Here is a 1,030,111-nt window from a genome sequence, read left to right as displayed (position 1 = left end):
TTAAATATTATTAAAACATTTAATATCACGGCTCCAACTCCATCATTTTATAATTGAAATAAAATTAAAATTAATAATATTGTATTTAATTGAGATTAAATGTTTTGTTTCGACATTTTTTTAAGTCGCATTTATTCCATAAAAATATAAACATGTTTTGTTCATTATTATTTCCTGAACATCACAGAATATTGTTTTACTTATTTCTAATTAGATGTGCATAATTATTTTATTTTTAACTAGCTGTACTCGCAACTTCGTCCGATAGCGTGTTGAATACGATCGTTTTCTAGACGGAGATCTCGAGATTCCAAAGATTCTTGAGCCCTTAACAATGAATGACGCGTTCTATCTAATTGTAATCGTTCAGTCCTATCAGAACTACTCTCATTCAACCTAGACATGGACATCCGTAATCTACGATTTGTAAGACGACTTTCTGGCCTTTCTCATGTTTTTAGAGAGATTTGACATTCTTTTAGGTATAACTAAATATTAGAAAAAAACAACTATCTACGTTACTAAGTAAATAAAATAACGTATAAATAATTTATCAATTTCAATGTAAATCTGAATATTGAACACAAATGTACTTAATTTATAATTATTTATAATTATTACTTAAAGGTGAAAAAGGAATGCAGTAAAAATATAACAAATTTTTTTGAATTAAGATTAAGAAGAATTAATCAAATCAAACTATCAATCAATCGTTGGTGGGAGAAGTGGTGGGAGGCGCCCGACGTGACTGCCCAGTGGTTGCAATGTCCAAGTACTGGACAGATTCCAGTACTCCATAGCCACAAAGAAAAAAAAAATGATACTCAACAGAACCAAAATTTTCTCCAATTTTCATACCATCAATTTTCATACGATCATTTTCCATACGATCAATTTCCATACGATCAATATCCATACGATCAATATCCATACGATTAAAATCCATACGATTATTTTCCATACTGATCAAAATCCATACTGATCAAAATCCATACGATCATTTTCCATACGATTAAAATCCATACTGATCAAAATCCATACGATCATTTTCCATACGATCAATTTCCATACGATCAATATCCATACGATTATTTTCCATACTGATCAAAATCCATACGATCATTTTCCATACGATCAATATCCATACGATTAAAATCCATACGATTATTTTCCATACTGATCAAAATCCATACGATCATTTTCCATACGATCAATATCCATACGATTAAAATCCATACGATTATTTTCCATACTGATCAAAATCCATACGATCATTTTCCATACGATCAAAATCCATACTGATCAAAATCCATACGATCATTTTCCATACGATTAAAATCCATACTGATCAAAATCCATACGATCATTTTCCATACGATCAATTTCCATACGATCAATATCCATACGATTATTTTCCATACTGATCAAAATCCATACGATCATTTTCCATACGATCAATTTCCATACGATCAATATCCATAGATCAAAATTTATACGATCATTTCCCATACGGATTTTTTTTTTACTAATTCCTGAAAAATCAAATTTACTTTTTTCAAAGTAAAAAATAAAAAATTTCTCATTCTTCCTGGATTCCCAAAAAAACTAAAAATCACTAAAAGTTTTTATTGTCTCAAAAATTCTAATTCTATTTATGTATATATATATTATATACATAAATAGAATTTTATATATATATATTATTACATAATAATATTAATATTATATATATATATATATATGTATGTATATATATATATATAAATAATAATAATAAATAATAATAAATAATAATATTAATATTATTATGTAATAATAATAATAATAATATTAATATTATTATATTATAATATTAATATTATTATATATATACATAAATAGAATTAGAATTTTTGAGACAATAAAAACTTTTAGTGATTTTTAGTTTTTTTGGGAATCCAGGAAGAATGAGAAATTTTTTATTTTTTACTTTGAAAAAAGTAAATTTGATTTTTCAGGAATTAGTAAAAAAAAAAATCCGTATGGGAAATGATCGTATAAATTTTGATCCTATGGATATTGATCGTATGAATTTTAATATACATATATATATATATATATATATATATATATATATATATATAATAATAATATTTATTAATAATAAAGTTAATATTGAACAATGAAAATGAAATGAGCTAATTGAATTAAATCAAATTAATTAAGTATTAATATAATTACATTAATATTCGTTAAATTTGTACAAAATTGTGAAGTGAAGAATGAACTAGCACAGTTTTCAGGCACAGATTCAAATAAACTTACATATGTTTAAGGTATATAAAAACATTTTAACTAACAGTTTTGCTAACACTCAAAAGGAAGATGATGGTATGATTTTTAGTGATTTTTATTCATTCACAATCTTAATTTTTTATGTCTTTATAATAAATATTAATTTTAGGAGAAATTATATTATATCTTATCTCTGAAATTACAATTTACAATTACAAAATGAACGGAGCTTACGCAAAATTTTCTAATATTTTGTTAATCCTGGAGATATTAATGAATATAATTTATCAAGTAGATTTCTTATCGACAACAATATTTTTATGTGTAAGAGTGCATTTACTTTTATGTACCACTTCATAATACAATTACTTTTAGCTAACAGTATCTTATAACATACTTGCTCATCACAAGGACGACTTTCTAACAATAGTATCAAATATTGTAAGGAGAGAAAAATATCCTTTAAAGCCAAAAATAGGCACGATGCTCTTAAAATTGACTTTGATCAATATGTTATTGACAATATTCGCTGTGGTTTTGTTTCACACCTTAGTGGGTCCATGGTTTAATCACACATCCGAAATTTATTATTTTCAAAGATGGACGAAGAATTAAAAATTCTTAACGTCCATAATTTATTTATTCATTTTTGCTTTTTTGGTATTAATAATTGTATTACCCATTCAATGGTTTACCTTATACCTCGTTTATTTCATTATCCAATTGGAAAAGGTTAAAGAAGCATTTGACGAATTATCCAATGTTGAAGAAGATGACGATTTTGATGTCCAAATTAATGAGTCTTTAAAGAAGTACTTCAAACATTTCATTTGGATTAAAAAGTAAGAGCTTATTCCTTTTGTGGATTTATTTTAATTTAACAAATTTCTAGATCTGTTAAAATACTGTCAGTGGTTGACATCATTGTTTTAGTATTATTCTCTTTTGGAGTAGCTGTGATTGCTATTAGTGTAATTCGTATCATAAATGTATGATTTATTTCTCTTTGGCGGCAGTAAATATAATTCCTGGCCTTTTAGGGAAAAGAAGTGACAATTTATCGTTATTGTTATAGTTGTCATCTTACTTGTATTACCTTATGCAGGGAGTTTTGTATTTATTGGCGAATATTTTTCAAAAAAGGTAAACTTAAGATATAACTTATATTGAAAATTTGATATTTTCTTATTTTTAGTTTGAGGAATTGTATATAACCATGATAAAGTGTCCTTGGTTTAAGTGGAATGCGGGAAATAAGAAATTTTTTTTTTACCTTTCTATTGGCGGCACAACAATCAACTGTAATTAGTTTCTTTGGATTGATTAACGTTAACAATACTCTGTTATTAGAAGTAAGTTTAATTGACACATTTTTTTATATCATTTATAATATAAAATTAATTTTTAGTTTTTTAAAAAAATTACTCATTTACTAACTTTTATTATAACACAAACAAAAAATAAAATATTATTTCATAACAGCATTACACGTAAATAGTTAGAATTAAAATAGCCTGATAAAATGTAAAATATTTATGCGAGATTGTTTTATTGTTAATCAAATTCATAAAAATATGAATAATGATATATATAATAAATGGTTTTCCATGATAGTAACTGTTTATTAGACATACCTAAATCAAGTATTAAGGAAAAAATGTGGATGATTATATTGAAACTAGAACTAATATGTAAATTACGTTCCCAAAATAAAAGGTACACAAAATACATACAAACTTTTTTTTAAATTAAAACTAAAATATAAGATTATTTTTTCAGATTTAAATTAATTTATATTTAACTCTTTCAAATATTTTATTTCTATTAAAAACATCAAAAATTTAATTTTTGAGGAATTGATTATTTTAATTATCAAAAGACAAATTCTGAATTATTGACAAAAACTTGTTCAATTAATTTAAGGCACATTTTTAGTCACAAAACAAGTAGTTAAATAAAAATATGATAAATTTGTTCCCATAATACTAATTTTAATATTAATGTATATAGACTTAGCTGTATTTGTTTTTATATAATTTAAATAAATTAGTAGAATTAGAATACTAATTAATGAATTATTAATAATTATTTTAATAATATTTGCGTTTATATAGTATATATTAATAAATAATGGTAATACTTCAATAAAATTGTTCTTTAATAAATAAAATTCTAATATTATGTAAAATTATAATAAGGTTAACAATGAGCTAGCACTCTTTTGTTCAATTGTAGTTACATTTGTTTAAAGTATATAAAAAAATTATTAGAAATTGTTTTGATAACACTCAAAATGAGGATAATGGTATAAATTTAATTAATACTTTTTATGCACAAATAAATTAATCCATATAATCATGTACAATAGAGACAGTAATAAGTCTCCCACTATAAGATACATTTCTACTGTCTCTGTTATGTATAGATTTTCGTATCTAGATCTATATAATAAGACAGTCACAATTATCAATATATTACATAATTAATGAAGGTAAAAAGAACAAGTTTGTTGGCATTTTTTTAAATTTGAATTATATCATAATTAATGAATTATTAATAATAATTACAATAATGTTGGTTAAATTTGTACATAATTATTTATGTAATAATTACTGATATTAAAGTTAACAATGAACTGGCACAGTTTGGTTCAAATAAATTTACATATGTTTAATGTATATAAAAACATTTTAACTAACAGTTTTGCTAACACTCAAAAGGAAGATGATGGTATGATTTTAGTAATTTTTATTCATTCAGAATCTCAATATTTTTTATGTCTTTATAATAAATATATTCTTTAGGAGAAATTATATTATATCTTATCACTGAAATTACAATTTACAATTACAAAATGAACGGAGCTTACACTAAATTTTCTAATATTCTGTTAATCCTGGAGATATTAATGAATATAATTTATCAAGTAGATTTATTATCAACAACAATATTTTTATGTGTAAGGGTACATTTACTTTTACGTACCACTTCATAATACCATTACTTTTAGATGACAGCATCTTATAACATACTTGCCTATCACAAAGACGACTTTCTAACAATAGTATCAAATATCGTAATAACAGAAAAATATCCTTTTAAGTTAAAAAAAGGCATGCTGCTCTTAAAATTGACTTTGATTAATATGTTATTGACAATATTCGCAGTACTTTTGTTCCATGCCCTAGTGGGTCCATGGTTTAATCACACAACCGAAATTTACTATTTTCAAAGATGGACGAAGAATTACAAATTGTTAACTTCCATAGTTTATTTATTTTTGTTCTTCTTTTTGGTTGGATCAATCGTATTACCCATTCAATGGTTTTTCTTGTACCTCGTCTATTTCATTATCCAATTGGAAAAGGTTAAAGATGCGTTTGATGAATTATCCATTGTTACAGAAGATGGTGGTTTTGATGCCCAAATTAATAACTGTTTAAAGCAGTACTTTAAACATTTCACTTGGATTAAAAAGTAACAGCTTATTCCTATTGTGGTTTTATTTTAATTTAGCAAATTTTCAGATCTGTTAAAGTACTGTCGGAAGTAGTTGACATCATTGTTTTCGTACTATTCACTTTGGGAGTAGCTATGGTTGCTATTAGTTTAATTCGTATCATAAGTGTACTGATTTATTTCTCTTTGGCGCCACTAAAAGTAATTACTGGCCTTTTTAGGGAAAAGAAGTGACAATTTATCGTGATTTCGCTGTCATCTTTCTTATAATACCTTATGCTGGGAGTTTTGTATTTATTGGCCAATTTTTTTCAAATAAAGTAAACGTAAGATATAAATAACTTATATTGAAAATTTAACATTTTCTTAATTTTAGTTTGAGGAATTGTATACGACCATGACAAATTGTCCTTGGTTTAAGTGGAGTGCGGAAAATAAGAAGATGTTTCTTATCTTTCTATTGACGGCACAACAGCCAACTATCATTAGTTTCTTTGGATTGATTAATGTTAACAATACTCTGTTATTAGAAGTAAGTTTAATTACACATTTTTTATATTATTTATAATACAAAATTAATTTTTAGTTTTTTAAAAAAATCTACTCATTTACTAACTTTTATTATAACACAAATCAAAAATAATTAGATTATTTCCTAACAGCACTGAACGTAAGTAGTCAGCCTGATAAAATGTAAATTATTCATGCAATATCGTTTAATGATTATTTAATTTCATAAACTGTTTGTTAGACATAAGAATTAAGTGAAAAATATGAATAATTATATTAAAACGAGAACTATTACATATATTATTAACTTTTCTTCCCAAAATAAAAGCATCATAAAATAAATAATTTTTTTTTAAATTAAAACTAAAATATAATATTAATTTCTCACAAAAAAAAATTAAATTAATTTATATTTAACCCCTTCAATTTTTTTTATTTATATTAAGAACATCAAAAATTTAATTTTTGAGGAATTGATTATTTTATTATCAAAAGACACATTCTGAACTATTAATATAAACTTGACCAATTAATTTAAGTCATAATTTTAGTCAATAAAACCAGTAGTTAAATAAAAATATGACAAATTCCTGTCAATCATAATGATAAATTTGTTTCCATAATACTAATTTAAATATTAATATATATAAATTAGTAGAATTAGAACACCAATTAATGAATTATTAATAATTATTACAAAAATATTTGTTTTTATATAGTATATATTAATAAATTGTTGTAATACCTTAATGATACTGTTCATTAATAAATACGGTTTTTATATAGTGACGTTAACAATGAGCTGGCACTCTTTTGTTCAATTGCAGTTACATTTATTTAAAGTATATAAAAAAATTATTACCAATTGTTTTGGTAACACTCAAAAGGAGGATGATGGTATGAGTTCAATTAATACTTTTTATGCATTAGCAAATTAACCCATATAATTTAGGGGAAGTGGTATTATACCTTTTTTCCGAAATTTCAATTTATAATTACAAAATGGATGGGGTTTACACAAAACTTTCTAATGTGTTATTAATTTTGGAGATAATAATGAATGTGATTTATCAAGTAGATCTTTTAACAACAACAATATTGTTATGTGTAATAGTGCGTTAGATTTTATGTACTTTTTCATAACACCATTAATTTTAGATGGCTGCATCTTATAACATACTCGCGTACTACAAAGATGATTTTCTAAAAATAGTCTTAAACATTGTACAAATAGAAAAATGTCCCTTCAGATTGAAAAGTGGCACGCCGCTCCTAAAATTTACTTTGATTTATTTGGTGTTGATAATATTTGTGGCCGTTTTGTTTCACGCTTTAGTGGGTCCTTGGTTTAATACCACGATTGAGATTTATTATTTTCAAAGGTGGACGAAGCACTACAAATTCTTAACGTCCTTAGTTTATTTGTTCCTTTTCCTCTTTTTGGTCGGAGTAATCGTTTTACCCATTCAATGGTATACTTTATATACGATTTATTTTATTACTCAATTAGAAAAGTTAACAGATGCAGTTGGTGAATTAAGCAGCGTTACAGAAAATGATGGTTCTGATGTACAAGTCAAAGAATATTTAAAGCAGTACTTTAAGCATTTCATTTGGATTAAAAAGTAAGAGGTTACTTTTATTGTAGGTTTGTTTTAATTTAATTAATTTTTAGATCTATTAAGACTCTGGCACAATTAGCTGACATCATTATTTTGATATTATTCACTCTGGGTGTCGCTATGATAGTCATTAGTTTAATTCGTGTCATAAGTGTACTGATTTACTTCTATTTCGTGGTATTAAATTTAATTACTGGCCTTTTTAGGGGAAGGAAGTGACAATACACCGTTATTTGGTGGTTATCTCATTGGTATTACCTTATGCGGGGAGTTTTGTGTTTATTGGCGAATTTTTTTCAAATAAAGTAAATGCAAGATACAATTAACATCGAAAATGTCATATTTTCTGATTTTTAGTTTGAGGAATTATATTTGACTATGATTAATTGTCCTTGGTTTAAGTGGAATTCGGAAAATAAGAAAATGTTTCTTATCTTTCTATTGGCGGCACAACAGCCAACTGTAATCAGCTTCTTTGGTTTGATAGATGTTAACAACACAATGTTATTGGAAGTAAGATCAATCTTATTTCTTATTTTTAATAGTACAGTAATATAAATTTAATTTTTAGTTTTTTAAAAAAACCTACACATTTACTAACTTCTATTACAATACCAACAAAAATTTTAAATAATATTCTGTATTATAAAATCACTGCAATGTTATTCTTAAATTTTAAGTCATCCACTTCATAAAATGGTATCTAAATCAATACACATTAATGAAAAAAATAGGTCAAATCAATTATAATTATTCAAAATATAACGTATATATATAAACGCCATTATTATACCAATTTTTTAAATGTTAAATATTTTATCTATATTTAGCAATATAATTTTAACTTACGACACTGAAAAATTGATTTTTAGACAGCTTTAAAAAATCCTCTTTAAAGATGAGCCCTTAATTTTAATAGGAAGGTCTATTAACGTTTCTTGTACAAAATTGAACGCTCTATAAGAAAGGTATATTACAATTTTCTCATAACTCTTACCGTCTAGAAGATATTGGAGGTCAAAGTTTCAAGAATTTAACGAAAAATACTGTTTACTTCTAAATTGTATAACTCATTAATAAAAAATATTATAAAATTCACAATATATATTTTTTTAGGAAATTGAACGCTCTACAAAAAAGATATCTTACAATTTTTTCATAACTCTTACCGTTTAGAAGATATCAGAGGTCAAAGTGTCAAGAATTTAACAAAAAATCTGTTTACTTCTAAATTTTATAACTCGTAGATAAATAAATATTATAAAATTCACAATATACATATTTTTAGGAAATTCAACGTTTTACAAAAAAGGTATCTTATAATTTTTTCATAACTGTTACCGTTTAGAAAATATTGGAGGTCAAAGTTTGAAGAATTTAATAAAATTTCCTTTTTACTTCTAAATTGTATAACTCGTAGACAAATAAATATTATAAAATTCGCAATATACATGTATTTAGGAAATTCAACGTTTTACAAAAAAGGTATCTTATAATTTTTTTCATAACTGTTACCGTTTAGAAGATATCGGAGGTCAAAGTTTGAAGAATTTAATAAATTTTCCTTTTTTCTTCTAAATTTTATAACTCGTAGACAAATAAATATTATAAAATTCGCAATATACATGTTTATAGGAAATTCAACGTTTTACAAAAAATGTATCTTATAATTTTTTCATAACTGTTACCGTTTAAAAGATATCGGAGGTCAAAGTTTGAAGAATTTAATAAAATTTCCTTTTTACTTCTAAATTTTATATCTCGTAGACAAATAAATATTATAAAATTCGCAATATACATGTTTTTAGGAAATTCAACGTTTTACAAAAAAGGTATCTTATAATTTTTTCATAACTGTTACCGTTTAGAAGATATTGGAGGTCAAAGTTTGAAGAATTTAATAAAATTTCCTTTTTACTTCTAAATTTTATAACTTGTAGACAAATAAATATTATAAAATTCGCAATATACATGTTTTTAGGAAATTCAACGTTTTACAAAAAAGGTATCTTATAATTTTTTCATAACTGTTACCGTTTAGAAGATATCGGAGGTCAAAGTTTGAAGAATTTAATAAAATTTCCTTTTTACTTCTAAATTTTATAACTCGTAGACAAATAAATATTATAAAATTCGCAATATACATGTTTTTAGGAAATTCAACGTTTTACAAAAAAGGTATCTTATAATTTTTTCATAACTGTTACCGTTTAGAAGATATCGGAGGTCAAAGTTTGAAGAATTTAACAAAATTTCTTTTTTACTTGTAAATTTTATAACTCATAAATATTATAAAATTCGCAACATATATCTTTGTAGGAAATTGAACGCTCTACAAAAAAGGTCTGTTATGGTTAATCGATTAGTCTAACCATTTAGAAGATATTCGAACATTTAAAAAGTTAATTTGTCCATAGAAAAAAAGTATGCAATTTTTGAAAAAATAAAATAAGATTGACCAGTTTTATGGTGGATACAAGAAAAATAGAAAAAACGAAAAAACATTAAAGGGCCTGGTATCCAATTCAAGTAATACAGCTCATATTTTTAGCACATATTAATAATTTGCTATAATTATGACTACTATTGCATACATATTTTTGACATTATGTATTATTTAACAAAAGAACCTTGACAACTTATCACTACTAGTTTACTCGAAAAAAAGTATCACATAAACAATTTTTATAGTAAAAAATATTTAGAAAGTTGAATCATGTGGTAACAGATATGGTATGTAAATATGGCACTTTTATGGCAATTTATTCTGAACTATTTAAATTTTAAAGCAAAGAAGAATTTTTTAAACCAGATTAACTGTATTTAAATGTAAAAAACGTTACTACTGTTACGTTATTTATTTTATTACTTACTTTTAAGGTAACATTTTGAAGCTATGAAGAATAATGATTTTTTTATAATTCTTATTGATTGAATAATTTTGTACCTAAAAATCAGCCACAATCTGTTTTATTGAAGCCAGAATGTGCACCATATAATTTAATTTATATAAATCCATATTTCGAAAACGAAGACCAAGTTTATAAGATCATTATCATTTTCGAATTTTACTATAGAAAATATGATCGTAGATTGGGTCTACAATTTGTTACACACTGTAAACTAAAGTATCAATTAACACCATCGAACTGGAGTTTGATCAGAACAATTTTGTGTTAATGATAAGTTGTACACAAACAAAACGTTTGAAAACTTTCACCTCAAAAACCACCTAATTAATCAAATCCTCAATAATTTCTTCAATGTGTTATTAATTTATACAACCAATAAAACAAATCTTTATGTGCGTGTGTGTGTTGATGGTAACATAATGTGATACATGTCTGCTACACTATCAACTTAATCAATGAACAACCTTGATATAAGCACTGGGTTTATCATTCATTCGAAAATAAGAGTAAATTCATTAAGTCATGGCGTTGAAACTGAACAGATTATTCAGGCACTTGCCCAAAATTAATGCGCTCAAGTGCAGGGAAAAGTCACATTATTATCCAATCGACGAGCACATATTCGGTCTAACCAGTGAGCAAATACAGGTATGTTAATTTAATTAATCAGCACGTATACAAACTGTTTTGGTGGTTTTCTAGCTTAGGGAGACGATTTTTCAATTCGCCCAAAAGGAACTGGCCCCAAAGGCTAACGAAATCGACAAGAAAAACGACTTTTCCGACCTGAGGAGTTTTTGGAAGAAATTAGGGGAGCTTGGCACCTTAGGTACGAAATACATTAATTTAATTTTAAGACGTCAAAGTATGAAAATATTTTTTATGCATTATTTATTGCTTTAACTATTTGTTATTGTTTATATGCGGGAATAAAGTTCAAGGTAAGTCATTGTAATTGACGCACAATGAATTTAAATATATCTAACACTGGTCAATAAACATTTTTATCTCCACACCATTAAAATATTAAGTAAAATATATTTTTTATATTAAATATGCATAAAAATCAATTTGGATCTACAGTGTGTGCCTTATATTGAAGAAGAAATCATCTTAGTGTCCATCTAAACACACTTCAATAAAATTAATTGTCTTACAAAGTAAAATTTTCAATAATAATAATCTACTAATTAATTTTAACGCAGGAATAACAGTAAATCCTGAATATGGAGGAACTGGGGGTGGCTACTTGGACCACATCATCATCATGGAGGAGCTCTCCAGAGCTTGCTCCTCCATCGCCCTAAGCTACGGGGCCCATTCGAATCTCTGCGTCAACCAAATCCACAGAAACGGAACGCCTGACCAAAAGTCCAAATACTTGCCGAAGGTACTTACCAAAGAAAAAACCCAACGAATCCTTATTAACATGTTGATTTCAGTTGTGTTCCGGAGAGCACATCGGAGCTCTGGCTATGTCTGAACCAGGTTCCGGTTCCGATGTGGTTTCCATGAAGCTGAGGGCCGAGAAAAAGGGCGATTACTACGTCTTGAACGGGAACAAATTCTGGATAACGAACGGACCAGACGCGGATGTGCTAGTGGTAAATTGAGTGTGGCTTCTGCACTTAAAGGCACGTTATTAAGTGGCTGGCTTTAGGTGTATGCGAAGACCAACCCGGCAGCTAAGAAGCCCCAGCACGGCATCTCCACGTTCATAATCGAAAGGGGAATGGAGGGGTTCCAGACCGGCATCAAGCTGGACAAGTTGGGTATGAGGGGGTCGAACACCGCCGAACTGATATTCGAAGACTGCAAAGTGCCAAAGGAGAACCTCCTCGGAAATGAGAACAAAGGTAGACGTCCGAAACTAATCCCTTTGTAAGTCTTTAAATTGAATTTATTGTTTTAGGGGTGTACGTATTGATGAGTGGCTTGGACTTGGAAAGACTGGTTCTGGCAGCTGGTCCGGTTGGAATAATGCAGGCTTGCTGCGACGTAACTTTCAAATATGCCCACGTTCGTAAACAGTTCAACACCAGAATAGGGGAGTTCCAGCTCATACAGGCAACATAACAAACACTCATGTGGAAATAAAATTTAAATCAAATTTTACAGGGTAAAATGGCCGACATGTACACGACTTTAAACGCATGCAGGAGTTATCTTTATAGTGTTGCTAGAGCTTGTGATAACAAAAAAATTAACAGCAAAGATTGTGCAGGAGTGATATTGTATTGTGCGGAAAAGGCAACACAAATGGCATTGGACGCTGTTCAAATTTTAGGTAAATATTCAAGTTCAAAAGACTCGAATTTGTAATCATTATTAGGCAACATTTAAGTAATGTTATCACAGATAAATATGTCATTTATGACCTAACCCAATTGATTATCTTCATATATATTTGAAATATTTTGCTGTTTTAACATTTAGTTAGTCATATTAATATATTTCTCATTTGGATATTAAATTACATTATACACAATAGCCTTATCTCATTCTGATAACACCAAATTACTTCATAAGACTTAAACGATGTACAAATAAAAGTTATCTTATTGAGTTTGCTTGTTGTTACATTATTGTAATACTTGTTTAATAATTTTGTGAATGTAATTTTAGGGGGTAATGGATATATCAATGATTATCCCACTGGAAGGTTACTGAGAGATGCCAAATTATATGAAATTGGAGCTGGTACATCAGAAGTTAGAAGAATGTTGATTGGACGTGCCTTGAATTCTGAATATTCTTGAGATTTTAACCAAATACATTTATATTATTTTTAACTGTTGTTTTATTTAACGTTTTAAGGATGTTTATAAATTAGTTTAGAAGTTGTGTTTAAGCTGTTTTTATTCCACATGTTTATATTATTAAAATAATTCTTCTAATAGTGAAATTATAATAATATAAACTACTACATTTTCGAATAATAATCTTATTATCTGTATTATATATAGATTTGGTACATCAGAAGTTAGAAGAATGTTGATTGAATGAGTCTTGAATTTTGATTATTTTATTCAATCTAAGAATTTATCAATTCAATATAATTAAATTTATTATTTAATTTATTTATAATTTATATTTTAAAATTGAGTTAAGATATTTTAGCTCTATATTTCCATACTATATGTAAAATTAAAATATTTCTTTTAATTTTGAAATTATAAAAATTTTAGATTTAGGAAAAACTAATTTAATGTTATTTAAAAGCTTTTTCATTCTCTATCAAATAATACAATTTATAGTCTTAACCCAAGAAAGCTTCTGATGACTGTATGAAAGTCAGGTACATCAAAAAATAGAATAATGATGATTGGACGAGCCTTGCATTTTAAATATTATTAAGTATTTAACTGAATACATTTATATTATTATTATTTATATTGTTTAATCTTTAAAAAAATTCTTTGTATTCACACTAAGAAATAATTAAGTTTATAATAAATATGAATATGAGTACCAAAATTTGTGATTAAGATGTTTTTGTTCCATATTTTCATACTTCATTTAGTTTATGTAACATTAAAACAATTCTTCTAATAGTGAAATTATAAAAATTCGAAGTTCTGGAAAAAGTAATTTAACATTATTTGAGATTTTTATGCCCCTTCAAATAATGTCATTTATAGTCTTAATCCAAAAAAGCTTCTGATAAGTATATGAAAATCAGGTTTGTTACATCAAAAGTTAGAAGAATATTGACAGGACGAGCCTTAAATTTGGAATATTCTTAAATATTTATCTAAATACGTTTGTATTATTTTCATCTGAGAATTTATTTAACTCTTTAAGAAAATTATTTGTATTCACACTGAGAAATAATTAAGTTTATAATAAATTTCAATGTGAGTACCAAAATTTGAGGTTAAGATGTTTTTATTCCATATTTTCATACTTCATTTACTTTAGGTAACAATAAAACAATTCTTCTAATAGTGAAATTATAAAAATGTAAAGTTCTGGAAAAAGTAATTTAACATTATTTGAGATTTTTATGCCTCTTCAAATAATGTCATTTATAGTCTTAATCCAAAAAAGCTTCTGATAAGTATATGAAAATCAGGTTTGTTACATCAAAAGTTAGAAGAATATTGACAGGACGAGCCTTGAATTTTGAATATTCTTAAATATTTATCTAAATACGTTTGTATTATTTTCATCTGTTAATTTATTTAACTCTTTAAGAAAATTATTTGCATTCACACTGAGAAATAATTAAGTTTATAATAAATTTCAATGTGAGTACCAAATTTGAGGTTAAGATATTTTTGTTCCATATTTTCATACTTCATTTAGTTTATGTAACATTAAAACAATTCTTCTAATAGTGAAATTATAAGAATGTGGAGTTCTGGAAAAAGTAATTTAATATTTTTTGAGATTTTTATGCCCCTTTAAATGTCATTTATAGTCTTAATCCAAGAAAGCTTTTGATAAGTGTATGAAAATCAGATTTGTTACATCAAAAGTTAGAAGAATATTGACAGGACGAGCCTTGAATTTTGAATATTCTTAAATATTTATCTAAATACGTTTGTATTATTTTCATCTGTTAATTTATTTAACTCTTTAAGAAAATTATTTGCATTCACACTGAGAAATAATTATGTTTATAATAAATTTCAATGTGAGTACCAAATTTGAGGTTAAAATGTTTTTGTTACATATTTTCATCCTTCATTTAGTTTATGTAACATTAAAACAATTCTTCTAATAGTGAAATTTTAAAAATGTGAAGTTCTGGAAAAATTAATTTAATATTTTTTGAGATTTTTAAGCCCCTTTAAATAATGCCATTTATAGTCTTAACCCAAGAAAACTTCTGATAAGTGTATGAAAATCAGGTTTGTTACATCAAAAGTTAGAAGAATATTGACAGGACAAGCCTTGAATTTTGAATATTCTTAAATATTTATCTAAATACGTTTGTATTATTTTCATCTGTTAATTTATTTAACTCTTTGAGAAAATTATTTGTATTCACACTGAGAAATAATTAAGTTTATAATAAATTTCAATGTGAGTACCAAATTTGAGGTTAAGATGTTTTTGTTACATATTTTCATACTTCATTTAATTTATGTAACATTAAAACAATTCTTTTAATAGTGAAATTATAAAAATATGAAGTGGAAAAAGTAATTTAATATTACTTGAGATTTTTATGCCCCTTCAAATAAGGCCATTTATAGTCTTAATTCAAGAAAGCTTCTGATGAGTGTATGAAAATCAAATTTGGTACATCAAAGGTTAGAAGAATGTTAATTGGACGAGTCTTGAATTTTGAATAGTCTTAAATATTTATCTAAATACATTTATATTATTTTCATCTGTTGATTCTTTCATCTTTCTATTCACACTGAGAAATAATTAAGTTTATAATAAATTTGAATGTAAGAACTAAAATTTTTATATTTCATTTAGTTTATGTAAAATTAAAATAATTCTTCTATTGCTTAAATTGTAAAAATGTTAAGAAAAAGTATTTTAATATTATTTGACAGATTTTTTGATAATTTTACAAATAATGTCTTTTCTAGTCTTAATACAAGATAGCTTTTGATGACTGTTTAATAGACAGACTTCTGAAGTTAGAATAATATTAATTTGACGAACCTTGAATTGTTAATAAAGTTTTTAACTAAATTTTATATCATTTTCATCTATTGTATTATTTATTCATTTCATTCACACTAAGAAATAATTAAAATTTATAGTAAATATGAAAGTCAGTACTAAATTTGAGAATATTTTTGTTTCATATTTTCATAATTTATGTAGTTCATTATTATATTAAAAATTTATCTAATTTTTTATATAATAAACGGTTTAATTCTGAAGATGTGGTAAAAAAAATGATGAAATCTTTTCTTCATGTATTGTTTGTGGGGCATTCTAATATAATAATTCAATAAATAATACAAAGAATTTAAATAAATATAGATATATTTTTGATACATTATATAAATAGATTTACACGAGTTAACAATCCTTTCTGTGTGTCTTACATAAATTAGGCTGGACGTTTGGGTTAATGTACAGCGAACACTAGGAACACTTTAACAATAATATTCCCTTAACATACTAAATTATCAACTTACAAACTAAATAATTTGACTAGAATACACTCGTTTCATGAATAAAATAAAAATAAAACATATAATCAACATAAAAACCACGAAATCGCGAACGTTTGTCACTGAGACAAACGGACCGATTTACAAACAAATATATATTCAATAAAAATAACTGTGTACCTACATTTATAGCGACATGTAAATCGTGTTTGTTAAGCTGAAAGCTGCCCTCATGAAAAAAATATATATCATTTGCCATACCTTTCAAATTTATCGATGCAATTCAATCAATCAGTGTGTTGATCTCAGTTGGTGAAATGGTTCTACGTGTTTGCATACATGACTTGATCGCACATGATACATTTGAGAGATATTTTAACACAATAATTTCGAACATTTTTAAAATATTCGTCGTTCAATTTCTTCGATACACTTAAAATTAAAATGGTCAACCGGGCGACGCCTCCGGTGTCGGAGGCGTCGCGTTGTCGAGCATTTTGCACAGGTTTTTTCAGTGAAATTTTACAGACATTTATAACAAGGGGTTTGTTTTAGTAGTGACTTTCCGGAAGCACGCTCCACATCAGCCTCTTGAAGGAGCCGCTCTGCTGAATGTCCTCGGGGTTCTCCCTCAAGGCGCTTCTGTAATCTGGCTGCGGGGTTACATATACATTCTTCTGCAATGACAAAATAACCGGTTACTCGAGGGGACACAACATATTTTAGGCACCGGAACAAGTAATTTACGTTTTATTTTCATGATTTATATGTAAAATAATGGTTCCATTCGCTTGAAAGTGGAAGTATCAGCAATGAAGATCAATAATCCTGAGACCTATATCAATTATTCAATTTCATTTTTATAAAATTTAATTTTTTATTTTTATTATTAAAGCTTAATAATTTTACTTTTATAAATTTTAAAACAATTTTATTTCATTATTTTATAAATTTAGATTTAAATTTTAATTAAAAATATTAATTTTATACAATTTAAATATTTAATAATAAAATTTTTTAATTTTAATATTTTAAAATTTATAATTTTAAAACAATTTTAATTTTTTTAAAACTATATTTTTTTTAAATTAATTTTTTTAATTTTATTTTTTTTTTTATATGGTTTAAATTTTATTATTTAATTTAAATGACTATTTTTAATATTCAAGTTTAATGAGAAAATGTAAATTTTAAATTAACTGTTTTATTTTTTTTTTAATTTAATTATTTATTTATTGAAAATTTTTTAATATTTTAAATTATATAAATTTGAATTAACAATTTTAATTTTTTAAAAGAATATTTTAAATTTTGTAAAATTAAAATTTTTTATGTTTATTTATTCATTTTTTTAATATAACTAATAATTTTTAATTTTTAAGTTTAATATTTTAAAAATTTTAAATTGATTTTTTTTTTTAATTTTTCAAATATAATTTTTTTATTATATTTATTAGTTAATTTTATAAATAAACATTTTTTTTAATTAAATTATTTTCTTCTATTATTTTTTAAACTTAATTTTTAATTTTTTAGCTTAATATTTAAATTGATTTTTTATTAATTAAACTATTTTATTTCTTTAAATTTAATATTTTAAATTTTTTAAACAATTTTATTTAATTAGTAATTTTCTTATTTTTTGGTTTAATATTTAAAATTTTACAAATTGAGCTTTTCTTAATTAAATTATTTTTTATTCTTATTTTTAAGTTTAATATTTTAAATTTAAATTACAATTTTATTTTTTTTTAATTTAATTATTTAATTTTTATAATATATTATATAAATTGATATATATGATGATTTTTCAAATTGATATATTTAAATAAACAATTTTATTTTTTCTTTAATTTAACTATTTATTTTTATTATTTTTTTAAATTTAATTTTGATTTTTTTAGCTTAATTAAAACTATTTTATTTTTTTTTTAAATTTTTTTAATTTTTTAAGTTTATTATTTTAAATTTTAAAAATTTAAATTAACAATTTTATTATTTTTTTCTTAATATAATTATTTATTTTTATTTTTATTTTTTTTATTTAATTAGTAATTTTTCATTTTTTAATTTAATATTTGAAATTTTATAAGTTGAGATTTTTTTAGTTATTTTTTTTTATTATAATTTTTTAAGTTTAATATTTTAAATTTTATAAATTTAAATTAACAGTTTTTTTGTTTTAATTTAATTATTTAATTTTTATTTTTTTTTTTTAATTTAATTAGTATTTTTGTATGTTTATTTGATATTTAAATTTCATAAATTAAGACTTTTTTTAATTATTTTTTTTTATTTTTAGCTTAATATTATAAATTTAAATTAAATTTGTTTTATATTAAATTATTATTATTATTTAAATTTCATAAATGTATAATTTTTTTATTATTTTATTTTTTAGCTAAATATTTTAAATTTTATAATTTTAATTTAACAATTTTAATTTTTTTTATTTATAAAAAAAAAAAAATTTTAAATAATTTAATAATAATTATTAATAATATTTTAAATTTTATGATAAATTTTTACCATATATTATTTATTTTTAATTTTTATTTTTAATTTAATATTTTAAATTTTATAAAATTTACTATTATAATTTTATAAAAATTACTATTTTATTTTTTCTCTAATTTAAATGGTTATTTTTAAATATTTTAAACAGTTTATATTAAATTTTATAAATTTACTTCACTTAAAATTTATAAATTTGAATTAAAATATTATTTTTTTTAATTAAATTGTATATAACTTTTTTTTAATTTTTTCCATTAAATTGTTTATATTAAATTTTATATTTTAAATTTGATTTTTGAATTAAAAAAAAATAATTTTTCTAAATTAAATTATTATTATTTTTTAATTATACATATTTTCTTATAAATATAAATTAAGAACTTCATTTTTTTTCAATGTTTTAAATTTAGTATCTTAAATATTATAGATTTAATATAACAATTTTTATTATTATTTATGTTTTAATTTTTAATCTGAATATTTCAAATTTTAAATATTTAAATTTTTTAATTTAATTTTTTATTTTTAATTTTTCAACCTCAATTTCAAATTTTAAATTAATATTTCAATTTTTTATAATACATTGGTTTTATATATAATTTTGTAAGCTGTATTTTTTTTTAAACTGCTTATAATTATGCCTTTTAAACTTTATAAATCAAATTAAATTGATGTAAATTACTTTTTCCGACAAATACGACTAAATGATTGCTACTGATTTGTGAGCACAAAAAACTGACATAAAAGCCGACATAAAACACCACGAAACAGGATGTGGGGGACGGTCACCGGACATAAGACACGGTCCTTGACGTACTTGTGTGTTCATTTTTTTTTTCAAAGCAGCGAAGCGTGGATCTTAACAATTGTCGTTTACCTTTGCAGGAATAGTCTTGTTCGGTACGTAGACTTTGCTTTGTGCCGGGTTGACTTCGTGTACGTGTTCGCCCAAAGATTCTTCCTGCAGAGCCTTGTAAGTTTCGCTTTCGGCCGGGTTGAACGTTACGTGCCTTTTAACGCTAGAAAAACCAATTCGTTTTTTATACCGACCTATCGACTGCACAAGCATTGGATGTGGATGTTGTTTTACTACTACAGGGGGTTAGTCAGATATCGGGTAGTGTATTACACGTGTGAGGGATGTACGAGTACTTACGGTTGGAGGCCGGTCTGCTTCTGAAGGGTGTCGACGATGTTTGGCTCGTTGTACAGGCCGATTGGGGAGTTGTACAAGTTGTGGATGACCTAGGGCACAACCCTTATTACTACACATCAATTTACAACCGACGTAATTGTTATAAACACACTGGAAATTATTAAAACGTGTAAAAGAGACAGAGAAGGTCGTCTTAAGACGGTTACCACATGCACAACAAAACGTGTGAAGTGTGTGACGTTATTCTTCGTGTGTAATGTGTTCAAAACACAACCCTTGTCGCGTTAAGGGCGAAAGTCCTGCAAAAACTCCAAAAATCAAAAAAAATATTAACCTGCTTGTTAGGATCACCTGTTGATATTCTCTCTAAGACAGAATTGGCGACCTGTTTGGAAACGTGTTTGTTGTAATCAATCTTAATTAATTAAAACTCTGGTTGGTGGTACGAAAAAATGTGTAATTGAGGTCAAGAGTACCTATTTTTACCTAAGGTTTTTTACGGATATTGAGCATGACCGTTAAAAACCTCGGCTATTTTTGTGGCCAAAGGTTTTCTTGGACTAAAATTAAAACGGTCTCGAAAATATGACAAGATCGTATCTTGTCTGGACCGTTCCAGCGTCACGGTTACACGTGGGTTCAATAATTTACCTTTTGTTTGTACAAATGGTCACTGTCGATGATGTGGTGGGGACGAGCCCTGACTGAGGGATTTGGGTGGTGACGGAGGTAACTTTCAGTCGGTCCTGACTCACGTTTCACTTTAGCACCGGGAAGTACCAGGGGGGTGGTACGGTACGGCTACAACAAAGGGCAGACCACACATTTACAAACACTGGACAAGACACAAACGAAGGATTTATTTAACATTTATAATTGTTTAAGTTTACTCATCAATCTTCTAATTTGGTGCCGGATGAAACCTTGGCCAAATCCAAATAATTATTGTTTGGAACCCAATAATCGAAACCGAAACATTTTTATAGATTCCTGAGATCGTGAAATCTATTTTGGGACCGTGTTACGACGTGCAAAACACAATTCCCGCATGTATAACTCGGTTATTCATAATTACATTTCATTGCACAATTCAAGTCAATCTTTTGTGGGCAGTAAATTCTAGAAACCGTAAACCGTCTCTGGAATCCGTTTAAACAAACAACTCAGCAGGAAATAGACGTTTCAGCTGTACCATCGTCGGATTTTGAGCTACACAAACCAAAATATGATTAAAAACGTAGGTCAAGTCGTGTTAAAACTTCGCTAATCTCTCACAAAACTGACGTAGGTCAGATTTCGTAACGGTGCTATTTTCAGTGCTTACGTTGACGGTGTTACTGAAACTACTCGTTCAACACGATCGAAAATTCATTAAAACCTCCCATAATTAAGACGTCGCATTAATTTAGCTGCTTCACAAATTAGTTGGAGCTGCGACAAAACGCCACGATTAATCAAAGGGGCATCAAAGCCGGTGATATTCGATGTACCCGTCAGTCGTCCTGGACCGACCATAAATAACGGGATGTGCTAAATATTCCAGCTCGTAAATTATTACTGTGCATACAACGATAAATCCACTTGCCCGATTTTTTACGTTAATACGTGCAAATTATAAGTTATTTTGGATGTGGGTTAGTCGAACTGGGGCGTCAAAATATGTCGAATTGAAGGGCCACTAATGTGCTTTTATTAATAGAAGCTTCAGCTCTGGATATTTGATAACAAATGTTAAAATAGAGTTACGTAAAATTTGTCGGTGTTATCCTAGGTTTGGATTATTTTTACAATTGCAGGTTTGTCTACGTTCGAGTTGGTCTCGCCAAAAATTTATTTCTGACTCTGTTTATTATCAAATTAGCAGGAAATCGAGAATATTAGTATAAATGTTTACCTGAAAACACTCTTTTGTTTGTATAATTTATGTGTTAATTCATTAGAAAATTGACTTAAGAGAAAGCCCCATTTAAGACAGTTTTTTCTAGAAAAATGTGGCTGCGAAGCTCCAACTTTGTGCTAGAAAAAGCTACAAAATAACCGACAAATACTTTGTGACACTCTGTGACACACTCAACCGACTTCCCGGTTCGTTAAACCCATACAATTTTCGAGACGCAATTAGGAAATTGACGAAGCCATACGGGAAAAATTCTCCTTACCCACATCGTGGCCGCTTCGTGTTCCCTGTTTCTGAAGTGATCGGTCGACACACTTCTGGAGAGGATCATTTTTTCTTTTCTTTTTTTTTCTTTTGTTGGACGTTGTACGCACTTGTCTAATGGAAGTGTTACGGTTTTGGCTGGCCAAAGTCAACTGCTGAAAATTTTTCCCCACCCGTCAACTATCCGGTGGACCGGTTGCGGTGCTTTAAAAAATCGACAGATCCTGCTGTAAACACGTCCGCACGTAACGGGAGCAATGGAAGCTGCGTACGGCGTGTAAACACCGGCACGTACCGATGAAAGACACAGAGGAGGCCTCATTCTATTATTACAGACGATTTGAGTTGTTTAATACTGGTTTAGAAATTTTTGAAATTGAGATATGTACTTTTAACTGATTTTTAGTCACTTCCGTCATTGCAACGATAAAAAGTTTTAGATTTTTAATTCAGTTAGACGTATATAAAGCCCTAGCAGATCTATACGTGATAAAATCTCAATAAAATATATAAACAAATAAAAACGACTAATTGAACTTTCTAAAAAACAAAATGTCAGATATTGCAAATCTGTTCAATGAAATGAATATTTCAACATGTTCAAATTATTAAATTATAACCCATTATTTCCTCTTCAGTTATTTGAATTTCTTCATAGAAAATCTAACTGGCCAGTGAGAAGGTCAAGGTGACACTTGACTGAAATAGAAAAAAGATATCAAAGTTTTAGGAATGAGCATATGATGACTAATTATCGACAATTTTTTATATAAGAAAGTTGAACCTATAGAAAATGGAGCTGTTAACAAATATAACTCAGTCATTTGAATTTCTCTCCATGAAAAATAGGTGGTCAGAGATATGATCAAGGTGACATCTGACTGAAATAGAAAGAAAATATCAAAATTTCAGGAAATAGCAAATGATGACCAGCTGTGGCTGATTTTTTGTATAAGATGGTGGGAAATGGAGCTGTTAATAACAAAGATAGGATCAAGGTGACACATTACTGAAATTGAAAGAAGATATCAAAGTTTCAGGAATGAGCAAATAATGACCAACTGTCGCTGACATAATTGTTAAAAAGATCAACAACTCTGTTGAAAAGAATGACCCAATTGGTATCACTTTTTCCTCAGTCATTTGGGTTTCTGTCAAGAAAATATAGGTGATCAAGGTGATACTTGACTGAAATTGAAAAAAGATATCAAAGTTTCAGGAATGAGCAAATGGTGACCAACTATCGCTGGCTTTTTATATAAGAAAGTTGGACTTATAGAAAATGGAGCTGTTAACATATTTTTGGGACAACACAAATGTCTCAATTATGTCAAAAAGATCAACAACACTGTTAGAAAAGAATGACCCAGTTGGTATCACTTTTTCCTCAGTCATTTGGATTTCTCATCAGAAAATATAGGTGGTCAAAGATATGATCAAGGTGACACTTGACTGAAATTGAAAAAAGATATAAAAGTTTCAGGAATGAATAATGACCAACTATCGCTGATTTTTTATATAAGAAAGTTGGACTTATAGGAAATGGAGCTGTTAACATATTTTTGGGACAACACAAATGTCTCAATTATGTCAAAAAGATCAACAACACTGTTAGAAAAGAATGACCCAGTTGGTATCACTTTTTCCTCAGTCATTTGGATTTCTCATCAGAAAATATAGGTGGTCAAAGATATGACCAAGGTGACACTTGACTGAAATTGAAAAAAGATATAAAAGTTTCAGGAATGAATAATGACCAACTATCGCTGATTTTTTATATAAGAAAGTTGGACTTATAGGAAATGGAGCTGTTAACATATTTTTGGGGCAACACAAATATCCCAATTATGTCATCAAAACATCAACAACACTCTTAGAAAAGAATGACCCAATTGGTATCACTTTTTCCTCAGTCATTTGGATTTCTCATCAGAAAATATAGGTGGTCAAAGATATGATCAAGGTGACACTTGACTGAAATTGAAAAAAGATATCAAAGTTTCAGGAATGAGCAAATAATGACCAACTATCGCTGATTTTTTATATAAGAAAGTTGGACTTATAGGAAATGGAGCTGTTAACATATTTTTGAGACATCACGAATGTCCCAATTATGTCAAAAAGATCAACAACACTGTTAGAAAAGAATTACCCATTTGGTATCACTTTTTCCTCAGTCATTTGGATTTCTCATCAGAAAATATAGGTGGTCAAAGATATGATCAAGGTCACACTTGACTGAAATTGAAAAAAGATATCAAATTTTCAGGAATGAGCAAATAATGACCAACTATCGCTGATTTTTTATATAAGAAAGTTGGACTTATAGAAAATGGAGCTGTTAACATATTTTTGGGACAACACGAATGTCCCAATTATGTCAAAAAGATCAACAACACTGTTAGAAAAGAATGACTCAATTGGTATCACTTTTTCCTCAGTCATTTGGGTTTCTCATCAGAAAATATATGTGGTCAAAGATGTGATTAAGGTGACGCTTGACTGAAATTGAAAAAAGATATGAAAGTTTCAGGAATGAGCAAATAATGACCAACTATCGCTGATTTTTTATATAAGAAAGTTGGACTTATAGAAAATGGAGCTGTTAACATATTTTTGGGACAACACGAATGTCCCAATTATGTCAAAAAGATCAACAACACTGTTAGAAAAGAATGACTCGATTGGCATCACTTTTTCCTCAGTCATTTGGGTTTCTCATCACAAAAAAAATGTGATCAAAGATGTGATTAAGGTGACACTTGACTGAAATTGAAAAAAGATATCAAAGTTTCAGGAATGAGCAAATAATGACCAACTATCGCTGATTTTTTATATAAGAAAGTTGGACTTATAGAAAATGGAGCTGGAAACATATTTTTGGGACAACACGAATGTCCCAATTATGTCAAAAAGATCAACAACACTGTTAGAAAAGAATGACTCAATTGGTATCACTTTTTCCTCAGTCATTTGGGTTTCTCATCAGAAAATATAGGTGGTCAAAGATAGGATCAAGATGACACTTGACTGAAATTGAAAGAAGATATCAAGTGTTCAGGGATGAGCTGCTTTTATACGACAAGGTGGGACCTATACGACCTTTAAATTCTATTTTTCTTTCCATCATAACTTTTACATTTTTTATCTGAGTTAGTCTATCAGTACTTGAAAAGTTTACCATTGAAGAAATAAACTATTAAAAATATAAAAGTTCTGAAACTGATATTATTTATTGGTGAAAAAATTACTCAAAAGCCGCAAATTTGTATAAATGTTTAGGTAAATGCCCCAAATGAAATATAAACGATACAATGTTAGTATTCAGTACCGTACAACAAAAAATATGTGAGAGAACCTTTCAACACTTGCCATATAATGTAAGTAAACAAAATGAAATAACATCCTCAAATAAAACTGACCAGTGTAATTTGTTTGTAACAAACATAACAAGTACACGATAGTATTTTGTGGTGTGATTATAAAACGGACTTGATGCATAATTTTATTTTTATAAGACCTTGCTGACCGACACCGTGATTGGATTATTTCCAAAAGCGCAAAATGATTGATGAAACATCCGACTCTAACACATCTAATTAATTGGCTGTACTCATCTAAGCCTAAATTAGACAAAAAGTTACCAAAATCTACAACACTCAAGTTGTATATAAGACTAGTAAACAATCCGTAAATAAATTGCATCCGAAATAAAACAGATTGGAATACTTGACGTCAGTTCATTGTAATTAACTTTTAGAAAAATATGAATGCCAAAGCTAATTAACTAAAAATAAATATTAAAAGCTTCATATGCTTTCACAACGATTCATTTATAATGTTATTTCTGGTGGGCGTGTATTCGGATGTTTCGCATTTTTTTAACTAAGACTTTTGCCAGTCAAATTGTGATCTATGAAGTGGATATTACATAAAATTTTTTACTAGTGTTAATGAATTATCGTTGTTAATAATTATAACACATTAATTTTAATGGCAAATAGGGCACTGGAAAATATATTATGTCACAACAGTTCTAGTATTACTAAAAATATATTTTGAACATTTGCCAGTCAAATCATAAACTATCCTACTAAATACTTCGTGGTTCTTCGAAGTAGTTGTTTTTTTATATTCCGCCCGTCTAAAATTATAATTTAATGGAATCTCACATTTGTGTCTCATTAAGAGACGCTTCCAACATTTCCGGAAAATTAACTAACCGCCGTTAATCGCCTTTACCTGTTGAGTGACGTGCACATCTTCTCCAGAATTGTCGCCTCTCCGTCTGGCACCGCCGTGCTCCATGACTTGGAACTCGTAACCGTCCAAGGGAGTCATCGCACTGGAGTAGTACGGGGTGAGGGCCGGAGTACCCGGACTGTAACCTGGACTCATTCCCGGGCCTTTGGGTGACAAATGGGGCGAGACCGACAGTGGGCTGTAGGGCGCCGAGCTGGTCCTCGACGATGCCGTGCTTGTGTTGTGGCGGGGATTCGCTTCCCTGTAAACGTTTCAGTTTCAGTTCTCCAACTTCGAGGCTTCGAGTTGGTGGTCACTGACCTCTGTACTACCACGCGGATGTTGCTTCCGGCATTCTTGAAGAGGTTCTGGGCGTCTTGGTGACGGATGTCCCTGGAGTCGTAGTTGCCCACTTTGGTGATGATGTCACCTCTGTGCAGTGTGCCCTCGACGGGCGAGCCAAATCCCACCTGCCAAAAAAATAAACAAACAATCAACCTTGCTATAATTATCGGCTTTGCATCTATGGCTTATTAATAAACTTCTGATTATAGCAAAAGGATTTCTAATACATGATTCAACACTTCAATGAGTAATATAAACATAACAACTAATTTTGGAGGGTTCAGCATAGAACTGTTGGGTCATATTGATTTAGGTACTGAACTACATCAGCAACACTTTTATCTTCTTCTCTTATTCTACTTAGGTAGAAAGTAAACTTAAATATTTAGGTACTGTGATGGTTAATAAATTACTTAGTCCTTTGATGTTTGAACACAAAACAAATACTAAATTAAACAATAAATATATATGTTATGTCTTACGAAATGGCTGTGATAAATGGTCCTGAATTCTGAACTTTTTCTTGGCCAAGACAAATATTGGCACAATTCTGAAACGATTGTTAACGGCCATCTTAATTGAAAATTATTAGTATTACATGAATTTAAACATGGTTCCGGAAACAAGCATGTCATATATTTAGATGTCAACGAAGTTTATGGTTTCCAGCGTCGATTTTCATTGTGCCATTAAACGTTTTGCACTATAAACAACTGATTTATCGTTCACTTCAAGCCTCCAAAGCATTTTCACGGAACCATTTTGACGGCCAGTCAAAAACAAAAGTCAATCAATCACTGACATCATAATCATAATTTAGAGCAATGGCCCAGTGGATAAAGTTCTTCGGCCTGAACAGCTTCGCCAACTTCTTCAAGATCGTCAAGTTCCACGGTGGTGTGATGAAGGCGACGAAGAAGATGTGGTACATGGACTCGGTACGTCTGGGTACGTGCGTCGGCGAGGACAAGTTCGGCAACAAGTACTACGAGAACAAGGAGTTCTTCTACGGCAGGAACAGGTGGGTGGAATACGCCCCTTACTACAGGTTCGAGTACGATGCCAGCCAGATACCGGCCGAGTGGTACGGATGGATGCATTACAAGACCGATCGGTTGCCCAGCGAGGATCCGTCCAGACCGTGCTACGACTGGATGCTGGAGCACACGGAGAATTTGAGCGGTACCACCGCCCAGTACATGCCCTACTCCACCACCAGGCCCAAGATCAGCGCCTGGGTACCACCCAAAAAGTGTTCCTAATCTGTTCGACTCGTTCGTCGGTGGTTCGGCTGAATTATTTGTGTCAGCTGTTTAAATATAACTTACATTCATTGTGGCATTTTAAATATTTGTTGAAACCGAGAATAAAATTGTGAAGTTACTTTGTTGTGATTTATTTAATGTTGCATATTAGTACCTAATAATTTGGTGTGACATTTTTTGGCAGAAGCTCTGTGGATCTATTAACTAAATGGTCGAATTTTCTGGATCTATGGATAACTTGAAGAAATAGTAGTCAACTCCATCTAGAGCCAAACACCATAAAATAAATTTAGTGCTTATAAGCAAATACTATCGTCAATGTTTCAAAAGAACTGAGACAAAGCTTAAGAGGTAACATTTATCTTCTATAATAATTATAATAATATTAGATTAAGCCTTGATATGATCATCAAAGAGAGCAATAGTAAAATATGCTCCAACAATGATAATACTCAAATAATTTTAGCACAAGGAAGTTTACATTCCGTGAAGCCAGCTTTTGAGTAAACTAAAACATCTGGTGGTATAAAATCATCATAACTTCCTTAATTAAAGTAAATTTTGACTTCGTGAATAACAAATTTGTTGGGGAGGAAATATATTGGACTTATGTATGATTTGTTTCCAAAATGAAATGCTTACTTTTAAAATTTTCAAGAAAAACATTTAGAAACGTAACGTGCACATTTTTCACTTGGAAATTAGGAAGTTTCAATCAAAGAGGTTCTTGGAACTTTCCTTAGATACATCAAGAACCAGGATGTAACCGCCGCACTTGACAGTTGGCGGAACTAATTGAAGGTTAAGACAAAAGTGAGACTTCGGATTGAACTTCTTCAAGATCGTCAAAATCCACGGCGGTCTAATGAAGGCAAAGAAGAAGATGTGGTGCATGGACTTGGTACATCTTGGTACCTGCGTCGGTGAGAATAAGTTCGGCAACAAGTACTATGAGAACAAGGAGTTCTACGGTAGGAACAGGTGGGTGATGGAACACACGGAGAATATGAACGGTACCACCGCCCAGTACATGCCCTACTCCACCACCAAGCTCAAGATCAGCTCCTGGGTACCACCGACACCCAAAAAGTGTCCCTAATCTGTTCGACTCGTTCGTCGGTGGTTCAGCTGAATTATTTGTGTCAGCTGTTTAAAAATAACTTACATTTATTGTAGCATTTTAAATATTTGTTGAAACCGAGAATAAAATTGTGAAGTTACTTTGTTGCAATTTATTTAATGTTGCATATTAGTACCTAATTATTTTTTGTGACATTTTTTAGCAGAAGCTCTATGGAACAATTAACTAAATGGTCGAATTTTCTGGATCTATGGATAACTTGAAGAAATAGTTACTCAACTCCATCTAGAGCCAAAAACCATAAAATAAATTTAGTGCTTATAAGCAAATATTATCGTCAATGTTTCAAAAGAACTGAGACAAAGCTTAAGAGGTAACATTTATCTTCTATAATAATTATAATAATATTAGATTAAGCCTTGATATGATCATCAAAGAGAGCAATGGTAAAATATGCTCCAACAATGATAATACTCAAATAATTTTAGCACAAGGAAGTTTACATTCCGTGAAGCCAGCTTTTGAGTAAACTAAAACATCTGGTGGTATAAAATCATCATAACTTCCTTAATTAAAGTAAATTTGGACTTCGTGAATAACAAATTTGTTGGGGAGGAAATATATTGGACTTATGTATGATTTGTTTCCAAAATGAAATGCTTACTTTTAAAATTTTCAAGAAAAACATTTAGAAACGTAACGTGCACATTTTTCACTTGGAAATTAGGAAGTTTCAATCAAAGAGGTTCTTGGAACTTTCCTTAGATACATCAAGAACCAGGATGTAACCGCCGCACTTGACAGTTGGCGGAACTAATTGAAGGTTAAGACAAAAGTGAGACTTCGGATTGAACAGCTTCGCTAACTTCTTCAAGATCGTCAAATTCCACGGCGGTCTGATGAAGGCAAAGAAGAAGATGTGGTGCATGGACTTGGTACATCTTGGTACCTGCGTCGGTGAGAATAAGTTCGGCAACAAGTACTATGAGAACAAGGAGTTCTTCTACGGTAGGAACAGGTGGGTGATGGAACACACGGAGAATTTGAACGGTACCACCTCCCAGTACATGCCCTACTCCACCACCAAGCTCAAGATCAGCTCCTGGGTACCACCGACATCCAAAAAGTGTCCCTAATCTGTTCGACTCGTTCGTCGGTGGTTCAGCTGAATTATTTGTGTCAGCTGTTTAAAAATAACTTACATTCATTGTAGCATTTTAAATATTTGTTGAAACCGAGAATAAAATTGTGAAGTTACTTTGTTGCGATTTATTTAATGTTGCATATTAGTACCTAATAATTTGGTGTGACATTTTTTGGCAGAAGCTCTGTGGATCTATTAACTAAATGGTCGAATTTTCTGGATCTATGGATAACTTGAAGAAATAGTTACTCAACTCCATCTAGAGCCAAAAACCATAAAATAAATTTAGTGCTTATAAGCAAATATTATCGTCAATGTTTCAAAAGAACTGAGACAAAGCTTAAGAGGTAACATTTATCTTCTATAATAATTATAATAATATTAGATTAAGCCTTGATATGATCATCAAAGAGAGCAATGGTAAAATATGCTCCAACAATGATAATACTCAAATAATTTTAGCACAAGGAAGTTTACATTCCGTGAAGCCAGCTTTTGAGTAAACTAAAACATCTGGTGGTATAAAATCATCATAACTTCCTTAATTAAAGTAAATTTGGACTTTGTGAATAACAAATTTGTTGGGGAGGAAATATTTTGGACTTATGTATGATTTGTTTCCAAAATGAAATGCTTACTTTTAAAATTTCCAAGAAAAACATTTAGAAACGTAACGTGCACATTTTTCACTTGGAAATTAGGAAGTTTCAATCAAAGAGGTTCTTGGAACTTTCCTTAGATCCATCAAGAACCAGGATGTAACCGCCGCACTTGACAGTTGGCGGAACTAATTGAAAGTTAAGACAAAAGTGAGACTTCGGATTGAACAGCTTCGCCAACTTCTTCAAGATCGTCAAATTCCACGGCGGTCTGATGAAGGCAAAGAAGAAGATGTGGTGCATGGACTTGGTACATCTTGGTACCTGCGTCAGTGAGAATAAGTTCTGCAACAAGTACTATGAAAACAAGGACTTCTTCTACGGTAGGAACAGGTGGGTAATGGAACACCCGGAGAATTTGAGCGGTACCACCGCCCAGTACATGCCCTACTCCACCACCAAGCTCAAGATCAGCTCCTGGGTACCACCGACACCCAAAAGGTGTCCCTAATCTGTTCGACTCGTTCGTCGGTGGTTCAGCTGAATTATTTGTGTCAGCTGTTTAAAAATAACTTACATTCATTGTAGCATTTTAAATATTTGTTGAAACCGAGAATAAAATTGTGAAGTTACTTTGTTGCGATTTATTTAATGTTGCATATTAGTACCTAATTATTTTTTGTGACATTTTTTAGCAGAAGCTCTATGGAACAATTAACTAAATGGTCGAATTTTCTGTATCTATGGATGATTTGAAGAACTAGTTACTTAACTCCATCTAGAGCCAAAAATTATAAAATAAGTGTACTTTAAATTTAATGTTTATAAGCAAATATTATCATCAATGTTTCAAAAGAACTCAGACACAGCTTAAGAGGTACCATTGATCTTCTATGATAATTATAATAATATTAGATTAAACCTTGATATGATCATCAAACAAAACAATGGTAAAATATGCACCAACAATGATAATACTCAAATAATTTTAACACGAGGAAGTTTACATTCCTCGAAGCCATCTTTTGAGTAAACTAAAACATCTGGTGGCATAAAATCATCATAAGTTCCTCAATTAAAGTAAATTTGGATTTGTCAATAACGTATTTTTTGAAGAAGAAGCATTTTTGACATATATATGACTTGTTTCCAAAATCTATGTATCCACTATGAAGTTAGATGCTTGCTTTCAAACATTCCACTTGGAAATCAAGATGTTCTTGTAAGTTTTCTTAGATCCATCAAGAACCAGGTACTTGAGAGTGGAACAGCGGAGCTAATTGAAGGTTAAGACAAAACCGAGACTTACTCTGGTGACGATCAAGGGTGTCTTGACATCGGATCCGCCCACCAAACTGAACCCCCACTGCTCCGTGGGCGAGTTCCTCCTCAACGTGAGCGTGATCTCGTGCAACCTGCCCATCGGTAACGGGTAAACAGAACGCGGAAAAAAGGCCCCACGACCACCGCGTACGTTCGAACGATGCGACTTCGCCTGGAGTTTCGCGACGCAGAAATAGCCTCAAGACACAAGTGCCGCGATGGGGGACTAAAATTAGGCGAGACGTGACAGAACGATGCGATGGCGGAGACGCGAGGTCCGAAGAGGCAACAGGTTTCGGGTGACTGAAAGGGAGGCACAACGCGATTGTCGAAAAACGACGCGATATTGGGACAAGACCGGGACACGGGCAACGGGATGCTGGATGCCCCTCCCGTTTCCCGGCCGCATAAATAACTTGGCCGTGCATCTATTGCGATTCGGGATTCGACTGCCGGCGATTGTTGCGCTCTTTTGCCGGGCCGCAAAGCCGGTCGACGGGTTTTCCCACTTTTAATAGAACAATGTAACCCCCAATGATTGGCTGTTGGTTCAGGTTCCTTTGTTCCCGAAAATTTTAAATTTTGAAAGGTGGTATATTTATTGTTTCTTCTTTCTAAAAGTTATTAGATATTTCCTTCATTAGTTTTTCTTCTGTCCAAAATATTAGAACATCATCAGCACCTAAGCTGTAAATATGCTTTTTGAAGTAAACTTGGATTATTGCAGAAGTTTTAACTGTCTTCATAAAATACTTTTTCTTCTGTACCATATACTGAAACAATATTACTATCAAAGTTTTAAATTATTCAATTCTTGAAGCAAACATGAATTCTTATGAAAGTTTTTAGTTGTATTCCCTCACTAGTTCTTCTTCTGTCCAAAATACTAAAACATCATCAGCACTTAAGCTGTAAATCTATTTTACGAACTAAACTTGGATTATTACAGAAGTTTTAATGATCTTCACATAATAGTTTTTATTCTGTACAATATACTGAAACAATATTACTATCAAAGCTTTAAATTATTCAATTCTTGAAGCAAACATGAATTATTATGAAAGTTTTTAGTTGTATTCCCTCACTAGTTCTTCTTCTGTCCAAAATACTAAAACATCATCAGTACATAAACTGTAAATATGCTTTTGGAACTAAGCTTGGATTATTACAGAAATTTTAATTGTCTTCATATAATACTTTTTCTTCTGTACAATATACTGTAACAGTATTATTATCAAAGCTTTGAATTATTCAATTCTTGAAGCAAACATGAATTATTATGAAAGTTTTTAGTTGTATTCCCTCACTAGTTCTTCTTCTGTCCAAAATACTAAAACATCATCAGTACATAAACTGTAAATATGCTTTTGGAACTAAGCTTGGATTATTACAGAAATTTTAATTGTCTTCATATAATACTTTTTCTTCTGTACAATATACTGTAACAGTATTATTATCAAAGCTTTGAATTATTCAATTCTTGAAGCAAACATGAATTATTATGAAAGTTTTGAGTTGTTTTCCCTCACTAGTTCTTCTTCTGTCCAAAATACTGAAACAAAATCAGCACTTAAGCTGTAAATGTGCTTTTAGAACTAAACTTGGATTATTACAGAAGTTTTAATAGTCTTCAGATAATAGTTTTTCTTCTGTACCACATACTGAAAAAATATTACTATCAAAGCTTTAAATTATTAAATTCTTGAAGCAAACATGAATTATTATGAAAGTTTTTAGTTGTTTTCCCTCACTAGTTCTTCTTCTGTCAAAAATACTGAAACATCATCAGCAAATAAGTCGTAGATATGCTTTTTGAACTAAACTTGGACTATTACAGAAGTTTTAATAGTCTTCATATAATACTTTTTCTTCTGTACAATATACTGTAACAGTATTATTATCAAAGCTTTGAATTATTCAATTCTTGAAGCAAACATGAATTATTATGAAAGTTTTGAGTTGTTTTCCCTCACTAGTTCTTCTTCTGTCCAAAATACTGAAACATCATCAGCAAATAAGCTGTAGATATGCTTTTTGTACTAAACTTGGATTGTTACAAAAGTTTTAAAAGTCTTCACATAGTAGTTTTTCTTCTGTGCAATATACTGAAACAATATTACTACCAAAGCTTTGAATTATTCAATTCTTGAAGCAAACATGAATTATTATGAAAGTTTTTAGTTGTTTTCGCTCATTAGTTCTTCTTCTGTCCAAAATACTGAAACATCATCAGCAGATAAGCTGTAGATATGCTTTTTGAACTAAACTTGGATTGTTACAGAAGTTTTAATAGTCTTCACATAATAGTTTATCTTCTGTGCAATATACTGAAACAATATTACTACCAAAGCTTTGAATTATTCAATTCTTGAAGCAAACATGAATTATTATGAAAGTTTTTAGTTGTTTTCCCTCACTAGTTCTTCTTCTGTCCAAAATACTGAAACATCATCAGCAGATAAGCTGTAGATATGCTTTTTGAACTAAACTTGGATTGTTACAGAAGTTTTAATAGTCTTCACATAATAGTTTTTCTTCTGTACAGTATACTGAAACAATATTACTACCAAAGCTTTTAATTATTCAATTCTTGAAGTAAACATGAATTATTATGAAAGTTTTTAGTTGTTTTCGCTCATTAGTTCTTCTTCTGTCCAAAATACTGAAACATCATCAGCACATAAGCTGTAAATATGCTTTTGGAACTAAACTTGGATTATTACAGAAATTTTAATTGCCTTCATATAATACTTTTTCTTCTGTACAATATACTGTAACAATATTACCACCAAAGCTTTGAATTATTCAATTCTTGAAGTAAACATGAATTATTATGAAAGTTTTTAGTTATTTTCCCTCATTAGTTCTTCTTCTGTCCAAAATACTGAAACATCATCAGCAGATAAGCTGTAGATATGCTTTTTGAACTAAACTTGGATTGTTACAGAAGTTTTAATAGTCTTCACATAATACTTTTTCTTCTGTACAATATACTGAAACAATATTACTATCAAAGTTTTAAATTATTCAATTCTTGAAGTAAACATGAATTATTATGAAAGTTTTTAGTTATTTTCCCTCATTAGTTCTTCTTCTGCCCAAAATACTGAAACATCATCAGCACTTAAGCTGTAAATGTGCTTTTCGAACTAAACTTGGATTATTACAGAAGTTTTAATGATCTTCACATAATAGTTTTTCTTCGTACAATATACTGAAATAATATTACTATCAAAGCTTTAAATTATTCAATTCTTGAAGCAAACATGAATTATTATGAAAGTTTTTAATTGTATTCCCTCACTAGTTCTCCTTCTGTCCAAAATACTGAAACATCATCAGCACTTAAGCTGTAAATGGGCTTTTCGAACTAACTTGTATTATTACAGAAGTTTTAATAGTCTTCATATAATAGATTTTCTTCTGTACAATATACTAAAACAATATTACCATCAAAGCTTTAAATTATTCAATTCTTGAAGCAAACATGAATTATTATGAAAGTTTTTAGTTGTATTCCCTCACTAGTTCTTCTGTCAAAAATACTGAAGCATCATCAGCAAATAAACTGTAGATATGTTTTTTGAACTGAACTTATATTATTACAGAAGTTTTAATGGTCTTCACATAATAGTCTTTCTTCTGTACAATATACTGAAACAGCATTTACTATAAAACCTTTGAATCAATTCTTGAAGCAAACATGAATTATTATAAAAATTGTTAGTTGTTTTTCTTTGATAATTCTTCGTCTGTAAAAAATATTAAAGCTATCATCACTTAAATTGTAAAATATGATTCTTGAACTAAATTTGAATTATCACAAAAGTTTTATTTATCTTCTTTCAACATTTTTTCTGCTGTCCAAAATAATGGATCATTATGGGTGCCAAAAAATAAAGATTTCTAAATCTAACACTAAAATTAAATTAGTTATTGTTTATGTTCAAACTCCAAGGAAAATAAACATGTGCATGTAATTATCTTCAATAGTTTATTTTCTGTACAAAATTATGAAACTGTATTAAAGCTTTGAATCAATGAATTCTTGAATTAAACTTGAATTATTATAAAAGTTTTTAGTTGTTTTCTTTAATCTGTTTTTCTTCTGTCCAAAATTCTGAAACAGTATTACTAAAAAGCTTTGAATCAATTCTTGAAGCAAACATGAAATATTATAAAAGTTTTTAGTTGTTTTCCTAAGAATTTTGAACTAAAATTGAATTGTCACAAAAGTTTTATTAATTATTCAATAGTTTTTCTGCTGTCCAAAATAATGGATCATTATAAATGCCAAATCTAACACTAAGTTTAAGTTAGTTATTGTTTATATTCAAACTTCAAAGAAAATAAACATATGCAAACGATTAGTATTGTTTTATTGACAATTGATGCGAAGTTGTTCTTAGAATTCTCCTTATTTTTAAAATTTCTGTAATGATTTTACATTCCCTGCTAAAACCGGATTATTTCATAGAACAACACATGTGCATTGCTAAATATCCACATAAAATGATATTTTGGTCAGTTTACTACATACCCCAGTATGCAAACAAACATTAAATCAATCTCAACGCCTCAAAACAAAACATCCCCGATACATGTATACACGTATTGAGTAACCGAAAAAAGTTTCCAAGGCACTTTTTGTTTACAATTTCGTAACCGAGAAAAATAATAAGACGAGTGTCGCACGTGTAAAAGGACAGCTCAATGGAATTCAGCCCTGAGAATGTAGTGCAAGATCGCAGTCCGTGCCAAATATCAAATGTATTTAGGTTGATTCGGCTTAAACTCAACGCGATTATACATATTATCTGTGCCGCGCACTGTTTTCGTTTAATTAACTTTAAATAGTACGATCAAAGGATGCGGCCGGAACGATAGTGAAAGCGATTGCAAATAAACATTTGGTAAATTTGGATTGGGCTAAAAATTGAGCCCAGTAACTTCAAGTGGGTGATTTTTGAGAGATTTCGTTCAACGAGCATATGTTTGGTGGAGGAGTTTAGGTGGAGATAAAGTAGAACTGTTCTTCGCAGAAGTTGAAACCATTGAGGAGGTTTTGGAGATGGTGGTTGACTTCAATGTTAAAATCTACGTTGACAAAGTGTGTAAAAACAGTTTGTTGAGGAGTTTTTAATTAGAAAAAGAAAATATATTCAAAAATCTTCTGTACAATTTACTGAAACAGTATCAAAGCTTTAAATTATTCAATTTTTGAAGCAAACATGAATTATTATGAAAGTTTTTAGTTGCTTTTCCTCGCTAGTTCTTCTTCTGTCAAAAATACTGAAACATCATCAGCAAATAAGCTGTAGATATGCTTTTTGAACTAAACTTGGATTATTACAGAAGTTTTAATAGTCTTCACATAATAGTTTTTTTTTCTGCACAATATATTGAAACAATATTACTATCACAGCTTTAAATTAATCAATTCTTGAAGAAAACATGAATTATTATGAAAGTTTTTAGTTGCTTTCCGTCACTAGTTCTTCTTCTGTCAAAAAATACTGTAACATCATCAGCAAATAAGCTGTAGATATGCTTTTTGAACTAAACGAGAATTATTAAAGAAGTTTTAATAGTCTCCACATAATAAGTTTTCTTTTGCACAATATACTGAAACAATATTACCACGAAAGCTTTAAATTATTCAATTCTTGAAGCAAACATGAATTATTATGAAAGCTTTTAGTTGCTTTTCCTCGCTAGTTCTTCTTCTGTCAAAAATACTGAAACATCATCAGCAAATAAGCTGTAGATATGCTTTTTGAACTAAACTTGAATTATTAAAGAAGTTTTAATAGTCTCCACATAATAATTTTTCTTCTGCACAATATACTAAAAGAACGTTACCACGAAAGCTTTAAATTATTCAATTCTTGAAGCAAACATGAATTATTATGAAAGTTTTTAGTAGCTTTTCCTCGCTAGTTCTTCTTCTGTCAAAAATACTGAAACATCCTCAGCAAATAAGCTGTACATATGCTTTTTGAACTAAACTTGGATTATTACAGAAGTTTTAATAGTCTTCACATAATAGTTTTTTTTCTGCACAATATATTGAAACAATATTAGTATTAAAGCTTTAAATTAATCAATTCTTGAAGCAAACATGAATTATTATGAAAGTTTTTAGTTGCTTTTCCTCGCTAGTTCTTCTTCTGTCTAAAATACTGAAACATCATCAGCAAATAAGCTGTAGATATGTTTTTTGAACTAAACTTGGATTATTACAGAAGTTTTAATAGTCTTCATATAATAGTTGTTCTTCTGTACAATATACTGAAACAATATCACTATCAAAGCTTTAAATTATTCAATTCTTGAAGCAAACATGAATTATTATGAAAGTTTTTAGTTACTTTTCCTCGCTAGTTTTTCTTCTGTCAAAAATACTGAAACATCATCAGCAAATAAGCTGTAGATATGCTTTTTGAACTAAACTTGGATTATTACAGAAGTTTTAATAGTCTTCACATAATAGTTTTTTTTTCTGCACAATATATTGAAACAATATTACTATCACAGCTTTAAATTATCAATTCTTGAAGCAAACATGAATTATTATGAAAGCTTTTAGTTGCTTTTCCTCGCTAGTTCTTCTTCTGTCAAAAATACTGAAACATCATCAGCAAATAAGCTGTAGATATGCTTTTTGAACTAAACTTGAATTATTAAAGAAGTTTTAATAGTCTCCACATAATAATTTTTCTTCTGCACAATATACTAAAAGAACGTTACCACGAAAGCTTTAAATTATTCAATTCTTGAAGCAAACATGAATTATTATGAAAGTTTTTAGTTGCTTTTCCTCGATAGTTCTTCTTCTGTCAAAAATACTGAAACATCATCAGCAAATAAGCTGTAGATATGCTTTTTGAACTAAACTTGGATTATTACAGAAGTTTTAATAGTCTTCACATAATAGTTTTTTTTTTCTGCACAATATATTGAAACAATATTACTATCACAGCTTTAAATTATCAATTCTTGAAGCAAACATGAATTATTATGAAAGCTTTTAGTTGCTTTTCCTCGCTAGTTCTTCTTCTGTCAAAAATACTGAAACATCATCAGCAAATAAGCTGTAGATATGCTTTTTGAACTAAACTTGAATTATTAAAGAAGTTTTAATAGTCTCCACATAATAATTTTTCTTCTGCACAATATACTAAAAGAATGTTACCACGAAAGCTTTAAATTATTCAATTCTTGAAGCAAACATGAATTATTATGAAAGTTTTTAGTTGCTTTTTCTCGCTAGTTCTTCTTCTGTCAAAAATACTGAAACATCATCAGCAAATAAGCTGTAGATATGCTTTTTGAACTAAACTTGAATTATTACAGAAGTTTTAATAGTCTTCACATAATAGTTTTTTTTCTGCACAATATATTGAAACAATATTAGTATTAAAGCTTTAAATTAATCAATTCTTGAAGCAAACATGAATTATTATGAAAATTTTTAGTTGCTTTTCCTCGCTAGTTCTTCTTCTGTCGAAAATACTGAAACATCATCAGCAAATAAGCTGTAGATATGCCTTTTGAACTAAACTTGAATTATTAAAGAAGTTTTAATAGTCTCCACATAATAATTTTTCTTCTGCACAATATACTAAAAGAATGTTACCACGAAAGCTTTAAATTATTCAATTCTTGAAGCAAACATGAATTATTATGAAAGTTTTTAGTTGCTTTTCCTCGCCAGTTCTTCTTCTGTCAAAAATATATTGAAACAATATTACTATCAAAGCTTTAAATTAATCAATTCTTGAAGCAAACATGAAATATTATGAAAGTTTTTAGTTGCTTTTCCTTGCTAGTTCTTCTTCTGTCAAAAATACTGAAACATCATCAGCAAATAAGCTGTAGATATGCTTTTTGAACTAAACTTGAATTATTAAAGAAGTTTTAATAGTCTCCACATAATAATTTTTCTTCTGCACAATATACTAAAAGAATGTTACCACGAAAGCTTTAAATTATTCAATTCTCGAAGCAAACATGAATTATTATGAAAGTTTTTAGTTGCTTTTCCTCGCTAGTTTTTCTTCTGTCAAAAATACTGAAACATCATCAGCAAATAAGCTGTAGATATGCTTTTTGAACTAAACTTGGATTATTACAGAAGTTTTAATAGTCTTCACATAATAGTTTTTTTTTCTGCACAATATATTGAAACAATATTACTATCACAGCTTTAAATTATCAATTCTTGAAGCAAACATGAATTATTATGAAAGCTTTTAGTTACTTTTCCTCGCTAGTTCTTCTTCTGTCAAAAATACTGAAACATCATCAGCAAATAAGCTGTAGATATGCTTTTTGAACTAAACTTGAATTATTAAAGAAGTTTTAATAGTCTCCACATAATAATTTTTCTTCTGCACAATATACTAAAAGAATGTTACCACGAAATCTTTAAATTATTCAATTCTTGAAGCAAACATGAATTATTATGAAAGTTTTTAGTTGCTTTTCCTCGATAGTTCTTCTTCTGTCAAAAATACTGAAACATCATCAGCAAATAAGCTGTAGATATGCTTTTTGAACTAAACTTGGATTATTACAGAAGTTTTAATAGTCTTCACATAATAGTTTTTTTTCTGCACAATATATTGAAACAGTATTAGTATTAAAGCTTTAAATTAATCAATTCTTGAAGCAAACATGAATTATTATGAAAGTTTTTAGTTGTTTTCCCTCACTAGTTCTTCTTCGGTCCAAAATACTGAAACATCATCAGCATTTAAGCTGTAAATGTGCTTTTCGAACTAAACTTGGATTATTACAGAAGTTTTAATAGTCTTCACATAATAGTTTTTCTTCTGCACAATATACTGAAACAATATTATTATCAAAACTTTAAATTAGTCAATTCTTGAAGCAAACATGAATTATTATAAAAGTTTCTAGTTGCTTTCCCTCACTAGTTCTTTTTCTGTCAAAAATACTGAAACATCATCAACAAATAAGCTGTAGATATGTTTTTTGAACTAAACTTTTATTATTGCAGAAGTTTTAATAGTCTTCACTTAATAGTTTTTCTTCTGTACAATATACTGAAACAATGTTACTATCAAAGCTTTAAATTAATCAATTCTTGAAACAAACATAAAATATTATGAAAGTTTTTAGTTACTTTCCCTCACTCGTTATTCTTCTGTCAAAAATACTGAAACATCATCAACAAATAAGCTGTAGATATGCTTTTTGAACTAAACTTGGATTGTTACAGAAGTTTTAATAGTTTTCACATAATAGTTTTTCTTCTGCACAATATATTGAAACAATATTACGGAGAAGAAGTTAGAACTGTTCTTTACATAAGTTGAAACTATTGAGGAGGTTTTGAAGATGGTGGTTGACTACAATGTTAAAATCTACGTTGGCAAAGTGCGTAAAAACAGTATGTTGAGTAGTTTTAAATTAGAAAAAGAAAATATACACAAAAAATGAGCTAAAAAAAAATAGGAAATTTTAGTAAAATAATTTTAAAATAGAAGCTCTTAACTTTTGGATTAGCCACGATTTACGATTGGGGCGTTAAAGAGGCACTCGACAAAGTAATAAAATTTATTTTCGCTATAATACATTGAAAATAGAAGTGTCGATGGTAATTTTAGAAGTCGTCGTGAACCAGCAAGAAGAATCTGTTACAGACGGTCGGTCAGTGACAGAAATAGCCAGGCATTAAAATCGTATTCACTCACCATTTCGAATATATTCGTGTCACCGGCACCTGTTAACGAATCCGGACACCTGTAAATTTTACTGTTTACCCGTCCACGTCCACCCCTTTCGACTCCTCGATTCGATTTGTGGCCGGGACTTTTCACGCCATTCCACCAATCAAACCATAAAATGTGCGCCCGTTCTATTTTCGTGCCCGATGTATAAACATCTTCAATATCATGTGTCGAATTCATTCACTCGTATTTTTAAATCTGGACACCCACCCGATCCGCATCGGAAAATAATAAAGTGGCCCGTTCGATTTGTTATTTCGATGTCGACATGTTTTTCGGACACAGTGTTTTTGTGTCTCCATGTCAATATTTTATGGGTTTTGGCGGTTTGGTTGACGTTTATTTTTGTTCGTCAATCAATTTTTAGCTTCACTTATTGTGTAGTTTGGGTTCCCCTCACTTTTTCTAGACTTTTTCCTCTTTGTTCCTTTCAGAATTGTCTTCAAAGTAGCATTTCCGATGCCTTCAGTTCAATTTACATTTGAATCAGAAAGAACAAATATAGCTTCATTTGAGTGAGTTAATCTGAAGGTTGTGATGAAATGGTACAAAAATATCCTTGCTAGACAAAAGTTGTTTGAAGATATCAGATATCTTGCTTGGTCTTCTTCTTAGTACTTGGTACTTTAGGAAGGACCCAGGCTTGTTCTTTAAAATACTATGCCATCTCCCAGTGCCCCATTTTCCCCTTCAACAAATCAGCCATACCAGCGACATGCCGCGAATACCTGCCGCCTCCCGCAATTGACTGACAGTTGACTCGCATCCAAAATCGCAGCCGCCGCAAAAAACAAGCCAGCCAGCAAAAAATTTGCGACACACACTTACTTACGTTTTTTTTATTGGACGAGGCGCGCCATTGCCAAAACGACGGTCGCTGGTAGGACATTGTGTTTTATTTTTTTCGGGGTATTAATTCACTGAAAGCCCTGGCAAAATACTGATCGCGTTATTCGAAATTGTTGCTGAAATTTTTCTATGGTGGGGGAGTGACCGCCGTGCGAATCTGTCGTTTCGGGAACGGTGAAAACTGGTCGTCGGGAGAGAAATGCCGGACGGAACGGCGAAAACTGCGCAACGTCTGGGTTTCTTGGCAGAAATGCGGCGGGAATCGCCGGAAAATAATACCTTGGTGCGGCCAGAAAAACCACGATGTGGCACGTAGAACATGTGTGGCCACAAGTTTGGACATGCGATTAAAAAATTTATTATTTAGTGTGGGTAATTTGTCTTTGATCTGATTTATTTCTGTTCAGTTGACGTCTTCGTTATCCAAACTTTGATTGAATTCAGTAACAGAAAAAATATTAGAAATTTAGACATAAAATTGATAAATAATGATGAGCTGAACCTACCATTCATTGACTAGTCCAGGAACAGATCTAATGATATGATTGTTTCATGTCACCTCTACTTGATGATGAAGATCTTCCAAAGTCTGTAAAGGAAAGAGTGAATTTCGTTTCTGTCATTGATGTTCTTTATGACAATCTATGATAAATCTTGAGACCTTGCTAGCCATGGTAATATACTTACATCCAAAGTAATCCTTTTAATATGTTGGAAAACAAACATTTTGAAGGGTCTTAAGCAAATGGGGTTCCACCATTTCCTCTTTCAATTGATACACACCAAAAAAGAAATAATAATAATAATAATGTTTTTCATCTATCTCCACGAAGCCTTTTTTGGACATATCCCACTATCCAAGACCAAACAAAATCTAGATTGAAAACGATCTTCCATTCCTCATTCCAAAGCTGTAGTTCTTTATATTACAGGAATTTTTGAAGAGGATGTTGCAGCCAAAAAAAACACAATGTGGCAGGGAAAACATGTGTGGTCACAAGTTTAGACACCCATTTAAAAAATTTATTATTTATTGTGCATAATTTGTCTTTGATCTGATTTATTTTTGTTCCACTGAGGTCTTCGTTATTGGATTCAGAAACAAAAAAATATTATAAATTGATAAATATTGATCATTTTAAAATGAATGGTCAGCTGAACATACCATTCATTGACTAGTCCAGGAACAGATCTAATGAGATGATTGTTTCATGTCATCTCTACTTTATGATGAAGATCTTCCAACGTCTGTAAAAGAAGAAGTGAATTTCGTCTCTTGTCATTGATGTTCTTTATGACAATCTATGATAAATCTTGAGACCTTGCTGGCCATGGCAATATACTTACATCCAAAGTAACCCTTTTAATATGTTGGAAAACAAACATTTCGAAGGGTCTCAAGCAAATGAGGTTCCTCTATTTCCTCTTTCAAATGACACACACCAAAAAAGAAATAATAATAATAATGTTTTTCATTTATCTCCTCGATGCCTTTTAGACATATCCCTCCATTCAAGACCAAACAAAATCTAGATTGAAAACGAACTTCCATTCCTCATTCCAAAGCTGTAGTTCTTTATATCACACGAATTTTTGAAGAGGATGTTACGGCCAAAAAAAAAACAATATGGCAGAGAAAACATGTGTGGTCACAAGTTTAGACATCCATTTAAAAAATTTATTATTTATTGTGCATAATTTGTCTTTGATCTGATTTATTTTTGTTCCACTGAGGTTATTGGATTCAGAAACAAAAAAAATATTATAAATTGATAAATATTGATCATTTTAAAATAAATAGTGAGATGAACCTACCATTCATTGACTAGTCCAGGAACAGATCTAATGAGATGATTGTTTCACGTCATCTCTACTTTATGATGAAGGTCTTCCAACGTCTGTAAAGGAAGGAGTGAATTTTGTCTCCTGTCATTGATGTTCTTTATGACAATCTGTGATAAATCTTGAGACCTTGCTGGCCATGGCAATATACTTACATCCAAAGTAACCCTTTTAATATGTTGGAAAACAAATATTTCGAAGGGTCTTAAGCAAATGAGGTTCCTCTATTTCCTCTTTCAAATGACACACACCAAAAAAGAAATAATAATAATAATGTTTTTCATTTATCTCCTCGATGCCTTTTAGACATATCCCTCCATTCAAGACCAAACAAAATCTAGATTGAAAACGAACTTCCATTCCTCATTCCAAAGCTGTAGTTCTTTATATCACACGAATTTTTGAAGAGGATGTTACGGCCAAAAAAAAACAATATGGCAGAGAAAACATGTGTGGTCACAAGTTTAGGCATCCATTTAAAAAATTTATTATTTATTGTGCATAATTTGTCTTTGATCTGATTTATTTTTGTTCCACTGAGGTCTTCGTTATTGGATTCAGAAACAAAAAAAATTTATAAATTGATAAATATTGATCATTTTAAAATGTATGGTCAGCTGAACATACCATTCTTTGACTAGTCCAGGAACAGATCTAATGAGATGATTGTTTCATGTCATCTCTACTTTATGATGAAGATCTTCCAACATCTGTAAAAGAAGAAGTGAATTTCGTCTCTTGTCATTGATGTTCTTTATGACAATCTATGATAAATCTTGAGACCTTGCTGGTCATGGCAATATACTTACATCCAAAGTAACCCTTTTAATATGTTGGAAAACAAACATTTCGAAGGGTCTTAAGCAAATGAGGTTCCTCTATTTCCTCTTCCAAATAACACACACCAAAAAAGAAATAATAATAATAATAATGTTTTTCATTTATCTCCTCGATGCCTTTTAGACATATCCCACCATCCAAGACCAAACAAAATCTAGATTGAAAACGATCTTCCATTCCTCATTCCAAAGCTGTAGTTCTTTATATCACACGAATTTTTGGATAGGACGCTGCAATATGAGAGGAAGCTCACACTGAGGATGATAAGGATAAGGAGGAAGTCCAAAAGACTGAATTCAATGGTAAATACTTCGTATGGCAAGAGTTCTTCTCTATATTAATCTTTGGTGAGTCCATTTAAACCAATAATTAACCCTCTACCAATGTAGCTCAAAATTCCTCTACAAACCTGTAAAATCTAATCATTTATTGTTCTCATTTGTTAAAACTGGATCACTAGTTCTGTGTGAGTCATTTTCTCTATAGTCTACCACCTAGTTTTAGGTGTTTCTAGAAGAAAATCAATTTGTTTTGTTCTCAGTAATGGATTAAGATCTCGTGACCTTGGAAATTAATTTATAGGAATGCCATTCTCACGACTAAACCATTGATTTGCTGACTAAAATGGACAAAAGCACCATCATGCATATACCAAAGATCACTTCTACTGTCCTCTGAGGTACCATAGAGGAACTTCTACTCTCTATAAATTGAAGACATATTTCTCCAATCAAATTATCATAAGAAGAATATAGTCCAATACTTTATTTCCTAATGTTAAAGGCTCAAGCATTTATTATATTTAAATGATTGTTGGTAGTCTGTGATTTTTCTTGCAGTAGGATTTTCATCAGCCCTAACATGTTTGTTGGATACCATTTCTAATGAAAATGGCCTCACCATAGAAAAATTATTGTTATTGTTGTTCTTCTACAGTTCTCTAAACTACTAAATGAGTTAGTTCTGAAATTTAGGAGGAGCTGTATTTTCTTTAGATTTTCTTCTAAATTGGACATGTTCCACCTGCTTCAAAATTTTGACCACCTATTTTAGAAACACCTGGTATAATTCTTGTTATACGGGGAGTTGCCCACGACCCATAACTGGGTCCTAGATTTATATTTAGTCAGTTTTATTGTAAAACCTCGTCAAAACAGCTGTTTGGCAAACACCATTCAATGTTTGGACATAATGCAGTTGAAACACTGCAATAATTTTTCGGTGCGGGCGCAATCGGCGAAGGGAAAACAATAATGCAATCGGTTTTGATCTCGCGCTAGCGAGAAAGTTATCAAGGCTACGCAAACACGACTATTTTTATACGGATCATACGGAGTGGAGAAAAATTTTTGGACCGTCGCCAACTACACATTGTGATAATTAAAAAAAAATATATATTCGCAGAGGCTGAGGTGTAACCGCGAAATTTATTAGGTGATATTTTTAAACAAAAGTCGGTAACCAAGGAACGAGATCACTCAACGTTATATATTATAGTATACAATTTTATTGAGTGTGACATGAATGGGAATTGGCAAATTAAAATATTTTACGGCCCTTATCAATCGAATGGAATAATTAAACATCAATTTTATAGAATACAAGGACTCCTCAGTAAGTTGCGACAGAAGCTTTAATTTAAATTTCATGAATGTATGAATTTACAGATGAACTTATCGTCAACGGTTTGGATGTAGAAACGATACCCACAAATAATCTGAACAGAGTTACCGTTGCAATGTACGATAAGATTATTTATACGTGTGATATAAGAAATTTAAAATTCAACATGGACTGTCAAGATGATCCTGTATGTCAAAAAGCTGTTAAAACTATTTTAGGTAATATTTCTGATATTTTTTAAAGTTATTTTAATCCAATTGACTTTTTAGATGTAATTAAAACAGCAACACATAATGATGAAATGAATGTGGATAGTTCTTCTACTTTTGCAAAAACCACAAGAAGTACACTCGACACCTTTTCAGAACCAGACGAGGTTGTACAAGTAATACATACTATTGACACAAAACCATCACAGACTGGAACAATACTTACTTATGACGTAGATGACGATTAGCAATTTAATTTAATTTAATTATTTCAAATATACTAAATTAAAATGTGCACCAGTCTTTTATTAAAATAAAACAACTTGTTTTAAAGTAGCACTTTATTGCTGACACCTTATTGTATATATAACATGGTAAAAAAGTAAAATTTGTCAAAAATATATCTGATAACATCTAAGTAAACAAGCCATATATACATATAAACCAACATAAGACCCTCACATAATAAAATTATTATAGCAAACCGATTGATTGAGCATAAAAACAGTCAATAAGAAAAAAGAAATTAAAACAATCTAAGCCAACATTTGTCTAATCATGTAATTCAAAATGCCGCCGTTCCTGTAAAATAGCAAGTCCACTTCAGTGTCAAATCTGAGTGTTACATTAAAGCTTTTGCCGGTGTTCGTCGCAACCTGAATCTTTTGGCCAGGTTTCAAATCGTCGGGTAGTTGAATTTCGTAGCTCTCTTTACCGGTCAGTCCTAAAGTTTCGGCGTTTTCTCCGTCCAGGAATTCCAACGGAACGATTCCCATTCCCACCAAGTTTGAACGGTGGATTCTTTCAAATGATTCTGCGATAACAGCTTTGACACCCTGTAAATCAACCCTGGTTAGTCAAAAAATAGGGCTAAATAATTAAATACTGACCAGTAAGTAAGGTCCTTTGGTAGCCCAATCTCTGCTGGAACCAGATCCGTAGTCCTTGGCGGCAATGATCAGCAAAGGCGTGTTGTTGGCCTTGTACTATCGTTTACAGAATTGCATTACCACTTTCAATTCAGTATCGCTTGGCGCACTACTCACTTCCCCCACCACGAATACGATTTGACCGTCTCGCGTCGCGCCGAGCACACCAAGCAAAATGATCCCCTCCACAAATATCGGTCGTGAGCAACGACGAACACTGCAAGCGAAACTGAACCTTGAGGTGGTAATGCAGTTCTGGAGCCGATAGTACCTTTCGGCGCAGTCGAAGACGTCCTTTTCTTCGTTGGTCGGGTGGTAGATGGTCCTGGGGCCTGGTTTGCTCATGAATTTGTTCACGAGACGGATGTTGGCAAAGGTGCCTCTGGACATGATGGCGTCGTTTCCTCTGCGAGAACCGTACGAGTTGAACTCGCGTGGCGTCAAGACATTTTGGGCCAAGTATCTAAGGAAACATTAATTCTTATTAATCTGTATGACCGACATACAAATTCTCTCTAGATTGCTGCAGGACTAATATGATAGGTAGTGATGGAGTTGACCAAAAACAGTAACAATTTGAGGTCCTTGATTGAACCTCAGGCAGGCGAATTACTTTTCATGCCATTGAAATATGGTGGCTTTCTGATATACATATAAAGGTTGGACCAGGAATAGAGCTTGCCACAGTATCCCCAAAACTGACAGTTAGAAAAAATGGTTTCAACTAAAACTGTTTTTCCTGATATTCCAATTATTATTAAAACAAACTTTAATCCAATGAACATTTTAGATGTACTTAAGAAAGCATCGGATAATGATAAAATCAATATGGATAATTTTTCTACTTTTACAAAACCCCCGTGAATTACTCGTACAGTGGATACGTATCCAGAAACAAAATTAGATGGGATTGTAGGGGTAATAAGTACTGTTGACGTAAGAGCATCACCACAGAGTATAACAACACTAACTTATAATGTAGATGACGATTAGCAATTTAATTTCATTATTTCATATATATTGAATTAAAATATGCACCAATTTTTATTAAAAATAAAACAACTGTTTTAAAATGGCACTTTATTGCTGACACCTTATTGTATATATAACATGGTAAAAAAGTAAAATTTGTCAAAAATATATCTGATAACATCTAAGTAAACAAGCCATATATGAATACATATAAACCAACATAAGACCCTCACATAATAAAATTATTATAGCAAACCAATTGGTTGAGCATAAAAACAGTCAATAAGAAAAAAGAAATTAAAACAATCTTAAGCCAACATTTGTCTAATCATGTAATTCAAAATGCCGCCGTTCCTGTAAAATAGCAAGTCCACTTCAGTGTCAAATCTGAGTGTTACATTAAAGCTTTTGCCAGTGTTCGTCGCAACCTGGATCTTTTGGCCAGGTTTCAAATCGTCGGGTAGTTGAATTTCGTAGCTCTCTTTACCGGTCAGCCCTAAAGTTTCGGCGTTTTCTCCGTCCAGGAATTGCAACGGAACGATTCCCATTCCCACCAAGTTTGAACGGTGGATTCTTTCGAATGATTCTGCGATAACAGCTTTGACACCCTGTAAACCAATCTGATTAGTTAAAATATAGAACTAAATAATTAAATACTGACCAATAAGTAAGGTCCTTTGGCAGCCCAGTCTCTGCTAGAACCAGATCCGTAGTCCTTGCCGGCAATGATAAGCAAAGGTGTGTTGTTGGCCTTGTACCTTTCGGCACAGTCGAAGACGTCCATTTCTTCGTTGGTCGGGTGGTAGATGGTCCTGGGGCCTGGTTTGCTCATGAATTTGTTCACGAGACGGATGTTGGCAAAGGTGCCTCTGGACATGATGGCGTCGTTTCCTCTGCGAGAACCGTACGAGTTGAACTCGCGTGGCGTCAAGCCGTTTTGTGCCAAGTATCTAAGGAAACATTAATTCTTATTAATCTGTACGACCGACATACCAATTCTATGTACCTTGCTGCAGGACTAGTCCTGCCAATTGACCCTGCGGGACTGATGTGATCGGTGGTGACGGAGTCGCCCAAGTACAGCAACACCTTGGCGTCCTTGATCGAACCTCTGGTAGGCAAACTCCTTGTCATGCCGTCGAAATACGGTGGCTTCTTGATGTATGTAGAGGTGTTGGACCAGGGATAGAGTTTTCCTCCGGGAGCCGCAAGGCTTTGCCAGTTGGAGGAACCGGTTTCAATTTTGGCATATACTTCCTGAAACATAGCTGGAATGACGTATTTTTGCTCCACCGCATGGATTTCCGATCGGGTTGGCCAGATGTCTCGCAGAAACACGTCTGAGCCATCGGGACGTTTGCCAAGAGGTTCTGCAACAAATCTTAAGATAACAGGAAAAACTCAAACAAACCAATTGGTGCCATACCAGTGTCGAAGTCAATATCCACTCTTCCGGCAATGGCGTAGGCAATAACCAACAAAGGACTGGCCAGATAGTTGGCTCTGGTGTTTGGATGAATCCTGCCCTCGAAGTTCCTGTTGCCGGACAGAACACCACAACACACCAAATCGTTTTGTTCGATGGCGTTGGCGATGTTCTCATCGATACCGCCGCTGTTCCCTATACAAGTCATACACCCGTATCCCACGATGTCGAAGCCGAGTTGAGTGAGGGCGGGGATCACTCCGGATTCCCTTAGATAATACGTCACGACTCCAGAACCTGGGGACAGGCTGGTTTTAATGTAGGGAGCGACGGACAGACCCGCTTCCACCGCTTTTTTGGCCAACATTCCTGCGCCCAACATTACGCTCGGGTTGCTCGTGTTGGTGCAGGAGGTTATGGCCGCGATTATGACGCTGCCGTGGGTCAAGGTGTATTGTTTGCCGTCATACATGAATTTCGCTGTGGTTTGAAGCTTGTCTTGCGGAATGGCGAAACCTTTGAAGCCGACCTGGAAGAAGAAAGATTAATATTAAAAATGAAGGATGAATTGTAATTCAAATATAAACAATTATTCTTTATTTGATACTTAGTAAAAAATTTTTTACGTAAAAATAAACGTTATCGCATATTTTACGTTTGGAAAATTTTAATAAACATTCATATTTAGATATTAAGAAAGAGATATCTTACAAAATTCTTTTAGATAAACTATAATTAGTGTAGTTTTGATTTTAAGTATTTTCAGCTAAATGTTTTACGTAAAAATTAACATTATCATAAATTTTACATTTGGAAAATTTTAATTAACATTTATTTTTGGATATTTAAAAAGAGATATCTTGGAAAATACTTTTACATAAAATAAACATAAAAAACATAAAACTTGTTTTTAAGTATTTTCAGCTAAATGTTTTACGTTAAAATAAACGCTATCATATATTTTACGATTGAAAAATTTTAATAAACATTCATTTTTGGATATTTAGAAAGGAATATCTTAGAAAATCATTCACTTTTGGATATTTAAAAAGAAATACCTTAGAAAATATTTTTACATAAAGTATAATTAGTTTAATTTTGTTTTTAAGTATTTTCAGCTAAATGTTTTACGTAAAAATAAACGTTATGCTATATTTTACGTTGGGAAAACATTAATAAACATTAATTTTTCGATATTTAGAAAGGGATATCTTAGAAAATGCTTTTACATAAGGCTTAATTAGTTTAACTTGTTTTAAAGTATTTTCAGCTAAATATTTTACGTAAAAATTGACGTTATCGCATATTTTACGTTGGGAAAAGTTTAATAAACATACATTTTTGAATATTTAGAAAGAGATATCTTAGAAAATGCTTTTACATAAAGTATAATTAGTTTAATTTTTTTTTAAGTATTTTCAGCTAAATGTTTTACGTAAAAATAAACGTTATGCTATATTTTACGTTGGGAAAACATTAATAAACATTCATTTTTGGATATTTAGAAAGGGATATCTTAGAAAATGCTTTTACATAAGGCTTAATTAGTTTAACTTGTTTTAAAGTATTTTCAGCTAAATATTTTACGTAAAAATTGACGTTATCGCATATTTTACGTTGGGAAAAGTTTAATAAACATAAATTTTTGAATATTTAGAACGAGATATTTTAGAAAATGTTTTTACATAAAATGTAATTAGTTTAATTTTGTTTTTAAGTATTTTCAACTAAATGTTTTACACAAAAATAAACGTTATAGTATATTACATTTGGAAAATTTTAATAAACATTCGTCGTTTTTTATATTTGGTAGTTTATTCATTTTTTGATATTTATTCAAAAATGCTTCAGAAAATAATTTTACATAAACTGCAACTTCCTTTTTCAGTATTTTTAGCTGTTTAAGATAAAAATAAATATTATTTCATATTTTATTAGTTATTATTTTAATACTAATAGGTTGGTTAATTTGTGATTTATTTAAACAATTATTTATTTTTAAATTGTTTGAGAAAATACTTTCACATCAAACATAATTAAGCATATTGTGTTTTGAAGATTGTCAGGTAAAGTTAAACGATTTAAAATTAATACATATTTACAAATATATTACTAATAATTCAAACAGTCATTACATTAAAATTCGATATCGTTAATGGCAATATTTCCATTAACAATGCAATAACAAGCTTTTCAAAGAAAATAGGAAAGAACTATTTATGTGTTGCCGACAATTAAATTTAAATCTGTACATTTATCAAGAATGATTGTTAAATAAGTAGTTAAACAATTTTATGCATCAAAGATATTTAAAAACAATGAAGTATGAAATATTTTAATATGCACTTTGAATAATTAATTATTAATAATTTATCAATAAAATTGAGCTATTTAAGGTAAAAAAGAGTATTGTCAATTGTCACTAGTTTAAAAATACGTGCATGATGTCATCCATGGCACTTCGAAACGATAAAGACTTGAAACAGTTTGTGAAAATTGTAAAGAAATTTTTTACCAATTAATTACCATTGGTACCACTAAGATTATTGAAGGTGCCTCCCAAGCGAATACGTGACTTAAGTCAATTGTAACGATAATTCTGTTATTATTATTATTAGTGCAAATTCGCATAAATAACTGCCTACAAGAATTCACTGACAACAATGGCTGAATAATGCTGATAAGAGGTGAAAAATCGAACGATTACGGTGAATCACAGGATGTCATTAAGTAATGTGAGCTCCAAAACTTATCAGGTACTACCGACTTGTTGCGCATGTGCAGTAACAAGCCGGCAGGGAGGGGGTGCCGGCATAAATCACGGAAACTCCAGCCCGGAGAGCACGAGTTCTTCGTCCAGCTTCGAAGAGTGCACGGGGGTACGGTGAACGTTCCGGTGCGGTACCACAGTGAGCCGGGTCCAACAGTTTTCCCTTTGGTGATCTAACTTATGAAGTCGTTGCCGGTCATAAAGCTAGATTATACAAAGAGAAACGCGCTTGGCGAATCGACGGAACGGACGTAAGTCTTCCCAGCCACACCCTGACACAAAAGGCGCGCGGGGGGGCGGAGGCGGTTCGCACAGTTTGCTTCTGCAATTAAGGAACTATTCGTGTGATATGACATTCGAGGCATATCGCAACCGTAGTTTCCTTACTGTGCAAGCAAAAAGGACGGCGGACCGTCGACGACGACGACAGGGGGACACGGGAACACGGGACACGGGGACGTCCGCGTCCACGAGGCGAACTTAGCCAGTCTGATGGTTTTTGCTAATTCATCACTGGGTGCAAGTTCGTCCCTTGGAGGCGGACGTCGGCGGCGAGTTTGCACGGTTTCAGGTTCGCTTTGGGAAACGGGGGACGATTGCAGCCCTGGTCATAGTGGTTACGATGCTGTCACCGGGTTGGAATCATCCTTAGATTCCTGCACAAAATTACACACCTTTATTTTTTAGGGATATCAATTTTTTGTACTGTTGTTTTGTGTTGTGTTTTATGACTTGAATTCTATTAATAAACGGTTGGTCAAAATTATAATGGGCAATTTAATTTTTCTTAAATCACATTAGTTTTGTAGATATAGAATAATAAAATATATTTGTTCTTAAATACTTAATTTTATTTATATTTATCAGATTTCTTAAATTTAGATTATTGAATTCAATGGTTCTAATAAACGCATTTCTGATAAGTAAAAACAAACAATGAATCATGAAAGTCACTACGATAAAATGTTCATTCCAATTTACTGTTCACGGTCTTCGAAAGTAAAATAATTCAAATATAATATAAAATAAATAAAAATTAATTACACACAGTAAATATGTATAATTACTGAGTATAAATCTTTGGTTGAGAAAAAAGGTATATTAAATATTATTTAAATTTTGGTCCTATTTTAATATAATTTCCATGTAAAAATGATTGCTACTATCTAAATTACATTTTCTATGTTTCTATTTGTAAAAAATGGAGTTGAAAGCAATCTTTTTAAGCAAAATATATAAATATAGAGAAATACAATAAATAGTTAGTTCCTCCCCTTGAAGGGGGATTTAACTACTTCTTCATCTGAGGTTTAGAGTGTTTTTATAAATATTGAGAACCACTTCCATATATTATTTAAACTTTGATACTATCTAAAATATATTTTCTATGTAAAAATCTATTTGTGAAATATAGAATTGAAATCATTCTTTTTAAGCAAAATATATAAATATAGAGAAATACAATAAATAGTTAGTTCCTCCTCTTGAAGGGGGATTTAACTACTTCTTCATCTGAGGTTTAAGAGTGTTTTTATAAATATTGAGTACCACTTCCATATATTATTTAAACTTTGATACTATCTAAAATACATTTTCTATGTAAAAATCTATTTGTAAAATATAGATTTGAAACCATTCTTTTTAAGCAAAATATATAAATATACAGAAATACAATAAATATTAGTTAGTTCTTTCTCTTGAAGGGAGATTTAAGTACTTCTTCAACTGAGATTTAAGAGTTTTTTTATAAATATTAAGTACTACTTCCATATATGATTTAAATTTTGGTATTATCTAAAATACATTTTCTACGTAAAAATCTACTGTAAATTATAGACTTGAAACCATTCTTCTTAAGAAAAATATATAAATATAGAGAAATACAATAAATATTATTTACTTCTTTCTCTTGAAGGGAGATTTAAGTATTTCTTCAACTGAGATTTAAGAGTTTATTTATAAATATTAAGTACTACTTCTATATATGATTTAAATTTTGGTCTATCTAAAATACATTTTCTATGTAAAAATCTATTGATAAAATATAGATTTGAAACCATTCTTTTTAAGCAAAATATATAAATATAGAGAAATACAATAAATAGTTAGTTCCTCCTCTTGAAGGGGGATTTAACTACTTCTTCATCTGAGGTTTAAGAGTGTTTTTATAAATATTGAGTACCACTTCCATATATTATTTAAACTTTGATACTATCTAAAATACATTTTCTATGTAAAAATCTATTTGTAAAATATAGATTTGAAACCATTCTTTTTAAGCAAAATATATAAATATACAGAAATACAATAAATATTAGTTAGTTCTTTCTCTTGAAGGGAGATTTAAGTACTTCTTCAACTGAGATTTAAGAGTTTTTTTATAAATATTAAGTACTACTTCCATATATGATTTAAATTTTGGTATTATCTAAAATACATTTTCTACGTAAAAATCTACTGTAAATTATAGACTTGAAACCATTCTTCTTAAGAAAAATATATAAATATAGAGAAATACAATAAATATTATTTACTTCTTTCTCTTGAAGGGAGATTTAAGTATTTCTTCAACTGAGATTTAAGAGTTTATTTATAAATATTAAGTACTACTTCTATATATGATTTAAATTTTGGTCTATCTAAAATACATTTTCTATGTAAAAATCTATTGATAAAATATAGATTTGAAACCATTCTTTTTAAGCAAAATATATAAATATAGAGAAATACAATAAATAGTTAGTTCCTCCTCTTGAAGGGGGATTTAACTACTTCTTCATCTGAGGTTTAAGAGTGTTTTTATAAATATTGAGTACCACTTCCATATATTATTTAAACTTTGATACTATCTAAAATACATTTTCTATGTAAAAATCTATTTGTAAAATATAGATTTGAAACCATTCTTTTTAAGCAAAATATATAAATATACAGAAATACAATAAATATTAGTTAGTTCTTTCTCTTGAAGGGAGATTTAAGTACTTCTTCAACTGAGATTTAAGAGTTTTTTTATAAATATTAAGTACTACTTCCATATATGATTTAAATTTTGGTATTATCTAAAATACATTTTCTACGTAAAAATCTACTGTAAATTATAGACTTGAAACCATTCTTCTTAAGAAAAATATATAAATATAGAGAAATACAATAAATATTATTTACTTCTTTCTCTTGAAGGGAGATTTAAGTATTTCTTCAACTGAGATTTAAGAGTTTATTTATAAATATTAAGTACTACTTCTATATATGATTTAAATTTTGGTCTATCTAAAATACATTTTCTATGTAAAAATCTATTGATAAAATATAGATTTGAAACCATTCTTTTTAAGCAAAATATATAAATATAGAGAAATACAATAAATAGTTAGTTCCTCCTCTTGAAGGGGGATTTAACTACTTCTTCATCTGAGGTTTAAGAGTGTTTTTATAAATATTGAGTACCACTTCCATATATTATTTAAACTTTGATACTATCTAAAATACATTTTCTATGTAAAAATCTATTTGTAAAATATAGATTTGAAACCATTCTTTTTAAGCAAAATATATAAATATAGAGAAATACAATAAATATTAGTTAGTTCTTTCTATTGAAGGGAAACAAGTACTTCTTCAGCTGAGATTTAAGAGTTTTTTTATAAATATTAAGTACTACTTTCATATAATTTAAATTTTGGTACTATTTAAAATATATTTTCTATGTAAAAATCTATTTGTAAAATATAGATTTGAAACCATTCTTTTTAAGCAAAATATATAAATATAGAGAAATATAATAAATATTAGTTGGTTCTTCCTCTGGAAGGGAGGTTTAACTACTTTTTCAACTTTATTTTAAGAGTTTAAGTACCACTTCCATATATTCTTTAAATTTTGGTACTATTTAAAATACATTTTCCATATAAAAATCTATTTGTAAAATATATGTTTAAAACCACTAAAAAATACAAATATACAGAGGTGTACTGAAAATTAGTTCTTCCTTCTGTTGAGAGGTTTAACTGCATTTTCAACTGGAAATTATATATATATATATATATATATATATATATATATATATATATATATATATATATACTTAAATTATTATTTAAATTTTGATAATATTTTTACAATTATGTTTCATGAAAAAATCGATTTTGAAATCATTGTTTTTCACAGAAAATATACTAAATTTCATTGAAAATTAATTCCTCTTCCTTTTGTGAAGGTTTAACTACCTCTTCAACCAGAGTTTTTATGATTATTATGTACTATTTCAATTATTATTATAAATTTTGATATTACTTAAAATATATTTTCCAAGTAAAAATGTAATTGAGAAATATAAATTTGAATGGATGTTCAAGTACTTTTTCAACTGAAGTTTTTGAAGAGTTTTTTTACTTTAATTATTATGCAACACTTCAGTATACTACTTAAATATTGATATAATTTATTTGTAATTTTATTTATATTCATTTAATAGAAATCCTCATTTTGATTTCCCATTACAAATATTATATTTAAATAATGTGACGATAAAAGTACATATTTTATTTATTATGACTTTAAAACTCCATTCAAAATACCATAAACCAATAAAATTTGTCGATAATCGAATTGTGAATAACTCACGTCTATGGTGACTGCAAATCGCTTCCACCCGATAAACCCGATAAAACTTAAGCAAAACATTCAATTCCAGCTTCAACACGTCCTTCTATCAGGATAATCTACTCGGATAATGCGATTTCGAGCCATCATCCAGGTTGAATTATCTCGGTAGCGGAACGTCCTAACGCACCCAGCAAATTTAACATTACCCCAAAACAAAATCGGACACCTCACGGGATCCACCAGAAAGGTCTTTCTCAATTAGTTGTGCGATTCGAGCTCATAACTGGTTGTTGATTGATCTATTTGGCGTATTTCAAATCAATCAATCATCGATTTTTTGGTACACTGTTTTACACCTCTTAGTAAGTCCTCTTCGCCGGGTTTATGCTGTTGGATTAACAGGTGCAGACGGACCTACTCTGTGTTGTAAATCACGACGTTCCTTTTATTAAATTATCAATCGAATTGAATGCCAGCCACCACCATGACAAACACACCCAGTGCCGTGATTATGAATCGACACCGGGTGCATGTTTGTCTTGATGGTGGTGTGGATTTTGTTCATCGAGAATCTACGTCTTGAGTTAAGTTAAAATGTCAGGACCCTAGTCAACCAACGGATAGATATATCACAATATTGGTGTGCTCCAATTCATCAATACTTTGTGATGTATTTGTCTGGCGGATGGCACCAACAGCTTTGGCCAATTTTAATGTTTACGACGTATTAATGCGATGTTAAGCTGTAATTGATCGACAACAACCCACTTAAGTAATCACTTATTGATCACCCAATTACAATTATCACAAACAGGTACTGGTACTCAGCTGGGGTGGGGTTGAAGGGAATAAAAACCCACCGCCCCGAGGTAACAGCCATCAGTTCCTCAGCTGGTCCACTCAGTCGAGCAGTTTTTTCTTTGGTGATCTAACTTATGAAGATTGTATAGGTCATAAAGCTAGAATCAGCAAAGAAAAACGTGCTCGACCAATCAACGTTTAAATGCCAGTCAACTGACCGTGTGGTTCGCAACGTTTGCTTGTGCAGTTAAGGAACTATTGGTGTGATCTGATATTCGAGACATATCACAGCCATAGTTTCCTCATTGTGCATGCAAAATGAACACGAACCGGCTCGTCTATCAGGAATAGCGGTTTGTCCGCCTCTTTGAGGCAAACTTACTCAGCAGATGGTCAATTTAATTCATCACTGGGTAATGTTTTCTACATATAGGGGGATGATAGCAACGATCGTTAATTGTTTACAGGTTATCTCTGGGAGAAAAAGGAGGATTGCAATCTTGGTTACAGCGAATTGGGGTTGTCACCGGGTTGGAATCATCCTTGGACTTCCATACATTTTAAAACTGCCTTATTTTGTGTATATTTGCATATTTTTTATTTCTTTTTTCTAGGTATTACAGGTGTGAAATTGTTATTATTATTATTTAAATTATTAATAACGATTTATTTATTTATTTTTTTTGTTATATGCGATTTTTTGACCAATAAATGTATTACTGAACTGATTCAACATTTTTGAAATTTTAATAAAACCACCTTCATTGAAATCAAAATAACTTTACCTACTTTGACAAAAAAACCTTAATAAAAAACTCAAATTATTGTGGAACTTTGGTAGCAATTTATTTGTCTTTATTTTTAATTATTTTAGAGTATAAATAAATTTTAAAAATTATTGAACAAACTACAAAAAAGTATTTGAAAAATTTTTAAATTAAACAATTATTTTATTCTATATTATCTGATTTATTTTTGAATATATTTTATTTATTTTTTTCAAGAATTAACTATAAATTATGTGTATAACTGTTGCTTAAATTATTTATAATTATTTATTTAGTTCTTTTTGTAATATATGAATATTTGAGCTAGAAATATAATACTGAACTAATTAAACATTTTTGAAATTTTAATAAATCCACATTCTTTGATATCAAAATAAATTTACCTACTTTGATAAAAAACATTAATAGAAAACTTAATTTACCGTGGAACTATGGAAATAATTTATTTGACTTAATTTTTAAATTACTTTGAGTATAAATAAATTTTAAAAATTATTGAAAAAACTACAAATAAGTTGTTGAAAAATTTATAAATTAAACAATTATTTTATTCTATATTGCTGCTATGTTGCTTAAATTATTTATAACTATTTATTTCGTTCTTTTTGTAATATATGAATATTTGAGCTAGAAATATAATACTGAACTAATTAAACGTTTTTGAAATTTTAATAAATCCACATTCTTTGATATCAAAAATAAATTTACCTGCTTTGACAAAAAACATTAAAAGAAAACTAAAATTAATGTGGAACTATGGAAATAATTTATTAAATTTTATTTTTAAATTACTGTGAGTATAAATAAATTTGAAAAATTATTAAAAAACTACAATCAAGTTGTTGAAAAATTATTAAATTAGACAATTATTTTATTCTATATTATCTGACATATTTTTGAATATTTTTTATTTCTTTTTTTCAAGAATTAACTATGAATTATGTGTAGAACTGTTTTTGTTGTTTAAATTTGTTGTATATTTTATTTAATTATTTTAGTAATATATGAATATGTGAGCTAGAAATGTAATATTGTACTAATTCAACATATTCCACCTTTGAAATCAAAATAAATTTACCCATTTTGACAAAAAACATTAATAGAAAACTTATTTGAGTTAATTTTTAAATTATTTTAATCATAAATAAATTTTAATACTTATAAAATTTATAAAAAAACTGCAAAAAAGTTGTTGAAGAATTACTAAAATAAAAAATTGATTTACATTATATTATTTGATTTATATATATTATATATATTTGGATATTCTCGTTCTCGTCTTTATATATTTACTATTTATAGGATTCATTATATCCATTAAAACGACAATAAGACACTCCACCAAAAAAGTCATATTCATTCAGGAATAGTATGATCCTAGATTATTCCTGGAGAATCTGACGTTCTTGTGGTGTGTAAACGACGTCAGAACTAACTTTATTATTTACTGTGTCCCTCTGAACGGACAATTTAGTTCAGGTAATGTGTGTTTAGTAAAACATCACCGAAGTGAATTGTCTAATTGGAAGGGTGACCATCAAACGCAAGCATAACTATACTATACTAACTATAGTTAACAAAGAAAAAATGTGTTGGTTTTCAGGATAGTGGCTTTTCGTCGAGGTATGGACATTGAAAATTATACCCGATTAAAAAACACTGCCCCGTAGACCAATCTACACCATCTAAATAGCAATAAAATGTCACAACTAAAAAGTATCACTGTGTTGATTTTAATATTTTTTTTCTTCCACAGGTTCTGATCAAATTGGGGTGGACACGTCACCAAATGGCCTGTCTGGGTGAGCAAAATTCATTCCTGTTTCGTAAATAGTTTTACTGTAGGTTACTAACTGGAGGTTACAATCCAGATTATATATTAACTTAAGTTAATTACGAACTAGGATCTCGTCTCTAAGTTATACGTGTTTGATATCTAACTATGGGTTGAGAGACTATTCCGTGGTTAAAAATGTGCATCAAATGTTGGTGAAATGTATCAAATAGGTCTCTTAAGAGTAGCTTTGTAGTAAGGAAAAAAAGCTAATCTAAGACGGTCCTTATTGATGTGTTTCAAAGTCACCCTATTGTGTCCTTTATTTTAGATATTAAACCAGATGTTTTGCAACATCTAGTGGGTCCTCTCCACCCCGTTTTCATTTATAAATAACTGGGTGCGATAGGATTCACTTTATGTGGTAAATCACTACTGATTCGTAATTAATACTGATTGTCTTAAGCTCTTGCATCAACCACTCTTTAGTGCCAATGTCAATTTTCCACTTAAGTTCAGTATTTAAACAGCCATTCAATCGTTTACCTTGTTGGTGAGACATTGATGGAAGTCGGCCTTCATATCTGATACAGAAACCCTGTCGTTGGGTCGCTTGGGGCCGCTGACTGAAGACACGACGGTCGCCAGGTCCAGACCGACGTTCTGGCTGAACACCGGCTCCTTTTCGCTGTTGTAGTTCCTGAGCTGTTTAGTGGCGTTCAAGTACGCCTCGATCAGTTTCACCTGCTCATCAGTCCTATCTAAAAACCAAGACCAAGTTAATTATTATGTCTTATTGGGCTCCACTGATACTGACTCGTTTGTTTCAGGTAAACCAAGGAGTTCTGGTCGACCGGGAAGAACCCGACGGTGGCTCCGTACTCGGGACACATGTTGGCGACGGTGGCACGGTCGGCGATCGAAAGGGCCGCCACTCCGGGTCCGTAGAACTCGACGAACTTGCCGACAACTCCGAGTTGGCGGAGGTGCTGAAAGTACCAAGCAATTAACGTGGTAACCGAACTCAACAATGGAGTTTTGTACCTTGGTGATGGTGAGGACCAAGTCGGTGGATGTAACGTAGGGGTTCAGCTCGCCGTACAGCTTGTAGCCGACGACTTGGGGCAGGAGCATGCTGATGGATTGGCCCAGCATCACCGCCTCGGCCTCGATGCCGCCGACGCCCCAGCCCAGGACGCCCAGGCCGTTGATCATCGTGGTGTGCGAGTCGGTGCCCACCTAAACGAGTTGAAGTGAGTTATTACAAAGCGGTGCAAAGATTAAAATAATAATTTTATTTGTTATTTAATATAAACTTTTAAGAAAAATAATTATATAAATTTTGTTTTAAGTTAAATCACCACCCATATTCAAAAATTGTATAAATAAATAATAAATGCAAATCACCGTTTACAAAATATCAACTATTTAATTTAGTTTAATAAATAATAATAACTAAACAAGATTATATCTAAACAACACTACTGAATAATCTATTTACAATCATTTATAATCATTGTGTACAAAAAATCATCATTGAATATATTCCACAATTGTGTAAACAAACAAATTAATACGTAACATTGTGTATAAAACATCATCTGTTTAGTTTAATCTTGACTTCAATAGAAAACCTAAATAAATTCTCAAACCAGACTATTTTTAGACAACACTACAATGATCTGTTTAACTAATTTATAATTGTACAAAAATATGTACAGTATGTTATTAAATTTTAATTTAAAAGTTTCTATGTACAAAACATTATCATTAGATATGTTCCAAAATTGAAAGGCAAATTATAAATGGACTGAATAGAAATACATTCTCTCATTTAATATTAATTTAAAAAAAAATATTCATAAAGTTATTGTGTACAAAAAAAATCATCATTGAATGTATTCCATATTTCTTTAAACAAATTATTTATGCATTTCATTGTGTACAAAACATCAACTGTTTAGTTTAATCTTGACTTCAATTGAAAACCTAAATAAATTCTTAAACCAGACAACACTACAATGATATGTTTAACTAATTTAAAATTGTGCAGATATATATACAGAACGTTATTGAATTTAAATTTAAAAGTTCCTGTATATAAAAAAAATATCATTGGATATATTCTAAAATTGAAAAGCAAATTATTAAGGGACTGAATAGAAATACAGTCTCTTATTAGGTATATATTTTTAAGAAAAGTGTTTGTAAGTCATTGTTTACAGAAAATCATCATTGAATATATTCTACAATAGTATAAACAAATTATTAATGAATATAATTGGGTACAAAACATCAACTGTTTAATTTAATCTTGACTTCAATAGAAAAACTTAATAAATTCTCAAATCCAGACCATTTTTAGGCAACACTAAATTATTTGTTTAACTAATTTAAAATTGAACAGAAATATGTACAGAACGTTGTTGAATTTAAATTTAAAAGTTCCTGTGTACAAAAAAATATCACTGGATATATTCCAAAATTGAAAAGCAAATTATTAATGGACTAATACATTTACTTATTTGGTATATATTTTTAAGAAAAGTATTCATAAGTCATTGTTTACAAAAAAACATCATTGAATATATTCTATAAAAGTATAAACAAATTATTAATTAATATCATTGTGTACACATCAACTGTTTAATTTAATCTTGGCTTCAATAAAAAACCTAAATAAATTCTCAAATCCAGACTATTTTTAGACACACAGTTTAAGTAATTTAAAATTGTACAGAAATATGTAGATTGAATATATTCCAGAATTGAATGGCAAATTATTAATGCACTGAATAGAAATACATTCTCTTAATGAAATTTTAAGAAAATATTTCTAAATAGTCATTGTGTGTAAAAATTGATCATTGAATATATTCCATAACTAAGTAAGTATGAATGCAAATCATTGTTTACAAAACACCAACTATTTAATTTAATCTTGACTTCAATAGAAAAGCAAACAAATCCTAAGAACCAGTCTATTTTTAAATGACACCACAGAATAATCAGAATTTTACGTAACGGAGGAGTAACATCTGAACCCGAATGTCACCAAGATAAATTTCGTAAGATAAGCAACGACCTTCAGATAATCAGATAGTTTTTTAGTAACACCCATCGATAAAACGATCTGTACAAGTCCAAAACAAACAGTACACCTCAATCGCACATTTTCAATTGCTGCGGTAGATTAGATGCGATAAAAATAAAGTGTGCCCCGTCAATAAACAAACACTCACCACAGTGTCGGGATAAAGCACCGAATCCTGTTTACCAGTGAACACCACCCTGGCCAGATACTCCAGATTGACCTGATGGATGATACCGCTGCCGGGCGGTACGATCAACATGTTATTGAAAGCTTTGGCACCCCACTAAAAAATAACAAAATCAGTCACGATTAACAGCCAAAATTAAAACTGGTGCACCTTCAAGAACAAAAATCGTTCTTTGTTTCTTTCGAATTCCAAGTCCTGATTTTTTTGCAAGGCGTCCGCCCTAAAAGAAAATCGTTCAACTAGGTGTCAGGGATGTTTTATAAGTGGCTTACGATCTGGTGAAATCGACCTGGATCGAGTGATCGATGACGAGGTCGGCGGGGCAAATTGGATTGATTTTCTCTGGATCACCTCCCAATTCTTTGACGGCATCTCTCATGGCAGCAAAATCCACAACTGCTGGGACTCCTGTGAAGTCCTAATAAATAAATTCTCGTTAATAATTTCCCTGGCATAGTTACAAATTGAATTTAATTCTTTATGTAAACATTTAACATTTATATGTAATGAATGAATTAATTATAATGTGTGGTTTAATTAAAATTTTCTAAATTATATTGGTGACAGGTAGCACTGATCTTTGCCCCTAATCTAAAAGGAATTCCATGTTTGAACTCTGTAAACTAATGTAGGATTAACTCTTATCACTGTGATATAAGTAATTAAAAAACATTACTGTTACGACATGACAAATATTTGCAATATTAGTTAAATATTTATTAATTATATAACCAGTTTTATAAAAAAAAACAACTCTCTTAAAGCATGAATAATACTGCATAATATAGGCAGAAAAGGCAACATTTATCACATACCAAAAAATTAATTCTAACATTTAATTACACATAATGAGGCAAGTGAATGTTGACTAATGCATTTAGCCTATTTAATATGCGAATGACTTGCTATAAATAAGATGCATAACTTACTTGTAGTATGACTCGAGCCGGTTTAAATGGTATTTCAATTCCACCTTCAACAGCCTGATTCTCCTCCCAATTGAGGATATTCTGTACATCTTTCTGGGTAATCTGGAAGTTGTCACAGTTACGAACAGCTGACTCCAACAGGATACGTATGGAATAAGGCAAACGGTCTGAAAATTAATTAAATTAGACGGTTGTTAAGTTATAAAAGTGCGCAAAATGTTTACCATATTTTTCTCCGAACGACGACAGATCGTAGTATTTAAATTCCCTGCCGCCTACGTTGACGGTTTTCAGTAAATTGTTGTATGGATTGTCACCTGAAAACAGTTGATATTAATAAACACGACGTTCACCTGCAATTGTTTACAAATTGTAAAACGAACTGATCAATTACCAGCCATTGTTTTTGTGTATATTGTCACGTAGCAATTGGGACGCAACAATGAGTTGTGTAGTTATATATGTATATATATACTGTCGGTGGTCGGCCTCAATAATCAGGAGTTGCGAGAGAAAAGGTCAACGAAAATTGGAGATATCACAGATCACACCACCAACATTATTTCGGGACGCGACCCGTTAAATAATATACAAAATGTGGAGTGCGTTAAGCTAAATAAATAAATAAAAAACGTACATACTTCGCGTCACATCGAATTTCCATTGTATCAAAAAAATATATATTTAGTAAAAAAGTAATAATAAATTTATTTTAATGCTAACTTTAAGAAACCATTTTAATGGAATTGTATAATATTGGAAAAACATTAAAAAATCACTATAAAATATTTAAATTTTATAGAATTGCAAATCACTGTAATTATTTGAAAAGGCACGACCTATAGTTGCATTACTGAATCATAGATGGCATGCATATCTACTACGTGAATGTGTATTTACCTCACAAGCAGTACAACTTATTTAACAAAATATAATGTTTGGGATCAAACTAATTTAAAATTAATTAAAACAACATTAAAGAATAATACAAAAAATTATCGAAATTGCAGCATTACATTCCAAATAATTTATATTAAATCAATTTTTTTATTTAAGTTAAATCTTAAAAAAATAGCTTACATTTTAAAAATATATTTTTTAAACATTACTTTTAAATAAAATATGTTAATTTTTTGGGTACTTTTTCTTCATAACCACTTACGAACGGTGAAACATAGATTCAACGAGAGATTTGTTGGTTTTTTGTGTCTTAATCCATAATTATGGTCGTTCCATAAGTTTTTAATTGGATTTAGATCCGGACTTGGTGCTGACCATAGATAGAAAACTTCAACAAGATTTTCTTTTATTTTAAAACTTCCAATTTGTATTCTTTTACATTTTCTTATCATATTTTTGATTGAGGATGTTGTTTTATATTTGTAAATAAGACTGTCACTATAAAAACAGAATAATATATATTTTTATAGTGACTGGACAAAATTTGAAGTAAATCTTTTTAAAAAATATGTTACAAAAAATCTAATTCTAATTTTTTTATTATTTCGTATTTATTTCACAAAACTTGTTTATGAAAATTTAATTTTGAGAAATAATCTGATTATGATAAAATTATGGTAATTAATTAATTCGAATTATATATTTAAATAAATTATAATTTGTTATTAATATTTAATCAAATTATTAGTATGTTATTAATATATTTCAATATCAAATATATTCAAATAATTTTTAATATATATAAATACTTTTCATTCTCAATGTCCCGATCATTTTAAATTTTGCCTTTATTTAATCTAGTAAACTGCACATATGCAGCTCAACGGCTAACTTCGGAGTACCGCCATAATTGTTTGTTTACAGACACATCGTGCAAATAAGACTCGTAGTTACATGGTTACATTCATTTATTTATTATAATATATATTTGTTTACGTGTGGGATTATCAAATGAGTATTAAAATTCATTACTCACTTTCTAAAAGGCCTTAAAAGTAAGTTTAAAATAGTGCTGAGCGTTGGTGGCCCTCTGGCAGATAATAGCGTAACTTTTTTTTTACGTCTGTGACAGCGGAAGTTGTAAGTCGTAATCTATTAATTTTGAATCTTTCCTTTAATATACATTTAGTTATAGATTTAAGTATGTCCAGCGTAATGCCCACCATGAATCCCGCGTACTTTGCAGTAGAACAAATTGGAGCAATACAAAGAACGTTTATGAAAAGCAATGGCATTTCAAAAGAGAGCGTAAGTATCTTGTTTTATTTACGGATGATTTATAAATTAAACCAAATATGTTCTCCAAGGTGGACAACCGGGTGTTGGTACTTAAAAAGGAACACTACCAGGACCCAGACTCCTACAACATGTAAGTATATCGTTATTCACGATTTAAAATATTAAAAATTGTCGGTTGTAGGCCCTCACTTTCCCATTTGAAGTACTTGTTGCGAGCAATTTGCAGACTGGCCGCCAACCAAGACAAGGACGATTACGTTGAATGCGCCCAGGAGACCAGACGACCTAAAGTACATTTTGACGAAAAGACCAAAAATATATTTTTAACCATGAGGACTTGCCGAAAGATCATGTGCGACTTGATGGAATGCAGCCACAATCAGGCAAACGAACACTTTCTTTTCTCCATTCAGATGATTTTCCTGGCGTGGGAATCCTCTTTCTACTATAACGTCGTTCGTTACACCATGATGCTGCAGGTCGAAAATTGGGCCATGAAAGGAGGATACAGATATTCAGAAATTATTTCCACATGTCTTGAATACGACGAGATCTTGAAAGTAATCGAGGTGTACGGCATAAATTTCATCGGACTGGACAGCCAACTGGATTTATACCTGAAGAATTTTATATGCAAATACTTTGGCATATCCCATGTGGAACTGAAGGCTCACTACGCCAAGGTGGTCGATTACATCGCCACCTCGCATCATTTCACTCCGGTGCTGAACAACACCACGTCGAACAAAAGGATGCCCTACGCCATAAAGCTGACGTCCGCGGGCAGCTCAATGCCGGACCTGGTCAGCGACGTCGTAAGACCGCCCCACAATCAGCACGTACCAAGGGCTCAGCAGATTCCCATGGGCTGGAGTCCCCTACCAACGAGGCTGAATGTGAGCCCTCATATAATGCATCGGCCTCCATTTTTCAGCGGGACTCCCCAACGATTCACTCAGATGCCACCCTTTCCAATCAATTTGCCGCTGAGGGTGGCCACGACAATTTGCGAACAGCCCACGATGCCTTCTGCGATTCCTACGCCGTACCTTCCGAGGAATCGAGAAGAAGAACCACAAGAGTTTCGGTTTTACAATTTCTGTTACGTCCTCTGACTAAATGTTTCGATTCCAGGCAAGTGCAACAAGTTCGTCCGCCTAAAGCTTTAGTTCCAAAAAGTTGTTTACAAATTTTGTAAGCTCGATTCGTTCACTAACATTGTAAATTGGTAATGACCACCTATTTCAGGCAGTTATACCAAAATCTTTGTCCCATGTACTGTCCTTGGAAATTTTAGAATAGTTACTGCACTACTGAAGATGATGCGGATTCTATCCAGTAAGACTGGTTTAATCTTTTATGCTTTATGTATGTGTTGTAGTAGTAGTTTCACATTGTTAATGTACATGTTTTGTTGCACTGAGTTTAATTGAATTGTTTGTTAATGTTATGATCTCTTTGTAGTTAGTAGTGTAAATTTCTTTAGCTTGGTAGTAATAGTTATAAAATTTGATCATAAAGAAGTTGTGATTTAGGAAATTGATCAGTCAGTTAAATGATGTGATTTATGTCTTGTTTTGTTGAAGCTGTGATATAAACAATTTGGGTTGGTTACTTAGAACCTAAACACAATTTTCTTTATAATTCACTTAATTTCTCTTACTTGATTCTTCAACACAAATTGGTCAAATTATTAACAAGTTCTGTGATTTTATAATTTATTTTCACTTTTTTCTCACTTCACCATTGTTAGCAAAGAATCTGTGATATAAATAAACTATTTGGTCAGTTAGTCGAATTATTTCATTTATAGTTTGGATTAACTTATTTTCAATCACATCATTTATTAATTTTTGGTGGTCAGGAAGACCTATAAAGCTGTGATATAAACAATTTGGATAGTTAGCATTTAATTTATAGTTTGAGTTATCTTATAAACAAATAATTTACTAATTTTTAATAGCTGAATGAACAAATTGGTGACCACTTGCACATTTAATTCTTTTACTTGATTCCACAATATAAAAATTATTAACAGTTCTGTCTATTTACAATTTATGCTCACTTCTCCAACCTTACCATTGTTTACAAAGAAGCTGTGATATAAATAATTTTGTCAGTTACTTAAATGATAGTTTAGATAGATAGTTGTTACTAGACTGTTACCTTATAATCACATCATTTATTAATTTTTAATGGTAAAGAAGACCTAAACACAATATTCTGCATCGTTTTTTATCTAGCTGAATGAAAAAATTGATAAAACTTAACAATTCTGTGTATTCATAATTTATGTTCACTTCTTCAACCATTATTGACAAAGAAGCTGTGATATAAACAATTTGATCAGTTAATTAAATAATTTCATTTATAGTTTATGCTACCTTATAATCATATCTTTTAATAATTTTTAATGATCAAGAAGATCTAAACACAATTTTCTTCATGGTTTTTACCTGGGTGAATGAACACCACTTGTTCACAATTTTCTTGATCAAGTTGTTAACTGTGCTCAGTAGTTTTTATTGACTTTCCCTATTTTTAAAGAAATTGTGACACAAACAAATTTGTTCAGTTAGTTAAATGATCTGTTATAGTTTGAATCATCTTTTAATCATCATTCTTTAATGATTGGTCAATGTTTTTTCGTTTAACTGGCTGAACAAACTGGACAAATTAACAATTTCTTATATTGTTTTTAGTAGCTTAATAAAAATTTTGTTTTATAATTGTTTGCATGTTATTTTATATAAGATTCTTAAAATTGAAAAGGTACCATTCATGTATGAAATGAAAAAAAAATAATAGTTTTTTATATTGTTTGTAGTACCTTAATAAAAATTTTATTATATTATTTTTTTCTTTTTATTTTTTATAAGACCCCATAAGGTGTCTATTATTTAACATATATTAAAAAAATACAATTAACTAAATATTAATAAGACATTCAAAATATACGATAAAATATTTTTTAATAGAAAAATGACCGTTAATAATGGGTTCAAAATGGCTGCTCGTGGATCTGCATTGTTAACTGCTTTTATTGCCATCTAGTGAACATAATAGTCATATATACTTTATTGTTTTTGAATTAAAATTTAAGTTTCCCGGCTATAATTTCACCATGGCGGTCTTGGCCTCCATATATCAATTGTTGGCGTTAACTGCTGCCAAAGACGTTGGTCGTATCAGGTGTGGTGAACACCTTCCCAATCTTCCGTGAGTAAGACTAGTAAACCCCACGTTGGAAATGGAAAACAAAGAAAACAACACGTGAGTATAACATTTTTTAAACAATATTAAATAAATAAAAAATTAAAATTATTTGCTTTTATTTAAATCAAAGACGGCCATATTTTGTTAGTTCTGTTCAAGCTTTTGAACACATTATTTTTTTTATTGTTTCAGCCAAAACTCAAGCTGGAACATCCAAACGGAATTCGACGTGAGTTGGCTGAATTCTACAGCCCCTCCATGCAACGGGTGGGGACATCCTCTGCCGTTCTTACATTTCTACCATCATCAACCGCCGACTCTTGGACGACCCATCACCAAGAGGTAAGAAAGTTGTTCACGGTTGTAGGTGAAACTAACAGTTGTTTTGCTTTAGATACTCACAAGACCCGACTCCGGAGGACTTTAGGTATTGTACAGGTGTGAAATAATTTTCGTTTTGCTAATTGGGAGTTTTTTAGTGTTTCAACAACTCCCACGTTTTTGTCGCCATCTGAACTACAAAAGTACGTAGGCGTTTAATGAATACGGTACTCAATATAATGGTTTATAACACCCCTTTCAGTGATCCACGTTGGAATCCACGGACTGCCCGGAGAATTGCGGAGACTTTGAGGGAGGAACAACCTTCCAAGTATGCAATGACTCATTCACTATCATCAGTGTATAACTTATAAGTATTCCTTTTAGTCAAGACCTACAGCGAAAAATTTTATACCCCAACGGGCAACTAGGGGAAGACACTTTGGACGAATACCTGCGTCCCATTGTGTAATAATAAATACAACCCTCATTTACTCTTAGCCAATTTTTTTTAAATTGTTGCAGGTTGGTGAACAAAAATCCGATGGCGAACCATTATTACCGTCCCGGAACGACGAACAAGCTGAATAAGTTTCCACCTGGTGACTCCGGGGTCCCTTCGCAACATTCGGGACATGGATTGACTAACGGAATTTTCTATCCACAATCTTATCAGCCAAGTGTAATTCAAACCGTACCCAACGATATACCGTGCAACTTTACGTAAGTATTAGTCATTGTTTTTGTTTACTTTTAATTTAACGTTAAAAATATTTCAGATTACCTTACGGTATTCCGGCACGTGACAAAGTTGTTGAGTCATCAGTTAATACCATTAATAGTCTGATGGTGTGTGCTTGTAACAGGAAAGATCAAAATCTGTAAGATTAATTAATAAGCAAGATGATTTAGGAAAGACTGACTGTAAAGTTTCATTTTCAGTGTCAATCCGGGACGATTTAGTTGGGCGCCCTAATTGGAGCAAGTTGAGGACCATCAATTTTACTAGTTTTTAGTATTATTTTAGTCTTAAATTAACTTTTGGCTGTTAATTATATTTTATACTAGTTTCTTAATTGTAATAACTATTATACAGTGTTACATGAATTATACTAGCCCAGTTTGAGCAATGAAGGCTAATGTTGAATGTGTCCAGGACATTAGATGTTCTAACACACATTTGGACGAAAGGACAAAAAATATGTGTTTGACCATGAGGACCAAAAGATCATGTGTGATTTGATGGAATGCAGTCAAAATCCGGAAAACGAACACTTCCTTTGATCCATCCAGATGACTTTCCTGGCTTGGGAATCCTCTTTCTACTATAACGTCGTTCGTTACACCATGATGCTGTAGGTCGAAAATTGGGCCATGAAAAGAGGATACAGATATTCAGAAATCATTTCCACATGTCTTGAATACGACGAGATTTTGAAAGTAATTTAGGAGTACGGCATAAATTTCATCGGACTGGACAACGAACTGGATTTATACCTGAAGAATTTTATATGCAAATATTTTGGCATATCCCCTGTGGAACTGAAGGCTCACTACGCCAAGGTGGTCGATTACATCGTCACCTCGCATCATTTCACTCCGGTGCTGAGCAACACCACGTCGAACAAAAGGATGGCCTAAGCAATAAAGCTGTTGTCTGCTGGTGGTCCAATGCCGGACTACGTCGTACGACCATTAGACAATCAGGACGTACCAAGAGCTCAGCAGATTTCTATGGGCTGGAGTCCCCTTCCAACGAGACCCAATGTGAGCCCTCATTTAATGCATCGGCCTCCATTTTTCAGTGTGAATCCGCAACGATTCACTCAGATGCCTCCGTTTCCAATCAATTTACCACTGAAGGTTGCCACGACAAGTTGCGAACAACCTTTCTACGATTCCTACACCGTACTTTCCAAGAGATCCAAAAGAAGAACCACAAGAGTTTCGATTTTACTAAATTTTTCAATTCTGGGTATGTGCAACAAGTTGGTCTACCTAAAGCTTTAATTCTAATTACGTTTTGTAACCCAATTTGTTCAAAACACTGTAATCATCATCATCATCATCAATTTTGCTACATTTTAGTTTAGTTTAGTTTTATATTAATTTAGCATTTTGTTCTACAAGTTTCTTAATTGTAACATTATATAAATTATTATTATATATAACCATATAGTTTTACAGTATTTTTACAATGTTATCTGCAACAGCCAATTTTAGTTAACAATTATATATGAAAACATTTTATTATCTACACATCAAATATTTTTTATAATATTTTACATCTTTTACTTTTTAAATTAATTGTTCCTATTTATTGGCAAAAAATTTGGCCAGTGGCAAATAACATTTAGATAAAATAAATTTAAATTTGTATTTTACTATTTATTAATGTTCTTTGAATTTTTGTAGTTTTTAAATAAAGAAATATTAAAAAAATTATTTTATTAAATCATGAACCTTCCCCCACTAAATCGTCGCCCAAACAAGTACCGTTATTACTTGTCGTACGGTACCAACGTTCATCTTGGCCGGCTTTGATTTGTCCTTCACAGGTACCGCCTGTGAGCCAATCACGAGTTGGGTAAGCTGATGGGTTGGTGACCGACCATCTGGGTAAGACCGGCACGTCATTGGTTCGACCTCGACCATACCCGGACCAACTACCTCATTTTATTGCATATTTATTTTAAACCGGTTCGTGCCTCCACAGAGGGGACGGGAATATAAGCCACCTTTTGTTTATTAAAAATAAAAAGGTATCAAATTGTTTCTGATACGTAAATTAATCTTAACGACAACAACAACTCAAACATTCTTTTGTCACGTCAACAAATTGATAAGCAAATCAATTTTATTGGACGGTACTAGTACTGCAGGTCATAAATTCAATTAACGAATTGTAAGTACAAATAATGTTTTTCCAACCACAAGTAAACACTTCTGGCGTAATTTATTTAATTATTTTTTATGAATTTATTTAAAATTTAAACATCGCGGGCTTATTTATTGTTACCGTCGTCATTTCCGTCTTCTTCCTCAAGGGTTGGTTTTCCGGTGTTCGCTTCATTTGTTGCTAGTAGCTCGTCGGTTGCGGTCGTTCTTCAGCTCCCAACAGAATCCGTCTGCATCCTTCCCGTTTTACTGAAAGTACTGAACTAGTGGGCTCCGTTCGAGATGGACAACAATCCGAATCAAGGGTATGTGAGCATTTTTTGATTATTTATTAATTTTCTGTCATTAATTGCCGTTTAAAATTAGTTAGTTTTTATTTCCACCCCTTCACTCACAGAAAGGTGTTCGTGTTGTTTTTTAGATAAATCAAATCAATGACCTGTGAACTATTTTATTAAAATATGTATTTTCAATGTTTGGTCAGAAAAATTTTGCTTTCTGACCCTAATTTTTAATATAACTTCATTGTAATTTTTTCCATCAGTAATAATCCAAAATGGCCGCTTAATGTAGAATCATTTTTTGAAAATATATTTAATAAAATTGATCTAATTATTTTTTATTATATGCTCAATAGAAAATTATTTTTGAAGTACCCTCGAAAATTGACATTGGCAGAATTGGAAAAAATGTAATTTTGACAAATGAAGAAAGCTTCCTACGACGATACTTTTTTCCATAATGTAAGATACTTATTACTTAAAATTTTGAGTATGAGCAATTTTTAAATTTCAAAATGGAGGCCTTAACTGAATTTCTATCCAAAATGGAGGAGGAACCATTTTGAATAATCTAGAACAGCCATAATTTGGCTTAAATTTCAATTCTTTAGCAATATAATTAACTAGGGTATTTTTTTACAGTCACGGAAACCAGAAAAAAGCTCCCCCAGCAAGCGGCCAGAATGGGGTAAGGAACCACCGTAACGGTGAATTGAGGGAGATCCCAATTTGGCCTAGCTTGGAGATGGCCAGAGTTATGTTGCCGGTTGTGTGAGTATTTCTAATTCATCTTTTGTATCTTAAACACCAACTAACTATAGTTAATTTTAACGATTGACAAATTCCAGAGGCATCGAAGTGCATTTGCCTCCGCAGACCAGTCGTGGCTCCGCTCCGAGGGCCAACGCAAACACCACACCCAGATCTAGACCACGGTTTGTATTAAAAACTTGTTACAAAAATCAATTCCCCATTTTCTAAATAGTACTGCGACGCCATTTTTAAGACCCCAAGAGACTTGGTACGCTCTCAAAATTGACAGAAGTTGATCCGGTTATTTTACTGTTTCCATTTTAGTGAGGAATGTTTGTATCGTGACCTCTTGAATACGGGCTGTCAGCCTCAACAAGTTCCTAGGTACCCAAGTAGAAGAAAATATTAAAATTTACATTAAAATACTAATCTGTAACTCGTTGTTTTAGGCCTCAAGCTGCTCAGCCCCAAGATCATCCTCGTCCCGGGTTCGTACCGCCGAGGACTTCGCCGCAAACCAATTTTTCTGGCTCGTAAGTATTGTGACAAGATACGAATGATGTTTGCTGAGCTACTGCGTTTTAGGTATTCGACCTATGGTATGGGGGATCCCGGCTTCTCAATGTTCTTTTTGCCTCAAGCTCCTCGCTTTGGAGACAACGGGTACTCTATGTAAGTATAGATAAAAACCATTTGATTTATTTACAAAAAACATTTTAAGGCCCCCCTATATTAGCATGGCAAACTTACCTTTTGTATCCCAGCCTCTATTCGGAGAAGCAGTTGGGTATGGGTAAGAGTTGATGTTGATTTATTCCCTTATTGTTTAAGGAAGACACATTTACATGAATAATAAACTCAATAATTCCAGATCCAATCTTCCCACCATGAGGAATCTGGGTGATGATAGATGGGGGCAATACGCGTACGTGTATCTATACTACCTGATGTGTGTCAATCTTATCCAGTTCCATTTTAGATACTTCGACATCACCCCTCCAGATTCTCAGACCCAGAACACGCCCAACGCTCAGTTTTTGAACAGGCAAGCTTTTATTAATTAATTTATTATTCCTTTGGATTAGGATTCGTTCAATTGTCGGTTGTTTTAGGGTTCCGTTTCCGTTTCCGATGCCCTTCCCCAGATTCATGCCGGAGTTTCCAATGGGTAGGGAGGCAAGGTAATATTTATAGCAAAACAATTTCGTTATTTATATTGTATTATTAAAAATTGCCCATTAACAACAGACCACGAGCTGCTGCTGGTGCTGCAGCCGCTGCCGCCGCTGCTGCTGGGCCAATATACGGGTTTCCACAGAACCTCACCGTGCACGAACTTAATCACAGGTGGGATTGCATTGCTAATTCCTGTTCGTTTACAATTTTGTAACCTGTTTGTTTCAGAACTCAAAACAGACAGAATCCGGCACCGGTGCAAAATCAACAGCAACAAATGCCTCCTGTGGATGAGTATTTTTTTGAGGTTGATCTCTCAGAGGAAGGGTAGGATTTGTATTTTGATCTAGTTTTCACTATTAACAGGATGCTAATTTTTAGAGACGAGGAGGAGGAGGAAGATACTGAAGATGCACACGTTACCCCACGACGTGCTTGATTTGTGACCATAATCCAGGATCTATTGAGTTAATGATATCATTTAGTATAAGTTAGTGATGATAGTTCGTTCCAATTTGCATCAGTGTTAATGTCCTCATTTTCACTTTGCATCTTGTATTACAAATAATTTCATAAACTACAGGTTACCTAGATGTACGATTTTAGATATTTTTGGTTGACATTTAATTGAAGTAGAATTTTACTTCATTTATGTTGATTGTTGAAAATATTTTAGAAAGTACATTACACATATCTGTACATAGATATATATTTAATGTAGTTAGAAATATATCCTGGATTTTACAAATAAAAGTTTATTTCAGTATTTCATTTTTTACTTTTCCAAATTTTAACCCAATTTTTGATTAGGTTTCAGGGGGGTCAGTGGTTTCAGGCAACGCCTATTAATTGAACCACCGCCTTTTCAAACTAATTTAATTCTAATTGAAGGCATATTTAAGAAACTGCTATATTTCATTTTTTACTTCTCCAACTTTAACCTAACTTTTAGTTAGGTTTCAGGGAAGTCAGTGGTTTCAGACAACGCCTATTAATTGAATCGCCGCCTTTTCAAACTAATTTAATTCTAATTGAAGGCATATTTAAGAAACTGCTATATTTCCCTTTTTACTTCTCCAACTTTAACCTTACTTTTGGTTAGGTTTCAGGGAGGTCAGTGGTTTCAGGCAACGCCTATGAATTGAACCACTGCCTTTTCAAACTAATTTAATTCTAACAGGAGACATATTTAAGAAACTGCTATATTTCATTTATTTCCTCAAGTTCAACCTAATTTTTGATTAGATTTCAGGGGTGTCAGTGGTTTCAGGCAACGCCTATTAATTTAATCACTGTCTTTTCAAACTAATTTAATTCTAGCTGAAGACATATTTAAGAAACTACTATATTTCCCTTTTTATTTCTCCAACTTTAACCTAACTTTTGGTTAGGTTTCAGGGGGGTCAGTGGTTTCAGGCAACGCCTATTAATTGAACTACTCCCTTTTCAAACTAATTTAATTCTAACTGGAGACATATTTAAGAAACTACTATATTTAATTTTTTATTTCCTCAAGTTCAATCTAATTTTTGATTAGATTTCAGGGGTGTCAGTGATTTCAGGCAACGCCTATTAATTTAATCACTGTCTTTTCAAACTAATTTAATTCTAGCTGAAGACATATTTAAAAAACTACTATATTTCCCTTTTTATTTCTCCAACTTTAACCTAACTTTTGGTTAGGTTTCAGGGGGGTCAGTGGTTTCATGCAACGCCTATTAATTGAACCACTGCCATTTCAAACTAATTTAATTCTAACTGGAGACATATTTAAGAAACTACTATATTTTATTTTTTACTTCTTCAACTTTAACCTAACTTTTGGTTAGGTTTTAAGGGGTTCAGTGGTTTCAGGTAACGCCTATTAATTGAATCACTGCCTTTTCAAAATAATTTAATTCTAACTGAAGACATATTTAAGAAACTACTATATTTCATTTTTTACTTTTCCAACTTTAACCTAATTTTTTATTAGGTTTCAGGAGGGTCAGTGGTTTTAGGCAATGCCTATTGATTAATTGAATTATTGAATTGAATTGACATATTTAAGAAACTACTGCGTAAAATACAAAGAATAGTTTCGTTGTTAGGCTTTTTGTATAAGTAAAATGACCGTTTCTCATTTGTTTTAAAGTTGGCGCCATTTTTAATTTTATTGTCATGTGCAGTAGTCACAAATTGGTCATTTTACGATAAGCACAGAATAATAAGTATATCATTTACCTACCTGATTACCAGATAACATATTTTTAACAAGAAAAACCACTTCGAGTAAGTACAAATTTTGCGACCTTATCATAGTTTTAACTGAAAAGGGAAATTGACGATAATTGTCATACTTTTCATTCGTAACATTTTACGAATTAATTCGTAGCATTTCAAACGCTGACCTGAAAGAAATGTACAATTTCGTCGAAAATCTCATGGACAGCAACCCCCAAGAAGGCGTCTTTTGCCCCATTTGGACCCGTTTGGAAGCCAATTGTGATTTTTACGAGAACTACAACAGCCAACGAGATGCCTCTGCCCCGTCTTTCAGCAGGAGGTACCGGTTGATATTTTCGAATCGTTTTTATTGGTTTGTTTGTTGTGTTGTAGGAGTGAAATTCCAATTTCAGTCCCACCACCCACTAGGATTTTGTGGTTGGTATTATTATAATGATTAGGTCTGTGATTATAAGGATATTGGTTTCAGTGGAATATGCTTCAGATCAATGGAGCAAAGATTGCCTTGCGACTCCAGGGGTCCTTACGGGTAAATAACAATCACCTCAACGTTTCCATTAATTATTTGAGTTTGCTTGCAGGATAATGAAGCCGAAAAATGTGTGGTAAATATGCCTCGTGCAACTTAATAAATAAATTCATGTTTTTTCACATTAATTAATTATATGTTGTTTCAGTGACAATTGTTTGTATGGCACGAGGAGGTACATTAAAACAAGTATCAATTAATAAACAATTAATGATTGATTTTTTTAGCTATTATGAGAATAACATGAATTGGGGGGAAGAGTTTGTCAATTTTAATGGATCCACAAGACCATCCATGGGTGCTGCCAATATGGAGTTGTAAATATTTATTACCTATTTAATATAAAATATTAATTTTAATTAATTTTCAGTTATCATGACCCACAGCATAATTTACACGGTGGAACATCAAAGAAATATGATGATAAAATAAAAAATGAATTTGTTGATGGAATTCAAAAACTGAGAATTAGTGAAACAACACCAACCTTTGATTATGGGTCAGATTTGATATATATCGATGGAATTCCATTGGATTAAGGCTTTTACATAAACATATTTTATATTTTTATGATTTAATATACTTATAGGTTTTAACTATTGTTAAGAATCTAGTTTTAAATATTATATATTCACTTAAAATTTGTTTTATTTAACATTAATAATTTTCACAAACAGCTTTCTGGGGGTTGGATTTGCCACTAGAATTTTTATTAAATAAATTTAATAAGTTGTTTTTATTAAAATAATTATTATCTAAAGTTAGTTATATTGTTATATGTGGGGAGTGCCTTTAGTTGAACTGTAGGATTCTAATATGGGATTATCCCAAAATTACATCCATTCAGTTATAATAGGGCGGTAGCCAACGGGGGAGTTAAATTATTATTTATTACCTATTATTACTATGGTTAAAGGGGCATCAGAATTTCTGCGGGGAACGTGACCCTCATAATCTGCATTAAGTGCATCAGGAATAAATTCAAAATGTCTGCTAAATTAAACCATTAATTATATAAAAGAGTTTACAATAAATAAAACAATTTCTAAAAATAAAAATTTGGTCACTACTTTAACACAGGGATGAAGCTTGTCCCCCTTAAAAATTACAATAAAGAATTTTTTTTATAATTAAACAATTTATTTAAGGTCATATACAGGGTGACTCATCTAACTTATCTAGTTTATGGAAAACGGAAAAAAGTATTGGTTTGAAATTTTTAAATAAATTATTACTTTTACAATTTATTTTGAACTAAATTTCATTTCCGGTTTCGCCGGAAGTGACTTTAATTTCATTTATTTTTAATGGAACACCCCGTATATTTTTAGATTTTTAAATTCTACATGTAATTGCAAATAAAATGACTATACAATGTTCTATACCTAAACCAAATAGTTTTTGAGTTTTTTTTTCTAAAAATTTTGTCAGATTGATGGATTAACTAAATTTACAATTGTCTGTGAGGAGACCAATTTTGAGGTTAGAAAGATCATTTTTGATATAAATGTTAAGCAAGGACCATCCTTTAGGACCCATTTTTAGCATTATCAGATTTTATATAGGGTGTTCGTAATTTACATTTAATATTGTATTTTTAAAAAATCAATAACTAACTTTGTTATTTTCAATGAAGTACCGTATATATTTTAGTTATAAAAGTATAGAGAATACTTAAAATGAATATTAACGCATATATTACCAAAATGTAACGGGAATTTGTCTGAAATAACTCAGATTATTGACGTTTTAAGATGCACAAAATTAAAAGTAAATAACGAACACCTTTGAAATATAAAATAAAAATAAAATTTGAAAATTCTAAGTATGGAAGTTTTCAGCATCAAAATTGGTGACTTTATAGACATTTTAGTTAGACCATCAATATGTCAAAATTTTTGAAAAAAATTAATAACTCACGCAAAAACTATTCGATTTTTATATATGACATGGTATAGCTATTTTAATTTTAATTATATGTAAAATTTAAAAATACAAAAATATACAAGGTATTCTATTAAAAATAACAAAGTTGGCCAAACCGGAAGTGAAATTGTGTCCAAAATAAATTAGAAAAGTAGTTCAAGTCAAGTTATAATTGCTATAAAAAATTCAAATCAATACCTTTTACCTTTCTCCACAAAATTTTAATGTGTAAGTGAATCATCCTGTATATGTTAACTTTTTTATGAAAAAGAAATCTCGAATATTTTTTTTAATAATTAAATAAGGGTTCTTTCTGCTTTCTTGTTTTTGTTTAATTTTTTTATTTAATAAATTATTTGTAGTATTCAGGGGTGAATTTTTCGAATTAAAATTTCACCCTCCCTTTCAGACTAAACAGTATAAATGTATTATTTATAAATTAATCTTGAAAAACTGCAAATGTCTTCGTTGACAACATTCAACAAGTTCAGCATAGTATTGTTCATTATGTAAAAGAAGCGGAACATTTTATTACCAACTTATTCCAAAATCTGTATTTTTTTTGTAATAGGAAGTGAATTAAAATTAAAACTAGTTGGTAGACGTGTATGCAAGTTCCTTCCTGTCTTTGTGACAATCACAGTAAAGAGTTACTGATTTTCATAGTCCCATAAAGTACAAGAAACCTCTTGAAATGGATTTACAAATATACATTTCAAGCATGCAAGACTGGCTGATGGACAAATTCGGTTTGTCGCGACAACTGGTAAGATTTTTTTATTTGACTTTGACAAAATAACATAATTTAAGCAAGACAATTTCCGAGGAACGATTGAAACTTCCATAAAATGAATAACCTAAAGTAGTTTGAATAGACTGCACTAAATCAGCTGATTAAAAACAGTAACGGACAATTCGATGTTTAAACTTATTTCCAACACATCCAATGATGTGTGAAAATGTGTCAAATAACGCATTTTTCTTGACCAATTCACGTATTATTAAAACAATAATTACAAACGCGATTTCAAAATCAATTTGGGATGTTGGTACGGACCGCTTTGTACCAACTGCCGTTACGGTTCACGTGTACTCACGCGTCTGCCGGTTTTAAACGTTTGTGCATGTTTTTGATGTGTTTATTTGATGTGTTAAATTAAAAATGGATATAAGGGCGCAAATTACCAATATCCAGGAGGGACTGATGAAGGATTTCGAAATATCCAGGCAAGTGGTGAGTCACACTTGCTGTTTTTTATGGGGTCGGTTTATTTGTAGTAAGTTGTACGCGGTGCTTTAGAAAACGCCGAAACAGTATAAAATTTCAGTGGGTTGTCGCAGTTGGAATTGTTGTTGCTTTTTAAATTTTTAATGCTTAGTTATTAGGCGATTGTGTTTAGGTTAGATTTATTAAGGGTTTATGGTTATTGAACAGGTTTGTGTTTATAAAATGTTATGATAGTCGATGAATTTTATTTATCAAACCGAACTCGACATCGTACACCTTGTTGGTGGATAATATTTCATTTAAACATTTTTAAATTGGTTTTAAGAATTACTTATCAGCAGTACGTAGTATAGTCGATAATTTTAATGAAATTGTCTTTTCACAGATTTATGACCTGATTGCCAACGATTGTCTCAATAAAATAGATATGTAAGTAAGACTATGTATTATATTTTTTTTTTATAATATAAGATACCGGAAAAAAATTAGCTGTAATCAACAATTTTTTACCAATACTCGCAAGCAAATTTTTGCCACAAAAAAAGCTGATAAAAATGAAATTCAGTTTTGATTTTCCCTTCAGAATTAATTTATTTAATTCCTGAAGTACAAAATACAAGGACAAAAATTGTTTTGGGGGATGGAAAAATATGTGATCTCTCTGGTGATTGAGGTAGAACCCATATAATATTCTGAAGCCGCCTTTGTGTCTTCAATGCGTCGTGTGATTTTGCGTTCACCTGTAAAAACAGGATGTATTTTCTATTAATTAAAAGAAGTCATCTTTGAGTAAGTTTTCAAACAATATACAAGGTGTTTCTAAAATAGAGCTAGTAGAAGATATCTAATAATGAAGAAAATGTAAACATTTTTAGATTTTTCATTCTTTTTAATTTCTCCTTAGAAAATACAGCCCCCTAAATTTGAATTAAGATATCCAATAATGAAAATAATCTAAATATATTTTTTTAATTTCTTCTGAAGAAAATAAAACTCCTTAAATTTGAATTAAAACTAAATATATTTTTTCAATAGAGGATATCAAATAATGAAGAAAATCTAAATAGTTTTTTTATAAAATTTCTCCTGAAGAAAATACTACCTCTTAAATTTAAATTAAAATTAAACATTTTTTCTCATATTTCGGTAACCTTTGGTTCGAAGATATCCAATAATGAAGAAAGTCTAATTATTTTTTTATAAAATTTTTCCTGAAGAAAATACAGCCAGCCCTGAATTAAAACTAAATATATATTTTTTCCATATTTCTGTAATCTTTGGTTCGATGGAAGATATCCAATAATGAAGAAAACTAAATATTTTTTTTAAACAATTTCTCCAGAAGAAAATACATATTTCGGTAACCTTTGGTTTGATGGAAGACATCCAATAATGAAGATAATCTGAATAATTTTTTTATAAAATTTCTCCTGAACAAAATACAACCTCTTAAATTTAAATTAAAATTAAATATATTTTTTCTCATATTTCGACAATCTTTGGTTCGAAGATATACAATAATGTAGAAAATCTAAATATTTTTTTTATAAAATTTCTCCTGAAGAAAATACAACCTCTTAAATTTAAATTAAAATTAAACATATTTTTTCTCATATTTCTGTAATCTTTGGTTCGATGGAAGATATCCAACAGTGATGAAAACTAAATATTTTTTTATAAAATTTCTTCTGAAGAAAATACAGCCCCTTAAATTTGAATAGTTTTACTATTAATGTATTTTTTTCTCATATTTTGGTAACCATTGTTTCAATCGAAGATATCCAATAATGAAGAAAATCCAAATAATTTATTTTTCTAAAATTTCTCCTGAAGAAAATATAGCCTCTTAAGTTTGAATTAAAGCTAAATTTATTTTATTCTCATATTTCGGTAACTTTTGGTTCAATCGAGGATATCCAATAATGAAGAAACCTCAATATTTTTTATACAATTTCTCCAGAAGAAAATACAGACTCTTAGATTTGAATTAAAACTAAATATATTTTTTCTCATATTTCTGTAATCTTTGGTTTGATGGAAGATATCAAATAATGAAGAAAATCTAATTTTTTTTTTTATAAAATTTCTTCTAAAGAAATACAGCCCCTTAAATTTGAATAGTTTTACTATTAATGTATTTTTTTCTCATATTTTGGTAACCATTGTTTCAATCGAAGATATCCAATAATGAAGAAAATCCAAATAATTTATTTTTCTAAAATTTCTCCTGAAGAAAATATAGCCTCTTAAGTTTGAATTAAAGCTAAATATATTTTATTCTCATATTTCGGTAACTTTTGGTTCAATCGAAGTTATCTAATAATGAAGAAACCTTAATATTTTTTATACAATTTCTCCAGAAGAAAATACAGACTCTTAGATTTGAATTAAAACTAAATATATTTTTTCTCATATTTCTGTAATCTTTGGTTTGATGGAAGATATCCAATAATGAAGAAAATCTAAATTTTTTTTAGAAAATTTCTTCTAAAGAAATACAGCCCCTTAAATTTGAATTAAAACTATTAATATATTTTTTCTCATATTTTGGTAACCATTGTTTCAATCGAAGATATCCAATAATGAAGAAAATCCAAATAATTTATTTTTCTAAAATTTCTCCTGAAGAAAATACAACCTCTTAAATTTATATCAAAATTAAATATATTTTTTCTCGTATTTGTTGTCTCTTTTGTTCGAAGATATCCAATAATGAAAAAAGTCTAATTATTTTTTTATAAAATTTCTCCTGAATAAAATATAGCCCCTTAAAATTGAATTAAAGCTATTAATATATTTTTTTCTCATATTTTGGTAACCATTGTTTCAATCGAAAATATCCAATAATGAAGAAAATTCAAATAATTTAGATATCCAATAATGAAGAAAATCTCAATATTTTTTTATACAATTTCTCCAGAAGAAAATACAGTCTCTCTTAAATTTGAATTAAAACTAAATGTATTTTTTTCCTTTGGTTCGATGGAAGATATGCAATAATGAAGAAAATCTGAATATTTTTTTTTTATAAAATTTCTCCTGAAGAAAATACAACCTCTTCAATTTGAATTAAAACTAAATATATTTTTTTCTCATATTTCGGTAACCTTTGGTTTGATGGAAAATATTCAATAATGAACAAAATTTGAATGTTTTTTATAAAATTTTCTACACCATAGAGTATTTTTTACAACTATTAAGTTCTTCTTATTTTTGCACAATTGTGTGATTTTCATTCAATACAAAATCAATTAGGTATAATATAACCTCAAATTCTATTTGTTTTTGTATTTGTTGTTTGTCTTTGTATTTGTAAGAAATGGGTGCCACTAAAATTTTGAACATGGTGATATGTTAACTCTGGGTCAATGTCATGGAAAGGCAAGTGCTAGCTGTAAGATGATATGTAGAAAAATATTCTTGAAGAAATTTACCTAATTATAAAACCTCTCTAACCAGTCTATATGACTGGAGAAGTATATCTCCAATTATATATTTCTAGATATAACTTTAAGAATTTTTCCATCATGAGGGTGGTACCCCATTTTAATCAGCGATATCGTCAGTTACTTTCTAAATTTTCAAAATTAAGGATTTGATCTCCAAGCTCATCAGATCAGATCAAAAGTATCTTATATCTTTTATTTTCTTCAAAAATTTAAATTGAAAAAGGAGAAGAACCCCAAGTATGTATACATTTAATGTATTTTAGAATAATACATACCAAATTTAAACACGATTACATCAAAGATTATGGAAATATGACAGAAAAACAATTTTTTAATTTAAATTTTAGGAGGGCTGGATATTCTTCGTGTATACAATCACGAGCATTCTCTGGTACCTATAATAAATCAAATTTTAATAAAGATACAAAATTTCATTATTTATTATTTACAGTCCCTCTCACAAGCACCTTTCGTACTTGCTCCAGCACATGGGTGCTCTGAAGGACTGCTTCCAGCTGAGAGACTACGGCGAACTGGCCCGCCACCGCAGCAACTTCGTCGACATGTACTACCTGCTGCAGAAAAAGGTCCAGGAGATCGAGCACAAGATCGAACTGTGCAAGAAACGCTTCACCAGCACGCTGCACGGCCTGTTCTACCTGCAGGACTTCAGCTTCGTGTTCTCCGTCATGTTGCTGGTGAACATCTGGCGCCTCGGGTGGCTCTACATGTGCGTGCGTCTGGACGTCATCATGCGCTGCACCGAGCAGTTCAACTTCAACGCGGACAAGGAGAGCCAGCTGGAGACGTTGTTCCTGTGCCTGCAGACGGACGACCTGAAGCTGCTGGTGCAGCGGGACGGCTACTCCATCCTGCCGATGCAGGACTCGATCGTGCTCTCGATTTCGGAGCAGATGATGGAGGGGGCCAAGGAGCACTTGCAGCTGCTGCGCCAGCACATGCCCACCAATATGGTGGAATCGATGGCCACCTCCAACATCTTCGATAATTTGATGCACCTGAACAGGCAGCGCAGCCGGATGATGTACACGATGAACTTCCTCAACCACATGAGCACCATGATCGGGATGAGGCAGTGCAGGCATCGGGACACGCCGCAGGAGTATGCGGCTCCTCCCTCAGGTAATGGTCGTTAATGGGCAAAATAAGGGGGTGTTAAATTAATTTGTTTTAGTCAACCACGGTTTCATACAAGGCAACGCACCCGTGGACGGAGAGGAGGTGTTTTTGGGTGGGTATGCTAAGTTGTCATTTGCTGCTGGCATGGATGCTTCCAAACGGGGATATCCTGAAACTGTCAGATGGTACTTTATCGTAATGTGTTCTCTCATGTAATCGTCATTTTTTTATCGTTTTAGGCTGCGTAAAGTTCCAGTCCAGGCTATTTTGGAGGCTTCTTCCAATGCGACGAAGGCTGCTGAGAGAGTGACCAAAGATTTACCGAGACATTGGAAGTTTTCTGTCAAATATGAAGAAAAAGTCCATCATGTGGTATACCGAAAATAAAATGGTGTATGTTTTTTAAGTTTTTTATTATAGGATACTTGTTTCTTTTTAAGAGATCTTTATTGTTTTATTACATTGCAATCAATGTATTTTTTATCATACAATATATTTTTATATCTAATAAATATTTAATTCTACAATAATTAGTTTACTATTTACACACAATTCAATATTTAGCTAAAATTCAACAATTCACTTCCACCGCTTGTAAGAAACAAATTTTCTTCTGGAAAATATAGAAAATATGTTACTTATAATTTTATTTGGATTCTCGTTCTGCTCAAATTCATTTATACTATCTTCGGAAATGGAGAACATCTTTAACTCAATAGTCAATTGTTTCTTGTGTTCCTTTTTGACTTTCTTTTTAAGAGCTTTTGTATCCTTTTGGTTGTCAAACTTTGAAAACTGAAAAATAAAAATGATCGGCATGAAGCAGTGCAGGCATCGGGACACGCCGCAAGAATATGCGGCTCCTCCCTCAGGTAGTGGTCGTTAATGGGCAACATAAGAGGGTGTTAAATTCTTTTGTTTTAGTCAACCACGGTTTCATACAAGGCAACGCACCCGTGGACGGAGAGGAGGTGTTTTTGGGTGGGTATGCTAAGTTGTCATTTGCTGCTGGCATGGATGCTTCCAAACGGGGATATCCTGAAACTGTCAGATGGTACTTTATCGTAATTTGTTCTCTTATGTAATCGTCATTTTTTTATCATTTTAGGCTGCGTAAAGTTCCAGTCCAGGCTATTTTGGAGGCTTCTTCCAATGCGACGAAGGCTGCTGAGTGAGTGACCAAAGATTTACCGAGACATTGGAAGTTTTCTGTCAAATGTGAAGAAAAAGTCCATCATGTGGTATACCGAAAATAAAATGGTGTATGTTTTTTAAGTTTTTTATTATAGGATACTTGTTTCTTTTTAAGAGATCTTTATTGTTTTATTACATTGCAATCAATGTATTTTTTATCATACAATATATTTTTATATCTAATAAATATTTAATTCTACAATAATTAGTTTACTATTTACACACAATTCAATATTTAGTTAAAATTCAACAATTCACTTCCACCGCTTGTAAGAAGCAAATTTTCTTCTGGAAAATATAGAAAATATGTTACTTATAATTTTATTTGGATTCTCGTTCTGCTCAAATTCATTTATACTATCTTCGGAAATGGGGAACATCTTTAACTCAATATTCAATTGTTTCTTGTGTTCCTTTTTGACTTTCTTTTTAAGAGCTTTTGTATCTTTTTGGTTGTCAAACTTTAAAACTGAAAAATAAAAATGATCGGCATGAGGCAGTGCAGGCATCGGGACACGCCGCAAGAATATGCGGCTCCTCCTTCAGGTAATGGTCGTTAATGGGCAAAATAAGGGGGTGTTAAATTAATTTGTTTTAGTCAACCACGGTTTCATACAAGGCAACGCACCCGTGGACGGAGAGGAGGTGTTTTTGGGTGGGTATGCTAAGTTGTCATTTGCTGGTGGCATGGATGCTTCCAAACAGGGAAAACCTGAAACTGTCAGATGGTACTTTATCGTAATTTGTTCTCTTATGTAATCGTCATTTTTTTATCGTTTTAGGCTGCGTAAAGTTCCAGTCCAGGCTATTTTGGAGGCTTCTTCCAATGCGACGAAGGCTGCTGAGAGAGTGACCAAAGATTTACCGAGACATTGGAAGTTTTCTGTCAAATATGAAGAAAAAGTCCATCATGTGGTATACCGAAAATAAAATGGTGTATGTTTTTTAAGTTTTTTATTATAGGATACTTGTTTCTTTTTAAGAGATCTTTATTGTTTAATTACATTGCAATCAATGTATTTTTTATCATACAATATATTTTTATATCTAATAAATATTTAATTCTACAATAATTAGTTTACTATTTACACACAATTCAATATTTAGCTAAAATTCAACAATTCACTTCCACCGCTTGTAAGAAGCAAATTTTCTTCTGGAAAATATAGAAAATATGTTACTTATAATTTTATTTGGATTCTCATTCTGCTCAAATTCATTTATACTATCTTCGGAAATGGGGAACATCTTTAACTCAATATTCAATTGTTTCTTGTGTTCCTTTTTGACTTTCTTTTTAAGAGATTTTGTATCTTTTTGGTTGTCAAATTTTGAAAACTGAAAAATAAAAATGATCAGGATGAGGCAGTGCAGGCATCGGGACACGCCGCATGAATATGCGGCTCCTCCCTCAGATAGTGGTCGTTAATGGGCAACATAAGAGGGTGTTAAATTCTTTTGTTTTAGTCAACCACGGTTTCATACAAGGCAACGCACCCGTAGACGGAGAGGAGGTGTTTTTGGGTGGGTATGCTAAGTTGTCATTTGCTGCTGGCATGGATGCTTCCAAACGGGGATATCCTGAAAGTGTCAGATGGTACTTTATCGTAATTTGTTCTCTTATGTAATCGTCATTTTTTTATCATTTTAGGCTGCGTAAAGTTCCAGTCCAGGCTATTTTGGAGGCTTCTTCCAATGCGACGAAGGCTGCTGAGAGAGTGACCAAAGATTTACCGAGACATTGGAAGTTTTCTGTCAAATGTGAAGAAAAAGTCCATCATGTGGTATACCGAAAATAAAATGGTGTATGTTTTTTAAGTTTTTTATTATAGGATACTTGTTTCTTTTTAAGAGATCTTTATTGTTTTATTACATTGCAATCAATGTATTTTTTATCATACAATATATTTTTATATCTAATAAATATTTAATTCTACAATAATTAGTTTACTATTTACACACAATTCAATATTTAGCTAAAATTCAACAATTCACTTCCACCGCTTGTAAGAAGCAAATTTTCTTCTAGAAAATATAGAAAATATGTTACTTATAATTTTATTTGGATTCTCGTTTTGCTCAAATTCATTTATACTATCTTCAGAAATGGGGAACATCTTTAACTCAATATTCAATTGTTTCTTGTGTTCCTTTTTGACTTTCTTTTTAAGAGATTTTGTATCTTCTTGGTTGTCAAACCTTGAAAACTGAAAAATAAAAATGTATTATTTGTATAAACTAATATTAAAAAAAAATTAAGTACTTACTTTGAAGGAGTCCATACTTCTTTAAGTTACTCAACTCTACTAAATTATATAGAAATTTGCAAGTAAATTTATACTACTAAAATGTGTTGAATACTAAATTACATTTGCCTGTAATTAACTACAAAACATGAGTTTACGTCATAAATGACGCCAATAACTGTAAAGAGAAACAATTAATTTTAGATTATTTCCAGATTAAAGATGTAATGTATGTTAAGAACTTTCCCTGATGTATTTGGTTTCCAAATAGTGAACAATTAAAACATTTTCAAAATAAACTGCAGTTTATTCATGAATAATAAATTTATCTCGAGAATAGGCTTAGATCTAAAACGTTAGATTTAAACTTCAGTATGTAACATCTGTTGTAAAAGGCTGCAGCTGGATTACCCCAGATATATTAATCTCACACTTTCTAAATATAGTTTCTCTTAACAAAATTTGATAAATAAATAATTTGGCTTTTGTGCTGTAAATTGTGAGATGTTTGTTTTTAATGTGTATTATGTATTATTAGTTTTCCATGAATGAATTTGTTTTTGTTTATTAATACGTTTATTTTCTTAAGGAAAATGTGGAATTATCACATTGCCAGTATGAAATCTAATGTCTTGGATCATAAAATTCATTTATTTTATAGACTATTTATATCATTTTTATGGTATATAAATTGTTTTTGAGTCATTTATTTATTTTAGTTCAAATTAATTGATTGTGTAGTAATAGATACATACAGTGGTGGACAATATTAAAGGAACTTTTCAAAATATTAAATATTATAATCATGACTATTTAATTGAATGTGAAAAGTTAAAATGATACTAATTTACTATTGTTGTTTCATAATATAATGTAAAAAAATTAACATGGCAACTTTAATTTTGAAAGGGAATTTTAATAGTTAAACCTGTGTTATTTAATTTAACATTAATAGTAAGTCTAGATTCCTTCAAGTTTCTTGATTTGTTTTGAAAAGTTTATTGAAATTTGTAAAATTTTTATGTCAAATTTGGTTATAAACCTGATCATCCATGTTGGATTAGGATGGGCAGGATATAACATCAATACTTTGGTCTTTTAACCTGTAACAATTTTTATTGTTTGTTTAGGATTATTTTGATTTTGAAACACATTTATTAGGAGCATTTTATTATTTATTTTATAACCGGTGAGCCACAAAGAATTTGCGTTTTAAAAAATAAATGGTGGATGGCTCACCCTTTGAAATGTAAAATGTGAAATGTGAAATGTGAAATGTGAAATGTGAAATGTGAAATGTGAAATGTGAAATGTGAAATGTGAAATGTGAAATGTGAAATGTGAAATGTGAAATGTGAAATGTGAAATGTGAAATGTGAAATGTGAAATGTGAAATGTGAAATGTGAAATGTGAAATGTGAAATGTGAAATGTGAAATGTGAAATGTGAAATGTGAAATGTGAAATGTGAAATGTGAAATGTAAAATGTAAAATGTAAAAGTGTAAAGTGTAAAGTGTAAAGTGTAAAGTGTAAATGTAAAATGTAAAATGTAAAATGTAAAATGTAAAATGTAAAATGTAAAATGTAATATGTAAAATGTAATATGTAAAATGTAAACTGTAAAGTGTAAAGTGTAAAGTATAAAATGTAAAATGTAAAATGTGAAATGAAAAATGTAAAGTATAAAATGTAAAATGTAAAATGGACAATGGAAAATGGAAAATGGAAAATGGAAAATGGAAAATGGAAAATGGAAAATGGAAAATGGAAAATGGAAAATGGAAAATTTAAAATTTAAAATTAACTAAAATTTAAAATTTAAAATTTAAAATTTAAAATTATTTAAAATTTAAAATATGGGCCACGAAAAATTTAAATTAACTCGTCACTAAAAACATTTTGTCCTCACTGTTCTGTGATCCAGTGAATGTGATCCTAAGCAAGTCAAAACTGGAGCTTCACATTTTTAGTAGAAACCAGAATTTTCCTTGTAGGTCTGGAGTCAAACAATCCCCCATCCATTAACCATCTTCTCACAGTCCTTAAACTAGTTTCAGCAAGTCCCATTTCCTCCAAGTTGGCTTTAATTTCAGTTGACGAGATTGTGTGGTACTGTGGAAATTAGATTGACCAATTGCACAGTAGACACAACAATAACAGAAGAAACAATTAACTTTATAGTTATTGGTATTCAAATTAAGCAGTACAGTTCATTTTTTAATTAATATATTTTTATAAGTTGCTTTAATTTTGGCCACTACTGTACATGGAAGTAAAAATTTGCTCAAAAATGAGCTTTTGAATATTTTATATTTCATTTGTTTAATATAATTTAAAAACAAACTACATATTACCTTATTAAATATGACTAAGCTCCAGAAAAATACACTGTATAATTAGATATTTTTCATTTTATAAATTTATTCGTCAATGAAATATAAATTAACATTTGAAGAATACATGTTCGAATTTTTTTAAATGATGAATAATTAAGCACCTACTTATAATGTACAATAGCCTAATTTTTTCTTTAAATTATTCAATCTACTTTAAAATAACCGGATCCCTAAGTAGTCATTCAGTTTGTCAACTAGTACACTACTTACAGGTAAGCTGGTAAGATATTGTAACAAACTTACAATACACGACATGTTTTAGTGTAACACAAAGATGGGTAATAAAAATCATTTGAACTTTTTGAAAAAAGTCAGACTGGTGTGTGGCTTCGTCGATCCTTCCCAGCTAAAGTACAAAAATAAATTGGTTAAAGGCTTTTACAGGGTCTACTCATTGATAGCCACACCGTTATACCTGACAAACCTCACCCTGATGATCATAGAAATGTTCAAGGAGTCCGACAACCCCCAAATCATGGGGGAAACCTTAAGCTATTCGACGCTTTACGTGGTGATGTACGTGAGTCTCCTCTACATCGAGTCCAAAAGCGTCCAAGACCTGTACAAAGCCATCGACGAAAAAGAGGAGGCTCTTCTAAAAACGGCCAACACCAGCATCAAACAAATCTACGAGAAGCACACCGAAATAAACAACGTGGTGGGGGCGCAAATATTCGGAGTCTGCGGCGTCTTTTGTATTTGCCTGGTCCTGCACCACATCAAAATATTCGAAGGCCAAAGGGCTTACGTTTTCTATCAGTGGTTCCCCTTCAACCCCGACAATTACTATTGGCTGCTCATTTTGGATCAAGTGTGCTACTTGAGTGTGGCTCTGTTTTACATGATGTACTCCAAACTGGCCGTAATAGCATTTTGCACCTACATCTTGGCCCACATCAAGGTGCTGCAGCATTTCGTCGTCAACATTGAACACTATGCGAAGTACGTGATGGAGAACGAAGGGATCGAAGACATACATGATGCCCGATACGTTGTCATAAAGCATTGCGTCAGGACCCACAATGAAATTATAGAGTAAGTGTTGATAATTGTGTCACAATTAGTTGCAGACCCGATTGTTTGTAGATACATCGATTTGGTGAGGCAAAACACCAGCACCTTCATTTTGCTTGATTTTATGTTGACGTCGTTGCAGCTGGGTTCAATTTTGATTTCACTGATGACTGAAGGATTGGTGACAATATACCCAAACTCAAATGCTACAAAAAATAATCTAATATTTTACAGAATCCAAGACTTGTGGATAAGTTGGTGCTGTGGTACTACTTTGTCTTAAACATTCATTGGATGTGGGTTACTTATTATTATGGAAACGAAATAATGGTGGAGGTATCTTACAATAATAAGAAATTACCAAAGCTTTTTTTAATTATTTTTTGAAATCTTAGAGTGTTAATATATCAGTTTTGGCGTACACTGAGTTGGAATGGCATAAATACGATTTAAAAGCTCAGCAGGGACTTATTTTGATGATGGCCAAATCACAGTTCCCACTTTCTTTGTCCATTGGGCCTCTGGCTGATTTATCACTATCGGCATTTTTAACGGTAAGTAAGAGATTTTAAACTTATTATACTTTATTAATTTTTAATTTTAGGTTATTCGAGCGACTTTTTCTTATATGACTTTTATGAAAACGATTTACGAATAAGAAGAATAAGCTGTCTACAAATTAAATAAACAAACACACAAGCACAGCACATCGGTAGATAAATTGAATTCAAATATTTCTGATATTGGAAATATTTGTGCAAATATAATTTTTACTTTAAGGGCAAATTAAAAATTTCACAGATAATTCTACATTTTCATTATTTGATGCCCTTGTACTATTTATTCTATGGACTAAATATTATAGAAAAAATAAATTAAAATAAAATACTAATAAATTGACTAATAATAAAATATTCCAAACTCAATATTTAATGTGTGGTTTGTCCTTGAAAAGCTTTTTATCAATATTATATTTAAATAATATAATGTACAATTTATCTCAACTAATGAGTAATTTTCTTACACACTGAAATATACTAGGTCAGTTTATAAAGCAAAGTTTCAATGATTTCTGCTATTTTATACAAACACATCCAAGTTGAAATAAATTGAAAAACAAATATTATTTTCTCTGCTTCACTCATCGGATCAAAAGCAATAGTAACATAAATAATAAACCAAAAATACATTAGTTTGTCTTTCATAATTGTTATTTTTCGTCTATTAATAACTGTGATTAAGTTATAAAATATTTGCTTGCATATTGTTTACGATTTTACTCTCTTGGAACAATAACTAAGTGTTGTTTTTTTGATCAGGAATGTTAATGAAGCAAGTTGAAACGACATCGAAAGGTTTAAAGATGAAGAAGAAAATTTTAAAAAAAAATGTTGAAGTGCCTGAGTTGAAATGCATCTCAAAATGGAGAAGGAAATTAAAAAAAAAGTTGAATTGTTTGTGTTGAAATAGTTGAGATTTACTGATGAAGAACTTTTTAGCCAGAAAAGTTGATAAGAGAGTTTATAGAGTTTACAGAGTTTATAGAGTTTGTGGAGTTTATACTGTTTAGAGCGTTTTTAGAGTTTATAGAGTTTGTGGAGTTTATACTGTTTATAGCGTTTTTAGAGTTTATAGAGTTTACCGGTTTTATAGAGTTTGAGTTTATAGAGTTTGTTGAGTTTATAGCATTTTTAGAGTTTATAGAGTTTATGGAATTTATAGAGTTTATTAGTTTATTTTAGAGTTTATAAAGTTTACAGAGTTTATAGAGTTTGTGGAGTTTATAGCGTTTTTAGAGTTTGAGTTTATAGAGTTTGTGGAGTTTATAGCGTTTTTAGAGTTTATTTAGTTTATACAGATTTTAGAATTTATAGTTCATTAATTTATAGAGTTTATAGAATTTGTGGAGTTTATAGCACTTTTAGAGTTTATAGAGTTTATGGAATTTATAGTGTTTATAGAATTTATAGAGTTTATTGGTTTATTTTAGAGTTTATAAAGTTTACAGAGTTTATGGAATTTATAGAATGTATAGGATTTATAGAATTTATAGAATTTATAGAATTTATAGAATTTATAGAATTTATAGAATTTATAGAATTTATAGAATTTATAGAATTTATAGAATTTATAGAATTTATAGAATTTATAGAATTTATAGAATTTATAGAATTTATAGAATTTATAGAATTTATAGAATTTATAGAATTTATAGAATTTATAGAATTTATAGAATTTATAGAATTTATAGAATTTAGAGAATTTAGAGAATTTATAGAATTTAGAGAATTTATAGAATTTATAGAATTTATAGAATTTATAGAATTTATAGAATTTATAGAATTTATAGAATTTATAGAATTTATAGAATTTATAGAATTTATAGAATTTATAGAATTTATAGAATTTATAGAATTTATAGAATTTATAGAATTTATAGAATTTATAGAATTTATAGAATTTATAGAATTTATAAATTCTATAAAATTTATATCTATCTAATTTATAAATTCTATAAAATCTATAAATTCTATAAATTCTATAAATTCTATAAATTCTATAAATTCTATAAATTCTATAAATTCTATAAATTCTATAAATTCTATAAATTCTATAAATTCTATAAATTCTATAAATTCTATAAATTCTATAAATTCTATAAATTCTATAAATTCTATAAATTCTATAAATTCTATAAATTCTATAAATTCTATAAATTCTATAAATTCTATAAATTCTATAAATTCTATAAATTCTATAAATTCTATAAATTCTATAAATTCTATAAATTCTATAAATTCTATAAATTCTATAAATTCTATAAATTCTATAAATTCTATAAATTCTATAAATTCTATAAATTTATAGAATTTATAGAATTTATAGAATAATTTATAGAATTTATAGAATTTATAGAATTAATTAATAGAATTTGTAGAATTTATAGAGTTTATATTTAAGGAAGCAAGTATCAACGATATTTAAAGCTTTAAAGATAAAGAAAAAAATGTTGAAGTGCATAAGTTGAAATGCATCTCAAAATGGAGAAGGAAAAAGTAGAAATTTTGGAGTTGAAATAGTTCATAACAAACATTTACTGATAAAAAACTGTTTGGCCAGAAAAATTGAAGAGATATTTAATGAAGTAAATTTGAACGATATTTAAAGCTTTAAAGATGATGAAGGGAATTTAGAAAAAAAAAATGCTGAAGTGCATGAGTTGAAATACATCTCGAAATATTGTGAGGATATAAGTTTATTCCTAAACAAACATTTACTGATGAAGAATTAGTATTTTTTGGCCAGAAAAGTTGACATATTTAATGAAACAAGTTGAATTGAAATATTAAAAGATCAAACTTTAACTACATTTAGTTGTTTTTATCCATCACATTTAATTAATATATTTATTTGTTATATTCATATATTTCGATAATAAGTTTTAACAAAATAAATAACAAGATTGTGTATTATTAAACTGTATTCCATGAAATATGGATTTATCACAATACTGTAATTAATCTAATGTATTATTCAACAACACAAATTATAGATTGTTTATGTGAATCTTATGGCGTATGAATTAAATTGATTTTAGTGTGTACCAATTAATGGAATCACTTAATTTATAACAAAGGGTGATTTAAATAAGATTTGTAACTGGTACAAGTTCAAATATTTCATTATTAATTATGATTGTATAAAATCCATGCCCCAGAAAAATATTTTTACTGTATAATTAGAATTTTTCCTCTATAATTAAAATTTATTCGCAAATGAAATTAACATTTCAGGAAAGTCTGTTCGAATTTTATTAAACGATTAATAATTAAGTACATAATTACAATGTGCAATTACGAGTCGCAGTTTTTTCTTTAAATTATTCAACAACCAAGTTCCTGGTTCTTAGTTCTACTGTGTACCACAAGGGTAAAACAGGTAAGCTCCAAAAAATTATATTAAGGAAACATATAACCGGGATCACGTTTCAGTTTGACCACGAACATGGGCCACAAAAATCATTTGAACTTTTTGAAAAAAGTCAGACTGATTTGCGGTTTCGTCGACCACAAGGAGCTGAAGTACCAGAACAAGTTGTTCAAAGCCTTTTACAGGGTCTACTCTCTCATAGCCACCCCGCTGTACCTGATAAACATGTCGCTGATGATCATAGAGATGTTCAAAGAGTCGGACAACCCCCAAATCATGGGCGAGACACTTAGCTACTCGACCCTCTACATCGTGATGTACGTGAGCCTGCTCTACATCGAGTCCAAAAACGTCCAAGACCTGTACAGAGCCATCGACAAGAAGGAGGAGGCCCTGCTCAAGACGGCCAACAGCAGCATCCGGGACATCTACGAGAAGCACACCGAAATAAACAACGTGGTGGGGGCGCAAATATTCGGCGTGTGCGGCGTGTTCTGCTGCTGCCTGGTCGTGCACCACGTCAAAGTGTTCGAAGGCGAGTGGGCCTTCATTTTCTTTCAGTGGTTCCCGTTCAACGCCGACAACTATTACATCCCCATTCTGTTGAATCAGCTTTGCTTTCTGTGCGTCGCCCTGTTTTACATGATGTACACCAAGTTGGCCGTAATCGCATTTTCCACCTACATACTGGCTCACATCAAGGTGCTGCAGCATTTCATCGTTAACATCGACCACTACGCGAAGTACGTGCTGGAAAACGACGGGCTGGAAGACATGCACGACGCTCGTTATGTTGTGCTAAAACAATGCGTCCAGAGCCACAATGAAATTATCGAGTAAGTGTTGGTGGGTGATGTTGGGTTTAATTTTATATTTGCATTTTAGATACGTCGATTTGGTGAGGCAGAACACCAGCACGTTCATTTTGCTTGATTTTATGTTGACGTCGTTGCAGCTCGGCTCCATTCTGATTTCTCTGATGACTGAAGGATTGGTAACAATGTAAAAAACTTTGATTTGAGCCAAAAATAATTTAATGTGTTACAGAATGAGAGACTTGTGGATAAGGTGGTGTTGTGGTACTACTTCACCTTGAACATCCATTGGATGTGGGTTACTTACTTTTATGGCAATGAAATTATGGTTGAGGTGGCTTGTTAAAAAATAACGACAATAACTTTTTTATTTATTTGTTTTATTTGTAATTTTAGAGTGTTAATATTTCTGTGTTGGCGTACTCAGAAGTTGAGTGGAACAATTTCGATTTGAAGGCTCAACAAGGACTCATCATGATGATGGCTAAGGCTCAGGTACCTCTATCTTTGTCCATTGGGCCTTTGGCTGATTTATCACTTCAAGCCTTTCTAACTGTAAGTTAACAAAATATAAAATAATAAATTATTGTATTCATTTATGATTTCAGGTTATCAGAGCAACTTTTTCTTACATGACTTTTATGAAAACGATTTACGAATAAAGACTAAATCGTTTTAATCCTGGATAAACAAACACATCAACACACACCAATAGATATACAGAATTAAAATTGTGCAAAGAGTTGGAAAATATTTGTTAAATGTATTTTCTATTATATTAAATAAACTGCAAAATGAAAACATCACAAAAATAAAATAAATTATTAATTTTAAATAATGTTTTATGTATTTTAAATTTAATGCACTTGTTTAATCTGTTTAATAAATTCATAAACTGATTAAAATGTTTAAATCTATTTTTTTGTATATTAGACTCCATTATATTTTTATAATTTTGAGAAGATTAATCAAATTTAAGTGAATTAAAATTATGGTCTTTCTATTTGGAGACTCAACCAGTGAATTGAATTTAAATCTTCGTTAGGAATAAGGGAGTAAAATTCTTGAGATAACAAATACAATTTGATTAGGAAGAGGTACCATCGTTTGATCAGGAACTAACTAAAGCATTGAAGTTTCAAAAAGAATTGAAGGAAGTTATCTTATCTTATCACATTATTTTCATCTATTTATATGTATATCCTTCTACCGAGAGTATTTTTCCTCAATCAGAAGTACTGTCTTCAGTACTTGAGGTTAATCATTCTCGAGGTTACTTAAGGATTCTACAAAGTAAACTGACAACAGATTATGAGGTTAGGTTAGGTGGTACATTTAGTGATAGATTCCTTAGACCAGTACTACATATCTATGATAGGAGATACCAGATATTTATAAAAGCTTTCAGCCAGCTTAGAGAAAAAAATAAGTAAACAGACAATTATTACATTATTGGAAGTTTTTGAATACATACTTTTATAGACTAGAAATCCTTAAATTTGTATATTTTTAAATAGACCAATGAAACTTAACTGAATTAAACTTTTGGGTAAACTTGAAAATTTTAAAAGTCTGCTGTTCCCGGTGGTAGTAAGTTGATTTTCACATCTTCATTAAGAAAAAGGGAATTAAATTCTTGTGATTTGAAATACAATCTGATTAGGAGGAGGTACCATCGTTTGACCAGAAACCAACTAAAGATTTGAACTTTCAATAAAAATTGAATGAAGTTATTGTCGTATTCTTTTCATTTATTTATGTATATATACCTCTACTGATAGTATTCTCCCTGATTCAGGAGTTGTTTGAAGTACTTCACTCACTCTCATCAGTACTTGAGCTTAATCATCTTAGGGATGACTTAAGGTTTCTACAGAGTAAACTGGCAACTCATTATGAGGTTAAGTTAGGTGGTAAATTTAGTGGGTAGATCCCAGACCAGTACCACATATCTATGGTAGGAGGTACCAGATATTTATAAAAGCTTTCAGCCATCTTAGAGAAACAAAATAAGTAAACAGACAATTATTATATTATTGGAAGTTTTTGAATACATACTTTTTATAGACTAGAATCCATTAAATTTGTATATTTTTAAGTAGATCAATGAAACTTAACTGAATTCAACTTTTGGCTAAACTTGTAAATTTTGAAAGTCTGCTGTTCCCGGTGGTAGTAAGTTGTTTTTCACATCTTCATTAAGAATAAGGGAATTAAATTCTTGTGATTTGAAATACAATCTGATTAGGAGGAGGTACCACCGTTTGACCAGGAACCAGCTAAAGATTTGAACTTTCAATAAGAACTGAAGGAAGTTATTGTCGTATTCTTTTCATTTATTTATGTATATATACCTCTACTGATAGTATTCTCCCTGATTCAGGAGTTGTTTGAAGTACTTCACTCACTCTCATCAGTACTTGAGCTTAATCATTTTAGAGGTGACTTAAGGTTTATACAGAGTAAACTGGCAACTCATTATGAGGTTAAGTTAGGTGGTAAATTTAGTGGGTAGATCCCAGACCAGTACCACATATCTATGGTAGGAGGTACCAGATATTTATAAAAGCTTTCAGCCAGCTTAGAGAAAGAAATAAGTAAACAGACAATTATTACATTATTGGAAGTTTTTGAATACATACTTTTTATAGACTAGAAATCCTTAAATTTGTATATTTTTAAATAGATCAATGAAACTTAACTGAATTCAACTTTTGGCTAAACTTGAAAATTTTGAAAGTCTGCTGTTCCCGGTGGTAGTAAGTTGATTTTCACATCTTCATTAAGAATAAGGGAATTAAATTCTTGTGATTTGAAATACAATCTGATTAGGAGGAGGTACCATCGTTTGACCAGAAACCAACTAAAGATTTGAACTTTCAATAAAAATTGAATGAAGTTATCGTCGCATTCTTTTCATTTATATATGTACATGTACCTCCGCTGATAGTATTCTCTCTGAATCAGGAGTTGTTTGAAGTACTTCACTCACTCTCATCAGTACTTGAGCTTAATCATCTTAGAGGTGACTTAAGGTTTCTACAGAGTAAACTGGCAACTCATTATGAGGTTAAGTTAGGTGGTAAATTTAGTGGGTAGATCCCAGACCAGTACCACATATCTATGGTAGGAGGTACCAGATATTTATAAAAGCTTTCAGCCAGCTTAGAGAAAGAAATAAGTAAACAGACAATTATTATATTATTGGAAGTTTTTGAATACATACTTTTTATAGACTAGAAATCCTTAAATTTGTATATTTTTAAATAGATCAATAAAACTTAACTGAATTCAACTTTTGGCTAAACTTGAAAATTTTGAAAGTCTGCTGTTCCCGGTGGTAGTAAGTTGATTTTCACATCTTCATTAAGAAAAAGGGAATTAAATTCTTGTGATTTGAAATACAATCTGATTAGGAGGAGGTACCATCGTTTGACCAGAAACCAACTAAAGATTTGAACTTTCAATAAAAATTGAATGAAGTTATCGTCGCATTCTTTTCATTTATATATGTACGTGTACCTCCGCTGTACCTCTCTCTGAATCAGGAGTTGTTTGAAGTACTTCACTCACTCTCATCAGTACTTGAGCTTAATCATCTTAGAGGTGACTTAAGGTTTATACAGAGTAAACTGGCAACTCATTATGAGGTTAAGTTAGGTGGTAAATTTAGTGGGTAGATCCCAGACCAGTACCACATATCTATGGTAGGAGGTACCAGATATTTATAAAAGCTTTCAGCCAGCTTAGAGAAAGAAATAAGTAAACAGACAATTATTACATTATTGGAAGTTTTTGAATACATACTTTTTATAGACTAGAAATCCTTAAATTTGTATATTTTTAAATAGATCAATGAAACTTAACTGAATTAAACTTTTGGGAAAACTTGAAAATATTGAAAGTCTGCTGTTCCCGGTGGTAGTAAGTTGATTTTCACATCTTCATTAAGAATAAGGGAATTAAATTCTTGTGATTTGAAATACAATCTTATTAGGAGGAGGTACCATCGTTTGACCAGGAACCAGCTAAAGATTTGAACTTTCAATAAGAATTGAAGGAAGTTATCGTCGCATTCTTTTCATTTATTTATGTATATATAACTCTACTGATAGTATTCTCTCTGAATTAGGAGTTATTTAAAGTACTTCACTCACACTCATCAGTACTTGAGCTTAATCATCTTAGAGGTGACTTAAGGTTTATACAGAGTAAACTGGCAACTCATGAGGTTAAGTTATGTGGTAAATTTAGTCGGTAGATCCCTTAGACCAGTACCACATATCTATGGTAGGAGGAACCAGATATTTATAAAAGCTCTCAGCCACCTTAGAGAAAAGAAAAATAAGTAAACAGACAATTATTACATTATTGGAAGTTTTTGAATACATACTTTTTATAGACTAGAATCCATTAAATTTGTATATTTTTAAGTAGATCAATGAAACTTAACTGAATTCAACTTTTGGCTAAACTTGAAAATTTTGAAAGTCTGCTGTTCCCGGTGGAAGTAAGTTGATTTTCACATCTTCACTAAGAATAAGGGAATTAAATTCTTGTGATTTGAAATACAATCTTATTAGGAGGAGGTATCATCGTTTGACCAGAAACCAACTAAAGATTTGAACTTTCAATAAAAATTGAATGAAGTTATCGTCGTATTCTTTTCATTTATTTATGTACATGTACCTCTGCTGATAGTATTCTCTCTGAATTAGGAGTTGTTTGAAGTACTTCACTCACTCTCATCAGTACTTGAGCTTAATCATCTTAGAGGTGAGTTAAGGTTTAAACAGAGTAAACTGGCAACTCATTATGAGGTTAAGTTATGTGGTAAATTTAGTCGGTAGATCCCTTAGACCAGTATCACATATCTGTGGTAGGAAGTACCAGATATTTATAAAAGCTTTCAGCCAGCTTAGACAAAAAAAATAAGTAAACAGACAATTATTACATTATTGGAAGTTTTTGAATATATACTTTTTATAGACTAGAATCTGATTAGGAGGAGGTACCATCGTTTGACTAGGAACCGTCTAAAGATTTGAACTTATAAAAAGAATTGAAGAAATTTATCTTCGTATCCTTTTTATCTATTTATATGTATATATCCCTCTACTGATATTTGAGTTTAATTAGTAGAGGTAACTTAAGATTTCCACACAGACTAGTCCCACAATATTATGGTAGATGGTACCCTGTATTCACCTAGTTAGGGAGAAAAAATAAGGAAACTGACAACTAATAAATTATTGGAGCTTGTTTCATTAGTGATATTGAAAAAGTGTGTGCCACAAGCACATTAATTAATATGTACATTGTCCTTGAATTCCTCTTAACAAAATTGTTTTTAAATCATCATCCTTACAGGATGTTTTATAAATACCTAATTTACCTCCCTCCCTCATCTACAGATTCTAAACCAAAAATATATTAGTTTGTTTATTATTACATTGTGCGTGGCATTATTAGAGATTAATTCCGGCTATTTCAGCGTTTTCCTTGTATGTCATCAATTATAATTTGTTTGTTTGCCAACGTCTGTTCAGCAACGTTTGCCCAACATTTACTAATTTACCAATACTAAGATAAAATAAATCTGCCCCGGTTTACGCCAATTACACCGCATTGTTTATTGCTAAGCATCTGACCGAAAACAACAAAACTCGATTGTCTTATTTAGTCACTCCGTCCCAAAACCACCGACTCGCACACATAAACAAAAGCTCACTGTGTATATATACAAACGTACGTCACACAGTATAAACGTGTAAAAGAATTCATCGCATCCTCTCCAAACCCATTCAGTCCGCAGCGATCCACGCGTCGTGATGCAATAATTGATCCTCCGGAGATGTATCCGTTCGTCTGTCTGTTGTTCATCGCAGTGTTGTGCCCTAGTTATGGTGAGGTGTTGCCTAAATGTTGCCCACGTTTGCACGAAATGGTGCACAACAGCAGTTACACGTGCGCAAACGAATCGACGGTGATGCGATGGCAGCTGGTGATGGAGGACGACGACTTCTTGGCCGGGCACGTTGACGGGTACTGCAAGGAGGCGCTTGGACACGCTGTGTACAAGTTTGAAGTACGAGGAGGGAACGTCAAAATGGTCGGGGAAGTGCACGAGACCAACTACACCTCCAAGTGCTGCCCCTTGGGCCACGTCTACGATCCTCACAAGCACGCCTGCACTAGAGTGTCCGAACCAGAAGAAGAGGTTGGAGTATTCCGGATTGGTTTGTCGCATTGCCAAGTGGTCGTGGACCAGTTGGACGAGACGTCGAAGGCTGAAGTGACTGATGGCGGTGATCGATGCAGTGACAGGACCACAACGCAGGGTTCAGTGCTTAGATGGTGCCACAACAGTACCGACGTTTGCGACAACAAGATCAGGTGCATCAGAAAATGTTGCCCGGACGGCCAGAGCTTTGTCAACACGTCCAAATGTGTGGACACTCACACCCGAGGTGTCAACTTGAGCCTGCCACACTTGGCACCCTTGACCCAAGACAAAAGTCCGACGTTGGGGCTCCTCCACGGTTACACCGGAGGTGTTGTCCTGTGGATGCCGCCTTTTACACTAGACCCCGATGGGTGGGTGATGGAGAAAGGTAAAATTAACTCTAAATATGGGTACTGCATGGAACACGTCATCAAACGTGCCAAGAACATGGATGGCCATTATATGTTTTTGGTTACATCAAGAACTCAACAAATAGCCACGAAAATATTAATTAACAGATACGTTCTGTGCTTGTCCTGCGTTTTCCTGGTGTGTACGGTGCTCACCTACATGATTTCCAAGGAGGTCAAGAAGATGTTTGGGAAGATTTTGGTTTCCCTTTGCTCGTCGTTGTTGAGCACCTTCATCCTGCTCATTTACAACGGGTTCAACGCTAACATACAGAATTCCACGCTTTGCGTTGTTTTAGGTACCACCTTATGTGTATTTAGAGCAAATTGATGAGATAATTTTTGTAGGGTACATGTTGTGTTACTTCGGTTTTACATGTTTTGCTTGGTTGAATGTAATGTGCTACGACATATATTCAGCATTTAGGTGAGTGATGATTCATTTGATGGGAAACGTTGCTTTTCACACAGCCTTTCATAGTTATTATTATTACTATTAAAATAAACACTTTGACAAAACTCCCATACATTTTTCGGGCGTGACGTTAATGTTTTAATATTAATAAATCTGACGGCAAATGTGTGTAATTTATGAAGCACAATTTTAGTTCACCCAAGAAAGTGCGAGGAATGCAAAAACAATTGGAGGACAGAAAAAAGTTAACCTATTATTGTCTGTATGGCTGGGGAGTACCTTTGGTACTAATGGTAATAATTGCCCTATTATCGACCACGGATTTATTACCTTACGCCCTTAAAATAATTATTGGAAAAAAGAAGTGCTTAATTGAAAACAGTGAGTAATAATTATTTTAATGAATTGAATTCTAAGTGAGTGGTACTTTTAGGAATTGGTAATTTTGGTGACATACTATTTTATATAGGTCCTATGTGCATTCAAGAAATAATTAACATTGTAATGTTCATTAAAACCATTATTTATCTTGTTAAAGTAAAGAATGAGATTAACAAAATGAACGACACCAATGCCGCCACTAAAGAGAAAAAACAAACTTTCAATGCAAAAATAGAAAGGTATAATTGTAATATTTAAAAATTAAGATGTTAGTTTGTGCTTCTCTCTAGGTTTAGCCTGATACTGAAGTTGTTCATCATAATGGGAATGTCGTTTATATTTGAGGTTGTGTCGTCGTTTTACGATTTTCAAAATAACACCGTAACTAAATACATTGAAGTTGTTTGGGACGTAATAAACTCATTGCAAGGTGAGTCTACAGTTAATTTATAGTTGATTGACGGTTGCTTATTATAATAAATCACCCGGTCCAGTTATAATCTTCAATAACCCAAATATTTGTCCATTTTACTTGTTCAGCAATGAATTTTATTTTAGGTGTGTTTATATTTATAATATTCGCATGTAAAAGGAAGATCTGGGAGAAACTGAAACTTACAACTGGGATTGATAAAATGAGGAGGTCTTCGATAACTTCGGCTTTTACTCAGTCGACTCAGGTCACTAACACTAAAGTTGTTAATGGTGGAGTTAAGGCTAACTAAATTTAATATATTCTGTAACTGGAGAACTTGTTTTATTTCACGTCAACAATTTACATTTAAATTCGTACGTTATAAACGAATACCTGTGATTTATTAATTAGTACGTTAACAATTTTAATGGGAACCAGAGTAAAGTATAGAATGATCAAAGCTTTAATGACATTAATCTAATATTATATTTTCTAAATTTATAAGTTTTGTTTGTCATTATAAATACGAATCAAACTATTTTTTAGAGAATACTTTAAATTTAATTATTTAGATTCTTAAGATGTTTTGAGTATTTGTTAAAATCGTGAAAAAAATATTACAGATCTTTATTGAAAATATTTTAGAATGAAATGTTAAAATTGGGTCAAGTTTACTATCTGTCATTACTTTCATTATTCTTAATATCTTCTAAATTTAGAAGTTTATTTTAGGCCTTTTATTCATTATATACATGACTATCTAAATCTAAAATACTGAATATCAAAAATATATTATAGATTTTTATTGAAAAAACTTTTGAATTCGTAACACTAAAATTATCATTATATGTCAATTAATATGTAAATAATTTTTATTTTAAAATATTTTATTCATCTAGTTCAAATTTTTCAAATGTATCAAAATTTTCAAATTTTTCAAAATTTTCAAAATTTTCAATTTTCATTTTTCAAATATTTCAAATCTTCCAAATTTTTCAAAATTTTTTTTTCCTAAATTTTCAAATTTGTTAAATCATTCAAAATTTTTAATTTTCATATTTTTCAAATTTATCAAATTTTTCAATTTTTCAAATTTTTCAAATTTTTTCATTTATCAAATTCTTTAAATTTTATCAAATTTTTCAAATAATATTTCAAATCTTTCAGATTTTTCAAAATTTTCTTTATCCCAATTTTTCAAAATTTTCAAATTTTTAAAATAATTCAATTTTTTCAAAATTTTCAAATTTTTCAAATCTTCAAATCTTTTCAAATTTTTCAAATTTTTCAAAATTTATAACATTTTTCAAATTTTTCAAAATTTATAACATTTTTCAAATTTTTCAAATAACTTTTCAAATCTTTCAAAATTTTCTTTTTCCTAATTTTTAAAATAATTAAAATTCTTCAAAATTTTCAATTTTCATTTTTCAAATATTTCAAATTTCAAAATTTTTTTTTTCCTAATTTTTCAAATTTGTAAAATAATTCAAAATTTTCAATTTTCATATTTTTCAGTTTTCAATTTTTCAAATTTTTCCAATTTTTTCAAATTTATCAAATTCTTTATATTTTATCAAATTTTTCAAATAGTATTTCAAATCTTTCAAAATTTTCAAATTTTTAAAATAATTCAAAATTTTCAATTTTTATGTTTTTCAAATTCTTTAAATTTTTCAACTTATCTAATTTTTTCAAATTTTTCCAAATTTTTCAAAATTTTCTTTTCATAAATTTTCAAATTTGTAAAATAATTCAAAATTTCTAATTTTCATATTTTTCAAATTTATCAAATTTTTCAATTTTTCAAATTTTTCAAATTTTTCAAAATTTTGTTTATCCTAATTTTTAAAATTTTCAATTTTCATGTTTTTCAAATCCTTTAAATTTTTCAAATCATCTAATTTTGTCAAATTTTTCAAAATTTATCACATTTTTTAAATTATATCAAATTTTTCAAAATTTTCTTTTTCTTAATTTTTCAAATTTTTAAAATAATTCAAATTATTCAAATTTATCAAAATTTTCTGTTCCTAATATTTCAAAATTTTCAAATTTTTAAAATAATTCAAAATTTTCAATTTTCACATTTTTTTAATTTTTTCAAATTTTTCAAAATTTTAATTTTTCAAATTTTACAAAATTTTCAAATTCTTCAAATCTTCCAAAATTTTCACAATTTTCTTTTGCTTAATTTTTCTGAATTTTTGAATTTTGTAAATTTTCAAATATTTCTTTTTTTTTCCATTTTATTCCTTTTTTTCCTTTTTTTCTCATTTTCTCTTTTATCCTCTTTTTGTTTCTTCCCATTTCTTCAAAATTTGAAAATTTTGAAAAATTGGAAAACTGAAAAATTTTAAAATTGAAAAAAATGGAAATAAATAAATTTTCTAATTTTTCAATTATTTTAAATTCTTCAAATATTTCATATTTCAAATAAATTCAAGTTTTTCCAATAATTTTTCAAATTGCTCAAATTCAAAATTGTGAATTCGTAAAGTTTTTAAGATATATATAATATTATTTTTTTTAATACCTTACTTATTCTTTTAATGATTACAGAATACTAAATAGTAAAGTTCTTCAATAATATTTAATGCAAAATAATTTTATAACACACGTCAAAAATTGTGAGTATATTCATTCAAAAGTTAATAACATTTTGTAAATTCTTATCTCCCTCGAGTCACTAACACTAAAGTTGTAAATAGTGGAATTAAAGTTAACTAAATTTAATTAATCTTATATCCGGAGTATAGAACTAGTTTTATTTCACATCAATAATTTACAAGGTTACAACATTAAAATTTACACTTTATAAACAAAGACCTGTGTGATTAACTGTGATTTATTAATTAGTACGTTAACAATTTATAAGAAAACCAAAGTAATGTACGAAATGGCGAAAGCTTTATTGGCATTAAGATTAAAGTACCGTACGGTACAAATCTAGTGAAACAACTTCACCCCGACCTCAAATCCGATTAGATTCGGGTCAAATATGTTCCGTTTTTGTCCCGTCATGTAAATTAAAAATAAATTAAATCAAACGCCACCGATAACAGACAACAGACAACCGAACCGATGGCAATTCTCCCCTTTTCGTAGCCACTTTATTTGATTTAGTGCCGCTATCTAGCCGGAATCAAGTCGGAATGTCCGCAAAACAAGGACACCCCGCGGCCCCTCATCAACCACCCCGTCCACCCCCGGGAATTTGTCACTCGCATAATCACAACTATTAACTTTTCGAGGCACTAATGTCCGCCGGATTGTTCGCCCGAAATGAAATGCATCCCGATCCCGTGTTTATTATTCGGCGTGTCGCGAGGGGTTGGGGATCTGGGTCAGGTCCGTTTCGGCAGCGGTTTTTGCCACACGTCGCCGTGCCTAAGAGCCGAGGACAATGCCGCCCCCGTCCGCCGCCGCCCCCTTGGCCTTGCGCCACCGCTTAAAATATGTTTCGGATGTTAATTATTTCGCTGGCCGGCTGATTAATTAGTTTCGCACGATTATTAATTTACGGTGCGTCTCGGCGATTGGTGACACGGCCTGTTTAATTTCCAACCGAGGCGGAAACGCTCATAATTAACATGTCTATTACTGACGCGTGTTTCGCCGCACAAGTTTAATATTTCGGACGGTTTGGTGCGGTGTTTTCTGGGAAAGTTTATTCCTGGATCTTTTGTTTTACGTTCATGACGTATTTATTTCGTGTCAATGGTTATTAATATTTTCTAAATTTAAAAGTTTGTTTTTCGAAGTTTCTATCATTTTTAATACCAAAGAAATTTGTTATGGAATTTCACAGGAAATAATTACGAATTCACATTACTAATTGTTTTTTGATGTTTGACGTATTTTTATTTTGAAACGTTCATTTTTATGTGAAATAATTTTATTTCAAAGTTTAGATTTCTTTAGAAAAATCATTGATATTTAAATTTTTTATTTTTATTTTATATTTATCCTTTTGATACAAAATAAACTAATTACTGATTTCGACTGAAAATAGTTCAGATTACTAAATACTTAAATTTATAAAACTTCTCTCATTTAATACATAATAATTTTATTACAGATGTTAAAATTGTGACCAACTTATAAAATGTCAAAACTTAATAATTTTACCATATTCTAATTCTAATTTAATTCTAAAATTTTCGGTCATCATATATGTACAATAAATATACGTATTACAGATTTTTTAGAAAATACTTTGGAATTCTAAGTAATCTTATAACCAAATTATTGGGATCATTTTTATTTTAAAACATTTTAATCCTTTTAATGATCACACAGAAAATACTTTCTACAGCATTTGACTACTTAAATTCATTATTTTTAATTTAATTTAATTTATTAAAAATTGTGACAAGTTTATTGTTATCAAGAATTTATAATCTTAACATGATCCAAATTTTTAAAATTATTTTAAACATTTACTGTTAATATAAATTATATATAGTAAGTTAATTTGGAAAATACTTATAATCTTAAGACTTTTTCAGTATAAAATATTTTTATTTGAAATCATTTTATTAATAATATATAATATAATAAATTTATTAGCAATTTAGTTATAATTGTAACTTATTTATTATAGATTTTTATACAAAAATACTTTAAAATTCTTATTACTAAAATTCTTCAAATTCTTTATATATACATCATTTTTTTTAAACATTTTTTTGATCCTTTTAATGATCACAAGGAAAACACCTCAGCATACTGAATACTTAAATTCTTTATTTTTAATATAATTTAATAAAAATTGTAACTTATTTATAATAGATATTCATAGAAAATACTTTAAAATCCTTATTACTAGAATTCTTCAAATTCTTGACATACACATCATTCTTATTTTAAAACATTTTATTCTTCCATTTAATAATCACAAAGAAAATACTTCAGAATACTGAATATTTAACTTCTTTATTTTTAATATCTTGTTTAATGAGTAATAATTTTTTTACAAATGTGACACATTTATTATATGCCAAAGCATAATTAATAATCTTAACATTTTATAATTTTTTTAAAGTTTATTTTAAATCTTTTTTTTTTAATTATAAATATATAATATATGTTATAGGTTATAATATATGTTATAGGTTATAATATACATTATAGGTTGGAAAATATTTAGGAATTCTAAATTCTTTTAATTTTAAGATTTTTTAGTATAAAATATTTTTAGTTTAAAATATTTTATGAACAATTTTTCATGAGAAAATGAATTTATTGAAGTATTGTTAAATTGATGACAAATTTGTTATAGATTTAGAATTCGTAATACTAAAATTCTTCAAATTCTTAAGGTATGCATCATTTTTATTTTATAACATTTTATTCATTATTTTAATGATCAGAAGACAAAGTTGACTTGAAAAATACTTATAATCTTAAGACATTAAAATCCTTAGAGTATACACCAGTTTTATTTTCAATTTTAATAAATATTTTAAATATAATTTTTATTATAATTTATTATAATGTATTAAAATTGACAAAAACAATTTTATTATATGTTAAAACTTAATTTTTATATTTTCGATAATTAGTTTATGTTAAATACTTTTGTTATTATAAATATAAATTATAGGTTAATTTATAAAATACTTAGGAATTCTAAATACTTAGTTCTTGGAGATTATTTCACTTTAAAATAATTTTATTTTAACATATTTTATTAATAATTTTCCATGGAATAATAAATTTATTGGCAATTTTGTTAAAATTGTGACTTTGTATTATGTACTATGTATTATGTATTATGTATTATGTATTATGTATTATGTATTATGTATTATGTATTATGTATTATGTATTATGTATTATGTATTATGTATTATGTATTATGTATTATGTATTATGTATTATGTATTATGTATTATGTATTATGTATTATGTATTATGTATTATGTATTATGTATTATGTATTATGTATTATGTATTATGTATTATGTATTATGTATTATGTATTATGTATTATGTATTATGTATTATGTATTATGTATTATGTATTATGTATTATGTATTATGTATTATGTATTATGTATTATGTATTATGTATTATGTATTATGTATTATGTATTATGTATTATGTATTATGTATTATGTATTATGTATTATGTATTATGTATTATGTATTATGTATTATGTATTATGTATTATGTATTATGTATTATGTATTATGTATTATGTATTATGTATTATGTATTATGTATTATGTATTATGTATTATGTATTATGTATTTATTATATAAACTTGAAAAATATTTATGAATTCTAAATACTTAATAATTTTAAGACTTTTTTAGCATAAACTATTTTTATTTTAAAACATTTTATTAATAATTTTTGATAAGAAAAAAATTTGTTGGAAATTTTGATAAACTGGTGACAAATTTAGAATTCTTAATACTAAAATCCTTCAATTTTATTTTACTCATCCTTTCAATGATCACAAGGAAAATTCTTTAGAATACTGAATACTTTCTTCATTTTCATTAATCTTATTTAATGAGAAATAATTTTATAATAAATGTAAAATTTTCTAAATATATAAGTTTATTTTAAATTATGTCATAAATTATATATCATAAGTTAACTTGGAACATGAATTCTAAATACTTATAATCTTAAGACGTTTTCAGTTTAAAAAAATATATATTTTAAAACATATTATTAATTAATTTTGATGGGATAATGAGTTTATTAGAGATTTTGTCAAAATTGTAACAAATTTATTATAGATTTTCATAAAAAATACTTTAGAATACTTTTTTTTAACCTTTTAAAATATTTAATTATTAAATTAATTTAAATTATTATGTCACATTATTATGATACATAATATCTTTTGTCGCTAAATATATTTACTAGACTTTCTCATTGAAAATACTTCAGAGTACTGAATACTTAAATTTTTAAAATTTTATTAATCACATATAATTTGAAATAATTTTATTACAGATGTTAAAATTATTAAGAATTCAAGTCAAATTAAATAATCTTAATATTTTCTAAATTTATAATATTATTTATAAACCTTTGGATCTCCTTTGGATAATATTTGAGGTATACAGGAATTTTTAAATATTTTATTCAAATTTTGATAAATAAACACGTTGATAAGTTTAGATGTTTATTATTCTTTCTGGAAACTTGATTAGTTTGATTGAGTCGTTTTGTTACGTAACTCCCAAGCGATAATAACAATTTAACTCCAGTCCAATTATAATATATTAGCCAATAATTCATTAACGACACGAGATAATTAATTGTCATCTGTTAAATACCAAATGTTTAGCATGAATTAATTTACAACCCCCAGTCCATTGATCAGAAGATCTCCGCATTAAACGTCTTGTATCAACACATCGTCAACGTTTCCCCAACGTCTCCACCCTTGTTTTTACAATAACTATACGTTGTTTAATTACAGTTTTAATTAAAGGCGACGGGTGAGAGGCACGTACCTTTATTAAATTCGTATATAACATCAACAACTGCACCTTCGGCAGTATTTCTTATCGGGCGGCCGACCGTTGAAAGCTCAGTATTTTTAAAAGTCAGTATTTTATCAAAATGGGCCCTTATATTTCCAGGCGGCGTATGAAGTGTCGGACTATAATTTTTGTGTACGTGCGAGAGCCGCCGCTCCTTTTCTATTAAGGCCCCCCCGCTTTGTGTTATTCTTTCGCGGAACGGCGCCACTGAAATATTCAGATTGTAATTAGTTTCTTATTTCCCGCGACTCGCGGCTTCGGGCGCCTCCTCCCCAAACGCCGTTCACTCGAATGCGGCTGCATTTTAATGACGGCCGCACAAATGGGGAAAAAATTGGCCGGGCACGGATGTGTGCGGCTTAAACGGTCAAAAATCCGTAACAAACATCACGTGCTTAAATTTTATTCCGGTCACAATTGGCCCGGACCGTTTTTCTTCTGCCCACTCGTCGATGTGGAGTTCTCGGGCCGGTAATAAAACCGACGGCCACTTCTATTATCGCATGTAACAAAAGACAATCGCGAGAGTATCTCGCCATTTAATACTTTATAAATATCTATAAGGGCCTTTTTTATGGGCTCGTCGACTTTGATGTCCTGATGTAAGGGTTTTTGTTCTGATTTACTTGGTGTGCTTCTGTTAAATTCAACACGGTCAACACTCAGATTCTGTTCATAAAACGTATTTTTATTTGAGGGAAAATGTACGTTTATTTATGAAGTTTATTGGGTTCAACAAACTTATCCGAAAATGTAAACATAATTAACAGAAGCAAGATTTATATCGTTTTAATTATGTGGAGGTAGAAAAGGTGTACTGAACTTCTCTGGTCACATAAACAGTCAATGAATACTGAAGCTGTTATTGGACTGTCGAAAAAATGTTTATTTTAAAAACATAAATGCTATTTCTGAAATACTTAATTGTATTTCAATTGTGTGAAGTTCAAATCACTTTCAACTTCGTGACGTTTAAAAGGGAAACAGGAAAAATGAAAAAAATGTGAAAAATTTGAAAATGAAAAGTTTAAGAGATTGGAGCAATTTAAGAAATTTGAAAAATTTAAAAATTTTGAGAAATTTGAAGAATTTGAAAAATTTGAAAAAATTTAACAAATTTAAAATTTTTAAAAATTTGAAAGATTTTAAAATTAAAAAAAAAAACAGAAAAAGTGTGAAAAATAATTTGAAATTTTCAAGAAATTTAAGCATTTAAGTTTGAAAAATCAGAAAAAAGAAATTTGAGCATTTAAAAAATTTAAAAAATCAGAAAAAAGAAAATTTTGAAAAATTTGCGAAATTTGAAGAATTTGGAAAATTAAAAAATTTTGAAAAATTTGAATAATTTGAAAAACTTTAAAAATTTGGAAAATTTAAAAAATAAGGGAAACAGGAAAAAGGGAGAAAAGGTGAAAAATTTGAATAATTTGAAAAATTTAAGAAATTTGATAAATTCAAGAAATTTGAAAAAAAAAAAATTTTGAAAAAATTTAAACAATCTAAGAATTTTAAAAATATTAAAAATTATTTTGAAAATTTTAAAAACTAATAATTTTAAAAAATTTGAGAAATTTTAAGAATTTAGAAAATTTAAAAAATTTTAAAAATATGGGAAATAGGAAAAGAAAATAATTTGAAAAATTTACGAAATTTGAGCATTTAAGAAATTTGAAAAATCGGAAAAAAAAAGTTTTGAAAAATTTGAGAAATTTGAAAAATTTAAAAAAATTAAAAATCAGAAAAAAAAAATATTCAAAAATTTAAAAATTTTAAGAACTAAAAATTTTAAAAATTATTTTGAAAAATTTAAAAACTAAAAATTTTAAAAATTTTAGAAACTAAGAATTTTAATCATTTTAAAAATTTTAAAAATAAGAGAAACAGGAAAAAAGGTGAAAAATTTGCAAAATTAGAAGAAATAATTTGAAAAATTTGTGAAATTTGAGCATTTAAAAATTTTAAATAATCAGAAAAAAGAAAATTTTGAAAAAATTGCGAAATTTGAAGAATTTGGAAAATTTAAAAATTTTGAATAATTTGAAAAATTTAAGAAATTTGACAAATTCAAGAAATTTGAAAAATCAAATATTTTGAAAAAATTTATAAATTCTAAGAATTTTAAAAATATTAAAAATTATTTTGAAAATTTTAAATACTAATAATTTTAAAAAAATATTAAAAATTTGAGAAATTTTAAAAATTTAGAAAATTTTAAAAATATGGGAAACAGAAAATAGGAGAGAAAATAATTTAAAAAAGTTACGAATTTTCAGCATTTAAGAAATTTGAAAAATCAGAAAAAATTTTAAAAAATATTTTGAAAAATTTAAAAACCAAAAATTTTAGAAACTAAGAATTTTAATCATTTTAAAAATTTGAAAAATTTTAAAAATAAGAGAAACAGGAAAAAAGGTGAAAAATTTGAATAATCTGAAAAATTTGCACAATTAGAGAAACTTGAAGAATTTGAAAAATATGGAAAATTTTAAATTTCGGAAAAATAGAAAAATTTCGAAATTTTGAAAGATTTGGAAAATTTGGAAAATTTGAAAAATTTGGAAAATATGAAAAATTTAAAAGGTAAAAACTGAAAAAAACGGGAAAATAGAATGGGAAAAACGAGAAAAAAGGTGAAAAATTTGAATAATTTGAAAATTTTAAGAAATTTGAAAAATAAAATAGAAAAATTTGATTGAAAAATAAGGAAAACAGGAAAAAGGGACAAAAGGAGAAAAATTTAAAGAATTTTAAAAATCAAAAAAAGTAAAATTTTGAAAATTTTGAAAAAATATAAAATTAAAAAATTTCAAAAATGTGAAAACTTTCAAAAATTGAAAATAATTGAAAAAATTGAAGAAATTGGAAAATTTGGTAAATTTGAAGAATTTGAAAATTTTGAAAAATTGGAAAAATGTGAAAATTTTGATAAATTAGAAGAAAAAAAACTTTGGAAATATTAAAAATTTTGGAAATTTTAAAAATTTTAGATATTTAAAAAAGATTTTAAAAATTTTAAAAATAATTTTAAAAATTTAAAAAATAGTTCCACCTCCTTTTCTTGTGAAAATAAATCTTATTTGGACCTTACCATTAACGTACAGGTTTTTGTGTAGTTTGTAACTAGTTAAGATTAAAGGGATTAAGAACATCCTTTTTCTTACTTTTAAAGTTTCTCCTGAATATGTAACAAAGGACAAGTCTGAAAAATATTTTTAATAAAGGGAAATATACGGATATTTATAGATTTTATTCGGTTCAACAAACTTTTCCGAAAACGTAAACATAATTGTCATTCATTGAATGAAAAAAAGTTATGTTGAACTTCTCACATAATACATACAGTCAATGCAATGACCTTGTTTACGAGTTCTAAAACTTTAATTGGACTGACAAAAAGAAACTTTATTTTAAAATCATAAAACTTGTAAAATACTTCATTAAATTTAAAATTTGTTCAGCTTCAATTTTGGTGAACTTAAAAAATGTAGAGGAAACTGAGTATCTTGAAGTCATCTTGGACTCAAAACTTATTTGGTATCACTATGCTAGAGGGAAATCTGGGAATGACATCAAAATAGTTTTACCTCCATCCAAGTCATATTAAATATGAGTTAAGTTTGAAAGGAACAAGGACATGCATCAACTTTTAAAGCCTCATTCAAGAGTATCCCGAAACGTATTTTTACTAAGACGAAAAATGAATATTAAAAATCTAATTGGACTGATGAAAAACAGTTTATTTTGAATATATAAAAGCTACTTCTAATGCTCACTTTAAATTTACTTAATTACCTCCCCAACGTGCCGAGTTCAATTCAGCTTCGACCTCGTGGCTTTTAAAACGTGCAGCGGAGAATCCGACTTGGTTTTGTGTTCGCCACAAGGGCAATATACTCCCCTCCTTCAGATAAAATTTGTTTTGATTATTTAATTTCATTTTCCTCCATCGTCGAATTTGTGGTTGCCTACCGTTGTGGAGTGGAGTGGAGTGGTTGAAAATTGCTTTTTCCACGGACTCACATGCCTACACTTCCTTCGATGCCGACATCAAAAAATGAAAGCGGGTTTTCGCATACGCGGGATCCGAAATGGGAAATACAAACGCGGTTTAATAAAATTGGTCGGGCATGCGGGGGCCCACGATAATTGCGTTTATGGGGAGCGGGTAAGGGTAGGTGAGCGGATTTTTACAGTTTTATGGCAATTTTTTTTTTGTCGCACGTCAAAAGACTTTAATTTCCAACTTCTGCTGACTTCTGTCTGTTATTTTTTCTTTGCACTTGAGAAAAAATGAAAACTTTAATTAATAATAAAAATTGGTCGTAACCATCTTTGATGAGCATTTGGATTGATGCATCACGTGGAAGTTGAAAATTACCCAGATAAGTGCCAAGTAATAAACTTCCAGAGGCGCAGGTTGAATATTCCTGATGACGTAATTTTGATGGGGATGAAATTGAATGATCCAAACAAGCCAAATAAGTTAGTGTTATCCTTGATTCGGAGTTTGTTTGGCATCAGTAAATAGAGTCTGTAACATCCAAGGAGAAGAACGTTATAAGGAAATTATACTTCCAGCTAACTTACGACTCCTCCCTTTGGAGATAAACATGTAAGACTTGAAACTGTCGAGAATGGCATACATCAATAATACTAAAGTGCATTTCAATGAAGTAATTACAAATTCCGTTCTTTTATGATCCGGAAGAGAACAATCGGAGTGTATCATCGTCGTTCCAGCAACCTGAACACATTATTATACATCTTTAACTGTACGCATTATTTTTTCATTTATTTATACAGGGTGATCAGCCTGACTTTATGAAAAATAAAAAAGCTATTGATTTGAAATTTTTATATCAAGTACGAGTATAAGTTAAAAATTAGTTTATAAATTGCCATTATAGCGATTTTTCGTCATATTAGACAATTTGTCATTTGATCATAAGGTAATTTGATCATTTGGAAATTTTAGTAAATATATATTTTTAGTAACTTTTTTAGATTGTAGAAAATTTTTACATTTTTGGTCATTTTTAGTAATTTTTTAAATTCATAGTGATTTTTACATTTTTTTGTAATTTTAGTTATAATTTATTTACTCGAAAAAATCACTGAAGATGTGATTCCTCCAAATCCTTAAATAACTTTAATTTTTTCAATTCCATAACTTTCCAAACTTATTATAGAAAATTTATAGTTTTAAATATTAGTCATAAAGTAATTCGGTCATTAGGTAATTCGGTCATTAAGTAATTTGGTTACTAACTAATTCAGTATTTGGATCATTTCGGTCATTAGGTAGTTTGATTATTAGGTTATTCGGACATTGGATAATTCGGTCATTAAACAATTTGGTTCTTAAGTCAATAGGTAATTAGGTCATTTTGTCACTAAGCAATTAGGTAATTTGGTCATTAAGTAATTTGCTCATAAGATAGTTCGATCATTAGGTAATTTGGTCATTAAGTAATTCAGTCATTAGGTCATTGGTTCACCAGGTAATTCAGTAGTTAGGTCATTTTGTCATTAGGTAATTTGATTTTAAATTTCGGAAAAATTGAAAAATTTGGAAGATTTTAAAAATTTGGAAAATTTGAAAAATTTGGAAAATTTGAAAAATTTGGAAAATTTGAAAAATTTGGAAAATTTGAAAAATTTGGAAAATTTGAAAAATTTGGGAAATTTGAAAAATTTGGAAAATTTGAAAAATTTGGAAAATTTGAAAAATTTGGAAAATTTGAAAAATTTGGAAAATTTGAAAAATTTGGAAAATTTGAAAAATTTGGAAAATTTGAAAAATTTGGAAAATTTGAAAAATTTGGAAAATTTGAAAAATTTGGAAAATTTGGAAAATTTGAAAAATTTGGAAAATTTGGAAAATTTGGAAAATTTGAAAAATTTGGAAAATTTGGAAAATTTGGAAAATTTGGAAAATTTGGAAAATTTGAAAAATTTGAATAATTTGGAAAATTTGAAAAATTTGGAAAATTTGGAAAATTTGAAAAATTTGGAAAATTGAAAATTTTGACGAATTTGGACATTAGGTAATTAGGTCATTTTGTCACTAAGTAATTAGGTAATTCGGTTATTAGGTAATTTGATCATTATGTAAGTTGATCATTATGTAATTTGATCATTAGAGAATTGAATCATTAGGTAATCGGTCATTAAATAATTTAGGTAATTTGGTCAGTTCCTTCAAAAAAAAATAAGGTGAAAAATTTGAATATTTTGAAAAATTTGCAAAATTAGAAATTTGAAAAATTTGAAGAATTTTAAATTTCACAAAAATTGGAAAATTTGAAGAATTTGAAAAATTTGAAAAATTTTAAGAATTTGGAAAATTTTAATTATTTTAAGAATTTGAAAATTTTGAAGAATTTGGAAAATTTGAAAATTTTGAAGAATTTGGAAAATTTGAAAATTTTGAAGAATTTGGAAAATTTGAAAATTTTGAAGAATTTGGAAAATTTGAAAATTTTGAAGAATTTGGAAAATTTGAAAATTTTGAAGAATTTGGAAAATTTGAAAATTTTGAAGAATTTGGAAAATATGAAAATTTTGAAGAATTGAAAATTGAAAATATGAAAAGTTTAAAAAAAAATTGAAAATTTGAAAAGGAAAAAAAATGTAAAAAAGAGGAAAATACAAAAGGAAAAACGAGAAAAAAGGTGAAAAATTTAAGAAATTTGAAAAATTTAAGAAATCAGAAAACAGAAAAATTTTAAAAAATTTGAAAAATGTGAAATTGAAAAATTTGAAAAATGTGAAAGTTTTGTAAAATTGGAAATAATGAAAAATTTGAAGAATTTGGACATTAGGTAATTTGGCCTTTAAGTTAATAGGTAATTAGGTAATTTGATCATTATGTAATTTGATCATTAGAGAATTGAATCATTAGGTAATATGGTCATTAACTAATTTAGTCATTGGGTAATTTGGTCAGTTCAAACAAAAAATAATTTTTGCAATTATTGACAAATATTTTCTATTTAATCAGCCGATAATTGGACATGAGGTAATATGGTCATTAGATAATTCATAATCATTAAGTAATTTGGGCACTAAGTAATTCGGTAATTAGGTCATTTGGCCATTAAGTTATTCGGTCATTAGATAGTTTGATCATTAGATAATACTGTCATTAGATAATTTTTCATAAGACAATTTGGCCATTACGTAATTTGTTCATAAGGCAATTCGGTCATTAAATAATTTGCTCATTAAATAATTCGGTCATTTGGTTATTAGGTCTTTCGATCACCACATAATTCAGTAATTAGAACATTTTGTCATTAGATCATTTGGTCATTTGGTAATTTGGTCATAAGGTAATTCGGTCATTAGGTACTTTGAATGAGTATATTTCCGTCCTCAGTAAACTTCTAAAGAATAAGTTAAATAAATCATCCTATCAGACTTCTGATTATCAAAATCAATATTTCTTGACCTTTACCTTCACTCAATTAAAATTGATAATTTAAAAGAAAAAATATAATTTAAACGTATGTTAATTAAAATCTATTAAAGTCGAAAATTCAATTATTGAAAGTCCTCCAACATTAACCGAATCTGACCCAGTCTGAACAAAAACACTCGAGACAAGTGCACAATACAATCGGACGATTCGAATATTGTTCAGTGTATCAATCCGACAGATCTGAATCAAATTTTGTAAAAAGGGAGAATTGCCACTTATTGGATTCCACTCGAGTTTCACCTCAGCTGCGCTCCGCTGCCAAAGAATTTTTGCTGACAGTTTAAAAACGAATTAAGATATTGATTTAAAATAGTTCACATGGAAACCGAAATGGATATTTAAACCGTTTCATGAGATACTGATGCGGATCAATTAATTCCGCCCGGGTTGAACATTCAAAAATATGCAGATTTACTGTATTAACCCTCGGCGATCTTAAAGCCGCACATCTTGTTAGTGCATCTACATTGTGCGTAAAATCTGCGATCGGCCGTTATTAAAGCGAGACAGTGGCGGTTAATCAAAGTTTGGCTCCGGAAAGTAGCTGTTGGAAAGATTAGGTTGGTGAACTTGGCAAACATGTCATCGACATCCAATAAAGTATCCAGTCGACGAAGTATTAAACTGGGGACTAAACTGAGCAGTAATGCATCAACATCATCCATAATGTAAGGAACTTTAATGGGTTTACGCGATGTTTTATGTACAGGACCGGATGTTCGGTAGGCACGGCGAAATATTTCAAATTTTGCGCTGCCGATAGAGCGGCGCACACACGCCATTTGACCTTTTATAACACAATACGGCGGGGTGGCTGATGTACGAGGACAGATTACGGGTCGTTTCTTATCGGCCGTTTTGAGGCGGCGACGTGTAAATCAGGTGGACGGGGCGACGACTTGAAAAAATGACCGACTTCGTGAATGTGAACGATCGAGAAGTTTATTTTTTGGGCACATTTGCGTCTTGTGAGGATTAGGGTTAAATAAAGAGACGGAAAAATATGTTTGTTTATTAGTGAGAAACAGTGGCACATCGTTTAATAATTCTTTAACTTTACGCCTAGATTAAGTATCCCCTGAAATGAGTATATATCAAATTTCATTAAAAATATACATATTCAAAATTCTTGGGAAAAATTTAATCTAACAGAATATTCCAAAATTCTTGAGAAATATGATTTGTGCTATTTTTGACAGTTTATTTTATGGACTACATGATTAAAAAAATAAATTCATGAAAATAAGATTATTTTAAATATTTACACAGAATTGAATATACATATTTTTTATGAAATTGGGTATATACCAATCCATTATGTATTTATAATTGTATATAGAATTTTAAAATAAAAAAATTACAATATGCCTCTTTGAAAATAAAAAAAGTTTAGATTAAACATCCCCTGACATGAGTATATACCAAATTTCATTAAAAATATGCATATTCAAAATTCTTGGGAAAAATTTAATCTAACAGAATATTCCAAAATTCTTAAAAAATATGATTTGTGCTATTTTTGACAGTTTATTCTATGGACTACTTGATTAAAAAAATAAATTCATGAAAATAAGATTATTTTAAATATTTACACAGAATGGAATATGCATATTTTTTATGAAATTGGAATATGCATATTCAAAATTCTTTGGAAAAATTTAATCTAACAGAATATTCCAAAATTCTTGAAAAATATGATTTGTGCTATTTTTGACAGTTTATTCTATGGACTACTTGATTAAAAAAATAAATTCATGAAAATAAGATTATTTTAAATATTTACCCATAATGGAATAAGCATATTTTTTATGAAATTGGGTATATACCAATCCATTGTGTATTTATAATTATATACAGAATTTTAAAATGAAAAAATTACAATATGTCTCTTTGAAAATAAAAAAAAAGTTTAGACTAAACATCCCCTGAAATGAGTATATACCAAATTTCATTAAAAATATGCATATTCAAAATTCTTTGGAAAAATTTAATCTAACAGAATATTCCAAAATTCTTGAAAATATGATTTGTGCTATTTTTGACAGTTTATTCTATGGACTACTTGATTAAAAAAATAAATTCATGAAAATAAGATTATTTTAAATATTTACACATAATGGAATAAGCATATTTTTTATGAAATTGGGTATATACCAATCCATTGTGTATTTATAATTATATACAGAATTTTAAAATGAAAAAATTACAATATGTCTCTTTGAAAATAAAAAAAAAGTTTAGACTAAACATCCCCTGAAATGAGTATATACCAAATTCCATTAAAAATATGCATATTCAAAATTCTTGGGAAAAATTTAATCTAACAGAATATTCCAAAATTCTTGAAAAATATGATTTGTGCTATTTTTGACAGTTTATTCTACGGACTACTTGATTAAAAAAATAAATTCATGAAAATAAGATTATTTTAAATATTTACACAGAATGGAATATGCATATTTTTTATGAAATTGGAATATGCATATTCAAAATTCTTTGGAAAAATTTAATCTAACAGAATATTCCAAAATTCTTGAAAAATATGATTTGTGCTATTTTTGACAGTTTATTCTATGGACTAATTGATTAAAAAAATAAATTCATGAAAATAAGATTTTAAATATTTACACAGAATGGAATATGCATATTTTTTATGAAATTGGGTACATACCAATCCATTGTGTATTTATAATTATATATAGAACTTTAAAATGAAAAAATTACAATATGCCTCTTTGAAAATAAAAAAAAAGTTTAGACTAAACATCCCCTGAAATGAGTATGTACCAAATTTCATTAAAAATATGCATATTCAAAATTCTTTGGAAAAATTTAATCTAACAGAATATTCCAAAATTCTTGAAAAATATGATTTGTGCTATTTTTGACAGTTTATTCTATGGACTACTTGATTAAAAAAATAAATTCATGAAAATAAGATTATTTTAAATATTTTACACATAATGGAATAAGCATATTTTTTATGAAATTGGGTATATACCAATCCATTGTGTATTTATAATTATATACAAAATTTTAAAATGAAAAAATTACAATATGTCTCTTTGAAAATAAAAAAAAAGTTTAGACTAAACATCCCCTGAAATGAGTATATACCAAATTTCATTAAAAATATGCATATTCAAAATTCTTTGGAAAAATTTAATCTAACAGAATATTCCAAAATTCTTGAAAAATATGATTTGTGCTATTTTTGACAGTTTATTCTATGGACTACTTGATTAAAAAAATAAATTCATGAAAATAAGATTATTTTAAATATTTACACAGAATGGAATATGCATATTTTTTATGAAATTGGGTATATACCAATCCATTGTGTATTTATAATTAAATATAGAATTTTAAAATGAAAAAATTACAATATGCCTCTTTGAAAATAAAAAAAAAGTTTAGACTAAACATCCCCAGAAATGAGTATATATCAAATTTCATTAAAAATATGCATATTCAAAATTCTTGGGAAAAATTTAATCTAACAGAATATTCCAAAATTCTTGAAAAATATGATTTGTGATATTTTTGACAGTTTATTCTATGGACTACTTGATTAAAAAAATAAATTCATGAAAATAAGATTATTTTAAATATTTACACATAATGGAATATGCATATTTTTTATGAAATTGGGTATATACCAATCCATTGTGTATTTATAATTATATATAGAATTTTAAAATGAAAAAATTACAATATGCCTCTTTGAAAATAAAAAAAAAAGTTTAGACTAAACATCCCCTGAAATGAGTATATACCAAATTTCATTAAAAATATGCATATTCAAAATTCTTTGGAAAAATTTAATCTAACAGAATATTCCAAAATTCTTGAAAAATATGATTTGTGCTATTTTTGACAGTTTATTCTATGGACTACTTGATTAAAAAAATAAATTCATGAAAATAAGATTATTTTAAATATTTACACAGAATGGAATATGCATATTTTTTATGAAATTGGGTATATACCAATCCATTGTGTATTTATAATTAAATATAGAATTTTAAAATGAAAAAATTACAATATGCCTCTTTGAAAATAAAAAAAAAGTTTAGACTAAACATCCCCAGAAATGAGTATATATCAAATTTCATTAAAAATATGCATATTCAAAATTCTTGGGAAAAATTTAATCTAACAGAATATTCAAAAATTCTTGAAAAATATGATTTGTGCTATTTTTGACAGTTTATTCTATGGACTACTTGATTAAAAAAATAAATTCATGAAAATAAGATTATTTTAAATATTTACACATAATGGAATATGCATATTTTTTATGAAATTGGGTATATACCAATTCATTGTGTATTTATAATTATATATAGAATTTTAAAATGAAAAAATTACAATATGCCTCTTTGAAAATAAAAAAAAAGTTTAGACTAAACATCCCCTGAAATGAGTATATACCAAATTTCATTAAAAATATGCATATTCAAAATTCTTTGGAAAAATTTAATCTAACAGAATATTCCAAAATTCTTGAAAAATATGATTTGTGCTATTTTTGACAGTTTATTCTATGGACTACTTGATTAAAAAAATAAATTCATGAAAATAAGATTATTTTAAATATTTACACAGAATGGAATATGCATATTTTTTATGAAATTGGGTATATACAAATCCATTATGTATTTATAATTATATATAGAATTTTAAAATAAAAAAAATTACAATATGCCTCTTTGAAAATAAAAAAAAAGTTTAGACTAAACATCCCCTGAAATGAGTATATACCAAATTTCATTAAAAATATACATATTCAAAATTCTTTGGAAAGATTTAATCTAACAGAATATTCCAATATTTTTGAAAAATATGATTTGTGCTATTTTTGACAGTTTATTCTATGGCCTACTTGATTAAAAAAATAAATTCATGAAAATAAGATTATTTTAAATATTTACACATAATGGAATAAGCATATTTTTTATGAAATTGGGTATATACCAATCCATTGTGTATTTATAATTATATACAGAATTTTAAAATGAAAAAATTACAATATGTCTCTTTGAAAATAAAAAAAAAGTTTAGACTAAACATCCCCTGAAATGAGTATATACCAAATTTTATTAAAAATATGCATATTCAAAATTCTTGGGAAAAATTTAATCTAACAGAATATTCCAAAATTCTTGAAAAATATGATTTGTGCTATTTTTGACAGTTTATTCTATGGACTACTTGATTAAAAAAATAAATTCATGAAAATAAGATTATTTTAAATATTTACACATAATGGAATATGCATATTTTTTATGAAATTGGGTATATACCAATCCATTATGTATTTATAATTATATATAGAATTTTAAAATAAAAAAAATTACAATATGCCTCTTTGAAAATAAAAAAAAAAGTTTAGACTAAACATCCCCTGAAATGAGTATATACCAAATTTAATTAAAAATATACATATTCAAAATTCTTTGGAAAGATTTAATCTAACAGAATATTCCTATATTTTTGAAAAATATGATTTGTGCTATTTTTGACAGTTTATTCTATGAACTATTTGATTAAGAAAATAAATTCATGAAATTAAGATTATTTTAAATATTTTCACAGAATTCAATATGCATATTTTTCTTATGAAATTGAGTATATACCAATCCATTGTGTATTTATAATTATATGTAGAATTTAAAAATAAAAAAATTTACAATATGTCTCTTTGAAAATAAAAACAAGTTTAGATTAGACATTCCCTGAAATGTACGAAGACGGATTACGAGTCGTTTCTTATCTGCCGTTTTGAGGCGGCGACGTGTAAATCAGGTGGACGGGGCGACGACTTAAAGAAATGACCGGCTTCGCAAATGTAAAAGATCGAGGAGAAGTTTATTTTTTGGGCTCATTTGCGTGTTGTGACGGCGCTTAGATGTTCAGGGTTGGGGTTGAATAAAGCGACGGAAAAACATGTTTGTTTATTAGTGAGAAACAGTGGCACATTGTTTAAGAATTTTAGTTGGAATAATAGGCAAAATGTGAAGGACGTCAGTGAGATTTTCCTTGGAGTTGTTTTGCATGTAACAGTGTGTTTAATGAGAAATCAATGTTTGTTGAAAGGCTTACACAGACGGGAATATTTGAGATAATTAAGCTCAAGACAAATACGTATAAATATACATGACTACTTGAACACATTGTATTTATTTTAAAACGTTTAGTACTCTTAATCTCAAACTTTTTAAATATTTGGAAGTGTCTAAATACTAGCTCAGTATAAATTTCAATATAAAATTTTATATATAAAACATAAAATTAAATGAATTTAAAATGTTTAAATACCCTCCAAATAATTAAATCTGTACCATTTTATTCATAGTTACGTGTAATATTTCGCCGGAAGTGACAATAATCTTGTTATTTTCAATAGAACACCCTGTATATTTTCGAATTTTGAAATTCTACGTGTAATTGCACTTGAAATGGTTATACCATGTCCTATACTTAATTTCATTAGTTTTTGAATTATTTTTTATGTACATATGTATTTTTATACAGTGTGGTCCATTTAAAACCTTCATAGAACTTTGTCCAATTTTAACAAACTTTTTTTTAAAATGTAAAACATAAAAATATGTACTTATAGATAAAATACTACGATGTTTGGCCCAAACTCGAAACCTACAGGGTAAATTTTTAGGTATGAAAATTGAAGAAATCATACTACCAAATTTTTATAAAAATTCTAACTTTACGCCTATATATACCAAATTTCATTAAAAAATACACATATTCAAAATTCTTTGGAAAAATTTAATCTAACAGAATATTCCAATATTCTTGAAAAATATGATTTGTGCTATTTTTTACAGTTTATTCTATGGACTACATGATTAAAAATATAAATTTATGAAAAGAATATTATTTGAAATATTTCCACAGAATTATGAATATGCATATAATATTTTGAAACTGAGTATATGTCAATCCAATTGTTAGATTTTCTATTAAAAATTTGTAATTGTAATTTCAACAATTTTCATGGCTAAAATTACCCTGTAAGTTTTGATATTAGGCCAAAAAATCTTGTCTATAAGTATATATTTTCGTGCTTTACAATTGAAAAAAAAATTTATCACAATTGGACAAAAAATACAAATTTCAAATTGGCTACATCGTAAAAATGTAAAAAATGTACTTTCCAGTACCTTTACAGACATTTTAATTCGACATTCGATTTGACAATGAAAAAAGAAATAAATCTTTTGAATTTAGATATTCATTGACAAAGAAATTGCAACTAAACAAGAGGTGTTCAAATTTAACATTGTTTTGATAAAACATGGACGGTGTAACAAAGAATAAATGATTAAAATTTGGAAATAAAATATCAAAGATTTTATTTTTTTTTATAATTTTGTTTATAATGTGTCTATCGAGGTTATTTAAACACTCCCCACAGGTTTTGCCATTGATTCAACGAGATGGTCTATTCCCTCTTGAGGCATGGTATGGGGGTGTTAAACATGGGTTAAGCATTATAATGCTGAAATAGTTGTTTAAATTTAAAAATATTACAATGCCGAACAATCCTCAAAGAACCTGTTACGGAAACGAAAACAAAAAAAAAATATATTGCAGTTATTGCGATTAATAGAGTCAAAAAGCAGTCCCAAATTTAATTTCCCCCTTTTTCCCCGTGATTCCTTGATCCACCCCGCGGAGCGACGAACGTAAAAAATCGGGTCCGTCTTGGGAGAATGATTCGGAGAGGAAAGTGGCAAAAGCAAAGGGACATTTCATTACGCCTCCGCCGACAGTTTTATTGGCTAATCCATCGGCCGGTCCGCTTAATGTCCTGGACAGTTTCTCATCCGCTGTTTAACAAGGCTTAAAGGGTTAACGGCGAAGACACTAATGTATGTGTGACGGTGCCATTGATTTTTCAGTTTATCCACTCAGAAAAAAAAATAATACTAAACAAACAAGGTGAACAATAAAGTGAAAAATTTATAATTATATATAGAATTTTAAAATAAAAAAAATTACAATATGCCTCTTTGAAAATAAAAAAAAATTAAATTAAATATCCCTGAAATGAGTATATACCAAATTTCATTAAAAATATACATATTCAAAATTCTTTGAAAAAATTTAATCTAACAGAATATTCCAATATTCTTGAAAAATATGATTTGTGCTATTTGTGACAGTTTATTTTATGAACTACTTGATTAAAAATATAAATTCATGAAAATAAGATTATTTTAAATATTTCCACAGAAGTGAATATGCATATTTTTTTATGAAATTGAGTATATACCAATCCATTGTGTATATATAATTATATATAGAATTTTGAAATAAAAAAAATTACAATATGCCTCTTTGAAAATAAAAAAAATTTAAATTAAACATCCCCTGAAATGAGTATATACCAAATTTCATTAAAAAAATTTAATCTAACAGAATATTCCAATATTCTTGAAAAATATGATTTGTGCTATTTTTGACAGTTTATTCTATGGACGACTTGATTAAAAAAATAAATTCATGAAAATAAGATTATTTTAAATATTTCCACAGAAGTGAATATGCATATTTTTTTATGAAATTGAGTATATACCAATCCATTGTGTTCTTATAATTATATGTAGAATTTTAAAATAAAAAAAATTACAATATGTCTCTTTGAAAATAAAAAAAGTTTAGATTAAACGTCCCCTGAAATGAGTATATACCAAATTTCATTAAAAATATACATATTTAAAATTTTTTGGAAAAATTTAATTTAACAGAATATTCCAATATTCTTGAAAAATATGATTTGTGCTATTTGTGACAGTTTATTTTATGGACTACTTGATTAAAAATATAAATTCATGAAAATAAGATTATTTTAAATATTTACACAGAATTGAATATGCATATTTTTTATGAAATTGGGTATATACCAATCCATTATGTATTTATAATTGTATATAGAATTTTAAAATAAAAAAAAATACAATATGCCACTTTGAAAATAAAAAAAGTTTAGATTAAACGTCCCCTGAAATGAGTATATACCAAATTTCATTAAAAATATACATATTTAAAATTTTTTGGAAAAATTTAATTTAACAGAATATTCCAATATTCTTGAAAAATATGATTTGTGCTATTTGTGATAGTTTATTTTATGAACTACTTGATTAAAAATATAAATTCATGAAAATAAGATTATTTTAAATATTTCCACAGAAGTGAATATGCATATTTTTTTATGAAATTGAGTATATACCAATCCATTGTGTATATATAATTATATATAGAATTTTGAAATAAAAAAAATTACAATATGCCTCTTTGAAAATAAAAAAAATTTAAATTAAACATCCCCTGAAATGAGTATATACCAAATTTCATTAAAAAAATTTAATCTAACAGAATATTCCAATATTCTTGAAAAATATGATTTGTGCTATTTTTGACAGTTTATTCTATGGACGACTTGATTAAAAAAATAAATTCATGAAAATAAGATTATTTTAAATATTTCCACAGAAGTGAATATGCATATTTTTTTATGAAATTGAGTATATACCAATCCATTGTGTTCTTATAATTATATGTAGAATTTTAAAATAAAAAAAATTACAATATGTCTCTTTGAAAATAAAAAAAGTTTAGATTAAACGTCCCCTGAAATGAGTATATACCAAATTTCATTAAAAATATACATATTTAAAATTTTTTGGAAAAATTTAATTTAACAGAATATTCCAATATTCTTGAAAAATATGATTTGTGCTATTTGTGACAGTTTATTTTATGGACTACTTGATTAAAAATATAAATTCATGAAAATAAGATTATTTTATATATTTACACAGAATTGAATATGCATATTTTTTATGAAATTGGGTATATACCAATCCATTATGTATTTATAATTGTATATAGAATTTTAAAATAAAAAAAAATACAATATGCCACTTTGAAAATAAAAAAAGTTTAGATTAAACGTCCCCTGAAATGAGTATATACCAAATTTCATTAAAAATATACATATTTAAAATTTTTTGGAAAAATTTAATTTAACAGAATATTCCAATATTCTTGAAAAATATGATTTGTGCTATTTGTGACAGTTTATTTTATGAACTACTTGATTAAAAATATAAATTCATGAAAATAAGATTATTTTAAATATTTCCACAGAAGTGAATATGCATATTTTTTTATGAAATTGAGTATATACCAATCCATTGTGTATATATAATTATATATAGAATTTTGAAATAAAAAAAATTACAATATGCCTCTTTGAAAATAAAAAAAATTTAAATTAAACATCCCCTGAAATGAGTATATACCAAATTTCATTAAAAAAATTTAATCTAACAGAATATTCCAATATTCTTGAAAAATATGATTTGTGCTATTTTTGACAGTTTATTCTATGGACGACTTGATTAAAAAAATAAATTCATGAAAATAAGATTATTTTAAATATTTCCACAGAAGTGAATATGCATATTTTTTTATGAAATTGAGTATATACCAATCCATTGTGTTCTTATAATTATATGTAGAATTTTAAAATAAAAAAAATTACAATATGTCTCTTTGAAAATAAAAAAAGTTTAGATTAAACGTCCCCTGAAATGAGTATATACCAAATTTCATTAAAAATATACATATTTAAAATTTTTTGGAAAAATTTAATTTAACAGAATATTCCAATATTCTTGAAAAATATGATTTGTGCTATTTGTGACAGTTTATTTTATGGACTACTTGATTAAAAATATAAATTCATGAAAATAAGATTATTTTAAATATTTACACAGAATTGAATATGCATATTTTTTATGAAATTGGGTATATACCAATCCATTATGTATTTATAATTGTATATAGAATTTTAAAATAAAAAAAAATACAATATGCCACTTTGAAAATAAAAAAAGTTTAGATTAAACGTCCCCTGAAATGAGTATATACCAAATTTCATTAAAAATATACATATTTAAAATTTTTTGGAAAAATTTAATTTAACAGAATATTCCAATATTCTTGAAAAATATGATTTGTGCTATTTGTGACAGTTTATTTTATGAACTACTTGATTAAAAATATAAATTCATGAAAATAAGATTATTTTAAATATTTCCACAGAAGTGAATATGCATATTTTTTTATGAAATTGAGTATATACCAATCCATTGTGTATATATAATTATATATAGAATTTTGAAATAAAAAAAATTACAATATGCCTCTTTGAAAATAAAAAAAATTTAAATTAAACATCCCCTGAAATGAGTATATACCAAATTTCATTAAAAAAATTTAATCTAACAGAATATTCCAATATTCTTGAAAAATATGATTTGTGCTATTTTTGACAGTTTATTCTATGGACGACTTGATTAAAAAAATAAATTCATGAAAATAAGATTATTTTAAATATTTCCACAGAAGTGAATATGCATATTTTTTTATGAAATTGAGTATATACCAATCCATTGTGTTCTTATAATTATATGTAGAATTTTAAAATAAAAAAAATTACAATATGTCTCTTTGAAAATAAAAAAAGTTTAGATTAAACGTCCCCTGAAATGAGTATATACCAAATTTCATTAAAAATATACATATTTAAAATTTTTTGGAAAAATTTAATTTAACAGAATATTCCAATATTCTTGAAAAATATGATTTGTGCTATTTGTGACAGTTTATTTTATGGACTACTTGATTAAAAATATAAATTCATGAAAATAAGATTATTTTAAATATTTACACAGAATTGAATATGCATATTTTTTATGAAATTGGGTATATACCAATCCATTATGTATTTATAATTGTATATAGAATTTTAAAATAAAAAAAAATACAATATGCCACTTTGAAAATAAAAAAAGTTTAGATTAAACGTCCCCTGAAATGAGTATATACCAAATTTCATTAAAAATATACATATTTAAAATTTTTTGGAAAAATTTAATTTAACAGAATATTCCAATATTCTTGAAAAATATGATTTGTGCTATTTGTGACAGTTTATTTTATGAACTACTTGATTAAAAATATAAATTCATGAAAATAAGATTATTTTAAATATTTCCACAGAAGTGAATATGCATATTTTTTTATGAAATTGAGTATATACCAATCCATTGTGTATATATAATTATATATAGAATTTTGAAATAAAAAAAATTACAATATGCCTCTTTGAAAATAAAAAAAATTTAAATTAAACATCCCCTGAAATGAGTATATACCAAATTTCATTAAAAAAATTTAATCTAACAGAATATTCCAATATTCTTGAAAAATATGATTTGTGCTATTTTTGACAGTTTATTCTATGGACGACTTGATTAAAAAAATAAATTCATGAAAATAAGATTATTTTAAATATTTCCACAGAAGTGAATATGCATATTTTTTTATGAAATTGAGTATATACCAATCCATTGTGTTCTTATAATTATATGTAGAATTTTAAAATAAAAAAAATTACAATATGTCTCTTTGAAAATAAAAAAAGTTTAGATTAAACGTCCCCTGAAATGAGTATATACCAAATTTCATTAAAAATATACATATTTAAAATTTTTTGGAAAAATTTAATTTAACAGAATATTCCAATATTCTTGAAAAATATGATTTGTGCTATTTGTGACAGTTTATTTTATGGACTACTTGATTAAAAATATAAATTCATGAAAATAAGATTATTTTAAATATTTACACAGAATTGAATATGCATATTTTTTATGAAATTGGGTATATACCAATCCATTATGTATTTATAATTGTATATAGAATTTTAAAATAAAAAAAAATACAATATGCCACTTTGAAAATAAAAAAAGTTTAGATTAAACGTCCCCTGAAATGAGTATATACCAAATTTCATTAAAAATATACATATTTAAAATTTTTTGGAAAAATTTAATTTAACAGAATATTCCAATATTCTTGAAAAATATGATTTGTGCTATTTGTGACAGTTTATTTTATGGACTACTTGATTAAAAATATAAATTCATGAAAATAAGATTATTTTAAATATTTCCACAGAAGTGAATATGCATATTTTTTTATGAAATTGAGTATATACCAATCCATTGTGTATATATAATTATATATAGAATTTTGAAATAAAAAAAATTACAATATGCCTCTTTGAAAATAAAAAAAATTTAAATTAAACATCCCCTGAAATGAGTATATACCAAATTTCATTAAAAAAATTTAATCTAACAGAATATTCCAATATTCTTGAAAAATATGATTTGTGCTATTTTTGACAGTTTATTCTATGGACGACTTGATTAAAAAAATAAATTCATGAAAATAAGATTATTTTAAATATTTCCACAGAAGTGAATATGCATATTTTTTTATGAAATTGAGTATATACCAATCCATTGTGTTCTTATAATTATATGTAGAATTTTAAAATAAAAAAAATTACAATATGTCTCTTTGAAAATAAAAAAAGTTTAGATTAAACGTCCCCTGAAATGAGTATATACCAAATTTCATTAAAAATATACATATTTAAAATTTTTTGGAAAAATTTAATTTAACAGAATATTCCAATATTCTTGAAAAATATGATTTGTGCTATTTGTGACAGTTTATTTTATGGACTACTTGATTAAAAATATAAATTCATGAAAATAAGATTATTTTAAATATTTACACAGAATTGAATATGCATATTTTTTATGAAATTGGGTATATACCAATCCATTATGTATTTATAATTGTATATAGAATTTTAAAATAAAAAAAAATACAATATGCCACTTTGAAAATAAAAAAAGTTTAGATTAAACGTCCCCTGAAATGAGTATATACCAAATTTCATTAAAAATATACATATTTAAAATTTTTTGGAAAAATTTAATTTAACAGAATATTCCAATATTCTTGAAAAATATGATTTGTGCTATTTGTGACAGTTTATTTTATGGACTACTTGATTAAAAATATAAATTCATGAAAATAAGATTATTTTAAATATTTCCACAGAAGTGAATATGCATATTTTTTTATGAAATTGAGTATATACCAATCCATTGTGTATATATAATTATATATAGAATTTTGAAATAAAAAAAATTACAATATGCCTCTTTGAAAATAAAAAAAATTTAAATTAAACATCCCCTGAAATGAGTATATACCAAATTTCATTAAAAAAATTTAATCTAACAGAATATTCCAATATTCTTGAAAAATATGATTTGTGCTATTTTTGACAGTTTATTCTATGGACGACTTGATTAAAAAAATAAATTCATGAAAATAAGATTATTTTAAATATTTCCACAGAAGTGAATATGCATATTTTTTTATGAAATTGAGTATATACCAATCCATTGTGTTCTTATAATTATATGTAGAATTTTAAAATAAAAAAAATTACAATATGTCTCTTTGAAAATAAAAAAAGTTTAGATTAAACGTCCCCTGAAATGAGTATATACCAAATTTCATTAAAAATATACATATTTAAAATTTTTTGGAAAAATTTAATTTAACAGAATATTCCAATATTCTTGAAAAATATGATTTGTGCTATTTGTGACAGTTTATTTTATGGACTACTTGATTAAAAATATAAATTCATGAAAATAAGATTATTTTAAATATTTACACAGAATTGAATATGCATATTTTTTATGAAATTGGGTATATACCAATCCATTATGTATTTATAATTGTATATAGAATTTTAAAATAAAAAAAAATACAATATGCCACTTTGAAAATAAAAAAAGTTTAGATTAAACGTCCCCTGAAATGAGTATATACCAAATTTCATTAAAAATATACATATTTAAAATTTTTTGGAAAAATTTAATTTAACAGAATATTCCAATATTCTTGAAAAATATGATTTGTGCTATTTGTGACAGTTTATTTTATGGACTACTTGATTAAAAATATAAATTCATGAAAATAAGATTATTTTAAATATTTCCACAGAAGTGAATATGCATATTTTTTTATGAAATTGAGTATATACCAATCCATTGTGTATATATAATTATATATAGAATTTTGAAATAAAAAAAATTACAATATGCCTCTTTGAAAATAAAAAAAATTTAAATTAAACATCCCCTGAAATGAGTATATACCAAATTTCATTAAAAAAATTTAATCTAACAGAATATTCCAATATTCTTGAAAAATATGATTTGTGCTATTTTTGACAGTTTATTCTATGGACGACTTGATTAAAAAAATAAATTCATGAAAATAAGATTATTTTAAATATTTCCACAGAAGTGAATATGCATATTTTTTTATGAAATTGAGTATATACCAATCCATTGTGTTCTTATAATTATATGTAGAATTTTAAAATAAAAAAAATTACAATATGTCTCTTTGAAAATAAAAAAAGTTTAGATTAAACGTCCCCTGAAATGAGTATATACCAAATTTCATTAAAAATATACATATTTAAAATTTTTTGGAAAAATTTAATTTAACAGAATATTCCAATATTCTTGAAAAATATGATTTGTGCTATTTGTGACAGTTTATTTTATGGACTACTTGATTAAAAATATAAATTCATGAAAATAAGATTATTTTAAATATTTACACAGAATTGAATATGCATATTTTTTATGAAATTGGGTATATACCAATCCATTATGTATTTATAATTGTATATAGAATTTTAAAATAAAAAAAAATACAATATGCCACTTTGAAAATAAAAAGAGTTTAGATTAAACGTCCCCTGAAATGAGTATATACCAAATTTCATTAAAAATATACATATTTAAAATTTTTTGGAAAAATTTAATTTAACAGAATATTCCAATATTCTTGAAAAATATGATTTGTGCTATTTGTGACAGTTTATTTTATGGACTACTTGATTAAAAATATAAATTCATGAAAATAAGATTATTTTAAATATTTCCACAGAAGTGAATATGCATATTTTTTTATGAAATTGAGTATATACCAATCCATTGTGTATATATAATTATATATAGAATTTTGAAATAAAAAAAATTACAATATGCCTCTTTGAAAATAAAAAAAATTTAAATTAAACATCCCCTGAAATGTGTATATACCAAATTTCATTAAAAAAATTTAATCTAACAGAATATTCCAATATTCTTGAAAAATATGATTTGTGCTATTTTTGACAGTTTATTCTATGGACGACTTGATTAAAAAAATAAATTCATGAAAATAAGATTATTTTAAATATTTCCACAGAAGTGAATATGCATATTTTTTTATGAAATTGAGTATATACCAATCCATTGTGTTCTTATAATTATATGTAGAATTTTAAAATAAAAAAAATTACAATATGTCTCTTTGAAAATAAAAAAAGTTTAGATTAAACATCCCCTGAAATGAGATATATCAAATTTCATTAAAAATATACATATTCAAAATTCTTTGAAAAAATTTAATCTAACAGAATATTCCAATATTCTTGAAATATATGATAATTTGTGCTATTTTTGACAGTTTATTCTATGGACTCCTTGATTAAAAAAATAAATTCATGAAAATAAGATTATTTTAAATATTTCCACAGAATTGAATATGCATATTTTTTATGAAATTGAGTATATACCAATCCATATGTGTGACGGTGCCATTGATTTTTCAGATTATCCACTAATACTCCAAATACTAAATAAACAAGGTGAGCAATAAAGGATAATCACGGCATAACTTGGGTCGGCGATGGCGTTGTGCAAACTTTCACTTAACGGTCACGGAGCCCGACGTAAAATTACAGAAATTTTATGTAAATAGTCCTTAAACAAAAGCGACGTAATTAGGAGGCGTGACCCGAGCGCCCTTTGTTTCTGAGCTTTAAAATTGTTTTGTTATTTGGTAAAAAAAGTTGCCGGAATAGTTTACATTAGTCGTTCTTTTGGCTAAATAAAATGGTAATAATTTCGTGGCTGAAATATCGGGTTTTTACGTTCACTTTTATTGCACCAAACAAACTAGGTTGTATTTTTATGGCCTTACTTGAAACCCTGAAAAACCAAAGCTCATTTATGGAAATGGTAATTTATTTTATTGTTATGTTGGGAGTAATGAAGTCATATTGGTAATGCAAAAGTTACACACAATACTAATTTTGTTCATGTACCGATTAATTCAAATAGATAATAATGGTTCGTGTACGAGTATTAATTTTCTAGTTTATTATTTATTTAGAGTATTCATTGGTGAACATCATAATTTATCGTCACACAAATACTCTATGCATTTTATGGCCGTAATAAATTTATTATAAATATTATATAATAATTAAAGTACACACGGTATAAAGCTAATTTATGTTTTAATTATTAACAGGGTTGTTTTTGTATTTTAAATAACACCAACCACGAACAACAATACTTAATGGAATTTCCGTATTTATTTGATTTAATTAGTCGACAATACAGTGCCGGTTGTAACATTCTCTATGGATGTCGTTAAACTAAAATATAGCAATAAACCGAGATATTCCAGTTTGGATTTTAATCACTACCCTTCTGCCCAGAATTTACCCTTAATAATTTAATTAGCGCCTGAGACTATCCATTTATGTAGCTTACATTCAATACCTTCGGCTATGTCTGATGATTCGCCAAACTGCCCCAAATTGTTAAATAAACGCTTTGTATACTTTTTTATAAAGCTAACGTTTAGTAAGGGTTGTTTGGCAGTAATATACTGAATTAAACAAATTATTTGTTTGATTAATTTAACAATTAATATGCCGTGCCTTCGTATGTCCATCCAATGTAGGAATATTCATTGTCAAGTGGACCAGATAAAGTCGAAATTAATGTTGCGTGAATAAGCTTTAGAATATAATTGGTTGAATGTGTTTTAGGTATATTCTAAAACTTCTTAGAGTAATATTAATTGAAAATCTATCTTATAAACACAGTCGTCTAGGGAGCACCTAAATATTTTTAATTATTGTAATAAAACCAAAAATATCTAATGTGAAAATATAACAAATTATTTAAAACAAATGTTTTTTACTAATTAAATAAAAAATGTATTGTAAATTAGCTTCTGGTGGACCCCATAATGATTTTGGCTACTGAAAAGTCTTCTTTTCATAGCATCTCAATCTTTTTATATCGGATTAAGGTCTTGGGAGTTTGCTGGCTAAAGTAAAATACTTATATTATTCTCTTCGACATTAAAAAATTGGTTCCTAGTTACTTTTAAAAAATGCTCTCCAAAGATGAGCTTTAATTTTAATAAGATCATTCTCATCTCAGTTTTCCATCGTTTCTTCAGTTACAAAATCCATATATCGTCATTTCTTGATCGTACAGAAAATTTCTATTTACATTTCTTGTAATACATTGAAGGATTTGCTAAAAAGATATATTATAATTTTTTCATAACTCTTACTGTTAGAAGATATCGGAGATCAACCTTTGAAGAAACAAAAATTTCATTTTTATTTCTATATAAATCGTAGATAAATGAATATTATGAAATGCTAAACATATATCTTTGTAGGAAATTAAATGCTCTACAAAGAAGGTCTCTTGTGGTTAATCGATTACCTTAATCATTTAGAAGATATTCACATTCGAATCTTAACGGTTACTGATTTTAATAGTTCTTAAACTCGTAGATAAATAAATATTATCAAATGCCCAACATATATATAACGCTCCACAAAAAAAATCTGTGGTTAATCGATTACTTTAACCATTTACAAGATATTCGCATTCGAATCCCAACGGTTACTGATTTTAATAGTTCTTAAACTCGTAGATAAATGAATATTATAAAATACCCAACATATATATTTGTAGGGAATTAAATGCCCTACAAAGAAGGTCTCTTGTGGTTAATAGATTACTTTAACCGTTTAGAAGATATTCGCATTCGAATCCCAATGGTTAGTGATTTTAATAATTCGTAAACTCGTAGATAAATATATATTATAAAATGCACAACATATATATTTTTAGAGAATTAAACGCTCTACAAAAAAGTCTCTTGTGGTTAATCGATTACTTTAACCATTTAGAAGATATTCGCATTCGAATTCCAACGGTTACTGATTTTAATAGTTCTTAAACTCGTAGATAAATAAATATTATAAAATGCCCAACATTTATATTTGTAGGGAATTAAATGCCCTACAAAGAACATCTCTTATGGTTAATCGATTACTTTAACCGTTTAGAAGATATTCGCATTCGAATCCCAATGGTTAGTGATTTTAATAATTCGTAAACTCGTAGATAAATATATATTATAAAATGCCCAACATATATATTTTTAGGGAATTAAACGCTCTACAAAAAAAGTCTCTTGTGGTTAATCGATTAGTTTAACCATTTAGAAGATATTCATATTCGAATCCCAACGGTTATTGATTTTAAAAGTTCTTAAACTGGTAGATAAATAAATATTATAAAATGCCCAACATATATATTTTTAGGGAATTAAACGCCCTACAAAGAAGGTCTCTTGTTGTTAATCGATTACTTTAACCATTTAGAAGATATTCGCATTCGAATTCCAACGGTTACTGATTTTAATAGTTCTTAAACTCGGAGATAAATAAATATTATAAAATGCCCAACATTTATATTTGTAGGGAATTAAATGCCCTACAAAGAACATCTCTTATGGTTAATCGATTACTTTAACCGTTTAGAAGATATTCGCATTCGAATCCCAATGGTTAGTGATTTTAATAATTCGTAAACTCGTAGATAAATATATATTATAAAATGCCCAACATATATATTTTTAGGGAATTAAACGCTCTACAAAAAAAGTCTCTTGTGGTTAATCGATTAGTTTAACCATTTAGAAGATATTCGCATTCGAATCCCAATGGTTAGTGATTTTAATAATTCGTAAACTCGTAGATAAATATATATTATAAAATGCACAACATATATATTTTTAGAGAATTAAACGCTCTACAAAAAAGTCTCTTGTGGTTAATCGATTACTTTAACCATTTAGAAGATATTCGCATTCGAATTCCAACGGTTACTGATTTTAATAGTTCTTAAACTCGTAGATAAATAAATATTATAAAATGCCCAACATTTATATTTGTAGGGAATTAAATGCCCTACAAAGAACATCTCTTATGGTTAATCGATTACTTTAACCGTTTAGAAGATATTCGCATTCGAATCCCAATGGTTAGTGATTTTAATAATTCGTAAACTCGTAGATAAATATATATTATAAAATGCCCAACATATATATTTTTAGGGAATTAAACGCTCTACAAAAAAAGTCTCTTGTGGTTAATCGATTAGTTTAACCATTTAGAAGATATTCATATTCGAATCCCAACGGTTATTGATTTTAAAAGTTCTTAAACTGGTAGATAAATAAATATTATAAAATGCCCAACATATATATTTTTAGGGAATTAAACGCCCTACAAAGAAGGTCTCTTGTGGTTAATCGATTACTTTAACCATTTAGAAGATATTCGCATTCGAATTCCAACGGTTACTGATTTTAATAGTTCTTAAACTCGGAGATAAATAAATATTATAAAATGCCCAACATATATATTTGTAGGGAATTAAATGCCCTACAAAGAACGTCTCTTATGGTTAATCAATTACTTTAACCGTTTAGAAGATATTCGCATTCGAATTTCAATGGTTACTGATTTTAATAGTTCGTAAACTCGTAGATAAATAAATATTATAAAATGCCCAACATATATATTTGTAGGGAATTAAACGCTTTATAAAAAAGTCTCTTGTGGTTAATCGACTACTTTAACCATTTAGGAGATATTCACATTCGAGTTCCAACGGTTACTGATTTTAATAGTTCTTAAATTCGTAGATAAATAAATATTATAAAATACCCAACGTATTTATTTGTAGGGAATTAAATGCCCTACAAAGAAGGTCTCTTGTGGTTAATCGATTACTTTAACCATTTAGAAGATATTCACATTCGAATCCCAACGGTTACTAATTTTAATAGTTCTTAAACTCGTAGATAAATAAATATTATAAAATGCCCAACATATATATTTGTAGGGAATTAAACGCCCTACAAAGAAGGTCTCTTGTGGTTACTGATTTTAAGACTATAGTTCTTAATAAGTATTATAAATTTATCCATTTCTCATAAATTTTGAGATAATTCATTATTTATTATTTCATAAAAATGAAGTTTTTTAGTTAATAAATTCATTTCTTCATTTACGAAATTTTAGATTTTGATACAATATTAATATGAAAATATTACTTTGAAAAAATTTTTTTTTAGTTATAAAAATAGACTTTTATTACAGTTAGGTTATTTTTTTATAATATTTACATAATATACTAATAAAAATAAATTTTTGAAAAATTTTTGAAACTTCGATCTCGATAAATTGTTTATACCTTTTTTGTAGAGTAATCAATTTCCTATAAAAGATGTAAATAGAAATTTTCTATACGATAAAATATTGGTGAGATATGGATTTTACCATACGGGACCGAATAAAAAATGGAAAACTGAGATGTGGAGAACTCCAAATAACAAAACTTTCCTTGCCTACATCACTAGAATTTTTGTTGACGACATTCCAATGTGAGAGGAAGGAAACATGTGTACATACTAATTTTTTTGGAATTGGACTAATTGAAAAAATTGCACACAATTAAAAATAAACCTAAATAATCTTACCATTTCCATCATTTGCATCAGATTGCATAACAGCCCCAAGCATTTGTCAACCATCAAAACGTTCGAATAAGAGAGCCCCTCAGCCCGATCTACGAGACGGTTAGAGGGTGGGCGAGCAATGCGGTGGTGAGCACACGGCATCAAACAGCACGCCCTGATAAATATATTACAAAGGCAAACATGCAACGTATCTTACATGCAAGATTTATAAGCCGCATGCTGCCGGCACGCGCTTACTCAAACTGCTTCGTAATTTGGCGCGACCATCTACCTAAATTTATATCGGCAAAAAGTGTTTTCGATTTGCCTCTTCTTCTCGTTGGACCGGTGCACTGGATTAATCTGTTTCGGGAATGTTTGCACTAAATTATTACACGATGTGCACAGATACATGATGTGTACGTACTTTAGTTTGTTGTTAAACAACAAAATTATTATTTTGAAGTCTTTTTTTTCATTGTTTTATCACGAATTAAGGCACCACATCATTAATAATTGGATATTATTAATACTTTGTGAAAACGGGAAAAATAAATGTATACAATCGTGTATTTATTTATATAGATTTTTATTCATAATTGTTACAAAAAATTAAAAAAAAAATGTTTCTAAAAAAAAAAAAAATAAAAATAAACAATGTTTTTGTTTATCTATACTTATAAATAAAATTGGAGTGTCTGTGAAAACGGGAAAAATAAATGTATACAATCGTGTATTTATTTATATAGATTTTTATTCACAATTGTTACAAAAAATTAAAAAAAATGTTTCTAAAAAAATAAAAATAAACAAATTTTTTATTTATCTATACTTATAAATAAAATTGGAGTGTGTTTGTAATATTGAAATAACCGTTTTTTACTAAATGCATATGAATATAAATACGGTACATACACCAAAATAACATTTTTTACAATTTTTGTCTCTCTGTCTGTCTGTCTGTTTGTTCCGGCTAATCTCTGAAATGGCTCGACCGATTTTGACGGGACTTTTATTGGCAGCTAGCTGATGTAATAAGGAGTAACTTAGGCTACTTTTATTTTAGAAAAATTCTTTTATTTTTGAAAAATAAAGTAATGTTGCAATGTCCAAGTACTGTACAGTACCACGCGCAGCCCACGCGCATGTCATAACTGAGTCATCATGTCGGACGCCTCCCACCACTTCTCCCACCAACGATTGATTGATAGTTTGATTTGATTGATGGGTATCTTTTATAATTCCACCGATCCGTTCTTCTTATATTATCTTATCTTAATTCAAAATATTTTGTTACATTTTTACTGCTTTTTTTTACCTTTAAGTAATAATTAGAAATAATAATAAATTAAGTACATTTGTGTTCAATATTCAAATTTACATTGAAATTGATAAATTATTTATGGGTTATTTTATTTAGTTAGTAACGTAGATAGTTGTTTTTTTCTAATATTTAGTTATGCCTAAAAGAAAGTCAAATCTCTCTAAAAACATGAGAAAGGTCAAAAGCCAAAGATTACGACGTGAAAATGAATCTGAACAAGATAGGGAAAGTCGTCTTACAAATTGTAGATTACGGATGTCCATGCCTAGGTCGAATGAGAGTACTTCTGAGAGGAATGAAGGATTACAATTAGATAGAACGCGTCATTCATTGTTAAGGGCTCAAGAATCTTTGGAATCTCGAGATCACCGTCTAGAAAATGATCGTATTCAACACGCTATCGGACGAAGTCGCGAGTACAGCTTGTTAAAAATATAATCGTAATATTTGTTAGTATTACTGGAAAACTGGGCTTTTTGGCAGAATATTGGTTCTATGTCTTGGTATGGTGAGAGAAACGCTGCTTCTTGAATTAAGTCTTGGCACGTTAAATCCAATGTTGGTTAGTGTATAAAAACAATCAATTTTGCCATGTAATATGTCGACAATAAACTTTGTTAACGTTTTTTCCCTTCTTACTAGCAGCGAGTCCATAGAATGTTCTCGCAGCAATATATTGTGATCGGTGGTGTTACGTGTAGGGTATACATTGTTTTTACGAAAACTTAAGTACTTAAATTGTCGTCGTTGAATAGATTGAAGTCTAATTTGATGGCAAGTGTAAATGGGATTCCATACAATACTGCAGTACTCCAGTTAGTTTCGTACTAGTGCAGACAACAGAGTCCGTAATGCAGTTTGAGAATTTAGCGATTTGCAGTTGCGTAAGACAAATCCCAAGATCTTGGAAGCTGATGCAGAAACTTCCATTATTTGCGGCACAAAAGATAATTCGTTGTCAAATAAAACACCCAGATCTTTACAGCAATCCTTCCTCACCATCACCATCCATTTATGTTATCTGAAAATTTGATTGACAATTTACGTTTGGTGTAACTTACAATAAAGCATTTCTTTACATTTAGCTGGAGGTTGTTACTTTGATACCGTGCCACCAAAGTGTCAGCATCATTTTGTAGAGTTAGGGCTTGTACAATACTGTCGATTTGATAATATAGCTTCAGATCATCAGCATAGGCTAGACTACAGCATAGAAAGTCGTCTTACAAATTGTAGATTACAGATGTCCATGTCTTGGTCGAATGAGAGTACTTTTGAGAGGAATGAACGATTACAATTAGATAGAACGCGTCATTCATTGTTAAGGGCTCAAGAATCTTTGGAATCTCGAGATCACCGTCTAGAAAATGATCGTATTCAACACGCTATTGGACGAAGTCGCGAGTACAGCTAGTATAAATTTGACCTTAATATGGGGTATTTCCATCTCTCCTACTCACACCTGCTGTTCATACTCAAAGTCTGGGTCTAAATTCTCCTAAATTTTGAGTAGAAGGTGCTCCACATCCTTTATTGTGTGTTATTAACACATTTAGGATGGTTCCTTAAATGTCACCCAAGAATTTCCCAGATATAATGGTTAAAGCTTTCGTGACCTTTGTTTTCATATCTATATTTATTCGGGTTTACAGCCTACTTTTTTTGGAATTCCCTGTCATTTCGGAGCATCTTCAGAGGTCTAATTTCGTTAGTGTCTCTTTGACATCTGATTAACTTTTTTTTTTGAAACAAAGAAGGAAGACGCACTCCCGACTAAAAACCCCTCTCCGGGCACCGATCCGAAGATCATATCCAAATATCATACATATGTGAAAACTCACAAATGAGTGTCAAAAACATATATGCGAGGCATATATTGGTTTACTGAACCAGAGGACAAAAGGCAGGCAAAGATGCCAGCTCCCTGTCAACTGGGTTTGGATGAGCAATACCAATTTAAGGAAGATCCGAGATCTTCCTGGGGAATGATTAGAAATGTGGTTGGATCCGTTAGCTTCCCACTGCCACTGGTTTGTGGAGTGGTACTGAGCCCCAGGACCACGACAAGGTGGATCCATCCTGGAGAACTGATTAACAACTAAATGACACCTCGTTTATATGGTCTACCCAAAATACGAGGATAATGTACCACCCCGACCTTTCGTTAGTGCTCCTGGGTCACCAACATATAACTTAACTAAGTATCTTATCAGACTGTCACTCCCTTATGTTGGAAACACCCCATCCTTTATCAAAGATTCTATTTTGTTGAGATATTGAAAGGATTACATTTTGATGTTGTAGGTAGATGAAAGAAATGTGAAACAAGCTGTACTCGCGACTTCGTCCGATAGCGTGTTGAATACGATCGTTTTCTAGACGGTGATCTCAAGATTCCAAAGATTCTTGAGCCCTTAACAATGAATGACGCGTTCTATCTAATTGTAATCGTTCATTGTTCACAGAAGTACTCTCATTCGACCTAGACATGGACATCCGTAATCTACAATTTGTAAGACGACTTTCCCTATCTTGTTCAGATTCATTTTCACGTCGCAATCTTTGGCTTTTGGCCGTTCTCATGTTTTTAGAGAGATTTGACTTTCTTTTAGGCATAACTAAATATTAGAAAAAAACAACTATCTACGTTACTAACTAAATAAAATAACCTATAAATAATTTATCAATTTCAATGTAAATTTGAATATCAAACACAAATGTACTTAATTTATAATTATTTATAATTATTACTTAAAGGTAAAAAAGGAAAGCAGTAAAAATGTAACAAAATATTTTGAATTAAGATAAGATAAGATAAGAAGAACGAATCGGTGGAATTATAAAAGATACCCATCAATCAAATCAAACTATCAATTGGTGGGAGAAGTGGTGGGAGGTGCCCGACGTGACGGCCCAGTGGTGACATGCGCATGAGCTGCGCGTGGTACCGGACAGTACTTGGACATTGCAACATTATTTTATTTTTCTAAAATAAAAGAATTTTTCTAAAATAAAAGTAGCTCCTTATTACATCAGCTACCTGCCAATAAAAGTCCCGTCAAAATCGGTCCAGCCGTTTCGGAGATCAGCCGGAACAAAAAGACAGACAGACAGAGAGACAAAAATTGTAAAAAATGTTATTTTGGTGTATGTACCGTATTTATATTCATATGCATGTAGATTACCTATAGAATTGGAAAAATCTTATTAAAACATAATATCTATACTGTTTTTATACAAACAAGGAAGATTCAACTCAGTCTCAGATCTTCCAAAGACAGAAGAGACCATCAAACAGCTTCTGAGATATACTGCATACCATGCTCTTACAGGAAAGTATACATCGGTACTACAAAACGTTTAATAGGTACTAGGATTAAGGAACACAAACGAAACTGCAAACTAGGACAATCAAACAAGTCTACTGTAGCTGAGCATACACTGTTAAATGGAAATAATAAGATAAAATTCCAAGATACACAATATCAATCACAATTGCCTCGAAAACTGGATATAATAACAGAATGATTAGGGAAGGAATTGAAATCCAAAAACATGGTAATAACTCCAACATAAAAGATGAAACTTTTGTAGAAGACAACTCAACTACTGAATCGTCTTTTTAAAAACAATTTTTCAAGATAAACAGCAAGTTACTCATTCGTTAGATAAAATAAAAAGAGTACATATCTCAGATTTCAACGACAAACATTTGATATGCGCCCCTTATTTGACAAACACATTCACAAGAAGCTGTTCGAGATTCATTGCCTATTTATTATTAACCAGAAAAATGAAATAGTGGCGGTAAATAAGGTAATTTTGTGAGAAATATGAGGAAAAATAGTCCATCAAGGACAGATATTTATCACGTTTAGGTGTTAGATTGTGAACCCCAGTCGCCCCATCAATTTTTAATAAGGTCTGTTGAAAATACGTTCAAAGGCCCAACACAACCATCCAATATTTATGTCCGTATTACCAGTTTGCGAAACAGCGAATCCTTTACTTTCATGTGGTAAATACAGTCGAAAGTGGTTTTTTTTAATGAAAGCACGTCATTAAAATCTTTTGTTTGTATGTAGTGGCTTTCTGGTTGCATCTGATTCTTTTTTTTTTTTTAATGACACTACTTTCCTATTTATGGCCTACTTCAAAAGCAATTCAGGGTTTCGTTTCTGTTTTTTTTTTTTTTTTTGTTTTTCCGATGCGAAAAAAGCAATTTGCTATACAAAAAACTTTATTTTGAGTTTGCGGAGTTTACACAGGATCTGTGCAAACCCCGCTAAATAGAGGCGATGTCTTATTTATAGTTGCGGTGGCGGTGGAAGTCGGGGAGAATGGAAAATATAATGAGCTCGTTATTGTAAGATTGCGTTAAAAATAGACGACTGCTAAATTGACATGTTGTCTCGCAGATTGAAATTTACTGCAGGTCCAGACCAAATAATTAACATCCCCTAGTTGGCGAATCGATTTTGCTCGAACGAAAATAAATTTAATTGATTCAGTTGGAATGTTGAAGTGGAAATTAAGAAATATTGATATCTGATTTCCAATTTGTCAGTTTACTTTGGGCCAGCCCAGGATTAAGAAACAATCAAAGGATATTACTGACGATGTTGTGCCACCACCGCTAATACAAAATATCCTTGTCGGAATTAAACTTTTTACCTCGGGGCGTGTATCGCGTGATCAACGCCACAAAAAGCATTATTTCGCTGAGCTTCACGTTTGAACTTGACCATGTAATATTTCCAGACCATCGATGCATTTGTACTCGTAAATATTTTGCGTCCCAGCCTGACATTAATCAGAGTCTTGTTTGCATTCGACTTGCCTTCTGAAAGGGGCTCAGATTAATTTCCTAGAGTCGCTGATGGAAAAAAAGGCGATGGTAAATCAGCTTCACATTCTTATTTAAATGAAACACTTTATATTAATGAAACTTTTGTCTTCACAAATAGCCAATCTTCTTGAACACAGGCATGGTGGATTTGAACAACATCATCTGGTGGAGTTTTTCGAGATATTCCACGCCCGAGGCCTTTTCATAATTCATCTGCGTTTCGACGAGTGGGTACTTTTTAAATGCAAGTGCATCAAGCAGTGGCGTAGGTGCCCGAGTCTTTAAACCGATATCAAAGTCGAAGAAGTGGATCTGGCCCCGAGGAAGCCGGGCCAGAACTCGTCCTTACGGAGATCCCGCATCCAGCCGGCATTTCCAAGGGGTCCGGCGGGCCCGTGTCGTGCCGGCGCCGCTGCCCCCATCACGGCTGCCTATAATGCATCACTTAACATGTTCGTTCAGGTTAAAGGCCGATGCGTAAGTCCGAAGAAAACAAATGGGAGGAAGGAGGTGGAAGAAAAAAAATAGGAAAACCATCGGGGCAGAACTGTATGAATGTTAGATGGAATATCGTCCCTGAAAATAAAATTTATTCATTACATCGCTGAAGTAAAAATTAAGAAATATTCATACCTAATTCCCTATTTGTAAGTTTACTTTAGACAGCCCAGGAAAATGAAACAATCAAAGGATATTATTGATGATGTTGTGCCACCACCGCTAAAACAAAATATCCTCGTCGGAATTAAACTTTTTCCCTCTGAGCGTGTATCGAGTGAAGAACTGTATGGATGTTAGATGGAATATTGTCCCCGAAAATAAAATTTATTCATTACATTGCTGAAGTAAAAATTAAGAAATATTGACATCTGATTCCCAATTTGTGAGTATACTTTGGGCCAGCCCAGGATAATGAAACAATCAAAGGATATTACTGACGATGTTGTGCCACTACCGCTAATACAAAATATCCTCGTTGGAATTATACTTTTTCCCTCCGAGCGTGTATCCCGTGGATCAAAGCCACAAAAAGCATTATTTCATTGAGCTTCACGTTTGAACTTGACCATGTAATATTTCCAGACCATCGATGTATTTGTGGACGTAAATATTTTGCGTCGCAGCCTGACATTAATCAGAGTCTTGTTTACATTCGACTTGCCTCCTGAAAGGGGCTTTGATTATTTTCCCGGAGTCGCTGATGGAAAAAAAGGCGATGGTAAATCAGCTTCACATTCTTATTTAAATGAAACACTTTATATTAATGACACTTTTGTCTTCATAAATAGCCAATCTCCTTGGACACAGGCACGGTGGAATTGAGCAAACATCATCTGGTGGAGTTTTTCGAGATATTCCACGCCCGAGGCCTTTTCATAATTCATCTGCGTTTCGACGAGTGCGGACTTTTTAAATGCAAGTGCATCAAACAGTGGCGTAGGGTGCCCGCGTCTTTAAACCGATATCAAAGTCGAAGAAGTGGATCTGGCCCAGAGGAAGCCGGGCCAGAACTCGTCCTTACGTAGATCCCGCGTTCAGCCGGCATTTCCAAGGGGTCCGGCGGGCCCGTGCCGTAACAGCGCCGCTGCCCCCATCACGGCCGCCTATAATGCATCGATTAACATGTTGGGTCAGGTTGACGGACGTTGCGTAAGTCCGAAGAAGACAAATGGAAGGAAGGAGGTGGAGGGAAAAAAATTGGTAAACCAACGAGGCAAACCTGTATGGATGTTAGATGGAATATCATCCCTGAAAATAAAATTTATTCATTACATTGCTGAAGTAAAAATTAAGAAATATTGACATCTAATTCCCAATTTGTGAGTATACTTTGGGCCAGCCCAAGATAAAGAAACAATCAAAGGATATTATTGACGATGTTGTGCCACCACCGCTAATACAAAATATCCTCGTCGGAATTAAACTTTTTCCCCTCGAGCGTGTATCGCGTGATCAACCCCTCAAAAAGCATTGTTTCGCTGAGCTTCACGTTTAAACTTGACCAACTAATATTTCCAGACCATCGATGCATTTGTGCTCGTAAATATTTTGCGTCGCAGCCTGACATTAATCAGAGTCTTGTTTGCATTCGACTTGCCTCCTGAAAGGGGCTCTGATTATTTTCCCAGAGTCGCTGATGAAAAAAAAGGCGATGGTAAATCAGCTTCACATTCTTATTTAAATGAAACACTTTATATTAATGAAACTTTTGTCTTCATAAATAGCCAATCTTCTTGGACCCAGGCACGGTGGAATTGAGCAAACATCATCTGGTGGAGTTTTTCGAGATATTCTACTCCCAAGGCCTATTCATAATTCATCTGCGTTTCGACGAGTGGAGACTTTTTAAATGCAAGTGCATCAAGCAGTGGCGTAGTGTGCCCGAGTCTTTAAACCGGTGTTAAAGTCGAAAAAGTGGAACTGACCCAGAGGAAGCTGGGCCAGAACTCGTCCTTATGGAGATCCCATGTTCAGCCGGCATTTCCATCACGGCCGTCTATAATGCATCGCCTAACATGTTCGGTCAGGTTGACGGCTGCTGCGTAAGTCCGAAGAAGACAAATGAGAGGAAGGAGGTGGAAGGAAAAAAATAGGAAAACCATCGGGGCAGATTTGTATGGATGTTAGATGGAATATCTTCTCCGAAAATAAAATTTATTCATTACATTGCTGAAGTAAAAATTAAGAAATATTGACATCTGATTCCCAATTTGTGAGTATACTTTGGGCCAGCCCAGGATAAAGAAACAATCAAAGGATATTATTGACGATGTTGTGCCACCACCGCTAATACAAAATATCCTCGTCGGAATTAAACTTTTTCCCCTCGAGCGTGTATCGCGTGATCAACCCCACAAAAAGCATTGTTTCGCTGAGCTTCACGTTTAAACTTGACCAAGTAATATTTCCAGACCATCGATGCATTTGTGCTCGTAAATATTTTGCGTCGCAGCCTGACATTAATCAGAGTCTTGTTTGCATTCGACTTGCCTCCTGAAAGGGGCTCTGATTATTTTCCCAGAGTCGCTGATGAAAAAAAAGGCGATGGTAAATCAGCTTCACATTCTTATTTAAATGAAACACTTTATATTAATGAAACTTTTGTCTTCATAAATAGCCAATCTCCTTGGACACAGACACGATGAAATTGAGCAAACATCATCTGGTGGAGTTTTTCGAGATATTCCACGCCCGAGGCCTTTTCATAATTCATCTGCGTTTCGACGAGTGGGGACTTTTTAAATGCAAGTGCATCAAGCAGTGGCGTAGGGTGCTCGAGTCTTTAAACCGGTATCAAGATCGAAGAGGTGGAATTGTCCCAGAGGAAGCCGGGCCAGAACTCGTCCTTACGGAGATCCCGCATCCAGCCGGCATTTCCAAGGGGTCCGGCGGGCCCGTGCCGTGCCGGCGCCGCTGCCCCCATCACAGCCGCCTATAATGCACCGCTTAACATGTTCGGTCAGGTTGACGGCCGCTGCGTAAGTCCGAAGAAGACAAATGGGAGGAAGGAGGTGGATGGAAAAAAATAGGAAAACCATCGGGGCAGAACAGTATGGATGTTAGATGAAATATCGTCCCTGAAAATAAAATTTATTCATTATATTGCTGAAGTAAAAATTAAAAAATATTGACAACTGATTCTCAATTTGTGAGTATACTTTGGGCCAGCCCAGGATAAAGAAACAATCAAAGGATATTACTGACGATGTTGTGCCACCACCGCTAATACAAAATATCCTTGTCGGAATTAAACTTTTTACCTCGGGGCGTGTATCGCGTGATCAACGCCACAAAAAGCATTATTTCGCTGAGCTTCACGTTTGAACTTGACCAAGTAATATTTCCAGACCATCGATGTATTTGTGGTCGTAAATATTTTGCGTCGCAGCCTGACATTAATCAGAGTTTTGTTTGCATTCAACTTGCCTCCTGAAAGGGGCTTTGATTATTTTCCCAGAGTCGCTGATGGAAAAAAAGGCGATGGTAAATCAGCTTCACATTCTTATTTAAATGAAACTCTTTATATTAATGAAACTTTTGTCTTCACAAATAGCCAATCTTCTTGGACACAGGCACGCTGAAATTGAGCAAACATCATCTGGTGGAGTTTTTCGAGATATTCCACGCCCGAGGCCTTTTCATAATTCATCTGCGTTTCGACGAGTGGGGACTTTTTAAATGCAAGTGCATCAAGCAGTGGCGTAGGGTGCTCGAGTCTTTAAACCGGTATCAAGATCGAAGAGGTGGAATTGTCCCAGAGGAAGCCGGACCAGAACTCGTCCTTACGGAGATCCCGCGTCCAGCCGGCATTTCCAAGGGGTCCGGCGGGCCCGTGCCGTGCCGGCGCCGCTGCCCCCATCACGGCCGACTATAATGCACCGCTTAACATGTTCGGTCAGGTTGACGGCCGCTGCGTAAGTCCGAAGATGACAAATGCGAGGAAGGAGGTGGAAGGGAAAAAAACTAGGAGAACCAACGGGGCCGAACTGTATGGATGTTAGATGGAGTGGAGTATCGTGTACCATAACCTTTTGATGATATCGATTGGGGCCGTATACGCATGCTTAAGGACTAAGGGATGTTCGTATAACTCAGCATCGCGGCTGGACCGACCCGGGCGTTTTATGCGGCAGTCGCATCTGACAGGTCCTGTGGATCGGGCGATAGCGCGGATCCAGCAGCACATACGTTTTCCCGCCTCGACGGCGTTTTTCGAATCTCGCAGTGTCGAACGCACGCAGGCCGCACCGCGAGTTCCAACTTTCGCCCAGGAGTTTCTTCGCACGTCGCGCCTTCGGTCGCGGGTTTTTCGGGGACTTTGACCATTTTATTTTTTTCGGCGTGTCTTGGTGAAAATGTTGTTGGGGACTTTTTTTGGATTTGATTAGTTTTTTAAGGTAAGACGAACTTTTTTGAATAGTTTTGAACATTTACTGACACTTCTTGGGATGTTAATTTTTGAATTTTGCTTTTGAGTTATCTTCAGGTAGTGAAGATGCATTCAATTAATAAATTAAACGGCACTAGGACTTGATGACGGGAAAGTTAATTTTTCATTTTAATTGCCACACAATTTAGTTTGTAACAGAATCACATTCTGGTTTTAGTTTTAAAGTGATTACCTGTTTAATATGATTTGGAACTACTTTATCTCATAATTTCTGAAACTATTTTAATGCACCCTTTAAAGCAAAGTATAATAGTACAAAAAAGTGTTTATTAAGGTGGATAGGGTGAACATAATTTAATTATTTTTGAAAATTTCAGTCACAGGAAAACTGAATTTGGACTTTACTTCAAAGATAATGTATTCTACTTATGAAAGTTAATGACGTTAATGCACTTGACGATAAATTAAAATGTATTTAAGATTTTTTTTAAAACTTCCTGCACATTTATAAATTAAGTCTAAATAAAAAACTTATTAATTTAATAATAAAAAAATGTAATTATAAGTAGTTTAGTAATATTTTTCATATGTGATTTAAGAAAATTAATAAGAATTATTAGTAATTTTTAAATATAAATCACATTTATATTAAAAGCATAAAAAATATATATTTTTTATTAAAGTGATTTATTGGGAATTAAAGTATAAATAGAAAAATTAACAATGTAATGATAAAAATACAGTTATAAACAGTTCAAATGTTCTTCATGTGTTTTTATGACAATACAAATACCAAAATAAAAATTATATTGATAAATTTTCAAAAAATTTAAAAAAAGATACAATATTATTTATTACTGTTTTTAAATGTGATTGTGAAATTCTTAAGCTCACAATTTTTTACACCATTTTATCACATGAACATTGAATGGATAAAAGACTTTACAAATTTCTGTAGATAATATACTTCACATTAAATAAAAAATTATTTAAATTTTACCAAAAATTATACTTCCATTGTAGGCCCATTAGAATTTAAATATAAATAGAAAAATTAACAATTTAATGATAAAAACTATGAGCAGTTTAATGTTAATTTTGACAATTAATAAATATTTAAAAACCTCAAATAATATTTATAGTGATAAATATTAGTATTTAAATTACATTTATATTAAGAGCCCTATTTACAAAAAAACAATATTTTTATTAAAGACATTTTTAATGTGATTCTGAAGTCGTTAAGTTCATAATGTTTTATAACATTTTAATACATTAATATTACATATTTTAAAGCAAAATATAAATTTTAAAAACGTTATTATTGAGGTGATCAGAGTGAACATAATTTAATGTTATAAAGGACAAATTTATATTGTAGTCTCTTTAGAATTTATATTAAAATAGTAAAATTAACAATTTAATGACAGAAAAAATAACTATAAACAGTTTAAGGTTTTTCATGTTTCTTTTTTTGGTATTTTTGATAATAAAAATTTACACCTAAATAAAAATTTATTTATATTAAAAACCATATTTCAAAAAAAAAAACAATATTTTTCATTAAAGGTATTACATTTTAAAGTGTCCTTAAGCTCATATTTTTTTTACACAATTTTAAAACATTAATATAAAGCAAAATATAAATTGTAAAAACGTTTTTATTAAGATCAGAGTGAATATAATTTAATTTAAAAAAAAATTATTTAAATTTTATCAAACAAATATGCTTTCATTGTAATCCCTTTAAAAAATAAATATAAATAGAAAAATTAACATTTTAATGTTTTTCGTATGTTATTTTTGACAATTAATAAATTTTTAAATTACCTAAATAAAACTTATACTGATAATTTTTTAAATTTAAATCACATTTAAATTAATCATTTTCATCATTTCAATACAAAATATAAATTTTAAAAACGTCTTTATTAAGGTGATCACAGTGAACATAATTTAATTATTTTTGAAAAACTCAGTCGTATGAACACTGAATGTGTAATTGACTTCGAAGATAATGGACTCTACTTATGCAAACTACTGTAGTTAATGTACTCTACATTAAATTAAAAGGTATTTAAGTTTTTTTTTTTAAAAAAAAAATACGTTTTCCATTGCAGCACATCAGCAAATTTAAGTAGAGACAGGAAAATTAACAATTTAATGTTTTATATATTTAACAAATATATGTATATCTGTATATATTTCTTTTTATATTTTTATCCCAATTGAATAGTTTTTTTTATAAAATATACTATATATATTTTAATTATAACAATGTTATTTAATGTGTTCATACACTATTATCACAACTATTGTAGTATTTTCTTATTTTTTAGTATAATAAATTTTGAAAAAGACCTCTGTGGCATAGACATCAATTTCCGAATATACGATAAGTCTATATTCATACAAGTTTCTTGAATTGATGTGAAATGTAAAAATTGTTATGTCAAATTATATTATATTATAAACGTAATTCCCCATTTTCTATAGAGTTAATATTTGGAGATTGGAAATTTCTAATTATCAATGGTTCAGCTTAATGAAGTGAATGAGTGTGTCATATTAAATAATATCGACAAACAAAATTATTTTCAATTTTTCCCTGAAAACTATTACCTTCCCATCTATATGGAAAACTGCCAAAATGACCCCAGTATAATTACAGACCTATCTCTATATTAAGTAATTTCTCTAAAATTTTTGAGCAGGTGTTATATTCTGTCATTTATCAAATTTCACCTAATCAGCACCGTTTTATGTTAGACAGGTCCTCCACCACTAATTTGATATGTTTGACTCAAGATATAAGTTCGCCAATAGATCGTAAAAGTCAGACCATGCTATACTGTTAAACAAACTTGATACTTTTGGCCTTAGTGATAGTCTTATTAATTTAATTGAGAGTTATGTGCGAAACAGAACTTGTTACGTCAACTACAACGAATTTGGATCTCACACGTACACTCCATCCTCTGGCGTACCGCAGGGGTCTAACTTGAGACCCCTGTTATTCATCAATGACTTGTTGAGTTTGTTTTTATGCTGTAGTCTAGCCTATGCTGATGATCTGAAGCTATATTATCAAGTCGACAGTATTGTACAAGACCTTAGTCTACAAAGTGATACGGACACTTTGGTGGCACGGTGTCAGAGTAACAACCTCCAGCTAAATGTAAAGAAATGCTTTATTGTAAGTTACACCAAAGGTAAATTGTCAGTCAAATTTTCATACAACATAAATGGATAAGTACTGTAGAGGAAGGATTGCTGTAAAGATCTGGACGTTTTATTTGACAACGAATTACCTTTTGTGCCTCAAATAATAGAAGTTTCTACATCAGCTTCCAAGATCTTCGGATTTGTCTTACGAAACTGCAAATCATTAAATTCTCAAACTGCATTACAGACTATATATATATATATATATATATATATATATATATATATATATATATATATATATATAATATACATTTATTTGTTGTTGTGTCTATTTAAAGTTAATTATGTTGGATATAAATATATACATATAAATAAAATTGGAGTGTCTGTTTGTAATATTGAAATAACCTATTTTTACTACATGCATATGAATATAAATACGGTACATACACCAAAATAACATTTTCTACAATTTTTGTCTCTCTGTCTGTCTGTCTGTTTGTTCCGGCTAATCTTCGGAATGACTGGACCGATTTTGTCGGAACTTTTATTGGCAGGTAGCTGATGTAATAGGGAGTAACTTAGGCTACTTTTATTTTAGAAAAATTCTTTTATTTTAGAAAAATAAAGTAATGTTGCAATGCCCAAGTACTGTCCAGTACCACGTGCAGCTCACGCGTATGCCACCACTGGGCCGTAACGTTGGGCGCCTCCCACCACTTCTCCCACCAACGATTGATTGATAGTTTGATTTGATTGATGGGTATCTTTTATAATTCCACCGATCCGTTCTTCTTTTCTTATCTTATCTTAATTCAAAATATTTTGTTACATTTTACTGCTTTCCTTTTTTACCTTTAAGTAATAATTATAAATAATTATAAATTAAGTACATTTGTGTTCAATATTCAGATTTACATTTAAATTGATAAATTATTTATAGGATATTTTATTTAGTTAGTAACGTAGATAATTGTTTTTTTCTAATATTTAGTTATACCTAAAAGAAAGTCAAATCCCTCTAAAAACATGAGAAAGGCCAAAAGCCAAAGATTGCGACGTGAAAATGAATCTGAACAAGATAGGGAAAGTCGTCTTACAAATTGTAGATTACGGATGTCCATGTCTAGGTCGAATGACAGTACTTCTGAGAGGAATGAACAATTACAATTAGATAGAACGCGTCATTCATTGTTAAGGGCTCAAGAATCTTTGGAATCTCAAGATCACCGTCTAGAAAACGATCGTATTCAACACGCTAACGGACGAAGTCGCGAGTACAGCTTGTTAAAAATATAATCGTAATATTTGTTAGTGTTACTGGAAAACTGGCCTTTTTGGTAGATCATTGGTTCTATGTCTTGGTATGGTAAGAGAAACGCTGCTTCTTGAATTAAGTCTTGGCACGTTAAATCCAATGTTGATTAGTGTATAAAAACAATCAATTTTGCCATGTAATATGTCGACAATAAACTTTGCTGACGTTTTTTCCCTTCTTACTAGCAGCAAATCCATAGAATGTTCTCGCAGCAATATATTGTGATCGGTGGTGTTACGAGTAGGGTATACATTGTTCTTACGAAAATTTAAGTACTTAAAGTATCGTCGTTGAATAGATTCAAGGCTAATTTGATGGCAAGTGTAAATGGGATTCCAGACAATACTGCAATACTCCAGTTTGTTTCGTACTAGTGCAGACAACAGAGCCTGTAATGCAGTTTGGGAATTTACCGATTTGCAGTTTCGTAAGACAAATCCCAAGATCTTGGAAGCTGATGTAGAAACTTCCATTATTTGCGGCACAAAAGATAATTCGTTGTCAAATAAAACGCCCAGATCTTTACAGCAATCCTTCCTCACCAGCACGCATCCATTTATGCTGTATGAAAATTTGACTGGCAATTTACGTTTACTGTAACTTACAATAAAGTATTTCTTTACATTTAGCTGGAGGTTATTAGTCTGACATCACGCCACCAAAGTGTCAATATCATTTTGTAGAGTAAGGTCTAGTACAATACTGTCAACTTGATAATACAGCTTCAGATCATCAGCATAGGCTAGACTACAACATAAAAACAAACTCAACAAGTCATTGATGAATAAAAGGATTAATAGGGGTCCCAAGTTAGACCCCTGCGGTACGCCAGAGGATGCAGTGTAAGTGTGAGATCTAAATCCGTTGTAGTTGACATAACAAGTTCTGTTTCCCAAATAACTCTCAATTATATTAATAAGACTATCACTAAGACCAAAAGTATCAAGTTTCTTCAACGATGTATCATGGTCAATGGTATCGAATGTACTTTAAAAGTGTGTATAAATGACGTCCATCTGATTTTTACGATCTATTGACAAACTTAAAGTATCGTCTTTGAATAGATTCCAGGCTAATTTGATGGCAAGTGTAAATGTGATTCCAGACAATACTGCAATACTCCAGTTTGTTTCGTACTAGTGCAGACAACAGAGCCTGTAATGCAGTTTGAGAATTTACCGATTTGCAATTTCGTAAGACAAATCCCAAGATCTTGGAAGCTGATGCAGAAACTTCCATTATTTATGGCACAAAAGATAATTCGTTGTCAAATAAAACACCCAGATCTTTACAGCAATCCTTCCTCACCATCACGCATCCATTTATGTTGTCTGAAAATTTGACTGACAATTTACGTTTGGTGTAACTTACAATAAAGTATTTCTTTACATTTAGCTGGAGGTTATTAGTCTGACATCACGCCACCAAAGTGTCAATATCATTTTGTAGAGTAAGGTCTAGTACAATACTGTCAACTTGATAATACAGCTTCAGATCATCAGCATAGGCTAGACTACAACATAAAAACAAACTCAACAAGTCATTGATGAATAAAAGGAATAATAGGGGTCCCAAGTTAGACCCCTGCGGTACGCCAGAGGATGCAGTGTAAGTGTGAGATCTAAATCCGTTGTAGTTGACATAACAAGTTCTGTTTCCCAAATAACTCTCAATTATATTAATAAGACTATCACTAAGACCAAAAGTATCAAGTTTCTTCAACGATGTATCATGGTCAATGGTGTCGAATGTACTTTAAAAGTGTGTATAAATGACGTCCATTTGATTTTTACGATCTATTGACAAACTTAAAGTATCGTCTTTGAATAGATTCCAGGCTAATTTGATGGCAAGTGTAAATGTGATTCCAGACAATACTGCAATACTCCAGTTTGTTTCGTACTAGTGCAGACAACAGAGCCTGTAATGCAGTTTGAGAATTTACCGATTTGCAGTTTCGTAAGACAAATCCCAAGATCTTGGAAGCTGATGCAGAAACTTCCATTATTTGCGGCACAAAAGATAATTCGTTGTCAAATAAAACACCCAGATCTTTACAGCAATCCTTCCTCACCATCACGCATCCATTTATGTTGTCTGAAAATTTGACTGACAATTTACGTTTGGTGTAACTTACAATAAAGCATTTCTTTACATTTAGCTGGAGGTTGTTACTCTGACACCGTGCCACCAAAGTTTCAGTACAACTTTGTAGAGTAAGGTCTTGTACAATACTGTCGACATGATAATATAGCTTCAGATCATCAGCATAGGCTAGACTACAGCAGGGAAAGTCGTCTTACAAATTGTAGATTACAGATGTCCATGTCTTAGGTCGAATGAGAGTAGTTCTGAGAGGAATGAACGATTACAATTAGTTACAATTGTTAGGGGCTCAAGAATCTTTGGAATCTCGAGATCACCGTCTAGAAAACGATCGCATTCAATACGCTATCGGACGAAGTCTCGAGTACAGCTAATAAAATATATATTTCCTTCAAATCTTAAAGTTGTTCAATCCGGGTCTCGCAGTAACTTATAAAATAAATCCGGATGGTGTTTATTGACACAGTTCCGTTTGTTTTTTTCTGTTCTTAATGCCCAACTCCTGCCTCTACACTGAATTCTTCGGCGAAATTTTATTACACACCAGAATCCCCGACAAATAACTACCCCCTCCGCCAAAACACCTGCATTCGGGACACGCGAAGAATCCGCACAGATAAATTACACAACGAACCTGATAATTCACGGTTAATTACGTGTCAGTTTATTGTTATCCTTTGAAATTAAATATCGGAGCGACTAATTGAATTTACGGCGTCAATACTTGTGCTACATTGCCCGTAATTAAACTCGTGGGTAGTTTTATTTTTCGTTTTTTTTTTTTTGGGAGGGGGTTTGTATGTTAAAATGTGTTCCGCTTTAAAATTTTAATTGTTAATATTTGCTTAATGGGGAGTGATAAAACATTAGCCGTTTGGAATTACTTCCTTTGGAGGAACTATAACGGGGGTGAGTTTGCCCGCGGAATTAAGTATCTATAAAAAGGCAATTAACTGATGTTCTCTTGTTTACGTAATGAAAACTTAAGTCCTGGGAAAAACCTTAAAAACTGCTTCTTTGTAACCCAATTAGATTGTCTGAGAGATCGATTTGAATAATTTCCATTAAATTAATAAACATTTTTAGAAAATTCACTTATCAATTTACTTTTTAATAATATATACAAAATAAAAATAATAACAGTTAATTTAAATGGCAATTAATTTTAATAAAAAATGATAAAATACTGTTGAACTTATTAAATCATAATTTATATTATTAAAATTTTTAGCAATTAAAATAAAAACAAAAAATATACATAAAGTAGTTTTTAAAATCAATAATGAAAAAAAAATGGATAAAGCTTTTAATTATAAATTACAAAATATGATTGAATTTATCTCATTGTATCATAATTTAAGTAATTTTTAAAATGTGTCAAAAATGTTAAAAAGAATATAATGATCAAAAACTCAATTTCGGTCAAAATAATTAAGACATAAGGTACGTTTATTACGTATGTTATAATTTGAATCACTGAAATTTTGGATCGCAAACAAGTATGTATCTGTATATAATCAAAAATTTGAATTTTAATATTTATAATATACAGTTAAACTTTTATATATTCATATAATAATAATTATATCTTATGGTTTACATTAATATTTTTATAAAATTTTCTATAAAAATACACAAATGGTTTTGAATTTGATGAAAAAAATCTTAGTTTTAGTCAAAATTATTAAAATACGATTAAAATACCTCATTATATCATAACTCAAATCATATAAATTTTAGCAAAATAAATCAAAAACAAAAATTAGACATTCTTATAAGATATGAATAATAATTTGACTTAAAATCTATAAAAATTTACAAAAATGTAAATGTGTTTAAAAATTTTAATTATTAAAACACAAATAAATACCTCATTAAATCAGAACTTAAATCAATGAAATTTTAGCAATATAAAACAAAAATATGAATTATTCATTCCTATAAGATATTAACAAACATTTCAATATTAATTAAAATTTATGAAATATAATTGAACTTACCTCATTAAATCATGGTTTATATTATTATTTTTATAAAATATCTATAAAAATATACAAAAAAATATTTTTAAAAATAATAAATATTTTAAAACGAATTTGATGATAAGAAACTCAATTTTTAATCAAATTTAATAAAACATGATTAAAATATCTCATTAATTCAAAACTTAAATCAGTGAAATTTTAGGAATATAAAACAGAAGTATGAATTATACATTCCTATAAGATATTAACAAACATTTCAATATTAATTAAAATTTGTGAAACATAATTGAATTTACCTCATTAAATCATGGTTTATATTATTATTTTTATAAAATATCTATAAAAATTTACAAAAAAAATATTTTTAAAAATAATAAATATTTTAAAACGAATTTGATGATAAGAAACTCAATTTTTAATCAAATTTAATAAAACATGATTAAAATATCTCATTAATTCAAAACTTAAATCAGTGAAATTTTAGCAATATAAAACAGAAGTATGAATTATACATTCCTATAAGATATTAACAAACATTTCAATATTAATTAAAATTTGTGAAACATAATTGAATTTACCTCATTAAATCATGGTTTATATTATTATTTTTATAAAATATCTATAAAAATTTACAAAAAAAATATTTTTAAAAATAATAAATATTTTAAAACGAATTTGATGATAAGAAACTCAATTTTTAATCAAATTTAATAAAACATGATTAAAATATCTCATTAATTCAAAACTTAATTTAGTGAAATTTTAGCAATATAAAACAGAAGTATGAATTATACATTCCTATAAGATATTAACAAACATTTCAATATTAATTAAAATTTGTGAAACATAATTGAATTTACCTCATTAAATCATGGTTTATATTATTATTTTTATAAAATATCTATATAAATATACAAAAAAAATATTTTTAAAAATAATAAATATTTTAAAACGAATTTGATGATAAGAAACTCAATTTTTAATCAAATTTAATAAAATATGATTAAAATATCTCATTAATTCAAAACTTAAATCAGTGAAATTTTAGCAATATAAAACAGAAGTATGAATTATACATTCCTATAAGATATTAACAAACATTTCAATATTAATTAAAATTTGTGAAACATAATTGAATTTACCTCATTAAATCATGGTTTATATTATTATTTTTATAAAATATCTATAAAAATTTACAAAAAAAATATTTTTAAAAATAATAAATATTTTAAAACGAATTTGATGATAAGAAACTCAATTTTTAATCAAATTTAATAAAATATGATTAAAATATCTCATTAATTCAAAACTTAAATCAGTGAAATTTTAGCAATATAAAACAGAAGTATGAATTATACATTCCTATAAGATATTAACAAACATTTCAATATTAATTAAAATTTGTGAAACATAATTGAATTTACCTCATTAAATCATGGTTTATATTATTATTTTTATAAAATATCTATAAAAATTTACAAAAAAAATATTTTTAAAAATAATAAATATTTTAAAACGAATTTGATGATAAGAAACTCAATTTTTAATCAAATTTAATAAAACATGATTAAAATATCTCATTAATTCAAAACTTAAATCAGTGAAATTTTAGCAATATAAAACAGAAGTATGAATTATACATTCCTATAAGATATTAACAAACATTTCAATATTAATTAAAATTTGTGAAACATAATTGAATTTACCTCATTAAATCATGGTTTATATTATTATTTTTATAAAATATCTATAAAAATTTACAAAAAAAATATTTTTAAAAATAATAAATATTTTAAAACGAATTTGATGATAAGAAACTCAATTTTTAATCAAATTTAATAAAACATGATTAAAATATCTCATTAATTCAAAACTTAAATCAGTGAAATTTTAGCAATATAAAACAGAAGTATGAATTATACATTCCTATAAGATATTAACAAACATTTCAATATTAATTAAAATTTGTGAAACATAATTGAATTTACCTCATTAAATCATGGTTTATATTATTATTTTTATAAAATATCTATAAAAATTTACAAAAAAAATATTTTTAAAAATAATAAATATTTTAAAACGAATTTGATGATAAGAAACTCAATTTTTAATCAAATTTAATAAAATATGATTAAAATATCTCATTAATTCAAAACTTAAATCAGTGAAATTTTAGCAATATAAAACAGAAGTATGAATTATACATTCCTATAAGATATTAACAAACATTTCAATATTAATTAAAATTTGTGAAACATAATTGAATTTACCTCATTAAATCATGGTTTATATTATTATTTTTATAAAATATCTATAAAAATTTACAAAAAAAATATTTTTAAAAATAATAAATATTTTAAAACGAATTTGATGATAAGAAACTCAATTTTTAATCAAATTTAATAAAATATGATTAAAATATCTCATTAATTCAAAACTTAAATCAGTGAAATTTTAGCAATATAAAACAGAAGTATGAATTATACATTCCTATAAGATATTAACAAACATTTCAATATTAATTAAAATTTGTGAAACATAATTGAATTTACCTCATTAAATCATGGTTTATATTATTATTTTTATAAAATATCTATAAAAATTTACAAAAAAAATATTTTTAAAAATAATAAATATTTTAAAACGAATTTGATGATAAGAAACTCAATTTTTAATCAAATTTAATAAAACATGATTAAAATATCTCATTAATTCAAAACTTAAATCAGTGAAATTTTAGCAATATAAAACAGAAGTATGAATTATACATTCCTATAAGATATTAACAAACATTTCAATATTAATTAAAATTTGTGAAACATAATTGAATTTACCTCATTAAATCATGGTTTATATTATTATTTTTATAAAATATCTATAAAAATTTACAAAAAAAATATTTTTAAAAATAATAAATATTTTAAAACGAATTTGATGATAAGAAACTCAATTTTTAATCAAATTTAATAAAACATGATTAAAATATCTCATTAATTCAAAACTTAAATCAGTGAAATTTTAGCAATATAAAACAGAAGTATGAATTATACATTCCTATAAGATATTAACAAACATTTCAATATTAATTAAAATTTGTGAAACATAATTGAATTTACCTCATTAAATCATGGTTTATATTATTATTTTTATAAAATATCTATAAAAATTTACAAAAAAAATATTTTTAAAAATAATAAATATTTTAAAACGAATTTGATGATAAGAAACTCAATTTTTAATCAAATTTAATAAAATATGATTAAAATATCTCATTAATTCAAAACTTAAATCAGTGAAATTTTAGCAATATAAAACAGAAGTATGAATTATACATTCCTATAAGATATTAACAAACATTTCAATATTAATTAAAATTTGTGAAACATAATTGAATTTACCTCATTAAATCATGGTTTATATTATTATTTTTATAAAATATCTATAAAAATTTACAAAAAAAATATTTTTAAAAATAATAAATATTTTAAAACGAATTTGATGATAAGAAACTCAATTTTTAATCAAATTTAATAAAACATGATTAAAATATCTCATTAATTCAAAACTTAAATCAGTGAAATTTTAGCAATATAAAACAGAAGTATGAATTATACATTCCTATAAGATATTAACAAACATTTCAATATTAATTAAAATTTGTGAAACATAATTGAATTTACCTCATTAAATCATGGTTTATATTATTATTTTTATAAAATATCTATAAAAATTTACAAAAAAAATATTTTTAAAAATAATAAATATTTTAAAACGAATTTGATGATAAGAAACTCAATTTTTAATCAAATTTAATAAAACATGATTAAAATATCTCATTAATTCAAAACTTAAATCAGTGAAATTTTAGCAATATAAAACAGAAGTATGAATTATACATTCCTATAAGATATTAACAAACATTTCAATATTAATTAAAATTTGTGAAACATAATTGAATTTACCTCATTAAATCATGGTTTATATTATTATTTTTATAAAATATCTATAAAAATTTACAAAAAAAATATTTTTAAAAATAATAAATATTTTAAAACGAATTTGATGATAAGAAACTCAATTTTTAATCAAATTTAATAAAACATGATTAAAATATCTCATTAATTCAAAACTTAAATCAGTGAAATTTTAGCAATATAAAACAGAAGTATGAATTATACATTCCTATAAGATATTAACAAACATTTCAATATTAATTAAAATTTGTGAAACATAATTGAATTTACCTCATTAAATCATGGTTTATATTATTATTTTTATAAAATATCTATAAAAATTTACAAAAAAAATATTTTTAAAAATAATAAATATTTTAAAACGAATTTGATGATAAGAAACTCAATTTTTAATCAAATTTAATAAAATATGATTAAAATATCTCATTAATTCAAAACTTAAATCAGTGAAATTTTAGCAATATAAAACAGAAGTATGAATTATACATTCCTATAAGATATTAACAAACATTTCAATATTAATTAAAATTTGTGAAACATAATTGAATTTACCTCATTAAATCATGGTTTATATTATTATTTTTATAAAATATCTATAAAAATTTACAAAAAAAATATTTTTAAAAATAATAAATATTTTAAAACGAATTTGATGATAAGAAACTCAATTTTTAATCAAATTTAATAAAACATGATTAAAATACCTCATTAAATCAGAACTTAATTTAATGAAATTTTAGCACTATAAAACAAAAATATGAATTATACATTCTTATAAGATATTAACAAACATTTCAATGTTAATTAAAATTTATGAAATATAATTGAACTTACCTCATTATCATTTTATGAAATATCTATAAAAATAAACAAAAAAAATATTTTTAAAAATGATAAATATTTTATATCTAATAAAACACGATTAAAATACCTCATTAAATCAAAACTTAAATCAGTGAAATTTTAACAATATAAAACAAAAATATAAAATACACATTCCTATAAGATATTAGCAAACATTTCAATATTAATTAAAATTTATGAATTATAATTGAACTTTTGAATTGAAAATATTTTTAAAAATGATAAAAATTTTAAAAAGAAACTGGTTATAAAAAGCTGAACTTCTAGTCAAAAATAATAAAACACGATTAAAATACCTCATTACATCATAACTTAAATCAATCAAATGTTTGAAATTTATATTGCATTGTTTTATAACAAAAATATGAATTACACGTTCTTATAATATTTCAATTTCTGTTAAAATGTTATTGTTTTATATTATGTAAATATACAATTATTTTTTAATGAAAAAAATTTTGTAATGAATTTAAACAAAAATTCAATTTTAATCAAAATGAACAAAATAAGATTAAACGTCCCTCATTATACATTTAATTTAAATCAATGAAAGTTTGACAATGAACGCAAAAACGTGAATTAGATATTCTTATAATTCTAATACTAAGAAAAATATTAATTTTAATTATACTCTATAAAATATGAGTGAACCTACCTCATTTTATCATAGTTTACATCACTGTTTTTTACAGATGTTATATAAATATACAAAATACTGTTTTCAAAATGACATAATTTTAAAAAGAATTTAAATATCAGAAATGCAATATTATTAAAATAATTTTAAAAGTGCCTCATTATATAATAACTTAAATTAACGAAATTGGGCCAATGAAGACAAAAACATGGTTTGTGTTGTATAATTTTTTCTTATATAAAATATAATTTTTTTTTTAAATGACAAAAATTTTGTAAATAAATTGGGGAACAAAAATTCAGTTTAATCAAAATGATCAAAGATACGATTAAACGTCCCTCATTATATTTAACTCAAATTAATGAAATTTTTACAAAAAAAAAAACAAAAACGTGAATTATATACAAAAATTAATAAATTATATATAAAAATATAAATTCTATAAAAATCATTATATTATGATTCACATCACACTGTTTTCATACAAATTTCATATAAATACACAAAAAGTTGTTTATAAAAATGAAAAAAAAATTAAAAAGAATTTGTTTGGTCATCAAAAACGTAGTTTATGAAATATTAAAACTTGATTTAACCTTACCTCATTATTTCATACCTTAAGCCTATGAAATTTTGTCAATAAAAAAGGCTGTATTTAAAATAGATAAGGGCAAAATTTGATGATGGAAAACACAATTTTAATTCAAATTAATAAATTGTGATTGAACTTACCTCATTATATCATAGCCTAATCTAAATCACTGAAAAAAGTGATTTTTAAAAGATATAAATACAGTTGAATGAAAAATAGAAAAATTTTATTTTGTATTTCATCGGAGACAAGACAAGATTTAATTGCCGCGAATATATTTCAGCTTTCCATTAACAATAAAGTGGGTGCGGAGTGAATGAGTGGATCTAATTCATTAGACTTTTAGCGGCACTTCAAAACCATTGTCAAAATTACGCCCGCTACTTTACTATAAAATATTAACGGCGAATGAGCAGAATCACATTAACGGAACAATAAAGGAAAATTAATTTCGGCAATAATGCTCAGTTATTAATTAATATTAGCGAAAAGTGAACGAAACATTCCAGACAACTAAACATGCTGTGCTGCCGCAATCACGCTGCCCTCCCGTTTATTGTTCGTGCCCTTAAGACGAACTCGATGGGAAAACGTTTAAATCTCAATATGTGACGCAACAACGAAGTGTTTTACGACAAACTTTTACTGTCAACGAGTTTTGCCGCGGAATTACGTTTCTTTTATAGTAAATATTTGTAACCGTGATGGCATTAATCTGTACGTCGATGTTGGCTTTTATATTACGCCCATAATAAACCCAAATTTGGGTTTTAATTTAATGCCACCCGAGTTTTATTTTGGTTGGTTTTACGGTTCGGCGTCGTAACTTGTGGAATTCAAGTCAAATAATACAATGTTTAATAAGACTTCTCGTCAACTTTAACAGTTCGAAAAGTTCATGTTGACGATGGAATTCCGGGACCGTAAAAATGAATGGCGGATGGATTCTGCCGGTTTAACTTTTCAATTTTCGATAGATAAACGCGGTTTACGATGATGAACTGGATTGTGTAATCAAATCGGGGTGAATTAAACGGTTTTTTTTTTCAAAATTACGAGTACGATGGATGACAGTGGTGGCCTGAGAAGTAGCACACATTATTATTAGATTGTCAAGAAAGTTATTGCGTTTTTCAACCTTAAAAATAAAATGCACAAATTTCAGCTGAAATAAGACTCCATATGTGATAAATTCTCAGCTGATTTAGAAGACCCCATATATGTAATGAGTACCAAAAATTTCACGGATAATTTCAGATTTAGAGTTAAATTACATTTATTGAGGTAAGAGACTTAATAGGCACGTTAAAAATAGCTCAGGATATTTATAGACTAAATATTAATGTCATTAAATCTATTAAAAATCATATATTTGCTCCTCTTATCAAATTAATTAATCATTGCATTAGAGATAATATATTTCCAGACTGTCTAAAATTAACATTGGTAATTCCAATGCACAAAAAAGGTCACCACCATGATACTAATAATAACAAAACCATTTCTATTTAACACATATCTTCAAAGAACTTCTAAAAATTTTTGAATTTCCTTGTTAGAAATAATGGTTTTTGATCAAATCATGTTGTTAATGAGACTAAGACTGTTTCCGTCACAATCTGTTTATAATAAAATTTTATAATAGTTTACTTTCATCAGTTAAGTGGGAATTATTTGTTGAATAAGTGTTTTTACTCCAGAGAAGGATATTTCTGTAATAATTTTAATGATTAAACTGTAATCTAGTTTTTAAGATAAAAATTAAAATTATTAAAATTATTAAAAATATTACAAATTTTAAAAATATGAAAAATATTAAAAATATCAAAAATATCAAAATATCAAAATATTATAAATATCAAAAATATTAAAAATATCAAAAATATCAATAATATTAATAATATCAAAAATATCAAAATTATCAAAAATTTTAAAAGTATCAAAAATATCAAAAATGTCAAAAATAACAAAAATATCAAAAATATCAAAATTATCAAAAACATTAAAAATATAAAAAATATCAACAATATTAAAAATATCAAAAATAACAAAAATATCAAAAGTATTAGAAATATTAAAAACATCAAAAATATCAATAATATCAAAACTATCAAAAATATTAAAATTATCAAAAATATCAAAAATATCAAAAATATTCAAAATATCAAAAATATCAAAAATATCAAAAATATCAAAATTATCAAAAATATTAAAAATATCAAAATGATCAAAAATATTAAAAATATAAAAAATATCAACAATATTAAAAATATTAAAAATATTAAAAATATTAAAAATATTAAAAATATCAAAAATAACAAAAATATCAAAAACATTATAAATATTAAAAATATCAAAAATATCAATAATATCAAAACTATCAAAACTATCAAAAATAACAAAAACATCAGAAACATCAAAAATATCAAAAATATCAAAAATATCAAAAATATCAAAAATATCAAAAATATCAAAAATATCAAAAATATCAAAAATATCAAAAATATCAAAAATATCAAAAATATCAAAAATATCAAAAATATCAAAAATATCAAAATTATCAAAAATATTAAAAATATCAAAAATATCAAAAATAACAAATGTATTAGAAATATTAAAAATATCAATAATATTAATAATATCAAAAATATCAAAATTATTAAAAATATAAAAAATGTCAAAAATATCAAAAATAACAAAAAATCAAAAATATAAAAAATATCAACAATATTAAAAATGTTAAAAATATCAAAAATAATAAAAATGTCAAAAATAACAAAAATATCAAAATTTCAAAAATATAAAAAATTTCAAAAATATAAAAAATATTAAAAATATCAAAAATATCAAAATTATCAAAAATATCAAAAACATTAAAAATATCAACAATATTAAAGATATCAAAAATAACAAAAATATCAAAAGTATTAGAAATATTAAAAATATCAAAAATATCAATAATATCAAAACTATCAAAAATATCAAAATTATCAAAAATATTAAAAATATCAAAATGATTAAAAATATTAAAAATGTAAAAAATATAAACAATATTAAAAATATAAAAAATAACAAATGTATTAGAAATATTAAAAATATCAAAAATATCAATAATATCAAAAATATCAAAATTATCAAAAACATTAAAAATATAAAAAATATCAACAATATTAAAAATATTAAAAATATCAAAAGTAACAAAAATATTATAAATATTAAAAATATCAAAAATATCAAAACTATCAAAAATAACAAAAATATCAAAAATATCAAAATTATCAAAAATATTAAAAATATCAAAAATATCAAAATGATCAAAAATATTATAAATTTAAAAAGTATCAACAATATTAAAAATATCAAAAATAACAAATGTATTAGAAATATTATTAAATATCAATAATATCAAAAATATCAAAATTACTAAAAATGTCAAAAATATCAAAAATAACAAAAAATCAAAATTACCAAAAATATTAAAAATATAAAAAATATCAACAATATTAAAAATATCAAAAATAATAAAAATAATAAAAATATCAAAAATAACAAAAATATCAAAATTTCAAAAATATAAAAAATCTCAAAAATATAAAAAATATTAAAAATATCAAAAATATCAAAAATACTAAAAATATAAAAAATATCAAAAATAAAAATATCAAAAATATCAAAAAATATCAAATATATCAAATATACTAAAAATATATATCAAAAATGTCAAAAATATGAAAAATATCAAAAATATCAAAAATATTAAAAATATCAAAAATATTAAAAATATCAAGAATATCAAAGAAAATATGAAAATTATAAAAGATTTTAAGAAATATACAATAAAATTGTACGAATTTGCTTCTTATCCATTCATACTTCATTTAAAACCCTGAATAAATGGCCAAATAATTTCAAATAAAAACGAATTTACAAGTCTAAATACAAGAGAAACACGTACTTCAAAACTGTACATCCCTCACATCAACATATTAAAAATTACTAAGAAACTAAATAACACAAAATGTAATAACTTTTATTAAAACTGAATACAAATTTGAACTTTTGTGTTATTAACATATTTTGATGCTAATTAACCAGTGATATAGTAGATTGAATTGCTAAAATTAACACAGTTAATGAAAAAACAATAAAACAACTTAAATTATAACAGTATTTACAGATAAAATATCAATCAATTGGTATCATTTTTATCTGTATTTGTACACCATAAAACATACATATAATTGTAATTTTTGACGTTTTGATTGAAATCCGAATAGCTTGTTAAATGTTAAATACGTTTTAAAATAATAAACACGATGAACATGATACAATTTTCGCGTTTACAAAAGCCAAACAATGTTTTGTCATTTAATAATAACATTTTGGTGTCAGCTTACGGGATGGGTTTCATCAAAAATCATACGGATATAAGTTGATATGCTCATAAAACTGATTGTCAGTTTCTTCTAATGCAATTTTCAAGTCGTGTTAAAGCCTTTAAATCCTGCTTTATAAGACTTGAGCACAAAAGTTATAAATATATCTCAATTCGAAGGAAAACTTTCTTAGGAAATGTCATTACATTTACGCTCCAGGGAAAATTATGATCCTTTGTACTGTATAATCGTAAAATATAATTTACTGAGATGTCACGACGTATAAATTAAATTTTAGCCAATAAACACATATGACGGTATAAGAAGCGGAAGATGGCACGAAAGAGATCTATGGTTATAAAATATACAAACAGCACCATTCAAATTTTGTCCAGACAACAAAAATATACATTTCAATATTCCATGTTTTTAGTGCTATTTAATAATACTCTTAATAATATAATGTTATTCTTAGTTAGATTTATATTATTTTATTAAATAACTCACTTTCAGTGTAGAGAGGAACATTGAAAAGAAGAAAATAATTAACATTTGAGAGGCTGTAATTTAAAAATCTCAATAATATCAATAATATCAAAAATAACAAAAATATCAAAAACACCAAAAATATCAAAAATATTTAAAATATCAAAAGTATCAAAAATATCAAATATATTAAAAATATCAAAACTATCAAAAATATTAAGAATATCAAAAACATCAAAAATCTCAAAAATATCAAAACTATTTAAAATATCAAAAATATCAAAAGTATCGAAAATATCAAATATATTAAAAATATCAAAACTATCAAAAATATCAGAACTATCAAAAATATTAAAAATATCAAAACTATCAAAAATATTAGGAATATCAAAACTATCAAAAATATCAAAAATATCAAAAATATCAAAAATATCAAAAATATCAAAAATATCAAAAGTATCAAAAATATTTAAAATATTTAAAATATCAAAAATATCAAAAGTATCGAAAATATCAAAAATAACAAAAATAGCAAAAGTATAGAAATAATGGAAATATCAAAAATATTAAAAATATTTAAAATATCAAAAATATTAAATATATTAAAAATAACAAAAATTTCAAAAGTATCAAAACTATCAAAAATTATCAAAAATATTAAGAATATCAAAAATATCAAAAATAACAAAAATAGCAAAAGTATAGAAATAATGGAAATATCAAAAATATTAAAAATATTTAAAATATCAATCAATCAATTATTCTCAGTTGGATTTATATTATTTTATTATATAACTCACTTTCAGTATAGAGAGGAAACATTGGACAACATTGAAAAGAAGAAAATAATTAACATTTGAGGGGTTGTAGTTTAAAAATCTCAAAAATATCAATAATATCAAAAATATCAAAAATATTAAGAATATCAAAAATATCAAAAATCTCAAAAATATCAAAACTATCAAAAATATTTAGAATATCAAAAATATCAAAAGTATCGAAAAATCAAAAATATCAAAAATCTCAAAAATATAAAAAATATCAGAACTATCAAAAATATTAAGAATAACAAAACTATCAAAAATATTAGGAATATCAAAAATCTCAAAAATATCAAAAATATCAAAAATATTTAAAATATCAAAAATATCAAAAGTATTAAAAATATCAAAAATATCAAAAATAATAAGAATATCAAAAATATCAAAAATATCAAAAATCTCAAAAATGTCAAAAATAACAAAAATATCAAGAATATTTAAAATATCAAAAGTATCGAAAATATCAAATATATTAAAAATATCAAAAATATTAAGAATATCAAAAATATCAAAAATATCAAAAATACCAAAAATATCAAAAATATTTAAAATATCAAAAGTATCGAAAATATCAAATATATTAAAAATATCAAAAATATCAAAACTATCAAAACTATCAAAACTATCAAAACTATCAAAACTATCAAAACTATCAAAACTATCAAAACTATCAAAACTATCAAAACTATCAAAACTATCAAAACTATCAAAACTATCAAAAATATTAAAAATATCAAAAATATCAAAAATATCAAAACTATAAAAATATACTATTTGGCATAAATTGTTTGAAATGAGTTGAATGGTTTTGACCATTTTTCCTCCACTGTTCACCCGATTGTTCTATAGTGAAATTTAATACAAACGAGTCATATTTATAAAATCTGATTAAAATAAAAGAATTAATTGCATAATGGGGTATAATAATTAATATTTCTAGTTATGTGCATATTGGGATTTGAATTAAATCTATGATAAAATATACATGTATGTTTTCAATGCAACTTACGCGTTTTGTATTCATAATTATATATTTTTATTCTTTTAATATATACTTTCGTGTGTTCGTTCGACGACGATTGATTTTAATTAACATCACATTTGTAACTCAACGCGAAGACTGTCTATTCCATTCAAATTTGTATTTACAATTGTGCCAGCGAGAGTAAAAAAGAAAGAAATATATGTTCGTAAACGTTCAAGAAGGAGGGAAAGAGTCGCACCGACGAAGTAAGCTGTGCATTTTTCAATTGGCGACGGTATTCAATTGTTTTTCCTAGAATTGCGGTTTTAGCGAGGAGAAGGGGTAAACGTTGGATTTTTGTTTGAGAAATGTTTCAATGAGGCTGTGGCGACAATAATTATTTTTATTTTCATGTTCAACCAATTCAATATTTATATCATTTACTCGTGGTATATTTCATTTTTTTAACAATTGTAAATTACACAAGTTGTTTTTTAATGTTTCTTATATTAAACATAATAAATAAAATAATAAGTTTATAAGTAAATGAGATTTATTACATTCTTCAATTAGGATCAATCAATAGAATTTTAGAATAGTTATTAAAAAAGTTTAAAATAATTTCTACTAATCATACATAACACTAAACACTGAAACATTAAATGATTTTGATTAAGAGGTGATAGAGATTATATGAACTATTTAAATTTTATATGTGTCTGAGGATTAAATCTATTGATAATAATATTTTTGTACTATTTATTAACCACTTTAATAGTTAATTTATTTGTTTGGTCAAACATACACTTTTATATATATTTAAATTTATTTAATAATAAATTTTCAAGAAGGAATTTTAATTTAATTTGAACGAAGTTATGTACTTGTTTAAATATATATTCGTATTGTAAAATATATTTTATAATAATATACTTGAAATTAAATGCAAATAATTTAAAGAGGTCACACGTGCAGGATCGTTTCCAGGAATGACAAAAACTGGTATTCCGCAGTTGTATTTGCCGACGGTTATCAACTCCATTTTTAAAGGATTATTATATGAATAAGACGTGTCTCGGTCATTTTTACTCGATTCTTCGACGATTTTTACAAATTTTTATATCAAGTTGACTTTTGTAAAAGTGCAGTGTTTCGTTTTAAGTTTTCTGTGATTGATTTTGGTGATTTTAACAGGTTTTTATAAAAATATTTGAAGAAATTTCCGGAATATTTTCTTACTGGGTGAGTAACTTTACTTTGAAATACAAACAGGTATAGATCAAACAAATAAAACATCTAAATAAATATTTAAATCAATATTGAGTTATTAACGTACTTATTTATTGCAAAATATTTTTATTAATATATCGATAATTAAATGCAAATAAATTAAGTGTGTCTATTCTATTTGCCGACGGCTAACAAGCGAAATATTGACATTTTAACAAATTATGATGAGCTAGGACTCCCTCGTTGACTGTTTTTCGACAATTTTCATGATTTTTATTTGTGCTGACTTTGTAAATGCGTCGTGTTATGTGTTCTATGATTCCTTTGACTGATTTTATGGATATTTAAATTAATTTTGGGCAAAATTTATTGAGATTACTTGATAAGATAGTTTAAAAATTAATTTAGTTTTGAGATACATTCAAATTATTATTTTTCAAACCAAACAACAGTTGTCATTTATCTTTTATACCGATATATTGAGTATTAAATGCAATTAAATTTAGTATTTAGTCAGGATTTATATCAAAAATTGTGCAGCTCCATTTGCCGACGGTGGACGAACCAAAAATTAAAATTTTGACATTTTTCGGTGAGCTAAGACTTGTTAGTGAACTTTATTATGTTTTTCAACAATTTTCAACGTTTTTATTTGTGTAGATTTTGTAAATTTTGGGTAAAATTTAATTGAGATTGTTGTGAAGATTTTTATTATTATTAATAATATAATTTGTAAGTATGTCTGAGATTCCAATGATTAATTTGTGTGACTAAGATACGATTTTATGGAAATTTGAATAAATTTTAAGAACTTTTAACACATTTTTACTTTTATACTAAACAACATTTCATTATCCTTTTAAATTAATTAATCAAATATTTTAATAAATAGAATAAAATTACTAATTTTGGACTCACTACTCTCCTTATGATATATTAAATGAAAATTAATTTCATAGTGAAATATTTCAAAAGGTATTTTTAATTTAATTAGAACTAAATATTGTACATAAATGTATATTTTTATTTCATAATAATATTTAATTTAATAATAAAATGTTTATACAAAAATTTTAATTCTATTTGATACAAAATTCAAATTTAACATTTATCTGAATAGGAAGAATATCTATTAATCTGTTATATTTTTATTTCTTAATCGATTATGACTTGAAATGCTTTTAATTAAATAAAGTAACGGTTAATAATGAAAAAATAACTCATATAGTGAAATTTAAATTACTAGAAATATAAATCTAGATGTAGGTTAAGTCTTGAAATATTCTTAATTAAATAAATCAATGTCTGAAAGTGTAAAATTTGAGACTGAAAATTGTCAAAAATGAAAAAAAAAAAATTGAATTTTCTTCAATTGTAACTTAATTATTTTTGATACTATTTAAACAAATTAGGTATTATTAAATATATAATTTACTCACTTTTATTCTGGACGACGGATTAAGTAAAATGTTCAATCGAAAAACACAAATTCGCCATTTTAAAGGAGAATAACCTAAAGAAATAAAAATTAAAGTAATTTCATGATCAACACACCCAAATTGTTTCAATAAAATGTAAAATTTAAATATCTATATTTCTGCTGTAAACTAATACAATTCACAAGTACGGACAAAATCGTTTTGAAAACACCAAAAATCAACTTTTGCCCCTTCTCCTCCCTAAAACTGCAGTTCTAAGAAAAGCAACTGATTGGCCGCCGCCATTAAAAAAAGCACCAATCACGTAGCCGGCGCGTTTTTCATTCCTCTCGAACTAATATGAACATATATTTCCTTTTCTCACACTCTTGTAGAAATAAATGCAAATGGATTTTGAATCAAGTGGGGACAATCAGCACATACAGACGCTTGAGGTAAGTTAATGAAATATCAAAAATATAAACTAAATTTAATTTAATAGTTTTCAAAGATACGATTTAACTGAAATTTTAATAAATTTTAAGTAATAATATTTAATTTAACATTTAAAAAGAAATTAAAATTTAATTTGAACTGAATAATGTATTTTAAAATAATGTTTATAAATGTAGATGTAGGTTATGGCTTAAAATATTCTTAATCAAATAAATCAACGGTTAACAGTGTAAAATTTGAAATATTGGAATTATTTGTTGTTATAATTCTATTCTGGGGAAAGTAACTGAAAAATTGTCAAAAATGAATAAAATTTGAATTTTCTTCAATTGTAACTTAATTATTTTTGATACTATTTAAATAAATTAGGCATTACTAAATACATAATTTACTCACTTTTATTCTGGACGACGGATTAAGTAAAATGTTCAATCCTAAAACACAAATTCGCCATTTTAAAGGAGAATAACCTAAAGAAATAAAAATTAAAGTATTTCTTGATCAGCACATCCAAATTGTTTCAATAAAATGTAAAATTTAAATATCTATATTTTTGCTATAAAACTAATATAATTCACGAGTACGAACAAAATCGTTTTTAAAACACCAAAAATCAACTTTTGCCCCTTCTCTTATCTAAAACTGCAGTTCTAAGAAAAGCAATTGATTGGCCGCCGCTATTAAAAAATGCACCAATCACGTAGCCGGCGTGTTTTTCATTCCTCTCGAACTAACATGAACATATATTTCCTTTTCTTACACTCTTGTAGAAATAAATGCAAATGGCAAATTTTGAATCAAGTGGGGACAGACAACACGAACAGACGCTTGTTGTAAGTCATAATGAAATATCAAAAATATAAACTAAATTAAATATAAAAACATGCTCTCACAATAAATTAAATAAATTGTTTATCATCTAAATATTAAACAATAAATGATTTAATGTTTCATTTGTTATAATAATATAATCATTTATAATATTAAGGATTATGATTAAATTTAAATTTGAAAGTTGTATAATTAAATAAATTTTTGTAATTTTAAAATATTTCCTTACATATCTAAAAAGTAATTTAATATAGAATATTATATAGATAGACCTAAATAATATTTGTATTAGTATTATTTGACAGATATACTGTGGTAAATGTATCTGAAGATTAAAATCGAATGAAAATAATATTTTTGTACTTATTGTTTATTAAATTATTTAAATAATTTTTGGTAACTTAAACTAGATGGTCAATTGATTTGTATAATTAAAACAAAAATTGAAAATTTGAAACCATAAATTTGTATATATAAATTTAATTTAAAAGGAACTTCTATTTAATTTGAAATAGTTTTCAAAGATACGATTTAACTGAAATTTTAATAAATTTTAAGTAATAATATTTAATTTAATATTTAAAAAGAAATTAAAATTTAATTTGAACTGAATAATGTATTTTAAAATAATGTTTATAAATGTAGATGTAGGTTATGGCTTAAAATATTCTTAATTAAATAAATCAACGGTTAACAGTGTAAAATTTGAGATATTGGAATTATTTGTTGTTTTAATTCTATTCTGGGGAAAGTAACTGAAAAATTGTCAAAAATGAATAAAATTTGAATTTTCTTCAATTGTAACTTAATTATTTTTGATACTCTTTAAACAAATTAGGCATTACTAAATACATAATTTACTCACTTTTATTCTGGACGACGGATTAAGTAAAATGTTCAATCCTAAAACACAAATTCGCCATTTTAAAGGAGAATAACCTAAAGAAATAAAAATTAAAGTATTTCTTGATCAGCACATCCAAATTGTTTCAATAAAATGTAAAATTTAAATATCTATATTTTTGCTATAAAACCAATATAATTCACGAGTACGAACAAAATCGTTTTGAAAACACCAAAAATCAACTTTTGCCCCTTCTCTTATCTAAAACTGCAGTTCTAAGAAAAGCAATTGATTGGCCGCCGCTATTAAAAAATGCACCAATCACGTAGCCGGCGTGTTTTTCATTCCTGTCGAACTAACATGAATATATATTTCTTTTTCTTACACTCTTGTAGAAATAAATGCAAATGCCAAATTTTGAATCAAGTGGGGACAGCCAGCACGAACAGACGCTTGAGGTAAGTCATAATAAAATATCAAAAATACAAACTTTAAATATAAAGTAAAGGATTTAAGGTTTCATTTCTTATAATAATATAATCATTCAGAATATTAAGGATTATGGTTAAATTTAAATTTAAAAGGGCAAATAATTAGATAAATTATCTGCAGTTTTAAAATATTTCCTTACATATCTAAAAAGTAATTAAATATAAAATATTTATTATAAATGATAGATTTAAATAATATTTGTATAGAAATATTTGACAGAAATACTGTGGTAAATGTATCTGAAGATTAAAATCGATTGAAAATAATATTTTTGTACTTATTGTTATTTATTATTTATTATTTTAAATTTATTTAATTATTTAAATAATTTTTGGTAACTTAAACTAGATAGTTAATTGATTTGTATGATTAAAACAAAAATTAAAAATTTGAAATCATAAATTTGTATATGTAAATTTAATTTAAAAGAAACTTCAATTTAATTTGAAATAGTTTTCAAAGATACGACATTACAGAAATTTTAATAAATTTTAAGTATAATCTATTAGAACATGTACATACTAAACAATACTAATTTTAAATTAATATTTAACTTAATATTTAAAAAGAAATTAAAATTTAATTTGAACTGAATAATGTATTTTAAAATAATGTTTAATTTATTATTGAAACATTTAAACAAGAATAATAAATTTGAGATTCAATTTAAGTTTATTAGAACATATAAATAGTTGAAATTAAATAAACAAAGGGAAAAACTTGGAATTATTTCTTGAAAAATAGTACTTATGTGACGAAAATAATTGAAATTAGTAAAAAAATCAATGAAATTTGAATTTTCAACAGTCGCATCATTTTTGAATTATTTATTTATTGAATCCTTAAATCATTGTAAATTCGATAAATTTATGAAACATTCAAATTTGAAATTATAAATTTTTATGTTTTAAATTTTATACTTTAAATATAATAATAAAATATTTAAACAATCAATACTTTAGGTATAATTTGAACAACAACACAAAAATATATTTAAGTGTATGTTGTAAAATAAGTTTCATACTAATGTTTTTGAAATTAAGTGCAAATAAATAAAATAGGACGCACGTGCATGTGTCGTTTCCAAGAATCAGAAGAACCGGTATTCTGCTGTTCTATTTGCCGACGGTTATCAACCACATTTTTAAAGGATTTTGTTATGAACAAGACGTGTCCGGGGTTTTTACTCGATTTTTCGACAATTTTCACGAATTTTTGTTATGGTGTTGGATTTTGTAAATGTGATGTTGCCTTCTGAGTTTTCTATTACTGATTTTGGTCATTTTAAGAGGATTGTATGAAAATTTGGACAATATTTTCTTACTGGGTGAGTTTAACATATTATTGTTATTAATATTATAGCAATAAATAGTTATTTTTACATCCTAATCTCAAATAATCTAATGAATTTGATTTTTGTATACGACATATCTCATTAAGTTTAAAAATATGGAAGAGAAAATTTCTATACATTGTACATACACATACAAAGGTTAAAATTTGTAACTCAAACAACTAAAACATCTAAATAAATATTTAAAATTAATATTGTGTTATTAATGTACTTAATTGTAATATTACATTTTAAAATATTTTTATTAATATATTGAGAATTAAAAGCAATTAAATTAAGTGTGTGTGTTCTGTTTCCGACGGCGGAGGAGCGAAATACAGATATTTTTACAAATTATAATGAACTAACACTGACTTTATTCCATTTTTCGAAAATTTGCATGATTTTTATTTGGGCTGACTTAAATACGTAAATACGTCATGATATGTTCTTTGATTCTTTTGACTGATTTTATAGAAATTTAAATTAATTAGTTAGCTTAGTTTTGAGGCACATTGAAATTATTATTTTTCTATCAAACAGTTGTTATCTTTCATATCAATGTATTGAGTATAAAATGCAATTAAATTAAGAGTTTATATAAAGATTCCAATATTAATATTAACAGAAATTGTGTAATTCTGTTTGTAGACGATGAACAAACCGGAAATTAAAATTTTGACATAATTGTTCAACTATTTTCAAAATTTTAATTTATGTTAGTTTTGTGGTGTTCAATAATTCTTTGAGATAAGATTTTATAGAAAACTTAAGAAATTTTAGGTAAATTTTATTGAGAATGCTGTGAAGATTTTTATTGACTTTGTAGATTTGTCCATTGTTCTATGATTCCATTGATTAATTTGTGTAATTGGTTACAGTTTTAAATTTAAGATTTAAGTATAAATACCTTTTAGGTAAATTTTATTAACATTACTTTTTAGGCTATTTTAAGAATTCATTTAACTTTCAAATACGTTGTTATTTTTATACTAAAAATTGATTTTTTTATTCTTTAAACCAATTAAGTGTTTAAATACAATTCCACTGTTAAGTTAATTTTGTTACCTCGTTATTTTTATACTAAAAACACTAATTTTGCTGAACACTGAACCACTGAATATAATAAAAATTGTTAATTTTGGACCTACTAATTTTTATATGGTGTAATAATTTAATTTAATAGTAAATTATTTCAAAAGGTATTTCAATGTAATTTGAACTAAATAGTGTACTTAAATATATATTTTTATATTATACTAATATTTAATTTAATAATAAAATATTTATACAAAAATTTTTAAATTTAGTCGGCTTTACTTGATACAAATTTCAAATTTGACATTTATCTGAGCAGGGAGAGAATCCATATATCCATTATATGTATATTTCTTATTTGATTATGATCTTGGCTTGAAATGTTTGTAATTAAATAAATTAACGATTAATAATGTAAAATTTAGTATATTATTATTATTATTTGATGGTGAAAAAAATACTCATGTTAATTAATCTTAAGTAATGTAAGTTTATATTTTAAATAATTATAGATTTAGATCTATTTGAGACATTGGAATTACTTGTTTTTAAAAATTGGTATTCAAGTGGTGAAAATAATTCCAAATTTATAAAATTTTAATTTTCTGCAACTTAATTATTTTTGATGCTATCGAAACAAATTAGGCATTATTAAATACATAATTTACTCACAGGAAAAGAAAATGAATATTATTTTAATGATCAGTACACCCAAATTACATTAATAAGATGTGAAATTTAAATATTTAAGTTATTTCTGTAAACTAATTTCAAATCACAAGTACGAAAGAAAACCGTTTCAAAAACACCAAAAATCCAACTTTTGCCCCTTCTCCTCTCTAAAGCCGCAGTTCTAGGAAAAGCAATTGATTGGCCGACGGCATTAAAAAATGAACCAATCACGTAACCTACATGTTTTTCATTTTTCTCGAACTAATATGAACATATACATATATATGTATGTCCTTGTCTTACACTCTTGCAGAAATAAATGCAAATTGGTTAAAGTTTTAAGTATGAATATATTTTAGGTAAATATTAATATTACATTTTAGGCTCTTTTAAGGATTTATTTAACTTTTAAATACGTTATTATTTTTATACTAAAAAATACTAATTTTGCTATTCTTTAAAACAATTAAGTGTTGTACAGTACAATTCCACTGAATATAATAAAAAATTGATAATTTTGGATCTACTAATTGTTATATGGTGTAATAATTTTATTTAATAGTAAATTATTTCAAAAAGTATTTTAATGTAATTTGAACTAAATAGTGAACTTAATGTATATTTTTATATTATACTAATATTTAATTTGATAATAAAATATTTATACAAAAATATTTAAATTTAGTCGACTCTACTTGATACAAAATTGAAATTTAACATTTATTTGAGCAGGGAGAGAATCCATACATCCATTATATGTATATTTCTTATTTGATTATGATCTAGGCTTGAAATGTTTGTAATTAAATAAACTAACGATTAATAATGTAAAATTTAGTATATTGGAATTATTTGACGGTGAAAAAAATGCTCATGTAACGAAATTTTAAACCAATATTTAAAATTAACCTTAAGTAATGTAGTTTATATTTTAAATAATTATAGTTTTAGATCTATTAAGGCTGAAAATATTCCAAATTAAATAAACCGACGATTAAAAATGTAATATTTGAGGCATTGCAATTATTTGTTTTTAAAAATTGGTATTCAAGTGGCGAAAATAATTCCAAATTTATAAAATTTTAATTTTCTTTAGCCGCAACTTAATTATTTTTGATGCTATCGAAACAAATTAGGCATTATTAAATACATAATTTACTCACTTTTATTCTGGACGGCTGATTGAGTAAAATTTTATTCAATCGAAAAACACAAATTTTCCATTATACGAGGAAAAGAAAATGAATATTATTTTCATGATCAATACACCCAAATTGCATTAATAAAATGTAAAATTTAAATATTTTAGTTCTTTCTGTGAACTAATACAAATCACAAGTACGAACAAAATCGTTTCAAAAACACCAAAAATCCAACTTTTACCCCTTCTCCTCTCTAAAGCCGCAGTTCTAGGAAAAGCAGTGGATTGGCCGTCGTCATTAAAAAATGAACCAATCAAGTAGCCTACATGTTTTTCATTCTTCTCGACCTAATATGAACATATATGTCCTTGTCTTACACTCTTGCAGAAATAAATGCAAATTGGTTAAAGTTTTAAGTATGAATATATTTTAGGTAAATATTAATATTACATTTTAGGCTCTTTTAAGGATTTATTTAACTTTTAAATACGTTATTATTTTTATACTAAAAAATACTAATTTTGCTATTCTTTAAAACAATTAAGTGTTTAAGTACAATTCCACTGAATATAATAAAAAATTGGTAATTTTGGATCTACTAATTTTTATATGGTATAATAATTTTATTTAATAGTAAATTATTTCAAAAAGTATTTTAATGTAATTTGAACCAAATAGTGAACTTAATGTATATTTTTATATTATACTAATATTTAATTTGATAATAAAATATTTATACAAAAATTTTTAAATTTAGTCGACTCTACTTGATACAAAATTGAAATTTAACATTTATTTGAGCAGGGAGAGAATCCATACATCCATTATATGTATATTTCTTATTTGATTATGATCTAGGCTTGAAATGTTTGTAATTAAATAAACTAACGATTAATAATGTAAAATTTAGTATATTGGAATTATTTGACGGTGAAAAAAATGCTCATGTAACGAAATTTTAAACCAATATTTAAAATTAACCTTAAGTAATGTAGTTTATATTTTAAATAATTATAGTTTTAGATCTATTAAGGCTGAAAATATTCCAAATTAAATAAACCGACGATTAAAAATGTAATATTTGAGGCATTGCAATTATTTGTTTTTAAAAATTGGTATTCAAGTGGCGAAAATAATTCCAAATTTATAAAATTTTAATTTTCTTTAGCCGCAACTTAATTATTTTTGATGCTATCGAAACAAATTAGGCATTATTAAATACATAATTTACTCACTTTTATTCTGGACGGCTGATTGAGTAAAATTTTATTCAATCGAAAAACACAAATTTTCCATTATACGAGGAAAAGAAAATGAATATTATTTTCATGATCAATACACCCAAATTACATTAATAAAATGTAAAATTTAAATATTTTAGTTCTTTCTGTGAACTAATACAAATCACAAGTACGAAAAAAATCGTTTCAAAAACACCAAAAATCCAACTTTTACCCCTTCTCCTCTCTAAAGCCGCAGTTCTAGGAAAAGCAGTGGATTGGCCGTCGTCATTAAAAAATGAACCAATCAAGTAACCTACATGTTTTTCATTCTTCTCGAACTAATATGAACATATATGTCCTTGTCTTACACTCTTGCAGAAATAAATGCAAATTGGTTAAAGTTTTAAGTATGAATATATTTTAGGTAAATATTAATATTACATTTTAGGCTCTTTTAAGGATTTATTTAACTTTTAAATACGTTATTATTTTTATACTAAAAAATACTAATTTTGCTATTCTTTAAAACAATTAAGTGTTTAAGTACAATTCCACTGAATATAATAAAAAATTGATAATTTTGGATCTACTAATTGTTATATGGTGTAATAATTTTATTTAATAGTAAATTATTTCAAAAAGTATTTTAATGTAATTTGAACTAAATAGTGAACTTAATGTATATTTTTATATTATACTAATATTTAATTTGATAATAAAATATTTATACAAAAATTTTTAAATTTAGTCGACTCTACTTGATACAAAATTGAAATTTAACATTTATTTGAGCAGGGAGAGAATCCATACATCTATTATATGTATATTTCTTACTTGATTATGATCTAGGCTTGAAATGTTTGTAATTAAATAAACTAACGATTAATAATGTAAAATTTAGTATATTGAAATTATTTGACGGCGAAAAAAATTCTCATGTAACGAAATTTTTAACCAATATTTAAAATTAATCTTAAGTAATGTAGTTTATATTTTAAATAATTATAGTTTTAGATCTATTCAGGCTGAACATATTCCAAATTAAATAAACCGACGATTAAAAATGTAATATTTGAGGCATTGGAATTACTTGTTTTTAAAAATTGGTATTCAAGTGGTGAATTTTCTTTAGCTGTAACTTAATTATTTTTAATGCTATCGAAACAAATAAGGCATTATTAAATACATAATTTACTCACTTTAATTATGGACGGCCTATTGAGTAAAATTTTATTCAATCGAAAAACACAAATATTCCATAATATAAGAAAAGAAAACGAATATTATTTTCATGATCAGTACACTCAAATTACATTAATAAAATGTGAAATTTATATATTTAAGTTCTTTCCGTAATCTAATACAAATCACAAGTACGAACAAAATCGTTTCAAAAACACCAAAAATCCAACTTTTACCCCTTCTCCTCTCTAAAGCCGCAGTTCTAGGAAAAGCAGTGGATTGGCCGTCATCATTAAAAAATGAACGAATCACGTAGCCTACATGTTTTTCATTCTTCTCGAACTAATATGAACATATATGTCCTTGTCTTACACTCTTGCAGAAATAAAAATGCAAAATGCAAAATTTGAATCAGAAGGAGACAAACATGAACAGATGCATAAGGATGTGAAACTAAAATATTAAAAATTAAATATAAAAACATTTTATATATACATATATACATTTTTTTAGCTTTACACTTTTACTATAAATTAAACAATAAATGATACAACAAGAGAATATTAAGAATTTTGATAAAATTTAAAAGATGTATAATAAGATAAATTATTATTAATTTTAAAATATTTTCTTACAGATCTATAAATTAATTAAATGTTATATAAATGATATTTATTTTTCAGAAATGCTCTGATAAATGTAACTTAAGAATGAAATCTATTGACAATAATATTTTTCTACTTATTGTATATTAAATTTTTGAAATATTTGTTGATAATTTAAATCGAATAATTAATTGATTTCTAATATTGCAAATCAAAAATTTGTATATGATTATTATGTGTATGTTATATATATATATATATATATATATATATATATATATATATATATATATATATATATACATATCATAACATGAAAAGCATCGTTGTTATTAACACTGTAACAAAAAATATTTATTTTTACATCCTAATCTCAAATAATAAAATAAATATGGTTTTTGTGTTCGACGTCCCTCATTTGGCTTAAATTTCTATGTTTTATATACATATTAAAGTTAAAATTTGTAAATGACACAATTAAAATTTGTAAATAAATAATAAAATTAATATTGAGTAGTTAATATATTTAATTGTAATTTTATATTTTAAAATATTATGAATAATAGATTGAGAATTAAATGCAAATAAATTAAGGTGTGTGTTCTATTTACCGACGGTTGACAAACGAAATATTGAAATTTTGACATTGAAATTATTATTTTATATTATCCTTTTTATCCTTTATACCTATAAAAGTAATCACTGCATTTAAATGTAATTTTATATTTTTAATAACTATAGATGTAGATTTATTAAGGCTTGAAATATTTCAAATTAAAGAAATTATTTGTTGTTAAAAATCAGTATTCATGTGACGAAAATAATTGAAAATTGTAAAAAAATTAATAAAATTTGAGTTTTTTTCAGCTGTAACAACTATTTTTCATGCTATTGAAACAAATTGGGCATTATTAAATACATAATTTACTCACTTTTATTCTGGACGGCGGAGTACGAACAAACCTGTTTCGAAAACACTAAAAATGCAACTTTTGCCCCTTCTCCTCTCTAAAATCGCAGTTCTAGGAAAACCAATTAAATGTCGCCGCCATTAAAATATGCACCAATCACGTGCCGATTTTATTTCATTCTTCTCGAACTAACATGAACATATATTTCTTTTTCTTTCACTCTTGCAGGACAAATGCAAAATGAGAATTTTGAATCAAATGGGGACAGACGATTGTGGTACATAATAATGAAATATCAAAAATATAACTTTAAATTAAATATAAAAATATTTTAGATTAAATCTTTTAGCTTTACACTTTTACAATGAATTAAACATATTGGTTATAATCTAAATATTAAATTTCATTTGTAATAATAATTAATTTAGAAAATTAAGAATTTTGATTAAATTTAAATTTAAAAGGTGTATAATTAGATAAATTATCTGAAATTTTAAAATATTTTCTTTCATATCTAAATATTAATTAAACGAAGGATATTTATTATAGATGACAGAGTTAAATAATATTTTTATCATGAAATACTGTGATAAATGTATCTGAAGAACAATAATATATTTATACTTGTTTATTAAATTTTTGAAATAATGTTATTTTGGTTATTTTAAAAATAAAAAAGAAATAAAAAAGAATATTTTCTTATTGGGTGAGTTTAATAAGTAATTTTTGCTTTGAAACACATCGTTATTATTAATATTGCAGCAAAAATACATTTCATATATACTCAAATAATAAATTGAATATGTTTTTTGTGTTCGATGTATCTGATTTGGATTAAAAAGATGTAAAAGAAAATTTCAATACACATACAAAAGTTGTAAATCAAACAAATAAAACATCTAAATAAATATTTAAAATTAATGTTGAGTAATTAATACATCTAAAAGTAAATTTATATTTGAATATATTCTTATTAATAATTAAGAATTGAATGTAAATAATTGTTGTTGCTTGTTCTATTTGCCGACGGCGAACGAACTAAAAATTAAAATTTTGACATACTTCTAAGATCAGGACGTTTCTTTTTATCAACAATATTAAGATTTTTATTTGTGTTGACTTTGTAAATATGTCTTATGGTGTTTAAAAACTTCTTTGATTTGGTTTTTTAAGATAAGATTTTAAAGAAATTTTGGAAAATATCGAGACTGTTGTGAAGATTTTTATTAGTTTTAACTTTATGAAGAGTTTTATGATTCTATTGGTTAATTTGTAATTAATAAAATTTGAGTTTTCTTCAACTGTAACAATCATGTTTAATGTTATTGAAACAAATAGGGCATTACTAAATACATAATTTACTCACTTTTGTTCTGGACGGCTAATTAAGCAAAATGTTCAATCGAAAAACACAAATAGGAGAGTGATGTAAAAAAAATAAAAACGAATTTGATTTTCATGACCAGAATAATGTCCGTAATAAAATGTAACATATGAAAATCTATATTTTAGTTGTATACCAACACAATTCACAACACGAACAAAATCGTTTCGAAAACACCAAAAATCCAACTTTTGCCCCTTCTCCTCTCTAAAACCGCATTTCTAGGAAAAGCAATTAAATGTCGCCGCCATTAAACTATGCACCAATCACGTAGCCGACATGTATTTCATTCTTGTCGAACCAACATGAAAATATATTTCTTTCTCTTTCACTCTTGCAAGACAAATGCAAAATGCGAATTTTGATTCAAATGGAGACAAACATGAACAGATACTTTAAATTAAATATAAAAATATTTTACAATAAATTATATAATTAAACGATAAATGATTTAAGGGTTCATTTTTTACAATAATTTAATCATTCAGAATATTAAGGGTTTTGTTTAAATTTAATTATAAAAAGTGTATAATTACATAAATTATCCCTAATTTTATAAATATTTTCCTACATATCTAAAAATTAATTAAATGTAGGATCTTTATTATAGATGATAGAGTTAAATATTATTTTTATCATACAATTTTACAAAAATTCTGTGAAAAATCTGTTGACAATAATATTTTTCTACTTATTGTTTGTTAAAATTTTGAAATAATTTTTGGTAATTCAAACTAACTAATTAATTGATTTGTGCAATTACAAATATGAAATCATAAATTTGTATATGATATTCTTAATTTAATTTTAACCTCTTGATATATTTATTTAAACATATAATTATATTGTAAAATATATTTATTTCACACTAATAAGTCTGAGAGAGTATTTACCGACGGTTATCAACCACATTTTTAAAGGATTTTGATTTGAACAAAACGTGTCTCGGATTTTTACTTGATTTTACAACAATTTTCTTGAATTTTTATATTGTGTTATGTTATTGTTTGTATTGTATTGTGAAGTGTTTTATTTTAAGTTTTAACAGGATTGTATGAAAATTTATAGAAAAATTGAGAATATTTTCTTATTGGGTGAGTTTAATAAGCAATTTTACCCTGAAACACATCGTTATTATTACTATTGTAGTAAAAAAAATACTTATTTTTACATTCTGATTTCAAATAATAAAATGAGCATGATTTTTGTGTTCTACGTACTTCATTTGTTTAAAATGGTGTAAGAGAAAATTTCTGTACTTTCTTTATACACATACAAAAGTCAAATAAAACATCTAAATAAATATTTAATATTAAATTTTAATAATTAATGCATCTCAATGTAATTTTATATTTTAAATTATTTTTATTAATCTGTGAGAATTAAATGCAAATAAATATGTGTACAGATTCTATTATATTATCCGACGGCAAATTTAACGAATTTTAATAAGGTAGAATGTTTATTTGACAATTTTCTTCTTTTTTCTTTATATTGACTTTTATTTTGTGATTTTAAAATACGATTTTATGGACATTTGAATATATTTTAGCTATATTAATAGAGACGGTTAGTTTGAGAATTAATTGAATTATGAAACATTAAAATTATTATCATCCATCCCATTATAATTTCTTATTCGATTATGATATATCAGGGCTTGAAATGCTTTAATTATTAACGATGTAAAACCAATATACTGGAATAATTTATTGCCTGAAAAATATACTCAGGCTGTGAAAATAATCGAAAATGGTTAGAAAACTGTATGAAATTTAAATTTGCCGCTCTAACACAACCTAACAATGTTCAGTTGAAATTTTAGGTCAATTAAATTAAACATTTAACCAATATTTAAAATTAATTTTGACTATTTGAAGCACTTAATTTTAATTTTAAGTATCAATTTAATTTTATTAATGTACTGAGAATTAAATGTGTATAAAGTTTGAACTGTTATTGTGTAATTCTATTTGCCGACGGCGGACGAATGTAAATGTATATTTGAATTTTAAATTAATATTTTCATTCATTTTCGTCAATCAAATAAACTTTTTTGACAGAAAACAATATCAAAATTCCAAATTTTACACTTTCAGTTACATAGAATCATTTAAATCCGCGGTGGATTAAATATTTCAATAATAATATTTTTATTTTCTTGTCACATTTAAATTATAACTTTTTAACTAAGTAATACCCGTTGTTTTGAGTACGTTAAAAAATTTTACAAATTATTTATTAAATTCTTTAAATATAATTTTTAATGGTTAGTACTTTTTTAATATAAAATTTTATTTGTTCAACAATTTACTTAAATAGCGAAAGTGATATTAAAAATAGACAAAAATAACATGAAGTTTGAGTAGCTGTAACTTGGCTATTTTTCTTTCTATAGAAAGCAATTTGATATCGTTGGATGCACAGTTTGCTGAAATTTCTGATGAAAGGTTATACATCTCAAACGGGATTGCCTCTAATTTATAATGCAATTTTAAATAAAATGACTCATTATCTTGGTGATAATACAAATAAAATAAAAATAATAAAATTAATTTTCATTATCAGTATATTTGATAACCTTTAAAAAGACATATTGGCATAAAAAACCTAAGAAGTACCAACCCAATGTTATATAACTGCCATTTCTTATAGATTACATATATCTTTTTGTCCATCTGTCATTTTCTATTTAAAATTTATATTAAATAAGTATAGGTTAGGTTTTTCTGAGAGATATAAAAATAAAACAATTATATACTTTGTATAATTTTATTATATATTCATGATAAAAACAAACAAAAATATATATTATTTATAAGTAAAATATAAATAATATAATATAATATCACTTCGACACTAATCTAAACTTAAACTGTAATATAATAATTATAACTAATATAACTGCTGTAAAAGTAACTTTCTGTGTTTTGCAATAACTAAGCACGAAGCATGAAATAAATTAATACAAATGAATCTGTACTTCAAATTCAATGAATGATAATAAACGAACATATATTACGGTTTATAAAATAATATAAAATAACAAACACAAACAATTAAATTACATAAGTTTGTTATATAAAAAGTTTCTTACCAGAAATATATTTTCTTAAAGCAAAAACATCATCTGACCTAAAATCTATCAAGTTATAGAGTCCATGGCTCACTATTCTGAAATCTAGTAAATTATTTTCTCTAATTAAAAGCACTAGATATTCCCTGCTCATCTCGACAATTTTGGGGATTTTCTATTACCAATTTATAAAATCAAATATAAAAGTCCCCAACTCTCTGGGTTACTACAATTTCAATACATTTTGATAACCTAAGATTAGTCCATGGATTCTATTGAATTTTTCTGTAATTTTGATGTATAAGTGTGATTTCAAAATAGAATTTTAAGAAAATCTATAGAAGTTTTGACTTAATTTTATTAATGGCAAATAAATTGTATCACAAGAATAGGTAATGTCCAATTCTATTTACCGACGGCGAACAAACAAAGTGCAATTTTAGCATTTTTTGAAAAGTTATCCTGTATTTCACCAATTTCCGTGATTTTTATTTTGATGTTGACTTTGTAAATGTGTCGTATCGTGTTCTATGATTTCGTTAATTGGTTTGTGTGATTTTAAAATAGATTTTTATAAAAATGTGAAGAAATTTGAAATGAATGAAATTTTATCGGAACCATTTAGTAGGTTAATTTTGGGGATTTTCTATTACCAATTTATAAAATCAAATATTAAAATCCCCAACTCTCTGGGATACTACAATTTCAATACATTTTGGTAACCTAAGATTAGTCCATGGATTCTATTGAATTTTTCTGTAATTTTGATTTATAAGTATGATTTCAAAATAGAATTTTAAGAAAATCTACAGAAGTTTTGACTTAATTTTATTAATGGCAAATAAATTGTATCACAAGAATAGGTAATGTGCAATTCTATTTACCGACGGCGAACAAACAAATTGCAATTTTAGCATTTTTTGAAAAGTTATCCTGTATTTCACCAATTTCCATGATTTATATTTTGATGTTGACTTTGTAAATGTGTCGTATCGTGTTCTATGATTTCGTTAATTGGTTTGTGTGATTTTAAAATAGATTTTTATAAAAATGTGAAGAAATTTGAAATGAATGAAATTTTATCGGAACCATTTAGTAGGTTAGTTTAATTTTAAAACACATTGAATCTATCACGTTTGTTTTAAACAACCTTAACTTTGTTATCTGTTAAAACTAAATATACTTTTATTAAATGAGATAATATTAACAAATTGTCAAAGCATGTTTTTTATGGTATATTAAAAACAATTAAATTAAATAATGTATTTAAAAGTTTATTATCTATTTATTTAAAATAATATTTAGCTATTAATCGCTTCCATGTAAAATTAGAATTCTATATATTAATTTTATGTGTCACAGGTCCACCAGGACTTAAAATATTTTAAATTAATAAACCACCGATTAAAAATATATTAAAAAATATAAATTGGAATTGTGGAATTAATTGTTGTTGAAAAATAGTACTCATGTGACGAAAATAACTAAAATGGTTTAACATTAATGAATTTTGAATTTTTTACAGCTGTAACTCATTTGGATTTGCTCCTATCGAAAAAATTATTAAAATATTTATTACCTTTTGACAATATTTAGATGAATGGTCAAAAAATTAATGTGATGTGCATGTTCAACACACCTGAATCACTCAAATAATATATAAATTTAAAAAATATTATAAAATTTTGCTGTAAACTAATATATGTATAATTCACGAACAAAATTATAACCGAAACACAAAAATCCAACTTTTACCCCTTCTCCTCTCTAAAACTGCAATTGTGAGAAATAACAACTGAATATCGCTACCATTAAAAAATTCATAGCTCACTTGGTCGGTACGTTTCTTCCGTCCTTCTCGAACTCTCATAAATAGATATTTCTGTATCTTACACTCCTGCAGGGACAAACACAATTTTGAATCAAATAGTGTTCGTATACGAGCAGACGTATTACGTATTAATTGTATTTACCGACGGCAAACAAACAAATTGCAATTTTAACATATTTTGAAAAGCTAGAACCTGTCTGTGGGTTTTATCCTGTATTTCGACAATTTCCATGATTTTCATTTATATTGTTGACTTTGTAAATGTGTTGTATCGTATTTTATGATTTCGTTAATTGATTTGTGTGACTTTAACATAGATTTTTATAAAAATGTGAAGAAATTTGAAATGAGTAAATTTTATTTGGACCTACTAACGGTTAGTTTAATTTTAAAACCCAATGAAACTATCACTTTTGTTTTAAACAATATGAACTTTGTTATTAAACTGATTGATTCAAATAGAAGTTCATTAAATTAAATAAAATTAACAAATTTTCAAAGCATAATTTTTATACAATTAGAAATTTTTAAATTATATTTAATTTAAAATTATTTATTTATTTTTAAATATTTGGAAAGCTCCAGCTATGTGAATAAAATCAAATAAATCTTAAAATTCAAAATAAATAATTATAAATATAAAAACCATAGTTTAAATCATTTAGGTTTACAGAAAATTAACTAAATTGTATACATTGTTAGATACATACATTCAAATTAAAATGTGTGAAAAATAATGATTATTATATGAATAATTTAATAAATTCTAAAACATTAGAATTTAATGATTATTTAATAATACTTTCAATTCAATGTAAAATACCAAAGGATATAAAAAATAATAAAAAATATAATTTTAGATTAAAATATTTTTCAAATTTTTATAAATGTATATTTTGGGCAAAGCACATTTTTTTTATTTAATTATATTTTAAAATCCATTTATATTTCCTCCTTAATGAAATAAGCCAAACTTCGTAAAATTTTTAACCATTTTTAATCACTTTTACTACACGAATAATGTCTATTACTAAATTAATAATTCTATGGTAAAATGATAATAAAATGAATATGTTTTATTTGAAAATATTTTTATTAATATATTGAGAATTAAATCCAAATAAATTAAGTGTGTATGTATCAATTCCCGTATTCACAAGAACCGGTATGGTGCAGTTCAATTTGCCGACGGTAAACAAACAAAAAATATTGCAGTTTTAATTATCCAAAACGTGTCCACAGATTTTCGACAACTTTCATGTTTTTTGTTCGTGTTGACTTTTTTCGTTAAACGTGTCGTGTGCTGTTCCATGATTCCATTGATTGATTTACGTAATTTTTAATTAGAATTTTATGAAATTTAGAAGAAATTGGTTTAATTTTGAAACACACTTTTACATTAAACAACACTTACTTATTTAAGTGAAATTTAATTTAATTTACAGAAAAATATTTCATTTAATTTAATTTAAACTTAAAAATGTATTTAAATGTATAATTAACAAAATAAATTTATTTATTAAATTATATAATATTTAATTTAATAATTAAATTATTACTACAACACTAATTTCACTAACTTTGTTATTTTTTAAACTAATTATTCAAATGCAACTCCATTAAATAAACTGAAAAGTTTTCAAACCACAAATTTTTATGGGTATATTAAATAAAATTTAATTTAATAATTTAATATTTAAAAAGGGATTTTAACTGAATTTGAATTAAATATATATTAGAATTTTAAAATTATATTTAATTTATTATTAAAAGTATTATTATAGTATTAAGTTGATTCTATTTCATCCAAAGTTAAAATTCTGTATATTTATGTGCCTTATGTAAACCTGGAAATGTTTGAAATTAAATAAAATAACGATTAAAAATATATAACTTGAGACATCGAAACAATTTGTTGTTGAATAATAATAATATTCGAAAAATTAATGAAATTTTAATTTTATACAATTGTAACATAGTTTTTTTTTATATTACAAATGTAGAATACGAATTCTGGATCGAATATTGGAAAATACAGTCATTTTTCTTATACGAAATTTGTGTGTAAATATTTTAAAATTAAAACTATAAATTAAAGTATATAAAACAATCATTTTAGTTTAAATTATTTAGGTTTATGATTTTACAATATATTAAATTAACTAAATTATTTATATTGTATATGCATAATGAAATATATGAACAAAATTAATTATTGTATGATTAGTTTAACAAATTCTTTAAATATTTATCTGATTTTTGTAACGTTAGGTAATGGAATTTAATGATTTTTTAATAATAATATATTAAACGAAAAGTTACATTTTTTCAATTATATTTTTAAATAATTGGGTAGATTTCAATATTATAAATAACAAAAGAAAATTAAAAATAATAAAAAATGTAATTTTAAATTAAAATAATATTCTAATATAAAAAATGAATTTGATTTTTGTGTTCGACTCATCGACTTTTTTTAATAAGATATAAGAGAAAATTTTTATATTATATTTAAATTTGATGTTGGCAATTAATATGCTTAAATTTATTTTATATTTTTAATTATATTTATTATTATATGGTGAATTAAATACAAATAATTATTTAAAATGCCGACTATTATTTTTGTACTAAACAATATTAGACTTTTAACTTAGTGTTCAAATGCAACTCTTTTAAATAAAATAGAAATTGCATTGAAGCCATTAAAATTTATTAATAATAAAATATTTAACACGGAATTTTAATTTAATTAACAATAATGTACCAAACTAAAAGAGTGAATATGATTTTTGTGATAAGTACATTCAAAGTACACAAAATATATGTAAATAAAAAAAAAATTCTAAATTTTTTAAAGTACGAACAAAATTGTAAACGAAACATCAAAAATCCAACTTTTTACCCCTTCTCCTCTCTAAAACTGCAATTCTCAGAATTAACAATTGAATACCACGCCCATTAGAAAATGCTTGGTCGGTACGTCCTTCTTTCTCAAACTCTCCCAAACTTATATTTCTGTCTCTCACACTCTCGCAGGGGCAAATACAATATTCGAATTTTTATTTTAAACATAAAGTTACATGATTTGAAATTAAAAATAATAAAAAATGTAATTTTAAATTAAAATATTTTTGAATATTTTATAAATGTATATTTGAACAAAGCGCATTCGCCATTTTCAACATTTAACTGAATGTCTTTTTACATAAAATTTATTATTTAGTAAAACAAAAAACAGCTTTTAATTATATTGTAATCCTCCCATAATTACTCCCTTGATATTAGTAATTAGAATGTTCTGAGCACAAAAATCATATTAATTTTTTTCATAATTTGGATTAGATAATTAATTGATTTGTTTAAATTTAAGACAAGATTTAATGAAAATTTACTTTTGTACAAATACAACGTCACAAAATAAAATAAAAATTGCAAATTTCCAACAGTAAATGTTTATATTGTATTTATATATCTAATTAAATCTCATATATTTTTATAGGTGGCCATGAATTAGTTATAGCGGCAACTTAGACAGACAGTCAAAAGTAATAAATTATTCCATCGACCATTCAAAATTCGAATTTTGTATTTGTTCTTGTAAGTGAGGGAATGAGGGAGACAAAAATATAGGTATTCATCAACGTTAGAGAAGAATAAAATAACAGGAGGTGGAGTCACGCCGGTCAAGTAGGCGGTGTCGTTGTGCGTGACCACATTTAATAGTTTTTCTTAGAATTGTCGTTTTATTGTGGAGAAGGGGTAAAAATTGCATTTTTGATTCTTGAGAAATATTTCAACTAAATTGTTATAGCAAATATAAAATATTTAATTTAACATTAATATTTTTATTACAATATTATTTATACATAGCAATTTATCGGAAAAATAAAAAACATTTTTTACAAAATTCTAACATTAATAATTTGGATGTGCTGGACTCGACATATTATTGTTATTTTCATTTCAGTCACTCACCTTTTGGTAACGGCAAATTTATGTTTTGTGTTCTTCGACTTATCTTTCTAGTTTATACTTTAACAGTCTCTATCGAAATTAATAATATATTTAATTAAAAGTTGAGTAATTATGAGAAAATTAAATATTTATAATAATAATTATTTAATTTGAGATGGATATTTAGGTTACACAAAATAAAAAATGAAATATAAAACATATAAAATAGTACATAAACTACTCCAAAAACTACATTTCACAAACCAGTATAATTAAATTTAAACGCTCCCAGCCATAAATAAATACATTTGATTTAAAAGCATCCAAAATGATAACACATTTAGCAAATATCTATTTAAAATAAATACGGGAGAGCCACTACAATTCATATTAATTTAAAACCATTTGGAAAAGTTAAATTGCTGTTTAATGGATGTACTTTCAAACTAGTCCAATTTGCCTACAAAAAGCTAAGTGTGTTTGGGAACTTGCATTTTTTAACTATGAGTAATTTGGTCGCGCTCAAATTGAGTGCATTTGTCACCCTTGTTTTAAATTAGTTTTCACGTGTGCGGCCTTTTACTCATACAATTTGTGTTGCAACTTTCAATGACATATGTTTTGTTTAATTTCATAAAAATTAGCCCCATAAATAAATAACATAATTTCACTATAAATCTAACCTATCTTAACCTAAAAATTGTTATATTGATTTTTCATTTAATTTAATAACAATTTTTATTAAAATAATACTAAATATTTCTGAAAGTTTTACATAAAATTATTCAATTTTCTCAATAATTTTTGTATAAAAACAGTAAAATAATTAAAAACAAATATAAAATAGATCAATACAAAATTAGGGTGATTAGTTTAACCTAACTTAACCTTACATCAACTGACCTAACCTAACTCAAATCTACCTTAACCTACAAATAGTTGTATTGATTTATTTTAGAATTTTCTTTTAATTTAACCAATAATATTTTAATAATTTTTTTTATTAAAGTAAAATAAAAAAATCAGTGTTTTAGGAATTAGAATTTTTGTTTAATTTAAACAAAAAAATGCTAAATTTAACTTAATTTCATATAATCTAACCTATTTTATCCTAAAAATTGTTATATTGATTTATTATTCATTTATGATTATTTTTCATTTATTTTGACAAATGATATTTTAATAACATTTTTTATTAAACTAATACTAAATATTTCTAGGTTTTATATAATCAACATTTGTTCAAATCACTGAAAATTTTACATAAAATTATATATTAATCACATTTATTATTAATCTAATATTAATTATTTCAGGGTTTTACGTAATTAATCACTTTTTGTTTAAATTACTGAAAATTTCACATAAATTTAGTTATAATATATAAAATAGGCTATTACAAAAAATGGATAGCTTAAGTTTCATGTAATCTAATCTCAAATAATTTAACATAACCTAACTCATAACAGAAAATATTAATTTATTTTAAAATGATATTTTAATTTAATAAATAACGTTATAATATATGTTTTATTAAAATAAAATTAAAATATTTTATATAATAGAATTTTTTGTTTAATTTTATTCTACATTTAATTTAATTTCATATAACCTAACTCTAACGTACCTTAACCTAATAATTTGTTAATAATTTAATAGTTATTTAATTTTTCCAATAATTTTAGTAAAAAAAACTAAAATAATTGAAAACATACCTAACCTAATCTTACATAATCTAACATAAATTGCCTCAAATCTACCATAACCTAAAAATAATTGTATTATTTTATTTTAAAATTATATTTTAATTTAATAAAAAATGTTTTAATATTTATTTTGTTGAAATAAAATTAAAAATTTCAAAATTTTAAATAATAGAATTTTTATTTAATTTCGTAAAAATTATTCTAAATTTAATTTAATTTTACATAACCTAACTCTAACCTACCTTAACCTAATAATTTGACAAATAATAGTTTAATATTTATTGTTAAAAAAATATTAATTATTTCAGTGTTTTCTAGCTTAAATTTAACCTAATTTAATAAATAATGTTATAATATATATTTTATTAAAATAAAATTAAAAAATTTTTTATAATAGATATTTTTTAATTTCATAAAAATAATTCTAAATTCATTTCATATAACCTAACTGTAACCTACCTTAACCTAATAATTTGTTAATAATTTAGTTATTCAATTTTACCAATAATTTTAGTAAAAAAACTAAAATAATTGAAAACATACCTAACTTAACCTCACATATTCTAAGATAAATTATCTTAAAATTACGATAACCTAAAAATAATTGTATTATTTTATTTTAAAATTATATTTTAATTTAACAAAATATGCTTTAATATTTATTTTATTGAAATAAAATTAAAAATTTCAAAATTTAAAATAACAGAATTTTTCTTTAATTTCATAAAAATTATTCTAAATTTAATTTAATTTCACATAACCTTATAATTTGACAAATAATATTTTAATATTTATTGTTAAAATAATATTTCAGTGTTAACTTAACCTAACCTCACATAATCTAACATAACCTAAATCAAATCTACTCTAATTTAAAAATGGTTGTAATGATTTATTTTAGATTTTTAATTAAAATTAATTATTAAATAAAATTATAGGGATTTTGAATAATAAATTTTTGTTTAAATGTATGTATGTAAATTTCATATACCTTTAGTTCAGCGTAACCTAAATTTAACATAACCTAACAAAATTTGCCCTAATCATGAGGAGTTATTTTAACTTACTTTGGATATTTCTTTTAATTTAATATCTAAATATTTGTTTTGATTGATTGATTTTGTTACTCACTTTAATTTTAAAATACTTTACTATTTTGTATTAAGTTTTTTCTCTAATTTGACAAAAAGCGTTTTAATGATTTTTTTCTTAAAATGTAATTAAAACGTTCAGATTTTGTTTTAATAGTTTATCCTAGTCGAAATTTATATTAATCTAATATAACCTAAAAATTGCATTATTTATTTAAATTAAACATGTCTTAAAAATTGACAAAACTTGTTGTAATAAGATGTATATAAAAATAAATCTTAACATTTCGAGTGTTTGACTAACTTTTATTCAAATTCCTGAAAACTTTCATTTACTTTTCAGGTACACGGTAAATTAGTTAGAACCAAGCAACAGGTTTCCATGAAACACATACCACAGGCTAATCCAGTTTTATTCCGTGCGAGTTTACATTGTAAAATATTTGTATTTTTTGTAACATCACATATTTTCGTAATTAATCGTGCCTATACGATTTGAACACGCGAAACGGTCGATCGATCGATTAAAAAAACTGCATTTTAATCCGCCAGTCCGATCCGTACCGATACGCAAATCCACTTACATTCCATACATCAGTTATAAAAGTCGTATTTGAATTGTCGTTCATGTAACTGTTATCATTCCATTAACCGGCGGATCAAACATCACCGATCACATAAACCATCAGCGTGAATTACCTGAATTTCGCTCCGAATGCGACTGCAAGTAAAGCCATCGGGAATTGTAAATATCAATTTACCCCATCAAAATGAAGATAATCCATCGGAATTGTGTAAATTAATATCGCTATTGCAAACAAATTTCCATTGATGAATTGCACTGTTTTGTGAGTTTAATCGGTCGTCCTGGCAACACGGAGCCAAGAAATGATACAATTCGTCGTGAGGCATCATAATACACGAAAGCGGTTCGGGTCGTTCAATCCACAGAACACCCACATAGAAAACCTAAGAAGTACCAACCCAATGTTATAAACAAGAAACATTACTGGGCACGATCTTGGGATGTAGCGACGTTGCCATTTTGAACGCGGTGTTGCCATTTCTTATAGACTACAGATATCTTTTTGTCCATCTGTCACTTTATATTTAAAATTTATATTAAATGAGTATAATATAATATTACTTCAACACTCATTTAAACTTAAACTGAAATATAATAATTATAACTGCTGTAAAAGTAACTTTCTGTATTTTGCAATAAATAAGCAGGAAGCATGAAACGAATTAATACAAATGAATCTGTACTTTTCTTATAGACTATAATTTTAATTAGACATGACATGTTTTGATAGAAGAATTAATATTACAAATTAATAATTTAGAATCGGAAGGTGGCTTAAAAAACGATTTATTTTTAAAATTAGGGTTATGAACATCACTATAATATGTATTGAAACATAATATAATATATATTGAAACACATTTTGACACAGTAACCAGACAAAGATTGAGGCTGAGAACTCATGGCTGAATTTTATAAACTTATAAAATAAAATCACAGAAAAAATTGTATATTTTAATAAAACTACCTAATTCCCATTGATCGAACCTTCCCAATCTGGTTGGAACCTAGAATACCCACTTTTAATAATATATCTAATAATATTAACATATCTAAGTGTGCCGAGTCTATTGTGGTTAAATCAGTGGTCCGGCAGACTATTTAACCTACAAAATAACATTAATTTATTCAACAGATAAGAAAAAGTATATTAATATATAAAGCATCTTATTCAAATTTGAGGTTATGTTATTTCTAATATGATTGTAATGTAAAGTAAACACCTTAAGTACTAAATTATTGAATTACAAAGCATAGTATCCAAGTATGATTTTATTTATTAAGAAATATAAGAAATAACTTGGTCAAAAAATTAATGAACAAATTTAGTTAAATACATAGAAAACCTAAGAAGAACCAACCCAATGTTATAAACAAGAAACATTATTGGGCATGATCTCGGGATGCAGCGATGTTGCCATTTTGAACGCGGTGTTGCCATTTCTTATAGACTACAGATATCTTTTTGTCCATCTGTCACTTTCTATTTAAAATTTATATTAAATGGGTATAATATAATATCACTTCAACACTCATCTAAAGTTAAACTGAAATATAATAATTATAACTGCTTAAAAAGTAACTTTCTGTATTTTGCAATAACTAAGCAGGAAGCATGAAATGAATTAATACAAATGAACCTGTACTTCTCTTATAGACTACAATTTCAATTAGACATGACATGTTTTGATAGAAGAATTAATATTACAAATTAATAATTTAGAATCGGAAGGTGGCTTAAAAAACGATTTATTTTTAAAATTAGGGTTATGAACATCACTATAATATGTATTGAAACATAATATAATATATATTGAAACACATTTTGACACAGTAACCAGACAGAGATTGAGGCTGAGAACTCATGGCTGAATTTTATAAACTTATAAAATAAAATCACAGAAAAAAATTGTATATTTTAATAAAACTACCTAATTCCCATTGATCGAACCTTCCCAATCTGGTTGGAACCTAGAATACCCACTTTTAATAATATATCTAATAATATTAACATATCTAAGTGTGCCGAGTCTATTTTGGTTAAATCAGTGGTCCGGCAGACTATTTAACCTACAAAATAACATTAATTTATTCAACAGATAAGAAAAAGTATATTAATATATAAAGCATCTTATTCAAATTTGAGGTTATGTTATTTCTAATATGATTGTAATGTAAAGTAAACACCTTAAGTACTAAATTATTGAATTACAAAGCATAGTATCCAAGTATGATTTTATTTATTAAGAAATATAAGAAATAACTTGGTCAAAAAATTAATGAACAAATTTAGTTAAATACATAGAAAACCTAAGAAGAACCAACCCAATGTTATAAACAAGAAACATTATTGGGCATGATCTCGGGATGCAGCGATGTTGCCATTTTGAACGCGGTGTTGCCATTTCTTATAGACTACAGATATCTTTTTGTCCATCTGTCACTTTCTATTTAAAATTTATATTAAATGGGTATAATATAATATCACTTCAACACTCATCTAAAGTTAAACTGAAATATAATAATTATAACTGCTTAAAAAGTAACTTTCTGTATTTTGCAATAACTAAGCAGGAAGCATGAAATGAATTAATACAAATGAACCTGTACTTCTCTTATAGACTACAATTTCAATTAGACATGACATGTTTTGATAGAAGAATTAATATTACAAATTAATAATTTAGAATCGGAAGGTGGCTTAAAAAACGATTTATTTTTAAAATTAGGGTTATGAACATCACTATAATATGTATTGAAACATAATATAATATATATTGAAACACATTTTGACACAGTAACCAGACAGAGATTGAGGCTGAGAACTCATGGCTGAATTTTATAAACTTATAAAATAAAATCACAGAAAAAAATTGTATATTTTAATAAAACTACCTAATTCCCATTGATCGAACCTTCCCAATCTGGTTGGAACCTAGAATACCCACTTTTAATAATATATCTAATAATATTAACATATCTAAGTGTGCCGAGTCTATTTTGGTTAAATCAGTGGTCCGGCAGACTATTTAACCTACAAAATAACATTAATTTATTCAACAGATAAGAAAAAGTATATTAATATATAAAGCATCTTATTCAAATTTGAGGTTATATTATTTCTAATATGATTGTAATGTAAAGTAAACACCTTAAGTACTAAATTATTGAATTACAAAGCATAGTATCCAAGTATGATTTTATTTATTAAGAAATATAAGAAATAACTTGGTCAAAAAATTAATGAACAAATTTAATTAAATACATAGAAAACCTAAGAAGAACCAACCCAATGTTATAAACAAGAAACATTATTGGGCATGATCTCGGGATGCAGCGATGTTGCCATTTCTTATAGACTACAGATATCTTTTTGTTCATCTGTCACTTTCTATTTAAAATTTATATTAAATGAGTATAATATAATATCACTTCAACACTCATATAAACTTAAACTGAAATATAATAATTATAACTGCTGTAAAAGTAACTTTCTGTATTTTGCAATAACTAAGCAGGAAGCATGAAATGAATTAATATAAATGAACCTGTACTTTTCTTATAGACTACAATTTCAATTAGACATGACATGTTTTGATAGAAGAATTAATATTATAAATTAATAATTTAGAATCGGAAGGTGGCTTAAAAAATGATTTATTTTTAAAATTAGCGTTATGAACATCACTATAATATGTATTGAAACATAATATAATATATATTGAAACACATTTTGACACAGTAACCAGACAAAGATTGAGGCTGAGAACTCATGGCTGAATTTTATAAACTTATAAAATAAAATCACAGAAAAAAATTGTATATTTTAATAAAACTACCTAATTCCATTGATCGAACCTTCCTAATCTGGTTGGAACCTAGAATACCCACTTTTAATAATATATATAATAATATTAACATATCTAAGTGTGCCGAGTCTATTTTGGTTAAATCAGTGGTCCGGCAGACTATTTAACCTACAAAATAACATTAATTTATTCAACAGATAAGAAAAAGTATATTAATATATAAAGCATCTTATTCAAATTTGAGGTTATGTTATTTCTAATATGATTGTAATGTAAAGTAAACACCTTAAGTACTAAATTATTGAATTGTAAAGCGTAGTATCCAAGTATGATTTTATTTATTAAGAAATATAAGAAATAACTTGGTCAAAAAATTAATGAACAAATTTAGTTAAATACATTGAAAATCTAAGAAGAACCAACCCAATGTTATAAACAAGAAACATTATTGGGCATGATCTCGGGATGCAGCGATGTTGCCATTTTGAACGCGGTGTTGCCATTTCTTATAGACTACAGATATCTTTTTGTCCATCTGACACTTTCTATTTAAAATTTATATTAAATGGGTATAATATAATATCACTTCAACACTCATCTAAAGTTAAACTGAAATATAATAATTATAACTGCTTAAAAAGTAACTTTCTGTATTTTGCAATAACTAAGCAGGAAGCATGAAATGAATTAATACAAATGAATCTGTACTTCTCTTATAGACTACAATTTCAATTAGACATGACATGTTTTGATAGAAGAATTAATATTACAAATTAATAATTTAGAATCGGAAGGTGGCTTAAAAAACGATTTATTTTTAAAATTAGGGTTATGAACATCACTATAATATGTATTGAAACATAACATAATATATATTGAAACACATTTTGACACAGTAACCAGACAAAGATTGAGGCTGAGAACTCATGGCTGAATTTTATAAACTTATAAAATAAAATCACAGAAAAAAATTGTATATTTTAATAAAACTACCTAATTCCCATTGATCGAACCTTCCCAATCTGGTTGGAACCTAGAATACCCACTTTTAATAATATATCTAATAATATTAACGTATCTAAGTGTGCCGAGTCTATTGTGGTTAAATCAGTGGTCCGGCAGACTATTTAACCTACAAAATAACATTAATTTATTCAACAGATAAGAAAAAGTATGTTAATATATAAAGCATCTTATTCAAATTTGAGGTTATGTTATTTCTAATATGATTGTAATGTAAAGTAAACACCTTAAGTACTAAATTATTGAATTACAAAGCATAGTATCCAAGTATGATTTTATTTATTAAGAAATATAAGAAATAACTTGGTCAAAAAATTAATGAACAAATTTAGTTAAATACATAGAAAACCTAAGAAGAACCAACCCAATGTTATAAACAAGAAACATTATTGGGCATGATCTCGGGATGCAGCGATGTTGCCATTTTGAACGCGGTGTTGCCATTTCTTATAGACTACAGATATATTTTTGTCCATCTGTCACTTTCTATTTAAAATTTATATTAAATGAGTATAATATAATATTACTTCAACACTCATTTAAACTTAAACTGAAATATAATAATTATAACTGCTGTAAAAGTAACTTTCTGTATTTTGCAATAACTAAGCAGGAAGCATGAAACGAATTAATACAAATGAATCTGTACTTTTCTTATAGACTATAATTTTAATTAGACATGACATGTTTTGATAGAAGAATTAATATTACAAATTAATAATTTAGAATCGGAAGGTGGCTTAAAAAACGATTTATTTTTAAAATTAGGGTTATGAACATCACTATAATATGTATTGAAACATAATATAATATATATTGAAACACACTTTGACACAGTAACCAGACAAAGATTGAGGCTGAGAACTCATGGCTGAATTTTATAAACTTATAAAATAAAATCACAGAAAAAAATTGTATATTTTAATAAAACTACCTAATTCCCATTGATCGAACCTTCCCAATCTGGTTGGAACCTAGAATACCCACTTTTAATAATATATCTAATAATATTAACATATCTAAATGTGCCAAGTCTATTTTGGTTAAATCAGTGGTCCGGCAGACTATTTAACCTACAAAATAACATTAATTTATTCAACAGATAAGAAAAAATATATTAATATATAAAGCATCTTATTCAAATTTGAGGTTATGTTATTTCTAATATGAATGTAATGTAAAGTAAACACCTTAAGTACTAAATTATTGAATTGTAAAGCGTAGTATCCAAGTGTGATTTTATTTATTAAGAAATATAAGAAATAACTTGGTCAAAAAATTAATGAACAAATTTAGTTAAATACATAGAAAACCTAAGAAGAACCAACCCAATGTTATAAACAAGAAACATTATTGGGCACGATTTCGGGATGCAGCGATGTTGCCATTTTGAACGCGGTGTTGCCATTTCTTATAGACTACAGATATCTTTTTGTCCATCTGTCACTTTCTATTTAAAATTTTATTAAATGGGTATAATATAATATTACTTCAACACTCATTTAAACTTAAACTGAAATATAATAATTATAAATGCTGTAAAAGTAACTTTCTGTATTTTGCAATAACTAAGCAGGAAGCATGAAATGAATTAATATAAATGAACCTGTACTTTTCTTATAGACTACAATTTCAATTAGACATGACATGTTTTGATAGAAGAATTAATATTACAAATTAATAATTTAGAATCGGAAGGTGGCTTAAAAAACGATTTATTTTTAAAATTAGGGTTATGAACATCACTATAATATGTATTCAAACATAATATAATATATATTGAAACACACTTTGACACAGTAACCAGACAGAGATTGAAGCTGAGAACTCATGGCTGAATTTTATAAAATTATAAAATAAAATCACAGAAAAAAATTGTATATTTTAATAAAACTACCTAATTCCCATTGATCGAACCTTCCCAATCTGGTTGGAACCTAGAATACCCACTTTTAATAATATATCTAATAATATTAACATATCTAAATGTGCCAAGTCTATTTTGGTTAAATCAGTGGTCCGGCATACTATTTAACCTACAAAATAACATTAATTTATTCAACAGATAAGAAAAAATATATTAATATATAAAGCATTTTATTCAAATTTGAGGTTATGTTATTTCTAATATGATTGTAATGTAAAGTAAACACCTTAAGTACTAAATTATTGAATTACAAAGCGTAGTATCCAAGTATGATTTTATTTATTAAGAAATATAAGAAATAACTTGATCAAAAAATTAATGAACAAATTTAGTTAAATACATAGAAAACCTAAGAAGAACCAACCCAATGTTATAAACAAGAAACATTATTGGGCACGATCTCGGGATGCAGCGACGTTGCCATTTTGAACGCGGTGTTGCCATTTCTTATAGACTACAGATATCTTTTTGTCCATCTGTCACTTTATATTTAAAATTTATATTAAATGGGTATAATATAATATCACTTCAACACTCATCTAAACTTAAACTGAAATATAATAATTATAACTAATATAACTGCTGTAAAAGTAACTTTCTGTATTTTGCAATAACTAAGCAGGAAGCCCCCCCTGTTACCAATTGTCATAACAACATTATAATCAACATATCAATTTTAGAAAACGAGTGTAACTTCGGGAACATTCGGCTGTTTCCATTCGGTCCTATTATTATGTGTTTTGTTTACATTCGCAAAGTTCGCAACGAGATAAGTCCCGCAACCTTTTTGCCGGACGGTAATTTACTGTGGCGGAGAAGGGATAAAAAGACAAAGATATACGATCTCGAGATCGGCGACTCCGGACTTTCGGACGTACACAACAACGGACGCGAAGACGAGCGAAGGATAAAAAACAAAGAAACACCAACATATTCCGCATGTTTAATATATTTTATGGGTTAAAGTTTTTCGCCGGTTATTTTCACTCACGGCTCACCCGAAAATTATTTGTATTCCCTTTAGATGCAAAGTTAAACGTTCTTTTGGCAATTTTTTCTTGTTTTCGGGGCCGCATCAACGCGTTTTTCAGCTGGAAAATTCAGTTTGGGCATTTTTATCTTGGAATTCCGCGACAATAAAAATATTATTTTTGCGTCGTTGTGGAGTCGGGCAATAAGAAAAATATTTTATTAAATCGCCAGGATAAAAAAATGGGAATAGTGTACTAGAGTAAGTTTAACCTAACCTAATCTAATCTAACCTTACTCCAACTTACTCTGATTTAAAAATAGTTTTACTCATTTATTTTGTGCTATTTTTTTAAATTGTTTTTTAAATTAATAAAAATTGTTTTAATGAATCTCTTAAATTAGAATATAACTAAAACAATCGAGGTATCTTTTTACCAATTTTTGTTTAAATAATAGAATACCATAAATAACAAATTTATGAAGTTTTTCTAATAATTTAAATAAAATATAGTATAATAAATTGATTTTCTTTTAAGTTGTCAAGAACTGTGATCAAAAAATAGTTTTACTAATATAACTAAAAAATTTGTGGTATATTTTAATCATTTTTTGATTAAATTCGTGAAACCAGTTCTTCTAATAATTTAATTAAAAAGGGAATAATAAATTGAACACATATGAAATGGACTAGTTAGAATCTGGTCTACTCTAAATTTAACCTAACCTAACCTAACTTAATCTAACCTAATATAATAAAACATAACCTTACTCTAACTTACTCAGAGTTAAAAATAGTTTTACTGATTAGTATTATGTTTTTCATTTAAATTAATAAGAATTGTTTTAATGAATGTTTTAAATTAGAATATGACTAAAACAATCGAGATATATTTTTACCAACTTTTGTTTAAATAAAAAATACCATAAATAAATTTATGAAATTTTTCTAATAATTTAAATAAAAAATAGTATAATAAATTGATTTTCTTTTAAGTTGTCAAGAACTGTGATCTAAAAATAGTTTTACTAATATAACTAAAAAATTTGTGGTATATTTTAACCATTTTTTGTTTAAATTCATGAAACACAAATAAACAGTTTTTCTAATAATTTAATTAAAAAGGGCATAATAAATTGAACACATATGAAATGAACTAGTAGGAATCTGGTCTAGTCTAAATTTAACCTAACCTAACCTAACTTAACCTAACCTAACCTAACTTAACCTAACCTGATATAATAAAACATAACCTTACACCAACTCACTTTGATTTAAAAATAGTTTTACTGATTTGTATTATGTTTTTCTTTTAAATTAATAAAAATTGTTTTAATGAATGTTTTAAATTAGAATATAACTAAAACAATCGAGGTATAATTTTACCAATTTTTGTTTAAATAATAGAATACCATAAATAACAGGTTTATGAAGTTTATCTAATAATTTAAATAAAAAGTAGTATAATAAATTGATTTTCTTTTAAATTGTAAAGAACTGTGATCTAAAAATAGTTTTACTAATATAACTAAAAAAATATTTTAACCATTTTTTGTTTAAATTCGTGAAATACAAATAACCTGTTCTTCTAATAATTTAATTAAAAAGGGCATAATAAATTGAACACATATGAAATGAACTAGTAGGAATCTGGTCTAGTCTAAATTTAACCTAACCTAACCTAACTTCACCTAACCTAATATAATAAAACATAACCTTACTCCAACTTACTCTGATTTAAAAATAGCTTTACTGATTTATATTATGATTTTGAAATGTTTTAATGATTTTCTTATTAAAATATAACTAAAATTTTCGAGGTATATTTTAACGATTTTTAGTTTACATTCATGAACACCATAAATAACCAGTTTATAAACATTTTTTAATAATTTAAGTAATACATATATGAAAGTTCAAATCTAGCCTAGTCTAAATTTGACTTAACCTAACACAAATTAGTTTATGAAGTTATTCTCATAATATAAGTAAAATATAGTATAATAAAGTACATTGAACCTAACCTAATCTGATTTAAAAATAGTTTTACTGATTTTTGTCATGCTTTTCATTTAAGTTATAATAACTTAACCTATTCTAACTTAACCTAGCATAACATAACACAAACTAGTTGATAAAGGTTTTTTCATAATTTAAGTAAAAAATAGTATAATAAATTGAGTACATATATGAAAGTTCAAATCTAACCTAGTCTAAATTTGACCTAACCTAACACAAACTAGTTTACGAAGTTATTCTTATAATTTAAATAAAATATAGTATAATAAATTTGTATTCTAAATTTAACCTAATCTAACCTAATTTAACCAAACATAACATAATCTTATTCCAACTTAATCTGATTTAAAGATAGTTTTACTGATTTTTTGAATTTCTTAAATAAAAATTTAATCTAGCCTAACCTCACACAACATAACCTTACTTAAACTTACTTTGATTTAAAAATAGCTTTACTGATTGTAATTAATTTAATTTAATGATTTTTTTTAATTAAAATATAACTAAAAGTTTTCGAAGTATATTTTTACCATTTTTTGTTTAAATTCAATATAAAACCTAACCTAACACAACCTAATATAACAATAATTTTATTTTGATTTATAAATAGTTTTACTCATTTATATTATGATTTTTTTTTGTTAACAAGAACTGTTTTATTGAATTTCTTAAATAAAAAATAACCTAACCTAATCTAATCTAACCTAACCTTATATAACATAACCTTATTTAAACTTAGTTTGATTTAAAAATAGCTTTATTGATTATAATTAATTTAATTTAATGAATTTTTTAATGAAAATATAACTAAACAATTCTAGGTATATTTTTACTATTTTTTGTTTAAATTCATGAACCAGTTTATGAAGTATTTTTATAGAAAAAGAGTTTAATAAATTGAACACACATGTGTACAAATCTAGACTAGTCTCAATTTAACATAACCTAACCTAACTTAATATAACAACATAACCTTACTCTAACTTAATTTGATTTAAAGATGATTTCGTTTTAAGTTGACAAGAACTGCTTTAATGAACTGCTAAAAAATTCAAGGTAAGTTTATATAGCTTATTTTCAATCAATGTTCATCCCAATTTAATTCCACATCCTTTAAATGCAAAGTTGAACGTTATTTTGACAATTTTTTCTTGCTTTCAGGTCGCATCAACAGTCTTTCAGCTGAACAATCCAGGTTAGACAATTTTATCTTGACATTCCACGCACATAAAAATATTATTTCTCGTTCCGGAGTCGGCAATAAGAAAAAATATTTTATTAAATCACCGAAATAAAAAAATAAAATAAAAACATTCGCAAATGCGCAGTAAATTTTTAATATTTTTTTTTCGTGTCACATTTCGAAATCGCATTTATCTCGGTAAGAGTCCGCGAAATAAGACGCGACTTCCCATTAAGCTCCGGCCGGGCACCGAAAACAAAACGGGGGAATTGCCGGATTGCCGGATTCTTGTCTGACATATTACAGTTTAGAATGTATTGTTTATTTAAATGTGAAATTTCCCCGTTCTCGTCATCTCATCCGACTCGCGACGCTAATTCCATTTTGCTCCTATGTTACGTTTCTCTCTTTTTTTTCTATCTGGGGATGATGTCTTATCCGAAACGAGGAAATTTCGGCTGATGCTGAAGGGCCCATAAATTTTGATTGATACTTTTTTTTGCATGTTTTTTAAAGTTTTCTTTAATTTAATTAGTAAATTTAAGGTACAATAAATACGTTTTTTAATTTTATTATAATTTTATATTATTTTTTTTTTAATTGAAACTTTAAATTGTCAATTTTTTTTAATTATTTTAACTATTATTTATTATTTTTATAACATAAAATTGGTAAATTTTAACATTTTAAGCTTAATTTTAATAATTTTATAAATTTAATTAATTGATTTTTATTTTTTCGACTTAATTTTTAAATTTTATTTAATGTATCTTTTAAATTTTTCCAACTTTTTGTTATTTTAATTGCTAAATTACAATTTTAATTAAATATAAATTTAAATAATTAATTTCATTATTTTTTTAATTTAAATTATTTTTATTTTTTTAAGCTTCATTATTTTAACAATTTATAAATTTAATTATTTTTTTAATTATTTAAATTTTGAATTGGTACTCTTTCTTTAGTTTTTTTTTTTTTTTTTTTTTAATTTAATTGGAATTTTTCTTTCAATAAATAATGTAATAAACATCATATTTTTTTAACTTTGGTTGTTAATTTTAAAATTTTATAACGGTTAATTGTAATGTTACATTTTTTTAAATTTAATTGTTAATTTTTTATACATATTTTATTAAATTTAAATTTTTAAAATCTTCTAAATTTAAATTGTTGATTTTAATATATTTAAATTTTTCTTTTAAACTTTCCAAATTATTTTTTTTTTGTTTTAATTGTTAAATTTTAAATTTAATTAAATACTATAAATTACTATTTTTTAGTTTTTTTTTTTAAAATTTAATTAGAATTTTTTTTAATTAAATATAATAAACATTATATTTTTTTAACTTTAGTTGTTAATTTTAAAATTTTATAACAGTTAATTGTTAATGTTACATTTTTTTTAATTTAAATGTTAATTTTTTATACATATTTTATTAAACTTATATTTTTCATTTTAATTTATTTTTATATAAAAATTTTTAAGCTTAATTTTTAGAATCTTGGAAATTTAAATTGTTGATTTTAATATATTTAAATTTTTCTTTTAAACTTTCCAAATTATTTTTTTTTGTTTTAATTGTTAAATTTTAATTTTAATTAAATACTATAAATTACTATTTTTTAGTTTTTTTTTTTAAATTTAATTGGATTTTTTTTTAATTAAATGTAATAAACATATTTTTTAATTTTAGTTGTTAATTTTAAAACTTTATAAAAGTAAATTGTTAATGTTACATTTTTTCTTTTAATTTAATTGTTAATTTTTTATAAATATTTTATTAAATATTTATTTTTCACATTTAAATTTATTTTTATATAAAAATTTTTAAGCTTAATTTTTAAAATCTTCTAAATTTAAATTGTTGATTTTAATATATTTAAATTTTTCTTTTAAACTTTCCAAATTATTTTTTTTTTGTTTTAATTGTTAAATTTTAATTTTAATTAAATACTATAAATTACTATTTTTTAGTTTTTTTTTTTTTAAATTTAATTGGAATTTTTTTAATAAAATTTAATAAACATTATATTTATAAACTTATAACAGTAAATTGTTAAAGTTACATTTTTTTTAATTTAATTGTTAATATTTTATACATATTTTATTAAATTTAAATTTTCACATTTAAATTTATTTTCATATAAAAATTTTTAAGCTTAATTTTTTAAAATCTTTAAAATGTTTAAGCTTAATTTTTTAAAATCTTCTAAATTTAAATTGTTGATTTTAACGTATTTAAATTTTTCTTTTAAACTTTCCAAATTATTTTTTTTTTATTGTTAAATTTTGATTTTAATTAAGTATTATAAATTACTATTTTTCAGTTTTTTTTTTTAAATTTAATTGTTTTTTTTTTAATTAAATGTAATAAACATTATATTTTTTTAATTTTAGCTGTTACTTTAAAATTTTATAACAGTAAATTGTTAATGTTACATTTTTTTTTAATTAATTAATTAATTTTTATACATATATTATTAAATTTAAATTTTTACATTTTAATTTATTTTTACATAAAAATATTTAAGCTTAATTTTTTAAAATCTTCTAAATTTAAATTGTTGATTTTAATGTATTTAAATTTTTCTTTTAAAGTTTCCAAATTATTTTTTTTTGTTTTAATTGTTAAATTTTAATATGAATTAAATACTATAAATTACTATTTTTTTATTATTATTTTTTTTAGCTTTATGTTATTAACAATTTATAAATTTAATTAGATTTTTTAATTTTTTATTTGATTAGGCATAACTTTCAAAATTTTATAAATATATATTATATCATTTTCATTCTTTTAATTAATATTGTTAGTTTTATATATTTTTTTAAATTCAATTGCTTAATTTTTTAAATTTTATATAAATAATGATTTTATTATTTTTTCAATTTAATTTTAAAATTAATTATTTTTATTTTATAATTTTCATCCAATAATTTTAATTTCATTTAATTTATAAATTTTAACGTAGTTTTATAATTTTTTCTTTAAAGTTTATTTTTAATTTTACTAATTTTTTTATTTTTTAAAATTGATTTAACTTAATTTTTAACTCAAACAACTTAATTCAACTTTTTTAATTTAATTGGTTATTTTTGTTGAATTTTTTAAATGATATTTTTATTATTTTTCCATTTAGCAAAAAAAAAAAATGTATTGTATAATTTTAGTTTAATAAACACACATAAGAGTAAATATCTCATCGAAAAAATGAAGTGAGGGAGTGAAGGAACAAAAGCGGGGGTGTCAAGTTACTTACCAAAGTTTAATTGATCCGTAGGCACTTGGCGAGTGTGTCAGGACATATGTTGTCACAATTTTATTGTAGTCCTAAGTTGCTTTCTTAGTAGCACCCCACTCCATTCCTCAACGGAACAATTGCCTCCATTTCACTTAATAGGTCTCCATGGTAACATCTGATGCATTATTATTAAGACAAAATAGTACATATAAAAGAAGTAAACGAGCGCAGCTTTATATAATTAAAATCGTTATTATAACGGCGACAATTTCACGGCCATCAAGGGCGAAACTTTTCTTCGTTTATGTCGTCGCTGTCGAGAGAGATTCATTTGACACGCATCTCGTTTAAATTGTAAATTATTACAATATTTTTGAGTAGAATAAAAAAAAATCAATTTAATTTATATTGTCTTATACTTTTTGGTTGCTTTCTCGTTTGCTGTATTTTAGGTTAACCTAACCTAACCTTTTTTGTTATTTAAAAATTGTCAAATTTGTTTGAATTTTTCTGTTCGTGAATTCTCATATAATTCCTTATTTTTTATTAAATTTGTCAATTTTAATAATTTTTTCCTTAAAAATTTTGTTTTTCTTTTATTTTTTTAAATTAAAGATTTTTTTATTAATATTCAATTAATTATGTGCTAAATTTTATTTCTTTTTTCATTTTGCTTTGTTTAAATTTTATCAAGTTTAGAGCATTTTTGTGAGATATTTTATAAATAAAAATTGTGTTAATTTCGTCATAAAAATACTTTTTTGAGTTTTGCCCTTTATCTGTAGTTTCTCCTGAAATTATCTTATTTTTTGAGAATATTTTTGTGTAACATATAATTAAATTTATTCATTTATTTTCATATTTTGTAATTTTTTCTGAAAATTTCTAATTTTTTTGTTTTTTTTTTCTATAAAAAATAATATTCATTTTTTATAAAAATCATGAATTTTTTTTTTAATAAATATGTATTAATTTTTTTTATTATTTGAGAATAAGTATTAATTATTTTCATTCTCTTAAATTTATATTGTTAATTATTTTAATTTTTTCCATTTATTAATTTAATTGTTAGATTTTAATTTAAATCATAAATTCAATTATTTATATTTTATAAATTTCAATTAATTATGATTTCCTTTAATATAATTTTTAAATTTTAATTTTTAAAGCTTTAGTTTAATTAGGAAATTTTTTAATAAAATACAATTAATTGTGCTCAAAATCCATTTTTGAATTTTTTTTCATTTCTTTCCCCTTTTCCTGAAATTTTCATACATTTTTTGAGAATATTTGTTCTAACATTGGTAAATTCCTAAGCTTTTCTGAATAAAAGTTTTATAAAAAATAATTATCATTATATTCATTATTATTGATTTTGCCTTAAATTTTTATCCATTTTTTTTATTTTTTTCTGAAAATTTCTATATTTTTTGAGAATATTGGATAATTTTTTCGAAAAATTTTTCAATTTTTGACCATTTTCTTTTCTATAAATCATTTTCTTTTCTATATTTCATTTTTAAAAATTCAAGGAATTTTTTAAAATAAGTTTCTATTAATTATGTCTGAAAAATCTTTTTTTTTTTGTATATTTTTCCGATTCCTATATTTTTTTTCTGAAATTTTCATTCTTTAAAAATTTATATTGTTAATTTTTATTTTTTTTTTTAAATTAAATTTTTAGATTTTAATTTAAATAATAAATAAATTATTTATTTTTATAAATATCAATTATTAATTTTAAATTCTTTTAATTTAATTTTGAAATTTGAAAAACTTTTGAAGCCTGTTTTATAAAATTGTTTTTTAAAATTTAAATAACTAATTTTATTTTACTTGAATTTTTTAAATAAAATTCAATTCATATTGTGCTCAAAATCCATTTTTGAATTTTTTCATTTGTTGTAATTTTTTCTGAAAACTTCTTATTTTTTCCGAATATTTGATGAATTTTTGTTTATTTCTAGGAAAAAATTGAAGAAAAAGAAGATAAAAACATGTCAATATTGGGGCAAAAATACTCACACATAAATTCTCAGCAAAAAATTATGAATTTTTAGAAATAAATTCATGAAACGACAAAATATCTAATTATCTATTTTTGTACAAATAGAGAAACAGTTGATTTTTTTACATTTTTGTCATTCATCATTCAGAAGTTTTTCTAATTTTATATATTTTTTTATTTTTAATTCAGACATATTGAAAATTTCATGAATTTTTTATTCTGATTTGACATTTCTTAACTGAATCCAAATGATTTTATCATAAAACTTTTAGTAATATTTTTTATTTTGACAATTATTTAATTAATATGTTTAATTGTACTAAAGATTAAATATTTTACGATCAGGTGAAAAAATGGCGAATGCACATCATAATTATGTTTTATAAGTTGTCTGATATTTTTTTAGTAATTCATTATCTGAAATAATGCATTACAAATAAAAGAAGTAACGAGTTCTGCTTTCTATAATTGAAGTAATTATTCCAGTTTTAAGATGATGCTTTCCATCTTTATTCCCCCACGACCAAACGAAATTGAGATGAAACTCGCACCGTTCAGTTCCAAATTAAAATATTACATGTTCGCGTCGGTAAAATGTAGTTTACCTTAAATTTCCAATAAATCTTTCACCGCCAGATAAGCGACAGACAACGCGGATTTATTTGCCGACTCATAAATATGCATAAAAAAGAGTATTGTTTGACATAAATTACAAATTTCAAAATGAAACTTTACGAGTAAAATCGTTTGCGGAATTTATACACGCGTCCCCCCAACCCCATCCCCGACGCTTTGTGGCCATCACACTCAGGGTGCATATTAAATGTCTCGTTTACGTCAAAGCTTAATTTACGACTTAAACAACTTCGAAATGCAAACAATTTTTACGACGCATAAAATTTCTAATATAGTTAAAGCGTTCCGGTTGTTTTACCAGTGTCGTAAATTGTTTCGCATTATTCCATTGTCCGGTGAAAGTCCGACACGGAAGTGATTTTTAACTTTATTAGACGCACACGAGGGCACTTTTTGTGCCGCCTTTTAATGTTCTTACCGCGTTCTTAAACTGACGTTGCAATTAATTCGGTGTGGCGAATATTTAATATTTTTAATTTTATGACGTCGTACCATATGTATGCAACGTTGCCATTTCGTTTGACGTTATTCCATTCAGAAATTTCCATTAAGCCGTTAAATGTAATCAAATTTGTCAATTATTCGTATTCTTTTCCTAAATTTTTTTATAATTTTATGAATTTTTCATTTAAAATTCACATTTCTTAGCTCATTTGTTTAATAAATATTTTATAAAATTCAGCTAATTATATCTTCTTTCTGTGTTCTTTCATTTTTTTTCCCTCAAAAATTATAAATTTTAACTGAAGTGTCTTTTTCTTCTAAAATGTTAAATTCAAAAATATTCTTCTTTATTTGAATGTTTTATTGGAAATTGACTTTTTTTGCGTAAAACATATATTTTTTATAAAATTCAAATAATTATATCTTAATTACATTTTGTGGATATTTTACAAAATTTAGTAAAAATTTTCATTTTTATTTTTTAGTATAGTCCTTTTATTGATAAATTTTAACATTTTCTTATTATTATTTTTTACTTAACTTTTCTTTTTTGTTGACATAATTTCCTTTAAAATGTTAAATTTTTGTCTTAAATAAAAAAATATATTATCAAAATTAATTACACTATTTTATTACATTTTTCGGATTTAGAATATAATTTTTAGTTTTAATTTTACTATAAAAATATTCAATTTTCTTAAATTATTTTAATTATTATTTTATATTTTTTGAAATGTAATTGTTAGATTTATTTTTATGATATAATAAATATAATTGGCAAATTTATAAATTTAATTATTTTTTTAATCATTTAAATTTTGAGTTGGTACTTTTTTTTAGTTTTTTTTTTAATTGTTTTAATTAAATATAATAAACATTATACTTTTTAATTTTAGTTGTTAATTTTAAAATTTTATAACAGAAAATTGTTACATGTTACCTTTTTTTTAATTTAATTGATAATTTTTTTTACATAAATTTTTACATTTTAATTTATTTTTACATAAAAATTTTTAAATTTAATTTTTTAAAATTTTCTAAATTTAAATTGTTGATTTTTGTTTGTTTTAATTATCAAATTTTAATTTTAATTAAATACTATAAATAATTATTTTTTTATTACTTTTTTAAGCTTTATTATTTTAACAATTTATAAATTTAATTAGGTTTTTTAATTGTTTCAATTTTTATTTGATTAGGCATAACTTTCAAAATTTCATTCTAATAATTTATATTGTTAGTTTTATTTTTTTTTTAAATTTAATTGCCTAATTTTTAAATTTTATATAAATAATGATTTTATTTTAAAATTAATTATTTATATTTTATAAATTTCAATTAATAATTTTAATTTCATTTAATATAATTTATAAATTTTAACTCTTTTAGGTTGTTTTATAATTTTGTTTTTTAAAAATATCATATTATTATTTTTTACTTAACTTTTCTGATTTGTTGACATAATTTCTTCTAAAATGTTAAATTTTTGTCTTAAATAAAAAAATATATTTAATTTTAAAATTAATTACACTATTTTATTACATTTTTCGGTTTTAGAATATAATTTTTAATATTAATTTTAATTTAAAAATATTCAAATATAATATTTTTTTCATTAAATTATTTTTTTTTTCATAACTTGGATTCTATTTTTTCTATTTCAGACTTGTTATTTCTTCTGAAAACTTTTTAAAAGATTAAATAAAAAAAAATTCTAAATTTTAAATAAAAATAACATGTTTTATTATTTCATATAATTTTTTTCTAAAATATACAAATTGTTGCTAAAATCTAATTTTTCTAAGAATATTTTTCCATAATTTGGTAAATTTGCCAATTTTCTTTACTTCTCTTTATAAATATTAGTCACTTTTTTAATTGTGACCTTTTTAACTTCTCTTGATCTTAATTTCTGATACATTTTTATTTAAATTAATGAAAAATTTTGCAATTTTTACATATTTTATTAAATTTAAATTTTTATAATTTAATTTATTTTTACATAAACATTTTTAAATTTAATTTTTTAAAATTTTCCAAATTAAAATTGTTGATTTTAATTTATTTATTTATTTTTTTTTAAGTTTTTCAAATAATTTTTTTTTGTTTTAATTATTAAATTTTAATTTTAATTAAATACTATAAATAACTATTTTTTTATTATTTTTTTAAGCTTCATTATTTTAACAATTTATAAATTTAATTAGGTTTTTTAATTGTTTCAATTTTTATTTGATTAGGCATAACTTTCAAAATTTCATTCTAATAATTTATATTGTTAGTTTTATTTTTTTTTTTAAATTTAATTGCCTAATTTTTAAATTTTATATAAATAATGATTTTATTTTAAAATTAATTATTTATATTTTATAAATTTCAATTAATAATTTTAATTTCAATTAATATAATTTATAAATTTTAACTCTTTTAGGTTGTTTTATAATTTTGTTTTTTAAAATTATCATATTATTATTTTTTACTTAACTTTTCTGATTTGTTGACATAATTTCTTCTAAAATGTTAAATTTTTGTCTTAAATAAAAAAATATATTTAATTTTAAAATTAATTACACTATTTTATTACATTTTTCGGTTTTAGAATATAATTTTTAATATTAATTTTAATTTAAAAATATTCAAATATAATATTTTTTTCATTAAATTATTTTTTTTTTTATAACTTGGATTCTATTTTTTCTATTTCAGACTTGTTATTTTTTCTGAAAACTTTTTAAAATTTTAAATAAAAAATTATATAAATAATGATATTATTTAAAAATTAATTATTTATATTTTATAAATTTCAATTAATAATTTTAATTTCATTTAATATAATTTATAAATTTTAACTTTTTTAGGTTGTTTTATAATTTTGTTTTTTAAAATTTATTATATTATTATTGTTTACTTAACTTACTTTCCAATTTTTTGAGAATATAATTATCTCCTGTTAATTTTATCAATTTTCCAGTATAAATTGTAAATATTATCTGATATTTTCCTATAATTTATAACGTTTCCGTCATTTAATATTCCGTTTTTTTAAGAAAACTTTTATTAGCTTACACAGCCTTTTAATGTTCAAAGTTCAGCGAAGTCATTGTCGACCATTACTCGCATACGTGCACTTTTAATACAGCATTTTAACGTTCAAACCACATCCTCAACATCGGCCATTAAAATTAATTCGGTGTGCCGCACAATAAATAATATAAGTTTTACGACATAAAATTACATGCATGCATTATTTTTATCACCAATACCGACTGTTATTTAATTCGAGACGTTATTTCGGGGGCCGAATTTCGATTAGGGTGGGCCGTTAAATATAATTAAAGCGATTTCCCGTATTAGCGACGTGATCCCCACGTGGGTCGGGGTAGATTTGATATGTTAATGGGGTTTTGATAAGTGGCTGGGGGTATTCGTGTAATCCCGGCCGCGATTACACCTCTTGGAACCGGAGGCTTATGCGACACAATGCGTTAAGATCTTAATTAATTAGTGGGAAAAAGTGCGGCGGCGATATTAAAAAGCTAATTAGAGTTTCGGGGCCGATCGCCGCGTTTAGAAGACATTAAAATTAATGGAAATGCCGGGGAGGAAATAAAAGTTCAATAACTGAATATTATTCGTTCGTTTTTCCTTTTTAAGTGTGTTTCAGCCACGGTTTGGAGTCGCAATATTCAATTATGCCGGAACCGGTTTGAAGTTCATTAAAATTGTAGTGGTCCTTATTATTGTTTGAATAAAGATTTGAAATTCGAATAAACTGAAACGAGTTCGGATTAAATTGCATTGATATAATTACAATTTTTTTTCATTTGTGTTTTTCTCTTAAGGCCCCGTTTTTATTGTTCGTAACGTTCACTTGTCGATAAGTTCAATTTTTCATTAGGGCCCAACAAACGAGAATACATATAACAGGTGTACGATGTCGGAGTTTTATAAATTGAGGTCTTCACTCGGAAAGGAAATGGACGTACGTCAGAACGAAAAATGTTTATCGACGATTAAATTGGACGAGAATGCGTCCTAGTTTATTTCCGTCTGTTTTAACGACACGAATCCTTATCGGGATTCTGGATACACTTTTTATATTTAATAGTTTGTGCACATTTTTCGTTACATTCTTCAATAATTTAATTTATCAATTTCCTCAATGTTTTTTTAATAATGGTGGATGCGCCCGTTTATATGAATGTTAATTTGAAACTTTTATTTGTTTGAATAAATACGAGTCAGTTTATATTAATGTTATATTTTTTATTTTTTTAATAGAAATATGAGATTGGAAACCATTTTTTCTGAACTGCTAGTTTATAAAAAAAATTCGTGGATACTAAAAAATATTTTGTTTCTCAAAATCTATATATAATTTTTAAATTTAATTTTGGTATAAAAATGGACAAATCTAAACAGATTTTTTATATTTTTTTCATGATATTTATTTTAAATCTAGACATATCACTAATTCTTTGATTTTTTTCATTTAGTTCAACATGTAGATAATTTTAAGTTTTATTAAGCTAATTTTGTCCTAAAATTTTTATTTTCTTCTGTATTATTTCTTAAATCAAGTTTTAATAGAAATTAATTAATTTTTTGAAAATATTTGTCCTAAGATTGGCAAATGTGATCTTATTCTAATTTAATTTTGTACAAATAGACAAATATCAGCCATTTTTTTTAATTTTTGGGGATTCCTGTTCTTAAATTCATAAGTTCGAATAAATTTTGTTAATTTATAATATAGAAACTTATAATTTTATATATTTCATTCAGGTTTTCATATATATGTTAATTAAGTATTTAAAATTTCATACATTTTTTGTTCGGACTTGACTTTCTTAGCTGAATTCAGCTAATTTTAAATAAAATTTAGCTAATTTTATTCTAAATTTTATCCTATATTTTTATATTAAAATACATAAATCTTTTTGAGAATATTTGTCCTATAATCGATAATTTTACATTATTATTTCTTTCTATAAATATCCAAATATTAATTGATTTTTTTTAATTTTGCAGCTTTCCTGAATTCATAAATTTTAGCTAAATTTCTTTAACAAATTCAGAAAATTTTCTAATTTTATGTATTTCATTCAAAATTGATATTTTTTAATAAATTTTTACATAATTTATTTTTTGTAAAAACTGTTCTTTTCTTATTTTCTTTTATAAATATTAATTTCAATTCAGATAATTCATAAATTCTGTTCTAAAATTTACACTGTTTGGAATTTTTCTTATTTTCTATCAATTTTTTTAAATTAAATTTTCATGTCTTAAAATTGACAAAAATTGGCTGATTTTTTTAATTTTCAAAATTTTTGAGCTTTTTTTAAACTTAAATTCGTAAATGTTTTGGACAAATTATATTTTTGTATTTTTTGTAGTTCTTAAATGAATTTTTTATTTTTTCAATTTTTTGGAAAAATTGGAATTTTTTTATATTTATTTCATTTTTTTTTAGACATTTTACAAATTTCATGAGTATTTCATTCGAACTTAAGAATTATTTATATATAATTATGCTAATTTTGTCCTTAAATTTACGAGAATACATATAACAGGTGTACGATGTCGGAGTTTTGTAAATTGAGGTCTTCACTCGGAAAGGAAATGGACGTACGTCAGAACGAAAAATGTTTATCGACGATTAAATTGGACGAGAATGCGTCCTAGTTTATTTCCGTCTGTTTTAACGACACGAATCCTTATCGGGATTCTGGATACACTTTTTATATTTAATAGTTTGTGCACATTTTTCGTTACATTCTTCAATAATTTAATTTATCAATTTCCTCAATGTTATTTTAATAATGGTGGATGCGCCCGTTTATATGAATGTTAATTTGAAACGTTTATTTGTCGGAATAAAGAGAGAATTTTTTCTATTATTGGCAAATTTTTATGTTTTTCTTCATATTTCTTTAAAATAGATAATTCGTTGTTTTTTTTTTCCTAAAATTTATTTGTTTTTGCAACTATTTACTGAAACATTGACATAATAATGAGAAGATACGTATGTCCATATTTAACAGGAAAATAATTGTTTTTAAATAATATGTTGTGTTGTATATATTAGTTAGCAAATAAATATGAGTCAATTTATATTAATGTTATATTTTTTATTTTTTGCGTGGATACTAAAAATATTTTCTTTCTCAAAATATCTTATATTATTTTATTTAAATATACTCGTTTTTATGATATAATTTTTAAATTTAATTTTGGTTTAAAAATGGACAAATCTATATTTTTTTAATGATATTATTTTAAATTTAGACATATCACTAATTTTTTGATTTTTAAAATTTTTATTTTCTTCTGTATTATTAAATCAAGTTTTAATAGAAATTTTTGTACAAATAGACAAATATCATCCATTTTTTTTTTTAATTTTTGGGGATTCCTGTTCTCAAAGTTCGAATAAATTTTGTTAATTTATAATATAGAAACTTATAATTTTATATATTTCATTCAGGTTTTCATATATATGTTAATTAAGTATTTAAAATTTCATACATTTTTTATTCGGACTTGACTTTCTTAGCTGAATTCAGCTAATTTTAAATAAAATTTAGCTAATTTTATTCTAAATTTTATCCTATATTTTTATATTAAAATACATAAATCTTTTTGAGAATATTTGTCCTATAATCGATAATTTTACATTATTATTTCTTTCTATAAATATCCAAATATTAATTGATTTTTTTTAATTTTGCAGCTTTCCTGAATTCATAAATTTTAGCTAAATTTCTTTAACAAATTCAGAAAATTTTCTAATTTTATGTATTTCATTCAAAATTGATATTTTTTAATAAATTTTTACATAATTTATTTTTTGTAAAAACTGTTCTTTTCTTATTTTTTTTTATAAATATTAATTTCAATTCAGATAATTCATAAATTCTGTTCAAAAATTTACACTGTTTGGAATTTTTCATATTTTCTATCAATTTCTTTAAATTAAATTTTCATGTCTTAAAATAGACATATTTATTTTTCTAAAAATTGACAAAAATTGGCTGATTTTTTTAATTTTCAAAATTTTTGAGCTTTTTTTAAACTTAAATTCGTAAATGTTTTGGACAAATTATATTTTTGTATTTTTTGTAGTTCTTAAATGAATTTTTTATATTTTCAATTTTTTGGAAAAATTGTAATTTTTTTATATTTATTTCATTTTTTTTAGACATTTTACAAATTTCATGAGTATTTCATTCGAACTTAAGAATTATTTATATATAATTATGCTAATTTTGTCCTTAAATTTACGAAAATACATATAACAGGTGTACGATGTCGGAGTTTTGTAAATTGAGGTCTTCACTCGGAAAGGAAATGGACGTACGTCAGAACGAAAAATGTTTATCGACGATTATATTGGAAGAGAATGCGTCCTAGTTTATTTCCGTCTGTTTTAACGACACGAATCGTTATCGGGATTCTCGATACACTTTTTATATTTAATAGTTTGTGCACATTTTTCGTTACATTCTTCAATAATTTAATTTATCAATTTCCTCAATGTTATTTTAATAATGGTGGATGCGCCCGTTTATATGAATGTTAATTTGAAACTTTTATTTGTGGAAATAAAGGAGTATTTTTCCTATTATTGGCAAATTTTTATGTTTTTCTTCATATTTCTTTAAAATAGATAATTCGTTGTTTTTCTTTTCCTAAAATTTATTTGTTTTTGCAACTATTTACTTACTGAAACATTGACATAATAATGAGAAGATACGTATGTCCATATTTAACAGGAAAATAATTGTTTTTAAATAATATGTTGTGTTGTATATATTAGTTAGCAAATAAATATGTGTCAATTTATATTAATGTTATATTTTTTATTTTTTGTGTGGATACTAAAAATATTTGCTTTCTCAAAATATCTTATATTATTTTATTTAAATATACTCGTTTTTATGATATAATTTTTAAATTTAATTTTGGTTTAAAAATGGACAAATCTATTTTTTTAATGTTATTATTTTAAATCTAGAGATATCACTAATTTTTTGATTTTTTCATTTAGCTCAATATGTAGATAATTTTAAATTTTATTAAGCTAATTTTGTCCTAAAATTTTTATTTTCTTCTGTATTATTTCTTAAATTAAGTTTTAATAGAAATTAATTAATTTTTTGAAAATATTTGTCCTAAAATTGGCAAATGTGACCTCAATATCAACAATTTTTGTTTAATTTTTGTTCTTAAATTCATAAGTTCGAATAAATTTTGTTAATTTATAATATAGAAACTTATAATTTTATATATTTCGTTCAGGTTTTCATATATATGTTAATTAAGTATTTAAAATTTCATACATTTTTTATTCGGACTTGACTTTCTTAGCTGAATTCAGCTAATTTTAAATAAAATTTAGCAAATTTTATTCTAAATTTTATCTTATATTTTTATATTAAAATACATAAACCTTTTTGAGAATATTTGTCCTATAATCGATAATTTCACATTATTATTTTTTTCTATAAATATCCAAATATTAATCGATTTTTTTAATTTAGGAGGTTTCCTGAATTCATAAATTTTAGCTAAATTTCTTTAATAAATTCAGAAAATTTTCTAATTTTATGTATTTCATTCAGAATTGATATTTTTTAATGAATTTTTACATATTTTATTTTTTGTAAAAACTGTTATTTTCTTATTTTTTTATAAATATTAATTTCAATTCAGAAAATTCAGAAATTCTGTTCTAAAATATATACTTTTTGGAATTTTTCTTTTTTTTTATCAATTTTTTTAAATGTCTAAAAATTGACAAAAATTGGCTGATTTTTTTAATTTTCAAAACTTTTTTAAACTTAAATTCGAAAATTGTTTTTGACAAATTATAATTTTGTATTTATTTATATTTCTTAAATGATTTTTTTATATTTTCAATTTTTTGGAAAAATTGTAGTTTTTTTATATATATTTCATATTTTTTTTTTAATTAGACATTTTACAAATTTCATGCATATTTCATTCGAACTTAAGAATTCTTTATATATATTTAAACTAATTTTGTCCTTAAATTTACGAAAATACATATAACAAGTATACGATGTCGAATGTTTATAAATTGAAATCTTCACTTGGAAAAGAAATAGACGTACGTCAGAACTAAAAATGTTTATCGACGACTAAATTGGATAAGATACAGGATACACTTTTTATATTTAATAGTTTGTTACATTCTTGAATAATTTAATTTATCAATTTTGCCAATGTTTTAAAAGTTATTTTAATAATAGTGAATGCGCCATTCATACCCATGTTAATTTAAAACATTTATTTGTGGAGATACTGAAAAATGAGTATAAATGTTCATATTTTATACAATTTAAAATTTATACAATCTTTTAAATAATTTTTTGAATTGTAAATACTATTTACTAAATAAATATAGCCATGAAACAGTTTATTTTATCATATATTTTATATTATTTTAACAGATATATAAATCCACAAAAAAAATTTCATGTCGCATAGAAAAATTTTCAGCTTTAAAATAAACTGTTTTCATACATATATATTAATTTATAAAAAAATCAGTCAAACTTGTTCAAAAACACACCGTTTGAAATTTTTCTCCTTTTCAGAATTTTATCCAAAAAAATTCAATAAATTTCAATCGAATTTTTTTAATTTTATTATTTTGACGTATATCTTCATATTTTTCTAAAAGTAGACAATTGGTTGTTTTTTTTTCGTAAAATTTGTTATTTGCTTTTGAGGCCATTTGATGAAATATCGACGTAAATATGAGGCGTTCATATTCAACAGGAATATAATTGTTTTTAAATAATTTGTTGTATTGTAAATGTTAGTTAGTAAATAAATATGAGACAATTTATATTTATATTATATTTTTTATTGTTTTAACAGAAATACGAGATTGCAAACAATTTTTTATGAACATCTTTTACACTACTTTATTTAAATTAATTTGTTTTTATGATATAAATTTTAAATATTAGTTTTGGTTTAAAAATGGACATATATAAACAGATGTTTTCATGATATTTGTCTTCAATTGAGATATTTCTATATATATTGAATTTTTATTTTTTTAAATTCGATTTTTTTTAGCTGAAAATTTTGTCCAGAAATTTTTATTTTTTTCTACATTGTTTCTTAAATCAAATCAAATAATAGGAATTTTAATTTTTTGAGAATATTTGTTTTAAAATTGGCAAATGTCACCTTTTTCTAATTTATTTTACTACAAATTGACAAATGTTAGGAGCTTTTTTAATTTTCGAGCTTTCTTGATCTTAAATTCATAAGCTTTTATTAAATTCAGAAAAGCTTATAATTAAATGAATCTTTATTTATTTATGGTTTTTCATAATATTTGTATTAAATGCAGACATATTTAATATTTCAAAAATAAATCATTGGGACTTGACTTTCAGCTAAAATTATTAAGCTAATTTTATCCTAAAACATATAATTTTTTAAATTTTTCTTATTTTCTGTATTTTTATCTTAAAATTCATAAATCTCCTAAAGAAATTTTCTAATTCAATTTTAGGGTAAATATTCTCAAAAAATTGAAAATTTGATACTATTATTTCTTTTTACGAATACCGAAATATTAAAAGATTTCAATTTTTGAGCTTTCCTGGTTTAAATTCAAAAATTTTAAATTCAGAAATGTTTCTAATTTTGGGTACTTTATTCAAAATTTGTTGAATAAATTTTCTAATTTTTTGAGGAAATTGTTCTTATTTTTTTTTATAATTTTTAAGTTTACAAATATTAACAATATATTTCTTTTCTTTTTGGGTATTTTGTCCTATAATCGGCATATTTGACAATTATTCTATTTTTTTTTCTACAAATAGACAATTAGTTGATTTTTTTAATTTTAAAATTTTTTAATCCTAAACTTTTTGTAAAAATTGAAATTTTGTTTTTCTTAAATTTCCATTTATAATTTTTCATTTTTAGAATTTTATGAATATTTTATTTCAACTTAACGTTTAAGCTTAATTCAACTAATATCAACTTTTTTAGAAGTTTATAAATTTTTCTTTTAAAAATGCTAAAATGTCATTGTTTTTTCAATTTCTAAAAATAGAATAAAAAATTGACATTTTTTAAATTATTGTTTTTATAGTCCCTATAAATTTTTTTGTTTGTTAAAATTTTAAAATTTTACATTTTTTTAACATTTTTGATATTCTTTTCATAATTCTTGATTAAAAATTTCATGGATATTTCATTCCAACTTAATGTTTTTTAGCCAAATTCAGCTAATTTTACATAAAATTAGGCTAATATTTCGATTCACAATTTTTTTTTAAAATTCTTAAATTCAGACATTTTTAGAATTTTGTGACTTTCATTTAGTCTTGATAATTGATCTAATTTTAAATAAAATAAGTTCTTTCTTAAATTGAGACATTTTTAAAATTTCATTAATATTTAATTCGAGCTTAACATTTTTTAGCTGAATTTAGCTAATTCCTAAATTAAGCTAATTGTGCCCTAAAATATACACTTTTCAAAAAATTATCTTACTTCAACATTTTTTTTTTTCAAATTCAGCTGAGTTATTTAGTTTATTTAGTTAAATATTAACTATTTTTTTTTTAATTCTGAAATGCATATCAGCTCTTAAATTTATGTCTACTCTCATATCTATTCAATATTCATTTCTTAAATGAAATAAAACACAACACACCAATGTAAATTGGTGCATTCACTAAATATTGGCTCCTTCGCCATAATTTGAAAAGATATTTCTTTAAGCCCGTGTAGTCTGATATTTTTTTTAGTCTTTTGTTATCAGAAATAATGAAGTATAAGAGAATCAAAATGTCTTTACAATACATTCATTTTTAAATAATTGATTGTACCGTAATTCCCTACATTGTTATACCTAAATAAATAATTCCATCAGACGACTTATTTCGTATTTTACCTATTATTCGAACACAATCACAAAATCGTATGCTAATTCAACAAAAGCAAAATTTAATAACGGCAAAATACCAGACAATTGCTTTGTGTATTCCATTTATTAAAATTAAACAAGCATTATTTAGATAATTTTAATATACCCCAACTGCTTAACATTCAAATTAAATTATAAGTTCCAGTGCAGTTGCGGAACGGTCGGGGCAAAATGGGGAAAAATGACGGTGTAGGGGGGGGGGTAGAGGACCGGAACAGAAAACGGACGACTAAAGAGAATGTAAGAATTCCCGAATGCAAATACCTAAAATGTATTCAGGTAATGCAGTCGCACTGTTCCACCTCTTTTTAGTTGGATAATTCGGAATTTGCATAGTCCCTTTTTGCCGAACGTCCGCACAATGAATGGAAATTGCGCGGGTGAAACACTTTAATCGAACGACGACGACGGAGATTTTTCATCACGCTTTTATTGTGGACGCGACACATTCGAGTTTTATGAACTCGATACTCAAATTGCTTTGAATCTGATGCCTTACTTTTACACAAGTTAAACTGTTAAGTGTCCGCCTTTTTAAGCTCGAGAATTGCGGTGGAAATTTATTCGAAAAGTGGTCGGCCATTTGTTACATTCGACATCGATCATTTCTCGACGCAATTGTTAAACCGGCAAAATTAAAAGCTGCTTCATTATAATTGGAATAATTGTTTTTTGTCGTTCGTAGGTACAATAATTTTTGATAAAACGTTGAATTTAATTATATTAAATCGTGATTTATTATAGCTTTTAATTATTCGGAATCGTTTTATTAATAAACGATAATCGTGGGAGGTTTATTCAATTTATCTATAAAATTAATATTAATATACATTTTGAAAATTACCCTGTCAGTTTTTTTTTTTAAATATTAAATTGTTTTATTATAATTAAATTGTTTCAATTGGTTTATGGCTGATGCATAATAATTTTTGGTAAAATGTATTAAATTCCGTTAAATTAAATTGTGATTCATTAAAGCTTTTATTAAAATCGAATTAGATTTTATTAACAGTACATATAGGTTGTAGGTCTTTCGAATTATAATTTACATTTTGACAATTAACTTGAAATATTTTCCACTTACAGTATTATATTTAATTGTATTTTTGATTTTCATTTAGTTTTTCTCCTTTTTACCATATTTTCTCCATAAAAAGGAAATATAATTAAGTTAAGTTTTATAATATTTTATATATATATTTATTTTTATAAATATTAATAAATTTTAACCATTTTTTTTTATTTTATGAATTTATGAAATTGTACGTATCATCACTGAGTTTTTATAAAATTATTTTTGGTTTCGTTCCTATAAATTTACATTTTTTTTTTTCATATATTTTGTCTTATATTCAACAGCTTTTGAACATTTAAAAAGCAATCAAATTTGTCTTAAAATTTAAACTGTTTGGAGTTTTTACATTTCTGATTTATTTTTATAAATAATCACAAATATTAGTTAGAAACTATTTAACTTTATGAATTTTAAATTCTAAAATATACATAAAAGTTTCAGCTTCAACTGTCCAAAAATTTACGTGTTTATCATATCTTTTATGTTTTGCTTTTTTTTTAATTATTTATATATTTTTTTTTTATAAAAATTCAAAAATTTTAGTTAAAATTTTCTAATTTTATGAATCTCATATTCAAAATTAATATTTCTTAGCTGAATTTCTTATGAGGTTTAGTAAATTTTTTTGAATTTTTCCAATTTTTTGATATATTTAAATTTATATTATAAAATTCTCTAATTTGAAAAATTTTTAATTTTTTATGAGATCTTTCTTTTAAAATTATATATTTTAGAATTTTTTTTAGATTTTCCAATTGTTTTTTATTAAAAATTCTTTAATTTTAGCTAAAATTTACTAATGTAATGATTTTTCTATTTAAAATTTTCATTTTATATGTGAATTTTTATTAAATTTGTACTTAAACTTTCCAATAATTCAATTATTTAACCGTTATAATTTTTCTTACCTATAATTTTTAATAAAAATATCCAAATTTAATCAAAAATTTACATATTCTGGATTTTTTACATTTTATGAATTCACAAATTTTGATAAAACTAAATGATTTTTTGAAAAATTCAGTTAACTTTATAATTCAAATTTTTCAGATTTTATAAAAATTCAAAAATTTTGGCAAAAAATTTTCTAATTTTATACATTTCTCATTCAAAATTAAAAATTAATTAATTAATTAATTAATTAAATAAAATTATGTTCAATTTTTTCAAATTTTTCGATTTTCTGATACCAAATTCACAAATAAATTTTTTTAATATAAAGACTTTTTAATTCACAATTTTGATTTCCTCTTAGCTGAATTTTTTATTAAAAATTGATATTTTTGGTCAGATATTTAAATGTAAATTTATTTTAAATTTTATCGAATTTTGAGATATTTACAAATTTTGGTTAAAATTTTTCAGTTTTAAGAATTTTGAATTCAACATTTTTATTTCTTAGCTGAATTTTTTATGTGAATTTGTCTTAAAAATTATTTTTTTTTTTGAATTTTCCAGTTTTTTTTTAAAAAATTCTTAAATATTGGCTAAATTTTCTAATTTTTATATATTCTTAAAATTTATATATTGTTTATAAGCAGTATCATTCTGGTTTTTAGTTCATTTAAAAGATTTAGCTTAAAAATTATATATATATTTTTTTTTAATTTTTCAGATTTTCAATTTTTTTTTATAAGAATTCTTAAATTTTGGCTAAATTTTCTAATTTGATTATTCTATATATTTTTAAAATTTATATATAATGTGATCCTGCAAATTTTCATTAAATTTTTTATGAGATTTAGCTTAATTTATCATAAAAATTAAATTTGTTTATATTTTTTTTGATTTTCAATTTTCTTTTAACAAATTCTTAAATTTTGGCTAAAATTTCTAATTTTATTACTTTATATATTCTTTAAATTCATATATTATGTGATTTTCATAGAATTTTTTATGAGATTCAGGTGAATTTATCATAAAAATTAAATTTGTTTAATATTTCAGATTTTCAATTTTTTTATATTTTTTTGATTTTCAATTTTTTTTTCTTAAAAAAATTCTTAAATTTTGGCTAAATTTCCTAATTTTGTTACTTTATATATTCTTTAAATTTATATATAATGTGATCCTGCAAATTTCCACTGAATTTTTTATGAGATTTAGCTGAATTTATCTTAAAAATTATATATTTTATAACTTTTTAGATTTTCATTTTTTTTTTTATATTTTTGAGATTTTTAATTTTTTTGTGATCCTGCAAATTTTCATTGAATTTTTTATGAGATTTAGCTGAATTTATCTTAAAAATTATATTTTTTTAATTTTTTACATTTTCAATTTTTTTATATTTTTCAGATTTTCAATTTTTTTTTTTATAAAAATTTTTAAATTTTGACTAAATTTTCCAATTTTATTATTCTATATATTTTTAAAATTTATATATAATGTGATCCTGTAAATTTTCATTGAATTTTTTATGAGATTTAGTTGAATTTATGTTAAATATTATTATTTTTTAAGATTTTCATTTTTTTTATAAAAATTCTTAAATTTTGGCCAAATTTTCTAATTTTATTTATTATTTTTTATTTATTTTTTATTTTATATATTTTTAAAATTTATATAAAACGTGATTCTGCAAATTTTCATTGAATTTTTTATGAGCTTTAGCTAATTTATCTTAAAAATTATTTTGTTTTTTTAGAATTTTTTAGATTTTCATTTTTTTTTTTAATTCTTGTATTTCGTTTAAATTTTATATATTTATTATTTTATATATTTTTAAAATTTATATATTGTTTAAAAGCAGCAGCAATTTGGTTTTTAGTTAATTTAAGTTGATCCTGTACGATTTGTATTTTATATTAAGTTTAAAATATTCCTTTAGTATTATTGAGAAAATTGCAGCTAAATAGAGTATTCCATTATTTTTTGTAACAAAAGTTGAGAGGTTATGAATCATTTTCAATCAATTAAATTATGGCAGGTGATTTTATAAATTAAATAATACATGTGTATATGTTAGTACATGTACAAGTATTATTTCAAGTAAATTATATATATATAACATAAGGTGTAAAATATGTAAATGAGCTTTGTTTGTTTGATGGATGAACGAAAACAGATCCGTGTGATCGTTGGGTTTGCACCCGGGTCAAGATCCACCGTCTCCCGTTTCCCACTTCCCACATCTTCCACTCATTCGCGTTCTCATTCTGCATTCAATCCGCATAAAACTCATAATTATTCAATGTGATCCAGCTTACGTTATCTGCTGTTTGCCCGTTGCATTAATTCGAAACTCGAATGCAAGATTTATCCATAGGGGCCGACGCCAAATCCCTGTATATTGCCCGAGTCCCAGGCTACATGTCTGCACAACCCCATTAAATACATATTAAAGTTTATCCAGACACTGGAAAATTGCCGACCTTAAAACCATGCAGGCTTAAAATTCGATTAAAGACATTGTCGGTGATTATCGTTGATTATGAAGCCTCTGGCGCGGACGAAAGGACCGACATGTATTCGTAATATGTGCCCCCGTTTATGTTCCCCGTTCTAATAACAAACATGTTACAAATATGTGTGTTGTTTTCATGTTTACTCACTCACATCGATTTCAACGATAATGCTATCACTTCTTTTCTACGATTTCAAAACAATATTTGCTGTGTTAACAATATTATGTGCACTCTGGTTATATAGAAAAATAGAATAACTGAAAACTACTATTTCAATAAGTCTGTTATTTATTTATTTATGATAAACATATTAGATTTTAGTGTCAGTGAAAATAATGAAATGATTTGGACCTTAAAATTAATTTATTTTGAATAAGTTGATTAAAAATCAAAAATTATAATTTTCTTAATTAATTTTTTTTTAAAATAGCTAATTTTTTATTACAAATAAAAGTAAGTTTTTAATTGTATGAATTTTTCATTCAAAATTAATATTACCTAAATTTTTTATAAATAAAAGTTTTTTAAAAAAATTAGCTAATTTTTTTATAAAATACAGCTGAATTTTTATAAAATTCAACAAATTTTGTATTAAAATTTGTAGCTTTTAAATATTTTCTCATTTTTCGTATTTTTTCCTATAAATTCACAAATCTTAGCTGAAATTTTAATTTTTTTTTTTTAAGATTGAAATGATTTTTTTATGAAATTCAGTTAATTTCTTATGATTCGTACATGATTGGTGCGTGACTCGTGCGTGATTGTGCGTGATAAAAGTTAACTTTCTAATTGTATGAATTTTCTATTTAAAATTGATATTACCTAAATTTTTTGTACAATTTAGCTAGTTTTTTAAAAATTTGCTGATTTTTTATAAAATACAGCTGAATTTCAATGAAATTCAACAAATTTTATACTAAAATTTGTAGCTTTTAAATATTTTCCTATTTTTTGTAATTCATTCACAAATTATAGCTAAAATTTTAACATTTTTTTAAAATATTTTTTAATATTGGACAAATTTGACTTTTTCTATTACTTCAAGACACTTAAATGATTTTTTTTATGAAATTCAGTTAATTTTTTATGATTTGTACATGATTGGTGCGTGACTAATGCGTGATTGTGCGTGATTACGCATCAGATAAAAGTTAACTTTCTAACTGTATGATTTTTTATTCAAAATTGATATTACCTAAATTTTTTGTACAATTTAGCTAATTTATTAAAAAATTTTGCTGATTTTTTATAAAATACAGCTGAATTTTAATAAAATTCAACAAATTTTGTAAGTATTTTTTAAAATTGGACAAATTTGACTTATTCTATTATTTCAGGACAATGAAATTTTTGTATGAAAGATTCTTTTTTGTGAAATTCGGTTACATTTTTATAATTCGTACATGATTGTTACGTGATTACGTATCAGATAAAAGTTGACTTTTTAATTGTATTAATTTTTTATTCAAAATTGACGTTATCTAAATTTTTATACAATTTAGGTAGTTTTTTTTTTTAAAATTAGTTAATTTTTTATGAAGTACATCTGAATTTTAATAAAATTCAACAATTTTTTTACTAAAATTTGCAGCTTTTACATATTTTCTCATTTTTTGTATTTTTTCCTATAAATTCACAAAATTGGACAAATTTGACTTTATTATTTCAGGATAATGAAGTTTTTTAAACGATTTTTTTATAAAATTCAGTTAATTTTTTATAATTCATGCATGATCAGTGCGTGATCGGTGCGTGACTATGCGTGATTATGCATCATCACGTTATTTAAAATAAAATAAATCAAATCACTGAAAATTAAAATATATAAAAGTATATAAGTAAATGGAAAATAAGTTTTATTTAATTAATTTTACTTTGAATAAGCATACTAATAATCAAAAAGAATATTTTAGTTAATTTATTTATTATTCTATTTATAATAATAATAAGTTTGTAATTTTTTTAATTATTTTTTCAAAATAGCTTATTTATTATTATAATTTATCCTCTTTTTATGTCTTAAATTAAGGAGTTTTTAATTTAAGATAAAAGTTAAGTTTTTAATTAAATGAATTTTTTTATTCAAAATTGACATTACATAAAATTTTTTATAAAATTCAGCAAATTTTGAATAAAAATTTGTAGCTTTTGGACATTTTCTAATTTTTGTATTTTTTCTTATAAATTGGTAAATCTTAGTTTAATTTTATAGTTATATTAAAATTGGACAAATTTGAATTTATTTGTTATTTTAAGATACTGAATTTATGACTTTTTTTATAAAATCCAGTTAATTTTTTATAATTCATGCGTGATTGGTGCGTGATTATGCGTGATTAAGCGTGATCACGCATTATCACGTTATATAGACAGAAAATTTAAAATAATATAAATCAAATATTTATAATATTCAAATCATTAGAATTTAAAATATACAAAACTAAATATGTAAAAGAAAAAGAAAATGTTTCATTTAATTAATTTTACGTAAGTGCTATAAAAATCAAAAAGAATATTTTAATTAATTTATTCAAATAGTATAAATAAATAGAGTTAATAATTTTTTTTATTAATTTTTAAAAATAGCTGATTTTTTTATTACAATTCATTTTTGATGTTTTAAATTAAGGAATTTAAGACAAAACTTAAGTTTCAATTTATATGTTTTTTTAAAAACAATTAGTTGAAAAATTTTTTATAAAATACAGATGTATTTTTATAAAATCAGGCAAATTTTGTACAGTTTATTATTTTCTAATAAATTCACCAATCTTTGCTGAAGTTTATAAAATTTTTGAAAATGTTATTTTAAAATTGGACAAATTTGACTTTTTCTATTATTTCAAGACATTAAAGATTATATAATTTTTTTTATAAAATTCAGTTAATTATTTATAATTTGTGCATGATTGCGCGTGATCAGGGCGTAATCAATGCGTACTCAGTGCGCGATTGTGTTTTATCAGCGTGAACAGTGCGTGATTGGTGCGTGAATATGCGTGATCAGTGCGTGATTATGCGTGAGCGGTGCGTGATTATGCGTGAGCGGTGCGTGATTATGCGTGATTGATGCATGATTGTACATATGTCACTTTCATCAGACGTTAAAAAATTTAGATAATAAGTTTAATTTTTATTCGTCATTTAAAAAAGTACAAAAAAAATTAAGTATTTTAAATATTTTTTAAGAAAATAGCTAAATTTGTACTAAAAATGATACTACCAATAAGATGTACTAAAATGTTACATATGTTTTTTCTAATAATTACTGTTTCACATTAAAACCTTATTACTAAAATTAACTTTGAAAATTCATCAATGCGAAAATTATGTACGTGAGACAAGACGACATATTAAACACGCAATCCCCATCTTGATTCCCCTGTAATTGAGTAATCCCAAGAATCCTCAGCCAATAAACCGAAATTTATTTGACATCAGTGCAGCGGAAGCCCCACCCACACATTAACATCCGACTAAAACGGTTCAGAAAATTATGTACAGATGCTGCAATTAGAGCAGCGAAATTATTGCCCAAAGTCTGCACGCTGCACACCATTCGTGTTAACTGCACATAAACCAAAACCGGCTCCTAAGAGCCCTTTTAAGATGAGACACTTAATTAATGAATAATAGAAATGCCGCAACAAATAAAGTTCCGGCAGTAAATTTAAATTTACAATCCGAATTGCGCCTGAACAACCTGAAATGTATTAGTGTTGTTCGGGAACGGATTCGAAGAAGGGGTTCGGCAAAAATCCGACGCGATACGGTCGTAACGTCGACCGAATGACCGTCTTAATCAAAAACGGGAGCCCATATCGGGGCGAATTAAAAATAAACGGGCCATAATGGCGCGTTTAAAGTTCATATCCGTTGTTGTAGTGCAGTAAATTCTCTGCGGAGCTTTTTGCAATTATTATCTGGGCATTTTGTAGCTGAAAATAAAAAGCGATTTCACTTGAAAAGTTTTGTTGCTGCGGCAAAAAGGCCGCCCGGTGCCCCCTCGCCCTATAAAACTAAAGGTTTCATCGGTTGGGGATTAATTTTACGATCGACGATTATTATTTTAGTATTCCAGGTTTCGGGGGCGTAAATATTGCTGGAGAAGTTTAATTAAAATTTTCGCGGGGACTTAGGTGAAGAATTATTAGTGCCTTGGTAAGCTCTTGGCTCTTATAAAACGAAATTAATTAGCGGCAAAAGCCGACTTAATATCGGACAATCAAAGCCCGAAATTCGGTTTCTTCCCACAATTAACCGACTTTATTGACTATTTTATTATTTCAATGGTTTCGACGTTCGACTTTTGTTCGGGCCCGGAACGGCCGATTCTTTCACGAAAATGTATTATTCTGTAACTGGGTTGGTTTGTTTTGTTGCTTCCACGTCGGGGTTGGCTTCGGCCGAATATTATTTCCTTACTTTTCCTTGCGAGGAAATGTATCAAAAATACAACACACACTCAGAAACTTATGATAAATGATAATCCTGAACAGAAACATTTTAAAACAAGATATTTTTTGAATGTGCCTTTTTTTTAAATAAATAAGATGTCAAGTTAATTATAAATATAATTTAAAACAAAAAATAGATTTGTCAGCGTTAAAATTTATATCTTCTGGTCTTTATTAGATTATTTTTATTAGCAGGAAATATAATATATATCGCTTATATGCAGAGCAACAAAATAATAAACATACGTGCGTGATTGGTGCATGATAGGTGCGTGACCGATGCTTAATGAGTACGCGATTGTGTTTTATCAGTGCGTGAACTGCGCGTGATAGTGCGTGATCGGTGCATGACTAATACGTGATTATGTGTGATCTATGCGTGATTATGTATGATCAATGCGTGATTATGTGTAATCAATGCGTGATTACGTGTAATTGGATGTGTGATGAATGCATGATCATATATTTGTAAATTTTTTAAGTAAATAAGATGTCAAGTTAGTTATAAATATAATTTAAAACAAAAAATAGGTTTGTCAGCGTTAAAATTTATTCATTCTGGTCTGTATTAGATTATTTTTATTAGCAGGAAATATAATATATATCTCTTATATGCAGAGCAACTAAATAAAAAACATACGTGCGTGATTGGTGCATGATAGGTGCGTGACCGATGCTTAATGAGTACGCGATTGTGTTTTATCAGTGCGTGAACTGCGCGTGATAGTGCGTGATCGGTGCATGATTAATGCGTGATTATGCGTGATCTATGCGTGATTATGTATGATCAATGCGTGGTTATGTGTAATCAATACGTGATTACGTGTGATTGGATGCGTGATGAATGCATTATCATATATTTGTAAATTTTTTAAGTAAATAAGATGTCAAGTTAGTTATAAATATAATTTAAAACAAAAAATAGATTTGTCAGCGTTAAAATTTATTCCTTCTGGTCTGTATTAGATTATTTTTATTAGCAGGAAATATAATATATATCGCTTATATGCAGAGCAACAAAATAAAAAACATACGTGCGTGATTGGTCCATGATAGGTGCGTGACCGATGTATAATGAGTACGCGATTGTTTTTTATCAGCGCGTGAACTGTGCGTGATCGGTGCATGATTAATGCGTGATTATGCGTGATCTATGCGTGATTATGTATGTTCAATGCGTGATTATGTGTAATCAATGCGTGATTACGTGTAATTGGATGCGTGATGGATGCATGATCATATATTTGTACATTTTTTAAGTAACTAAGATGTCAAGTTAGTTGTAAATATAATTTAAATAGAATAAATCTGTCAACATTAAAATTCATTCCTTCTGGTCTTTATTAAATTACTTTTATTAGCAGCAAACATAATATATACAACATCGTTTATATGTAGAGCAACAAATTAAAAAACATACGTCCGTGATTGGTGCATGATAGGTGTGCGTGATCAATGTGTGATTGTGGGTGAAAAGGGCGTGTCCGATGCATAATGAGTGCGCGATAGTGTTTTAACAGTGCGTGAATAGCGCGTGACAGGCGCTTCATTGTGCATGACCTACGCGTGATTGTGTGATCAATGCGTGATTATGAGTGATTAACCCGCGATTATGAAAATTAGTCTTTCCTAATAAATAATAATAGATTTAATGTATTTTTAGAAGTGATAACTTCTTTTCCCGCGTTGGGCATTTTTTGATTAGGAAATATTGTAAAAGTGAATAAACGTTTAAAAAGTATGTGAATATTTTTTGAATAAAAATTAATAATCATTTAATTTTAAATGTTACTAACAAAATTAATAGTTTAAAAAACTGATTTGCAATAGAAAAACCTCACGTAAGTATTAAAAATTTATTATAAATGTTTCTTATTTGTTTATCTGGACTTCATTAATATAGAAAACATTAAATTATAGAAATTTAAATGAGGAATATTTGAATAAATTTATATTTCAAACTACTTGTGAAAAGTGAATAAATGTTTAGAAAGATTGTGAATATTTTTTGGATGAAATATGATAATTACTTTATTTTAATTATTATAAAAAAATTGATAATTTAAAAAATTTATCTAGAATAAAAAAATCTTCTATAAGGATATTTTTTTAATAAATATGTTATAATAGGATTAAATCATATAAATTAAAATGTATAGTTTGGATTTTAAAAAGTAAATAAATGTTTAGAAAGTTTGTGATGATTATATATGTTCGATCGTTTGATTATTTTTATGATCGTTTTTTATTTCAAGAATCAGATTCCATATACTTTCTAATTAATAATTTTTAATGAATGATTTCCATGTGGCTAATTGATTTATTGATATTTTATAGCAATAATAGTGTATTAATTACATTTTTTACTGACTTTTTATTTATTTCCATCCTAGAATTTGAAAAAGATATTATTTTATAATTTAGAAAATATTTTTCTGATCTCCTTAATTAATTCAATTTTCTAGTATTTTCTAACCTATAATTTATAACTAATGATTTCCTTTTGATTGTCAAATTTGTTGATATCTTTTACCAATATAATATAATAAAGTAAATTATATCCTTCACAGAATTTTTATAATTTGTTTTACAGATTTTTTACTTTTCTAATTACATTATTGATTTTTTATAATTAATATAATTTCTATTTTTATTAAAGTAAAATCTTCTTTGTCACGTTAAGCACTTTTTGGTAGGAAATTGTTACGAGTTCGCGTCACCGACATGCTCATGACTGCCGCATGCGCAGTGTGTCGTGCGCCTTAGACACTTTTTTGATGGGTGAAATCTCGTGCGTTCGCGTCACCAACATGCTTATACTAGTATATCTGTACTATACAGTTGACGTATAGTGCTGTGTATATCTTATAAGTGAAATTGAATGGATTTAATGAAATATTCATTTAAACAAAATTGCTTTCCATTGTCCATCTGTCCCGTTCACATGTTCTTTTGCATTCTTGCTCTATTTTCTGCAAAAACGAAGATCTTCTTTGATGATATTATACCATAGAAACCAGCTTCTTTCAGTCTTTCAGTTTTATGATACTCACCGATACACTGACTTCGTTTTTTATGTCAGGAAGTAATTCCAATCAACGTCGACCTGCAAAGCCGGTCAAGTTAGTTGTAAATATAATTTAAAAATAATAGATCTGTCAACATTAAAATTCATTCCTTCTGCTCTTTATTATATTACTTTTATTAGCAGCAAATATAATATATGCACAATCGTTTATATACGTGATTGATGTATGATTGTGCGTGATCAAGGCGTGACGGATGTATAATCAGTGCGCGATTGTGTTTTACCAGTGCGTGAATAGCGCGTGACAGGCGCGTGATTATGCGTGATCTGCGCGATCTGCGCGTGATTGTGTTTGATTATGCGTGATTAATGCGTGATTAGCGTGATCAGTGCATGATTATGTATTATATACATAATATACACGAAATGTTTCACATGAAAATTAAACACCGCAAAGTCCGGCCAAATCTTTCGCGTGGAAATTCGTCATGACGCTTGTACAGAATTTAAACGAGATGCGACGCTTTTAAAAAAAATCATACGCTCGTCATTGTACCGAAAAACGGACAGCTGTGCGTTTGACAGAATGATGTAAAACCATCGGACGATACCGCGGACGAATTACAAATTTAATATTTTTTTTGTTGTTGCTGTTGAGCGTTTTGCAAAAGGAATTAATGCCCCGCGTTACGGTTAGGCCGTTGGAGTTGCGGATATGTTGAGCTGAGCGGGCGACCGTGATGAACGTGCGGCGTGTGTGATTAAACGCTGAAAGGAATCAATTAAAATCGGGTGTTGTTTATCTTTTTTTTGTTTTGTTTTGTTTTGTTTTTCATTTTCTTGTTGGTGGGACGTTCGTCACACATGGCGTTTTGGCTCTAGATTTGTCACTAACTGGAAAAGTGTATTTTCGATTTGGAGATGTATAAATGTTAATTTTTAAAAAAATAAATATGGATAAATGTCTCCAAATTAAAATTTCTTCAACTATTATCCAATTTAAATTATTTAAATATTAGCTGTCTGTACTTGCGACTTCGTCCGATGGTGTGTTGAATACAATCGTTTTCTAGACGGTGATCTCGAGATTCCAAAGATTCTTGAGCCCTTAACAATGAATGATGCGTTCTATTTAATTGTAATTGTTCATTCCTCTCTGAACTACTCTCATTCGACCTAGACATGAACATCCGTAATCTACAATTTGTAAGACGACTTTCCCTATCTTGTTCAGATTCATTTTCACGTCGCAATCTTTGGCTTTTGGCCTTTCTCATGTTTTTAGGGAGATTTGACTTTCTTTTAGGCATAACTAAATATTAGAAAAAAACAACTATCTACGTTACTTACTAAATAAAATAACCTATAAATGAATTATCAATTTCAATGTAAATCTGAATATTGAACACATATGTACTTAATTTATAATTATTTATAATTATTACTTAAAGGTAAAAAAGGAAAGCAGTAAAAATGTAACAAAATATTTTGAATTAAGATAAGATAAGATAAGAAGAACAGATCGGTGAAATTATAAAAGATACCCATCAATCAAATCAAATTATCAATCAATCGTTGGTGGGAGAAGTGGTGGGAGGCGCCCGACGTGAAGGCCCAGTGATGGCATGCGCATGAGCTGCGAGTGGTACTGCACAGTACTTGGACATTGCAACATTACTTTATTTTTCTAAAATAAAAGAATTATTCTAAAATAAAAGTAGCCTAAGTTACTCCTTATTACATCAGCTACCTGTCAACAAAAGTCCCGTCAAAATCGGTCCAGTCATTTCAGAGATTAGCCGGAACAAACAGACAGACAGATAGAGAGACAAAAATTGTAAAAAATGATATTTTGTTGTATATACTGTATTTATATTCAAATGTAAGTAGTAAAAAACGGTTATTTCAAGATTACAAACAGACACTCCAATTATATTTATATGTATAGATGACACATTAATTTAAATAGTTTAATTAAAATTATTCATTGAATTTTAGTATCATCTGTATTTTAAATTTTAAACCAACTTTATAAAATTAAACTGATCAAAAATTAAAATAAAATTGGTAGTTATAGAGACTGCCGATAAACTAGATGAATATCTATACATATAAATAAAATTAGAGTGTGTGTTTTTTACTATATGAATATGAATATAAATATGGTACATACACCAAAATAACCTTTTTTACAATTTTTGTCTCTCTGTCCGTCCGTCTGTTTGTTCCAGCTAATCTCTTGTAACGGGTTACCGATGATAATTCAATCGGTATAACCAAAGTCTTTTTGAAAGACTCGTTACAATAGGTTAAAGGGAGCGATTTAATTTTACACAAAATATTGATGAGGTTAGACTATACAATTCTTACTCTATAATTAATTTCAATATCACTAACCTTTGTTTTTGTTGAACAGATCTTTTTCAACTAAGGTGATGTATTACACTCAATACTCACACCTTTCACCAAACCGAAATATTAGATAATTTCTACTCACTGTTATATTGTTCTTTAATTTACAGTTTGGAATTAATTAAAACTCAATTTTAATCAGCCTAACTATATTAACAAAATAAATATAAGAAAAACAAAAACAAATAAATATAAATAGAAAAAATTGAATGATTTAAATTTACTTAAATTCTTGGCAAAAAGGTTGAATTTTGTCAAACAGTAAGTAAAAACAACTAAAAGAACTTCGATCTCGACACTTGAAAAATTCGGGTAAAATCTTCCGAAATAAATGAATCCCAGACTTTTATAAACTCGGATTCTAGGAAGGAGGTGAAGTAGGTGGTGACTTAAGACCCTTAAGAATCTAAATGTCTCCAACAACGATCCTACTTCAACCAATCAGAGGAACTAAACAAATGTTCCTTTTCTCAACATTGTTGCCAAACTAATTTAAGAGTTTTTCTATATGAAACCCTAATCTAAATAATAATAATGTACTTGGTCTAAAAAACCTTAATGCAATTCAAAATACAATACAATTAATTGTTTCAGTAAAATTACAATTCTGATGTTATTTGCATAAGGAAAAACCATTGTACTTACAAATATTTTCAATCATTTAAAAATCAATTCATTAACTTAAGTTTACCAATATTGTAAAAACATAAATAAAAAGAACAGAGTTACAATTCTCGAGATTTCACGTAGGGGTAATATATTAAACCTTTTAATTAATTAGTTTAATTTAAGAATATTTTAGTAAATAGTTCTACATAAAGACATGTAGAAATCCAGTCATTTAATCTTCGAAACCACGGTGCGACAACACCCTGGCACTTGATAAGGGTTCGAAAGGAAATCCGTTATGTTAAAAATCAAGTAATGTAGACATTAAGATAGGAATATTTTAAAATAAATTTTGTGTGATTTTACGACTATTTTATGGTTAACATATGCAAGATAAGTTTTATGAAAACCACTCAAAATCTGAAAAAAATACGTGAGCACCCAAACCAAGTGGTGGTCTAAAATCCTCCCACGAAGCAATTAAATAACGGTTTTCTAGCTCTGTTACACTCTGAAATGGTTGGTCCGATTTTGACGGGAATTTTATTGGTAGGTAGCTGTTGTAATAAGGAATAACTTAGGCTACTTTTATTTTAGAAAAATTCTTTTATTTTAGATAAATAAAGTAATGTTGCAATGTCCAAGTACTGTCCAGTACCACGCGCAGCTCACGCGCATGCCCCTACTGGGCCGTCACGTCGGGCGCCTCCCACCACTTCTCCCACCAACGATTGATTGATAGTTTGATTTGATTGATGGGTATCTTTTATAATTCCACCGATCCGTTCTTCTTATCTTATCTTATCTTAATTCAAAATATTTTGTTACATTTTTACTGCTTTCCTTTAAGTAATAATTATAAATAATTATAAATTAAGTACATTTGTGTTCAATATTCAGATTTACATTGAAATTGATAAATTATTTATAGGTTATTTTATTTAGTTAGTAACGTAGATAGTTGTTTTTTTCTAATATTTAGTTATGCCTAAAAGAAAGTCAAATCTCTCTAAAAACAATAGAAAGGCCAAAAGCCAAAGATTGCGACGTGAAAATGAATCTGAACAAGATAGGGAAAGTCGTCTTACAAATTGTAGATTACGGATGTCCATGTCTAGGTCGAATGAGAGTACTTCTGAGAGGAATGAACGATTACAATTATATAGAACGCGTCATTCATTGTTAAGGGCTCAAGAATCTTTGGAATTTTGAGATCACCGTCTAGAAAAGGATCGTATTTAACACGCTATCGAACGAAGTCACGAGTGCAGCTAGTTTTGTAATAATTTTAATGATTGGATTGTAAGTTAGTTTTAAGATAATTAGTTTTATACATTGTATAATTTTAAACTTATTTAACAAATAAATTGCCAAAGAACAGATTTGCCCAGATTAAATTACAACCCTCCTAATCTATATTAAATTCCTTTTATTATCAGGGGAAGGTTAATTAAAATAAACACGATGCAATTCAATTATTCGAAGCCGGGACACATTTCAATTTGCATAAACGTATTAAAAATGGCAACGAAATTCCAAATCGTTTAACGATTTTATTAAACGAAAACACAAAGTTTACGTACGCCGCGAAACCTCACCTGAATATTTATGTATTGTAAATTGCGTTATTAAAGCGTTATTGGCAGTCGGCGTAATAATAAAGACGTAAATTTGGGCGTACCATTCGTGAAATTTTAGGTCGGTTAATGCTGAATGCAATTAGGTGGTTAACAGCGGAATTAAAAGTTTATGTGGCCTTTAAAATCCTGCTTAAAGGCAAATATTAAGTTCGGCTCTTTGAGGCTTTACTATATAATTGCTTTTTTAAATAGAAAACTGGCGGGCACGTTTATTAGAGAAAATGGAGCAAAATGTGTTTTATTCAATTTTAATGTTTTAACTTTTTAAATGAAGCGCCGTGATAGTTTCAAGTCAGAAATTTAATTTCGTTGATTTTAATCCGTGTAATAATAAAAGTATTTTATCTGTTCTCTGTATCATATTAGAAAATATCAAATTTCTTTATTAAACAAACTTTATCTGGAATATTTTTTTAAATAAATATATTTTTAATGATAATTTTTATAATTTTGCTTATAAACAACATTATTTATGACCAAATCATTAAAAATTAAACATATGGTTTAGTAAATAAAATCTTCTATTTTAATAAAATAATGAAATAACATTTTCCAATTTTAATATACGTTTTATTGTTATTTTATTTATTGATTTATGTATAAAATTTATGTTATAAATAATTTTTATTGCATTAGATTAAAACGTAAAAATTTACGGTTATAAAAATATTACAAAATCAAAATTTATTCCATAAAATAATATTTCCAGTTAATATTTATTTTTTATGTGCATATGTAAATATGAATGAAACCTTTTGAAATTTAACAGTTTTATATCAAAAACAAGTCAGATTTTTTACATTACATACATTTAACAGATAAAATATTGGTAATGCACAATTTTTAAATGGTTTTAATTAAATTTACAGATTAATTACAAAATAAATCCCAAAATTGAAATGTTGTGTTTATGAATGGAAAGTCGGCGTTTGTATAATTCGGTTTAACGAACTAAAATTTAATAATTATAATATATAATTAAATTTATGAATGGCGTAATTTAATTAATTTAAATTTAACGGGGTATTTAATTGAAATATGTTTTATTAATTTTTAGGTTTATAGGATTAGTTATAATTAATGTACTCTTCTTTTTAAATATGTTTTAAAAGAGAATTTTTTTAATAAAATTATAGAATAAATTATTTATTTAAAAAAGGGCATTTTAGAATTAGAATTTACTTGACTATTTAATTATATTTATAAATTAAAGTGATAACTTCTTAAGTCTCGTTGGGTACTTTTTGGTAAGGAAATATTGTAAAAGTGAATAAATGTTTAGAAAGTTTGAGAATATTTTTTTAATAAAGATTTATAAACATTTAATTTTAAATGTTACTAACAAAATTAGTAGTTTAAAAAACTGATTCGTTATAGAAAAATTTCACGTAAGTATTAAAAATTTATTATATATGTTTCTTATTTATTTATTTGGACTTATTCATTAATATAGAATGGGTTAAATTATATGAATTTAAATGATGAATATTTTAAAAAATTTATATTACTAAAAACTTTGGCTTGTGAAAAGTGAATAAATGTTTAGAAAGTCTGTGAATATTTTTTGAATTAACATTGATAATCATTTAGTTTTAAATGTTACTAACAAAATTAGTAGTTTAAAAAACTGATTTGCAATAGAAAAATTTCACGTAAGTATTAAAAATTTATTATATATGTTTCTTATTTATTTATTTGGACTTATTCATTAATATTGAATGGGTTAAATATATGAATTTAAATGATGAATATTTTAATAAATTTATATTACTAAAAACATTGGCTTGTGAAAAGTGAATAAATGTTTAGAAAGTTTGTGAATATGTTTTGAATAAAGATTGATAATCATCTAATTTTAAATGTTACTAACAAAATTAGTAGTTTAAAAAACTGATTCGTTATAGAAAAATTTCACGTAAGTATTAAAAATTTATTATATATGTTTCTTATTTATTTATTTGGACTTATTCATTAATATAGAATGGGTTAAATTATATGAATTTAAATGATGAATATTTTAAAAAATTTATATTACTAAAAACTTTGGCTTGTGAAAAGTGAATAAATGTTTAGAAAGTTTGTGAATATTTTTTGAATGAACATTGATAATCATTTAATTTTAAATGTTACTAACAAAATTAGTAGTTTAAAAAACTGATTTGCAATAGAAAAATTTCACGTAAATGTTAAAAATTTATTATATATGTTTTTATTTATTTATTTGGACTTATTCATTAATATAGAATGGGTTAAATTATATGAATTTAAATGATGAATATTTTAATAAATTTATATTACTAAAAACATTGGCTTGTGAAAAGTGAATAAATGTTTAGAAAGTTTGTGAATATTTTTTGAATAAAGATTGATAATCATCTAATTTTAAATGTTACTAACAAAATTAGTAGTTTAAAAAACTGATTCGTAATAGAAAAATTTCACGTAAGCATTAAAAATTTATTATATATGTTTCTTATTTATTTATTTGGACTTATTCATTAATATAGAATGGGTTAAATTATATGAATTTAAATGATGAATATTTTAATAAATTTATATTACTGAAAACTTTGGCTTGTGAAAAGTGAATAAATGTTTAGAAAGTTTGTGAATATTTTTTGAATGAACATTGATAATCATTTAGTTTTAAATGTTACTAACAAAATTAGTAGTTTAAAAAACTGATTTGCAATAGAAAAATTTCACGTAAATGTTAAAAATTTATTATATATGTTTCTTATTTATTTATTTGGACTTATTCATTAATATAGAATGGGTTAAATTATATGAATTTAAATGATGAATATTTTAATAAATTTATATTACTAAAAACATTGGCTTGTGAAAAGTGAATAAATGTTTAGAAAGTTTGTGAATATTTTTTGAATAAAGATTGATAATCATCTAATTTTAAATGTTACTAACAAAATTAGTAGTTTAAAAAACTGATTCGTAATAGAAAAATTTCACGTAAGCATTAAAAATTTATTATATATGTTTCTTATTTATTTATTTGGACTTATTCATTAATATAGAATGGGTTAAATTATATGAATTTAAATGATGAATATTTTAATAAATTTATATTACTAAAAACTTTGGCTTGTGAAAAGTGAATAAATGTTTAGAAAGTTTGTGAATATTTTTTGAATGAACATTGATAATCATTTAGTTTTAAATGTTACTAACAAAATTAGTAGTTTAAAAAACTGATTTGTAATAGAAAAATTTCACGTAAGTGTTAAAAATTTATTATATACGTTTCTTATTTATTTATTTGGACTTATTCATTAATATAGAATGGGTTAAATTATTTGAATTTAAATGATGAATATTTTAATAAATTTATATTACTAAAAACATTGGCTTGTGAAAAGTGAATAAATGTTTAGAAAGTTTGTGAATATTTTTTGAATAAAGATTGATAATCATCTAATTTTAAATGTTACTAACAAAATTAGTAGTTTAAAAAACTGATTCGTAATAGAAAAATTTCACGTAAGCATTAAAAATTTATTATATATGTTTCTTATTTATTTATTTGGACTTATTCATTAATATAGAATGGGTTAAATTATATGAATTTAAATGATTAATATTTTAATAAATTTATATTACTAAAAACTTTGGCTTGTGAAAAGTGAATAAATGTTTAGAAAGTTTGTGAATATTTTTTGAATGAACATTGATAATCATTTAGTTTTAAATGTTACTAACAAAATTAGTAGTTTAAAAAACTGATTTGTAATAGAAAAATTTCACGTAAGTGTTAAAAATTTATTATATACGTTTCTTATTTATTTATTTGGACTTATTCATTAATATAGAATGGGTTAAATTATTTGAATTTACATGATGAATATTTTAATAAATTTATATTACTAAAAACATTGGTTTGTGAAAAGTAAATAAATGTTTAGAAAGTTTGTGAATATTTTTTGAATAAAGATTGATAATCATCTGATTTTAAATGTTACTAACAAAATTAGTAGTTTAAAAAACTGATTTGCCATAGAAAAATTTCACGTAAGTATTAAAAATTTATTATATATGTTTCTTATTTATTTATTTGGACTTATTCATTAATATAGAATGGGTTAAATTATTTGAATTTACATGATGAATATTTTAATAAATTTATACTACTAAAAACTTTGCCTTATGAAAAGTGAATAAATGTTTAGAAAGTTTGTGAATATATTTTGAATGAACATTGATAATCATTTAGTTTTAAATGTTACTAACAAAATTAGTAGTTTAAAAAACTGATTTGTAATAGAAAAATTTCACGTAGGTATTAAAAATTTATTATACATGTTTTTTATTTATATTTATTTATTTGGACTTATTCATTAATACAGAAGGGTTAAATTATAGGAATTTAAATGATGAATATTTTAATAAATTTATATCATTAAAAACTTTGGCTTGTGACAAGTGAATAAATGTTTAGAAAGTTTGTGAATATTTTTTGAATAAACATTGATAATCATTTAATTTTAAATGTTACTAACAAAATTAGTAGTTTAAAAACTGATTTGCAATAGTAAAACCTCACGTAAGTATTAAAAATTTATTATAAATGTTTCTTATTTGTTTATCTGGACTTCATTAATATAGAAAACATTAAATTATAGAAATTTAAATGAGGAATATTTGAATAAATTTATATTTCAAAATACTTGTGAAAAGTGAATAAATGTTTAGAAAGATTGTGAATATTTTTTGGATGAAATATGATAATTACTTTATTTTAATTATTATAAAAAAATTGATAATTTAAAAAATCTCTATCTATCTAGAATAAAAAAAATCTTCTATAAGGATATTTTTTTAATAAATATGTTATAATATGATTAAATCATATAAATTAACATGTATAGTTTGGATTTTAAAAAGTAAATAAATGTTTAGAAAGTTTGTTTCTTAACTGTAATTTATAACTAATGATTTCCTTTTGATTGTCAAATTTGTTGTTATCTTTTACCAATATACTATAATAAAGTAAATTGTACTGTTCACAGATTTTTTATTATTTGTTTATTTTTCTGATTACATTATTGATTTTTCATAATTATTATAATTTCTATTTTTATTAAAGTGAAAACTTGTTTGCCGCGTTGAGCACTTTTTGGTAGGAAATTATTATGAGTTCGTGTCACCGACATGCTCATGACTGCCGCATGCGTAGTGTTCGCGTCACCAACATGCTTATACTAGTATATCTGTACTATACAGTTGACGTATAGTGCTGTGTATATCTTATAAGTGAAATTGAATGGATTTAGTGAAATATTCATTTAAACAAAATTGCTTTCCATTGTCCATCTGTCCCGTTCACATGTTCTTTTGCATTCTTGCTCTATTTTCTGCAAAAACGAAGATCTTCTTTGATAATATTATACCATAGAAACCAGCTTCTTTCAGCCTTTCAGTTTTATGATACTCACCGACACACAGACTCCGCTTTTTATGTCAGAAAATAATTCCAATGAACGTCGACCTGCAAAGCCGGACAAACCCAGATATACACGTCCCTCTCTGTCGAAGCTTCCGGTGAATCGGAACCCGATACAAAACGGAACAAAAATCTTAATTACAATTTTTCCCCAAGCCGCCGAACTTTCTGAATACACAACAAATTAATTAACCCTTCTCCCTTTGACGGTCTAACGCCTTCAAAAGGGACTTAAAAAGATTAAAACTCCTTTACTTTAAACTTTCTCTTGTGCCCTCGCAATTTACGGATTACCGTCGTGCACGTTGGTTACCTAAAAACGGGCGGATCGAAGCCGTTTTCTAAAACAATGGTGGTCGTTAGGGGCTAGTTCAAAGCGTCCCTCAAAAATGACGTGTGTGGGGGAGTTCGTTTGCACCGAGTTTCGTGTGAATGTGTGGCTAAATGATTGAGTCTATTGTGGGGGCATAATAAAAGAATAAACAACTTTAAAACTTCCATTCGATCGGAGTTTATGATTGGAAAAATAAGAAAAAAATCGGACGGAATTAACTTTATTTTAAGCTATAAGCAAAACTCCCGACGATAAATATGTATTGATTTTCGATTTGCGAAAATATTTGTATTGGAACGAGAGATAAGGGAAATTAAACTGAAAATATTACTTGCCCGGAATACCCATATCTTTGACTTAGTGCACTATAGTTCCTTTGATTGCTAAACGGAATCCATAACTATTCCCCTTCATTGATTTTCAAAAATTTAGTTTTGTTTCAGCCACAAACTCGTAATTCAATGATAACTTCCATCAAAATCTCAGGTGCGAAATGACTTGGTTAATCAGAAGGTAAAAAAAAAGTGGGAGTTGATGAAGCCCTCTGTTATTAATTAGGGTGAATTTTATGATTTATTATTCACCTCCGTTTCGTCGAAATTAAACCGCCTACTGTAGATTACAGTAATGATTTTCAATTTATACGCCTTATACAACTTGCCGTTAACAACAACTCCGTATAATTTATATGAAAACAAATTGAAATTCAAAAGGATAAAACACTCTTGAAAGGATTTAATTATAGAACGTGAACATATTTTTGTCTGTATAAAAACTTTTCCCTTTAAGATGTTTTGGTAAAATGAAAACAAATTTCTTCATAACTTTTGACACCGAATAAATCCATCTGTTTTTTTTTTTTTTCTAATTTCTATTTCATCATAATTTTTTTAAAACAATTTTCTACACATTGATATAAAAAATATCAAATTATTGAAATTAAAGAGATGAATATTTTACTTTTTTACTAAAAAATGTTGAATTAATGAAATTAAAGTCAGCGATGAATATTTGAATAAAAGTTTTGAATGTTTTTGAATATTTTTTAGATGGATAATCGAGGATGATTTACTATAAAAAAAATCTCATGTAAATACTAAAAAATACTTTCAGTTTTTATAGTTTCTTGTCATTTATCTGGATATATTTTTTTAACATAAAAAAGTTTAATTTATAGAAATTAAAGTGATAAATCTGTGAACAATTTGATATTTCAAAATAGTTTGTAAAAGTGAATAAACGTTTATAAAGAATATGAATATTTTTTGAATAAAGATTGATACTCATTTAATTTTAAATGTTACTAACAAAATTAGTAGTTTAAAAAACTGATTTGTAATAGAAAAATCTCACGTAAGTATTAAAAATGTTTATAAATGTTTCTTATTTATTTGTTTGGACTTATTCATTAATATAGAAAGAGTTAAATTTTAGGAATTTAAATGATGAATATTTGAATAAATTTATATTACAAAATACTTATCAAAAATGAATAAATGTTTAGAAAGTTTGTGAATATTTTTTGAATATAGATTGATAATCATTTAATTTTAAATGTTACTAACAAATTTAGTAGTTTTAGTATAGTAGTATATTAAAAAATACTTTGGTTTGTGAAAAGTGAATAAATGTTTAGTTTGTGAATATTTTTTGAATGAAATATGATATATTAATAAATATATTATAATAAGATTAAATTATATGAATTAAAATAATGAATATTTGATAAATTTATATTTCAAAGTAGTTTAGGTTTTAAAAAGTAAATAAACGTTTAGAAAGTTTGTGAATATTGTTTCGATGAAATATGATATGAATATTTAAAGTTGGTACTTTAAGAAACTGATCTACAATGTATTATAAAAATTTCATACTTATTTATTTGGATTTATCATTAATATAAAGAGGAATAAAGTATAGGAATTAAAGTGATAAATGTATGAATAAGTTTCAAATGGGAATTCAAATTTGTTTGGTTTGTGGAAACTAAATAAATGTTTAGAAAGTGTGTGAATATTTTTTGAACCAAGAATCAAGTAAGTAATTTTAAATATTATAAAAATATTAATTTTTGTTTATAATATTTAGAAAAATTTAAAAATAAATATCATGTAAGTAAATGAAAATTATTAAATTGTTTTTTATTTATTTATCTGGTTTTAGTCATTAATACAACAAGGTTAAATTATAGAAATGAAAGTGATGAGTATTTGAATAAAATGATATTTCAAAATAGTTTGTAAATAGTAATTTTCCTTGTATAATTATTTTAAAATTTACTATAAAACACACAAAAAAAAATAAAATTTTTATAAATGTTTTATATTTATTTATCTCGATTTATTCATTAATTTAAAGAAGGATAAATTATAGGAATTAAAATGATGAATATTTAGAAAGTTTGTGAATATTTTTGGGTCAAATATAATTATCATTTAATTTTAAATATTGTACACAAAGTTGATAGTTTAAAAAATTGATCTACAATAAATAAATCTCATTTAAGCATATTTTTTGGTTTCCATATTTATGAAGTATGTGAATGATATGGATAAAATGTGATAATAATTTAATGTTAAATTTTTATAATATATTTGGCAGTTTATAAAATTGAATTCTTGTTGAACTGTTTAATTATAACAAAAGTGGTATAAATTATAAAAATTTTAATTATTCAAACAAAATAAATTCAAATTTAAATAAATACGAAAAATATATTTTTAGTTTTCATACATGTTACTTATATATATATCAACTGCTTTGGATGAAATACGATTTTAATTTAATTTTGAAAAATACAAACAAATTTGATGGTCTAAAAAACTGATTTACAACATAAAAATATGATTAATTATTTAATTATAATAATAGAAAAATACAATACTATATACTATAAAAATTTAAAATATTTCAGCAGTTTATATCTTTTTTTTTTAAATATATCTCTTCTTGAATTATGTCTGTTGATTATACAATAAATAAATCTCATTTAAGCATATTTTTTGGTTTCCATATTTATGAAGTATGTGAATGATTTGGATAAAATGTGATAATAATTTAATGTTAAATTTTTATAATATATTTGGCAGTTTATAAAATTGAATTCTTGTTGAACTGTTTAATTATAACAAAAGTGGTATAAATTATAAAAATTTTAATTATTCAAACAAAATAAATTCAAATTTAAATAAATAGGAAAAATATATTTTTAGTTTTCATACATGTTACTTATATATATATCAACTGCTTTGGATGAAATACGATTTTAATTTAATTTTGAAAAATACAAACAAATTTGATGGTCTAAAAAACTGATTTACAACATAAAAATATGATTAATTATTTAATTATAATAATAGAAAAATACAATACTATATACTATAAAAATTTAAAATATTTCAGCAGTTTATATCTTTTTTTTTAAATATATCTCTTCTTGAATTATGTCTGTTGATTATACAATAAATAAATCTCATTTAAGCATATTTTTTGGTTTCCATATTTATGAAGTATGTGAATGATTTGGATAAAATGTGATAATAATTTAATGTTAAATTTTTATAATATATTTGGCAGTTTATAAAATTGAATTCTTGTTGAACTGTTTAATTATAACAAAAGTGGTATAAATTATAAAAATTTTAATTATTCAAACAAAATAAATTCAAATTTAAATAAATAGGAAAAATATATTTTTAGTTTTCATACATGTTACTTATATATATATCAACTGCTTTGGATGAAATACGATTTTAATTTAATTTTGAAAAATACAAACAAATTTGATGGTCTAAAAAACTGATTTACAACATAAAAATATGATTAATTATTTAATTATAATAATAGAAAAATACAATACTATATACTATAAAAATTTAAAATATTTCAGCAGTTTATATCTTTTTTTTTTAAATATATCTCTTCTTGAATTATGTCTGTTGATTATACAATAAATAAATCTCATTTAAGCATATTTTTTGGTTTCCATATTTATGAAGTATGTGAATGATTTGGATAAAATGTGATAATAATTTAATGTTAAATTTTTATAATATATTTGGCAGTTTATAAAATTGAATTCTTGTTGAACTGTTTAATTATAACAAAAGTGGTATAAATTATAAAAATTTTAATTATTCAAACAAAATAAATTCAAATTTAAATAAATAGGAAAAATATATTTTTAGTTTTCATACATGTTACTTATATATATATCAACTGCTTTGGATGAAATACGATTTTAATTTAATTTTGAAAAATACAAACAAATTTGATGGTCTAAAAAACTGATTTACAACATAAAAATATGATTAATTATTTAATTATAATAATAGAAAAATACAATACTATATACTATAAAAATTTAAAATATTTCAGCAGTTTATATCTTTTTTTTTAAATATATCTCTTCTTGAATTATGTCTGTTGATTATACAATAAATAAATCTCATTTAAGCATATTTTTTGGTTTCCATATTTATGAAGTATGTGAATGATTTGGATAAAATGTGATAATAATTTAATGTTAAATTTTTATAATATATTTGGCAGTTTATAAAATTGAATTCTTGTTGAACTGTTTAATTATAACAAAAGTGGTATAAATTATAAAAATTTTAATTATTCAAACAAAATAAATTCAAATTTAAATAAATAGGAAAAATATATTTTTAGTTTTCATACATGTTACTTATATATATATCAACTGCTTTGGATGAAATACGATTTTAATTTAATTTTGAAAAATACAAACAAATTTGATGGTCTAAAAAACTGATTTACAACATAAAAATATATTAATTATTTAATTATAATAATAGAAAAATACAATACTATATACTATAAAAATTTAAAATATTTCAGCAGTTTATATCTTTTTTTTTAAATATATCTCTTCTTGAATTATGTCTGTTGATTATACAATAAATAAATCTCATTTAAGCATATTTTTTGGTTTCCATATTTATGAAGTACGTGAATGATTTGGATAAAATGTGATAATAATTTAATGTTAAATTTTTATAATATATTTGGCAGTTTATAAAATTGAATTCTTGTTGAACTGTTTAATTATAACAAAAGTGGTATGAATTATAAAAATTTTAATTATTCAAACAAAATAAATTCAAATTTAAATAAATAGGAAAAATATATTTTTAGTTTTCATACATGTTACTTATATATATATCAACTGCTTTGGATGAAATACGATTTTAATTTAATTTTGAAAAATACAAACAAATTTGATGGTCTAAAAAACTGATTTACAACATAAAAATATGATTAATTATTTAATTATAATAATAGAAAAATACAATACTATATACTATAAAAATTTAAAATATTTCAGCAGTTTATATCTTTTTTTTTTAAATATATCTCTTCTTGAATTATGTCTGTTGATTATACAATAAATAAATCTCATTTAAGCATATTTTTTGGTTTCCATATTTATGAAGTATGTGAATGATTTGGATAAAATGTGATAATAATTTAATGTTAAATTTTTATAATATATTTGGCAGTTTATAAAATTGAATTCTTGTTGAACTGTTTAATTATAACAAAAGTGGTATAAATTATAAAAATTTTAATTATTCAAACAAAATAAATTCAAATTTAAATAAATACGAAAAATATATTTTTAGTTTTCATACATGTTACTTATATATATATCAACTGCTTTGGATGAAATACGATTTTAATTTAATTTTGAAAAATACAAACAAATTTGATGGTCTAAAAAACTGATTTACAACATAAAAATATGATTAATTATTTAATTATAATAATAGAAAAATACAATACTATATACTATAAAAATTTAAAATATTTCAGCAGTTTATATCTTTTTTTTTTAAATATATCTCTTCTTGAATTATGTCTGTTGATTATACAATAAATAAATCTCATTTAAGCATATTTTTTGGTTTCCATATTTATGAAGTATGTGAATGATTTGGATAAAATGTGATAATAATTTAATGTTAAATTTTTATAATATATTTGGCAGTTTATAAAATTGAATTCTTGTTGAACTGTTTAATTATAACAAAAGTGGTATAAATTATAAAAATTTTAATTATTCAAACAAAATAAATTCAAATTTAAATAAATAGGAAAAATATATTTTTAGTTTTCATACATGTTACTTATATATATATCAACTGCTTTGGATGAAATACGATTTTAATTTAATTTTGAAAAATACAAACAAATTTGATGGTCTAAAAAACTGATTTACAACATAAAAATATGATTAATTATTTAATTATAATAATAGAAAAATACAATACTATATACTATAAAAATTTAAAATATTTCAGCAGTTTATATCTTTTTTTTTAAATATATCTCTTCTTGAATTATGTCTGTTGATTATACAATAAATAAATCTCATTTAAGCATATTTTTTGGTTTCCATATTTATGAAGTACGTGAATGATTTGGATAAAATGTGATAATAATTTAATGTTAAATTTTTATAATATATTTGGCAGTTTATAAAATTGAATTCTTGTTGAACTGTTTAATTATAACAAAAGTGGTATGAATTATAAAAATTTTAATTATTCAAACAAAATAAATTCAAATTTAAATAAATAGGAAAAATATATTTTTAGTTTTCATACATGTTACTTATATATATATCAACTGCTTTGGATGAAATACGATTTTAATTTAATTTTGAAAAATACAAACAAATTTGATGGTCTAAAAAACTGATTTACAACATAAAAATATGATTAATTATTTAATTATAATAATAGAAAAATACAATACTATATACTATAAAAATTTAAAATATTTCAGCAGTTTATATCTTTTTTTTTAAATATATCTCTTCTTGAATTATGTCTGTTGATTATACAATAAATAAATCTCATTTAAGCATATTTTTTGGTTTCCATATTTATGAAGTATGTGAATGATTTGGATAAAATGTGATAATAATTTAATGTTAAATTTTTATAATATATTTGGCAGTTTATAAAATTGAATTCTTGTTGAACTGTTTAATTATAACAAAAGTGGTATGAATTATAAAAATTTTAATTATTCAAACAAAATAAATTCAAATTTAAATAAATAGGAAAAATATATTTTTAGTTTTCATACATGTTACTTATATATATATCAACTGCTTTGGATGAAATACGATTTTAATTTAATTTTGAAAAATACAAACAAATTTGATGGTCTAAAAAACTGATTTACAACATAAAAATATGATTAATTATTTAATTATAATAATAGAAAAATACAATACTATATACTATAAAAATTTAAAATATTTCAGCAGTTTATATCTTTTTTTTTAAATATATCTCTTCTTGAATTATGTCTGTTGATTATACAATAAATAAATCTCATTTAAGCATATTTTTTGGTTTCCATATTTATGAAGTACGTGAATGATTTGGATAAAATGTGATAATAATTTAATGTTAAATTTTTATAATATATTTGGCAGTTTATAAAATTGAATTCTTGTTGAACTGTTTAATTATAACAAAAGTGGTATGAATTATAAAAATTTTAATTATTCAAACAAAATAAATTCAAATTTAAATAAATAGGAAAAATATATTTTTAGTTTTCATACATGTTACTTATATATATATCAACTGCTTTGGATGAAATACGATTTTAATTTAATTTTGAAAAATACAAACAAATTTGATGGTCTAAAAAACTGATTTACAACATAAAAATATGATTAATTATTTAATTATAATAATAGAAAAATACAATACTATATACTATAAAAATTTAAAATATTTCAGCAGTTTATATCTTTTTTTTTAAATATATCTCTTCTTGAATTATGTCTGTTGATTATACAATAAATAAATCTCATTTAAGCATATTTTTTGGTTTCCATATTTATGAAGTATGTGAATGATTTGGATAAAATGTGATAATAATTTAATGTTAAATTTTTATAATATATTTGGCAGTTTATAAAATTGAATTCTTGTTGAACTGTTTAATTATAACAAAAGTGGTATGAATTATAAAAATTTTAATTATTCAAACAAAATAAATTCAAATTTAAATAAATAGGAAAAATATATTTTTAGTTTTCATACATGTTACTTATATATATATCAACTGCTTTGGATGAAATACGATTTTAATTTAATTTTGAAAAATACAAACAAATTTGATGGTCTAAAAAACTGATTTACAACATAAAAATATGATTAATTATTTAATTATAATAATAGAAAAATACAATACTATATACTATAAAAATTTAAAATATTTCAGCAGTTTATATCTTTTTTTTTAAATATATCTCTTCTTGAATTATGTCTGTTGATTATACAATAAATAAATCTCATTTAAGCATATTTTTTGGTTTCCATATTTATGAAGTACGTGAATGATTTGGATAAAATGTGATAATAATTTAATGTTAAATTTTTATAATATATTTGGCAGTTTATAAAATTGAATTCTTGTTGAACTGTTTAATTATAACAAAAGTGGTATGAATTATAAAAATTTTAATTATTCAAACAAAATAAATTCAAATTTAAATAAATAGGAAAAATATATTTTTAGTTTTCATACATGTTACTTATATATATATCAACTGCTTTGGATGAAATACGATTTTAATTTAATTTTGAAAAATACAAACAAATTTGATGGTCTAAAAAACTGATTTACAACATAAAAATATGATTAATTATTTAATTATAATAATAGAAAAATACAATACTATATACTATAAAAATTTAAAATATTTCAGCAGTTTATATCTTTTTTTTTAAATATATCTCTTCTTGAATTATGTCTGTTGATTATACAATAAATAAATCTCATTTAAGCATATTTTTTGGTTTCCATATTTATGAAGTATGTGAATGATTTGGATAAAATGTGATAATAATTTAATGTTAAATTTTTATAATATATTTGGCAGTTTATAAAATTGAATTCTTGTTGAACTGTTTAATTATAACAAAAGTGGTATAAATTATAAAAATTTTAATTATTCAAACAAAATAAATTCAAATTTAAATAAATAGGAAAAATATATTTTTAGTTTTCATACATGTTACTTATATATATATCAACTGCTTTGGATGAAATACGATTTTAATTTAATTTTGAAAAATACAAACAAATTTGATGGTCTAAAAAACTGATTTACAACATAAAAATATGATTAATTATTTAATTATAATAATAGAAAAATACAATACTATATACTATAAAAATTTAAAATATTTCAGCAGTTTATATCTTTTTTTTTAAATATATCTCTTCTTGAATTATGTCTGTTGATTATACAATAAATAAATCTCATTTAAGCATATTTTTTGGTTTCCATATTTATGAAGTACGTGAATGATTTGGATAAAATGTGATAATAATTTAATGTTAAATTTTTATAATATATTTGGCAGTTTATAAAATTGAATTCTTGTTGAACTGTTTAATTATAACAAAAGTGGTATGAATTATAAAAATTTTAATTATTCAAACAAAATAAATTCAAATTTAAATAAATAGGAAAAATATATTTTTAGTTTTCATACATGTTACTTATATATATATCAACTGCTTTGGATGAAATACGATTTTAATTTAATTTTGAAATACAAACAAACTTGATGGTCTAAAAGACTGATTTACAACATAAAAATATGATTAATTATTTAATTATAATAATAGAAAAATACAATACTATATACTATAAAAATTTAAAATATTTCAGCAGTTTATATCTTTTTTTTCAAAATATATTTCTTCTTGAATTATGTCTGTTGATTATACAATTAATAAATCTCATTTAAGCATATTTTTTGGTTTCCATATTTATGAAGTACGTGAATGATATGGGTAAAATGTGATAATAATTTAATGTTAAATTTTTATAATATATTTGGCAGTTTATAAAATTGAATTCTTGTTGAACTGTTTAATTATAACAAAAGTGGTATAAATTATAAAAATTTTAATTATTCAAACAAAATATATTCAAATTTAAATAAATAGGAAAAATATATTTTTAGTTTTCATACATGTTACTTATATATATATCAACTGCTTTGGATGAAATACGATTTTAATTTAATTTTGAAAAATACAAACAAATTTGATGGTCTAAAAAACTGATTTACAACATAAAAATATGATTAATTATTTAATTATAATAATAGAAAAATACAATACTATATACTATAAAAATTTAAAATATTTCAGCAGTTTATATCTTTTTTTTTAAATATATCTCTTCTTGAATTATGTCTGTTGATTATACAATAAATAAATCTCATTTAAGCATATTTTTTGGTTTCCATATTTATGAAGTATGTGAATGATTTGGATAAAATGTGATAATAATTTAATGTTAAATTTTTATAATATATTTGGCAGTTTATAAAATTGAATTCTTGTTGAACTGTTTAATTATAACAAAAGTGGTATAAATTATAAAAATTTTAATTATTCAAACAAAATAAATTCAAATTTAAATAAATAGGAAAAATATATTTTTAGTTTTCATACATGTTACTTATATATATATCAACTGCTTTGGATGAAATACGATTTTAATTTAATTTTGAAAAATACAAACAAATTTGATGGTCTAAAAAACTGATTTACAACATAAAAATATATTAATTATTTAATTATAATAATAGAAAAATACAATACTATATACTATAAAAATTTAAAATATTTCAGCAGTTTATATCTTTTTTTTTAAATATATCTCTTCTTGAATTATGTCTGTTGATTATACAATAAATAAATCTCATTTAAGCATATTTTTTGGTTTCCATATTTATGAAGTACGTGAATGATTTGGATAAAATGTGATAATAATTTAATGTTAAATTTTTATAATATATTTGGCAGTTTATAAAATTGAATTCTTGTTGAACTGTTTAATTATAACAAAAGTGGTATGAATTATAAAAATTTTAATTATTCAAACAAAATAAATTCAAATTTAAATAAATAGGAAAAATATATTTTTAGTTTTCATACATGTTACTTATATATATATCAACTGCTTTGGATGAAATACGATTTTAATTTAATTTTGAAAAATACAAACAAATTTGATGGTCTAAAAAACTGATTTACAACATAAAAATATGATTAATTATTTAATTATAATAATAGAAAAATACAATACTATATACTATAAAAATTTAAAATATTTCAGCAGTTTATATCTTTTTTTTTAAATATATCTCTTCTTGAATTATGTCTGTTGATTATACAATAAATAAATCTCATTTAAGCATATTTTTTGGTTTCCATATTTATGAAGTACGTGAATGATTTGGATAAAATGTGATAATAATTTAATGTTAAATTTTTATAATATATTTGGCAGTTTATAAAATTGAATTCTTGTTGAACTGTTTAATTATAACAAAAGTGGTATGAATTATAAAAATTTTAATTATTCAAACAAAATAAATTCAAATTTAAATAAATAGGAAAAATATATTTTTAGTTTTCATACATGTTACTTATATATATATCAACTGCTTTGGATGAAATACGATTTTAATTTAATTTTGAAAAATACAAACAAATTTGATGGTCTAAAAAACTGATTTACAACATAAAAATATATTAATTATTTAATTATAATAATAGAAAAATACAATACTATATACTATAAAAATTTAAAATATTTCAGCAGTTTATATCTTTTTTTTTAAATATATCTCTTCTTGAATTATGTCTGTTGATTATACAATAAATAAATCTCATTTAAGCATATTTTTTGGTTTCCATATTTATGAAGTACGTGAATGATTTGGATAAAATGTGATAATAATTTAATGTTAAATTTTTATAATATATTTGGCAGTTTATAAAATTGAATTCTTGTTGAACTGTTTAATTATAACAAAAGTGGTATGAATTATAAAAATTTTAATTATTCAAACAAAATAAATTCAAATTTAAATAAATAGGAAAAATATATTTTTAGTTTTCATACATGTTACTTATATATATATCAACTGCTTTGGATGAAATACGATTTTAATTTAATTTTGAAATACAAACAAACTTGATGGTCTAAAAGACTGATTTACAACATAAAAATATGATTAATTATTTAATTATAATAATAGAAAAATACAATACTATATACTATAAAAATTTAAAATATTTCAGCAGTTTATATCTTTTTTTTCAAAATATATTTCTTCTTGAATTATGTCTGTTGATTATACAATTAATAAATCTCATTTAAGCATATTTTTTGGTTTCCATATTTATGAAGTACGTGAATGATATGGATAAAATGTGATAATAATTTAATGTTAAATTTTTATAATATATTTGGCAGTTTATAAAATTGAATTCTTGTTGAACTGTTTAATTATAACAAAAGTGGTATAAATTATAAAAATTTTAATTATTCAAACAAAATATATTCAAATTTAAATAAATAGGAAAAATATATTTTTAGTTTTCATACATGTTACTTATATATATATCAACTGCTTTGGATGAAATACGATTTTAATTTAATTTTGAAAAATACAAACAAATTTGATGGTCTAAAAAACTGATTTACAACATAAAAATATGATTAATTATTTAATTATAATAATAGAAAAATACAATACTATATACTATAAAAATTTAAAATATTTCAGCAGTTTATATCTTTTTTTTTAAATATATCTCTTCTTGAATTATGTCTGTTGATTATACAATAAATAAATCTCATTTAAGCATATTTTTTGGTTTCCATATTTATGAAGTATGTGAATGATTTGGATAAAATGTGATAATAATTTAATGTTAAATTTTTATAATATATTTGGCAGTTTATAAAATTGAATTCTTGTTGAACTGTTTAATTATAACAAAAGTGGTATAAATTATAAAAATTTTAATTATTCAAACAAAATAAATTCAAATTTAAATAAATAGGAAAAATATATTTTTAGTTTTCATACATGTTACTTATATATATATCAACTGCTTTGGATGAAATACGATTTTAATTTAATTTTGAAAAATACAAACAAATTTGATGGTCTAAAAAACTGATTTACAACATAAAAATATATTAATTATTTAATTATAATAATAGAAAAATACAATACTATATACTATAAAAATTTAAAATATTTCAGCAGTTTATATCTTTTTTTTTAAATATATCTCTTCTTGAATTATGTCTGTTGATTATACAATAAATAAATCTCATTTAAGCATATTTTTTGGTTTCCATATTTATGAAGTACGTGAATGATTTGGATAAAATGTGATAATAATTTAATGTTAAATTTTTATAATATATTTGGCAGTTTATAAAATTGAATTCTTGTTGAACTGTTTAATTATAACAAAAGTGGTATGAATTATAAAAATTTTAATTATTCAAACAAAATAAATTCAAATTTAAATAAATAGGAAAAATATATTTTTAGTTTTCATACATGTTACTTATATATATATCAACTGCTTTGGATGAAATACGATTTTAATTTAATTTTGAAAAATACAAACAAATTTGATGGTCTAAAAAACTGATTTACAACATAAAAATATGATTAATTATTTAATTATAATAATAGAAAAATACAATACTATATACTATAAAAATTTAAAATATTTCAGCAGTTTATATCTTTTTTTTTAAATATATCTCTTCTTGAATTATGTCTGTTGATTATACAATAAATAAATCTCATTTAAGCATATTTTTTGGTTTCCATATTTATGAAGTACGTGAATGATTTGGATAAAATGTGATAAAAATTTAATGTTAAATTTTTATAATATATTTGGCAGTTTATAAAATTGAATTCTTGTTGAACTGTTTAATTATAACAAAAGTGGTATGAATTATAAAAATTTTAATTATTCAAACAAAATAAATTCAAATTTAAATAAATAGGAAAAATATATTTTTAGTTTTCATACATGTTACTTATATATATATCAACTGCTTTGGATGAAATACGATTTTAATTTAATTTTGAAATACAAACAAACTTGATGGTCTAAAAGACTGATTTACAACATAAAAATATGATTAATTATTTAATTATAATAATAGAAAAATACAATACTATATACTATAAAAATTTAAAATATTTCAGCAGTTTATATCTTTTTTTTTAAATATATCTCTTCTTGAATTATGTCTGTTGATTATACAATAAATAAATCTCATTTAAGCATATTTTTTGGTTTCCATATTTATGAAGTACGTGAATGATTTGGATAAAATGTGATAATAATTTAATGTTAAATTTTTATAATATATTTGGCAGTTTATAAAATTGAATTCTTGTTGAACTGTTTAATTATAACAAAAGTGGTATGAATTATAAAAATTTTAATTATTCAAACAAAATAAATTCAAATTTAAATAAATAGGAAAAATATATTTTTAGTTTTCATACATGTTACTTATATATATATATCAACTGCTTTGGATGAAATACGATTTTAATTTAATTTTGAAAAATACAAACAAATTTGATGGTCTAAAAAACTGATTTACAACATAAAAATATGATTAATTATTTAATTATAATAATAGAAAAATACAATACTATATACTATAAAAATTTAAAATATTTCAGCAGTTTATATCTTTTTTTTAAATATATCTCTTCTTGAATTATGTCTGTTGATTATACAATAAATAAATCTCATTTAAGCATATTTTTTGGTTTCCATATTTATGAAGTATGTGAATGATTTGGATAAAATGTGATAATAATTTAATGTTAAATTTTTATAATATATTTGGCAGTTTATAAAATTGAATTCTTGTTGAACTGTTTAATTATAACAAAAGTGGTATAAATTATAAAAATTTTAATTATTCAAACAAAATAAATTCAAATTTAAATAAATAGGAAAAATATATTTTTAGTTTTCATACATGTTACTTATATATATATCAACTGCTTTGGATGAAATACGATTTTAATTTAATTTTGAAAAATACAAACAAATTTGATGGTCTAAAAAACTGATTTACAACATAAAAATATGATTAATTATTTAATTATAATAATAGAAAAATACAATACTATATACTATAAAAATTTAAAATATTTCAGCAGTTTATATCTTTTTTTCAAAATATATTTCTTGTTGATTTATTTAATTATAACAGGAAAATTTATAATCAACTTAAAAAATTAAATTATAGAATTAAAATATAAAATATTTATAGTATTTTTTTAAATAAATACTATAAAATCGGTTTTTACAGGTTTAAGTAAAAAATATTTACAATATAAAAAATGAAATTTATATTTTTTTTGTTGAATTATATAATTTATATCATAATAAATTTATTACAAATTATAGATATTTAAAATATTCATGTAATTTTTTTAATGGATATATTAAAATATATTTTCACTATTTGTATAGGTTACTTATTTAATAAATATTTTTTAATATATATTTAAATTGAAATTTAACAATAATTATAAAATTTTGTTTTTAGAATAGGTTGATATAAAAGCCTGATGTGACTTTTTGTTATCTGATATTTGTATTATATGTAAATAATATTAATTATTGTCAAAAAATAAGATAACAAAGTCATGAGTTAATCTCTGTGTATGTGTATACAACAGTGTACAATTTAATAATTGAATTCAATTAATAAAATATACGTTTAAAGCTTATTTAGGTATTATTTAATATAATTTAAAATAAAAGTCCCCATTTTGTAAATTTTAATTAACAAAAATAATTTCCAATTAAATTGAAATACATTTGAGGAGTAAAGTCTCAGGTGTAGAATGATATGTTAATTAAAAGATTCTTTTAAAAAGAAGTTTTTCTAATTAACTAAAAGGGAATTTTATCATTTATTATTCACCCCGTTCGTCCGAATTAAATAGCCTCCTCTAACTCTGATAATTATTTTTAATTTATATTCCTTAGACATTTCGACATTGACTAGATCCCGGTGTCAATTCGCGTGAAAACAAATTAGAATTCAAAAGGATAAAACGTCCTCCTGAAACAGCAACTTAATTATAGAACGTGGACTTAAAAGTTTCCATCCGCACCGAAAACTTTTCTTTTGATCAATACACTTTGGAGACAATAAAGTGCATTATCTCGACTACTTGCCCGGGCGAGAACCTCTTCCCGTTTTTATACGAATAAAACCGTATTGTCCCCGTTCGAAATTAAATAGAAAACATGTGGCCACGTTAAAACGAACGGATCGTTTTGCGGCGGACGGAACATAGTTTAATTAGATTTAGCGCCACTTTCAATTTACCTTTTAACAAACGTTCAACGCAATCCGTTGTTTGCACGAAAGTATTAGCTAGTTTTGGTTTGGGACGAACTTCGGCGGTGCAAACAGACTCGTGTTTGTCCCGTGGATTTGCCACCCCAAACAATGGGCGCATTCAAATTCAAATGATGTAATATAAACCGCCATAAATAAGCGTCGCTTAATGTTCGCAGTTCAAGATTGAATTCGGAAGGGCACACACGCGAATGTTCGCATTAAAAAGCCACAAATTAATTTCAGTTTTGCGTTACGTTATTTATCGTTCTCGTACGGCGGGTTTCGAGCAAATGAAACGCAGCTTCGTCTCCGGTGGGATCTGGAGCCGAATGAAATATAAACTTGCTTTCGGCTTGAGTTGCTTTTCATTTTTGCGTGTGACTACTCGCACTTTTTATGGGGAATTAAACGCCTATTTTGTGGCCAATTGTGATTGTAATTATCAATCTGGACATCAACTTACTAAATCCATTATTTGTGGACTATAATTGTATATCGTAATATTACAATTGTTATAAAATTGATTGAATTATGTCTGTTGATTATACAATTTTAAAATTAGTTTTAATGTATACTCAGTGACTTAGAAACACGTAAATTTGGTGTTTCAGTTTTAACTAAATTTGATGGGCACACTTGTTTATAAAAGGATAAAAAGTGACACGAACTTTTAACGATTATATTGAGATAATCCAGCAATACATCCAGAATATTGTGGAATCCTATTTGTTGTCTTACCTTAAGACTCTTCAAAATTCAATTTACCAGGATAGGATAATGTAATACCTCACATTGCAAATACTACTTTGGAGTGTTTCCAACAGTTTTTCAATGGCAATAAGCACAAACTTATTACTGATTGAACACGTGTGAGACATCATGGACAAGATACTTCAAAATTCATCCTATCTTTACAGACTTTAAGGCATTTTTAAAATATTTTATATTTTATTCAAATAATTTATATATTCTTTCTTCAATTATTATTTTGTAGCTAAATAAAAATTAAAATTAATTAAATTAAATCTAAAAAAAATTGCTGATGAGATGATTTAAAAATATATGTATTAAATGATCCGGAACTTGTTAAGCAGTTTTCATGAGTTTTTTCAGAATATAATTAAAAAAGTAACTTTTTGAATACATTTTCAATTATTTTAGTGAATTCTTCAATGAATTTGAAATCTTATTGAATAGTTTTCACGAGTTTTTAGGGAATGTTTATAAAAAAATATTTTTTAAAAACATTTTAATTTTTTCTAGTCAATATGTTGGTGAATTTGATATCCTTAAATTTGTTTAACGGTTTTCCAGAGTTTTTAGAGAACATTAAAAAAGCAATTTTTTTAAATCTGAAATCTTTAAATTTATTGAATCAGGAATTTTTGGAGAATGTTGATAAAGAGAATGTTTTCGATGCATTTTCATTTATTCTAATAAATACGTTAGTGAATCTGAACTCTGAACAATTTTCACCAGATTTTAGAGAATATTATTAAAATAGTTATTTTTTGGATACATTTTGATGTCTTTTAGTGAATACGTTGGTGAATCTTTAAATTTATTGATCAGTTTTCAGAAATTTTTAGAGAATGTTGTTAAAAAAATACATTTTTTCGTTACATTTTTATTTATTCTAGTAAATACGTTGGTGAGTGTGAAATCCTTAATCTTGTTGAACAGTTTTCAGGAGTTTTTACAGAATATTATTAAAAAAGTATTGTTTTGATACTTTTTTATTTTTTCTAGTGAATACGTTGCTGAATCTGAAATCCTTAAACTTGTTGAAAAATTGTCAGAAATTTTTAGAGAATATTATTAAAAAATTAATTTTTTGGATACATTTTCATGTCTTTTAGTTGAATACGTTGGTCAATTTGAATTTTTTAAATTTATTGAGTAGTTTTCAGGAATTTTTAGACAATGTTGATAAAAAAATACATTTTTTCCTTACATTTTATTTATTCTAGTAGATACGTTGATGAATATGAAATTCTTAAACTTGTTGAACAGTTTTCAGGAGTTTTTACAGAATATTATTAAAAAAGTATTGTTTTGATACTTTTTTATTTTTTCTAGTGAATACGTTGCTGAATCTGAAATCCTTAAACTTGTTGAAAAATTGTCAGGAATTTTTAGAGAATATTATAATATTATTAAAAAATTAATTTCTTGGATACATTTTCATGTCTTTTAGTGAATACGTTGGTGAATTTGAATTCTTTCAATTTATTGAATAGTTTTCAGGAATTTTTAGAGAATGTTGATAAAAAATACATTTTTTCGTTACATTTTTATTTATTCTAGTAAATACGTTGGTAAATGTGAAATTCTTAAACTTGTTGAACAGTTTTCAGGAGTTTTTACAGAATATTATTAAAAAAGTATTGTTTTGATACTTTTTTATTTTTTCTAGTCAATACGTTGCAGAATCTGAAATCCTTAAACTTATTGAAAAATAGTCAGGAATTTTAAAAAAATATTATTAAAAAATTAATTTTTTGGATACATTTTCATGTCTTTTAGTGAATACGTTGGTGAATTTGAATTCTTTCAATTTATTGAATAGTTTTCAGGAATTTTTAGAGAATGTTGATAAAAAAATACATTTTTTCGTTACATTTTTATTTATTCTAGTAAATACGTTGGTAAATGTGAAATTCTTAAACTTGTTGAACAGTTTTCAGGAGTTTTTACAGAATATTATTAAAAAAATATTGTTTTGATACTTTTTTATTTTTTCTAGTCAATACGTTGCAGAATCTGAAATCCTTAAACTTATTGAAAAATAGTCAGGAATTTTAAAAAAATATTATTAAAAAATTAATTTTTTGGATACATTTTCATGTCTTTTACTGAATACGTTGGTGAATTTGAATTCATTCAATTTATTGAATAGTTTTCAGGAATTTTTAGAGTATGTTGATAAAAAAATACATTTTTTCGATACATTTTTATTTATTCTAGTAAATACGTTGGTGAATGTGAAATCCTTAAACTTGTTGAACAGTTTTCAGAAGTTTTTACAGAATAATATTAAAAAAGAATTTTTTTGATACTTTTTTATTTTTTCTAGTCAATACGTTGCAGAATCTGAAATCCTTAAACTTGTTGAAAAATAGTCAGGAATTTTAAAAAAATATTATTAAAAAATTAATTTTTTGGATACATTTTCATGTCTTTTAGTGAATACGTTGGTGAATTTGAATTCTTTCAATTTATTGAATAGTTTTCAGGAATTTTTAGAGAATGTTGATAAAAAATACATTTTTTCGTCACATTTTTATTTATTCTAGTAAATACGTTGGTGAATGTGAAATCCTTAAACTTATTGAACAGTTTTCAGGAGTTTTTACAGAATATTATTAAAAAAATATTGTTTTGATATTTTTTTATTTTTTCTAGTCAATACGTTGCTGAATCTGAAATCCTTAAACTTATTGAAAAATTGTCAGGAATTTTTAGGGAATATTATTAAAAAATTAATTTTTTGGATACATTTTCATGACTTTTAGTGAATACGTTGGTGAATTTGAATTCTTTAAATTTATTGAATAGTTTTCAGGAATTTTTTAAAAAATAATTTTTTGGATACATTATCATGTCTTTTAGTGAATACGTTGGTGAATCTGAAATTTTTTAATTTATTAAACAGTTTTCACGAATTTTTAGAGAATGTTGATAAAAAATATACATTTTTTGGATACATTTATTAATTCTAGTAAATATGTTGGTGAATCTGAAATCATTAAACTCCTTGAATATTTTTCAGGAGTATTTAGAGAATGTTATTAAAAAAGTATTTTTTTATAGTTTTTAATTTTTTCTATTCAATAGGTTGATGAACCTGAACAGTTTTCAGGAGTTTTTAGAAAATGTTGATAAAAAAATAATCAATTTTATTTATTCTAGACATGTTGAATCAGAAATTGTTAAACAGTTTTCAACTATTTTTAAAGAATATTATATAAAAAAATAATTTTGTAAATACATTTTCATCTTTTCCAATCAAACTTGTTGAACAATTTTTTAGACACATTTTCATTTCTTCAAGTCAATACATTGGTGAATCTGAAATATTTAAACTTGCTGAACGATTTTCAGATAAACAACTAATATTGTGGGTACATTTTAATTTGTTCTGGTGAATATGTTGGTGAATCAGAAGTTTTTAGAGAGTGTTGATAAAAAAATAAATTTTTCAATACATTTTCATTTATTCTAAGCGACATGTTGATGAATCTGAAATCCTGAAATTTGTTGAGAAGCTATAGTATAACATAAGTTATATTATATTTTGAATACATTTCCATTTCTTTTAGTGAATGCGATTGTAATCTGAATTTGAAATCTTTAAACTTACTGAACAGTTTTCAGGTGCTTTTAGGAAATATTATTAAAAAATAATTTTAGTTTTTTAAATAATGATTAAAATTTTAGTTTATTAAAATATATATGAGAAAATAAATTATTAAAATTTTCAGGAATTTTTTGAGGATATTGTTAAATAAATATTTACAAATATTTTAATAATTATATATTTTCTCACTACCTTTGGGTAAACCAAAATTTGTATAAATAAATAAAATTTGTATGTTAAAGGTAGTTCCGAATTCCAATAGATATTCCCGATGAACTCACGATAACTCTTCTTAAAGTCAAAGTATTTTAATTACGCAAAAACACGACCGGATTAACAAAAAGGGATAATTTTTGGGGTCGGTTTTTGCACCGTAAAAGTTACACACTGTTTACAAGGGGTTCATCCCGTCTTGGCATCCATTGATCCGACATTCCATCGGCGAATATTTATCCGTCCCGAAATGGAGCATGACTGGAACTTTGTGTCTTGCACGGTTTCCGATCAGAAATATCCGATTCTATTGTTTCCTGCACGCCCGTATGTTTCGTATTATCCGACGAATTTTTCGTGTCACATGTTTCTCAAATCTTCTTCCGAGGCGTCGCGACGTTCCGTATCTATGCGGTCGCCGCGTACATCCGCTGAATTTATAAACGTAAATTTATGTGTGTTCGTCAATAATGTCGCTGCGCAAATACGTTCGAATAAATTGTGCAGTGCGCTTCAAAATTCGTAAGATATTTACGTGATCTAAAGAGTCGGTAGAAAAAAGTAAATCTGTTGATGTCAGTATAAAACAATCTCATTGTAATTTAAACGCAGGAAATTTAATCCATTAAAGGAAATCGATGTCGACTTGAAGACGTCGGAGAGGAACTTTTATTTAATTTATTCCTTCAAATAAATCATTTTAAAAGTTTTACGCTTGACATTTTTTCCGATAAATAACGGATTAAGATTAAGCAATCGAGTCGGGATTTGCAACGAAGAAAAAATAAGAAAGAGAACAAACAACTTCTCTCATTAAATCATCGAGTTTGTAAAGCGAATTTATAGTGCCATTTGAGTAATTGTGCGGAACTTTATTCATTTAATTCATATTGTATATTCGGTGACACTGAAGAAGAACATTTAGATTCAGTGGTCAGATTTCATTGGTTTTTGGACAGTTTGGAGTAGGAAAGAATAGTAAAGAGTTAAAAAGCCAAACAAAAATATTGAACATTTCGATAAGTATGGTGTGTGATTGTTCTGTTGTATGTTTCACAAAAGGTTTTAATTTAAATTTTTTTCTGTCGTTATTGACTAAAAAAAAAAATGAAAATGTATCCAAATTAGTTTATTTATTCAAAATTTTATAAATTATTTATTTTTTAATAACTTTTCAGGAATTTTTTTTCTAGTCAGTACGTTGGTGAATCTGAAATCCTTATCCTAGTTGACCTGTTTTCAGGAGTTTTCAGAGAAATTAATGAAATTTAATTTTGAAAGCATTTTCAATTTTTCTACCCAATATTTTAGTGAATTTGAAAAGCTTGTTTAGTTTTTAGAGAATTCATTAAAAAATAATTTTTTCGGTACATTTATATTTTTTAGTTAAACTTTTTGAACAATTTTCAGCAAATTTTAGACAATATTATTAAGAAAATAAATTGGTGAATTTAAAAACCACACACAACATTTTTTAAAAAATATAATTTTTTGAGCACATTAACATTTATCTGGTTAATATGTAAATCTGAAATCTTTAAACTTGTTGAATGATTTCAGGAATTTTTAGAGAATATTATTAAAAAAATATTTTTTGTATACATTTACAATTTTTTAATTAAATACGTTGGTGAATCTGAAATTCTTATTGAACAGTTTTCAGGAGTTTTCAGAGAATATTATAAAAAAAAATATTTTTTGAATACAATTTTATTTATTCTAGTCAAATTTGTTGAATAATTTTTAGTAATTTTTAGAGAATATTAATAAAAAATAATTTTTGGGACACATTTATATTTTATCTGGTTAATACATTAGTGAATCTGAAATTCTTAAACTTGTTGAATGGTTTTCACCAAGGTACAGTCGTTATTGACTGAAAAAAAAAAAAATAAAAATGTATCCAAATTAGTTTATTTATTCAAAATTTTATAAATTATTTATTTTTTAATAACTTTTCAGGAATTTTTTTTCTAGTCAGTACGTTGGTGAATCTGAAATCCTTATCCTAGTTGACCTGTTTTCAGGAGTTTTCAGAGAAATTAATGAAATTTAATTTTTTGAAAGCATTTTCAATTTTTCTACCCAATATTTTAGTGAATTTGAAAACCTTGTTGAGTTTTTAGAGAATTCATTAAAAAATAATTTTTTCCGTACATTTATATTTTTTAGTTAAACTTTTTGAACAATTTTCAGCAAATTTTAGACAATATTATTAAGAAAATAAATTGGTGAATTTAAAAACCACACACAACATTTTTTAAAAAATATAATTTTTTGAGCACATTAACATTTATCTGGTTAATATGTAAATCTGAAATCTTTAAACTTGTTGAATGATTTCAGGAATTTTTAGAGAATATTATTAAAAAAATATTTTTTGTATACATTTACAATTTTTTAATTAAATACGTTGGTGAATCTGAAATTCTTATTGAACAGTTTTCAGGAGTTTTCAGAGAATATTATAAAAAAAAAATATTTTTTGAATACAATTTTATTTATTCTAGTCAAATTTGTTGAATAATTTTTAGTAATTTTTAGAGAATATTAATAAAAAATAATTTTTGGGACACATTTATATTTTATCTGGTTAATACATTAGTGAATCTGAAATTCTTAAACTTGTTGAATGGTTTTCACCAAGGTACAGTCGTTATTGACTGAAAAAAAAAAAAAAATAAAAATGTATCCAAATTAGTTTATTTATTCAAAATTTTATAAATTATTTATTTTTTAATAACTTTTCAGGAATTTTTTTTCTAGTCAGTACGTTGGTGAATCTGAAATCCTTATCCTAGTTGACCTGTTTTCAGGAGTTTTCAGAGAAATTAATGAAATTTAATTTTTTGAAAGCATTTTCAATTTTTCTACCCAATATTTTAGTGAATTTGAAAACCTCGTTGAGTTTTTAGAGAATTCATTAAAAAATAATTTTTTCCGTACATTTATATTTTTTAGTTAAACTTTTTGAACAATTTTCAGCAAATTTTAGACAATATTATTAAGAAAATAAATTGGTGAATTTAAAAACCTTATAATTGTTGAACATTTTTTAAAAAATATAATTTTTTGAGCACATTAACATTTATCTGGTTAATATGTAAATCTGAAATCTTTAAACTTGTTGAATGATTTTCAGGAATTTTTAGAGAATATTATTAAAAAAATATTTTTTGTATACATTTACATTTTTTTAATTAAATACGTTGGTGAATCTGAAATTCTCAAACTTGTTGAACAGTTTTCAGGAGTTTTCAGAGAATATTATAAAAAAATATTTTTTGAATACAATTTCATTTTTTTTGTCAAATTTGTTGAATAATTTTTAGGAATTTTTAGAGAATATTATTAAAAAATAATTTTTCGGGCACATTTACATTTTATCTGGTTAATACATTGGTGAATCTGAAATCCTTAAACTTGTAGAATGGTTTTCAGGAGTTTTTAGAAAATATTATTAAAAACCTAATTTTGTAGATAGGTTTTTACTTTTTCCAGTCAATACGTTGGTGAATCTGGTGAATCTTTAAACTAGTCGGACAATTTTCGGGAATTTTTAGAAAATATTATTAAAAAATATTTTTTTTTTGTATAGATTTACATTTTTTCAATAAATACGTTGGTGAATCTGAAATTTTCAAACTTATTGAACTGTTTTCAGGAGTTTTCAGAGAATATTATAAAAAAATATTTTTTTAATACAATTTAATTTTTTTTGTCAAATTTGTTGAATAATTTTTAGGAATTTTTAGAGAATATTATTAAAAAATAATTTTTCGGGCACATTTACATTTTATCTGGTTAATACATTAGTGAATCTGATATCCTTAAACTTGTTGAATGGTTTTCAGAAGTTTTTAGAAAATATTATTAAAAACCTAATTTTGTAGATAGGTTTTTACTTTTTCCAGTCAATATGTTGGTGAATCTGGTGAATCTTTAAACTAGTCGGACAATTTTCGGGAATTTTTAGAAAATATTATTAAAAAATATTTTTTTTTTTGTATAGATTTTCAGGAGTTTCCAGAGAATATTATAAAAAAATATTTTTTGAATACAATTTCATTTATTTAGTCAAATTTGTTGAATAATTTTTAGCAATTTTTAGAGAATATTAATAATTTTTGGGACACATTTACATTTTATCTGGTTAATACATTAGTGAATCTGAAATTCTTAAACTTGTTTTCATGAGTTTTTAGAAAATATTATTAAAAACCTAATTTTGTGGATACGTTTTTATTTTTTCTAGTCAATACGTTGGTCAATCTGGTGAATCTTTAAACTAGTCGGACAATTTTTAGGAATTTTTAGAAAATATTATTAAAAACCTAATTTTGTAGATACGGTTTTATTTTTTCTAGTCAATACGTTGGTGAATCTGGTGAATCTTTAAACTAGTCGGACAATTTTCAGGAATTTTTAGAGAATATTATTAAAAAAATAATTTTTTTTGTATAGATTTACATTTTTTCAATAAATACGTTGGTGAATCTGAAATTCTCAAACTTATTGAACTGTTTTCAGGAGTTTTCAGAGAATATTATAAAAAAAATATTTTTTAAATACAATTTAATTTTTTTAGTCAAATTTGTTGAATAATTTTTAAGAATTTTTAGAGAATATTATTAAAAAATAATTTTTGGGACACATTTACATTTTATATAGTTAATACATTGGCGAATCTGAAATCCTTAAACTTGTTGAATGGTTTTCAGGAGTTTTTAGAAAATTTTATTAAAAACCTAGTTTTGTGGATGTTTTTATTTTTTCTAGTCAATACGTTGGTGAATCTGGTGAATCTTTAAACTAGCTGAACAATTTTCAGGAATTTTTAGTGAATATTATTAAAAAAATATATTTTTTTGTATACATTTACATTTTTTCCATTAAATACGTTGGTGAATCTGAAATTCTCAAACTTATTGAACTGTTTTCAGGAGTTTTCAGAGAATATTATACAAAAAAATAATATTTTGAATATAATTTCATTTTTTTTAGTCAAACTTGTTGGATAATTTTCAGAAATTTTTATAGTATATTATTAAAAAAATAATTTTTTGGACACCTTTTCATTTTTTCTCTTTTTTTGAGTTGTTTTCAAGAGTTGTCAGAGAATTTTATTAAAAAAACTGATTTTTTGGAAACATATTTATTTTTTCTAATCAGTATATTGATGGGTCTGAAATACTTAAACTTGTCGTTAAAGAGTTTTTAGAAAATATTATTTAAAATAATAATTTCCTTAAATAAATATCTATTAAAATTTTGTTCAATCGTTACTTTTATTAGTTAAAATTTATTTCTATTAATAAAAAAATTGAGTATTTATTAGTAAAAAAATCTTTTCTTTTGAATAAAATAAAAAAAATTTTATTTCTACCGATGCAATAACTTCACGAGACTTCACCAAGGTACTTCACAAAAGGAAATATAAATCTTCAAAGTTCATCGACGTTAAGCGATATCGGCATCGGGTTAATTCACCGAAGTATGCAGTCAATTGGACAAAAGCGAGTTCGCGAAAATCGCGTCGCAGGATAAAATGCGGAACGCCGCGGCGCCGAACAATTATTTCCGACGGCCCCCCCGGAACCTCCGGACGGAACAATTGCAGCGGCATTCGCCCGGCTTACGTGCGTCTGCCACTTCACTCAATAAATCCGGTCCGTACAATTTAATTTGACAACACTTCCAAAGGATCATCCCGATCCGGCGTCGGGCGTGACTCGGTCGCCTTTTTGACGGTGCAGAACATCGTTTCAAGCATCAATCCGGCACCGGGAAAATGGCGTCGTGCCTAACGAAATTAGGAAGAACGGCGAGGGGGCGGCGCGGGGTGAGCGGCCGACTTCCGGACGGTATAATTAACGAACGAATACGGGATGTGCGTCTTATTTAAGCCGCACGCTCTCGGGGGGCGGCGGCGCCTCTCCTCGCGACTCCGTCACGGCGTTATCTCCGCGGGCTAATCGGCTTTCACTCGGTTATCGGACTAATTAGCACGGCTGCATCGAGAACGCCGCTTAGGCGATACACTGATGCTCATTAGTTCAACAAGTGGCTCTCAATCGGCGTTTTGATGGGGCACGTCGATTAGATTCCGTCCAAAAATTGGGGTTTCTTGGGTGTTGAGGGAACTTTAACCCCCCAGACATTAGGCATTCGAAAATCGTCGCCCAACCCCCGTTGTCGGGGAACCACCGATAATTTTCAATTCGGCCAAAAAAAAAATCTTATTTCCATTTGTTTACATCCAACACGCCACGAGGAAATTGGCAGCCATTTTACGGAAATTTTATTCCCCGTACATCATACCGAATCCCGGGAATTTGAATATATCGTTCACGCGAAAACCGTCCTCGTGGTAAGTGAAATGTAAGTATGCTCACAGATTTATTTTGGATTTCCCGTCGAGAATTCGCCTCATCTCTTGTTGAATTGATAGAAACCTTTTAAGGCTTAGGGGTGACTGCGGAGCATAACAGGAAAACATGTCGCGCTACGTAGGAATCCAATATGAGTGGAAGGTAATGCACGTTAATAAATTGTCCGATGTATTGAAATCGATCGCCGCAAACTGGTGTGTGTTTGATCGAAGCTCGTAATCAATTTTTTATTAGTCCGGGAACGTAAATTGAAACCACCATACGACGGAATTATTAGCTATAAATATCTAATTAGGAAATGAATGTGAAAGCAAAAAAATTGAGATCAGAGAAATCCTTCCAAGTTTATAAAATTATAATTTTATAATATTTTTGAAACAATTGAATATAAATTGATCTAATTTTTCAAAAATCAAGAAAACCAAAAATTTATATATATATTTTTTATTCTAATTGATCTTTGATGTAAAAAATCAAAATTATAAAATTATATAAGGTGCTTGAATAAGTTCTCGCTGTTTTTTTTTGTGAAAATCAATGCTTTATTTACACAATGTGGTGCACAACACGTCACTCAAAGTACAACCCTTCACAAGACACTACTTTTTCCCATCTTTCTGGCAGCAAATGAATGCCTCGTCGAAAAAACGAAACGTCTTTTGCGGCTATCCAAGCATCTATCCACATCTTCGTATCTTCATAAGAACGGAAGCGCTGTTCAGCCAGGCCATGTGCCATTGAACGGAATAAATGAAAATCAGAAGGGGCTATGTCCGATGAACATGTCGGGTGGGGAAGAACTTCCCATTTAAGGGTTTCCAAGTTTGTTTTCACCGGCTTTGCGACATGTGGCCGAGCGTTGTCGTGCAACAAAATCACCTTGTCATGTCGCTGCTCGTATTGCGGCCGTTTTTCCTTTAGGGCTCAGCTCAAACGCATCAATTGCAGACGATAGCGATCTCCCGTGACGGTTTCCTTTGGTTTGAGAAGCTCATAATAAACAACGCACAGCTGATCCCACCAAATGCAAAGGAGAAGCTTCGAACCGTGGATATTTGGCTTACCCCACTATCTCTTACACTTGGAGTTATCATACTGGATTCACTTTTCATCGCCCGTCACGATACGGTGAAGAAAACCTTCCCTCTTCTGACGTTCAAGCAGCAGTTCACACGTGAGACGCCTCCGTTGGATGTCTCCCGGCTTCAGCTCGTACGGCACCCAATGTCCTTCCTTCTGGATCATTCCTAATGCTTTCAAACGTTTGGAAACTGTTAAGTCATCCACTCCTAATGATTTTCCAAGGCCGGCTAGCGTCTGACACGCGTCTACATCAAGTAATGCCTCCAATTCTTCGTCTTTAAACTTTTTCGGTGCGCCAGAACGTTCTTTATCTTGAAGATCAAAATCGTCATTTTTGAACCGTCGAAACCAGTCTCTGCAAGTCGTTTCCGACAGAGCATGTTCTCCATACGTCTCAACAAGAATTCGGTGTGCTTCAGCTGCTGATTTCTTCTGTATAAAATAATGCAATAGAATTCCCCGCAAATACTCTTTTCGTGGCACAAAACTCGACATCTTTAAGCACTCAGAACAAAATGTGGTTGACGCTGTGGCAAACAGAAACACACTGGCGTTCAAGAATACGAACAGTATTTCCTGGAAATGCGTTCGTTTCAGAAATATCATCCACTTATATTACTGGAAACGCCATCAGTTAGAAAACAGCGAGAACTTATTCAAGCACCTTATACTTTTTTAATAATTTTAAAGCTCTAAATGGAACTTACATATTTTTATGAAAAAATTTTAAATAATATATAATTATTATTCTAAATTATTTATTTTAGTAAAAGATAACAAATCCAATACCCTCTGTGAAAAGTATAATTTATTTTATTATTTTATAAGGTGCTTGAATAAGTTCTCGCTGTTTTTTTTGTGAAAATCAATGCTTTATTTACACAATGTGGTGCACAACACGTCACTCAAAGTACAGCCCATCACAAGACACTACTTTTTCCCATCTTTCTGGCAGCAAATGAATGCCTCGTCGAAAAAACGAAACGTCTTTTGCGGTTATCCAAGCATCTATCCACATCTTCGTATTTTCATAAGAACCGAAGCGCTGTTCAGCCAGGCCATGTGCCATTGAACGGAATAAATGAAAATCAGAAGGGTCTATGTCCGGTGAACATGGCGGGTGGGGAAGAACTTCCCATTTAAGGGTTTTCAAGTATGTTTTCACCGGCTTTGCGACATGTGGCCGAGCGTTGTCGTGCAACAAAATCACCTTGTCATGTCGCTGCTCGTATTGCGGCCGTTTTTCCTTTAGGGCTCAGCTCAAACGCATCAATTGCAGACGATAGCGATCTCCCGTGACGGTTTCCTTTGGTTTGAGAAGCTCATAACAAACAACGCACAGCTGATCCCACCAAATGCAAAGGAGAAGCTTCGAACCGTGGATATTTGGCTTACCCCACGATCTCTTACACTTGGAGTTATCATACTGGATTCACTTTTCATCGCCCGTCACGATACGGTGAAGAAAACCTTCCCTCTTCTGACGTTCAAGCAGCAGTTCACTCGTGAGACGCCTCCGTTCGATGTCTCCCGGCTTCAGCTCGTCCGGCACCCAATGTCCTTCCTTCTGGATCATTCCTAATGCTTTCAAACGTTTGGAAACTGTTAAGTCATCCACTCCTAATGATTTTCCAAGGCCGGCTAGCGTCTGACACGCGTCTACATCAAGTAATGCCTCCAATTCTTCGTCTTTAAACTTTTTCGGTGCGCCAGAACGTTCTTTATCTTGAAGATCAAAATCGTCATTTTTGAACCGTCGAAACCAGTCTCTGCAAGTCGTTTCCGACAGAGCATGTTCCCCATACGTCTCAACAAGAATTCGGTGTGCTTCAGCTGCTGATTTCTTCTGTATAAAATAATGCAATAGAATTCCCCGCAAATACTCTTTTCGTGGCACAAAACTCGACATCTTTAAGCACTCAGAACAAAATGTGGTTGACGCTGTGGCAAACAGAAACACACTGGCGTTCAAGAATACGAACAGTATTTCCTGGAAATGCGTTCGTTTCAGAAATATCATCCACTTATATTACTGGAAACGCCATCAGTTAGAAAACAGCGAGAACTTATTCAAGCACCTTATACTTTTTTAATAATTTTAAAGCTCTAAATGGAACTTACATATTTTTATGAAAAAATTTTAAATAATATATAATTATTATTCTAAATTATTTATTTTAGTAAAAGATAACAAATCCAATACCCTTGAATATGTCTTTCATAAAAAAATTATTAATTAGAAAATCTATTTCCGACTTTTAATAATTTTATAATAGAAATGGAAATTATATTAATTATAAACGAAATCAATAATGTAATTAGAAAAATAAACAAATTATAAAAAAATCTGTGACAAGTATAATTTATTTTATTATTTTATATTAGTAGAGATAACAACAAATCTGACAATCAAAAGAAAATCATTAATTATAAACTATTGGTTAGAAAATACCAAAAAATTGGTTTTTGAATTAAAAAAGTGAATAGAAAAATATTTTCTAAATTATAAAATACTAATTGTAAAAAGAAATAATTTATGAAGTCAGTAAAAAATTAATTAATACACGTATTTTTTTATTTTGGTATATTAATAAAATAATCAGTCACATGGAAATCATTCAGTAAAAATTATTAATAAGAAAATATTTGAAAACTGATCTTTGAAATAAAAAAATGAGCATAAAAATAATTCCGGAATTTATTTATATTTTTTGACATATTTAAGATACTAGAACGAAATTTGTAAAAAAATCATGATTAGAAAGTATTAGAAAATTGGTATTTAATGTAAAAAAATGATTAGAAAAATATGTTCTGAATTATAAAAAAAATCACTTAATCATTTTCAAATTCTAGAAAAATTATCTAATTATAAAAAAACAATAAAAAAATCTATGAAACCAAATATTTATAAAAAATATAATTAATATACTTATTTTTCTATTTAAAAATTGTTAATTAGACAATATTTGAAAACTGATCCTTGAACTAAAAAAATGATTATAAAAATAATTTCCGAGTTATAAAATTATATTTTACAATAAATTCAAAACACTAGAATAAAAATTAAATTAACTATAAAAAAATCATTAATAAAATTAATAAAAATTAAAAATTTATAACAAATATGGAACATAAATTACTTTATTATTATAATCTATAATGGTCCAATTTATTGATTATAAGAAACTCTAAAAATTGATCCTTGAAGTAAAAAGTATATTGGTAAAATAATTTATTTCCTAATTACAACATTTTATTTCTGAACTCTTGAATAGAAATTAGACTAAATGTATAAGTAGAAAATCATAAAAAAAGTTATAAAAAGTTGATATAAATATATAACTTAATATATTATTTTATTTTGATATAAAACAGAAAAAAATCCAATATCCTAAAACAAATAGGGTGTGATGTTCACAAAACAGAGATAAAAACGTTGAAAAAGGAAATTCGGAGCCTGGAAGTGCCTTTCGCCGTAAGAGTGCTGCATTTTGGGTCGAACTTTGCATAATTACAAAATGCAAATCGTGCAGAATTTATGCACATATATGTATAATTTCGGGGCGCTTCTTACCCCATAAACCAGTTGATATGCATGTCTCGTGTATATGTGGAAGATTGACAATTCGTAGAAAAGTTATGCGACCCAATTACCGAAAGCTTAATTTATATATAAAGGCCCTTTCAAAATGTAAATCGCTGATGATGTAGTTTTACGTTTTTTTTTTTGCGTTCAGTCTATTAACCCAGTTTGCTTAGTGCTTAACTCTTTCCATATTTTCGTTGGCTTGTACTTCATAATGGATTTGGCTACGGCAAACACATCTTAAGCCAAATACTTTTTTATTCGGCGCGTTCGACAACAAGAAAAAAGTCCTTATTTAAATTCAAAAGTAAATGTTTATCGAGCAGTAAATAAATATGGATGATAAATATTTTCGGATGGAAACACACAGCGGGGGAAAAAAATTTTTCGAAGGCCGCTTTTGTTTGTCTGAACATTTATTTCATTCTCGCATTTCCATCTAATAATAAGCTTAATCCATAAGAGGATTCTTGTCTCGCGTTACCTGTGCCAACGTCTAATAACATAATTACAGGGCGAAAATAACTTATACAAAATAAATGGAATTAAATTTCGATTATAATTGTCAAGTTTAATTTACTTCTGTTCGAGTTTTCTTTGTCTTAGGTTCTTTGTAACCCACGGAATACGAGAAACGGAGACTGGCGAAGAAAATTACTACCAATAGTCTATTCAGCGTGGTCTTTGAAGTGTTTTATTAATTCATTTCTTTGTGACATTCGTCGGAATTAATAATGACTCTCCATGTACCAAGTGTAGTCTTTGCATGCCACTCATCGTACGAATCAATAATCAATACCAAGCTCCGACTGAAAGGAACATTTTTACATCGTGACACAAATGATGAAAATGTACAAGTTTCAGCACAATGTTCCTCAGTACATTTGGAGATGGATAGATCTAGATAAAAACCATGGAAGGTCACAAATAATCTCGGCATTGTAGTAAATTAACAATTGTAGAGCAAAACTGTAGTTTTTTACCAATTTTCGTCAATTTTTAAGATGTAGATCCTGTAATTCCAGAAAATATCTTTGGAAGACCAAATTATTGTATTTTGTCATTGGCTGAAACACTACAAGAAATTGGCAGCTAAAATACATCTTTTGATGGTAATTAATCAGTCGACACAATATTGAATATAACATATTTGAAGATGGATAACTTCAGATAAAAACGATCAAAGACTCTAAACCATCCAGCCATTGAAAAAATTAGCAATTATAAAGCAATTCTCATAAGTTTTCATCAAGTTTTAAGTAGTAACTTGCGTTTCTGCAAGATATCTTTGGACGTTCTTGTTACTGGATCACCAAGGGACAGATAATAGCTCCAAAATTGTATTTTATCATTATGGTAGGAGATAACATTTCCAGAAACTGTGAGTTAAAAGACGTTTTTAATAATAGGTATTGACATTCGTCGGAATTAATAATGACTTTCCTTGTGAGTACCAAGTACAGTGAAATTTAACAGCCTTCACATGTCACGCAGTACATATCAATAATCAATGCTAAACTCCTCGTCGACTGAAAGGAACAATTTATAGTTAACTTTAACAATTGTAAGATAAAACTGTAGTTTCTTACTAATTTTCATCAATTTTTAAGTTATAAATTCTGTAATTCCAGAAAATATCTTTGGAAGACCAAATTATTGGATCAGCTTTCGAAGAATTGAAGCTGTAACATTGTATTTTGTCATTGGCTGAAACACTACAAGAAATTAGCAGCTAAAATGCATCTTTTGATGGTAATTAATCAGTCGACACAATATTGAATCTAACATATTTGAAGATGGATAACTTCAGATAAAAACGATCAAAGACTCTAAATCATCCAGCCATTGGAAAAATTAACAATTATAAGTCAATTCTCATAAGTTTTCATAAATTTTTAAGTAGTAAGTTGCGTTTCTGCAAGATATCTTTGGACGATCTTGTTATTGGATCACCAAGGGAAAGATAAAAGCTCCAACATTGTATTTTGTCATTCTGGTAGGAGCTAACACTTCCAGACACTGTGAGTTAAAAGACATTTTTAATAATAGGTATTGATATTCGTCGGAATTAATAATGACTTTCCTTGTGAGTACCAAGTACAGTGAAATCCAACAGCCTTCACATGTCACTCAGTACATATCAATAATCAATACTAAACTCCTTCTCGACGTCTGAAAGGAACAATTTATAGATAACTTTAACAATTGTAAGATAAAACTGTAGTTTCTTACCAATTTTCGTCAATTTTTAGGTGGTAGGTTCTGTAATTCCAGAAAATATCTTTGGAAGACCAAATTATTGGATCAGCTTTCGAAGAATTGAAGCAGTAACATTGTATTTTGTCATTGGCAGAAACACTACAAAAAATTGGCAGCTAAAATGCATCTTTTGATGGAAATTAATCAATCTACACAATATTGAATCTAACACATTTAAAGATGGATAACTTCAGATAAAAACGATCAAAGACTCTAAATCAGCCAGCCATTGGAAAAATTAGCAATTATAAGCCAATTCTCATAAGTTTTCATCAATTTTTAAGTAGTAACTTGCGTTTCAGCAAGATATCTTTGGACGATCTTGTTACTGGATCACCAAGGGACAGATAATAGCTCCAAAATTGTATTTTATCATTATGGTAGGAGATAACATTTCCAGAAACTGTGAGTTAAAAGACGTTTTTAATAATAGGTATTGACATTCGTCGGAATTAATAATGACTTTCCTTGTGAGTACCAAGTACAGTGAAATCTAACAGCCTTCACATGTCACGCAGTACATATCAGTAATCAATACTAAACTCCTCGTCGACTGAAAGGAACAATTTATAGTTAACTTTAACAATTGTAAGATAAAACTGTAGTTTCTTACTAATTTTCATCAATTTTTAAGTTATAAATTCTGTAATTCCAGAAAATATCTTTGGAAGACCAAATTATTGGATCAGCTTTCGAAGAATTGAAGCTGTAACATTGTATTTTGTCATTGTCTGAAACACTACAAGAAATTAGCAGCTAAAATGCATCTTTTGATGGTAATTAATCAGTCGACACAATATTGAATCTAACATATTTGAAGATGGATAACTTCAGATAAAAACGATCAAAGACTCTAAATCATCCAGCCATTGGAAAAATTAACAATTATAAGTCAATTCTCATAAGTTTTCATAAATTTTTAAGTAGTAAGTTGCGTTTCTGCAAGATATCTTTGGACGATCTTGTTATTGGATCACCAAGGGAAAGATAAAAGCTCCAACATTGTATTTTGTCATTCTGGTAGGAGCTGACACTTCCAGACACTGTGAGTTAAAAGACATTTTTAATAATAGGTATTGATATTCGTCGGAATTAATAATGACTTTCCTTGTGAGTACCAAGTACAGTGAAATCTAACAGCCTTCACATGTCACTCAGTACATATCAATAATCAGTACTAAACTCCTTCTCGACGACTGAAAGGAACAGTTTATAATTAACTTTAACAATTGAAAGATAAAACTGTAGTTTCTTACCAATTTTCATCAATTTTTAAGTGGTAGGTCCTGTAATTCCAGAAAATATCTTTGGAAGACCAAATTATTGGATCAGCTTTCGAAGAATTGAAGCTGTAACATTGTATTTTGTCATTGGCAGAAACACTACAAGAAATTGGCAGCTAAAATACATCTTTTTATGGTAATTAATCAATCGACACAATACTGAATCTAACATATTTGAAGATGGATAACTTCAGATAAAAATGATCAAAGACTCTAAACCATCCAGCCATTGGAAAAATTAGCAATTATAAAGCAATTCTCATAAATTTTCATCAATTTTTAAGTAGTAACTTGCGTTTCAGCAAGATATCTTTGGACGATCTTGTTATTGGATCACCAAGGGAAAGATAAAAGCTCCAACATTGTATTTTGTCATTCTGATAGGAGCTAACACTTCCAGACACTGTGAGTTAAAAGACATTTTTAATAATAGGTATTGACATTCGTAGAAATTAATAATGATTTTTTATGCGAGTACCAAGTACAGTGAAATCCAACAGCCCCAATAATCAATAAACTCCTTCCTGCCGACTGAAAGGAACAATTTTTAGATAACTTTACATCCCAAGCCGTTAAAATATTCATTTCCAGATTCCATACATCTTGGCACAAACGATGGAAATGCACAACTTCCAGCACAATGTCCCTGGCCCGAACCAAACTCCAAACTTATCTGATACATTTCCAAGACCCGATCATTAACAGCCGTTCCTTAACGGCCCGTCTTTCGGAACATTCACAACCGTCCGGGACGCAATTAGAATGTGCACTCTGGACACGATTGTCACTTTGCAACGGTCCCATTCTCGGCTCTTAACGCCCGAAATGCAGCGAAATAAAACCGGAAAACGATAATATGTGGACGTGATTCCCGCTTCCATTTTCGTTATCGTGTTTGACCTATTGTTATTATTACCGTTATTGTCCGGATTTTTTCCGGTTATTATAACAAACTGCCCGTTAGTTCCAATTAATCCGACTTCACGTCCCTCGTTTATTTAATCATCGGGACCGGATTTCGGTGTTTTAAAAACGAGTGCACTTTTCACGGACAATATGTTTGGGGGAGGGTGCACAAAACTGTCGACCCAAATACGCCACGTTTTGATAAAGGGGATCATTAATTAAGCTTAATCTTCTTAAAGGCAATTAAATTTTTTGATAGGTTTGACCCCACCGCAAATTTACTTCCATAATTAATCATCGAGGCTTTAATTATTTTCCTTGGTGCCTCCTGAGCAAACACCGGATTAATTTTGTCGAAAAAATTGTCTCGTTTTAGATTGGGCCTTGTTTTAATCTGAAAGACATTAGGAAATTGTCCTCCCTCACAACCCGGAAGTGTATTAAACTAATTGATTTTTAAAATGAGAGTACGTCACAAATTCGGGAGCGGCAGGTTATTTATTTTACCAGTAAATTTTTCAAGATGTTTGTTAAAGTTTGTAGGATAAGATTATTGAATCACCATTCCAGAAATAAAAGTTGTAATGTTAACTTTTAACACTTTGACATCAGCCAGAAACTGGCAGTTAAAATCCATTGCTCTATTATTAGGTAAAAATATAGTTTTTAATTGGCCTTCAGCAATTTTTAATAATAACTTTCGTGTTTTTGTCGGATATATTTGGAAGATAAGAATATCTTCATTCCAAAAATAAAAGTTGTAAGTTTGACTTTATCACATAGACATTAGTTACCACTTCCAGAAACTGACAGTTAAAATCCATTGCTCAATGATAACTAATCACTTAGCATGGTACTACATAATGCACGTTTGGTGATGAATAATTTTAGATGTAAGTAATCGAAGATCATAAATCATCTCTTCATTAAAGAAAATGAACTATTATTAGCTAAAAATATAGTTTTGAATTGGTCTTCATCAATTTTTAATATTAACTTTCGTGTTTCTGCCAGATATCTTTGGAAGATAAGAATATTGAACTCTCATTCCAAAAATAAAAGCTGTAAAATTGACTTTATCACTTAGACATCAGTTATCACTTCCAGAAAGTGGCAGTTAAAATCCATTTTTCAATGGCAATTAATCACTTAGTACGGTACTGCATCTTACACGTTTGGCGTTTTGAATTGGTCTTCATCAATTTTTAATAATAACTTCCGTGTTTCTGCCGGATATCTTTGGAAGATAAGAATATTGGACCCTTATTTCAAATATAAAAGCTGTAAATTTGACTTTATCAGTTATCACTTCCAGAAACTGGCAGTAGAAATCCATTTTTCAATGGCAATTAATCACTTAGTACGGTACTGCATCTTACACGTTTGGTGATGAATAATTTTAGATGTATGTGATTGAAAATCACAAATCATCTCTCCATTAAGGAAAATGAACTATTAATAGGTAAAAATATAATTTTTAATTGGTCTTCATCAATTTTTAATAATAACTTCCGTGTTTCTGCCGGATATCTTTGGAAGATAAGAATATTGGACCCTCATTCCAAAAATAAAAGCTGTAAAATTGACTTTATCACTTAGACATCAGTTACCACTTCCAGAAACTGGCAGTTAAAATCTATTTTTTAAAGGTAATTAATCACTTAGTACGGTACTGCATCTTACACGTTTGGTGATGAATAATTTTAGATGTAAGTGATTGAAAATCACAAATCATCTCTCCATTAAGGACAATGAACTACTAATACGTAAAAATATAGATTTTAATTGGTCTTCATCAATTTTTAATAATAACTTCCGTGTTTCTGCCGGATATCTTTGGAAGATAAGAATATTGGTTCCATATTCCAAATATAAAAGCTGTAAATTTGACTTTATCAGTTATCACTTCCAGAAACTGGCAGTTGAAATCCATTTTTCAATGGCAATTAATCACTTAGTACGGTACTGCATCTTACACGTTTGGTGATGAATAATTTTAGATGTATGTGATTGAAAATCACAAATCATCTCTCCATTAAGGAAAATGAACTATTAATAGGTAAAAATATAATTTTTAATTGGTCTTCATCAATTTTTAATAATAACTTCCGTGTTTCTGCCGGATATCTTTGGAAGATAAGAATATTGGACCCTCATTCCAAAAATAAAAGCTGTAAAATTGACTTTATCACTTAGACATCAGTTACCACTTCCAGAAACTGGCAGTTAAAATCTATTTTTTAAAGGTAATTAATCACTTAGCATGGTACTGCATCCTACACGTTTGGTGATGAATAATTTTAGATGTAAGTGATTGAAAATCACAAATCATCTCTCCATTAAAGAAAATGAACTATTATTAGGTAAAAATATATTTTTTAATTTGTCTTCATCAATTTTTAATAATAACTTCCGTGTTTCTGCCGGATATCTTTGGATCTTTGGAAGATAAGAATATTGGACCCTCCTTCCAAAAAAAGCTGTAACTTTGGTTTTATCACTTAGACATCAGTTACCATTTCCAGAAACTGTCAGTTAAAATACATTTTCAATGGTAATTAATCACTTAGCATGGTACTGCATCCTACTCATTTGGTGATGAATAATTTTAGATGTAAGTGACTGAAAATCACAAATGATCTCTTCATTAAAGAACTATTATTAGGTAAAAATATAGTTTTTAAATAAATAAAGCTTTGACAATTATCACTTCCAGAAGTCAGTTGAAATTGATATTTCGATGGTAATTAATCAATCGTCACAGTGTTTTATCCCACATTTTTGTGGATGATTAATTCCAGATAAAAACGATGGAAGGTCACAAATTATCTCGCTATCCTGAATAATCATTGGATTAATTTTGTCGAAAAAATTGTCTCGTTTTAATTTGGACCGTGTCTTAATCCCAAAGGCATTACAAAATTGGCCCCCGTGGGCCGTGTATTAAACTAATTGATTTTTAAAATGTTGGTCACAATTTCGAATGCGACCGGTCACTACTTTAACAATAAATTTGTCAAGATGAACGTTAAAGTTTGTAGCCCCATTTAAAAAGTCCATAAATCCCGGACAATTTCCCAAAAACTATAATTCTTCCAGCTAAATTTGGCACCGTCCTTTTCGAGATTGAAATATTTGGGTCCGCGTTAACGGCAAAAAACACGGCCGCAAAATGTGAAGTACATGCAGTTCGGCCCCATAAAAAAAAAAATGAATAACCGGAACAACCGGAATCCGGAAAGTAATTTTATTAATAGCCGCCGCGTATCGGCGCGTTCGGAACTTAACGTACTTAACGTACGCGTCTCCTTTTGGCAATTAATCGTCCGCGTTTGGTCGAGTCTCATTAGGACGGCGATCCGGTGCATAAACACAAAACTGTGCGCATAGTTTTGTAAATACGGTTAGTTATTCCCGACAACTGGCAAACATGCCGCAAATAATTGAGTTAAATTTTGTTTAGCAGATGTAGTCGTGCTTGCTTAACTTGCAATTTTGTGTTTGCACAAGGAGAATTTTATACGAAGCGACTTTGGGTACGGCGGCGACTTGCGCTTTTGTAAAAAGTTTGCGACAAATTTCTACTTATCCTTTATTGTTGGTGCATTGAAGAAAATTAACAAGATACTCCCTTAAGGCAAAACTGTAGTTTTCCATTAGTTTTATCACTTTTTTTTTTTTGTAACGTTTTTTATAACTTTGCACAACACATGTTAGAAATTAGAAGATAATATGCATTTTTTGGTGGTAATTAATCAATCAGTGCAGTACACAGAAAAGATCTCACACTTTTGGAGATGAATAATTTTAGATATAAAAAATCGAATATCTTTGGAAGATAAGATTATTGAATCATAATTAAAAAAATAAAAATTGTATCGTTGGTTTTATTAATTTTATATCAGTTAACACTTCTAGAAATTGGCAGATAAAATGCATTTTTCGGTGGTAATTAATAAATCAGTACACTACTGAGTCCCACACTTTTGAAGATGAATAATTTTAGATAAAAAGGATCGAAGATCACAGATCATGGGCCCATTAAAGAAAATTAACTATTATTGGGTAAAATTATAATTTTTATTAGCCTTCGTTGATTTTTAATAATAACTCCCGTGTTTCTGGCGGATATCTTCTGAAGATAAGATTATTGGATCACCATTAAAAATATAAAAGTTTTATCGTTGATTTTATTACTTTTACATCAGTTAACACTTCTAGAAACTGGAAAATAAAATGCAGTTTTCGATGGTAATTAATCAATCAGCACACTACTGAGTCCCACACTTTTGAAGATGAATAATTTTAGATAAAAAGGATCGAAGATCACAGATCATGGGACCATTAAAGAAAATTAACTATTACTGGGCAAAATTATAATTTTTATTAGTCTTTGTTGATTTTTAATAATAACTCCCGTGTTTCTGGTGGATATCTTCTGAAGATAAGATTATTGGATCACCATTAAAAAAATGAAAGTTGTATCGTTGATTTTATTACATTTAAACCAGTTAACACTTCCAGAAATTGACAGATAAAAAGCATTTTCGGATGGTAATTAATCAGTTAGTACAGTACTAAATCTCACACTTTTGGAGATGAATAATTTTAGATAAAAAAGATTGAAGATCACAGATCATGAGTTCATTAAAGAAAATTAACTATTATTGGGCAAAATTATAGTTTTTATTAGTCTTCGTTGATTTTTAATAATAACTCCCGTGTTTCTGGCAGATATCTTCTAAAGATAAGATTATTGGATCACCATTAAAAAAATGAAAGTTGTATCGTTGATTTTATTACTTTTACACCAGTTAACACTTCCAGAAATTGACAGGTAAAATGCATTTTTCGATGGTAATTAATCAGTCAGTACAGTACTGAGTCTCACACTTTTGGAGATGGATAATTTTAGATAAAAAGGATCGAAGATCACAGATCATGGGCCTATTAAAGAAAATTCACTATTATTGGGCAAGATTATAGTTTTTATTAGTCTTCATTGATTTTTAATAATAACTTCCGTGTTTCTGGCGGATATCTTCTGATGATAAGATTATTGGATCACCATTAAAAAAATGAAAGTTGTATCGTTGATTTTATTACTTTTACACCAGTTAACACTTCCAGAAATTGACAGATAAAATGCATTTTTCGATGGTAATTAATCAGTCAGTACAGTACTGAGTCTCACACTTTTGGAGATGGATAATTTTAGATAAAAAGGATCGAAGATCACAGATCATGGGCCTATTAAAGAAAATTAACTATTATTGGGCAAGATTATAGTTTTTATTAGTCTTCATTGATTTTTAATAATAACTCCCGTGTTTCTGGCGGATATCTTCTGAAGATAAGATTATTGGATCACCATTAAAAATATAAAAGTTTTATCGTTGATTGTATTACTTTTACATCAGTTAATACTTCTAGAAATTGATAGATAAAATGCATTTTTCGATGTTAATTAATCAATCAATACAGTACTGAGACCCACACTTTTGGAGATGTATAATTTTAGTTAAAAAAGATCGCAGATCACGGATCACAGGTTCATTAAAGGAATTAACTATTATTGGTTAAAATTTTAGTTTTCATTAATTTTTAATAATAACTCCCGTGTTTCTGGCGGATATCTTCTAAAGATAAGATTATTGGATCACCATTAAAAAAATGAAAGTTGTATCGTTGATTTTATTACTTTTACACCAGTTAACATTTCCAGAAATTGACAGATAAAATGCATTTTTCGATGGTAATTAATCAATCAGTACAGTACTGAGTCCCACACTTTTGTAGATGAATAATTTTAGATAAAAAGGATCGAAGATCACAGATCATGGGCCCATTAAAGAAAATTAACTATTATTGGGCAAAATTATAATTTTTATTAGGCTTCGTTGATTTTTAATAATAACTCCCGTGTTTCTGACGGATATCTTCTGAAGCTAAAATTATTGGATCACCATTAAAAAAATAAAAGTTGCATCGTTGATTTTATTACTTTTACACCAGTTAACACTTCCAGAAATTGGCAGATAAAATGCATTTTTCGATGGTAATTAATCAATCAGTACAGTACTGAGTCCCACACTTTTGTAGATGAATAATTTTAGATAAAAAGGATCGAAGATCACAGATCATGGGCCCATTAAAGAAAATTAACTATTATTGGGCAAAATTATAATTTTTATTAGGCTTCGTTGATTTTTAATAATAACTCCCGTGTTTCTGACGGATATCTTCTGAAGCTAAAATTATTGGATCACCATTAAAAAAATAAAAGTTGCATCGTTGATTTTATTACTTTTACATCAGTTAACACTTTTGGAAATTGGCAGATAAAATGCACTTTTCAATGGTAATTAATCAATCACTACAGTACTGAGTCCCACACTTTTGGAGATGGATAATTTTTGATAAAAAAGATCGAAGATCACAGATCATGGACCCATTAAAGAAAATTAACTATTGTTGGCCAAGATTATAGTTTTTATTAGTCTTTATTGATTTTTAATAATAACTTTCGTGTTTCTGGCGGTTATCTTCTGATGATAAGATTATTGGATCACCATTAAAAAAATAAAAGTTGTATCGTTGATTTTATCACTTTTACATCAGTTAACACTTTTGGAAATTGGCAGATAAAATGCATTTTTCGATGGTAATTAATCAATCAGTACAGTACTGAGTCCCACACTTTTGTAGATGAATAATTTTAGATAAAAAGATCGAAGATCACAGATCATTGGCCTATTAAAGAAAATTAACTATTATTGGGCAAAATTGTAGTTTTTATTAGTCTTTATTGATTTTTAATAATAGCTCCCGTGTTTTTGGATAAAAACGATTGCAGATCATATATTATGGGTCCATTAAAGAACATTAACATTGCTGCTAATATATATGTAATTCCTGCTACTTTAAGCTGACTTTTGAACACTAAGCAAATTTATTTAAATTGCTGCATTTGAATTTACCATTTTTAAGCCAAAAATAAAATATAAAGTAGAAAAAAATAAATATAAAGTGTTAAATAATGAATCATTTAGATAATCAATAGCCAATTTTATTAATGAACAGACCATAAAACCGAATTAATTAATTTAAATTGAACAACTAATTAGAATTGGTGTTTTGATGAGGGAAGCTAAAAATTCACGCCAATAACCTTTGGTAGTTTTTAATTATGCATCCAACCAATTAACCGGACTAATGATTCATTGAAATTACTTGCAATTCACGGATACGCAAATAAGATTAATCAGGGCCCTTTCAACTAGAAAAATACGATCCGATCATTAATTCTGTTTGTCTCCATAACAAGAAAAACGTCGGTAAGATTTCGTAGGATATTTGTATTGTGCCGAACCTATTTGGAAAACCGGCGGAAGGAATCAGGTCATATTGACATAACCGTGATTATTCCGTCGGGCTGCAAAAAAATTTGCATTCAAACGAACAAACAGCGAAAAGAAGTCTCATCACCGGGACAGGAAAATTGCCAATTCTCATTCCCAATCAGGGAGTCGATAATTAGTTTCGGGTCCCCCATCTCGGCCATTTGATATTCGCAACCGTGCGTTAGTTCCGGAATCGAATATTTTTCCACCCGGATTGCCGCCGTCCATCTCATCATCGACTTCAATCCGGTACGGTAATTGCCGATGTTTCGTTCATGAATGGAACACGATTAACGGGTGCAAAGGGAACAAAGACGGTTCCGGGCACCGGCGTCTCGAAATCCACGGTCGCACCCTTAAGTTTCGGATCTTCGTCGGACCCGACGAGACCAATTAGTCGCGTCAAACATCCGATCCGCGGCGTGCATCGTTAACGGCGTGCCCGGACCCCGTTCCGGTTGCACGTCGCACGAAACCGCGGAGGTGCGTGCTAATTAGGCAGGCCGCAATAGATTTCGGCTTTTGCCGAACTGAAAGGATATTAAAGGCCGTAAATAACGTGCCGCGCCCGAAATTAAAAGATATCGCCGCATTAAAACGATATCGCGATACTGTGCCACAATTTCGGAACTACTTCCCCCGCTCTTTTTGTGTGCGCCGATGATTTGTGACCTTCGATCGTTTTTATCGGGGATTATCCGCGTTCAAATGCGTGGGGGTTCAATACTGTGCCCATTGATTGATGGATTTTAACTGCCAGTTTTTAGTTGTGTTAATTGGTGTCAAACTTATAAATTACAAAGTCTTTTAAATGGTTATCTAGAAATACATCTTACACAACATTTACACATAAAAACATAAAAATGATTTTATTGAAAATAGAGAGAAGAAATTAATACAGGAATCTGTATTATGATGTTTATACTATTGTCCCAGAGATGGCAGTACGAATTTTATTCGTTTTTTCAATATTTGAATATATTTAGACATCTTGAATGGTACATTGTATGTACCTCATCTACTATACAGGGTGATTCACCTAACTTATTCATTAGAAGTTTATGAAGAATTGAAAGTGGTAATACCTAAAAATTTTTATATCAGTTGTAAATTAACTATCTTACTAATTTCTGAAAAAAAATCATTTCCGGTTTCACCGGTAGTGACGTCAACTTTGTTTTATTCAATGAAACACCCTGTATATTTTGGCATTTTAAAAATTGCAAATAAATTGACTATACCATATCCCATACTTAAATCCAATAGTTTTTGAGTTATTAATTTTTTCCTAAAAATTTGGACAAATTGATAGTCAAATTAAAATGTCTAGGAAAACTCCAATTTTGGTACTGGAAAGTATATTTTTAGAATATATGTTAATCATGGCCCATTCCAAAAAAAGCCATTATTTGTACTTCCAAATTTTATACAGAGTGTTTGTTATTCAGCATCAAAATTGGTGGGTTTTCAAATATTTCGGTTAGACTATTAATCAGTAAAAATTTTTTAAACAAAAAAAAACTACTATACCATATCCCATACTTAAATCCAATAGTTTTTGAGTTATTAATTTTTTCCTAAAAATTTTGACAAATTGATAGTCAAATTAAAATGTCTAGGAAAACTCCAATTTTGGTACTGGAAAGTATATTTTTAGAATATATGTTAATCATGGCCCACTCTATAAAAAGCCATTATTTGTACTTCCAAATTTTATACAGAGTGTTTGTTATTCAGCATCAAAATTGGTGGGTTTTCAAATATTTCGGTTAGACTATTAATCAGTAAAAATTTTTTAAACAAAAAAAAAACTACTATACCATATCCCATACTTAAATCCAATAGTTTTTGAGTTATTAATTTTTTCCTAAAAATTTTGACAAATTGATAGTCAAATTAAAATGTCTAGGAAAACTCCAATTTTGGTACTGGAAAGTATATTTTTAGAATATATGTTAATCATGGCCCACTCTATAAAAAGCCATTATTTGTACTTCCAAATTTTATACAGAGTGTTTGTTATTCAGCATCAAAATTGGTGGGTTTTCAAATATTTCAGTTAGACTATTAATCAGTAAAAAATTTTTAAACAAAAAAAAAACTACTATACCATATCCCATACTTAAATCCAATAGTGTTTGAGTTATTAATTTTTTCCTAAAAATTTTGACAAATTGATAGTCAAATTAAAATGTCTAGGAAAACTCCAATTTTGGTACTGGAAAGTATATTTTTAGAATATATGTTAATCATGGCCAATTCTATAAAAAGCCATTATTTGTACTTCCAAATTTTATACAGAGTGTTTGTTATTCAGCATCAAAATTGGTGGGTTTTCAAATATTTCAGTTAGACTATTAATCAGTAAAAAATTTTTAAACAAAAAAAAAAAACTACTATACCATATCCCATACTTAAATCCAATAGTTTTTGAGTTATTAATTTTTTCCTAAAAATTTTGACAAATTGATAGTCAAATTAAAATGTCTAGGAAAACTCCAATTTTGGTACTGGAAAGTATATTTTTAGAATATATGTTAATCATGGCCCATTCTATAAAAAGCCATTATTTGTACTTCCAAATTTTATACAGAGTGTTTGTTATTCAGCATCAAAATTGGTGGGTTTTCAAATATTTCAGTTAGACTATTAATCAGTAAAAAATTTTTAAACAAAAAAAAAAACTACTATACCATATCCCATACTTAAATCCAATAGTTTTTGAGTTATTAATTTTTTCCTAAAAATTTTGACAAATTGATAGTCAAATTAAAATGTCTAGGAAAACTCCAATTTTGGTACTGGAAAGTATATTTTTAGAATATATGTTAATCATGGCCCACTCTATAAAAAGCCATTATTTGTACTTCCAAATTTTATACAGAGTGTTTGTTATTCAGCATCAAAATTGGTGGGTTTTCAAATATTTCAGTTAGACTATTAATCAGTAAAAAATTTTTAAACAAAAAAAAAACTACTATACCATATCCCATACTTAAATCCAATAGTTTTTGAGTTATTAATTTTTTCCTAAAAATTTTGACAAATTGATAGTCAAATTAAAATGTCTAGGAAAACTCCAATTTTGGTACTGGAAAGTATATTTTTAGAATATATGTTAATCATGGCCCACTCTATAAAAAGCCATTATTTGTACTTCCAAATTTTATACAGAGTGTTTGTTATTCAGCATCAAAATTGGTGGGTTTTCAAATATTTCAGTTAGACTATTAATCAGTAAAAAATTTTTAAACAAAAAAAAAAACTACTATACCATATCCCATACTTAAATCCAATAGTTTTTGAGTTATTAATTTTTTCCTAAAAATTTTGACAAATTGATAGTCAAATTAAAATGTCTAGGAAAACTCCAATTTTGGTACTGGAAAGTATATTTTTAGAATATATGTTAATCATGGCCCACTCTATAAAAAGCCATTATTTGTACTTCCAAATTTTATACAGAGTGTTTGTTATTCAGCATCAAAATTGGTGGGTTTTCAAATATTTCAGTTAGACTATTAATCAGTAAAAAATTTTTAAACAAAAAAAAAAACTACTATACCATATCCCATACTTAAATCCAATAGTTTTTGAGTTATTAATTTTTTCCTAAAAATTTTGACAAATTGATAGTCAAATTAAAATGTCTAGGAAAACTCCAATTTTGGTACTGGAAAGTATATTTTTAGAATATATGTTAATCATGGCCCACTCTATAAAAAGCCATTATTTGTACTTCCAAATTTTATACAGAGTGTTTGTTATTCAGCATCAAAATTGGTGGGTTTTCAAATATTTCAGTTAGACTATTAATCAGTAAAAAATTTTTAAACAAAAAAAAAAACTACTATACCATATCCCATACTTAAATCCAATAGTTTTTGAGTTATTAATTTTTTCCTAAAAATTTTGACAAATTGATAGTCAAATTAAAATGTCTAGGAAAACTCCAATTTTGGTACTGGAAAGTATATTTTTAGAATATATGTTAATCATGGCCCATTCTATAAAAAGCCATTATTTGTACTTCCAAATTTTATACAGAGTGTTTGTTATTCAGCATCAAAATTGGTGGGTTTTCAAATATTTCAGTTAGACTATTAATCAGTAAAAAATTTTTAAACAAAAAAAAAAACTACTATACCATATCCCATACTTAAATCCAATAGTTTTTGAGTTATTAATTTTTTCCTAAAAATTTTGACAAATTGATAGTCAAATTAAAATGTCTAGGAAAACTCCAATTTTGGTACTGGAAAGTATATTTTTAGAATATATGTTAATCATGGCCCACTCTATAAAAAGCCATTATTTGTACTTCCAAATTTTATACAGAGTGTTTGTTATTCAGCATCAAAATTGGTGGGTTTTCAAATATTTCAGTTAGACTATTAATCAGTAAAAAATTTTTAAACAAAAAAAAAAACTACTATACCATATCCCATACTTAAATCCAATAGTTTTTGAGTTATTAATTTTTTCCTAAAAATTTTGACAAATTGATAGTCAAATTAAAATGTCTAGGAAAACTCCAATTTTGGTACTGGAAAGTATATTTTTAGAATATATGTTAATCATGGCCCACTCTATAAAAAGCCATTATTTGTACTTCCAAATTTTATACAGAGTGTTTGTTATTCAGCATCAAAATTGGTGGGTTTTCAAATATTTCGGTTAGACTATTAATCAGTAAAAATTTTTTAAACAAAAAAAAAACTACTATACCATATCCCATACTTAAATCCAATAGTTTTTGAGTTATTAATTTTTTCCTAAAAATTTTGACAAATTGATAGTCAAATTAAAATGTCTAGGAAAACTCCAATTTTGGTACTGGAAAGTATATTTTTAGAATATATGTTAATCATGGCCCACTCTATAAAAAGCCATTATTTGTACTTCCAAATTTTATACAGAGTGTTTGTTATTCAGCATCAAAATTGGTGGGTTTTCAAATATTTCAGTTAGACTATTAATCAGTAAAAAATTTTTAAACAAAAAAAAAACTACTATACCATATCCCATACTTAAATCCAATAGTGTTTGAGTTATTAATTTTTTCCTAAAAATTTTGACAAATTGATAGTCAAATTAAAATGTCTAGGAAAACTCCAATTTTGGTACTGGAAAGTATATTTTTAGAATATATGTTAATCATGGCCAATTCTATAAAAAGCCATTATTTGTACTTCCAAATTTTATACAGAGTGTTTGTTATTCAGCATCAAAATTGGTGGGTTTTCAAATATTTCAGTTAGACTATTAATCAGTAAAAAATTTTTAAACAAAAAAAAAAACTACTATACCATATCCCATACTTAAATCCAATAGTTTTTGAGTTATTAATTTTTTCCTAAAAATTTTGACAAATTGATAGTCAAATTAAAATGTCTAGGAAAACTCCAATTTTGGTACTGGAAAGTATATTTTTAGAATATATGTTAATCATGGCCCACTCTATAAAAAGCCATTATTTGTACTTCCAAATTTTATACAGAGTGTTTGTTATTCAGCATCAAAATTGGTGGGTTTTCAAATATTTCAGTTAGACTATTAATCAGTAAAAAATTTTTAAACAAAAAAAAAAACTACTATACCATATCCCATACTTAAATCCAATAGTTTTTGAGTTATTAATTTTTTCCTAAAAATTTTGACAAATTGATAGTCAAATTAAAATGTCTAGGAAAACTCCAATTTTGGTACTGGAAAGTATATTTTTAGAATATATGTTAATCATGGCCCACTCTATAAAAAGCCATTATTTGTACTTCCAAATTTTATACAGAGTGTTTGTTATTCAGCATCAAAATTGGTGGGTTTTCAAATATTTCAGTTAGACTATTAATCAGTAAAAAATTTTTAAACAAAAAAAAAAACTACTATACCATATCCCATACTTAAATCCAATAGTTTTTGAGTTATTAATTTTTTCCTAAAAATTTTGACAAATTGATAGTCAAATTAAAATGTCTAGGAAAACTCCAATTTTGGTACTGGAAAGTATATTTTTAGAATATATGTTAATCATGGCCCACTCTATAAAAAGCCATTATTTGTACTTCCAAATTTTATACAGAGTGTTTGTTATTCAGCATCAAAATTGGTGGGTTTTCAAATATTTCAGTTAGACTATTAATCAGTAAAAAATTTTTAAACAAAAAAAAAAACTACTATACCATATCCCATACTTAAATCCAATAGTTTTTGAGTTATTAATTTTTTCCTAAAAATTTTGACAAATTGATAGTCAAATTAAAATGTCTAGGAAAACTCCAATTTTGGTACTGGAAAGTATATTTTTAGAATATATGTTAATCATGGCCCATTCTATAAAAAGCCATTATTTGTACTTCCAAATTTTATACAGAGTGTTTGTTATTCAGCATCAAAATTGGTGGGTTTTCAAATATTTCAGTTAGACTATTAATCAGTAAAAAATTTTTAAACAAAAAAAAAAACTACTATACCATATCCCATACTTAAATCCAATAGTTTTTGAGTTATTAATTTTTTCCTAAAAATTTTGACAAATTGATAGTCAAATTAAAATGTCTAGGAAAACTCCAATTTTGGTACTGGAAAGTATATTTTTAGAATATATGTTAATCATGGCCCACTCTATAAAAAGCCATTATTTGTACTTCCAAATTTTATACAGAGTGTTTGTTATTCAGCATCAAAATTGGTGGGTTTTCAAATATTTCAGTTAGACTATTAATCAGTAAAAAATTTTTAAACAAAAAAAAAAACTACTATACCATATCCCATACTTAAATCCAATAGTTTTTGAGTTATTAATTTTTTCCTAAAAATTTTGACAAATTGATAGTCAAATTAAAATGTCTAGGAAAACTCCAATTTTGGTACTGGAAAGTATATTTTTAGAATATATGTTAATCATGGCCCACTCTATAAAAAGCCATTATTTGTACTTCCAAATTTTATACAGAGTGTTTGTTATTCAGCATCAAAATTGGTGGGTTTTCAAATATTTTAGTTAACTATTAATCAGTCAAAATTTTTGAAACAAAAAAACTACTATACCATATCCTATACCTAAATCCAATAGTTTTTGAGTTATTAATTTTTTCCTAAAAATTTTGACAAATTGATAGTGAAATTAAAATGTCTAGGAATACTCCAATTTTGGTAATGGAAAGCCTATTTTTAGAATATATGTTAATCAAAGCTCATTCTATTAAGGAGCCATTATTTGTACTTCCAAATTTTATACAGGGTGTTTTTTTTTCGGTATCAAAATTGGTGGGTTTTCAAATATTTTAGTTAGACTATTAATCAGTCAAAATTTTTTAAACAAAAAACCTACTATACCATATCCTATACCTAAATCCAATAGTTTTTGAATTATAATTTTTTTCTTAAAAATTTTGACAAATTGATAGTCAAATTAAAATGTCTCTGAAACCTCCAATTTTGGTACTGGAAAGTCTATTTTTAGAATATATGTTAATCATGGCCCATTCTATGAAGAGTCATTATTTGTATTTCCAAATTTTATATAGGGTGTTTATATGGGTTTTCAAAAATTTTAGTTAGACCATCAATCATCCAAAATTTTTGAAACAAAAATAAATAACTTAAAAACTATTGGGTCAGACTTTACAGTCATTTTAGTTAGACTATTAATTTAAATTGATTTGAATAAGCCTGATATATTGTTTTTAATGTTACTAATTTACTGTTAATTGTTTCAGGTATGGCAAATTCTGTTTTAATGGTAAATATTAAATTTAATTAATTAGAGAAATTTTCCGCATATTCATAGTAAGTTTATTCATATTGGGGGTATACTTTGAACAATGTAGATTATAAAGTGTAGGTTGGTGTACTGGCTACATAGTTTAATGAGGATGTGTTAACAACAATTTTATAGTATGTACATGATGTTTCTAATGGATAGGATTCTAGTTTTAATGATTGTTTCCAAACCAGGGACCCACCACGAAAACAAGGGATGTTTATCACCTGTGACTAAACTTTCTTTTTAAAACAATCTGGAAACTTAGACTTAATATTTTGTTTGATAACTTTTGAGGAGAATCTAAGATAACTTATTCATTAGAAGTTTATGGAGGACGGAAATGTTAATTTTTTGTTAATATGTACTTTACGTATAGAACATACTTTTACCAATCAAAAGTTGTTTTAATATTCAATTTCATTATGATAAAACATACATGAAAATAATAAAGTAGTTGATGTTTTGAGATTCACAAAATTAAACGTAAATAACGAACACCCTGTATAAAATTTGTTAGTACTAATAACGGTTCCTTATAGAATGATTATTGGTTAACCTGTATGCCAAAAATGTACTTCATAACATCGAAATTGAAGGCTTTACAGACGTTTTAGTTAGACCACCAATCTGTCAGATATTTCTTATTGAGTCATTTAATTCTGAAGAACCAAAACCGAGTTTAATCCTTTTTTTAGTACCAAAAACACAGAATTATATTATCGAGTGAAGTCACGTCATTTTGAATTTAAACCTGCGAAACATAAATTACTTTCCCCCGTACCTAACATAATATCTTATATTGAAATATTTTCTGAGTTGCACAGCCACAAAAACAATATTTGGAATCCAATAAAGGCACAAACATGCTAAGTTTAAAATATCACATACAATACATAAACTGCGGGCATTATTAATGTTTGTGCTTACATTTTTCCGTTGTAGATTGTATCTTTAATATGGTCCCGGGATCCTCATTAGCATATTTTTCACAATATCCCCCCAAAAATATGTGTGTAACAAAGTCGCAGTGTGCCACGAGATTTATTATTACATGATTTTATCATTTTATGGAAACCATATTGAATTTGGTTAACCGTTATTAATTTTATTTAAGTCTGGATTGTTGTTTCTGCGTTCATTAAAATTCCGGTTCTTTAAAAATACACAAGGCACATTTTATGTTTTTATTAAAGTCAACATTGAAATTGAAAAATAAAATATTCTTTGAATATTGACTTTTTATTTCAGTTATTCAGCAATGCACATTTCAATATGTTTACAGAAACCGATAAATGTATTATTGGCATAGCACAGACCGAATTTAATATCACAAAATATAAAGCATCATTAATATCCTTAATGTTTATGCTTGGAATTCATTTCATAAATATAATCTTGAAACCTTCATTAGCATAACAGATTCAGTTGTCCACAAGATTGATTGTAACGTTATTAAATCATTGTAGTTCATAAACCGCCACCACCAAATTAATTTTATTTAAATTAATACCATGTCAAGTCACTTACTTTTTTGTCATGGCATAAAAATAAAATTAAGTAAGGTCTGGCCTTTTTTATTTGCAGTCATTTTTTATTCGGACGCAATTCGTCAAAATGGCAGAAGTTTTTCTTTTTACGAACTTTTTATTAGTTCAATTAAGTTCCTCTCAATAAATACTCTGTTTAAGTTCTATATTAAATCCTTATATTTAAATGCAAAAAATAAAATTAAATACATGTTAATGTTGATATTTGATTGAATTAATTATTAACTAAATTAGGTAAATGGCCACAGGATTAGACAATGCTAATAAATTTATGTTATCATTTACTTGTGCGATTTATGGAATATTTTGTGTGATGTTTGATTACTATTTATTGTGTGATTGAATTTAAATAGTATTGTCACATAAACTTGTCAACTACTAGAATGTTTATTACTTGATAAAATTCATTTATAATCAATTCAGATAAATGGCCACAGTTTTTAACAATACTAATAAATTTATATAATAATTTACTTGTATGATTTTTTGGAACATTAGTGTCACATAAACTTGTCAGCTGATTTTGTGTGTTATTTGATCACTATTTATTGTGTGATTGGATTTGAAAAGTATTGTCACATAAACTTGTCAACTACTACAATGTTGATTACTTGATAAAATTCATTTATAATAAATTTAGATAAAAGGCCACAGTTTTTGACAATGCTAATAAATTTATATAATCATTTACTTATATGATTTTGTGAAACATTAGTGTCACATAAACTTGTCAGCTGATTTTGTGTGTTATTTGAGCACTATTTATTGTGTGATTGGATTTGAAAAGTATTGTCACATAAACTTGTCAACTACTAGAATGTTTATTACTTGATAAAATTCATTTATAATCAATTCAGATAAATGGCCACAGTTTTTAACAATACTAATAAATTTATATAATAATTTACTTGTATGATTTTTTGGAACATTAGTGTCACATAAACTTGTCAGCTGATTTTGTGTGTTATTTGATCACTATTTATTGTGTGATTGGATTTGAAAAGTATTGTCACATAAACTTGTCAACTGCTACAATGTTGATTACTTGATAAAATTCATTTATAATAAATTTAGATAAAAGGCCACAGTTTTTGACAATGCTAATAAATTTATATAATCATTTACTTATATGATTTTGTGAAACATTAGTGTCACATAAACTTGTCAGCTGATTTTATGTGTTATTTGATCACTATTTATTGTGTGATTGGATTTGAAAAGTATTGTCACATAAACTTGTCAACTACTAGAATGTTGATTACTTGATAAAATTCATTTATAATCAATTCAGATAAATGGCCACAGTTTTTAACAATACTAATAAATTTATATAATCATTTACTTGTATGATTTTTTGGAACATTAGTGTCACATAAACTTGTCAGCTGATTTTGTGTGTTGTTTGATTAATATTTATTGTGTGATTGGATTTGAAAAGTATTGTCACATAAACTTGTCAACTACTAGAAGGTGGATTACTTGATAAAATACATTTATAATCAATTTAGATAAAAGGCCACAGTTTTTGACAATGCTAATAAATTTATATAATCATTTACTTATATGATTTTGTGAAACATTAGTGTCACATAAACTTGTCAGCTGATTTTGTGTGTTATTGGATTACTATTTATTGTGTGATTTGATTCGAATAGCATTGTCACATAAACTTATCAACTACTAGAATGTTGATTACTTGATAAAATACATTTATAATCAATTTAGATAAAAGGCCACAGTTCTTGACAATGCTAATAAATTTATATAATCATTTACTTGTATGATTCTTTGGAACATTAGTGTCACATAAACTTGTCAGCTGATTTTGTGTGTTATTTGATTACTATTTATTGTGTGATTTGATTTGAATAGCATTATCACATAAACTTGTCAACTGATTTTGTGTGTTGTTTGATTACTATTTGTTGTGTGATTGGATTTAAATAGTATTGTCACATAAACTTGTCAACTACTAGAATGTTGATTACTTGATAAAATTCATTTATAATCAATTTAGATAAAAGGCCACAGTTTTTAACAATACTAATAAATTTATATAATCATTTACTCGTATGATTTTTTAGAACATTAGTGTCACATAAACTTGTCAGCTGATTTTGTGTGTTATTTGATAACTATTTATTGTGTGATTTGATTTGAATAGCATTGTCACATAAACTTATCAACTATTAGAATGTTGATTATTTGATAAAATTCATTTTTAATCAATTTAGATAAAAGGCCACAGTTTTTGACAATGTTAATAAATATATATATATATATATATATATATATATAATCATTTACTTGTATGATTCTTTGGAACATTAGTGTCACATAAACTTGTCAGCTGATTTTGTGTGTTATTTGATTATTATTTATTGTGTGATTTGATTTGAATAGCATTGTCACATGAACTTGTCAATTACTAGAATGTTGATTACTTGGTAAAATTCATGTATAGTCAATTTAGATAAATGACCACAGTTTTAAACAATGTTAATAAATTTATATTATCTTATTATAAACTTTTCAATTACCGGAATGCTGATTATTTGATTGAATTCATCTTTAACTAATTTAGATAAAGTTATATTAATATAATATTTTGGAACATTAATGTCACATAAACTTGAACGAAATTTGTCATAATGGCGAAGTAAGTTTTTCTTTTAATGAACTTTTTATTAGTACAATTAAGTGCTTATAAATAAATTGAAGTACACTAGTTTGTGTTCAAAATTAAATTCTCACATTTAAGTGCATAAAATAAAATAAATTACCTCTAAACATTATGCTTTATTACGGTTACGGTGACTTGGTTATGTTTATTAGGATTTATTATGATCGTCGGATGAATAATTTCATTTAAAATTTGTTTGACTAAACAAACCATAAAACAAATAAGGTAAAGAGATAAAGAATATAAAATTTAAAGTTTATTAACTCAAAGCTTTATTAGTGTTTACTCTACTTGTACAATTTCTTTTAAATAATCCTGGTCTGGAGTCAAGGAGCGAACTTAACGTTAATAAATTTAATTGCGAATCCAATAAAGTAATGTAAAGTAAAAAACAAAGTGAATTTATTAAATATTAACTTTGGCCTTTATTAATTTTTATGCTTGTATTTTTATGTTTAGTTCTGAAAGCTTCATTAGCATACCACTCCAAAAAATTTCATCAAACGTGTAACAGACTCGGCCATTACGAAATTTATTAAATCAACGTACATAAACTTCGAATTTAATACGGCGTTATTAATTTTATTTAAATCAGTACATTGTCTGTGCGGCGAAACGAAAACAAAAAAGCACCCCCTCGTCCCGTGCTCGTCATAATTTCAAAGCTTGTTTTCATTCGATTTTGCGGGTTTTAAATTATAAACTTTTAAATTGAATCGTCAGGTTGAGGAGTCGAAGCAGGAAGGGAAGACACTAATTCATCAGGAGTTATTAAAACCGCCGACCTCTGAAATATTATAAAGTCGAATTATGGGTGGGAGAAAATAAAAAAAAACACTGTTTCTATCAGTAGCTTAAAGCCAAATCTGATTACGTTCAATTTTATAATCGGCGGCCTCCTAAAAATTAATATATAAAATTAAAAATTCACAACCTCGCAAATCCGGCGCAATCTGCTCAAAGGAGTTGAATTCATTTTTGTCGGGGGTGGTTTTACGTCCGGAATTGCGGTGCAGCGGTTTTTTTCTATGCCCATCTAGATACGAGAGATAAAATGAATTATTTACTTCGAGAAACATAAACAAAGAGTTCTTTGTTCACTACGACGTCGGTAAATCAAAGTTGGTCCTGGTATTGATTTACGATAAATAGATAAATAAACTTATAGTCAATTTTAATAAATTTATATTACTATTTCTTTGTGTGTTTACATTGAAATATAATTGACACATAAACTTGTCAACTGATATAAATTTAGATAAATCAGCACAATTTTAAACAATATAATAAATATATATTACTCTTTACTTATGTGACTATAATGTAGATTATTTGATTGAATGAATTTAGATAAATCATCACAGTTATATAAAATTTAATAAATTTAAATTGTCTTTCACCTGTGGTATGAATTGGAACATTACTGCCATATAAATTTATTTAATATTGACCATTTGATTAAATATTTTTTTAAATTAATTTAGATAAATAAACTTAGTTTTAGTAACTTTTAATAAATTTATATTATTCTTTAATTGTATGATTATATTGAACCATTATTGTCACATAAACTTGTCAGTCCATATAATGTAGATCATTTGACTGAATAACTTAATAAATTTATATCATCATTTATTTGTGTGTATTAATTTCACTAAATAAATTTTTAATTAATTTAAATAAATAAACGTAGTTTTAGTCAGTTTTAATAAATTTATGTTATTGTTTGTTTGTGTGATTTTCACTAAAATGAATTGTCACATAAACTTGTCAATCTATATAATATTGATTGAATAAATTTAGATAGATCAGCACATTTATAGACAATTTAGTAAATTTATATTGTCATTTACTTGTGAATATAAGTTAGAGCATTACTGTCATATAAATTTATTTAATATTAACAATTTGATTAAATATTTTTTAAGTAATTTTGTCAAATAAAGATAATTTTAGTAAGTTTTATTAAATTTATATTTTTCTTTACTTGTGTGATTATATTGAACCATTATTGTCACATAAACTTGTTAATTCATATAATGTAGATCATTTGACTGAATAACTTAATAAATTTATATCATCATTTATTTGTGTGTATTAATTTCACTAAATAAATTTTTAATTAATTTAAATAAATAATCGTAGTTTTAGTCAGTTTTAATAAATTTATGTTATTGTTTGTTTGTGTGATTTTCAGTAAAATGAATTGTCACATAAACTTGTCAATTTATATAATATAGATTATTTGATTGAATAAATTTAGATAGATCAGCACATTTATAGACAATTTATATTGTCATTTACTTGTGAATATCAGTTGGAGCATAATTGTCATACAAATTTATTTAATATTAACAATTTGATTAAATATTTTTTAAGTAATTTAGACAAATAAAGATAATTTTAGAAAGATTTATTAAATTTATATTTTTCTTTACTTGTGTGATTATATTGAATCATTATTGTCACATAAACTTGTTAGTTCATATAATGTAGATCATTTGACTGAATAACTTAATTAATTTATATTTTCATTTACTTGTGTGTATTAATTTAACTAAATAAATTTTTAATTAATTTAAATAAATAAACCTATTTTTAGTTCTAATAAATTTATATTCTTGTTTGTTTGTGATTTTTAATAAAATGAATATCATTGTCACATAAACTTGTCAGTTTATGTAATATAATGTATTATATAGTATAAATCAACACAATAATAGATAATTTAATAAATTTAAATTGTCATTTACATGTGGATATCAGTTAGACCATTACCCCCATATAAACTTATATAAAATTGATTAAATAAATTTATAATTAAGTTAGATAAATAAACATAGTTTTAATCAATTTTAATAAATTTCTAATATTTACTTATGAGAGTTTTAATAAATTTATATTACTCTTTAATTGTTTGATTAAATTGAACCTTTATTGTCACATAAATTTGTCAGTTCGTATAATGTAGGTCATTAGATTGAATAAGTTAATAAATTTATATTATTACAATTTGTCACAATAAATAAACATAGTTTTACTCAGTTTTAATAAATTTATTGTTTGCTCATTTTAAATAAAATGAACATCATTGTCACATAAACTTGTCAATTTATATAATATAGATTATTTGATTGAATGAATTTGATTAAATCAGCACAGTTATAGACAATTTAATAAATTTATGTCTTTCACCTGTGGTATGAATTACTGCCATATAAATTTATTTAATATTGACAATTTGATTAAATATTTTTTTAATTAATTTAGATAAATAAATCTAGTTATAATGAGTTTTAATAAATTTATATTACTCTTTACTTCTGTGATTATATTAAACCATTATTGTCATATAAACTTGTCAGTACATATAATGTAGATCATTTGATTGAATAATTCAATAAATTTATATTATCATTTACTTATTTTATAATTTAATTTAGAATTTAGATAAATCAGCACAGTTATAGGCAATTTAATAAATTTACATTGTCATTTACTTGTGTGTATCAGTTGGATCATTACTGTCATATAAATTTATTTAATATTAATAATTTGACTAAATATTTTTTTAATTAACTTTATTTGCGTTATTATATTGAACCATTATTGTCATATAAACTTGTCTGTTCATATAATGTAGATCATTTAATTGAATAACTTAATAAATTTATATTATCATTTACTTGTGTGTATCAATTTAACAAAATAATTTTTTAACTAATTTAAATAATTTAATTTAATTATCCACAATTAACTCATAAATTCATGTGATTATAATCTTCCAATAAGTAAATAGTAATATAAACTTATTAAAATCGACTCAAAATTATTTATTTACCTAAATTGATTGAGTTTATGAGATTAGTTACAGAACATTCACACAAATAAATAGAAATACAAATTTATTAAAATAACAAACGACTAATATAACGGTAATTTTTTCAAATTAATTGTATTAAAAAATAGAGTATATGTTGATGTAACAAATTGATATGTAAAATTAAAAGATAGCAATATCTACGTGAAATTATCTATGTAATTATAAATCCATTTGATCATATTAATCATAATTACAACAGGCGACAAGTTTATGTGACAATAATATTCTATTCCATAGGCACAAGTAATTAGCGACGTAAATTTAGCCCACCGGCCTCCAGATTAATGGTTTCTGAGGAATCATTTGGTCAGTGTAACAAAGCAATTAGTACGGACTTAACAGTGACATATTAATATAATGCACCGATATTCCATTCACTCGTGTCACCAAACGTTCTACAATTTATGTACAAAGATTATTTCTCCTTTATATTACAGATATACTTCAATCATTTGTATTTTCATCGTATAAATATTTATCGTAGTTATCATGGATAATCTGGAAACATTAAATTAAAACGCTTATTTATGTTTTAATTCCAGATATCATAGATCGGTTTTATGATATTCACAGGATATTTACGAGTTCCATCACGTGTATATTTTATGCTGTATCTTATCGGTTCACCTTTGTTTTCTCTTCTTTTGGTCCCCCTTTAATTGTTTGCGCTTTATGCCGCCCTAATCGACCCTAAAGCTAAAAACCAACATTCCAGCTAATTTCCTTTCTTTCGTTTCATGAATATTCATGAATTTTAATTTATTTTAAATTATATTTTATTACTTTCTGTGTGTACAAAGTTAACACGACCAACAATATGTGTTTACGGAGTCTGTTGAGCCGAAAAAACATTTCGCCTTTTATCATCCAACGGAAAATTAATTTGGCTCGTAAACTAACATCGTGCAATTCGCCCTTTTATTTCGGAAAATTACGGACGCACCTCCGACGTTTGAACAATAATATGCAGTGATAAAAAAAGCGGATAAAACTCATTACAACCCCGCCCCGCCCCGCACCTAATCATCCACGTAGCCTCGGTAATCACATTTTATAGCGAACAAACGCAACTCCTAATTTACATTTCGGGCCGCCCTTTTTCCCTCAGTTGGATGTAAAATCGGTAAATTACTCACATGGAAGTAGCTGCTCATTATTCAACTGTCAATGCGATGCCCTACCGGGAGGATAAAACGAGAAAACGAATCTTGATTCATCAACGTCGGATTCGAACGGTGAAAAAAAACCTCTTGTACGGCCGGAGCCGAAAGTTGAATGGAATACAAATAAAACTGTGCAACCTACGAATGGTAATTAAAACGCACTTTTAATCGAAGTGCATAAAATCCAAGCCGGAGTCGCGAATCGATGCCGGGACCGTTTTTGATTTAGTGACGTTGGAGTGGGCAAAGAAAGCTTTGTTTATGTTTCTCGAAGTAAATAATTCATTTTATCTGACGTGGATGGGTTGAAAGAACCGCAATTCCAGACGTAAAACTGTCCGGCACAAAATGAATTCAATTACATTAGTCAACGGTGTATTGGATGACAAGTTTACAATGCCATTAATGATTCAATTGATTCTCACAAGTAAATGGTAAATAAATCTACGTTATATTATATATGATAATATAAGTTTATTAATTTATTCAATCAAATGATCTACATTATACGAACTGACAAGTTTATGTAACAATAATGATTCAATATATTCACACAAGTAAAGATTAATATAAATTTATTAAGACACTTATAAAAAATATTAGAAATTTATTAAAATTGAATAAAACTACGTTTATTTATCCAAATTAATTAAAAATATATTTAATCAAATTGTGATTATTAAATAAATTTATTTGGCTGTTAATGCTCCAACTGATATACACAAGTAAATGATAATATAAATTTATTTTTTTATTTTTTAAGTTATTCAGTCAAATGATCTACATTATATGAACTGACAAGTTTATGTGACAATAATGGTTAGGTTAGGTTAGGTTTATATTTTAAAACCCACTAAAACTAGGTTTATTTATCTAAATTAATTAAAAAAATATTTAATCAAATTGTCAATATTAAATAAATTTATATGGCAGTAATGTCCAACTAATATAGACAAGTAAATAACAATATAAATTTATTAAATTGTGTATAACTGTGTTGATTTATCTAAATTCATTCAATCAAATAATATATATTATATAAATTGACAAGTTTATGTGACAATGATGTTCATTTTATTGAAAATCATACAAACAAAGAATAACAAAAACCAAAACCAAAACTACCTTTATTTATTGTCGTAAATTGTCACAATATGAATTTATTCAATCAAATGATCTACATTATATGAACTGACAAGTTTATGTGACAATAATGGTTAGGTTAGGTTAGGTTAAGTTTATTTTTTAAAACCCACTAAAACTAGGTTTATTTATCTAAATTAATTAAAAAAATATTTAATCAAATTGTTAATTAATATTAAATAAATTTATGTGGCAGTAATGCTTCAACTGATATACACAAATAAATGACAATATACATTTTTTAAATTGACTATAAATATGCTGATTTATCTAAAGTTATTCAGTCAAATAATCTTTATTATATAATTTGCCAAGTTTTGTGACAATAATGTTCATTTTATTGAAATTCACACAAACAAAGAATAATAAAAACCAAAACCAAAACTACCTTTATTTATTGTGATAAATTGTGACAATATGAATTTATTCAGTCAATTGATCTACATTATATGAACTGACAAGTTTATGTGACAATAATGGTTCAATAGAGTGACACAAGTAAAAAGTATCATAAATTTATTAAAACTCACTAAAACTAGGTTTATTTGTCTAAATTAATTAAAAAAATATTAAATCTAATTGTTAATATTAAATAAATTTATATGGCAGTAATGCTTCAACTGATATACACAAATAAATGACAATATAAATTATTAAATTGACTATAAATATGCTGATTTATCTAAATTTATTCAGTCAAATAATCTTTATTATATAAATTGCCAAGTTTTGTGATAATAATGTTCATTTTATTGAAAATCACACAAACAAAGAATAACAAAAACCAAAACCAAAACTACCTTTATTTATTGTGCTAAATTGTGACAATATGAATTTATTCACTCAATTGATCTGCATTATATGAACTGACAAGTTTATGTGACAATAATGGTTCAATATAGTGACACAAGTCAAAAGTATTATAAATTTATAAAAAAGTCACTAACACCAGATTTATTTATCTAAATTAATTAAAAAAATATTTAATCTAATTATTAATATTAAATAAATTTATATAGCAGTAATGCTTCAACTAATATACACAAATAAATGACAATATAAATTTTTTAAATTGACTATAAATATGCTGATTTATCTATATTTATTCAGTCAAATAATCTTTATTATATAAATTGCCAAGTTTTTTGACAATAATGTTCATTTTATTGAAAATCACACAAACAAAGAATAACAAAAACCAAACCCAAAACTACCTTTATTTATTGTGATAAATTGTGACAATATGAATTTATTCACACAATTGATCTACATTATATGAACTGACAAGTTTATGTGACAATAATGGTTCAATATAGTGACACAAGTAAAAAGTATTATAAATTTATTAAAACTCACTAAAACTAGGTTTATTTGTCTAAATTAATTAAAAAAATATTTAATCAAATTGTTAATTAATATTAAATAAATCTATATGTCAGTAATGCTTCAACTGATATACACAAATAAATGACAATATAAATTTTTTAAATTGACTATAAATATGCTGATTTATCTAAAGTTATTCAGTCAAATAATCTTTATTATATAAATTACCAAGTTTTGTGACAATAATGTTCATTTTATTGAAAATCACACAAACAAAGAATAATAAAAACCAAAACCAAAACTACCGTTATTTATTGTGATAAATTGTGACAATATGAATTTATTCAGTCAATTGATCTACATTATATGAACTGACAAATTTATGTGACAATAATGGTTCAATAGAGTGACACAAGTAAAAAGTATCATAAATTTATTAAAACTCACTAAAACTAGGTTTATTTGTCTAAATTAATTAAAAAAATATTGAATCTAATTGTTAATATTAAATAAATTTATATGGCAGTAATGCTTCAACTGATATACACAAATAAATGACAATATAAATTATTAAATTGACTATAAATATGCTGATTTATCTAAATTTATTCAGTCAAATAATCTTTATTATATAAATTGCCAAGTTTTGTGATAATAATGTTCATTTTATTGAAAATCACACAAACAAAGAATAACAAAAACCAAACCCAAAACTACCTTTATTTATTGTGCTAAATTGTGACAATATGAATTTATTCACTCAATTGATCTGCATTATATGAACTGACAAGTTTATGTGACAATAATGGTTCAATATAATAACACAAGTAAAGAGTAATATAAATTTATTAAGACTCTCATAAGTAAATATTATAAATTTATAAAAATTGACTAAAATTAAGCTTATTTATCTAAATTAATTATAAATTTATTTAATCAATTTGTCAATATAAGATAAGGTAATGGTCCAACTGATATACACAATATAAATTTATTAAATTATCTATTATTGTGCTAATTTATGTAAATTCATTCAAACAAATAATCTGTATTATATTAAATGGTCACAGTTTTAGACAATTAAATAAATTTAAATTATCTCTTTCTTGAGTGTATCAATTGCACTATTATTAACATATAACTTGTTTTTTGTTTTTAATTTTATTGAATACATTTTTAATTAATTTAGATAAATAAACATAGTTTTAGACAATTATAATAAATTTCTAATATTTACTTGTGTGGTTGTAGTGGAACATTATTTTCATATAAACTTGTCAGTTTATATAACCAGTCAACTTAGATAATTGTTCACAATTTAATAAATTTACCACTTATTTGTGTGTATCCTTTGGAGCATTATTAAAGGAAATAGAAATTTAAATAAATTTATATATAAACTTGTCATTTACAAACTTACTTAAATTATTTTATAATTAACATAAATGAACGTAGCTTTTAAAATTTACTTATGTGTAAACTAACACTTGTGATCCGTTAAAATTTTGGTTAATCTAATCTGATGCATTTATGCAGGATTTTACGAATTAAACGAACTACCCTTGCGCAAATATTTGACCGTCAGAAGAGACTGCAACGGGTGTAATTTTTGAATGCCCCGTTGGTTATTTAGGTTAGAGACCAATTTAAAATACCGCTTATGGAAGATCAAACGTTCGGCAGCATTTGTTAAGTTAAAGTTATGGGAATTACGAGGTCGTAAGCCAAACATTGTCCGCAGCGATGTCCTGTGTAACTTTATATTAGATCAAGGAATTAGATTTCGACAATAACAGTGTCCGGACCGTTAGATCACAATGCCCCCTTTATCGTATTACCGTACTAGGTACAGTACATAATGCAAGATGCCTTGTAACTTTAAAATCAATATTGACCCGGAAGATTAGCAGTATAGTGTACCAGCGTTATTATACGTGACAACAGTAAACTCGGCACTTCCACAATCGGCGGCCCATCAGCTCAAGACAACGGTCAAGCTGCGAAAACTCCCGAAACTCGATTAAGAACAGTTGCAGATTGGTCGACGATAGGGCTGCGGCTGGCGTAAGTTGAATGTGCATCACGACTTAAGCCGTTAGTTCCATCCCCGGACGGGTGAGATGGCTGAATCTTCGGCGGGGCGTGGAATTGACAGTCCGGTTATTATCCGGCGGACGCTCCGCTTGACCTTGTCAATATTATATCGAAATTTTCGTGCCGTGCATGCTTAAACCGGACTGGTCCAAAGGATTATCCCGGATCATAATCGTGACTTACAACGATTATTATTATTTCGCCATCTGCGGCACAATTATTCGGGGCGATACTTCATTAGAAGTTCATGGAGAAAGAAAAAGGTATTAGTCTGAAATTTTTATAGAAATTATAATTAGTTTAGTTACTTTATTTGTTTATTTTGAACAAAATTTTATTTCCGGTTTCTCCGAAAGTGACATCAACTTTGATACTTTTTATGAAACACCCTATATATTTTTGACATTTTTATACTACGTATAATTTCAAATAAAACTTAAGTGCCATATCTTATATTCAACAGTTTTTGAGTAATTATTTTTTTTTAAAAAACATAATATACGGTGTGTCCCAATCAAGATGGAAATCAAAGTAACTTGTCTACTCACGAATCTAACTTATCATAATAAAACCATTAGACGTTAAAAATACAAATAATTTTTATATGTATATGAATGTATATATACAGAGTGATCCACTTAATTTATTCATTAGATGTTTATGGAGAAAGAAAAAGGTATTAGTATGAAATTTTTATAGAAATTATAATTAGTTTAGTTACTTTATTAGTTTATTTTGAACAAAATTTCATTTCCGGTTTCTCCGAAAGTGACATCAACTTTGATATTTTTATGAAACACCCTATATATTTTTAACATTTTTATACTACGTAAAATTTCAAATAAAACTTATGTGCCATATCTTATGTTCAACAGTTTTTGAGTAATTATTTTTTTTTCAAAAAACATAATATACGGTGTGTCTCAATCAAGATGGAAATCAAAGTAACTTGTCTACTCACGAATCTAACTTATCATAATAAAACCATTAAACGTTAAAAATACAAATAATTTTTATATGTATATGAATGTATATATACAGCGTGATCCACTTAATTTATTCATTAGATGTTTATGGAGAAAGAAAAAGGTATTAGTATGAAATCTTTATAGAAATTATAATTAGTTTAGTTACTTTATTAGTTTATTTTGAACAAAATTTCATTTCCGGTTTCTCCGAAAGTGACATCAACTTTGATACTTTTTATGAAACACCCTATATATTTTTAACATTTTTATACTACGTAAAATTTCAAATAAAACTTATGTACCATATCCTATATTCAACAGTTTTTGAGTTATTATTATTTTTTAAAAACATAATATACTTTGTGTCCCAATCAAGATGGAAATCAAAGTAACTTGTCTACTCACGAATCTAACTTATCATAATAAAACCATTAAACGTTAAAAATACAAATAATTTTTATATGTATATGAATGTATATATACAGAGTGATCCACTTAATTTATTCATTAGATGTTTATGGAGAAAGAAAAAGGTATTAGTATGAAATCTTTATAGAAATTATAATTAGTTTAGTTACTTTATTAGTTTATTTTGAACAAAATTTCATTTCCGGTTTCTCCGAAAGTGACATCAACTTTGATACTTTTTATGAAACACCCTATATATTTTTGACATTTTTATACTACGTATAATTTCAAATAAAACTTAAGTGCCATATCTTATATTCAACAGTTTTTGAGTAATTATTTTTTTTTAAAAAACATAATATACGGTGTGTCCCAATCAAGATGGAAATCAAAGTAACTTGTCTACTCACGAATCTAACTTATCATAATAAAACCATTAGACGTTAAAAATACAAATAATTTTTATATGTATATGAATGTATATATACAGAGTGATCCACTTAATTTATTCATTAGATGTTTATGGAGAAAGAAAAAGGTATTAGTATGAAATTTTTATAGAAATTATAATTAGTTTAGTTACTTTATTAGTTTATTTTGAACAAAATTTCATTTCCGGTTTCTCCGAAAGTGACATCAACTTTGATATTTTTATGAAACACCCTATATATTTTTAACATTTTTATACTACGTAAAATTTCAAATAAAACTTATGTGCCATATCTTATGTTCAACAGTTTTTGAGTAATTATTTTTTTTTCAAAAAACATAATATACGGTGTGTCTCAATCAAGATGGAAATCAAAGTAACTTGTCTACTCACGAATCTAACTTATCATAATAAAACCATTAAACGTTAAAAATACAAATAATTTTTATATGTATATGAATGTATATATACAGCGTGATCCACTTAATTTATTCATTAGATGTTTATGGAGAAAGAAAAAGGTATTAGTATGAAATCTTTATAGAAATTATAATTAGTTTAGTTACTTTATTAGTTTATTTTGAACAAAATTTCATTTCCGGTTTCTCCGAAAGTGACATCAACTTTGATACTTTTTATGAAACACCCTATATATTTTTAACATTTTTATACTACGTAAAATTTCAAATAAAACTTATGTACCATATCCTATATTCAACAGTTTTTGAGTTATTATTATTTTTTAAAAACATAATATACTTTGTGTCCCAATCAAGATGGAAATCAAAGTAACTTGTCTACTCACGAATCTAACTTATCATAATAAAACCATTAAACGTTAAAAATACAAATAATTTTTATATGTATATGAATGTATATATACAGAGTGATCCACTTAATTTATTCATTAGATGTTTATGGAGAAAGAAAAAGGTATTAGTATGAAATCTTTATAGAAATTATAATTAGTTTAGTTACTTTATTAGTTTATTTTGAACAAAATTTCATTTCCGGTTTCTCCGAAAGTGACATCAACTTTGATACTTTTTATGAAACACCCTATATATTTTTGACATTTTTATACTACGTATAATTTCAAATAAAACTTAAGTGCCATATCTTATATTCAACAGTTTTTGAGTAATTATTTTTTTTTAAAAAACATAATATACGGTGTGTCCCAATCAAGATGGAAATCAAAGTAACTTGTCTACTCACGAATCTAACTTATCATAATAAAACCATTAGACGTTAAAAATACAAATAATTTTTATATGTATGATAGATTAGCGACTGTTAATCTGTCTTTTTAGTTGGATTAAAACACTAAATTCACAATAATACGCTTTATTACAACAAACGTACTTTAACCCTCGACATCTAAAGCTTGACTGCCTGGTTCTTTCTTAAGAACTGCCCCGAATATTAAATGTAAACAAATACTTCAGATTTGCTTATAAAACAAAACTAGTCTAAATAGATGTGAGCACGTCGCATCGGTCCATCGGTGAAGGTGATGACGTAAGCTAACACGGCCTTCCTGACATGTGGGGCGTCCTCGACCCTTCCACAGTTTTGCAAAGATTCACCTGACACCGGTAATCTGTAAACATTATAACAGCAGTACAAGCTCAAAATATATTCGAAGAACTAAGTCTAAACCTTATTTCATTTAACAAAATAGACTGTTATGTGGCACAGTTAACAACCACTAGAAGCTCAGAGGCGGCTCAACCATCAACAGGTCTGTTACACCCATGACTCTCAAGTGCTATCAAAAGATACCATATTCTAGCCAGGAGCTCAGAGGCGGTTCAACCACTACCAGGTCTATTACCCGCTTGTCTCACAGACCCAGAACACAACAATCTAAGCCTGCAGAGCAGGGACCTTAAAAATAGCCTGCCGAGCAGGGACCTTTAAACATAGCCTGCAAAGTAGGGACCTTAAACATAGCCTGCAAAGTAGGGACCTCAAACATAGCCTGCGACGCAGGGACCTTAAAAATAGCCTGCCGAGCAGGGACCTTAATCATAGCCTACTAAGCAGGGACCTTCACATATAGCCTGATACACAGGGACCTTAAACAGCCTACTAAGCAGGGACCTTTACACACATTCACACATCAATCTTATTAAATAAATCTATATCCATCATACCTTATAGAATTTCTGTATCTGGCCAGGTTCGTAACTGTTCATGCGCTGCTATTGTAGTTCTACCTCGGCTGCCAATCCTTCGGAGTGCGTACCTCTCATTAGGTTAACAATGCGTTATCTCAAAGGGTCCGTGATACTTTTGTTTCAACTTTCTTCTATTCGACAGCTAACAGCGACATCTAATCCTAACGAACTTGCTTCTGTATGTAGTTCGGTTGACAATTCCAGATCAAAAATGTTGAAAATCGGATAAGAAGTCAATCGTACATTTTCACATTTACATGTCCATTCAAAAGATTTTCCCTCACGTAACAGTGCAGATATCGGTGCTGTTAAAGTTGCAAAGTTTTTCACAAGATGTCTAAAATATACAGCCAGTCCTTTTTCGATCACACCTAAATATTTCACAGATGTTTAGAAAAAGTTACATTTTTGTATATTTAAGGGCGTCAATGTCCTTTCTTAAATTCTTAAGACATTCTTGAATGGGTCGAGCAGGGCACAACACATCATCAACATAAACAAACGTAATATCGTCTTTAAGTGGTCCAAGGGCTTTAACGATGGCGCTCTGATAATCTGATGGAGAGTTTATGAGATCAAACGGCATTCGGTTGTTCTTTTATTTATTTCGTAACCCACTCGTCCATTCCTGACAAATTCAAGTCATATTCCTCAAATGCAATTTCTAAATCTTACAAGTCGAAACTGCGCTGCAGCCACACTTAAACCTTCTGCGCAGTCATCTTCAATGTTGCTTGAGTAGTTTGGGCGTTGGCCATTGTCGATAAAATTTCCATGTTTTGTTTTTGGAATCTGTTGTTACTTTCTTGCTGCTAGTCTCTCTCCGATGCACTTTCGGTAATGTTCACAACGTTCGGACTCACTGCGCGTTTGTGTTTTTCACTATTGTCTGTTCGTTCACAAAGAAACACAAAAAAAAAAAAAAAATATTTTTTTTAGGTCCTTTCTTCCGGAAATAATTCACGAGAAGATATCCTTTATCCCACTTCTGATGATAGATTAGCGACTGTTAATCTGTCTTTTTAGTTGGATTAAAACACTAAATTCACAATAATACGCTTTATTACAACAAACGTACTTTAACCCTCGACATCTAAAGCTTGACTGCCTGGTTCTTTCTTAAGAACTGCCCCGAATATTAAATGTAAACAAATACTTCAGATTTGCTTATAAAACAAAACTAGTCTAAATAGATGTGAGCACGTCGCATCGGTCCATCGGTGAAGGTGATGACGTAAGCTAACATGTATATGAATGTATATATACAGAGTGATCCACTTAATTTATTCATTAGATGTTTATGGAGAAAGAAAAAGGTATTAGTATGAAATTTTTATAGAAATTATAATTAGTTTAGTTACTTTATTAGTTTATTTTGAACAAAATTTCATTTCCGGTTTCTCCGAAAGTGACATCAACTTTGATATTTTTATGAAACACCCTATATATTTTTAACATTTTTATACTACGTAAAATTTCAAATAAAACTTATGTGCCATATCTTATGTTCAACAGTTTTTGAGTAATTATTTTTTTTTCAAAAAACATAATATACGGTGTGTCTCAATCAAGATGGAAATCAAAGTAACTTGTCTACTCACGAATCTAACTTATCATAATAAAACCATTAAACGTTAAAAATACAAATAATTTTTATATGTATATGAATGTATATATACAGCGTGATCCACTTAATTTATTCATTAGATGTTTATGGAGAAAGAAAAAGGTATTAGTATGAAATCTTTATAGAAATTATAATTAGTTTAGTTACTTTATTAGTTTATTTTGAACAAAATTTCATTTCCGGTTTCTCCGAAAGTGACATCAACTTTGATACTTTTTATGAAACACCCTATATATTTTTAACATTTTTATACTACGTAAAATTTCAAATAAAACTTATGTACCATATCCTATATTCAACAGTTTTTGAGTTATTATTATTTTTTAAAAACATAATATACTTTGTGTCCCAATCAAGATGGAAATCAAAGTAACTTGTCTACTCACGAATCTAACTTATCATAATAAAACCATTAAACGTTAAAAATACAAATAATTTTTATATGTATATGAATGTATATATACAGAGTGATCCACTTAATTTATTCATTAGATGTTTATGGAGAAAGAAAAAGGTATTAGTATGAAATCTTTATAGAAATTATAATTAGTTTAGTTACTTTATTAGTTTATTTTGAACAAAATTTCATTTCCGGTTTCTCCGAAAGTGACATCAACTTTGATACTTTTTATGAAACACCCTATATATTTTTAACATTTTTATACTACGTAAAATTTCAAATAAAACTTATGTGCCATATCTTATATTCAACAGTTTTTGAGTAATTATTTTTTTTTTCAAAAAACATAATATACGGTGTGTCCCAATCAAGATGGAAATCAAAGTAACTTGTCTACTCACGAATCTAACTTATCATAATAAAACCATTAAACGTTAAAATTACAAATAATTTTTATATGTATATAAATGTATATATACAGAGTGATCCACTTAGTTTATTCATTAGATGTTTATGGAGAAAGAAAAAGGTATTAGTATGAAATTTTTATAGAAATTATAATTAGTTTAGTTACTTTATTAGTTTATTTTGAACAAAATTTCATTTCCGGTTTCTCCGAAAGTGACATCAACTTTGATATTTTTATGAAACACCCTATATATTTTTAACATTTTTATACTACGTAAAATTTCAAATAAAACTTATATACCATATCCTATATTCAACAGTTTTTGAGTTATTATTTTTTTTTAAAAACATAATATACTTTGTGTCCCAATCAAGATGGAAATCAAAGTAACTTGTCTACTCACGAATCTAACTTATCATAATAAAACCATTAAACGTTAAAAATACAAAAAATTTTTATATGTATATGAATGTATATATACAGAGTGATCCACTTAATTTATTCATTAGATGTTTATGGAGAAAGAAAAAGGTATTAGTATGAAATTTTTATAGAAATTATAATTAGTTTAGTTACTTTATTAGTTTATTTTGAACAAAATTTCATTTCCGGTTTCTCCGAAAGTGACATCAACTTTGATACTTTTTATGAAACACCCTATATATTTTTAACATTTTTATACTACGTAAAATTTCAAATAAAACTTACGTCCCATATCCTATATTCAACAGTTTTTGAGTTATTATTTTCTTTTTAAAAAACATAATATACGATGTGTCCCAATCAAGGTGGAAATCAAAGTAACTTGTCTACTCACGAATCTAACTTATCGTAATAAAACCAATAAACGTTAAAAATACAAATTATTTTCATATGTGTATGAATGTATATATACAGAGTGATCCACTTAATTTATTCATTAGATGTTTATGGAGAAAGAAAAAGGTATTAGTATGAAATCTTTATAGAAATTATAATTAGTTTAGTTACTTTATTAGTTTATTTTGAACAAAATTTCATTTCCGGTTTCTCCGAAAGTGACATCAACTTTGATACTTTTTATGAAACACCCTATATATTTTTAACATTTTTATACTACGTAAAATTTCAAATAAAACTTATGTGCTATATCTTATATTCAACAGTTTTTGAGTAATTATTTTTTTTTTCAAAAAACATAATATACTTTGTGTCCCAATCAAGATGGAAATCAAAGTAACTTGTGCACTCACGAATCTAACTTATCATAATAAAACCATTAAACGTTAAAAATACAAATAATTTTTATCTGTATATGAATGTATATATACAGAGTGATCCACTTAATTTATTCATTAGATGTTTATGGAAAAACAAAAAGGTATTAGTATGAAATTTTTATAGAAATTATAATTAGTTTAGTTACTTTATTAGTTTATTTTGAACAAAATTTCATTTCCGGTTTCTCCGAAAGTGACATCAACTTTGATATTTTTACCAACCCTATATATTTTTAACATTTTTATACTACGTAAAATTTCAAATAAAACTTATGTGCCATATCTTATGTTCAACAGTTTTTGAGTCATTATTTTTTTTTCAAAAAACATAATATACGGTGTGTCTCAATCAAGATGGAAATCAAAGTAACTTGTCTACTCACGAATCTAACTTATCATAATAAAACCATTAAACGTTAAAAATACAAATAATTTTTATATGTATATGAATGTATATATACAGAGTGATCCACTTAATTTATTCATTAGATGTTTATGGAGAAAGAAAAAGGTATTAGTATGAAATTTTTATAGGAATTATAATTAGTTTAGTTACTTTATTAGTTTATTTTGAACAAAATTTCATTTCCGGTTTCTCCGAAAGTGACATCAACTTTGATACTTTTTATGAAACACCCTATATATTTTTAACATTTTTATACTACGTAAAATTTCAAATAAAACTTATGTGCCATATCTTATGTTCAACAGTTTTTGAGTAATTATTTTTTTTTCAAAAAACATAATATACGGTGTGTCTCAATCAAGATGGAAATCACAGTAACTTGTCTACTCACGAATCTAACTTATCCTAATAAAACCACTAAACGTTAAAAATACAAATAATTTTTGTATGTATATGAATGTATATATATAGAGTGAGAGAAGAAAAAGGTATTAGTATGAAATTTTTATAAAAATTATAATTAGTTTAGTTAATTTATTAGTTTATTTTGAACAAAATTTCATTTCCGGTTTCTCCGAAAGTGACATCAACTTTGATACTTTTTATGGAACATCCTATAATATAAATTCCAAATAAAATTGCTATATTACGACCTTTACCTATACTTAAGAGTTTTTAAGTTACTAATTTAAAAAAAAAAAAACACATAATATACGGTGTGACACATTTAAGATGAAAATACCTGTAACTTGTCTATTCTGAGGCTGGCGTAAGTTGCATGTGCATCACGACTTAAGCCGTTAGTTCCATCCCCGGACGGGTGGGATGGCTGAATGTTCGGCGGGGCGTGGAATTGACAGTCCGGTTATTATCCGGCGGACGCTCCGCTTGACATTGTCAATATCATGCGGAAATTTTCGTGCCGTGCATGCTTAAACCGGACCGGTCCAAAGGATTATCCCGGATCATAATCGTGACTTACAACGATTATTATTATTTCGCCCTCCGCGGCACAATTATTCGGGGCGATACCGGTGGAACAATTGTCGAAAAAAGTATTGGCAATATTGCGGCGAGGGTCCCTTTGATAAACGATCTCGGCAGCTTTGTCGGGCGACACCACAAAAGGAGTTGAGGTACGGTTATTACCCGAAGTGGATGTTTCTGCGTCAGTTTCGGGGACGTTAGTTGAAAAATTGCTTGTCAACACTTCCACGTTTGCGACAATTTCAAATTTAACCCTCCCGCACGTACCGCGTGTTGTTATGGTAAATTCGGTCCGGATGTATTTTTCATCTTATGCAAGCCAAACGGAAAGTGGCCAGTTTAAATTTATACGCTTAATATCAAGGATGCGGTTCGGGAATTTCATTCGGTTTTTTTTTTTGTTTGGCGACGCTTAATAAACGTACGGAGTACCTCCGTAACGTATGGAATTTTCAGTGCACGAGGATATTTTTTAATGAATAAAATTTGCACTTGTATGTCGCATTAATATTTCATTTCGTACGGTTCCGTCATTATGGCCGTATTTTATCATAATATGTTCCACGTTTTTCAAGCTTCTTTGTGGTTAAATGCTTTTTTTATCTTTGTAATAAACACAAAAGTTATTATTTTCTTTTATGAAACGTAATAAACTTTATGAAATGTTTTACTTTAATTTACATGTCAGGTACCAGAAAAAGTAATTTGGCTCGAGATTTATTTGAATAAATTTTTATATACACAATTTAACATTTTTGATTAAATTATTTGAAAGTTTTTTTTTTATATTTATACTTGTTTCAACATTCATTATATTTTTGTGTTAAAAATAGTAATATAATTAGTACGAATTAGTTTTGTGTGTTCAAAAATGTAAAACAAAATAAATATCGCATTTACGAAGAATTTGGAGATGAAGCAATTAATGCATTGAAGATGGTTGGTTGTCCTGAAACCTGCACCCACGAAGAAAATTCGAACGAACAATTCGTTCAAAATCTTCATACATCATGTTTGGAAATAGGCCAACAAGTTTTATCAATACAAAATTTTGTATATATATAAAAAAATAAGTGTATATACTCATATTTTATTTTTGATCAACCACTTTAAATAAAATGATAAAATATGGAGTTTTAATAACAATAAGATACAGGAAACAATAAAACTATTGATAATACATGATGTGTAAATTTAAAATTTACATCACTGTAACTTCTCAATTTATAAAAATCATTTATCATAATAAAATCATTAGATGTCAAAAATAAAACCAATTTTCATATATATAGAATGTATAAAACTTTAAATTTTAAAATTTAAATTAATTATGGAATTTTAAATTATATTTATATTTATCAAATTTTAAAATTTAAATTTATTAAATCTTAAATTTTTATATTTATTAATTTTAAATTTTGACATTTTAAATTTTAAAATTTAAATTAATGAAATTTTATATTATAAAATTTATATTTAATAAATTTTAAAATTTAAATTATATTTATTAATTTTAAATTTTGAAATTTTAAATTATAAAATTTATATTTACTAAATTTTAAAATTTAAATTATATTCATTAATTTTAAATTTTGACATTTTAAATTTTAAAATTTAAATTAATGAAATTTTATATTATAAAATTTATATTTATTAAATTCATGAGAAGTTTATGGAGAAAGGAAAAATGTATTGTTTTGACATTTTATAGCAATTATAACTTACTTACTTTTCTAGTTTATTTTGAACAAAATTTCATTTCCGGTTTCGGTTTCCGGTTAACTTTGATACTTTCTATGAAACACCCTATATATTTTTGACATTTTTATACTACGTTTAATTTCAAATAAAACTGATGTGCCATATCCTATATTCAACAGTTTTTGAGTTAATAATTTTTTTAAAAAGACATAGTATACTGTGTCTCAATCAAAATGGAAATCAAAGTAATTTGTCTACTCACGAATCTAACTTATCATATTAAAACCATTAAACGTTAAAAATACAAATAATTTTTATATGTATATATACAGGGTGATCCACTTAAATTATTTATAAAAAATTTATGGAGAAAGAAAAAGGTATTAGTCTGAAATTTTTATAGATATTATAATTAGTTTAGTTACTTTATTAGTTTATTTTGAACAGAATTTCATTTCCGGTTTCTCCGAAAGTGACATCAACTTTGATACTTATTATGAAACACCCTATATATTTTTGGCATTTTTATACTACGTATAATTCAAATAAAACTTATGTGCCATATCCTATATTCAACAGTTTTTGAATTATTCTTTTTTTTTTTCAAAAAAGATAATATACGGTGTGTCCCAATCAAGATGAAAATCAAAGGAACTTGTCTACTCACGAATCTAACTTATGTACATATACAGGGTGATCCACTTAAATTATTCATTAGAAGTTTATGGAGTAAGAAAAAGGTATTAGACTGAAATTTTTATAGAAATTATAATTAATTTAGTTACTTCATTAGTTTATTTTAAACAAAATTTCATTTCCGGTTTCTCCGAAGGTGGCAGGTGATACTTTTTATGGAACATCCTATATTATAAATTTCAAATAAAATTGCTATATTATGTCCTTTACCTATACTTAAGAATTTTTGAGTTATTAATTTAAAAAAAAAAACACATAATATACTGTGTGACCTAGACAGAGTTCCTGTAACTTGTCTATTCACAAAGTCCAGTTATATATGATATTTATAATATCGCTAATGGTCAAAATGAAAATAATTTTCTTAAGTAATTAGAATTATATACAGGGTGATTCATTTAACTTATTCATTAGAAGTTTATTGAGAACGAAAAAATTCGTTGAAATTGTTATAGCAATTATAATTTGATTTGAGCTAATTTTCTAATTATTTTGAATAACATTTCATTTCCGGTTTTGCCGGAAGTGTCATCAACTTTATTATTTCAATGGATTACCCTGTATTTTTTTAGATTTTTATATTCTACATGTAATTACAAATTACAGGTTGATAGTATAACTAAAATGCCTATAAAGCCACCAATTTTGATGCTGGAAGGACCTATTGTTTGTACTAGCGAAACGTCAAGAAATAATTCAAACAAACGTCGACCTATAAACCGGAACAAATATAGATGTGGTCAATTGTGACCATTGGGTCACGAAAGCTTTAATCTTTACAATTTTTTTTTTTTGTACCCAATTTTATACAAATCGACTGGCTGACAAATTAAGTACAATATATCACAAACACTTTATTCAAATCCCTTAATTTAATGTCCTATTACGTAATAGAATTTTTAATTTTATAGCGCCATTTAAGTGCATTGCAAAAGTTTAATTAAATTAATGTAGTCACTAACTTAGCACAAAGTCGTAAGTAACAAAGTTTTACTCACAAATATTTGGCGTAACTTCAGGTCAATAGTTTTGAGTTGGAACGTTCCCTTTTGTCAACACATTAAACCGTTCAAAGAGCCCACAATTTCATCTTTGTAACAATGTAATTAATCATAATTGATTGTGGTGTTTAGTTTTTTCTAGACGCCGGTCCATAACAAATTCAAATTGGCTGGCAATTAACTAGCATCGAAAAGAGCGTAACGAGTCGGCTAAAAGCCCGGCCGTTAAATATTTATAAGTCGGATGAAACAAATGAAATCCACTCAATAATGTAGTGCATTTACGGTCCCGTGTATTTCTTTATGGAATATTAATTAACGTGGAATTTTAAGCGACACGGAATTAATTCGAACGCTCGATGATAATACATTTCGGTGCGGATGTGTGGGGACCTGAAATGTTTTCGATTTAGCTTTTAAAAATGCCATTTTGTAATCGCACAGAATCTATTTATGACTGTCAATAATTTATTTGAAGTATCAGCAAGGTTCCTTTTGATGTCCTTTGTATCTATTTTCCTTTTGAATGTTTCAAAGAATGTTTAACTTGGAGCAATATGTTAGGAAGTATTTGAGTTCTGAAACATTTTTGAAACAAATTTTACAACTGTTTGTCGGTGGAGTCCCGTGATATTTGTTAAGTTTCCTATTTTTGAGCTTGTTGATTTAATCGATCGAACGTCTAATGTATCCTGGGGAAATAACGCCAGATTACAAACTGATATTGAAAAAATCTGCCTTTTATGTCTCACTCTTATATTTTGATAAATTTTGGTGCACTAAACCTAAAAATCATACGTATTTTTTATGGAAGTATCCTCAAATAATAATTTTTTTATGATTTTTCATTTTCCGGAGTTGCCCTGATATTTTTAAGTATAACTCGAGAAATAATTAATTGATTTGGCTGAACAAGCATTTAAATTAAAGATAAATAAATGAACATTCTACAATTATAATTTACAGTAGTGGTCATTACTTGAGCAACTTGTTAAATATTAATACTATTAAGTTTAGGTATAATACCTAGCAGAGCCATTTTATTTGAAACTAGCTGTACTCGCGACTTCGTCCGATAGCGTGTTGAATACGATCGTTTTCTAGACGGTGATCTTGAGATTCCAAAGATTCTTGAGCCCCTAACAATGAATGACGCGTTCTATCTAATTGTAATCGTTTATTCCTCTCAGAACTACTCTCATTCGACCTAGACATGGACATCCGTAATCTGCAATTTGTAAGACGACTTTCCCTATCTTGTTCAGATTATCAAATCAAACTATCAATCAATCGTTGGTGGGAGAAATGGTGGGAGGCGTCCGACATGATGACCCAGTTATGACATGCGCGTGGGCTGCGCGTGGTACTGGACAGTACTTAGACATTGCAACATTACTTTATTTTTCTAAAATAAAAGAATTTTTCTAAAATAAAAGTAGCCTAAGTTACTCCTTATTACATCAGCTACCTGTCAACAAAAGTCCCGTCAAAATCGGTCCAGTCATTTCAGAGATTAGCCGGAACAAACAGACAGACAGACAGAGAGACAAAAATTGTAAAAAAAATGTTATTTTGGTGTATGTACCGTATTTATATTCATATGCATGTAGTAAAAAACGGTTATTTCAATATTACAAACAGACACTCCAATTTTATTTGTATGTATAGATTAAGGTACGAAATGTTATAATTATAAAATTAATTGAAAATAAAAGGAAGCGTTATTTTAATAAAATGTTTTATACCTTATTGCTCCACATATGACAGATAGTGTATGTTAAGTGCGGCCGATGCTCAATGATCCCGTCACGACCCGCCGAAATTCATATCCGCACCCTCTCCGATACTTCCGCCCCGTGCCCGTTTATTTGACTTCTTCGTCCTCCCCCTCCCCGCGTTTATGATGATTCGTCCTGCGGACTTTGAATAATTGACCCGGGACACCCGAACACGAATTGATCATTGTTCAATGGAGCCAAAAAATCCCCGTCATATATCCGACGAAACAATACGTGTGACACGTACATTTTATCATCATTACTTAACTGTTGAGCTGACGTACGGGCGTATTTTCCGGTAAATCTTGCTTATGGATGAAGCTGGACGTATTTTGCAGTCGCACACAAAAAATTATAATGGGGTGCAACAATTGTTATTCTATTCATGGAGGAGGCCGGATAAACGATCGGGTGGATTTTGTTGGCTATAAATTACGACTCCGTCTACATTTGAAATAAATGAACGCGGCAGAAAAATATAAATTTACATTGAGTTCGTTATAAAATAAAAGATATTCATCATTCATTCATTACAGTAATTCTATGCAAATAATAAAATAAATAAAAATGAGCTCAAATTGAATTTAATGCGGGAGTATCCAGTAATGAAGCCAGTTACAGTTTAATTAATTTTTAAAATAATACAAAGGGATCAATTACAATAATTGTGGTACTGAAAAATTAAAATTGGCAGTTATAGAAACTGACGATAGAAGTAAAAATTTGTCTATTAAAGTGTCTATTTGTAATATTGAAATAACCATTTTTTTCTACATGCATATGAATATAAATACGGTACATACACCAAAATAACATTTTTTACAATTTTTGTCTCTCTGTCTGTCTGTCTGTTTGTTCCGGCTAATCTCTGAAATGGATGGACCGATTTTGACGGGACTTTTATTGGTAGGTAGCTGATGTAATAAGGAGTAACTTAGGCTACTTTTATTTTAGAAAAATAAAGTAATGTTTCTATGTCCAAGTACTGTCCAGTACCACGCGCAGCTCACGCGCATGCCCTTACTGGTGCCGTCACGTCGGGCGCCTCCCACCACTTCTCCCACCAACGATTGATTGATAGTTTGATTTGATTGATAGGCATCTTTTATAATTCCACCGATCCGTTCTTCTTATCTTATCTTATCTTAATTCAAAATATTTTGTTACATTTTTACTGCTTTCTTTTTTACCTTTAAGTAATCATTATAAATAATTATAAATTAAGTACATTTGTGTTCAATATTCAGATTTACATTGAAATTGATAAATTATTTATAGGTTATTTTATTTGGTTAGTAACGTAGATAGTTGTTTTTTCTAACATTTAGTTATGCCTAAAAGAAAGTCAAATCTCTCTAAAAACATGAGAAAGGCCAAAAGCCAAAGATTGCGACGTGAAAATGAATCTGAACAAGATAGGGAAAGTCGTCTTACAAATTGTAGATTACGGATGTCCATGTCTAGGTCGAATGAGAGTACTTCTGAGAGGAATGAACGATTACAATTAGATAGAATGCGTCGTTCATTGTTATGGGCTCAAGAATCTTTGGAATCTCGAGATAACCGTCTAGAAAATGGTCGTATTGAACACGCTATCGGACAAAGTCGTGAGTACAGTTAGTTAAAAATATAATCGCAATATTTGTTAGTATTACTGGAAAACTGGGCTTTTTGGTAGAACATTGGTTCTATGTATTGTTATGGTGAGAGAAACGCTGCTTCTTGAATTAAATCTTGGAATGTTAAATCCAAAGTTGGCTAGTATATAAAGATAATCAATTTTGCCATGTAATATATTGACAAGAAACTTTGCTGACGTTTTTTCCCTTCTTACTAGCAGTGAGTCCAGAGAATGTTCTTGCAGCAATAGTTTGTGATCGGTGTTACGAGAAGGGTATACATTTTTCTTACGAAAGCTCAAGTACTTAAATTGTCGTCGTTGAATAGATTGAAGTCTAATTTGATGGCAAGTGTAAATGAGATTCCAGACAATACTGCAATACTCCACTTTGTTTCGTACTAGTGCAGAAAACAGAGTCTGTAATGCAGTTTGAGAATTTAGCGATTTGCAGTTTCGTAAGACAAATCCCAAGATCTTGGAAGCTGATGTAGAAACTTCCATTATTTGCGGCACAAAAGATAATTCGTTGTCAAATAAAACGCCCAGATCTTTACAGCAATCCTTCCTCACCAGCACGCATCCATTTATGCTGTATGAAAATTTGACTGGCAATTTACGTTTGCTGTAATTTACAATAAAGTATTTCTTTACATTTAGCTGGAGGTTATTAGTCTGACATCACGCCACCAAAGTGTCAATATCATTTTGTAGAGTAAGGTCTTGTACAATACTGTCAACTTGATAATACAGCTTCAGATCATCAGCATAGGCTAGACTACAACATAAAAACAAACTCAACAAGTCATTGATGAATAAAAGGAATAATAGGGGTCCCAAGTTAGACCCCTGCGGTACGCCAGAGGATGCAGTGTAAGTGTGAGATCTAAGTCAGTTGTAGTTGACGTAACAAGTTCTGTTTCCCAAATAACTCTCAATTATATTAATAAGACTATCACTAAGACCAAAAGTATCAAGTTTCTTCAACGATGTATCATGGTCAATGGTATCGAATGAACTTTAAAAGTGTGTATAAATGACGTCCATCTGATTTTTACGATCTATTGACAAACTTATATCATGACTCATACATATCAAATTAGTGGTGGAGGACCTGTCTAACATAAAACCGTGCTGATTAGGAGAAATTTTATAACGAACACTTTGATAAGTGACAGAATATAATACCTGCTCAAATATTTTAGAGAAATTACTTAAATTAGAGATAGGTCTGTAATTATTAAGATTAGGCTTATCACCTTTTTTGAATACTGAGGTAATTTTGGCAGTTTTCCATATAGATGGGAAGGTATTAGTTTTCAGGGACAAATAGAAAATAATTTTTAATGGTCTCAAAAATGTAAATTTGCAATCCTTGATCAAATATGTTGGTTAATGATCATTTCCTGCAGTATTTTTTGTTGGCCAACTTGTCTATACTATTTAGTACTACCCGTACTCGCGACTTCGTCCGATATCGTGTTGAATACGATCGTTTTCCAAACGGTGATCTCGAGTTTCTAAAGATTCTTGAGCCCTTAACAATGAATGACACGTTCTATCTAATTGTAATCGTTCATTCCTATCAAAAGTACTCTCATTCGACCTAGACATGGACATCCGTAATCTACAATTTGTAAGACGACTTTCCCTATCTTGTTCAGATTCATTTTCACGTCGCAATCTTTGGCTTTTGGCCTTTCTCATGTTTTTAGAGAGATTTGACTTTCTTTTAGGCATAAATAAAAATATTAGAAAAAAACAACTATCTACGTTACGAACTAAATAAAATAACCTATAAATAATTTGTCAATTTCAATGTAAATCTGAATATTGAACACAAATGTACTTAATTTATAATTATTTATAATTACTTAAAGGTAAAAAAGGAAAGCAGTAAAAATGTAACAAAATATTTTGAATTGAGATAAGATAAGATAAGAAGAACGGATCGGTGAAATTATAAAAGATACCCATCAATCAAATCAAACTATCAATCAATCGTTGGTGGGAGAAGTGGTGGGAGGCGCCCGACATGACGGCCCAGTGGTGGCATGCGCGTGAGCTGCGCGTGGTACTGGACAGTACTTGGACATTGTAACATTACTTTATTTTTCTAAAATAAAAGAATTTTTCTAAAATAAAAGTAGCCTAAGTTACTCCTTATTACATCAGCTATCTGCCGATAAAAGTTCCGTCAAAATCGGTCCAGCCATTTCAGAGATTAGCCGGAACAAACAGATAAACAGAGAGATAAAAATTCTAAAAAATGCTATTTTGGTGTATGTACCGTATTTATATTCATATGCATGTATTAAAAAACGGTTATTTCAATATTACAAACAGACTCCAATTTTATTTATATGTATAGATGTATAGATGTCAGGCTCATTCACTTCATTGAGTTGAACACATTGATAATTAGAAAGCGCACAACGATCAGACGAGGCAATGAATACCCTACCAAATTCATGAGCAAATTGATCCATGATATCTTGAGGACTAGTATAAGTAACGCTATCATCCCTCATTACTGGAACCATTCTAGTTCTGTCTTGTATTTGGTGAACGAAATTCCAGAAAGACTTGGGATGAGTGGCAACCACAGCCTCAGAGAGACGAAGATAATGCTGGTGGGATTCTTCAATCATAAACTTTACAGTCTTACGTATTCTGCTAAATTTTTCATAAAACCATCATCAGTGCGTACGTTTCCACTTTTTGTGATAATATTTTTTATCAAGACAAACGAATATTTCTATTCTATGAGCGATAGTGCATCTTGACAATCGACTCGAAGGTTGCACTCGGCGTTATGGTTTTGCCTGCTAACCGAATTAGCGGCGCCATCGAAAATTGAGGAGGACGCGCCCCTTGAGCGGCCCAATCTAACAATTTCGAATTGCTTAATCAGCCGCTTAAATGTGTGCGGTAATTGGACCGCAGGTCGGGGCCAAACAAAATTAGCCGCCGGCCCGTCGGCATCATTGACGACGGCAGTTTTTGCGGGTAATTAGCGGGTTTAACCGGAGAGCACTGTTTAAAGTCGAGATAAAATCGGAACGGTGATGGATCAACTCCACGTGATTACCATAAAACAGCTCCGCATGTCCGTTCCGGAGGTCGTTTAATGGCCGTGCAGGTCGATTTATTGGAGCCGGGAACAATGTTGCGGGGTCGGCCTTATAATGGATATTTCTCTTAAAACTAATCTTATCGCAGATCGCAGATCGCACAGTCCTGACCGTGGCTTGATTTCCCTCACTTTACGACCTATACCTGACCATTGTATATTGGCTTCGGATTGGAGCGAGGAGTGAGCTCCTGTGTCAGGCATTAGTGCTGAAGGCGGCCGAATAAAACGTAATAAATAACGAATCGGCAGCCCCAACATTGTTGCAGCTACCCAGCGAATTTATACGTAGCTATGAATTGTATGCGGCACGTAATTCTGTTAGATTCACAAACGGAAACCATTCCAATCTCGCGGCAACGAACGAACAATGCCGCCTCTAATTAAGGCATAAAATACCGTATTAACCGAATTTGGAATGTTTGCCCAACTATTTTTAATAAATTTTGGAATTTGGCCATGGACAGGACAGGCAGATTAATTTGAATATCATTTTTTTGTTGCTGCTGCTCCTCTTTTTTACCCTTTTATTAAAACTACTAATTTTAGATTTTCAAACTAGTATTTTGTTGTTTTTTTTTTACTAAAATAGTGTAAGAATTTGTTAATGTCACATTATACTTTATACATTTTTTTATTTTTCTTAAAAATACCTCAGTTTTTGTTTTCTTAACAATTTACAAAGCTGTTTTTTTGTCTTTTTTGAAGCTAAATCCTTCACTAAAATAATGTAAAAAATAGCTAATTTGTCACTTTGAATTTTTGTTTTCTTATTACTAATAATTTTTATAAACAAAAATATATCTGTTACATTTTGAAACATTCTTATTTTGTCTTTCAATTTTTTTAAAGCTAATCCTTCACTGAAGTGGTGTGAGAATTTGTACTAATATTCTCTTTCATTTTTTTCTTTCTCTTTATTAATTTTTTATTTTTCTTAAGAAATACAATTGTCATTATTTTTTTAACTTTTTGCAAAATTGCTACTTTGTCTCATAATTTTCGTGAAGCTAATCCCTCACTTATGTAGTACAAGAATTTGTTAATTTGCCAATTTATATTAATATTCTCTTTAATTTTTCTGTCGGAACTAATAAACTTTTATTTTTTTTAATACATCTTTAACTATTTCATTAATTTTTTCAAAATTGATATTTTATTTTTTAATTTTATTGAAGCTAAATCCTTTTCTTAGGTAGTGAAACAATTTATTAATTTGTCACTTGATGCTAACATTTTCTTTTATATATTTTTTTTAATTATTATTTTTTTATTTTTCTTAAGAGCTACATTTATTATTACAACCTTAACTTTTTTCAAATTTTTTATTTTATCTTTTAATTTTATTGAAGCTAATTACTTCTCTTAAGTAGCGCAATAATTAGTTAATTTTTTACTCTGTGCTAATTATTCTCTTTCATTTTTTTAGAACTATTAATTTTTTATTTTTCATAAGAAATACATTGGTTATTATCTTCTTAACTTTTTGCAAAATTATTATTTTATATTTTACTTTTATTGAACATAAATCCTTCTCTTAAGTAGTGTAATAATTTGTTAATTTATCACATTGTTCTAATTATTCTCATTCATTTTTTTCTCAGAACTATTATTTTTTTATTTCTCTTAAAAAACACATTTATTATTATTTTGTCTCATAATTTTCTTGAAACTAACACCCTTAAGTAGTGTAAAAATTTATTAAATTGATACTTTGTATTAATATTCTTCTTTCTTCATTTTTCTCTTAGAACTATTAAAATGTTTATTTTTCTTGAAAAACACATCTGTTGTTATTTCCTTAACTTTTTTCAAAATTGTTATTATATCTTTTAATTTTATTGAAGCTAAATCCTTCTCTTAAATAGTGAAAGAATTTATTAGTTTGTTTACTTGTGCTAATATTCTCTTTTATTTTTGTCATAGAAATATTATTTTTTTTTATTTTTCTAAAAACATATATTTATTATTATTTTTTGAAATTTTTGCAATATTGTTCCTTTTCTTTTTAATTTTATTGAAGCTAAATCCTTCTCATAACTAATGTAAGAATTTGTTAATTTGCCACTTTGTTCTAATATTCTCTTTCATCTTTCTCTTAGAACTATTAATTATTTTATTTTTCTTAAAAAATACATCTGTTATTATTTTTCAAAATTGTTATTTTGTCTTTTAATTTTCTTGAAGCTAAATCCTTCACTGAAGTAGTGAAAAATTTGCCACTTTGTATTAATATTCTCATTCATTTTTTTCTAAAAACTATTAAATTTTTCATTTTTGTTAAAAAAAATATTTGTGATTATTTCGTTAATTTTTTTCAAAATTTTTTGTTAAGTAGTGTAAGAATTTATTAATTTGTCATTTGATGCTAATATTCTCTTTTATTTTTTTAGAACTATATTTATTTTTTATTTTTATAATACATTTGTTATTATTTTCTTATTTTTTTTGCAAAATTATTACTTTATCTTTTAATTTTATTGAAGCTAAATTCTAAATTTGTTAATTTGTCACTTTATGCTAATTATTCTCTTTCATTTCTTTCTTGGAACTATTAATTTTTAATTTTTTTTTTAAATACATCTGTTATTATTTTCTTAACTTTTTCAAAATTGTTATTATTGATTTAATTTAATTGAAGCTAAATCTTCCTCTAATTACTCTTTTATTTTTGTCATAGAAATATTAATTTATTTATTTTTTTAAAAATATATATATAAATTATTATTTTCTTAACTTTTTGCAAAATTGCTATTTTATCTTTCAATTTTATTGAAGCTAAATCCTTCTCCTAAATAGTGTAAAAATTTGTTAATTTGCCACTTTGTACTCTTTCATTTTTTTCTTAGAACTATTAAATTTTTTATTTTTTTTACAAAATAAGTCTGTTGTTATTTCCTCAACTTTTTTCAAAAATGTTATTTTATCTTTTAATTTTATTGAAGCTAAATCCTCCTCTTAAGTAGTGTAGGAATTTATTAATTTGTCACTTGAAACTAATATTCTCTTTATTTTTTTTTTCTTAGAATTATTAATTATTTTTAATTATTTTGTTATGTTTTATTGCAAATTCAAAAGATCGTAACAAATTATATTGCTCCATGAAAAACTAAATTACGTCATTTGTATAAACTGTACGCTTTTAATAAACAATATCACAATCAAGTTTTGATTTATCGGATCATGAATTTGACACCCATAAAACTCGAATGGTTTCAATCAATTTATTTGTTAATGTCCAGATATGGAATTCGGATGATGTCATGTGGCACAAATGTACGTTTTAATATTGCACTTGCCGTCCTCGGTTATTTGCTTCGCAACCCCACCTAAATAATTAATACCAAAATCACAATCCGATAAACGAAACAACGTCCACAGAAAAAATTTAAAAGTTCCAGACACAAAAGTGATGGCGGACGTCGCAATTACTAATTCAGGCGGTAGCCGTGCATCTACCGGAAAGGCGAAACTAACGCGGACACAAAACATCTCCATTTATAAACTTAAACTGACCATTTTGTAGCAGATGACGTGAGGGGGTGACGGCGGCGGCGGCTGCGGTGCGGCAATAATTTATTTACCGTACGGGGGGGATCCGTTTGCGGAGCCAGTAAGAATGAATGAGAGATTGAAAAGCTTTTGAAATCCAACATGGCTTTCGCAACAAACACACTGATGCCACATTCTAACGGCGGTCCATCCTGGGGCCCATGAATTATGCAACGCGCCCGGATAGAGTTAATGTATAGAGAGCCCGCCCGGCATTACGTCGGACCGTGATTTGTCACTCCGGCCCGACATTGTCTCCCGGTGATGAATTTTGACAGATATCTAAGTAAATCTCCTCGCCGATGGGCATGTTTTAAATAATTCCGACGGATGTGACGCGATCCGTTCGACGGGTATCGCAGGCATCGGCGGCGAAGCTGAGCGCAGCCGAAACTTGTCGCGACGAACGCGAATTAAAACGTGTTTACGCCGACCTGGGGAACAGACGTTGCCGGAACATCTGTATGCTCAAAGCGGGGTTCGGCTCAAGGAAGTTCTCAAAGTGCCAATTCAATTATCTCGGAAATACATCAGCCCGACTAACATTGCTTTGGAGTTTATTAATGCTGAAATGAAATCTCGACATCGGTTTTTGAAGTTCATGTTTATTATTTACTTATATGTTTTATACGTTTTGTTTTTTTATTTTTTTGTTAAAGTCTCATTTAAATATCGCGATAACACATGGTGAAACTCGTTGTGTGTTTTTTACGTTTTTCAATTTCAAATTCTCATTTAATAATGCCTTTGTTATAAATATAAATGTAACAAATTGTCATGTATGATAAAGGAACACTGGAAAAACATCATTTTTTTACTCTCATTAGTTACCTCAAACAAAATATGACGTATGGAAAAGTAATTTAAATTTTAAATAAAAAAAATCTTTGTTTCAACAAAATAATTATTATAATCAACACTACTTAAGTGAAAGATTATGTTTTTTAATAAAAATAAACAATAAAGTTCTAAAAGAAAAATGAAAGAGAATATTAGTACAAATTAACATATTCTTACACTACTTAAGTGAAAGATTAGCTTCAAGAAAATTATGAGACAAAGTAACAATTTTGCAAAAGTTAAGAAAATAATAACAAATGTATTTCTTAAGAAAAATAAAACAGTTCTAAGAAAAGAATTAAAGAGAATAATTAATAGAAAGTGACTAACTGACAAATTATTACACTATGTAAAAGAATGATTTAGCTTCAATGAAATTAAGAGACAAAGTAACAATTTTACGAAAAGTTAAGAAAATAATAACAAACGTATTTCTTACGAAAAATAAAAAATTAACAATTGTAAGAAAAAAATTAAAGAGAATAAATAGAACAATGTGACAAATTAACAAATTATTACACTACTTAAGAGAAGTATTTAGCTTTAATAAAATTAAAATTCAGAATTTAAGAAAAATAAAAAATTAACAGCGCTAAGAAAAAAATAAAAAGAATAATTAGTAGAAAGTGACAAACTGACAAATTATTACACTATTTAAGAGAATGATTTAGCTTCAATGAAATTAAAAGACAAAGTAACAATTTTACGAAAAGTTAAGAAAATAATAACAAACGTATTTCTTAAGAAAAATAAAAAATTAACAATTGTAAGAAAAAAATTAAAGAGAATAAATAGAACAAAGTGACAAATTAACAAATTATTACACTATTTAAGAGAAGTATTTAGCTTCAATAAAATTAAAATTCAGAATTTAAGAAAAATAAAAAATTAACAGCGCTAAGAAAAAAATAAAAAGAATAATTAGTAGAAAGTGTCAAACTGACAAATTATTACACTATTTAAGAGAATGATTTAGCTTCAATGAAATTAAAAGACAAAGTAACAATTTTACGAAAAGTTAAGAAAATAATAACAAACGTATTTCTTAAGAAAAATAAAAAATTAACAATAGTAAGAAAAAAATTAAAGAGAATAAATAGAACAAAGTGACAAATTAACAAATTATTACACTACTTAAGAGAAGTATTTAGCTTCAATAAAATTAAAATTCAGAATTTAAGAAAAATAAAAAATTAACAGCGCTAAGAAAAAAATAAAAAGAATAATTAGTAGAAAGTGTCAAACTGACAAATTATTACACTATTTAAGAGAATGATTTAGCTTCAATGAAATTAAAAGACAAAGTAACAATTTTACGAAAAGTTAAGAAAATAATAACAAACGTATTTCTTAAGAAAAATAAAAAATTAACAATTGTAAGAAAAAAATTAAAGAGAATAAATAGAACAAAGTGACAAATTAACAAATTATTACACTACTTAAGAGAAGTATTTAGCTTCAATAAAATTAAAATTCAGAATTTAAGAAAAATAAAAAATTAACAGCGCTAAGAAAAAAATAAAAAGAATAATTAGTAGAAAGTGTCAAACTGACAAATTATTACACTATTTAAGAGAATGATTTAGCTTCAATGAAATTAAAAGACAAAGTAACAATTTTACGAAAAGTTAAGAAAATAATAACAAACGTATTTCTTAAGAAAAATAAAAAATTAACAATTGTAAGAAAAAAATTAAAGAGAATAAATAGAACAATGTAACAAATTAACAAATTATTACACTACTTAAGAGAAGTATTTAGCTTCAATAAAATTAAAATTCAGAATTTAAGAAAAATAAAAAATTAACAGCGCTAAGAAAAAAATAAAAAGAATAATTAGTAGAAAGTGACAAACTGACAAATTATTACACTATTTAAGAGAATGATTTAGCTTCAATGAAATTAAAAGACAAAGTAACAATTTTACGAAAAGTTAAGAAAATAATAACAAACGTATTTCTTAAGAAAAATAAAAAATTAACAATTGTAAGAAAAAAATTAAAGAGAATAAATAGAACAAAGTGACAAATTAACAAACTATTACACTACTTAAGAGAAGTATTTAGCTTCAATAAAATTAAAATTCAGAATTTAAGAAAAATAAAAAATTAACAGCGCTAAGAAAAAAATAAAAAGAATAATTCGTAGAAAGTGACAAACTGACAAATTATTACACTATTTAAGAGAATGATTTAGCTTCAATGAAATTAAAAGACAAAGTAACAATTTTACGAAAAGTTAAGAAAATAATAACAACCGTATTTCTTAAGAAAAATAAAAAATTAACAATTGTAAGAAAAAAATTAAAGAGAATAAATAGAACAAAGTGACAAATTAACAAATTATTACACTACTTAAGAGAAGTATTTAGCTTCAATAAAATTAAAATTCAAAGTAACAATTTTGCGAAAAATTAAGAAAATAAATCAAATGTATTTTTTAAGAAAAATAAAAAATTAACAGCGCTAAGAAAGAAAAAAATAAAAAGAATAATTAGTAGAAAGTGACAAATTGACAAATTATTACACTACTTAAGGGAATGATTTAGCTTCAATGAAATTAAAAGACAAAGTAACAATTTTACGAAAAGTTAAGAAAATAATAACAAAATTTAAGAAAAATAAAAAATTAACAATTGTAAGAAGAAAATTAAAGAGAATAAATAGAACAAAGTGACAAATTAACAAATTATTACACTACTTAAGAGAAGGATTTAGCTTCAATAAAATTAAAAGACAAAGTAACAATTTTGCAAAACGTTAAGAAATTAATAAGAAATATATTTCTTAAGAAAAATAAAAAATTAACAGTTCTAAGAAAAAAATTAAAGGGAATTGTTAACACAAATGACAAATTAACAAATTTTTACACTACTTAAGAGAAGGATTTAGTTTCAATAAAATTAAAAACTAAAGTAACTTTTGTGAAAAGTTAAAAAAATAATAACAAATGTATTTTTAAGAAAAATAAAAAATTAAAGAAAATAATTAGCACAAAGTGACAAATTAACAAATTATTACATTACTTTAGAGAAGGATTTAGCTTTAATAAAATTAAAAGACAAAGTAACAATTTTGCAAAAAGTTAAGAAAATAATAACAAATGTATTTCTTAAAAAAAATAGAGAAAAGAAAATATGATTGTTAATTAATAACTAATTTTAAATTCGAAACTAAATATATTAAAATATAAAATTACAAAAGCAAATTTTCTAAAACTTAATTAACAAAAATTATTTAAAAATATTATAATTTTAATTATTATAAATTAGATATTATTAATTCCTCTCAAAATATTTTGCCTCAGCTTTAAACATAATTGAAACATATAAATTAAACACACCGTTGTATCTGTATGTTATAATTCAAAGTAATATGTTCATAAGCATAACATATTGTGCAATTTCTTTACACTTAATGAATCTTAAGCCGTAATATATGGTTACTGTTTACAATAATTAAACGAAAATTCGGTAACTTTAGACATAATTCAAAAGTCTGACAAGTTATACATGATAAACATGAAAAGGTATTTATTTAACTTGAAAATACAAAATTTGATACCTTTATCTGGCTCAGATAAAAAAAATATATTCAAAGAACATATTATTTCCAAATTAAGCTTCATACGTCACGTTTTTCTGACGTCCACGTTCCAGCCTGAAGTAAATTGAGAACAAAAGAAACATTAAAGCTCCACTTTTTGTTTTTGGTTACAAACGTTCAATTGATGTAAGTTTCAGACTCGTTTTCAATATGATATTATTAATTTCTGACAATCACTGATGAAAATGTAAGTTTTCTTATTTTATTTCAATAAAATTATTTGAGTTACGTCAAAGCTAAATGCAGATTAAATTAGTAACTGACACAGAAGATTTATTGGATTAAATCGTCTCGAATTTAAAAGTCGATATTACTTGACATTGTCAAATTAACTCGGAGAAAAAATACGTTTTCTAATTAAAAAGCTTTATCCACCACACTTTTCTGACACCCATTCGCAACGTCTGAATTCAACAACTTAAATGAGTACAAAAGAATGAAATTAAAATAAAATTGGATAAAAATTTAGTTCTTTTTTCAAGCGTTAAATGGGAACAAAGTTAAATTACAGAAAATAATCTTAATAAAACGGTTAAAGACACAATAACAATGTGTTTTACAATAACTACGTTAAATTCAATTTAATCTTTGCACTTTATTTTTATATTTTTTCATAATAACAGTGCGAGAAAAGCGATTAAAAGAAATAAGAGAGAATTTATTCGCAGAACTTGTCTTTAATTTAAAAACTCGAGGGCTGAAACGAGCTTGTATTCAGCTAATTAAGTGGAAATGTAATAAAAAGATTTCAATTTCCTCGCCACTTTTACATATCATCCGCAATTCAAATTAAATAAAAAAAAAGTGCCCAAATCCCGCCGAATGTGAGTTTCGGGCCGGACTAATTGGCATCCAAAAACCCCCGAAATTAACATCACAACCCAATGTAGACGTTTATAAGAGTTCGCTTTGCACTTAAACGGAAGTTAAAGTCACGGCCGTTAACCGTCTCCCGATTTCCATCGGGTCCGCCGTACGTTTTCATATTAAGGCCGTCCCCGCAACTTTAATAATTGCCCTTGTAACGCATACAAAATATTCGGGAATTTCTGCGGGAAAATTAACGATAATTGTTGGCGAGATTTATGCGGTTTTAAGGAAAACCTGATTGTCTGGATTTAGTTGGTTCGGGTCGTCATAGAAACTGTACAAGCCAAATCCTGGTCTCTCGGAGGAACCATTATTTTACTTAAACGAGGCTTGCAGCGTTCGAGAACTGAATTCGTAATATTGTTGTAAATAGAGAGGAAATAATGCAGCGAGTCGAACATTTAATTATTAACGGGCCCATTTCCTTGTTTTACGTCGCTTTTTCTTGACGCCATTTATTCGCCATCGAGTTGATCCCTCTTTTTACTAAAAGGCAAGATGCATAAGCTTGGAATATTTGAATATTTAAATTTTTTACAATGACTTTTGAGTTTTATTAGTGGCAAATTTTGAATTTCAATAATTTTACATATTATTGTATTATATATTTTGTACCTATTTGTCTATAATAAAAATTCAACATGTGAGGGTGTAATTTGATATTAGTTTAGATAAAATGCTTATTTATTTTTTAAATGAAATATTTTAATTTCCTTTTTAATATAAAATTAAAAATTTTACTTTTTCAAACATTTGTTTTTTTATTTTTAATTACTATGGCCTAATATTTCAAATGTTAATATTGATATTAATATCTATGGAATATTTGAATTTCTTAAATAAAATTTTTAATTTTTTTAAATAATACTTAATTTATTAAGCTTAATATTCCAAATATTACAAATTTAAATTAAATATTTTATTCTATTTATATTAATTTCAAATTTTTTTTAGCTTGACATTCCAAATATTATTAGTTCAAATTAAATATTTCAATTAAGATTAAATTATTTTTTTTTTTAATTTTAGTTTTTATTTTTTTAGTCTAATATTTCAAATATTGTAAATTTAAATTAAATTCTTTAATATATTTTTTTTAATTATTTTTTAATGTTTGAGTTTTGTATTTCAATAATTTTTCAGCTTGATATTTCAAATATAATAAATTTAATATTTTATTTTATTTATATTAATATATTTAATTTAAAATTAAAAATTTCAATAAAATATATCAATTTTTTAAATTTTAAATTAAATATATATTAATTTTTTAATTTCAAATTAAATATACACTTTTATTTTTTTTTTATATGAAGATTAATTATTTTATAAAATATTCCATTTTTTTAATTTTTAAATGAAATGTTTTAATTTAAATATAATAAATTTAAATTAAATATTCGATTTTTTTAGTTTGAAATGATATTTATTTATTTTTAATATTAAATAAAATATTTTTTATATATTATATTTAATTTTTTAAGCTTCATATTCTAAATATATGATGATAATATTTTATTTTAAATTTTTAATAAAATATATTAATTTTTTAAATTTTAAATTAAATATATATTTTAATTTTTTAGTTTGACATTTCAAATATTATAAACTAAATTAAATATATTAATTAAAATTAAATTATATTTTCTTTTTAAATTTTAAACAAAATATTTTAAATTATTTTTTTAGTTTAATATTCGAAATATTGTAAATTTAAATTAAAATTATTTTTTTAATAATTTTTAAATTTTTAAGCTTTGCATTTCAATAATTTTTCAGCTTGATATTTCATATATAATAAATTTAAATTAAATATTCGATTTCTTTAGTTTGAAATGAAATATATTTATTTTTAATATTAAATAAAATATTTTTTATATATTATATTTATTTTTTTAAGCTTAATATTCTAAATATTACAAATTTAAATTAAATATTTTATTTTAGCTTAAATTTTTAGTCTAGTATTTTAAATATTTAATAATTTATTTTAAATTTTAAATTAAATATATTAATTTTTTAAATTTCAAATAAAATATATATTTTTATTTTTTTTATATTAAAGTTAAAATTTTAATTTTTTTAATAGTGAAATATTCTATTTTTTTAATATTAAATGAAATATTTTAATTTTCTATATTGATATTTCAAACATAAAAAATAAATAAATTATATTTAATATTATGCTTAATATTTTATTCTATATATTTTAATTTTAATTTTTTAGTCTAATATTTTAAATGTTATAAATTTAAATTTAAAACTTTATTTTATTTATATTAATATAATTAATTTAAAATTAAAAATTTAAATTAAATATATTAATTTTATAAATTTTAAATTAAATATATATTTTAATTTTTTAGCTTGATATTTCAAATATTTTAATTAACATTAAATTTCAAAATATAATAAATTTGAATAAAAATATTTAATATTTTTATATTTTAAATTTAAATTAAATATTTTATTTTAATTTTAGTTTTTAGTCTAATATTTATATTTTATATTTAAATTAAATATATTAATTTTTAAATTTCAAAATAAAAATATATTTTAATTTTTTTAATTTAAATCAAATATAATATTTTAATTAAGATTAAATTCTATTTTCTTTTTAAAATTAAATATTTTAATTTTTTTACCCTAATATTAGAAATATTCTGAAATTTTAATCCAGAAGATGAATTTCCATTGTCATTTGTTTCTTCTTTTGATTTTTTATGTCCATCATTTAATTTTAGTACAATATTTTTTTTCGTATATTATGAGAATATATCAATATTAATTTTACAAGAAAAAAAATATATAATAAAGAATAAATAAATAAAATAAAATTTTTTAAAATATATATAATAAAGAATAAATAAATAAAATAAAATTTTTATTATTTAATGTAGTAGTTTTGTTTTTACAGTTTTTATAAAAAAATGTACAATGATAATAAATGTAAGAGAAATTATTAAATAAAAAATAACTAACACACGTCAATTTTTTTAATATTTATTTAATATATGTACAATCCAATATGTTACATAATAAAAAAATGATCGGTTCCCATGTCGAACATGACTCAATTTAATAAAACAATAACCGAGACCATTTTTGTTTGGTAATTTATAAACGCAATAAAATTCCCTCGTTACAATGTGACACGGTGGCGCCGTACAAATATCAAAAAATTGTCGGTCGGGCATTTAGCGACAATAAAAAAATACCATTCGAACGTTGCCGGCAGCCCATAAAAGAACATTTAATTTACATTTAACCAATGTATGGAGTTTTAAACAGCGAACCTGCTAACATTTATGCAAACCTCAAAGGCAATTAATTCAGTTGTGTACAAACGAATTCTATATTATAGTGGACACATACGGCATTGTTCGCGAATAAAGGACTATGATTAGTGAATCATAAAATATTCGCGACACGTTTTTCCCACAATTTGTAACGTGCAATTATATCGGCCGCCCCATTTTTGTTTGACTCCGCTGGACGAGTTGACGACGCCTTTTTTTTTTGGATTCCGAAAAGAGTTGTTCACCATTTTGGTTCATTGTTTAGTTGAATGAATTTCAGTTTTTTTGGTTTTGTCGGTTCCCTGAAGATGAACTATTCAACAATGTCGTGATGAAACCTGAAACAACCGAAGAAATATTTCGTGCCATCATTAAACTGTGACAAATCAAATTTTAAAGTGGGGCTTTATGCAATGAATTTCACCAAAATGAATTTATATGGTTTGAAAATAAACAAATATGGTGTATGATTGGTGCGTGAGTGGTGCACGACTTGTGCGTGATGGTGCATGATTGGTGCGTGACGGGTGTATTTCTACATTTTTAAACTTTTTCTGTTGTTAAAACGGATAAATATTAGGAATTGCTTTGAATAAATCAATAGAACTTTTTTTTTTTTTAAATTTTATAAAGAAGATGAAAGCTTAATAATTCATAGTAAAATATTTTGTGGTGTACAAAAGAAAGATCTTCATAAATACATTGAACATTGACATTGACTGAGATCTTCATAAATACATTGAACTATATTTGGGATAAAACACACCAAGGTTAAATATAAAAAAAACAAATTTTGAATTTTTTTAGTGCGTGATCAGTGTGTGATTTATATATTTATTTCTACATTTGTACATTTGTTACTCACACTAATTTTTGTCTATATCTTAATTTCTAATTAAGCTATCCTTTATGATTTATTAGTGGTAAATTTTGAATTTCAATAATTTTACATATTATTGCACTATGTAGGATTTGTTTATTTTTTGTTCTTATTTGTCTATAATAAAAGCGAGGGTGTTATTTGACATTATTTTAGATAAAATGTTTAATTTTTTTTTTAATTTTAAATAAAATATTTGCATTTCTGTGTCAATTTTAAATGAAATATTTTAATTTTCTTTTCAATATTAAATTAAATATTTTAGTTTCTCAAATATTTTTTAAATTTTTAATTATTATAGTCTAATATTTTCTAATATTTCTTAATTTTTTTATAACGAAATATTAATAATAATAATAATAATAATAATAATAATAATAATAATAATAATAAATAATATAATAAATTTGAATTAAATATTCCATTTTTTAGTTTTAAGTAAAATACATTTATTTTTAATTTTAAATTTTTAATTAAGATTAAATTATATTATCTTTTTAAATTATATATGAAATATTTTTTTATTTTTAATTTTAAATAAAATATTTTAATATTTATTTTTTAGTAATATTTGAAATATTGTAAATTTAAATTAAACATTTTTATATAATTTTTCAATTATTTTTAAATTTTTAAACTTTGGATTTCAATAAATTTTCACCTTAATATTTCAAATATAATAAATTTAAATAAAATATTCGATTTTTTAATTTCAAATGAAATATTTTTTTATATTATATTATAAATAAATTATATTATATGTAAATTTTAAAATAACTATTTTAAATTTTAAAAATTTAATTGTTTATTTTTAATTTTTTAAGCTTAATATTCTAAATTTTATAAATTTAAATAACCATTTTAATTTTTTAAAATTTAATTGTTTATTTTTAATATTTAAATTATTTGAATTTATTTAAATTTTATACATTTATAAAATTCAATTCAAAATTGAAAATTTTACTTTTTTTAATTCATTTAATTATTTTTATTTAGTAAAACTTAATATTTAAATAATAAATATTATTTAATTAATTGTTTATTTTGAATTTTTTAGTTACATATTTTAATTTTATAAATACTAAAATAAATAATAAAATAACTATAATAGTTATAATTATTATAATTATAAAAATTACTATAATTAAATTTTTAAAAAAATTGATCATGAATTATTCCATGAAAGCAAAAATTAAAAAAATATAAATACGAAATATAATAATTTTTAAAAATTATTTAATTGAAAAAATGGTTTGATGTATTATATTTAAATTAAAATTTTTTAATGAAATATTTTTTATATTATATTTCATTTTTTAAGTTTAATATTCCAAATATTATAAATTTAAATTAAATATTTTATTTAAATTTTAATTTTTAGCTTAATATTTCAAATATTTAATATTTTATATTATTTAAATTTTAAATTAAATATATTAATTTTTTAAATTTCAAATTAAATATATATTTTTATTTTTTATATTAAACTTAAAATTATCAACGAAATCAATGAAATATTTGAATTTCTTAAATAAATTTTTTATTTTTTTTTAATTAAAAATTTAAATTAAATATATTAATTTTTTAAATTTCAAATTAAATATATATTTTTATTTTTTATATTAAACTTAAAATTATCAACGAAATCAATGAAATATTTGAATTTCTTAAACAAATTTTTTATTTTTTTTTTTTTAATTAAAAATTTAAGTTAAATATATTAATTTTTTAAAATTTTAAATTAAATATATATTTTAATTTTGGCATTTTCTTCATATGTTAAAACTAACAAATTGTAGAAACGGTAAATCAATAAACATTTTTCTTTATATTATATTAAGATGAAAACTAAATGGTTCATAGTAAAATATTTTGTGGTGTAGAAAATAGAGGGAGAATGGGATAACACACTAAATTTTAACACGTAACTCACACTAATTTTTATCGTTAATTTTTAATTAAGTTATCCTGCATACATTATTTTACTGAAAACTGGATTATTTAAAAAAAAAAAAAACATTATATTCAACATTTCAACGAAAAAAGCAGATATTATTTTAATGAGAGTACAAAAAATCCTTTATTAAGTTTCCCAATTTCAATTAATATTATTTTTGTGCATATACGCCTTTTTATTGGAAATTGGATTTTTTAATGAGAGTATTATATTCAATATTTCAAACGAAACTACAGAAATTATTTTTAATTAGGTTACAAAACAACGTTTAGTTACAATTCCTTAATTAAGTTCCCTTATTCCGGTTAGCATTAACAACAAAACGCCCGTTTTAAAAAATAAACCGAAACACGAACCCGTTCCGTCCAATTTAAAATTTAATCGCGTTTTCAAGTTTTATTTACGTTGTAGGTGTTGCAAAATAATTAGCGAAATTCGCAAATTTCGCCGGGTCCCTTTAAATTCTTTGATAATTCGGTTAATTATAAGGGCCGACGTCCCCATTTGTTCTACGCCAATTAGTAACCGATTATGTGCGTAAATATTAAATTTCCTTTGTACGGATTAGGTAAATTCCGGCCCGTTTTATTCCGGGACAGTCGTCCCGATGATTCCGCGCATATTCGCCCATTTTTTTCGGGTCCGCTTTAATCGTCGTTCGAGTGCGATTTAAAACAATTTATTGCACTCATCAGCTGGAAAGTATAAAGCGACGGGATTACTTTTAATTAAATCGGACGGCGTGATAAGCAAACAAAGATGGCATTATGGCGTATTCAAAAAAATATATAAAAAGGAAAAAACGGAATTTTGATGGCTCCGACGACAGATGGTTGGCCATAAATCGAACCGGGAGTTTTGATTGGCGTCGGTTTTTATGCGACTGACCGAAGGTTTGATTAATGAGCGAGGTTTTAAAGAAAATCCCACTTTTTCAGCGGGATCTGAAAAGAATCGAATTGTGTCTCGCCCCCTCGTCAAACGGGGAATTTGGTGGTTGATGGCCACTAAATTTCAACCCAAAGTTGCCGTCGAAAAAACTAATTTACGTTTTTAATGTTTATTCTTATAAGACATTAATTTTAATCAATGAAATAAATTATTTATATTTATATTTTAAATTTTTGAAATGTACATTATAAATTTATTTTTCTGTATTTTTATTTTTAAGATTAATAGTTTAAATTTTATTAATTTTGACATAACAGTATCATATTTCTGTAATTCAACTGTTTATTTTTATTTTTAATTTGTTCTGTTTATTTTTTTAAATTTTTATATTTTAAATGTTATTAATTTAAAACTACATTTTTTTAATTTTGAATTTATTTAAATTTTATAGATTTATGAAATTTAATTTTTTCCATTTAAAGTTTTTTAATTAATGGTTTATTTTTATTTAATAAATCTTAATATTCTAAATTTTATAAATTTAAAATTGCTATTTTAATTTTTTAAAATTGAAATATTTATTAATAATTTTTTAAGCTTAATATTCTAAATTTCATTAATTTAAAATAACCATTTCAATTTTTATCAAATTTAATTGTTTATTCTTAATATTTTAATTATTTGAATTTATTTAAATTTTATGAATTATAAAAAATTTTTTAGTTTTCCTTTTTTAATTCATTTGTTTATTTTTATTATAATTATAATTTAAAATAACTATTTTATTTTTTTTTAAATTTAATTAATCTAATTTAATATTTTTTAAATGTAATATTCTAAATTTTATAAATTTAAAATAAAAATTTTATTATTTTTTTAATTTAATTGTTTATTTTCAATATTTTAATTATTTGAATTTCATAAAATATTTAAATTTTATAAAATTTTCTCAATATTACATTTTTTGATTCATTTGTTTATTTTCGTTTAATAAAGCTTAATATTCTAAATATTATAAATTTAAAATATAAAATATATATTTTTTAATTTAATTGTTTATTTTTTACATTTTAATCATTTGAATTTATTTAAATTGTATAATTTTATAAAATTTAATTTTTTCAATTTCACCTTTTTTAATTCATTTGTTTATTTTTATTTAATATAGCTTAATATTATAAATTTTATAAATTTAATTCTTTATTTTTTAAGCTTAATATTCTATATTTTATAAATTTATCATAACGATTTTAATTTTTTAAAATTTAATTCTTCATTTTTAATTTTTTAAGCTTAATACTCCAAATTTTATAAATTTAATTGTTTAATTTTAATATTTTAATTATTTGAATTTATTTAAATTTTATAAAATTCAATTTTGTTAATTTTTCCCTTTTTAATTCATTTGTTTATTTTTATTTAATAAGGCTTAATAAATTTTTTAAATTTAAAATAACTATTTTAATTATTTTGAATTCAATTGTTTATTTTTAATTTTTAAAGCTTAATATTCTAAATTTTATAAATTTAAAATTTTGTCAATTTAAATAAAAAATAATATTTTCTAATTAATTGTTAATTAATTAACTTTTTAAGCTTACTTCATTTTAAATTTTATGAATTTAAATTAAAATTAAAAAATTGAAAATAAACATTAAATTAAAAAAAATAAATAGATTTTTAATTTAAATGCATATTAAATTTTTCAGTAAAATTTAATAATTTATTTCAAATGTTTAAAATTATAAATTGGGAGATTTCATTTATTCCACAAAAGCAATAATTTAAAATATTATAAATAGGAAATTTCAGAAAAATGGTTTATTTTTAAATATGTGATTCTGAATTATTTTACGAAAATAAAATTTAAAAAATAGGAATTATATAAATATTTTAATAATTTTATGTCTATGTCTAAAAAATATTTTACATTTTAACTTTGTGTTAATTTCAACTTAAGTATTAAATTTCATTATTTTTATTATCAAAAATTTTTTTAAATTTTAAAATTTTCATTATAAAAATAGACAGGTAATAAATTTTTGAAGCATTTGATGATACAAAAAATAAAATTTTCAGTAAGGTTTAATATTCAATTAAAAAAAATGTTAAATTTGACAGTTTCAAAATTTATTTAATATAAATATATAAAATTATTTCATAAGAACAAAAATTTTATTTAAAATAATATTTTTTATTTTATATAAATATTTAAATTATTCAGTAAAATTTAACATTGGGTTTGTAAAATTAGATTTTTTACACAATTTTTTAAAAATTGAGGAAATTTAATTATTCGATAAAAGGCAATCTAAAAACAATTGCATTAAAAATGAAAAGAAAAATAAAATAAAATTTTTCAATAAAATTTAATATTCATTTTTAAAAAAAGATGTGCGAATTTTATTGAATTCAAATTTGTAAATATTATAATAATTAAAAATCTGAATTATTTCAAGTAAAAATTTAATTAAAAAAAATATAAATAGGAAATATCGAATCATTTTTAAAAATTGGTTAATTAAAAAGCTACTTGTTAATAATAAATTTTTAATGCTTTTGATGTCATAAAAAATAAATTTTTCAGTAAAATTTAATATTCAATTATAATAAAACGTGTATATTTGATTGTTTCAAAATTTATTAAATGTAAATGTTAAATATTCAATTATTCCGTAGGAGTAAAAATTTAATTTTTATTCTTAAAATTTTATACTGACAAAAAATTTTGAATAATTCTGTAAATATTTAAATTGTTTAGTAAAAATTAAAATTGAATTTTAAAGAGTATCCTGTGTATGTAAATTTAATAGATACAATTTTGTAAACATTAAAAACAGGCAAATTTAATTACTCGATAAGAGTAAACGTCAAATTAAAAAATACAGAGTAAATTTTGTATTTTTATTATTTTCCAACACATTATTTTGTTAAATATTGAACATAAATCAAAAAGTAATAAATATAGTTGTATATCAAACCGTAATACCCATCCAATAAATGAATTTTATATCTCTTGTGTCTTTTTTATAACATTCTTGAAAATTCGAACACTGTTTCCACCACCATTCCGCATGACAAAGCAACAATCCGGAGGCATTGATCAATCGCGGTTACGGGCACGGTAATTTCACCGTCGCCGCCGTTTTTCCATCCTAAACGGCGTAATTTCGCACGAACGTAACAATATGGCGGCATCAATGTCGTGACATTTCAATGGCTGCGGTAATTCACTGTTCGATTTTATTTATTGATAAAAACAACCCGTGTCCCGCGTCGTATTCCATTCATCCGAAACCGCAGTACAACTTTCATCCCTTGTATTCCGGCATCCGCTTCGAAATTAATCAAAGCGTTTACAATGTGCGAATCCCCCGATGGAAATGTACTCGTCCGAACAGATTCCAATTAGGTTTTATTATTTTTTCAAAAATGTGCCAACGTTTTGGGCCTGTTTATTTGTCAAAACCGGATTTATTGGTTGCGCCAACGTTCTTAAATTGACTGCGCTGGTGTAATCGGCGTGATTTCGATTCGTATTTGAATGATTGGCCTTTCGTGTCGTTCGCGTGTCAGATGTGTATTTTAATTAAATGGTACTGCAATAAACTGATTTACTTTGGCGGTGTCAGATAACAACGGTATGTTTGCGTTTCGGTGAATATTTACGTCTGATTTACAATATTATTTGTTAATTATCCTAATACCAATGTTGGGAATTGATTTGAATAAGCCCGTGATGTGTTGTTTTTAATTTTATTAATTTGCTGTTAACTGTTTCAGGTATGGCGAATTCTGTTTTAATGGTAAATATCAAATTTAATTAATAGCAGGAAAACTTCACGTGTATTTATGGTACGTTTATTCATATGTATATTCGGGTGTCCTTTGAACCGTGTGGATAGTGTAGATTCTATGGTGTTGGTAGGCATACTCGGCACATAGTTTAATGAGTATGTGTTAACCACACGGTTTCAATTTTATGTTATGTACGCACATGATGTTTCTAATGGATTGGATTTTGGCTGTTTCGAGTATTTCCCAAATTAGGGGTTCACCATGAAAACGGGAAAGATTTATCTCCTGTGACAAAACACTCTTTTTAAAACATTGTGGCAGTTTAAAGTAGATATTTCGTAACATTTTAGGATAAACTAACTTAACTTATTCATAAGAAATGTTAATTTTCTGTTGATACAAATTTTATGTGTATTTATTATGGTAAATTTTACATGAAAATATTGAAGATATTGATGATGATAAAATTTTAAATTTTGTAGTTTTAAATTTTAAATATATTAAATTTTGAATTTTTAGATTTTAAGATTTAAATTTTAAAATTTAAAATTTCAAAATTTTAAAATTTCAAAATTTCAAAATTTCAAAATTTCAAAATTTCAAAATTTCAAAATTTCAAAATTTCAAAATTTCAAAATTTCAAAATTTCAAAATTTCAAAATTTCAAAATTTCAAAATTTCAAAATTTCAAAATTTCAAAATTTCAAAATTTCAAAATTTCAAAATTTCAAAATTTCAAAATTTCAAAATTTCAAAATTTCAAAATTTCAAAATTTCAAAATTTCAAAATTTAAAAATTTAAAAATTTCAAAATTTCAAAATTTCAAAATTTAATAAATTTATATAATTTAAAAATTCCAAATTTAAAATTTTATTAATTTAAATTTCAAAATTTAATAAATTTAAATATTAAAATTTAAAATTTCATTAATATTAAATTTAATATATTTAAATTTTAAAATTTAAAATTTCAAAATTTAAAATTTTGTTAATTTAAATTTTAAAATTCGAAATTTAATAAATTTAATATATTTAAATTTCAAAATTTAAAATTTAATTATATTTAAATTTCAAAATGAAAAATTTCATTAATATAAATTTTAAAATCTAATAAATTTAAATTCTAAAATTTAAAATTTCAGAATTTAATAAATTTAATATTAAAATTTAAAATTTCATTAAAATTAAATTTAATATATTTAAATTTTTTAATTTAAAATTTCAAAATTTAAAATTTTGTTAATTTAAATTTTAAAATTCGAAATTTAATAATATTTTAATTTTGAAATTTTTAAATTTTATTAATTTAAATTTTAAGATTCAAAATTTAATAAATTTAAATTTTGAAATTTAAATTTCAAAATTTAAAATTTCATTAATATAAATTTTAAAATCTAATAAATTTAAATTCTAAAATTTAAAATTTCAGAATTTAAAATTTAATACATTTATATTTTATAATTTAAAATTTCAAAATTTAAAATTTTGTTAATTTATATTTTAAAATTCGAAATTTAATAAATTTAAATTGTAAAATTTAATATATTTAAATTTTAAAATTTAAAATTTTAAAATTTAAAATTTTAAAATTTAAAATTTCTAAATTTAAAATTTTATTAATTTAAATTTTAAGATTCAAAATTTAATAAATTTAAATTTTGAAATTTAAATTTCAAAATTTATAATTTAATATATTTAAATTAAAAAATTAAAAATTTCATTAATATAAATTTTAAAATCTAATAAATTTAAATTCTAAAGTTTAAAATTTCAGAATTTAAAACTTAAAATTTCAAAATTTTAAATTTTTTAATTTAAATTTTAAAATTCAAAATTTAATAAATTTAAAATTTCAAAATTTATATAAAAAATTAACCAATTTTTAAAAATTTTTATATTTTTAATATTTTTTCTGCCTTAACATTTAAAATATTTGAACCATTCGAAGTTATATATTTTTTTAATTGGAAAAAAATTATTTAAATATTATATTTACAATTGTTTTTTAACAGATTTTTGTTAATAAAAATTACGTAATTTAGTAATATTTTTAAAAATAATCCTATATTTCCAATTTATAGTTATTTAATTAATTTTTTGACCCGAAAAATAATTAAAATCTTTACATTTATAATGTTTTAAAAAAGATTTAAATTTACACATTTTTTTTTAATTTAATAAATAAATTTTACTAAAAAATTAATTATTTTAAATTTCAAATGCTACAAATATTTTACTCTTCAAATAATTTATTAATTACAATTTATTTTAGTTATTTGAATTGTGTAATTGTATTAAATATTATGCTTTTTTTTTTAATAGTTTCTTGTTAACAAAAATTACGAATTTAGTAATAACTCCTTTTAAATATGACTTTGAATTAATAAATAATTTTTAAAATATAAATATATATTTTTAATTAACCAATTTTTTAAAAATAATTATGTGTTTCCTATTTATAGTTATTTAATTTAAAAATAATACAAATTTTTACATTTCTAATGTTTAAATTTCTTAACATAAAAATAATTTTTTAAATTTCAGATGTTTTAAATAATTTATTATTTACAATTTATTATAGTTACATGAATTTTAAAATAAAAATTTTATATTCGTAAATAAATATTATATTTGCAATTGTTTTTTGACACTTTTTTGTTAATAAAAATTAGGATATTTAGTAATAAATATTTTTAAATTTTAACAACACAATTTTTAAAAATTACGTAATTTAAATTTACATATATATTTATAATATTTACAAAATCTAAATAAGTCAAATTTTTATAAAAAATTTTATTATCAACAATTTATTTTAGTACTTTGAATTTTAAAACAGAAATTTTATAGTTATAAATATATATTTTAAGTTCAATTAATTTTATGCTAATAATACTGATAATTCTTTTTAAATATATTCAATTTCAAATTGACATACATTTGGTAAAAATCGCAATTGCATCCTATTTATTAACAAGTAAAGTATTAAATTAAATTTAACATGAGGAGTATTAGCTGATACATAATAGTGCAAAAAATATCTTCCGATACTCTAAATCACTTAATAATCCGCCGCACATTTTATTCCATTTCATTCACGACGTCATTTAAATTTAGTAAAAAATCTTAAAGACTTTCGTAGTATGCCTCCTGAATACTCCAGATATTTCACCATGTGACCCAGAACCAATAACAAGGAGTTTCATAAATTTTTACAATTTCTTTGGTTAACAAAACGTGGTTTTTGGTAAGGTCATGCTTGTCCTTAAGTTACTAACTTCCTCAAGGTGTAAAACTGCGACGTCACATATGTAAGTCGTCCATTTATAAGCTAATGTATTTCCCCAAAAGCAGGGCCGTTCCATAACTTAAATACGTGCCTTAGAACTTAACCCCCTCAAACAGTTCACAATTCCTGAGAAAGCCCCCCGTCTTAACGACGTCCGTCCCTTCGGCGAAACTGTCAGGCCCTTCGGCCACCATCGAGTGGACTTATTTGAATTTATAGCCGTGATACTGGCGCATAAATCAGACAATATGCCGCGGATCATGTTTTCAATTAACCCCCAAACTCGTAGACGGAGCCGGATGTTAATGAAACGAAGATAAATAATGAATTTCCCGGTCGGTCCGCAGTTTTTTTTTTCACGCTCCGGTCCATTATAAATGGCGGGTCGAAGATTAAGCCCGGTCCGGTGCCAAGTAACAAATAACTAAACGTACGATGGGTCGGAATTTATTGGGCCGACTTTCCGGGCGGGAGCGAGTCAAAATCGAAACGACCTGCAACGATTTTTAAATACGCTTTTAAAAACGCATCCGGGGGCCCCCATTCTGTGGGGATTAAAGTTTAAAACGGGCATTTGTAAAATTTCAATTTAAGTTCAAAGCACTTACTAGTTTCACAATCATCTCCCGGAATGGTGCAGCGTCTGATACATTTTCCCCATTACAACTTAACCAATCCGGCCGAGACCCATTTCCTCCGCGGAACTCCTTAATCGAACCCAAGATCGAACCGAACAACAAAAACACGACGGAACGGATATTCAAACTGCGCTGCGAACATTTTTGGCGTGAAATTTATTAAACATTTCTCGCCGCAATATAATAGTTTGTGTGCAAGTCCGGAAAGTTCGGGGACTCCGACAGACAAAGAAGGTCTTTACAGTCATTAAATGCAAATGTGATGGGAGTTCGGCAAAGGCACGGTTCCGTTTCCTTCGCCAATACCAAAGCTAATTGTAAATGACAGTTCAATTTATATTAATTTATTACCGGGATAGTTCATTTAATTCCCGCGACGGCATTCCGTATTCCTTTTGGGAACTTCATGGTCTCCTCTTTGGGAATTCAATTCTAACGTTGCCCGATAACAACACAACCACTGCAGTTTTGTTCCTTTTAAGACGCCACTGAATTTTAATCAGGTAACTTTGGTAAATACGTCGCCCAATGCTGATATAAATTGTGCACCACATCCATTATGTTCAAAAAGGACAACGAAAAATTATTGATTAATAGTCATATCAAATATACGTATTTATCATTATGAATTGAATTATTGACAGAATAATGATTATTATTAATTAAATAACCAATTAAATTACACTATTTTTAGGAATCTTATTATTTTTAATTTATTTTAACTAAATTAGTTTATTCCAACATATATTCAACTAGTAAAACTATTGTTATTAAAGGTATGATGTCAATTTCGAATATGCGCACAACTCGAAAATAAAGCTAGTGCGCATCAATAAAGCATGACTTCTCTCCTCCCCTTTTTTGTCCTGTAAGGTTACTACTTCAGAAATTTAACAGAGACACCAGCCAACTCCTTTTTTTCACTGAATTTAATAAAATAACTAATAAATATATTGACCAGTGAAAAAAAATATGGAACTACAATCCGTACGTCTAAAAAGAACAAAATTATATTAAAAATAAGTAACAATTATGATAAATATATATTTCTGATAAATATAAAATTTATATGAACTTATTTATTAAACTTGCTGAAGATATTCCGTAAAAATCACTGACAAAATAAATATTAGATTTGATTTGAATTATCTAAATAAAATTTTAGTGGAATTTATAACGAAGTTTTAGATATATTTCTGTTTTTGGGATTCACCAGATCAATCTAAAATGGGCGCCCAACGTGAATGTTGTTTGAAATTTATTCCAATTCCTTAAGAATTTTGTTTTTCCATCATTTTAGATGGTTTGTTGCTGAATTATTAAACATAAGGATATTATAATGGTTTACAAAAGTTTAATTATTAATTCAAAATATTTAGACATTTTTCTGTTTCTGTTATTTATAAGATCAATCAAAAATGGGCGCCCAACGTGAATGTTGTTTGAAATTTATTCCAGTTTCTTAAGAATTTAGTTTATCCAACATTTTAGGTGATTTGTTGCTGAATTAATAAATTTAAAGATAGTACAATGGTTTACAATAGTTTCATTATTAATTGAAAAGATTTAGACATTTTTACGTTTCTATGATTCACCAAATCAATCTAGAATGGGCGCCCAACGTGAATGTTGTTTGAAATTTATTTCAGTTTCTTATAAATTTCATTTATCCAAAATTTTAGGTGATTTGTTGCTGAATTAATAAACGTAAACACATTATAATGGTTTACAAAAGTTTAATTATTATATTGAAAATATTTAGACATTCTTCTGTTTCTGTGATTCACCAGATCAATCTAAAATGGGCGCCCAACGAGAATGTTGTTTGAAATTTATTCCAGTTTCTTAAGAATTTAGTTTATCCAACATTTTAGGTGATTTGTTGCTGAATTAATAAACTTAAAGATAGCACAATGGTTTACAATAGTTTCATTATTAATTGAAAATATTTAGACAATTTTACGTTTCTGTGATTCACCAAATCAATCTAGAATGGGCGCCCAACGTGAATGTTGTTTGAAATTTATTTCAGTTTCTTATAAATTTAATTTATCCAAAATTTTAGGTGATTTGTTGCTGAACTAATAAACGTAAACATTATAATGGTTTACAAAAGTTTAATTATTAATTGAAAATATTTAGACATTTTTCTGTTTCTGTGATTCACCAGATCAATCTAAAATGGGCGTCCAACGTGAATGTTGTTTAAAATTTATTTCAGTTTCGTATCAATTTAGTTTATCTATCATTTTAGGTGATTTGTTGTTGAATTCAGTTTCTTAAGAATTTAGTTTGTCCAACATTTTAGGTTAATAGATTGATTATTAATTGAAAAGATTTAGAAATATACTCAACTGGTGAAGGTTTTCGATATTGGTCTTGTGACGTCAATTTCATATATGTACAAAACACCAAAACAAAGTCAGTGCGCATCAATAAGGCATGACTTCTCCCCTTCCCATTTTTGTCCTCTAACTACAAGGTTTCCATTTCAAAAATTCAATTGTAACGTTGTCTGATAACAATCACTCTATTTCTTTCCATTCCTTTTAAGGCTGAATTTTTATAAGATAACTGTTAAATTTATTGATCAGTGCCAAAATAAATTATGAAACTACAGGCAGTACGTCCAAGAAAGCTGCTGAGTTTAATGGTTTAATTAAATTAATTCACCAAAGTTAGTTTATTTTGACACGTAAGTTAATTGACATTAAAGGTGCAACGTCAATTTCGTTCATGCGCAAAACTCAAAAATAAACCTACTGCGCATTAACAAGGCTGGTCTCTACCCCACCTTAGTTCGTGCCCTAACCTAAAAAATTAACTGGCATTTTTTAATTCAATTGTCACTCTTAACAAAGTCAGTCAGGTTGAACTAGTGAATTACGTTAGAAAATCCTCATTTCCGAATTTGGTTGTGTAATCCTGCGCCAACATGAAGAAGGTATAGGATAAATTAAAGTAATTATTAGCATTAAGATAATCGTTATTTCATAGAAAGGACGTGTGTACTCCTCACGACTTCTGAAGTTCGACACGAAGGGTCAGCACAAATGGTTTGAATATTGCCAGCGTCGCTCTGAGGAGCACAGCCCTAATACGGAGTGTCTAGTGAAATCTTTCCAGGTGGATAGACACTTGTATGAAAGTATCACTTTGGAAGATATTAATTTTATACTTAACGCTTTGAAAAAATAGTTGTCAGTGACATACATTGTTTACTCTACAAAACCAAACATTGTCAGACAATATACATAAGATTTAGGAAATAAATGTTCCAAACGTAGCTCAGAGTGTTGAATTTTTGAACATGAACGAGTTTAGAAGAAGGAAATGGAAAGAGGTTTAAACTACTTCAATTCTTATTCAGAATTTGATAGCTTTTATTGGTTCACATTATATAACCTATACTCCATTCAAACTAAGTACATCACTACTCTGAAAATAAAATGTAAGACCTGCAAAATAATTTATTTATTAGTGAACTTCCCGATAGCCAATCAAATTTATCGTACCAAGATATAGTAAAATTTTTGTTTCACTTTTGTTAAAATATTCAAACTAGGAATTCAACGAGTTTAGAAGAAGAAATGTGGTATATAATATGGAGAGAGGTTTAAACATTTTAATTCTTATGCAAAATTTGATAGTTTTTATTGGTTCACATTATATAACCTATACTCCATTCAAACTAAGTACATCACTACTCTTTGAAAATAAAAGGCAAGACCCCCAAAATAATATATTTATTAGAGAACTTCCCGTTAGACAATCAAATTTATCGTACCAAGATATAGAAAAATTGTTGTCTCACTTTTGTTAAAATATTCAAACTAGGAATTCAAGGAGTTTAGAAGAAGAAATGTGGTATATAATATGGAAAGAGGTTTAAACCATTTTAATTCTTAAACAAAATTTGATAGTTTTTATTGGTTCACATTATATAACCTATACTCCATTCAAACTAAGTACATCACTACTCTTTGAAAATAAAAGGCAAGACCTGCAAAATAATTTATTTATTAGTGAACTTCCCGTTAAACAAACAAATTTATCGTACCAAGATATAGTAAAATTTTTGTCTCACTTTTGTTAAAATATTCAAACTAGGAATTCAACGAGTTTAGAAGAAGAAATGTGATATATAATATGGAAAGAGGTTTAAACCATTTTAATTCTTATGCAAAATTTGATAGTTTTTATTGGTTCACATTATATAACCTATACTGCAGTCAAACTAAGTACATCACTACTCTGAAAATAAAAGGTAAGACCTGCAAAATAATTTATTTATTAGTGAACTTCCCGTTAGCCAATCAAATTTATCGTACCAAGATATAGTAAAATTTTTGTTTCACTTTTGTTAAAATATTCAAACTAGGAATTCAACGAGTTTAGAAGAAGAAATGTGATATATAATATGGAAAGAGGTTTAAACCATTTTAATTCTTATGCAAAATTTGATAGTTTTTATTTAAACTATTTTCATTCTTATGCAAAATTTGATAGTTTTTATTTTATTGGTTTGCATTATATAACCTATACTCCATTCAAACTTTAACACTTTTTAACCGCTACATCAGGGTCTTTTTTAAATTGTTTAATTGTGGGTTTTACAACATATGATCCTTCTATCTTTGTTTAAATATAAAGTAAAATTCTGTTTTAAAGAATAGAAACAAACGTATAAAAAGGTTCGTGGTTATTGTTTGCTTTACTTCATACCTTATGTGAATAGACTATAGCACATGCCCACTGACTTTTCATTAGGACCACTGTGAACAAGCAGTATTCACCTACAATTTGGGCAAGCATTTTACCAGTAAATTTTGTTTATTCCCAAAGGACGAACTACTTTCGAAAACACTCAACCGATAAACGAGATTAAGTAAGAAAGAAAGTTGTAATTACGCGGATGGGTTGCCACTAAGTGTATATTAGGCCGTACGGAACCTTTTAAAAAATAAACGTCAGTGTTTCGGTGTGGCAGCATTGAATCATGCGGCGCACAACAACCGGCCATAATCTCATATCAAATTGTTAATGAGTTTAGTTGTTCGTTAGTTTAGGTCAGTTAACTATTTGTCAAATAAAATGCAAATTTGCACTGGCGAAATGGTAATTAATCTCCTCGGGAAACAGTTCATGTACTTTGACCAACAAATATCATCAGTTATTATAAGGATAATGCATAATGCAAATGCCGGCGGGGACGGCACTAATAACGGCCGTAATGTCCGTGCTTCGCAATGTAACCGGAAGAGAGAAAAAACAAACAGATAACCGGTCTCAATGGCAAAAATCCGCCATAAACATTTTACGGCACTTCCCAAGCCGTTTAAGTTATTTACTGCATGCATACGAAACGTTATTCGGCAACAACTGGAAACTTCCCGGACTTGGATCCGATCAACTTTTACATGCACAATAAAAACGAACGCTTTAAGGTACGTGTAATTCGGTTACCGGATCATATCCGGAACGGCTCAATTTGAATTTATGGTGCATTCGCGGAATAACGAATTTTTCGAACGGAGCCGAAAAAGGATTTCCGCCGTTGCTGGTCATTGTTTTATGGACGACTGGAGGCTTTAAGGGTCCGGAATAATAAGCGGCACGGCCGTCCCGGAGGTGGACCGGGCTGTAATTACTGTTCATCCGGGAAAAAGGGTTCACGCTCGAGACTGGGTCATAAACACAAATTTTATTTTAATCATTCCGCCACTTCGATGTGCCCGTAATACGAAACAAATGCTGCGAACAACTTGGATGAATATTAGGTTAGGGGAGGTTACTGGGTTTATGGATCTTATAAATAATATGCACGAGTCTCATCTTAAACGATACTTTATTAACGGAAATAAGTCCACAAGAAGCTTATTTATACCGGGGTCCTGGAAGCTACGAGGTCGCTGAAGGAGTTTTGGAGGAGGAAATATTTGAAAAAGTCGTGATCAGTTTGCTAAAGGTTTGGTGACTAAGACGAATGAGGCAGATTTTCGTACCCCAGTAAAGTTTATGATTGAAGATCCTACCAGGATTATCTTCGTCTCTGAGGCTACCACTCATCCCAAGTCTTTCTGGAATTTCGTTCACCAAAAACAAGGCATTACTAGAATACCTCCAGTAATGGGAGATATCGTGGATCAATTTGCTCATGATTTTGATAGGGTATTTATTACCTCGTCTGATAGTCTCGTTGAAACTGCGTTTTCTAATTATCAATGTGTTCAGCTCAATAAAGGGAATGAATCTGACATACTTAATAGTATCCACAAGTTGTCCAACAAAAAAACTGCAAGGAATGATTAGAAACCAGCATTTTTGATCAAGGATTGCAAATTTACATTTTTGAAACCATTAAAAATTATTTTCAATTTATCCCTGAAAACTAATTAATACCTTCCCATCTATATGGAAAACTGCCAAAATTCTCCACTATTCAAAAAAGGTGATAAGTCTAATACCTATCTCTATATTAAGTAATTTCTCTAAAATATTTGAGCAGGTGTTATATTCTGTCATTTATCAAAGTGTCCGTTATAAAATTTCTCCTAATCTAATTTGATATGTATGACTCATGATGTAAGTTCGTCAATCTATACATATAAATAAAATTGGAGTGTCTGTTTGTGATATTGAAATAACCGTTTATTACTACATGCATATGAATATAAATACGGTACATACACCAAAATAACATTTTTCACAATTTTTGTCTTTCTGTCTGTCTGTTTGTTTCGGTTAATCTCTGAAATGGCTGGACCGATTTTAACGGGACTTTTATTGGCAGGTAGCTGATGTAATAAGGAGTAACTTAGGCTACTTTTATTTTAGAAAAATTCTTTTATTTTAGAAAAATAAAGTAATGTTGCAATATCCAAGTACTGTCCAGTACCACGCGCAGCTCACGCGCATGCCCCTACTGGGCCGTCACGTCGGGCGCCTCCCACCACTTCTCCCACCAACGATTGATTGATAGTTTGATTTGATTGATGGGTATCTTTTATAATTCCACCGATCCATTCTTCTTATCTTATCTTGTCTTAATTTAAAATATTTTGTTACATTCTTACTGCTTTCTTTTTTTCCTTTCAGTAATAATTATAAATTAAGTACATTTGTGTTAAATATTCAGATTTACATTGAAATTGATAAATTATTTATAGGTTATTTTATTTTAGTTAGTAATGTAGATAGTTGTTTTTTTTTAATATTTAGTTATGCCTAAAAGAAAGTCAAATCTCTCTAAAAACATGAGAAAGGCCAAAAGCCAAAAATTGCGATGTGAAAATGAATCTGAACAAGATAGGGAAAGTCGTCTTACAAATTGCAGATTACGGATGTCCATGTCTAGGTCGAATGAGAGTACTTCCGAGAGGAATGAACGATTACAATTAGATAGAACGCGTCATTCATTGTTAAGGGCTCAAGAATCTTTGGAATCTCGAGATCACCGTCTAGAAGACGATCGTATTCAACACGCTATCGGACGAAGTCACGAGTACAGCTAGTACTAAATAGTATCGACAAGTTGGTCAACAAAAAAACTGCAGGAGATGATCAGATACCAGCATTTTTGATCAAGGATTGCAAATTTACATTTTTGAAACCATTAAATATTATTTTCAATTTGTCCCTGAAAACTAATACCTTCTCATCTATATGGAAAACTGCCAAAATTACCCCAGTATTCAAAAAATGTGATGAGTCTAATTTTAATAATTACAGACCTATCTCTATATTAAGTAATTCCTCTAAAATATTTGAGCAGGTATTATATTCAGTCATTTATCAAAGTGTTCGTTATAAAATTTCTCCTAATCAGCACGATTTTATCTTAGACAGGACCACCACCTCTAATTTGAGATGTATGACTCATGATATAAGTTCTTCAATAGATCATAAAAGTCAGATGGACGTCATTTATACAGACTTTTAATATGCATTAGATACCCATTGACCGTGCTATACTGTTGGACAAACTTGATACTTTTGGTCTTAGTGATAGTCTTATTAATTTAATTGAGAGTTATGGGCGAAAGAGAACTTGTTACGTCAACTACAACAGATTTAGATCTCGCACATACACTGCTTACTCTGGAGTACCGCAGGGTTCTAACTTGGGACCCCTATTATTCCTTTTATTCATCAATGACTTGTTGAGTTTGTTTTTATGCTGTAGTCTAGCCTATGCTGATGATCTGAAACTATATTATCAAGTCAACATTATGGCATTGTACAAGCCCTTACTTTACAAAGTGATATTGACACTTTGGTAGCATGGTGTCAGAGTTACAACCTCCAACTAAATGTAAAGAAATGCTTTATTGTAAGTTACATCAAACGTAAATTGCCAGTCAAATTTTCATACAACATAAATGGATGCGTGATGGTGAGGAAGGATTGCTGTAAAGATCTGGGCGTTTTATTTGACAACGAATTATCTTTTGTGCCTCAAATAATAGAAGTTTCTACATCAACTTCCAAGATCTTGGGATTTGTCTTACGAAACTGCATATAGCTAAATTCTCAGACTGCATTACAGACTCTGTTTTCTGCACTAGTACGAAGCAAATTGGAGTTTTGCAGTATTGTCTGGAATCCCATTTACACTTGTCATTAAATTAGCCTGGAATCTATTCAACGACGATACCTTAAGTACTTGAGCTTTCGTAAGAACAATGTATACCCTTCTCGTAACACCGATCACAAACTATTGCTGCAAGAACATTCTCTGGACTCACTGCTAGTAAGAAGGGAAAAAACGTCAGCAAAGTTTCTTGCCAATATATTACATGGCAAAATTGATTGTTCTTATATACTGGCCAACATTGTATTTAACATGCCAAGACTAATGTTCTACTAAAAAAAAAAACAGTTTTTAAAATGTGCAGAAATGCCAACAAATATTTAAAGTTAATTCTGTTAGACATAAATAAACAGCAAATAGTAAAATTCCAATGTTATATGAAATCTGTTTAAAATTGCTCCACCGAATAAAAGTATATCGTTTTAAAGCAATCTCATACAATTTGGATGGGTTAAATTGCACTGGTAGAAAATTCGAAAATTCCACCGAAGCTAAAATACACCTTTTTCTATCTGGGCAATATCCAGATTGGCGTGTAGCTTAGGGCTTATTACAAATTGGCTAGTTCGTGGTCTGGTCACGGCTTGCGACCGGCTGCCATTAAAGCGGCCAACATCCATTTCGCTTATTTAAAATTCCTTGCACATAGAGAGATTACGTAATTAAATTTGACCAGGTTATAGAAAATTTATGCATAAGCCGGGGCAAATATTCTGTTTATATAACGCTGACCTGAAAGCGGCCAATCCTTTCCAGAATATCATGTTCGGTTTGCTCGAGTGTTTTACGTAACAATCGATGCCGGCCCAAGGGGACGGCGCAACGGAAAAAATTATATACGTGTATTAGCCGAGGCCCTTTAAAGGAAATTACTCTTTATTCGGCTTAATCATTTACAATGGGGGTCTGGCGGTGGTCGCAAACACTTCAATTCACTCTTGTGTTCTCATTGTACTTTGGAAACATTAATATAAGTACAAAGCAGTACAAAACATTAATTTAAAACGTTCCCCAATGTGTTTTTACTTTTTATGAATTAAGTTTTTTTAACCTTTTTAAGGATTTGAAATCAAATTATTTTATTTTTGCTTAAATTTTTTGTCTGCCTCTTCAGTTATTATGGAAAAAATTTAGAAATATTCGGCAAATATATTCGAAAATTATTTTTATTTATACTTTTGAAATTATTAATATAAATAATATAAATTAATCGTTAAACTTTCTATGTTTAATAGACAACAGTATTATAATCTCAAAATTTACCAGAAATGTATCTTAACTGAAAATATTTTAATGTAACACAAATTATATATATTGGAAAATATTCAAAATAATATAGTTAAACACATTTCGAAATTCGAAAGATTTTTAACCATCTTATACTAAGTAAAAAGTGTCTGTAGAGATTTTTTATCGTTTTTTAAAAGCATGAATAAATATTATAAAAAATATACTATATTGATTGATTATATTAATTAAAAATAATTTAATATATCACAAATTGTGAATTTTTGGAAAAATATTTGAAATAAAATCAGTTGTACATATTATCTCGAAATTTTAAATAAATATTCTTTAAAGTAACTATCTTATACTAAGTAAAAAGTACATGTGAAAATATTTTCCTGTTTTTATTATATAATTTTTTGAAGTATCTGTAATAATACATTTGTCTACATAATAACGAAAATTTAAAGAGATATATTTATAAGTAGTTGTTTTAAAAGTGTCTGTGTGTAAAAATTTTTTAACGTTTTTAAAAGCATGAATTAATAAAAAATATATTACATTAATTAAAGATAATTTAATATATCACAAACTGTGAATTTTTGGAAAAATATTTGAAATAAAATCAGTTGTACATATTATCTCGAAATTTTAAATAGATATTCTTTGAAGTAACTATCTTATACTAAGTAAAAAGTACATGTGAAAATATTTTCCTGTTTTTATTATATAATTTTTTGAAGTATCTGTAATAATACATTTGTCTACATAATCTCGAAAATTTAAAGAGATATATTTATAAGTAGTTGTTTTAAAAGTGTCTGTCTGTAAAAATTTTTTAACGTTTTTAAAAGCATGAATTAATAAAAAATATATTACATTAATTAAAGATAATTTAATATATCACAAACTGTGAATTTTTGGAAAAATATTTGAAATAAAATCAGTTGTACATATTATCTCGAAATTTTAAATAAATATTCTTTGAAGTAACTATCTTATACTAAGTAAGAAGTGCATGGAAATATTTTCCTGTTTTTATTATATAATTTTTGGAAGTATCTGAAATAATACAGTTGTCCATATTATCTCAAAATTTTAAATAGTTGGTTTAAAAGTGGTATAAAAATTTTTTTAAATTTTTTAATAGCATGAATAAATAAATATTATAAAAAATATATTACATTAATTAAAGATCTAATTTTGTCAGTAATGTTTATGTTAAATGAAAGAATTTCATTTAATTATTTACTCTTCGGAATTTAATTTATAGATTATGAGAAAAGTATTGATTTCATTACAAATTAAAGAAATACATAATTTAAAAAAATCGAAAAATGTATATCTGGTTAAATATCTGTTATGTCTGTGATATTTATTTTATTTTGTAAGACTTCGATTCATTTATTCCTGAAATATAATTTATAGATATGAGAAAAGTATTACTTAATAGCAAATTAAAAATATAAAATAATTTTAAATATATAAATAATATTGATTAAGCTGCGCATCCGCCATTTTTTTAAAATATATTTTTACTCAAATGGTGAATGTGTTAATATAAATAATAATAATAACGAAAACTAAGATTGTTTCACTTTTTTTAATCAAAAAGTTATTAGTACTCAGCACTAATCAATTTAATAATTTATTAAAAATGGGCGCATCCGCCATTTTTTAAACAGAACGTTAATTAAGGCGCATCCGACAATTTTTTAAAAATACTGAATACTAATAAATGGTGAATGTAATTTTTTTTTAGAAATTTAATTTAAAAAATATATTAAATGCATTGTTTAAATTATAAACTAAAAAGGTAAATAATTTTGAAAATATTTAAATTTAATTAAATAAATAAAATATATTTTCCAAATAAATTTTTTTATTTCTTAATTCTATGCTGGTGAAATATTTTGAAAATTAAATTTTTAATTGGGAATATGTAAATCAAAGTATTACAAAGTTATATAAACATCACACAAACAACTTGATATTTAATCAAATTTTCATTGTTTATAATATTTTCAAAAATTGTTATTTTTTTAATTGTATCCACATAAATTAAATGATGAAAAAAGAAAACTTGAACCAAATTCTTACAAAATTATAAACGGATACTTAATCAAATTTTACACACATAAAACATTTTTTATAATATTTTCTAAATTATTTATTTTTTTATAAATTAGTACATATCTCATATATATAAGAATTGTGTAATTTGTAATTGAACCTAAATAGGTGACATTATTTAGTAAATCGAAAACTTTATCGACCAGTTAAAAGCCAATCACATTCCCATATAAAACGATGCATAGATCGTTTCGGGTTTAATAATCGGCAACTCATTATGGGTTTGTCGCTTACGCCATAAACCAAATAATAAATCGACGGCATTGATTCTCTTTCAAAATGCACTTGCATTCAATATTTCAATCATAAATCGTCCGTTAATGGATAAATTGTTTCGCACCGCGTTGTCTGCCATTTCAATGAATATTTGTTAAATACAACGCGAAATGAATGTAATTTTACTACAGCAGCTATTTTGTAAATAATACATCGGTTGCAGTTCTGCATTAGTATAAATTTTCCTGCGGTGAATTATTAAACCTGGACGCATATTATTAATCACCGTTTGTGAGTGTGCGGCGAATTCCGTTCGCACAAATCGGTACGTTTCTATTTGCTGCACACGAAATATCCGATTAAAACGATTGTCGGAACGTGTAAAAATGTATTTCCATATCCCTGTTCGGGATTTGCCCGTTTCGACTGAGTTTCGTTGGCGTTTACTGTGTTCGTGTGCGGTATTTTTTCGTAAACAATCAAGTGGACTCAATCGGATTTTCAATTGGACAAAGTAAAATTTCGGATTAAATTATGGTTTAGCAGCCGCGGCGTAATTTGATAATTAATGTAAATGACCGATACGGCCGAGCCGGGGTAAATTTGTTTAAAATTTAAATTCGCCCCCCGGCGCCAACTATAAAAGAGCTGCAATTTAAAAATTGCCCTTTGTGCAAACAAAATTAAATATTCGCCGAAAACACGTTCTTTTTTTCTTTTTTTTTTGTTAATTTGAAACCGCCGAATAAATTTCTAATGGCCGATGGAATGATTTCGTTAAAATTAAAGGCAACATGTGGTACGAAAAATAATTGTTGGGGTTGATTGTTTTGGCAGCTTTACGTCCCGCCCCAAAAGTCAATTGTTAATCAGGTTTTATTGTTTGCGTTGGTGCTTCGGATGATCCATTTTCATATTGGGGGATAAACAATGGGGTCTTCTATAATTACAAATAATTTAATAAGTGACCCTTTCCTGTTGTTAAAAATTAAAATTTTAATCACATTAAGATTATTTACTCAAAAAGTATGTGGGAGTATAAATTTTGGAATAAATATATCGAATATGTTTCTAATATATTTAAGTAGTATAATAATAATTAAAAAAATGTAAATTTGATTAAATATCCGTTTGTGAGTTTGTAAGATTTTGGTTCAAAAATAAATGAATTTAAGCCTTACAAAAATTTACATTTTTTTAAAATATATTTAAAATTATTTTATATTTTTAATTTAAATAATACTTTTCTTATATCTATAAATTATATTTCAGGAAGAAATGAATCAAAGTCTTACAAAATAAATTAAATATCACAGACAAAACAGATATTTAACCAGATATACATTTTTTGAATATTTTTAAAATTTTTTAATTTGTAATGAATAAAAATAAATAAATAAATCTAATTCTTTCATTTGACAAAAACATAACAGGCACAAACAAATATTTAATCAAGTGAAAGAGTCATACCTTTCCTTTATATTAAAAATGTTAAAACTTTGATTTAAGTCCTACTTTTTAAAATTTAATTTATAAAATTAAACTTAAAACTCAAAGACATAATTTTGAGGATATTAGATAGAAAAAACGTAAATTTGGTTGAATATATGTTTGTTGCTGTGATATTTGGCTATGTAAGACTTAATTTATAATTTCCTTTTTCGAAATTTAATTTATAATATATGTAAAATCTGTCATAAATTAAATTATAAATCAGGCATATAAATAAACTTGATAATGTTATAAAAAATGTAAATTAGAAGAAATATCAATTTGTCAGTGTGATATTTATTTGTCTTTGTAAAACATATATGAAATTTATGGAAATTTAATCTATAAAATATAAAAATAATACTGAATTACAAATTGAAATAGAAAATAATTTTGAAAATGTTATTAAGGAGGTATATTTGATTATGTATTAGATTTTTTGTGATATTTATTTAAATTTGTAAGGCTTTGATTTAAGTACTTCTTCATCAAAATTTAATTTTGAAATTTAATTAAATATCTGTTTGTGACTGTGATATTTTTTGACTATGTAAGACTGTCTTATATATTCCTTTTTCGAAATTTAATTTATAATATTTGTAAAGTATATTATAAATCAAATTATTAATTAGTCATATAAAATAAATATGATAATTTTATAAAAAATGTAAATTAGAAGAAATATCCATTTTTCTGTGTGATATTTATTTGTCTTTGTTAGACATACATTTAAGGACTTTAATAGGAATAAAATATACAAATAATACTCAATTACAAATTAAAATATACAATAGAACATTTTAAAAATATTAAAAAAGTTAAATTTGCTTAAGTATCAGATTTTTCTGTGATATTAATTTGGTTTTGTAAGTCTTTCTTTATCAAAATTTAATTTATAAAATATGTCTGTAGTATTGATTTATGAATTAAAAAATAAAATAATTTTGAAAATATTGTAAAAAACATAAATTTGATTATTAATCTGTGAGTCTGATACTTTCATGACTTAGAAGGACTTATATTAAGTATTCCTCTTTCGAAATTTGAATACTAAAATATGTGTTGATTTAATTAAAAAATAAAAAAAATTTGGAAATATTATGAGAATTTCCTAATTAGAAATTTAATTTACAAAAATATTTCATTAGGATTATAAATTTAAAATTAAGTCACTTGAAAAATATAAAATATTTGGAATTAAATTTATATATTTTTTAATATATTCAAAATTAATTTTCTAAATTAAATTTCTAAAATAAACTACAAATATGTTTCTAATATATTTAAGTAGTATAATAATAATTAAAAAAATGTAAATTTGATTAAATATCCGTTTGTTCAAAAATAAATGAATGAAAGTCTTACAAAAGTTTATATTTTTTAAAATATATTCACAATTATTTTATATTTTTAAACTGCAATTAAATAATATTTTTCTCATATCTATAAATTATATTTCAGGAAATGAAAAATAAAATAAATATTACAGACACAAACAGATATTTAACCAGATATACATTTTTCCAATATTTTTAAATTTTTCTATCTCTTTAATTTGTAATGAAATCAATACATTTCTCATATTTTATTAATTAAATCTAATTCTTTGACTTTTTTCAAATGAAAGAATTAGATTTAACGTTCTTATGTTACAGTCACAAACAAATATTTAATTAAGTGAAAGCGTCATACATTTCCTTAACATTACAACAGGGAACATGTTAAAACTTCTAAGTGAACAAATTAGTATTATTTTCTGTCGCAGCGGGACATTTTTTAACACGTTTTGAAGGTACCGAACCATTTGATAATAATTTTAAGATCTTAATCGCGATATTTTCAATCGTGAAAGATTTACGGCGCATAGTTTATGTATTTTGAAGTCGATTTTATTTCTTTCAAAGAATCCGCCCAAGTTCCACGCCATATTTTCTATAAACTTATGTTTTATTGTCCGGTCCCGTCCCGACGAGAAATAGTTTATAAAAGTAAACATGAATCAAAACTGCTTAAAAACTTTATTCCGTTCTTAGTTTTATCGCGTAAAATGGTCGTTTTGTAGTTTTCTGGTTTAGTATTTCCACTCAATAAAATAATTCCGGTGTCTTACAATAAGCTCTTTTGGAGGAAGTAAGTTATAAAATGGATATGGGCGGCATAAATCTGATATAAGTAAATTTATGTGATACACGGAAACAAATAAAAAACGGTTATCGACGTATGACTCTTCGCAGACTGTATTTTACACCAATTTTCGACGGGATTATTTTGTAATACCGGTTTTGTTGGATTAAAAACTTAATCTAAAAACTCATGACAATTTTTGTTCAAACGTTTCAATTCGAGTAAATCAATTTATTGGGTCGCAGTTTTATTAAAAGCACTACACAAACGTCATATTTGCATATTTGAAACGGGGAATACACGAAGGAAACAAAATTATCGTTGAAATCTTTGACACCACCCTCGTTAAAGCCGGGACAGATTTATTAAATTTCCAACTGTGATATTTTTTAACGTGAAGTCAGATTATGAAAAGCATCGCTGTGTCTGGAAAATAGAGGAAAACTTGATCGAGGGAATTATTGCAGATCAAATTTTATGTAAACAGATACTGTTATGGCTGGGAAGGGGTGGAAAAACCCTTTATAATATCAGATTATAACAATATCCTTGAAGCTTCAGCTTTACGATTGTAATACAAAAATTGACCGTGCACATAAAAGCGTGCATTGTAAAATTGCACAAGATTTTCGATCAAAAAAGTAAAAATGTGATAAGGCAATAAAAGTGCAAGAGGGCTGTGTAAACTTAACTGGATTTCCATTACAAAGGAATTACATATTTTGCATGCATGTATTATGCATGGCATAAACAATATTTATGTTAAAACGTGCTTAATATATAAACGAATTAATGGACATAGTTGTAGCCTGAAGTCGGAAAAATGGCTGATAAATATTTATAATTTTCGATACAACTTCAAACAATTTTAATTGGCTGTTCAACAAGTCGAGTTCACTTAGTAGTTTAATAAATTCAAATTCACGTAACGGGGTCGTATCTTCGAGAGTATCTGGCTTTTCATTTGAATCTCGGAAAAGTTTCACCCCCTTCGAGTTCCCGTATTTATTGGACGCCGTCTTATCGGTAAAAATTAATTTCGTCCGGGCCGCATATTCCGATGAAAATTCCATATTTTTTGTATATTATATCGGGTCCCCGAAAATCCAGACAAAATCGTTATCAGTGTTACATTCATAAAACTTTATTGCAAGTTGTTGAGAAGTAATTTAATTCGGAGCATTGAAATGAAATGAGAACGATTTGTAAAGTGTACTATGTTCGATTTTATTATAGTTCGATGAATCGTATACGAAGGAATTTAATACGAAGAAATATTTGTTTTTGAAGCGTGTCCTGCGAACGGCATAAACGTTTTTATTTATCGAAATTTAATTTCGAAAAGGGAATGCTCAAATCAAAGTCTTACAAAGTCAAATAAATGTCACAGATGTAAACGGATGTTTAATAAAATCTTCGTTCTTTATAATATTTTCCAAATGAGTTAATTCTTTTTAATCTATAATCCTATATTTTGTAAATTAAACTTATAATTGGGAATACGTAAATCAAAGTATTACAGAGTCATATAAACATCACACAAATAAGTTGATATTTAATCCAATTTTCATTCTTTACAATATTTTCAGAAGTGTTTTATTTTTTATTTGTAACTCAATACTATAGACATATTTTACAAATTAAATTTGGAAAAAAAAATGCTTTAATCAAGATCTTACAAAGTCATAAACACAGATATGTAATTTTATAATTCTCATAATATTTTCAAAATTATTTTTTAATTCATAAATCAATACTACAGACATATTTTATAAATTAAATTTTGAAAAAGAAAAACTTAAATCAAAGTCTTACAAAACCAAATAAATATGACACACAGAAATGGCTACTTAATCAAATGTACCTTTTGTATAATATTTTCTTGATTACTTTCTATTTTAATTTCATCATTAAATGTAAGTTTTACAAAAATAAATAAATATAATATAGACAAATGGATATTTAATTTAATTTACATCAAATTTATTTTATATATCTAATTTATAATTTAATTTCAGATATTATAAGTTAAATTTCCAAAAAGGTAAATATAAATTAAGTCTTACATAGTCAAATATCACCTCAACATACATATATTTAATCAAATTTACGTTTTCTCTTTCTAATATCTACAAAATTATTTCTTTAATTTTTAAATCAATATTACAGACATATTTTATAAATTAAATCTTGAAAAAGAAATTCTTAAATTAGAGACTTATAAAGTAAATATCACAAAATATCACTGAAGAAACTGTTTCTTATTCAAATTTTACCTCTTTAATAACATTTTGAAAATTATTTTCTATTTGAATTTGTAATTCAGTATAATTTTTATATTTTATGGATTTAATTTCCAAAAATTGATATTTCTTTTAGTTTACATAATTTTATAAAATAATCAAGTTTATTTTATGTCTAATTAATAATTTAATTTATAATAAACTTTACAAATATTATAAATTAAATTTCGAAGGAAGGAAAGTATAAATTAAGTCTTACATAGTCAAATATCATCACAACATACATATATTTAATAAAATTTACGTTTTCCCTTTCTAATATCTTCAAAATATTACAGACAAACTTTACAAATATTAAATTTTGAAAAAGAAATACTTAAATCAAAGACTTACAAAATCAAATAAATCTCACAGAAGAAACTGCTTTTTAATCAAATTTACCTCTTTAATAAAATTTTCAAAATTATTTTCCATTTGAATTTGTAATTCAATATTATTTTTATATTTCATGGGTTAAATTTCCTCAAATAATACCTTAAATATATGTCTTACAAAGACAAATAAATATCACGCTGACAAATTGATATTTCTTCTAATTTGAAATAATAAATTAAGTCTTACATAGTCAAATATCATCACAACACACATATATTTAATAAAGTTTACGTTTTCTTTTTCTAATTTCTTCAAAATTATTTCTTTAATTTTTTAGTCAATATTACAGACAACTATACAAATTAAATTTTGAAAAAAAAAAAAAAATACTTAAATCAAGGATTTACGAAATCAAATAAATATGACAAAAGAAACTAGTTTTTAATCAAATTTACCTCTTTAATAAAATTTTCAAAATTATTTTCTATTTGAATTTGTAATTCAGTTAAATTTCCAGAAATAATACCTTAAATATATGTCTTACAAAGACAAATAAATATCACACTGACTAATTGATATTTCTTCTAATTTACCTATTTTATAACTTTATCAAGTTTATTTTATAAGCCTAATTTATAATTTAATTTATAATAGACTTTACAAATATTATAAATTAAATTTCGAAGTAGGAAATTATAAGTTAAGCCTTACATAGTCAAATATTATCACAACATACATATATTTAAAAAAAATACCTTTTCTCTTTCTAATATGTTCAAAATTGTTTCTTTAATTTTTTATTCAATATTACCGACATACTTTACAAATTAAATTTTGAAAAAGAAATACTTAAATCAAAGACTTACAAAATCAAATAAATATCACTGAAGAATTTACTTAATCAAATTTACCTCTTTAATAACATTTTCAAAATGATTTTCTATTTCAATTTGTAATTCAGTATTATTTTTATATTTCATAGATTAATTTCCGAAGAATAAATCTTTAAATATATGTATTACAAAGACGAATAAATATCACACTGACAAATTGATATTAGTTCTAAGTTATATATTTTACAACATTATCAAATTTATTTTTTATGTATAATTTATAATTTAATTTATGATAGAATTTACAAATATAATATTTTTCTTTCCAATATTCTCAATTTAATTATATCTTTGAATTTTAAGTCAATACTATAGACATATTTTATAAATTAATTTTTGAAAAAGAACTACTTAAATTAAAATCTTAAGTCAAATAAATATAACAGATCGAAACGTCTACTTAATCAAATTTACCTTTTTATAATATTTTCAAAATTCTTTTCTATTTTAATTTGTAATTCAAAATTATTTGTATATTTAATAAAAATATATATTTTAACATAAATTTGTAAAAATATTTAATAAAATCTTTGTTCTTTGATTGAATTGGGAATATAAATAATTTTGAAAACATTATAAAAATGTAAATTTGATTAAACTTGCGGTTAAATCTTATTTTTTAACTTTTATTTTTATGTAAGAATTTCTTTTTGGGAAATTCTATTTATGGATGTCAGTAGCATTCAATTCAAAATTAAAAAAGAAAGTAATCTCGACAATATTATAAAAAAGGTAGATTTGACCCTTAAGCCCTTAAAATTATTATCAAAGGCATGAATCCCTTGGAAACATGTTAAAAAATGCTTTGATATGTTTGATGTGACAAAAAATACAACAAATTTAGTAACTCGATAACTTTTGTTCATTTGGAAGTTTTACCATCTTGTCTATTGTGATGTAAAGCAAAGTTGCCCAGATATGAAAACGTTTATTTGTTCGATATAAAATTACAAGGACGAAGTTTCGATGGTACATAAAAGGTTTCGCAATACAACTAAAAGGAGGCTTTTAATCCGTGTTGAGTTTGTGCTGGCGGAGAAAAAAAAAAAGACGGCGAATTTGCGTGCTGTAAGAAATGATCTCCGACTAAGGTCCGGATATAAATTGCCGCCTGTCTACATGTAAAAGCAAAAATAAACAAAAACCTAGTCTAAAAGTTTAACTTAACGAACAAGTTTTCCTCTCGGCATTAAATCCCGACTTAGCGGTTCGAGGAGGAAACAGAAAATCCACCGAGCGTTAAACCATTTTCCGAGCGTCGCCGTATACGCGGAGGGCCGAAAAACCGGCGGCAAGTTTTCATTTTGAAGCGGCACGTTTTTACGTCCCGACTCGTCATTCGGGGTTGTGTATCATATAAAGCGTTTTAGTGCGGCGTAAAAACGGGATCGTTAATTCGATGCCGATAAATCTTTGTTTCTTATTCGCACAAAGGCCGACTTCCGACCGATCTTCCGAAGCACACGCCCCCCGTAAAACCGGCGGAATTTTACGCAAATTGACGCTGGGGGTGTGCAGGCGGTGGATGTGTTTTATTTTGTGATTTTCAATTTGGGGCAGGCGGAGAAACAAACAAAAACGGTAAGGGTTGCGTTAAACACTTACGGATCGGGAATCTCTGTTTGATTTTAAACCGGAAGCTTTTTGTGTTTTTAAGTTTAACGTTTGTTGGTTTCCTGTTTTTAATTAGAAGTGTTTTAGGTAGCCGATGGTTGATAACTTTGAAACTGGCGTGGACTCGTTGGTGGCAATAATTTCTTGTACAAACACTGTACTTTTTATTGGGTGCAGTAAAAAGTAATTTACGGTTTCAAAGTTTAACTTTAAAGTAACGTAACTTATTTTAAAATAACTTTCATCCAGCAAAGCAATTACCAATGTAGTTAACAATTTTGTGTCAACATTTTACAAGAAACGAGTAAAGAATTATGGTTTCGAAGAATTGAGAAAAAGATCAAACTCAATTTTGACCTCCTCTTCAGAAATAAACCGTATTTAAAAAATTACAGTAAAGCAACGTAAATAATAGTCATATGGATAAATATGTGAATTAAACATTTTGAAGATTCTCTGTTAATATTTAATTTATGTTATACCAATAGTAAATTTTGCATAAAATTAAACGTAAATATCTCTGTATAAAATATAATAAAGACTTCTTATAAGATGGTTCTTTGTCAATGTGTATACCAAAACTTAACTTTTTAGCATCAAATTTGGTGACTACAGAAATTTTAGTTAGACCAAAACAATTTTAAGTTTAAAAATTTAAAAATATATAGGATCTTTTATAGAAAAGATCATAGCAAAACTAAAATCACTTCCGGTGAACCCGGAAATGAAATTTTGTATAAAATTAACTAGAAAATTAATTCAACGAATTATAATTTCAAATCAATATCTTCCTTTATTTTCCATAAATAATTTAGGTGAATCACCGTGTATATAATTATAATTACATATGAAACTTATTTTTATTTTGACGTCTAATGATTTTATTATGATAAACGAGCTTTGTGAATACGGAAATTACAGAGACTTTATCTTAAATGGGACACGCCGTATATAATGTTTTATTTATATTAATAACTACAAAACTATTGGATTTAGGTATAGTATGGCAATTTTATTGAGAATTATATGTAGAGTTTAGAAATCTAAAGGGTGTTCCACAGAAAGTATCAAAACTGTTGGCACTTCCAGCGAAACCGGAAATGACATTTTGTTTAAAATAAACTAAAAAATTAATACAAAAAATTGTAATTTCTACAAAAATTTCAAATTAAATACTTTTTTTACATTCTGTATAAATTCCTAACGAATAATTTAGGTGAATCACCCTGTATATAATTATAATTACATATGAAAGTTATTTTTATTTTGTGTTTTAAAAACAAAAAAAAAAATAAAAAAATAATTCAAAAAATATTGGGTATAGGTATAGGATATGGTACAGCAATTTTATTTGGAATTACACGTAGAGTTTAAAAATTCAAAAATATATAGGATGTTCCACAGGAAGTACCAAAGTTGATGTCACTTCGGGCGAAACCCGAAATGAAATTTTGTTTAAAATAATCTAAAAAATTAATTCAAAAAATTGTAATTTCTACAAAAATTACAAATTAAATACTTTTTTCATTCTTCATAAATTCCTAACGAATAATTTAGGTGAATCACCCTGTATATAATTATAATTACATATGAAAGTTATTTTTATTTTGACGTCTAATGATTTTATTATGAAAAATGTGTTTTCTGAATAGACAAGATACAGAGATTTGCATCTTAAAAGGGATACACTGTATATTGTGTTTTTTGAAAAAAAAAAAATCTAAAAATATTAGGCACTTTCGGCGAAACCGGAAATAAAATTTTGTTTAAAATAAATTAGAAAAATAATTCAAGCCTAATTATAGTTTCTACAAAAATTTCAAATCAATACATTTTTTCGTTTTCCACAAATTTCTAACGAATTATTTAGGTGAATCACACTGTATATAATTATAGTTACAAATTATTTTGGTTTTAACGTCTAATAATTTTTTCATGATAAAAACTGTTGGGTATAGCAATTTTATTTGGAATTTCATGAAGAGTTTAAAAATTCAAAATATTATTTCATATTTCTTATTAATAATTTTCTAAATTAAATTTTTACTTTTATGGAATAATTTAAATTTACATCTATATTTATAACATTTAGAAGTAAATCAAATTTTTACTGAAAATTTTAATTTAATTTATACTTTAAAGATTTTTAAAATTTTATTATCAACAATTTATTTTAGTACTTTGAATTTTAAACAAGAAATTTTATAGTTATAAATATATATTTTAATTTCAATTAATTTTTTGTTAATAAAAATACGATATTTAATGATAATTCTTTTTAAATATGTTTAATTTCAAATTGGTAAAAATCTCAATTTTGTTCTCATAATTTTTCAATGTAAATTTTAACTTTTATAGAGTAATTCAAATTTTTACATTCATAAGAGTCACAAATTTTTAATCAATTTTTATTTGTACTTATATATTATATTATTTAAATTTAAATTATTATTTTTTTGTTTAATTAAATTAAATATTTTAGATTTAAATTAAATAGAGATGCCTCTCAGTACGAAGAAAACCATCGTGCAGAATATCTCTGTATCTTTCAAGGTTTAAAAGCTTTTCGATCTGTATATATTTCGTTGACATGTAATTTTAGGATATTGAATAACATTATAATAAAAAACTTAAAATCGTATCCTAAAATTGTAAAAAAAATCCAACGACTTTTTCGTTTCCAGAAACCCGGAGTTCTATTCTTCCGGTATGAATAATATTGTTTCTCGCTGACAAAAATTGATTGGATTTAACGTGCCAAGACTTAACTCAAGAAGCAGCGTTCTTTTTCACCATACCAAGACATAGAACTAATATCCAATTAAAAAGCCCAGTTTTTTAATATTTTTAATTAACATGTATTATTTTATAAATGTAGATATATTTATTTGTGTATTATCGACAACCTAGTATTAATTTCCGGACGTTTGGCACGTCAGGTTATGCCACGTATAATTTGCATTTCGATGTTCCACAGGAAGTACCAAAGTTGATGTCACTTCGGGCGAAACCCGAAATGAAATTTTGTTTAAAATAATCTAAAAAATTAATTCAAAAAATTGTAATTTCTACAAAAATTACAAATTAAATACTTTTTTCATTCTTCATAAATTCCTAACGAATAATTTAGGTGAATCACCCTGTATATAATTATAATTACATATGAAAGTTATTTTTATTTTGACGTCTAATGATTTTATTATGAAAAATGTGTTTTCTGAATAGACAAGATACAGAGATTTGCATCTTAAAAGGGATACACTGTACATTGTGTTTTTTGAAAAAAAAAAAATCTAAAAATATTGGGCACTTTCGGCGAAACCGGAAATAAAATTTTGTTTAAAATAAATTAGAAAAATAATTCAAGCCTAATTATAGTTTCTACAAAAATTTCAAATCAATACATTTTTTCGTTTTCCACAAATTTCTAACGAATTATTTAGGTGAATCACACTGTATATAATTATAGTTACAAATTATTTTGGTTTTAACGTCTAATAATTTTTTCATGATAAAAACTGTTGGGTATAGCAATTTTATTTGGAATTTCATGAAGAGTTTAAAAATTCAAAATATTATTTCATATTTCTTATTAATAATTTCCTAAATTAAATTTTTGCTTTTATGGAATAATTTAAATTTACATCTATATTTATAATATTTAGAAATAAATTAAATTTTTACTGAAAATTTTAATTTAATTTATACTTTAAAGATTTTTAAAATTTTATTATCAACAATTTATTTTAGTACTTTGAATTTTAAACAAGAAATTTTATAGTTATAAATATATATTTTAATTTCAATTAATTTTTTGTTAATAAAAATACGATATTTAATGATAATTCTTTTTAAATATGTTTAATTTCAAAATGGTAAAAATCTCAATTTTGTTCTCATAATTTTTCAATGTAAATTTTAACTTTTATAGAGTAATTCAAATTTTTACATTCATAAGAGTCACAAATTTTTAATCAATTTTTATTTGTACTTATATATTATATTATTTAAATTTAAATTATTATTTTTTTGTTTAATTAAATTAAATATTTTAGATTTAAATTAAATAGAGATGCCTCTCAGTACGAAGAAAACCATCGTGCAGAATATCTCTGTATCTTTCAAGGTTTAAAAGCTTTTCGATCTGTATATATTTCGTTGACATGTAATTTTAGGATATTGAATAACATTATAATAAAAAACTTAAAATCGTATCCTAAAATTGTAAAAAAAAATCCAACGACTTTGTCGTTTCCAGAAACCCGGAGTTCTATTCTTCCGGTATGAATAATATTGTTTCTCGCTGACAAAAATTGATTGGATTTAACGTGCCAAGACTTAACTCAAGAAGCAGCGTTCTTTTTCACCATACCAAGACATAGAACCAATATCCAATTAAAAAGCCCAGTTTTTTAATATTTTTAATTACCATGTATTATTTTATAAATGTAGATATATTTATTTGTGTATTATTGACAACCTAGTATTAATTTCCGGACGTTTGGCACGTCAGGTTATGCCACGTATAATTTGCATTTCGACTGCAGTGTGAACAGCCACGACCGCCAAAGTTTGCAGACTGCAATCTAATACTTGATAACACCGCAGTTTACTGCCGGAACGTGACACAGGAATAATACACCTTCCGACGAACTAATTACTAATACAATCATTCAGTTTTACAATTAATCACGACGACAAGAAATTTATTGCAATACTATCCCGGGAGCGGGGCATAAACGTGACAATACGTCAACGCCGATGCCACACGTTGCGGCGCAATATTCGCCCCAACATTCCGGCACAAATGAACGAATTTCATCGCAGCGCCGATAAAACCGAAGGCGTACGCGCCAAACGGCCGGCCCGGCGATTTCCATGTACCGTAAGCGAAATTAAAAAGCTAGATGCAGTCCGTCATTGTGTCCGGCTTCGATGGTATTTATTCACTTCAATCGCCCTAAAACGCGGTCCGGGTTTGTGCGAATGCGGAGGGATGATTTAGCCGAGAGTGGACGCGGATCGATTTCCTACGGAATATGTACCGAATTCATTCCATTTCAAAATTGTGGTTTTAGCGAAAAAAAAAAAAAGAACAATTTGGTAATACAAAACATTGAACTAAACTTAAATATAAATAAATAATCTAAAACTTAGTAATCTTGTATAAACCTTAAAATGAAGTAAAACTATAAAGGTAAGATTAAAGTTTAAATGTGAATAAGACAGTAAAATTAAATTATCTTAGAAGATTATTTATCTTAACCAAGTTTCCAGTGTTTCATTGTTATGGATTATTAATTACTGTAACTAACTTTAACTAAGGGTTAAATTTTAATCTTATTTATTATATTAATAATTTAATTTATTTATTCTACAATGAACAGACACTTAATATGTATATTAAATATTATAAAACATTGGAGTCTATAAAGTTTAAATTAAAAAGTAAAAGTTGAAATGCCTTAAATTAAAAACTTATTTTTTTTCTGTGTACTCCTTTTATAAAATTTGGTAAATAAACATATATATTATATACATTATAACATATTTTTTTGATAAAAAAAACCAAATGATAAATTTGGACTTTTAATAACAATAATATACAGGAAACTATAAAACTATTGATAATATACAGTATGTCCCATTAAGAGATGGAAATCCTTGTAACTTGTCTATTAATAAAGCTCACTTATCATAATCAAACCATTGGGTGTTAAAAATAAAAATAATTTTCTTATATAATTATAATTATATAGAGAGTGATTCATCTAAACTATTATTATTAGAAGTTTATGGAGAACGAAAAAAGCTATTGATTTGAATTTTTTTAGCAATTGTAGCTTGTCTTGAGTTACCATTGGGTGTCAAAAATAAAAATAATTTTCATATATAATTATAATTATATACGGAGTGATTCATCTAAACTATTATTATTAGAAGTTTATGAAGAACGAAAAAAGGTATTGAGTTACTTTTCTAGTTTATTTTGAGTGACATCAATTTTGGTACTCTCTACGTAAATATTAGATAATATTTAAAAATTGTTTAATTAAAAAACTATTTATTTTTTAATAATTTTGTATCAGTTTAAAATTAAAAAAAATATTACTAAATATTACATTTTATTTAAATTTAAAAAAATATTTTTTTCAGTAAAATCTAATATTAAATTAAAAAAAATAATGTATAAATATAAATTAAATTAAACAAAAAAAAATAAAATAAAATAAAATATGTAAATTAAATTCAAATAATATATATAAGTTCAAATAAAAGTTAAATTTTTTGTAAAATTTAATATTATTTTTTTATGTGTAAATTTGACTGAATCAAAATTTGTGACTCTGTGAAGTTAAATTTTAAATTGAAAAATTATAAAAACAAAATTGATATTTTTATCAATTTTGTGTCAATTTGAAATTAAATATATTTAAAAAGAATTATTATTAAATATTTTATTAATAAAAAATAATTTAAATTAAAATATATATTTAAAACTATAAAATTTCTGGTTTAAAATTTGAAGTACTAAAATAAATTGTTGATAATAAATAAATATAAAAGTATAAATTAAATTAAAATTTTTAGTAAAAATTTTACTTAAATATTATTTAGGGTATTATTAGGAAATATAAGATATATTTAAAAATTGTTTAATTAAAAAACTATTTATATTTTAATAATTTTGTATCAGTTTAAAATTAAAAAAAAAAAATATTGCTAATTATTATAATTATTAATAATATTACTAAATATTATATTTTATTTAAATTTAAAAAAATAAATTTTTAGTAAAATTTAATATTAAATTAAAAAAAATAATGTGTACATATAAATTTAATTAAACAAAAAAATAAAATAAAATAAAGTATAGTAAATAATATATTCAAATAATATAATATATAAGTTCAAATAAAAATTATTTTTTTTGTAAAATTTCATATTATTTTTTTTTTATTGTGTAAATTTAGAAAACAAAATTGATATTTTTACCAATTTTGTGTCAATTTGAAATTTAATATATTTAAAAAGAATTATTACTAAATATTTTATTAATAAAAAAGTAATTGAAATTAATATATAATTTCTGTTTTAAAATTCGGAGTACTTAAATAAATTGTTGATATTAAATTTTTTAAAGTATAAATTAAATTCAAATTTTTAGTAAAAATTTGACTTAAATATTATTTAGGGAATTATTATGAAATATAAGATAATATTTAAAAACTGTTTAATTAAAAAAAACTATTTATAAAAAATAATTTTGTATTAGTTTAAAGTCAAGTACATTTAAACTTTAAATATCGTAATTTTAAATAACAAAAAACTGTTAAAAACAATTGGATATACAAAATTTATTTACAATAGAAACATTTTTATTTTAAAATTCCTGTAACTAAAATGAAAGTATTTGAAAAAAAAAATAAAATAAATTTTTCATTAAAATCTAATATTAAATTAAAAAAAAAATGTGTAAATTTTAGTTATTCAAATTTATTAAACATTATAAATATAAAAATGTATATTATTTTTCAGGGCAAAAATTTAATTAAATAACTATTTGTTAAATAGGAAATACAGAATTATTTTTAAAAAGTTGGGTAACTAAACAAATATATTTATATTTTAATTATTGATTAATTAACTGTTAAATAAATAATGGCAAATATGATATTTAAATACAATTACAGAATTCGTATTTTAAAACTTTATTCTCGTATAGGAAGTTGTCGTAACGTTTGAAAAGATGATAATCAGTTGACAAAATGTTTAGTGAGTATGACGGACGAGACAGACTTTCAGTAGCATCAACTTCTGCAGAGTCAGTTGTGCGACGTGTGGGTGAGCATGAAGAAGAATTTTCTCTTTCTGTTGACGGTACTTCACCGCCGCAATTGTTTCATTAGAATTTAGGAAGCTGTAATGTAATCACATTGGCAGAAGATCATCAAACAGTAACCATGACCTTGCATTGGTGAAATTTCGTTTTTGGAGCTTACATTACCCATTCTAGTAGAGCATCCACTTTTCATGACCAGTCACAATCCAATCGAGAAACAGCTCGTTCACGATGAGTAAAAGAAGACTTCATAATGGCAGTTATGCAGTGAGATTTTCGTTCAATTCCTATGGCACTCATTTGTCGACCTTTTTTTTCTTTCCAGTCCGATTTAAGTGGTTGGAAATGGTAGAATACGTTACGTCTAATTCAGCATTGAGCTCTCGAACAGAGGAGTGCTAATTGCTTTAAACTAAGGCCTTCAACTGGTCATTGTCAACGTCTGATAACCGGTCGTTGTGCTCATTATATTCAAGACTCTCGTCTCAGCCTCTGAATATTTGGAATAAATATTTGAATAGTGGTTCCTGGATATGGCAGCCAGATTCGGTTGCTTTTTGGTCTTGCTTCAAGTGGAACAACAATTGTACAAATTTGCTTCTTATTCACACTTTATTCAAAGCCCTGAATAACTTGAAATAAAAACGAGTTTACACGTTTACATAGAGCCAAATACGTGCTTTAAAACTGTTCATCATGTCACATTAACACATTAAAAAATTGACAGAATATTCATCACAAATAACTTTATTGAGACCGGACCATCGAGGATAAATCGTCCTCGTGAAGGAAGCGATGACAATGTTTTTATGGCCTCCATAATCCGATTCTTGACACACATCCAGATAAGTCGTACTCGTTCTCGCCCCTCTTCGAGTTATTGGTCCTTGGACGGCTCTCCATACCTACGCCGAATAAATTTATGCAGCATTCGACCCGGAGGGTTTGCGTTCAAGAACAAGAGCCGGGCGATGCAGCAGCGCCGTTGCGTCCGCAAGTTTGTAACGTTTTCAATTCGACTAGCACCAGACCGGCATTATAATTCGCACGGCACATAAACTTGTTCCTACACCTTATTAGATGTGCATGCGGCGAATCTCAACCCCACTTAATATGTATTCGGTATTTTGATTCCGTAAGATACTGTCCGGGAAGTTTTAATTGGAGGACAAAAAGTTGATCAACGTGCGGGTAATGCCTCAATAAGGTGGGCAATAAAGTAAACTGGTCGTTTCAAGTACCACTGACCCAATTCACATGCAAATTTCAGTTATTGACTTCGTACGAACGCGACCAAAAACGAACGAGTTGCATTTATAACTGCAGTTTTTTGTTTGTGTCCAACGCCAGGCCGGACAATGGCGAACGTGGATATGAGTGTGGACTGTTGTTTCAAAAGATTTTAATGGTATACGTATTTTGTTTTTGCAAAAAGCGACGCTAAATGGAAATATTTTAACTGTCGCATAAACGGGCACAATGGAAACTTTGTCCGGGTGGCAAAAAATTAAACAAACAGCGGAAACGGCAAAGGAAAAACGCGTGGGTAATAAAATGTGGAAAATTATTCGGACGTAAACCGGTTTTGTCACAGTAAATTTTCAGCTTTTTCGTGCTAATTAATTAAAAATCATCAATAAATCGCACAAACAACACGGTAATTGATGAATTAATGACTGATAAATGTGTAATGGTAATTAATTCGCCGATTTATAACGATAATGTTTCGTGGGTAAATATTTTCGTTCACTTACACATTTTAATTGTTGTACAATGGGGATTAGCACCGTTTAATGCATTTATATGCTTTGTTCGGTATCGAGTCGATTTCAGTTAGTCTCGAGCATGTCTTGATGGTTCTTAATTAAGGAAAGAGTTAAGAGACCGGGCTTTAAATTAGACTCTTTCTTTCAGGACATTTAAGTAATTAAAAGCTTTTTCAGCGGCGGCTGCTTTATGGATCAGGCTGCTTATTATTTTATGAAAAAAAATCTAATAACAAGGCCCAATTTAATTTGTTTTAGATTAGTTTATAATTAAAAAGTAACCAATTCTTTACTCAAATTATATAAATGTTTTTAGATTTTTTTATACAAAATTATATAAAAAATCAAAGAAATTTTTAACTCACTTAATTTACCCAGAAAATCTAAAATATTAAGTTTTCGTTATTTTTTATTTAGATTTTTTCAAAAATACTGAAATTTGTTTTAACTTTAAAACAATAGTTGAAAATCAATTGTTTTAAAACAAACAAAAGTAAAAATAAAAATTACACAAAATACTTTCAGAATAAGGCAGTTTAAAAATATTAAAAAAAAAATTTCAATTTTTAAAAAAATGTATCTCAAAATAAGTAAAAATTAGGAAAATTAACATATTTTAACATTGTCACCTTCTTCTATAAATATTTTTTATTAAAACGAGTATAAATCAAGAAAAGATAACAATTTTTTTTAATTTTGTTTTATGTAATTAAAAAATGAAATTTTTAACGTTTTTATTTAAATTCATCTATAATTTAAATTTTTAATAAATTAATAATAACTTTTTGTATTTGTCTGAAAGTCTGAAAACTGAATACCGAGTTATACATATATACAAAATTATACTAAAAATAAATAAAATTTTAGTATATCTATTTATATTTAACCAGAAATTTTTGAAAAAATTAAATAAAAAGACTCAATTGAATTTGTTTTAAATTACTTACTCTATTACTATATAAAAATTAAAGAAATTTTTAACGTTTTCATTTAGATTTACCCAGAAAGTCTTATTATTATTATTAAAATAAAAATACACACAAAACTAAACAGGCAGTTAATTATTTTGCTAAAAAATTTGAGAAAACCTTCACTGAATTAAACAAATATATATATATATATATATATATAAAGATAATTATTTTAATTTTTAATCAAGAAAAGATAATATATATTTTTTAATTTTCTTGTATGTAGTTTGTTTTTAATAATTTAACTTTTAGAAGATTCGTAACGAAACTTTTTTATTACAAAAAATATCAAAAAAATAATAATGAAATTTTTAACGCTTTTATTTAAATTTAAGATTAGATAATTTTAATTTTTAATAACAACTTTTTTATATTTGTATCAATTTCATAATACAAAACAAAACGAGACAAAAATAACAAATAACAGCCAGTTTATTATTTTATTAAAAAATCTAAAAGAGACCTCAATGAATTTGTTTTGGTGTAATTTACACCTGAAAATTTCTCAATTCGTTGCTGAATTATTTAATTATTTTTTTATGTAGTTTAATTTGATTTTTAAAAATATTATTGCATTTTAAAATAAGTAAATATTAGGAAAATTATTTTAACATTGTGCAATTTTATTTTTAATAAAAGAATAATCTACAAAAATCTAGAACAGATAATATATTTTTCTATTTTTTTTTATATTTTTATACTTTTAGAAGCTTCGTAACAAAAACTTTTTATTGTATATTGATATAGGTATATGTACAAAATTATATAAAAAATTAATAAAATTTTAACGTTTCTAATCATATTTAACCAGAAAATTTTAGTTTTGTATATTACATTTTTGGAATTTAGTTTTTTTAATGCCTTAATACTGAAACTAGTTTTTTAGAATCAGGCAGTTTATTACTTTATTACATTGCACCTTCTTATATAAATAATTTTAATAAAAGAAATATAAATCAGGAAAAAATAATATATAATTTGTTTAATTTTCTTGTATGAAGTTTTTTTAATGTTTTTAATATAAAGATTGAATTAAATTTTTAACGTTTTTATTTAAATTTATCCAGAAATTTTTAATAGTATATTTTTTAAATTTTACTTTTTTAAGTATGATAACTGGTAATACAAAAATAAAAAATCCAAAAAAAGGCTTTCAGAATCAGGCAGTTTAATATTTTATTAAAAAATCTAATAAAATAATCCATTGAATTCGTTTTAGAGTAATTTACAGCTGAAAAGTTTTCAATTCGTTGCTATTTAATTATTTTTGTATTAGGTGGTATGGTAGAGTAGTTTGTAATAAATTCTATTTTGTATGTGAACATTTTAAAGCTTGGAAACTAAAATTAACTTCAATAACATTAATTAAAAATCAATTCAATTAAAACAATATAGTACGGGACGAGGCTAAAAATAAAAAACCCACAAAAAGGGACATGTTGAACTGAAATTATCACATAGTTTCCGAACTCGGCGTCGAAACGTATTTAATTGCACACAAGCAGCGCTAAATAGTTCTTAATTAAGAAAACTGGCAAGAAACTAAGTTTAATTCCGGTTCTTTAATTGGAACGGGGGCCCGTTCCTGTAATTACTGTTTTCTCCATTCGGCAGCCGACGACTCCTGCGGATACTCCACGATCCACGGGACGACCTCTGGTGGGCGTCGTCCTCGCAATTTAAATAATTAGCGAAAAAGCTAAGAACGCGGCTTGTTTGGGGGCGCAATCGGCCGCCCCGGTGGGGATAAGCGGCGGCGCTCGATTCACCCCCCGTGTTCTTTGTCCAAATGCACGTTCGAGGGGAATTTATGTCGGGACGAAACCCGAAAACAAATTTAATATTGTAAAAACCGATGGCAATAACTAAAATATATTATTTTGTGTCTCTGGAGTGGTCGATGTTTTATTATTGCTTTAGGCTCTTGCCTATAAATGTTCCCTTATTATATTGATATTGTGAAAACAGCACTCGAACATTGTTTAATGCCTTTTGCAGGACGGCAGTAATAATAAATTACTGTGGATGTCCCGATATTAGGCCGGCAATCCTCTTGAGCTTCGGTTTTTACGGAAAATGTTTTCTGGATACCATACTTATTATTTTATAAAAAATCTAATAGGAATGAAACCTCAATTTAGGTCGTTATGGATTAGTTTACACATGAAAAAGCCAATTCAAAGTTTAAATTATTTAAGTTTAATTTATTAACTTCCCACATCTTGCAATGGGTAAAACCTTCTCAAACGATGATCATCATCACCATCATCATCATCATTGTACAGCCCAGTTATACATTAATCTGTGAAAAGTACAGATTTTCATTCTTCTGTCCAGAGAACATGAGAAATTGCCCATTCCAGTCGTTGTTATGGTCGTAACTTAAATGTAAGCATCACAATAGTCTTCGTGAACGAAAATCTACATTTGCCTATTGTCTCCGTACCTTAATTGGAGCGACACGAACTTTTGTAACTCTTCCAGATGACCTGTCAGTTGAGAACAGGATCCCAGTCACAAATATCGGTCTTCATTTGGGATAGTTTTCCTTAGTCCATCACTCTTTGGTATTTCTGAAGTAGAGTCAGTTTGATAAAATCGAGTACACAAGCTAGAAATAGCATTTCGTGTAGTTGCTATGGTCGTGAGTCAAATGTAAGCTTCGCAATGGCTTTCGTGAACGAAAATCTACATTTGCCTATTGTCTCCGTACCTTAATAGGAGCGACACTAACTTTTGTAACTCTTCCAGATGACCTGTCAGTTGAGAAGAGGATCCCAGTCATAAATATCGGTCTTCATTTGGGATAGTTTTCCTTAGTCCATCACTCTTTGGTATTTCTGAAGTAGAGTCAGTTCGATAAAATCGAATACACAAGCTAGAAATAGCATTTCGTGTAGTTGCTATGGTCGTGAGTCAAATGTAAGCTTCGCAATGGTCTTTGTGAACGAAAATCTACATTTGCCTATTGTCTCCGTACCTTAATAGGAGCGACACTAACTTTTGTAACTCTTCCAGATGACCTGTCAGTTGAGAAGAGGATCCCAGTCACAAATATCGGTCTTCATTTGGGATAGTTTTCCTTAGTCCATCACTCTTTGGTCTTTCTGAAGTAGAGTCAGTTTGATAAAATCGAGTACACAAGCTAGAAATAGCATTTCGTGTAGTTGCTATGGTCGTGAGTCAAATGTAAGCTTCGCAATGGCTTTCGTGAACGAAAATCTACATTTGCCTATTGTCTCCGTACCTTAATAGGAGCGACACGAACTTTTGTAACTCTTCTAGATGACCTGTCAGTTGAGAAGAGGATCCCAGTCACAAATATCGGTCTTCATTTGGGATAGTTTTCCTTAGTCCATCACTCTTTGGTCTTTCTGAAGTAGAGTCAGTTTGATAAAATCGAGTACACAAGCTAGAAATAGCATTTCGTGTAGTTGCTATGGTCGTGAGTCAAATGTAAGCTTCGCATTGGTCTTCGTGAACGAAAATCTGCATTTGCCTAGTGTCTCCGTACCTTAATAGGAGCGACACGAACTTTTGTAACTCTTCCAGATGATCTGTCAGTTGAGAAGAGGATCCCAGTCACAAATATCGGTCTTCATTTGGGATAGTTTTCCTTAGTCCATCACTCTTTGGTATTTCTGAAGTAGAGTCAGTTCGATAAAATCGAATACACAAGCTAGAAATAGCATTTCGTGTAGTTGCTATGGTCGTGAGTTAAATGTAAGCTTCGCAATGGTCTTTGTGAACGAAAATCTACATTTGCCTATTGTTTCCGTACCTTAATAGGCGCGACATGAACTTTTGTAACTCTTCCAGATGACCTGTCAGTTGAGAAGAGGATTCCAGTCACAAATACTGGTCTTCATTTGGGATAGTTTTCCTTAGTCCATCACTCTTTGGTCTTTCTGAAGTAGAGTCAGTTTGATAAAATCGAGTATACAAGCTAGAAATAGCATTTCGTGTAGTTGCTATGGTTGTGAGTCAAATGTAAGCTTCGCAATGGTCTTCGTGAACGAAAATCTGCATTTGCCTAGTGTCTCCGTAGCTTAATAGGAGCGACATGAGCTTTTGTAGCGTTTCCAGATGACTTGCCAATTGAGAAGAGGATTCTGTACGGTCCCTACTGGTTCCCAGTCACAAATATTGGTCTTCATTTGGTATAGTCTTCCTTAGTCCATCACTCTTTGGTCGTTCCAAAGTAGTCAGTTTGATAAAATCGAGTACAAAAGCGGGAAGTAACATTTTGTGAAACAATGAATCTTTTGATATTTGACTGGCCATTTCACCCCAAATTGCAAAATATTATATTTAATTATTGAAGTAAACAAGTCATAAAAATGACTTTGGCACTCCTTCGAGATACATAATGAGCTGATAAATGAGCCATTTTAATTCAGTACACTTTTGTAGTGCCATAGAAATATCTAAAATATATTATTTTATCTTTGGAGTTGATTTTATATCACTGCTTTATGTCTTTGTCTATAAATGCTCCCTTATTATATTGATATTGTGAAAACAACACTCGAACATTGTTTAATGTCTTTTGCAGGCCAGCAGTTATGATAAATTATTATGGATGTCCCGATATTCGGTCCTCAATCCTCTTGGGTTTCAGCTTTTTTTTTGCTTGCCCGAAAAAAACTTTTAACATTACGCCGAACATGTCCACGTCGTTTTTCATTTTTTTTTCTGACAGTTAAATCCGTAACGATATTTGTAATTCGACGTAGGGAGACGTTTGAATAATTAATTGAAACCGGAGTTTGTTTATTTGAATTAGTTGTTATTAATTCGTACGTGTACGCCGCCAAATTGCGGGACTAATGCGCAACGGAAAACTTTTTCAGGAAACAACAATCCTCGGAAATTAACCGGTGAAACTAACAACATGGCAAATGTAATATTTAATGCAAATTTTCTATTATTTATAATTCATAAATGGAATATACAGAACGCGCTCGGAGCATACGACTTGTTTGTATAATTTTGTGTATGCACTTAATGAAAATTTTAACGGATTTGTAAAACATGTGCAGTGCCAACTGATGCATGCTTATTTTCTACGGTTTTATCTGTAATTACTATTTAAAATTTTGTATTATTATGTTACAATGCTGAAATAACAACTGTGTAACGTGAATTAATTCTGTTTAAGTACATTTGAGGACGGATATCGCTTTCATATTTAAATTTTTATAATCTTAGGAAGTTCAGTAACGTAAAAAGTGAGTTAATAAAGTTTCGCCATAAAATGTGTTTTCTTTTAGATGTAGAACTGACACTAAAATTTTTATTTGAATTACGAAAATTACGGCACCGTTTCCTAAAATTGGGAATCAATCAAAATTTCTTATAATTTGTAAGTTATAAAATTTTGAGAAGTGAATTTTTACGTATAAAAATATATTTTTATTTTATTTAATATTTTAACAAGTAATTGTTATTCAGAATAAAGTGAAGTGGTAGTTCTGTTCTATTCTGTTCTATCCTGTTCTATTCTATTCTATTCTGTTCTATTCTGTTCTGTTCTGTTCTATTCTGTTCTATTCTGTTTTATTCTGTTCTATTCTGTTATATTCTATTCTAGTCTATTCTATTATTTTCTATTCTGATCTATTCTGTTGTATTTTGTTCGGTGAAACTAACAACATAGCAAATGTAATATTTAATGCACATTTTTTATTATTTATAATTTATAAATGGAATATACAGAACGCACTCGAAACATACGACTTGTCTGTATAATTTTGTGTATGCACTTAATGAAAATTTTAACGGATTTGTAAAACATGTGCAGTGCCAACTGATGCATGCTTATTTTCTACGGTTTTATCTGTAATTACTATTTAAAATTTTGTGTTATTATGTTACAATGCTGAAATAACAACTGTGTAACGTCAATTAATTCTGTTTAAGTACATTTGAGGACGGATATCGCTTTGATATTTAAATTTTTATAATCTTAAGAAGTTCAGTAACGTAAAAAGTGAGTTAATAAAGTTTCATCGTAAAATGTGTTTTCTTTTAAAATGTAGAATTTTTATTTGAATTACGAAAATTATGGCACCGTTTCCTAAAATTGGGAATCAATCAAAATTTTTTATAATTTGGAAGTTATAAAATTTTGAGAAGTGTATTTTTACGTATAAAAATATATTTTTATTTTGTTATTCAGAATAAAGTAAAGTGGTAGTTCTGTTCTATTCTGTTCTGTTCTATTCTGTTCTGTTCTATTCTGTTCTATTCTGTTCTATTCTGTTCTATTCTATTCCGTTCTATTCTGTTCTATTCTGTTCTATTCTTTTTAATTCTGTTCTATTCTGTTCTATTCCCCATAATTTTATTATATAGATAATGGGAATTTTGTGTAGTTAATACTAATTATTGTTATTAGAGAAATTTTTATAATTCGTATCATGTAAACTGTGATTGACTGTGTGTGTGATGGATACCATTTAATAAACATAATTATCTGTATTATTATATTTATATCTTATATATTTATATATTTATATAAATTAAAAGTAAAAGAAAAATAAAATGATTATTAAAGTTTATTTTATAAATTATTGGAATGTTAAGGATTAATTTCCGCCAATTAAGATTTTATCGATTCTATTATTATTTGAAATCAATTAATTTCATTTATTTTTCTAGATAAGGGATTTCAAAAATAATTGTATCATTGCAATTAAATGTTGAAAGAACTTCTTCAATTATTACCACTTAATAAGTTGGAGTTTCCACGTTTGTTTCGATGCTTATGTGGCCGTATTGTGCCAACCCCCGAGAGTTGTGCTTAAATAGTTAGTGGCCAAATCGAGTCCATAACTTTTATGCCGTTTACGTCGTCCATTGTGTTTATGATTTACGTATTTGCATTTCGCTCCGGCCGTGTTTTCGCATCTAACATAATGGATGGTCCGAAGTTGGATAACTTGGCCCCCGAAAAAAACGTACTATTGATCCGATCATTTTTTCCACTCTTTTTCCGTGTAAATAAAAATAAGACGAGAGCAAACGAGAGACGCGGGAACGAGCCGAAAACTGAGACAATGGGCGGTTTTAATTAAACAAAAACTTCGCCTTTGTTGCGCCTTAATTATAATAATAAATATGAATTCCGAAAGAAAGTCGGAACGGTTGTAACAATAAAAACTAATTGCCGCCATTATGTGTTTAGATCTGGGCGGATGTGGGAGTTTGGTGGATTCATTTAGCCGGATGCATTTGCATCGGGCGGCGAAGTTGCCGGAATACCGCATTATACAAACGTTCACCCCCCACGGTCCAGACGATTTCTTGCTCAAGAACGGTCGGATCGTTTGCACATCGCGCGATGGAAATTAAATGCACCAAACTGGATTCCAGAAGCCGAATGCGGAGTCAATTTCTCCCGGGCGGGCGTTCTAATTTAATTTTTGCCCGAGTTGTTCTTTGCCACGGTTCATTCTAATCACACCCGCTCACCTGATGGAGACACCGTCCGTAATAAATACGGTTTTTATTTATTGTCACGGTTAATTAAACCGACGTCCGAATTTATTATCGACGCACCAAATTAACAATAGGTGAAATTTGATGCAAATTACGGACAAAAACGTGCGCATTTATAAATTTGATTAGCCGGAATACACGGCCGGTCACAACTGGGGAATCACAATTAAATTCAATTACAATTTATTCCATGAGCACACGCATTTGGCTGTTATAGATTAATCGAAATATATCGATGAAAGGTATTGCTTCAAACGTATTGAATTATTGTGACGGCGAAATCGGCGGTGTGAATAATATAAATTCGCGTGGATAATTGTTTTGTTCATAAATTTGGGCTTTAAATCCTTTCAAATTTATTTAGTGGCTGATTAATTTATCGGATATTATGTAATAAGTTTATTAAAGGGCATTTTAGACACGAGAGTTTAATTAAAACAACACATCCAGTCAGGATACAATTGACTAAAACATCCTTAATAAAAATATTTAGTGTTAATCATCTAATTTCCATTATTGATGACAGACAGAATATAGAGTAGAATAGAATAGAAAATTAAAATTATCACTTTACCTTATTCTGAATGACAATTACTTGTTAAAATATTAAATAAAATATAAATATACGTAAAAAGAAACTTCTCAAAATTTTATAACTTACAAATTATAAGAAATTTTGATTGATTCCCAATTTTAGGAAACGGTGCCATAATTTTCGTGATTCAAATAAAAATTTTAGTGTCAGTTTTACATTTTAAAAGAAAACACATTTTACGACAAAACTTTATTAACTCACTTTTTACATTACTGAACTTCCTAAGATTATAAAAATTTAAATATCAAAGCGATATCCGTCCTCAAATGTACTTAAACAGAATTAATTCATGTTACACAGTGTTATTTCAGCATGGTAACATAATAACACAAAATATTAAAGAGAAATTACAGATAAAACTATAGAAAATAACCATGCATCAGTTGGCACTGCACATGTTTTATAATTCCGTTCAAGTTTTCATTAAATGCATACATAAAATTATACAAACAAGTCGTATGTTTCGAGTGCGTTCTGTATATTCCATTTATAAATTGTAAATAATAGAAAATTGGCATTAAATATTACATTTACTATGTTGTTAGTTTCACCGAACAAAATAGAGCAGAATAGACCAGAATAGAACATAATAGAACAGAATAGAACCGAACAGAACAGAATATCATTTTACCTTATTTTGAATAACAATAACTTGTTAAAATATTAAAGAAAATAAAAATATATTTTTATTCATAAAAATATATTTTTCAAAATTTGATAAGTTACAATACAAAATTCCTTAAATTAAAATATAAAATAAAATAAAAATATATTTTTATACATCAAAATTTGATACCTTACAAATTATAAGAAATTTTGATTGATTCCCAATTTTAGGAAACGGTGCCATAATTTTCGTAATTCAAATAAAAATTTTAGTGTCAGTTCTACATTTTAAAAGAAAACACATTTTACGACGAAACTTTATTAACTCACTTTTTACATTACTGAACTTCCTAAGATTATAAAAATTTAAATATCAAAGCGATATCCGTCCTCAAATGTACTTAAACAGAATTAATTCATGTTACACAGTGTTATTTCAGCATGGTAACATAATAACACAAAATATTAAATAGAAACAACAGATAAAACCATATAAAATAAGCATGCATCAGTTGGCACTGCACATGTTTTATAAATCCGTTCAAGTTTTCATTAAATGCATACATAAAATTATACAAACAAATCGTATGTTTCGAGTGCGTTCTGTATATTCCATTTATAAATTGTAAATAATAGAAAATTTGCATTAAATATTACATTTGCTATGTTGTAAGTTTCACAGAACAAAATACAGCAGAATAGACCAGAATAGAACATAATAGAACAGAATAGAACCGAATAGAACAGAATATCATTTTACCTTATTCTGAATAACAATAATTTGTTAAAATATTTAAGAAAATAAAAATATATTTTTATTCGTAAACATACACTTTTCACAATTTGATAAGTTACAATACAAAATTCCTTAAATTAAAATATAAAATAAAATAAAAATATATAAATAAATATACAAAGAGACATGTCAAAATTTGATACCTTACAAATGATAAGAAGTTTTGATTGGTATACTGTATGATCTAAACGTTCACCCACTCTTTTTATTAGGACATCCAAAAAAGGTATTTGGTTCTCCTCCTCCAATTTCATTGTGAATTTGATATTGTTATGTTGAGAGTTTAGGTGTTTTAGAAACTCATCACGTTTTACTTTCCAACTAAATCACTGCGATAGCAAAATTTCACCAGTTTTCAACTTAAATTTATTGTATTTTAAATTCCAGCATCACTATGATATACATAAAAATATTCTTAGTGATTTTTTTAAAGTATTTGATACATTTTTGTTTATAAGGTTATTTGAACTACTTTATAATCTTTTTCGAAACAAGTCCCTCTTACTTCTAAGGTATTGTCATTAACAGGTGTCGAAGAATGGTTGATTCAAGGGTCCCTAATTGTTTTTTTGTATATAGTTTATGAAGTTTCAATGTTTCTTCTTTTCTGTTAAAATTGTTTCCATGTTTATGGCTTTGACTAGAATGATGGTTAGATAGTTTATGTAGATATCGATGGGTGTGTGTAGGTTTTCGGTATACTGTATGATCTAAACGTTCACCCACTCTTTTTATTAGGACATCCAAAAAAGGTATTTGGTTCTCCTCCCCCAATTTCATTGTGAATTTGATATTGTTATGTTGAGAGTTTAGGTGTTTTAGAAACTCATCACGTTTTACTTTCCAACTAAACCACTGCGATAGCAAAATTTCACCAGTTTTCAACTTAAATTTATTGTATTTTAAATTCCAGCATCACTATGATATATATAAAAATATTCTTAGTGATTTTTTTAAAAGTATTTGATAAATTTTTGTTTATAAGTTTAGTTGAACTACTTTATAAATTTTTTCGAAAAAAGTCCCTCTTACTTCTAAGGTATTGTCATTAACAGGTGTAGAAGAATGGTTGATTCAAGGGTCCCTAATTGTTTTTTTGTATATATTTTATCACTTTACCTTATTCTGAATGACAATTACTTGTTAAAATATTAAATAAAATATAAATATACGTAAAAAGAAACTTCTCAAAATTTTATAACTTACAAATTATAAGAAATTTTGATTGATTCCCAATTTTAGAAAACGGTGCCATAATTTTCGTAATTCAAATAAAAATTTTAGAAAACGGTGCCATAATTTTCGTAATTCAAATAAAAATTTTAGTGTCAGTTTTACATTTTAAAAGAAAACACATTTTACGACAAAACTTTATTAACTCACTTTTTACATTACTGAACTTCCTAAGATTATAAAAATTTAAATATCAAAACGATATCCGTCCTCAAATGTACTTAAACAGAATTAATTCATGTTACACAGTGTTATTTCAGCATGGTAACATAATAACACAAAATTTTAAATAGAAATTACAGATAAAACCATATAAAATAAGCATACATCAGTTGGCACTACACATGTTTTACAAATCCGTTAAAATTTTCATTAAGTGCATACACAAAATTATACAAACAAGTCGTATGCTCCGAGCGGGTTCTGTATATTCCATTTATGAATTATAAATAATAGAAAATTTGCATTAAATATTACATTTGCTATGTTGTAAGTTTCACCGAACAAAATACAGCAGAATAGACCAGAATAGAACAGAATAGAACAGAATAGAACCGAATAGAACCGAATAGAACCGAATAGAACAGCATAGAACAGAATAGAACAGAATAGAACAGAATAGAACAGAATAGAGTAGAATAGAACAGAATAGAACAGAATAGAACAGAATAGAGTAGAATAGAACAGAATAGAACAGAATAGAACAGAATAGAACAGAATAGAACAGAATAGAACAAAGTAGAACAGAATGGAACAGTATAGAAAGAATAGAACAGAATTGAACAAAATTGAATTGAATAGAATAGAATTGAACATAATAAAACAGAATCGAATACTTAACACAACAGCTTAAAACTGAAGATTATACTTTATCTTCAGTTTTAAGCTGTTGAATGATGATGAATTAATATTATTTGTTAATAATGTTGAAGGTAAATATTTCAGTCAGTGTTTTAAGCAAATCACGAAATTGTGGAGCAAAATTTAAATTAGGTCCAGTTAGTAATAAATTTTAAATAAGTGGCGAAGTATAATAAAGTCGAATGAAGGAATTAGGAAAGTTATTAAACCAGCAGATTAAAATATACGGAGCCACTTAATTATGTTAAATTGTATTATCCAACAGTAGGTAATCCAAAATGAGTAAAGTGCAGTTTCGAGATTGCAGCGTTCCCGAAACAAAACAGGCCGGGGCAACTGCATTAAGCCAAATTGAGATGTATGCCGCGGCACGTGGCCCGTATAACAATGAGAAAGTGTTAAAATATACGTGGGGGATTTTAACTGCATTCATTACCTTCAACAAATTATCGCGGCCGCCATTCCAGCGGCGCACGCGTGATTACCATAAGCGGGGCCCCCGATATTAAATAAAGTTCGGCCCCCCCGGAATCGAATCGGGACGGGAATGCACTGCTAAACGGCAGGCCAATCCGGAGATTCGACGCTTTGTTACTGGGAAAACCTGGCCGGAACATAATTTAACTTGCATAATTGCGCAAATTGATCTTTCGACCCCTCCAGGCACGGGGGCCGGGGGTGCACCGGTAGATTTGCGTGGCGCCGGCCGAAATCGCATTACTTGATCGTATGATCGATCGGTTCGATGGTTCCGCGCCAAAAATACACCTGCAAATCTGATTACCGGCGGATACGTGCGGCGAAACTGAGTTATCCGGATATGGCGGGAAATGGCTAAACAAAATCGAAAAATTGAAATCTCGACGTGCACACATCTTTCTGTTGGTTAGGAATGATTTTTAAAATTGAGTTTTGGCGTTTAATTGGATGATAAAAGAAGAAACAAGGTCGAAGAATTATTTTATCTATGTCTAATGGTTGATTCAAGGGTCCCTAATTGTTTTTTTGTATATATTTTATCAACCTTCATTGTTTCTTCTTTTCTGTTAAAATTGTTTCCATGTTTATGGCTTTGACTAGAATGATGGTTAGATAGTTTATGTAGATACCTATCGGTGTGTGTAGGTTTTCGGTATACTGTATGATCTAAACGTTCACCCACTCTTTTTATTAGGACATCCAAAAAAGGTATTTGGTTCTCCTCCTCCAATTTCATTGTGAATTTGATATTGTTATGTTGAGAGTTTAGGTGTTTTAGAAACTCATCACGTTTTACTTTCCAACTAAATCACTGCGATAGCAAAATTTCACCAGTTTTCAACTTAAATTTATTGTATTTTAAATTCCAGCATCACTATGATATACATAAAAATATTCTTAGTGATTTTTTTAAAGTATTTGATACATTTTTGTTTATAAGGTTATTTGAACTACTTTATAATCTTTTTCGAAACAAGTCCCTCTTACTTCTAAGGTATTGTCATTAACAGGTGTCGAAGAATGGTTGATTCAAGGGTCCCTAATTGTTTTTTTGTATATAGTTTATGAAGTTTCAATGTTTCTTCTTTTCTGTTAAAATTGTTTCCATGTTTATGGCTTTGACTAGAATGATGGTTAGATAGTTTATGTAGATATCGATGGGTGTGTGTAGGTTTTCGGTATACTGTATGATCTAAACGTTCACCCACTCTTTTTATTAGGACATCCAAAAAAGGTATTTGGTTCTCCTCCCCCAATTTCATTGTGAATTTGATATTGTTATGTTGAGAGTTTAGGTGTTTTAGAAACTCATCACGTTTTACTTTCCAACTAAACCACTGCGATAGCAAAATTTCACCAGTTTTCAACTTAAATTTATTGTATTTTAAATTCCAGCATCACTATGATATATATAAAAATATTCTTAGTGATTTTTTTAAAAGTATTTGATAAATTTTTGTTTATAAGTTTAGTTGAACTACTTTATAAATTTTTTCGAAAAAAGTCCCTCTTACTTCTAAGGTATTGTCATTAACAGGTGTAGAAGAATGGTTGATTCAAGGGTCCCTAATTGTTTTTTTGTATATATTTTATCAAGCTTCATTGTTTCTTCTTTTCTGTTAAAATTGTTTCCATGTTTATGGCTTTGACTAGAATGATGGTTAGATAGTTTATGTAGATATCGATGGGTGTGTGTAGGTTTTCGGTATACTGTATGATCTAAACGTTCACCCACTCTTTTTGTTAGGACATCCAAAAAAGGTATTTGGTTCTCCTTCTCCAATTTCATTGTGAATTTGATATTGTTATGTTGAGAGTTTAGGTGTTTTAGAAACTCATCACGTTTTACTTTCCAACTAAACCACTGCGATAGCAAAATTTCACCAGTTTTCAACTTAAATTTATTTTATTTTAAATTCCAGCATCACTATGATATATATAAAAATATTCTTAGTGATTTTTTTTAAAGTATTTGATAAATTTTTGTTTATAAGTTTAGTTGAACTACTTTATAAACTTTTTCGAAAAAAGTCCCTCTTACTTCTAAGGTATTATCATTAACAGGTGTCGAAGAATGGTTGATTCAAGGGTCCCTAATTGTTTTTTTGTATATATTTTATCAAGCTTCATTGTTTCTTCTTTTCTGTTAAAATTGTTTCCATGTTTATGGATTTGACTAGAATGATAGTTTATGTAGATACCGATGGGTGTGTGTAGGTTTTCGGTATACTGTATGATCTAAACGTTCACCCACTCTTTTTATTAGGACATCCAAAAAAGGTATTTGGTTCTCCTCCTCCAATTTCATTGTGAATTTGATATTGTTATGTTGAGAGTTTAGGTGTTTTAGAAACTCATCACGTTTTACTTTCCAACTAAACCACTGCGATAGCAAAATTTCACCAGTTTTCAACTTAAATTTATTGTATTTTAAATTCCAGCATCACTATGATATATATAAAAATATTCTTAGTGATTTTTTTAAAGTATTTGATACATTTTTGTTTATAAGGTTATTTGAACTACTTTATAATCTTTTTCGAAACAAGTCCCTCTTACTTCTAAGGTATTGTCATTAACAGGTGTCGAAGAAAGGTTGATTCAAGGGTCCCTAATTGTTTTTTTGTATATAGTTTATCAAGTTTCAATGTTTCTTCTTTTCTGTTAAAATTGTTTCCATGTTTATGGCTTTGACTAGAATGATGGTTAGATAGTTTATGTAGATATCGATCGTTGTGTGTAGGTTTTCGGTATAGTGTATGATCTAAACGTTCACCCACTCTTTTTGTTAGGACATCCAAAAAAGGTATTTGGTTCTCCTTCTCCAATTTCATTGTGAATTTGATATTGTTATGTTGAGAGTTTAGGTGTTTTAGAAACTCATCACGTTTTACTTTCCAACTAAACCACTGCGATAGCAAAATTTCACCAGTTTTCAACTTAAATTTATTGTATTTTAAATTCCAGCATCACTATGATATATATAAAAATATTCTTAGTGATTTTTTTTAAAGCATTTGATAAATTTTTGTTTATAAGTTTAGTTGAACTACTTTATAAATTTTTTCGAAAAAAGTCCCTCTTACTTCTAAGGTATTGTCATTAACAGGTGTAGAAGAATGGTTGATTCAAGGGTCCCTAATTGTTTTTTTGTATATAGTTTATCAAGTTTCAATGTTTCTTCTTTTCTGTTAAAATTGTTTCCATGTTTATGGATTTTACTAGAATGATGGTTAGATAGTTTATGTAGATACCGATCGGTGTGTGTAGGTTTTCGGTATACTGTATGATCTAAACGTTCACCCACTCTTTTTATTAGGACATCCAAAAAAGGTATTTGGTTCTCCTTCTCCAATTTTATTGTGAATTTGATATTGTTATGTTGAGAGTTTAGGTGTTTTAGAAACTCATCACGTTTTACTTTCCAACTAAACCACTGCGATAGCAAAATTTCACCAGTTTTCAACTTAAATTTATTGTATTTTAAATTCCAGCATCACTATGATATATATAAAAATATTCTTAGTGATTTTTTTAAAGTATTTGATAAATTTTTGTTTATAAGTTTAGTTGAACTACTTTATAATCTTTTTCGAAACAAGTCACTCTTACTTCTAAGGTATTGTCGTTAACAGGTGTAGAAGAATGGTTGATTCAAGGATCCCTAATTGTTTTTTTTGTATATATTATATCAAGTTTCAATGTTTCTTCTTTTCTGTTAAAATTGTTTCCATGTTTATGGATTTGACTAGAATGATGGTTAGATAGTTTATGTAGATACCTATGGGTGTGTGTAGGTTTTCGATATACTGTATGATCTAAACGTTCACCCACTCTTTTTATTAGGACATCCAAAAAAGGTATTTGGTTCTCCTTCTCCAATTCCGTTGTGAATTTGATACTGTTATGTTGAGAGTTTAGGTGTTTTAGAAACTGATCGCGTTTTTCTTGTTCATATTTCCATATCACGAAAATATCATCCACTTAACGATACCAAACAGAAGATTTGTATTTGAAAGTTTCAATTGCTTTTTGTTCAAACGTTTCCATAAAGAAATTGGCGATCACTGAACTAAGAGGACTGCCCATTGCTGATCTTTCCGTCTGTTTGTAGAATTTGTTGTTCCAAACGAAATAGCTTTCAGTAAGGCACGTACGAAAAAGATCCACTATATCTGGAGAGAATATTTCTGATATCATGTTTTAATGAAAAGTGACACTACGTTGAAACTGACATCAAGATGTAATCCTTTCAATATCTCAACATGATTAATAACAGAATATAACATCATCATCATCATCATCTTATTATTATTAAAAGTTTGACCGAGTATTCACCACTAAGGAAGCAAATAACAAACAAGAAAGGCAATAACATTCTTGACAATCTAATGTAATAAATTAGAATAAAACTTATTTTTATTGGGATGAAACTCACGCATTTCCGTGTATATCCCCTTTGATGTCCGGAAACCAATTCATCAATTACACAACCGCCCCTAACCCTTTCCGACCCACGAGCCAATAAATCAAACTCCCATAAAAACGCTTGTGTAAAATGAAATATCTAATAAATTGTAACGTTCGACGGCGCAACAACAAAATGAATCGTCGAACAGTTCGGAAATATATTTTGTTTAATGATCTTTATCAATGTGTACGATATCAGCCCCGCAACATAATTCTTACACTCTGGAGGGTGATATTTTTAAAAATCGCCGTGCCGAAAGCCCAAAAATAAAAAGTTATGATTTATCCCGTTTTGTTGGCCACGTGTAACGCCGATGCAACGTGATTTACTCGTTCCCTGCACCGATGGCCGTTCGTGGTGGGTATATATAATTTTTTCATGCGTGCACAACAATTTCTTTTCTCCTCTCATTCATTTCGAAACGAAAATGGCCAATTTGTCGAGTCCGCGGAACAATTTTTCAAACCAGTGGTCTTCGTAACCTTCCCCCTTTCCCATCGTACGAGGCCATTTCCTTTTAAAAAACAGACCCAGAACTCGTCCGAGGCCGGGACGGCGTTCCTTTAATTAGTTTTTGCGGAACGCTGCGACGAGAAGAAAACTGGTAGTTGATGTTGAGCCGCTCAATTGCAGGCCCGGTTCCACTTCATTTACCGGACCCTTCACAATCTATTGATAAGATCAACAAGCCCGGTCCGGCTCTCCCTCTATCAGTTTATTATCTGGTCTAGCATGCCCTTGCCCGCAATGACGCTAACGGGAATGCCGGACAAGTGTCCACTTTAGTCTATCGAATTACGAAATGCACATTGTTTTCGTAAAATTGAAACACATTCTGAACCGGAATTTTTGCCTTTTGTTTTCCATTCGCCGGTGCTCGAGGGGACAGTGTGCCTTAACACTTCCAGTTGCACTGGGCATTTACTTTATTAATTAAAAATATTGAATTTATTTCGATTACGTCTCCTTCAATTGAATTTTCATTTAATATAATGGGCAGATTCAGGACGAAATTATATACACTAAAATTTATCACTAAGTGTAGTAAGTTTAGTCACTTATATTACTATATTATTACATGTGAAACTGGGAAGACTTTTTGTGTATAATTTTTAACTGACCGTCTTTCTGTGAATTCAAATCGATTATTTACTATTATTTTATATAACTTAGATTGCATTCAACCGGCATTTTTCCTTGTGAACCCTCTATTTTCAAGACAAAAATATTAGTGTTAAACTCATTTCTGGCTTAACTGGAAGCTTCCAACTAAACCACTGCATTAGTAAAATTTCACCAGTTTTCAACTTAATATATATACTTTTCAAAATTCAAAAATTCTCCAGATTTGTTCAAATCCGGCTCAAATTTTCAGGATCATCTTCAAAGTATTAATGGATTCCTCTTGTTGGAAGATTAGGACGTAACTTTCTTCAGGTACTGGAGAATTTAAGACAGAAAAATCTATAAAATAAATAGTTGAGGTGGTTCTAATAACATAATACAACTTAAGTCTTCATGAAGACCAAAACGTAAGAATTTATTTAAATAATTCTGAAATAGTAATTAGTATGAACCTAAGGAATGATATTTTTGATAAAAAGTATACACCATAAGAAAAATTCAAAGTATTAATGAATTCCTCTTGTAAAAAAAATCAGGACGTAACTTTCTTCGGTTACGGGAGAATTTAAGTAAAAAAAAACTAAAAAATAAATAGTCGAGGTTATTCTAATGATACAGTGTATAACTTAAGACTTCATGAAGACCAAAACGTAAGAATTTATTTAAATAATTCTGAAATAGTAATTAGTATGAACCTAAGGAATGATATTTTTGATAAAAAGTATACACCATAAGAAAAATTCAAAGTATTAATGAATTCCTCTTGTAAAAAAAATCAGGACGTAACTTTCTTCGGTTACTGGAGAATTTAAGTAAAAAAAAATTAAAAAATAAATAGTCGAGGTTATTCTAATGATACAGTGTATAACTTAAGTCTTCATGAAGACCAAAACGTAAGAATTTATTTAAATAATACTGAAATAGTAATTAGTATGAACCTAAGGAATGATATTTTTGATAAAAAGTATACACCATAAGAAAAATTCAAAGTATTAATGAATTCCTCTTGTAAAAAAAATCAGGACGTAACTTTCTTCGGTTACTGGAGAATTTAAGTAAAAAAAAATTAAAAAATAAATAGTCGAGGTTATTCTAATGATACAGTATATAACTTAAGTCTTCATGAAGACCAAAACGTAAGAATTTATTTAAATAATCCTGAAATAGTAATTAGTATGAACCTAAGGAATGATATTTTTGATAAAAAGTATACACCATAAGAAAAATTCAAAGTATTAATGAATTCCTCTTGTAAAAAAAATCAGGACGTAACTTTCTTCGGTTACGGGAGAATTTAAGTAAAAAAAAAACTAAAAAATAAATAGTCGAGGTTATTCTAATGATACAGTGTATAACTTAAGACTTCATGAAGACCAAAACGTAAGAATTTATTTAAATAATTCTGAAATAGTAATTAGTATGAACCTAAGGAATGATATTTTTGATAAAAAGTATACACCATAAGAAAAATTCAAAGTATTAATGAATTCCTCTTGTAAAAAAAATCAGGACGTAACTTTCTTCGGTTACGGGAGAATTTAAGTAAAAAAAAACTAAAAAATAAATAGTCGAGGTTATTCTAATGATACAGTGTATAACTTAAGACTTCATGAAGACCAAAACGTAAGAATTTATTTAAATAATTCTGAAATAGTAATTAGTATGAACCTAAGGAATGATATTTTTGATAAAAAGTATACACCATAAGAAAAATTCAAAGTATTAATGAATTCCTCTTGTAAAAAAATCAGGACGTAACTTTCTTTCGTTACTGGAGAATTTAAGTAAAAAAAACTAAAAAATAAATAGTCGAGGTTATTCTAATGATACAGTGTATAACTTAAGTCTTCATGAAGACCAAAACGTAAGAATTTATTTAAATAATTCTGAAATAGTAATTAGTATGAACCTAAGGAATGATATTTTTGATAAAAAGTATACACCATAAGAAAAATTCAAAGTATTAATGAATTCCTCTTGTAAAAAAAATCAGGACGTAACTTTCTTCGGTTACTGGAGAATTTAAGTAAAAAAAAATTAAAAAATAAATAGTCGAGGTTATTCTAATGATACAGTGTATAACTTAAGTCTTCATGAAGACCAAAACGTAAGAATTTATTTAAATAATACTGAAATAGTAATTAGTATGAACCTAAGGAATGATATTTTTGATAAAAAGTATACACCATAAGAAAAATTCAAAGTATTAATGAATTCCTCTTGTAAAAAAAATCAGGACGTAACTTTCTTCGGTTACTGGAGAATTTAAGTAAAAAAAAATTAAAAAATAAATAGTCGAGGTTATTCTAATGATACAGTATATAACTTAAGTCTTCATGAAGACCAAAACGTAAGAATTTATTTAAATAATCCTGAAATAGTAATTAGTATGAACCTAAGGAATGATATTTTTGATAAAAAGTATACACCATAAGAAAAATTCAAAGTATTAATGAATTCCTCTTGTAAAAAAAATCAGGACGTAACTTTCTTCGGTTACGGGAGAATTTAAGTAAAAAAAAAACTAAAAAATAAATAGTCGAGGTTATTCTAATGATACAGTGTATAACTTAAGACTTCATGAAGACCAAAACGTAAGAATTTATTTAAATAATTCTGAAATAGTAATTAGTATGAACCTAAGGAATGATATTTTTGATAAAAAGTATACACCATAAGAAAAATTCAAAGTATTAATGAATTCCTCTTGTAAAAAAAATCAGGACGTAACTTTCTTCGGTTACGGGAGAATTTAAGTAAAAAAAAACTAAAAAATAAATAGTCGAGGTTATTCTAATGATACAGTGTATAACTTAAGACTTCATGAAGACCAAAACGTAAGAATTTATTTAAATAATTCTGAAATAGTAATTAGTATGAACCTAAGGAATGATATTTTTGATAAAAAGTATACACCATAAGAAAAATTCAAAGTATTAATGAATTCCTCTTGTAAAAAAATCAGGACGTAACTTTCTTTCGTTACTGGAGAATTTAAGTAAAAAAAACTAAAAAATAAATAGTCGAGGTTATTCTAATGATACAGTGTATAACTTAAGTCTTCATGAAGACCAAAACGTAAGAATTTATTTAAATAATTCTGAAATAGTAATTAGTATGAACCTAAGGAATGATATTTTTGATAAAAAGTATACACCATAAGAAAAATTCAAAGTATTAATGAATTCCTCTTGTAAAAAAAATCAGGACGTAACTTTCTTCGGTTACTGGAGAATTTAAGTAAAAAAAAATTAAAAAATAAATAGTCGAGGTTATTCTAATGATACAGTGTATAACTTAAGTCTTCATGAAGACCAAAACGTAAGAATTTATTTAAATAATACTGAAATAGTAATTAGTATGAACCTAAGGAATGATATTTTTGATAAAAAGTATACACCATAAGAAAAATTCAAAGTATTAATGAATTCCTCTTGTAAAAAAAATCAGGACGTAACTTTCTTCGGTTACTGGAGAATTTAAGTAAAAAAAAATTAAAAAATAAATAGTCGAGGTTATTCTAATGATACAGTATATAACTTAAGTCTTCATGAAGACCAAAACGTAAGAATTTATTTAAATAATCCTGAAATAGTAATTAGTATGAACCTAAGGAATGATATTTTTGATAAAAAGTATACACCATAAGAAAAATTCAAAGTATTAATGAATTCCTCTTGTAAAAAAAATCAGGACGTAACTTTCTTTCGTTACTGGAGAATTTAAGTAAAAAAAAAAAACTAAAAAATAAATAGTCGAGGTTATTCTAATGATACAGTGTATAACTTAAGTCTTCATGAAGACCAAAACGTAAGAATTTATTTAAATAATCCTGAAATAGTAATTAGTATGAACCTAAGGAATCATCTTTTTTATAAAAAGTTTACACCATAAGGAAAATTCAAAGTATTAATGAATTCCTTTTGTTAAAAAAATTAGGACGTAACTATCGTCAGCTACTGAAGAATTTCAGACAGAAAAAAACTAAAAAATAAATAGTTGAGGTTATTTTAATGATACAGTGAACAACTTAAGTCTTCATGAAGACAAAAACATAAGAATTTATTTAAATAACCCTGAAATAGTAATTAGTATGAACCTAAGGAATGATCTTTTTTATAAAAAAGTAAACACCATAAGTTTGAACGGAATTTTTAAGTTACAAAGAAGCAGAGATATAAATTTTTGAAAATGAAAAACTGACTTCAAATTTCAAAAAATTTCAGAATTGTTCAAACCTCAAATTTTCAGGATCATCTTTATTTCTGATGTACCTTCATGAAAAAAATAAATTGTTACCATAATAATGACCACTACTATATATATATATATATATATATATATATATATATATATATATATATATATATATATATATATATATATATATAAGGTGTTCCCAAACAAGGTTCATAAAATTTGAGAGCAGATAGTTCATTCTTCTGGAGAAAAAAATTATTTAATTGTTCTTCGTTATTAGATGTGTTGTACATGTTTCCAAATTTTTACCACCTATTTTAGAAACATGTTGAATTATATCCAAAATGAGAGAGGAAGCAAGGAACGAGGAAACAATGTATGTTACTTACTCATTTTCTTTAAAGGAATAGTCACAGACTATAATTTACGGGTTCCAGACATACGGTATTACTTGTCCCAAAATAGTTGTGTCCATTAAAATTTATCACTAAGTGACATCAAGTCTGGGAGTTCACTTTCGCCCGCCGCCAATACGTTGCGTCGACGACTCCGAACTCCATCAAGACTTCATTCGGTACACGTCATAAAGTTTACGAACTTTAGGAAAACATGATGTCTCGCCGGGAACTAATCATCGGTTCAATACCCCGACGAAAATATGCAAATGTGCTGGAAAACAGAAATGGGTAGGGTTCCGGGAAACGGGGGAACGAAACATATTCGTCAGACGTACAAATTATTCCCCAGGTCGTAGACGGCAATTTTTGTCGTCGGCTTTTATTTAGAAAAACCGCATTTTCTATTAGTCGTAAACATTTTCGCCTGCGGTTATTTTAAATTGTTAAAGCACCCTCTTAAATTTCACGGCCGAACTTAATTAAAGCGATAAAAAAATCACGTTTTTTTTTTTCAACATCGTTGGCTGAAGATCTCGGAATAATGTACCGTCTCGGTGACAAGGAGTAAAAAGTACGGACGTGACTTATTTCTAAATATCGCGTTATTTTATTTCGCTCCTCGGGACGAAATACACATTATCAAACTTTAGCTTTCTGCCTCGTACAACTTTTACAAGCGAACTTCCTAAGTACGGCTTGATTTCCATCTGAATCTCACGGCATCGGCCGACGGATGATATATTTTCGGAAACTTTTAAAATTTCGACGTTTATGTTACTATCAAAATATTTATAGAGAATATAGTATTAAAAGTATCCAGACAGCCAGTTTTGAATTAGAGCATCGCACAGTTAGTTATGGAAATTCCCTTTCAAAGCAGCCCCAACAACCAGAGGTAGCTGTCTAATAAATAAAACCTCCGATAAATATTGATACTGGCACGTGAAGGAGAGATTAATATTGGGAAGGTATATTTTCCGAAACGTGTCTATAAAAACGTCCCATATAAATTTATGTACTCATAATCTTGAAATATAGCTTCTGTTTCGTGCCTTGATAGATCATTACATGACAGTCGAGTTAATTCCCTCGTCACAAAACCTAAAATTATCGATCAAGATGACGCTGATGAAAGAAATCAAACTGGCGGAAGTAATTCCATAAATAAATAGTGCGACTCCTTGTTTCTACAGCAGAAGTTTCCTGCTTTAATCAACTAGTTCCTTTTATTAAAACGTTTCCCATGTTGAAAAAAGAGAGCACATTGTTAACTGAAACTAACTCTCGGAACCTCTTCCAAGTCCGTATTGTTTCTTTGTGTAAATTTAACAAATCACGAATGACTTTCTAAATTTACTTTTGCCTCTGGCAGTCGCTACTTTCCTTTCAAATGACTACGTAAGTTAGTTGCCGTATCGGGGTGGCACCATTTCCTGTGGGATAGTGCAGTTGCACTGTATCGAACATCTGAAGGTGGAGGAAACTCGATAAACTGTAACAAATCTACTGTTTCGATTACGCGCAAAACTTTAATAAGATTTTCCCCAGCGGTCCAGATTTGTATCCCTGCTCCCCATTGAATTCGAAGCGGGGATAAACTGTTCAGTTATTAAAGCGTTAATTCAATTTGTTTTTCCTTGAGCATAAAAAGTAAGGGACGGCAAAAACTTTTAATTTGTGTTTTGGGACGATAATCGTTTTCTTTTGATGATTACAGCACAACTTAAGCTTTCATGAAGACCAAAACGTAAGAATTTTTTTAAATAATTCTGTATTAATAATTAGTATGAACCTAAGGTATGATCTGTCTTATAAACTGTAAACACCATAAGAAAAAATCAAAGTATTAATTGATTGCTCTTGTTAAAAAAATTAGGATATATATTTCTTCGTCTACTGGAGTATTTAAGACAGAAAAAACTAAAAAAGAGTTGAAGTTATTCTAATGATACAATTCAACTTAAGTCTTCATGAAGACCAAAACGTAAGAATTTATTTAAATAATACTGAAATGGTAATTAGTATGAACTTAAGGAATGATCTTTCTTATAAAAACTGAATACCATAAGAAAAATTCAAAGTATTAATGAATTCCTTTTGTTAAAAAAATTAGGACGTAACTTTCTTCAGCTACTGGAGAATTTAAGACAGAAAAAACTAAAAAATAAATAGTCGAGGTTTTTCTAATGATACAGTTTACAACTTAAGTCTTCATGGAGACCAAAACGTAAGAATTTATTTAAATAATCCTAAAATAGTAATTAGTATGAACCTAAGGAATGATATTTTTTATAAAAAATAAACACCATAAGAAAAATTCAAAGAATTAATGAATTCCTTTTGTTAAAAAAAATTAGGACGTAACTTTCTTCAGCTACTGGAGAATTTAAGACAGAAAAAACTAAAAAATAAATAGTCGAGGTTATTCTAATGTTACAGTGTACAACTTAAGTCTTCATGAAGACCAAAACGTAAGAGTTTATTTAAATAATCCTCAAATAGTAATTGGTATAAACCTAAGAATTGATCTTTTTTATAAAAAGTAAACACCATAAGAAAAATTCAAAGTATTAATGAATTCCTTTTGTTAAAAAAATTAGGACGTAACTTTCTTCAGCTACTGGAGAATTTAAGACAGAAAAATAAATAGTCGAGGATATTCTAATGATACAGTGTACAACTTAAGTCGTCATGAAGACCAAAACGTAAGAATTTATTTAAATAATCTTAAAATAGTAATTAGTATGAACCTAAAGAATGATCTTTTTAATAAAAAATAAACACCATAAGAAAAATTCAAAGTATTAATGAATTCCTCTTGTAAAAAAATTAGGACGTAACTGTCTTCAGCTACTGGAGAATTTAAGACAGAAAAAACTAAAAAATAAATAGTCGAGGATATTCTAATGATACAGTGTACAACTTAAGTCTTCATGAAGACCAAAACGTAAGAATTTATTTAAATAATCCTAAAATAGTAATTAGTATGAACCTAAGAAAGGATCTTTAATGTAAAACGTACGAGTCTTCATTTATTAGAGGATTTAGGAGAGTAAAAAAGGGTTATTTTAATGATCTTTGTTAGTACTATCATTAAAACGGAGTGTCGGATGCGGCTAGAAATTCGGTGCGTCCCCGTGATTATTCGCGACAATGCAGTGTGAGGAGGAAGAGAATCAACATATCAAGTGACTCGACCTACATAGCATAAAGAATCCTTTTGGCTCGGCCACAAAGTGCATGGCGTAAGATGAGATGTTTTGATGTCGCCTGGCATCGTTTAACATACACCGCAGATTAAAAATGCCGGCGGGAGTTGGTGCGGTTTTCGGTGCGGGTTGCCAGGACCCAGAAAAATATCGGATTGATATTTTACTCGGAATTCGTCCGACCGGGGCGGCAATATTTTACTGGCGGACATATTTTTCGCATTACGTATATGCCGCGGGACGTAACTATATTTCAGGGACGTATAAATATCGAACATATAAGTCGCTTGTACCAACTCGCATAAATAACCTACTTTAAATAACTTTACTATCAAAGTGGTGGATGGAAAGTTATGGTGGCACTGTTTCCACTAGATTATAGATAGATCGAAATAATTTATTTCTTGCCACGCTCGACTATCGCATAACTAGATTTACAAGCTTACTTTGCTAACACGGCCGACTGACATATTGCATACATCAATATTTTTATCGTTTACCATATAAGCCTTCGGCATAAAGGAAACAAGTTATTAAGTTATTAAGCCAGTTTGAGGTCGTACTGGATTTGAAATGACTTGATTTCCTTCATATGAAGGTAGAAGTTCAATGTTACCAACTTATTCCAGATGCAGTAGATTAAAATCCAGATCCAGAGGAGAAGATCGTCATCCTCCCTGACCAACTTATTCAGGACGCAGTAGATTATGAGCCAGAAGAGGAAATAAGAGTTAAGAAGTAGGTCAAGAAACTAATTGACGTAAGTCTTTTTAGGAGGTGTTTAAAACTGACAAATCTCTAGTATATTTGGAGGTTTAATTGACGACCTACTCAGGTTCTGTAATTTGTCAGAAATATGAAAATTCGTTTGGATTTACAACGGATTCTCTTAAAGAAGGTCATAGGAAGGTAGAAGCTCTCTATAACAAACTTATTTAGGACTCAATAGATTATTGGCCAGAAGAGGAAACAAGAGTCACAAAGTAGACCAAGAGACTAGTTGATATAAGTCGTTTTAGAAAGTGTTTTGAACTAAGAAATCTCTAGTATATTTAGAGGTTTAATGGATGAACTACTCAGTCTCTGTAATTTATCAGTAATGAGAAAATTCATTTGAATTTAGAGCGGATTCTCTTAAAGAAAGTCATAGGAAGGTGGAAATCCTCTATAACCAACTAATTCAGGACTCAATAGATTATGAGCCAGAAGAGGAAATAAGAGTCAAGAACTAAGTCAAGAAACTAATTGACGTAAGTCTTTTTAGGAGGTGTTTAAAACTGACAAATCTCTAGTATATTTGGAGGTTTAATTGACGACCTACTCAGGTTCTGTAATTTGTCAGAAATATGAAAATTCGTTTGGATTTACAACGGATTCTCTTAAAGAAGGTCATAGGAAGGTAGAAGCTCTCTATAACAAACTTATTTAGGACTCAATAGATTATTGGCCAGAAGAGGAAACAAGAGTCACAAAGTAGACCAAGAGACTAGTTGATATAAGTCGTTTTAGAAAGTGTTTTGAACTGAGAAATCTCTAGTATATTTAGAGGTTTAATGGATGAACTACTCAGTCTCTGTAATTTATCAGTAATGAGAAAATTCATTTGAATTTAGAGCGGATTCTCTTAAAGAAAGTCATAGGAAGGTGGAAATTCTCTATAACCAACTAATTCAGGACTCAATAGATTATGAGCCAGAAGAGGAAATAAGAGTCAAGAACTAAGTCAAGAAAGTAATTGACGTAAGTCTTTTTAGGAGGTGTTTAAAACTGACAAATCTCTAGTATATTTGGAGGTTTAATTGACGACCAACTCAGGCTCTGTAATTTGTCAGAAATTTGAAGATTCATTTGAATTTAGAACGAATTCTCTTAAAGAAGGTCATTGGAAGGTGGAAGTCCTCTATAACCAACTTATTTAGGACTCAATAGATTATTGGCCAGAAGAGGAAATAAGAGTCACATAGTAGACCAAGAGACTAGTTGATATAAGTCGTTTTAGAAAGTGTTTTGAACTGAGAAATCTCTAGTATATTTAGAGGTTTAATGGATGAATTACTCAGTCTCTGTAATTTATCAGTAATGAGAAAATTCATTTGAATTTAGAGCGGATTCTCTTAAAGGAAGTCATAGGAAGGTGGAAATCCTCTATAGCCAACTTATTCAGGACTCATTAAATTATGAGCCATAAGGGGAAATAAGAGTCAAGAACTAAGTCAAGAAACTAATTGACGTAAGTCTTTTTAGGAGGTGTTTAAATCTGACAAATCTCTAGTATATTTGGAGGTTTAATTGACGACCTACTCAGGTTCTGTAATTTGTCAGAAATATGAAGATTCGTTTGGATTTAGAACGGATTCTCTTAAAGAAGGTCATAGGAAGGTAGAAGCCATCTATAACAAACTTATTTAGGACTCAATAGATTATGAGCCATAAGGGGAAATAAGAGTCAAGAACTAAGTCAAGAAACTAATTGACGTAAGTCTTTTTAGGAGGTGTTTAAATCTGACAAATCTCTAGTATATCTAGAGGTTTAATTGACGACCTACTCAGGTTCTGTAATTTGTCAGAAATATGAAAATTCGTTTGGATTTACAACGGATTCTCTTAAAGAAGGTCATAGGAAGGTAGAAGCTCTTTATAACAAACTTATTTAGGACTCAATAGATTATTGGCCAGAAGAGGAAACAAGAGTCACAAAGTAGACCAAGAGACTAGTTGATATAAGTCGTTTTAGAAAGTGTTTTGAACTGAGAAATCTCTAGTATATTTAGAGGTTTAATGAATGAACTACTCAGTCTCTGTAATTTATCAGTAATGAGAAAATTCATTTGAATTTAGAGTGGATTCTCTTAAAGAAAGTCATAGGAAGGTGGAAATCCTCTATAACCAACTAATTCAGGACTCAATAGATTATGAGCCAGAAGAGGAGATAAGAGTCAAGAACTAAGTCAAGAAACTAATTGACGTAAGTCTTTTTAGGAGGTGTTTAAAACTGACAAATCTCTAGTATATTTGGAGGTTTAATTGACGACCAACTCAGGCTCTGTAATTTGTCAGAAATTTGAAGATTCATTTGAATTTAGAACGAATTCTCTTAAAGAAGGTCATTGAAAGGTGGAAGTCCTCTATAACCAACTTATTTAGGACTCAATAGATTATTGGCCAGAAGAGGAAATAAGAGTCACATAGTAGACCAAGAGACTAGTTGATATAAGTCGTTTTAGAAAGTGTTTTGAACTGAGAAATCTCTAGTATATTTAGAGGTTTAATGGATGAACTACTCAGTCTCTGTAATTTATCAGTAATGAGAAAATTCATTTGAATTTAGAGCGGATTCTCTTAAAGAAAGTCATAGGAAGGTGGAAATCCTCTATAGCCAACTTATTCAGGACTCAATAGATTATGAGCCAGAAGAGGAAATAAGAGTCAAGAACTAAGTCAAGAAACTAATTGACGTAAGTCTTTTTAGGAGGTGTTTGAATCTGCCAAATCTCTAGTATATCTAGAGGTTTAATTGACGACCAATTCAGGCTCTGTAATTTGTCAGAAATATGAAGATTCGTTTGGATTTAGAACGGTTCTCTTAAAGAAGGTCATAGGAAGGTAGAAGCCCTCTATAACAAACTTATTTAGGACTCAATAGATTATTAGCCAGAAGAGGAAATGAGAGTCAAGAAGTAGACCAAGAGACTAGTTGATATAAGTCGTTTTAGAAAGTGTTTTGAACTAAGAAATCTCTAATATATTTAGAGGTTTAATGGATGAACTACTCAGTCTCTGTAATTTATCAGTAATGAGAGAGGAAATAAGAAGAGGAAATAAGAGTCAAAAGACCTGTTGATGTAGGTCGTTTTAGGAGGTGTTTTGAAATGACAAATCTCCAGTATATTTAGAGGTCTAATGGATTCTCTTAAAGAAGATCAAAGGAAGGTGGTGGTCCTCTATAACCAACCAGCCAAAGGTTTAAGAGTTTTGATCTCAGAACATTGTAGGTTTAATGGACAGTCCTTTCGGGGTAATCCCACACTGCACCAGGTGTAACAGATACCAAAAAAAATTGTCAATAAAATATTTGTCCGGCGTTATATTCAATATTGATGGCAATTTTATTAGCTTATTTAATGGACATTTTCTGTCATAAATATAAGCTGCATAATTTCGAAATTGGCCGCTGTAATATTTAGCGGAGCACAAAAAATAATGGAGTGTTCATCCTCCGCGGTCCACGCAGTCCTTGTTTGAATTGAAAAAAGTAATTACTTTTGGTTTATTTTTTTGTCGGTGCCCTCATAAATCAGTTTTATTATCCGGATGCATATTTAATGCCGAATTTATATAATTTTCTTTTTCACTTGGGCCGACGTGGGTGTGTTTCGTGTTGCGGAGATTTTTAAATACGGAATTATATAAAATTGTAATCAAAAATCCGACGACTGAAAGGACGAAAGTTAATTGCCCGAGAATTCCGTATGCACCGCATTAATATTTTGCTTTGCGACCGTGAATTTAAATATTTTATTTATTACTGGTAAATTTAATATTTTTGTCGTGATTTATTTAAATGTTGTTATTCAACAGAGCTTATTGGTATCGAGTTGAGTTATGAATTGAATGGCTGAGTGGGTTAATTAAAGTCAGTGGTCCTGGTAAATGTGATGAGATTTGGTCAGTTGAACATGAACGTTTGCGGTGCTGTTGTTACTTAAGAGACTATTACAAAATACTTGGGCAACTTAATATCGAATCGATTAGAAGTTATTGACTAATGTAGAGATTGAAAATACAATACCCAACAAGTCCAACATTCCCCCCCAATAATCGTCCGGAATTAACTACGGTTAATTCCAAGTTGTTGAGCCGTGGATTAGGAGAATTATCCTTCTTTGTCTTGGGGTCCATAAATAACGCTCAATAATATCGTCCAGACAACCCACTTTTGATCCCGTTATTAACAAATAACGTAACATGCAAACCGCAACGAACCGTTTTTATTGTATTTCACATTCCGCAGTGTAAAAGTGTAAAGCACATAAAACAGCGGGAAGAAAATGAACGCAGAAACTTACGTCGAGGCGAGAACAAATTCGATAACAGCCAATTGCACTCGCAGTCGGAGATGTAGGCCAGCCAATATTTTTGCGGTTTGAAACACATGACAAGAGAACCAGATCATTGATCCCTTTTCTACTTTAAATCGAATAAATCTTTTTCCATTCCGTTTCACGACAATATATAATCTTATTTGTTTGTTTTATGGGCAACGTATACAAGTCAACAAATCTTTTCGATCCCCATTCGCTTTTTGTCGTCCGTTCCTTCGGTGACTTTGTGTTTGGCTTGATGAAAAATAATTAATTCCGATGACATCTTGTTCAACGTCACAATGATCCCTTTCTGGTGATTGGACCCATCGATCAGGCGGGGCATTTAATCAAACGTTTTATGGCATTGTCAAAAATATCAAATGGAAATGAAAGATATTGTGAAGGGCATTCAAAAGAATTGAGGTATATGTCGTTTTATCTTTCGGCGATAGGAAACGAAATACTAAGCGACTATCGCATGATGGGGCGTTCTTTTCAAATATTTTTCCTCTTATCTGATTTGTCAGGGAGGCTTTAACATCAGTTTTATGCTGTTGAATGATGAATTTCTATTGTAAGTTGTCAATAACGTTGAAAGAAAATATTTTAGTTACTGTTTTATGCTAATTACGAAATTGTAGACCAAAATTTGAACTAGGTCAAGTTAGAAATAAATTTTAAATAGGTTTTTGTTGTTATTTAATTTGTCAGAAATATTTTAACTTCAGTTTTATGCTGTTGAATGATGAATTTCTATTGTAAGTTGTCAATAACGTTGAAAGAAAATATTTTAGTTACTGTTTTATGCTAATTACGAAATTGTAGACCAAAATTAGAATTAGGTCAAGTAAGAAATATATTTTAAATAGGTTTTTGTTGTTATTTAATTTGTCAGAAATGTTTTAACTTCAGTTTTATGCTGTTGAGTGATGAATTTCTATTGTAAGTTGTCAATAATGTTGAAAGAAAATATTTTAGTTACTGTTTTATGCTAATTACGAAATTGTAGACCAAAATTAGAATTAGGTCAAGTTACAAATATATTTTAAATAGGTTTTTGTTGTTATTTAATTTGTCAGAAATATTTTAACTTCAGTTTTATGCTCTTAAATGATGAATTTCTATTTAAAGTTGTTAATAATGTTGAAAGAAAATATTTTAGTTACTGTTTTAAGCTAATTACGAAATTGTGGACCAAAATTAGAATTAGGTCAAGTTAGAAATATATTTTAAATAGGTTGTTGTTGTTATTTAATTTGTCAGAAATGTTTTAACTTCAGTTTTATGCTGTTGAATAATGAATTTCTATTGTAAGTTGTTAATAATGTTGAAAGAATATATTTTAAATAGGTTTTTGTTGTTATTTAATTTGTCACAAATATTTTAACTTCAGTTTTATGCTCTTAAATGATGAATTTCTATTTAAAGTTGTTAATAATGTTGAAAGAAAATATTTTAGTTACTGTTTTAAGCTAATTACAAAATTGTGGACCAAAATTAGAATTAGGTCAAGTTAGAAATATATTTTAAATAGGTTGTTGTTGTTATTTAATTTGTCAGAAATGTTTTAACTTCAGTTTTATGCTGTTGAATAATGAATTTCTATTGTAAGTTGTTAATAATATTGAAAGAAAATATTTTAGTTACTGTTTTATGCTAATTACGAAATTGTAGACCAAAATTTGAACTAGGTCAAGTTAGAAATAAATTTTAAATAGGTTTTTGTTGTTATTTAATTTGTCAGAAATATTTTAACTTCAGTTTTATGCTGTTGAATAATGAATTTCTATTGTAAGTTGTTAATAATGTTGAAAGAAAATATTTTAGTTACTGTTTTAAGCTAATTACGAAATTATGGAACAAAATTTGAATTCGGTCGGTCAAGTTAGAAATAAATTTTAAATAGGTTTTTGTTGTTATTTAATTTGTCAGAAATGTTTTAACTTCAGTTTTATGCTGTTGAGTGATGAATTTCTATTGTAAGTTGTCAATAACGTTGAAAGAAAATATTTTAGTTACTGTTTTATGCTAATTACGAAATTGTAGGCCAAAATTTGAATTAGGCTAAGTTAGAAATAAATTTTAAATAGGTTTTTGTTGTTATTTAATTTGTCAGAAATATTTTAACTTCAGTTTTACGTTGTTGAATGATGAATTTCTATTGTAAGTTATCAATAATGTTGAAACAAAATGTTTTAGTTACTTTTTTAAGCTAATTACGAAATTGTAGACCAAAATTTGAATTAGGTCAAGTTGGAAATAAATTTTAAATAGGTTATTGTTGTTATTTAATTTGTTAGAAATATTTTAACTTCAATTTTATGCTGTTGAATAATGAATTTCTATTGTAAGTTGTCAATAATGTTGAAAGAAAATATTTTAGTTATTTTTGTAAGCTAATTACGAAATTGTGGACCAAAATTTGAATTCGATCAAGTTGAAAATAAATTTTAAATAGGTTATTGTAGTTATTTAATTTGACAGAAATATTTTAACTTCAGTTTTATACTATTGAATGATACAATACTGTTGTCAATAATGTTGAACGAAAATATACTAAATGACAAAAAAAGGGCTATTCAAATTTAATATCCTTTTCGTAAAACATAGATATTATAGGAAGGAGTAATCGATTAAAATTTGTTAATGTCGATTTCTCATGTAAACTTATTTTTTACCACATTTCAAATAAATATTGTTATTCATTTTTTTTTTGTTATTTTAAAAAATTAAACTGTTTGGTTTAATTAGTGGTTGACTAATTAATATTTTTTCTATACATATTAAAAATTTGCTATGATATCATTTAGTTAACAACTATGTGAATAATCCTGTCAAATTTATTTATTGGCTGACCAATTAAAATCTGTTAATTTTATTAAACCCCAACACGACATAAGTATAGTATAGGACGTTGTTAATTTACACGGGTAACAAAGCAATTTACTTTAGGGCATTCCATCGAACCATCCGGACGAGTTTCGGGCATAACTCGAATGTTTCGTCCCGAATTAAATTTAAGGGACCGAACGTGGGACTCTTACCTTGACTGAACGGAAAATCAATGGTCCAATGGCACGGAACGATCTCGTGGTGCGAAGTCGAAAAATTTGCAAGGACATAAATTGTAATTTACATGCGTGATTTGATGCGATTCCGGCGGAAGCGTCCCGTGAGCTTCGACTGTGCGGCGAAGATAAGCGGCCGATGCGACTTGCAAAACTGCATCGCCCTCATTCCGGTTTAACATAATTTGCACGAGACAATGGCGAATAAGTTTCGATCGTTCGTATTGCTTAAAAGCCCGAGTTGTTCCTTGAAACTTTGTACACTTAATGGTTTTATGTTTAATTTATTTTACGGTCGTGTACATCTAAACAATTATTGTGCAAATTAATTTTTAATTTATTACCCGCCCTAAGTCCGCTCTTTTATACGTCCACTCCGATTTTAATTTCGGTATTCGCACAAAAAAACTACAAACAAAAATTAAATCTCAAAGTATTTGAATTTAAGTTACAGAATTATGTAGGAGATAAAAGCAAAGATATTACGAGACTTTTATTAAAAATTTAAGGACCTATATTAGATAACTTTGGACGGTGTAACTTTATGGTAATAACAAAGTTTTTTTTACAATAGACTGAGAGCAATTAATTTGTTGATTGTAATTAAATCGTTGCACAGTAAAAATAATAATTTATTTTATTGAATTAAAATTTATTGTTGAATAATTGCACTATCATGCAAAAACATTTTACAGCAGTATCAAATTATTTTGTTATACATTTTATTTTAATTGTAAAATTTGAGTTTTGTTTGTTGAAACAATATTTTCAATTTTTAAACAGGATTTGTACGCAAATATCGATATAAACATATAGTAACATGAAACCTAATTTTTTTGGGACAGTTATTTAATGTTTAACTTTTAGAATCCAACGTTTTGACAATTAAAATACAGTCGAACTTCGATAACTCGTATTTTTGATATTTCGAAGTAAACTGGTTGGCAATGGCGTCCAGTCAAAGTGTCTAGGGAATGCCCAGAAAAAATGGAATTAAATTATATTAAAAAACTAGCTGTACTCGCGACTTCGTCCGATGGTGTGTTGAATACGATCGTTTTCTAGACGGTGATCTCGAGATTCCAAAAATTCTTGAGCCCTTAACAATGAATGACGCGTACTATCTAATTATAATCGTTCATTCCTCTCAGAACTACTTTCATTTGACCTAGACATGGACATCCGTAATCTACAATTTGTAAGACGACTTTCCATATCTTGTTCAGATTCATCTTCACGTCGCAATCTTTGCCTTTTGGCCTTTCTTATGTTTTTAGAGAGACTTGACTTTCTTTTAGACATAACTAAATATTAGAAAAAAACAACTATCTACGTTACTAACTAAATAAAATAGCCTATAAATAATTTATCCATTTAAATGTAAATTTGAATATTGAACACAAATGTAATTAATTTATAATTATTTATAATTATTACTTAAAGGTAAAAAAGGAAAGCAGTAAAAATGTGACAAAATATTTTGAATTAAGATAAGATAAGATAAGAAGAACGGATCGGTGGAATTATAAAAGATACCCATCAATCAAATCAAACTATCAATCAATCGTTGGGGGGAGAAGTGGTGGGAGGCGCCCGACGTGACGGCCCAGTAGGGGCATGCGCGTGAGCTGCGCGTGGTACCAGACAGTACTTGGACATTGCAACATTACTTTATTTTTCTAAAATAAAAGAATTTTTCTAAAATAAAAGTAGCCTAAGTTACTCCTTATTACATCAGCTACCTACCAATAAAAGTCCCGTCAAAATCGGTCCATCCATTTCAGAGATTAGTCGGAACAAACAGACAAACAGACAGAGAGACAAAAATTGTAAAAAATGTTATTTTGGTGTATGTAACATATTTATATTTATATGCATATAGTAAAAAACGGTTTTTTCAATATTACAATTTTTGTCTGTCTGTCTGTTTGTTCCAGCTAATCTCTGAAATGGCTGGACCGATTTTGACGGGACTTCTATTGTCAGGCAGCTGCACTAATAAGGAGTAACTTAGGCTACTTTTATTTTAGAAAAATTCTTTTATTTTAGAAAAATAATGTTTCAATGTCCAAGTACTGTCTAGTACCACGCGCAGCACACGCGCATGTCACCACTGGGCCGTCACGTCGGGCGCCTCCCACCACTTCTCCCACCAACGATTGATTGATAGTTTGATTTGATTGATAGGTATCTTTTATAATTCCACCGATCCGTTCTTCTTATCTTATCTTATCTTAATTCAAAATATTTTGTTACATTTTTACTGCTTTCCTTTTTTACCTTTAAGTAATAATTATAAATAATTATAAATTAAGTACATTTGTGTTCAATATTCAGATTTACATTGAAATTAATAAATTATTTATAGGTTATTTTATTTAGTTAGTAACGTAGATAGTCGTTTTTTTTTCTAATATTTAGTTATGCCTAAAAGAAAGTCAAATCTCTCTAAAAACATGAGAAAGGCCAAAATCCAAAGATTGCGACGTGAAAATGAATCTAAACAAGATAGGGAAAGTCATTTTACAAATTTTAGATTACGGATGTCCATGTCTAGGTCGAATGAGAGTACTTCTGAGAGGAATGAACGATTATAATTAGATAGAACGTGTCATTCATTGTTAAGGGCTCAAGAATCTTTGAAATTTCGAGATCACCGTCTAGAAAACGATCGTATTCAACACGCTATCGGACGAAGTCGCGAGTACAGCTAGTTATTTTATAAATATATATGTTTATATGTTGTTGTGTCTATTTAAAGTTAATTCAATTAATTAAAATTGTGTATTTCCTCATCTTCTGTTCATACTCAAAATCTGGGCCAAGTCACAGCATTAATCTCAACGTCAGCAAAACAATTTCTAACAACAAAGGCTGTTGTCGACTCAAATAGCTCTTATTTCGATTAATTTAAGTTTTGTTTAAGCTGCGCTCGAAACATTTTATTTTTAAGGTTGAATATCTTCCCTGACAACCTAATAAGTCCGGCTTGTGTGGTTGCCAAACGATGTGATGAATGGGGCGGTTTTATTAGAGGAAATGCAGTGCACGTGATAAAAACAAGAAAAACAAACGGAACACATTGCTACAAGATAGATAAATATGGAGGAGGCGCATATTTTGGCAGTGAATCCGCGTAGTACTCGGCATCGCGTATTGCACCCAATAAACAGTCGTGTAAAGGAAAATAAACTCGGTGGAAACAAATGCAAGGCATTATAAATAGTATGTACGTTTACGGAAGTGATCCATTTGAAAGGATGAATGATGCAACACTTAAGCTGAATTATTTATTTGCCCACGTCCAGTTCGACGATGTTTTATGAAAATCCTTATTGTTCAATTTTATTTATGTACACCACGAAACAGACATATCGCAAACGAGGGTGATTTGTCTGTGGAAGCCCCGCAGTATATTCTGGTTAAATGATCTGTTGCCCCGGCCGGGCGCAATTAATTCGCGAGTTTTATCACGTTTTCTGCAACTTCACCAAGCTTACATATTTTAAAGGCCATTATGTGAACGACCCACTGCTGGAACATCCCGCAAGACGGTCCGGAAACGGGGCTAATCCCCGTCCGAAATTATTTTTCCGTTTTATCGAGTTTTATTGCCCCGGTCCACACACAATGGATCTATTATCCTATTTTGAAGGAGGCTGCGGGGCCGGAGTGTGTGCCTGACAAGAGCATATGGGTCGGAACGTTTTCCGCAGAGTTACGGTATAATAAGTTTTTGCATGTTTTAAGCTCCTAATTCAGTGCTCAAGCTCGCTGCGCACGACAGGTTGGCACCTCGGATACAAAAACGAACGAAAAATCCAACATGGAAAAGGCAATATTCCTAGCTCGACGCCCTGACGAATTTATCCTCACACATTTTGAACATGATGTAATTATATTAAGCCGTTTATCATCAACGCTTATTCACTTTATAGTGACTTAATATTTATATTATTCTGTTGAAAACTTTCTGGAATTATATCAATTTAAGTAGAAACGTGCACGAGAAAAGATTATAGCCAAATGAGTGAATTGAATCAAATAATTTTCGCAGCTTGACAACTAATAATAAAGCATTTATATGTCTGTCACATCTTCATATAACGAAATATGCATGACTAAACTTAATATACTTCATTAAATATGTAGATTCTATTCAATAAATACCACTTTACTTGTGGGGAACTTTATTATGATATATAAATTTACGTTCATTATCTTCGTTATGTACGTTTGACGATGCTGATGGTTTCCTTTAAAATTGGACATATGTAATAACTAAATATGAATCAGTGAATCAGAAAATTATTGATTGTTAGTAACTATTCTTTGATTGTCTCAGATAAAACTTTACTATTTTGGATTTTCATTGGTTAATGAATATGTGATAATTCCCTATGACTGATAATTCCAATTTTGTTACAACTACTACTGATGAATCTCTATAATTCTCTATTCTTCAATGATTAAACTTTATAATAATTAGTAAATTTTTTTTAAGAAATGTTAAAACAGAACAAAAAATTTATTAAACGATATTATCATGAAAAATAATTTTTGAATACATAATATTTTGAAACAACGGACGTTGTCCTAGTTACTGCTATGAAAGTGTCATCAGCAGGAAACCCTTTAAAATTTTCAATTTTCTCCACTGCTGTCAAAACTTATCATATTATATACACTATCAATAAATACAATGAATTGTCCTTTGTTCAGTACAATTTTTCCTAATAAGACATTAAAATTCCGGTGATAGATCAATTGATTAATTAGTAGATCTGTTCTAATTTATTTACTGCATTATAATACTTAAGGGGCACCAGAACACTAAATAAAACATTGATTTAAATAATTAATAAAATTCTTCTGAGGAATCAGTACAATTTCAGTGATAAATCTTTATACTAATTAGTGGAATTACTTTTAAGAAATGTTAAAACACATAACAAAAAAATCATTGAAATATCCTGTATTTTCATGAAAAATAATTTTAAATTCATATAATAATCATTAAAGAATTGATCAACAGAAACTGTTGTTGCCTTAGTTACTGCTATGAAAGTGTCCTTAGCAGGACCCTTTAAAGAACATTAAATACTGTACTATCAATAAATACAATTGATTGTCCTTTGATTGTTCTGTACAACTTTTCCTAATAGACAGTAAAATTTCGGTGATATATCAATTTATTAATTAGTAGATCTAATTCCGGTGATAGATCAATTGATTAATTAGTAGATCTGATCTAGTTTATTGACAGCATTATAACACTTAAGGGGCACCAGAACACTAAATAAAACAATGATTTAAATAATAAGTAAAACTCTTCTGAGTAATCAGTACAATTCCAGTGATAAATCTTTATAATAATTAGTGGAATTACATTTAAGAAATGTTGAAACACAAAATAGAAAAAAATATTGAAATATCCCATATTTTCATGAAAAATAATTTTATATTCATATAATAATCATTAAAGAATTGATTAACAGAAACTGTTGTTGCCTTAGTTACTGCTATGAAAGTGTCCTTGGCAGGAAACCCTTTAAAGAACATTACATACTGCTACATTCTTACTTTTAAGTTGTGTCAGTTTTCTTCCACTGCTCTTAAAAGTTATTATATGTACTGTCAATAAATACAATTGATTGTCCTTTGATTGTTCTGTACAACTTTTCCTAATAGACAGTAAAATTTCGGTGATATATCAATTTATTAATTAGTAGATCTAATTCCGGTGATAGATCAATTGATTAATTAGTAGATCTGATCTAGTTTATTGACAGCATTATAACACTTAAGGGGCACCAGAACACTAAATAAAACAATGATTTAAATAATAAGTAAAACTCTTCTGAGTAATCAGTACAATTCCAGTGATAAATCTTTATAATAATTAGTGGAATTACATTTAAGAAATGTTGAAACACAAAATAAAAAAAAATATTGAAATATCCCATATTTTCATGAAAAATAATTTTATATTCATATAATAATCATTAAAGAATTGATCAACAGAAACTGTTGTTGCCTTAGTTACTGCTATGAAAGTGTCCTTGGCAGGAAACCCTTTAAAGAACATTACATACTGCTACATTCTTACTTTTAAGTTGTGTCAGTTTTCTTCCACTGCTCTTAAAAGTTATTATATGTACTGTCAATAAATACAATTGATTGTCCTTTGATTGTTCTGTACAACTTTTCCTAATAGACAGTAAAATTTCGGTGATAGATCAATTTATTAATTAGTAGATCTGTTCTAGTATATTAATTGCATTGTAACACTTAAGGGGCACCAGAACACAAAATAAAACATTGATTTAAATAATAAGTAGAATTCTTCTAAGTAATCAGTACAATTCCAGCGATAAATCTTTATAATAATTACTGGAATAACATTTAAGAAATGTTGAAACACAAAATAAAAAAATCATTGAAATATCCCATATTTTCATGAAAAATAATTTTAAATTCATGTAATAATCATTAAAGAATTGATCAACAGAAACTGTTGTTGCCGTAGTTACTGCTATGAAAGTGTCCTTGGCAGGAAACCCTTTAAAGAACATTACATACTGCTACATTCTTACTTTTAAGTTGTGTCAGTTTTCTTCCACTGCTCTTAAAAGTTATTATATGTACTGTCAATAAATACAATTGATTGTCCTTTGATTGTTCTGTACAACTTTTCCTAATAGACAGTAAAATTTCGGTGATAGATCAATTTATTAATTAGTAGATCTGTTCTAGTATATTAATTGCATTGTAACACTTAAGGGGCACCAGAACACAAAATAAAACATTGGTTTAAATAATAAGTAGAATTCTTCTAAGTAATCAGTACAATTCCAGCGATAAATCTTTATAATAATTACTGGAATAACATTTAAGAAATGTTGAAACACAAAATAAAAAAATCATTGAAATATCCCATATTTTCATGAAAAATAATTTTATATTCATATAATAATCATTAAAGAATTGATCAACAGAAACTGTTGTTGGCTGCTGCTTTCTGAGATTTCAGTGATAAATTTATACCAATCGAAAACAGTGATCCGACTGAATTTTGAGAGACATCAAGCACAGTAAAAGTCTGCAAATTTCATAGTTATTGTCTCTCTCATGCATGATACCTCTCTAAAATCCCTAATTATATTTAAAAAATGTTAAAACACAAAACAAAGATTTATTTAAAATACTCTATATTTTTAGAAAAAATAATTTTAGATGAAACACTTAATAAATAATTAAAAATTGTTCAAAATGAAACGTTGTTAATCTAATTGTTGTGAAGCTGTCATTTCGTAGGATATAAAATGAAGGCCTTTAATAAACAATAAATACTGCAGCACAAAATTTACATGAAAGGCTAATCAAAAGCTGTTAGAAGTGTTGAATAATCAATAGAACTTCACTAATTAATAAGTAGTTCAATTCTACTTAATGAAATAATACAATTCTGCTAATTAATTAGCAGTTTTGTGAAGTTCTGAATGAAACAGTAGAATTATACTAATTAATTAATCGTTCTGTGCTGCCGTATAAAATTGTAGATCCTCAACTGATTCAGATTTATAGGGTTTCACAACAACTTTCGTGCCATTTCCATAAAAAAAAAAACTCTTCCTGACAGCTCTCAATCTGGGATTCCGTGCCCAAAGTCTAAATTAATTGAGTGACCGCATAAGTTGAGCCGACGTGCCGGGCAAAAACACCGAGGCGACGGTGATAATGCCCCGCCAAACATGTTTCGTACATCAACCGGTCCCACGACGCATCAACACTTTCGCACCACCTCCGCCCTCTCCGGACCAACTCCAAGGCGACGTGTCCGTGTACGTCGAATCCGTCACGCGGATAATGGACCGGGACGTCGCGTACGTCCTAATTGATCGATTATCGCTTCGGCACTGGAAAAATAACGAGACGCCTGTTTACACCTCATAAATATGCGCGTCGAATTTGCTTGGCGCTTCGGATGCAATGCATTTTGAACACCCCGACGTGCCGTATTGTTGACGGTGGTTGTTTTTGTTTCAGGTGCAGTCGCATCGTCCAGAAAAGCGTGGGTTATCTTTTTTGATCGTCGGTGAAGGGGAAAAAAGGCGACGTAACAGATGTAGTTATGGACTTTGGAATTGAGTAGCTTCGGAGTTTAATGCGCGTGGATTTAGCAGTCGCAACATCTGGCGACTGAGCAATTTTAAATAAAGCCTGCGATACAAGATTTATTGGTTATCGGTACGGGCGATTTTCAACGGAACTTACTGGAGGCTATGTGAATTCGGAAAACTTTCTAGTGCGGGGTTATCCATGGACACCTACTGGGGGCATGCTATCGGAAGGCGACGGCTGGTTAAGGTTTGTATATTTTATTTAGTTAAGATCACTTTCAAATATAATATTCGCCTAAAAATTTGTCTACAAAATTTTATACAAATAATTTATCTAAATTTTTAAGAAATGTTAGCACAAAAAAGTCATTGAAATATCATATATTTTATAAACATTAATTTTAAATACATATAATAATCATTAAAGAATTGATCAAGAGAAACTGATGTTGTTCTGGTTACTGCTATGAAAGTGTCATCAGCAGAACACCCTTTAAAGAACAATAAATAAATTAAAAGTTATCAAATTATACAGTAGAAAACGGGTTTGACCCGTCTGAATTTAGAGGGAGACATCATGCATGACAGAGACAGTAGAAGTCTGTCCCATAGTAAGATACTTACTGTCTCTATTGTACATGATGTCTCTTTCAGGATTTAGGTCTTTTTCGTACTAATAAATACAATAGATTGTCCTTTAATTGTTCAGTACTTTTTTTCCGAATAGCCATTAAAATTCAGATAATAGATCAGTTAATGAATTAGGAGATCTGTTCTAGTTAATTAACTTATTTATAACACGTAAGGAGTACCAAAATACAAAATAAAACATTGATTTAAATAATAAGTAGAATTCCAATAATTGATCACTACAATTCTTATGAGTAATTAGTACAATTCCAGTGATAAATCTTTATAATAATTAGTGAAATTGCATTTGAGAAATGTTAAAACACAAAACAAAAAAATCATTGAAATATCCTATATTTTCATGAAAAATAATTTTAAATATATAATATTTAATAATTAATGATATAATAAATATAAATATCATTAAAGAATTGATCAACAGAAATTGATGTTGCCCTAGTTACTGCTATGAATGTGTCATCAACAGGAAACCCTTTGAAGAACAATAAATACTACTGCATTCTTATTTTTAAGTTGTTTAAATTTTTACCACTGCTCTCAAAAGTTATCATATGTACCATCAATAAAACAATTGATTGTCAATTGTTTGTTCAATTTTATATTTTCTATTCGTCTTAAAAAAATGTCTACAGAATATTTTATTTGATTTTTTATTTTTAAATTTTAATAATTTGGACATTTAAAATAAATTACATCATTTTTTTTTCCACCCAAAGGTACACAAAAAAGATTTTGGAACAAATATTTTGTCTATTTTTTTATTATTCTTATTAGACAATTAAAATAAAATAATAATTGATTTTCTTGATCAAATAATTTTTTGTCCTATATTTATATATTTTTTTCACTAAAATATAAAACATAATTAAAACTTGTCATCATTATATTGCTTGACAATAATTAGATTAAACATAGTTTTACATACAACATATTACAGTTTTAATTAACTTGAATTTTAATTCATCAATTTTTTTACACTATTAAAATAAATTTAATAACATAATAATTATAATTTAAAAAAAGTCGATACAAGTAAAAAATTAGAAATTGTTACTAATGTAATAGTTTAATTATTATTTTTATTATTAATTAAATTATTTATTAAAAAATTAAAGTGTTTGTGTTGTAACCTATAAATAGAAATAATCTAAATTAATTAGATTATTTTTAATCAAGTAAAGTTAAAAGTATACCTATTTTTAGAATTTTAATTATAAATTTTTTTACATCATTAAAATAAATTTTAAGACAATAAAAATATAATTTAAAAATAAGGTTACAACTGAAAAAATAAAAATATTCCCCATTTTTTAAATTTTAATTAAATTGTGTTAAAATTTGAATAATGTAACTAAAATTTATTTTGAAATAAATATTATTACTATTATACTAGTTGAAATTAATTATATTGTTTTTTCAAAACAGACACAAATTAAAAAAATTTTAATAATTTGATTAATAAACCTTTTTACATCAAATAAAATAAAATTTAAATAAAAAAATATAATTATATAAAAACAGAGATTGCAGCCATTAAACATTAAACAATTGTTATTTTAGACTATTTATTTATTTATTTATTACTTTATTATTCAGAGCAAGAAAAAAGTGTGCCTTACATATTTTTGAAATTTTAATTCTTTTCAACATTAAAATAAAATTTGAATAACATTTTTTTTACACTATTAGAATAAAACAGAAACTACAACTAAAAAAAGAAATCAAATTTTTAACCATTTTTAAAATTTTAATTAATGAACAGTTTTAAATATAATATTCGTCTTAAAAAAATGATTACAGAATTTTTTACAAATACTTATCTAATTTTATTTTTTTTTAATTTTAATGATTTTTAATGAACATTTAAAATAAATTATAAAATATTATTGTTAATAATTACTAACTAATATTTAACATCCCTTTTTCCAACAAGATACATAAAAAAAATAAAAAATTTTGGTATTTTACTTCATTTCTTTCATTTTTATTTTTTTTATTTTATTTTGTCTATTTGTTTTATTATTCTTATTGGACATACAATATTAAAATAATATTTACAGTGTACTAAAAATATAGTAAGAGGTTCCAACTAAAAATATTACTATTCTATTAATTGATGTATTTAATTAAATTATTTTTATATATTTGAATTTTAATTAATCAATTTTTTACACTATTAAAATAAATTTAATAACATAATAAAATTATAATTTAAAAAAGAGGATTTGTATCCTTTTGTGTAAAAAATTAAGAAAAAGTTTTATTATTTTTATTATTAATTAAATTATTTTTAAAAAAAAGTAAAACTAAATTAATTAGATTCTTTCTCTCTAATTCAAGTTATTTTTTACTTAAAAAAAAGTTAAAAATGTCTTTTTAGAATATTAATTATCAAATTTTTTTACACCATTACAATAAATTTTGAGATGATAAAAATATAATATAAAAACGGAGGTTACAACTGAAAAAATTTTCACCATTTTTAAAATTTTAATTAAATTGTGTTAAAATTTAACTAATGTAATAAACATTTAATTTTAAATAATAAAAATTATTACTATTATACTTGTTGAAATTAATTATATATATTTTTTAGAACAGGCAAAAAACTTGATTTATAAACCTTTTTCCATTATTAAAATAAAATTTAAATAAAAAATATAATTTAAAACAAAGATTAAGAAGCAGAAAAATTAAAAATTGTTATTCTAGTTGAAATTAACTACTTATTCAAAGCAAAACAAATACATACATTTCTTCAGGCCCTTCGGAGTTTTTTAATTTTGAAATAAAAATAAAAAATAATTTTAGACTAGTAAAATTACTAACATGTAAATATTTTAGAAAATATTTAATATTAACAACGTAATATATATAAAGTCTAAAATTGTTTTTTATTTTTACATCAAAAAAAAAACAAGGGTCGCAAAAGCTTCAGGAAATAGAAGCTTTATATTTAAAATATTAAAATTTCCAAGGTAAATATTTTAAAAAGAGGATTTAAAATTCCAGTATGCTTTCGTGTATATCTTATTTGCCCTAATTGAATTTAACACAAATTCCTTTATATTGATATTATTTTTATATATTACCGGGGCGAAGATTAAGTAAAACGTTAAGCCGGGCTTTTCGCAAAAAATAAAAACCGTGGGTGGGCTGATGAAAACGTACTTTTAAATTCAAATCACGCCTTCGTATTGACTCAAGTTTTTTGTCTATGCTGTTTTATGTAAAACTTACGAATTCCCATTTCAGACAGTTAGAAAAGAAAACTCTTAACCAACTTTGCTAACAACCTTAACCTTTTGCATGCTATTTCTATTTATTTTGTGACAAACTTTACACTTATTTTTCGATCACGTCTTATTTTTGGCCGAGCGACAAAGTGTTGATATTAATTAACAAGGAGTCGGGTGCGAAGTTTGTTGTGGGACATGAAATTTGTTAGATTTAGTTTTTGTCTTGTTGCTAATTCAAGATAAAGCTTTCGGGCGTTAGTCAAGACTCTGTTTACTTGCCAATTTCATTTTCTCTTTACCTAATTGAACCGACGAAACCAATGATTTACCTTTTTATTGCGTCTGAAACGGATTTAAGGGATATGTCTGTTCGAACTTGAAAGCAGCATATTCAACTTTAAACGCAATTTCAATGGAGGAAACTTTAGAATCTACGCCTGCACTAGACTCAGCTTTCAAGGTAAATTGATTATAATTTATAAAAGGTTCTGAATTAGTTTTTAGTGCATCGGGATGGGAGTGTGTCCTTTATTTTCGGATTTCTGTCTGTTCTGGAAGCTTAAATTAGATTATTAGTAATTCATTTGCTCAATCGAAGAATTTATGTATTAGGTTGTCAAGCTTAAACAAAACTTTATTAAACGAAATAAGGACCATTTGAGTAAATAAATTTTTGGAAACGAGGAACAAGCTTATTTATATCGGTGGACCAGAATGGGGTACTGGAAGCGACGAAGTCGCTAAAGGAAGTTATCGAAATGTTTGAAAAAGTGATAATCAGTTGGCAAAAGGTTTGGTGAGTATGGCGGATGTTGCTCTGAATAAATGGCTAAATTGTTCCAAATAAAAACAAGTTTACACGTTCATATAAAGCGAAGGTAAGCTTTAAAAGTTGATGCATATTCTTGTCCTCTTTAAACTTAACTAGTTGCAATCTGCTCTCAAAAAGTTATACCGAAAAGACATAGATTAAGTGACTCCATGAGACTGTCTATCAGATCTAATATGACTTGAAGGGAAGTGGAACTATTTTGATGTCATTCCCAGATTTTCCTCTAACATAGTGATACCAAAAAAATTTATTATTTGAACTAATGTATTGTCTTATTATCAGAATTAACTTCCTCTTGAATTTCCAATTTTCACTTCAAAAAGATTACTGCGTGGTATTTGTCTGCATTGATTTTTATCTTCCACATGATTCTGTACTTAAAGCTTGCATCAATCATAGATTCAGATTTGTAAGAAGAATTATATTATTCTTGTGGCGAAGACAAAATCAGGATTCTTCTCTACATTTTTTAAGTTCTTCAAAGAACATATTTTAAATTTAATAAAGTATTTTACAAGTTTTATGATTTTAAAATAAACTTTTTTGTCAGTCCAATTAAAGTTTTAGAACTCGTAAACAAGGTCATTATATTGATGGACATTATATTTTTTTTTGTTAACTTTTTATATTCCTCTAATTTTTCTAATTCCAATTTTTGAAATTTTTCAAATTACTCAAATTTTTCAATTTTCTTTTTTCTAATTTTCCTAATTATTCCAATTTTTGAAATTTTTCAATTTTCTTTTTTTTAATTTTCCTAATTTTTCTAATTATTCTAATTTTTAAATTTTTTGAAATTATTCAAATTTTTCAATTTTCTTTTTTCTAATTTTCCTAATTTTTGAAATCATTCAAATTTTTCAGTTCTCTTTTTTTAACTTTTCTAATTTTAGAAATTTTTCAAATTTTCCAATTTTTTTTCTAATTTTTCTAATTTCCCAATTATTCAAATTTTTCTAGTTTTTGAAGTTTTTGAGTATTTTAAATTTTTTGAAATTGTTCTCATTTTTCTATTTTTTCTTTTATATAATTTTCCTAACATTTCTAATTATACTTGAATTCAAAAATTAGGAATATATTCAAATTATTCAAATTTTTCAATTTTCTTTGTTCTAATTCTCCTAATTTTTCTAATTTTTGAAATTTTTGAATATTTTGAAATTTTTGAAATTATTCAAATTTTTCAATTTTCTTTTTTCTAATTTTTCTAATTTTCCTACTTATTCAAATTTTTGAAATTGTTCTCATTTTTCTATTTTTTTTTTTAAATTTTTCATATTTTTCTAATTCTTTAATTTCTTGAAATTTTTGAAATTCTTCAAATTATTCAAATTTTTCAATTTTATTTTTTCCTAATTATTTTAATTTTTGAAATTTTGCAATTTTCTTTTTTCTAATTTTTCTAAATTTCCTAATTATTCAAATTTTCCTAATTTTTGAAATTTTTGAGTATTTTAAATTTTTTGAAATTGATCTCATTTTTCTAATTTTTTTTTTTAAATAATTTTCCTAATTTTTCTAATATTCAAAAATTAGGAATTTTTTCAAATTATTCAATTTCAATTTTTCATATTTTTCTAAATTTCCTAATTATTTAATTTTTCTAATTTTTGAAATTTTTGAGTATTTTTAATTTTTTGAAATCATTCAAATTTTTCAATTTTCTTTTTTCCAATTTTCCAAATTATTCTAATTTTTGAAATTTTTCAAATTTTTTTTTTGTAATTATCCCACTTTTTTCTAATTTTTCTAATTTTCTTATTTCAAATTTTCCTAATTTTTGAATATTTTAAAATTTTTCAAATTTTTCAAATTTTTCTTTTTTTTTTAATTTTTTTTCTAATTTTTCCAAATTTTCTCTTTTCAAACCTCACCTCACACCAAGACACCGAATAGCAAAAAACGCCATAACTTCCTTCCTTGACTAATCTAATAGCATCGATCCACGTTTTATGAGGAAACACGGCAATAACAACGTGGCGAAGCGACCCGAAAACCGGAAACAATTAAAATTAAAGTCGTCACAAGCGACGGAAAAGAAAGCCGGCGGTGTTAATGAACGTGGCCCACCCCGTGCCGCCTCAACCATTTCAAATAAATTATGTTTTAAAACATGAAAGCAAATTAAATTCGGCCGCGAAATTACCGTTCCCCGTGCCTTATCAGATGGTCGGTAAATCTATTAAAAATAATTAAATTTCGTTCGCCGGTTGCCGGTCGGTGCGAAATCGCCGCTTTTATTGACAGTTCAAATATTTGCCACATAAAAGGAATGTAATTGCGTCTGCCGTTGTGCCACGTTCACTCGCCCCGTAAAAATAATGATGTCCATTTTACGAGCGCCATTTTTAAAAGAGACGGTTACCGACACGATCCGCCGCGTCTCGTCCCGTCGAATCTGGGTGAAAGTGGTTAAAAAACGTCGATTCTCTCCAGAACAATCGGATCCGCGTGCACGCATGACGTCACCGTCTCCAGATCATTATCCCCGGCGCAGGAAGTGGCCGGATTACGGAGGGACACGATCTGGAAAAAGGAAACGATTAAAATTAGTCGAGTGGACCCATTGTCCTCGATCCGGGGGTGGGATAATTAAAAAAACTATGGCGAACACTAAAAGGTTTCCTCGGCGCGTCATCCGTCGAGTTTTTTTCCGACGATTATAAAAAGTTTGCATCGCCGGATCGTCTAGATTTATTAGATCCACCGGATTTTCCGTTTAGAATTGTTCTGGGTTAAGTACTACACTGAAAGGGACGATCAAACTTATTGATATATTAGTCTATTTTTAAACTTATTGTTCTTGTTTTCTAATCCAACAACAACAAAGTAGTATAATCTTAAAAATTTGTAAAATCATATACACTATCGCTCATATCTAGAGGATCAAATTACAAAACATAGTCATTTTATTAAAAAAATAATTCTTTTAAATCATTCAAGACTGTCAAATTTGAATGGACTGTTAAAAATCAATTGAAAAATATATCGGACGATTATATCCAAAATCAATGAACAAAAGATGTTAAAAAAGTTATTAAAAATAATGGATATTCAATTAGATACTAAATAATGGAAAGCTAAATGTACGTAAGGTTTTATTTTATAGTTACCGTACTTTTGACTCTTGTATTTTTTTAATATTAATAAATGCCTGACGAAAACCATTAATAAACAATTATATTGCCATATTGTTATCAAACATTAACAAAGAAAAAAACAAATAACTACATAACTGACAATAAGATATGTATTTTAAACAACGTACACTTTTATCAAGACAAATGAAAATTTCTAAAGTTAAAATTAGAAATATAAATACGTCTAAAATTTTAATAAATAAAGATTTTTAATAACAATTCTTTTAGTCATATTTATTTGTTATATAGAAAATTACAAAAAAAATCAATATATCAATGAATTACTAATAAAAAACTGTGAATTAGGAGAATTAACAAATTAACAAAATATGTTTTAATTTGAAATATTCCCTCTCCAAATTGCTTAAATTTATGAGATCCACCGGATTGTTGAAACTTTGATTGATTTCTTAGTTCATATTTAAATTAATTGTTCTTTTATATATAAAAAAAATTAATTTATTTAATAATATCTTTAATTTATATAAGTACGATTAAAATGACAACAATTTATCAATTTTTTTTTCTAATTTTCCTAATTAATCAAATTTTTATAATTTTTGAAATTTTTGAAAACTTTGAATATTTTGAAAATTTTGAAATTTTTTAAATGTTTCAAATTATTCAAATTTTTCAATTTTCTTTTATCTAATTTTACCAAATTTTCTTTTTTCAAACCTCACCTCTCGTCAAGACATTAAATAGCAAAAATTTTTAGTGGTAATTCTTTTTGTTATATATAAAATTATATAAAAAATAAAAAATCAATATATCAGTGAATTAAAATTTTAAGAAATTTTTAAGTAAATTACTAATAAAAAACTATTTATTTTAATCTTATTATTCTTATTGTAATTATTTAATTAGGAGACTATTTTACTAAGAAATATTTTTCTTTTCTTCGACATTTCACATTATTTTGTTCAAGTACACAATATGTTTTATAATTTGAAATATTTCCTCTCCAAATATTAATTTACTATCAAAATTTGCTTTATAATTCAATATATATTGCCAAATTTGTTTAGAGAATTTTAATTCTGAAATTAGATAATCATTAATTGTTTTTTAGAAAAAAATATGGGTCTAATGATGGTAAAAATATATTTAAATTAACATTTTAAATCACATGATTAAATATGTAGGAAATTGCATAATTATTTTTAATTTTATTAATTTTAATTGAAATTATTTTATTTGCCATAGATTTTTAATTCTAAGATATTTATGATAAGTACTTTAGTAAGATCGTTTAAACTTGATTTCTTAGATTATTTTTAAATTAACTATTAATTAACAAATTATTTAATTTAACTATTAATTAACAAAAAAATAAGCAAATTTATTTATTTATTTTTATTTCAATTAACATCTTAATATTGTTTTAAAAAGTATATTTATTTTAAATTTTACTCATTTTAATTGTAATTATTTAATTTAACTATTAATTAACAAAAAAATATGCAAATTTAATTAGATTCTTTTAATTTAATATTTTAGTCTCTCATATCATTCATAACATATTATTAGACGATTAAGTTACTAACAAAACATTTTCTTAAATTCTAAAATTTTTGTCCCTGAATTACCAAATTTTATTCGACCTCGGGGATTTCAATTTTTACTTGTTGTGCATAAGTACTGCTCTGAAAAGATCGTATTGATTTATTAGAGCACTTTAAAATTTAATTGTTCTTCTTTTATAATTAAAAATTTAATGGCCTAATTTTATTAAATGAATTTGAATAACATTTTAAATTACAGACTTAATTATCCTTTAAAATCTAAATGGAAAATTGCATCATTAATTTAGATTTAATTTTAATAATTTTAATTATAATTATTTAATTAGACGATTACTTTACTACACAATGAACATGTTTAATTAGATCGTTTTATTTTGAAATGGTTGTCTCTCTGAATAACCATTTATTACACTACTTAATTATATTAATTTTAACTGTAATTATTTTACTAGACGATTAATTACCATCAAAATTCACAAAAGCTCCTGATTTTCTGTAGATTTGATATTCTAAAAATATTTAATTTAACGATTTATTATATAATTTTCTTCTTTATGATTAAAATATTTTATGGTCTGAATTTATCGGACGATAAATAAAAATTGCATATGCCTTGCAGCTAAAATAAAAATTTGTATCACATAAAATTTTTATAAACGTCAAAACTTTTTGATAACTATTGGTTTAATAAATCTTTTATTTTAACATAAAATTAAATTGATAATAAAAATATTATTAGAAATAAATAAAGTGATAGTTTAAATACAGTTTAAACCAAACTTTCGAAATTTTATTATTTTAACATTTATTTATTGAAAATATTTTAATTATTTAAATAAAATTATATCGTCAATATAATTTTTGTGTGTTTTATTTACAGACTGTGTCTGGACGACGGGGCTCCGAGGCGGCCCGGCTGGAGGGATGATGGCGGCACGCGGGGCGGCCAGCAGTAGACGCCTGGTGGTCCGGGGCGGCTGGTGACGAGATGCGCGTGGCGCCCGGTGTGAGGCGGTCGTGTTCGTCGGCGGCGGCGTGGGCGTGCGCGACGGTGGTTATCGTGGTGGCGTGGCTCGTGGACGGTTCGGGCGCCGGCGCCTCCCTGCTCGTGCACAAGTACAGTACGCGGGTGGTGCGCACCAAGTACGGCCCGCTCAGGGGCGTCATGATACACATTCATCCCCCCGTCGAGGCGTTCCTTGGCGTGCCCTATGCTACGCCGCCAGTTGGGAGTTTGAGGTAAATATATACAAATTTCCATGATCAATCATTTGTATTATTTGTCTTCAATAATTTAAAAATTTTTATAAAAAATGAAAATGGTTTTTAAAATAATCCTAAATTTTGTATTAACATGGATTTGACATATAGTACATATATATAAACTGATTTATGATACAGCTTATGATCTATGATATGATATACGATATGACATATGATATGATATATGATATGATATATGATATGATATATGATATGATATATGATATGATATATGATATGATATGATTGATATATGATATGATATGATATATGATATGATATATGATATGATATATGATATAATTGATATATGATATGATATGATTGATATATGATATGATATGATATATGATATCATATGATGTATGATATGATATGTGATATGATATAATATATATAGTGATATATGATATGATTAATATATGATATGATCCATAGATCATATATTATAATACCTTATACGATCTATCATTGACATATGAATTTATCTATGCAATTATCTATGAAATTTTCTCTGATATTATCTACGAAGTTATATATGAAATGATACATTAAGTTATCTATGAAACTGTCAATAAAAATATCTATGATATAATGTATAAAATTTTTGTAAAAAATGATCTATGCCATTGTCTATGAAAGTATGTATGAAAGTATACATGATATTATTTATAAATTATCTATAAAATTATATATAAGTGTTTATAAATGTATCTATAAAATTGTCTATGAAATTATCTGTAAAATTGTGTATGAAAGTATACATGAGATTATCTATAAAATTATTTATAAAAATGTCTATGAAAGTATCTATGAAATTTCTCATGAAATTATCAATTAAATTATCTACGAAATTATCAATGAAATTATCTATGAAGTTATCTATAAAATTATCTATAAAATTGTCTATGAAATTATTTATGAAAGTATCTATCGAAGTATCTATGAAAATATCTATGAAATGATCTATGAAATTATCTCTGAAAGTATGTATAAAAGTATCTATAAAATTATCTTTGAAATTATTTATAAAATTGTTTATGAAACGGTCTATGAAATTTTTTGGGAAATTGTTCATGGAAGTATCTATGAAATTGTTTAAGAAATTGTTTAGGAAATTGTCTATGAAAGTATCTATGAAATAATATATGAAATTGTCTCTGAAGGTATGTATGAAAGAATATTTAAAATTAATCTTAAAATTATCTAAATAATTATCTATAGAATTATCTATAAAATTATCTATAAAATTATGTATAAAATTATCTATAAAATTGTCTATGAAATTATTTAGAAAATATCTAGAAAAGTATTTATGATATGATATATGAAGTGATCTTTGAAATTGTCAGTGAAAGTATCTATGAAATTATTTATGAAATTGACTGAAGTTCTCTATGAAAGTATTTATGAAATTATTTATAAAATTGTGTATGAAATTGTTTATTAAATAATCTATGAAATCATCTATGAAATTATCTTGGAAACTGTCTATAAATGTATCTATAAAAAGATATAAAATTATCTGTAAAAATATGAAACTATACATGAGATTATCTATAACATTATTTATAAAATTGTCTATGAAAGTATCTATGAAATGATATATGAATTATTCTATGAAATTGTCTAAGTATTTGAAAGTATCTATGATATTACTCTTGAAATTATCTTTAGAATGATTTATGAACTTATCTATGAAATTATCTATAAAATTATCTATGAAATTATCTATGAAATTATCTTTGAAATTATTTACGAAATTATCTATAAAATTGTGTATGAAATAGTCTATAAACCTTTTTATTTAAAGTATCTATGAAATGAGATATAAATATATGATATATAGAATTATCTATAAAATTGTCTGAGAAAATATGTATGAAAGTATCTATGAAATTATCTATGAAATTGTTTAGGAAATTATCTACGAAAGTATCTATGAAATTGACTATGAAAGTATCTATGAAATTACCTATCAAATTATCTATGAAGTGATCATTGAAATTGTGTGTGAAAGTATCTATGGAATTATCTATGAAAGTATCTATAAAATTAACTATGAAATTATTTAAGATAATATCTGTGAAATTATCTATGAAATTGACTGTGAAGTTCTCTATAAAAGTACCTATGAAATTATCTTTGAAATTGTCTATGAAATTGTCTACAAAATTATTTATAAAATTTTCTATAAAATTTTTTATGAAATTAAATAATCTATGAAATCCCCTATGAAAATATCTTGGAAATTATCTATGAAATTAGCTATAAAAGTATATATAACATTGTTTATAAAATTGTCTATGAAAGTACCTATGAAATGATATATGAAATATTCTATGAAATTGTCTCTCAAAGTATATAAGTATCTATGACATTGCTCTTGAAATTATCTATAAAATTATCTATGAAATTATCTATAAATTGTCTATGAAATTGTTTAGGAAATTGTCTATAAAATTATTTACGAAAGTATATATGTATCTACAAAATTAACCTTGAAATTATCTACGAAATTGGTCACGAAAATGTCTATGATATGAATATACGATATATGAAATTATCTATAAAATTGTCTGAGAAAATATGTATGAAAGTATCTATAATTGTTTAGAAAATTATCTACGAAAGTATCTATAAAATCAACTATGAAATTGTTTAAGAAAATATCTGTGAAGTTATTTATGAAATTGACTCTGAAATTCTCTATGAAAATATCTATGAAATTATCTATGAAATTGACTACGAAAGTATCTATGAAATTGTCAATAAAAGTATCTGTGAATTATCTATGAAATTGACTATGAAATTCTCTGTGAAAGTATCTATGAAATTGTGTATGAGATGATCTATGACATCATCTATGAAAGTACCTATGAAATTAAATGTGAATTATCTATAATTTTGACTATAAAATAATCGATTTCTGAAATAATTTATGAAATTGTTTATGAAATTTTCTATGAACTTATTAATTTAATTAATGACAAAATTTAGTCAGAATTTTAGGTATTTTGTTATATATAATATGATCTAGAAAAAGATTCATGAAAAGACATATTAGATATATACATATCTAATTTATCGTACTCTATCCTAAAATTTATATTAGAAAATTTAAAAATAGAAGAAGACTTATCAAAATTAGATTTATTATCATTTTTTTCGATTCTTTTAGGTATCTCCTAATAATTTGATAACTTAAGGAAATTTCATAGCATCGAAACAAATCAATAACAGCTTTATATCTAACTTGAAAACACATTTCCTTTTCGAACATTCTACATGCAAACAAAACCAACATAGAAATACCCGTCCTTGCAAATAACAAAGCAGCTTAACTTCATTTATCGAAAGCAAATTGCACTAACAAAAAGTATAATAACAAAGGCAGCTCTCACAAAAACCGACTATATTTTGTGCATTTTTCTTACTCGACTATAGTTTTCCAAGATTCCGAATTGAAATGTAAATCCGTGCCATCCTCCTCTTGAACAAAACTTATTGCAAATTCTTTATAATTTGAAAACGCGAGAATGCAGATAACCGACATTATAATTTTTAAACGAAACTACGAATAATTTGCATACCACCGTCGTCGCATTAGTCTAATTAAACCGCATATTTTAGTGCGGCATCCTTACGGATTATGATATTTAATTTTGTCACTGTCTCTTCTGCCGCTCCAGAAAAAAGATTAAGTCGGTATCCATTAAACAGTCTTAACATAATCTCGCCATTTGTTTTATGGAAACGAATGAGGCAAATTCTGCATTTTCATTTACCTAATACGGTACACTGTCACATCTAACCCCGATTATTCCGCCACACCGAAAGAAATTTCTGCATCTTGAGTCTTAGATAAACAGAGCCGTACACAATTGGAGTAGGTCGGTTTAATCGGGGGGAAAATTCCTTCTTTTTGGCTCATTCAAATCTACCGTAATAACATTTTAAATAAAACTGTTTTGTTTTTTTTTTTTTTTTTGGTTTTCAACGTGGGCGTATTACCGCGGGTTGAGACGGCGACAAAATAAAAAAAATCGAAAAGTTCGCATCAAAAACACGATTCGGATTTTAAGGGGCGTCCATTTATAAAAAACCTAAGTGACAGTAATAAATGCAATTAACGTTTGAATGGCAAATAAAACCGTTCCGGCGTAAAATACTAATTAATCTCAACACAACAGGGGCTGGCGTTGCATTAAAAATAATATTCCCCCTATTCATTGTGCATTTGCAGACAATGGACTTAATGTGACAACTAAATAAACTATTGTCAACTTCCATTTAATGGTCGTTCATGCGGACGTAAAAAGCGCTCGTTCTGAACGGGTTTTGCCAAGTATTGTTTCAAGTTTAATCGCCATTTTCTGAAAATCCCTACAGAAATATGCTACGAGATAAAAACAATCCAATGTTTACAAATTGTGTCTTGGGACGGGTAATACATTTAGAACTTTTATTGTCGCGTCTTAAATGTATATAAATTTTGTATCATAAATTGGTGATAAAATTCAATAATAAAACAATTGTCGCATCCACCATTTTTGGAAATAATTAACATTTTAATTTGATCCAAATATTCTATAATCTGCAATTTTCACACACAATTGTTTAACTAAAAAATTAATAAAACATTTATTTTTCATAAATTAGACTTTCCAACTGAAGAATAGTCAAAAGAAAATCTTAGTTTTAATTTATTATTTAACTCAAGTAAAAAAGTTTCCTCCTAAAATTTTCAATCAATTTTTTAATTAAAGAAAAATTAAAAAAAAAAACATAATATTATATCCTAAATTATGTCCTTCGACACAGGTTTTAAAACAAAAGTATAATTTTCTGTTCTTTCTAGTTTTAATAAGTTGACTGAAATAATTATATAAATCAATTCTGAATTCAAAAATTTATATATAAATCAAATTTCAATTCAATTTATTATGTAACGTAAGTTAAAAAGTATAATTTCTTCACTACAGAAAAAACTGTAATTTAATTAAAAAAAATTAAAGAAAAATTAAAAAAAAATCATAAAATTTTGTTCAATTTTCTTCCAAAATAATGAATAGCACTTTCAAGCACACATTTTAAGAAAAGAAAAATTAAAAAAAAATATATATCATGATGAGTTATAAGACCAGAAATAAAAATCTACTTTACATATCTAATATAAACAACCATTTATAAATGTGGTTGAAAATCGACAAAGTCCTTAAAACAAAAATAAAATTTAATTATTTAATTATATTGGAATTTTGGTGTACAATTTCGTAATTAACTTAAAACAGTAATTAAAATATTTTCTTTTAACATTATTAATAACTTACAATAGAAATTCATCATTCAACAGTATAAAACTGAAGTTTAAATATTTCTGGCAAATTAAATAACAACAAAAACCTATTTAAAATTTATTTCCAACTTGACTTAATTCAAATTTTGGTCTATAATTTCGTACTTAGCTTAAAACAGTATCTAGAAATATTTTCTTTCAACATTATTGACAACTTGCAATAGAAATTCATCATTCAACAGCATAAAACTGAAGTTAAAATATTTCAATTTTTTAATTAAAGAAAAATTAAAAAAAAAAAACATAATATTATATCCTAAATTATGTCCTTCGACACAGTTTTTAAAACAAAAGTATAATTTTCTGTTCTTTCTAGTTTTAATAAGTTGACTGAAATAATTATATAAATCAATTCTGAATTCAAAAATTTATGTATAAATCAATTTTCAATTCAATTTATTATGTAACGTAAGTTAAAAAGTATAATTTCTTCAATACAGAAAAAACTGTAATTTAATTAAAAAAAATTAAAGAACAATTAAAAAAAAGCATAAAATTTTGTTCAATTTTCTTCCAAAAAAATGAATAGAACTTTTAAGCACACATTTTAAGAAAAGAAAAATTAAAAAAAAATATATATCATGATGAGTTATAAGACCAGAAATAAAAATCTACTTTACATATCTAATATAAACAACCATTTATAAATGTGGTTGAAAATCGACAAAGTCCTTAAAACAAAAATAAAATTTATTATTGGGAGATTTCTGTTCTTTCTAGTTTTCAAAAGTTGACATTTGTACAGAATATTTTTATAAAACAATTTTGAATTTAATTTATTATGTTAATATAATACATTTTTATATCATTACTCAATAAATATTGATTAAGTTGGATGTATAAATTAACGAAATAATCTGTACAATTTATTTTCTTTTGCGCATTCACCATTTCTTCAATTATCTATAACTACTAAAATTAATGATATATTCTGTTAAAAAGTCAACAAATTGGCCATTTTCTCTTTTTAACTCTATTTTGATATTCCATCATCCTAAAAAATGTGAACAATTTTATATGTAATTGAGTGAACTTTGACATTAAAATTAAACAAAATTACTATACAATCTTTGAGAAGTTTATGTTTAGTATACTCAGAGGGGGTGTTCAAATTTAATATTGTTTTGTTAGCAAAAGTTGGGGCCGAGAATGCTGCAGTCTAAATAGCCTTATAAGGCGATAAACCATTCAAACACTTACAACATGACCTTGTTCTCCTAACCACTCATCAACCAAAGATCTAGTTGTCGGAAATCGGTCTCTGAAGGCCATAAGTCTTAGTCAAGTCGATCTTGAACCACATTCGTGTCCCTTCGATGTCCCATGCGTTCTCTTCTTTGATTTTGGGTACTTTCAAACTACGCTTGACAACATCCTGAAAAATGTGAACAATTTTATATCAAATTGAATGAACTTTGACATTAAAGTTAACCGTAAATAAAATTACTATACAATACTTGTGAAGTTTATGTTTAGTCTGTTTTACGGTTCTTTTAATGACTCATCAGCCAAAGATGAACACTTTTTTCTTTGTCATTTAATATATTTTCCTTTAATATTGTAAACAACAATTTAATATTTTATTTTAACATTATTAATAACTTACAATAGAAATTCATCATTCAACAGCATAAAACTGAAGTTAAAATATTTCTGACAAATTAAATGACAACAAAAACCAATTTAAAATTTATTTCTAACTTGACCAAATTCAAATTTTGGTGTACAATTTTGTAATTAACTTAAAATAGTAATTAAAATATTTTCTTTTAACATTATTAATAACTTACAATAGAAATTCATCATTCAACAGTATAAAACTGAAGTTTTAATATTTCTGGCAAATTAAATGACAACAAAAACCTATTTAAAATTTATTTCCAACTTGACCTAATTCAGATTTTGGTCTATAATTTCGTATTTAGCTTAAAACAGTATCTAAAAATATTTTCTTTCAACATTATTGACAACTTACAATAGAAATTCATCATTCAACAGCATAAAACTGAAGTTAAAACATTTCTGACAAATTAAATGACAACAAAAACCTATTTATAGTTTATTTCTAACTTAACCTAATTCAAATTTTGGTCTACAATTTCGTAATTAACTTTAAACAGTAATTAAAATATATTTTTTTCAACATTATTGACAATTTACAATAGAAATTCATCATTCAAGAGCATAAAATTAAAGTTAAAATATTTTCGACAAATTAAATAACAACAAAAACCTATTTAAAATGTATTTCCAACTTGACCGAATTCAAATTTTGGTCTACAATTTCCTAATTAACTTAAAACTGCAATTAACATTAGTGACAACCTACAACAGAAATTCATCATTCAACAGCATAAAACTGAAGTTAAAATATTAACTAAACAGTTTAATGTTTTAAAATAACAAAAAAAGAAATGAATAACAAAATTTATTTGAAGTGTGATAAAAAATAAGTTTACATGAGAAAACTTATACCAAAATTACCGAATTTTAATCATTTACTCTTTGCTATAGTATTTATATTTTATCAAAAGAATATTATTAAATTTTATTGTTGCAATTTCTTTGTCATTTAATATATTTTAAGTGCCTTCTATATAAGTTAATATTTGGGAGATTTCAGTTGAGTTGAAATTTCATAAAGTTGACTTTTAATGGAACAAAATCAATACTGCACTTTAAATATAAATTGACATATGATGAGTGAAAAATTCCTCTTAATATGGATCTGTAGTTTCCGTAACTTTTGCAGTTCCCAACGTTTTTTTCCAATTAGTGTAATTAATTCGCATTCGTAACTAATGAGTTCGTAATCCGCGTTCGCTTTTGAACTGAACATTCGTTATTAACGCAGCGTGGAAATTTCGATAAACTCGCATTATATCATACGGTAATTCCTTTTGCCGTAACCGAAATTTAGCAAATGTAAATCTGGCCTTTGAACAGTTACCTGCACATACATTTATTATAAATGCATTTCGCCAAATCTAAGGATAACTCAAACGTACGCATTCCAAACAATTATTATCGCGTTAATCCATATATATATATATATATACAATTAGTGCCGTGTAATAAAGTAAACATGCAACGATGCAATTACGTGATTCCACCCTGACACTATCAAAAAAGCCATGAATGCGAAATTGAATCGTTATGTTGCAATTCTCTTTGATAAACCGACCGGTTTTCCGCGGCGCACGTTGTAATGGTTTTCCTATCGATTTCAACTAATTCCGCTACACTGGTCTCTTCACTTTCAGATAAGTTTTTCACTAATGACTGGCAAAATTCGGGCTTAGCGAATGCCGCCCTCGCGACGGGATAATAAATCTTGTACATCGAGTGCTCTCGCCCGATTTGAATGAGCGCCGGTTAAACTACGGCGGAATTCGGCGAAACGGCGAACGAAAATTTGCAACTTAGATCTGTGCTTTAGATTATTTATTTGTTTTTGTCCTCTTCGAACTGGTTGCGGATTTTTTTTTTTTCTTTCCCGGTTCGCGTCTGAGCGGGAGACGTTCGTAGATAAACGTTTTCCACTGTTGTTGATGATGTTTTCTTTTAATAGACTGCGGCATAAGCATCTATCACATACGCAAGAAAACGGGCAATTTCGAAAGTAAACAGTTTAAAAGTTCAAGGAGTTTAGAGGTTCCAAGATACTTTTGAACGTTTTCAAAAAATTATTTTATTAGACTGGCTTAAACTTATCATTTGGAGAAAAAAAATACTATGAAAGTTATAGCTCTTAATGTTAATAGTTGAATTTTTCCAACAAGATTTTTGATATAAAAAAAATTTGTCGATTTTTTTGAAACATTATATATATATATATATATATATATATATATATATATATATATATATATTAAAATATATATTAAAATATATATAGTGTGTTGTTTCATAATTGAAAAAAAATGTATAATATAATTAAATCTCTCCAAAATTAGTAAAATTTGTTGTATATTTATTATTCACAAGTATTTGTAGATTTGAATAATTTTTATAATTAAAACTTATTTGTGAAAATGATTAGGTTAAAAAGAATGGTAAATGTAAGTTTTTAATATACTTAACATATTTTGTTGTATACTATTTATGACATTACAGTAATTCGATAAAATTATTGTTATATTTTGTTAAATTTATATTATTTTTTTTATATGTTGATAATCTAAACATGTTAATAAAAGGAATAAATATTGTAAAATATTATTTTACTATTAAAAATACAAATATTTAAACAAATAATGGATCATTTTAAATAATCTGATAGATTAATACATTTTGTGAATTATTTAAATATTTGTCAGTATGTTTGAGTTTTATAATTACGCATTCGCCAAAAATGAAACGGATGAAGAAGTAATAAATTTAAGTTTTTAATATCTTCAATCTTCTATGTTTTATAATATTTCTAACATTACAATAATATAAGAATTCAACAATAACCATTGTTACATTTTATTAAATTTATATTAGTATTTTTTAATAAACTTCAGTTCTTAATTAAAAAAAACATGTAAAATTTTATTTTATTGTTAAAATAATTTATTTATAATTTTAAATAATCTAGTTAATAAAACTTTTAATATATTATTATCAATATTTACCGACATTACAATTGTCTAGGAATTTAACAAAACCATAGTTTTTTTTGTAGAATTTGTTCATTTTTAATATTCTTAAACTGTAAATTGAAAGGAATTTTTTATTGTAAAATTTTATTTTATTATTAAAAATATTATTAAATATTACAAAATTAAGAAATTATTGTTAAATTTAAATAATCAGATTAATAAATATTGTAAATGATTTAAATAATTAAATATAACATGATTCTAAAAATAAATAATACAACCGCAGCAAATTATTTAAATATTTGAATATAAGATAATTTTAAAAACAAATAATATTAATTGTCAGTGAAAACGTATTGAAATATTTCGTAATCAAAAATTTCAATTTTACCCCTTCTCCTCACTAAAGTTGTGATTGAAAGAATAACAAAACAACAGTTTATTTGACGGATACAATACCCCACCTCTTCTTTTATCCTTCTCTAACTCTCATGATTATATATTTCTTTCTCTCTCACTCTCGCAAGAACAAATACAAAATTTGAAATTTTAGTTAAACAGAAACTAATCATTAAATATTTCATTAATTTATTAATATATTTTTTATATTTTTCAGTGATTAATTTGATTATTTCATAATTATCACAGTTTCAAATGTGTAGTTTTTAATTTATTGTTTTTAGTTATACTTAGATAATCGGTTGAAAGGATTACAATATAAATGTGGTTTAATACAATATTATGAATAATGGTATGTCTTAAAATGAAATTGTAATTGAAACTAACTCAAAAGAGACTCAATGACTTCTTTTTTAGTTTCCTGAAAATCCTGAAATATAAATAACACATATTAGTCAAGGGAAACATAAAACACCAAAAGACACATTTACAATGTTACCACAATGACAAAATTCGTGAACATTGTCGAAAAACCAAAAAGTCTTATTTTGTTTTATACAATTTTGTCTGTTAAAAGTAAAAATATTGATTCTTGGTAAAGGATAAGTTTAATTTGAACAAATACGAATATTAATTATTTGTTTTGATGTAGAACGTTAAAAAATTATATACCCAGAAATTGAAATAAATATAACAATATTAATTTTTACATACGTAATTAGTTTAAGAAATTCTTACAATTCATTAAAATATTGAAAATTATGATAAAATATCAATAAATTTTTAGGTATGAAAAGTTTATTATTAATATTTGACGCATTCACCAAAATTATAACAGTGATGAAGTAATGAATTTAAGCTTTAGTCTGATTTGTTATAAAAAAATTTATAACAATACAGTAATCTATGAATTAAACAAAATCATTATTATATTTCGTTGCATTTATATTATTATTTTTAATTTTAATAATCCAAAACTGTTAATTGTCAAATTATATTTTATTATTAAAAATAAAATTATTAGAAGGAATTAATTGATAATTTTTAATAATGTGAATATTATATATCATAAATTACCTAAATTCTTAAATATAAGATAATTCTAAAATCAAAATATATTAATTGTCAGTGAAACCGTATTGAAATATTTCGTAACATCAAAAATCTCATTTTTACCCCTTCTCCTCACTAAAACAGCGAATCCAAGAATAACAATTGAATGCAGACCGCCACGCAAAATTGCACAGCTCACTTGACGGACACAATACGCCACCTCTTCTTTATCCTTCTCTAACTCTCATGATTATGTATTTATTTCTCTCTCACTATTGCAGGGACAAATATAAAATTCGAATTTAGGATTGTTCACAATCGAAATAATTTAAGATTTGAATGTATATACTTAATTATTAAATTAAACAATTTCTGGATTTTAAATTTGCAACTTTTATTTTATTCATTAGTTATAAACATATAATTAATGTTAACGAGGTAAGAATTGTTTGTTTATAAAAAGTATTATATGATTAAATCTCTCCAAAATTAATAAAATAAGTTGTACATTTAATATTCACCATTATTAGTAAATTTGAACAATTTTTATAATTACAAGGTATTCGTTAAAATGATCAGGTTGTAAATAATAATAAATGTAAGCTTTTAATATATTTAATATATTTTGTTAATTTTATATTATTAAGATTTAAAATTTTAATAATCTAAACCTGTTAATAAAAATAATAAATATTGTAAAATTTTATTTTACTATTAAATATAAAAATATTATAAACAAATAATTGATCATTTTAAATAATCAGATTAATAAATTTTGTGAATTATCGTGAATTTCGTGAATTATTTTATTTTTTTATCAAAAATTAAAATATTTCAAACAAATAATATATATATATATATATATATATATATATATATATATATATATAATAAATATTTGGAATTATTTAAATACTTGAATATAACATAGTTCTAAAAACACATAATATAAATTGTCAGTGAAACCGTATTGAAATATTTCGTAAACATCAAAAATCTCACTTTTACCCCTTCTCCTCACTAAAACCGCGATTTTAAGAATAACAATTGAATGCACTCCGCCACATAAAATTGCACAGCTTACTTGACGGACTCAATACGCCACATCTTCTTTTATCCTTCTTTAGCTCTCATGATTATATATTTCTTTCTCTCTCACTCTTGCAGGAACAAATATAATTTTCGAATTTTGTATTGTTCACAAACGAAATAAATTAAGATTTGTATTTATATACTTAATTATTAAATTAAACAATTTCTGGATTTTAAATTTACAACTTTTATTTTATTCATAAGTTATAATCAGATAATCAATGTTAACGAGGTAAGAAGAATTGTTTGGTATATTATTTATAAAAAGTATTATATGATTAAATCTCTCCAAAATTAGTAAAATAAGTTGTACATTTAATATTCACAATTATTAGTAAATTTGAACAATTTTTATAATTACAACGTATTCGTTAAAACGATCAGGTTGTAGAGAAAAATAATTGTTCTAAAAACAAATAATATAAATTGTCAGTTCAACCGTATTGAAATATTTTGTAAACATCAAAAATCTCATTTTTACCCCTTCTCCTCACTAAAACCGCGATTTTAAGAATAACAATTGAATGCACTCCGCCACAAAAAATTGCACAGCTTACTTGACGGACACAATACGCCACCTCTTCTTTTATCCTTCTCTAACTCTTATGATTACATACTTCTTTCTCTCTCACTCTTGCAGGGCCAAATATAAAATTCTAATTTAGGATTGTTCACAATCGAAATAAATTAAGATTTGTATTTATATACTTAATTATTAAATTAAACAATTTCTGGATTTTAAATTTACAACTTTTATTTTATTCATAAGTTATAATCAGATAATTAATGTTAACGAGGTAAGAAGAATTGTTTAGTATATTATTTATAAAAAGTATTATATGATTAAATCTCTCCAAAATTAGTAAAATAAGTTGTACATTTAATATTCACAATTATTAGTAAATTTGAACAATTTTTATAATTACAACGTATTCAGGTTGTAGAGAAAAATAATTGTAAGCTTTTAATATATTTAATATATTTTGTTAATTTTATATTATTAATTTTAAAATATTAATAATCTAAACCTGTTTATAAAAATAATAAATATTGTAAAATTTTATTTTATTATTAAACATAATAATATTATTAAAACAAATAATTAATCATTTTAAATAATCAGATTAATAAATATTGATAACTATTTAAATACCTGAATATAACATAGTTCTAAAAACAAATAATATAAATTGTCAGTTCAACCGTATTGAAATATTTCGTAAACATCAAAAATCTCATTTTTACCCCTTCTCCTCACTAAAACCGCGATTTTAAGAATAACAACTGAATGCAGACCGCCACCCAAAATTGCACAGCTCACTTGACGGACACAGTACGCCACCTCTTCTATTATTCTTCTTTAACTCTCATGATTATATATTTCTTTCTCTCTCACTCTTGCAGGGACAAATATAAAATTCTAATTTAGGATTGTTCACAATCGAAATAAATTAAGATTTGCATTTATATACTTAATTATTAAATTAAACAATTTCCGGATTTTAAATTTGCAACTTTTATTTTATTCATTAGTTATAAACATATAATCAATGTTAACGAGGTAAGAATTGTTTAGTATATTATTTATAAAAAGTATTATATGATTAAATCTCTCCAAAAATAGTAAAATAATTTGTACATTTAATATTCACAATTATTAGTAAATTTGAATAATTTTTATAATTACAACATATTCCTTAAAACGATCAGGTTGTAGAGAATAATAATTGTAAGCTTTTAATATATTTAATATATTTTGTTAATTTTATATTATTAATTTTTAAAATTTTAATAATCTAAACCTGTTTATAAAAATAAAAAATATTGTAAAATTTTATTTTATTATTTAAAATAAAAATATTATAAACAAATAATTAATCATTTTAAATAATCAGATTAATAAATTTTGTGAATTATTGTAAAATTTTATTTTTTTATCAAAAATTAAAAAAATTCAAACAAATAATTGGTCATTTTAAATAATCTTATTAATAAATATTAGGAACTATTTTAATACTTGAATATAACATAGTTCTAAAAATAAATAATATAAATTGTCAGTGAAACCGTATTGAAATATTTCGTAAACATCAAAAATCTCATTTTTACCCCTTCTCCTCACTAAAACCGCGATTTTAAGAATAACAACTGAATGCAGACCGCCACGCAAAATTTCACAGCCCACTTGACGGACACAGTACGCCACCTCTTCTTTTATTCTTCTTTAACTCTTATGATTATATATTTCTTTCTTTCTCACTCTTGCAGGGACAAATATAAAATTCGAATTTTGGATTGTTCATAATCGAAATAATTTAAGAATTGTATTTATATACTTGATTATTAAATTAAACAATTTCTGGTTTTTAAATTTTTATTTTATTTTATTCATTAGTTATAATCAGATAATCAATGTTAACGAGATAAGAATTGTTTAGTATATTATTAATAAAATCGGTGCTTCGAAATAAAATTAATTCCTTAATTGGCTTTTTTCATTAACAAAAAAAATATATGGATTCAAATATGCAATATTTTATTTATATTATTGTAGTTAGTTATATTTACTTATTTGGTTTAAAGGATAAAAAAATACACGTTGTTTAGTACAATATTAGTAATAAAAAAGTCTTAATAAACACTTACCCAAGTTTTCTTCAAATTTATATAAAATCCTGCATTAAAATTATATAAATTACTTATGAAGATCATAAAAAACTAAAGAACACATTTACAAAGTTACTACATTGATTAAATTGGTAAAAAGTGTCGAAAACCCGTGTAACAACAGAGGACACGTCTTATACTTACTAAAATCAAATGCTGTTTAAACTGCAAAAAATTGTTTGTCCACCGTCGACCAATAGAAAAGCGGATTAAACCGGTTCTCGTGATTCCTGGAAAGGATATATATGCACGTGTTCTATTTCATTTATTCATACAAACAAAAAGGTTTATTATGCTTCATACAATTTTTGTCTGTTAAAAATTAAAATAATGATTTTTGGTAAAGAATAAATTTCATTTGACCAACAATAAATATTAAATATTAGTTTTGTTGTAGAACCTAATTATATGTTATACCCAAAAATTGAAATAAAAATTAATAATATTAATGTATACATTCCTAAATAGTTTAAACAATTTTTAAAATAATATAATTTTTATAAACAAGAATTTTGATGAAAAATTGGTGAATTTATTAAAAAATTGAAAGTTATAATAAAATACTAATAAAGTTTAATAAATTAATAAAGACAATATTATTTTGTTTGAACAATTCATTAAAATTTAGAATAGTTAAAACACATTGCCATTTAATTTCATAAAAACGTAGGTAATATTTTTAAAAAATTATAAATTTATAATTAATATGTATAAATTTACTGTGAATAAAATGTATAATATATTTACGTATTGATTTTATTTATTTTAATTAATTTTCAACAAAATTATTCAAATCACTTGTATATTTATTGTTCAGATTTGTTAGTTAGTCACTAACACTCACTAAAACCTCGATTTTAAGAATAACAATTGAATGCACTCCGCCACATAAAATTGCACAGCTTACTTGACGGACACAATACGCCACCTCTTCTTTTATCCTTCTCTAACTCTTATGATTATATATTTCTTTCTCTCTCACTCTTGCAGGGCCAAATATAAAATTCTAATTTAGGATTGTTCACAATCGAAATAAATTAAGATTTGTATTTATATACTAAATTATTAAATTAAACAATTTCTGGATTTTAAATTTACAACTTTTATTTTATTCATAAGTTATAATCAGATAATCAATGTTAACGAGGTAAGAAGAATTGTTTAGTATATTATTTATAAAAAGTATTATATGATTAAATCTCTCCAAAAATAGTAAAATAATTTGTACATTTAATATTCACAATTATTAGTAAATTTGAATAATTTTTATAATTACAACATATTCCTTAAAACGATCAGGTTGTAGAGAATAATAATTGTAAGCTTTTAATATATTTAATATATTTTGTTAATTTTATATTATTAATTTTTAAAATTTTAATAATCTAAACCTGTTTATAAAAATAAAAAATATTGTAAAATTTTATTTTATTATTTAAAATAAAAATATTATAAACAAATAATTAATCATTTTAAATAATCAGATTAATAAATTTTGTGAATTATCGTAAAATTTTATTTTTTTATCAAAAATTAAAAAATTTCAAACAAATAATTGGTCATTTTAAATAATCTTATTAATAAATATTAGGAACTATTTTAATACTTGAATATAACATAGTTCTAAAAATAAATGATATAAATTGTCAGTGAAACCGTATTGAAATATTTCGTAAACATCAAAAATCTCATTTTTACCCCTTCTCCTCACTAAAACCGCGATTTTAAGAATAACAACTGAATGCAGACCGCCACGCAAAATTTCACAGCCCACTTGACGGACACAGTACGCCACCTCTTCTTTTATTCTTCTTTAACTCTTATGATTATATATTTCGTTCTCTCTCACTCTTGCAGGAACAAATATAAAATTCGAATACAATACGCCACCTCTTCTTTTATCCTTCTTCAATTCTCATGATTATATATTTCTTTCTTTCTCACTTTGCAGGGACAAATATAAAATTCGAATTTTGGATTGTTCATAATCGAAATAATTTAAGAATTGTATTTATATACTTGATTATTAAATTAAACAATTTCTGGTTTTTAAATTTTTATTTTATTTTATTCATTAGTTATAATCAGATAATCAATGTTAACGAGATAAGAATTGTTTAGTATATTATTAATAAAATCGGTGCTTCGAAATAAAATTAATTCCTTAATTGGCTTTTTTCATTAACAAAAAAAAATATATGGATTCAAATATGCAATATTTTATTTATATTATTGTAGTTAGTTATATTTTCTTATTTGGTTTAAAGGATAAAAAAATACACGTTGTTTAGTACAATATTAGTAATAAAAGAGTCTTAATAAACACTTACCTAAGTTTTCTTCAAATTTACATAAAATTCTGCATTAAAATTACACAAACTACTTATGAAGATCATAAAAAACCAAAGATTACATTTACAAAGTCACCACAATGATAAAATTAGTAAATATTGTCGAAAACCGGTGTAACAACGGAGGACACGTCTTATACTTATTAAAATCAAATGCCGTTTAAACTGCAAAAAATTGTTTGTCCACCGTCGACCAATAGAAATGCGGATTAAACCGGTTCTCGTGATTCTTACAAAGGATACATGTGCACGTGTTCTATTTAATTTATTCATATAAACAAAAAGGTTTATTATGTTTCACACAATTTTTGTCTGATAAAAGTCTAAATAATGATTTTTGGTCAAGAATAAGTTTTATTTATCTATTAAATATTAGTTTAGTTGTAGAATTGAATAAATTGTATACTCAAAAATTGAAATAAAAATTAAAACAACAATATTAATGTTTATATTCCTAGCTAGTTTAAGAAATTTTTAAAATTAAGATAATTTTTATAATCAAGAATTTTGATGAAAAATTGGTGAATTTATTAAAATATTGAAAGTTATAATAAAATATTAATAATGTTTAATAAATTAATGAAGACAATATTATTTTGTTTGGACAATTCATTAAAATTTAGAATAGTTAAAACACATTGCCATTTAATTTCATAAAAACGTAGGTAATATTTTTAAAAAACTATAAATTTTATAATTAATATGTATAAATTTACTGTGAATAAAATGTATAATATATTTACGTATTGATTTTATTTATTTTAATTAAATTTTAACAAAATTATTAAAATCACTTGTATATTTAATGTTCAGATTTGTTAGTTGATATGAAAAGTTTATTAACTAATGGCGCATTCGCCAAAATTATAACAATGAAGAAGTAATGAATTTAAGCTTTTCATATCTTTAGTCTCATTTGTTATATAAAATTTATAACGATACAGTAATCTATGAATTAAACAAAATCATTGTTATATTTCGTTGCATTTATATTATTATTATTTTTAATTTTAATAATTCAAAAATATTAATTGTCAAATTATATTTTATTATTAAAAATAAAATTATTAGAAGGAATTAATTGATAATTTTCAATAATGTGATTATTATATATCATAAATTACCTAAATTCTTAAGTATAAGATAATTCTAAAATCAAAATATATTAATTGTCAGTGCGACCGTATTGAAATATTTCGTAAACATCAAAAATCTCATTTTTACCCCTTCTCCTCACTAAAACTACGATTTCAAGAATAACAACTGAATGCACTGAATGCAGACCGCCACGCAAAATTGCACAGCTCACTTGACGGACACAATACGCCACCTCTTCTTTATCCTTCTTTAACTCTCATGATTATGTATTTCTTTCTCTCTCACTCTTGCAGGGACAAATATAAAATTCTAATTTAGGATTGTTCCCAATCGAAATAATTTAAGATTTGTATTTATATACTTAATTATTAAATTAAACAATTTCCGGATTTTAAATTTACAACTTTTATTTTATTCGTTAGTTATAATCAGATAATCAATGTTAACGAGGTAAGAATTGTTTAGTATATTATTAATAAAATCGGTGTCTCGAAATAAAATTAATTCCTTAATTGACTTTTTCCAATAACATTAAAAATATATGGATTCAAGTATGCAATATTTTATTTATATTATTGTAGTTAGTTATATTTTCTTATTTGGTTTAAAGGATAAAAAAATACACGTTGTTTAGTACAATATTAGTAATAAAAGAGTTTTAATAAACACTTACCCAAGTTTTCTTCAAATTTATATAAAATCCTGCATTAAAATTATATAAATTACTTATGAAGATCATAAAAAACTAAAGAACACATTTACAAAGTTACTACAATGATTAAATTGGTAAAAAGTGTCGAAAACCCGTGTAACAACAGAGGACACGTCTTATACTTACTAAAATCAAATGCTGTTTAAACTGCAAAAAATTGTTTGTCCACCGTCGACCAATAGAAAAGCGGATTAAACCGGTTCTCGTGATTTCTGGAAAGGATACATATGCACGTGTATTATTTAATTTATTCATACAAACAAAAAGGTTTATTATGTTTCACATAATTATTGTCTGTTAAAAGTAAAAATAATGATTTTTGGTAAAGAATAAATATTATTTAAATATTAAATATTAGTTTAGTTGTAGAATTTAGTAAATTGTATACCCAAAATTTGAAATAAAAATTAAAACAACAATATTAATTCCTAACTAGTTTTAAGAAATTTTTTAAAATTAAATTACTTTTATAGATTAATTAAGACAATATTATTATTTTGTTTGGACAATTCATTAGAATTTAGAATAGTTAAAATACATTGCCATTTAATTTCATAAACATAGGTAATATTTTTAAAAAATATAAATTTAACATTAATATGTATTAATTTACTGAATTTAAAGAAATTAATTAAAGTAAATTTTCCTATATATAATATATAAATATGCATTGTATTATTCAAAATGAATAATATAAATTCGTATTGATTTTAATTATTTTATTTAACAAAATTATTAAAGTTACTTGTACATTTAATGTTCAAATTTGTTAGTAGGAATGAAAAAGGTTTATTTTTAACTTATGACGCATTCGCCAAAATTATAACCATGAAGTAACCAATTTAAGCTTTTAATATCTTTAATCGAATTTGTTATATAATATTTATAACATTACAGTAATCCATGAATTAAACAACCATTGTTATATTTTGTTGTATTTATATTATTATTTTTATTTTTAATAATTCAAAACTTAATTAAAACATATATTGTCAAATAATATATTATTATTAAAAATAAAATTATTACAAAGAATTAATTGATAATTTTAAATAATGATTATTAAATATCATAAATTACCTAAATACTTAAATATAAGATAATTCTAAAATATTAATTGTCTGTGAAACCGTATTGAAATATTTCTTAAACAGCAAAAATCGCAAATTTTCCCCTTCTCCTCTCTAAAACCGCGATTCCAAGAATAACAATTGAATGCGGCGGTCACACAAAAATGCACAGCTTACTCGATGGGCACAGTACACCACCACTTCTTTTATCCTTCTCTAACTCTCATGATTATATATTTCTTTCCCTCTCTCTCTTGCAGGGACAAAGGCAAATTTGAATTTTGAGGAAGGAACAACATTAATTTAAAATTTTAATAATGAATTATTATAATTTTTTATACATTAATTATCCACCACTATTTATATTTTATTTCAATTTCTAAGTTTTAGTTTAATAAAGGTAATGTTGTGTTTGCGGTTGATAAGTATGAACCTATGCAGAACGTACGTCGCTATCTGCCCGCTTTACTTCTAATTTGCGGGCGGTGTTGCCAATTTGTGTTATAAGTCGTATTTGGAGAAATTATAATTTATTTTTATTTGACATTATATCATGCCTTTGTTGTGGCAAATAATACGAAAGAAATGAAACGAAACAATAAATACGGAATTAAAGTTTATTGTAAGAGAGGATATTGTTGTCTAATGCACTTAAGTATGGCATTGAAATGGTCCCCGTTATATATATGAGAGAAATAAATCTTCTGTAGTTCCAAATTGGTGACGAAGTTTCCTTTTGCATCGCATCCACATGTTCTCAACATTTTGAGTATGAACCATATTATTTTCAAGATGAACGAAATTTTGCTGGTGGATATTTTCAAAAAAAAAAAAAAGAAATGGAAACCTAATGTAACCTAACCTGACCTATTTTTTTCAGAAAGTTCATCAAAAATAGAATATAAAAAAATTGTCAATAATGTAATTTGTCAATTTTTGTTGAATTTTTGAAAACTTTGTAATTTTTATTAAATTTAATATTGACAATTTTTTTTGATGAACTTTCTGAAAAAAATATAGGTCAGGTTAGGTTATATTAGGTTTTTATTTATTTTTTTTTTATATATTCTATTTTTGTTGAACTTATTGAGAAAAATAGGCACATAATATAAAAAAAAATTGTTCATAAAAATTTCAATGAAAAATCTCATTAGTCAATATTTTTCAACTTAAAATTGAAATTTCTATAAGAAAATCTTAATTTTTTACTTGTTGAAAACATACTCTTCGGCGCGAGTACAATATTTTGAAAAAAATAATAGGAAGAATGTCTTTCTTTCTATTTTTTTCAGCCGAAATTAGGAGCTGCGAGTCTAAACAATTAACAAAAGTTTTATATGAAACATAAATGTAAAGCTAAACATTACATATAATCTCCAATTTGAATGAAAAGTATACTAACCTAAATAACAAAATACCTAAATAATTAAATACTTATATTTATTGTATTATTATTTATATACCCAAATAATTAAATATACGTAGTATATAGTATAGTATTTAATTATTTAGGTATTATTAAAAAATGCTGTGATTAAAGAAAAACTAGTTAGTTAGGAATTTTATATAAAATTTGGTACTTCATTTGAGACTCCAATTACCTCAAAAAATAACTTGTTTAAAATTTAAGAACGAAATAACAATGCTGAAAATAAACAAATAATAATAAGTACATTTTAAAAGAATAGACATATGAAAATACCATTAACAAATAAAACTATGTAAAAATACAAATACACAAAACGAGGCACAAGACACAAAAGCGCAAAGACTAATAAGAAAATAATGAAATGAAATGTTAATGGCAACACAGCGTATGAAGCTCACGCCGGTTGTCGGTGACGTACGTTGGGGATATACCCATACTTATCAACCGCAAACACAACATTACCTTAATAAAATATTTAATAATATGAAATTTAGAATTAAATAAATTAAATATGTAAACAAACAAATCATTTAAGAAATTTAAATATAATGGTAATGTTGTGTTTGCGGTTGATAAGTATGAACCTATGCAGAACGTACGTCGCTATCTGCCCGCTTTACTTCTAATTTGCGGGCGGTGTTGCCAATTTGTGTTATAAGTCGTATTTGGAGAAATTATAATTTATTTTTATTTGACATTATATCATGCCTTTGTTGTGGCAAATAATACGAAAGAAATGAAACGAAACAATAAATACGGAATTAAAATTTATTGTAAGAGAGGATATTGTTGTCTAATGCACTTAAGTATGGCATTGAAATGGTCCCCGTTTCGGAATTTATTTCTCCAAATAAATTCATGCATATATGAGAGAAATAAATCTTCTGTAGTTCCAAATTGGTGACGAAGTTTCCTTTTGCATCGCATCCACATGTTCTCAACATTTTGAGTGTGAACCATATTATTTTCAAGATGAACGAAATTTTGCTGGTGGATATTTTCAAAAAAAAAAAAGAAATGGAAACCTAATGTAACCTAACCTGACCTATTTTTTTCAGAAAGTTCATCAAAAATAGAATATAAAAAAATTGTCAATAATGTAATTTGTCAATTTTTGTTGAATTTTTAAAAATTTTGTAATTTTTATTAAATTTAATATTGACAATTTTTTTTGATGAACTTTCTGAAAAAAATATAGGTCAGGTTAGGTTATATTAGGTTTTTATTTATTTTTTTTTTTTTTTTTTTTGAATATATTCTATTTTTGTTGAACTTATTGAGAAAAATAAGCACATAATATAAAAAAAAATTGTTCAATATTTTTCAACTTAAAATTGAATTTTCTATAAGAAAATCTTAATTTTTTACTTGTTGAAAACATACTCTTCGGCGCGAGTACAATATTTTGAAAAAAATAATAGGAAGAATGTCTTTCTTTCTATTTTTGTCAGCCGAAATTAGGAGCTGCGAGTCTAAACAATTAACAAAAGTTTTATATGAAACATAAATGTAAAGCTAAACATTACATATAATCTCCAATTTGAAATAAAAGTATACTAACCTAAATAATTAAATATACGATAAGTATTTAATTATTTAGGTATTATTAAAAAATGCTGTGATTAAAGAAAAACTAGTTAGGAATTTTATATAAAATTTGGTACTTCATTTGAGACTCCAATTACCTCAAAAAATAACTTGTTTAAAATTTAAGAACGAAATAACAATGCTGAAAATAAACAAATAATAATAAGTACATTTTAATAGAATAGACATATGAAAATACCATTAACAAATAAAACTATGTAAAAATACAAATACACAAAACGAGGCACAAGACACAAAAGCGCAAAGACTAATAAGAAAATAATGAAATGAAATGTGAATGGCAACACAGCGTATGAAGCTCACGTCGGTTGTCGGTGACGTACGTTGGGGATATACCCATACTTATCAACCGCAAACATAACATTACCAATATAATAATTTCAAAGCTTATAATTAAATAGACATATTATTATTTTTGTCTTTTTCCACAAATAATACACAAATATGAATTAGAACATGCAATTCTATTTATTATATTATATTTAGTTATACCTAGATAGTTATTAGTTAAAAGGATTAAAAAATAAACGTTGGCAATATCACTTACTTAAATTGTCTTTAAATTTGTATAACATTCTACCTTAAAATCACACAAATCACTTTCGAGAAATATTAAAAACCAAAGGACGCGTTCACAAAGTTACTACAAAGATAAAATAAGTATAAATTGTCGAAAAACCGTATAACAGCAGAAAACACGTCTTATACTTACTAAAACCAAATACCGTTTAAACTGCAAAAAATTGTTTGTCCACCGTCGACCAATAGAAATGCAGATTAAACCGGTACTCGTGATTTCTACAAAGGATACATATGCACGTGTGTGTGCTATTTAATTTATTCATACAAAAAAAGGCTTTTTTTGTCTGTTGAATGTTAAAATAATAATTTTTAGTAAAGAGAAAATTTCATTTGACCAACAACAAATATTAAATATTAGTTTTAAAATAAACATTAATAATATTAATGTATACATTCCTAACTAGTTTAAATAATTTATAAAATTAAGATAATTTGTATAAACAAGAATTTTGATGAAAAATTGGTGAATTGATTAAAATATTGAAAATTATAATAAAACATTAATAAAGTTTAATAAATTAATATATAGACAACTTGTAAATTTAATGTTCAGATTTGTTAGTACGTATGAAAAAAGCTTATAATTAAAATATGGCGCTTTCGCCAAAATTATAACCATCAAGAAGTAATAAATTTATGCTTTTAATATCTTTTTTTTTTATATAATATTTACAACAATACAGTAACCTATAAATTAAAGAAATCCATTGTTATATTTTGTTGCGTTTATACTATTATTATTTTTAATTTTAATAATTTAAAATTGTTAATTAAAAACATATGTTTTTAAATTATATTTTATTATTAAAGATAAAATTATATGATTATTAAATATCATTACCTAAATACTTAAATGTAAGATTATTCTAAAATCAAAAAAGGTAAAGTTGCAGAATCGGTCACTCTAAGGAATATTTGTAGCGCATGCGTCAACTGGATTTGAAATCGTCTGTTTCGGAGATTTTAGACAGCATAGTTGACAGATTTCATTTTTAACGAAATATGTAGAGAAATGATTTTTAGAAAAATATATATGTAATTTATTATGTTTTTCATGTATGACTTATATTATTTATGTGGTTGAATTCGAAAAGATATAAAATTCAAATCACTTTATTAATTAGTATATTCATTTTTTATTTACTCTATATTGTTTTGGTAGTTTAACTATCTAATTAAAAGTTCTTTATTAAATAATTAGGTAAATTTACAACATTAATATAAAATTAACAAAAAAGATATATTTATATATTTTATAATAAAAAACAAAATCAATTAAAACAAAAAAATCTATTCCACTGGATATACTCCCTAATACAATTTAAAATGCTCATAAACATATTATGATTTTTAAATTTATTTCTCCATATGAATTCGTGAAGGTACGATGGAAACAGATCTTCCGAGGAACAGTCATGGTCTATGTAACTCGAAAAAAAATTGTTCAATGCAAATATAGTATAAATTGATTAATAAATTGGAATAAATTAAAAAATAATAAAAATTAAAAACATTTTTAATTAAATACAATACAATTATCTATATAATAAAATATATTAATTAATTAACGACCCGTATCAATAAATTAAGATTGTACAAAAAAAATAATAAATGCAGCACACAAATAATCTATAAAGTAAGATAACTTAAAATATGACTGCTAACAAATTAAAAATAATCTTACTAAAGGAATAAAAGTAAAATATTTTAAAAATGAGAAAGATCTATAAAGTAAAATATATTAAATGAGCATACAAATAAATTAAGAAGGTAATTAGCAGAAGAATAGGAATAATATATTGTTTTTAAAAACGCCATGAGAATATAATCTGTAAAGTATAATATTTTAATAATGAGCAATAATCATCAAATTAGAAGAAATAATATACTTACCAAAAAAATAAAAAGTATAATAATACATAAAAAATGATTCGAATATTTTGACCTTTGCAAACCGACAACACTGCACTTCAAAATGTTCAAGAAGCGCGAAATCAGCGCCTCACGACGCATGCGCTAGATAATGTTCCTTAGAGTGACCGATTCTGCAACTTTACCTCAAAAAATATTATTTGTCAGTGAAACCGTATTGAAATATTTCGTAAACAGCAAAAATCGCAAATTTTCCCCTTCTCCTCTCTAAAACCGCGATTCCAAGAATAACAATTGAATGCGGCGGTCACACAAAAATGCACAGCTTACTCGATGAACACAGTACACCACTTCTTCTTTTATCCTTCTCTAACTCTCATGACTATATATTTCTTTCCCTCTCACTCTTGCACGAACAAAGGCGAATATGAATTTTGAGTCGAAAAAAAAAAAAAATAGCATTAATTTAAAATTTTAATAATGAATTATTAATTTAAAAATCGAATTTGAAGTTTTTATACATTGATTATCCACCGCTATTTATATTTTATTTCAATTTCTAAATTTTAGTTTAATAAAATATTTAATAATATGAAATTAAATAAATTAAATATGTAAACAAACAAATCATTTAAGAAATTTAAATATAATAATTGCAAAGTTTATAATTAATTAGACATATTACCTTAAAATCACACAAATCACTTCCGAGAAACATTAAGAACCAAAGGACACATTTACAAAGTTACCATAATGACAAAATTAGTGAAAATTGTCGAAAACACGTCTAACAAATGCCGTTTAAACTGCAAAAAATTATTTGTCCACCGTCGACCAATAGAAATGCGGATTAAACTGGTTCTCGTGATTCCTAGAAAGAAAGGATACATGCACGTGTGTTACTTAATTTATTCATACAAACAAAATGGTTTACATACAATTTTTGTCTGTTAAAAGTTAAAATAATGATTTTTGGTAAAGAATAAGTTTTATTTAAATATTAAATATTAGTTTAGTTGTAGAATTTAAAAAATTGTATATCCATGAATTGAAATAAAAATTAAAACAACAATATTAATGTTTACATTCCTAACTAGTTTAAGAAATTTTTGAAATTAAATAATTTTTATAAACAAGAACTTTGATGAAAAATTGGTGAATTGATTAAAATATTGAAAGTTATAATAAAATGTTAATAAGGTTTAATGAATTAATAAAGACAATATTATTTTGTTTGGACAATTCATTAAAATTTAGAATAGTTAAAACACATTGTTATTTAATTTCATAAACGTACGTAATATTTTTAAAAAAATTACGAAGTTAACATTAATATGTATAAATTTATTGTGACAGACCATTTTACATATATATATTATGTATGAAAAAAGTCTATAATTAACATATTGCGCATTCGCCAAAATTATAACAACACAGTAACCTATGAATTAAACAAATCCATTATTATATTTTGTTGCATTTATACTATTATTATTTTTAATTTTAATAATTTAAAACTATTAATTAAAAACATATATTATCAAATTATATTTTATTATTAAAAATAAAATTATAACAAAGAATTAATTGATAATTTTAAATAATGTGATAGCTTAATATCTTTACTTAAACACTTAAATATAAGATAAATATAAAAACAAAAAATATTAAATTGTCAGTGAAACCGTATTGAAAAATTTTGTAAACAGCAAAAATCGCAAATTTTCCCCTTCTCCTTTCTAAAACCGCGATTCTAAGAATATCAATTGAATGAAGTCGGCCACACAAAAATGCACAGCTTACTCGGATGGGTCCAGTACACCACCTCTTCTTTTATCCTTCTCTAACTCTCACGATTAATATATTTCTTTCCCTCTCACTCTTGCACGAACAAAAGGGAATTTGAATTTTGAATCGGAACAGTATTAATTTAAAAATCGATATTTTATTTCAATTTCTATATTTTAGACAGTTAAATAAAATATTTAATAATGTAAAATTTACAATTAAATATGTAAACAAATAAATCATTTAAGAAATTTAAATATAATAATTGTAAGTTTATAATTAATTAGTCATTATTTTGGAGCCTATAATTTTAAACTTAAATTATATAAATTCTAATTATTTTTAAATATTAATTTTAATTTTTTTATTTAAATTCTAATTTTTAAACATTTAATAAATTAACAAAAAGAATATTGTGTTTGAACATTCATTTAAAGTTTTATATAGTTACAATATATTAACATTTAATTTCACACATTATTTTTAAGAAAAATCTATTTTTGTATCATATTTTTACCATTACAATAATTTAAGAATTGGTCAAAACCATTGTTGTATTTAGTCGTATTTATATTGTTATATTTTCTCAATTTTAATAAATTAAAACTTATATATTTTAATATTTTACTTTATTATTAAAAATAAAATTTGCACAAAAGAATAATTGATAATTTCAAATAATCTGATTATTAAATATCGTAAATTATTTAAATATTTGAATGTAACATAATTATAAAAATAAATAATATTAATTGTCAATGTAGACGCATTGAAATATTTCGTAAACAGCAAAAATCGGAAATTTCCCCTTCTCCTCTCTAAAACCGCGATTCCAGGAATAACAAACGAATGCGGAGGCCACACAAAAATGCACAGCCTACTCGATAGGCCCAGTACACCACCTCTTCTATTATCCTTCTCTAACTTCCATGATTATATATTTCCTTCCGTCCCACTCTTGCATGAATTTGAATTTTGAGTTGAAAGGAACAGCATTAATTTAATATTTTGTTTAAATAATTTATTAATAATTTAAAAATTTATATTTTATTTCAATTCCTAAATTTCAAATAAAACATTTAATAATTTAAAATTTACAATTAAATAAATTAAACATGTAAACAAAATTAATTTATAATTAATTAGTCATTATTTTGAAGTCTATAATATAAATTTAAATATTGATAATAATGAATAATATTAATTGTCAGTGCAAATTTTATTGAAATATTTCGTAAACAGCAAAAATCGGAAATTTCCCCTTCTTCTTGCTAAAACCGCGATTCCAAGAATAACAATTGAATGCAGATTGCCACACAAAATGGCGCAGCTCACTTGACAAGCACAATAAGCCATCTCAATTTTTATTTTATTCATTAGTTATAATCAGATAATCAGTGTTAACGAGGTAAGAATTGTTTAGTATATTATTATAATAATAAAATCGGTGTGTTTCGAAATAAAATTAATTCCTTAATTAACCTAAATTCGAATCTCAATAAAACTTACCTGAATATTCTTTAAATTTTCATCAAATCAGGGGTTAAAATCACACAAATCACTGAATAGTAAACATAGAACACCACAGGAGATATTTATAAAATTATAACTATAATAAAATTAATGAAAATTATCAAAAAACTGGGTAAAACAGGATGATAGGTCTTACTCTTATAAAAATCAAAAATCGTCTAAGCTGTAAAAAATTGTTTGTTCGTCGTACACCAACAGAAGGGCGGAGCAAAGCGGTGCCAATTCCTGGAAACGATACATGCACGTGTGCAATTTAATATATTTGTAAAAATAAGGAGATTGGTTGTGTTGACAATTTTTGTGTGTTAAAATTTAAGACACGGATTTTTGGTAAGAAATAAGATTGATTTGAACAATACGAATGTTTGAATGAAAAATTTTTCACATTTGTTAATACATATGAAAGTTTTATAATTACGAAGCATTTACCAAAAATGAGAAGAATGAAGAGGTAATAAATTTAAGCATTTAATTTATTTAATCTGTTCTTTTTCTAACATAATATTTTTGACATCAATATAATCTAAGAATTCAATAAAACCAATGTTATATTTTGTTGAATTTGTGTAATTAATATTTTCACTTTTAATAATCTTAATTTTGACAATGCATAAGTTTGATTTAAGTATTTAAATGAAAATTTTAATTTTTCCATTTATTGAAAATATTGAAAATTATGACAATATTATTATATTTGTTATATAGTTTATAATAATCTTATTAATAAATATAACAAATTATTTAAGTATTTGAGTATAAGATAATTTTAAAAACAAATAATATTAACTGTCAGTGAAACCGTATTGAAATATTTCGTAAACAGTAAAAATCTCATTTTTGCCCCTTCTCCTCACCAAAACCGCGATTCCAAGAATAACAAAAATGCACAGCTTACTTGATGGGCACAGTACACCACCTCTTCTCTTATCCCTCTCTAACTTCCATGATTATATATTTCCTTCCCTCTCACTCTTGCACGAACAAAGGCGAATTTGAATTTTGAGTCAAAAGAAACAGCATTAATTTAATATTTGGTTTAAATAATTTATTATTAATTTAAAAATTTATATTTTATTTCAATTTCTAAATTTCAGACAGTTAAATAAAACATTTAATAATATAAAATTTACAATTAAATAAATTAAACATGTAAACAAAATTAATTTATAATTAATTAGTCGTTATTTTGAAGTCTACAATTTAAATTTAAATATTGATAATAATGAATAATATTAAATGTCAGTTCAAATTTTATTAAAATGTTTCGTAAACAGCAAAAAACGGAAATTTCCCCTTCTCCTCTCTAAAACCGCGATTCCGAGAATAACAATTGAATGCAAACCGCCACACAAAATGGCGCAGCTCACTTGTCGAGCACAATACGCCATCTCAAATTTTATTTTATTCATTAGTTATTATCAGATAATCAGTGTTAACGTGGTAAGAATTGTTTGTTAATAAAATCGGTGTGTCTCGAAAGAAAATTAATTCCTAAATTAACCTAAATTCGAGTATAAATAAAACTCACCTGAAGTTTCTTTAAATTTCTATGAAATCCGGCGTTAAAATCACACAAATCGCACAATAGTAAACATACAGGACACTACAGGACACATTTATAAAGTTACCACAATAATAAAATTAGCGAAAATTGTCGAAAAATCGGGTAAAATCAGTACAATCAGAGGACAGGTCTTATTCTTATCAAAGTCAAAAATCGTCTAAACTGTAAAAAATTGTTTGTTCATCTTCCACCAACAGAAGGGCGGAGCAAAGCGGTGCCGATTCCTGGAAACGATACATGCACGTGTGCAATTTAATATATTTGTAAAAATAAGGAGGTTTGTTGTGTTGACAATTTTTGCGTGTTAAAATTTAAGACACGGATTTTTGGTAAGAAATAAGATTGATTTGAACAATATGAATGTTTGAATGAAAAATTTTTCACATTTGTTAATATATATGAAAGTTTTATAATTACGAAGCATTTACCAAAAATGAGAAGAATGAAGAGGTAATAAATTAAAGCATTTAATTTGTTTAATCTGTTCTTTTTCTAACATAATATTTTTGACATCAATATAATCTAAGAATTCAATAAAATCAATGTTATATTTTGTTGAATTTGTGTAATTAATATTTTCACTTTTAATAATCTTAATTTTGACAATGCATAAGTTTGATTTAAGTATTTAAATGAAAATTTTAATTTTTCCATTTATTGAAAATATTGAACATTATGATATTATTATTATATTTGTTATATAACTTATAATAATCTGATTAATAAATATAGCAAATTATTTAAGTATTTGAATATAAGATAATTTTAAAAACAAATAATATTATCTGTCAGTGAAACCGTATTGAAGTATTTCGTAAACAGCAAAAATCTCATTTTTATCCCTTCTCCTCACCAAAACCGCAATTTCAAGAATAACAAAAATGCACAGCTTACTTGATGGGCACAGTACACCACCTCTTCTTTTATCCCTCTCTAACTTCCATGATTATATATTTCCTTCCCTCTCACTCTTGCACGAACAAAGGCGAATTTGAATTTTGAGTCAAAAGAAACAGCATTAATTTAATATTTTGTTTAAATAATTTATTATTAATTTAAAAATTTATATTTTATTTCAATTTCTAAATTTCAGACAGTTAAATAAAACATTTAATAATATAAAATTTACAATTAAATAAATTAAACATGTAAACAAAATTAATTTATAATTAATTAGTCATTATTTTGAAGTCTATAATTTAAATTTAAATATTGATAATAATGAATAATATTAATTGTCAGTGCAAATTTTATTGAAATATTTCGTAAACAGCAAAAATCAAAAATTTCCCCTTCTCCTTGCTAAAACCGCGATTCTTAGAATAACAATCGAATGCAGACCGCCACACAAAATGGCGCAGCTCACTTGACAAGCACAGTACGCCATCTCAATTTTCATTTTATTTAGTAGTTATAATCAGATAATCGATGTCAGCGAGGTAAGAATTGTTTAGTATTTTATTTGTAAAATAGGTGTGTCTCGAAATAAAATTAATTCCTAAATTAACCTAAATTAGGGACTCAATAAAACTCACCTGAATTTTCCTTAAATTCCAATCATATTATGGGTTAGAATCACACAAATCTCTCAATAGTAAACATACAGGACACATTTATAAAGTTATCACAATAATAAAATTAGTGAAAATTTTCAAAAAATCGAGTAAAACCAGTAAAATCAGAGGACAGGTCTTATTCTTATTAAAGTCAAAAATCGTCTAAGCTGTAAAAAATTGTTTGTTCGTCGTCCACCAACAAAAGGGCGGAGCAAAGCGGTGCCGATTCCTGGAAACGATACATGCACGTGTGCAATTTAATATATTTGTAAAAATAAGGATGTTTGTTGTGTTGACAATTTTTGTGTGTTAAAATTTAAAACACGGATTTTTGGTAAGAAATAAGATTGATTTGAACAATACGAATGTTTGAATGAAAAATTTTTCACATTTGTTAATATATATGAAAGTTTTATAATTACGAAGCATTTACCAAAAATGAGAAGAATGAAGAGGTAATAAATTTAAGCATTTAATTTGTTTAATCTGTTCTTTTTCTAACATAATATTTTTGACATCAATATAATCTAAGAATTCAATAAAACCAATGTTATATTTTGTTGAATTTGTGTAATTAATATTTTCACTTTTACTCATCTTAATTTTGACAATGCATAAGTTTGATTTAAGTATTTAAATGAAAATTTTAATTTTTCCATTTATTGAAAATATTGAAAATTATGATATTATTATTATATTTGTTATATAACTTATAATAATCTGATTAATAAATATAGCAAATTATTTAAGTATTTGAATATAAGATAATTTTAAAAACAAATAATATTATCTGTCAGTGAAACCGTATTGAAGTATTTCGTAAACAGCAAAAATCTCATTTTTATCCCTTCTCCTCACCAAAACCGCAATTTCAAGAATAACAAAAATGCACAGCTTACTTGATGGGCACAGTACACCACCTCTTCTCTTATCCCTCTCTAACTTCCATGATTATATATTTCCTTCCCTCTCACTCTTGCACGAACAAAGGCGAATTTGAATTTTGAGTAGAAAGAAACAGCATTAATTTAATATTTTGTTTAAATAATTTATTATTAATTTAAAAATTTATATTTTATTTCAATTTCTAAATTTTAGACCGTTAAATAAAACATTTAATAATATAAAATTTACAATTAAATAAATTAAACATGTAAACAAAATTAATTTATAATTAATTAGTCGTTATTTTGAAGTCTACAATTTAAATTTAAATATTGATAATAATGAATAATATTAAATGTCAGTTCAAAATTTATTAAAATGTTTCGTAAACAGAAAAAAACGGAAATTTCCCCTTCTCCTCTCTAAAACCGCGATTCCGAGAATAACAATTGAATGCAAACCGCCACACAAAATGGCGCAGCTCACTTGTCGAGCACAATACGCCATCTCAAATTTTATTTTATTCATTAGTTATTATCAGATAATCAGTGTTAACGAGGTAAGAATAGTTTATAATAAAATCGGTGTGTCTCAATATAAAACTAATTCATAAATTAACCCAAATTCGAGTATAAATAAAACTCACCTGAATTTTCTTTAATTTTCCATGAAATCCGGCGTTAAAATCACACAAATCACACAATAGTAAACATACAGGACACTACAGGACACATTTATAAAGTTACCACAATAATAAAATTAGCGAAAATTGTCGAAAAATCGGGTAAAATCAGTAAAATCAGAGGACAGGTCTTATTCTTATTAAAGTCAAAAATCGTCTAAGCTGTAAAAAATTGTTTGTTCGTCGACCACCAACAAAAGGGCGGAGCAAAGCGGTGCCGATTCCTGGAAACGATACATGCACGTGTGCAATTTAATATATTTGTAAAAATAAGGAGGTTTGTTGTGTTGACAATTTTTGTGTGTTAAAATTTAAGACACGGATTTTTGGTAAGAAATAAGATTGATTTGAACAATATGAATGTTTGAATGAAAAATTTTTCACATTTGTTAATATATATGAAAGTTTTATAATTACGAAGCAGTTACCAAAAATGAGAAGAATGAAGAGGTAATAAATTTAAGCATTTAATTTGTTTAATCTGTTCTTTTTCTAACATAATACTTTTGACATCAATATAATCTAAGAATTCAATAAAACCAATGTTATATTTTGTTGAATTTGTGTAATTAATATTTTCACTTTTAATAATCTTAATTTTGACAATGCATAAGTTTGATTTAAGTATTTAAATGAAAATTTTAATTTTTTCATTTATTGAAAATATTGAAAATTATGATATTATTATTATATTTGTTATATAACTTATAATAATCTGATTAATAAATATAGCAAATTATTTAAGTATTTGAGTATAAGATAATTTTAAAAACAAATAATATTAACTGTCAGTGAAACCGTATTGAAATATTTCGTAAACAGCAAAAATCTCATTTTTACCCCTTCTCCTCACCAAAACCGCAATTTCAAGAATAACAAAAATGCACAGCTTACTTGATGGGCACAGTACACCACCTCTTCTCTTATCCCTCTCTAACTTCCATGATTATATATTTCCTTCCCTCTCACTCTTGCACGAACAAAGGCGAATTTGAATTTTGAGTAGAAAGAAACAGCATTAATTTAATATTTTGTTTAAATAATTTATTATTAATTTAAAAATTTATATTTTATTTCAATTTCTAAATTTTAGACCGTTAAATAAAACATTTAATAATATAAAATTTACAATTAAATAAATTAAACATGTAAACAAAATTAATTTATAATTAATTAGTCGTTATTTTGAAGTCTACAATTTAAATTTAAATATTGATAATAATGAATAATATTAAATGTCAGTTCAAATTTTATCAAAATGTTTCGTAAACAGCAAAAAACGGAAATTTCCCCTTCTCCTCTCTAAAACCGCGATTCCGAGAATAACAATTGAATGCAGACCGCCATACAAAATGGCGCAGCTCACTTGTCGAGCACAATACGCCATCTCAAATTTTATTTTATTCATTAGTTATTATCAGATAATCAGTGTTAACGAGGTAAGAATTGTTTGTTAATAAAATCGGTGTGTCTCGAAATAAAATTAATTCCTAAATTAACCTAAATTCGAGTATAAATAAAACTCACCTGAAGTTTCTTTAAATTTCTATGAAATCCGGCGTTAAAATCACACAAATCACACAATAGTAAACATACAGGACACTACAGGACACATTTATAAAGTTACCACAATAATAAAATTAGCGAAAATTGTCGAAAAATCGGGTAAAATCAGTAAAATCAGAGGACAAGGTCTTATTCTTATTAAAGTCAAAAATCGTCTAAGCTGTAAAAAATTGTTTGTTCATCTTCCACCAACAGAAGGGCGGAGCAAAGCGGTGCCGATTCCTGGAAACGATACATGCACGTGTGCAATTTAATATATTTGTAAAAATAAGGAGGTTTGTTGTGTTGACAATTTTTGTGTGTTAAAATTTAAGACACGGATTTTTGGTAAGAAATAAGATTGATTTGAACAATATGAATGTTTGAATGAAAAATTTTTCACATTTGTTAATATATATGAAAGTTTTATAATTACGAAGCAGTTACCAAAAATGAGAAGAATGAAGAGGTAATAAATTTAAGCATTTAATTTGTTTAATCTGTTCTTTTTCTAACATAATACTTTTGACATCAATATAATCTAAGAATTCAATAAAACCAATGTTATATTTTGTTGAATTTGTGTAATTAATATTTTCACTTTTAATAATCTTAATTTTGACAATGCATAAGTTTGATTTAAGTATTTAAATGAAAATTTTAATTTTTTCATTTATTGAAAATATTGAAAATTATGATATTATTATTATATTTGTTATATAACTTATAATAATCTGATTAATAAATATAGCAAACTATTTAAGTATTTGAGTATAAGATAATTTTAAAAACAAATAATATTAACTGTCAGTGAAACCGTATTGAAATATTTCGTAAACAGCAAAAATCTCATTTTTACCCCTTCTCCTCACCAAAACCGCAATTTCAAGAATAACAAAAATGCACAGCTTACTTGATGGGCACAGTACACCACCTCTTCTTTTATCCCTATCTAACTTCCATGATTATATATTTCTTTCCCTCTCACTCTTGCACGAACAAAGGCGAATTTGAATTTTGAGTCGAAAGAAACAGCATTAATTTATTAATTTAAAAATTTATATTTTATTTCAATTTCTAAATTTCAGACAGTTAAATAAAACATTTAATAATATAAAATTTACAATTAAATAAATTAAACATGTAAACAAAATTAATTTATAATTAATTAGTCATTATTTTGAAGTCTATAATTTAAATTTAAATATTGATAATAATGAATAATATTAATTGTCAGTGCAAATTTTATTGAAATATTTCGTAAACAGCAAAAATCAAAAATTTCCCCTTCTCCTTGCTAAAACCGCGATTCTTAGAATAACAATTGAATGCAGATCGCCACACAAAATGGCGCAGCTCACTTGACAAGCACAGTACGCCATCTCAATTTTCATTTTATTTAGTAGTTATAATCAGATAATCGATGTCAGCGAGGTAAGAATTGTTTAGTATATTATTTGTAAAATAGGTGTGTCTCGAAATAAAATTAATTCCTAAATTAACCTAAATTAGGGACTCAATAAAACTCACCTGAATTTTCCTTAAATTCCAATCATATTATGGGTTAGAATCACACAAATCTCTCAATAGTAAACATACAGGACACATTTATAAAGTTATCACAATAATAAAATTAGTGAAAATTTTCAAAAAACCGAGTAAAACCAGTAAAATCAGAGGACAGGTCTTATTCTTATTAAAGTCAAAAATCGTCTAAGCTGTAAAAAATTGTTTGTTCGTCATACATAATTAAATAATAAAAGTAATACAATTAAATTATTGACTATTTTAAATAAACTGATTAATAAATATTGTAAACTATTTAAATACTTAAACACAATACGATTTTAAAAACGAATGACATTAATGGTCAGTACAAATCTTATTGAAATATTTCGAGAACATCAAAAATTTCATTTTTACCCCTTCTCCTCACTAAAGTCGCGATTTCAAGAATAACAATTAAATGCAGACTGTCACGTAAAATTGCACAGCTTACTTGATGTTCACAATATGCCACTTATTCTTTTATCCTTCTCTAACTCTCATGATTATATATTTCTTTCTCTCTCACTCTTGCACGAACGATTAAATAATTTATAATTATTTAATTATGATTTTTTCATTAACAATAAGAATATTATGGATTCGGATATGCAATATTTTATTTATGTTATTGTAGTTAATTATACTTACTTACTTTGATTAACACGTTGTTTAGTACAATATTAGTAATAACATAAAAGAGTTTCAATTTTCTTCAAATTTTCATAAAATTCTGCATTAAAATCACACAAATCACTTATGAGAAAAATAAAAAACCAAAGGACACATTTACAAAGTTACCGTAATGATAAAATTAGTGAAAATTGTCAAAAAACCGTGTTATATTATTCTTAATAAATTCAAATGCCGTTTAAACATCAAAAAATATTTTAATATTAATATTAAGAGGTGCCGCATCGTAAATTTTAATTTCCCGTTTAAATAACACGGGAACGGTGTTCTCTTGGATTTTGAAATTTTTTAACTCTCGTTAGAGATAATATTTCAAAAAGATTTTTATAGAAAAAATGTCTCTTACAGCTTTTTAATATATTAATTTTTTCAAAAGTTATTTAACATTAAAGTTGGATTGAATTAAAATTTTGTAATTTTTCTCATTTTCTGACGCAGCCATCAACTTTATGGGAAAATTATATATGACATTTTTTGTAGACATATCAATTTCCTATAATTTATCTTCAAACAAGTTTTTGATATTTTTTACAGATCATAATTTATCTGCAGAAAACTAAAAATTTTATTTTACAATACATTTATTATTATTATTATTTTTAATTTTAATAATTTAAAATTGTTAATTAAAAATATATATTGTCAAATTATATTTTATTATAAAAAATAAAATTATTATAAAGAATTAATTGATAATTTTAAATAATATGATTATTAAACATCATTACCTAAATACTTAAATATAAGGTAATTCTAAAATCAAAATATATTAATTGTCAGTGAAACCGTATTGAAATATTTCGTAAACAGCAAAAATCGCAAAGTTTCCCCTTCTCCTCTATAATATCACGATTCCAAGAATAACAATTGAATGCAGACCGCCACACAAAATTGCACACCTCTTCTTTTATCCTTCTCTAACTCTCATGATTATATATTTCTTTCTCTCTCACTCTTGCAGGAACAAATATAAAATTCGAATACAATACGCCACCTCTTCTTTTATCCTGCTTTAACTCTCATGATTATATATTTCCTTCTCTCTCACTCTTGCAGGGACAAATTTAAAATTCGAATTTTGGATTGTTCACAGTCGAAATAATTTAGAATTTGTATTTAATACTTAATTATTAAATTAAACAATTACTGGATTTTAAATTTCTATTTTATTTTATTCATTAATTATAATTAGATAATCAATGTTAACGAAGTAAGACTTGTTTAGTATATTATTAATAAAATCGGTGTCTCAAAATAAAATTAATTCTTTAATTGACTTTTTCCATTAACAATAAAAATATATGAATTGGAATATGTAATATTTTATTTATATTATTGCAGTTAGTTATACTTACTTACTTCGTTTAAAGGATTTAAAATTAGACGTACCTAAATTTTCTTCAAATTTTCATAAAATCGAATTTGAATTTTAAGTCGAATGGAACAGCATTAATTTAAAATTTTTGTTTAAATAATTTATTATTAATATAAAAATCGATTTTGTTGTTTTTATACATTAATTATGCATCACTATTTATATATTATTTCAATTTCTAAATTTTAGACAGTTAAATAAAATATTTAATAATATGAAATTTACAATTAAATAAATTAAATATGTAAACCAATAAATCACTTAAGAAATTTAAATATAATAATTTATTAGACATAATTATGAAGTCTATAATTTTAAACTTAAAACTAAAAATTTTGATCGTTTTTATATAATGTAATTTAATAAAACTTTTTATTTTTTATCTACCAAAATGTACACATCTTTTTTATGAAAATTAAAAACATTATTGAATAAGTATGTAGTTAAAAATTTTGAAAATTTCATTTATTAAACAAATTATAATATATATATATTAATAATATAAATAAATTAGTATATAATACAATTTTGTATATTTATATATTTTTATGTTTTATTTTATTTTAACCATATTAAAAAATATTTTAAAGTAGTGTACTAAAATACTAAATTATTTTTATTTACTTTTCTTCCGATAAGACCTCAAGACCGATTATGGATTTCATTAAGTCAAACCACAAACTGACAGTTGCGTCTTAACAAAACGTCGTCAATTTCCCAGGCATGTTTTCCACACATAAACCATTTGGCCGCATGAATTATGGGGCCCCCGTAAATTCACCGACTTTCATTTCAATTCTTTTTTAACCATTAAGTCGCATTCTCATACGTTTCGAGGGGCGGAAAAACGGGAGAGCGAAAAAGACATTAGTTACTTACGTAAGAGGCCGCTCCATCTTCTTTGTCCCATTTAGAGGGGAATATTAAATATTTTAAACGAGCACTGTTTTATTTATTATTATTTTTATGCCCGCTCGAAATTGTTAGCCCTGATTTATTATTACTGGGGGGCAATAAATAAATAAATGTCTAATCAAGTTGCGACTGAATTATTGGATTTAACGTGTGCATTTTTAAAACGGCCGGATTTAATTGAATTCATGCGACAATACAAATTGTATTGCGTTTTTTGAATCGGTGAGTCAATATAAAATGGATTTCATTATTGTGATTGATTCGTCAATGTTGAAATTAGACATTGGTTAAACGAAATTTCAATTTTGCCGTTGATTATAACATTTTTGTCGCGTGCATAAATTGAATAATGGGACGCATTTTTATTTTTATTTTTTTTTTTTTGTTAATTTGTCGCGGAATGAAAGAGTCTGGATCCGGATGTGCGGGCATTTTCCGCGGAATTGCTCTCGAAAAGATTCCAATTAATCGCTTTCGAGTTTATTTAAATAAATATAAAGCGGAACGTTTCGGACGAATAAATTCCCGAACACCCGCCGATTATTTAAATTTGACAGCACGACCATGCCGGATTCGAATACACAAACATGATTAAATTGAACTTACATATCAATCTTCCTGAAGGGTACGAGCATAGTTAAGTATTGACTGAATCGGAAATGTATAAAGAACAAATAAAGCTCAGTGGTCTATAAATAATTCAATGGATCTTTATGTAAATTGAAGTATCTTGTTGACCTGGCAAGCCGGATACGCATTAATTTATTGATATTCGCCAAGATTGTTCGACTTACAGTTATGACGTGATTATTTCCTGTTTAATTGGCTCTTCGCCGCAGTTACGCTTATGAACTTGAAAATGTCGATTTACAAAGTTTGTTACTTTTGTGTAAAGTATTATTTTACAGCAAGAAATTGTCCACAATATCTGAGAAAGTTTCCTCTCACTTTTTTGGAGTTTATTATTTAAAATTAATATAATAATGTCTGGATGCTTAAATTTATATGACTAACAGTGAATCAGTATTTTTAATAAACAGCTCTTGAGTTTTTATTACTTTTGTAACTAGTTTCAAAGCTTTTGTCATTTCTGTACACAGCTGAAGTGTACAATTTAAAGTTTGTTTAAAAAAAAAATAATAATATATCATTATTTAATAAATTTTAATTCGAAAGTTGTTTTATAAAAATATTTCAAATGAAATCAATTAATATATACATTTTTTAAATAAGTTTTGAAATTCAATTGAGATGTCTGTGAATGTATACACGACGATATATTATTATAAATCTGTCAGCCAATTTTTTTCTACATTATATATAAAAAAATAATAATTTAATACTGTCTAGGTGCATAAATTTATATAACTAACTGTCAATTAGTGTTTTTAATCAATAACTCTTGGGTTTTTATCATTTTTGTAGCTAGTTTCAAAGATTTTGTCTCATTTCTGTATACAGCTAAAGTACTCTATTATACAATTAAAAATTTATTTAAAAAATTAGTAATAAATATATATTTATTTATTATTTAGTAAATTTTAATTCGAAAGTTATTTCTTAAAAATTTCAAGAATGATCTTTTAATATGTAGATTTTTTAAATAAGCTTAGAAAACCAATTGAGATGTCTGCGAATATTTTCTCAACGAAATATTATAAATTTAGTAACCAATTTTTTGTCCATTATATAAAAAACAAATTAATGATGTCAGTGCTTAAATTTATATCAGTAACAATGAATCAGTATTTTTAATAAATAGCTAGTGTTTTTATTATTTTTGTAACTAGTTTCATTGCTTTCGTCATTTCTGTACATAGCTGAAGCTGATACTAAATAATAAATATATATTTATTTATTATTTAGTAAATTTTAATTCGAAAGTTATTTCATAAAAATTTCAGGAGTGATCTTTTAATATGTAGATTTTTTAAATAAGCTTAGAAAACCAATTGAGATGTCTGCGAATATTTTCTCAACGAAATATTATAAATTTAGTAACCATTTTTGTCCATTATATAAAAAACAAATTAATGATGTCAGTGCTTAAATTCATATCAGTAACAGTGAATCAGTATTTTTAATAAATAGCTAGTGTTTTTATTATTTTTGTAACTAGTTTCATTGCTTTCGTCATTTCTGTACATAGCTGAAGCTGATACTAAATAATAAATATATATTTATTTATTATTTAGTAAATTTTAATTCGAAAGTTATTTCATAAAAATTTCAGGAATGATCTTTTAATATGTAGATTTTTTAAATAAGCTTAGAAAACTAATTGAGCTGTCTGCGAATATTTTCTCAACGAAATATTATAAATTTAGTAACCAATTTTTTGTCCATTATATAAAAAACAAATTAATGATGTCTGAGTGCCTAAATTTATATCAGTAACAGTGAATCAGGATTTTTAATAAATAGCTAGTGTTTTATTATTTTTGTAACTAGTTTCAATGCTTTCGTCATTTCTGTACATAGCTGAAGCTGATACTAAATAATAAATATATATTTATTTATTATTTAGTAAATTTTAAATCAAAAGTTATTTCACAAAAATTTCAGGAATGATCTTTTAATATGTAGATTTTTTAAATAAGCTTAGAAAACCAATTGAGATGTCTGCGAATATTTTCTCAACGAAATATTATAAATTTAGTAACCAATTTTTTGTCCATTATATAAAAACAATTTAATAATGTCTGAGTGCTTAAATTTATATCAGTAACAGTGAATCAGTATTTTTAATCAATAACTAGTGTTTTTATTATTTTTGTAACTAGTTTCAATGCTTTCGTCATTTCTGTACATAGCTGAAGCTGATACTAAATAATAAATATATATTTATTTATTATTTAGTAAATTTTAAATCAAAAGTTATTTCACAAAAATTTCAGGAATGATCTTTTAATATGTAGATTTTTTAAATAAGCTTAGAAAACCAATTGAGATGTCTGCGAATATTTTCTCAACGAAATATTATAAATTTAGTAACCAATTTTTTGTCCATTATATAAAAACAATTTAATAATGTCTGAGTGCTTAAATTTATATCAGTAACAGTAAATCAGGATTTTTAATAAATAGCTAGTGTTTTATTATTTTTGTAACTAGTTTCAATGCTTTCGTCATTTCTGTACATAGCTGAAGCTGATACTAAATAATAAATATATATTTATTTATTATTTAGTAAATTTTAAATCAAAAGTTATTTCACAAAAATTTCAGGAATGATCTTTTAATATGTAGATTTTTTAAATAAGCTTAGAAAACCAATTGAGATGTCTGCGAATATTTTCTCAACGAAATATTATAAATTTAGTAACCATTTTTGTCCATTATATAAAAAACAAATTAATGATGTCAGTGCTTAAATTTATATCAGTAACAATGAATCAGTATTTTTAATAAATAGCTAGTGTTTTTATTATTTTTGTAACTAGTTTCATTGCTTTCGTCATTTCTGTACATAGCTGAAGCTGATACTAAATAATAAATATATATTTATTTATTATTTAGTAAATTTTAATTCGAAAGTTATTTCATAAAAATTTCAGGAATGATCTTTTAATATGTAGATTTTTTAAATAAGCTTAGAAAACTAATTGAGCTGTCTGCGAATATTTTCTCAACGAAATATTATAAATTTAGTAACCAATTTTTTGTCCATTATATAAAAAACAAATTAATGATGTCTGAGTGCCTAAATTTATATCAGTAACAGTGAATCAGGATTTTTAATAAATAGCTAGTGTTTTATTATTTTTGTAACTAGTTTCAATGCTTTCGTCATTTCTGTACATAGCTGAAGCTGATACTAAATAATAAATATATATTTATTTATTATTTAGTAAATTTTAAATCAAAAGTTATTTCACAAAAATTTCAGGAATGATCTTTTAATATGTAGATTTTTTAAATAAGCTTAGAAAACCAATTGAGATGTCTGCGAATATTTTCTCAACGAAATATTATAAATTTAGTAACCAATTTTTTGTCCATTATATAAAAACAATTTAATAATGTCTGAGTGCTTAAATTTATATCAGTAACAGTAAATCAGGATTTTTAATAAATAGCTAGTGTTTTATTATTTTTGTAACTAGTTTCAATGCTTTCGTCATTTCTGTACATAGCTGAAGCTGATACTAAATAATAAATATATATTTATTTATTATTTAGTAAATTTTAAATCAAAAGTTATTTCACAAAAATTTCAGGAGTGATCTTTTAATATGTAGATTTTTTAAATAAGCTTAGAAAACCAATTGAGATGTCTGCGAATATTTTCTCAACGAAATATTATAAATTTAGTAACCATTTTTGTCCATTATATAAAAAACAAATTAATGATGTCAGTGCTTAAATTTATATCAGTAACAATGAATCAGTATTTTTAATAAATAGCTAGTGTTTTTATTATTTTTGTAACTAGTTTCATTGCTTTCGTCATTTCTGTACATAGCTGAAGCTGATACTAAATAATAAATATATATTTATTTATTATTTAGTAAATTTTAATTCGAAAGTTATTTCATAAAAATTTCAGGAATGATCTTTTAATATGTAGATTTTTTAAATAAGCTTAGAAAACTAATTGAGCTGTCTGCGAATATTTTCTCAACGAAATATTATAAATTTAGTAACCAATTTTTTGTCCATTATATAAAAAACAAATTAATGATGTCTGAGTGCCTAAATTTATATCAGTAACAGTGAATCAGGATTTTTAATAAATAGCTAGTGTTTTATTATTTTTGTAACTAGTTTCAATGCTTTCGTCATTTCTGTACATAGCTGAAGCTGATACTAAATAATAAATATATATTTATTTATTATTTAGTAAATTTTAAATCAAAAGTTATTTCACAAAAATTTCAGGAATGATCTTTTAATATGTAGATTTTTTAAATAAGCTTAGAAAACCAATTGAGATGTCTGCGAATATTTTCTCAACGAAATATTATAAATTTAGTAACCAATTTTTTGTCCATTATATAAAAACAATTTAATAATGTCTGAGTGCTTAAATTTATATCAGTAACAGTGAATCAGTATTTTTAATCAATAACTAGTGTTTTTATTATTTTTGTAACTAGTTTCAATGCTTTCGTCATTTCTGTACATAGCTGAAGCTGATACTAAATAATAAATATATATTTATTTATTATTTAGTAAATTTTAAATCAAAAGTTATTTCACAAAAATTTCAGGAATGATCTTTTAATATGTAGATTTTTTAAATAAGCTTAGAAAACCAATTGAGATGTCTGCGAATATTTTCTCAACGAAATATTATAAATTTAGTAACCAATTTTTTGTCCATTATATAAAAACAATTTAATAATGTCTGAGTGCTTAAATTTATATCAGTAACAGTAAATCAGGATTTTTAATAAATAGCTAGTGTTTTATTATTTTTGTAACTAGTTTCAATGCTTTCGTCATTTCTGTACATAGCTGAAGCTGATACTAAATAATAAATATATATTTATTTATTATTTAGTAAATTTTAAATCAAAAGTTATTTCACAAAAATTTCAGGAATGATCTTTTAATATGTAGATTTTTTAAATAAGCTTAGAAAACCAATTGAGATGTCTGCGAATATTTTCTCAACGAAATATTATAAATTTAGTAACCATTTTTGTCCATTATATAAAAAACAAATTAATGATGTCAGTGCTTAAATTTATATCAGTAACAATGAATCAGTATTTTTAATAAATAGCTAGTGTTTTTATTATTTTTGTAACTAGTTTCATTGCTTTCGTCATTTCTGTACATAGCTGAAGCTGATACTAAATAATAAATATATATTTATTTATTATTTAGTAAATTTTAATTCGAAAGTTATTTCATAAAAATTTCAGGAATGATCTTTTAATATGTAGATTTTTTAAATAAGCTTAGAAAACTAATTGAGCTGTCTGCGAATATTTTCTCAACGAAATATTATAAATTTAGTAACCAATTTTTTGTCCATTATATAAAAAACAAATTAATGATGTCTGAGTGCCTAAATTTATATCAGTAACAGTGAATCAGGATTTTTAATAAATAGCTAGTGTTTTATTATTTTTGTAACTAGTTTCAATGCTTTCGTCATTTCTGTACATAGCTGAAGCTGATACTAAATAATAAATATATATTTATTTATTATTTAGTAAATTTTAAATCAAAAGTTATTTCACAAAAATTTCAGGAATGATCTTTTAATATGTAGATTTTTTAAATAAGCTTAGAAAACCAATTGAGATGTCTGCGAATATTTTCTCAACGAAATATTATAAATTTAGTAACCAATTTTTTGTCCATTATATAAAAACAATTTAATAATGTCTGAGTGCTTAAATTTATATCAGTAACAGTAAATCAGGATTTTTAATAAATAGCTAGTGTTTTATTATTTTTGTAACTAGTTTCAATGCTTTCGTCATTTCTGTACATAGCTGAAGCTGATACTAAATAATAAATATATATTTATTTATTATTTAGTAAATTTTAAATCAAAAGTTATTTCACAAAAATTTCAGGAGTGATCTTTTAATATGTAGATTTTTTAAATAAGCTTAGAAAACCAATTGAGATGTCTGCGAATATTTTCTCAACGAAATATTATAAATTTAGTAACCATTTTTGTCCATTATATAAAAAACAAATTAATGATGTCAGTGCTTAAATTTATATCAGTAACAATGAATCAGTATTTTTAATAAATAGCTAGTGTTTTTATTATTTTTGTAACTAGTTTCATTGCTTTCGTCATTTCTGTACATAGCTGAAGCTGATACTAAATAATAAATATATATTTATTTATTATTTAGTAAATTTTAATTCGAAAGTTATTTCATAAAAATTTCAGGAATGATCTTTTAATATGTAGATTTTTTAAATAAGCTTAGAAAACTAATTGAGCTGTCTGCGAATATTTTCTCAACGAAATATTATAAATTTAGTAACCAATTTTTTGTCCATTATATAAAAAACAAATTAATGATGTCTGAGTGCCTAAATTTATATCAGTAACAGTGAATCAGGATTTTTAATAAATAGCTAGTGTTTTATTATTTTTGTAACTAGTTTCAATGCTTTCGTCATTTCTGTACATAGCTGAAGCTGATACTAAATAATAAATATATATTTATTTATTATTTAGTAAATTTTAAATCAAAAGTTATTTCACAAAAATTTCAGGAATGATCTTTTAATATGTAGATTTTTTAAATAAGCTTAGAAAACCAATTGAGATGTCTGCGAATATTTTCTCAACGAAATATTATAAATTTAGTAACCAATTTTTTGTCCATTATATAAAAACAATTTAATAATGTCTGAGTGCTTAAATTTATATCAGTAACAGTGAATCAGTATTTTTAATCAATAACTAGTGTTTTTATTATTTTTGTAACTAGTTTCAATGCTTTCGTCATTTCTGTACATAGCTGAAGCTGATACTAAATAATAAATATATATATTTATTTATTATTTACTAAATTTTAATTCGAAAGTTATTTTATAAGAATTTCAGGAATGATCTTTTAATATGTATATTTTTTAAATAAGCCTAGAAAACCAACTAAGATGTCTGCGAATATTTTCTCAATGAAATATTATAAATTTATTAACCAATTTTTTGTTCATTTGATAAAAACAATTTAATAATGTCTGAGTGCTTAAATTTATATCAGTAACAGTAAATCAGTAATAAATATCTAAAGTTTTTATTTTTTTTTGTAACTGGTTTCAATGCTTTCGCCATTTCTGTACATAGTTGCAGCTGATTAATAATAAATATATATTTATTTATTATTTAGTAAATTTTAAATCGAAAGTTGTTTTATGAAAATATTTCAGATATGATATTTTAATATGTACATCTTTTTAATAAACTTTGAAAACCAATTGAGGTGGATATTAAAATTAAAGATGTGAAAAATTTTAATTTTTATTAAAATACTCAATTTTTAATTTAATAATAATAAGACAAATTTTAGTTTTTACGAAAATAATCATTTTTCAATTAAGAAATATCTAACTATAAATTCTTATTTTTATAAATTTTAAATCAAACAAGATTGAATAAGTTACTTATTGAGACATATACGACTTTAAATAATTAATTAAAGTCTAGTCAACCTTTGCAAGCATAAATAGAATTATGCGCATCCACCATTTTTTTTTTAAACTTTCGACATTTCGTCATTTTCATCACTGTTTTAACGTTTCTGCCATTTTTTATACAACTAAGCTGGTTACTCGTTTAGATCTCGTTCTATTTATCTTATCTTATATTTTTAAGGATAATAAGTTAATCTACTTTGAAGATTCTCATGGTTTTTTATGTATATAAGACAGTGTAATTAAGTTTCATTGACAGAAATTTTAAGTAGATTTTTTTGTTTCTTTTCTCTTAGTTCATCATATTAAATTTTATATTCATTCCTTAATTAAAAGAACTGTGATTAAAATTTTTATTTATTTATAGGAAAAAAGTACATGATAAATTTAATTCATTAAGATTGTTTTTTAAAAATATTTTAAGTAATGACTTTTATTATGTGAGTGTAATTAATATTTTTATTACTTTATAAAGAAAACGGAGATATATATTCAAAGTTTTAATATATTTTAATGAAGGGGTAAACTAAAATGAAGGATATTTAAATTTAATTAAGTAAGTTTTCTACAAAAATATGTAAATAATTAAACATAATTAAGTGATTATTCATAGGAAAAATATGAAAAATCTTTAGAAAATATTGGAAAACTTTGTTTATCCTGCTATATTTACTAATAGATAAATGAAAAATATATCCCATAATTGTCAACAATTTGTTTTGACATAATATATCACTGTTATTAATCACATTACATTTTTGGAGTGAAAAATTTTGAGACATGTCGATGATTATTAATTAATAAAACTAATAAAGATTAGATTAATCCTGAGAATTCTTAGTAAAAAATCTGGAAATCCGGATATTACAAGTATTCAATATATCAAAGAATCAACGACTATATAAAAAAACGTATTAAAATTAATACGAAATTAATATACAAAAATCAGTTAGAATGTATAAATGGTTGTAATAAAATTTAAAAAATTATCAATCATGTTCATTTTAAATACTAAAATGAAAATGCCTGAAACAATAACAATTACAGAATTAAATATTTGTATATATTAAGATCAATTCGATTATATAAATAGATATATTAAAATAAATATGAAATCATTCAAGTCACACAATATAGTCAGTAATAAAATTTAAAAAACTACCAATAAATATTGAGTTTCATAACTGAAATCAAAAATGCCTGAAAAAATAACAATTTCAGAATTAAAACAAATTTTTAATAAACTTAGAAAATCAATTAAGATGGATATTAAAATTAAAAATGTGACAAATTTTAATTTTTATGAAAATTTCCAATTTTTAATTAGCGCATTCGCCATTTTTAAAACTTTTACGGCCATTCACCATTTTTGTACCTGTTTTAACGTTTCGACCATTTTTTAAACATCTAAACTGGTTGCTCGTTTAAATCTCGTTCTATTTTTCTTATCTTATATTTTTAAGTATAATAAGCTAGTCTACTTTGAAGATTCTCATGGTTTTTTATGTATATAATTAAAGGACAGTGTAATTAAGTTTTATTGACAGAAATTTTAAGTAGACTTTTTTGTTTCTTTTGTCTTAGTTCATCATATTATTAAATATTTTATTCATTCCTTCATTAAAAAAAACTGTGATTAAAAGTTTTATTTATTTATAGGAAAAAAGTACATGATATACTTAATTTATTAAGATTGTTTTATAAAAATATTTTAAGTAATGACTTTCATTACGTGAGTGTAATTAATATTTTTAATACTTTACAAAGAAAACGGAGATATATATTCAAATTTTTAATATATTTTAATAAAAGGGTAAACTAAAATGAAGAATTTTTAAAATATAATTAAGTGAGTTTTATACAAAAAATACATAAATAATTAAACCTAATTAAGTGCTTATTTATAGGAGTAATAAAAGTACGAAAAATCCTTGGAAATTATTAGAAAACTTTATATGTAACTTGCCATATTTACTAATACATGAAAAATGTAACCCAAAATTATCAATAATTTGTTTCGACATAATATAACATTGTTATTAATTACAATTACATTTTTGAAGTTAAAAATGAGACATGTCTATGATTATCAATTAATAAAAGTAATAAGGATTAATTCCAGGAATTCTTAGTATAGAATTATTTAGATTCTTTAGATTTTTTACGTTCTTTAGATTCTTTAGATTCTTTAGATTCTTTAGATTCTTTAGATTCTTTAAATTCTTTAGATTCTTTAGATTCTTTAGATTCTTTAGATTCTTTAGATTCTTTAGATTCTTTAGATTCTTTAGATTCTTTAGATTCTTTAGAATCTTTAGATTCTTTAGATTCTTTAGATTCTTTAGATTCTTTAGATTCTTTAGATTCTTTGGATTCTTTGGATTCTTTGGATTCTTTGGATTCTTTGGATTCTTTGGATTCTTTGAATTCTTTGGATTCTTTAGATTCTTTAGATTCTTTAGATTCTTTAGATTTTTAGATTCTTTAGATTCTTTAGATTCTTTGGATTCTTTGGATTCTTTGGATTCTTTGGATTCTTTGGATTCTTTGAATTCTTTGGATTCTTTAGATTCTTTAGATTCTTTAGATTCTTTAGATTCTTTAGATTCTTTAGATTCTTTGGATTCTTTGGATTCTTTGGATTCTTTGGATTCTTTGGATTCTTTGGATTCTTTGGATTCTTTGAATTCTTTGGATTCTTTAGATTCTTTAGATTCTTTAGATTCTTTAGATTCTTTAGATTCTTTAGATTCTTTAGATTCTTTAGATTCTTTAGATTCTTTAAATTCTTTAGATTCTTTAGATTCTTTAGATTCTTTAGATTCTTTAGATTCTTTAGATTCTTTAGATTCTTTAGATTCTTTAGATTCTTTAGATTCTTTAGATTCTTTAGATTCTTTAGATTCTTTAGATTCTTTAGATTCTTTAGATTCTTTGGTACAGTCATCGTGATAATTAATAAGAAATCAGTTCCGTCATTGTTTAAAGATTGATGAGTCGCGTTTAATCCGAATGCGTCGGTGCCGTCGACCTGGAGCCAAAACCAAACATCCCAACACTAATTCCGTCCCGTCCAAACAAACATGCCCGAGATAGTTAGCAGTAGTCGCCCAAAATAAACGTGGCCCCTTTTCCAGATACATGCCTCCGGTGACGCCGTCCATTTGGAAGAACACCCGACTGGCGGACCGTTTCGGGGCCGTGTGCCCCCAACGGCCGCCCGACATCGGCAACCGCTCCGAAGCGCTGCTCGACTTCCCGCGGGGACGGCTGCTCTATCTCGAGAAGCTGCTGCCGCTGCTCGCCAACCAGAGCGAGGACTGTCTCTATCTCAACCTCTACGTGCCCCGCACAGGTGAGTTGAACTGTCGCAAATTACGGCCGCGTTATGGACGCCGGTTAAATCATGAGATTGTCGGTTTGTCGGGTACACATGAAATGTTTACTTTTTCGCGGAGCGAAACCCGCGGACTCGACGGTAAGGCCCTTTTTAAAGGCCGGGGCGTGAAAGGACATTGCTCGACAAATTTCATTTGCCGCCCCATAAAACATTCGGAATTAATTATACTCGTTTGTTAAAGTTATGCAAATATTAATTTCGCCTCGAAATTACATCGTGCATTTATTGTTTATGTACAAAACATATATTTGCGTTTTATAACGTTTTGTCGGGCAATATTGAATTTACCTGCGTAATGGGGCACATTAATTAGAATTAAAATATGGTTTTAAAAATACAGGGTGGCCCACTACATTCAATATAGGCAATATCTCGAATTCAATTTAGATGAATAAAAGTGAAAATGGGACAATTTTTAAGTAATAATTAATAATAGCCATTTTTGACATAGTATATCACTGTCGTTAACAGCTTTTAAAACTATTATTATTAATAATTATTTTAAACATAATATGTCATTAATGACATCAACAATATTTTTAAATAAAAAAATAAAAAGCATAATTAATAATAATTTTAACTAATATAATAGTAAATAATAGTTTTTGAAATAATAATAAAATGGCATTCTAGAAATGAAAAATTAAAGTTAATTAATAATAATTAACTACAGAAATGACAATTTCGAAAAGAAAATTTTTGAGCCATAATTAATAAAAAATATTTTTAACATAATATATCATTGGTGATATCAACAATAATATTTTCATATGTCATAATAATGATAATTATTTTTGACAATATGTCACTATCAATGACCATAAGACCATTTTTTAAAAGAAAAATTTAAAAGTACAATTAATTATAATTATCATTGACATAATATATTACTATTAATATTAACACTGTTGATAACTACAATGCCATTATTAAGTGAAAAAGTTGGGGGTATAATTGATAATTATTATTTATATTATAATATGACACTGTTGATTACAGCAAAAACATTGTTTAAACAAAAAATATAGGTATTATAATTATTTTTAACATAATATGTCTTTGTCGATAACAATGATGCCTGTTTTTAAATGAGAAATTAAAGGTATAATTAATAATAATTATTCATGACATCATATGTCACTGTTGATATCAACAATAATATTTTTGAAATGAAAAAATTGAAGGTATAATAATGACAATTATTTTTGAAATAATATGTCACTGTTCATATCAACAATAATATTTTTAAAATGAAACAAATAAAGAGGTAATAATGATATTTATTTTTGACATAATATGTCACCATTGATGACAGTTATGCCATTTTTTTAAATGAAAAATTTAAAGGTATTATTAATTATAATATAAATATAAAAGTTTTATAGTATTAATTAATTATAATTATTTTTAACATATTATCAACAATAATATTTTTGAAATGAAAAGAAAAGGCATAATAATGATAATTATTTTTGATAATATGTCACTATCAATGACCATAATGTCATTTTTTAAAACAAAAATTTAAAGGTATTATTAATTATAATTATTCTTGACATAACATGTCACAGTTGATACTAATATCAAATTAAAAGCATAATTATACTTATTTTTGACATATGTCTATATACCATTTTTTAAATGGAAAAAATTGTGGTATAATTACTAATTATAATTTATGACATAATATTTATATAAAAGTTTTATAGTATTAATTAATTATAATTATTTTTAACATAATATCAACAATAATATTTTTGAAATGAAAAAAAGGCATAATAATGATAATTATTTTTGATAATATGTCACTATCAATGACCATAATGCCATTTTTTAAAAGAAAAATTTAAAGTTACAATTAATCATAATTATTATTGTCATAATATGTCACTATTAATATTAACAATAATGTTTTTGAAATGAAAAAAATAAAAGAATAATAATGATTATTATTTTTGACGTGTTGATATCAACAATAATATTTTTGAAATGAAAAAATTAAAGGCATAATAATGACAACTATTGTTGAAATAATGTGTAACTGTTGATATCAACAATAATATTTTTAAAATGAAAAAAAAGGGAAAATAATGATATTTATTTTTCACCATCGATGATGGTTATGCCATTTTTTTAAATGAAAAATTTAAAGGTATTATTAATTACAATTATTCTTGACATAACATAGCACAGTTGATACTAATAATATTTTTTTTAAAAGAAAAAATTAAAAGCATAATGATACTTATTTTTGACATATGTCTATATACCATTTTTTAAATGAAAAAAATTGTGGTATAATTACTAATTATAATTTATGACATAATATTTATATAAAAGTTTTATAGTATTAATAATTATAATTATTTTTAACATAATATCAACAATAATATTTTTGAAATGAAAAAAAGGCATAATAATAATAATTATTTTTGATAATATGTCATCAATGACCATAATGCCATTTTTTAAAAGAAAAATTTAAAGTTACAATTAATCATAATTATTATTGACATATGTCACTATTAATATTAACAATAATGTTTTTGAAATGAAAAAATTAAAAGAATAATAATGATTATTAATTTTGACGTCTTGATATCAATAATAATATTTTTGAAATGAAAAAATTAAAGGCATAATAATGACAACTATTTTTGAAATAATATGTCACTGTTGATATCAACAATAATACTTTTTAAATGAAAAAAATAAAGGGATATTGATAATTATTTTTGACATAATTATTTATGCCATTTTTTAAATGAAAAAAATTGATAGTATAATTAGTCATTGTTATTTATGACATAATATTTATATAAAAGTTTTATAGTATAAATTAATTATATTTATTTTTAACATAATATGTCTGTCACTGTTGATATAAACAATAATATTTATGAAATGAAAAGAATAAAGTCATAATAAACAATAATTATTTTTGACATGATATATCATTATTATGTAATATTAACAATCACATTTTTAAAATTAAAACTTCGAAAGTCTAATTAATAAACATACTTTTGTCATAATATGACACTGTTGACATAAATAATAACTTTTTTGAAATGAAATTGTGTATTTATATATAATAATTCATTATTTTGTTCTTAATATTATTATTATTTACATGTATGCAATTGTTGTAATTCTGAAATTGAATTTTTTCAGCTTTTTGATTTTTTATGAAAATGAAATTGATTTGTAATTTTTTCAATTTTATTTCTATTATTTGAATGTTGTGTGATTTGAGTGATTTTAATGTAATTTGTTATTTTGTTTGTACAATATTTATATATTTGTTCTAATACTGGAACTGTATTTTTATAAGCCATATTGATTTAATTTTTATTTACAACGATTCAGCAAAATTACAAACATCGAAAAGAGATAAATAACACCCAAATAAAATATTAAATTCACAAATATTTATTTTATTTTGCTTTGTACACAATATCGAGTTAATAACAAAGTTAAAAATGTATCAGTAAAATAATTAAAAAAGCTGTCAAAAATTAAATAGATACGGTTACTCATTAAATTATAACTGTGTTGGTTATTCGTTTCAAACATATATATAAAAACAACATAAAATTTTAACATTAAAATATATTGAATATGTGCAATAAATATTTATATTTTATTTACATATAAAAAATTAATGGTATACAAAAACACAAAAGCCTTCCTGGATAAATAAATTGAGTTTATGTATTTAAATTAAATATGGAGATTGGACGTACTAAATTAACTTTTTGTGTAAAAAATAATTAAATAACAAAATATGCTGATTTTTATATTAAACATTTGATTGTTAATTAATTTATGCCGCAGATTTGAAAGGGAATTAAACCGAAAGTCGGGTATTTATAAATCAATCATGGATTTGTACATTTTAAAAACCACACTGCGAATTTATAATATTCCATGTTTAACCAAACAAATCCGAAGTTTTCGAAATTAAAACACAAATAAAAATTAAAGCACGCGCATTTTTGCTGTTGACCCACAAAATTATTAACCGTGCATGACAGCAGAAACATTAAAATATTGCGTTTTTTTTTTTTTCAACAATAAAACTCGAATTCGATGCTGCTTAACAAATATAAAATGCAATTTATTTCGAAACACTAAAATGATTGTAAAATGTAAAAATAAACCCGGGCATTTTCAATTTTAATTTTGTTTCGTACAACAAATATTTGTTTTTAATTTAACGCGATGTCCATCGAAACCCCAAACATCCACCACCACCAACAGGAATACGCCAAATCCGCTATTAAGTTCATTATATCATTTTTACGGGATCAATATTGAAAGCTTTCGCCGTGTTCGTCGGATCGAGTGAGTTGATACGAAAACTGTGCGACGCAATGAACGGAATAAAAAAATAAAACGAAGGGGGATTTGACAGCTTCGTTTTCATAATCACGATAATCTTCGGTGACGGAAAATGAACGCGGGACTTGTCCGTTATCAACTCGGGACCCGCTGGTCGTCGGATTCGGACAATTTCATTTAGGAAAAATAAATTTGATGTGTGTCAGTGTGTATTATCGAAAAAAAAAGGGGAATAAAAATAAAAATAAATACGCCCGCGTCCATTAATTCGATAAATCGTACGACTAGCGGATTAGTTCTGGTGATAAATTCGAACCGAACAAATAAATTAAGTCCGTGAGGTTTTGATTGATGTGAACGGTGTCAATGTGATTTGTTTATACGCGAGCAATTATATACGGGAATACGTACGACGTAGTTTTCGGGTAATATGTCGAAAACTGTTGGCGGAAAAAAATATGTAGTTTGGACGACGTATGTATATGAAAATAATTCGTATAATTAACAAATAACAAAATAAATCATCAATCAAAATATCTGTCTCAAAAGATTTATAATTGATGAAATTAAATTTAATTTTTTCAATTCAAATTTGTCATTGCAATTGTCAATTGGATATTACTTCAAAAATAAATTTTATATACCACATAATTATTCAGTTTTTCAAAGAACGAAATTTTATATAAATGGAACATTAAAATTAATACGAAATTAATATATAACATTGGGTCACACAATACAGTTAGAATGTACAATGTTTTAAAATTTAAAAAATTATCAGTCATGTTCATTTTCAAAACTAAAATGAAAAATGCCTGAAATTTCAGAATTAAATAAAATGCATTTATTAAGAACAATTTTAAAAACTAAAGAGTAAATCAGATAATTATTCAATTTTTCAAAGAATGAACGATTATGTAAATAGATTTATTAAAATAAATACGAAATTAATATACGAAAATCATTCAGTCGCACAATAGAGTCAGTAATAAAATTTAAAAATTTCTCAATCATTTCAAAACTGAAATCAAAAATTCCTGAAAAAATAACAATTTCAGAATTAAAACAAATTTTTAATAAACTTAAAAAACCAATGGAGATGAATATTAAATGTGATTTTTTCAAAAATATTCAATTTTTAATTAAGTTATTAAGAAATATCTGACCATAAATTTTTATTTATATAATTTTTAAATGAAACAAGATTGAATAAATTTTATATACCACATAATTTTTCAGTTTTTCAAAGAACGAAATTTTATATAAATGCAACATTAAAATTAATACGAAATTAATATATAACATTGGGTCACACGATACAGTTAGAATGTACAATGTTTTAAAATTTAAAAAATTATCAGTCATGTTCATTTTCAAAACTAAAATGAAAAATGCCTGAAATTTCAGAATTAAATAAAATGCATTTATTAAAAACAATTTTAAAAACTAAAGAGTAAATCAGATAATTATTCAATTTTTCAAAGAATGAACGATTATGTAAATAGATTTATTAAAATAAATACGAAATTAATATACGAAAATCATTCAGTCACACAATAGAGTCAGTAATAAAATTTAAAAATTTCTCAATCATTTCAAAACTGAAATAAAAAATTCCTGAAAAAATAACAATTTCAGAATTAAAACAAATTTTTAATAAACTTAAAAAACCAATGGAGATGAATATTAAATGTGTTTTTTTTTCAAAAATATTCAATTTTTAATTAAGTTATTAAGAAATATCTGACCATAAATTTTTATTTATATAATTTTTAAATGAAACAAGATTGAATAAATTTTATATACCACATAATTATTCAGTTTTTCAAAGAACGAAATTTTATATAAATGGAAAATTAAAATTAATACGAAATTAATATATAACATTGGATCACACAATACAGTTAGAATGTACAATGTTTTAAAATTTAAAAAATTATCAGTCATGTTCATTTTCAAAACTAAAATGAAAAATGCCTGAAATTTCAGAATTAAATAAAATGCATTTATTAAAAACAATTTTAAAAACTAAAGAGTAAATCAGATAATTATTCAATTTTTCAAAGAATGAACGATTATGTAAATAGATTTATTAAAATAAATACGAAATTAATATACGAAAATCATTCAGTCACACAATAGAGTCAGTAATAAAATTTAAAAATTTCTCAATCATTTCAAAACTGAAATAAAAAATTCCTGAAAAAATAACAATTTCAGAATTAAAACAAATTTTTAATAAACTTAGAAAACCAATGGAGACGGATATTAAATTAAAACTGTGAATTTTTCAAATATATTCAATTTTTAATTAAGTTATTAAGAAATATCTAACGATAAATTCTTATTTATATAATTTTTAAATGAAACAAGATTGAATAAATTATTTATATATACATATAAGACATATAAGTCCTAAAATAATTTATTAAAGTCTGGTCAATCTTTGCAATGTAAAATTAGGCGCATCCACCATTTTTAGGACTTTTGAGGCCATTCACCATTTTTGTAACTGTTTTAATTTTTCGTTCTGTTTATCTTATCTTATATTTTTAAGGATAATAAGCTACTTTAAAGATTTCATGTTTTTATGTGTCTAATTAAAGGATAGTGTAATTAAGTTTTATTGACAGAAATTTTATGTAAAATTTTTTGTTTCGTTCATTATATTATTAAATTTTTTATTTATTCCTTAATTAAAAGAACTGTAATTAAAATTTTTATTTATTTTTAGGAATAAAATACATGATGATAATCTTAATTTATTAATTTATTAAGTAATGATTTTATGTGAGCGTAATTAATATTTTTACTACTTTATAAAGAAAACGAAGATACATATTCAATTTTTTAATATATATTAATGAAATGGCAAATTAAAATGAAGAATATTTAAAATTTAAAAAATAAAAGTAAACAATTAAATATAATTAAGTGATTATTCATAGGAGAGAACGAACGATAAATATGAAATTAATATCAAAAATCAGTCAAGTCACACAATATGATCAGAATGTACAAATAATAGTAACAAAACTCAAGAAATTATAAATAATGGAATGTAAATTTAATGAACTTGATTTATGATTTTTTAAATTTTATTACCTTTGTACATTCTGGTTATACTGTGTGACAGACTATTATAATATGCTCATTTTTAAAATCAAAATCAAAAAAGTTAGCAAAATACAGTTTCATAATTACAACTAATTAATACATATATAAATAATAATTATATTAAAAACAGAATTGCAAATTACATATTTAAACAAATTTTCCAAGAACAAACATTTACAAATGTTATATTAAAATACAATTAATATAATAGTACAAAATAAATGCAAGAGCATTTAATCAAATCAAAACAGTAATAAAATTTAAAAAATTACTAATAATAATTTAACATAAATTAATAAACGTGTACATTAAAATAATTGAAATATGTTTGTTTACAAAAGGTTGAATATAATTATAATTTCGTTTAATTTATATATAAATATTATATTGCTTTAACGGTCGGTCGGTTATTAAACTGTCACAAAAATATTTTATTAACCGAGTACAGATTGAAACGAATTTACATACGACATGGAGCACAATAAAAATTTAAACCCCATCTTGAAACACAAAAATAGCATTTCCATCAAACAATGTATCCTCGAAAGTGTCAGATCCCCCGACATGAAAAATAATAACAGATAATAACCGAATGAATAAACTGCACATATTCAATGGTCGGAGTCTCTTTGTTCCCAGAATTCATCACCAGAACGCCCGTGCATCCCGTCCCGTCGAAAACATAAATAAGACGATGAGGCGTGGCACTCATAAATATGTAGGATTCCAACGGATAATATTGTACGTGCGGTTCGGCTCCGCAACCCTTCGCAAGTCATTGCCGATGCATGCCACCACCATATCGTACCGCCGCCTTGTATTATATATTTTTTCCTACCGTTAGAAATGCGCCCGGATAACGCCACTTACGTGTGCACCGACCCCCCCGTCGATATTAACGTCCCGGAATGCATCTTCCGTCGATCTCCGGCGGGACGAAATTAAAAGCCGTTTCTTCGTTCGTTTTTGTTCACGTTACAACCCCCGTTGTGTGGCAACTTTGAAATATGAACTCGGCTCCGTTTCGTTGTCGGGACTCTGATATAGGGTAATGTGTGCGAATATTTCGGGCGATGCTTCGTCGTACACCCTCACCTGACGGTCGTAAAGGCGGCCCATCCTCAACCGCCCCCGTTTATTTACACGCGACTACGTAATAAAACAATGGTGGATTTAATCATTTTCCGCCGTGCAAGATTGACTTTACTCCAACCCCCACCGAGAAGGTACTTTGTAAAAGTTACTGGGAGTTTCATTGCGAATTTTTAATTGAATTAAGCCTTCGTCAATGATATCCGGTTTTATCAAGTCGACGGTTCGGTTGGTTGGGTCCGATAAAAAAGTTGGGATTTTTGTCTTTCGGCTCCTCGCTCCTGACACGGATCCAATTTTAATAATGCGGCCCCGAATTGAATGTATGCCGTGACATTAGTGTCAGTTAATTTGGCACATTTTATATTAAATTGCGAATTTATTAAAATTCGGTCGGTTCATGACACAGTGGTTTAGGTTTGAAAAACGGTCAGTTACCCGGAGGGTAATGAGGAATTAACGAATGGATTATTTTATATGACAGAGGAAATAATGTCAATTCTTACATATCTACATCGTAGCTTTGTTCCCTTTTGCTATTTGGAACATTTATAACCGATATTAATCAATAATGAACTGATGATTGTGAACTATCAGAGGAGATTTTAATTAAAGTAGGTCAAGAAAATCAAAAGTGAAAGAGAAATAGTTTCAAATCAAAATATTTTACTTTGAAGACTTAGTTTTAGTAGGAAATACTGATTTACTTAAACAATCAAACAGTTTCGGTGTGTCATATGTTATTATCTTATCAATTTTATTTTGAATATAACCAAAATGTTTGAACAAACCTTCAAAAGGATAAAACAACAAAAAAATGTCTTTGTATCAAGTGTTAAATTCTCATAAACTTGTCTTTTTTTAGTAAAAAAATCAGTCATACCAACTAGAAATGATGAACAGTTCCAAATTTCTTTCAATCAATTTGTGGCTTTTTCTGTAGAAGGAAGTTATGGTGTTTTCCTTTGTCATCACCATTACATCCAAGATAATGACTTCATTTTATATTATTAGTTGAATAGTTGTTTCTAAACTTGCTCCACAAGAAATGATGGCACAGTAGATTGAGTTGTTAATAGTTAAGGTATCTTCTTCAACCAAATACTTTTAATTACCCTTCAAATCAAACATTTTCAGTTACGACTAATAAATTATTAACAAATTTTGATGAATCTGTGTGGGGTTATTACTGTAATTATTGAATATTTCTTCCCTATCAAAGTAACGACCATCACCACTATATTCATTTAGTCATTTGAAAGGAACTTTTATAACCAGAATGTTTGAATTAACCTTCAAAAGGATAAAACAACCAAAAAATGTCTTTGTATCATGTGTTATCATCTCATAAACTTGCTTATTTTTGAGTAAACAATCAATCATATCGACTAGAAATGAGGAACAGTTCCAAATTTCTTTCAGTCAATTTGTGGCTTTTTCTGTAGGGGGAAGTAATGAAGTTTTCCTTTGTCATCATCATTACATCCAAGATAATGCCTTCATTTTATATTATTAGTTGTATAGTTGTTTCTAAACTTGGTCCTCAAGAAATGATGGGACAGTGGAATGAGTTGTTACTAGTTAAGGTATCTTCTCCAACAAAATACTTTTAATTACCTTTCAAATCAAACATTTTCAGTTACAACTAAGAAATTATTAACAAATTTTGATGAATCTTCGTGGGGTTATTACTGCAATTATTGAATATTTCTTCTTCTTCAAAGTAATGACCACCATCCCTATATTCATTTAGACATGTGAAAGGAATTTTTATAAACAAAATGTTTGAACTAACCTTCAAAAGGGTAAAACAACCAAAAAATGTCTTTGTATCATGTGTTATCATCTCATAAACTTGTTCCTTTGAATAAAAATCTATCTAATCTATCATACCAACAAGAAATAATGAAAACCTCAAAATTCCATCAAACTAATAAATTATAAGCAAATTTTGTACATATTTTTCTTGTCAAATAAATGTTTACCATCACTTTGTTCGATTTCGTCATGTTTTATTCAGCTGAAAATAATGAAGCCTTATAAGAATAAAGCAAACAAAGAATATATTTGCATTATATGTTATCATTTTATAAATTAGCTTTTCTTAAATAAAGGAAGTCAGTCAAACCAAGTAGAAATGATGTACAGATCCAAATCCATTTATATCACTTGCCTTAGCAGGAAATAGTGATGTTTTCCTTCACCATCATCATTACTTCCAAAACAATGCGTCCATTTTATTTTATTACTGAATTGTAGTCTCTAAAACGGCCCCACAAGAAATCGTGCCCGAATCGATTGGATTGTTACTACTTATCGTATCATCCCTAACAGAAAAGCTATCTAATTGCTCCCAACTCAAACATATATATATAATATAATTTTTTTACAAATACAAAGTTTTTTAAGTTTTTTTGTAACAATTATAAATAAAAACATATTTTTAAATAAATATACAAAGGGTATGTACGTTTATTTCTCCCGTTTTCAAAGATTTCAAAAACTTCCTGCAAAAGAAATGCTTCAAAATGATGTCCAAAATGCCTCCAAAGACTTCCAAAACTCCGAAATTCTATTCCACTGTTATAAACAAGTTTGTTTCTCATTGATAAGAACTCAAAAGGTTCTTATTTAATTAATAAAGTTTTGTGGTAAGATTTGTGCATTTATTTTGACGTTTTTAAAACACAATAACCTTCTCGACAACCAAACACATTAAATCGTGTGTTTGCGCCATCGCGATAAATAATAAAGTTCCATTCCCGGACAGAAAAACGGAGCTTCGCCTAATTAAAATTCCCTCCCGAATTAATGTTGCATACATGAAGGCGGAGGTGCGAACGATGCGGAAGGTGGCAGAAATAAAACGGGAACGGAACGAAATGTACTTAGACTGGGCCAAAAAAAAGTCCCGATAAATTAAAGTTCCCGCTGCAAGGCACAAAAGAATAATATATTCAGTCGAACAAAACGGGAATAAAAAGGAGACGATGCGGTTTTCGAACAAACATTTCCGACTCGTCGACGCAAATTTACTTTAAATTTTGATCATAATTTATTTGTGGCGTTTTAAAAATGTTTGAGTTGGGAGCAATTAGGTCGTTTTTTTCTTAAAATGGAGAGGTGGAAAATATTCGGTTAAGTTCAATAATAACCCGACGGAAATTTATCGAAATTTGTTAATAATTTATTTGTGAGTGTGGAGAATGTTTGAGTTGGGAACAATTACGTTGGCTCTTTCTTTCGGAATCAATATTCAATCAATCAATAACAACCAAACGTAAATTTACCTATAATAAATTTGTTAATAATTTATTACTGGCAGTTGAAAATGTTTGAGTTGGGAGCAATTAGATAGTCTTTTTTTAGGGATGATACGATAAGTAGTAACAACCCAATTGTGGCACGATTACTTGTGGAGCCGTTTTAGAGACTACTACTTAGTAATAAAATAAAATGAAGCATTGTTTTGGAAGTAATGATGATGGTGAAGGAAAACATCCCTATTTCCTGTTAAGGCAAGTGATATAAATGGATTTGTATCTGTGTATCATTTCTAGTTGGATTAACTGACTTCCTTTATTTAAGAAAAGCTAATTTATAAAATTATAACATATAATGTAAATATATTCTTTGTTTGCTTTATTCTTATAAGACTTCATTATTTTGAGCTGAATAAAACATGACGAAATCGAACAAAGTGATGGTAAACATTTATTTGAGAAGAAAAATATATCCAAAATTTGTTTATAATTTATTACTTGGATTGGATTTTGAGGTGTTCATTATTTCTTATTGGAATGATAGATTAGATAGATTTTTATTCAAAGGAACAAGTTTATGAGATGATAACAGATGATACAAAAATATTTTTTGGTTGTTTTAGCCTTTTGAAGGTTAGTTCAAACATTCTAGTTATAAAAGTTCCCTTCAAATGATTAAACGAATATAGTGTAGTGGTCGTTACTTTGATAGGGAAGAAATATTCAATAATTACAGTAATAACCTCACAAAGATTCATTAAAATTTGTTAATAATTTGTTAGTCGTAACTGAAAATATTTGATTTGAAGGGTGATTATAAGTATTTTGTTGGGGGAAGATATCTCAACTAGTAACAACTCAAACCACTGTGCCATCATTTCTTGTGGAGCAAGTTTAGAAACAACTATTCAACTAATAATATAAAATGAAGACATTATCTTGGATGTAATGGTGATGACAAAGGAAAACATTATTACTTCACTCTACAGGAAAAGCCACAAATTGATTGAAAGAAATTTGGAACTGTTCATCATTTCTAGTCGGTATGACTGATTGTTTACTCAAAAATAAACAAGTTTATGAGATGATAACACATGATACAAAGACATTTTTTGGTTGTTTTATCCTTTTGAAGGTTAGTTCAAATATTCTGGTTATACAAGTTCCTTTTAAATGACTAAATGAATATAGTGGTGATGATCGTTACTTTCATAGGGAAGAAATATTCAATAATTACAGTTATAACCCAACAAAGATTCATCAAAATTTGTTAATAATTTGTTAGTCGTAACTGAAAATATTTGATTTGAAGGGTGATTATAAGTATTTTGTTGGGGGAAGATATCTCAACTAGTAACAACTCAATCCACTGTGCCATCATTTCTTGTGGAGCAAGTTTAGAAACAACTATTCAACTAATAATATAAAATGAAGACATTATCTTGGATGTAATGGTGATGACAAAGGAAAACATTATTACTTCACTCTACAGGAAAAGCCACAAATTGATTGAAAGAAATTTGGAACTGTTCATCATTTCTAATCGGTAGGACTGATTGTTTACTCAAAAATAAACAAGTTTATGAGATAATAACACATGATACAGACATTTTTTGGTTGTTTTATCCTTTTGAAGGTTAGTTCAAATATTCTGGTTATAAAAGTTCCTTTTAAATGACTTAATGAATATAGTGGTGATGATCGTTACTTTCATAGGGAAGAAATATTCAATAATTACAGTTATAACCCAACAAAGATTCATCAAAATTTGTTAATAATTTGTTAGTCGTAACTGAAAATATTTGATTTGAAGGGTAATTATAAGTATTTTGTTGGGGGAAGATATCTTAGCTAGTAACAACTCAATCCAATGTGCCATCATTTCTTGTGGAGCAAGTTGAGAAACAACTATTCAACTAATAATATAAAATGAGGACAATATCTTGGATGTAATGGTGATGACAAAGGAAAACATCATTACTTCCCTCTACAGAAAAAGCCACAAATTGATTGAAAGAAATTTGGAACTGTTCATCATTTCTAGTCGATATGACTGATTGTTTACTCAAAATAAACAAATTTATGAGATGATAACACATGATACAAAGACATTTTTTGGTTGTTTTATCCTTTTGAAGGTTAGTTCAAATATTCTGGTTATAAAAGTTCCTTTTAAATGACTTAATGAATATAGTGGTGATGATCGTTACTTTGATAGGGAAGAAATATTCAATAATTACAGTTATAACCCAACAAAGATTCATCAAAATTTGTTAATAATTTGTTAGTCGTAACTGAAAATATTTGATTTGAAGGGTAATTATAAGTATTTTGTTGGGGGAAGATATCTTAGCTAGTAACAACTCATGTAACGGGTTACCGATGATAATTCAGTTGGTATAACCAAAGTCTTTTTGAAAGACTCGTTACAACAGGTTAAAGGGAGCGATTTAATTTTACACAAAATATTTATGAGGTTAGACTATACAATTCTTACTCCATAATTAATCTCAATATCACTAACCTTTGTTTTTGTTGAACAGATCTTCTTCAACTAAGGTGATGTATTACACTCAATACTCACACCTTTCACCAAACCGAAATATTAGATAATTTCTACTCACTGTTTTATTGTTCTTTAATTTCTAGTTCGGAATTAATTAAAACTCAATTTTAATTAACCTAACTATATTAACAAAATAAATATAAGAAAAACAAAAACAAATAAATATAAATAGAAAAAAATTGAATAATTTAAATTTACTTAAATTCTTGGCAAAAAGGTTGAACTTTGACAAACAGTAAGTAAAAACAACTAAAAGAACTTCGATCTCGACACTTGAAAAATTCGGGTAAAAATCTACCGAAATAAATGAATCCCAGAGTTTTATAAACTCGGATTCTAGGAAGGGGTGAAGTAGGTGGTGACTTAAGACCCTTAAGAATCTGAATGTCTCCAACAACGATCCTACTTCAACCAATCAGATGAACTAAACAAATGTTCCTTTTCTCAACATTGTTGCCAAATTAATTTAAGAGTTTTTCTATATGAAACCCTAATCTAAATAATAATAATGTACTTGGTCTAAAAAACCTTAATGCAATTCAAAATACAATACAATTCATTGTTTCAATAATATTACAATTCTGATGTTATTTGCATAAGGAAAAACCATTGTACTTACAAACATTTTCAATCTTTTTTAAAAATCAATTCATTAACTTAAATAAGACAAAATAAAAGAACAAAGTTACAATTTTCTAAAATTTCCTGTTGGGGTAAATTATTACATTTTCCTTTAATTAATTTAATTTAATTACTGAATAAGTTCTACATAGAAATATCACTATTTAAACTTCGAACCCACTGTGCGACCACACCCTGACACTAGATAAGGGTTCGAAAAGAACACATGTGTTAAAAAAAAATCAACGAACGTTTAGATTAAGATAAGTAATTTTTAAAATAAATTTTGTATTTTACGACTATTTTACGATTACCAAATGTAAGATTAATTTTAAGAAAACCCATAAAAATATGAAAAAATTCGTAAGAATCTAAACAAAGTGGTGGTCTAAAAATTCTCCCACGAAGTCATTTATTAACGGTTTTCTAGCTCTGTTACATTACTCCCCCTTTTAGAGAAAAGCAATTCTTTAAGTGACAACGTTAATGAATTGGTTTTATCAAAACAATAATCAAACTCGACATCTAAACCTAAACATCATTACATACATCTCAATACAATTCAAAACATTATAATTTCAATTACATGACCTAAGAACACATAACATTGACCAACAAAATATCATTCAAAATCTAGACAGCTAGGATTTATTTCGTTAGTTGATGGTCCTTGGTGAATCGTTCCTCTTAAGGTCCTGGTAGCTGATTCTGGTTGTTGCTCCTCATTATTGCTGATGTTTGTGCAATAATAATTATACAAAGAAATCCTTTCCTCTTCCAATGCTCTGGTTATCATTTTTCTGTAGACTCGTTCAGTCGTTGACCCGGTACTTGGCCCCTGGTGATTGGTTCCTGGACATCCGCTTCTTCGTCCTTCGTTTCTCATCCTTAATCATAGGCTCCTTGGTCCTTGATCGTTCGTCCTCAACGATACTCTTGGATAAGTAGTTGGTAACCACTTATACTGCAGGCTTCAAATTACAAAATGTGGTGTAGCAGCAACCACAAGTCGTAAACAACTTCTTGGAAATAAAGAAATCTAAATATTCCTTTTCTTCTGTCTGCCTGGGACCCTCATGAAATAACTGTCCAGAGAAATTTCTTCTTTTTCCTCTCGTGGTATCAAGATTTGTAAACTTCGTTTATCGTATTCATCGTGTTGTTGTGTCTAATTGGAAGTCCTCTTGAAAAATCCTTGAGATCCTGGATCATTGATGTTGATAGATCCGTCATCTCGACACTGATGATTTTTTCAACATTTAAGAAAAACTTGGCAAAATAACTAAAACAGATAATAGTTAATATTGTTCTACGAACACATATTTTAAAATCCTTGGAGTTTATTATCGAATTTTTACAAATTCTTCTTTCAATTCATTTCTTCTTTCAATTGCACATGTACATTTTTTACATTGTTATGATCTTGTAAGCGTTTCCGTATTCCACATTTCAATCCACTTTGATTGAAAAATACCCATGACTCACTTCCTCTTTGAAGTAGTCCGGAATACATATTTACTATACCTCGTCTCATTTCGACTCTAACTTCAGCAATTTCTCCAAAACATCATATCTTTCCACATATTTCCACATATTTCGTAAATCCGGTGCTCTGCGTAGGCTGCTATTCGACTTCCTTTAAGTCCTTTTCATTATACCTCAACCCAACTTACTAATGGGTACCTGTAAACTCTACAACTTTTCCTGCTACTTTGTCTACTTTCATTTCATCAATTCATGAGTAACCACTTTTACTCTCACACTTGCACCACATGTGTACATCTACACATACAACTACACCTACGCTAAAAAACTCAGTTGTGCCACGTGATGGATCACCGTAGTACGACGACTACACAAATACAAAGAGTTGCATATCAACCTCTCACCAAAACATCAATTCCGTATTGTGACTGCCAGGACACGTCACCCACTGCAAAACAAAGAAGTCACATTTTCTGCTCATTCAGACTATGTCTTCACGGATAATCCAACAACTGCAGGTACATCTGGAAACCCCTGGATCCACCAAGATGGGGTCACTCCGCGCGCGCGAAGCATTTACTTTTCTACAAAATTTCTAGTCTTCCACTCAAGACCTAGACCACTTAATACCTCTCCTTACCTTTAAAAGGAGGAACCAACTAACAAACGAACAAGTTACCCGAAAGTGTCAAGTTTTTATTGAAATATGTGATATATGACTGAGGTATTGTAAAATCTTGAAGAAATCTAACAACAGAGAATCTATTATTTCTATTTGTTTTCACTGAACTCGAAAACACAATAGAGCTAATAAGAGGAAGTCTTACTAGAAAAAATTGAGTGGTAATAAATCATAGTATTAAGGAATTTGCGCATAATTACGTTAATACTAAACATTAAAACCTTGAAATTTGCAAAAATAAACTACATCTTCAGATAATCTCACCACATTCGGGTGCTTGGAGCTAAAACCAAACGTACAGGAATCAAGATTGATCAGATCTTTACCAACATGAGAATATAGAAGAAAATTACTAATGCAAAACCTGTTGTTGTTAGATTCTTTTGGGCTATTGTAAATCCATTTTATTTAACTGAGCGACACTTCAGAAGACCATCTAATGTGAAAAGATTTTGACTTGTCTTATCACCGCCAAGCAATGAGGGCACGCCATTACCTGAACAGATCGTCTTCCGGTAATCCACAATGAACTGTGATTCATCGGCGTAACCGGAACGTAAACCTGCAGATTGTTTTATGTACTTTGTAAACCAAATACAACCTATAGCCCTTCGTTTCGACTCATCATTTTTCTTTCAACAACTCAAAATTCTTAAAGACACTTATTTTCACTTTTTTTACTAAAAATTTCATTTTCCTTTATGTTTAAGTTTACTTTCTCGTCTATTTTTCTTTAAGAAATAACAATTTTTCGATGTATGAGTTGTACTGTTGCACATTTTACAATTACTAAAACGACAATTAAGTCTATAATGACCTTTTTGACCACACGTATAACAAAATTGATTCTTTAACTTGCTTTTAATTTTTCGATCATTACTCGCCTTTACTTTTAAAATATGAACTTTACCATTATCTCGAACTCTATCATCTCTTTCACAATTTTCTGTCATTAGACTAGTTTTTTCAAATAAATTTTTATCAAATTCTTTTTTCTCTGGGGTCAGCTTTAATCTAAGAAAAATGTCTTCTTTTTCTGACGCTATACGGAAAGCTTCGTCTAAATTCAAAAATATGCCCTCCGCCCGAACCAAATTTGATAGCCTAGTATCTAAACCATCAACAAATTGCTGAGCGACCAACATATTCACAAATCTCGACAACTCGAATGGATCTGATTCTGTGACCATCTTTTCTGCAATTATTTTAAGTCTACACATAAAAGATCCTAATGATTCATTTGTTTTTCTTTTACATTTTGTTAGTTCATTTTTAGCCTCATAAAAATTAACTTTTTTATCAAAAACACTAGCTAACCAATTTTTCATATCTTTAAAAGTCTGAGGTCTACGAGAAGTTTCAATAGTAAAATAAAACTCTCTAGCTAAACCTTTCAATTTGAATTCAATAGCTGAGACCATTTGTTTTTCCGACCAATTATTGTCTTTACCAATTAATTCAACACTCTTGACGAAAACCCTGTAATCACTCTCACCATCAAAATCATCTATGAATGTAAGATTACTGTTCATAGCTAACCTTGACAAGGAATAACACAGTGCTTCCATCAAAGTATTACTGTTGGTATTACGTTTTGATGCTAACTGTTCTCTAGATGTTAAACTCAAACAAGTTTCATCAAAATTATTAACTGAATATTTATTAAAACTTGACTCGTCACGACTCATTTCCACAAACAATTATAAGATATTTTTTATATTACTTAATAGACTTGTATTTAGTTCACAGCGTTTTTGACCTTTTGCCCAAAAACAGTACAAATGGAAAATCAGTACTCTTTGCTCCCGGAATTGATAACTGAGTATACTACTAGAAATTGCTACGAAACCTTACAAATCAATGTACATGCAAATACTTTCTTCCTTTTACATACAAAAAAAACTACGGAAGACAAACTACTAATCAATAAAAATTAAACTATTTCTCTGAAAGAAAAATCTCAATTAATAAATCTGAAATAAATTCAGCGTTAATAATTCCAAATGGTTATGCGAACTTATAATCTTCCACTTGTATTATTGTCATAAGGAAATTTTGTTAAATTCTTACTTAATTAAATATTTTTTTTTTTTTTTTATGAAATACAATCATTATTATTCTTGAAATGTAAAACTACCTCTTTTTCTTTAACCAACCCCTCATAAATCTCAGTGACACTCACTCAAAAGCTTTACTACCTGCTTTTATTTATAGCTTACAGTCAACCACATTTGTCAAATTATAAGTTCCGTAAGACCATCACACTAAATTATTAGAAATATTGTTTCAATATTAAAGAAATAGGATTTTTACTTATATATAAACAATTATCAACAAAATTTGTACCATTTAAATGAACAATACTATCCAACCAAATATTAAAACAACTTCTAACAATTTATAACGACAAATGACGTGATTTTGTCAATGCCGGAGATTTCACCGATTTCCTGTGTCTTTTCTGTGTTGTTAAAATTTTATTTACTTATTCAATATTTTCCAATTACTATAAATTGAAACTAATCATTTTATTCTCAAATTTGACCTAAACTTCGATTTATTTTACACTCAATCCACTGTGCCATCATTTCTTGTGGAGCAAGTTGAGAAACAACTATTCAACTAATAATATAAAATGAGGACAATATCTTGGATGTAATGGTGATGACAAAGGAAAACATCATTACTTCCCTCTACAGAAAAAGCCACAAATTGATTGAAAGAAATTTGGAACTGTTCATCATTTCTAGTCGATATGACTGATTGTTTGATGGTCATCAGTAGCATGGCCAATGGTATTGAATGCACGTGAAAAGTCTGTATAAATGACGTCCATCTGACTTTGACGATCTATTGATGAACTTATATCTTGAGTCATACATATCAAATTAGTGGTGGTGAACCTGCCGAACATAAAACCTGCTGATTAGGAAAAATTTTATAAAGAACACTTTGATAAATGACAGAATATAACACCAGCTCAAATATTTTAGAGAAATTACTTAATATAGAGATAGGTCTGTAATTATTAAAATTAAATTTATCACCTTTTTTGAATACTGAGGTAATTTTGGTAGTTTTCAATACAGATGGGGAGGTATTAGTTTTCAGGGACAAACTGAAAATAATTTTTAATGGTTTCGAAAATGTAAATTTGATCAAAAATATTGGTCCCTGCAGTTTTTTTGTTGGCCAACTTGTCGATAGTATTTAGTATGTCATTCACTCATTCACTTCATTAAGGTGAACACATTGATGATTAGAAAACGCAGATGCAACGCTACAGTCAGACGAGGCAATAAATACCCTACCACAACATCATCCCTCAAATTTTCTTGACACATTAATACGTAGTTGTCGTGGTAGTTTTTTTCAAAGCGATGTTCTTTTTTTCCCTTTAATCACTGTCCGTGACAAAACGTTGAAAAGCAATCTAACTTTGAAAAATCCAATTAACTCGTTGACCTTAAGTTGTAAAGAAAAATTTAATGCCGACCCATTAAATATTAAAACCCCGACGCATATTATTATGCAGACTTGCAGACCTGACAACGAGTCTCCTCCGGGGCGTACACCAGCCCGGAGGAATTTCAAATAAAATGCAACATTAGGCGAATAATTCATTACGCCTGGCGTAATTTGGATTTAAAGAGGTTAAACCGTCTGTGCGAGGAATTCACGAAACGACTTCCTGCAATATTAAAAATTGTGGCCGTCATTCGAGATGTCGGCCGATCGCTTAGAACTTGTAGTAGTAATGATGTCAGTGCTTTTGCAATTTATCCTGCGGAACGGGCGCAATTATGGATTCGCCGCCCCAGCAGACATTTAACATGCGACAAAATAAATGGTCATTATCGACTGAATAAATGGCCGTTGCTCCCTTCAACTTGGATGAACGGATTTTAACCTCCAGTCCGTTTCCGATTGGTTTTAAACCCTTTTTATCATTCAAACTGTGGCCCGATAAAATCTCCAGGAGGAGTACCTTAATATGTGTTGTTAGATAAATTACCTCAAAAACATCTGCCACAATCCGTGCTAATGAGTGTGGAGTAAACTAAGCAACAATCCTCCACATTTCGACTGAGATGTATCGTTGCAATTCCAGGAGTGCACGTTTAATATATTAAAGATTTGTCTAGACGCGTCGGTTTATGGGGCTGAATGATTTTTTTGTGTTGCTCGTATAAATCAGTGACGCAGCCACTGATTTATTTTATCTGGTTTATTAGATTGAAACAGATGTTCGGATGGGAACGAACTGACAGCCACAATTTAAATCCTGGAAACTTTTAAAAACATTACAAATGTCTCTTTAGAAGTAATCCGGAGTTGCCACAATTTCGGTGTTTGCATAATTTTTAAGTGAGTTGAAATTTATTCTGGTATATTTTGAATCCATTTGCAACTGGACTTTCTCGGATGGTCGTAAAGATGTGGATGTTCTGCTTAATTATGATTTATGTGCAAAACTATTAAAATGCGAAAGATACTGCTGTTTAAATAAGTAAATTAATCGATTTGAGTATTTGTATAATTTATATGTGAAACATTGAAAATCATTCCAATATATTTTGAATCCTTTTTCAACCAGATTTTCTCAGATTCTCACTAATATCTGATTTCTGGATTGGAATTTCTGAAGAAAACTATTTAAATCTATTGCTTATTTATTTATTAAAAACCTGCCTCTTTAGTATTTGTATAATTTCTATGTGGAACATTGAAAATCATCATCATCAATATGTTTTAAATCCTTTTTCAACTATATTTTCTCAGATTCTCACTAATATTTGATTTCTGGGTTGGAATTTCTGAAGAAAATTATTTAAATCTATTGCTTATTTATTTATTAAAAACTTACAACTTTAGTATTTTTATAATTTCTATGTGAAACATTGAAAATCGTTCCAATATGTTTTGCATCCTTTTTCAACCAGATTTTCTCAGATTTTCATAAATATCTGGTTGCTGGAATTTCTGAAGAAAATTATTTAAATCTATTGCTTACTTATTTATTAAAAACTTACAACTTTAGTATTTGTATAATTTCTATGTGAAACATTGAAAATCGTTCCAATATGTTTTGAATCCTTTTTCAACTAGATTTTCTCAGATTTTCATAAATATCTGATTGCTGGGTTGGAATTTCTGAAGAAAACTATTTAAATCAAGTGCTTATTTATTTATTAAAAACTCACAACTTTAGTATTTGTATAATGTCTATGTGAAATATTGAAAATCTTTCCAATATATTTTGAATCCATTTTCAACCAGATTTTCAGAGATTCTCACAAATATGTGATTGCTGGGTTGGAATTTCTGAAGAAAATTAATTAAATCAATTACTTACTTATTTATTAAAAACCTACAACTTTAGTATTTGTATAATTTCTATGAGAAACATTGAAAATCATTCCAATATATTTTGAATCCTTTTTCAACCAGATTTTCTCAGATTCTCACTAATATCTGATTTCTGGGTTGGAATTTCTAAAAAAAATTATTTAAATCTATTGTTTATTTAATTATTAAAAACCTACAACTTTAGAATTTGTATAATTTATATGTGGAACATTGAAAATCATTTCAATATGTTTTGAATCCTTTTTCAACTATATTTTCTCAGATTCTCACTAATATTTGATTTCTGAGTTAGAATTTCTGAAGAAAATTATTTAAATCTACTGCTTACTTATTTGTTAAAAACTCACAACTTTAGTATTTGTATAATGTCTATGTGAAACATTGAAAATCTTTCCAATATATTTTGAATCCATTTTCAACCAGATTTTCTGTGATTCTCACAAATATGTGATTACAAAGTTGGAATTTCTGAAGAAAATTATTTAAATCCAGTGCTTATTTATTTATTAAAAACCCACAACTTTAGTATTTGTATAATTTCTATGTGAAACATTGAAAATCTTTCCAATATATTTTGAATCCATTTTCAACCAGATTTTCTCAGATTCTCACAAATATCTCATTGCTGGGTTGGAATTTCTGAAGAAAACTATTTAAATCCAGTGCTTATTTATTTATTAAAAACCCACAACTTTAGTATTTGTATAATTTCTATGTGAGACATTGAAAATCTTTCCAATATATTTTGAATCCATTTTCAACTAGATTTTCTATGATTCTCACAAATATGTGATTGCAAGGTTGGAATTTCAGAAAAAAATTATTTAGATCTATTGCTTATTTATTTAATAGGAATCTACAACTTTAGTATTTTGTATAATTTCCATGTAAAACATTGAAAATCATTCCAACATATTTTGAATCCTTTTTTAACCAGATTTTCTTAGATTCTCACAAATATCTCATTGCTGGATTGGAATTTCTAAATAAAATTATTTAAATCTATTGCTTATTTATTTATTAAAAATATACAACTTTAGTATTTACATAATTTCTATGTGAAACATTGAAAATCATTCCCATATAGTTTGAATCCTTTTTCAACCAGCTTTTCTTAGATTCTCACAAATATCTCACTGCTGGATTGGAATTTCTGAACAAAATTATTTAAATCAATTGCTTATTAATTTATTAAAAACCTACAACTTTAGTATTTGTATAATTTCTATGAGAAACTTTGAAAATCATTCCAATATATTTTGAATCCATTTTCAACCAGATTTTCTGTGATTCTCACAAATATGTGATTACAGGGTTGGAATTTCTGAAGAAAATTATTTAAATCTATTGCTTACTTATTTATTAAAAACCTACTACTTTAACATTTATATAATTTCTGTGTGAAACATTGAAAATCTTTCCAATATATTTTGAATCCATTTTCAACCAGATTTTCTCAGATTCTCACAAATATCTCATTGCTGGGTTGGAATTTCTGAAGAAAACTATTTAAATCAAGTGCTTATTTATTTATTAAAAACTCACAACTTTAGTATTTGTATAATGGCTATGTGAAATATTGAAAATCTTTCCAATATATTTTGAATCCATTTTCAAACAGATTTTCTGTGATTCTCACAAATATGTGATTGCAAGGTTGGAATTTCTGAAGAAAATTATTTAAATCTATTGCTTATTTATTTAATAGGAATCTACAACTTTAGTATTTTGTATAATTTCCATGTAAAACATTGAAAATCATTCCAACATATTTTGAATCCTTTTTTAACCAGATTTTCTTAGATTCTCACAAACATCTCATTGCTGGATTGGAATTTCTAAAGAAAATTATTTAAATCTATTGCTTATTTATTTATTAAAAATCTACAACTTTAGAATTTACATAATTTCTATGTGAAACATTGAAAATCATTCCCATATAGTTTGAATCCTTTTTCAACCAGCTTTTCTTAGATTCTCACAAATATCTCACTGCTGGATTGGAATTTCTGAACAAAATTATTTAAATCAATTGCTTATTAATTTATTAAAAACCTACAACTTTAGTATTTGTATAATTTCTATGAGAAACTTTGAAAATCATTCCAATATATTTTGAATCCATTTTCAACCAGATTTTCTGTGATTCTCACAAATATGTGATTACAGGGTTCGAATTTCTGAAGAAAATTATTTAAATCTATTGCTTACTTATTTATTAAAAACCTACAACTTTAACATTTATATAATTTCTGTGTGAAACATTGAAAATCTTTCCAATATATTTTGAATCCATTTTCAACCAGATTTTCTCAGATTCTCACAAATATCTCATTGCTGGGTTGGAATTTCTGAAGAAAACTATTTAAATCAAGTGCTTATTTATTTATTAAAAACTCACAACTTTAGTATTTGTATAATGTCTATGTGAAATATTGAAAATCTTTCCAATATATTTTGAATCCATTTTCAAACAGATTTTCTGTGATTCTCACAAATATGTGATTGCAAGGTTGGAATTTCTGAAGAAAATTATTTAAATCTATTGCTTATTTATTTAATAGGAATCTATAACTTTAGTATTTACATAATTTTTATGTGAAATATTGAAAATCATTCCCATATAGTTTGAATCCTTTTTCAACCAGCTTTTTTTAGATTCTCACAAATATCTCACTGCTGGATTGGAATTTCTGAACAAAATTATTTAAATCAATTGCTTATTTATTTATTAAAAACCTACAACTTTAGTATTTGTATAATTTCTATGAGAAACTTTGAAAATCATTCCAGTATCTTTTGAATCCATTTTCAACCAGATTTTCAGAGATTCTCACAAATATGTGATTGCTGGGTTGGAATTTCTGAAGAAAATTATTTAAATCTATTGCTTACTTATTTATTAAAAACCTACAACTTTAGTATTTGTATAATTTCTATGAGAAACATTGAAAATCATTCCAATATATTTTGAATCATTTTTCAACCAGATTTTCTCAGATTCTCATAAATATCTGATTGCTGGGTTGGAATTTCTGAAGAAAATTATTTAAATCAATTGCTTATTTATTTATTAAAAACCTACAACTTTAGTATTTATATAATTTCTATGTGAAACATTGAAAATCATTCCAATATCTTCTGAATCCTTTTTCAACCAGATTTTTTCAGATTCTCACAAATATCTGATTTCTGGATTGGAATTTATATAGAAAATTATTTAAATCTATTACTTATTTATTTATTAAAAACTGACAACTTTAGTATTTGTATAATTTCTAAGAGAAACTTTAAAAATCATTTTTGAATCTTTTCAGATCTCTGAAGAAAATTATTTAATAGTAGGTTAAATATTGTAAATTATTCCTATAGATTTTGAATCTTATCAAACATTATTTTCTACATTTATCTATAAATTTCTATAGAAAACTATTAAAACAATTATATAAAATCATTCTTATCCTGTTGAAGTTTCAATTTTAGAATTTAAATTGAATAAAATATATTTTTAGTTATCCTTTATTCACCCCTTTATTTATATTTCCAAAACATCTTTGCAAATAAATAATATTTTCTCTTTTATAAATGAAACTCGTTTCAAATAAACACAAGCAACATTTTCCGAACGTTCAACAAATTGCGTAGGATCCTTTAATTAACATTAAAACAAACCAATATTGAACGTTCGAAAGGGGCCAACAAAGAAATAACAGAGTCGAAATATATTTGCACATCCATAATTAATTCACCGATCCTCCTTTATTTTCCTGCGAGCATTTACATCCGAAGTACAAACAGTGCGACGTAATAAATCCGAATTTGCTTAGTAATATAGTTACGGCTAATAACAGGTCTGATAAAGTGGGGCCCGGTTTAATCTTGTCGACGGAAAACGGGCCCGAATTCGCCTCTTGGAGAACGTGGCGATAACTTGATGAATAATATTCCCACGGACGCCGTAAAGCAAAAATTTTCATGCTCATAACAAGTTTATTGCAGCACGGTTTACAGAAAGTGCACGCCAACCGCCACTTGCATATTGCGTCCGGGCGCCAGTATTTATTAGTTTAATTATGTTTATCACTGGTGTATAAAAATGGCCGTATTATTTAGTGGTTAATTGGGACAATACTGCCGGCTATAATTTTGGAAACACATGCTGCGTGCAACGGCCTCACATTCACAATTAAGTGGGGCAATGAATAACAACTTAACGTGTAATTTTCGGTATGGCCCGTTCTATGGCGAATCTGAAATAATAACCGGCCTGATTGATGAAACATTTCAGCTCTGCAACTAATTTACGAGAATCGATTGTCTGTATGTAATAATCAGGAAGCTAGTTAATATTTTTGCACCAGACAGATATTTTAGGTAATATTTAGAAATTTAATATTGGTCATTAAATGAGGGCTTCAAAACCGAAGTATGGTAAATCCTAAAATAGAAATCTTGCACATATGAGTTTGCCTTCACCTCATATTTTTGAGTATTGTAATAAACCAAATCTAAGACATAGTTCTTCACTTATTAGTTTGCTTTCAGCACATATTTTTGAGTATAGTAATAAACCAAACCTAAGACAAAGTCCTTCATTTTTTTAAATAAAAATAAATAAAACTGAAATATATATTTTATTAATGACCAATTATTTAATGACCATTAGTTACTATTTTTGCACCAGATAGATATTTTAGATAATATTTAGAACTTTAATATTGGTCATTAAATGAGGGCTTCAAGACAGAAGTATGGTAAATCCTAAAATAGAAATCTTGCGCATATTAGTTTGCTTTCACCTCCTATTTTTCAGTATTGTAATAAACCAAATCTAAGACATAGTTCTTCACTTATTAGTTTGCTTTCAACACATATTTTTGAGTATAGTAATGAACCAAACCTTAGACACAGTCCTTCACCTATTTAGTTAAAAATAAATAAAACTGAAATATATATTTTATTAATGACCAATTATTTAAGTGACCTTTAGTTACTATTTTTGCACCAGACAGATATTTTAAATAATATTTAGAAATTTAATGTTGGTCATTAAATGAAGGCTTCAAGACTGAAGTAGGGTAAATCCTAAAATAGAAATCTTGCACATATTAGTTTGTTTTCACCTCATATTTTTCAGTATTATAATAAACCAAATCTAAGACAAAGTTCTTCACTTATTAGTTTGTTTTTAGCACATATTTTTGAGCATAGTAATAAACCAAACCTAAGACAAACTCCTTCACCTATTTAAATAAAAATAAATAAAACTGAAATATATATTTTATTAATGACCAATTATTTAATGACCACTAGTTACTATATTTGCACCAGACAGATAGTTTAGATAATATTTTGAAACTTAATATTGGTCATTAAATGAGGGCTTCATGACTGAAGTATGGTAAATCCTAAAATAGAAATCTTGCACATATTAGTTTGCTTTCACCTCATATTTTTCAGTATTATAATAAACCAAATCTAAGACAAAGTTCTTCACTTATTAGTTTGCTTTCAACACATATTTTTGAGTATAGTAATGAACCAAACCTTAGACACAGTCCTTCACCTATTTAGTTAAAAATAAATAAAACTGAAAAATATATTTTATTAATGACCAATTATTTAAGTGACCTTTAGTTACTATTTTTGCACCAGACAGATATTTTAGATAATATTTAGAAATTTAATGTTGGTCATTAAATGAAGGCTTCAAGACTGAAGTAGGGTAAATCCTAAAATAGAAATCTTGCACATATTAGTTTGCTTTCACCTCATATTTTTCAGTATTATAATAAACCAAATCTAAGACAAAGTTCTTCACTTATTAGTTTGTTTTTAGCACATATTTTTGAGCATAGTAATAAACCAAACCTAAGACAAACTCCTTCACCTATTTAAATAAAAATAAATAAAACTGAAATATATATTTTATTAATGACCAATTATTTAATGACCACTAGTTACTATATTTGCACCAGATAGATAGTTTAGATAATATTTTGAAACTTAATATTGGTCATTAAATGAGGGCTTCATGACTGAAGTATGGTAAATCCTAAAATAGAAATCTTGCACATATTAGTTTGCTTTCACCTCATATTTTTTAGTATTATAATAAACCAAATCTAAGACATAGTTCTTCACTTATTAGTTTGCTTTCAGCACATATTTTTGAGTATAGTAATAAACCAAACCTAAGACAAAGTCCTTCACCTATTTATATAAAAATAAATGAAACTGAAATGTATATTTTATTAATGACCAATTATTAACTGAAAACTAGTTACTATTTTTGCACCAGACAGATATTTTAGATAATATTTAAAAATTTAATATTGGTCATTAAATGAGGGCTTCAAGACTGAAGTATGGTAAATCCTAAAATAGAAATCTTGCACATATTAGTTTGCTTTCACCTCATATTTTTCAGTATTATAATAAACCAAATCTAAGGCAAAGTTCTTCACTTATTAGTTTGCTTTCAACACATATTTTTGAGTATAGTAATGAACCAAACCTTAGACACAGTCCTTCACCTATTTAGTTAAAAATAAATAAAACTGAAATATATATTTTATTAATGACCAATTATTTAAGTGACCTTTAGTTACTATTTTTGCACCAGACAGATATTTTAGATAATATTTAGAAATTTAATGTTGGTCATTAAATGAAGGCTTCAAGACTGAAGTAGGGTAAATCCTAAAATAGAAATCTTGCACATATTAGTTTGCTTTCACCTCATATTTTTCAGTATTATAATAAACCAAATCTAAGACAAAGTTCTTCACTTATTAGTTTGTTTTTAGCACATATTTTTGAGCATAGTAATAAACCAAACCTAAGACAAACTCCTTCACCTATTTAAATAAAAATAAATAAAACTGAAATATATATTTTATTAATGACCAATTATTTAATGACCACTAGTTACTATATTTGCACCAGACAGATAGTTTAGATAATATTTAGAAACTTAATATTGGTCATTAAATGAGGGCTTCATGACTGAAGTATGGTAAATCCTAAAATAGAAATCTTGCACATATTAGTTTGCTTTCACCTCATATTTTTTAGTATTATAATAAACCAAATCTAAGACATAGTTCTTCACTTATTACTTTGCTTTCAGCACATATTTTTGAGTATAGTAATAAACCAAACCTAAGACAAAGTCCTTCACCTATTTATATAAAAATAAATGAAACTGAAATGTATATTTTATTAATGACCAATTATTTACTGAAAACTAGTTACTATTTTTGCACCAGACAGATATTTTAGATAATATTTAAAAATTTAATATTGGTCATTAAATGAGGGCTTCAAGACTGAAGTATGGTAAATCCTAAAATAGAAATCTTACACATATTAGTTTGCTTTCACCTCATATTTTTCAGTATTATAATAAACCAAATCTATGACAAAGTTCTTCACTTATTAGTTTGCTTTCAACACATATTTTTGAGTATAATAATGAACCAAACCTTAGATACAGTCCTTCACCTATTTAGTTTAAAATAAAAAAAACTGAAATATATATTTCATTAATGATCAATTATTTAATGACCATTAGTTACTATTTTTGCACCAGACATATATTTTAGATAATATTTAGAAATTTATTATTGATCATTAAATGAGGGCTACAAGACTGAAGTAGGGTAAATCCTAAAATAGAAATCTTGCACATATTAGTTTACAATACTGCCCGCTATAATTTTGGAAACACATACTGCGTGCAACGGCCTCACATTCACAATTAAGGGGGGCAATGAATAACAACTTAATGTGTAATTTTCGATATGGACCGTTCTACGGCGAATCTGAAATAATAACCGGTCTGATTGATGAAACATTTCAGTCCTGTAACTAATTTACGAGAATCGACTGTCCGTATGTAATAATCAGGAAGCTTGTATGTTAATTATTAAGTATTTGGTCATGTCAAAATTGATGCCTGTTGCAGCCCCCATTCATTTCCAATCGCGCCCCAGCGACCCCAAACCTAATAACCGATAGTCAGAACGCCATGTCCAAAATACACAAAATCACATTATCCTAAACAATTATCCCTCCAATTGATGATGTAAAACCCACACTCACACCCACACACACACACAATCGATAGACCCGACAAAAAACACCAATTCCGGACGGGTGAAACGTCTAACGACACACGGTTCTATGACCCAACAATCGGATCGTTCGCAAATCTTCCCCCTATTTACGAAACAGATCCGCCGAGGTTTTTTCCCCGGCTGTACACGGTAAGGGCGTGCGAACCCCCGAAGGAGTCGGGCGTTTTTTCGTCGCGCTCCCCAAATCCGGCATGTCCGGGAGTGCATTGTGCAAAATGCGAGATAACGCGGATCGATTAGCGTGCAGCCGTGCCATGTATTTTACGAATGGATCCTTCGCCCACACACACACACACACACACACACACATAAAAATAGTTGGCATTGTGTGCCGACGATTGTCGACGGTGCTGTCAACTCGCCACGCCTGGACTGCCACCGGTTGGTCCTCGGGGAGCTGTTTTTCTTTCCTTAAGTGCGAGACATCAGATGCAATGTTAGTTGTCATAATTGTGAATTATGGTAACGTCCTGATGGGGGATGCGACGATAAAAACGGATGGCTGGGGATAATGCGATACGTCAATAAAGTTGTCAACGACAAGTATTTCTGAGTTCTTAGTTAGTTAGTTATTATTGGTCATTAAGTGGAGGTTTCAAGGGAGACGTAGACGGAAAGACTAAAAATAAAAATCTTGCGTTAGTTTACTTCAACTACGTATTTCTCAGTATTTCAATAAACCTAATCAAGGACCTCTCTAAATAAAAATAAATGAAACTCAAATATATATTTTATTAATGTCCAATTATTTAATGACCAATAGTAATTAAATTTATACTTAACATAATTTTAGCTCTTATTTAGAAACTTAATATTGGTCATTAAATGTGGGCTTCAAGACAAAAGTAGAGATTTTTCAGTATTGTATAAACCAAATCCAAGACCTAGTTTTTCACCTATTAGTTTGCTTTCACCATATATTTTTCAGTATTGTAAAAAACAAACCTAAGAAAGTTCTTCACCTATTTCAATAAAAATATATAAAATTAAAATATGTATTTTATTAATGATCAATTATTTAATGACCACTAGTTACTATGTATGCACTAGACACATATTTTAGATAATATTTAAAAAGTTATATTTTATTAATGATCAATTATTTAATGACCAATTTAATGACCAATAGTAAGTAAATTTGTACTTGACATATTTTTAGTTCTAATTTAGAAAGTTAATATCGGTGATTAAATGAGGACTCTAAGACAAAAGCAGGGTAAATCCTAAAATAGGAATCTTGCACATATTAGTTTGCTTTCACCTCATATTTTTCAGTATTGTAATAAACCAAATCTAACACAAAGTTCTTCACTTATTAGTTTGCTTTCAACACATATTTTTGAGTATAGTAATGAACCAAACCTCAGACACAGTCCTTCATCTATTTAAATAAAAATAAATAAAACTGAAATGTATATTTTATTAATGACCAATTATTTAATGACCATTAGTTACTATTTGTGCACTAGAGAGATATTTTAGATATTTGGAAATTTAATATTGGTCATTAAAGGAATGCTTCAAGACTGAAGTATGGTAAATCCTAAAATAGAAATCTTGCACATATTAGTTTGCTGTCACCTCGTATTTTTTAGTATTGTAATAAACCAAATCTAAAACAAAGTTCTTCACTTATTAGTTTGCTTTCAACACATATTTTTGAGTATAGTAATAAACCAAACCTAAGACAAAGTCCTTCACCTATTTAAATAAAAATAAATAAAACTGAAATATATATTTTATTAATGACCAATTATTTAATGACCACTAGTTACTATTTTTGCACTAGAGAGATATTTTAGATATTTAGAAATTTAATATTGGTCATTAAATGAGGGCTTTTAGATTGAGGTATGGTAAATCCTAAAATAGAAATCTTGCACATATTAGTTTGCTTTCACCTCATATTTTTCAGTATTGTAATAAACCAAATCGAAGACAAAGTTCTTCACTTATTAATTTGCTTTCAGCACATATTTTTGAGTATAGTTATAAACCACACCAAAGACAAAGTCCTTCACCTATTTAAATAAAAATAAATAAAACTGAAATGTATATTTTATTAATGACCAATTATTTAATGATCATTAGTTACTATTTTTGCACTAGAGAGATATTTTAGATAATATTTAGAAATTTAATATTGGTCATTAAAGGAATGCTTCAAGACTGAAGTATGGTAAATCCTAAAATAGAAATCTTTCACATATTAGTTTGCTTTCACCTCATATTTTTCAGTATTGTAATAAACCAATTCTAAGACAAAGTTCTTCACTTATTAGTTTGCTTTCAGCACATATTTTTGAGTATAGTAATAAACCAAACCTAAGACAAAGTCCTTCACCTATTTAAATAAAAATAAATAAAATTAAAATATATATTTTATTAATGACCAATTATTTAATGACCACTAGTTACTATTTTTACACCAGATAGATATTTTAGATATTATTTTGAAATTTAATATTGGTCATTAAATGAGGGCTTCAAGACTGAAGTAGGGTAAACCCTGAAATAGAAAACTTGCACATATTAGTTTGCTTTCACCTCATATTTTTCAGTATTGTAATAAACCAAATCTAAGACAAAGTTCTTCACTTATTAGTTTGCTTTCAACACATATTTTTGAGTATAGTATAAACCAAACCTAAGACAAAGTCCTTCACCTATTTAAATAAAAATAAATAAAATTAAAATATATATTTTATTAATGACCAATTATTTAATGACCACTAGTTACTATTTTTACACCAGATAGATATTTTAGATATTATTTTGAAATTTAATATTGGTCATTAAATGAGGGCTTCAAGACTGAAGTAGGGTAAACCCTGAAATAGAAAACTTGCACATATTAGTTTGCTTTCACCTCATATTTTTCAGTATTGTAATAAACCAAATCGAAGACAAAGTTCTTCACTTATTAATTTGCTTTCAGCACATATTTTTGAGTATAGTTATAAACCACACCAAAGACAAAGTCCTTCACCTATTTAAATAAAAATAAATAAAACTGAAATGTATATTTTATTAATGACCAATTATTTAATGATCATTAGTTACTATTTTTGCACTAGAGAGATATTTTAGATAATATTTAGAAATTTAATATTGGTCATTAAAGGAATGCTTCAAGACTGAAGTATGGTAAATCCTAAAATAGAAATCTTTCACATATTAGTTTGCTTTCACCTCATATTTTTCAGTATTGTAATAAACCAATTCTAAGACAAAGTTCTTCACTTATTAGTTTGCTTTCAGCACATATTTTTGAGTATAGTAATAAACCAAACCTAAGACAAAGTCCTTCACCTATTTAAATAAAAATAAATAAAATTAAAATATATATTTTATTAATGACCAATTATTTAATGACCACTAGTTACTATTTTTACACCAGATAGATATTTTAGATATTATTTTGAAATTTAATATTGGTCATTAAATGAGGGCTTCAAGACTGAAGTAGGGTAAACCCTGAAATAGAAAACTTGCACATATTAGTTTGCTTTCACCTCATATTTTTCAGTATTGTAATAAACCAAATCTAAGACAAAGTTCTTCACTTATTAGTTTGCTTTCAGCACATATTTTTGAGTATAGTAATAAACCAAACCTAAGACAAAGTCCTTCACTTATTTAAATAAAAATAAATAAAACTGATTATATATTTTATTAATGACCAATTATTTAATGACCAGTAGTTACTAGTTTTGCACCAGACAGATATTTTAAATATTATTTAGAAATTTAATATTAGTCATTAAATGAGGGCTTCAAGACTGAAGTAGGCTAAATCCTGAAATAGAAATCTTGCACATATTAGTTTGCTTTCACCTCATATTTTTCAGTATTGAATAAACGAAATCTAAGACAAAGTTCTTCACTTATTAGTCTGCTTTCAGCATATATTTTTGAGTATAATAATTATATTTTATTAATGACCAATTACTTAATGACCACTAGTTAATATTGGTCATTAAATGAGAGGTTTAAGACAGAAGTAGAGTAAGTCTTAAAATAGAAATTTTGCACATATTAGTTTGCTTTCAACACATATTTTTCAGTATTATAATAAACCAAATCACCTATTTAAATAAAAATTAATAAAACTGAAATATATATTTTATTAATGACTAATTACTTAATGACTAATAGTTACTGTTTTTGCACCAGCCAAATCTTTTTATATCTTATTTAGATAGTTAATATTGGTCATTAAATTAGGGCTTCAAGACAAAAGTAGAGTCAGTCCTAAAACATACATTATTAATTACTAAATATTTAATGGCCAATTTTTGCATCACATATATTTTTTAGATCTTATTTAAAACGTTCATTTAATAATCAAGATTCAAGACAGATATATAAATGTTCGTGTTGTATTAAACTATGTGTAAAATAAATTTTACAATCTGTCACCCATTTAAATTAAAGTAAATAAAACCTAAAATTATTGATCAAATATAATTAGTGACCAATAATAACAATTTATATATCAGTATTTTCGTTCAAAATGTTAAACGCATTTTGGTGTCATGTCAATTTGTTAATATCGGTTTTCCTAAATGGCATATTAATCAGACTGAATAAAATCACAAATTTCTCTTATTGATCAACTTTCCAGTTTCGAAATAAATCCAACTGATGCATGCCATTTAGTAATCCAATAATCGCCACATATTTATACACAAATTACCATATTTCCAGTTAAAATCATTAGCACCCATCAACGGCCGTCATTATCCTGCACATTATTCCAAAAAGCTCCACGAACCAGGTGCGTGCATTCGTGTGCGTGACAGATCCACCGCCATTAACGCCATAATCTGATTTTTCGGGGGTGAGCGCCGTGAAAGCACCGTTTTTTATCCCGGGCCGACCTTCAATGTTGACAGACTGATGCTGGTACCTGTACGCAGTCACACGGTGACTGTGTTTCATCTGCACGTAATCCAATTACCGGTTTCGCCTAAATCAATCGGCAATTTTCATGGTTGGAGTGGCCGATTTAACAATTTACTGCCGAACATAAACAGTCGCATATCATTAGCCGGCATTAAACGTAAAACCAGTGGAAATGTTTGTGCGAACGTCCTTATTATTTTTAATTAATCCCAATAATTCATCCGGCAATTTGCCCCCGGCCAAAATGGGACGCAATATCGGACAAATTCTTGTCCTTTTTCCCTTTAATTATAAAAGTCTGCGGCGAGAATAATGAAGTTTATTTCACCGAACCGATTTCATAATAAAGAGAAGTAATTCGCGAGATCCACGATGAACCGGGACTTTCGGGGGGCATTAAGGAGGGCCCCCAACGTATTTTGAAGTCCCGAAAGGGCAGATTTAACGTCCTACGACGATGTAGCCTTTGTTCTTCGCGCCGAATTATATCGCCGCCCCTTCATTAGAACCGACGTTACGGGCAAAAAATAAATATACGGCGTTTTATATGTATAAATATTGGGTGGTTGGCAACTTTCATCTACAACCCCTCAATTCCTGCGGTCGTGTTAATAAATTTGCTAAAGTGCGGCTTAAAATCTTTTATTCATTTATTATAATTAGGCAATTTGGGTCCCAAATTTTTAGTTTTACGGTTTCTCACAGCCGATTATCAACAAACGTAAGTTTATACAAGACAAAAAACGTCATATCCTCAATCGTAAAAGCGAAGACATAACCTGACACACTCAACAACTACATTGTTGTCTTTGTTATATTACGACAATAACTTTACAATGTTGTTGATAATATATGAAATAAAACTTTTATGTGCAAACTTTATAGTTTACAGCCGCGGCATTTTACCATTCTACTTAGAATTTTCGTTGGTTTTTTCTGCCAAGCCAAAACCGGGCAATTATTTAATATAACATAATATGCGTCGGTTCCAGGACCGGGGGAAATCCTTCACCACTTTGTATTATATTATCTGGATTACGCGATATGCAATTTTCTCTCGACATTTATAAATCATTGGGCTTTTCGTGGCGGATTTTACGGCGTGCACTTTTTATCCTTCTGATGTTGCTTAGGATTCATTGCGCGCTATTCTATTAAAATAAGTGCTTCAAATTACAAAGAAAACTCTTGGGGAAATTTCAATTTTATTTTATTGCCACGATAAACTAAACAAAAAGGCATGGAATATTTTTATAATGAAAAAGTTTTTTTTGGATTGTTGTAAGGCGACATATTTTACGGTTTCCTCTTGGAAAATTTAAAATGGCTATTGGAATTTCTCTGAATTTTAAAATATTAATAGTAAAATGGTATTTTATATTTTAAATAACACACTAAGTCTAAAATGCTTCACCCATTTAATTAATATATTAAAAACTGTATATTTTATTAAGGATTAAATATTTACAGACCAATAGTGACAGAACACAATATCTTTCAGCATTGTATTCACCTATTTATATAAAAATAAATACAATTTACATATAAATTTTATTGATGACCAAATATTTAATGACCAATAGTAACTATTTTCACATCTGTCAGATATTTTTAGTCCTTAAGTAGAATGTTATTATTGGTCATTAACTAAGGACTTCAAGACAGAAGTAGAATAAGTCTAAAAATAAATATATTGCACTTATTACGTTGCTTTCACCACATATTTTTCAGTATTGTAATAAACAGAGTCTAAGACAACGTTCTTCAGAGATTTATATAAAAATAAATAAAAGTCCAATATATATTTTATTAATGACCACATATTTAATAACCAATAGTAACTATTTTTACATCTGTCAAATATTTTTAATCCTTAATTAAAAAGATAGTATTGGTCATTAATTGAGAGCTTCAAGGCAGAAGTAGAATAAGTCTAAAAATAAAAATATTGCACTTATTACGTTGCTTTCACCACATATTTTTCAGTATTGTAATAAACACAGCCTAAGACAAAGTTCTTCAGAGATTTATATAAAAATAAATAAAGGTTCAATATATATTTTATTAATGACCAAATATTTAATGACCCATAGTAACTAATTATACATCTGTCAGATATTTTTAGTTCTTAATTAAAAAGTTATTATTGGTCATTAATTGAGGGCTTCAAGGCAGAAGTAGAATAAGTCTAAAAATATAAATATTGCACTTACTACGTTGCTTTCACTACATATTTTTCAGTATTGTAATAAACAGAGCCTAAGACAAAGTTCCTCAGAGATTTATATAAAAATAAATAAATGTTCAATATATATTATATTAATGTCCAAATATTTAATGACCAATAGTAACTATTTATACATCTGTCAGATATTTTTAGTCCTTAATTAAAAAGTTATTATTGGTCATTAATTGAAGGCGTCAAGGCAGAAGTAGAATAAGTCTAAAAATAAAAATATTGCACTTATTACGTTGTTTTCACCACATATTTTTCAGTATTGTAATAAACACTGCCTAAGACAAAGTTCTTCAGAGATTTATATAAAAATAAACAAAGGTTCAATATATATTTTATTAATGACCAAATATTTAATGACCCATAGTACCTAATTATACATCTGTCAGATATTTTTAGTTCTTAATTAAAAAGTTATTATTGGTCATTAATTGAGGGCTTCAAGGCAGAAGTAGAATAAGTCTAAAAATAAAAATATTGCACTTATTACGTTGATTTTACCACATATTTTTCAATATTGTAATAAACACAGCCTAAGACAAAGTTCTTCAGAGATTTATATAAAAATAAATAAAAGTTCTATATATATTTTATTAATGACCAAATATTTAATGACCAATAGTCATTATTTTTACATCTGACAGATATTTTTACTCCTTAAGTAAAAAGTTAGTATTGGTCATTAATTGAGGGCTTCAAGGCAGAAGTAGAATAAGTCTAAAAATAAAAACATTGCACTTATTACGTTGCTTTTACCACATATTTTTCAGTATTGTAAGACAAAGTTCTTCAGAGATTTATATAAAAATAAATAAAAGTTCTATATATATTTTATTAATGACCAAATATTTAATGACCAATAGTCATTATTTTTACATCTGACAGATATTTTCACTCCTTAAGTAAAAAGTTATTATTGGTCATTAATTGAGGGCTTCAAGGCAGAAGTAGAATAAGTCTAAAAATAAAAACATTGCACTTATTACGTTGCTTTTACCACATATTTTTCAGTATTGTAATAAACAGAGCCTAAGACAAAGTTCTTCAGAGATTTATATAAAAATAAATAAAAGTTCTATATATATTTTATTAATGACCAAATATTTAATGACCAATAGTCATTATTTTTACATCTGACAGACATTTTTACTCCTTAAGTAAAAAGTTAGTATTGGTCATTAATTGAAGGCTTCAAGGCAAAAGTAGAATAAGTCTAAAAATAAAAATATTGCACTTATTACGTTACTTTCACCACATATTTTTCAGTATTGTAATAAACAGAGCCTAAGAGAAGGTTCTTCAAAGATTTATATAAAAATAAAAAAAAATTCAATATATATTTTATTGATGACCAACTATTTAATGACCAATAGTAACTAATTATACATCTGTCAGATATTTTTAGTCCTTAATTAAAAAGTTATTATTGGTCACTAATTGAGGGCTTCAAGGCAGAAATAGAATAAGTCTAAAAATAAAAATATTGCACTTATTACGTTACTTTCACCACATATTTTTCAGTATTGTAATAAACACAGCCTAAGACACAGTTCTTCAGAGATTTATATAAAAATATATAAATGTTCAATATATATTTTATTAATGTCCAAATATTTAATGACCAATAGTAACTATTTATACATCTGTCAGATATTTTTAGTCCTTAATTAAAAAATTATTATTGGTCATTAATTGAAATCGTCAAGGCAGAAGTAGAATAAGTCTAAAAATAAAAATATTGCACTTATTACGTTGCTTTCACCACATATTTTTCAGTATTGTAATAAACAGAGCCTAAGACAAAGTTCTTCAGAGAATTATATAAAAATAAATAAAAGTTTAATTTATATTTTATTGATGACCAAGTATTTAATGACCAATAGTAACTATTTTCACATCTGTCAGATATTTTTAGTCCTTAATTAAAATGTTATTTTTGGTCATTAACTGAGGGTTTGACGGCAGAAGTAGACTAAATCCTAAAATGCTCTTATTACTTTGCTTATACTATTTGTTATTGTAGTAAACCAAGTTTAAGACAAAGTTCTTTACCAAAATAAAAATGACTAAATATTTAAAGATCATTATTAACCATTTTTATACCTGATATATATTTTCAATTTTTAGTTATAAAGTTATTATTGGCCATTAACTGAAGAATTCAAGGCTGATGTAGTATGAATTTAAAAATTGAAAAAAAAAAACAACCACATTAAATGTTTTGAATACAATATAGAAGAAAATAAAAATAAGAAACCTTTCTAATTATATTTGTTGTTTAATTACTATTTAATAAGACAATGGCATACTAGTTAGAGAATAATTAAAGAAGGAGACGATGATGGAGCAATTTATTAACGTCGATTTGTGCACAAATAGTTTACATGTCAGATCACGATTCAGTCTGTTTGAGTCAATCAAGTGTATTATTAACATGCAGGTATCCTTTATCGAGGACTAAGGTCATTATCTCGCAGCGATATTGCTCATAACCGGCCATCAAAGGTTCAGCCCTCGATTGAATTGATTAATTACATTTACCACAACCCAAACCCCCAATAAACGAAGTTACCACCGGGCCTTAGGGCCAAACTGGTACATACCAATTTAATTCCGAATATATTATATAAATATTTAATAAGTTACAGGTGATAATTATAATAATTGTTCTAACTGAATGAGTTACGAATAGTAATTACCATCCCTTTTGATTAATCAGTGCGCGATTTTGTTTTTAATCAAGTAGTTAATTATGTAGCCTCTAATTACAATCGGAAATTTACGCGTGGTCTTTGTTATGGCAAATAAACCGGTAAATTGAAAACACTGAAAACACGCAAACGCCATTTATTAAATATTCATAGGAAGGCTGTAAAATCAAATATTGAAACTGGATGTAATTTAAATTGCATTTAGTTCATTTGGAGCTATTAATTATTGAAAACTGTTTGCAGTCTTGACAACGTTACACGGGGTTAGGCAGGCACATTTTTGTTTAAATAAATATTTAAATAACTCAGGTACATCACGGTATTTTAAATAAATCGGTAACAATAAATATTTATGTTTCCATTTGAAAAATTATTAAGCTCGGGTTAACTGGTGTTTTGTGCAACGAATGATGATATTTAACGTGGTTTAACAACAAAATTTCATAAAAATAATCTATTAAAACCGTTTTCATATACCTGTAATAATTTGATTATGGCCAATATATAGCCAATAAAAATTTTCACAGCAAATATTAAACTGGTTCCATCAAATCATAACTGCTACTTAATTATCCTTGTAATTAACTGTCGTTTTCAGGTTTTTACGCCTGTAAAAACCGTTGATTTTCATAATTTCTAATTATGATGTTTAAATTAAAAATCACGACAGGATTACCCCCCCAATAAATCCAACAAAGGTTTTATAATGTGTTAAAATAATATATTCACTCATTATAACTATGTTTAATTAACTAATTGTAACGCAAGCCCTGAAAGTCTAAACATGTAATGAGTTTCATTAATAATAATTTTAATTAAACAAACATGTTTCGCCGTTTTACTAAAAGCCTAATGAAACAGTTTTTTGTCTAGTTTTTAAAATTAAATTACGACCCGCACATCACCGAACCGCGGGCTTTCACGCCTAATTGGAATTTAACAAAATTAACCCGTACAAGTAAAAACAAGTCGTCGAACGGTGAACGATTCGAATACGGCGAAACGCCGGAGGGGGACGGTCCGGGGCGCACGGATAAGTCGATATCAGTACACTACAGAAACTCCGGCTTCCAATGAAACTGCCTTTTCAGCTTTCCCCCGCAGTTTTTCTGCGTTTCCTTTGACCCATAACTTGCACATCTTACTTTATTAGAGCTTTATTTTGGATTTCGGACTGTTTTCTCTTTCTTTTATCTACAGGGGAATAAAGCCTAAGTAAAAATATTTTTGTTTATGTGTGATGTTTGTAATGGAGGAAACTATATTACGGATACAAAAGGAAAGGAAACTTCTCGGAAAATTTGATATTTTTTCTGCGTGTGTGGAAAATACGTTGGTCGGACGACAAAGCGATATAGACGTGGGACGGGACGATAAAGCATGCCAAAAATTTGCCCGAGATGCGGCCTCTGCAAAATAATTATTCACAACAACTCCCACGTTTTTTACGTTTTAATAACATTCATATAGCAACGTCTGATTTTTTTATCCACAGTTTTACTGCTGAATTATGTTAGTTGTCCGAAAGTTGGGCGTTTTTTCAGGCGTCGCCGTTCGATGATGAGATTAACGTGGCAAGAAAAAAATCCGCATTCCATGTAGACAAACGTTGAATAAAACTGACTTTGAGCTTATAATGTTCATTTAAAGTTCGTTCCACAAAAGTTCGCCAACACTCATTAACGTAAAACTTATTCGTTCTTCGTAAATTTTAATTGCGGGAAGGTATCCAAAATAATCTTAAGTATTTATGGGACTTGGAGGCTCGGATGAGAGGGATTTACTTGGGGGAGGAAAAAAACTGACACAGGGGAAAGTTGCTAGATGTGTAAAATAAATTTTCAGTCCAAATCGGCAACGTCATCAATTCTTTCTAACACGAACATTCTTTTTTTTTGTTGAAAGAGTAGTTTACAAATGAAGGGGTGTTTTATTAGGTACCTAAGAGATAGACAGGATTTAGTTCAGATCCACTATAAAAATGCATTTTATGTAAAATTATACGATTGATTAACTTAATAAAAATGTGCTTTATTAAAATAACAATAAATAATAACAAATAATGTGTAATAACAAAAAAAAAAAACATTTCAGTAAATTATGTCTTTTGTATTCTTTAACAGAACTCTCTATTAAAGTTTTATTAGCTAATGAAATATGAGTGAAATTTTCAGCTTTTTCTTCCTTTAAAGCAAATCATGAAATATATTTTCTCCTCCTTTTTATTATGTCAATACATGTTTTGAAATTTCATTATTAATTTTAGGATGAAATTTATTTATAGAAAGTCTTCAAATTAACTTTTTCTTATTTTGATTTCTTTTAGAAAAATTTTTGCCCATAAAAAATCTTTTCAGCTTTTCTTTCTTTAAAATAAATCACAAAATATATTTTCTTTAAATTACCTTTTTATTATGTTAATTTCTAAATACGTTTTTCGATATTTCATTATAATCAACTTTAAAAAAAAATAGCTTATAAAAATCTTGGTGGGATTTTCAGCTTTTTATTCCTTTAAAATATATCTTTTACAAATCAACTTATTATTATGTTGATTTCTAAATACATTTTCTGAAATTTCATTATAATTTTGTTTTAGAATGAAATTTGCCTATAAAAAGTCTTGGTGGGATTTTCAGCTTTTTCTTTCTTTAAAACAAATTATGAAACATATTTTCTAATTAAGTTTTTATTATTTTAATTTCTAAATACATTTTTTGATATTTCATTATAATTAACTTAAAAAAAATAGGTTATCAAAATCTTGGTGGGATTTTCAGCTTTTTCTTCCCTTAAAATAAATCATGAAGTATATCTTTTACAAATCAACTTTTTATTATGTTGATTTCTAAATACATTTTCTGAAATTTCATTATAATTTAGTTTTAGAAAGAAATTTGCCTATAAATAAATAGCTTATAAAAATCTTGGTGGGATTTTCAGCTATTTTTTTCTTTAAAATAAATCATGAAGTATATCTTTTACAAATGATTTTTTTTTCATGTTGACTTGTAAATAAAGTTTTGACATTTTATTATATTCAACTTAAAAAAAATAGCTTATAAAAATCTCGGTGGGATTTTCAGCTTTTTCTTTCTTTAAAATAAATCATGAAATATATTTTCTTTAAATTAAATTTTTATTGTGTTAATATCTAAATACATTTTTTGTTATTTCATTATAATTAACTTTAAAATAAATAGCTTATAAAAATCCTGGTGGGATTTCCAGCTTTTTTTTTAAATAAATCATGGAGTATATCTTTTACAAATGATTTTTTTTTTTTCATGTTGACTTCTAAATAAAGTTTTAATATTTCATTATAATGAACTTTAAAAAAAAATAGCTTATAAAAATCTTGGTGAAATTTTCAGCTTTTTTTCTTTAAAATAAATTATTTACAAATGAATTATTTTTATGTTCTAAAGAAATTTTGTGAAATTTTATTATAATTTAGTTTTAGAATGAAATTTGTCTATAAACAGTCTTGGTGGGATTTTCAGCTTTTTCTTTCTTTAAAACAAATCATGAAATATATTTTCTTAAAATTAACTTTTTATTATTTTTATTTCCAAATATATTTTTGAAATTTTGTTATAATTAACTTTTAGAAAAATGTTTGCTCATAAAAAATCTTCGTGGGATTTTCAGCTTTTTCTTTCTTTAAAATAAATCATGAAATATATTTTCTTAAAATTATCTTTTTATTATTTTGATTTCTAAATATATTTGTGAAATTTTGTTATAATTAACTTTTAGAAAAATTTTTGCTCATAAAAAATCCTTGTGGGATTTTCAGCATTTTCGTTCTTTAAAATAATCATGAAATATATTTTCTTTAAATTAAATTTTTATCGTGTTAATTTCTAAATACATTTTTTGTTATTTCATTATAATTAACTTTAAAATAAATAGCTTACAAAAATCCTGGTGGGATTTTCAGCTTTTTTTAAATAAATCATGAAGTATATCTTTTACAAATGATTTTTTTTATGTTGATTTCTGAATACATTTTCTGAAATTTCATTATTATTTAGTTTTAGAAAAAAAATTGCCTATAAAAAGTCTTGGTGGGATTTTCAGCTTTTTCTTTCTTTAAAACAAATCATGAATTATATTTTCTTCAAATTAACTTTTTATTATTTTATTTTCTGAATATATTTTTGAAGTTGTGTTATTATTAACTTTTATAAAAATGTTTGCTTATAAAAAAATCTTTGTGGGATTTTCAGCTTTTTCTTTCTTTGAAATAAATCATGAAATATATTTTCTTTAAATTAAATTTTTATTATGTTAATTTTTAAATACACTTTTTGATATTTTATTATAATTAATTTTTACAAAAAAATTTTCTTGGAATATTCTTCCTTTAATAATAATGTTGATTTCTATATGTGTTTTTTGAAATTTCAGTATAGTATAGTTTTGTTTTAAAAATTAATGCTCCAATAAAATAGTCTGGAATAAACGAATAATTACATTAATGAAATTAACAACACTCAGGAAGGAGTACTAAAAGTATATTAGTATCATCAAAATAGTAATCCCCTTCCCATTTCCAAATAAGGCTCTTCCATTTCTGGGGTGCTTAGTACTTACATTTTATAGTAAATAAGTAATTACTTAAGATGCTTTACGGTAGGTATAACGCTGAAACTGTCAAAGGCGTTTAAGATGCAACATAAATTTCCTTAACTGTTTAACGAACACTTCGCCCAGTTCAATTAGCAGGAGTTTAAAGCAGACTTTTAATTCATACACATGGACCCTCTGAATCATTTCATGCGTCTGCAAAGACACACTGAATGCAAACAAAAATGAACCTAGACTAGATTATTAATGGACTTCCAGATCGGCGTGACTGTAATAGATTTACAGATGTAAACTTACTCTGAGAAACGCTGCATTAAGACATATTAAACACATGGATTAATATAAATGTTCGTGTTTGCCTGTTCCATACTAACTAATTATACATCCGGTTGTTCAGCCGTAGATATGGCGAAACTGAGCCTTAACTAAGTTATGTCAGCACAAACACGAAGTTGTTGAACTCGTGTTCGCAACGAGTTCATAACCGGGCGCAGTTTGCTGCAAAAGAAAATAGACAATAAATAACGTGAACTTGACACAGTTCCACTCGAGTCACGGGTTTTCGAAGGGGTGGCCCCAAAAAATTCGTCGTGCACCACGGACTGTTGTTATTACGGTTTTGCAATTTAAAAGCTTAATCCTCGCGGGGTTGGCGCAAACTTACCGAATGGAAATAAATTATTTTTTAGGGGCCCCGGTGACCGTTGATTTATGTCGCCATTACGTTGCAAGCATACTGTGAACTGACCAAATTGGGTAGATAACTAACACAATAAACTTGTCTCGGGCTCGTGCAACTTTAATACCCGGAAGTTTTCCGGGGCTGCGGCGGGCTGTTTTTGTTTCCCCGCTCATAATCGTGTGTTCGAGGAATTTAAATAGATTTCCCCGGTTCGGGGGGCGGGTGGGTGTCTTAAACTACTTAGAAAGTAATTTTTAAAAAATAATTTTCCTCCGCAAATCGATTACGCAAACTTCAAATCGGAAACTTTGGCCACAGTTTAGAAAGTATATGGAAAGAAACTTCTCCATCCAAATTTCCGCGGGATTTGTAATGGTCTGGTGTGTTGGGTGAGTCGACGAAAGACAGATCGATTGAATTCTATTCCGGGGATATTACCCACAATACAACTTTAATGCGAAACCATAATATTATATTGTCAAGAAAGTTGCGTCTTTTGTTATTTGGTTTCTTGATGACAAAATATTCGGACAATGATTGATGTGAGGTGATGTACAGTTTTAAAGCAGATGTTTCGCTGGATCTTCTTCTTCTTCTTCTTTAGATTCTTTGGATGATTCTTTAGACGATTTTTAAGATTCGTTAGATTCTTATACTTTAAATTTCTTCACATTCTTCATATTCTTCATATTATTCACAATCTTCATATTTTTCATATTCTTCACATTTATCACATTCTTAACATTCTTCATATTCTTAACATTCTTCACATTATTTTTATTTTTCACATATACATTTTTCCAAATACTTGAGATGTTTAAAAAAATTTAAAATCTTCCTTTTAAATTTTTCAGATTCTTCAGATTCCTCAGATTCTTCAGATTACTTTCATCTTTCTGATTTTTAATATTCTTCACATTCCTCACATTAGGATTCAGATTGCCCATATTATTCAGATTCTTTAGATTCTTTAGATGATTCTTTAGATTTTTTAGATGATTCTTAAGATTCTTATATTTTAGATTTCTTCACATATATTCTGTACATTCTTCACACTCTTTACATTCTTCACATTCTTCATATTATTCACAATCTTCATATTTTTCATATTCTTCACATTCATCACATTGTTAACATTCTTCATATTCTTCACATTATTTTTATTTTTCACATATTACAGATTTTTTATATTTCCAAATACTTCAGATGTTTAAAAAATTTTAGAATCTTCCTTTAGATTTTTCAGATTCTTCAGATTACGTATATCTTTCTGATTTTTAATATTCTTCACATTCCTCACATTAGGATTCAGATTGCCCATATTATTCAGATTCTTTAGATTCTTTAGATGATTCTTTAGATTTTTTAGATGATTCTTAAGATTCTTATATTTTAGATTTCTTCACATCCTGCATATTCTGTACATTCTTCACACTCTTTACATTCTTCACATTCTTCATATTATTCACAATCTTCATATTTTTCATATTCTTCACATTCATCACATTCTTAACATTCTTCATATTCTTCACATTATTGTTATTTTTCACATATTACAGATTTTTTATATTTCCAAATACTTCAGATGTTTAAAAAATTTTAGAATCTTCCTTTAGATTTTTCAGATTCTTCAGATTACGTATATCTTTCTGATTTTTAATATTCTTCACATTCTTCACATTAAGATTCAGATTTCCCAGATTATTCAGATTTTTTAGATTCTTTAGATGATTCCTTAGATTCTTTAGATTCTCTGGATTCTCTAGATTCTTTAGATTCTCTAGATTTTCTAGGTTCTCTAGGTTCTCTAGATTCTCTAGATTCTCTAGGTTCTCTAGGTTTTCTAGGTTCTCTAGATTATCTAGATTCTCTAGCTTCTCTAGGTTCTCTAGATTCTCTAGGTTCTCTATATTATCTAGATTCTCTAGATTCTTTAGATTCTTTAGATTCTTTAGATTCTCTAGGTTCTCTATATTCTCTTGATTCTCTAGATTCTTTAGATTCTCTAGATTCTTTACATTCCCTAACTTCTCTAGATTCTCTAGGTTCTCTAGATTATCTAAATTCTCTAGATTCTCTAGGTTTTCTAGATTATCTAAATTCTGTAGATTCTCTAGGTTCTCTAGATTATCTAGATTTTCTAGATTCTCTAGTTTCTCTAGATTCTCTAGATTCTCTAGGTTCTCTAGGTTCTCTAGATTTTCTAGATTCTCTGGGTTCTCTATATTCTCTAGGTTCTCTAGATTTTCTAGGTTCTCTACGTTCTCTAGATTCTCTAGATTCTCTAGGTTCTCTAGATTTTCTAGGTTCTCTAGATTTTCTAGGTTCTCTAGATTATCTAGATTCTCTAGCTTCTCTAGGTTCTCTAGATTCTCTAGATTCTTTAGATTCTCTAGTTTCTTTAGATTCTCCAGGTTCTCTAGATTCTATAGATTCACTAGGTTCTTTAGATTCTCTAGATTTTTTAGATTCTCTAGGTTTTCTAGATTCTCTAGGCTCTCTAGATTCTCTAGATTCTCTAGATTCTTTAGATTCTCTAGATTCTCTAGGTTCTCTAGGTTTTCTAGATTTTTTAGATTCTCTAGGTTCTCTAGAATCTCTAGGTTCTGTAGATTTTCTAGGTTCTCTATATTCTTTAGATTGTCTAGATTCTTTAGATTCTTTAGATTCTCTAGTGTGTTTAAATTCTCCAGGTTCTCTAGATTCTATAGATTCACTAGGTTCTTTAGATTCTCTAGATTCTTTACATTCTCTAGCTTCTCTAGATTCTCTAGGTTCTCTAGACTCTCTAGGTTCTCTAGATTCTCTAGATTCTCTAGATTCTCTAGATTCTCTAGATTCTCTAGATTCTCTAGATTCTCTAGATTCTCTAGGTTCTCTAGGTTGTCTAGGTTCTCTAGATTTTCTAGGTTCTCTATATTATCTAGATTCTCTAGATTCTTTAGATTCTCTAGATTCTATAACTTCTCTAGGTTCTCTAGATTCTCTAGGTTCTCTATATTCTTTAGATTCTCTAGATTCTCTAGGTTCTTTACATTCTCTAGATTCTCTATATTCTCTAGATTCTCTAGATTCTCTAGATTCTTTAGATTCTCTAGATTCTCTAGGTTCTCTAGGTTCTCTAGGTTCTCTACGTTCTCCAGATTCTTTATATTCTTTAGATTCTTTTGGATTCTTTGGATTCTTTGGATTCTTTGGATTCTTTGGATTCTTTGGATTCTTTGGATTCTTTGGATTCTTTGGATTCTTTGGATTCTTTGGATTCTCTATATTCTTTAGATTTTTTAGATTCTTTCTTTATATTCTTTCTTTAGATTCTTTAGGTTCTACAGATTCATTAGATTTAGAAATGAGTTGCCAAGTTAATACAAACAATATACTGGATTTAAATAGAAAAAAATTATTTACAAAATTATAGATGGTGCATTAATTTCTTGGAACAACGTACTTTTTATTCCTGCTGTATTCAGCAGAGACATTAACCGGCAAAACAAATATTGTGATTGTGCACATGTAATAAATTGGCTCGGAACTATCTGGAGGCGTAGATGAAAAGACAACACACACACCGCCATGTAGCTAATTCGAAAATATTTACCTAATCCTCCCGGAAAACAGTGTGCCAAGACGATGGCATCGAGTAAACACTAGATTAGTAAAACTACATCGTCATTTCCCTACATAATTCGATCATTAACAACGAAATTTAAGACAAATGGGTTCCCATTCGGGACCGGCGCATAAATAGCCGAATTTGAATTATTCATGATAATAAATAAGGTGCTCGTTAGTGTAAAAGCGCCGCCACTATTTATGAAACAAGAGAGTAGATGACGCAGGATCCGGGGCCTGATAGCATACATTCCACAGAGATAAATTCCCATGTCGGTCCCAGGAAATAATGATACATCAGGATGTTTTCAAAGGAGTAATATCGGTTTCCGCTAATGATAAGGAAAAGGCTCGGGGTTTGGGTTTCATTGTTTCGTGCCGATTTCGTTCGCCGCAGCTTCGAATAAAGTGGGACATGTTTGGATTTTTAAACTGGTTCATGTGCACCATGAATGGGTCCGCCACTATCTGTTTGTACATCAGGTAGTGGAACTAATGTAATATTTGTGCCGACATCGGCAATTAATATGTTAATTAAGCACTATCCTCAAAACAGTTTCGATTATTGGTCGGGCGATATGGACTAGATTACACCGTAGCAATTTTACGTATGTTTACCGAAACACATTAAATTGCAAAACAAACTGGCGTGGTGGCCGACGCATTTGTCATTCCTCCATTGAAACAACAAAAGCCATTGCGGCCGCCATAAATCACCTCCCCGTCAGATTATGCCGCCGCTCTATAAAATAATAATGAGACGACAATATTCCTGCAAACTTCCTGCTTCGCACATGACAGAATCAAATTTACATCGAATTTCGGCTCCATCCAACCCCGGAAGATATTTATTCCGAACCAAAAACCGTCGCGATTCAATTAAACAAAACTTATCAACGCCCCCAACGAACCAACAAAGTAATACATTAACAGACAACCCCGCGGCGTACACATGTAATCCCGTTAAGTGCACCGCTCGCAAAAACAATGGGACCGAACTCGTCTGCCACTTTGGCGTGGTGAAAAATAAAAACTGCACGCCATTAATTAAGGGGGTGAAGAGGATCGTCGCGTCGCGTATCGCGGCAACTAATTGAAGTGGGCCCGAAGTGAACGGGGCCGTGCGGGGGGGGTTGGTTTGAAGAACGCGGCGGCGACCGCACTGTGTTAAAGCGGGTGCGTGGCTTCAATTCCGTAGTGCATTGCAGTGTTTGTAGCATCAGTCTGCAAGCAGTGCGGAAGTGAGGTTTCGTCCCGCACGAGCTTCTGTCGTCCGGACTCCGGGTGCCGGTGATTCCTGCAATTGTCTCCGCTGTTTTTGGGGTGGGTCGGGGCATTTTTGACTGAGTAGGGTTAGACAAATAATTAAGAGTTGTGGTTTAAGGGTTTTTTCTGTAAAAAATAGATATATTCATACAGTTTAATGAAATATTTTAATTGATATTTATGTTAAATTGTATCCAAAGGTTTATGTCAATTTTTAATTAATTTTATTTCAAATTAACTTAAGTCAGTTCAGAGATATGCATAAAAAATTATATATTAGGCACATACATTTGAATTTTCTAGGCAATTTTAACAATTTTATATTAATTTAATATTATTAATTAATTTCATGGAAATATAATAAATTAAATTACTAACAAATAAAATAATCGATATTTTCCATATTTTTTGATAATGAGAACATTTCTTGGAGTTTAAAATCTGAAATTTTTAATGATATTAATATTAAATTAAATTTTTAATTAATTTTATTTTAAACTATTACTTAATTTATAGTTCATTCTTGAACATTTGTATAATTAATTTAATATTCAGCACATCCATTGTAAAAATGAAAAAAATTCCTTTTTTAGTTTTGAATTAACTTAATATTATAATATATATTTGAAACAATGTAAAAAAAAATAAATTATTAACTAATCAAACAATAATATACAAATTAAATATATTTCATGGAATTTTTAATAATATTAATCTTAAATTAAATTACCAATCTTATGTCATCTTTTAATTAATTTTATTTTAAATTATTACTTAATTTATAGTTAATTCTTGGACATTGTATAAATTAATTTATTATTAAGCGCATCTGTAAGTCTGAATGAAAATTCCCTTTTTGTTTAGTATTAATTTAACAATATTAAAATATTTATTGGGAACAATATAAAAAAATAAATTATTAACAAATCAATCAATAATATACGAATAATCGACATTTATAAGTTTTTATAATATTAAGGGGACATTAAATATAGTTCAAGGAGTTTAAAAGCTGAAATTTTTAATAATATTACTCTTAAATTAAATTATCAATTTTATGTCATTTTTTAATTAATTTTATTTTATACTATTACTTAATTTATAGTTAATTCTTGGACATTTATATAATTAATTTATTATTAAGCACATCTGTAAGTCTGAATGAAAATTCCCTTTTTGTTTAGTATTAATTTAACAATATTAAGATATTTATTGGGAACAATATAAAAAAATAAATTATTAACAAATCAATCAATAATATACGAATAATCGACATTTTGTAAGTTTTTATAATATTAAGGGGACATTAAATATAGTTCATGGAGTTTAAAAGCTGAAATTTTTAATAATATTAATCTTAAATTAAATTACCAATTTTATGTCATTGTTTAGTCAATTTTATTTTAAACTATTACTTAATTTATAATTAGTTCTTGGACATTTATATAATGAATTTAATATTAATCACGTCTGTAAATCTGAATGAAAATTCCCTTTTTGTTTAGTATTAATTTAACAATATTAAGAAATTTATTGGGAACAATATAAAAAAAATAAATTATTAACAAATCAATCAATAATACACGAATATTCTATATTTATAAGTTTTTATAATATTTGGGGGACATTAAATATATTTCATGGAATTTTTAATAATATTAATCTTAAATTAAATTACCAATCTTATGTCATCTTTTAATTAATTTTATTTTAAATTATTACTTAATTTATAGTTAATTCTTGGACATTTGTATAAATTAATTTATTATTAAGCACATCTGTAAGTCTCAATGAAAATTCCTTTTTTGTTTAGTATTAATTTAACAATATTAAGATATTTATTGGGAACAATATAAAAAAATAAATTATTAACAAATCAATCAATAATATAGGAATAATCGATATTTATAAGTTTTTATAATATTAAGGTGACATTAAATATAGTTCATGGAGTTTAAAAGCTGAAATTTTTAATGATATTAATCTTAAATTAAATTACCAATTTTATGTCATCTTTTAATTAATTTTATTTTAAATTATTATTTAATTTATAGTTAATTCTTGGACATTTGTATAAATTAATTTATTATTAAGCACATCTGTAAGTCTGAATGAAAATTCCTTTTTTGTTTAGTATTAATTTAACAATATTAAAATATTTATTGGGAACAATATAAAAAAATAAATTATTAACAAATCAATCAATAATATACGAATAATCGACATTTATAAGTTTTTATAATATTAAGGGGACATTAAATATAGTTCATGGAGTTTAAAAGCTGAAATTTTTAATAATATTAATCTTAAATTAAATTACCAATTTTATGCCATTGTTTAGTTAATTTTATTTTAAACTATTACTTAATTTATAATTAATTCTTGGATATTTGTTTAATTAATTTATTATTAAGCACATCTGTAAGTCTGAATGAAAATTCCCTTTTTGTTTAGTATTAATTTAACAATATTAAGTAATTTAATGGGAATAATATAAAAAAATAAATTATTAACAAATTAATCAATAATACACGAGTAATCGACATTTATAAGTTTTTATAATATTTGGGGGACATTGGTTTAAGAACTGAAATTTTTAATAATATTAATCTTAAATTAAATTATCAATTTTATGTCATTTTTTAATTAATTTTATTTCAAATTATTACTTAATTAATTTATATATTTAAGTACATCCATTGTAAATCTGAAGAAAAAAATCCTTTTTCAGATTTGTATTAACTTATTATCGACAAATCGAAGAATAATATACGAATAATCGATATCTATATTTTTTATAATATTTGGGTGTTATTAAAAATATTTCATGTAGTTTAAAAATCTCCTATTTCAATTTTGTATTAATTTAACAATATTAAATATTTTAATAAAAAAAATATTAGCAAATCAAACAATAATATATGAATAATTGATATTTTTAATTTTTATAATATTTAGGAGACAGATATGTTTTATAAAGTTCAAAATCTGTTTTATGCCACATTTTAATGATATTTTTGTTGAACTATAATGTTAATTTAATATTAGATCTTGGACAGTTAATTATATATATCCAATTATATTAAAGTATAATAAAAAATAAATAATTAACAAACTAAAATACACTATATTTTTGTTGAAAAACATTAAAAATATTACATGAGAATATAAAAGTTTAAGATAGTTTTTTAAAAATTTTGTGTGGCATTAAAACATTTTTACAGAGTTTAAATTGTGAAAAGATAAATTAAATAAAACCAACCCTTATGTGTATTAGATACTTAATTGGTATTAGACCTAAATTATACGATCAATTTTATGCCAGTTTTTAATTAATTTTACTTCAAACTATAATCCCACTCTAAAGTTAGTTCTCGGTTTTATAATTAATTTGATATTAACCACATCCATTTTAAGTTTCAAGGAAAATCGCCTCCATCAATTTTGCGTTAGGTAATTTATTGGGAACAAATTTAATCAAGGTTTTATTTTAAAAAACAATCAACGTTTACCGAGCCAATTAATTAAACGAACGCTTGAATATATACAATATGAATTTTAAGACTGAATCGCTAAAACAAACTCGTGTATGGCAAAAAACCAGTTGTGCGATGTGTGTGCGACCAATTCTCATCAACTTTTTCCGCATCTGGCATAATTTCCATGAGCCAGAGCGAAATTGGAGCTCGACTCCGAAATTACACATAACTTTCTAGCCGTGAAGTTGTGCCCGACTGAGGCCAAACTTGAATAAAAATTCCCTTTGTTTTTTCCCGTCTTTTCGGGAGGACCGCTTCGTCTTTTATGGGCCGTCCAAAAGTTGTAATCTGCGATGAGACATAAAAAATATAACCTACGAATTTCACCAGTTTATAACGGAATTAAATAGTAAGGAATTGGTATTTCCTTTACGGCACGGAAATTCCGTCGGCTCCGTTCCCGTTTTATTTTGTTACCTTAATAAAAATATTCATGACGTAGAATTTACAAACATGAATAAATATTTTATCGTTAACCGTTCGGGAGCTTTTGATCTCCTCGAAATTTAAACGTCCGGCCTAATTTCGGTCCGATGCCGGACAATAAACGTCACCAATTAAAAAAGCAATGATGGAGGAAACGTATTTAATTATTCACGAATCGGTTACGTGCAAAAATCTCGCTCCTCGAGCTAAATTTCAATAGCAGAAACGGCATGTGCGTCATACGAAACTCGGTTGTTCCAAGTTTCCCTGAAAACAATGGGGCAGCTCATTGTCGGAACGGCGACGTAAAATAACAATATAACACGGCTTCGTGATGGAATTAAATGCCGCCACTCTTTGATTCGATGTAATTAAGAATTCTGACTTTAATTAGATACCGGTTTTATGATGTTAATGTTTATTTGTGTGTGCTAATTTTGTTTGCCAGTACGAGTCAGGAAAGTTATTGCGTTATTTAGTTTTTTGGTGATGATTATTCAGTCAAATTTTAATGTGTTGATGTGTGATGGTGTACAGTTTTAAAGCACCTGTTTCACCCAATCTGTACGTGAAAAATCGTTTTTGTTTGAAATAATTTCAACATTTATTCTGTATTAGCTGTACTCGCGACTTCGTCTGATAGCGTGTTGAATACGATCGTTTTCTAGACGGTGATCAGAGAGATTCCAAAGATTCTTGAGCCCTTAACAATGAATGACGCGTTCCATTTAATTGTAATCGTTCATTCCTCTCAGAAGTACTCTCATTCGATCTAGACATGGACATCCGTAATCTACAATTTGTAAGACGACTTTCCCATCTTGTTCAGATTCATTTTCACGTCACAATCTTTGACTTTTGGCCTTTCTCATGTTTTTAGAGAGATTTGACTTTCTTTTGGGCATAATTAAATAATAGAAAAAAACAACTATACGTTATTAACTAAATAAAATAACCTATAAATAGTTTATCAATTACAATGTAAATCTGAATATTGAACACAAATGTACTAAATTTATAATTATTTATAATTATTACTTAAAGGTAAAAAAGGAAAGCAGTAAAAATGTAACAAAATATTTTGAATTAATATAAGATAAGATAAGAAGAACGGATCGGTGGAATTATAAAAGATACCCATCAATCAAATCCAACTATCAATCAATCGTTGGTGGGAGAAGTGGTGGGCGGCACCCGACGTGACGGCCCAGTGGTGGCATGCGCGTGAGCTGCGCTCGAGCTGCGCGTGGTACTGCACAGTACTTGAACATTGCAACATTACTTTATTTTTCTAAAATAAAAGAATTTTCTAAAATAAAAGTAGCCTATGTTACTCCTTATTACATCAGGTACCTGCCAATAAAAGTCCCGTCAAAATCGGTCCAGTCATTTCAGAGATTAGTCGGAACAAACAGACAGAGAGACAAAAATTGTAAAATATGTTTTTTTGGTGTATGTACCATATTTATATTCATATACATGTAGTAAAAAACGGTTATTTCAATATTACAAACACACTTCAATTTTATTTATATATGTATACCGTATCAAAAATGATGAACGTGTCTACTCGCCTATTGAGACGGAACATCAATACCCCTTTGTAAACAAAAAGGAAAGATATTCATGCAATTATGTGGGCGGGCCGAACTGACTGGAGGGGATCATTTGGTTTTGCTGCGTTTAGCATGTGGTTCGTTCCGCAGACGAGTCGGTGTATGTGAACACATTATTTATTTATTTTTAGTTTTTTTTACTTATACATTTATTTATTCAATTTAATTTTTGGGATACATTTTTATTTTGAAAAAAGTAGTTTATTTTGAGAATACTTATTTTTGTTTTTGATATACCCTCAAAAAATATTTCATTTTACAGATTGAAAATTATACAAAGTTACGGAATTTAAATGGAGCATCCGAAGAACTCGAACTACATCCCTACGCATACGGAGATTTACTAAATGCATTCGCAAAGATTAATTTACATTGTGCGCCGGCGCGCACCAGCACGGCGCATTGTCTCTGAGAGTAGGGATTCTTACTACCGGGCAAAACTTTTCTCTCTTTGTCGTGCATCCATCTCTTACAACATCCAGACACGAAGAGCATTTTTCGTACTGTATAAGTATGGATAAGAAGCAAATTCGTACAATTTTCTTGTTCCACTTCATAACAATGCACGTCAACACGTTCCACCATTGAGAATTGCTGAAGCTGAAGGAACTGGCGTACGAAAGACTGCCTCATCCACCATACTCACCAAACCTTTCGTCAACTGATTATCACTATTTCAAAAACATTTCTACAATATTCTGTACGAGAAATGCTTTAAAAATCTAAATGATGCTCAAAACGGTTTCATCGACTGCGTCGCCTCCAGAACCACGGAGTTCCTAAAATAAAAACAAGCTTGTTTCTCGTTGGCAAAAATGTATTGACCCTGATGGTTCTTATTTAGATTAATAAAGTTTTGTTTAAGCTGAGATTTGTGCAAATAATTTTTAAGGTTGAAAACTTTCTTGACTTAATTTTTATTCCGGGCTTTTAAATACAAATTTATTTGCAGCCAAATGATAAGATGGATAAATGGGTTAACGTCATATTAAAGAAGTGGGATTTTATGTGCCGATTTATGTTAAGGAACGTATGAAGAGTTCCTCGTAAATCTGTTTTACGACAATAATTCAATTGTCAATGTTCATTTTATTAAAATTACGAAAATGTGCACAGCAGATTCTTTTATGATTTCATCTGGAAAATAACGTTCCCATTTTATCCCATCCCGGAAATATTTTATTATGATAAATTTCTTGTTCCTGTCCAACAGAATTAACTTTAAATAGACATAATATATATTTATAAACTAATACATCTTATTTACAAATTAAAAAAAACATTTAAAAAACTGGGCTTTTTAGCAGAACAGTGGATTTCTGTCTTGTGATGGTGAGAGAAACGCTGCTTCTTGAATTAAGTCTTGGCACGTTAAAACCAATGTTGGCTAGCATATAAGAACAATCAATTTTGCCATGTAATATATTGACAAGAATCTTTGCTGACGTTTTGCACGAATGTTCTTGCAGCAATAGATTGTGACCGGTGTTACGAACAGAGTATACATTGTTCTTACGTAAGCTCAAATACTTAAGGTATCGTCGTTGAATAAATTCCAGGCTAATTTGATGGCAAGTGTAAATAGGATTCCAGACAATACTGAAATACTCCAATTTGCTACGTACTAGTGCAGAAAACAGAGTCTATAATGCAGTTTGGGAATTTAGCGATTTGCAGTTTCGTAAGACAAATCCCAAGATCTTGGAAGCTGATGTAGAAACTTCCATTATTTGTGGCACAAAAGATAATTCGTTGTCAAATAAAACGCCCAGATGTTTACAGCAATCCTTCCTCACCAGCACGCATCCATTTATGTTGTATGAAAATTTGACAGGCAATTTACGTTTGGTGTAACTTACAATAAAGCATTTCTTTACAATTAGCTGGAGGTTGTTACTCTGACACCATACCACCAAAGTGTCAATATCACTTTGAAGAGTAAGGGTTTGTACAATACTGTCGACTTGATAATATAGCTTCAGATCATCAGCATAGGCTAGACTACAGCATAAAAACAAACTCAACAAGTCATTGATGAATAAAAGGAATAATAGAGGTCCCAAGTTAGACCCCTGCGGTACGCCAGAGGATGCAGTGTAAGTGTGAGATCTAAATCCGTTGTATTTGACGTAACAAATTCTGTTTCGCACATAACTCTCAATTAAATTAATAAGACTATCACTAAGGCCAAAAGTATCAAGTTTGTACAACACTATAACATGGTCAATCGTATCGAATACACGTGAAAAATCTGTATAAATGTCGTCCATTTGACTTTTACGATCTATTGACGAACTTATATCTTGAGTCATACCTGTTAAATTAGTGGTGGTGAACCTGCCTAACATAAAACCTGCTGATTAGGAGAAATTTTATAACGAACACTTTGATAAATGACAGAATATAACACCTGCTCAAATATTTTAGAAAAATTACTTAATATGGAGATAGATCTGTAATTATTAAAATTATACTTATCACCCTTTTTGAATTCTGAGGCAATTTTGGCAGTTTTCCATATAGATGAGAAAGGACAAACTGAAAATAATTTCAATAGTACGGTTTAAAGGCCACCTGTCCAATTTTTGATCGACTTCTTCGGCAAACACCTGTCAAATAAACTCAAATCAGGTCGTACCCACCGATAAAACGGGGCCAAAGCACGAAAATTCACCAATTACAAATTTAATCCCCGATCCGTTCACAAGTTAAAACTTGCGTCGGGGGGAAGGCTAATTAAATTACAGACGCCAATAATTTATACAAAGCCATTTATCGTCGACGATTTATCCTCAGACTCCGTTAGACGGGCGGTAATGGCGTAATTTTTTTGGCACGGCTCATTGCGTATCATACGCATTTCGTGGTCGCGTAATGGCACCTAATGAAATGATACGATTCGGGACGCGATCGTCAATTAGGGATAACGATAATTTCCCGCCGTCGGAATATGTCGAATAAGGCTTTCGTCGGGGATAACGAGACGGCGTGGTTTTTATGTACCCGAATCGTCTGAATTTATGAATGTTAAGATGCAATATTTGGCGTGTTAACAATTTCCGTTGCGAACGCGTGGGGCTTTAAAGGGAGGCGTCGCTTTGATTACCGCCGAAGATATTCCGTTTCGCTTTGATTGAGCCGGCCATAAAAGCCGTGGAAGCGGCGATGTTTTATCAGTTGCTAGACACAATAACCGGTCGAAAGTGTGCGGGGTTATTGGATTAACAGAAATATGGTCCCGGTCCGGAGAGGGTCCGGACTCGAATCCCGGAATCAGTATATTTTATGCTAATGCCACTCGGTCCGTCCACTTCCAGTCCGGTATCTTTAAATCATGCAACTGTGAAACATGCTTACGCGTGGAAAAAAATTTGACCATCTGATCGCGTTTCAAGTGGTCCGGGCCAACTGGAAGGCGGGGGCGTTGTAAAGTCGCCCTTTTTATGCACCATTCGAGATAAAACTGAGCTTGATTTACAAGACCGTTCTCGCAGATAAGGCCTATTGAGCCGGCCTCGAATGAGCCTCCACACGATCGATCGTCTGGTTGCGGAAACTTTGACGAACTAACGCACACAATATGATATTGAATTCTCTAATTGAGCCTTGATTTACGCCATTATGCCACTTAAATTGGAATCGGCTGCGATCTAACTGAGTTTCCGTCTGGAAATTGATTCATACTGTTTTATTCAAGTGTTCAACTCGGGGGTAATTGGCAATTACTCCATTACCAGTATAAAAATTATGCGGTTGGGACTGATGAATGTCCGAAATAGTTGCCCTTAATTAATCTTGAAAAATTCATTGAAGGGAAAGATGGCAGCTGCATCCTTGGAATGGATTTAAATGGAGCACGAAAATAGTTTATCATGGTGCAGATTGTGTGAATGACAGTTGGGAAATCCGACGAGACACCCGTAAGATTTATGTCACGTTCAATTGAACCAATTAAAAGAATTGTTTCGATCAATTTTCGTTTCTGAAACCGAAAACTGTAAACTGGTTTAATTTCAGTTTTTGTTGCAATCTTAATGCCTTTGTCACCATATAATATGACCTAATTCGGTTATATTTCGAAGCAGTGATAGCTATAACAACTTTATTTACACTTTACTATAAAGACAGAGATAAACTCGAGCTTTACGATTACTCGAGTTATCCGACTTAATTTATTATGCAGTAAAGTAGATAACATGACATTGAAGATGATCGTGAGATGCATCCATTCTGATAATATATGTATTTTATTAATGTCACTTAAAATGATCGTAAAATGTTAAGGCACAATATGGATAACATGTTTATATTACCTGGAGGTGTAAAATTTTAATAAGGCCTTTTCTTAACTTTACTAGAAGTTATTGAAGCTGCACTTCTGAGGTGTAATACTTTTAATTAAAATTCAGAACACGTTCCAGGATTTTATGCAAGTAAAGTTATATTAGCACTATGTTTCTCACCTTAATAATATTCTTAGAATATTGAGTTCTGAGAACTTTTTGAGAAAAAACTTTAAAATACCGAATTCTGACCAATTTTTGGGAAGAGAAGTTTATCTTTGTTTTATCTCTATAATGATATTCTTCGAATGATTAATTCTGAGAACTTTTTGAGAAGATATATACTCTTTTTTTTTACCTTCTTAAAATGCTGACCAACTTTTGAGAAAAAAGTTTATTTTCTTTTTAATCCCCATAATAATATTCTTCGATTGATAAATTATTAGAACTTTTTAAGAATTTTATCTTCTTCACAAAGATGTCCTTCGAATGATGAATTTTGAGAACCTTTTTAGAGAAGAAGTTTATCTTTTTCTTGGCCTTCTTAATAATATTCTTCGAATGATGAACTTTTTGAGAAAAAAAATCTTTTTCTTGGCCTTCTTGATGATATTCTTCAAAATACTAAATTCTGAACAATTTCTGAGAAAAGAAGTTTATCTTATTTTTAATCCCCATAATAATATCCTTTAATTGATAAATCATGAGAATTTTTTAAGAATTTCATCTTCTTTTTAGTCTTCACAATGATTTTCTTCGAATGATGAATTCTGAGAACCTTTTAAGAAAAGGAGTATATCTTTTACTTGGCCTTCTTAATAATATTCTTCAAAATACTGAATTCTGAAAATTTTTTATTTTGTTTATCTTCTTTTTTATGAATATAATGATATTCTTCGAATGATGAATTCTGAGAACCTTTTGAGATAAAAAGTATATCTTCTTTTCTTGGCCTTCTTATTATATTCTTCAAAATGCTGATTCCTAAAAAATTTTTTGTAAAAGAAGGCTTTCTTAATAAAATTCTTCAAAATACTGAATTCTAAATAATTTTTGGGAAGACATATTTATCTTCTTTTTGGTCTCCATAGTGATAGTCTTCCAATGATGAATTCTGGAAACTTTTAGAGAAGAGAAGTTGATCTTCTTTTCGGTCCTCATAACGATATTCATTAAAATGTTGAATTCTGTGCAACATTTAGGAAAAGAAGTTAATTTTGTTGTCCTCAATAATATTCTTAAAAAAGCTGAATTCTGAACAATTTTTGGGAAGAGAAGTTCTTTTTGATCTCCATAGTGATATTTTTCGAGTCTTGGGTTCTGAAATCTTTTTAAGAAAACAAATTTATCTTCTTTTTGATGTCCATAATGATATTTTTCGAGTGATGAATTCTGAGAACTTTTTGAGACAAGAAATGTATCTTCTTCTTGACCTTCTTAGTAATATTCTAAAAATGCTGAATTTTGGGAAGAGATCTTTTTGATCTATGGAGTAATATTCTTCGAATGATTCTGAGAACTCTTTTAGAAGAGAAGATAATCTTCTCTCGGCTCTAAGATGGCCTTCATAATGATATTTATTAAAATGCTGAATTCTGAGCAACTTTTAGGAAAGGACATTTATTTTCTTGGCTTTCTTAATAATATTCTTAGAAATGCTGAATTATGAACAATTTTTTTAGAGAAAAAGAAGTTTATTTTCTTTTTAATCTTCATAATAATATTTTTTGAGTGATGAATTCTCAAAACTTTTTTAGAAAAGAAGCTTATCTTCTTCTTGGCCTTTTTCAAAATGCTTAATTCTAAAAAATTTTTGGGAATATAAGTTTATCTTCTTTTAGATCTCCAAAAGGATATTCTTCGAGTGATGAATTTTCATATCCTTTTTAAAAAAAAAGAGGTTTGGCCATGTTAAAAGTATTCTTTAAATTGTTGAATACTGAGTAACTTTTGGGAAAACATGTATATCTTCTTTTTGATCCACATAATAATATTCTTTGATGTATTATGACAACTTCATAAGAAGGTTATTTTCTCTTTAGACTTCATAATGATTTTTTTTTTGAATGACAAATTGTGAGAACTTTTTGCGATTATCTTCTTTTTGGTCTTCATAATGATTTTCTTCGAATGACGAATTCTGTGAACTTTTTGAGAAGAGTAGTTTAATTTCTTTTTCATTTTCTCAAGGATAATTTTCGAATAGTGGATTCTGAACAATTTTTGGAAGAAGTTTATGGCCCAACTAATGATTCTTAGAAAGTTACATTCTTACCAATTTTTAAAAAATTTAGAAGAGGCTGTATGTACTAATTGACATGAAATTTTAACTGAAAGTAATCGTTAGAAATTGTCGTGATTTTAACTGTCTAAACTTTGGAGTTTGGTGTCCTCATAAAACGATAAATTGTACCAGGTTATTAGAACAGCTTAATTTCTTATATCCTAACTAGAAAGGTACATTTTGTTTCATGTTACTGTCATATATGTTTTTTAAATTAATATTACATTGAGAAAACTACACTAGTATATAAAAATAATTTTAAGATAAAAGCCATACCATCTTTTTTGTATTTATGTAACTTTTAAAACCCAATGAGACATCAAAGAGTACGGAGATTTTTGAAAAAAAAAAATAGCTTTAATGCATATTCCGCGGAATTTATGTTTTTAAAGTAGCAGAAAACTTCAGCGAGGATTTGCCGTTAAATCTGCTTTATTGAACACATTAAATTATGTATTTCATTTAAATTGTGAATACGAGCAGTGCTATGCGGAACCTTTGATCATTTAATCTCGTACCGTCTGCAAAACTGCTTGCAGACATTACGTGCATCTCATTTAATAATTTTTAACCTTTCTGTTCCTTTACAAGCACCTCACCGATTTTATATTTACTTAAAACAAGTTTTTATCAGCGGAAATTAAATTAAAACAAGAACAATTCCATTTTCACTTTTGCGTACGGCACAAAAGTGCCCGGCGCAAATATTACTTCCGAGAAACAAACTTCCAGAAGTCGCACAAAGACTTGTAAAATTTAACAATACAGCCACTGAGCAGCAAAATAATATTGTTGCGCTGGAAATTATTTCCGGCCGGTTGTATTCCAATTATGGGCGACAGAAAAAGGTGAATGAAATGAATTTGCCGCACTGACGATAATGTTTTGGCCTTGTTTGTCGAATGTTTTACCTTGTTGAACCGGTAATTTACGAGGTTTTGTCCGCGGAACAAATATAATAACAGTTTTTTTTAGTTTTCCGGAGCAGAACTTCGCACCAGTTTGTGTTTTGGGTAATTACTTTTTTGGGAGACGTAAAAAAAATACAAAAACATATTTAATTAGTACCAGAGTTTAATTAGTTTAGTTAACGTTCCTCCAACTCCAACTTCAGCTGTAGAGAATCCAATAAAACAAGCCTGAAAGTTGTTGATCAAAGACCAGTAATTAAATGGTGTACAAGCATCTAAGTGATACAGACTTAATAATTAGCATATTTCCGTTAAAATAACTTCAAAATCAACACAGTTTTAATGTATTCTTCGAAAAATATAAGCCAATTAATTAAAATAAACACCGCAACTTGTTGTTGTGGTGGTTAACTCCATCCAATTTCGATGCTCCCAACTTTAAAGCTTCCATCTCCCGTCCGTACAATAAATACAAGCGCCCCGTTAAATTATTTAACAATTTTATCTCTCAGGAAACCGATCCGGCAGGAAATATACAGACCGGCTTTTATAAATTTCCTAATCTCGATGCCGCTTAAAACAGTCCTCCTATTAAAGCCGAAAGTTTATTTCGTGGTGCCGAGCGAATTTACTAGAATCGAAAATCGTTTAGCTCCGAACCGGCTCTCCAGATATTCCTCGTAAACAGAAATATGATCGCTCTCTCGAGAGAGGAAGATGCATTCCGATTATGCAGGGGATTTACGGTGATGTGTTGCAGGAAAGAAATAACGGTTTTTACTGCTAGTTTGAGGTAATTATCCCATGTAGAATCATTCAACGTCCGTCCATGGGACAATAAGCTACAAAAACGGAGACGGTTAAATCGATAAGTTTGATTTTATGGGACTAGTTTAACAAGTCGAACCAATTTTATGGCTTTTAAGAAATTGCCATAGTGTCCCAAGATGATCACTCTCCTTTTTTATATATTTCTTCTACTGTTGAATTCTGTCCGGTTTTTGGAAAGGGAAGTTTATCTTCTTTTTACCCTCCTTAATGATATTATTTTCATGAAGAATTCTGATCAATATTTAGGATAAGAAGTTTATCTTTTTATTAATCTTTGAATGTTGGATTCTGAAAAATTTTTTTCTTCTTTATGGTCATAATCTTTTTCTTCGAATATTGAATTCTGAGCAAGTTTTAGATACTTGAGAATTTTTGAAAAGGGTAGCTTATCTTCATTTTAGAGTCTTTAATAATATTCTTCGAATTTTGGATTCCAAAAATATTTTGAGAAGGTCGATTTATCTTCTTTTTGGCCTTCTTAATGATATTCTGATGTTGAACAAATTAATCTTTCAGAAAACCAATCAGGCAGGAAATATACAGGCAAGTTTTCATAAATTTCCTAATCTCGATGCCCCTTAAAACAGTCCTTCCATCAAAGCCAAAAGTTTATTCCGTGGTGCAGAGCAAATTTACTAGAATCGAAAATCATTTAAATTTGAACCGGATCTCCAGATATTCCTCGTAAACAGAAATATGACCGCTCTCTCGAGAGAGGGAGATGCATTCCGATTATGCAGGGGATTTACGGTGATGTGTTGCAGGAAAGAAATAACGGTTTTTACTGCTAGTCTGAGGTAATTATCCCATGTAGAACCATTCAACGTCCGTCCATGGGACAATAAGCTACAAAAACGGAGACGGTTAATTCGATAAGTTTGATTTTATGGGACTAGTTTAACAAGTCGAACCAACTTTATGGCTTTTAAGAAATTGCCATAGTGTCCCAAGATGATCACTCTCCTTTTTTATATATTTCTTCTAATGTTGAATTCTGTCCGGTTTTTGGAAAGGGAAGTTTATCTTCTTTTTACCCTCCTTAATGATATTATTTTCATGAAGAATTCTGATCAATATTTAGGATGAGAAGTTTATCTTTTTATTAATCTTTGAATGTTGGATTCTGAAAAAATTTTTTCTTCTTTATGGTCATAAGCTTTTTCTTCGAATATTGAATTTTGAGCAAGTTTTAGATACTTGAGAATTTTTGAAAAGGGAAGCTTATCTTCATTTTAGAATCTTTAATAATATTCTTCGAATTTTGAATTCCAAAAACATTTTGAGAAGGTCGACTTATCTTCTTTTTGGCCTTCTTAATGATATTCTGATGTTGAACAAATTAATCTTTCAGAAAACCAATCAGGCAGGAAATATACAGGCAGGTTTTCATAAATTTCCTAATCTCGATGCCCCTTAAAACAGTCCTTCTATCAAAGCCAAAAGTTTGCAGAGCAAATTTACTAGAATCGAAAATCATTTAACTTTGAACCGGATCTCCAGATATTCCTTGTAAACAGAAATATGATCGCTCTCTCGAGTGAGGAAGATGCATTCCGATTATGCAGGGGATTTACGGTGATGTGTTACAGGAAAGAAATAACGGTTTTTACTGATAGTCTGAGGTAATTATCCCATGTAGAACCATTCAACGTCCGTTCATGGGACAATAAGCTACAAAAACGGAGACGGTTAATTCGATAAGTTTGATTTTATGGGACTAGTTTAACAAGTCGAACCAATTTTATGGCTTTTAAGAAATTGCCATAGTGTCCCAAGATGATCACTCTCCTTTTTTATATATTTCTTCTAATGTTGAATTCTGTCCGGTTTTTGGAAAGGGAAGTTTATCTTCTTTTTACCCTCCTTAATGATATTATTTTCATGAAGAATTCTGATCAATATTTAGGATGAGAAGTTTATCTTTTTATTAATCTTTGAATGTTGGATTCTGAAAAATTTTTTTCTTCTTTATGGTCATAATCTTTTTCTTCGAATATTGAATTTTGAGCAAGTTTTAGATACTTGAGAATTTTTGAAAAGGGAAACTTATCTTCATTTTAGAGTCCTTAATAATATTCTTTGATTTTTGGATTCCAAAAACATTTTGAGAAGGTGGTCGATTTATCTTCTTTTTGGCCTTCTTAATGATATTCTGATGTTGAACAAATTAATCTTTCAGAAAACCAATCAGGCAGGAAATATACAGGCAGGCCTTCATAAATTTCCTAATCTCGATGCCCCTTAAAACAGTCCTCCTATCAAAGCCAAAAGTTTATTCCGTGGTGCAGTGCAAATTTACTAGAATCGAAAATCATTTAACTTTGAACCGGATCTCCAGATATTCCTCGTAAACAGAAATATGATCGCTCTCCCGAGAGAGGAAGATGCATTCCGATTATGCAGGGGATTTACGGTGATGTGTTGCAGGAAAGAAATAACGGTTTTTACTGCAAGTCTGAGGTAATTATCCCATGTAGAACCATTCAACGTCCGTTCATGGGACAATAAGCTACAAAAACGGAGACGGTTAATTCGATAAGGTTGATTTTATGCGTCGAGTTTAACAAGTCGAACCAACTTTATGGCTTTTAAGAAATTGCCATAATGTACCAAGATGATCACTCTCCTTTTTTATATATTTCTTCTAATGTTGAATTCTGTCCGGTTTTTGGAAAGGGAAGTTTATCTTCTTTTTACCCTCCTTAATGATATTATTTTAATGAAGAATTCTGATCAATATTTAGGAAGAGAAGTTTATCTTTTTATTAATCTTTGAATGTTGGATTCTGAAAGATTTTTTTCTTCTTTATGGTCATAATCTTTTTCTTCGAATATTGAATTCTGAGCAAGTTTTAGATACTTGAGAATTTTTGAAAAGGGAAGCTTATCTTCATTTTAGAGTCCTTAATAATATTCTTCGAAGTTTGGATTCCAACAACATTTTGAGAAGGTCGATTTATCTTCTTTTTGGCCTTCTTAATGATATTCTGATGTTGAACAAATTAATCTTTCAGAAAACCAATCAAGCAGGAAATATACAGGCAAGTTTTCATAAATTTCCTAATCTCGATGCCCCTTAAAACAGTCCTCCTATCAAAGCCAAAAGTTTATTCCGTGGTGCAGTGCAAATTTACTAGAATCGAAAATCATTTAACTTTGAACCGGCTCTCCAGATATTCCTCGTAAACAGAAATATGATCGCTCTCCCGAGAGAGGAAGATGCATTCCGATTATGCAGAGGGTTTACGGTGATGTGTTGCAGGAAAGAAATAACGGTTTTTACTGATAGTCTGAGGTAATTATCCCATGTAGAACCATTCAACGTCCGTTCATGGGACAATAAGCTACAAAAACGGAGACGGTTAATTCGAAAAGTTTGATTTTATGGGACTAGTTTAACAAGTCGAACCAACTTTATGGCTTTTAAGAAATTGCCATAGTGTTCCAAGATGATCACTCTCCTTTTTTATATATTTCTTCTAATGTTGAATTCTGTCCGGTTTTTGGAAAGGGAAGTTTATCTTCTTTTTACCCCCCTTAATGATATTATTTTCATGAAGAATTCTGATCAATATTTAGGAAGAGAAGTTTATCTTTTTATTAATCTTTGAATATTGGATTCTGAAAAATTTTTTTCTTCTTTATGGTCAAAATCTTTTTCTTCGAATATTGAATTCTGAGCAAGTTTTAGATACTTGAGAATTTTTGAAAAGGGTAGCTTATCTTCATTTTAGAGTCTTTAATAATATTCTTCGAATTTTGGATTCCAAAAACATTTTGAAAAGGTCGATTTATCTTCTTTTTGGCCTTCTTAATGATATTCTGATGTTGAACAAATTAATCTTTCAGAAAACCAATCAGGCAGGAAATATACAGATAGGTTTTCATAAATTTCCTAATCTCGATGCCCCTTAAAACAGTCCTCCTATCAAAGCCAAAAGTTTATTCCGTGGTGCAGAGCAAATTTACTAGAAACGAAAATCATTTAACTCTGAACCGGATCTCCTGATATTCCTCGTTAACAGAAATATGATCACTCCCTAGTGGATAAGGGAGGGAGATGCATTTTGATCATGCGAATAATTTACGAGATGCATTGTAGGAAAGAAATAACGGTTTATCCCTCTAGTCTGGGATAATTATCCCTTGTAGAACCATCCAACGTCCGTCCATGGGATAATAAGTGACAAAAACGGACGCGGTTAATTCGATAAGTTTGATTTTATGGCACGAGTTTGCACAGTAAGCGCCTTTAAAATCGTTTAATAAGTCGAGCCAACTTTATGGTTTTCAACAAATCGCCGTAGTGTCCCAAGATGAAGCTGACTGGCACTGTGTGTTCACAACACTATTAGAAAGTTTGTATCTGGCAGCGGGATAGTTCGAGGCACCAGGTTTATTATTAAATCTGCTTAAAGCATCTTATATCTGCCACACGGAGAGATACTTGAGAAGTTGTACGGGGGCAAAAACAAGGGAGCCGGGTAGCATTGGCCATGAAATTCTCCGACCGAAGTTCAAACCCGCAAATTACTGCAGAAACTTAAACGGTCCCCTTCGACCGCTTCTCCAAGTCTTAAGGGATAATGACCAAATGTTTTTTTCGCGGAGGTTACTTGTTGAAATTAATATTTGACATTATAAATGTTTGTCGTTTACACTGAAATGTTAGAATTTAATAAAACATAATGGCGTTCAATTAAATGGAATTTAACCAGCGGCATTAAGTTAGTTTAATGCCACGTTGTAATTTGCTTTAATTTATTAGATTATAGAGTTACAGCAGTGTTTGAAGATTACGATTAATTAGTAAGTTCGTGTCACGTTTGGCTAAATATTGTGACTGACATAATAAATAATTGAGGAAAATGTTTGCCAGGAAAACACACGTCACCCTTTCCTTGAACATCGAATCGTATATCAATAAACATAATTTGATTAAAACTAGTGGTGGTTTTCGTAGAGGTGCTAATTGTTTGCGGATGTATTCGAAACAAACATTAATTAATTAATGCTAGTGCCGTTCGATTAATCGAGTTTGTAATGCCGCGATATAAAATTAGTCGGGCGGTGTTCCGACCAATAATCCTCGGCATAATTCCCCAATCGATTTAAAAGATTTCCAGTGCGGGGCAAATACTACGAGATAGTTGCCGGGACTTGACATTCAAACAAATCAACGGGGCCGACTCGCGTCGCGAAAACAAGTATAAATCAATATAATCTCGGGCACAAATAGTGACTGTTGTTAATATTTGTCTTTTATTTCACTATAAAATTCGCACCCGCGATTTATTGTGCTTTTAGCTGTGTCGGAATGTATGGATATTCGTGAACGCAGTGCCTTATAGTTGTTTGTTTATTTGGCGTGGGATAATATTTGTTCATTTTCGCAATTTCAGCAACGGCTAATAAACCGTACATTAGTTACAACTTCTGCTAGGTCGATAAACCAATCGTCCTTCTGGATTCGCATTTATAACGTGGTAGTTGCGTTCCAAAGTCAACAGGTCATATGGAAGGGCAATTTCTGGATGTATCGTTTCACAGTACAGCATGTTTAATTCATCAAAAATGTCTAAATATTGCTGGAAATTTAAAATATGATCGATAAGACAAATTATCTTCTTAAAAATTGCTAAAAAATCAATATTTGAAGAATGTCGTTAATGAGACCAAAAAGGGGATAAATTTCTCTTTCCTAATATTCAACATTAGAAGAATATAAAAGAAAAAAGGAGGTTAAACAATTCCGTTATATTCATAAACTTCCATTCCCTAAAATTAGTTAGAGTTCTTCATTCTTTCGAGAAAAGTATTCATATCTTTTCCAAAAAGAAGAATTCAACATTCGAAGAATATCATTAGAAGGTCTACGAGTCTACGAATGAAAGAACTTTAAGAAATTTAACATTTAAATTATTAGTTTCACATTCACAGACAGAAGTGACAGTCGAAAAGTTTCATGGCTAATGATGTCAGCTTACTTGTATATGCTCCTATACAACTTCCCAAGTATCTCTTCGTAGGGCAGGTATAAGATACTTTAAGCAGATTCAATAATAAACCTGGTGCCTCCAACTATCCCGCTGCCAGATACAAACTTTCTAATAGTGTTGTGAACACACAGTGCCAGTCAGCTTCATCTTGGGACACTACGGCGATTTGTTGTAAACCATAAAGTTGGCTCGACTTATTAAACGATTTTAAAAGAGCTTACTGTGCTAACTTGTGCCATAAAATCAAACTTATCGAATTAACAGCCTCCGTTTTTGTCACTTATTATCCCATGGACGAACGTTGGATGGTTCTACAAGGGATAATTATCCCAGACTAGAGGGACAAACCGTTATTTCTTTCCTACAATGCATCTCGTAAATCCTTCGCATGATCAAAATGCATCTCCCTCCCTTAGCCACTCGGGAGTCGGGTGTGATCATATTTCTGTTTACGAGGAATATCTGGAGAACCGGTTTGGAGTTAAGTTGATAGGAGAATTGTTTTAAGGGGCGTCGAGATTATGAAGGTCTGCTTGTATATTTCCTGTCTGATAAATCGACCTTCTTAAAATGTTTTTAGAGCATCTAAAACTTGCTCAGAATTCAATATTCTAAGAAAAAAATTATGACTATAAAGAAGAAAAAATTGTTCAGAATCCAATATTCAAAGATCAATAAGAAGATAAACTTTTCTTCCTAAATATTGATCAGAATTCTTTATTAAAATAATATCATTATTATTATTATTAAACTAGCACCTCCCATTCCAAAAACTAGCCAGAATTCAACATTAGAAGGATGTAATTAGAGAGGCTATAAAGGAGAAAACATTTTTTTTAAGAAAACCAAAAAAGGGATAAATTTAATATTTCAAAAAAACTCTGAATTCACACCAGAGAAATATATAAAAAAGAAGGTTAAATAAACAATAAACTTCCATTCTTTAAAATTAGTCGAAGAATATCAAGAAAACCACAAAAAAGCAAAAATTCTCTTCCTGAAAATTGTTCAAATGTTAACATTCGAAGAATGTCATTAACGAAATTGTTCTCTTCTTAAAAGTTGCTCAGAATTCAAAATCCGAAGAATATTATTATTATGAGTCTCTAAAGAAGAATATCTTCTAAAAATTATCATTAAGAAGATGTAAAAGAAGGTAAACTTTCCTTGTATATGTAATGTAATGTAATTAACTAAGTTATAAATGAGATAAACTTTTATTTAAGAAAACCAAAAAAGGGATAAATTTAATATTTCAAAAATACTTTGAATTCACATCAGAGAAATATATAAAAAAGGAGGTTTAAAATAGAAAATAAACTTCCATTCTTCAAAATTAGTCGAAGAATACAAGAAGGCCATAAAAAAGCAAAAATTCATTTCCTGAAAATTGTTCAAATGTCAACATTCGAAGAATGTCATTAAGGAAATTGTTCTCTTCTTAAAAGTTGTTCAGAATTCAACATCCGAAGAATATTATTATTATGAGTCCCTAAATAAGAATATGTTCTAAAAATTATCATTAAGAAGATGAAAAGAAGATAAACTTCCCTTCCAAAAAATTTCTGAGAATTTTTCATTATAACAATATCAATAAGGAGGCTAAAATAAGAAAAAGTTTTATTTAAAAAAAAATGACCAGAATTCAACATTAGAAGATTGTAATTAAAGAGGCTATAAAGGAGAAAAACTTTTCTTTAAGAAAACCAAAAAAGGGATAAATTTAATATTTCAAAAATATTATTCACATCAGAGAAATATATAAAAAAGAAGGTTTAAAATAGAAAATAAACTTCCATTCTTCAAAATTAGTCGAAGAATACAAGAAGGCCATAAAAAAGCAAAAGTTCATTTCCTGAAAATTGTTCAAATGTCAACATTCGAAGAATGTCATTAAGGAAATTGTTTTCTTCTTAAAAGTTGTTCAGAATTCAACATCCGAAGAATATTATTATTATGAGTCCCCAAAGAAGAATATCTTCTAAAAATTGTCATTAATAAGATGAAAAAGAAAGTAAACTTCCCTTCCAAAAAATTTCTGAGAATTCTTCATTAAAACAATATCAATAAGGAGGCTAAAATAAGATAAACTTTTATTTCAAAATATTGCCCAGAATTCAATATTAGAAGAATGTTATTAAGAAGCTTATGAAGAGAGGAGAAAAACAAATATTCAAAGAATATTATTAAAAAGACGATAAAGGTAATACACAAAAATTGCTCAAAATTTTTCATTCATAGAATATGAGTAAAGAGGCTTAAAAGAACTTTCCTTCCAAAAAATTGTTCATAATTTAATTATTGAAGAATATTATTTAGGAGACCATAAAGGAGAAAAATGTCTCCAAAAAATTGCACATTCGAAGAATATCATGTTTTAGTAAGAGACAAACGATTTATTTGTTTCTTGAAGACAAAAATCTTACTTCATAATTTTGATTTTCTTCTTAGTTTTTTGTTTACTTCCAATATTGAATTCAGTATCAAAATTATTACATTCAGTGAAGTGTTAAAATTAAAAAATTAACGTCACATGTGGACGCCACAACCACCAAATAACGTATTCCAAAACTCCCGTTTACTTTGTCCCGTTGAACAGCATGGGGATTAGTTAAAATTGTGAGTAAAAGGGTGGATTTATTTCAGCAACGATTTTAATTATATTTGGTACATTTACGCGACTACAAACAAATATCATTAATTTTAAATCCGCTTCACGTAACGTCGAATGTTTATTTAAAATATATTCAATTCAATAATTTAAATTAATCACCAATATCCTGGATTTCCGCTCCGGACGCACAATAATATACATATATATATATAAAAACACTGCATGCCTTTAACGTCAAATATAATGCACACGAGGCAATTTATTATTTTTGAATGTTGAAATGGACTTCCCCAATTTGATATAGTTTGTGCATGATTAATGTCCATTGACGATCGGTTTCCGATATTGATTAGCATGACAAATTGCGTTACAGTTCCAAGACGAGTTTTTGATCCGGGCTTTTTGCTTGATACGAGGAAATCCGGGTGCTCATTCTCAATTTACCTCGTTACCGGAACTTTACAAGTGCACGAGAACTAATAACTAAACTTTCTTCAGTGCTTCGCGCCGTTAAAATAGTCGTTGAAGAGCATTAAACACGAAGTTGGGAACTGATGAGGTGTGAACTGCATGTAAGCAAAGGCACGGCTGTTAATTATCGCCAATTAAAATATCTATTGCTTCGATAATTGCGAAATGAATAGTTATTGAATTAGGTCGATCAAAGGAGCTTTTAGTGGCGCTTTAACATATTGTGAACACTCCGGGCTGGTCCGGGCATTTTTACGTTGATCACTGCGGCAAAACAAAAACTAATAAATTAGCAAAACCTCTGACTGTGATTAATGCTCAAGATTATGTACGTAATTGATCACCGTGACAAATTACATGTTTGTGTTTCAACATTAAATTATAAACTCTAATGGCGGTTTCATTATTTCGTCGTGCTTTATTTCAGGTGAACGAAATTAATGCGGCACTCTGGTAAATGATTAAACCATTTCCTGAACATATGTAGAGGTGGCCGAAAACATAGAAATCGCATTAATGGTTATTTATGGCTTTTCATTTTCCAATTGTATCTTTTACGACACCAGTCGGCTGCAATAAAATTTAAACGACCAAAATTTCGGTACGTAGTGGCGGAATGGAATCTTTATGGGGGGACGTATAATATTCGAAACGTTCCCGCTTCAAGATGGCCTTTAATCTTACACATTAACCAGCCATTAATAAACTCCCGGGCGACGACGACTATGTCGAAACTTTTCGTGAAATATCATTTTTTTCCTTCGGCATAAAATCAGCTATAATAATAATATTATTTATGTCCAACAGAATTAACTTAAAATAGGCACAACAACAAATAAATCATTGCAATATTTGTTAGTATTTCCGCACATTTGGAAAACTGGGCTTTTTAGTAGGACATTGGTTCTATGTCTTGGTATGGTGAGAGAAACACAGGTTCTTAAATTAAATTAAAATTTAAATCTGTATGTATGTATAAGTATGGATAAGAAGCAAATTCGTACAATTTTCTTGTTCCGCTTCATAACTATGCACGTCCACACGTTCCACCATTGAGAATTGCGGAAGCTGAAGGAACTGGCGTACGAAAGACTGCCTCATCCACCATACTCACTAAACCTTTCGTCAACTGATTATCACTATTTCAAACATTTCGACAACATCCTGTACGAGAAATGCTTTAAAAATCTAAATGATGCACAACACGGTTTCATCGACTGCGTCACCTCCAGAACCCCGGGGTTCCTTTCCACCGATAAAAATAAGCTTGTTTCTCGTTGGCAAAAATGTATTGACCCGGATGGTTCTTATTTAGATTAATAAAGTTTTGTTTAAGCTGAGATTTGTGCAAATAATTTTTAAGGTTGAAAACTTTCTTGACTTAATTTTCATTCCTGGCTTTTAAAGGCAAATTTATTTGCAGCCAAATGATAAGGTGGATAAATGGGTTAACGTGATATTAAAGAAGTAGGATTTTATGTACCTATTTATGTTAAGGAACATATGAAGAATTCCTCGTAAATCTGTTTTACGACAATAATTCAATTGTCAATGTTCATTTTATTAAAATTACGAAAATATGCACTACAAATTCTTTTATGATTTTATTTGGAAAATAACGTTCCCATTTTAAAGATCCCGGAAATATTTTATTGAGATAAATTTCCTGTTCCTGCCCAATAGATTTAACTTTAAATAGACACAATATATATTTATAAACTAATACATCTTAGTTAAAAATTAAGAAAACATTTAGAAAACAGGGCTTTTTAGTAGAACGGTGGTTTTTTGTCTTGTTATGGTGAGAGAAACGCTGCTTCTTGAATTAAGTCTTGGCACGTTAAATCCAATGTTGGCTAGTATATAAAAACAATCAATTTTGCCATGTAATATATTGACAAGAAGCTTTGCTGACGTTTTTTCTCTTCTTACTAGCAGTGAGTCCATAGAATGTTCTTGCAGCAATAGATTGTGATCGGTGTTACGAACAGGGTATACATTGTTCTTACGTAAGCTCAAGTACTTAGGGTATCGTCGTTGAATAGATTCCAGGCTAATTTGATGGCAAGTGTAAATGAGATTCCAGACAATACTGCAATACTCCAATTTGTTTCGTACTAGTGCAGAAAACAGAGTCTTTAATGCAGCTTGAGAATTTAGCAATTTGCAGTTTCGTAAGACAAATCCCAAGATCTTGGAAGCTGATGTAGAAACTTCCATTATTTGTGGCACAAAAGATAATTCGTTGTCAAATAAAATGCCCAGATCTTTACAGCAATCCTTTCTCACCAGCATGCATCCATTTATGTTGTATGAAAATTTGACTGACAATTTACGTTTGGTGTAACTTACAATAAAGCATTTCTTTACAATTAGCTGGAGGTTGTTACTCTGACACCATGCCACCAAAGTGTCAATATCACTTTGTAGAGTAAGGTCTTGCACAATACTCTCGACTTATTAATATAGCTTCAGACCATCAGCATAGGCTAGACTACAGCATAAAAACAAGTTCAACAAGTCATTGATGAATAAAAGGAATAATAGGGGTCCCAAGTTAGACCCCTGTGGTATGCCAGAGGATGCAGTGTAAGTGTGAGATCTAAATCTGTTCTGGTTGACGTAACAAGTTCTGTTTCGTACATAACTCTCAATTAAATTAATAAAACTGTCACTAAGACCAAAAGTATCAAGTTTGTTCAACAGTACAGCATGGTCAATGGTATCGAATGCACGTGAAAAATCTGTATAAATGACGTCCATCTGACTTTTACGATCTATTGACCAACTTATATCTTAAGTCATACCTGTCTAATTGGTGGTGGTGGACATGTCTAACATAAAACCATGCTGATTAAGAGAAATTTTATAAAATACACTTTGATAATTGACAGAACATAACACCTGCTCAAATATTTTAGAAAAATTACTTAATAGATAGGTCTGTAATTGTTAAAATTAGACTTATCACCTTTTTTGAATACTGAGGTAATTTTGGCAGTTTTCTATATAGTATGGAAAGGTATTAGTTTTCAGGGACAAATTGAAAATAATTTTAATAGTTTCAAAAAAGTAAATTTGCAATCCTTGATCTAACAATTTACATAATAAAAATAAAACGTATTAATGAGGTCCTGTGTTACGGTTTAATCTGGATGACGGTGTATTTACAGTTTCCCTCGGTTTATGTATTCGGGATTCGATTTAATACGAATACATATTTGCTAAACATATATTAATTTGTTTTATGGTTCGCCAATAAATAAATAATTGAATTTCGAGTTAAACGAAGCGAAAATAAAATGAAATATATTTCGTATTGTACTCGTTTAATCATACATAATTCTGTGAAGTTGGTTATCCACATGTGCATTATTGTTTTATTTATTTATAAAATTAAATTCTGTATCGATTTTAATTCGTTACCGCAGATTTACATTTACTTTAATAATGAATTTTGTAATTTTTATTCAAAATGTCAATGTGTCCTATATGTAGGGGGTGAAAATTTAAGCTACAATGCGGGAAATGCGGAAAATGTGCTTCTGGTTTCGGCCTGTTACGACTGAAGTGTTACATCCTAGTTTCAGCGGAACAACATAAGTAAAAGTTCCTCTCGCCTGTAAACTTCACCAAAACCGCTTGTCAGCGACTCGACACTCAAAAGTCTGCTGCTAATCGCTTTAAATTTCATTAAAACTGCTTTGAAGGAAATTACCTTGGTTCTTGTTTTAACTGTTTTAAAAATTTCACAAATTAATCCCTTGCAGCTACTTAGCGACGGAGAAAGAAAGCTCACAGTTTCAGTGAACATACTTTATTGATTTTTAAAAACTGGTACTAGAGTAAATGTACATAAAAATGTAAATTTACATAAAAATATTGATCAATATGTCTCCATAACATTCATTAACTCGTCTTGTTATTGATTTAATGAGGTGACCAACTTCATACTGGGGTTCCTCATTCCATGCAACAAATTTACTTTGGAATGATGGAAATAGTCCAAAGCAATCCTCTCAATATGAGTTTTAGCATTATCCTAATGGAATTTGTTATTTGAAAGAGTCTAAACAAATGAGGTAACAAAATTTAATTTATGTGTAACTGGGCAAATCCTGAAAATAATAAAATGTTTCCAAAATAGGTGATCAATGTTTAGTAGCAGACAGAATACGTCAAATGATGACGAAAATCTAAATAAACTTTTTTTCTAACTTCCCAAGGAAAATACCGCCCCTTAAATTTAGTTTCAGAAATTGTTTTTCTCTCATATTTCCGTAACCTGTGGTTCAATTTGGTATATATTATTCTAAAGTACATACAATTCAATGTAAACTTTTTATAAAGATACAGTAATATAGATTCTGGGGGTATTCCCCTCTTTTTCTCGCCCTATTATCTACGCCACTAATTATTTATTAAAATTATTAAGCTTTACAGATTCTTTGCACAATTTAGAAGAAAAAAGGTACTTTTGAATAATTTTGATTAATGCAGCATTTTTGAGATATTTCAGTTTTAATTTCTTCTAATGAAACGACGCTATCAGAAATAGCTTAGTTAGTATATATTATGTTAGGTTAGATTAGTTTATATTAGGTTAGGTTAGATCAAGTTAGGTTAGATTAAGTTAGATTACGTTGATGAAAATCCTAATTGAAGAAAAAATATAGATCACCAATAATCATCCTGGTAATTTGACTGGAGATATTTACGAATTCCTAAAAGATATCCGTTTGGACAATGGTCAGTAAACCATCATCTTTTAGATCATTGACATTCATACATTCTTATCAAAAATAATTTTCAGTGATGAGACAACTTTTACCAGAAATAGTTTTCCTAACGTACTTAACTAACTTACTAAATTAGGTTAGGTTAAGTTTGATTAGATTGTATCATGTTATGTTAGGTTAGGTTAGGTTAGTTCAAGTTAGGTTAGGTTAAGTCATGACAGAGAAGGTTAGATTAAGTTAGATTACGTTGATGAAAATCCTAATTGAAGAAAAAATATAGATCACCAATAATCATCCTGGTAATTTGACTGGAGATATTTACGAATTCCTAAAAGATATCCCTTTGGACAATGGTCAGAAAACCATCATCTTTTAGATCATTGACATTCATACGTTCTTATCAAAAATAATTTTCTGTGATGAGACAAGTTTTACCAAAAATAGTTTTCCTAACATACGTAACTAACTTACTAGATTAGGTTAGGTTAAGTTTGATTATATTGTGTTATATTATCTTAGGTTAGGTTAGGTTAGTTCAAGTTAGGTTAGGTTAGGTTATGTCAGAGAAAGTTAGATTAGATTAGATTACGTTGATGAAAACCCTAATTCAAGAAAAAATACAGATTACCAATGATTATCCTGATAATTTGACTGGAGATATTTACGAATTCCTAAAAGATATCTCTTTGGACAATGGTCAGTAAACCATCATCTTTTAGATCATTGACATTCATACATTCTTATCAAAATTAATTTTCTGTGATGAGACAACTTTTATCAGAAATAGTTTTCCTAACATACATAACTAACTTACTAGATTAGGTTAGGTTAAATTTGATTAGATTGTATTATGTTATGTTAAGTTAGGTTAGATTAGGTCATGTCAGAGAAGGTTAGATTAGGTTAGATTATGTTGATGAAAACCCTAATTCAAGAAAAAATACAGATTACCAATAATCATCCTGGTAATTTGACTAGAGATATTTACGAATTCCTAAAAGATACCCCTTTGGACAATGGTCAGTAACATTCATACATTCTTATCAAAAATAATTTTCTGTGATGAGAATTTTTACCAGAAATGGTTTTCTTAATATACATAACTAACATATTAGATTAGATTAGGTTAGGTTAGATTAGATTATATTATATTAGGTTAGTTTAGGTTTGGTTAGATTATATTGTGTTAGATTAGTTTATGTTAGGTTACATTAGGTTAGGTTAGTTCAGATTAGGTTAGATTAGGTTAGACTACATTGGTGAAAACCATAATTTAAGAAACATTACAGATTACCAATAATCATCTTGGTAATTTGACTGTAGAAATTGATTGATTGATCTCCCTCTCCCTTTCTCTCTCTCTCAGGATCAATGTGAGAGAAATCACAATTTGTTTCTTTTAAGTCAATAAACCATAATCTTTTAGATAACTAAGTATGTTTTGTCCTCATATGCACAATAAATTTGGTAAAATTGAACCATTAGATCTATGTGTTCATAAAATATTAAAATACCTATCATGTAGCATCGCACAAAGCAAAAGTTAAATAAATTATAAATAGTTTCATAAAATCTTTAAAGAATTAATTAATTAATTAATCTGTGCCAACAGATTAATATGCTCCTAAATATAACTAACATTAATTATCTTTCACCCATGAATTAGTTGGAGGTAATTACATTATGTATGAAAAAAGTTCTCATCCACTTTGATGAATAATTCTCCTGAATCAAATTAACATGTACATTTCCACCTGCAGCTTTCCTTTAATAAATAATTGGCACCTAATTGATTTCGAAGAAGTGTCGCTCGAATGCATTTTGCATTCTGAAACGTACCGTGTAAAACATGAATTATGCATCGGGGTGTAATGTATATTAATGTATTATATTTTACCACCCCTGGGTCGGCCGTATTTACATGCGGCGCAATAAAATTATGATTAAATGTGAAACCGTACAACATTAGATAATCAAAGAGAAAAAAAGACTTGTTGTTGCTTCGTGCACGACTGTTTAACATAGTCTAACTAAAAGTACTATTATTTTACGCCCGAGGCAAGCTCAAAGAGCACAAAGCCTGTCACAATAAGATAATTGCAACTAAAATTTGCATTCCCGACCAAAACTTACCGAAACCGACAACTAAATGATTTGAAGTTTAATCTGGAAGTTTACTTTGCCATTCTAAATTCCCCTTAATTAAATCCTCTTGCTGTAGTTTGAGAAAACAATTTTTTTCAAAACCCCACACTAGACTGCGAGCGTTCCCGCACAATGGAATATTCCCTTTTGAATGTGAAACGCTAGATCGTGAAATACTCGCATGCTAGTCTCATTATGTAGTTGTGTAATATACGCTTGGGATAAACAAGGAGGGGGCGCAAAGGAGGCCGGCATAAAAGGAACAATAAGGACAATGGTTTCAAGAGGCTCGACGCGGGCATTATGCTGAAATATTCATTGGTGCCGGCTTAGTTTTGGTTTATTTTTCGAAAAGTTTTTCCTCGCGGTCAGGTGAGCCCCGACCATAAAGGTGAATTCGATGGGACGCGTCCCGGGCCGTTGCTGCGGAAGTCGAGGGTCCTTCCAATTGGGATTTTACTTCCCCCGGGCGTTTTATCCGTTGTCGCGGGGACAATTTCGCCACAATTATAAGACGGTGATGCTCAAATACTGTTCGGGATGAACGTTAAAAATATAATATCCTTTAAGTTTGAAAGCCTTTTTGTATTCTTATACTATCTCTATATAAGAAAAAACAAAAACAAATATAAGAAATGTGGGACAATAGGAAGTGGAGAAAGCCACAATAAAATGCAGCACAGCACACAAACACACACTAAAACAGAACATCTGTAAGAATTATTGTTATATCTTATAAAAATAAGAGATGAAGGGCAAAAATAAAATTATTGGTCGAATAAAATGGCAAAAATAAAATAAGGAGAAACAAACAAAGATTTCTTTGATATAAATGTGGAACAAGCTCGAGGGTTTTGTTAAATTCTTTAAATATAAAATACTATAATAGTATCATAATAAACATACACTTTAAGATATATGAAAGTAATATAATAACAGTAAAAGTAACAGTTTATTTTCTTTGAGATTCGTTTGTTACACAAAATATTCTCAACTTTTAAAAGAGTTTTACTACATTTTTAAAAGAGAAACAAACTGTTAATTGAACAATTTTTACTTAATTCCTTTAATTTTGTACAAAATATCTTTAATGATTATAAAATATTGAAGTTTTTTCAATAAAAAGTTTTAAAATTTTTAATTTTAGAAAAAAAGAAGAACGTTTCTGAACTCTTAAGAAGTGTTTCACAACATTTTTTGAGTCAAATTAATGGTTTTTACGTAACACCTTTATTTCTGTGCAAAATATCTTTAATTATCATAAAAAATTGGAACCAACACACTAAAAAAAAAATAAAATTTTAACTTTTAAGGAATACTTCGCAACATTTTTAAATGAGAAATAATGTGTTAACTGAACAACTTTTATTTATTACTTTTATTTCTCGACAAAATATTCTTAATTGGTATAAAAAATTGAAAATTTTATAATAAAAATTTAGAATATTTAATTTTTAAATAAAGAAAAACTGTTAAGAAGTGTTTAACAACAAAGTGGAACGTTTCCGAAGTCTTAAGAAGTGTTTCACAACATTTTTAAAGTAGAAATATTCTGTTAACTGAACAATTTTTATTTTATCCTTTTATTCCTTTACAAAATTTCTATAATCGATATAAAAAAAAATATATTTTACAATAAAAAATTAGAATTTTTAACTTTGGATAAAAAAAAACGTTTCTGAGCTCTTAAAAAGTGTTTCACAACATTTTTAAAAGAGAAGCAATGTGTTAATTGAATAATTTTCATTTAATTTGCTTATTTTGGTACAAAATTTCTTTAATCTTCATGAAAAGTTTAAAATTTTATATAAAAAACTCGAATTTTTAATTTTAGAACTTTTTGAAAAAAAATCACCATACTTCAGCAGTTTTTTAGCAGATATTACATTAAAAAAATTAAAATTCTTAATTTTGGATCGTGGAAAAGCTATTTTAATTCTTAAGAAGTGTTTCACAACATTTTTAAATGAGAAAAAATGTTTTAACTGAGCAACTTTTATTTAATTCTATTTCTGTACAAAATATCTTAAATGGATACAAAAAGTTGATGATTTTACCATAAAAAAGCAATTTTTAATTTTAGAATAAAGAGAAAAGTTTCTGAACTGTGTTTCACAATATTTTTGAAGAAGAAATAATGTCTTAATTGTATAATTTTGATTTAATTTGTTTATTTCAGTACAATATATCCTAATTCCTAAAAAATTGAAAACTTTATATTAAAAAAAATGAATTTTTAATTTTGTGACGTAAAAATACTGTTCTAAACTTTTAAAAGTATTTCACAACATTTTTAAATGAGAAATAAAGTGTTAACTGAATAATTTTTATTTAATTCTTCTATTTCTCTACAAAATACCTTAAATGGGTATAAAAAGTTAAAGTTTTACAATAAAAAAATTCAATTTTTAATTTTAGAATTAATAAAACATTTCTGAACTCTTAAGAGGCCTTCACAATATTTTTGAAAAAGAAATATTGTATTAATTGTATAATATTCATTTAATTTATTTATTACAGTTAAATGTCCTTAATCATCATAAAAAATTTAAAATATAAAAAAAATGAATTTTTAATTTTGTGACGTAGCAATACTTTTCTAAACTTTTAAAAGTGTTTCACAACATTTTTAAATGAGAAATAAAGTGTTAACTGAACAATTTTTATTTAATTTTTCTATTTCTGTACAAAATATGTTAAATGGGTATAAAAAGTTGAAGATTTTATAATAAAAAAATACAATTTTTAATTTTAAAATAAGGAAAAACGTTTCTGAACTCTTAAGAGGTGTTTCACAATATTTTTGAAAAAGAAATAATGTATTAATTGTATGATTTTCATTTAATATATTTATTCCAGTACAAAATGTCCTTAATCATCAGAAAAAATTGAAAACTTTATATAAAAAAAATGAATTTTTAATTTTGTGACGTTGAAATACTGTTCTAAACTCCTTAAAAGTGTTTCACAACACTTTCAAATGAGAAATAAAGTGTGAACTCACAAATGTTCTCAATATGTTTGAAATTGAAATAATGTGTTAATTGCAGAATTTTCATTTAATATATTTATTTCAGTACTAAATGTTCTTAATGATCATAAAAAATTGGAAATATGAAAAAAAAAATGAATTTTTAATTTTATAGAAATACTGTTCTAAACATTTAAAAGTATTTCACAACATTTTTAAATGAGAAATAATGTGTTAACTGAACAATTTTTATTTAATTCTTCTATTTCTCTATAAATATCTTCAATCGGTTTAAAAATTGAATATTTTATAATAAAAAAACAGAATTTTTAATTTTAAAACAGAAAAATGTTTCTGAACTCTTAAGAATTGTTTCACAATTTTTTTAAACGAGAATAATGTTCAATAAATAATTTATGTCTGAAGAAATTACATTTAATCATAAAATATTGAAGTTTGTACTTTAAAAAACTAGAATTTCTAATTATAAAACAGGGAAATACTATTTTAAACTCTTAAAAAGTGTTTCGCAATATTTTTAAAAAAGAAACAATATGTTAACTAAACAATTTTTATTTAATTCTTTAATTTCTACATAACATAATAATATCTTTAATTAGTATAAAGAAAAATTATAATTTTCAATTTAAAACGAAGAAGTCTCAACATATTTAAATTTTAAATAACTCTTTCAAATCTATGCAAAATATGTTTAACTCTTAATTTAACATCATAGATCCAAATCATTCTTGGATTTATCACTTCATCATTATTTTTAACCAAAAAGATGTTCAAAACTATATAAAAAGTTTTCAAATAATAAAATTTATTTAAATAAATCATTATTTTCTACTGATTTTATATTACTATATAAAATAGGAAGTTTAAATTTGTATTCATGTTTCCAATATTTTATATCATGTACCTTTTATTTAGTATATTGAGGAGGAAGATTAAATTTCCGTTCAATTGAAGGTCAGCAAGTTTCGGTTGAAGTGTCAATCGAGCCGGCGGTCACTCAAAAGGCGGCCCAGTCAGCCAGAATGCGAAATCCGTGTAGCAAGGCAGCACCGCATTAAATTTGACATGGACAACTTCCATCCCGGTTCACAATGCGATACACCTGATATTATTAGCGTGATTATCCCCAACAGCTGTTATCTGTGCACGGCTGTTGACTTGGCACCGACATCAATATGGCAATTGTACTGAACACAATGCCCCTTATTAGTAAAATTAATCATGGACGATACAAGTGGACGCAAATCTGGTCAAAGCGAATTCAAGAAGGGTTAATTTTGTATTTTGCGGTCGCACCGCCCCAAATTAACTGGCATGCGGTTTGTTATTTCAAATAACGGATAAACGGATTAGTTAATTTATCAGTCGGTTTGTTTTATTTAACGTCGATTTATAATCAACCGTTCATTTCGGAGCTTTTGTGCGTCGTTTTTAACCCGAAAGCGATTAAAATTATTTTAATTGGCCCAATAATCGTTCAGCCTAATTGATATTACTGAATTACCGTGAGCCATTTTGGGGGACCTTAATAAAAATTAATCTCGCTTAAACGCCGACGTTTCAGGTTTGACGGCTTCGCACCTTTTTCCGCCGAAAAATCGTCCCTAATTTTAAAACAAATTACGCGTGTGCGTAAATCCATCATAAATTTCGGGCCGGATAATTTGATGGTGTAGATTTCCTCCAAGAAATAAACATTAGGGGCAATTTTGGGGTAGGCTGTAATGGAGCCGGGCCGAATGTGTGCGCCTTAAAAGGTATCAAAGCGAAATATGCAAAGTGTATCGCCGCTAATGAACGCAGAACCGTACTGAAAGGAACTTGGTGTTTTTGCAGTTTGCACCCCTGGGGGACGTTTGAAGTGTTCGAATTAAAATCCTGTGACTAAAGTAAAGGCAAAAGAAAGTGTTGAAGCAGTGTTTGTGTCTGAAGCTTCGTCGATATTTTTTAAAGCTGCCAACCACACAACATGGAAAGACCTAATCGTAACGTAGTAACGTGTTTTATTTGATTGGTATCAAGTTACCAATTTCAGTAGAGCCAGCTCATTTAATGCCACACTACCTGATAGTCAGCAAGTATTTTTGTGTGTCTCCTCTCGAAATTCATTTGCATCTAATTGAAAGAACTGGATTAACATGCACAAGGTAAGACATCAAACTTTTTGTATGGTTGCAGCAAATAAAATCGTTCCAATTGCTTTGATAGAAACGACGTGTGGTTCTGACCAAGGTCGTGAAGCAGGGTAAGAAGATCAGGAACCAAAACTTCGCGTACTCCCAGCGGCAATCCGAAGAGTGCTCCAAAAAGTTGCAGAACTTATGTCATGTGAAGAACAATCTCGTTCCCAAACAAAATGGTGACAAAAAGGAGGAGAATGTTCCCAAACCCAATGATTGCAAGAAGGAGGAGAAATGACTTATTAAAATGATTGTGTAATAAAATGTGAATTCATAATTTAATGGTTTAAATAAAACATTAGTTAATTCAAAATTCCTTGCTTTATTTTATTTAAATCGAATTTTTTTATCTATACATAAACCTAAATAAAATTGTTGTGTCTCTTTGTAATATTGAATAACCCTTTTTACCATACCAAAATAACATTTTTTATAATTTTTGTCTCTCTCTCTGTCTGTCTGTTTGTTCCGACTAATCTCTGAAATGGCTGGACCGATTTTGACGGGACTTTTGTTGGCAGGTAGCTGATGTAATAAGGAGTAACTTACGCTACTTTTATTTTAGAAAAATTCGTTTTTTTTTTAGAAAAATAAAGTAATGTTGCAATGTCCAAGTACTGTCCAGTACCACGTGTAGCTCATGCGCATGTCACCACAAGGCTGTCACGTCGGGCGCCTCCCACCACTTCTCCCACCAACGATTGATTGATAGTTGGATTTGATTGATGGGTATCTTTTATAATTCCACCGATCCATTCTTCTTATCTTATCTTAATTCAAAATATTTTGTTACATTTTTACTGCTTTCCTTTTTTACCTTTAAGTAATAATTATAAATAATTATAAATTATGTACATTTGTGTTTAATATTTAGATTTACATTGAAATTGATAAATTATTTATAGGTTATTTTATTTAGTTAGTAACGTAGATAGTTGTTTTTTTCTAATATTTAGTTATGCCTAAAAGAAAGTCAAATCTCTCTAAAAACATGAGAAAGGCCAAAAGCCAAAGATTGCGACGTGAAAATGAATCTAAACAAGATAGGGAAAGTCGTCTAACAAATTGTAGATTACGAATGTCCATGTCTAGATCGAATGAGAGTAGTTCTGAGAGGAATGAACGATTACAATTAGATAGAACGCGTCATTCATTGTTAAGGGCTCAAGAATCTTTGGAATCTCGAGATCACCGTCTAGAAAACGATCGTATTCAACACACCATCGGACGAAGTCCCGAGTACAGCTAGTTAATTATAAACGAAGTCAGATTTCAACTGTCAGTGAAACTTTTGACAATGACAATCTAGGAATTTGTTCTTTCTTCATAATATCCATGTGTACCAATTTTACCAGTTACGATAGTGTCATTTAATGCCGTATTACCCCATCGTCAGGAAGTATTTTTGTGAGCCTCCTCTGGAAATACATTTGCATCTAATTGAAAGAATTGGATTAAGATGCACAAGGTAAGACACCGAGTTTTTGTATGATCGCATCAATTACTACAATCGTTGAAATTGCCTTGGTAGAAACGACGTGGGGTTTTAATCAGGGTCATGAAGCGAGGGCAGAAGATCAGACACCAAAATGGCGAGTACTCCCAACGACAATCCGAAGGGAGTTCCAAAGAGGGGCAGAATTCATGTAAAGTGACGAACAATCTCGTTCCCAAACAAAATTATAGCAAAAAGGAGGAAATTTTTCCCAACACCATTGATCGTAAGAAGGGGGAGAAATGACTTATTATTAAAATGAATTTACAATAAAATATGAATTTACAATTTGTCCATCTCATTTCTTTATTATTATTAAATTTATTTAAATTTGATTTCTTATTAATTATAAAGGAAGTCAGTCCTCATCCGTCAATGTCACACAAGTGAAACTTTTGACAATGACAGTCTAGGAACTTTTTCTTCCTTCATAGTACCCATGTGTGCCAATTTTCAAAATTCCGAACAAAGAAAAAAGTTACCAGTTACCATAGTGTCAGTTCATTTAATGCCATATTGCCTCAACGTCAGCAAGTATTCTTGTGTGTCTCCTCTAGAAATCCAGTTGCAACTAATTGGATTAAGATGCATAAGGTAAGATACTAAGCTTTTGTCTAGTCGCATCAAATATAACCGTTGTAATCGCTTTGGTAGAAACGACGTGGGTTTTTAACAAGGGTCGTGAAGCGGGGCCAAAAGATGAGACATCAAAACGGCGCGTACTCCCAGCGACAATCCGAAGAGAGTTCCAAAATGTGGCTGAATTCCTGTAAAGTGACGAACAATCTCGTTCGTAAACAAAATGATTTCAAAAAGGAGGAACATGTTCCCAACACCAATGATGGTAAGAAGGAGGAGAAATGACTTGTTATTAAAATGATTGTATAATAAAATGTGAATTCATAATTTGTCATTTCATTTGGGTTCAAATAAAACATTAATTAATACAAAATTTATTTTATTTGAATTGGATTTTTTGATTAATTATAAAGGAAGTCAAATTTCAACTGTCAACGACAGGCGAGTGAAACTTTCGACAACGATAATCTAGGAATTTCTTCTTCCTTCATAATATCCACGTGTACCTATTTTAAAAATTCCGAATAAAGATAATAAAAAAAGTTATTAGTTACGATAGTGACATATTGCCTCAACGTAAGCAAGTATTTTTGTGTGCCCCCTCTAGAAATCCATTTATATCTAATTGAAAGACTTCGTTTAAGATGCACAAGGTAAAACACTAAGCTTTTGTCTAGTCGCATCAAATACAATCATTGTAATTGCTTTGGTAGAAACGACGTGGTGTTTTAATCAGGGCTGTGAAGCGGTGCCAAAAGATCAGACAACAAAACGGCGTGTACTCCCAACGACAATCCGAAGAGAGTTCCAAAATGTGGCAGAACTTATGTAAAGTGAGGAACAATCTCGTTCGTAAACAAAATCATTTCAAAAAAGAAGAAGATATTCCCAACATCAATGATTATAAGAAAGAGGAGAAGTGACTTTATAAAAAAATATGAATTCGTAATTTGTCATTTTACTTTGGTTCAAATAAAATATTAGTTAATTCAAAATACCTTGCTTTAATTCATTTAATTGGGATTTTTTGGTTAATTATTAAGTCAACTGTCAGTGTCATAGAAATGAAACTTTTGACAATGACAGTAAAAAAATATTTAATTCCTTCACAATATTCATTGAGTATCAAGTTAGAAGATTCCGAATAAAGACAATAATAAAGTTATCAGTTACGAAAGAAAAAACCGAATTAAGATGCAAAAGGTAAGACACCAAATGTTTGTGTGATTGCATCAAATATAATCGTTGTAATTCCCTTGATAGAAACGACGTGGTGTTTTAACCAAGCTCGTCAGGAGGTGCCAGAAACTCAGACAACAAAACTGTGCCTACTCTCAACGACAATCCGAAGAGAATTCCAAAAAAGAACTGAACTCATTCGAAGTAGCAAAAAATCTTGTTCCTAAACAATTTGGTGGCAAAAAGGAGGAGAATGTTCCCATCCCCAATGACCATCAGGAGAAGAAAAAACTGATTGTAAAATTATTGTATAAATAAATAAATTTGTAATTTAACGCTTTGGTTCAAATGAAACATTAGTTACTTAAAAATTCCTTGTTTTATTTCATTTAATTAATTGTAAAGGGTCTTCGACTGTCATTGTCATAAAAATGAAACTTTTGACAGGGACAACAAGGAAGCTTTCCTTCCTCCACTTCCATTGTGTACCAATTTTAAACATTCCGAATAAAGCCAGTAAAAGATTTTTGTTGCTCCGACGATAAATTAAAATGACTTATCTCCCTCCGTTGTTTTTTACGATACTCCGGAAGACGGAGGGCCCTAAATTTGACGGTTGTAATATAAGTTAAACGTGGTTTGGCTAATGCCAGCCAGTAAACTCGGATGGCTGCCTCTAAATGCATTCGGATAATGAAATAACAGCTTTTTATTGTCGGATAAATTGAATAAAAGGAGTACGTGGAGGGCTTTTTAAAGAAAGCCGCAAAATAAACGGCGTTTATTAGGACTTATGCGTATCTAGACACACGCGGCGGTGATAAAACAATACGGAACAATAAAAATGAGTTACGCCTTCGGAGGAAGGTGAGGAAGTTGGATTTTTATGGGGCAGTTTGACAATTTAATAAAACCAACACAACACCAATTAACACCACGATATATTTTATGTTTACGGGTTGAACCAAAAAATGACCTCGCAGCTTCTTGATTGTGGTGCAGCTGAAGGATACTAAGCTGTCGCTTAACCTAAACTGTCAACAGTCAATCGCAACATTGTGTGTCATATAATAACCTTAATTCCGTCGTAATTGTCGACTACGTTAAAATTTTAATGATGATGGAAATGTATAACAGTAAAATTCCAACAATTTCTACTTAGTGACGTAGTAAAGTATTATCAGATCAGGCGTGCACAGCTTCGCATTACTTTGTAAAGTAAATTGCATCGCTCTTTATATCCTGACGGAGCAATTTCTATGGCACCATTTAGCACATTACCATTAATTGCCTGTTTACTTTACCCCGGCAATTATTTCACACTCTCACAAATCCACTTTGATAACAGCGGCCGCACATTTTTATCTCGGTAATTGAATTTTAATATTCGTGCATTCGCATTAGGTCCACGCGAATAATCTCGAATTACGTTCGTTTCGTTCATAAAACAATTTCACTTGGAATTCGGGACAGACAAGAAAATTCCGCCGCACAAAAGTTACAAAAGGAGTTGTTAAAAAGTATGCAAATGCTGTGTTGCTTTTTGTCCCCGCCGACATAAACTTCCAATTCAAATTTTTCGCATGTGGGGGCTTTTCGGGGGACGCGGATTTGTTTCGCACCGCGGCCGAACGGCCCCCGAAAACTGAACTGTCGTAAAGTTTAACGGCGAAAACGTAACATATTCGGTCTTCGACTTTGGTGAATTATGCAGCTACCGTTGGACTCGACGGGATTGCAGTCCGATCCGGTGTTATGATGGTGCCAATAAAAGCGATCCGGAATTATTTACAAGTTGTGAATTTTTCATCGACGTCAGTTTTGATGTTTTCATCGATAGGGCTTGCTGGATTCTAAAAGAAACTGTTTATAACTCTTCGTGTTTGGATAAATCATGTTTCTTCCTAAGTAGTTTCCATGATGACCTTACTGACTTTGAATGTAAGGAGAACTGTATAAGTGTTGTTCCTTTCTAAATAGTTTAAACGATGACTTCCTTGTCCTTGAATCAAAAGGAAACTGTATTAATATTGTTCTTTCCTAGGTAAATCTAGAGAACAGCATAGATCTGGCTTCCTTCTAAGAAGATACCTTGATGACCTCATTGTATTTTAAGCTGTAAAGAATTGAGTTCGTAGTCTTTAAATTAAGGAATAACTATATAAATATTGTTCTTTTTTAACTAGTTTCCATGATGACTTCGTTGTCCTTGAATCTAGAGAAAACCATATAAATGTTATTCCTTCCTAAGAAGTTTCCATGATTGTCCTTGAATCTCAAGAGAACTGTATAAACGTGGTTCCTTTCTAAATAGTTTTCTTGAGGCCCTCATAGGTTTTGAATCTAGGACGAACTATAATTTCCTTTATGATCTTGTTGCTCTTGAACTTGGAAAAACAGTATATGTATTATTCCTCTCTAAGGAGTTTCCATAATCAATTGGAAGTCTTTAGATCTAGAAAAAACTATATAAATATTCTTTTTTAAGGAGTGTCCATTGTCCTTGAATCTAAAGAAAACCATATAAATGTTATTCCTTCTTAAGAAGTTTCCATGATTGTTCTTGAATCTAGAGAGAACTGTATAAACATGGTTCCTTTATAAGTAGTTTATTTGAGGCCCTCATAAGTTTTGAATCTGGTAAGAACTGTATAAGTAATTTCCTTGATGATCTTGTTGCTCATGAACTTGGAAAAACTGTGTAAGTATTGTTTCTTTCTAAGGAGTTTCTATGATGAGTTGGAAGTCTTTGGATTTAGGAAAAACTATATAAATACTCTTTTTTAAGGAGTTTCCATGATGACATCGTTGTCCTTGAATCTAGAAAAAACATATAAATATTGTTCCTTTCTAAGAAGTTTCCATGATTGTCCTTGAATCTAGAGAGAACTGTATAAACGTGGTTCCTTTCTAAGTAGTTTCTTTAAGGCCCTCATAGGTTTTGAATCAGGGAAGAACTGTATAAGTAATTTCCTTGATGATCTTGTTGTTCTTGAACTTGGAAAAACTGTATAAGTATTGTTTCTTTCTAAGGAGTTTCCATGATGAGTTGGAAGTCTTTAGATCTAAAAAAAAACTATATCAATATTCTTTTTTAAGGAGTGTTCACGATGACATCATTGTTCTTAAATCTAAAGAAAACCATATAAATGTTATTCCTTCTTAAGAAGTTTCTATGATTGTCCTTGAATCTAGAGAGAACTGTATAAACGTGGTTCCTTTCTAAGTAGTTTCCTTAAAGCCCTCATAGGTTTTGAATCAGGGAAGAACTGTATAAGTAATTTCCTTGATGATCTTGTTGCTCCTGAACTTGGAAAAAATATATAAGTATTGTTTCTTTCTAAGGAGTTTCCGTGATGAGTTGGAAGTCTTTAGATCTAAAAAAAAACTATATAAATATTCTTTTTTAAGGAGTGTTCACGATGACATCATTGTCCTTAAATCGAAAGAAAACCATATAAATGTTATCCCTTCCTAAGAAGTTTCTATGATTGTCCTTGAATCTAGAGAGAACTGTATAAACGTGGTTCCTTTCTAAGTAGTTTCCTTAAGGCCCTCATAGGTTTTGAATCAGGGAAGAACTGTATAAGTAATTTCCTTGATGATCTTGTTACTCCTGAACTTGGAAAAAATGTATAAGTATTGTTTCTTTCTAAGGAGTTTCCATGATGAGTTGGAAGTCTTTAGATCTAAAAAAAACTATATAAATATTCTTTTTAAGGAGTGTTCACGATGACATCATTGTCCTTAAATCTAAAGAAAACCATATAAATGTTATTTCTTCCTAAGAAGTTTCCATGATTGTCCTTGAATCTAGAGAGAACTGTATAAACATGGTTCCTTTCTAATTAGTTTCCTTGAGGCCCTGATAGGTTTTGAATCTGGGAAGTACTGTATAAGTATTTTCCTTGATGATTTTGTTGCTCTTGAACTTGGAAAAACTGTATAAGTATTGTTTCTTTCTAAGGAGTTTCCATGATGAGTTGGAAGTCTTTAGATCTGAAAAAAACTATATAAATATTCTTTTTTAAGGAGTGTCCACGATGACATCATTGTCCTTGAATCTAGAGAAAACCATATAAATGTTATTCCTTCCTAAGAAGTTTCCATGATTGTCCTTGAATCTAGAGAGAACTGTATAAATATGGTTCCTTTCTAAGTAGTTTCCTTGAGGCCCTCATAGGTTTTGAATCTGGGAAGAACTGTATAAGTAATTTCCTTGATGATCTTGTTGCTCTTGAACTTGGAAAAACTTTATAAGTATTGTTCCTTTCTAAGGAGTTTCTATGATGAGTTGGAAGTCTTTGGATTTAGAAAAAACTATATAAATACACTTTTTTAAGGAGTTTCCACGATGACATCCTTGTCCTTGAATCTAGAGAAAACCATATAAATGTTAGTCCTTCCTAAGAAATTTCCATGATGGTCCTTGAATCTAGAGGGAACTGTATAAATGTGGTTCCTTTCTAACTTTCCTTGAGGCTCTCATAGGTTTTGAATCTGGGAACAACTGTATAAGTATTAACCTTTCTAAGGAGTTTCCATGATGACATCTTTGTCTAAAGAGAACTATATAAATGTTTTCCTTGCTGAGCAGATTTGATGATTGACATTGAATCTAAGAGAACTTTATAAATATGGTTCCTTACAAAGTAGATTCCTCATATTTTTTGAATCTAGGAATAACTGTATTTGTAATTTTACGGATAATCTTGTTGTTTTTGGATCTTGGAAGAACTGTACCTTTCTAAGAAGTTTCCATAATGAGTTTGAAGTCTTTGAATTTAGGAAGAACTATATAATTATATATATGGAGAATACCATATAACTATTGTTCCTTCCTAAGAAGTTTCCATGATTGTCCTTGAATCTACAACCTTGTTGTCTTTGAATCTGTTAGGAACTGTACTCTCCAAAGAAATTGCCTTGATGACTTCGTTGTTTTTAAATTAAATGTTAATCACGAGAGTTTAAACGTTTCATTTAAAACAGAAATTCTTCCCGATGTAACACAAATGCACAAAGGCCGCAGAGCGACAAAGACAAAACATGTGTCCGAAATGGCACACTCATCCCAACTCCGAACAAATGTGTGATTTACCGCACATAAAGGCCTTAGGCGAGTGCCAACATTTGTTGCATTGTTTTTTTTTTTTCTGTACTAGTTAATTATCTTTTTGTTAAAATTTTAATACACTGGCACAGTTCCAAAATTACTTAACGTTCCGGCCTTTCTTTTTCCGTAAGCATTATATGTTTGACAATGTGGCAACAGAACCACGCCAAACGATCATTTGTACACGTGATATTAAGATTTTTATTGTGGCAAAACCGATGTGCAAGCCGTTTTGGTTGTTTTAACGACTTGTATCGGCGTTATTACTCGCATAATTCTATTAAAATTGCTCGTTTAACACACTCCGGCAACGCAGGAAAGGATTATAGTCCATAATTGGCTCGGGTACCTACATAATGATGTTAAACGCTCAATAAAATTCACATTCGAACGAAATTGTAAGGACCACAACAACAAAATGCAAACAATAATCCACTTCAGCCGTTCACAAGCAATTTTGTCCGGCTTAAAGCCGAATTTTATTTTTAACTATAGGGGTGGAATTTTATTTAACGTCGCCCCGACCACTCGTCACAGTGAAATAAACACCCGAACGTGGAAAAAATCGAAGCCTTGAGGTAGTTTGCACCCCATTCGATCGGCGGCGGTTTGGCAATAACAGAAATCGGGGAAATATCGGCCCCGGTTGACAAAGGCGTGTAACAACATCTGCGGCAAGTGAACTAGTGAAAACGCGACGTAATAAGGAGAAAATTGCCGGGAACTTACCACTGGTTCCCGTTGCCACTACTCGTGACAAATATATTGCGACGGTTGTTGATGTGGTTTTATTTTTGGCGCCGTTTTGTCGTAGAAAATTAAATTTTAATCCAATTTTGGCCGCACATGGCGGCCGCACCGGTTCCAGTTTCATTTCCTTACACGTACAATTATATCTTAAACAAGCACATCAAACATAATTCGGAGTTAACTAAAGGGTGTGAAACTGTAAAGGCGGTTAAAGAGACTACGTTGAAAAAATCCCCGAAATAAACTCCTTTTTTATTACATTTTTTCTAAATAATCACATAATGTACAGCCATTTAACTTCTCACTGTTCGCGACAAGAGAACTTTCACCGGCTTAAAAACTACAAGAACTTTTCCCACCTCCTCCGGGAACGTAATGAAATATTAACTTATTAGGAATATAAATTATTCAAAATGACTTCCAGAGAAAACGTCTCTTTTGTAAGTTAGTTAAGTGATGTAGAACTTTTCATCCTTTTTAAACATTTTCAAGGCACGCGGAACGGTGGACTTTTATTTTTACACCGAGCTAAGCAACTAAATTAACTAATTACCTTCAAATTTTTACACTTTTCACCGCCGACTTTTGAGCCGTCAAGTTTTACTACTGTTACACGTATTATCCATGAGCTATTTGTTTTGGCTCAGTCCTAAGTAAATGTTTGATATCGCAAAGTTGGACTGATAAAAACCAACAAACTACAGTTACACACGCATGTAACTTTAACCTGACCTAGATATTATTAATATTTAGTGTGTTAATAATAGTCAATTGCTTTTGTTAAATTATTAAATCAAAGAAAATTGCCCCTATAACTTTAATTGATAGATAAATCATCGTTCCAACTTAGAATTATACTCGAGTACATCAAATATTAACCTATTACGGAATAATAACTGATTAAAAAATTTAAGAAAAATCAATCTAATGAGACTATCGACGTTTTTTTGTGATATCTTATCCTAGACGAACTGAATCTGACGTCTTAGTTCATATGGGGTGCTGTAAATCTGTTAAGCGTCGCCCCATCATATCCCACACATGTTCGATTCAGGAAAGGTCTGAAGATCTGGATGGCCATGGCACTAAATTCACTTTGGAAGCTTCTAAGAAGTATAATGTATTCCTGGCAATATGTGGACGGGCATTATCTTGCTGAAAAATTAGTTCGAAATCTCTTCTTATGTAGGGAAGAAAATAAGGGTCCAAAACGTCATCTACATATCGCTGAGACAAATTTTAATATGTTATAACATTTTTACTTACTATCACCTCCACGTATATATTTACACATATTTTTGTATATTTGTCTTAGTACAGTCTTATTAATTTAATTAATAATGTAAAAAAATATATATTTAATTGTCTGTATTATATAAAATGTTTTAATAAAGATATTAAAATATATATGTCAAAAAATATATATAATAAACAAATTTTATTTATATGACTTTTACAATTATTTCTTTATATAATAATTTTAACTGAAAATTGTCCCCATAAATTTAATTATCCATTTAGCATAAAAATAGTATATTGATAGACAAATTTTGACTGAAAATAATAAATTTTAGAACATCGTCATTCATTTATTGTATTATAGTACTTTCTTATAAGAAATGTATTCAAATATATAATGCATATTATCTTCATTCCAACTTACAATTGGCTTTTTCGTTAAATAAATATCTATTCATTTTTAACCACTAATATTTATATAGTATAGAAATATATGTATTTATCTTCAGTAACTCATTTTTTGATATTGATGTAACAAGAAGCAAATACCCAAACTTTTTTAAACATCTAAAACAGCAATAATATAATGCTAGATATGTACAGCAATCATTTGATTGTTTGAATACCTTTAAAGAAAGTTGATAATTAACATCAACTAATCCCATGAATGTCAAACGGACAGGTTGCTGCGTCAAATGCAAGAACAGGAGATATTTGCTTTTATTACTTTGATTCCACTTCCGCCAAGGACAAATACAAAGGGCGTTATTGACTTCTGCAAACTGTATCATGTTATACAAACATGTTTAAATAGAGTTAGACATTTTAACCTTGTCAGTTAGTGTTTGTCCACCTACGAAGAATATTACCATTAAACCAAATATTGATACGCCTAATGTAAATGACAGGTAATAATCGGATGTCTAAAATTTTGTAAATTCAGTTTAATAAAAAATAATTTGTTTTAACTTACAGTAACCACGTAATAAACTGTAGACACATAAAATAGAATACTATTAGATGCACAAATGACCACCATCCATTTGCACGTTTGAACGAATTCTATTAAAAAACTAAACAAGTTTTTTTCTGTATTTTGGTAATTAATAGAAGTCACTGACAGACTCACCATTTCATTTTAATGTATTTTTTTATACAATGCTTTATTCTTATAGATATTTGGAAGTTGGACGGTTGGTCTAATTTTTCCACATCTTTCCCCAATTGAATCAATATTATTTCAACCATCATAACAAAAAATAAAAATAAATTTGACAGAATAGACGTGTAAGGCAAGAATGTAATAATAAAAAAAAGTTTAAAACTTAATTTAACAATGATTGGAACGGGAAATTTTAATAATAATAATTCTACAATTGAATGAAATATTGCCCATGTAGTGACAAAACACGTAAAATTTATCATAAAATATATCAATGTATATTTATTTCCTTTCAACTTATTTTTACAATACCTTTCCTCTGTCAAAATTAACTGTGGAATTTCGTAATTGTGAAAAAATCTAATAAAATATTTGCTTCTTTTGAATAACCAGACAATGGATACTAATAACTAAAAATATACGAAATTAAATTAATTTTATACAAAAATTATACTTACATAAATTAAAATTATGATCAGTGGATAAACCACCGCATATTCTGTTGTTTGGTCAACATTTTCCAAAAACATTGACAAACACAAAGCAATATTTATTAAAACAAGCAGGGCAGGAAATTTTTCTGGAATTCCATTTAACAGAAGTATAATATGATCATAACAATTTTTCATAGTATATTGAAATCCTAAATGTAATATTATGTTACAATTTTTATTATGTTATACCATTTTTACTTACTATCACCTCCATAAATATGTTTACACATATTTATGCATATTTGCAAGTAGTTAACATAAATTTCTAACATTTTATTTATTAAAAATAGGTGGATATGTAATTAATTAATAAAATATAAGTTTAATCAATGTCTGGTGATTATGAGTACCTCCATCATTCGACTAAAGTTTTTATAATACTTCAGTAAGTAATATAATATTAGTAAAGGAATAATATACCAATTATATTAATTTTGTAGAGCAGTCTTATTAATTTAATTTTAATACTAAGTAATTTGAAAAGAAAAAACGACCTTATTAATACTTAATTGTCTCTATAATAAAATAAATAATTTAATGAAAATCGGTCGATTAAAAACAATTCATTCATTATTAAAATATATATGCCAACAAAAAATATGTAATAAACAAATTTTATTTATATGACATCTACAATTACTTCTAAATTGTACATTTTTAATTACTACAGTATTTTTTATGTATTCAATTTAAATACTGAGGTTAAAGTAATATGTAACAAATGACCAAATTGTTCTAAACATTTGAAACTGTATCAGTTAATTAATTATAATAACATAAATTTAATTATCTATTTAGCATAAAAATAATATATTGATAGATAAAATTTGATTGAAAATAATAAATTTTAGAACAACGTCATTCTTTTATTGCATTATAGTACTTTCTTATAAGAAATATATTCAAAAATATAATACATATTATCTTCATTCTAACTTACAATTGGCCTCAGAAAAATCAAAGGCTTTTTTGTTAAACAAATATCTATTCATTTTTAACTACTAATATTTATATAGTATAAAAATATATGTATTTATCTTCAGTAACTCATCTTTTGATATTGATGTAACAAGAAGCAAATGCCCAAACAGTTTTAAACATCTGAAACAGTAATAATATAATGCAGACATGTACAGTAATCATTTAATTGTTGGAATACCTTTAAAGAAAGTTGATAATTAACATCAATTAATCCCATGAATGTCAAACGGACAGGTTGCTGCGTCAAATGCAAGAACAGGAGATATTTGCTTTTATTACTTTGATTCCACTTCCACCAATGACAAATACAAAGGGCGTTATTGACTTCTGCAAACTGTATCATGTTATACAAACATGTTTAAATAGAGTTAGACATTTTAACCTTGTCAGTTAGTGTTTGTCCACCTACGAAGAATATTACCATTAAACCAAATATTGATACGCCTAATGTAAATGACAGGTAATAATCGGATGTCTAAAATTTTGTAAATTCAGTTTAATAAAAAATAATTTGTTTTAACTTACAGTAACCACGTAATAAACTGTAGACACATAAAATAGAATACTATTAGATGCACAAATGACCACCATCCATTTGCACGTTTCAACGAATTCTATTAAAAAACTAAACAAGTTTTTTTCTGTATTTTGGTAATTAATAGAAATCACTGACAGACTCACCATTTCATTTTAATGTATTTTTTTATACAATGCTTTATTCTTATAGATATTTGGAAGTTGGACGGTTGGTCTAATTTTTCCACATCTTTCCCCAATTGAATCAATATTATTTCAACCATCATAACAAAAAATAAAAATAAATTTGACAGAATAGACGTGTAAGGTAAAAATGTAATAATAAAAGAAAGTTTAAAACTTAATTTAACAATGATTGGAACGGGAAATTTTAATAATAATAATTCTACAATTGAATGAAATATTGCCCATGTAGTGACAAAACACGTAAAATTTATCATAAAATATATCAATGTATATTTATTTCCTTTCAACTTATTTTCACAATACCTTTCCTCTGTCAAAATTAACTGTGGAATTTCGTAATTGTGAAAAAATCTAATAAAATATTTGCTTCTTTTGAACAACCAGACAATGGATACTAATAACTAAAAATATACAAAATTAAATTATTTTTATACAAAAATTATACTTACATAAATTAAAATTGTGATCAGTGGATAAACCACCGCACATTCTGTTGTTTTGTCAACATTTTCCAAAAACATTGTCATACATAAAGCAATATTTATTAAAACAAGCAGGGCAGGAAATTTTTCTGGAATTCCATTTAACAGAAGTATAATATGATCATAACAATTTTTCATAGTATATTGAAATCCTAAATGTAATATTATGTTACAATTTTTATTATGTTATACCATTTTTACTTACTATCACCTCCATAAATATGTTTACACATATTTATGCATATTTGCAAATAGTTGACGTAAATTTCTAACATTTTATTTATTATAAACAAGTGGATATGTAATTAATTAACAAAATACAAGTTTAATCAATATCTGGTGATTATGAGTACCTCCATCATTTGACTGAAGTTTAATAATAGTTCAGTAAGTAATATAATATTAGTAAATACCAATTATATTAATTTTACAGTGCAGTCTGATTAATTTAATTTTAATACCAAGTAATTTAAAATGAAAAAACGACCTTATTAATATTTAATAAATAATTTAATGAAGATCAGTCGATTGAAAACAATTCATTTATCATTTAACATATATTAAAATATATTTGCCAAAAAAAATTATATTTAATAATCATATTTTATTTAATGAATTTTACAAATATTTATAAATTGCTGTTTTTTAATTACTACTAATGCTTAATTAATATTAAAACTTTCCAATTGCAGTACGCCCAAATGGTTCTAAACATTAGACAACATAAATTATTAATAGTAATGTGAAATTAATTTTATCTTTTCTACTAATATTAAGTAAATTATATCAGTTGTAGGCTAAATTAACCGTCATTTTTTGATTTACCACAGTCCGTCTCAACAGTCGATTAATTTGTTAATAACTGCTTAAACCAGCAAAGAAAAACCTAATTATTTTATTTATGAAAATCGAAACAAATTGAAGTTGATCCGACTTGTTCCATTAAACATTGCTATAACGAAAACCGATAACACACTGACTTCTTTATGCAAATTATTTTATTCCCATCTCCTTGATGCGAAACCGGGAGGGATCAAAGCGCATCCAGATAAAATGTTTGATTTTCAATCAAGGACGCAACGTCTGGTAAATTTCATCAGGATGAACACTATTAACCGGGAATATCTGTCGGATCTTGTTTCGTCGAACGAACGATCGCAAAATGAAATATTTTGCTTTTGCGAGATTGTATTTTTAAAATGAACGAATGCTAAATTACGAACTGGGAAATGGTTGTTCCCTATTGTGTATTATGGAGTATTTTTCGTTCGGGTATTCAGTCGCCCATAAACAAGGGGGGAAGCAGTTTAATAACGATGTCTGTATTAAATAAATAAAAAAAATGGTAAAGTTGCAGAATCGGTCACTCTAAGGAATATTTGTAGCGCATGCGTCAACTGGATTTGAAATCGTCTGTTTCGGAGATTTTAGACAGCATAGTTGCCAGATTTCATTTTTAACGAAATATGTAGAGAAATGATTTTTAGAAAAATATATATGTAATTTATTATGTTTTTCATGTATGACTTATATTATTTATGTGGTTGAATTCGAAAAGAGATAAAATTCGGCAAATCACTTTATTAATTAGTATATTCATTTTTTATTTACTCTATATTTCTTTGGTAGTTTAACTATCTAATTAAAAGTTCTTTATTAAATAATTAGGTAAATTTACAACATTAATATAAAATTAACAAAAAAGATATATTTATGTATTTTATAATAAAAAACAAAATCAATTAAAACAAAAAAATCTATTCCACTGGATATTGCTTCCTGATACAATTTAAAATGCTCATAAACATATTATGATTTTTAAATTTATTTCTCCATATGAATTCGTGAAGGTACGATGGAACAGTCATGGTCTATGTAACTCGAAAAAAATTGTTCAATGCAAATATAGTATAAATTGATTAATAAATTGGAATAAATTAAAAAATAATAAACATTAAAAACATTTTTAATTAAATACAATACAATTATCTATATAGTAAAATATATTAATTAATTAACGACCCGTATCAATAAATTAAGATTGTACAAAAAAAATAATAAATGCAGCACACAAATAATCTATAAAGTAAGATAACTTAAAATATGATTGCTAACAAATTAAAAATAATCTTACTAAAGGAATAAAAGTAAAATATTTTAAAAATGAGAAAGATCTATAAAGTAAAATATATTAAATGAGCATACAAATAAATTAAGAAAGTAATTAGCAGAAGAATAGGAATAATATATTGTTTTTAAAAACGCCATGAGAATATAATCTGTAAAGTATAATATTTTAATAACGAGCAATAATCATCAAAATAGAAGAAATACTATACTTACCAAAAAAATAAAAAGTATAATACATACACAACAACACAACAATAATTCAACTATAAAAAATGATTCGAATATTTTGACCGTTGCAAACCGACAACACTGCACTTCAAAATATTCAAGAAGCGCGAAATCAGCGCCTCACGACGCATGCGCTAGATAATGTTCCTTAGAGTGACCGATTCTGCAACTTTACCAAAAAAATTTAGTAATGAACGACGATATTAAGTCAACTTCAAAATTTAAATATAAAATTTCTTGAGATATTAAAAAATTTACTGAATTAAAATTAATATTAAGTTTTGCATAATTTTAAAAGTAATAATTAAAAATACGTTACACAGTCCTGACATTATATAATTGTATTAAATTCATGGAAACTAAATATAATCGTGACCCCAACATTCACGACTAAAACCTAACCTAGCTTTTCCATAGCATATTATTTATAAAACTAAAAACTAAGGAATTAAAATAATAATTAAATATTTATTATATCAATAATGTCATATTTATCTTAAATTATTAGAGAAGAAATACAATTAGTGACTAAAGTACTTAAACAAACCTTGTATGATGTAACCTAACCTAACTTTTCTAACGTATTATAACCTGACCTAACTTAATTAAAGGTTAAATTAATAACCAATTCGAAATGTCTATAACAGTGTAATAAAAATAATTAATTGATAATTGTGGTTGATTTATTTGTCAGATGACATTGCTATATATCTACTAATAACTTTTATAATTTAGTGACAGAGTACCTAACCTAACTTTATCTGATAGAACCTAACCTAGTTTTCCTAACATATTCTAATGTGAACTATCTTAACTTACTAACCAGTTCAAAATGTCTTTAACAGTGTAATAAAAAATAATTTATTAATAATTGTGGATTTTTCATTTGAAATTCTTAGTGATAATTTACCAAAACTGAGGTGGAGAAATAAATCATATTACCTTATACAATATTTTACATTTTACAGATCAAAATGTCTATCTTAAATTAATGAAGACTGAATATAATTAGTGAAAGTTTATTAACAGTGAAATAAAAAACAATTAATTGATAATTCTGAATGTTACATTTATCAGTTGAAATTCCTATGAATCTATTAGCAACTCTTGGTATAATTTAGTGACAGGGCACCTAACCTAACTTTATCTTGTGGAACCTGACCTAGTTTTCTTAACTACTTAACGAATAGTTAAATTACTAACCAATTCAAAAGTCTTAATAAATTTGGATGTTTTATTTTCAGTTGAAATTATTAGTAATAATAAAATGATGTCGAAAAGTAAAACATATTACCTTATACAAAATTTTAAAAAACTAATATAAAATATTAATAGATCAAAAATTTTATACTTATTTTAAATTAATAGATACTGAATACAATTAGTCAAAACTTACCTAACCTATCCTAGCTTTTCTAATGTATTCCAACCTGATGTAACTTAATTAATGGTTAAATTACTAACCAATTCAAAATGTCTTTAACAGTGCAGTAAAAAGTAATTAATAATTGTGGATGTTTCATATTTTAATTGAAATTGCTATGTATTTATACACATATATTTGCTATATTTATTATAATTTGGTGATAGGTTACTTAACCTAACTTTATGTGGAGGAACTTAACATAGTTTTCCTCACATATTCTAACCTGACTTAACGAATGGTTAAATTACTAACCAATTCAAAATATTTTTAACAGTGTAATAAAAAATAATCAATTAATAATTGTGGATGTTTCATTTTTCAGTTGAAATTGGAAAACAGGCTGCAATCTGTCAAAAAGGTGATCTGGAAAAGTAAAACTAAGATTAAATTAAAATAATTATAAAAATATATTATACAGATTATATATTTTTTTAAATTAATAGAGACTAAATGCAACTAGAGACATGTTACCTAACCTAAGCTTTCCTGAATGAACCTAACCTAGCTTTTCTAACAAATTCTAAATTTACATAACTTAACTGATGGTTAAAAAATATTAATTAATAATTTAATAATAATACATTGTACAATATTAAAAAATAAAAATTAAAATAACATATACAGTTTAAAAAATCTTAAAATAGTATAGACTAAGTTCAGTTAGTATCAGGTTACCTAACCTAACTTTATCTAACTTAACTTTATCACCATAATTCAGTTAAAATCAAATTCAGATTTTCCATCTTATTGTAAACTAACCTACCTAATTTAAAATGACTTTAACAATGTAATAAAATATAATTAATAGTTGCTTATGTTTCATTTTTCATTTGAAATTGTAATATGTAAAATATTTAAAACTAAATGTTTTTTGTTTAACTGAAATTGAGTTAACATCAGGTTACTTGACCTAACTTTATCTAACTTATCACCATAATTCAGTAGTATCAGGATTTCTAACCTAACCTCATTTAACGGATTCTTACCCAGATTTCTCAACATAGAAAACTAACTAATTTAAAATGATTAGTGCAATAAAATTTTAATTAGTAAAACAGTCTGTGTTTGATATTTAAATTTGTTATTGGTTTTAAAAATATGTGTATATTAACAATTACAATTTACTAAATTAATAAAAAAATAGTTGGTATTGAGGTAATATTATTATTAATTATTATTAATATTAAAAAAATAAATAAAAAGATCACAAGTTTACCTTAAATCTGTACGAATAAAGTCTAATTAGCATCAAGTAACCCGACCTAACCTTATTTAATTGTCCCTAACCTAACTTATCCAATTAAGTAGTCTAATGTGTGATTTCAATATAAAATAAGCATGAATCAGCAACTTTTAGCAGCTATTGAACATTAAATTTTCAATAAAATAATAAGTGTTTTAACTTGTACGATATTAAATTGACATTTAAGACTATAACTAAAAGTATTTTAAATAACTCAAAAGTCAAGTAAAATTCAGTCAACATAAAATAATTTTCCCAAATTTTACTAACCTTACTAGACATAGTCAAATGATTTGAATTAGTAACAAATTGTTTAAACTGTAATATTAAGTAGCCTTCATTGGATTACCTAACCTAACATTATTTAATTGATCCTAACCTAACATTTATAAAGTAACTTAAATCACTATAATAATGCTATTAAAAAAGGTTGGAATAATTTTAATTAGCAAAATGTTGTACAAACTGAAATTATTAAGCGGTATGATGTTTTGGTTGAATTTTAATATAAAACTTGTATGCATTAGCAACTATTACTGGCAATTTAATATTACGTTACAATAAACACAAACAACAAACAAAGTTTTCCAGTTACACACAATTGTAAACTTGTTTGTGTATTGTTTTATCACGTATTCGACATTCGCCGCGTATTAATAAAACAAACGGTCGCCAAAATCGTTTATAACATTAGTCCCTTATGCAGGTCACGTTCCACATTCAACATGTATGCACTGGGGTAGTTTATGCACCGCTAAATCGCCACTATTTATATGTTCATATGTAAAGCCGGGCCCGAAAGTTGCTAAGCGCATTTTAGTTTGTTGACGCAAACTGAGCCAGATTATGGTGTTTGGCCGGCGAGGGGCGAGTTCGAAAACGAGCCCCCGCCTCGTGTAACACGGCATTTTAATCTTCGCTAATTGGTCGGTACACGTGTACTTTGGACCGCGGACCTCGGTAAACTGTGCCACCATAAACTTTTATTATTGCTGTCCTTCCGAGGGTTTTATTAGAAACAACACGAGTGCTGCACCAATTTTTTTTTCCTTAACGCTCTTTGTGTTTCTGGGGCAAAAGTCGAGGGTAATCCGGGCTGTCGCAAGACGCCACTCCAAATGAAGTTGTTCCGCGAACTAACTTCAACGTTTAAGATATACTTTACAGGTCGTAAGTTTGTACGATCCAATTAACTGACGTGTATGTTTGTCGGGTGTGCGAAACAATTTCGTAGGGGATTAAGTGAAGGGCACAAATCGATGTGCGGATTCGTTTTCGGTCGTCTTTTTCGCATTTTGTGAGTTTGCACTGTAGGACGTCCCTTGGTGGCGTTGCACAAACAACAGCTTACCGGAGGATTTTGACAAGGACGAACGCTGACGTGCAAATAAGGACGACAGCGAAATATGGAAATTGATATTGTGGAAGCTTCGAATTGCGGCTTGAATTATGCATAGAATATTGGTAATATATTAACGTAGGACTCCATCATGTGTTCAGCTGTGATGATAAGTTGAATAATTACTAATCTAAAATCTGAATAATTATATTTACCAAAGGACAAATAATATATGGTTACACTGTAGTAAAGGAAACACTAAACGTTTAAGGATGTCCCTTTTCTTCTTGGGAGTTCTACTTCATACTCATTTTTGCTTTGTTCAATTTTTCACGTAACAAATAGATTAATTCTAAAGTTTCAAGAATTTATTCCTCGTGAAATGAATTTGCTTCCAGAATTTAATAAACAAGTTTTTTTCTTTGTTCAATTTTTCATGTAACAAATGGGTTAATCCTGAATTGAAACTTAAAACAGAGGTTGATTTTTCCTTTAGTTTCAAGAATTTATTCTTCGTGTAATGAATTTGCTTCTAGAACTTTGGTAAATTGTTAATAAAATGATGTGAAAAAGTAAAACATAATAAACAAGTTTTTTTTCTTTGTTCAATTTTTCATGTAACAAATGGGTTAATTCTGAACTGGAACTTAAAACAGAGGTTGATCGTCCCTTTAGTTTCAAGAATTTATTCCTTGTGAAATGAATTTGCTTCTAGAACTTTGGTAAATTGTTAATAAAATGATGTGAAAAAGTAAAACATAATAAACAAGTTTTTTCCTTTGTTCAATTTTTCATGTAACAAATGGATTGATACTGAAGTGGAACTTAAAACAGAGGTTGATCTTTCCTTTAGTTTCAACAATTTATTCCCCGTGAACTGAATTAGCTTCTAGAACTTTAATAAATTGTTAACAGAATGATGTGAAAAAGTAAAATATAATAAACAAGTTTTTTCCTTTGTTCAATTTTTCATGTAACAAATGGGTTAATTCTGAACTGGAACTTAAAACAGAGGTTGATCTTTCCTTTAGTCTCAAGAATTTATTCCTCGTGAAATGAATTTGCTTATAGAACTTTGGTAAATTGTTAAAAGAATAATGTGAAAAACTAAAACATAATAAACAAGTTTTTTTCTTTGTTCAATTTTTCATTTAACAAATGGATTGATACTGAACTGGAACTTAAAACAGAGGTTGATCTTTCCTTTAGTTTCAAGAATTTATTCCTCGTGATATGAATTTGCTTCTAGAACTTTGGAAAATTGTTAACAGAATGATGTGAAAAAGTAAACAAGTTTTTTTCTTTGTTCAATTTTTCATGTAACGAATGGGTTAATCCTGAATTGAAACTTAAAACAGAGGTTGATTTTTCCTTTAGTTTCAAGAATTTATTCTTCGTGTAATGAATTTGCTTCTAGGACTTTGGTAAATTGTTAATAAAATGATGTGAAAAAGTAAAACATAATAAACAAGTTTTTTTTCTTTGTTCAATTTTTCATGTAACAAATGGGTTAATTCTGAACTGGAACTTAAAACAGAGGTTGATCGTCCCTTTAGTTTCAAGAATTTATTCCTCGTGATATGAATTTGCTTCTAGAACTTTGGAAAATTGTTAACAGAATGATGTGAAAAAGTAAACAAGTTTTTTTCTTTGTTCAATTTTTCATGTAACAAATGGGTTAATTCTGAACTGGAACTTAAAACAGAGGTTGATCGTCCCTTTAGTTTCAAGAATTTATTCCTTGTGAAATGAATTTGCTTCTAGAACTTTGGTAAATTGTTAATAAAATGATGTGAAAAAGTAAAACATAATAAACAAGTTTTTTCCTTTGTTCAATTTTTCATGTAACAAATGGATTGATACTGAAGTGGAACTTAAAACAGAGGTTGATCTTTCCTTTAGTTTCAAGAATTTATTCCTCGTGATATGAATTTGCTTCTAGAACTTTGGAAAATTGTTAACAGAATGATGTGAAAAAGTAAAACATAATAAACAAGTTTTTTCCTTTGTTCAATTTTTCATGTAACAAATGGGTTAACTCTGAACTGAAACTTAAAACAGAGGTTGATCTTTCCTTTAGTTTCAAGAATTTATTCCTCGTGAAATGAATTTGCTTCTAGAACTTTGATAAATTGTTAATAGAATGATGTGATAAAGTAAAACATAATAAACAAGTTTTTTTCTTTATTCAATTTTTCATGTAACAAATGGATTGATACTGAACTGGAACTTAAAACAAAGGTTGATCTTTCCTTTAGTTTCAAGAATTTATTCCTCGTGAAATGAATTTGCTTCTAGAACTATGATAAATTGTTAATAGAATGATGTGTTAAAGTAAAACATAATAATAAACAAGTTTTATATTTATTTTTAAATAATAGACTAAATATATTTAGTGACAGGTAACATAACCTTATCTGGTGGAAGCTAACTTAGCTTTTCTAACGTAATTTAAGCTTAGCAAGTTAAGTAACCATTAAATTATTAAATAATTTAAAATGATTCCTTATGGTGATAAAGAAGCTTCTTTCACACAGTAAAACCTAAAATAAATTAAATTGTATGATTGCTATCAATAAAAATCCGTTTACCTACAAAAAGTAAGAATATTGAAAGTTAAGAAAGCATTATATATTATATAACATTTTCAGTAATTGTTCTTAAAGGGGAAACAAATAAAAGGACGCTTGAAAAGACTAATACGATGGGAAATTTTTCAGAAATCCCATTTAATATAAGAGACATGTCATAACAATGTAATCCGGTAAATTGGAATCCTGAATATGATATATAAAATTTAAATTTATACATAAGTTAAAAATTGTTTTTGCTCACCGTCTGTTCCATACACAGTTTTATAAATGTTTATATAAATTTGTACATTAGTTAATTATCGGTGTAAAAATAATTTTCTCCATGAGTCGAACCCCGATTAAAAGGCACAGAATTAATATAAATACATATTTCAATAAGCAATACCATACTAATCAAAATAAAATTGATAAACAAATTATAAAATAAATTACTTCATTGTACAAATGCGAAGTAATATTATTTTAATTTGTTTTATTGGCTTTATTACTCTTAATTTTCACTAATTCATATATATATTATTAATATTTAATTCGAATATTCGTGTAAATATTTTATTAAAGTCAGTGGTGTGTAAGAATTAATTGCTGTTGTTAAATTATATTAGTATTAAATCATATAATTTATTGGAAATTGCTCCTGTAAATTTAATTATCATAAAATTAATTTAATTAGCATAAAATTAATATATTGATTTTGATTTTGAAAATATTAAATTTTAGAACAACTTCATATATTATAGATTTTTATATAGGAAATTTAATATATAGTTTTATCTTCGGTCCAACTTACAATTAGTCTCGACCAAAAGCATTTTAGATAAATAAATATATATTTATTTTTATCTATCATTATTATGCATACCAAAGAGATAAAGGAACTGAAAATATTTATTTATCTAAAAATAATACATATTATAGTTGAAAGATGTAATTAAGCTTACTAATTATTAATAATAATTCATAGAGTAACATTAAATTACATTATTTCTATAAAATTTCTCTAACAATAGTAATTTTATATGTGTATAACTTATCTCCTGATATTAATATAAAATGAAGCAAAAGTCCAAATTGTTCTAAACATCTAAAACAGTAATAATATATTGTTAGAAATGAACAGTAATCATTTAATTATTTAAATACCTTTAAAGGAAGTTGATAATTAACGTCAATTAATCTCATGAATGTCAAACAGACAGGTTGCTGTGTTAAATGTAAGAATATGAAGTATTCTTTTTTGTTACTTTGATTCCACCTTAGCCAAGAACAAAAATAAAGGGCGTTATTGACTTCTGCAAACTGTATGATGTTATACAAAGATGTTTCAATAGAGTTAGACATTTTAACCTTGTCAGTTAGTACTTGTCCACCTTCGAAGAATATTATCATTAAACCAAATATTGATATGGCTAACGTACATGACAGATAATAATCGGATGTCTAAAATTTTTTAAATTCAATTTAATAACATAAATTTTGCTTTAACTTACAGTAACCACGTAGTAAAATGTAGACAAATAAAATAGAATACTATTAGATGCACAAGTGACCACCATCCATTTGCACGTATTAACGAATTCTTTTAAAAAACTAAGGCAAATATTAATTTGGTAATTAATAGAAATCACTGACAGACTCACCACTTCATTTTAATGTATTTTTTTATACAATACTTTACTTTTATAGATATTTGGAAGTTGGACAGTTGGTCTAATTTTTCAACATCTTTCCTTAATCGAATCAACATTATTTCAACCATCATAACAAAAAATAAAAATAAGTTTGACAGAATAGACGTGTAAGGCAAAAATGTAACAATAAAAAAAAGTTTAAAAAATAATTTAACAACCATTGGAACGGGCACTTTTAGTAATAGCAATTCTACAATAGAATGAAATATTACGCACGTAGTAACAAAACACGTTAAATTTATCATTAAATATATCATTGTGTACTTATTTCCATACAAATAATTTTCACAATATTCTTCCTCCATCGAAATTAATTGAGGAATTTCGTAATTGTGAAAAAATCTAATAAAATATTTGCTTTTTATGTATAACCAGACAGTGGATATCAATAACTAGAATAAACAAAATGAAATCACTTTTATACAAAAATGATACTTACATAAATTAAAATTGAGACCAGTGCATAAACCACCGCATATTCTATTGTTTTTTCAAGTTTTTTCAAAAACATTGTCAAACATAAAGCTACAATTACTAAAGCTGGCAAGGCAGGAAATTTGTCTGAGTTTCCCTTTAATAGAAGCATAAAATGATCATAACAATTTTTGCCAGTATATTGAAATCCTAAATATAACATTGTTGTTAAATTTTTAATATGTTATAATATTTTTACCTACTGTCACTTCCACGTATGTGTCTACACATATTTATGCAGACTTGTAAGTAGTTAATGTAAATTTTCAACATTTTATTTATTTTAAATAGGTTAATTAACAAAATATAAGTTTAATCAATGTATAGTGATTATGTCTACCACCTTCATTTGACTAAAGTATAATGTATACAATAATGGTTCAATAAGTAATATAATACTAGTAAATGAATAATAATCAATTATCTTAATTTCATGATAAAGTGTTATTAATTTAATTTTTTTAATGTTCATAAGTTGCACATTTTTAATTAATATAAATATTTAATTGATAATATTAATTCTTTCCAATTACAGTAATTGTTTGTGTGTTCAATTTAATATAATGTAACAAATGACCAAATTATTCTAAACTTTTAAAACAATAAAAGTATTACTTTAGAATTAAAATTGCTGATTAAATTCAGCATTATACGAAATAAATTATTAATAGTAATGTGAAATTAATATTTTCTTTTATACTAATATTAAGTAAATTACATCAGTTGTCGGTTAAACTAATGGTAATTTTTTTTTGTTAGTCTGTCGTCAGTTAGTCGATTAAATTACTTAATTTTTGTGGTCTTATATAATTTTGTCTAAATTACATTGGTAAGAAACACAAAAAAAATCAAAAAAAATGATAAGAAGAAAGAATAAGAATAAGTTTCAAAAACGTGTACTGTTCTGAGATCTGTATTTGATTTATTATCTTGGACAAATGTAAGTTGTACATTTTTTTCTGTTATATTGTAAAATATGATACCGACCAAAAAGTGTTCGATACGTCTCAATTTTGAGAGAGACATCATGCACGAGTAAGACAGTAAATGTCTCCTGTTCGTCTCATAGTGAGAGAATCATGTTTGACAGAGACAATAAAAGATTCCCACTACGAAGCAAATTTGCAGAATTTTACTATCTCTGTCGTGCATGATGTTAATTAATTAATATTTTGTTTTGTACTAATATTAAGTAAATATCATCAGTTGTTGGTGAAATTAATAATATTTTTTTTTATTAGTCTGTCATCAGTCAATCGATTAAATTGCTTAATTTTCTTGGTCTTGGGTACAATTCTTTCTAAACTACATTTATATAAAAAATAACACAAAAAAAAAATAATAAGAAGAAAGAATAAGTTACAAAAACGTGTACTGTTCTGAGATCTTTGTTTTTTTTTCTGTTATTATTACAAAATATATAATTGACAATTGCTCACAATATTTTTAAATAAAATTATAATTCTAGTTAATTAAAAAGGGGTACTTACTTATTTTGTATTTGTTTTATATTAATAGCAATGCGTATTAAATATAATTTAAAATAATTTATTTAAACTTATAGTAAATGTTGATGAATATTGTAACCTTATGCCACCAATAACCACATATATATTTTAAAAACGTCGTATGATTTTAAGTCAACAATAAAGGGTTTCTAAAATATCTTTTATTAAAAGTGATTCCATTTATTTATTATAAATTTTGTTCACACATATAATAAACAATATAGGATGACTAGTCTCCTTTGTTAACATATATTAAACAGTAGGTTCTAATTTTTCTAATTCTTATTAACTAAAATGGTGTTTGTAATTTAATTTCTTCTTATATTGATGTAACACGAAGCAAATGACCAAATTACCCTAAACATCTGCAACAGGATCAGTATAATATTGTAAGTCAGCAATAATAATAAAATTATTTTAAAAACCTTCAAAGGTAGTTCATAATTAACATCAATTAATCCCATGAATGTTAGGGTAACAGGTTGCTGTGTTACATGCAGGAAAATAATGTGTTTCCTTTTATTATCTTCATTCCACCTCCACCAGGAACAAGTACAAAGGGCGTGATTAACTTCTGCAAACTATGTTATGTGATAAAAATTAGAAGCTTGTTTGTTAGTTGTTAAATACTAACCTTATCAGTTAATACTTGGCCACCTTCGAAAAAGGACAACATAATGCAAAATGTTGTAAAGGCAAATGTAAAAGAGACGTAGTATTCTCCTGTCTAAAAATTGTACAAATTAAACTCGTTTAATTTTAAAATAATTAGTTTAATCTTACAGAAACCATGTGGAAAACTGTGGTTAAGTAAAAGAGACTGCTGGTCGACACACATATTACCACCATCCATTTGCACAGTATAACGAATTCTTTTAAAAGACTAAAAACAACTTTAGGCACATATTTGAATATTAATCCAATTACTCACCATTTCATTTTAATATAAGTTTCTATACAATGCTGTATTCTTGTAGATATTTGTATGTTCGTTGTGTTATTTAATAATTCATCTATTTTTTCAACATCTTCTTGTAATGTAATCATCATTAATTCAACAAACATAACAAAAAATAAAAATACATTTGAAAGAAGGGACCCGTAAGGTAAAAACGCAATAATAACAAAAAATTTTAAAATAAATTTAACCATATATAAGATTGTCAATTGCAAAAAGGCCAAGTCTATGATGGAATCAAATACCGTACATGCAGTTATAAAGCAACTTATGTTTAACATCAAATAAATCAACGTATATTTATTTCCTTTCAAATAAATTTTACGAAATCGTTCATCAGTTATTATTAGTTGTTGAAGTTTATACTTTAGAGATAAATTAATGAAGTATTTGCTTTGTTCGTGTATCCAGATAATGGTTAATAAACACTAAAATACATCAAATAAAATTAATTTCATTAAAAAATGGTACTTACATAAAATAAAATTATGATTAATTCCGAAACCATTGCGTACTCCATGGGTTTATCTAGGTTTTTTAAAAATATTGTTAAACAAAAAACAAACATTAGAATATTTGATGAAACAATTAAAACGGGAAATTTGACTGGTACTCCTTTTAATAAAAGCATAATGTGGTCGTAACAATTTTCTCCGGTGTACTGAAAGCCTAAATTTATATTAGAATTTATACCTTTTTGTGTTAATACTCACTATCAATGTCACTTATGTGTTTATACATATTTGTGCAGATTTTTATGTAATTAAAGTACATTTGCAACATTTTAAATAGTAATTCTTATGAATTATTTAAACCTAAAGATTGTGTTCGTTACTAGTTTTAACATTAGACTGATTCAAAATGTTAATTATAATGTGAAATTAATATTTAAAACTAGTATCAAGTAAATTGCAATAATTAACCGTTAAGTAAACATATTGATATTAATACAAATACCTCGATAATTATGAGAAAATTAAACATTTATAAACGTGTTTTTCACTGACCTGAATTGTAATTTATAGATTTATTAAAATATCATAGAAGTTTATTATTGCTTTTGAAACTAATTTTAACTCTGAATAACACTGAGCAAATTATAAACATCTAAAATATAATTAACAAAAACTAAACAAAAGTTATTTATCCCCTTTAAGGGAATTTGGTCACATATATTATAAAACTTAATTACTTTGTTGAAAATGTAATAATTTGTTAGTAATCTACCAAATACTATAATATATTATAATTTATATATTTTTGTGTTAAAACTTTGTTCATACTTACTATCAATTTCACATATATGTGCAGATTACTCATTTAATAACATTTTAATCAATTTATGTGAAAGTTCTTATGAATAATTTAAATCGAAATTGTGTTCGTTACTAGTTTTATTATTAGAGTAAATTATTAATAATAATGCGGAATTAATATTAAATTCTAGTATTAAGTAAATTACATTACTCCATAATTTATTCGTCTTCAGTACAGGACAATTCTTTACTAAAGTTACTGATAGGATTAAAAACTCAATAATTATAAGAAAATAAGTAAGATTATTTAATTTTCTATCCTAGTAATTTGTAGATTTATTTAAATATTATGTAGGTGTGTTTAAGATTATTGTTTTAGAAAATAACTTTATATCTGAATAAAACTATACAAATTCTTTAATTATTCTAAACATGGTTAACTGAATAACCTACAAGTAAACAAAAATTATTTATAATATTAATATAAGGCCCTAGGAGAAGTTGAGAATATACACCAATTCTCATACTGATATAACAAGAAGCAAATGACCAAATTACTCTAAACATCTGAAACAGTAGCAGTATGTTACAAGGCAGTGGGAATGTCAAAAAATAGGGAAAGTTACTGGTACTCCATTTAATAAAACCATAAGATGATCATAACAATTTTTTCCAGTATATTGATATCCTAAATATTATTATTAAAGGTATAAAATTCTTGTGTTAAAAATTCGTTTATACTTACTGTCAGTTCCATATGTGTATTTATACATGTTTGAGCAAAGTTGTATATTAATTAATATATATTTTTAACAAGTTATTTAATAATTCTTGTATAACTTTAATGGAAATGGTGTGTTAACCACTAGTTTTAACTTTAGTCTGAAATAAATAATACACAATAATGTAAGATTATTAATTTCTTTAATAATTGAACGTTAATTAAATTGATTACATCGATTAATGACTCCATGCTCTAACAAAATTACTTATAATTATTTAGTTTACTCCATTTAAAGTCATCTATCAGATGACAAGACATTAAATTTTATCTACATTCCACTACAGTTTGTTGATAATAAAATTAATTGTAGGATAGGAAATTTGCATTTGCAAGCCTTATAAACTAATAAGTTTATTACTTTTAAGAATTTCATTAACGACTATTAAGATAACACGAAGCAAAAGCCCAAATTATTCTAAACATCTAAAACATATTAATTTATATTAATTGAAACAACCACTATTTGACATACCTTTAAAGGTAGTTGATAATTGACATCAAGTAATCCCATAAATGTGAGTGAAACTGGTTGTTGTGTTATCTGCAAGAAGAGTAAATACCTTTTTTTAACATCCATATTCCACCTTATCCAAGGGCAAGTCCACAGTGTGTCGTTCACTTCTGCAAACTAAATTCTCCCTTAAAAATATGTTGTTACTTATCCATGAACGTAATAATAACAACCTTGTCAGTTACATCCTGTCCACCGTCTATGAACACAGCTACTGTACAAAATATTAATATGGCAAGGGTGATACAAAAAAAATATTTGGAAGTCTAAAACGTTTGAAATTTAATGGAGTCCTGAAACATGTATATGAACTTACAGAAACCATGTTGAAAACTGTTATAAAATAAAATAAACTGGCAACGGTCACACAACTGAACACCATCCATTTACTTTCAGAAAGTACTTCTTGTGAGGTGCTATTATAAATAAAATTATTTGTAGTTTTATTGTAATTTAATTTATACAAACCACTCACCACTTTAAGACAATGTAAGTCTCTATACAATTATTTATTTTTTGCGGCAGTTTTGAGGAAAAATCTTCGTCTAATTTTTTAATATCATTGTGTAATATGTTCAGCAAAACTTCAAGGAACATAAGAACACATAAAAACATATTCGAAAGAAGTGTAGTATAAGGGTGAAAGACAAAAATTAAAAACAATTTTGAAATAAATTTAACAGGATAAATGTTGGAGATGTTTAAGAATAACATGTCCACAGATGAATTAAATATAATACATAAAGTCACAAAACATGTTAAATTTAACAATAAATATATTACTATGTGTTTTTTTCTCAACAAGTAAGTTTTATCCAACTTATCTATCTTAGAAGCTAGCTGACACAGTTTAAGAAATATCGTACGAAATTGTTTGCCTTTCTTGTGTAACCACAAAGTGGATATTAATATCTTAAATAAATAAAATAATATAGGTTTTAATAATATAATAATAGTACTTACATAAAGCTGAAACGTAAACACTTCTGAAATTATCGCATAATCCATCAAGTGATCAAAATCATTAAAAATTATTATTAAAGAAATGACAAACATAAAAATATTTATTATAATAAACATAGAAGGATATTTCTGTGAAACTGTATTTAATAAAAGCTGCACATTTGCATAAGAAGCTTTTTCAAGTTGATGAGATTCTAAAGGAATTAGAAATTAAAAATTATTTTATTAAATATTTTTAATTCATACCTACCACAAATAATACTTGCACTTATTTTTATGTAGTTTTTGTATATTAATAACATGGTTAATATATTTTTATCAAACCAGGTTTATCAAAAGATGTTTTCGGAATATCAATTAACGGAAACAATAGTTGTTACTAATTATTATAGTGGATAATTATTGATTGCTGTTATAATTTGTGCTATTAATTCAAATATATTTAATATATGCTTATTGTCAGAAATTATTAGGTAAAATGATATGCAGTATTAAATACGTCCAAGTAATGTTTTTCCATCATTTAATTTAAGCAATAACAAATTTAATTAGAATATAAAAAATAAAATTTTTATTTTCGTTAGGAAATTAATAATGTAATATAATTAATATTTTATTTATTTCATTATTATCAAGCCAACGAATATAATGATAAAACTAATATTTGCTTGGAAAAAATTCATTACATTTATCCTTAATTGATATTTTTTTATTCTCATTTGATATTTTCCAAAGCATTACAAAATTATTATTTTATTAATTCTTTGTCTTTTTCTTTTTGGTTAACTCCATAAATATAATAATAAAACACATTAAGACAAAATTTTCAGATACACCCACATAACTAGTTTGAACGGATGTTAAGATAACACGAAGCAAAAGCCCAAATTATTCTAAACATCTAAAACATATTAATTTATATTAATTGAAGCAACCACTATTTGACATACCTTTAAAGGTAGTTGATAATTGACATCAATTAATCCCATAAATGTGAGGGAAACTGGTTGTTGTGTTATGTGCAAGAACAGAAGATACTTTTTTCTAACATCTATAACCTTATCCAAGGACAAGTCCACAGAGTGTCGTTTACTTCTGCAAACTAAATTCTCCCTTAAAAATACGTTGTTACTTATCCATAAACGTAATAATAACAACCTTGTCTGTTAAATCCTGCCCACCGTCTATGAACACAGCTACTGTACAAAACATTAATATGGCAAGGGTAATACAAAAAAAATATTTGGAAGACTGAAACGTTTGAAATTTAATGATGTTCTGAAACATGTCTATGAACTTACAGAAACTATGTTGAAAACTGTTGTAAGATAAAATAAACTGGCAACGGTCACACAACTGAACACCATCCATTTACTTTCAGAAAGTATTTCCTGTGTGGTGCTATTATAAATAAAATTATTTGTAGTTCTATTATAATTTAATTTATATAAACCACTCACCACTTTAAGACAATGTAAGTCTCTATACAATTATTTACTTTTTGCGACAGTTTTGAGGAAAAATCTTCGTCTAATTTTTTAATATCATTGTGTAACATATTCAGCAAAACTTCAAGCAATATAAGGATAAATAAAAACGTATTTGGAAAAATACTAGTATAAGGGAGAAAGACAAAAATTAAAAACAATTTTAAAACAAATTTAACGGGATAAATGTTGGGGATGTCAAAGAGTAACATGTCCACAGATGAATTAAATATAATACACAAAGCCACAAAACATGTTAAATTTAACAATAAATATGTTACTGTGTATTTTTTTCTCAACAAATAAGTTTCATCTAACTTATCTATCTTACAAGTTAACTGACGACGTTCCAGTTTAAGAAATATCTTACGAAATTGTTTGCTTTTCTTGTGCAACCACAAAGTGGATATTAATACCTTAAATAAATAAAATAATATAGGTTTTGATTAAATAATCACAATACTTACATGAAGCTGAAACATAAATACTGAAATTATCGCATATTCCTTCACGTGATCAAAATTATTAAATATTATTATTAAAGAAATGACAAACATAAAAATATTTGTTGTAAAAAACATAGAATGGCATTTCTCTGAAATTGTATTTAATAGAAGCTGCACATTTGCATAAGGAGCTTTTTCAAGTTGATGAGATTCTAAAGGAATTAGAAATTAAAAAATATTTTATTAAATATTTTTAATTCATACTTACCATAAATAATACTTATACTTGTTTTTATGTAGTTTTTGTATATTAATAACATGGTTAATATAATTTTTATCAAACCAGATTTATCAAAAGATTTTTTTGGAATATCAACTACCGGAAACAATAGTTGTTACTAATTAATACAGTAATTAATTATTGATGGTTGTTATAATTAATGCTATTAATTCAAATATATTTAATATATGCTTATTGTCAGAAATTATTTGGTATAATTATAGTCAGTATAAAATAAGTGCAAGTATTGTTTTATTCATCATTTAATTTAAGCCAATAACACATTTTTATTATGTCTCTTATACTATTAGTACACTACAATATAAAAAATAAAATTGAGTAATTAACAATATAATTATATTAATTCTTTATCTTTTTGATTATATATATACATATAACTCCATAAATATAATAATAAAATACATTAAGTCTAAATTTACACATAACCAGTTGGTGCTTTGAAAGTTTGTACAATTCTGGCAGATATGCCATATTCAAAAATTAATTTTTGCATGGAAAGAAATCGTCACATTGATCTCTAATTGATAGTTTTCTATTCTCATTTGATATTTACCAAAGCTTTATAAAATTATTATTTTATTACTTCTTTGTCGTTTTCTTTATTGTTAACTCCATAAATATAATAATAAAACACATTAAGACAAAATTTTCAGAAACACCCACGTAACTAGTTTGAGCGGATGTTAAGATAACACGAAACAAAAGCCCAAATTATTCTAAACATCTAAAACAGATTAATTTATATTAACTGAAACCACCACAATTTGACATACCTTTAAAGGTAGTTGATAATTGACATCAATTAAACCCATAAATGTGAGTAAAACTGGTTGTTGTGTTAAGTGCAAGAACAGAAGATACTCTTTTTTAACATCCATATTCCACCTTATCCAAGGGCAAGTCCAAAGAGTGTCGTTTACTTCTGCAAACTAAATTCTGACATAAAAATACGTTGTTAGTTATCCATAAACATAAAAGTAACCTTGTCAGTTATATTTTGTCCACCGTCTATGAACACAGCCATTGTACAAAATATTAATATAGCAAGGGTGATACAAAAAAAATATTTGGAAGTCTAAAACGTTTGAAATTTAGTGAAGTCCTGAAACATGTATACGAACTTACAAAAAACATGTTGAAAACTGTTGTAAAATAAAATAAACTAGCAACGGTCGCACAGCTGAACACCACCCATTTACTTTCATAAAGTATTTCTTGTGTGGTGCTATTATAAATAAATTTATTTGTAGTTTTATTATAATTTAATTTCTATAAACCACTCACCACTTTAAAACAATGTAAGCCTCTATACAATTATGTAGTTTTTGCGAAAGTTTTGAAGAAATATCTTCGTCTAATTTTTTAATATCATTGTGTAACATGCTCAGCAAGTCCTCAATGAACATAAGAGCACATAAAAACATATTCGGAAGAAGAGTGGTATAAGGGTGAAAGACAAAAATTAAAAATAATTTTGAAATAAATTTAACAAGATAAATGTTGGGGTAGTCTGAGAGTAATATGTCCATAGATAAATTAAATATAATATACAAAACCACAAAGCATGTTAAATTTAACAATAAATATGTTACGGCGTAATTACTTCTCAACAAGTATGTTTTATCCAACTTAGAAGCTAGCTGACGAAGTTCTAGTTTAAAAAATATCTTACGAAATTGTTTGCTTTTCTTAAGTAACCATAAAGTGGATATTAATACCTTAAATAAATAAAATAATATAGGATTTAATTATATAATAATAGTACTTACATAAAGCTGAAACATAAATACTTCTGAAATTATCGCATATTCTTTCACGTGATCAAAATTATCAAAAATTATTATTAAAAAAATAACAAACATAAAAATATTTGTTATAAGAAACGTAGGACATTTCTCTGAAATTATATTTAATAAAAACTGCATATTTGCATAAGAAGCTTTTTCACGTTGATGAGACTCTAAAGGAATTCGAAATTAAAAATTATTTTATTAAATAGTTTTAATTCATAGTTACCACAAATAATATTTATACTTGCTTTTATGTAGTTTTTGTATATTAATAACATGGTTAATATATTTTTATCAAACCAGGTTTATCAAAAGGTGTTTTCGGAATATCAACTAAAAGAAGCAATAGTTGTTACTAATTATTATAGTAAAAAATTATTGATTGCTGTTATAATGATAGGCAATATTAAATAAGTGCAACTATGGTTCTTCCATCATTTAATTTAAACCAATTACAATTTTAACTACAATATAAAAAATAAAATTATAATTTTCATTAAGAAATTAATAATATAATATAATTAATATTTTATTTATTTCATTATTATCAACCCCACGAATATAATGATAATATTATCTTGGAAAAACTTCTTTGTATTGATCCCTAATTGACATTTCTCTTTTCTCATTTTGATATTTACCAAAGCTTTATAAAATTATTATTTTATGAATTCTTCGTCTTTTCCGTTATTGTATCCATAAATATAATAATAAAACACATTAAGTCAAAATTTTCAGATACGCCCACACTTTGAGCTTTGAAAGTTGTACAATTCCATATGCCATATCCAAAAACTATTTTTTGCTTGGAATAAATTCATTACATTGATCCCTAATTTATATTCTTCAATTCTTATTTGATATTTACCAAAGCTTTATAAAATTAATATTTTATTAATTCTTTGTCTTTTTCATTATTGTTTACTTCATAAATATTATAATAAAATATATTAAGGTAAAATTTTCATGTACACCTACATAACTAGTTTGAACGGATGTTAAGATACACGAAGCAAAAGCCCAAATTATTCTAAACATCTAAAACAGATTAATTTATATTAATTGAAACAACCACTATTTGACATACCTTTAAAGGTAGTTGATAATTGACATCAATTAATCCCATAAATGTGAGGGAAACTGGTTGTTATGTTATGTGCAACAACATAAGATACTTTTTTCTAACATCTATATTCCATTTTATCCAAGGAGAAGTCCAAAGAGTGTTGTCTACTTCTGCAAACTAAATTTTGCCTTAAAATTCGTTGTTACTTATCCATGAACGTAATAATAACAAGCTTGTCAGTTAGGTCCTGCCCACCGTCTATGAACACAGCTACTGTACAAAACATTAATATGGCAAGGGTGATACAAAAAAAATATTTGCAAGTCTGAAACGTTTGAAATTTAATGATGTTCTGAAACATGTTTATGAACTTACAGAAACCATGTTGAAAACTGTTGTAAAATAAAATAAACTGGCAACGGTCACACAACTGAACACCATTCATTTACTTTCAGAAAGTATATCTTGTGTGGTGCTATTATAAATAATTTTTTTTGTAGTTTTATTGTAATTTAATTTATATAAACCACTCACCACTTTAAGACAATGTAAGTCTCTCGACAATTATTTATTTTTTGCGACAATTTTGAGGAAAAATCTTCATCTAATTTTTTAATATCATTGTGTAACATGTTCAGCAAAACTTCAAGCAACATAAGGATACATAAAAACGTATTTGGAAAAGGACTAGTATAAGGGAGAAATACAAAAATTAAAAACAATTTTAAAACAAATTTAACAAGATAAATGTCTAAGAGTAACATGTCCACAGATGAATTAAATATAATACACAAAGCCACAAAACATGTTAAATTTGACAATAAATATGTTTCTGTGTATTTTTTTCTCAACAAGTAAGTTTCATCCAACTTGTCTATCTTACAAGTTAACAGACGAAGTTCCAGTTTAAGAAATATCTTATGAAACTGTTTGCTTTTATTGTGTAACCACAAAGTGGATATTAATACCTTAAATAAATAGAATAATATAGGTTTTGATTAAATAATAAAAGTACTTACATGAAGGTGAAACATAAATAGTTCTGAAATTATCGCATATTCCATCACGTGATCAAAATTATTAAAAATTATTATTAAAGAAATACCAAACAAAAATATTTGTTATAAAAAACATAGAAGGGCATTTCTCTCAAATTGTATTTAATAAAAGCTTTCAAGTTGATGAGATTCTAAAGGAATTAGACGTTAAAAATATTTTATTAAATATTTTTAATTCATACTTACCATAAATAATACTTATACTTGTTTTTATATAGTTTTTGTGTATTAATAACATGGTTAATATAATTTTTCAACATACCAAATTTGTCTAAATGTTTTTTTTTAAAATATCAGCTACCGGAAGCTATAGTTGTTACTAATTATTAGAGTAATTAATTATCGATTACTGTTATAATTAATGCTATTAATTCAAATATATTTAATATATGCTTATTGTCAGAAATTATTATTTTCATTAACTGAGAAATAATAATTATTATTTTATTTATTTCATTATTGTCAACCCCACAAATATAATGATAAAACTAATATTTACTCTAAAAAACTTCGTTGCATTGATCCCTAATTGACATTTCTTTTTTCTCATTTGATATTTACCAAAGTCTTATAAAATTATTATTTTATTAAACCTTTGTCTTTTTCATTATTGTTAATTCCATAAATATAATAATAAAACACATTAAGGCAAAATTTTCAGATACACCCACATAACTAGTTTAAGCTTTGAAAGCTTGTACAATTTTGGCAGATATACCATATTAAAAAACTAATTTTTGATTGATAAAAATTCATTACATTGATCCCTAATTGACATTTCTCTCATTTTCGCATTTGATATTTACCAAAGCTTTATAAAATTATTATTTTATTAATTCATTTCATTATTGTCAACTCCATGAATATGTTCATAAAACACATTAAGGCAGAATTTTCAGAAAATCTCCCACAATCAATTTGAGCTTTAAAAGTATGCACAATTTCACCAAAGCTTCCGGAAATTCCCCCCATAAATATTATCGTTCCACTCGTTTGAACGAATATTTTAAACCCACATAAATGAAACGCATTCAGAGCAAGGATCTTCGATCAAAATCAATTAAGTTTTTAAACTGGCCGCATTAAAGCAATATTTTCCTTTCATTTATATTGATTTTGTTCCTTGTTCAGCAAAATCCACTAAAACCAAAACAACCTGAACTCCAGTAGTTACACCAGGGGGGAAAAAAAACTGCAGCGTATAGTTTAGCCAGTTCTTTCAGCCGGTAATAACAATGAATAGAAAGGAACCTTAGGTCTGAAATATAGTCCACTATTCGAACTAAGGATACACTGGAACTGCTTTAAATTGCCGCAACCGATCGCTTTTCCGAACGGTTTTTTTCTTTTTTTTTTTCCTCCAGCTAGTGTAATAGAACAGCTTGAAACGCCCCACGTATTCGAATATAAGGACGCGGATAATCTCGGAATTGGTCAAGAAAAGGTAAGGAAAATATGCTGCGAACGACGCGTGACCCGATTTTTACGGGGGACGCCTAAGACTCCCCTCACAATTAGTATACCCCCGTAAACGCCAAGTCTTACGTTTCCGGGCATTTATCCGAACAATAACCGGACTGTCGAGTAAACTAAACCGACACGCACATAAAATATGCAAATGCCGGCCTAAAAGTCAAATAACGAAGCTCAAATTCGTCGGGCTGACAGTAAAATGGGATTGCCGGAGCGATGCATCTCGACGAGTCGCTGATGCACAATGGAAGTATGCATATTTCTGTAAAATTTATATATGTTTGAGTAAATCGCGTAAACTTTAAAGGCGGACGAACGGCTGAAGCGAAATGTATTGCATCTGCTTTTATTATATACGCACGAAGGAAATTGCGTTCGACTAATGAAACGTGTTTCGGAAACTGGAAAAAATGATAACTTCGCTTGGGATTTCGTAGGGGAAATCTCAATAAGGGCACAGGTTAGAAGGCATGTTGCTATAATAGGCGATTATAATAAATTTTGGGTGAAGTTTCCTTACTCATGCTTAATAACAATGTTTAGATACTATCTACGTCAACTTAGAGAGTTTCCATAAGCGAGATTTAAAGGGGAAATAACTTTTACCTAGTTCATCCCGAACTTTATGGGGGGTTGCCCTTTAATTTGATACTGAGGTTAATGTGCTAAAAGTGGCTATCTTTACTTTGGTGTATTATTGGCCATACAAAATTAATTTCTTATTACAATAGACATGATCTCAAGTAAGAATATAATTCTTAGTAAATTATTAAATTTTATTAAATCGAAGGTTAAAAGATGCTGACGAGATATATTTAAGTTGTGAAAAAATAGTTAAACATGAATTCAAAACAGTCAAAAAATAATTATAATCTGATATATTCATTAAGGAAGTTTCTCAAAAATTTTAGGAACCATATTTCACTTTTACTAAGTAACTAAATTAAATTAAATTTCAACAGGTTTAAGAAAAATTCAAGTTAACTGTTTAGACATCTGAAACAAGAATATTTTTCTTAATCGAAACTGACCAATTTGTAATTAGGAATTTTATTTTATAAAATATTATTTACGTAAAATTAGAAGAAGAAAATATTGTCATTTTATCTTAGAATTCCATAATTATTTCAATATACTTTAAGAAGATGAAGGCAAATTGAATTTAGGGTTGAACTCGAGGAAAAAATAGTTCAACGTGAATTCAAAACAGTCAAAAAATAAATATAATCTGATATATTCATTAAGGAAGTTTCTCAAGAATTCTAGGAACCATATTTCACTTTTTCTAAGTAACTAAATTAAATTAAATTTCAACAGGTTTAAGAAAAATTCAAGTTAACTATTTAGACATCTGAAACAATAATATTTTTCTTAATCAAAACTGACCAATTTGTAATTAGGAATTTTATTTTATAAAATATTATTTACGTAAAATCAGAAGAAGAAAATATTGTCATTTTATCTTAGAATTCCATAATTATTTCAATATACTTTAAGAAAATGAAGGCGAATTGAATTTAGGGTTGAACTCGAGAAAAAAATAGTTCAACGTGAATTCAAAACAGTCAAAAAATAATTATAGTCTGATATATTCATTAAGGAAGTTTCTCAAAAATTTTAGGGACCATATTTCACTTTCACTAAGTAACTAAATTAAGTTAAATTTCAACAGGTTTAAGAAAAATTCAAGTTAACTATTTAGACATCTGAAACAAGAATATTTTTCTTAATCAAAACTGACCAATTTGTAATTAGGAATTTTATTTTATAAAATATTATTTACGTAAAATCAGAAGAAGAAAATATTGTCATTTTATCTTAGAATTCCATAATTATTTCAATATACTTTAAGAAAATGAAGGCGAATTGAATTTAGGGTTGAACTCGAGAAAAAAATAGTTCAACGTGAATTCAAAACAGTCAAAAAATAATTATAGTCTGATATATTCATTAAGGAAGTTTCTCAAAAATTTTAGGAACCATATTTCACTTTTACTAAGTAACTAAATTAAATTAAATTTCAACAGGTTTAAGAAAAATTCAAGTTAACTATTTAGACATCTGAAACAAGAATATTTTTCTTAATCAAAACTGACCAATTTGTAATTAGGAATTTTATTTTATAAAATATTATTTACGTAAAATCAGAAGAAGAAAATATTGTCATTTTATCTTAGAATTCCAAAATTATTTCAATATACTTTAAGAAAATGAAGGCGAATTGAATTTAGGGTTGAACTCGAGAAAAAAATAGTTCAACGTGAATTGAAAACAGTCAAAAAATAAATATAATCTGATATATTCATTAAGGAAGTTTCTCAAAAATTTTAGGAACCATATTTCACTTTTACTAAGTAACTAAATTAAATTAAATTTCAACAGGTTTAAGAAAAATTCAAGTTAACTATTTAGACATCTGAAACAAGAATATTTTTCTTAATCAAAACTGACCAATTTGTAATTAGGAATTTTATTTTATAAAATATTATTTACGTAAAATCAGAAGAAGAAAATATTGTCATTTTATCTTAGAATTCCATAATTATTTCAATATACTTTAAGAAGATGAAGGCAAATTGAATTTAAGGTTGAACTCGAGGAAAAAATAGTTCGACGTGAATTCAAAACAGTCAAAAAATAAATATAATCTGATATATTCATTAAGGAAGTTTCTCAAGAATTCTAGGAACCATATTTCACTTTTTCTAAGTAACTAAATTAAGCTAAATTTCGACAGGTTTAGGAAAAATTCAAGTTAACTATTTAGACATCTGAAACAAGAATATTTTTCTTAATCAAAACTGACCAATTTGTAATTAGGAATTTTATTTTATAAAATATTATTTACGTAAAATCAGAAGAAGAAAATATTGTCATTTTATCTTAGAATTCCATAATTATTTCAATATACTTTAAGAAGATGAAGGCAAATTGAATTTAAGGTTGAACTCGAGGAAAAAATAGTTCGACGTGAATTCAAAACAGTCAAAAAATAATTATAATCTGATATATTTATTAAGGAAGTTTCTCAAAAATTTTAGGAACCATATTTCACTTTTACTAAGTAACTAAATTAAATTAAATTTCAACAGGTTTAAGAAAAATTCAAGTTAACTATTTAGACATCTGAAACAAGAATATTTTTCTTAATCAAAACCGACTAATTTGTGATGAGGAATTTTATTTTATAAAATATTATTTACGTAAAATCAGGAGAAGAAAATATTGTCATTTCTTCTTAGAATTCCATAATTATTTCAATATACTTGAAGAAGATGAAGGCGAATTGAATTTAGGGTTGAATTCGAGAAAAAATAGTTCAACGTGAATTCAAAACAGTCAAAAAATAATTATAATCTGATATATTCATTAAGGAAGTTTCTCAAAAATTTTAGGGACCATATTTCACTTTCACTAAGTAACTAAATTAAGTTAAATTTCAACAGGTTTAAGAAAAATTCAAGTTAACTATTTAGACATCTGAAACAAGAATATTTTTCTTAATCGAAACTGACCAATTTGTAATTAGGAATTTTATTTTATAAAATATTATTTACGTAAAATCAGAAGAAGAAAATATTGTCATTTTATCTTAGAATTCCATAATTATTTCAATATACTTTAAGAAAATGAAGGCGAATTGAAAAAAATAGTTCAACGTGAATTCAAAACAGTCAAAAAATAATTATAATCTGATATATTTATTAAGGAAGTTTCTCAAAAATTTTAGGAACCATATTTCACTTTTACTAAGTAACTAAATTAAATTAAATTTTAACAGGTTTAAGAAAAATTCAAGTTAACTATTTAGACATCTGAAACAAGAATATTTTTCTTAATCGAAACTGACCAATTTGTAATTAGGAATTTTATTTTATAAAATATTATTTACGTAAAATCAGGAGAAGAAAATATTGTCATTTTGTCTTAGAATCCCATAATTATTTCAATATAGTTGAAAAAGATGATGACGAATTGAATTTAGGATTTAAACTCGAGAAAAAAAGTAGTTAAACATAAATACAAAACAGTCAAAAAATAATTATAATCTGATATATTTATTAAGAAAGTTTCTCAAGAAATCTGGGAACCATATTTCACTTTCACTAAGTTACTAAATTAAGCTAAATTTCGACAGGTTTAAGAAAAATACAAGCTGTCTATTTAGACATCTGAAACAAGAATATTTTTCTTTATCAAAACCGACTAATTTTATTATTTATATAAAATTATGGGAAGAAAATATTACTTCAATTTAGATTTCCATAATTATTTTTAAATTATCGAAGGAGATGATGACGAATTGTATTTAAGACAGATAAAGAAGGAAAAAAATAGTTAGAACCGAATCCAAAATATTCCGAAAATAATTATAATCTGACATATTTATGAAGGAAGTTTCCCAAAGAATTCACCCGACCATATTTCACGTTCACTAAGTAGCCAAATTTAGCTAAACTTAAACAGTTTTCAATTAATTTATTGACGTCCAAAAGTTTCGTTGTTCATTTTAATCAATTAAAAAGTTTGAAAGCTAATACAGGTTTTCGGTTTTGCCAGAACGTCCCGCGATAAATCTCCCTCTAAAGTTTCCATCCCGGACCGCCGGAATCTTGTTAAGAATTTCATGCATGCCTTGCTATCATGACGTAAACTACACTTAAACTCCGTACACGGACAGTTGTATTTCAATAAAAATGTTTCGGGCCCGGAATGATTTTTACGGTCGCCCGACGAATAAAGGCTTTCAGCGGTTCAGGTGTACGTCGTAAACGATTATCGTCAGTTATAAAATTGTTTTCGAAGTTCAAAGTAACATTTCATTAAATAAAAGCTCACATCAAATAAACTCTATCCGACCTCAAATGGTTTGTGAAAACTACATATTTATTCTAATATATTTTAGAATAGTCGTGACATCTTTACTTTAATCCCCGCGTACAAAGGATGACAAAAAAGGAAGAGGCAAAAGGATGAAATTTGAAGTCGTGTGTTTTTAGGGTGGTAAAAAAGCTCTCTCGCCCTATTTACACGTCAAGGAACTTCCAAAGTATGCAAAATTCTCGCAGGCGCTCGATTTTATGTGATAATGCAAAAATTTACAATGGACATTTTCAAACTTACGATCAAATATTGCTCCACCTTAAACTTTTAAAATAAAATAACTGTATATAATAAAGCGTGCCATATTTAAATAAAGGAGTGTTTATATTAGTTTTAATTATAGAACTTGTTCAATATACAATAAACTTTAAATAATTAATTGTAATTGATTTAATACTAAAAATAAAGTAAGTATTTAATATCACATTGTTTTACCGATTAACTTAGATTACCATTATTTATTGATTATAAATGTTAAATTATTCATATTATTATTAATTATTATAATTTCATACATTATTATTTGTAAAAATCAAAATTTACTATTTAATATTAATATAAAATGAGGCAAATGTCCAAACCATTTTAAACATCTACAACGAATTAAAATATATTAAAATTAATAAATTACAATAAAATTGATTGAGGTTACCTTCAAGGAAAGTTGATAATTGACATCGATTAATCCAAAAAATGTGAAGGAAACGGGTTGCTGAGTTATTTGCAGGAACACAAGATAATTTTTTTTATTAACTTCATTCCACCTAAACCAAGAGCAAGTTCTGAGTATGTCGTTGACTTCTGCAAACTAAATTGAGGCGTAACAAAAAGCTTTTACTTGAAACGCAGTTTGTAAACCTTGTCAGTTAGTACTTGTCCACAATCGAAGAATGTTGCCAACGTACAAAATGCGAATGAGCACATTGTACTGGAATAAACATATTCAGACGACTAAAAATGTAGTTAAATTAATAAATTTTAGGATGTTCAGCTGAAACTTACAGTAACCATAGTAAAAATTATTGTCAGATAAAATGTGATGCTGACGATCACACAAGAAAGCAACATCCAAGTGCTTGCAATGATTACTTCTTGTACAGAACTAAATAAAATACTAATTTACATGTACTTGATATTATTAGTAAATTACTCACACTTTCATTGTAATATAAGTTCTGATACAATGTTTTATTGTTAATGACATTTGAGAATTGAAATCTTCATTTAATTTGTCTAGTTTTTTAATATCGTCCTGTACTATATTCAAAACTATTTCAATGCTCATAATATAAAATAAAAACATATTAGGAATAAGAGTTGTGTATGGCACAAACGCAAAAGTAAAAGACAATTTCAACACAAACTTGATAATGATCATATTAGTAATATTTAAAAAGTCTATAAATGAATAAAATACGGCAAACACAGCAGCAAAACATATTGAATTTAACAATAAATAGACGATTGTGTATTTCTTTATACGAAGATAGGTTTTTTCAAATCTATCTATTTGCCGAATAAATTCTCTGTGCTTTATGCCGATTTCAGTTAATTCGGCATCTTTCTTGTACAGCCATAAAGTCGACAAAAATATCTAAAGTAAATCAAGTTTATTCAAGGTTTGTTAATACTTAATTTTTATGTACTTACATAAAGTAAAAGTGTTGAAAGCTCAGAGACCACAGCATACTTCCGCAGTTGGTCCAGATTTTTTAAAAATATTACCAGAGAAGTAACGAATAAAACGAAATTTGATAAAATTACTATTATAGAAAACTTTTCTGAAACACCCCTTAATATGAGTGATGCATTTTCGTTACACATTTTTAAAATACCTGGATGGCCTAAATTATGCAAAAAATTAATAAAATTGTCACAAATTAGATTTATACTTACGGTCAGCTTTAAATAGATGTTTATAAATACTTGTACTTATTTTTATATAGTTCAAGTATGTTAATAACATAATTTTATTCAATTAAACTGTAGTAGACACCGACAAGTTTGAGCAGGCAGTTTTAATGGTCCCAAATCAGCCCCACCCCGTCTGGATACACGACATTACGTGTGCAATTATTTTCATACATTTTTTCACGTCATTAAAACCCAACAGCAACAACAAACAACCCTCAATTAATTCGAAATTACAAACACATTAATTATTAAGTCGTACAATAAAACAATTTCCATCCTTTTTTGTCTGTTGCACAACAAAAATGGAACTTAGTAAGACATAAAGGGTCGAATTTCCGAACCCCTGTATGTTTTTGGGGGGTCCCCGATCCGTTGAAAGGACCCGCTCAACCAATTTACATGTCAAGAAACTTTCAAAGTATGCAAAACTCGATGCGCCATGTGATAACGCAAAAACTTACAGTGGACGTTCATTTTTCATTTTGGCCGTTGAGAAAATTTGTCGCGACCCCAAAACGACACGTTTCTTTTGTGCTTTGTGGCTTCAACCCGTTTTTTATGGGGGCTTTTTGTGTTTATTCAAATAATAACCGATCGTTATTGTTTGGGGGTAATGATAAAATTGTTACGCGTCATTAAAATGGCTTAATGGTCGGTATTTTATTAACTGTTAACTGTACATAAATATAGAGTAAAATTTTAGTTAAAAACTAGTTGGAAATAAACCCTTATTCATTTTTACGTCGTACATCTCCCAAAGGTTACGCAAGGGAAAAGATCGATCAAATAAATAGTCTGAGGCGGACTCTTGAATATACGTTTTTGAACCGTGGGGTGTTTAAATTTAAGGACTGGCCTAATTCATTGCAAGGGAGCAGTAAATCCTTATTTTTCGACTATGATTCTTAAATCATTTTACCGCCATTAAACCTTATAAATTTCCTACAGGCCCACCATCAGATGCAAAACGGTCCGGTTGTTTTATGACGGCCTAAAAATCGTGTAATATTTCAAAGCTTTATTTAGCTTTATAATAAAAACGAGTCAATAAACGTCGACCGTATCGGTTATTGGAACGGACACCGTCTGGCAGATATAAAATAATTGAGGTAACTCGCAACATAATCTGTTGGTTTATGTTCGTGGTGCGGGATCGGTCGGTGATGCGGCGAACTTTCCACATGTACAATTTCCTTTTATATCGGAAAACCACCATCGCATAGAACCGACCAAAATGGGAGATGATCACCACTGTCAGATCAAATCTACCTTAATGTTACCTATCAGCGAAACAGGCCGATACTACATCCATTTGAAGAAAAAGAAAATTGCCGACTGGAATCTTTCACTGATGGGCAGCATTATAATATAAATTAGTTTTTAAAGGAAACTGAGACGGAACGGCACGGCCATTTCCCAAAGGCGTGTTTAAAGTTTTATTAATTGGACTTTTAAAACCACATTTTTGACATAAATTTAGAACTTAATTTGCAGAATTGTCATTAAATTTCATACAAATTTTGATTAATAAATCAATACTGGGTACAGAAAAAAAAGTAATTTAAGTTTATTCCGTTTAAAGTGACATTTATTCAACAATATTTTGCCAAGCGAATTTATGCCACGAGAAGAAAATCTGGATACTTGAAACTGAACTTAACCTGACCAATTTATGAGTAGTAACAACTCCACTATCAGTTCACCACAGTCATTAAAATCCTATGGAGTTGTAGGGTATTCATAAGATCTGGTTTACACACAGTTATAATAATTAATAATTTATTTATTTTATTTAGGGCATTTCCCAAAGGCATGTTTAAAGTTTTATTAATTGGATTTTTTAAACCATAATTTTGACATAAATTCTAATTAATTTTGGAAGTAAATTTGCAGAATTGTTATTAAATTTCATACATATTTTGATTAATAAACTAATACTAGATACAGGAAAAAGTAAATTATGTTTTTTCTTTTAAAGTGAGATTTATTGAACAAAATAATTACATGTAACTCAACTATATTTTTTAAAAGTTTAGTAAGCAAATTTATGCCACTAGAAAAAAATTTGGATACTTAAAATTGAACTTAAATTGACCAATTTATTAATAGTACCAACTCCACTGTCATTTCATCACAGTCTTCAAAATCATCTTGAGTTTTAAGATATTCATAAAATACGGTTTACATACAGTTATAATGAATGAAGGGTACCAACAAATCATTAACAATTTATTTATTTCATTTGAGGCATTTCTCAAAGGCGTCTTTAAAGTTTTATTAATTGGACTTTTTTAAGCCATAATTTTGACATAAATTGTAATTAATTTTAGAACTTAATTTGCAAAATTTTTATTAAATTTCATACAAAATTTGAATAATAAATTAATACTAGGTACAGGAAAAAGTAATTTATATTTTTTTGTTTCTTTTAAAGTGGAATTTATTCAACAAAATAATTACCTTTAATTCAACTATATTTTGCCAAAGTTTTGTAAGCAAAATTATACAACGAGAAAAAATTTTGATACTTAAAATTGAACTTAAATTGATCAATTTATGAATAGCACCAACTCCACTGTTATTTCATCACAGTCTTCAAAATCATCTTGAGTTGTAAGATATTGATAAAATGCGGTTTATATACAGTTATAACGAATGAAGGATACGAACAAATCATTAACAATTTATTTATTTTATTTGGGACATTTCCCAAAGGCGTCTTTAAAGTTTTATTAATTAGACTTTTTTAAGCCACAATTTTGACATAAATTGTAATTAATTTTAGAACTTAATTTGCAAAATTTTCATTAAATTTCATACAAAATTTGTTTAATAAATTAATACTGGGTACATGAAAAAGTAATTTATGTCTTTTTTTTTCTTTTAAAGTGGCCTTTATTCAACAAAATAATTACATTTATTTCAATTATATTTTGCCAAAGTTTTGTAAGCAAATTTGTACCACGAGAAAAAAATTTGGATACTTAAAAGTGAACTTAAATTGGCCAATTTATGAATGGTACCAACTCAACTGTCATTTCATCACAGTCATCAAAAACATCTTGAGTTGTAAAATATTCATAAAATACGGTTTACATACAGTTATAACGAATGAAGGGTACCAACAAATCATTAACAATTTATTTATTTCATTTGAGGCATTTCTCAAAGGCGTCTTTAAAATTTTATTAATTGGACTTTTTTAAGCCATAATTTTGACATAAATTGTAATTAATTTTAGAACTTAATTTGCAAAATTTTCATTAAATTTCATACAAAATTTGATTAATAAATTAATACTAGGTATAGGAAAAAGTAATTTATATTTTTTTGTTTCTTTTAAAGTGGCCTTTATTCAACAAAATAATTACCTTTAATTCAACTATATTTTGTCAAAGTTTTATAAGTAAATTTATACCACGAGAAAAAAATTTGGATACTTAAAATTGAACTTAAATTGACCAATTTATTAATAGTACCAACTCCACTGTCATTTCATCACAGTCTTCAAAATCATCTTGAGTTTTAAGATATTCATAAAATACGGTTTACATACAGTTATAACGAATGAAGGGTACCAACAAATCATTAACAATTTATTTATTTCATTTGAGGCATTTCTCAAAGGCGTCTTTAAAATTTTATTAATTGGACATTTTTAAGCCATAATTTTGACATAAATTGTAATTAATTTTAGAACTTAATTTGCAAAATTTTCATTAAATTTCATACAAAATTTGATTAATAAATTAATACTAGGTATAGGAAAAAGTAATTTATATTTTTTTGTTTCTTTTAAAGTGGCCTTTATTCAACAAAATAATTACCTTTAATTCAACTATATTTTGTCAAAGTTTTATAAGTAAATTTATACCACGAGAAAAAAATTTGGATACTTAAAATTGAACTTAAATTGACCAATTTATTAATAGTACCAACTCCACTGTCATTTCATCACAGTCTTCAAAATCATCTTGAGTTTTAAGATATTCATAAAATACGGTTTACATACAGTTATAACGAATGAAGGGTACCAACAAATCATTAACAATTTATTTATTTCATTTGAGGCATTTCTCAAAGGCGTCTTTAAAATTTTATTAATTGGACTTTTTTAAGCCATAATTTTGACATAAATTGTAATTAATTTTAGAACTTAATTTGCAAACTTTTCATTAAATTTCATACAAAATTTGATTAATAAATTAATACTAGGTATAGGAAAAAGTAATTTATATTTTTTTGTTTCTTTTAAAGTGGCCTTTATTCAACAAAATAATTACCTTTAATTCAACTATATTTTGTCAAAGTTTTATAAGTAAATTTATACCACGAGAAAAAAATTTGGATACTTAAAATTGAACTTAAATTGACCAATTTATTAATAGTACCAACTCCACTGTCATTTCATCACAGTCTTCAAAATCATCTTGAGTTTTAAGATATTCATAAAATACGGTTTACATACAGTTATAACGAATGAAGGGTACCAACAAATCATTAACAATTTATTTATTTCATTTGAGGCATTTCTCAAAGGCGTCTTTAAAATTTTATTAATTGGACATTTTTAAGCCATAATTTTGACATAAATTGTAATTAATTTTAGAACTTAATTTGCAAAATTTTCATTAAATTTCATACAAAATTTGATTAATAAATTAATACTAGGTATAGGAAAAAGTAATTTATATTTTTTTGTTTCTTTTAAAGTGGCCTTTATTCAACAAAATAATTACCTTTAATTCAACTATATTTTGTCAAAGTTTTATAAGTAAATTTATACCACGAGAAAAAAATTTGGATACTTAAAATTGAACTTAAATTGACCAATTTATTAATAGTACCAACTCCACTGTCATTTCATCACAGTCTTCAAAATCATCTTGAGTTTTAAGATATTCATAAAATACGGTTTACATACAGTTATAACGAATGAAGGGTACCAACAAATCATTAACAATTTATTTATTTCATTTGAGGCATTTCTCAAAGGCGTCTTTAAAATTTTATTAATTGGACATTTTTAAGCCATAATTTTGACATAAATTGTAATTAATTTTAGAACTTAATTTGCAAAATTTTCATTAAATTTCATACAAAATTTGATTAATAAATTAATACTAGGTATAGGAAAAAGTAATTTATATTTTTTTGTTTCTTTTAAAGTGGCCTTTATTCAACAAAATAATTACCTTTAATTCAACTATATTTTGTCAAAGTTTTATAAGTAAATTTATACCACGAGAAAAAAATTTGGATACTTAAAATTGAACTTAAATTGACCAATTTATTAATAGTACCAACTCCACTGTCATTTCATCACAGTCTTCAAAATCATCTTGAGTTTTAAGATATTCATAAAATACGGTTTACATACAGTTATAACGAATGAAGGGTACCAACAAATCATTAACAATTTATTTATTTCATTTGAGGCATTTCTCAAAGGCGTCTTTAAAATTTTATTAATTGGACTTTTTTAAGCCACAATTTTGACATAAATTGTAATTAATTTTAGAACTTAATTTGCAAAATTTTCATTAAATTTCATACAAAATTTCATTAATAAATTAATACTGGGTACAGGAAAAAGTAATCTATGTTTTTTTTTTTCTTTTAAAGTGACCTTTATTCAAAAAAATAATTACCTTTAATTCAACTATATTTTGTCAAAGTTTTGTAAGCAAATTTATACCACGAAAAAAAATTTGGATACTTGAAATTGAAATTAAATTGATCAATTTATGAATAGTACCAACTCCACTGTCATTTCATCACAGTCATCAAAATTAGCTGGAGTTGTAAGATATTCATAAAATGCGGTTTACTTACAGTTATAAGGAACGAAGGGTACCAATAAATCAGGTTGGGTACTTTTATTTTGTTTAAAGTGACATTAGAATGAACAACGAGTACCATACATCATAATAGTAACACCAGTAAAACAACAATATAATTATAAGAAGGATTAAAATATAATAAAAATGAGCTGTAACATACTTCTTGAATTTAATGGCAGTACCTGCATTTATTGTTTTTCTGTTATAGTTGTGTTATTACGATGTAGGTTCAAGATAATAAACATCGAGTCAGGAGTAGACAGGTGTAAAATATTATAATTATGTGGTTGTAGTGATTACATTAATACTCAACAAATATCTTCAGATAATCTTTAATTTAATTCAATAATAAGAATAACACTCTCGTCTTTACCTATTCATATATAAATTCCCATTTTAATTGTGTTTTGGAGTTGTACTCACCCCCCTCGTACGTACACAGCAGCAACAATGACTAATGAAGTAAACAGAGAGTTAATTTCAGTATTCGAATGCAAAAAATGTTCCTGGTACGTCCAACCGCCCATAAAGCAGTGTTCAAACGGTCACATTTTTTGTAGAAAATGTTATGAGTCCATTATAAGAGGGGATGATGAGCCCTGCATGTATTGCAGCGTATGCTTCACAAAAGTAAGGAGATGTCCCGTATGCAGAAGCCCCAAGTTGAACGTGAGAAACCTTACCCTGGAGAAACTGTACGAGAAACTTATATTTCCGTGCCCACACTCGCATATTGGATGCAGCTTTGTAGCCAAAGGTGCTGCTGTGAGTAAACACGCAGTTAGTTGCAGCTACACATCAATGAAATGTCCCAAATGTTCTTGGAGTGGGTCAGGCGACATAGAACGTCACATCAAAACGAAGCATGTTGTTATTGATAACAGAGACTATTTGTTACATGTGCCTTATGAACTGCCTAGTTATAGGGGTTTCATAACAGCGTATACAAAAATATTTTTGGTTTACTATCAGAGGATCGGAAACGTTATAAACCTGGGAGTTTATAATCTGTGCGAGTCAGAGACGAACACTTTTGAGTACCGAGTTGTCACTTTGGATAGGTATCGGTGTGTTGGGGTTACTGGAACCTGTTTGGAATTTGACAAAAGCCACGAAGAAGATATTGATTTAGAAAAGTCAAAATCTTTTCCATTAATATTGTTTGAAAGTGAATATATTGAATTTGATATTAAAATTAGAAGAATTAAACCTACTAGATTATCTGTTACTCTGTAGTAACTTTTTTATAATAATGAAAAAAATTTGTAAACTGTTGAAATGTTGAAATCTCCACTCATATTGTTGAAAATTTGTTTGATATGTCGATTAGAAGAATTGGTTTGTCTGCAACTTAATAACTCTGTATTAAATTAATAATAAATGTTGGAAATATATTTGTATATTATTATTAATATAACTACTACAACTACATACTGCTTATTTACAGACCATATGGTCAGGCTCCATTGTCTGTATAGCCCTGTATAAGTTATTATAGATTAATTATCCATTTATTTTGAGTGATGGAAGTATTTTGAGAATATTCAGAATTTGATATTTATTACAATTATCATGAATATTAAAGAATGTTTAAAAAAATTTTACTATTATATATAAAAATATATTAGAATTATTAAATTAACATTGAATGTTGATAATTGATATCGATTGATCCAAAAAATGTGAAAGAAATGAGTTGCTGGGTTATTTGCAGGAACACGAAATAATTTTTTTTATTAACTTCATTCCACCTAAATCAAGAGTAAGTTCTGAGTGTTTCGTTGACTTCTACAAATTAAATTGAGGCGTAAAAAAGCTTTTACTTGAAACACAGTTTGTAAACCTTGTCAAGTTAGTACTTGTTCACAATCGAAGAATGTTGCCAACGTACAAAATGCGAATGTGCACATTGTACTTGAATAAATACATTCAGACGACTGAAAATATAATTAAATTAATATATTTTATGATGTTCAGCTGGAACTTACAGTAACTATAGTGAAAATTATTGTCAGATAAAATGTGATGCTGACGATCACACAAGAGAGTAACATGTAAGTGCTTGCAATGATTACTCCTTATACAGAACAAAATAAAATACTAATTTACGTATTCTTGATATTATTAGTAAATTACTTACGCTTTCATTGTAATATAAGTTTTGATGCAATGTTTTATTGTTAATGACATTTGAGAATTGGAATCTTCATTTAATTTGTCTAGTTTTTTAATATCATCCTGTATTATATTCAAAACTATTTCAATGCTCATAATATAAAATAAAAACATATTAGGAATAAGAGTTGTGTATGGCACAAATGCAAAAGTAAAAGACAATTTCACAACAAAGTTGATGATGATCATATTAGTAATATTTAAAATTTAAATGAATAAAATACTGCAAACACAGCAGCAAAACATTTTGAATTTAACAATAAATAGACGATTGTGTATTTCTTTATACGAAGATAGGTTTTTTCAAATCTATCTATTTTCTGAATTAATTCTCTGTGCTTTATGCCGATTTCAGTTAATTCGGCATCTTTCTTGTACAGCCATAAAGTCGACAAAAATATCTAAAGTAAATCAAGTTTATTCAAGGTTTGTTAATACTTAATTTATAGGTATTTACATAAAGTAAAAGTGTTGAAAGCTCAGAGACCACAGCATACTTCAGCAGTTGGTCCAGATATTTTAAAAATATTACCAGAGGTTACCTTCAAGGAAAATTGATAATCGACATCGATTAATCAAAAAAATGTGAAGGAAACGAGTTGCTGGGTTATTTGCAGGAACACGAAATAATTTTTTTATTAACTTCATTCCACCTAAATCAAGAGCAAGTTCTGAGTGTTTCGTTGACTTCTACAAATTAAATTGAGGCGTAAAAAAGCTTTTACTTGAAACACAGTTTGTAAACCTTGTCAAGTTAGTACTTGTTCACAATCGAAGAATGTTGCCAACGTACAAAATGCGAATGAGCACATTGTACTTGAATAAACACATTCAGACGACTGAAAATATAATTAAATTAATAAATTTTATGATGTTCAGCTGAAACTTACAGTAACTATAGTAAAAATTATTGTCAGATAAAATGTGATACTGACGATCACACAAGAGAGTAACATGTAAGTGCTTGCAATTATTACTCCTGGTACAGAACAAAATAAAATACTAATTTACGTATTCTTGATATTATTAGTAAATTACTCACGCTTTCATTGTAATATAAGTTTTGATACAATGTTTTATTGTTAATGACATTTGAGAATTGGAATCTTCATTTAATTTGTCTAGTTTTTTAATATCATCCTGTATTATATTCAAAACTATTTCAATGCTCATAATAGAAAATAAAAACATACTTGAAATAAGAGTTGTGTATGGCACAAAGGCAAAAGTAAAAGACAATTTCAAAACAAACTTGATGATGATCATATTAGTAATATTTAAAAAGTCTATAAATGAATAAAATACAGCAAACACAGCAGCAAAACATATCGAATTTAACAATAAATAGACGGTTGTATATTTCTTTATACGAAGATAGGTTTTTTCAAATCTATCTATTTTCTGAATTAATACTCTGTAATTTATGCCTATTTCAGTTAATTCTGCATCTTCCTTGAACAGCCATAAAGTTGACACAAATATCTAAAGTAAATCAAGTTTATTCAAGGTTTGTTAATACTTAACTTATAGGTATTTACATAAAGTAAAAGTGTTAAAAGCTCAGAGACCACAGCATACTTCAGAAGTTGGTCCAGATTGTTTAAAAATATTACCTGAGAAGTAACGAATAAAACGAAATTTGGTAGAATTACTATTATAGAAAACTTTTCTGAAACACCCCTTAATATGAGCGAGGCATTTTCGTTACACATTTTTAAAATACCTTGATGGCCTAAATTATGCAAAAAATTAATAAAATTGTCACAAATTAGATTTATACTTACGGTCAGCTTTAAATAGATGTTTATAAATACTTGTACTTATTTTTATACAGTTCAAGTATGTTAATAACATAATTTTATTCAATTAAACTTTAGTGGACACCGACAATTTTGAGCCGGCAGTTTTAATGGTCCCAGACCAGCCCCACCCCGTCTGGATACACGACATTACGTGTGCAATTATTTTCATACATACTTAATTTATAGGTATAATCCTGCAGTTGGTCCAGATTTAAAACAAACGTGATGCTACTGATATTAGTAATATTTACAGAGTCTATAAATGAACAAAATACAGTAAACACAGAATTTAATAATAAATATACGATTTCTGTATATTTAAACTCTATACCCTTATTATTCAAATTCTTTATTATTTACTTGTCTATAATATACAGTAGTGGTCATAATTTTAGAAAATGAAGTAAATAATTTATTTGCCCAACATGGAAACCCCCAATAACAAGAGAAAATTAAACATATATAAAAAATAAATATGTATATATGTTAATATATGAATAATATTAAACCAATATTATATAAATTATTCACGTAAAAGCTTATTCACATTATGGCACATCACAAATACGGGTCCATGCCGTTCGTTCTTGGTGTTGAACAGTTGACACAGTTGATCTTGACGAAGGCGTAGGGATCCAGGATGATAATTTCGAAAGAAGATAAGAGCAGTCAATGGCATGGTTGATTAATTTATGTAAGAAGTTAAATGCTCGAGACTCCCTTCTAGTTTTTAGGGGTGTTAAATTGATATAATCAGCAAATTTTGTTAGATCTATTCCCCTTTCTGGAGAGATATCGTGTATTTTGTTCCTAACGTGTTCAATAAATTTTCTTTGGGTACGATCCAGACATTCATAATTTGACATCCTGATTAAGCAAACGTATTCAATTCGACTCAACAAAGGCATACAAGAGGGACTTAAGTAATTCTTTCCTTACCAGTTTGTGGGAATTTATGTCGATTATTTACTAACTGTTTTTTACTTATTAAACTATAACAAAATTATAGTTCAGCATTATCAAGACCGGGAGTAACAGGGAGACATGGCCAAGTCAATAGTTTCTGGTATTATTGAAAAATTTTAGAAACTGTCTAAGTGGTAGTTACGAAAAAAGTTGTCTGAAGTCGAAAACTGAAAGGAAATCAGTAACTGGAAAATACGAATGTCAAAAAACAATTTAATTTTATAATATACTGAAATTTAAACCAAGAGACTGACTGGAATTAGTTTAAAATTATAAAAAATAATGGTTATGGTTATATTAAATATCCTGCAGGGACAAAGCCACACGAAAAGTTTGTTATACCCACAGTAACCATCATTTTTTATAACTTTAAACAAATTTCAGCGAATTTTCTAGCTTTAATTTCAGTAGACTATAAAATTTTTTGACTCAAGCTCCCTTTGGTTGATTTATGTAGTCGTCCCAATGTCCAGATATCAACCCTATAAAAACATGGACGTACATGTTTATAACCATTTGGATATAAAAATTTTAATTTATTATTAAAATTTATTAGGAAAATGGTTGAGCCTATATTACGGATATTATAAAATAAAAAGAACATTACACAAATTGTTAATGTTAATTAAATAACTAATTAAAAATGCATGTCAGGTAAATTCAGAAAGATGTACGTAATATTATATGTTACTGGATTAACCAATCCTCGGATTATCTTAAATTTATTAACAAGAAAGGTTAGACCAAAATTAACTTAATCACAGCCTGGCGTCATTACCTGTTCACATATAAATTCCAATTTTAAATTACTTTCGAAGCAGTACCCACACCGTTCGTACGCACACATCAACAGAAATGGCCGCCGAAGCGAATAGAGAATTAATTTCCATATTCGAATGCAAAAAATGTTCGTCCTACGTCGAACCGCCCATAAAGCAGTGTTCAAACGGTCACATTTTCTGTAAAAGTTGTTTGGAGACCATCATAAACGGCGACGACGAACCGTGTCTGTTTTGCAGTCTGTGCTTCACGAAAGTGAAAAGGTGTCCCGAGTGCAGGAGCCCCAAACTGGACGTGAGGAACCTACCGCTGGAGAGACTGTACGAAAAATTAACGTTCCCGTGTCTTCATACGGGGTGTTCCTTCGAAGCCAGTGGCAAGCTAATGAGTGAACACGCGGTTAATTGCACCTATGCGTCGGTGAAATGTCCCAAGTGTTCTTGGTGTAGATCCGGCGATATAGACCAGCACATCAAAACGAAGCACGTTTTGATTGATAACAGTAACTATATGTTGGCGGTGCCTTATGGACTGCTTAGTTATAAAGGTTTCATAAGGGCATATACGAAAATATTCGTTGTTTGCTATCAGAGGATCGAAAACATTATATACATATCAGTTTATAATTTGTGTACGTCTGAGGACAACAATTTTGAATACCGAGTTGTGACTTTGGACAGATATAAGTGCATTGGTGTGACAGGAACATGTTTGCCATTTGACAAAAAACATGTTGATGATGTTGACTTAGAGAACTCAATATCTTTTCCACTAGTGATGTTTGAAAGTGAATATATTGAATTTGATATCAAGATTAGAAGAATGAGACCTCCTGGATTATCTGAAATAATGGAATAAATGCATTTACATGTAAAAAATGCAAGAAAAGAAAGATTAGAAAACAATAAATTAATAATATTTGAAAGTAATATGTTATATTTGAAATTGATATAACAAGAATTGGATCTACTGGATTGTCTAGAACTTTGTAATAGCTTTTTGTAATAATAAATGGATTGGAAATATATTATTTTTTATTTTTGTTGTTGTAGACACATACATCATAATTAAAAATATCATGTATGGTCATGTTGGTATGGTGAGAGAAACGCTGCTTCTTGAATTAACACATTAACACAATTATAACTAGTATATAGGAACAATCAATTTTGCAAAGTAATAAACGTTTTTCATAGTTTTATAAGAGTCGTATTAAAACAATAAATACATACACATTTATTTATATAAAAAATATCTATATATTTATAACAAGTAAAATATATTTTTGCATTAATAATTTGTATATACAGTAGTGGCCATAATCAATAATGTCTTGTCCACCAGAACTGAACTTAATAGATAGAAATCAATCAATTGAAAATGTCAACGCAATATTTGTTAGCATTCCTGGACATTTGAAAAACTGGGCTTTTTAGTAGAACATTGGTTCTATGTCTTGGTATGGTGAGAGAAACGCTGCTTTTTGAATTAAGTCTTGGCAAAATAAATACAATGTTTATATACTAATATAAAACAATCAATTTTGTCATGTAATATGTTAACAAGAAACTTTGCTGACGTTTTTTCCCTCCTTACTAGCAGTGAGTCCATAGAATGTTCTTGCAGCGATAGATTGTGATCGATGTTACGAACAGGGTATACATTGTTTTTACGAAAGCTAAAGTACTTAAGGTATCTTCGTTGAATAGATTCCAGGCTAATTTGATGGCAAGTGTAAATGGGATTTCTGACAATACTGCAATACTCCAATTTGCTTCGTACTAGTGCAGAAAACAGAGTCTGTAATGCAGTTTGAGAATTTAAAGATTTGCAGTTTCGTAAGACAAATCCCAAGATCTTGGAAGCTGATGTAGAAGCTTCTATTATTTGCGGCACAAAAGATAATTCGTTGTCAAATAAAACGCCCAGATCTTTACAGCAGTCCTTCCTCACCAGCACGCATCCATTTATGTTGTATGAAAATTTGACTGACAATTTACGTTTGGTGTAACTTACAATAAAGCATTTCTTTACATTTGGCTGGAGGTTATTACTCGGACACCATGTCACCAAAGTGTCAATATCATTTTGTAGAGTAAGGGCTTGTACAATACTGTCAACTTGATAATATAGCTTCAGATCATCAGCATAGGCTAGACTACAGCATAAAAACCAACTCAACAAGTCATTGATGAATAAAAGGAATAATAGGGGTCCCAAGTTAGACCCCTGCGGTACGCCAGAGGATGCAGTGTAAGTGTGAGTTCTAAATCCGTTGTAGTTGACGTAACAAGTTCTGTTTCGCACATAACTCTCAATTAAACTAATAAGATAATCAGTAAGACCAAAAGTATCAAGTTTATTCAACAGTATAGCATGGTTATTGGTATCGAAGGCACGTGAGAAGTCTGTATAAATGACGTCCATCTGGCTTTTTCGATTTATTGACGAACTTACATCTTGAGTCATACATATCAAATTAATAGTGGTGGACCTTCTAAACATAAAACCGTGCTGATTAGAAGAAATTTTATAACGAACACTTTGATAAATGACAGAATATAACACCTGCTCAAATATTTTAGAGAAATTACTTAATATAGAGATAGGTCTGTAATTATTAAAATTAGACTTGTCACCTTTGTTGAATATTGGGGTAATTTTGGCAGTGTTCCATATAGATGGGAAGGTATTAGTTTTCAGGGACAAATTGAAAACAATTTTCAATAGTTTACAAAAATATAAATTTGCAAAAATGCTGGTATCTGATCATCCTCTGTAGTTTTTTTGTTGGCCAACTTGTCGATACTATTTAGTATGTCAGACTCATTCACTTCATTGGGCTGAACACATTGATGATTAGAAAACGCAGATTCAGCACGACGATCAGACGAGGCAATAAAATACCCTACCAAAGTCATGAACAAATTGATCCACGATATCTGGAGGATTAGTATAAGTAACGCTATCATCCCTTATTACTGGAGGTATTCTAGTAATGCCTTGTTATTGGTGAAAGAAATTCCAGAAAGATTTGGGATGAGTGGCAATTGCAGCCTCAGAGAGACGAAGATAATGCTGGTTGGATTCTTCAATCATAAACTTTACAGTCTTTCATATTCTGCTAAATTCTTCATAAAGACATCGTCGGTGCGTATGTTTCCACTTTTTGTGGAGAGAAATATATGTATTACTAGCTGTACTCACGACTTCGTCCGATAGCGTGTTGAATACTATCGTTTTCTAGACGGTGATCTCGAGATTCTAAAGATTCTTGAGCCCTTAACAATGAATGACGCGTTCTATCTAATTGTAATCGTTCATTCCTCTCAGAAGTACTCTCATTCGATCTAGACATGGACATCCGTAATCTACAATTTGGTAAGACGACTTTCCCTATCTTGTTCAGATTCATTTTTACGTCGCAATCTTTGGTTTTTGGCCTTTCCCATGTTTTTAGAAAGATTTGACTTTCTTTAAGGCATAACTAAATATTAGAAAAAACAACTATCTACGTTACTAACTAAATAAAATAACCTATAAATAATTTATCAATTTCAATGTAAATCTGAATATTGAACACAAATGTACTTAATTTATAATTATTTATAATTACTTAAAGGTAAAAAAGGAGAGCAGTAAAAATGTAACAAAATATTTTGAATTAAGATAAGATAAGATAAGAAGAACGGATCGGTGGAATTATAAAAGATACCTATCAATCAAATCAAACTATCAATCAATCGTTGGTGGGAGAAGTGGTGGGAGGCGCCCGACGTGACAGCCTTGTGGTGACATGCGCATGAGCTACACGTGGTACTGGACAGTACTTGGACATTGCAACATTACTTTATTTTTCTAAAAAGAAAAGAATTTTTCTAAAATAAAAGTAGCGTAAGTTACTCCTTATTACATCAGCTACCTGCCAACAAAAGTCCCGTCAAAATCGGTCCAGCCATTTCAGAGATTAGTCGGAACAAACAGACAGACAGAGAGAGAGACAAAAATTATAAAAAATGTTATTTTGGTGTATGTACCGTATTTATATTCATATGCATGTAGTAAAAAACGGTTATTTCAATATTACAAATAGACACTCCAATTTTATTTATATGTATAGATTATAAAAACAACTATATTTTATTACATACTAACTGTACTCGCGACTTTGTCCGATATCGTGTTGAATACGATCGTTTTCTAGACGGTGATCTCGAGATTCCAAAGATTCTTGAGCCCTTATCACTGAATGACGCGTTCTATCTAATTGTAATCGTTCATTCCTCTCAGAAGTACTCTCATTCGATCTAGACATAGACATCCGTAATCTACAATTTGTAAAACGACTTTCCCTATCTTGTTCAGATTCATTTTCACGTCGCAATCTTTGGCTTTTGGCCTTTCTCATATATTTAGAGAGATTTGACTTTCTTTTAGTCATAACTAAATATTAGAAAAAAACAACTATCTACGTTACTAACTAAATAAAATAACCTATAAATAATTTATCAATGTCAATGTAAATCTGAATATTGAACACAAATGTACCTAATTTATAATTATTTATAATTATTACTTAAAGGTAAAAAAGGAAAGCAGTAAAAATGTAACAAAATATTTTGAATTAAGATTAGATAAGATAAGAAGAACGGATCGGTGGAATTATAAAAGATACCCATCAATCAAATCAAACTATCAATCAATCGTTGGTGGGAGAAGTGGTGGGAGGCGCCCGACGTGACGGCCCAGTAGGGGCATGCGCGTGAGCTTCGCGTGGTACCAGACAGTACTTGGACATTGCAACATTACTTTATTTTTCTAAAATAAAAGAATTTTTTTAAAATAAAAGTAGCCTAAGTTACTCCTTATTACATCAGCTACCTGCCAATAAAAGTCCCGTCAAAATCGGTCCAGCCATTTCAGAGATTAGCCGGAACAAACAGACAGACAGACAGAGAGAGAAAAATTATAAAAAATGTTATTTTGGTGTATGTACCGTATTTATATTCGTATGCATGTAGTAAAAAACGGTTATTTCAATATTACAAACAGACACTCTAATTTTATTATATGCATAGATGTATAAATAATTAAATTGTTTATAAGATGAAAATCATCTAGGCGACCTGATAAGAACTATGACATGAAGGTGAACAAGCTGTAATAACAAGAAGGTTGAATTACTCGATTAAATGGTGTATTTGTCATTTGATACGTGGAAATAAAATTTCTTATTTATTTTGTAAAGTAAATTTTAAGTTGCTTTTGGTTTAACTTCTTATTTATATTTATTTCTTTTATTACAATCAGTTTATGTAACATTTTATAGGTTAAAAATGTGGTAGTTTTTATAACACTCCATAAAACACCAACAGTAGTTAATACATTTTTTAAATACCTTATTAAATTTTTTATTGTACATTCTGAAACTGCACGAAAATAGCTTTTCATTACCTCCATAATGCATCCGGTAAATTACCCGAATTCTAAACTTCACGGAACGCAGCAAATTTGCTGAAACTTATTCCATTCACTTTCCGATAATAATTTTCATAACACACACACAACAAAACACAACCGCTAAATTATTCCGCAATTGCAAAACGTGCAATCAAAATGCCCACATTAGTTTTCCAAATTCCCATCAATCAAACCGACCGCAGAAACCGTTGGAAAAAAAAACTAATAAACGCGGTTTAAAGACCGATTCGTCGGAACGGACGCCGTGAATATTTAATCGACGGAGACGAGACAAAACGGATCGAACGCTGATTTGTTAGTTTTCCGCAGTACATACCGCGTGGTGAAATACGGCCGCCGTTGCTAAATAATCAAAACGTCACTATTGCAGTCCCGGCGGCAAGTGCCAATAATTTATTTCCGCATCTGAAGAGAATCGGATTTGTTTCGTGCGATTTTATCGCGGACGTATTAAACTTTAATGGACGGGATGCCATGTTATACCTTTTCGAAATAGAAATTTATCACTTGCAAGCAATAAATGGTCATTTTATTGTTCACAATTTATTGTCCTTCCCTAAAAATGTGTGAGTCGTCTCGTTTCGTCTTCACACTGGCACCACGACCGCCGTGAAATTATTAATTAATAAACTTTAATTAGACAAACTGTGGGAGCAGCCTAACATACATTGATAATAAGTATTGTCACGGAATTATATTTAGGACGGATTAGTTCAAAGTATATAACGGCGTCGAGGATAATATGGATTAACTATGATTACTTATTAAACAAGCAATTTATATAATTAAATGAAGTCCTAATCCACGCCCGGATTAAATTAATGTTTTTCAGGAATTATTTTAATGCGTTTCAGTTTCATATTTACACGGTTATTTCGTTCGGTCCCGGAATTAACTTAATTGGTACGAGATGATTGAAGGGGTCTTAGTTAATAACCGTGTGGAATTTTATAACTGTCGAACAATGTTTATTGTTGCGTTATCGCTTTAAATTAGTTTACGGCCAATATAAACACATTTGGAAGTTCCTTTAACAATTAATTTTGTTTGAACGGACTCCCGATCCGCAAATAAAAGATCATTTTACCCTTTGTGAAGTTCGTTCCTTGTTAAAATTTCCGACTGCACAGTAAATTGTTTGGTCTAGGAGCACAAACAAAGAAAAAAAGACGTGTTCTTAAAATTTCAGTATTTATTCAGTGGTCGCCCCTGTTCTTTCTTTGTGCCTTCCACATCAATCGGGCCAGATTTCTATTTTTCTTGTAATAAGAAATTTAATGGCCACCTTATTTTTCAGACTTTGATGTCGGACACGCTTATAACGGATTAGGTTCGGGAATTATGAATTATTCAATGCGAACTTTGACCCGGACTCGTTGCCAGAAAATATTGATGGTAAGTGGCTTACGCCACAAATCCAACAGGCCAAATCTCGGAATTTATTATTAACATGTTGGGTCCATTGTTTTCAACTGGTACAAGGTTTCATCTGCAATCTATTGTAGATATGATTCGTAGTGACATTCATAGTCGAGAATAGGTGTAATTTATTCACATAGTAAACTTCTAACAAGTCTTCTTGTTGGTCATGAACAATATGAAGCCATGACAAAATTTTACTATTTTACTATTTGACAGAATATTAACATTAGTTTATAGAAAATTGTTTTGTAAGAAATATTTATGATAATGTAGGAATTATTATTATTTAATTATTATTTATTGTTTATACGCATAGTAAGTCTTCTTGTTGGTTATGAAGTATATGATATGGTTACAAAGTTGTATTACCCGACAACAGATGTAGCTACTAACTGCTTCAACTAAATTATTTATAAATTTCTATATAATAATCTTCAAAAATGTCTTTATTTTGAATTAATTGAAATTGTAACAAAAATTTATATATAATATGGTTATAAATTATTTTAGGAGGAAAATTTATAATATTGTAAAAATATCATTTAATTGTCATTTATTGTTTTTGTACATAGTAATCTTCTAAAAAATCTTAGTAAATAGAAAATTGTTTTGTGAAAAAAATTATAATATTGTAAAGAAATAATTTATTATCTGTTATTGCCTTCTAGTTTATTATGAACTAAGTGAAATTGTGTCAAAGTTTTAGATATATTATAGTTACAAATTTCTTCAACCAACTTATTTATAAATATTATTTTTTATTTAAAGAAAATTGTTTTAGTGGGAAAATTTATAATATTATAAGGAAATTATTTAATTATTATTTATTCTTTTGAATACAGTAATATTTTAAGAAGTCTTCTTGTTGGTTATGAACTAAGTGAAATCGCGTCAAAGTTGTTCTACTCGACAACAGATGTAGCTATTAATTTCTTAAACTAAATTATCTATAAATATTAATATTAGCTTATAGAAAATTGTTTTGTGAAAAAAATTTATGATATTGTAAAAAAATTTGTTATCATTTATTGATTTATTTACCTATTAATCTTCTGAAATGTCTTCCTGTTTATTGTGAACTAAGTGAAATCATTTCAAAGTTTTAGATATATTATAGTTACAAATTTCTTCAACCAACATATTTATAAATATTACATTTTATTTAAAGAAAATTGTATTAGTGGGAAAAATTTTATAACATTATAAGGAAATCATTTAATTATCATTTATTATTTTGAACACAGTAATCTTCTAAAAAGTCATCTTGTTGGTTATGAACTAAATGAAATGGGGTCAAAGTGGTTCTACTCTACAACAGACGAGCTATTAATTTCTTAAACTAAATTGTCTATAAATATTAATATTAGCTTATAGAAAATTGTTTTGAGAAACAAATTTATGATATTGTAAAAAAATTTGTTATCAGTTATTGATTTATTTACCTATTAATCTTCTAAAATGTCTTCCTGTTTATTATGAACTAAGTGAAATTAAGTCTTAGATATATTATAGTTACAAATTTCTTCAACCAACATATTTATAAATATTACATTTTATTTAAAGAAAATTGTTTTAGTGGGAAAAAATTTATAACATTATAAGGAAATCATTTAATTATCATTTATTATTTTGTGCACAGTAATCTTCTAAAAAGTCTTCTTCTTGGTTATGAACTAAATGAAATGGGGTCAAAGTTGTTCTACTTTACAACAGATGTAGCTATTAATTTCTTAAACTAAATTATTTATAAATATTAATATTAGCTTATAGAAAATTGTTTTGTGAGAAAAAAATTATGATATTGTAAAAAAATTTGTTATCATTTATTGATTTATTTACCTATTAATCTTCTAAAATGTCTTCCTGTTTATTATGAACTAAGTGAAATTATTTCAAAGTTTTAGATATATTATAGTTACAAATTTCTTCAACCAACATATTTATAAATCTTACATTTTATTTAAAGAAAATTGTTTTAGTGGGAAAAATTTTATAACATTATAAGGAAATCATTTAATTATCATTTATTATTTTGTACACAGTAATCTTCTAAAAAGTCATCTTGTTGGTTATGAACTAAATGAAATGGGGTCAAAGTTGTTCTACTCGACAACAGATGTAGCTATTAATTTCTTCAACTAAATTATTTATAAATATTAATATTAGCTTATAGAAAATTGTTTTGAGAGAAAAATTTATGGTATTGTAAAATATTTGTTATCAGTTATTGATTTATTTACCTATTAATCTTCTAAAATGTCTTCCTGTTTATTATGAACTAAGTGAAATTAAGTCTTAGATATATTATAGTTACAAATTTCTTCAACCAACATATTTATAAATATTACATTTTATTTAAAGAAAATTGTTTTAGTGGGAAAAAATTTATAACATTATAAGGAAATCATTTAATTATCATTTATTATTTTGTGCACAGTAATCTTCTAAAAAGTCATCTTGTTGGTTATGAACTAAATGAAATGGGGTCAAAGTTGTTCTACTCGACAACAGATGTAGCTATTAATTTCTTCAACTAAATTATTTATAAATATCAATATTAGCTTATAGAAAATTGTTTTGAGAGAAAAATTTATGGTATTGTAAAATATTTGTTATCAGTTATTGATTTATTTACCTATTAATCTTCTAAAATGTCTTCCTGTTTATTATGAACTAAGTGACATTAAGTCTTAGATATATTATAGTTACAAATTTCTTCAACCAACATATTTATAAATATTACATTTTATTTAAAGAAAATTGTTTTAGTGGGAAAAAATTTATAACATTATAAGGAAATCATTTAATTATCACTTATTATTTTGAACACAGTAATCTTCTAAAAAGTCTTGGTAATGAACCAAATAAAATATCAGCTAAGTTTAGCTACCCGACAACAGATGTAGCTACTAATTATTTCATATTATTATTAAATTTAAGAAAATTGTTTTGTAAGTAATTTAATTAGCACTTTATTCAAAAATATATTATTGTTAATTATGCACCAGCTGAAATGGCGACAAAGTTTTACTACCCAAGAATAAATGTGGCCACTGGTCATTCCGACTAAATTATTTACAAAACATCCACAAATCTAAGACGGCAAATCCCGCAATTCAATATTAACAATCTGGTTCATTGTTTTCAATTGGAGCACAAGGTTTTATTTGCAATCAATTAAAGAGGGGCATGTGAAACATACATCTTTGGATAGACATTCAAAGCCGAGAGTACGTGTAATTGGTATTGCTACTAACCAAAGCACAAACAGTAATAAATGTTTATACTGCCAATGTTAATTACGTTCGGTTTGTGTTTTATTTTGCGTAAAGCGACGGCACAGCAAATCCTCGAGAATTCAATCAATAAACCTCTGTTCAACTGCCAATTTGTATTAATTCAGGTCTAATATTGTTACTGATATTTCTTTATTTTATTATACTCGAGTGGATAAATCCAATTTGTAAGGCATTATTGTGGGACTACCACGGCACCAGCTTTGCGATCTCTCGAAGGTGAATTACTTCGTAATTATATTTACATAGGATTAGGATAAAGTATTTAGAAAAGCCAGATAACAAGGGGGGTGTTATCTAGATTAGCTTCAATTATGCAAGTTAAAACGTGCTCGTATATTTAACACTCGAACTAAATTCACTACGTAACCGGGGATAAATTACAAAAAGTGACACTGCATTTAGCTTAACGACGAAGTCCGGAAAAGATTTTTAATTAGTCGCCTGACGCTGACAGTGGCGATTTTTTCCACGGAAAGCATCTAACAAGCTTCGCGTAATATAAATGGAGAAAGCTTTAACAAGAACAAATAGTTACATCGGGACTGGTTGTCAAGCCGTTAGCTCTAAGCTTCTCTCATAAGGTTTTGACGCAAATTGAGATTCCGGGCTAAAATTATAACCCGCCATTATTTTTAACTTCCCCATCAATTCTTCCATAACATCGTACCTGATATTGTTCCACCGAAACCATTGTTCCGAGTTAGCACGGGCAAATTTACGTTGGCGGGGAATTCGTCCATCAATAACCGTACCTCCACGCCAAATCCGTGCGGCACAAAAAGGAAAATACCGCCGCGTTAAACTGGAACAACCGTCCTTTCGTCGAACATTCCGAGACACGGAATCGAAATGCAGAGGAATCCGGCGCCGCTCGAATCAATTCCGCCATCGGCGTAATGAAAAGCGTCCCGGACCCGATTCGCGTTCGATATTCGCGAACCGGGACGTTTCCGGTTAAAATTGAACGACATTATAGTTACGTGTGTGTGTTTTGTTGCAGCGACGGGCGAAGAGGAAGCGGAACCCCTGCCCTGCGTAGTTTATGTGCACGGGGAAAGTTACGAATGGAATTCCGGTAATCCCTACGATGGAACGGTGCTGGCTTCCACTGGGAGAGTTATCGTTGTCACTATCAATTTCAGACTAGGTGTATTAGGTAAGTTACTTATTGGTGTGGGCGTTCTTTTATTTCGGGCGTGAGTTGTTTTAAAATCTCCTTAGCTGTTGTCGTCGATCACCTTAAGGCTTAATGGAATTGAGCGAATTTATTTATAGATTTTGCTCGATAAAATGTTGCCGTGGCATTATTCAAATTATTAAGTAATTGAGGAAAAATATCGCGTGGGAAATTTCACGTTCTCGATTAATTAATATTTAATAATTTATTATAATGTGTGCTTCGACTTAATTGTTTATAATTATTAACATTAATTTACAGGAAATTGTTTTAAAATAATGTAAATAGTCATTATTGTTTTATTCACATAGTAACCTACTAAAAAGTCTTCTTGTTTATTATAAAGTTTAACTACTTGATAATAGATGCCACTATCAGTTATTGCTTTATTCACATACTACTCCACTAAAAAGTCTTCTTGTTTATTAAAAAATAGTTGATATGACGACAAAGTTTAACAGTTCACTAATAGGTGTCAATACTGTATCCTCTGACTAAATTATTTATAAACATAAACGTTAGTTTTTATGAAATTGTTTTATTAACAGAAAATTTATAATTATCTAAAAAAGTCATTTAATAATCAGTTATATCTTTATTTCTACAGTAATCTACTAAAAATTCTTCTTATTTATTATAAAATGGTTGACACCCCGACAAAGTTTAACTATTCGATAATAGATCTCACTACTGGTTCCATCGACTAAATTATTTATAAACATTATTAACGTTAGTTTATGTGAAATTGTTTTATTAACAGAAATGATTGCAGATTGCTTTATTTATATAGTAAACTATTAAAAAGCCTTCTCATATATGACATTATACAGTTCGATTATAGGTGCCACTACTGGATCCATTGATTAAATTATTTGTAAACAATAACGTTAGTTTATAGGAAATTTATTAATAGAAAATGTGTGATTATGTATAATAATGTACTTATAAATATTCTTTTCTATATGGTAATCTTCTAAAAAGTCTTCTTGAACCAAATAAAGTACTACTAGTTCCATTGACTAAATTATTTATAAACATTAACGTTAGTTTATAGGAATTTATTTTATTAATAGGAAATGTAGGATAATGTAAAAAAATCATTTAATAATCAGTCACATAGTAATCTACTAAAAAGTCTTCTGTTTTATTAAGAAATGGATGATATGACAACAAAGTTTAACTATTCGATAATAGATGTCACAACTGGTTCAATCGACTAAATTATATATATATATATATATATATATATATATATATATATATATATATATATATATATATATATATATATATATATGTTATTGTTAATTTATTAATGTTAATTTATTGGAAATTGTTGTATTAAGAGAAAATTTATGATAACGTAAAAAAGCTATTTAATAATCAGTTATTCCTTTATTCACATAATAATGTACTAAAAAGTCTTCTATTCTATTATAGAATGGCTGACATGACATCAAAGTTTAACTGTTCGATAATGGATGTCACAACTGGTTCAATCGACTAAATTATATATATAAATATTAATGTTAATTTATTGGAAATTGTTGTATTAAGAGGAAATTTATGATAACGTAAAAAAGCTATTTAATAATCAATTATTCCTTTATTCACATAATAATCTACTAAAAAGTCTTCTATTCTATTATAGAATGGATGACATGACAACAAAGTTTAACTATTCGATAATGGATGTCACAACTGATTTCATCGACTAAACTATTTATACACATTTACGTTAGTTTATAGGAAATGTGTATTATTAAAAGAAAATTTATGATAATGTAAAAGAGCTATTTAATAATAAATTATTATTATTATAAAAAGTCTTCTTGTTAATAGATGTCACTACTGATTGCATCGACTAAATTATATACAAACATTAACGTTAGTTTATTGGAAATTGTTTTATTAAAAGAAAATTTATGATACCGTAAAAAAACCATTTAATAATTAGTTATTGCTTATTCACCTATTAATGTACTAAAAATTCTTTTATTTTATTAAAAAATGGCTGACATGACGATAAAGTTTAACTATTCGATAATGGATCTCACAACTGATTCCATCGACTATTTATAAACATTAACGTTAGTTTATAGGAAATTGTTTTATTATGAGAAAATTTATGATACTGTAAAAAAACTATTTAATAAAAAATTATTCTTTTATTTACATAGTAATCTACTAAAAAGACGTCTTGTTTATTATAAAATGGCTAACATGACGACAAACTTTAACTATTCGATAGTAGATGTCATTACTGGTTTCATTGATTAAATTGTTTATAAACATTAACATTAGTTTATTGGAAATTATTTTATTAAGAGAAAATTTATGATAACCTACTAAATAGTTTGGTATTGCATATTCTCACAGTAATCTACTAAAATGTCTTTTTGACATGATATGACGACAAACTTTTAGAATTTTATAATAGATATCACTACTAGTTCTGTCGACTAAATTATTTATAAGAAATTGTTTTAGAGAAAAATTATAATAATACAAAAATGACACATAATTATTATTTATTGCTGTATTTACAAAGTTTGTGACAATGTAAAAATCATATAATTACAACTTTTTACTTTAAGTATATAGTAATCTGCTAAAGAATCTTCTTGTTTATTATGAACTAATTGAAATCGTCAGTTTTACTACTCTTCAATAGATGTCGCTAGAAAGGTTTTTATTGAGAACTTGATTTAGGTATTTTATTATTTATTTTAGGTGTTCCCTGATTTTTTTAAGGAAGGTGGATATCCTAAATGTTTAAATATCTATTAGTACAATATAACAGATATTTCAATTAAACATTACATGATTATTATTACTAATTCAGAAAATATAATTTTTAAATTATTATAGTATTTGTTGTATACATTCATAAACATGTTAAAAACCGGCAATTTAGTGTCTTAAAAAGTTGTGAATTTTTATTGAAACCCAAAGTTGAATTCACTTGCTAAGCCCCCACATTGATTTACAATAATAACGCTGATTGGATTAGGTGTCCCGACATGGGTTCATATCCACTTCGGTCCGCGTTAAGGGAAAAAATTGCTTTTAAACTTTCCCTAAATAAGTTTCCGGCACTTTTCGCATTTTCCCCCTTTTTTTATATACCCAATTTGACTCGAGCCTGTCGGTACGTCTAATGTGCATCCGGCAAAAAGGAACTTTATTCTAATGTTACGACGCGACGGCAAATTGACGGTGGCGGCCGGTTATCGGGGAAGTTTTTCCGTGCCATTTGTGCAAAACACCCGGAGCGGTTGTAAAACGAGGCACCGGATTAGCCGGACACGGGACGCGATTTAATGAGCTTTATGCATCGTTTCCACAATACGTGATTAAGTGCGGCCGTCCAGGTGGATTTCCAGGTGTTGCAGCAATCTTGTCTCTGGCATAATTTACAATTAGGACGTTTGTGCTAACGAAATTCTTGTCTAGTTAGACTGTAGTAATTTACTAGTTTAATTTAAATTAACATACATTGTTGTTTTTGCTGCGAGATAATGCTGCTCAAATATCACAATGTTGTTTAACCAGTAATTTTAGGGACTAAGAATTTATACGTTTACTAATTTTGAGTATCACAAGGAGGATGGAAGCACTTTATAGATTAAGGGGGGACCGACCAAGTATTAATTGGAAAAATGTAGTGGCTAATATTGTGTGTTTTTATATTTTAATTAATCTTGTTTTATTAATTTTCCATTCTTTGTATATCCTATTTTTCTAAAAAAATTAGAAATTAACAAAATTTTCATGAATTTATCTGTAGAACGTTAACGAAAAATGATTACAAATAAAAATTAATTTTGTTATACTATTTCAAACGAAAATTATTTTTTTCGTTACCTAATATTTACTGAACTACATATTTCTTTCGAGCAATAATCAGTTATTCCTTTATTCACATAGTAATCTACTAAATAGTCGTCTTGTTTATTATAAAATGGCTAACATGAGGACAACATTTAACTATTCGATAATAGATGTCACTATTGGTTCCAAAAAATGGAGGTCAAAACTGAAATTTATACTTTCTTCAGTTTGAAGATGCACGAATTTATCTGTAGAACGTTAACAAAAAAGTATTATTTATAAATAAAAATTAATTATTTTATATTATTTCAAATTAAAATTACTTTTTTCGTTACCTAATATTTACTGAACTACATATTTTTTCGTGCAATAATCAGTTATTTCTTTATTCACATAGTAATCTACTAAAGAGTCATCTTGTTTATTATAAAATGGCTGACATGAGTACAACATTTAACTATTCGATAATAGATGTCACTATTGGTTCCAAAAAATGGAGGTCAAAACTGAAATTTATACTTTCTTCAGTTTGAAGATGCACGAATTTATCTGTAGAACATTAACAAAAAAGTATTATTTATAAATAAAAATTAATTATTTTGTATTATTTCAAATTAAAATTACTTTTTTCGTTACCTAATATTTACTGAACTACATATTTTTTTCGTGCAATAATCAGTTATTTCTTTATTCACATAGTAATCTACTAAAGAGTCATCTTGTTTATTATAAAATGGCTGACATGAGTACAACGTTTAACTACTCGATAATAGATGTCACTACTGGTTCCAAAAAGTGGAGGTCAAAACTGAAATTTATACTTTCTTCAGTTTGAAGATGCACGAATTTATCTGTAGAACGTTAACAAAAAAGTATTATTTATAAATAAAAATTAATTATTTTATATTATTTCAAATTAAAATTACTTTTTTCGTTACCTAATATTTACTGAACTACATATTTTTTTCGTGCAATAATCAGTTATTTCTTTATTCACATAGTAATCTACTAAAGAGTCATCTTGTTTATTATAAAATGGCTGACATGAGTACAACGTTTAACTACTCGATAATAGATGTCACTGCTGGTTCCAAAAAGTGGAGGTCAAAACTGAAATTTATACTTTCTTCAGTTTGAAGATGCACGAATTTATCTGTAGAACGTTAACAAAAAAGTATTATTTATAAATAAAAATTAATTATTTTATATTATTTCAAATTAAAATTACTTTTTTCGTTACCTAATATTTACTGAACTACATATTTTTTTCGTGGAATAATCAGTTATTCCTTTATTCACTTAGTTATCTACTAAAAAGTCGTCTTGTTTATTATAAAATGGCTGACATGAGAACAACGTTTAACTATTCGATAATAGATGTCACTACTGGTTCCAAAAAGTGGAGATCATAACTGAAATTGATACTTTCTACAGTTCGAAGATGTATGAATTTATCTGTTGAATCTTAACAAAAAAGTATTGATTTTAAATAAAAATTATTTTTTTTTATACAATTTGAAACTGAAATTACTCTTTTCGTTATCTAATATTTACTCAATTACATATTTTTTGTGCAATAATCAATTATTCCTTTATTCACATAGTAATCTACTAAAAAGTCGTCTTGTTTATTATAAAATGGTTGACATGAGGACAACGTTTAACTACTCGATAATAGATGTCACTACCGGTTCCAAAAAGTGGAAGTCAAATTTGAAATTTATACTTTCTTCAGTTCGAAGATGCATAAATATATCTGTAGGACGTTAATAAAAAAGTATTGATTATAAATAAAAATTAATTCTGTTATACCATTTCAATTGAAAATTATTTTTTTTCGTTACCTAATATTTGCTCAACTACATATTTTTTTCGTGCAAATTGTATGATGAAATTTCATGCTTTAAATTTTGCGGTAAATATTTGGAAATCGAAAATTTTTTCCACCTTTTCATTTTTATATTAAAAGGCCCCATAAAAATGTAATTATCATTCGATTCGCTTTATTCGTTAAAATCAACAACCTCTACACTATATTACTTCTAACAAACTGAAAATCGTAAATTTGCAAATGAAACATTTTTGCGTCATGGATTTCAGCGAAAACAGTTTCGTTAATAAATCAATGGTGCACATTTGGACTTCAATTTTTCATTCGGCACAATAAAGGGAGTTCAACGAATTGTGCAAATTCGAATCGTAAATAAATACAATTTTGGCTCGAAATAATTTTATTGTTTTACGTTTTTGTATTATATTACTTTTAACTAATTGAATACAGTCAATTTTCAAATGAAACCGTATCGTTAATAAATAAATCAGTGGGGCAATTTGGAGTCGAATATTTGGTGTCACAGAGGGAAAAACTCAAACGAATCGTGCAAATTCGACTAATTGGGGCCTGAAACAATAGTCGAATTTCAAAAGCTCTAATTTTTGATAAGTCACACTCAGAAAATTGATTGGCAACAACGTCCTCAGTGAAAATTATGTTCTTTACAAGCATATTCTGTAATATAGTGTATGCACACTTAGATATAATAGATTTATTCCAATCTTATGGGTTTGCGTCACCGACATGCTCATGACTGGCGCACGCGCAAAGTGACTTTTTGGATGGGTGAGTTAGCGTCACCAACATGCTTAAAGCAGTATATTTGTAGCTATACAGCTGACGTATAATGCTGTGTATATTTTATAAGTGAAATTGACTGGATTTATTGATTTCTTATTTCAATGGGTACCTACTTGTATAAACAAATTTTCTAAAAATAAGTAATAATAAGTAATAATTGAGACAGAATCACATCAAACCAGTACTTCAGCAATTAAAGCAGCCCGAACAATTGCGGTCAGTTGATTCAATCCAATCTGCGGAATCCGGAACCAGTAAACGTTTAAGCGTGTATAACGTTAAACCATTTCGCAGCCATTACCGTTGTTACGCCGTTTGTTCAACGTACGGCCGATGTCAGTTCAAAGATATCACGACCCGGTTTAATTAAGTTTTAAATTATGTACGTGCCCGCTTTAATTAAAACAACAGCTCCCCGCCCACGTGAGCGGCGCCAACTCCAAAAACTAATGCGTCGCCGTAATCAGATTATTGGCGACGGAAAAAATTCGCTTTGATCGTTGATTATCTTGCCGGCGCACTTGGTAATGGCATCGATGCGACATCGGGAATCGGAGCGTTCCGCACACACACATACGCGGGAGAGCGATACGAGCCAAATCCAATTTCCTCCGTATTTAAAGGCCATTTTTTGCAATGTCGCCGGTGAGAGCTGCATATTACGGATTCCTGGTGGCACCGCCGAGCAATCCTGCGGAAATGTCACACCTACACTGGTCCATTGTCCGGCCGGTCGGGCGTCCGGGAAAATATGCGAAAATCGCATTGATTTGTCGATATCGGACCCGGAAATTTGTATCACGAGCTGTGCTGGGAGGTTGAAAATTAAAGAAAAAACTAATGGGCAAATTATTAGGCTCTCGTCTTCGTCGAGGAATTTTTTAGTTAGTGGTTCTTGAAAATTGTACGAATTTGCTTCTTAGCCCTGTATCAATGGCCAATTAATCTATACGTATAAATAATAGTGGAGTGTCTGTTTGTAATATTGAAATAACCGTTTTTTACTACGTGCATATGAATATAAATACGGTACATACACCAAAATTACATTTTTTACAATTTATGTCTCTCTGTCTGTTTGTTCTGGCTAATCTCTGAAATGGCTGGACCGATTTTGATGGGACTTTTATTGGCAGGTAGCTGATGTAATAAGGAGTAACTTAGGCTACTTTTATTTTAGAAAAATTCTTTTATTTTTGAAAAATAAAGTAATGTTGCAATGTTCAAGTACTGTCCAGTACCACGCGCAGCTCACGCGCATACCACCACTGGGCCGTCACGTCGGGCGCCTCCCACCACTTCTCCCACCAACGATTGATTGATAGTTTGATTTGATTGATGGGTATCTTTTATAATTCCACCGATCCGTTCTTCTTATCTTATCTAATCTTAATTCAAAATATTTTGTTACATTTTTACTGCTTTCCTTTTTTACCTTTAAGTAATAATTATAAATAATTATAAATTAGGTACATTTGTGTTCAATATTCAGATTTACATTGACATTGATAAATTATTTATAGGTTATTTTATTTAGTTAGTAACGTAGATAGTTGTTTTTTTCTAATATTTAGTTATGACTAAAAGAAAGTCAAATCTCTCTAAATACATGAGAAAGGCCAAAAGCCAAAGATTGCGACGTGAAAATGAATCTGAACAAGATAGGGAAAGTCGTCTTACAAATTGTAGATTACGGATGTCCATGTCTAGATCGAATGAGAGTAGTTCTGAGAGGAATGAACGATTACAATTAGATAGAAGGCGTCATTCATTGTTAAGGACTCAAGAATCTTTGGAATCTCGAGATCACCGTCTAGAAAACGATCGTATTCAACACACTATCGAACGAAGTCGCGAGTACAGTTATTATGTAATAAAATATAGTAGTTTTTATAATCTATACATATAAATAAAAGTGGAGCGTCTATTTGTAATATTGAAATAACCGTTTTTTACTACTTGCATATGAATATAAATACGGTACATACACCAAAATAACATTTTTTACAATGTATGTCTCTCTGTCTGTCTATCTGTTTGTTCCGGCTAATCTCTGAAATGGCTCGACCGATTTTGACGGGACTTTTATTGGCAGCTAGCTGATGTAATAAGGAGTAACTTAGGCTACTTTCATTTTAGAATAATTCTTTTATTTTAGAAAAATAAAGTAATGTTGCAATGTCCAAGTACTGTCCAGTACCACGCGCAGCTCACGCGCATACCACCACTGGGTCGTCACGTCGGGCGACTCCCACCACTTCTCCCACCAACGATTGATTGATAGTTTGATTTGATTGATCGGTATCTTTTATAATTCCACCGATCCGTTCTTCTTATCTTATCTTATCTTAATTCAAAATATTTTGTTACATTTTTACTGCTTTCCTTTTTTACCTTTAAGTAATAATTATAAATAATTATAAATTAAGTACATTTGTGTTCAATATTCAGATTTACATTGAAATTGATAAATTATTTATAGGTTATTTTATTTAGTTAGTAACGTAGATAATTGTTTTTTTCTAATATTTAGTTATGCCTAAAAGAAAGTCAAATCTCTCTAAAAACATGAGAAAGGCCAAAAGCCAAAGATTGCAACGCGAAAATGAATCTGAACAAGATAGGGAAAGTCGTCTTACAAATTGTAGATTACGGATGTCCATATCTAGGTCGAATGAGAGTAGTTCTGAGAGGAATGAACGGTTACAATTAGACAGAACGCGTCATTCATTGTTAAGGGCTCAAGAATCTTTGGAATCTCGAAATCACCGTCTTGAAAACTATGGTATTCAACACGGTATCGGACGAAGACGCGAGTACAGCTAGTACCAAATAAAAACGAGTCTACACGTCAAAAATTTGATAACTTTACGGGCCACCGTTCATTATGTAAATTTCTGTTTTTGTTTTTCTTTTGCGGATTCACCTAATTGCCTTATTATCTATTAATTTTACCCGCGAGTCGTGTTACGTGCACAATGGTAGACAAGGGGTGGAAAACGGTATGATTAACGATCTCAGCTTTAGTAACAAGGTACTAAGAGGTTACTTTGCTTTGTGTTCGCACAGTAGACGTAAATTTCGTGGCCTCCTACAAAAGCCTTTTATAAATTAAGCCCGACCATTTGTTCTCAAGTTTATAATTATAATAATATAGCAAGAATGCATGTTTTATTGTTGTTTGTTGCTAGATTAAACTTTGCAAGTTTCGTGTCTTTTCAGCGTGAAAGCAAGTTCAAGTGTCGTGATGGTTACTGTTGGTATTTTAATAAAATACATTGTTGTATTAAACTTTTAGGTCAAACAACGTTAGTTTTGTATAATACTCAAATAAAAAACAATGTTTAGAGACAAAATCTTCATTTTATCATTCTTTTTATTTATTTATTTCTTAATATTGACTTAGGTCGTTACATTAAATAATTATTTTTATTAGAATAAAATAAAAATTAACTCATTTTTGATTCTTACTTATTTAAAAATATGTAATTCTAATTTACAATATTATATAAAAAAATTATTATGGTTAATTTTTAAAATTGATTTACACTACCAATTTTTTTATTTTTTTATTTTATTTGATATTTTAAATTTTTTAATCTAATTTTATTAAATTTAATGTTTCACTTAAATAAAATAAATAAAACTTAATTTTTACTTTAGATTTAAAATTATGTAATTTTAATATAAAATATCATTAAAATAAAATTTATTATATAATTAACAATTTTATTTCTAAAAATTGATAAATAGGCACATTTTTTCTCATTTAAAAAAAAGTAACAAACCTGACAATATTAAACTAAATTATTTGAGTGAATTCTATTTGATATTTTGTGATAAAAAACAGAATAGAATTATTATAAATAGAGAATTACTATTTAATTTTTTAATCTATTTAAATATATGATAATTTTTTTTCTATTTAACTTAAAAATAATTAAAATCAGCAATTTAAATTTATGAAATTAAAAAACAAATTAAATATATAAAAAAAATTAATTTAATTATCCTATTTAATTTTTAAATTTTTATATATTTAAATAAATCATTTTATTATTTTTTATAGCGTAATTTAAAATTTATATTAATAATATTAAATAATTTTTACTTTAATTGGCAAATTTTAATTTTTTAAATCATAAAAATTAAAATAATTTTATTTCATAAGTTCAAATGGTAAAATTATTTTTCTAATATTAATTACATAAATTTTATGAATTTTTGTTAATTTTATTGATTTTATTCATTTTATTAAGCTTATGAATGAATTTTATGAATTTTATGAATTTTATGAATTTTATGAATTTTATGAATTTTATGACTTTTATGAATTTTATGAATTTGGTACATTTCATTGATTTATATTGATTTCATAGATTTTTATGGATTTCGTAGATTTTGATGGATATCGTAGATATTGATAGATGTCGTAGATTTTATGGATTTTATGGATTTTATGGATTTTATGGATTTTATGGATTTTATGGATTTTATGGATTTTATGGATTTTATGGATTTTATGGATTTTATGGATTTTATGGATTTTATGGATTTTATGGATTTTATGGATTTTATGGATTTTATGGATTTTATGGATTTTATGGATTTTATGGATTTTATGGATTTTATGGATTTTATGGATTTTATGGATTTTATGGATTTTATGGATTTTATGGATTTTATGAATTTTATGAATTTTATGGATTTTATGAATTTTATGGATTTTATGGATTTTAAGAATTTTAAGGATTTTATGGATTTTAGGGATTTTACGGATTTTACGGATTTTAGGGATTTTATGGATTTTATGAATTTTATGGATTTTATGAATTTTATGGATTTTATGGATTTTATGAATTTTATGGATTTTATGAATTTTATGGATTTTATGGATTTTAAGGATTTTAAGGATTTTATGGATTTTATGAATTTTATGGATTTTATGGATTTTATGGATTTTATGGATTTTATGGATTTTATGGATTTTATGGATTTTATGGATTTTATGGATTTTATGGATTTTATGGATTTTATGGATTTTATGAATTTTATGAATTTTATGAATTTTATGAATTTTATGAATTTTATGACTTTTATGAATTTTATGAATTTGGTACATTTCATTGATTTATATTGATTTCATAAATTTTTATGGATTTCGTAGATTTTGATAGATATCGTAGATATTGATAGATGTCGTAGATTTTATGGATTTTATGGATTTTATGGATTTCATGGATTTTATTAATTTTATAAATTTTATGAATTTTATAAATTTTATGAATTTCATGATTTTATAAATTTTAGGAATTTTATGAATCTTACTTTATGAATTTCATAAATTTTAGGAGTTTTTTTATGAATTTTATGAATTTATAAATTTAAAATTTTTTGTTATATATTTTTTTAAATTTAATTGTTTAATTTTAAATTTTTCTACTTTATTTTTAAAATTTTATAAATTTGAAGAAACTTTTATTCTTTTTTAATTTATTTTTTTTTTAATTTTTAGTTCAAAATTACATCAGTAGTAATCATATATATAAATTTGTTCATGTACTTCCTTAATCGATGTGTAATTATTCAATCCATTTAAATTAAATTATATAGAATAGAATATATAGTAAAAGATATAAGAAAATATTATTCAAAAGTTGAAGAGTTGAAAATCATACCATTGTCAGTACATTATTCACAATTATGCATTTTTAACAATTTCTGACGCTTGCTTCAAAACCTGCCGTCAATAAAAATTACCCGGACATGTTCACTAGTTTTCCCTTATCCCTCGAAAATTTCAGGAGACCTTAAAATAAATTACGGAAGTGTCGAAAGTTTGAGCAAGTTTATTTTAAAGTTATTGGTTAAATTGAATAGAAAACACGTAAGGCGTATGAAAACGGAGTTTCAAATAACTCCCAACAATGCTTGTAAATATACTTAGCAAACGAAAGGATTTCGAAAAGTAGTAGAAACTTTCACCTCATTACGAACCTTACGACACCCTTTCCAGCAACTGTTCTCTTATTTATCGTATTATAAAACGGCTTCGAATCGACCCTTGAAAAGCGATCATTGATTCCTCCGTCCGTGATAATTAGGCCACGACCTCCATCTGAAAACCGGAGATAATGCAACTTTTAACTACCCGAATTAGATTAATTAAGATCATCAGTCAGTCTTTCAGTTCGGATTTTGTCGTCGTCGTCTTTTCATCGCACGGGTCGTATTTTAACTGTGACACTCGAAGCAAATAAAGTGCACGCGACATCGATGACGTACGTCTCGGATTCAGCGTTTGATTTATGATTAATATATGGGATTCCGTCCGCACTTCACTTCCAGAGAGTTAATCTGACCTGATAGGATCATCAGATGTAGTGTCATTAATTTTCGGGCCCCGTCGAGCGACTTGCTCTCCGACATCTAATGGGAATTAAACATTAATTCGGAACGTGCCATGGGAAATTGTTCGCGTGTCTTTTTATTAATTCCACTACGCAACGTACCACTCCACTTTGTTGTTTCGTCTGTGCCGCTGCTCCGGCGGGTTTGGCACGGTGCACTAAAAGGCACGGAATTTATTCGTTTAATATCACGAACAATCCGAGGGGTGGGCACGGGAATGGTGGCGGCTGTAGTCCTTTAATACAAAGTACAACAGTTTCATCTTTTGAGGGCAACATTGAATTTCAGCGGTCCATTATTACTTTCCCCAATAAAAATCAATGCGGGCTTTAACGGCATCTTTTATTGCTGAAACAGGATATAAGCCGCAGCGTCGCCCTTGTGGCACCCATAAACATCGATGCGATTAATACTCCCGACTTTGATGGAGTCAGACCGCAAACCAGATACATGTATACGTGGTGCCGGTTATATACCTTACTCCTCGATTTTTCCCACAACAGATTGACTCGTAAAATTAATGTACCAATACTCCATAACGTCGAGTTTATGGGTTAAGTATGGCGGCCCGGAAGTTAGAGCAAACATTGATGGGACAAATGTTGCAGTTGTTGATCATTTTTGAGTTATTGCCAAAGTTTTCTATAACAGTGCGTGGATGTTTTTATTAACTTTTTATTATCCTAGAAGAAATTTGCCAATAAATACTGTGGCCATATTAATTTTTGATAATTAGTTATAGAGTAAATGATCGTAAAATCACATAAAAACATTATATGACTGTTTCAAACTAATAATGAATTTGGACCTTCACAGTGATCCAGGCACTTATCCATTTGTCTTGATATAATTAGAGGGTCAATTTCATTCCTCCTTTCATTTCTCCATTTGATTTGAGCAGGTTATATTCCGTTATTTATCTAAGTGTTTATTATATAATTTCTTCTAATCATCACGGTTTTATGTTAGGCAGAACCACAACTACTGATTTGATATGTAGGACTCTGACTGATATAAGTTCCTAAATAGATCATAAAAGTCACTTTTATGAAATTTATGAATTTTATGAATATATTTTATTAATTTTATGAATTTTATGAATTTTTTGAATTTTATGAATTTTATGATTTAATCATTTTTATGAATTTTATGAATTTTATGAATTTTATGAATTCTACGAATTTTATTAATTTTATTGATTTTATTAATTTTAGTAATTTTATTAAGTTTATGAATTTTATAAATTTTATGAATATTATGAATTTCATGAATTTTATGAATTTTATAAATTTTATGAATTTTATGAACTTTATGAATTTTATGAATTTTATGAATTTTATGAATTTTATGAATTTTATGAATTTTATGAATTTTATGAATTTTATGAATTTTATGAATTTTATGAATTTTATGAATTTTATGAATTTTATGAATTTTATGAATTTTATGAATTTTACGAATTTTATGAATTTTATGAATTTCATGAATTTCATGAATTTCATGAATTTTATGAATTTTATGAATTTTATGAATTTTATGAATTTTATGAATTTTATGAATTTTATGAATTTTATGAATTTTATGAATTTTATGAATTTTATGAATTTTATGAATTTTATGAATTTTATGAATTTTATGAATTTTATGAATTTTATGAATTTTATGAAGGTTATAACAAAGTGTTCATTATAAAATTTCTTCTAATCAGCTCGGTTTTATGTTAGGCAGGATCACCACCACTAATTTGACATGTGTAACTCATGATATATGAAGTATTTAGCAAAATACGAAAGACTGATCGTCTCGCTGAAGCTTCGTTTTCTAATTATCAATGTGTTCAGTTCAATGAAGTCTATATTAAGTAATTTCTCTAAAATATTTGAGCAGGTGTTATAATCTGTCATTCATCAGTGTTCGTTATAAAATTACCAGGACTTATTACTTTGTTTATGGATTTTATGGATTTTATGGATTTTATGGATTTTATGGATTTTATGGATTTTATGGATTTTATGGATTTTATGGATTTTATGGATTTTATGGATTTTATGGATTTTATGGATTTTATGGATTTTATGGATTTTATGGATTTTATGGATTTTATGGATTTTATGGATTTTATGGATTTTATGGATTTTATGGATTTTATGGATTTTATGGATTTTATGGATTTTATGGATTTTATGCATTTTATGAATTTTATGAATTTTATGAATTTTATGAATTTTATGAATTTTATGAATTTTATGAATTTTATGAATTTTATGAATTTTACGAATTTTACGAATTTTATGAATTTTATGAATTTTATGAATTTTATGAATTTTATGAATTTTATGAATTTTATGAATTTTATGAAGGTTATAACAAAGTGTTCATTATAAAATTTCTTCTATTCAGCTCGGTTTTATGTTAGGCAGGATCACCACCACTAATTTGACATGTGTAACTCATGATATATGAAGTATTTAGCAAAATACGAAAGACTGATCGTCTCGCTGAAGCTTCGTTTTCTAATTATCAATGTGTTCAGTTCAATGAAGTCTATATTAAGTAATTTCTCTAAAATATTTGAGCAGGTGTTATAATCTGTCATTCATCAGTGTTCGTTATAAAATTACCAGGACTTACTACTTTGTTTATGGATTTTATGGATTTTATGGATTTTATGTATTTTATGGATTTTATGGATTTTATGGATTTTATGGATTTTATGGATTTTATGGATTTTATGGATTTTATGGATTTTATGGATTTTATGGATTTTATGGATTTTATGGATTTTATGGATTTTATGGATTTTATGGATTTTATGGATTTTATGGATTTTATGGATTTTATGGATTTTATGGATTTTATGGATTTTATGGATTTTATGGATTTTATGGATTTTATGGATTTTATGGATTTTATGGATTTTATGGATTTTATGGATTTTATGGATTTTATGGATTTTATGGATTTTATGGATTTTATGGATTTTATGGATTTTATGGATTTTATGGATTTTATGGATTTTATGGATTTTATGGATTTTATGGATTTTATGGATTTTATGCATTTTATTAATTTTATAAATTTTATGGATATTATAAATATTATGAATTTTATAAGTTTTATGAATTTCATGAATTTTTTATGAATTTTTTATGAATTTCATAAATTTTATGAATTTTATAAATTTTATGAATTTTATTAATTTTATTAATTTTATTAACTTCATGAAGGTTATGTTCTGTCATTTATCAAAGTGTTCATTATAAAATTTCTTCTAATCAGCACGGTTTTATGTTAAGCAGGATTACCACCACTAATTTGACATGCATAACTCATGATATATGAAGTATTTAGCAAAATACGAAAGACTGATCGTCTCGCTGAAGCTTCGTTTTCTAATTATCAATGTATTCAGTTCAATGAAGTCTATATTAAGTAATTTCTCTAAAATATTTGAGCTGGTGTTAAAATCTGTCATTCATCAGTGTTCGTTATAAAATTACCAGGACTTATTACAAGAAGCAGCGTTTATCTCACCATACCAAGACGGAGGGAATTTGTTTATGGATTTTATAGATTTTATGGTTTTTATGGATTTTATGGATTTTATGAATTTTATGAATTTTATGGATTTTATGCATTTTATGAATTTTATGAATTTTATTAATTTTATAAATTTTATGAATATTATAAATATTATGAATTTTATGAATTTTGTGAATTTTATGAATTTTATGAATTTTAATAATTTTATGAATTTTATGAATTTTATGAATTTTATGAATTTTATGAATTTTATGAATTTTATGAATTTTATGAATTTTATGAATTTTATGAATTTTATGAATTTTATGAATTTTATGAATTTTATGAATTTTATGAATTTTATGAATTTTATGAATTTTGTGAATTTTATGAATTTTATGAATTTTTTATGAATTTTTTATGAATTTTTTATGAATTTTATAAATTTTATGAATTTTATTAATTTTATTAATTTTATTAATTTTATGAAGGTTATATTTTGTCATTTATCAAAGTCTTCATTATAAAATTTCTTCTAATCAGCACGGTTTTATGTTAAGCAGGATTACCACCACTAATTTGACATGCATAACTCATGATATATGAAGTATTTAGCAAAATACGAAAGACTGATCGTCTCGCTGAAGCTTCGTTTTCTAATTGTCAATGTATTCAGTTCAATGAAGTCTATATTAAGTAATTTCTCTAAAATATTTGAGCAGGTGTTATAATCTGTCATTTATCAGTGTTCGTTATAAAATTACCAGGACTTATTACAAGATGCAGCGTTTCTCTCACCATACCAAGACAGAGGAAATTTGTTTTTTCCAGAAGAGATTAACTGTAAAATGAATGATCAAGAAGTTGGAGTAAAAATTGATGATTTAAACGCTGCATTTGTTGATCTTTTATGAGTTATCGCCAAAGTTTTACATAATAATCCGCCAGAATGGCTGGAACCTTTGACTAGTATTTGTGTGGAAGTCGCCGAACGCGAATCGGAGCAAACCACAAGCAAGATTAACTGTGTCCAAAGTTCAAACACAGTAATGGATCATAAAGTTGGTCTCAAACAGGATATTTAATTTTCGCTAATAGAGAAACTGCACCCAAGTCTTAAGTCAACAAAGGTGAGCTAAATAAGTTGGGTAAACTTTGCGGTTGTCCAAACTTCGGACACCTCCGCAAACCGACCCCGCAAGGTAAATTCGCATTCGCAGATGAATTATTCTCGATTGCAGCACGAGATGATTCGAACGTGGCCAAAACGAAAACACCGGAACGTGATGAACGCAGCGTGAAAATCTATCGAGAAACTGTTCAATAATTCAACTAATTACCAGTCAACTTTAGGTACGCTCAACACGAACAATTCGGACCTGTCCGTACAATAAACCCCGGCCACGCCACATCCACACATCCCAGAACTTGAATTATAATTTCGGACACACCCGAAATTATCTGAGAACCGCGTCCATAAATCTGCCGTTCCATTACATTTACATTTAGAGCAGTAAGTAAAATTTTCGGACGGCGGCGGCTCCGCACCCGTTCTAACAACCCCCGCCAGCCCCACCACGAAAAACGTAATGTATTCCGCAATTTACATAGCGATATTCATGTACAAATTTATGGCGCAAAAACGGGCCAAGCGAAATTACCGAAATTAAAAATGTTTGGAAAGTCGAAAAGTGCACCGGGAATATCTCTGGGAGCTGTGTCTGCAACGCGGAATTTTTTTCAGATAAAATCGTAATTTAGTGGGGCGATAAGTGCGCTTCTTAATTAAAACCTGGAGGCCGCCGTTGTGGATTCAATAATTCATTTCTGGGGGATTGCCGCTAATTCTTCGAGAGCCAAAAAACTAACTGAAAGCAATGTTATTAACGATCATTTGATAAGAGACGTTTAAAACAATTCTTTCTTCTAATATGTATTGATTGCGTTTTTTTGAGAAGATTTCTAAGAAATAATTTTCATTTTATCTGATTGAGATTTATTACAACTTTTTGTTTATTTAATATATGGAATTTATATATTAAAGAGAGAGATATTTGACACCTCGGTACGTTTAACTTAAGTAACTTAATTTATAAAATTTTATATTAAATATTGATAATATTAAATACAAAATAATATATGAATAATAATTAGAACTACTAGATGATTTCATAATTTGTTATATTAATTATACCCTCGAACTAACTAAATTTAAAAAAGTGAAGTAAAGATGTTTTTATTGAAATTGATTATAAATCTATTGAAAAATAGATGTCATTAAGAAATATAAGAACTGTCTTAGGGAGATTAATAAGAAATTAGATTATTTTTCGATAAATTTTTATTTTATATGTTGATACAAATTTATTACAACATTTTCAATATATTTATATTATATTATATATTTATATTATATATTCAATATATTTATATTATATATTCAATATATTTATTTAATATATTGAATAAAATATATTTTAGTTAATCTATTAATTTAATTAATAATAATTAATTTTATGAATTTTATGAATTTTATGAATTTTATCAATTTTATCAATTTTACGAATTTTGTGGATTTTATATAATTTATGAATTTTATGCATTTTATAGATAAAATCCATAAAATCCATAAAATCCATAAAATCCATAAAATATCACAGATTTTAATCGATTTTGGTACATTTGTTAGATTTTATGGATTTTATAAATTATTTTATGAATTTTATCAATGTTATGGATTTTATGAATTTTATGAATTTTATAAATTTTATGAATTTTATGAATTTTATGGATTTTATGAATTTTATGGATTTTATGAATTTTATGAAATTTATGAATTTTATGAATTTTATGAATTTTATGGATTTTATGAATTTTATGGATTTTATGAATTTTATGAAATTTATGAATTTTATGAATTTTATGAATTTTATGAATTTTATGAAGTTTATGAATTTTATGAATTTTATGAATTTTATGAATTTTATGAATTTTATGAATTTTATGAATTTTATGAATTTTATGAATTTTATGAATTTTATGAATTTTATGCATTTTATGAATTTTATGAATTTTATGAATTTTATGAATTTTATGAATTTTATGAATTTTATGAATTTTATGAATTTTATGAATTTTATGAATTTTATGAATTTTATGAATTTTATGAATTTTATGAATTTTATGAATTTTATGAATTTTATGAATTTTATGAATTTTATGAATTTTATGAATTTTATGAATTTTATGAATTTTATGAATTTTATGAATTTTATGAATTTTATGAATTTTATGAATTTTATGAATTTTATGAATTTTATGAATTTTATGAATTTTATGAATTTTATAACTTTTATGAATTTTATGAATTTGGTACATTTCATTGATTTATATTGATTTCATAGATTTTTATGGATTTCGTAGATTTTGATAGATATCGTAGATATTGATAGATGTCGTAGATTTTATGGATTTTATGAATTTTATGAATTTTATGAATTTTATGAAGTTTATGAATTTTATGAATTTTATGAATTTTATGAATTTTATGAATTTTATGAATTTTATGAATTTTATGAATTTTATGCATTTTATGAATTTTATGAATTTTATGAATTTTATGAATTTTATGAATTTTATGAATTTTATGAATTTTATGAATTTTATGAATTATATGAATTTTATGAATTTTATGAATTTTATGATTTTTATGAATTTTATGAATTTTATGAATTTTATGAATTTTATGAATTTTATGAATTTTATGAATTTTATGAATTTTATGAATTTTATGAATTTTATAACTTTTATGAATTTTATGAATTTGGTACATTTCATTGATTTATATTGATTTCATAGATTTTTATGGATTTCGTAGATTTTGATAGATATCGTAGATATTGATAGATGTCGTAGATTTTATGGATTTTATGAATTTTATGAATTTTAAAAATTATTTTATCAATTTTATGGATTTTATGGATTTTATGAATTTTATGAATTTTATAAATTTTATAAATTTTATGAATTTTATGAATTTTATGAATTTTATGAATTTTATGAATTTTATGAATTTTATGAATTTTATGAACTTTTTTATGAATTTTATGAATTTTATCAATTTTACGAATTTTGTGAATTTTATATAATTTATGAATTTTATGCATTTTATAGATAAAATCCATAAAATATCACAGATTTTAATCGATTTCATAGATTTTTATGGATTTCGTAGATTTTGATAGATATCGTAGATATTGATAGATGTCGTAGATTTTATGAATTTTATGGATTTTATGAATTTTATAAATTATTTTATGAATTTTATGAATTTTATGAATTTTATGAATTTTATGAATTTTATGAATTTTATGAATTTTATGAATTTTATGAATTTTATGAATTTTATGAATTTTATGAATTTTAATAAAACATTTTATTTATTGTATATAATAAAATAAAATATTTTTATTATCATAAATATAATATATAGTTAAAACTCTTATTCTAGATATATGGTTTTTAAGATAAATATATTTTATTCTTTATTCTGCTTTAATTTATAAAATTTTACATTTAAAATTGAGAATATTAAATATATAAGAAAATGTATAATAATTAAAAGTGTGATTTTTTAAGTGAATCTATTAATTTTCCTCTATAACAAGAATTTGTTGAAACTATTTGTAAATCTATCGAAAAATAGATGGAACTAAGGAATATAATTATTATTTTAGGAAAATTTCTAATTTATAAATTTATTTTACGATTAATTTTTATTTTACAGGTTGATTCAAATTTATTATAACTTTTTTTTAATATACTAAATAAAATATATTTTTTCTTAAACATCATTATGCTATATAGTTAAACTATTATATTAGTTATATGGTCTTACAAAAATATATATTTAGTTGCGTAAATTATATAACACAAAATATCTATTTTTGTGGATATTCAACACCTTTATGTTGAATATATAATATTAAATGTTTTTGCATGAAAACATATAATATTAACATTATTAAATACAGAAAAAAATGTATAATAATTAAAATTATCTATCGTTTTATAAAGTAATTTTAAAGTTAGTTAAAGTTATACTCATAACTGTTAAAATTAAAAAAATATATTTTTATTGAATTATTTCAGATAAACTTTTAAGAAATAAATTTAGTTTTCTTTATTTTATATATTGATTTATTATAACTTTTTGTTTATTTAATATTTATATGGAATAAAATATGTTTTTGCTTTATTATAAAATCGTTAAGCCTATTATTTTAGGTATTTGGGCTTCAGTGTTCCATGGAGAATAAACAAATAAGTGCCTCTAGTATAAAAGCTACAATGTACAAAATTTTGATATTCAATTTTAATAATTAATAAAGAATATGAATAAATAAATAAAATTATTAATGATAAAAGCCAATACTATAAAAATATTATCAGAGGCATTTACAATAAATTATTTTTGACTTTATTTCTGTAGTTTTTTATTCTGATCTATTACAAGGTAATAGTTAATTTTACACAAGTACACATCTTCTTTAAATAGATTATTATAAAATTTTGCAAAGGAAGCAAAAACAAACGAATCCAACCGACAAGAAAGATAAACGTGTTTCTGTCTACAAACACAATAATTCGGCCCTTCATATGCATCTGCATGTTCACCGCGTCGCTGATATTTCACATTATCTCACCTGTCACACCGACTCGCATACAGAACAAAAGTTGTGGGCAATTGGGTGGCCAACGAAAGGCATAAAATAGAGAATTCGTCCATCATTCGCATCAAGAACGAGAACCGTTACCGCTGATATCTGGCGATACATCAAGACGGAAAAGGACCTAAATCCCGAGTCCCCGCAATAAATCTGCATTATCTGCCTGAAAAAGAAGGGGATACGTTACATTCACTTTATAGATGTGTGAACTTGGAGCGCCACTATAAATATTGAACACCCCACACGGCACGTTCGAATTATACTTTAGTTTTTTGATGTATGTGTGAGATCAATCCTAACGGATAACTTTTTTTCTTGTGTCGTTTCCAGGTTTTCTAAAGACTGGCACGAAGGGCAGCGCCCAGGGTAATTTCGGATTGATGGATCTGGTGGCCGGTCTGCACTGGCTGAGGGAGAACCTGCCCGCCTTCGGCGGCGATCCGGAGAAGGTCACGTTAATGGGTCACAGCACGGGAGCGGCCCTGGTCAATTTCATCGCCGTTTCGCCGGTTGCAAAAGGTAAAAGTGCGTCGTGATTTGGCGGTCGCGATTCAAGTTTCGCACGGCAATTACGGGAAATTAATTTGTCATGCCTTTAATAACGGGGTGCCTTCAAATAGTCCGGACAACCCCTATGGGTTTAATCAAAATTTAATTCAACGTATCTACTAATTACAAATGTAGCCGCGGTTTGCGTAGCCTTAAGGGCGGTCCCCGTTTGGATTATCCCCGCGATGAAATTTATATGAAATCCTCAATTTAATGGTTCATTTAGTTTTGCATTAATCACCCGAATTGACCTCGTTTAATTGATACAGTTGAATAACGGTCTGTACATTTATCATGAAGTATCGTTTCCTGCACATCGAAATCTGGATGGCTTTAGATTAAGTTTCCGGGTTTTATTTTTTAAGTGTATTACAAATTCCCCGGGGGTTTTTACGACTAATTAAATGCCGGGAATAATTATATCCGTGGGAAGTGTTCGAACGAACCTTTTGTAGAGGTACACGCAAAACTTTTTGCTCATTTGGTCTAATTTAACTTTCCTTTTGGAATATTGCCGCCGGGTTAATTTATCTGAAGACTTTTAATGGCTGCTTTGAGTGCAAAAACATTTAATTATGTAGTTAACGTGATAAAAGAATAATTAAAATTTTCACAAGATAAAATGATTTGCAATTAATTTCTTAATCCGCTGTTGACAAAGGCACCGCCGCTGGTGAATAGTTTTTGTAATTAACTTTGTAAAACTTCAATTAATCGTATTGTTCCGGAAGGGACACGAATCTAAATTAACATATTTATTCGGTATACAGATGTAATATGAAAGCTGGGTAATTTCATTAAAGCTTGATGAGGTTTTACAATTTTTTTTTTAAAAAAGTGAACACATGATACATGTTTTAGTGGAGTATAAAAAGGTTGTCAGTATCACACATTTAAAGAAGTTGATTTTTAACAACTAAACTTGTTATAAAGTTTGTAAAATGAACCAGAGAAATTTTATTAATAGAGTTTTTAACTTTCATATTTTATAATGAACGCAGAAAAAGTTTCTGTAAAAAGCTTACAGAATTTTAATTATACAATTTTTTCGAAACTACTAAAACCAAATAAAGTCTGCAACGTTTTTAGATACTGATTCATCAAACCCAACTAATAACTTAATATAAAATTACATATACACAATGTGGTGGATAAGAATAGTGTTAAATACAATGTACGAAAAAAAATGTCAGAATGATATAGTTAGAAAGTTACAAAAATTTTAAAATATAGTATGAACATTTATTCATCGAAATCATGGAGCAAAAATCTATTTAAAGTTGACTTCAAAATCTGAAGTTTTAATTATAAATTAATGTCAGAATTTAATTTAATTAAAAAAAAATACACTAAATTAAAACATATATAATTAATTTAAAAGTAAAATACACAATTTATATTAAAAAATTAAAATATTTCATTTATAATTAAGAAAATAATAAAGTATTTAATTTAAAATTAAAAAAATAATGAAATATTTAACTCAAATTAAAAAAAAAATAATAATATATTTAATTTATATAAAAAAATGTAAGGTTAGAATATTCTTTATTTAAATTTAATTAAATTAAAAAAATACAATAAATTAAATTGTGTATAATTGATTTAAAAGTAAAATACATAATTTATATTAAAAACTAAAATATATCATTTATAATTAAGAAAATTTTTAATTTAAAATTAAAGAAATAATAATAAAATATTGAAATATTTACATTGAAAATAAAATTATTTTATTTATTATTTAAAAATATTTAAATAAAAAAATTAAATATTTAATTTAAATAAATTAAATTAAATAATTAATATAAATATAAAAAATAAAATAATTAATTTAATTTAAAAAAATAAAATGTTTAATTTAAAATTAAAAAAAAAAATTAATTAATATTAAATAAAATACAATAAATTAAATTGTGTATAATTGATTTAAAAGTAAAATACATAATTCATATTAAAAACTAAAATATATCATTTATAATTAAGAAAATTTTTAATTTAAAATTAAAAAAATAATAATAAAATATTGAAATATTTACATTGAAAATAAAATTATTTTATTTATTATTTAAAAATATTTAAATAAAAAATGAAATATTCAATTTAATTAAAAGTAATGAATATTTAATAATTTAATTTAATATATTTTATTTATTATTTAAAAATATTTAAATAAAAAATGACATATTTAATTTAACTAATAATAATAAAATATTTAATATAAATTAAAAAAATCAAATATTTAATAATAAGTTAAAAAATATTAAAATATGTATTTAAAATCAAAATATTAAAATATTTATTTTGGTATTTTAAATTTAAAAAAAAAATAAAATAATTAAATTAAGCAAAATAAATAAATATTTAATTTTAATTAAAACATAATATTTAAAATAAAAAATAATAATAAAATACTTTATTTACAATAAAAACCTATTCAGTATTTAAAAATATTTAACTCAAATAAACAAATGATATATATATATATATATATATATATATATATATATATATATATATATATATAATAACTAATTATTTATTTTAAAATAAAAAAATTAAAACTGTAATTTTTACATAAAAAAATAATAAAATAGTTAAAATATGAAATTAACGACGTAATAAAATCTTTCATTTTCACTAAAAAATAATAAGAAATGTAAAATATTTAATTTATATTTAAAAAAATAATAAGAAAATATTTTATTTAAACAAAAAAAAAACGGAAAATTTAATTTAATAAAAATAAATAAAATATATTTTTAAAATTGAATAAAATAATTAATTCAAATATTCAAATATAAGTTTTTGAAAGTTTTAATTTAAAATTAATGAAGAATATCATGTGTGAATTTGTCAGAATAATATTTATTAGAGTGTTTAATAGCTTCTTTCTTGTCACAATTTTGACATACTTTCTTTAAACAAATGTATCATTGGGCAGTATTCTCACATTTTTAGATAATTTTAACTTGAACTGAAAAACTGAAAGTTTGAAAGTTTTAATTTAAAATTAATGAAATTAATGTTTAATAAAATTTTGACTTAATTCCTTCAGAATATCGACTAGAAATTAGAAAGAAATTTCTTTATTGTACAGTAATTTCAAACACTTTTAATTAATTAAAATTTGTAGACATAAATGTAAATTTTAAAAACTTTAATAAAAAATAACGATGAATGTCGAGTGGGAACTTAGAGACGTGATAACTGCACGTCGGTCAGAGAACTCAACAGCTCTTCGAGTTTCGCGGCGAGTCAGCAAAGCGTCGAGGATTTGAAAAGACGCCAGTCTCTGGAGAGACGACGCCCGCGTGCAGGTTTAGGGATTCCCCCTCCGGCGTCGGCCACAATGCACTGAATCACAATCCATTGCAGTTTGCCCACACATTACGCCCTCGAGCCGGCCGCCTAACGCCGCCTCCGCCTTATCGCCACTTTTGCCAACTTATATCTGCGTCGCGCTGCCGAACAACTTTTGCACCACATATCGGGGTTTTATGCAAAGTTTCGGGCGTTTTAATGGCACTGAGGTGCACGGAATTAGGTTACGATGAATCTTCGGTTCTGGAACTGGAACTAGGTGGATGCGGAATAACAAACTTGTTAGATTTGGGCATGACACGAATGCGGTCTTCGGAGTTTCGCGGGATTTCTTTCGGGAATTATCATAATTTAGTATTTAGGGCTCGTGCAGGCTGAATACTTCCATCTACTTACATAATCTAATATAACTTTGAAATTATCATGTTACATGTTCATATTTATTAGAATATTAGATGTGTGTTTTTATTTCAAGATTTATTTGAATAAAGTTTTAATATATATATATATATATATATATATATATATATATATATATATATATATATATATATATTATAAATAAATTAAATCAAAATACTAATTAAAAAAAGTTACAAGGTAATATAAAGTAATGTAGAAAAAATATTCTGACTAATTCCTACACGGTATTCTTCATTAATTTTTTATTAAAACTTTCAAATTTTCAGTTTTTTAGTTCAAGTTAAAATTATTTAAAAATGTGAGAATACTGCCCAATAATATATATTTTTAAAGAAATTTAATCAAAATTCTGATAAGAAAGAAGTTATTAAAGTCTCCAATAAATATTATTATTATGACAAATTCCTACACGATATTCTTCATTAATTTTTAATTAAAACTTTCAAACTTTCAGTTTTTCAGTTCAAGTTAAAATTATTTAAAAATGTGAGAATACTGCCCAATAATATATTTGTTTAAAGAAATAAGTCAAAATTGTGACATGAAAGAAGTTATTAAACACTCCAATAAATATTATTCTGACAAATTCATACATGATATTCTTCATTAATTTTAAATTGAAACTTTCAAACCTTCAGTTTTTCAGTTCAAGTTAAAATTATTTAAAAATGTGAGAATACTGCCCAATAATATGTTTTTTAAAGAAATTAAACCAAAATTCTGACTAGAAAGAAGTTATTAAACACTCCGATAAATATTATTCTGACAAATTCCTACACGATATTCTTCAGTATTTTATAATTAAAACTTTCAAACTTTCAGTTTTTTAGTTTAAATTAAAATTATGTAAAAATGTGAGAATACTGCCTAATAATATATTTGTTTAAAGAAATTAAGTCAAAATTGTGACAAGAAAGAAGTTATTAAACACTCCAATAAATATTATTCGGACAAATTCGTACATGATATTCTTCATTAATTTTAAATTAAAACTTTCAAATTTTCAGTTTTTTAGTTCAAGTTAAAATTATTTAAAAATGTGAGAATACTGCCCAATAATATATTTGTTTAAAGAAATAAGTCAAAATTGTGACATGAAAGAAGTTATTAAACACTCCAATAAATATTATTCTGACAAATTCATACATGATATTCTTCATTAATTTTAAATTGAAATTTCCAAACTTCAGTTTTTCAGTTCAAGTTAAAATTATTTAAAAATGTGAGAATACTGCCCAATAATATGTTTTTTAAAGAAATTAAATCAAAATTCTGACTAGAAAGAAGTTATTAAACACTCCGATAAATATTATTCTGACAAATTCCTACACGATATTCTTCAGTATTTTATAATTAAAACTTTCAAACTTTCAGTTTTTTAGTTTAAATTAAAATTATGTAAAAATGTGAGAATACTGCCTAATAATATATTTGTTTAAAGAAATTAAGTCAAAATTGTGACAAGAAAGAAGTTATTAAACACTCCAATAAATATTATTCGGACAAATTCGTACATGATATTCTTCATTAATTTTAAATTAAAACTTTCAAATTTTCAGTTTTTTAGTTCAAGTTAAAATTATTTAAAAATGTGAGAATACTGCCCAATAATATATTTGTTTAAAGAAATAAGTCAAAATTGTGACATGAAAGAAGTTATTAAACACTCCAATAAATATTATTCTGACAAATTCATACATGATATTCTTCATTAATTTTAAATTGAAATTTCCAAACTTCAGTTTTTCAGTTCAAGTTAAAATTATTTAAAAATGTGAGAATACTGCCCAATAATATGTTTTTTAAAGAAATTAAATCAAAATTCTGACTAGAAAGAAGTTATTAAACACTCCGATAAATATTATTCTGACAAATTCCTACACGATATTCTTCAGTATTTTATAATTAAAACTTTCAAACTTTCAGTTTTTTAGTTTAAATTAAAATTATGTAAAAATGTGAGAATACTGCCTAATAATATATTTGTTTAAAGAAATTAAGTCAAAATTGTGACAAGAAAGAAGTTATTAAACACTCCAATAAATATTATTCGGACAAATTCGTACATGATATTCTTCATTAATTTTAAATTAAAACTTTCAAATTTTCAGTTTTTTAGTTCAAGTTAAAATTATTTAAAAATGTGAGAATACTGCCCAATAATATATTTGTTTAAAGAAATAAGTCAAAATTGTGACATGAAAGAAGTTATTAAACACTCCAATAAATATTATTCTGACAAATTCATACATGATATTCTTCATTAATTTTAAATTGAAATTTCCAAACTTCAGTTTTTCAGTTCAAGTTAAAATTATTTAAAAATGTGAGAATACTGCCCAATAATATGTTTTTTAAAGAAATTAAATCAAAATTCTGACTAGAAAGAAGTTATTAAACACTCCGATAAATATTATTCTGACAAATTCCTACACGATATTCTTCAGTATTTTATAATTAAAACTTTCAAACTTTCAGTTTTTTAGTTTAAATTAAAATTATGTAAAAATGTGAGAATACTGCCTAATAATATATTTGTTTAAAGAAATTAAGTCAAAATTGTGACAAGAAAGAAGTTATTAAACACTCCAATAAATATTATTCGGACAAATTCGTACATGATATTCTTCATTAATTTTAAATTAAAACTTTCAAACATTCAGTTTTTCAGTTCAAGTTAAAATTATTTAAAAATGTGGGAATACTGCCCAATAATATATTTTTGTAAAGAAATTAAATCAAAATTCTGACTAGAAAGAAGTTATTAAACACTCCAATATATATTTTTCTGACATTCCTGCACGATATTTTTTATTATTTTTTAATTAAAACGTTTAAACTTTCAGTTACTCATTTCAAGTTAAAATTATTTAAAAATATGAAAATACTGCCCAATAATATATTTTTTTAAAGAAATTAAATCAAAATTTTGTTAAGAAATAAGTTATTAAACACTCCAATAAATACTATTCTGACAAATTCTTACACGATATTCTTCATTATTTTTTTAATTAAAACAGTCAAACTTTCAGTTTTTCAGTTCAAATTAAAATTATTTAAAAATGTGAGAATAGTGTCCAATAATATATTTTTTAGAGAAATTAATCAAAATTCTGACAAGAAAAAAAGTTATTAAACACTCTAATAAATATTATTCTGACAAATTCCTGTACGATATTCTTCATTATTTTTTAATTAAAACTTTCAAAACTTTCAGTATTTCAGTTCGAGTTGAAATATTGTAATTTAAAAATGTGAAAATACTGCCCAATATTATATTTTTTTAAAGAAATTAAATAAAAATTCTGACAAGTTACTAAACAATCCAATAAATATTATTCTGACAAATTCCTACACAAAATTCTTCATTATTTTTTTCATTAAAACTTTTAATCTTTCATTTTTCCAATTCAAGTTAAAAATATTTAAAAATGTGAGTATACTGCCCAATGATATAGAAATAGAAACAGTTTTTCATTTCAACTTTAAATTATTTTGTAATATAGGATATTATTAAAAATAAAATAAAGAATATTCTGACAGGTTCCTCTTTATATTCTTCATTGTTTTTGTAATTAAAACTTTCCAAATTCCAATTTTCTAAATCATTTCTTACTTAATTTTGTTTAGTTAAAATTTTCAAAATTACAATTTTAGCATTCAAAATCTTTTAAAGAAGAAAGTTATAAATCAATAAAATAAAGAAAATTACGACATTAATACTTTTAAAAAGTCTTTGATGGGAATCAAATATTTACATAAAAATTGTGTTCGACTTCGAAATGCGAATTGTATGCGATGTGTACACATTTTCGGCGAGTTCAATCGAATCCCCATTTTTGAATACCTAATCGCCTCTTAACGGAACTTAAAAGAAAACATTTCCCAAGAACGCGAATTACTTTCGGAGCATGTTCCGAAGTTCAACGTTTATACGGAATGCGTGATCTCCAATTTCCGACAGAAATTGATATTTGCTACGTTGTGTACACAATTTGTCGACGTCAGGAACAGATTGAAAAACTTGCCATTTCACCGAATCCCTAGTGAGAATATCACATTTAATGAAAGACTTTCTTTGTTACTCCATTTTCTCTCGCGCATTGTTGTTCGTTCCCCAAAAAATTCCTTATAACCCCCACGTCCACTGGCCTTGATAAATCCGGTCTCCGGATAACGACTATTGGAGGCAATAACGCGTCGTCACACGAGCTTTTCGGGGTTATTCAGACCACTCATTTAACAATACGAATTGGGCCGATGCATAAATTAGGTAAACACGACCGCCCCTCCGGGGGTTAGCCGACTCCACCGCTTTCTTCTAATGTATTTCGGTGCGAATTTAACGAAAACATGGGACCGCATAATTGTAGGCATAATTTTCGAAACTATAGACAAAAAGGGGATTAGTTCCGGTGGCGCATAAAAACCCCATAATTGTGTGGAAATAATGTGCCGCCTCCGAAAACTTTCAACGGGACTCGCAATAAAAAGAATTAGAAGGGAAAATTAAAAACAGGGATTATGCCTTCCCTTTGTTAATTTTCTTAATAATTGCTTAAGCTGTTTGCGTCCCGAAGATACACATTTCAGTCCGGCTTCAGCTTTATTTTTAGGTGAAGTTTGCCAAAGGAGACCGACACATTTAAATAAAACTCAACAAAAAGACGGGGATCGATTCGAATTTGGGAGTTTTAATTAAAAAGTTCCGCTCTACCATAATTATTGTTTGCCCGCTTGTTTACCCCTTTTAAATTTTCTGCATTAAATTGAAAATTAATCCTTACATGTTCCCCCATTTGTACGACAACCGGCTTTATTTGTTCGAGTGCATTTCGAAGCGTTTTACGTCTGTTTGTACAGGATGCACGGCATCGTACAAACGCCTTAAGACAAAAGTTTAGCTGAACAGACTCTTACATACGCCAATAAATATCAATTTGCCCAGCTGAGCTCGATTGTTTTAAGGGGTTGTGCACGAAGTCATCTAGTTAAGTGGGCTTTGATTATTCCCCGTCCCATTCAGGCCTGCCCCGTCTCCGTTCGGCCGATCATTCCCGGGGATTTATACGTCCGAACGAAAACAACCCGGGGAATTCGGTAGCTCGGATCCATTCGCATTTTTCAAACGGACAAAACTCACTTGTATTAAAGGTAGCGGTTACTTAATTGAATGGCGCCGCCTCGCGTGACACATCCAATTCAAACTCCTTTAAGACACGTCCTCATCCATCTTATCTTCCCTGCTAAAAGTCCGATTTCGATAAACGAATGCGTCTCAATCCCGCAACTCTCCTCCAATATTGCATCCATTCTCAACTCCTTCTTTTGCCTCCCCCAATTCAAACTGTTATCATTCGTGGTGGGGTATAAGGGGGATGCTTTGTTTCTTTGCTAAAACAACTTGTGTGCGTGCGTCATCGATCATCCCCGTCTCGCAGATGTGTTTTGCCCCCAAACTAATGGGTCTGTTTTGGTTTGCAGAGCTCCTGCACAGGGTAATCCTCTTAAGTGGCTCCGGTCTGAGTCCCTGGGCTCTCCAGAGGGATCCGCTGTGGGTCAAGCGCAGCGTGGCCAAACACACGGGCTGTCACGGCGACCTGCACGAAGACGATCTGGCGCCCTGCCTAAGGCAGAAGCATCTCAACGAGCTGCTCAGCGTTAGGGTCGAGGCGCCCAGGTTTTTGCCAGGTAGGTTACGAATAATCTGTGGGGATGCGGTGTTATTGATGGGGTGGGGCCCAATCGATAGCATTAATTTTGCATGTGAACATTTGGGCACGCTCCCCCGAACGTTTTTAAATAAACAACCGGAGTGATCGGAAACATTTTTTGGTTTTAAACGGATTTCACGGAAAGTATGGCAAAAACAAATATTATTACAGTTAGTGGATATGGTTTCGTTCCCTTCATTTACTAAAAATTGTTTTCGTGTTCAATGAAATTGCACATACGTGTGCATATTTGTTTTATTTAATTCCGACCACAGTCTGTTTCCGATTCAACGAGCTAAACACAGATCAATAAAGTTTTTTTTTATTGACTTCGTAATACATCATTCAATTCGCATCGTACAACTTGTGGTGAAATGAAGCCTTTGTGATTCAGGTTTCGCCCCATTCATCGACGGAACAATACTTTTGAATCCGACGAACTCGCCGCCGGCGTCCGGCTCGTCGACGGTGGCCACGTCGGCCGGCTACGAGCTGGCCGACTTCCCCGACCGCGATCTGCTCTTCGGACTGACCAGCACCGAATCCTATCTGGACCTCAACGCCCAGGACCTCGAGTTCGGTTTCAACGAGACGAAACGCGACAGGATATTGAGGACTTACGTGCGTAACTCGTACTATTATCATCTGAACGAGATTTTCTCGACGTTAAAGAACGAGTACACGGACTGGGAACGGCCGACGCAGAATCCGTTGAGTGTTAGGGACGCCACGTTGGACGTGTTGAGTGACGGGCACACGGCCTCGCCGCTTATCAGGGTCGGGTATTTGCATAGTATGAGTGGGGGCAAGACGTTTTTTCTACACTTCCAGCATCACGGCGGCGAAAGAGACCTTCCAATGGTAAGAATAAATCTATTAATTTACTAAAACCTTATTGAGATCATTTTGGAATATCGTTTCGACTAATTATCTTTGATCTCCATTTTAGTATTTCAATGCCTTCTTGGTCTTTGTGTTTATAGGTGTCTAATGTAATATTTGAATTTATTACAGTGAAAATCAGAAGTCGAAGCTGACAATAATCGTCTTGTAGGACCAAATCTGGGAGGACTGGGCAGAACTAGTAGAAACGAAGTCAAAAACTAAATTTAAAAAATGACAATAGTCCAAAAGACTGTCATTGAAATAATATTTTCTCTACGTTTCACTTTTTCTTGGTTTTTCAAGACGATTTTCATCATGTTGATCTTGGTGTATTTAAGATACTAATGTCATCTTTGAATTTTGATTTTTAAATATTTTTCCACTAGTCGTCTCCAGCATCTTGGTGTGTTATTTCAAGACGACTAGAAGGCACTAATTAACACACAGTGAAATTCAGAAGTCAAAGCTGATAACAATCGTTTTGAATGACCAAATCTGAGAGGACTGGACAGAACTAGTAGAAACGAAGTCAAAAACTAAACTTAAAAAATGACAATAGTCCAAAAGAATGTCATTGAAATAATATTTTCTCTACGTTTCAGTTTTTCTTGGCTTTTCAAGACGATTTTCATCATGTTGATCTTGGTGTCTCTAAGATACTAATGACATCTTTGAATTTTGATTTTTAAATATTTTTCCACTAGTCTACTCCAGCATCTTGGTGTGCCCTTTCAAGACGACTAGAAGGCACTAATTGACACACAGTGAAAATCAGAAGTCAAAGCTGACAACAATCGTCTTGTAGGACCAAATCTGGGAGGGCTGGACAGAAATAGTAGAAACGAAGTCACAAACTAATCTTAAAAAATGACAAAAGTTCAAAAGACTGTCATTGAAATAATATTTTCTCTACGTTTCACTTTTTCTTGGCTTTTCAAGACGACTTTCATCATGTTGATCTTGGTGTCTTTAAGATACTAATGTCATCTTTGAATTTTGATTTTTAAAAATTTTTCCACTAGTCTACTCCAGCATCTTGGTGTGCTCTTTCAAGACGACTAGAAGGCACTAATTGACACACAGTGAAAATCAGAAGTCAAAGCTGACAACAATCGTCTTGTAGGACCAAATCTGGGAGAACTGGACTGAACTAGTAGAAACGAAGTCACAAACTAAACTTAAAAAATGACTAAAGTCCAAAAGACTGTCATTGAAATAATATTTTCTCTACGTTTCACTTGTTCTTGGCTTTTCAAGACGACTTTCATCATGTTGATCTTGGTGTCTTTAAGATACTAATGTCATCTTTGAATTTTGATTTTTAAATATTTTTCCACTAGTCTACTCCAGCATCTTGGTGTGCCCTTTCAAGACGACTAGAAGGCACTAATTGACACACAGTGAAAATCAGAAGTCAAAGCTGACAACAATCGTCTTGTAGGACCAAATCTGGGAGGGCTGGACAGAAATAGTAGAAACGAAGTCACAAACTAATCTTAAAAAATGACAAAAGTTCAAAAGACTGTCATTGAAATAATATTTTCTCTACGTTTCACTTTTTCTTGGCTTTTCAAGACGACTTTCATCATGTTGATCTTGGTGTCTTTAAGATACTAATGTCATCTTTGAATTTTGATTTTTAAAAATTTTTCCACTAGTCTACTCCAGCATCTTGGTGTGCTCTTTCAAGACGACTAGAAGGCACTAATTGACACACAGTGAAAATCAGAAGTCAAAGCTGACAACAATCGTCTTGTAGGACCAAATCTGGGAGAACTGGACTGAACTAGTAGAAACGAAGTCACAAACTAAACTTAAAAAATGACTAAAGTCCAAAAGACTGTCATTGAAATAATATTTTCTCTACGTTTCACTTGTTCTTGGCTTTTCAAGACGACTTTCATCATGTTGATCTTGGTGTCTTTAAGATACTAATGTCATCTTTGAATTTTGATTTTTAAATATTTTTCCACTAGTCTACTCCAGCATCTTGGTGTGCCCTTTCAAGACGACTAGAAGGCACTAATTGACACACAGTGAAAATCAGAAGTCAAAGCTGACAACAATCGTCTTGTAGGACCAAATCTGGGAGGGCTGGACAGAAATAGTAGAAACGAAGTCACAAACTAATCTTAAAAAATGACAAAAGTTCAAAAGACTGTCATTGAAATAATATTTTCTCTACGTTTCACTTTTTCTTGGCTTTTCAAGACGACTTTCATCATGTTGATCTTGGTGTCTTTAAGATACTAATGTCATCTGTGAATTTTGATTTTTAAAAATTTTTCCACTAGTCTACTCCAGCATCTTGGTGTGCTCTTTCAAGACGACTAGAAGGCACTAATTGACACACAGTGAAAATCAGAAGTCAAAGCTGACAACAATCGTCTTGTAGGACCAAATCTGGGAGTACTGGACTGAACTAGTAGAAACGAAGTCACAAACTAAACTTAAAAAATGACAAAAGTCCAAAAGAATTTCTTCGAAATAATATTTTCTCTACGTTTCAGTTTTTTTTTAGTCTTAGTGTTGGCTTTTCAAGAAGACTTTCATCATGTTGATCTTGGTGTCTTTAAAATACTAATATCATCTTTGAATTTTGATTGATTTGACAAAATCTGAGAGGACTGGGTAGAAGTAGCAGAAACTAAGTCAAAAACTAATCTTAAAAAATGACAATAGTTCAAAACAATATCACCGAAATAATATTTGAACTACGTTACAACTAGTGCCCTTTAGTCTTGGTCTTAGCCTTTCAAGACGACTTATATCACCTTCAATTGGTATTTCTAATGATATCTTTGAAATTTGATTATTAAATCGAGACGAACAAGAAGTTCTGATATAATGAAAAATTTTGTTTAAAACCAAGAGTTGAAGAAGATTATTTTTTTGCTCTGTAAATATCATTAAAAATGCCTTCGTTTGTAGCTTTAAGATTATTTGAAAAACGTTTCACCGCATAAATCCACAGTAACTGAACTGTTAATCCATCTTGATTCTCTTTAAACCAAGGCTAGTTTAAAAATTGAAATATTACCGTTTCGCTGTGGTTGGCGAATTTCTAAATGATAAATTACGCGAATTTCAGATCCAGGTCAAGATTTATTGGCTGTGTCTTATTTGCGAATACGGGAATTATATTTTTCGCCTCGTTATTTATGCCTTTTGCGAGATTTTACATCGGAATCAGCTATTTAAATTTTGAATTACGGCTCAGGTTAATTCACTGCACACATTTTAACGGCGGTGTATTCAAAACAGTTTCACGTCAATTTGGTTGGTAAATTAATATAACAATCTGTAGTAATAAGCAATTAAACGTGGTAATTAACCTCTGGCATATCCCTTTCGCTCTTTAGCATATCAGAAGGTGATATAATTGACCCACATTTCCCTAACTTTGAGTTTGGCTCCTTCGAGGGTCGTCTTTTCCGGAAGGTTGGTGAATTGATTTAATGCAGGTAATGTACCGTGGCTAAACCAACCCAAAGATGTATTAACATTATTTAATGGGACGAAACTGAAAATAAACTCCGTGTGGCAAAGAAGTGTATAATCAAACACTGTTTTGCCATCGCGTTTATAAAATAAAATTTCCCCTCCGTAAGCCACTGCATTAATGCAATAATGGCCATTTAAGTTTGTAAACTTGCGCCGTTCGTCAATTTCAATGCTAATAAAACGTTAGTCGCCAACCATATTATTCCCAACAAAGTAAATCAAGAAACTACATAAACTGCATTAGAAACTTTGAACATTCCAAGGCAGCACACAGGCACAAGTTGCCTTCTATTGTATCCGAAATTATAAATTGTTTTCCGTCATCAAGTTCGCAACGAGACAGACAGGAAAACCGCGGAGTGCCTCAAACTTGCATTCGGATGTATTCCATAAATCAAACCGTACAATTTAAATTGGATACATTCGGGGGGCATTAATCAGGTAAGAATTAACGTGCAAAACGAAAACATCTGGCCGGAAGTTTCAGTTTATTAAGTGGGAAATGAACAGACCCACAGTGTTAATTAAATCGTGTCTAGATGTGCTGCGAGTTTCTAAGTTTGCGGAGCGTGTAATAATTTTTTGGTTTGCGGCGTACTCAAATGCAGGAGGTTACGTTGAAATGATAAATTCTTTGTCCGTTTGTCATGTCTCCCCTGGGTGGGGGGCTGTTAGATAATGCGTTTTTGTTTTAGTTGGTTTTTTAGTGTTTTATGTAAATTGCACGGCGAGATTCGCGTAGAACAAAGAAAGTACAAGATAGGATTACATATAATTGTGCGGTTAAGCATGCGCATTCGCCATATTTTTAAAACATGATGTTTCTATAATTTTAATTAAACAGGAACGTGTAAAAATTATTGAGTTGACTTATTTCAACGTCCATTTTAAGCTTTTCACTATTCTTATTTTTTTATTTAATGACAAATAGTATTTACTTATATATATAGTCTTAAATAGTTTTTCTCAAATACTGCGCATTTGCCATATTTTTAAAACATGATATTTCTGAAATTTTAATTAAACAGGAATGTTGTAAAATTCATAGTGTTGATTTATTTCAACGTCCCTTTTAAGCTTTTCACTATTCTTATTTTTTTATTTAATGACAAATCGTATTTACTTATATAGTCATAAATAGTTTTTCTCAAATACTGCGCATTCGCCATATTTTTAAAACATGATGTTTCTGTAATTTTAATTAAACGGAGATATGTTAAAAATTATTGAGTTGGCTTATTTTAACGTTCCTTTTAAGCCTTCCACTGTTCTTATTTTTTTATTTAATGACAAATCGTATTTACTTATATAGTCATAAATAGTTTTTCTCAAATACTGCGCATTCGCCATATTTTTAAACCATGATGTTTCTGTAATTTTAATTAAACGGGGATATGTTAAAAATTATTGAGTTGGCTTATTTTAACGTTCCTTTTAAGCTTTCCACTGTTCTTATTTTTTATTTAGTAACAAATAGGATTTACTTATATAGACCTAAATATTTTTCTCAAATACTGCGCATTCGCCATATTTTTAAAACATGATGATTCTGAAATTTTAATTAAACAGGAATGTTTAAAAATAATTGAGTTGATTTATTTCAACGTTCCTTTTAAGCTTTCCACTGTTCTTATTTTTTTATTTAGTAACAAATAGTATTTACTTATATAGACCTAAATATTTTTCTCAAATACTGCGCATTCGCCATATTTTTAAAACATGATGTTTCTGAAATTTTAATTAAACAGGAATGTGTAAAAATCATTGAGTTGATTTATTTCAACGTCCCTTTTAAGCTTTCCACTGTTCTTATTTTTTTATTTAGTAACAAATGGTATTTACTTACATAGTCATAAATAGTTTTTCTCAAATACTGCGCATTCGCCATATTTTTAAAACATGATGATTCTGAAATTTTAATTAAACAGGAATGTTTAAAAATAATTGAGTTGATTTATTTCAACGTTCCTTTTAAGCTTTCCACTGTTCTTATTTTTTTATTTAGTAACAAATAGTATTTACTTATATAGACCTAAATATTTTTCTCAAATACTGCGCATTCGCCATATTTTTAAAACATGATGTTTCTGAAATTTTAATTAAACAGGAATGTGTAAAAATCATTGAGTTGATTTATTTCAACGTCCCTTTTAAGCTTTCCACTGTTCTTATTTTTTTATTTAGTAACAAATGGTATTTACTTATACAGTCATAAATAGTTTTTCTCAAATACTGCGCATTCGCCATATTTTTAAAACATGATATTTCTGAAATTTTTCACTATTTTCATATTTTTATTAAGAACAGGTTGTATTTACTTAAATACTCTAAAATATTTATAGTAGTAATTAATAGCAACTTTAAAAAATATTTAATGTGGACTGCCAAATATTATTAATTTACTATTGCTGAACTAAGCTGGACATAATATAACTTTAATTTTGAAATTGATTTTTAATTATTAAATCTGTGTTATATACTTAACATTGATACTTTGCTCTGTGCTTTAAAACATCTTTTTTTGTTTTTCTCGATTTTGGAAACGCTGATTTTTAATTTTTCTTACTTCGACCAATGATTAAAGGATTTAAATTCACAAAGAGCAATAAAAGATCATAAAGTAAAATAATTTTGTCCACTGAAAAATAGGAAAAGTAAGCATTTTTTTTAAGAAAAAAGTTAGATTGACCAGTGGTACAGTAGACACATCAATAATAGAGGAAACAATAATCAATATAAGTACTGGCATCCAATTCATATTATAATATTGAATTATGAATATTTTTAATATAATTTAATAAGTTGCTATATTATGGCGACTACTATATGTTTAAAATTTTCGAAAAATGTAAATTTTATAAAGTAGTCAAATTAGAATTTCTATCAGCTGATGTAGAATAGCTACAATTCTTTATGAGAAGGCTCTGTTGATGAACTAAAAGATAATTAAAAAATATTTTATACATCTACAGGGTGATTTAACTAACTTATTCATAAGAAGTTTATGAAGGACGGTATATCTTTATTTGAAAATTTTATGTCGATTACAACTTAACTTGAACCACTTTTCAAATTTATTTCGAACAAAATTTCATTTCCGGTTTCACCGGAAGTGACGTCAATTTGTTATATTCAACAGAACATCCTGTGTATTTTTAGATTTTTAAATTCTACATGTAATTGCAAATAAAATGGATATACGACGTCCTATACCCAAAATCAGTAGTTTTTGATTTATTATTATTTAAATTAAAATGTTTGTAAAGCCATTAATTTTAAAGTTAGAATGTTCATTTTTGGCATACACCTTAATCAAAAACCATCTTATGTTAATCCATTATTATTACTCCTAAATTTTATACAGGGTGTTCGTTATTTACTTTTAATTTTGTGGATTTTAAAACATCAATATCTTTTTTAATTTCATTGGAACGACGACCACAATAAATTAACCACTCCGGTACTTTTTGATTTGTTAATAGACGTTGAATTTATTATAGAGAGCAATTCGTATGGGATTTTCTGGCGTTCGCGTTTTGATTATGTCTAAAAAACAAAAAAAAAAAACAATCATTACTATTTCAGTTTCCGGCCGAATGAGAATTAACTGATTGTGAATTTTTAAAAGAGTGATTTTTAATTTTGCATGTTACATATTTTTCACCCCTCTACCCGAACACAGAAAAATACGAATAACAGAACATATTTTGCATGCAAATCTTTATATTAGTCATATGCAAAACAGATAAAATGAAAAATCCATTTTCCGATACGAAAATGTTTTTTTTTTGTTTTGAAACCCACATGCTTAATTAACTGAACTTATCCAGTAATGTGCATATTGGCAACGCAAGCGGACTCAATTACAGTAAATATTTGCCCAAAGTGCCTCATTAAACATTCTGGATTCTTTATCGGTTTTCGATTTAGAATAAATCAATGAACGCCCAATAACATCATAATTTCCCGTTGGCCATATCATTTCGTACGATCTTCGGTCCGGTAATTATTTACGTGCCTATTAGGTATCAGAATTGATATCGGGCTGGATGTACGAGTAAACTGTTAATTAGCCTAAAGTGGCTCTTGGGCATTGTCAAACGGAGTAATCTTCCAATTTATATTTACATATTTAGGATTCGGAATTCGCATTATCGTATATTATGCTCTAAACGCAATAAGCTGCACATGAAAACTGTTCGGTGGTGCAGTGGTGATGTGATTTTAGTAAACTCATAATTAGGCATTCACATTTTTAGTGGAAGCCAGGGTTTTTCTTATAGGTCTAGGATCAAACTGGTATCTATCCTCTAACAATCTTCTCACAGTCCTTGAACCAATTCAGTCCTATACGCAACAACCGGAACGCATTCAGATATTTTCATAAAATTTTGATGGCTTTACAGACATTTTAATTAGATCATTCAATGTGTCAACATTTTTGGAAAAATATTAAATCAAAAACTACTAATTTTGAGTATAGGACCATGGTATATCCATTTTATTTGAAATTACATGTAGAATTTAAAAATACACAGAATGTTCTATTGAAAATAACAAGTTGATGTCACTTCCGGTGAAACCGGAAATGAAATTTTGTCCAAAATAATTTTGAGAAGTGGTTCAAATCAAGTTGTAATCGATATAAAATTTTCAAATAAAGATATACCGTCCTTCATAAATTTCTTATGAATAACTTAGGTAAATCACCCTGTATATGTATAAAATATTTTTTAATTACCTTTTAGTTTATCCTCAGAGCTTTCTCATAAAGAATTGTATTGTAGCCATCCTACATCAGCTGATAGAAATTCTAATTTTACTACTTTTTAAAATTTACATTTTTCAAAAATTTTAAACATGCAGTAGTGGCTTTACAGACATTTTAATAAGACCATTCAATCTGTCAAAATTTTTGGAAAAATATTAATAAATCAAACACTACTGATTTTGGGTATAAGACATGGTATATCCATTTTATTTGCAATTACATGTAGAATTTAAAAATCAAAAAATACACAGGATGTTCTGTTGAAAATAACAAATTGGCGTCACTTCCGGTGAAACCGGAAACGAAATTTTGTTAGAAATAACTTTTAAATTTGGTTCAAGACAAGTCGTAATCGATATAAAATTTTCAAATAAAGATATACCATTCTCCATAAACTTCTTATGAATAAGTCAGGTAAATCACCCTGTATATGTATAAAATATTTTTTAATTTCATTTAGTTTATCCGCAGAGCTTTCTCTTAAAGAATTGTAGCTATTCTACATCAGCTGATAAAAATTCTAATTTGACTACTTTTTAAAATTTACATTTTTCAAAAATTTTAAACATGCAATAGTGGCTTTACAGACATTTTAATTAGACCATTCAGTCTGTGAAAATTTTTGGAAAAATATTAATAAATCAAAAACTACTGATTTTGGGTATAGGACATGTTATATCCATTTTATTTGCAAATACATGTAGAATTTAAAAATCAAAAAATACACAGGATGTTCTGTTGAAAATAACAAATTGTCGTCACTTCCGGTGAAACCGGAAATGAAATTTTGTCCGAAATAAATTTGAAAAGTGGTTCAAGTTAAGTTGTAATCGACATAAAATTTTCAAATAAAGATATATCGTCCTCTATAAACTTCTAATGAATAAGTTAGGTAAATCATCCTGTAGATGTATAAAATATTTTTAATTATCTTTTAATTTATCCACAGAGCTTTCTCATAAAGAATTGTCCCTATCCTACATCAGCTGATAGAAATTCTAATTTGACCACTTTATAAAATTTACATTTTTCAAAAATTTTAAACATGCAGTAGTGGTTTTACAGACATTTTAATAAGACCATTCAATCTGTCAAAATTTTTGGAAAAATATTAATAAATCAAAAACTACTGATTTTGGGTATAAGACATGGTATATCCATTTTATTTGCAAATACATGTAGAATTTAAAAATCTAAAAATACACAGGATGTTCTGTTGAAAATAACAAATTGTCGTCACTTCCGGTGAAACCGGAAATGAAATTTTGTCCGAAATAAATTTGAAAAGTGGTTCAAGTTAAGTTGTAATCGACATAAAATTTTCAAATAAAGATATATCGTCCTCTATAAACTTCTAATGAATAAGTCAGGTAAATCACCCTGTAGATGTATAAAATATTTTCAATTATCTTTTAATTTATCCACAGAACTTTGTCATAAAGAATTGTCCCTATCCTACATCAGCTGATAGAAATTCTAATTTGACTACTTTATAAAATTTACATTTTTCAAAAATTTTAAAAATGGAGTGGTGGCTTTACAAACATTTTAATTAGACCATTCAGTCTGTGAAAATTTTTGGAAAAATATTAATAAATCAAAAACTACTGATTTTGGGTATAAGACATGGTATATCCATTTTATTTGCAAATACATGTAGAATTTAAAAATCAAAAAATACACAGGATGTTCTGTTGAAAATAACAAATTGTCGTCACTTCCGGTGAAACCGGAAATGAAATTTTGTCCGAAATAAATTTGAAAAGTGGTTCAAGTTAAGTTGTAATCGACATAAAATTTTCAAATAAAGATATATCGTCCTCCATAAACTTCTAATGAATAAGTTAGGTAAATCATCCTGTAGATGTATAAAATATTTTTAATTATCTTTTAATTTATCCACAGAGCTTTCTCATAAAGAATTGTCCCTATCCTACATCGGCTGATAGAAATTCTAATTTGACCACTTTATAAAATTTACATTTTTCAAAAATTTTAAAAATGCAGTAGTAGCTTTACAAACATTTTAATTAGACCATTCAATCTGTCAAAATTTTTGGAAATATATTAATAAATCAAAAACTACTGATTTTTGGGTATAAGACATGGTATATCCATTTTATTTGCAAATACATGTAGAATTTAAAAATCTAAAAATGCACAGGATGTTCTGTTGAAAATAACAAATTGTCGTCACTTCCGGTGAAACCGGAAATGAAATTTTGTCCGAAATAAATTGGAAAAGTGGTTCAAGTTAAGTTGTAATCGACATAAAATTTTCAAATAAAGATATATCGTCCTCCATAAACTTCTTATGAATAAGTCAGGTAAATCACCCTGTAGATGTATAAAATATTTTCAATTATCTTTTAATTTATCCACAGAACTTTCTCATAAAGAATTGTCCCTATCCTACATCAGTTGATAGAAATTCTAAGGGCAAAGTGACAATGTTAAATTATATAACACAGATGTATCACTTAATATTAATTTTTTTTTAATTTTTAGAAAAGAGGAATTTTTATTTTAAAACTATTTTAGATCACATTATTTGAGATTCTTAGAGACGCCTTTTCTTACTTTCCCCTACTTCATACATGTTTATTAAATATGTTTTCAAATTTATGTAATTATTTAAATTATTAACATCTTTAATTTACTGTATAAATATATATATATTATATGTTATTCAATTTATATATATTTTTAATTTTTAGAAAAGAATAATTTTTATAACATAACTGTTTAGATTCCTCACCATATTACATTGTTTGGCATTTTTAGAATCTTCTATTAATATAATTCAGTCATAAGGTAAATTGGTCATAATATACTAATAAATACAGAATACTATAAATACAGAATAATTATCAATAATTATTGAAATCCTAAAAGGCCAATAAAAAAAATTACTAAAAAACGTAAAAAGTTACTAAAATACTAAAGTCACTATAAATGTAAAAAGTTACTAAAAAACACAAAAAATCATTTGGTCATTATGTAAATTCGGTCATAAGGTAAATTCGGTCAGAAAGTAAATTTATTCATAAGGTATTTTTCGTCATAAGGTTATTCGCTCATTACGTAAATTGGTCATAAGATATAAATATACATTGTATGTCACTTAATTTATATATATTTTCAATTTTTGAAATATTAATTTTAAAACGTAACTAATTAGATTGATTAGATTAGATTAAATTTTTAGGAACTTTTTAATCAAAATTATTTCAAATTTAAGCAATAGTCGAAATTGTTAACTACGTAAACATGTACTTAATTTTTCGTGTTTTTTTCTGCGGTCATTATATGAAATTAGTTTTTGACGTTAGATATTTACCATATTATATTTTTAATACTTTTATGTATTTTTTGTTCAATTTAAATAATATTGCATTATTATTAACTATTCAATCATTATTTTATTGTGAAAACATCTATAATACATTTCTTGTTTCATGTTTACATAACATATTTAGAAAAGAAGACATTGTAAAAACAAAGACAAAAACAAAAAAGAAACAGTAATGCTCACTGAACCACCCAATACATAAACACGATGAGCATCTCCCGATCCCTTTGCAAACAAAGCGAGCGATAAAATTCGGCGCGGGACGCTGCTGCATATTTATGCCGCGGGATTAGAACGAGGCGTCGTGTGTTTTGAGGGCGTATGTATGCAGGAGACGAAGCCCGAGACGGCCGCGTTGCCCGGTGACCGTCACAACATATGTGCCCGTTGCACGCCCGGCACTGCGACGCCCGTTAGGAAATGTGCGACGAAACCGCAATTTGTGTCGTTCCCGACTTATCTTTTCCGCCTCCGGTGGCGACGACCCACTTCAAACTTCTAATTACGACGAATAATCGTCGTGTTTTAGTCAAGGTTCCGCAGCCCCGCTTGACCGTACGAAATTGTCCGGGGCGATCAAATTAAAATTCCGCAGTCCGTCGTGCGGGGCGTCGACGGCGACGGAAACGGGTGCGAAGGACGGGGCCTGACAAAGCGGTGGGGTCACGGCGACGGGGAAATTAAAACGTACGAGATTTTCGAATGGAATCGGCGTGTTTACGATTGGAAAATGTTCGTGTATTGATTGGTACGCGTAATTCGTATGGACCGACCCCTTAATTTGTCGAGCGGCCGGTTTTAGGTAACAAAATTAAATTCGAAAATTTATTTGACGTTCATTATTAGATTAAAGTTAATAAATTGTGACCATAACTCAATGGACCCACATCATATTTTATAATAAACTTCAATGGCTTTTGGTAATTAATTTGTGTTTGTTTTGGTGCACTCTGTTATGTTCAAAGATGACTGTGAAACGCTTTATTTTGCCTATCGATTTAACATATAATTTTAAATTCATTAAAACACGTAAAAAGTTAATAAAACCCATAAGCAAAAAGTTACTAGAATCCTAAAAACTCTTTAAAAACGTAAAAAGTTACTAAAAAACTAAAAAAATCATTTGGTCATAAGGTAATTTGGTCATAAGGCAAATTCGGACACAATGTAATTTGGACATGAGGTAAATTCGGTCATAAAGTAATTTGGTCATGAGGTAAATTCGGTCATAAGGTAATTTGATCATAAAGTAAATTTAGTCGTTAAGTAATTAGGTAATTTTTTCATTTCATTTCGTTATTTGGTTATTTCCATATTTAAAGGTTTACGTTTTATGAGACTTTTTCGTTTTTAGAATTCTTAGAAACGCCTTTTCTTACTTTCCTCTACTTCATACATGTTTATTAAATATGTTTTCAAATTTATGTAATTATTTAAATTATTAACATCTTTAATTTACTGTATAAATATATACATTATATGATATTCAATTTATATATATTTTTAATTTTTAGAAAAGAATAATTTTTATAACATAACTGTTTAGATTCCTCACCATATTACATTGTTTGGCATTTTTAGAAACTTCTATTAATATAATTCTGTCATAAGTTAAATTAGTCATAAAGTAAAGTACTAATAGATACATAATAATTATCAACAATTATTGAAATCCTAAAAGGCCAATAAAAAAAATTACTAAAAAACGTAAAAAGTTACTAAAATACTAAAACGTCACTATAAATGTAAAAAGTTACTAAAAAACACAAAAAATCATTTGGTCATTATGTAAATTCGGTCATAAGGTAAATTTGGTCATAAGGTAAATTCGGTCAGAAAGTAAACTTAGTCATAAGGTTATTCGCTCATTACGTAAATTGGTCAAAAGATATAAATATACATTGTATGTCACTTAATTTATATATATTTTCAATTTTTGAAATATTAATTTTAAAACGTAACTAATTAGATTGATTAGATTAGATTAAATTTTTAGGAACTTTTTAATCAAAATTATTTCAAATTTAAGCAATAGTCGAAATTGTTATCTACGTAAACATATACTTCATTTTTCATGTTTTTTTCTGCGGTCATTATATATAGATAACGAAATTAAATTCGAAAATTTATTGACGTTCATTATTAGATTAAAATTAATAAATTATGACCATAACTCAATGGACCCACATCATATTTTATAATAAACTTCAATGGCTTTTGGTAATTAATTTGTGTTTGTTTTGGTGCACTCTGTTATGTTCAAAGATGACTGTGAAACGCTTTATTTTGCCTATCGGTTTAACATATAATTTTAAATTCACTAAAACACGTAAAAAGTTAATAAAACCTGTAAGTAGAAAGTTACTAGAATCCTAAAAACTCTTTAAAAACGTAAAAAGTTACTGAAATCCTAAAAAGTTACTAAAAAACTAAAAAAATCATTTGGTCATAAGGCAAATTCGGACACAATGTAATTTGGACATGAGGTAAATTCGGTCATAAAGTAATTTGGTCATGAGGTAAATTCGGTCATAAGGTAATTTGATCATAAAGTAAATTTAGCCGTTAAGTAATTAGGTAATTTTTTCATTTCATTTCGTTATTTGGTTATTTCCATATTTAAAGGTTTACGTTTTATGAGACTTTTTCGTTTCTAGAATTCTTAGAAACGCCTTTTCTTGCTTTCCTCTACTTCATACATGTTTATTAAATATGTTTTCAAATTTATTTAATTATTTAAATTATTAAAATCTTTAATTTACTGTATAAATATATACATTATATGTTATTCAATTTATATATATTTTTAATTTTTAGAAAAGAATAATTTTTATAGCATAACTGTTTAGATTCCTCACCATATTACATTGTTTGGCATTTTTAGAAACTTCTATTAATATAATTCTGTCATAAGGTAAATTGGTCATAAAGTAAAGTACTAATAGATACAGATTAATTATCAATAATTATTGAAATACTAAAAGGTCAATAAAAAAAATTACTAAAAAACATAAAAAGTTACTAAAATACTAAAACGTCACTATAAATGTAAAAAGTTACTAAAAAACACAAAAAATCATTTGGGCATTATGTAAATTCGGGCATAAGGTAAATTTGGTCATAAGGTAAATTCGGTCAGAAAGTAAATTTAGTCATAAGGTTATTCGCTCATTACGTAAATTGGTCATAAGATATAAATATACATTGTATGTCACTTAATTTATATATATTTTCAATTTTTGAAATATTAATTTTAAAACGTAACGGATCTTTTTAATCAAAATTATTTCAAATTTAAGCAATAGTCGAAATTGTTAACTACATAAACATATACTTCATTTTTCGTTTTTTTTGTGCGGTCATTATATATAGGTAACGAAATTAAATTCGAAAATTTATTGACGTTCATTATTAGATTAAAGTTAATTCACTAAAACACGTAAAAAGTTAATAAAACCTGTAAGTAAAAAGTTACTAGAATCCTAAAAACAATTTAAAAACGTAAAATCTTACAGAAATCCTAAAAAGTTACTAAAAACTATAAAAATCATTTGGTCATAAGGTAATTTGGTCATAAAGTAAACTCTGACACAATGTAATTTGGAGGTAAATTCGGTCATAAAGTAATTTGGTCATGAGGTAAATTCGGTCATAAGGTAATTTGGTTATAAAGTAAATTTAGTCGTTAAGTAATTAGGTAATTTTTTCATTTCATTTCGTTATTTGGTTATTTCCATATTTAAAGGTTTACGTTTTATGAGACTTTTTCCTTTTTTATAAACTTTTTAGGTTTTTACCAATTTTTTGCTTTTTTAACAATTTTTTAGGATACGGGTAATTTTTTACGTTTTTTAAAAATTTTTGGGGAATTTAGTAACTGCTTACATTGTTTAATCTTATTTAAAAATGAATTAAAATGTAAATAATAATTTCAGTGAAAACTTTAAATGAATCAAGTTGAAATATATCAACAATAATATTTAAATATACTTTAAATATATTTTTTTAAATATACACCATTTATTATGGTCGAGTTATTTGCTTTAACTCATTTTTAATATTACTAAAATAAAATTTGCTTTTACAGTGATTTTTAAGATCAACATATTATTTTATGGTGTGATTTTAATTGAATAAATCATCGACAATGAATCTCCACAAGTTTAATGAGGTCACACTTCGGCGGAGTTTCCGTTGCAACCCTAATTCCCGTGGCTCGTGAAACTTTTTACTATTTAATAATTGGCCTTCGTCATGCGGAATTTCTTGTAAATTGCTGAGGAAATTGTACTTTTGGCCACTCGTCCCGCTAATTTGTATTCAAACCGGGGGTTAATCAAATATTTAAATTTCGGTCGAAGTTTCGCGTTTTGCGGGACGGGTCAATAATTAAAATCGGGATTCGGTCAGGATGCGGCGAACAATGGGGCGGTTCTTAGTGCGGAATTAAAATTGAAAAAGCATAATTTTACTTTAGAACAATGCATTTTATTTTGTGCTCTCGTTAGTGTTCTTTTAATTCTGACGACAATGGTTGATGTGGAGGCACAAAGGTCACACAATACATCTTTATTATTCCGGCTACAACAAAGGCGGATATTTTCTGCACGCTGACAGTTTTCGCGGAATGAACTAAGGAAAAATTCATGTGCAGCTTATTGCGTTTAGAGCATGATGTACGATAGTGCGAATTCCGAGTCTTAAATATGTAAATATTAATTGGAAGATTACTCCTTCTGACAATGTTCAAGAGATACTTTACTCTAATTAACAGTTTACACGTGCTCCGTACAAAATTACAGCAATTTTATTCTCTTCATGATTTATATTGAGCATTTATTAGTTTGTCAAGAATTTTATTGTTTTTTTCTTTTTTGTCATTTGGTTTTGATATTTAAATTTTGGATATTTTGTTATTTGAGGTGATATACAGTTTTAAAGAGAAACTAGTCTCTCTATATAAATGTGTAAACTGGTTTTATTTTGAATTCACTTCGTCTTTTATTTAGGGCTTTGAATAAACTATGGATAAGAAGCAATTTCATGCAATTTTCTTGTTTCATTTCAAGCAAGGCCAAAAAGCTCGCATTCGCCATATTTTAAACACATGATGTTTCTGAAATTTTAATTAAACGGGAATGCCTTAAAAATCAGTTCCTTTTAAGCTTTCCACTGTTTTTATTTTTTTTTATTAAAGAACAAATAATATTTACCTAAATACTATTTGTTCTTAATAAAATTATAGGTGGAAATAAAAAAACAAGCTTCTAAGAATGTCATATAATCTAATTGAACAAGTTTTAAAATATAAATTTCTCTTTTCTAAAAAAAAAGAACATAAATTAAGTGACATGTAATGTGTTTATTTATACAGTGAATTGAAGAGATAATTCATAATTTAAACAATTATATAAATATGAAGAAATATATAATTGAGTAGTATAAAATAGATGAAATTAATAAAATAAATTTCCAAAATAGTCAAATAATACAATATGGTCAAGAATCTAATTTTAGTTTTAAAACAAAAATTTGTCTTTTCTAGAAATTAAAAATGCTTATAAATTGAGTAACATATAATGTATATATTTATACAGTAAATTAGAGATAAATTAGTTAAAAATTTAAATAATTATATAAATCTGAAAAAATATATAATAAAAATGTATGAAGTAGGTGGAAGTAAAAAAACAAGCTTCTAAAAATGTCAAATAATGTGATGTGTTCAAAAATATAATTGGTCAAGTTTTAAAATACAAATCCCTCTTTTTTAAAAATTAAAAAAAAAAATCATAAATTAAGTGACATGTAATGTATTTATTTATACAGTGAATTAAAGAGATAATTCATAATTTAAACAGTTATGTAAATATGAAGAAATATATAATTGAGTAGTATGAAATAGGTGAAAGTAATAAAAAAAATTTTCAAAACAGTCAAATAATACAATATGGTCAAAAATCTAATTTAAGTTTCAAAACAAAAATTTGTATTTTCTATAAATTAAAGATACTTACAAATTAAGTAACATGTAATGTATATATTTATACAGTAAATTAAAGAAGATTCGTTAAAAATTTAAATAATTATATAAATCTGGAAAAATATTTAATAAAAATGTCTGAAGTAGTTGCAAGTAAAAAAACAAGCTTCTAAAAATGTCAAATAATGTGGTGTGTTCAAAAATATAATTGGTCAAGTTTTAAAATAAAAATCCCTCTTTTCTAAAAATTAAAAAAAAAATTATAAATTAAGTGACATGTAATGTATTTATTTATACAGTGAATTACAGAGATAATTCATAATTTAAACAATATAAATATGAAGAAATATATAATTGAGTAGTATGAAATAGGTGAAAGTAATAAAAAAAATTTCCAAAACAGTCATATAGTACAATATGGTCAAAAATCTAATTTTAGTTTCAAAACAAAAATTTGTATTTTCTAAAAACTAAACTAAAAATAAACTACCACTACACTACCATTGCACTATCACTACCACTACCACGTCCACTACCAATACCACTCTCACTACCACTACCACTACCAATACTACAACAACTACCACTACCACTACCACCACCACTATCACAACCACTATCACTACCACTACCACGACCACTACCACTATCACTGCGAATACCACTACCACTACCACTACCACTACCACAACCACTATCACTACCACTACCACTACCACTACCACAACCACTACCACGACCACTACCATTACTATTACCACGACCACTACCAATACCACTACCACTACCAATACCACTACCACTATCACTACCACTACTACATTGGACAACTTTTAAAATAAAAAATCCCCTTTCCAAAAAGTTAAAAAATTACATAAATTAAATAATAATTTAAACAATTCGATAAATATGAAAAATTATATAATTAAATAGTACGAAAGAGGTGAAAGTAAGAAAAGAAGTTTACAAAATAATACAATATGGTTAAGAATCTAATTTGACAAGTTTTAAAATAAAAATTTGTCTTTTCTAGAAATACAAAATACTTATAAATTAAGTAAAATCTAATGTATATATTTATAATATAATATAATAGATAAAGAAGTTTCTAACAGTGTCAAATAATATTTTTAATTTTAATTTTGTTCTGTAATATAAATAAAATATTAAAATCAAATAAACAACCAAAAATAAATGTACATATTCAATAAATTAAAAATATAAAACATAAAATACTAAAAATATCAGATATTAAAAAACATAAAAAAAAAACAAATTAAATACATATTAAAAGAAAAAGCTCAACTTTAAAACGTAAAGAAATCAATAATTAGAAAACTAAGATAATTAGAAAACTAATATTGACATCAATTAGGAACTTGTACTTTTCCTCCAACCGTAAAGTTTTTTTTTATCAAATTTTATACCTTTAAACATGTTTGTCAAGTGACAATTCGCCACAAACAAAATTGAATTCAGATTTAATTTTGTCCTGCCGGTTGTCACCGTAAAATTCAACGAACACCGTGCCGCAACCGAACATAAAATAATTTATAAAACCGTCCGTAAATAAAACCACACGGAACGAAAACGCATCCAGACATACCCTAATTTCATTAAATATGTCCAAACCTCCGCACAAACACACACACAATCCACGGCGCCCGGTTTCCGGACGTTTATTAAAAATTCAATAATTGTCGGGGACACACTTGTAAAACGAGACGCAATCGGATTTTTGGTTAGGACGAAAGCAATGCGGACCGAAACCCATTCGTTGCCACAGGTTGCAAATTAAACGCGCTGCGGTCGAACACATTCGCCCGTCCGGCGACGTTCCGTACAAATCGCGCCTACGTTACGACCCTGCCTAATTGCAGACGTAAACTTTTAATGAAAATTGGATAAGTTATCGTCCGGACGAATTAAAAACTACTTTCGCACGTTGTCGACATGCAAAACGACGCGTCCAACGCACAAAGTTTAATAACACTTTTCCAGTCGCTTAAAAACTGTGGGATATATATATATATATATATATATATATATATATATATATATATATATATATATATACATATATATATATATAAACATAAATAAAAAATTGAAAAAAATATATAGCATAATATTAAAAAAAAATGTAGTAATCAATCGAATAATTCGAGAGATACGTAACTATCGAATAGTGAATCCTTAATGAATAACTATATTGAATGAACACTTTCATCCATCCAAAAATTAATCCGAATATTTTTATTACATTCAAGTTACACTTCGTCGACACAGTAGGATTCAAAAAATTAGTGTTACACAGTTATTTTTCGAATAATTTGAATAGTTGTTAACTATTAAATATTTTGATAATTTTACTCGATATTTCCCGTAACTACTGTACTAATTACTTAAGTATTCTATATTCGATAGCTAACATCATTTGATATTCCAAAGTATGAATATAAATAATTAAGTTTGAAAAATTATTGAATGACATAGCTAACGAAGTGTTAATCCTTAATGAATAACTACGTTGAATGAACACTTTCATCCATCCAAAAATTAATTCGAATATTTTTATTACATTCAAGTTACACTTCGTCGACACAGTAGGATTCAAAATATTAGTGTTTCACAGTTATTTTTTGAATAATTTGAATAGTTGTTAACTATCGAATATTTTGATCATTTTATTCGATAGTTCCCATAACTACTGTATTAATTATTTAAGTATTCTAAATTCGATAGCTAACATCATTTGATATTCCAAAGTATGAATATAAATAAATAAGTTTGAAAAATTATTGAATGACGTAGCTAACAAAGTGTTAATCCTTAATGAATAACTGCATTAAATGAACACATTCATCCATCCAAAAATTAATTCGAGTATTTTTATTACATTCAAGTTACACTTCGTCGACACAGTAGGATTCAAAAAATTAGTGTTTCACAGTTATTTTTCGAATAATTTGAATAGTTGTTAACTATTGAATATTTTGATCATTTTATTCGATAGTTCCCATAACTACTGTACTAATTATTTAAGTATTCTATATTCGATAGCTAACATCATTTGATATTCCAAAGTATGAATATAAATAATTAAGTTTGAAAAATTATTGAATGACATAGCTAACGAAGTGTTAATCCTTAATGAATAACTACGTTGAATGAACACTTTCATCCATCTAAAAATTAATTCGAATATTTTTATTACATTCAAGTTACACTTCGTCGACACAGTAGGATTCAAAATATTAATGTTTCACAGTTATTTTTTGAATAATTTGAATAGTTGTTAACTATCGAATATTTTGATCATTTTATTCGATAGTTCCCATAACTACTGTATTAATTATTTAAGTATTCTAAATTCGATAGCTAACATCATTTGATATTCCAAAGTATGAATATAAATAAATAAGTTTGAAAAATTATTGAATGACGTAGCTAACAAAGTGTTAATCCTTAATGAATAACTGCATTAAATGAACACATTCATCCATCCAAAAATTAATTCGAGTATTTTTATTACATTCAAGTTACACTTCGTCGACACAGTAGGATTCAAAAAATTAGTGTTTCACAGTTATTTTTCGAATAATTTGAATAGTTGTTAACTATTGAATATTTTGATCATTTTATTCGATAGTTCCCATAACTACTGTACTAATTATTTAAGTATTCTATATTCGATAGCTAACATCATTTGATATTCCAAAGTATGAATATAAATAATTAAGTTTGAAAAATTATTAAATGACGTAGCTCACGAAGTTTTAATCCTTAATAAATAACTGCATTGAATGAACACATTCATCCATCCAAAAATTAATTCGAATATTTTTATTACATTCAAATTACACTTCGTCGACTCAGTAGGATTCAAAAAATTAGTGCTTCACAGTTATGTTTCAAATAATTTGAATAGTTGTTAACTATCGAATATTTCGATCATTTTATTCGATAGTTCCCATAACTACTGTATTAGTTATTTAAGTATTCTATATTCGATAGCTAAAATGATTTGATATTCCAAAGTATGAATATAAATAAATAAGTTTGGAAAATTATTGAATGCCGTAGCTAACGAAGTATTAATCCTTAATGAATAACTACGTTGAATGAACACTTTCATCCTTCCAAAAATTAATTCGAATATTTTTATTACATTCAAGTTACACTTCGTCGACACAGTAGGATTCAAAAAATTAGTGTTTCACAGTTATTTTTCGAATAATTTGAATAGTTGTTAACTATTAAATATTTTGATAATTTCATTCGATATTTCCCATAACTACTGTACTAATTACTTAAGTATTCTATATTCGATAGCTAACATCATTTGATATTCCAAAGTATGAATATAAATAATTAAGTTTGAAAAATTATTGAATGACATAGCTAACGAAGTGTTAATCCTTAATGAATAACTACGTTGAATGAACACTTTCATCCATCTAAAAATTAATTCGAATATTTTTATTACATTCAAATTACACTTCGTCGATACAGTAGGATTCAAAATATTAATGTTTCACAGTTATTTTTTGAATAATTTGAATAGTTGTTAACTATCGAATATTTTGATCATTTTATTCGATAGTTCCCATAACTACTGTATTAATTATTTAAGTATTCTAAATTCGATAGCTAACATCATTTGATATTCCAAAGTATGAATATAAATAATTAAGTTTGAAAAATTATTAAATGACGTAGCTCACGAAGTGTTAATCCTTAATAAATAACTGCATTGAATGAACACATTCATCCATCCAAAAATTAATTCGAATATTTTTATTACATTCAAATTACACTTCGTCGACACAGTAGGATTCAAAAAATTAGTGTTTCACAGTTATTTTTCAAATAATTTGAATAGTTGTTAACTATCGAATATTTCGATCATTTTATTCGATAGTTCCCATAACTACTGTATTAATTATTTAAGTATTCTATATTCGATAGCTAAAATGATTTGATATTCCAAAGTATGAATATAAATAAATAAGTTTGGAAAATTATTGAATGCCGTAGCTAACGAAGTATTAATCCTTAATGAATAACTACGTTGAATGAACACTTTCATCCTTCCAAAAATTAATTCGAATATTTTTATTACATTCAAGTTACACTTCGTCGACACAATAGGATTCAAAAAATTAGTGTTTCACAGTTATTTTTCGAATAATTTGAATAGTTATTAACTATCGAATATTTCGATCATTTTATTCGATTGTTCCAATAACTACTGTATTAATTATTTAAGTATTCTATATTCGATAGCTAACATCATTTGATATTTCAAAGTATAAATATAAATAAATAAGTTTGGAAAACTATTGAATGCCGTAGCTAACGAAGTGTTAATCCTTAATGAATAACTGCATTGAATGAACACTTTCATCCATCCAAAAATTAATTCGAATATTTTTATTACATTCAAGTTACACTTCGTCGACACAGTAGGATTCAAAAAATTAGTGTTTCACAGTTATTTTTCGAATAATTTGAATAGTTGTTAACTATCGAATATTTCGATCGTTTTATTCGATAGTTCCAATAACTACAGTATTATTTATTTAAGTATTCTATATTTGATAGATAACATAATTTGATATTCCAAAGTATGAATATAAATAAATAAGTTTGGAAAATTATTGAATTATGTAGCTGACGAAGTGTGAATCCTTAATGAATAACTGCATTGAATGAACACTTTCATATATCCAAAAATTAATTCGAGTATTTTTATTACATTCAAGTTACACTTCGTCGACTTAGTAGGATTCAAAAAGTTAGTGTTTCACAGTTATTTTTCGAATAATTTGAATAGTTGTTAACTATTGAATATTTAGATCATTTTATTCGATAGTTCCCATAACTATTGTATTAATTATTTAAGTATTCTATATTCGATAGCTAACATCATTTGATATTCCAAAGTATGAATATAAATAATTAAGTTTGAAAAATTATTAAATGACGTAGCTAACGAAGTGTTAATCCTTAATAAATAACTGCATTGAATGAACACATTCATCCATCCAAAAATTAATTCGAATATTTTTATTACATTCAAATTACACTTCGTCGACTCAGTAGGATTCAAAAAATTAGTGTTTCACAGTTATTTTTCAAATAATTTGAATAGTTGTTAACTATCGAATATTTCGATCATTTTATTCGATAGTTCCCATAACTACTGTATTAATTATTTAAGTATTCTATATTCGATAGCTAAAATGATTTGATATTCCAAAGTATGAATATAAATAAATAAGTTTGGAAAATTATTGAATGCCGTAGCTAACGAAGTATTAATCCTTAATGAATAACTACGTTGAATGAACACTTTCATCCTTCCAAAAATTAATTCGAATATTTTTATTACATTCAAGTTACACTTCGTCGACACAGTAGGATTCAAAAGTGAATGAGCACTTGATGAATAACAGCAATGAATGAGCACTTTCATCTATTCAAAAATTAATTAGAATATTATTACATTTGTTGACACTGAAGTGTTACCTATCGATAATTGAAAGGCTACCAAATATCCAATATATCGATAATTCTCAAGATTATTTAAGACAATAGCTGACTACGTTGTGTCCTTGAGGGAACTTCCTGTTTATCTTCTGTTTTGTTACAGAGGACAGGTAGCGTGAGGGGCGAGGACCTGCCTTACGTCCTGGGACTGCCGTTGATTGGGGGCGGTCCCTTTTTTCCGCACAACTACAGCCACGGCGACGCCGCCGTCTCCAAAACGCTCATCCACTACATCAGCAATTTCATACGTAAAGGGTAAGCGACCTACAGACGTAAATGTACGCAGTTCGATTCCAAGGGAGGAAGATAAATGTTTGAGGGGTCATTGGGGATTCAAACTTTACTCGTACGGTTATACAGTCCGGTTAAATACATATATTGTGTAAATGGGTCATTTGTCAAGTTTTATTTAATAAAGTGTCTATTTATTCGATGATTTACATGTTTTGTTAATCGGATCTGTACTTTTCTTACAAAATTTATTTGTTACAGGAATACAGTTATTGTAATATTTCTTTAATAACAAAACTGACTTCATTTAATACATAGTTAAAATGTAATTGGATAAGTTAAACTTTACTTGTTACAACTAACTTATTTCTTATCTTTATCGGTCTTCAAATTTAGTTTTAATGATCTGATATATTCAAGTCTTGTGGTTTAGAATTATCTGATCTTGGTACGAACTTTACTTGTCACAAAATATTCAATTTAAAAATAATAATTGACGACAGTTCAACAACAAATTTCTAGACTATAATTAATAATTTAATTAATGTGTTAATTAAGTTTAAAAAAATGTGTAGACTCAACAGTTATTAAATGTTATTGAAACTTAATTTTACTTTGGCTTAAAGAAATTTTTAATTTACTTACATTAAAAATTTCTTTAAGTTATCTCTTTTATATTAATATGTACGTACTCTATAAGATCTGTATATTTAATACATAAATTCTGATAAGCAACAAAAGTCTATCAAAAAATATGAAATATTAAAAATGTCTTTTTTATTTATTATAAATTGTATGTGGTTTTAAAGTAATTTTAAAAATTTTCACTTATTTTATTTTCCAATAAATACCCATAATATCCAAATTTTAAATCCACCAATAAAAAATTTGAAATATCATAAAAGGTTTTTATATTTTTTTTAAATGTGGGATTTAAAGTACTTTATTTTATTTTCTAATAAATATATTCAATTTATTAAATTCCGTTAAATAGCAAAATTTTAAATGGACCAGTAAAAAATATAAAATTTCAAGTAAAGCTTTTTCATTTCTTTTAAAATTATGTTGTCTTAAAGTACTTTACATCATATTATTGATTATTTCAAATTTATTATGTTGAAGTAAGTAGTAAAAAAACCTTTCTACATTTATCAGTACCGTTTATTTTTAAGAAAGTCTTATGCCCTTTTTCTGTTTAACTTTTTATGCTAGTATTAGTTTCGACTTTCAGCCAAATTCCTTTCTTTGTCGTGTGTCCTCAGCATTTTAATATTTTCCTTCCACATTCCTTATCAGCGTGTAACGTAACAATAAATTTAAAATACGCTTTACAAATTTAAATTCGCAAAAGTAACACCGAACACGATCCTAAATTATTTTTCATATCTTTATCGCATTTTTATTGCCATAACTGCATCACATATTCCGGGCGTTTTTAAATTCAGAAAGCAAAACAGCCCCAATCCAACGACATTTGACTATAAAGTATCGTGTTGTTGAACCAGAGTTGGCTTTACCGTGCTTTTAGCCCGGCATAAAATTCCACGATGCATTTAAAATGTATAAGAAGAAGAAATCACATTCCGATACATTTAGCATAACAAAAACGGTTCTTTCCGCCGTTGCGACACGCAAAATCTGGGTCGACTCCTAAGCTAATAAACAAGCTATCGGCGTCAGGTACTCGATAAATTACCCTTGTACTGTTGCATATTCCGGGGTTGGAGAGAGGAGAAAAAAACAAGTTCAGTGGGGGAAAGTTAAACCCCACGGAACATTTGCCAGGTGCTTGAATATGTAATGAAGCGGCAGAGAATTTGCCCGGAGACATTCTCAATGTCACATCGCTTTCGCCTCGGGGCCAAGTCATTATCTGTAAAGTTCATATCTCGAGGCGCGTGTAACGGTTGCCGAGTTCGGGAGCTTTAGATAAGGTAATAACTTTGCCGGAATAGATGTACGGAACAATATTAGAAAAAGAAAATTTGCTAAAATTTAAGTTATGGCCCCGGATATTGCTCCCCTTGGATCTGAAAACACGTTGTTGCTGAAAAAACTCGTACAAGGCAGTTTAATTACAGCCAATTATCGTGGCCATTGGCACAGTTAATCATTTCAATCAGTGCATCGATCGGACTGATCGCCTGTCCGGGGCAAAGAGAGAAAAAAAAAGGACGTTCAGACGTCTTCGAGGCGGATTTTTTCCTCGAGAGCCAATATCGAGCTCGTTACCCGATATCGCATCTAAACTGTACGGAGTTTTCGGGTGCTCCCACCCACTTATCTTTTTTCGAGTGAAGTTGGCAGCGGCATCGAGGGTGTCATGTTTAGATTTAGTTCTTTCCCTGACAGATTAACATCCTCGCAAAGGATCTGGTAACAACGGCACGGTAGATTGGTTATATATATGTCTGGGCTTAAACATGTCATTATTCTTGCTTAATTTCACGATAACCTGATGAAACGTCGTCCAAAATAAATACGAAGGGCTGATTAAGTCGTTTCGCAGATTTGCGCCGCGGGAATTTATGGAGGTGCCAAAAATATCAGCCCTTAAAACGTTCCTTAACTCGACGTGTTTCCGAGATTCTGGATTAAAATGTAAATAATTTTGCAACAACGATGATGGAACGTAACACGCGCTCGTAAATTAGAAGACTTGTCTTTTTCCAAGCAAATAATCACAAATCATTGTTGTTTTCGAATCACGCACATTTAATCTTTTTGTATGAACGCTCGAATCAACAAGCTTTCAATCATTCGGTGTTTTTATATCAATAAATTGTGTGATTGGATTTTATGGCTGGATTGGTGTGTGGTCGACTGTGCAGATTTCAATTTTACATGCAGGTCTCTCTGCCGTTTTGAAAAATAAAATGTTGTAATGGAAATTAATCACGAATTATTGACAACTTTGATGGTCGGGAACTATGTTTGACTAAACATTAAATGCTGAAACAGCCGACAAAGAAAAGGATTTAACTAATTGTCGAAACCAATAGTAGTACAAAAAGAGAATTAGAAAAAAATATGTGTAAAATAATAAAATTAATTTCAAAAGCTAAAAGCTTTAAACAACACTGAAATATAGTAAAAGCTTTTTACTTACTACTTACTACTTACCTTAACACATTAAATTTTAAATAATTAATAATGTTAAATTATTACGTTATCTTAATAGCATATTGTATTTTCAGAACTTTCAAATCAATTTCTGAATATTCCTAAGTTTTCTAATTTTCTTACTTATCATACTTCTTGTGAAACACCCGACAAAAAAGATATTTTAGCTGAAAATCGAAACCAATAGTAATATAAAAAAAGAAATAGAAAAAATTACCTTAAACATTAGGACTTAAAAAATATCTATAAAACCATAAAATATATTTTAGAAGTTAACACAATAAAAGTCTAAAAATTCTTATATCTCCTAATTTTGTTATTTGTCATACTTTTTTAGTCGACATTAAGTTTCACTCTGATAAAACATATAAAATAAAGATATTAAAATGCTGAAACATCGGACAAAGAAAAGAATTTAGCTGAAAGTAGGAACCAATAGTAGTACAAAAAAACAAATAAAAAAAAGTACATCAATATTGGGTATTAAAAAATATATATAAAACTATAAAATAAATTTAAAAGTGAAAAGCTTTAAACTCTACTGAAATATGAAAAAAGCTTTTTACTAATTGCATCAACAGAATAATTTTGAAATAACCAATAATGTTAAATTCTCGTTATCTTAATAGCATATTTTATTTTCAGAACTTACAAATAAATTTCTGAAACTTCCCAAGTTTCCTAATTTTCTCACTTGTCATAATTCTTGTGAAAACACCCGACAAAAAAGACATTTTAGCTGAAAGTCAAAATCAATAGTAATGTTGAAAGAAAAATAGAAAAAAATACCTTAAACATTAGAACTTAAAAAAATCTATAAAACCATAAAATAAATTTTAGAAGTTAACACAATAATAAGTCTAAATATTCTTATATTTCCCAATTTTGTCATTTGACATACTTTTTGAGTCGACATTAAATTTCACTCTGATAAAACATATAAAATAAAGATATTAAAATGCTGAAACATCGGACAAAGAAAAAAATTTAACTGAAAGTAGGAAACAATAGTTGTACAAAAATTTAAATAGAAAAAAGTACATCAAATAGGTATTAAAAAATATCTGTAAAACAGTAAAATAAATTTAAAAGTGAAAAGCTTTAAACTTTACTGAAATATGGAAAAAACTTTTTACTAATTTCATCAACAGAATAATTTTGAAATAACCGATAATGTTAAATGTCGTTATTTTAATAGCATATTTTATTTTCAGAACTTACAAATCAATTTCTGAAACTTCCCAAGTTTCCTAATTTTTTCACTTGTCATACTTTTTGTGAAAACACTCGACAAAAAAGACATTTTAGCTGAAAGTCGAAATCAATAGTAATATTAAAAGAAAAATAGAAAAAAAATACATTAAACATTAGAACTTAAAAAAATCTATAAAACCATAAAATAAATTTTAGAAGTTAACACAATAATAAGTCAAAAAATTCTTATATTTCCTAATTTTGTCATTTGTCATACTTCTTGAGTCTTAAGTTTCACTCTGATAAAACATATAAAATAAAGATATTAAAATGTTAAAACATCGGACAAAGAAAAGAATTTAGCTGAAAGTAGGAACCAATAATAGTACAAAAAGACAAATAGAAAAAGTACATCAAATATTAGGTATTAAAAGATATCTATAAAACTATAAAATAAATTTAAAAGTGAAAAGTTTTAAACTTTACTGAAATATGGAGAAAGCTTTTTACTAATTGCATCAACGGAATAATTTTTAAATAACCAATAATTTTAAATTCTCGTTATCTTAATAGCATATTTTATTTTCAGAACTTACAAATCAATTTCTGAAAATTCCCAAGTTTCCTAATTTTTTCACTTGTCATACTTCTTGTGAAAACACTCGACAAAAAAGACATTTTAGCTGAAAGTCAAAATCAATGGTAGTGTAGAAAAATAAATAGAAAAAAATTACCTTAAACATTAGGTCTGAAAAAATATCTATAAAACCATAAAATAAATTTTAGAAGTTAACACAATAATAAGTTTAAAAATTATTATATTTCCTAATTTTGTCATTTGTCATACTTCTTGAGTCTTAAGTTTCACTCTGATAAAACATATAAAATAAAGATATTAAAATGTTGAAACATCGGACAAAGAAAAGAATTTAGCTGAAAGTAGGAACCAATAATAGTACAAAAAGACAAATAGAAAAAGTACATCAAATATTAGGTATTAAAAGATATCTATAAAACTATAAAATAAATTTAAAAGTGAAAAGCTTTAAACTCTACTAAAATATGGAAAAAGCTTTTTACTAATTGTATCAACAGAATAATTTTTAAATAACCAATAATTTTAAATTCACATTATCTTAATAACATATTTTATTTTCAGAACTTACAAATCAATTTCTGAAAATTCCCCAGGTTTCCTAATTTTCCCACTTGTCATACTTCTTGTGAAAACACCCATCAAAAAAGGCATTTTAGCTGAAAGTCGAAACCAATCGTAATATTAAAAGAAAAATAAAAAAAATACCTTAAACATTAGGACTTAAAAAATGTCTATAAAACCATAAAATAAATTTTAGAAGTTAACACAATAATAAGTCTAAAAATTCTTATATTTCCTAATTTTGTCATTTGTCATACTTTTTGAGACGACATTAAATTTCACTCTGATAAAACATATAAAATAAAGATATTAAAATGTTGAAACATCGGACAAAGAAAAGAATTTAGCTGAAAGTAGGAACCAATAATAGTACAAAAAGACAAATTGAAAAAGTACATCAAATATTAGGTATTAAAAGATATCTATAAAACTATAAAATAAATTTAAAAGTGAAAAGTTTTAAACTTTACTGAAATATGGAGAAAGCTTTTTACTAATTGCATCAACGGAATAATTTTTAAATAACCAATAATTTTAAATTCTCGTTATCTTAATAGTATATTTTATTTTCAGAACTTACAAATCAATTTCTGAAAATTCCCAAGTTTCCTAATTTTTTCACTTGTCATACTTCTTGTGAAAACACTCGACAAAAAAGACATTTTAGCTGAAAGTCAAAATCAATGGTAGTGTAGAAAAATAAATAGAAAAAAATTACCTTAAACATTAGGTCTGAAAAAATATCTATAAAACCATAAAATAAATTTTAGAAGTTAACACAATAATAAATTTAAAAATTATTATATTTCCTAATTTTGTCATTTGTCATACTTCTTGAGTCTTAAGTTTCACTCTGATAAAACATATAAAATAAAGATATTAAAATGTTGAAACATCGGACAAAGAAAAGAATTTAGCTGAAAGTAGGAACCAATAATAATACAAAAAGACAAATAGAAAAAGTACATCAAATATTAGGTATTAAAAGATATCTATAAAACTATAAAATAAATTTAAAAGTGAAAAGCTTTAAACTCTACTAAAATATGGAAAAAGCTTTTTACTAATTGTATCAACAGAATAATTTTTAAATAACCAATAATTTTAAATTCACATTATCTTAATAACATATTTTATTTTCAGAACTTACAAATCAATTTCTGAAAATTCCCCAGGTTTCCTAATTTTCCCACTTGTCATACTTCTTGTGAAAACACCCATCAAAAAAGGCATTTTAGCTGAAAGTCGAAACCAATCGTAATATTAAAAGAAAAATAAAAAAAATACCTTAAACATTAGGACTTAAAAAATGTCTATAAAACCATAAAATAAATTTTAGAAGTTAACACAATAATAAGTCTAAAAATTCTTATATTTCCTAATTTTGTCATTTGTCATACTTTTTGAGACGACATTAAATTTCACTCTGATAAAACATATAAAATAAAGATATTAAAATGTTGAAACATCGGACAAAGAAAAGAATTTAGCTGAAAGTAGGAACCAATAATAGTACAAAAAGACAAATTGAAAAAGTACATCAAATATTAGGTATTAAAAGATATCTATAAAACTATAAAATAAATTTAAAAGTGAAAAGTTTTAAACTTTACTGAAATATGGAGAAAGCTTTTTACTAATTGCATCAACGGAATAATTTTTAAATAACCAATAATTTTAAATTCTCGTTATCTTAATAGTATATTTTATTTTCAGAACTTACAAATCAATTTCTGAAAATTCCCAAGTTTCCTAATTTTTTCACTTGTCATACTTCTTGTGAAAACACTCGACAAAAAAGACATTTTAGCTGAAAGTCAAAATCAATGGTAGTGTAGAAAAATAAATAGAAAAAAATTACCTTAAACATTAGGTCTGAAAAAATATCTATAAAACCATAAAATAAATTTTAGAAGTTAACACAATAATAAATTTAAAAATTATTATATTTCCTAATTTTGTCATTTGTCATACTTCTTGAGTCTTAAGTTTCACTCTGATAAAACATATAAAATAAAGATATTAAAATGTTGAAACATCGGACAAAGAAAAGAATTTAGCTGAAAGTAGGAACCAATAATAATACAAAAAGACAAATAGAAAAAGTACATCAAATATTAGGTATTAAAAGATATCTATAAAACTATAAAATAAATTTAAAAGTGAAAAGCTTTAAACTCTACTAAAATATGGAAAAAGCTTTTTACTAATTGTATCAACAGAATAATTTTTAAATAACCAATAATTTTAAATTCACATTATCTTAATAACATATTTTATTTTCAGAACTTACAAATCAATTTCTGAAAATTCCCCAGGTTTCCTAATTTTCCCACTTGTCATACTTCTTGTGAAAACACCCATCAAAAAAGGCATTTTAGCTGAAAGTCGAAACCAATCGTAATATTAAAAGAAAAATAAAAAAAATACCTTAAACATTAGGACTTAAAAAATGTCTATAAAACCATAAAATAAATTTTAGAAGTTAACACAATAATAAGTCTAAAAATTCTTATATTTCCTAATTTTGTCATTTGTCATACTTCTTGAGTCTTAAGTTTCACTCTAATAAAACATATAAAATAAAGATATTAAAATGTTGAAACATCGGACAAAGAAAAGAATTTAGCTGAAAGTAGGAACCAATAATAGTACAAAAAGACAAATTGAAAAAGTACATCAAATATTAGGTATTAAAAGATATCTATAAAACTATAAAATAAATTTTAGAAGTTAACACAATAATAAGTCTAAAAATTCTTATATTTCCTAATTTTGTCATTTGTCATACTTCTTGTGTCTTAAGTTTCACTCTGATAAAACATATAAAATAAAGATATTAAAATGTTGAAACATCGGACAAAGAAAAGAATTTAGCTGAAAGTAGGAACCAATAATAGTACAAAAAGACAAATAGAAAAAGTACATCAAATATTAGGTATTAAAAGATATCTATAAAACTATAAAATAAATTTAAAAGTGAAAAGTTTTAAACTTTACTGAAATATGGAGAAAGCTTTTTACTAATTGCATCAACGGAATAATTTTTAAATAACCAATAATTTTAAATTCTCGTTATCTTAATAGCATATTTTATTTTCAGAACTTACAAATCAATTTCTGAAAATTCCCAAGTTTCCTAATTTTTTCACTTGTCATACTTCTTGTGAAAACACTCGACAAAAAAGACATTTTAGCTGAAAGTCAAAATCAATGGTAGTGTAGAAAAATAAATAGAAAAAAATTACCTTAAACATTAGGTCTGAAAAAATATCTATAAAACCATAAAATAAATTTTAGAAGTTAACACAATAATAAATTTAAAAATTATTATATTTCCTAATTTTGTCATTTGTCATACTTCTTGAGTCTTAAGTTTCACTCTGATAAAACATATAAAATAAAGATATTAAAATGTTGAAACATCGGACAAAGAAAAGAATTTAGCTGAAAGTAGGAACCAATAATAATACAAAAAGACAAATAGAAAAAGTACATCAAATATTAGGTATTAAAAGATATCTATAAAACTATAAAATAAATTTAAAAGTGAAAAGCTTTAAACTCTACTAAAATATGGAAAAAGCTTTTTACTAATTGTATCAACAGAATAATTTTTAAATAACCAATAATTTTAAATTCACATTATCTTAATAACATATTTTATTTTCAGAACTTACAAATCAATTTCTGAAAATTCCCCAGGTTTCCTAAAAAGCTTTTTACTAAATGCATCAACAGAGTAATTTGGAAATAACCAATAATGTTAAATTCACGTTATTTTAATAGCATTTTTTATTTTCAGAACTTACAAATCAATTTCTGAAAATTCCCCAGGTTTCCTAATTTTCCCACTTTCTTGTGAAAACACCCATCAAAAAAGACATTTTAGCTGAAAGTCGAAACCAATCGTAATATTAAAAGAAAAATAAAAAAAATACCTTAAACATTAGGACTTAAAAAATGTCTATAAAACCATAAAATAAATTTTAGAAGTTAACACAATAATAAGTCTAAAAATTCTTATATTTCCTAATTTTGTCATTTGTCATACTTTTTGAGACGACATTAAATTTCACTCTGATAAAACATATAAAATAAAGATATTAAAATGCTGAAAGATCAGACAAAGAAAAGAATTCAGCTGAAAGTAGAAACCAATAGTAGTACAAAAAGACAAATAGAAAAAAGTATGTCAAATATTAGGTATTAAAAAATATCTATAAAATTATAAAATAAATTTAAAAATGAAAAGCTTTAAACTCTACTAAAATATGGAAAAAGCTTTTTACTAATTGTATCAACAGAATAAATTTGAAATAACCAATAATGTTAAATTCACATTATCTTAATAGAATATTTTATTTTTAGAACTTATATTCTTATCTTTCCTAATTTTATCATTTTTTCAAGTACTTGCTTCCTTATAATGTTACACTCAGATAAAGCATTTAAAATGAACATGATAAAAAGTTTAGGCACACGACAAAGAAAGGAATTACTACTACTTACTTCAACACAATAAGTTTGACATGATGAACATTTACGTCACCTCTATATTCTTGATTTTTAGAATCCTCAAGCATATTTTTAAAATCAGTTTATTATATATTTTATTTCATAGTTCTTGGGACTTGAAAGGAAAATAATAAAAAGCTGAGGCACCTGACAAAGAAAAGAATTTAGGTGAAAGTCAAAACTTCTAGTAGTACAAATAGAGGAACAGGGGGAATGACATAAAACATTAGGACTTAAAAAAATATATAGAAAACCATAAAATAAATTTTAGTCGTTAAAAACTTTAAACTACACAGGAAAGTTGGATAAAGTTTTTTTTTTGCTACTAACTTCAGAACACAATAAATTTGAAATAATCAATGATGTTAAATTTACATCACCTAAAGAAAATAACATATACTATTTTTAGAAAAGGACTTAACCTTTCGCAATTTTGTGATATTTCATAGTTGCTGGGTCAATATTTTAGTTTGTAAGCACGAAATCTTTTGAATATTTGATTTTAATAGCATAAACTTCCATGTTTACTCTTTAGCCTGCCTTCCACTTACAAATTGCTTCCAATTTAACTACGCAAATACGACTTTTTAACGTTTCACAGTTTAATAGCTTCGAATGTTTAACGTACAAATATTTTTATATGCATCCTGTGGCAGTGCAAACTCCACAGTCCGTGCGAGAGTGCAAAAAGACTTCAGTTTAATACATGTATATTTCACAGCGAGGCTGCTAATGGTGTGTCAGGAACAATTTCATTTGAAAACGCTGCGAAAAGAAATGCCGCAAACTGACAGGCCAATCTTCCGGCATACAGACGTAACAGAATATTATTTCCCGAATTGGGAGACGTGTTGCATCGCGCTGACAAGGTGATACACATTCAAATAAACCAACGCCACAAAACATAAATAATATATTAGCCTGTTGTTCCCGCCTAGTAAGCACAGATGAAAACTTTACGACCCCATCCATCTACATACGATGCATTTTTTACGCAACCACGTGTGCCCAAATTTGATTCCGGGATTACAGTTTGGGTCCGAGTGGACAAATTGCTAAACTGTCCCCAGGTTTCAATACGATTCTGTTCAGTCACGGTTTTATTAAAAGGGTAGAAGGGAAATCGCATTTTTTGACTCTGTTACGTTAGAAAAAACCTCTGTCTTTTTTTCGTGTTTCATTTTTCCTGAGACTAATTCTAGCAACATTTTTTAACTTTACAAGCTCCTAAATCCAGTACAAGTGGCTCTATTAATAATAAATATATGTTTCAATTTTTCTCAACTACTCTTAATTTGTCAAAAACCTTTTGAAACAAATGTGATGATGGTGATGATTTTCAAGAATTTGTACACTGTACAAAAATTATGTCAATTAAGACTGACCATGTTGTCAAAAAGACATTATACTTTTAAATATGGTTGTACAAAAATTATGTTAAATAAGAATGGCCATGATGACAAAAAGCTTTCGAAGCCTCATGAGATGACATTTAATAATTCTTTAGTAAACATCTATATATTGTCTTATTTTACCCGTAATGTAACTTTCCTGTATTCCTGTATTTATTTCTCTTACTCTTTCTGTTAGCTTTTAAAGTAGGTGGCTCATATTTAATAAGATGTATTGTTCATGGATTATCTTCCTCAAAGACTTTTTATTAGAATATCAAAGCTCTCCTCCTGTAAAGCTCTATACTTTTAAATAAGGTTGTACAAAAATTATGTTAAATAAGAATGATCATGATGACAAAAAGCTTTCGAAGCCTCATGAGATGACATTTAATAATTTTTTAGTAACCATTTATATTTTGTCTTATTTTATCCGTAATGTAACTTTACTGTATTCCTATATTTACTTCTCTTACTTTTTCAGTAAGCTCTTAAAGTAGGTGGCTCATATTTAATATGAAGTATTGTTCATGGATTACATTCCTCAAAGATTTTTTATTAAAACATCAAAGCTCTCCTTTTCCAAAGCTCTATACTTTTAGAAAACGTTGTACAAAAAATATGTTAAATAAGAATGACCATGATAACAAAAAGCTTTCGAAGCCTCATGAAATGACATTTAATAATTCTTTAGTAAACATCCATATTTTGTTTTATTTTACTCGTAATATAACTTTCCTATATTCCTGTATCTACTTCTCGTACTTTTTCAGCAAGCTCTTAAAGTAGGTGGCTCATATTTAATATGAAGTATTATTCATGGATTATCTTCCTCAAAGATTATTTATTAAAACATCAAAGCTCTCCTTTCTCTAAAGCTCTATACTTTTAAATAATGTTGTACAAAAATTATGTTAAATAAGAATGACCATGATGACAAAAAGCTTTCGAAGCCTCATGAGATGACATTTAATAATTCTTTAGTAAACATTTATATTTTGTCTCATTTTATCCGTAATGTAACTTTACTGTATTCCTGTATTTACTTCTCTTACTTTTTCAGTAAGCTCTTAAAGTATGTGGCTCATATTTAATATGAAGTATTGTTCATGGATTATCTTCCTCAAAGATTATTTATTAAAACATCAAAGCTCTCCTTTCTCAAAAGCTCTATACTTTTAAATAATGTTGTACAAAAATTATGTTAAATAGGAATGACCATGATGAAAAAAAGCTTTCGAAGCCTCATGAGATGACTTTTAATAATTCTTTAGTAAACATTTATATTTTGTCTCATTTTATCCGTAATGTAACTTTACTGTATTCCTGTATTTACTTCTCTTACTTTTTCAGTAAGCTCTTAAAGTATGTGGCTCATATTTAATATGAAGTATTGTTCATGGATTATCTTCCTCAAAGATTATTTATTAAAACATCAAAGCTCTCCTTTCTCTAAAGCTCTATACTTTTAAATAATGTTGTACAAAAATTATGTTAAATAGGAATGACCATGATGACAAAAAGCTTTCGAAGCCTCATGAGATGACTTTTAATAATTCTTTAGTAAACATTTATATTTTGTCTCATTTTATCCGTAATATAACTTTACTGTATTCCTGTATTTACTTCTCTTACTTTTTCAATAAGCTCTTAAAGTATGTGTCTCATATTTAATAAGAAGTATTGTACATGGATTATCTTCCTCAAATATTTTTTATTAGAATATCAAAGCTCTCTTTCCTGTAAAGCTCTGTACTTTTAAATAAGGTTGTACAAAAATTATGTTAAATAAGAATGACCATGATGACAAAAAGCTTTCTAAGCCTCATGAGATGACATTTAATAATTCTTCAGTAAACATCCATAATTTGTCTTATTTTATCCGTAATGTAACTTTCCTGTATTCTTGTATTTACTTCTCTTACTTTTTTAGCAATCTCTTAAAGTAGGTGACTCATATTTAATATGAAGTATTGTTCGTGGATTATCTCCCTCAAAGATTTTTATTAAAACATCAAAACTCTTCTTTCTCTAAAGCGTTATACGTTTAAATAACGTTATACAAAAATTATGTTAAATAAGAATGACCATGATGACAAAACGCTTTCGAAGCCTCATGAGATGACATTTAATAATTCTTTAGTAAACATCCATATTTTCTCGTATTTTACCCGTATTGTAACTTTCCTGTATTCCTTTATTTACCTCTCTTACTTTTTCAGTAAGCTCTTAAAGTAAGTGGCTTATATTTAATATGAAGTATTGTTCATGGATAATCCTCCTCAAAAGATTTTTTATTAAAACAACAAAGCTTCTCTTTCTCTAGGACACTGTTCTCTTAAATAACTTTGAACAAAACAAACAAAAATAACTAACCAAGATGATAAAAACATTAAACAGCCTTATGAGATAAAAATAGATAATTCTGTAGTAAACATCAATATTTGCTGTTATTTCACCCGAACGTACCGTCTCTGTATACATAATTAATGAACATGTTTTTTGCCCAGACTTCTCCATAGGATATGAGACTATCGAATGGTTGTCTAGAGAAAATCGTCTATCATAATTTCGTAGATGTAAGCCCGATATTAAATACGGCTGACGTAAATACAACACGAAATTTCGTGTATGCCCTTGAGTGAAAGGGAGGGATGTACGGGCTGAATACAGGCAAGCCCACGCTGTGCTAATATTTGCGGTATCTTTACGTGAACGATTTGGCGACAGTTTGAAGCTTTAATTAAGTTTAGCCGAAATTTAACGAGACACGCTCACCCATCCCGTTATTGTTAACATCAATAATTCCCCGTCGATCCGGAATATTCATGACCCACGCAAAGTTTTCGCGGCGGTACGGGATTGGGCATCAAATCGGCATATTTCTTTCCTCGCACGGAATCGAATTACGTCCGGATCGGCAATGCACGAGGTTACGTGCGATGCCTGTTTTGTGTACGTAATATATTGGAGCCGAGGACGGATTCAACGGGCACGTTCATTATTTCGCAGGGACCCAAATGGCGCTGTTCCAAATGCGTCGGCGTCCGAGGCCAAAAATCAACAGCAACCAAAGGGACACGACGACACGCCGACCGAATATTGGGACACATACGACACCATTAACCAGTTCTACTTGGAATTAGGTAAGTTCTTCTTATTTAAACTCTCGCATCTAAAGTTTCACGACCCTTTAGGAGGGGTGGAGCAGAAAAAATTGGTGGAAGTTAATCAGTTTTTGCTATCGGGACGTGTCCCCTCGATAAGAGTGACCTAATGCTGATGAATACCTCCGAAAACACGACACAAAGTGCCACTGTCGTCGGTCCGTTGGCCCTTCACTTTTTATCGAGCCATAAGATACTTGTGCCGGACAAAACCGGCCACTAAAACAACTTGAGCTTCGGCTCTGGTCATTATTAGGATCTGTAAGAAACTAATTTGTTCCGAGCTGATTTATATCAGTTGTGAAAGTTGGCCACCTGGTTGTCTCCCTCCTGGCCATCCTATCAGGAAAACGGATAGAAGGGAACAATCCGGAGATTACGATGGCTTGTTCAGTCGTCCTTACTTTTGTTTATCAAATGCATCACATTTAAAACGCAGAGCGAACAGCTACGAGATTTTACGACGAACCACTCAAATAAATTGTAATAAAAAACAACGACGACCGACATACAGTTTCATGTCTGGCAATCTCATCTGCGAATGCTGCATAAAATATTTACCCTATATAAAAAGGTCAGGGCGTTGCATATGAAAATTCTCATTTTGTTAACGTCTCAGGTACCGATGTTATTATGCAAGGAATGAAGGAATGTCCACCCCCCAGTCTGACTTTGTACATCCAGGCAGACTAGTGCATATCATTTTTTTAATATAACATCCCAGCTGAACATGATATATATTTTTCTCGGGATTAGTGGAAGTTTTCAAATTTCATCGCCAAAGCTTTAAAACCCCATTACATTTGTGAAAACGTGTTAACGTCTCAGCTTTAATATCCGGCGTAATTTATGAAACGAAATTAATTTGTTACGGCTACTGTTACGCCTTCCAATTTATTTGGAAGCTTTATTTTCTCAATCTTCCCCGACCACAATACGTCCGTCTGGCGTAACATCAGAAGGGTATCAGCCCATAAATCATACTAATTAAAAGTGATACCGAAATATATCGCCGTTTTCTCATTGAGATTAATGAACTCGTCGAATTATTTCGTTAGAATCTAAGTTTCTAACCCCCAACGTCGATCGAATTTATGTGTTTCCAAAAGTCCAACGCGACTTTCTTTCGGAACATTCGGGCAAAATAAGTTTCCAGCATAATTTTCACATTCAACCCGCATCTTCGCAGCTACGCAAAATTCTTAAAGTTACTGGTTACTTCGGTTAATTGCTCTTTTCAAACTGGGTTGTAAAATTATTTCGTCGAGTCTTCTCATATTTCGCCGTAAATGGATCCCATTCTAACTTGGGATAGCTATCTTTTGTGCAGTTTATACCTTGAATGGTTTTTTTCTCTTGAAAACAAACTTACAAACTATGTATATGATACTTTTAAGTTGTAGTGAACGAAGTTAAACAACGGATTTAGTTGCTCATCAAGTTTTACAATGGACTTTTAGTCGCAATTAAGTATCTACTGCACTTTTGAGGCGTATTTCTTGTTTATCTCTAAAAATAATTCGTATGATATTACGGAAAGTTTTTCCATTTTTATATTTTTATCGCCGCCCTGATTTGCTGTCCAGGTTGGAGTTAACATAATACACTTTTATTTGCAAAATAAACTTGTTAAAGCTTGTTTAAATATAAGTTTAAACAGAACATAAACCTGGTCTAGAATAATTCGCTTGTAAATACTAATCAGACACCGTCTACAAAGTTGTAAAGTACAATATATGTGTTTAAAAGTTAAGCGTGTAAAATCAAAACTTTCCACAGTAAGAGACGTTTATCTACGTTCATCGAAACTTTTAAACGAATAACGGTCACAATTCTCGGTTAAACGCATTATAAGCTTTTCGTTGATAATCAGTCTCCCAAACCGGGATTAGTTTAAGTGGTCTTTGATGTACACTTTTGCAAATCAGCGAACAGGGTTAATCGATAGCCGTCAATTTGGACGGTTAAAAAGGGCTGTTTATATTTTCACGCAAGTGCGTCACTGTGCTGAAAATGTGCTGTCTTTGCACTAATCTGTTCACGTTTTATTCTTTTCACTCTTCTCCAATGCACAAAATTCAATACTTTATGAAAAAAATTACGATGGAATATATACTTTCCTTACTTTCCCACCATGATATTAATATAATGAGGGCGTAAATGCCATCCAGAGGTTATGTTAAAGGTGGAGGAGGGCTGAAATTCGAAGCGTCCTGCTCAATTGTATAAGAAAAATGTGGCATAAAAAACTCTCTGTCCTCTTCTTGTTGTCATTAAGTATATATTATGGTGTTTTAAAGAATCAGACTGAGAGCTTTGAAAAAGCTTTCTGCGTTAAAAACTTTTAGTGAAATAGTTGAATAAGGTGTAGCACCAAAACTCTTTGGCCAACAACTTTCTAAATCTATCATTTTTATTATATAAATATTATAATATATTATTATATTTAAAAAAAACATAGACTGAGCATTGAAAAAGCTTTCTGTGTTGAAAACTTTTCGTGTGATAGTTGAGTAAAGAGTCCAATTACTCAAAAGAGATTTTAGGATGTAAAAAATTCTTTTCACTCTTCACGATACAAATTACCAGGCTTAAAAATTGTACAAAAAAAATAATTAGCACCGAAATTCTTTAACAAACAACCTTCTAAATCAATATTTTATTTTTTTCACTATATAATTAATTTTGATAATGGATATATGTGCTCTAATTGTTATGTATTTGAGTATATATTATGATATTTAAAAAATAAAAAGACTGAGCTTTGAAAAAGCTTTCTGTGTTGAAAACTTTTAGTGTGACAGTTGATTAATAGGTTCAATTACTCAAAAGAGATTTTAGGACGTAAAAAATTCCTCTTCACTCTTCACGATATGAATTAACAGATTCAAAAATTGTACAAAAAAAAAGAAGAAGCAAAGAAACTCTTTCACAAACAACCTTCTAAATCTATCTTATACTTTTTCTTCTATATAATTAATTTTAATAATGTATCTATGTGTTCTAATTGTTATGTGTTTGAGTATATATTATGATATTTAAAAAAAAAATAGACTGAGCATTGAAAAAGCGTTCTGTGTTGAAAACTTTTAGTGTGATAGTTGAGTAAAAGGTCCAATTACTCAAAAGAGATTTTAGGATGTAAAAAATCCTTTTCACTCTTCACGATACGAATTAACAGGCTTAAAAGTTGTACAAAAAAAGAATTAGCACCGAAACTCTTTAACAAACAACCTTCTAAATCAGTCTTTTATTTTTTTTCACTATATAATTAATTTTGATAATGGATTTATGTGCTCTAATTGTTATGTATTTGAGTATATATTATGATATTTAAAAAATAAAAAGACTGAGCTTTGAAAAAGCTTTCTGTGTTGAAAACTTTTAGTGTGACAGTTGATTAATAGGTTCAATTACTCAAAAGAGATTTTAGGACGTAAAAAAATCCTTTGCTCTCTTCACTATATGAATTAACAGATTCAAAAATTGTACAAAAAAAAAGAAGAAGCAAAGAAACTCTTTGACAAACAACCTTCTAAATCTGTCTTATACTTTTTCTTCTATATAATTAATTTCAATAATGGATCTATGTGTTCTAATTGTTATGTGTTTGAGTATATATTATGATATTTAAAAAAAAATAGACTGAGCATTGAAAAAGCTTTCTGTGTTAAAAACTTTTAGTGTGATAGTTGAGTAAATGATCCAATTACTCAAAAGAGATTTTAGGATGTAAAAAATCCTTTTCACTCTTCACGATACGAATTAACAGGCTTAAAAATTGTACAAAAAAAAGAATTAGCACCGAAACTCTTTAACAAACAACCTTCTAAATCAATCTTTTATTTTTTTCACTATATAATTAATTTTGATAATGGATATATGTGCTATTGTTATGTATTTGAGTATTATATTATGATATTTAAAAAATAAAAAGACTGAGCTTTGAAAAAGCTTTTTGTGTTGGAAATTTTTAGTGTGATAGTTGAGTAATAGACCCAATCACTCAAGATAGATTTCAGGATGTAAAAAAATCCTTTTCACTCTTCACAATATGAATTAACAGTCTCAAAAATTATATAAAAAAAGAAGTAGCACTGAAACTCTTTGACAAACAACCTTCTAAATCTTTCTTTAATTTTTTCCTCTATATCAATAATTTTGATAATAGATCTATATGCTCTAATTGTTATGTAATTGAGTATATATTATGATATTTAAAAAAAATAGACTGAGCTTTGAAAAAGCAGACTCAAAAATTGTACAAAAAAAGGAAGTAACATCAAACATCTTTGACAAACAACCTTCTAAACCTATCTTTCATTTTTTCCTCTGCATAATTAATTTTGATAATGGATCTATGTGTTCTAATTGTTATGTATTTGAGTACATATATTATTTAAAAAAAATACACTGAGCTTCGAAGAAACTACTGCTAGTTGAGTAATAGGTCCAATAACTCAATAAAGATTTTAGAATGTAAAAAAATACTTTTTATTCTAACCATATGAATTAACACACTCAAAAATTGTACAAAAAACTGCAGCACAAAGACTCTCTGACAAACAACCACAATTTTGTTACTGGACCTGTGTGTTTTATTTGCTGTGATACTGAGTATATATTAAGTTATTTTAAAATAATCAGATTTAAAGGTACGAAAAAGCTTTCCGAGTTAAAAACTTTTAGTGGGATAGTTGAGTAATAAGTTCAATTACTCAATAGAGATTTCAGGACGTAAAAAAAAGTGTTTTAGACGTCTAGCCCGGCACGATTGCTTTTTATGCCGCGCCTGAAATATAGCAAGTGACAAGCAAAACCCTGCGTTAATTAGAAACACAACAAGAACAAAAGCCGGCCTCCGAAAAACTGACAAAACCATACAATTAAGATAAAGTGGTTCGCATTTATTTTTACGGAAAAGTCGCCAGATTTGGCTACGCGACTCAGTGTACGACGGCGGTGCGGATTTTTAATTGAATAAACGGCAAACGTTCCAAAAAGGACGGCCATTTTGCCATTAATCACGACCAACTTGGACGCGGAAAGTGTTATTAAAAATGCCCGGCCCATTTAATATCATTCATACAATTTTTCTTCCAGTCCGCGATGTCCCAGTATGCAAAGAATGTAATTTTCAGGAATGCTGTCTTAGACAAATACTTTATGGTTTAATAATATCATTTATTCGGCCCCGTTCGCCTTCAGGTGAGCTACCTGAATGCGGCTCCTAATTTATTTTATGCCTTTTATCTGAACTGTTACATAAGAATTTGCTGTCCCGCATAAATTTTAAAATATTCGATTTCCCGGTCCTTACACGGTATTATAAAATTTGCTCCGGGGAACGTCTTCATTATTGGAATCCATTCTCCTATAACTCCTTTGAAGCCCCCCACACGTGCCACGCAAGCGTGCTTTAATCTTTGTAATCAGTAATTTTCTATAACTCCCATAAATTCGATGTGAAAAGAAAACTTTCGAAGACGCCACGCCCCCACTTTCACCGCAGCAAACACCACAAAATATTTTAATATTTCCACTAAAACCTCCATTGAAAGGCGAATAATTTCCAGTTGAAATGATAATCGTTATCCGAAGGCCCACCTGGCATTTATCAACTCTCTTTGTGTTTGCAGGAAACCGTCCGGCAAGAAAGAGTCATTACAGAGGACATAAAATGTCTCTCTGGCTGAATCTCATTCCTCAGCTGCACAGGCCGGGAGACGGCGACGACATTTCTATGAGACATCATCATTTCCAGGAGGAGGATGATCAATATTACGACGGTAAATAACGTTCATAGGTTCCGCAACGGGCTTTGACAGTTTAATTCCTTTTATACTGCTTTATTATTTGCGCTCGACCGTATATTTTGATACTCGAACGGAATGATGTGTTTCTCGTAATTTTGCTTTATCACAATTTCCACAACATTATTATGGCAGAATAATTTCTTAATAATGATTTCTTAATAGGTTCCGTGCGTCCCCAAACAAAGGACAAGCCTCCGGTCGCCCACATATTACCGCCGCCTCCACCTCCGACAACCGTGCGTTTGCCACCGGCCACAACTTCACCGACGCCTCCGCCACCGAAGTCGGACACGGCCCTCCAGGCCACCACCACGGAGTGTCCGCCTAACGCCACCATGCCCATGCCTGCGGTTATCAAAAATAACAACAACCTGTTGAGGAAGTTGGCCTCAAGCCACTACCAGAGCTACACCACAGCCCTGACTGTTACCATAGCAGTCGGTTGTTTCTTGTTGTTGCTCAACATTTTGATATTCGCCGGCATCTACCACCAGAAGGACCGGGGCAAGAGCAAACAGAAACAGAAGGAGGAAATGGTGGAAGCCGGCAGCTGCAGCTCAGGCTCAGGCGAGGCCTACGAGAAAGCCATGGAGCAACGTTCCTACACCCTTCAGCGAGCCAGCAGCTTCGAACGCAAAACCATGGCGAATTACAGTGGTACGTACCCCTAAGTGTCCATTTAGTTAGTCGTTAATCTTGTGGTAGCTCTATTACATAGTAACTAGGCTGCTGACATTGAACCCATTCACGTGTACATACCACACACGCCGTGCTTTAAATAGGCTTCGTTTTCTAGGTTCAGCACATAGCTGTGATAAGCGGAATTTGGCCGATTTGCAAATGACCGAGCTTCCGTTACAGGAGTTCAAATCGTCTCCACCGCCTGCTAAAAGGCCCGATCTCAATCCGAAGACTTATCCGCCGGACGTGACCAGCACCACATCGACCGGCACACAGATGGTGACCAGTCCGAACATACCGGACCCGCCGCCGCCGCCCAAGGGCCAACCGCCGCAGACGTTCAATCAGACGGGGATACTGAGGGCGCACGGCGCCCCCACCACGCCCGGCACCATGAAGAAGCGGGTGCAGATCCAAGAGATTTCGGTCTAAGTGCGGACGTTTTTCACTTTGAATTTAATGTAATCTATGTGGACTTAAGAAATTTTCTTTTTTTTATTAATAAATGGAAAATCAAATCATATCTGACTGAAAGATGATTTTTAAAAATAGTAAAATAAACGCACTGTGATTGTCATAACATTAACTGTCATTATTCGATTCGATTGATTTATTGATGTGATGCAGGACCGGTTTTTACAAAGTTTTTTCTGTGATATGTACCATTTTTTTGGTAATTTCAATTAGGAATTAATTTTGTTATATGAATGTTATACTGTTGTTTGTTATCTTATCTTTCGCAGGGCTGTAATCAAAGCATTTACACACTAAATTATTTATGGACTATGACTGTTTTTTAAATAACCAAAATGTTGTAATAGAAACAATATTTTCTAAATGATTTTGTATAATCAACATGTTTCTTATAGAAATAAGTAATTCCTCATTTTAATTCTTATGTACAGCAGTGGTCATTATTATAGAAACTTTTTAAAATTTATAACTATTAAAATAATATGTTACATATTATAATATTATCATCACAAAAATGAGACACCGTATTAAAAACCTTTCCACAGCTAAATCCACAACTGTAAAATGGGCAATGTTCAGGCTAGAGGCACGCCTCAACCTTAAAACGCATGCGCAAATGTTGTAACCAAATATATATATATATAATCAAGGTTGACTACGAATTGGGGCGAATATGCATATTTAAAAATGCCTCCGGAGAACTTGCTCACAAAATATTCATTGAAATTTAATGTAAAACTGTTTATTTAATTGTTCATTTTACAACATATTACTCTTCTATCGTTTTTAAATATTAAATTGTATTCTGTTATAAAGAATAAAAACATAAAAAATGTATTTTTTTATTGATACTGACGTTAAGTCAATAAATCAATTTCATGGTGAGGCACTGCCTCACCTGCCTCATCCATACTTTTAATAAGTTGTTATAATTGTGGCCACTGTTGTAACTCCTTAGTTTTACTGGAGATATATAAAACATATATAATTGTTAATACTTAGAATTATATTTAGAGAAATTTGTGTAGCAAAATTTTGTACATAAACAAGGGGTCCACTAAAAATATTTATGTTAAAAAGGATGCCAAACTATTGTGTTATCGTCACATAAATATGTATGTAAATACTAATTATATTAACGATGGTATTGTTTTGGAATTGATGAACTTCCTAAGCTCAAACACTTCAGCAACTATAATTTCAAAGATTCCAAAAACTGGTCCTGCAAAAAACAAAAACGTCAAATCAAACCATTTACTTTAAGTAAGTGAACTTAGGAATTGAGTTACGTATGTACACTATCAAGGTAGCTTGCATTTAAATGAATTGTAACGAATGATATAAGTGAATTGGTCTTAGATATGGTGAATATTATGGCACGATAGTGCTACTTGTATATTTATATAAAGTGCTAAATCAAAGTATGCCATCGATAACTACGATAGACATTCTTTTTACTCCCGTATTGTTGATAAGAATATCCATTGTATAAAATATCTTAGACAATCAATGTCTCATTTTAATGTCATCGTAAAGTCGACTTTATTTCAACTCGTAAAACTAAACAACTAAATAAAAATTGTGAATTCTGATTGATGCGGTGTTAAGACGGATGTAGCATTTTAATTTTAAAAGGATTTTATAACGAGCGACGTAATAAAATCTGGCGTCTTAACCCTGTAATTTACCGTCTTTATCGTGTTTCAGTGTCCCTTTAAATTATTGTTATCAACAATATTCGTTTCGTGCCAATGTTATTGTTCTAAAACACTAATTGTAAATTTTTAAAGTGTAAATAGTGTATAGTGAGTGCACGGTTTAAACAAGAACTGCCATAATTTTAAGAAAATTTACTAAATTGCATTTATTACTAAGGCCTTATGATGCAATTTAGTACTCTAATTTTAAAATTAACCGTGTGCTTACGATACTTTTTCAGTTTTATAACGAAATAGCATCAGCTTACTGACAAACTGTTTAGACAAACATGACTATTGAACATAAAAATGTGGCAACAACTACCTCAGATACTAATAAATGACAACAATAGTACTTTTTAATGTGTCTCCAGCACTTTTATCTTATCAAAACACTATTGATTAATCAACCTCCTACTTAAGAATGACAAGTTTTTTTGTTGTGTACTAAGCAATAGACATGTTTATCTGATACTTACCCACTAAATAGATGTGTACATAATATTACAGGTATTTTTATATACTTTACTTATAATAATGGAGCTGATGAAATTTCTGCGTGGATATAATTTTAAGCAAAAGTGCAGAAATCTGATGTTTATTATAAAAAGTACATCCTTTATCGATGTGACATCTGAAATGTTTATTAATAAATACGTTATAATATTTAATAATCTCTTTTTATTATTAACGTTAGCTTTAATAAAGAATTTGTACAGTATAATTGCATGTGTATGACCCAAAACTTGTCATGATGTAATCGTGGTTGCATACTGTGAGCTTGTAAATAGCCGTCATAATCATATTGTAAATATTGTAAAAACTTATTGTATATAAAATAGATTATAAATACGATTTCTTGTTGGAAAATATATCACAACCATTCAATGACACTTGTGTTTTAGATTTTTTAGCACTAGTAACATAATCTAATCTAACTGGAGTAAGAAAGGAAAGTTTTTACATTCCTAATGAGACAAGTAAAAACACTTGTTCCTCGCCTAAGTGGTGGTAATTTAAATTTGAACCTGAAACACACGATAATATCATTTTCCCCTGATAAGACGGAGCATAATTTAATAATGGTTTCCCTTGACATTGACACAAATCCTTTACGTCTGTACTTTCTGAATCTCCATAAATAAACGTATAATCATTGAGTGGGAGGGCCGGAATAATGATGCGAACGAGGGAGAACGAATTTCATTGATTTATGGCCGAAATTATTGTGTTAATTCAATTTGGGTTTTATTAGTTTTTATTCTTTTTCGACGACACATGAATCAGAAGGAAAAAATGGGCAAATTTACAATTACAATTACGCAACATTAACTAATTTAGCTTGTATTAGCTCTCAATAACATTGACGGGACAAACAAATATTGTTCCAAGTGTGTCAAGAAAATTAAACAACCAAACAATAGGATGATGGGTCTGCAAATAGAACAGACAAGTCACATAAAAAATGTGAAGCTATTCAAAAGACAATTTGCGATCGGTTGCAAATTGACGAGTAAACTTTTTATTTAGTGGTTTAATGGAGTGTGCAAATAGACGCGTTTAATCAAGAAAAACGAACGACATGTTTGGAAAAACAACATATTTACAAGTTTCACAAATTATTTGTGTGATCACCCCTCCACTATAGAGCATCAATAATATTTGTAACTATTATTTATCAATATGCATTTATTATCAGTTTAAACTAATTTTAACTAGTTTAGTTTTTTTTCAATGCACAGTGTTTCCTACTTTAGATGAAGACACCCTTAAAACTTTGTTATTTGATTTTAATGAAAACTAATTCAAAGATAATCACGAAATAATAAAAAAATGACAAAATTTATTAGGAAATTTACCAGAAATATTATATCTATACTCCATTCAAACTAGGTACGGAGTAAGAAATAGATTTATATATGTGATGGTAGGTAATTGATGGATATCATGTTTCTTATTGGTCAGGGTTGACACCTGTTGATCCTCCAAAATTTTAATTTTTCTACTAAATATTTGGGTCCGCAAGAATACATTTTAAATTTGTCTCAAAATATTACTTGGATCTTTAGTTCTATCATACCTTATGTGAATACTCCACAGTATTAAAAAAATGAAAAAAATGTTTATGAAAGAAATTAAATGTCACAAAATTTATCAGAAATAATATTATATTATATAATTTAATGTTAAAATTATATACAGGGTGATTCACATAACGTATTAGAAATATATGGGAGCAGGAAAACGGTATTATTTCGAAATTTTGGTAACAAGTATAACTTGACTTTTGACTTGACTAATTTTCTTTTATTTTCAGTTTAGATAGAAGTGACATCAATTTTGTTTTGTTAATATTTATTACAATATAGGGAATTTTTATACTAATAGATAATATTTATTTAAATTAATATTTAATTTAAATTAAATTGTTTTTAAAATATACAAGGTGTTTCACTGGAAAGAACAATACAATGTTTTAAGATGCACAAAATTAATTTTTAACGAAAACTCTGTGGAATTTGGAAATACTAATAATGACTCTTTATAGAATGATTCTTGGTTATTATATATGCGAAAAATAAACATTTCAGCATCAAAATTAGTGACTTTATAGACACTTTAGTTAGTCCATCAATCTGTCAAAGTTTTTGAAAAAAAAAATAATGATTCAAAAACATTTGGGTTTAGGTATAGAACATGGTATTTATTATTTATTTGGAATTACATGTGGAATTTAAAAATCTAAAAATATACATGTTCTAATGAAAATAACATTATAATTGATATAAAAATTTAAAATTTATACTATTTTCCATTCACCACGAACACAAATAAAGTATGAATTACCCTGAATCTTTGAAAAATTTGATATTTTTAAAATTCCTTAAGTATTAAGTGAAAGTAGAAAAAATATCATGTGGAAATTTTAAGAAGATATAATTTTGAAGGTAAGTAGCTAATATTATGTTAGAATTATTATACTTTTTCGAAATCTTCGAAAAGATTATTAAATATCAAAATATAATCTACATAAATCAACTTTGTGACCAAATTAATTCAGCTTCTAACTGAGCTGGAACAAGACAACCAATTTAGTAAACTCTGTAAATGACATTTCACAAAAAATATTGCATTTTAATAAGTCTATAGCAGACCTAAAATTGGAATCAAGGAAAAACAAATCAAAAATATCTCATAATGTTCAATGGTGACTCAACGCCTTAGTTCTGCCAATTAGTTTAATTCTTAATTCCAACAAGATATACTAATGAGGGTCAGTAATACAGTTTTAAAGACTTTATAACAAGCAGTAAATTAATTGCTAAAACTAATGCGTTAAAATCCAGATTCTCCATATATTTTTAAAATTTTATTCTATATATAAAAATTAAATCAAATGGAGTTATAACCAAAAGAGTGTCAAAGAAAGTATTATTATATACATTATACACATATTAAATATTAAAATAAAAAAAATTATGTAAATTTATTCAAATCTTATCAGTAATAAACTGGTACAGACTAACTCTTTAACAATAGTAATTTAATTTATTAAATTTTGTGTTTGATTCATGAAATAAATTATTCAAAAGGATGTGATCATTGTGGATCTTTTTAATTTCCATCTATTTATTAAATATTAGTGTTTACTGAGAAGTAAAATTTTTCCAATTATCAGTTTTATCTAGACTTAGCACCGTGGTGCTAGATAAAGTGCTAGTCAAGGCCATTAGTAACGGAATCCACGACTTTCTACCAATTTATAATATTATTTTCAATAATCTAGATAAAAATTTATATTTATTTAATTATTATACAATCGATGTTGTGGTAATGACGTCTAAAAATAAAATAATAAATGGGTTAAACAGTTAAACAGTATTTTCTGGAAAAACACAATTTTTCTTTGGAACCGCTTTGAAGCAGCACCGGCTGACCATTAGTACCACAACAAACCACGTGCCCTTCGCCTTTATTGGCCGTATAAATAGCCGTATATAAATATGAATTTCCGTCTTGAATAATCATGATATAAACGACTATTTTATTAATTGCGGCCCGCAAAACACACATCGTAGGCCGCTATGACACCGGTTAGTTTGCGGTACAAATCTGTCGAAGGATAGTCCCTTCTATTGCCACATGTCGGAGCGTCGGTTTTTAGTTACGGGCGAGAGATGAAGTCCTTAAAACCACCCAGCATCAGAATCTCCCTGGCGGGGGCATGTAAGTTTCTGCACGTGCATGGACCACTTACTTCTTGATGTTTGGCACTCACTCTGATTTTTTTTAAGAGTTCATTACTTATAAGCGTGATTCGGGTGGAATACAATTGGTAAATTTATGGGGTTATAATTGAACAATAAAACATGTGTTAATTTCTGTGTTTGCCTTAATATGAATACCTGACACGTCGTCGTGTCAGGACGTCTAATCGAAAACAATTATGGTGAAACTTAACACGATAACAACTGAAAACAACGCACGAGATATGTTATTAATTTAATTGGATTCCATTCATATTTTTGCATATTATTATTGATTTTAATATTGAATGACTTGAATGGATAATGGTTTGGTACAGTTATTATTTTGTTTAATAATACGAAAGATTTGATTCAGGAATTGAACGACAATTAAGTACAATTTTAGTTCTTATCGACAGTTAAATTATTATAAGGCAAATGTAATTATGTAAAATCGTTCGTTTATCCCATAAATAACTGATTGTTAATTGTCAGACGTCTACACAACAACTTAAATGATAAATTTTTAATAGCATAAGACATGACCAAATCTATTATTAGAATATTAAATGTTTACAGCTTTATGGAATTCAGAGGATTATTTGATTAAATTTTTTAGCCACCGATTAAGATTTGAAACTGTTGATCTTTTTACAATATTTTGTGCTGTAAACATTCATAAACAATTTACAACCGTCTGAAATCTGGTATTGATTTTTCCACACAACAATAAAATGCGAAGATTTGACGGGATTTTTTCGATAATTTATTATTGAGGTTAAACGGATTAATTTATCATTAGGTCGTAATAAAATTTAAATTTTCGACGCTAGTACGCTAAGCGCAAAATTTAATGGAACTATTTCATTGACGACAAACACCGAATATGAATTTAAATTGGCACCAGGCGTTCATCTACATAAACGGTTGCATCCGATAAATATGCTGATAATTTGATGTATGGCCCAAGAAGGCGTCGAGCATCATTCGAGGAAATTGGAAGAAATTTTTTTTAAATTGTAGGCGACTTAAATTAGACATTAACGCAAATCTTGCTGTTTGGCCAGTAATAAGTGTTTTCAAATCTGTGAAATTAAGTGAGGACTGAAATAGACTTAATAAAAAAATGTAATCTTACTTCAGCCATATATTTTTATATGTTGTCATAAACCAACTCTAACATAGGAAAAAAATTAACAATAAAAATAAAACTATTTTTAAACAAGGCACATACTTTTAGATCTTAATTAGATAGTCATTATGAATAAAACTAAATAAAGCTTAAGTTTATTATTTCAATGACTTCAACCACATATGTTTTATTATTATAATAAATAAAATCTAAGATAAGAATAATAATTCTGTATTTAATTAAATAAAACCAAATTAATCTTAAATTTAATGACTAATAATAATTATTTTTTAATATGAAAAATACTTTTAGTTCTTAGTTATATAGTTATTATTGTTCATTAATTGACGACTTTAAAACAGATGTAGAATAAAATAGGACCAATAATATAATCTTGTAATTATTGGTTTGCTTCAACCACGTATTTTTTAATATTATAATAAATCAGTAAGGAGAGGTTAACAATTTTTTATAAAATTAAATAAAACTAAATAAATCTTAAATTTATTTAATCAATGACCAATAATAATTATTTTTAAACCGGACTGGTCATTAACTGACGTCTTTAGAACAGTTGTAGAATAAATTAGTCCAAAAATGTAATTATACACTGATTGATTTGCTTTAACTACATATTTTTTGGTATTATAATAAATTAAGTCTAAGATAATATTAACAATATTTTATTCAATTAAATAAATCTAAATGAAGCTTAATTTTATTATATCAATGACCAATAATAATTATTTTTTAATCTGAAAAATAATTTTAATTCTTAGTTATATAGTTATTATTGGTCAATAACTGACATCTTTAAAACAAATGTAGAATAAAATAGACCAATAATATAAACTTATAATTATTGGTTTGCTTCAACAACGTATTTTTTATATTATAATAAACCAAGAAAAGGTTAATAATCCTTTATAAAATTAAATAAAATTAAATAAAACTTAAGTTTATTATATCAATGACCAATAATAATTATTTTTAAACCGGACATATATCTTTACTTCTTAGTTAGATAGTCATTATTGGTCATTAACTGACGTCTTTAAAACAGATATAGAATAATATAAGACCAATAATATAAACTTGTAATTATTGATTTGCTTCAACCACATATTTTTTATATTACAATAAATCAAGGAAAGATTAACAATTCTTTATAAAATTAAATAAAACTAAATAAAGCTTAAATTTATTATATCAATGACCAATAATAATTATTTTTAAAGCGGACATATATCTTTAGTTCTTAGTTAGATAGTCATAATGTAACTTTATTGGTTTGTTTTAACCACATATATTTTAATATTATAATAAATCAAATCTAATATTAACAATTTTTTATTCAATTAAATAAATCTAAATTAAGCTTAAATTTATTATATCAATGACCAATAATATTTATTTTTTAACCTGAAAAATACTTTTAGTTCTTAGTTATATAGTTATTATTGGTCATTAACTGACGTCCTTAAAACATATGTAAAATAAAATAGGACCAATAATATAATCTTGTAATTATTGGTTTGCTTCAATCGCGTATTTTTTATATTATAATAAACCAAGGAAAAATTAACAATTCTATATTAATTAAATAAAAATAAATAAATCTTAAGTTTATTATATCAATGACCAATAATTATTATTATTTTTTAACCTGAATAATACTTTTAGTTGTACTTATTTGTTTACTTCAACTATGTATTTTTAGTATTATAATAAACCAAGTCTAAGGAAAGATTAATAATTCTATATTCAATTAAATAAAACTTAAATTTATGATGTCAGTGACCAATAATTATTATTTTAAAAATAAAATAAAACTTAAATTTGTTATATTAATGACCAATAAACACTATTTTTAAACCTGATAAATATTTTTAGTTCTTTAGTTGTTATTGGTCATTAACTGATGTATTCAAAACTAAAGTAAAATAAATAAGACCAATAATGTAATCTTGTAATTATTGGCTTCATTTGACCACGTATTTTTCGGCATTTTAATAAACTAAGTCTAAGATAAGATTAACAGTTCTTTACGTAATTAAATAAAATTAAATAAAGCTTTAATTTATTATGTTAATGACCAATAATAATCATCTTTAAACCTGACAATCTTAAACTTAAAAACAAATGTAGAATAAATAAGTCCAATAATGTAATATTGCACTATATATATATATATATATATATATATATATATATATATATATATATATATATATATATATATATATATGTATTTTTTAGTATTATAACAAAACAATCTTAAGACAAAATTAGGAATTCTTTACCCACTATTTTTAAACCTAATAAATATTTCTAGTTTTTAGTTAGAAAGTCCTTATTGGTCATTAACTGTCGCTATTAGATCAATAATCTAATTTTGTATTTATTGGTTCGTTTCAAGCATGTATTTTTTAGTAACGTAAGTTTAAGGCAAAACCTAATTATTGGCTTCATTTGACCACGTATTTTTCGGCATTTTAATAAACTAAGTCTAAGATAAGATTAACAGTTCTTTACGTAATTAAATAAAATTAAATAAAGCTTTAATTTATTATGTTAATGACCAATAATAATCATCTTTAAACCTGACAATCTTAAACTTAAAAACAAATGTAGAATAAATAAGTCCAATAATGTAATATTGCACTATATATATATATATATATATATATATATATATATATATATATATATATGTATTTTTTAGTATTATAACAAAACAATCTTAAGACAAAATTAGGAATTCTTTACCCACTATTTTTAAACCTAATAAATATTTCTAGTTTTTAGTTAGAAAGTCCTTATTGGTCATTAACTGTCGCTATTAGATCAATAATCTAATTTTGTATTTATTGGTTCGTTTCAAGCATGTATTTTTTAGTAACGTAAGTTTAAGGCAAAACCTAATTATTGGCTTCATTTGACCACGTATTTTTCGGCATTTTAATAAACTAAGTCTAAGATAAGATTAACAGTTCTTTACGTAATTAAATAAAATTAAATAAAGCTTTAATTTATTATGTTAATGACCAATAATAATCATCTTTAAACCTGACAATCTTAAACTTAAAAACAAATGTAGAATAAATAAGTCCAATAATGTAATATTGCACTATATATATATATATATATATATATATATATATATATATATATATATATATATATATATATATATGTATTTTTTAGTATTATAACAAAACAATCTTAAGACAAAATTAGGAATTCTTTACCCACTATTTTTAAACCTAATAAATATTTCTAGTTTTTAGTTAGAAAGTCCTTATTGGTCATTAACTGTCGCTATTAGATCAATAATCTAATTTTGTATTTATTGGTTCGTTTCAAGCATGTATTTTTTAGTAACGTAAGTTTAAGGCAAAACCTAATTATTGGCTTCATTTGACCACGTATTTTTCGGCATTTTAATAAACTAAGTCTAAGATAAGATTAACAGTTCTTTACGTAATTAAATAAAATTAAATAAAGCTTTAATTTATTATGTTAATGACCAATAATAATCATCTTTAAACCTGACAATCTTAAACTTAAAAACAAATGTAGAATAAATAAGTCCAATAATGTAATATTGCACTATATATATATATATATATATATATATATATATATATATATATGTATTTTTTAGTATTATAACAAAACAATCTTAAGACAAAATTAGGAATTCTTTACCCACTATTTTTAAACCTAATAAATATTTCTAGTTTTTAGTTAGAAAGTCCTTATTGGTCATTAACTGTCGCTATTAGATCAATAATCTAATTTTGTATTTATTGGTTCGTTTCAAGCATGTATTTTTTAGTAACGTAAGTTTAAGGCAAAACCTAATTATTGGCTTCATTTGACCACGTATTTTTCGGCATTTTAATAAACTAAGTCTAAGATAAGATTAACAGTTCTTTACGTAATTAAATAAAATTAAATAAAGCTTTAATTTATTATGTTAATGACCAATAATAATCATCTTTAAACCTGACAATCTTAAACTTAAAAACAAATGTAGAATAAATAAGTCCAATAATGTAATATTGCACTATATATATATATATATATATATATATATATATATGTATTTTTTAGTATTATAACAAAACAATCTTAAGACAAAATTAGGAATTCTTTACCCACTATTTTTAAACCTAATAAATATTTCTAGTTTTTAGTTAGAAAGTCCTTATTGGTCATTAACTGTCGCTATTAGATCAATAATCTAATTTTGTATTTATTGGTTCGTTTCAAGCATGTATTTTTTAGTAACGTAAGTTTAAGGCAAAACCTAAATATATGCTCAATTATAATTATTTTTAGTCTTGAATTATAATTCAAAATTTTGAATGCATTTTTTTATGTCAATATTAATCAGATTAAAAATATATTTAAAAAAAAATGTATTTTAATGACCGGAAAATATGCAATATTTAGATTTGTATTTTAGAAAAATTCTAAAGTCCAATTAATTACTGACAAACAATCAGTTAACGAGTTAATCCGCCCATTATAAAAAAGATAATTAAAACATAAAATATAACAATAATGCGTAGTTTTGTAATGCTGTAATTATGTGGAATTTATCTGATCAGATCAGTAAGTACATTAACCGAAAACAATCAAAATTCGGTAGTAACTACTGTATCAAAAATTAAACATCAATCACAGTCAAATTGTTATATCAACCACATTACGTTAATCATAAAACTTTAAACTATCATCCGCATGAAAATTTAAATATCATTTACACTGATTGGAAATTTAATTGAAATCAGTTGCGCAGGATCGTCGCATTTAAATTGTTATTGACCCAACGTTTTGCCATTGTTTATTATTTAAATTGATTTATTGTTTAACACGTTTAAAAGACCAGCTAATCGAATTTATAAACACACACCGGTACGTTCTAATTAGGAACGTGCGATCGAATTGTTTCGCAATAAATACAACATTAGATAAAAATCTTAATTGATCGTCTTCTCCGTATACACCGAATTTCAATATTTGCACGTCGATTAGCGTGCCAAGGAAAGGCGTCAAAGAAGTCCAAAATGCGTCAATCAACGATACTTTCGATTTGGAGTAAAAATTATGTTCAATAAAATGTGTTAGCACGAGCTCCTTGAGGACGTGTGACTCAGGATTGTTTAGCATGGAAATGGGATGTAACGTAAGTAAATAAGAGCAGGAAAATGTGAGCGACGTTTGACCGCCACATAAACCACAATCAGGACGTTGTTTGTGAGGAAGGAAATTAGCTGAATTGTCTATTAGATGATACTTTAATTAGGTAAAACAAAGCAAAGAATCTTAACTATGTAATTGGGCTTAATACCCTATGTTTTACCAATCTAAAACTGCACTCTGAAAGCCGGTTTCCTCAAAGGATCACTTTTTGAAAGATAAATCTTCGGTACGAATGTTTTTGTAGTAACCCTAATTAAAGTAAAACGTCTCACATTCGGTCCTCATTATCACCCAGTCGAAAAAAATTATTGTTAAAATCGACGACAATGGTAAGATCAATAAAAATTTGGTTATTAACTGATGTATTGAAAACAGATAAAAAATAACACATTTGTTTAAAAAAAACTTCAAATTGAATACAATTAATTTACTAATTATTAACATTAAATAAAACTTAATGACCAATAATAATTATTTTTGAAACTGACAAATACATTTAGTTCTTAGTTAAATATTCATTATTGGTGATTAACTGATGAATTCAAAATAGACGTAAAATAAAACATTTGTCATTAAAAAAATCTTCAAATTAATACAATTAATTTACTAACTATTAACATTAAATAAAAGTTAATGACCAATAATAATTATTTTTGAAACTGATAAATATATTTAGTTCTTAGTTAGATATTTAATATGTTATTGGTCACTAACTGACAAAACAGACGTAAAATAAATCGGACCAATAATATATTTTTGTATTTATTGATTTGTTTCAACTGACTAAGATTAACAGTTCTTTAGTCAAGTAAATAATAATATTATATTAATGACCAATAATGACCAATAATAACAATATTTAAAACTAACCATACATTAGATTTGGTCATTAATTGAAAACAACTAAAATACTTCAACCACATATTTTTTAAACTAAGATTAACAATTTTTTACTCAATTAAATAAAAATAAATAAATCTTCAATGTATTATATTAATGACCAATAATAAATATTTTTAATCCTGACAGATAATTTTAGTTCTTAGTTAAATAATTATTATTGGTCATTAACTGACGTATACAAAACGGAAGTGGAAGGAATAAGTCCAATAATATTGGATTATATTGATTCAGCGACATATTTTTCAGTATTCCAATAAACCAAGTTTAAGCCAAGAGTAACAGTTCTTTACTCAATTAAATAAAAATAAATAAAACTTAAATGTGTTATATTAATGACCATTAATAAATATTTTTAAACCTGACAAATAATTTTAGTTCTTAGATAATTATTCTTGGTTATTAACAATATCGGTTTGGTTCAATCACATGTTTTTCAATATTCTAACTAAGTTTAAATATGTTTAAATCTGATAAATATTTTTAATTCTTAGTTAGATAGTTATTATTGGTCATTAACTGACGTAAAAAAATGGAAGTAGAATAAATATGTCCAATAATATAATCTTAAACTTATTGGTTTGGTTTAATAAACTATTTTTTGGTATTCTAATAAACTAAGTTTAATCCAAGATTAACAATTATTTACTCAATTAAACAAAAATAAATAAAACTTAAATGTATTCTATTAATGACCAATAATAAATATTTTTAAGCCTGAGAAATAATTTTAGTTAGTTAGATAATTATTATTGGCCATTAACTGACGTATCAGTTTTGTTTAACCACGTATTTTTCAGTACTCCAATAAACCAAGTTTAAGCCAAGATTAACAGTTCCTTACCCACTTAAATAAAAATAAATAAAACTTAAATGCATTATATTAATGACCAATAATAAATATTCTTATACCAGACAAATATTTTTAGTTCTTATTTAAATAGTTATTATTGGTCATTAACTGACGTAATCAAAACAGTAGAATAAATAAGTCCAATAATGAAATGTTGCAGTTATTGATTTAGTTCAACCACATATTTTTCAGTATTCTTATAAACCAATTTTGTTAAAAAATATTATTTATTTAAAATCAAGTTATATTATATTTTTTAAATATTATAAAAGTAACAACGAATTTTTAGTGTTTTTGTTCTAGTGACAGAAGACCAATCTAAAACTGCACTCTGAAAACCGGTTTCCTCAAAGGGTCACTTTTGAAAGATGAATCTTTGGTACGAATGTTTTTGTAGTAACTCTAATTAAAGTACAATGTCTCACATTCGGTCCTCACTATCACCCAGTCGCAAAAAATTATTGTTAAAATCGACGACAATGGTAAGATCAATAAAAGTTGGCCATTAAAAAATATGACAACCAAATTACCGAAGCCGGTAATGAGGCACCTGCAATTTAAAATAATGCAGCTTAATCGCTAACGAGCTGGTTATTAACCGTAACGACGCAACGTTATTTCAAATTCTCCCATAAACATTATCGAAAACAATAAAATTGCTGTGCATTGAAATGCAACTGGTACACTCGCATCGTTTTGAGCAGTTCCAAGAGCTGTTGGTGATTCGTCGGACAAAATGTAAATAACGATATTGTTCGGATGCCAATCAGAGCACAATACATGAAATAATCTACTCTAATCGATGACGCAAAGCACCGAGTTGCACAGGTAATTTAAACAAATAAAACGAACGCGGTGGCGGTAGTGATTTGTCGGACAGGTGCTCAATCGGTTCTGTTCCGTTCTGTTCTTCCACTATTTCAAATCGACAACTTCGAAAGCGTGTTCCACAATTTTTCTTCTTTTTTTTTTAATTATTTTTAGAGGTGTGCGTAGACTTTTGTGTGAAGTGTGATGTTTTGAAGAACGATTAAAACAATTGGAAAGTGAGTATTATTTCTTTATTTATTCTAAAATATAAGTAAATTTGTTTAATTAAAATTAGTTTAATTGAATTTTAGTACATTAACATTTGTTAGTAAAAAATTTTAAATTAATACAATTAATTTACTAATTGTTAACATTAAATAAAACTTAATGACCAATAATAATTATTTTTTAAACTGTCAAATACATTTAGCTCTTAGTTAAATATTTATTATTGGTTATTAACTGATGAATTCAAAATAGACGTAAAATAAAACATTTATTATTAAAAAAATCTTCAAATTAATACAATTAATTTACTAACTATTAACATTAAATAAAACTTAATGACCAATAATAATTATTTTTGAAACTGATAAATACATTTAGTTCTTAGTTAGATATTTAACATGTTATTGGACGTAAAATAAATAGGACCAATAATATAATGTTGTATTTATTGGTTTGTTTCAACTAACTAAGATTAACAGTTCTTTAGTCAAGTAAATAATAATATTATATTATTGACCAATAATGACCAATAATAACAATATTTAAAACTAACCATACATTAGATTTGGTCCTTAATTGAAAACAACTAAAATACTTCAACCACATATTTTTTAAACTAAAATTAACAATTTTTTACTCAATTAAATAAAAATAAATAAATCTTCAATGTATTATATTAATGACCAATAATAAATATTTTTAAACCTGACAGATAATTTTAGTTCTTAGTTAAATGATTATTATTGGTCATTAACTGACGTATACAAAACGGAAGTGGAAGAAATAAGTCCAATAATATTGGATTATATTGGTTCAGCGACATATTTTTCAGTATTCCAATAAACCAAGTTTAAGCCAAGAGTAACGGTTCTTTACTCAATTAAATAAAAATAAATAAAACTTAAATGTATTATATTAATGACCATTAATAAATATTTTTAAACCTGACAAATAATTTTAGTTCTTAGATAATTATTCTTGGTTATTAACTTAATATTGGTTTGGTTCAATCACATGTTTTTCAGCATTCCAATAAACCAAATTTAAATATGTTTAAATCTGATAAATATTTTTAATTCTTAGTTAGATAGTTATTATTGGTCATTAACTGACGTAAAAAAATGGAAGTAGAATAAATATGTCCAATAATATAATCTTAAACTTATTGGTTTGGTTTAATAAACTATTTTTCAGTATTCTAATAAACTAAGTTTAATCCAAAATTAACAATTATTTATTCAATTAAACAAAAATAAATAAAACTTAAATGTATTCTATTAATGACCAATAATGAATATTTAGTTTCTAGTTTTAATTTAAGTTAGTTAGATAATTGTTTTTCAGTACTCCAATAAACTAATTTAAGCCAAGATTAACAGTTCTTTACCCACTTATATAAAAATAAATAAAACTTAAATGCATTATATTAATGACCAATAATAAATATTTTTATACCAGACAAATATTTTTTGTTCTTATTTAGATAGTTATTAACTGACATATACAAAACAGTAGAATAAATAAGTCCAATAATGAAATGTTGTTATTGATTTCGTTCAACCACATATTTTTCAGTATTCTTATAAACCAATTTTGTTAAAAAATATTATTTATTTAAAATCAAGTTATATTATATTTTTTAAATATTCTAAAAGTTACAACGAATTTTTAGTGTTTTTGTTCATTTATTTTAAATAAATAAATGTTAAATGTCTAGTGATCGAAGTAAGCAGATAAACTATCAGTATTAAAACAATGTTTCCTTTAATAAAAATCAATTTGGGCAAATAATATTAATAATAAGGATAAAATGTAAACAAAACATTAAATTAATTTTTATCTTAGACAATTGTATCTCTGTTGAAAGTCTTACAAACAAGGACAAATAACTGAAAAAATCTATTTTAGGATTCTCATATTCAATAATTCATAAACACATGGCAAATTTCACTGACAACATTAAAGTTTTATAGCAAACGTTTATATAAGACTTAGGTTATTTAAAATTGAAATATTATAATTTTTGTAATTAATAGTTTACAATGAATAATCGATCAAAATATGATATTTCCAAGAATTACAATCGATAGTCTCGTAATTACAGTATTGAAGATAATACAGTAGTAGAATTTTACGTGAATCAATTTATTGCAAGAGTAATTTTTTTCTTAAACAATTTGTTACACTTTTAAACATTATAATTAAATAACAATAACTACAATTGATAAGAACATTTTAATCAGATTTAAGTGGTGATTGAATTGTTTGTAAACGAAACGTTCGTCGTTAATTTACTTATCACAGAAGTAACATTACCCAATGTCGTGCCTTAATAATTATTATTTTTTTAATTTTTTGAGTGTCCATCTTGATGGACAAAAGTATTTTGTATAGAATACTAAGTAGTAAATTTAAGGTCATAAATAAGTAATTCTGTTCTAGTCACTGGTGGAAGGTTTATTTAAGTATAAAATAATTTTAGTGACTAAATCTAAACTTAGTCTATTATTATCTATCTATTCATGATTTGCAAGTAAATTGTGACTGTTGTATCGAATAAAAAACAAAGTTATTATATGATAATAGACAGAAAATTGACATAATATATTTATTATAGTTGTTTAATGGAAAAGATGAAAAACACAGATAAGAGAACGGATAATAATTGTCAACGTTGAGCACGTGCTAAAATCATCTAATGAAAATAATGAGGCAGATAATTAAAATAAAATATAAAATAATATTATGCTTTATTATAACTCAATAATATACCAACCGCATAATTTAGTTATTAACCATTATATAACATATAATTATGATATTCTTGGCTATTTATTTATGAGTAAGATTTAAATGAATAAATTAATAAGTATATTAACGCATTAAATGGTATCACCGGACGTAGAAAACAATAAATAAACCCGTACAATGTATTTCATTTAAACCACAAGTCGAAGGAGCTTCGCGCACTGAATACAAAACACAATTAATTCTTGTAAAAGGATGTGGATTAATTAGAATGTATCAGTGGGACAAAATAAAATAGAGGTTAGCGGTCTTATTCGGCTTAACAAGTGGCTGAGTAACCGCTAATAAAATTATTTGTGTCTGGAAGGTCTAATCCATTTGTCTTTTGGCCCGTTTTTCGTTTTCCCAACGAAATCAACGTGCTGAAGTTTTAATGAACCAAATCAATTATTAACGTCCAGTTATTCGATTGATTTATGCCTAAAACAATGAAATGAATGATCAATTACAGTCACAATTCTTTAGTCATGACCATCGACAAGGATAAAGTGGTGTCGTCCAACCCCTCGCCCGGTGCTCACCTAGACTCGCCGCACCATCGTAAAGTCAGCATCGTCGAGAGCGTCCACGGCCACGACAACCCGGCCTTCGAGTCGCCCCGCAGTCGGAAGGTCTCCTCGACCTCGGACCACGCCGAAATGGGGCCGGTGCGGAAAAAAAGTATACTCCACAACGCCAACGTGAACCACGACAGCAACAGCATATCAGGGATCAGTGGTTAGTATTTATCGCCGGCGTTAATTTATCTAACACAGAGTTCTTGGTGCAGAAAGTAAAGAGTTAAATTCTAATGATTCGCAGTTGTTTATCGTAGAGTATGCGGATTGGGACTCTTGCGTCTTTGTCCCGTTGCCAGGTAGGACCAATATGAATTACCTGCACTTTCGTAAGCACCAAAGTTGTTAGATTGTATCGTGGGCACAAGAAAGAAGAAATAAAATTTATTGAAGGCGATTCTTTTATTTTAACAGTCTTTTACATTCTAACTGCACAAATTTGTTCAACGTTTAAATCCGCAGATCTAATTAGAACATATTTTTGCACCTCACACACACTCACAAAAACAAAATAGCTTCGGTGGTGTTCAAGCTGTAGCGTGTAGTTGATAGGCACAGCCTTTTGTTTGGCATTAATTCGACTGTATCAACATTCCTCACGAGTGCTTTTTATGAATGGGCTTACGCGTATGTCAATTTACAACGTTAAAATGTATTTACAGACAGTGCCAAGCAGATTAACGGCGATGCCAGGATAAAAAAGAATTCAGTCACCGAATCGGTGTATTCCAAGACCAGGTTTTCCGACATCGATGACGACGATGACAAGTAAGTAGTCTTGATGTGGAGATGCATCATTATCATAGAATTCCAATTAATAAATAATTTTAAATTAATTCCAATTTAATGTAGTATTCATTACTCGTGATTCCATCATAAAATCAAGTACGAAAGCCCATAAATGCAAATTACAACGTCAAACCAGCAGTTTCTGCAATAAAATATGCAAATAACATTGAATCTTAATTCACAGATCCTGGTGGTACACATTTTGCATCAAGTGCCGGACCAAAGAGACGCTTCCATCGTGGCAACCGCCTTTGTGGAGCAAAATATGTCCCTACCCCTTCTGTCCCACCTACAGACAGTTCTCGAGGATCATATCGTTGGCCCTTATAGGAACGCTGTCATGGTGCATTTTGTATGCCATCGTGGGCGACACGGCCGCACCTCAGGGACACTTATTCCAACTTATAGTTCTTTGTCTGTGCGCCCACTTCGGAGGATGGCTGATGAGTCTCACCACGTTGCCCGCCCTCATTGGGATGTTGTTCACTGGGATGCTGCTGCAGAACGTCAATATTGTTAACATCGACGAGTCTTTCAGCGACATCACCAAGGAACTCAGGTAATAATACTCTGTAGCCAAATAACTTAAATATAACGACTTTAAATTGGTTGCAGGAACGTAGCTTTGGTGATCCTCCTGATAAGGGCCGGCTTGGACTTGGACCCGCACGCACTGAAACGACTAAAATGGACGGTCATGAAGCTCGGCATGATTCCTTGGATACTGGAAGTCATTGTAGTGGCCATATCATCCCACTACCTCATAGACCTATCCTGGAAGTTCTCCTGCGCCTTAGGGAGCATAGTCGCAGCAGTCTCCCCCGCCGTCCTCGTACCTTGCCTGATAAGACTCAGGAGTAAGGGCTACGGAGTTGCCAAAGGCATTCCCACCCTGATCATTGCAGTGGCCAGCATAGACGACGCCTTGTCTGTGGCAGTTTTCGGAATAACTAAGACCATAATCTTTTCCGAGAGCTCGGTGACGTCTCTGGTGCTGCAAGGACCTTTGTCGGTGATTGGGGGGATAGGATTCGGAATTATTTGGGCCCTCATTTGTAACTACGCCCCAGAACGTCACGACCCTTTCGTAGTACCCCTGCGAGTCATTCTTCTGTTAGCTGGGGGAATGGTTTCGCTCTTTGGCAGCGATTTGTTTGGGTACGGAGGGGCAGGCCCTCTAGGAACGGTAACTGCTGCAGTCGCCTGTTTATATTGTTGGTCACGACAGGGATGGGAAATCGAGGACAATCCGGCTACAACCGCTTTCGAAATTTTCTGGATGATTTTCGAGCCAATCCTCTTCGGCATTACGGGATCTCAAATCAAATTCAACGAGCTGGATGGAGGAATGGTGGCTACTGGGCTGGGGATTTTGTGTATAGGAATTTTTGCCAGGGTAACTAGCACAGTAATAGCCAGTATAGGTTGTAACTTGAATTTGAAAGAGAAAATATTCGTTGCCCTAGCCTGGGCCTGCAAAGCAACAGTACAGGTAACATCCAGATTAACATAAATAAAATCAATAAATATTTCAATGATTTTCTTGTTGTAGGCTGCCCTTGCTCCAGTTTGTCTGGGCCTAGTAGATGCAGGCACTACTGAATACGAATACTCGGAAAAAGTTTTAATGATTTGCGTTATGTCTATTATATTGACAGCTCCCACTGGAGCAATTTTAGTAACATTCCTTGGTCCAAAACTGCTGAATAAGACCAAACAAACGCCACAAATACCAGAGGGCTGGAGAAGAAGTCACCGACCCTCTATAAGAGACATTAGTATTATCGATGAAGAAGAGGAGAGGAACGAAGCTGATTTTTCAGAAGACACAATTAGTGAAAAGGACAATAAAAGTGAGGTGTAAGATTGAAACAACATTTTGATTGTTTGGAGGTCGAATTAGTAGTTACATAAAATATTATATTTTTTCGTCGTATGATGAGAATGTACTTATTGGTGCAATTCCATGATTCCAGATGTATGTAACGCTGGAATTCCATAAATATTAAGTATTTAAAACAATATAATTATGTACAAACCTTGAAACCTCAGAATTCCATGAGATCCAATTTATCTGTTAGTGTGATACAAGTGGTACTCACGATGTAATGGTAATTCTGTGATAATGATAATTATTGTAAGATAGACAACAGTATTTTTTGAGTAGTGTATAGAATTATTTTCCTGTGAATACTATTATTTAATATAGTTATATATCTGTAAATATAAATCTAGTTTTAAATATATAACTTTTCAAAAAAGTCTTTTATTCTTAAATGACAGATAACTTCTGAAGTGCATAATTTCAATTATTTTAAAAATTCCAGTGGCACTATTTAATGCATAAAATATGTAATCAAAATAAGTTTTAATAAACAATGTAATCTCCTACATAAATTAAACAAAATTACACCAACAGCAGAACTTTTAAATCAGTAATAAAACTAATATCACAATATTTCTTGGAGAATTAATAATAAAATTAGTTAAAAATTATAGAAAATAGAATATTAATCGGTACATTTTTCCCATTAATATTTAGTCGGTGCCCCTTTTGCCTTACAAACAGCTTCTACCCTTTCTGGCATACTCAAAATTAGTGGATGAATAAATTATAAATCTATAGTATGCCATTCTTCCTTTAGAGCATTACTAACTTCCCCAAATTTTGAAGATGGTTGTTTCAGGGATAAATTTGTCATTTAAAACCTACCTCATACGTCTTTAATTGGATTGCAATTTGATGAACGAGAAGACCACTAAATCTGAGTAAGGTCATGATTCTGGAACACAAAATTTAAATATGGTCCAAGTATTTGAGCAAATGGAATATTAATTGGTTGACTCACTGTGTTTTTTTTGGAAATAAAAATTAATAAGAAATGGAATGTTGTTTGTTTTAATATTACATTAAACAAAATTACGTTAACAGCAGAACTAATAAAACTAAGATTACAAAATTTCTTGGAAAATTAATAAAAAAATTAGTGAAAAATTATAAAAAATAGAATATTAATGGCTACATTTTTCCCATTAGTAGTTGGTCGGTGCCCCTTTTACCTTACAAACAGCTTCTACCCTTTCTGGCATACTCAAAATTAGTTGATGGATAAATTCTAAATCTATACCATGCCATTCTTCTCTTGTATCATTAATAAGCTCCTCCAAATTTTGAGGATGGTGGTTTCAAGGGAAAATTTGTCATTTGAAGCCTACCCCATACGTGTTTAATCAGATTGCAAACTGGTTATTGAGGAGACCACCAAATCTGAGTAAGATCATGATTCTAGAAACCAAAATTTAAATATGGTCCAAGAATTTGAGCAAATGGAATATTAATTGGTTGACTCACTGTGTTTTTTTTGGAAATAAAAATTAATAAGAAATGGAATGTTGTTTGTTTTAATATTAAATTAAACAAAATTACATTAACAGCAGAACTTTTAAATCACTAATAAAACTAAGATTACAAAATTTCTTGGAAAATTAATAAAAAAATTAGTGAAAAATTATGAAAAATAGAATATTAATAGCTACATTTTTTCCATTAGTAGTTGGTAGATGCCCCTTTTGCCTTACGAACAGCTTCTACCCTTTCTGACATACTCAAAATTAGTTGATGGATAAATTCTAAATCTATAGCATGCCATTCTTCTCTTATATCATTAATAAGCTCCTCCAAATTTTGAGGATGGTGGTTTCAAGGGTAAATTTGTAATTTGAAGCCTACCCCATACGTGTTTAATCGGATTGCAAACTGGTTAATGGGGAGACCACCAAATCTGAGTAAGATCATGATTATAGAAACCAAAATTTAAATATGGTCCAAGAATTTGAGCAAATGGAATATTAATTGGTTGACTCACTGTGTTTTTTTTGGAAATAAAAATTAATAAGAAATGGAATGTTGTTTGTTTTAATATTAAATTAAACAAAATTACATTAACAGCAGAACTTTTAAATCACTAATAAAACTAAGATTACAAAATTTCTTGGAAAATTAATAAAAAAATTAGTGAAAAATTATGAAAAATAGAATATTAATAGCTACATTTTTTCCATTAGTAGTTGGTAGATGCCCCTTTTGCCTTACAAACAGCTTCTACCCTTTCTGGCATACTCAAAATTAGTTGATGGATAAATTCTAAATCTATACCATGCCATTCTTCTCTTGTATCATTAATAAGCTCCTCCAAATTCTGAGGATGGTGGTTTCAAGGGTAAATTTGTAATTTGAAGCCTACCCCATACGTGTTTAATCGGATTGCAAACTGGTTAATGGGGAGACCACCAAATCTGAGTAAGATCATGATTATAGAAACCAAAATTTAAATATGGTCCAAGAATTTGAGCAAATGGAATATTAATTGGTTGACTCACTGTGTTTTTTTTTGGAAATAAAAATTAATAAGAAATGGAATGTTGTTTGTTTTAATATTAAATTAAACAAAATTACATTAACAGCAGAACTTTTAAATCACTAATGAAACTAAGATTACAAAATTTCTTGGAAAATTAATAAAAAAATTAGTGAAAAATTATGAAAAATAGAATATTAATAGCTACATTTTTTCCATTAGTAGTTGGTAGATGCCCCTTTTGTCTTACAAACAGCTTCTACCCTTTCTGGCATACTCAAAATTAGTTGATGGATAAATTCTAAATCTATATATATCTATGTATCATTAATAAGTTCCTCCAAATTCTGAGGATGGTGGTTTCAAGGGTAAATTTGTAATTTGAAGCCTACCCCATACGTGTTTAATCGGATTGCAAACTGGTTAATGGGGAGACCACCAAATCTGAGTAAGATCATGATTATAGAAACCAAAATTTAAATATGGTCCAAGAATTTGAGCAAATGGAATATTAATTGGTTGACTCACTGTGTTTTTTTTGGAAATAAAAATTAATAAGAAATGGAATGTTGTTTGTTTTAATATTAAATTAAACAAAATTACATTAACAGCAGAACTTTTAAATCACTAATAAAACTAAGATTACAAAATTTCTTGGAAAATTAATAAAAAAATTAGTGAAAAATTATGAAAAATAGAATATTAATAGCTACATTTTTTCCATTAGTAGTTGGTAGATGCCCCTTTTGCCTTACAAACAGCTTCTACCCTTTCTGGCATACTCAAAATTAGTTGATGGATAAATTCTAAATCTATAGCATGCCATTCTTCTCTTATATCATTAATAAGCTCCTCCAAATGTTGACGATGGTGGTTTCAAGGGTAAATTTGTAATTTGAAGCCTACCCAATACGCGTTTAATTGGATTGCAAACTGGTGAATGAGGAGACCACTAAATCTGAGTAAGATCATGATTCTAGAATCCAAAATTTAAATATTCTCCAAATTTTTCAGCAAATGGAATAATAATTGGTTGACTCAACAAGTCATATTTCAAAATTTCAATTATAATACAAAAATCTTCAAAAGAAACAGATAAGTTAAGAATAAACCGAATAAAATGTATTAAAATCTACAAAATGTGTTTTTTGGACCAACTATAAATGCAAATATTTGAATATTACTGACTAAAATAAAACATTGAAAATATTTTTAAATCTATCTAATTAAATTTCAAAAAAAAAAAAAAATACAGTGTGTATCAATTTCTGCTGATTTAAATATAATTAATGAGTTTAAAACTCAGTTTATTATTTATTTTATTTTTGTGATGGGATAAAGAAATGAATTGCAATTTATCGATTTATTTTATTTAGAAAAATGCACGCGAAAGTGCCTCTCCATATTTTCTTACATTCATTTTTTCTGTATCGAACAAATAATATCAAAATAATAACAGCAAGGCATTTCAGACAAACTGAATTACATATAAATTATACAATACAAAAGAATAATAGTAACAATCGATTTAAACAATAATATTTATAATAAATACTAGCTAGCTTAGTTCTAAGAAATTAAAAACACAATTATTTGTAATTATTATAGATTTTTTAATATTTAATAGCTATGTACAATGTATCAAAGTTTATTTTATTTAAACTTACTTATATCTGAAGTATCAATAGACTCATCCAATATTAACAGCATATGAAATCTTTTAATAGGTACCTTTTAATCCTAAATACAGTAAATATTATTTAAAAAAAAGTCTGGCACTATTACATAATCTAGCAAAATAAGTCCATGACATAGTACATAAGTGTATGATTATAAAAACAACAACAATTAAAAAAATAAATACGACATTATTTAACTATGTCATAGACTGGTGCAATAATGAACAGCCCCATTGATGAGACGCAGAACTGGGTTGGAAAAGAGATTCATAAGAATTCCAGAGCCTGGAAATTTACTAACACCACGACAACAAATGAAAGTACTTGAATAATCTGAATTATCTTATCGCACAATCGGAAATTTTGACAAAACTATCTGGGTCATCAGATTAGTAAACAAAAACATTTATTAGATTAGTAAATTCGTCAGGCCCTACAATATATCACAGGCTTGAAGATATCCACCCTAGAACTAAAACGTTAGGGATGCACTATTATATAGTTTAGTGTTTTTTTCTTTTTAAGAACGACCCTTCGTCGTGGCCGGGCCAACGATTACCGAGAATGTAACAATCCACGAAGCAATTTACGTATTAATGTTATTCCCGATCCAAATCTATTTCTAAACTAAATATTGCTTGAGTTTTGCCCCCGTCGAACGTCCCGCCGTCTCACCAACTCGACCGATTAAAAAAACTCTACGAACTATACAATTATTTAGTTTTGTGTAGTGTAATTGGTCGTGATGTCACCGAAAGTGACACATGCATTTTCGAAAATTTACAATTTAAGCATGTACCAGCCTTCACCAACCACGCAACGTTTCAGTAAACAGATTTTGTACAAAATTGCATTTTAAGGGTAGGTCTGAGGTAAACGAATTGCCGCTAATTTCAATTCAATTAAACGAGTTAATTTTTGTGTGGTTATTAAAGTAAAACGCATGACAAGTAATCTATTTTAAACGTTCGTTGTTTCGGTTAGTTAGTTAGTTAGTTGTACGACTTCCTAGTCTATGGGGAAACCGGTAAAAATCCTTTATACAGCTACACAGTTTTTCTATGCTATTTTCTAAACCGTTCTAAACAGTTTGATTGTCCTTGAATATAGTTTTTTTTTACCTTTGGGTGGTTCGCAAAAGCTGGCGATGATCTAAGAATTTATTTAAAAATAGTACAATATCCATTAGGGACCTGGTTATGAATTTTTAACAATTCATGTAAAGCCTCAACTGCCTCATGCATGTATGACTACGTTTTTTTTTTAATTAATTTTTTTTTGTTGAATTTTCTAACAGCATTGCACTCCCTAGAATCAGTCAAAATATTTTGACATTTTTTACCTTAGTATCACGTAGGAGAAAGGAAAAAACTATGGGAAATGTGAGTCAATCTACAGAAAATTATAAAACAAACCTGAAAATTAATTCTGTAATACTGCTTTTTATTTACATTAGGCATCCTAAATTTTGATTACAACGTTTTGTAAACAGGGATTTCAGAAGTTTATTTATTGCTAGGAATACTTGTGTGCACTATATCAAGTTTAACGATTGCTTTCTTTCATATTTCATGAACCATTTGCAATAAAGCTTAGGATACCCTGAAACGTTTGAAAAAGTACGTAATAAATGAACTATCCTTGATATAAAAGGTTATTAATACTAGTATTAAGTACTTAAGACGTGCAGGTTTTAGATTTGATAATTTTTGTATGAGAGACTCAAAAGAAAATGAATACCTCTTCATTATAGAGTACACAATCCTTTAAAGTGTTATATCAGTTCTTTTAAAAGCTATTATACAATATATAAAATACATAAATTTATACTGCTCTCAACAATATACCCTTCCATATAAATGAATTTAAAAACCCTAAGTATAGCTACCTACAGTTTTAAAGCTTTAATACTATTCCTAGTTTTTAATTTAGTTTAAAAATTGAGCTATTACTCAAGTATGGCACCAAAATGGTCAAAATTTTTAAATGTTTATAATTAGAATTAATCACAATTTACGGAACATCCCATTGAAGAATCCACGAAAGATACTATAAAATCCTTAGGGCAGCCCTCTCTACATTTGTACATGTTTTATTTTTGGTAAAATTAGGCCTAAATTTACCTTGTAGACGTATAAATTCATTCATAGTATCTTTGGTGGGTGCGGTACTCGTGATGGCCCTCCAAGTCCATATCAGCAAACCTCTCAAGCAGCTCCTTCCTGTAGTTCCTGCCCTCCTGCTTGCTCCTCTCCGTCGACAGTCTCTCCTCCCCGTGCCGCCTCTCGTATCTCGCCTCGTCCGCGTACCTCCTCTCGCCGTACCTCCTCTCGTCGTCCGATCGCCTGCGATCGTCCGGCCGATCGTCCCGCTTCTCCCTGTCGTCCCTGTACTCCTTGGGTATCTGAGGTTTGTAATACGACTCCGCCCTGGGCGAGAGGTCGTCATGAATTTCCTCTTCAATGGGTTGCTCCGTAGAAAGCCTCCACTATATGGCGTTCAAGGCCCGTCTGGACGAGCCCCGGTGCGTGGGGTAGTCCTCCTCCCTATTTCTAGGGTCCCGCAGCCGTTCCATCGGACGTTCGCGGTAATCGTCGCCGCCCTGGAACTGTGGCGGCACCGCGTGCGTGTTCATGTACTCCCGATCGCCGTAGTCCTCGTATTCGCGGTCGCGCTCCAATCTGGGTCTAGATCTCGCGTGGCCCGTGTGAAAGGTCGTAACTGTCGGATAGAATTGTACAGGATTAGCGGAGCGGAATTGTTGGGGTGCGGACTACAAACCTAAGCGTAAATTATGTCAACAACTGCCTACTAAAGAACTTCGTTAGTTTACCTTTGGCACACGACAGTCAAAACGGGTTTGGAAAGTTGCTTCCACGACAACGCTAGCAAGTGTGTATGTTGTAATTTGGGCATACACACTTGGCAACGCACTATTGTTTAGTTTATCAGGTTCTTTTACTTTAATTTCGGAAAACAAAAATTGTCTTGGGTACCGGAAAATTGGAAGTTTTGATAAAAATCATCATGCGCAGACAATCAGCAACCGATATTCGGAATTTTAAAGACACATGTTTCATATTTTCATGACTGAGCAACTTTTGACTGATCTTCGAACTAAGAATGATTTAATGTAATGGTTAGTGCTTTCGTCACCGTTGTTTGAAGGTCTCTACTTGTTCAGGTTTGTAGAGACGAAATTATTGGCTGGAATGATGGTTACCATCTTCAGAGGTTCGTGTTTCTTTGACATCTGGCTGACAACTTAGATAACTGATGTGGTGGTTCTTATATGTTTAGGAATCATTCAGTTTCTGAGGATTGGTGTCCAAATTTTTTAATATTTTAGGATTTCTTCTTTTTATGGTATCCACTAGTCGAGGTTAGCTTTTTAACTCTACTCTCCATTAAACGTTTTGTTGTTCCGATATATACTCTTCCGGAAGAGCATGGTATACTGTATATCTCAGATGTTATTTGAGGGTCCCTCTTGTCTTGTTACTAGAACATCTAAAGTAGGTATTTGGTTCTGCTCCTCCATTTCCATTGAGAAGTTGAAATTGTCTGTTGTTTCTTTGACATCTGGCTGACAACTTAGATAACTGATGTGGTGGTTCTTATATGTTTAGGAATCTTTCAGTTTCTGAAGACTGGTGTCCAAATTTTATAATATTTTAGGATTTCTTCTTTTTGTGGTATTCACTAGTCGAGGTTAGCTCTTTAATTCTACTCTCCATTGAACGTTTTGTTGTACCTGTATATACTCTTCCGGAAGAGCATGGTATGCTGTATATCTCAGATGTTATTTGAGGGTCCCTCTTGTCTTATTACTAGAACATCTAAAGAAGGTATTTGGTTCTTCTCCTCCAATTCCATTGAGAAGTTGATATTGTCTGTTGTTTCTTTGACATCTGGCTGACAACTTAGATAACTGATGTGGTGGTTCTTATATGTTTAGGAATCATTCAGTTTCTGAGGACTGCTGTCCACATTTTATAATATTTTAGGATTTCTTCTTTTTCTGGTATCCACTCGTCGAGGTTAGCTCTTTAATTCTACTCTCCATTAAACGTTTTGTTGTACCGATATATACCCTTCCGGAAGAGCATGGTATGCTGTATATCTCAGATGTTATTTGAGGGTCCCTCTTGTCTTGTTACTAGAACATCTAAAGTAGGTATTTGGTTCTGCTCCTCCATTTCCATTGATAAGTTGAAATTGTCTGTTGTTTCTTTGACATCTGGCTGACAACTTAGATAACTGATGTGGTGGTTCTTATATGTTTAGGAATCATTCAGTTTCTGAGGACTGCTGTCCACATATTATAATATTTTAGGATTTCTTCTTTTTCTGGTATCCACTCGTCGAGGTTAGCTCTTTAATTCCACTCTCTATTGAACGTTTTGTTGTTCCGATATATACTCTTCCGGAAGAGCATGGTATGCTGTATATCTCAGATGTTATTTGAGGGTCCCTCTTGTCTTGTTACTAGAACATCTAAAGTAGGTATTTGGTTCTGCTCCTCCATTTCCATTGAGAAGTTGAAATTGTCTGTTGTTTCTTTGACATCTGGCTGATAATTTAGATAACTGATGTGGTGGTTCTTATATGTTTAGGAATCATTCAGTTTCTGAGGACTGGTGTCCAAATTTTATAATATTTTAGGATTCCTTCTTTTTGTGGTATCGACTAGTCGAGGTTAGCTCTTTAATTCTACTCTCTATTGAACGTTTTGTTGTACCTGTATATACTCTCCCGGAAGAGCATGGTATGCTGTATATCTCAGATGTTATTTGAGGGTCCCTCTTGTCTTGTTACTAGAACATCTAAAGTAGGTATTTGGTTCTGCTCCTCCATTTCCATTGAGAAGTTGAAATTGTCTGTTGTTTCTTTGACATCTGGCTGATAATTTAGATAACTGATGTGGTGGTTCTTATATGTTTAGGAATCATTCAGTTTCTGAGGACTGCTGTCCACATATTATAATATTTTAGGATTTCTTCTTTTTGTGGTATCCACTAGACGAGGTTAGCTCTTTAATTCTACTCTCCATTGAACGTTTTGTTGTACCGATATATACTCTTCAGGAAGAGCATGGTATGCTGTATATCTCAGATGTTATTTGAGGGTCCCTCTTGCCTTGTTACTAGAACATCTAAAGAAGGTATTTGGTTCTTCTCCTCCAATTCCATTAAGAAGTTGAAATTACCATTTCTAGAGTTTAAGTTTCTAGTTTTTCTTGTCCATGTTTCCCTATCACGAAAGTACCATTTACGTTACAATAGCAAACAGAAAGTCCCTAACACTTTTTGTTGTAACTATTCCATAAAGAAATTGGCGATGACTGAACTTAGAGGACAGCCCATTACTAATCCTTCAGTCGTTCCAAATGAAATAACTTCCTATACCGGTACCACAAAGCCATAAAACAGATCATACCTCTGAAGATGTCAGCCACCCATGCTAAGATAACATCAGGAAATAATTCCAATCAACGTTGACCTACAAAACCTGAACAAACGTAGATGTTTAAACGTCAGTTTATTTTCGTGTCCCACATTGATTTCTCAGCCCTTTGATTACAAGGCGGAACTAATCAATCGATTGATCTGAAAATCATCCTTAGTCCAGTCGCAAATACAAACAACACAGTGATTAGTAAAAACACCCCACGTGCAATACTGAAATCCTAACCACTACCAAAAAAAACTAAACTTACAAAATGCTTCTCAAAGCTTAAGCAAATAAATCTGTGGAACCAGCCCGCCATATTTTGCCGGGGCTTGGTGAAACATTCGCAGCTGAATTTTTAATCGTATAATTTTCGTTTTTTAGTGTGCATAGCGAAAAAGCGTTGCATTATGACGTGTAGCGAAGCAAATCGAAAACAGAAAAAAGAAAGAACATATTAAAATACCGTGCAAACTGAACTGAACCTGTATTTCGTATTTTTGTTTGGATTTAAAGAGTACGGGTAATCGTGATTAATAGTTAGTCGGAATAGGTGTCATTGAACCGGAATAATCTGAAAAACATTCGAAATGAAAAGAAATAAATAAAATTTGTTATTGTTTCATAGAGATTTATTCAAAATAACATTGCTTTTTGGACCCACGTTACACATAACAGTTTCATATAGCGAATATATTTTATATAGATTATGAAATTGGAGTGTTACAGAAGTTTTTGGAAAGATAACATCTCAATCCTTCCCTCTAAATACTTTGCCTACATGTATCTATGGTCTAATTTATCAAATATAGATTTCTAAATAACTGACATCAATGTTATGTTTCCAAAACAAACATTACATAGTATATTTAAGTTGGTTATCATAGAAGTAACAAAATGCAAGAATAAATAAACGATACTAAGCTAATGCATATACATGTTCAACAATACTGTAAATAATAAACTGATGCATAATTCAAGACAATCATGCAGTGGTATTTGTTTTATAAGAAAGACAGTGATTCTAGTGAGTCTACAGATTCCCAACTTTGCAATCCTATGTATCTAACACCTGCATGACTACCTCTAGATTCGTGTGAGAATCCATATACATCTTGGTGTGCTGGAAAAGATATTAGCCACAGTTAGGAATTGTTAGTGAAGTTATGGGAATTTTGCAACACACATCACTCAATAACTACACCAAATGAAAATGAAACTACCCCTTCATTAACTAGTGAATGATGTTCATTTGACACAGTTACTAAGTACATGATCCCAATGTATAATAATTTAGACCACCGTTACAACTTTTGTGTTCCTTGTATAAAAAAGCAACTACTAGTATAAAAAGTATGTTTACTACTGCAGTACAAAAGCTGTAACTAAAAACCCCCCATTGGTACATTAGTGAAGTGTTAATAATAAAATAAAGGGAGCAACGTTTAAAACGAGTTTTACCTGGTAGTGTGGGTCTGCCTTGATCCCCACTAGGCGAAGCTTGAGGCGAACTTCCAATTGGTCGAGGTACATTGGGCATTGTAGTTTCCGGATGCGTAGCTCTATAATAAGCCTGACAACATGACACGTTAGTTAGTTAAGAAGGTGACTGTGATTAATACGTGATGCATACTTCTAAATATTCAGCTATATGTTCGCAAGCTTCCTCAAGTTGGTTTTCATCCAATATCACGTCGAACATTTCCGGTGGGCACTGCGCCAGCTTCTCCGACGCCACCATTTGGACGTTCAGATGTCTGGCCTGGCTTTTGCCACGTGATTTTATTAACCTTTGCAACACCTAAGGGGTTCCTTTTAGAAATTGTGGTGGAAACTATACCAATACTCACCTTAGGACTAGCTATTTTTAAATAAACAATACACGGAGCTAAAGAAGTTTTGGCAAGCTGCGAAGGATGGTTTATTGTATCACAATCCAGCACCACAAGTTGCAACGTAGTAGCAAGCTCAAAAATTCTTTCGATTTCAGATTGGACCTCTAGTAAACAAGTTGATCGTCTCTGATCTATGATCGCCCTTTTCGAGGGATTATTTAATAGAGAACGTTTTGCTAAAGAAATATCCGCCATTACCCTAGTGATAATTATTCTAAAACAAACAAGTTATGGTCTCGTGTCAATTGGGGTCACGTCCAGACGTACCTTCCTTCAAATCTATGCTTTAAAAAATCAAATAAGGCTTTTTGCATCATGTCCGTGACTTCGTAACCTTTTAGCGAAGGTCCTACTAGAACTACAGGCCGCATTGAAGGAACTACGTCATACGGTGCAGTAGCTTCTTGTTTCTTGAAGAACGGTTTTTTCTTCTCTTTGGCAGGTGGTGTTGTGAGAGTTTTACCCGATCTTGCGTTGCCCACTGAGTCGGATTCATCTCCTGGAAAATTGGAATTTGTATTAATTTATACAATAATAATTTGTCCAAATTGCTGAGTGAGCTGAATATTAATGGATGAAAAATTGAGCTTACTCAGGACTACTTGGGAAATATGTTTCTACCTCTGCTTTTTATTTTGGGCGAGTTTGTTGTTGTAGAAGCATATTTTGAAGCTATTCTACTGGTTTCTAGACTACTTGTACTACTTTCTACGTGTGGTAAGGGATTTTTTGTGGACTTTGGATACAGGGGATCGTAAATAAAAATACAGAAATAAAAATAATTTACGATAGTCATGCCCTCAATACGTAGAAAGCATTCCAAAAAATAAAACACACCATTGTTGATCAGCAAATTTAAAATATATATGCAAGTCATACCATAATTATATTACAAATAACAATTAAAATAAAGTGAACACATCAAAGGTTGTGAGTTCAGCACTAAATCAAGAAATTTCGGACTCTTACTCCAGAATTTAAAAACACATTTTTGTTGTCTGGTTCACAATTTACATATTTTTTAAATGCATCTGGCTGGACCATCAAATCAACTGTCAAACTAAAGTAAAACTCGAAAATAAACGTAACCAAAAAGGTACCAAAACACAAACCATACTGTTGCGATAATTGTCAAGACCAAGAACCAAACTTGTGTAGGCCACCAAATCAAATAATAATTGTACAAGTCATTCCACGTAGATACAAAACATCGAAAAAAATAACGATTTGGATGGGACATACCGGGCGTGGGAGGAGTGCTACCTCTGGAAACACCGTTACCAGCGGCCCCTATATTAGAATTGGAGCTAGTTTTACTCGAATAGAGCTTGGTGGTTCTCGTTTGCGCTTGTTGCAGTCTCAAGTTCTCTAGCTTGACCGGAGAAGGAATGAAGCCGATGTCGCAGCCTTCTTTCACCAAACGACCGATCCACCAGTTGTTGTCGTACTTTTCCTAAAACAGGAATGTCAGTTTTGAAAGCAACAATGAGGGATGCGATTACCTTTATGTGTAAAAAATCTCTAACTTCAAAGGAAATAGCATATCCATGAACTGGAGAATCGTCGTCTAGTGTACCGTCATACGCTACGTTAGTTCTGACAGCAAATGCTACCGACTTTGTCTGGAACAAATAAAACCGCATGAATTATTACGTACAACACAGCGAAAAAACCACCAATAAAACCCACATGGTACTGGTAGTTTTTCCATGCCGAAACTTTCATTTAAACTTTTCCCCGGAGTTTCCATTTCAGGCGGACATAAAACCAATAATATCACTCATAAAGTTGCGGCCGAAGTCGGACCGAAAAACGTCTCTCAACTTTCCACTGCAACGTGTAAAATTCGTTCGCACGAAAGCACGTTAATGCAGCAAAACTTATCGCTTTGTTTTGCGAAGCTCGGACCGTAATTAAACGGTAATTACGTCGGCGTAAAGTTTCCGATGCACGTAACGAAATATTATTCGCACTCACCCTCGCCTTTTCCAATTGACTAAGTGCTTGACGTTCCTTCTCCCGACGAAGCGTTTCTTTCTCTTCGTCCAGCGACAGATCCGAAGAAGGCTGAGAATAGTTTGAATCAGCTGAGCCCTGCAACAGAAGCAAAACATTAATGTCCGGGCCTCCGGCTGAGTTATTCATCTAGTCTCTAGGCTAAACAAACTTAACTCCGAAAGATGATCAATGGACGTGAAATGGTGGCTGATCTCATGATTTACTATTGTAGTACTCTAAAATACCTAGTTTACTAGTAGTACTTCGGTAATGTCTATTGATGTATTGTATCAAGGTGCTATTGCTATTGTATCTAAGAGTCTAATCGATGATGTATTGGTTGTCAGTTGTGACTTAGTTAACCATCTACAATCTAATCTCAGTACAATGCTAATGCACAACTTCTGATAGTACTTTAGAAGAGTCGTCAGTGCTTAGATGAAATGGAAATGAGTCGAAGAAGTGACTTTACCTACCAAGGAATCCTTCTATCCTACTAACTACTGATACAATCCAAGAACTTCAAAAAGTGCAGTCAAAACAGGCATTAAAGGTGAACTTGATAACAGTAGTAATAATAATAATAATAATAATAAAATTCGTTTATATCTTACCAGAGTTGTGTATTTGGACATAGGTTACTTGCAGTGTCACTGGCAAGCATGCGACAGATATTTTACAAGGATGTAGCTTACCAGTAACTCTTAAAATGTTACTAATCTCCTCCAATCCTACAAGGTATTAAGAAGAGCTTTTTTACATGATCTCACGATCCCCAATCGTAGCTGTGCAGGATAAAAAATAACCTTTTTGTATATTGATAATATTTACCTGATCGCGTTGAAGGATGTAAAATAAATGTTGTGAAATTTACGACTGCGCTTGAGGTCTAAAATTTATTAACAAAACAAGCAAAAATTTATTTTTATCCTGCACGTCTGTAAATGGTGTTGATGCGTTGCACAAAAGTAACATTTTGAGGGCTACTGTACCGCACAGATTCCATCTGTTTAAACACTTTTCTCAATTAACAAATACACACAATATATATATAAATGTAAAATAAAAATCCATTTACAAGTTACAGCGGAAAATAACACACTCACGTTATGTCTGGCAAAATGTGACATCAATGTCTTGTACAAAGAATGCATTATTGTGTGTCTGTTGACAATTCAGAGGTTGTCACACTAATGCCTTGATCAAAATCTATACGAGAGCCAATAAATAATGAGTGAGTTATAAAAAGAAATCATTATTATACACACACACACAAAGAAGATTAAAGTCTTAAGGTTTATGTGTCATCTATATTTTAATGGTATAATTTAATGGCTTTTATTATTTACACTGGCTAAATTCATTCTTGGCCACGAACGAGGTCGAGATAATATTTTGTCTAATATCATTTTTAATGCCGGACTGGAAAATATTTCAATGAAACTTTAATAATAATAATAACTTGAGGTTAAAGTGAGATTCATTTCCTGCTTCAAGTTTGTTCGTGAATCACATAAACACTAATTAAAATTGCACTAATTATATTACTTCGTCCTGCCCCTTTTTAAAAACATGCAAATTTCCTCCGGCTTCGACCGGGGATGTTTTTTTTTTTTTTTTTTAAAACAGCTTTTGTAACTCACGTGTCGCCTCCTATACATATTTGACACTGACTTCCAGACATACTGACTGGTGCACGGACGGATTTTCGGTTTTTGTTTGTTTGGGAATTTATTCTGGGCGTCGAGTGGGAGCGTTGAAAAATATATATGATAGATTAGCGACTGTTAATCTGGCTTTTTAGTTTGATTAAAACACTAAATTCACAATAATACGCTTTATTACAACAAACGTAGTTTAACCCTCGACATCTAAAGCTTGACTGCCTGGTTCTTTCTTAAGAACTGCCCCGATTATTAAATGTAAACAAATACTTCAGATTTGCTTATAAAACAAAACTAGTCTAAATAGATGTGAGCACGTCGCATCGGTCCATCGGTGAAGGTGATGACGTAAGCTAACACGGCCTTCCTGACATGTGGGGCGTCCTCGCACCTTCCGCAGTTTTGCAAAGATTCACCTGACACCGGTAATCTGTAAACATTATAACAGCAGTACAAGCTCAAAATATATTCGAAGAACTAAGTCTAAACCTTATTTCATTTAACAAAATAGACTGTTATGTGGCACAGTTAACAACCACTAGAAGCTCAGAGGCGGCTCAACCATCAACAGGTCTGTTACACCCATGACTCTCAAGTGCTATCAAAAGATACCATATTCTAGCCAGGAGCTCAGAGGCGGTTCAACCACTACCAGGTCTATTACCCGCTTGTCTCACAGACCCAGAACACAACAATCTAAGCCTGCAGAGCAGGGACCTTAAACATAGCCTGCCGAGCAGGGACCTTTAAACATAGCCTGCAAAGTAGGGACCTTAAACATAGCCTGCAAAGTAGGGACCTCAAACATAGCCTGCGACGCAGGGACCTTAAAAATAGCCTGCCGAGCAGGGACCTTAATCATAGCCTACTAAGCAGGGACCTTCACATATAGCCTGATACACAGGGACCTTAAACAGCCTACTAAGCAGGGACCTTTACACACATTCACACATCAATCTTATTAAATAAATCTATATCCATCATACCTTATAGAATTTCTGTATCTGGCCAGGTTCGTAACTGTTCATGCGCTGCTATTGTAGTTCTACCTCGGCTGCCAATCCTTCGGAGTGCGTACCTCTCATTAGGTAAACAATGCGTTACCTCAAAGGGTCCGTGATACTTTGGTTTCAACTTTCCTCTATTCGACAGCTAACAACGACATCTAATCCTAACGAACTTGCTTCTGTATGTAGTTCGGTTGACAATTCCAGATCAAAAATGTTGAAAATCGGATAAGAAATCAATCGTACATTTTCACATTTAAATGTCCATTCAAAAGATTTTCCCTCACGTAACAGTGCAGATATCGGTGCTGTTAAAGTTGCAAAGTTTTTCACAAGATGTCTAAAATATCCATTCGGTTGTTCTTTTATTTCTTTCGTAACCCACTCGTCCATTCCTGACAAATTCAAGTCATGTTCCTCAAATGCAATTTCTAAATCTTACAAGTCGAAACTGCGCTGCAGCCACACTTAAACCTTCTGCGCAGCCATCTTCAATGTTGCTTGAGTAGTTTGGGCGTTGGCCATTGTCGATAAAATTTCCATGTTTTGTTTTTGGAATCTGTTGTTACTTTCTTGCTGCTAGTCTCTCTCCGATGCACTTTCGGTAATGTTCACAACGTTCGGACTCACTGCGCGTTTGTGTTTTTCACTATTGTCTGTTCGTTCACAAAGAAACACAAAAAAAAAAAAAAATATTTTTTTAGGTCCTCTCTTCCGGAAATAATTCACGAGAAGATATCCTTTATCCCACTTCTGATGATAGATTAGCGACTGTTAATCTGGCTTTTTAGTTTGATTAAAACACTAAATTCACAATAATACGCTTTATTACAACAAACGTAGTTTAACCCTCGACATCTAAAGCTTGACTGCCTGGTTCTTTCTTAAGAACTGCCCCGATTATTAAATGTAAACAAATACTTCAGATTTGCTTATAAAACAAAACTAGTCTAAATAGATGTGAGCACGTCGCATCGGTCCATCGGTGAAGGTGATGACGTAAGCTAACATATATATTCCAATTTACGGGGCTAAAACTGTAGGTTAAAACAATCGCAGTGTTTGGGCAAACATTTATTGCGGGCATCTTAAGAATAAATAAAAAAGAGGCGTCCGATGTTTAAAAATCGATTGGACCGGCGACATTTTACGGCGTGGATTTTGTAGCCGTTCCATGAATAATAAACTGGAAATCGTACATTATCAAACTGGGACATTGGCTAAGATCCAATGAACGCCAGACTTGGTATCAAAAACTGACCTAAATGCTGGCTCTTCAGAAAAAGGCTAATTTCTAAGATCAGAAAACAGTCTTATATTAATATGTGTTGTGTTGACGTGTTGATATTCAAATAAAGCAGTAAAACATTTTACGAACAAACACGGGCCATTCGTGCCGAAATAGCATAACCATTAAACACAATTTTATCTGCTCCGCTGATCGATATCGTGAAAAATGTAACTGAAATTAAAAATAGTTCGCAGATGTTGTGAAAATGCACAATGGCAATTAACTTAACATGAACATTAAACGTGAGGTACATTAATCACACAAATATAAACATTGTGCACATTCCATTTAATATGTAAACACACGGTTTCTGCTTAAATCCGATACGGTTTGCATTCGCAGACGTTTTTTTGGGCTCTGCCAAAATGTGATCATTTGAACTTTTAATTGATTTTTAAAGGAAACAAACGTGTAATTTCAACGGCTAAACACAGACGGTTTTAATGAAACTGAACTTGTTATAGTTCAGTCATAAATCTATAAATAAGCGTTCAGCCAAGAGTATAGTTATTCAATTGTTGGATTAAAAAATGGACAGGAAATCGTAGTCATAGTTTAAATCTGATGTATGTTGATGTTAGCACCATTTTTAATTTCAGTTCAAAGTGCTGCTATTCAATTATTGGTTAATAACATACACAGAAATTCATAATAAAAGTTCATAGAGTTTAAATATGGCTGATGTTGATGTCAGCACCATCAGTAATTGCAATCAAGATTACATTGTTGGTACAATTGTTGGTTGAAAAAATTTAAAATAATGGAGTAAAAATATGATTGATGTTAATGTTAGCACCATTGATAAATTTTATGAAGATTACAGTAATTCAATTTTTGATTGTAAAAATGTACAAGAATTCGTTACAAAATTATGTTTAAGGACATACACTTTTGAAAACATGAAGGAACTCATATAATTTAAATATGACGAATGTTAATGTTAGCACCATTCTTAAATCCACTCTATGGTCCTATTATTCAATTGTCGGTTAATTAAATGAACAAAAATTCATTATAATAACTTATTTAAGGTCAAAACACATTTGAAAACATTAATGAACTCATAGAATTTAAATATGGTTGATGTTGATGTTAGCACCATTGGTAAACTTTATGAAGGTTACAGTAATTCAATTTTTGGTTGTAAAAATGTACAAGAATTCATTTCAAAATTATGTTTAAGGACAATACACTTTTGGAAACATGAAGGAACTCATAGAATTTAAATATGGTTGATGTTGATGTTAGCACCATTGGTAAACTTTATGAAGATTACAGTAATTCAATTTTTGGTTGTAAAAATGTACAAGAATTCATTTCAAAATTATGTTTAAGGACAATACACTTTTGGAAACATGAAGGAACTCATAGAATTTAAATATGACGAATGTTAATGTTAGCACCATTCTTAAATTCACTCTATGGTCCTATTATACAATTATCGATTAATAAAATGAACAAGAATTCATTATAATAAGTTATTTATGGTCAAAACACATTTGAAAACATTAATGAACTTAGAATTTAAATATGACGAATGTTGATGTTAGCAACATTATTAATTTCAGTCAATATTACAATAATTCAATTGTTGGTTGGAAAAATATACAAAAATTCATTACAATATAATGTTTGACGTCAATACACTTTTGAAAATATTAAGGTATTTATAAAGATTAAATATGATTGATGTTGATGTTAGCACCATTAATAAATTTTATGAAGTTCACAGTAATTCAATTTTTGGTTGTAAACATGTACGAATTCTTGTACAAGAATTCGTTACAAAATGATGTTTAAAGATAATACACTTTTGGATACATGAAGGAACTCATAAAATTTAAATATGACGAATGTTAATGTTAGCACCATTCTTAATTCCACTCTATGGTCCTATTATTCAATTGTCGGTTAATAAAATGAACAAAAATTCATTATAATAACTTATTTAGGGTCAAAACACATTTGAAAACATTAATGAACTCATAGAATTTAAATATGGTTGATGTTGATGTTAGCACCATTGGTAAACATTATGAAGGTTACAGTAATTCAATTTTTGGTTGTAAAAATGTACAAGAATTCATTTCAAAATTATGTTTAAGGACAATACACTTTTGGAAACATGAAGGAACTCATAGAATTTAAATATGACGAATGTTAATGTTAGCACCATTCTTAAATTCACTCTATGGTCCTATTATACAATTATCGATTAATAAAATGAACAAGAATTCATTATAATAAGTTATTTATGGTCAAAACACATTTGAAAACATTAATGAACTTAGAATTTAAATATGGTTGATGTTGATGTTAGCACCATTATTAATTTCAGTCAATATTACAATAATTCAATTGTTGGTTGGAAAAATATACAAAAATTCATTACAATATAATGTTTGACGTCAATACACTTTTGAAAATATTAAGGTATTTATAAAGATTAAATATGATTGATGTTGATGTTAGCACCATTGATAAATTTTATGAAGTTCACAGTAATTCAATTTTTGGTTGTAAACATGTACGAATTCTTGTACAAGAATTCGTTACAAAATGATGTTTAAAGATAATACACTTTTGGATACATGAAGGAACTCATAAAATTTAAATATGACGAATGTTAATGTTAGCACCATTCCTAATTCCACTCTATGGTCCTATTATTCAATTGTCGGTTAAGAAAATGAACAAAAATTCATTATAATAACTTATTTAGGGTCAAAACACGTTTGAAAACATTAATGAACTCATAGAATTTAAATATGGTTGATGTTGATGTTAGCACCATTGGTAAACTTTATGAAGGTTACAGTAATTCAATTTTTGGTTGTAAAAATGTACAAGAATTCATTTCAAAATTATGTTTAAGGACAATACACTTTTGGAAACATGAAGGAACTCATAGAATTTAAATATGACGAATGTTAATGTTAGCACCATTCTTAAATTCACTCTATGGTCCTATTATACAATTATCGATTAATAAAATGAACAAGAATTCATTATAATAAGTTATTTATGGTCAAAACACATTTGAAAACATTAATGAACTTAGAATTTAAATATGGTTGATGTTGATGTTAGCAACATTATTAATTTCAGTCAATTTTACAATAATTCAATTGTTGGTTGGAAAAATATACAAAAATTCATTACAATATAATGTTTGACGTCAATACACTTTTGAAAATATTAAGGTATTTATAAAGATTAAATATGATTGATGTTAGCACCATTGATAAATTTTATGAAGTTCACAGTAATTCAATTTTTGGTTGTAAACATGTACGAATTCTTGTACAAGAATTCGTTACAAAATGATGTTTAAAGATAATACACTTTTGGATACATGAAGGAACTCATAAAATTTAAATATGACGAATGTTAATGTTAGCACCATTCCTAATTCCACTCTATGGTCCTATTATTCAATTGTCGGTTAAGAAAATGAACAAAAATTCATTATAATAACTTATTTAGGGTCAAAACACGTTTGAAAACATTAATGAACTCATAGAATTTAAATATGGTTGATGTTGATGTTAGCACCATTGGTAAACTTTATGAAGATTACAGTAATTCAATTTTTGGTTGTAAAAATGTACAAGAATTCATTTCAAAATTATGTTTAAGGACAATACACTTTTGGAAACATGAAGGAACTCATAGAATTTAACTATGACGAATGTTAATGTTAGCACCATTCTTAAATTCACTCTATGGTCCTATTATACAATTATCGATTAATAAAATGAACAAGAATTCATTATAATAAGTTACTTATGGTCAAAACACATTTGAAAACATTAATGAACTTAGAATTTAAATATGGTTGATGTTGATGTTAGCACCATTATTAATTTCAGTCAATATTACAATAATTCAATTGTTGGTTGGAAAAATATACAAAAATTCATTACAATATAATGTTTGACGTCAATACACTTTTGAAAATATTAAGGTATTTATAAAGATTAAATATGATTGATGTTGATGTTAGCACCATTGATAAATTTTATGAAGTTCACAGTAATTCAATTTTTGGTTGTAAACATGTACGAATTCTTGTACAAGAATTCGTTACAAAATGATGTTTAAAGATAATACACTTTTGGATACATGAAGGAACTCATAAAATTTAAATATGACGAATGTTAATGTTAGCACCATTCTTAATTCCACTCTATGGTCCTATTATTCAATTGTCGGTTAAGAAAATGAACAAAAATTCATTATAATAACTTATTTAGGGTCAAAACACGTTTGAAAACATTAATGAACTCATAGAATTTAAATATGGTTGATGTTGATGTTAGCACCATTGGTAAACTTTATGAAGATTACAGTAATTCAATTTTTGGTTGTAAAAATGTACAAGAATTCATTTCAAAATTATGTTTAAGGACAATACACTTTTGGAAACATGAAAGAACTTATAAAATTTAAAGAAGACGAACGTTAATGTTAGCACCATTCTTAATTCCACTCTATGGTCCTGTTATATAATTATCGGTTAATAAAATTAACAAGAATTCATTATAATAAGTTATTTAGGGTCAAAACACATTTGAAAATATTAATGAACTCATAGAATTTAAATATGGTTGATGTTGATGTTAGCACCATTATTAATTTCAGTCAATATTACAATAATTCAATTGTTGGTTGGATAAATATACAAAAATTCACTTGAATATAATGTTTGACGTCAATACACTTTTGAAAATATTAAGGTATTTATAGAGATTAAATATGATTGATGTTGATGTTAGCACCATTGATAAGTTTTATGAAGATTACAGTAATTCAATTTTTGGTTGTAAAAATGTACAAGAATTCATTACAAAATTACGTTTAAGGCCAATACACTTTTGGAAACATGAAGGAACTCATAGAATTTAAATATGACAGATGTTAATGTTAACACCATTATTAAATCCACCCTATGGTCCTATTATTCAATTGTCGGTTAATTAAATGAACAAGAATTCATTATAATAACTTATTTAAGGTCAAAACACATTTGAAAACATTAATGAACTCATAGAATTTAAATATAGTTGATGTTGATGTTAGCACCATTTTTAATTTAGTCAATATTACAATAATTCAATTGTTGGTTGGAAAAATATAAAAAAATTAATTACAATATAATATTTAACGTCAATACACTTTTGAAAATATTAAGGTATTTATGGAGTTTAAATATGATTGATGTTGATGTTAGCACCATTGATAAATTTTATGAAGATTACAGTAATTCAATTTTTGATTGTAAAAATGTACAAGAATTCGTTACAAAATTATGTTTAAGGACTTTGGAAACATGAAGGAACTCATAGAATCTAAATATGACGAATGTTAATGTTCTTAATTTTATTCTAGAGTCCTGTTATTCAATTGTTGGTTAATAAAATGAAAATTAATTCATAATAATATTATATTTAAAGTCAAAATACATCTGAAAACTTTAATAAATTCATAGACTTTAAATATTGTTGATGTTGATGTTAGTACCATTCTGAATTTCAATCTGAAGTACTACCAATTAATTAATTAAGTTAACATCGTTAATAAATTCACTCAAGAATATACATAATAATACAATTGTTGGTTGAAAAAAGCACAAAAATTCATTCAAATATTATTTTTAAAAGACTATACACGTTTAAATACATTAATAAATTCATAAAATTTTAAAAATAATTGAAGTTGTTGACCATTCTTAATTTTGATGTTTTAAACGAAATAATTGCTAATAAAATTAGTTATAAACATTAAAGTAAGTAAATTTAAAACTGGTTCATAATACTAATTTAAAGGTGTAATTTTAATTATTAACTAAACTAATAGTAATAATATTTAATTTACTAGTCTAAAAGGGGTGTTACAAAAATGGTGGATGCGCCGGAATATTATAATCCCCATTTCGATATAAAGAGATTTACATTAATATTATAATAAGATGGTTCTTGTAAATGGATTTTCCTTTAAAAAAAATTCAATCTTACTTGACAACAAGGATCGATTTTCGAAAAATCTTGTTTACTAACAAAATTGTGACGTCACAGTGACGCATATATCATGCGTACTCTAGGGGTTGTTTTGGCTAAATCACCGTCATAAAACGGCACAATTTTGCAATAAATGATTTTCGCCTTTATAGATATATGCATTGGCCTCACCTGAGTGAACAACTTATTATATCCTTGGTTATTGAAATTGTTGTAACCTATCATATTGCGACATTTCTATATCCTGTCAGTGAATGCCATCCAAAGTCATCAGTCATACCAAAACCAGCCCCGCGACGTGCGATCAAGTCCAACACAAATGTCACCAATGATTTTAAAAAACGAACGAAAACGAAATCAAAAAACGGAAACGTACACGTTTTATTCGGATGTAACAAATATTAATTGGACCCTGTATTGCGTGTGGAAGGCAAACGACCTCTCGCCGAAGACAATTGAATAAAAATCGGGAAACGTGAACGCGGAACGGAGGAAAAACGAAAAGTAACAACGCAACACCGAACACTACAAACCGCCAGAAAGGTGATCGTCCAAAAAACGGTATACCGTTCGCGAGAGCGGCTCCCCCAATGGAAAGTTCTCCTCGGGAATATACATAGGAGTAATGTTAGTGAACCAGTTTAGGTGTACAGTACAGTCGGCGGGCGTCGCGGCGCCGAGAGCGTGCCACAATCGCGGAGCGTTTCCTGAGGTCGTGCCGACGCGGACTGTACACGCCGAAAACGAGGTGGAGTTGGGGGGTTGGTGCGCCTGTGCGCGCTATCGATTCGGCGTCGCGCCGCACGGACTTCGCACCACACGCCGGGGGTGTGTCTTATTTGAGTTCGTCGCGGCGTTGCGGTCGTCGCCGTTGGCGCCCTTTCGACTAGCGCCGATTCAAATTTCGAACTTTATGTGCCAACTTTACGGTTTCGTTTCGGTTTATTTGGGGGTGCGACGCCCAGTGTCGAGACGACGGGTGTCGTCGTGTTTTTTTTTTTTTTTTAGTTTCAAACTTCGGTTTCGTTATTACGAATTTGTACAGAATTCATACCATTGACGCAACACAAGTTAAATAAGTTGTGTTTAAGTAGCAAATATTTTACTACAGAAAAATATAATTTTGGAAATTAAAAATTATTAAATTGTTTTTGAGACTAGAAAAGGCCTAAATTGCTTATTATTAGTATTAATTATAAAATTTTATTTAAATTGTAAACTGTTCATAATTTGAAGCATGATAAAAAAAATGCAATAAAAATATAAAGAAGTTGCTTTTATTCATACTTATATTTTAAATAATTTTCTTGTATGTATAAATTATTACAAAACTAAAAATTTTAAAAATTTTAAAAAATATATAACTACATCATAATTATTATTATTTGTATGTCATTAAAAAATTTATTTTATTTTTAATAAAAAATTAATTTATATCACTTAATCCATTATATGTGTATATATATGTATGTATAACTATATCATAATTGAAAAAATGTAATAACCTTCAAAATTCAACATTTTTTTTATATTCTAAACAAGTTTCTTGTATGGAAAAATTGTTAAAAATAAAGAATTTTAAAAATTATATATATATATATATATATATATATATATATATATATTCAAAATACAATAAAAAAATTGTTTTTTACTAATAAACCATCATATTTTAAATAATTTTTTTGTAAATATTAAGAATTTAAAAATTTTTATACATTTTCTTATATTCTAAACAAGTTTCTTGTACAAAAAAATATTGAAAATAAAGAATTTTAAAAATTTTGTGTATTAACCTTCAAAATACAATAAAAAATTGCTTTTTACTAATAAACCATCATATTTTAAATATTTTTTTTTTTTTTTTTTGTAAATATTAAGAATTTAAAAATTCATATTAGTTTGAAGAGTTTTCAAAAATTTATTAACATTCAAAATCCAATTAAAAAATTATTTTTTATTAATAAATCTTTTATATAATGTTTTGGCATTTATAAATTTTTAAAATTAAGAATTTAAAAAGTTCTTAAAAAATTTATTAACCTTCAAAATTCAATAAAAAATGTTTTACTAATACATTTTTTTTATATTCTAAACAATTTTCTTGTATGAAAAAATTTATTAAAAACAAAAAATATTAAAAATTTTATGTATTAACATATAATAAAAAAATGTTTTTTAATAATAAACCATCACATTTTAAATAATTTTTTTGTAAGTATTAAAAATTTAAAAAATTTATTAACATTCAAAATACAATACACAAATTGTTTTTTTATGAATGAACCATCATATTTTAAATAATTTTCGTTTATATAAATTATTAAATATCAATAATTTAGAAAATGTTATGCCAACATATATAATGTATACATCATAATTCGAAATATTTTCAAAATTGAATAAAATATAATTTATTAATAAATTTTCTTGTATGTAAAAAATAATTAAAAATAAAGAATTTTAAAAATTTTATGTATTAACATTCAAAATACAATAAAAAATTGTTTTTTAATAATTTTTTTTGTAAATATTAAGAATTTAGAAATTTTTATAACTACAATACATTAAAATTTGAAGTATTTTCAAAAATTTATTAACATTCAAAAATCAATTAAAAAATTATTTTTTGTTAATAAATCTTTTATATATTAAATAATATTTCAGCATTTATAAATATTTAGAAATTAAGAATTTTGAAATTTTTATGGCACCATTTAAAATATATATCTGCATCACATTTGAAATATTATTAAAAATATATTTACATTCAAAATTCAATAAAAAATATTTTTTTGTTTATTTTTTAAATAAAAATCAAGAATTTTGAATATTTAGAATTTATATACAATTCCATCGTACTACGAAGAATTTTCAAAAAAATTCATTAATATTCAAAATACAAAAATTGTTTTTTTTTATTAATAAACCATCATATTTTTTAGAAAATTTTAAGCCATCATAATTTGAAATATTTTCAATAATTAATTCACATTAAGAATTCAATAAAAAAGTATTTATATTTTAAATAATTTTCTGGCATCTATAAATTTTTAAAAATTCAGAATTTTGTAAATTTTATCGCAATTTAACATTTAATAAATAATTTGTCATTAAAAATTTATTAACATTCATAATTTAATAAATAAAAAATATTATTTTATTTAATTATTTTTTTTAATATTTTTTAAACAAATATTTTATACATATAACTGAATAAAAAATATAAATAAATTTATGAGAATTTATGAAATTAATCTTTATCATTTTCAAAAATATTAGAAAAAGAAGAAAACAAGATTTTATGATTTTATTATTAAAATTATTTTTATTTATATATAGTTAAAATTATAAATATGTAGTATTAATTAATTACTCTACATTTTAATTATCTTTTATTACATTTATCAAAACAATAATTTATATATAATATTTTCTTATCATTCTTAATTTTAGACTCTTCAGAATTCTGAATATTTTTTGGCAACATTTAAAATGTGTATCTGCATCATCAGTTTATTAATATTCAAAATTCCATAAAATATTAATCACTTCGTTTTTTACTAATAATTATTTAATATTTTATTATTTTTAATTAAAAATATTTATTACTATTATATATTTTTTAGAACTTTTGAAACAGTTTTTATAAACTAAAATAAAAATATAAATTATTTTATAGGAATCTATGAATGTAGAGTTTATTATCTTATATTTTGTATTTATTATTAAATTTTTGTCTATTAATAATTAAAATTATTAATATTTTAGTTTTTTAAAATAAAATTTCTTAATTTTAAATAACAAAAACTGCTTGATATATAATTATCAATAAAAATTTTGGAAATTTCTTATCTACATTTATAATTAATTACTCCATACCATGTGGTATCATTATACCATAAAAATAATTAATTATGTTTTTTATTAATAATTTAATTATATGCTAAATAATAAGATTTAATTTATTTACATATTACACGTCTTGTTTTTTATTTTTACTTGTTATTTTGAATATTTATAAATAATCTTTGAAATTATTAATTAACAACAATATTTTTAATCAATAAATAAATTATAATTTTATTATTTATATATTTTAAAACAGTTTATTTAATAACTGAACAAAGATATATGAATAAACTTAAGCTTTGCTAAATTTTTTCAATTTTACTTTTAACATTTATAAATATATCTATACAAAAATATTATAAGTATCAATTATTTTAGTTTAAACATTTTAACAACGACATATTATATTTGTTATAATTTATTTTATTAATAATATTTCTAATTATAAATTTATTTTATTCTCCGACTTTTTTGGTTTCAAAAGCACAAGAGAGGGGACTATTTGCGTCTGTACTTTTTACTTTATTTAAATTTAAACACTAAATACATGCAAAGGTTATTTGGAAGTGGTCCATTTTATACAGGATTTGATACAAAAATACTCATTATTTAGTTTATTATTAGTATACACACGTTAAATGCATATGTTAACAGATTCGATAGTCTGACGTTGTTTGTTATCCATCATAAATTCCAATTTTTATGAATGAAACTCAGGAAGGAATCAATCGTTGCGCACACAAATAAATAATATAATAAACGTGTGATTTCGTCTTGGAAACCGACAAAAATCCTAAAAAAAGTACGCGGTTCAGTCTATTAGGCCGAGGGAAGTACGGTTAGTTTCAACTAGGAACTAATTTATAAATAAATGTATTTATAAAACATTTACCCAACAATAGAGCCACTCCGCAGCCAATAACAATAAAATTCACGTGCAAAAATGTCTTAAACAGCCGTTACTCATTAAAATTAACCGTGAGCTTTTGTTTTAAAAACAATTGGCTTCGGAGAAAACAAGGTTACTACTAAAAGACTGACAGGAATGCGCTCTATTAATAGGACGCGACCATTAGACGTAAAACTTATTAGATATATCACTTATTTACCCTTCTGTTTCGTCCGAACGGTATGTAGTGCCGTTTCTTGTGATGGCTGTGATGGTGGTGATGGTGGTGGTGGTGTTTCCGCAGCATTTTCGTACCCCCGTTCGCACGCACTCAACTCGACCTAAACAAAAAACCTCACGACGCACTCTGCACCAACATTTTTCTTCTTCGGAAATCTTACGGTTACGTGAATGTTACGGAATCACGGGCCAGTTTAGCAGTATTTGTGTATTTGGATCTGTCCGCGGACTGCCAAAAGAGACAACGGCATAAAATATCTATGCCAGAGAAGTGTTTCTAAAAATAAACAAAATCCTACGGTGCCGGTACGCACACTTAATGTCGATGAGACTTTGAATGAGCAACGGGAGAGTCACGGTGTCTATTAATGTGCCAAGGGTAACGTTTTTCACATTCGCTAATTATTGGGAAAATGTGTTCAAGAACTTATTTTTTGGCCAAGGTTAGTTACTATTTTTTATGGCCGTTCCAAAGTTAATTTACATGTGTTGGATGTGGTCTAATTGATTAGTGGCACCATTAAAATCGTCCTTCTTCTTAACGTCGTCCGAAAAACTTCTTAATTGTCTTGTTTCCTTCGGTTTTTTACCTTCAGGACGGACCAGGACGTATCAGCTTAGGCCAGGGGAAGAGAAGCAAACCAATAATTCTCCCAGACCCCCCCAAGAATTGAAAACGCAATAAAATCCGCGATAACGCGGATATTAAAACAAAAAAACCCTCATGAATGCCTTTTATTTACAGCCGCAACATCAATGAGATGTTTATCAGGATTTATAGAACTAGATATGGGTATATACACTTCTATTATACATGATTTATACAAAGAACAAAACAGCCGCATGCAAAAACATTGTTACAATAAAGAATGGCGGATATTTTCAATGCGCCGTTTTCAACCAGCGTTATGAATTAATTACAGAACCGTTCCAATGTCTGGCGCACAATAAAAATGTACTATAAATAAAGAGGCGACGTTTTAAAAATAATTAATGCGCCGCCATCGACGCCAGTGCCATCTTATCGGTGTCTCACGCACTTGTGGCGCGGCGACGATGCTTGTTTTCGTGATCTGTACTTTATGGGATGTGCGTTTGATGTTTCGTCACCAGGTGATGCTGGGCATTGTGGCCGGCGGTTAAAAGATGGCACGGAGATACGGGAGCGGTTCATTCATTTTATTTCTGATGAATGAAACGGAATTTCTTTGAGTTGGAACGTAAAAAGGCGGTTTTATTTTGAAAAAAAATTATCTAGATTATGCAAATAGTGGCTTGTATAATAAAACGTGTTTTTGATTTGATAAATTATGTTTCCTGAATTTTTTTCATATAAAAAAAATAAATTATTTTATGTTTTACATAATTTTAAAATCAAAATACAAATAAATATTTTATTTCTACTTAAAATATTATGTAAGTATTTTTCTATTTAATAATTAATGTAAAAAAGCTTAAATCATACTTATATAAATAAATGTTCGTGATAAAATCAAAAAATTGCTTCATTTAAATAAATTTGTGTCGAAGTGTTGGGACCATCCGAATGAACCCATCAAAATCGGTGGTGACATCCCCGCACGACGGCGGTACTACCTCCGATTAGCACCGATTCGAGTGCGGTACCCACGTGGGAGTCCACCTCGTACCTGGTGCGGCACACTCGCCGATCTGGGGGACAAACGGTCCGCGGTTTGTCTCCTCATTAGCTGCCAACTACTTGTGGGTGGCGCCTCCGTTCGTAGTGGGGCTCCAAACACAATTTTCGCGTATAATATTACCCGCTTGCCCAATATTATTTATTGGATTTTAAAAATACTAACGTTTAATTGCTTTGATGTCGGCTTGTAAGTTATTCGGTCCGTAATAAACACGGAACGGCTTTGACGACAAGTCGAGGGATGTCTTCAGTTTGCTTGATGTTATTGATGTGGAGCAGAATTAAATATAAGACGTCAATACGGCAAGTAATACGGATGGCGGGCGGAGGGTTGTTTTGTAACGCTTGTCGAGAAGAGGTAGAAATATATTTTAGTTTTATCTGTCCAACGTGTCACAAGAGATGAATGTGACTGACTTGAACCGCCCCCTAAAATCGACTTACGTAAATGTCGGCGGAATAATCTCCTATTACAAATACCCGACGAATGGTTCAACATGTGACATGTTGCATTTTAGAGGTTCCTCAAGGTCGTACCCTCGAAACTTGTAAGTGATCGTAAAGGTATAAAGATCATTGGCGTAGGTAGATTTATGGTACTGTTAAAATAGTTACAGTTTTAATTAAACTCGAAATCCACTTTGATACTTTCTCTGATTTAAACCGTAATAAGTGTCAATTTTTAATAAAATATTGGTTATTAATATGATATGTGATAGATTTAAAAAACAGCCTTCACCGACTAATTAATATGTATTTAAGATGATATCGTATACACCTGTACGTGTATATTTTGTATATTTATGATATTCATTTAATTTTGATTTTCGATAATAAATTTGACTTTCATATTATAATTTCGAAATATTGATGAGTTTATTGAATTGGATTATATTGTATAATTATTTAAATTAATTTGTTGAAAAGTTCTATTTTTACTGAAATTAATAAACATTTTAAAAATAAATCTGAACCGATTAACTAAGAGCGGAATTATTTTGCTTTTCTCTCGATAAACATACTTTAAAAAGGTGTATTTTTGTTGACTGGTAAACATTTAAAAACGTATCTCAACCGATTAATTAAATGATATAAAAATAATTGCAAATAATTAGTAAACATTAAGAAATTTTATCAAATTAGTTAAATTAACTGCGAGATTTATTATACCTTTCTTTTACTATAAAGTTATACTTTTGCCAAAATTGACAAAATAACTATTAAAATTAAAAAAAAATAATAAATTTTTTATATAAGTTAAATTAAAATTCAAAAATAATTTATATTAATAAATAATAATAAATTGTTAATTTATACTTAAATAAAATTTATTTATACATAAAAAAATACAAAAATTGAGAAAAATATTAAATATAGAAAAAAATAACATTATTATTTTAAACATATAAAACATAAAAAACAAGCTTGAAAAATTTACAAAATTTATAAAAATGATTTAATTAAAAGTAATATTAATGTATAAAAAAATAAAAAAAAAAATTAAGAAAAAGACTTACAAAACTATTTTAAGTAAATAAAATTAAATAAATAAATAATTTTAAATTTATAAAATTATAAAATATTAAATACTAATTATTTTAAAAAAAATAAATTATTTTTCAAATTTATAAAATTAAATAACCAATGAGATTAAATAATAATAATAAAATTTTTGTTTAAATTTGTAAAGTTTAAAATAACAAAATTATTTTTTTAAATATATAAAACATAAATAAATAAGCTTAAAAAATTTGCAAAATTTAAAAAATTGAATTAATTAAAAATAATATTTATATGTAAAAAATAAAAAAATTAAGAAAAAAACTTAAAAAACAAAATAATTAATAAAATTAAATAAATAAATAAGTAACATTATTATTTTAAATTTATAAAATTATAAAATATTAAATATTAATTATTTAAAAAAAAATAAAATTAATTTTCAAATTTATAAAATTTTCGTTTAAAAGTTTAAAAATAGAAGGTTATTAAATTAAAAATAACAATGAAATTTTTGATATTTCAAAAAAAAAAAAAAAATACGTATACAAATTAAGTTTAAAAAATAAAAAGCTATTCAAAGAAAAAAATTAAAATTGTTAATTTAAATTTATAAAATTTAAAAAATCAGGATTAAAAAAATTAAAAGTAACTAATTAATATAAATTTATAAAATTAAAAAAAAAATAAAAAACTAAAAATAAATAAAATTTAAAAAAAAAAATGTATTGTTTTAAATTTATAAAATATAAAAAAAAATATTTTAAAAATATTAAAATAATCAGTAAAGATAATAATGATAAAATTATTATTTAAAATTTATATAAATTAAAAAAATTAAATTCCAAAAATAACTTTTTTAATTGTCATTTTTAATAAAAAGGTTAAAAATTAGTTTAAAAAATTGAAATATAATAATAAAATTGGTAATTCAAATTTATAAAATATAAAAAAAATAAAATGGCCAATTCAAATTCATAATTATAAAAATTGAAAATAAACAATTAAATTAACAAAAATTAAAATTGTTTAATTAAACTTATAAAAATAAAAGAACTTAAGAAGTAATCAGATACAAAAAAATTATTATTTTAAATTTAAATTTATAAATTTAAAAAAATCAGGATTAAAAAATTGAAAATGACCAATTAATTAATATAAATTTATATAATTAAACAAAAATAATTATAAAATTAAAAGTAAATTAAATTTAAAAGAAATGTATTATTTTAAATTTATAAAATTTAAAGAATTAAATAAATTAATAAAAATTGAAAAATAATAATAAAATTGTTAATTTAAATTTATAAAATGTAAAAAAAATAAAATTGCCAGTTTAAATTATAAAAATTTAAATTAACAAAATTGAAAATAAACAATTAAATTAACAAAAATTAAATTTTGTTTATTTAAAATTATTTAAAAATAAGTCAAATAATTATTATTAATTTAAATTTATAAAATTTAATTAATTAAGCTTAAAATATTAGAAATAACAATTTAAATTAAAATGAAACTATAAAATTATTACTTTAAGATTATAAAATTTAAAAAATCAAGATTAAAAATAAAATAAAATTTAGAATTTGTAAAACTAAAAAAAATGAATTACTAATTTAAATTTATAAAACTTAAAAAATATACTAAAAAAATTGAAAATAAATTGAGTAATATTTTAAAATTTTAAAAAAAAAATTATATTTTAGTTTTTAAATATTAAGCTCAAAAAATAAATTAAAAAAATTGTCAATATAAATTTATAAAATTTTAAAACTGTATGTCTACCAATAAATTAACAGCAAAATTATTTATTATGTAGTAGTAAAAAGTATTTTTGATGAAATTTGTAAAAACGCAAAATAATTCATGATATTATTTGGAAATTATTTGCTTTTCTGTTGTATTATCTTGTTTTGTTATTATTGGTAAACATAATTAACAGAGAGAAGTATGTATTGCTCCTATTAATCAGACTCAAAGAAATAGCTCAATCGATAATTTAACAGATAGCATTATTTAGCCTCTCTCCCATTACAGAGCCTCTAAATTCAATATTTGATCACGATGACGCAGTTCGGTCACAAGTGCGATAACGACCCTCTCACTTGGTGCAAAAAACATCACCCCAGAAGCATGACGCCACCTGAATAATGCATCGGCCTCCCACGACTTTTATTTTAACCGGCCATGTCCCGCACGATATGGACAAACTTTCGTCCGAAGAAAGCACAAAGTGTCCTTAAAGTAAAAGTCACGGCAACGGAGGCCGGGTGGATGGCGGACGTGTGGGGTGGAATGCGATTGCGACATATGGCATGGGCCGATACCGGTAACGCATTGCAGTTGTTTAATGTTCATTTCCAGCTCTGTTGTATCGAATTACTCAGCCAACGGTCGCACAAACAACCCCGTAAACGCACACACGGCCATACGCAATTTCGCCCTCGTCAGTGGCGTGCCTAGGCAAAAAAAAATCGATTGGAAATTTTTACTAACTCAACAACATCAGAAGAATTCGTACAAAAATTTTTATTACGACACCTGCAAAAAGAAAGACACGAAACCCGTTATCCTAGCCAATACTGACGCGATACCACCGAGAAGGAATTTTTTTTAGATGTGCACTCATCACCGGACAATTCTCTAATTAAGTCAGAATTTATTGACACATTCGATTAGGTCCAATCCGAAGTAATAATCCGAATGCAGAATAAATTATTTTTAATAGTTCTATTCACCTGGGAATAAGTAGGATAATAAAAAACATTTCTCATTTGATAAATTAACTACGAGAATTATTATGATTATTATTATATTATGCAGAGAGATTTTAAAAAGTTATACTTTTACTGAAATAAGTAAAATAACAAACAATATTAAAAAATATATTAATTTTAATAATAAATATTGTTTAAAAAATTTAAAAACAACAATTTAAAATAACAATAAACAATAAAAAAATACAACTTTTAAATTAAATAATGCTTATTTATGTATAAAAAATTAAAATTGTTAATTTAAATTTATAGAATTTAAAAAATTAAACTAAAAAAATTAATTTTAACAAAAAAAAAAAAAAAAAATAAATGCCAGTTACAATTTGTATATACAAAAATTAAGAATAAAAAATTTAAAATAAACAATTAAATTTACAAAAGAAAAACTATTTGTGAAAAAATTAAGCTTAAAAAATTAAAAATGCCTAATTAAATTTACAAAAGATAAAAATAGTTAATTTAATTGAAAAAAAAAAAACATTAAAATTAAAAAAATAATAATAAAATTATCATTTTAAATTTATAAAAAACTATGCTTAAAAAAATAACCATTTAGACAAAAAAAATATATAAAATTTTCATTTATAGTTAAAAATTTAAAAAATCTATGTTTTAGTAACAATTTCAAAAGGTAAAAAATATAAAAAAAATAAACTGTATAAATTAATAATAATCATTATAACCGTGTAATAAAATAAAAAAAATAAGTTCATAAAGGTTAAAAAAATAAACAACTAAAATTGAATTAAATTTATAAAATTGCAAAATATAATAATAATATTAATAATATATTAAAATTAAAAAAAAAATAATTTAAAAAGTTAAAATCAAATTAAATTTAAAAAAAGTATTATTTTAAATTTATAAAATTTAAAGAATTAAGTTTAAAAATATTAAAATAATCAATGAAATTAATAATAATAATTATTAATAATTTTTAATATTACGTTTATTTAATAATTAAATTAAAAAACGTATTATTTTAAATTTATAAAATTTAAAGAATTAATTTTAAAATTATTAAAGAAAAAGCAATGAAATTAAAAATAATAATAAAAAATAAAAGTATTATTTTAAATTCACATAATTAAAAATATATTCATTTTAAAAAATGTAAAATTCTTATTTTCAATAATAAAAAAAAAATAAAGAAATTAGACTAAAAAATTATTAATAATATGTTACTGAATGAAAATAATAAAATATAAAATAATTAAAATTATTAATTTAAATGTAGTTTAAAAAAGCAATTTCAACAATTAAGTAATAAAAAAAATTACCAGTTCAAATTCATAATATATAATAAAAGTTTAGATTAAAAAAAAATAAATTTAAATTAACAAAAATTAAAATTGTTCATTTAAATTTATTCAAAATAAGCAATAAAATTAATAATTATAATAATAATATTAAAATTATTATTTCAAATTCATATAATTAAAAAAAATAAGCTTCAAAAATAACAAATAACAAAAATTTGTTTAAAAAAAATATATAAAAAAATTAAAATTATTAATTTAAAATAAGCAATAAATTAAATTAAAACATATATATACTATATTAAATATATAAAATTTAAAGAATTATTTTATAAATATCAAAATAAGCAATAAAATTAATAATAATAATAATAAAATTATTATTTCAAATTCATATAATTAAAAAAATATATATAAAAAAATTAAAATTATTAATTTAAGTTTAAAAAATCAAATACAACAACTAATAAAAAAAATAAATTGGTAGTTCAAAATATAAAAATTAAGATTAAAAAAAATTGAAAATAAACAATTAACAAAAATTAAAATTTTTCATTTAAAAAATTAAAAAATATATAATATATCAATTAATATTATTAATATTAATTAATAAAATTAAAAAAGTAACTTTAAAAATCGAACATAAATTAAATTAAAAAGGTGTATTATTTTAAATTTATAAAATTTAAAGAAATAATTTTAAAAATATTAAAATAACCAATAAAATAAAATAAAAATAATAATAATAAAATTATTATTTCAAATACATATAATTAAAAAAGATATTTTTAATAAAAAAAATTATAATTAATTTAAATTTATAAAATTAAAAAAAAATAATTATAACGATTAAATGAATAAAAAAAATAAACTCATAAAATGTGACAATTATGTGACAAGAATTAAAAATAAACAAGAAATTAAAATTGTTCATATAAATTTATAAAAAAATTAAGTTAAAAATTAAAAATAAATTAAATTTAAAAAAATAATAAAATTTATAAAATTTGTGAGTTATTTTATAAATTTAATTTTAATTTAAATTTATATCATTATTTTAAATTTAATTAAAATTAACTTTAAAAATAAGCATCAAAATAAATAAAATGTAAAATTGTCAATTTAAATTTATTTAAAATATCAAAAGTGTTCATTTGAATGTATAAATTTTAAAAAAAGCATTTTAAAAAATTAAAAATTATGATTAAATAAAAATAAAATTATTATTTTAATTTTATAAAATTTGACAAATTAAGCTTAAAAAATTAATTGGCTTAGTTCCAATCCGAAGTATTAATCCGAATGCAGAATAAATTATTTTTAATAGTTCTATTCACCTGAGAATAAGTAGGATAATAAAAAACATTCATGAAGCAGAGGTATTATAACGATGGCCGAATCATTGGAAATCTAATGTGGACTTGTCTATAACGAGGCGATTGACCTAAACTGAACTCTACGGTAGATAATATTTTTTTCGTTGGATTTGGGTGATCCGCACAATAACAATAAAATAAACGAATAATTCGTGTATCGATATCGTTAAACAAACGAAACGGCTCACTAATAAACCGAGATGTTCTACCTGTTCTAACTTTTTTAAAAACATTTAAATCGTCCCCGAAATGTCGAACGATAATGAGGTCAAAAACTTGTTAAATTCACAGCGAATTTGTACGGTAATCTAATAAAATATTCATGTTCGGCTCCGTGCCGCAGGAATTTCGGCGGCGATTTTTCAAAAACGTCCCACCTGCAAAATATATTCTGCTTTAACTTCAAGAGGTAATGCGCCGAATTACACAAATTGCGGAAAACGTGAATAATGACATCAATATGCTAAAGTGGCGAGCGTTTCTCTCGCATAATGCCGCACTTTATAAAATGACTTCTTGATATATTATCTTCCTGATCCCCGCCGAAAATTTATGTACGTTCCTTTTTTATCACTATTTTTCAAAGTCTATTACCGGCCCGTAATTTCGCGCGTAAGCGTTTTTAAAGCAGTTAAAATTGTCGATTTCGGGGGGTGTGTGTGGGTGACGAGATCCGCCGGATTTATGCCGGACTCTCCGAATCGACATGCAAAGTGTGTGATCATTTAGCGTAAATGCGTCGCATCCTTCGCGCCTTAATTTGATCGCATACACTGCATTACTAAAATAGCAGTTATGTGTGTGCCGATCTTGTGTTCGCCACGTGCTAAGCTTAGCATGTGTTTATTTCTGGAGCACGCATGCAATCACCGACAAACTCACGCATAATTGACGCAGAGCTGGACTCGAGTACTTTCTGACTCGTTAGTGGTGAGGAACAACAATAGTTCTGATAAGAAAGTGAAAGAACATGGAAGGAAATTAATGCACACAATAGAAAAATATTCAGGAAAATAAAAACTAAAAAATTATCTAAAATTAATATAAATGACACAAGCTTCCACAATTAAACAAAAAAAATTATAGATTTAAACCCCTAAAAAATATAAATCAGAATTTTCATAATTATAATTCATAACTTTTATATTATGCATATTTAAAATAAATTGAACCCTTTCAATTATCAGAAAAAGTATGTAAAATTTTAAATAAATTTTGTTAAAAAAATCTTAAATTAAGAAAAAAATCAAAATATATTTTATAATTTACAAATTTAAAAATTCTTGTAAAATAAAAAAAAAAACTGTCAGTAAAAAAATTAGAAAAATTTTTAGAAATGCTTTTATATATTTTTTGAAAATTTTTGAAAATTAAACTATTTAAAATAATTTGACCGCTTTAAATTATTTCAAAAATTTAATGAATATTAAATTTTAAGCATAATTTAGAATTTACATAAAATGCAAATAAAATAAAAAAATAACCTTAAAAAATCAGTCATAAAATTTTTGTGAATTCATAATTTACGAGTCATTTGAATTTGAAAATTATTCCAAAAATTTAATGAATATTGAATATTCAAAAAAATTAGTAGACATTAAAAAATATGTAAAATTTCTTAAATTAAGTTAAAAAAAAATGAAAATCAGAAAAATTTTTAGAAATGTTTTGAAAATTCATAATTTACAAAAAGATATATGTATAATTTTATAGATATTTAAAATAATTGAACACTTTAAATTACACAAAAATGTAATGAATTTTAAAAATTCAAATAAATTAAATTCAGAAATAGAAAACTAGTATATTTTATAGTTTAAAAATTATAAATATAATATTTAAATAAAAAAGTAGAAGAATATTCTACAATCAAAAAAATTTTGTTTTTCTACATTTTTTGATAATTTATATTTATTTTAATTCAATTTAAATCATATTTAAAATAATTTAATAATAATAATAACACTTTAAATTATTCCAAAATTTTAATGAAAATTAAGATATTAAATTTTGTTCGAAAATTAAAAAAAATAAAATTACGAAGAAATAAATATATTCATTAATTTACAAATTGAAAAATAATCCTTTAATTTTGTAAAATAAAAAAAATTAGAAAATTTTTTAGAAATGTTTTTATACATAATTTATCAAATCATAATTTTATACATATTTAAAAAAATCATAAATTTATACGAATTTAAAGTAATTTGAACACAAAAATTATTAAAAAAAAAATTAATGAATATTAAATATACAAATAAATTCAGTTTGGAAATTAAAAAATATATAATATTTCTTAATTTACGAAGAAAATATAAAATATATTTTATAATTTAAAAATTAAAAAATAATCTTTAATTATCAATTTACAAGAAATTTAGTAGAATCATAAATAAAATGAAAAAAAGAAAAATTAAAAATCAGAAAAATGTTTGGAAATGTTTTGACACATTTTTTGAAAATTCATAATGTACAAAAAATCACAAACATAATTATGTAAAAATTTGGAGTTGTTTTTATCAATTTTGATCACTCATATTTATTTTAAATCAATTTAAATCATATTTTTTTAACATATTTAAAATAATTTGAACATTTTAAATTGTCCAGAAAATTTGATGAATATTTCAAGTTCAAATAAATTTAGTTGAGAAATTAAAAAATATCTCAATATTTATTAAGAAAAAACATTTTTTATAATTCAAAAATTAAACACTTAATCTTACATTTTGAACAGAAATTTCACATTTACATAATTATAATATTTTATTAGTAGTTAAAAATACAAAACGAAATTTCTTAAGATCGTAAAAAATTCAAAAATTAGTAAAGTTTCAGTATTTATTATACATTTTTAAAAAAATACAATTACATGCATGCAAAATTTAAATAATCTGAAAATTAGAAGAAAATATATTTTTTATACAATTTTAAAATTATATAAATATTTTATATTTATATAATAAAATCGCATAATGAAATAAATAAATAAAAGAATAATTTTGAAAGTCAGAAAATCTTTGAAAATATTTTTTATAATTATAAAATTTTATAATGTTTAAGTTAATATTTGAAATGGTTTTTCAACAATAAAAAAATCAAATAAACTGAAATATGTAATTCTTAAAACATTAAAAAATATAAAAAAATGTTTTTTATAATTTTAAAAAATGACACGTAAAATAAAAGTAAAATTTTAAAAATGATCAACATTTTTTAAATATATTTTACATATTTTAAAGAATTTGCAATTTATTATTTTGTAAAAATTTGATAAGAATTTCAGAAATCTGATAATTTACAAAAAAAGTTTTTATTTCAAAATTTAAAAAAGTAGTTTTTGAAACAGAATTTTAATCAAATTTTGAAAATTTTCAAATTGTGAAGAACTTACTGAAATTAAACGCAGATTAAATTCAAAACCAACAATTAGAGAATTCGAAAAAATTAAAAACTTCGGTCCTGGTTTTCTTATTTGTCCCAGACAGTAATAACAGGAATGCACCTCATTAGAGTTCGATAACAGTGAACAGCGGGAGTGATTCCCCTCCGCCGATTTATATTTAAATTTACGCAGTAAACAGGTTCATTATGTGCGTGCCGATTATAAATATATATTTATTTTATTTCGAGGGGGAATTATTACCACATCGCAACTGCGCTCGCACAACTGAATCCGATTAGTTACGCGCTCAATTATAAAAATAGAGTCTAAAATAGAGTGCCCGGAGATATAAATATTAATAATATTTATTCGGGCACCGTAATTAATTACATTAATTGGTACACCACTGATTCCACACCACATCCATATATATACACACACAAAAATACATTCCCAATTCTCAATAGGAATATTTTTTAAACAAAATAATGGCCGTTAGTGACGCAATTACACTTTTATCTGCCTACAGAGTATGTGGATTAATACCTTATTATTTTATCTTGATTGGGAACTGGTTTCTCAGTCCAAATAAGTTTACGTACCGCCAGAAATAATCGTTCGAATTAATTACGTTATTTTTCATTTGGAGAATATCAGTTAACGAGAAAGTACCTTAATCATAATAAAATGTATTTGTATACGTACTTTTTTTTATTGCGCCATTAAATTTCTCCTCGTGTATGCGTGTTATTCCCGAAGGTACTCTAATGTTTCACAGATCATTATTTTTTATTGTTTTCGGCCATTTAAAAGGTTATAATTTAACGATTTCGGATTATTTAAATTATGCCGTCAAGAATGCAGTGCGCTGCACCGAAGGCATTTTGAGATCAAACGTAAAAATCCATTTTTGTAACGAGGCACATACGAATTTTATGTTTGTTTAATCTTGGTGTGAATGTTATCTTTTTTGTTTTTAATGTGTGTCATAAAATGCTCACAGATTTTTAAATCTTTGAGGTTATCAAACAGCCTAAGGACTCTTCAAATTACAATATTTTAGAAACAGTCGAAATATTGTGAAGCCTCTCTGAAGTGTTTAAATATTTTGGTTGTTGTTTAAATGATAACCACCAATTCCTGGCGGAAAGAGAAAAAAGGGGCAAGTCTTCAAAAAACTTTGAAGTATTCAAGAACCTACAATAATTTGGTGTAATAGAAGACTAAATAGTGTTTAAATAAATATAATATCAATTTTTAAGTTGTTAATTATTTCTTCAATAGTTTGAAATTCTCTAAAAATTCTAACAGTTCCTGCTGGGAAGAAAGGAAGGATGCAGGATCTTCCTAACTCTTATTAAGCGGTTTTATAAATAACATGAATCCTGAAGTCTTCAAATAATATTCTAGTTGTTTAATTGCTTTTTACATGTTCCAGAGAAACTTTGAAGTGTTCAAAAACCTTCATTAAACTGGTAAAAAAGAAGATTAGGTTACTTCCCCTGTTTTAATAAAAAAATTGTTCAATAATTTATAATTGAAATAATTAATTATATAAATCAAAAAATCACAAAACAACAAAATATTTAATTAATATTATTTTGGCAATTATTTTCCATCAATAAAATTTTATTTGTAATTTTATTATCTCAGTATTTTCCCATTTTTTTAATCAAAAAATAAAATTCTTCAATAATCTATAAACGAAATAATTAATTATATAAATCGGAAAATCGCAGAGCTATAAAATATTTTTTGAATTGAAAATTTTTGAAAAACTTTGAAGTATCCAAGAATCTAAAACAATTTGGAATAAAAGAAGACTAAGAGCTACTTTAAATAGTGTTAAAAGAAATAAAATAACAATTTTAAGTTGTTAATATTTTTTAATAGTTTAACATCTTTCTAAACTTCCAATAGTTCCTGCTGGAAACAGAAAGAAACAGGAACTTCCTAACTCTTACTAAGTGGTTTTAAGAATAATCTACGAATCCAGAAGTCTTCAAATAGTATTCTAGTTGTTTAAATGATTTTTGCATGCTCCAGAGAAATTTTGAAGTATTCAGGAATTTTTAATAGTTGATTGTTTTTCCAACAGTTTGAAAATACTTTAAGATACTAATTAGTTTCAGACAGAAAGAGAAAAAATTGGCAGGTTCTTGACATCTTCAGAAAATTTTAAAGTATCCAAGAATGTACAACAGTTTGGAATAAAAGAAGACCAAGAGGTACTTTAAATTGTGTTTAAATAAATAAAATAGCAATTTTAAGTTGTTAATATTTCTTCCAACAGTTCCTGCAGGGAAGATAAGAAGAAAGCAGGAGCTTCCTAACTCTTACACAGTGGTTTTAAACATAATCTACGAATCTTAATGTCTTCAAATACTATTCTAGTTGCTTAAATGATTTTAACAGGCTTCAGAAAAACTTTGAAGTGTTCAGTAAGGGGTGCAACTTTAAATAGTTTTTTAATAAAATTTCTAAAATAGTTTTACTAATTGGGAAAGAGAAAAAAGTGGCATGATCTTGATATCTTCAGAAAACTTTGAAGTATCCAAGATCTACATCAATTTATAATAAAAAACACCAAGAGCTAATTTAAATAGCGTATAGAGAAATAAATTAATAATTTTAAGTTGTTAATATCTCTTTAATAGTATAAAATCTTCCTGAAATTCCAACAGTTCCTACTGGGAAGAGAAGAAGGAAACTGGATCTTCCTAACACTTACTTGTTTTAAAAATAATACGAATCCTGAAGTCTTCAAATAATATTCTAGTTGTTTAATTGGTTTTTGCATGCTAAGAGAAACTTTGAAGTATTCAAGAACCTTCAGTAAACTGGTAAAAAAGAAGATTAGGTTATTTCTCCAGTTTTTTAATAAAAAAATAAAATTGTTCAATAATCTATTATCGAAATAATTAATTAAATATTTCTTTTCTTCTGAAATACACTTGATTTTTGATGAAAATTCTGGCAATTATTTTCAATAATTCAATACTCTATAATCGAAATAATTAATTATATATATCAGAAGATGACAGAACTACAAAATATTTTTGTGAAATGAAAATCTTTAAAAAACAGTTGATTTCTGTTGAAAAATCTGGGAATTATTTTTCATTAATAAAATTTATATTATTATATATTATTTTATTATAATTGAATTATTTTATTATTTCAGTGTTTCCCCAAATTTTTTTAATAGAAAATTTCTGATGAAAATTCTACCAATTATTTTTCATCAATAAAATTGATGATTATTTCCCCATTTTTTTAAATAAAAAAATAATATTGTACAGTAACCTATAATAGAAATTATTTGTAGGACTTTATAATTAAATAATTATATATTTTTTGTATTTCCCTCACTTTTTAAATAAATGAACTCGTTCAATAATCTAAAATCGAAGTAATTAATTATTCAAACCAGCAGATAGAAGAACTATATAATATTTCTAGAATTGAGATTTTTTGGACTATAGTTGCTAATTGATTAAAATTCTCACAATAAAATTTTATTTATAGTTTTATTATAATTGAATGACCTAATTTTTTTGGATTCTTTCATTTTTTAAATGAAAATTAAAATTCTTACAGTTATTTGGTATCGTTGCATTTTCATTTACGTTTACGTTAAAAAAATATTATAGTGTTATTCATTTCCATACATTATCTCTTAATAGTTTTTTAGGATTATAATAATTGTAATATGTATTAGTTGTTTGTATGTTGATTTCGACCAGAGAAAACGTCGCTCCTAATGGTAAAAGTTTACGGAATAAAATTTACATAAGTGTGATTATTTCTAGTTGTCAAATAAATAGTGGAGCGATCATTAATCCTCCACCTACTTCGCAACAATTTCAAGAAAAAAAAAAAAAAACTTTATATGCGTATCAATTTTACGCAACGTGAGACAGTATAAAACCCACACTGACACCATATCATCCACGATCTTCCACAGAATGCGGCAGTATTGATCATAGAAACGTATTTTCAATTACATGAAAGCTTTTTTATGTCGTCCTAGAACACATTACTAATCAGTCAACTTAATGGAACATTCAACGGTGAATGGTGTGTAATTATTTATTGTAGCACGTTTTAATATCATAGGCCGGATCAGAAAACAGTAAACAAGAGCCTCCAATCTCGATCGCGGTCCACCTACTGTACCACCGTACGGGATTGTTCTTTTCGATTTGGTAACGACCAAATGATTTAAGTGCCATGTAAAACGTACTCGTGTATTTTAAGGTACGGATGAGTCACATGTAAAAAGTGTATTTTCGAATCGTCGAAAATTTATCGTGGCCATTGCGTAAGGGACTTCACGCACCCGCACGGCCCGAAAATACTGAACACCCATCCGAGATAAATTGCTTGGCGGTTGCAAAACGCACATTCTCCCCGCACGCAGCGTCTCCAGGAATTTATATGTTGCGCGGGTGAGGCAGACAAAGAGGGACACTTGCCCGAACTCATTGGACTTCGGTCCGTCGCATTTGGAGACGTTCCTTTTTCCGTTTTTATTTATAAATTTTTCTTCTGGAGCACTTGAATTACGCGTGGGCGTGATAGGTTTATAGATACGTGCGACGTTTATTACCTATTTTTTATTCGATTAGTTTTTTATAGTTCGGTTAAGGATCGGAGATTTCTCAATTTGTGGACGGCTTATGAGTTTTCGTTGTTGCGAAAGATGTTGGGCCTGACAATTGACATGGCTATATATGATTTCTCTTTATTATTATTTTTTTTTTTTTTGTCTCTTAACAGATGTCAGTTTCATTTATATAATATTAATAAAGATACAGTTTTATGTATGTTCTCGATTCTAATATTATTTTTAAAGTCATTTAGAAATAACATCATTCTGTTCTCGTCAGGAACGGCTTCTGCTTCCTTCTTCTGTTGAAAAAATAATCAACAGTTTAACAGTATTTTTTTTATATATATTTGAAAATTCAAAGATTATTTTTAAACCCATGTAGAAAGAATTAGGTTCCTACTTCCTTCTTCTCTTCTTTAAAGGACTTTTTAGAGAATTTGATTTGGACTATTGAAGTAATAATTGTTACTATATTTCTATTTTAGTTTTCTATTACACCAAATTGTTGCAGGTTCTTGAGTACTTAATTTTCTTTCTTACCAACTTACTGAACACTTCAAAGTTTTTCTGAAGCCTGTTAAAATCATTTAAGCAACTAGAATACTATTTGAAGACATCAAGATTCGTAGATTATGTTTAAAACCACTGTGTAAGAGTTAGGAAGCTCCTGCTTTCTTCTTATCTTCCCTGCAGGAACTGTTGGAAGAAATATTAACAACTTGAAATTGCTATTTTATTTATTTAAACACAATTTAAAGTACCTCTTGGTCTTCTTTTATTCCAAATTGTTGTAGATTCTTGGATACTTTAAAATTTTCTGAAGATGTCAAGATCCTGCCACTTTTTTCTTTTTCTGTCTGAAACTAATTAGTATCTTAAAGTATTTTTAAACTGTTGGAAAAACAATTAACAATTAAAAATTCCTGAATACTTCAAAGTTTTTCTGGAGCATGCAAAAACCATTTAAACAACTAGAATACTATTTGAAGGCTTCAGGATTCGTAGATTATTCTTAAAACCATTTAGTACAAGTTAGGAAATTCCTGCTTCTTTCTGTTTCTAGCAGGAACTGTTGGAATTTTAGGAAGAACTTAAAATTGTTATTCTATTTCTTTAGACACTATTTAAAGTAGCTCTCGGCCTTCTTTTATTCCAAATTGTTGTAGATTTTTGGATAGTTTTCTGAAGATGTTAAGATCAACTGTTTTTCAAAAATTTTCAATTCAAAAAAATATTTTGTAGTTCTGTGGTCTTCTGATTTATATAGTTAATTATTTCATTTATAGATTATTGAATAATTTCATTTTTTTTTTTGAGGATATGGGGAAATACTGAAATAAAATTACAAATAAAATTTTATTGATGAAAATTAATTTCTAGAATTTTCATCAGAAATCAACTATATTTCAGAAATTGTCAATTCAAAAAAATATTTTCTAGTTTTGTGATCTTCTGATTTATATAATTAATTATTTCGATTATAGATTATTCAACAATTTTATTTTTTATTTGAAAAAATGTGTAAATACTGAAATAATGAAATTATTCGATTATATCAAAACTACAAACAAAATTTTATTGATGAAAAGGACCTTTCAGAATTTTCATCAGAAATCAACTGTATTCCAAAAAAACAAAAAAGAATTCAAAGAATTATTTTGTAGTTCTGTGATTTTTAAAATTATCTCTATTATAGATTATTGAATAATTTATTTTTATTATAAAAAAATGCAGAATTACTGTAATAATAAAATTATTTGATTATTTTATAATTATAAATAAAATTTAATTGGGAAAAAATAATTGTATGTATCCCAAAATTTTTCAATTTAAAAAAAAAGATACTTTGTAGTTCTGTGACCTTTTGATATAATCAATTTTTATATTTAAAACTAGAAAAAATTATCATTCAATTATTTGAATTAATAATAATTTTGATTAATAATTAAAATTAATAAAAATACTAACATTTTGTATTTATTTAGAAATTAAACAAGAATTAAATAAATTTTAAATTTTATTGAATTATTTGTAAAACATAAAGAACATTTCAAAAAATTAGAGGATTTAAAGAGCATGTACAATAAATATTATGCTGTAAAAACAAAAAACCAGCAAATAAAATAAAGATTTAAAAGAAAAAAATTGATTAAAAGCCCCAACAAAAACTTATTAAAAAGGGGGAAAAAAGTAAATTAAACAGATTTATTTCTAAATCATAAGCATAAAAAGATGATGAAAACTAATTGCGGAAAATTTAATTACGTTTATTTTCGTTTAACGATCCAACATAATTCCACTGTGACGCAGAACTGGATCATTAATATTACAACAATCTTAATAAATTTACAAATAAAACATGCAAACATTTTATGGCTTGTAAATGGTTTCATAAAATCCTTGAATCAAAACAATACATTCATAACTCACTAGTTAGTTATAGATAGTAGTAAATTTGATCCGTGTTATTTTTTCTCATTCGATATTGTTTTTTTCCAACTATCACTGTGACTTTTACAAAACATCGGCGTGATATAATAAAATCACAACGCACACAACGCACACGTGTCAGAGATGAAGACGATTAATTTTCTTTAACACTTTCAAGCATAAATCATACTTTTGTACGGCGGAGCCGAATAGGATTTATGGAGGCAAAATTTAGCATTTAGCATAAAATATTGTACAACATAATAGTACATAATATACATGTTGGTCCTAACTGTAAAAGAAAGTGTGCTGTAAAATTAGATTTATGTGTGGCGGCTTTTGGATAAATAACCGAAGTAATTTATGCTTACAAGCAACATTTTACATCAATATTCGTATTAATACACGTCGATTACATCTGTGCCGAAACCATACTGAAAATATGTCGATTAGGATCTGGCAGAAAACTTGAAGGCCGACTTTTAACTAAAACGTAGGCCACAAAACAATAAAGCAACCAATTAACGAAGTCCCATTTTTAAGAATGTCGTTGACAAAATTCATTCCATTAATAACATTCAAATCAAGCGTAATATTCCTTAAAATTAATTATACAACTTATAACGTATCCTTGTACATATTTTATTAAATAGTTTTTATCGGTTTTAAAAGTCAAATCATATATCTTGGATCATAAAAGCAAAACAATTCGGTAATGGGCAATTTGTATGTAAATTTTCTATCATACTATTGAAATTACTTAAAATAATCATAATAAAAAATTATAATTAGATTCTATGGTAATCAAGCAATAAAAAGTCGATAAAATTATTGCGGACATCTTTTAACATATTTAGCAATTAAACTTTCAAATGAATCCGACGCAGGGGGTGGTGGGGGGACGTGATTCGTACCTGACGTCAAAATTAATTTATTTATTTAGACGCAAAACGCTTTGGGATTGTTGGAAACGGCTCAATTTAGATCGTCGATAAGCACCCCATCAACGGTCATCGTTTATTCCGCAAACCGTCCGCCGATTTCAGCCCGGCCCCCCCGACAACAAAGAAAACTCCGGGTAGTTGTTTCAGGTGGCCGATATTTACGTAGCTGATTCGATAATTTAAAACCGCAGTGCGAAAACAGTTTATTATGTAAATTGCTTTAAATGAAGCCGTAGTTTGGCATTATAAACATGCAATTTGCCCGCCGTGTTACGGTAATAACAAGTCCGGGTCGGACGAACGATCCGAAGCTGCCCAAAAACATCGAATCGAAACGCGATATTAAATTAAACAATTATTACGTCAATCAGGGAAAGGTTTGCGTTTTTTTTTTTTTTTTGGTGTGTTGTTGGAAAGGTAAGTTTGGGTGAACGTTTTAAATGGTTTTTGGATGGTCAAGTCAAGTGTTTTTTTCCACAATTAATTCGGGTACCACAAGAAATTGCTCATGACATTTATACAATTTTTATAAATACAATGTTCCAAGAAATTAATCAGTAATAATTAATTATTATTAATATTTTCTGAAAATGGGAAAAGTAAACGTATATTATTTATATATTTATTTAAAAATAGGTTTTTATTTGTAATTGTTACAAAAAGTCTTAAAAATATTGTTTTTCTAAAAAAATTAAAAATTTATAAGATTTAATGTTTATAAAGATATAAAAATTTGAACTTAATATGGGGGATTTCCACCTTGACTACGAATGACATCACATCTTTTGTTACATAAAATCTGGGTTCGAATTTGATTTTGGTCTTAGATTTAGATGCTTAATAACAGTTAGAAGACTATCAGTACATAGAAATCTTAAAATTTATAAAACACTTATTAATTTTTCAGCAACATTTTTTTTCTTTTGACCTTTCATAAACCCATAGAGAGCTCAAAATTCCTGCAATGTAAAAATGTAGGATTACATAGCCCCAATCTCAGAAATTTTATGTGAGGTCTAATTTGACGATAAAGTTACATCTCCCCATTTTTCCGTTATTTTTAGAGTTCAAAATTTTTGCCATTTTACCGAAATTAGCCCATAAAAAGCCTGAAATTTCAGTACCAAGGACACTTTAGAATCAGTAGATTTAACTGCTTAATGATCGTTAGAAAACTATCAGTACAAAGGAATCTTAAAGGTTATAAAACACTTATTATTTTCTGAGCAATATTTTTTTTTTCTTTTGACCATTCATGAGCCCATATAGAATTCAAAATTCCTGCAATGTAAAAATGTAGGATTCCACAGCCCCAATCCCAGAAATTTTATGTGGAGTCTAGCTTTACGATAAAGTTACATCTACCCATTTTTCCGTTATTTTTCGAGTTCAAAATTTTGGTTTTGTACCGAAATTAGCCCATGAAAAGCCTGAAATTTCAGTACTAAGGACACTTCAGAATCAGTAGATTTAACTGTTTAATGACAGTTAGAAAACTATCAGTACAAAGGAATCTTAAAAGTTATAAAACACTTATTATTTTTTGAGCAATATTTTTTTTTTCTTTTGACCATTCATGAGCCCATATAGAATTCAAAATTCCTGCAATGTATAAATGTAGGATTCCACGGCCTCAATCCCAGAAATTTTATGTGGAGTCTAGCTTTACGATAAAGCTACATCTGCCTTTTTTTCCGTTATTTTTCGAGTTCAAAATATTTGCTCTTGTACCGAAATTAGCCCATAAAGAGCCTGAAATTTCAGTACTAAGGACACTTCAGAATCAGTAGATTTAACTGTTTAATGACAGTTAGAAAACTATCAGTATAAAGGAATTTTAAAAGTTATAAAACACTTATTATTTTTTGAGCAATATTTATTTTCTTTTGACCATTCATGAGCCCATATAGAATTCAAAATTCCTGCAATGTAAAAATGAAGGATTCCACAGCCCCAATCTCAGAAATTTTATGTGAAGTCTAGCTTTACGATAAAGTTACATCTGCCCATTTTTCCGTTATTTTTCGAGTTCAAAATGTTTGCTGTTGTACCGAAATTAGCCCATAAAGAGCCTGAAATTTCAGTACTAAGGACACTTCAGAATCGGTAGACTTAACTGCTTAATGACAGTTAGAAAACTATCAGTACAAAGAAATCTTAAAAGTTATAAAACACTTATTATTTTTTGAGCAATATTTTTTTTCTACTGACTATTCATGAGCTCATAAAGAGCTCAAAATTCCTGCAATGTAAAAATGAAGGGTTCCACAGCCCCAATCCCAGAAATTTTATGTGGAGTCTAGCTTTACGATAAAGTTACATCTGCCCTTTTTTCCGTTATTTTTCGAGTTCAAAATTTTTGCTATTTTACCGAAATTAGCCCATGAAAAGCCTGAAATTTCAGTACCAAGGACACTTCAGAATCAGTAGATTTAACTGCTTAATGACAGTTAGAAAACTATCAGTACAAAGAAATCTTAAAAGTTATAAAACACTTATTATTTTTTGAGCAATATTTTTTTTCTACTGACTATTCATGAGCTCATAAAGAGCTCAAAATTCCTGCAATGTAAAAATGAAGGGTTCCACAGCCCCAATCCCAGAAATTTTATGTGGAGTCTAGCTTTACGATAAAGTTACATCTGCCCTTTTTTCCGTTATTTTTCGAGTTCAAAATTTTTGCTATTTTACCGAAATTAGCCCATGAAAAGCCTGAAATTTCAGTACCAAGGACACTTCAGAATCAGTAGATTTAACTGCTTAATGACAGTTAGAAGACTATCAGTACAAAGGAATCTTAGAAGTTATAAAACACTTATTATTTTTTGAGCAATATTTTTTTTTCTTTTGACCATTCATGAGCTCATAAAGAGCTCAAAATTCCTGCAATGTAAAAATGAAGGGTTCCACAGCCCCAATCCCAGAAATTTTATGTGGAGTCTAGCTTTACGATAAAGTTACATCTGCCCTTTTTTCCGTTATTTTTCGAGTTCAAAATTTTTGCTATTTTACCGAAATTAGCCCATGAAAAGCCTGAAATTTCAGTACCAAGGACACTTCAGAATCAGTAGATTTAACTGCTTAATGACAGTTAGAAGACTATCAGTACAAAGGAATCTTAGAAGTTATAAAACACTTATTATTTTTTGAGCAATATTTTTTTTTCTTTTGACCATTCATGAGCTCATAAAGAGCTCAAAATTCCTGCAATGTAAAAATGAAGGGTTCCACAGCCCCAATCCCAGAAATTTTATGTGGAGTCTAGCTTTACGATAAAGTTACATCTGCCCTTTTTTCCGTTATTTTTCGAGTTCAAAATTTTTGCTATTTTACCGAAATTAGCCCATGAAAAGCCTGAAATTTCAGTACTAAGGACACTTCAGAATCAGTAGATTTAACTGCTTAATGACAGTCAGAAGACTTTCAGAACATAGAAATCTTAAAATTTATAAAACACTTATTAATATTTGAGCAATATTATTTTCTTTTGACCATTCATGAGTCCATAAAGAGCTCAAAATTCCTGCAAAGTAAACATTTATTATTCCATAGCCTCAATCCCAGAAATGTTATGTGGAGTCAGCTATTTTTCAAGTTCATAAATTTTCCTGGTGAGTCGAAATTAGCCCATATAGAGCCCGAAATTTCAGTACCAAGAACACTTCAGAATCGGTAGATTTAACCACTTAATATCAATTACAAAACTATAAGTACATAGAAATCTTAAAATTTCTATGTACTTATATGCCAATAGGAATTTTTTTCTTTTGATCATTTGGGAGCCCATAAGTCATGGTGACCTTTTGCGCCAGTCCGGAACCAGCCGGAGACATTAATAACGCCTCACATTACAGCAAATCGTGAATAATTCGTGCGAGATTAGAATTACAAGTGTCCCGCGATCCCGAAATCGGGAGCAGACACATGTACGAGGATACGTGTCACGATTAAGTGTGCCCAAAAGGGTTGCCGGGCTCCGATACGGGCCGCAAAGACGTTCCATAAATCTAACAATCGGCGTGCCACCAAGACCAGTCGACCTCGCACATCTCGGGGCCGCATCCACCGACGGCCTACCTGCCTTATCGCGTCCAGCCACAGACGCCGCCACCCCCGGGGGCACGGGTCGCGAACTAAGGATTCCCGGTAAGTCGGTGCGGCGGTACGGGCATCGCATAATTCCCCGGCAATTTTGACGGAACCCGACGGACGTACCGGCAACGGTTTCGTTGCCTTTTTTGCGCGAAAAATACGAACGTGCGGGCAGTGGTGTGCCGCACGGCACGGCCGCGGGTGCGCCCCGGTTTGCGACGCGCATACGTGACTTTCGATTTAATATTGCCGCGACCGCTAATGAGGGACCACAATTTTAATAATTGCGTTACTTTCCAATTTGATTTTTACAATGCCGTTAAGATAAAATCGATTTATCGTTTAGGGTAATCTTGGTCGGTATTTGAAATTTAGAATTACGTTATCGTGCGGCTTCGCGTGTTCTGCAGTTTATGCGCCGTAATTTGCCATTAGCATGCCTCCGGGCATTCAATTTAATTTGTGGAAAAAATTGGGTTTATGTTACTCGTTTTCTATTCGCCCGTATCCGGAGTTTAACGTTCGATTAATAAATTGCCGGTTATAATCGCGGACAATAAAATCTATAACAATTTATGGACATGCAAAAATGATTTTGAACGTAAACGGCGTATGAAGGGCGGTAGTAATTGGTTTACGCGATTTCCATTTAGTTCCGTTTGGCGGATGAGGCCGTGTTGTATGTAACAAAATTAAATCATTACCATATTGATTAAACAAGCACAAAAACCAATTACCGTGTACACATCATCAGTAAAGCATACTCTAACGTGATTAAGTTATTACTATATTAATTGGGTCAAAGTAAACCTTACAGTAGGGCCTACCCTTTCAGCGGATTTTAATTTGGCCATATTCTGGGAATTGGCCGTTTGAAATGTGTATTTTGTTTTCGTAATTACGTTAGATTGGTTTGAATTGCACAATTATTTATTATCATAATTCGTTCATGAATTGTACCCAGCAGCAGGCGATTTCCATGAATTATTTAGCAGGAATTTGTTATTCATTAACAGATGTTACATAAATTAAATTATTTTATTAAAATTCATTTTTACATTCACTATGTTTAATATTTCAACAACATACTATGAATATTGCATAATTTTATGCTAAAATTAAGAGATGAAACCGATAAATAACATTTTAGGGTAATTCGAGTCTGCTGAATTATATATATATATATATATATATATATATATATATATATATACATATATATATATATATATATATATATATATATATATATATATATATATGATATAAGCGAAGACTAGTTTATTATCTTCTTCAGTTGTTTCTTCTAGAGACTATCCTTCGTTAAAAGGCAATTTATCCCAGGTGGTTGGAGACTCTTTATAGACAGTTCCAGTGTGTTTTACTACAATGGTAACAGATATGCTTCGATTATTATCACCTATTCAACAAAATTTACAGACACATATTGATATTTTGATAATCATCAGTTTTCTATTTGTGTGGATCTAAAACTCAGAAAAGATAAGTATCAGTTTGACTTTATTGCCTAGTAGAAAAGTAGGTAACTAAACACCCTTATTTCATCTTTTTCTGGGATAGTAGGACGAATTTATCAATCAGACAAAATTTGATTGAAGAATTATTGAAAATATTTGTTGAGAATTTTCACCACAAAATGGACAATTTTATGGAATTGTTACGACAATTGTTAATAAATGTTTAAAAGTTGGTTCTAATATAAGCATTGAAGTACACTTCCTTCATAGCCAATTGTATAAATATTCCTACAATCATGAAGACTGAAATGAGGAACAGAAAGGAAGATTCTACAAAAATCTGAAGGTAGTAGAAGAAAGATATCAGAACAGATGGAACAAGTACATGATGACAGATTATTGCTGGAGCTTCCAACTTGATATTCCTGATAATCCACATAAAAGAAATGACTTTCTATGATTAGAAACCAATCATTTTTACAAATTGGTTTTAATTTTCTATTTAGTGTCGTACTTTCATATTTTTAAAAAACGTTGTCATTTTTAGTGAAATTTGTTTATGAGCTCCAAAAATACTAATTACTATTCTTGAAGCTGATGCGTGGTGTAGAACTTCTCTAATGACCATAAAGTAGATAATTTTACGGAATTGGTACGACAATTGTTAATAAATGTTAAAAACTTGGTTCTAATATAAGCATTGAAGTACACTTCCTTCATAGCCAATTGTATTAATATCCCTACAATGATGAAGACTGAAGTGAGGAACAAGATGGAAGATTCTACAAAAATCTAAAGGTGGTCCAATAAAGATACCAGAACAGATGGAACAAGTATATGATGACAGACTATTGCTGGGGCCTTCAACATGATATTCCTGATAATCGACATAAAAGAAATGATTTTCTATGAATAGAAACCAACCATTTTTATAAATTGGTTGTAATTTTCTACTCAGAGTAGTACTTTTATATTTTTGAAAGACATTGTCATTTTTGGTGAAATATGTTTATGAGCTCCAAAAATACTAAAGACTATTTTTGGAGCTAATGCATGGTGCAGAACTTCCTCAGTGACCAAAAAGTGGACAATTTTATGGAATTGGTATGACAATTGTTAATAAATGTTAAAAAAATGGTTCTAATATAAGCATTGAAGTACATTTCATAGCCAATTGTATAAATATTCCTACAATCATGAAGACTGAAAGAGGAACAGAAAGGAAGATTCTACAAAAATCTGAAGGTAGTAGAAGAAAGATATCAGAACAGATGGAACAAGTACATGATGACAGATTATTGCTGGAGCTTCCAACTTGATATTCCTGATAATCCACATAAAAGAAATGATTTTCTATGATTAGAAACCAATCAATTTTACAAATTGGTTTTAATTTTCTATTTAGTGTCGTACTTTCATATTTTTAAAAAACGTTGTCATTTTTGGTGAAATTTGTTTATGAGCTCCAAAAATACTAATTACTATTCTTGAAGCTGATGCGTGGTGTAGAACTTCTCTAATGACCATAAAGTAGATAATTTTACGGAATTGGTACGACAATTGTTAATAAATGTTAAAAACTTGGTTCTAATATAAGCATTGAAGTACACTTCCTTCATAGCCAATTGTATTAATATCCCTACAATGATGAAGACTGAAGTGAGGAACAAGATGGAAGATTCTACAAAAATCTAAAGGTGGTCCAATAAAGATACCAGAACAGATGGAACAAGTATATGATGACAGACTATTGCTGGGGCCTTCAACATGATATTCCTGATAATCGACATAAAAGAAATGATTTTCTATGAATAGAAACCAACCATTTTTATAAATTGGTTGTAATTTTCTACTCAGAGTAGTACTTTTATATTTTTGAAAGACATTGTCATTTTTGGTGAAATATGTTTATGAGCTCCAAAAATACTAAAGACTATTTTTGGAGCTAATGCATGGTGCAGAACTTCCTCAGTGACCACAAAGTGGACAATTTTATGGAATTGGTACGACAATTGTTAATAAATGTTAAAAAAATGGTTCTAATATAAGCATTGAAGTACATTTCATAGCCAATTGTATAAATATTCCTACAATCATGAAGACTGAAATGAGGAACAAGAAGGAAGATTCTACAAAAATCTGAAGGTGGTAGAAGAAAGATATCAGAACAGATGGAACAAGTACATGATGACAGATTATTGCTGGAGCTTCCAACTTGATATTCCTGATAATCCACATAAAAGAAATGATTTTCTATGATTAGAAACCAATCATTTTTACAAATTGGTTTTAATTTTCTATTTAGTGTCGTACTTTCATATTTTTAAAAAACGTTGTCATTTTTGGTGAAATTTGTTTATGAGCTCCAAAAATACTAATTACTATTCTTGAATCTGATGCGTGGTGTAGAACTTCTCCAATGACCATAAAGTAGATAATTTTACGGAATTGGTACGACAATTGTTAATAAATGTTAAAAACTTGGTTCTAATATAAGCATTGAAGTACACTTCCTTCATAGCCAATTGTATTAATATCCCTACAATGATGAAGACTGAAGTGAGGAACAAGATGGAAGATTCTACAAAAATCTAAAGGTGGTCCAAGAAAGATACCAGAACAGATGGAACAAGTATATGATGACAGACTATTGCTGGGGCCTTCAACATGATATTCCTGATAATCGACATAAAAGAAATGATTTTCTATGAATAGAAACCAACCATTTTTATAAATTGGTTGTAATTTTCTACTCAGAGTAGTACTTTTATATTTTTAAAAGACATTGTCATTTTTGGTGAAATATGTTTATGAACTCCAAAAATACTAAAGACTATTCTTGGAGCTGATGCATGGTGCAGAACTTCCTCAGTGACCACAAAGTGGACAATTTTATGGAATTGGTACGACAATTGTTAATGAATGTTTAAAAGTTGGTTCTAATATAAGCATTGAAGTACACTTCCTTCATAGCTAAATGTATAAATATTCCTACAATCATGAAGACTGAAATGAGGAACAAGAAGGGAGTTTCTACAAAAATCTAAAGGTGGTGGAAGAAAGATACCAGAACAGATAGAACAAGTATATGATGACAGACTATTGCTGTAGCCTCCAACTTGATATTCCTGGTAATCCACATAAAAGAAATGATTTTCTATGATTAAAAACCAATCATTTTTACAAATTGGTTTTAATTTTTTATTCAGAGTAGTACTTTCATATGCTTGAAAAACGTTGTCATTTTTGGTGAAATTTGTTTATGAGCTCCAAAAATACTAATGACTGTTCTTGGAACTGATGCATGGCGGAGAACTTCCACAATGACCACAAAGTGGACAATTTTACGGAATTGGTACGACAATTGTTAATAAATGCTAAAAATTAGGTTCTAATATAAGCATTGAAGTACATTTCCTTCATAGCCAATTGTATAAATATCCCTACAATCACGAAAACTGAAATGAGGAACAAGAAGGGGTTTCTACAAAAATCTAAAGGTGGTGGAAGAAAGATATCAGAGCAGAAGGAACAAGTACATGATGACAGACTATTGCTGAAGCCTTCAACTTGATATTCCTGGTAATCCACATAAAAGAAATGATTTTCTATTATTAAAAACCAGTCATTTTTACAAATTGGTTTTAATTTTCTATTCAGAATAGTACTTTCATATGCTTGAAAAACGTTGTCATTTTTGGTGAAATTTGTTTATGAGCTCCAAAAATACTAATGACTGTTCTTGGAGCTGATGCGTGGTGTAGAATTTCCCCAATGACCACAAAGTGGACAATTTTACGGAATTGGTACGACAATTGTTAATAAATGTTAAAAACTTGGTTCTAATATAAGCATTGAAGTACACTTCCTTCATAGCCAATTGTATAAATATCCCTACAATCATGAAGACTGAAATGAGGAACATGAAGGGAGTTTCTACAAAAATCTAAAGGTGGTGGAAATATTTTTTGTAATAAGACTGGTGTTAACCAGATTAATATTTAAAAAGTTGTTTTTTGTATCAGTTCTTAATATATACAATTCTAAACTCAAATAAATAAATTATACTTAAATATCATCATTCGAAGCTATTTTAAAACATTTTAACGAAAGGCCAGAATAACTTAATGGATTCATAACAAATTTGTGTCAGTTTATGACTCGTATCATTTGAATTAGAGGCACCGAAACCCAAATAAAACAATTTTCGCCCGGCATATGAAGTGTAGCACATAAACTTTCCAGAATATCGCCAATCCACGAATGCAACACACTGACCCATATATGAATACAACATGCTGGAAATTAAGTTACGAACGTGCATTGCGGTCGAATTTTAATGTGAATTTTAAAGCCCTAACGTGTTCTAATTTCTATTTAATGCCACAACTGTCGTATTAACGTTGGCTTATGGCACTTATAAATATCGCAATGTTGCATTCCCTACGGTAATTAGGTGTTAATTAGTGAATTTGAAACACAGGTGAAAGTAACCATTTTTACGGACATACGAGTACATAAATTGAGACACCGGCAGTAAATAGCCATCCGCATAACAAACATCCATTAACTGTTACAAGTCATAAACGTTAGAGCCTAAATGAGCGGCTAATAAGGTATTAAATTAAAATCGGTGCGGCAGGAAACGTAAAAATTCCAAACTTCAAATGCGAGTATGTAATTTTAGTACACGAAACTGACATCATAGGCGTACTAACGCCAAGATCTATAGCTTCAAATCGTTCAACGGCATTACTTGAAATTACACACCTATGTAGAAGTGGTTCGGTACTGACGCTTTAATATATGCTCGAGTAAAACGTACACGGAACAACAAAAGTGTTGTATTTTTAACGGGCTGTAAAATAATAATTAAAATGTTTCGACTTGAAGATTCGATATTTTTAGAAAATTACCCGGTGGTTTATTTAAAGTATTTAGTGTGTTAAAATTCGGAAGAGCTGTGGGAACAGTGTTAGGAGTTTCGGGTTACCAAAACTTGTGGGCATCAGTGTAGATGTTAAGACAGTGGTACGCTCATTGTTGTACTGTTAGACCAATTATTTTTATACTTATCTGATTCGGAGTTCGTATAGTGGGTAACCTTTAACAATGTATAATAATGATAATAAATAAATGATGTATTGTGTAATTACTGTGCTACAATGTTAAATACCTGGGCTATAATTTGTATAATAAATTAGATGCGGCCCATCTCCAGTCGTTTGTTATAAACAATGGAGTGACATCTTTGAATTTTTCACCGTGTGTGGGAATTATAAAGGCTGAATTTTCAATTAGACAGAAGCTGTACGTATCTAGATCTAGATCTTTCATGATATACGTTCACTAATAAATTATTTATTTTGAAATTTGATACCTCTTGAATAAAATAATAAATATTTCGTTCCAAATAATGCGCATAATTATTTTATAATTATTCTTTTTATTAATATTTAACTCATATGCAGCAAAAGTTATTAATAAATAATATTTTTGATTACACACTTAGTTGGAGCAATAAAATAATATTAATATAAAAAATATATCAATATAACTTTATTTATTTAATTAATATTTAATCTGAAATGTAGCATTTTATACACAAATTTAAATAAACTTTATCTTATATAAAATGATAAGTACAAACGGGAAAATAAAAATATATAAATAAATTTTATAAATATTATTTTTATTAATTTTTAAAGTGCAGTAAAACAACAAATTAAGGAAATAAATAATACTCTTATAAAAAGTTCAATTTGGGTAATTAAATAATATTTATATAAAAATATACTTTTAATTTTAATCAGTAAATATATAATATTATATTATATAATATTATATATTCCAAGATTTTCAAAGTCAAATTTAAGTAAACTTTATATGCTATTTAAAATGATAAATATAATCAAAAATAAAGACTAAATTAATTTTTTAATTATGAATAGTATGAAGCAAGAAAACGTGATTTAGGAAATAAAATAATTTATTAAAATAAAGCTCAATTTGGGTAATTAAATAATATTCATATAAAAATTTTCTTTTAGTTTTAATCAGTAAAAATATTTATTTAATTGATATTTATTCACTAATATATTCCAAGCTTTTTAAAATCAAATTTAAGTATACCTTATATTCTATTTAAAACGATAAATATAATCAAAAATAAAGACTAAATTAATTTTTTAATTATGAATTGTACGGAGCAAGAAAACATGATTTAGAAAATAAATTAATATATTAAAACAAAGATCAATTTGGGTAATTAAATAATATTTATATAAAAATATACTTTTAATTTTAATCAGTAAAAATATTAGATTTATTCACTAATATATTCCAAGCTTTTCAAAGTCAAATTTAAGTAAACTTTATACGCTATTTAAAATAATAAATATAATCAAAATTTAAAGACTAATTTATTTTTTTAATTATGAATTCTATGAAACAAGAAAACATGATTTAGATTTTAATATATTAAAACAAAGCTCAATTTGGGTAATTAAATAATATTTATATAAAAATTTACTTTTAATTTTAATCAGTAAAAATATTTATTTAATTGATATTTATTCACTAATATATTCCAAGCTTTTTAAAATCAAATTTAAGTATACCTTATATTCTATTTAAAACGATAAATATAATCAAAAATAAAGACTAAATTAATTTTTTAATTATGAATTGTACGGAGCAAGAAAACATGATTTAGAAAATAAATTAATATATTAAAACAAAGATCAATTTGGGTAATTAAATAATATTTATATAAAAATATACTTTTAATTTTAATCAGTAAAAATATTAGATTTATTCACTAATATATTCCAAGCTTTTCAAAGTCAAATTTAAGTAAACTTTATACGCTATTTAAAATAATAAATATAATCAAAATTTAAAGACTAATTTATTTTTTTAATTATGAATTCTATGAAACAAGAAAACATGATTTAGATTTTAATATATTAAAACAAAGCTCAATTTGGGTAATTAAATAATATTTATATAAAAATTTACTTTTAATTTTAATCAGTAAAAATATTTATTTAATTGATATTTATTCACTAATATATTCCAAGCTTTTTAAAATCAAATTTAAGTATACCTTATATTCTATTTAAAACGATAAATATAATCAAAAATAAAGACTAAATTAATTTTTTAATTATGAATTGTACGGAGCAAGAAAACATGATTTAGAAAATAAATTAATATATTAAAACAAAGATCAATTTGGGTAATTAAATAATATTTATATAAAAATATACTTTTAATTTTAATCAGTAAAAATATTAGATTTATTCACTAATATATTCCAAGCTTTTCAAAGTCAAATTTAAGTAAACTTTATACGCTATTTAAAATAATAAATATAATCAAAATTTAAAGACTAATTTATTTTTTTAATTATGAATTCTATGAAACAAGAAAACATGATTTAGGAAATAAATTAATATATTAAAACAAAGCTCAATTTGGGTAATTAAATAATATTTATATAAAAATTTACTTTTAATTTTAATCAGTAAAAATATTTATTTAATTGATATTTATTCACTAATATATTCCAAGCTTTTTAAAATCAAATTTAAGTAAACCTTATATTCTATTTAAAATGATAAATATAATCAAAAATAAAGACTAAATTAATTTTTTAATTACGAATTTTACGAAGCAAGAAAACATGATTTAGAAAATGAATTAATATATTAAAACAAAGATCAATTTGGGTAATTAAATAATATTTATATATAAATATACTTTTAATTTTAATTAGTAAAAATATTTATTTAATTGAAATTTATTCATTAATATATTCCAAGTTTTTCAAAGTCAAATTTAAGTAAACTTTAAAATAATAAATATAATCAAAATTTAAAGACTAATTTATTTTTTTAATTATGAATTCTATGAAACAAGAAAACAGTAAAAATATTTATTTAATTGAGTATTTTCAGAAATATAATCCAAGTTTTTTAAAGCCAAATTTCAGTAAATTTTATATTTTATTTAAAATGATATGTATATTCAAAAAATAAAGACTCATATATTTATTATTATGCATTATATTTAGCAAACAATTAATATTATAAACGAAGCACAAATTGAGTAATCACATAACATGAAAATAAAAATATATATTTAATTGTAAACAGTAAGAACATTAATTTATTTAATTCCCATTAATTATTATAGGAATAAATTTTTATTTTGTGAAGTAGCATCTCGTAAAATAATTACAGTGGGGCACGAACATAATTATGGGCTACATTTTTAATATTTAAAATACGTGATTGGGTTTCCACGAACGTTCCACCTGCCCGTTTTTGGACAAACGACAATTTAAAAACGCGTATTTACATCGATTAGCCATTATGGGTGAATCCGTATTTTGTGACGGGGCCCCATAAAACTCCAATTTAAAATTCAAATCCATTAATTAAAGATTGATCTGTTTCTAATTATAAAACTTTTTCGTGCCCATAATCGTTAAAGATGAGCCCGGCAAAAACCGAATGCCAACGTCAATACCTACCGCGTCCAAACTGCTTAAAGCAAACCGAATTTAAATCATCCCTTTGCGGCGTTTTGCAGATCGCTGCCAACCGAGTGCGGATCGCAGTTTCGCACAGCCAGTTGGGCGTCGCGACGACAGGAAGCGCTGCCCGTCCGTTCCTGCCGTCGTCCGGCAATCGATGCCGTCCGGCAGGAAGAAAACAACGCGTCGCGGCGGTGGCGTCGAATCCCACGCAATTTCGTGCACGTGCCCCGAGATGGGAACAACCTCACGCACAATGGTCTCAAGTTGCACATTCTCGGGGACGGTTTTAAATAAATTAGGGTAATTAATTGAACAGGTTTTCACAGAAATATGGAAAGAGATCAATTGTTTTAGATAAGGTACTGACTCATATTTTGGCAACACATATTTAAAAATCGGTCATGGTTCAAACGAGAATTTTGAATGTATAAAAAAGTACTTAAAAGACAATCTGAAGGATTTTTCATAACTCATTCGAAAGTTTTTAATCAGATTTACTCATACATCTAAAAATTTATCATGGTTCAAAAGAGAATTTTTATGACTATGTCTAAAAAGTACTTAGTGGTCAATATGGAGGATTTTTTAAAACTTATTCGAATGCTTTCAATCAGATTTACTGACAATTTGACAAGACACATCTAAAATTTTATCATGATTCGAATGAGAATTTTTATGACTATGTCTAAAAAAATTCTTAGTGGTCAATATGGAGAATTTTTCATAACTTATTCGAAAAATTTCAATCACCTGTACTCAGAATTTGGCAAAACACATCTAAAATTTTGTCATGATTCAAAAGAGAATTTTTATGACTATATCTATAAAAGTACTTAGTGGTAAATAGAGAGGATTTTTCAAAACTTATTCGAAAAATTTCAATCACGTTTATTCACAATTTGGCAATACATTTAAAATTTTGTCATTATTAAAAAAATAATTTTTGTGACTATATCTATAAAAGTACTTAGTGGTCAATATGGAGGATTTTTCAAAACTTATTCGAAAGCTTTCAATCAGATTTACTGACAATTTGTCAAGACACATCTAAAATTTTATCATAATTCAAATGAGAATTTTTATGACTATATCTAAAAAAGTACTTAGTGGTCTATATGGAGGATTTATCAAAACTTATTCGAAAAATTTCAGTCACCTTTATTCACAATTTGACAAGACACATCTAAAATTTTATCATGATTCAAATGAGAATTTTTATGACTATGTCTAAAAAAGTACTTAGTGGTCGATATGGAGGATTTTTCAAAACTTATTCGAAAACTTTCAATCAGATTTACTGACAATTTGTCAAGACACATCTAAAATTTTGTCATAATTCAAAAGAGAATTTTTATGACTATATCTATAAAAGTACTTAGTGGTCAATATGGAGGATTTTTCAAAACTTATTCGAAAGCTTTCAATCAGATTTACTGACAATTTGTCAAGACACATCTAAAATTTTATCATAATTCAAATGAGAATTTTTATGACTATATCTAAAAAAGTACTTAGTGGTCTATATGGAGGATTTATCAAAACTTATTCGAAAAATTTCAGTCACCTTTATTCACAATTTGACAAGACACATCTAAAATTTTATCATGATTCAAATGAGAATTTTTATGACTATGTCTAAAAAAGTACTTAGTGGTCGATATGGAGGATTTTTCAAAACTTATTCGAAAACTTTCAATCAGATTTACTGACAATTTGTCAAGACACATCTAAAATTTTGTCATAATTCAAAAGAGAATTTTTATGACTATATCTATAAAAGTACTTAGTGGTCAATATGGAGGATTTTTCAAAACTTATTCGAAAGCTTTCAATCAGATTTACTGACAATTTGACAAGACACATCTAAAATTTTATAATGATTCAAATGAGAATTTTTATGACTATATCTAAAAAAGTACTTAGTGGTCTATATGGAGGATTTATCAAAACTTATTCGAAAAATTTCAGTCACCTTTATTCACAATTTGACAAGACACATCTAAAATTTTATCATGATTCAAATGAGAATTTTTATGACTATGTCTAAAAAAGTACTTAGGGGTCGATATGGAGGATTTTTCAAAACTTATTCGAAAACTTTCAATCAGATTTACTGACAATTTGTCAAGACACATCTAAAATTTTGTCATAATTCAAAAGAGAATTTTTATGACTATATCTATAAAAGTACTTAGTGGTCAATATGGAGGATTTTTCAAAACTTATTCGAAAGCTTTCAATCAGATTTACTGACAATTTGACAAGACACATCTAAAATTTTATCATGATTCAAATGAGAATTTTTACGACTATGTCTAAAAAAGTACTTAGTGGTCAATATGGAGAATTTTTCATAACTTATTCAAAAAATTTCAATCCCCTTTACTCACAATTAGGCAAGACACATCTAAAATTTTGTCATAATTCAAAAGAGAATTTTTATGACTATATCTAAAAAAGTACTTAGTGGTTGATATGGAGGATTTTTCAAAACTTATTCGAAAGCTTTCAATCAGATTTATTGACAATTTGGCAAGACATATCTAAAATTTTATCATGATTCAAATGTGAATTTTTATGACTATGTCTAATAAAGTACTTAGTGGTCAATATGGAGAATTTTCCAAAATTTATTCGAAAAATATCAATTACCTTTATTCACAATTTGGCAAGACATCTAAAATTTTGTCATGATTAAAAAAATAATTTTTATGACTATATCTATAAAAGTACTTAGTGGTCAATATGGATGATTTTTCAAAACTTATTCGAAAGCTTTCAATCAGGTTTACTGACAATTTGACAAGACAAATCTAAAATTTTGTCATAATTCAAAAGAGAATTTTTATGACTATATCTATAAAAGTACTTAGTGGTCAATATGAAGGATTTTTCAAAACTTATTCGAAAGCTTTCAATCAGATTTACGACAATTTGACAAGACACATCTAAAATTTTATCATGATTCAAATGAGAATTTTTATGACTATGTCTAAAAAAGTACTTAGTGGTCGATATGGAGGATTTTTCAAAACTTATTCGAAAGCTTTCAATCAGATTTATTGACAATTTGTCAAGACACATCTAAAATTTTATCATAATTCAAATGAGAATTTTTATGACTATGTATAAAAAAGTACTTAGTGGTCAATATGGAGAATTTTTTAAAACTTAATCGAAAAATTTCACTTTTACTCAAAATTTGGCAAGACACATCTAAAATTTTGTCATGATTCAAAATAGAATTTTTATGACTATATCTATAAAAGTACTTAGAAGTCAATATGGAGGATTTTTCAAAACTTATTCGAAAAGTTTCAATCACCTTTACTCACAATTTGTTAAGACACATCTAAAATTTTGTCATTATTCAAAAGACAATTTTTATTACTATATCTAAAAATGTACTTAGTGGTCAATATGGAGGATTTTTCAAAACTTATTCGAAAACTTTCAATCACATTTACTCACATTTTGGTAAGTCGCATTTAAAAATTTATCATGGTTAAAAAAAAATGTACGATTATACTTAAAAATGGATTCAGTGGTCAATATGGGGGATTTTTAAAAAAATAATTCGAAAGCTTTTAATCACATTTGCTCATAGATTGGCGAGACACATCTAAAAATTTATCATGGTTCAAAAAAGAATTTTTATGATTATATCTGAAAAGTACTCGTTGGTCAATGTGGAAGATATGGAGAAGTAGTGAAAAATTAAAAAAATTAAAAGTATAAATTGAAAAAAGACACAGAAATGATTTTGACAATTCAATTATTGCCCAAATAAAAAATTGATAAAAAGTAAACGTATTAATTTTTTTTTTTTCAGAATCTTTCTCCACACATTTCGTAGCTTCGTCCCACCGTGTTTACCCCACATTCGCACGGCGCAATGACGGAAACGCGGAGCCAGTCGTACGCCGAGGATGCATTGCGTTTTGCTGCCAAGTGGATTAAATAAATGGATAGCAGATTGCATTCTAACTGCACCGAGGAAAAAAACGAAACGGTCGCATCTATTAATAATTGGTAATTGAACTTCCTACGGGCGATATTTTTAGATAATTGGAAGAGTATGGATGCGTTTGAAGTAGCTGCGACGCCACATTTACCACCACCATTGCTAGGTCCAGTTGTATTATGTCTTTTGATTATTTTTGTTGGGAACGTTCAAAATAAACAAATTAAAAGTGGACCAACAATGCGGAAAAATTTACAAATTTTATCTACAAAGCCTGAGAGATGTTAATTGAAGCCCAACCAAAAGAATTGGATGTTTACGTAACGTAATTTTACTACGCAGCCTCCGGTGTCACGTCCCTACCCAAAATTAGGTCGTAATCATTGTTCAGTAACAATTTGTAAGTTTCCGGGTGTGCCACAATCCGGGGCAATTTTTTAAGTGGTTTTCTATGTACTCCAAACTAAACAAAACTATTTCCGAGATCAGATATAATAAAAGGGGACGGTCGTCCTGAAAAGCTTTTACCGCCCCTCATTTATATTAACTCGGTTTTCATCGATTCTGTTTGTAAATTTGATTACTGTAAATAAACAGACGGCATTAAACCCGAGCTTTTATTGTCCTCACTGAAACCCAACCCATCGAAAGGAAATCAATATCAAGTTGGGCTCAATTGTTGCCATAAAATATTTCCTGGTGTCTCTCACAGATGTATTTCTCTAATCCACGTGTATTGTTGACAACTGAAGTCTTCCACAATTAGGGGAAAGTGCGGAGCTTCAATTACGTATCCCAAAGCTGAATTTAAATGGCGCACTCATAACATAACACAATAAAAAATAAGGAAGCCCCTAAAAGCCCATCAAAGAAAGAAAAATCTTTTCGAATTGAGGCTCACTCATTGAAACCGTTTGCGTTGCTGCTTACGCAAGTTTTTTTTATGTTCCTGTTTACTGGAAACTGCTGATTTATACGTTCACTGAATGGAGAACTGAACTCGTTTCAGGAAAGGCTTTAGTTCGGGTGGTCTTTGTGCCCGGCTCCGCCGAATCGGTCATGTTGGGACATGAATGAACGAAACTATAAGTCGACTCGTCTAATAAACCCGCACGTTTATACACTTTGATGGTTTTGGCATTCACGTAAAAAGGTCGGTGTACATAGTTCATGGTTTTGAATGCGGTTGGCGATCTCTATAAATTTTCCTGCGGAGCCGGCGTTGACTTTCTAAATTTGTTCGTACGTCCAGCATTGATGTCTTTGAATAATCGACGTAATTTATAAAACAATATTGAGGATGTTTGATTGTAACGTATACGTGTCCTCATATGCATCCAGCTGGTTTTAATATTAATGTAACACGTTTTTCAATATAAGGGCGCCCCGTCGAGCCGAATTTGCTTTAGTAATTATTTAACACCTTCACTGAATGTTTAAAATTTGACACCAGTTATGTAATACGGCGAATCCATCGATCCCAACAACGGGAGGATGTTTTCGCCGGAGCCCAACTTCATCAATAATTTACCAACTTCGTTATCAATCGAATTATTATCCTAAGCCGTGACCCAAAAATCAGCTTGCCAAACAGAAAACAATCTAGAAGAGACAAAAGAGTAAACAAACAAAAATAAATACTTGGCGGAGTGAAAGCTGGATAAGCCCCGTCAAGCGTTTTCCTGCGGCGCTCTTCACTCGCCAATTACATCATAATTATAATTTTAAGGACGTGTATTAAAAACAATTCGGCAGCAATTAAAAAGATGTCCGTGCATTGTCCCGTGGCAACAATCGAGTCCCGTACACCATATAATGAATAAGTTCACTGACAAAATTTTGTTTCACAAAACGGCGAGTAAAAGCCTTTCGGTACTTTAATTAAGGGGACCCATTAATGTTTAATTATAGCTTAATTGATCGGTGTATAATCAAATTTCTGTTTGTGAGGCCATTTCGTTTATTCACTTGTATTTGTAATAGTAAAACAACGTGAAAAGGAGGAGGTGGGACCATCGCCAGCCACAATACGTTTTTACGTCTCTAAAGGTTATTGTTTTGTGTTTTGTTGCTTGGTGCAACGTTTATTGAGTTGGTCGTTCTCTGAAATCGCTTAATTGTACCCTGGACCGGGTATTGTTCCACTTTGATGGTCTCTCCCATAGTTTTGGCGAGTTGTTCAGGTGAACTAAGGAATAAATCGACTATTGGAGGCAAAAATTTAAGAAATTCACCCAGAAAAAAACAAAAGGGCGGCGTGGTGAAGACAATGAGACGAAAACTGGCAACGAAGCCGATGGGTCTTCGCCTCTAAATACTTTTATAGGTGCACATATGTCTTACCCGAATACATGTTGTTGCTTTCTGAATTCCACATGTCGATAACATCGTTGTTTATTATTAACCCCGTCCGGATTTATTGGCCCGGTATAAATGCTTTAACGGTAGGCCAATTGAATTAATTAATTTTAATTGTTGTATTTAGTCGGCTTACACGGTGTACAATGTTTCAACGGATTGTTCAAATTGTGAACAAGCTTCGATTGGTGGAAAACATTGGAATCCGGAATGATTGAATTTTGGTCGAAGAATTGTAAAAATTGATGCTCTTTAATTTAGTTCATTAATATACTAATTAGTTTTTTTCCTTATAAATATTTTTGTGTCTTTCAAATCATAAATTATCCGAAATAAATCGGTGTCATTTGTTTACGATTTCGGACTTTCGCGGCACATTTAAAAGCTGTCGGAGGTTAAAAACGGATTTTACTTAAAAAACACTTAATTAATAATCAGAAGTTAATTAATTAATCAAACACGTACACAGTTTAACATTTAAAGGCAATAATCTAAGTGAAAAAGAACATACTGTAAATAATAAAGATGATCAATAAATCAATTTGAAAAGACACGTTTCAAAATGTTTGATTTTGTCCATTTATTTCAACATGTCATAGTAGGATTAAATACAACTATTATATACAGTGTGGCCCATTTGAAAGACCTTCATTAAATTTGTATTTTGGGTACAATTTTAACAAAAGTTTATTTCAATTGTGAAACATGAACTGTCACATTTTTTGGCCCAAAATCAAAAACTACTAAGTAAATCTAACTACACCACTGGATTAAGCACCCCCTGAAATGAGTATATATATATATATATATATATATATATATATATATATATATATATATATATATATATATATATAAATAAATATATTTATAACTCTGTGAAAAAATTAATGAATTTATCTTATTTTAGTTCTTTTTTTTAATTTTAATTTTGTCTAAAAAATATAAATTGAAATAATCATAAAAACTATATTTATTGTTAATTAAATGGTGGAAAATAATGTTTATAAATGAATGCATTAAAAAGATTATGAGTTAATGTTAGTAAAAATTTTTATTAATGATATTAATATAAATTAAAAATATTATTTTAAATTAAAAAAGTTCAATAAAATGCTAATTCTGAGAAAGAATTTTAATGTCAATTAATTTAAAAAAAAAAAAAAACGAAACTATTTATTTAGAAAGAAACAGTTTTGGTGACAAATATTTTAATTTTCTAATTTATTCAATTATTATTATTTGCAATTTCTTCCTTTTACGGTACATTGAATGTTGTGGAAGGCAATAATTATTATAATCTGACATAATTAATAAATAATAACATATATTTCATTTAAAAATATATTTATAATTCTGTGAAAAAATTAATGATTATATTCTTCTTATGAATTTATTTTATTTCTTTTTTTTTATTTTTAATTTTGCTTAAAAATAATACAAATTTTATAAGGGTATCTCACATACAAATGGGTTACACTATATGTAAAAAAAACTTATTAAATAGGTTTAAAAATTTATAAATTCAGTATCACATAGATAAGTAACATAAACAATTTATCGTTAAATGTTAAATTCTTGTAAGGAAGTTGTAAAAGTTGTTATAAAACACATAAATATAAAATTAGTTTTAATTGGTATAAATTTAATTCCATTTTTTTAATTGAATATCAAATAAACACTTTAGGTGGGAATATTAGTATGTAAATTTTTAATGTTAATTTAATTATAAACCAAATATTATGAGTAATAATAGTGAGTGAGATACTACATTAAAAAATAGTCAAAATTATAATTTTAATGATATACACATTCAAAAATGATTAAGCAATAATTAATTTAAGATGACTTATCATTTAAAAACTAATAGTCAAATGCATTACAAAGTAGTCGATTGTCAGGAAGTTATAAAAATTGCGACAAACAAATATGTGTGTTTTCTCAGTCTATAAATACGTTAATTAAATTTTGCTATAAATAATTTTGTCATTTACGATCGTAAATTATTCAAAATTAAATCGGTGTCATTTATCTTCGATTTCATCTAAATTTAAAAGCTCTTAAAGGTTAAAGTATGATTTAATTTAAACGGAATCATATTGTTAATCAAAAGGTAATTAATTAAATTGGAAACAATCACAATTTAAACGTACCGAAAGGCGAAAATAAAAGGGAAACAATACAAAGAAACGGTTGACTTTAAAAGTAATTTAGGTATTTACACAACACTCACTTAAACAATGTTGAAATTCAACAAATTTTATTTAATATTGACGAAATTAAGTAACAAAATTGCTTTAAGGAAATGGTAAAATAACGACAACGTGTCGAAAATTTAAAAAGCATTAACACCAAATTAATTTGTCCCACAAAATTTAGCTTATTTACTATTAATGTGAATTTAAATGTTGATTTTTTGTGAGGAAGTTGTAAAAATAGTTTTAAATGATGTATGTTTATACGATTTTTGACAAAACTCTCGAGTTTTAAATATATTAAGTAGCATTTTTCTCACATTTTTTTCTTTTATTTATTTATTAGCCAATAAATTGTTCAAAATATTCAGTTATTGATACTTAAATTTAATCAATTTTCAGCTTTTGACATTTAAAGCAAAAATAACGTGCCACATAAAAACTACGTAGAAATAGTAATAAATAAAAATAAATTCACGTATGTCATACAAATGCTTCTCCACTTAGAAATCATAAAAAACGTTAAAAAATGTTAATTTGTTTTAAGGAAGTTGTAAAAAGAGATATAAAACATCGAATATGAAATGAAGTGAAAATTATGTTTAATTGGCGCATATTTATCTTCGGATTAAGTAACTACCTATAAATATTTTTTCCCATTTAATTTTTGCTATAAATATATTTTGTCATTTACTGGCGATAAATTATCGGAAATTAAATCCGATCATTTATTAAGTCTTTTGCGGCACACGTTGACAGATTGTCACTGTACAATATTTATTTTTTTTGGCTACCTATTTATACTTGATGAAATAATCATAAAAACTATATTTATTGTTAATTAAATTGTGGAAAATAATGTTTATAAATGAATACATTAAAAAGCTTTCAGCTTATGAGTTAATGTTAATAAAAATTTTTATTAATGATATTAAAATAAATTAAAAATAAAAGTTCAATAAAATGCTAATACTGAAGAAGAATTTTAATGTCAATTAATTTAAAAAAATAAAACTATTTATTTAGAAAGAAACAGTTTTGGTGACAAATATTTTAATTTTCTAATTTATTCAATGTAGTTTATGTACTATAAATATTTTATTAGTGATAGACTATAAATTCTATTTGCAATTTCTTCCTTTTACGGTACATTAAATGTTGTGGAGGCAATAATTATTAAAATCTGACATAATTAATAAATAACAAACACAAATTAGAAATTTATAGATTGTAGGAAAAAAACTATGACCAGTAATAGTTTCTTGAACTTTTACCTGTGATTAGTTTTCTGCTTATACACGTATATAAATATTACGTACTGGAAAAAATAATTTTAGGTTTTGGTTCTTAATTTATTTGAATAAATTTTTAGTATTTTTTTAATATTTTTAAATTAAATTGTGTATATTTTTGGAAAGCTATTTTGAGCTCTTTCTAACAACACAATTTATTTATCTCTTTACATTGTGTTTAAAACTTTTTATTGGGTTAAAAATAGTATATTTTTTGTTAGGATAAATTACACTTCGTCAATTTAAAAGTGGCACTGAAGGCATTATGATCAACAACATCAAGGTCGCCCTGAAACTTATATCAACGAAGAAATTAAACAAAATCTCGTGCAAAAGCTTCGAATTTCAATTTCTAATTACACACAGAAAGAAATATTAGGTTCTATAAAAAACATTATTTTGTTTTTAATTTATGATTTATTTAAATACATTTTAATTCATTTGTATATATATCTCTTGACTGTTTTAGTTTTTAAAACTTTTTATTGAATTTTATTGAAAACCTAACCTAACCGTTTTGCTCATTTTTGTTAGGTTAGGAAGATGATCAACCTCAAGGTCATCCTGAAACTAGAACCACTGAGGAAGATGATCCTTATGATAAATTTTTCTAATTATAGACAGAAATATTAGGTACTAAAAAGAATAATTTTTATGCTTTTGGTTTATGATTTGATTGAATAAATTTTTGGTATTATATTTTGATAATTTTTAATTCAATTATGTATATTTTTTGGAAGGTTCTTAAACTCATTCTTTTCAAATGTTTAAAACTTTTTATTGGGTTCAAAAAGTTGTAATTTTTAGTTAGGTTAGGTTAGGTTTCGTTGATCTAAAGGTGGCACTGAAAGCATTGAAGATAATCAACGTGAAACTAGTACTAATGAAGAAACTAATCCTCATGATCAGTTTTTCAATTATACACAGAAAGAACTATTAGGTACTGAAAACAATAATTTTTATGTTTTAATTCAATTATATATATTTTTTGAAGGCTTTTTAAGCTCATTATAACTATGCATTTTATTTATTTTTTTACATTATGTTTAAAACTTTTTATTGGGTTCAAGAAGGACTAATTTTAAGTTAAGTTAGGTTAGGTTTCGTCGATTTAAAGATGGCACTGAAAACATTGAAGATGATCAACGTCAAGGTCACCCTGAAACTAGTACCACTGAGAAAATTGATCCTCATGATAAATTTTCTAATTATACACAGAAATATTAGGTACTAAAAAGAATAGTTTTTATGTTTTTGGTTTATAATTTGATTGAATAAATTTTTGGTATTATATTTTGATAACTTTTATTCCATTATATATATTTTTAAAGGCTTTTTAAGCTCATTCTAACTATGCAATTTACTTAATTTTTTACATTATCTTTAAAACTTTTTATTGGGTTAAAAAGGTCTAATTTTTAGTTAAGTTAATTTAGGTGTCGTCTATGTAAAGATGGCACTGAAAACACTGAAGATGATCAACGTCAAGGTCACCCTGAAACCAGTACCATTGAAGAAGTTAATCCTCATGATCAGTTTTTTAATTAATACACAGAAAGAAACATTAGATAGTGAAAACAATAATTTTTATGATTTGACTAAATAAATTTTTGTTATTTTTAATTGATAATTTTTAACTCAATTATATATATATTTTAAAGGCCTTTTAAGCTCATTCTAACTATGCAATTAACTTAATTTTTTACATTATCTTTAAAACTTTTTATTGGGTTCAAAAGGTCAAATTTTTAGTTAAGTTAATTTAGGTTTCGTCTATCTAAAGATGGCACTGAAAACATTGAAGATGATCAACGTCAAGGTCACCCTGAAACTTGTACCAATGAAGAATTTAATCCTCATGATCAGTGTTCTAATTATACCCAGAAATAAATATTAGATACTGAAAACAATAAATTTTATGTTTTTGATTTATGATTTGATTGAATTAATTTTTGATAATAAATTTTTATAATTTTTAATTTAATTATATACGTTTTGAAAGCTTTTTAAGCTCAGTCTAACTGTGTAATTTATTTATTTTTTACGCTATTTTTAAAACTTTTTATTGGGTTCAAAAAGGTATAATTTTTTAGGTTATGTTAGGTTTCGTCGATTTAAAAGTGGCACTGAAAGCACTGAAGATGATCACGTCAAGGTCGCCCTGAAACCTGTACCAATGAAGAAGTTAAACAATAGCTTGAAATGATTTCTCCGAATAAATTTTCAGTATTATTATTCCAAGAACTAATAATTTTTTTCTCGTGGCAAAAATTTGCTAACACAACTTACGTTAAAACCATAATTAATTTATTCCTGTACCTAATATTAAAGTATATTTTTCAGTGTGCATACCAACGTTCAATTACCCGTGCTTTCTTTGTAATGTAAAACCGTTTGCCACGCGAATTTTCGATCTATTACGGCCACCATTGCCCGAGTTAGATCGCTGTGAGTTATGCCGTTTACCCGCCCGATAAAGTCACTTTTTATCGAAAAACTACAACGATTACATGAACATTAAGGCATTTACGTCAGAGAGCATTAAAAACTTTGCGTCGGATTTATTCAAATTGGTTGCTGTAACATGAAAGCCTTACGTGAAGTCTAATTATAATTAACTCTATTACTTTGTTTAATACTTTCGAGGCATGAAAGCTGCGCCGGGTGGTTTACGGAATGTGATTTTTTTTTTTGGAGGGATATGGAATTCGGTTTAATGGGTTGTTTTTTGTGTAAGTGGTTTACGATCGTTATCGGTCCCAAAAATAAACTTTTATTATGAGGGGCATTTTACGATTTCGCGTTTGCTCATTGTAAATGGTCTTGTCCTTATTCCTCCGAATAAGAATATGTTGTGTGAGTGTGTGTGTGTGTAAAATAAGCCTACATTAAGATGGGAACAGGTACCCTAAAAGTTACCTGACTAACGACATATAGCAGTATTTATGACCGCGTATACGTGCAGGGTCACCTTGGGATGTAAACAATAATTAGGCATTGAAAATATAATGCAGCAACGAGACTACACTCCACACCACTCCCCAAAAACCCGATGGAACATTCAACTGGTTCTCTTAAGCCGATCTGATATTATTCCGAGAATAAATTGTGTCGCTTCTCCGCACGAAATTACTTCCATTAAGCATTGTTTATCGCTAAGTACTCCGGTGATTCGGTCACGATTAATTAATGACTCATTTACGTTTCGTGGATGGAATGTTTAGAAGCACGTTTCCAATCGTTTTCGGCATGGGGTCGGATTTTTGTGCATAACCTACATATGGATTAGTTATAGTTGGACTATCGGTGGAAATACGGGGCCCCATGCATCTGTAGACGATCATAAATTGGGCACTAACACTGCGTTGTACTGGTTCACCTTGCTTTGACTCTTTGAAAACGGCCAAATTGTCGATAGGACCACAGGGTTGCCAAATACGAGCCACCATGGAAACATGCCAAACAATTTCAATCCATTGTGTTTAATGCCTTCGATTTTATTTGCAGGATTTTGTTCGTGGAAGAGTGGTCAGTTCTCCTAAAACCTCCACCATGTTTTCACTCGTTAATTCTAGTTATTGTATAAACTAAAACTCTTTAAAAAATATATATTTAATGAACTCAAACTCTAATAAAAACCTTGTGATATGGAAAATAATTCAACTTAATTTTTTTTTATACTGCATCGACTTAAAAACTTTATAATTTACATACATATTTTTTCCCAACATATCTGTTACTTTTATGAATGAAAAAGCTAAATTTAATGAATACAGAATCCTTAGAAAAACATTGTGAAGCTAAAAAATTAACTTAATAATTAAATAAATTCTAAATCTCACTAGATGTCTCTATTTTTATTATCAAGATTCTATTCCTGAAAGATTTTGTCATAAAATTTCTGATACATTTTTTCTCAATAATTCCATTGTTTTTATGAATTAAAAAGCTAAATGTGATGAATTCAAAATCCTGAAAAAACCTTGTAAACCTACAAAATTATTCAGAATTTTTATTCTGAAATAAATATGATAACATATTTTATTTAGGCAATTTAACTTTCACATCCAGAAATTATTTAATGAACATTGAACTGGTACAAAAATATAAAACTTTTCAATTAATTCTGTATAAAGCTTTAAATAATTTAATTTTAATAAATTCTAAATCTCTCACAATATTTTTACTTTTATTAACAGGATTCTACTCCTGAAAGAATAGTTAGTATTAAAATTTCTAACATATATTTGCCCAATAATTCTATTGTTTTTGTAAATTAAGATTAATATAAACCCTGAGAAATACTTAGTAAACCTACAAAATTATTCAGAATTTTTATTCTGAAATAAACATGTTAACATATTTTATTCAGGCAATTTAACTTTCACATCCAGAAATTATTTAATGAACATTGTACTAGTACAAAAATTTAAAACTTTTCAATTAATTTTATATAAAGCTTTAAATAATTTAATTTTAATAAATTCTAAATCTCACACAATATTTTTACTTTTATTAGCAGGATTCTACTCCTGAAAGAATAGTTTGTATTAAAATTTCTAACATATATTTGCCCAATAATTCTATTGTTTTTGTAAATTAAGATTAATATAAACCCTGAGAAATACTTAGTAAACCTACAAAATTATTCAGAATTTTTATTCTGAAATAAACATGTTAACATATTTTATTCAGGCAATTTAACTTTCACATCCAGAAATTATTTAATGAACATTGTACTGGTACAAAAATTTAAAACTTTTCAATTAATTTTGTATAAAGCTTTAAATAATTTAATTTTAATAAATTCTAAATCTTACACAATATTTTTACTTTTATTAGCAGGATTCTACTCCTGAAAGAATAGTTAGTATTAAAATTTCTAACATATATTTGGTCAATAATTCTATTGTTTTTGTAAATTAAGATTAATATAAATCCTGAGGAAAACTTAATAAACCTACAAAATTATTCAGAATTTTTATTCTGAAATAAACATATTAACATATTTTATTCAGGCAATTTAACTTTCACATCCAGAAATTATTTAATGAACATTGTACTGGTACAAAAATTTAAAACTTTTCAATTAATTTTGTATAAAGCTTTAAATAATTTAATTTTAATAAATTCTAAATCTCACACAATATTTTTACTTTTATTAGCAGAATTCTACTCCTGAAAGAATAGTTAGTATTAAAATTTCTAACATATATTTGCTGAATAATTCTATTGTTTTTGTAAATTAAGATTAATATAAATCCTGAGAAAAACTTAATAAACCTACAAAATTATTCAGAATTTTTATTCTGAAATAAACATGTTAACATATTTTATTTAGGCAATTTAACTTTCACATCCAGAAATTATTTAATGAAAATTGTACTGGTACAAAAATTTAAAACTTTTCAATTAATTTTGTATAAAGCTTTAAATAATTTAATTTTAATAAATTCTAAATCTTACACAATATTTTTACTTTTATTAACAGGATTCTACTCCTGAAAGAATAGTTAGTATTAAAATTTCTAACATATATTTGCCCAATAATTCTATTGTTTTTGTAAATTAAGCTTAATATAAACCCTGAGAAATACTTAGTAAACCTACAAAATTATTCAGAATTTTTATTCTAAAATAAACATGTTAACATATTTTATTCAGGCAATTTAACTTTCACATCCAGAAATTATTTAATGAACATTGTACTGGTACAAAAATTTAAAACTTTTCAATTAATTTTGTATAAAGCTTTAAATAATTTAATTTTAATAAATTCTAAATCTTACACAATATTTTTACTTTTATTAGCAGGATTCTACTCCTGAAAGAATAGTTAGTATTAAAATATCTAACATATATTTGCCCAATAATTCTATTGTTTTTGTAAATTAAGATTAATATAAACCCTGAGAAATACTTAGTAAACCTACAAAATTATTTAGAATTTTTATTCTGAAATAAACATGTTAACATATTTTATTCAGGCAATTTAACTTTCACATCCAGAAATTATTTAATGAACATTGTACTGGTACAAAAATTTAAAACTTTTCAATTAATTTTGTATAAAGCTTTAAATAATTTAATTTTAATAAATTCTAAATCTTACACAATATTTTTACTTTTATTAACAGGATTCTACTCCTGAAAGAATAGTTAGTATTAAAATTTCTAACATATATTTGCCCAATAATTCTATTGTTTTTGTAAATTAAGATTAATATAAACCCTGAGAAATACTTAGTAAACCTACAAAATTATTTAGAATTTTTATTCTGAAATAAACATGTTAACATATTTTATTCAGGCAATTTAACTTTCACATCCAGAAATTATTTAATGAACATTGTACTGGTACAAAAATTTAAAACTTTTCAATTAATTTTGTATAAAGCTTTAAATAATTTAATTTTAATAAATTCTAAATCTTACACAATATTTTTACTTTTATTAGCAGGATTCTACTCCTGAAAGAATAGTTAGTATTAAAATTTCTAACATATATTTGCCCAATAATTCTATTGTTTTTGTAAATTAAGATTAATATAAACCCTGAGAAATACTTAGTAAACCTACAAAATTATTCAGAATTTGTATTCTGAAATAAACATGTTAACATATTTTATTCAGGCAATTTAACTTTCACATCCAGAAATTATTTAATGAACATTGTACTGGTACAAAAATTTAAAACTTTTCAATTAATTTTGTATAAAGCTTTAAATAATTTAATTTTAATAAATTCTAAATCTTACACAATATTTTTACTTTTATTAGCAGGATTCTACTCCTGAAAGAATAGTTAGTATTAAAATTTCTAACATATATTTGCCCAATAATTCTATTGTTTTTGTAAATTAAGATTAATATAAACCCTGAGAAATACTTAGTAAACCTACAAAATTATTCAGAATTTTTATTCTGAAATAAACATGTTAACATATTTTATTCAGGCAATTTAACTTTCACATCCAGAAATTATTTAATGAACATTGTACTGGTACAAAAATTTAAAACTTTTCAATTAATTTTATATAAAGCTTTAAATAATTTAATTTTAATAAATTCTAAATCTCACACAATATTTTTACTTTTATTAGCAGGATTCTACTCCTGAAAGAATAGTTAGTATTAAAATTTCTAACATATATTTGGTCAATAATTCTATTGTTTTTGTAAATTAAGATTAATATAAATCCTGAGGAAAACTTAATAAACCTACAAAATTATTCAGAATTTTTATTCTGAAATAAACATATTAACATATTTTATTCAGGCAATTTAACTTTCACATCCAGAAATTATTTAATGAACATTGTACTGGTACAAAAATTTAAAACTTTTCAATTAATTTTGTATAAAGCTTTAAATAATTTAATTTTAATAAATTCTAAATCTCACACAATATTTTTACTTTTATTAGCAGGATTCTACTCCTGAAAGAATAGTTAGTATTAAAATTTCTAACATATATTTTCTCAAAATTTCTATTACTTTTATCAACTAAAAAGTTAAATTTAATGAATTCAGAATCCTAAGAAAAATGATCTTACAAAATTGTTCAGAATTTTTATTCTAAAATAAATGCATCAAAAATTTTGATATAAGCAATTTAACTTTCATATCCAGAGACACCATATAATGAACATTGTTACCACTGCAACAATCTAAAACTTTTCAATTAATTCAATATAAAGCTTCAAATAATTTAACTTTAATATATTCTAAATCCTATACAATCCATTTAATCTCTGAAGTTAAGTTCATCCTTATGAAAATTAGAATCAAAACCCTGGAATCGATTTTATTGTAAATATCCAATATTCATTTCATATTCAGAAGTACGCTTTAGTTACAAATTTTATTACAGTGAGTAATAATGATTTAATTAACTGCAACTATAAAAGTTGGCAAAGAGTTTTAATCAAAATACGCTTCAATTAGTTTAATTGAAACATCTGCCCTTCAAACACTAGCATCAAATTTATTAACCGATTTATTGACCGTTGTAATATGAATTCAGCGATCCTAATTGAACTCCTTTATTGACCTTCAATACTGAAAACACCTCAACAGTCCCGAAGAGCAGAAAATCGCAATTAAAATTAAAACCCACGCACAAATTTTATATACGTATCCGTTTGGCTGTGAGTAATTGTTAATTATTTGACTGTGGTTATTCGTACGGGCAAATACTTGAAATGGTTACCCGAAATTATTATATTGTAAACAACAATTAACCATTGAAAATACTCGCGGATCCAAAACGTGAGTGTTTAATGCGAGATAAAAGCTCACATTCATTCGGAGCGTTTTGAATTCATCATGTCGGAGTTATTTAACCAAATAATTAAAATTTTATGGTGTTACATCGTTTGTTCGTGAACAAATAAATCGTATAGAAAAAATGTTTAATATACAATTAAGTAATAAACATCAATAAAAGAGTTTCTTTATCCGCGTCGATGACTAATAAGAATTTTATTGAATAAAATTAATGTGAAAATGAGGTACGGTTACATGGATAATTTTCAATTATTTATTATTTTGTACGGTATTTATCGCGGTCCAAGACTCACGTCGGCTTTTTTTTTTGTTCATAGTGTGGTGATTGTTTTAGACGATTATGTCTGTGGATTAAAAAATGTTCAGGAAATTTGCGCATTCGCCAATTTTAGCATGTCAAAACGTATTAACTTAAGTGATAAATTATGTTTTAACACTTATATATTATATATATTCATATGGAAGATTAAAAAGTATTAATAAATTATAACTAATTATCTTTAAAGCGTTGTTTTACAGTAAATATTAAATATTACAAGTTAAAAAAAAATAATTTCGAAAAATATTAATTTAAATAGGACTATTTAATTTTAAGTCAGTAGAAAAATGAACCCAATTAAATAACTGTAATTAATAAATTAAATTTTTGTCTTAGCCTAAATTAATGATAAAAAAAACATGAAAAATTATATATTTCAATAAACATTTAACTCAAAAATATAACAAAATAATGAATTTAAAAAAATTATAAAATTTAATTTAAGTAGAAAAAAAAAATATATATATTAAATTAAAATTTTAATAATAGTTCTTATTTTAAAAATTATTATTTGTTTCTTATTTTCTTAGTTTAAATTACGATATCATAAGCTCTTACAAAAAAATATTACTAATTATTTTCAAAATTTTATATTTTAATAAAAATTGAAAAAATTACAAATAATTTTAATTCAAATATTGAAAAAATTATTAATAATTCTTAAAAATAGTTTTACTTTCCAAATTTGTATAATTTGGAAAAATGTAAAAAGTATAATAATTTTAACTATTAAATTAATTTTTTCTTTTATTTTCTTATCTTAAATTATTAATAAATTTGAAAGTTTAACGAAAATTAGAAAAAAATATTAGAATTAAAAAATCTAGAAAATTAATTTAAGTAGGAAAATATTATTATTAATTAATAGTAATCAACTATTACATGAAAAATATTTTAAATTATATCCAAAACTTTAAGTTTAAAGAAAATAACAAAAAAAAATATTAGAATTAAAAAATTATTATTAATTCTTAAAAATAGTTTTACTAAAATACTTTCTAAATTTGTATTCTATTGAAAAATATATCAAATATAATAATTGTAATTATTGAATTACTTTTTTGTATTTTTTTTATCTTAAATTATTAATTAACAGTAATAAAATATTACATGAAAAATATTATAAAATTATTTCACAAATTTTATATGTATGTAAATTACGAAAAATATTAAAATTAAAAAATTTTAAAAATTAATTTAAATACGAAAAAATTCAATTATAATAATTTTAATAATTTTTAGGTTAAATTGTTAATTAAAATTATTTCCAAAAATTTATATTTTAGATAAAAAAGTATAACAAAAAAGTAATTATTATTTATTTAAAAACTCTAAAAAATTAATTTAAGTAGAATAATAATTCTTAAAAATAAATGCATTAAAATATTACAAATTATTTCCAAATAATTCTTAAAAACAGTTTTACTACAATTCTTTTCTAAATTTGTATTCTCTAGAAAAATGTACCAAATATAATAATTTTAATTAGTAAATTACTTTTTTTATTTTTTTATCTTATTATTAATTAATAGTAATAAACTATTACATGAAAAATATTACAAATTTAAATAGGAAAAAATTCATCAAATCAAATATAATAATTTTAATTATTAATTTTTTTTCATTTTTAACTAAAATTACTTTCAAAACTTTATATTTTAGATAAAGAAAACTACAAAAAAATTATATAATATTTATTTAAAAATTCTAAAAAATATACTTTCTAAATTTATATTCTCCAGAGAAATATACCAATAATTTTAAATACTAAATTATTTTTTTTCCATATTTCCTTAATTTAAATTATTAATTAATAATAACATACTTTTGTAATTTAGTAAAAATTGAAAAAAAAAATAGATTTAAAAAATCTAAAAAAATTTAAATACAAAAAAAAAATTATTAATATAACTAAATATATCCAAAATTTTATATTTCAGTAAAAATTTAAATTTAAAAAAGTTAAAAGAAAAATACAACAAAAAAGTATTAGAATGAAATAATTTATAAAAATAATTTAAAAAGGAAAAAATTGTTAACAATTCTTATAATTATTTTTATCAACAACACTTTCTAAAATTATAGTCTCTAGAAAAATATACCAAGTATAATTTATTTTATCATTATTTTTTTAATTTCTTAGGTTAAATTTATATTTAATAGTAATTCCAACATAAAATCTAATTATCTTTTAAACTTTGTTTTTCAGTAAATATTGATCATTTAACATAAAATTAGAACAAATATTAGCAAGTTAAAATCATTCATTTTTTTTAATCTAGATAATCTTTGTTTTAAAAAATACTATAAAACAAACTAAAAATTAATTGAACCAAAAGGTGTACATCAACATTCAATTTATAAATTTTCATTTGAATATCTGAATTCAATCTAAATCTTTTAATACAAATTTTTTATACGAAACATTAAATGTTTCTTTATTTAAATTTAATTAAATTCGATATAAAACATTGATTGATATTGAACGGAATTACATAAGTGCTTGTTCAGGCTCTAAAAGTAATTGCTTAAAGCCGTTTTAAACTGTTATAGTTTACAGGTTCATTACTCTACCCACATTATGATACATAATTCACGATTTTTTAAAAGCACCAAACTATAATAACTAGTAGATTGCTCACAGATACAATTATTACGGACTTATTTACTGCCTACGCCGGCCACAGTTCGTAAAACAAAAGCAAAATAAATTACATCGGTAGTAGCTGACAGGTTCAAGGTGAAAACACGCATTACCACAGATCGGCCACGACTCCATCGATCATACAGATTGATTTGTCTTGTTTTTTTTTTCATTCCATCTTAGTACACGTAGCGTTGTTCAAGTAGCAACAATTAAAGTAAGACATCAACGTAACCTAACCAGAATGCCGGCTTAATTAGGCTACAGTTATTCCGTCGACAATGGACGCTAATTAGAACGCACACAGACACATCTCTGCGGTACTTTCGCACGAAATTTCGGTAATCGTACAGCCGATAATCTCGCAGAACACATCGACTGATTATATGAATACCGAAGCCCGTCACAGACGTCAAAACACATAATGCACCACGTAATACGCGGTGATTTATGATAAATGACAAATTTATACGATCAGAGAACGCCATCGACGCAAATTATTACCTGTCATCGCATCCGATGCATTCAAGATACGATCAACACCAATTAGTTTAAAGCGAGATTCGCTCAGGAAAAAAAAAAGAAGCCTCAACGACTCACGTAATAACTTCACTTAGCTAATGAGATTATGTAAGGCCGAAGATTAAGTTACTTACGAACCATCAGTTATGTGTAATTGATGTAATTACGTATCATTTATCCAATACGTTCGATAAATGCGTACCGGTAATTGGACACATGGCTTCTTTTTCTTGTCCGACCATTTTTTATGCGCGTCTTCAATTATGGATATTCATACAAGTCAAATTACCGAAGAGATTAATACCAAAAAAAAAAAAGAGACCGAGTAAGGAGATGATTTATCAAAAACATCAGTGTAAGAAAAAGCTGCATCTGCACTCCTCATCAATCTCCATAAACTTTTCACCAAATTGTCGATGTACTTGTTTTTATGTGCGCATACGGTTAAATTATTCAATGATTAATCGACGCAAATCTGGCGAAACAGTGTAAAAGTTAAATAAGTCATAAATTAATTATAAATTCACATTATTCGCCACATTAAATACCATCAATAACACTCAAATTACCAAAATATATCGCCTCAGTTTTAACCAAATATATTAATTAGCAAAATTAATTAAAACGTTATATAATTTAATAATTTGTTAATTTGCATATTACAGGTCCTAATAAATAAACATTAATTACGGTGCAACATTTTCCGCTATAACAGGTATTTTTTTTATTGGCGCTGAAATTGGTAAAATAGTAAGTTCATCATTTTCGTGCAAAAAAAAAAATAGATTGTGCCCCTTAAGAAATCAGAGTGCATAGTAGTTACAAACATCATAATGCAGACACGCAGAAAAAATAGACCGATCCAAAGACCCAGAACGAACTGTTGTGTGATGGGACTGACGGAATTGAACGGTTCGTTTGGGGGTGGATGGATGGATCTATGGAAGTACATAACAAGTGGTGGGTAGCTGCTATTTCGTGTGATTATCTGGTTTTATTTATGTTAAAGAAAAAGTACACAGTTACACACACCTTGATTGGACAACGTTGCGGTCGCATGGCCTGCTTACCTTTGACGATATGAGCGTCAAAGTTGGTGAGGATTCCTGCAAAAGAAGAAATGGTCATGTCAATAATTGTTTTCCCAAGAGTGCAAATAGAAGATATTAGCTAAAATCACCATTTTTAAAACATGAAAATCATCAGTTTATACAAATCATTTGCTGTTCATTGATAAGATGTTAGAAGAAATGGGAGGTAAGATCTTCCATTTCTTCTAATCTAGACAAATAACAAATACCAGACATTAAATTATCGTCTCTATTTCATGAGACTTGGATAACTTGATCAAACTTCTGTAATTAATAATTAAATATTTTGTAAAACTCAAAGTGTTGGAGAAATCTCTATAAATATTGTATTCAATAAAAATTTGATGCTTTGATAAACTTTTCTTAAAGTGTGATTCATCCAGTTAATAATTTATTTGGTGTTGGAAGAAATGTCGGACAATATTTTCTTTTGTAAAAAGAGGTCGATATGGAGACATAATTAGTGTGTTCAAATAAATTTGATGCTTCAATAATCTGGTTTCGATTTTAGATGAAACTTAATCATCTGTAAATCATCAATTTATTTATTTACTTAGTGCTTGAAGAAATGGAGGAAAAGCTTCTCTTTTGAAAAAATTGTACTGCTTGAGTAGTATTTCCTCAAAATATTCTTTGTTTAGTTGGAATAATATTTGAATAACTTGTCAAATATCTGTTATTAATAATTAAGACTCTGGTAAAATACAAAAAATAAACCAAGAGCTTAATATGTCTCTATAATTAGTCTGTTCAAATAAATTTGAGGTTTCGATAATCTGGTTTGGATTTTAGATGAAACTAAATCATCTGTAAATCATCAATTTATTTATTTACTTGGTGCTGGATGAAATGGAGGAAAAGCTCCTCTTTTGTAAAAATTGTACTGTTTGAGCAGTATTTCCTCAAAATATTCTTTGTCTAGTTGGAATAATATTTGGATAACTTGTCAAATATCTGTTGTTAATAATTAAGACTCTGGTAAAATACAAACAATAGACCAAGAGCTTAATATGTCTCTATAATTAGTCTGTTCAAATAAATTTGAGGTTTCGACAATCTGGTTTGGATTTTAGATGAAACTAAATCATCTGTAAATCATCCATTTATTTATTTACTTGGTGCTTGAAGAAATGGAGGAAAAGCTCCTGTATTGAAAAAATTGTACTGTTTGAGCAGTATTTCCTCAAAATATTCTTTGTCTAGTTGGAATAATATTTGGATAGCGTGTCAAATATCTGTTGTTAATAATTAAGACTCTGGTAAAATACGAACAATAGACCAAGAGCTTAATATGTCTCTATAATTAGTCTGTTCAAATAAATTTGAGGTTTCGATAATCTGGTTTGGATTTTAGATGAAACTAAATCATCTGTAAATCATCAATTTATTTATTTACTTGGTGCTGGATGAAATGGAGGAAAAGCTCCTCTTTTGTAAAAATTGTACTGTTTGAGCAGTATTTCCTCAAAATATTCTTTGTCTAGTTGGAATAATATTTGGATAACTTGTCAAATATCTGTTGTTAATAATTAAGACTCTGGTAAAATACAAACAATAGACCAAGAGCTTAATATGTCTCTATAATTAGTCTGTTCAAATAAATTTGAGGTTTCGATAATCTGGTTTGGATTTTAGATGAAACTAAATCATCTGTAAATCATCCATTTATTTATTTACTAGGTGCTTGAAGAAATGGAGGAAAAGCTCCTCTTTTGAAAAAATTGTACTGTTTGAGAAGTGTTTCCTCAAAATATTCTTTGTCTAGTTGGAATAATATTTGGATAACTTGTCAAATGTCTGTTATTAATAATTAAGACTCTGGTAAAATACAAACATAGACCAAGAGCTTGATATGTCTCCATATTTAGTGTGTTCAAGTAAATTTGACGTTTCGATAATCTGGTTTGGATTTTAGGTGAAACTAAATCATCTGTAAATCATCTATGTATTATTTTTCTTGTTGCTGAAAGAAATTGAGGAAAATCTCCTCTTTTATAAAAATTGTACTGTTTGGGTAATACTTCTTCAAAATATTCTATATCTAGGCAAAATAAGATTTGAATAACTTATGAAATGTTTGTCATTAATAATTAAAACTTCTCATTAATAATCTACTTGGTGTTGGAAGAAATTCAAGAAAAGAAACTTCTAATTTATTCTTCTTCTTCGTCTTTGATATTTAGTCAAAATAAGATTTAAGTAACTTGATGTCTTTAAAACTCTTTAAAACAGAAACAAGTGTTGGAGATAAATCCATAAATGCTGTATAATCTGGACTGAATTATAGATGAATCTGAATGATCTCTACATCATCTACTATCAGTTTACTTGAAGTGGAGAAAATAGCAGGGAAGGAAGAAACAATTTAACTGTTTTCTTAAAAAAAAATTGTATGTTTAGAAATGGCATTTGATTAACTAGATTACAGATCTACAGTTTAATAATTAAAACCTTTTAAAAGTATAAACATGCATTTAGTACCGGAAATGCCACCATAATTAACCTTTTTAAGTAAAATTTGATGGTTCGATTAACTGAGGTGTCTAAAAAATTTAAATGGTCTTCATGAAATTAATTTAAATTGTATATAAGCAGGTGAAGATGTGATATTTAGGTATATCAGTCGAAAAAAAATATATCTATTTCATGTCTAAATAAAAATTGTCTTTAAATTTTATGTAAAGCTGATGAATCTAAATTTATTATTAATGTACGTGGTGTCAGAATAAACAGGGGAAGATATTGGGGAAAAAATTTATTAATTAAGTATTTGATCTTCCTAGTTATAGAAATGGAACTTGATTATTTTGGACTTGTGTTTTGGACAATTTGCCCAATGATCCAATGGTTAAATAATTAAAACACTTCAAAAGCGTAAGCAATAGACCGAGTGCTAGAAATATCCCCATAATTAGCGTGTTCAAGTAAAATTTGATGGTCCGATAATCGGAGGTGCCTCAAAAAAATTCAAACGCTCTGCATCGAATTAATTTAAATTGCATAGGAGCAGCTGAAGATTAGACGCCTAGGTAAGACAACAGATACCAGACAAACAGAATTTTAATCTCTATTTCATGTCTAATAAAAATTACCATTGCCTTGAAAAATAATTCCGAGAAGACCGTAGATAAAGGCAGACATATCGTTATAATAAATTAGTGATATTAACATATGGCATCAACTTCACATTCCCGACGAACAAAACATGGAAACGGAGGGGTGGTTACGTTGTGTTCTCGGCCGCGTATAATTAAGTCCTAACCGTAGGGCAGTCACGAAAAAATGGTTCGACTTGCTCACCTATATTCAAGAGCACGTGCTGACGTCGAGGCCCGGGCAAATGGGCAGATGCGAATTTCGGTGGGCCAGTCAGACATGTGGCGAACCCAGAAAAACGAAAAAGTCCAAGCCAAAAGGCTTATATAACCCGCCGACCTATATATGGTCCAGACGAGCAACAATGCAGACGTCTTGTTCCTTTTCGGTTCGCCTCTTCGCTTTTGTTTTTTTTTCTCCCCCCGTCTTCTTTTCGCGACTTTCGCCTTCTTCGGCGGCCCGGCCAGCCTCGGACCTCGGGAACGTTAGTCAAGGTCAGGGCGAGGGGTTCTCGGATGCTTTATGAGCTTCAAATTGCCACGGTGCTTTCGGTGTTTCGGCCGGACGGTGCATTTTACTTGTTAATTTTTCCAGCAGCGGCGCTTTTTTTGCTGAGCGACATATGCGCATCAGACGTATACGGCGGGTAAGAACGGAGCGTGACAGAATTGCCAAATAAACGGGGGAACAACTGTTATGTTTATGTCGCAGACCGTTTGCCATTTTTAAATATATATCGATGGATATCTGCACAATTGTGGCATTTTATTATTATATTATGGTAATGTGCAACTAACGCGTGAAGCATATGTTCAAGGTGTCCCATCAATTAACCCGGCTAATAAATTTTTATCCATGACTAACTTAGATTAGATTTCAGACATAAAATAATAACTGTCTTGAGATATTCCTAAAACACAGCAGATGGAAGACGATTGACAAAATTTTGTAAGATTTATCTTCAATTTCTTCTCTACAATAGGTATTAGATGTCAAGAAAATTATTTGTTTGAGTTTTTTGTTATTTGGTTTCTTAGCCATGAATATTCAGTGAATTTTCTTGTCCTAGCAAGGTCAAGAAGCGACCGAATCTGCTCTCGACATCAGCGATGTCTTTGGCCCAGGAACCACTAACAAACATACAGTATCACGGTGTTACCAAAAATTTCCCGACGAAGAAAAGATTCTCGAAGATGATGAAGATTGTAACGTGATGAAAAGTAAATACTTTATGACAGTCGGTGATGTTCAGCACAATGATTGAACAGCAATAAGGCTTCCAAACTCTTTCTAAAAACGAAATGACAATCCTAGCCCATAGGTGGGTCTCAGCTATTACACTCACCAATCCTTTCACCAACTGACTATCATCTTTTCATGAGAAATCAGTCAAAATATATGAAATATACCAAAATCTATCAAAACCTGCTAAATCTATTGAAATCTAAAAAATGTATACATAAAATTCATAAAATCCATAAAATCCACAAAAAATCCATAAAATCCATAAAATCCATAAAATCCATAAAATCCATAAAATCCATAAAATCCATAAAATCCATAAAATCCATAAAATCCATAAAATCCATAAAATCCATAAAATCCATAAAATCCATAAAATCCATAAAATCCATAAAATCCATAAAATCCATAAAATCCATAAAATCCATAAAATCCATAAAATCCATAAAATCTATAAAATCCATAAAATCCATAAAATCCATAAAATCCATAAAATCCATAAATTTTATAAAATCTTTAAAATCCATAAAATCCATAAAATCCATAAAATCCATAAAATCCATAAAATCCAAAAAAATTCATAAAATCCATAAAATCTCTAAAATCCATAAATTTTATAAAATCCATAAAATCCATAAAATCCATAAAATCCATAAAATCCATAAAATCCATAAAATCCATAAAATCCATAAAATCCATAAAATCCATAAAATCCACAAAATCCATAAAATCCATAAAATTCATAAAATACATAAAATCCATAAAATCTATAAAATCCATAAAATCCATAAAATCCAAAATTTCATAAAAAATCTAAAATACATAAATTTTATAAAGTCTATACAATCTATAAAATCCCTAAATTTCATAAAATCCATAAAATCTCTAAAATCCATAAATTTTATAAAATCCATAAAATCCACAAAATCCATAAAATCCATAAAATCCATACAATCCATAAAATCCATAAAATCCACAAAATCCATAAAATCCATAAAATCCACAAAATCCATAAAATCCATAAAATCCATAAAATCCATAAAATCCATAAAATCCATAAAATCCATAAAATCCATAAAATCCATAAAATCCATAAAATCCATAAAATCCATAAAATCCATAAAATCCATAAAATCCATAAAATCCATAAAATCCATAAAATCCATAAAATCCATAAAATCCATAAAATCCATAAAATTCATAAAATCCATAAAATCCAAAATTTCATAAAAAATCTAAAATACATAAATTTTATAAAATCTATACAATCTATAAAATCCCTAAATTTCATAAAATCCATAAAATCCATAAAATCCATAAAATCCATAAAATCCATAAAATCCATAAAATCCATAAAATCCATAAAATCCATAAAATCCATAAAATCCATAAAATTCATAAAATCCATAAAATCCATAAAATCCATAAAATCCATAAAATTCATAAAATCCATAAAATCCAAAATTTCATAAAAAATCTAAAATACATAAATTTTATAAAATCTATACAATCTATAAAATCCCTAAATTTCATAAAATCCATAAAATCTCTAAAATCCATAAATTTTATAAAATCCATAAAATCCACAAAATCCATAAAATCCATAAAATCAATAAAATCCATAAAATCCATAAAATCCATAAAATCCATAAAATCCATAAAATCCATAAAATCCATAAAATCCATAAAATCCATAAAATCCATAAAATCCATAAAATCCATAAAATCCATAAAATCCATAAAATCCATAAAATTCATAAAATCCATAAAATCCATTAAATCCATAAAATCCATAAAATCCATAAAATCCATAAAGCCATAAAATCCATTAAATCCATAAAATCCGAAAAATTCATAAAATTCATTCCTCCATGAAGAATCAAAATGATGTACAAAACACCTTCAACAACTTCGTCTCAACCAGAACACCGGAGTTCCATTCCATCGATATAAATAAACTTTTTTCTCATTGTCAAAAATACCTATATTAACTCAAATGATTCTTGTTTCGATTAATATTTATTTAAACTGAGATTTATGTATTTTACTCTTAAGGTTGACTTAACCTTATTGAGAACCTAATACAAAAGAAATCAAATAAATGCCACAAACAATTCACCACGTAGAAACCTAAGTAGTATCGAATATCAGAGTCATAAAAACCATTTTTGGCGTCAATTTCTATTGAGAACGATCGAGACGACGATCCGTACCTCGAGGAAACACTTCCAACTGTACATGGTACGTACACATATTTTTTATTGTTTATGTGGGAGTTTAAATGGTAAATAATCTGTTATTTTTTATTGTTTTATTGTTGCTGATGGCCATGGTAGGCGGTTCATCGGAGCCCTACTTGTTTTAACATGTGTATTATTCTAATGATATTTGGTCAGGACAGGATGTAATTTAGCATCGGTACCATTGCATTGATCGTAAACGTTATTGTGTTTTGATGAAAGGAAAATAACAATAATTTTCTTTGTTTCGTCCGAGTGTCGGACTTCTTAATTACTCGACCGATTCGTGGGAGACTTCAACAAGAGAGACACGACAAACCTTTTCAAATGTTACGTGTATATCGTGGTGCACTTTATCTTTCCTCTCTTTGGTACCTAGTCGGTAATGAATAAGTCTGTTATTAAAATTCCACCTGCGAGTTTATCTTTTGGACCCTTCTCAAGTAACGAGCTCAAATTTCTACGCTGTTGTCACGTCTACTGAAGTCGCCTTTTTGGGAGGAGTTTGCTGAATGTTTTTGCTGTAAAATCTTGGCACACAAACGTGACAGATGATTTTATAAAATGCTTCTTCATTTTGAGCTTTTAGGATGAGGCGCAGTTTCGGTCACGGAAAAAATAACAAGCGGTAAATATAGGCAACAACGTCGGATGGTAATTTGCCCTCGTAACCTACCTGATCGGATCTAAACCCGTAGGAGTTAGCGTTCATTAAATAGCAATGCAATATATATTTTTTGTACCCTTTTTATGTCCAACAGAAGTAAAGGAATTTATTATTAGGTCCTTTATTCAGTGATGTTAAGTGCTGGGTTCCGAGAACCGACGAGCAGTCATTGATCAAGAATGGTAACTGGCCAGTGTCTTAAGTACCCAAATTTAACATTGTCTGGGTTCTTTTCAAAGCGTTTTATTGCTGATTTATATTATTTGAGGACGATACGGCGTAATAAATCGTCTTCGTCCGTGGCCCCGGCCTTTGTCTAACCGAAGTAAATAGGCACATCGGAATTTATATGAAGGATTGTGCTTGTTTTTGCATGTCCAGGTACATGATAATTTTAATCAGGTTTTTGCGCGGCCCGGGCCCATCATCACTTTTCGGTGGGTTTTCGGTGAAAAACGCTAATGGGACAGTTTGCGAACAGATTTAATCAATCGATAAGCCCAGAAGACTTGAGAGTATTAAATTTATTCTGGAGGAAATGCAACGTCAACAGCAATTTCAACCGAAACAAACGATGGATGTTAAAGACTGATTTGTTTTTCTTCTTTTATTAAGTGGGTAATTTAATTTTTTTTTTAATGATCTTATGATCAGAAAAATTTATTATTTATTGATATCATTCTAAAGTTTTGTCAAAAAGAAATATGTCATAGATTAATTGATTGATTGATTTTTATATATAAAAACTGGATATATCTAGAAGACATATAAATTAATTTTTTTGCAATTAATTTAAAGTCAATATTAAAAAAATCATGTGGTTGATCAAAAGTATAAATTGTCATACAATTTTTATGATTTATTTCTTCATCTTGGAAGATCTCAAAGACTGATTGGTTTTTCTTCTTTTTTTAAGTAGATAATTTATATATTTTTCCTGAATTTCTTAAGATATATAATCTGGAAACTCCAAAAAGTCATAAAAATTCAATTTTCATTACTGTAATTCTGAAAGCTTTGTCAAAGAGAAATATCTTATTGATTAAAACTATGAACAGTTTTTCAAATTTCGTGATTTTCATATATAGAAACTGGATATATCTAGAAGACATACAAATTAATTTTTTTGCAATTAATTTAAAATCAATGTAAAGAAACATGTGGTTGATCAAAAGTATGAATTGTCATTTAATTTTTATGGTTTATTTCTTCATCTTGGAAGATCTCAAAGACTGATTGGTTTTTCTTCTTTTTTTTTAAGTAGATAATTTATATATTTTTCCTGAATTTCGAAAGATATATAATCTGGAAACTCCAAAAAGTCATAAAAATTCAATTTTTATTACTGTAATTCTGAAAGCTTTGTCAAAGAAAAATATCTTATTGATTAAAACTATGAACAGTTTTTCAAATTTCGTGATTGTCATATATAGAAACTGGATATATCTAGAAGACATATAAATTAATTTTTTTGCAATTAATTTAAAATCAATGTAAAAGAACATGTGGTTGATCAAAAGTATGAATTGTCATACAATTTTTATGGTTTATTTCTTCATCTTGGAAGATCTCAAAGACTGATTGGTTTTTCTTCTTTTTTTAAGTAGATAATTTATATATTTTTCCTGAATTTCGAAAGATATATAATCTGGAAACTCCAAAAAGTCATAAAAATTCAATTTTTATTACTGTAATTCTGAAAGCTTTGTCAATGAGAAATATCTTTGGTTAATCAAAAGTATGAATTGTCATACAATTTTTATGATTTATTTCTTCATCTTGGAAGATCTCAAAGACTGATTTGTTTTTATTCTTCTTTTAAGTAGGTAATTTATATATTTTTCCTGAATTTATTAAGATATATAACCTGGAAGCTCCAAAAAGTCATAAAAATTCAATTTTTATTACTGTAATTCTGAAAGCTCTGTCAAAGAGAAATATCTTGTTGATTAAAACTATGAACAGTTTTTCAAATTTCGTGATTTTTATATATAGAAACTGGATATATCTAGAAGACATATAAATTAATTTTTTTGCAATTAATTTAAAATCAATGTAAAAGAACATGTGGTTGATCAAAAGTATGAATTGTCATACAATTTTTATGGTTTATTTCTTCATCTTGGAAGATCTCAAAGACTGATTGGTTTTTCTTCTTTTTTTAAGTAGATAATTTATATATTTTTCCTGAATTTCGAAAGATATATAATCTGGAAACTCCAAAAAGTCATAAAAATTCAATTTTTATTACTGTAATTCTGAAAGCTTTGTCAATGAGAAATATCTTTGGTTAATCAAAAGTATGAATTGTCATACAATTTTTATGATTTATTTCTTCATCTTGGAAGATCTCAAAGACTGATTTGTTTTTCTTCTTCTTTTAAGTAGGTAATTTATATATTTTTCCTGAATTTATTAAGACATATAACCTGGAAGCTCCAAAAAGTCATAAAAATTCAATTTTTATTACTGTAATTCTGAAAGCTTTGTCGAAGAGAAATATCTTATTGATTAAAACTATGAACAGTTTTTCAAATTTCGTGATTTTTATATATAGAAACTGGACATATCTAGAAGATATATAAATTAATTTTTTTTCAATTAATTTAAAATCAATGTACAAAAGACATGTGGTTAATAAAAGTATGAATTGTCATACAATTTTTATGTTTTATTTCTTCATCTTTGAAGATCTCAAAGACTGATTTGTTTTTCTTCTTCTTTTAAGTAGGTAATTTATATATTTTTCCTGAATTTCTTAAGGTATATAATCTGGAAACTCCAAAGTCATAAAAATTCATTAATTATTGCTGTAATTCTAAAATCTTTGTCAAAAAGGAATATGTTATTGGTTAAAACTATAAATAATTTTTACAAATTTCGTGAAACAACATATATCTAGAAAACATATAAATTATGTACTGTCGTACAATTTATATTGATTATTTCTTCTTTTTGAAAAATGTCAAAGAATGATTTGTTTTTCTTCTTTTTTGAGTAGGTAATTTATATATTTTTTTCTTAAGTTACATAATCAGGAAACAGAAAGTCACAAAAGGTTTCTCAAAAAGAAAGCTTTCTATTTTCTTCTAATATTGTAAGAAGTTAACACTGTCTTTTTAATTTTTATTAAGTAATATTTTTTTATGAATTTGTTATAAAAACTATCAAGAAGTTAAATAAATCCATTTTTCTTTGCAATCGATTGAAAATTTGACGTCGTTGATTAAAACTTTAGGCAGTCATACAAATTCTTCTTTTCTCCTTGAAAGACAGACTTTCCTGTTCTTTATTATTGTTTAATTTACAAACTAAACTAAAATGTTTTTAATATAGAGCAACGGAGAGTATGAAATAGATAGAAGAGTTATTTTTTGGAACTATTCCAATTATAATGTAGCAGATTAACAGTAGAACACGTAAACCTTCCTTTCTTTTCTTCACATAATATGTAAGATATCAAACATGCACATTTTCTTATAAGTATATTTTTTATATATTTTTGTTAATTTTCCTAAAATACAGAAACCAGAAGGACTTATTGTAATTCACAATAATTCTTGAATAGAAGAATATAATTATCATTTAACAAAGTATTCGAAAAAAATACTTCCTTTACAACAAGAAACCGTTTGTATTGAAGGCCATCAAAGGATGACAATTGAAAGCTCCCACAATCGATTCATTGACTGTGCCCAAAAAAGCCGTGCTTGTTTTTGCATGTAGTACTAAATTTATTCTGGAGGAAATGTAACGTCAACAGTAATTCCAACCGAAACAAACAGCACCGGTGGAACCAAAGATCAGTTCCATTAACATGACAAAAAACTTGTTTGGGTAAACGCTAACATTATTCCTAGGAGTCATAAAACATTGATTTATCCGATATGTTAATTGCCAAATTTTAAATTATGCTCGCCGTATTATGGTACTTATTAGTTTTTGTGCGGGATGATTTATGCAAGGTCTTTGCAATACGTGGCTTCGAACGTTAGGTTTGGTTTTTTTTTTTATTATTTTTCGGACGGTTACATTACAATGTATTTGAACCCGGCCGAAATTCTCGTAGACATTGATCCCCGGAATTCTCGTCGCAATAAAACATTATGACTTTATGACCGGCAATTTTTGAAGTTAATAAGGCACATTGTCGGTTTATGTAACTTTGCAGATCAATTATCGAGTGAGACCACCGGGTTTGCCGACTTCCATATACCTGCTTTGTGTGCCTAATGTTTTGGGTACGTCGCCGTTTGTTGAATCGTCTGTACAAGGAGCCTCAAATTGGCTTAGTTTTATTCGTACTGTAAATTACTGCGTAATCCTTTTTGTGTAAACACTAAACAGGTTCTTAACATTAACTTAACTTCGGCTAAGCTTCGACCTTTGTTAATTTATCGACTACGAGGGAAGCCACAAAACAACCCGCCAGTTCTGGGTGTACTAAAAAGATGGCACTGTCGCCTCACGAGCCGATTAATTAAAACAGAGGCAAAAATTTATACGTATCAATTTCCAACGGACGAACGTCTGTCGGTGACAGTTGCTCAATAAAGTAGCCGGAGCTCAACGCAAACCGATATTTTAAACATACCCACGAGCCTCACATGCAAAATAATTCGGGAACAATGACGCAAATTAATTTAGTTCGGGGAGGGCGGTGATACGAGGGGATGGATCATGTGAATCTGATGTTATTTATCTCCCCGGTCCGTGCACCCTTGTTTATGGAACCTGGCCGGCGAAAGCAGACAACTTTTTATCGGTAAACAACTACGGCACAGGTACAATTTAACTTCATCCCCTCTTTCGATACAGCATCCACGTTGTGTTTACAGCACGAGCACTGCGTGCCAAGTCGATGACGATGGTCATGATCAAGGCAAATATTGACTTGAACGATTTTTAAGACAAAACACTTTAAAGCGAAATAATTTGGTTCTTGAATTTATTTTGTTTCATTTACTAAACTAGTTCAATTTATTAACGCATATTTATCACCTCAAAGGTTGCCCCTCAGGTGTATGAGTTAGGACATTAAAAAGGTGATTAAATACATGATTATTAAATTAACCGTGACCTCCAGTTTGTAATAACAATATAAAAAATTAATACGCAATTAATTAGGAGTGGTCGTGGACCGAAAGTTTTGTATTTAGTGTGTCGAGTTGGAGTAAGTACACGGAGCTTTATGAAGGCAGGTTTCTGATTTTGAACAAAAGGCATTTCCCTCCGACCCATATCAGAGATATGCCACTTCGAAATTGCGTTAAAAGTCAACCGGGCCAGGTATTCATCGAAATCCAGTACCGATGGATATAATTACACGGCTGCCATTCTCGGAACATTCGACGGGAACGGGCCAAAACGTTCATTTGTAACCGCGGCCATTCGGCGTAAAAGGCCCCGTGCATAAATCATTGTGCTCTAAATAAAGAAACTAATAACGAATCGGTACGCCGCAAATTATTTTCGGATAAGTTGCCCATTAAGCTAGGAATGGGCCATCATGCGCATTCTTAGATCGATGAGTCATTTTGTTTAAATTATTTTATTTTTTTTTTTTTTATTTATTTATTTAAATATTGGACAATTTTAACATTCTTTTGTCTTCAATGTTTTTTGTCTACGTGTGGTTGAACAAAGCTATGAACATCATTAAAAATCCTAACAAAAGTTTATTTTTTCTTCTAATGTTGGAAGAAAAGAAGACTATTATTATTTGTAAACAAAAATCTAAAAAATAAAAAACCTAAAACTTATTTTTTCTTTCTTCCTTTTAAATTTTTGAAAGCATATAACTGGAAAAAACAATTAATTTCAATCTATAAAAAATAAAAATATGTGGGTTATTATAATTAAAGGTGATACAAGCTATAACAATGGTTTACTTTATCTTTTTGGGAGACGTCAAAGATTATTTTTCCTTTCTTCTTTAATAAAAAAGTAATTTTTGTTGTTTCTCTTAAGATGTGAAGACTGAAAATACTAAGAGAACACCAAAAATATTATATATAATATACAAATTTATAAATATTATATTTATAAATGCTTTATTAAAAAAAGGTGTGATTTATAAAAAATATGAACAATTTTACAAACTTCGTCATATACTGAAGATACGTAGAAAATATATAAATTCATTTTTTTTGTAATAAATTTAAAACAATTATTAGAGAAGATGTGTTTGATCAAAATTATGAACTGTCATACAATTTTTATGTTTTATATATTATTTATATATATCTTAATTATTTTTTGCTATCAACATAAAAGCTTTCTCAAAAAGAAATGTCATTGATGAAATTTTACAAATTTCATAATTTTTATATATAGAAACAGTCTAGAAAACATATAAATTCCTTTTTTTGCAATCAATTTAAAACCAGTGTAAAAAATATGGTTTAACAAAATTATCAACGATCATACATATTATATGGGTTCACTTATCTTAGAAGATATCAAACACTGATTTGTTTTTCTTATTTTATTAATTAGTAATTTTTCCTAATTTTCTTAAGATACATAATCTGAAAACTTCAAAAAGTCATAAAAATTCATTATTTATTAATGTAATCCTAAAAGCTTTGTCAATAAGAAATCTGTTATTGATTAAACCTATAAATAATTTTTTAAATTTTGTATTTTTTTTTAATAGAAACAGGATGTATCTAGAAGACATAAAAATTATTTTTTTGTGTTATTAATTTGAAAGTAATGTCAAAAAGATGTGGTTGATCAAAAGTATGAACTGTCATACAATTTCTACAGTTTATTCCTTCATCTTGGAAGATGTCTATAACTCATTTGTTTTTCATCTTTTTTTAAGTATGTAATTTATATATATTTCCTGATTTTCTTAAGATATATAATCTGGAAACTCTAAAAAGTCATAAAAATTCATTATTTATTGATGTAATTCTAAAAGCTTTGTCAAAAAGAAATATGTCATTGATTAAAACTATGAACAATTTTTCAAATTTCGTGTTTTTTTATATAGTAATTGGATATATTTAGAAAACATATAAATTAATTGGTTAATGTGGCTGATCAAAAGTATGAATTGTCATACAATTTTTGTTGTATATTTCTTCATCTGGGAAGATATTAAAGACTAATTTTTTTTCTCCTTTTTTTAAGTAGGTAATTTTTTCTGATTTTCTTAAGATATATGATCTGAAAACACCAAAAAGTCATAAAAATTTATTACTGTAATTCTAAAAGCTTTGTCAAAAAGGAATATGTCATTGATTAAAACCATGAACAATTTTTCAAATTTCGTTTTTTATGTATAGTGACTGGATATATCTGGAAGACATATAAATTATTTTTTTTTTTGCAATTAATTTATAATTAATGTGAATAAATATGTGGTTTATCAAAAGTATGAATTGTCTTACAGTTTTTATAATTCATTTCTTCATCTTGGAAAGTGTCAAAGACTGATTTGTGTTTCTTCTGTTTTTATGTAGAAAAATTAAATATTTTTCCTGACTTTAATAAATATGTATAATCTAGAAACTCCAAAAAATCATTAAAAATCATTATTTATTAATGTAATTCAAAAAAAAATATGTACTATTTTGGTATTAATTTAAAACCAATGTCTAAAGTATGTCATACAATTTGTGTTGTTTATTTTTTCTTCTTGAATGATGTCAAAGACTGATTTATTTTTCTTTTTTTAAGTAGGTTATTTATATATTTTTCTGATTTTCTTAAGATCTTGAATCTGGAAGCTCCAAAAAGTCACAAAAATTCATTATTAATTGCTATGATTCTAAAAGCTTTCTCAAAAAGAAAGAGTCTGTTAATTAAAATTACGAAGAATTTTACAAATTTTATAATTTTTTATATATAACATACAGAAACTGAACATATATATTTTTTTTTTGGTACTAATTTAAAACCGATGTCAAAAAAGATATGGTCGATCAAAAATATGAACTGTTTAACAACTTTTATGATTTATTTCTTCTTTTTGGAAGATGTCAAAGACTGATTTCTTTTTCTTCTATTATTAAATAGGAAGACATATGAATTTTTTTTGTGTTGCTATCAATTTAAGTACAATTTGAAAAAACATTGAGGTTGATCAAATAATACAGTTTCTATGGTTTATTTCTTCTTCTTCCTTCTAATATTGGAAGAAGTTCATCACTTTCATTTTAATATTTTTGTAAGTAATATTCTTTTTATTATTTTGCTATAAAACTAGTGATATCCAGAAGTTATTTTTCTTTGCAACCTATGTCAAAACTTTACGTCGTTGATTAAAACTTTGGGCAGTTATACATATTCTTCTTTTCTCCTTGGGAGACAGACTTTCATTTTCATATAATTATTATATATGTTTCTAAAACTTGGAAATTTAAAAGAGCTTCTTTATTCTTCTGCTCAACCAGTCAACAAATTTGTATCAGAAAAAAAAAATACTTCCTTTACAACAAACAACCCTTTGTATCGAAGGGCATCAAAGGATGACAATTGAAAGCTCCAACGACCGATTCACCGACTGTGCCCAAAAAAAACTGCATCAAAAGCCAAAAAAATATGTCGGGCAGTGTACGAAATCCCGAGAACAAAGAGGATGCGACCGTCCGTGGTCCGAGATCCCATGCACATGCAGCAACATCGGGCGAGGGGTACCGGAGCCCGCAAATCTAGTACAGACACAACATAAAATTTCAAGGACGAATTTCGGTTGGCATTTTTTTGCCGCTCGGTACGCCTAATTCAAAGCAGCAGGTGGCCCGATTTTCAGAATTTGCGCTCAAATTAAGCCCGGTGCGGATTCCTATTTTGCACTTTTATTATGTTTATTATCGTTACGCCCGGTACAGTATCCTGTTTCGGGCTCATTAACGACGACTTTTGCGGCTCCGACGTTTAGTTTTTTTGTTTCGCTTCCGACCCGTCGAACGGCGGACGCCTTCTCCGTGGCTCGGAGGTGGTGGAGTTGGTGATGACGTGCTGAGTACCATTCGATATTCAGATCGGAGGATTTGGAGTCAAGGAGCCCGATTTTGTTGTCGCTAAGTCTGATTAATGGGCGTAAAAATGTCACGTGAAAGTACTGATCCTTCAAATCGACGTCGGGGGGGCCGTTGTCGCCAATCAATCAGTGCCGGGTCGGCGTGGACGATGGAGGAGCGAAGGTGATGGGAGACTTGATCCGAAATAATCATGGGGTTCGTGTTTCTCGGAAAGGAACGATTGATAATGAACGGTCGGAGCTCCCCCCCAAGACGACGTGCATGAATAATAAGGCCGTAATTAGCCCCGAGCTTGCGGAGGAAATACCAATTACTTCTCGAATTACCGAGAAATTTAACACTTTCCATACAGCGATTCGATTGTGTACCGAACATTACGGAACGTGAGTCATAAAAGCATTGAACTGGTTCACGGACGAAATGTTACAGGAAAAGGTGAGGTAAATGTTGCCTGTTTATTGCGGGGGTGCAATACACCCGTTCCACCGCCCCCCCCCCTCCCTACAGTTCCACCCTCCAGCCACACGCAGCAAAAGTCCTAGATAAAATTGTTGGATTGGTAATGAAAAATAAATAACAAATGGTCGACGCTTTGACTTTCACAGAGTGAATTAATTGTTTTTGAGCCCAATCGTAGTTGGACTTGAACAAATACAATTAAAATTTAATTGAACTGCGTTTCAGATGCGACGTGTGTTGTTGCCGAATTCAAACAATAACAGTAATTATTTCGTATTATAACAAGATGCATATGTTGCCAGTCAGATTTTATTTTTGTAAACACGTCCTAAATTTTGTTATTACGTTCTGTTGAATTTTATGCATTTCAATAAAACTCCATTTACTAGTAACTATTTCTATTAAGTTATTTGTGGACCTGATTTGTTTATAATTATCATACACACACTAATTACAACCATTACTATTTTAAAATCATCGCTTTTGATCACGTAGCTATGATCAACACTGCAGTGAACAACGGAAATTATAAAAAAGAGTAAAATTACGTCTCAATTAATTTTACAAACACAACATTCTGTTAAAAATTCTAATTTCAACAATTACTAAAATAATTATGATTGTCCATTGTTTATGATAAAAGCGGAATGAAATCAAGTGTTCATTATATCCTTGAAATTAGTTTCTCATACGATGCACACACATAACGGAATGAAACACAATTGGACGGGTGAAAATGTTCCCCGTCTTCATTTTAATAAAGTTTAATATTTTTGAATTATGTAATTGCTTTTGTTCTTTAGATTTATTGCTTCCGATGTGTGGAATGGAAATGTTTTCATGCCGGAATTGTTTACTTAATTAAATACCTGCGAAAACCTGTAACGTACGTTACACACACTACGTCTAATAATAAATAATTTTAATTGGATCTTCACATCTGCTTTATGTAGGTGACTTGGGTTTTAGTGTAAATAAAAACAAAGAAACGTAACAAGTCTTGTATCAAAAAAATATGTTCAATTTAAGGTTTTAACTATTTTATTGACAATATCCTTAAGTTGGTAAATTTTTAAAAATTTTATCTTAATTTTCGCCCCTTTCTTTCTTTAATATTGTTTAAATATACATATAATTCTTCTATTTACAAACTTGGATTTTTTCAAATTTTTACTTTTTTTTAATTCTCCAAAAATATTATAATTTGAATCTGAAATTTTTTATTTATTAAGTATTTTGTGCTATTTTCTACTTTGTTTGTAAAATTTATAAATTTAGATTTTTTTTCTAATTTTTTAACTCTATATTTTTTATCGTTTATGAAAAAAAAAAAAAAATATTACGCTAAATTTAACAACAATTATGTACTCTATTTTTGTTTATTTTATGCTTTCCTCATTTTTCTTTATATTTTTCTTATTTAAATTTTAACACATTTTAAAACTTGTCAATTTCGTTTACTTTTTCATATTATTTAAATAGAAGTATTTTTCCAATTCCTTTGTTTCCTTTTAGTACTATTTATAAGATTTTATCCACTCACAAATTGTATTTTTTTTTTTCAAATTTTATTTTTTTTTTTCTCTTTTGAGATTTTAAAATTGAATTCTTTTCATTCAAATTTTTATATTTTAATATTCGTATATTTCTTCAATTTTATTACTATAATTTACAAGATTTTCAACTTTTTTAGATACATAAATTACTTTTTTTCAATTTTTTTTATTTTATCTTTATTATTTTAATATTTTTTGTTCCTTTTTCCTATTTTTTATTTAACTTATATATATTTTGAAGCTAGTTTTTTAATATTAATATTTTTCAATGTTTAATTTTTAATAATTTTTCAATTTTTTTATTTCCTTTTAGTACTACTTTTAATATTTTCTATTTTATTTATAGGCTTATAAATTATTATTACTTTTTTAAATTTGGAATTTTTATTTTTTTATTATTACCCCATTTTTTTAAATTTTCAAGTATATCTTCATTTATTTTTTTTTAATTTTTACCCATTTTAAAATTAATAATAGTACTACTTTTATTTATAGGGCTTATAAATTATTATTTTTTTAATTTAGATTTTTTCTTCTTTTTTATAATTACCCCACTTTTTTTAAAACTTCAATTTTATTTCCATTTATTTTTTTTTTTTAATTTTTATACATTTTAAAATTGATAATAGCACTATTTATAACATTTTCTATTTTATTATAGGCTTATAAATTATTTTTTTTTAAATTGGATTCTTTCTTTTTTTATTATTACCTCAATTTTTTTATAAGATTTTCTATTTAATTTATAGGCTTATAAATTATTATTTTTTAAAATTGGATTTTTACTTTTTTTATTATTACCCCATTATTTTCAAATTTTCGATTTTATCTCAATTTATTTTTTTTTTTTTTTTTTAATTTTTTAACATTTTAAAATTGATAATAGACTGTTTATAAGATTTTCTATTTAATTTATAGGCTTATAAATTATTATTTTTTAAAATTGGATTTTTTCTTTTTTTATTATTACTCCATTTTTTTCAAATTTTCGATTTTATTTCCATTTATTTTTTTTTAATTTATATACATTTTAAAATTGATAATAGACTTTTTATAAGATTTTCTATTTTATTTATAGACTTATAAATTAATTTTTTTTTTATTTTGGATTTTTTCTTTTTTCATTATTACCCCACTACAAAAAAATAATATACTCTATTTTTTTTTTTTTGTAAATTTAATACTTTCGTTTCTGTTATTAATAATTTTTTTTTTTTTTTTCAAATTTTCGATTTTTTCTCCATTTATTTATTTATTTATTTGTCTGATTTTTATACATTTTAAAATTGAATTCTTATTATTCAAATTTTTATAGTTTAATGTTGTTTACATATTTCTTCAGTTTTATTAGTTACTATTTATTTTCAAAATTTTTATTTTTTTAGATAAATAAATTATTTTTTTGATAATTTTTTTGATTTTAACTTACTTACTAAAATTTTTTGACTGATTGTCTCTTTTATTTATAGAATTTTTTTCCTTTTTTTATTATGTTTGTTTTTTATACTGTTTATACTACTTCATTTTTTAAGATTATTAAATATAGTTTCTTATATTTTTCTAATATATATATTAAATTGTCTGGTTATAAATTTTTTGTTTTCATACATTTTATGTTCCCTTTTTATCATTTTTTCTTAATTTTAATATTATCCATTTTAATACAAATATTTGTTTAATTTTATTTTTTATTTATTTACCATTTAGTCCAATTTATATAATTTTCTCTTTTATTGACATATATATTTTTTTTAATTTTGTTTAGTTCGTTTTTCTAATTTTAAAAAAGTTATTCTTTTTTCTATTTTTTATTTGTTCTTTCGGTTTCCATTTTTTCAAAAAAATATTGTAATTATCGATTTATTCTTTCATTTCGTATTTTAGAAATATATTTTTATATTTAGTTTTTTATATCATTGTATTATATGTATTTTTGAATTTATATATAATTTTTTCATTTTTTTATCACCATTTTGTTTTGATTTGTGATTTATCATTAGTACTTTTATACATTACTTTTACAACTTTGGAAAATTTTATAGTAAAAACAATTTTTAATTAATAACTGTGATGTTTATTTTTCTGAGCCTGCTTTTGATGTAAAGTTCACATTATAAGCAATAATCCCCATAAAGATGATTAACATGCAAATCCAACAGTTGCTTTTCATGACTTTCCCTCGAGCTAATTTAACCGTAATAGTTTCAAGACCCGATTCGCTTTGGCTGTAGGTAACAAGATCGGGCCGTGTTCATAGTTTAATCAATTAGTTCACATACCACGTATCTTAAATACGAGGCATCGCCTTCTTTCATCCGAGCCGTGAATCTGAATGTATGCTTCGATAACTATTGCCGGATTACTCTTTATCAATGTTCATACTGGCTGAGCACACACAATCGGGCACTGATACCTCCTTACATGTGCCGAGCCTCATGCAAATTATTCAATGAGCATTAATCGTATTCAAGTGTATGCGGGACACTTTGAGCGCTATCTTTGAGGAAGTACATTTTAACGGCGACGTATTATGTATGAAATTAAATCATGCGATGGTTTTTTCAGACGTATTAGTTCCGTGCGGCGGGGCAAAGACACCACCGAAATCCAATCGGTGGTGAAGGATTAAATTAGGGCAGGTCTCCAGAAAAACGCACGTCTAAAGATAATGGACGGTGGTTTTTCGTATTGGCGAATTTGTGCACACGGCGGCGATCTTCAAAGGTCCGCCAATGAGTTTTTACATTCAAAATGGAAACGCAAAAAAAGGTTTGAGCCCAACACTCAAAATGCTGAAAGTGAACGGCGTTTGGAGGCGTAACCAAATCATGGGCTCGTTACGAAAATGGCAGATTTTAATTTCCATAATATTTACTCAGTTGTATCAATAGGTTCGAAAGACTTTTGTGTCCGGAAAATGTGATTGATGAGTTACGGGGCTCTGTTGATACACCTGTATGTGTTAACAATGAATATTTATCATAAAACACTCCTTTTTGTACCGATTTAAAACATTCAAATAAACTATTTGCATAGTTACATGCTTTTCCCACATTCGTCTAAATTTATTATTCCACTTCTGAAATAACCACATTCCATGTAATAATATTTTTAGTATGTTAATGGTCGACAGAAGATTAAACAATTCAACTTTCAAATAACAAATATTAATACTATTAATTTGGTAGGTAGGTAATTACCACAGCCTTGAACGTATCAAATTGAACATTAATACTAAATTTAAAATTATAATATCCATTATAATTACGACACATTGCTTTATTTCGTGAAACTTTTGATTATATCATTTGGTTGATGGAAAAAATTATTATGAGCCTGGTACATATATTTTTTTAATTATATTTAATATTGATTGATTGTTTACATTTGGAATAAAAAATATGTATTAATAAAATACATTCATTCATATCTAACAAGGTTATGTTCTCTTTTTTATATTAATTAATTAAAATATATTATTTCTTAGGTATTAGTAATATTTTATACTACAAACTAACAATATTTTTTTTTATTTTTGCATTCTTAGTACATTTTATTTACATATATTATTCGAATAATTTAAAAATATTTTTATTCTTGAATTTCTTTGTTTCTAATTAATTTATGAAAATTTTATAGTTTTTTAGAAATATATTTCAGTACAACAGTAACAGAATTTTAAAAACCATTTTTTTTTTAATTTTTAATTAGATTTTACAAAATTCAAAATTAAATAATTAATTTTTTATCATTTTCTATTTTTTGTCTTTTGTGTACATTTTTTTATAACCTTTTAATTTTTTTTTGTATTTTGATAAAATATATTCCTTATTCATATTTGTTTTTATTTTTTATCTTTCTTTACATACTTTATTCAAAAATTTTATATTTTTCATAAATTTAATAAATAATTTTTGAATTTTATTTTGTATTCTTAAATATACTAAATAATTTCCATAATTTTATGTTTTTCAATTATTTTTTTTTAGTATTTTTGATATTTTTTATATATTTTTTTTGTTATAAAATATAATATTGTTAATATTTTTATTTATTCAATTCAACATTGTTTACACATTTTATTTCAATTTTTTTTAATAAATTTATGAATTTTTTTTTAAAAAAATTTATTAAATAATTTCTATAATTTTATGATTTCTATATATTTTTTTAGTTTTTGTCATTTTATATGTCATTATTTCGATTTTTAATTTTCTTTACATTTTTGAATATATAATTTTAATTTTTTTATATTTTGATAAAATATATTTCTTTATTTTTAAATTTTTAATTTTTTTATAGATTTCAATCAAATTTTTTTCACGTATTTTATTCGAAGTCTTCAAAAAATTAAATAATTTTGATAAATTGAATGATCTATTTTTGAATTTTGTTTAAAAATTTAATTTAATTAATTAAGTTCTATAATTTTATGATTTCCAATTATGTTTTTAGTTTTTATGATTTTTTTTGGTCAATAAGTGATATTTATTATTTATCTGTATCTGTATCTGTAAAAAAAAAATAATTAATTTGTAAAAAATTAATTAAATTTTTAAAAATTTTAGATTTTGTATATTTTTTATACCATTTATTATTACGATTTTTTAATTTTCATTACTTCTCTGAATATATTTTTTAATTTTATTTGTATTTTATCAAAATACATATTTAGTACTTTTACTTATTTATACATTCCATATAATTTTGTTTAAAAATACTTTATTTGAAATTATTAAAAAATTTTATAATTTTGATAATTTTTAAATTTAAATATTAAATCTTAAAATTTACTAAATAAATTGTATGATTTTATGATATCTTATCAATTTTTTATCTGTTTTCTAACATATATCACCCATTATTTAGTTTTTTTATTTTTCTTTACATTTTTATATATTTTTTATTCTTTTTTTGTATTTTGATAAAATATATTATTATAATTATTTTTCATAAATTCCTTTTAACTTTTCCAATTATTTTCTTTTGTTTAAATTTTTTATGTGTTTTTTATATCACTTATTATTTTGTTTTTTTCATTTTCTTTGCATTTTTCAATATATTTTTACTTTTTTTGTATATTGATAAAATATATTATTATATATTACTTTATTATCATTTTTTTTTTCATAAATTCCATTTCCAAAAATTTTATGACTGTTAAATTTAATGATTTATTTTTGAATTTTTTATAGAAAAAAATTAAAATTTATCTAATCTTAAAATATATTTCTTATTTAAATTTATTTTTTATATTCCAATCAACTTTGTTTACTTACTTTATTAGAAATTTTCAAAAATTTTATAATTTTGATAAATTAATAAAATTTTAAAGTTTCTAAATAATTTTTATGAATTTGTAATTTTCTTTAAATTTTCAATTTGTTTATAGTTTACAGTCTTGATTCAATTTTTAAAAATTTTAATTCTTTATATTTGTCAGTGATTAAATTTAAAATATAGTTTATTGGTGAATAATTTTATTTTTTTTTGTTTTTAGTTTTTTATGTATTTTTAATCTTCTTCACCTTTAACCTAAATTTTCCTCGTTGACAGTTTTTTCTTAAATTTAAAGTAGCAAAAGAAGAAGCTCTTTCGAAATAGTAGTAACGTAGAAGAATGGAAAGCTGAAATTTGATGAAGACAAATTGAAATTGGAAATGAAACAATGTAAAAATATATATTTAAATTAAACCCAATTACTGCGTTGCCACACAGCGAGTCTAAAACAGGCAATACATCACCGACATAACTTATTCAATTATTGCGCAAACCTCGTATCTCGTACGTAGCTGCAAAGGCGTTGAGGAACTACACCGAGCCCAGATAGGCGATTTATCAAACGGTTAACTGAAATTACTGGTGAGGCCGTAACATGCGCCATCATTTATTATATGAACTTACAATTTAACTTACACAATTGTTATCCGAAATAAATATCCACGGCCTGCATAATCCCTTCCCCCCGAGTGTCTGCCTCTATTTTTCGTAGTGACATAAATAAACGCTTCTGCCAAACGCAGATACACACTACATGCATCAGAAGTAACGAAAATAATATAGAGGCGGGTTCGGCGGGAGCCATTATGCACCCGAGTGTAAGTAAAAGATAATGTTACCTTCGACAAAAGGTTCAGGGGCGGATCTGAATAAAAATCTGATCTGAATCTTAAATCTTTCATCGTTTAGAATTAATTTTTGACTAGTTAACATCATCACAACCTCACAATTAACCCAAATCCCAAAATAATATTCATAGAGTTGTCAAGACAAGTAGGAGAAGTTAGGTCAAGTCACCCTTTGTTTTGGCAAAGACAATATATGTGTTAATGTTTTTAAATATGAGTCGTTCCAAATTTAATGGAAGAAGTAAAATGATAGCAAAATGTAGCTGCTAATAAGATTATTCATAGAGTTATCAAAACAAGTAGGAGAAGTTAGGTCAAGTCACCCTTTGTTTTGGCAAAGACAATATATGTGTTAATGTTTTTAGATGTCTGACGTTGCAAATTTAATGGTAGAAGTAAAATGATAGCAAAATGTAGCTGCTAATAAGATTACTCATAGAGTTCTCAAGACAAGTAGGAGAAGTTAGGTCAAGTCACCCTTTGTTTTGGCAAACACAATTTATGTGTTAATGTTTCTAAATCTGTGACGTTCCAAATTTAATGGAAGAAGTAACGTGATAGCAAATTGTAGCTGCTAATAAGACTATTCATAGAGTTATCAAGACAAGTAAGAGAAGTTAGGCCAAGTCACCCTTTGTTTTAGCGAAAACAATATATATGTTAATGTTTCTAAATCTGTGACGTTCCAAATTTAATGGAAGAAGTATAATGATAGCAAAATGTAGGTGTTAATAAGATTATTCATAGAGTTATCAAGACAAGTAGGAGAAGTTATGTCAAGTTACCCTTTGTTTTGGCAAAGACAATATATGTGCTAATATTTTTAAATCTGTGTCGTTCCAAATTTAATCGAAGAAGTAAAATGATAGCAAAATGTAGCTGCTAATAAGATTATTCATAGAGTTCTCAAGACAAGTAGGAGAGGTTAGTTCAAGTCACCCTTTGTTTTGGCAAAGACAATATATATGTTAATGTTTTTAAATCTGTAACGTTTCAAATACAATGGACAAAGTCAAATGAAGGCAAAATGTAACTGCTAATAAGATTATTCATAGAGTTCTCAAGACAAGTAGGAGAAGTTAGGTCAAGTCATCCTTTGTTTTGGCAAACACAATTTATATGTTAATGTTTCTAAATCTGTGACGTTCAAAATTTAATGGAAGAAGTAAAATGATAGCAAAATGTATCTGCTAATAAGATTATTCATAGAGTTCTCAAGACAAGTAGGAGAAGTTAGTTCAAGTCACCCTTTGTTTTGGCAAAGACAATATATGTGTTAATGTTTTTAAATCTGTAACGTTTCAAATTCAATGGACGAAGTCAAATGATAGCAAAATGTAGCTGCTAATAAGATTATTCAGAGAGTTCTCAAGACAAGTAGGAGAAGTTAGTTCAAGTCACCCTTTGTTTTAGTAAAAACAATATATATGTTAATGTTTTTAAATCTGTAACGTTTCAAATTCAATGGACGAAGTCAAATGATAGCAAAATGTAGCTGCTAATAAGATTATTCAGAGAGTTCTCAAGACAAGTAGGAGAAGTTAGGTCAAGTCACCCTTTGTTTTAGTAAAAACAATATATATGTTAATGTTTCTAAATCTGTGACGTTCCAAATTTAATGGAAGAAGTATAATGATAGCAAAATGTAGGTGCTAATAAGATTATTCATAGAGTTATCAAGACAAGTAGGAGAAGTTAGGTCAAGTCATCCTTTGTTTTGGCAAACACAATTTATATGTTAATGTTTCTAAATCTGTGACGTTCAAAATTTAATGGACGAAGTCAAATGATAGCAAAATGTAGCTGCTAATAAGATTATTCAGAGAGTTCTCAAGACAAGTAGGAGAAGTTAGGTCAAGTCACCCTTTGTTTTGGCAAAGACAATATATGTGTTAATGTTTTTAGATGTCTGACGTTGCAAATTTAATGGTAGAAGTAAAATGATAGCAAAATGTAGCTGCTAATAAGATTACTCGTAGAGTTCTCAAGACAAGTAGGAGAAGTTAGGTCAAGTCACCCTTTGTTTTGGCAAACACAATTTATGTGTTAATGTTTTTAAATCTGTGACGTTCCAAATTTAATGGAAGAAGTAACGTGATAGCAAAATGTAGCTGCTAATAAGACTATTCATAGTGTTGTCAAGTCAAGTAGGAGAAGTTAGGTCAAGTCATCCTTTGTTTTTGGCAAAGATAATATATGTTAATATCTCTAACTCTGTGACGTTCTAAATTTAATGGAAGAAGTAAAATGATAGCAAAATGTAGGTGCTAATAAGATTATTCACAGAGTTGTCATGTCAAGTGGGAGAAGTTAGATCAAGTTAACCTTTGTTTTGGCAAAGACAATAGATGTGTTAATATTTTTAAATCTGTGACGTTCCAAATTTAATGGAATAAGTAAAATGATAGCAAAATGTAGCTGCTAATAAGATTATTTATAGAGTTATCAAGACAAGTAGGAGAAGTTAGGTCAAGTCACCTTTTGTTTTGGCAAAGACAATATATATTTTAAGGTTTTTAAATATGTAACGTTACAAATTTAATTAACATTTTGTAACTTTTAATAAAAGAAGTGGGATTTAGTTGTTGAAAATGATTCAAACCAAACGTGAGAAATGTGTGACGAGTCGCCCTTGGTTTTGGGCACGATATAAGTGATATATGTTGTATTCGGAGTGAAAAGCCTACAATGAGATTATTCACACACAAATACCTGCTTTAGCCAACAATAGAAAAATTTGGATTTGTTATTTTTTTTAAATGCCCTTTCATTTCCATAGGCACATTTTACCTGATATATGATTTTTGATATTTTATGGAAAGTCATGCTCGCTCTTACGAACCGCTGACTTTAAAACGGAGATAAGTGTCAAGAAATTCCACCGAGCATTTTTGATCTATGCTGGGGCCCATTCAGCAAAGAGTCAGTTAATATTATTTTATTTTTATCGGGGCATTTCATCTCGGTCCAGCACATCGTATTGCATCATTTGTGTACGGTGTGAGAAAGTGAGCCGTTTGAAGATTTCGACGTTTTATGAAGCCCATAAAACCGATTTAAAATAAGTCATTAAATTTAATACTGTTATTCTTCCTGATTACTTCTCTTCGTCTATTCTGTGTACGTGTAGTGAAAATTTATATTTACAATTCAAATTTCCGAGTTATCGAGATTAGTGAAACATTTTATGGACCGGCGTTTTTATTTACTGCTTCATTTGTCGAACGGTATTGTCAATCAACTATATTTATTATTTGTTGTAACATATAAACAACATTCTTTTGTTGGACAATTAGGAAATACCACGGACGACATTTTGTTGAAGGATGTCGCTCTTCTATTCAGGTCGAAAGGTTAAAACGTTAATTATTCCTGTATGTTTTGAATAGTTCATTCAATAGTTTCCTCCGACGGATTTGTTGGATTTCTTCGTTTTTCCCAAAAAAAATTCTAGACTCCGTAGAAGCACATAGAAGACCTAAGTGACAGGCTGATTATTAAGCCATCTGTCAAGTCCCCACTTTTATAATCAATTTGTAATAATCGGCGATTTAATGTGAGATTACACAGCTTCGCTACGTTTCCTATTTTCGGGGCTTTACAGCTCGACTACAACAAGTCGATTTTAAATCAGACGAAAAAGATTTTTTGAATGACGGTTTTGAAGATATTTTAAACATGAATTAAATTATTATCCATAATTTTTAATAAACTGTTAAATAATTAAAATAATAATAATCATAAATAAATCTTACATATTTCAATATCAATAATAAAATAATGATAATAAAAATTATTGTGAATAAGAAAAAAGTTATTAAATCATCAATTATTATGTCTTTTCAACTATGAGTAACAAGTGAAGAGTGAAGAGTGGAGAATGAAGAGTGATGAGTGAAGAATGAAGAGTGAAGAGTAAAGGGTGGAGAGAGAAGAGTGAAAGCTGAAGAGTGAAGGGTGAAGAGTGAAGAGTAAAGAGTGAACAGTGAAGAATGAAAAGTGAAAAATAAAGAGTGAAGAATGAAGAGTGAAGGGTGAACAGTGAAGAGTAAATTGTGATGAGTGAAGATTGATGAGTAAAAGGTGAAGAGGGAAAAGTGAAGGTTAATGTGTGAAGAGTGATGAGTGAAGATTGATGAGTGGAAGGTGAAGAGGGAATAGTGAAGGGTAATGAGTGAAGAGTGATGAGTGAAGGATAAGGAGTGGAGCGTGAAAGCTGAAGAGTGAAAGGTGATGAGTGAAGAGTGATGAGTGAAAATTGAAAGTGAAGTGTGAAGAATGAAGAGTGATGAGTGAAGGGTGAAGAGTGAAGAGTGAAGGGTGATGAGCGAAGAGTGAAGAGTGAAGGGTGATGAGTGAAGAGTGATGAGTAAAGAGTGAAGATTGAAAAGAGAAGAGTGAGAAGTTAAGAGTAAAAAATGAAGAACAAATAAAGAGGAGTGAAGCGTGAAGAAAGAAAAGTGAAGAGTGAAGAATGAGAAGTTAAGAGTGAAGAGTGCAGAAAGAAGAGTGAAAAGTGACGAGTGAAGATTGAAGAGGGAACACACGACTCCATTTTCTGATTTTACAATTGAAAAACAAGCTAAATTTGTCTTTCTCAATGCGATTCAACAAAAGTAAATGTATTATGTATAACCAGAAGCTAATGGCGTCAGTGTTGCATCTTGTGGTGATCGAGCTGTCCAGAAGTTTGATTGATTGTGATAGGTAGCCCGGAGCGACAACAGCTTTGTCATAATCGATACGACCACTACAAAATCTTACCATTCGTTTCATTTTGTAATTTCGTAGATGACCAATTGTTCGTAATACCGAATTAATTAAAACCTTTAAACAAACAACCATAACTATTTTGTCTAGTAGTGTGGATCATTTGGGGCCTTGAAATAATAACAAACCAAATAAACATTATTGTTTGGATGCTGCATGAATTTACGTTGATTAAATATGTACGTCGGTGATTGAATTTGTTGTGATAAAATTAAATTGTGTTCCATTGAATATTCAATACGTTTTAAATTTGTTTTAATTGAAAAATTGACGTGGCTCGTACGTAAATTTAAATTAGTTGTTGTCCAGTTGTATTTATAAATTGTACGTGCACACAAACCTGCCACAAAAATAAACCTGCATTTATTTATACAATAATTAAAATTGGTTTTTTTCGGGATACCGACGTAATTATCGAGAGTTGGTTAACAAATATTATCTCGTACATCTAAATCCCCGAGTAATTTTCTTGTGCCTCAGAAATTCTAACGTTATTAAACCGGCCGTTTAGACTATCAATCCGTTTATGAAACAATTAAAATTAATTTGCTGCGTAATGATTTGATCATTTAATTCGTCCGTATAAACATACTTAATTTAAATCCGGGATTCATTACTCAACATATTTAATGATACACCTTAATGTGCACTCGAATTCCTCATAGTATATCATGTAACTTTTACTTTTTCTGGTACTCATAATTCGAATACAATTGGTCAAATTGAAAGTAATTTATATAATTTATATGTAGCATAAGTAGCACTACTTTCTAATATTCATCTAATTTGGTTGTTTGTCTCAGTTGTACGAGAGCGTAAAATTTAATCAAGAATCGATGGACAATTTCAAGCAGGTTTTTGTAATTTGATGACTGTTCTTGCTAATCTACTGATGCTATACTTTCATGTGTGATGTGATTAGGTACGTTCGTTCTGTCGATATAATTTTAATTTGACAAAAAATTATTGCCAATTAAATTTCTGATTCTTCTGATTAATCAACAATTACCGTTCTTTTAGAACTTTAATTAACATATATTTTTTATTTATTTTAATTATTTTTTAGTGTAGATTTTTAAAATTTTTATTTATTCTTGTACACTTTGATTTCTATTTAATGTTTTCAATTTATTGAAATTTTTAATCTGTATTTATTTTTCCTTGTAATTTATTATTATTTTAAAAAATTTCAATAATTAAGTAAATTAAATTTTTAATTTGTCAGAAATAGATTCTAAAAACTTTGATTTAGTTGAATTTCCTAAAATTTATTGGAATTTTTAAATTTTTTAATTGTTCGTTATATTTATTAGTTTAATTTTATTACACAGGTTACAGTTAAAATTTAAAAGTTACCAAAATTAAGTCCCAAAACATTGAATTAACAAAATTTATCCAAAATGAATTATGTAAACTTTTTGTTAAACATTGAATTAATTAAGTCATTTCATATTGTTCTAAAATTTTTGTTTCGATATTTGACTTGATTTTAAACTGTATCAAAATTTTCTATTAACCTATCCTAACCTAACACAAAATATCGTTTTGGGTAATTTTGAAACTACTAAAAAATACAGGTGAGATCAATAATTCAAAATTAATTCAAAAATTTTTTTATCATTAAATTAATGTATTTATTGGAAATTCTTTTTTTACAGTGGGTAAAGAGTAAAGAGTAAAGAGTAGAGAGTAGATAGTAGAGAGTAGAGAGTAGAGAGTAGAGAGTAGAGAGTAGAGAGTAAAGAGTAGAGAGTAGAGAGTCCAGAGTAGAGAGTAGAGAGTAGAGAGTAGAGAGTAGAGAGTAGAGAGTCCAGAGTAGAGAGTAGGGAGTAGAGAGTAGAGAGGAGACAGTAGAGAATAGAGAGTGGAGAGTAGAGAGTAGAGAGGAGAGAGTAGAGAATAGAGAGTGGAGAGTAGAGAGTAAAGAGTAGAGAGTAGATAGTAGAGAGTAGAGAGTAGAGAATAGAGAGTAGAGAGTAGAGAGTAGAGAGTAGAGAGTAGAGAGTAGAGAGTAGAGAGTAGAGAGTAGAAATTAGAAAGTAGAGAGTATAGTACAGATTAAAGAATAGAGAGTAGAGCGTAGAGAGTAGAAATTAGAAAGTAGAGAGTATAGTACAGATTAGAGAATAGAGAGTGGAGAGTAGAGAGTAAAGAGTAGAGAGTAGATAGTAGAGATTAGAGAGTAGAAATTAGAAAGTAGAGAGTATAGTACAGATTAGAGAATAGAGAGTGGAGAGTAGAGAGTAAAGAGTAGAGAGTAGATAGTAGAGAGTAGAGAGTAGAGAATAGAGAGAAGAGAGTAGAAAGTATAGAGTAGAGAGTATAGTACAGATTAGAGAGTAGAGAGTAGAGAGAAGTGAGGAGAGAGGAGAGAGTAAAGAGTAGAGAGTAGAAAGTAGAGAGTAGAGAGTAGAGTAAAGAGTAAAAAGTAAAGTTTACATATATGCTTATTTTTTTGATTTTGACTTGATTTTAAACTGTATCAAAATTTTCTATTAACCTATCCTAACCTAACACAAAATATTGTTTTGGGTAATTTTGAAACTACCAAAAAATACAGGTGAGATCAATATTTCAAAATTAATTCAAAAATTTGTTTACCATTAAATTAATGTATTTATTGGAAATTCTTTTTTTACAGTGGGTAAAGAGTAAAGAGTAGAGAGTAGAGAGTAGAGAGTCCAGTGCAGAGAGTAGAGAGTAGAGAGGAGAGAGTAGAGAATAGAGAGTGGAGAGTAGAGAGTAGAGAATAGAGAGTGGAGAGTAGAGAGTAAAGAGTAGAGAGTAGATAGTAGAGAATAGAGAGTGGAGAGTAGAGAGTAAAGAGTAGAGAGTAGATAGTAGAGAGTAGAGAGTAGAGAGTAGAGAGTAGAGAGTTGAGAGTAGAGAGTAGAAATTAGAAAGTAGAGAGTATAGTACAGATTAAAGAATAGAGAGTAGAGAGTAAAGAGTAAAGAGTAGAGAGACGAGAGTAGAAAGTAGAGTAAAGAGTAAAAAGTAAGGTTTACATATATGCTTATTTTTGGTTATATATTTTAATATTTTTCTATTCTATTTCTATTTGAAATCATTAAAAATTAAACATAAAAAATGGTAGTAAATTTCAAAATTTACCATAATTTGATTCTGAAAACTTAAATTTCGCATTTATTAATATTTTTAACTATTTAAATTTTGTTCTTTTTTATTACAAATTTTTTATATTACATTTTGGTATAATTTCATGCTGAATTAACAGAATTTTTTAATTTACCAAAAATAGAAATCAAGTTAAAATTAATTTAGAGTCATTTTTTATATAAATAAATACCGAATTTTATCTCATTTAATTGGATTTCCAATTTATTATTTGGCAAAAATGTTCAGTTTTTTATAGAAATTACCATTGTTTTTATTCACACGCGTATATAAAAACCATTTTATTACAGGTACACACACAAAAATCACATTCGATTGATTTATAGACAATAAATTAAAAATTTCACAAACACTCAAACTCGATTATTATAAATTCTCTATTCTATAGGTGCAAAATATTTATTTATCCATTATTGAAGTTTTTATAAATGAATACGTCCCGTTCTCGTTGCCGAGATCATATTTATTACAATAATAAAATGATAAATTCATTAAGTACAGCCAAGCCTTGCGTATCATTTTACCCGTCGAGCCTCAAATTACATATAAAAATTATTAAAATCCGTTCCAATAAACAAGAAATTACTTTCGAAGTAATTGACACCGAATCGCAGCGGCCAATGTGTAATAGATCCGAAAACTACTATGCTGCCAAAATCTGTTTAAAATAATATTTCAAATAAAAATAATTGCTGTGGCAACGTTACGGGCGCACAGGAAATTGGTACATGTGCAAGACGTATCATATGACCCGCTTTGTAAAAGGCGATAACTGTGCCGAAAAAGGCCAAGATAATTTATTCAGACTTCGTGACGGTCAATAATAGAAATGGTGAAAAAGGTCCGCCATAACGAGTCTGTGAAATCCCTGTCACCGTTTCCTTCAAATAATTTATGTAGTTCGCCCCCGACTGAATGCGACTGCGACACCGGTCGCAGCATCACCAATTACTACACATTTTGATATCTCTTTGATTAAACATTTTTACCCGTTTCCAATGGACCGGGAAAAAAATTGTTGACATTTTTCGGTGCTACCCACTTTTATAATCCAGTACATTTTTTCCTTCGTGCGAAGGAAATAGTGTTTTTGAACGGTATAATAAATTAATCGGAATATTTATAACCGCTGTCCCATACTCTTGGACGGCCATACCTTAATTATAAATATATTTAAATTATTATTTACCTAATAGTTTCAATTCACCTGCCTTTTAGCTGCCTTCACGTCGGCCCAATCGCATTTCACTCCGACCAACGACGACGAATCAAACGAAAACGACTTAAGCATCCAATTAAACCAGAATATATATGTAGGTACCTCTTTATGATCTGGTCTTTTTATTTTAATAAGCACGTTTGACCTTTATCTAAATTCCGAATTGACAATTTCTAGCGACATTTTTTAAATAAATAAATATAGAGATTTCGAACATGTTTGGTTTGTGTAACTGTTTTTGTCACACGAATGGAGAGTACGTAACCCGTGCTGACCTTTATTCAAATTTTGACTACGTATTTTAATTAATTAATGTCTGATGCGGTTTTACGGAAATGTAACGAGAAATTATTCGGGAAAGTTTTTTTCACTCATTTTTATGTGAAATTAATTAATTTTCGTGTTTGGTTGTCAAGAAAGTTATTGTTCAACCTTAAAAATGAAATTCACAGCTTAAACAAAACTTCATTAATTGAAATAAGAACCATTTTAGTAATTATTTTAAGTTCTTCGTCTTCGGAGACGTTTTGTGCATCATTTTGATTATTAAATTCAATTCACGTGTTTGTTGTCGAAATGTTTGAAAAAGTGATAATCAGTTGATGAAAGGTTTGGTGAGTATGACGGATGATGGAGACTTCTGCAGGGCCAGTTGTAGGACGTGTGGACTAGCACTGTCATGATGAAGATTTTGTCCCTTTCCGTCGACCAATTAAGAGCATATACGCTGCAATTTATTGTGCATTTCATCGATTTATTGACAGTATCTCACCATTTCATCATAATAATTGTTTCATCAAGATTCAAGAAGCTGTAATGCGTCACATCAGCAGCAGACCACTATCTTCGTTTTTGGAAAGTGCCATTGTGTTGAACATCGTCGATTGTCGTATTTGTTTAATTTGTTTATTATCTCTGTTAATTTTGATTTTCAACAACAAAAATTGAATATTGTAAAGAAATAAAAATTTTTTTTTTTTTTAATACATTTATTTTTTATATAAATATAATTTTATTAATTTCTTTCTTTAATAAAAATCTATAAAATTTGTAATGTATGAAAATTAATATTTAAAAATATGTGTTTATAAAAAAATTATACCAAAATTTCTTGCCAAATAAATAATATTTTTACTTTTTCACTTTATTAATTTTGATTTCCAACTATAAAAATTGAATATTCTAAATTATTTATTTTTAATAATAATATATAAAATTTGTAATTTATAAATTATGATGATTAATATTAATCGAAATTTTAAAAAAATATTAAAATCAATCGAAATTTATAAAAAATATTTTCATAAAAATTTTTAGCCGAAATAAAATATTTTTAATTTTTAACTCTATTAATTTTAATTTTCAACGACAAAAATTCAAAATCTTAAAGAAATAAAAATATATTTTAGTACATATATTTTTTATATAAATATAATTTTATTATTATTTTATTTTTTAATAAAAATCTATAAAAATTGTAATTTTAAAAATAAGAAAATTAATTAAAATTTCTGATCAAATAAACAATATTTTTACTTTTTAACTTAATTAAATTTGATTTCCAAAAGTAAAAATATTTTTTGAGGTATTTTTTATACAAATATCAAAATTTGTATTTTTTTCTTATAATAAATTTAAAAAAAAAAAAACAATAAATATTGAATATTCTAAAGAAATAATATTTTTTAAGTTATTTTTTATACAAATATAAAAAATTTTTATTTTTTTTTTATAATAATCTACAAAATTTGTAATTTAAAAATTATAATAATTAATAATTAATTTTTTTTAAATAAAAATTTATAAAATTTGTAATTTTAAAAACAAAAAAATTTTAATTAGAATTTAAAAATATATGTTTATAAAAAAAATTTTACGAAAATTTCTTAGCAAAAAAATAATATTTTTACTTTTTATCTTTAGTAATTTTGATTTCCAACAATAAACATTTAATATTCTAAAGAAATAAAAATATTTTTTAGGATATTTTTCATACAAATATCAAAATTTTTATTTTTTTTTTCTTATAATAATCTATAAAATTTGTTATTTAAAAATTATGATAATTAATTTTAATCGAAATGTAAAAAAAAATAATTAAAATTAATTAAAATTTATAAAATATATTTTCATAAAAATTTTTAGCCAAAAAAATAAAAATCTGTAAAATTTGGAATTTTAAAAACAAGAAAATTAAAAAAAAATAAAAATATGTTTATAAAAGAAATTTTACAAAAATTTCTGACCAAAAAACAATATTTTTACTTTTTAATCTATGCAATAAAAATTGAATATTGTAAAAAAATAAAAATATTTTTTAATATATTTTTTATACAAATTTTACAATTTTTATTATTATTTATTTTAATAATAACATAAATATATGATAATTAATTTTAATCGAAATTTAAATGTATATGTTTATAAAAAGTATTTTCATAAAAATTATTGGCCAAAAAACAATATTTTTAAATTTTAACTCTATTAATTTTGATTTCTAATAACAAAAACTGAATATTGTAAAGAAATAAAAATATTTTTAATATATTTTTTATGCAAATATTTTTTTAATAAAAGTTTTTAAATTTCAAAAATAATATAATTAATTTTAATAAAAATTTAAAAATATTGCTTTATAAAAAATATTCTTATGGAAACTTGTGGTCAGGAAACAAATTTAACTCTATTAATTTTGATTTCCAATTACATACAAAAAATGAATTAGATAAATAGTTTTAATAATATTTAAAAAAAAAAAACTTTCAATCAATATCGTGGGGCATCCATTTGTCGAGCTTTTTGGTCTTTTCAATCTGTTTTAAGTGGCTGGAAATACATTACGTTTAATTCAGCAGTAAGCTCTAGACCAGTTGAGCACGAATTGATTTCTACTGAGATCCTCAATTGGTCATTGTCAACATCGGATGGTCAATTACTGTGCTCCTCATCGGTTTTACTTGACATGTACCAAGAAAATTGTACGAATTTGCTTCTTATCCACAATTTATTCAAACCCCTAAATTAATGACCAACTGATTTCAAATAAAAACCAGTTTACACGTTTAAATAGAGCAAAATATCTGCTTTAAAACTATATATCACATTACATCAACACATTAAAAATTTGATTAAATATTCATCACTAAGAAACCAAATATGGTTTACGAGGACAACTTCACAATTAACTAATAAAAATAATTAAGTCCTAGCAATTCATAATTTTAATTAAACCTTTTTACATTATTTGCACAAAATAAACAAAAACATTCGTGCAGCATTGGCCCGGTTCCAGGACTACGTGCAAGACCGTCGTAAAAATAAAAAAAGGAATGCGACATCGGACACATTTCCATGTTCGAGTGACTCGTCGGCATAAATCGGGGAAAATATTTCAATTATTTCCCCAAAAACGTTTCCCTCAATCGGTGACTGTTACAAAATTACGTCCATTAGTTTAACCCCACCGCCCTCCGCCGTATCAAAAACATTTGGCACAGTGCTCCAAATACGGGGACGGTATGAAAAACTGAAACACATTGAAAATTTAAATAATTATTGTGTCGTGACTGGGTCCGCATTAAAAATGATTGTAACGTGGATCGAGTCAGGCGAAGGTATGATTATGCCCTTCCACGTCTCCGTACTGCTGCGGTATGAGCACGTGGTTTTTTTTCTATTCGGGTAACTACACACTTGCTTGCTATGAATTTAAAGATACTGATTTCGATAAATAATTTTACTTAGTCACGCCAAATAGTCATGCGTTCACTTCTTTTCATTTTTTTTTTTTTCGTTCGTTCGTTCGTTTCCTTCACTTGTCAGAATTCGGCCGGATCGAAACGCGAAGTAATTATAATGGTTTATTGCGACGGCGGTGTCGGGGGTGAAGTACAAGCAGACACGGTGGTGGTTTACTGATTTTCAATTAGAGTTGGGGAGTCGGAAAGAAAGTTAATGAAAGTGGTAGTTTTTCTTTCTGGCACACTGATGATGATATAATATATCTATAACGCTGCCCGGTGAATCCAATATAATTAAAATAAGTTTCAGGTACTATTAGAATTTGAAATTGAATGGTGATATTTAAATAATGTGTCCTGGTAAATCCCTGACAAAATTTGCACTTTACTGGGAAATTAATCCAATACAATTAAAATAAGTTTTAGGTACTATTAGAATTTGAAATTGAATGGTGATATTTAAATAATGCGTCCTGGTGAATCCCTGACAAAATTTACACTTTACTGTAAAACATTAACCAATAAAATCTTTACAGAATAACATTACAAATATATAAAAGAATCCAATATAATTACAAGAAGTGCGTAGGTACTATTACTCTTTAAAATTTACTTACACATTTTGATAGTTAGATAGAAGACTCCCAAGGAAGATTTTTTAACAATTGAATGGTGATATTTAAAAAATATGTCCTGGTGAATCTCTGACAAAATTTGCACTTTACTGGGAAATTAATCCAATATAATTAAAATAAGTTTTAGGTACCATTAGCATTTAAAATTTACTTATACATTTTCATGGTTATCTAGAAGAGTCCTAAGACTTTTAACAATTGGATGATATATCAATAATATATCCTTGTGAATCCCTAACAAAATTTACCCTTTACTGTAAAACATTTACCAAGAAAATCTGTACAGAATAAAATTACAAATTATAAATGAATCCAATATAATTAGAAGAAGTGCGTAGGTACTATTACTCTATAAAATTTACTTAATATTCTGATAGTTAGATAGAAGACACCCAAGGAAGATTTTTTAACAATTGAATGGTGATATTTAAAAAATATGTCCTGGTGAATCCCTGACAAAATTTGTACTTTACTGGGAAATTAATCCAATATAATTAAAATAAGTTTTAGGTACTATTAGAATTTGAAATTGAATGGTGATATTTAAATAATGCGTCCTGGCGAATCCCTGACAAAATTTACACTTTACTGTAAAACATTAACCAATAAAATATTTACAGAATAACATTACAAATATATAAAAGAATCCAATATAATTAAAAGAAGTACGTAGGTACTATTACTCTTTAAAATTTACTTACACATTTTGATAGTTAGATAGAAGACACCCAAGGAAGATTTTTTAATAATTGAATGGTGATATTTAAAAAATATGTCCTGGTGAATCCCTGACAAAATTTGTATTTTACTGGGAAATTAATCCAATATAATTAAAATAAGTTTTAGGTACTATTAGCATTTAAAATTTACTTATACATTTTCATGGTTATCTAGAAGAGTCCTAAGACTTTTAACAATTGAATGATATATCAATAATATATCCTTGTGAATCCTAACAAAATTTGCCCTTTACTGTAAAACATTTACCAAGAAAATCTGTACAGAATAAAATTACAAATATATAAATGAATCCAATATAATTAGAAGAAGTGCGTAGGTACTATTACTCTATGAAATTTACTTACACATTCTGATAGTTAGATGGAAGACACCCAAGGAAGATTTTTTAACAATTGAATGGTGATATTTAAAAAATATGTCCTGGTGAATCCCTGACAAAATTTGTACTTTACTGGGAAATTAATCCAATATAATTAAAATAAGTTTTAGGTACTATTAGAATTTGAAATTGAATGGTGATATTTAAATAATGTGTCCTGGTGAATCCCTGACAAAATTTGCACTATTCTGTAAAACATTAATCAATAAAATATTTACAGAATAAAATTACAAATATATAAAAGAATCCAATATAATTACAAGAAGTGCGTAGATACTATTACTCTTTAAAATTTACTTACACATTTTGATATTTAGATAGAAGACTCCCAAGGAAGATTTTTTAACAATTGAATGGTGATATTTAAAAAATATGTCCTGGTGAATCCCTGACAAAATTTGCACTTTACTGGGAAATTAATCCAATATAATTAAAATAAGTTTTAGGTACTATTAGAATTTGAAATTGAATGGTGATATTTAAATAATGTGTCCTGGTGAATCCCTGACAAAATTTGCACTTTTCTGTAAAACATTAATCAATAAAATCTTTACAGAATAAAATTACAAATATATAAAAGAATCCAATATAATTACAAGAAGTGCGTAGATACTATTACTCTTTAAAATTTACTTACACATTTTGATATTTAGATAGAAGACTCCCAAGGAAGATTTTTTAACAATTGAATGGTGATATTTAAAAAATATGTCCTGGTGAATCCCTGACAAAATTTGCACTTTACTGGGAAATTAATCCAATATAATTAAAATAAGTTTTAGGTACTATTAGAATTTGAAATTGAATGGTGATATTTAAATAATGCGTCCTGGTGAATCCCTGACAAAATTTACACTTTACTGTAAAACATTAACCAATAAAATCTTTACAGAATAACATTACAAATATATAAAAGAATCCAATATAATTAAAAGAAGTACGTAGATACTATTACTCTTTAAAATTTACTTACACATTTTGATAGTTAGATAGAAGACTCCCAAGGAAGATTTTTTAACAATTGAATGGTGATATTTATAAAATATGTCCTGGTGAATCCCTGACAAAATTTGTACTTTACAGGGAAATTAATCCAATATAATTAAAATAAGTTTTAGGTACTATTAGCATTTAAAATTTACTTATACATTTTCATAGTTATCTAGAAGAGTCCTAAGACTTTTAACAATTGGATGATATATCAATAATATATCCTTGTGAATCCCTAACAAAATTTGCTCTTTACTGTAAAACATTTACCAAGAAAATCTGTACAGAATAAAATTACAAATATATAAATGAATCCAATGTAATTAGAAGAAGTGCGTAGATACTATTACTCTATAAAATTTACTTACACATTCTGATAGTTCGATAGAAGACACCCAAGGAAGATTTTTTAATAATTGAATGGTGATATTTAAAAAATATGTCCTGGTGAATCCCTGACAAAATTTGTATTTTACTGGGAAATTAATCCAATATAATTAAAATAAGTTTTAGGTACTATTAGAATTTGAAATTGAATGGTGATATTTAAATAATGTGTCCTGGTGAATCCCTGACAAAATTTGCACTTTACTGTAAAACATTAACCAATAAAATCTTTACAGAATAACATTACAAATATATAAAAGAATCCAATATAATTACAAGAAGTGCGTAGGTACTATTACTCTTTAAAATTTACTTACACATTTTGATAGTTAGATAGAAGACTCCTAAGGAAAATTTTTTAACAATTGAATGGTGATATTTAAAAAATATGTCCTGGTGAATCCCTGACAAAATTTGCACTTTTCTGGGAAATTAATCCAATATAATTAAAATAAGTTTTAGGTACTATTAGCATTTAAAATTTACTTATACATTTTCATGGTTATCTAGAAGAGTCCTAAGACTTTTAACAATTGGATGATATATCAATAATGTATCCTTGTGAATCCCTAACAAAATTTACCCTTTACTGTAAAACATTTACCAAGAAAATCTGTACAGAATAAAATTACAAATTATAAATGAATCCAATATAATTAGAAGAAGTGCGTAGGTACTATTACTCTTTGAAATTTACTTACACATTTTGATAGTTAGATAGAAGACACTCAAGGAAGATTTTTTAACAATTGAATGGTGATATTTAAATAATATGTTCTGGTGAATCCCTGACAAAATTTGCACTTTACTGGGAAATTAATCCAATACAATTAAAATAAGTTTTAGGTACTATTAGAATTTGAAATTGAATGGTGATATTTAAATAATGTGTCCTGGTGAATCCCTGACAAAATTTGCACTTTTCTGTAAAACATTAATCAATAAAATCTTTACAGAATAAAATTACAAATGTATAAAAGAATCCAATATAATTACAAGAAGTGCGTAGGTACTATTACTCTTTAAAATTTACTTACACATTTTGATAGTTAGATAGAAGACTCCCAAGGAAGATTTTTTAACAATTGAATGGTGATATTTAAAAAATATGTCTTGGTGAATCCCTGACAAAATTTGCACTTTACTGGGAAATTAATCCAATATAATTAAAATAAGTTTTAAGTACTATTAGCATTTAAAATTTACTTATACATTTTCATGGTTATCTAGAAAAGTCCTAAGACTTTTAACAATTGGATGATGTCCTGGTAAATCCCTGATAAAACTTGCACTTTACTGGGAAATTAATCCAATATAATTAATATAAGTTTTAGGTACTATTAGTATTTAAAATTTACTTATACATTTTCATAGTTAGCTAGAAGAGTCCTAAGACTTTTAACAATTGGATGATACATCAATAATATATCCTTGTGAATCCTCGACAAAATTTACACTTTACTATAAAACATTCACCAATAAAATCTTTACAGAATAAAAATACATTATAATAAATGAATCAAATAAAATTAGAAAAAGTATCTAAGTACTATTACTCTTTGAAATTTACTTACACGATTTCATAATTAAATAGAAGAATCCTATTGATAGTGATATTTAAACAATATGTCCTGGTGAATATACAAATATATAAATTAGTCAAACATAATTATACAGTAATAGGTACCTAGATAATTAGAAAGAAGAATACTAAGGAATATTTTTAAAAAATTGGATGGTAATATTTAAATATTGTATCCTGCTGAATCCCTGAAAAAAATTGCACTTTACTGGGAAACATTTAATGAATAAAATGTATTAATATTAAAGGAATCCTAATGAAGATTTTATAACAATTGATTCCAATAATGGTCCTGATGAAAATAAAACATTAATTAATGAAACCAATATAATTAGTATACAGTTCTAGGTACTATTCCCATATATAATTTCCTCATGATTGGTTAGACTAATACCACAAAATTTAATATTTTACAGCCAACATTTGGTACAAAAATAAGGGGAGAACGTAAAAACCTAAACCACACAGTTGTCGATTGCAGCCCATTTTATTAACCGCCATTAAAAAAATAACTGCAATCCGTACGTCCCCGAAGACATTTGCTGTCGGTAATTCGATACGAACCCGAAACTTAAAAATAATATCTGTATGTAAATAATGTCTTTAAAAGACGAAACTCATGCTTCACTTCCAACATGTGCTGTATATTATACTTAAAAACTTGTTTGTAACATTCCGACCGTTTCGATATGGCGATCGAGGTACGCTTTTATATTGGTGACAATTTCACATTTAAAGTTTATTTCGGGCTGACTCCGGGCACGGTACAAAAATAACCAATTATAATTACATGTGTAAGCCGTGTAAATGTTGGATCATGTTTTTTTGGATGGTGCACGACTAACATATTTAAAATGGGCAGCTGGGCTCCGATATCTATACGATACGATATGAAGATTTCAAATGTATTTATGGCCTGTGTCCGAACGGCTAATTTTTACGCAATACCCACCACTACAGGTGTAGCAAAGCACCTGTCTACATTCCGGACAATTACAAATATTCGCGATTATTCGGAAATTCGGATGGACCACTTTAACGTCTGGCCTGGCGGGCAGTTATTAATTTTCATCGTTCCCGAGCCTACATTCCGTACTATCGTAATTAAATGGAGGCATATTTTTCGTGTTAGATAAGGATTTATTATGCAAAAATGTTTCTTTTTTCGTTGATCAGGGCAGATGTTTGAAAAATTTATACGTCAACCTCCTTACATTTACATTAAAAAGATTCATTACATAAATGAACCTTTTATTTTCGTTTGGCAACGGTCCCGGACTAGTTTTATCGACCAGTGTTGACAACCAAAAAATAATGAAAGTGTTTTTTTTTAACGACTTCATCAGCGTTTTTTTCCTTAAATTATATCGTTTTACAAACATTGCAAAAACTCGATTCATTTACACCTCTCGTGTCAATCTCAATTTGCATAAATCAAGCTTCGTATCTGCTTGGCCTGAAAGTGGTGGTCCTGGAAGCAAGTGAAGCACGCCAAGAATAATTAGCCAATAACTTAATCAGCCGGCGATCATTTATCATGTTTTTTGGCCATTCGAAAAAAATCATGAACGCCTCGGAAAGACCATTTTTTAACGAAAACGACCGTAAGTAGTCGGTTTCATAACGCTTTTATGGATCCGATTTCAACACTGGTTTTGGATTAGATGATCGGTTAATCTCGGTTAACGTGCATTTACCCAGTCAAGTACCAAAGCCAGGTATACGAACAATCGCAGGACCGTACCGACGAACATTAATTGCGGGCCGGAAATTAAGTTTTCACCCCCGAAACGATGGATCTAATGCCACCATTGTTCGCGACATGACGCACCCCCAATTTGATTAATTATGCACATACTCGATCAAATGGGGGGCTCATTGTGTGGCGCATATTGGAAGACATTACAACAGAACAAACAGAATTAGAACTGGGTTAATAATCTCTGCATTAGACGAATTGACTTTGACGTCAGCGAAGACGCTATTCGGATCCGGTTCTGTTTTATGGTAAAATGAGTTTAAACCAGCAATGTCCGATCGGAGACGATCAAGATATTACTTCACACATACCTGGGTGTATCTTACACATACGTCCATTAGAATATCATATTCGTAATGAACGTGGTGCCCGTATCATCTGCGTTACTGGAGGGAAATAACTCGAGATGTGAAAGTCGGTCCGGTCATCTCCAACAACAATGATCGTTCTTTTCAATTTATTAAGCACGTAAGCTTCGTTACTTAATTACGTGAGCGGTTAAAAAGTACCGGACATCTATAATGTAAATTATGGTTACGGGCATGAAATCGGTTTGGATTTATTAAATATTGTGGACCAACATGTGCTGCGATGGTGTATTACTCATCATTATGGCGTATTATGGGTTGCTTGTATGCCATATGCTAATATTTGGCTATTGGCCATCTACAACGTTTATAAATCTTTGTTTTTTTTTATTTAAGATATTGCACGGCAATTATAGTAATATGAAGCGTAGGTATTTTTATATTGGCAATGGGACTAGTCAATTTATAGTTTAGGCAGAAGGTCAATAACATTAAAATATTAATTTATAAAGAAAAAATCTTGATTATGGTTCCCTCAGTAATTCTATGTTGTATTTTTACTAATTTAGTTTGACTTAATCGGTAGGAAGAAACAAAACAATAAAAATAAATCAGTCTTGATTACACTTTTAGAAGATTTAGGTGTTTAATATATTATTTTGATAACCTACCATTTATTTTTCAAGTATTCAAAGTGTTGGACAAGAAAAAAGTATGGACAAATATTTGTTAAATTTCTGTAAATTAAAATTTGTCTGTATTTTATATTAATTTATATCAATTTCAAAATTACCTCTATTATTAAATTTCTAGAAATAAATAAACATTAAACACAAATTTTAGAAGTTACTTTCTTTAATCCTTTAAACTTTTTAATTATTTATCAAAGATTTATATTTATTTAGTTCATTTTTAGTTTTAGTGATATAAATTCAATTTATATTTGAGTTGTAATCTTTCTTCTTATATCTATTTAACTGGAAAGATAAGAAGGAAGGATGGACATTTATTGTTTGTCACTAATTTATATTAAAACTTATCTAGTCTAATCTAATTAAATTTTGTTTAAAAATATTTTCATATCATGAGGATTCCCCCATTACCAAATTTCTAAAAATAAATAAGAATTGAAACATAAACATTTTGATTATTTATCAAAAATTTATATTTATTTACTTCATTTTTAGTTTTCAAAGACTAAAATTATATGATATAAATTCAATTCATATTTAAATTGTAAAATGTATTTTTATAGATATTTAAGTTTAAAAACCTTTTCAAATCAGTGGGAATCCCCCACTATCAAATTTCTAAAAATAAATAAGTATTGAACTCAAATTTCAGAAGAAATCTTCTTTTATCCTTTAAACATTTTGATTATTTATCAAAAATTTATATTTATTTACTTCATTTTTAATATTCAAGGACTAAAATTATGACATAAATTCAGTTTATATTTAAATTGTAACCTGTCTTTTTATAAATATTTAATTGGAAGGATAAGAAGAAAGGATGGACATTTATTATTTCTGGCTAATTTAAATTAAAATTTGTCTTGTATATAAATCTATTTTAATTTAGTTTAAAAACATTTTTATACCATGGGGATTCCTCCATTATCAAATTTCTAGAAATATATAAACATTGAAATCAAATTCCGAAAGAGAATTTCTTTCATCCTTTAAACTTTTTAATTATTTATCGAAAATTTATATTTATTTACTTCATTTTTAGTTTTCAAAGACTAAAATTAAGTGATATAAATTCAATTTATATTTAAATAGTAACCTGTCTTTTTATACATATTTAATTGGAAGGATAAGAAGAAATGATGGACATTTATTATTTGTCACTATTTTAAATTAATATTTGTCTTGTTTATAAATCTATTTTAATTTAGTTTAAAAACATTTTCATATTATAGAGACTCCCCATTATTAAATTTTTGAAAATAAGTATTGAACTCAAATTTCAGAAGAGATCTTCTTTTATCCTTTAAACTTTTTAATTATTTATCGAAAATTTATATTTATTTACTTCATTTTTAGTTTTCAAAGACTAAAATTAAGTGATATAAATTCAATTTATATTTAAATTGTAACCTGTCTTTTTATACATATTTAATTGGAAGGATAAGAAGAAATGATGGACATTTATTATTTGTCACTATTTTAAATTAAAATTTGTCTTGTTTATAAATCTATTTTAATTTAGTTTAAAAACATTTTCATATTATAGAGATTCCCCATTATCAAATTTCTGAAAATAAGTATTGAACTCAAATTTCAGAAGAGATCTTCTTTTATCCTTTAAACTTTTTAATTATTTATCGAGAATTTATATTTATTTACTTCATTTTTAGTTTTCAAAGACTAAAATTAAGTGATATAAATTCAATTTATATTTAAATTGTAACCTGTCTTTTTATACATATTTAATTGGAAGGATAAGAAGAAATGATGGACATTTATTATTTGTCACTATTTTAAATTAAAATTTGTCTTGTTTATAAATCTCTTTTAATTTAGTTTAAAAACATTTTCATATTATAGAGATTCCCCATTATCAAATTTCTGAAAATAAGTATTGAACTCAAATTTCAGAAGAGATCTTCTTTTATCCTTTAAACTTTTTAATTATTTATCGAGAATTTATATTTATTTACTTCATTTTTAGTTTTCAAAGACTAAAATTAAGTGATATAAATTCAATTTATATTTAAATTGTATCTTGTTTTTTATGCATATTTAATTGGAAGGATAAGAAGAAAGGATGGACATTATTATTTACCACTAATTAAAACTTAAATTTCAGAAGAAAAGGAAAAACAGGATGGACAGTTATTAGTTACTAAATTAAATTAAAATTTGTTTTGTTTATAAATCTATAATCAATTAGTTTCATAATATATTATATCGTGTATATTATCAAATTTCTAGAAGTAAAAAAAAAATAGAAGAGAAGAACGACTTTTTGATCTTTTTATTTGTTTGCTTCTGCACTAAAGATTTAATTTTAATAACTTCTATTACAGTTTACAAAAACTAAAATTTGTAAATTCAATTTATGTTTTAATGTTTTTACATAAGTAATTGGAAAAATAGGAAGAAAGGAATAACTATTATATGGCACATCAGTAAATTAAAACTTGACTTATTTATTAATCTTTATGAATTTAGTTTCAAATCATGTCACATCATAATGTCTAATGTCTATAAAATATAAATAAAAAACTGTAAATTAAAATTTCAGAAAAGAAGTTCTTTGTTCCATTAAATTTTTTCCTTTTCTAACAATGATTTACATTTATTAACTTTAATAACAATTTTCGAGGACTAAGATTAAATTGTGTAAATTCAATTTATATTTAAATTGTAACCACTGTTGAATGTAGACAAGTATAATAATCAAATTAACATACGTATGAGTAATTTTGTACATAGCTCCAAAATGTTGATGTAAATGGAATGTATCATACATACATGATGGTTTAAACATGAATGTATTCCGTCATAAATTACATAAAATCTCCTGACATCTAATATTCAAATGAGATTAATTATTTTCGAATACAACGTTAGTACGAGTTGAAGCAATTAAAACTGAAAAAAACACAATATGAACTCAACATGCTTCTGTTATCATATTATACAGTTAATTATAGCCGACGTTGTTGAGCATAATGTTAATTATACCCACCATTTAACAACGAGAGAAATATTTGTTAATCGCTAACAATATGCTGTTCCATTCTCCAACTGATGATAAAAATACGTCTCCAAATGAGACACGTAATACCCTAATGCATAGTAATAGTTTTAATGTAAAACATTAAAAAGGCCAGAAAATTTAATAGGTAAAGAAACATTTATACTAAAATCATAATTCCAGTTTAAGAACAGGTTTGAACGTTCACAGTCAAAAATTTCTTACGTTAATCAGATAATAAAATATATACATATATACAAAAAAAAAAGAAATAATTCGGGTATTTGGGCACTGTGAGGTACAGAGTCACATAAAAATATCCACGTCATATCTGATCAATCAGGACCGTTCCCCCGAAATCTCCAATTATAAACTGCGGACCGGTCGAGACCGATCCGCAAAATCCGACGGCCGCTTCAGTTCGCCAAATTGATAATTTCACGTTAGAAATTTCGCATTTATTTTTTTCGACTTCAATTTAATTCAATCGATCCGCGTCTCGTTCACGGATTTACCGGTTGAAATATTCCTGCGGTCCGGTCCTACGCTTATCTGATCCAACTTTGTTTTATGAAGCCCATTCAACGCAAATGTATCTGTATATAAATTTTATTACCTAGAGCAGCATTCGTAGACTTGTTTTGACTTTGGTTCAATTAGAATAAATTAATTTTAAGATATTTCGGGGCTTAGCGATCGGGTTCCCATGTACAGACACCGGTAATAACTTTACCGTTTGCTGCCTCGTTGCCATATCTGGACCATTAATTAACCGTGTTTTTTGTTGCTGATTGGGTGAAACAATCGAGGCTTTGGATCTTCCAACAAAGGTGATTTTTAAAGGACCCCTTGAACCATTTCAGCAAATTGTATTAGGATTTTTAAATCATTTCTAGTGTAGGAAGTTGTCGAAATGTTTGAGAAGGTGATAAACAGTTGGCGAAAGGTTTGGTGAGTAGGACGGATGAGGCAGACTTTCGTACAACTCCTTCAGCAGCAGCAGTCTCAGTTTATATTTAAACGGTAATCTGCCTTTTTTACATATTTAAACATATTTAATCGGAAGGATAAGAAGAAGGATGGATAGCTACTTGTTATTAAATTAAATTAAAATCTGTCTCGTTTTTAAATCTATATTAATTTACTTTCGAAACACATTTTCATATCAAGGGGATGCCTCCATTACCAAATTTCTAGAAACAAATAAATTTGAACTCAAATTTCAGAAGAAATGTTCTTTAACCCTTTAAACTTTTTGATTCTCTATCAAACATTTACATTTATTTACTTAATTTTTAGTTTTCGAAGACTAAAATTAAGTGATATAAATTAAATTTATATTTAAATTGAACCTGCCTTTTTTACAAATTTAATTGGAAGGATAAGAAGAAGGATGGACTGTTATATGTTACTAAATTAAATTAAAATTTGTCTCGTTTATAAATCTATATTAATTTACTTTCGAAACACATTTTCATATCAAGGGGATACCTCCATTACCAAATTTCTAGAAACAAATAAATTTGAACTCAAATTTCAGAAGATATGTTCTTTGACCCTTTAAACTTTTTGATTCTCTACCAAAGATTTACATTTATTTACTTAATTTTTAGTTTTCGAAGACTAAAATTAAGTGATATAAATTAAATTTATATTTAAATTGAACCTGCCTTTTTTACAAATTTAATTGGAAGGATAAGAAGAAGGATGGACTGTTATATGTTACTAAATTAAATTAAAACTTGTCTCGTTTATAAATCTATATTAATTTACTTTCGAAACACATTTACATATCAAGGGGATACCTCCATTACCAAATTTCTAGAAGCAAATAAATTTGAACACAAATTTCAGACGATATGTTCTTTGACCCTTTAAACTTTTTGATTCTCTACCAAAGATTTACATTTATTTACTTAATTTTTAGTTTTCGAAGACTAAAAATTAAGTGATATAAATTAAATTTATATTTAAATTAAACCTGCCTTTTTTACAAATTTAATTGGAAGAATAAGAAGAAGGATGGACTGTTATAAGTTACTAAATTAAATTAAAACTTGTCTCGTTTATAAATCTATATTAATTTACTTTCGAAACACATTTTCATATCAAGGGGATGCCTCCATTACCAAATTTCTAGAAACAAATAAATTTGAACTCAAATTTCAGAAGAAATGTTCTTTGATCCTTTAAACTTTTTGATTCTCTACCAAAGATTTACATTTATTTACTTAATTTTTAGTTTTCGAAGACTAAAAATTAAGTGATATAAATTAAATTTATATTTAAATTGAGCCTGCCTTTTTTACAAATTTAATTGGAAGGCGAAGAAGAAGGATGGACTGTTATATGTTACTAAATTAAATTAAAACTTGAATCGTTTATAAATCTATATTAATTTACTTTCGAAACACAATTTCGTATCAAGGGGATGCCTCCATTACCAAATTTCTAGAAACAAATAAATTTGAACTCAAATTTCAGAAGAAATGTTCTTTAACCCTTTAAACTTTTTGATTCTCTATCAAACATTTACATTTATTTACTTAATTTTTAGTTTTCGAAGACTAAAATTAAGTGATATAAATTAAATTTATATTTAAATTGAACCTGCCTTTTTTACAAATTTAATTGGAAGGATAAGAAGAAGGATGGACTGTTATATGTTACTAAATTAAATTAAAATTTGTCTCGTTTATAAATCTATATTAATTTACTTTCGAAACACATTTTCATATCAAGGGGATACCTCCATTACCAAATTTCTAGAAACAAATAAATTTGAACTCAAATTTCAGAAGATATGTTCTTTGACCCTTTAAACTTTTTGATTCTCTACCAAAGATTTACATTTATTTACTTAATTTTTAGTTTTCGAAGACTAAAATTAAGTGATATAAATTAAATTTATATTTAAATTGAACCTGCCTTTTTTACAAATTTAATTGGAAGGATAAGAAGAAGGATGGACTGTTATATGTTACTAAATTAAATTAAAACTTGTCTCGTTTATAAATCTATATTAATTTACTTTCGAAACACATTTACATATCAAGGGGATACCTCCATTACCAAATTTCTAGAAGCAAATAAATTTGAACACAAATTTCAGACGATATGTTCTTTGACCCTTTAAACTTTTTGATTCTCTACCAAAGATTTACATTTATTTACTTAATTTTTAGTTTTCGAAGACTAAAAATTAAGTGATATAAATTAAATTTATATTTAAATTAAACCTGCCTTTTTTACAAATTTAATTGGAAGAATAAGAAGAAGGATGGACTGTTATAAGTTACTAAATTAAATTAAAACTTGTCTCGTTTATAAATCTATATTAATTTACTTTCGAAACACATTTTCATATCAAGGGGATACCTCCATTACCAAATTTCTAGAAGCAAATAAATTTGAACACAAATTTCAGACGATATGTTCTTTGACCCTTTAAACTTTTTGATTCTCTACCAAAGATTTACATTTATTTACTTAATTTTTAGTTTTCGAAGACTAAAAATTAAGTGATATAAATTAAATTTATATTTAAATTGAGCCTGCCTTTTTTACAAATTTAATTGGAAGGCGAAGAAGAAGGATGGACTGTTATATGTTACTAAATTAAATTAAAACTTGAATCGTTTATAAATCTATATTAATTTACTTTCGAAACACAATTTCGTATCAAGGGGATAACTCCACTACCAAATTTCTAGAAACAAGTAAATATTGAATTCAAATTTCAGAAGAAATGTTCTTTGACCCTTTAAACTTTTTGATTCTCTACCAAAGATTTACATTTATTTACTTAATTTTTAGTTTTCGAAGACTAAAATTAAATGATATAAATTAAATTTATATTTAAATTGAACCTGCCTTTTTTACAAATTTAATTGGAAGGATAAGAAGAAGGATGGACTGTTATATGTTACTAAATTAAATTAAAACTTGTCTCGTTTATAAATCTATATTAATTTACTTTCGAAACACATTTTCATATCAAGGGGATGCCTCCATTACCAAATTTCTAGAAACAAATAAATTTGAACTCAAATTTCAGAAGAAATGTTCTTTGACTCTTTAAACTTTTTGATTCTCTACCAAACATTTACATTTATTTACTTAATTTTTAGTTTTCGAAGACTAAAATTAAGTGATATAAATTAAATTTATATTTAAATTGAACCTGCCTTTTTTACAAATTTAATTGGAAGGATAAGAAGAAAGATGGACATCTATTTCTTACTAAATTAAATTAAAACTTGTCTCGTTTATAAATCTATATTAATTTACTTTCGAAACACATCAAGGGGATACCTCCATTACCAAATTTTTAGAAACAAATAAATATTAAACTCAAATTTCAGAAGAAAATTTTTTGACCCTTTAAACTTTTTGATTCTCCATCAAAGATTTACATTTATTTACATAATTTTTAGTTTTCGAAGACTAAAATTAAGTGATATAAATTAAATTTATATTTAAATTGAAACCTGCCTTTTTACAAATTTAAGTGGAAGTATAAGAAGAAGGATGGACTGTTATATGTTACTAAATTAAATTAAAACTTGTCTCGTTTATAAATCTATATTAATTTACTTTCGAAACACATTTTCATATCAAGGGGATACCTCCATTACCAAATTTGTAGAAACAAATAAATTTGAACTCAAATTTCAGAAGATACGTTCTTTGACCCTTTAAACTTTTTGATTCTCTGTCAAAGATTTACATTTATTTACTTAATTATTAGTTTTCGAAGACCAAAATTAAGTGACATAAATTAAATTTATATTTAAATTGAACCTGCCTTTTTTACAAATTTAATTGGAATGATAAGAAGAAGGATGGACATCTATTTCTTACAAAATTAAATTAAAATTTGTCTTGTTTATAAATCTAACTCGTTGAATGCGTTTTATGATTGATTTATAAAGCATTTCTAGAGTAGGAAGTTGTGGAAATATTTGAAAAGGTGATAAACAATTGGCGAAAGATTTGGTGAGTAAGACAGACTTTCGTACCCCAACTCCTTCAACTGCAGCAAAGTGAGTTATGGGACGAGAGGACGAGTATTGTCATGAAGAAGAAATGCCCCCTTTCTGTTTAACAATTCCGGAAACATACGTTGCAATTTCTGATAAATTTCGTCTACTTGTTGGCAGTACTTCAGCTTAGACATAGACCCACGTAACTCAAACTATCAACTCTCTTTTCTGATGAGTCAAGATTTTGCTACCACCCGGATTTTGGAAGGATACGTATCTAGAGAACCTCGAAGACAACATTCTCGTGAGGTGGTGAATTTTGGAGGAGGTGAATAGCCAACTGATTTCAAATAAAAACGAGTTTACACCTTCAGATGGAGTAAAACACGTGTTTTAATACTCACATCAACACATTTGGCCAAATATTCATCACTAAGAAACCAAATAACAAAAAAAAAACGCAATAACTTTCTTGACAATCTAACATAAAACAATCAATCACATTTTTTTAACACGGATAATTATTATATCAATAATGATTGATAATACCCAGATATTGTTCAACACGATTACTCCGGTAGATCCAATTAGATAATTTAAAAAAAAAAACTGGAAGTACAGTTGGATGGACGTGGCAACGTGGCACAAAAATACGAAGAGCACTTGTATTAATTAGTCCGGCTACCCGAAAAAAATGTGATTTATTTAACGACTTCGTCGGCCATATTTAACCTGGTTGTTTAATAACGGATATGAAAAGAAATTGATTGGAAACTTATTTGAAATCATTACCGCGGTTATCTTAGTGGGAGATTTACGAATAAATTAATTTTGGTGTTTGAAGAAGTTCACAAAAGTTAATTATCATATTCGGTGAGTGCTTCAATATATAAATTAAATTAGAATATTTTCACTATTAGGATTAAAATAAATTAGCTGGGTTACGTGTATTTGGATTTTTAATTGCCATTTTTTTGTTTCTTAAGTCGAACAGTCAAGAGCTTGATGAATAAAGCATGCGACCAGTTTTATTTACAATCAGTATTATTTGTAATTAATGTTTTGAAGAATTTTTATGTAACCATTTAACGGAATCCATCTAACATTTTAGTTTAAGTGATTTCACACACCTAATTTTGGATGCAGAAAAGTAGGTAAGTCAGCTAATATTCATGGTAATTTCCAAATTACTGGTATATTTATATGATTTTATAGAAATTATCGTCGGTGTCTGGACATGATTCACCATAAAAATGCTACTTTCTATTTTATTGCCAAGATTTGTAAATCTATTGTGTAAATGCAAATACATACACAGGAATGTCCTGTGTAAATATATGTTTTTGGATAATTTATTTCTTGTTTCAAGCAACATTTCATACTTAAGTTAAGTGAACACAGTTTTGGACGCCACTGTTCCTAACCAAACCAATATGACTCATCACAATCACCAATCGAAATTAAGACCAAAAATTACATTGTTCCAAAAGATAAGTCATAATTTCATGCACTCACCGATTGGACGCAGACTTTCGGTATAACTTTATAGCGTTCCATCGTAAAAACTTAACGACACGTGGACCGAACGTCAAACCGAAACACACATGAAACGTGGGTTCCAGTTTTTCATGTCCACCATTATAATGAAGTGATCAAATCTACTATACAGTGTGTAAGGCAAAACGACGGGGGCAATTACGGTTAGTTTGGGCGAAATTGCCAAAAATTTAAATGGCCATTTAGTCGCAAATTAAGTAACTAATTTTTTGTAAAGTGGCCGGAGGTGTGCATGCGGTGAGAAGAACTTACTTGTCGTTTGACACTGGAGGAGCTGTCACTGAGGCTACCGGATGCGGTGAACTTGCGTGTCCGGTGCTTGAGGCGAGCGCCCGGTACGGTGGCCGAACTGTGACCGCCCGCCGCCGCTGCTAATCCCTCTAGGCCTTCCGCTCCCGCTACTGATACGTCCTGCAACAACACACCGCCATCAATCTCCATAACCATCTCTCATCTCACATCAGTTCAATCATTTTTTAAAAATCCGAGACAGTAGGTGACTTATGGGAATTTTAAAGGCTTTTAAAATTACCTATAAGGAATAGAGATTTAATTTGTATTTAAAATGTAAGAGGTATAAACATTTTAAAAATTAAAGATTTTTCTATTTAACTGTATAAAAAATTATTAACTATTACTCATAATATGCAAAAAAAAATTATTTTGTATTTTATAAACAAAATGTCAGTCTCCAAAGAGTACCAGAAGTGTACAGATTTTGGGAATCAAAGAAATCTATCCCATTATTTGGTCATTTTAAAAGCAGTTACAAATAATATCCATAAAATTATTTTTACAATTATAAAACAAATATCATTCTCCAAAAAGTATCAGTACCAGATATGTAAAATATCATCTTTTAAAGAGTACCGTAAGTTTAAAATATAGGAAGTCAAAGAAGTCTCTCCTATTATTTGTTAATTTTAAAAGCTGATATAAGTAATATCTAAAAAGATATTTTTAAATTATAGACAAAATGTTAGTATCCAAAGAGTACCAGAAGTGTACAGATTTTGGGAATCAAAGAAGTCTCTTTCATTATTTGGACATTTTAAAATCAGTTACAAATGATATCCATAAATCTATTTTTAAAATTATAAAACAAATGTCACTCTCCAAAGAGTATCAATAACACAGATGTAAAATATCAACCTTTAAAGAGTACCATAGGTATAAAATTTGGGAAATCAAAGAAGTCTCTCCTAGTATTTGTTAATTTTGAAAGTTGTTACAAGTAATATCTAAAAAGATATTTTTAAATTATAGACAAAATGTCAGTATCCAAAGAGTACCAGAAGTGTACAGATTTTGGGAATCAAAGAAGTCTCTTTCATTATTTGGACATTTTAAAATCAGTTACAAATGATATCCATAAATCTATTTTTAAAATTATAAAACAAATGTCACTTTCCAAAGAGTATCAACACCAGAGATGTAAAATATCAATCTTTAAAGAGTACCATAAGTTTAAAATTTGGGAAATCAAAGAAGTCTCTTTCATTATTTGGGCATTTTTAAATCAGTTACAAATGATATCCATAAATCTATTTTTAAAATTATAAAACAAATGTCATTCTCCAAAGAGTATCAATAACATAGATGTAAAATATCAACCTTTAAAGAGTATCATAGGTTTCAAATTTGGGAAATCAAAGAAGTCTCTCCTAGTATTTGTTAATTTTAAAAGCTGTTATAAGTAATATTTAAAAAGATATTTGTAAATTATAGACAAAATGTCAGTATCCAAAGAGTACCAGAAGTGTACAGATTTTGGGAATTAGAGAAGGCTCTTCCATTATTTGGTCATTTTAAAATCAGTTACAAATAATATCCATAAAATTATTTTTACAATTATAAAACAAATATCATTCTCCAAAAAGTATCAGTACCAGATATGTAAAATATCATCTTTTAAAGAGTACCGTAAGTTTAAAATATAGGAAGTCAAAGAAGTCTCTCCTATTATTTGTTAATTTTAAAAGCTGATATAAGTAATATCTAAAAAGATATTTTTAAATTATAGACAAAATGTCATTATCCAAAGAGTACCAGAAGTGTACAGATTTTGGGAATCAAAGAAGTCTCTTTCATTATTTGGATATTTTAAAATCAGTTACAAATGATATCCATAAATCTATTTTTAAAATTATAAAACAAATGTCACTTTCCAAAGAGTATCAATAACACAGATGTAAAATATCAACCTTTAAAGAGTACCATAGGTATAAAATTTGGGAAATCAAAGAAGTCTCTCCTAGTATTTGTTAATTTTGAAAGTTGTTACAAGTAATATCTAAAAAGATATTTTTAAATTATAGACAAAATGTCAGTATCCAAAGAGTACCAGAAGTGTACAGATTTTGGGAATCAAAGAAGTCTCTTTCATTATTTGGACATTTTAAAATCAGTTACAAATGATATCCATAAATCTATTTTTAAAATTATAAAACAAATGTCACTTTCCAAAGAGTATCAACACCAGAGATGTAAAATATCAATCTTTAAAGAGTACCATAAGTTTAAAATTTGGGAAATCAAAGAAGTCTCTTTCATTATTTGGGCATTTTTAAATCAGTTACAAATGATATCCATAAATCTATTTTTAAAATTATAAAACAAATGTCATTCTCCAAAGAGTATCAATAACATAGATGTAAAATATCAACCTTTAAAGAGTATCATAGGTTTCAAATTTGGGAAATCAAAGAAGTCTCTCCTAGTATTTGTTAATTTTAAAAGCTGTTATAAGTAATATTTAAAAAGATATTTGTAAATTATAGACAAAATGTTAGTATCCAAAGAGTACCAGAAGTGTACAGATTTTGGGAATTAGAGAAGGCTCTTCCATTATTTGGTCATTTTAAAATCAGTTACAAATGATATCCATAAATCTATTTTTTAAATTATAAAACAAATGTCACTCTCCAAAGAGTATCAATATCAGAGATTTAAATATCAACCTTTAAAGAGTACCATAGGTATAAAATTTGGGAAATCAAAGAAGTCTCTCCTAGTATTTGTTAATTTTGAAAGTTGTTACAAGTAATATCTAAAAAGATATTTTTAAATTATAGACAAAATGTCATTATCCAAAGAGTACCAGAAGTGTACAGATTTTGGGAATGAAAGAAGTCTCTTTCATTATTTGGATATTTTAAAATCAGTTACAAATGATATCCATAAATCTATTTTTAAAATTATAAAACAAATGTCACTTTCCAAAGAGTATCAATAACACTGATGTAAAATATCAACTTTTAAAGAGTACCATAGGTTTAAAATTTGGGAAATCAAAGAAGTCTCTCCTATTATTTGTTAATTTTAAAAGCTGTTATAAGTAATATCTAAAAAGATATTCTTAAATTATAGACAAAATGTCAGTATCGAAAGAGTACCAGAAGTGTACAGATTTTGGGAATCAAAGAAGTCTCTTTCATTATTTGGTCATTTCAAAATCAGTTACAAATGGTATCCATAAATCTATTTTTAAAATTATAAAACAAATGTCACTCTCCAAAGAGTATCAATAACACAGATGTAAAATATCAACCTTTAAAGAGTACCATAGGTTTAAAATTTGGGAAATCAAAGAAGTCTCTCATAGTATTTGTTAATTTTAAAAATTGTTATAAGTAATATCTAAAAAGATTTTTTTTACATTATAGACAAAATGTCAGTCTCCAAAGAGTACCATAAGTGTACAGATTTTGGGAATCAAAGAAGTCTCTTCCATTATTTGGTCATTTTAAAATCAGTTACAAATGATATCCATAAATCTATTTTTAAAATTACAAAACAAATGTCACTCTCCAAAGAGTATCAATAACACAGATGTAAAATATCAACCTTTAAAGAGCATCATAGATTTAAAATTTGGGAAATCAAAGAAGTTTCCTAGTATTTGTTAATTTTAAAAATTGTTATAAGTAATATCTAAAAAGATTTTTTTTAAATTATAGATAAAATGTCAGTATCCAAAGAGTATCAGAAGTGTACAGATTTTGGGAATCAAAGAAGTCTCTTCCATTATTTGGTCATTTTAAAATCAGTTACAAATGATATCCATAAATCTATTTTTAAAATTATAAGACAAATGTCACTCTCCAAAGAGTATCAATACCAGATATGTAAAATATCAGCCTTTAAAGAGTACCATAGATTTAAAATGTGGGAAATCAAAGAAGTCTCTCCTATTATTTGTCAATTTTAAAAGCTGTTACAAGTAATATCTAAAAAGATATGTTTAAATTATAGACAAAATGTCAGTATCCAATGAGTACCAGAAGTGTACAGATTTTGGGAATCAAAGGAGTCTCTTCCATTATTTGGTCATTTTAAAATCAGTTACAAATGATATCCATAAATCTATTTTTAAAATTATAAGACAAATGTCACTCTCCAAAGAGTATCAGTACCAGAGATGTAAAATATCAACCTTTAAAGAGTACCATAGGTTTAAAATTTTGGAAATCAAAGAAGTCTCTCCTATTATTTGGTAATTTTAAAAATTGTAAAATTTATAACTAAAAAGATATTTTTTTAATTATACACAAAATATCAGTCTCCAAAGAGTACCAAAAGTGTTTGTAGTGTGTTTGAAAATCAAATTATAAAGTTATTTTTGAAATTACAAACAAAATGAGTACCAACTATTTAGCAATTTCAGCTGCAAATAAGCCTCGAAAACATTGAAAACAAAATGAGTCTTATATAACACAATCCTTAAGCACTTTGCATTTTATAAAACCTCTTGCGACATCATTAACCGAGAAGCAGCCTTAAATCACGGCCACGCCATCCGACAAGGAACGAGCCACGAGGTAATACCATAAATTTGATGCGTGCCCCCGAAGCCGTCACACGGGGCCACATTTTGAACTCTTTATGCGGTTTAAAGTGTCTTTATCTCGGCGATCGGCGTTTCGGCGGCCGTTTAGCGTGGCGTCTCGCGCCGCGCGACTTCCAAAACGAAAGGGACACGTGCCGGGGAAGCGTGTGCCCTGCACCGGCGATAAGAGGCGAAAGGGTTTGTGTGGCGTGTGTGTCAAAAAAAAAAAAAAATCTCCTGGCTACGCCCAGAAGTCCGCAACGGGACTGGCAGTGCTTTTTTGTTTCATCCGGACGTGATTCGACACGGATCGCTTTCGATTATGGTTATGATTGTGATTATGAAATTCACACGGTGCAGCTGTCAGAATCGAGATATTGATCACTCGATTTGTTCGAGTCTTTTATTTATTTATTTCACATGCATCTGGGCAAAAACTACTGTTCGGTTTGGACATATTAAATTACAAGGAATCGTAAACAAATTAGACAATTTAATCAACTGACGTATCGGTTGATTGTGAACGAGTTAAATGCACAAGTTCTTTATGCAAATCATTCCAAACTTGCATAATTACGTGGTATTTAAAGACTTGTAAACTAAATCATTCATTCAAGGTTATAAAATATGAATGTTGTTAAAACAATTCATTACATTTCCATTTCAGATATTTCTGAGTCTTCTTCTTTAATCGTTCCTCTCATAATTGTAATGAATTTTAGTAATGGAAGTTCCTAATCTACAAAGTATTAGTAATTTAGATTTCACAGTTTTTTCCCTAATTTTTTTTTTATATAGTGACATTTAAACCCAACAGAAGTGTACTGAATGCTGAACTATATCTATGTTATAGAAAAAAATGTAGCTTAAAAACTCTTCTATAAAAAACCTTCCAAATGTTATCAAAATTAATAGTTAGGGAGTTGAACCTCCACAATGATCCAGACATTCATGAATCTTATGGAGTAGTCAATTTCATCTTGAGATACTTCCTTCTATGCCATCTCTAATATTGTTTAAAATAACTCCCATAACATGAGGTTGAACTTCATCCTGTTGGAAAAGAGGATTTTGAAGAGTCCAAAAGTAAGGCAGCAAATGGAAGATTAAAGATGGCCGATTACCACTGAAAATGACCTCATTCCTTTCTACATCCCAAAGATCCCAAAGCTATCGATCTCTACACCATTTTAATCTTTGGTGACGACGTTCCAAAATTAGAGGAAGCACAAACTGGAGACGATAAGAAAAAAGCCTTAAAGACTGGATTCAGCAGTAAACAGTTGACATGGTAAGAAACCTTCCTTCCTCTGTACTTAAGAATCACATAAACACAACAAAAGTGGAATAAATATATCTGCATCATGAAAAAGTGCAGCATAAAAACTCTTCGACAAACAACCTTCCAAATGTTATCAAAACTAATAGTTGGGGAGTTCGATTTGGACCTCCACAATGATCCAGACACTCGTGAACTCGTCTTGAAGTTGATCTTAAGGGATAGTCAATTTTATCTTGAGGTACTTCCTTCTATGCCATCTCTAATACTGTTTAAAATAACTCCCATAACATGAGGCTGAACTTCATCCTGTTGGAAAAGAGGATTTTGAAGAGTCCAAAGGTAAGGCAGCAAATGGAAGATTAAAGATGGCCGACTACCACTGAACATGACCTCAATCTCTTGTACATCCCAAAGATCCCAAAGCTATCGATCTCTACATCATTTTAATCTTTGGTGACGATGTTCCAAAATTAGAGGAAGCACAAACTGGGGACGATAAGAAAAAAGCCTTAAAGACTGGATTCAGCAGTAAACAGTTGACATGGTAAGAAACCTTCCTTGCTCTATACTTAAGAATCATATAAACACAACAAAAGTGGAATAAATATATCTGCATCATAAAAAAAGTGCAGCACAAAAACTCTTCGACAAACAACCTTCCAATTGTTATAAAAATTAATAGTTGGGGAGTTCGATTTGGACCTCCACAATGATCCAGACACTCGTGAACTGGTGTTGAAATGGATCTTATGGATTAGCCAATTTCATCTTGTGGTACTTCCTTCTATGCCATCTCTAATACTGTTTAAAATAACCCCCATAACATGAGGTTGAACTTCATCCTGTTGGAAAAGAGGATTTTGATGAGTCAAAAGGTAAGGCAGCAAATGGAAGATTAAAGATGGCCGACTACCTTTGAAAATGGCCTCATTCCTTTCTACATCCCAAAGATCCCAAAGCTATCGATCTCTACATCATTTTAATCTTTGGTGACGATGTTCCAAAATTGGAGGAAGCACAAACTGGGGACGATAAGAAAAAAGCCTTAAAGACTGGATTCAGCAGTAAACAGTTGACATGGTAAGAAACCTTCCTTGCTCTATACTTAAGAATCATATAAACACAACAAAAGTGGAATAAATATATCTGCATCATAAAAAAGTGCAGCATAAAAACTCTTCGACAAACAACCTTTCAAATGTTATCAAAACTAATAGTTGGGGAGTTCGACTTGGACCTCCACAATGATTCAGACACTCGTGAACTCGTCTTGAAGTTGATCTTAAGGGATAGTCAATTTCATCTTGAGGTACTTCCTTCTATGCCATCTCTAATACTGTTTAAAATAACCCCCATAACATAAGGTTGAACTCATCCTGTTGGAAAAGAGGATTTTGAAGAGTCCAAAAGTAAGGCAGCAAATGGAAGATTAAAGATGGCCGACTACCACTGAACATGACCTCATTCTTTTGTACATCCCAAAAATCCCAAAACTATCCATCTCTACACCATTTCAATCTTTGGCGACCATGTTCCAACATTAGAGGAAGCACAAACTGGGAACGATAAGAAAAAAGCCTGAAAGACTGGATTCAGCAGTAAACAGTTGGCATGGTAAGAAATCTTCCTTCCTCTGTACGTAAGAATCACATAAACACAACAAAAGTCGAATAAATATATCTGCATCATAAAAAAAGTGCAGCACAAAAACTCTTCGACAAACAACCTTCCAAATATTATCAAAATTAATAGTTGGGGAGTTCGATTTGGACCTCCACAATGATCCAAACACTCGTGAACTGGTCTTGAAATTGATCTTATGGGATAGTCAATTTCATCTTGAGGTACTTCCTTCTATGCCATCTCTAATACTGTTTAAAATAACCCCCATAACATGAGGTTGAACTTCATCCTGTTGGAAAGGAGGATTTTGAAGAGTCCAAAGGTAAGGCAGCAAATGGAAGATTAAAGATGGCCGACTACCACTGAATATGACCTCATTCCTTTTTACTTCCCAAAGATCCCAAAGCTATCGATCTCTACACCATTTTAATCTTTGGTGCCGATGTTTCAAAATTAGAGGAAGCACAAACTGGGGACGATAAGAGAAAAGCCTGAAAGACTGAATTCAGCAGTAAACAGTTGACATGGTAAGAAACCTTCCTTCCTCTGTACTTAAGAATCATATAAACACAACAAAAGTGGAATAAATATATCTGCATTATGAAAAAGTGCAGCATAAAAACTCTTCGACAAACAACCTTCCAAATGTTATCAAAATTAATAGTTGGGGAGTTCGATTTGGACCTCCACAATGATCCAGACACTCGTGAACTGGTCTTGAAATTGATCTTATGGGATAGTCAATTTCATCTTGAGGTACTTTCTTCTATGCCATCTCTAATACTGTTTAAAATAACTCCCATAACATGAGGTTGAACTTCATCTTGTTGGAAAAGAGGATTTTGAAAAATCCAAAGGTAAGGCAGCAAATGGAAGATTAAAGATAGCCGACTACCTCTGAAAAAGGCCTCATTCCTTTCTACATCCCAAAGATCCCAAAACTATCCATCTCTACACCATTTTAATCTTTGGTGTTCCAAAATTAGAGGAAGCACAAACTGGGGACGATAAGAAAAAAGCCTGAAAGACTGAATTCTGCAGAAAACAGTTGGCATGGTAAGAAACCTTCCTTCCTCTGTACGTAAGAATCATATAAACACAACAAAAGTGGAATAAATATATCTGCATCATAAAAAAAGTGCAGCACAAAAACTCTTCGACAAACAACCTTCCAAATGTTATAAAAATTAATAGTTGGGGAGTTCGATTTGGACCTCCACAATGATCCAGACACTCGTGAACTGGTCTTGAAATTGATCTTATGGGATAGTCAATTTCATCTTGAGGTACTTTCTTCTATGCCATCTCTAATACTGTTTAAAATAACTCCCATAACATGAGGTTGAACTTCATCTTGTTGGAAAAGAGGATTTTGAAGAATCCAAAGGTAAGGCAGCAAATGGAAGATTAAAGATGGCCGACTACCTCTGAAAAAGGCCTCATTCCTTTCTACATCCCAAAGATCCCAAAACTATCCATCTCTACACCATTTTAATCTTTGGTGCCGATGTTCCAAAATTAGAGGAAGCACAAACTGGGGACGATAAGAAAAAAGCCTGAAAGACTGGATTCTGCAGAAAACAGTTGGCATGGTAAGAAACCTTCCTTCCTCTGTACGTAAGAATCATATAAACACAACAAAAGTGGAATAAATATATCTGCATCATAAAAAAAGTGCACCACAAAAACTCTTCGACAAACAACCTTCCAAATGTTATAAAAATTAATAGTTGGGGAGTTCGATTTGGACCTCCACAATGATCCAGACACTCTTGAACTGGTCTTGAAATGGATCTTATGGAGTAGCCAATTTCATCTTGAGGTACTTCCTTCTATGCCATCTCTAATACTGTTTAAAATAACTCCCATAACATGAGGTTGAACTTCATCCTGTTGGAAAAGAGGATTTTGAAGAGTCAAAAGGTAAGGCAGCAAATGGAAGATTAAAGATGGCCGACTACCTTTGAAAATGGCCTCATTCCTTTCTACATCCCAAAGATCCCAAAGCTATCGATCTCTACATCATTTTAATCTTTGGTGACGATGTTCCAAAATTAGAGGAAGCACAAACTGGGGACGATAAGAAAAAAGCCTTAAAGACTGGATTCAGCAGTAAACAGTTGACATGGTAAGAAACCTTCCTTCCTCTATACTTAAGAATCATATAAACACAACAAAAGTGGAATAAATATATCTGCATCATAAAAAAGTGCAGCATAAAAACTCTTCGACAAACAACCTTTCAAATGTTATCAAAACTAATAGTTGGGGAGTTCGACTTGGACCTCCACAATGATTCAGACACTCGTGAACTCGTCTTGAAGTTGATAGTCAATTTCATCTTGAGGTACTTCCTTCTATGCCATTTCTAATACTGTTTAAAATAACCCCCATAACATAAGGTTGAACTCATCCTGTTGGAAAAGAGGATTTTGAAGAGTCCAAAAGTAAGGCAGCAAATGGAAGATTAAAGATGGCCGACTACCACTGAACATGACCTCATTCTTTTGTACATCCCAAAAATCCCAAAACTATCCATCTCTACACCATTTCAATCTTTGGCGACCATGTTCCAACATTAGAGGAAGCACAAACTGGGAACGATAAGAAAAAAGCCTGAAAGACTGGATTCAGCAGTAAACAGTTGGCATGGTAAGAAATCTTCCTTCCTCTGTACGTAAGAATCACATAATCACAACAAAAGTCGAATAAATATATCTGCATCATAAAAAAAGTGCAGCACAAAAACTCTTCGACAAACAACCTTCCAAATATTATCAAAATTAATAGTTGGGGAGTTCGATTTGGACCTCCACAATGATCCAAACACTCGTGAACTGGTCTTGAAATTGATCTTATGGGATAGTCAATTTCATCTTGAGGTACTTCCTTCTATGCCATCTCTAATACTGTTTAAAATAACCCCCATAACATGAGGTTGAACTTCATCCTGTTGGAAAGGAGGATTTTGAAGAGTCCAAAGGTAAGGCAGCAAATGGAAGATTAAAAATGGCCGACTACCACTGAATATGACCTCATTCCTTTTTACTTCCCAAAGATCCCAAAGCTATCGATCTCTACACCATTTTAATCTTTGGTGCCGATGTTTCAAAATTAGAGGAAGCACAAACTGGGGACGATAAGAAAAAAGCCTGAAAGACTGGATTCAGCAGTAAACAGTTGGCATGGTAAGAAATCTTCCTTCCTCTGTACATAAGAATCACATAAACACAACAAAAGTCGAATAAATATATCTGCATCATAAAAAAAGTGCAGCACAAAAACTCTTCGACAAAAAACCTTCCAAATATTATCAAAATTAATAGTTGGGGAGTTCGATTTGGACCTCCACAATGATCCAAACACTCGTGAACTGGTCTTGAAATTGATCTTATGGGATAGTCAATTTCATCTTGAGGTACTTCCTTCTATGCCATCTCTAATACTGTTTAAAATAACCCCCATAACATGAGGTTGAACTTCATCCTGTTGGAAAAGAGGATTTTGAAAAATCCAAAGGAGAGGCAGCAAATGGATTAAAGATGGCTAATTATCACTCAAAACGACCTCATTCATGTCTACATTCTAAAGATCCCAAAGCTATCGATCTCTACACCATTTCAATCTTTGGCGACGATATTCCAAATTTACAGAAAGCACAAACTAGGAACGATAGGAAGAAAGCCTGAAAGTCTGGTTTGAGCAGAAGAAGATGGCAAAATGGAAGAAACCTTCCATCTGCACTTGAGAATCATTGAAACACAACAACCTTAAAAACGTTATCATTTTTGTCATCGTATATCCATTGTCTTTTCTGTTATTAAACACCAAACAGGTGTATTTGAAGTAATGGTTCCCATAATTGAAAGGTTTTTTTTGCCAAAAATTAATAGTTAGCAGATGCCGACTATCACTAACATAGACCAGACTTAAAACCGCAAATAACCTAAACAATAAAGAATAATTGAACTAATAATACATCATCTATGAACATGTGCGGTGTGTCATAACTTTTTAGCACCATTTAAGTTCGCACCTGTACTGATGAAGTAAATAACTCTTTGCCCGTCTCTTTGTTTGTCGGTAATCAACCAAAACACATCTCGTATTTCTTGGGAACAGAGAATAATTACAAGAAAAAGAATGTGTGTAGACTACTCAAAGCAATATATCACCGCATCATTTTCAATGGCAAAATTCTGATGTAGATTTATCAAACATTGTCGTTGCTCTATCAAAAACCCATAATTCATCCGCTGGCCGTAACACAAGTACTTCTATTTACATAATATTTAAACTACAGATAAAGTATTTACAAAATACACACGGAGATTTCTCAAGATTCACATTTTAATGCATTTATAACTGTGGTTTATCTGGATGCCTTAAATTTCTGCTTGTGGAAATTAATGATGTCCATCCAGTGGTGTAATAAATGGTACGGCATTATGAAATGCACACCAAACATTAAACAAATAGCCGTACAGATTAATGTAATGCACACTGTAAACGTAATGGTAAATGATCATTTATTCATTCCCACAACGGACCGAGAAAAGTGAGGACCTTTTACGTTAATTGAAAGAAAAAGTGCCCGAGGTGTATTTAATTTAATTTCTACATGTTAATCCGCAATAAATCTAACAGGATTAACACACACGTTAGTTATTACATCCAAACAAGTAATAAAGTTCTTAGTGTCAACTGAGCCTCTACGTATGCGTGAAAACGTAAAATAAAAATAATTATAATCGTTCACGTCGACAATATATTTATAATTGCCGTTGTACAGTTACGAAATGATTATTTAAATTTTGTTAATCTCAGCAGGAATGTAAAATTAAAATCGGGTCGAGTGCGCCTGCGCCCAGCAGGATTTCGTACTCCCCAACAATTGATAATGATCGAACGTGGAAGGACAATAAACAGGCGTAATGAATCCGAGAACCGAGGAAAACATTATTCGTGGATCAAATCGGCAAAATAAGCCATAGGATAAATAGAAAGTTGTATTACCGAGTTAATACGCCGAATCAATCTTACGTTTCGATTTAATCGAACGTTATTTCGTCGATTTTCTCGTACACGAGATTTCGTTTAAATTACACGATAAATTACTAATACTTTAGGCGGTCCTTCTAATCATTGTACAGTTATTCATCTGGTAGACAATAAATTTTCATTAGCGACACATACACACATTTTTACCTACGTGTGATCTTTGAGTGGTACCCGGTAAATTAATTGCCATCATTGTCGATACACGAATTTACAATCTGCTATACTGTTACTTTCTTGCCATTGCACGTAATGAATTCGAAATTTCTTGTCTATGGTTACAAAATTTATTGCCGAGTGTGTGCCCATACAAACGCTGAATTTCAGCTAGTAAAAATGATTTTTAGTATGACCCTACGGCCATAAATAAGGCGCAACAATAAGCAATACTATTTATACAAATTAAGTGGAATTTATGGTTTTCTTGTTTTGGTGGTGCAATAAAAATGGGTACTGAGTAAGTGCAATGAATCACGATGACGAAATATGTTTGAATGCATGCATGGAAATTTGTTTATATGTTACTTGCTATTATTATGTAAATTTAATGTCAATTTTTAATATAGGTTAATGGTAATTTATTTCAAAAGGAAGAAGAAAGATTTATGCGCATGTAATGCCGTTGTTCAATGATACAATCCGAGTCGGTGGTGGGAAGTGCTCAAGAAGAAAACAGGGTCAAATAAATGTTAATATTTGTTCATTGCACATTTATGTTATAAACCACATCACAAAAAAAATTGTATTATTAGTTACAAAATGTAATATTTTATGGTATTTTTATTGAAGTATAAAATGGGAAAAAACAACTCTATTAAATATGTCCATGTTTGTATTCACAGTTACATATAAGTATAAAATCTAATAAAAAATAGGAAAAGTTAAATATGTTAATATATTATAATTTAATGCATCTATTTTCAAGAATTCCTTAGTATCTTGCTGTTATTAAAAATATATCTCTTTGTTTTTAATAGTTTACAGTTGTTTATTGGTTTTTGCAAATTTTATATACAATACATACAATAATTTATTTAAAATATTCTGAAACCTGACGAATTTAATAGAACATATATTATAATAATGTATAATTTTTTAAAAGTTATTAAATATTTGTTCTTTGGGTTATGTTATGTTATACATATAATTAAATCAAAAAAAGTCTCCAAATTATACAATATGATCCTATTTTTATAAAATTTCACTAATTTTTAGTTTTAATAGACTCTATAATTTGGTAAATACCTTCAAATCTGCCATTAATTAAAATTAAATTGATGCATTTTATCAAAAAAAAAAAAAAAATAATAATAATAAAATATTTTTATAAGTTTTTACAAATTTGCAACTCAATAATTCAAATAAGTATCTTCAAAGACTCATCAACAGACTTAATAATTTAATTAAAATATCTTTGAATCTAACTAATTATAAAATAAACACTTAAAAACATAATTAAAATATTTACCTTAGTTTAGTATTATTTATATTAATGCTAAAAATTAAAAAATAAACAGTGATTATTAATATTTTTAAAATTTTGTACAAGAAACAATTATATTTTATACGTTTATATTTAAAATGTGTGAATATTGGGATGAGAAATAAACATAAAATTAAATAAAATGGGGTCTTCCACGAACTAGTTATGATCCATTTTTCTAAAAAAAAATTATGCAAAATAATATTTTTTTATAGGTTTTTAGAATTTTATAACTTCAACATAATCAATAATTTAATTAAAATACCTTTGAAACTAACTAATTATAAAAGAAACACTCAAAAACTTTATTAAATAATTTAGCTTGTACAGTATTATTTAGACTAATGCTAAAATTTAAAATAACAATGACTACTAATATTTTTAAAATTTAAACAAAAAAAATATATATATTTTTTATGTTCATATTTAAAATTTTCGTCAAAAGGTGAACATTGGGATGAGCAATACTCTTAAAATTAAATAAAAAAGGGTCCTCCACAAACTAGTTATGATCCAATTTTCTTAAAAATTGATACAAAATAATATTTTATTGTAGGTTTTTATAAATTTGTAACTTCAACAGACTCAATAATTTAATTCAAATATGTTTGAAACTATTTAATTATAACATAAACACTCAAAAACTTTATTAAATTCTTTAGCTTGTATAATATTATTTATACTAATACTAAAAACTTAAAAAAACACTGATTATTAATATTTTTAAAATTTTATACAAGAAACAATTATTTTTTACGTTTTATTTATAATTAAAATCCATACGATCAAAATCTATACGATCATTTTCCATATGATCAAAATCCATACCATTAAAATCCATACGATCATTTTCCATACGATCAAAATCCATATGATCATTTTCCATAGGATCAAATTCCATACGATCAAAATACATACGATCTATTTCTATAAAATTAAAATCTATAGGATAAAATCCATACGATTAAATTCATCCTGATTAAATTACTTAGTTACACTTTAATAACTTTATGGATAAATAATTCTAATTCTTCCTGGATTCTCAAAAAAATACTAAAAACGTAAGAAATAACTAAAAGACTTCCTCGAACTAGTTATGATCCATTTTTTTTTATAGGTTTTTAGAAATTTGTAACTTCAACAGAATCAATAATTTAATTATCTTTGAAACTAACTAATTACAAAAAAACACTCAAAAACTTAAATTCTTTAGCTTGTATAGCATTATTTAGACTAATACTAAAAATTAAAAAAAAAAAATACAATAATTACTAATATATTTAAATTTTTAAATATTTTTTATGTTCATATTTAAAATTTGTGCCAGGATCTGAAAATTGTGATAAGCAATACACATAAAATTAAATAAAAAAGGGGTCTTCCACAAACTAGTTATGATCCATTCTTCTAATGTAACAAACAAAATAATTTTTTTTATGGTGTTTTATAAATTTGTAACTACACATCATTATTAAATATAACTTAATTTATAGACATACTTTTTTGCCTGAAGCTGAGTATTTACATGTCAATTTTGCAAATGACAGTACACATGTAATTAAACTAAAAGGGTTCCCCCACCAACGCATATTTGTCTAATAAAAATTGAACCAAAATGACCCCCAAATTCATTAAATTAATTCCCCGTGCTCGTGTCAGAGGGGTAACTCAAAAAATTAATTTAATAATAAACCCCGCACCAAATTGAACGTATTTTTTTGTTTAGTTTAGTTTAAAACCGCAGCGAAAACTTTTGACGTGGGTCGAAAAACTCACGCCGATTCCCGGTAATAATCGGGGCGCATCCTTTAGGTTACCCCGCCGGTGCATCGCGAACCACACATATCAAAGGAGCTCACTGAATAATTCCTAACGTCGAAACGCCGAATTAACATATTTCTTTCATCGATTTAACGCAGGTATTGTGAAAATTCTTGGGCCGTCTCAAGGTTCCCTTTGTTTCGGATGCTGGCCACAATCTGGCGTTTTTTGCGGAATTGTTTATGAATCCGACATCCCTCGAAATTGTCTAATGGCTCGAGATCGATTTGCATTAAAAATAATAATAAAAAAAATTTTATATGGAATAACCGAGAGAAATATTGTTTTTTACACCCGATTTCATCCAATTTGGGTTTAATCCCCGGCGGACGTACGGGGGGGAATATCGCATGTTGCCCGGTCGTAACTCCGTGTCGACGTTTCGAAAAAATATTTATTTCTTTACGGGTTTATTCAATTAGCCGATCTGATTTATCCGTTGGATCGAGAACGAATCGAGTAATTAAACTTTTGTGCGGGGCTAATAATTTAAATTGACGGTGTTTGTGACTTAAGCGGTTCTTAATCTTTCCACAACTGTTATTAACAGCCGTGTATCTACGACGTTACTTGTACATCAAAAACCGGTTAACTAACCGACAGAATTTTAGGAATTTGCTAAAAAAATTAATAATAAAATTGTCTCTTTCTCCTATTTCTGTAACATTTGGTCCATGCCTTCAATTCAATGTAATAAATACCCTTTTTTCAGTTTGTTACGGAGGCACAGATTTTGGGGAGTTTATCCACTGTTCTTACCTTATTTTCTACACCACTGAATATTTTTTAAAACTATTAAACTTTTCATATTCTTTGCACAATTTAAAGAAAAATGTGCTCTTTATGAATTTTAATTAATACAGTCGTTATTGAGATATTTTAGTTTCAAAGTTTATTTTATATTTCTTAAAAATTTAGGGGCCTTATTTTTTTTTTAGAAAAACTTTATTAAAAATTATTTCGATTTTCTTCATTATTGGTTCTAAACATTGGCCAGTTAGAAATTCCTTCTAGATTATTTTTATTGGCATATTTTGTAACAGTATAAAATTAGTCTTGTTGGATTAGGCATTATTTATTAAAAATTATTACCAAAGTTAATTAAAATAACAATTCACTTATGCTATTACATAATAATTAATCATGAACAATTTACGTCCAATAATTAAGAAAATCTAAATAACTATTTTCTGAATTTTCCTCCTGAAGAAATTACAGCCCTTCAAACTTAAATCTCAAAATTTGTTTCTTTTTTCTCATATCTCTGTAATCTTTGGTCCAATTGTGTTTAAATTTGGTATGTGTTACCTTAAAATAAGTGCCCACAATTTAATATATTCCTTTTTTCATAATGGTAAAGTAGCATAGCTTCTGAGGGGTTCTCCTCCTTTTTTCACTACATTTTCTACACCACTGAATATTTTTTAAAACTATTAAGCTTTTCATATTCTTTGAACAATTTAGGGAAAAATGTGCTCTTTATGAAGTTTAATTAATACTGTCGTTTTTGAGATATTTTAGTTTCAAGGTTTATTTTATATTTCTTAAAAATTTGGGGGCCTTATTTTTTTCAGAAAAACTATTAAATATTATTTAGGTTTTCTTCATTATTGGCTCCACATATTGACCAGCTAGAAATTCCTTCTAGATTATTTTTATTGACATATTTTGTAACAGTATAAAATTAGTCTTGTTGGATTAGGCATTATTTATTAAAAGTTATTATTAAAGTTAATTAAAATAACAATTCAATTATGTTATTACATAATAATTAATCATGAATAATTTACGTCCAATAATGAAGAAAATCTAAATAACTTTTTCTGAATTTTCCTCCTGATAAATATACAGCCCTTCAAACTTAAATCTCAAAATTTGTTTCTTTTTTCTCATATCTCTGTAATCTTTGGTCCAATTGTGTTTAAATTTGGTATGTGTTACCTTAAAATAAGTACCTACAATTCAATATATTCCTTTTTTCATAATGGTAAAGTAGCATAGCTTCTGGGGGGTTCTCCTCCTTTTTTCACTACATTTTCTACACCACTGAATATTTTTTAAAACTATTAAGCTTTTCATATTCTTTGAACAATTTAGGGAAAAATGTGCTCTTTATGAATTTTAATTAATACTGTCGTTTTTGAGATATTTTAGTTTCAAGGTTTATTTTATATTTATTAAAAATTTGGGGGCCTTATTTTTTTCAGAAAAACTATTAAATATTATTTAGGTTTTCTTCATTATTGGCTCCACATATTGACCAGCTAGAAATTCCTTCTAGATTATTTTTATTGACATATTTTGTAACAGTATAAAATTAGTCTTGTTGGATTAGGCATTATTTATTAAAAGTTATTATTAAAGTTAATTAACATAACAATTCAATTATGTTATTACATAATAATTAATCATGAATAATTTACGTCCAATAATGAAGAAAATCTAAATAACTTTTTCTGAATTTTCCTCCTGATAAATATACAGCCCTTCAAACTTAAATCTCAAAATTTGTTTTTTTTTTTCTTATATATCTGTAATCTTTGGTCCAATTGTGTTTAAATTTGGTATGTGTTACCTTTAAATAAGTACCTACAATTCAATATATTCCTTTTTTCATAATGGTACAGTAGCATAGCTTCTGGGGGGTTCACCTCCTTTTTTCATTTCATTTCCTACATCATTGGATATTTTTTAAAACTATTAAGCTTTTCATATTTTTTGTACAGTTTAGGGAAAAAATGTGCCCTTTATGGATTTTGATTAATACAGCCGTTTTTGAGATATTTTAGTTTTAAGATTTATTTTATATTTCTTAAAAATTTGGGGGTCTTATTTTTAGATATTTTAGTATTAAATTGATGGCTTAATTTTTTTCTGGAGAAAAATTAGCTTAGATGTTCTTCATTATTGTACGTGTTCTTACTACTCTCAAATTGTAACTAATTATTTTGTATATACAATTAAGAACAATTAAAGTGGACCCATTTTAATTAATGAGTATAATATTCCAAATATTTGAACATGAGTTTATATTTGTCTACAAGTTTCCAGTCTCATAAGTTTATAATTGTTAGTTTCCATTCTATGAAATCCTAGTCTATCATTTAAAGATAAAAACACATTAGTATTTTCTTTACCGAATCCAGCAGACGTATTATCTTCCAATCAACAATACTCCAGGTACTGAGAACAAAAGACCCCTTAATTGCTTCATGCCATACTCGGCGAACGAAAATGGGGTGGCGAAAACCGAATATCAAAGTTCAGATAGTGCACGTCAAACGAGTATCGATGCCCCCGAACCACGTTTCCCGGAACCGTAAATTCGTTAATTATAAACTGGCACAAGCAGCACTTGGGGTTCTTAAAACAAAACTCGAATTATTTTACCTGGCCGGCCTGTCAATTTCTTTCCCGTGTTACGGAAAACGGAGTGGTCGATACCTGTCCGCATAAGGCCCATTGCACCCACCCGCTGCGATGCAATGTTAAAATATCGAGTCAAATACGGATTTCGAGGGGGTGTGGCCGGCACATTTCGGCCACCTTGCATTGTAGGAACGTTAAATCACCCTATTCACAATGGGTACGAGTCCGGCATCCCCCTCTCGGCCCTGCACTGCCGGTGCATTGTGCATCGATATGAAATCTGCTAAATAATTGTGGGTCTTGTCTCCGTCCGGATGATAAATGTGGGTATTTCAGTTTTTCTAATAGCGTTTTTTTTACATTAACTTTATTAAATTAATGAGTTCGTAAGCTGGCATGACTTCTTACCATAAATATTTCGTACATCAGGTAGGGAGGGTATTCAGCATTGAGCTTCTTTTGTGCAACAGATTAGGGAAGATTAGAAGCTTTGATTGTGCAATTTCTCCATGGCAATTTAGTTGGTGACCCGTGAAATAATTTTAAACATATGTTCAGAAGTTAGGGTGTTCAGAGTTAAATATTTGTAAATTAAAATGTATTGTATTTGATTGTAAAAAATTATTAACGCACTAACTATAATTTTATAAATAAATTTTTCTATTTAAGTAAATAGTATATTTTTATTTTAGTAAAAAAATATTTAGATTTTCTCCGTTTAATTGTTCCAAATTTTGATCAGTTATCTTAGATTATTTTTATTAACATATTTTGCCTCAGTATCAAATTATTATTGTTGGATTATGCATTATTTGTTCAAAATTATTACTAAAATTAATTTTGATATTACATAATAATTAATCATGTACAATTTACGTCGAATAATGAAAAAAATCTGTCCAGCTTAGAAACACCTTATAGATTATTTTTATTAACATATTTTGTCTCAATATAAAATTATTATTGTTGTATTAGACATTATTTGTTAAAAATTATTACTAATTTAATTAAAATAGCAGTTCAATTTTGCCATTAGATAATAATTAATCATGAACAATTTACGTCCAATAATGAAGAAAATCTAAATAATATTTTTCTGAAGTTTTCTCCTGAAGAAAATACAGCCCCTCAAAATGAACTTTCAAAATTTGTTTTTTCTCATATCTCTGTAATCTTTGGCTCAATTTTGTTTAAATTTGGAGTATATTATCCTAAAATACATACCTACAATTCAATATATTACTTCTTCCATAGTGATACTGATTATGAGGGGGTTCTCCTCCTTTTTTCACCCAATTGCCTACACAACTGAATATTTGTTAAAACTATTAAGATTTTCATATTCTTTGAATAATTTAAGGAAACAATGTGCCCTTTATGAATTTTGAATAATAATATAGCCGTTTTTGAGATATTTCAGTTTTAAGGTTTATTTTAATTTTCTTCAAAACTTGAGGGCCCTATTTTCTTCAGAAAAATCTTTAATAAAATACTATTTCGACTTTCTATTGGTTCCAAATTTTGACCAGCTTAGAAACACCTTATAGATTATTTTTATTAACATATTTTGTCATATATAAAATTATTATTGTTGTCTTAGACATTATTTGTTAAAAATTATTACTAATTTAATTAAAATAATAGTTCAATTTTGCTATTAGATAATAATTAATTTTGAACAATTTACATTCAATAATGAAAAAAATATAAATAATTTTTTTCTGAAGTTTTTTCTTGAAGAAAATACAGCCCCTCAATATTAAATTTCAAAATTTGTTTTTTTTTTCATATCTCTGTAATCTTTGGCTCAATTTTGTTTAAATTTGGAGTATATTATCCTAAAATACTTACCTACAATTCAATTTATTACTTCTTCCATAGTGGTACAGAAGTACTGACTATGAGGGGGTTCTCCTCCTTTTTTCACCCAATTGCCTACACAATTGAATATTTGTTAAAACTATTAAGATTTTCATATTCTTTGCATAATTTAAGGAAACAATATGCCCTTTATGAATTTTGAATTTGAGCCGTTTTGAGATATTTCAGTTTTAAGGTTTATTTTAATTTTCTTCAAAACTTGAGAGCCCTATTTTCTTCAGAAAAATCTTTAATAAAATACTATTTCGACTTTCTATTGGTTCCTAATTTTGACCAGCTTAAAAACACCTTATAGATTATTTTTATTAACATATTTTGTCATATATAAAATTATTATTGTTGTCTTAGGCATTATTTGTTAAAAATTATTACTAATTTAATTAAAATAACAGTTTAATTTTGCTATTAGCTATAATTAATCATGAACAATTTACGTCCAATAATGAAGAAGATCTAAATGAATTTCTTCAGAAGTTTCCTCCTGAAGAAAATACACCCCTCAAAATTAAATTTCAAAATTTATTTTTTCTCATATACAGAGATATTTGGTCCAAGTGTGTTTAAATTTGAAGTATATTATCCAAAAATATATACTTACAATTCAATATATTACCTACATCATAATGGTACAGTAATACAGATTATGAGAGGGTTCTCCACATTTTTTTCACCCTATTTCTTACACCACTGAATATTTTTTAAAACTATTAAGGTTTTCATAGTCTGCACAATTTACGAAAAAAATGTGTTCTTTATGAATTTTGAAAAATACAGCCGTTTTTGAGATATTTCAGTTTTAAGGTTTCTTTTAATTTTCTTCAAAATTTGAGGGTTATCAGGAATAACTTATTATTTATTATTTTATAAACATAAAATTTTGTTAATTTTGATTATTTTTTTTTTTTTTTGGAAAAACAAGCAATTATAAAAAAACATTTTTAAATAAATATACAGGGTGTATACATTTTTTTCGATTTCAGAAAATATTAATCAATTGTTGGTGTGGTCCCTTAATTTCTTGGAGCAAAGTGATTATTTTATTAAGTTTTCTGAAATTTCACACAAGAAATTAAAAAAAGCTTTTGATATACATTTTTGAAGAAGAAATATAATGTGCATTTATTTAATTGATTACATACGTAAATTAACTCAAGATGAGAGGTGTCATAATGGATTGGGGGGGTCAAACAATTCGAAATAACAGGTAGATTCAACGTTCTAAATCTTATACATGTATAAATTTGATGAAAAATAAAAATTGCTGATTTATATTAAATCATATATATTTGTACCAAATAATTTAATTTTAATTAAATATATTCTTGAAGATAAAATACAAAAAATCAGTGATAGCATTATTCTTAGATACTTTAGTCATTTTTGAACATTGAGTTTACTTGTTCTAAATTCAATATAAATAAATTATCTGGCGTCGGTTTGCCTTAAATTATTTTTACATCTAGTTTCCTGTGGGTCATAATTACGCGATTAAATAACAATTATCAAAAATATTTGGGAATATGCATGTGGTAATTCAAGGTTTCAGTGATAGAGGTCCGGAAATTTATTAAATTTTTATCAGGAGTACACCAAGATATATCATATGCATTAGGTGTTTTTGTATGATAAGTACTTTTGGTGGTCTAAACATTAAGTGATTCCAAACCAATATCTTTTATTGAAGTGGCCACTGATATTCACCTTAACTTAATCTTCTTTAAATTTCTAATCGACGTTCTTCATTTTCATCTTTTTATCTGTTTGGAATTAACAATAATAATTCCTATTGTCAAATTGGCTCAAAAACCTGTGACAAAATTTCAAAACTTAGAAGCAAGTACTAGTCGTTGACTTTTTGGTAACCACTGAAAAATTAACCGCAATCAAATTGTCAAAAATTGTTTTTAATTAGACTCTTTATCAACAGTGTAAATATCATTTCCTACCAACGTCTAAGTACGATAATGTTCAAAATTAGAACGAACAATGTACAATAAGATTTACGTTAAATTCGTCTACAGAAACATTTTTCTTGAACCACAGGAACAGCTTATCAACAACAACAATGGAAACTTTATCATCGTCTTCTGATGGTTATTAATCGCAGGTCCCAATTTCTCCCGTTGCCCCCATATAAGTGCATTTACGTGGTGTTTTACATTTCGTTTCACATTATCATTAAAATGAATGCCCAACGCGTTCTGTAAAGGTGTTCCAGGCAAGACTGATTTTTATCTTTATGCTAGTTAGGCCGAATTCTTCTACCGGCAAATGTTTTTTTCAACAGATTAATAGTGAAAAGATGTTTCATTAGTCCAATCTGACAGTACGTCAGTGTTGGGTAAAGTTCAGAATGGGTGTTTGTTGTTTGTGGCAGTGAAAACTGGGCAGCCGTTACGAAACCCAATCTCGGACGGTTCAAATTAAATTTCTCATTTTTTTTCCTTCTCACTCCTATATTTTGATTTAGACGGACGGTAGCATGCGTTGTTATTAAAACGAAAAATTATGTTAATGGTGGTTGACGCAATAATTACATTTCAATAAGCGTCCATTATTTTTTCTGTGTCTTACGTTTTACGTGTGATAATTTATAATGACTCAAGGCGGAATCAAATTAAAAATGATCGTTAGCGGTGCCCCGTTCATATTGATTCATTTTAATTAACCGTCCGGACATTTCCAATTACACGTAAATTTCCAGTTATTGTAAATTAATGGGTGACAAGTTAACACCGATAGCCAACCTTTAACCTTTTCCATTTCCGTGCCATAAACCTGAATTCTTTCATTTCGACAACTGTTAATCGGGTAACTTAAGGGATGCGTATTCCAAGTTATGTCACATTTCAGAGGCGTCAAAAGCGACTTTATTACAGTATTTAATTGCAAGTTCCATTTTTTATTATTTTGACAATAAGATATTAATTTCACTTAATGTAAATCAAAAGTATTTTTATGAATCAATTACTCTATAGAAGGTCAAATTGTTTCATTTTCTGATCTATTATTGTATTATATTAATTAGTTCTTTATATTTATCAAAAGGCAGTCAAGTAGTACAGTACAGTAAAGGAGTTTTGTTAACATAACAGCTCAAATTGTTTAAATTTTTTTGTAATATTTTAATTAGTTCTTTTGTTATTTCCAAAATAACCAATTTAGAATATAATTTAAGTGAAGAAATTTTCACACAGTGAACGTTGATTCAATACTCACTTTTTCTCCAAATATTGAAGTAAAATTGTTTTGTGAAACATTAAGAAGAAGTGTTCTATAGTATATCAAATAAAAAATTTGTTCTTCCTTCAAAATTCCTTAACTAATACTGTAGAACGTCAAATTGTTTAATTTTTTGATAGATGATTGTACTATTTTAATTAGTTCTTTTATTATTTCCAAAATGACCAATTAATTAGAATGTGTTTTAATCGAAAGAATTATGTGGATTTTGAAGAAAATTTCACACAGTGGACATTGATTCAATACTCACTTTTTCTCCAAATATTGAAGTAAAATTGTTTTGTGAAACATTAAGAAGAGACAGTCGACAGCATCGTAAGTAAAAAAATTATTCTTCCTTCAAAATTCCTTAACTAATACTGTAGAAGCTCAAATTGTTTAATTTTTTTAAAGGTTATTGTTTTATTTTAATTAGTTCTTTTGTTATCACCAAAATGACCAATCAATCAGAATCTATTTTAATCGAAGGAAATATGTCGATTATGAAGAAAATTTCACACAATAGTTGTTGATTCAATACTTACTTTTTCTCCAAATATTGGAGTAAAATTGTTTTGTGAAACATTAAGAAGAGACAGTCGACAGCATCGTAAGTAAAAAAATTATACTTCCTTCAAAATTCCTTAACTAATACTGTAGAAGCTCAAATTATTTAATTTTTTTTAGAGGTTATTGTTTTATTTTAATTAGTTCTTTTGTTATCACTAAAATGACCAATCAATTAGAATCTATTTTAATCGAAGGAAATATGTGAATTATGAAGAAAATCTCACACAATACTTGTTGATTCAATACTTACTTTCTCTCCAAATATTGGAGTAAAATTGTTTTGTGAAACATTAAGAAGAGACAGTCGACAGCATCGTAAGTAAAAAAATTATTCTTCCTTCAAAATTCCTTAACTAATACTGTAGAAGCTCAAATTGTTTAATTTTTTTAAAGGTTATTGTTTTATTTTAATTAGTTCTTTTGTTATCACCAAAATGACCAATCAATCAGAATCTATTTTAATCGAAGGAAATATGTCGATTATGAAGAAAATTTCACACAATAGTTGTTGATTCAATACTTACTTTTTCTCCAAATATTGGAGTAAAATTGTTTTGTGAAACATTAAGAAGAGACAGTCGACAGCATCGTAAGTAAAAAAATTATACTTCCTTCAAAATTCCTTAACTAATACTGTAGAAGCTCAAATTGTTTAATTTTTTTAAAGGTTATTGTTTTATTTTAATTAGCTCTATTGTTATCACCAAAATGACCAATTAATCAGAATCTGTTTTAATCGAAGAAAATATGTGGATTTTGAAGAACATTTCACACAATAGTTGTTGATTCAATACTCACTTTTTCTCCAAATATTGGAGTAAAATTGTTTTGTGAAACATTAAGAAGAGACAGTCAACAGCATCGTAAGTAAAAAATTTGTTCTTCCTTCAAAATTTCTTAACTAATACTGTAGAAGCTCAAATTGTTCAATTTTTTTAAAGGTTATTGTTTTATTTTAATTAGTTCTTTTGTTATCACCAAAATGACCAATCAATCAGAATCTGTTTTAATCGGAGGAAATATGTGAATTATGAAGAAAATCTCACACAATACTTGTTGATTCAATACTTACTTTCTCTCCAAATATTGGAGTAAAATTGTTTTGTGAAAAATTAAGAAGAGACAGTCAATAGTATCTTAAGTAAAAAATTTGTTCTTCCTTCAAAATTTCTTAACTAATACTGTAGAAGTTCAAATTGTTTAATTTTTTTAAAGGTTATTGTTTTATTTTAATTAGTTCTTTTGTTATCACCAAAATGACCAAATAATCAGAATCTGTTTTAATCGAAGAAAATATGTGGAATTTGTAGAACATTTCACACAATAGTTGTTGATTCAATACTCACTTTTTCTCCAAATATTGGAATAAAATTGCTTTGTGAAATATTAAGAAGAGACAGTCAACAGCATTTTAAGTAAAAAATTTGTTCTTACTTCAAAACTCCTTAACTAATACTGTAGAAGCTCAAATTGTTTAATTTTTTTAAAGGTTATTGTTTTATTTTAATTAGTTCTTTTGTTATCACCACAATGACCAATCAATCAGAATCTATTTTAATCGAAGGAAATATGTGAATTATGAAGAAAATTTCACACAATAGTTGTTGATTCAATAAAAAATTTGTTCTTCCTTCAAAATTCCTTAACTAATACTGTGGAAGCTCAAATTGTTGAATTTTTTTAAAGGTTATTGTTTTATTTTAATTAGTTCTTTTGTTATCACCAAAATGGCCAATCAATCGAAGAAAAATGTGGATTTTGAAGAAAATTTCACACAATGGATTATGATTAACACTGCAATTATTTAATGTTCTGAACAATTAATGAATAATTTAATTAGTTCTTTCCAATTACTCATAAATTTCCATTTCTTGTAAATTAATGGACGACAAGTTAACACCGATAATCAACCTTTAACCTTTCCCACTTCCGTGCCATAAACCTGAATTCTTTCATTTCGACAACTGTTAATCCGGCAACTTAAGGGATGCATATTCCAAAACTCTTGTCACATTTCGGAGGCGTACCACCATAAAAATCGACTTTATTACAGTACTTAACTGCAAGATCCATTTTTATATGCTCGACAATAAAAAATTGATATACGCTTTACGTAAATCAAAACTTTTCTTATATATACGAGTCCATCGTAAATGCTACATATCATAAAAAAAATATTTTGTAATAAGATTTTATTGGGGCTGACATGGTCAAGAATGCGGCATTAAAGTGGATTTTCGTTTTATGAATTCGGATCAGATCTGTAACTTAATATCGAAGAGCTGCGGGACCCTCGGTTATAAATTTAAGTACAAAAACAATTTTCTGGCAGTGAGGCTACAAATAAAAACTGCAACGAGAATTTTAATATCCGGTTGTTTGTGCAAATTTTGACGGCGAATTTGGTAGGAAATGGGTTACTATTGATTAGATGTATATTTGTGCAAATACGTTGTGGTTAAATCCAAGTTTTTGGGCTTTGTTTGGCCCTGATAATCGTCGTGAAGCTTCATTTAGAATAACAACAACACAATAAAACAACTTCACCACCAATTAAAGCTAGTTCCCTACTAATAAACCTAAAACGAACACGTTTTACTTAACCATCCCCTTCAGATAAAAATTGAATGCGTATAAAAAAGCACCTGGCCTGCGCCGCTGCGTTTCACACGTCGTAACGCCGTTCGGGAATCTATAAAAACAAAATATATAAATGCCTTTTTTCTACCTCACCTACCTTCATCTAGTTATTTAGATTGCGCCGTTAAATCCGAGATATTCGACGGTAGGGGCGGCGGTGCGGGGTGCGAGCCGGGTCCAGTGCAGGTAAATACAATGACAGCTTGCACCCACGTTATGCAAGCACTGTGCTGGTGCCGCATTAAAAATAAAAAGGGGGATTTTACCTTTCTTGGCTTTTTACGCCACGTCGCTTCTTACCGGCTTGCCAAATCTCGCACGGCCAACGCCGATAATAATCTCTTTGATTTCTGGGGCTGCGGGACGATGGAATGGAAAAATTCAACCGACCTCGCCAATCGGTCAGAATGTTGTTCAATCGTAGGAAAGTACGGGGATTTTGGAGGAAATTCGACACAATGGGGGACGAATCAATACTAACTTTTCCTTCAGAAATTGGAGTGGAATTGTTTGTGAAACATTAACAAGGGAGGGCCAATAGTGTCTTAAATTGTTCGTTTTCTTTGTGACGTTCGAGGTATCATCTATCAGTGTGAGAGCTGAAATTGTTTAATTTTCCGATCTATTCTTGTAGTAATTTAATTAGTTTTTTTGTCATTTGCAAAATGGCTAATCAATCAGATTGTAATTCGATTGAAAGAAAATATGTGGATTTAGAACGAAATTTGGCACAATGAGGGTTGGGAAATTTTAACAGCAAACAGTCCTTTTTATCTACAACAGTAGAAACTTGAAATTTTCAATTTTCTAATCTATAATTATAATAATTTAATTAGTTCATTTATCATTTGTAAAATGACAAATCGATTAGAATATAATTCAACTGGAAGAAAATAAGTGGATTTCAAAGAAAATTTAGCACAATGGGGGTTGAATCAATACTTACTTTCCCTTAAAAAATTGGAACAGAATTGTTTTGTGAAATATTGACAAAAAAATTTATTCTTCCTTCAATCTTTTTTATCAACTGCTGAAGAAACTGTTTTATTTATAATTTTAATAATTTAATTAGTTCTTTTGTCACTTGTAAAATGGCCAATAAATCAGAATGTAATTTAATATTAGGAAAATATGTAGATTTTCAATGGAATTTAATATAATGAGTGTTGAATCAATACTTACTTTTCCTTCATAAATTGGAGTAGATTTGTTTTATGAAATATTAACATGAGGCGGTCAATAGTACCTTGAATCAAAAATTTGTTCTTTCTATTATCTCCTTTATCTGTTACTGTCAAATTAGTAAACTTTAAAAAATTTTATCACATTTGATAAATTAACTACGAGATTTATACTTTTGGCATAACTGATAAAATTAAATAATAAAATTTAAAAATATTAAAATTCTTCTAAAATAACTAAAAATTAAAAAATAATAAAATTATTTCAAATTAAAACAAAACATTAAAAGTTAAAATAATATTTATACATAAAAACTTCCTAAAAATATACTAAAATGCTTAATTTATGAAAAATTTAGCTTAATTGAGAAAAATATTAAATTTAGAAAAAAAAATATATTATTATATTATAATTTATTATAATATAAAACATAAAAAATAAGCTTACACAAAATTTAAAAAATTAAATTAATTAAAAAATTAAGAAATAGATTTCAAAATTCAAAGTGACCAAGAAAATTAAAAATGTATAATTTTAAATTTATTAAATTTAATAAAATTTGTTCGAATTATAATAAGCTAATAAAATTTAAATAGACTAATAAAATAAAATAAAATTTTTTAGTGTATTTTAAATTTTAAAAATTAAACATAAAAAGTAGCTAAAAAAATAACATTGTTAATTTAAAATTATAGAATTTAAAAAACCAGTATTAAAAAAATTAATCAAATAAATTAAAAAAATAATTTTATCATTAGTTTAAATTTATAAAAAATTAAATATTAAAAATAATCATTTAAATTAAAATGAAAAAAAAATAAAATTATTACTTTAAATAAAATTTAATAGAATATTAAATTTAGAAATTTTTATTATAAAACTAAAAAAATTAAATTACTAATTTAAATTAATAAAATTCAAAAATTAAACTTAAAAAATAATAAATCAATTACATTTATAAAGACTAAAAATAAACTAAAAGAATTAAAAATAAATTGAATTAAATAAAAATGTAAAATTATTATTTTAAATGTATATAACATACAAAATATTAAAAAATATTTAAAATTAAATTAAAAAATATATACACAAAATTAAAAAATAATCATATAAAATAAAAGAAAATAAAATTATTTATAGGATTTAAAAAAGTAAGGGTAAAAAATTAAACATAATAAATTATATTAAAATATATAATAAATTAAACAAAAAAATGACCAATCCATCAGAATTTAGTTTACAGGAAAATATGTGGTTTTTGAAGGAAGTCTGCACAATGAAAGATTAAATCAAAAATTGAAGAAGTATTGTTATATGATATATTAAGAGACAATTGACGTATCTTAAATAAAAAATTTGTTTTTCCTTCAATCTCTTTTATCTGATACTGCAGAAGTTTAAACTGTTTAATTTTCTGATCTATTATTGTAATATTTTAATTAGTTCTTTTGTTATTTCTAAAATAACCATTCGACCAGAATGTATTTTAAATGAAGATAAATACGTAGATTTTGAATATTCCACACAATGAGTGGTGACTCAATATTTTCCTTCAAATATTGGAGTAAAATTGTTTTATATCAATATTTATATTAAAATATCAACAAGAGACAATAAATGGTGTTTTATGTCAACATTTTGTTTTTCTTTTAAAATTCTTTATCAATTACTCTAGAAGATTAAATTATTTAATATTCTGATCTAGTATTGTAATACTTTAATTAGTTCTATTGTTAATTTCAAAATGACCAATCGATCAGAACCTATTTGAATGGAACGAACATATATGGATTTTGAAGGATATTTTACACAATGGGGGTTGAATCAATATTTACTTTTCCTTCAAAAATTAAAGGAGAATAGTTTTGTGAATTATTAACAACAGAGAGTTGTTCTTTCAAACTTCTTTATATATTACTGTTGAAGCTCAAATTCTTTAATATTTTCATCTATTATTGTATTAATTTTAATCAGTTCTTATTTGATGTATAAAATGACCAATCGATCAGTATTTAGTTCAGCCAGAAAAAAAATGTGAATTTCGATAGAAATTAACCACAATGGGGGTTTAATCAGTGTCTAGTTTTCCTTTAAAAATTGGAGTAGAATTATTTTAAAATATTCATAAATCATAAATCAAACATTTGTTCTTCCTTCAATCTTCTTCATCAATTGTTCTAGAAGTTCAAATTGTTTAACTTATTGATCTATTACTGTAATAATTTAATTAGTTCTTTCGTCATTAGCAAAATGGTTAGTCGATCATAAAGTAATTTGATTTGAAGTTGAGGATTTTTAATGGAATGTAACACAATGGGTGTTGAATTAATACTTATTTTTTCTTCGTACATTGGAATAGAATAGTTTTGTGAAATATTAACAAGAGACAGTGAATAGTATCTTAAATCAAATATTTGTTCTTCTTTCAACTTCCTTTATCTATTACTATAGTAGCACAAACTGTTCAGTTTTCTAATCCAACATTTTAATTAAATTATTTGTTACTTACATATTTTTTCTTCATAAATTGAAGTAGAATTGGTTTGTGAAATATTAACAAGAGGCAGTCAATGGTATCTTAAATCAAAAATGTTTTCTTCTTTTAATCTCCTTTATCAGTTATGTAGAAGCTCAATTGATTTAATTTTCTGATCCATCCTTTCACCAATTAATTATTTCTTCCATTGTTTTCAAAATTATTAATCAGTGTAAATTTTGGTCAATCACATATAAACACATATTTCAAAAATTAGATTAGAATTGCTGTTGAAACATTAATAGGAGAGAGCCACTGGTGTCTTAAACCAAACGTTTTCTCTTCAATGTTGGTGGTATCATCTATCACTGTAGGAGCTGAAATTGTTTAATTTTCCTATCTATCCTCGTAAAAAGTTTAATTAGTCCTTCTGTCATTTGCAAAATGCATCACGTCTTGTTGAGTTTTGCTCCCGGACCACCCACCAACCGAAATCAATATGCATGAGACACTAATTTAAAACAATTTCTGAGACGACACAGCAAAACCATATAAATCTCAACTGAAGAAGCGACTCAACAGTGTAAATCAATCAATCGGTTACTCCGAATAATGCGTGAGCCCGTTACGAGGAAGGTTACTGGGTCGTTATGGTGCGTTAAATTATTAACGATGGTTAATTATCATAAATAGGCAGTATAAAAAATTGTTACAGAATCGGTAAAAATCACCGTACGTGAATCCATCCGCGTATGACGTAACCGCCGGCCATTACAAATTGTTTTGACAATAGCCAAATTTGTAATGATCAGATATCAGGATTTCACACATTAATTTTTTAATTAATATCAGCCGTAGGCCCATCTAGATATTTTTCGCCGTAGCATACGAGTTTGAATAATTAATTTATAATGGGAACTAAATGTCCCTAATGTCTTCTCGACTCGAGATAACGTGAACAAAGACATGTTCAAGTAAAAGTCAAGAATAATTGTTCCAAGTTGGGCAAGAGAGTGATGTAATCAATTTTTTTATACGAACTAGAAATCAATTTTTCCTTCGCAATATTTAAGTAGGCATTTTTGGGAAACAATACAGTTACTTGTTGTGAAGAAAGTGAATTGTGTGTCAAAGATTTTTTAATTTAAAATTACACTTAAAGCCATTTTTTGTCTGAGAACCCGACAACTTGTTTTTTCCTTAATAAATTGATGGAGTTGTCCAATAAGTATTAAAAAAATTTGTTTGTTTTTGTTAAAATATTGTTTTAATATATCAATAAATAACGTTTATTCATATTTCATTCACCGTAAGCGCATTACTCACAAAATCTATCTATATCTTGAATTATTATGCCATAAATATAATCTTGACGTTCAAGTTCCTTTATAGCTAATCCACAACCGTTTTCGATAAATTACTGCTACACAAGCGATAGATAAAAAAAAATTTTGGCAATTACATTATACACATGATACGGTGTAACATGAGAACAATACCGACTTCTGGGTCTCCAAATTGAGGAGATGACGTAGCTCAAATTAAATAAGCCTTTGGCTATAACGAATATTTTATGCAAAACTTTCCTTATTTATGTTCTCAATTATTACGTACGTAATATCTACAAAAATGTATCATAGTCCAGAATTTTCTTTAACACGAGCTTCATCACAAATCAGATAAATATATATAGTATTGTAATTGCTCTTCATTTTTCGTAAAACACTTATTACTAGTTACAAGTGAATACAGAAAAAAATTGCCAAATTGTTGAAAAAGTCTGTTAGTGTAACGATATATACTACTTTGATTATAATGAACAATCAATTTTTTTAGTAAAATTCTATTTATTTAAATTAAATGCTTAATTTTAAGCAGTAAAATAACACTTATTTAATAAAATTTTTAGTTTTCTGCAGGTAATTTATGATCTGTAAAAAATATCAAAAACTTTTTCAGAGATAAATTAAAGAAATTTGAACTCTCTACTAAAAATGTCATATAAAATTTTCCCATAAAGTTGATGGTTGCGTCAGAAAATGAGAAAAATCTCAAAATTTTAAATCATTCCAACTTTAATGTTAAATAACTTTTGAAAAAATGAATATATCAAAAAACTGTAAGAGTCATTTTTTGTAGATCGTTAAATTTTCTATAAAAATCTGTTTTGATCATATTGAAATATTATCTCTAACGAGAGTTAAAAAATTTCAAAATTCAAGAGAACACCGTTCCCGTGTTATTTAAAGGGGTAATTAAATTTTACCATACGGCACCTCTTAACATTAATATTAAGAGCTGTAACTTTCACAATATTTTATATATATATATATATATATATATATATATATATATATATATATATATTATAGTTAAATTATTTTATATTTATTTATAATTATTTTATATATATTTAATAAAATTTATATATTTTAAATTTTGGTTTATATTTAGTTATTTTATTTCCTCTATAAATATCAAATATAAATACACAAAATGTGTTATATATTATACGATGTAAATTTATAAATAATAATTTTATAATAATATAATTATACTAATACTCAAAAATTTTTAAATTTACAGAAGTATTCTACAATTATTGCGTCGAGATGGTCACACAAAATTGTTACTTACTAAAATACAAATAAATGTAAATTTGGGGATAATTTATGCGAGCCCACTTGTTCAGGTCGCAAACGAAACTCGACCTTAGGGTGGTAATGCCATTCTGCAGCCGACTCTACATACAACAAAATTATAAAATGTGCCACATTCATATGGAATATTATGTTCATTTTACGTGCCAAAACGGCTGTAATATCAAAAGAAGGTGGAGGACCGTTCTCGGAAAGGCACTTGAATATTAAGCACATTTATCACGAAGAATTTCGGGCTTCGTTATTTACGCTCATTGTCAAAACTCAATTCACAGGTATATAAAAGTGCACTATCATCGGGACCAAAAGGCGAAAATAAACATTAAGGGTTTTTGTTCTGCACCGAGTGGGCATCAATTTGGGTAAATCGTAAAGTGCACAACCACCGTTGATGGCAAAGTGAAATAAAAACTTGAACGTTCGTCTCGTAGGTGAAGTAATCGGCCAAACTCGAAGACGCTGTTTGAAGGGTGCAATTAAAAATTATCCAACAATTTATTTAATTGTTAAATTACTGTTAATTGCGCCGTCCACTAATTGTGCATGTTTATTGAAACAATTACTCTTCCCAGGCACTTACGTTGTTGATGTGCTAAAATCTTGTGCTAGTCGAAGGTCGCCAAACCGAAAATACCATATTGTCAAATTTAGTAACGTTTATTTATACGATATTTGGTGTTTACAATTGTTCGGTCACACGAAACTCGTACGGCAAATTATCCGAGTTCTCGTTCCTCTCCGCGACGTTTTTACGATCATCGCTCCAAGAAAGAAACAATATATTTTTGGCCAATTAAACCGGGTCCTCCCAAAAATAAAGTATATTACAACACGTGTATGTGACAAACATCGTTGATAGTAAACACTCCAGTGAAATGAATAAAATCTATTTTCGTTCGGCCACCAGTTTAAAGCACCCACTTTGATATTTACTTACATTTATTTTAAAAATAGATCGAATTTTTTTTTAACGGAAATTGTCTTTATTTTTATACGCACATTTCTTAGCAATGGAACGGCGTTTTATTTTTATGAATTGTAATATAAATGATTGCGGTACATTCTGAAGTAGTAAAAATAAACTGTTTAAAATATATTTTATATAATTAATAGTTTGGAGAAATCTTCTGGCACCCACTGTTTCACATATTGATCACCGACGTTATTTTTGATTTCATTTCCACAAAAATAAAAGTAATTTATAAAATTTTTAAAATTACTCATTTTTATATATAAAATAAAAACAAGTAAATAATATGTTCTTTCCCAAAGGAAAGTAAGTTGTAATAGTGAGATGTTTTTAAAATCTTGGAAAGGGGGTTTACTTCGTACAAGATTTTATTTTTAATTCCAAAATATTATTAGTGTATTTTACATTAAAACTATAATATATAAGTAAATTTACCATAATTATTATTAAAAATAATTAATTGAATTAATGTCATCTAATATAATTACTACAATTTAATATTAATTATTTTGCTTTTTTTTAATTTTGATATATTTTTTTCTAATTTGATGACTTAATTCACCATAATTATTACTAAAATTAATTTGTTCCATTAACTTCTATTATTTAATATTTATTGATTCAATTATTGTATTAAAAATCAAAATTAATATTATTATTACATATTTTAATTTTAATTGTGTTTAATAATAATAATAAAATAATATTTTGTTTTGATTTTTTGTTCACAATAATTAAATTATTAAATATTAATTTTAGAATATCCCCCCCCCCAAATACAATTTTTTTACAATATTTTTTAATTTTAATAATATTAAGATAATTTATCATAACTACTGTTTCATTAATTTGCCCTATTATATTACTTTAATTATTATTTTTCACAATTTTACAATTTTGGATTTTTTGACCATAATAATTAAATTATTAAACTTACGTTTAATTAATTTCTTCAACTGTATTATTTTTATTATTATTATTCATTATCTAATTATTTTGAATTTTGTGTCCACAATTATTAAATTATTAAATATTAAAATACAATATTTTACCCCCAACTTCAATTATTATTATTATTATATATATCTTAATTTTAATGATATTGGAGTAATTTATTATAATTACTATTAAATAAAATAGTTTCATTTGTTTCCCTTATTATATTATTTTAAATATTATTCAGTATTTTACAATTTTCGATTTTTTGTCCACAATAATTTAATTATTAACATAAATATTCATATTATAGTATTTTTATGCCCCACGTCAGATTATTACCATTATTTTTATATATATTTAAACTTTATTATTAGTCATTTATCATAATCATACTGTATTATTTTTATTATTATTCATTATCTAATTATTTTGAATTTTGTGTCCACAATTATTAAATTATTAAATATTAAAATACAATATTTTACACCCAACTTCAATTATTATTATTATTATATATATCTTAATTTTAATGATATTGGAGTAATTTATTATAATTAATATTAAATACAAATTGTTTACTTAGTTTCCCTTATTATATTATTTTAAGTATTATTCAGTATTTTGCAATTTTCGATTTTTTGTCCACAATAATTTAATTATTAACATAAATATTCATATTATAGTATTTTTATGCCCCACGTCCGATTATTACTATTATTTTTATATATATTTAAATTTAATTATTAGTCATTTATCATAATGGCTGTTAAAAATAAATTGTTTTATTAATTTCCTCTATTGTATTATTTTTATTGTTATTATTATTTTATAATTTTTGATTTTTTGCCCACAATAATTAAATTATTAAATATTAATATTACATTATTTTAATTATTATTATTTTTCTTTCCCCATATCCGATTATTACTATATTTTTCTATATATATACATATATATATATATATATATATATATATATACATATATATATATATATATATATATATATATATATATATATATATTTATTTATTTACATGTAATTTAAATTACATATAATATTACACCCCTCCCCATCCGATTATATATATTTTAATTCTTATAAGTATTAGAATAATTTATCATAATTACTTTTAAATATAATTAGTTTCATTAATTTCCCCTTTTATATTATTTTAATTATTAGTATTCATTAAATTATAATTTTGGATTTTTGGTCGACAATTATTAAATATTAATATTACAGTATTCCCCCTCCATGTCCGATTATTACTATTATTTTATATATTTTAATTTTTATAATATTCGAGTAATTTATCACTACTGTTAATTTCATTAATTAATTATTTTAATTATTATTATTCATATTACAATTTTTGACTTTTTGTCCACAATAATTAAATTATTAAATATTATTATTAGAGTAATTTATCATAATTGCTGCTAAAATTAAATAATTTTATTAATTTTCTCTGTTGTATTATTTTTTTATTATTATTCATTATTTTATAACTTTGGATTTTTCGTCTACAATAATTAAATTATTAAATATTAATATTACAGTATTTAACTCCTCCCCCCACGTCTGATTATTACTGTTATTATATATATATTTTAATTTTTATAATATTAGAGTAATTTATCATAATTATTAATTTCCTCCATTTATATTATTTTAATTATTATTATTTTTCATTATATTATATTTTTTTGTATAAATAATTATATATTGATATTACAGTATCTTCCCCTCACGTCCGATTATTACTATTACTATTATTATTATTATATATATTTTAATTTTAATAATATAGCAATTTATCATAATTAATTATCTTGTTATTTTAATTATTATTATTCGTTATTTTACAATTTTGTTTTTTTTTGTCCACAATAATTTAATTATAAAATATTGTATAATTTATCATAATTACAGTTAAATATAATTAGTTTCTTTAATTTCCCCTATTATATTATATTTATTATTATTCATCAGAATTTTGAGTCTTTTGTCCATAATAATTAAATTACTAAATATTAATATTTTAGTATTTTACCCTCAATAGATATATATATATATATATATATATATATATATATATATATATATATATATATATATATATATATATATAATATTAATATTAATATTAATTAAAAATATATTATATTTTTTTTTCTATTTTTACTGTGTGTAAATTTACAAAAATATTAGATTTCCTCGTTTTCATGATAAAAAATGTATTCCCACATTAATCTCGATGTTGAATGATTTAAACACACTCGAACATCTCGACATTAACTAATCAATATAGACTGCGCCAATTTAAAAGCAATACACAAGCAGCAAATCAGCAATGTCAGTGGTGTTTATTTTGACGCTATCAATAGCAATATACGTCAGGATTCGGTGTAACAAGGATAATTCCTGTAGGCGAACGAATGAGGGGAATGGTTCGTGGCACGTCTGGAATATTCATGTGACATTTCACTCACCTGAGTACCAAGATAAGGGGTAATTATCCCCTGTTCGTCAGCAACACCGGAGGGTTGTCTAGATGTCATGGCCTTACTAGACCATGTTGTTCCATATTGGCCCTAAATCGACCATTTTGCAGGTTATGTTTCACGTTAGGATCACCCCGATTGTTCTTTCGAATGCAATTTTTGTTTGTTTGGACTGTTTTTACTCGGCGTTGCGGTGTTATCGGTCAACGTTTGGATGAATGTCCACGGTCACACATCAAGGGGGGCCCCGACCAATTTTTTTTCGCACGTCAAAATAGATTGACCTACATACGACCATTGGGAGATTCACCCCGTGTCATTTTAAATAAGTAACGGCAATAGGTGTGGCTTACGGGACGTCGTGCAGATTACATTTACTTGCACACGATTCATTATTTATCTAATCTAACCAAATAAAGATAACATTGAACACGATGCAGACCGCCAACCCAACATAACAACACGAAATCCGCCACGGGCCGCACCGAACCTCCGGTCACACCGTAGCACCGTCTCTCGACCCGTTACACCCACAAAACAATGCGATTTTTTTGATTATTTAGCAATAAACTTTAGCACTATGCCACATGAAGAAATGTCAATCAGAGCACCACCTGCCAGATCGGAGGACGTCGGCGTCGCTCGGACGAAACGCGTCGCTGAAACTTGCCGACGTCATAGACGCTCTCTGATATCGATTTTCGGGCTTCGGGACTGTGCCGGGAAAGCTGGCCGTATGGAAAAAGGACGAAAACAACCCCGCGCGCACGGAGTGAAATCGACACACAGAAAACGATCAGCACAATTTCCCCTTCATTAATATATATATAATTAATTAATAAAAAAATTGAAGATGGATTAAGTAACAATGTTTTGAGATGCGATTTTAACAATGTATTTGAAAAATTAACAGGCCGGAAAGATACAATATTTTAAGTAAATTTTGTCAAAGGATAAAGGTTATACTAAACAAGAAAATCAAGACCAAAAAAGGAAGATTAATGAAGGAAAAATAATCCATGATGTATCAAATTTTATCAAAGGATAAAGATTATATTGTATTGGGAAAGTCATGATTAAAAAACAAGTCTGAAGATTGATGAAAGAATAACATTTTATGATATGGCTAATTTTGTCAAAGGATAAAGATTTTACTGAGTTTAATAAATCATGACCAAAAAAAGGAGTCTGAAGATTGATGAAGAAATAATATTTGAATGTAGCTAATTTTATCAAAAGATAAAGATTTTACTGAATTGAAAAAATCATGACCAAAAAAGAAGTCTGAAGATTGACGAAGGGACAATATTTTATGATATAACTAATTTTGTCAAAGGATAAAGATTATATGAATTGAGAAATTTATGACCAAAAAAAAAAGGAGTCTGAAGATTGATGAAGAAATAATATTTGAATTTAGCTAATTTTTTCAAAGGATAAAGATTTTACCGAATTCAAAAAAATCATTACCAAAAATGAAGTCTGAAGATTGATGAAGGAACAATATTTTATGATATAACTAATTTTGTCAAAAGATAAAGATTATATGAATTGAGAAATTCATGACCAAAAAAAGAAGTTTGAAGATTGATGAAGAAATAATATTTGAATTTAGCTAATTTTTTCAAAGGATAAAGATTTTACCGAATTCAAAAAAATCATTACCAAAAATGAAGTCTGAAGATTGATGAAGGAACAATATTTTATGATATAACTAATTTTGTCAAAAGATAAAGATTATATGAGTTGAGAAATTCATGACCAAAAAAAGGAGTCTGAAGATTGATGAAGAAATAATATTTGAATTTAGCTAATTTTTTCAAAGGATAAAGATTTTACTGAATTCAAAAAAATCATGACCAAAAAAGAAGTCTGAAGATTGATGAAGGAACAATATTTTATAATATAGTTATTTTTTTCAAAGAATACAGATTTTGCTGAATTGAGAAAATCATGACCAAAAAAAGGAGTCTGAAGATTGATGAAGGAATATTATTTTGATGTAGCTAATTTTGTCAATGGATAAAGATTATATGAATTAAGAAATTCATGACCAAAAAAAAAGAGTCAGAAGATTGATGAAGGAATATTATTTTGATGTAGCTAATTTTGTCAAAGGATAAAGATTATACTGAATTGAGAAATTCATGACCATAAAAGAAGTCTGAAGATTGATGAAAGAACAATATTTTGTGATATAACTAATTTCGTCAAAGGATAAAGATTGTATGAATTGAGAAATTTATGACCAAAAAAAGTAGTCTGAAGATTGATGAAGAAAAATAATATTTGAATGTAGCTAATTTTGTCAAAGGATAAAGATTTTACTGAATTGAAAAAATCATGACCAAAAAAGGAGTCTAAAGATTAATCAAAGAATATTATTTTAATGTAGCTAATTTTGTCAAATGATAAAGATTTCACTGAATTGAAAAAAAACATGACCAAAATATAAATCTGAAGATTGATGAAAGAACAATATTTTATAATATAGTTATTTTGTTGAAAGAATACAGATTTTGCTGAATTGAGAAAATCATGACCAAAAAAAGGAGTCTGAAGATTAATGAAGAAATAATATTTGAATTTAGCTAATTTTGTCAAAGGATAAAGATTTTACTGAATTCAAAAAAATCATGACCAAAAAAGAAGTCTGAAGATTGATAAAGGAACAATATTTTATGATATAACTAATTTTATCAAAGGATAAATATTCTATGAATTGAGAAATTTATGACCAAAAAAAAGGAGTCTGAAGATTGATGAAGAAATAATATTTGAATGTAGCTAATTTTGTCAAAGGATAAATATTTTACTGAATTGAAAAAATCATAACCAAAAAAGAAGTCTAAAGATTGATGAAGGAACAATATTTTATAATATAGATATTTTTTTCAAAGAATACAGATTTTGCTGAATTGAGAAAATCATGACCAAAAAAAGGAGTCTGAAGATTGATGAAGGAATATTATTTTGATGTAGCTAATTTTGTCAATGGATAAAGATTATACTGAATTGAGAAATTGAGTCTCAAAGAAGTCTGAAGATTGATGAAAGAACAATATTTTGTGATATAACTAATTTTGTCAAAGGATAAAGATTTTACTGAATTCAAAAAAATCATGACCAAAAAAGAAGTCTGAAGATTGATAAAGGAACAATATTTTATGATATAACTAATTTTATCAAAGGATAAATATTCTATGAATTGAGAAATTTATGACCAAAAAAAAGGAGTCTGAAGATTGATGAAGAAATAATATTTGAATGTAGCTAATTTTGTGAAAGGATAAATATTTTACTGAATTGAAAAAAGCATGACCAAAAAAGAAGTCTGAAGATTGATGAAGGAACAATATTTTATAATATAGTTATTTTTTTCAAAGAATATAGTTTTTGCTGAATTGAGAAAATCATGACCAAAAAAAGGAGTCCGAAGATTGATGAAGGAATATTATTTTGATGTAGCTAATTTTGTCAAAGGATAAAGATTATATGAATTGAGAAATTCATCACCAAAAAAAGTGTCTGAAGATTGATGAAGGAATATTATTCTGATATAGCTGATTTTGTCAAAGGATAAAGATTATACTGAATTGAGAAATTCATGACCAAGTCTGAAGACCTGATGATGGATCAATATTTTATGATAAAGCTAAATTTTGAAAAAATGAAGGTTTTACTAAATTGAGAAATTCATTACCAAAAAAGAAGTCTGAACATTGTTGGAGGAACAATATTTTATGCTATAGCTAATTTTGTCAAAGGATAAAGATTACCTAAATTGAGAAATTCATGACGAAAAAAAGAAGTTGAATTGAGAAGGTTATGACCAAAATAGAAGACTGAAAATTTAAGAAGAAGCAAGTTTATGAAGATAATGCTAATTTTGACAAAGGATAACAATAAAAATGAATCGAAAAACTAAAGAATGAAGAAGATAATTCTAACATCTAACTCTTATGATGTTGCTAATGTTGAGGATTGAAAAGTTTATGACCAAGACGTCGTCAAATGGAAGTAAAAGAAAAAATTTAATTGTACGTTACAGATTAAACTAATAAATCTGAAAATATCGGTTACAAAAAAAATGGAAATGCGTGCTTGTAATAAAAGAAAATTGGAAATGGAGGGATCATCGTCGCGAATGATGTCGAAAAATGGTGGAGATTTATCAGATGACCCATTAAATCGACTGTCGCCCCGGATAAATCTGTCAAAACATTAGAAAACGGTCGATCGTTCCTCATTTAAAAAAAAAAAAAAAATCGCCGTCCTCCGGGTGGCGCCTGGACGCGGCCATATCTCATCCGCTTCGCGAAAAACACGGCCCGCAGCTATCTCGAGATATCGGCCGACAAGAAGGACGAAAAAATAACACATACCCTCGAACAAGGTCGTCCAATTGGGAACGGTCTATCGGAAGTGCTCGCCGACGCACGGAGGGAAATTTGCGAAAACTTCCTTTTAATATTAACGAACTTCGTCCCGTTTTTATTGCATTATGCCGATTTAACGTTACGGTACACCTGAATCTCGTCCAATTGGTATACAAGAGCAATTATTTTAAATCAAACGTGGCTACTACACTTCAATCTACTTCGTTGTTGGGAGATTAAAAGATTACCAGCCACAAATTTGCCACTAATTTAAAACATGATTGTTAAATAGCTTTAGCATTTAAATTTTGTATACACATTGTTAGTATGGGAATGAATCAACTGTAACGCCGATACAATGCATAGTAGCCTAACATCTTCATAAAAACTTCTATGATATCAAGATCGAAAATGTGCCAATTCATCCATTCATTATTATTTACGAAGAAGTTGGTTGTGTTAATCGGGTCCAATGTATTTTTCAATTGCCCGCTGCCATGAATAATATTAATGCGGTTGATTGACTCTCAATTAATAAGATGCGGTTTACTTTTAATTAATTAACATCGCTTTACGCAATAACGCAATTAATTAATGGTAAATTAGTTTTTATAACGTTAAATACCGTTCGAATCTTAAGAGCACCACTTGAAATTGTGAATATGAACGCTACTCAATCTTTATTGGCTTCGTTTTTCAACGTCCGTGTTTAATAAGTCACTTCCTTGTTTTATAATTTCGGTATGAATCAATTTTTTCTCATTATGAGTTGTGTATAGTTTCTATAAGTTGACGAAGGGCCAACATAAGTTCATGTGCACATGTTATGCACATTTTAAGTTCTTGACTAACTCTATATTTGTCAGGTCAGAATGAAAGCTTACCAAGGTACAACTCAAGGTCATGGGAATAATAAAATGTGCTCATGCTATGCACATTTTAAGGGTGTGCCTATTTTGGCCCATTTTTGTCTTCGACAGTGTCCATGTTTCTGATTATCATTTGAAATTAGATTAATGCTTCTCAATTTCTATTGGTTTCATTTATCATCATTCTTGTACAATAAAGACACTTCCTCGTTTCAAAATTTCAGCATGTAACAGTTTTTTCGTAATTTTACAGTAAATATAATATCTGTAATTTCACAAATGTGCAATACAAGGTCATGGAAGTAATGAAATGTGCTCACGTTATTCACATTTTAAGGCTATGTCTATTTTGGCCCATTTTTGTTTTCAACAGTGTCCATGTTTGTAATTATCATTTAAAATTAGATTAATGCTTCTCAATTTATATTGGTTTCATTTATCATCATTCTTGTATAATAAAGACACTTCCTCGTTTCAAAATTTCAGTATGTAACAGCTTTTTCGTGATTTTGCATTAAGTATAGTGTCCGTAAGTTGACACAAGTGTAACACAAGGTCATGGGAGTAATGAAATGTGCTCATGTTATTCACATTTTAGGGGTATGTCTATTTTGGCCCAATTTTGTCTGTCACAGTGTCCATGTTTGTGATTATCATTTGAAATTAGATTAATGCTTCTCAATTTCTATTGGTTTTATTTATCATCATTCTTGTATAATAAAGACACTTCCTCTTTTCAAAATTTTAGTATCTAATAGTTTTTTTGGTAATTTTGCATTAAGTATAGTGTCTGTAAGTTGACAAAGGTGCAATACAAGGTCATGGGAGTAATGAAATGTGCTCATATTATTCACATTTTAGGGGTATGTCTATTTTGGCCCAATTTTGTCTGTCACAGTGTCCATGTTTGTGATTATCATTTGAAATTAGATTAATGCTTCTCAATTTCTATTGGTTTTATTTATCATCATTCTTGTATAATAAAGACACTTCCTCGTTTCAAAATTTTAGTATCTAATAGTTTTTTGGTAATTTTGCATTAAGTATAGTGTCTGTAAGTTGACAAAGGTGCAATACAAGGTCATGGGAGTAATGAAATGTGCTCATGTTATTCACATTTTAGGGGTATGTCTATTTTGGCCCAATTTTGTCTGTCACAGTGTCCATGTTTGTGATTATCATTTGAAATTAGATTAATGCTTCTCCATTTCTATTGGTTTTATTTATCATCATTCTTGTATAATAAAGACACTTCCTCGTTTCAAAATTTTAGTATCTAATAGTTTTTTGGTAATTTTGCATTAAGTATAGTGTCTGTAAGTTGACACAGGTGCAACACAAGGTTATGGGAATAATGAAATGTCCACATGTTATGCACATTTTAAGGGTACACCTATTTTGATCTACCACTTGGTTTTGGTTATCATCACTTCCTCATTTTAAAATTACAGAATGTAACAAGTTTTGCCTGATTTTATATAAGTATAGTATTTCTAAGTTGACTAAAAGTGTAACTCAAGGTAAAGAAATGTGCTCATGTTAAGAGCACATTATAAGGGTGTCTATTTTTGGTTTTTCAAGTCTACGTTTGTGGTGATTAATTAAAATTAGATAAATTCTTTCCTTTTACATTATTCGTGTTTAATAAATATAGTTCCTATTTTAAAAATTGAAATTAACTGAGATTTTTATTGGTTTAGCTCAGTAAATACATATATAATATACATATAAATAAAACAAAAATAAATAATTTTCTGTGAGTTGATGAAAGTGCAGAATGAATTGAGGTCCCCATTTTTAACATTACCTGTCTTCTGTGTTTACAATGTGTTCGACTTGTTTACATTTGTGACATTTTGGTAAAATCAAATTTCATCTTTATAGCAGTTCAATATAACAAAGATTTACCTACATAAATTCAATAAACGGAAATACGTTCTTAATAACCTGTCGAAAATATTCCAATAATGGATTTTGAAATATTCCGGCTCATAATCTCGCGGTACAATGTGAGAATGGCTTTGGGCACGACACGACTGTGTATTTAGGTAAGAATCCTAACGTAATAACGCCACCGTCCGACGAAACATCCCGCCCGTTGCTTTTGTAGGTTTTCGGGGGGTTGCAAGGATAAGCGTCGCAGACAATTTATTTGGTCTTTGCCCCACGATAATAGGATGAGGGATTTTATTTATTAACCAATCGATTACCTATAATCCATACGGGCCCGATCATGCGTTAATTACCGAAACCACCGAAAACTATTTTGCCCCGTCAATTTTTTATACGCTCATTCGACTGAGCTTTTTCCAATTAGCCCGTTCATAATTATTTAACGCGCCAAATAAATAAACTTCTGCGTTAATGGAAACGTGAGGGTTGACATTTCTCTCTTCCGTGACTTCTCAGGTCAATTTAAAAATAATAACCGCCAAGTTACTTTGTGTGCACCAGAAAATACGATAAAGCTCCATTAATTCCGGTGCAGCGAGCAAAGGTATATTTTTTCAGGTGGCGAAGCTTTTGTTGCCGCAAAACAGGTACAAAGAGCAGAGAGTTCGCTTTGCTGCCGTACATAAAGGAGGGAATCGTAATAAATAACTTAATCAATAAGATGGAGCGACCAGAACTTACGTACACGTATATATACGCACAAATGTACGAACACATTGTATTATGCGGAACGTAAACAATTCATTGAAAGCGTTGTGGGGGAGAGGGTCGCAATCCCACTTTATACCTAAGAATACACACGAGAGACATTCCATGCGAATTCGCACATTGTTTCGGCACTTGTACGGCAACGGGATGATGGTTTTTGCTTTTGCGCACCCTTTTAAAACCCCACAGAACCGGACGATTTGATAACCAAATAATAATTAACAAATCAGAGCTTACGGGGGGGTCTGATGAGCAATTAGGGGGTGGTTGCTTTTAAGTGGAAGCTCCCGCTCGTGCAATAACGACTGTGTCTGCTCTCCAAATGGATATTTTATTATTTTCTACATAAATACGGGGGGGGGCGCCTCCTTCAGGTGATCCCGGAATTCTAATGTCAATTGTTCGGAAGTTTCCGTTGCCGTTTAACAATTTAGTGTGGCAAAAAGTTTTCAATGGAGGCTGAAGCTCGTCTTAGGATAATTACGGGAAGGAGTTCAGGTTCAGCATGTCGGTTCCGCCACGGAAATATTTATGTGTTTACAATTGAACGGATGGATGTGGAGTACTGCCGGAGTGGATTGGGGAAAAGGACTGTTTTAATCAATAAGTAATATCCACAGGAAGATGTTTTGTCATTTCGTCAGCGATTATTTCTTTTATGGGAAACTTTTGCGGGGGGTGGGGGGTTCAGAATGTGTCATGTTAAACTAAGCAGAAGTGAATAATAGTATTTTTGCCGACCAAGTATTTTCCGAAACTTACGACGTTCAGTAAAGTATGAACATTTCCTCATTGTTCACCCCAATAACTGAAGCATTAACTGAAAGAAAACTGGCTGAAAGTTTGGAAAATGGAACTTACTGCGGGTAAACAATTTCAAAATTAATTGTGTAATCATCTATTTATTTAATTGCCCTTTTACAATTTATATTCATTACAATTTTACTCTAATTATACACGGGTGTTTGGAAAAGGTTTCACAACATTTAAATGCTCGTGGCCATTAATTAAAATGCATTTAATTTAAAATTAATTGCAACTCTATTAACGGTTTTAAAACTACGTCAGCAAAGAACACATTAATTTATATAACTTTATACCCAAATACTATTTCAGAAGTATTTCTGTCACCTTCAGGAAATTAATACCCATTATCAATTCACTAATAAATCAATTTGTAATTCAATAAATTAAAAATTTGTGATCTAGTTATCGGGAATAATGCGGTGTCAGATTAAACCAATTATGTCAGAATGTCGGCAACCTTGGAATTAGTGCATTATTTATAATTAAAAAGGTAATAATAAATCTCCTCAACATTCGGAACAATCCAATTTAATCCCGATATCGCAACACAACTATACAAACGTATTTGTGTTTGCCTAAATCCTCAAGAAAGCAATAAATACCGAGTGCCAAGAAAAATACAAGCCACCCCCTTTCATCCCCCTCCTTTTATGCGATGATGAAAATTGGGTGTAAAAAATAAAATGACGATTTTCATATAGGTTGCACTTTTTGCCACTATTAACTCGACGAAACACCCTTTTTTATTGCATTTTATTACCCCGTCCCGAGAAAACGGCAGTTTCCTCAGTTTTTCCTTTATTATACTCAACAATTTCGGCGTTCGATATTTTGCGATGATTAAAGACATTTTAATTCAAATTCGGGCTGAACCCGTTCGATGTGCCCCCGTCGGCGTGACTAGGGGGGTGGTTCTAAAAAATATCGTCGCATTTTGTTAATCCGCTCCTGTCCCACTTTATATTTTTATTCGGATAACGGCGACGTTTGCTCCATGAAGCAAATATAAGTAACTATCAAAACGATCAATAGGAGTCCTTGAAGCGAGGCTTCTCCCTTTGAATTTCAAGTGAACTACATGAGTTATGGTATAGTTACTTGATTTGAATTGGTAATAAAATTGGAAAAACAAATTTTCCCCGTGATTTATGTGTGCATTATATGTGGAAAAAATAATCCCGGGGAAGTTCTGTGAAAATTTATTGTTGTACTTTATCGATAAGTAAGTTTAAACTGTTCCATCTCCGCGGTGGATTTTTAACTTGCTGTCTTTATTTTATTATTCCGTCGTGGCCGGGGAAAAAATATAATGTTCTGTTTTCGCCACGTTCTATTTGGGTAACCTGTGTTCGTTTCCCTCCTGTTCAATATTATCTTTTGTACAAACAGTTGAGAACAATAGAATTGGTAAGGAGGTATCCAAATTTTAGTCATCTAAGTAAATTTAATAAAGGGATATTGATTTGAGGGCAAATTATTGAATTTCTAATTGGATGAATTGGATTTAAAGCACTGTTTGGAATTGTTGAAGAGGTTGAAGGAAATTGAGAAGCTTCACTTTCTGTCTTGCTTCGATGTAAAATTGATTTCATTACCAGAGGACTCTGGAATTCAGTCTTCCTCCACAGAGTCTGAGGCCCTTCAGCATCAAATAGAGATAGAATGGGATGAGATACATAATTATAATAATTTCGAGGCGTGTCCAAGTTTGTTTAGTTCATTGTAAAAGACGATCTCTTCATTAGTTTAAAAAGTCGACCTATTCAATACTTTTACCCTGAACTGTACAGCAACAATTAATGAAATTTGACCAGTAGTTTTGTCTGTGAGTTCTATTTTCTATGTCACCGAATCCAGTGGTACGAAACCAGCAAAATTCCAACAATTTAACAATAAGGATTCCTTAGCTGTTTTCGTAAATAATACGACTTACAACTTGACCTCTCAAACTTAAATAACCTGACCTAAAAACGTATTAAAGCTTTTATGGCAGTATTCGGTTACATATTTGTTTTATCAACGAAAGACATCAATAAAAAACTACTTTAAGTTAAAATCAGCCTATAATTTATTGTTAATACACGTCAGAAAAAAGTAACTGTCCGACATACAACGTATCTTCCGGTTTTGATACGTAACCTTTACCAGTTCCCAATTCCCACTTGTCTATAATTAAATTATTAGTTTGTTACAATATACATCTACCAGTTTGTTATAATGGAATATAATTACGTGCCCGTAACTGATCATAAAGCGTAATAACTTCTGTTGAAAAAAGCTCATGGAACAGATTAACGTTTTGAGAATAAATGGGTTTTTAGTGCGATTAAAATTTAATTACAATTTACATACCGCATACTTAAATAATTCGTGGCGGTTTATAATTAAAAATTATTTCGTGTGGTACGGTTTTATTGTTGATTTTGTGGACCGATAAATTTTGGCTGTTATGAACTTAAACTCGGTAGAGGTCATATGAACGACGAAGATAAAGTAATATAAATATGAAAGTCAATTTCGAGATTGGATATTAGAAAAATTATTGTATGGTAATGTTTTTTAATCAAGATGTTTATTTCTGGTACACGATTTTACAGTTCGATTTCGTAGTGTGTCAAAATTAGTTTTGTGAATTGGAAAATGTATTATCAATCAACGATTTTATTGAAGTATATTCTTAGAAATAAGTGAGGATTCATTTACCTACTTAAAATCAAAATGAAAATAGAAAATCTTACTGTATGTTTTTATGATTTTATATCAATTTTATTAGTTTATGTATTTAATAATTAAATTATGAATATACTGTATAATTTTTTTGATGTGATAAATAAAACTGTAAATTAAAATGCATCTTAAATTTAATTGTATGTGTATAATATCACTTAATATTTCACAGATTTTTTCAATGATTTATAATTATTGAAAAACACTAAAGTATTTTTAATAAATCAAGTAAAGTAAAATATATATTTGAATTAAGTATACATAAAAAATAAAATAAAGAATTACAGATTTTTATTAAATAAAAAAATGTTTTTAAAATCTACTATTATTTTTTATATTATTATCCGAGTTTCAATCTTTGTTTATATTTTTTATATTGTTGCAATATTGATTGAAGATTTTCATAAAAATATATTTTATAAAAATATATTTTTAGTTTTTTATTTTTACAGTATTCAATTTTTGCTGTTGAAAATTAAAATTAATAAAGTTAAAAATTAAAAATATTGTTTCTTTTGTTAGAAATTTTCATAAAAATATTTTTTATGAGCATTTATTTTTAAATTTTAATTAAAATTAATTAATCATCTTATTTTTAAATTACGAATTTTTTTTTAATAATATTTTTCGTAATATAATAATATAGGAAATGGTAATATTTGTATAAAAAAAATATATTAAAAATATTTTTATTTTTATTTAAAAACGAAAATATTAAATTTTTATGAAAATATTTTTTAAATTATAATTTATTATTGTATTTTTTAATTTATATATTTTAATTTAACAAATAATAATAAAAATTATGACAATTATATAAAAAATATATTAAAACATATTTTTATTTCTTTACAATATTCAATTTTTGATGAAAATTAAAATTAATAAAGATAAAAATTATTTTTTTTAGCTAGAAATTTTCATAAAAATATTTCTATAAACATTTATTTTTAAATTTTGATTAAAATTAATTATCTTATTTTAAAAATTACAAATTATAAATTATTACTTAATAAAAAAAAGAAAATTATAATATTTGTATCAAAAATACATTAACAAATATTTTTATTTCTTATTTTTTATTGTTGAAAATCGCAATTAATAAGATTAAAAATTTTATAAATATGTATTTTTAAAATTTGATTAAAAATTGTTTATATTATTTTTAAAAATACGTATTTTATAGATTTTTATTTAAAAAAAATTGATATTTATAAAAATATATTAAAAAATATTTTGATTTCTTTACACTATACATTTTTTATAGTTGGAAAATTTTAAAAATTAAAAAAATAGGTTTATTTTTTACAATATTCAATTTTTGTTGTTTCAAAATTAATATTTTTAATTTTTTTTTAATTTTATTTTATAGATTTTTATTTAATAAAATAAAAAGAAAATTTTGATATTTGTATAAAAATTATGTTAAAAAAATTTTTATTTCTTTAGAATATTCTTATAATTTTTGTTGTTCAAAATTAAAATTAATAAAGTTAAAATTTAAAAATAATGTTCTTTGGTTAGAAAATTGATGGAACTATTTTTTTTAAACAAATATTTTAAAATTTTGATTAATATTAGTTATCGTGTTTTTTGAATTACATATATTATATATTATTATTAAAAATGATTATAATAAAAATTGTTCTTTTGTATAAAAAATATTTTTATATGTTTAAAATATTCAATTTTTATGGTTGGAAATCAAAACTAAGTGTTGATAATAAAAAATTATTATAAATATTGTATCTTGATCAGCTTTTTTTAAAACTATTTATCTTTTTAAAATAAATAAATAAATAAATTTTTAAAATAACGAAATTTTTAGGTTTTAATTAGGAAAAACAGAATTACCATATTTGTATAAAAATATATTATTATTCTTTCAAAATATTCAATTATTGTTGTCGAACATCAAAATAATAAAAATAAATTTATACTTTTATATTAATTTTATTATAAAATTAAATAAATATTAAATTAAATATTTCTCTTTTCCTAATATTACTTAAAAAATTTTTAATATATAATATAAATTTTTATAATATTGTATAATATTTAAATAATATGTTGGGTTATATTTTAATTTATGTTTTAATGTTTGAAATTAATATTAGCAACTGCTTTTTTGATCAGATACTATTTTAAATTTTTTTTTTTTATACAGGTTAAATTTTCATAGACATTAAAATTGATTTTTTATTAATTAATTTCTGTAGTTTTATTAAGTAAAATAATATTAGAAAAAAAAAAACAAAAAATCTTTGAGTTTACTTTTGTTACGTTAAATGATTTTTTAAATTATTACCAGTTATAACTCAAACATAAAATTCAGGGTAAATTTTTCAAGAACTTGATGCCGGTTTATGGCTTATTAAAATTTGTTTCGTTCGCACCTGGTAAGCCCATTTTCAACACACGGCGGACGATACTCCTTTATATAAAAAAAGCAAAGGAGCGGATTATCCACGTAAAGCCGTGGGTCGTTTTAAAGAAGAAGAAAAAAAAAAAAGACCTTTAACGCAAGAGGAAATAAAGTTAGCGGGCGAGGCGAACACGAGAACTAACCCTAATACACTTTTAACTCGACATTACAATAAAATGTACCCGCGTATTGATTGCCGCCAGATGAGATTTTTATACTTTATGGCCCCCATAAAAAGTCATTTCAAAATGGCGTCCGTCTTATTTTTATTACCAGTCACTTGCCTTTATATTTCACCTAAGAAATGCCCGAGGCAATGTGTAAGGACATACATCAGCAATTCCTAGGCGGCCCGTTCGATCAGCGACAAGCCCCGGTTCGGTGCCGCGTTGGCCGGCTAGTGCGGCGAGAGGGCACGTAAGTCTTCGCCGAACACCCCCCCACCCCTACGCACAACACATAGTGGAGCAAAACCCTAGCAACTACTGCAAGTATATATTAGGTACTCTCTCCCAAAATCGATATGGTTTGTTTTTGGGCGGCGGGGACGGGGGGGATGCATCCTAAGGGCGGAAGAGGAGCGGGCGCGTGAAGCGGCGGCCCCGAGTGCGTGTGGTACGCCGTGTTACGGATTGAAACGCACAAAAAACATTTTACACATGAACATTGCAACCGCGGCAGTTTTGTCAATATCGGGCAATCGGCCTGGGGGGGTGGTTAGTTCGGCCGTGCACGGCGCCATGTGTGCATTGCAACGGATTCCTCCCGGATCCACCGATTCGCAATAAGTGAGTAAAATTGCACACATTAATACACACGCATCGATCTCGCCTCAGTGGCGGAATTTGTGTTACCCGTTTCCGGCTCCGGGTCCGGATTTTTGCGTCTAATTATCGCGCGACGAGCGTGTGTGTGTACGGGGAGAATTTGCATGCCCGAGACCGTGGAAGGCACTCGGCGGCGGGCGCAGGGGGGTAGGTGTGGGCGGGGGGTACCGTTCGGGGGTTGAGATGTGCGAGTGGTAGTTCACACATTTACACGCTTACCAAATAAATTTTTCAACTCGAATAAGGGATTTCCCTTTTTTCCGGTTTCGATTTATTTGATCATTTGCAGGTTTAATAAAAATAATACCGAGACGTTTTACGCGTCTTTTCCGCTGACATTTCTATTCATTTTATTTCGCCGGCGAAACTTTATTAAACCGAACACCCTGTTTTGTTGAATAAATAAGTCGCCGTTCTTTGGCGACGCTTTTTGATCTGCTTCTCAAAACGGGGGAAAGTTATATGATTATTTGATAATGTTTTATAAAATAAACTTTAAAAAATTAAAAATTGTTTTTTATGTTATAAATTTTATTATTGAATTATTCTATCATATGAACAAAAAGATTGATTATTAATATAATTTAATTAATAAACAACTTAATTAAATTACACGTAGTATTTTTAATTATGTTGAAGCAATAAAATTTTTATAAACACATATTTTTAAATTTCATTTAAAATTAATTATCGTAATTTTTAAATAACAAATTTTATAGACTAATATAAAAAAAATAATAATTATGATATTTGTATGAAAACTATCTTAAAAAATATGTTTATTTCTTTAAAATTAAAAATATTATTTTTAGACAAAAAAAATAAGGAAATATTTTTTATAAACATATTTTTATATTTAGAATTAGTTATCGTGTTTTTTGAATTACAAATATTAAAATTGATAGCAATAAATATTGTTCTATTTGTATAAAAAATATCCTAAAATATATTTTTATATCTTTAAAATATTCAATTTTTATAGTTGGAAATCAAAATTAACAGAGGTGAAAATTAAAAATATTGTTTCTTGGCCAGCTTTTTATTTTTTAAAACTAATTATCTTTTTAAAATAAATAAATAAATAAATTTTTAAAATAACGAAATTTTTTTATTAAAAAGAGAAAGAAAAGAATTAACAGAATTAACTAATTAATATTTTAATTAAATTAAAATATATAAACAAAAAGATTAATATAATTTAATTAATAAACGACTTAATTATAAGTATTTTTAATTGTGTTCAAGCAATTTATATATTTTCACATATTAAGTGGTAATAACTAAGAAATATTAACTTATATAAGTTTCAACTATGTTTTATCAAATATATGTATTCTAAAGACATTTCAATTAATGAGGTAATAAATCTATTCAAATTAAGATAAAATATGACCAATGGAATTTATAAATTTATATAATTAAATTTAAAAATAAAAATTATAAAATTAAACTGATTTTTAATATTTAAAACCGAACTGAACAACTTATTTGAAATGATTTATTATTATTTATATTGTCGTATTATGAATTTTATATATTAATTATCTTTTTTGATACAAAATTATATCCTAAATTATAAATTAAAAAATGTCCAATAATTTCATCATTTTAAAAGCAATGGATTTAAAATTATGCTCAATTTTTAAATATTGAAAATATCCTTAAAATAATTATCATATTTTGAAAAGATAATTTTTTTAATTGACTAATTAATAAATTTTAAAATTATTTAATGTCAGTTTAAATTAAAATATATTTTTCTTCTGCTTGTTTTGTAAATAATTCTATTTTGGTCTATTTTATAATTGTTTATAAACCAGTCGTAAGAGAATTAGGGGTTCTACAGCCATTTCCGTTTTTATTTGACGAGTCCTTATTTAAATCGCTTAAATATTGAATAAACAATTCTTAAATATGTAAATTTTTGTAATAAATTTTTAATAATGATAATAATTTAGTTGTTTTTAATTAATTTCTTAATTTTTTAAACAACGTAAGAGATTTAAAGGTTCTGCATCTATTTCTATTTATTTAAAGAGTCTTTCCCTAAATGACTCAAAAATTAAATAAACAGGCCAGAAATATTTATATTTTTGTAATAAATTTTTAGCAAAACAATTCATTACAATTGTCTCTATAATCTTCTTTAATAAAAAATATAAAATTATATAAACATAATGTTTTATAATAAATAAATAATTTTAGGAGTAATTAAAAAAATGTATCGTTTCGAAAATATTTTTAAATGCTTTATCTATATTTTTCTTATTGAATTTAACTATAATAACTGATAATAATTAATAAATTCATATTAAATTTTTTGCATGTTTTATTAATAAATTAAATGAAATAATTAAAGCATTTTATTTTTATTACAATAACTAATTATAGTTTTCTAATAAATATCTGAACTAAAAAATCAATTTATTTAAATTTTCCATTTATATGTATGTTTCATCCTGTTAATAGTTTTGTTGAAATTCTATAGATCTTATGATTCTTTTAAACATATAATCATTCGATTTTAGTCTTTCTATATTTATTTACTATTTACTTTTACGATATTTAAAGCTTCGAATCAATGAAATATTAAATAAACATTGGTCTGAAACAATTAATGTTTTGTAATAAGTACGTAACATTTTTTATAATTTCTTTCTATATTTTTAGTATTAAAATTAAATCATTTTAGTTTATGAATTATTTATAAATTAATATTAAATTTTTACATATTATTTTTCATAAAAAAATTGAGTCATTACATTATAAATAATTAATATGTCTTAAAAATGTAATAATATATTCAAAAATATAAAAATCGTATTATCAATTCAATTTTGTATTTATAATCTTTTTAATATTTTAATTTTGTTAAAATTCTACTCCTGTATTTTTTTCAAACGTAATCTTTCGATTTTAGTCTTTTTGTATTTGTTTACATTTCATTTTTATTTAAGTTCAAAAGCTTTGCAGCTCTTTCAGTTGTTCATTTGCTGAGTTTCGTTTAAGTCACTTAAATATTGAATAAACAGTTCCAAAATACTGTTATTTAGTAATATTTAAATAACACGTTTTTATAGATAGATATTATCTATATCCTGTAGTACTAATATTAAATTATTTTGTTATTTTTAACTGTTTATAATTGAATATTAAAATGTTTTTTCATAAAATATTATAATTATAAATATATTTTTAATAATTAAAATATATTTTTTAAATACAATAATATTCATATTTAAAAAAATAAAAAAAAATCAGAATTATTATTATTTTTATATATAATCAGTTTAATATTTTATTTTAGTTGATTTGCATTTAAACCACCCAAATATTGAATAAACAAAGTTTGAAACATAGTATTGTAAAAATGTTTTAATTTTATTGAGTATTAAATTTTTGAAATTGTTTATTAATTAATTAATATATAAAAAATATTCACCAATTACTTTGTTGGGACTTTTAAGGATCTATTGTAATATATCGTTTATTCTTTCAATTTGAATTTATATAATTTCTTTTGTTTGTTGAATTTTACTTCCACAAATTCTATAAAAATGTATATTTATTTGATTTCAGTATATTTATATTTGTTTACTGTTCATTTTTATGAGGTTTAAAGTTTTTGCAGATGTTTAAGTTTCCTTTAAATCACTCAAATTTTGAATAAACTCAATTCTAAAATATATACTTTTTTCTAAAATGTTTTATATTCCTTGTTAAAGTTACAATTAAATTATTTTAGTTTTTCTCATTGTATTATTCACAAAATATTAATTAACTAATGAACTAATTAAATATATTTTTTAGAAAACTAAAGTTCAGCAACTGTTTCAGTTGTTTATTTATCTATACTATTATTTTTAATACTGAATTAAAATTACTACTACATTAAAATTAAATTATTTAATTTATGTAATAAATTATAAATTTATATAAAATTCCCGTGCTTGGTTATTAATTAAATATTACAAATAATTATTAATTAATTAGGACGCATATGCACAAATTTATTCTTGCGCATATTTCATGAATTCATTAATAAACGAACATGTGCAAAATGTATTTAGCTCTGTCACAGTAAATTTTTCTTTAAATTTAGCCACACGGCCGTTTTGAAATCGAAACTTTCCAACGTGCACCGGAAGTGGGCAGCATCCGTATGTGTGCACTCGCACTCGACTATTGCTTTACATTTTGCAGGGTTCTTGGAAGTAGCCCCTACAAACGTCAATTTAAAACACATGTTCGTTCATAAAGAACACAAGATAATAGTCGAATGTTTTCGGAATTGCAGCCCAAACTCAAGAGAAACATGTGGCCAAGATGTATATTCGGTACGATCATTAAGACTCCCCGTCCGTCCTTAAACCGCCGTAAATTTGTTTCGATGCGAATTTAAATGCATGTGTGCGCCGTTTCGGGTCGGGTGCATTTCGCACCCCCTCCCCCCGTGTACCCGGGGGTATTGCGGACCACTTTCGTCCACTTCGCACCTTTATTAATTCGCCTCTCGGCACCGTCGATTTTCGAGATTGCGATGGCAAAATCGATGCGGTGTCCGGACACAAAAACCGGATGTCGTTCCGTGTTTTCGGCGTGCCGGAGGGGGGTGGGGGTGAGCAAGGATAACATTATAATTAGGGATACGTGCGTGCGATTTCTCGTGATTCGTGCCGCGACTGAAAATTCGGCGAAAAGCCGAGAACGGAGTCAGAAACATTTTTTCCGCGGAAATTATCTGTCTGTCAATTTACGGCTTGTCAATTCCTTCCGACCGTTAATGTACACGTGAAATTCGCAAGAGTGACGCCGACTGCGAAAAGACGTCACACCGAATGTTGTTAATTAACAACGAACAATTAGTAGTAATTGTATTAAAATTATAAAATGCTTAATTGCATTTATGAGTCGGGAGGGGGGCCCGATTTTGGCTGCCATTTATGAGGAGAAGATAATAAATAAAGAGTTGAAAGCTCGCCATAAAGTTGGAAAGCAGAAAACAAGAGAGCCGCCTTCCAACGCCACGCGGTTAGGTGCGAATGTAAAATAGGAGGGGTGCAAAACATCGACGTTCTAAAAGGGTGTTTTTAAGTGTACGGAAAGACTCCACAAACAGTCAATTCCGATTTAGTTCCGTGAATAAACAATAATGTATTGTAATTAGAAATAGTCTAAACAAAAATTTGAGGAAATGTACAACACAAACATTTATTAGCTTTGGTTTTAAGGGAAGTACAGCTGTGATTCATGTGGTAATCTTTTAGTTGAATATAAACAGGATAATAATTTGTTTTGATATCAACATGCACCAAAGTTCTGAGTACTATAAAATCTCATAATAAAAACTAATATTATTTATTGTTGATACTGATAACACTCTAAAGCTGACTTGGATAATTAAAAGTGACTAGTACCATTTAAAACGATTTTAATATATTTAATGGTGAGTCACCATTGGTGACTATAGTTAACCACAAAACTGGTTTTATAGTAACCAACGTATTTGTTTAGATAGTGTGTCCAATGTTTTAATTACTTAAAAAGTGATTTGGTATTTAAACATACGAATTAGTAGACTTTCTTTTATATCTTTAACTAATTAACAAAATGTTTGGTTTTAAACCGAAAGAATAAATATTTAATTACTTCCGTTAAAGTTTAACAGAGGAAAATAAATGTTTAAAGCATTTTCAAATAACATCTTGGTGAAAAACAAAGGAAAAAAAATAGTGATATGTTTTGAAATTATATTAATGAAAAAAAAAATAATAATTAATTAATTATTTAAAGACGAAATGGTTGATGTAAAATACACAGAACATTTTCATAATTTTTTATAAAATAATTCTACCCAGAGTAAGTCTAGGCTACACAAAAAACGTTACTTATATCAAATTTGAACAATTTTCTAGATTAATTCAGTACCAAATTAATTATAAAATTTTCTTGAAAATTTCAATTATTCATATTGAATTTTAGATATTTTTAGGTTTGAAAGTGGCCATGACATTAAATTAAATTTACAGGCTTGAACAATTAAAATTAATTTTTCATAAATAATCATAATGATAAGAAATTAATTACGTGTAATAAACAATAAGATATAATTTAAGGTTCACCTTTCGTGACTCTCCGTCATAAAGCTTGAATAAATTAAAGAGTTTCGTCTAAAAGTTTGACCAAATTAAAATGAAGTTTTTGAATACCAAACAATTAAAGTATGAACTATTTTATTTTTTTAATTTAAATTTATTTGTAAAGCGTCATCGCAAAGCTTTTACGTCATATATTTTTTATTTATCAGTGAATTAACTATTTAATATTATAATTTTATTATCTAAAATGTAAATAATAATGTAATAAACATAAAATGTATAATGTGTGATAACGTGTCGTCATAAAGTTTAAATTAAGTTTTTGTCATAGCTAAACGTGTAATAAATAAATGTATATTTAATTATGAATCATTGAAAACAAATTTATGTCTTTAAAAATGTTTCCCTCAGGACAATATTAATTGAAAATTTCAAAATGATGTTTTTTAAGTGGGTAATAAACAAAATAATACAATAATAAATTAAAAAACTTACAAAATGTAATAAATTTTCGTATTTTCAATAACAATAATAACATCATAAAGTTTTTGTAGTATCGACAAAACGAAAAATTGAAACATTATTTAATTCAAAGAGTAAGAAAGTAATCAAATTACGTTTCCTGGAAATGTATTCAACAATTACACATTAAAATTAAATCACAGATCGTCGTGACGCATCGTAATAAAACTTGTACCGAAAATAAACTACAGTTAAAATTAGTGATTCAAAATATTGTTTTTGACCAGCACGTTCAAAAATGTTATAAATAATTGTTTTGAAACTTACAAATTATTAGAAACAAATGTTCTTAATCGTTGTGACGTTTAGTCATAAAACTTTCACTTAAAAATGTTCAAAAAATATATATTATAAAAAGTCATAAAATATTAATACATTCAATTCTGGTACAAAAATATAATATAAACATTGTTATGTATTAAAATGGAAAACGCAATATCGTCATAAAGCTTTTCCAACATCGATACTATTATATTAAAATAAATTTCAGTTCAAATTGCTAATTCGTAATTTTATTTTAGAGTGACACTTAATAAACAATTTTGTCATACAATTTTCAGTTAAATATGAGCTTTCTATGATAAAATTGTACAATTGTACGCTTTTAAAGCTCTCTTCAAAAAGCTTTTCATAAAACAAAAATACGTTCAGAATTATTCTATAAATAATAAAAGTAAACAGAAGGCATAAGAATTGTAGAAATAAATATGTTGTCGTCATAAAGCTCTCAGTAAAATATTTTACGGAATAAGCTTTTTACAATAACTTTTATATAGTATCATTATGTAATTAACAAATATGTAGCAAAATAAAATAAATATAGGATTATAAAAACGCTTATAAATTGACATAAAGCTTTCAGTTAAATTCTAAGAATGAGCTTTACATAAAAAAAAACTCGCACAATAATATTTTGTAATTAACAATTATGCAGGAAATTAAAGTGATATGAAGCCTCCTTAAAAAGCTTTTAGTAAAAAGTTTCCAATAATGAGCTTTTTATAAAACAAAAATTCGTATATAGTAAATTAAAAAAATAAAAATTGTAGAAAACCATATGTCGTCGTAACAGGTCGCCATAAAGCTTTGATTTAAGTGTTTCCAGGAATAAGCTTTTTATAAAAAAGAAATTTGTATACAGTATTATTTTGTAATTAACAACTTAAAATTATAGGATCGCAAATGCATATGCAGTCGTGATAAATCGTCATACAGCTTTTAATTAAAAAAATCTAAGAATGAGCCTTTCATCAAAAAAACTTGAATAGTATTATTTTGTAATTTACAATGATACAGTAAAATGAAATGACATGAATACTTTAAAATGCACGAACGCTCTTGAGTTGTTGTTAAAATATTCTAGTTAATAATTTTTAACAATGAGCTTTTCTTAAAATAACAATTTTGAATAAGATTATTTTATATTTAATAATGAATGAAATATGAAATAAGCAAAAAAAAAAAATGTAAAAATGGATATATAGTCGTAACGCATCGTCATAAGCTTTCACTTAAAAAATATATATTAATGAGCTTTTGATAAACAAATTTGCATTTACGGTAAAAGTGCAAAAAACACTGTTGTGTCATTTTCGAAATGGTTTTAGTTAATAATTAACAATTATTGAGTACTTAATCATATATAACATAAAGCTTTCAGTTGATTAATTTGAAAAAGCTTTTATAAAAAAAACTTATTCAGTATTTTTTTATTAACAATTATGGGGCAAATTAAAAATAAATAAGGATTATCAAAATTCATGTGTCCATCGTAACGCATCATCATAAAGATTATTATAATTATTATGCAATTGACAATTATTTAGCAAGTTAACAAAATATTATAACTGTTAAATGCATACGCACAGCCATAATGTCATAAAGTTTTCGTTAATTAATTTCAAAGAGCTTTTATAAAAAAAAATTGTACAGTATTATTTTATTAACAATTATGCGCCAAATTATAATAATATAAATTACAGTAAAAATGCCTTGAAGGTCTTTAAATATTATCACAAAGCTTTCAGTAAAGAAAGCTTTTCATAAAAAATTTATGCAAATACAAATTATATAATTTATAATTAATTGTGGGGCAAATTAAAAATAAACAAGGATTGTAAAAATGTATGTGTCGTTGTAACGCGTCGTCATAAAGCTTTCAGTTACAGCTTTTCTCAAAAAATAAATTTTTTCAAATAAATAGTTTCAGAAATATGCTTTTTTTAATTTATATAAATTATTATTATTATGCAATTGACAATTATTCAGCAAGTTAATAAAATATTATAACTGTAAAATGCATACGCACAGCCATAATGTCATAAAGTTGTCAGTTAATTAATTTTAAAGAGCTTTTATATATAAAAAAAAACTTGTACAGTATTATTTTATTAACAATTATGCGGCAAATTAAAATAATATAAATTAAAGTAAAAATGCCTTGAAGCTCTTGAAATAATGTCATAAAGCTTTCAGTAAAAAAAGCTTTTCATAAAAAATTTATGCAAATACAAATTATATAATTAATTATGGTGCAAATTAAAAATAAGCAACGATTGTAAAAATGTATGTGTTGTTGCAACGCGTCGTCATAAAGCTTTCAATTACAGATTTTCTCAAAAAATAAATTTTTTCAAATAAATATTTTCAGAAATATGCTTTTTTTAATTTATATAAATTATTATTATGCAATTGACAATTATTCAGAAAGTTAATAAAATATTATAACTGTAAAATGCATACGCACAGCCATAATGTCATAAAGTTTTCGTTAATTAATTTCAAAGAGCTTTTATAAAAAAAAAATGTACAGTATTATTTTATTAACAATTATGCGGCAAATTAAAATAATATAAATTACAGTAAAAATGCCTTGAAGCTCTTGAAATATTGTCATAAAGCTTTCAGTAAAAAATGCTTTTCATAAAAAATTTATGAAAATACAAATTATATAATTTATAATTAATTATGGTGCAAATTAAAAATAAACAAGGATTGTAAAAATGTATGTATCTTTGTAACGCGTCGTCATAAAGCTTTCAGTTACAGCTTTTCTCAAAAAATAAATTTTTTTAAATAAATATTTTCAGAAATATGCTTTTTTTAATTTATATAAATTATTATTATTATGCAATTGACAATTATTCAGCAAGTTAATAAAATATTATAACTGTAAAATGCATACGCACAGCCATAGTGTCATAAAGCTTTCAGTTAATTAATTTCAAAGAGCTTTTATAAAAAAAACTTGTACGGTATTATTTTATTAACAATTATGCGGCAAATTAAAATAATATAAATTACAGTAAAAATGCCTTGAAGCTCTTGAAATATTGTCATAAAGCTTTCAGTGAAAAAAGCTTTTCATAAAAAATTTATGCAAATACAAATTATATAATTTATAATTAATTATGGTGCAAATTAAAAATAAACAAGGATTGCAAAAATGTATGTGTCGTCGTAACGCGTCGTCATAAAGCTTTCAGTTAGAAGCTCTTCTTAAAAAATAATTTTTTCGACGAATTATTCTATAATTAATAATTACGCGGTAATTATTTTAAAGATATAAAAAAAATGCGTAAGACGTCACAACCCGTCATCATAAAGCTTTCAAATAAATATTTTCAGAAATAAGCTTTTTTTTAATTTATATGAATTATTATTATTATGCAATTGACAATTATTCAGCAAATTAATAAAATATTATAACTGTAAAATGCATACGTACGGCCATAATGACATAAAGTTCTCAGTTAATTAATTTCAAGGAGCTTTTATATAAAAAAACTTGTACGGTATTACTTTATTAACAATTATGGGGCAAATTAAAATAATATAAATTACAGTAAAAATGCTTTGAAGGTCTTAAAATATTGTCATAAAGCTTTCAGTAAAAAAAGCTTTTCATAAAAACATTGTACAAATTCAAATTATATAATTTATAATTAATTATGGAGCAAATTAAAAATAAACAAGGATTGTAAAAATGCATGTGTCGTTGTAAAGCGTCGTCATAAAGCTTTCAGTTAAAGCTTTTCTCAAAAAATAAATTTTTCGCCGAATTATTCTATGATTAATAATTACGCAGTAATTTAAAATCATTTTAAATATATAAAAAAAAGCATAAGGCGTCCCAACCCGTCATCGTAAAGCTTTCAAACAAATATTTTCAGAAATATGCTTTTTTTAATTTATATGAATTATATTATTATTATTATTATTACATTATTTTATTAACAATTATGCGGCAAATTATAATAATACAAATTACAGTAAAAATGCCTTGAAGGTCTTTAAATATTGTAATAAAGCTTTCAGTAAAAAAAGCTTTTCATAAAAAAATTATACAAATACAAATTATATAATTTTTAATTAATTGTGGGGCAAATTAAAAATAAACAAGGATTGTAAAAATGCATGTGTCGTTGTAAAGCGTCGTCATAAAGCTTTCAGTTAAAGCTTTTCTCAAAAAATAAATTTTTCGCCGAATTATTCTATGATTAATAATTACGCAGTAATTTAAAATCATTTTAAATATATAAAAAAAAGCATAAGGCGTCCCAACCCGTCATCGTAAAGCTTTCAAATAAATATTTTCAGAAATATGCTTTTTTTTAATTTATATGAATTATATTATTATTATTATTACATTATTTTATTAACAATTATACGGCAAATTATAATAATATAAATTACAGTAAAAATGCCTTGAAGGTCTTGAAATATTGTCATAAAGCTTTCAGTAAAAAAAGCTTTTCATAAAAAAATTATACAAATACAAATTATATAATTTTTAATTAATTGTGGGGCAAATTAAAAATAAACAAGGATTGTAAAAATGCATGTGTCGTTGTAAAGCGTCGTCATAAAGCTTTCAGTTAAAGCTGTTCTCAAAAAATAAATTTTCGCCCAATTATTCTATGATTAACAATTACGCCGTAATTTAAAATCATTTTAAATACATAAAAAAAATGCATAAGGCGTCGCGACGCGTCGATCAAAAAGCTCGCGACGGTCGTAACGTGCGACGTCGCACCGTCCGAACGGGCCGGCGTTAGGTGCGAACGCGAAATAAAGACGAAGAATGCACGATTATTGCACGGTGTGAGCCGGGCGGACGCACGGACACACGGCCGGTTATACATTTTTTTTTTTTTTGTTTTCTCTCCTCTCTCATCCGAATCCGAGTCCGTAGGAGCCATGATGGCAGAGAGTAAGTGGCACCGAGAGTTTACGCTCGTGGCCCTCATAGCTTGGTAGGCGGCAAACGCGGCAGGTCGGCGCGCACAATCGTTCCTTCTGCACGCACCAAACTAAAACCAGCCAGTGTCGGACTATTCGCCGATTGTTTCAACAATTGCAACAAACCCGCCTGCACTCCATTCTACCATTGGCCGCAGCCGTGCACCGTTGTTGTTCCACGTACGATTGTTTATATAGTGTTGTGTTTTCATTTTTTTATTTTTATTTATTTTATTTCGGATTGGTTTTGCGACTTTCCGACTTGGTTGTTTTTTGTCAAATTTTCGGAGTTTACGCGCCTCACACACTTTGCCGCATTTCATTTGGTTCGGTCTGGTGGATTTTATTGGGTATTTTGTGCAGTGATTACTTAATTGAGACGACGTCGAAGCTCCTCAACGTAAAAATCAACGACACGTTTTCGTAAGTACCCAAGTATTAATTAATTAGCATCGTTACGAGTCGTCCAAAGCAACAATCGTGCGGCGCAAAAACACTCCGCACTTGTTTTTTTATTGTCATCATCCTCAAAGGAAGCTCAATTAATTTCCATGTTTATACCTCAAAAGCACGTGTCCTTACGGGTTTTTTCCTCCTCCGTGGTGCGTCCGCCGTACACGGACGCGACGTAAATAAGTGTCTGTCAAAATTACGTTTCGTATGCGTGTGCCGGGTGGACGAAAAGGGGGTAAAAAGCACCCCCGGCCGACACCGTGCGGCGGCCGATCCGCCGTCACGGCAATTCGTCAATGTTTGATCAATTAAATTGCATTAAAGTGCGTATTGATTTTGCAATTATCGGTAACCAATCAGAAATGGACTTTTTTTTTTGATCTCGCCCCTTCGTTCGGTACACACAATTCACATTGCGCACAAACGTAGTTTTTCGGCGGACCGTGTTTTTTCCTATTTTTGCGCATATCCCGAATTTTTTGCCATTGCGCCATTGTCCACTTACTAATTTTTAGTGGTGTATTGATTTTATTTATTTTAACGCTTCCTCGGGAACTACGGGACCGGCTCGCTCTCGTCGCCGTTGCGTTTCATCCCCCCACTTACTTTCGTTTCGTCGATTTTTTTTATACACTCGATGCACCACTATTTCTAGTTTGATTTGTGAAACTGTGTGATAGATAAAAAATGTGCCAAATCATATTTTTCAAATAAGTCGATGGTAATTGTTGTTGGAATGCATTTTAATTGTGGTGTTGTTGGTCGTTAAAATACAAATTAATTGTAAATTGTGGTAGTTAAAATAGAAATGGCTCTTTCCCACGTTTAGCACCTTTCGACTGTTTTCTATTTTCATTATTGCTAATTGTCAATACAATTAGTGACAAATATTTTATTTCGTCGATTAACTCATTTTACTGAGATTTATTAATTATTATTTATGTGATGGCAATATTCTTGGAATAACATTAACAATTAAAAAGAATTAATTCATTTGTGTAAATAATGTTTTTTAATTAAAATAAATAATAACGTTAAAGGTAAATTTTAGATTTAGATATTGTTATCTATCGTAATTATTATAATATGATACGAGTCAATTATTATCATATGTATAATTGTATAATTAATTAATTTTAATATAATTGCTTAACTTTTACTGTATATTTAAGTTTTAAATTTATAAATTATACACTAAATTATATAAAAATCATTTTAGTTTCTATCAAAATTGTAAAATAACCTCAAATTACTTTGAGGTTTTTTTGTTACACATTTTGACCATCGCTAATTATCTTAATATAATTAGTTAACCATTTCTAAAAATACTATTACTAAATTTATATTAAAGTTATATATAGTCCTAAAATGATAAAATCACCTTAAATAACTGATTTTGTATTAAATTATTATTAAAAGTTTTGGCTATGAATAGTTGTTTGACAACAGTTATCTTAATATTATCTCTAAAAATAATTCTGTTTTGTATTACATTAATAAATTTTTAATGTTTTTGTGTTAAATTTTAATAAAATCATTGTATTTAGTCCCAAATACTTAAAATAACCGATTTTTTTTTTAAATTTTCAACTGTAAATAGTTATTTTGATATAACTAGTTAACTATTTCTAAAAATAATTCTGTATTTTCATGTTTTTATGTGTTAAATAACTTTGTTTTGTTCTAAAATTCATTAACTATGTGAATGTTTATTAAGAATTTTGACTTTAGATAGTTATTTTAAGATAATTATTTAGCTATTTCTAAAAATAATAAGTATTAAATTTGCAAATTCTATTTATATTGTTCTTATGCGTTAAAATTTAATAAAATCACTGTATTTAGCTCCTAAATACATTAAATAGTTTATTTATTATTAAAACATAGGCTATAGGTAGTTTTATTAATATAATTATTTAACTATTTCTAAAAATAATAATAATAATAATAAATTCTATATTCTGTTTTTTGTCTTACAAATTTAATAAAATCAGATTTAATTTTACGTGATTTAAGTGTATTTAATTTCCAAATAACACAAATAACTGATTTTTATTAAAAATTTTGGCTATGAGTAGTTATTTTAAAACAACTATTAAACTATTTTTAAAAATACCTTAAATAATTGATATTATATTAAAAATTTTGGCTATAACTAGTTATTTTAATATAACTATTAAACTATTTCTAAAAATGCGTAAAATAACTGATTTTTTATTAAAAATTTTGGCTATAAGTTGTTATTTTAATATAATTATTTAACTATTTCTAAAAATATTAGTATTAAATTTATAAATTCTGTATTTTAATGTATTTTTATGTATTAATTTTAATTATTTCTAAAAATAATTGTATTAAAATTTGCTCTGTGTTCTAATGTTTTTTATGTTTTAAATTTTAATAAAATTATTATATTTAGTTTCAAAATAGCTCAAGGACCTGATTTTTTATTAAAAATTTTGATTATAGATACTTATTTTAATGATTATTTAACTATTTCTTGTATTAAATTTAGAAATTCTGTATTCTAATATTTTTAAGAGTCAAATTTTAATAAAATATTTGTATTTAGTTCCAAAATACTTCAAATATCTGATTTATTATTAAAAATTTTGGCTATAGGTAGTTATTTTATCATATTTATTTAACTATTTTTAAAAATAATAGTATTAAACTTTATATTTTAATGCTATTTATACTAAAAATTTTAATATAATTATTATATTTAGTTCCCAAATCACAAATAACTCATTTTTTATTATATATTTTAATTGCAGATTATTATTTTAAAATAATTACTTAACTATTTCTAAAACTATTAAGTTTATAAATTGTGTATTCTAATTTTCCTACCAAAAAAGTAAAATGATCTTAAATAATTCTGTTTTGTATTAAAAATTTTAGCTATATATAGTTATTTTATTATAAATTTTTAACTACTTTTAATAAAATTAGTATTAAATTTATAAATTGTATATACTGATATGTCTTTTGTATTGCATATACACTTTAATTGGCCCCAAAATGGTAAAAGTTATTGATTTTTATTAAAATTTGGTTATATATTGTAATTTTAACATAACTATTTAACTATTTATTAAAATAACAACACTATTATTTAAATTTATAAAATATACAACAAATATTTGTCTATAGATAGTTATTTTAACACTATTATTGAACTAGTTTTAATTAATTAAATGTGATTTCTAATGTTTCTTATGTATTAAATTTAAAATTGGGTTTTCCCACAATAAACAACACATTAATTTCTTCGAATTATAATTTAAACAGTTAATAATTTGTTAAGTATTACTGAAAGTTGTTAATCAATTTATTATTCATACAGGAATTATTTTAAACACATTACATATCTTAGAAAACACAATTTGTGTCAAAGCAGTTCCATAAATCCTTTTGGCGCCATCTATCGATGGCCTAGGGAACTTAAAATTCGCACACCTCTCAAAAGCCCTTCTGAGCTTAAGATGTCCGGTGATTTTTATGTGACACGTTGTTTAACACATTAAATATGCACTAATGTCTAATAATAGTGATACATAATCTAATAATATAATCATAGTGTTGCTGAATAAAAAATCAGGGACCACAGTTTATTTCCCACAATCGTTCGTATGATAATGAGGCGATCATGTCCGTTAAACGGGACGACATTATAACAAAAGTACGAAAATATATTTAATTACCCGAAAATGTTTTCTATTCCGAAATCTACATTTTTATGATAATTTTGTGTTAATTTTTTCCTCGTAGGTGTAATGGCAATTGCTTAGATAATAATTTTTAGGATTTAAGCCGGGGCTTTCTATTTTTAAAGGTTATTTCATTAATAATTTATCGCATTCGAGACCGATGTGCATATTAATCGGTACGGTGTGTTTTTCTGGTGAAAAAAAAAAAAAAAAAAAACAACGGAACGGTACGTTATTCATCCCGCTTTTATTGGTAATGTAAATAATTTATTTTAATAGGAAAATATGATACATCGCGTAGGAAGCGGCGCACAATGATAATTTGTTGATACAATAGACGCGGTCATCTTACGGTCATGACGTGTACGTGTAATGTACTAATTACAATTATTTGAACGCAGTTTCGGTGCGGCCCCAAATCGTTTTCACTTCCCCGTGCGACTGTGCCGGACTGTCCGCACAACGGACACAAACGTTAAACGATGTAATTTGTTTGAGTACATGGCTATTAATAGACTCTAATTTAAAATAACACGGGACCAAAGATGACTCTCGTATTGAGATCTTAATCCAAACATAAAAACTTAAACAAACAATATCGGGAGTAATAACGTGTGTAGCTGTCAATAATTGTTCTTACACAAATATTTCCTTAACAATTTACATATCGGCTGTTGAATCATTGCTTGCAACACCACGAAGAAAAATAACCGAATTGTTTACAATGCATTGATTTTTCTATTTGTTATTCCTGTTGATTTGAACCAACGTCGAAAATGTGACGACTTTCACAATGCAAATCCACCTTTTTTTTACTTTATTATTTCACTGCCGATGCCATTTTTATGTGAAAACGAAAGTTTCACCGATTATGAGCAATTTAATTAACATTGAATAGATCCGACAGAAGAACATTAAAACCAAATTGTTTTCGTTATGATAATTATAACGCTATTTAAACACGACTCGTTAAATTACAATATTATTCCCGAAATAATTAAAAACTTAATGTGTAAAAAATTCGTCGGGCCCCGAAAAAGCAAACGATCATTACCCACATTTCTCATACGAAATTATTATTATTAAAAAATTCGAGCAATTAATTTTTAATTAAACGATTGTTATTCTCCCGAGTTTACTCGGATGTATTTCCTGAAGTTAACACAATTATTTTTCTCATAAGCTCATCTCGATTGTAAGTAACGTAATTAGTGTTGAAAAAACATTAAATTTTTTTAATTGTGTATTATAATTATGATTGTTCCATTTTTTATGAGCCCAGAACAATACCAAATAAGAACTGCATTGACTCATGCTCATTTCCATCTAATTAACAAGTTTGGCAGCCTCGGTCTGTATCTGTTTTATTGTACGTGTACCGAAATGTGTAATTGGTGTTGTCGAATTTAATTTGCCGAATTTTTTGCACAATTTTTGATGCAATTATCATTTACGTGTTAAATCTGGTCGGATTAATCACTGTTAATCCCCATGAAATTCCGTAGAAAATGAGTAGTGTAGTAATTTTTGGCTACTAATAATAAACAAGTACAATTCTGACGACAAACACAGTTATTTATAAATTTAGAATAACCGCACAAAACAACGTTTCACCAAAGCTAAATTTAAAAGAATGGTGGATGCGCCACAAAAGGAAACATTAATTAATTAATTAGGCTTGAGAATAACAGACTTATTTCAGTACTCGACTTACGACTGCTTTAAATAACTGACTGATTAGTCAACTGAAATCTATTGAAAAAAAATAACGTTTATTTAAGTTATTTTTATATAATTGACAAACACACAAGTTTGGTTGTCGTTAGTCATGAGTAGTAAAATATAACCTAACTAATCGAATTATTTCAACAACAAACTAATAGGTTACTCCACTAAATCACTACGAGAAAGTCTTAATTTCAATTATTATTTGAATAGTCGGTTTTTATACATTAGTAATATCGTCAAACGTTAGTTACTAGTCATAAATCTGGTTAGTTAAAGACACTGAATAATAGGTTTTCTTCATATACTCTAATTCTTCAGTTTATTTAAAAAATAACTAATAAATTATTTGTTAGTCGACTAATCTCATAACTACAAGAATTCTAGAAATGAGACTGACCGACTTAATTTAATAATGAGCTACTAGACCTACACCTAATTTGAATATTCGACTGATTAGTCGTCTGAAATCAATTGGATACTCTACACTAGTCAAAACGACTAATATTTATTCATGTTGCTTATCTTATGAATAATGTCAATCGTCATTCAAATAGTTGGATTTTATACATTAGTAGTATCGTCAGTCGTTAGTTACTAGTCATAAATCTGGTTAGTTAAAGTCACCGACTAATAGGTTTTTATACAATTGATAACTATCATTTGGGTGACTAGTCGTTAGTTATCAATTGTATCATATACCCTAATTATTCAGGTTATTGCAGAAACCGACTAATAGGTTATTTGTTAGTCGACTAATCCCAACACTACGAGAATTGTAGAGATGAGAACAACCGACTTAATTTAATAATCAGCTATTCGACTAACAGCTAATTTGAATAATCGACTGATTAGTCGACAGAAATCAATTGGATACTCAACTCTGGTCAAAGCGACTAATATTTATTCAAGTTACTTATTCTTACGAATGATGTCAATCGTCATTCGAATTATTGGATTTTATACATTTGTAGTACCGTCAGTCGTTAGTTAATAGTCATAAATCTGGTTAGTTAAAGTCACCGACTAATAGGTTTTTATTCAATTGATAACTATCAATTGGGTAACTAGTCGTTAGTTATCAATTGTATCATATACCCTAATTATTCAGGTTATTCCAGAAACCGACTAATAGGTTATTTGTTAGTCGACTAATCCCAACACTACGAGAATTATAGAGATGAGAACAACCGACTTAATTTAATAATCAGCTATTCGACTAACAGCAAATTTGAATAATCGACTGATTAGTCGACAGAAATCAATTGGATACTCAACACTGGTCAAAGCGACTAATATTTATTCAAGTTACTTATCTTACGAATGATGTCAATCGTCATTCGAATAATTGGATTTTATACATTAGAAGTATCGTCAGTCGTTAGTTACTAGTCATAAATCTGGTTAGTTAAAGTCACCGACTAATAGGTTTTTATACAATTGATAACTATCATTTGGGTGACTAGTCGTTAGTTATCAATTATATCATATACCCTAATTATTCAGGTTATTGCAGAAACCGACTAATAGGTTATTTGTTAGTCGACTAATCCCAACACTACGAGAATTGTAGAGATGAGAACAACCGACTTAATTTAATAATCAGCTATTCGACTAAAACCTAATTTGAATAATCGACTGGTTAGTCGTCAGAAATCTATTGGATTCTCAACACTGTTCAAAACGACTAATATTTATTCAAGTTACTTATCTTACGAATAATATCAATTGTCATTCGAATAGTTGGATTTTATACATTAGTAGTATCGTTAGTCGTTAGTTACTATTCATAAATCTGGTTAGTTAAAGTCACCGACTAATAGGTTTTTATTCAATTGATACTATCAATTGGGTGACTAGTCGTTAGTTATCAGTTGTATCATATACCCTAATTATTCAGGTTATTCCAGAAACCGACTAATAGGTTATTTGTTAGTCGACTAATCCCAACACTACAAGAATTATAGAGATGAGAACAACCGACTTAATTTAATAATCAGCTATTCGACTAACAGCTAATTTGAATAATCGACTGATTAGTCGACAGAAATCAATTGGATACTCAACACTGGTCAAAGCGACTAATATTTATTCAAGTTACTTATCTTACGAATGATGTCAATCGTCATTCGAATTATTGGATTTTATACATTTGTAGTACCGTCAGTCGTTAGTTAATAGTCATAAATCTGGTTAGTTAAAGTCACCGACTAATAGGTTTTTATTCAATTGATAACTATCAATTGGGTAACTAGTCGTTAGTTATCAATTGTATCATATACCCTAATTATTCAGGTTATTCCAGAAACCGACTAATAGGTTATTTGTTAGTCGACTAATCCCAACACTACGAGAATTATAGAGATGAGAACAACCGACTTAATTTAATAATCAGCTATTCGACTAACACCTAATTTGAATAATCGACCGATTAGTCGTCTGAAATCAATTGGATACTCAACAGTTGTCAAAACGACTAATATTTATTCAAGTTACTTATCTTACGAATAATGTCAGTCGTCATTCGAATAGTTGGATTTTATACATTAGTAGTATCGTCAGTTTGGTTAGTTAAAGTCACCGACTAATAGGTTTTTATACAATTGATAACTACCAATTGGGTGACTAGTCGTTAGTTATCAATTGTATCATATATCCTAATTATTCAGGTTATTCCAAAAACCGACTAATAGGTTATTTGTTAGTCGACTAATCCCAACACTACGAGAATTATAGAGATGAGAACAACCAACTTAATTTAATAATCAGCTATTCGACTAACATCTAATTTGAATAATCGACTGATTAGTCGTCTGAAATCAATTGGATACTCAACAGTTGTCAAAACGACTAATATTTATTCAAGTTACTTATCTTACGAATAATGTCAGTCGTCATTCGAATAGTTGGATTTTATACATTAGTAGTATCGTCAGTTTGGTTAGTTAAAGTCACCGACTAATAGGTTTTTATACAATTGATAACTACCAATTGGGTGACTAGTCGTTAGTTATCAATTGTATCATATATCCTAATTATTCAGGTTATTCCAAAAACCGACTAATAGGTTATTTGTTAGTCGACTAATCCCAACACTACGAGAATTATAGAGATGAGAACAACCAACTTAATTTAATAATCAGCTATTCGACTAACATCTAATTTGAATAATCGACTGATTAGTCGTCTGAAATCAATTGGATACTCAACAGTTGTCAAAACGACTAATATTTATTCAAGTTACTTATCTTACGAATAATGTCAGGCGTCATTCGAATAGTTGGATTTTATACATTAGTAGTATCGTCAGTTGTTAGTTACTAGTCATAAATCTGGTTAGTTAAAGTCACCGACTAATAGGTTTTTATACAATTGATAACTATCAATTGGGTGACTAGTCGTTAGTTATCAATTGTATCATATACCCTAATTATTCAGGTTATTCCAGAAACCGACTAATAGGTTATTTGTTAGTCGACTAATCCCACCACTACGGAAATTCTAGAGATGAGAACAACCTACTTAATTTAATAATCAGCTATTCGACTAACACTTGATTTGAATAATCGACTGATTAGTCGTCTGAAGTTCACTTGATACTCGACTTACGACTAACTTCAATTGTCATTCTAATAGTATTATCAGACGTTAGTTATTAGTCGGAAGTACGGTTATTTGAAAACACCGACTAATAGTTTATTTGTTAATCGATTAATCCCACGACCAAAATTAATTGTTGTTAATATTATTCCAGTTGCCCAGCCGACGATCTCCTTGAAAGCGGCGTACCCCAACGCGATCATAGATGCCGATCGGCCTGAGCTAGCGTCCCCGTAACCAAACGCCACGGCGGTGTCGACGGCACCGCGAAAAGCAGTGAGGCGACCGCGTTCACGAAACGGCTCAACCATTGGCGTAGAGATTGCACCCTCCTTGTGTCCGATGGGGGCTGACACCTCCCCGGATCAGCAGTACTCGCTGCGATGGAACGACTTCCACTCGTCGATCCTGTCGTCGTTCCGACATTTGAGGGACGAGGAGGATTTCGTCGATGTGACGTTGGCCTGCGACGGCTGCTCGTTCACGGCCCACAAGGTCGTGTTGAGCGCATGCAGCCCGTACTTCAGGCGGCTGCTCAAGGCCAATCCCTGTCAACATCCCATCGTTATATTGAGGGATGTGCAGCAGAAGGACATGGAAAGTTTATTGAGGTAAGTTTTTAACAGGATATAATTAACTTATTATTTTAATTCTATACGAATATCAAATTTTTTTGTGACTAATATGTAATAAAAAAATGAGAAGGAAGATAATACATGAATAAATTATTCATTTCAAATTTCGAATTTATTGTTATTAAAATTTTTACATATCTTCAAATTCAATAAATTATTTACTAATATAAAAATTATGTAAAATATTAGGAATGAAGAATATTATTATTCTTTTACATTTTATTATTTATTTATTTATTTATTTATTTAAAACATTTAAATTATATATAAATGATATATAATTTATTTTTTCTTAAATTACATTTCTTCTATAATTCTTTTTAATTTAAAAGTATGTCAAAAAATTAAATTATGTAATGTTATATATAATTTTCATTTTAAAACAAATTTATATATGAGTTTACCTCAAGTTCAATATTTTTTTAATAAGATAATTAAAAATGAATAAATCTAATTTATTTATTTAAAGTTTCAAAAAAAACATTTTTAATATTTTTATATTAGAACAAAATTGAGAATAAAGAATATTATTACTTTTTTAACTATTATACAATTTTTCTTATTTTAAAAGATATATGTTGATATAGTGATAATTTCTAGTATGATTTCTTAAGAATTTTACATTTATTCAAGTTCATTAAATTAGTTTTTAATATAAAAAATTAATAAAAAATTGAAAATGAAAAATAGTATTATTATTTCTTAAGAATTTTACATTTATTCAAGTTCAATAAATTAGTTTTTAATATAAAAAATTAATAAAAAATTGTAAATGAAAAATAGTATTATTTTTTTTAAGAATTTTACATTTCTTCAAGTTCAATAAATTAGTATTTAATATAAAAAATTAATAAAAAAATTGAAAATGAAAAATAGTATTATTATTTCTTAAGAATTTTACATTTATTCAATTTCAATAAATTAGTTTTTAATATAAAAAATTAATAAAAAAATTGAAAATGAAAAATAGTATTATTATTTCTTAAGAATTTTACATTCAATAAATTACTTTTAATATAAAAAATTAATAAAAATTTGTAAATGAAAAATAGTCATTATTTTTTCTTAAGAATTTTACATTTCTTCAAGTTCAATAAATTAGTATTTAATATAAAAAATTAATAAAAAAATTGAAAATGAAAAATAATATTATTTCTGAAGAATTTTACATTTCTTCAAGTTCAATAAATTAGTATTTAATATAAAAAATTAATAAAAAATTGAAAATGAAAAATAGTATTATTATTTCTTAAGAATTTTACATTTATTCAAGTTCAATGAATTAATTTTTAATATAAAAAATTAATAAAAAATTGAAAATGAAATTTATTATTATTATTTCTTAATAATTTTACATTTACTCAAGTTCAATAAATTAGTTTTTAATATAAAAAATTGAAAATGAAATTTATTATTATTATTCTTAATAATTTTACATTTATTCAAGTTCAATAAATTAATTTTTAATATAAAAAATTAATAAAAAATTGAAAATGAAAAATAGCATTATTATTTCTTAAGAATTTTACATTTCTTTAAGTTCAATAAATTAGTTTTTAATATAAAAAATTAATAAAAAATTGAAAATGAAAAATAGTATTATTATTTCTTAAGAATTTTACATTTATTCAAGTTCAATAAACTAGTGTTTAATATAAAAAATTAATAAAAAATTGAAAATGAAATTTATTATTATTATTTCTTAAGAATTTCACAATTCTTCAAGTTCAATAAATTAGTATTTAATATAAAAAATTAATAAAAAAAATGAAAATCAAAAATAGTATTATTATTTCTTAAGAATTGTACATTTATTCAAGTTCAATAAATTAGTGTTTAATATAAAAAATCAATAAAAAATTGAAAATGAAATTTATTATTATTATTTCTTAATAATTTTACATTTTTTCAAGTTCAATAAATTAGTTTTTAATATAAAAAATTAATAAAAAATTGAAAATGAAATTTATTATTATTATTTCTTAAGAATTTTACATTTCTCAATAAATTAGTATTTAATATAAAAAAATAAAAAAAAATTAAAAATGAAAAATATTATTATTTCTTAAGAATTATTAAATTCTAATTTCTTTTAATTTTTTAGTTAGATATAATATATTCAAATATTACTGTGTAATAATCATACAACAAAGTGTAATAATCATACAATTGTTAAAATATGTAAATAATGTGAAATTAATTATTTTCAATTTATTATTTACTTCTAAAATATTTAAAAAAGTATATATATATTTTTTTTGGATAGATACTAATAAAAATTAAAAAATTGAAAATCTCGAATATTGATAAAACCATACCTAATATTTAAACGCCAATTTAAAATATATATACTTTGCTTACCGAGAATTTTTAGTGTATTTGTTAAGAGTATTTTTAGACCATCTGGAATAAAACTAGAATAACAAATAATTGTTGTATAATTTGTTTAAAAATACATTTATTAAATAACACTTTATAATTGTAATAACATGTTAGTGTGTGATTTGTACTATTTTTTTTTTTTTTCACAATATTTCTAAATCCTCCATATTAAGTTAAAAATTTAATTTTAATTAGAACTTGCACAACATCCAACAATTAACATATGACTAATTTGAAAGAGCCCCACAACATACTTTTAATGTATCTCATACCCATTAATCATGTAATTTCTTTGAACCTATTTACCATGGAGTGTTATTGTCTTGTGCGATCGGTTAATTTTGATATATCGCCACACGCGAGGCAATTAAACCGCGAGAATCTTTTATAAACTTTCCTTACCGAGAATTTTTTATTCGTCATAAAGTAATTTGGCAAATTGCTGCAAATAAATTCATGCAGACTTATTTTTATTTTCCCGTTACGGCCGGCCTCGCAAACGTTTTTCCCTCAGTATATCAGTGAAAAGTTTCTCGGATAATTACGGTTCTTTTATTTTAAACGACTTACGTTACATATCCCCCCCGAAAAAAACACGTGTCGGTTTAACTTTTGGCCCGTCATTTTCGTCTTGTGACACGTGTATTGTTCCCCAACGCCGCAATCAACTTTTAATTACTGTAATAGAAGTTTTGTGTACGAAATTGTTATGTATTAGTGCCGTTGATTGATAGATTTCTGCTTGATAAAGGCATGCAACGTGGTATTATTTATACAATAAACACATTATTATGTACATACATTAATTAGCGACCGAAATTGAGACAGATCTTATTTGAATATTGCTGCCGCAATGCAATTATGCAATTTTTTTTCGAAGTTCACTTATAAATATAGTTAATTATTCTTGTTAATCTGGATTTTTAACTTTCAAATCTGATTTGCTGCGAGTCATTCAAATGTCAGTGCGATCAATAGGTTGTGAACCATATTAAGAGCTGTTTTCGGCGGCCCCATAAGTCAAAACTGTTCAATTATTTGTTGCTCAACGCATTACAAATCAATTAAGCCTACTTATCTGCGCATGTAACAATTCAATTCTACAACGTGTTTAAAAAAGTACACGTTGAAAGAAAAAAAAAAAAAGAAATCAAATTACCCGATACATGTTATTACGGTCCGGAGTCTAGACTAATGTTTTTTGGGTAATGTACTACGTTGTGGATAATATTTAAGTAATTAAAGCTTATGAAATTACCGCGCCCCGGGCAATAAATCGTTGCCCTTGTAGAATCTCCATACGTACACTTCATTCGACTTAAATCTAATTAAATTAATTGATCTAGGTGTGTACCGGTAATAACATCCAAATAAATTATCGATCATGCCCGTCGGCCGAATCGTTTGCGCCGTTTGAACTGATGTGCCTTTGCGGAAATGTATTGTGCACAGATTAGAAGAACAAAATTAAACCAGTTAGACGTGTGTAGAGACTTATATTTAGCTTTTTTATTTATTTTATAAAAGAAGTTTTTGATCAAATTATTTAATATATTTTTATTAAACAAAAATCCAGTGACGTGCACTATATTTTTAATTGGAATATATTTTAATATTAAGACATCCTTTGATAGAATTGAGATATCCAATTTTAAATGTGCAGGAAAGAACTGGCTGAAATTAATATCCTTGTTAAAAATTTGGAAAAAGCTAATAAAAACAAGTAAAATCTTTTAGTTTAAGTAAAAGTCGTTTTTATCAACAATTAGCATAAATAATTAATTTAGTGTTTCAAAGTCCGCCAGATGTCACTTTTGAGTGGAGCCGGACCTGTCCACATAAGGGAGGCTGCGAAAGATTTCTTTAAACAATAAATTTAATATCTCAAAATTTAAAAAAATTACTATTTTTTAGATTTTAACTTTTAAATATGAAAAAAGGTTTTCTGTAGCCTCCAAATGGGCATAACCTAAGAAGAAACCTGTCCAAAAATATCATAATATAAAGGAACTTCCATTAACAAAAATAGAGAGTGAGATATTAAAGGTCACCCTTTTTGTATATAACTTTAGATTACAACATAAAAAATATTAAATACAGTAAAATGTTGTTAATCTAACTAAATTTTTTAAATTTAAATAGTATTTTTGATTTTTTAAGCTTATTATATTATAAATTTAATGATTGTTTTTAATTTTTTAAACAAAATATTTCAAATATTATAAATTTAAATTAATTTAAATGATCATTTTCATTTTTTTAAATACAATAAATTTAAATTAAATATTTTATTATTTAAAATTTTAATTTTTTAGCTTAATGTTTATAAATATTATTTAATATATATATTATAAATTTAAAATAACAATTTTAATTTTTTTATTGTATTGTTAATTTTTTATATTTAATATTTCAAATAATACAATATAATTTAATTTTTTTTTTTTTAAATTTTAATTTTTTAACTTAATATTTAAAATATTTTCTTTTTTAAAGATGATATCATAAATAATCTTATAAATTTAAAATTGCTTAAATAAAATTTTATTTCATTATAATATATTTCATAATTCATTTGATTATAATTATTATAATTTTAATTTTTTAGCTTAATATTTAAAATATTATAAATTTAAAACAACAATTTTAATTTCTTTTTATTGAATTGGTAATTTTTATTATTTTTATGTTTAATATTTTGAATATTATAAATTTATTTTAATTTTAATATTATTATATATTTAAAATAACAATTTCATTTTTTAATTAAATTTTTTATTTCTAATAATTTTAAACTTTTATTATATATATTTAAGTTCATATATTATAAATAATATTATAAACTTAAAACGACAATTTTATTTTATTATATGTTTTTATTTATTTTTTAAAACGTGAATTTTTTAGCTTAATATTTAAAATATTATAAATTTAAATCAACAATTTTATTTTTTTTATTAAAGTGGTAATTTTTAATTTTTTCATGTTCCAATTTCTAATATTATAAATTTAAAACAACTATTTTAATTTTTTCTATTGAATTGCTCATTTTTGTCTGATATTTCAAATATTATAAATTTAAAACGACAATTTTATTTTTTTTTTAATTAAATTGCTTAAATACAATTTTATTTTATTATAATATATATTTTATTATATTATATATTTATATTTATTTTTTAAAATTTTAATTTTTAAGCTTAATATTAAAAATATTACAAATTTGAAACAATTTTCATTTTTTTATTGAATTATTTAATTAAATTTCTTATTTCTAATTTTTTAAGCATATTTTTTAAATAAAATTAATTGCTTAATATTTCAATTATTGAAAATTTAAATTAAGCAATTTATTTTACTTTTTAAATTTAAATAGTTATTTTTTAAGCTTAATATTTAAAATATTATAAATTTAAAATAATAATTTTGATTTTTTATTTAATTTTAATTTTGGAAATTGCGGAGTTGGATATCTAATAATATTTTTTGTTTATATTTCAAAATTTCAATATTCCTACAACAAAGAAGATAGTTTTAATCTCTTGTACTTCTGAATTATTAGCTGTGCTTATAATAATTATAAGAAGAGGTTTTTTATGACCATATTTTTAATGAAAAACCCTCTGTACTATGTCACCTTTGGATATATATTTCTCTACTTCCCTACTCCAGTTGAAAATTGGAAAAAAAGGTATCTATGTAATTAATAATAAAAATATATATTTTTTTCAGCTGGAGGTTAGTTATAACAAGTTATTTTTAACAACTATTAGTAAATATACTTGTTTCGTAATCTACCAGATGTCATTTACAAATATAAAAGATAATATTTCATTTTTTAAGTAGGTTTATATATAAAGAAAAAATTTCTTTTCATGTATTTCTAAATATCTGGTGAGAAAAGCACGCCACTGGAAAAAAAAGTAAAAATATAATATAACAAATTTTATTAAAAACTTTCTATGTGTCTTTTATAATAATACAAAATAAAGGCTTAAAAATATAATCAACAACCACTTTAAAAATGATATTGATGAGCACCAAAGATACAAGTTATTATTCTTGTTTAATATTTATGTATTTGCACATACAGGAAACCTTAATCTGAAACGGAAATATCATTGTTCAACCGAAAATATTTATTTAGCAAGTCAGCAGACTGGTTAAAAATAAATAAGCCCGTTGTGATTTTAACTAGTATCGACAGATCAAGGTGGTCCCAACCTTTAATTACCCGCATAAATTACCCAAAAATTGCGCAAGAACAATTTTATTTGTTTATAAAAGCGGCTAATTGTTTTAGAAATTCTCCGCATCAAACTAACGTCGTCGTGTCAGTGAAATGTAATAAAAAAAAAGGCAGAGAATATATATGCTCAGTAATTTTTAAATCTCGAATTACATTAACTGACAGACTAAAGGTGAGGTGAGATAAAAAACCTGATTTAAGCCTAATTAGTGTGTACAGAATTATGCCTTACTTACTTTCAAATGGAATGTCGGATTTGAATATTTATTCGCCTGGGATACATTAAATTTATCCGTAAGATATAATGTAAGGTAATATTGTGAGAAACTTTTATACGGTTTTATGTCTAAAACAAGTTTATTATTCAACTTTATGATTGTGCTTTAATAGTTGCCGCCCGGTTTTATCTGAAAGGATAATTGTCTGTATAGGTTATAAAATCTTACAGCTCACCTTTATGTTCTGCCCAATTTATTATTAAGCTCTCCTCCCGTGTCATTGTTACTTGATATGACATTTTTGTTACAGGTTTATGTATAACGGAGAAGTCCACATTGGACAAGAGCATTTAACAGATTTCTTAAAGACTGCACAAATGTTACAAGTTAGAGGATTAGCGGATGTTCCAGCCGGAGCCGCAGGCCAAAGACTGACTGTACCAGAAAAGATCTCACCGGTAAGTCGATACATTTCGGATACGTTTGTAATTGTTTTCCGTTCAGACGATAAATCAACAATCGACACTCCTCATCTCGTGTAGTACCTTGATTTACTTTTACGTTTATGTGGATGTACGCCTCTGGTTTTGATTTATTACGGGTAAATAATTTGATTTACGGAGTGGTCGCTTTGTTTTAGGTGTGGGTGTAAGCCGTATTTGGTTAAAGGTTATTTTCAATTTGAGAAGCAATTTTATTACATTTTTATTGTCGGTTACAGTGTAACACGTTTCTAAAATCGAACATGTACCTCGCCAAACTTGATTTGACGACCTTGGATTTTTGACTATTTTATGGTAATAATTGTTTTAATGATAATTATAATTGTTGCTAAGAATCTGGTCGTGTTACTCTTGTTACCAAAACAATTTAAATATGCATTTGCATGTCTACGTGTTTACAGATAAATCACTAAGTGATTATTAGTCGAACTTGTCTGTAAGTAAATTGATATTTAATAAGTAATTTGACGGAAACTTGAACAAAAAGTAACAACGAAATTAACCGTAATAAATAGGCTGTGATTAATAATGTTCTTCGCACAAATTCGTCATCGGGTTTCACGGCTATTTATTTGTTTCATTTTAATCATAAAAAGTTGTACCTGTTCAAACAATGGAGGACTTCAAAAGGATAGAGTTTAATAAATAATGTGTTTTTCATATTTTTACTCTCCTGTCAAAACTCAGAGCTTCGAAATATCTAAACCACAAAAAATATAAAACAATTTCTTCCAATTTTTAATGGAGCATTTAAAAAATATAATATATAATTTCTATTTTTTTTAATATTATATTTAGATAACAGTATTATTAGTAAACTTAATTATTAATTTTGGCTAAAATCATTTTTTACAAATAATTTTAAGGAATGAGAAAAAATATATATTATTGATTTTTTGTTTTTTTTTTCAAATATTTTAAATTAAGTTGTTTAATTATTAATTAATTAATTAATTTTGTCAATATTTTTATCATAAATAAACTAATTTTAAATTAAATTATTTCATGAAATACTTAAATACAAAAAAATAAAATACATAAAATATATCAATTATTATAATAAATATATAAAAATTATAACACAAAATAATATATTTTTATCAGAATCAAAAACATATTTAACTAAATTATTTCTTTTTCTTTAAAAGATTTTTGATTAAGAAACTATGTTGTTTATTGAATGATAATAATTTTATATTATTCAGTAATCTTGATTATGAATAATTATAAAATTAGTTTATAATTCTCAAAAAGTTTCTCAAAAATATTTATAAAAAGTAATACAAAATATATATAAAAATTACACTTTTTTTACTGAATCAAAAAACATATTTTACTAATTTTTTTGTTTTCCTTCAAATATTTTTTATTAAGAAATTATTCTATAATATATATTTTATTAAATAATTTTGACAAGAATCATCATGATCATCAATCAAATTAAATAAATCAATAAACATAATTTATTGATTTTTTGTTTTGTTTTTCAAATATTTTAGACTAAAAGTAAACAGTATTTAATTAATAATGACATTTTTATATTATTAATTAATTAATTTCGACTAAACCAATTTCTTAAAGATGAATTAATAATTATTTCCAAAAATATATACAAATTCTAATACATAAAATATATCAATTATTTTTTTTTATGAATTAAAAACTAATTTAACTTATTTTTTTTTGTTTTTCTTTCAATATTTTAGATTTAAAAAACTGTATTTAATTAATATTAAATAAAATACATAAAAATTATATATTTTTTAACGAATCAAAAAAGATATTTTACTGATTTTTTGTTTTGATTTTCGACTATTTTCCATTAAAAAACAGCGTTTGATATTTCCTATTATTAATTAAATTAATTAATTTTGAATATAATATTTTATATAATATAATTTATAATATAGATAATATATATCTAATAGAAAAAATCATCAAAATCATATTTTACTAATTTTTTTATTATCTTTCAAATATTGTATATTAAGAAATTATGTTATGTTTACTTAATGAGCTGATTACGATATTAAGAAACATATATATTGATAATTATTCTCAAAAACATATATAAATATTAATATAAAATACAAATATTCTGTATAATTAACGATTATATTAATCGGTTGATTAATTTTGACTAAGATACTATTTTTAAAATGAACTAATATTTATTCCCAAAATTAGTAATAGATATTTATATAACATTTTTTATGTTTTAATGAATAATTAAAAAAAAAATGTATTACAATTAATATATTCTGTAACACAATCTTTGTTTTACATCACCATACTCTAGAACGTACGATTTCGAAAGCATGAGAAGAATGGGTTTACTTCAAATTATGTAAATGGTTTTTACTTCCAAAAACCAGTAATTAAACGGTTTTAGAAACCTAATTAAAATTATTTATTACTAATTAGCTTTCCTGGTCCGCTTCAAGTGTGCATTCAATATAAATAAATGTGTTAAAATCAAGATCCGTTTTTGGGCAACTTGAAACGATTGACAATAATAAAAATTTCAATGACAACTAGTAACAATAATAATAATTCAGAAACATTACTAATCCTAAAGGTCAATTCAAAGCGAATCGGATGAGCAATGACGTATTTAAATAGAGAAATCGATGTTTACGACAACCATAAATTTTTAGTAGTTAGCCTCATTAAAAATTTGTCATCTGAATCAAGGTACATCGCATTTTAACTTCGATCAACATAAATTAATCCGGTTTTAGAATTATTAACCTCAATAGATGTTTTAAAAGTTAATTGGGGGGGGGCAGGCGTTAATTCGTTGTTTATTAGCCTGATATAAAATTTATGTAAAAAAAATTCGTGGCTAGATAATTACACGTAATCACAATCAGGGCCCCCTAAAATATAATTACGAGAAATCTGGGCATTAATGCCCATAAAATATGTGCATTCTGGAACATGTGCGTGTGCAGGAGCGTGAATGAAATGTTCCGTACTTGCATTCGATCACGCATCAAAGCTACGAAAAAAAAAATGGTAATGAAAGTGTTCGCGTGCTTCGCTTCGTTTTCATGTCGGTCTTGGGTATATTTTAACCAGGTCTTGTACACGTGTAATGCAAGCATTGCTGTTTTATTTACATTAAACACGGGTCTAATTACGTGTTTTAATTTATCGGGGCTTTGCCACGACATAATTAGCTTTGCCAGGAATTTGGAAATATTAATTCAAGTGATATGGCCAAAATTTACGATAAGGAATTATGCAAATTTTAATTATATGTGTACGTTTAGGTGGTCGTCACTTTTGAGCACTTTCACATTTTTGTGCTTACTATTATAAATCAGAGTTGAAGCTGCACAAATAGAAAACGGATAATTATAATCGTCGCCGTCGACGTTCACGTCGTTCCGTGATATATGTCTGGCGTTAAACTGAGCTTAGTCCAATGAGCGACACCTCGAATCCAACGAAACTCGGATTATCCATCCACCCCTAGCAATGTCGGGGTGGATCAGATAACTGCGCCCCCGTATCTGTGTCGGACACCACCCTCGTCACCCTCACCCCACAACGGCCGAAGATTAATCCGCGTTCCTTTTTCTCCTTTCCGCAGAACTCCTCGTCGCTGCCCTGGGCGACGGACCGGCCGGACGCCCTGCGAGAGGGCGGACTGTCGCCGCCGCCGGCGAAGCGGTCCCGCAGCGCCGACCGTCCCTACACGCCCGATAGGGTGCGGAGTCCCTCCAGGGGCAACGGGGACATGCAGGAGTCGCTGCTAGGACAGGCCCTCGAAGGGGGACCCACGATCCACACCAAGGAGGTAAGAACACTTTAGACTTTTAAGGGAAATCTCGAAAATTAACTCGTCTGGAGCTGAAATAAACAACGGAATGATGAAGTTGAGTAACAAAATGAGTTGGTTTCTCCGTTAAAGCTATTTTCTTCTTTATCAACTCAGAAGTCTCAAAACTTTTAAGACAAAGCTTAAAACATTAACATATCTAGAGATGATGGAATAAACATTAAAATGAAGAAGTGTATAACTAAAAGAGTTAAAAGCTATTTTCTTCTTTATCAACTTCCAATATTGACAAGCTGATCCTTTTTATGAATCTCTCAAGCTTTGTTAGAAATTAACTGTTATTTATAAATCTCATTTACTCTCCAGAAAAACCACTCAGAAGTCTCAAAAATTTTAAGACAAAGCTTAAAACATTTAACATATCTTGAGATGATGGAATAAACATAAGTGTATAACTAAAAGAGTTAAAAGCTATTTTCTTCTTTATCTTCCAATAATGAGAAAATAGCTCTGTTACCTCACAAAACTTGAAACTCTTAAGAAAAAGTTAAAATTAGCACATCTAGAGTTACTAGATAAAGAAAAAAATGATGAAGCAGATGAATCCCATTACTGTGTAACAAAAAGAGTTGATTTTAATAAGCTATTAAAGCTATTTTCTTCTTCCTCGTCCACCAATAATGAAAAAATTCATTTGTTCACTTCAGGCTTTGTTGGGAGTTGACTGTTACTTATAAACCTCCTTTATTTCCAGAAGAACAACTCAGATTCCTCGTTACAAGCCCAATCGACTGGCGAAGATAGCAATAGCAGTGATACAGCCATGAGCGACCATGGCCACGACGTTACCCCAAAGACTGAACCCTCCGATTACCCCATGCTAGACGATCACCATCCATACAACACGAACGGCGGCCTCATGGACCAGAACCGTTCGTCCTTTCCCGGAGCCCTCCTAGGACTGCCAGGTAAGTCCTAAGCAAAGAAAAAAAATTGCACAAAAAACTTGGCTTACGTAATCGATGGATTAACATAAAACAGTTGTCCGGTAATAAAAATTTTGTCGCATACTTTCAAACGGTCCAACGCTCATTAATATACGGTCCGCCGTTTGAAATCTTAACACGAGTAATCAATTTAGTTTTGGAAAACAATTTTAATTATAATTTATGTAAATGTGTCATTTAAATGTGAAACATGTTAAATGTAAAAACAGTTGGACGAAAATTTCTGCAAAAATTGCTGTTCTCATTATCTAATTATCCTTGGAATATAAATATCCGATAATTTATGAACATATCGTCACTTTGCGGTGTGAAATTTATTGGGTTTTTGCGTTTCAGGGTTGGGAGGACTGATGCCAGGGCCGTCGGGGATGCACAACAGTCCGGACAGTTTTGGTAAGTAAAGCTGAATGTACACGGGTGATGAAACATTAGAAAAAATACTTTTAATATAAAATATTATTGGTGCTTTAAATTGTTATATATTATTATCATACATTACTTGAATTCTCCGGAAAACAACGGTAGATCCTGAAAATGTTAATGGTTTTTTAAAGTTTTAAAGTTAAAGTCTAGTTTTTGAATTAAAAGCATTAATTCAAGATGCATTTTTTATTATTGGAGGGGTAATATAAATGAATATTTTGAATTATGGTGTTAATCACAGAAAATGAACAAAAAATACTTTCACAACTTGAGGATTCCATTACGAACATTTCGAGTTCATAGACTCTTGTCTTATCAACATCTAAAGCTTTCAGCTTTTTATAAAGCCAAGATTTATATGTAGAAGATTTATCATAACTCCACTTGCTTTAATAAAAGCGGGATTAGCAACATTCATGAACTTACTTCTCTTTTTTTACTCGCCAAATTGAACATTTATGATATTCTGATGTTCATCGAGATAGTGAACTCAATGACAAGGATAAAAGGAGATTTTAGTAAACCTAAACTATAAATCCAGACGTTATTACATGAAAAAGTAAAAAATAAAGACAAATTGATATGTTTCAGTTAGGGTACAAAAGAAGAGAGATGTACAAAAATCAATATTAACACTGCTTTAGTAAAATGACCCTATTTATTCCAAGTGGGGTACCAGATGCATGACTATGGCTCGAAATATTCATAAAAGAGCCCTCTGTACAATCAAGTAAAGAAAACATTGGTTTTAATATTTTAAGGGTGGTTCTGAAGTTTTGAATGTTATAAAATATGGAAGAGATGAAGAAGTAAATACTTAATATTAAATTATTCATTATTAGGGAAGTATCATACTTATGGAGTCTTCTAATGCTTTAAAATATTCGTCTATCTTTACTCTACAATTAAAAAAAATAAAGTACCAAAAAAATTTCATCCCAATGTCCCAGAATTTTAAGAAATATGGCTTTTCAAAATAAGAGATGACATTAAGAAAACCACTACCATTTTCGGTTCCTATTTTTGTAATTGAAACAATTGTTTCAATGTTTTTGACCAAGACGATGAATGATGAATAAATCTGTCAATAAAACAATTCTAAGCAGGAAATTGTGCTGCAACTTTTTAAATTTATGGCTCTAAACTCGAAAAAACCCCGACAGAATCAGACACTTGTGGAATTAACCGATTTGGCAGTCGTTTTTCATTAATCCTGATCCACCGCCCGACTCATACATCGAACACGTATTCGATTATGATCACTTAACGTCACAACTCGCTACCGTTCGCAGCCAGCCCGTGATCCATTCGTCAATCAGTTCCCCGGCAGAGATTTGTCGTCCCTTATTCGTCCATCAATTTTTTACGGTTTTGTTAAGAGCAACGGATCGGGACCCAGAAAAGAAAGGAAAAAACAAGATGACATATGCCACGGTCCGCACCGCACACAATACAAACCCGAAACTTTTACATTATTAAACATTTTATTTTTTCCGCCGACGCACAATGCCACGAACCCCCCGACCATTGTTATTTTTGCCAGCCGTCCGATTTTAACTCGCTCACACGACATCCGGATTATTTATGCAGATAAACCGATTGTTTCGAGTGTAATAAACACGGCGGACGATTGTTGGGGCGGCCGTCGCATTGTGCGCCTCCACGACGTCATCCCCGTGCCGGTCGGCGTCACGTGACCGGGTCCGGCCAACGCCGACGCCGGGATTATGAATTATAAAGGCGACAGGGGCCGCCGATTGTTGTGTACGCGAAATGTTTTCGCCCGAAACTTTTTTTCGGCGGTTTGTAAAATGTAACCCGTCAGTCGGTCTCCCTCTCTTTGCCCGCCGCCGCCCCCGTTTTGCCGTCCATATTTTTTTCGTTCGCCAGTTGATCCGGGTTCGTTCCGGGGCCCGGGCTGGGACGCGAGAAATGCGGTTCCGGGCCTGAGGGTCTCGATTTCTTGTATTTTATATTGCCGTTGCGGCCTCAAGGAGTAAATGACACAAATGACACGCTCCCTGATATTACTCCCAACACATATTTTATGTGTATTTATATATATTTTTTTAGGGGAGAACATATTTTGTTTTTAAATTTTTTGTGCAACTTTTTACAATTTACCTTTACGCTTTGTAAAATATTAAATTGTTTAACCGAAACTTTTTCATTTGTAAAAAGGAATTTCCTGTTCAAACAATTTACATTTCGGGAATTAATTTTAAGAAGAACATCGGTTTTCGTTTTATTTGTGCAGGCTTTCTTCGTAAAATCAATATTCATTGCGACTTTACTAATGCCTGAATAATAAACGAATAAATTGAAAATAAATAGAAAACTTAAAGTAGATGTAAATTAATTTATTCTTACTTTCGATTTATTAACAAAACGATTAATAAAAATGTTAAATATATACATAATTTCCATTTACTAAATTATTAAATAGATTTTACAATAAACTATATGACAAATATACTCGTTTTAATAAAAAACTAATAAAAAAGTTAATTTTAATCATTTTCAATTAATTTTCGTTTGCAAAGAACAAGAAAAATTATATTTTTCGATTTAAATACATAATTTCTAGTCATTGCAATATTTATTACATACTTTTTACAATGAAATAAATGACAAATATACTTGTTTTAAAAAAAACTGATAAGAAAGTTAATTCCAATTATGTTCTCAATTAATTTTCGTTTTCAAGAAACAAGAAAAACTAATTTTTTGTATTAGATACGTAATTTTTATTCACTGAACTATTAATTAGATATTTAACATTTTTTACAATAAAATAGTTGACAAATATACTGGTTTTAATACAAAACTGATAATGAAATTAATGCTGATTATATTCTCAATTAATTTTTGTTTTTAAGAAACAAGAAGAACTGTATTTTTAATTTAGATATATAACTTCCCTTCACTGAACTATTAATTAGATATTTAAGATTTTTTACATTAAAGTAAATTATAAATATACTCGTTTTAATGAAAAAATTGATAAGAAAGTTAATTGCAATTATGTTCTTAATTAATGTTCGTTTTCAAGATACAAGAAAAAGTAATGTTTTGAATTAGATACATAATTTCTATTCACTGAACTATTAATTAGATATTTAACATTTATTTACAATAAAATAGTTGACAAATATAATGATTTTAATACAAAACTGATAATGAAATTAATACTGATTATATTTTCAATTAATTTTCGTTTTCAAGAAACAATAAAAAATGTATTTTCTATTTAGATATATAACTTCCATTCACTGAACTATTAATTAGATATTTAACAATTTTTACTATAAAGTAAATGATAAATATACTCGTTTTAATAAAAAACTGATAAGAAAGTTAATTCCTAATTATGTTCTCAATTAATTTTCGTTTTCAAGGAACAAGAAAAACTGTACTTTTTGATTCTATTCATTGAATATTTTCCTATAATGCAATAAATGATAAATTTACTTATTTTAATAAAAAAAACTAATAAGAAAGTTAATCCTAATTAATTCTCTATTAATTTTCGTTTTCAAGGAAGAAAAAAATATAATATTTTTTAAATTAGGTCATTGAATTATTAATTAGATACTTAACATTTTTTCACATTAAAAAAAATGACAAATATACTTGTTTCAATAAAAAACTAACACGAAGTTAATTATAATAAATTTTCAATTAATTTCCACTTTCAAAGGTCAAGAAAAATAATATTTTTCGAATTAGGCACATAAATTTTATTCAATGAACTATTAACTAAAAATTTAACAATTTTTTTGCAATAAAATAAATTAAAAATATATTTGTTTTAATACAAAACTAATAAGAAAGTTAATTATCATTATATTCTCAATTAATTTTCACTTACAAAGTTTAAAAAATGATAATATTTTTCGAATTAGATACATAATTTTTATTAAACTTATAATTAAATATTGAACATTTTTTTAAACTAAAATAAATAATAATATACATGTTTTAGCAGAAAACTAATAAAAAAGTTAATTCAAAATATATTCTCAATTAAATATCACTTTGAATGGTCAAGAAACATATTATTTTTCGATATTTTTTTTATTTTAGATATTTAACGATTATTTGCAACAAAAATATACTTATTTTAATAAAAAAACTAACAAGAATGTTATTATATTATAATTATATTCACACTTATTTTTTATTTTCACTTTGAAAGGTTAATAAAAATAATATTTTTCTAATTAGGTACATAATTTTTATTCTATATACTCTTGACTAAATATTTAATATAATAAATATACTTGTTTTAATAAAAAATCATTTTATAAAGTTAATTCTAATTTCCCAGTTAATTTTTTATTTCAAAGAAGAAAAAAAAAAACAATATTTTTCGAATTAATTGCATAATATCTATTCACTGAACATTTCTTGACAACAAAATAAATGATAAATACACTTGTTTTAATAAAAATATAATAAAAAAGTTAATTCTAATATTATCAATTAATTTTCGATTTCAAGGAAGGGGAAAATTAATATTTTTCAAATGAGTTTTATTCAATATTTAACATTTTGTACAATAAATATACTTGTTTCAATAAAAAAAAATAATTAATAAGTTAATTATATTTATATTCTCAATTAATTTTTGTTTTCAAGGAAGTAGGAAAATAATATTTTTATTGAATTTTAAAAAAAAAATTATAGAATTATATTTTCAATTAATTTTTTTTTTAAGGAACAAGACAAATTATAATTTTCTAACAAGTTTCCTAATATCCATTCACTATTTTTTATAACAAATATATTTAAGTATTAAAAATAAAAGAAATATGAAATATATTTATTTAAAAAGAAGTTAATTATAATTTATATTCACAATTATTATTATTTTTTTTTTTCAGAAACAAAAAAGATCTAATTAAATTTCTATTCAGTATTTTATTATGTGGATATTTAAGACTTATTAAGTTGATTTTAATTAATATTATGTATCACTTTACAAATAATACAGGACATTTTTACAAAAAAATAAACAATAAATTTACTTTCTTTAACGATTTAAATGGTTATATAATTTTTACAAAAAAAATAGTCGTTCAAAAGTAAAAAGCTGATACTATAGTCGTTTCTACAAGATTATTATACCAAAAATGATGCTTAATAATTTTGTGAAAGCCGTATTTTCCATAATGCCAAAGCCCGCGATCAGTATTCCGATCAATTCGTTTCTTCTTAATATTCCTTGCGGATACAGAAAACATAAAAAAGCTGCTTGAGTAATGTGCATTTGTAAAATCAATAGGGCCGCATTTCGACGACAGAAAAATAAAAAAACTAAAATAAAATCGTCGTAATGAATCGGTTTTTGTTCCACAAAACGCAATAAAATTAATGTCGAAAGGAACTCGTAATCTGATGACGTACACCCCGAAATATACGGTAGTAATTTCTTAAAATATACCGAAAAATAAGGCCCTTTATCGAACGGCGAAGTAATAAATGTGCGTTATAGCGTCCAAGCACGAAATGTCGATAACGTTCACCGTTCGCTGTAATACCGACGAATTCGGTCCGGTAATGTAATTCGAAGTTGTGACGTCGCCCCGAGCCATTTCTCTCTTTCTTTCTTTCTTTCTTTCCATATTTTTTTTTTCTTTTTGCTTCATCTTTGCACAAGTTAAAGCACTCTCTTTTTCCCTCTTTTCCGGACCGTGAGGCCCGCACCCGCACGCGGGGGACAAGGAGAGCGATAGGCGGTACGCACTGATAAACAGCTTTTCAGTATTTCTTGGGCTTTCTCGGGATTTTCCAACACCTCCCCCGAAATATCCGTCGAAATGTGTTCATTTCCTTTTATATTCGCGAAATCGAAATGTTCATATAAACGATATTTACTGCGAGGTGTAACTCAATAACTTCGCCGCCGCTTTTCAGGGCGTGAAAAAAAAAAATTGCCGATCAAATTATTTCAGCCACTCGCCAAATTACGTTACGCCCACCCTCCACGTATTTTTTAACGTGGCCGCCGCAAAATTTATGCGGCAGCCTCATCACTCAATTAATTGATGGTCCCCTTAATTTTTTGTCGTCCGGGTCCTCCGTACTGAACCCGTCGCCGTTTAATGGTGTCAAACAAAGAGAGGCCGTCCGCATTTTCCTAATTCGCCGCAGTGTATGGGACCCCGTAATTTCATTCCGGGGAAAACTGTCTGCGAGCGCGTAAACAATCTTAACAACCGGCTTCTGCAATTGATCGAACATTTAAGGATGGGACTTGAAAGAGCGAGGAGGCCGAAACGGGGGGCGAGGCGGGTGGAACGAGGGGGATATTAGATGGGATAGTGAAGGAGGCCTATACAGTCAAACATCGAGATTGCTCTGTATATTTCTCCCCCCTAAAATCGGTCTATTGATTTATACCGTCGGTCCGTTCTTACTTGTCTTACTCTATCTGTATCTGGTTTTGTCCAGGAGAAAACTCCGGACGAAAATCGAAGCGTGAAATATTGCGGCCGTGATAAGGAAGCATCACGTCCGCTATTTCTTATCGGCAACAAAGAAAGTTGAAGGACGACCTCACGAGTAATTGGGGTAATTTTCCTGCAACGAATCTCCCATCTACGCCCCCGACGAAAACAAAAACCCTCGACCGACGACCGTAATTGCTGCACAAAAATCGCCATGCTCCGAAAGCAAATAAGGCATTGCGCTGACTCGCCGAGAATTAGAAGTGTTGCTTGGGAATAACGATAAACTGCAGATTAGCAGGAAACGACCTCTTCGATTTATCTGATGATTACGCCACATCCGGTGTAAACTAAAAATTGTTTGGTAAATTTTGCTTTGATTGAATCGAACAAAAAGGGGCGACACTCGCAATGAATTCCTTGTTCGTCATCAGGACTATCTTTAGCAGTGCTGTAGGCCGACCAAAATCAATAATCCTGCGAATTCAATTCCACTTGGAGCACTTATTTGATTTTCTAATGCACAACGTTCGTTACGGCGTAACTAAAAAAATTAAAGAGTTCATTAATTCGGTGCGTCCTCCCTCCGCCTTTGAGACTTCGATCGCAATAAGTAGATTTTTTTTTAATTAGGTGAATTTACACCTAAAAGACTTTCCCGATAAACGGTAAATGGTTTAGGGATTAAAAAGAAAATACGCTTCACTAAGCAGCTTAACCTCGTCGAGCTTTCCATTTTCATGGATGGCTATGTCGGGAGGGCCTTCGTTGATTCAATAAAAAACTTTTCCATGTACGTTTCCTCTTAAATCTTTCTTTCATTCTGGCTTTTACATACTATTTCCATTATTTAAATATTAAATATGTATCATTCGCACGGTTTTCAATATAAATCATCATAATTTTTCGCGGGCGCCCATAAAAATATTACGATCGCATAAATAATGCATCGGCGGAGGTATCCGCTTTTTACTCCTCATTTTCGACGCCAGCCATAACAATAAATATAATGGTACAGCGAAATTTACTTACATCAATCACCGGCCGGCCTCCCACTCGATTTATGACAAATATTTAAAAAATTCAAGCACCACAATAAGTCAGCAATGTTTTCTCGTACGTGATTAAGTTGGTTGGTCATTATAAATTTATCTCCTCGCATATCGTCATTCGATAAACGATAATTTGGTTATTCAATCCTTCGCAAAAACTATAAAAATGTAAAACAATCGTTTATTCATTTTTATAAATAGAATTAAAGAAATATTAATTTTTTATTAAAATACATTTAAATAAAAAGATGGTGACGGACGTCAGTATTAAATAATATCATACCACGAATTAAATTAATGAAATTAAACTTCTTGACATGTTCTTGAATGTTCTTGAGCGTTCTTGAATGTTGTTGAATGTTCTTGAATGTATGTCATTCTTTGGTCAGATTTATAATTCCAGATACTGATACTATAGATGTTCAATTGGATTTAAGTCCAGACTCTCTTTGGGCCAGTTCATCCGGATTTTACAGTTTCATTTGGATATATAAGGTTCTTTTTCATCTATATACCCAAATAGCATAGTTTCAGACAACCCACATCTCACTAGTCGATTTGAAACATCTGCACTGACTAGCATTAGGATATTTCCTAGTTAATTACCTTGATGATTTTGTTGGGTTGTTCACAGATATCCATATGATAGGTTTATCTACATTGGTATTTACAATTGGGCTTCTTAAACATTGACTACCATCAGATTTCATACTTGGTTTCATTACTTCATGGTACTAGTTTCCACTACATATGATTTCTGACAAACTTCATCCGGATTTTATAGTTTCATTTGGATATATAAGGTTCTTTCTCATCTATATACCCAAATAGCATAGTTTCAGACAACCCACATCTCACTAGACGATTTGAAATATCTGCACTGACTTCATTAGGATACTTCCTGGTTAATTACCTTGATGATTTTGTTAGGTTGTTCACAGATATCCATATGATGGGTTTATCTACATTTGTATTTACAATTAGGCTTCTTAAACAATGCCTGCTATCAGATTTTATACTTGGTTTCATTACTTCATTGTACTAAATTCCACTACATATGATTTCTGACAAACTTCATCCGAATTTTACAGTTTCATTTGGATATTTCTTTTTCAGCTATGTACCCAAATAGCATAGCTTCAGACAACCCACATCTCACTAGTCGATTTGAAACATCTGCACTGACTTCATTAGGATATTTCCTTGTTAATTACCTTGATGATTTTGTTGGGTTGTTCACAGATATCCATATGATAGGTTTATCTACATTGGTATTTACAATTGGGCTTCTTAAACAATGCCTGCCATCAGATTTCATACTTGGTTTCATTACTTCATGGTACTAGTTTCCACTACATATGATTTCTGACAAACTTCATCCGGATTTTACAGTTTCATTTGGATATATAAGGTTCTTTCTCATCTATATACCCAAATAGCATAGTTTCAGACAACCCACATCTCACTAGACGATTTGAAATATCTGCACTGACTTCATTAGGATACTTCCTGGTTAATTACCTTTATGATTTTGTTAGGTTGTTCACAGATATCCATATGATGGGTTTATCTACATTTGTATTTACAATTAGGCTTCTTAAACAATGTCTATCATCAGATTTTATACTTGGTTTCATTACTTCATTGTACTAAATTCCACTACATATGATTTCTGACAAACTTCATCCGAATTTTACAGTTTCATTTGGATATATAAGGTTCTTTTTCAGCTATGTACCCAAATAGCATAGTTTCAGACAACCCACATCTCACTAGTCGATTTGAAACATCTGCATTGACTTCATTAGGATATTTCCTGGTTAATTATCTTGATGATTTTGTTGGATTGTTCACAGATATCCATATGATGGGTTTATCCACATTTTTATTTACAATTGGGCTTCTTAAACAATGCCTACCATCAGATTTCATACTTGTTTCATTACTCCATAGTACTAGATTCCACTACAAATGATTTCTGACAAACTTCATCCGGATTTTACAGTTTCATTTGGATATATAAGGTTCTTTCTCATCTATATACCCAAATAGCATAGTTTCAGACAACCCACATCTCACTAGACGATTTGAAATATCTGCACTGACTTCATTAGGATACTTCCTGGTTAATTACCTTGATGATTTTGTTAGGTTGTTCACAGATATCCATATGATGGGTTTATCTACATTTGTATTTACAATTAGGCTTCTTAAACAATGCCTACTATCAGATTTTATACTTGGTTTCATTACTTCATTGTACTAAATTCCACTACATATGATTTCTGACAAACTTCATCCGAATTTTACAGTTTCATTTGGATATATAAGATTCTTTTTCAGCTATGTACCCAAATAGCATAGTTTCAGACAACCCACATCTCACTAGTCGATTTGAAACATCTGCACTGACTTCATTAGGATATTTCCTGGTTAATTTACCTTGATGATTTTGTTGGATTGTTCATAGATATCCATATGATGGGTTTATCCACATTTGTATTTATTTTTCGAGTAAATTTCATCTTTTTCTTGTTTCTACATATAAACTTTTTCCAAAAAACAGTACCTTGATTAAATATTAATTTTTTTAAATCTGGCGTTGATTCAGACTGTCATTCAGAAAATCCACGGTTCATTTTTTTAAGTTTTTATTTTTACCCATATTTACACACTGAAGGATCTATGTTTAACGACAACTGAATACCTTTCTTGTAAACTTAAAAGATATTCCATTTTTTGTCCAACGTCAAAAATGTGAAAGCAAATAATATTGAAATACACCACCTGACAAAAATATTGACCACTTTCTAAAAATCAGTTCTACTACGACATGTTAAACCGGTATAAAGAATTTTCAGTAAAATGACATTAACAAAACTAATCAAATTCTTAAAATTATTCCATACTTTTGACCACCATTGTACGTATAAATGTTTTGGCACACGTAAATGTAAATGACACACAAAAAATTTATTAAAAAAAATGCAAACTTTTTAAAGTTCATGGATAACAAGTAATAGATGTATTTACAACATTTTATGGTTGTATTAAAATTCAAAGACCATAGACCACCTCCATAAATATTCGCGATAATTTAATCGAAACGTTGTTGTTCCTGCCGGTTAATTACACCACTCGGTAATTTATCGTAACAAACCCGAAACGAAATTGGTACACGCTCGCCTCGTTTTGGGAGAAACGAGCTTCCGAATCAATAAAACCATAAATCAGAACAAAAGGGCATTATAAGTTTCGTAAGTTCGAGTGCCGATTTTTTCCTGCGACGCTACCGCGGGGCAGTAAAAACCCCCGCGATGGAGAGTGAAAAAAATTTCAGACGGGGGCGGATTTTACTGCACCCAATATGAAAATGGGCCCCGACAACTCGGCGTTGTTTTCTTTTTACAGATTACGTTATAACTTTTAATTACCGAATTGCCCATTACTCGAACGGCACAACATTTTCGCTTTTTCTATTCCTTCCCCCGTTTATTACCCATAAATCCTTTTTAATAACGACGTATCTGCTTCCTCGAATTTTTTATTGTTCCCCACACAAATGTAAAGTAGTTGGCGATTGGTTGTCGGCCGTGTAGCAAAAATGAAATTGCGCCCATTAAGTTAATGTAATTACATTTTATTTCGTTTCGTCGGTTCGTTCAGTGCGTCATGAAAATGTTTGCTCTGATATTCAGCAATGTGTAATGGCAATAAATAGAGTAATTGAATCCATTAATGATTGTAGAGGCTAATTGAAATTGTACTTCAAATAACCTACTCGCATGGCCGTTTAAATAAAAATCCACTTCAACATAATCAATGAATTGTTTAATAAACATCACTGGTGGCGGACCAATTTAACCAATTACACCTGCTTCTAAAATTAGACGACCATCAACAAATTTCCTTATTGACGTAAAAAGTGCACTAAAAGTGTTGTTGGCTCTCGAAATCGTGGCGGCCGCCACCATTTCTTGACCACTCAAAAAGTGAGCCAAAAAGTTTGGAGGAGAACTAGAGTGAACTGGCATTTCCTCTGTCAAATTTGCGTCTTCCCTTCGACACGTACATTTCGTAGATTGTGTGTTATCTGAACCGTAAATTTGTATACAACTAAAAGTGCAGAAGCAAATTTGGCATTGCAGATGCCAGTTCGTTGGTGCGCCGTGAGGAGTACTCGTCCGAGATCCTCTTCGGATTGGACCATGTCGGCATGAAGTACGAGTGTCCACTGTGCGAGGTGAACTTCACGTGCCGAAACTTGGCCGTCACACATTTGGACGAGCACTATCCGAGGGACAGTCCAGTGTGTCCGGTTATGGAGTGCAGGAAGAAATTCTCGCATCCCAACTCGGTGAGGAATCACATGAGGAGCAAACACTCGAGACAGTGGAACCTCATGAAGAAAGTGAAGTGGGGATCGGTACTGGATATTAAGTGATGTTTTTGGTTAGGGATTGTGCGCTAGATTCCTGCTTGGTTCATCCAAATTTTTTGCTTGTCAGTATTAATTTATAACTAGTGAGATTGTTCGAAAATTTTTGATTGGATAATATAGTTTTTGAGTCAAGCCGTGTATTATTTTTCCTTTTACACAACATTCATAGCACCACAACATCCACAATCAACGTCTCCACTAACTTATCTCTTGTTTTTTTTATAGTTAACAGACGTTCATTGGATATGATGAGAGTAAGAGCCACGGATCCTAGACCCTGCCCCAAATGCGGAAAGATCTACAGGTCAGCCCATACATTGAGGACACACTTGGAAGACAAACACACGATATGCCCAGGATACAGATGCGTCTTATGCGGAACAGTTGCCAAGTCCAGGAATTCCCTACACTCACACATGTCGAGACAACACAGAGGAATCAGCACGAAGGATCTACCCGTTCTACCCATGCCAGCACCTTTTGATCCAGAACTAGCCAGCAGGTAAGAACCTATTTATAACAAACTAATGTACAGTTAACAATGAATATGTTGTATTTTAGGTTGTTGGCTAAGGCAGGAGTGAAAATAAGTCCTGCAGAACTGCGTGCAAGGGCATCGCCCACGGGTCCCCGTCGCTCCGACGTGAAACTGGAAGCAAAGAGCGCGTACTCCGGCGCAGTGTCGGACGCAGGTAGTTCGATATGCGGCGATAACGATCCGGAAGATCTGACCATGTCGAATCCAAGGTACGGTGGCTTTGACTTAGCAATGTCTCCGCCCCTAAATCACCAAAATTCTTTCAAACCGAACAGGTATAACTCTACTGGTCAAGCAGTCGCTGCCAAGAGTATAGACTCCCTCCACAACCTATCGAAAGAACCCTATCCGGCTCCCCTAGCTCCTCCAGTAGCCGGCGGTAACACGACCGGCTCAGCAATCTTGGACACCTACCTCCAATTCATAACCGAAAACAGTCTCGGAATGGGTATGATGTCCCCGGATCAGGCCGCCGCCGCCATGCAGGCCGCCAAGCTGGCCCAGCTGAACGCCATGGGCTTGGACAAGGCGTCGCAGGAGCACTTCCTGCAGAAGATGCAGCAGCAGATGCAGAACGCCAGCGATTACATGATGAAGCGCAACGAGGACATCAGGCGGGGCGAGGCCGAAATGGTGAACCACGACAGAGACAAAGAGCACGAGGAGGCCGAATCGTCGGCCGGCGAGGAGGAGGAATACAGTGAGGACGAGATCGAACCAGAGACTGTCAAAGCGGGAGAATAATGTACATAGGATGGAAGTTAGGTTAAGTTCAGGCTGCCGGAGCTCTTGCCATTTCATCATCTAATACTCATTTATTCCATCCAACTACCTCAGTTTTGTATGTCATCATAGTATATTTATTACATTTCCTTTATAGGGCTGGATGAGCCAGCCCTATATGAATACTAAATATTCCATCCGTCTACCTCAAATTAGTATAGTGAACGAGTGCAAGATAATAAGGGTTTCAAGTGTATACGGTATTTTAGTAATTTTAGGAAAATTTATATTGGACTACGTTGCAGTTATTTAATAACTAAATAAATAAAAAATATTTGATGTTTCTGTAGGCTGTTGTGTAGGTTTGTACTGCATTTAGAGGTTTAAGAGTTGCAGGATGAATGTCATTTTGTTGCCAGTGATTTAGACTTAAATAATTCGAGGTTTAGCCCCACAAAAGGAATTCAAAATTCACACATTAACCAAAGGTTTTTGGAGCTACGCTCTATACTTATGTTCTTCTAAAGATACGTACTACGGTCGCATGACGTAAATATAGTTACAATCGTAACTAGAATGTAGGTTAAGTAGACAATACATGTGATGATTTTTGGAAGCTTTTTGTGACTTTGCAACGTGTCCGGTAGAATTCCAAGCAACCACCAACACTATTCCGTCCACCACCAATCAATTTTTATACACAATCTTGTTTAATTGTTCTTCAATTTATGATAGTACAAATCAGACTCACGTGGCAGGAATAGTATTAATGGTTGCGAGTCCATACGTGCACATAATTATTAAATTGTAGATGAAATATTTTTACAGATGAACAAAGTATACAATTTTATTATTAAAATACGTTTGAACAAAGTATACAAGCATTCAATTCAGGTGAAAATGGTACAAAGCGTTTTTGCCTATACAACAATATTTTTGTACGTAACTTTAATACTACTGACATGTTACAACTTTTTGAGATTTTAAAGTTTTTTTTATAGACGCTTCCATGTTCATTCAAGATGCTTCCGTTGATAAGCAATTCGTAGACATGTAACAATCAACTGATATTCTAATTCAGGAATTTCATATTAATCACTCAGGTCGAACTAATATCATTCTTTACCGAAGTACAAATTTCCGTATCACTTAATTTATAAATCTCATCCGATACACAATTGTTTATTATACAGTCTTGCCAGTTTTTTTTTTATATTTACATTTCAGTGATAATATTTCAGGTAATATAGAGCAAATATTCAGGTATCATCAAGTCATTTAGAATCATTTAAAGTCAGTCATCCTCATCAGTCATTAGTGTAAGTAAAATAGTGCTTCTTTCGTAGAATATAGACTTCCGACATAACTTCCCCCCAAGTTGCCGTCACTGCTCGAGAATAAGACGTACTTAACTGTATTATATTAGAATTTATTTAAGTTATTTAGCGTATTTTCGGCAACCCTGGTTCAACGTAGTTCTTCCAATTGTTTATGCCGTTATATAGGTCGATTTTTGAACTTTTCATTTATTGATAACAAATGTACTTAATTGCGGTCAGTGTCGTCCCTCCTCAAAGATCTACCTCCCGCGTAGATTTTTGGCGGTTTTGTGCATGGGCCAATTATTTTTATACCTCAACGTTCTTGTTCTTCGCTATAATATGGAATGAAATGACAATGGTGAAATTACGTGTTAAGCATTGTTAAATGTTAGAATGTAATCGCTTTCCCATTTTGAAAATAAAAAATAACAAAAATGATAGTTTAGGTATAGCCATAGCACTCGAATAGAGGTCATTGTTATTTATTGAATAAGTCATAGCATAGAATATATTGTTATATTCAGAAAGAAAATAATATTGGATTGATAATAGATTTGAGCACCAACTGTGTCCCGATTATGTTTTGTCATAAAAATCCAGTGGATGTTGCTTTAAGTTTACGAATAATCCATGTTCTGGTGCGATGCGGTGTTCATAAAAGTGTGGAAAAAGCATAAATTGTTTATGTTGCTTGTTTTTGGTTTTATTTTATTTCGAAGATAACAATATTGAGTTTGAGGTATGTTGTTGTATATAGTCTCAATATTTCTTGTTGAAGAGTTATACTTTTTTGAATTCATTTATTAGTGATGTACATATTATTTTTAATAACAATCAAATGCAAATAATTATACGATAAGGTCTTGATGTTGCAACTCCTGAAAGCTAATGTCACTGAAGGAATTGCAGCATCCACAAAAATCTAACCTACAACCAATGACGTTGTGGGTTAGATTGCATATTATTTTACTGCATATGTGATGTACTGTTTCAGCCAAAGCTAACGTTAATGAACAACACTGAGTTGTTGATTAAAAAGTTGGTTGTGGATTTTGATATTGTTGTTTTTCCATAATACCTACCTCATTTTAAGAATTTTATAGTAAGACTTACAGACCTCAAGTAATTTTAAAGACAGATCTCTCATCAATAATACTGGTATTTTTTGTACGAAAAACAAATAATATTAAAAAAAAATAGATTGTCTAAGCTTAGAGTGTACAGTTGTTTTTTATAGATTTGCTGAGGAATAATATTAACATGTGGAAATCCGTATGGCGAGCTTAAAAATAATAAAAATACGTGTGCAGTGCCATATTTTAAGAATAACAAGGCAAAATCGCATCCCGCGGCTCCTGCTGAGCCGCAGGCGCGATGGTTTTTGTCCGTAGGACTCTACAGCAGTCATTAAGAAATGCAAATAACCGGAAAATTGTTCCTAACTGAGTACGGTTCCTCAACAATATATTTTCGGTAAACCGACCATCGGTGTGTGTATATAAAAAAATAAGTGTATGCTTTAATGGCAGTGTAGAGTCTAAAAAATTGTAAAATTGTATTTATTGTTGAGGGGCTGGGTGCCTTCGAAAAAAAAAATATATTACAGCTGGTTTCAGTACTCCCAAAAAGTCCTGAAGACCAATGCTAATCAGAGTTCCTAACGATCCCCTTTTTAAGAGGTGAAAAATACATTTAAAAAAAATAACTTGTAACTTTTATATAGCGTAGTGAACCGTTTGACACCGAGATATAGTTTTGCTAACTGGCAAAAATCGTATATACACTATTATTATATGAACATAGGTGTACATGTATAAGAATTATTATTATATATAAACTGAATAGGTATACCTAAATACCCACCTTCTATGTTGAACATTATTTGCATTTCTTTTTTATTTATACTTGTACTTAAAACTTTTGTGAAATATTTTATTTTTGAGATTTTTATCGTTAAATGTCTAACTTTTTTATTTTGTAAAATGTTCCTAATATTTAAGTTAGGATTATGTTAAGTTTTATCGTCCTTGTTTATTTAGAGGTAGGTGCAATAAGAATATTTTGATTAGTAATGTTATTATAAATATAAATATACCTATTTGCCATATTATTATATTACTTATTAATACTTTCTGTATTGCTTGGGTATCATTTATACATAATAAATTAATAATAAAATATGTTTGTTTTATTTACTTATTTTTGAATAAGTGTTGCTTAAAAAATATACAACTCGGACAATTTTGTATGTCAGCAAAGTATACTTCTTCCCTTATAGAACTGGATGAACTAATTCTGAAAAATTTGTACTGGACTAAGTCGCAGATATAAATAACTAAATAAATAATTAAGAACTGATGTTTCTGTAGACTCTCCTGTAGGTTTGTACTGCATTTAGAGGTTTAAGAGTTGCAGGATGAATGTTATTTTGCTGCCAGTGATTTAGACTTAAATAATTATAGGTTTAGCCCCACAAAAGGAATTAAACATTGATACATTAACCAAAGTTTTTGGAATTTACACTCTATTATGTTAAGTAGTATGTGTATCAAATAGACAATACAGATACAGACTCACGTGGCAGGAATAGTACTCCTGGTTACGAGTCCTTATGTGCAGATAACTATTAAATTGTAGATGGAGTACAAATGAACAAAGTATTTAATTTTATTAATAAAATAAGGTTGAACAAATTATATCAAAGAAAATAAAATGTGATGAATTAAATTAACATTTATGCATTTAAGAGTAGAGACTTAAAATAAAATGGCAAATGAATAAATGAAAATTTATATAAGTTATAAATAAGTTTGTACAAAATTTATAAACAAATTACAATTTAATATTCAATGAAATTTAATGGTATATGTTAATTCCTATGACCTAAAATTTCTTCTTCCTTTAATTAAATAAATATTATATAACATATATGTTCTATTTTGCTTTATATATTAAAATTTTTATTTCACAAAAGAAACTATAAAAATGTAATACCTGAAAGTACACACAACTGTGTGTGTTGTGTTCAATAGTAAGTAAATGATAAATGATGTTGAAGTGATCAAAATTTGGGACCAGGTAGAATTTATTTTTTCGTAAACACAGGTTACACGTGTTTAAATGTGGTATGTATTGTCCTAAAATACATACCTGGAATTCAATGTGATTTACTCTTTTCATAGTGACACAATAGGACGAGAAAAAGAGGAGGACACCCCAGAATCTACGATACTGTTTCATTATGGAAAAACTTTATTACATACAAACTACATTGGACTAAATATTACAGAAATAGAAAAAAAAATATATTTTTTGGAATTTGACAGGCTGTAGTTAAAAAGTTACAAATTTATTATTTCTTACAGTATCGTAATTCCCCCAAAGAACAGAATAATAGACACTAAGTATATGCAACCATGATTACATTAAGAGAAATCAAGAATATTTTAATTAAAAATGTATTTTTATTATTTTTTAACTTATTACCAATTTATTAATAATTTTTATACTATATTTGCATTGTACAAATATAGTATTTCGAAGTAGTTTAGAGTAATAAACCATGACTGTTACTCGGAAGACCTATTTCATCGTACCTCCAGGAATTTACATGGAGACATAAATTTAAAAATCGCAACATGTTTATGAGCATTTTAAAATGTATCAGGAAGCAATATCCAGTGGAATAGATTTTTTTTTGTTCAATTGATTTTGTTTTTTATTATAAAATATGTAATGTTCTTTTAATCTATTATTTTTTATAAAAATTATTCTCCTTTGTAAATTTACCTAATTAATAAATAATTTCTGAATTTATTTAATAATAAAATTTAAATTAGATAGTTAAACTATCAAAGAAATATAGAGTAAATAAAAAATTAATATACTAGTTAATAAACTGTGATTAGCCGAATTTTATCTTTTTTAGAGATCAACCACATAAATGACATAAGTCATACATATAGATTTTTTTAATAACAATTTTCTCTACATATTTTGTTAAAATTAAAATCTGGCAACTATGCTGTCTAAAAACTTCTAAACAGATGATTTCAAATCAAGTTGACGCATGCGCTAAAAATATTTCTTATAGTCGCGGATTCTGCAATATTACCCAGAATCGTAATTCCCTCAAAGGACAGAATAATAGACACTAAGTATATATGCAACCATGATTACACATAATACCACAATGTTAAATTTATATCAGATCAAAACTTGTTATCTTATTGTTATAATTTAAAATAAAAATTAGTAAATCTTAATATGACTTAATATAGTGTATTCTTTATTTAATTAATTAGTTAGATTACTAATTTGTAAACGTAAATGAATATGCATAAAACTTAATAGGTCTTAACAAGTCTTAAGAAGATCACAGAAAGTCATCACGTAATTTATTATAATTAGCAGTTAAAATTTATTGCCAACAACGACCTAACGACTTGTCGGTTATTATTTACTTCTATTCGCCATAAATCTAACGTTGACACAAAAACTTTGACCCCCATTGTGCCATCCGACAATGGTCACGATTACCCTTATAGTTGACGCCATTAATTTAAAAGGGTTTTTTCCCCGTCCGTAAATAACAATCACGGTTCCGATGCGGTTTTTACCAGTGCATCTGCACCGCATACTTCGGCTTTCTAAAAGGTGCGAAGTGACACATTTTGTTTCCTGGTTATAAATATGGTCCATTATGGGACTTTATTGGTTTAAAATGGAATGCCGTACTGGCCCAGAACTCTATAACATCTACTTTATGTCGGTTTTATGTGCTCATGTGTTTCGCCAACGTTATCGAATTCGAACACACCCAGAAACTGTTATTAAAGTTATATTTTTTATTATTACGAGTCCCACCGTCGAGATTTGCAGCGTCTGGTGCCTTTTGTGCGTTAATAAAACCATTATGCACAGAAGCGTACAAATTAACGTGCGATGGAGCATAGTTTTTGATTTATGTCAGATATTAACTAATTTGCTACGAATGCCCGTTTCCCAGAACCACGTCTTGCCTTCCGAACAGGCGCAAGAACTCCCTGAATTTATGACGTCGATTATAATAATCGTAAATAGAAAACCGTGTCCAGATAAAGTATTTGATTTATTAAACAATTATCGTCAAACCGATGGCATCTGAACGTACGGGCCAGTACGGCTCTAATTAAGATGAATTACCCGTTTAATTTTGCGCCCCTGAGCTCAGACTCGAACCCAGAAAGTCGCAATCATGTCGGATGACTTAATCAGTTGCGTATGACCGATGGTGTGTTGCAGTTTTTATTGAAATAAATTGTTCGCACCGGATTTTACACAAATTAAATTAAGGAAGTAAACAAATTTGTCGTTATTAACGATGTACAGATGTTTGGTTCGGCTCAGTAACTGGGTCCGATTATATTTTCTACACATTTAATGTGTTTCAGCATTCCGGAAAGTTATGAGCTATTAAATTAAGCAAACATATTTCACTTGATTAATACACCGCAATTTATTCTGTCTGTTAATTATGAAAATCAGGTTGTCGAGATGTTGAACACATGTATCAATCGATAAATCTCTCAGGATTAAAATTTTTAAAACCACCCCTTAGTGTGTTTTTGTGTGGGAACTACTGTATGAGCATTGAGACAAGTTGAGGCGGTTTAGAATTTAAATTGGATGAAGCAACAGAACTGAACCAGGATGTGAAACATCGATCATCTAAATATGACCGTTTACACTATCAACAGAAAATCTCGCCATCGTTGCTCCATAAATCATATCGAACTGTTTAAACAGGATGATTTTTATTTCGGTGTTTACCTCACGACTGGGTTTTACAAGAGTTACACGCCAGTGTACATATCTATAAATATATATGCTCAATGTTTGAGTGGTTTATGGTTCGAATTGGTCACATATCACTTCGAATGTTTGTGGAATTTCGAGAGAGGTTACGGATTTTTATTGCGCCAGAAATATTTTGATTTAAACCAAAAAAAAACGTTTAATAAACGTGCCCACTGAGGTCGCTGATAACAACTGCTTGATAAAATTTCTTTCGGTTGCTCAACTACACGTTCTTGCGATCTTTATCGAGCGAGATATTTTCCGTGGAATACCCCGTGTTGAAAGCCGAACATTAGACCACCAAAGGGGCACCATTTATCTTAACTACGAAAACAGGCAAGACAAATTCATCAGGTGTATAAATCAATATGGGTATTTATTGTTGTTTGTATTGGTACCTGGGAAATGTTCGTACGTGAAAAAACTCGTGTGGGAAACATCTACCACTGCGGGCAAACTTTCACGGCGGCGAATTCGATTCGTTTAAGGTAAATATTGAGAATATTAACGCGGAAAATGCATAATTCATACAGCGAGACGTTTTATCTGTTGTAAATGGGCATAATTTGTAATTTGTACAAGGTGTTTACAGCTAATATGAGTCTTTGGACTTTTTGCAAAATTAATTAGTTCTTGTTACCTATAAATAATGCAATCGCTGGCTGATACATAAATTAGAAATTTCTGGTTACCGACATGTATACATTTCTCATTTGAATTGTTTGTATGACAATATTTATTTATGAGAGAAAACTATTGTGTCAACGTCCTTTAAAAATAAATTAATTAACTAATAAAAAGAACAGGTACTGAATCATGATTAACATTATCCTTGATAAGGGAAGAAGTCAAAAGTTAGTAAATATTATTGATGAAATTAAAATACTGAAGTACCTTGTTCGTCATCAGCATCAACAAAATTATCGATAAAAAAAAGAGCAATCGTAGATAATTTGAAGGAAATATGACGTTTTACCCAATACGAAGTTATAGAACTAATATCAACATTATTCTTGATAAGAGAAGATCTTCTTTGAGATACAGTCAGAAACTTGTAAATATTATTGAAAAATTTAAAAGGCAATACATGAAAATGTTGTTTCCTCTTAACATTAACTCTTACATTTGAAGTATTCTGAAGTTATATTCTTCATCATCAACGTACCGAGTGGCAGTATCTCGCCCAAAATTATCAATGAGAAGGGGAGCAAACTTTTATGACTCTTCTTCCAGGCAGTCAGTAAATTGAAGATAATTTGAAAGAAATATGACGTTTTATCTAATACGGAGTTAAAGAACTAATAACAACATTATTCTTGATAAGAGAAGATCTTCTATGAGATACATTTAGAAATTTGTAAATTTTATTGAAAAATTGAAAAGGCAATACTGGAAAATGTTGTTTCCTCTTAACATTAACTCTTACTTTTGAAGTATTCTGAAGTTACCTTCTTCATCATCAACGTACTGAGTGACAGTATGTCGCCCAAAATTATCGGTAAGAAGAAGAGCAAACCTTTATGACTCTTCTTTCAGATAGTCAATAAATTGTAGATAATTTGATGGAAATATAACGTTCTTTTTAATACGGAGTTATAGAACTAATATCAACATTATTCTTGATAAGAGAAGATCTTTATTGTGATACAGTCAGAAACTTGTAAATATTATTGAAAAATTTAAAAGGCAATACAGGAAAATGTTGTTTCCTCTTAACATTAACTCTTACTTTTGAAGTATTCTGAAGTTACATTCTTCATCATCAACGTACTGAGTGACAGTATCTCGCCCAAAATTATCGATGAGAAGAAAAGCAAACTTTTATGACTCTTCTTTCAGACAGTCAATAAATTGTAGATAATTTAAAGGAAATATGACGTTTTACCTAATACGGAGTTATAGAACTAATATCAACATTATTCTTGATAAGAGAAGATCTTATATGAGATACAGTCAGAAATTTGTAAATTTTATTGAAAAATTTACAAGGCAATACTGGAAAATATTGTTTCCTCTTAATATTAACTCTTACTTTTGAAGTATTCTGAAGTTATCTTCTTCATCATCAACGTAATGAGTGGCAGTATCTCGCCCAAAATTATCAATGAGAAGGAGAGCAAACTTTTATGACTCTTCTTTCAGATAGTCAATAAATTGAAGATAATTTGAATAAAATATGACGTTTTATCTAATACGGAGTTATAGAACTAATATCAACATTATTCTTGATAAGAGAAGATCTTCTATGAGATACAGTCAGAAATTTGTAAATTTTATTGAAAAATTTAAAAGGCAATACTGGAAAATGTTGTTTCGGAAGTTATCTTCTTCATCAACGTACTAAGTGACACTATATCGCCCAAAATTATCGATGAGAAAAAGAGCAAACTTTTATGACTCTTCTTTCATACAGTCAATAAATTGTAGATAATTTAAAGGAAATATGACGTTTTACCTAATACGGAGTTATAGAACTAACATCAACATTAATCTTGATAAGAGAAGATCTTCTTTGAGATACAGTCAGAAACTTGTAAATATTCTTGAAAAATTTAAAAGGCAATATTGGAAAATATTGTTTCCTCTTAACATTAAATCTTACTTTTGAAGTATTCTGAAGTTATCTTCTTCATCATCAACGTACTGAGTGACAGTATCTCGCCCAAAATTATCGATGAGAAGAAGAACACACTTTTATGACTCTTCTTTCAGATAGTCAATAAATTGAAGATAATTTGAAGGAAATATGACGTTTTATCTAATACGGAGTTAAAGAACTAATATCAACATTATTCTTGATAAGAGAAGATCTTCTATGAGAAACAGTCAGAAATTTGTAAATTTTATTGAAAAATTTAAAAAGCAATACTGGAAAATGTTGTTTCCTCTTAACATTAACTCTTACATTTGAAGTATTGTGAAGTCAACCTCTTCACCATCAACGTAGTGAGTGACAGTATCTTGCCCAAAATTATCGATGAGAAGAAGAACACACTCTTATGACTCTTCTTTCAGATAGTCAATAAATTGAAGATAATTTGAAGGAAATATGACGTTTTATCTAATACGGAGTTATAGAACTAATATCAACATTATTCTTGATAAGAGAAAATTTTCATTGAAATACAGTCAGAAATTTGTAAATATTATTGAAAAATTTAAAAAGCAATACAGGAAAATGTTGTTTCCTCTTAACCTTGACTCTTACTTTTGAAGTATTCGGAAGTTATCTTCTTCATCAACGTACTAAGTGACACTATCTCGCCCAAAATTATCGATGAGAAGAAGAGCAAACTTTTATGACTCTTCTTTCAGACAGTCAATAAATTGAAGATAATTTGAAGGAAATATGACGTTTTATCTAATACGGAGTTATAGAACTAATATCAACATTATTCTTGATAAGAGAAAATTTTCATTGAAATACAGTCAGAAATTTGTAAATATTATTGAAAAATTTAAAAAGCAATACAGGAAAATGTTGTTTCCTCTTAACCTTGACTCTTACTTTTGAAGTATTCGGAAGTTATCTTCTTCATCAACGTACTAAGTGACACTATCTCGCCCAAAATTATCGATGAGAAGAAGAGCAAACTTTTATGACTCTTCTTTCAGACAGTCAATAAATTGTAGATAATTTAAAGGAAATATGACGTTTTACCTAATACGGAGTTATAGAACTAACATCAACATTAATCTTGATAAGAGAAGATCTTCTTTGAGATACAGTCAGAAACTTGTAAATATTCTTGAAAAATTTAAAAGGCAATATTGGAAAATATTGTTTCCTCTTAACATTAAATCTTACTTTTGAAGTATTCTGAAGTTATCTTCTTCATCATCAACGTACTGAGTGACAGTATCTCGCCCAAAATTATCGATGAGAAGAAGAACACACTTTTATGACTCTTCTTTCAGATAGTCAATAAATTGAAGATAATTTGAAGGAAATATGACGTTTTATCTAATACGGAATTAAAGAACTAATATCAACATTATTCTTGATAAGAGAAGATCTTCTATGAGAAACAGTCAGAAATTTGTAAATTTTATTGAAAAATTTAAAAAGCAATACTGGAAAATGTTGTTTCCTCTTAACATTAACTCTTACATTTGAAGTATTGTGAAGTCAACCTCTTCACCATCAACGTAGTGAGTGACAGTATCTTGCCCAAAATTATCGATGAGAAGAAGAACACACTCTTATGACTCTTCTTTCAGATAGTCAATAAATTGAAGATAATTTGAAGGAAATATGACGTTTTATCTAATACGGAGTTATAGAACTAATATCAACATTATTCTTGATAAGAGAAAATTTTCATTGAAATACAGTCAGAAATTTGTAAATATTATTGAAAAATTTAAAAAGCAATACAGGAAAATGTTGTTTCCTCTTAACCTTGACTCTTACTTTTGAAGTATTCGGAAGTTATCTTCTTCATCAACGTACTAAGTGACACTATCTCGCCCAAAATTATCGATGAGAAGAAGAGCAAACTTTTATGACTCTTCTTTCAGACAGTCAATAAATTGTAGATAATTTAAAGGAAATATGACGTTTTACCTAATACGGAGTTATAGAACTAATATCAACATTATTCTTGATAAGAGAAGATTTTATATGAGATACAGTCAGAAATTTGTAAATTTTATTGAAAAATTTACAAGGCAATACTTTAAAAAGCAATACAGGAAAATGTTGTTTCCTCTTAACCTTGACTCTTACTTTTGAAGTATTCGGAAGTTATCTTCTTCATCAACGTACTAAGTGACACTATCTCGCCCAAAATTATCGATGAGAAGAAGAGCAAACTTTTATGACTCTTCTTTCAGACAGTCAATAAATTGAAGATAATTTGAAGGAAATATGACGTTTTATCTAATACGGAGTTATAGAACTAATATCAACATTATTCTTGATAAGAGAAAATTTTCATTGAAATACAGTCAGAAATTTGTAAATATTATTGAAAAATTTAAAAAGCAATACAGGAAAATGTTGTTTCCTCTTAACCTTGACTCTTACTTTTGAAGTATTCGGAAGTTATCTTCTTCATCAACGTACTAAGTGACACTATCTCGCCCAAAATTATCGATGAGAAGAAGAGCAAACTTTTATGACTCTTCTTTCAGACAGTCAATAAATTGTAGATAATTTAAAGGAAATATGACGTTTTACCTAATACGAAGTTATAGAACTAACATCAACATTAATCTTGATAAGAGAAGATCTTCTTTGAGATACAGTCAGAAACTTGTAAATATTCTTGAAAAATTTAAAAGGCAATATTGGAAAATATTGTTTCCTCTTAACATTAAATCTTACTTTTGAAGTATTCTGAAGTTATTTTCTTCATCATCAACGTACTGAGTGGCAGTATCTCGCCCAAAATTATCGATGAGAAGAAGAACAAACTTTTATGACTCTTCTTTCAGACAGTCAATAAATTGAAGATAATTTGAAGGAAAAATGACGTTTTATCTAATACGGAGTTAAAGAACTAATATCAACATTATTCTTGATAAGAGAAGATCTTATATGAGATACAGTCAGAAATTTGTAAATTTTATTGAAAAATTTACAAGGCAATACTGGAAAATATTTCCTCTTAACATTAACTCTTACTTTTGAAGTATTCTGAAGTTATCTTCTTCATCATCAACGTAATGAGTGGCAGTATCTCGCCCAAAATTATCAATGAGAAGGAGAGCAAACTTTTATGACTCTTCTTTCATACAGTCAATAAATTGTAGATAATTTAAAGGAAATATGACGTTTTACCTAATACGGAGTTATAGAACTAATATCAACATTATTCTTGATAAGAGAAGATCTTCTTTGAGATACAGTCAGAAACTTGTAAATTTTATTGAAAAATTTAAAAGGCAATATTGGAAAATGTTGTTTCTTTTTAACCTTGACTCTTACTTTTGAAGTATTCTGAAATTATATTCTTCATCATCAACGTACCGAGTGGCAGTATCTCGCCCAAAATTATCAATGAGAAGGGGAGCAAACTTTTATGACTCTTCTTCCAGACAGTCAGTAAATTGAAGATAATTTGAAAGAAATATGACGTTTTATCTAATACGGAGTTAAAGAACTAATATCAACATTATTCTTGATAAGAGAAGATCTTCTATGAGATACATTTAGAAATTTGTAAATTTTATTGAAAAATTGAAAAGGCAATACTGGAAAATGTTGTTTCCTCTTAACATTAACTCTTACTTTTGAAGTATTCTGAAGTTACCTTCTTCATCATCAACGTACTGAGTGACAGTATCTCGCCCAAAATTATCGATGAGGGGAAGAGCAAACTTTTATGACTCTTCTTTCAAACAGTCAATAAAAATTGTAGATAATTTGAAAGAAATATGACGTTTTACCTAATACGGAGTTATAGAACTAATGTCAACATTATTCTTGATAAGAGAAGATCTTCTTTGAGATACAGCCAGAAACTTGTAAATATAATTGAAAAATTTAAAAGGCAATACTGGAAAATGTTGTTTCCCCTTAACATTGGCTCTTACTTTTGAAGTATTCTGATGTTATCTTCTTCATCATCAACGTACTGAGTGACAGTATCTCGCCTAAAATTATCGATGAGGAGAAGAGCAACTTTTATGACTCTTCTTTCAGACAGTCAATAAATTGTAGATAATTTGAAGGAAATATGACGTTTTACGTAATATGGAGTTATAGAACTAATATCAACATTATTCTTGATAAGACAAGATCTTCTTTGAGATACAGTCAGAAATTTGTAAATATTATTGAAAAATTTAAAAGGCAATACATGAAAATGTTGTTTCCTCTTAACATTAACTCTTACTTTTGAAGTATTTTGAAGTTATCTTGTTCGTCATCAACATACTGAGGGGCAGTATCTCGCCCAAAATTATCGATGAGAAGAAGAGCAAACTTTTATGACTCTTCTTTCAGATAGTCAATAAATTGTAAATAATTTGAAGGAAATATGACGTTTTACCTAATACGGAGTTATAGAACTAATATCAACATTATTCTTGATAAGAGAAGATCTTTATTGTGATACAGTCAGAAACTTGTAAATATTATTGAAAAATTTAAAAGGCAATACTGGAAAATGTTGTTTCCTCTTAACATTAACTCTTACTTTTGAAGTATTCATCATCAACGTACTCAGTGACAGTATGTCGTCCAAAATTATCTATAAGAAGAAGAGCAAACCTTTATGACTCTTCTTTCAGACAGTCAATAAATTGTAGATAATTTGATGGAAATATGACGTTTTATCTAATACGGAGTTATAGAACTAATATCAACATTATTCTTGATAAGAGAAGATCTTTATTGTGATACAGTCAGAAACTTGTAAATATTATTGAAAAATTTAAAAGGCAATATTGAAAAATGTCGTTTCCTCTTAACATTAACTCTTACTTTTGAAGTATTCTGAAGTTATCTTCTTCATCATCAACGTAATGAGTGGCAGTATCTCGCCCAAAATTATCAATGAGAAGGGGAGCAAACTTTTATGACTCTTCTTTCAGACTGTCAATAAATTGAAGATAATTTGAATGAAATATGACGTTTTATCTAATACGGAGTTAAAGAACTAATATCAACATTATTCTTGATAAGAGAAGATCTTTGAGATGCAGTCAGAAACTTGTAAATATTATAGAAAAATTTAAAAGGCAATACTGGAAAATGTTGTTTCCTCTTAACATTAACTTTTACTTTTCAAGTATTCTGAAGTTATTTTCTTCATCATCAACGTACTGAGTGACAGTATCTCGCCAAAAATTATCGATGATAAGAAGAGCAAACTTTTATGACTCTTCTTTCAGACAGTCAATAAATATTGTAGATAATTTGAAGGAAATATGACGTTTTACCTAATACGAAGTTATAGAACTAATATCAACATTATTCTTGATAAGAGAAGATTTTCATTGTGATACAGTCAGAAATTTGTAAATATTATTGAAAAATTTAAAAAGCAATACAGGAAAATGTTGTTTCCTCTTAACATTAAATCTTACTTTTGAAGTATTCTGAAGTTATCTTATTCATCATCAACATACTGAGTGACAGTATCTCGCCCAAAATTATCGATGAGAAGAAGAACAAACTTTTATGACTCTTCTTTCAGACAGTCAATAAATTGAAGATAATTTGAAGAAAATATGACGTTTTATCTAATACGAAGTTAAAGAACTAATATCAACATTATTCTTCATAAGAGAAGATCTTCATTGAGATACAGTCACAAACTTGTAAATATTATTGAAAAATTTAAAAGGCAATACAGGACAATGTTGTTTCCTCTCAATATTAACTTTTACTTTTGAAGTATTCTGAAGTTATTTTCTTCATTATCAACGTACTGAGTGACAGTATCTCGCCCAAAATTATCGATGAGAGGAAGAGCAAACTTTTATGACTCTTCTTTCAGACAGTCAATAAATTGTAGATAATTTGAAAGAAATGTAACGTTTTAATTAATTTTAGAATCTACTGAAGCTGCTATACCACATATGATGTAATATAATCGGAGTCATTTGAATTGTTGGTAAGATATTATTAATTTATGAATAAAAACTATTGTGTCAATGTTATTGTTATTTGTTATATTTGTTATATAAATAGAGATGTTCTTTAAGAGACAGTTAGAAACTTGTAAATACTATTGAAGAATTTGAAAGGTAATACTGAAAAGTGCTGTTTCCTTTTAACATTAACCCCTATTGTGAAAGTGTACTGAAGTTATCTTCTTCGTCATCAATAAATTGAGTAACAGGATCTGGCCCAAAATTATCTATGAGACGAAGAGCATCCTACGTCACTTCTTTTCGAAAGTCAATAAATTGTAGATAATTTTAAGGAAATATGGCGTTTAAATTAATTTTAAACTCCGCTAAAGTTGTTTTATTTCATATGGAGTAATATAATTTGGACCATGAACACATTATCCATTTCAACTGTTTTTCATTATTTGCTTATATTTAATTAAAAGAAAACACATTATTAAAGCTAAAGGTGAAGAATAGTTAATAGTATTTTTTAATCATTATAATTATATTAAATGTTTTACAAAATAATCAATCTTTGATCATCAGGCGGCGTCAGCTCAGTCTATGTACAAGGTCCGCATTCCATGCGACAAAATCGAGTTGCTCCGCAGTATTTTCGTGTCGTTTGGATGTTTTCGCGGTGGCACGAGAGGTAAAAGGTGGACTAGAAATTTACTGTTCCGCATTCGCGTATTGATATCCGAACGTAGCGAGGCCGAAGGCACGCTCGTTCCAGGAAACGGCCGGAGATTGCATCTAAGAAATGCGGGCATAAATAAACCTTCGCCGGCTACTGTGGATCTCCGCAAAATATGATGCCCGGGTCCAATATCACTTGGGGCACGGTGGCACCGACAGCGGTGTCGACTCATTGTTCAGATAGCGATCTCGGTGCCGGTTTCCCTTTTACGGTTAATAAGACCGGGGAGAAATGTGCCCCGGCAGTGTGGGATGTCCACAAACACGGCTGATATGTGCGAACCGCTTCATAAATTCGACACTTGAACGGTGGAAATTTTAATAGTGCACACCGCCGCTGAATAAACACCCGGAGGTGTGGAGAGGTCGTAAACGTTCCCGCAACACTTGCAAAAATATTCACCCAATACTGTGCACGGTTTTATAAAAGGGCAACTGTGTAACGTAATTTTGACCAAATAAGTTGCCTCCAACGCAGTTGGTCGACGCCGTTCGTCGATTTTTGGCATGACCTTACCGGATTGGAAACACCAACTAACTGTACCACTCCATAATCCTCGAGTGGCACTAAATAAACAGAAATATTTTAATAGTTCGGTACTTGTAGGCCATTTGTGTAATTTATTCATATAGAAATCGCCAACAAATCATTGATCTTCTTCATCATCAATTTATGGAGTAATATAACCCAAAATTATTAATAAGAACAAGAGCAACATTATGTTTCCCTTAAGAGAATGTCCAAAAATTGTAGATTTTGTAAGAAATAAAAATGAAAATTACAAAAAACATGAGGTTCCTGTTAATAATAATTCATAATTTTTAAAATTTCTGAAGTTGATTTACAACATACTCTGATTTTCTTCATGATCAATTTATTCGACACTTGAATGGTGGAAATTTTAATAGTTCACAACGCCGATGAATAAACATCCGGAGGTGTGGAAAGGTCGTAAACGTTCCCGCAACACTTGCAAAAATATTTACCCAATATTGTGCACGGTTTTATAAAAGGGCAACTGTGTAACGTAATTTTGACCAAATAAGTTGCCTCCAACGCAGTTGGTCGATGCCGTTCGTCGATTTTTGGCATCACCTTACCGGATTGGAAGCACCAACTTACTGTACCACTCCATAATCCCTGAGTGGCACAAAATAAACAGAAATATTTTAATAGTTCGGTACTTGTCGGCCATTTGTGTAATTTATTCATATAGAAATCGCCAACAAATCATTGATCTTCTTCATCATCAATTTATGGAGTAATATAACCCGAAATTAATAATAAGAACAAGAGCAACATTTTGTTTCCCTTAAGAGAATGTCCAAAAATTGTAGATTTTGTAAGGAATAAAAATGAAAATTACAAAAAACATGAGGTTCCTGTTAATAATAATTCATAATTTTTAAAATTTCTGAAGTTGATTTACAACATACTCTGATCTTCTTCATGATCAATTTATTCGACACTTGAATGGTGGAACTTTTAATAGTGCACACCGCCGCTGAATAAACACCCGGAGGTGTGGAGAGGTCGTAAACGTTCCCCCAACACTTGCAAAAATATTCACCCAATATTCTGCAGGGTTTTATAAAAGGGCAACTGTGTAACGTAATTTTGACCAAATAAGTTGCCTCCAACGCAGTTGGTCGACGCCGTTCGTTGATTTTTGGCATCACCTTACCGGATTGGAAGCACCAACTAACTGTACCACTCCACAATCCCCGAGTGGCACTAAATAAACAAAAATATTTTAATAGTTCGGTACTTGTCGGCCATTTGTGTAATTTATTCATATAGAAATCGCCAACAAATCATTGATCTTCTTCATCATCAATTTATGGAGTAATATAACCCAAAATTAATAATAAGAACAAGAGCAACATTTTGTTTCCCTTAAGAGAATGTCCAAAAATTGTAGATTTTGTAAGGAATAAAAATGAAAATTACAAAAAACATGAGGTTCCTGTTAATAATAATTCATATTTTTTAAAATTTCTGAAGTTGATTTACAACATACTCTGATCTTCTTCATGATCAATTTATTCGACACTTGAATGGTGGAACTTTTAATAGTGCACACCGCCGCTGTATAAACACCCGGAGGTGTGGAGAGGTCGTAAACGTTCCCCCAACACTTGCAAAAATATTCACCCAATATTGTGCAGGGTTTTATAAAAGGGCAACTGTGTAACGTAATTTTGACCAAATAAGTTGCCTCCAACGTAGTTGGTCGACGCCGTTCGTTGATTTTTGGCATAACCTTACCGGATTGGAAGCACCAACTAACTGTACCACTCCATAATCCCCGAGTGGCACTAAATAAACAAAAATATTTTAATAGTTCGGTACTTGTCGGCCATTTGTGTAATTTATTCATATAGAAATCGCCAACAAATCATTGATCTTCTTCATCATCAATTTATGGAGTAATATAACCCAAAATTAATAATAAGAACAAGAGCAACATTTTGTTTCCCTTAAGAGAATGTCCAAAAATTGTAGATTTTGTAAGGAATAAAAATGAAAATTACAAAAAACATGAGGTTCCTGTTAATAATAATTCATATTTTTTAAAATTTCTGAAGTTGATTTACAACATACTCTGATCTTCTTCATGATCAATTTATTCGACACTTGAATGGTGGAACTTTTAATAGTGCACACCGCCGCTGTATAAACACCCGGAGGTGTGGAGAGGTCGTAAACGTTCCCCCAACACTTGCAAAAATATTCACCCAATATTGTGCAGGATTTTATAAAAGGGCAACTGTGTAACGTAATTTTGACCAAATAAGTTGCCTCCAACGTAGTTGGTCGACGCCGTTCGTTGATTTTTGGCATAACCTTACCGGATTGGAAGCACCAACTAACTGTACCACTCCATAATCCCCGAGTGGCACTAAATAAACAAAAATATTTTAATAGTTCGGTACTTGTCGGCCATTTGTGTAATTTATTCATATAGAAATCGCCAACAAATCATTGATCTTCTTCATCATCAATTTATGGAGTAATATAACCCAAAATTAATAATAAGAACAAGAGCAACATTTTGTTTCCCTTAAGAGAATGTCCAAAAATTGTAGATTTTGTAAGGAATAAAAATGAAAATTACAAAAAACATGAGGTTCCTGTTAATAATAATTCATATTTTTTAAAATTTCTGAAGTTGATTTACAACATACTCTGATCTTCTTCATGATCAATTTATTCGACACTTGAATGGTGGAACTTTTAATAGTGCACACCGCCGCTGTATAAACACCCGGAGGTGTGGAGAGGTCGTAAACGTTCCCCCAACACTTGCAAAAATATTCACCCAATATTGTGCAGGGTTTTATAAAAGGGCAACTGTGTAACGTAATTTTGACCAAATAAGTTGCCTCCAACGCAGTTGGTCGACGCCGTTCGTCGATTTTTGGCATCACCTTACCGGATTGGAAACACCAACTAACTGTACCACTCCATAATCCCCGAGTGGCACTAAATAAACAGAAATATTTTAATAGTTCGGTACTTGTCGGCCATTTGCGTAATTTATTTATATAGAAATCGCCAACAAATCATCTAAATAGCCAGATTCTAGCATAAATCATCTTAATACCGTGATGTGTGTCTATCTGTACACGTCGCAATGCAAGAGTTCCACAATTCGAACAATTTCTATTAGCGTCGGAACGGCCGAAGTACTCCGTACCACCAACTATAAACGCAACTCTGATTTATTTACTGACCGCAAGGCTGAAACAGGAAGTCCATATAAATAGTGGCATTATAGATTTCGAGCACAAAGTTATATTCTAATCCGATCTTCGTGTCGTTTGATATATTGATTAATTGTGTTAATTATGTTTATGAATGGGTTGCAATTAAAGTCGAACGTTTGATACTGTAACTGTAACTGTGATGCATAATTAATAGACGGAACGTGCAGTTTTTGTCGATTGATGTAAATTAATAACTGACTCCGCGTTGCATTCCGTGGCACTAGTTTATGAGCTTCGAATCAATAACTTCTGATCGGTGTGTTTCATCACAGAACAATAAAATGTTGATGTCAGTTTCGACATTGAAATAAATTGGTGTGATTGCTTTTTTGTGAAGTTGGAAAGTTGTAGATATGTAGTTTTAAGGAAGTAAAATTGAAGCTTTGCTCTTCGTTGACTTTTATTGATATAATAAAGTAGACTAATAAACCAGGAGCAGTATCATCATCAAAATTATTGACGAGGAATAGTGCAATATGTTTTGTTTGCACAATATTGAAGTTATTATTTTATGATGCTTGTATGACTTATTTACAAAATGGACCAAAATTATCAATGACAATATCAACATTTTATTTTTTCCTTAAGAAATCTAAAAAAAGGAATGTATAAGAAAGTAAATGGAAACTTCAAAAAGTCTGTATGAGTGACAGATCATGACTCAAAATTATCTATATAACAAAAGCAACATTTTATGATTTTTTTTAGAGAATGTCATAAAATGTTGTTATTAACATTAATTCATACATTTTATATATTCTAAAGGTGGTTTACAATATTCTTTGATCTTCCTCATGACAGATCATGACTCAAAATTATCAACGAGAACCATAGCAACAATTTAGAATTTTCTTAAGAGAATGTCCAAAACTGTAGATATTTGTAAGGAAGAAGAATGGCAATTACAAAAAATATGTGGTTTTTGAAATCTTCTAAAGCTGGTTACAGCAAATTCTGATCTTCTTCCTCCTTAGTTTATGTAGTGATGGACTTAAAATTATCTATAATAACAAGAGCAACATTTTATGTTTTCTTTAAGAGAATGTTCACAAATTGGGGTTATTGGTAAGGAATAAAAGTGGCAATTACAAAAAATATGTGGTTTTTGAAATTTTCTGAAGATGACTACCGCAAACTCTGATCTTCTTCTTCCTTAGTTTATGTAGTGATGGACTTAAAATTATCTATAATAACAAGAGCAACATTTCATGTTTTCTTTAAGAGAATGTCCACAAATTATGGTTATTGGTAAGGAAGAAAAATGGCAATTACAAAAAATATGTGGTTTTTGAAATCTTCTGAAGCTGGTTATAGCAAATTCTGATCTTCTTCCTCCTTAGTTTATGTAGTGATGGACTTAAAATTATCTATAATAACAAGAGCAACATTTCATGTTTTCTTTAAGAGAATGTCCACAAATTATGGTTATTGGTAAGGAAGAAAAATGGCAATTACAAAAAATATGTGGTTTTTGAAATCTTCTGAAGCTGGTTATAGCAAATTCTGATCTTCTTCCTCCTTAGTTTATGTAGTGATGGACTTAAAATTATCTATACTAACATGAGCAACATTTCATGTTTTCTTTAAGAGAATGTCCACAAATTATGGTTATTGGTAAGGAAGAAAAATGGCAATTACAAAAAATATGTGGTTTTTGAAATCTTCTGAAGCTGGTTATAGCAAATTCTGATCTTCTTCCTCCTTAGTTTATGTAGTGATGGACTTAAAATTATCTATAATAACAAGAGCAACATTTCATGTTTTCTTTAAGAGAATGTCCACAAATTATGGTTATTGGTAAGGAAGAAAAATGGCAATTACAAAAAATATGTGGTTTTTGAAATCTTCTGAAGCTGGTTATAGCAAATTCTGATCTTCTTCCTCCTTAGTTTATGTAGTGATGGACTTAAAATTATCTATAATAACAAGAGCAACATTTCATGTTTTCTTTAAGAGAATGTCCACAAATTATGGTTATTGGTAAGGAAGAAAAATGGCAATTACAAAAAATATGTGGTTTTTGAAATCTTCTGAAGCTGGTTATAGCAAATTCTGATCTTCTTCCTCCTTAGTTTATGTAGTGATGGACTTAAAATTATCTATGATAACAAGAGTAACATTGCATGTTTTCTTTAAGAGAATATCCATAAATTGTGGTTATTGGTAAGGAAGAAAAATTGCAATTACAAAAAATATGTGGTTTTTGAAATCTTCTGAAGCTGGTTACAGTAAATTCTGATCTTCTTCTTCTTCTTTAATTTATGTAGTGAGGACTTAAAATTATCTATGATAACAAGAGCATCATTTTATGTTTTTTTTTTTAAGAGAATGTTCACAAATTGTGGTTATTGGTAAAGAAGAAAAATGCCAATTACAAACAACTTGTGGTTTTTGAAATCTTCTGAAGATGGCTACAGCAAATTCTGATCTTCTTCCTCTTTAATGTATGTAGTGATTGACTTAAAATTATCTATAATGACAATAGCAACATTTTATGTTTTCTTTAAGATAATGTCCACAGATTGCGGTTATTGGTAAGGAAGAAAAATGGCAATTATAAAAAATATGTGGTTTTTGAAATCTTTTGAAGCTGGTTGCAGCAAATTCTGATCTTTTTTCTCTTTAGTTTATGTAGTGATGGACTTAAAGTTATCTATGATAACAAGAGAAACATTTCATGTTTTCTTTAAGAGAATGTCCACAAATTGTGGTTATTGGTAAGGAAGAAAAATGGCAATTACAAAAAATATGTAGTTTTTGAAATTTTCTGAAGATGGCTACAGCAAATTCTGATCTTCTTTCTCTTTAGTTTATGTAGTGATGGACTTAAAATTATCTATGATAACAAGAGTAACATTGCATGTTTTCTTTAAGAGAATATCCATAAATTGTGGTTATTGGTAAGGAAGAAAAATTGCAATTACAAAAAATATGTGGTTTTTGAAATCTTCTGAAGCTGGTTACAGTAAATTCTGATCTTCTTCTTCTTCTTTAATTTATGTAGTGAGGACTTAAAATTATCTATGATGACAAGAGCAACATTTTATGTTTTCTTTAAGAGAATGTCCACAAATTGTGGTTATTAGTAAGGAAGAAGAATGGCAATTACAAAAAATATGTGGTTTCTGAAATCTTCTGAAGTAGGTTACATCAAATTCTGATCTTCTTCCTCTTTAATTTATGTAGTGATGGACTTAAAATTATCTATGATAACAAGAGGAACTTTTTATGTTTTCTTTAAGAGAATATCCACAAATTATAGTTATTGGTAAGAAAAAGAAATGGCAATTACAAAAAAATATGTGGGTTTTGAAATCTTCTGAAGCAGGTTACAGCAAATTCTGATCTTCTTCCTCTTTAATTTATGTAGTGATGGACTTAAAATTATCTATGATAACAAGAGGAACTTTTTATGTTTTCTTTAAGAGAATATCCACAAATTGTAGTTATTGGTAAGAAATAAAAATGGCAATTACGGAAAATTTTGACCTTCTTCCACTTTAATTTATGTAGTGTGATATACTTAATTAATTATTATACTAATCATTAATTAAGCAATGTTAATTCTTAATTTTGAAATCTTCTGAAACTGGGTTACAACACATTCTAATCTTCGTCATCAATATATGAAGAGACAGAACATGATTCAAAATTATCAATGAGGATAAAAGTTTTTCTTAAGTGAACGTCTATAAATTGTCGATATTTGTGAGGAAGTAAAACATATATTTCAAAAGGATTGTGGTTGTCTCTCAAGTAAGTTTCCCCTAAATATTGACCTGCAATTTTAAAATCCACCGAAGATGTTTTATAACATAATGTGACATTTTTCGTTATCGATATGTGGAGTGGCAGTATCTGGACCATTAATCTGGTCATCTCCACACATTGTTCAGTCATGTAAACATCAAGTCGTTTCATTTAGATCGTGATAAGATGATAGTTTCGACCAGCGTTGCACATTTGACGGACGTTTCTTGTAAGCGGTTCAAAGCGATTATTACGTTCATCGATCGTTAATTTATGATCTCGGTCATCGAGATCAACGATTGGAATCCTTGAATCGTGTCGGTACGTTTTTGGCGTATCAATATTTTCATGTGCAATCTTTGACACCGCACACAATAACATTATTGTCACTTGGAGGTTGGGCCATAAATAAACTTGTGTGTCTGCCCCAATAAGTTGGTGGTGGATCGATGTTCCGCCCTCTCACGGTCCCGATTTGGAAATTGGCAACAATTCAAGTAACTGGAAAACAATTACATTGTTTTTCCAACCTAAAAATCGATAGACAATATAGGTCCAATTATGTGGGGCGGCTGTTTACTTCTCAAAGTCTAAACGGGTTGATAAATTGTCCCAATACGTCCGCAAAAGTAAACCACGTTCGGTTTTTCGTCCAAGTTTCAAGCTCTAAATCATGATCATAATCACGTAAACAACCTACGTGTAATATTTACAAGAGAAAAATTATTTGGTCTTGTGTGACACAGATCTTATTGAAATTCCTTTAACGACCGTGTTCGCTGTATGTTCTCTGAAGTTGCGTTTCACGGTAAATCAAGAAACATAATAAGTCGGTGAAAGACAGCGTTTATTCATCTTGAATTACTAAACACGTTGCACTTAAAAATACATAAACTAACGTCCGTGGTAAACAAAACGTTGGAATTTAACAAAAACCACCTTTCGACCGTTGGACTCATCAATTTTTTGATTGATGCTCGAACAAAACTAATGTAAATTTAATTGCGACGACGTCATTAATGTATCAAAGGGTATACACAATTCCATCAAAATTTTGGGTCAATTAAACGGACGTTCCAGACACGTGCGTCGTAACTTCCCAACAATTTTTCGATAAAACATAAAACACGCTTTAAAATATGTTTGTTTAGTTTTATCAAAAGAATGTGGAGGAGCTTACGTAAATCCAATAAAACGTTCCAGATATTTCACGTAAACAGTGGTCGCCTGTTGTATTGTTTCAGTTCAGTTTCAGGGCCCGGAATTTTCTAATACTCCAGCAGTTTCTTTGGTCGTTCGCATCCATAATCGCTTTATTATACGTCGGTCATGAAACTTGCGCCCCACTGGCTTACATGTAAAGGCAACCGGATAAAAAAGGAGTGCAACTATTATGTATTCTGACAAGCAATAACATTAAATATTAAATCGTTATAAGCGGCCGCGAGATCTTATCAACGTAATTATGTCCTGAAATTTATGATTTAATGGTTTTCATTAATTTATTCATTGTCTTGTTGCTGATCGGTATCGTTGTTATGCACAGATATAATTGGACTAAATCAGCGAATATGCGAATGCTAAACAAATGTTAAACATGACTTACAGCACGGTTTATTTATGCAAACCATAGACAATTGCACGACAAATAATAAATTACACTATTATTATTACAAAGGATATTATAATGAGGTTTTTATAATTGTATTATGTCGTGTTGACTATAAACTATGTACACTGTTGTTTGTAAAAAACTACATACCAAAACATTAATAACAATATAAGAAATAACATAATTTCAGAAAAACTAAATAAATTATGAAACTGCAAATAATTATTATTTAAATATTGTGTATAAAAAATATAATGGAATAATTAAAATATATTTATCAAATATACCAAATTGGAGAATAATGTGTAAATTTAAATAATTAAAATTAATCATAAATGGTTAAAAGAATTATTATTTGAAGAAAGTTTCCACAAAATATGCAAATACAAAATGAACAAAATCAATTAATATAATTTATTGATTTTATATTGATTATATTAAATTATAATTATAATTTGCAATTAAGGTAAAATCAAAAGAATGAACAATATAATAATTATGTATTAAAAAATAATTGAAATACTTAAATTAAAATTAAATTTAAAAAAATTAAAATATTTAATTTAAAATAATAAAAAAATTAATCCTGTAATTAAAATTAAAAAAAAAGAAAATAAAATATTAATATAAATTTAAAAATAAGATCATTAGTTTAAAATAAAATAACAAAAATATTTAATTTAAATTAAAGAAACTAAAATTCAAAAAATAATAAAATATTTAACTAAATTAAAAAATAATAATTAATTAATTTAAATAAATAGAAAATTAAAATATTTCATTTAAATAAAAAATAATATATTTATTATTTTATCATATAAAATTTGAATTTTTATTAAATAAATAAATTAAATATATAATATTTAATTGGCAATTAAAAAAATTAAAAAAGAAAAATCAAAAAAATGGTAAAATAATACGAATGAACAATATGTAAATTATGTATTGAAAAAAAAGGTTGAAATACTTTAATAAAATTAAAAAAAATAAATAAAATATTTAATTTATAATAATAAAAAATATTATATATGTTTAATTTAAATTAAGAAAAAATATATAATATTAATTTAAATTAAAAAATAAGATCTTTAATGTAAATAAAAAAGCAAAAATAATTTATTTTGGAATAAAATATTTAAATAATAAAATATAATAACTAAATTAAAAAAAAAATAATTAATTTAAATTAATTAAAATTTAAAATATTTAATTTAAATTAAAGAAGAAAATTAAACAATTTATTAAAAGAAGAAAATTAAAATATTTAATGTAAAATAAAAAATGTATGTATCATCAATAAAAATATAAAATATTAAATTTAGAATAAAAAATAATAAAATATTTTAATGGAATTAAAATAATAATAATAATAAAATATTTAAACGAAAATTGGAAAAAATTAATTATTTAATTTAATAAATAAATAAATAAAATACGTATATTATAATTTAAAAATATTCAAAATATTTAATTTAAAATAATAATAAAAATATTTAATATTAATTAAAAAAAAATAAAAATATATGTATATTAAAATTTAAAAATAATCAAAATATTTAATAAAAATGAATTATCTAATTTAAATTAAACAAAAAAATAATTATTTAATTCATTTATTTAATTTAAATTTAAAATATCAAAATAGTTAATTTAAAACAATAAAAATAAAAATATTTATATTAAATTTGAACTTAAATATTAATTAATAATTAATTAATTAATTTAAATAAATAAGTAAAATATATACATATTTTACTTATTTATTTAAAATTTAAAAATAATTGAAATATTTAAGTTAAATAAAATTTAAATATATAATTTCAATTAAAAAAATAAAATAAAATCTAATTAAATTATGACACTGCAAATAATTATTATTATGTAAATATTATGTATAAAAAATATAATGGAGTAATTAAAATATACTTATCAAATATATAAAACTGGAGAATAATGTATAAATTTAAATAACTAAAAAAAAAATTAAAAAATTTAATTAAAATGTAAATAATTAATTTAATTTATTTATTTAATTTAAATTTAAAAAATCAAAATAGTTAATTTAAAACAATAAAAATTAAAATATTTATATTAAAATATACGTAAAATATGTAGATTAAAATTTAAAAAGAATTGAAAAATTTAATTTAAATTAATTAAATAAAAAAATTAAATATAAATTTTAAAAATAATCAAAATTTTAAAAAAAAAAATAAATATTTTTGTTACAATTTAAAAATAATTAAAATATTTAATTTAAATTAAAAAAAATGTTTCATTTAAGTTAAAAAAATAAAATATTTATATTGTTATTAAATTAAAAAATATTTATTATATTTAATTTAAATTTATAAAATAAAAATATTTAATTTAAAATAATAATAAAAAATAAATTATTTGACTTGAATTAAAATATATATATATATATATATATATATATATATATATATATATATATATATATATATAAATATATATTTTTATATTAAAATTTCCTGATTTTGATTCCTGATTCAGTAAAAAAAATTATATATTTATATTAAAATTTAAAAATATTTAAAATTAAAAAAATAATATAAATTAAAAGAATAAAATATTTAATTTGAATTATAAAAAATGTAATATTTAATTATATTTTAAAAAATAAAATATATTAGTTGAAAAATTTAGTAAATTAAATATTTTTACTGATCGATATTTATACAGGTTAAACAATTTTCTTCGTTTATGAACATGTAATAATCCAATAAAGAGAATTCTAGCGTGAAATATATATAAGCATTTTAATGTAATATTCTAGTAATTTACTATAATAATAAATATAAATGCTTTATTTACCATTTCAAAATTACTGAACCTAACATAAAATTATAAAATATTTATTTATGTAAATTTTTATATAAATTTTATGTTATTTGTATAATAATGTATTAAATGGAACTATTAAATTATTATTTATATAATGTTGAAATAACTAAAAAATAAATGTAACTCAGAAATAATATATGAATTTAAACAATTTTTAAAAATTTATAAAAATGTTTGTTTAAAAAATAAATATATAATTAATTATGATTTGATATTTTGAACTAAACCATTATAAAAACTAATAATAATAATAATTATTATTACTTATAAAATTACATTTTTTAGTTTAAATATAAATTAATATTAAAAATACGTCTATATCACAAATCAGACAAAATAATAAGCCTGTTATTTAAATTCATTTAATATAAATCTAAACAAATAGGGTGTGTTAAATTTATTGCCATTCAATATCACGTCATACAATTTAAAAATAACATAAGCTTTTAATAAACATGAAAAGTTTAATGCCGTAACATTCCAGTATTAAAGTGGTGCAGCGAACATATATTATTTCCTATTTTTTAATTCCGACAACATTGCTGTTGTGCCTGTGAATCGAAAGTACGCTTTTACACCCTCATTAAACGCAATAAAATTTACAAAGTATGCAGTACATAAACGTACGATTAAGATATTTACGATTAGCGAGTGGACCGGCGCTGAAAATTTAGGAGTACATTTATTTCAGTTTGAGTGCAGCCAATAACTTCCGCTTGTTACAACCACGGACATGACACGGATTGCTTGTGTGTGTTTTTATTTGGTCATATCACGTCGTAAATTAAAATTCATACGTCGTAAATTACGTTAGGAATTTATTAACTGATTGTCCGTTTTATCAACACAGTAATATGTTGGAACTGATTAAATGTAATTTACGTTTTTGATAATTCATTTTATACTCGTCCACCGTAATAAGAAAATGTCTGACTGGAATTCATCATCATTATTAAAAGATAATAACAATAAACCGACACAAGACAATTCCCTATTCTAATTAAACTATAAATTATAAACAAAATTACATTTGTTAATTTCGTACATTGTAACGTTGAAGGATTTATTGGACGCCATAAAATGTAAAGTTGATCGAATCGAACGGATCTCGATCGTTAATATCTGATAATTGATGCGAAACAATCGAAATGAAACGAAACAAATTAAACAAAACGTATCGACGGCGAAAGAATGCCAACCACGCTCTCCATTGTTGTGGTACCGCAACGTTAACTGCAGTCTTGGTGACAGCATTTCTCCATTCCTCTTTTCTCTCCGTCCGTCAATATTTACCTTTGGCAAAGACAAACAATCCTTGTAGGTGTTAGATTGTGTGAGATTATTAAGGTGCATTGCCTCTTCTATTTGTCCCAGAGGCGTTTTTAATGTGTGCATCTCGGCGGATTAAGTATGGGTTTATTAAGGAAATTTAATTCAGAATAAATATTGTATTACAGAGAAAATTATTTACGTTTGTAACGTTTAATCTTAAAGTGACGTAACTCTCGTTAAAATAACTTTTGTTCAAGCAAATTTTTATTTTATCCACAATTTTTTGTCAAAGGTCTGTAAACAAATTCATCCAACGAGAAAAGATGTCACGATTCTTGTAATGGAAACAAAAATAAACCTCAATTATGACCTCAACTTTGGAATTAAACAGCTCATTAGGCAAAAAAATTGGACAGTGACAAAAGTGAATTAATGACATGAGAATATTGAGAAATATCTGGACCATATGGTTAATGAGGTGAAACTCATCAATATGCTAGGAGTGGTCAGGAGCACTGATCCTTAGGGTACTTGGTGGTCACCAAATACTTTCTTAGATTAGGACCTTTTTCAAGTACTGTTCCACTATTTTAGCAACTTCTACCCGTTGTCCAGATCGGTAAGAATTGTAAACAACCCACTTTTCAATGCATATTACAATAAGATTTATAAAAAGCTCATTTGCCTGACGTGCAAGTTGAAAATTGGCAACTGTCAGACAACTAATTTTGTGGATTTGTGTTTAATTTAGTTGGAATGTATTAATTCATCTACTTTATGATGAAATTTATTCCATATTTGATACTAATGTATAATTAATCAGAGTTTAATGACTGACTTAACCTACTCAATATCCTACGACTTCATCACTCACAATATCTTCCCCAAACCCATTGGGAATGCGACGCTCCGTTTCCTGATATTTCAAACTGGTTGAATACACCATTTTTAATTCAAAAAATGTTTCAAATACAATGTAGGAAACTAGAGCATTAGAAAAGCTTTCAAATAATAAGCAAAACTTAATACGAGATGTTGCAATGTTAAAATATACTTTCTTAGGTTAAGACTCTTTTCAAGTACTCTTTCACTATATTTAGCAACTTCTACCCATTGTCCAGATCGGTAAGAATTGTAATCAACCCACTTTTCAATGCATAATACAATAAGATTTATAAAAAGATCATTTGCCTGACGTGCAAGTTGAAAATTGGCAACTGTCAAACAACTAATTTTGTGGATTTGTGTTTAATTTAGTTGGAATGTATTTATTCTTCTACTTTATGATAATAATTTGTACCATATTAGATTCTAATGTATAATTCATTAGAGTTTAATGACTGTCTTAATCTACCCAATATCCTGCGACTTCATCACACACAACATCTTCCCCAAACCCATTGGGAATGCGACTCTCCATTTCCTGATGTTTAAAGCTGGTTGAATACACCATTTTTAATCCAAAAAATGTTTCAAATACAATGTAAGAAACAAGACCATTAGAAAAGCTTTCAAATAATAAGCAAAACTTAATATAAGATGTTGCAACGTTAAAATATACTTTCTTAGGTTAAGACCCTTTTCAAGTACTCTTCCACTATATTTAGCAACTTTTACCCAATGTCCAGATCGGTAAGAATTGTAATCAACCCACTTTCCGATGCATATTGCAATAAGATTTATAAAAAGCACATTTGCCTGAGGTGCAAGTTGAAACTTGGCAACTGTCAAACAACTAATTTTGTGGATTTGTGTTTAATTTAGTTGGAATGTATTTATTCTTCTACTTTATGATAATAATTTGTACCATATTAGATTCTAATGTATAATTCATTAGAGTTTAATGACTGTCTTAATCTACCCAATATCCTGCGACTTCATCACACACAACATCTTCCCCAAACCCATTGGGAATGCGACTCTCCATTTCCTGATGTTTAAAGCTGGTTGAATACACCATTTTTAATCCAAAAAATGTTTCAAATACAATGTAAGAAACAAGACCATTAGAAAAGCTTTCAAATAATAAGCAAAACTTAATATAAGATGTTGCAACGTTAAAATATACTTTCTTAGGTTAAGACCCTTTTCAAGTACTCTTCCACTATATTTAGCAACTTTTACCCAATGTCCAGATCGGTAAGAATTGTAATCAACCCACTTTCCGATGCATATTGCAATAAGATTTATAAAAAGCACATTTGCCTGAGGTGCAAGTTGAAACTTGGCAACTGTCAAACAACTAATTTTGTGGATTTGTGTTTAATTTAGTTGGAATGTATTTATTCTTCTACTTTATGATGATAATTTGTACCATATTAGATTCTAATGTATAATTCATTAGAGTTTAATGACTGTCTTAATCTACCCAATATCCTGCGACTTCATCACTCACAACATCTTCCCCAAACCCATTGGGAATGCGACGCACAGTTTCCTGATATTTCAAACTGGTTGAATACACCATTTTTAATTCAAAAAATGTTTCAAATACAATGTAGAAAACTAGAACATTAGAAAAGCTGTCAAATAATAAGCACAGCTTAATACAAGATGTTGCAACGTTAAACCCTTTTCAAGTACTCTTCCACTATATTTAGCAACTTTTACCCAATGTCCAGATCGGTAAGAATTGTAATCAACCCACTTTCCGATGCATATTGCAATAAGATTTATAAAAAGCACATTTGCCTGAGGTGCAAGTTAAAAATTGGCAACTGTCAAACAACTAATTTTGTGGATTTGTGTTTAATTTAGTTGGAATGTATTTATTCTTCTACTTTATGATGATAATTTGTACCATATTAGATTCTAATGTATAATTCATTAGAGTTTAATGACTGTCTTAATCTACCCAATATCCTGCGACTTCATCACACACAACATCTTCCCCAAACCCACTGGGAATGCGACTCTCCATTTCCTGATGTTTAAAGCTGGTTAAATACACCATTTTTTATTCAAAAAATGTTTCAAATACAATGTAAGAAACAAGACCATTAGAAAAGCTATCAAATAATAAGCAAAACTTAATACAAGATGTCGCAACGTTAAAATATACTTTCTTAGCTTAAGACCCTTTTCAAGTACTCTTCTACTATATTTAGCAACTTCTACCCATTGTCCAGATCGATAAGAATGGTAATCAACCCATTTTTTGATGTATATTGCAATAAGATTTATAAAAAGCTAACTTGCCTGACGTGCAAGTTGAAAATTAGTAACTGTCAAACAACTAATTTTGTGGATTTGTGTTTAATTTAGTTGGAATGTATTTATTCTTCTACTTTATGATGAAATTTATTCCATATTTGATTCTAGTGTATAATTCATCAGAGTTTAATGACTGACTTAACCTACCCAATATCCTGCGACTTCATCACTTATAACTCCTTCTCTAAACACATTGTGAAACAATAGGCTTTTATTCCAAAAAATGTTTTAAAAACAATGTAGAAGAAAAGAGTATGAGAAAAGCTTTCAAGTAATATACACAGCTTAATACAAGATGTAATTTTAAAATATATTTTCTTAAGAGGGTTTAGATTTTTTTTCACATTCTGATCTACCATGTTTAACAGATTATATCCACTATCCAGACTTGAGAGAATTGTGATCAACCTTTTTATTAATAATGTTAATAAAAAGCTGATTTGCCTGATGTGCAAATTGAAAATTGGCAATTGGAATCCATTTATTTAACTTTATGATGCACTGTTTCAAGCTGGTTGAATTTACAATGAAAAAATATATATTATTTAATACTGTAGAAAAAATAAATAACATTCTATGAAAAGCTTTTCAATAATATACACAGTTTAAAACAAAAATGTTAAAATATACAATAAAATTCACTCAAATAAATCGTGAACCAAAATCGTAAACTACTTTTTCCGGCTTCAAATAGAAATCTGTCGATTCGTTGACTAATCAAGTTTATTTTACAGCCGTGCTAAACGATTTTAAAACACTTCTGAGCGACGCTCAAGGCTCCGGCCGAAATAAAAATCACGCGTACACTAATTAAGTTTCGTTTACGCAACAAGGTGATTCAACTGGTCTTATTTTAAAAGCATTGTAGTTCGATGGACGGATCTATTTTAACAATCATTGACCGACGGTTCGTAAACATGCGGCAATTAAAGCGTGTGTGTGCCAACAAATGAAATTTAATCAAGGAAATTTGAAATTGCGAAATGCTGGTCCGCAGAAAAAACGAGAAATTTCAAATTCATGGAAAAGTCTATAAAGTAAACATGAAAATGGCTACGTAATGGCATCGAATCAGTTCGATTCGAAATTCAATTTCCAAATATAATGGAAATGCATAGTAAATGGCGCAAAAAAATTATTTGTTTCATAAATTTGATGTAACTTAATCAAAACAATTTAATGCAAACACAAAAATATTATTGTAATTATCGTTTATGTTTTGATAATTATAATGCATTTATATTCAAATTAAAAGCACTATCAAATTCGTTTCAAAAATGGCGAATGCGTAATTAAAATAATATAATTTTATACTTTTAAAATATTCTAATACAAATGGAAAGTAGAATAAAATTTTATTAATAACATTTAAGTTACTCTTTGAGCTTGATCTTAATAAGTTTGAAGGAATTTAAACTTGTTTTATGAATTTATTAAAGAAGTTTATTATGAAATGTATAAATTGCACAAAGTTCTTTAAGTACTTGAATTAATTTTAATAAGAAGGGAAATTTTATACATTACGTCAATTTTAATGAATAATTGCTGAAAACGCAGATAATAAAATACTGATACATTTATCTTCCGGTACAGTCTATTTATTAATATTTCTGTAATCAAATAATTTTAAAGTTGAATAGGATATTTTTTATGAAGAAATAAATTCCCAATTAAATTTAATATTTTTCAATTTTTATTTGCTCTTATTCATCAGTGTGAGCTGTTATTTATTAATACTGAGTTTTATACAAATTTATTTTAGATACCTTTAATAATCACATATTTTTAATATAACATCGAATATTTAAATTTTATATTTATTAATTAAAAATCTCATTATATTTTAATACTTTAAAACAGATAAAATCTAAGTTTATTAGTACCATATATGTGTTTTATGTATTCATATTTGATAATAAAAAATATTTACGCATTTTAATAATCTTGAACATATCTAAAATAAATAAAAAACTATATTGGTTGCATTTTATTTCTTAGACTCTATCGAAACAGTAAAATTGTATTTCTACAAAATATATATGTTTTTTATTTTAATGAAAAGAAATTCTAATTTTATTTAGGTTAGTTTTATTATACATTAATCCTACTTAATATGAATAAATGGCTTAGCCTGATTAAATATTATTTCTTAATCCAAACAGTTATATAGAATTTGTTGAAGAAAACTTAATTTTAATTTTTAATTTTATTTTTATTTAATTTAGTTGAATTCCAAATTTTATTTACATTATTTGTTTAATATGAATGACTATTATCGAAATTTATTAATATCACATTTTATAAAATATTTCATAAATATTAAAATAATTAATTTAATAACAAAAAAGCACTTTAAATAATCTACTCATACTTAATATGAATAAATGAACTATTATAGTATAGTTTGAAAAGTAAATTCTTAGAAAATAGATTTGTTTTTTATTATTTATTTAATTGTTTGTGAAATTATATTAATATTTCATAAATATTAAAAATTGTCTTTTCACATTTAATAATAAAAATTATTAATTTCTCATACTCATCATATTAATTATGGAATAAAAAAATCATACAAATATTGTATTCAAATATATATAAGAAGAACACGATGTAACCATTTTTTTGTAATTACATGGATAATTTAAAAATCCAATAAGTTTGTTCCCAAAGTTGATGTCACTTCCTGTAAAATAATTCTCTATATACTTCTTAATTAATAAGTTAGGTAGATCATCCTGTATAGTTAAATATTATTATATGAATATATAAAAATTACAAATTAACATTACTTTTATATTTTATTGCAAAATTTTATTATTATTTTAATTATAGTCAATGTATAAGTCGATTTTTAAATAGGTTAAAACAATTCTCTATGCTTATTAAAATTATTATTTGCATCGAATTTCAACTATTGTAGTTATTTACGATTTAATGTTAAGTAATCTTACTCATTTACAAATATAGAGGGTCTATAACAAAATTAATGTCACTTTCCGGAAAATCGGAAATTTAGTTCAAAATAGCTTAGAAAAGTAGTTCAAGTCAAGTTATAATTACTGCAAGAATTTCATATCAATATTTTTGGATTTTACAGCAACAATATATTATTTTATCAATTTTATTCAATGTATTGATTGATGAGATCAATAATGTCATTAATTTATAATACATAAATCAATAAAGAAATTATATATTCAAGGAGAAATTCAATATCTGTAATTTAATTAACAATATTTACTGTTGGTCGATTTTTAAATAGGTTAAAGCAATTTTCTATGCTTATAACCACGTAATAAAATATATTATTTGCATCGATTTTTAACTATTCATTTATGATTTAAAATAAAATCTAACAGTAAATATGCAATAAAACTCAAATAAATTGAATATTAAATTAAGGTGAATTTTTCACTATTAAAAGATTATTTATACAATATGTTTAATATTTTCTAGCAAATTTAATTAACTTATTTTAATTATATTCTAGAAATAAATTTTAAAATTATTAAAAAAGTATAAATATTTATTTTAAATAACTCAGAAATTCTTTAGATCATTAATTTAAATTCAAATTTTCAGTAATAATAAATATACATTATTTTATAAATTAACTATAGTAATTATAACCTAAAAATAGTCTGTAATCATATTTTTAATATTATGATAAAAAACGACTTATTTTTATTATTAACTTTTAACTATTCATTTATGATTTAAGACTAAATCTAACAGTAAATATACAGTAAACCTTAAGTTTAATTAAAAGTCTGAATTAATATTTTTAATTTTATGATAAAAAGACCTTATTTTAATTATATTCTAAAAATAATTTTTAAAATTATGAATTAATTATAAATATTTATTTTAATTTACTAAGAATTCTTTATATTTATAATTTAAATTCAAATTTTCAGTAATAATAAATATACAATGAGCTATGACATTAATATAAATAAATAACTAAGTATTAAGCTAGTTTTTGAACCAAAATTTTATTTATCCAATTAAAGACAGTTATTATATCCTAAAAATAGTTTGAATTCATATTTTTAATAATTTAGAAAAAATAATTTAATTTTTGAATAATTATTAAAATTATGAAAAAATATAAATATTTATTTTTTTCGAGAATTCTTTGATTTACAATTTAAATTCAAATTTTTAGTAATAACAAAAGTTACAATGAGCTGCGAGATAAATAAAAATAAGTTAAATATATATTAAGTAAATTTTTGAACTAAAAGTTTATTTATCCAAAGAGTTTTACATTCTTTGACAAATTAACGTCAGTCATTATATCCTCAAAAGATAGTGAATTCATATTTTTAATTTT

General features: G+C 27.5%; 17 protein-coding genes and 7 long non-coding RNA genes across 80 annotated transcripts; 16 read left to right on the top strand and 8 right to left on the bottom strand.

The window, feature by feature from the left end:
- The first annotated feature begins 11,203 nt into the window (after positions 1 to 11,203).
- On the top strand, positions 11,204 to 13,569 carry LOC109600291 (isovaleryl-CoA dehydrogenase, mitochondrial). Its single transcript, XM_020016420.2, has 8 exons — positions 11,204 to 11,425; positions 11,480 to 11,606; positions 11,983 to 12,167; positions 12,220 to 12,381; positions 12,438 to 12,633; positions 12,690 to 12,844; positions 12,896 to 13,064; positions 13,403 to 13,569. Exons 1-8 carry the CDS (start codon positions 11,300 to 11,302, stop codon positions 13,534 to 13,536), a joined length of 1,254 nt encoding a protein of 417 aa, XP_019871979.2. The 5' UTR covers positions 11,204 to 11,299; the 3' UTR covers positions 13,537 to 13,569.
- Positions 13,570 to 16,717: 3,148 nt separating this feature from the next.
- Positions 16,718 to 60,327, bottom strand: LOC109600305 (PDZ and LIM domain protein 1). 7 transcript variants are annotated; one of them, XM_049966696.1, is made up of 9 exons: positions 60,310 to 60,327; positions 43,290 to 43,349; positions 27,264 to 27,412; positions 26,943 to 27,204; positions 21,191 to 21,340; positions 20,874 to 20,924; positions 20,540 to 20,628; positions 20,261 to 20,402; positions 16,718 to 17,543 (listed from the first exon to the last, which is right to left on the bottom strand). In XM_049966696.1, exons 2-9 carry the CDS (start codon positions 43,344 to 43,346, stop codon positions 17,418 to 17,420), a joined length of 1,026 nt encoding a protein of 341 aa, XP_049822653.1. In that variant the 5' UTR covers positions 43,347 to 43,349; positions 60,310 to 60,327; the 3' UTR covers positions 16,718 to 17,417. The 7 variants fall into 7 exon arrangements, with proteins under 7 accessions (XP_049822653.1, XP_019872002.2, XP_019871999.2 ...); XM_020016443.2 differs by lacking the exon at positions 60,310 to 60,327 and having other exon boundaries at positions 43,290 to 43,460; XM_020016440.2 differs by lacking the exons at positions 43,290 to 43,349; positions 60,310 to 60,327 and adding an exon at positions 42,422 to 42,652.
- On the top strand, positions 23,716 to 25,550 carry LOC126265396 (uncharacterized). The gene is made up of 3 exons (XR_007547896.1): positions 23,716 to 23,877; positions 24,664 to 24,927; positions 25,456 to 25,550. It is a non-coding gene; the product is annotated as an uncharacterized LOC126265396 (long non-coding RNA).
- Positions 27,428 to 28,670, top strand: LOC109600307 (probable NADH dehydrogenase [ubiquinone] 1 alpha subcomplex subunit 12). The gene has a single exon (XM_020016445.2). The coding sequence runs from the start codon at positions 28,112 to 28,114 to the stop codon at positions 28,547 to 28,549; it is 438 nt and encodes a 145-aa protein (XP_019872004.2). The 5' UTR covers positions 27,428 to 28,111; the 3' UTR covers positions 28,550 to 28,670.
- LOC109600299 (UPF0728 protein C10orf53 homolog) lies at positions 47,443 to 48,115 on the top strand. Its single transcript, XM_020016435.2, has 3 exons — positions 47,443 to 47,602; positions 47,656 to 47,829; positions 47,881 to 48,115. Exons 1-3 carry the CDS (start codon positions 47,509 to 47,511, stop codon positions 48,066 to 48,068), a joined length of 456 nt encoding a protein of 151 aa, XP_019871994.1. The 5' UTR covers positions 47,443 to 47,508; the 3' UTR covers positions 48,069 to 48,115.
- On the bottom strand, positions 48,342 to 66,696 carry LOC109600310 (cytoplasmic aconitate hydratase-like). Of its 2 annotated transcripts, none has more exons than XM_049966695.1 (13): positions 66,493 to 66,696; positions 66,323 to 66,415; positions 66,099 to 66,265; positions 65,442 to 65,587; positions 65,320 to 65,389; positions 65,131 to 65,265; positions 62,933 to 63,127; positions 62,706 to 62,877; positions 62,435 to 62,649; positions 51,148 to 51,676; positions 50,728 to 51,091; positions 50,383 to 50,671; positions 48,342 to 48,656 (listed from the first exon to the last, which is right to left on the bottom strand). In XM_049966695.1, exons 1-13 carry the CDS (start codon positions 66,497 to 66,499, stop codon positions 48,357 to 48,359), a joined length of 2,682 nt encoding a protein of 893 aa, XP_049822652.1. In that variant the 5' UTR covers positions 66,500 to 66,696; the 3' UTR covers positions 48,342 to 48,356. The 2 variants fall into 2 exon arrangements, with proteins under 2 accessions (XP_049822652.1, XP_049822651.1); XM_049966694.1 differs by lacking the exon at positions 48,342 to 48,656 and adding an exon at positions 49,813 to 50,329 and having other exon boundaries at positions 66,493 to 66,691.
- On the top strand, positions 48,405 to 50,305 carry LOC126265395 (uncharacterized). Its single transcript, XR_007547895.1, has 2 exons — positions 48,405 to 48,493; positions 50,167 to 50,305. It is a non-coding gene; the product is annotated as an uncharacterized LOC126265395 (long non-coding RNA).
- Positions 66,697 to 67,945: 1,249 nt separating the features above from the next.
- LOC109606125 (uncharacterized) lies at positions 67,946 to 70,089 on the top strand. 2 transcript variants are annotated; one of them, XM_049966256.1, is made up of 6 exons: positions 67,946 to 68,138; positions 68,188 to 68,306; positions 68,366 to 68,427; positions 68,479 to 69,378; positions 69,432 to 69,491; positions 69,546 to 70,089. In XM_049966256.1, the coding sequence occupies exons 2-6, from the start codon at positions 68,202 to 68,204 to the stop codon at positions 69,592 to 69,594; spliced, it is 1,176 nt and encodes a 391-aa protein (XP_049822213.1). In that variant the 5' UTR covers positions 67,946 to 68,138; positions 68,188 to 68,201; the 3' UTR covers positions 69,595 to 70,089. The 2 variants fall into 2 exon arrangements, with proteins under 2 accessions (XP_049822213.1, XP_049822212.1); XM_049966255.1 differs by having other exon boundaries at positions 67,946 to 68,306.
- Positions 70,090 to 74,610: 4,521 nt separating this feature from the next.
- LOC109600295 (tyrosine-protein phosphatase non-receptor type 23) lies at positions 74,611 to 77,708 on the top strand. 7 transcript variants are annotated; one of them, XM_020016423.2, is made up of 15 exons: positions 74,611 to 74,739; positions 74,882 to 75,037; positions 75,656 to 75,784; positions 75,862 to 75,948; positions 75,999 to 76,034; positions 76,091 to 76,150; positions 76,216 to 76,299; positions 76,352 to 76,438; positions 76,488 to 76,559; positions 76,638 to 76,691; positions 76,746 to 76,811; positions 76,879 to 76,947; positions 77,015 to 77,113; positions 77,171 to 77,269; positions 77,309 to 77,708. In XM_020016423.2, the coding sequence occupies exons 2-15, from the start codon at positions 75,015 to 75,017 to the stop codon at positions 77,379 to 77,381; spliced, it is 1,038 nt and encodes a 345-aa protein (XP_019871982.1). In that variant the 5' UTR covers positions 74,611 to 74,739; positions 74,882 to 75,014; the 3' UTR covers positions 77,382 to 77,708. The 7 variants fall into 7 exon arrangements, with proteins under 7 accessions (XP_019871982.1, XP_019871985.1, XP_019871987.1 ...); XM_020016426.2 differs by lacking the exon at positions 74,611 to 74,739 and having other exon boundaries at positions 74,768 to 75,037; positions 76,352 to 76,429; XM_020016428.2 differs by lacking the exon at positions 74,611 to 74,739 and having other exon boundaries at positions 74,770 to 75,037; positions 76,020 to 76,034.
- Positions 77,709 to 79,063: 1,355 nt separating this feature from the next.
- LOC109600298 (uncharacterized) lies at positions 79,064 to 80,338 on the top strand. The gene is made up of 8 exons (XM_020016434.2): positions 79,064 to 79,213; positions 79,317 to 79,487; positions 79,541 to 79,585; positions 79,638 to 79,697; positions 79,750 to 79,773; positions 79,846 to 79,872; positions 79,925 to 80,014; positions 80,068 to 80,338. Exons 2-8 carry the CDS (start codon positions 79,342 to 79,344, stop codon positions 80,234 to 80,236), a joined length of 561 nt encoding a protein of 186 aa, XP_019871993.2. The 5' UTR covers positions 79,064 to 79,213; positions 79,317 to 79,341; the 3' UTR covers positions 80,237 to 80,338.
- Positions 80,339 to 82,215: 1,877 nt separating this feature from the next.
- Positions 82,216 to 90,532, top strand: LOC109606120 (uncharacterized). 25 transcript variants are annotated; one of them, XM_020016430.2, is made up of 5 exons: positions 82,216 to 82,389; positions 83,237 to 83,280; positions 86,752 to 87,443; positions 87,496 to 87,625; positions 87,680 to 87,841. In XM_020016430.2, the coding sequence occupies exons 1-5, from the start codon at positions 82,318 to 82,320 to the stop codon at positions 87,825 to 87,827; spliced, it is 1,086 nt and encodes a 361-aa protein (XP_019871989.1). In that variant the 5' UTR covers positions 82,216 to 82,317; the 3' UTR covers positions 87,828 to 87,841. The 25 variants fall into 25 exon arrangements, with proteins under 25 accessions (XP_019871989.1, XP_049822047.1, XP_049822046.1 ...); XM_049966090.1 differs by lacking the exons at positions 82,216 to 82,389; positions 87,496 to 87,625; positions 87,680 to 87,841 and adding exons at positions 82,677 to 82,857; positions 89,233 to 89,289; positions 90,286 to 90,429; XM_049966089.1 differs by lacking the exons at positions 82,216 to 82,389; positions 87,496 to 87,625; positions 87,680 to 87,841 and adding exons at positions 82,677 to 82,857; positions 88,365 to 88,421; positions 88,549 to 88,715.
- A 3,019-nt stretch (positions 90,533 to 93,551) lies between these two features.
- Positions 93,552 to 94,574, top strand: LOC109600273 (odorant receptor 22b-like). Its single transcript, XM_049966431.1, has 2 exons — positions 93,552 to 94,312; positions 94,364 to 94,574. Exons 1-2 carry the CDS (start codon positions 93,552 to 93,554, stop codon positions 94,572 to 94,574), a joined length of 972 nt encoding a protein of 323 aa, XP_049822388.1.
- A 3,709-nt stretch (positions 94,575 to 98,283) lies between these two features.
- LOC109600272 (odorant receptor Or2-like) lies at positions 98,284 to 99,943 on the top strand. Its single transcript, XM_049966313.1, has 5 exons — positions 98,284 to 99,057; positions 99,107 to 99,215; positions 99,269 to 99,370; positions 99,433 to 99,591; positions 99,645 to 99,943. Exons 1-5 carry the CDS (start codon positions 98,297 to 98,299, stop codon positions 99,696 to 99,698), a joined length of 1,185 nt encoding a protein of 394 aa, XP_049822270.1. The 5' UTR covers positions 98,284 to 98,296; the 3' UTR covers positions 99,699 to 99,943.
- Positions 99,944 to 104,920: 4,977 nt separating this feature from the next.
- LOC109605861 (G-protein coupled receptor Mth2) lies at positions 104,921 to 107,213 on the top strand. Its single transcript, XM_020022463.2, has 6 exons — positions 104,921 to 105,971; positions 106,021 to 106,099; positions 106,281 to 106,468; positions 106,521 to 106,707; positions 106,759 to 106,898; positions 107,027 to 107,213. Exons 1-6 carry the CDS (start codon positions 104,981 to 104,983, stop codon positions 107,191 to 107,193), a joined length of 1,752 nt encoding a protein of 583 aa, XP_019878022.2. The 5' UTR covers positions 104,921 to 104,980; the 3' UTR covers positions 107,194 to 107,213.
- A 47,186-nt stretch (positions 107,214 to 154,399) lies between these two features.
- On the top strand, positions 154,400 to 733,944 carry LOC109603327 (neuroligin-1). 3 transcript variants are annotated; one of them, XM_049967040.1, is made up of 15 exons: positions 154,400 to 154,623; positions 213,825 to 213,858; positions 380,395 to 380,420; positions 435,760 to 436,080; positions 446,102 to 446,460; positions 497,702 to 497,919; positions 652,176 to 652,331; positions 674,814 to 675,002; positions 684,264 to 684,470; positions 684,888 to 685,354; positions 709,647 to 709,798; positions 724,172 to 724,305; positions 729,966 to 730,115; positions 730,305 to 730,799; positions 730,939 to 733,944. In XM_049967040.1, the coding sequence occupies exons 5-15, from the start codon at positions 446,210 to 446,212 to the stop codon at positions 731,253 to 731,255; spliced, it is 2,736 nt and encodes a 911-aa protein (XP_049822997.1). In that variant the 5' UTR covers positions 154,400 to 154,623; positions 213,825 to 213,858; positions 380,395 to 380,420; positions 435,760 to 436,080; positions 446,102 to 446,209; the 3' UTR covers positions 731,256 to 733,944. The 3 variants fall into 3 exon arrangements, with proteins under 3 accessions (XP_049822997.1, XP_049822999.1, XP_049822998.1); XM_049967042.1 differs by having other exon boundaries at positions 731,004 to 731,118; XM_049967041.1 differs by lacking the exon at positions 380,395 to 380,420.
- On the bottom strand, positions 513,524 to 517,695 carry LOC126265448 (uncharacterized). Its single transcript, XM_049967043.1, has 2 exons — positions 514,492 to 517,695; positions 513,524 to 514,249 (listed from the first exon to the last, which is right to left on the bottom strand). Exon 1 carries the CDS (start codon positions 516,820 to 516,822, stop codon positions 515,824 to 515,826), a length of 999 nt encoding a protein of 332 aa, XP_049823000.1. The 5' UTR covers positions 516,823 to 517,695; the 3' UTR covers positions 513,524 to 514,249; positions 514,492 to 515,823.
- Positions 585,468 to 586,084, top strand: LOC126265449 (uncharacterized). Its single transcript, XR_007547931.1, has 2 exons — positions 585,468 to 585,772; positions 585,833 to 586,084. It is a non-coding gene; the product is annotated as an uncharacterized LOC126265449 (long non-coding RNA).
- Positions 594,515 to 597,500, bottom strand: LOC126265452 (uncharacterized). Its single transcript, XR_007547935.1, has 5 exons — positions 597,360 to 597,500; positions 595,015 to 595,114; positions 594,872 to 594,964; positions 594,668 to 594,816; positions 594,515 to 594,608 (listed from the first exon to the last, which is right to left on the bottom strand). It is a non-coding gene; the product is annotated as an uncharacterized LOC126265452 (long non-coding RNA).
- Positions 596,648 to 597,259, bottom strand: LOC126265451 (uncharacterized). Of its 2 annotated transcripts, XR_007547934.1 has the most exons (4): positions 597,204 to 597,259; positions 597,061 to 597,153; positions 596,857 to 597,005; positions 596,648 to 596,798 (listed from the first exon to the last, which is right to left on the bottom strand). It is a non-coding gene; the product is annotated as an uncharacterized LOC126265451 (long non-coding RNA). The 2 variants fall into 2 exon arrangements; XR_007547933.1 differs by having other exon boundaries at positions 596,857 to 597,153.
- On the bottom strand, positions 613,891 to 616,143 carry LOC126265450 (uncharacterized). The gene is made up of 3 exons (XR_007547932.1): positions 616,047 to 616,143; positions 613,987 to 614,098; positions 613,891 to 613,937 (listed from the first exon to the last, which is right to left on the bottom strand). It is a non-coding gene; the product is annotated as an uncharacterized LOC126265450 (long non-coding RNA).
- Positions 733,945 to 737,030: 3,086 nt separating the features above from the next.
- On the top strand, positions 737,031 to 752,796 carry LOC109603329 (sodium/hydrogen exchanger 9B2). Of its 5 annotated transcripts, none has more exons than XM_049966511.1 (6): positions 737,031 to 737,221; positions 749,652 to 749,903; positions 750,406 to 750,511; positions 750,717 to 751,091; positions 751,148 to 752,024; positions 752,085 to 752,796. In XM_049966511.1, exons 1-6 carry the CDS (start codon positions 737,173 to 737,175, stop codon positions 752,394 to 752,396), a joined length of 1,971 nt encoding a protein of 656 aa, XP_049822468.1. In that variant the 5' UTR covers positions 737,031 to 737,172; the 3' UTR covers positions 752,397 to 752,796. The 5 variants fall into 5 exon arrangements, with proteins under 5 accessions (XP_049822468.1, XP_049822471.1, XP_049822470.1 ...); XM_049966513.1 differs by having other exon boundaries at positions 737,142 to 737,221; positions 749,638 to 749,903; XM_020019804.2 differs by lacking the exon at positions 737,031 to 737,221 and adding an exon at positions 746,213 to 746,386.
- Positions 752,797 to 756,244: 3,448 nt separating this feature from the next.
- Positions 756,245 to 930,974, bottom strand: LOC109603330 (voltage-dependent L-type calcium channel subunit beta-2). Of its 10 annotated transcripts, none has more exons than XM_049965861.1 (12): positions 930,394 to 930,974; positions 892,146 to 892,304; positions 837,591 to 837,626; positions 765,893 to 766,009; positions 765,418 to 765,537; positions 765,197 to 765,368; positions 764,183 to 764,414; positions 763,871 to 764,129; positions 763,654 to 763,821; positions 763,482 to 763,593; positions 763,105 to 763,143; positions 756,245 to 759,290 (listed from the first exon to the last, which is right to left on the bottom strand). In XM_049965861.1, the coding sequence occupies exons 1-12, from the start codon at positions 930,460 to 930,462 to the stop codon at positions 759,058 to 759,060; spliced, it is 1,716 nt and encodes a 571-aa protein (XP_049821818.1). In that variant the 5' UTR covers positions 930,463 to 930,974; the 3' UTR covers positions 756,245 to 759,057. The 10 variants fall into 10 exon arrangements, 9 of the variants coding, with proteins under 9 accessions (XP_049821818.1, XP_049821820.1, XP_049821817.1 ...); XM_049965863.1 differs by having other exon boundaries at positions 765,233 to 765,368; XM_049965860.1 differs by having other exon boundaries at positions 765,158 to 765,368; positions 930,394 to 930,973.
- Positions 767,736 to 769,391, bottom strand: LOC126265240 (uncharacterized). Its single transcript, XR_007547782.1, has 2 exons — positions 768,511 to 769,391; positions 767,736 to 768,457 (listed from the first exon to the last, which is right to left on the bottom strand). It is a non-coding gene; the product is annotated as an uncharacterized LOC126265240 (long non-coding RNA).
- Positions 930,975 to 956,973: 25,999 nt separating the features above from the next.
- LOC109604695 (protein abrupt) lies at positions 956,974 to 996,346 on the top strand. Of its 3 annotated transcripts, XM_049965858.1 has the most exons (9): positions 956,975 to 957,384; positions 966,607 to 967,063; positions 974,247 to 974,394; positions 978,038 to 978,244; positions 978,981 to 979,194; positions 979,570 to 979,626; positions 991,827 to 992,103; positions 992,163 to 992,348; positions 992,415 to 996,346. In XM_049965858.1, exons 2-9 carry the CDS (start codon positions 966,795 to 966,797, stop codon positions 992,881 to 992,883), a joined length of 1,827 nt encoding a protein of 608 aa, XP_049821815.1. In that variant the 5' UTR covers positions 956,975 to 957,384; positions 966,607 to 966,794; the 3' UTR covers positions 992,884 to 996,346. The 3 variants fall into 3 exon arrangements, with proteins under 3 accessions (XP_049821816.1, XP_049821815.1, XP_019876788.2); XM_020021229.2 differs by having other exon boundaries at positions 992,163 to 996,346; XM_049965859.1 differs by lacking the exons at positions 991,827 to 992,103; positions 992,163 to 992,348; positions 992,415 to 996,346 and adding an exon at positions 991,309 to 991,733 and having other exon boundaries at positions 956,974 to 957,384.
- Positions 996,347 to 1,030,111: the final 33,765 nt, after the last annotated feature.

This window comes from Aethina tumida, chromosome 4, assembly GCF_024364675.1.
Source record: "Aethina tumida isolate Nest 87 chromosome 4, icAetTumi1.1, whole genome shotgun sequence".
In the NCBI taxonomy this organism is placed as follows: domain Eukaryota; kingdom Metazoa; phylum Arthropoda; class Insecta; order Coleoptera; family Nitidulidae; genus Aethina; species Aethina tumida.
The sequence above is the reverse complement of the archived record's forward strand: the minus strand, read 5'-3'. Positions and strand labels throughout refer to the sequence as shown.

What these genes read in the sequence shown, in the direction of transcription:
- LOC109600310 (XM_049966695.1), bottom strand. An exon ending in CGGCTCGAGTCATACTACAA is followed by an intron (nt 65,588 to 66,098) that starts GTAAGTTATGCA and finishes TTTATTTATTAG; the next exon opens with GACTTCACAGGAGTCCCAGC. An exon ending in TGCTTTATCCCGACACTGTG is followed by an intron (nt 63,128 to 65,130) that starts GTGAGTGTTTGT and finishes CAACTCGTTTAG; the next exon opens with GTGGGCACCGACTCGCACAC.
- LOC109600273 (XM_049966431.1), top strand. Translation starts at nt 93,552, where the DNA reads ATGGGTAATAAAAATCATTTGAACTTTTTGAAAAAAGTCAGACTGGTG. An exon ending in ACCCACAATGAAATTATAGA is followed by an intron (nt 94,313 to 94,363) that starts GTAAGTGTTGAT and finishes GATTGTTTGTAG; the next exon opens with ATACATCGATTTGGTGAGGC.
- LOC109600307 (XM_020016445.2), top strand. Translation starts at nt 28,112, where the DNA reads ATGGCCCAGTGGATAAAGTTCTTCGGCCTGAACAGCTTCGCCAACTTC.
- LOC109600305 (XM_020016440.2), bottom strand. Translation starts at nt 42,637, where the DNA reads ATGAATTCGACACATGATATTGAAGATGTTTATACATCGGGCACGAAA. An exon ending in ATCCGCGTGGTAGTACAGAG is followed by an intron (nt 27,205 to 27,263) that starts GTCAGTGACCAC and finishes AAACGTTTACAG; the next exon opens with GGAAGCGAATCCCCGCCACA. An exon ending in ACCATTTGTACAAACAAAAG is followed by an intron (nt 20,925 to 21,190) that starts GTAAATTATTGA and finishes GTTTCCAAACAG; the next exon opens with GTCGCCAATTCTGTCTTAGA.
- LOC109603329 (XM_049966511.1), top strand. Translation starts at nt 737,173, where the DNA reads ATGAAGTCCTTAAAACCACCCAGCATCAGAATCTCCCTGGCGGGGGCA. An exon ending in AATCTCCCTGGCGGGGGCAT is followed by an intron (nt 737,222 to 749,651) that starts GTAAGTTTCTGC and finishes ACAATTCTTTAG; the next exon opens with TCATGACCATCGACAAGGAT. An exon ending in CCTGCAAAGCAACAGTACAG is followed by an intron (nt 752,025 to 752,084) that starts GTAACATCCAGA and finishes TTCTTGTTGTAG; the next exon opens with GCTGCCCTTGCTCCAGTTTG.
- LOC109600272 (XM_049966313.1), top strand. Translation starts at nt 98,297, where the DNA reads ATGGGCCACAAAAATCATTTGAACTTTTTGAAAAAAGTCAGACTGATT. An exon ending in GCAATGAAATTATGGTTGAG is followed by an intron (nt 99,371 to 99,432) that starts GTGGCTTGTTAA and finishes TTGTAATTTTAG; the next exon opens with AGTGTTAATATTTCTGTGTT. An exon ending in CACTTCAAGCCTTTCTAACT is followed by an intron (nt 99,592 to 99,644) that starts GTAAGTTAACAA and finishes TTATGATTTCAG; the next exon opens with GTTATCAGAGCAACTTTTTC.
- LOC126265448 (XM_049967043.1), bottom strand. Translation starts at nt 516,822, where the DNA reads ATGAGTCGTGACGAGTCAAGTTTTAATAAATATTCAGTTAATAATTTT.
- LOC109604695 (XM_020021229.2), top strand. Translation starts at nt 966,795, where the DNA reads ATGGGGGCTGACACCTCCCCGGATCAGCAGTACTCGCTGCGATGGAAC. An exon ending in TACCAGAAAAGATCTCACCG is followed by an intron (nt 974,395 to 978,037) that starts GTAAGTCGATAC and finishes TCCTTTCCGCAG; the next exon opens with AACTCCTCGTCGCTGCCCTG. An exon ending in GATCCAGAACTAGCCAGCAG is followed by an intron (nt 992,104 to 992,162) that starts GTAAGAACCTAT and finishes GTTGTATTTTAG; the next exon opens with GTTGTTGGCTAAGGCAGGAG.
- LOC109603327 (XM_049967041.1), top strand. Translation starts at nt 446,210, where the DNA reads ATGCGCGTGGCGCCCGGTGTGAGGCGGTCGTGTTCGTCGGCGGCGGCG. An exon ending in CCGCCAGTTGGGAGTTTGAG is followed by an intron (nt 446,461 to 497,701) that starts GTAAATATATAC and finishes CCCCTTTTCCAG; the next exon opens with ATACATGCCTCCGGTGACGC. An exon ending in AACCATGGCGAATTACAGTG is followed by an intron (nt 730,800 to 730,938) that starts GTACGTACCCCT and finishes TTCGTTTTCTAG; the next exon opens with GTTCAGCACATAGCTGTGAT.
- LOC109600298 (XM_020016434.2), top strand. Translation starts at nt 79,342, where the DNA reads ATGTACAATTTCGTCGAAAATCTCATGGACAGCAACCCCCAAGAAGGC. An exon ending in CCACCCACTAGGATTTTGTG is followed by an intron (nt 79,586 to 79,637) that starts GTTGGTATTATT and finishes TATTGGTTTCAG; the next exon opens with TGGAATATGCTTCAGATCAA. An exon ending in GGTGCTGCCAATATGGAGTT is followed by an intron (nt 80,015 to 80,067) that starts GTAAATATTTAT and finishes ATTAATTTTCAG; the next exon opens with TTATCATGACCCACAGCATA.
- LOC109605861 (XM_020022463.2), top strand. Translation starts at nt 104,981, where the DNA reads ATGGTGCACAACAGCAGTTACACGTGCGCAAACGAATCGACGGTGATG. An exon ending in GAAGTGCTTAATTGAAAACA is followed by an intron (nt 106,469 to 106,520) that starts GTGAGTAATAAT and finishes TGGTACTTTTAG; the next exon opens with GAATTGGTAATTTTGGTGAC. An exon ending in CGTAATAAACTCATTGCAAG is followed by an intron (nt 106,899 to 107,026) that starts GTGAGTCTACAG and finishes ATTTTATTTTAG; the next exon opens with GTGTGTTTATATTTATAATA.
- LOC109600295 (XM_020016423.2), top strand. Translation starts at nt 75,015, where the DNA reads ATGGACAACAATCCGAATCAAGG. An exon ending in GGAGACAACGGGTACTCTAT is followed by an intron (nt 76,439 to 76,487) that starts GTAAGTATAGAT and finishes AAACATTTTAAG; the next exon opens with GCCCCCCTATATTAGCATGG. An exon ending in CCAATGGGTAGGGAGGCAAG is followed by an intron (nt 76,948 to 77,014) that starts GTAATATTTATA and finishes CATTAACAACAG; the next exon opens with ACCACGAGCTGCTGCTGGTG.
- LOC109600299 (XM_020016435.2), top strand. Translation starts at nt 47,509, where the DNA reads ATGAATGGGAATTGGCAAATTAAAATATTTTACGGCCCTTATCAATCG. An exon ending in TAGAATACAAGGACTCCTCA is followed by an intron (nt 47,603 to 47,655) that starts GTAAGTTGCGAC and finishes ATGAATTTACAG; the next exon opens with ATGAACTTATCGTCAACGGT. An exon ending in AGCTGTTAAAACTATTTTAG is followed by an intron (nt 47,830 to 47,880) that starts GTAATATTTCTG and finishes TTGACTTTTTAG; the next exon opens with ATGTAATTAAAACAGCAACA.
- LOC109606125 (XM_049966256.1), top strand. Translation starts at nt 68,202, where the DNA reads ATGTCCAGCGTAATGCCCACCATGAATCCCGCGTACTTTGCAGTAGAA. An exon ending in GACCCAGACTCCTACAACAT is followed by an intron (nt 68,428 to 68,478) that starts GTAAGTATATCG and finishes TGTCGGTTGTAG; the next exon opens with GCCCTCACTTTCCCATTTGA. An exon ending in CGAGAAGAAGAACCACAAGA is followed by an intron (nt 69,379 to 69,431) that starts GTTTCGGTTTTA and finishes TTTCGATTCCAG; the next exon opens with GCAAGTGCAACAAGTTCGTC.
- LOC109603330 (XM_049965860.1), bottom strand. Translation starts at nt 930,462, where the DNA reads ATGACATCTAGACAACCCTCCGGTGTTGCTGACGAACAGGGGATAATT. An exon ending in CCCCTTATCTTGGTACTCAG is followed by an intron (nt 892,305 to 930,393) that starts GTGAGTGAAATG and finishes GTGTTGTTGCAG; the next exon opens with GACGTATCAGTAGCGGGAGC. An exon ending in ATATAGCTGAATATTTAGAA is followed by an intron (nt 763,594 to 763,653) that starts GTATGCATCACG and finishes TCATGTTGTCAG; the next exon opens with GCTTATTATAGAGCTACGCA.
- LOC109606120 (XM_049966070.1), top strand. Translation starts at nt 82,786, where the DNA reads ATGGATATAAGGGCGCAAATTACCAATATCCAGGAGGGACTGATGAAG. An exon ending in TCGAAATATCCAGGCAAGTG is followed by an intron (nt 82,858 to 83,236) that starts GTGAGTCACACT and finishes GTCTTTTCACAG; the next exon opens with ATTTATGACCTGATTGCCAA. An exon ending in TATCCTGAAACTGTCAGATG is followed by an intron (nt 88,495 to 90,285) that starts GTACTTTATCGT and finishes TTATCATTTTAG; the next exon opens with GCTGCGTAAAGTTCCAGTCC.
- LOC109600291 (XM_020016420.2), top strand. Translation starts at nt 11,300, where the DNA reads ATGGCGTTGAAACTGAACAGATTATTCAGGCACTTGCCCAAAATTAAT. An exon ending in TAACCAGTGAGCAAATACAG is followed by an intron (nt 11,426 to 11,479) that starts GTATGTTAATTT and finishes GTGGTTTTCTAG; the next exon opens with CTTAGGGAGACGATTTTTCA. An exon ending in GGGAGTTCCAGCTCATACAG is followed by an intron (nt 12,845 to 12,895) that starts GCAACATAACAA and finishes CAAATTTTACAG; the next exon opens with GGTAAAATGGCCGACATGTA.